Genomic DNA, 1,153,433 nt, shown 5'->3' with positions numbered 1-1,153,433 from the left:
TTCATCCAGATGGCTGTGTAGATATATCCATGTTCATAGAGATAGAGGTGTAGATATTTCCATGTTCATACAGGTAGTGCTGTAGATATTTCCATGTTCATACAGATAGTGGTGTAGCTATTTCCATGTTCATACAGATAGCGGTGTAGATATTTCCATGTTTATACAGATAGCGGTGTAGATATTTCCATGTTCATACAGATAGCGGTGTAGATATTTCCATGTTCATACAGATAGCGGTGTAGCTATTTCCATGTTCATTCAGATAGCGGTGTAGATATTTCCATGTTCATACAGATAGCGGTGTAGATATTTCCATGTTCAAACAGATAGCGGTGCTGATATTTCCATGTTTATACAAGTAGCGGTGTAGCTATTTCCATGTTCATACAGATAGTGGTGTAGATATTTCCATGTTCATCCAGATGGCTGTGTAGATATATCCATGTTCATATAGATGGCGGTGAAGATATTTCCATGTTCATACGGATAGCGGTGTAGATATTTCCATGTTCATACAGATTGCGGTGTAGATATTTCCATGTTCATACAGATAGAGGTGCTGATATTTCCATGTTCATACAGAGAGCGGTGCTGATATTTCCATGTTTATACAGGTAGCGGTGTAGATATTTCCATGTTTATACAGGTAGCGGTGTAGATATTTCCATGTTTATACAGATAGCGGTGTAGATATTTCCATCTTCATCCAGATGGCTGTGTAGATATATCCATGTTCATAGAGATAGAGGTGTAGATATTTCCATGTTCATACAGGTAGTGCTGCAGATATTTCCATGTTCATACAGATAGTGGTGTAGCTATTTCCATGTTCATACAGATAGCGTTGTAGATATTTCCATGTTTATACAGATAGCGGTGTAGATATTTCCATGTTCATACAGATAGTGGTGTAGATATTTCCATGTTCATACAGATAGCGGTGTAGCTATTTCCATGTTCATTCAGATAGCGGTGTAGATATTTCAATGTTCATACAGATAGTGGTGTAGATATTTCCATGTTCATACAGATAGCGGTGCTGATATTTCCATGTTTATACAGGTAGCGGTGTAGATATTTCCATGTTTATACAGATAGCGGTGTAGATATTTCCATGTTCATACAGATAGCGGTGTAGATATTTCCATGCTTATACAGATTGCAGTGAGGATGTTTGCATGTTTACACAGATAGCGGTGTAGATATTTCCATGTTCATGCAGATAGCGGTGTAGATATTTCTATGTTGATCCAGATGGCTGTGTAGGTATATCCATGTTCGTACAGATGACGGTGAAGATATTTCCATGTTCATACTGATAGCGGTGTATATATTTCCATGTTCATACAGATAGCGGTGTAGATATTTCCATGTTCTTACTGATAGCGGTGCTGATATTTCCATGTTTATACAGGTAGCGGTGAAGATATTTCCATGTTTATACAGATAGCGGTGTAGATATTTCCATGTTTATACATATAGTGGTGTAGATATTTCCATCTTTATACAGATAGCGGGGTAGATATCTCCTTCTTTATAAAGATGGCGGTGTACATATTTATATGTTCATACAGATGGCGGTGCAGATATTTCCATGTTCATACAGATGGCGGTGTAGATATTTCCATGTTTATTGAGATAGCGGTGTAGTTATTTCCATGTGTAAATAGATAGCTGTGTAGATATTTCCATGTATATGCAGATAGCTGTGTAGATATTTCCATTTTCATGCAGACAGCGGTGTAGAAATTTCCATGTTCAAAGAGATAGCGGAGTAGATATTTCCATGTTCATACAGATAGCGGTGTAGATACTTCCATGGTCATACAGATAGTGGTGTGGATATTTCCATGTTCATACAGATAGCGGTGTAGATATTTCCATGTTCATACAGATTGCGGTGCTGATATTTTCATGTTTATTCAGGTAGCGGTGTAGATATTTCCATGTTTATACAGATAGGGGTGTAGATATTTCTACGTTTATACAGATAGCGGTGTATATATTTCCATGTTTATACAGATAGCAGTGTAGATATCTCCATCTTAATACAGATGGCGGTGTAGATAATTATATGTTCATACAGACGGCGGTGCAGATATTTCCATGTTCATTCAGATGGCGGTGTAGATATTTCCATGTACATAAAGATAGCGGTGTAGTTATTTCCATGTGTAAAGAGATAGCTGAGTAGATATTTAAATGTATATGCAGATAGCAGTGTAGATATTTCCATGTTCATGCAGATAGCGGTGAAGATATTTCCATGTTCATCCAGATGGCTGTGTAGATATATCCATGTTCATACAGATGGCGGTGAAGATATTTCCACGTTCATACAGATAGCGGTGTAGATATTTCCATGTTCAGACAGATAGCGGTGTAGATATTTCCATGTTCATACAGATAGCGGTGTAGATATTTCCATGTTCATACAGATAGCAGTGTAGATATTTCCATGTTCATACAGATAGCGGTTTAGATATTTCCAAGTTCATACAGATAGCGGTGCTGATATTTCCATGTTTATACAGGTAGTGGTGTAGATATTTCCATGTTTATACAGATAGAGGTGTAGATATTTCCATGTTTATACAGATAGCGGTGTAGATATTTCCATGTTTATACATATAGCAGTGTAGATATCTCCATCTTAATACAGATGGCGGTGTAGATATTTATATGTTCATACTGATGGCGGTGCAGATATTTCCATGTTCATACAGATGTCGGTGTAGATATTTCCATGTTCATACACATAGCGGTGTAGTTATTTCCATGTGTAAAGAGATAGCTGTGTAGATATTTCCATGTATATGCAGATAGCTGTGTAGATATTTCTATTTTTATGCAGATAGCGGTTTAGATATTTCCATGTTCAAACAGATAGCGGTGTAGATATTTCCATGTTCATACAGATAGCGGTGTAGATATTTCCATGTTTATACAGATAGCGGTGAAGATGTATGCATGTTTACACAGATAGAGGTGTAGATATTTCCATGTTCATACAGATAGCGGTGTAGATAATTCCATGTTCATCAACATGGATGCGTAGACATATCCGTGCTCATACAGATGGCGGTGAAGATATTTCCATGTTCATGCAGATAGTGGTGTAGATATTTCCATGTTCAAACAGATAGCGGTGTAGATATTTCCATGTTCATACAGATAGCGGTGTAGATATTTCCATGTTCATACAGATAGCGGTGTAGATATTTCCATGTTCATACAGATTGCGGTGTAGATATTTCCATGTTCATACAGATGGCGGTGCAGATATTTCCATGTTCATACAGATGGTGGTGTATATATTTCTATGTTCATACAGATAGCGATGTAGTTATTTCCATGTGTAAAGAGATAGCTGTGAAGATATTTAAATGTATATGCAGATAGCAGTGTAGATATTTCCATTTTCATGCAGATATCGGTGTAGATATTTCCATGTTCAAACAGATAGCGGTGTAGATATTTCCATGTTCATACAGATAGCGGTGTAGATATTTCCATGTTCATACAGATAGTGGTGTAGATATTTCCATGTTGATACAGATGGCTGTGTAGATATATCCATGTTCATACAGATAGCGGTGCTGATATTTCCATGTTTATGCAGGTAGCGGTGTAGATATTTCCATGTTTATACAGATAGCTGTGTAGATATTTCCATGTTTATACAGATAGCGGTGTAGATATTTCCATGTTTATTCAGATAGCGGTGTAGATATCTCCATCTTAATACAGATGGCGGTGTAGATATTTATATGCTCATACAGATGGCGGTGCAGATATTTCCATGTTCATACAGATGGCAGTGTAGATATTTCCATGTTCATACAGATAGCGGTGTAGTTATTCCCATGTGTAAAGAGATAGCTGTGTAGATATTTCCATGTATATGCAGATAGCTGTGTAGATATTTCCATTTTCATGCAGATAGCAGTGTATATATTTCTATCTTCAAACAGATAGCGGTGTAGATGTTTCCGTGTTCATACAGATAGCGGTGTAGATATTTCCATGTTTATACAGCTAGCGGTGAAGATGTATGCATGTTTACACAGATAGAAGTGTGGATATTTCCATGTTCATCCAGAGGGCTATGTAGATATATCCATGTTCATACAGATAGCGGTGTAGATATTTCCATGTTCATACAGATTGCGGTGTAGATATTTCCATGTTCATCTAGATGGCTGCGTAGACATATCCATTTTCATACAGATGGCGGTGAAGATATTTCAATGTTCATGCAGATAGCGGTGTAGATATTTCCATGTTCAAACAGATAGCGGTGTAGATATTTCCATGTTCATACAGATAGCGGTGTAGATATTTCCATGTTCATACAGATAGCAGTGCTGATATTTCCAAGTTGATACAGGTAGCGGTGTAGATATTTCCATGTTTATACAGATAGCGGTGAAGATGTATGCATGTTTACACAGATAGCTGTTTAGATATATCCATGTTCATTCAGATGGCGGTGAAGATATTTCCATGTTCATACAGATAGCTCGGTAGTTATTTCCATGTGTAAAGAGATAGTTGTGTAGATATTTCCATGTATATGCAGATAGCGGTTTAGATATTTCCATGTTCAAACAGATAGCGGTGTAGATATTTCCATGTTCATACAGATAGAGGGGCTGATATTTCCATGTTCATACAGATAGCGGTGCTGTTATTTCCATGTTTATACATGTAGCGGTGTAGATATTTCCAAGTTTATACAGATAGCAGTGTAGATATTTCCATGTTTATATAGATAGCGGTGTAGATATTTCCATGTTTATACAGATAGCGGTGTAGATATCTCCATCTTAATACAGATGGCGGTGTAGATATTTATATGTTCATACAGATGGCGGTGCAGATATTTCCATGTTCATACAGTTAGCGGTGTAGATATTTGCATGTTCATAGAGATAGCGGTGTAGATATTTCCAAGTTCATACTGATAGCGGTGCTGATATTTCCATGTTTATACAGGTAGTGGAGTAGATATTTCCATGTTTATACTGATAGCGGTGTAGATATTTCCAGGTTTATACAGATAGCGGTGTAGATATTTCCAAGTTTATACAGATAGCGGTGAAGATATCTCCATCTTAATACAGATGGCGGTGCAGATATTTATATGTTCATACTGATGGCAGTGCAGACATATCCATGTTCATACAGATGGTGGTGTAGATATTTCCATGTTTATAAAGATAGCGGTGTAGTTATTTCTATCTGTAAAGAGATAGCTTTGCAGATATTTCCATGTATATGCAGATAGCTGTGTAGGTATTTCTATTTTCATGCAGATAGCGGTTTAGATATTTCCATGTTCAAACAGATAGCGGTGTAGATATTTCCATGTTCATACAGATAGCGGTGTAGATATTTCCATGTTTATACAGATAGCGGTGAAACGTATGCATGTTTACACAGATGGCGGTGTAGATATTTCCATGTTCATACAGATCGCGGTGAAGATATTTCCATGTTCATCCAGATGGCTGTGTAGACATATCCATGTTCATACAGATGGTAGTGAAGTTATTTCCATGTTCATACAGATAACGGTGTAGATATTTAGATGTTCATACAGATAGCGGAGTAGATATTTCCATGTTCATACAGATGGCTGTGTAGATATATCCATGTTCATACAGATGGCGGTGAAGATATTTCCATGTTCATTCAGATAGCGGTGTAGATATTTCCAAGTTCATACAGATAGCGGTGTAGATATTTCCATGTTTATACAGATAGCGGTGCTGATATTTCCATGTTTATACAGGTAGCGGTGAAGATATTTCCATGTTTATACAGGTAGCGGTGTAGATATTTCTATGTTTATACAGATAGCGGTGTAGATATTTCCATGTTTATACTGATAGCGGTGTAGATATCTCCTTCTTAATACAGATGGCGGTGCAGATATTTATATGTTCATACACATGGCGGTGCAGATATTTCCATGTTCATACAGATGGCTGTGTAGATATTTCGATATTTATAGAGATAGCGGTGTAGTTATTTCCATGTGTAAAGAGACAGCTGTGTAGATATTTCCATGTATATGCAGATAGCAGTGTAGGTATTTCCATTTTCATGCAGATAGCGGTGTAGATATTTCCATGTTCAGATAGCGGTGTAGATATTTCCAAGTTCATACTGATAGGGGTGTAGCTATTTCCATGTTCATACAGATAGCGGTGTAGATATTTCCATGTTTATACAGATAGCGGTGAAGATGTATGCATGTTTACACAGATAGCGGAGTAGATATTTCCAGGTTCTTACAGATAGCGGTGTAGATATTTCCATGTTCATCCAGATGGCTGTGAAGATATATCCATGTTCATACAGATAGCGGTGTAGATATTTCCATGTTCATACAGATAGTGGTGTAGATATTTCCATGTTGATACAGATAGCGGTGTAGCTATTTCCATGTTCATACAGATAGCGGTGTAGATATTTCCATGTTCGTTCAGATAGCGGTGTAGATATTTCCATGTTCATACAGATAGCTGTACTGATATTTCCATGTTTATTCAGGTAGCGGTGTAGATATTTCCATGTTTATAGAGATAGCGGTGTGGATCTTTCCATGTTTATACAGATAGCGGTGTAGGTATTTCCAGGTTTATACAGATAGCGGTGTAGATATCTCCATCTTAATACAGATGGCCGTGAAGATATTTATATGTTCATACAGATGGCGGTGCAGATATTTCCATGTTCATACAGATGGCGCTGTAGATATTTCCATGTTTATAGAGATAGCGGTGTTGTTATTTCCATGTGTAAAGAGATAGCTTTGTAGATATTTCCATGTATATGCAGATATCTGTGTAGATATTTACATTTTCATGCAGATAGCGGTGTAGATATTTCCATGTTCAAACAGATAGCGGTGTAGATATTTCCATGTTCATACAGATAGCGGTGTAGATATTTCCATGTTCATACAGATAGCGGTGCTGATATTTCCAAGTTGATACAGGTAGCGGTGTAGATATTTCCATGTTTATACAGATAGCGGTGAAGATGTATGCATGTTTACACAGATAGCTGTTTAGATATATCCATGTTCATTCAGATGGCGGTGAAGATATTTCCATGTTCATACAGATAGCGGTGTAGATATTTCCATGTTCATACAGATAGCGGTGTAGATATTTCCATGTTTATACAGATAGCGGTGCTGATATTTCCATGTTTATACAGGTAGCGGTGTAGATATTTCCATGATTATACAGGTAGCGGTGTAGATATTTCTATGTTTATACAGATAGCGGTGTAGATATTTCCATGTTTATACTGATAGCGGTGTAGATATCTCCTTCTTAATACAGATGGCGGTGCAGATATTTATATGTTCATTCACATGGCGGTGCAGATATTTCCATGTTCATACAGATGGCGGTGTAGATATTTCGATATTTATAGAGATAGCGGTGTAGTTATTTCCATGTGTAAAGAGACAGCTGAGTAGATATTTCCATGTATATGCAGATAGCAGTGTAGGTATTTCCATTTTCATGCAGATAGCGGTGTAGATATTTCCATGTTCAAACAGATAGCGGTGTACATATTTCCATGTTCATACAGATAGCGGTGTAGATATTTCCATGTTTATACAGATAGCGGTGAAGATGTATGCATGTTTACACAGATAGCGGAGTAGATATTTCCAGGTTCTTAGAGATAGCGGTGTAGATATTTCCATGTTCTTCCAGATGGCTGTGAAGATATATCCATGTTCATACAGATAGCGGTGTAGATATTTCCATGTTCATACAGATAGTGGTGTAGATATTTCCATGTTGATACAGATAGCGGTGTAGCTATTTCCATGTTCATACAGATAGCGGTGTAGATATTTCCATGTTCGTTCAGATAGCGGTGTAGATATTTCCATGTTCATACAGATAGCGGTGCTGATATTTAAATGTTTATACAGGTAGCGGTGTAGATATTTCCAAGTTTATACAGATAGCGGTGTAGATATTTCCATGTTTACACAGATAGCGGTGTAGATATTTCCAAGTTTATACAGATAGCGGTGTAGATATCACCATCTTAATATAGATGGCGGTGTAGATATTTATATGTTCATACAGATAGCCGTGTAGATATTTCCATGTTCATACAGATAGCGGTGTAGATATTTCCATGTTTATACAGATAGTGGTGAAGATGTATGCATGTTTAAACAGATAGCGTTGTATATATTTCCATGTTCATACAGATAGCGGTGTAGATATTTCCATGTTCATCCAGATGGCTCTGTAGATATATCCATGTTCATACAGATGGCGGTGAAGTTATTTCCATGTTCATACAGATAGCGGTGTAGATATTTCCATGTTCATACAGATACTGGTGTAGATATTTCCATATTCATACAGATAGCGGTGTAGCTATTTCCTTGTTCATACAGATAGCGGTGTAGATATTTCCATGTTCATCCAGATGGCTGTGTATATGTATCCATGTTCATACAGATGGCGGTGAAGATATTTCCATGTTCATACAGATAGAGGGGCTGGTATTTCCATGTTCATACAGAGAGCGGTGCTGATATTTCCATGTTTATACAGGTAGCGGTGTAGATATTTCCATGTTTATACAGGTAGCGGTGTAGATATTTCCATGTTTATACAGATAGCGGTGTAGATGTTTCCATGTTCATCCAGATGGCTGTGTAGATATATCCATGTTCATAGAGATAGAGGTGTAGTTATTTCCATGTTCATACAGGTAGTGCTGTAGATATTTCCATGTTCATACAGATAGTGGTGTAGCTATTTCCATGTTCATACAGATAGCGGTGTATATATTTCCATGTTCATAGAGATAGCGGTTTAGATATTTCCATGTTCATACAGATAGCGGTGCTGATATTTAAATGTTTATATAGGTAGCGGTGTAGATATTTCCATGTTTATACAGATAGCGGTGTAGATATCTCCATGTTTATACAGATAGCCGTCTAGATATTTCCAAGTTTATACAGATAGCGGTGTAGATATCACCATCTTAATATAGATGGCGGTGTAGATATTTATATGTTCATGCAGATGGCGGTGCAGATATTTCCATGTTCATACAGATGGTGGTGTAGATATTTCCTTGTTTATAGAGATAGCGCTGTAGTTATTTCCATGTGTAAAGAGATAGCTTTGTAGATATTTCCATGTATATGCAGATCGCTGTGTAGTTATTTCCATTTTCATGCAGATAGCGGTGTAGATATTTCCATGTTCAAACAGATAGCGGTGTAGATATTTCCATGTTCATGCAGATAGCAGTGTAGATATTTCCATGTTTATACAGATAGCGGTGAAGATGTATGCATGTTTACTCAGATAGCTGTTTAGATATATCCATGTTCATAGAGATGGCGGAGAAGATATTTCCATGTTCATACAGATAGCTTGGGAGTTATTTCCATGTGTAAAGAGATAGTTGTGTAGATATTTCCATGTATATGCAGATAGCGGTTTAGATATTTCCATGTTCAAACAGATAGCGGTGTAGATATTTCCATGTTCATACAGATAGAGGGGCTGATATTTCCATGTTCATACAGATAGCGGTGCTGATATTTCCATGTTCATACATGTAGCGGTGAAGTTATTTCCAAGTTTATACAGATAGCAGTGTAGATATTTCCATGTTTATATAGATAGCGGTGTAGATATTTCCATGTTTATACAGATAGCGGTGTAGATATCTCCATCTTAATACAGATGGCGGTGTAGATATTTATATGTTCATACAGATGGCGGTGCAGATATTTCCATGTTCATACAGATGGCGGTGAAGATATTTCCATGTTCATACAGACAGCTCTGTAGTTATTTCCATGTGTAAAGAGATAGTTGTGTAGATATTTCCATGTATATGCAGATAGCGGTTTAGATATTTCCATGTTCAAACAGATAGCGGTGCAGAGATTTCCATGTTCATACAGATGGCGGTGTAGATATTTCCATGTTCATACAGATAGCGGTGTAGATATTTCCATGTTCATACAGATAGCGGTGTAGATATTTCCATGTTCATACAGATACCGGTGCTGATATTTCCATGTTTATACAGGTAGCGGTGTAGATATTTCCATGTTTATACAGATAGCGGTGTAGATATCTCCATGTTTATACAGATAGCGGTGTAGATACTTCCATGTTCATCCAGATAGCGGTGCAGATATCTCCATCTTAATATAGATGGCGGTGTAGATATTTATATGTTCATACAGATGGCGGTGCAGATATTTCCATGTTCATACAGATGGCGGTGTAGATATTTCCATGTTTATAGAGATAGCGGTGTAGTTATATCCATGTGTAAAGAGATAGCTTTGTAGACATTTCCATGTATATGCAGATAGCTGTGTAGATATTTCCATTTTCATGCAGATAGCGGTGTAGATATTTCCATGTTCAAACAGATAGCAGTTTAGATATTTCCATGTTCATACAGATAGCGGTGTAGATATTTCCATGTTTATACAGATAGCGGTGAAGATGTATGCATGTTTACACAGATAGCGTTGTATATATTTCCATGTTCATACAGATAGCGGTGTAGATATTTCCATGTTCATCCAGATGGCTGTGTAGATATATCCATGTTCATACAGATGGCGGTGAAGATATTTCCATGTTCATACAGATAGCGGTGTAGATATTTCCATGTTCATACAGATAGTGGTGTAGATATTTCCATATTCATACAGATAGCGGAATAGCTATTTCCATGTTCATACAGATAGCGGTGTAGATATTTCCATGTTCATCCAGATGGCTGTGTAGATGTATCCATGTTCATACAGATGGCGGTGAAGATATGTCCATGTTCATACAGATAGCGGTGTAGATATTTCCATGTTCATACAGATAGAGGGGCTGGTATTTCCATGTTCATACAGAGAGCGGTGCTGATATTTCCATGTTTATACAGGTAGCGGTGTAGATATTTCCATGTTTATACAGGTAGCGGTGTAGATATTTCCATGTTTATACAGATAGCGGTGTAGATGTTTCCATGTTCATCCAGATGGCTGTGTAGATATATCCATGTTCATAGAGATAGAGGTGTAGTTATTTCCATGTTCATACAGGTAGTGCTGTAGATATTTCCATGTTCATACAGATAGTGGTGTAGCTATTTCCATGTTCATACAGATAGCGGTGTAGATATTTCCATGTTCCTAGAGATAGCGGTGTAGATATTTCCATGTTCATACAGATAGCGGTGCTGATATTTAAATGTTTATATAGGTAGCGGTGTAGATATTTCCATGTTTATACAGATAGCGGTGTAGATATTTCCATGTTTATACAGATAGCGGTGTAGATATTTCCAAGTTTATACAGATAGCAGTGTAGATATCACCATCTTAATATAGATGGCGGTGTAGATATTTATATGTTCATACAGATGGCGGTGCAGATATTTCCATGTTCATACAGATGGTGGTGTAGATATTTCCTTGTTTATAGAGATAGCGCTGTAGATATTTCCATGTGTAAATAGATAGCTTTGTAGATATTTCCATGTATATGCAGATAGCAGTGTAGATATTTCCATTTTCATGCAGATAGCGGTGTAGATATTTCCATGTTCAAACAGATAGCGGTGTAGATATTTCCATGTTCATGCAGATAGCAGTGTAGATATTTCCATGTTTATACATATAGCGGTGAAGATGTATGCATGTTTACACAGATAGCTGTGTAGATATATCCATGTTCATACAGATGGCGGTGAAGATATTTCCATGTTCATACCGATAGCTCTGTAGTTATTTCCATGTGTAAAGAGATGGTTGTGTAGATATTTCCATGTATATGCAGATAGCGGTTTAGATATTTCCATGTTCAAACAGATAGCGGTGTAGATATTTCCATGTTCATACAGATAGAGGGGCTGATATTTCCATGTTCATGCAGATAGCGGTGCTGATATTTCCATGTTTATACATGTAGCGGTGTAGTTATTTCCAAGTTTATACAGATAGCAGTGTAGATATTTCCATGTTTATATACATAGCGGTGTAGATATTTCCATGTTTATACAGATAGCGGTGTAGATATCTCCATCTTAATACAGATGGCGGTGTAGATTTTTATATGTTCATACAGATGGCGGTGCAGATATTTAAATGTTCATACAGATGGCCGTGTAGATATTTCCTTGTTTATAGAGATAGCGCTGTAGTTATTTCCATGTGTAAAGAGATAGCTTTGTAGATATTTCCATGTATATGCAGATCGCTGTGTAGATATTTCCATTTTCATGCAGATAGCGGTGTAGATATTTCCATGTTCAAACAGATAGCGGTGTAGATATTTCCATGTTCATGCAGATAGCAGTGTAGATATTTCCATGTTTATACAGATAGCGGTGAAGATGTATGCATGTTTACACAGATAGCTGTGTAGATATATCCATGTTCATACAGATGGCGGTGAAGATATTTCCATGTTCATACAGATAGCTCTGTAGTTATTTCCATGTGTAAAGAGATGGTTGTGTAGATATTTCCATGTATATGCAGATAGCGGTTTAGATATTTCCATGTTCAAACAGATAGCGGTGTAGATATTTCCATGTTCATACAGATAGAGGGGCTGATATTTCCATGTTCATACAGATAGCGGTGCTGATATTTCCATGTTTATACATGTAGCGGTGTAGATATTTCCAAGTTTATACAGATAGCAGTGTAGATATTTCCATGTTTATACAGATAGCGGTGTAGATATTTCCATGTTTATACAGATAGCGGTGTAGATATCTCCATCTTAATTCAGATGGCGGTGTAGATATTTATATGTTCATACAGATGGCGGTGCAGATATATCCATGTTCATACAGATGGCGGTGAAGATATTTCCATGTTCATACAGATATCTCTGTAGTTATTTCCATGTGTAAAGAGATAGTTGTGTAGATATTTCCATGTATATGCAGATAGCGGTTTAGATATTTCCATGTTCAAACAGATAGCGGTGCAGAGATTTCCATGTTCATACAGATGGCGGTGTAGATATTTCCATGTTCATACAGATAGCGGTGTAGTTATTTCCATGTGTAAAGAGATAGCTGTGTAGATATTTCCATGTATATGCAGATAGCTGTGTAGATATTTCCATTTTCATGCTGATAGCGGTTTAGATATTTCCATGTTCAAACAGATAGCGGTGTAGATATCTCCATGTTCATACAGATAGCGGTGTAGATATTTCCATGCTTATACAGATTGCGGTGAAGATGTATGCATGTTTACACAGATAGCGGTGTAGATATTTCCATGTTCATGCAGATAGAGGGGCTGATATTTCCATGTTCATACAGATAGCGGTGCTGATATTTCCATGTTTATACATGTAGCGGTGTAGATATTTCCAAGTTTATACTGATAGCAGTGTAGATATTTCCATGTTTATACAGATAGCGGTGTAGATATTTCCATGTTTATACAGATAGCGGTGTAGATATCTCCATCTTAGTTCAGATGGCGGTGTAGATATTTATATGTTCATACAGATGGCGGTGCAGATATATCCATGTTCATACAGATGGCGGTGAAGATATTTCCATGTTCATACAGATATCTCTGTAGTTATTTCCATGTGTAAAGAGATAGTTGTGTAGATATTTCCATGTATATGCAGATAGCGGTTTAGATATTTCCATTTTCCAACAGATAGCGGTGCAGAGATTTCCATGTTCATACAGATGGCGGTGTAGATATTTCCATGTTCATACAGATAGCGGTGTAGTTATTTCCATGTGTAAAGAGATAGCTGTGTAGATATTTCCATGTATATGCAGATAGCTGTGTAGAAATTTCCATTTTCATGCTGATAGCGGTTTAGATATTTCCATGTTCAAACAGATAGCGGTGTAGATATCTCCATGTTCATACAGATAGCGGTGTAGATATTTCCATGCTTATACAGATTGCGGTGAAGATGTATTCATGTTTACACAGATAGCGGTGTAGATATTTTCATGTTCATGCAGATAGCGGTGTAGATATTTCCATGTTCATACAGATAGCGGTGTAGATATTTCCATGTTCATACAGATGGAGGTGTAGATATTTCCATGTTCATACAGGTAGCGGTGTAGATATTTCCAAGTTCATACAGATAGCGGTGCTGATATTTCCATGTTTATGCAGGTAGCGGTGTAGATATTTCCATGTTTATACAGATAGCTGTGTAGATATTTCCATGTTTATACAGATAGCCGTGTAGATATTTCCATGTTTATTCAGATAGCGGTGAAGATATCTCCATCTTAATACAGATGGCGGTGTAGATATTTATATGCTCATACAGATGGCGGTGTAGATATTTCCATGTTCATACAGATGGCAGTGTAGATATTTCCATGTTCATACAGATAGCGGTGTAGTTATTTCCATGTGTAAAGAGATAGCTGTGTAGATATTTCCATGTATATGCAGATAGCTGTGTAGATATTTCCATTTTCATGCAGATAGCAGTGTATATATTTCTATAATCAAACAGATAGCGGTGTAGATGTTTCCGTGTTCATACAGATAGCGGTGTAGATATTTCCATGTTTATACAGCTAGCGGTGAAGATGTATGCATGTTTACACAGATAGCAGTGTGGATATTTCCATGTTCATCCAGAGGGCTATGTAGATATATCCATGTTCATACAGATAGCGGTGTAGATATTTCCATGTTCATACATATCACGGTGTAGATATTTCCATGTTCATCTAGATGGCTGCGTAGACATATCCATGTTCATACAGATGGCGGTGAAGATATTTCCATGTTCATGCAGATAGCGGTGTAGATATTTCCATGTTCAAACAGATAGCGGTGAAGTTATTTCCAAGTGTAAAGAGATAGCTGTGTAGATATTTCCATGTATATGCAGATAGCAGTGTAAATATTTCCATTTTCACGCAGATAGCGGTGTAGATATTTCCATGTTCATACAGATATCGGAGTACATATTTCCATCTTTATACAGATAGCGGTGAAGATGTATGCATGTTTACACAGATAGCAGTGTAGATATTTCCATGTTCATACAAATAGCGGTGTAGATATTTCCATGTTCATCCAGATTGCTGTGTATATATATCCATGTTCATACAGATAGCGGTGTAGATATTTCCTTGTTCATTCAGATAGCGGTGTAGATATTTCCATGTTCATACACATAGCAGTGCTGATATTTCCATGTTTATGCAGGTAGTGATGTAGATATTTCCATGTTTATACAGATAGCGGTGTAGATATTTCCATGTTTATACAGATAGCGGTGTAGATATTTCCATGTTTATACAGATAGCAGTGTAGATATCTCCATCTTAATACAGATGGCGGTGTAGATATTTATATGTTCATAGAGATGGCGGTGCAGATATTTCCATGTTCAAACACATGGTGGTGTAGATATTTCCATGTTCATACAGATAGCGGTGTAGTTATTTCCATGTGTAAAGAGATAGCTGAGTAGATATTTAAATGTATATGCAGATAGCAGTGTCGATATTTCCATTTTCATGCAGATAGCGGTGTAGATATTTCCATGTTCAAACAGATAGCGGTGTAGATATTTCCATGTTCATACAGATAGCGGTGTAGATATTTCCATGTTCATACAGATAGCGGTGTAGATATTTCCATGCTTATACAGATAGCGGTGTATATAATTCCATGTTCATACAGATAGCGGTGTAGATATTTCCATGTTCATACAGATAGAGTTGCTGATATTTCCATGTTTATACAGGTAGTGGTGTAGATATTTCCATGTTTATACAGATAGCGGTTTAGATATTTCCTTCTTAGTACAGATGGTGGTGTAGATATGTATATGTTCATAGAGATGGCGGCGCAGATATTTCCACGATCATACAGATGGCGGTGTAGATATTTCCATGTTTATAGATATAGCGGTGTAGTTATTTCCATGTGTAAAGAGATAGCTGTGTAGATATTCCCATGTATATGCAGATAGCTTTGTAGATATTTCCATTTTCATGCAGATAGCGGTGTAGATATTTCCATGTTCAAACAGATAGCGGTGTAGATATTTCCATGTTCATTCAGATAGCTTTGAAGATATTTCCATGTTCATACAGATAGCGGTGTAGATATTTCCATGTTCATACAGATAGCGGTGTAGATATTTCCATGTTCATACAGATAGCGGTGCTGATATTTCCATGTTTATACAGGTAGCGGTGTAGATATTTCCATGTTTATACAGATAGCGGTGTAGATATTTCCATGTTTATACAGATAACGGTGTAGATATTTCCATGTTTATTCAGATACCGGTGTAGATATCTCCATCTTAATACAGATGGCGGTGTAGATATTTATATATTCATACAGATGGCGGTGCAGATATTTCCATGTTCATACAGATGGCGGTGTAGATATTTCCATGGTCATGCTGATGGCGGTGTAGTTATTTCCATGCGTAAAGAGATAGCTGTGTACTTATTTCCATGTATATGCAGATAGCTGTGTAGATATTTCCATTTTCATGCAGATAGCGGTGTATATATTTCCATCTTCAAACAGATAGCGGTGTAGATGTTTCCATGTTCATACAGATAGCGGTGTAGATATTTCCATGTTTATACAGATAGCGGTGAAGATGTATGCCATGTTTACACAGATAGTGGTGTGGATATTTCCATGTTCATCCAGAGGGCTGTGTAGATATCTCAATGTTCATACAGATAGCGGTGTAGATATTTCCATGTTCATACAGATAGCGGTGTAGATATTTCCATGTTCATACAGATAGCGGTGTAGATATTTCCATGTTCATACAGATAGCGGTGCTGATATTTCCATGTTTATACAGGTAGCGATGTAGATATTTCCATGTTTATACAGATAGCGGTTTAGATATTTCCATGTTTATACAGATAGCGGTGTAGATATTTCCATGTTTATAAAGATAGCGGTGTAGATATCTCCATCTTAATACAGATGGCGGTGTAGATATTTATGTGTTCATACAGATGGCGGTGCAGATATTTCCATGTTCATACAGATGGCGGTGTAGATATTTCCATGTTCATGCAGATAGCGGAGTAGTTAATTCCATGTGTAAAGAGACAGCTGTGTAGATATTTCCATGTATATGCAGATAGCAGTGTAGATATTTCCATTTTCATGCAGATAGCGGTGTAAATATTTCCATTTTCCAACAGATAGCGGTGTAGATATTTCCATGTTCATACAGATAGCGGTGTAGATATTTCCATGTTCATACAGATAGCGGTGTAGATATTTCCATGTTTATACAGATAGCGGTGTAGATGTATGCATGTTTACACAGAGAGCGGTGTAGATATTTCCATGTTCATACAGATTGCGGTGTAGATATTTCCATGTTCATCCAGATGGCTGTGTAGACATATCCATGTTCATACAGATAGCGGTGTAGATATTTCCATGCTTATACAGATTGCAGTGAAGATGTTTGCATGTTTACCCAGATAGCGGTGTAGATATTTCCATGTTCAAACAGATAGCGGTGTAGATATTTCCATGTTCATGCAGATAGCGGTGTAGATATTTCCATGTTCATCCAGATGGCTGTGTAGATATATCCATGTTCATACAGATGGCGGTGAAGATATTTCCACGTTCATACAGATAGCGGTGTAGATATTTCCATGTTCAAACAGATGGCGGTGTAGATATTTCCATGTTCATACAGATAGCGGTGTAGATATTTCCATGTTCATACAGATAGCGGTGTAGATATTTCCATGTTCATACAGATAGCGGTGTAGATATTTCCAAGTTCATACAGATAGCGGTGCTGATATTTCCATGTTTATACAGGTAGTGGTGTAGATATTTCCATGTTTATACAGATAGAGGTGTAGATATTTCCATGTTTATACAGATAGCGGTGTAGATATTTCCATGTTTATACAGATAGCAGTGTAGATATCTCCATCTTAATACATATGGCGGTGTAGATATTTATATGTTCATACAGATGGCGGTGCAGATATTTCCATGTTCATACAGATAGCGGTGTAGATATTTCCATGTTCATACAGATAGCGGTGTAGTTATTTCCATGTGTAAAGAGATAGCTTTGTAGATATTTCCATGTATATGCTGATAGCTGTGTAGATATTTCTATTTTTATGCAGATAGCGGTTTAGATATTTCCATGTTCAAACAGATAGCGGTGTAGATATTTCCATGTTCATACAGATAGCGGTGTAGATATTTCCATGTTTATACAGATAGCGGTGAAGATGTATGCATGTTTACACAGATAGCGGTGTAGATATTTCCATGTTCATACAGATCGCGGTGTAGATAATTCCATGTTCATCTACATGGATGCGTAGACATATCCGTGTTCATACAGATGGCGGTGAAGATATTTCCATGTTCATGCAGATAGTGGTGTAGATATTTCCATGTTCAAACAGATAGCGGTGTAGATATTTCCATGTTCATACAGATAGTGGTGTAGATATTTCCATGTTTATACAGATAGCGGTGTAGATATCTCCATCTTAGTTCAGATGGCGGTGTAGATATTTATATGTTCATACAGATGGCGGTGCAGATATATCCATGTTCATACAGATGGCGGTGAAGATATTTCCATGTTCATACAGATATCTCTGTAGTTATTTCCATGTGTAAAGAGATAGTTGTGTAGATATTTCCATGTATATGCAGATAGCGGTTTAGATATTTCCATGTTCAAACAGATAGCGGTGCAGAGATTTCCATGTTCATACAGATGGCGGTGTAGATATTTCCACGTTCATACAGATAGCGGTGTAGTTATTTCCATGTGTAAAGAGATAGCTGTGTAGATATTTCCATGTATATGCAGATAGCTGTGTAGATATTTCCATTTTCATGCTGATAGCGGTTTAGATATTTCCATGTTCAAACAGATAGCGGTGTAGATATCTCCATGTTCATACAGATAGCGGTGTAGATATTTCCATGCTTATACAGATTGCGGTGAAGATGTATGCATGTTTACACAGATAGCGGTGTAGATATTTCCATGTTCATGCAGATAGCGGTGTAGATATTTCCATGTTCATACAGATAGCGGTGTAGATATTTCCATGTTCATACAGATGGAGGTGTAGATATTTCCATGTTCATACAGGTAGCGGTGTAGATATTTCCAAGTTCATACAGATAGCGGTGCTGATATTTCCATGTTTATGCAGGTAGCGGTGTAGATATTTCCATGTTTATACAGATAGCTGTGTAGATATTTCCATGTTTATACAGACAGCCGTGTAGATATTTCCATGTTTATTCAGATAGCGGTGAAGATATCTCCATCTTAATACAGATGGCGGTGTAGATATTTATATGCTCATACAGATGGCGGTGTAGATATTTCCATGTTCATACAGATGGCAGTGTAGATATTTCCATGTTCATACAGATAGCGGTGTAGTTATTTCCATGTGTAAAGAGATAGCTGTGTAGATATTTCCATGTATATGCAGATAGCTGTGTAGATATTTCCATTTTCATGCAGATAGCAGTGTATATATTTCTATCTTCAAACAGATAGCGGTGTAGATGTTTCCGTGTTCATACAGATAGCGGTGTAGATATTTCCATGTTTATACAGCTAGCGGTGAAGATGTATGCATGTTTACACAGATAGCAGTGTGGATATTTCCATGTTCATCCAGAGGGCTATGTAGATATATCCATGTTAATACAGATAGCGGTGTAGATATTTCCATGTTCATACAGATCACGGTGTAGATATTTCCATGTTCATCTAGATGGCTGCGTAGACATATCCATGTTCATACAGATGGCGGTGAAGATATTTCCATGTTCATGCAGATAGCGGTGTAGATATTTCCATGTTCAAACAGATAGCGGTGAAGTTATTTCCAAGTGTAAAGAGATAGCTGTGTAGATATTTCCATGTATATGCAGATAGCAGTGTAAATATTTCCATTTTCACGCAGATAGCGGTGTAGATATTTCCATGTTCATACAGATATCGGAGTACATATTTCCATCTTTATACAGATAGCGGTGAAGATGTATGCATGTTTACACAGATAGCAGTGTAGATATTTCCATGTTCATACAAATAGCGGTGTAGATATTTCCATGTTCATCCAGATTGCTGTGTATATATATCCATGTTCATACAGATAGCGGTGTAGATATTTCCTTGTTCATTCAGATAGCGGTGTAGATATTTCCATGTTCATACACATAGCAGTGCTGATATTTCCATGTTTATGCAGGTAGTGATGTAGATATTTCCATGTTTATACAGATAGCGGTGTAGATATTTCCATGTTTATACAGATAGCGGTGTAGATATTTCCATGTTTATACAGATAGCAGTGTAGATATCTCCATCTTAATACAGATGGCGGTGTAGATATTTATATGTTCATAGAGATGGCGGTGCAGATATTTCCATGTTCAAACACATGGCGGTGTAGATATTTCCATGTTCATACAGATAGCGGTGTAGTTATTTCCATGTGTAAAGAGATAGCTGAGTAGATATTTAAATGTATATGCAGATAGCAGTGTCGATATTTCCATTTTCATGCAGATAGCGGTGTAGATATTTCCATGTTCAAACAGATAGCGGTGTAGATATTTCCATGTTCATACAGATAGCGGTGTAGATATTTCCATGTTCATACAGATAGCGGTGTAGATATTTCCATGCTTATACAGATAGCGGTGTATATAATTCCATGTTCATACAGATAGCGGTGTAGATATTTCCATGTTCATACAGATAGAGTTGCTGATATTTCCATGTTTATACAGGTAGTGGTGTAGATATTTCCATGTTTATACAGATAGCGGTTTAGATATTTCCTTCTTAGTACAGATGGTGGTGTAGATATGTATATGTTCATAGAGATGGCGGCGCAGATATTTCCACGATCATACAGATGGCGGTGTAGATATTTCCATGTTTATAGATATAGCGGTGTAGTTATTTCCATGTGTAAAGAGATAGCTGTGTAGATATTCCCATGTATATGCAGATAGCTTTGTAGATATTTCCATTTTCATGCAGATAGCGGTGTAGATATTTCCATGTTCAAACAGATAGCGGTGTAGATATTTCCATGTTCATTCAGATAGCTTTGAAGATATTTCCATGTTCATACAGATAGCGGTGTAGATATTTCCATGTTCATACAGATAGCGGTGTAGATATTTCCATGTTCATACAGATAGCGGTGCTGATATTTCCATGTTTATACAGGTAGCGGTGTAGATATTTCCATGTTTATACAGATAGCGGTGTAGATATTTCCATGTTTATACAGATAACGGTGTAGATATTTCCATGTTTATTCAGATACCGGTGTAGATATCTCCATCTTAATACAGATGGCGGTGTAGATATTTATATATTCATACAGATGGCGGTGCAGATATTTCCATGTTCATACAGATGGCGGTGTAGATATTTCCATGGTCATGCTGATGGCGGTGTAGTTATTTCCATGCGTAAAGAGATAGCTGTGTACTTATTTCCATGTATATGCAGATAGCTGTGTAGATATTTCCATTTTCATGCAGATAGCGGTGTATATATTTCCATCTTCAAACAGATAGCGGTGTAGATGTTTCCATGTTCATACAGATAGCGGTGTAGATATTTCCATGTTTATACAGATAGCGGTGAAGATGTATGCCATGTTTACACAGATAGCGGTGTGGATATTTCCATGTTCATCCAGAGGGCTGTGTAGATATCTCAATGTTCATACAGATAGCGGTGTAGATATTTCCATGTTCATACAGATAGCGGTGTAGATATTTCCATGTTCATACAGATAGCGGTGTAGATATTTCCATGTTCATACAGATAGCGGTGCTGATATTTCCATGTTTATACAGGTAGCGATGTAGATATTTCCATGTTTATACAGATAGCGGTTTAGATATTTCCATGTTTATACAGATAGCGGTGTAGATATTTCCATGTTTATACAGATAGCGGTGTAGATATCTCCATCTTAATACAGATGGCGGTGTAGATATTTATGTGTTCATACAGATGGCGGTGCAGATATTTCCATGTTCATACAGATGGCGGTGTAGATATTTCCATGTTCATGCAGATAGCGGAGTAGTTAATTCCATGTGTAAAGAGACAGCTGTGTAGATATTTCCATGTATATGCAGATAGCAGTGTAGATATTTCCATTTTCATGCAGATAGCGGTGTAAATATTTCCATTTTCCAACAGATAGCGGTGTAGATATTTCCATGTTCATACAGATAGCGGTGTAGATATTTCCATGTTCATACAGATAGCGGTGTAGATATTTCCATGTTTATACAGATAGCGGTGTAGATGTATGCATGTTTACACAGAGAGCGGTGTAGATATTTCCATGTTCATACAGATTGCGGTGTAGATATTTCCATGTTCATCCAGATGGCTGTGTAGACATATCCATGTTCATACAAATAGCGGTGTAGATATTTCCATGCTTATACAGATTGCAGTGAAGATGTTTGCATGTTTACCCAGATAGCGGTGTAGATATTTCCATGTTCAAACAGATAGCGGTGTAGATATTTCCATGTTCATGCAGATAGCGGTGTAGATATTTCCATGTTCATCCAGATGGCTGTGTAGATATATCCATGTTCATACAGATGGCGGTGAAGATATTTCCACGTTCATACAGATAGCGGTGTAGATATTTCCATGTTCAAACAGATGGCGGTGTAGATATTTCCATGTTCATACAGATAGCGGTGTAGATATTTCCATGTTCATACAGATAGCGGTGTAGATATTTCCATGTTCATACAGATAGCGGTGTAGATATTTCCAAGTTCATACAGATAGCGGTGCTGATATTTCCATGTTTATACAGGTAGTGGTGTAGATATTTCCATGTTTATACAGATAGAGGTGTAGATATTTCCATGTTTATACAGATAGCGGTGTAGATATTTCCATGTTTATACAGATAGCAGTGTAGATATCTCCATCTTAATACATATGGCGGTGTAGATATTTATATGTTCATACAGATGGCTTTGCAGATATATCCATGTTTATACAGATCGCGGTGTAGATATTTCCATGTTCATACAGATAGCGGTGTAGTTATTTCCATGTGTAAAGAGATAGCTGTGTAGATATTTCCATGTATATGCAGATAGCAGTGTAGATATTTCCATTTTCACGCAGATAGCGGTGTAGATATTTCCATGTTCATACAGATATCGGAGTACATATTTCCATGTTTATACAGATAGTGGTGAACATGTATGCATGTTTACACAGATAGCGGTGTAGATATTTCCATGTTTATACAGATAGCGGTGTAGATATTTCCATGTTCATACAGATAGCGGTGTAGATTTTTCCATGTTCATACAGATAGCGGTGTAGATATTTGCATGTTCATACAGATAGCGGTGTAGATATTTCCATGTTCATACAGGTAGCGGTGTAGATATTTCCATGTTCATACAGATAGCGGTGCTGATATTTCCATGTTTATACAGGCAGCGGTGTAGATATTTCCAAGTTTATAGAGATACCAGTGTAGATATCTCCTTCTTAATACAGATGGCGGTGTAGATATTTATATGTTTATACAGATGGCGGTGCAGATATTTCCATGTTCATACAGATGGCGGTGTAGATATTTCCATGTTTATAGATATAGCGGTGTAGTTATTTTCTTGTTTAAAGAGATAGCTGTGTAGATATTTCCATGTATATGCAGATAGCTTTGTAGATATTTCCATTTTCATGCAGATAGCGGTGTAGATATTTATATGTTCAAACAGATAGCGGTGTAGATATTTCCATGTTCATTCAGATAGCTTTGCAGATATTTCCATGTTCATACAGATAGCAGTGTAGGTATTTCCATGTTCAAACAGATAGCGGTGTAGATATTTCCATGTTCATACAGATAGCGGTGCTGATATTTCCATGTTTATACAGGTAGCGGTGTAGATATTTCCATGTTTATACAGATAGCGGTGTAGATATTTCCATGTTTATACAGATAGCGGTGTAGATATTTCCATGTTTATTTAGATAGCGGTGTAGATATTTCCATCTTAATACAGATGACGGTGTAGATATTTATATGTTCATACAGATGGTGGTGCAGATATTTCCATGTTCATACAGATGGCGGTGTAGATATTTCAATGTTCATACAGATAGCGGTGTAGTTATTTCCACGCGTAAAGAGATAGCTGTGTAGATATTACCATGTATATGCAGATAGCTGTGTTGATATTTCGATTTTCATGCAGATAGCGGTGTAGATATTTCCATGTTCAAACAGATAGCGGTGGAGATATTTCCAAGTTCATACAGATAGCAGTGTAGATATTCCCATGTTTATACAGATAGCGGTGAAGATATATGCATGTTCACACAGATAGCGGTGTATATATTTCCATGTTCATACAGATAGCGGAGTAGATATTTCCTTGTTCATACAGATAGCGGTGCTGATATTTCCATGTTTATACAGGCAGCGGTGTAGATATTTCCATGTTTATACAGATAGCGGTTTAGATATTTCCTTCTTAATACAGATGGCGGTGTAGATATTTATATGTTCATACAGATGGCGGTGCAGATATTTCCATGTTCATACAGATTTCGGTGTACATATTTCCATGCTTATAGATATAGCGGTGTAGTTATTTCCATATGTAAATAGATAGCTGTGTAGATATTTGCATGTATATGCAGATAGCTTTGTAGCTATTTCCATGTTCATACAGATAGCGGTGTAGATATTTCCATGTTCATACAGATAGAGGTGTAGATATTTCCATGTTCATACAGATAGCGGTGCTGATATTTCCATGTTTATACAGGTAGCGGTGTAGATATTTCCATGTTTATACAGATAGCGGTGTAGATATTTGAATGTTTATACAGATAGCGGTGTAGATATTTCCAGATTTATACAGATAGCGGTGAAAATGTATGCATGTTTACACAGATAGCGGTGTAGATATTTCCATGTTCATACAGATAGCGGTGTAGATATTTCCATGTTCATCCAGATGGCTGTGTAGATATATCCATGTTCATACAGATGTCGGTGAAAATATTTCCATGTTCATACAGATAGCGGTGTAGTTATTTCCATGTGAAAAGAGATAGCTGTGTAGATATTTCAATGAATAGGCAGATAGCTGTGTAGATATTTCCATGTTCAAACAGATAGCGGTGTAGATATTTCCATGTTCAAACAGATAGCGGTGTAGATATTTACATGTTCATACAGATAGCGGTGTAGATATTTCCATGCTTATAGAGATTGCAGTGAAGATGTATGCATGTTTACACAGATAGCGGTGTAGATATTTCCAAGTTCATGCAGATAGCAGTGTAGATATTTCCATGTTCATCCAGATGGCTGTGTAGATATATCCATGTTCACACAGATAGCGGTGTAGATATTTCCATGTTCATACAGATAGCGGTGTAGTTATTTCCATGTGTAAAGAGATAGCTTTGTAGATATTTCCATGTATATGCTGATAGCTGTGTAGATATTTCTATTTTTATGCAGATAGCGGTTTAGATATTTCCATGTTCAAACAGATAGCGGTGTAGATATTTCCATGTTCATACAGATAGCGGTGTAGATATTTCCATGTTTATACAGATAGCGGTGAAGATGTATGCATGTTTACACAGATAGCGGTGTAGATATTTCCATGTTCATACAGATCGCGGTGTAGATAATTCCATGTTCATCTACATGGATGCGTAGACATATCCGTGTTCATACAGATGGCGGTGAAGATATTTCCATGTTCATGCAGATAGTGGTGTAGATATTTCCATGTTCAAACAGATAGCGGTGTAGATATTTCCATGTTCATACAGATAGTGGTGTAGATATTTCCATGTTCATACGGATAGCGGTGTAGATATTTCCATGTTCATACAGATTGCGGTGTAGATATTTCCATGTTCATACAGATGGCGGTGCAGATATTTCCAAGTTCATACAGATGGTGGTGTAGATATTTCCATGTTCATACAGATAGTGGTGTAGATATTTCCATGTTGATACAGATGGCTGTGTAGATATATCCATGTTCATACAGATAGCGGTGCTGATATTTCCATGTTTATGCAGGTAGCGTTGTAGATATTTCCATGTTTATACAGATATCTGTGTAGATATTTCGATGTTTATACAGATAGCGGTGTAGATATTTCCATGTTTATTCAGATAGCGGTGTAGATATCTCCATCTTAATACAGATGGCGGTGTAGATATTTATATGCTCATACAGATGGCGGTGCAGATATTTCCATGTTCATATAAATGGCAGTGTAGATATTTCCATGTTCATACAGATAGCGGTGTAGTTATTTCCATGTGTAAAGAGATAGCTGTGTAGATTTTCCATGTATATGCAGATAGCTGTGTAGATATTTCCATTTTCATGCAGATAGCAGTGTATATATTTCTATCTTCAAACAGATAGCGGTGTAGATGTTTCCGTGTTCATACAGATAGCGGTGTAGATATTTCCATGTTTATACAGCTAGCGGTGAAGATGTATGCATGTTTACACAGACAGAAGTGTGGATATTTCCATGTTCATCCAGAGGGCTATGTAGATATATCCATTTTCATACATATAGCGGTGTAGATATTTCCATGTTCATACAGATCGCTGTGTAGATATTTCCATGTTCATCTAGATGGCTGCGTAGACATATCCATGTTCATACAGATGGCGGTGAAGATATTTCCATGTTCATGCAGATAGCGGTGTAGATATTTCCATGTTCAAACAGATAGCGGTGTAGATATTTCCATGTTCATACAGATAGCGGTGTAGATATTTCCATGTTCATACAGATAGCGGTGCTGATATTTCCAAGTTGATACAGGTAGTGGTGTAGATATTTCCATGTTTATACAGATAGCGGTGTAGATATTTCCATGTTTATACAGATAGCGGTGTAGATATTTCCATGTTTATACAGATAGCGGTGTAGATATCTCCATCTTTATACAGATGGCGGTGTAGATATTTATATGTTCATACAGATGGCTTTGCAGATATATCCATGTTTATACAGATCGCGGTGTAGATATTTCCATGTTCATACAGATAGCGGTGTAGTTATTTCCATGTGTAAAGAGATAGCTGTGTAGATATTTCCATGTATATGCAGATAGCAGTGTAGACATTTCCATTTTCACGCAGATAGCGGTGTAGATATTTCCATGTTCATACAGATATCGTAGTACATATTTCCATGTTTATACAGATAGTGGTGAACATGTATGCATGTTTACACAGATAGCGGTGTAGATATTTCCATGTTTATACAGATAGCGGTGTAGATATTTCCATGTTCATACAGATAGCGGTGTAGATATTTCCATGTTCATACAGATAGCGGTGTAGATATTTGCATGTTCATACAGATAGCGGTGTAGATATTTCCATGTTCATACAGGTAGCGGTGTAGATATTTCCATGTTCATACAGATAGCGGTGCTGATATTTCCATGTTTATACAGGCAGCGGTGTAGATATTTCCATGTTTATAGAGATACCAGTGTAGATATCTCCTTCTTAATACAGATGGCGGTGTAGATATTTATATGTTTATACAGATGGCGGTGCAGATATTTCCATGTTCATACAGATGGCGGTGTAGATATTTCCATGTTTATAGATATAGCGGTGTAGTTATTTTCATGTTTAAAGAGATAGCTGTGTAGATATTTCCATGTATATGCAGATAGCTTTGTAGATATTTCCATTTTCATGCAGATAGCGGTGTAGATATTTATATGTTCAAACAGATAGCGGTGTAGATATTTCCATGTTCATTCAGATAGCTTTGCAGATATTTCCATGTTCATACAGATAGCAGTGTAGGTATTTCCATGTTCAAACAGATAGCGGTGTAGATATTTCCATGTTCATACAGATAGCGGTGCTGATATTTCCATGTTTATACAGGTAGCGGTGTAGATATTTCCATGTTTATACAGATAGCGGTGTAGATATTTCCATGTTTATACAGATAGCGGTGTAGATATTTCCATGTTTATTTAGATAGCGGTGTAGATATTTCCATCTTAATACAGATGACGGTGTAGATATTTATATGTTCATACAGATGGTGGTGCAGATATTTCCATGTTCATACAGATGGCGGTGTAGATATTTCAATGTTCATACAGATAGCGGTGTAGTTATTTCCACGCGTAAAGAGATAGCTGTGTAGATATTACCATGTATATGCAGATAGCTGTGTTGATATTTCGATTTTCATGCAGATAGCGGTGTAGATATTTCCATGTTCAAACAGATAGCGGTGGAGATATTTCCAAGTTCATACAGATAGCAGTGTAGATATTCCCATGTTTATACAGATAGCGGTGAAGATATATGCATGTTCACACAGATAGCGGTGTATATATTTCCATGTTCATACAGATAGCGGAGTAGATATTTCCTTGTTCATACAGATAGCGGTGCTGATATTTCCATGTTTATACAGGCAGCGGTGTAGATATTTCCATGTTTATACAGATAGCGGTTTAGATATTTCCTTCTTAATACAGATGGCGGTGTAGATATTTATATGTTCATACAGATGGCGGTGCAGATATTTCCATGTTCATACAGATTTCGGTGTACATATTTCCATGCTTATAGATATAGCGGTGTAGTTATTTCCATATGTAAATAGATAGCTGTGTAGATATTTGCATGTATATGCAGATAGCTTTGTAGCTATTTCCATGTTCATACAGATAGCGGTGTAGATATTTCCATGTTCATACAGATAGAGGTGTAGATATTTCCATGTTCATACAGATAGCGGTGCTGATATTTCCATGTTTATACAGGTAGCGGTGTAGATATTTCCATGTTTATACAGATAGCGGTGTAGATATTTGAATGTTTATACAGATAGCGGTGTAGATATTTCCAGATTTATACAGATAGCGGTGAAAATGTATGCATGTTTACACAGATAGCGGTGTAGATATTCCCATGTTCATACAGATAGCGGTGTAGATATTTCCATGTTCATCCAGATGGCTGTGTAGATATATCCATGTTCATACAGATGTCGGTGAAAATATTTCCATGTTCATACAGATAGCGGTGTAGTTATTTCCATGTGAAAAGAGATAGCTGTGTAGATATTTCAATGAATAGGCAGATAGCTGTGTAGATATTTCCATGTTCAAACAGATAGCGGTGTAGATATTTCCATGTTCAAACAGATAGCGGTGTAGATATTTACATGTTCATACAGATAGCGGTGTAGATATTTCCATGCTTATAGAGATTGCAGTGAAGATGTATGCATGTTTACACAGATAGCGGTGTAGATATTTCCAAGTTCATGCAGATAGCAGTGTAGATATTTCCATGTTCATCCAGATGGCTGTGTAGATATATCCATGTTCATACAGATAGCGGTGTAGATATTTCCATTTTCATACAGATAGCGGTGTAGATATTTCCATGCTCATACAGATAGCGGTGTAGCTATTTCCATGTTCATACAGATAGTGGTGTAGATATTTCCATGTTCATAGAGGTAGCGGTGTAGATATTTCCATGTTCATACAGATAGCGGTGCTGATATTTCCATGTTTATACAGGTAGCGGTGTAGATATTTCCATGTTTATACATGTAGCGGTGTAGATATTTCCATGTTTATACAGATAGCGGTGTAGATATTTGAATGTTTATACAGATAGCGGTGTAGATATTTCCAGGTTTATACAGATAGCGGTGAAGATGTATGCATGTTTACACAGTTAGCGGTGTAGATATTTCCATGTTCATACAGATGGCGGTGTAGATATTTCTATGTTTATAGACATAGCGGTGTAGTTATTTCCATGTATAAAGAGATAGCTGTGCAGATATTTCCATGTATATGCAGATAGCTGTGTAGATATTTCCATTTTCATGCAGACAGCGGTGTAGATATTTCCGTGTTCAAACAGATGGCGGTGTAGATATTTCCATGTTCATACAGATAGCGGTGTAGATATTTCCATGTTCAAACACATAGCGGTGTAGTTATTTCCATGTTCATACAGATAGCGGTGTAGATATTTCCATGTTCATACAGATAGCGGTGCTGATATTTCCATGTTTATACAGGTAGTGGTGTAGATTTTTCCATGTTTATACAGATAGCGGTGTAGGTATTTCCATGTTTATACAGAGAGCGGTGTAGATATTTCCATGTTTATACAGATAGCAGTGTAGATATCTCCATCTTAATACAGATGGCGGTTTAGATAATTATGTGTTCATACAGATGGCGGTGCAGATATTTCCATGTTCATACAGATGGCGGTGTAGATATTTCCATGTTCATACAGATAGCGGTGTAGATATTTCCATGTTCATACAGATAGCGGTGCTGATATTTCCATGTTTATACAGGTAACGGTGTAGATATTTCCATGTTTATTCAGATAGCGGTGTAGATATCTCCATCTTAATACAGATGGCGGTGTAGATATTTATATGTTCATACAGATGGCGGTGCAGATATTTCCATGTTCATACAGATAGCGGTGTATATATTTCCATGTTTATACAGATAGCCGTGTAGATATCTCCATCTTAATACAGATGGCGGTGTAGGTATTTATACGTTCATACAGATGGCGGTGCAGATATTTCAATGTTCATACAGATAGCGGTGTAGTTATTTCCATGTGTAAAGGGATAGCTGTGTAGATATTTCCATGTATATGCAGATAGCAGTGTAGATATTTCCATTTTCATGCAGATAGCGGTGTAGATATTTTCATGTTCAAACAGATAGCGGTGTAGATATTTCCATGTTCATACAGATAGCGGTGTAGATATTTCCATGTTTATACAGATAGTGGTGAAGATGTATGCATGTTTACACAGATAGCGGTGTAGATATTTCCATGTTCATCCAGATGGCTGTGTAGATATATCCATGTTCATACAGATACCGGTGTAGTTATTTATATGTTCATACAGATAGCGGTGTAGCTATTTCCATGTTCATACAGATAGCGGTGTAGATATTTCCATGTTTATACAGATAGCGGTGAAGATGTATGCATGTTTACCCAGATAGCGGTGTAGATATTTCCATGTTCATACAGATAGCGGTGTAGATATTTCCATGTTCTTCCAGATGGCTGTGAAGATATATCCATGTTCATACAGATAGCGTTGCTGATATTTCCATGTTTATACAGATTGCGGTGTAGATAATTGAATGTTTATACAGATAGCGGTGTAGATATTTCCATGTTTATTCAGATAGCGGTGTAGATATCTCCATCTTAATACAGATGGCGGTGTAGATATTTATATGTTCATACAGATGGCAGTGCAGATATTTCCATGTTCATACAGATGGCGGTGTAGATATTTCCATGTTCACAGATAGCCGTGTATATCTTTCCATGTTTATACAGATAGCGGTGTAGATATCTCCATCTTAATACAGATGGCGGTGTAGATATTTATATGTTCATACAGACGGCGGTGCAGATATTTCCATGTTCATGCAGATAGCAGTGTAGTTATTTCCATGTGTAAAGAGATAGCTGTGTAGATATTTCCATGTATATGCAGATAGCAGTGTAGATATTTCCATTTTCATGCAGATAGCGGTGTAGATATTTCCATGTTCAAACAGATAGCGGTGTAGATATTTCCATGATCATACAGATAGCGGTGTAGATATTTCCATGTTCAGACAGATAGCGGTGTAGATATTTCCATGTTTATACAGATAGCGGTGAAGATGTATGCATGTTTACACAGATAGCGGTGTAGATATATCCATGTTCATACAGATAGCGGTGTAGATATTTCCATGTTCATACAGATAGCGGTGTACCTATTTCCATGTTCATACAGATAGTGGTGTAGATATTTCCATGTTTATACAGATAGCGGTGAAGGTGTATGCATGTTTACACAGATAGCGGTGTAGATATTTCCATGTTCATACAGATAGCGGTGTAGATATTTCCATGTTTATACAAATAGCGGTGTAGATATTTCCATGTTTATACAGATAGCGGTGTAGATATTTCCAGGTTTATACAGATAGCGGTGAAGATGTATGCATGTTTACACAGATAGCGGTGTAGATATTTCCATGTTCATACAGATAGCGGTGTAGATATTTCCATGTTCATCCAGATGTCTGTGTAGATATATCCATGTTCATACAGATGGCGGTGAAGATATTTCCATGTTCATACAGATAGCGGTGTAGTTATTTCCATGTGCAAAGAGATAGCTGTGTAGATATTTCAATGAATATGCAGATAGCTGTGTAGATATTTCCATTTTCATGCTGATTGCGGTTTACATATTTCCATGTTCAAACAGTTAGCGGTTTAGATATTTCCAAGTTCATACAGATAGCTGTGTAGATATTTCCAAGTTTATGCAGATAGCTGTGTAGATATTTCCACTTTTAGGCAGATAGCGGTGTAGATATTTCCATGTTTAAACAGATAGCAGTGTAGATATTTCCATGTTCCTACAGATGGCGGTGTAGATATTTCCATGTTTATAGATATAGCGGTGTAGTTATTTTCATGTTTAAAGAGATAGCTGTGTAGATATTTCCATGTATATGCAGATGGCTTTGTAGATATTTCCATTTTCATGCAGATAGCGGTGTAGATATTTATATGTTCAAACAGATAGCGGTGTAGATATTTCCATGTTCATTCAGATAGCTTTGTAGATATTTCCATGTTCATACAGATAGCGGTGTAGGTATTTCCATGTTCATACAGATAGCGGTGTAGATATTTCCATGTTCATATAGATAGCGGTGTAGATATTTCCATGTTTATACAGATAGCGGTGAAGATATTTCCATGTTTATACAGATAGCGGTGTAGATATTTCCATGTTTATACAGATAGCGGTGTAGATATTTCCATGTTTATTCAGATAGCGGTGTAGATATTTCCATCTTAATACAGATGACGGTGTAGATATTTATATGTTCATACAGATGGTGGTGCAGATATTTCCATGTTCATACAGATGGCGGTGTAGATATTTCCATGTTCATACAGATAGCGGTGTAGTTATTTCCACGCGTAAAGAGATAGCTGTGTAGATATTACCATGTATATGCAGATAGCTGTGTTGATATTTCCATTTTCATGCAGATAGCGGTGTAGATATTTCCATGTTCAAACAGATAGCGGTGGAGATATTTCCATGTTCATACAGATAGCGCTGTAGATATTCCCATGTTTATACAGATAGCGGTGAAGATATATGCATGTTCACACAGATAGCGGTGTATATATTTCCATGTTCATACAGATAGCGGAGTAGATATTTCCTTGTTCATACAGATAGCGGTGCTGATATTTCCATGTTTATACAGGCAGCGGTGTAGATATTTCCATGTTTATACAGATAGCGGTTTAGATATTTCCTTCTTAATACAGATGGCGGTGTAGATATTTATATGTTCATACAGATGGCGGTGCAGATACTTCCATGTTCATACAGATTTCGGTGTACATATTTCCATGCTTATAGATATAGCGGTGTAGTTATTTCCGTATGTAAAGAGATAGCTGTGTAGATATTTGCATGTATATGCAGATAGCTTTGTAGCTATTTCCATGTTCATACAGATAGCGGTGTAGATATTTCCATGTTCATACAGATAGAGGTGTAGATATTTCCATGTTCATACAGATAGCGGTGCTGAAATTTCCATGTTTATACAGGTAGCAGTGTAGATATTTCCATGTTTATACAGATAGCGGTGTAGATATTTGAATGTTTATACAGATAGCGGTGTAGATATTTCCAGATTTATACAGATAGCGGTGAGAATGTATGCATGTTTACACAGATAGCGGTGTAGATATTTCCATGTTCATACAGATAGCGGTGTAGATATTTCCATGTTCATCCAGATGGCTGTGTAGATATATCCATGTTCATACAGATGTCGGTGAAAATATTTCCATGTTCATACAGATAGCGGTGTAGTTATTTCCATGTGAAAAGAGATAGCTGTGTAGATATTTCAATGAATATGCAGATAGCTGTGTAGATATTTCCATTTTCATGCTGATTGCGGTTTAGATATTTCCATGTTCAAACAGTTAGCGGTGTAGATATTTCCATGTTCATACAGATAGCTGTGTAGATATTTCCAAGGTTATGCAGATAGCTGTGTAGATATTTCCACTTTTAGGCAGATAGCGGTGTAGGTATTTCCATGTTTAAACAGACTGCAGTGTAGGTATTTCCATGTTCCTACAGAGGGCGGTGTAGATATTTACATGTTTATAGAGTTGGCGGTTTAGACATTTCCATGTTCATACAGATGGCGGTGTAGCTATTTCCATGTTTATACAGATAGCGGTGTAGGTATTTCCATCTTTATACACTTAATGGTGTACATCTTTCCATTTTTTTAGAGATAGCGGTGTAGATATTTCCATGTTTTCACTGATAGCGGTGTAGATATTTCCATGTTTATTCAGATAGCAGTGTGGATATTTCCATGTTTATACAGATGACTGTGTGGATATTTCCATGTTTATAGAGAAAGCGGTGTAGATATTTCCAAGTTTACACAAATAGCGTTGTAGATATTTCCATGTTTACCCAGATAGCGGTGTAGATATTTCCATGTTTATACAGATAGCGGTGTAGATACTTGCATGTATATAGAGATAGCGGTGTAGATATTTCCATGTTTACCCAGATAGCGGTGTAGATATTTCCATGTTTATACAGATAGCGGTGTAGATACTTGCATGTATATAGAGATAGCGGTGTAGATATTTCCATGTTTATACAGATAGCGGTGTAATTATTTCCATGTTTATAGAGTTGGCGGTGTAGATATTTCCATGTTCATACAGATGGCGGTGCAGATTTTTCCATGTTTATATAGTTGGCAGTGTAGATATTTCCATGTTCATACTGATGGTTGTGAAGATATTTCCATGTATATACACATAACGGTGTAAATATTTCCAAGTTTTAAGAGATAGCGGTGTAGATGTTTCCATGTTTACACAGAAGGAGGTGTAGATATTTCCATGTTTACACAGATAGCGGTGTAGATATATCCATGTTCCTACGGATAGCGGTGTAGATATTTCTATGTTTATAGAGTTGGCGGTTTAGACATTTCCATGTTCATACAGATGGCGGTGTAGATATTTCCATGTTTATACAGGTAGTGGTGTAGCTATTTCCATCTTATACACATTACCTTGGAGATATTTCCATGTTTTTAGAGATAGCGGTGAAGATATTTCCATGTTTATACAGATAACGGTGTAGATATTTCCATGTTTACACAGATAGCGGTATAGTTATATCCATGTTTACACAGATAGAGGTGTAGATATTTCCATGTTTATACAGATAGCGGTGTAGATATTTCCACGTTTATAGAGATAGCGGTGTAGATAATTCCATGTTTATACAGATGGCAGTGTAGATATTTCCATGTTTATAGAGATAGCATTGTAGATATTTCCATGTTCCTGCTGATGGCGGTGTGGTTATTTCCGTGTTGATGGAGTTGGCGGTTTAGATATTTCGAAGTTTATACAGATGGCGGTGTATGTATTTCCATGATTATACAGATAGAAGTGTAGATATTTCCATCTTTATACACATAATGGTGTAGATGTTTCCATGTTTTAAGAGATAGCGGTGTAGATATTTCCATGATTACACAGATAGCGGTGTAGATATTTCCATGTTTATGCAGATAGCAGTGTAGATATTTCCATGTTTATATAGATAGCAGTCAAGATATTTCCCTGTTTTACAGATAGCAGTGTAGATATTTCCATGTTTGTACAGGTAGCGGTGTAGATATTTCCATGTATATACAGATAGCGGTGTAGATATTCCCATGTTTATACAGATGTCAGTGTAGACATTTACATGTTTACAGAGATGGCGGTGTAGATATTTCCTTGTATTTACAGATAGCGCTGTAGTTATTTCCATTTTTATACAGATAGCGCTGAAGATATTTCCATGATTTTACAGATAGTGGTGTAGATATTTCCATGTTATACAGATAGCGGTGTAGATATTTCCATGGTTACACAGATAGCGGAGTAGATATTTCCATGTTTATGGAGATGGCATTATAGTTATTTCCTTGTTTATACAGACGGTGGTGTAGATATTTCCATGTTCATACAGATAGCTTTGTAGTTATTTCCATCTTTATACACATGGCGGTGTAGGTATTTCCATGTGCATACAGATGGCGGTGTAGATATTTCAATGTTTATAGAGATGGCGGTGTGGATATTTCCATGTTTATACAGATGGCGGTGTAGATATTTCCGTGTTTATACACATAGCGGTGTAGATATTTCCATGTTTATACACATAGCGTTATAGATATTTCTATGTTTACAGAGATATTGGTGTAGATATTTCCGTGTTTATAGAGATAGTCATGTAGATATTTCCATGTTTATAGAGACAGCGGTGTAGATAATTCCCTGTTTCACAGACAGCAGTGTAGATATTTCCATGATTATTCAGATAGCGGTGTAAATATATCCATGTTTATAGAGATAGCGGTGTGGTTATTTCCATGTTTATAGAAATTTTGGTGGAGATATTTCCATGTTTATAGAGATGACGGTGTAGATATTTCCATGTTTATACAGATAGCGGTGTAGATATTTCCATGTTTATACAGATATCGGTGTAGATACTTGCATGTATATAGAGATAGCGGTGTAGATATTTCCATGTTTACCCAGATAGCGGTGTAGATATTTCCATGTTTATACAGATAGCGGTGTAGATACTTGCATGTATATAGAGATAGCGGTGTAGATATTTCCATGTTTATACAGATAGCGGTGTAAATATTTCCATGTTTATAGTGTTGGCGGTGTAGATATTTCCATGTTCATACAGATGGCGGTGCAGATTTTTCCATGTTTATATAGTTGGCAGTGTAGATATTTCCATGTTCATACTGATGGTTGTGAAGATATTTCCATGTATATACACATAACGGTGTAAATATTTCCAAGTTTTAAGAGATAGCGGTGTAGATGTTTCCATGTTTACACAGAAGGAGGTGTAGATATTTCCATGTTTACACAGATAGCGGTGTAGATATATCCATGTTCCTACGGATGGCGGTGTAGATATTTCTATGTTTATAGAGTTGGCGGTTTAGACATTTCCATGTTCATACAGATGGCGGTGTAGATATTTCCATGTTTATACAGGTAGTGGTGTAGCTATTTCCATCTTATACACATTACCTTGGAGATATTTCCATGTTTTTAGAGATAGCGGTGAAGATATTTCCATGTTTATACAGATAACGGTGTAGATATTTCCATGTTTACACAGATAGCGGTATAGTTATTTCCATGTTTACACAGATAGAGGTGTAGATATTTCCATGTTTATACAGATAGCGGTGTAGATATTTCCACGTTTATAGAGATAGCGGTGTAGATAATTCCATGTTTATACAGATGGCGGTGTAGATATTTCCATGTTTATAGAGATAGCATTGTAGATATTTCCATGTTCCTGCTGATGGCGGTGTGGTTATTTCCGTGTTGATGGAGTTGGCGGTTTAGATATTTCGAAGTTTATACAGATGGCGGTGTATGTATTTCCATGATTATACAGATAGAAGTGTAGATATTTCCATCTTTATACACATAATGGTGTAGATGTTTCCATGTTTTAAGAGATAGCGGTGTAGATATTTCCATGATTACACAGATAGCGGTGTAGATATTTCCATGTTTATGCAGATAGCAGTGTAGATATTTCCATGTTTATATAGATAGCAGTCAAGATATTTCCCTGTTTTACAGATAGCAGTGTAGATATTTCCATGTTTGTACAGGTAGCGGTGTAGATATTTCCATGTATATACAGATAGCGGTGTAGATATTCCCATGTTTATACAGATGTCAGTGTAGACATTTACATGTTTACAGAGATGGCGGTGTAGATATTTCCTTGTATTTACAGATAGCGCTGTAGTTATTTCCATTTTTATACAGATAGCGCTGAAGATATTTCCATGATTTTACAGATAGTGGTGTAGATATTTCCATGTTATACAGATAGCGGTGTAGATATTTCCATGGTTACACAGATAGCGGAGTAGATATTTCCATGTTTATGGAGATGGCATTATAGTTATTTCCTTGTTTATACAGAAGGTGGTGTAGATATTTCCATGTTCATACAGATAGCTTTGTAGTTATTTCCATCTTTATACACATGGCGGTGTAGATATTTCCATGTGCATACAGATGGCGGTGTAGATATTTCAATGTTTATAGAGATGGCGGTGTGGATATTTCCATGTTTATACAGATGGCGGTGCAGATATTTCCATGTTTATACACATAGCGGTGTAGATATTTCCATGTTTATACACATAGCGTTATAGATATTTCTATGTTTACAGAGATATTGGTGTAGATATTTCCGTGTTTATAGAGATAGTCGTGTAGATATTTCCATGTTTATAGAGATAGCGGTGTAGATAATTCCCTGTTTCACAGACAGCAGTGTAGATATTTCCATGATTATTCAGATAGCGGTGTAAATATATCCATGTTTATAGAGATAGCGGTGTGGTTATTTCCATGTTTATAGAAATTTCGGTGGAGATATTTCCATGTTTATAGAGATGACGGTGTAGATATTTCCATGTTTATACACATAGCGTTATAGATATTTCTATGTTTACAGAGATATTGGTGTAGATATTTCCGTGTTTATAGAGATAGTCGTGTAGATATTTCCATGTTTATAGAGATAGCGGTGTAGATAATTCCCTGTTTCACAGACAGCAGTGTAGATATTTCCATGATTATTCAGATAGCGGTGTAAATATATCCATGTTTATAGAGATAGCGGTGTGGTTATTTCCATGTTTATAGAAATTTCGGTGGAGATATTTCCATGTTTATAGAGATGACGGTGTAGGTATTTCCATGTTTATACAGGTGGCGGTGTAGATATTTCCATATTCATACAGAAGGCGTTGTAGTTATTTCAATGTTTTTGGAGATGGCAGTGTAGATATTTCCGTGTTTGTACAGATGGTGGTGTAGATATTTCCATGTTTATAGAGATAGCGGTGTAGATATTTCCATGTTTATACACATGGCGGTGTAGATATTTCCAGGTTTATACATATAGGGTTATAGATATTACCATGTTTAAACAGACGGCTTTGTAGATATTTCCATGTTTATACGTGTGGCGGTGTAGATATTTCCATGTTTATAGAGATAGCGGTGAAGATACTTCCATGTTTACACAGATAGCGGTGTAGATATTTCCATGTTCATACAGATGGCGGTGTAAATATTTCCATCTTTATAGAGATGGCGGTGTAGATATTTCCATCTTAATACAGATAGCGGTGTAGCTATTTCCATGTTTAAACAGATGGCGGTGTAGATATTTCCATCTTTATAGAGATAGCGGTGAAGATATTTCCATGTTCATACAGATGGCGGTTTAGATATTTCCATGATTGTAGAGATGGCGGTGTAGATATTTCCATGTTTATAGAGATGTCGGTGTAGATATTTTCATGACCATACAGATGGCGGTGTAGGTATTTCCATGTTTATAGAGATGGCAGTGTAGATATTTCCATGTTTAGAGAGATTGCGGTGTAGATACTTCCATGTTTATACAGATGGCGCTGTAGATATTTTCATATTCATACAGATATCGGTGTAGATATTTCCATGTTTATACAGATAGCGGTTTAGATATTTCCATGTTTACACAGATAGCGGTGTAGACATTTCCATGTTTACACAGATAGCGTTGTATACATTTACTTGTTTATGGAGATAGCGGTGTAGATATTTCCATGTTTATAGAGATAGCGGTGAACATATTTCAATGGTCATACAGATGGCGGTGTAGATATTTCCATGTTCATACAGATGGCGGTGTAGATATTTCCATGTTCATACAGATGGCGGTGAAGACATTTCCATGTTCATACAGATGGCGGTGTAGATATTTCCATGTTCATGCAGATGGCGGTGTAGATATATCCATGTTCATAGAGCTGGCGGTGTAGATATTTCCATGTTCATACAGATGGCGGTGCAGATATTTCCATGTTCGTACAGATGGCGGTGTAGGTATTTCCATGTTTATAGAGATGGCGGTGTAGATATTTCCATCTTAATACAGGTTGCGATGTAGATATTTCCATGTTTATACAGATGGCGGTGTAGATATTTCCACCTTTATAGAGATAGCGGTGTAGATATTGCCAAGTTCATACGGATGGCGGTTTAGGTACTTCCATGTTTATAGAGATGTCAGTGTAGATATTTCCATGTTTATAGAGATGGCGGTGTAGATATTTCCATGTTTGTACAGGTAGCGGTGTAGTTATTTCCATGTTTGTACAGGTAGCGGTGAAGATATTTCCATATTTATACAGGTACCGGTACAGATATGTGAATTCATTAAACCTCTTTTTCTTTACAAATTACCCAGTCTTGGGTATGTCTTTATCAGCAGCATGAAAATTGACTAATACACTCACTGTCCATGAATGTTACTCTTTTAGCCCATTTGCATTGTTATAAAGAAATACCTGAGGTTGGGTAATTTATAAAGAAATGAGGTTTATTTGGCTCCTTGTTCTGAAGGCTATTCGTGAAGCATAGTACTGGCACCTGCTTCCAGGGAGTGCATCAGGAACCTTCCAATCATGGTGGAAGGTGAAGGGAAACCAGCGTATCACATGGTGAGAGCGGAAGCAAGAGAGACAGGGAGGAGGTGTCAGTCTCTTTTAAACAACCAGATATCGCATGAACTCACAGGGTAAGGACTCATTCATTACCAAGAGGACAGCACCAAGCCATTCAGGAGGCATCTATCTCCAACATTGGGGATCACATTTTAACGTGAGATTTGAAGGGGACAAGCATCCAACCTATGTCAGATACCAAAGCTGACAATCCTTAGGATCTTTAGCTGTTCCAGGTTCTGGGAAAAGGGAGAGAGTTAGCTTCCCTCGTCTATGCTGTGCTACTCCATATTATATTAGTAATTATTGTTCTCTAAAAGTTCTTGAAATCAAATAAACAAATGCAAGGCAAAACATACGAAATGCAAGGCAAATGCATTAAAAAATTTTGAGTGTTATTATATAGATTTTATTTTATCTTTTTAATTTTTTTGCTTAACCAAATAGATTATGTAGTTTTGATTAACTGGCCATGAAATAGCTCTGCCTACATAGAATTTCCCATGAATAATTGGTTGTGGAGACTTTTGTGTGTGACCCAAATCCTCCCTCAAAACTGAAGTTTGCCCAGCTATTGGGAGTGTTGGCAAATCATTCCTCTCAGCTGATTCTCTCTAGAATTTATTCTCAGGAGATCTAATTAATAACTTGTCAAGCTGATGTCCATCCTTGGGGACAACTCTTATCTGAAGAATGGCCAGTGAAAGGTATTAAAACTCCATACTCCTGCCTCAATTTAGGGCAACTCTGAAGGGTCACCCCAGCTTCTCAGCTCCCCCTTGAGATTAGCTGAGGTATTTGTTGTGACTGCCTCACATCTCAACTCCCTTTGTCCAATTCAGCTTTTTCGCCACAGTTGTTGGCTCCTAGGATTTTACCCAGTTAAATGTTCTCTACACAAATCTCTATCTCAAATCTGCTTTACAGGGAATGTGGCCTCAGACAGGTTTTCATTAGGTTCTGGACATAACTCTCATTAGTCATTGATATGATTCGGCTGTGTCTCCACCCGAATCTCACCTTGATTGTAATTATCCCCGCATGTCAAGGATGGAGTCAGGTGGAGATCATTGAATCATAGGGGCGGGTTCCCCCTACTGTTCTCCTGGTAGCGAATAAGTCTCACGAGATCTGATGCTTTTAAAATGGGAGTTTCCCTACACAAGCTTTCTTCTCTGCTACCATTTAAGATGTGCCTTTGCTTCTTTTTTGCCTTCTGCCGTGACTCTGAGGCCTCCCCAGCCATGTGGAATTGTGAGTTCATTAAACCTCTTTCCTTTCTAAATTACCCTGTCTTGGGTATGACTTTATTAGCAGCATGAGAACAAACTAGTGCAGTCTGTTCTATAAGCCCAAGTCGGATCACAGAGTCCCGCTTTCTGTTTTTTTTTCTAGCCCATATTTCTACTAAAACTTGACTCATATAGACTTAAAACAAAATGATTAAGCATGGCTAGTATTTATTTAATATTTTATACGTGTCAGGTACTGTATTTTGTAACTTATCTTTTAATAATCTTTCCAAATCTCTAAAAGGAGAATTCTGCTCTTTTATAGAGAAAATAAGGATGGCTCAATCTTTTGATTTTTATTATAAGCTTTATTTTGTATAACATATAATAAACTAAAAATATTGAAAGTTTAGAAACCATCAGCACACAATCGAGGTGATGGAAATATACTTCACCTCCAGTTTCCTGATGCCTCTTTATAATACATTTCTCTGGCCCCTCATTCCTCGCCCTTAAAAACCACCAAACTGCTTTCTGTCACTGGACAGTAATTTATACAGTCAAAAAATGTATATAAATACAATTTTACACTATGCACATTTTTGTCTGACATTTTATGTTTTTTTCTCTGCATGTTTTACCTCTAGAGTCTGCCTTGTTTCACTTAATACAGTTATTTTGAGATTCATTCATGTTATAGTATGTATCCATAATTAATTCGGATAAAGCAAGTTAATTCATTAATGTATTGATTGATATTTAGACTGTTTCTAGTTTGGGCTATTATGAATACATGTGCTATGAACATTTGTGTTGATATCATTATATGAACACCTACTTTTATCTCTCTTGGGTAAATACCCAGGAGTGCAATGGCTGAGTCTTATGGCAGAAGTATGTTTAACTTTTTAAGGGACTCTTAAACTGTTTTTCAAAGGTTACACTTTTTTGTATTCCCATCAGCAGTGTATGAGAGTTTCAGCTTCTCCACATCCAAGCCAGTGCTTGGCTATTATCAGTCATGCTAATCTTAGCTATTTAAAAACAGATAGTGGCGTCTCATTTTGGTTTTAATTTGCATTGCCCTAAGCATTAATTATGTTGAGCATATGTGCTTATTTACCAAACAAATGTCTACTTTGAAATGTCTGTTCCAGTCTTTCACCCAAGTTTTAAATGGGGTTGTTTGTTTTTCATTATTAAGTTTTGAGCTTTTAAAATATATTTTTGATGCAAGCCTTTTATCAGATATATGAATTGCAAATATTTTCTCCCAGCCTGCAGCTTGTCTTTTCAGTCTCTTAATAGATTCTTTTGAAGAGCAGATTCTTTTTTTTAAATTGGATGAGTTCTTCTTATCAATATATTATTATATAAATCATGCTGTGGGGTCATATCAAAGAAAGCTTTGCCTGACTCAAAGTCCCAAATGTTTTCACATCTTTCCTCTCCTCTCCTTTGGGAACTGAGATTACACGTAAATTCAGTTACTTGAAATTTACTGTCTACTATTGCTCTGTTCATGTTTTTTAAAAATTTATTTTCTCTCTATATTTTATTTTGAGAGGTGTCTATCTTTTCTTCTGTAATGACTAATGTGCTATCAGCCTACCATGTAGCTGGGACTACAGCCGCATGCTACTATGCCCCGCTAATTTTTGTATTTTTAGTAGAGATGGGATTTCACCATATTGGTCAGGCTGGTCCTGAACTCCTGACTTCGTGATCCACCTGCCTCGGCCTCGCAAAATGCTGAGATTACAGGCGTGAGCCACTGCGCCCAGCCTCCTTTAGTGTATCTTGCATGTCTCTATTTTAGAACATATAGAATACTGTTTCAATAAGCATTTTAATGTTCTTAACTGATAACTCTGGCACCTTGATTTACTCTGGATCAGTTCTGACTCAGTGATTTTTCTCCTTATTATGAGCCACGTTCTTCTGTGTTTTGTTGTTACTGTTGTGTCTCTGCTAAACTGTGTCTGGATGTCAGATATGGTGACTTTTATCTTATTGAGTGCTGGAAGTATATATAAATATTCTTGATCTTTGTATTGGTATGTATTTAAGTTTAGTTGGAAAGAGTTTGACTCTTTTTGGTCTTGCTTTAAAAATTCATTAGGTGGGATCAGACCAGTTCTCATTTTAGAGCTAATCACTCCCAACTAGTGAGGCAAGATCCTTCTGGGTATCCCTGGGAATCTTGAGGTGTTTCTGGTTTGGCTGATAAAATAAGCACTATTACTGGACCTTGGTGAGCATGTGTACTGTTACTTTTCATCTTATCTGGGTGTTGTTTCCCCAACCGTAGGTACTTTTCTCTAGGCCTGTCCTAACAATTACTTAGCTATGTACTTTAGGGGGACCCTTTGCAGAGCTCTGGAGTTCTCTTTCTGTGCAGCCCCTTCTTCTCGGAAACCTTGTCCTGAGAGCTCATGTCAACATGGTTTCTGTGGACTCTCAGCTCTGTCCCCTCAGCTCAGGGAGAACAATGGGCTCCTCTTGGGCTTTTCTCCTGGAGTAGTGTGCTGGAAAACTTTCTCCAGGCATAAATTAGGGCAGTTGATAGGCTCACCTTGTTTGAGACTGACTTTACAGGGTCTTGCAAACTTTTGTGGCATACATTTTGGCCATTTTTTTGGTTGTTTCAGGAGGGAGAGAAAGTCTAGTTCTTGTTACTCCATCATGGTCATTGCAGAAGTCAACCTAACTGATATTTCTCAATACAGTCTGTTGCTACACATTGAACTTGCTTAAGATAATTTTTAGATGGCACAGAACTTTCTGTCCATTGAATGAGACTCTCTGCTTATTTTGCAAGTGCTCATTTGTATGGAGACATTTGTATGGAGAAACTTCAAAAAGTTTGTGGAAAAATGAAGTTAAAAGATAAACATTGAAAATGTGATCTTCGGTTTTCATCCCTAAAGAACTGATGGTCCTGGGAACTTAACAATGTCAATGCAGTCTCTTATACATTATTAACTTAAGAAAAATGGGTGCCGTTTCCACATTTGTTGAGATTGGGAAACAAAAAGAAGTCAGAAGGAGCCAAATCAGAGCTGTAAGGTGGATGCCTGACAATTTCCCATTGAGACTCTCACAAAATTGCCTTTGCTTGATGACAGGAATGAGCAGAAACATTGTGGTGTTAGAGGACTGTCTGCTAAAGCTTTCCCAGGTATTTTGCCCTAAAACTTTGGCTAACTTATTCAAAACACTCTCATGATATGCAGATATTATTGTTCTTTGACCTTCCACAAAGTCAACAAGCAAAATGCCTGGAATGTCCCCAAAAAACTGTTGCCGTGACCTTTGCTCTTGAGTGATCCCCTTTTGCTTTGACTGGACCACTTCCACCTTTGGTAGCCATTGCTTTGATTGTGTTTTGCCCTCAGGATCATACTGGGAAAGCCATGTTTTATCTTCTGTTACAATTCTTCAAAGAAATCCTTCAGGATCTTGACCCTAGTTCTTTAAAATTTCCATTGAGAGCTCTCCTCTTGTCTGCAGCTGATCTGAGCACAACACTTTTGGCACCCATGCAGTGGAAAGTTGGTTCAACTTTAATTTTTTAGTCAGAACTGTGTAAGCTGAACCAATTAAGATGTCTACGATGTTGGCTATTGTTTGTGCTGTTGATTATCAGTCCTCTTCAATTAGGGCACAAACAAGATTAATTTTTTTCCTTGCAAATTGATATGGATGATCTGTCCCTGTGGACTTCATCTTCCACATCATCTCGTTTCTTCTTTAAAAAAGCTGTCCGCTTGTGAACTACTGATTTCTTTGGTGCATTGTCCCCTCAAACTTCTTGTAAAGCATCAGTGATTTCACCATTCTTTCACTCAAGCTTCATCATAATCTAATGTTTGTTCTTGCTTCAATTTTAGCAGAATTTACATTGCTCTGCTAGGGGCTCTTTTCAAACTAATGTCTACTCCTTCTTACTGTCTCAAACTAGATCCTGTTCAAACATGCTATAATAAATTAGTATGAGTTTATTTTGCTGCCAAAATTGAAACCTTTGCATAGTTTTTTTCATAATATGCATTTTCCATGAACTTTTTAAGGCCTCTCATGTATCCAAAGGTAGAGTGCCTTACCTATTCTGACTTCAGTCAATTATTCAAGACCTTTCCTTGTCAGTGATACATTAGAAAGGTAGAGTATTGAAAAATAAGAGTAGCTTCTGCTGATTAAGAAATACTATATCTTTTTCTACTTCTTTCTTTCTTTTTTTTTTTTTTTTTTTGAGACAGCATCTTTCTCTGTCACCCAGGCTGGAGTGCAGTGGTGTGATCTCAGCTCACTGCAACCTCTGCCTCCCAGGGTCAAGTGATTCTCCTGCCTCAGCCTCCCGAGTAGCTGGGACTATAGGTGCCTGCCACCACACCCAGCTAATTTTTGTATTTTTAGTGGAGACAAGGTTTTACCATATTGGCCAGGCTGGTCTTGAACTCCTGACCTTGTGATCTGCCTGACTCGGCCTCCCAAAGCACTGGGATTACAGTCATGAGCCACCGTACCTGGCTTTCTACTTCTTTCTTATTATTTTCCTCCTCTCTCATTCCTATATTCTCTCCTTTCTCCTACTTTCCTCCCCACTCCCTGTTTCCTTCCTTTCATCTTTCCTATTTTCAAGACTTAATATTTCTTGAACCTCAGATGTTATCATAGTATGTTATTTGTTTAATTTTCACATAACAATAATAGTTTAAATACAAATAATATTTATTTTCATCCCCATGTTATCAGTATAACAGTAAAGATGTGGAGAGGCCAGCTGGGCATGGTGGCTCAAGCCTGTAATCCCAGCACATTGGGAGGCCGAGGTGGGTGGATCACGAGGTCAGGAGATGGAGACCATCCTGGCTAACACGGTGAAACCCCATCTCTACTAAAAAATAGAAAAAATTAGCTGGGCGTGGTGGCGCGTGCCTGTAGTCCCAGCTACTCGGGAGGCTGAGGCAGGAGAATAGTGTGAACCCAGGAGGCAGAACTTGCAGTGAGCCAAGATCACACCACTGCACTCCAGTCTGGGTGACAGAGCGAGACTCTGTCTCAAAAAAATAAATAAATAAATAAATGAAAATAAAATTTAAAAAATGATGTGGAGAGGCCAAACCAATGGCTCTTACATCCACGTTCTTTCTTCTAAATGATTTCACCTTAGTTTTGGTCTGCATCTCTAACCATAGCTAGTTTCAGTAGGACCTTCTATCTGGCCTTGCTGCTTTCATTTTTGGACCTGCTCACTGAAATCAAATTGATCTTTCTAAAATGCAAACCTGGTCTTAGTATTTTATTACTTAAAACCCATTGGTGGCTTTCCATGATTTATGGAATAAAGTCAAAACTCCTGTTTTTGCCCATGTTTCTGTGTGCCTCTCATCCCTACATTTACTGATTCCTGTGTGCCATAAATTGCCAGTTGTCCAGAGTTCATTCTCTTTTTGTACTTGGGAGGACTTCTGCATCCTGCAACTTTTCCCCTGAAACGTGCTTGGAAAATACCTACTCATTTTTTTCAGATTCAGGTTAGTTTTTTACTTCAGTTTCTTTTCCTGAAGCTTATACTGACTGCTCCATATGGCTTTGGGGATTAGCTACTCATTCCTTTGTGCCCTTTGTAGATACACATTTATCATGGAGTCTTTTTTTTTTTTTTTTTTGAGACAGAGTCTCACTCTGTCACCAGGCTGGAGTGCAGTGGTGTGATCTCAGCTCACTGCAACCTTTACCTTCCAGGTTCAACTGATTCTCTTGCCTCAGCCTCCCAAGTAACTACAGGCGTGCACCACTGTGCCCAGCTAATTTTTGTATTTTTAGTAGAGACGGGGTTTCACTATGTTGGCCAGGATGGTCTCGATCTCTTGACCTCGTGATCTGCCCACGTTGGCCTCCCAAAGTGCTGGGATTACAGGCATGAACCACCGCTCCCAATCAGTCATGCAGTCTTTATACTTACTTGTTTACTTGCCTGTGAGCTCACTGAATGCAGGGACTATTTCCTTGTTGCTCCAGCACCTACACCAGTACCTGGTATCCAGAAGCTGTATGCTAAATGTTTGTTGAGTGGCTGTTTGACTGAATGATTGTACTCCTAATTAGCAGATAGAAAGCCATGAACTTCCCAGTTCATCATTCTTTGTGCTCAATTCTGGTTTCTTTATTGTGTTCAAAAGAGTTCCTTAGTGACATAAAACTATGGAGCTAGTATGTCAGCTCATTTAAGCAATGATTGGTTTATGTATATAAGAGGCTTCAATAATTATATATTTTTATTTCAGTTTCAATAAATGATCAATTGATTAATTTTCTCTGTTTTGGCTTATTGTTCACATTTAATATCAAATAAAAGTGTTTTACTTAAAATTATTCATGCCAATTATGACAGTTAGGTGAATATTACTTTGATTTACATTCCAGTAGTAGTTTTGGTTGAACCCTGAATATGCTAAGACGTCCCTTTTCTGTTTTCTTATGAACAGGCTACTGTGTTTACATATATTATTAAAATCTTCTTTGAAAATACGAAGAGTGTTACATTTCTTATATTTAGTTCTCTGTGCTTCAGAATTCCTGTGATACTTGCACTTAAGTCCTTCTGAGCAGTTGATGTTGATATTTATGTGGTTAATTTCATGAAACGTGGTGGTTTTCATTTCTATCATTAATTTATACAGGAGATAGACTGTTTTCCAGGTGTAAGCTCAGTCATATAATTAGAAAATTTATAAGCAGAAAGGAGTTATTTGGTCTAACCCATTTATTCTACAGATAGAGAAATTAGAGTCCAGAAACTCTGTCTTCTTTAAAGTCTTACAGGTATTTAAGAAAAAAGAATAGACTTGAGGTTTCTGTGCTCTGAACCCAGTGATCTTGACACTGTAATGATCTTCATGCATATTATTCACAGAAGTAAATATAATCACATATTAAATAAGAAACAAAAATACTAAGGAGATATTATACTGAAAAATGAAATAATATTATCTTAATTATTTTGATCAGATTCACTCTATAGCAGCTTGAAGGCTAATAATTCCAATGATTCTCTCAATAAACCATTTTTCTAATAAGATTACAGGTTTTAGTAATCTAATTATTTTGACTGATGCAAATGTTACCCCGCCAGTCTGAAAAATGTGTTTATTTATATGTCATAAAGAATAATTTATTCCAAAAAGGCTAATTTTCAAAATATATGTATCTTCTGAAACTGTATCTATTTTTATCCCACGTTTTCTAAATATATTTTAGAGGGCATTTGTAGATTTTCATGGTGCTGAAAAATTAAGGTATAATGGTCTCATGAAGGAGAATAATGTCATTTAGACATTGTAATTTTGGAGGATCACAATACTTTTTGGAATGTGGTTGTTGCAGCACTGGTCACTTATACTAATTATATAATAACATACTATACTAATGCAATAATATACCATATGAAATTATTCAGTGGTAAATTTGTCTTAAATCCTCTAGAATACTGCAAAGAAATAGTTTATATAAGAAAGAGTACCATAGCATATGTGAACACAATATTTCCTATTTTTTTCTTCTTTTTTATTTTTTTGAAGACAAGTTCTCACTCTGTTGCCCAGACTGGAGTTCAGTGCCATGTTCATAGTTCACTGCAACCTCAAACTCCCAAGCTCAAGTGATCCTCTTGATTCAGCCTCTGAAGTAGCTGTGCCTATAGGTGTGCACCACCACACCGGCTAAGTTTTAAAATTTTTTATAGATATGTTGCCCAAGCTGGTCTCAAATTCTTGAGCTCAAGAGATCTTCTCACCTTGGCCTCCCAGAGTGTTGGGATTACAGGCATGAGCCACCATACTCAGCCAATATTTCTTTTGTAAAAGACATTTTCTAACATACTTCTCATTTTAACTAACATAATATTCAAAGTGTAGATCTGAGAAAGAGATAGTGCCTGCAGATCTGGGATCCTACATGCTAATATTATGGGATGCATTCAGATTTGATCAGCAGATATTCCATTTATTCTAGAACACCACCAGCAGAAGAATGTAATTACGTCTATCACTAAAACTTTGTGTCAATACAGACTACTGTATTTGTTATCATAGATGGTCCTTGGATGACAGCCTTAAGCAATTTTAAACCTAGACAGGTGATGTACTTTTTCTTCTTGGATAATTTTCATGGTTTTATCTAATTTGGTTGTAACTAATGTGTTTAATATGGCTTGCTTGTTTTTTAAAAAGTTGTTCAGTATCCTTAGAACTCAGTGCTGATTTCTTTTTCTAGCAGGCCTATTATATAGGACATCTCACTTTCTCCTGGCTCTCTACTACTAGCATGAGGTCTCTGAAAAATCAAGACAGCAAAATAATTTGTTATAGAACAGCCTATGTAGAGGGACAGGGGAGGAGTCATATTCCAAGAGGGAAAGACCTTTGAGCCAGGCTCAATTTGTAGAGGCTGTTGAATGAAAATGAGAGAGAGAGAATGCACACTTTACTGCACTATTAAAGCAAAATTCTGACAATAACTTCTAAAAATGATTCAACTCTTATACACTGAGAATATGACAGACCTTCCAAAAGTATAATTTCTTACATGAACGTCCAGGTATATAAGGAAAAATAACTATTTCATACCAATATCTCCAGCCGCCTTTATTGTTGGTTCACCACATAGGTTTTTATCAGAATCGCAGAACATTAATTTTTTAAATTAGCTACCATTACAACTAGCTTGAGAAGAACTTTCTTTTTAATAATTCGACCCAGATGCATTCTAGATACTCCAGTGTTACGAATCGATGGCTTCATGAGGAGCCGCTGTTGACTCATGCTATCTCTGGACACACTGACAGGAAATGTTTTCTTACACCTGTTTTCCTCCTGCTTTTCCTTGGTAGGACTTAGTTCCTTGGCATAGTTCAGTATCAATGGCAGTCATAGAGAAGTGTTACAAAAACCCAGCTTATTCCAACTTGTGAATTATTTGGCACCCAGGAACCACGTCTTACAATCTTCAACCCACTTTTTCCTAACATGGCCCCTTTTCTGAAATGTTTATTTATATATGATGTAGGCCTGGGGAAAGGACATGGACTTTCAAAGAAAATATTCTCCAATAGATCTCTCAACTCCAGAGAACCTTCTGACTAAATCTGAAAGAATTCCACTGTGCTCTGATAACATCCTTTAATAATGAAGGAAAAGATATTTTTCCCCCAGGAGGATTTTGTAGTGAAAGAGATGGCATAATTTTTTTAAAAAATGTTGTTTATAATCTCATTTGTTTTTTCATTTGTGGGTTGTGTCTTAAATCCTAAATGGTACATCCTTTTTAAAATACTTCTAGTAATAAAATGTTTCTGAAGTTATGTTGTAAATATCATTGGACTATGTTTAATAATGTTAAGTTGATCCCACTTCCCCTGAAATTATATACATAAATGCTGAAAGTATAAATTTACATATACAACTTCATGGAACATTTTTCTTCCAAGTGTGCATTTGCTAGAATTTGCATTGAAAGGTTTTGGAAGGAGCCTGTTGGTATGAATCCTGTGTGAGCAACACTCAGATTTGTTGCATACTGAACAGCATGCTAAATCTCACTTCACAATCTTGGATTTCTCATCTACCATCTTGAGCTGAATTTAAAATGTAACTGCAGTTTATTATGTCACCTGTTCGTCAAACACTGATGCAAAGCTTAGTTTTCAGTGTGAAGAACCCATGACTAGAGAAGGGAAGAAGAAAGGGTCAAGCAGACCTCACTAAAGAATGTATGGGCAAGAAAATACATCAGATGTCTTGATAGGTTTTTTAAAGTCCTGTTAGACTTGTCATGATTTCCAAAACACTAAATGCCATCTAGTATTTTGGACCCTCCAAAATTACAGTAGAATATTATTATGGGTCATCTTAATTGGAAATATACAGGAAAATCCTGATGATTAACGTAGTGGCCAGGCAAGTCTCAAACTCCTGACCTTGTGATCCACTCGCCTTGGCCTCCCAAAGTGATGGGATTACAGGCGTGAGCCACCACGCCCAGCCTATGATGAGCTTTTTCTCATGTGTTTATTGGCCGCATAAATGTCTTCTTTTGAGAAGTGTCTGTTCATATCCTTTTCCCACTTTTTGATGGGGTTGTTTTTTTCTTGTAAATTTGTTTAAGTTCCTTGTAGATTCTGGATATTAGCCCTTTGTTAGATGGATAGATTGCAAAAATTTTCTCCCACTCTGTAGGTTGTGTGTTCACTCCGATGATAGTGTCTTTTGCTGTGCAGAAGCTATCTTTAGTTTAATTAGATCCCATTTCTCAATTTTGGCTTTTGTTGCCACTGCTTTTGGTGTTTTGGTCGTGAAGTCTTTGCCTATGCCTATGTTCTGAATGGTATTGGCTAGGTTGTCTTCTAGAGTTTTTATGGTTTTAGATCTTATGTTTAAGTCTTTAATCCATCTTGAGTTAATTATTTTATAAGCTGTAAGGAAGGGGTCCAGTTTCAGCTTTCTTCATATGGCTAACCAGTTTTCCCATCACCATTTATTAAATAGTCAATCTTTCCCCATTGTTTGTTTTCGTCAGGTGTGTCAGAGATATGTTGTATATTTCATGGTACAATGCCTTCTGTCAATGGGGAAAAATAACAAGCATATATGGGATGAATGAAGTCTGCTATGGTTAAGGTTGAGAATATTTACTGATCCTTGAGTTCAGTCTCCAGGAATGTTGGAAATAGAGAATGGAGATAATGGAGATAAAGAAAAGTTCTGAAAATGACACTTCCCATAGTGTCAAAATTGTGATCTATTGGAGAATTCTGTGATACATCAAAATCTCTGTTTATACTGAGGTTTGTTATTGTGTATGAGCATATCTTTATCAGGTGTAGGCTATTTCTATACTTTCATGTCTTTAAATCAATGTTTCTATTCACATATGTATATGTGCAAATAGAAGCATGCTAATATTATATATATATTTTCTGTCATTACCATGATTGCTATGATTATCATTAGCATGTGTTATTAGTGTGACCGAAGTATCATCAGTATCAGTTTCTTTCTAACTGCAGTGCTCCTGTGATGCTTCATTTCTACAGAGCCAACCTACACCCACCGTTTCCCTGACTATAACTTTACCTAAAGTATAAGCCCTTATAAAGCCATGAAAGCCTACCAAGAATTGTCAAAGAAGCTAGGCAGCAGCCAGGCTCTGCCTTAGGAAAAGATTTTACTTTTTATTATCATGTGCCGTACTTAACTACTTGTTTTGACCTCTAAGATTTTGCTCTCCTATATTTCTATCCCCTGGCTTTCTGATATTTCATGTGATTATATTTGAAATTTTAACCTTGCTTTTCTTTTTGGAATCTCTGATATCTCTGCTGCCACAGGTAATGACAGGTTCCTCTCTAACTGTTGGTGTTATCCCTGGTCAGATTATTACTGATGACAGAAGTAGATGTTTTACGTGGATTCTCTCGATATCAGAAACAAATACAGATATCACAACTCAAAAATGACAGACTGATAACCATTATGAACTTAGATGCAACATTCTTAATACAATATTAGCAAATTGAGTCTAGGAATATTTAAAAATGATAATGTGTTTTAACCAAGTGGGGTTTATCTCAAGTTGGTTTCAACAACTGAAAATCTACCATGCTGACAGAAAAAAGAAAAATCACGTGACACTCTCAATAGATGCAAAAAAGGAATTTACAAAATGTAACACATTTTTTAAATTAAAAACTCCCAGCGAACTGAGGATAGAAAAGTACATTTTCAAACTGATTATGTGTTTACAAAAAATCTATAGCAAACATCTTACTTAAAATGGTGAAAGCCTTAATACTTTCTACATAAGATTATGAAAAATGCAATGATGTCCTCTCTCCCTAGTTCTTTAAAGTATTGCATTCAATACTAAATAAGTGGAAATATATACCAAGTTCATTGATAAATATTTAATACTTATGAGATGATAATTCTCCTGAAATTGATCTCTAGATTCAGTGGAATTCCCATGAAACCTTATAGGTCCTTTTGGATAAATTACAAAACTGATTCTAAAACAGGGAGAAAGAAAGAAGGGAAGGAAGGAGGAATGGACAGAAAGAAGAAAGAAATAAAGAGAAAAGAAAAGAAAATAAGAAATAAGTGACACCCAAGTTGGGAAGAAAGAAAAATACTATTCTCACGTGATGTAAACATATACATAGAAAATCCTTAGGCATCTGCAGAAGTGTGCTAGAGGTATGAAGTGAATTTAACAAAGTTGTAGGATGAAAGATCAATAAATAAAATCAATTGTGTTTCTATACACAATCAACACCAATTAGAAAATAAAATTATGTAAGCAATTTAACTTATAATAGCCTCGAAAATAATAAAATAATTCAGAATAAATTTAATAAAAGGTATGCTGATCCAAAATTTCTAAATCACTAATACGAGAGATTGAATAGGTAGAAATATGTATCAAGTTCATTGGTAAATATACATGTCATACTTATTAGATGATAATTCTTCTGAAACTGATCTCCAGATTTGGCACAATCCCAGTCAAACCTATAGGCCTTTTTGGAGAAATTACAAAGCTGATTCTAATTTTTTTTTAAATGCAGAAGTCCTAGAATAGCCAGAGCATGTTTTAGAAAGAAGAATAAAGTTGGAAAACTTTCCAAATTTCAAGACATATTGTAAAGCTACACTAAACAGTACAGTAAACTTACTGGCATGAAGAAGACATATATATCAGTGAAACAGAATAAATAATTTAGAAATATATCCTGCCTTACATGGCCAAAGTTGCCAAAATATTTCAATAAGGAAATCAATGTCTTTATAAAGATGGTACTATTAAAATTGGATATTAAATGGAGAATATGAACTTCAGAATTACCTCACACCATATCCTCAAATTAACTCAACATGTATTTTATACATAATGTAAATATAAAATGTATAAAGCTTACTGAATAGGAAAAATTTTTAATAATCTTACTATAGCTAAAAATTTTTTAGATAAGAAAAGGATGGATGAAAATGGAAAAAAATAGTAAGTTGGACTTCATGAAATTAAGACTTTTGCAACTTAAAACATAGCATCAAAAAATGAAAAGGCAAACCACAGATTGGGACAGAATAATTTTAAATATGTCTGATAAAGAACTTTCATCTAGAATGTACACATAACTAAAAAACTAAATAACAAAACACAAATAACTCATTTAACGTAATATTTTGACCTAAATGGGCCAAATATTTGTACAGATATTTTAATTTAAAAAGAGATGATGTCCAATACACAAATGAAAAGATACTTAACATTACCCGTCATCAGGGAAATGCAAGTTAAAACCACATTGAGGTACCACTGTACACCCACTGGAGTGGCTGACACGAGCAGAACTGACCATACCACATGATGTGAAGAATTGCTATTCACACCTGGCTAGTGGGACTTCAAAATGGTACAGACATTTTGGAAAGCAGTTTGGCAGTTTCTTTTAATGTTAAACTTAGTACTGATCATATAGCCAAATAATTCCACTGCGACCCAAAATAAATAAAAACATATCCGTACCAAGCCTCATCCTTGAAGTTCATAGCAGATGTGTCCATCAACTTGTAAATGGATAAACCAGTTGTAGATGGAGCACCACTCAACAATAAAAAGGAGCAAACTGATACAACAGCAATATAAATGAATATCAAAAGCATTATGCTCAGTGAAAGAAGCTAGACATGAAAGACACCAATGTATCATTCCACTAATAGGATACTCTAGAAAATGCAAACTGTAGAAACAGAAGCAGATTAGTGGTTGCCTGTGTTCAGGAATGGAGAAAAGATCAAATGCAAAACAGCAAAAGAAAACGTTTTGTGATGATGCAGATTTTCTGTATCTTGATCATGATTGTGGTCAAATGATGATATTCATCTGCCATAACCCATTAAATTGCACATTGAAAAGGGTGAATTTTACTGTGTGTACATTATACTTAAATGGAGCTGTAAATATGTTTGGAGCTTATCTGTGAACATTAGTTGCAGAGCAGGAGTTACTTTTATAGAGTGGAAATCTGCTGAGTGCCAACTTGAGAAGGGTTGAAAAAAATTAGAACCTTCTTCCAACACATTTCAGTTAGAACACTCTTAGGATGTCGTTACAGCTGCGCTCTATATTGGAGTCTCTGATGAAATCACATGTCTGACGATCTCAGCATGCCTTTAATCAACAGAATATACACGTGTTTTCTTTTATTACTATAAAGGATATACCAAACAACTTTTTCAAGACTTTACTTCAAAAAGGCACGTAGTTTTGCAACATTTTTGGTAAGTCTTTAATTATTTCAAAATGAAAAATTGAAAATAAAATGCAATTATTTACTCAGGCCCCCCAAAAAAAGGTCTGTACGGGGAATGCATGTGGTGTGTGTGTGTGTGTGTGTGTGTAAGTGTGTGATTTGAAGAATTGAAAAAATTTTAGTGGGGTTTTGTAGCATCACTTTGATAGCATCCTGTAATTTTGTATTGTGTTTGAAATAAAAATAAAGTGAATACACTGATAAAAGAATTTGAAAAGAATTTGCATTATTGCCTAAATTATGTGTGGTTTCCACAGTGGCATGAATCGAGCATCTTTAACCTACATAACAATATATCAGAATGTATTAGGTAAAAAATAAGTAAACTAGTATAACAAAGTTAAATATTTCTAAAGTAAAATTATAGCTTTATTTATTTTTCCTGAAATGTTTTGAGGAGATATTTACACCAAAAGATATTATCACTGATCAATGAAACTTTTTAAGAATTTGCTTGTGTCCCACCAATATTTGATTACATAGTGCTTCTGTGAGTTCCATTTCATTAATTTAGCTTTGACAGGAGAGAAGGCAATGGCTCTGCAGCCTCTCTCGGTGTGGCATGATCCTGGTTCCGCTGGCTGATCTCTATTAGAACCATGGCCTTAATCATGCCTTTCATGCTTCTAACTTGATTTGCATTTGTTGTGTGATCCAAATTTATTCTCTCGTTTAGTCGCTTCCACCCATAGAAAAGCAGGTCTTTTTCATTTCTCCTTCACCATTGCCCCCATTTTTTCTTTTTGTCCTCCCATGATGAAAAACAAGACAGAAAACAAACTACAACAACAACAGACACCTTTTGTCTGTGGTCACCAATGCATTGTAGCACTAAACTTTGTTCAAAATCTCTAGATCTGACCTCTATATCTGCTGTTCCCAGAGTTTTTCAATGTATTCTCTAGACTGCTGTGACCCACTGACAGAAAGTCTAGCTATATTTAATTGAAAGTTATTACTGTCTGATATGGTTTGGCTGTGTCCCCACTGAAATCTCATCTTGCACTGTAGCTCCCATAATTCACATGTTGTGGGAGGGACCCAGTGAGAGGTAAGTGGATCATGGGGGCAGCTTTCCCCACACTGTTCTAGTGGTAGTGAATAAGTCTCATGAGATCTGATGGTTTTATAAGGGGAAACCCCTTTCGCCTTTCACTTGCTTCTCATTTGCTGTTTGCCTGCTGCCATGTAAGACGCGCCTTTCGCCTTCTGCCATAACTGTGAGGCCTCCTCAGCCATGTGGAACTGTGAATTCATTAAACCTCTTTTTCTTTATAAATGACCCAGTCTTGGGTATGTCTTTATCAGCAGCATGAAAATTGACTAATACACTCACTGTCCATGAATGATACTCTGTTAGCCCATTTGCATTGTTATAAAGAAATACCTGAGGCTGGGTAATTTATAAAGAAATGCGGTTTATTTGGCTCCTTGTTGTGAAGGCTGTACATGAAGCATAGTACTGGCACCTGCTTCCAGGGAGGGCCTCAGGAACCTTCCAATCATGGTGGAAGGTGAAGGGAAACCAGCATATCACATGGTGAGAGAGGAAGCAAGAGAGACAGGGAGGAGGTGTCAGTCTCTTTTAAACAACCAGATATCGCATGAACTCACAGGGTAAGAACTCATTCATTACCAAGAGGACAGCACCAAGCCATTCAGGAGGCATCTCTCTCCAACATTGGGGATCACATTTTAACGTGAGATTTGAAGGGGACAAACATCCAAACTATGTCAGATACCAAAGCTGACAATGCTTAGGATCTTTAGCTGTTCCAGGTTCTGGGAAAAGGGAGAGAGTTAGCTTCCCTCGTCTATGCTGTGCTACTCCATATTATATTAGTAATTATTGTTCTCTAAAGGTTCTTAAAAGCAAATAAACAAATGCAAGGCAAAACATATAAAAGGCAAGGCAAAACATACGAAATGCAAGGCAAATGCATTAAAAAACTTTTGAGTGTTAATACATAGATTTTATTTTATCTTTTTAATTTCTTTTGCTTAACCAAATAGATTATGTAGTTTTGATTAACTGGCCATGAAATAGCTCTGCCTACATAGAATTTCCCATGAATAATTGGTTGTGGAGACTTTTGTGTGTGACCCAAATCCTCCCTCAAAACTGAAGTTTGCCCAGCTATTGGGAGTGTTGGCAAATCATGCCTCTCAGCTGATTCTCTCTAGAATTTATTCTCAGGAGATCTAATTAATAACTTGTCAAGCTGATGTCCATCCTTGGGGACAACTTGTATCTGAAGAATGGCCAGTGAAAGGTATTAAAACTCCATACTCCTGCCTCAATTTAGGGCAACCCTGAAGGGTCGCCCCAGCTTCTCAGCTCCCCCTTGAGATTAGCTGAGGTATTTGTTGTGACTGCCTCACATCTCAACTCCCTTTATCCAATTCAGCTTTTTCGCCACAGTTGTTGGCTCCTAGGATTTTACCCAGTTAAATGTTCTCTACACAAATCTCTATCTCAAATCTGCTTTACAGGGAATGTGGCCTCAGACAGGTTTTCATTTGGTTCTGGACGTAACTCTCATTAGTCATTGATATGATTCGGCTGTGTCTCCACCCGAATCTCACCTTGATTGTAATTATCCCCGCATGTCAAGGATGGAGTCAGGTGGAGATCATTGAATCATAGGGGCGGGTTCCCCCTACTGTTCTCCTGGTAGCGAATAAGTCTCACGAGATCTGATGCTTTTAAAATGGGAGCTTCCCTACACAAGCTTTCTTCTCTGCTACCATTTAAGATGTGCCTTTGCTTCTTTTTTGCCTTCTGCCGTGACTGTGAGGCCTCCCCAGCCATGTGGAATTGTGAGTTCCTTAAACCTCTTTCCTTTCTAAATTACCCGGTCTTGGGTATGACTTTATTAGCAGCATGAGAACAAACTAGTGCAGTCTGTTCTATAAGCCCAAGTCGGATCACAGAGTCCCGCTTTCTGTTTTTTTTTCTAGCCCATATTTCTACTAAAACTTGACTCATATAGACTTAAAACAAAATAATTAAGCATGGCTAGTATTTATTTAATATTTTATACGTGTCAGGTACTGTATTTTGTAACATCTTTTAATAATCTTTCCAAATCTCTAAAAGGAGAACTCTGCTCTTTTATAGAGAAAATAAGGATGGCTCTGAAAATGTTAGCATTAGGGGAAGTAGGGTGAGGGACATAGGGGGCACTTTGTGTTATTTGTGCATTTTGCTATCAATCTAAAATCAGGTCAAAATAAAAATTAAAAAAATGGGCAGTAGAAGCAGGTTGTTAAGATTTTCAGTGTGACTCTAGAATTTTTTTGTTTGTTGTTTGTTTTGGAGTGTAGTGGTAAGATCTCTGCTCACTGCAACCTCCACTTCCCAGGCTCAAGCAATTCTCCTGCCTCAGTCTCCCAAGTAGCTGGGATTATAGGTGCCCGCCACCACACCCAGCTAAGTTTTCTATTTTTTTTTTTTTTAGTAGAGATGGGGTTTCAGCATGTTGGCCAGTCCAGTCTCCTACTCCTGACTTCAAGTCATCCGCCCGCCTCAGCCTCCCGAAGTGCTGGGATTATAGGCATGAGCTCCCACTCCTGGCCCAAAGTTCATATTTTAACTACTAACCTAAATTATTTTAAAAACAAAAGCCTCCTTGGACTCAAACCAGGTCAGAGTGACATGATCATGTGCCTGTTTTGTGCAGGGTGAAGTGAGATTATTATCTAGGAAATAGCTGAAATGTCTTGTTGTGGGCATACATATTTCATATAAATTCTAAGCTTCATATTAGCACTTAGATTATAATTATCTAAAGAATAGAGAACAATTTCATATAATTTTCAGTGTATCAGGCGAATCAAAAGTATACATACAAGCATGCAGATGAATTTCAGTGAATATAGTGGTGACAATGCTCAACAGAATATGTGTCCCCCACCCAACCCTGCTTCTTGCTCTTTCACTGTCCTAAAGATAGAACAAAATGGTTCAGGCATCCAGCTTGTCCCCTCCACACTTCACACTTTTACTTAATAGCAGCTTATCTTTAACACTTTGTCATCTTTAAGATGTTGCTAATTCTTTCTGGTAGATCCCAGGACTGAGGATGAGGAAGAATGATTTTATTTAAATAAAGTTGCTTAATTAAAAAACACTTTTTTTAGTTTTAAAATATTTTCATTATTTTATAAAATTTTTGTGGGTACATAGGAGGTTTATATATTTGTGGGGTACATGAGATGTTTTGATACAGGCATGCAGTGTGAAATAATCACGTCATGAGGAATGGGCTTTCCATCCCCTCAAGCATTTATCCTCTGAGTTAAAAACTATTCAATTGGCTGGGCACGGTGGCTCACGCCTGTAGTCCCAGCTCTTTGGGAGGCCGAGGTTGGTGGATCGCCTGAGGTCAGGAGTTTGAGAGCAGCCTGGCCAACATGATGAAACCCCATCTCTACTAAAAATACAAAAATTAGCCGGGTGTGGTGGCGAGTGCCTGTCATCCCAGCTACTCGGGGGGCTGAGACAGGAGAATCATTTGAACCTGGGAGGTGGAGGTTACAGTGAGCCGAGATCATGCCATTGTACTCCAGCCTGAGTGACAAGAGTGAAACTCCATGTCAAAAACAAACAAAAATCAATTACATTCTTTAAGTTATTAAAATTAAACGTTGTAAATGATTTTTTTTCCCAAAGCTTTTTCAAAGAAAAAAAAGTAGAAACAAAGACACTTTCTACTGATTTCCAATATGGTGACTCTGTATTTCTAGCATGTGTTAAGGTGAAAAATTGATTTTATGTTTAATACAAAACATAGCATAATGTAATGAAAAGCAAGATTGTAATGATAAAGGAAAATAACACTAGTGCTAATTTTTTTTCAATTTGAAGCATTGGATTAAAATGAATTAGGTTATATTCCAACATGTTTATATTGAATTTCTTTTTTCTCCAATTGGTTTCTTTTTATTAACGGGTGAGTGTTGCATTTGTATAAGGTTTCCCTATTATATTCAATTGTTTTGAGATGCTTTTAATTTGAAGTTTTTATGTTTTCTTTTTGATGTATACATGTTATGCTTTTATGCTGAATTTGATAATTGGTGCTGTATATGCAAAGCAAATGTAATTTCCCAGCTTTTATTTTTTAAAGCCCTGGGAAGCAACATAATAAAGTAGAAATAGTATCAAGACAGGAGTTAGAATACCTGGATTCTAAAATTTAAATTAAATTAGGATCTAGTGACATTATAGGTGTTCCTTGATCTTCTGATGACCTGATTCCTCAAAAGAAAAATAAAATAATCTATAAATTGTTTCTAATTCTAAAACTCTATCAATCCTATTTTTAAAATTATAATTAGTTGAACTCTATAAGGTCACAAAAATCCCTATTAAGAAACTAAAATAAAATTTTATCATATCTTAAAAATACTCTGATCTTTTTTTATATGCTGACATGAATTCTAATTATTTATGAGCCCCTAAAAAACATTTAAGATCACAGTTTATGTTTTATTATTGACTTTCAGATAATTAACATTTTACTGATAGATATGAACAAATCTACTCTAACAGAGATAGTCATTAGTTTATTTCTCTCTTTTCAGTATCAATAAAAAGTATCGATTTACCAATAACAATGAATTAATTGCCTGAATAAATGAAACGTAAGCAGCAAAAGTGAACTTTTTAGTATAACTCTTCTTGTAAACATTGACTTAGTTCAAAGGGAGCTTATCTTTAAAAAAAAAAAGCGCTAATTCATGTCTATTGGTATAGATATAATCTTTTTTTCCTTGAAAATAGATCCTACTATACTCCAGACACTATGCCACTAGGTGCAGATATTAACACAAATAGCAGGTGATCATTGTCCTCATGGAGTTTATTTTAAAGAGAACAAAGTGAGACAAAGGCACACAAGCAAAGAACTACAATACAAAGGGGATGGCATCTGACTCAGCATGGAGGTGTCACGGAAGGTGTTGTTTTGCTTAGGTTTTGAAGTGTGGGTAGGAGATGGCCCATGTTGAGAGTGGGAACTGGGAATTAAAAAGATGAGGAGGTCTCTGCAAATCTACATGGATGGGAAGTAGCATGCTGATGTGGGAAACAACTAAAAAGTTCCAGAATGCATGGTTTATAAAGCGTGAGTCAGAGAGGGCTAGACCAGTAGCCAGATCAAGGATATCTCAGATGTTATAGTCATGAATTAGTGCATTGACCTGCAGGCCATGGGAGTCACTGAAGGTTTCAGTCAGGTAAGTGAGCTGATCAGAACAGTCCTTTAGATAGGCCGCTCTTTTGGCTGTAATGGGGACACGTTTGAAGTAGGGCTATAGCTAAAAATATACAGACACTTCCTCTTGTCTACAGCCCTGCTGGCATCTGTTGTATTTTGACTTTTTAATAATAGCCATTCCAACCGGTATGAAATGGTATCTCATTGTGTTTTGATTTGCATTTTTCTGATGATTAGTGATTCTAAGCATTTTTTTTCGTGTATTTGTTGGCCATTTGTATGTGTTCTTTTGAGAAGTGTTTGTTCATGTCCTTTGCCCATTTTTTAATTGGGTTATTTTTTTTTCTAATTGATTTAAGTTCCCTGTAGATTCTGGATACTAAAAAACAAACAAAAACCAGAAGTAAATAAATTCTCAGGACACACACACCCACACCCACACCCACAGAGAGAGAGAGAGAGAGAGAGAGAGAGAGCGCCTAGGTAAGAGGCCACCAACCACCAGGGTCTAAACTGGGAACACTTTCTAGTACAGAATGAATGGAAAGGATTCATGAAATATCTAGAAAGTAACGTTAATGAGATTTACATGTATGGAGTGAATGAGGGGAAGCAGGGATCATTCAGGATTCTGGTGGGAATAACAGGGGGAGCCATTAGTTGAAATTTTGAAGTGGGAGAAGGAGAGGGAGTTTTAGGGAGAAAGATGAGTTGTTTTTTTAGGTATTTCAAACCCTTGAAGCTTCTATGGGACATCGAAGTGGAAATAACAGTCTGTGGGTTGGGACAATAAAGAAAGAAATTTGTTGAAGACTAGGGGAAGAGTATAGAGCAAAGAAATATTTAAGATAATAAACATATAGAGATAGCTGAAAATGTGGGACTGGATTACAAAGGAAGAATGATTTAGTTATGAAGCCCAAGGGCTGACAGGAATGGGTGACTAGTCGAGGAGTTCATATGCATCTGTTATTGTATGAATAAGAAAAATTATCTGTTCCTTCCTAAAGATATCTTCAACCTGTTTTTGGATACATATGGGCACTGCTTTTCACTCTCTTAGCCCCATTTCTTATTTTAGCCTCTGCTGTAGCGATCAGTTCTGCACAGGCTTTGACCCAGGCTTTGACTAGTTGGTGCAGGTGTGATATGACACTTACCTGGAATGGCCCACAGTTTGTGGCTGCTCTTACTTAAGCAGGTGGGATGCTCATGTAGGTGTAACCTAGCAGCTTGGTAGAGTTTATGCCCATGGGGCAACCTGTGACCACTCAAAAATAAAGCCCTTTCCTCCTCCCAGATTGAGGAGTCTTGCATTATGTAATAAAACTCCTTAGAAGGCCTATTAGGTTCCAATACAGCATTAGGCAACTTGATAAGGTATCCCATCATCAGCCTTCCTTTCTTCCCTCATTCCTCTGCCTCTCACTCTTTCTTCCTAAGTTAACTTCTTAGATAAAATGCCAACTTTCTATATTTTGTCTCACATCAGGGAAAATAATTGTATACCCCATTTCAAAAGCACATAAAAAGGTTACTGTATAGAAAATTTGTCTTTAAGAGATTAAGCTGTAATTTTCCAAATACTTTAAAATTTTATTTCAGATAGGTTTTTCATTTTTATAAGCTTCATCTAAAAGCAGAGTTCACCTAAGAATATACCTAAGAGCATATTACATAGAATATATTTTATATTTCAGTAGTTTAGCTAGGATTCTTTCAAAATTGAGAGGATCTACAAATATTTCTAACACATTAGTTTTCAGTCTTAAGGCTGAGTCAAGAACAAAGCTCCTAAACTTTGCATTGGTGATTGAGAACATTTTAAAATTGTTATTTAATTCATTAATTTATTTTTAAAAAATTTTCACATTGTAATTATATAGATTTATAGGATACAATTTGATGTTTCAATGAATATGTATGTTGTCTAATGATCCAATAAGGATAGTTAGTGTGTTAATTACCTCATGCATTCATCATTTCTTTTTAATAAGAAATTTCAAAATCCTTTCTTCTAGATACTTTGTAATATACAATACTTTACTTTTAACTATAGTCACCCTGCTTTGCAAAGAACACTACAACTTATTCTTCCTATATAATTGTGATTTCATAACTGTTAACCAATCTATCTCCATTTTGCCCTCCCCACTTCTTCCTCACTGTTTGGTAACCACTATTCTACTCTACTTCTCTATTAACATTTTTTTTTTTAAGATTCCACATATGAGCGAGATCATGCGGTATTTGCTTTCTGTGTCTGGCTTATTTCACTTAACATTGTATCCTACAGGGTCATCCATGTTGTTGCAACTGGCAGAATTTCATTCTTTTTTTATGGCTGAATAGTATTTCATTGTGTGTGTGTCCATATATATATATATATATATACATATATAATTTTATGTATAATTATAATTACACATAAAATTATATATAATTATAATTAATTTTATGTGTAATTATAATTACACATAAAATTATATATAATTATAATTATAATTATATATAATTATATATAATAATAATATATATTATATGTAATATATAATATACATAACGTATATTATATACATTATACATTATATATATTATAATATACATAATATATATTATGTATATAATATACATAATATGTATTATATATAAAATATACATAATATATAATGTATATTATACATACAATATATATTATATATTAATAATATATTAATATTAATATTAATTATAATTAATTATTAATAATTATTATTTATTATTGATATTGTTAATATTAATATATAATATATTAATATTAATAATATATTAATATATAATATATTATATATTATACATAATATATTATATATAATATACATAATATGTATTATATATAATATACATAATATATATTATATATATATAATTCACTTGTTTGTTTTTATACACATAGGTTGATTCCATATCTGATTATTAGAAATAGTGCTACAGTAAACATAAGAGTGCAGATATTTTTCAAACACAATGATTTCATTTCCTATGGATATATACCCAGTAGTGGGATTGCTGGGTTATGTGATCGAATGATTGTTTTTTTTTTTTTATTTTTTATTTTTTAGCGAACTTCCATAAAGTTTTGCTTAATGGTTGTACTAGTTTACAACCCCATCAACAGTGCGTAAGTGTTCCGTTTTCTCCACTTCCTTGCCAACTCTTGTTATCTTTTACCTTTTTGCTAATAGCCATTCTAATGGGTGAACTGGTATCTCATTGCGGTTTTGATTTGCATTTCCCTGATGGTTAGTGATGTTGAACATGATTTTATTATATATTCGTCTTGACCCTTTCTATATTTTCTCTTGTGGCATTTCTTTTAGTTTATTTTGTCCTTTTTTTTTTTTTTTTTTTTGCGAAGGAGTCTTGCTCTGTTGCCCAAGCTGGAGTGCAGTGGTGCAATCGGGGCTCACGGCAACCTCCATCTCCCTGGTTCAAGCAATTCCCCTGCCTCAGCCTGCTGAGTAGCTGGGGTTACAGGCACACGCCATCATGTTTGGCTAAATTTTTGTATTTTTAGTAGAGAAATGATTTCACCATATTGGTCAGGCTGGTCTCAAACTCCTGACCTCAGGCAATCCGCCTGCCTCAGCCTCCCAGTTTTGCCCATTTTTAAATAAGTTATTTATGTTTTTGCTGTTGAGTTGTTTAAGTTTGTTATATAATCTGGGCATTAACTCCTTAGCAGATGTATAGTTTGCAAATATTGTATCCCATTCTGTAAGTTGTTTTTTCACTCTGTTAAGTTTCCTTTGCTGTGCAAAAGCATTTTAGTTTGATGAAACCCCATTTATCTCTTTTTGCTTTTGTTGCCTGTGCTTTTGACGTCTCATTTAAAAAATCCTTGTAGAACCCAAAGTTATAGAGAATTTCCCACATGTTATCTTCTAGTAGTTTTTCATAGTTTTCAATCTTACCTTTAGGTCTTTAATCGCATTTGAGTTGATTTTTGTATAAGGTAAAAGATAGGGGTCTAATTTCATTATCCCACATGTAGATATCCAATCTTCTCAGTACCATTTAATGAAGAGACTGTCTTTACCCCTGTGTGTGCTCTTGACTCCTTTTTGGAAAATCAGTTGACTTTAGGTATGAGAATTTATTTCTGAGCTGTATATTCTCTTCCATTGGTCTATGTGTTTGCTTTATGGCAGTGCCATGCTGTTTTGCTTACTATGGCTTTGTAGTATATTTTGAAGTCAGGTAGTGTGGTGCCTCCAGCTTTGTTATTTTTGCACAGGATTGCTTTGGTTATTTGGGGTCTTTTCTGGTTTCATACAAATTTTAGGGTATTTTTTTCTATTTCTGTGAAGAATTTCATTGGTATTTTGATAGGGATTGCATTGAATCTGTAGGACATTTTGTTAGTATGGTCATTTCAATAGTATCAGTTCTTCCATTCCATGAGTATATAGTGTCCATTTTTTGTGGATCGTAAATTTTTCCATCAGTGTGTTATAGTTTTCATTGTAGAGATCTTTCACGACCTTGATTAAATTTATCTGCAGATTTCTTGGTAGCTATTGTAAATGGAATTCCTTTCTTGATGACTTTTTCAGATAGTTCACTATTAGTGTATAGAAACACCACTGAATTTTCTGTGTTGATTTTGTATACTACAACTTTACTGAATTTATTTATGATTTCTAGTAGTTTTTGGTCAAGTCTTTAGGGTTCTCACTCTATATAAGTATATATAGAAAGAACCCTAAAGAGAGAGAGATCATATATATCTATATGATCATATATATAGATGTATACATATGTATGTGAGATCACATTTTCTACAAACAGAAACAATCTGACTTCCTTCTTTCCAGTTTGGATCCCTCTTATTTATTTCTTTTGTCTAATTGCTCTGGCTCTGACCTCCAGTACTATGCTAAATAGAAGTGGTAGAAGTTGACATCCTTGTCTTCCTCCATATCAAAGAGGAAAAGCATTTAACTATTCACCATAAATAAGATGTTAGCTGTGGGTTTGTCACCTATGGCCTTTACTGCGTTGAGGTACACTCCTATACCTACTTTCTTGACAGTTTTTATCATAAAGGAATGTTGACTTTTGTCAAGTGTTCTTTTTGCATCTGTTGAAATGATCACATGGTTTTTGTTCTTCTTTCTATTGTGGTGGTGTATCATATTTACTGATTTGTGCATGTTAAGCCATCCTTTCATCCCTGGGATGAACCCCACTTGATTATAGTGAATACTCTTTTTAGTGTGCTGTCGAAGTCAGTTCACTTGTATCTTGTTGAGAATTTTTGTATCTATGTTCTTCAGGAATATTGGCCTGTTATTTTCATTTTGTGCGTGTCTTTGTCTGGTTTTAGAATCAGGATATTGCGAGCCTCATAAGATGAGTATGGAAGTATTCCTTCCTCATTACTTTTGTGGAAAAGTTTGTGGAGAATTGGTAGTTATTCTTTAACTGTTTGGTAGAATTCAGCAGTGAAGACATCAGGTCCTGGGTGTTGGTTGTTGTTGTTGTTGTTTTGATGGAAGATGTTTTATTATTGATTCAATTTCCAAACTCATTATTGATGTGTTCAGATGTTATATTTCCTCACAATTTAATCTGGGTAGTTGTATGTGTGCAGAAATTTATTCATTTTATTCTACACTATCAAATTTGTTGGCATATAGTTATGAGTAATGTCTTACAATCCCTTCTATTTCTGTGGTGTATCAGTTGTAATGTCTCCTTTTTCATCTTTTATTTATTTGAATTTTCTCTCCTTTTGTCTTAGTTTAGCTAAAGGTTTGTCAGTTTTACCTTTACACTTTGTCTTATTTATCTTTTGAAATATTTTTTAGTGTCTGTTTCATTTATATCTGCTGTGAGCTTTATTATTTCCTTCCTTCTACCAATTTTGGGTTTAGTTTGTTTTTGATGTTCTAGTTACTTGAAGTGTATAATTTTGCTTTGTGATTTGAAAATCTTTCTTCTTTTTTGGTGTAGGCTTTTATTGCTATAAATTTCCCTCTTAGAACTGCTTTTGCTACGTTCCATAGGTTTGGGTATGTTGGATTTTCATTCTTACTTGTCTCAGTGACTTTTGAAATTTTCCTATTAATGTCTTAATGAGACCTATTGATTTCTTGGGTGCGTGCTATTTAATTTCCATGTTTTTATAAAATTTCCAAGGGCTTTCCTGTTGTTGATTTCTGGCTTTATATCCCTGTAATCAGAAAAGATACTTCATATGATATCTGTCTTCTTAAGTTTGTTAAGACTTATTATGTGTCATAATGTATGATTGGTCCTAGAGAATGTTTGGTGTACAGTTGAGAATAATTTGTATTCTGCAGCTGTTGGATGATGTATTAGTCTGTTTTCATACTGCTGATAAAGACATACCCGAGACTGGGTAATTTACAGAGAAAAAGAGGTTTAGTGGACTCATAGTTCCACGTGGCTGGGGAGGTCTCCCAATCATGATGGAAGGCGAAAGACACATCTTACATGGTAGCAAACAAAATAGAATTGAGAACCAAGTGAAAGGGTTCCCCCTTATAAAACCATCAGATCTTGTTAGACGTATTCACTACCACAAGAACAGTATGGGGGAACCGCCCCCATGATTCAATTATCTCCCACTGGTTCCCTCCCACAACATGTATGAATTATGGGAGCTATAATCAAGATGAGATTTGGGTGGAGATATACAGCCAAACCATATCAGGTGAGATATTCTTTACCTGCTAGGTCCATTTGGTCTATGGGATAGTTTGAGTCTGTCATTTTTTGGTTGATTTTCTCTTCATAGAATCTGTCCATTTTTAAAGTGGAGTGTTGAAATTTCCTACTAATATTGTATTGCAGTCTATCTCTACCTTTAAATCTAATATTTCCTTTATATATCTGGTTGTTCTGGTGTTGGGTACATATATAGTTACACCTAAGTAATATATATGTTATGTCCTCTTATTGAATTGGGCCTTTTATCATTTCATTATACAGTGACATTCTTTTTTTATATAGTTTTTTTTATTTAAAGCCTTTTAAAATATGACATGACTGTGGCTACTCCTGCTTGCTTTTCATTTGTTTGCATAAAATATATTTTTCCATCTCTTCACTTTCAGTCTATTTGTCTTTAATAGTGAGGTAAGTATCATGTAGGCAGCATATAGGTGGGTTTTGCTATCCGAATCCATTCATCCACTTTATATCTTTTAAGTAGAGTTTAATCCACTTCTATTCAAGTTTATTATTGATAAATTAGGACTTCCTTCTACCATTTCATTAGTTGTTTTTTAGATTACTTGTTCACTTCTTCCTTTCTTATTGTTTATCCCTCTAGTTTGGTGGTTTTCTGTGGTGCTAAGCTTTGTTTCTTTTCCCTTTTTTGGTGTGTGTGTGTGTATCTGCTGTAATTTCTTTCTTTCTGGTTAGTGAAACTAACATACAGAGTCCTGTATTTGTAACAGACTATTTTACACTGATAACAACTTAACTTCTGTCACATAAAAATACTCTTGACTTCTCCTCCCCACACACACAATTTATATTTTTGTTACCTTACATTGCATCTTTATGAATGGTAGACTCCATGGAACATAGGATCTATGTCACAACTAAATCAATTATTTAATGGCAGCATTAAAGCAGCCCAAAGAATGTGAAAAACTGGTGTGGGTGTATTTAACTTTTTAAAAACTATGTTTCATAATGTTTTCATTAAAAAATCTTTATCAGTTTGCTAATGCCTAATTTTTACAACCAGCCACCATAGATTTTACAGGATAAATATATTATTTCAGTGGTAATTGAAGCAGAATTTTTGTTGCTCTTCTTACCCTTAGAGATTGTGTATTATCCTCAGACGTAATTCTTTGATTTTTTTTCTTTTCATGTTGTTACACATAGTTACCAACAATCAACGTGAGAATAACCTTTGAATATTTTCAAGCATTAAGATTTGTTTATACAGCTGCACAATTAGACAACCAACACTCTTGGGTCTTTACCTCTCAGCATACACCTGATTTTTAACTTAAAGGTATGATGGGAAAAGTATCAATTTTTGTTGGTCACCTAGATTTGGAAATATGTAATAATTATAAGCTTGGGTCTGCTTCTTCAGAAGCCTAGGAATTGGAGTGATGGTTCTCTGAAGAGGCTGGAAACAAAGTATGTGTTTCCAGAAGGCTTAATAGAATATGTTGAGACATAGGCCATTAACACAAAAGTGAAAGAAATGCAAAAAAGTATAAAAGTAAGGATTTGAGAAGGGAAATTTTATTTTTAAGTCTAAGATTCCTATGAATTATATGAAAGTAAATGTCCTATCCTTAAAATTAGCCAAAGGAAGCACTTTACTTATCAATATGATATGACTTTTCATACTCTTATCTAAAGATATCCTAAACTAAGATCCAGTTTTCTAAGTAAAGACCTTTTACTCATGCTTTAAAGCATGCTAGATGATTCCTACCACATCACATCATGTTGTTTACATGTATGATTTAAACTGCATTTATTCTTCAACTCACTGGTTCCTTAGGCTTCTTATCTTTCCTTGCACGCTTAGATAATTTTATGTAAAACTGATTTTTAGAAGTTTAGTTGCTGGGCGTAGTGGCTGTTGCCTGTAATCCCAGTACTTTGGGAATTCAAGGCAGGTGTATTGCTTGAGTCTTGGAGTTTGAGGCCTGCCTGGGAAAGATGACAAACCCCATTGGTACAAAAATAAAAATATTAGCTGGGTATGGTGGCACATGCCTGTGGTCCCAGCTACTCCAAGGCTGAGGTGGGAGGATGGCTTGAGTCCGAGAGGCAGAGGTGTGAGCCAAGATCATGCCCTGCTCTTCAGCCTGGGCAACCAAGCCAGACCCTGTTTCAAAAAAAAAAATCTAGTGAGATTTGATTTCTATTTCTATGTGATTCAAAAGTAGGAGAGCTTCAAGGCTAATGACTATTAAAAAATGGCCATTGCTACTTGCATTTTCTATGAAGCCAGCATACACAGCAACGTGCAACCTAAAAACCAAGCTATTTAATATGTAGCTTAGATTTCAGGTTTGATTGTCTTTGAGGTTTGATTATTGCAGAGATCAATTGCCAGACCAAATATAGTCTATTTCTGTATTTGGTCTTTTTATCATATGAAACATCCCAGCCTTGGGTATAAATTAAGAGCAAATACAGACATTTATACCGATAGCGGTGTAGATATTTCCATGTTTATACAGTTACCGGTGTAGATACTTCCATGTCTATACAGATAGCGGTGTGGATATTTCCATGTTCATACAGATAGTGGTGTAGATATTTCCATGTTCATAGAGATAGCGGTGTAGATATATCCATGTTTATAGAGATAGCGGTGTAGATATTTCCATGTTTATACAGATAGCGGTGTAGATATTTCCATGTTTATACAGATAGCATTGTAGATATTTCCACGTTTATAGAGACAGAGGTGTATATATTTCTATATTTATAGAGATAGCGGCGCACATATTTCCATGTTTATAGAGACAGCGGTGTAGATATTTCCATGTTTATACAGATAGCGGTGTAGATATTTCCATGTTAATACAGGTAGCGGTGTACATATTGCCATGTTCATACAGATAGCGGTGTAGATATTTCCACATTTATACAGATGGCGGTGTACATATTTCCATGTTCATACAGATGGCGGTGTAGATATTTCTATGTTTATAGAGATGGCGGTGTAGATATTTAAATGTTTATACAGATAGCTATGTAGATATTTCCATGTTTATAGAGATGGCGGTGTAGATATTTCCATGTTTCTACAGATGGCGGTGTAGATATTTCCATGTTTATACAGATGGAGGGGTAGATATTTCCATGTTTTTACAGATAGCGTTGTAGATATTTCCATGTTCACACAGATAGCGGTGTAGATATTTCCACCTTTATACAGATGGTGGTGTAGATTTTTCCATTTCCATACAGACGGCGATTTAGATATTTCCATTGTTATAGAGATGGCGGTGCAGATATTTCCATTGTGATACAGATGGCGGTGTAGGTATTTTCATCTTGATACAGATGGTGGTGTACATAGTTCCCCGTTCATACAGATGGCGGTGTAGATATTTTCATTTTCCTACCGATGGCGGTGTAGATATTTCCATGTTTATACAGATAGCAGTGTAGATGTATCCATGTTCATACAGATGGCAGGGTAGATAATTCCATGTTCATACAGATGGCTGTGTAGATATTTCCATGTTTACAGAGATAGCGTTGTAGATATTTCCATGTTTACACAGATATCGGTGTAGATATTTCCATGTTTACACAGATAGCGGTGTAGATATTTCCATGGTTATACAGATAGCGGTGTAGATATTTCAATGTTTATAGAGTTGGCGGTGTAGATATTTTCATGTTCCTACAGTTGGTGGTGTAGATATTTCCATGTGTACACAGATAGCGGTGTAGGTATTTCCAAGTTTATGCAGATAGCGGTGTAGATATTTCCACTTTTAGGCAGATAGCGGTGTAGATATTTCAATGTTTAAACAGATAGCGTTGTAGATATTTCCATGTTCCTACAGAGGGCGGTGTAGATATTTACATGTTTATAGAGATGGCGGTTTAGACATTTCCACGTTCATACAGATGGCGGTGTAGATATTTCCATGTTTATACAGATAGCGGTGTAGATATTTCCGTCTTTATAAACATAATGGTGTAGATCTTTCCATGTTTTTAGAGATAGCGGTGTAGATATTTCCATGTTTACACAGATAGCGGTGTAGATATTTCCATGTTTATACAGATGACTCTGTAGATATTTCCATGTTTACAGAGATAACGGTGTAGATATTTCCATGTTTACAGAGATATCGGTGTAGATATTTCCATGTTTACACAGATAGCGGTGTAGATATTTGCATGTATATAGAGATAGCGGTGTAGATATTTCCATGTTTACACAGATAGCATTGTAGATATTTCCATGTTTATACAGATAGCGGTGTAGATAATTCCATGTGTACACAGATAACGGTGTAGATATTTCCATGTTTATACAGATGGCGGTGTAGATATTTCCATACCCATACAGATGGCGGTGAAGATATTTCCATGTTTATAGATATAGCAGTGTAGGTATTTCCATGTTTACACAGACAGCGGTGTAGATATTTCCATGTTTACACAGATAGCGGTGTAGATATTTCCATGTTTATAGAGAAAGCGGTGTAGATGTTTCCATGTTTATAGAGATATCAGTGTAGATATTTCCAGGTTTATACAGAGCGTAGTGATGATATTTCCTTGTTTATATAGATGGCTGTGTGGATATTTCCATGTTTATAGAGATAGCGGTGTAGATATCTCCATGTTTACACAGATAGCGGTGTAGATATTTCCATGTTTACACAGATAGCGGTGTAGATATTTCCATGTTCATACAGATAGCGGTGTAGATAATTCCATGTGTATACAGATAACGGTGTAGATATTTACATATTCCTACAGATGGCTGTGTAGATATTTCCATGTTTGTACAGATAGCGGTGTAGATATTTCCATGTTTACACAGATAGTGGTGTAGGTATTTCCATGTTTACACAGATAGCGGTGTAGATATTGCCATGTCTATACAGATAGCGGTGTGGATATTTCCATGTTTATACAGATAGCGGTGTAGATATTTCCATGTTTATAGAGATAGCGGTGTAGATATTTCCATGTTTATACAGATAGCGGTGAAGATTTTCCATGTTTATACAGATAGCGTTGTTGATATTTCCATGTTTATAGAGACAGCAGTGTAGATATTTCCATGTTTATACAGATGGCGATGTAGATATTTCCATGTTCATACAGATGGCGGTGAAGATATTTCCATGTTAATAGAGATAGCGGTGTAGATACTTCCATGTTTACACAGATAGCGGTGTAGATATTTCCATGTTTACACAGATAGCGGTGTAGATATTTCCATGTTTATACAGATAGCGGTGTAGATATTTCAATGTTTATAGAGTTGGCGGTGTAGATATTTTCATGTTCAAACAGATGGCGGTGTGGATATTTCCATGTTTATGTCGATGGCAGTGTAGATATTTCCATGTTCATACAGATGACGGTGAAGATATTTCCATGTTTATACAAATAACGGTGAAGATATTTCCAAGTTTTAAGAGATGGCGGTGTAGATATTTCCATGTTTACACAGATAGCAGTGTAGATATTTCCATGTTGACACAGATAGCAGTGTAGATATTTCCGTGTTTATACAGATAGTGGTGTAGATATTTCCATGTGTATACAGATAACTGTGTAGATATTTACATGTTCCTACAGATGGCTGCGTAGATATTTCCATGTTTATACAGATAGCGGTGTAGATATTTCCGTCTTTATACACATAATGGTGTAGATCTTTCCATGTTTTCAGAGATAGCGGTGTAGATCTTTCCATGTTTACACAGATAGCGGTGTAGATATTTCCATGTTTATACAGATAGCAGTGTAGATATTTCCATGTTTATAGAGATAGTGGTGTAGATATTTACATGTTCCTACAGATGGCTGTGTAGATATTTCCATGTTTATACAGATAGCGGTGCAGATATGTCAATGCTTACGGAGATAGTGGTGTAGATATTTCCATGTTCCTACAGTTGGTGGTTTAGATATTTCCTTGTTTACACAGATAGCGGTGTAGATATTTCCAAGCTTATGCAGATAGCGGTGTAGATATTTCCACTTTTAGGCAGATAGCGGTGTAGATATTTCAATGTTTAAACAGATAGCGTTGTAGATATTTCCATGTTCCTACAGAGGGCGGTGTAGATATTTACATGTTTATAGAGATGGCGGTTTAGACATTTCCACGTTCATACAGATGGCGGTGTAGATATTTCCATGTTTATACAGATAGCGGTGTAGATATTTCCATCTTTATACACATAATGGTGTAGATCTTTCCATGTTTTTAGAGATAGCGGTGTAGATATTTCCATGTTTACACAGATAGCGGTGTAGATATTTCCATGTTTACACAGATAGAGGTGTCGATATTTCCATGTTTATACAGATAGCGGTGTAGATATTTCCATGTGTATACAGATAACTGTGTAGATATTTACATGTTCCTACAGATGGCTGTGTAGATATTTCCATGTTTATACAGATAGCGGTGTAGATATTTCCATGTTTATAGAGATAGCGGTGTAGATATTTCCATGTTCCCACAGTTGTTTTTTTAGATATTTCCATGTTTACAAGATAGTGGTGTAGATATTTCCAAGTTTATGCAGATAGCGGTGAAGATATTTCCACTTTTATGCAGATAGCGTTGTAGATATTTCCATGTTTATACAGAAAGCGGTGTAGATATTTCTATGTTCCAACACATGGCGCTGTAGATATTTCCATGTTTATAGAGTTGGCGGTTTAGACATTTCCATGTTCATACAGATGGCGGTGTAGATATTTCCATGTTTTTACAGATAGCAGTGAAGATATTTCCATCTTTATACACATAACGGTGTAGATATTTCCATGTTTATACAGATGGCGGTGTAGATATTTCCATACCCATACAGATGGCGGTGTAGATATTTCCATGTTTATAGAGTTGGCGGTTTAGACATTTCCATGTCCATACAGATAGCGGTGTAGATAATTCCATGTGAATACAGATAACGGTGTAGATATTTACATATTCCTTACAGATGGCTGTGTAGATATTTCCATGTTTGTATAGATAGCGGTGTAGATATTTCCATGTTTACACAGATAGTTTTGTAGATATTTCCATGTTTACACAGATAGCGGTGTAGATATTTCCATGTCTATACAGATAGCAGTGTGGCTATTTCCATGTCTATACAGATAGCGGTGTAGATATTTCCATGGTTATAGAGATAGCGGTGTAGATATTTCCATGTTTATACAGATAGCGGTGTAGATATTTCCATGTTTATACAGATCACGATGTAGATATTTCCATGTTCATACAGATGGCGGTGAAGATATTTCCATGTTTATAGAGATAGCCCTGTAGATACTTCCATGTTTACACAGATAGCGGTGTACATATTTCCATGTTTACACAGATAGCGGTGTAGATATTTCAATGTTAATAGAGTTGGCTGTGTAGATATTTTCATGTTCAAAGAGATGGCGGTGTAGATATTTCCATGTTTATACAGATGACGGAGAAGATATTTCCATGTTTATGCACATAACGGTGAAGATATTTCCAAGTTTTAAGAGATGGCGGTGTAGATATTTCCATGTTTACACAGATAGCGGTGTAGATAGTTCCATGTTTATACAGATAGCGGTGTAGATATTTCCATGTGTATACAGATAACTGTGTAGATATTTACATGCTCCTACAGATGGCTGTGTAGATATTTCCATGTTTATACAGATAGCGGTGTAGATATTTACGTCTTTATACACATAATGATGTAGATCTTTCCATGTTTTCAGAGATAGCGGTGTAGATCTTTCCATGTTTACACAGATAGCGGTGTAGATATTTCCATGTTTATACAGATAGCAGTGTAGATATTTCCATGTTTATAGAGATAGTGGTGTAGATATTTACATGTTCCTACAGATGGCTGTGTAGATATTTCCATGTTTACAGAGATAGCGTTGTAGATATTTCCATGTTTACACAGATATCGGTGTAGATATTTCCATGTTTACACAGATAGCGGTGTAGATATTTCCATGTTCATACAGATGGCGGTGTAGATATTTCCATGTTTATAGAGATAGCGGTGTAGTTATATCCATGTGTAAAGAGATAGCTTTGTAGACATTTCCCTGTATATGCAGATAGCTGTGTAGATATTTCCATTTTCATGCAGATAGCGGTGTAGATATTTCCAAGTTCAAACAGATAGCGGTTTAGATATTTCCATGTTCATACAGATAGCAGTGTAGATATTTCCATGTTTATACAGATAGCGGTGAAGATGTATGCATGTTTACACAGATAGCGGTGTATATATTTCCATGTTCATACAGATAGCTGTGTAGATATTTCCATGTTCATCCAGATGGCTGTGTAGATATATCCATGTTCATACAGATGGCGGTGAAGATATTTCCATGCTCATACAGATAGCGGTGTAGCTATTTCCATGTTCATACAGATAGCGGTGTAGATATTTCCATGTTCATCCAGATGGCTGTGTAGATATATCCATGTTCATACAGATGGCGGTGAAGATATTTCCTTGCTCATACAGATAGCGGTGTAGCTATTTCCATGTTCATACAGATAGTGGTGTAGATAATTCCATGTTCATCCAGATGGCTGTGTAGATATATCCATGTTCATACAGATGGCGGTGAAGATATTTCCATGTTCATACAGATAGCGGTGTAGATATTTCCATGTTCATACAGATAGTGGTGTAGATATTTCCATATTCATACAGATAGCGGTGTAGCTATTTCCATGTTCATACAGTTAGCGGTGTAGATATTTCCATGTTCATCCAGATGGCTGTGTAGATATATCCATGTTCATACAGATGGCGGTGAAGATATTTCCATGTTCATACGGATAGCGGTGTAGATATTTCCATGTTCATACAGATAGTGGTGTAGATATTTCCATGTTCATACAGATAGAGGGGCTGATATTTCCATGTTCATACAGAGAGCGGTGCTGATATTTCCATGTTTATACAGGTAGCGGTGTAGATATTTCCATGTTTATACAGTTAGCGGTGTAGATATTTCCATGTTTATACAGATAGCGGTGTAGATATTTCCATGTTCATCCAGATGGCTGTGTAGATATATCTATGTTCATAGAGATAGAGGTGTAGTTATTTCCATGTTCATACAGGTAGTGTTGTAGATATTTCCATGTTCATACAGATAGTGGTGTAGCTATTTCCATATTCATACAGATAGCGGTGTAGATATTTCCATGTTCATAGAGATAGCGGTGTAGATATTTCCATGTTCATACAGATAGTGGTGCTGATATTTAAATGTTTATACAGGTAGCGGTGTAGATATTTCCATGTTTATACAGATAGCGGTGTAGATATTTCCATGTTTATACAGATAGCGGTGTAGATATTTCCAAGTTTATACAGATAGCGGTGTAGATATCACCATCTTAATATAGATGGCTGTGTAGATATTTATATGTTCATACAGATGTCGGTGCAGATATTTCCATGTTCCTACAGATGGTGGTGTAGATATTTCCTTGTTTATAGAGATAGCGCTGTAGTTATTTCCATGTGTAAAGAGATAGCTTTGTAGATATTTCCATGTATATGCAGATCGCTGTGTAGATATTTCCATTTTCATCCAGATAGCGGTGTAGATATTTCCATGTTCAAACTGATAGCGGTGTAGATATTTCCATGTTCATTCAGATAGCAGTGTAGATATTTCCATGTTTATACAGATAGCGGTGAAGATGTATGCATGTTTACACAGATAGCTGTGTAGATATTTCCATGTTCATACAGATAGCGGTGTAGATATTTCCATGTTCATCCAGATGGCTGTGTAGATATATCCATGTTCATACAGATGGCGGTGAAGATATTTCCATGTTCATACAGATAGCTCTGTAGTTATTTCCATGTGTAAAGAGATAGTTGTGTAGTTATTTCCATGTATATGCAGATAGCTGTGCAGATATTTCCATTTTCATGCAGATAGCGGTTTAGATATTTCCATGTTCAAACAGATAGCGGTGTAGATATTTCCATGTTCATAGAGATAGTGATGTAGCTATTTCCATGTTCATACAGATAGCGGTGTAGATATTTCCATGTTTATACAGATAGCGGTGAAGATGTATGCATGTTTACCCAGATAGCGGAGTAGATATTTCCAGGTTCTTACAGATAGCTGTGTAGATATTTCCATGTTCATCCAGATGGCTGTGTAGATATATCCATGTTCATACAGATAGCGGTGTAGATATTTCCATGTTCATACAGATAGTGGTGTAGATATTTCCATGTTGATACAGATAGCGGTGTAGCTATTTCCATGTTCATACAGATAGCGGTGTAGATATTTCCATGTTCGTACAGATAGCGGTGTAGATATTTCCATGTTCGTACAGATAGCTGTGCTGATATTTCCATGTTTATTCAGGTAGCGGTGTAGATATTTCCATGTTTATACAGATAGCGGTGTGGATCTTTCCATGTTTATACAGATAGCGGTGTAGATATTTCCAGGTTTATACAGATAGCGGTGTAGATATCTCCATCTTAATATAGATGGCGGTGTAGATATTTATATGTTCATACAGATGGCGGTGCAGATATTTCCATGTTCATACAGATGGCGGTGTAGATATTTCCATGTTTATAGAGATAGCGGTGTAGTTATATCCATGTGTAAAGAGATAGCTTTGTAGACATTTCCATGAATATGCAGATAGCTGTGTAGATATTTCCATTTTCATGCAGATAGCGGTGTAGATATTTCCATGTTCATACAGATAGTGGTGTAGATATTTCCATATTCATACAGATAGCGGTGTGGCTATTTCCATGTTCATACAGATAGCGGTGTAGATATTTCCATGTTCATCCAGATGGCTGTGTAGATATATCCATGTTCATACAGATGGCGGTGAAGATATTTCCATGTTCATACGGATAGCGGTGTAGATATTTCCATGTTCATACAGATAGAGGGGCTGATATTTCCATGTTCATACAGAGAGCGGTGCTGATATTTCCATGTTTATACAGGTAGCGGTGTAGATATTTCCATGTTTATACAGTTAGCGGTGTAGATATTTCCATGTTTATACAGATAGCGGTGTAGATATTTCCATGTTCATCCAGATGGCTGTGTAGATATATCCATGTTCATAGAGATAGAGGTGTAGTTATTTCCATGTTCATACAGGTAGTGCTGCAGATATTTCCATGTTCATACAGATAGTGGTGTAGCTATTTCCATATTCATACAGATAGCGGTGTAGATATTTCCATGTTCATAGAGATAGTGGTGTAGATATTTCCATGTTCATACAGATAGCGGTGCTGATATTTAAATGTTTATACAGGTAGCGGTGTAGATATTTCCATGTTTATACAGATAGCGGTGTAGATATTTCCATGTTTATACAGATAGCGGTGTAGATATTTCCAAGTTTATACAGATAGCGGTGTAGATATCACCATCTTAATATAGATGGTGGTGTAGATATTTATATGTTCATACTGATGGCGGTGAAGATATTTCCATGTTCATACAGATGGTGGTGTAGATATTTCCTTGTTTATAGAGATAGCGGTGTAGTAATTTCCATGTGTAAAGAGATAGCTTTGTAGATATTTCCATGTATATGCAGATCGCTGTGTAGATATTTCCATTTTCATGCAGATAGCGGTGTCGATATTTCCATGTTCAAACAGATAGCGGTGTAGATATTTCCATGTTCATGCAGATAGCAGTGTAGATATTTCCATGTTTATACAGATAGCGGTGAAGATGTATGCATGTTTACACAGATAGCTGTGTAGATATTTCCATGTTCATCCAGATGGCTGTGTAGATATATCCATGTTCATACAGATGGCGGTGAAGATATTTCCATGTTCATACAGATAGCTCTGTAGATATTTCCATGTGTAAAGAGATAGTTGTGTAGGTATTTCCATGTATATGCAGATAGCTGTGCAGATATTTCCATTTTCATGCACATAGCGGTTTAGATATTTCCATGTTCAAACAGATAGCGGTGTAGATATTTCCATGTTCATAGAGATAGTGGTGTAGCTATTTCCATGTTCATACAGATAGCGGTGTAGATATTTCCATGTTTATACAGATAGGGGTGAAGATGTATGCATGTTTTCCCAGATAGCGGAGTAGGTATTTCCAGGTTCTTACAGATAGCGGTGTAGATATTACCATGTTCATCCAGATGGCTGTGTAGATATATCCATGTTCATACAGATAGCGGTGTAGATATTTCCATGTTCATACAGATAGTGGTGTAGATATTTCCATGTTGATACAGATAGCGGTGTAGCTATTTCCATGTTCATACAGATAGCTGTGTAGATATTTCCATGTTCGTACAGATAGCGGTGTAGATATTTCCATGTTCATACAGATAGCTGTGCTGATATTTCCATGTTTATTCAGGTAGCGGTGTATATATTTCCATGTTTATACAGATAGTGGTGTGGATCTTTCCATGTTTATACAGATAGCGGTGTAGATATTTCCAGGTTTATACAGATAGCGGTGTGGATATCTCCATCTTAATATAGATGGCGGTGTAGATATTTATATGTTCATACAGATGGCGGTGCAGATATTTCCATGTTCATACAGATGGCGGTGTAGATATTTCCATGTTTATAGAGATAGCGGTGTAGTTATATCCATGTGTAAAGAGATAGCTTTGTAGACATTTCCATGTATATGCAGATAGCTGTGTAGATATTTCCATTTTCATGCAGATAGCGGTGTAGATATTTCCATGTTCATACAGATAGTGGTGTAGATATTTCCATATTCATACAGATAGTGGTGTAGCTATTTCCATGTTCATACAGATAGCGGTGTAGATATTTCCATGTTCATCCAGATGGCTGTGTAGATATATCCATGTTCATACAGATAGCGGTGTAGATATTTCCATGTTCATACAGATAGTGGTGTAGATATTTCCATGTTGATGCAGATAGCGGTGTAGCTATTTCCATGTTCATACAGATAGCGGTGTAGATATTTCCATGTTCGTACAGATAGCAGTGTAGATATTTCCATGTTCATACAGATAGCTGTGCTGATATTTCCATGTTTATTCAGGTAGCGGTGTAGATATTTCCATGTTTATACAGATAGTGGTGTGGATCTTTCCATGTTTATACAGATAGCGGTGTAGATATTTCCAGGTTTATACAGATAGCGGTGTAGATATCTCCATCTTAATATAGATGGCGGTGTAGATATTTATATGTTCATACAGATGGCGGTGCAGATATTTCCATGTTCATACAGATGGCGGTGTAGATATTTCCATGTTTATAGAGATAGCGGTGTAGTTATATCCATGTGTAAAGAGATAGCTTTGTACACATTTCCATGAATATGCAGATAGCTGTGTAGATATTTCCATTTTCATGCAGATAGCGGTGTAGATATTTCCATGTTCATACAGATAGTGGTGTAGATATTTCCATATTCATACAGATAGCGGTGTGGCTATTTCCATGTTCATACAGATAGCGGTGTAGATATTTCCATGTTCATCCAGATGGCTGTGTAGATATATCCATGTTCATACAGATGGCGGTGAAGATATTTCCATGTTCATACGGATAGCGGTGTAGATATTTCCATGTACATACAGATAGAGGGGCTGATATTTCCATGTTCATACAGAGAGCGGTGCTGATATTTCCATGTTTATACAGGTAGCGGTGTAGATATTTCCATGTTTATACAGTTAGCGGTGTAGATATTTCCATGTTTATACAGATAGCGGTGTAGATATTTCCATGTTCATCCAGATGGCTGTGTAGATATATCCATGTTCATAGAGATAGAGGTGTAGTTATTTCCATGTTCATACAGGGAGTGCTGCAGATATTTCCATGTTCATACAGATAGTGGTGTAGCTATTTGCATATTCATACAGATAGCGGTGTAGATATTTCCATGTTCATAGAGATAGCGGTGTAGATATTTCCATGTTCATACAGATAGCGGTGCTGATATTTAAATGTTTATACAGGTAGCGGTGTAGATATTTCCATGTTTATACAGATAGCGGTGTAGATATTTCCATGTTTATACAGATAGCGGTGTAGATATTTCCAAGTTTATACAGATAGCGGTGTAGATATCACCATCTTAATATAGATGGTGGTGTAGATATTTATATGTTCATACTGATGGCGGTGCAGATATTTCCATGTTCATACAGATGGTGGTGTAGATATTTCCTTGTTTATAGAGATAGCGGTGTAGTTATTTCCATGTGTAAAGAGATAGCTTTGTAGATATTTCCATGTATATGCAGATCGCTGTGTAGATATTTCCATTTTCATGCAGATAGCGGTGTAGATGTTTCCATGTTAAAACAGATAGCTGTGTAGATATTTCCATGTTCATGCAGATAGCAGTGTAGATATTTCCATGTTTATACAGATAGCGGTGAAGATGTATGCATGTTTACACAGATAGCTGTGTAGATATTTCCATGTTCATCCAGATGGCTGTGTAGATATATCCATGTTCATACAGATGGCGGTGAAGATATTTCCATGTTCATACAGATAGCTCTGTAGATATTTCCATGTGTAAAGAGATAGTTGTGTAGGTATTTCCATGTATATGCATATAGCTGTGCAGATATTTCCATTTTCATGCACATAGCGGTTTAGATATTTCCATGTTCAAACAGATAGCGGTGTAGATATTTCCATGTTCATAGAGATAGTGGTGTAGCTATTTCCATGTTCATACAGATAGCGGTGTAGATATTTCCATGTTTATACAGATAGCGGTGAAGATGTATGCATGTTTACCCAGATAGCGGAGTAGGTATTTCCAGGTTCTTACTGATAGCGGTGTAGATATTACCATGTTCATCCAGATGGCTGTGTAGATATATCCATATTCATACAGATAGCGGTGTAGATATTTCCATGTTCATACAGATAGTGGTGTAGATATTTCCATGTTGATACAGATAGCGGTGTAGCTATTTCCATGTTCATACAGATAGCGGTGTAGATATTTCCATGTTCGTACAGATAGCGGTGTAGATATTTCCATGTTCATACAGATAGCTGTGCTGATATTTCCATGTTTATTCAGGTAGCGGTGTAGATATTTCCATGTTTATACAGATAGTGGTGTGGATCTTTCCATGTTTATACAGATAGCGGTGTAGATATTTCCAGGTTTATACAGATAGCGGTGTAGATATCTCCATCTTAATATAGATGGCGGTGTAGATATTTATATGTTCATACAGATGGCGGTGCAGATATTTCCATGTTCATACAGATGGCGGTGTAGATATTTCCATGTTTATAGAGATAGCGGTGTAGTTATATCCATGTGTAAAGAGATAGCTTTGTAGACATTTCCATGTATATGCAGATAGCTGTGTAGATATTTCCATTTTCATGCAGATAGCGGTGTAGATATTTCCATGTTCATACAGATAGTGGTGTAGATATTTCCATATTCATACAGATAGTGGTGTAGCTATTTCCATGTTCATACAGATAGCGGTGTAGATATTTCCAGGTTCATCCAGATGGCTGTGTAGATATATCCATGTTCATACAGATGGCGGTGAAGATATTTCCATGTTCATACGGATAGGGGTGTAGATATTTCAATGTTCATACAGATATCGGTGTAGATATTTCCATGTTCATACAGATAGAGGGGCTGATATTTCCATGTTCATACAGAGAGCGGTGCTGATATTTCCATGTTTATACAGGTAGCGGTGTAGATATTTCCATGTTTATACAGTTAGCGGTGTAGATATTTCCATGTTTATACAGACAGCAGTGTAGATATTTCCATGTTCATCCAGATAGCTGTGTAGATATATCCATGTTCATAGAGATACAGGTGTAGTTATTTCCATGTTCATACAGGTAGTGCTGTAGATATTTCCATGTTCATACAGATAGTGGTGTAGCTATTTCCATATTCATACAGATAGCGGTGTAGATATTTCCATGCTCATAGAGATAGCGGTGTAGATATTTCCATGTTCATACAGATAGTGGTGCTGATATTTAAATGTTTATACAGGTAGCGGTGTAGATATTTCCATGTTTATACAGATAGCGGTGTAGATATTTCCATGTTTATACAGATAGCGGTGTAGATATTTCCAAGTTTATACAGATAGCGTTGTAGATATCACCATCTTAATATAGATGGCGGTGTAGATATTTATATGTTCATACTGATGGCGGTGCAGATATTTCCATGTTCCTACAGATGGTGGTGTAGATATTTCCTTGTTTATAGAGATAGCGCTGTAGTTATTTCCATGTGTAAAGAGATAGCTTTGTGGATATTTCCATGTATATGCAGATCGCTGTGTAGATATTTCCATTTTCATGCAGATAGCGGTGTAGATATTTATATGTTCATACAGATGGCGGTGCAGATATTTCCATGTTCATACAGATGGCGGTGTAGATATTTCCATGTTCATACAGATAGCGGTGTAGTTATTTCCATGTGTAAAGAGATAGCTGTGTAGATATTTCCATGTATATGCAGATAGCTGTGTAGATATTTCCATTTTCATGCTGATATGGGTTTAGATATTTCCATGTTCAAACAGATAGCGGTGTAGATATTTCCATGTTCATACAGATAGCGGTGTAGATATTTCCATGCTTATACAGATTGCGGTGAAGATGTATGCATGTTTACACAGAAAGCGGTGTAGATATTTCCATGTTCATGCAGATAGCGGTGAAGATATTTCCATGTTCATCCAGATGGCTGTGTAGATATATCCATGTTCATACAGATGGCGGTTTAGATATTTCCATGTTCATACAGATAGTGGTGTAGATATTTCCATGTTCATACAGATAGCATTTTAGCTATTTCCATGTTCATACAGATAGCGGTGTAGATATTTCCATGTTCTTAGAGATAGTGGTGTAGATATTTCCATGTTCATACAGATAGCGGTGCTGATATTTCCATGTTTATACAGGTAGCGGTGTAGATATTTCCATGTTTATACAGATAGCGGTGTACATATTTCCAAGTTTATACACATAGCGGTGAAGATATCTCCATCTTAATACAGATGGCGGTGTAGATATTTCTATGTTCATACAGATGGCGGTGCAGATATTTCCATGTTCATACAGATGGCGGTGTAGATATTTCCATGTTTATAGAGATAGCGGTGTAGTTATTTCCATGTGTAAAGACATAGCATTGCAGATATTTCCATGTATATGCAGATAGCTGTGTAGATATTTCTATTTTTATCCAGATAGCGGTTTAGATATTTCCATGTTCAAACAGATAGCGGTGTAAATATTTCCTTGTTCATACAGATAGCGGTGTAGATATTTCCATGTTTATACAGATAGCGGTGAAGATGTATGCATGTTTACACAGATAGCGGTGTAGATATTTCCATGTTCATACAGATCGCGGTGTAGATAATTCCATGTTCATCTAGATGGCTGGGTAGACATATCCATGTTCATACAGATGGCGGTGAAGATATTTCCATGTTCATGCAGATAGCGGTGTAGATATTTCCATGTTCAAACAGATAGCGGTGTAGATATTTCCATGTTCATACAGATAGCGGTGTAGATATTTCCATGTCCATACAGATAGCGGTGTAGATATTTCCATGTTCATACAGATTGCGGTGTAGATATTTCCATGTTCATACAGATGGCGGTGCAGATATTTCCATGTTCATACAGATGGTGGTGTAGATATTTCCATGTTCATACAGATAGCGGTGTAGTTATTTCCATGTGTTAAGAGATAGCTGTGTAGATATTTAAATGTATATGCAGATAGCAGTGTAGATATTTCCATTTTCATGCAGATAGCGGTGTAGATATTTCCATGTTCAAACAGATAGCGGTGTAGGTATTTCCATGTTCATACAGATAGCGGTGTAGATATTTCCATGTTCATACAGATAGCGGTGTATATATTTCCATGTTCATACAGATAACGGTGTAGATATTTCCATGTTCTTACTGATAGCGGTGCTGATATTTCCATGTTTATACAGGTAGCGGTGAAGATATTTCCATGTTTATACAGATAGCGGTGTAGATATTTCCATGTTTATACATATAGTGGTGTAGATATTTCCATCTTTATACAGATAGCGGGGTAGATATCTCCTTCTTTATACAGATGGCGGTGTACATATTTATATGTTCATACAGATGGCGGTGCAGATATTTCCATGTTCATACAGATGGCGGTGTAGATATTTCCATGTTTATTGAGATAGCGGTGTAGTTATTTCCATGTGTAAAGAGATAGCTGTGTAGATATTTCCATGTATATGCAGATAGCTGTGTAGATATTTCCATTTTCATGCAGACAGCGGTGTAGAAATTTCCATGTTCAAAGAGATAGCGGAGTAGATATTTCCATGTTCATACAGATAGCGGTGTAGATACTTCCATGGTCATACAGATAGTGGTGTGGATATTTCCATGTTCATACAGATAGCGGTGTAGATATTTCCATGTTCATACAGATTGCGGTGCTGATATTTTCATGTTTATTCAGGTAGCGGTGTAGATATTTCCATGTTTATACAGATAGGGGTGTAGATATTTCTATGTTTATACAGATAGCGGTGTAGATATTTCCATGTTTATACAGATAGCAGTGTAGATATCTCCATCTTAATACAGATGGCGGTGTAGATAATTATATGTTCATACATACGGCGGTGCAGATATTTCCATGTTCATACAGATGGCGGTGTAGATATTTCCATGTTCATAAAGATAGCGGTGTAGTTATTTCCATGTGTAAAGAGATAGCTGTGTAGATATTTAAATGTATATGCATATAGCAGTGTAGATATTTCCATGTTCTTGCAGATAGCGGTGTAGATATTTCCATGTTCATCCAGATGGCTGTGTAGATATATCCATGTTCATACAGATGGCGGTGAAGATATTTCCACGTTCATACAGATAGCGGTGTAGATATTTCCATGTTCAAACAGATAGCGGTGTAGATATTTCCATGTTCATACAGATAGCGGTGTAGATATTTCCATGTTCATACAGATAGCGGTGTAGATATTTCCATGTTCATACAGATAGCGGTGTAGATATTTCCAAGTTCATACAGATAGCGGTGCTGATATTTCCATGTTTATACAGGTAGTGGTGTAGATATTTCCATGTTTATACAGATAGAGGTGTAGATATTTCCATGTTTATACAGATAGCGGTGTAGATATTTCCATGTTTATACAGATAGCAGTGTAGATATCTCCATCTTAATACAGATGGCGGTGTAGATATTTATATGTTCATACTGATGGCGGTGCAGATATTTCCATGTTCATACAGATGTCGGTGTAGATATTTCCATGTTGATACAGATAGCGGTGTAGTTATTTCCATGTGTAAAGAGATAGCTTTGTAGATATTTCCATGTATATGCAGATAGCTGTGTAGATATTTCTATTTTTATGCAGATAGCGGTTTAGATATTTCCATGTTCAAACAGATAGCGGTGTAGATATTTCCATGTTCATACAGATAGCGGTGTAGATATTTCCATGTTTATACAGATAGCGGTGAAGATGTATGCATGTTTACACAGATAGCGGTGTAGATATTTCCATGTTCATACAGATCGCGGTGTAGATAATTCCATGTTCATCAACATGGATGCGTAGACATATCCGTGTTCATACAGATGGCGGTGAAGATATTTCCATGTTCGTGCAGATAGTGGTGTAGATATTTCCATGTTCAAACAGATAGCGGTGTCGATATTTCCATGTTCATACAGATAGCGGTGTAGATATTTCCATGTTCATACAGATAGCGGTGTAGATATTTCCATGTTCATACAGATAGCGGTGTAGATATTTCCATGTTCCTACAGATAGCGGTGTAGATATTTCCATGTTCATCCAGATGGCTGTGTAGATATATCCATGTTCATACAGATGGCGGTTTAGATATTTCCATGTTCATACAGATAGTGGTGTAGATATTTCCATGTTCATACAGATAGCATTGTAGCTATTTCCATGTTCATACAGATAGCGGTGTAGATATTTCCATGTTCTTAGAGATAGTGGTGTAGATATTTCCATGTTCATACAGATAGCGGTGCTGATATTTCCATGTTTATACAGGTAGCGGTGTAGATATTTCCATGTTTATACAGATAGCTGTGTAGATATTTCCATGTTTATACAGATAGCGGTGTAGATATTTCCAAGTTTATACACATAGCGGTGAAGATATCTCCATCTTAATACAGATGGCGGTGTAGATATTTATATGTTCATACAGATGGCGGTGCAGATATTTCCATGTTCATACAGATGGTGGTGTAGATATTTCCATGTTTATAGAGATAGCGGTGTAGTTATTTCCATGTGTAAAGAGATAGCTTTGTAGATATTTCCATGTATATGCAGATAGCTGTGTAGATATTTCTATTTTTATGCAGATAGCGGTTTAGATATTTCCATGTTCAAACAGATAGCGGTGTAGATATTTCCATGTTCATACAGATAGCAGTGTGGATATTTCCATGTTTATACAGATGGTGGTGAAGATGTATGCATGTTTACACAGATAGCGGTATAGATATTTCCATGTTCATACAGATCGCGGTGTAGATATTTCCATGTTCATACAGATCGCGGTGTAGATATTTCCATGTTCATCTAGATGGCTTTGTAGACATATCCATGTTCATACACATGGCGGTGAAGGTATTTCCACGTTCATACAGATAGCGGTGTAGATATTTCCATGTTCAAACAGATAGCGGTGTAGATATTTCCATGTTCATACAGATACCGGTGTAGATATTTCCATGTTCATACAGATAGCGGTGTAGATATTTCCATGTTCATACAGATATCGGTGTAGATATTTCCATGTTCATCCAGATGGCAGTGTAGATATATCCATGTTCATAAAGATGGCGGTTTAGATATTTCCATGTTCATACAGATAGTGGTGTAGATATTTCCATGTTCATACAGATAGCATTGTAGCTATTTCCATGTTCATACAGATAGCGGTGTAGATATTTCCATGTTCTTAGAGATAGTGGTGTAGATATTTCCATGTTCATACAGATAGCGGTGCTGATATTTCCATGTTTATACAGGTAGCGGTGTAGATATTTCCATGTTTTTACAGATAGCGGTGTAGATATTTCCATGTTTATACAGATAGCGGTGTAGATATTTCCAAGTTTATACACATAGCGGTGAAGATATCTCCATCTTAATACAGATGGCGGTGTAGATATTTATATGTTCATACAGATGGCGGTGCAGATATTTCCATGTTCATACAGATGGCGGTGTAGATATTTCCATGTTTATAGAGATAGCGTTGTAGTTATTTCCATGTGTAAAGAGATAGCTTTGTAGATATTTCCATGTATATGCAGATAGCTGTGTAGATATTTCTATTTTTATGCAGATAGCGGTTTAGATATTTCCATGTTCAAACAGATAGCAGTGTAGATATTTCCATGTTCATACAGATAGCGGTGTAGATATTTCCATGTTCAAACAGATTGCGGTGTAGATATTTCCATGTTCATACAGATGGCGGTGCAGATATTTCCATGTTCATACAGATGGTGGTGTAGATATTTCCATGTTCATACAGATAGCGGTGTAGTTATTTCCATGTGTTAAGAGATAGCTGTGTAGATATTTAAATGTATATGCAGATAGCAGTGTAGATATTTCCATTTTCATGCAGATAGCGGTGTAGATATTTCCATGTTCAAACAGATAGCGGTGTAGGTATTTCCATGTTCATACAGATAGCGGTGTAGATATTTCCATGTTCATACAGATAGTGGTGTAGATATTTCCATGTTGATACAGATGGCTGTGTAGATATATCCATGTTCATTCAGATAGCGGTGCTGATATTTCCATGTTTATGCAGGTAGCGGTGTAGATATTTCCATGTTTATACAGATAGCGGTGTAGATATTTCCATGTTTATACAGATAGCGGTGTAGATATTTCCATGTTTATTCAGATAGCGGTGTAGATATCTACATCTTAATACAGATGGTGGTGTAGATATTTATATGTTCATACAGATGGCGGTGCAGATATTTCCATGTTCATACAGATGGCGGTGTAGATATTTCCAGGTTCATACAGATAGCGGTGTAGTTATTTCAATGTGTAAAGAGATAGCTGTGTAGATATTTCCATGTATATGCAGATAGCTGTGTAGATATTTCCATTTTCATGCTGATAGTGGTTTAGATATTTCCATGTTCAAACAGATAGCGGTGTAGATATTTCCATGTTCATACAGATAGCGGTGTAGATATTTCCATGCTTATACAGATTGCGGTGAAGATGTATGCATGTTTACACAGATAGCGGTGTAGGTATTTCCATGTTCATGCAGATAGCGGTGTAGATATTTCCATGTTGATCCAGATGGCTTTGTAGATATATCCATGTTCATAAAGATGGCGGTTTAGATATTTCCATGTTCATACAGATAGTGGTGTAGATATTTCCATGTTCCTACAGATAGCATTGTAGCTATTTCCATGTTCATACAGATAGCGGTGTAGATATTTCCATGTTCTTAGAGATAGTGGTGTAGATATTTCCATGTTCATACAGATAGCGGTGCTGATATTTCCATGTTTATACAAGTAGCGTTGTAGATATTTCCATGTTTATACAGATAGCGGTGTAGATATTTCCATGTTTATACAGATAGCGGTATAGATATTTCCAAGTTTATACACATAGCGGTGAAGATATCTCCATCTTAATACAGATGGCGGTGTAGATATTTATATGTTCATACAGATGGCGGTGCAGATATTTCCATGTTCATACAGATGGCGGTGTAGATATTTCCATGTTTATAGAGATAGTGGTGTAGTTATTTCCATGTGTAAAGAGATAGCTTTGTAGATATTTCCATGTATATGCAGATAGCTGTGTAGATATTTCTATTTTTATGCAGATAGCGGTTTAGATATTTCCATGTTCAAACAGATAGCGGTGTAGATATTTCCATGTTCATACAGATAGCGGTGTAGATATTTCCATGTTTATACAGATAGCGGTGAAGATGTATGCATGTTTACACACATAGCAGTGTGGATATTTCCATGTTCATCCAGAGGGCTATGTAGATTTATCCATGTTCATACAGCTAGCGGTGTAGATATTTCCATGTTCATACAGATCGCGGTGTGGATATTTCCATGTTCATCTAGATGGCTGCGTAGACATATCCATGTTCATACAGATGGCGGTGAAGATATTTCCATGTTCATGCAGATAGCTATGTAGTTATTTCCATGTGTAAAGAGATAGCTGTGTAGATATTTCCATGTATATGCAGATAGCTGTGTAGATATTTCCATTTTCATGCTGATAGCGGTTTAGATATTTCCATGTTCAAACAGATAGCGGTGTAGATATTTCCATGTTCATACAGATAGCGGTGTAGATATTTCCATGCTTATACAGATTGCGGTGAAGATGTATGCATGTTTACACAGATAGCGGTGTAGATATTTCCATGTTCATGCAGATAGCGGTGAAGATATTTCCATGTTCATCCAGATGGCTGTGTAGATATATCCATGTTCATAAAGATGGCGGTTTAGATATTTCCATGTTCATACAGATAGTGGTGTAGATATTTCCATGTTCATACAGATAGCATTGTAGCTATTTCCATGTTCATACAGATAGCGGTGTAGATATTTCCATGTTCTTAGAGATAGTGGTGTAGATATTTCCATGTTCATACAGATAGCGGTGCTGATATTTCCATGTTTATACAGGTAGCAGTGTAGATATTTCCATGTTTATACAGATAGCGTTGTAGATATTTCCATGTTTATACAGATAGCGGTGTAGATATTTCCAAGTTTATACACATAGCGGTGAAGATATCTCCATCTTAATACAGATGGCGGTGTAGATATTTATATGTTCATACAGATGGCGGTGCAGATATTTCCATGTTCATACAGATGGCGGTGTAGATATTTCCATGTTTATAGAGATAGCGGTGTAGTTATTTCCATGTGTAAAGAGATAGCTTTGTAGATATTTCCATGTATATGCAGATAGCTGTGTAGATATTTCTATTTTTATGCAGATAGCGGTTTAGATATTTCCATGTTCAAACAGATAGCAGTGTAGATATTTCCATGTTCATACAGATAGCGGTGTAGATATTTCCATGTTTATACAGATAGCGGTGAAGATGTATGCATGTTTACACAGATAGCGGTGTAGATACTTCCATGTTCATACAGATCGCGGTGTAGATAATTCCATGTTCATCTAGATGGCTGTGTAGACATATCCATGTTCATACAGATGGCGATGAAGATATTTCCATGTTCATGCAGATAGTGGTGTAGATATTTCCATGTTCAAACAGATAGCGGTGTAGTTATTTCCATGTTCATACAGATAGCGGTGTAGATATTTCCATGTTCATACAGATAGCGGTGTAGATATTTCCATGTTCATACAGATTGCGGTGTAGATATTTCCATGTTCATACAGATAGCGGTGCAGATATTTCCATGTTCATACAGATGGTGGTGTAGATATTTCCATGTTCATACAGATAGCGGTGTAGTTATTTCCATGTGTTAAGAGATAGCTGTGTAGATATTTAAATGTATATGCAGATAGCAGTGTAGATATTTCCATTTTCATGCAGATAGCGGTGTAGATATTTCCATGTTCAAACAGATAGCGGTGTAGGTATTTCCATGTTCATACAGATAGCGGTGTAGATATTTCCATGTTCATACAGATAGTGGTGTAGATATTTCCATGTTGATACAGATGGCTGTGTAGATATATCCATGTTCATTCAGATAGCGGTGCTGATATTTCCATGTTTATGCAGGTAGCGGTGTAGATATTTCCATGTTTATACAGATAGCGGTGTAGATATTTCCATGTTTATACAGATAGCGGTGTAGATATTTCCATGTTTATTCAGATAGCGGTGTAGATATCTACATCTTAATACAGATGGCGGTGTAGATATTTATATGTTCATACAGATGGCGGTGCAGATATTTCCATGTTCATACAGATGGCGGTGTAGATATTTCCATGTTCATACAGATAGCGGTGTAGTTATTTCAATGTGTAAAGAGATAGCTGTGTAGATATTTCCATGTATATGCAGATAGCTGTGTAGATATTTCCATTTTCATGCTGATAGTGGTTTAGATATTTCCATGTTCAAACAGATAGCGGTGTAGATATTTCCATGTTCATACAGATAGCGGTGTAGATATTTCCATGCTTATACAGATTGCGGTGAAGATGTATGCATGTTTACACAGATAGCGGTGTAGGTATTTCCATGTTCATGCAGATAGCGGTGTAGATATTTCCATGTTGATCCAGATGGCTGTGTAGATATATCCATGTTCATAAAGATGGCGGTTTAGATATTTCCATGTTCATACAGATAGTGGTGTAGATATTTCCATGTTCATACAGATAGCATTGTAGCTATTTCCATGTTCATACAGATAGCGGTGTAGATATTTCCATGTTCTTAGAGATAGTGGTGTAGATACTTCCATGTTCATACAGATAGCGGTGCTGATATTTCCATGTTTATACAAGTAGCGTTGTAGATATTTCCATGTTTATACAGATAGCGGTGTAGATATTTCCATGTTTATACAGATAGCGGTATAGATATTTCCAAGTTTATACACATAGCGGTGAAGATATCTCCATCTTAATACAGATGGCGGTGTAGATATTTACATGTTCATACAGATGGCGGTGCAGATATTTCCATGTTCATACAGATGGCGGTGTAGATATTTCCATGTTTATAGAGATAGCGGTGTAGTTATTTCCATGTGTAAAGAGATAGCTTTGTAGATATTTCCATGTATATGCAGATAGCTGTGTAGATATTTCTATTTTTATGCAGATAGCGGTTTAGATATTTCCATGTTCAAACAGATAGCGGTGTAGATATTTCCATGTTCATACAGATAGCGGTGTAGATATTTCCATGTTTATACAGATAGCGGTGAAGATGTATGCATGTTTACACACATAGCAGTGTGGATATTTCCATGTTCATCCAGAGGGCTATGTAGATTTATCCATGTTCATACAGCTAGCGGTGTAGATATTTCCATGTTCATACAGATCGCGGTGTGGATATTTCCATGTTCATCTAGATGGCTGCGTAGACATATCCATGTTCATACAGATGGCGGTGAAGATATTTCCATGTTCATGCAGATAGCTATGTAGTTATTTCCATGTGTAAAGAGATAGCTGTGTAGATATTTCCATGTATATGCAGATAGCTGTGTAGATATTTCCATTTTCATGCTGATAGCGGTTTAGATATTTCCATGTTCAAACAGATAGCGGTGTAGATATTTCCATGTTCATACAGATAGCGGTGTAGATATTTCCATGCTTATACAGATTGCGGTGAAGATGTATGCATGTTTACACAGATAGCGGTGTAGATATTTCCATGTTCATGCAGATAGCGGTGAAGATATTTCCATGTTCATCCAGATGGCTGTGTAGATATATCCATGTTCATAAAGATGGCGGTTTAGATATTTCCATGTTCATACAGATAGTGGTGTAGATATTTCCATGTTCATACAGATAGCATTGTAGCTATTTCCATGTTCATACAGATAGCGGTGTAGATATTTCCATGTTCTTAGAGATAGTGGTGTAGATATTTCCATGTTCATACAGATAGCGGTGCTGATATTTCCATGTTTATACAGGTAGCGGTGTAGATATTTCCATGTTTATACAGATAGCGGTGTAGATATTTCCATGTTTATACAGATAGCGGTGTAGATATTTCCAAGTTTATACACATAGCGGTGAAGATATCTCCATCTTAATACAGATGGCGGTGTAGATATTTATATGTTCATACAGATGGCGGTGCAGATATTTCCATGTTCATACAGATGGCAGTGTAGATATTTCCATGTTTATAGAGATAGCGGTGTAGTTATTTCCATGTGTAAAGAGATAGCTTTGTAGATATTTCCATGTATATGCAGATAGCTGTGTAGATATTTCTATTTTTATGCAGATAGCGGTTTAGATATTTCCATGTTCAAACAGATAGCAGTGTAGATATTTCCATGTTCATACAGATAGCGGTGTAGATATTTCCATGTTTATACAGATAGCGGTGAAGATGTATGCATGTTTACACAGATAGCGGTGTAGATACTTCCATGTTCATACAGATCGCGGTGTAGATAATTCCATGTTCATCTAGATGGCTGCGTAGACATATCCATGTTCATACAGATGGCGATGAAGATATTTCCATGTTCATGCAGATAGCGGTGTAGATATTTCCATGTTCAAACAGATAGCGGTGTAGTTATTTCCATGTTCATACAGATAGCGGTGTAGATATTTCCATGTTCATACAGATAGCGGTGTAGATATTTCCATGTTCATACAGATTGCGGTGTAGATATTTCCATGTTCATACAGATGGCGGTGCAGATATTTCCATGTTCATACAGATGGTGGTGTAGATATTTCCATGTTCATACAGATAGCGGTGTAGTTATTTCCATGTGTTAAGAGATAGCTGTGTAGATATTTAAATGTATATGCAGATAGCAGTGTAGATATTTCCATTTTCATGCAGATAGCGGTGTAGATATTTCCATGTTCAAACAGATAGCGGTGTAGGTATTTCCATGTTCATACAGATAGCGGTGTAGATATTTCCATGTTCATACAGATAGTGGTGTAGATATTTCCATGTTGATACAGATGGCTGTGTAGATATATCCATGTTCATTCAGATAGCGGTGCTGATATTTCCATGTTTATGCAGGTAGCGGTGTAGATATTTCCATGTTTATACAGATAGCGGTGTAGATATTTCCATGTTTATACAGATAGCGGTGTAGATATTTCCATGTTTATTCAGATAGCGGTGTAGATATCTACATCTTAATACAGATGGCGGTGTAGATATTTATATGTTCATACAGATGGCGGTGCAGATATTTCCATGTTCATACAGATGGCGGTGTAGATATTTCCATGTTCATACAGATAGCGGTGTAGTTATTTCAATGTGTAAAGAGATAGCTGTGTAGATATTTCCATGTATTTGCAGATAGCTGTGTAGATATTTCCATTTTCATGCTGATAGTGGTTTAGATATTTCCATGTTCAAACAGATAGCGGTGTAGATATTTCCATGTTCATACAGATAGCGGTGTAGATATTTCCATGCTTATACAGATTGCGGTGAAGATGTATGCATGTTTACACAGATAGCGGTGTAGGTATTTCCATGTTCATGCAGATAGCGGTGTAGATATTTCCATGTTGATCCAGATGGCTGTGTAGATATATCCATGTTCATAAAGATGGCGGTTTAGATATTTCCATGTTCATACAGATAGTGGTGTAGATATTTCCATGTTCATACAGATAGCATTGTAGCTATTTCCATGTTCATACAGATAGCGGTGTAGATATTTCCATGTTCTTAGAGATAGTGGTGTAGATATTTCCATGTTCATACAGATAGCGGTGCTGATATTTCCATGTTTATACAAGTAGCGTTGTAGATATTTCCATGTTTATACAGATAGCGGTGTAGATATTTCCATGTTTATACAGATAGCGGTGTAGATATTTCCAAGTTTATGCACATAGCGGTGAAGATATCTCCATCTTAATACAGATGGCGGTGTAGATATTTATATGTTCATACAGATGGCGGTGCAGATATTTCCATGTTCATACAGATGGCGGTGTAGATATTTCCATGTTTATAGAGATAGCGGTGTAGTTATTTCCATGTGTAAAGAGATAGCTTTTTAGATATTTCCATGTATATGCAGATAGCTGTGTAGATATTTCTATTTTTATGCAGATAGCGGTTTAGATATTTCCATGTTCAAACAGATAGCGGTGTAGATATTTCCATGTTCATACAGATAGCGGTGTAGATATTTCCATGTTTATACAGATAGCGGTGAAGATGTATGCATGTTTACACAGATAGCAGTGTGGATATTTCCATGTTCATCCAGAGGGCTATGTAGATTTATCCATGTTCATACAGCTAGCGGTGTAGATATTTCCATGTTCAAACAGATCGCAGTGTGGATATTTCCATGTTCATCTAGATGGCTGCGTGGACATATCCATGTTCATACAGATGGCGGTGAAGATATTTCCATGTTCATACAGATAGCTATGTAGTTATTTCCATGTGTAAAGAGATAGCTGTGAAGATATTTCCATGTATATGCAGATAGCTGTGTAGATATTTCCATTTTCATGCTGATAGCGGTTTAGATATATCCATGTTCAAACAGATAGCGGTGTAGATATTTCCATGTTCATACAGATAGCGGTGTAGATATTTCCATGCTTATACAGATTGCGGTGAAGATGTATGCATGTTTACACAGATAGCGGTGTTGATATTTCCATGTTCATGCAGATAGCGGTGAAGATATTTCCATGTTCATCCAGATGGCTGTGTAGATATATCCATGTTCATACAGATGGCGGTTTAGATATTTCCATGTTCATACAGATAGTGGTGTAGATATTTCCATGTTCATACAGATAGCATTGTAGCTATTTCCATGTTCATACAGATAGCGGTGTAGATATTTCCATGTTCTTAGAGATAGTGGTGTAGATATTTCCATGTTCATAAAGATAGCGGTGCTGATATTTCCATGTTTATACAGGTAGCGGTGTAGATATTTCCATGTTTATGCAGATAGCGGTGTAGATATTTCCATGTTTATACAGATAGCGGTGTAGATATTTCCAAGTTTATACTCATAGCGGTGAAGATATCTCCATCTTAATACAGATGGCGGTGTAGATATTTATATGTTCATACAGATTGCGGTGCAGATATTTCCATGTTCATACAGATGGTGGTGTAGATATTTCCATGTTTATAGAGATAGCGGTGTAGTTATTTCCATGTGTAAAGAGATAGCTTTGTAGATATTTCCATGTATATGCAGATAGCTGTGTAGATATTTCTATTTTTATGCAGATAGCGGTTTAGATATTTCCATGTTCAAACAGATAGCGGTGTAGATATTTCCATGTTCATACAGATAGCGGTGTGGATATTTCCATGTTTATACAGATGGTGGTGAAGATGTATGCATGTTTACACAGATAGCGGTATAGGTATTTCCATGTTCATACAGATCGCGGTGTAGATATTTCCATGTTCATACAGATCGCGGTGTAGATATTTCCATGTTCATCTAGATGGCTTTGTAGACATATCCATGTTCGTACACATGGCGGTGAATGTATTTCCACGTTCATACAGATAGCGGTGTAGATATTTCCATGTTCAAACAGATAGCGGTGTAGATATTTCCATGTTCATACAGATACCGGTATAGATATTTCCATGTTCATACAGATAGCGGTGTAGATATTTCCATGTTCATACAGATAGCGGTGTAGATATTTCCATGTTCATACAGATAGCGGTGCTGATATTTCCATGTTTATACAGGTAGTGGTGTAGGTATTTCCATGTTTATACAGATTGAGGTGTAGATATTTCCATGTTTATACAGATAGCGGTGTAGATATTTTCATGTTTATACAGATAGCAGTGTAGATATCTCCATCTTAATACAGATGGCGGTGTAGATAGTTATATGTTCATACAGATGGTGGTGCAGATATTTCCATGTTCATACAGATGTCGGTGTAGATATTTCCATGTTCATACAGATAGCGGTGTAGTTATTTCCATGTGTAAAGAGATAGCTGTGTAGATATTTAAATGTATATGCAGATAGCAGTGTAGATATTTCCATTTTCATGCAGATAGCGGTGTAGATATTTCCATGTTCAGACAGATCGCGGTGTAGATATTTCCATGTTCATCTAGATGGCTGCGTAGACATATCCATGTTCATACAGATGGCGGTGAAGATATGTCCATGTTCATGCAGATAGCGGTGTAGTTATTTCCATGTGTAAAGAGATAGCTGTGTAGATATTTCCATGTATATGCAGATAGCTGTGTAGATATTTCCATTTTCATGCTGATAGCGGTTTAGATATTTCCATGTTCAAACAGATAGCGGTGTAGATATTTCCATGTTCATACAGATAGCGGAGTAGATATTTCCATGCTTCTACAGATAGCGGTGAAGATGTATGCATGTTTACACAGATAGCGGTGTAGATATTTCCATGTTCATGCAGATATCGGTGTAGATATTTCCATGTTCATCCAGATGGCTGTGTAGATATATCCATGTTCATAAAGATGGCGGTTTAGATATTTCCATGTTCATACAGATAGTGGTGTAGATATTTCCATGTTCATACAGATAGCATTGTAGCTATTTCCATCTTCATACAGATAGCGGTGTAGATATTTCCATGTTCTTAGAGATAGTGGTGTAGATATTTCCATGTTCATACAGATAGCGGTGCTGATATTTCCATGTTTATACAGGTAGCGGTGTAGATATTTCCATGTTTATACAGATAGCGGTGTAGATATTTCCATGTTTATACAGATAGCGGTGTAGATATTGCCAAGTTTATACACATAGCGGTGAAGATATCTCCATCTTAATACAGATGGCGGTGTAGATATTTCTATGTTCATACAGATGGCGGTGCAGATATTTCCATGTTCGTACAGATGGCGGTGTAGATATTTCCATGTTTATAGAGATAGCGGTGTAGTTATTTCCATGTGTAAAGAGATAGCTTTGTAGATATTTCCATGTATATGCAGATAGCTGTGTAGATATTTCTATTTTTATGCAGATAGCGGTTTAGATATTTCCATGTTCAAACAGATAGCAGTGTAGATATTTCCATGTTCATACAGATAGCGGTGTAGATATTTCCATGTTTATACAGATAGCGGTGAAGATGTATGCATGTTTACACAGATAGCGGTGTAGATACTTCCATGTTCATACAGATCGCGGTGTAGATAATTCCATGTTCATCTAGATGGCTGCGTAGACATATCCATGTTCATACAGATGGCGATGAAGATATTTCCATGTTCATGCAGATAGCGGTGTAGATATTTCCATGTTCAAACAGATAGCGGTGTAGTTATTTCCATGTTCATACAGATAGCGGTGTAGATATTTCCATGTTCATACAGATAGCGGTGTAGATATTTCCATGTTCATACAGATTGCGGTGTAGATATTTCCATGTTCATACAGATGGCGGTGCAGATATTTCCATGTTCATACAGATGGTGGTGTAGATATTTCCATGTTCATACAGATAGCGGTGTAGTTATTTCCATGTGTTAAGAGATAGCTGTGTAGATATTTAAATGTATATGCAGATAGCAGTGTAGATATTTCCATTTTCATGCAGATAGCGGTGAAGATATTTCCATGTTCATCCAGATGGCTGTGTAGATATATCCATGTTCATACAGATGGCGGTTTAGATATTTCCATGTTCATACAGATAGCGGTGTAGATATTTCCATGTTCTTAGACATAGTGGTGTAGATATTTCCATGTTCATACAGATAGCGGTGCTGATATTTCCATGTTTATACAGGTAGCGGTGTAGATATTTCCATGTTTATACAGATAGCGGTGTAGATATTTCCATGTTTATACAGATAGCGGTGTAGATATTTCCAAGTTTATACACATAGCGGTGAAGATATCTCCATCTTAATACAGATGGCGGTGTAGATATTTATATGTTCATACAGATGGCGGTGCAGATATTTCCATGTTCATACAGATGGCGGTGTAGATATTTCCATGTTTATAGAGATAGCGGTGTAGTTATTTCCATGTGTAAAGAGATAGCTTTGTAGATATTTCCATGTATATGCAGATAGCTGTGTAGATATTTCTATTTTTATGCAGATAGCGGTTTAGATATTTCCATGTTCAAACAGATAGCAGTGTAGATATTTCCATGTTCATACAGATAGCGGTGTAGATATTTCCATGTTCATACAGATTGCGGTGTAGATATTTCCATGTTCATACAGATGGCGGTGCAGATATTTCCATGTTCATACAGATGGTGGTGTAGATATTTCCATGTTCATACAGATAGCGGTGTAGTTATTTCCATGTGTTAAGAGATAGCTGTGTAGATATTTAAATGTATATGCAGATAGCAGTGTAGATATTTCCATTTTCATGCAGATAGCGGTGTAGATATTTCCATGTTCAAACAGATAGCGGTGTAGGTATTTCCATGTTCATACAGATAGCGGTGTAGATATTTCCATGTTCATACAGATAGTGGTGTAGATATTTCCATGTTGATACAGATGGCTGTGTAGATATATCCATGTTCATTCAGATAGCGGTGCTTATATTTCCATGTTTATGCAGGTAGCGGTGTAGATATTTCCATGTTTATACAGATAGCGGTGTAGATATTTCCATGTTTATACAGATAGCGGTGTAGATATTTCCATGTTTATTCAGATAGCGGTGTAGATATCTACATCTTAATACAGATGGCGGTGTAGATATTTATATGTTCATACAGATGGCGGTGCAGATATTTCCATGTTCATACAGATGGCGGTGTAGATATTTCCATGTTCATACAGATAGCGGTGTAGTTATTTCAATGTGTAAAGAGATAGCTGTGTAGATATTTCCATGTATATGCAGATAGCTGTGTAGATATTTCCATTTTCATGCTGATAGTGGTTTAGATATTTCCATGTTCAAACAGATAGCGGTGTAGATATTTCCATGTTCATACAGATAGCGGTGTAGATATTTCCATGCTTATACAGATTGCGGTGAAGATGTATGCATGTTTACACAGATAGCGGTGTAGGTATTTCCATGTTCATGCAGATAGCGGTGTAGATATTTCCATGTTGATCCAGATGGCTGTGTAGATATATCCATGTTCATAAAGATGGCGGTTTAGATATTTCCATGTTCATACAGATAGTGGTGTAGATATTTCCATGTTCATACAGATAGCATTGTAGCTATTTCCATGTTCATACAGATAGCGGTGTAGATATTTCCATGTTCTTAGAGATAGTGGTGTAGATATTTCCATGTTCATACAGATAGCGGTGCTGATATTTCCATGTTTATACAAGTAGCGTTGTAGATATTTCCATGTTTATACAGATAGCGGTGTAGATATTTCCATGTTTATACAGATAGCGGTGTAGATATTTCCAAGTTTATACACATAGCGGTGAAGATATCTCAATCTTAATACAGATGGCGGTGTAGATATTTGTATGTTCATACAGATGGCGGTGCAGATATTTCCATGTTCATACAGATGGCGGTGTAGATATTTCCATGTTTATAGAGATAGCGGTGTAGTTATTTCCATGTGTAAAGAGATAGCTTTGTAGATATTTCCATGTATATGCAGATAGCTGTGTAGATATTTCTATTTTTATGCAGATAGCGGTTTAGATATTTCCATGTTCAAACAGATAGCGGTGTAGATATTTCCATGTTCATACAGATAGCGGTGTAGATATTTCCATGTTTATACAGATAGCGATGAAGATGTATGCATGTTTACACAGATAGCAGTGTGGATATTTCCATGTTCATCCAGAGGGCTATGTAGATTTATCCATGTTCATACAGCTAGCGGTGTAGATATTTCCATGTTCATACAGATCGCGGTGTGGATATTTCCATGTTCATCTAGATGGCTGCGTAGACATATCCATGTTCATACAGATGGCGGTGAAGATATTTCCATGTTCATGCTGATAGCTATGTAGTTATTTCCATGTGTAAAGAGATAGCTGTGAAGATATTTCCATGTATATGCAGATAGCTGTGTAGATATTTCCATTTTCATGCTGATAGCGGTTTAGATATTTCCATGTTCAAACAGATAGCGGTGTAGATATTTCCATGTTCATACAGATAGCGGTGTAGATATTTCCATGCTTATACAGATTGAGGTGAAGGTGTATGCAAGTTTACACAGATAGCGGTGTAGATATTTCCATGTTCATGCAGATAGCGGTGAAGATATTTCCATGTTCATCCAGATGGCTGTGTAGATATATCCATGTTCATACAGATGGCGGTTTAGATATTTCCATGTTCATACAGATAGTGGTGTAGATATTTCCATGTTCATACAGATAGCATTGTAGCTATTTCCATGTTCATACAGATAGCGGTGTAGATATTTCCATGTTCTTAGAGATAGTGGTGTAGATATTTCCATGTTCATACAGATAGCGGTGCTGATATTTCCATGTTTATACAGGTAGCGGTTTAGATATTTCCATGTTTATACAGATAGCGGTGTAGATATTTCCATGTTTATACAGATAGCGGTGTAGATATTTCCAAGTTTATACACATAGCGGTGAAGATATCTCCATCTTAATACAGATGGCGGTGTAGATATTTATATGTTCATACAGATGGCGGTGCAGATATTTCCATGTTCATACAGATGGCGGTGTAGATATTTCCATGTTTATAGAGATAGCGGTGTAGTTATTTCCATGTGTAAAGAGATAGCATTGCAGATATTTCCATGTATATGCAGATAGCTGTGTAGATATTTCTATTTTTATGCAGATTGCGGTTTAGATATTTCCATGTTCAAACAGATAGCGGTGTAAATATTTCCATGTTCATACAGATAGCGGTGTAGATATTTCCATGTTTATACAGATAGCGGTGAAGATTTATGCATGTTTACACAGATAGCGGTGTAGATATTTCCATGTTCATACAGATCGCGGTGTAGATAATTCCATGTTCATCTAGATGGCTGGGTAGACTTATCCATGTTCATACAGATGGCGGTGAAGATATTTCCATGTTCATGCAGATAGCGGTGTAGATATTTCCATGTTCAAACAGATAGCGGTGTAGATATTTCCATGTTCATACAGATAGCGGTGTAGATATTTCCATGTCCATACAGATAGCGGTGTAGATATTTCCATGTTCATACAGATTGCGGTGTAGATATATCCATGTTCATACAGATGGCGGTGCAGATATTTCCATGTTCATACAGATGGTGGTGTAGATATTTCCATGTTCATACAGATAGCGGTGTAGTTATTTCCATGTGTTAAGAGATAGCTGTGTAGATATTTAAATGTATATGCAGATAGCAGTGTAGATATTTCCATTTTCATGCAGATAGCGGTGTAGATATTTCCTTGTTCAAACAGATAGCGGTGTAGGTATTTCCATGTTCATACAGATAGCGGTGTAGATATTTCCATGTTCAAACAGATAGCGGTGTAGATATTTCCATGTTTATACAGATAGCGGTGAAGATGTATGCATGTTTACACAGATAGCGGTGTAGATAATTCCATGTTCATACAGATTGCGGTGTAGATATTTCCATGTTCATCCAGATGGCTGTGTAGACATATCCATGTTCATACAGATAGCGGTGTAGATATTTCCATGCTTATACAGATTGCAGTGAAGATGTTTGCATGTTTACACAGATAGCGGTGTAGATATTTCCATGTTCATTCAGATAGCGGTGTAGATATTTCTATGTTCATCCAGATGGCTGTGTAGGTATATCCATGTTCATACAGATGACGGTGAAGATATTTCCATGTTCATACTGATAGCGGTGTATATATTTCCATGTTCATACAGATAGCGGTGTAGATATTTCCATGTTCTTACTGATAGCGGTGCTGATATTTCCATGTTTATACAGGTAGCGGTGAAGATATTTCCATGTTTATACAGATAGCGGTGTAGATATTTCCATGTTTATACATATAGTGGTGTAGATATTTCCATCTTTATACAGATAGCGGGGTAGATATCTCCTTCTTTATACAGATGGCGGTGTACATATTTATATGTTCATACAGATGGCGGTGCAGATATTTCCATGTTCATACAGATGGCGGTGTAGATATTTCCATTTTTATTGAGATAGCGGTGTAGTTATTTCCATGTGTAAAGAGATAGCTGTGTAGATATTTCCATGTATATGCAGATAGCTGTGTAGATATTTCCATTTTCATGCAGACAGCGGTGTAGAAATTTCCATGTTCAAAGAGATAGCGGAGTAGATATTTCCATGTTCATACAGATAGCGGTGTAGATACTTCCATGGTCATACAGATAGTGGTGTGGATATTTCCATGTTCATACAGATAGCGGTGTAGATATTTCCATGTTCATACAGATTGCGGTGCTGATATTTTCATGTTTATTCAGGTAGCGGTGTAGATATTTCCATGTTTATACAGATAGGGGTGTAGATATTTCTATGTTTATAAGATAGCGGTGTAGATATTTCCATGTTTATACAGATAGCAGTGTAGATATCTCCATCTTTATACAGATGGCGGTGTAGATAATTATATGTTCATACAGACGGCGGTGCAGATATTTCCATGTTCATACAGATGGCGGTGTAGATATTTCCATGTTCATAAAGATAGCGGTGTAGTTATTTCCATGTGTAAAGAGATAGCTGTGTAGATATTTTAATGTATATGCAGATAGCAGTGTAGATATTTCCATGTTCATGCAGATAGCGGTGTAGATATTTCCATGTTCATCCAGATGGCTGTGTAGATATATCCATGTTCATACAGATGGCGGTGAAGATATTTCCACGTTCATACTGATAGCGGTGTAGATATTTCCATGTTCAAACAGATAGCGGTGTAGATATTTCCATGTTCATACAGATAGCGGTGTAGATATTTCCATGTTCATACAGATAGCGGTGTAGATATTTCCATGTTCATACAGATAGCAGTGTAGATATCTCCATCTTAATACAGATGGCGGTGTAGATATTTATATGTTCATACTGATGGCGGTGCAGATATTTCCCTGTTCATACAGATGTCGGTGTAGATATTTCCATGTTCATACAGATAGCGGTGTAGTTATTTCCATGTGTAAAGAGATAGCATTGCAGATATTTCCATGTATATGCAGATAGCTGTGTAGATATTTCTATTTTTATGCAGATTGCGGTTTAGATATTTCCATGTTCAAACAGATAGCGGTGTAAATATTTCCATGTTCATACAGATAGCGGTGTAGATATTTCCATGTTTATACAGATAGCGGTGAAGATTTATGCATGTTTACACAGATAGCGGTGTAGATATTTCCATGTTCATACAGATCGCGGTGTAGATAATTCCATGTTCATCTAGATGGCTGGGTAGACATATCCATGTTCATACAGATGGCGGTGAAGATATTTCCATGTTCATGCAGATAGCGGTGTAGATATTTCCATGTTCAAACAGATAGCGGTGTAGATATTTCCATGTTCATACAGATAGCGGTGTAGATATTTCCATGTCCATACAGATAGCGGTGTAGATATTTCCATGTTCATACAGATTGCGGTGTAGATATATCCATGTTCATACAGATGGCGGTGCAGATATTTCCATGTTCATACAGATGGTGGTGTAGATATTTCCATGTTCATACAGATAGCGGTGTAGTTATTTCCATGTGTTAAGAGATAGCTGTGTAGATATTTAAATGTATATGCAGATAGCAGTGTAGATATTTCCATTTTCATGCAGATAGCGGTGTAGATATTTCCTTGTTCAAACAGATAGCGGTGTAGGTATTTCCATGTTCATACAGATAGCGGTGTAGATATTTCCATGTTCAAACAGATAGCGGTGTAGATATTTCCATGTTTATACAGATAGCGGTGAAGATGTATGCATGTTTACACAGATAGCGGTGTAGATAATTCCATGTTCATACAGATTGCGGTGTAGATATTTCCATGTTCATCCAGATGGCTGTGTAGACATATCCATGTTCATACAGATAGCGGTGTAGATATTTCCATGCTTATACAGATTGCAGTGAAGATGTTTGCATGTTTACACAGATAGCGGTGTAGATATTTCCATGTTCATTCAGATAGCGGTGTAGATATTTCTATGTTCATCCAGATGGCTGTGTAGGTATATCCATGTTCATACAGATGACGGTGAAGATATTTCCATGTTCATACTGATAGCGGTGTATATATTTCCATGTTCATACAGATAGCGGTGTAGATATTTCCATGTTCTTACTGATAGCGGTGCTGATATTTCCATGTTTATACAGGTAGCGGTGAAGATATTTCCATGTTTATACAGATAGCGGTGTAGATATTTCCATGTTTATACATATAGTGGTGTAGATATTTCCATCTTTATACAGATAGCGGGGTAGATATCTCCTTCTTTATACAGATGGCGGTGTACATATTTATATGTTCATACAGATGGCGGTGCAGATATTTCCATGTTCATACAGATGGCGGTGTAGATATTTCCATTTTTATTGAGATAGCGGTGTAGTTATTTCCATGTGTAAAGAGATAGCTGTGTAGATATTTCCATGTATATGCAGATAGCTGTGTAGATATTTCCATTTTCATGCAGACAGCGGTGTAGAAATTTCCATGTTCAAAGAGATAGCGGAGTAGATATTTCCATGTTCATACAGATAGCGGTGTAGATACTTCCATGGTCATACAGATAGTGGTGTGGATATTTCCATGTTCATACAGATAGCGGTGTAGATATTTCCATGTTCATACAGATTGCGGTGCTGATATTTTCATGTTTATTCAGGTAGCGGTGTAGATATTTCCATGTTTATACAGATAGGGGTGTAGATATTTCTGTGTTTATACAGATAGCGGTGTAGATATTTCCAAGTTTATACAGATAGCAGTGTAGATATCTCCATCTTTATACAGATGGCGGTGTAGATAATTATATGTTCATACAGACGGCGGTGCAGATATTTCCATGTTCATACAGATGGCGGTGTAGATATTTCCATGTTCATAAAGATAGCGGTGTAGTTATTTCCATGTGTAAAGAGATAGCTGTGTAGATATTTAAATGTATATGCAGATAGCAGTGTAGATATTTCCATGTTCATGCAGATAGCGGTGTAGATATTTCCATGTTCATCCAGATGGCTGTGTAGATATATCCATGTTCATACAGATGGCGGTGAAGATATTTCCACGTTCATACTGATAGCGGTGTAGATATTTCCATGTTCAAACAGATAGCGGTGTAGATATTTCCATGTTCATACAGACAGCGGTGTAGATATTTCCATGTTCATACAGATAGCGGTGTAGATATTTCCATGTTCATACAGATAGCAGTGTAGATATCTCCATCTTAATACAGATGGCGGTGTAGATATTTATATGTTCATACTGATGGCGGTGCAGATATTTCCCTGTTCATACAGATGTCGGTGTAGATATTTCCATGTTCATACAGATAGCGGTGTAGTTATTTCCATGTGTAAAGAGGTAGCTTTGTAGATATTTCTATGTATATGCAGATAGCTGTGTAGATATTTCTATTTTTATGCAGATAGCGGTTTAGATATTTCCATGTTCAAACAGATAGCGGTGTAGATATTTCCATGTTCATACAGATAGCGGTGTAGATATTTCCATGTTTATACAGATAGCGGTGAAGATGTATGCATGTTTACACAGATAGCGGTGTAGATATTTCCATGTTCATACAGATCGCGGTGTAGATAATTCCATGTTCATCAACATGGATGCGTAGACATATCCGTGTTCATACAGATGGCGGTGAAGATATTTCCATGTATATGCAGATAGTGGTGCAGATATTTCCATGTTCAAACAGATAGCGGTGTAGATATTTCCATGTTCATACAGATAGCGGTGTAGATATTTCCATGTTCATACAGATAGCGGTGTAGATATTTCCATGTTCATACAGATAGCGGTGTAGATATTTCCATGTTCATACAGATAGCGGTGTAGATATTTCCATGTTCATCCAGATGGCTGTGTAGATATATCCATGTTCATACAGATGGCGGTTTAGATATTTCCATGTTCATACAGATAGTGGTGTAGATATTTCCATGTTCATACAGATAGCATTGTAGCTATTTCCATGTTCATACAGATAGCGGTGTAGATATTTCCATGTTCTTAGAGATAGTGGTGTAGATATTTCCATGTTCATAAAGATAGCGGTGCTGATATTTCCATGTTTATACAGGTAGCGGTGTAGATATTTCCATGTTTATGCAGTTAGCGGTGTAGATATTTCCATGTTTATACAGATAGCGGTGTAGATATTTCCAAGTTTATACACATAGCGGTGAAGATATCTCCATCTTAATACAGATGGCGGTGTAGATATTTATATGTTCATACAGATGGCGGTGCAGATATTTCCATGTTCATACAGATGGTGGTGTAGATATTTTCATGTTTATAGAGATAGCGGTGTAGTTATTTCCATGTGTAAAGAGATAGCTTTGTAGATATTTCCATGTATATGCAGATAGCTGTGTAGATATTTCTATTTTTATGCAGATAGCGGTTTAGATATTTCCATGTTCAAACAGATAGCGGTGTAGATATTTCCATGTTCATACAGATAGCGGTGTGGATATTTCCATGTTTATACAGATGGTGGTGAAGCTGTATGCATGTTTACTCAGATAGCGGTATAGATATTTCCATGTTCATACAGATCGCGGTGTAGATATTTCCATGTTCATACAGATCGCGGTGTAGATATTTCCATGTTCATCTAGATGGCTTTGTAGACATATCCATGTTCATACACATGGCGGTGAAGGTATTTCCACGTTCATACAGATAGCGGTGTAGATATTTCCATGTTCAAACAGATAGCGGTGTAGATATTTCCATGTTCATACAGATATCGGTGTAGATATTTCCATGTTCATACAGATAGCGGTGTAGATATTTCCATGTTCATACAGATAGCGGTGCTGATATTTCCATGTTTATACAGGTAGTGGTGTAGGTATTTCCATGTTTATACAGATAGAGGTGTAGATATTTCCATGTTTATACAGATAGCGGTGTAGATATTTCCATGTTTATACAGATAGCAGTGTAGATATCTCCATCTTAATACAGATGGCGGTGTAGATAGTTATATGTTCATACAGATGGTGGTGCAGATATTTCCATGTTCATACAGATGTCGGTGTAGATATTTCCATGTTCATACAGATAGCGGTGTAGTTATTTCCATGTGTAAAGAGATAGCTGTGTAGATATTTAAATGTATATGCAGATAGCAGTGTAGATATTTCCATTTTCATGCAGATAGCGGTGTAGATATTTCCATGTTCAAACAGATCGCGGTGTAGATATTTCCATGTTCATCTAGATGGCTGCGTAGACATATCCATGTTCATACAGATGGCGGTGAAGATATGTCCATGTTCATGCAGATAGCGGTGTAGTTATTTCCATGTGTAAAGAGATAGCTGTGTAGATATTTCCATGTATATGCAGATAGCTGTGTAGATATTTCCATTTTCATGCTGAGAGCGGTTTAGATATTTCCATGTTCAAACAGATAGCGGTGTAGATATTTCCATGTTCATACAGATAGCGGTGTAGATATTTCCATGCTTATACAGATTGCGGTGAAGATGTATGCATGTTTACACAGATAGCGGTGTAGATATTTCCATGTTCATGCAGATATCGGTGTAGATATTTCCATGTTCATACAGATAGCGGTGTAGATATTTCCATGTTTATACAGATAGCGGTGAAGATGTATGCATGTTTACACAGATAGCGGTGTAGATACTTCCATGTTCATACAGATCGCGGTGTAGATAATTCCATGTTCATCTAGATGGCTGCGTAGACATATCCATGTTCATACAGATGGCGATGAAGATATTTCCATGTTCATGCAGATAGCGGTGTAGATATTTCCATGTTCAAACAGATAGCGGTGTAGTTATTTCCATGTTCATACAGATAGCGGTGTAGATATTTCCATGTTCATACAGATAGCGGTGTAGATATTTCCATGTTCATACAGATTGCGGTGTAGATATTTCCATGTTCATACAGATGGCGGTGCAGATATTTCCATGTTCATACAGATGGTGGTGTAGATATTTCCATGTTCATACAGATAGCGTTGTAGTTATTTCCATGTGTTAAGAGATAGCTGTGTAGATATTTAAATGTATATGCAGATAGCAGTGTAGATATTTCCATTTTCTTGCAGATAGCGGTGTAGATATTTCCATGTTCAAACAGATAGCGGTGTAGGTATTTCCATGTTCATACAGATAGCGGTGTAGATATTTCCATGTTCATACAGATAGTGGTGTAGATATTTCCATGTTGATACAGATGGCTGTGTAGATATATCCATGTTCATTCAGATAGCGGTGCTGATATTTCCATGTTTATGCAGGTAGCGGTGTAGATATTTCCATGTTTATACAGATAGCGGTGTAGATATTTCCATGTTTATTCAGATAGCGGTGTAGATATCTACATCTTAATACAGATGGCGGTGTAGATATTTATATGTTCATACAGATGGCGGTGCAGATATTTCCATGTTCATACAGATGGCGGTGTAGATATTTCCATGTTCATACAGATAGCGGTGTAGTTATTTCAATGTGTAAAGAGATAGCTGTGTAGATATTTCCATGTATATGCAGATAGCTGTGTAGATATTTCCATTTTCATGCTGATAGTGGTTTAGATATTTCCATGTTCAAACAGATAGCGGTGTAGATATTTCCATGTTCATACAGATAGCGGTGTAGATATTTCCATGCTTATACAGATTGCGGTGAAGATGTATGCATGTTTACACAGATAGCGGTGTAGGTATTTCCATGTTCATGCAGATAGCGGTGTAGATATTTCCATGTTGATCCAGATGGCTGTGTAGATATATCCATGTTCATAAAGATGGCGGTTTAGATATTTCCATGTTCATACAGATAGTGGTGTAGATATTTCCATGTTCATACAGATAGCATTGTAGCTATTTCCATGTTCATACAGATAGCGGTGTAGATATTTCCATGTTCTTAGAGATAGTGGTGTAGATATTTCCATGTTCATACAGATAGCGGTGCTGATATTTCCATGTTTATACAGATAGCGGTGTAGCTATTTCCATGTTCATACAGATAGTGGTGTAGATATTTCCATGTTCATACAGATAGCATTGTAGCTATTTCCATGTTCATACAGATAGCGGTGTAGATATTTCCATGTTCTTAGAGATAGTGGTGTAGATATTTCCATGTTCATACAGATAGTGGTGTAGATATTTCCATGTTAATACAGATAGCGGTGTAGCTATTTTCATGTTCATACAGATAGCGGTGTAGATATTTCCATGTTAATACAGATAGCGGTGTACCTATTTCCATGTTCATACAGATAGCATTTTAGATATTTCCATGTTCATACAGATAGCGCTGTAGATATTTCCATGTTCATACAGATAGCGGTGCTGATATTTCCATGTTTATACAGGTAGCGGTGTAGATATTTCCATGTTTATACAGATAGCGGTGTAGATATTTCGAAGTTTATACAGAGAGCGGTGTAGATATTTCCAGGTTTATACAGATATCGGTGTAGATATCTCCATCTTAATATAGATGGCGGTGTAGATATTTATATGTTCATACAGATGGCGGTGCAGATATTTCCATGTTCATACAGATGGCGGTGTAGATATTTCCATGTTTATAGAGATAGCGGTGTAGTTATATCCATGTGTAAAGAGATAGCTTTGTAGACATTTCCATGTATATGCAGATAGCTGTGTAGATATTTCCATTTTCATGCAGATAGCGGTGTAGATATTTCCATGTTCAAACAGATAGCGGTGCTGATATTTTCATGTTTATTCAGGTAGCGGTGTAGATATTTCCATGTTTATACAGATAGGGGTGTAGATATTTCTATGTTTATACAGATAGCGGTGTAGATATTTCCATGTTTATACAGATAGCAGTGTAGATATCTCCATCTTAATACAGATGGCGGTGTAGATATTTATATGTTCATACAGATGGCGGTGCAGATATTTCCATGTTCATACAGATGGCTGTGTAGATATTTCCATGTTCATAAAGATAGCGGTGTAGTTATTTCCATGTGTAAAGAGATAGCTGTGTAGATATTTAAATGTATATGCAGATAGCAGTGTAGATATTTCCATGTTCATGCAGATAGCGGTGTAGATATTTCCATGTTCATCCAGATGGCTGTGTAGATATATCCATGTTCATACAGATGGCGGTGAAGATATTTCCACGTTCATACAGATAGCGGTGTAGATATTTCCATGTTCAAACAGATAGCGGTGTAGATATTTCCATGTTCATACAGATAGCGGTGTAGATATTTCCATGTTCATACAGATAGCGGTGTAGATATTTCCATGTTCATACAGATAGCGGTGTAGATATTTCCAAGTTCATACAGATAGCGGTGCTGATATTTCCATGTTTATACAGGTAGTGGTGTAGATATTTCCATGTTTATACAGATAGAGGTGTAGATATTTCCATGTTTATACAGATAGCGGTGTAGATATTTCCATGTTTATACAGATAGCAGTGTAGATATCTCCATCTTAATACAGATGGCGGTGTAGATATTTATATGTTCATACTGATGGCGGTGCAGATATTTCCATGTTCATACAGATGTCAGTGTAGATATTTCCATGTTCATACAGATAGCGGTGTAGTTATTTCCATGTGTAAAGAGATAGCTTTGTAGATATTTCCATGTTTATGCAGATAGCTGTGTAGATATTTCTATTTTTATGCAGATAGCGGTTTAGATATTTCCATGTTCAAACAGATAGCGGTGTAGATATTTCCATGTTCATACAGATAGCGGTGTAGATATTTCCATGTTTATACAGATAGCGGTGAAGATGTATGCATGTTTACACAGATAGCGGTGTAGATATTTCCATGTTCATACAGATCGCGGTGTAGATAATTCCATGTTCATCAACATGGATGCGTAGACATATCCGTGTTCATACAGATGGCGGTGAAGATATTTCCATGTTCGTGCAGATAGTGGTGTAGATATTTCCATGTTCAAACAGATAGCGGTGTAGATATTTCCATGTTCATACAGATAGCGGTGTAGATATTTCCATGTTCATACAGATAGCGGTGTAGATATTTCCATGTTCATACAGATTGCGATGTAGATATTTCCATGTTCATACAGATGGCGGTGCAGATATTTCCATGTTCATACAGATGGTGGTGTATATATTTCTATGTTCATACAGATAGCGGTGTAGATATGTCCATGTGTAAAGAGATAGCTGTGAAGATATTTAAATGTATATGCAGATAACAGTGTAGATATTTCCATTTTCATGCAGATAACGGTGTAGATATTTCCATGTTCAAACAGAGAGCGGTGTAGATATTTCCATGTTCATTCATATAGCGGTGTAGATATTTCCATGTTCATACAGATAGTGGTGTAGATATTTCCATGTTGATACAGATGGCTGTGTAGATATATCCATGTTCATACAGATAGCGGTGCTGATATTTCCATGTTTATGCAGGTAGCGGTGTAGATATTTCCATGTTTATACAGATAGCGGTGTAGATATTTCCATGTTTATACAGATAGCGGTGTAGATATTTCCATGTTTATTCAGATAGCGGTGTAGATATCTCCATCTTAATACAGATGGTGGTGTAGATATTTATATGCTCATACAGATGGCGGTGCAGATATTTCCATGTTCATACAGATGGCAGTGTAGATATTTTCCATGTTCATACAGATAGCGGTGTAGTTATTCCCATGTGTAAAGAGATAGCTGTGTAGATATTTCCATGTATATGCAGATAGCTGTGTAGATATTTCCATTTTCATGCAGATAGCAGTGTATATATTTCTATCTTCAAACAGATAGCGGTGTAGATGTTTCCGTGTTCATACAGATAGCGGTGTAGATATTTCCATGTTTATACAGCTAGCGGTGAAGATGTATGCATGTTTACACAGATAGAAGTGTGGATATTTCCATGTTCATCCAGAGGGCTATGTAGGTATATCCATGTTCATACAGATAGCGGTGTAGATATTTCCATGTTCATACAGATCGCGGTGTAGATATTTCCATGTTCATCTAGATGGCTGCGTAGACATATCCATGTTCATACAGATGGCGGTGAAGATATTTCCATGTTCATGCAGATAGCGGTGTAGATATTTCCATGTTCAAACAGATAGCGGTGTAGATATTTCCATGTTCATACAGATAGCGGTGTAGATATTTCCATGTTCATACAGATAGCGGTGCTGATATTTCCAAGTTGATACAGGTAGCGGTGTAGATATTTCCATGTTTATACAGATAGCGGTGTAGATATTTCCATGTTTATACAGATTGCTGTGTAGATATTTCCATGTTCATACAGATAGCGGTGTAGATATTTCCATGTCAATACAGATAGCGGTGCTGATATTTCCATGTTTATACAGGTAGCGGTGTAGATATTTCCATGTTTATACAGATAGCTGTGTAGATATTTCCATGTTTATACAGATAGCGGTGTAGATATTTCCAGGTTTATACAGATAGCGGTGGAGATATCTCCTTCTTAATATAGATGGCGGTGTAGATATTTATATGTTCATACAGATGGCGGTGCAGATATTTCCATGTTCAAACAGATGGCGGTGTAGATATTTCCATGTTTATAGAGATAGCAGAGTAGTTAAATCCATGTGTAAAGAGATAGCTTTGTAGACATTTCCATGTATATGCAGAGAGCTGTGTAGATATTTCCATGTTCATCCAGATGGCTGTGTAGATATATCCATGTTCATACAGATGTCGGTGAAGATATTTCCATGTTCATACAGGTAGCGGTGTAGCTATTTCCATGTTCATACAGATAGTGGTGTAGATATTTCCATGTTCATCCAGATGGCTGTGTAGATATATCCATGTTCATACAGATGGCGGTGAAGATATTTCCATGTTCATACGGATAGCCGTGTAGATATTTCCATGTTCATACAGATAGTTGTGTAGATATTTCCATATTCATACAGATAGCGGTGTAGCTATTTCCAAGTTCATACAGATAGCGGTGTAGATATTTCCATGTTCATCCAGATGGCTGTGTAGATATATCCATGTTCATACTGATGGCGGTGAAGATATTTCCATGTTCATACGGATAGCGGTGTAGATATTTCCATGTTCATACTGATAGCGGTGTAGATATTTCCATGTTCATACAGATAGAGGGGCAGATATTTCCATGTTCATACAGAGAGCGGTGCTGATATTTCCATGTTTATACAGGTAGCGGTGTAGATATTTCCATGTTTATACAGGTAGCGGTGAAGATGTATGCTTGTTTACACAGATTGCGGTGTAGATATTTCCATGTTCATACAGATAGCAGTGTAGATATTTCCATGTTCATCCAGATGGCTGTGTAGATATATCCATGTTCATACAGATAGCGGTGTAGATATTTCCATGTTCATACAGATAGTGGTGTAGATATTTCCATGATAATACAGATAGCGGTGTAGCTATTTCCATATTCATACAGATAGCGGTGTAGATATTTCCATGTTCATACAGATAGCGCTGTAGATATTTCCATGTTCATACAGATAGCGGTGCTGATATTTCCATGTTTATACAGGTAGCGGTGTAGATATTTCCATGTTTATACAGATAGCGGTGTAGATATTTCCATGTTTATACAGATAGCGGTGTAGATATTTCCAGGTTTATACAGATATCGGTGTAGATATCTCCATCTTAATATAGATGGCGGTGTAGATATTTATATGTTCATACAGATGGCGGTGCAGATATTTCCATGTTCATACAGATGGCGGTGTAGATATTTCCATGTTTATAGAGATAACGGTGTAGTTATATCCATGTGTAAAGAGATAGCTTTGTAGACATTTCCATGTATATGCAGATAGCTGTGTAGATATTTCCATTTTCATGCAGATAGCGGTGTAGATATTTCCATGTTCAAACAGATAGCGGTTTAGATATTTCCATGTTCATACAGATAGCGGTGTAGATATTTCCATGTTTATACAGATAGCGGTGAAGATGTATGCATGTTTACACAGATAGCGGTTTATATATTTCCATGTTCATACAGATAGCTGAGTAGATATTTCCATGTTCATCCAGATGGCTGTGTAGATATATCCATGTTCATACAGATGGCGGTGAAGATATTTCCATGTTCATACAGATAGTGGTGTAGATATTTCCATGTTAATACAGATAGCGGTGTAGCTATTTCCATGTTCATACAGATAGCGGTGTAGATATTTCCATGTTCATACAGATAGTGGTGTAGATATTTCCATGTTAATACAGATAGCGGTGTAGCTATTTCCATGTTCATACAGATAGCGGTGTAGATATTTCCATGTTCATACAGATAGCGGTGTAGATATTTCCATGTTCATACAGATACCGGTGCTGATATTTCCATGTTTATACATTGAGCGGTGTAGATATTTCCATGTTTATACATATTGCGGTGTAGATATCTCCATGTTTATACAGATAGCGGTGTAGATATTTCCAGGTTTATACAGATAGCGGTGTAGATATCTCCATCTTAATATAGATGGCGGTGTAGATATTTATATGTTCATACAGATGGCGGTGCAGATATTTCCATGTTCATACAGATAGCGGTGAAGATGTATGCATGTTTACACAGATAGCGTTGTATATATTTCCAAGTTCATACAGATAGCGGTGTAGATATTTCCATGTTCATCCAGATGGCTGTGTAGATATATCCATGTTCATACAGATGGCGGTGAAGATATTTCCATGTTCATACAGATAGCGCTGTAGATATTTCCATGTTCATACAGATAGTGGTGTAGCTATTTCCATATTCATACAGATAGCGGTGTAGATATTTCCATGTTCATAGAGATGGCGGTGTAGATATTTATATGTTCATACAGATGGCGGTGCAGATATTTCCATGTTCATACAGATGGTGGTGTAGATATTTCCTTGTTTATAGAGATAGCGCTGTAGTTATTTCCATGTGTAAAGAGATAGCTGTGTAGATATTTCCAGGTTTATACAGATAGCGGTGTAGATATTTCCATGTTCATCCAGATTGCTGTGTAGATATATCCATGTTCATACTGATGGCGGTGAAGATATTTCCATGTTCATACAGATAGCTCTGTAGTTATTTCCATGTGTAAAGAGATAGTTGTGTAGATATTTCCATGTATATGCAGATAGCTGTGCAGATATTTCCATTTTCATGCAGATAGCGGTTTAGATATTTCCATGTTCAAACAGATAGCGGTGTAGATATTTCCATGTTCATAGAGAAAGTGGTGTAGATATTTCCATGTTCATACAGATAGAGGGTCTGATAATTCCATGTTCATACAGATAGCGGTGCTGATATTTCCATGTTTATACATGTAGCGGTGTAGATATTTCCAAGTTTATACAGATAGCCGTGTAGATAATTCCATGTTTATACAGATAGCGGTGTAGATATTTCCATGTTTATACAGATAGCGGTGTAGATATCTCCATCTTAATACAGATGGCGGTGTAGATATTTATATGTTCATACAGATGGCGGTGCAGATATTTCCATGTTCATACAGATGGCGGTGTAGATATTTCCATGTTCATACAGATAGCGGTGTAGTTATTTCCATGTGTAAAGAGATAGCTGTGTAGATATTTCCATGTATATGCAGATAACTGTGTAGATATTTCCATTTTCATGCTGATAGCTGTTTAGATATTTCCATGTTCAAACAGATAGCGGTGTAGATATTTCCATGTTCATACAGATGGCGGTGTAGATATTTCCATGTTTATACAGATTGCGGTGAAGATGTATGCATGTTTACACAGAAAGAGGTGTAGATATATCCATGTTCATGCAGATAGCGGTGTAGATATTTCCATGTTCATCCAGATGGCTGTGTAGATATATCCATGTTCATACAGATGGCGGTTTAGATATTTCCATGTTCATACAGATAGTGGTGTAGATATTTCCATGTTCATACAGATAGCGGTGCAGATATTTCCATGTTCATACAGATGGCGGTGTAGATATTTCCATGTTTATAGAGATAGCGGTGTAGTTATTTCCATGTGTAAAGAGATAGATTTGTAGATATTTCCATGTATATGCAGATAGCTGTGTAGATATTTCTATTTTTATGCAGATAGCGGTTTAGATATTTCCATGTTCAAACAGATAGGAGAGTAGATATTTCCATGTTAATTCAGATAGCGGTGTAGATATTTCCATGTTTATACAGATAGCTGTGAAGATGTATGCATGTTTACACAGATAGCGGTGTAGATACTTCCATGTTCATACAGATCGCGGTGTAGATAATTCCATGTTCATCTAGATGGCTGCGTAGACATATCCATGTTCATACAGATGGCGGTGAAGATATTTCCATGTTCATGCAGATAGCGGTGTAGATATTTCCATGTTCAAACAGATAGCGGTGTAGATATTTCCATGTTCATACAGATAGCGGTGTAGATATTTCCATGTTCATACAGATAGCGGTGTAGATATTTCCATGTTCATACAGATTGCGGTGTAGATATTTCCATGTTCATACAGATGGCGGTGCAGATTTTTCCATGTTCATACAGATGGTGGTGTAGATATTTCCATATTCATACAGATAGCGGTGTAGTTATTTCCATGTGTTAAGAGATAGCTGTGTAGATACTTAAATGTATATGCAGATAGCAGTGTAGATATTTCCATTTTCATGCAGATAGCGGTGTAGATATTTCCATGTTCAAACAGATAGTGGTGTAGATATTTCCATGTTGATACAGATGGCTGTGTAAATATATCCATGTTCATTCAGATAGCGGGGCTGATATTTCTATGTTAATGCAGGTAGCGGTGTAGATATTTCCATGGTTATACAGATAGAGGTGTAGATATTTCCATGTTTATACAGATAGCGGTGTAGATGTTTCCATGTTTATTCAGATAGCGGTGTAGGTATCTCCATCTTAATACAGATGGCGGTGTAGATATTTATATGTTCATACAGATGGCGGTGCAGATATTTCCATGTTCATACAGATGGCGGTGTAGATATTTCCAGGTTCATACAGATAGCGGTGTAGTTATTTCCATGTGTAAAGAGATAGCTCTGTAGATATTTCCATGTATATGCAGATAGCTGTGTAGATATTTCCATTTTCATGCAGATAGCAGTGTATATATTTCTATCTTCAAACAGATAGTGGTGTAGATGTTTCCGTGTTCATACAGATAGCGGTGTAGATATTTCCATGTTTATACAGCTAGCGGTGAAGATGTATGCATGTTTACACAGATAGCAGTGTGGATATTTCCGTGTTCATCCAGAGGGCTATGTAGATATATCCATGTTCATACTGCTAGCGGTGTAGATATTTCCATGTTCATACAGATCGCGGTGTAGATATTTCCATGTTCATCTAGATGGCTGCGTAGACATAACCATGTTCAAACAGATGGCGGTGAAGATATTTCCATGTTCATGCAGATAGCGGTGTAGATATTTCCATGTTCAAACAGATAGCGGTGAAGATATTTCCATGTTCAGAGAGATAGCGGTGTAGATATTTCCATGTTCATACAGATAGCGGTGTAGATATTTCCATGTTCATACAGATTGCGGTGTAGATATTTCCATGTTCATACAGATGGCGGTGCAGATATTTCCATGTTCATACAGATGGTGGTGTAGATATTTCCATGTTCATACAGATAGCGGTGTAGTTATTTCCATGTGTTAAGAGATAGCTGTGTAGATATTTAAATGTATATGCAGATAGCAGTGTAGATATTTCCATTTTCATGCAGATAGCGGTGTAGATATTTCCATGTTCAAACAGATAGCGGTGTAGGTATTTCCATGTTCATACAGATAGCGGTGCAGATATTTCCATGTTTATACAGATAGCGGTGAAGATGTATGCATGTTTACACAGAGAGCGGTGTAGATATTTCCATGTTCATACAGATAGTGGTGTAGATATTTCCATGTTCATCCAGATGGCTGTGTAGATATATCCATGTTCATTCAGATGGCGGTTAAGATATTTCCATGTTCATACAGATAGCGGTGTAGACCTTTCCATGTTTATACAGATAGCGGTGTAGATATTTCCATGTTCATACGGATAGAGGTGTAGCTATTTAAATGTTTATACAGATAGCGGTGTAGATATTTCCATGTTTATACAGAGAGCGGTGTAGATATTACCATGTTTAAACAGATAGCGGTGTAGGTATCTCCATCTTAATACAGATGGCGGTGTAGATATTTCCATGTTCATACAGACAGCCGTGCTGATATTTCCTTGTTCATCCAGATGGCTGTGTAGATATATCCATGTTCATACAGATGGCGGTGCAGATATTTCCATGTTCATACAGATGGCGGTGTAGATATTTCCGTGTTTATAGAGATTGCGGTGTATATATTTCCATGTGTAGAGGAATAGCTTTGTAGATATTTCCATGTATATGCAGATAGCTGTGTAGATATTTCCATTTTCATGCAGATAGCGGTGTAGATATTTCCATGTTTAAACAGATAGCTGTGTATATATTTCCATGTTCTTACTGATAGCGGTGTAGATATTTCCATGTTCATACAGACAGCGGTGCTGATATTTCCATGTTCATCCAGACGGCTGTCTAGATATATCTGCTTTCATACATATGGCGGTGAAGATATTTCAATGTTCATACAGATAGCGGTGTAGATACTTCCATGTTCATACAGACAGCGGTGTAAATATTTCCATGTTTATAGACATAGCGGTTTAGCTATTTCCATGTTCATACATATAGTGGTGTAGATATTTCCATGTTCATCCAGATGGCTGTGTAGATATATCCATGTTCATTCATATGGCGGTGAAGATATTTCCATGTTCATACAGATAGCGGTGTAGATACTTCCATGTTCATACATATAGTGGTGTAGCTATTTCCATGTTCATACAGATAGCGGTGTAGCTATTTCCATGTTCATACATATAGAGGTGTAGATATTTTCATGTTCATCCAGATGGCTGTGTAGATATATCCATGTTCATACAGATGGCGGTGAATATATTTCCATGTTCATACAGATAGTTGTGTAGATATTTCCATGTTCATACACATAGCGGTGTAGATATTTCCATGTTCATCCAGATGGCTGTGTAGATATTTCCATGTTCATAGAGATAGCGGTGCTGATATTTCCATGTTTATACAGGTAGCGGTGTAGATATTTCCATGTTTATACAGATAGCGGTGTAGATATTTCCATGTTTATACAGATAGCGGTGAAGATGTATGCATGTTTACACAGATAGCGGAGTAGATATTTCCATGTTCATACAGATAGCGGTGTAGATATTTCCATGTTCATCCAGATGGCTGTGTAGATATATCCATGTTCATACTGATGGCGTTGAAGATATTTCCATGTTCATACAGATAGCGGTGTAGATATTTCCATGTTCATACAGATAGCGGTGTAGATATTTCCATGTTCATACAGACAGCGGTGCTGATATTTCCATGTTCATCCAGATGGCTGTGTAGATATATCCATGTTGATACAGATGGCGTTGAAGATATTTCCATGTTCATACAGATATCGGTGTAGATATTTCCATGTTCACAGAGATAGCGGTGTAGATATTTCCATGTTCATACAGAAAGCGGTGCTGATATTTCCATGTTTATACAGGTAGCGGTGTAGATATTTCCGTGTTTATACAGATAGCGGTGTAGATATTTCCATGTTTATACAGATAGCGGTGAAGATGTATGCATGTTTACACAGATAGCGGTGTAGATATTTCCATGTTCATGCAGATAGCGGTGGAGATATATCCATGTTCATCCAGATGGCTGTGTAGATATATCCATGTTCACACAGATGGCGGTGAAGATATTTCCATGTTCATACAGATAGCGGTGTAGATATTTCCATGTTCATACAGATAGCGGTGTAGATATTTCCATGTTCATACAGATAGAGGTGTAGCTATTTCCATGTTCATACAGATAGCGGTGTAGATATTTCCATGTTCATCCAGATTGCTGTGTAGATATATCCATGTTCATACAGATGGCGGTGAAGATATTTCCATGTTCATGCAGATAGCGGTGTAGATATTTCCATGTTCATACAGGTAGTGGTGTAGATATTTCCATGTTCATGCAGATAGCGGTGTAGCTATTTCCATGTTCATAAAGATAGCGGTGTAGATATTTCCATGTTCATCCAGATGGCTGTGTAGATATTTCCATGTTCATACAGATAGCGGTGCTGATATTTCCATGTTTATACAGGTAGCGGTGTAGATATTTCCATGTTTATACAGATAGCGGTGTAGTTATTTCCATGTTTATACAGATAGCGTTGTAGATATTTCCATGTTTATACAGATAGCTGTGTAGATATCTCCATCTTAATACAGATGACGGTGTAGATATTTATAAGTTCATACAGATGGCAGTGCAGATATTTCCATGTTCATACAGATGGCGGTGTAGATATTTCCATGTTAATAGAGATAGCGGTGTAGTTATTTCCTTGTGTAAAGAAATAGCTTTGTAGATATTTCCATGTATATGCAGATAGCTGTGTAGATATTTCCATTTTCATGCAGATAGCGGAGTAGATATTTCCGTGTTCAAACAGATAGCGGTGTAGATATTTCCATGGTCATACCGATAGCGGTGTAGATATTTCAATGTTCATACAGGTAGTGGTGTAGATATTTCCATGTTTATACAGATAGCGGTGTAGATATATCCATGTTTATACAGATAGCGGTGAAGATGTATGCCTGTTTACACAGATAGCGGTGTAGATATTTCCATGTTCATACAGATAGCGGTGCAGATATTTCCATGTTCATCCAGACGGCTGTGTAGATATATCCATGTTCATACAGATGTCGGTGAAGTTATTTCCATGTTCATACAGATAGTGGTGTAGATATTTCCATGTTCATACAGATAGAGGTGTAGATATTTCCTTGTACATACAGACAGCGGTGCTGATATTTCCATGTTCGTCCAGATGGCTGTGTAGATATATCCATGTTTATACAGATGGCGGTGAAGATATTTCCATGTTCATACAGATGTCGGTGTAGATATTTCCATGTTCATAGAGATAGCGGTGTAGATATTTCCATGTTCATACAGATAGCGGTGCTGATATTTCCATGTTTATACAGGTAGCGCTGTAGATATTTCCATATTTATACAGATAGCGGTGTAGATATTTCCATGTTTATACAGATAGCGGTGTAGATATTTCCATGTTTATACAGATAGCGGTGTAGATATCTCCATCTTAATACAGATGGCGGGCTAGATATTTATATGTTCATACAGATGGCGGTACAGATATTTCCATGTTCATACAGATGGCGGTGAAGATATTTCCATGTTTATAGAGATTGCGGTGTAGATATTTCCATGTGTAGAGAAATAGATTTGTAGATATTTCCATGTATATGCAGATAGATGTGTAGATATTTCCATTTTCATGCAGATAGCGGTGAAGATATTTCCATGTTCAAACTGATAGCTGTGTAGATATTTCCATGTTCATACAGATAGCGCTGTAGATATTTCCATGTTTATACAGATAGCGGTGAAGATGTATGCATGTTAAAACAGATAGCAGTGTAGATATTTCCATGTTCATACAGATAGCGGTGTTGATATTTCCATGTTCATCCAGATGGCTGTGTAGATATATCAATGTTCATACAGATGGCGGTGAAGATATTTCCATGTTCATACTGATAGCGGAGTAGATATTTCCATGTTCATACAGATAGCGGTGTAGCTATTTCCATGTTCATACAGATAGCGGTGTAGCTATTTCCATGTTAATACAGATAGCGTTGTAGATATTTCCATGTTCATTCAGATGGCTGTGTAGATACTTCCATGTTCATACAGATAGCGGTGGTGATATTTCCATGTTTATACAGGTAGCGGTGTAGATATTTCCATGTTTATACAGATAGCGGTGTAGATATTTCCATGTTTATAGAGATAGCGGTGTAGATATTTCCATGTTTATACAGATAACGGTGTAGATATCTCCATCTTCATACAGATGGCGGTGTAGATATTTATATGTTCATACAGATGGCGGTGCAGATATTTCCATGTTCATACAGATGGCGGTGTAGATATTTCCATGTTTATAGAGATAGCGGTGTAGATATTTCCATGTGTAAAGAAATAGCTTTGTAGATATTTCCATGTATATGCAGATAGCTGTGTAGATATTTACATTTTCATGCAGATAGCGGTGTAGATATTTCCATGTTCAAACAGATAGCGGTGTAGATATTTCCATGTTCATCCAGATGGCTGTGTAGATATATCCATGTTCATACAGATGGCGGTGAAGATATTTCCATGTTCATACGGATAGCGGTGTAGATATTTCCATGTTCATACAGATAGCGGTGTAGATATATCCATGTTCATCCAAATGGCTGTGTAGATATATCCATGTTCATACAGATGGCGGTGAAGATATTTCCATGTTCATACAGATAGCTGTGTAGATCTTTCCATGTTCATACAGATAGCGGTGTAGATATTTCCATGTTCATAAAGATAGAGGTGTAGCTATTTCCATGTTCATACAGATAGCGGTGTAGATATTTCCATATTCATCCAGATGGCTGTGTAGATATTTCCATGTTCATACAGATAGCGGTGCTCATATTTCCATGTTTATACAGGTAGCGGTGTAGATATTTCTATGTTTATACAGATAGCGGTGTAGATATTTCCATGTTTATTCAGATAGCGGTGAAGATGTATGCATGTTTACACAGATAGCGGAGTAGATATTTCCATGTTCATACAGATAGCGGTGTAGATATTTCCATGTTCATCCAGATGGCTGTGTTGATATATCCATGTTCATACAGATGGTGGTGAAGATATTTCCATGTTCATACAGATAGCGGTGTAGATATTTCCATGTTTACACAGATAGCGGTGTAGATATTTCCATGTTCATACAGACAGCGGTGATGATATTTCCATGTTCATCCAGATGGCTGTGTAGATATATCCATGTTCATACAGATGGCGGTGAAGATATTTCCATGTTCTTACAGATATCGGTGTAGATATTTCCATGTTCATGGAGATAGTGGTGTAGATATTTCCATTTTCATACAGATAGCAGTGCTGATATTTCCATGTTTATACAGGTAGCGGTGTAGATATTTCCGTGTTTATTCAGATAGCGGTGTAGATATTTCCATGTTTACACAGATAGCGGTGAAGATGTATGCATGTTTACACAGATAGCGGTGTAGATATTTCCATGTTCATGCAGATAGCGGTGGAGATATATCCATGTTCATCCAGATGGCTGTGTAGATATATCCATGTTCATACAGATGGCGGTGAAGATATTTCCATGTTCATACAGATAGCGGTGTAGATATTTCCATGGTCATACTGATAGCGGTGTTGATAATTCCATGTTCATACAGATAGCAGTGTAGCTAATTCCATGTTCATACATATAGCGGTGTAGATATTTCCATGTTCATCCAGATGGCTGTTTAGATATATTCATGTTCATACTGATGGCGGTGAAGATATTTCCATGTTCATACAGATAGTGGTGTAGATATTTCCATGTTCATACAGATAGCAGTGTAGATATTTCCATGTTCATACAGATAGCAGTGTAGCTATTTCCTTGTTCGTACAGATAGCGTTGTAACTATTTCCATTTTCAACCAGATGGCTGTGTAGATATTTCCATGTTCATACAAATAACGGTGCTGATATTTCCATGTTTATACAGGTAGCGGTGTAGATATTTCCATGTTTATACAGATAGCGGTGTAGATATATCCATGTTTATACAGATAGCGGTGAAGGTGTATGCCTGTTTACACAGATAGCGGTGTAGATATTTCCATGTTCATACAGATTGCGGTGTAGATATTTCCATGTTCATCCAGATGGCTGTGTAGATATATCCATGTTCATACAGATGTCGGTGAAGTTATTTCCATGTTCATACAGATAGCGGTGTAGATATTTCCATGTTCATACATATAGCGGTGTAGATATTTCCAAGTACATACAGACAGCGGTGCTGATATTTCCATGTTCGTCCAGATGGCTGTGTAGATATATCCATGTTCATACAGATGGCGGTGAAGATATTTCCATGTTCATACAGATATCGGTGTAGATATTTCCATGTTCATAGAGATAGCGGTGTAGATATTTCCATGTTCATACAGATAGCGGTGCTGATATTTCCATGTTTATACAGGTAGCGGTGTAGATATTTCCATGTTTATACAGATAGCGGTGTAGATATTTCCATGTTTATACAGATAGCGGTGTAGATATTTCCATGTTTATACAGATAGCGGTGTAGATATCTCCATCTTAATACAGATGGCGGTCTAGATATTTATATGTTCATACAGATGGCGGTGCAGATATTTCCATGTTCATACAGATGGCGGTGAAGATATTTCCATGTTTATAGAGATTGCGGTGTAGATATTTCCATGTGTAGAGAAATAGATTTGTAGATATTTCCATGTATATGCAGATAGCTGTGTAGATATTTCCATTTTCATGCAGATAGCTGTGCAGATATTTCCATGTTCAAACAGATAGATGTGTAGATATTTCCATGTTCATACAGATAGCGGTGTAGATATTTCCATGTTTAAACAGATAGCGGTGAAGATGTATGCATGTTAAAACAGATAGCGGTGTAGATATTTCCATGTTCATACAGATAGCGGTGTTGGTATTTCCATGTTCATCCAGATGGCTGTGTAGATATATCCATGTTCATACAGATGGCGGTGAAGATATTTCCATGTTCATGCAGATAGCGGTGTAGATATTTCCATGTTCATACAGATAGCGGTGTAGATATTTCCATGTTCACACAGATAGCGGTGTAGCTATTTCCATGTTCATGCAGATAGCGTTGTAGATATTTCCATGTTCATCCAGATGGCTGTGTAGATATATCCATGTTCATACAGAGGGCGGTGAAGATATTTCCATGTTCATACAGATAGCGGTGTAGATATTTCCATGTTCATACAGATAGTGGCGTAGATATTTCCATGTTCATACATATAGCGGTGTAGCTATTTCCATGTTAATACAGATAGCGTTGTAGATATTTCCATGTTCATTCAGATGGCTGTGTAGATATTTCCATGTTCATACAGATAGCGGTGGTGATATTTCCATCTTTATGCAGGTAGCGGTGTAGATATTTCCATGTTTATACAGATAGCGGTGTAGATATTTCCATGTTTATAGAGATAGCGGTGTAGATATTTCCATGTTTATACAGATAACGGTGTAGATATCTCCATCTTAATACAGATGGCGGTGTAGATATTTATATGTTCATACAGATGGCGGTGCAGATATTTCCATGTTCATACAGATGGCGGTGTAAATATTTCCATGTTTATAGAGATAGCGGTGTAGATATTTCCATGTGTAAAGATATAGCTTTGTAGATATTTCCATGTATATGCAGATTGCTGTGTAGATATTTACATTTTCATGCAGATAGCGGTGTAGATATTTCCATGTTCAAACAGATAGCGGTGTAGATATTTCCATGTTCATACACATAGCGGTGTAGACATTTCCATGTTTATACAGATAGCGGTGAAGATGTATGCATGTTTACACAGATAGCGGTGTAGATATTTCCATGTTCAAACAGATAGCGGTGTAGATATTTCCATGTTCATACAGATAGCGATGTAGATATTTCCATGTTTATTCAGATAGCGGTGAAGATGTATGCATGTTTACACAGATAGCGGTGTAGATATTTCTAAGTTCATGCAGTTAGCGGTGGATATATATCCATGTTCATCCAGATGGCTGTGTAGATATATCCATGTTCATACAGATGGCGGTGAAGATATTTCCATGTTCATACAGATAGCAGTGTAGATCTTTCCATGTTCATACAGATAGCGGTGTAGATATTTCCATGTTCATACAGGTAGAGGTGTAGCTATTTCCATGTTCATACAGATAGCGGTATAGATATTTCCATGTTCATCCAGATTGCTGTGTAGATATATCCATGTTCATACAGATGGCGGTGAAGATATTTCCATGTTCATACAGATAGCGGTGTAGATATTTCCATGTTCATACAGGTAGTGGTGTAGATATTTCCATGTTCATACAGATAGCGGTGTAGCTATTTCCATGTTCATACAGATAGCGGTGTAGATATTTCCATGATCATCCAGATGGCTGTGTAGATATTTCCATGTTCATACAGATAGTGGTGCTGATATTTCCATGTTTATACAGGGAGCGGTGTAAATATTTCCATGTTTATACAGATAGCGGTGTAGATATTTCCATGTTTATACAGATAGCGTTGTAGATATTTCCATGTTTATACAGATAGCGGTGTAGATATCTCCATCTTAATAGAGTTGGCAGTGTAGATATTTATATGTTCATACAGATGGCGGTGCAGATATTTCCATGTTCATACAGATGGCGGTGTAGATATTTCCATGTTAATAGAGATAGCGGTGTAGATATTTCCAAGTGTAAAGAAATAGCTTTGTAGATATTTCCATGTACATTCAGATAGCTGTGTAGATATTTCCATTTTCATGCAGATAGCCTAGTAGATATTTCCATGTTCAAACAGATAGCGGTGTAGATATTTTCATGGTCATACACATAGCGGTGTAGATATTTCCATGTTTATACAGATAGCGGTGAAGATGTATGCATGTTTACACTGATAGTGGTGTAGATATTTCCATGTTCATACAGATAGCGGTGTAGATATTTCCATGTACATACAGACAGCGGTGCTGATATTTCCATGTTCGTCCAGATGGCTGTGTAGATATATCCATGTTCATACAGATGGCGGTGAAGATATTTCCATGTTCATACAGATATCGGTGTAGATATTTCCATGTTCATAGAGATCGCGGTGTAGATATTTCCATGTTTATACAGATAGCGGTGCTGATATTTCCATGTTTATACAGGTAGCGGTGTAGATATTTCCATGTTTATACAGATAGCGGTGTAGATATTTCCATGTTTATACAGATAGCGGTGTAGATATTTCCATGTTTATACAGATAGCGGTGTAGATATCTCCATCTTAATACAGATGGCGGTCTAGATATTTATATGTTCAAACAGATGGCGGTGCAGATATTTCCATGTTCATACAGATGGCGGTGAAGATATTTCCATGTTTATAGAGATTGCGGTGTAGATATTTCCATGTGTAGAGAAATAGATTTGTAGATATTTCCATGTATATGCAGATAGCTGTGTAGATATTTCCATTTTCTTGCAGATAGCGGTGCAGATATTTCCATGTTCAAACAGATAGATGTGTAGATATTTCCATGTTCATACAGATAGCGGTGTAGATATTTCCATGTTTAAACAGATAGCGGTGAAGATGTATGCATGTTAAAACAGATAGCGGTGTAGATATTTCCATGTTAATACAGATAGCGGTATAGATATTTCCATGTTCATCCAGATTGCTGTGTAGATATATCCATGTTCATACAGATGGCGGTGAAGATATTTCCATGTTCATGCAGATAGCGGTGTAGATATTTCCATGTTCATACAGGTAGTGGTGTAGATATTTCCATGTTCATACAGATAGCGGTGTAGCTATTTCCATGTTCATACAGATAGCGGTGTAGATATTTCCATGATCATCCAGATGGCTGTGTAGATATTTCCATGTTCATACAGATAGTGGTGCTGATATTTCCATGTTTATACAGGGAGCGGTGTAAATATTTCCATGTTTATACAGATAGCGGTGTAGATATTTCCATGTTTATACAGATAGCGTTGTAGATATTTCCATGTTTATACAGATAGCGGTGAAGATATCTCCATCTTAATACAGTTGGCAGTGTAGATATTTATATGTTCATACAGATGGCGGTGCAGATATTTCCATGTTCATACAGATGGCGGTGTAGATATTTCCATGTTAATAGAGATAGCAGTGTAGATATTTCCATGTGTAAAGAAATAGCTTTGTAGATATTTCCATGTATATGCAGATAGCTGTGTAGATATTTCCATTTTCATGCAGATAGCGGAGTAGATATTTCCGTGTTCAAACAGATAGCGGTGTAGATATTTTCATGTTCATCCAGATGGCTGTGTAGATATATCCATGTTCATACAGATGGCGGTGAAGATATTTCCATGTTCATACAGAGAGCGGTGTAGATATTTCCATGTTCATACAGATAGCGGTGTAGATATATCCATGTTCATCCAGATGGCTGTGTAGATATATCCATGTTCATACAGATGGCGGTGAAGATATTTCCATGTTCATACAGATAGCTGTGTAGATCTTTCCATGTTCATACAGATAGCGGTGTAGATATTTCCATGTTCATAAAGATAGAGGTGTAGCTATTTCCATGTTCATACAGATAGCGGTGTAGATATTTCCATGTTCATCCAGATGGCTGTGTAGATATTTCCATGTTCATACAGATAGCGGTGCTGATATTTCCATGTTTATACAGGTAGCGGTGTAGATATTTCTATGTTTATACAGATAACGGTGTAGATATTTCCATGTTTATACAGATAGCGGTGAAGATATTTCCATGTTCATAAAGATAGAGGTGTAGCTATTTCCATGTTCATACAGATAGCGGTGTAGATATTTCCATGTTCATCCAGATGGCTGTGTAGATATTTCCATGTTCATACAGATAGCGGTGCTGATATTTCCATGTTTATACAGATAGCGGTGTAGATATTTCCATGTTCATCCAGATGGCTGTGTAGATATTTCTATGTTTATACAGATAACGGTGTAGATATTTCCATGTTTACACAGATAGCGGTGTAGATATTTCCATGTTCATACAGACAGCGGTGATGATATTTCCATGTTCATCCAGGTGGCTGTGTAGATATATCCATGTTCATACAGATGGCGGTGAAGATATTTCCATGTTCATAGAGATATCGGTGTAGATATTTCCATGTTCATGGAGATAGCGGTGTAGATATTTCCATGTTCATACAGATAGCGGTGCTGATATTTCCATGTTTATACAGGTAGCGGTGTAGATATTTCCGTGTTTATACAGATAGCGGTGTAGATATTTCCATGTTTATACAGATAGCGGTGAAGATGTATGCATGTTTACACAGATAGCGGTGTAGATATTTCCATGTTCATGCAGATAGCGGTGGAGATTTATCCATGTTCATCCAGATGGCTGTGTAGATATATCCATGTTCATACAGATGGCGGTGAAGATATTTCCATGTTCATACAGATAGCGGTGTAGATATTTCCATGGTCATACTGATAGCCGTGTTGATAATTCCTTGTTCATACAGATAGCAGTGTAGCTAATTCCATGTTCATACATATAGCGGTGTAGATATTTCCATGTTCATCCAGATGGCTGTGTAGATATATTCATGTTCATACACATGGCGGTGAAGATATTTCCATGTTCATACAGATAGTGGTGTAGATATTTCCATGTTCATACAGATAGCAGTGTAGATATTTCCATGTTCATACAGATAGCGGTGTAGCTATTTCCTTGTTCGTACAGATAGCGTTGTAACTATTTCCATTTTCATCCAGATGGCTGTGTAGATATTTCCATGTTCATACAAATAACGGTGCTGATATTTCCATGTTTATACAGGTAGCGGTGTAGATATTTCCATATTTATACAGATAGCGGTGTAGATATATCCATGTTTATACAGATAGCGGTGAAGATGTATGCCTGTTTACAAAGACAGCGGTGTAGATATTTCCATGTTCATACAGATTGCGGTGTAGATATTTCCATGTTCATCCAGATGGCTGTGTAGATATATCCATGTTCATACAGATGTCGGTGAAGTTATTTCCATGTTCATACAGATAGCGGTGTAGATATTTCCATGTTCATACAGATAGCGGTGTAGCTATTTCCATGTTAATACAGATAGCGTTGTAGATATTTCCATGTTCATTCAGATGGCTGTGTAGATATTTCCATGTTCATACAGATAGCGGTGGTGATATTTCCATGTTTATACAGGTAGCGGTGTAGATATTTCCATGTTTATACAGATAGCGGTGTAGATATTTCCATGTTTATAGAGATAGCGGTGTAGATATTTCCATGTTTATACAGATAACGGTGTAGATATCTCCATCTTTATACAGATGGCGGTGTAGATATTTATACGTTCATACAGATGGCGGTGCAGATATTTCCATGTTCATACAGATGGCGGTGTAGATATTTCCATGTTTATAGAGATAGCAGTGTAGATATTTCCATGTGTAAAGAAATAGCTTTGTAGATATTTCCATGTATATGCAGATAGCTGTGTAGATATTTACATTTTCATGCAGATAGCGGTGTAGATATTTCCATGTTCAAACAGATAGCGGTGTAGATATTTCCATGTTCATCCAGATGGCTGTGTAGATATATCCATGATCATACAGATGGCGGTGAAGATATTTCCATGTTCATACAGATAGCAGTGTAGATATTTCCATGTTCATACAGATAGCGGTGAAGATATATCCATTTTCATCCAGATGGCTGTGTAGATATATCCATGTTCATACAGATGGCGGTGAAGATATTTCCATGTTCATACAGATAGCTGTGTAGATCTTTCCATGTTCATACAGATAGCGGTGTAGATATTTCCATGTTCATAAAGATAGAGGTGTAGCTATTTCCATGTTCATACAGATAGCGGTGTAGATATTTCCATGTTCATCCAGATGGCTGTGTAGATATTTCCATGTTCATACAGATAGCGGTGCTGATATTTCCATGTTTATACATGTAGCGGTGTAGATATTTCTATGTTTATACAGATAGCGGTGTAGATATTTCCATGTTTATACAGATAGCGGTGAAGATGTATGCATGTTTACACAGAAAGCGGAGTAGATATTTCCATGTTCTTACAGATAGCGGTGTAGATATTTCCATGTTGATCCAGATGGCTGTGAAGATATATCCATGTTCATAAACATGGTGGTGAAGATATTTCCATGTTCATACAGATAGCGGTGTAGATATTTCCATGTTTACACAGATAGCGGTGTAGATATTTCCATGTTCATACAGACAGCGGTGATGATATTTCCATGTTCATCCAGGTGGCTGTGTAGATATATCCATGTTCATACAGATGGCGGTGAAGATATTTCCATGTTCATACAGATATCGGTGTAGATATTTCCATGTTCATGGAGATAGCGGTGTAGATATTTCCATGTTCATACAGATAGCGGTGCTGATATTTCCATGTTTATACAGGTAGCGGTGTAGATATTTCCGTGTTTATACAGATAGCGGTGTAGATATTTCCATGTTTATACAGATAGCGGTGAAGATGTATGCATGTTTACACAGATAGCGGTGTAGATATTTCCATGTCCATGCAGATAGCGGTGGAGATATATCCATGTTCATCCAGATGGCTGTGTAGATATATCCAAGTTCATACAGATGGCGGTGAAGATATTTCCATGTTCATACAGATAGCGGTGTAGATATTTCCATGGTCATACTGATAGCGGTGTTGATAATTCCATGTTCATACAGATAGCAGTGTAGCTAATTCCATGTTCATACATATAGCGGTGTAGATATTTCCATGTTCATCCAGATGGCTGTGTAGATATATTCATGTTCATACAGATGGCAGTGAAGATATTTCCATGTTCATACAGATAGTGGTGTAGATATTTCCATGTTCATACAGATAGCAGTGTAGATATTTCCATGTTCATACAGATAGCGGTGTAGCTATTTCCTTGTTCGTACAGATAGCGTTGTAACTATTTCCATTTTCATCCAGATGGCTGTGTAGATATTTCCATGTTCATACAAATAACGGTGCTGATATTTCCATGTTTATACAGGTAGCGGTGTAGATATTTCCATGTTCATACAGATAGCGGTTTAGATATTTCCGTGTTCATAGCGATAGCGGAGCTGATATTTCCATGTTTATACAGGTAGCGGTGTAGATATTTCCATCTTTATACAGATAGCGGTGCAGATATTTCCATGTTTATACAGATAGCAGTGTAGATATTTCCATGTTTATACAGATAGCGGTGTAGATATTTCCATGTTCATACAGATGACGGTGTAGATATTTCCATGTTCGTACAGATAGCGGTGTAGTTATTTCCATGTGTAAAGAGATAGCTGTATAGATATTTCCATGTATATGCAGATAGCTGTGTAGATATTTCCATTTTCATGCAGATAGCAGTGTATATATTTCCCTGTTCAAACAGATAGCGGTGTAGATATTTCCATGTTCATACAGATAGTGGTGTAGATATTTCAATGTTCATACAGATAGCGGTGTAGATATTTCCATGTTCATCCACATGGCTGTGTAGATATATCCATGTTCATTCAGATAGCGGTGTAGATATTTCCATGTTCATACAGATAGTGGTGTAGATATTTCCATGTTCATACAGATAGCGGTGTAGCTATTTCCATGTTCATACAGATAGCGGTGTAGATATTTCCATGTTTATACAGATAGCGGTGAAGATGTATGCATGTTTACAAGGATAGCAGTGTAGATGTTTCCATGTTCATGCAGATAGCGGTGTAGATATTTCCATGTTCATACAGATAGCGGAGTATGTATTTCCATGTTCATAGAGATAGCGGTGTAGATATTTCCATGTTCATCCAGATGGCTGTGTAGATATATCCATGTTCATACAGATAGCGGTGTAGATATTTCCATGTTCATCCAGATGGCTGTGTAGCTATTTCCATGTTCATACAGATAGCGCTGCTGATACTTCCATGTTTATACAGGTAGCGCTGTACATATTTCCGTGTTTATACAGGTAGCGGTGTAGATATTTCCATGTTCGTACAGATAGCGGTGTAGATATTTCCATGTTTATACAGATAGCGGTGTAGATATTTCCTTCTTAATACAGATGGCGGTGTAGATATTTATATGTTCATACAGATGGCAGTGCAGATATTTCCATGTTCATACAGATGGTGGTGTAGATATTTCCATGTTTATAGAGATAGCGGTGTAGTTATTTCCATATGCAAAGAGATAGCTGTGTAAATATTTCCATGTATATGCAGATAGCTTTGTAGATATTTCCATTTTCATGCAGATAGCGGTGTAGATATTTCCATGTTCAAACATATAGCGGTGTAGATATTTCCATGTTCATCCAAACGGCTGTGGAGACATATCCATGTTCATACAGATGGCGGTGAAGATATTTCCATGTTCATACAGATGGCTGTGTAGATATATCCATGTTCATACAGATGGCGGTGAAGATTTTTCCATGTTCATGCAGATGGCGGTGTAGATATTTCCATGTTCATACAGATAGCGGGGCTGATATTTCCATGTTTATACAGGTAGCAGTGTAGATATTTCCATGTTTATACAGATAGCGGTGTAGATATTTCCATGTTTATACACATAGCGGTGTAGATATTTCCAAGTTTATACAGATAGCGGTGTAGATATCTCCATCTTAATACAGATGGCGGTGTAGATATTTATATGTTCATACAGATGGCGGTGCAGATATTTCCATGTTCATACAGATGGCGGTGAAGATATTTCCATGTTCATACAGATGGCGGTGTAGATACTTCCATGTTCATACTGATAGCGGTGCTGATATTTCCATGTTTATACAGGTAGCGGTGTAGATATTTCCATGTTTATACAGATAGCCTTGTAGATATTTCCATGTTTATACACATAGCGGTGTAGATATTTCCATGTTTATACAGATAGCGGTGTAGATATCTACATCTTAATAAAGATGGCGGTGTAGATATTTATATGTTCATTCAGATGGCGGTGCAGATATTTCCATGTTCATACAGATGGCGGTGTAGATATTTCCATGTTCATACAGATAGCGGTGTAGTTATTTCCATGTGTAAAGAGATAGCTGTGTAGATATTTCCATGTATATGCAGATAGCTGTGTAGACATTTCCATTTTCATGCACATAGCGGTGTATGTATTTCCCTGTTCAAACAGGTAGCGGTGCAGATATTTCCATGTTCATAAAAATAGCAGTGTAGATATTTCCATGTTTATACAGATAGCGGTGAAGATGAATGCATGTTTACACAGATAGCGGTGTAGATATTTCCATGTTCATCCAGATGGCTGTGTAGATATATCCATGTTCATACAGATAGCGGTGTAGATATTTCCATGTTCATACAGATAGCGGTGCAGATATTTCCATGTTCATCCAGATGGCTGTGTAGATATATCCATGTTCATACAGATGGCGGTGAAGATATTTCCATGTTCATACAGATGGCGGTGTAGATATTTCCATGTTCCTACACTTAGCGGTGTAGATATTTCCATGTTCATCCAGATGGCTGTGTAGATATATCCATGTTCATTCAGATAGCGGTGTAGATATTTCCATGTTCATCCAGATGGCTGTGTAGCTATTTCCATGTTTATACAGATAGTGGTGTAGATATTTCCATGTTCATACAGATAGCGGTGTAGATATTTCCATGTTCATACAGATAGCCGTGTAGATATTGCCATGTTCATACCGATAGCGGTGCTGATACTTCCATGTTTATACAGGTAGCGGTGTACATATTTCCGTGTTTATATAGGTAGCGGTGTAGATATTTCCATGTTCATACAGATAGCGGTGTAGATATTTCCATGTTTATACAGATAGCGGTGTAGATATCTCCTTCTTAATACAGATGGCGGTGTAGATATTTATATGTTCATACAGATGGCGGTGCAGATATTTCCATGTTCATACAGATGGTGGTGTAGATATTTCCATGTTTATAGAGATAGCGGTGTAGTTATTTCCATGTGAAAAGAGATAGCTGTGTTGATATTTCCATGTAAATGCAGATAGCTGTGTAGATATTTCCATTTTCATGCAAATAGCGGTGTAGATATTTCCATGTTCAAACAGATAGCGGTGTAGATATTTCCATGTTCATACAGATAGCGGTGTGGATATTTCCATGTTTATACAGATAGCGGTGAAGATGTATGCATGTTTACACAGATTGCGGTGTAGATATTTCCATGTTCATACAGATAGCGGTGTAGATATTTCCATGTTCATCCAGACGGCTGTGTAGAAATATCCATGTTCATACAGATGGCGGTGAAGGTATTTCCATGTTCATACAGATGGCTGTGTAGATATATCCATGTTCATACAGATGGCGGTGAAGATTTTTCCATGTTCATACAGATGGCGGTGTAGGTATTTCTATGTTCATGCAGATAGCGGTGCTGATATTTCCATGTTTATACAGGTAGTAGTGTAGATATTTCCATGTTTATACAGATAGCGGTGTAGATATTTCCATGTTTATACACATAGCGGTGTAGATATTTCCATGTTTATACAGATAGCGGTGTAGATATCTCCATCTTAATACAGATGGCGGTGTAGATATTTATGTGTTCATACAGATGGCGGTGCAGATATTTCCATGTTCATACAGATGGCGGTGAAGATATTTCCATGTTCATACAGATGGCGGTGTAGATACTTCCATGTTCATACTGATAGCGGTGCTGATATTTCCATGTTTATACAGGTAGCGGTGTAGATATTTCCATGTTTATACAGATAGCGGTGTAGATATGTCCATGTTTATACAGATAGCGGCGTAGATATTTCCAGGTTTATACAGATAGCGGTGAAGATATCTCCATCTTAATATAGATGGCGGTGTAGATATTTATATGTGCATACAGATAGCGGTTCTGATATTTCCATGTTTATACAGGTAGCCGTGTAGATATTTCCATGCTTATACAGATAGCGGTGTAGATTTTTCCAAGTTTATACAGATAGCGGTGTAGATATCTCCATCTTAATACAGATGGCGGTGTAGAAATTTATATGTGCATACAGATAGCGGTTCTGATATTTCCATGATTATACAGGTAGCCGTGTAGATATTTCCATGCTTATACAGATAGCGGTGTAGATTTTTCCAAGTTTATACAGATAGCGGTGTAGATATCTCCATCTTAATACAGATGGCGGTGTAGATATTTATATGTTCATTCAGATGGCGGTGCATATATATCCATGTTCATACAGATGGCGGAGTAGATATTTCCATGTTCATACAGATAGCGGTGTAGTTATTTCCATGTGTAAAGAGATAGCTGTGTAGATATTTCCATGTATATGCAGATAGCTGTGCAGACAATTCCATTTTCATGCAGATAGCGGTGTATATATTTCCCTGTTCAAACAGTTAGTGGAGTAGATATTTCCATGTTCATCAAGATAGCAGTGTAGATATTTCCATGTTTATACAGATAGCGGTGAAGATGTATGCATGTTTACACAGATAGCGGTGTAGATATTTCCATGTTCATCCAGACGGCTGTGTAGATATATCCATGTTCATACAGATAGCGGTGTAGATATTTCCATGTTCATCCAGATGGCTGTGTAGATATATCCATGTTCATACAGACGGCGGTGAAGATATTTCCATGTTCATACAGATAGCGGTGTAGATATTTCCATGTTCATACAGATAGCGGTGTAGATATTTCCATGTTCATACAGATAGCGGTGTATGTATTTCCATGTTCCTCCAGATGGCTGTGTAGCTATTTCCATGTTCATACAGATAGTGGTGTAGATATTTCCATGTTCATACAGATAGCGGTGTAGATATTTCCATGTTCATACAGATAGCCGTGTAGATATTTCCATGTTCATACCGATAGCGCTGCTGATACTTCCACGTTTATGCAGGTAGCGGTGTACATATTTCCGTGTTCATACAGGTAGCGGTGTAGAGATTTCCATGTTCATACAGATAGCGGTGTAGATATTTCCATGTTTATACAGATAGCGGTGTAGATATCTCCTTCTTAATACAGATGGCAGTGTAGATATTTATATGTTCTTACAGATGGCAGTGCAGATATGTCCATGTTCATACAGATGGTGGTGTAGGTATTTCCATGTTTATAGAGATAGCGGTGTAGTTATTTCCATGTGCAAAGAGATAGCTGTGTAAATATTTGCATGTATATGCAGATAGCTTTGTAGATATTTCCATTTTCATGCAGATAGCGGTGTAGATATTTCCATTTTCAAACATAGCGGTGTAGATATTTCCATGTTCATACAGATAGCGGTGTGGATATTTCCATGTTTTTACAGATAGCGGGGAAGATGTATGCATGTTTACACAGATAGCGGTGTAGATATATTCATGTTCATACAGATAGCGGTGTAGATATTTCCATGTTCATCCAGACGGCTCTGTAGACATATCCATGTTCATACAGATGGCGGTGAAGATATTTCCATGTTCATACAGATGGCTGTGTAGCTATTTCCATGTTTATACAGATAGCGGTGTAGATATTTCCATGTTTATAGAGAAAGCGGTGTAGATATTTCCATGTGTAAAGAGATAGCTGTGTAGATATTTCCATGTATATGCAGATATCTGTGTAGATATTTCCATTTTCATGCAGATAGCGGTGTAGATATTTCCATGTTCAAATAGATAGCAGTGTACATATTGCCATGATCATACAGATAGCGGTGTTGGTATTTCCATGTTTATACAGATAGCGGTGAAGATGTATGCATGTTTACACAGATAGCGGTGTAGATATTTCCATGTTCATACAGATAGCGGTGTGGATATTTCCATGTTCATCCAGATGGCTGTGTAGACATATCCATTTTCATACAGATGGCGTTGAAGATATTTCCATGTTCATACAGATAGCGGTGTAGATATTTCCATGTTCATACAGATAGCGGGTTAGATATTTCCATGTTCATACAGATAGCGGTGTAGATATTTCCATGTTTATACAGATAGCGGTGAAGATGTATGCATGTTTACAAGGATAGCAGTGTAGATATTTCCATGTTGATACAGATAGCGGTGTAGATATTTCCATGTTCATCCAGATGGCTGTGTAGATATATCCATGTTCATACAGATGGCAGTGAAGATATTTCCATGTTCATACAGATAGCGGTGTAGATATTTCCATGTTCATACAGATAGCGGTGTAGATATTTCCGTGTTCATAGCGATAGCGGTGCTATTTCCATGTTTATACAGGTAGCGGTGTAGATATTTCCATGTTTATACAGATAGCGGTGTAGATATTTCCATGTTTATACAGATAGCAGTGTAGATATTTCCATGTTTATACAGATAGCGGTGTAGATATTTCCATGTTCATACAGATGGCTGTGTAGATATTTCCATGTTCATACAGATAGCGGTGTAGTTATTTCCATGTGTAAAGAGATAGCTGTATAGATATTTCCATGTATATGCAGATAGCTGTGTAGATATTTCCATTTTCATGCAGATAGCGGTGTATATATTTCCCTGTTCAAACAGATAGCCGTGTAGATATTTCCATGTTCATACAGATAGTGGTGTAGATATTTCCATGTTCATACAGATAGTGGTGTAGATATTTCCATGTTCATACAGATAGCGGTGTAGCTATTTCCATGTTCATACAGATAGCGGTGTAGATATTTCCATGTTTATACAGATAGCGGTGAAGATGTATGCATGTTTAAAAGGATAGCAGTGTAGATGTTTCCATGTTCATGCAGATAGCGGTGTAGTTATTTCCATGTTCATACAGATAGCAGAGTATGTATTTCCATGTTCATACAGATAGCGGTGTAGATATTTCCATGTTCATCCAGATGGCTGTGTAGCTATTTCCATGTTCATACAGATAGCGCTGCTGATACTTCCATGTTTATACAGGTAGCGCTGTACATATTTCCGTGTTTATACAGGTAGCGGTGTAGATATATCCATGTTCATACAGATAGCGGTGTAGATATTTCCATGTTTATACAGATAGCGGTGTAGATATCTCCTTCTTAATACAGATGGCGGTGTAGATATTTATATGTTCATACAGATGGCAGTGCAGATATTTCCATGTTCATACAGATGGTGGTGTAGATATTTCCATGTTTATAGAGATAGCGGTGTAGTTATTTCCATGTGCAAAGAGATAGCTGTGTAAATATTTCCATGTATATGCAGATAGCTTTGTAGATATTTCCATTTTCATGCAGATAGCGGTGTAGATATTTCCATGTTCAAACAGATAGCGGTGTAGATATTTCCATGTTCATCCAGACGGCTGTGTAGGCATATCCATGTTCATACAGATGGCGGTGAAGATATTTCCATGTTCATACAGATGGCTGTGTAGATATATCCATGTTCATACAGATGGCGGTGAAGATTTTTCCATGTTCATGCAGATGGCGGTGTAGATATTTCCATGTTCATACAGATAGCGGGGCTGATATTTCCATGTTTATACAGGTAGCAGTGTAGATATTTCCATGTTTATACAGATAGCGGTGTAGATATTTCCATGTTTATACACATAGCGGTGTAGATATTTCCAAGTTTATACAGATAGCGGTGTAGATATCTCCATCTTAATACAGATGGCGGTGTAGATATTTATATGTTCATACAGATGGCAGTGCAGATATTTCCATGTTCATACAGATGGCGGTGAAGATATTTCCATGTTCATACAGATGGCGGTGTAGATACTTCCATGTTCATACTGATAGCGGTGCTGATATTTCCATGTTAATACAGGTAGCGGTGTAGATATTTCCATGTTTATACAGATAGCGTTGTAGATATTTCCATGTTTATACACATAGCGGTGTAGATATTTCCATGTTTATACAGATAGCGGTGTAGATATCTCCATCTTAATACAGATGGCGGTGTAGAAATTTATATGTTCATACAGATGGCGGTGCAGATATTTCCATGTTATTCCAGATGGCTGTGTAGATATATCCATGTTCATACAGATGGCGGTGAAGATTTTTCCACGTTCATGCAGATGGCGGTGTAGATATTTCCATGTTCATACAGATAGCGGGGCTGATATTTCCATGTTTATACAGATAGCGGTGTAGATATTTCCATGTTTATACACATAGCGGTGTAGATATTTCCATGTTTATACAGATAGCGGTGTAGATATCTCCATCTTAATACAGATGGCGGTGTAGATATTTATATGTTCATTCAGATGGCGGTGCAGATATTTCCATGTTCATACAGATGGCGGTGTAGATATTTCCATGTTCATACAGATAGCGGTGTAGTTATTTCCATGTGTAAAGAGATAGCTGTGTAGATATTTCCATGTATATGCAGATAGCTGTGTAGACATTTCCATTTTCATGCATATAGCGGTGTATATATTTCCCTGTTCAAACAGTTAGCGGTGTAGATATTTCCATGTTCATAAAGATAGCAGTGTATATATTTCCATGTTTATACAGATAGCGGTGAAGATGAATGCATGTTTACACAGATAGCGGTGTAGATATTTCCATGTTCATCCAGATGGCTGTGTAGATATATCCATGTTCATACAGATAGCGGTGTAGATATTTCCATGTTCATACAGATAGCGGTGCAGATATTTCCATGTTATTCCAGATGGCTGTGTAGATATATCCATGTTCATACAGATGGCGGTGAAGATATTTCCATGTTCATACAGATGGCGGTGTAGATATTTCCATGTTCCTACACATAGCGGTGTAGATATTTCCATGTTCATCCAGATGGCTGTGTAGATATATCCATGTTCATTCAGATAGCGGTGTAGATATTTCCATGTTCATCCAGATGGCTGTGTAGCTATTTCCATGTTTATACAGATAGTGGTGTAGATATTTCCATGTTCATACAGATAGCGTTGTAGATATTTCCATGTTCATTCTGATAGCCGTGTAGATATTGCCATGTTCATACCGATAGCGGTGCTGATACTTCCATGTTTATACAGGTAGCGGTGTACATATTTCCGTGTTTATATAGGTAGCGGTGTAGATATTTCCATGTTCATACAGATAGCGGTGTAGATATTTCCATGTTTATACAGATAGCGGTGTAGATATCTCCTTCTTAATACAGATGGCGGTGTAGATATTTATATGTTCATACAGATGGCGGTGCAGATATTTCCATGTTCATACAGATGGTGGTGTAGATATTTCCATGTTTATAGAGATAGCGGTGTAGTTATTTCCATGTGCAAAGAGATAGCTGTGTTGATATTTCCATGTAAATGCAGATAGCTGTGTAGATATTTCCATTTTCATGCAAATAGCGGTGTAGATATTTCCATGTTCAAACAGATAGCGGTGTAGATATTTCCATGTTCATACAGATAGCGGTGTGGATATTTCCATGTTTATACAGATTGCGGTGAAGATGTATGCATGTTTACACAGATAGCGGTGTAGATATTTCCATGTTCATACAGATAGCGGTGTAGATATTTCCATGTTCATCCAGATGGCTGTGTGGACATATCCATTTTCATACAGATGGCGTTGAAGATATTTCCATGTTCATACAGATAGCGGTGTAGATATTTCCATGTTCATACAGATAGCGGGTTAGATATTTCCATGTTCATACAGATGGCTGTGTAGATATATCCATGTTCATACAGATGGCGGTGAAGATATTTCCATGTTCATACAGATGGCGGTGTAGATATTTCCATGTTCCTACACATAGCGGTGTAGATATTTCCATGTTCATACCGATAGCAGTGCTGTTATTTCCATGTTTATACAGGTAGCGGTGTAGATATTTCCATGTTCATACAGATAGCGGTGTAGATATTTCCATGTTTATACAGACAGCAGTGTAGATATTTCCTTGTTTATACTGAGAGCGGTGTAGATTTCTCCTTCTTAATACAGATGGCGGTGTAGATATTTATATGTTCATACAGATGGCGGTGCAGATATTTCCATGTTCATACAGATGGCGGTGTAGATATTTCCATGTTCATACAGATAGCGGTGTAGTTATTTCCATGTGTAAAGAGATAGCTGTGTAGATATTTCCATGTATATGCAGTTAGCTGTGTAGATATTTCCATTTTCATGCAGATAGCGGTGTATATATTTCCCTGTTCAAACAGATAGCGGTGTAGATATTTCCATGTTCATACAGATAGAGGTGTAGATATTTCCATGTTCATACAGATAGTGGTGTAGATATTTCCATGTTCATACAGATAGCGGTGTAGCTATTTCCATGTTCATACAGATAGCGGTGTAGATATTTCCATGTTCATAGAGATAGCGGTGTAGATATTTACATGTTCATACAGATAGCGGTGCTGATATTTCCATGTTTTTACAGGTAGCGGTGTAGATATTTCCATGTTTATACAGATACTGATGTAGATATTTCCATGTTTATTCAGATAGCGGTGTAGATATTTCCAAGTTTATACAGATAGCGGTGTAGATATCTCCATCTTAATACAGATGGCGGTGTAGATATTTATATGTTCATACAGATGGCATTGCAGATATTTCCATGTTCATATAGATGGCGGTGTAGATATTTCCATGTTTATAGAGATAGCGGTGTGGTTATTTCCATGTGTAAAGAGATAGCTTTGTAGATATTTCCATGTGTATGCAGATAGCTGTGTAGATATTTCCATTTTCATGCAGATAGCGGTGTAGATATTTCCATGTTCATACAGATAGCGGTGTAGATATTTCCATGTTTATACAGATAGTGGTGAAGATGTATGCATGTTTACAAGGATAGCAGTGTAGATGTTTCCATGTTCATGCAGATAGCGGTGTAGATATTTCCATGTTCATCCAGATGGCATTGTAGATATATCCATGTTCATACAGATGGCAGTGAAGATATTTCCATGTTCATACAGATAGCGATGTAGATATTTCCATGTTCATACAGATAGCGGTGCAGATATTTCCGTGTTCATACCGATAGCGGTGCTGATATTTCCATGTTTATACAGGTAGCGATGTAGATATTTCCATGTTTGTACAGATAGCGGTGTAGATATTTCCATGTTTATACAGATAGCAGTGTAGATATTTCCATGTTTATACAGATATCGGTGTAGATATCTCCTTCTTAATACAGATGGCGGTGTAGATATTTATATGTTCATACAGATGGCGGTGCAGATATTTCCATGTTCATACAGATGGCGGTGTAGATATTTCCATGTTGATACAGATAGCGGTGTAGTTATTTCCATGTGTAAAGAGATAGCTGTGTAGATCTTCCCATGTATATTCAGATAGCTGTGTAGATATTTCCATTTTCATGCAGATAGCGGTGTATATATTTCCCTGTTCAAACAGATAGCGGTGTAGATATTTCCATGTTCATACAGATAGCGGTGTAGATATTTCCATGTTCATACAGATAACGGTGTAGCTATTTCCATGTTCATACAGATAGCGGTGTGGGTATTTCCATGTTCATAGAGATAGTGGTGTAGATATTTCCATGTTCATACAGATAGCGGTGCTGATATTTCCACGTTTATACAGGTAGCGGTGTAGATATTTCCATGTTTATACAGATAGCGGTGAAGATGTATGCATGTTTACACATATAGCGGTGTACATATTTTCATGTTCATCCAGATGGCTGTGTAGATATTTCCATGTTCATACCGATAGCGGTGTAGATATTTCCATGTTCATCCAGATGGCTGTGTAGATATATCCATGTTCATACAGATGGCAGTGAAGATATTTCCATGTTCATACAGATAGCGGTGTAGATATTTCCATGTTCATACAGATAGCGGTGTAGATATTTCCGTGTTCATACCGATAACGATGCTGATATTTCCATGTTTATACAGGTAGCAGTGAAGATATCTCTTTCTTAATACAGATGGCAGTGTAGATATTTCTATGTTCATAGAGATGGCGGTGCAGATATTTCAATGTTCATACAGGTGGCGGTGTAGATATTTCCATGTTCATACAGATAGCGGTGTAGTTATTTCCATGTGTAAAGAGATAGCTGTATAGATATTTCCATGTATATGCAGATAGCTGTTTAGATATTTCCATTTTCATGCAGATAGCGGTGTATATATTTCCCTGTTCAAACAGATAGCGGTGTAGATATTTCCATGTTCATACAGATAGTGGTGTAGATATTTCCATGTTCATACAGATAGCGGTGTAGTTATTTCCATGTTCATCCAGATGGCTGTGTAGATATATCCATGTTCATACAGATAGCGGTGTAGATAATTCCATGTTCATACAGATAGTGGTGTAGATATTTCCATGTTCATACAGATAGCGGTGTAGCTATTTCCATGTTCATACAGATAGCGGTGTAGATATTTCCATGTTTATACAGATAGCGGTGAAGATGTATGCATGTTTACAAGGATAGCAGTGTAGATGTTTCCATGTTCACGCAGATAGCGGTGTAGATATTTCCATGTTCATCCAGATGGCATTGTAGATATATCCATGTTCATAGAGATGGCAGTGAAGATATTTCCATGTTCATACAGATAGCGGTGTAGATATTTCCATGTTCATACAGATAGCGGTGGAGATATTTCCGTGTTCATACCGAGAGCGGTGTAGCTATTTCCATGTTCATACAGATAGCGGTGTGGATATTTCCATGTTCATAGAGATAGCGGTGTAGATATTTCCATGTTCATGCAGATAGCGGTGCTGATATTTCCATGTTTATACAGGTAGCGGTGTAGATATTTCCATGTTTATACAGATAGCGGTGAAGATGTATGCATGTTTACACATATAGCGGTGTAGATATTTTCATGTTCATCCAGATGGCTGTGTAGGTATTTCCATGTTCATACAGATAGCGGTGTAGATATTTCCATGTTCATCCAGATGGCTGTGTAGATATATCCATGTTCATCCAGATGGCTGTGTAGGTATTTCCATGTTCATACAGATAGCGGTGTAGATATTTCCATGTTCATCCAGATGGCTGTGTAGATATATCCATGTTCATACAGATGGCAGTGAAGATATTCCCATGTTCATACAGATAGCGGTGTAGATATTTCCATGTTCATACAGATAGCGGTGTAGATATTTCCGTATTCATACCGATAGCGGTGCTGATATTTCCATGTTTATACAGGTAGCGGTGTAGATATTTCCATGTTTATACAGATAGCGGTGTAGATATTTCCATGTTTATACAGATAGCAGTGTAGGTATTTCCATGTTTATACAGATAGCAGTGTAGATATCTCCTTCTTAATACAGATGGCAGTGTAGATATTTATATGTTCATAGAGATGGCGGTGCAGATATTTCCATGTTCATACAGATGGCGGTGTAGATATTTCCATGTTCATACAGATAGCGGTGTAGTTATTTCCGTGTGTAAAGAGATAGCTGTATAGATATTTCCAAGTATATGCAGATAGCTGTGTAGATATTTCCATTTTCAAGCAGATAGCGGTGTATATATTTCCCTATTCAAACAGATAGCGGTGTAGATATTTCCATGTTCAAACAGATAGTGGTGTAGATATTTCCATGTTCATACAGATAGCGGTGTAGATATTTCCATGTTCATCCAGATGGCTGTGTAGATATATCCATGTTCATACAGATAGCGGTGTAGATATTTCCATGTTCATATAGATAGTGGTGTAGATATTTCCATGTTCATACAGATAGCGGTGTAGCTATTTCCATGTTCATACAGATAGCGGTGTAGATATTTCCATGTTCATGGAGATAGCGGTGTAGATATTTACATGTTCATACAGATAGCGGTGCTGATATTTCCATGTTTATACAGGTAGCGGTGTAGATATTTCCATGTTTATACAGATAGTGGTGTAGATATTTCCATGTTTATACAGATTGCTGTGTAGATATTTCCAAGTTTATACAGATAGCGGTGTACATATCTCCATCTTAATACAGATGGCGGTGTAGATATTTATATGTTCATACAGATGGCGGTGCAGATATTTCCATGTTCATACAGATGGCGGTGTAGATATTTCCATGTTCATACAGATAGCGGTGTATTTTTTTCCATGTGTAAAGAGATAGCTGTGTAGATATTTCCATGTATATGCAGATAGCTGTGTAGATATTTCCATTTTCATGCAGATAGCGGTGTATATATTTCCCTGTTCAAACAGTTAGCGGTGTAGATATTTCTATGTTCATAAAGATAGCGGTGTAGATATTTCCATGTTTATACAGATAGCGGTGAAGATGTATGCATGTTTACACAGATAGCGGTGTAGATATTTCCATGTTCATCCAGATGGCTGTGTAGATATATCCATGTTCATGCAGATAGCGGTGTAGATATTTCCATGTTCATACAGATAGCGGTGCAGATATTTCAATGTTCATCCAGATGGCTGTGTAGATATATCCATGTTCATACAGATGGCGGTGAAGGTATTTCCATGTTCATACAGATAGCGGTGTAGATATTTCCATGTTCATACAGATAGCGGTGTAGATATTTCCATGTTCATACAGATAGCGGTGTAAGTATTTCCATGTTCATACACATAGCAGTGTAGATATTTCCATTTTTAAGCAGATAGTGGTGTATATATTTCCCTGTTCAAACAGTTAGCGGTGTAGATATTTCCATGTTCATAAAGATAGCGGTGTAGATATTTCCATGTTTATACAGATAGCGGTGAAGTTGTATGCATGTTTACACAGATAGCGGTGTAGGTATTTCCACGTTCATCCAGATGGCTGTGTAGATATATCCATGTTCATACAGATGGCGGTGAAGTTATTTCCATGTTCATACAGATAGCGGTGTAGATATTTCCATGTTCATACAGATAGTGGTGTAGTTATTTCCATGTTAATACAGATAGCGGTGTAGATATTTCCATGTTCATACAGATAGCGGTGTATGTATTTCCATGTTCATACAGATAGCGGTGTAGATATTTCCATGTTCATACAGATAGCGGTGTATGTATTTCCATGTTCATACAGATAGCGGTGTAGATATTTCCATGTTCATCCAGATGGCTGTGTAGATATTCCCATGTTCATACAGATAGCGGTGTAGATATTTCCATGTTCATACAGATAGCGGTGTAGATATTTCCATATTCATCCAGATGGCTGTGTAGATATATCCATGTTCATACAGATGGCGGTGAAGACATTTCCATGTTCATACAGATAGCGTTGTAGATATTTCCATGTTCATACAGATAGCAGTGTAGATATTGCCATGTTCATACCGATAGCCGTGCTGATACTTCCATGTTTATACAGGTAGCGGTGTACATATTTCCGTGTTTATACAGATAGCGGTGTAGATATTTCCATGTTAATACTGATAGCGGTGTAGATATTTCCATGTTTATACAGATAGCGCTGTAGATATCTCCTTCTTAATACAGATGGCGGTGTAGATATTTCCATGTTCATACAGATGGCGGTGTAGATATTTCCATGTTCATACAGATAGCGGTGAAGATGTATGCATGTTTACACATATAGCGGTGTAGATATTTTCATGTTCATCCAGATGGCTGTGTTGATATTTCCATGTTCATACAGATAGCGGTGTAGATATTTCCATGTTCATCCAGATGGCTGTGTAGATATATCCATGTTCATACAGATGGCAGTGAAGATATTTCCATGTTCATACAGATAGCGGTGTAGATATTTCCATGTTCATACAGATAGCGGTGTAGATATTTCCGTGTTCATACCGATAGCGGTGCTGATATTTCCATGTTTATACAGGTAGCGGTGTAGATATTTCCATGTTTATACAGATAGCGGCGTAGATATTTCCATGTTCATACAGATGGCGGTGTAGATATTTCCATGTTCATACAGATAGCGGTGTAGTTATTTCCATGTGTAAAGAGATAGCTGTATAGATATTTCCATGTATATGCAGATAGCTGTGTAGATATTTCCATTTTCATGCAGATAGTGGTGTATATATTTCCCTGTTCAAACACATAGCGGTGTAGATATTTCCATGTTCATACAGATATTGGTGTAGATATTTCCATGTTCACACAGATAGCGGTGAAGGTATTTCCATGTTCATCCAGATGGCTGTGTAGATATATCCATGTTCATACAGATAGCGGTGTAGATATTTCCATGTTCAAACAGATAGTGGTGTAGATATTTCCATGTTCATACAGATAGCGGTGTAGCTTTTTCCATGTTCATACAGATAGCGGTGTAGATATTTCCATGTTCATAGAGATAGCGGTGTAGATATTTCCATGTTCATACAGATAGCGGTGCTGATATTTCCATGTTTATACAGGTAGCGGTGTAGTTATTTCCATGTTCATACAGATAGTGGTGTAGATATTTCCATGTTTATACAGATTGCTGTGTAGATATTTCCAAGTTTATACAGATAGCGGTGTAGATATCTCCATCTTAATACAGATGGCGGTGTAGATATTTATATGTTCATACAGATGGCGGTGCAGATATTTCCATGTTCATACAGATGGCGGTGTAGATATTTCCATGTTCATACAGATAGCGGTGTAGTTATTTCCATGTGTAAAGAGACGGCTGTGTAGATATTCCCATGTATATGCAGATAGCTGTGTAGATATTTCCATTTTCAAGCAGATAGCGGTGTATATACTTCCCTGTTCAAACAGATAGCGGTGTAGATATTTCCATGTTCATACAGATAGTGGTGTAGATATTTCCATGTTCATACAGATAGCAGTGTACCTATTTCCATGTTCATACAGATAGCGGTGTGGATATTTCCATGTTCATAGAGATAGCGGTGTAGATATTTCCATGTTTATACAGGTAGCGGTGTAGATATTTCCATGTTTATACAGATAGCGGTGAAGATGTATGCATGTTTACACAGATAGCAGTGTAGATATTTTCATGTTCATCCAGATGGCTGTGTAGTTATTTCCATGTTCATACAGATGGCGGTGAAGATATTTCCATGTTCATACAGATAGCGGTGTAGATATTTCCATGTTTATACAGATAGCGGAGTAGATATTTCCATGTATATGCAGATAGCAGTGTAGCTATTTCCATGTTCATACAGATAGCGGTGTAGATATTTCCATGTTCATCCAGATGGCTGTGTAGATATATCCATGTTCATACAGATGGCGGTGAAGATATTTCCATGTTCATACAGATAGCGGTGTAGATATTTCCATGTTCATACAGATAGCGGTGTAGATATTTCCATGTTCATCCAGATGGCTGTGTAGCTATTTACATGTTCATACAGATAGCGGTGCTGATATTTCCATGTTTATACAGGTAGCAGTGTCGATATTTCCTTGTTTATACAGAAAGCGGCATAGATATTTCCATGTTTATACAGATAGCGGTGTAGATATTTCCAAGTTTATACAGATAGCGGTGTAGATATCTCCATCTTAATACAGATGGCGGTGTAGATATTTATATGTTCATACAGATGTCGGTGCAGATATTTCCATGTTCATACAGATGGCGGTGTAGATATTTCCATGTTTATAGAGATAGCAGTGTAGTTATTTCCATGTGTAAAGAGATAGCTTTGTAGATATTTCCATGTATATGCGGATAGCTGTGTAGATATTTCCATTTTCATGCAGTTAGCGGTGAAGATGTATACATGTTTACACAGATAGCGGTGTAGATATTTCCATGTTCATACAAATAGCGGTGTAGATATTTCCATGTTCATACAGATAGCTGAGTAGATATTTCCATGTTCATACAGATAGCGGTGTAGATATTTTCATGTTCATCCAGATGGCTGTGTAGATATATCCATGTTCATAGAGATGGCGGTGAAGATATTTCCATGTTCATACAGATAGCGGTGCAGATATTTCCATGTTCATACAGATAGCCGTGCAGATATTGCCATGTTTATACCGATAGCGGTGCTGATACTTCCATGTTTATACAGGTAGCGGTGTACATATTTCCATGTTTATACAGATAGCGGTGTAGATATTTCCATGTTCATACAGATATCGGTGTAGATAATTCCATGTTCATAGAGATAGCAGTGAAGATATTTACATGTTCATACTGATAGCGGTGCTGATATTTCCATGTTTATACATGTAGCGGTGTAGACATTTCCATGTTTATACAGATAGTGGTGTAGATATTTCCATGTTTATACGGATAGCGGTGTAGATATCTCCTTCTTAATACAGACGGCGGTGTAGATATTTATATGTTCATACAGATGGCGGTGAAGAAATTTCCATGTTCATACAGATGGTGGTGTAGATATTTCCATGTTTATAGAGATAGCGGTGTAGTTATTTCCATGTGCAAAGAGATAGCTGTGTAGATATTTCCATGTATATGCAGATAGCTGTGTAGATATTTCCATTTTCTTGCAGATAGCGTTGTATATACTTCCCTGTTCAAACAGATAGCGGTGTAGATATTTCCATGTTCATACAGATAGTGGTGTAGATATTTCCATGTTCATACAGATAGCGGTGTAGCTATTTCCATGTTCATACTGATAGCGGTGTGGATATTTCCATGTTCATAGAGATAGCGGTGTAGATATTTCCATGTTTATACAGGTAGCAGTGTAGATATTTCCATGTTTATACAGATAGCGGTGAAGGTGTATGCATGTTTACACAGATAGCGGTGTAGATATTTTCATGTTCATCCAGATGGCTGTGTAGATATTTCCATGTTCATACAGATAGCGGCGTAGATATTTCCATGTTCATCCAGATGGCTGTGTAGATATATCCATGTTCATACAGATGGCGGTGAAGATATTTCCATGTTCATACAGATAGCGGTGTAGATATTTCCATGTTTATACAGATAGCGGTGTAGCTATTTCCATGTTCCTACAGATAGCGGTGTAGATATTTCCATGTTCATCCAGATAGCTGTGTAGATATATCCATGTTCATACAGATGGCGGTGAAGATATTTCCATATTCATACAGATAGCGGTGTAGATATATCCATGTTCATACAGATAGTGGTGTAGATAATTCCATGTTCATACAGATAGCGGTGCAGATATTTCCATGTTCATGCAGATAGCGGTGTAGATATTTCCATGTTCATACAGATAGTGGTGTATGTATTTCCATGTTCATACAGATAGTGGTGTAGATATTACCATGTTTATACACATAGCGGTGTAGATATTTCCGTGTTTATACAGATAGCGGTGTAGATATCTCCATCTTAATACAGATGGTGGTGTAGATATTTATATGTTCATTCAGATGGCGGTGCAGATATTTCCATGTTCATACAGATGGCGGTGTAGATATTTCCATGTTCATACAGATAGCGGTGTAGTTATTTCCATGTGTAAAGAGATAGCTGTGTGGATATTCCCATGTATATGCAGATAGCTGTGTAGATATTTCCATTTTCAAGCAGATAGCGGTGTATATACTTCCCTGTTCATACAGATAGCGGTGTAGATATATCCATGTTCATACAGATAATGGTGTAGATATTTCCATGTTCATACAGATAGCGGTGCAGATATTTCCATGTTCATACAGATAGCGGTGTAGATATTTCCAAGTTCATACAGATAGTGGTGTATGTATTTCCATGTTCATACAGATAGTGGTGTAGATATTTCCATTTTCATGCAGATAGCGGTGTATATATTTCCCTGTTCAAACAGTTAGCGGTGTAGATATTTCCATGTTCATAAAGATAGCGGTGTAGATATTTCCATGTTTATACAGATAGCGGTGAAGATCTATGCATGTTTACACAGATAGCGTTGTAGATACTTCCATGTTCATCTACATGGCTGTGTAGATATATCCATGTTCATACAGATTTCGGTGAAGATATTTCCATGTTCATACATATAGCGGTGTAGATATTTCCATGTTCGTACAGATAGCGGTGTAGTTATTTCCATGTTCATACAGATAGCGGTGTATGTATTTCCATGTTCATACAGATAGTGGTGTAGATATTTCCATGTTCATCCTGATGGCTGTGTACATATTTCCATGTTTATACAGATATCGGTGTAGATATCTCCATCTTAATACAGATGGCGGTGTAGATATTTATATGTTGATTCAGATGGCGGTGCAGATATTTCCATGTTCATACAGATGGCGGTGTATCTATTTCCATGTTCATACAGATAGCGGTGTAGTTATTTCCATGTGTAAAGAGATAGCTGTGTAGATATTTCCATGTATAAGCAGATAGCTGTGTGGATATTTCCGTTTTCATGCAGATAGCGGTGTATATATTTCCCTGTTCAGTTAGCGGTGTAGATATTTCCATGTTCATAAAGATAGCGGTGTAGATATTTCCATGTTTATACAGATAGCGGTGTAGATGTTTCCATGTTCATACAGATAGCCGTGTAGATATTGCCATGTTCATACTGATAGCGGTGCTGATTCTTCCATGTTTATACAGGTAGAGGTGTACATATTTCCGTGTTTCTACAGATAGCGGTGTAGATATTTCCATCTTCATACAGATAGCGGTGAAGTTATTTCCATGTTTATACAGATAGCGGTGTAGATATCTCCTTCTTAATACAGATAGCGGTGTAGATATTTCCATGTTTATAGAGATAGCGGTGTAATTATTTCCATGTGCAAAGAGATAGCTGTGTAGATATTTCCATTTATATGCAGATAGTTGTGTAGATATTTCCATTTTCACGCAGATAGCGGTGTAGATATTTCCATGTTCATACAGATAGCGGTGTAGATATTTCCATGTTTATACAGATAGCGGTGTAGATATCTCCATCTTAATACAGATGGCGGTGAAGATATTGATATGTTCATACAGATTGCGGTGCAGATATTTCCATGTTCATACGTATGGCTGTGAAGATATTTCCATGTTCATACAGATAGCGGTGTATCTATTTCCATGTTCATACAGATAGCGGGGCTGATATTTAAATGTTTATACATGTAGCGGTGTAGATATTTCCATGTTTATACAGATAGCGGTGTAGATATTTCCATGTTTATACACATAGCGGTGTAGATATTTCCATGTTCATACAGATAGCTGTGTATGTATTTCCATTTTCATACAGATAGCGGTGTAGATATTTCCATTTTCATGCAGATAGCTGTGTATATATTTCCCTGCTCAAACAGTTAGCGGTGTAGATATTTCCATGTTCATAAAGATAGCGGTGTAGATATTTGCATGTTTATACAGATAGCGGTGAAGTTGTATGCATGTTTACACAGATAGCGGTGTAGATATTTCCACGTTCATCCAGATGGCTGTGTAGATATATCCATGTTCATACAGATGGCGGTGAAGATATTTCCAAGTTCATACATATAGAGGTGTAGATATTTCCATGTTCATACAGATAGCGGTGTAGATATTTCCATGTTCATACAGATAGCGGTGTAGATATTTCCATGTTCATACAGATAGCGGTGTATGTATTTCCATGTTCATACTGATAGCGGTGAAGATATTTCCATGTTCACACAGATAGCGGTGTAGATATTTCCATGTTCATACAGATAGCGGTGTAGATATTTCCATGTTCATACAGACAGCGGTGCTGATATTTCCATGTTCATCCAGATGGCTGTGTAGATATATCCATGTTGATACCGATGGCGGTGAAGATATTTCCATGTTCATACAGATATCGGTGTAGATATTTCCATGTTCATAGAGATAGCGGTGTAGATATTTCCATGTTCATACAGAAAGCGGTGCTGATATTTCCATGTTTATACAGGTAGCGGTGTAGATATTTCCGTGTTTATACAGATAGCGGTGTAGATATTTCCATGTTTATACAGATAGCGGTGAAGATGTATGCATGTTTACACAGATAGCGGTGTAGATATTTCCATGTTCATGCAGATAGCGGTGGAGATATATTCATGTTCATCCAGATGGCTGTGTAGATATATCCATGTTCTTACAGATGGCGGTGAAGATATTTCCATGTTCATGCAGATAGCGGTGTAGATATTTCCATGTTCATGCAGATTGTGGTGTAGATATTTCCATGTTCATACAGATAGCGGTGTAGATATTTCCATGTTCACACAGATAGCGGTGTAGCTATTTCCATGTTCATACAGATAGCGTTGTAGATATTTCCATGTTCATCCAGATGGCTGTGTAGATATATCCATGTTCATACAGATGGCGGTGAAGATATTTCCATGTTCATACAGATAGCGGTGTAGATATTTCCATGTTCATACAGATAGTGGCGTAGATATTTCCATGTTCATACAGATAGCGGTGTAGCTATTTCCATGTTAATACAGATAGCGTTGTAGATATTTCCATGTTCATTCAGATGGCTGTGTAGATATTTCCATGTTCATACAGATAGCGGTGGTGATATTTCCATGTTTATACAGGTAGCGGTGTAGATATTTCCATGTTTATACAGATAGCGGTGTAGATATTTCCATGTTTATAGAGATAGCGGTGTAGATATTTCCATGTTTATACAGATAACGGTGTAGATATCTCCATCTTAATACAGATGGCGGTGTAGATATTTATATGTTCATACTGATGGCGGTGCAGATATTTCCATGTTCATACAGATGGCGGTGTAGATATTTCCATGTTTATAGAGATAGCGGTGTAGATATTTCCATGTGTAAAGAAATAGCTTTGTAGATATTTCCATGTATATGCAGATTGCTGTGTAGATATTTACATTTTCATGCAGATAGCGGTGTAGATATTTCCATGTTCAAACAGATAGCGGTGTAGATATTTCCATGTTCATACACATAGCGGTGTAGACATTTCCATGTTTATACAGATAGCGGTGAAGATGTATGCATGTTTACACAGATAGCGGTGTAGATATTTCCATGTTCAAACAGATAGCGGTGTAGATATTTCCATGTTCATACAGATAGCGATGTAGATATTTCCATGTTTATTCAGATAGCGGAGAAGATGTATGCATGTTTACACAGATAGCGGTGTAGATATTTCTATGTTCATGCAGTTAGCGGTGGATATATATCCATGTTCATCCAGATGGCTGTGTAGATATATCCATGTGCATACAGATGGCGGTGAAGATATTTCCATGTTCATACAGATAGCGGTGTAGATCTTTCCATGTTCATACAGATAGCGGTGTAGATATTTCCATGTTCATACAGGTAGAGGTGTAGCTATTTCCATGTTTATACAGATAGCGGTGTAGATCTTTCCATGTTCATACAGATAGCGGTGTAGATATTTCCATGTTCATACAGATAGCGGTGTAGATCTTTCCATGTTCATACAGATAGCGGTGTAGATATTTCCATGTTCATCCAGATTGCTGTGTAGATATTTCCATGTTCAAACAGATAGCGGTGTAGATATTTCCATGTTCATACAGATAGCGATGTAGATATTTCCATGTTTATTCAGATAGCGGAGAAGATGTATGCATGTTTACACAGATAGCGGTGTAGATATTTCCATGTTCATACATATAGCGGTGTAGCTAATTCCATGTTCATACATATAGCGGTGTAGATATTTCCATGTTCATCCAGATGGCTGTGTAGATATATTCATGTTTATACAGATGGCGGTGAAGATATTTCCATGTTCATACAGATAGCGGTGTAGATATTTCCATGTTCTTACATATAGCGGTGTAGATATTTCCATGTTCATACAGATAGCGGAGTAGCTATTTTCATGTTCATACAGATAGCGGTGTAACTATTTCCATGTTCATCCAGATGGCTGTGTAGATATTTCCATGTTCATACAGATAACGGTGCTGATATTTCCATGTTTATACAGGTAGCGGTGTAGATATTTCCATGTTTATACAGATAGCGGTGTAGATATATCCATGTTTATACAGACAGCGGTGAAGATGTATGCCTGTTTAAACAGATAGCGGTGTAGATATTTCCATGTTCATACAGATAGCGGTGTAGATATTTCCATGTTCATCCAGATGGCTGTGTAGATATATCCATGTTCATACAGATGTCGGTGAAGTTATTTCCATGTTCATACAGATAGCGGAGTAGATATTTCCATGTTCATACAGATAGCGGTGTAGATATTTCCATGTTCATTCAGACAGCGGTGCTGATATTTCCATGTTCGTCCAGATGGCTGTGTAGATATATCCATGTTCATACAGATGACGCTGAACATATTTCCATGTTCATACAGATAGCGGTGTAGATATTTCCATGTTCATACAGATAGAGGTGCTGATATTTCCATGTTTATACAGGTAGCGGTGTAGATATTTCCATGTTTATAGAGATAGCGGTGTAGATATTTCCATGTTTATACAGATAACGGTGTAGATATCTCCATCTTAATACAGATGGCGGTGTAGATATTTATATGTTCATACTGATGGCGGTGCAGATATTTCCATGTTCATACAGATGGCGGTGTAGATATTTCAATGTTTATAGAGATAGCGGTGTAGATATTTCCATGTGTAAAGAAATAGCTTTGTAGATATTTCCATGTATATGCAGATTGCTGTGTAGATATTTACATTTTCATGCAGATAGCGGTGTAGATATTTCCATGTTCAAACAGATAGCGGTGTAGATATTTCCATGTTCATACACATAGCGGTGTAGACATTTCCATGTTTATACAGATAGCGGTGAAGATGTATGCATGTTTACACAGATAGCGGTGTAGATATTTCCATGTTCAAACAGATAGCGGTGTAGATATTTCCATGTTCATACAGATAGCGATGTAGATATTTCCATGTTTATTCAGATAGCGGAGAAGATGTATGCATGTTTACACAGATAGCGGTGTAGATATTTCTATGTTCATGCAGTTAGCGGTGGATATATATCCATGTTCATCCAGATGGCTGTGTAGATATATCCATGTTCATACAGATGGCGGTGAAGATATTTCCATGTTCATACAGATAGCGGTGTAGATCTTTCCATGTTCATACAGATAGCGGTGTAGATATTTCCATGTTCATACAGGTAGAGGTGTAGCTATTTCCATGTTCATACAGATAGCGGTGTAGATCTTTCCATGTTCATACAGATAGCGGTGTAGATATTTCCATGTTCATACAGATAGCGGTGTAGATCTTTCCATGTTCATACAGATAGCGGTGTAGATATTTCCATGTTCATCCAGATTGCTGTGTAGATATATCCATGTTCATACAGGTGGCGGTGAAGATATTTCCATTTTCATGCAGATAGCGGAGTAGATATTTCCGTGTTCAAACAGATAGCGGTGTAGATATTTTCATGGTCATACACATAGCGGTGTAGATATTTCCATGTTTATACAGATAGCGGTGAAGATGTATGCATGTTTACACTGATAGTGTTGTAGATATTTCCATGTTCATACAGATAGCGGTGTAGATATTTCCATGTTCATCCACATGGCTGTGTAGATATATCCATGTTCATACAGATGGCGGTGAAGATATTTCCATGTTCATACAGATAGCGTTGTAGATATTTCCATGTTCATACAGATAGCGGTGTAGATATTTCCATGTTCATACCGATAGCGGTGTAGCTAATTCCATGTTCATACATATAGCGGTGTAGATATTTCCATGTTCATCCAGATGGCTGTGTAGATATATTCATGTTTATACAGATGGCGGTGAAGATATTTCCATGTTCATACAGATAGCGGTGTAGATATTTCCATGTTCTTACATATAGCGGTGTAGATATTTCCATGTTCATACAGATAGCGGAGTAGCTATTTCCATGTTCATACAGATAGCGGTGTAACTATTTCCATTTTCATCCAGATGGCTGTGTAGATATTTCCATGTTCATACAGATAACGGTGCTGATATTTCCATGTTTATACAGGTAGCGGTGTAGATATTTCCATGTTTATACAGATAGCGGTGTAGATATATCCATGTTTATACAGACAGCGGTGAAGATGTATGCCTGTTTAAACAGATAGCGGTGTAGATATTTCCATGTTCATACAGATAGCGGTGTAGATATTTCCATGTTCATCCAGATGGCTGTGTAGATATATCCATGTTCATACAGATGTCGGTGAAGTTATTTCCATGTTCATACAGATAGCGGTGTAGATATTTCCATGTTCATACAGATAGCGGTGTAGATATTTCCATGTTCATTCAGACAGCGGTGCTGATATTTCCATGTTCGTCCAGATGGCTGTGTAGATATATCCATGTTCATTCAGATGACGCTGAAGATATTTCCATGTTCATACAGATAGCGGTGTAGATATTTCCATGTTCATACAGATAGAGGTGCTGATATTTCCATGTTTATACAGGTAGCGGTGTAGATATTTCCATGTTTATACAGATAGCGGTGTAGATATTTCCATCTTTATACAGATAGCGGTGTAGATATCTCCATCTTAATACAGATGGCGGTCTAGATATTTATATGTTCATACAGATGGCGGTGCAGATATTTCCATGTTCATACAGATGGCGGTGTAGATATTTCCATGTTTATATAGATTGCGGTGTAGATATTTCCATGTGTAGAGAAATAGCTTTGTAGATATTTCCATGTATATGCAGATAGCTGTGTAGATATTTCCATTTTAATGCAGATAGCGGTGTAGATATTTCCATGTTCAAACAGATAGCTGTGTAGATATTTCCATGTTCATACAGATAGCGGTGTAGATATTTCCATGTTTATACGATAGCGGTGAAGACGTATGCATGTTAAAACAGATAGCGGTGTAGATATTTCCATGTTCATACAGATAGCGGTGTTGATATTTCCATGTTCATCCAGATGGCTGTGTAGATATATCCATGTTCATACAGATAGCGGTGAAGATATTTCCATGTTCATACAGATAGCGGTGTAGATATTTCCATGTTCATACAGATAGCGGTGTAGCTATTTCCATGTTCATACAGATAGCGGTGTAGCTATTTCCATGTTCATACAGATTGCGGTGTAGATATTTCCATGTTCATCCAGATGGCTGTGTAGATATATCCATGTTCATACAGATGGCGGTGAAGATATTTCCATGTTCATACAGTTAGTGGAGTAGATATTTCCACGTTCATACAGATAGCGGTGTAGTTATTTCCATGTTCATTCAGATAGCGATGCTGATATTTCCATGTTTATACAGGTAGCGGTGTAGATATTTCCATGTTTATAGAGATAGCGGTGTAGTTATTTCCATGTGTAAAGAGATAGCTGTGTAGATATTCCCATGTATATGCAGATAGATGTGTAGATATTTCCATTTTCAAGCAGATAGCGGTGTATATACTTCCCTGTTCATACAGATAGCGGTGTAGATATATCCATGTTCATACAGATTGTGGTGTAGATATTTCCATGTTCATACAGATAGCGGTGCAGATATTTCCATGTTCATACAGATAGCGGTGTAGATATTTCCATGTTCATACAGATAGTGGTGTATGTATTTCCAAGTTCATACAGATAGTGGTGTAGATATTTCCATTTTCATGCAGATAGCGGTGTATATATTTCCCTGTTCAAACAGTTAGCGGTGTAGATATTTCCATGTTCATAAAGATAGCGGAGTAGATATTTCCATGTTTATACAGATAGCGGTAAAGATGTATGCATGTTTACACAGATAGCGGTGTAGATATTTCCATGTTCATCCACATGGCTGTGTAGATATATCCATGTTCATACAGATTTCGGTGAAGATATTTCCATGTTCATACATATAGCGGTGTAGATATTTCCATGTTCGTACAGATAGCGGTGTAGTTATTTCCATGTTCATACAGATAGCGGTGTATGTATTTCCATGTTCATACAGATAGCGGTGTAGATATTTCCATGTTCATCCTCTTGGCTGTGTACATATTTCCATGTTCATTCAGATAGCGGTGTAGATATTTCCATGTTCATACAGATAGCGGTGTAGATATTTCCATGTTCATCCAGATGGCTGTTTACATATATCCATGTTCATACAGATGGCGGTGAAGATATTTCCATGTTCATACAGATGGCGTTGTAGTTATTTCCATGTTCATACAGATAGCCGTGTAGATATTGCCATGTTCATACCGAGAGCGGTGCTGATACTTCCATGTTTATACAGGTAGCGGTGTACATATTTCTGTGTTTATACAGGTAGCGGTGTAGATATTTCCATGTTCATACAGATAGCGGTGAAGATATTTCCATGTTTATACAGATAGCGGTGTAGATATCTCCTTCTTAATACAGACGGCGGTGTAGATATTTATATGTTCATACAGATGGCGGTGCCGATATTTCCATGTTGATACAGATGGTGGTGTAGATATTTCCATGTTTATAGAGATAGCGGTGTAGTTATTTCCATGTGCAAAGAGATAGATGTGTAGATATTTCCATGTATATGCAGATAGCTGTGTAGATATTTCCATTTTCTTGCAGATAGCGTTGTATATACTTCCCTGTTCAAACAGATAGCGGTGTAGATATTTCCATGTTCATACAGATAGTGGTGTAGATATTTCCATGTTCATACAGATAGCGGTGTAGCTATTTCCATGTTCATACAGATAGCGGTGTGGATATTTCCATGTTCATAGAGATAGCGGTGTAGATATTTCCATGTTTATACAGGTAGCAGTGTAGATATTTCCATGTTTATACAGATAGCGGTGAAGGTGTATGCATGTTTACACAGATAGCGGTGTAGATATTTTCATGTTCATCCAGATGGCTGTGTAGATATTTCCATGTTCATACAGATAGCGGCGTAGATATTTCCATGTTCATCCAGATGGCTGTGTAGATATATCCATGTTCATACAGATGGTGGTGAAGATATTTCCATGTTCATACAGATAGCGGTGTAGATATTTCCATGTTTATACAGATAGCGGTGTAGCTATTTCCATGTTCCTACAGATAGCGGTGTAGATATTTCCATGTTCATCCAGATGGCTTTGTAGATATATCCATGTTCATACAGATGGCGGTGAAGATATTTCCATATTCATACAGATAGCGGTGTAGATATATCCATGTTCATACAGATAGTGGTGTAGATATTTCCATGTTCATACAGATAGCGGTGCAGATATTTCCATGTTCATGCAGATAGCAGTGTAGATATTTCCATGTTCATACAGATAGTGGTGTATGTATTTCCATGTTCATACAGATAGTGGTGTAGATATTACCATGTTTATACACATAACGGTGTAGATATTTCCGTGTTTATACAGATAGCGGTGTAGATATCTCCATCTTAATACAGATGGCGGTGTAGATATTTATATGTTCATTCAGATGGCGGTGCAGATATTTCCATGTTCATACAGATGGCGGTGTAGATATTTCCATGTTCATACAGATAGCGGTGTAGTTATTTCCATGTGTAAAGAGATAGCTGTGTGGATATTCCCATGTATATGCAGATAGCTGTGTAGATATTTCCATTTTCAAGCAGATAGCGGTGTATATACTTCCCTGTTCATACAGATAGCAGTGTAGATATATCCATGTTCATACAGATAGTGGTGTAGATATTTCCATGTTCATACAGATAGCGGTGCAGATATTTCCATGTTCATACAGATAGCGGTGTAGATATTTCCAAGTTCATACAGATAGTGGTGTATGTATTTCCATGTTCATACAGATAGTGGTGTAGATATTTCCATTTTCATGCAGATAGCGGTGTATATATTTCCCTGTTCAAACAGTTAGCGGTGTAGATATTTCCATGTTCATAAAGTTAGCGGTGTAGATATTTCCATGTTTATACAGATAGCGGTGAAGATCTATGCATGTTTACACAGATAGCGGTGTAGATACTTCCATGTTCATCTACATGGCTGTGTAGATATATCCATGTTCATACAGATTTCGGTGAAGATATTTCCATGTTCATACATATAGCGGTGTAGATATTTCCATCTTCGTACAGATAGCGGTGTAGTTATTTCCATGTTCATACAGATAGCGCTGTATGTATTTCCATGTTCATACAGATAGCGGTGTAGATATTTCCATGTTCATCCTGATGGCTGTGTACATATTTCCATGTTTATACAGATATCGGTGTAGATATCTCCATCTTAATACAGATGGCGGTGTAGATATTTATATGTTGATTCAGATGGCGGTGCAGATATTTCCATGTTCATACAGATGGCGGTGTATCTATTTCCATGTTCATACAGATAGCGGTGTAGTTATTTCCATGTGTAAAGAGATAGCTTTGTAGATATTTCCATGTATAAGCAGATAGCTGTGTGGATATTTCCGTTTTCATGCAGATAGCGGTGTATATATTTCCCTGTTCAGTTTGCGGTGTAGATATTTCCATGTTCATAAAGATAGCGGTGTAGATATTTCCATGTTTATACAGATAGCGGTGTAGATATTTCCATGTTTATACAGATAGCGGTGTAGATGTTTCCATGTTCATACAGATAGCCGTGTAGATATTGCCATGTTCATACTGATAGCGGTGCTGATTCTTCCATGTTTATACAGGTAGAGGTGTACATATTTCCGTGTTTCTACAGATAGCGGTGTAGATATTTCCATCTTCATACAGATAGCGGTGAAGTTATTTCCATGTTTATACAGATAGCGGTGTAGATATCTCCTTCTTAATACAGATAGCGGTGTATATATTTCCATGTTTATAGAGATAGCGGTGTAGTTATTTCCATGAGCAAAGAGATAGCTGTGTAGATATTTCCATTTATATGCAGATAGTTGTGTAGATATTTCCATTTTCATGCAGATAGCGGTGTAGATATTTCCATGTTCATACAGATAGCGGTGTAGATATTTCCATGTTTATACAGATAGCGGTGTAGATATCTCCATCTTAATACAGATGGCGGTGAAGATATTGATATGTTCATACAGATTGCGGTGCAGATATTTCCATGTTCATACGTATGGCTGTGAAGATATTTCCATGTTCATACAGATAGAGGTGTATCTATTTCCATGTTCATACAGATAGCGGGGCTGATATTTAAATGTTTATACAGGTAGCGGTGTAGATATTTCCATGTTTATACAGATAGCGGTGTAGATATTTCCCTCTTTATACAGATAGCGGTGTAGATATCTCCATCTTAATACAGATGGCGGTGTAGATATTTATATGTTCATACAGATGGCGGTGCAGATATTCCCATGTTAATACAGATGGCGTTGTAGATATTTCCATTTTCAAACAGATAGCGGTGTAGATATTTCCACGTTTATACAGATAGCTGTGAAGATGTATGCATGTCTACACAGATAGCAGTGTAGATATTTCCATCTTCATCCAGATGGCTGTGTAGATATATCCATGTTCATACAGATAGCGGTGTAGATATTTCCATGTTCATAAGATAGCGGTGTAGATATTTCCATGTTCAAACAGATAGCGGTGTAGATATTTCCATGTTCATACAGATAGCTGTGCTGATATTTCCATGTTTATACAGGTAGCGGTGTAGATATTTCCATGTTTATACAGATAGTGGGGTAGATATTTCCATGTTTATACAGATAGTGGTGTAGATATTTCCATGTTCATACAGATAGCTGTGCTGATATTTCCATGTTTATACAGGTAGCGGTGTAGATATTTCCATGTTTATACAGATAGTGGTGTAGATATTTCCAAGTTTATACAGATAGATGTGTAGATATCTCCATCTTAATACAGATGGCGGTGTAGATATTTATATGTTCATACAGATGGCGGTGCAGATATTTCCATGTTCATAGATGGCGGTGTAGATATTTCCATGTTTATAGAGATAGCGGTGTAGTTATTTCCATGTGTAAAGAGATAGCTTTGTAGATATTTCCATGTGTATGCAGATAGCTGTGTAGATATTTCCATTTTCATGCGGACAGCGGTGTAGATATTTCCATCTTCAAACAGATAGCGGTGTAGATATTTCCATGTTCATACAGATAGCGCTGTAGATATTTCCATGTTTATACAGATAGCGGTGAAGATGTATGCATGTTTACAAGGATAGCAGTGTAGATATTTCCATGTTCATACGGATAGCGGTGTAGATATTTCCACGTTCATCCAGATGGCTGTGTAGATATATCCATGTTCATACAAAAGGCAGTGAACATATTTCCTTGTTCATACAGATAGCGGTGTAGATATTTCCATGTTCATACAGATAGCGGCGTAGATATTTCCGTGTTCATACCGATAGCGGTGCTGATATTTCCATGTTTATACATGTAACGGTGTAGATATTTCCATGTTTACACAGATAGCGGTGTAGATATTTCCATGTTTATACAGATAGCAGTGTAGATATTTCCATGTTTATACAGATAGCGGTGTAGATATCTCCTTCTTAATACAGATGGCGGTGTAGATATTTATATGTTCATACAGATGGCGGTGCAGATATTTCCATGTTCATACAGATGGCGGTGTAGATATTTCCATGTTCATACAGATAGCGGTGTAGTTATTTCCATGTGTAGAGAGATAGCTGTGTAGATCTTCCCATGTATATTCAGATAGCTGTGTAGATATTTCCATTTTCATGCAGATAGCGGTGTATATATTTCCCTGTTCAAACAGATAGCGGTGTAGCTATTTCCATGTTCATACAGATAGCGGTGTAGCTATTTCCATGTTCATACAGATAGCGGTGTGGATATTTCCATGTTCATAGAGATAGCGGTGTAGATATTTCCATGTTCATACAGATAGCGGTGCTGATATTTTCATGTTTATACAGGTAGCGGTGTAGATATTTCCATGTTTATACAGATAGCGGTGAAGATGTATGCATGTTTACACATATAGCGGTGTTCATATTTTCATGTTCATCCAGATGGCTGTGTTGATTGTTCCATGTTCATACCAATAGCGGTATAAATATTTCCATGTTCATCCAGATGTCTGTGTAGATATATCCATGTTCATACACATGGCAGTGAAGATATTTCCATGTTCATACAGATAGCGGTGTAGATATTTCCATGTTCATACAGATAGCTGTGTAGACATTTCCATGTTCATCCAGATGGCTGTGTAGATATATCCATGTTCATACAGATGGCAGTGAAGATATTTCCATGTTTATACAGATAGCGGTGTAGATATTTCCATGTTCATACAGATAGCGGTGTAGATATTTCCGTGTTCATACCGATAGCGGTGCTGATATTTCCATGTTTATACAGGTAGCGGTGTAGATATTTCCATGTTTATACAGATAGCGGTGTAGATATTTCCATGTTCATACAGATGGCGGTGTAGATATTTCCATGTTCATACAGATAGCGGTGTAGTTATTTCCATGTGTAAAGAGATAGCTGTATAGATATTTCCATGTATATGCAGATAGCTGTGTAGATATTTCCATTTTCATGCAGATAGCGGTGTATATATTTCCCTGTTCAAACACATAGCGGTGTAGATATTTCCATGTTCATACAGATAGTGGTGTAGATATTTCCATGTTCATACAGATAGCGGTGAAGATATTTCCATGTTCATCCAGATGGCTGTGTAGATATATCCATGTTCATACAGATAGCGGTGTAGATAATTCCATGTTCATACAGATAGTGGTGTAGATATTTCCATGTTCATACAGATAGCGGTGTAGCTATTTCCATGTTCATACAGATAGCGGTGTAGATATTTCCATGTTCATAGAGATAGCGGTGTAGATATTTCCATGTTCATACAGATAGCAGTGCTGATATTTCCATGTTTATACAGGTAGCGGTGTAGTTATTTCCATGTTTATACAGATAGTGGTGTAGATATTTCCATGTTTATACAGATTGCTGTGTAGATATTTCCAAGTTTATACAGATAGCGGTGTAGATATCTCCATCTTAATACAGATGGCGGTGTAGATATTTATATGTTCATACAGATGGCGGTGCAGAGATTTCCATGTTCATACAGATGGCGGTGTAGATATTTCCATGTTCATACAGATAGCGGTGTAGTTATTTCCATGTGTAAAGGGACGGCTGTGTAGATATTCCCATGTATATGCAGATAGCTGTGTAGATATTTCCATTTTCAAGCAGATAGCGGTGTATATACTTCCCTGTTCAAACAGATAGCGGTGTAGATATTTCCATGTTCATACAGATAGTGGTGTAGATATTTCCATGTTCATACAGATAACGGTGTAACTATTTCCATGTTCATACAGATAGCGGTGTGGATATTTCCATGTTCATAGATATAGCGGTGTAGATATTTCCATGTTTATACAGGTAGCGGTGTAGATATTTCCATGTTTATACAGATAGCGGTGAAGATGTATGCATGTTTACACAGATAGCAGTGTAGATATTTTCATGTTCATCCAGATGGCTGTGTAGTTATTTCCATGTTCATACAGATGGCGGTGAAGATATTTCCATGTTCATACAGATAGCGGTGTAGATATTTCCATGTTTATACAGATAGCGGTGTAGATATTTCCATGTATATGCAGATAGCAGTGTAGCTATTTCCATGTTCATACAGATAGCGGTGTAGATATTTCCATGTTCATCCAGATGGCTGTGTAGATATATCCATGTTCATCCAGATGGCTGTGAAGATATTTCCATGTTCATACAGATAGCGGTGTAGATATTTCCATGTTCATACAGATAGCGGTGTAGATATTTCCATGTTCATACAGATAGCGGTGTAGATATTTCCATGTTCATCCAGATGGCTGTGTAGCTATTTACTTGTTCATACAGATAGCGGTGCTGATATTTCCATGTTTATACAGGTAGCAGTGTAGATATTTCCTTGTTTATACAGAAAGCGGCATAGATATTTCCATGTTTCTACAGATAGCGGTGTAGATATTTCCAAGTTTATACAGATAGCGGTGTAGATATCTCCATCTTAATACAGATGGCGGTGTAGATATTTATATGTTCATACAGATGTCGGTGCAGATATTTCCATGTTCATACAGATGGCGGTGTAGATATTTCCATGTTTATAGAGATAGCAGTGTAGTTATTTCCATGTGTAAAGAGATAGCTTTGTAGATATTTCCATGTATATGCGGATAGCTGTGTAGATATTTCCATTTTCATGCAGTTAGCGGTGAAGATGTATACATGTTTACACAGATAGCGGTGTAGATATTTCCATGTTCATACAAATAGCGGTGTAGATATTTCCATGTTCATACAGATAGCGGAGTAGATATTTCCGTGTTCATACGGATAGCGGTGTAGATATTTCCATGTTCATACAGATCGCGGTGTAGATATTTCCATGTTCATCCAGATGGCTGTGTAGATATATCCATGTTCATTCAGATAGCGGTGTAGATATTTCCATGTTCATACAGATAGTGGTGTAGATATTTCCATGTTCTTACAGATAGCGGTGTAGCTATTTCCATGTTCATACAGATAGCGGTGTAGATATTTCCATGTTTATACAGATAGCGGTGAAGATGTATGCATGTTTACAAGGATAGCAGTGTAGATGTTTCCATGTTCATGTAGATAGCGGTGTAGATATTTCCATGTTCATCCAGATGGCATTGTAGATATATCCATGTTCATACAGATGGCAGTGAAGATATTTCCATGTTCATACAGATAGCGATGTAGATATTTCCATGTTCATACAGATAGCGGTGGAGATATTTCCGTGTTCATACCGATAGCGGTGCTGATATTTCCATGTTTATACAGGTAGCGATGTAGATATTTCCATGTTTGTACAGATAGCGGTGTAGATATTTCCATGTTTATACAGATAGCAGTGTAGATATTTCCATGTTTATACAGATATCGGTGTAGATATCTCCTTCTTAATGCAGATGGCGGTGTAGATATTTATATGTTCATACAGATGGCGGTGCAGATATTTCCATGTTCATACAGATGGAGGTGTAGATATTTCCATGTTCATACAGATAGCAGTGTAGTTATTTCCATGTGTAAAGAGATAGCTGTGTAGATATTCCCATGTATATTCAGATAGCTGTGTAGATATTTCCATTTTCTTGCAGATAGCGGTGTATATATTTCCCTGTTCAAACAGATAGCGGTGTAGATATTTCCATGTTCATACAGATAGTGGTGTAGATATTTCCATGTTCATACAGATAGCGGTGTAGCTATTTCCATGTTCATACAGATAGCGGTGTGGATATTTCCATGTTCATAGAGATAGCGGTGCAGATATTTCCATGTTCATACAGATAGCGGTGCAGATATTTCCATGTTTATACAGGTAGCGGTGTAGAAATTTCCATGTTTATACAGATAGCGGTGAAGATGTATGCATGTTTACACATATAGCGGTGTAGATATTTTCATGTTCATCCAGATGGCTGTGTAGATATTTCCATGTTCATACAGATAGCGGTGTAGATATTTCCATGTTCATCCAGATGGCTGTGTAGATATATCCATGTTCATACAGATGGCAGTGAAGATATTTCCATGTTCATACAGATAGCGGTGTAGATATTTCCATGTTCATACAGATATCGGTGTAGATATTTCCGTGTTCATACCGATAGCGGTGCTGATATTTCCATGTTTATACAGGTAGCGGTGTAGATATTTCCATGTTTATACAGATAGCGGCGTAGATATTTCCATGTTCATACAGATGGCGGTGTAGATATTTCCATGTTCATACAGATAGCGGTGTAGTTATTTCCATGTGTAAAGAGATAGCTGTATAGATATTTCCATGTATATGCAGATAGCTGTGTAGATATTTCCATTTTCATGCAGATAGTGGTGTATATATTTCCCTGTTCAAACACATAGCGGTGTAGATATTTCCATGTTCATACAGATAGTGGTGTAGATATTTCCATGTTCACACAGATAGCGGTGAAGGTATTTCCATGTTCATCCAGATGGCTGTGTAGATATATCCATGTTCATACAGATAGCGGTGTAGATATTTCCATGTTCAAACAGATAGTGGTGTAGATATTTCCATGTTCATACAGATAGCGGTGTAGCTTTTTCCATGTTCATACAGATAGCGGTGTAGATATTTCCATGTTCATAGAGATAGCGGTGTAGATATCTCCATCTTAATACAGATGGCAGTGTAGATATTTATATGTTCATACAGATGGCGGTGCAGATATTTCCATGTTCATACAGATGGCGGTGTAGATATTTCCATGTTCATACAGATAGCGGTGTAGTTATTTCCATGTGTAAAGAGACGGCTGTGTAGATATTCCCATGTATATGCAGATAGCTGTGTAGATATTTCCATTTTCAAGCAGATAGCGGTGTATATACTTCCCTGTTCAAACAGATAGCGGTGTAGATATTTCCATGTTCATACAGATAGTGGTGTAGATATTTCCATGTTCATACAGATAGCGGTGTACCTATTTCCATGTTCATACAGATAGCGGTGTGGATATTTCCATGTTCATAGAGATAGCGGTGTAGATATTTCCATGTTCATAGAGATAGCGGTGTAGATATTTCCATGTTTATACAGGTAGCGGTGTAGATATTTCCATGTTTATACAGATAGCGGTGAAGATGTATGCATGTTTACACAGATCGCAGTGTAGATATTTTCATGTTCATCCAGATGGCTGTGTAGTTATTTCCATGTTCATACAGATGGCGGTGAAGATATTTCCATGTTCATACAGATAGCGGTGTAGATATTTCCATGTTTATACAGATAGCGGAGTAGATATTTCCATGTATATGCAGATAGCAGTGTAGCTATTTAAATGTTCATACAGATAGCGGTGTAGATATTTCCATGTTCATCCAGATGGCTGTGTAGATATATCCATGTTCATACAGATGGCGGTGAAGATATTTCCATGTTCATACAGATAGCGGTGTAGATATTTCCATGTTCATACAGATAGCGGTGTAGATATTTCCATGTTCATCCAGATGGCTGTGTAGCTATTTACATGTTCATACAGATAGCGGTGCTGATATTTCCATGTTTATACAGGTAGCAGTGTAGATATTTCCTTGTTTATACAGAAAGCGGCATAGATATTTCCATGTTTATACAGATAGCGGTGTAGATATTTCCAAGTTTATACAGATAGCGGTGTAGATATCTCCATCTTAATACAGATGGCGGTGTAGATATTTATATGTTCATACAGATGTCGGTGCAGATATTTCCATGTTCATACAGATGGCGGTGTAGATATTTCCATGTTTATAGAGATAACAGTGTAGTTATTTCCATGTGTAAAGAGATAGCTTTGTAGATATTTCCATGTATATGCGGATAGCTGTGTAGATATTTCCATTTTCATGCAGTTAGCGGTGAAGATGTATACATGTTTACACAGATAGCGGTGTAGATATTTCCATGTTCATACAAATAGCGGTGTAGATATTTCCATGTTCATACAGATAGCTGAGTAGATATTTCCATGTTCATACAGATAGCGGTGTAGATATTTTCATGTTCATCCAGATGGCTGTGTAGATATATCCATGTTCATAGAGATGGCGGTGAAGATATTTCCATGTTCATACAGATAGCGGTGCAGATATTTCCATGTTCATACAGATAGCCGTGTAGATATTGCCATGTTTATACCGATAGCGGTGCTGATACTTCCATGTTTATACAGGTAGCGGTGTACATATTTCCATGTTTATACAGATAGCGGTGTAGATATTTCCATGTTCATACAGATATCGGTGTAGATAATTCCATGTTCATAGAGATAGCAGTGAAGATATTTACATGTTCATACTGATAGCGGTGCTGATATTTCCATGTTTATACATGTAGCGGTGTAGACATTTCCATGTTTATACAGATAGTGGTGTAGATATTTCCATGTTTATACAGATAGCGGTGTAGATATCTCCTTCTTAATACAGACGGCGGTGTAGATATTTATATGTTCATACAGATGGCGGTGAAGAAATTTCCATGTTCATACAGATGGTGGTGTAGATATTTCCATGTTTATAGAGATAGCGGTGTAGTTATTTCCATGTGCAAAGAGATAGCTGTGTAGATATTTCCATGTATATGCAGATAGCTGTGTAGATATTTCCATTTTCTTGCAGATAGCGTTGTATATACTTCCCTGTTCAAACAGATAGCGGTGTAGATATTTCCATGTTCATACAGATAGTGGTGTAGATATTTCCATGTTCATACAGATAGCGGTGTAGCTATTTCCATGTTCATACAGATAGCGGTGTGGATATTTCCATGTTCATAGAGATAGCGGTGTAGATATTTCCATGTTTATACAGGTAGCAGTGTAGATATTTCCATGTTTATACAGATAGCGGTGAAGGTGTATGCATGTTTACACAGATAGCGGTGTAGATATTTTCATGTTCATCCAGATGGCTGTGTAGATATTTCCATGTTCATACAGATAGCGGCGTAGATATTTCCATGTTCATCCAGATGGCTGTGTAGATATATCCATGTTCATACAGATGGCGGTGAAGATATTTCCATGTTCATACAGATAGCGGTGTAGATATTTCCATGTTTATACAGATAGCGGTGTAGCTATTTCCATGTTCCTACAGATAGCGGTGTAGATATTTCCATGTTCATCCAGATAGCTGTGTAGATATATCCATGTTCATACAGATGGCGGTGAAGATATTTCCATATTCATACAGATAGCGGTGTAGATATATCCATGTTCATACAGATAGTGGTGTTGATAATTCCATGTTCATACAGATAGCGGTGCAGATATTTCCATGTTCATGCAGATAGCGGTGTAGATATTTCCATGTTCATACAGATAGTGGTGTATGTATTTCCATGTTCATACAGATAGTGGTGTAGATATTACCATGTTTATACACATAGCGGTGTAGATATTTCCGTGTTTATACAGATAGCGGTGTAGATATCTCCATCTTAATACAGATGGCGGTGTAGATATTTATATGTTCATTCAGATGGCGGTGCAGATATTTCCATGTTCATACAGATGGCGGTGTAGATATTTCCATGTTCATACAGATAGCGGTGTAGTTATTTCCATGTGTAAAGAGATAGCTGTGTGGATATTCCCATGTATATGCAGATAGCTGTGTAGATATTTCCATTTTCAAGCAGATAGCGGTGTATATACTTCCCTGTTCATACAGATAGCGGTGTAGATATATCCATGTTCATACAGATAATGGTGTAGATATTTCCATGTTCATACAGATAGCGGTGCAGATATTTCCATGTTCATACAGATAGCGGTGTAGATATTTCCAAGTTCATACAGATAGTGGTGTATGTATTTCCATGTTCATACAGATAGTGGTGTAGATATTTCCATTTTCATGCAGATAGCGGTGTATATATTTCCCTGTTCAAACAGTTAGCGGTGTAGATATTTCCATGTTCATAAAGATAGCGGTGTAGATATTTCCATGTTTATACAGATAGCGGTGAAGATCTATGCATGTTTACACAGATAGCGTTGTAGATACTTCCATGTTCATCTACATGGCTGTGTAGATATATCCATGTTCATACAGATTTCGGTGAAGATATTTCCATGTTCATACATATAGCGGTGTAGATATTTCCATGTTCGTACAGATAGCGGTGTAGTTATTTCCATGTTCATACAGATAGCGGTGTATGTATTTCCATGTTCATACAGATAGCGGTGTAGATATTTCCATGTTCATCCTGATGGCTGTGTACATATTTCCATGTTTATACAGATATCGGTGTAGATATCTCCATCTTAATACAGATGGCGGTGTAGATATTTATATGTTGATTCAGATGGCGGTGCAGATATTTCCATGTTCATACAGATGGCGGTGTATCTATTTCCATGTTCATACAGATAGCGGTGTAGTTATTTCCATGTGTAAAGAGATAGCTGTGTAGATATTTCCATGTATAAGCAGATAGCTGTGTGGATATTTCCGTTTTCATGCAGATAGCGGTGTATATATTTCCCTGTTCAGTTAGCGGTGTAGATATTTCCATGTTCATAAAGATAGCGGTGTAGATATTTCCATGTTTATACAGATAGCCGTGTAGATGTTTCCATGTTCATACAGATAGCCGTGTAGATATTGCCATGTTCATACTGATAGCGGTGCTGATTCTTCCATGTTTATACAGGTAGAGGTGTACATATTTCCGTGTTTCTACAGATAGCGGTGTAGATATTTCCATCTTCATACAGATAGCGGTGAAGTTATTTCCATGTTTATACAGATAGCGGTGTAGATATCTCCTTCTTAATACAGATAGCGGTGTAGATATTTCCATGTTTATAGAGATAGCGGTGTAATTATTTCCATGTGCAAAGAGATAGCTGTGTAGATATTTCCATTTATATGCAGATAGTTGTGTAGATATTTCCATTTTCATGCAGATAGCGGTGTAGATATTTCCATGTTCATACAGATAGCGGTGTAGATATTTCCATGTTTATACAGATAGCGGTGTAGATATCTCCATCTTAATACAGATGGCGGTGAAGATATTGATATGTTCATACAGATTGCGGTGCAGATATTTCCATGTTCATACGTATGGCTGTGAAGATATTTCCATGTTCATACAGATAGCGGTGTATCTATTTCCATGTTCATACAGATAGCGGGGCTGATATTTAAATGTTTATACATGTAGCGGTGTAGATATTTCCATGTTTATACAGATAGCGGTGTAGATATTTCCATGTTTATACACATAGCGGTGTAGATATTTCCATGTTCATACAGATAGCTGTGTATGTATTTCCATTTTCATACAGATAGCGGTGTAGATATTTCCATTTTCATGCAGATAGCTGTGTATATATTTCCCTGCTCAAACAGTTAGCGGTGTAGATATTTCCATGTTCATAAAGATAGCGGTGTAGATATTTGCATGTTTATACAGATAGCGGTGAAGTTGTATGCATGTTTACACAGATAGCGGTGTAGATATTTCCACGTTCATCCAGATGGCTGTGTAGATATATCCATGTTCATACAGATGGCGGTGAAGATATTTCCAAGTTCATACATATAGAGGTGTAGATATTTCCATGTTCATACAGATAGCGGTGTAGATATTTCCATGTTCATACAGATAGCGGTGTAGATATTTCCATGTTCATACAGATGGCGGTGTAGATATTTCCATGTTTATAGAGATAGCGGTGTAGATATTTCCATGTGTAAAGAAATAGCTTTGTAGATATTTCCATGTATATGCAGATTGCTGTGTAGATATTTACATTTTCATGCAGATAGCGGTGTAGATATTTCCATGTTCAAACAGATAGCGGTGTAGATATTTCCATGTTCATACACATAGCGGTGTAGACATTTCCATGTTTATACAGATAGCGGTGAAGATGTATGCATGTTTACACAGATAGCGGTGTAGATATTTCCATGTTCATGCAGATAGCGGTGGAGATATATTCATGTTCATCCAGATGGCTGTGTAGATATATCCATGTTCATACAGATGGCGGTGAAGATATTTCCAAGTTCATACATATAGAGGTGTAGATATTTCCATGTTCATACAGATAGCGGTGTAGATATTTCCATGTTCATACAGATAGCGGTGTAGATATTTCCATGTTCATACAGATAGCGGTGTATGTATTTCCATGTTCATACTGATAGCGGTGAAGATATTTCCATGTTCACACAGATAGCGGTGTAGATATTTCCATGTTCATACAGATAGCGGTGTAGATATTTCCATGTTCATACAGACAGCGGTGCTGATATTTCCATGTTCATCCAGATGGCTGTGTAGATATATCCATGTTGATACCGATGGCGGTGAAGATATTTCCATGTTCATACAGATATCGGTGTAGATATTTCCATGTTCATAGAGATAGCGGTGTAGATATTTCCATGTTCATACAGAAAGCGGTGCTGATATTTCCATGTTTATACAGGTAGCGGTGTAGATATTTCCGTGTTTATACAGATAGCGGTGTAGATATTTCCATGTTTATACAGATAGCGGTGAAGATGTATGCATGTTTACACAGATAGCGGTGTAGATATTTCCATGTTCATGCAGATAGCGGTGGAGATATATTCATGTTCATCCAGATGGCTGTGTAGATATATCCATGTTCTTACAGATGGCGGTGAAGATATTTCCATGTTCATGCAGATAGCGGTGTAGATATTTCCATGTTCATGCAGATTGTGGTGTAGATATTTCCATGTTCATACAGATAGCGGTGTAGATATTTCCATGTTCACACAGATAGCGGTGTAGCTATTTCCATGTTCATACAGATAGCGTTGTAGATATTTCCATGTTCATCCAGATGGCTGTGTAGATATATCCATGTTCATACAGATGGCGGTGAAGATATTTCCATGTTCATACAGATAGCGGTGTAGATATTTCCATGTTCATACAGATAGTGGCGTAGATATTTCCATGTTCATACAGATAGCGGTGTAGCTATTTCCATGTTAATACAGATAGCGTTGTAGATATTTCCATGTTCATTCAGATGGCTGTGTAGATATTTCCATGTTCATACAGATAGCGGTGGTGATATTTCCATGTTTATACAGGTAGCGGTGTAGATATTTCCATGTTTATACAGATAGCGGTGTAGATATTTCCATGTTTATAGAGATAGCGGTGTAGATATTTCCATGTTTATACAGATAACGGTGTAGATATCTCCATCTTAATACAGATGGCGGTGTAGATATTTATATGTTCATACTGATGGCGGTGCAGATATTTCCATGTTCATACAGATGGCGGTGTAGATATTTCCATGTTTATAGAGATAGCGGTGTAGATATTTCCATGTGTAAAGAAATAGCTTTGTAGATATTTCCATGTATATGCAGATTGCTGTGTAGATATTTACATTTTCATGCAGATAGCGGTGTAGATATTTCCATGTTCAAACAGATAGCGGTGTAGATATTTCCATGTTCATACACATAGCGGTGTAGACATTTCCATGTTTATACAGATAGCGGTGAAGATGTATGCATGTTTACACAGATAGCGGTGTAGATATTTCCATGTTCAAACAGATAGCGGTGTAGATATTTCCATGTTCATACAGATAGCGATGTAGATATTTCCATGTTTATTCAGATAGCGGAGAAGATGTATGCATGTTTACACAGATAGCGGTGTAGATATTTCTATGTTCATGCAGTTAGCGGTGGATATATATCCATGTTCATCCAGATGGCTGTGTAGATATATCCATGTGCATACAGATGGCGGTGAAGATATTTCCATGTTCATACAGATAGCGGTGTAGATCTTTCCATGTTCATACAGATAGCGGTGTAGATATTTCCATGTTCATACAGGTAGAGGTGTAGCTATTTCCATGTTCATACAGATAGCGGTGTAGATCTTTCCATGTTCATACAGATAGCGGTGTAGATATTTCCATGTTCATACAGATAGCGGTGTAGATCTTTCCATGTTCATACAGATAGCGGTGTAGATATTTCCATGTTCATCCAGATTGCTGTGTAGATATATCCATGTTCATACAGGTGGCGGTGAAGATATTTCCATTTTCATGCAGATAGCGGAGTAGATATTTCCGTGTTCAAACAGATAGCGGTGTAGATATTTTCATGGTCATACACATAGCGGTGTAGATATTTCCATGTTTATACAGATAGCGGTGAAGATGTATGCATGTTTACACTGATAGTGTTGTAGATATTTCCATGTTCATACAGATAGCGGAGTAGATATTTCCATGTTCATCCAGATGGCTGTGTAGATATATCCATGTTCATACAGATGGCGGTGAAGATATTTCCATGTTCATACAGATAGCGTTGTAGATATTTCCATGTTCATACAGATAGCGGTGTAGATATTTCCATGTTCATACATATAGCGGTGTAGCTAATTCCATGTTCATACATATAGCGGTGTAGATATTTCCATGTTCATCCAGATGGCTGTGTAGATATATTCATGTTTATACAGATGGCGGTGAAGATATTTCCATGTTCATACAGATAGCGGTGTAGATATTTCCATGTTCTTACATATAGCGGTGTAGATATTTCCATGTTCATACAGATAGCGGAGTAGCTATTTCCATGTTCATACAGATAGCGGTGTAACTATTTCCATTTTCATCCAGATGGCTGTGTAGATATTTCCATGTTCATACAGATAACGGTGCTGATATTTCCATGTTTATACAGGTAGCGGTGTAGATATTTCCATGTTTATACAGATAGCGGTGTAGATATATCCATGTTTATACAGACAGCGGTGAAGATGTATGCCTGTTTAAACAGATAGCGGTGTAGATATTTCCATGTTCATACAGATAGCGGTGTAGATATTTCCATGTTCATCCAGATGGCTGTGTAGATATATCCATGTTCATACAGATGTCGGTGAAGTTATTTCCATGTTCATACAGATAGCGGTGTAGATATTTCCATGTTCATACAGATAGCGGTGTAGATATTTCCATGTTCATTCAGACAGCGGTGCTGATATTTCCATGTTCGTCCAGATGGCTGTGTAGATATATCCATGTTCATACAGATGACGCTGAAGATATTTCCATGTTCATACAGATAGCGGTGTAGATATTTCCATGTTCATACAGATAGAGGTGCTGATATTTCCATGTTTATACAGGTAGCGGTGTAGATATTTCCATGTTTATAGAGATAGCGGTGTAGATATTTCCATGTTTATACAGATAACGGTGTAGATATCTCCATCTTAATACAGATGGCGGTGTAGATATTTATATGTTCATACTGATGGCGGTGCAGATATTTCCATGTTCATACAGATGGCGGTGTAGATATTTCCATGTTTATAGAGATAGCGGTGTAGATATTTCCATGTGTAAAGAAATAGCTTTGTAGATATTTCCATGTATATGCAGATTGCTGTGTAGATATTTACATTTTCATGCAGATAGCGGTGTAGATATTTCCATGTTCAAACAGATAGCGGTGTAGATATTTCCATGTTCATACACATAGCGGTGTAGACATTTCCATGTTTATACAGATAGCGGTGAAGATGTATGCATGTTTACACAGATAGCGGTGTAGATATTTCCATGTTCAAACAGATAGCGGTGTAGATATTTCCATGTTCATACAGATAGCGATGTAGATATTTCCATGTTTATTCAGATAGCGGAGAAGATGTATGCATGTTTACACAGATAGCGGTGTAGATATTTCTATGTTCATGCAGTTAGCGGTGGATATATATCCATGTTCATCCAGATGGCTGTGTAGATATATCCATGTTCATACAGATGGCGGTGAAGATATTTCCATGTTCATACAGATAGCGGTGTAGATCTTTCCATGTTCATACAGATAGCGGTGTAGATATTTCCATGTTCATACAGGTAGAGGTGTAGCTATTTCCATGTTCATACAGATAGCGGTGTAGATCTTTCCATGTTCATACAGATAGCGGTGTAGATATTTCCATGTTCATACAGATAGCGGTGTAGATCTTTCCATGTTCATACAGATAGCGGTGTAGATATTTCCATGTTCATCCAGATTGCTGTGTAGATATATCCATGTTCATACAGGTGGCGGTGAAGATATTTCCATTTTCATGCAGATAGCGGAGTAGATATTTCCGTGTTCAAACAGATAGCGGTGTAGATATTTTCATGGTCATACACATAGCGGTGTAGATATTTCCATGTTTATACAGATAGCGGTGAAGATGTATGCATGTTTACACTGATAGTGTTGTAGATATTTCCATGTTCATACAGATAGCGGTGTAGATATTTCCATGTTCATCCAGATGGCTGTGTAGATATATCCATGTTCATACAGATGGCGGTGAAGATATTTCCATGTTCATACAGATAGCGTTGTAGATATTTCCATGTTCATACAGATAGCGGTGTAGATATTTCCATGTTCATACCGATAGCGGTGTAGCTAATTCCATGTTCATACATATAGCGGTGTAGATATTTCCATGTTCATCCAGATGGCTGTGTAGATATATTCATGTTTATACAGATGGCGGTGAAGATATTTCCATGTTCATACAGATAGCGGTGTAGATATTTCCATGTTCTTACATATAGCGGTGTAGATATTTCCATGTTCATACAGATAGCGGAGTAGCTATTTCCATGTTCATACAGATAGCGGTGTAACTATTTCCATTTTCATCCAGATGGCTGTGTAGATATTTCCATGTTCATACAGATAACGGTGCTGATATTTCCATGTTTATACAGGTAGCGGTGTAGATATTTCCATGTTTATACAGATAGCGGTGTAGATATATCCATGTTTATACAGACAGCGGTGAAGATGTATGCCTGTTTAAACAGATAGCGGTGTAGATATTTCCATGTTCATACAGATAGCGGTGTAGATATTTCCATGTTCATCCAGATGGCTGTGTAGATATATCCATGTTCATACAGATGTCGGTGAAGTTATTTCCATGTTCATACAGATAGCGGTGTAGATATTTCCATGTTCATACAGATAGCGGTGTAGATATTTCCATGTTCATTCAGACAGCGGTGCTGATATTTCCATGTTCGTCCAGATGGCTGTGTAGATATATCCATGTTCATACAGATGACGCTGAAGATATTTCCATGTTCATACAGATAGCGGTGTAGATATTTCCATGTTCATACAGATAGAGGTGCTGATATTTCCATGTTTATACAGGTAGCGGTGTAGATATTTCCATGTTTATACAGATAGCGGTGTAGATATTTCCATCTTTATACAGATAGCGGTGTAGATATCTCCATCTTAATACAGATGGCGGTCTAGATATTTATATGTTCATACAGATGGCGGTGCAGATATTTCCATGTTCATACAGATGGCGGTGTAGATATTTCCATGTTTATATAGATTGCGGTGTAGATATTTCCATGTGTAGAGAAATAGCTTTGTAGATATTTCCATGTATATGCAGATAGCTGTGTAGATATTTCCATTTTAATGCAGATAGCGTTGTAGATATTTCCATGTTCAAACAGATAGCTGTGTAGATATTTCCATGTTCATACAGATAGCGGTGTAGATATTTCCATGTTTATACGATAGCGGTGAAGACGTATGCATGTTAAAACAGATAGCGGTGTAGATATTTCCATGTTCATACAGATAGCGGTGTTGATATTTCCATGTTCATCCAGATGGCTGTGTAGATATATCCATGTTCATACAGATAGCGGTGAAGATATTTCCATGTTCATACAGATAGCGGTGTAGATATTTCCATGTTCATACAGATAGCGGTGTAGCTATTTCCATGTTCATACAGATAGCGGTGTAGCTATTTCCATGTTCATACAGATAGCGGTGTAGATATTTCCATGTTCATCCAGATGGCTGTGTAGATATATCCACGTTCATACAGATGGCGGTGAAGATATTTCCATGTTCATACAGTTAGTGGAGTAGATATTTCCACGTTCATACAGATAGCGGTGTAGTTATTTCCATGTTCATTCAGATAGCGATGCTGATATTTCCATGTTTATACAGGTAGCGGTGTAGATATTTCCATGTTTATAGAGATAGCGGTGTAGTTATTTCCATGTGTAAAGAGATAGCTGTGTAGATATTCCCATGTATATGCAGATAGATGTGTAGATATTTCCATTTTCAAGCAGATAGCGGTGTATATACTTCCCTGTTCATACAGATAGCGGTGTAGATATATCCATGTTCATACAGATAGTGGTGTAGATATTTCCATGTTCATACAGATAGCGGTGCAGATATTTCCATGTTCATACAGATAGCGGTGTAGATATTTCCATGTTCATACAGATAGTGGTGTATGTATTTCCAAGTTCATACAGATAGTGGTGTAGATATTTCCATTTTCATGCAGATAGCGGTGTATATATTTCCCTGTTCAAACAGTTAGCGGTGTAGATATTTCCATGTTCATAAAGATAGCGGAGTAGATATTTCCATGTTTATACAGATAGCGGTAAAGATGTATGCATGTTTACACAGATAGCGGTGTAGATATTTCCATGTTCATCCACATGGCTGTTTAGATATATCCATGTTCATACAGATTTCGGTGAAGATATTTCCATGTTCATACATATAGCGGTGTAGATATTTCCATGATCGTACAGATAGCGGTGTAGTTATTTCCATGTTCATACAGATAGCGGTGTATGTATTTCCATGTTCATACAGATAGCGGTGTAGATATTTCCATGTTCATCCTCTTGGCTGTGTACATATTTCCATGTTCATTCAGATAGCGGTGTAGATATTTCCATGTTCATACAGATAGCGGTGTAGATATTTCCATGTTCATCCAGATGGCTGTTTACATATATCCATGTTCATACAGATGGCGGTGAAGATATTTCCATGTTCATACAGATGGCGTTGTAGTTATTTCCATGTTCATACAGATAGCCGTGTAGATATTGCCATGTTCATACCGAGAGCGGTGCTGATACTTCCATGTTTATACAGGTAGAGGTGTACATATTTCTGTGTTTATACAGGTAGCGGTGTAGATATTTCCATGTTCATACAGATAGCGGTGAAGATATTTCCATGTTTATACAGATAGCGGTGTAGATATCTCCTTCTTAATACAGACGGCGGTGTAGATATTTATATGTTCATACAGATGGCGGTGCCGATATTTCCATGTTGATACAGATGGTGGTGTAGATATTTCCATGTTCATACAGATAGTGGTGTAGATATTTCCATGTTCATACAGATAGCGGTGTAGCTATTTCCATGTTCATACAGATAGCGGTGTGGATATTTCCATGTTCATAGAGATAGCGGTGTAGATATTTCCATGTTTATACAGGTAGCAGTGTAGATATTTCCATGTTTATACAGATAGCGGTGAAGGTGTATGCATGTTTACACAGATAGCGGTGTAGATATTTTCATGTTCATCCAGATGGCTGTGTAGATATTTCCATGTTCATACAGATAGCGGCGTAGATATTTCCATGTTCATCCAGATGGCTGTGTAGATATATCCATGTTCATACAGATGGTGGTGAAGATATTTCCATGTTCATACAGATAGCGGTGTAGATATTTCCATGTTTATACAGATAGCGGTGTAGCTATTTCCATGTTCCTACAGATAGCGGTGTAGATATTTCCATGTTCATCCAGATGGCTTTGTAGATATATCCATGTTCATACAGATGGCGGTGAAGATATTTCCATATTCATACAGATAGCGGTGTAGATATATCCATGTTCATACAGATAGTGGTGTAGATATTTCCATGTTCATACAGATAGCGGTGCAGATATTTCCATGTTCATGCAGATAGCAGTGTAGATATTTCCATGTTCATACAGATAGTGGTGTATGTATTTCCATGTTCATACAGATAGTGGTGTAGATATTACCATGTTTATACACATAGCGGTGTAGATATTTCCGTGTTTATACAGATAGCGGTGTAGATATCTCCATCTTAATACAGATGGCGGTGTAGATATTTATATGTTCATTCAGATGGCGGTGCAGATATTTCCATGTTCATACAGATGGCGGTGTAGGTATTTCCATGTTCATACAGATAGCGGTGTAGTTATTTCCATGTGTAAAGAGATAGCTGTGTGGATATTCCCATGTATATGCAGATAGCTGTGTAGATATTACCATTTTCAAGCAGATAGCGGTGTATATACTTCCCTGTTCATACAGATAGCAGTGTAGATATATCCATGTTCATACAGATAGTGGTGTAGATATTTCCATGTTCATACAGATAGCGGTGCAGATATTTCCATGTTCATACAGATAGCGGTGTAGATATTTCCAAGTTCATACAGATAGTGGTGTATGTATTTCCATGTTCATACAGATAGTGGTGTAGATATTTCCATTTTCATGCAGATAGCGGTGTATATATTTCCCTGTTCAAACAGTTAGCGGTGTAGATATTTCCATGTTCATAAAGATAGCGGTGTAGATATTTCCATGTTTATACAGATAGCGGTGAAGATCTATGCATGTTTACACAGATAGCGGTGTAGATACTTCCATGTTCATCTACATGGCTGTGTAGATATATCCATGTTCATACAGATTTCGGTGAAGATATTTCCATGTTCATACATATAGCGGTGTAGATATTTCCATCTTCGTACAGATAGCGGTGTAGTTATTTCCATGTTCATACAGATAGCGGTGTATGTATTTCCATGTTCATACAGATAGCGGTGTAGATATTTCCATGTTCATCCTGATGGCTGTGTACATATTTCCATGTTTATACAGATATCGGTGTAGATATCTCCATCTTAATACAGATGGCGGTGTAGATATTTATATGTTGATTCAGATGGCGGTGCAGATATTTCCATGTTCATACAGATGGCGGTGTATCTATTTCCATGTTCATACAGATAGCGGTGTAGTTATTTCCATGTGTAAAGAGATAGCTGTGTAGATATTTCCATGTATAAGCAGATAGCTGTGTGGATATTTCCGTTTTCATGCAGATAGCGGTGTATATATTTCCCTGTTCAGTTTGCGGTGTAGATATTTCCATGTTCATAAAGATAGCGGTGTAGATATTTCCATGTTTATACAGATAGCGGTGTAGATATTTCCATGTTTATACAGATAGCGGTGTAGATGTTTCCATGTTCATACAGATAGCCGTGTAGATATTGCCATGTTCATACTGATAGCGGTGCTGATTCTTCCATGTTTATACAGGTAGAGGTGTACATATTTCCGTGTTTCTACAGATAGCGGTGTAGATATTTCCATCTTCATACAGATAGCGGTGAAGTTATTTCCATGTTTATACAGATAGCGGTGTAGATATCTCCTTCTTAATACAGATAGCGGTGTATATATTTCCATGTTTATAGAGATAGCGGTGTAGTTATTTCCATGAGCAAAGAGATAGCTGTGTAGATATTTCCATTTATATGCAGATAGTTGTGTAGATATTTCCATTTTCATGCAGATAGCGGTGTAGATATTTCCATGTTCATACAGATAGCGGTGTAGATATTTCCATGTTTATACAGATAGAGGTGTAGATATCTCCATCTTAATACAGATGGCGGTGAAGATATTGATATGTTCATACAGATTGCGGTGCAGATATTTCCATGTTCATACGTATGGCTGTGAAGATATTTCCATGTTCATACAGATAGAGGTGTATCTATTTCCATGTTCATACAGATAGCGGGGCTGATATTTAAATGTTTAAACAGGTAGCGGTGTAGATATTTCCATGTTTATACAGATAGCGGTGTAGATATTTCCCTCTTTATACAGATAGCGGTGTAGATATCTCCATCTTAATACAGATGGCGGTGTAGATATTTATATGTTCATACAGATGGCGGTGCAGATATTCCCATGTTAATACAGATGGCGTTGTAGATATTTCCATTTTCAAACAGATAGCGGTGTAGATATTTCCACGTTTATACAGATAGCTGTGAAGATGTATGCATGTCTACACAGATAGCAGTGTAGATATTTCCATGTTCATCCAGATGGCTGTGTAGATATATCCATGTTCATACAGATAGCGGTGTAGATATTTCCATGTTCATAAGATAGCGGTGTAGATATTTCCATGTTCAAAGAGATAGCGGTGTAGATATTTCCATGTTCATACAGATAGCTGTGCTGATATTTCCATGTTTATACAGGTAGCGGTGTAGATATTTCCATGTTTATACAGATAGTGGGGTAGATATTTCCATGTTTATACAGATAGTGGTGTAGATATTTCCATGTTCATACAGATAGCTGTGCTGATATTTCCATGTTTATACAGGTAGCGGTGTAGATATTTCCATGTTTATACAGATAGTGGTGTAGATATTTCCAAGTTTATACAGATAGATGTGTAGATATCTCCATCTTAATACAGATGGCGGTGTAGATATTTATATGTTCATACAGATGGCGGTGCAGATATTTCCATGTTCATAGATGGCGGTGTAGATATTTCCATGTTTATAGAGATAGCGGTGTAGTTATTTCCATGTGTAAAGAGATAGCTTTGTAGATATTTCCATGTGTATGCAGATAGCTGTGTAGATATTTCCATTTTCATGCGGACAGCGGTGTAGATATTTCCATCTTCAAACAGATAGCGGTGTAGATATTTCCATGTTCATACAGATAGCGCTGTAGATATTTCCATGTTTATACAGATAGCGGTGAAGATGTATGCATGTTTACAAGGATAGCAGTGTAGATATTTCCATGTTCATACGGATAGCGGTGTAGATATTTCCATGTTCATCCAGATGGCTGTGTAGATATATCCATGTTCATACAAAAGGCAGTGAACATATTTCCTTGTTCATACAGATAGCGGTGTAGATATTTCCATGTTCATACAGATAGCGGCGTAGATATTTCCGTGTTCATACCGATAGCGGTGCTGATATTTCCATGTTTATACATGTAACGGTGTAGATATTTCCATGTTTACACAGATAGCGGTGTAGATATTTCCATGTTTATACAGATAGCAGTGTAGATATTTCCATGTTTATACAGATAGCGGTGTAGATATCTCCTTCTTAATACAGATGGCGGTGTAGATATTTATATGTTCATACAGATGGCGGTGCAGATATTTCCATGTTCATACAGATGGCGGTGTAGATATTTCCATGTTCATACAGATAGCGGTGTAGTTATTTCCATGTGTAGAGAGATAGCTGTGTAGATCTTCCCATGTATATTCAGATAGCTGTGTAGATATTTCCATTTTCATGCAGATAGCGGTGTATATATTTCCCTGTTCAAACAGATAGCGGTGTAGCTATTTCCATGTTCATACAGATAGCGGTGTAGATATTTCCATGTTCATACAGATAGCGGTGTAGCTATTTCCATGTTCATACAGATAGCGGTGTGGATATTTCCATGTTCATAGAGATAGCGGTGTAGATATTTCCATGTTCATACAGATAGCGGTGCTGATATTTTCATGTTTATACAGGTAGCGGTGTAGATATTTCCATGTTTATACAGATAGCGGTGAAGATGTATGCATGTTTACACATATAGCGGTGTTCATATTTTCATGTTCATCCAGATGGCTGTGTTGATAGTTCCATGTTCATACCAATAGCGGTATAAATATTTCCATGTTCATCCAGATGTCTGTGTAGATATATCCATGTTCATACACATGGCAGTGAAGATATTTCCATGTTCATACAGATAGCGGTGTAGATATTTCCATGTTCATACAGATAGCTGTGTAGACATTTCCATGTTCATCCAGATGGCTGTGTAGATATATCCATGTTCATACAGATGGCAGTGAAGATATTTCCATGTTTATACAGATAGCGGTGTAGATATTTCCATGTTCATACAGATAGCGGTGTAGATATTTCCGTGTTCATACCGATAGCGGTGCTGATATTTCCATGTTTATACAGGTAGCGGTGTAGATATTTCCATGTTTATACAGATAGCGGTGTAGATATTTCCATGTTCATACAGATGGCGGTGTAGATATTTCCATGTTCATACAGATAGCGGTGTAGTTATTTCCATGTGTAAAGAGATAGCTGTATAGATATTTCCATGTATATGCAGATAGCTGTGTATATATTTCCATTTTCATGCAGATAGCGGTGTATATATTTCCCTGTTCAAACACATAGCGGTGTAGATATTTCCATGTTCATACAGATAGTGGTGTAGATATTTCCATGTTCATACAGATAGCGGTGAAGATATTTCCATGTTCATCCAGATGGCTGTGTAGATATATCCATGTTCATACAGATAGCGGTGTAGATAATTCCATGTTCATACAGATAGTGGTGTAGATATTTCCATGTTCATACAGATAGCGGTGTAGCTATTTCCATGTTCATACAGATAGCGGTGTAGATATTTCCATGTTCATAGAGATAGCCGTGTAGATATTTCCATGTTCATACAGATAGCAGTGCTGATATTTCCATGTTTATACAGGTAGCGGTGTAGTTATTTCCATGTTTATACAGATAGTGGTGTAGATATTTCCATGTTTATACAGATTGCTGTGTAGATATTTCCAAGTTTATACAGATAGCGGTGTAGATATCTCCATCTTAATACAGATGGCGGTGTAGATATTTATATGTTCATACAGATGGCGGTGCAGAGATTTCCATGTTCATACAGATGGCGGTGTAGATATTTCCATGTTCATACAGATAGCGGTGTAGTTATTTCCATGTGTAAAGGGACGGCTGTGTAGATATTCCCATGTATATGCAGATAGCTGTGTAGATATTTCCATTTTCAAGCAGATAGCGGTGTATATACTTCCCTGTTCAAACAGATAGCGGTGTAGATATTTCCATGTTCATACAGATAGTGGTGTAGATATTTCCATGTTCATACAGATAACGGTGTAACTATTTCCATGTTCATACAGATAGCGGTGTGGATATTTCCATGTTCATAGATATAGCGGTGTAGATATTTCCATGTTTATACAGGTAGCGGTGTAGATATTTCCATGTTTATACAGATAGCGGTGAAGATGTATGCATGTTTACACAGATAGCAGTGTAGATATTTTCATGTTCATCCAGATGGCTGTGTAGTTATTTCCATGTTCATACAGATGGCGGTGAAGATATTTCCATGTTCATACAGATAGCGGTGTAGATATTTCCATGTTTATACAGATAGCGGTGTAGATATTTCCATGTATATGCAGATAGCAGTGTAGCTATTTCCATGTTCATACAGATAGCGGTGTAGATATTTCCATGTTCATCCAGATGGCTGTGTAGATATATCCATGTTCATCCAGATGGCTGTGAAGATATTTCCATGTTCATACAGATAGCGGTGTAGATATTTCCATGTTCATACAGATAGCGGTGTAGATATTTCCATGTTCATACAGATAGCGGTGTAGATATTTCCATGTTCATCCAGATGGCTGTGTAGCTATTTACTTGTTCATACAGATAGCGGTGCTGATATTTCCATGTTTATACAGGTAGCAGTGTAGATATTTCCTTGTTTATACAGAAAGCGGCATAGATATTTCCATGTTTATACAGATAGCGGTGTAGATATTTCCAAGTTTATACAGATAGCGGTGTAGATATCTCCATCTTAATACAGATGGCGGTGTAGATATTTATATGTTCATACAGATGTCGGTGCAGATATTTCCATGTTCATACAGATGGCGGTGTAGATATTTCCATGTTTATAGAGATAGCAGTGTAGTTATTTCCATGTGTAAAGAGATAGCTTTGTAGATATTTCCATGTATATGCGGATAGCTGTGTAGATATTTCCATTTTCATGCAGTTAGCGGTGAAGATGTATACATGTTTACACAGATAGCGGTGTAGATATTTCCATGTTCATACAAATAGCGGTGTAGATATTTCCATGTTCATACAGATAGCGGAGTAGATATTTCCGTGTTCATACGGATAGCGGTGTAGATATTTCCATGTTCATACAGATCGCGGTGTAGATATTTCCATGTTCATCCAGATGGCTGTGTAGATATATCCATGTTCATTCAGATAGCGGTGTAGATATTTCCATGTTCATACAGATAGTGGTGTAGATATTTCCATGTTCTTACAGATAGCGGTGTAGCTATTTCCATGTTCATACAGATAGCGGTGTAGATATTTCCATGTTTATACAGATAGCGGTGAAGATGTATGCATGTTTACAAGGATAGCAGTGTAGATGTTTCCATGTTCATGCAGATAGCGGTGTAGATATTTCCATGTTCATCCAGATGGCATTGTAGATATATCCATGTTCATACAGATGGCAGTGAAGATATTTCCATGTTCATACAGATAGCGATGTAGATATTTCCATGTTCATACAGATAGCGGTGGAGATATTTCCGTGTTCATACCGATAGCGGTGCTGATATTTCCATGTTTATACAGGTAGCGATGTAGATATTTCCATGTTTGTACAGATAGCGGTGTAGATATTTCCATGTTTATACAGATAGCAGTGTAGATATTTCCATGTTTATACAGATATCGGTGTAGATATCTCCTTCTTAATGCAGATGGCGGTGTAGATATTTATATGTTCATACAGATGGCGGTGCAGATATTTCCATGTTCATACAGATGGAGGTGTAGATATTTCCATGTTCATACAGATAGCAGTGTAGTTATTTCCATGTGTAAAGAGATAGCTGTGTAGATATTCCCATGTATATTCAGATAGCTGTGTAGATATTTCCATTTTCTTGCAGATAGCGGTGTATATATTTCCCTGTTCAAACAGATAGCGGTGTAGATATTTCCATGTTCATACAGATAGTGGTGTAGATATTTCCATGTTCATACAGATAGCGGTGTAGCTATTTCCATGTTCATACAGATAGCGGTGTGGATATTTCCATGTTCATAGAGATAGCGGTGCAGATATTTCCATGTTCATACAGATAGCGGTGCAGATATTTCCATGTTTATACAGGTAGCGGTGTAGAAATTTCCATGTTTATACAGATAGCGGTGAAGATGTATGCATGTTTACACATATAGCGGTGTAGATATTTTCATGTTCATCCAGATGGCTGTGTAGATATTTCCATGTTCATACAGATAGCGGTGTAGATATTTCCATGTTCATCCAGATGGCTGTGTAGATATATCCATGTTCATACAGATGGCAGTGAAGATATTTCCATGTTCATACAGATAGCGGTGTAGATATTTCCATGTTCATACAGATATCGGTGTAGATATTTCCGTGTTCATACCGATAGCGGTGCTGATATTTCCATGTTTATACATGTAGCGGTGTAGATATTTCCATGTTTATACAGATAGCGGCGTAGATATTTCCATGTTCATACAGATGGCGGTGTAGATATTTCCATGTTCATACAGATAGCGGTGTAGTTATTTCCATGTGTAAAGAGATAGCTGTATAGATATTTCCATGTATATGCAGATAGCTGTGTAGATATTTCCATTTTCATGCAGATAGTGGTGTATATATTTCCCTGTTCAAACACATAGCGGTGTAGATATTTCCATGTTCATACAGATAGTGGTGTAGATATTTCCATGTTCACACAGATAGCGGTGAAGGTATTTCCATGTTCATCCAGATGGCTGTGTAGATATATCCATGTTCATACAGATAGCGGTGTAGATATTTCCATGTTCAAACAGATAGTGGTGTAGATATTTCCATGTTCATACAGATAGCGGTGTAGATTTTTCCATGTTCATACAGATAGCGGTGTAGATATTTCCATGTTCATAGAGATAGCGGTGTAGATATCTCCATCTTAATACAGATGGCGGTGTAGATATTTATATGTTCATACAGATGGCGGTGCAGATATTTCCATGTTCATACAGATGGCGGTGTAGATATTTCCATGTTCATACAGATAGCGGTGTAGTTATTTCCATGTGTAAAGAGACGGCTGTGTAGATATTCCCATGTATATGCAGATAGCTGTGTAGATATTTCCATTTTCAAGCAGATAGCGGTGTATATACTTCCCTGTTCAAACAGATAGCGGTGTAGATATTTCCATGTTCATACAGATAGTGGTGTAGATATTTCCATGTTCATACAGATAGCGGTGTACCTATTTCCATGTTCATACAGATAGCGGTGTGGATATTTCCATGTTCATAGAGATAGCGGTGTAGATATTTCCATGTTTATACAGGTAGCGGTGTAGATATTTCCATGTTTATACAGATAGCGGTGAAGATGTATGCATGTTTACACAGATAGCAGTGTAGATATTTTCATGTTCATCCAGATGGCTGTGTAGTTATTTCCATGTTCATACAGATGGCGGTGAAGATATTTCCATGTTCATACAGATAGCGGTGTAGATATTTCCATGTTTATACAGATAGCGGAGTAGATATTTCCATGTATATGCAGATAGCAGTGTAGCTATTTCCATGTTCATACAGATAGCGGTGTAGATATTTCCATGTTCATCCAGATGGCTGTGTAGATATATCCATGTTCATACAGATGGCGGTGAAGATATTTCCATGTTCATACAGATAGCGGTGTAGATATTTCCATGTTCATACAGATAGCGGTGTAGATATTTCCATGTTCATCCAGATGGCTGTGTAGCTATTTACATGTTCATACAGATAGCGGTGCTGATATTTCCATGTTTATACAGGTAGCAGTGTAGATATTTCCTTGTTTATACAGAAAGCGGGATAGATATTTCCATGTTTATACAGATAGCGGTGTAGATATTTCCAAGTTTATACAGATAGCGGTGTAGATATCTCCATCTTAATACAGATGGCGGTGTAGATATTTATATGTTCATACAGATGTCGGTGCAGATATTTCCATGTTCATACAGATGGCGGTGTAGATATTTCCATGTTTATAGAGATAGCAGTGTAGTTATTTCCATGTGTAAAGAGATAGCTTTGTAGATATTTCCATGTATATGCGGATAGCTGTGTAGATATTTCCATTTTCATGCAGTTAGCGGTGAAGATGTATACATGTTTACACAGATAGCGGTGTAGATATTTCCATGTTCATACAAATAGCGGTGTAGATATTTCCATGTTCATACAGATAGCGGAGTAGATATTTCCGTGTTCATACTGATAGCGGTGTAGATATTTCCATGTTCATACAGATCGCGGTGTAGATATTTCCATGTTCATCCAGATGGCTGTGTAGATATATCCATGTTCATTCAGATAGCGGTGTAGATATTTCCATGTTCATACAGATAGTGGTGTAGATATTTCCATGTTCTTACAGATAGCGGTGTAGCTATTTCCATGTTCATACAGATAGCGGTGTAGGTATTTCCATGTTTATACAGATAGCGGTGAAGATGTATGCATGTTTACAAGGATAGCAGTGTAGATGTTTCCATGTTCATGCAGATAGCGGTGTAGATATTTCCATGTTCATCCAGATGGCATTGTAGATATATCCATGTTCATACAGATGGCAGTGAAGATATTTCCATGTTCATACAGATAGCGATGTAGATATTTCCATGTTCATACAGATAGCGGTGGAGATATTTCCGTGTTCATACCGATAGCGGTGCTGATATTTCCATGTTTATACAGGTAGCGATGTAGATATTTCCATGTTTGTACAGATAGCGGTGTAGATATTTCCATGTTTATACAGATAGCAGTGTAGATATTTCCATGTTTATACAGATATCGGTGTAGATATCTCCTTCTTAATGCAGATGGCGGTGTAGATATTTATATGTTCATACAGATGGCGGTGCAGATATTTCCATGTTCATACAGATGGAGGTGTAGATATTTCCATGTTCATACAGATAGCAGTGTAGTTATTTCCATGTGTAAAGAGATAGCTGTGTAGATATTCCCATGTATATTCAGATAGCTGTGTAGATATTTCCATTTTCTTGCAGATAGCGGTGTATATATTTCCCTGTTCAAACAGATAGCGGTGTAGATATTTCCATGTTCATACAGATAGTGGTGTAGATATTTCCATGTTCATACAGATAGCGGTGTAGCTATTTCCATGTTCATACAGATAGCGGTGTGGATATTTCCATGTTCATAGAGATAGCGGTGCAGATATTTCCATGTTCATACAGATAGCGGTGCAGATATTTCCATGTTTATACAGGTAGCGGTGTAGAAATTTCCATGTTTATACAGATAGCGGTGAAGATGTATGCATGTTTACACATATAGCGGTGTAGATATTTTCATGTTCATCCAGATGGCTGTGTAGATATTTCCATGTTCATACAGATAGCGGTGTAGATATTTCCATGTTCATCCAGATGGCTGTGTAGATATATCCATGTTCATACAGATGGCAGTGAAGATATTTCCATGTTCATACAGATAGCGGTGTAGATATTTCCATGTTCATACAGATAGCGGTGTAGATATTTCCGTGTTCATACCGATAGCGGTGCTGATATTTCCATGTTTATACAGGTAGCGGTGTAGATATTTCCATGTTTATACAGATAGCGGCGTAGATATTTCCATGTTCATACAGATGGCGGTGTAGATATTTCCATGTTCATACAGATAGCGGTGTAGTTATTTCCATGTGTAAAGAGATAGCTGTATAGATATTTCCATGTATATGCAGATAGCTGTGTAGATATTTCAATTTTCATGCAGATAGTGGTGTATATATTTCCCTGTTCAAACACATAGCGGTGTAGATATTTCCATGTTCATACAGATAGTGGTGTAGATATTTCCATGTTCACACAGATAGCGGTGAAGGTATTTCCATGTTCATCCAGATGGCTGTGTAGATATATCCATGTTCATACAGATAGCGGTGTAGATATTTCCATGTTCAAACAGATAGTGGTGTAGATATTTCCATGTTCATACAGATAGCGGTGTAGCTTTTTCCATGTTCATACAGATAGCGGTGTAGATATTTCCATGTTCATAGAGATAGCGGTGTAGATATCTCCATCTTAATACAGATGTCGGTGTAGATATTTATATGTTCATACAGATGGCGGTGCAGATATTTCCATGTTCATACAGATGGCGGTGTAGATATTTCCATGTTCATACAGATAGCGGTGTAGTTATTTCCATGTGTAAAGAGACGGCTGTGTAGATATTCCCATGTATATGCAGATAGCTGTGTAGATATTTCCATTTTCAAGCAGATAGCGGTGTATATACTTCCCTGTTCAAACAGATAGCGGTGTAGATATTTCCATGTTCATACAGATAGTGGTGTAGATATTTCCATGTTCATACAGATAGCGGTGTACCTATTTCCATGTTCATACAGATAGCGGTGTGGATATTTCCATGTTCATAGAGATAGCGGTGTAGATATTTCCATGTTTATACAGGTAGCGGTGTAGATATTTCCATGTTTATACAGATAGCGGTGAAGATGTATGCATGTTTACACAGATAGCAGTGTAGATATTTTCATGTTCATCCAGATGGCTGTGTAGTTATTTCCATGTTCATACAGATGGCGGTGAAGATATTTCCATGTTCATACAGATAGCGGTGTAGATATTTCCATGTTTATACAGATAGCGGAGTAGATATTTCCATGTATATGCAGATAGCAGTGTAGCTATTTCCATGTTCATACAGATAGCGGTGTAGATATTTCCATGTTCATCCAGATGGCTGTGTAGATATATCCATGTTCATACAGATGGCGGTGAAGATATTTCCATGTTCATACAGATAGCGGTGTAGATATTTCCATGTTCATACAGATAGCGGTGTAGATATTTCCATGTTCATCCAGATGGCTGTGTAGCTATTTACATGTTCATACAGATAGCGGTGCTGATATTTCCATGTTTATACAGGTAGCAGTGTAGATATTTCCTTGTTTATACAGAAAGCGGGATAGATATTTCCATGTTTATACAGATAGCGGTGTAGATATTTCCAAGTTTATACAGATAGCAGTGTAGATATCTCCATCTTAATACAGATGGCGGTGTAGATATTTATATGTTCATACAGATGTCGGTGCAGATATTTCCATGTTCATACAGATGGCGGTGTAGATATTTCCATGTTTATAGAGATAGCAGTGTAGTTATTTCCATGTGTAAAGAGATAGCTTTGTAGATATTTCCATGTATATGCGGATAGCTGTGTAGATATTTCCATTTTCATGCAGTTAGCGGTGAAGATGTATACATGTTTACACAGATAGCGGTGTAGATATTTCCATGTTCATACAAATAGCGGTGTAGATATTTCCATGTTCATACAGATAGCTGAGTAGATATTTCCATGTTCATACAGATAGCGGTGTAGATATTTTCATGTTCATCCAGATGGCTGTGTAGATATATCCATGTTCATAGAGATGGCGGTGAAGATATTTCCATGTTCATACAGATAGCGGTGCAGATATTTCCATGTTCATACAGATAGCCGTGTAGATATTGCCATGTTTATACCGATAGCGGTGCTGATACTTCCATGTTTATACAGGTAGCGGTGTACATATTTCCATGTTTATACAGATAGCGGTGTAGATATTTCCATGTTCATACAGATATCGGTGTAGATAATTCCATGTTCATAGAGATAGCAGTGAAGATATTTACATGTTCATACTGATAGCGGTGCTGATATTTCCATGTTTATACATGTAGCGGTGTAGACATTTCCATGTTTATACAGATAGTGGTGTAGATATTTCCATGTTTATACAGATAGCGGTGTAGATATCTCCTTCTTAATACAGACGGCGGTGTAGATATTTATATGTTCATACAGATGGCGGTGAAGAAATTTCCATGTTCATACAGATGGTGGTGTAGATATTTCCATGTTTATAGAGATAGCGGTGTAGTTATTTCCATGTGCAAAGAGATAGCTGTGTAGATATTTCCATGTATATGCAGATAGCTGTGTAGATATTTCCATTTTCTTGCAGATAGCGTTGTATATACTTCCCTGTTCAAACAGATAGCGGTGTAGATATTTCCATGTTCATACAGATAGTGGTGTAGATATTTCCATGTTCATACAGATAGCGGTGTAGCTATTTCCATGTTCATACAGATAGCGGTGTGGATATTTCCATGTTCATAGAGATAGCGGTGTAGATATTTCCATGTTTATACAGGTAGCAGTGTAGATATTTCCATGTTTATACAGATAGCGGTGAAGGTGTATGCATGTTTACACAGATAGCGGTGTAGATATTTTCATGTTCATCCAGATGGCTGTGTAGATATTTCCATGTTCATACAGATAGCGGCGTAGATATTTCCATGTTCATCCAGATGGCTGTGTAGATATATCCATGTTCATACAGATGGCGGTGAAGATATTTCCATGTTCATACAGATAGCGGTGTAGATATTTCCATGTTTATACAGATAGCGGTGTAGCTATTTCCATGTTCCTACAGATAGCGGTGTAGATATTTCCATGTTCATCCAGATGGCTGTGTAGATATATCCATGTTCATACAGATGGCGGTGAAGATATTTCCATATTCATACAGATAGCGGTGTAGATATATCCATGTTCATACAGATAGTGGTGTAGATAATTCCATGTTCATACAGATTGCGGTGCAGATATTTCCATGTTCATGCAGATAGCGGTGTAGATATTTCCATGTTCATACAGATAGTGGTGTATGTATTTCCATGTTCATAAAGATAGTGGTGTAGATATTACCATGTTTATACACATAGCGGTGTAGATATTTCCGTGTTTATACAGATAGCGGTGTAGATATCTCCATCTTAATACAGATGGCGGTGTAGATATTTATATGTTCATTCAGATGGCGGTGCAGATATTTCCATGTTCATACAGATGGCGGTGTAGATATTTCCATGTTCATACAGATAGCGGTGTAGTTATTTCCATGTGTAAAGAGATAGCTGTGTGGATATTCCCATGTATATGCAGATAGCTGTGTAGATATTTCCATTTTCAAGCAGATAGCGGTGTATATACTTCCCTGTTCATACAGATAGCGGTGTAGATATATCCATGTTCATACAGATAATGGTGTAGATATTTCCATGTTCATACAGATTGCGGTGCAGATATTTCCATGTTCATACAGATAGCGGTGTAGATATTTCCAAGTTCATACAGATAGTGGTGTATGTATTTCCATGTTCATACAGATAGTGGTGTAGATATTTCCATTTTCATGCAGATAGCGGTGTATATATTTCCCTGTTCAAACAGTTAGCGGTGTAGATATTTCCATGTTCATAAAGATAGCGGTGTAGATATTTCCATGTTTATACAGATAGCGGTGAAGATCTATGCATGTTTACACAGATAGCGTTGTAGATACTTCCATGTTCATCTACATGGCTGTGTAGATATATCCATGTTCATACAGATTTCGGTGAAGATATTTCCATGTTCATACATATAGCGGTGTAGATATTTCCATGTTCGTACAGATAGCGGTGTAGTTATTTCCATGTTCATACAGATAGCGGTGTATGTATTTCCATGTTCATACAGATAGCGGTGTAGATATTTCCGTGTTCATCCTAATGGCTGTGTACATATTTCCATGTTTATACAGATATCGGTGTAGATATCTCCATCTTAATACAGATGGCGGTGTAGATATTTATATGTTGATTCAGATGGCGGTGCAGATATTTCCATGTTCATACAGATGGCGGTGTATCTATTTCCATGTTCATACAGATAGCGGTGTAGTTATTTCCATGTGTAAAGAGATAGCTGTGTAGATATTTCCATGTATAAGCAGATAGCTGTGTGGATATTTCCGTTTTCATGCAGATAGCGGTGTATATATTTCCCTGTTCAGTTAGCGGTGTAGATATTTCCATGTTCATAAAGATAGCGGTGTAGATATTTCCATGTTTATACAGATAGCGGTGTAGATGTTTCCATGTTCATACAGATAGCCATGTAGATATTGCCATGTTCATACTGATAGCGGTGCTGATTCTTCCATGTTTATACAGGTAGAGGTGTACATATTTCCGTGTTTCTACAGATAGCGGTGTAGATATTTCCATCTTCATACAGATAGCGGTGAAGTTATTTCCATGTTTATACAGATAGCGGTGTAGATATCTCCTTCTTAATACAGATAGCGGTGTAGATATTTCCATGGTTATAGAGATAGCAGTGTAATTATTTCCATGTGCAAAGAGATAGCTGTGTAGATATTTCCATTTATATGCAGATAGTTGTGTAGATATTTCCATTTTCATGCAGATAGCGGTGTAGATATTTCCATGTTCATACAGATAGCGGTGTAGATATTTCCATGTTTATACAGATAGCGGTGTAGATATCTCCATCTTAATACAGATGGCGGTGAAGATATTGATATGTTCATACAGATTGCGGTGCAGATATTTCCATGTTCATACGTATGGCTGTGAAGATATTTCCATGTTCATACAGATAGCGGTGTATCTATTTCCATGTTCATACAGATAGCGGGGCTGATATTTAAATGTTTATACATGTAGCGGTGTAGATATTTCCATGTTTATACAGATAGCGGTGTAGATATTTCCATGTTTATACACATAGCGGTGTAGATATTTCCATGTTCATACAGATAGCTGTGTATGTATTTCCATTTTCATACAGATAGCGGTGTATATATTTCCATTTTCATGCAGATAGCTGTGTATATATTTCCCTGCTCAAACAGTTAGCGGTGTAGATATTTCCATGTTCATAAAGATAGCGGTGTAGATATTTGCATGTTTATACAGATAGCGGTGAAGTTGTATGCATGTTTACACAGATAGCGGTGTAGATATTTCCACGTTCATCCAGATGGCTGTGTAGATATATCCATGTTCATACAGATGGCGGTGAAGATATTTCCAAGTTCATACATATAGAGGTGTAGATATTTCCATGTTCATACAGATAGCGGTGTAGATATTTCCATGTTCATACAGATAGCGGTGTAGATATTTCCATGTTCATACAGATAGCGGTGTATGTATTTCCATGTTCATACTGATAGCGGTGAAGATATTTCCATGTTCACACAGATAGCGGTGTAGATATTTCCATGTTCATACAGATAGCGGTGTAGATATTTCCATGTTCATACAGACAGCGGTGCTGATATTTCCATGTTCATCCAGATGGCTGTGTAGATATATCCATGTTGATACCGATGGCGGTGAAGATATTTCCATGTTCATACAGATATCGGTGTAGATATTTCCATGTTCATAGAGATAGCGGTGTAGATATTTCCATGTTCATACAGAAAGCGGTGCTGATATTTCCATGTTCATCCAGATGGCTGTGTAGATATATCCATGTTCTTACAGATGGCGGTGAAGATATTTCCATGTTCATGCAGATAGCGGTGTAGATATTTCCATGTTCATGCAGATTGCGGTGTAGATATTTCCAAGTTCATACAGATAGCGGTGTAGATATTTCCATGTTCACACAGATAGCGGTGTAGCTATTTCCATGTTCATACAGATAGCGTTGTAGATATTTCCATGTTCATCCAGATGGCTGTGTAGATATATCCATGTTCATACAGATGGCGGTGAAGATATTTCCATGTTCATACAGATAGCGGTGTAGATATTTCCATGTTCATACAGATAGTGGCGTAGATATTTCCATGTTCATACAGATAGCGGTGTAGCTATTTCCATGTTAATACAGATAGCGTTGTAGATATTTCCATGTTCATTCAGATGGCTGTGTAGATATTTCCATGTTCATACAGATAGCGGTGGTGATATTTCCATGTTTATACAGGTAGCGGTGTAGATATTTCCATGTTTATACAGATAGCGGTGTAGATATTTCCATGTTTATAGAGATAGCGGTGTAGATATTTCCATGTTTATACAGATAATGGTGTAGATATCTCCATCTTAATACAGATGGCGGTGTAGATATTTATATGTTCATACTGATGGCGGTGCAGATATTTCCATGTTCATACAGATGGCGGTGTAGATATTTCCATGTTTATAGAGATAGCGGTGTAGATATTTCCATGTGTAAAGAAATAGCTTTGTAGATATTTCCATGTATATGCAGATTGCTGTGTAGATATTTACATTTTCATGCAGATAGCGGTGTAGATATTTCCATGTTCAAGCAGATAGCGGTGTAGATATTTCCACGTTCATACACATAGCGGTGTAGACATTTCCATGTTTATACAGATAGCGGTGAAGATGTATGCATGTTTACACAGATAGCGGTGTAGATATTTCCATGTTCAAACAGATAGTGGTGTAGATATTTCCATGTTCATACAGATAGCGATGTAGATATTTCCATGTTTATTCAGATAGCGGAGAAGATGTATGCATGTTTACACAGATAGCGGTGTAGATATTTCTATGTTCATGCAGTTAGCGGTGGATATATATCCATGTTCATCCAGATGGCTGTGTAGATATATCCATGTTCATACAGATGGCGGTGAAGATATTTCCATGTTCATACAGATAGCGGTGTAGATCTTTCCATGTTCATACAGATAGCGGTGTAGATATTTCCATGTTCATACAGGTAGAGGTGTAGCTATTTCCATGTTCATACAGATAGCGGTGTAGATCTTTCCATGTTCATACAGATAGCGGTGTAGATATTTCCATGTTCATACAGATAGCGGTGTAGATATTTCCATGTTCATACAGATAGCGGTGTAGATATTTCCATGTTCATCCAGATTGCTGTGTAGATATATCCATGTTCATACAGGTGGCGGTGAAGATATTTCCATTTTCATGCAGATAGCGGAGTAGATATTTCCGTGTTCAAACAGATAGCGGTGTAGATATTTTCATGGTCATACACATAGCGGTGTAGATATTTCCATGTTTATACAGATAGCGGTGAAGATGTATGCATGTTTACACTGATAGTGTTGTAGATATTTCCATGTTCATACAGATAGCGGTGTAGATATTTCCATGTTCATCCAGATGGCTGTGTAGATATATCCATGTTCATACAGATGGCGGTGAAGATATTTCCATGTTCATACAGATAGCGTTGTAGATATTTCCATGTTCATACAGATAGCGGTGTAGATATTTCCATGTTCATACCGATAGCGGTGTAGCTAATTCCATGTTCATACATATAGCGGTGTAGATATTTCCATGTTCATCCAGATGGCTGTGTAGATATATTCATGTTTATACAGATGGCGGTGAAGATATTTCCATGTTCATACAGATAGCGGTGTAGATATTTCCATGTTCTTACATATAGCGGTGTAGATATTTCCATGTTCATACAGATAGCGGAGTAGCTATTTCCATGTTCATACAGATAGCGGTGTAACTATTTCCATTTTCATCCAGATGGCTGTGTAGATATTTCCATGTTCATACAGATAACGGTGCTGATATTTCCATGTTTATACAGGTAGCGGTGTAGATATTTCCATGTTTATACAGATAGCGGTGTAGATATATCCATGTTTATACAGACAGCGGTGAAGATGTATGCCTGTTTAAACAGATAGCGGTGTAGATATTTCCATGTTCATACAGATAGCGGTGTAGATATTTCCATGTTCATCCAGATGGCTGTGTAGATATATCCATGTTCATACAGATGTCGGTGAAGTTATTTCCATGTTCATACAGATAGCGGTGTAGATATTTCCATGTTCATACAGATAGCGGTGTAGATATTTCCATGTTCATTCAGACAGCGGTGCTGATATTTCCATGTTCGTCCAGATGGCTGTGTAGATATATCCATGTTCATACAGATGACGCTGAAGATATTTCCATGTTCATACAGATAGCGGTGTAGATATTTCCATGTTCATACAGATAGAGGTGCTGATATTTCCATGTTTATACAGGTAGCGGTGTAGATATTTCCATGTTTATACAGATAGCGGTGTAGATATTTCCATCTTTATACAGATAGCGGTGTAGATATCTCCATCTTAATACAGATGGCGGTCTAGATATTTATATGTTCATACAGATGGCGGTGCAGATATTTCCATGTTCATACAGATGGCGGTGTAGATATTTCCATGTTTATATAGATTGCGGTGTAGATATTTCCATGTGTAGAGAAATAGCTTTGTAGATATTTCCATGTATATGCAGATAGCTGTGTAGATATTTCCATTTTAATGCAGATAGCGATGTAGATATTTCCATGTTCAAACAGATAGCTGTGTAGATATTTCCATGTTCATACAGATAGCGGTGTAGATATTTCCATGTTTATACGATAGCGGTGAAGACTTATGCATGTTAAAACAGATAGCGGTGTAGATATTTCCATGTTCATACAGATAGCGGTGTTGATATTTCCATGTTCATCCAGATGGCTGTGTAGATATATCCATGTTCATACAGATAGCGGTGAAGATATTTCCATGTTCATACAGATAGCGGTGTAGATATTTCCATGTTCATACAGATAGCGGTGTAGCTATTTCCATGTTCATACAGATAGCGGTGTAGATATTTCCATGTTCATCCAGATGGCTGTGTAGATATATCCATGTTCATACAGATGGCGGTGAAGATATTTCCATGTTCATACAGTTAGTGGAGTAGATATTTCCACGTTCATACAGATAGCGGTGTAGTTATTTCCATGTTCATTCAGATAGCGATGCTGATATTTCCATGTTTATAGACATAGCGGTGTAGTTATTTCCATGTGTAAAGAGATAGCTGTGTAGATATTCCCATGTATATGCAGATAGATGTGTAGATATTTCCATTTTCAAGCAGATAGCGGTGTATATACTTCCCTGTTCATACAGATAGCGGTGTAGATATATCCATGTTCATACAGATAGTGGTGTAGATATTTCCATGTTCATACAGATAGCGGTGCAGATATTTCCATGTTCATACAGATAGCGGTGTAGATATTTCCATGTTCATACAGATAGTGGTGTATGTATTTCCAAGTTCATACAGATAGTGGTGTAGATATTTCCATTTTCATGCAGATAGCGGTGTATATATTTCCCTGTTCAAACAGTTAGCGGTGTAGATATTTCCATGTTCATAAAGATAGCGGAGTAGATATTTCCATGTTTATACAGATAGCGGTAAAGATGTATGCATGTTTACACAGATAGCGGTGTAGATATTTCCATGTTCATCCACATGGCTGTGTAGATATATCCATGTTCATACAGATTTCGGTGAAGATATTTCCATGTTCATACATATAGCGGTGTAGATATTTCCATGTTCGTACAGATAGCGGTGTAGTTATTTCCATGTTCATACAGATAGCGGTGTATGTATTTCCATGTTCATACAGATAGCGGTGTAGATATTTCCATGTTCATCCTCTTGGCTGTGTACATATTTCCATGTTCATGCAGATAGCGGTGTAGATATTTCCATGTTCATACAGATAGCGGTGTAGATATTTCCATGTTCATCCAGATGGCTGTTTACATATATCCATGTTCATACAGATGGCGGTGAAGATATTTCCATGTTCATACAGATGGCGTTGTAGTTATTTCCATGTTCATACAGATAGCCGTGTAGATATTGCCATGTTCATACCGAGAGCGGTGCTGATACTTCCATGTTTATACAGGTAGCGGTGTACATATTTCTGTGTTTATACAGGTAGCGGTGTAGATATTTCCATGTTCATACAGATAGCGGTGTAGATATTTCCATGTTTATACAGATAGCGGTGTAGATATCTCCTTCTTAATACAGACGGCGGTGTAGATATTTATATGTTCATACAGATGGCGGTGCAGATATTTCCATGTTGATACAGATGGTGGTGTAGATATTTCCATGTTTATAGAGATAGCGGTGTAGTTATTTCCATGTGCAAAGAGATAGCTGTGTAGATATTTCCATGTATATGCAGATAGCTGTGTAGATATTTCCATTTTCTTGCAGATAGCGTTGTATATACTTCCCTGTTCAAACAGATAGCGGTGTAGATATTTCCATGTTCATACAGATAGTGGTGTAGATATTTCCATGTTCATACAGATAGCGGTGTAGCTATTTCCATGTTCATACAGATAGCGGTGTGGATATTTCCATGTTCATAGAGATAGCGGTGTAGATATTTCCATGTTTATACAGGTAGCAGTGTAGATATTTCCATGTTTATACAGATAGCGGTGAAGGTGTATGCATGTTTACACAGATAGCGGTGTAGATATTTTCATGTTCATCCAGATGGCTGTGTAGATATTTCCATGTTCATACAGATAGCGGCGTAGATATTTCCATGTTCATCCAGATGGCTGTGTAGATATATCCATGTTCATACAGATGGTGGTGAAGATATTTCCATGTTCATACAGATAGCGGTGTAGATATTTCCATGTTTATACAGATAGCGGTGTAGCTATTTCCATGTTCCTACAGATAGCGGTGTAGATATTTCCATGTTCATCCAGATGGCTGTGTAGATATATCCATGTTCATACAGATGGCGGTGAAGATATTTCCATATTCATACAGATAGCGGTGTAGATATATCCATGTTCATACAGATAGTGGTGTAGATATTTCCATGTTCATACAGATAGCGGTGCAGATATTTCCATGTTCATGCAGATAGCGGTGTAGATATTTCCATGTTCATACAGATAGTGGTGTATGTATTTCCATGTTCATACAGATAGTGGTGTAGATATTACCATGTTTATACACATAGCGGTGTAGATATTTCCGTGTTTATACAGATAGCGGTGTAGATATCTCCATCTTAATACAGATGGCGGTGTAGATATTTATATGTTCATTCAGATGGCGGTGCAGATATTTCCATGTTCATACAGATGGCGGTGTAGATATTTCCATGTTCATACAGATAGCGGTGTAGTTTTTTCCATGTGTAAAGAGATAGCTGTGTGGATATTCCCATGTATATGCAGATAGCTGTGTAGATATTTCCATTTTCAAGCAGATAGCGGTGTATATACTTCCCTGTTCATACAGATAGCAGTGTAGATATATCCATGTTCATACAGATAGTGGTGTAGATATTTCCATGTTCATACAGATAGCGGTGCAGATATTTCCATGTTCATACAGATAGCGGTGTAGATATTTCCAAGTTCATACAGATAGTGGTGTATGTATTTCCATGTTCATACAGATAGTAGTGTAGATATTTCCATTTTCATGCAGATAGCGGTGTATATATTTCCCTGTTCAAACAGTTAGCGGTGTAGATATTTCCATGTTCATAAAGATAGCGGTGTAGATATTTCCATGTTTATACAGATAGCGGTGAAGATCTATGCATGTTTACACAGATAGCGGTGTAGATACTTCCATGTTCATCTACATGGCTGTGTAGATATATCCATGTTCATACAGATTTCGGTGAAGATATTTCCATGTTCATACATATAGCGGTGTAGATATTTCCATCTTCGTACAGATAGCGGTGTAGTTATTTCCATGTTCATACAGATAGCGGTGTATGTATTTCCATGTTCATACAGATAGCGGTGTAGATATTTCCATGTTCATCCTGATGGCTGTGTACATATTTCCATGTTTATACAGATATCGGTGTAGATATCTCCATCTTAATACAGATGGCGGTGTAGATATTTATATGTTGATTCAGATGGCGGTGCAGATATTTCCATGTTCATACAGATGGCGGTGTATCTATTTCCATGTTCATACAGATAGCGGTGTAGTTATTTCCATGTGTAAAGAGATAGCTGTGTAGATATTTCCATGTATAAGCAGATAGCTGTGTGGATATTTCCGTTTTCATGCAGATAGCGGTGTATATATTTCCCTGTTCAGTTTGCGGTGTAGATATTTCCATGTTCATAAAGATAGCGGTGTAGATATTTCCATGTTTATACAGATAGCGGTGTAGATGTTTCCATGTTCATACAGATAGCCGTGTAGATATTGCCATGTTCATACTGATAGCGGTGCTGATTCTTCCATGTTTATACAGGTAGAGGTGTACATATTTCCGTGTTTCTACAGATAGCGGTGTAGATATTTCCATCTTCATACAGATAGCGGTGAAGTTATTTCCATGTTTATACAGATAGCGGTGTAGATATCTCCTTCTTAATACAGATAGCGGTGTATATATTTCCATGTTTATAGAGATAGCGGTGTAGTTATTTCCATGAGCAAAGAGATAGCTGTGTAGATATTTCCATTTATATGCAGATAGTTGTGTAGATATTTCCATTTTCATGCAGATAGCGGTGTAGATATTTCCATGTTCATACAGATAGCGGTGTAGATATTTCCATGTTTATACAGATAGCGGTGTAGATATCTCCATCTTAATACAGATGGCGGTGAAGATATTGATATGTTCATACAGATTGCGGTGCAGATATTTCCATGTTCATACGTATGGCTGTGAAGATATTTCCATGTTCATACAGATAGAGGTGTATCTATTTCCATGTTCATACAGATAGCGGGGCTGATATTTAAATGTTTATACAGGTAGCGGTGTAGGTATTTCCATGTTTATAGAGATAGCGGTGTAGTTATTTCCATGTGTAAAGAGATAGCTGTGTAGATATTTCCATGTATAAGCAGATAGCTGTGTGGATATTTCCGTTTTCATGCAGATAGCGGTGTATATATTTCCCTGTTCAGTTTGCGGTGTAGATATTTCCATGTTCATAAAGATAGCGGTGTAGATATTTCCATGTTTATACAGATAGCGGTGAAGTTGTATGCATGTTTACACAGATAGTGGTGTAGATATTTCCACGTTCATCCAGATGGCTGTGTAGATATATCCATGTTCATACAGATGGCGGTGAAGATATTTCCAAGTTCATACATATAGCGGTGTAGATATTTCCATGTTCATACAGATAGCGGTGTAGATATTTCCATGTTCAAACAGATAGCGGTGTAGATATTTCCATGTTCATACAGATAGCGGTGTATGTATTTCCATGTTCATACTGATAGCGGTGAAGATATTTCCCTGTTCATCCAGATGGCTGTGTAGATATTTCCATGTTCATACAGATAGCGGTGTAGATATTTCCATGTTCATTCAGAAGGCTGTGTAGATATATCCATGTTCATACAGATGGCGGTGAAGACATTTCCATGTTCGTACAGATAGCGGTGTAGATATTTCCATGTTCATACAGATAGCCGTGTAGATATTGCGATGTTCATACCAATAGCTGTGCTGATACTTCCATGTTGATAAAGGGAGCGGTGTAGATATTTCCATGTTTATACACATAGCGGTGTAGATATTTCCATGTTTATACAGATAGCGGTGTAGATATCTCCATCTTAATACAGATGGAGGTGTAGATATTTATATGTTCATACAGATGGCGGTGCAGATATTTCCATGTTCATACGGATGGCGGTGAAGATATTTCCATGTTCATACAGATGGCGGTGTAGAAACTTCCATGTTCTTACTGATAGCTGTGCTGATATTTCCATGTTTAAACAGGTAGCGGTGTAGATATTTCCATGTTTATACAGATAGCAGTGTAGATATTTCCATGTTTATACTCATAGCGGTGTAGATATTTCCATGTTTATACAGATAGCGGTGTAGATATTTCCATGTTTATGCAGATAGTGTTGTAGATATATCCATCTTAATACAGATGGCGGTGTAGATATTTAAATGTTCATACAGATGTCTGTGCAGATATTTCCATGTTCATACAGATGGCGGTGTAGATATTTCCATGTTCATACAGATAGCGGTGTAGTTATTTCCATGTGTAAAGAGATAGCTGTGTAGATATTTCCGTGTGTAAGCAGATAGCTGTGTGGATATTTCCGTTTTCATGCAGATAGCGGTGTGTGTATTTCCCTGTTCAAACAGTTAGCGGTGTAGATATTTCCATGTACATAAAGATAGCAGTGTAGATATTTCCATGTTTACAGATAGCGGTGAAGATGTATGCATGTTTACACAGATAGCGGTGTAGATATTTCCATGTTCATCCACATGGCTGTGTAGATATATCCATGTTCATACAGATGGCGGTGAAGATATTTCCATGTTCATACAGATAGCGGTGTAGATATTTCCATGTTCATACAGATAGTGGTGTAGATATTTCCATGTTCATACAGATAGCGGTGTATGTATTTCCATGTTCAAACAGATAGCGGTGTAGATATTTCCATGTTCATCCTGATGGCTGTGTAGATATTTCCATGTTCATACAGATAGCGGTGTAGATATCTCCATCTTAATACAGATGGCGGTGTAGATATTTATATGTTCATTCAGATGACGGTGCATATATATCCATGTTCATACAGATGGCGGAGTAGATATTTCCATGTTCATACAGATAGCGGTGTAGTTATTTCCATGTGTAAAGAGATAGCTGTGTAGATATTTCCATGTATATGCAGATAGCTGTGCAGACAATTCCATTTTCATGCAGATAGCGGTGTATATATTTCCCTGTTCAAACAGTTAGCGGTGTAGATATTTCTATGTTCATAAAGATAGCGGTGTAGATATTTCCATGTTTATACAGATAGCGGTGAAGATGTATGCATGTTTACACAGATAGCGGTGTAGATATTTCCATGTTCATCCAGATGGCTGTGTAGATATATCCATGTTCATGCAGATAGTGGTGTAGATATTTCCATGTTCATGCAGATAGCGGTGCAGATATTTCAATGTTCATCCAGATGGCTGTGTAGATATATCCATGTTCATACAGATGGCGGTGAAGGTATTTCCATCTTCATACAGATAGCGGTGTAGATATTTCCATGTTCATACAGATAGCGGTGTAGATATTTCCATGTTCATACAGATAGCGGTGTAAGTATTTCCATGTTCATACACATAGCAGTGTAGATATTTCCATTTTTAAGCAGATAGTGGTGTATATATTTCCCTGTTCAAACAGTTAGCGGTGTAGATATTTCCATGTTCATAAAGATAGCGGTGTAGATATTTCCATGTTTATACAGATAGCGGTGAAGTTGTATGCATGTTTACACAGATAGCGGTGTAGGTATTTCCACGTTCATCCAGATGGCTGTGTAGATATATCCATGTTCATACAGATGGCGGTGAAGTTATTTCCATGTTCATACAGATAGCGGTGTAGATATTTCCATGTTCATACAGATAGTGGTGTAGTTATTTCCATGTTAATACAGATAGCGGTGTAGATATTTCCATGTTCATACAGATAGCGGTGTATGTATTTCCATGTTCATACAGATAGCGGTGTAGATATTTCCATGTTCATACAGATAGCGGTGTATGTATTTCCATGTTCATACAGATAGCGGTGTAGATATTTCCATGTTCATCCAGATGGCTGTGTAGATATTCCCATGTTCATACAGATAGCGGTGTAGATATTTCCATGTTCATACAGATAGCGGTGTAGATATTTCCATATTCATCCAGATGGCTGTGTAGATATATCCATGTTCATACAGATGGCGGTGAAGACATTTCCATGTTCATACAGATAGCGTTGTAGATATTTCCATGTTCATACAGATAGCAGTGTAGATATTGCCATGTTCATACCGATAGCCGTGCTGATACTTCCATGTTTATACAGGTAGCGGTGTACATATTTCCGTGTTTATACAGATAGCGGTGTAGATATTTCCATGTTAATACTGATAGCGGTGTAGATATTTCCATGTTTATACAGATAGCGGTGTAGATATCTCCTTCTTAATACAGATGGCGGTGTAGATATTTCCATGTTCATACAGATGGCGGTGTAGATATTTCCATGTTTATAGAGATAGCGGTGTAGTTATTTCCATGTGCAAAGAGATAGCTGTGTAGATATTTCCATTTATATACAGATAGTTGTGTAGATATTTCCATTTTCATGCAGATAGCAGTGTAGATATTTCCATGTTCAAACAGATAGCGGTGTAGATATTTCCATGTTCATACAGATAGCGGTGTAGATATTTCCATGTTTATACAGATAGCGGTGAAGAAGTATGCATGTTTACACAGATAGCAGTGTAGATATTTCCATGTTCATACATATAGCGGTGAAGATATTTCCATGTTCATACAGATGGCGGTGTAGAAACATCCATGTTCATACTGATAGCGGTGCTGATACTTCCATGTTTATACAGGTAGCGGTGTAGATATTTCCATGTTTATGCAGATAGCGGTGTAGATATTTCCATGTTTATACACATAGCGGTGTAGTTATTTCCATGTTTATACAGATAGCGGTGTAGATATTTCCATGTTTATGCAGATAGTTGTGTAGATATCTCCATCTTAATACAGATGGCGGTGTAGATATTTAAATGTTCATTCAGATGGCTGTGTAGACATATCCATGTTCATACAGATGGCGGTGAAGATATTTCCATGTTCATACAGAGAGCGGTGTAGATATTTCCATGTTCATACAGATAGCGGTGTAGATATTTCCATGTTCATGCAGATGGCTGTGTAGATATATCCATGTCCCTACAGATGGCGGTGTAGATATTTATATGTTCATACAGATGGCGGTGCAGATATTCCCATGTTACTACAGATGGCGTTGTAGATATTTCCATTTTCAAACAGATAGCGGTGTAGATATTTCCACGTATATACAGATAGCTGTGAAGATGTATGCATGTCTACACAGATAGCAGTGTAGATATTTCCATGTTCATCCAGATGGCTGTGTAGATATATCCATGTTCATACAGATAGCAGTGTAGATATTTCCATGTTCATACAGATAGCGGTGTAGATATTTCCATGTTCATACAGATGGCTGTGTAGATATATCCATGTTCATACAGATAGCGGTGTAGATATTTCCATGTTCATAAGATAGCGGTGTAGATATTTCCATGTTCAAAGAGATAGCGGTGTAGATATTTCCATGTTCATACAGATAGCTGTGCTGATATTTCCATGTTTATACAGGTAGCGGTGTAGATATTTCCATGTTTATACAGATAGTGGGGTAGATATTTCCATGTTTATACAGATAGTGGTGTAGATATTTCCATGTTCATACAGATAGCTGTGCTGATATTTCCATGTTTATACAGGTAGCGGTGTAGATATTTCCATGTTTATACAGATAGTGGTGTAGATATTTCCAAGTTTATACAGATAGATGTGTAGATATCTCCATCTTAATACAGATGGCGGTGTAGATATTTATATGTTCATACAGATGGCGGTGCAGATATTTCCATGTTCATAGATGGCGGTGTAGATATTTCCATGTTTATAGAGATAGCGGTGTAGTTATTTCCATGTGTAAAGAGATAGCTTTGTAGATATTTCCATGTGTATGCAGATAGCTGTGTAGATATTTCCATTTTCATGCGGATAGCGGTGTAGATATTTCCATCTTCAAACAGATAGCGGTGTAGATATTTCCATGTTCATACAGATAGCGCTGTAGATATTTCCATGTTTATACAGATAGCGGTGAAGATGTATGCATGTTTACAAGGATAGCAGTGTAGATATTTCCATGTTCATACGGATAGCGGTGTAGATATTTCCATGTTCATCCAGATGGCTGTGTAGATATATCCATGTTCATACAAAAGGCAGTGAACATATTTCCTTGTTCATACAGATAGCGGTGTAGATATTTCCATGTTCATACAGATAGCGGCGTAGATATTTCCGTGTTCATACCGATAGCGGTGCTGATATTTCCATGTTTATACATGTAACGGTGTAGATATTTCCATGTTTACACAGATAGCGGTGTAGATATTTCCATGTTTATACAGATAGCAGTGTAGATATTTCCATGTTTATACAGATAGCGGTGTAGATATCTCCTTCTTAATACAGATGGCGGTGTAGATATTTATATGTTCATACAGATGGCGGTGCAGATATTTCCATGTTCATACAGATGGCGGTGTAGATATTTCCATGTTCATACAGATAGCGGTGTAGTTATTTCCATGTGTAGAGAGATAGCTGTGTAGATCTTCCCATGTATATTCAGATAGCTGTGTAGATATTTCCATTTTCATGCAGATAGCGGTGTATATATTTCCCTGTTCAAACAGATAGCGGTGTAGCTATTTCCATGTTCATACAGATAGCGGTGTAGATATTTCCATGTTCATACAGATAGCGGTGTAGCTATTTCCATGTTCATACAGATAGCGGTGTGGATATTTCCATGTTCATAGAGATAGCGGTGTAGATATTTCCATGTTCATACAGATAGCGGTGCTGATATTTTCATGTTTATACAGGTAGCGGTGTAGATATTTCCATGTTTATACAGATAGCGGTGAAGATGTATGCATGTTTACACATATAGCGGTGTTCATATTTTCATGTTCATCCAGATGGCTGTGTTGATATTTCCATGTTCATACCAATAGCGGTATAGATATTTCCATGTTCATCCAGATGTCTGTGTAGATATATCCATGTTCATACACATGGCAGTGAAGATATTTCCATGTTCATACAGATAGCGGTGTAGATATTTCCATGTTCATACAGATAGCTGTGTAGACATTTCCATGTTCATCCAGATGGCTGTGTAGATATATCCATGTTCATACAGATGGCAGTGAAGATATTTCCATGTTTATACAGATAGCGGTGTAGATATTTCCATGTTCATACAGATAGCGGTGTAGATATTTCCGTGTTCATACCGATAGCGGTGCTGATATTTCCATGTTTATACAGGTAGCGGTGTAGATATTTCCATGTTTATACAGATAGCGGTGTAGATATTTCCATGTTCATACAGATAGTGGTGTAGATATTTCCATGTTCATACAGATAGCGGTGAAGATATTTCCATGTTCATCCAGATGGCTGTGTAGATATATCCATGTTCATACAGATAGCGGTGTAGATAATTCCATGTTCATACAGATAGTGGTGTAGATATTTCCATGTTCATACAGATAGCGGTGTAGCTATTTCCATGTTCATACAGATAGCGGTGTAGATATTTCCATGTTCATAGAGATAGCGGTGTAGATATTTCCATGTTCATACAGATAGCAGTGCTGATATTTCCATGTTTATACAGGTAGCGGTGTAGTTATTTCCATGTTTATACAGATAGTGGTGTAGATATTTCCATGTTTATACAGATTGCTGTGTAGATATTTCCAAGTTTATACAGATAGCGGTGTAGATATCTCCATCTTAATACAGATGGCGGTGTAGATATTTATATGTTCATACAGATGGCGGTGCAGAGATTTCCATGTTCATACAGATGGCGGTGTAGATATTTCCATGTTCATACAGATAGCGGTGTAGTTATTTCCATGTGTAAAGGGACGGCTGTGTAGATATTCCCATGTATATGCAGATAGCTGTGTAGATATTTCCATTTTCAAGCAGATAGCGGTGTATATACTTCCCTGTTCAAACAGATAGCGGTGTAGATATTTCCATGTTCATACAGATAGTGGTGTAGATATTTCCATGTTCATACAGATAACGGTGTACCTATTTCCATGTTCATACAGATAGCGGTGTGGATATTTCCATGTTCATAGATATAGCGGTGTAGATATTTCCATGTTTATACAGGTAGCGGTGTAGATATTTCCATGTTTATACAGATAGCGGTGAAGATGTATGCATGTTTACACAGATAGCAGTGTAGATATTTTCATGTTCATCCAGATGGCTGTGTAGTTATTTCCATGTTCATACAGATGGCGGTGAAGATATTTCCATGTTCATACAGATAGCGGTGTAGATATTTCCATGTTTATACAGATAGCGGTGTAGATATTTCCATGTATATGCAGATAGCAGTGTAGCTATTTCCATGTTCATACAGATAGCGGTGTAGATATTTCCATGTTCATCCAGATGGCTGTGTAGATATATCCATGTTCATCCAGATGGCTGTGAAGATATTTCCATGTTCATACAGATAGCGGTGTAGATATTTCCATGTTCATACAGATAGCAGTGTAGATATTTCCATGTTCATACAGATAGCGGTGTAGATATTTCCATGTTCATCCAGATGGCTGTGTCGCTATTTACTTGTTCATACAGATAGCGGTGCTGATATTTCCATGTTTATACAGGTAGCAGTGTAGATATTTCCTTGTTTATACAGAAAGCGGCATAGATATTTCCATGTTTCTACAGATAGCGGTGTAGATATTTCCAAGTTTATACAGATAGCGGTGTAGATATCTCCATCTTAATACAGATGGCGGTGTAGATATTTATATGTTCATACAGATGTCGGTGCAGATATTTCCATGTTCATACAGATGGCGGTGTAGATATTTCCATGTTTATAGAGATAGCAGTGTAGTTATTTCCATGTGTAAAGAGATAGCTTTGTAGTTATTTCCATGTATATGCGGATAGCTGTGTAGATATTTCCATTTTCATGCAGTTAGCGGTGAAGATGTATACATGTTTACACAGATAGCGGTGTAGATATTTCCATGTTCATACAAATAGCGGTGCAGATATTTGCATGTTCATACAGATAGCGGAGTAGATATTTCCGTGTTCATACGGATAGCGGTGTAGATATTTCCATGTTCATACAGATCGCGGTGTAGATATTTCCATGTTCATCCAGATGGCTGTGTAGATATATCCACGTTCATTCAGATAGCGGTGTAGATATTTCCATGTTCATACAGATAGTGGTGTAGATATTTCCATGTTCTTACAGATAGCGGTGTAGCTATTTCCATGTTCATACAGATAGCGGTGTAGATATTTCCATGTTTATACGGATAGCGGTGAAGATGTATGCATGTTTACAAGGATAGCAGTGTAGATGTTTCCATGTTCATGCAGATAGCGGTGTAGATATTTCCATGTTCATCCAGATGGCATTGTAGATATATCCATGTTCATACAGATGGCAGTGAAGATATTTCCATGTTCATACAGATAGCGATGTAGATATTTCCATGTTCATACAGACAGCGGTGGAGATATTTCCGTGTTCATACCGATAGCGGTGCTGATATTTCCATGTTTATACAGGTAGCGATGTAGATATTTCCATGTTTGTACAGATAGCGGTGTAGATATTTCCATGTTTATACAGATAGCAGTGTAGATATTTCCATGTTTATACAGATATCGGTGTAGATATCTCCTTCTTAATGCAGATGGCTGTGTAGATATTTATATGTTCATACAGATGGCGGTGCAGATATTTCCATGTTCATACAGATGGCGGTGTAGATATTTCCATGTTCATACAGATAGCAGTGTAGTTATTTCCATGTGTAAAGAGATAGCTGTGTAGATATTCCCATGTATATTCAGATAGCTGTGTAGATATTTCCATTTTCTTGCAGATAGCGGTGTATATATTTCCCTGTTCAAACAGATAGCAGTGTAGTTATTTCCATGTGTAAAGAGATAGCTGTGTAGATATTTCCATGTATATGCAGATAGCTTTGTAGATATTTCCATGTTCGTACAGATAGCAGTGTAGATATTTCCCTGTTCAAACAGATAGCGGTGCAGATATTTCCATGTTCATACAGATAGCGGTGCAGATATTTCCATGTTTATACAGGTAGCGGTGTAGAAATTTCCATGTTTATACAGATAGCGGTGAAGATGTATGCATGTTTACACATATAGCGGTGTAGATATTTTCATGTTCATCCAGATGGCTGTGTAGATATTTCCATGTTCATACAGATAGCGGTGTAGATATTTCCATGTTCATCCAGATGGCTGTGTAGATATATCCATGTTCATACAGATGGCAGTGAAGATATTTCCATGTTCATACAGATAGCGGTGTAGATATTTCCATGTTCATACAGATAGCGGTGTAGATATTTCCGTGTTCATACCGATAGCGGTGCTGATATTTCCATGTTTATACAGGTAGCGGTGTAGATATTTCCATGTTTATACAGATAGCGGCGTAGATATTTCCATGTTCATACAGATGGCGGTGTAGATATTTCCATGTTCATACAGATAGCGGTGTAGTTATTTCCATGTGTAAAGAGATAGCTGTATAGATATTTCCATGTATATGCAGATAGCTGTGTAGATATTTCCATTTTCATGCAGATAGCGGTGTATATATTTCCCTGTTCAAACACATAGCGGTGTAGATATTTCCAAGTTCATACAGATAGTGGTGTAGATATTTCCATGTTCACACAGATAGCGGTGAAGGTATTTCCATGTTCATCCAGATGGCTGTGTAGATATATCCATGTTCATACAGATAGCGGTGTAGATATTTCCATGTTCAAACAGATAGTGGTGTAGATATTTCCATGTTCATACAGATAGCGGTGTAGCTATTTCCATGTTCATACAGATAGCGGTGTAGATATTTCCATGTTCATAGAGATAGCGGTGTAGATATTTCCATGTTCATACAGATAGCGGTGCTGATATTTCCATGTTTATACAGGTAGCGGTGTAGTTATTTCCATGTTCATACAGATAGTGGTGTAGATATTTCCATGTTTATACAGATTGCTGTGTAGATATTTCCAAGTTTATACAGATAGCGGTGTAGATATCTCCATCTTAATACAGATGGCGGTGTAGATATTTATATGTTCATACAGATGGCGGTGCAGATATTTCCATGTTCATACAGATGGCGGTGTAGATATTTCCATGTTCATACAGATAGCGGTGTAGTTATTTCCATGTGTAAAGAGACGGCTGTGTAGATATTCCCATGTATATGCAGATAGCTGTGTAGATATTTCCATTTTCAAGCAGATAGCGGTGTATATACTTCCCTGTTCAAACAGATAGCGGTGTAGATATTTCCATGTTCATACAGATAGTGGTGTAGATATTTCCATGTTCATACAGATAGCGGTGTAGCTATTTCCATGTTCATACAGATAGCGGTGTGGATATTTCCATGTTCATAGAGATAGCGGTGTAGATATTTCCATGTTTATACAGGTAGCGGTGTAGATATTTCCATGTTTATACAGATAGCGGTGAAGATGTATGCATGTTTACACAGATAGCAGTGTAGATATTTTCATGTTCATCCAGATGGCTGTGTAGTTATTTCCATGTTCATACAGATGGCGGTGAAGATATTTCCATGTTCATACAGATAGCGGTGTAGATATTTCCATGTTTATACAGATAGCGGAGTAGATATTTCCATGTATATGCATATAGCAGTGTAGCTATTTCCATGTTCATACAGATAGCGGTGTAGATATTTCCATGTTCATCCAGATGGCTGTGTAGATATATCCATGTTCATACAGATGGCGGTGAAGATATTTCCATGTTCATACAGATAGCGGTGTAGATATTTCCATGTTCATACAGATAGCGGTGTAGATATTTCCATGTTCATCCAGATGGCTGTGTAGCTATTTACATGTTCATACAGATAGCGGTGCTGATATTTCCATGTTTATACAGGTAGCAGTGTAGATATTTCCTTGTTTATACAGAAAGTGGCATAGATATTTCCATGTTTATACAGATAGCGGTGTAGATATTTCCAAGTTTATACAGATAGCGGTGTAGATATCTCCAGCTTAATACAGATGGCGGTGTAGATATTTATATGTTCATACAGATGTCGGTGCAGATATTTCCATGTTCATACAGATGGCGGTGTAGATATTTCCATGTTTATAGAGATAGCAGTGTAGTTATTTCCATGTGTAAAGAGATAGCTTTGTAGATATTTCCATGTATATGCGGATAGCTGTGTAGATATTTCCATTTTCATGCAGTTAGCGGTGAAGATGTATACATGTTTACACAGATAGCGGTATAGATATTTCCATGTTCATACAAATAGCGGTGTAGATATTTCCATGTTCATACAGATAGCTGAGTAGATATTTCCATGTTCATACAGATAGCGGTGTAGATATTTTCATGTTCATCCAGATGGCTGTGTAGATATATCCATGTTCATAGAGATGGCGGTGAAGATATTTCCATGTTCATACAGATAGCGGTGCAGATATTTCCATGTTCATACAGATAGCCGTGTAGATATTGCCATGTTTATACCGATAGCGGTGCTGATACTTCCATGTTTATACAGGTAGCGGTGTACATATTTCCATGTTTATACAGATAGCGGTGTAGATATTTCCATGTTCATACAGATATCGGTGTAGATAATTCCATGTTCATAGAGACAGCAGTGAAGATATTTACATGTTCATACTGATAGCGGTGCTGATATTTCCATGTTTATACATGTAGCGGTGTAGACATTTCCATGTTTATACAGATAATGGTGTAGATATTTCCATGTTTATACAGATAGCGGTGTAGATATCTCCTTCTTAATACAGACGGCGGTGTAGATATTTATATGTTCATACAGATAGCGGTGTAGATCTTTCCATGTTCATACAGATAGCGGTGTAGATATTTCCATGTTCATACAGATAGCGGTGTAGATCTTTCCATGTTCATACAGATAGCGGTGTAGATATTTCCATGTTCATCCAGATTGCTGTGTAGATATATCCATGTTCATACAGGTGGCGTTGAAGATATTTCCATTTTCATGCAGATAGCGGAGTAGATATTTCCGTGTTCAAACAGATAGCGGTGTAGATATTTTCATGGTCATACACATAGCGGTGTAGATATTTCCATGTTTATACAGATAGCGGTGAAGATGTATGCATGTTTACACTGATAGTGTTGTAGATATTTCCATGTTCATACAGATAGCGGTGTAGATATTTCCATGTTCATCCAGATGGCTGTGTAGATATATCCATGTTCATACAGATGGCGGTGAAGATATTTCCATGTTCATACAGATAGCGTTGTAGATATTTCCATGTTCACACAGATAGCGGTGTAGATATTTCCATGTTCATACAGATAGCGGTGTAGCTAATTCCATGTTCATACATATAGCGGTGTAGATATTTCCATGTTCATCCAGATGGCTGTGTAGATATATTCATGTTTATACAGATGGCGGTGAAGATATTTCCATGTTCATACAGATAGCGGTGTAGATATTTCCATGTTCTTACATATAGCGGTGTAGATATTTCCATGTTCATACAGATAGCGGAGTAGCTATTTCCATGTTCATACAGATAGCGGTGTAACTATTTCCATTTTCATCCAGATGGCTGTGTAGATATTTCCATGTTCATACAGATAACGGTGCTGATATTTCCATGTTTATACAGGTAGCGGTGTAGATATTTCCATGTTTATACAGATAGCGGTGTAGATATATCCATGTTTATACAGACAGCGGTGAAGATGTATGCCTGTTTAAACAGATAGCGGTGTAGATATTTCCATGTTCATACAGATAGCGGTGTAGATATTTCCATGTTCATCCAGATGGCTGTGTAGATATATCCATGTTCATACAGATGTCGGTGAAGTTATTTCCATGTTCATACAGATAGCGGTGTAGATATTTCCATGTTCATACAGATAGCGGTGTAGATATTTCCATGTTCATTCAGACAGCGGTGCTGATATTTCCATGTTCGTCCAGATGGCTGTGTAGATATATCCATGTTCATACAGATGACGCTGAAGATATTTCCATGTTCATACAGATAGCGGTGTAGATATTTCCATGTTCATACAGATAGAGGTGCTGATATTTCCATGTTTATACAGGTAGCGGTGTAGATATTTCCATGTTTATACAGATAGCGGTGTAGATATATCCATCTTTATACAGATAGCGGTGTAGATATCTCCATCTTAATACAGATGGCGGTCTAGATATTTATATGTTCATACAGATGGCGGTGCAGATATTTCCATGTTCATACAGATGGCGGTGTAGATATTTCCATGTTTATATAGATTGCGGTGTAGATATTTCCATGTGTAGAGAAATAGCTTTGTAGATATTTCCATGTATATGCAGATAGCTGTGTAGATATTTCCATTTTAATGCAGATAGCGGTGGAGATATTTCCATGTTCAAACAGATAGCTGTGTAGATATTTCCATGTTCATACAGATAGCGGTGTAGATATTTCCATGTTTATACGATAGCGGTGAAGACGTATGCATGTTAAAACAGATAGCGGTGTAGATATTTCCATGTTCATACAGATAGCGGTGTTGATATTTCCATGTTCATCCAGATGGCTGTGTAGATATATCCATGTTCATACAGATAGCGGTGAAGATATTTCCATGTTCATACAGATAGCGGTGTAGATATTTCCATGTTCATACAGATAGCGGTGTAGCTATTTCCATGTTCATACAGATAGCGGTGTAGCTATTTCCATGTTCATACAGATAGCGGTGTAGATATTTCCATGTTCATCCAGATGGCTGTGTAGATATATCCATGTTCATACAGATGGCGGTGAAGATATTTCCATGTTCATACAGTTAGTGGAGTAGATATTTCCACGTTCATACAGATAGCGGTGTAGTTATTTCCATGTTCATTCAGATAGCGATGCTGATATTTCCATGTTTATACAGGTAGCGGTGTAGATATTTCCATGTTTATAGAGATAGCGGTGTAGTTATTTCCATGTGTAAAGAGATAGCTGTGTAGATATTCCCATGTATATGCAGATAGATGTGTAGATATTTCCATTTTCAAGCAGATAGCGGTGTATATACTTCCCTGTTCATACAGATAGCGGTGTAGATATATCCATGTTCATACAGATAGTGGTGTAGATATTTCCATGTTCATACAGATAGCGGTGCAGATATTTCCATGTTCATACAGATAGCGGTGTAGATATTTCCATGTTCATACAGATAGTGGTGTATGTATTTCCAAGTTCATACAGATAGTGGTGTAGATATTTCCATTTTCATGCAGATAGCGGTGTATATATTTCCCTGTTCAAACAGTTAGCGGTGTAGATATTTCCATGTTCATAAAGATAGCGGAGTAGATATTTCCATGTTTATACAGATAGCGGTAAAGATGTATGCATGTTTACACAGATAGCGGTGTAGATATTTCCATGTTCATCCACATGGCTGTGTAGATATATCCATGTTCATACAGATTTCGGTGAAGATATTTCCATGTTCATACATATAGCGGTGTAGATATTTCCATGTTCGTACAGATAGCGGTGTAGTTATTTCCATGTTCATACAGATAGCGGTGTATGTATTTCCATGTTCATACAGATAGCGGTGTAGATATTTCCATGTTCATCCTCTTGGCTGTGTACATATTTCCATGTTCATGCAGATAGCGGTGTAGATATTTCCATGTTCATACAGATAGCGGTGTAGATATTTCCATGTTCATCCAGATGGCTGTTTACATATATCCATGTTCATACAGATGGCGGTGAAGATATTTCCATGTTCATACAGATGGCGTTGTAGTTATTTCCATGTTCATACAGATAGCCGTGTAGATATTGCCATGTCCATACCGAGAGCGGTGCTGATACTTCCATGTTTATACAGGTAGCGGTGTACATATTTCTGTGTTTATACAGGTAGCGGTGTAGATATTTCCATGTTCATACAGATAGCGGTGTAGATATTTCCATGTTTATACAGATAGCGGTGTAGATATCTCCTTCTTAATACAGACGGCGGTGTAGATATTTATATGTTCATACAGATGGCGGTGCAGATATTTCCATGTTGATACAGATGGTGGTGTAGATATTTCCATGTTTATAGAGATAGCGGTGTAGTTATTTCCATGTGCAAAGAGATAGCTGTGTAGATATTTCCATGTATATGCAGATAGCTGTGTAGATATTTCCATTTTCTTGCAGATAGCGTTGTATATACTTCCCTGTTCAAACAGATAGCGGTGTAGATATTTCCATGTTCATACAGATAGTGGTGTAGATATTTCCATGTTCATACAGATAGCGGTGTAGCTATTTCCATGTTCATACAGATAGCGGTGTGGATATTTCCATGTTCATAGAGATAGCGGTGTAGATATTTCCATGTTTATACAGGTATCAGTGTAGATATTTCCATGTTTATACAGATAACGGTGAAGGTGTATGCATGTTTACACAGATAGCGGTGTAGATATTTTCATGTTCATCCAGATGGCTGTGTAGATATTTCCATGTTCATACAGATAGCGGCGTAGATATTTCCATGTTCATCCAGATGGCTGTGTAGATATATCCATGTTCATACAGATGGCGGTGAAGATATTTCCATGTTCATACAGATAGCGGTGTAGATATTTCCATGTTTATACAGATAGCGGTGTAGCTATTTCCATGTTCCTACAGATAGCGGTGTAGATATTTCCATGTTCATCCAGATGGCTGTGTAGATATATCCATGTTCATACAGATGGCGGTGAAGATATTTCCATATTCATACAGATAGCGGTGTAGATATATCCATGTTCATACAGATAGTGGTGTAGATATTTCCATGTTCATACAGATAGCGGTGCAGATATTTCCATGTTCATGCAGATAGCGGTGTAGATATTTCCATGTTCTTACAGATAGTGGTGTATGTATTTCCATGTTCATACAGATAGTGGTGTAGATATTACCATGTTTATACACATAGCGGTGTAGATATTTCCGTGTTTATACAGATAGCGGTGTAGATATCTCCATCTTAATACAGATGGCGGTGTAGATATTTATATGTTCATTCAGATGGCGGTGCAGATATTTCCATGTTCATACAGATGGCGGTGTAGATATTTCCATGTTCATACAGATAGCGGTGTAGTTATTTCCTTGTGTAAAGAGATAGCTGTGTGGATATTCCCATGTATATGCAGATAGCTGTGTAGATATTTCCATTTTCAAGCAGATAGCGGTGTATATACTTCCCTGTTCATACAGATAGCAGTGTAGATATATCCATGTTCATACAGATAGTGGTGTAGATATTTCCATGTTCATACAGATAGCGGTGCAGATATTTCCATGTTCATACAGATAGCGGTGTAGATATTTCCAAGTTCATACAGATAGTGGTGTATGTATTTCCATGTTCATACAGATAGTTGTGTAGATATTTCCATTTTCATGCAGATAGCGGTGTATATATTTCCCTGTTCAAACAGTTAGCGGTGTAGATATTTCCATGTTCATAAAGATAGCGGTGTAGATATTTCCATGTTTATACAGATAGTGGTGAAGATCTATGCATGTTTACACAGATAGCGGTGTAGATACTTCCATGTTCATCTACATGGCTGTGTAGATATATCCATGTTCATACAGATTTCGGTGAAGATATTTCCATGTTCATACATATAGCGGTGTAGATATTTCCATCTTCGTACAGATAGCGGTGTAGTTATTTCCATGTTCATACAGATAGCGGTGTATGTATTTCCATGTTCATACAGATAGCGGTGTAGATATTTCCATGTTCATCCTGATGGCTGTGTACATATTTCCATGTTTATACAGATATCGGTGTAGATATCTCCATCTTAATACAGATGGCGGTGTAGATATTTATATGTTGATTCAGATGGCGGTGCAGATATTTCCATGTTCATACAGATGGCGGTGTATCTATTTCCATGTTCATACAGATAGCGGTGTAGTTATTTCCATGTGTAAAGAGATAGCTGTGTAGATATTTCCATGTATAAGCAGATAGCTGTGTGGATATTTCCGTTTTCATGCAGATAGCGGTGTATATATTTCCCTGTTCAGTTTGCGGTGTAGATATTTCCATGTTCATAAAGATAGCGGTGTAGATATTTCCATGTTTATACAGATAGCGGTGTAGATGTTTCCATGTTCATACAGATAGCCGTGTAGATATTGCCATGTTCATACTGATAGCGGTGCTGATTCTTCCATGTTTATACAGGTAGAGGTGTACATATTTCCGTGTTTCTACAGATAGCGGTGTAGATATTTCCATCTTCATACAGATAGCGGTGAAGTTATTTCCATGTTTATACAGATAGCGGTGTAGATATCTCCTTCTTAATACAGATAGCGGTGTATATATTTCCATGTTTATAGAGATAGCGGTGTAGTTATTTCCATGAGCAAAGAGATAGCTGTGTAGATATTTCCATTTATATGCAGATAGTTGTGTAGATATTTCCATTTTCATGCAGATAGCGGTGTAGATATTTCCATGTTCATACAGATAGCGGTGTAGATATTTCCATGTTTATACAGATAGCGGTGTAGATATCTCCATCTTAATACAGATGGCGGTGAAGATATTGATATGTTCATACAGATTGCGGTGCAGATATTTCCATGTTCATACGTATGGCTGTGAAGATATTTCCATGTTCATACAGATAGAGGTGTATCTATTTCCATGTTCATACAGATAGCGGGGCTGATATTTAAATATTTATACAGGTAGCGGTGTAGATATTTCCATGTTTATAGAGATAGCTGTGTAGTTATTTCCATGTGTAAAGAGATAGCTGTGTAGATATTTCCATGTATAAGCAGATAGCTGTGTGGATATTTCCGTTTTCATGCAGATAGCGGTGTATATATTTCCCTGTTCAGTTTGCGGTGTAGATATTTCCATGTTCATAAAGATAGCGGTGTAGATATTTCCATGTTTATACAGATAGCGGTGAAGTTGTATGCATGTTTACACAGATAGAGGTGTAGATATTTCCACGTTCATCCAGATGGCTGTGTAGATATATCCATGTTCATACAGATGGCGGTGAAGATATTTCCAAGTTCATACATATAGCGGTGTAGATATTTCCATGTTCATACAGATAGCGGTGTAGATATTTCCATGTTCACACAGATAGCGGTGTAGATATTTCCATGTTCATACAGATAGCGGTGTATGTATTTCCATGTTCATACTGATAGCGGTGAAGATATTTCCCTGTTCATCCAGATGGCTGTGTAGATATTTCCATGTTCATACAGATAGCGGTGTAGATATTTCCATGTTCATTCAGAAGGCTGTGTAGATATATCCATGTTCATACAGATGGCGGTGAAGACATTTCCATGTTCATACAGATAGCGGTGTAGATATTTCCATGTTCATACAGATAGCCGTGTAGATATTGCGATGTTCATACCAATAGCTGTGCTGATACTTCCATGTTGATAAAGGGAGCGGTGTAGATATTTCCATGTTTATACACATAGCGGTGTAGATATTTCCATGTTTATACAGATAGCGGTGTAGATATCTCCATCTTAATACAGATGGAGGTGTAGATATTTATATGTTCATACAGATGGCGGTGCAGATATTTCCATGTTCATATGGATGGCGGTGAAGATATTTCCATGTTCATACAGATGGCGGTGTAGAAACTTCCATGTTCTTACTGATAGCTGTGCTGATATTTCCATGTTTAAACAGGTAGCGGTGTAGATATTTCCATGTTTATACAGATAGCAGTGTAGATATTTCCATGTTTATACTCATAGCGGTGTAGATATTTCCATGTTTATACAGATAGCGGTGTAGATATTTCCATGTTTATGCAGATAGTGTTGTAGATATCTCCATCTTAATACAGATGGCGGTGTAGATATTTAAATGTTCATACAGATGTCTGTGCAGATATTTCCATGTTCATACAGATGGCGGTGTAGATATTTCCATGTTCATACAGATAGCGGTGTAGTTATTTCCATGTGTAAAGAGATAGCTGTGTAGATATTTCCGTGTGTAAGCAGATAGCTGTGTGGATATTTCCGTTTTCATGCAGATAGCGGTGTGTGTATTTCCCTGTTCAAACAGTTAGCGGTGTAGATATTTCCATGTACATAAAGATAGCGGTGTAGATATTTCCATGTTTATACAGATAGCGGTGAAGATGTATGCATGTTTACACAGATAGCGGTGTAGATATTTCCATGTTCATCCACATGGCTGTGTAGATATATCCATGTTCATACAGATGGCGGTGAAGATATTTCCATGTTCATACAGATAGCGGTGTAGATATTTCCATGTTCATACAGATAGTGGTGTAGATATTTCCATGTTCATACAGATAGCGGTGTATGTATTTCCATGTTCATACAGATAGCGGTGTAGATATTTCCATGTTCATCCTGATGGCTGTGTAGATATTTCCATGTTCATACAGATAGCGGTGTAGATACCTCCATCTTAATACAGATGGCGGTGTAGATATTTATATGTTCATTCAGATGACGGTGCATATATATCCATGTTCATACAGATGGCGGAGTAGATATTTCCATGTTCATACAGATAGCGGTGTAGTTATTTCCATGTGTAAAGAGATAGCTGTGTAGATATTTCCATGTATATGCAGATAGCTGTGCAGACAATTCCATTTTCATGCAGATAGCGGTGTATATATTTCCCTGTTCAGACAGATAGTGGAGTAGATATTTCCATGTTCATAAAGATAGCAGTGTAGATATTTCCATGTTTATACAGATAGCGGTGAAGATGTATGCATGTTTACACAGATAGCGGTGTAGATATTTCCATGTTCATCCAGATGGCTGTGTAGATATATCCATGTTCATACAGATAGCGGTGTAGATATTTCCATGTTCATACAGATAGCGGTGCAGATATTTCCATGTTCATCCAGATGGCTGTGTAGATATATCCATGTTCATACAGACGGCGGTGAAGATATTTCCATGTTCATACAGATAGCGGTGTAGATATTTACATGTTCATACAGATAGCGGTGTAGATATTTCCATGTTCATACAGATAGCGGTGTATGTATTTCCACGTTCATACAGATAGCGGTGTAGATATTTCCATGTTCCTCCAGATGGCTGTGTAGCTATTTCCATGTTCATACAGATAGTGGTGTAGATATTTCCATGTTCATACAGATAGCGGTGTAGATATTTCCATGTTCATACAGATAGCCGTGTAGATATTTCCATGTTCATACCGATAGCGCTGCTGATACTTCCATGTTTATTCAGGTAGCGGTGTACATATTTCCGTGTTCATACAGGTAGCGGTGTAGATATTTCCTTGTTCATACAGATGGCAGTGTAGATATTTCCATGTTTATACAGATAGCGGTGTAGATATCTACTTCTTAATACAGATGGCAGTGTAGATATTTATATGTTCATACAGATGGCAGTGCAGATATGTCCATGTTCATACAGATGGTGGTGTAGATATTTCCATGTTTATAGAGATAGCGGTGTAGTTATTTCCATGTGCAAAGAGATAGCTGTGTAAATATTTGCATGTAGATGCAGATAGCTTTGTAGATATTTCCATTTTCATGCAGATAGCGGTGTAGATATTTCCATTTTCAAACATAGCGGTGTAGATATTTCCATGTTCATACAGATAGCGGTGTGGATATTTCCATGTTTTTACAGATAGCGGGGAAGATGAATGCATGTTCACACAGATAGCGGTGTAGATATTTTCATGTTCATACAGATAGCGGTGTAGATATTTCCATGTTCATCCAGACGGCTGTGTAGACATATCCATGTTCATACAGATGGCGGTGAAGATATTTCCATGTTCATACAGATGGCTGTGTAGCTATTTCCATGTTTATACAGATAGTGGTGTAGGTATTTCCATGTTTATAGAGAAAGCGGTGTAGATATTTCCATGTGTAAAGAGATAGCTGTGTAGATATTTCCATTTATATGCAGATATCTGTGTAGATATTTCCATTTTCATGCCGATAGCGGTGTAGATATTTCCATGTTCAAATAGATAGCAGTGTACTTATTGCCATGATCATACAGATAGCGGTGTAGGTATTTCCATGTTTATACAGATAGCGGTGAAGATGTATGCATGTTTACACAGATAGCGGTGTAGATATTTCCATGTTCATACAGATAGCGGTGTGGATATTTCCATGTTCATCCAGATGGCTGTGTAGACATATCCATTTTCATACAGATGGCGTTGAAGATATTTCCATGTTCATACAGATAGCGGTGTAGATATTTCCATGTTCATACAGATAGCGGGTTAGATATTTCCATGTTCATACAGAGAGCGGTGTAGATATTTCCATGTTTATACAGATAGCGGTGAAGATGTATGCATGTTTACAAGGATAGCAGTGTAGATATTTCCATGTTCATACAAATAGCGGTGTAGATATTTCCATGTTCATCCACATGGCTGTGTAGATTTATCCATGTTCATACAGATGGCAGTGAAGATATTTCCATGTTCATACAGATAGCGGTGTAGATATTTCCATGTTTATACAGATAGCGGTGTAGCTATTTCCATGTTCCTACAGATAGCGGTGTAGATATTTCCATATTCATCCAGATGGCTGTGTAGATATATCCATGTTCATACAGATGGCGGTGAAGATATTTCCATATTCATACAGATAGCGGTGTAGATATATCCATGTTCATACAGATAGTGGTGTAGATATTTCCATGTTCATACAGATAGCGGTGCAGATATTTCCATGTTCATGCAGATAGCGGTGTAGATATTTCCATGTTCATACAGATAGTGGTGTATGTATTTCCATGTTCATACAGATAGTGGTGTAGATATTACCATGTTTATACACATAGCGGTGTAGATATTTCCGTGTTTATACAGATAGCGGTGTAGATATCTCCATCTTAATACAGATGGCGGTGTAGATATTTATATGTTCATTCAGATGGCGGTGCAGATATTTCCATGTTCATACAGATGGCGGTGTAGATATTTCCATGTTCATACAGATAGCGGTGTAGTTATTTCCATGTGTAAAGAGATAGCTGTGTGGATATTCCCATGTATATGCAGATAGCTGTGTAGATATTTCCATTTTCAAGCAGATAGCGGTGTATATACTTCCCTGTTCATACAGATAGCAGTGTAGATATATCCATGTTCATACAGATAGTGGTGTAGATATTTCCATGTTCATACAGATAGCGGTGCAGATATTTCCATGTTCATACAGATAGCGGTGTAGATATTTCCAAGTTCATACAGATAGTGGTGTATGTATTTCCATGTTCATACAGATAGTGGTGTAGATATTTCCATTTTCATGCAGATAGCGGTGTATATATTTCCCTGTTCAAACAGTTAGCGGTGTAGATATTTCCATGTTCATAAAGATAGCGGTGTAGATATTTCCATGTTTATACAGATAGCGGTGAAGATCTATGCATGTTTACACAGATAGCGGTGTAGATACTTCCATGTTCATCTACATGGCTGTGTAGATATATCCATGTTCATACAGATTTCGGTGAAGATATTTCCATGTTCATACATATAGCAGTGTAGATATTTCCATGTTCGTACAGATAGCGGTGTAGTTATTTCCATGTTCATACAGATAGCGGTGTATGTATTTCCATGTTCATACAGATAGCGGTGTAGATATTTCCATGTTCATCCTGATGGCTGTGTACATATTTCCATGTTTATACAGATATCGGTGTAGATATCTCCATCTTAATACAGATGGCGGTGTAGATATTTATATGTTGATTCAGATGGCGGTGCAGATATTTCCATGTTCATACTGATGGCGGTGTATCTATTTCCATGTTCATACAGATAGCGGTGTAGTTATTTCCATGTGTAAAGAGATAGCTGTGTAGATATTTCCATGTATAAGCAGATAGCTGTGTGGATATTTCCGTTTTCATGCAGATAGCGGTGTATATATTTCCCTGTTCAGTTTGCGGTGTAGATATTTCCATGTTCATAAAGATAGCGGTGTAGATATTTCCATGTTTATACAGATAGCGGTGTAGATGTTTCCATGTTCATACAGATAGCCGTGTAGATATTGCCATGTTCATACTGATAGCGGTGCTGATTCTTCCATGTTTATACAGGTAGAGGTGTACATATTTCCGTGTTTCTACAGATAGCGGTGTAGATATTTCCATCTTCATACAGATAGCGGTGAAGTTATTTCCATGTTTATACAGATAGCGGTGTAGATATCTCCTTCTTAATACAGATAGCGGTGTATATATTTCCATGTTTATAGAGATAGCGGTGTAGTTATTTCCATGAGCAAAGAGATAGCTGTGTAGATATTTCCATTTATATGCAGATAGTTGTGTAGATATTTCCATTTTCATGCAGATAGCGGTGTAGATATTTCCATGTTCATACAGATAGCGGTGTAGATATTTCCATGTTTATACAGATAGCGGTGTAGATATCTCCATCTTAATACAGATGGCGGTGAAGATATTGATATGTTCATACAGATTGCGGTGCAGATATTTCCATGTTCATACGTATGGCTGTGAAGATATTTCCATGTTCATACAGATAGCGGTGTATCTATTTCCATGTTCATACAGATAGCGGGGCTGATATTTAAATGTTTATACAGGTAGTGGTGTAGATATTTCCATGTTTATAGAGATAGCGGTGTAGTTATTTCCATGTGTAAAGAGATAGCTGTGTAGATATTTCCATGTATAAGCAGATAGCTGTGTCGATATTTCCGTTTTCATGCAGATAGCGGTGTATATATTTCCCTGTTCAGTTTGCGGTGTAGATATTTCCATGTTCATAAAGATAGCGGTGTAGATATTTCCATGTTTATACAGATAGCGGTGAAGTTGTATGCATGTTTACACAGATAGCGGTGTAGATATTTCCACGTTCATCCAGATGGCTGTGTACATATATCCATGTTCATACAGATGGCGGTGAAGATATTTCCAAGTTCATACATATAGCGGTGTAGATATTTCCATGTTCATACAGATGGCGGTGTAGATATTTCCATGTTCACACAGATAGCGGAGTAGATATTTCCATGTTCATACAGATAGCGGTGTATGTATTTCCAAGTTCATACTGATAGCGGTGAAGATATTTCCATGTTCATCCAGATGGCTGTGTAGATATTTCCACGTTCATACAGATAGCGGTGTAGATATTTCCATGTTCATTCAGAAGGCTGTGTAGATATATCCATGTTCATACAGATGGCGGTGAAGACATTTCCATGTTCATACAGATAGCGGTGTAGATATTTCCATGTTCATACAGATAGCCGTGTAGATATTGCGATGTTCATACCAATAGCTGTGCTGATACTTCCATGTTGATAAAGGGAGCGGTGTAGATATTTCCATGTTTATACACATAGCGGTGTAGATATTTCCATGTTTATACAGATAGCGGTGTAGATATCTCCATCTTAATACAGATGGAGGTGTAGATATTTATATGTTCATACAGATGGCGGTGCAGATATTTCCATGTTCATACGGATGGCGGTGAAGATATTTCCATGTTCATACAGATGGCGGTGTAGAAACTTCCATGTTCTTACTGATAGCTGTGCTGATATTTCCATGTTTAAACAGGTAGCGGTGTAGATATTTCCATGTTTATACAGATAGCAGTGTAGATATTTCCATGTTTATACTCATAGCGGTGTAGATATTTCCATGTTTATACAGATAGCGGTGTAGATATTTCCATGTTTATGCAGATAGTGTTGTAGATATCTCCATCTTAATACAGATGGCGGTGTAGATATTTAAATGTTCATACAGATGTCTGTGCAGATATTTCCATGTTCATACAGATGGCGGTGTAGATATTTCCATGTTCATACAGATAGCGGTGTAGTTATTTCCATGTGTAAAGAGATAGCTGTGTAGATATTTCCGTGTGTAAGCAGATAGCTGTGTGGATATTTCCGTTTTCATGCAGATAGCGGTGTGTGTATTTCCCTGTTCAAACAGTTAGCGGTGTAGATATTTCCATGTACATAAAGATAGCGGTGTAGATATTTCCATGTTTATACAGATAGCGGTGAAGATGTATGCATGTTTACACAGATAGCGGTGTAGATATTTCCATGTTCATCCACATGGCTGTGTAGATATATCCATGTTCATACAGATGGCGGTGAAGATATTTCCATGTTCATACAGATAGCAGTGTAGATATTTCCATGTTCATACAGATAGTGGTGTAGATATTTCCATGTTCATACAGATAGCGGTGTATGTATTTCCATGTTCATACAGATAGCGGTGTAGATATTTCCATGTTCATCCTGATGGCTGTGTAGATATTTCCATGTTCATACAGATAGCGGTGTAGATATCTCCATCTTAATACAGATGGCGGTGTAGATATTTATATGTTCATTCAGATGACGGTGCATATATATCCATGTTCATACAGATGGCGGAGTAGATATTTCCATGTTCATACAGATAGCGGTGTAGTTATTTCCATGTGTAAAGAGATAGCTGTGTAGATATTTCCATGTATATGCAGATAGCTGTGCAGACAATTCCATTTTCATGCAGATAGCGGTGTATATATTTCCCTGTTCAAACAGTTAGTGGAGTAGATATTTCCATGTTCATAAAGATAGCAGTGTAGATATTTCCATGTTTATACAGATAGCGGTGAAGATGTATGCATGTTTACACAGATAGCGGTGTAGATATTTCCATGTTCATCCAGATGGCTGTGTAGATATATCCATGTTCATACAGATAGCGGTGTAGATATTTCCATGTTCATACAGATAGCGGTGCAGATATTTCCATGTTCATCCAGATGGCTGTGTAGATATATCCATGTTCATACAGACGGCGGTGAAGATATTTCCATGTTCATACAGATAGCGGTGTAGATATTTCCATGTTCATACAGATAGCGGTGTAGATATTTCCATGTTCATACAGATAGCGGTGTATGTATTTACATGTTCATACAGATAGCGGTGTAGATATTTCCATGTTCCTCCAGATGGCTGTGTAGCTATTTCCATGTTCATACAGATAGTGGTGTAGATATTTCCATGTTCATACAGATAGCGGTGTAGATATTTCCATGTTCATACAGATAGCCGTGTAGATATTTCCATGTTCATACCGATAGCGCTGCTGATACTTCCACGTTTATGCAGGTAGCGGTGTACATATTTCCGTGTTCATACAGGTAGCGGTGTAGATATTTCCTTGTTCATACAGATAGCAGTGTAGATATTTCCATGTTTATACAGATAGCGGTGTAGATATCTACTTCTTAATACAGATGGCAGTGTAGATATTTATATGTTCATACAGATGGCATTGCAGATATGTCCATGTTCATACAGATGGTGGTGTAGATATTTCCATGTTTATAGAGATAGCGGTGTAGTTATTTCCATGTGCAAAGAGATAGCTGTGTAAATATTTGCATGTATATGCAGATAGCTTTGTAGATATTTCCATTTTCATGCAGATAGCGGTGTAGATATTTCCATTTTCAAACATAGCGGTGTAGATATTTCCATGTTCATACAGATAGCGGTGTGGATATTTCCATGTTTTTACAGATAGCGGGGAAGATGAATGCATGTTTACACAGATAGCGGTGTAGATATTTTCATGTTCATACAGATAGCGGTGTAGATATTTCCATGTTCATCCAGACGGCTGTGTAGACATATCCATGTTCATACAGATGGCGGTGAAGATATTTCCATGTTCATACAGATGGCTGTGTAGCTATTTCCATGTTTATACAGATAGTGGTGTAGGTATTTCCATGTTTATAGAGAAAGCGGTGTAGATATTTCCATGTGTAAAGAGATTGCTGTGTAGATATTCCCATGTATATGCAGATATCTGTGTAGATATTTCCATTTTCATGCCGATAGCGGTGTAGATATTTCCATGTTCAAATAGATAGCAGTGTACTTATTGCCATGATCATACAGATAGCGGTGTAGGTATTTCCATGTTTATACAGATAGCGGTGATGATGTATGCATGTTTACACAGATAGCGGTGTAGATATTTCCATGTTCATACAGATAGCGGTGTGGATATTTCCATGTTCATCCAGATGGCTGTGTAGACATATCCATTTTCATACAGATGGCGTTGAAGATATTTCCATGTTCATACAGATAGCGGTGTAGATATTTCCATGTTCATACAGATAGCGGGTTAGATATTTCCATGTTCATACAGAGAGCGGTGTAGATATTTCCATGTTTATACAGATAGCGGTGAAGATGTATGCATGTTTACAAGGATAGCAGTGTAGATATTTCCATGTTCATACAGATAGCGGTGTAGATATTTCCATGTTCATCCAGATGGCTGTGTAGATATATCCATGTTCATACAGATGGCAGTGAAGATATTTCCATGTTCATACAGATAGCGGTGTAGATATTTCCATGTTTATACAGATAGCAGTGTAGATATTTCCATGTTCATAGCGATAGCGGTGCTGATATTTCCATGTTTATACAGGTAGCGGTGTAGATATTTCCATGTTTATACAGATAGCGGTGTAGATATTTCCATGTTTATACAGATAGCAGTGTAGATATTTCCATGTTTATACAGATAGCGGTGTAGATATTTCCATGTTCATACAGATGGCGGTGTAGATATTTCCATGTTCATACAGATAGCGGTGTAGTTATTTCCATGTGTAAAGAGATAGCTGTATAGATATTTCCATGTATATGCAGATAGCTGTGTAGATATTTCCATTTTCTTGCAGATAGCGGTGTATATATTTCCCTGTTCAAACAGATAGCGGTGTAGATATTTCCATGTTCATAGAGATAGTGGTGTAGATATTTCCATGTTCATACAGATAGCGGTGTAGATATTTCCATGTTCATCCAGATGGCTGTGTAGATATATCCATGTTCTTTCAGATAGCGGTGTAGATATTTCCATGTTCATACAGATAGTGGTGTAGATATTTCCATGTTCATACAGATAGCGGTGTAGCTATTTCCATGTTCATACAGATAGCGGTGTAGATATTTCCATGTTTATACAGATAGCGGTGAAGATGTATGCATGTTTACAAGGATAGCAGTGTAGATGTTTCCATGTTCATGCAGATAGCGGTGTAGATATTTCCATGTTCATACAGATAGCGGAGTATGTATTTCCATGTTCATACAGATAGCGGTGTAGATATTTCCATGTTCATCCAGATGGCTGTGTAGATATATCCATGTTCATACAGATAGCGGTGTAGATATTTCCATGTTCATCCAGATGGCTGTGTAGCTATTTCCATGTTCATACAGATAGCGCTGCTGATACTTCCATGTTTATACAGGTAGCGCTGTACATATTTCCGTGTTTATACAGGTAGCGGTGTAGATATTTCCATGTTCATACAGATAGCGGTGTAGATATTTCCATGTTTATACAGATAGCGGTGTAGATATCTCCTTCTTAATACAGATGGCGGTGTAGATATTTATATGTTCATACAGATGGCAGTGCAGATATTTCCATTTTCATACAGATGGTGGTGTAGATATTTCCATGTTTATAGAGATAGCGGTGTAGTTATTTCCATGTGCAAAGAGATAGCTGTGTAAATATTTCCATGTATATGCAGATAGCTTTGTAGATATTTCCATTTTCATGCAGATAGCGGTGTAGATATTTCCATGTTCAAACAGATAGCGGTGTAGATATTTCCATGTTCATCCAGACGGCTGTGTAGACATATCCATGTTCATACAGATGGCGGTGAAGATATTTCCATGTTCATACAGATGGCTGTGTAGATATATCCATGTTCATACAGAAGGCGGTGAAGATTTTTCCATGTTCATGCAGATGGCGGTGTAGATATTTCCATGTTCATACAGATAGCGGGGCTGATATTTCCATGTTTATACAGGTAGCAGTGTAGATATTTCCATGTTTATACAGATAGCGGTGTAGATATTTCCATGTTTATACACATAGCGGTGTAGATATTTCCAAGTTTATACAGATAGCGGTGTAGATATCTCCATCTTAATACAGATGGCGGTGTAGATATTTATATGTTCATACAGATGGCGGTGCAGATATTTCCATGTTCATACAGATGGCGGTGAAGATATTTCCATGTTCATACAGATGGCGGTGTAGATACTTCCATGTTCATACTGATAGCGGTGCTGATATTTCCATGTTTATACAGGTAGCGGTGTAGATATTTCCATGTTCATCCAGATGGCTGTGTAGCTATTTCCATGTTTATACAGATAGTGGTGTAGATATTTCCATGTTCATACAGATAGCGGTGTAGATATTTCCATGTTCATACAGATAGCCGTGTAGATATTGCCATGTTCATACCGATAGCGGTGCTGATACTTCCATGTTTATACAGGTAGCGGTGTACATATTTCCGTGTTTATATAGGTAGCGGTGTAGATATTTCCATTTTCATACAGATAGCGGTGTAGATATTTCCATGTTTATACAGATAGCGGTGTAGATATCTCCTTCTTAATACAGATGGCGGTGTAGATATTTATATGTTCATACAGATGGCGGTGCAGATATTTCCATGTTCATACAGATGGTGGTGTAGATATTTCCATGTTTATAGAGATAGCGGTGTAGTTATTTCCATGTGCAAAGAGATAGCTGTGTTGATATCTCCATGTAAATGCAGATAGCTGTGTAGATATTTCCATTTTCATGCAAATAGCGGTGTAGATATTTCCAAGTTCAAACAGATAGCGGTGTAGATATTTCCATGTTCATACAGATAGCGGTGTGGATATTTCCATGTTTATACAGATAGCGGTGAAGATGTATGCATGTTTACTCAGATTGCGGTGTAGATATTTCCATGTTCATACAGATAGCGGTGTAGATATTTCCATGTTCATCCAGACGGCTGTGTAGAAATATCCATGTTCATACAGATGGCGGTGAAGGTATTTCCATGTTCATACAGATGGCTGTGTAGATATATCCATGTTCATACAGATGGCGGTGAAGATTTTTCCATGTTCATACAGATGGCGGTGTAGATATTTCTATGTTCATGCAGATAGCGGTGCTGATATTTCAATGTTTATACAGGTAGTAGTGTAGATATTTCCATGTTTATACAGATAGCGGTGTAGATATTTCCATGTTTATACACATAGCGGTGTAGATATTTCCATGTTTATACAGATAGCGGTGTAGATATCTCCATCTTAATACAGATGGCGGTGTAGATATTTATGTGTTCATACAGATGGCGGTGCAGATATTTCCATGTTCATACAGATGGAGGTGAAGATATTTCCATGTTCATACAGATGGCGGTGTAGATACTTCCATGTTCATACTGATAGCGGTGCTGATATTTCCATGTTTATACAGGTAGCGGTGTAGATATTTCCATGTTTATACAGATAGCGGTGTAGATATGTCCATGTTTATACAGATAGCGGCGTAGATATTTCCAGGTTTATACAAATAGCGGTGAAGATATCTCCATCTTAATACAGATGGCGGTGTAGATATTTATATGTGCATACAGATAGCGGTTCTGATATTTCCATGTTTATACAGGTAGCCGTGTAGATATTTCCATGCTTATACAGATAGCGGTGTAGATTTTTCCAAGTTTATACAGATAGCGGTGTAGATATCTCCATCTTAATACAGATGGCGGTGTAGCAATTTATATGTGCATACAGATAGCGATTCTGATATTTCCATGTTTATACAGGTAGCCGTGTAGATATTTCCATGCTTATACAGATAGCGGTGTAGATTTTTCCAAGTTTATACAGATAGCGGTGTAGATATCTCCATCTTAATACAGATGGCGGTGTAGATATTTATATGTTCATTCAGATGGCGGTGCATATATATCCATGTTCATACAGATGGCGGAGTAGATATTTCCATGTTCATACAGATAGCGGTGTAGTTATTTCCATGTGTAAAGAGATAGCTGTGTAGATATTTCCATGTATATGCAGATAGCTGTGCAGACAATTCCATTTTCATGCAGATAGCGGTGTATATATTTCCCCGTTGAAACAGTTAGTGGAGTAGATATTTCCATGTTCATAAAGATAGCAGTGTAGATATTTCCATGTTTATACAGATAGCGGTGAAGATGTATGCATGTTTACACAGATAGCGGTGTAGATATTTCCATGTTCATCCAGATGGCTGTGTAGATATATCCATGTTCATACAGATAACGGTGTAGATATTTCCATGTTCATACAGATAGCGGTGCAGATATTTCCATGTTCATCCAGATGGCTGTGTAGATATATCCATGTTCATACAGACGGCGGTGAAGATATTTCCATGTTCATACAGATAGCGGTGTAGATATTTCCATGTTCATACAGATAGCGGTGTAGATATTTCCATGTTCATACAGATAGCGGTGTATGTATTTCCATGTTCATACAGATAGCGGTGTAGATATTTCCATGTTCCTCCAGATGGCTGTGTAGCTATTTCCATGTTCATACAGATAGTGGTGTAGATATTTCCATGTTCATACACATAGCGGTGTAGATATTTCCATGTTCATACAGATAGCCGTGTAGATATTTCCATGTTCATACCGATAGCGCTGCTGATACTTCCACGTTTATGCAGGTAGTGGTGTACATATTTCCGTGTTCATACAGGTAGCGGTGTAGATATTTCCTTGTTCATACAGATAGCGGTGTAGATATTTCCATGTTTATACAGATAGCGGTGTAGATATCTACTTCTTAATACAGATGGCAGTGTAGATATTTATATGTTCATACAGATGGCAGTGCAGATATGTCCATGTTCATACAGATGGTGGTGTAGATATTTCCATGTTTATAGAGATAGCGGTGTAGTTATTTCCATGTGCAAAGAGATAGCTGTGTAAATATTTGCATGTATATGCAGATAGCTTTGTAGATATTTCCATTTTCATGCAGATAGCGGTGTAGATATTTCCATTTTCAAACATAGCAGTGTAGATATTTCCATGTTCATACAGATAGCGGTGTGGATATTTCCATGTTTATACAGATAGCGGTGAAGATGTATGCATGTTTACACAGATTGCGGTGTAGATATTTCCATGTTCATACAGATAGCGGTGTAGATATTTCCATGTTCATCCAGACGGCTGTGTAGAAATATCCATGTTCATACAGATGGCGGTGAAGGTATTTCCATGTTCATACAGATGGCTGTGTAGATATATCCATGTTCATACAGATGGCGGTGAAGATTTTTCCATGTTTATAGAGAAAGCGGTGTAGATATTTCCGTGTGTAAAGATATAGCTGTGTAGATATTTCCATGTATATGCAGATATCTGTGTAGATATTTCCATTTTCATGCAGATAGTGGTGTAGATATTTCCATGTTCAAATAGATAGCAGTGTACATATTGCCATGATCATACAGATAGCGGTGTAGGTATTTCCATGTTTATACAGATAGCGGTGAAGATGTATGCATGTTTACACAGATAGCGGTGTAGATATTTCCATGTTCATACTGATGGCTGTGTAGACATATCAATTTTCATACAGATGGCTTTGAAGATATTTCCATGTTCATACAGATAGCGGTGTAGATATTTCCATGTTCATACAGATAGCGGGTTAGATATTTCCATGTTCATACAGATAGCGGTGTAGATATTTCCATGTTTATACAGATAGCGGTGAAGATGTATGCATGTTTACAAGGATAGCAGTGTAGGTATTTCCATGTTCATACAGATAGCGGTGTAGATATTTCCATGTTCATCCAGATGGCTGTGTAGATATATCCATGTTCATACAGATGGCAGTGAAGATATTTCCATGTTCATACAGATAGCGGTGTAGATATTTCCATGTTCATACAGATAGCGGTGTAGATATTTCCGTGTTCATAGCGATAGCGGTGCTGATATTTCCATGTTTATACAGGTAGCGGTGTAGATATTTCCATGTTTATACAGATAGCGGTGTAGATATTTCCATGTTTATACAGATAGCAGTGTAGATATTTCCATGTTTATACAGATAGCGGTGTAGATATTTCCATGTTCATACAGATGGCGGTGTAGATATTTCCATGTTCATACAGATAGCGGTGTAGTTATTTCCATGTGTAAAGAGATAGCTGTATAGATATTTCCATGTATATGCAGATAGCTGTGTAGATATTTCCATTTTCATGCAGATAGCGGTGTATATATTTCCCTGTTCAAACAGATAGCGGTGTAGATATTTCCATGTTCATACAGATAGTGGTGTAGATATTTCCATGTTCATACAGATAGCGGTGTAGATATTTCCATGTTCATCCAGATGGCTGTGTAGATATATCCATGTTCATTCAGATAGCGGTGTAGATATTTCCATGTTCATACAGATAGTGGTGTAGATATTTCCATGTTCATACAGATAGCGGTGTAGCTATTTCCATGTTCATACAGATAGCGGTGTAGATATTTCCATGTTCATACAGATAGCGGAGTATGTATTTCCATGTTCATACAGATAGCGGTGTAGATATTTCCATGTTCATCCAGATGGCTGTGTAGATATATCCATGTTCATACAGATAGCGGTGTAGATATTTCCATGTTCATCCAGATGGCTGTGTAGCTATTTCCATGTTCATACAGATAGCGTTGCTGATACTTCCATGTTTATACAGGTAGCGCTGTACATATTTCCGTGTTTATACAGGTAGCAGTCTAGATATTTCCATGTTCATACAGATAGCGGTGTAGATATTTCCATGTTTATACAGATAGCGGTGTAGATATCTCCTTCTTAATACAGATGGCGGTGTAGATATTTATATGTTCATACAGATGGCAGTGCAGATATTTCCATGTTCATACAGATGGTGGTGTAGATATTTCCATGTTTATAGAGATAGCGGTGTAGTTATTTCCATGTGCAAAGAGATAGCTGTGTAAATATTTCCATGTATATGCAGATAGCTTTGTAGATATTTCCATTTTCATGCAGATAGCGGTGTAGATATTTCCATGTTCAAACAGATAGCGGTGTAGATATTTCCATGTTCATCCAGACGGCTGTGTAGACATATCCATGTTCATACAGATGACGGTGAAGATATTTCCATGTTCATACAGATGGCTGTGTAGGTATATCCATGTTCATACAGATGGCGGTGAAGATTTTTCCATGTTCATGCAGATGGCGGTGTAGATATTTCCATGTTCATACAGATAGCGGGGCTGATATTTCCATGTTTATACAGGTAGCAGTGTAGATATTTCCATGTTTATACAGATAGCGGTGTAGATATTTCCATGTTTATACACATAGCGGTGTAGATATTTCCAAGTTTATACAGATAGCGGTGTAGATATCTCCATCTTAATACAGATGGCGGTTTAGATATTTATATGTTCATACAGATGGCGGTGCAGATATTTCCATGTTCATACAGATGGCGGTGAAGATATTTCCATGTTCATACAGATGGCGGTGTAGATACTTCCATGTTCATACTGATAGCGGTGCTGATATTTCCATGTTTATACAGGTAGCTGTGTAGATATTTCCATGTTTATACAGATAGCGTTGTAGATATTTCCATGTTTATACACATAGCGGTGTAGATATTTCCATGTTTATACAGATAGCGGTGTAGATATCTCCATCTTAATACAGATGGCGGTGTAGATATTTATATGTTCATTCAGATGGCGGTGCAGATATTTCCATGTTCATACAGATGGCGGTGTAGATATTTCCATGTTCATACAGATAGCGGTGTAGTTATTTCCATGTGTAAAGAGATAGCTGTGTAGATATTTCCATGTATATGCAGATAGCTGTGTAGACATTTCCATTTTCATGCATATAGCGGTGTATATATTTCCCTGTTCAAACAGTTAGCGGTGTAGATATTTCCATGATCATAAAGATAGCAGTGTAGATATTTCCATGTTTATACAGATAGCGGTGAAGATGAATGCATGTTTACACAGATAGCGGTGTAGATATTTCCATGTTCATCCAGATGGCAGTGTAGATATATCCATGTTCATACAGATAGCGGTGTAGATATTTCCATGTTCATACAGATAGCGGTGCAGATATTTCCATGTTCATCCAGATGGCTGTGTAGATATATCCATGTTCATACAGATGGCGGTGAAGATACTTCCATGTTCATACAGATGGCGGTGTAGATATTTCCATGTTCCTACACATAGCGGTGTAGATATTTCCATGTTCATCCAGATGGCTGTGTAGATATATCCATGTTCATTCAGATAGCGGTGTAGATATTTCCATGTTCATCCAGATGGCTGTGTAGCTATTTCCATGTTTATACAGATAGTGGTGTAGATATTTCCATGTTCATACAGATAGCGGTGTAGATATTTCCATGTTCATACAGATAGCCGTGTAGATATTGCCATGTTCATACCGATAGCGGTGCTGATACTTCCATGTTTGTACAGGTAGCGGTGTACATATTTCCGTGTTTATATAGGTAGCGGTGTAGATATTTCCATGTTCATACAGATAGCGGTGTAGATATTTCCATGTTTATACAGATATCGGTGTAGATATCTCCTTCTTAATACAGATGGCGGTGTAGATATTTATATGTTCATACAGATGGCGGTGCAGATATTTCCATGTTCATACAGATGGTGGTGTAGAGATTTCCATGTTTATAGAGATAGCGGTGTATTTATTTCCATGTGCAAAGAGATAGCTGTGTTGATATTTCCATGTAAATGCAGATAGCTGTGTAGATATTTCCATTTTCATGCAAATAGCGGTGTAGATATTTCCAAGTTCAAACAGATAGCGGTGTAGATATTTCCATGTTCATACAGATAGCGGTGTGGATATTTCCATGTTTATACAGATAGCGGTGAAGATGTATGCATGTTTACACAGATTGCGGTGTAGATATTTCCATGTTCATACAGATAGCGGTGTAGATATTTCCATGTTCATCCAGACGGCTGTGTAGAAATATCCATGTTCATACAGATGGCGGTGAAGGTATTTCCATGTTCATACAGATGGCTGTGTAGATATATCCATGTTCATACAGATGGCGGTGAAGATTTTTCCATGTTCATACAGATGGCGGTGTAGATATTTCTATGTTCATGCAGATAGCGGTGCTGATATTTCCATGTTTATACAGGTAGTAGTGTAGATATTTCCATGTTTATACAGATAGCGGTGTAGATATTTCCATGTTTATACACATAGCGGTGTAGATATTTCCATGTTTATACAGATAGCGGTGTAGATATCTCCATCTTAATACAGATGGCGGTGTAGATATTTATGTGTTCATACAGATGGCGGTGCAGATATTTCCATGTTCATACACATGGCGGTGAAGATATTTCCATGTTCATACAGATGGCGGTGTAGATACTTCCATGTTCATACTGATAGCGGTGCTGATATTTCCATGTTTATACAGGTAGCGGTGTAGATATTTCCATGTTTATACAGATAGCGGTGTAGATATGTCCATGTTTATACAGATAGCGGCGTAGATATTTCCAGGTTTATACAGATAGCGGTGAAGATATCTCCATCTTAATACAGATGGCGGTGTAGATATTTATATGTGCATACAGATAGCGGTTCTGATATTTCCATGTTTATACAGGTAGCCGTGTAGATATTTCCATGCTTATACAGATAGCGGTGTAGATTTTTCCAAGTTTATACAGATAGCGGTGTAGATACCTCCACCTTAATACAGATGGCGGTGTAGCAATTTATATGTGCATACAGATAGCGGTTCTGATATTTCCATGTTTATACAGGTAGCCGTGTAGATATTTCCATGCTTATACAGATAGCGGTGTAGATTTTTCCAAGTTTATACAGATAGCGGTGTAGATATCTCCATCTTAATACAGATGGCGGTGTAGATATTTATATGTTCATTCAGATGGCGGTGCATATATATCCATGTTCATACAGATGGCGGAGTAGATATTTCCATGTTCATACAGATAGCGGTGTAGTTATTTCCATGTGTAAAGAGATAGCTGTGTAGATATTTCCTTGTATATGCAGATAGCTGTGCAGACAATTCCATTTTCATGCAGATATCGGTGTATATATTTCCCTGTTCAAACAGTTAGTGGAGTAGATATTTCCATGTTCATAAGGAAAGCAGTGTAGATATTTCCATGTTTATACAGATAGCAGTGAAGATGTATGCATGTTTACACAGATAGCGGTGTAGATATTTCCATGTTCATCCAGATGGCTGTGTAGATATATCCATGTTCATACAGATATCGGTGTAGATATTTCCATGTTCATACAGATAGCGGTGCAGATATTTCCATGTTCATCCAGATGGCTGTGTAGATATATCCATGTTCATACAGACGGCGGTGAAGATATTTCCATGTTCATACAGATAGCGGTGTAGATATTTCCATGTTCATACAGATAGCGGTGTAGATATTTCCATGTTCATACAGATAGCGGTGTATGTATTTCCATGTTCATACAGATAGCGGTGTAGATATTTCCATGTTCCTCCAGATGGCTGTGTAGCTATTTCCATGTTCATACAGATAGCCGTGTAGATATTTCCATGTTCATACCGATAGCGCTGCTGATACTTCCACGTTTATGCAGGTAGCGGTGTACATATTTCCGTGTTCATACAGGTAGCGGTGTAGATATTTCCTTGTTCATACAGATAGCGGTGTAGATATTTCCATGTTTATACAGATAGCGGTGTAGATATCTACTTCTTAATACAGATGGCAGTGTAGATATTTATATGTTCATACAGATGGCAGTGCAGATATGTCCATGTTCATACAGATGGTGGTGTAGATATTTCCATGTTTATAGAGATAGCGGTGTAGTTATTTCCATGTGCAAAGAGATAGCTGTGTAAATATTTGCATGTATATGCAGATAGCTTTGTAGATATTTCCATTTTCATGCAAATAGCGGTGTAGATATTTCCATTTTCAAACATAGCGGTGTAGATATTTCCATGTTCATACAGATAGCGGTGTGGATATTTCCATGTTTTTACAGATAGCGGGGAAGATGAATGCATGTTTACACAGATAGCGGTGTAGATATTTTCATGTTCATACAGATAGCGGTGTAGATATTTCCATGTTCATCCAGACGGCTGTGTAGACATATCCATGTTCATACAGATGGCGGTGAAGATATTTCCATGTTCATACAGATGGCTGTGTAGCTATTTCCATGTTTATACAGATAGCGGTGTAGATATTTCCATGTTTACAGAGAAAGCGGTGTAGATATTTCCATGTGTAAAGAGATAGCTGTGTAGATATTTCCATGTATATGCAGATATCTGTGTAGATATTTCCATTTTCATGCCGATAGCGGTGTAGATATTTCCATGTTCAAATAGATAGCAGTGTACTTACTGCCATGATCATACAGATAGCGGTGTAGGTATTTCCATGTTTATACAGATAGCGGTGAAGATGTATGCATGTTTACACAGATAGCGGTGTAGATATTTCCATGTTCATACAGATAGCGGTGTGGATATTTCCATGTTCATCCAGATGGCTGTGTAGACATATCCATTTTCATACAGATGGCGTTGAAGATATTTCCATGTTCATACAGATAGCGGTGTAGATATTTCCATGTTCATACAGATAGCGGGTTAGATATTTCCATGTTCATACAGAGAGCGGTGTAGATATTTCCATGTTTATACAGATAGCGGTGAAGATGTATGCATGTTTACAAGGATAGCAGTGTAGATATTTCCATGTTCATACAGATAGCGGTGTAGATATTTCCATGTTCATCCAGATGGCTGTGTAGATATATCCATGTTCATACAGATGGCAGTGAAGATATTTCCATGTTCATACAGATAGCGGTGTAGATATTTCCATGTTCATACAGATAGCGGTGTAGATATTTCCATGTTCATAGCGATAGCGGTGCTGATATTTCCATGTTTATACAGGTAGCGGTGTAGATATTTCCATGTTTATACAGATAGCGGTGTAGATATTTCCATGTTTATACAGATAGCAGTGTAGATATTTCCATGTTTATACAGATAGTGGTGTAGATATTTCCATGTTCATACAGATGGCGGTGTAGATATTTCCATGTTCATACAGATAGCAGTGTAGTTATTTCCATGTGTAAAGAGATAGCTGTATAGATATTTCCATGTATATGCAGATAGCTGTGTACATATTTCCATTTTCATGCAGATAGCGGTGTATATATTTCCCTGTTCAAACAGATATCGGTGTAGATATTTCCATGTTCATACAGATAGTGGTGTAGATATTTCCATGTTCATACAGATAGCGGTGTAGATATTTCCATGTTCATCCAGATGGCTGTGTAGATATATCCATGTTCATTCAGATAGCGGTGTAGATATTTCAATGTTCATACAGATAGTGGTGTAGATATTTCCATGTTCATACAGATAGCGGTGTAGCTATTTCCATGTTCATACAGATAGCGGTGTAGATATTTCCATGTTTATACAGATAGCGGTGAAGATGTATGCATGTTTACAAGGATAGCAGTGTAGATGTTTCCATGTTCATGCAGATAGCGGTGTAGATATTTCCATGTTCATACAGATAGCGGAGTATGTATTTCCATGTTCATACAGATAGCGGTGTAGATATTTCCATGTTCATCCAGATGGCTGTGTAGATATATCCATGTTCATACAGATAGCGGTGTAGATATTTCCATGTTCATCCAGATGGCTGTGTAGCTATTTCCATGTTCATACAGATAGCGCTGCTGATACTTCCATGTTTATACAGGTAGCGCTGTACATATTTCCGTGTTTATACAGGTAGCGGTGTAGATATTTCCATGTTCATACAGATAGCGGTGTAGATATTTCCATGTTTATACAGACAGCGGTGTAGATATCTCCTTCTTAATACAGATGGCGGTGTAGATATTTATATGTTCATACAGATGGCAGTGCAGATATTTCCATGTTCATACAGATGGTGGTGTAGATATTTCCATGTTTATAGAGATAGCGGTGTAGTTATTTCCATGTGCAAAGAGATAGCTGTGTAAATATTTCCATGTATATGCAGATAGCTTTGTAGATATTTCCATTTTCATGCAGATAGCGGTGTAGATATTTCCATGTTCAAACAGATAGCGGTGTAGATATTTCCATGTTCATCCAGACGGCTGTGTAGACATATCCATGTTCATACAGATGGCGGTGAAGATATTTCCATGCTCATACAGATGGCTGTGTAGATATATCCATCTTCATACAGATGGCGGTGAAGATTTTTCCATGTTCATGCAGATGGCGGTGTAGATATTTCCATGTTCATACAGATAGCGGGGCTGATATTTCCATGTTTATACAGGTAGCAGTGTAGATATTTCCATGTTTATACAGATAGCGGTGTAGATAGTTCCATGTTTATACACATAGCGGTGTAGATATTTCCAAGTTTATACAGATAGCGGTGTAGATATCCCCATCTTAATACAGATGGCGGTGTAGATATTTATATGTTCATACAGATGGCAGTGCAGATATTTCCATGTTCATACAGATGGCGGTGAAGATATTTCCATGTTCATACAGATGGCGGTGTAGATACTTCCATGTTCATACTGATAGCGGTGCTGATATTTCCATGTTTATACAGGTAGCGGTGTAGATATTTCCATGTTTATACAGATAGCGTTGTAGATATTTCCATGTTTATACACATAGCGGTGTAGATATTTCCATGTTTATACAGATAGCGGTGTAGATATCTCCATCTTAATACAGATGGCGGTGTAGATATTTATATGTTCATTCAGATGGCGGTGCAGATATTTCCATGTTCATACAGATGGCGGTGTAGATATTTCCATGTTCATACAGATAGCGGTGTAGTTATTTCCATGTGTAAAGAGATAGCTGTGTAGATATTTCCATGTATATGCAGATAGCTGTGTAGACATTTCCATTATCATGCATATAGCGGTGTATATATTTCACTGTTCAAACAGTTAGCGGTGTAGATCTTACCATGTTCATAAAGATAGCAGTGTAGATATTTCCATGTTTATACAGATAGCGGTGAAGATGAATGCATGTTTACACAGATAGCGGTGTAGATATTTCCATTTTCATCCAGATGGCTGTGTAGATATATCCATGTTCATACAGATAGCCGTGTAGATATTTCCATGTTCATACAGATAGCGGTGCTGATATTTCCATGTTCATCCAGATGGCTGTGTAGATATATCCATGTTCATACAGATGGCGGTGAAGATATTTCTATGTTCATACAGATGGCGGTGTAGACATTTCCATGTTCCTACACATAGCGGTGTAGATATTTCCATGTTCATCCAGATGGCTGTGTAGATATATCCATGTTCAATCAGATAGCGGTGTAGATATTTCCATGTTCATCCAGATGGCTGTGTAGCTATTTCCATGTTTATACAGATAGTGGTGTAGATATTTCCATGTTCATACAGATAGCGGTGTGGATATTTCCATGTTCATACAGATAGCCGTGTAGATATTGCCATGTTCATACCGATAGCGGTTCTGATACTTCCATGTTTATACAGGTAGTGGTGTACATATTTCCGTGTTTATATAGGTAGCGGTGTAGATATTTCCATGTTCATACAGATAGCGGTGTAGATATTTCCATGTTTATACAGATAGCGGTGTAGATATCTCCTTCTTAATACAGATGGCGGTGTAGATATTTATATGTTCATACAGATGGCGGTGCAGATATTTCCATGTTCATACAGATGGTGGTGTAGATATTTCCATGTTTATAGAGATAGCGGTGTAGTTATTTCCATGTGCAAAGAGATAGCTGTGTTGATATTTCCATGTAAATGCAGATAGCTGTGTAGATATTTCCATTTTCATGCAAATAGCGGTGTAGATATTTCCATGTTCAAACAGATAGCGGTGTAGATATTTCCATGTTCATACAGATAGCGGTGTGGATATTTCCATGTTTATACAGATAGCGGTGAAGATGTATGCATGTTTACACAGATTGCGGTGTAGATATTTCCATGTTCATACTGATAGCGGTGTAGATATTTCCATGTTCATCCAGACGGCTGTGTAGAAATATCCATGTTCATACAGATGGCGGTGAAGATATTTCCATGTTCATACAGATGGCTGTGTAGATATATCCATGTTCATACAGATGGCGGTGAAGATTTTTCCATGTTCATACAGATGGCGGTGTAGATATTTCTATGTTCATGCAGATAGCGGTGCTGATATTTCCATGTTTATACAGGTAGTAGTGTAGATATTTCCATGTTTATACAGATAGCGGTGTAGATATTTCCATGTTTATACACATAGCGGTGTAGATATTTCCATGTTTATACAGATAGCGGTGTAGATATCTCCATCTTAATACAGATGGCGGTGTAGATATTTATGTGTTCATACAGATGGCGGTGCAGATATTTCCATGTTCATACAGATGGCGGTGAAGATATTTCCATGTTCATACAGATGGCGGTGTAGATACTTCCATGTTCATACTGATAGCAGTGCTGATATTTCCATGTTTATACAGGTAGCGGTGTAGATATTTCCATGTTTATACAGATAGCGGTGTAGTTCTGTCCATGTTTATACAGATAGCGGCGTAGATATTTCCAGGTTTATACAGATAGCGGTGAAGATATCTCCATCTTAATACAGATGGCGGTGTAGATATTTATATGTGCATACAGATAGCGGTTCTGATATTTCCATGTTTATACAGGTAGCCGTGTAGATATTTCCATGCTTATACAGATAGCGGTGTAGATTTTTCCAAGTTTATACAGATAGCGGTGTAGATATCTCCATCTTTATACAGATGGCGGTGTGGAAATTTATATGTTCATACAGATGGCGGTGCAGATATTTCCATGTTCATACAGATGGCGGTGTAGATATTTCCATGTTTATAGATATATCGGTGTAGTTATTTCCATGTGTAAAGAGATAGCTTTGTAGATATTTCCATGTATATGCAGATAGCTGTGTAGATATTTCCACTTTCATGCAGATAGCGGTGAAGATGTATGCATGTTTACACAGATAGCGGTGTAGATATTTCCATGTTCATGCAGATGGCAGTTTAGATATATCTATGATCATACAGATGGCGGTGAAGATATTTCCATGTTCATACAGATAGCGGTGTAGATATTTCCATGTTCATACAGATAGCGGTGTAGATATTTTCATGTTCATACAGATAGCGGTGTAGATATTTCCATGTTTATACAGATAGCGGTGTAGATATCTCCTTCTTTATACAGATGGCGGTGGAGATATTTATATGTTCATACAGATGGCGGTGCAGATATTTCCATGTTCATACAGATGGCGGTGTAGATATTTCCATGTTTATAGAGATAGCGGTGTAGATATTTCCATGTGCAAAGAGATAGCTGTGTAGATATTTCCATGTATATGCAGATATCTGTGTAGATATTTCCATTTTCATGCAGATAGCTGTGTAGATATTTCCATGTTCAAATAGATAGCAGTGTAGATATTTCCATGTTCATACAGATAGTGGTGTAGATATTTCCATGTTTATACAGATAGCGGTGAAGATGTATGCATGTTTACACAGATAGCGGTGTAGATATTTCCATGTTCATACAGATAGCGGTGTAGATATTTCCATGTTCATCCAGATGGCTGTGTAGACATATCCATTTTCATACAGATGGCGTTGAATATATTTCCATGTTCATACAGATAGCGGTGTAGATATTTCCATGTTCATACAGATGGCGGTGAAGATTTTTCCATGTTCATACAGATGGCGGTGTAGATATTTCTATGTTCATACCGATAGCAGTGCTGATATTTCCAAGTTTATACAGGTAGTAGTGTAGATATTTCCATGTTTATACAGATAGCGGTGTAGATATTTCCATGTTTATACACATAGCGGTGTAGATATTTCCATGTTTATACAGATTGCGGTGTAGATATCTCCATCTTAATACAGATGGCGGTGTAGATATTTATATGTTCATACAGATGGCGGTGCAGATATTTCCATGTTCATACAGATGGCGGTGAAGATATTTCCATGTTCATACAGATGGCGGTGTAGATACTTCCATGTTCATACTGATAGCGGTGCTGATATTTCCATGTTTATACAGGTAGCGGTGTAGATATTTCCATGTTTATACAGATAGCAGTGTAGATATGTCCATGTTTATACAGATAGCGGCGTAGATATTTCCAGGTTTATACAGATAGCGGTGAAGATATCTCCATCTTAATACAGATGGCGGTGTAGATATTTATATGTGCATACAGATAGCGGTTCTGATATTTCCATGTTTATACAGGTAGCCGTGTAGATATTTCCATGCTTATACAGATAGCGGTGTAGATTTTTCCAAGTTTATACAGATAGCGGTGTAGATATCTCCATCTTAATACAGATGGCGGTGTAGAAATTTATATGTTCATACAGATGGCGGTGCAGATATTTCCATGTTCATACAGATGGCGGTGTAGATATTTCCATGATTATAGAGATAGCAGTGTAGTTATTTCCATGTGTAAAGAGATAGCTTTGTAGATATTTTCATGTATATGCAGATAGCTGTGTAGATATTTCCATTTTCATGCAGATAGCGGTGAAGATGTATGCATGTTTACACAGATAGCGGTGTAGATATTTCCATGTGCATACAGATAGCGGTGTAGATATTTCCATGTTCATGCAGATGGCTGTGTAGATATATCCATGTTCATACAGATGGCGGTGAAGATATTTCCATGTTCATACAGATATCAGTGTAGATATTTCCATGTTCATTCAGATAGCGGTGTAGATATTTTCATGTTCATACAGATAGTGGTGTAGATATTTCCATGTTTATACAGATAGCGGTGTAGATATCCCCTTCTTTATACAGATGGCGGTGGAGATATTTATATGTTCATACAGATGGCGGTGCAGATATTTCCATGTTCATACAGATGGCGGTGTAGATATTTCCATGTTTATAGAGATAGCGGTGTAGATATTTCCATGTGCAAAGAGATAGCTGTGTAGATATTTCCATGTATATGCAGATATCTTTGTAGATATTTCCATTTTCATGCAGATAGCGGTGTAGATATTTCCATGTTCAAATAGATAGCAGTGTAGATATTTCCATGTTCATACAGATAGCGGTGTAGATATTTCCATGTTTATACAGATAGCGGTGAAGATGTATGCATGTTTACACAGATAGCGGTGTAGATATTTCCATGTTCATACAGATAGCGTTGTAGATATTTCCATGTTCATCCAGATGGCTGTGTAGACATATCCATTTTCATACAGATGGCGTTGAAGATATTTCCATGTTCATACAGATAGCGGTGTAGATATTTCCATGTTCATACAGATAGCGGGTTAGATATTTCCATGTTCATACAGATGGCTGTGTAGATATATCCATGTTCATACAGATGGCGGTGAAGATATTTCCATGTTCATACAGATGGCGGTGTAGATATTTCCATGTTCCTACACATAGCGGTGTAGATATTTCCATGTTCATACCGATAGCGGTGCTGTTATTTCCATGTTTATACAGGTAGCGGTGTAGATATTTCCATGTTCATACAGATAGCGGTGTAGATATTTCCATGTTTATACAGACAGCAGTGTAGATATTTCCTTGTTTATACTGAGAGCGGTGTAGATTTCTCCTTCTTAATACAGACGCCGGTGTAGATGTTTATATGTTCATACAGATGGCGGTGCAGATATTTCCATGTTCATACAGATAGAGGTGTAGATATTTCCATGTTCATACAGATAGCGGTGTAGATATTTCCATGTTCATACTGATAGAGGTGTAGATATTTCCATGTTCATACAGATAGCGGTGTAGATATTTCCATGTTCATAGAGATAGCGGTGCTGATATTTCCATGTTTATACAGGAAGCGGTGTAGATATTTCCATGTTTATACAGATAGTGGTGTAGATATTTCCATGTTTATAGAGATAGCGGTGTAGATATTTCCATGTGTAAAGAGATAGCTGTGTAGATATTTCCATGTATATGCAGATATCTGTGTAGATATTTCCATTTTCATGCAGATAGCGGTGTAGATATTTCCATGTTCAAATAGATAGCAGTGTAGATATTTCCATGTTCATACAGATAGCGGTGTAGAAATTTCCATGTTTATACAGATAGCGGTGAAGATGTATGCATGTTTACACAGGTAGCGGTGTAGATATTTCCATGTTCATACAGATAGCGGTGTAGATATTTCCATGTTCATCCAGATGGCTGTGTAGACATATCCATTTTCATACAGATGGCGTTGAAGATATTTCCATGTTCATACAGATAGCAGTGTAGATATTTCCATGTTCATACAGATAGCGGGTTAGATATTTCCATGTTCATACAGATGGCTCTGTAGATATATCCATGTTCATACAGATGGCGGTGAAGATATTTCCATGTTCATACAGATGGCGGTGTAGATATTTCCATGTTCCTACACATAGCGGTGTAGATATTTCCATGTTCATACTGATAGCGGTGTAGATATTTCCATGTTTATACAGGTAGCGGTGTAGATATTTCCATGTTCATACAGATAGCGGTGAAGATATTTCCATGTTCATACAGATAGCGGTGTAGATATTTCCATGTTTATACAGACAGCAGTGTATATATTTCCTTGTTTATACAGATAGCGGTGTAGATTTCTCCTTCTTAATACAGACGGCGGTGTAGATGTTTATATGTTCATACAGATGGCGGTGCAGATATTTCCATGTTCATACAGATAGAGGTGTAGATATTTCCATGTGCATACAGATAGCGGTGTAGATATTTCCATGTTCATCCAGATGGCTGTGTAGATATATCCATGTTCATACAGATGGCTGTGAAGATATTTCCATGTTCATACACATAGCGGTGTAGATATTTCCATGTTCATACAGATAGCGGTGTAGATATTTCCATGTTCATACAGATATCGGTGTAGATATTTCCATGTTTATACAGATAGCGGTGTAGATATTTCCATGTTTATACAGACAGCAGTGTAGATATCTACTTCTTAATACAGATGGCGGTGGAGATATTTATATGTTCATACAGGTGGCGGTGCAGATATTTCCATGTTCATACAGATGGCGGTGTAGATATTTCCATGTTTATAGAGATAGCGGTGTAGATATTTCCATGTGTAAAGAGATAGCTGTGTAGATATTTCCATGTATATGCAGATGTCTGTGTAGATATTTCCATTTTCATGCAGATAGCGGTGTAGATATTTCCAGGTTCAAATAGATAGCAGTGTAGATATTTCCATGTTCATACAGATAGCGGTGTAGATATTTCCATGTTTATACAAATAGCGGTGAAGATGCATGCATGTTTACACAGATAGCGGTGTAGATATTTCTATGTTCATACAGATAGCGGTGTAGATATTTCCATGTTCATCCAGATGGCTGTGTAGACATATCCATTTTCATACAGATGGCGTTGAAGATATTTCCATGTTCATACAGATATCGGTGTAGATATTTCCATGTTCATACAGATAGCGGGTTAGATATTTCCATGTTCATACAGATGGCTGTGTAGATATATCCATGTTCATACAGATGGCGGTGAAGATATTTCCATGTTCATACAGATGGCGGTGTAGATATTTCCATGTTCATACCGATAGCGGTGCTGTTATTTCCATGTTTATACAGGTAGCGGTGTAGATATTTCCACGTTCATACAGATAGCGGTGTAGATATTTCCATGTTTATACAGACAGCAGTGTAGATATTTCCTTGTTTATACAGATAGCGGTGTAGATTTCTCCTTCTTAATACAGACGGCAGTGTAGATGTTTATATGTTCATACAGATGGCGGTGCAGATATTTCCATGTTCATACAGATAAAGGTGTAGATATTTCCATGTTCATACAGATAGCGGTGTAGATATTTCCATGTTCATACAGATAGAGTTGTAGATATTTCCAGGTTCATACAGATAGCGGTGTAGATATTTCCATGTTCATACAGATAGCTTTGCTGATATTTCCATGTTTATACAGGTAGCGGTGTAGATATTTCCATGTTTATACAGATAGCGGTGTAGATATGTCCATCTTAATAGAGATGGCGGTGTAGATATTTATATGTTCAAACAGATGGCGGTGCAGATATTCCCATGTTAATACAGATGGCGGTGTAGATATTTCCATGCTCATACAGATAGCGGTGTAGTTTTTTCCATGTGTAAAGAGATAGCTGTGTAGATATTTCCATGTATATGCAGATAGCTATGTAGATATTTCCATTTTCATGCAGATAGCGGTGTGGATATTTCCATCTTCAAACAGATAGCGGTGTAGATAATTCCATGTTTATACAGATAGCGGTGAAGATGTATGCATGTCTACACAGATAGCAGTGTAGATATTTCCATGTTCATCCAGATGGCTGTGTAGATATATCCATGTTCATACAGATAGCGGTGTAGATATTTCCATGTTCATACAGATAGCGGTGTAGATATTTCCATGTTCATCCAGATGGCTGTATAGATATATCCATTTTCATACAGATAGCGGTGCAGATATTTCCATGTTCATACAGATAGTGGTGTAGATATTTCCATGTTCATAAAGATAGCGGTGTAGCTATTTCCATGTTCATACATATAGCGGTGTAGATATTTCCATGTTCAAGGAGATAGCGGTGTAGATATTTCCATGTTCATACAGATAGCTGTGCTGATATTTCCATATTTATACAGGTAGCGGTGTAGATATTTCCATGTTTATACAGATAGTGGTGTAGATATTTCCATGTTTATACAGATAGCGGTGTAGATATTTCCAAGTTTATACAGATAGATGTGTAGATATCTCCATCTTAATATAGATGGTGGTGTAGATATTTATATGTTCATACAGATGGCGGTGCAGATATTTCCGTGTTCATATAGATGGCCGTGTAGATATTTCCATGTTTATAGAGATAGCGGTGTAGTTATTTCCATGTGCAAAGATATAGCTTTGTAGATATTTCCATGTGTATGCAGATAGCTGTGTAGATATTTCCATTTTCATGTGGATAGCGGTGTAGATATCTCCATGTTCAAACAGATAGCGGTGTAGATATTTCCATGTTCATACAGATAGCGGTGTAGATATTTCCATGTTTATACAGATAGCGGTGAAGATGTATGCATGTTTACAAGGATAGCAGTGTAGATATTTCCATGTTCATACAGATAGCTGTGTAGATATTTCCATGTTCATCCAGATGGCTGTGTAGATATATCCATGTTCATACAGATGGCAGTGAAGATATTTCCATTTTCACACAGATGGCGGTGTAGATATTTCCATGTTCCTACACATAGCGGTGTAGATATTTCCATGTTCATACCGATAGCGGTGCTGTTATTTCCATGTTTATACAGGTAGCGGTGTAGATATTTCCATGTTCATACAGATAGCGGTGTAGATATTTCCATGTTTATACAGACAGCAGTGTAGATATTTCCTTGTTTATACAGATAGCGGTGTAGATATCTCCTTCTTAATACAGACGGCGGTGTAGATGTTTATATGTTCATACAGATGGCGGTGCAGATATTTCCATGTTCATACAGATGGCGGTGTTGATATTTCCATGTTTATAGAGATAGCGGTGTAGATATCTCCTTCTTAATACAGATGGCGGTGTAGATGTTTATATGTTCATACAGATGGCGGTGTAGATGTTTATATGTTCATACAGATGGCGGTGCAGATATTTCCATGTTCATACAGATAGCTGTGTAGATATTTCCATGTATATGCAGATAGCTGTGTAGATATTTCCATTTTCATGCAGATAGTGGTGTAGATATTTCCATGTTCAAACAGATAGCGGTGTAGATATTTCCATGTTCATACAGATAGCGATGTAGATATTTCCACGTTCATACAGATAGAGGTGTAGATATTTCCGTGTTCATACAGATAGCGGTGTAGATATTTCCATGTTCATACAGATAGCGGTGCTGATATTTCCATGTTTATACAGGTAGCGGTGTAGATATTTCCATGTTTATACAGATAGCGGTGTAGATATCTCCATCTTAATACAGATGGCGGTGTAGATTTTATATGTTCATACAGATGGCGGTGCAGATATTCCCATGTTAATACAGATGGCGGTGTAGATATTTCCATGTTCAAACAGATAGCGGTGTAGATATTTCCACGTTTATACAAATAGCGGTGAAGATGTATGCATGTCTACACAGATAGCAGTGTAGATATTTCCATGTTCATCCAGATGGCTGTGTAGATATATCCATGTTCATACAGATAGCAGTGTAGATATTTCCATGTTCATACAGATGGCTGTGTAGATATATCCATGTTCATACAGATAGCGGTGTAGATATTTCTATGTTCATACAGATGGCTGTGTAGATATATCCATGTTCATACAGATAGCGGTGTAGATATTTCCATGTTCATACAGATGGCTGTGTAGATATATCCATGTTCATACAGATACCGGTTTAGATATTTCCATGTTCGTACAGATAGTGGTGTAGCTATTTCCATGTTCATACAGATAGCGGTGTAGATATTTCCATGTTCAAACAGATAGCGGTGTAGATATTTCCATGTTCATACACATAGCGGTGTAGATATTTCCATGTTCATACAGATAGCGGTGTAGATATTTCCATGTTCTTACAGATATCAGTGTAGATATTTCCATGTTTATACAGATAGCGGTGTAGATATCTCCTTCTTTATACAGATGGCGGTGCAGATATTTCCATGTTCATACAGATGGCGGTGTAGATATTTCCATGTTTATGGAGATAGCGGTGTAGATATTTCCATGTGTAAAGAAATAGCTGTGTAGATATTTCCATGTATATGCAGATATCTGTGTAGATATTTCCATTTTCATGCAGATAGAGGTGTAGATATTTCCATGTTCAAATAGATAGCAGTGTAGATATTTCCATGTTCATACAGATAGCGGTGTAGATATTTCCATGTTTATACAGATAGCGGTGAAGATGTATGCATGTTTACACAGATAGCGGTGTAGATATTTCTATGTTCATACAGATAGCGGTGTAGATATTTCCATGTTCATCCAGATGGCTGTGTAGACATATCCATTTTCATACAGATGGCGTTGAAGATATTTCCATGTTAATACAGATATCGGTGTAGATATTTCCATGTTCATACAGATAGCTGGTTAGATATTTCCATGCTCATACAGATGGCTGTGTAGATATATCCATGTTCATACAGATGGCGGTGAAGATATTTCCATGTTCATGCAGATGGCGGTGTAGATATTTCCATGTTCATACCGATAGCGGTGCTGTTATTTCCATGTTTATACAGGTAGCGGTGTAGATATTTCCATGTTCATACAGATAGCGGTGTAGATTTCTCCTTCTTAATACAGACGGCGGTGTAGATGTTTATATGTTCATACAGATGGCGGTGCAGATATTTCCATGTTCATACAGATACAGGTGTAGATATTTACATGTTCATACAGATAGCGGTGTAGTTATTTCCATGTTCATAGAGATAGAGGTGTAGATATTTCCATGTTCATACAGATAGCAGTGTAGATATTTCCATGTTCATACAGATAGCGGTGCTGATATTTCCATGTTTATACAGGTAGCGGTGTAGATATTTCCATGTTTATACAGATAGTGGTGTAGGTATCTCCATCTTAATAGAGATGGCGGTGTAGGTATTTATATGTTCATACAGATGGTGGTGCAGATATTCCCATGTTAATACAGATGGCTGTGTAGATATTTCCATGCTCATACAGATAGCGGTGTAGTTTTTTCCATGTGTAAAGAGATAGCTGCGTAGATATTTCCATATATATGCAGATAGCTGTGTAGATATTTCCATTTTCATGCAGATAGCGGTGTATATATTTCCATGTTCAAACAGATAGCGGTGTAGATATTTCCATGTTTATACAGATAGTGGTGAAGATGTATGCATGTCTACACAGATAGCAGTGTAGATATTTCCATGTTCATCCAGATGGCTGTGTAGATATATCCATGTTCATACAGATAGCGGTGTAGATATTTCCATGTTCATACAGATAGCGGTGTAGATATTTCCATGTTCATCCAGATGGCTGTATAGATATATCCATGTTCATACAGATAGCGGTGTAGATATTTCCATGTTCATACAGATAGTGGTGTAGATATTTCCATGTTCATAAAGATAGCGGTGTAGCTATTTCCATGTTCATACAGATAGCGGTGTAGATATTTCCTTGTTCAAGGAGATAGCGGTGTAGATATTTCCATGTTCATACAGATAGCTATGCTGATATTTCCATATTTATACAGGTAGCGGTGTAGTTATTTCCATGTTTATACAGATAGTGGTGTAGATATTTCCATGTTTATACAGATAGCGGTGTAGATATTTCCAAGTTTATACAGATAGATGTGTAGATATCTCCATCTTAATACAGATGGTGGTGTAGATATTTATATGTTCATACAGATGGCGGTGCAGATATTTCCGTGTTCATATAGATGGCCGTGTAGATATTTCCATGTTTATAGAGATAGCGGTGTAGTTATTTCCATGTGCAAAGAGATAGCTTTGTAGATATTTCCATGTGTATGCAGATAGCTGTGTAGATATTTCCATTTTCATGCGGATAGCGGTGTAGATATCTCCATGTTCAAACAGATAGCGGTGTAGATATTTCCATGTTCATACAGATAGCGGTGTAGATATTTCCATGTTTATACAGATAGCGGTGAAGACGTATGCATGTTTACAAGGATAGCAGTGTAGATATTTCCATGTTCATACAGATAGCGGTGTAGATATTTCCATGTTCATCCAGATGGCTGTGTAGATATATCCATGTTCATACAGATGGCAGTGAAGATATTTCCATGTTCACACAGATGGCGGTGTAGATATTTCCATGTTCCTACACATAGCGGTGTAGATATTTCCATGTTCATACCGATAGCGGTGCTGTTATTTCCATGTTTATACAGGTAGCGGTGTAGATATTTCCATGTTCATACAGATAGCGGTGTAGATATTTCCATGTTTATACAGACAGCAGTGTAGATATTTCCTTGTTTATACAGATAGCGGTGTAGATATCTCCTTCTTAATACAGACGGCGGTGTAGATGTTTATATGTTCATACAGATGGCGGTGCAGATATTTCCATGTTCATACAGATGGCGGTGTAGATATTTCCATGTTTATAGACACAGCGGTGTAGATATCTCCTTCTTAATACAGATGGCGGTGTAGATGTTTATATGTTCATACAGATGGCGGTGCAGATATTTCCATGTTCATACAGATAGCTGTGTAGATATTTCCATGTATATGCAGATAGCTGTGTAGATATTTCCATTTTCATGCAGATAGTGGTGTAGATATTTCCATGTTCAAACAGATAGCGGTGTAGATATTTCCATGTTCATACAGATAGCGATGTAGATATTTCCATGTTCATACAGATAGAGGTGTAGATATTTCCATGTTCATACAGATAGCGGTGTAGATATTTCCATGTTCATACAGATAGCGGTGCTGATATTTCCATGTTTATACAGGTAGCGGTGTAGATATGTCCATGTTTATACAGATAGCGGTGTAGATATCTCCATCTTAATACAGATGGCGGTGTAGATATTTATATGTTCATACAGATGGCGATGCAGATATTCCCATGTTAATACAGATGGCGGTGTAGATATTTCCATGTTCAAGGAGATAGCGGTGTAGATATTTCCATGTTCATACAGATAGCTGTGCTGATATTTCCATATTTATACAGATAGCTGTGCTGATATTTCCATGTTTATACAGGTAGCGGTGTAGATATTTCCATGTTTATACAGATAGTGGTGTAGATATTTCCATGTTTATACAGACAGCGGTGTAGATATTTCCAAGTTTATACAGATAGATGCGTAGATATCTCCATCTTAATACAGATGGCGGTGTAGATATACATATGTTCATACAGATGGCGGTTCAGATATTTCTATGTTCATATAGAAGGCGGTGTAGATATTTCCATGTTTATAGAGTTATCGGTGTAGTTATTTCCATGTGTAAAGAGATAGCTTTGTAGTTATTTCCATGTGTATGCAGATAGCTGTGTAGATATTTCCATTTTCATGCGGATAGCGGTGTAGATATTTCCATGATCAAACAGGTAGCGGTGTAGATATTTCCATGTTCATACAGATAGCGGTGTAGATATTTCCATGTTTATACAGATAGCGGTGAAGATGTATGCATGTTTACAAGGATAGCAGTGTAGATGTTTCCATGTTCATGCAGATAGCGGTGTAGATATTTCCATGTTCATCCAGATGGCATTGTAGATATATCCATGTTCATACAGATGGCAGTGAAGATATTTCCATGTTCATACAGATAGCGATGTAGATATTTCCATGTTCATACAGATAGCGGTGCAGATATTTCCGTGTTCATACCGATAGCGGTGCTGATATTTCCATGTTTATACAGGTAGCGATGTAGATATTTCCATGTTTGTACAGATAGCGGTGTAGATGTTTCCATGTTTATACAGATAGCAGTGTAGATATTTCCATGTTTATACAGATATCGGTGTAGATATCTCCTTCTTAATACAGATGGCGGTGTAGATATTTATATGTTCATACAGATGGCGGTGCAGATATTTCCATGTTCATACAGATGGCGGTGTAGATATTTCCATGTTCATACAGATAGCGGTGTAGTTATTTCCATGTGTAAAGAGATAGCTGTGTAGATCTTCCCATGTGTATTCAGATAGCTGTGTAGATATTTCCATTTTCATGCAGATAGCGGTGTATATATTTCCCTGTTCAAACAGATAGCGGTGTAGATATTTCCATGTTCATACAGATAGCGGTGTAGATATTTCCATGTTCATACAGATAGCAGTGTAGCTATTTCCATGTTCATACAGATAGCGGTGTGGGTATTTCCATGTTCATAGAGATAGTGGTGTAGATATTTCCATGTTCATACAGATAGCGGTGCTGATATTTCCACGTTTATACAGGTAGCGGTGTAGATATTTCCATGTTTATACAGATAGCGGTGAAGATGTATGCATGTTTACACATATAGTTGTGTACATATTTTCATGTTCATCCAGATGGCTGTGTAGATATTTCCATGTTCATACCGATAGCGGTGTAGATATTTCCATGTTCATCCAGATGGCTGTGTAGATATATCCATGTTCATACAGATGGCAGTGAAGATATTTCCATGTTCATACAGATAGCGGTGTAGATATTTCCATGTTCATACAGATAGCGGTGTAGATATTTCCGTGTTCATACCGATAACGATGCTGTTATTTCCATGTTTATACAGGTAGCGGTGAAGATATCTCTTTCTTAATACAGATGGCAGTGTGGATATTTCTATGTTCATAGAGATGGCGGTGCAGATATTTCCATGTTCATACAGGTGGCGGTGTAGATATTTCCATGTTCATACAGATAGCGGTGTAGTTATTTCCTTGTGTAAAGAGATAGCTGTATAGATATTTCCATGTATACGCAGATAGCTGTTTAGATATTTCCATTTTCATGCAGATAGCGGTGTATATATTTCCCTGTTCAAACAGATAGCGGTGTAGATATTTCCATGTTCATACAGATAGTGGTGTAGATATTTCCATGTTCATACAGATAGCGGTGTAGATATTTCCATGTTCATCCAGATGGCTGTGTAGATATATCCATGTTCATACAGATAGCGGTGTAGATAATTCCATGTTCATTCAGATAGTGGTGTAGATATTTCCATGTTCATACAGATAGCGGTGTAGCTATTTCCATGTTCATACAGATAGAGGTGTAGATATTTCCATGTTTATACAGATAGCGGTGAAGATGTATGCATGTTTACAAGGATAGCAGTGTAGATGTTTCCATGTTCATGCAGATAGCGGTGTAGATATTTCTATGTTCATCCAGATGGCATTGTAGATATATCCATGTTCATACAGATGGCAGTGAAGATATTTCCATGTTCATACAGATAGCGGTGTAGATATTTCCATGTTCATACAGATAGCGGTGGAGATATTTCCGTGTTCATACCGATAGCGGTGCTGATATTTCCATGTTTATACAGGTAGCGATGTAGATATTTCCATCTTTGTACAGATAGCGTTGTAGATATTTCCATGTTTATACAGATAGTAGTGTAGATATTTCCATGTTTATACAGATATCGGTGTAGATATCTCCTTCTTAATGCAGATGGCGGTGTAGATATTTAAATGTTCATACAGAAGGCGGTGCAGATATTTCCATGTTCATACAGATGGCGGTGTAGATATTTCCATGTTCATACAGATAGCGGTGTAGTTATTTCCATGTTTAAAGAGATAGCTGTGTAGATATTCCCATGTATATTCAGATAGCTGTGTAGATATTTCCATTTTCATGCAGATAGCGGTGTATATATTTCCCTGTTCAAACAGATAGCGGTGTAGATATTTCCATGTTCATACACATAGCGGTGTAGATATTTCCATGTTCATACAGATAGCGGTGTAGCTATTTCCATGTTCATACAGATAGCGGTGTGGATATTTCCATGTTCATAGAGATAGCGGTGTAGATATTTCCATGTTCATACAGATAGCGGTGCTGATATTTCCAAGTTTATACAGGTAGCGGTGTAGATATTTCCATGTTTATACAGATAGCAGTGAAGATGTATGCATGTTTACACATATAGCGGTGTAGATATTTTCATGTTCATCCAGATGGCTGTGTAGGTATTTCCATGTTCATACAGATAGCGGTGTAGATATTTCCATGTTCATCCAGATGGCTGTGTAGATATATCCATGTTCATACAGATGGCAGTGAAGATATTCCCATGTTCATACAGATAGCGGTGTAGATATTTCCATGTTCATACAGATAGCGGTGTAGATATTTCCGTATTCATACCGATAGCGGTGCTGATATTTCCATGTTTATACAGGTAGCGGTGTAGATATTTCCATGTTTATACAGATAGCGGTGTAGATATTTCCATGTATATACAGATAGCAGTGTAGGTATTTCCATGTTTATACAGATAGCGGTGTAGATATCTCCTTCTTAATACAGATGGCAGTGTAGATATTTATATGTTCATAGAGATGGCGGTGCAGATATTTCCATGTTCATACAGATGGCGGTGTAGATATTTCCATGTTCATACAGATAGCGGTGTAGTTATTTCCATGTGTAAAGAGATAGCTGTATAGATATTTCCATGTATATGCAGATAGCTGTGTAGATATTTCCATTTTCAAGCAGATAGCGGTGTATATATTTCCCTGTTCAAACAGATAGCGGTGTAGATATTTCCATGTTCAAACAGATAGTGGTGTAGATATTTCCATGTTCATACAGATAGAGGTGTAGATATTTCCATGTTCATCCAGATGGCTGTGTAGATATATCCATGTTCATACAGATAGCGGTGTAGATATTTCCATGTTCATATAGAGAGTGGTGTAGATATTTCCATGTTCATACAGATAGCGGTGTAGCTATTTCCATGTTCATACAGATAGCGGTGTAGATATTTCCATGTTCATGGAGATAGCGGTGTAGCTATTTCCATGTTCATACAGATAGCGGTGTAGATATTTCCATGTTCATGGAGATAGCGGTGTAGATATTTACATGTTCATACAGATAGCGGTGTAGATATTTCCATGTTCATACAGATAGCGGTGTAGATATTTCCATGTTCATACAGATAGCAGTGTAGCTATTTCCATGTTCATACAGATAGCGGTGTGGGTATTTCCATGTTAATAGAGATAGTGGTGTAGATATTTCCATGTTCATACAGATAGCGGTGCTGATATTTCCACGTTTATACAGGTAGCGGTGTAGATATTTCCATGTTTATACAGATAGCGGTGAAGATGTATGCATGTTTACACATATAGTTGTGTACATATTTTCATGTTCATCCAGATGGCTGTGTAGATATTTCCATGTTCATACCGATAGCGGTGTAGATATTTCCATGTTCATCCAGATGGCTGTGTAGATATATCCATGTTCATACAGATGGCAGTGAAGATATTTCCATGTTCATACAGATAGCGGTGTAGATATTTCCATGTTCATACAGATAGCGGTGTAGATATTTCCGTGTTCATACCGATAACGATGCTGTTATTTCCATGTTTATACAGGTAGCGGTGAAGATATCTCTTTCTTAATACAGATGGCAGTGTGGATATTTCTATGTTCATAGAGATGGCGGTGCAGATATTTCCATGTTCATACAGGTGGCGGTGTAGATATTTCCATGTTCATACAGATAGCGGTGTAGATATTTCCATGTGTAAAGAGATAGCTGTATAGATATTTCCATGTATACGCAGATAGCTGTTTAGATATTTCCATTTTCATGCAGATAGCGGTGTATATATTTCCCTGTTCAAACAGATAGCGGTGTAGATATTTCCATGTTCATACAGATAGTGGTGTAGATATTTCCATGTTCATACAGATAGCGGTGTAGATATTTCCATGTTCATCCAGATGGCTGCGTAGATATATCCATGTTCATACAGATAGCGGTGTAGATAATTCCATGTTCATTCAGATAGTGGTGTAGATATTTCCATGTTCATACAGATAGCGGTGTAGCTATTTCCATGTTCATACAGATAGAGGTGTAGATATTTCCATGTTTATACAGATAGCGGTGAAGATGTATGCATGTTTACAAGGATAGCAGTGTAGATGTTTCCATGTTCATGCAGATAGCGGTGTAGATATTTCTATGTTCATCCAGATGGCATTGTAGATATATCCATGTTCATACAGATGGCAGTGAAGATATTTCCATGTTCATACAGATAGCGGTGTAGATATTTCCATGTTCATACAGATAGCGGTGGAGATATTTCCGTGTTCATACCGATAGCGGTGCTGATATTTCCATGTTTATACAGGTAGCGATGTAGATATTTCCATCTTTGTACAGATAGCGTTGTAGATATTTCCATGTTTATACAGATAGTAGTGTAGATATTTCCATGTTTATACAGATATCGGTGTAGATATCTCCTTCTTAATGCAGATGGCGGTGTAGATATTTAAATGTTCATACAGAAGGCGGTGCAGATATTTCCATGTTCATACAGATGGCGGTGTAGATATTTCCATGTTCATACAGATAGCGGTGTAGTTATTTCCATGTTTAAAGAGATAGCTGTGTAGATATTCCCATGTATATTCAGATAGCTGTGTAGATATTTCCATTTTCATGCAGATAGCGGTGTATATATTTCCCTGTTCAAACAGATAGCGGTGTAGATATTTCCATGTTCATACACATAGCGGTGTAGATATTTCCATGTTCATACAGATAGCGGTGTAGCTATTTCCATGTTCATACAGATAGCGGTGTGGATATTTCCATGTTCATAGAGATAGCGGTGTAGATATTTCCATGTTCATACAGATAGCGGTGCTGATATTTCCAAGTTTATACAGGTAGCGGTGTAGATATTTCCATGTTTATACAGATAGCAGTGAAGATGTATGCATGTTTACACATATAGCGGTGTAGATATTTTCATGTTCATCCAGATGGCTGTGTAGGTATTTCCATGTTCATACAGATAGCGGTGTAGATATTTCCATGTTCATCCAGATGGCTGTGTAGATATATCCATGTTCATACAGATGGCAGTGAAGATATTCCCATGTTCATACAGATAGCGGTGTAGATATTTCCATGTTCATACAGATAGCGGTGTAGATATTTCCGTATTCATACCGATAGCGGTGCTGATATTTCCATGTTTATACAGGTAGCGGTGTAGATATTTCCATGTTTATACAGATAGCGGTGTAGATATTTCCATGTATATACAGATAGCAGTGTAGGTATTTCCATGTTTATACAGATAGCGGTGTAGATATCTCCTTCTTAATACAGATGGCAGTGTAGATATTTATATGTTCATAGAGATGGCGGTGCAGATATTTCCATGTTCATACAGATGGCGGTGTAGATATTTCCATGTTCATACAGATAGCGGTGTAGTTATTTCCATGTGTAAAGAGATAGCTGTATAGATATTTCCATGTATATGCAGATAGCTGTGTAGATATTTCCATTTTCAAGCAGATAGCGGTGTATATATTTCCCTGTTCAAACAGATAGCGGTGTAGATATTTCCATGTTCAAACAGATAGTGGTGTAGATATTTCCATGTTCATACAGATAGAGGTGTAGATATTTCCATGTTCATCCAGATGGCTGTGTAGATATATCCATGTTCATACAGATAGCGGTGTAGATATTTCCATGTTCATATAGAGAGTGGTGTAGATATTTCCATGTTCATACAGATAGCGGTGTAGCTATTTCCATGTTCATACAGATAGCGGTGTAGATATTTCCATGTTCATGGAGATAGCGGTGTAGATATTTACATGTTCATACAGATAGCGGTGCTGATATTTCCATGTTTATACAGGTAGCGGTGTAGATATTTCCATGTTTATACAGATAGTGGTGTAGATATTTCCATGTTTATACAGATTGCTGTGTAGATATTTCCAAGTTTATACAGATAGCGGTGTAGATATCTCCATCTTAATACAGATGGCGGTGTAGATATTTATATGTTCATACAGATGGCGGTGCAGATATTTCCATGTTCATACAGATGGCGGTGTAGATATTTCCGTGTTCATACAGATAGCGGTGTATTTTTTTCCATGTGTAAAGAGATAGCTGTGTAGATATTTCCATGTATATGCAGATAGCTGTGTAGATATTTCCATTTTCATGCAGATAGCGGTGTATATATTTCCCTGTTCAAACAGTTAGCGGTGTAGATATTTCTATGTTCATAAAGATAGCGGTGTAGATATTTCCATGTTTATACAGATAGCGGTGAAGATGTATGCATGTTTACACAGATAGCGGTGTAGATATTTCCATGTTCATCCAGATGGCTGTGTAGATATATCCATGTTCATGCAGATAGCGGTGTAGATATTTCCATGTTCATACAGATAGCGGTGCAGATATTTCAATGTTCATCCAGATGGCTGTGTAGATATATCCATGTTCATACAGATGGCGGTGAAGGTATTTCCATCTTCATACAGATAGCGGTGTAGATATTTCCATGTTCATACAGATAGCGGTGTAGATATTTCCATGTTCATACAGATAGCGGTGTAAGTATTTCCATGTTCATACACATAGCAGTGTAGATATTTCCATTTTTAAGCAGATAGTGGTGTATATATTTCCCTGTTCAAACAGTTAGCGGTGTAGATATTTCCATGTTCATAAAGATAGCGGTGTAGATATTTCCATGTTTATACAGATAGCGGTGAAGTTGTATGCATGTTTACACAGATAGCGGTGTAGGTATTTCCACGTTCATCCAGATGGCTGTGTAGATATATCCATGTTCATACAGATGGCCGTGAATTTATTTCCATGTTCATACAGATAGCCGTGTAGATATTTCCATGTTCATACAGATAGTGGTGTAGTTATTTCCATGTTAATACAGATAGCGGTGTAGATATTTCCATGTTCATACAGATAGCGGTCTATGTATTTCCATGTTCATACAGATAGCGGTGTAGATATTTCCATGTTCATACAGATAGCGGTGTATGTATTTCCATGTTCATACAGATAGCGGTGTAGATATTTCCATGTTCATCCAGATGGCTGTGTAGATATTCCCATGCTCATACAGATAGCGGTGTAGATATTTCCATGTTCATACAGATAGCGGTGTAGATATTTCCATATTCATCCAGATGGCTGTGTAGATATATCCATGTTCATACAGATGGCGGTGAAGACATTTCCATGTTCATACAGATAGCGTTGTAGATATTTCCATGTTCATACAGATAGCAGTGTAGATATTGCCATGTTCATACCGATAGCCGTGCTGATACTTCCATGTTTATACAGGTAGCGGTGAACATATTTCCGTGTTTATACAGATAGCGGTGTAGATATTTCCATGTTAATACTGATAGCGGTGTAGATATTTCCATGTTTATACAGATAGCGGTGTAGATATCTCCTTCTTAATACAGATGGCGGTGTAGATATTTCCATGTTCATACAGATGGCGGTGTAGATATTTCCATGTTTATAGAGATAGCGGTGTAGTTATTTCCATGTGCAAGGAGATAGCTGTGTAGATATTTCCATTTATATGCAGATAGTTGTGTAGATATTTCCATTTTCATGCAGATAGCGGTGTAGATATTTCCATGTTCAAACAGATAGCGGTGTAGATATTTCCATGTTCATACAGATAGCGGTGTAGATATTTCCATGTTTATACAGATAGCGGTGAAGATGTATGCATGTTTACACAGATAGCAGTGTAGATATTTCCATGTTCATACATATAGCGGTGAAGATATTTCCATGTTCATACAGATGGCGGTGTAGAAACTTCCATGTTCATACTGATAGCGGTGCTGATACTTCCATGTTTATACAGGTATCGGTGTAGATATTTCCATGTTTATGCAGATAGCGGTGTAGATATTTCCATGTTTATACACATAGCGGTGTAGATATTTCCATGTTTATACAGATAGCGGTGTAGATATTTCCATGTTTATGCAGATAGTTGTGTAGATATCTCCATCTTAATACAGATGGCGGTGTAGATATTTAAATGTTCATTCAGATGGCTGTGTAGACATATCCATGTTCATACAGATGGCGGTGAAGATATTTCCATGTTCATACAGAGAGCGGTGTAGATATTTCCATGTTCATACAGATAGCGGTGTAGATATTTCCATGTTCATACAGATGGCTGTGTAGATATATCCATGTCCCTACAGATGGCGGTGTAGATATTTATAAGTTCATACAGATGGCGGTGCAGATATTCCCATGTTAATACAGATGGCGTTGTAGATATTTCCATGTTCAAACAGATAGCGGTGTAGATATTTCCACGTTTATACAGATAGCTGTGAAGATGTTTGCATGTCTACACAGATAGCAGTGTAGATATTTCCATGTTCATCCAGATGGCTGTGTAGATATATCCATGTTCATACAGATAGCAGTGTAGATAATTCCATGTTCATACAGATAGCGGTGTAGATATTTCCATGTTCATACAGATGGCTGTGTAGATATATCCGTGTTCATACAGATAGCGGTGTAGATATTTCCATGTTCATACAGATAGCGGTGTAGATATTTCCATGTTCAAAGAGATAGCGGTGTAGATATTTCCATGTTCATACAGATAGCTGTGCTGATATTTCCATGTTTATACAGGTAGCGGTGTAGATATTTCCATGTTTATACAGATAGTGGTGTAGATATTTCCATGTTTATACAGATAGCGGTGTAGATATTTCCAAGTTTATACAGATAGATGTGAAGATATCTCCATCTTAATACAGATGGCGGTGTAGATATTTATATGTTCATACAGATGGCGGTGCAGATATTTCCATGTTCATATAGATGGCGGTGTAGATATTTCCATGTTTATAGAGATAGCGGTGTAGTTATTTCCATGTGTAAAGAGATAGCTTTGTAGATATTTCCATGTGTATGCAGATAGCTGTGTAGATATTTCCATTTTCATGCGGATAGCGGTGTAGATATTTCCATCTTCAAACAGATAGCGGTGTAGATATTTCCATGTTCATACAGATAGCGGTGTAGATATTTCCATGTTTATACAGATAGCGGTGAAGATGTATGCATGTTTACAAGGATAGCAGTGTAGATATTTCCATGTTCATACAGATAGCGGTGTAGATATTTCCATGTTCATCCAGATGGCTGTGTAGATATATCCATGTTCATACAAAAGGCAGTGAACATGTTTCCATGTTCATACAGATAGCGGTGTAGATATTTCCATGTTCATACAGATAGCGGCGTAGATATTTCCGTGTTCATACCGATAGCGGTGCTGATATTTCCATGTTTATACATGTAACGGTGTAGATATTTCCATGTTTACACAGATAGCGGTGTAGATATTTCAATGTTTATACTGATAGCAGTGTAGATATTTCCATGTTTATACAGATAGCGGTGTAGATATCTCCTTCTTAATACAGATGGCGGTGTAGATATTTATATGTTCATACAGATGGCGGTGCAGATATTTCCATGTTCATACAGATGGCGGTGTAGATATTTCCATGTTCATACAGATAGCGGTGTAGTTATTTCCATGTGTAAAGAGATAGCTGTGTAGATATTTCCATGTATATGCAGATAGCTGTGTAGATATTTCCATTTTCAGGCAGATAGCGGTGTATATATTTCCCTGTTCAAACAGATAGCGGTGTAGATATTTCCATGTTCATACAGATAGAGGTGTAGATATTTCCATGTTCATACAGATAGTGGTGTAGATATTTCCATGTTCATACAGATAGCGGTGTAGATATTTCCATGTTCATAGAGATAGCGGTGTAGATATTTACATGTTCATACAGATAGCGGCGCTGATATTTCCATGTTTATACAGGTAGCTGTGTAGATATTTCCATGTTTATACAGATACTGATGTAGATATTTCCATGTTTTTTCAGATAGCGGTGTAGATATTTCCAAGTTTATACAGATAGCGGTGTAGATATCTCCATCTTAATACAGATGGCGGTGTAGATATTTATATGTTCATACAGATGGCGGTGCTGATATTTCCATGTTCATATAGATGGCGGTGTAGATATTTCCATGTTTATAGAGATAGTGGTGTAGATATTTCCATGTTCATACAGATAGCGGTGTAGCTATTTCCATGTTCATACAGATAGCGGTGTGGGTATTTCCATGTTCATAGAGATAGCGGTGCAGATATTTCCATGTTCATACAGATAGCGGTGCAGATATTTCCATGTTTATACAGGTAGCGGTGTAGATATTTCCATGTTTATACAGATAGCGGTGAAGATGTATGCATGTTTACACATATAGCGGTGTAGATATTTTCATGTTCATCCAGATGGCTGTGTAGATATTTCCATGTTCATACAGATAGCGGTGTAGATATTTCCATGTTCATCCAGATGGCTTTGTAGATATATCCATGTTCATACAGATGGCAGTGAAGATATTTCCATGTTCATACAGATAGCGGTGTAGATATTTCCATGTTCATACAGATAGCGGTGTAGATATTTCCGTGTTCATACCGATAGCGGTGCTGATATTTCCATGTTTATACAGGTAGCGGTGTAGATATTTCCATGTTTATACAGATAGCGGTGTAGATATTTCCATGTTCATACAGATGGCGGTGTAGATATTTCCATGTTCATACAGATAGCGGTGTAGTTATTTCCATGTGCAAAGAGATAGCTGTATAGATATTTCCATGTATATGCAGATAGCTGTGTAGATATTTCCATTTTCATGCAGATAGCGGTGTATATATTTCCCTGTTCAAACACATAGCGGTGTAGATATTTCCATGTTCATACAGATAGTGGTGTAGATATTTCCATGTTCATACAGATAGCGGTGAAGATATTTCCATGTTCATCCAGATGGCTGTGTAGATATATCCATGTTCATACAGATAGCGGTGTAGATAATTCCATGTTCATACAGATAGTGGTGTAGATATTTCCATGTTCATACAGATAGCGGTGTAGCTATTTCCATGTTCATACAGATAGCGGTGTAGATATCTCCATGTTCATAGAGATAGCGGTGTAGATATTTCCATGTTCATACAGATAGCAGTGCTGATATTTCAATGTTTATACAGGTAGCGGTGTAGTTATTTCCATGTTTATACAGATAGTGGTGTAGATATTTCCATGTTTATACAGATTGCTCTGTAGATATTTCCAAGTTTATACAGATAGCGGTGTAGCTATCTCCGTCTTAATACAGATGGCGGTGTAGATATTTATATGTTCATACAGATGGCGGTGCAGAGATTTCCATGTTCATACAGATGGCGGTGTAGATATTTCCATGTTCATACAGATAGCGGTGTAGTTATTTCCATGTGTAAAGAGACGGCTGTGTAGATATTCCCATGTATATGCAGATAGCTGTGTAGATATTTCCATTTTCAAGCAGATAGCGGTGTATATACTTCCCTGTTCAAACAGATAGCGGTGTAGATATTTCCATGTTCATACAGATAGTGGTGTAGATATTTCCATGTTCATACAGATAGCGGTGTACCTATTTCCATGTTCATACAGATAGCGGTGTGGATATTTCCATGTTCATAGCGATAGCGGTGTAGATATTTCCATGTTTATACAGGTAGCGGTGTAGATATTTCCATGTTTATACAGATAGCGGTGAAGATGTATGCATGTTTACACAGATAGCAGTGTAGATATTTTCATGTTCATCCAGATGGCTGTGTAGTTATTTCCATGTTCATACAGATGGCGGTGAAGATATTTCCATGTTCATACAGATAGCGGTGTAGATATTTCCATGTTTATACAGATAGCGGTGTAGATATTTCCATGTATATGCAGATAGCAGTGTAGCTATTTCCATGTTCATACAGATAGCGGTGTAGATATTTCCATGTTCATCCAGATGGCTGTGTAGATATATCCATGTTCATCCAGATGGCTGTGAAGATATTTCCATGTTCATACAGATAGCGGTGTAGATATTTCCATGTTCATACAGATAGCGGTGTAGATATTTCCACGTTCATACAGATAGCGGTGTAGATATTTCCATGTTCATACAGATAGCGGTGTAGATATTTCCATGTTCATACAGATAGCGGTGTAGATATTTCCATGTTCATCCAGATGGCTGTGTAGCTATTTACTTGTTCATACAGATAGCGGTGCTGATATTTCCATGTTTATACAGGTAGCAGTGTAGATATTTCCTTGTTTATACAGAAAGCGGCACAGATATTTCCATGTTTATACAGATAGCGGTGTAGATATTTCCAAGTTTATACAGATAGCGGTGTAGATATCTCCATTTTAATACAGATGGCGGTGTAGATATTTATATGTTCATACAGATGTCGGTGCAGATATTTCCATGTTCATACAGATGGCAGTGTAGATATTTCCATGTTTATAGAGATAGCAGTGTAGTTATTTCCATGTGTAAAGAGATAGCTTTGTAGATATTTCCATGTATATGCGGATAGCTGTGTAGATATTTCCATTTTCATGCAGTTAGCGGTGAGGTTGTATACATGTTTACACAGATAGCGGTGTAGATATTTCCATGTTCATACAAATAGCGGTGTAGATATTTCCATGTTCATACAGATAGCGGAGTAGATATTTCCGTGTTCATACAGATAGCGGTGTAGATATTTCCATGTTCATACAGATAGCGGTGTAGATATTTTCATGTTCATCCAGATGGCTGTGTAGATATATCCATGTTCATAGAGATGGCGGTGAAGATATTTCCATGTTCATACAGATAGCGGTGCAGATATTTCCATGTTCATACAGATAGCCGTGTAGATATTGCCATGTTTATACCGATAGCGGTGCTGATACTTCCATGTTTATACAGGTAGCGGTGTACATATTTCCATGTATATAAAGATAGCGGTGTAGATATTTCCATGTTCATACAGATAGCGGTGTAGATAATTCCATGTTCATAGAGATAGCAGTGAAGATATTTACATGTTCATACAGATAGCGGTGCTGATATTTCCATGTTTATACATGTAGCGGTGTAGACATTTCCATGTTTATACAGATAGTGGTGTAGATATTTCCATGTTTATACAGATAGCGGTGTAGATATTTCCAAGTTTATACAGATAGCGGTGTAGATATCTCCATCTTAATACAGATGGCGGTGTAGATATTTATATGTTCATACAGATGGCGGTGCAGATATTTCCATGTTCATACAGATGGCAGTGTATATATTTCCATGTTCATACAGATAGCGGTGTAGTTATTTCAATGTGTAAAGAGATAGCTGTGTAGATTTTCCCATGTATATGCAGATAGCTGTGTAGATATTTCCATTTTCAAGCAGATAGCGGTGTATATACTTCCCTGTTCAAACAGATACCGGTGTAGATATTTCCATGTTCATACAGATAGTGGTGTAGATATTTCCATGTTCTTACAGATAGCGGTGTAGCTATTTCCATGTTCATACAGATAGCGGTGTAGATATTTCCATGTTTATACAGATAGCGGTGAAGATGTATGCATGTTTACAAGGATAGCATTGTAGATGTTTCCATGTTCATGCAGATAGCGGTGTAGATATTTCCATGTTCATCCAGATGGCATTGTAGATATATCCATGTTCATACAGATGGCAGTGAAGATATTTCCATGTTCATACAGATATCGATGTAGATATTTCCATGTTCATTCAGATAGCGGTGGAGATATTTCCGTGTTCATACCGATAGCGGTGCTGATATTTCCATGTTTATACAGGTAGCGATGTAGATATTTCCATGTTTTTACAGATAGCGGTGTAGATATTTCCATGTTTATACAGATAGCAGTGTAGATATTTCCATGTTTATACAGATATCGGTGTAGATATCTCCTTCTTAATGCAGATGGCGGTGTAGATATTTATATGTTCATACAGATGGCGGTGCAGATATTTCCATGTTCATACAGATGGCGGTGTAGATATTTCCATGTTAATACAGATAGCAGTGTAGTTATTTCCATGTGTAAAGAGATAGCTGTGTAGATATTCCCATGTATATTCAGATAGCTGTGTAGATATTTCCATTTTCATGCAGGTAGCGGTGTATATATTTCCCTGTTCAAACAGATAGCGGTGTAGATATTTCCATGTTCATACAGATAGTGGTGTAGATATTTCCATGTTCATACAGATAGCGGTGTAGCTATTTCCATGTTCATACTGATAGCGGTGTGGATATTTCCATGTTCATAGAGATAGCGGTGCAGATATTTCCATGTTCATACAGATAGCGGTGCAGATATTTCCATGTTTATACAGGTAGCGGTGTAGATATTTCCATGTTTATACAGATAGCGGTGAAGATGTATGCATGTTTACATATATAGCGGTGTAGATATTTTCATGTTCATCCAGATGGCTGTGTAGATATTTCCATGTTCATACAGATAGCGGTGTAGATATTTCCATGTTCATCCAGATGGCTGTGTAGATATATCCATGTTCATACAGATGGCAGTGAAGGTATTTCCATGTTCATACAGATAGCGGTGTAGATATTTCCATGTTCATACAGATAGTGGTGTAGATATTTCCGTGTTCATACCGATAGCGGTGCTGATATTTCCATGTTTATACAGGTAGTGGTGTAGATATTTCCATGTTTATACAGATAGCGGTGTAGATATTTCCATGTTCATACAGATGGCGGTGTAGATATTTCCATGTTCATACAGATAGCGGTGTAGTTATTTCCATGTGTAAAGAGATAGCTGTATAGATATTTCCATGTATATGCAGATAGCTGTGTAGATATTTCCATTTTCATGCAGATAGCGGTGTATATATTTCCCTGTTCAAACACATAGCGGTGTAGATATTTCCATGTTCATACAGATAGTGGTGTAGATATTTCCATGTTCACACAGATAGCGGTGAAGATATTTCCATGTTCATCCAGATGGCTGTGTAGATATATCCATGTTCATACAGATAGCGGTGTAGATATTTCCATGTTCATACAGATAGTGGTGTAGATATTTCCATGTTCATACAGATAGCGGTGTAGCTATTTCCATGTTCATACAGATAGCGGTGTAGATATTTCCATGTTCATAGAGATAGCGGTGTAGATATTTCCATGTTCATACAGATAGCGGTGCTGATATTTCCATGTTTATACAGGTAGCGGTGTAGTTATTTCCATGTTCATACAGATAGTGGTGTAGATATTTCCATGTTTATACAGATTGCTGTGTAGATATTTCCAAGTTTATACAGATAGCGGTGTAGATATCTCCATCTTAATACAGATGGCGGTGTAGATATTTATATGTTCATACAGATGGCGGTGCAGATATTTCCATGTTCATACAGTTGGCGGTGTAGATATTTCCATGTTCATACAGATAGCGGTGTAGTTATTTCCATGTGTAAAGAGACGGCTGTGTAGATATTCCCATGTATATGCAGATAGCTGTGTAGATATTTCCATTTTCAAGCAGATAGCGGTGTATATACTTCCCTGTTCAAACAGATAGCGGTGTAGATAATTCCATGTTCATACAGATAGTGGTGTAGATATTTCCATGTTCATACAGATAGCGGTGTACCTATTTCCATGTTCATACAGATAGCGGTGTGGATATTTCCATGTTCATAGAGATAGCGGTGTAGATATTTCCATGTTTATACAGGTAGCGGTGTAGATATTTCCATGTTTATACAGATAGCGGTGAAGATGTATGCATGTTTACACAGATAGCAGTGTAGATATTTTCATGTTCATCCAGATGGCTGTGTAGTTATTTCCATGTTCATACAGATGGCGGTGAAGATATTTCCATGTTCATACAGATAGCGGTGTAGATATTTCCATGTTTATACAGATAGCGGTGTAGATATTTCCATGTATATGCAGATAGCAGTGTAGCTATTTCCATGTTCATACAGATAGCGGTGTAGATATTTCCATGTTCATCCAGATGGCTGTGTAGATATATCCATGTTCATACAGATGGCGGTGAAGATATTTCCATGTTCATACAGATAGCGGTGTAGATATTTCCATGTTCATAGAGATACCGGTGTAGATATTTCCATGTTCATCCAGATGGCTGTGTAGCTATTTACATGTTCATAAAGATAGTGGTGCTGATATTTCCATGTTTATACAGGTAGCAGTGTAGATATTTCCTTGTTTATACAGAAAGCGGCATAGATATTTCCATGTTTATACAGATAGCGGTGTAGATATTTCCAAGTTTATACAGATAGCGGTGTAGATATCTCCATCTTAATACAGATGGCGGTGTAGATATTTATATGTTCATACAGATGTCGGTGCAGATATTTCCATGTTCATACAGATGGCGGTGTAGATATTTCCATGTTTATAGAGATAGCAGTGTAGTTATTTCCATGTGTAAAGAGATAGCTTTGTAGATATTTCCATGTATATGCGGATAGCTGTGTAGATATTTCCATTTTCATGCAGTTAGCGGTGAAGATGTATACATGTTTACACAGATAGCGGTGTAGATATTTCTATGTTCATACAAATAGCGGTGTAGATATTTCCATGTTCATACAGATAGCTGAGTAGATATTTCCATGTTCATACAGATAGCGGTGTAGATATTTTCATGTTCATCCAGATGGCGGTGTAGATATATCCATGTTCATAGAGATGGCGGTGAAGATATTTCCATGTTCATACAGATAGCGGTGCAGATATTTCCATGTTCATACAGATAGCCGTGTAGATATTGCCATGTTTATACCGATAGCGGTGCTGATACTTCCATGTTTATACAGGTAGCGGTGTACATATTTCCATGTTTATACAGATAGCGGTGTAGATATTTCCATGTTCATACAGATAGCGGTGTAGATAATTCCATGTTCATAGAGATAGCAGTGAAGATATTTACATGTTCATACTGATAGCGGTGCTGATATTTCCATGTTTATACATGTAGCGGTGTAGACATTTCCATGTTTATACAGATAGTGGTGTAGATATTTCCATGTTTATACAGATAGCGGTGTAGATATTTCCAAGTTTATACAGATAGCGGTGTAGATATCTCCATCTTAATACAGATGGCGGTGTAGATATTTATATGTTCATACAGATTGCGGTGCAGATATTTCCATGTTCTTACAGATGGCAGTGTATATATTTCCATGTTTATACAGATAGCGGTGTAGTTATTTCCATGTGTAAAGAGATAGCTGCGTAGATTTTCCCATGTATATGCAGATAGCTGTGTAGATATTTCCATTTTCAAGCAGATAGCGGTGTATATACTTCCCTGTTCAAACAGATACCGGTGTAGATATTTCCATGTTCATACAGATAGTGGTGTAGATATTTCCATGTTCTTACAGATAGCGGTGTAGCTATTTCCATGTTCATACAGATAGCGGTGTGGATATTTCCATGTTCATAGAGATAGCGGTGTAGATATTTCCATGTTCATACAGACAGCGGTGCTGATATTTCCATTTTCGTCCAGATGGCTGTGTAGATATATCCATATTCATACAGATGGCGGTGGAGATATTTCCATGTTCTTACAGATATCGGTGTAGATATTTCCATGTTCATAGAGATAGCGGTGTAGATATTTCCATGTTCATACAGATAGCGGTGCTGATATTTCCATGTTTATACAGGTGGCGGTGTAGATATTTCCATGTGTATACAGATTGCGGTGTAGATATTTCCATGTTTTTACAGGTAGCGGTGTAGATATTTCCGTGTTTATACAGATAGTGGTGTAGATATCTGCATCTTAATACAGATGGCGGTGTAGATATTTATATGTTCATACAGATGGCGGTGCAGATATTTCCATGTTCATACAGATGGCGGTGTAGATATTTCCATGTTTATAGAGATTGCAGTGTAGTTATTTCCATGTGTAAAGAGATAGCTGTGTAGATATTTCCATGTATATGCAGATAGCTGTGTAGACATTTCCATTTTCATGCATATAGCGGTGTATATATTTCCCTGTTCAAACAGTTAGCGGTGTAGATCTTTCCATGTTCATAAAGATAGCGGTGTAGATATTTCCATGTTTATACAGATAGCGGTGAAGATGAATGCATGTTTACACAGATAGCGGTGTAGATATTTCCATTTTCATCCAGATGGCTGTGTAGATATATCCATGTTCATACAGATAGCGGTGTAGATATTTCCATGTTCAAACAGATAGCGGTGCAGATATTTCCATGTTCATCCAGATGGCTGTGTAGATATATCCATGTTCATACAGATGGCGGTGAAGATTTTTCCATGTTCATGCAGATGGCGGTGTAGATATTTCCATGTTCATACAGATAGCGGGGCTGATATTTCCATGTTTATACAGGTAGCAGTGTAGATATTTCCATGTTTATACAGATAGCGGTGTAGATATTTCCATGTTTATACACATAGCGGTGTAGATATTTCCAAGTTTATACAGAAAGCGGTGTAGATATCTCCATCTTAATACAGATGGCGGTGTAGATATTTATATGTTCATACAGATGGCAGTGCAGATATTTCCATGTTCATACAGATAGAGGTGAAGATATTTCCATGTTCATACAGATGGCGGTGTAGATACTTCCTTGTTCATACTGATAGCGGTGCTGATATTTCCATGTTTATACAGGTAGCGGTGTAGATATTTCCATGTTTATACAGATAGCGTTGTAGATATTTCCATGTTTATACACATAGCGGTGTAGATATTTCCATGTTTATACAGATAGCGGTGTAGATATCTCCATCTTAATACAGATGGCGGTGTAGATATTTATATGTTCATTCAGATGGCGGTGCAGATATTTCCATGTTCATACAGATGGCGGTGTAGATATTTCCATGTTCATACAGATAGCGGTGTAGATATTTCCATGTGTAAAGAGATAGCTGTGTAGATATTTCCATGTATATGCAGATAGCTGTGTAGACATTTCCATTTTCATGCATATAGCGGTGTATATATTTCCCTGTTCAAACAGTTAGCGGTGTAGATCTTTCCATGTTCATAAAGATAGCAGTGTAGATATTTCCATGTTTATACAGATAGCGGTGAAGATGAATGCATGTTTACACAGATAGCGGTGTAGATATTTCCATTTTCATCCAGATGGCTGTGTAGATATATCCATGTTCATACAGATAGCGGTGTAGATATTTCCATGTTCATACAGATAGCGGTGCAGATATTTCCATGTTCATCCAGATGGCTGTGTAGATATATCCATGTTCATACAGATGGCGGTGAAGATATTTCCATGTTCATACAGATGGCGGTGTAGATATTTCCATGTTCCTACACTTAGCGGTGTAGATATTTCCATGTTCATCCAGATTGCTGTGTAGATATATCCATGTTCATTCAGATAGCGGTGTAGATATTTCCATGTTCATCCAGATGGCTGTGTAGCTATTTCCATGTTTATACAGATAGCGGTGAAGCTGTATGCATGTTTACACAGATTGCGGTGTAGATATTTCCATGTTCATACAGATAGCGGTGTAGATATTTCCATGTTCGTCCAGACGGCTGTGTAGAAATATCCATGTTCATACAGATGGCTGTGAAGGTATTTCCATGTTCATACAGATGGCTGTGTAGATATATCCATGTTCATACAGATGGCGGTGAAGATTTTTCCATGTTCATACAGATGGCGGTGTAGATATTTCTATGTTCATGCAGATAGCGGTGCTGATATTTCCATGTTTATACAGGTAGTAGTGTAGATATTTCCATGTTTATACAGATAGCGGTGTAGATATTTCCATGTTTATACACATAGCGGTGTAGGTATTTCCATGTTTATACAGATAGCGGTGTAGATATCTCCATCTTAATACAGATGGCGGTGTAGATATTTATGTGTTCATACAGATGGCGGTGCAGATATTTCCATGTTCATACAGATGGCGGTGAAGATATTTCCATGTTCATACAGATGGCGGTGTAGATACTTCCATGTTCATACTGATAGCGGTGCTGATATTTCCATGTTTATACAGGTAGCGGTGTAGATATTTCCATGTTTATACAGATAGCGGTGTAGATATGTCCATGTTTATACAGATAGCGGCGTAGATATTTCCAGGTTTATACAGATAGCGGTGAAGATATCTCCATCTTAATACAGATGGCGGTGTAGATATTTATATGTGCATACAGATAGCGGTTCTGATATTTCCATGTTTATACAGGTAGCCGTGTAGATATTTCCATGCTTATACAGATAGCGGTGTAGATTTTTCCAAGTTTATACAGATAGCGGTGTAGATATCTCCATCTTAATACAGATGGCGGTGTAGAAATTTATATGTGCATACAGATAGCGGTTCTGATATTTCCATGATTATACAGGTAGCCGTGTAGATATTTCCATGCTTATACAGATAGCGGTGTAGATTTTTCCAAGTTTATACAGATAGCGGTGTAGATATCTCCATCTTAATACAGATGGCGGTGTAGATATTTATAAGTTCATTCAGATGGCGGTGCATATATATCCATGTTCATACAGATGGCGGAGTAGATATTTCCATGTTCATACAGATAGCGGTGTAGTTATTTCCATGTGTAAAGAGATAGCTGTGTAGATATTTCCATGTATATGCAGATAGCTGTGCAGACAATTCCATTTTCATGCAGATAGCGGTGTATATATTTCCCTGTTCAAACAGTTAGTGGAGTAGATATTTCCATGTTCATAAAGATAGCAGTGTAGATATTTCCATGTTTATACAGATAGCGGTGAAGATGTATGCATGTTTACACAGATAGCGGTGTAGATATTTCCATGTTCATCCAGATGGCTGTGTAGATATATCCATGTTCATACAGATAGCGGTGTAGATATTTCCATGTTCATACAGATAGCGGTGCAGATATTTCCATGTTAATCCAGATGGCTGTGTAGATATATCCATGTTCATACAGACGGCGGTGAAGATATTTCCATGTTCATACAGATAGCGGTGTAGATATTTCCATGTTCATACAGATAGCGGTGTATTTCTATGTTCATACAGATAGCGGTGTAGATATTTCCATGTTCCTCCAGGTGGCTGTGTAGCTATTTCCATGTTCATACAGATAGTGGTGAAGATATTTCCATGTTCATACAGATAGCGGTGTAGATATTTCCATGTTCATACAGATAGCCGTGTAGATATTTCCATGTTCATACCGATAGCGCTGCTGATACTTCCACGTTTATGCAGGTAGCGGTGTACATATTTCCGTGTTCATACAGGTAGCGGTGTAGATATTTCCATGTTCATACAGATAGCGGTGTAGATATTTCCATGTTCATACAGATAGCCGTGTAGATATTGCCATGTTCATACCGATAGCTGTGCTGATACTTCCATGTTTATACAGGTAGCGGTGTACATATTTCCGTGTTTATATAGGTAGCGGTGTAGATATTTCCATGTTCATACAGATAGCGGTGTAGATATTTCCATGTTTATACAGATAGCGGTGTAGATATCTCCTTCTTAATACAGATGGCGGTGTAGATATTTATATGTTCATACAGATGGCGGTGCAGATATTTCCATGTTCATACAGATGGTGGTGTAGATATTTCCATGTTTATAGAGATAGCGGTGTAGTTATTTCCATGTGCAAAGAGATTGCTGTGTTGATATTTCCATGTAAATGCAGATAGCTGTGTAGATATTTAAATTTTCATGCAAATAGCGGTGTAGATATTTCCATGTTCAAACAGATAGCGGTGTAGATATTTCCATGTTCATACAGATAGCGGTGTGGATATTTCCATGTTTATACAGATAGCGGTGAAGCTGTATGCATGTTTACACAGATTGCGGTGTAGATATTTCCATGTTCATACAGATAGCGGTGTAGATATTTCCATGTTCGTCCAGACGGCTGTGTAGAAATATCCATGTTCATACAGATGGCTGTGAAGGTATTTCCATGTTCATACAGATGGCTGTGTAGATATATCCATGTTCATACAGATGGCGGTGAAGATTTTTCCATGTTCATACAGATGGCGGTGTAGATATTTCTATGTTCATGCAGATAGCGGTGCTGATATTTCCATGTTTATACAGGTAGTAGTGTAGATATTTCCATGTTTATACAGATAGCGGTGTAGATATGTCCATGTTTATACAGATAGCGGCGTAGATATTTCCAGGTTTATACAGATAGCGGTGAAGATATCTCCATCTTAATACAGATGGCGGTGTAGATATTTATATGTGCATACAGATAGCGGTTCTGATATTTCCATGTTTATACAGGTAGCCGTGTAGATACTTCCATGCTTATACAGATAGCGGTGTAGATTTTTCCAAGTTTATACAGATAGCGGTGTAGATATCTCCATCTTAATACAGATGGCGGTGTAGAAATTTATATGTGCATACAGATAGCGGTTCTGATATTTCCATGATTATACAGGTAGCCGTGTAGATATTTCCATGCTTATACAGATAGCGGTGTAGATTTTTCCAAGTTTATACAGATAGCGGTGTAGATATCTCCATCTTAATACAGATGGCGGTGTAGATATTTATAAGTTCATTCAGATGGCGGTGCATATATATCCATGTTCATACAGATGGCGGAGTAGATATTTCCATGTTCATACAGATAGCGGTGTAGTTATTTCCATGTGTAAAGAGATAGCTGTGTAGATATTTCCATGTATATGCAGATAGCTGTGCAGACAATTCCATTTTCATGCAGATAGCGGGGTATATATTTCCCTGTTCAAACAGTTAGTGGAGTAGATATTTCCATGTTCATAAAGATAGCAGTGTAGATATTTCCATGTTTATACAGATAGCGGTGAAGATGTATGCATGTTTACACAGATAGCGGTGTAGATATTTCCATGTTCATCCAGATGGCTGTGTAGATATATCCATGTTCATACAGATAGCGGTGTAGATATTTCCATGTTCATACAGATAGCGGTGCAGATATTTCCATGTTAATCCAGATGGCTGTGTAGATATATCCATGTTCATACAGACGGCGGTGAAGATATTTCCATGTTCATACAGATAGCGGTGTAGATATTTCCATGTTCATACAGATAGCGGTGTATGTATTTCCATGTTCATACAGATAGCGGTGTAGATATTTCCATGTTCCTCCAGATGGCTGTGTAGCTATTTCCATGTTCATACAGATAGTGGTGTAGATATTTCCATGTTCATACAGATAGCGGTGTAGATATTTCCATGTTCATACAGATAGCCGTGTAGATATTTCCATGTTCATACCGATAGCGCTGCTGATACTTCCACGTTTATGCAGGTAGCGGTGTACATATTTCCGTGTTCATACAGGTAGCGGTGTAGATATTTCCATGTTCATACAGATAGCGGTGTAGATATTTCCATGTTTATACAGATAGCGGTGTAGATATCTACTTCTTAATACAGATGGCAGTGTAGATATTTATATGTTCATACAGATGGCAGTGCAGATATGTCCATGTTCATACAGACGGTGGTGTAGATATTTCCATGTTTATAGAGATAGCGGTGTAGTTATTTCCATGTGCAAAGAGATAGCTGTGTAAATATTTGCATGTATATGCAGATAGCTTTGTAGATATTTCCATTTTCATGCAGATAGTGGTGTAGATATTTCCATTTTCAAACATAGCGGTGTAGATATTTCCATGTTCATACAGAGAGCGCTGTGGATATTTCCATGTTTTTACAGATAGCGGGGAAGATGTATGCATGTTTACACAGATAGCGGTGTAGATATTTTCATGTTCATACAGATAGCGGTGTAGATATTTCCATGTTCATCCAGACGGCTGTGTAGACATATCCATGTTCATACAGATGGCGGTGAAGATATTTCCATGTTCATACAGATGGCTGTGTAGCTATTTCCATGTTTATACAGATAGTGGTGTAGATATTTCCATGTTTATAGAGAAAGCAGTGTAGATATTTCCATGTGTAAAGAGATAGCTGTGTAGATATTTCCATGTATATGCAGATATCTGTGTACATATTTCCATTTTCATGCACATAGTGGTGTAGATATTTCCATGTTCAAATAGATAGCAGTGTACATATTGCCATGATCATACAGAGAGCGGTGTAGGTATTTCCATGTTTATACAGATAGCGGTGAAGATGTATGCATGTTTACACAGATAGCGGTGTAGATATTTCCATGTTCATACAGATAGCGGTGTGGATATTTCCATGTTCATCCAGATGGCTGTGTAGACATATCCATTTTCATACAGATGGCGTTGAAGATATTTCCATGTTCATACAGATAGCGGTGTAGATATTTCCATGTTCATACAGATAGCGGGTTAGATATTTCCATGTTCATACAGATAGCGGTGTAGATATTTCCATGTTTATACAGATAGCGGTGAAGATGTATGCATGTTTACAAGGATAGCAGTGTAGATATTTCCATGTTCATACAGATAGCGGTGTAGATATTTCCATGTTCATCCAGATGGCTGTGTAGATATATCCATGTTCATACAGATGGCAGTGAAGATATTTCCATGTTCATACAGATAGCGGTGTAGATATTTCCATGTTCATACAGATAGCGGTGTAGATATTTCCGTGTTCATAGCGATAGCGGTGCTGATATTTCCATGTTTATACAGGTAGCGGTGTAGATATTTCCATGTTTATACAGATAGCGGTGTAGATATTTCCATGTTTATACAGATAGCAGTGTAGATATTTCCATGTTTATACAGATAGCGGTGCAGATATTTCCATGTTCATACAGATGGCGGTGTAGATATTTCCATGTTCATACAGATAGCGGTGTAGTTATTTCCATGTGTAAAGAGATAGCTGTATAGATATTTCCATGTATATGCAGATAGCTGTGTAGATATTTCCATTTTCAAGCAGATAGCGGGGTATATATTTCCCTGTTCAAACAGATAGCGGTGTAGATATTTCCATGTTCAAACAGATAGTGGTGTAGATATTTCCATGTTCATACAGATAGCGGTGTAGATATTTCCATGTTCATCCAGATGGCTGTGTAGATATATCCATGTTCATACAGATAGCGGTGTAGATATTTCCATGTTCATATAGATAGTGGTGTAGATATTTCCATCTTCATACAGATAGCGGTGTAGCTATTTCCATGTTCATACAGATAGCGGTGTAGATATTTCCATGTTCATGGAGATAGCGGTTTAGATATTTACATGTTCATACAGATAGCGGTGCTGATATTTCCATGTTTATACAGGTAGCGGTGTAGATATTTCCATGTTTATACAGATAGTGGTGTAGATATTTCCATGTTTATACAGATTGCTGTGTAGATATTTCCAAGTTTATACAGATAGCGGTGTAGATATCTCCATCTTAATACAGATGGCGGTGTAGATATTTATATGTTCATACAGATGGCGGTGCAGATATTTCCATGTTCATACAGAAGGCGGTGTAGATATTTCCATGTTCATACAGATAGCGGTGTATCTTTTTCCATGTGTAAAGAGATAGCTGTGTAGATATTTCCATGTATAAGCAGATAGCTGTGTAGATATTTCCATTTTCATGCAGATAGCGGTGTATATATTTCCCTGTTCAAACAGTTAGCGGTGTAGATATTTCTATGTTCATAAAGATAGCGGTGTAGATATTTCCATGTTTATACAGATAGCGGTGAAGATGTATGCATGTTTACACAGATAGCGGTGTAGATATTTCCATGTTCATCCAGATGGCAGTGTAGATATATCCATGTTCATGCAGATAGCGGTGTAGATATTTCCATATTCATACAGATAGCGGTGCAGATATTTCCATGTTAATCCAGATGGCTGTGTAGATATATCCATGTTCATACAGATGGCGGTGAAGGTATTTCCATGTTCATACAGATAGCGGTGTAGATATTTCCATGTTCATACAGATAGCGGTGTAGATATTTCCATGTTCATACAGATAGCGGTGTAAGTATTTCCATGTTCATACACATAGCAGTGTAGATATTTCCATTTTTAAGCAGATAGTTGTGTATATATTTCCCTGTTCAAACAGTTAGCGGTGTAGATATTTCCATGTTCATAAAGATAGCGGTGTAGATATTTCCATGTTTATACAGATAGCGGTGAAGTTGTATGCATGTTTACACAGATAGCGGTGTAGGTATTTCCACGTTCATCCAGATGGCTGTGTAGATATATCCATGTTCATACAGATGGCGGTGAAGTTATTTCCATGTTCATACAGATAGCGGTGTAGATATTTCCATGTTCATACAGATAGTGGTGTAGATATTTCCATGTTAATACAGATAGCAGTGTAGATATTTCCATCTTCATACAGATAGCGGTGTATGTATTTCCATGTTCATACAGATAGCGGTGTAGATATTTCCATGTTCATACAGATAGCGGTGTATGTATTTCCATGTTCATACAGATAGCGGTGTAGATATTTCCATGTTCATCCAGATGGCTGTGTAGATATTCCCATGTTCATACAGATAGCGGTGTAGATATTTCCATGTTCATACAGATAGCGGTGTAGATATTTCCATATTCATCCAGATGGCTGTGTAGATATATCCATGTTCATACAGATGGCGGTGAAGACATTTCCATGTTCATACAGATAGCGTTGTAGATATTTCCATGTTCTTACAGATAGCCTTGTAGATATTGCCATGTTCATACCGATAGCGGTGCTGATACTTCCATGTTTATACAGGTAGCGGTGAACATATTTCCGTGTTTATACAGATAGCGGTGTAGATATTTCCATGTTAATACTGATAGCGGTGTAGATATTTCCATGTTTATACAGATAGCGGTGTAGATATCTCCTTCTTAATACAGATGGCGGTGTAGATATTTCCATGTTCATACAGATGGCGGTGTAGATATTTCCATGTTTATAGAGATAGCGGTGTAGTTATTTCCATGTGCAAAGAGATAGCTGTGTAGATATTTCCATTTATATGCAGATAGTTGTGTAGATATTTCCATTTTCATGCAGATAGCGGTGTAGATATTTCCATGTTCAAACAGATAGCGGTGTAGATATTTCCATGTTCATACAGATAGCGGTGTAGATATTTCCATGTTTATACAGATAGCGGTGAAGATGTATGCATGTTTACACAGATAGCAGTGTAGATATTTCCATGTTCATTCATATAGCGGTGAAGATATTTCCATGTTCATACAGATGGCGGTGTAGAAACTTCCATGTTCATACTGATAGCGGTGCTGATACTTCCATGTTTATACAGGTAGCGGTGTAGATATTTCCATGTTTATGCAGATAGCAGTGTAGATATTTCCATGTTTATACACATAGCGGTGTAGATATTTCCATGTTTATACAGATAGCGGTGTAGATATTTCCATGTTTATGCAGATAGTTGTGTAGATATCTCCATCTTAATACAGACGGCGGTGTAGATATTTAAATGTTCATTCAGATGGCTGTGTAGACATATCCATGTTCATACAGATGGCGGTGAAGATATTTCCATGTTCATACAGAGAGCGGTGTAGATATTTCCATGTTCATACAGATAGCGGTGTAGATATTTCCATGTTCATACAGATGGCTGTGTAGATATATCCATGTCCCTACAGATGGCGGTGTAGATATTTATATGTTCATACAGATGGCGGTGCAGATATTCCCATGTTAATACAGATGGCGTTGTAGATATTTCCATGTTCAAACAGATAGCGGTGTAGATATTTCCACGTTTATACAGATAGCGGTGAAGATGTATGCATGTCTACACAGATAGCAGTGTAGATATTTCCATGTTAATCCAGATGGCTGTGTAGATATATCCATGTTCATTCAGATAGCGGTGTAGATATTTCCATGTTCATACAGATAGCTGTGCTGATATTTCCATGTTTATACAGGTAGCGGTGTAGATATTTCCATGTTGATACAGATAGTGGTGTAGATATTTCCATGTTTATACAGATAGCGGTGTAGATATTTCCAAGTTTATACAGATAGATGTGTAGATATCTCCATCTTAATACAAATGGCGGTGTAGATATTTATATGTTCATACAGAAGGCGGTGCAGATATTTCCATGTTTATAGAGATAGCGGTGTAGTTATTTCCATGTGTAAAGAGATAGCTTTGTAGATATTTCCATGTGTATGCAGATAGCTGTGTAGATATTTCCATTTTCATGCGGATAGCGGTGTAGATATTTCCATCTTCAAACAGATAGCGGTGTAGATATTTCCATGTTCATACAGATAGCGGTGTAGATATTTCCATGTTTATACAGATAGCGGTGAAGATGTATGCATGTTTACACAGATAGCGGTGTAGATATTTCCATGTTCATCCAGATGGCTGTGTAGATATATCCATGTTCATACAAAAGGCAGTGAACATATTTCCATGTTCATACAGATAGCGGTATAGATATTTCCATGTTCATACAGATAGCGGCGTAGATATTTCCGTGTTCATACCGTTAGCGGTGCTGATATTTCCATGTTTATACATGTAACGGTGTAGATATTTCCATGTTTACACAGATAGCGGTGTAGATATTTCCATGTTTATACAGATAGCAGTGTAGATATTTCCATGTTTATACAGATAGCGGTGTAGATATCTCCTTCTTAATACAGATGGCGGTGTAGATATTTATATGTTCATACAGATGGCGGTGCAGATATTTCCATGTTCATACAGATGGCGGTGTAGATATTTCCATGTTCATACAGATAGAGGTGTAGTTATTTCCATCTGTAAAGAGATAGCTGTGTAGATATTTCCATGTATATGCAGATAGCTGTGTAGATATTTCCATTTTCATGCAGATAGCGGTGTATATATTTCCCTGTTCAAACAGATAGCGGTGTAGAAATTTCCATGTTCATACAGATAGAGGTGTAGATATTTCCATGTTCATACAGATAGTGGTGTAGATATTTCCATGTTCATACAGATAGCGGTGTAGCTATTTCCATGTTCATACAGATAGCGGTGTAGATATTTCCATGTTCATAGAGATAGCGGTGTAGATATTTACATGTTCATACAGATAGCGGTGCTGATATTTCCATGTTTATACAGGTAGCTGTGCAGATATTTCCATGTTTATACAGATACTGATGTAGATATTTCCATGTTTATTCAGATAGCGGTGTAGATATTTCCAAGTTTATACAGATAGCGGTGTAGATATCTCCATCTTAATACAGATGGAGGTGTAGATATTTATATGTTCATACAGATGGCGGTGCTGATATTTCCATGTTCATATAGATGGCGGTGTAGATATTTCCATGTTTATAGAGATAGTGGTGTAGTTATTTCCATGTGTAAAGAGATAGCTTTGTAGATATTTCCATGTGTATGCAGATAGCTGTGTAGGTATTTCCATTTTCATGCAGATAGCGGTGTAGATATTTCCATGTTCAAACAGATAGCGGTGTAGATATTTCCATGTTCATACAGATAGCGGTGTAGATATTTCCATGTTTATACAGATAGCGTTGAAGATGTATGCATGTTTACAAGGATTGCAGTGTAGATGTTTCCAAGTTCATGCAGATAGCGGTGTAGATATTTCCAAGTCCATCCAGATGGCATTGTAAATATATCCATGTTCATACAGATGGCAGTGAAGATATTTCCATGTTCATACAGATAGCGGTGTAGATATTTCCATGTTCATACAGATAGCGGTGGAGATATTTCCGTGTTCATACCGATAGCGGTGCTGATATTTCCATGTTTATACAGGTAGCGATGTAGATATTTCCATGTTTGTACAGATAGCGGTGTAGATATTTCCATGTTTATACAGATAGCAGTGTAGATATTTCCATGTTTATACAGATATCGGTGTAGATATCTCCTACTTAATACAGATTGCGGTGTAGATATTTATATGTTCATACAGATGGCGGTGCAGATATTTCCATGTTCATACAGATGGCGGTGTAGATATTTCCATGTTCATACAGATAGCGGTGTAGTTATTTCCATGTGTAAAGAGATAGCTGTGTAGATCTTCCCATGTATATTCAGATAGCTGTGTAGATATTTCCATTTTCACGCAGATAGCGGTGTATATATTTCCCTGTTCAAACAGATAGCGGTGTAGCTATTTCCATGTTCATACAGATAGCGGTGTAGGTATTTCCATGTTCATACAGATAGCGGTGTAGCTATTTCCATGTTCATACAGATAGCGGTGTGGATATTTCCATGTTCATAGAGATAGCGGTGTAGATATTTCCATGTTCATACAGATAGCGGTGCTGATATTTTCATGTTTATACAGGTAGCGGTGTAGATATTTCCATGTTTATACAGATAGCGGTGAAGATGTATGCATGTTTACACATATAGCGGTGTACATATTTTCATGTTCATCCAGATGGCTGTGTTGATATTTCCATGTTCATACCAATAGCGGTATAGATATTTCCATGTTCATCCAGATGTCTGTGTAGATATATCCATGTTCATACACATGGCAGTGAAGATATTTCCATGTTCATACAGATAGCGGTGTAGATATTTCCATGTTCATACAGATAGCTGTGTAGATATTTCCATGTTCATCCAGATGGCTGTGTAGATATATCCATGTTCATACAGATAGCGGTGTAGATAATTCCATGTTCATACAGATAGTGGTGTAGATATTTCCATGTTCATACAGATAGCGGTGTAGCTATTTCCATGTTCATACAGATAGCGGTGTAGATATTTCCATGTTTATACAGATAGCGGTGAAGATGTATGCATGTTTACAAGGATAGCAGTGTAGATGTTTCCATGTTCATGCAGATAGCGGTGTAGATATTTCCATGTTCATCCAGATGGCATTGAAGATATATCCATGTTCATACAGATGGCAGTGAAGATATTTCCATGTTCATACAGATAGCGATGTAGATATTTCCATGTTCATACAGATAGCGGTGGAGATATTTCCGTGTTCATACTGATAGCGGTGCTGATATTTCCATGTTTATACAGGTAGCGATGTAGATATTTCCATGTTTGTACAGATAGCGGTGTAGATATTTCCATGTTTATACAGATAGCAGTGTAGATATTTCCATGTTTATACAGATATCAGTGTAGATATCTCCTTCTTAATGCAGATGGCGGTGTAGATATTTATATGTTCATACAGATGGCGGTGCAGATATTTCCATGTTCATACAGATGGCGGTGTAGATATTTCCATGTTCATACAGATAGCAGTGTAGTTATTTCCATGTGTAAAGAGATAGCTGTGTAGATATTCCCATGTATATTCAGATAGCTGTGTAGATATTTCCATTTTCATGCAGATAGCGGTGTATATATTTCCCTGTTCAAACAGATAGCGGTGTAGATATTTCCATGTTCATACAGATAGTGGTGTAGATATTTCCATGTTCATACAGATAGCGGTGTAGCTATTTCCATGTTCATACAGATAGCGGTGTGGATATTTCCATGTTCATAGAGATAGCGGTGCAGATATTTCCATGTTCATACAGATAGCGGTGCAGATATTTCCATGTTTATACAGGTAGCGGTGTAGATATTTCCATGTTTATACAGATAGCGGTGAAGATGTATGCATGTTTACACATATAGCGGTGTAGATATTTTCATGTTCATTCAGATGGCTGTGTAGATATTTCCATGTTCATACAGATAGCGGTGTAGATATTTCCATGTTCATCCAGATGGCTGTGTAGATATATCCATGTTCATACAGATGGCAGTGAAGATATTTCCATGTTCATACAGATAGCGGTGTAGATATTTCCATGTTCATACAGATAGCGGTGTAGATATTTCCGTGTTCATACCGATAGCGGTGCTGATATTTCCATGTTTATACAGGTAGCAGTGTAGATATTTCCATGTTTATACAGATAGCGGTGTAGATATTTCCATGTTCATACAGATGGCGGTGTAGATATTTCCATGTTCATACAGATAGCGGTGTAGTTATTTCCATGTGTAAAGGGATAGCTGTATAGATATTTCCATGTATATGCAGATAGCTGTGTAGATATTTCCATTTTCATGCAGATAGCGGTGTATATATTTCCCTGTTCAAACACATAGCGGTGTAGATATTTCCATGTTCATACAGATAGTGGTGTAGATATTTCCATGTTCATACAGATAGCGGTGAAGATATTTCCATGTTCATCCAGATGGCTGTGTAGATATATCCATGTTCATACAGATAGCGGTGTAGATAATTCCAAGTTCATACAGATAGTGGTGTAGATATTTCCATGTTCATACAGATAGCGGTGTAGCTATTTCCATGTTCATACAGATAGCGGTGTAGATATTTCCATGTTCATAGAGATAGCGGTGTAGATATTTCCATGTTCATACAGATAGCAGTGCTGATATTTCCATGTTTATACAGGTAGCGGTGTAGTTATTTCCATGTTTATACAGAGAGTGGTGTAGATATTTCCATGTTTATACAGATTGCTGTGTAGATATTTCCAAGTTTATACAGATAGCGGTGTAGATATCTCCATCTTAATACAGATGGCGGTGTAGATATTTATATGTTCATACAGATGGTGGTGCAGAGATTTCCATGTTCATACAGATGGCGGTGTAGATATTTCCATGTTCATACAGATAGCGGTGTAGTTATTTCCATGTGTAAAGAGACGGCTGTGTAGATATTCCCATGTATATGCAGATAGCTGTGTAGATATTTCCATTTTCAAGCAGATAGCGGTGTATATACTTCCCTGTTCAAACAGATAGCGGTGTAGATATTTCCATGTTCATACAGAAAGTGGTGTAGATATTTCCATGTTCATACAGATAGCGGTGTACCTATTTCCATGTTCATACAGATAGCGGTGTGGATATTTCCATGTTCATAGAGATAGCGGTGTAGATATTTCCATGTTTATACAGGTAGCGGTGTAGATGTTTCCATGTTTTTACAGATAGCGGTAAAGATGTATGCATGTTTACACAGATAGCAGTGTAGATATTTTCATGTTCATCCAGATGGCTGTGTAGTTATTTCCATGTTCATACAGATAGCGGTGTAGATATTTCCATGTTTACACATATAGCGGTGTACATATTTTCATGTTCATCCAGATGGCTGTGTTGATATTTCCATGTTCATACCAATAGCGGTATAGATATTTCCATGTTCATCCAGATGTCTGTGTAGATATTTCCATGTTCATCCAGATGGCTGTGTAGATATATCCATGTTCATACAGATAGCGGTGTAGATATTTCCATGTTCATACAGATAGCGGTGTAGATATTTCCATGTTCATCCAGATGGCTGTGTAGATATATCCATGTTCATCCAGATGGCTGTGAAGATATTTCCATGTTCATACAGATAGCGGTGTAGATATTTCCATGTTCATACAGATAGCGGTGTAGATATTTCCATGTTCATACAGATAGCGGTGTAGATATTTCCATGTTCATCCAGATGGCTGTGTAGCTATTTACATGTTCCTACAGATAGCGGTGCTGATATTTCCATGTTTATACAGGTAGCAGTGTAGATATTTCCTTGTTTATACAGAAAGCGGCATAGATATTTCCATGTTTATACAGATAGCGGTGTAGATATTTCCAAGTTTATACAGATAGCGGTGTAGATATCTCCATCTTAATACAGATGGCGGTGTAGATATTTATATGTTCATACAGATGTCGGTGCAGATATTTCCATGTTCATACAGATGGCGGTGTAGATATTTCCATGTTTATAGAGATAGCAGTGTAGTTATTTCCATGTGTAAAGAGATAGCTTTGTAGATATTTCCATGTATATGCGGATAGCTGTGTAGATATTTCCATTTTCATGCAGTTAGCGGTGAAGATGTATACATGTTTACACAGATAGCAGTGTAGATATTTCCATGTTCATACAAATAGCGGTGTAGATATTTCCATGTTCATACAGATAGCGGAGTAGGTATTTCCGTGTTCATACAGATAGCGGTGTAGATATTTCCTGGTTCATACAGATAGCGGTGTAGATATTTTCATGTTCATCCAGATGGCTGTGTAGATATATCCATGTTCATAGAGATGGCGGTGAAGATATTTCCATGTTCATACAGATAGCGGTGCAGGTATTTCCATGTTCATACAGATAGCCGTGTAGATATTGCCATGTTTATACCGATAGCGGTGCTGATACTTCCATGTTTATACAGGTAGCGGTGTACATATTTCCATGTTTATACAGATAGCGGTGTAGATATTTCCATGTTCATACAGATAGCGGTGTAGATAATTCCATGTTCATAGAGATAGCAGTGAAGATATTTACATGTTCATACAGATAGCGGTGCTGATATTTCCATGTTTATACATGTAGCGGTGTAGACATTTCCATGTTTATACAGATAGTGGTGTAGATATTTCCATGTTTATACAGATAGCGGTGTAGATATTTCCAAGTTTATACAGATAGCGGTTTAGATATCTCCATCTTAATACAGATGGCGGTGTAGATATTTATATGTTCATACAGATGTCGGTGCAGATATTTCCATGTTCATACAGATGGCAGTGAAGATATTTCCATGTTCATACAGATAGCGATGTAGATATTTCCATGTTCATACAGATAGCGGTGGAGATATTTCCGTGTTCATACCGATAGCGGTGCTGATATTTCCATGTTTATACAGGTAGCGATGTAGATATTTCCATGTTTGTACAGATAGCGGTGTAGATATCTCCTTCTTAATGCAGATGGCGGTGTAGACATTTATATGTTCTTACAGATGGCGGTGCAGATATTTCCATGTTCATACAGATGGCGGTGTAGATATTTCCATGTTCATACAGATAGCATTGTAGTTATTTCCATGTGTAAAGAGATAGCTGTGTAGATATTCCCATGTATATTCAGATAGCTGTGTAGATATTTCCATTTTCATGCAGATAGCGGTGTATATATTTCCCTGTTCAAACAGATAGCGGTGTAGATATTTCCATGTTCATACAGATAGTGGTGTAGATATTTCCATGTTCATACAGATAGCGGTGTAGCTATTTCCATGTTCATACAGATAGCGGTGTGGATATTTCCATGTTCATAGAGATAGCGGTGCAGATATTTCCATGTTCATACAGATAGCGGTGCAGATATTTCCATGTTTATACAGGTAGCGGTGTAGATATTTCCATGTTTATACAGATAGCGGTGAAGATGTATGCATGTTTACACATATAGCGGTGTAGATATTTTCATGTTCATCCAGATGCCTGTGTAGATATTTCCATGTTCATACAGATAGCGGTGTAGATATTTCCATGTTCATCCAGATGGCTGTGTAGATATATCCATGTTCATACAGATGGCAGTGAAGATATTTCCATGTTCATACAGATAGCGGTGTAGATATTTCCATGTTCATACAGATAGCGGTGTAGATATTTCCGTGTTCATACCGATAGCGGTGTTGATATTTCCATGTTTATACAGGTAGCGGTTTAGATATTTCCATGTTTATACAGATAGCGGTGTAGATATTTCCATGTTCATACAGATGGCGGTGTAGATATTTCCATGTTCATACAGATAGCGGTGTAGTTATTTCCATGTGTAAAGAGATAGCTGTATAGATATTTCCATGTATATGCAGATAGCTGTGTAGATATTTCCATTTTCATGCTGATAGCGGTGTATATATTTCCCTGTTCAAACACATAGCGGTGTAGATATTTCCATGTTCATACAGATAGTGGTGTAGATATTTCCATGTTCACACAGATAGCGGTGAAGATATTTCCATGTTCATCCAGATGGCTGTGTAGATATATCCATGTTCATACAGATAGCGGTGTAGATATTTCCATGTTCATACAGATAGTGGTGTAGATATTTCCATGTTCATACAGATAGCGGTGTAGCTATTTCCATGTTCATACAGATAGCGGTGAAGATATTTCCATGCTCATAGAGATAGCGGTGTAGATATTTCCATGTTCATACAGATAGCGGTGCTGATATTTCCATGTTTATACAGGTAGCGGTGTAGTTATTTCCATGTTCATACAGATAGTGGTGTAGATATTTCCATGTTTATACAGATTGCTGTGTAGATATTTCCAAGTTTATACAGATAGCGGTGTAGATATCTCCATCTTAATACAGATGGCGGTGTAGATATTTATATGTTCATACAGATGGCGGTGCAGATATTTCCATGTTCATACAGATGGCGGTGTAGATATTTCCATGTTCATACAGATAGCGGTGTAGTTATTTCCATGTGTAAAGAGACGGCTGTGTAGATATTCCCATGTATATGCAGATAGCTGTGTAGATATTTCCATTTTCAAGCAGATAGCGGTGTATATACTTCCCTGTTCAAACAGATAGCGGTGTAGATATTTCCATGTTCATACAGATAGTGGTGTAGATATTTCCATGTTCATACAGATAGCGGTGTACCTATTTCCATGTTCATACAGATAGCGGTGTGGATATTTCCATGTTCATAGAGATAGCGGTGTAGATATTTCCATGTTTATACAGGTAGCGGTGTAGATATTTCCATGTTTATACAGATAGCGGTGAAGATGTATGCATGTTTACACAGATAGCAGTGTAGATATTTTCATGTTCATCCAGATGGCTGTGCAGTTATTTCCATGTTCATACAGATGGCGGTGAAGATATTTCCATGTTCATACAGATAGCGGTGTAGATAATTCCATGTTTATACAGATAGCTTTGTAGATATTTCCATGTATATGCGGATAGCTGTGTAGATATTTCCATTTTCATGCAGTTAGCGGTGAAGATGTATACATGTTTACACAGATAGCGGTGTAGATATTTCCATGTTCATACTAATAGCGGTGTAGATATTTCCATGTTCATACAGATAGCTGAGTAGATATTTCCATGTTCATACAGATAGCGGTGTAGATATTTTCATGTTCATCCAGATGGCTGTGTAGATATATCCATGTTCATAGAGATGGCGGTGAAGATATTTCCATGTTCATACAGATAGCGGTGCAGATATTTCCATGTTCATACAGATAGCCGTGTAGATATTGCCATGTTTATACCGATAGCGGTGCTGATACTTCCATGTTTATACAGGTAGCGGTGTACATATTACCATGTTTATACAGATAGCGGTGTAGATATTTCCATGTTCATACAGATAGCGGTGTAGATAATTCCATGTTCATAGAGATAGCAGTGAAGATATTTACATGTTCATACTGATAGCGGTGCTGATATTTCCATGTTTATACATGTAGCGGTGTAGACATTTCCATGTTTATACAGATAGTGGTGTAGATATTTCCATGTTTATACAGATAGCGGTGTAGATATTTCCAAGTTGATACAGATAGCGGTGTAGATATCTCCATCTTAATACAGATGGCGGTGTAGATATTTATATGTTCATACAGATGGCGGTGCAGATATTTCCATGTTCTTACAGATGGCAGTGTATATATTTCCATGTTTATACAGATAGCGGTGTAGTTATTTCCATGTGTAAAGAGATAGCTGCGTAGATTTTCCCATGTATATGCAGATAGCTGTGTAGATATTTCCATTTTCAAGCAGATAGCGGTGTATATACTTCCCTGTTCAAACAGATACCGGTGTAGATATTTCCATGTTCATACAGATAGTGGTGTAGATATTTCCATGTTCTTACAGATAGCGGTGTAGCTATTTCCATGTTCATACAGATAGCGGTGTGGATATTTCCATGCTCATAGAGATAGCGGTGTAGATATTTCCATGTTTATACAGGTAGCGGTGTAGATATTTCCATGTTTATACAGATAGCGGTGAAGATGTATGCATGTTTACACAGATAGCTGTGTAGATATTTTCATGTTCATCCAGATGGCTGTGTAGATATTTCCATGTTAATACAGATAGCGGTGTAGATATTTCCATGTTCATCCAGATGGCTGTGTAGATATATCCATGTTCATACAGATGGCGGTGAAGATATTTCCATGTTCATACAGATAGCGGTGTAGATATTTCCATGTTTATACAGATAGCGGTGTAGGTATTTCCATGTTCATACAGATATCGGTGTAGCTATTTCCATGTTCATACAGATAGCGGTGTAGATATTTCCATGTTCATCCAGATGGCTGTGTAGCTATTTACATGATAATACAGATAGCGGTGCTGATATTTCCATGTTTATACAGGTAGCAGTGTAGATATTTCCTTGTTTATACAGAAAGCGGCATAGATATTTCCATGTTTTTACAGATAGCGGTGTAGATATTTCCAAGTTTATACAGATAGCGGTGTAGATATCTCCATCTTAATACAGATGGCGGTGTAGATATTTATATGTTCTTACAGATGTCGGTGCAGATATTTCCATGTTCATACAGATAGCGGTGTAGATATTTTCATGTTCATCCAGATGGCTGTGTAGATATATCCATGTTCATAGAGATGGCGGTGAAGATATTTCCATGTTCATACAGATAGCGGTGCAGATATTTCCATGTTCATACAGATAGCCGTGTAGATATTGCCATGTTTATACCGATAGCGGTGCTGATACTTCCATGTTTATACAGGTAGCAGTGTACATATTTCCATGTTTATACAGATAGCGGTGTAGATATTTCCATGTTCATACAGATAGCGGTGTAGATAATTCCATGTTCATAGAGATAGCGGTGAAGATATTTACATGTTCATACAGATAGCGGTGCTGATATTTCCATGTTTATACAGGTAGCGGTGTAGACATTTCGATGTTTATACAGATAGTGGTGTAGATATTTCCATGTTTATACAGATAGCGGTGTAGATATTTCCAAGTTTATACAGATAGCGGTGTAGATATCTCCATCTTAATACAGATGGCGGTGTAGATATTTATATGTTCATACAGATGGCGGTGCAGATATTTCCATGTTCATACACATGGCAGTGTATATATTTCCATGTTCATACAGATAGCGGTGTAGTTATTTCCATGTGTAAAGAGATAGCTGTGTAGATTTTCCCATGTATATGCAGATAGCTGTGTAGATATTTCCATTTTCAAGCAGATAGCGGTGTATATACTTCCCTGTTCAAACAGATACCGGTGTAGATATTTCCATGTTCATACAGATAGTGGTGTAGATATTTCCATGTTCATACAGATAGCGGTGTAGATATTTCCATGTTCATACAGATAGCGGTGTGGATATTTCCATGTTCATAGAGATAGCGGTGTAGATATTTCCATGTTTATACAGGTAGCGGTGTAGATATTTCCATGTTTATACAGATAGCGGTGAAGATGTATGCATGTTTACACAGATAGCTGTGTAGTTATTTTCATGTTCATCCAGATGGCTGAGTAGATATTTCCATGTTCATACAGATAGCGGTGTAGATATTTCCATGTTCATCCAGATGGCTGTGTAGATATATCCATGTTCATACAGATGGCGGTGAAGATATTTCCATGTTCATACAGATAGCGGTGTAGATATTTCCATGTTTATACAGATAGCGGTGTAGGTATTTCCATGTTCATACAGATAGCAGTGTAGCTATTTCCATGTTCATACAGATAGCGGGGTAGATATTTCCATGTTCATCCAGATGGCTGTGTAGCTATTTACATGATAATACAGATAGGTGTGGTGATATTTCCATGTTTATACAGGTAGCAGTGTAGATATTTCCTTGTTTATACAGAAAGCGGCGTAGATATTTCCATGTTTTTACAGATAGCGGTGTAGATATTTCCAAGTTTATACAGATAGCGGTGTAGATATCTCCATCTTAATACAGATGGCGGTGTAGATATTTATATGTTCATAAAGATGTCGGTGCAGATATTTCCATGTTCATACAGATGGCGGTGTAGATATTTCCATGTTTATAGAGATAGCAGTGTAGTTATTTCCATGTGTAAAGAGATAGCTGTGTTGTTATTTCCATGTATATGCAGATAGCTGTGTAGATATTTCCATTTTCATGCAGATAGCGGTGTAGATATTTCCATGTTGAAACAGATAGCGGTGTAGATATTTCCATGTTTATACACATAGCGGTGTAGATATTTCCATGTTTATACAGATAGCGGTGTAGATATTTCCGTGTTTATACAGATAGCGGTGTAGATATTTCCTTGTTCATACATATAGCGGTGTATGTATTTCCATGTTCATACAGATAGCGGTGTATATATTTCCATTTTCATGCAGATAGCGGTGTATATATTTCCGTGTTCAAACAGTTAGCGGTTTAGATATTTCCATGTTCATAAAGATAGCGGTGTAGATATTTCCATGTTTATACAGATAGCGGTGAAGATGTATACATGTTTACGCAGATAGCGGTGTAGATATTTCCATGTTCATCCAGATGGCTGTGTAGATATATGCATGTTAATACAGATGGCGGTGAAGGTATTTCCATGTTCATACAGATAGCGGTGTAGATATTTCCATGTTCATACAGATAGCGGTGTAGATATTTCCATGTTCATACAGACAGCGGTGCTGATATTTCCATTTTCGTCCAGATGACTTTGTAGATATATCCATGTTCATACAGATGGCGGTGAAGATATTTCCATGTTCTTACAGATATCGGTGTAGATATTTCCATGTTCATAGAGATAGCGGTGTAGATATTTCCATGTTCATACAGATAGCGGTGCTGATATTTCCGTATTTATACAGGTAGCGGTGTAGATATTTCCATGTTTATACAGATAGCGGTGTAAATATTTCCTTGTTTATACAGGTAGCGGTGTAGATATTTCCGTGTTTATACAGATAGCGGTGTAGATATCTCCATCTTAGTACAGATGGCGGTGTAGATATTTATATGTTCATACAGATGGCGGTGCAGATATTTCCATGTTCATACAGATGGCGGTGTAGATATTTCCATGTTTATAGAGATTGCGGTGTAGATATTTCCATGTGTAGAGGAATAGCTTTGTAGATATTTCCATGTATATGCAGATAGCTGTGTAGATATTTCCATGTATATGCAGATAGCGGTGTAGATATTTCCATGTTCAAACAGAGAGCTGTGTAGATATTTCCTTGTTCATCCAGATGGCTGTGTAGATATATCCATGTTCATACAGATGGCGGTGAAGATATTTCCATGTTCATACAGATATCGGTGTAAATATTTCCATGTTCCTAGAGATAGCGGTGTAGATATTTCCATGTTCATACAGATAGCGGTGCTGATACTTCCATGTTTATATAGGTAGCGGTGTAGATATTTCAATGTTTATACAGACAGCGGTGAAGATGAATGCATGTTTACACAGATAGCGGTGTAGATATTTCCATGTTCATACAGATAGCGGTGTAGATATTTCCATGTTCATCCAGATGGCGGTGTAGATATATCCATGTTCATACAGATGGCGGTGAAGATATTTCCATGTTCATACAGATAGCGGTGTAGATATTTCCATGTTCATACAGATAGCGGTGTATATATTTCCATGTTCAGATAGCGGAGTAGCTATTTCCATGTTCATACAGATAGCGGTGTAGATATTTCCATGTTCATCCAGATGGCTGTGTAGATATAACCATGTTCATACAGATGGCGATGAAGATATTTCCATGTTCATACAGATAGCGGTGTAGATATTTCCATGTTCATACAGATAGCGGTGCTGATATTTCCATGTTTATACAGATAGCGGTGAAGATGTATGCATGTTTACACAGAGAGCGGTTTAGATATTTCCATGTTCATACAGATAGCGGTGTAGATATTTCCATGTTTATCCAGATGGCTGTGTAGATATATCCATGTTCATACAGATGGCGGTGAAGATATTTCCATGTTCATACAGATAGCGGTGTAGATATTTCCGTGTTCATACAGATAGCGGTGTAAATATTTCCATGTTCATTCAGATACCGGTGTAGCTAATTCCATGTTCATACACATAGCGGTGTAGATATTTCCATGTTCATCCAGATTGCTGTGTAGATATATTCATGTTCATACAGATGGCGGTGAAGATATTTCCATGTTCATACAGATAGCGGTGTAGATATTTCCGTGTTCTTACAGATATCGGTGTAGATATTTCCATGTTCATAGAGATAGCGATGTAGATATTTCCATGTTCATACTGATAGCGGTGCTGATATTTCCATGTTTATACAGGTAGCGGTGTAGATATTTCCATGTTTATACAGATAGCGGTGTAAATATTTCCATGTTTATACAGGTAGCGGTGTAGATATTTCCGTGTTTATACAGATAGCGGTGAAGATATCTCCATCTTAGTACAGATGGCGGTGTAGATATTTATATGTTCATACAGATGGCGGTGCAGATATTTCCATGTTCATACAGATGGCGGTGTAGATATTTCCATGTTTATAGAGATTGCGGTGTAGATATTTCCATGTGTAGAGGAATAGCTTTGAAGATATTTCCATGTATATGCAGATAGCTGTGTAGATATTTCCATTTTCATGCAGATAGCGGTGTAGATATTTCCATGTTCAAACAGATAGCTGTGTAGATATTTCCTTGATCATCCAGATGGCTGTGTAGATATATCCATGTTCATACAGTTGGCAGTGAAGATATTTCCATGTTCATACAGATATCGGTGTAAATATTTTCATGTTCCTAGAGATAGCCGTGTAGATATTTCCATGTTCATCCAGATGGCTGTGTAGATATTTCCATGTTCATTCAGATAGCAGTGCTGATATTTCCATGTTTATACGGATAGCGGTGTAGATATTTCCATGTTTATACAGATAGCGGTGAAGATGTATGCATGTTTACACAGATAGCGGTGTAGATATTTCCATGTTCATACAGATAGCGGTGTAGATATTTCCATGTTCATGCAGATGGCTGTGTAGATATATCCATGTTCATACAGATGGCGGTGAAGATATTTCCATGTTCATACAGATAGCGGTGTAGATATTTCCATGTTCATACAGATAGCGGTGTAGATATTTCCATGTTCAGATAGCGGAGTATCTATTTCCATGTTCATACAGATAGCGGTGTAGATATTTCCATGTTCATCCAGATGGCTGTGTAGATATAACCATGTTCATACAGATGGCGGTGAAGATATTTCCATGTTCATACAGATAGCGGTGTAGATATTTCCATGTTCATACAGATAGTGGTGTAGATGTTTCCATGATCATACAGATAGCGGTGTAGCTATTTCCATGTTCATACAGATAGCGGTGTAGATATTTCCATGTTCATCCAGATGGCTGTGTAGATATTTCCATGTTCATACAGATAGCGGTGCTGATATTTCCATGTTTATACGGATAGCGGTGTAGATATTTCCATGTTTATACAGATAGCGGTGAAGATGTATGCATGTTTACACAGAGAGCGGTGTAGATATTTCCATGTTCATACAGATAGCGGTGTAGATATTTCCATGTTCATCCAGATGGCTGTGTAGATATATCCATGTTCATACAGATGGCGGTGAAAATATTTCCATGTTCATACAGATAGCGGTGTAGATATTTCCATGTTCATACAGATAGCGGTGTAGATATTTCCATGTTCATTCAGATACCGGTGTAGCTAATTCCATGTTCATACATATAGCGGTGTAGATATTTCCATGTTCATCCAGATGGCTGTGTAGATATATTCATGTTCATACAGATGGCGGTGAAGATATTTCCATGTTCATACAGATAGCGGTGTAGATATTTCCGTGTTTTTACAGATAGCGGTGGAGATATTTCCATGTTCATACTGATAGCGGTGTAGCTGTTTCCTTGTTCATACAGATAGCCGTGTAGATATTTCCAAGTTCATCCAGATGGCTTTGTAGATATATCCATGTTCATACAGATGGCGGTGAAGATATTTCCATGTTCATACAGATAGCGGTGTAGATATTTCCATGTTCATGCAGTTTTCAGTGTAGATATTTCCATGTTTATACACATAGCGGTGAAGATGTATGCATGTTTACACAGATAGCGGTGTAGAGATTTCCATGTTCATACAGATAGCGTTGTAGATATTTCCATGTTCATCCAGATGGCTGTGTAGATATATCCATGTTCATACAGATGGCGGTGAAGATATTTCCATCTTCATACAGATAGCGGTGTTGATATTTCCATGTTCATACAGACAGCGGTGCTGATATTTCCATTTTCGTCCAGATGGCTGTGTAGATATATCCATGTTCATACAGATGGCGGTGGAGATATTTCCATGTTCTTACAGATAACGGTGTAGATATTTCCATGTTCATAGAGATAGCAGTGTAGATATTTCCATGTTCATACAGATAGCGGTGCTGATATTTCCATGTTTATACAGGTGGCGGTGTAGGTATTTCCATGTTTATACAGATAGCTGTGTAGATATTTCCATGTTTATACAGGTAGCGGTGTAGATATTTCCGTGTTTATAAAGATAGCGGTGTAGATATCTGCATCTTAATACAGATGGCGGTGTAGATATTTATATGTTCATACAGATGGCGGTGCAGATATTTCCATGTTCATACAGATGGCGGTGCAGATATTTCCATGTTTATAGAGATTGCAGTGTAGGTATTTACATGTGTAGAGGAATAGCTTTGTAGATATTTCCATGTATATGCAGATAGCTGTGTAGATATTTCCATTTTCATGGAGAGAGCGGTGTAGATATTTCCATGTTCAAACAGATAGCTGTGTAGATATTTCCATGTTAATACAGATAGCGGTGTAGATATTTCCATGTTCATACAGACAGCCGTGCTGATATTTCTTTGTTCATCCAGATGGCTGTGTAGATATATCCATGTTCATACAGATGGCGGTGAAGATATTTCCATGTTCATACAGATATCGGTGTAAATATTTCCATGTTCATAGAGATAGCGGTGTAGATATTTCCATGTTCATACAGATAGCGGTGCTGATATTTCCATGTTTATATAGGTAGCGGTGTTGATATTTCCATGTTTATACAGATAGTGGTCTATATATTTCCATGTTCATACAGAATGCGGTGTAGATATTTCCATGTTCATGCAGATAGTGGTGTAGATATTTCCATGTTCATACAGATAGCGGTGTAGCTATTTCCATGTTCATACAGATAGCGATGTACATATTTCCATGTTCATCCAGATGGCTGTGTAGATATTTCCATGTTCATAGAGATAGCGGTGCTGATATTTCCATGTTTATGCAGGTAGCGGTGTAGATATTTCCATGTTCATACAGATAGCGGTGTAGTTATTTCCATGTTTATATAGATAGCGGTGTAGATATTTCCATGTTTATACAGATATCAGTGTAGATATCTCCATCTTAATGCAGATGGCCGTGTAGATATTTATATGTTCATACAGATGGCGGTGTAGATATTTCCATGTTTATAGAGATAGTGGTGTAGTTATTTCCATGTGTAAAGAAATAGCTTTGTAGATATTTCCATGTATATGCAGATAGCTGTGTAGATATTTCCATTTTCATGCAGATAGCGGTGTCGATATTTCCATGTTCAAACAGATAGCGGTGTAGATATTTCCATGTTCATACAGATAGCGGTGCAGATATTTCCGTGTTTATACAGATAGCGGTGAAGATGTATGCATGTTTACACAGATAGCGGTGTAGATATTTCCATGTTCATACAGATAGCGGTGTAGATATTTCCATGTTCATCCAGATGGCTGTGTAGATATATCCATGTTCATACAGATGGCGGTTAAGATATTTCCATGTTCATACAGATAGCGGTGTAGACCTTTCCATGTTTATACAGATAGCGGTGTAGATATTTCCATGTTCATACGGATAGAGGTGTAGCTATTTAAATGTTTATACAGATAGCGGTGTAGATATTTCCATGTTTATACAGAGAGCGGTGTAGATATTACCATGTTTAAACAGATAGCGGTGTAGGTATCTCCATCTTAATACAGATGGCGGTGTAGATATTTCCATGTTGATACAGACAGCCGTGCTGATATTTCCTTGTTCATCCAGATGGCTGTGTAGATATATCCATGTTCATACAGATGGCGGTGAAGATATTTTCATGTTCATACAGATATCGGTGTAAATATTTCCATGTTCATAGAGATAGCGGTGTAGATATTTCCATGTTCGTATAGATAGCGGTGTAGATATTTCCATGTTCATACAGATAGCGGTGCTGATATTTCCATGTTTATACAGGTAGCGGTGTAGATATTTCCATGTTTATACAGATAGCGGTGTAGATATTTCCATGTTTATACAGATATCGGTGTAGATATTTCCAGGTTTATACAGATTGCGGTGTAGATATCTCCATCTTAATACAGATGGGGGTGCAGATATTTTCATGTTCATACAGATGGCGGTGAAGATATTTCCATGTTCATACAGATATCGGTGTAGATATTTCCGTGTTCATACAGATAGCGGTGTAGATATTTCCATGTTCATACTGATAGCAGTGTAGCTGTTTCCATGTTCATACAGATAGCGGTGTAGTTATTTCCATGTTCATCCAGATGGCTGTGTATATATATCCATGTTCATACAGATGGCGGTGAATATATTTCCATGTTCATACAGATAGCGGTGTAGATATTTCCATGTTCATGCAGATAGCAGTGTAGATATTTCCATGTTTATACAGATAGCGGTGAAGATGTATGCATGTTTACACAGATAGCGGTGTAGAGATTTCCATGTTCATACAGATAGCGGTGTAGATATTTCCATGTTCATCCAGATGGCTGTGTAGATATATCCATGCTCATACAGATGGCGGTGAAGTTATTTCCATGTTCATACAGATAGCGGTGTAGATATTTCCATGTTCATACAGATAGCGGTGTAGATATTTCCATGTTCATACAGACAGCGGTGCTGATATTTCCATTTTCGTCCAGATGGCTGTGTAGATATATCCATGTTCATACAGATGGCGGTGAAGATATTTCCATGTTCTTACAGATATCGGTGTAGATATTTCCATGTTCATAGAGATAGCGGTGTAGATATTTCCATGTTCATACAGATAGCGGTGCTCATATTTCCATGTTTATACAGGTAGCGTTGTAGATATTTCCATGTTTATACAGATAGCGGTGTAGATATTTCCATGTTTAAAGAGGTAGCGGTGTAGATATTTCCGTGTTTATTCAGATAGCGGTGTAGATATCTCCATCTTAATACAGATGGCCGTGTAGATATTTATATGTACATACAGATGGCGGTGCAGATATTTCCATGTTCATACAGATGGCGGTGTAGATATTTCCGTGTTTATAGAGATTGCGGTGTAGATATTTCCATGTGCAGAGGAATAGCTTTGTAGATATTTCCATGTATATGCAGATAGCTGTGTAGATATTTCCATTTTCATGCAGATAGCGGTGTAGATATTTCCATGTTCAAACAGATAGCTGTGTATATATTTCCATGTTCATACTGATAGCGGTGTAGATATTTCCATGTTCATACAGACAGCGGTGCTGATATTTCCATGTTCATCCAGATGGCTGTCTAGATATATCCGTTTTCATACATATGGCGGTGAAGATATTTCAATGTTCATACAGATAGCGGTGTAGAAACTTCCATGTTCATACAGACAGCGGTGTAAATATTTCCATGTTCATAGACATAGCGGTTTAGCTATTTCCATGTTCTTACATATAGTGGTGTAGATATTTCCATGTTCATCCAGATGGCTGTGTAGATATATCCATGTTCATTCATATGGCGGTGAAGATATTTCCATGTTCATACAGATAGCGGTGTAGATACTTCCATGTTCATACAGATAGCGGTGTAGCTATTTCTATGTTCATACAGATAGCGGTGTAGCTATTTCCATGTTCATACATATAGAGGTGTAGATATTTCCATGTTCATCCAGATGGCTGTGTAGATATATCCATGTTCATACTGATGGCGGTGAATATATTTCCATGTTCATACAGATAGTGGTGTAGATATTACCATGTTCATACACATAGCGGTGTAGATATTTCCATGTTCATACAGATAGCGGTATAGCTATTTCCATGTTCATACAGATAGCGGTGTAGATATTTTCATGTTCATCCAGATGGCTGTGTAGATATTTCCATGTTCATAGAGATAGCGGTGCTGATATTTCCATGTTTATACAGGTAGCGGTGTAGATATTTCCATGTTTATACAGATAGCGGTGTAGATATTTCCATGTTTATACAGATAGCGGTGAAGATGTATGCATGTTTACACAGATAGCGGAGTAGGTATTTCCATGTTCATACAGATAGCGGTGTAGATATTTCCATGTTCATCCAGATGGCTGTGTAGATATATCCATGTTCATACTGATGGCGGTGAAGATATTTCCATGTTCATACAGATAGCGGTGTAGATATTTCCATGTTCATACAGATAGCGGCGTAGATATTTCCATGTTCATACAGACAGCGGTGCTGATATTTCCATGTTCATCCAGATGGCTGTGTAGATATATCCATGTTGATACCGATGGCGGTGAAGATATTTCCATGTTCATACAGATATCGGTGTAGATATTTCCATGTTCATAGGGATAGCGGTGTAGATATTTCCATGTTCATACAGAAAGCGGTGCTGATATTTCCATGTTTATACAGGTAGCGGTGTAGATATTTCCGTGTTTATACAGATAGCGGTGTAGATATTTCCGTGTTTATACAGATAGCGGTGTAGATATTTCCATGTTTATACAGATAGCGGTGAAGATGTATGCATGTTTACACAGATAGCGGTGTAGATATTTCCATGTTCATGCAGATAGCGGTGGAGATATATCCATGTTCATCCAGATGGCTGTGTAGATATATCCATGTTCATACAGATGGCGGTGAAGATATTTCCATGTTCATGCAGATAGCGGTGCTATTTCCATGTTTATACAGGTGGCGGTGTAGGTATTTCCATGTTTATACAGATAGCTGTGTAGATATTTCCATGTTTATACAGGTAGCGGTGTAGATATTTCCGTGTTTATACAGATAGCGGTGTAGATATCTGCATCTTAATACAGATGGCGGTGTAGATATTTATATGTTCATACAGATGGCGGTGCAGATATTTCCATGTTCATACAGATGGCGGTGCAGATATTTCCATGTTTATAGAGATTGCAGTGTAGGTATTTACATGTGTAGAGGAATAGCTTTGTAGATATTTCCATGTATATGCAGATAGCTGTGTAGATATTTCCATTTTCATGGAGAGAGCGGTGTAGATATTTCCATGTTCAAACAGATAGCTGTGTAGATATTTCCATGTTAATACAGATAGCGGTGTAGATATTTCCATGTTCATACAGACAGCCGTGCTGATATTTCTTTGTTCATCCAGATGGCTGTGTAGATATATCCATGTTCATACAGATGGCGGTGAAGATATTTCCATGTTCATACAGATATCGGTGTAAATATTTCCATGTTCATAGAGATAGCGGTGTAGATATTTCCATGTTCATACAGATAGCGGTGCTGATATTTCCATGTTTATATAGGTAGCGGTGTTGATATTTCCATGTTTATACAGATAGTGGTCTATATATTTCCATGTTCATACAGAATGCGGTGTAGATATTTCCATGTTCATGCAGATAGTGGTGTAGATATTTCCATGTTCATACAGATAGCGGTGTAGCTATTTCCATGTTCATACAGATAGCGATGTACATATTTCCATGTTCATCCAGATGGCTGTGTAGATATTTCCATGTTCATAGAGATAGCGGTGCTGATATTTCCATGTTTATGCAGGTAGCGGTGTAGATATTTCCATGTTCATACAGATAGCGGTGTAGTTATTTCCATGTTTATATAGATAGCGGTGTAGATATTTCCATGTTTATACAGATATCAGTGTAGATATCTCCATCTTAATGCAGATGGCCGTGTAGATATTTATATGTTCATACAGATGGCGGTGTAGATATTTCCATGTTTATAGAGATAGTGGTGTAGTTATTTCCATGTGTAAAGAAATAGCTTTGTAGATATTTCCATGTATATGCAGATAGCTGTGTAGATATTTCCATTTTCATGCAGATAGCGGTGTCGATATTTCCATGTTCAAACAGATAGCGGTGTAGATATTTCCATGTTCATACAGATAGCGGTGCAGATATTTCCGTGTTTATACAGATAGCGGTGAAGATGTATGCATGTTTACACAGAGAGCGGTGTAGATATTTCCATGTTCATACAGATAGCGGTGTAGATATTTCCATGTTCATCCAGATGGCTGTGTAGATATATCCATGTTCATACAGATGGCGGTTAAGATATTTCCATGTTCATACAGATAGCGGTGTAGACCTTTCCATGTTTATACAGATAGCGGTGTAGATATTTCCATGTTCATACGGATAGAGGTGTAGCTATTTAAATGTTTATACAGATAGCGGTGTAGATATTTCCATGTTTATACAGAGAGCGGTGTAGATATTACCATGTTTAAACAGATAGCGGTGTAGGTATCTCCATCTTAATACAGATGGCGGTGTAGATATTTCCATGTTCATACAGACAGCCGTGCTGATATTTCCTTGTTCATCCAGATGGCTGTGTAGATATATCCATGTTCATACAGATGGCGGTGAAGATATTTTCATGTTCATACAGATATCGGTGTAAATATTTCCATGTTCATAGAGATAGCGGTGTAGATATTTCCATGTTCGTATAGATAGCGGTGTAGATATTTCCATGTTCATACAGATAGCGGTGCTGATATTTCCATGTTTATACAGGTAGCGGTGTAGATATTTCCATGTTTATACAGATAGCGGTGTAGATATTTCCATGTTTATACAGATATCGGTGTAGATATTTCCAGGTTTATACAGATTGCGGTGTAGATATCTCCATCTTAATACAGATGGGGGTGCAGATATTTTCATGTTCATACAGATGGCGGTGAAGATATTTCCATGTTCATACAGATATCGGTGTAGATATTTCCGTGTTCATACAGATAGCGGTGTAGATATTTCCATGTTCATACTGATAGCAGTGTAGCTGTTTCCATGTTCATACAGATAGCGGTGTAGGTATTTCCATGTTCATCCAGATGGCTGTGTAGATATATCCATGTTCATACAGATGGCGGTGAATATATTTCCATGTTCATACAGATAGCGGTGTAGATATTTCCATGTTCATGCAGATAGCAGTGTAGATATTTCCATGTTTATACAGATAGCGGTGAAGATGTATGCATGTTTACACAGATAGCGGTGTAGAGATTTCCATGTTCATACAGATAGCGGTGTAGATATTTCCATGTTCATCCAGATGGCTGTGTAGATATATCCATGCTCATACAGATGGCGGTGAAGTTATTTCCATGTTCATACAGATAGCGGTGTAGATATTTCCATGTTCATACAGATAGCGGTGTAGATATTTCCATGTTCATACAGACAGCGGTGCTGATATTTCCATTTTCGTCCAGATGGCTGTGTAGATATATCCATGTTCATACAGATGGCGGTGAAGATATTTCCATGTTCTTACAGATATCGGTGTAGATATTTCCATGTTCATAGAGATAGCGGTGTAGATATTTCCATGTTCATACAGATAGCGGTGCTCATATTTCCATGTTTATACAGGTAGCGTTGTAGATATTTCCATGTTTATACAGATAGCGGTGTAGATATTTCCATGTTTAAAGAGGTAGCGGTGTAGATATTTCCGTGTTTATTCAGATAGCGGTGTAGATATCTCCATCTTAATACAGATGGCCGTGTAGATATTTATATGTACATACAGATGGCGGTGCAGATATTTCCATGTTCATACAGATGGCGGTGTAGATATTTCCGTGTTTATAGAGATTGCGGTGTAGATATTTCCATGTGTAGAGGAATAGCTTTGTAGATATTTCCATGTATATGCAGATAGCTGTGTAGATATTTCCATTTTCATGCAGATAGCGGTGTAGATATTTCCATGTTCAAACAGATAGCTGTGTATATATTTCCATGTTCATACTGATAGCGGTGTAGATATTTCCATGTTCATACAGACAGCGGTGCTGATATTTCCATGTTCATCCAGATGGCTGTCTAGATATATCCGTTTTCATACATATGGCGGTGAAGATATTTCAATGTTCATACAGATAGCGGTGTAGAAACTTCCATGTTCATACAGACAGCGGTGTAAATATTTCCATGTTCATAGACATAGCGGTTTAGCTATTTCCATGTTCTTACATATAGTGGTGTAGATATTTCCATGTTCATCCAGATGGCTGTGTAGATATATCCATGTTCATTCATATGGCGGTGAAGATATTTCCATGTTCATACAGATAGCGGTGTAGATACTTCCATGTTCATACAGATAGCGGTGTAGCTATTTCTATGTTCATACAGATAGCGGTGTAGCTATTTCCATGTTCATACATATAGAGGTGTAGATATTTCCATGTTCATCCAGATGGCTGTGTAGATATATCCATGTTCATACAGATGGCGGTGAATATATTTCCATGTTCATACAGATAGTGGTGTAGATATTACCATGTTCATACACATAGCGGTGTAGATATTTCCATGTTCATACAGATAGCGGTATAGCTATTTCCATGTTCATACAGATAGCGGTGTAGATATTTTCATGTTCATCCAGATGGCTGTGTAGATATTTCCATGTTCATAGAGATAGCGGTGCTGATATTTCCATGTTTATACAGGTAGCGGTGTAGATATTTCCATGTTTATACAGATAGCGGTGTAGATATTTCCATGTTTATACAGATAGCGGTGAAGATGTATGCATGTTTACACAGATAGCGGAGTAGGTATTTCCATGTTCATACAGATAGCGGTGTAGATATTTCCATGTTCATCCAGATGGCTGTGTAGATATATCCATGTTCATACTGATGGCGGTGAAGATATTTCCATGTTCATACAGATAGCGGTGTAGATATTTCCATGTTCATACAGATAGCGGCGTAGATATTTCCATGTTCATACAGACAGCGGTGCTGATATTTCCATGTTCATCCAGATGGCTGTGTAGATATATCCATGTTGATACCGATGGCGGTGAAGATATTTCCATGTTCATACAGATATCGGTGTAGATATTTCCATGTTCATAGGGATAGCGGTGTAGATATTTCCATGTTCATACAGAAAGCGGTGCTGATATTTCCATGTTTATACAGGTAGCGGTGTAGATATTTCCGTGTTTATACAGATAGCGGTGTAGATATTTCCATGTTTATACAGATAGCGGTGAAGATGTATGCATGTTTACACAGATAGCGGTGTAGATATTTCCATGTTCATGCAGATAGCGGTGGAGATATATCCATGTTCATCCAGATGGCTGTGTAGATATATCCATGTTCATACAGATGGCGGTGAAGATATTTCCATGTTCATGCAGATAGCGGTGTAGATATTTCCATGTTCATGCAGATAGCTGTGTAGATATTTCCATGTTCATACAGATAGCGGTGTAGATATTTCCATGTTCACACAGATAGCGGTGTAGCTATTTCCATGTTCATACAGATAGCGTTGTAGCTATTTCCATGTTCATCCAGATGGCTGTGTAGATATATCCATGTTCATACAGATGGCGGTGAAGATATTTCCATGTTCATACAGATAGCGGTGTAGATATTTCCATGTTCATACAGATAGCGGTGTAGCTATTTCCATGTTAATACAGATAGCGTTGTAGATATTTCCATGTTCATTCAGATGGCTGTGTAGATATTTCCATGTTCATACAGATAGCGGTGGTGATATATCCATGTTTATACAGGTAGCGGTGTAGATATTTCCATGTTTATACAGATAGCGGTGTAGATATTTCCATGTTTATAGAGATAGCGGTGTAGATATTTCCATGTTTATACAGATAACGGTGTAGATATCTCCATCTTAATACAGATGGCGGTGTAGATATTTATATGTTCATACTGATGGCGGTGCAGATATTTCCATGTTCATACAGATGGCGGTGTAGATATTTCCATGTTTATAGAGATAGCGGTGTAGATATTTCCATGTGTAAAGAAATAGCTTTGTAGATATTTCCATGTATATGCAGATTGCTGTGTAGATATTTACATTTTCATGCAGATAGCGGTGTAGATATTTCCATGTTCAAACAGATAGCGGTGTAGATATTTCCATGTTCATACACATAGCGGTGTAGACATTTCCATGTTTATACAGATAGCGGTGAAGATGTATGCATGTTTACACAGATAGCGGTGGAGATATTTGCATGTTCAAACAGATAGCGGTGTAGATATTTCCATGTTCATACAGATAGCGATGTAGATATTTCCATGTTTATTCAGATAGCGGAGAAGATGTATGCATGTTTACACAGATAGCGGTGTAGATATTTCTATGTTCATGCAGTTAGCGGTGGATATGTATCCATGTTCATCCAGATGGCTGTGTAGATATATCCATGCTCATACAGATGGCGGTGAAGATATTTCCATGTTCATACAGATAGCGGTGTAGATCTTTCCATGTTCATACAGATAGCGGTGTAGATATTTCCACGTTCATACAGGTAGAGGTGTAGATATTTCCATGTTCATACAGATAGCGGTGCTGATATTTCCATGTTCATCCAGATGGCTGTGTAGATATATCCATGTTCATACAGATGGCGGTGAAGATATTTCCATGTTCATACAGAGAGCGGTGTAGATATTTCCATGTTCATACAGATAGCGGTGCTGATATTTCCATGTTTATACAGGTAGCGGTGTAGATATCTCCATGTTTATACAGATAGCGGTGTAGATATTTCCATCTTTATACAGATAGCGGTGTAGATATCTCCATCTTAATACAGATGGCGGTCTACATATTTATATGTTCATACAGATGGCGGTGCAGATATTTCCATGTTCATACAGATGGCGGTGTAGATATTTCCATGTTTATATAGATTGCGGTGTAGATATTTCCATATGTAGAGAAATAGCTTTGTAGATATTTCCATGTATATGCAGATAGCTGTGTAGATATTTCCATTTTAATGCAGATAGCGGTGTAGATATTTCCATGTTCAAACAGATAGCTGTGTAGATATTTCCATGTTTATACAGATAGCGGTGTAGATATCTCCTTCTTAATACAGACGGCGGTGTAGATATTTATATGTTCATACAGATGGCGGTGCAGATATTTCCATGTTCATACAGATGGTGGTGTAGATATTTCCATGTTTATAGAGATAGCGGTGTAGTTATTTCCATGTGCATAGAGATAGCTGTGTAGATATTTCCATGTATATGCAGATAGCTGTGTAGATATTTCCATTTTCTTGCAGATAGCGTTGTATATACTTCCCTGTTCAAACAGATAGCGGTGTAGATATTTCCATGTTCATACAGATAGTGGTGTAGATATTTCCATGTTCATACAGATAGCGGTGTAGCTATTTCCATGTTCATACAGATAGCGGTGTGGATATTTCCATGTTCATAGAGATAGCGGTGTAGATATTTCCATGTTTATACAGGTAGCAGTGTAGATATTTCCATGTTTATACAGATAGCGGTGAAGGTGTATGCATGTTTACACAGATAGCAGTGTAGATATTTTCATGTTCATCCAGATGGCTTTGTAGATATTTCCATGTTCATACAGATAGCGGCGTAGATATTTCCATGTTCATCCAGATGGCTGTGTAGATATATCCATGTTCATACAGCTGGCGGTGAAGATATTTCCATGTTCATACAGATAGCGGTGTAGATATTTCCATGTTTATACAGATAGAGGTGTAGCTATTTCCATGTTCCTACAGATAGCGGTGTAGATATTTCCATGTTCATCCAGATGGCTGTGTAGATATATCCATGTTCATACAGATGGCGGTGAAGATATTTCCATATTCATACAGATAGCGGTGTAGATATATCCATGTTCATACAGATAGTGGTGTAGATATTTCCATGTTCATACAGATAGCGGTGCAGATATTTCCATGTTCATGCAGATAGCGGTGTAGATATTTCCATGTTCATACATATAGTGGTGTATGTGTTTCCATGTTCATACAGATAGTGGTGTAGATATTACCATGTTTATACACATAGCGGTGTAGATATTTCCGTGTTTATACAGATAGCGGTGTAGATATCTCCATCTTAATACAGATGGCGGTGTAGATATTTATATGTTCATTCAGATGGCGGTGCAGATATTTCCAAGTTCATACAGATGGCGGTGTAGATATTTCCATTTTCATACACATAGCGGTGTAGTTATTTCCATGTGTAAAGAGATAGCTGTGTGGATATTCCCATGTATATGCAGATAGCTGTGTAGATATTTCCATTTTCAAGCAGATAGCGGTGTATATACTTCCCTGTTCATACAGATAGCGGTGTAGATATATCCATGTTCATACAGATAGTGGTGTAGATATTTCCATGTTCATACAGATAGCGGTGCAGATATTTCCACGTTCATACAGATAGCGGTGTAGATATTTCCAAGTTCATACAGATAGTGGTGTATGTATTTCCATGTTCATACAGATAGTGGTGTAGATATTTCCATTTTCATGCAGTTAGCGGTGTATCTATTTCCCTGTTCAAACAGTTAGCGGTGTAGATATTTCCATGTTCATAAAGATAGCGGTGTAGATATTTCCATGTTTATACAGATAGCGGTGAAGATCTATGCATGTTTACACAGATAGCGGTGTAGATACTTCCATGTTCATCTACATGGCTGTGTAGATATATCCATGTTCATACAGATTTCGGTGAAGATATTTCCATGTTCATACATATAGCGGTGTAGATATTTCCGTGTTCGTACAGATAGCGGTGTAGTTATTTCCATGTTCATACAGATAGCGGTGTATGTATTTCCATGTTCATACAGATAGCGGTGTAGATATTTCCATGTTCATCCTGATGGCTGTGTACATATTTCCATGTTTATACAGATAGCGGTGTAGATATCTCCATCTTAATTCATATGGCGGGGTAGATATTTATATGTTGATTCAGATGGCGGTGCAGATATTTCCATGTTCATACAGATGGCGGTGTATCTATTTCCATGTTCATACAGATAGCGGTGTAGTTATTTCCATGTGTAAAGAGATAGCTGTGTAGATATTTCCATGTATAAGCAGATAGCTGTGTGGATATTTCCGTTTTCATGCAGATAGCGGTGTATATATTTCCCTGTTCAGTTCGCGGTGTAGATATTTCCATGTTCATAAAGATAGCGGTGTAGATATTTCCATGTTTATACAGATAGCGGTGTAGATGTTTCCATGTTCATACAGATAGCCGTGTAGATATTGCCATGTTCATACTGATAGCGGTGCTGATACTTCCATGTTTATACAGGTAGAGGTGTACATATTTCCGTGTTTCTACAGATAGCGGTGTAGATATTTCCATCTTCATACAGATAGCGGTGAAGTTATTTCCATGTTTATACAGATAGCGGTGTAGATATCTCCTTCTTAATACAGATAGCGGTGTAGATATTTCCATGTTCATACAGATGGCGGTGTAGATATTTCCATGTTTATAGAGATAGCGGTGTAGTTATTTCCATGTGCAAAGAGATAGCTGTGTAGATATTTCCATTTATATGCAGATAGTTGTGTAGATATTTCCATTTTCATGCAGATAGCGGTGTAGATATTTCCATGTTCATACAGATAGCGGTGTAGATATTTCCATGTTTAAACAGATAGCGGTGTAGTTATCTCCATCTTAATACAGATGGCGGTGAAGATATTGATATGTTCATACAGATTGCCGTGCAGATATTTCCATGTTCATACGTATGGCTGTGAAGATATTTCCATGTTCATACAGATAGCGGTGTATCTATTTCCATGTTCATACAGATAGCGGGGCTGATATTTAAATGTTTATACATGTAGCGGTGTAGATATTTCCATGTTTATACAGATAGCGGTGTAGATATTTCCATGTTTATACACATAGCGGTGTAGATATTTCCATGTTCATACAGATAGCGGTGTATGTATTTCCATTTTCATACAGATAGCGGTGTAGTTATTTCCATTTTCATGCAGATAGCTGTGTATATATTTCCCTGCTCAGTTAGCGGTGTAGATATTTCCATGTTCATAAAGATAGCGGTGTAGATATTTCCATGTTTATACAGATAGCGGTGAAGTTGTATGCATGTTTACACAGATAGCGGTGTAGATATTTCCACGTTCATCCAGATGGCTGTGTAGATATATCCATGTTCATACAGATGGCGGTGAAGATATTTCCAAGTTCATACATATAGCGGTGTAGATATTTCCATGTTCATACAGATAGCGGTGTAGATATTTCCATGTTCATACAGATAGTGGTGTATGTATTTCCATGTTCATACAGATAGTGGTGTAGATATTAGCATGTTTATACACATAGCGGTGTAGATATTTCCGTGTTTATACAGATAGCGGTGTAGATATCTCCATCTTAATACAGATGGCGGTGTAGATATTTATATGTTCATTCAGATGGCGGTGCAGATATTTCCATGTTCATACAGATGGCGGTGTAGATATTTCCATGTTCATACAGATAGCGGTGTAGTTATTTCCATGTGTAAAGAGATAGCTGTGTGGATATTCCCATGTATATGCAGATAGCTGTGTAGATATTTCCATTTTCAAGCAGATAGCGGTGTATATACTTCCCTGTTCATACAGATAGCGGTGTAGATATATCCATGTTCATACAGATAGTGGTGTAGATATTTCCATGTTCATACAAATAGCGGTGCAGATATTTCCATGTTCATACAGATAGCGGTGTAGATATTTCCAAGTTCATACAGATAGTGGTGTATGTATTTCCATGTTCATACAGATAGTGGTGTAGATATTTCCATTTTCATGCAGATAGCGGTGTATATATTTCCCTGTTCAAACAGTTAGCGGTGTAGATATTTCCATGTTCATAAAGATAGCGGTGTAGATATTTCCATGTTTATACAGATAGCGGTGTATGTATTTCCATGTTCATACAGATAGCGGTGTAGATATTTCCATGTTCATCCTGATGGCTGTGTACATATTTCCATGTTTATACAGATAGCGGTGTAGATATCTCCATCTTAATACAGATGGCGGTGTAGATATTTATATGTTGATTCAGATGGCGGTGAAGATATTTCCATGTTCATACAGATAGCCGTGTAGATATTGCGATGTTCATACCAATAGCGGTGCTGATACTTCCATGTTGATAAAGGGAGCGGTGTAGATATTTCCATGTTTATACACATAGCGGTGTAGATATTTCCATGTTTATACAGATAGCGGTGTAGATATCTGCATCTTAATACAGATGGAGGTGTAGATATTTATATGTTCATACAGATGGCGGTGCAGATATTTCCATCTTCATACGGATGGCGGTGAAGATATTTCCATGTTCATACAGATGGCGGTGTAGAAACTTCCATGTTCTTACTGATAGCTGTGCTGATATTTCCATGTTTAAACAGGTAGCGGTGTAGATATTTCCATGTTTATACAGATAGCAGTGTAGATATTTCCATGTTTTTACTCATAGCGATGTAGATATTTCCATGTTTATACAGATAGCGGTGTAGATATTTCCATGTTTATGCAGATAGTGTTGTAGATATCTCCATCTTAATACAGATGGCGGTGTAGATATTTAAATGTTCATACAGATGTCTGTGCAGATATTTCCATGTTCATACAGATGGCGGTGTAGATATTTCCATGTTCATACAGATGTCTGTGCAGATATTTCCATGTTCATACAGATGGCGGTGTAGATATTTCCATGTTCATACAGATAGCGGTGTAGTTATTTCCATGTGTAAAGAGATAGCTGTGTAGATATTTCCATGTGTAAGCAGATAGCAGTGTGGATATTTCCGTTTTCATGCAGATAGCGGTGTGTGTATTTCCCTGTTCAAACAGTTAGCGGTGTAGATATTTCCATGTGCATAAAGATAGCGGTGTAAATATTTCCATGTTTATACAGATAGCGGTGAAGATGTATGCATGTTTACACAGATAGCGGTGTAGATATTTCCATGTTCATCCACATGGCTGTGTAGATATATCCATGTTCATACAGATGGCGGTGAAGATATTTCCATGTTCATACAGATAGCGGTGTAGATATTTCCATGTTCATACAGATAGTGGTGTAGATATTTCCATGTTCATACAGATAGCGGTGTATGTATTTCCATGTTCATACAGATAGCGGTGTAGATATTTCCATGTTCATCCTGATGGCTGTGTAGATATTTCCATGTTCATACAGATAGCGGTGTAGATATCTCCATCTTAATACAGATGGCGGTGTAGATATTTATATGTTCATTCAGATGGCGGTGCATATATATCCATGTTCATACAGATGGCGGAGTAGATATTTCCATGTTCATACAGATAGCGGTGTAGTTATTTCCATGTGTAAAGAGATAGCTGTGTAGATATTTCCATGTATATGCAGATAGCTGTGCAGACAATTCCATTTTCATGCAGATAGCGGTGTATATATTTCCCTGTTCAAACAGTTAGTGGAGTAGATATTTCCATGTTCATAAAGATAGCAGTGTAGATATTTCCATGTTTATACAGATAGCGGTGAAGATGTATGCATGTTTACACAGATAGCGGTGTAGATATTTCCATGTTCATCCAGATGGCTGTGTAGATATATCCATGTTCATACAGATAGCGGTGTAGATATTTCCATGTTCATACAGATAGCGGTGCAGATATTTCCATGTTCATCCAGATGGCTGTGTAGATATATCCATGTTCATACAGACGGCGGTGAAGATATTTCCATGTTCATACAGATAGCGGTGTAGATATTTCCATGTTCATACAGATAGCGGTGTAGATATTTCCATGTTCATACAGATAGCGGTGTATGTATTTCCATGTTCATACAGATAGCGGTGTAGATATTTCCATGTTCCTCCAGATGGCTGTGTAGCTATTTCCATGTTCATACAGATAGTGGTGTAGATATTTCCATGTTCATACAGATAGCGGTGTAGATATTTCCATGTTCATACAGATAGCCGTGTAGATATTTCCATGTTCATACCGATAGCGCTGCTGATACTTCCACGTTTATGTAGGTAGCGGTGTACATATTTCCGTGTTCATACAGGTAGCGGGGTAGATATTTCCTTGTTCATACAGATAGCGGTGTAGATATTTCCATGTTTATACAGATAGCGGTGTAGATATCTACTTCTTAATACAGATGGCAGTGTAGATATTTATATGTTCATACAGATGGCATTGCAGATATGTCCATGTTCATACAGATGGTGGTGTAGATATTTCCATGTTTATAGAGATAGCGGTGTAGTTATTTCCATGTGCAAAGAGATAGCTGTGTAAATATTTGCATGTATATGCAGATAGCTTTGTAGATATTTCCATTTTCATGCAGATAGCGGTGTAGATATTTCCATTTTCAAACATAGCGGTGTAGATATTTCCATGTTCATACAGATAGCGGTGTGGATATTTCCATGTTTTTACAGATAGCGGGGAAGATGAATGCATGTTTACACAGATAGCGGTGTAGATATTTTCATGTTCATACAGATAGCGGTGTAGATATTTCCATGTTCATCCAGACGGCTGTGTAGACATATCCATGTTCATACAGATGGCGGTGAAGATATTTCCATGTTCATACAGATGGCTGTGTAGCTATTTCCATGTTTATACAGATAGTGGTGTAGATATTTCCATGTTTATAGAGAAAGGGGTGTAGATATTTCCATGTGTAAAGAGATAGCTGTGTAGATATTTCCATGTATATGCAGATATCTGTGTAGATATTTCCATTTTCATGCCGATAGCGGTGTAGATATTTCCATGTTCAAATAGATAGCAGTGTACTTATTGCCATGATCATACAGATAGCGGTGTAGGTATTTCCATGTTTATACAGATAGCGGTGAAGATGTATGCATGTTTACACAGATAGCGGTGTAGATATTTCCATGTTCATACAGATAGCGGTGTGGATATTTCCATGTTCATCCAGATGGCTGTGTAGACATATCCATTTTCATACAGATGGCGTTGAAGATATTTCCATGTTCATACAGATAGCGGTGTAGATATTTCCATGTTCATACAGATAGCGGGTTAGATATTTCCATGTTCATACAGAGAGCGGTGTAGATATTTCCATGTTTATACAGATAGCTTTGAAGATGTATGCATGTTTACAAGGATAGCAGTGTAGATATTTCCATGTTCATACAGATAGCGGTGTAGATATTTCCATGTTCATCCAGATGGCTGTGTAGATATATCCATGTTCATACAGATGGCAGTGAAGATATTTCCATGTTCATACAGATAGCGGTGTAGATATTTCCATGTTCATACAGATAGCGGTGTAGATATTTCCATGTTCATAGCGATAGCGGTGCTGATATTTGAATGTTTATACAGGTAGCGGTGTAGATATTTCCATGTTTATACAGATAGCGGTGTAGATATTTCCATGTTTATACAGATAGCAGTGTAGATATTTCCATGTTTATACAGATAGCGGTGTAGATATTTCCATGTTCATACAGATGGCGGTGTAGATATTTCCATGTTCATACAGATAGTGGTGTAGTTATTTCCATTTGTAAAGAGATAGCTGTATAGATATTTCCATGTATATGCAGATAGCTGTGTAGATATTTCCATTTTCATGCAGATAGCGGTGTATATATTTCCCTGTTCAAACAGATAGCGGTGTAGATATTTCCATGTTCATACAGATAGCGGTGTAGATATTTCCATGTTCATCCAGATGGCTGTGTAGATATATCCATGTTCATTCAGATAGCGGTGTAGATATTTCCATGTTCATACAGATAGTGGTGTAGATATTTCCATGTTCATACAGATAGCGGTGTAGCTATTTCCATGTTCATACAGATAGCGGTGTAGATATTTCCATGTTTATACAGATAGCGGTGAAGATGTATGCATGTTTACAAGGATAGCAGTGTAGATGTTTCCATGTTCATGCAGATAGCGGTGTAGATATTTCCATGTTCATACAGATAGCGGAGTATGTATTTCCATGTTCATACAGATAGCGGTGTAGATATTTCCATGTTCATCCAGATGGCTGTGTAGATATATCCATGTTCATACAGATAGCGGTGTAGATATTTCCATGTTCATCCAGATGGCTGTGTAGCTATTTCCATGTTCATACAGATAGCGCTGCTGATACTTCCATGTTTATACAGGTAGCGCTGTACATATTTCCGTGTTTATACAGGTAGCGGTGTAGATATTTCCATGTTCATACAGATAGCGGTGTAGATATTTCCATGTTTATACAGATAGCGGTGTAGATATCTCCTTCTTAATACAGATGGCGGTGTAGATATTTATATGTTCATACAGATGGCAGTGCAGATATTTCCATGTTCATACAGATGGTGGTGTAGATATTTCCATGTTTATAGAGATAGCGGTGTAGTTATTTCCATGTGCAAAGAGATAGCTGTGTAAATATTTCCATGTATATGCAGATAGCTTTGTAGATATTTCCATTTTCATGCAGATAGCGGTGTAGATATTTCCATGTTCAAACAGATAGCGGTGTAGATATTTCCATGTTCATCCAGACGGCTGTGTAGACATATCCATGTTCATACAGATGGCGGTGAAGATTTTTCCATGTTCATGCAGATGGCGGTGTAGATATTTCCATGTTCATACAGATAGCGGGGCTGATATTTCCATGTTTATACAGGTAGCAGTGTAGATACTTCCATGTTTATACAGATAGCGGTGTAGATATTTCCATGTTTATACACATAGCGGTGTACATATTTCCAAGTTTATACAGATAGCGGTGTAGATATCTCCATCTTAATACAGATGGCGGTGTAGATATTTATATGTTCATACAGATGGCGGTGCAGATATTTCCATGTTCATACAGATGGCGGTGAAGATATTTCCATGTTCATACAGATGGCGGTGTAGATACTTCCATGTTCATACTGATAGCGGTGCTGATATTTCCATGTTTATACAGGTAGCGGTGTAGATATTTCCATGTTTATACAGATAGCGGTGTAGATATCTCCATCTTAATACAGATGGCGGTGTAGATATTTATATGTTCATTCAGATGGCGGTGCAGATATTTCCATGTTCACACAGATGGCGGTGTAGATATTTCCATGTTCATACAGATAGCGGTATAGATATTTCCATGTTCATACAGATAGCCGTGTAGATATTGCCATGTTCATACCGATAGCGGTGCTGATACTTCCATGTTTATACAGGTAGTGGTGTACATATTTCCGTGTTTATATAGGTAGCGGTGTAGATATTTCCATGTTCATACAGATAGCGGTGTAGATATTTCCATGTTTATACAGATAGCGGTGTAGATATCTCCTCCTTAATACAGATGGCGGTGTAGATATTTATATGTTCATACAGATGGCGGTGCAGATATTTCCATGTTCATACAGAGGGTGGTGTAGATATTTCCATGTTTATAGAGATAGCGGTGTAGTTATTTCCATGTGCAAAGAGATAGCTGTGTTGATATTTCCATGTAAATGCAGATAGCTGTGTAGATATTTCCATTTTCATGCAAATAGCGGTGTAGATATTTCCAAGTTCAAACAGATAGCGGTGTAGATATTTCCATGTTCATACAGATAGCGGTGTGGATATTTCCATGTTCATACAGATAGCCGTGTAGATATTGCCATGTTCATACCGATAGCGGTGCTGATACTTCCATGTTTATACAGGTAGCGGTGTACATATTTCCGTGTTTTTATAGGTATCGGTGTAGATATTTCCATGTTCATACAGATAGCGGTGTAGATATTTCCATGTTTATACAGATAGCGGTGTAGATATCTCCTTCTTAATACAGATGGCGGTGTAGATATTTATATGTTCATACAGATGGCGGTGCAGATATTTCCATGTTCATACAGAGGGTGGTGTAGATATTTCCATGTTTATAGAGATAGCGGTGTAGTTATTTCCATGTGCAAAGAGATAGCTGTGTTGATATTTCCATGTAAATGCAGATAGCTGTGTAGATATTTCCATTTTCATGCAAATAGCGGTGTAGATATTTCCAAGTTCAAACAGATAGCGGTGTAGATATTTCCATGTTCATACAGATAGCGGTGTGGATATTTCCATGTTTATACAGATAGCGGTGAAGATGTATGCATGTTTACACAGATTGCGGTGTAGATATTTCCATGTTCATACAGATAGCGGTGTAGATATTTCCATGTTCATCCAGACGGCTGTGTAGAAGTATCCATGTTCATACAGATGGCGGTGAAGGTATTTCCATGTTCATACAGATGGCTGTGTAGATATATCCATGTTCATACAGATGGCGGTGAAGATTTTTCCATGTTCATGCAGATGGCGGTGTAGATATTTCCATGTTCATACAGATAGCGGGGCTGATATTTCCATGTTTATGCAGGTAGCAGTGTAGATATTTCCATGTTTCTACAGATAGCGGTGTAGATATTTCCATGTTTATACACATAGCGGTGTAGATATTTCCAAGTTTATACAGATAGCGGTGTAGATATCTCCATCTTAATACAGATGGCGGTGTAGATATTTATATGTTCATACAGATGGCGGTGCAGATATTTCCATGTTCATACAGATGGCGGTGAAGATATTTCCATGTTCATACAGATGGCGGTGTAGATACTTCCATGTTCATACTGATAGCGGTGCTGATATTTCCATGTTTATACAGGTAGCGGTGTAGATATTTCCATGTTTATACAGATAGCCTTGTAGATATTTCCATGTTTATACACATAGCGGTGTAGATATTTCCATGTTTATACAGATAGCGGTGTAGATATCTCCATCTTAATAAAGATGGCGGTGTAGATATTTATATGTTCATTCAGATGGCGGTGCAGATATTTCCATGTTCATACAGATGGCGGTGTAGATATTTCCATGTTCATACAGATAGCGGTGTAGTTATTTCCATGTGTAAAGAGATAGCTGTGTAGATATTTCCATGTATATGCAGATAGCTGTGAAGACATTTCCATTTTCATGCATATAGCGGTGTATATATTTCCCTGTTCAAACAGTTAGCGGTGTAGATCTTTCCATGTTCATAAAGATAGCAGTGTAGATATTTCCATGTTTATACAGATAGCGGTGAAGATGAATGCATGTTTACACAGATAGAGGTGTAGATATTTCCATGTTCATCCAGATGGCTGTGTAGATATATCCATGTTCATACAGATAGCGGTGTAGATATTTCCATGTTCATACAGATACCGGTGCAGATATTTCCATGTTCATCCAGATGGCTGTGTAGATATATCCATGTTCATACAGATGGCGGTGAAGATATTTCCATATTTATACAGATGGCGGTGTAGATATTTCCATGTTCCTACACATAGCGGTGTAGATATTTCCATGTTCATCCAGATGGCAGTGTAGATATATCCATGTTCATTCAGATAGCGGTGTAGATATTTCCATGTTCATCCAGATGGCTGTGTAGCTATTTCCATGTTTATAAGGATAGTGGTGTAGATATTTCCATGTTCATACAGATAGCGGTGTAGATATTTCCATGTTCATACAGATAGCCGTGTAGATATTGCCATGTTCATACCGATAGCGGTGCTGATACTTCCATGTTTATACAGGTAGCGGTGTACATATTTCCGTGTTTATATAGGTAGCGGTGTAGATATTTCCATGTTCATACTGATAGCGGTGTAGATATTTCCATGTTTATACAGATAGCGGTGTAGATATCTCCTTCTTAATACAGATGGCGGTGTAGATATTTATATGTTCATACAGATGGCGGTGCAGATATTTCCATGTTCATACAGATGGTGGTGTAGATATTTCCATGTTTATAGAGATAGTGGTGTAGTTATTTCCATGTGCAAAGAGATAGCTGTGTAAATATTTGCATGTATATGCAGATAGCTTTCTAGATATTTCCATTTTCATGCAGATAGCGGTGTAGATATTTCCATTTTCAAACATAGCGGTGTAGATATTTCCATGTTCATTCAGATAGCGGTGTGGATATTTCCATGTTTTTACAGATAGCGTCGAAGATGAATGCATGTTTACACAGATAGCGGTGTAGATATTTCCATGTTCATCCAGACGGCTGTGTAGACATATCCATGTTCATACAGATGGCGGTGAAGATATTTCCATGTTCATACAGATGGCTGTGTAGCTATTTCCATGTTTATACAGATAGTGGTGTAGATATTTCCATGTTAATACAGATAGCGGTGTGGATATTTCCATGTTCATCCAGATGGCTGTGTAGACATATCCATTTTCATACAGATGGCGTTGAAGATATTTCCATGTTCATATAGATAGCGGTGTAGATATTTCCATGTTCATACAGATAGCGGGTTAGATATTTCCATGTTCATACAGAGAGCGGTGTAGATATTTCCATGTTTATACAGATAGCGGTGAAGATGTATGCATGTTTACAAGGATAGCAGTGTAGATATTTCCATGTTCATACAGATAGCGGTGTAGATATTTCCATGTTCATCCAGATGGCTGTGTAGATATATCCATGTTCATACAGATGGCAGTGAAGATATTTCCATGTTCATACAGATAGCGGTGTAGATATTTCCATGTTCATACAGATAGCGGTGTAGATATTTCCATGTTCATAGCGATAGCGGTGCTGATATTTCCATGTTTATACAGGTAGCGGTGTAGTTATTTCCATGTTCATACAGATAGCGGTGTAGATATTTCCGTGTTTATACAGATAGCGGTGTAGATATTTCCATGTTCATACAGATGGCGGTGTAGATATTTCCATGTTCATACAGATAGCGGTGTAGTTATTTCCATGTGTAAAGAGATAGCTGTATAGATATTTCCATGTATATGCAGATAGCTGTGTAGATATTTCCATTTTCATGCAGATAGCGGTGTATATATTTCCCTGTTCAAACAGATAGCGGTGTAGATATTTCCATGTTCATACAGATAGTGGTGTAGATATTTCCATGTTCATACAGATAGCGGTGTAGATATTTCCATGTTCATCCAGATGGCTGTGTAGATATATCCATGTTCATTCAGATAGCGGTGTAGATATTTCCATGTTCATACAGATAGTGGTGTAGATATTTCCATGTTCATACAGATAGCGGTGTAGCTATTTCCATGTTCATACAGATAGCGGTGTAGATATTTCCATGTTTATACAGATCGCGGTGAAGATGTATGCATGTTTACAAGGATAGCAGTGTAGATGTTTCCATGTTCATGCAGATAGCGGTGTAGATATTTCCATCTTAATACAGATGGCGGTGTAGATATTTATATGTTCATTCAGATGGCGGTGCATAAATATCCATGTTCATACAGATGGCGGAGTAGATATTCCCATGTTCATACAGATAGCGGTGTAGTTATTTCCATGTGTAAAGAGATAGCTGTGTAGATATTTCCATGTATATGCAGATAGCTGTGCAGACAATTCCATTTTCATGCAGATAGCGGTGTATATATTTCCCTGTTCAAACAGTTAGTGGAGTAGATATTTCCATGTTCATAAAGATAGCAGTGTAGATATTTCCATGTTTATACAGATAGCGGTGAAGATGTATGCATGTTTACACAGATAACGGCGTTGATATTTCCATGTTCATCCAGATGGCTGTGTAGATATATCCATGTTCATACAGATAGCGGTGTAGATATTTCCATGTTCATACAGATAGCGGTGCAGATATTTCCATGTTCATCCAGATGGCTGTGTAGATATATCCATGTTAATACAGACGGCGGTGAAGATATTTCCATGTTCATACAGATAGCGGTGTAGATATTTCCATGTTCATACAGATAGCGGTGTAGTTATTTCCATGTGTACAGAGATAGCTTTGTAGATATTTCCATGTATATGCAGATAGCTGTGTAGATATTTCCATTTTCATGCAGATAGCGGTGAAGATGTATGCATGTTTACACAGATAGCGGTGTAGATATTTCCATGTGCATACAGATAGCGGTGTAGATATTTCCATGTTCATCCAGATGGCTGTGTAGATATATCTATGTTCATACAGATGGCGGTGAAGATATTTCCATGTTCATACAGATAGCGGTGTAGATATTTCCATGTTCATACAGATAGCGGTGTAGATATTTTCATGTTCATACGGATAGCGGTGTAGATATTTCCATGTTTATACAGATAGCGGTGCAGATATCCCCTTCTTTATACAGATGGCGGTGGAGATATTTATATGTTCATACAGATGGCGGTGCAGATATTTCCATGTTCATACAGATGGCGGTGTAGATATTTCCATGTTTATAGAGATAGCGGTGTAGATATTTCCATGTGCAAAGAGATAGCTGTGTAGATATTTCCATGTATATGCAGATATCTGTGTAGATATTTCCATTTTCATGCAGATAGCGGTGTAGATATTTCCATGTTCAAATAGATAGCAGTGTAGATATTTCCATGTTCATACAGATAGCGGTGTAGATATTTCCATGTTTATACAGATAGCGGTGAAGATGTATGCATGTTTACACAGATAGCGCTGTAGATATTTCCATGTTCATAGAGATAGCGGTGTAGATATTTCCATGTATATGCAGATAGCTGTGTAGATATTTCCATTTTCATGCAGATAGCGGTGTATATATTTCCCTGTTCAAACAGATAGCGGTGTAGATATTTCCATGTTCATACAGATAGAGGTGTAGATATTTCCATGTTCATACAGATAGTGGTGTAGATATTTCCATGTTCATACAGATAGCGGTGTAGCTATTTCCATGTTCATACAGATTGCGGTGTAGATATTTCCATGTTCATAGAGACAGCGGTGTAGATATTTACATGTTCATACAGATAGCGGTGCTGATATTTCCATGTTTATACAGGTAGCTGTGTAGATATTTCCATGTTTATACAGATACTGATGTAGATATTTCCATGTTTATTCAGATAGCGGTGTAGATATTTCCAAGTTTATACAGATAGCGGTGTAGATATCTCCATCTTAATACAGATGGCGGTGTAGATATTTATATGTTCATACAGATGGCGGTGCAGATATTTCCATGTTCATATAGATGGTGGTGTAGATATTTCCATGTTTATAGAGATAGTGCTGTAGTTATTTCCATGTGTAAAGAGATAGCTTTGTAGATATTTCCATGTGTATGCAGATAGCTGTGTAGATATTTCCATTTTCATGCAGATAGCGGTGTAGATATTTCCATGTTCAAACAGATAGCGGTGTAGATATTTCCATGTTCATACAGATAGCGGTGTAGATATTTCCATGTTTATACAGATAGCGTTGAAGATGTATGCATGTTTACAAGGATTGCAGTGTAGATGTTTCCAAGTTCATGCAGATAGCGGTGTAGATATTTCCAAGTCCATCCTGATGGCATTGTAGATATATCCATGTTCATACAGATGGCAGTGAAGATATTTCCATGTTCATACAGATAGCGGTGTAGATATTTCCATGTTCATACAGATAGCGGTGGAGATATTTCTGTGTTCATACCGAGAGCGGTGCTGATATTTCCATGTTCATCCAGATGTCTGTGTAGATATATCCATGTTCATACACATGGCAGTGAAGATATTTCCATGTTCATACAGATAGCGGTGTAGATATTTCCATGTTCATCCAGATGGCTGTGTAGATATATCCATGTTCATACAGATAGCGGTGTAGATAATTCCATGTTCATACAGATAGTGGTGTAGATATTTCCATGTTCATACAGATAGCGGTGTAGCTATTTCCATGTTCATACAGATAGCGGTGTAGATATTTCCATGTTTATACAGATAGCGGCAAAGATGTATGCATGTTTACGCAGATAGCGGTGTAGATATTTCCATGTACATCCAGATGGCTGTGTAGATATATCCATGTTCATACAGATGGCGGTGAAGGTATTTCCATGTTCATACAGATAGCGGTGTAGATATTTCCATGTTCATACAGATAGCGGTGTAGTTATTTCCATGTTCATACAGATAGCGGTGTATGTATTTCCATGTTCATATATATAGCGGTGTAGATATTTCCATGTTCATCCAGATGGCTGTGTAGATATTTCCATGTTCTTTCAGATAGTGGTGTAGATATATCCATGTTCATACAGATAGCGGTATAGATATTTCCATGTTCATCCAGATGGCTGTGTAGATATATCCATGTTCATACAGAAGGCGGTGAAGATATTTCCATGTTCATACAGATAGCGGTGTAGATATTTCCATGTTCATACAGATAGCCGTGTAGATATTGCCATGTTCATACCGATAGCGGTGTACATATTTCTGTGTTTATACAGATAGCGGTGTAGATATTTCCATGTTGATACAGATAGCGGTGTAGATATTTCCAGGTTTATACAGATAGCGGTGTAGATATTTCCATGTTTATACAGAAAGCGGTGTAGATATCTCCTTCTTCATACAGATGGCGGTGTAGATATTTATATGTTCATACAGATGGCGGTGCAGATATTTCCATGTTAATACAGATGGTGGTGTAGATATTTCCATGTTTATAGAGATAGCGGTGTAGTTATTTCCATGTGTAAAGAGATAGCTGTGTAGATATTTCCATGTATATGCTGATAGCCGGGTGGATATTTCCATTTTCATGCAGATAGCGGTGTAGATACTTCCATGTTCAGACAGGTAGCGGTGTAGATATTTCCATGTTCGTACAGATAGCGGTGTAGATATTTCCATGTTTATACAGATAGCGGTGAAGATGTATGCATGTTTACACAGATAGCGGTGTAGATGTTTCCATGTTCATACAGATAGCGGTGTAGATATTTCCATGTTTATCCAGATGGCTGTGTAGATATATCCATGTTTATACAGATGGCGGTGAAGATATTTCCATGTTCATACAGATAGCGGTGAAGATATTTCCATGCTCAGACAGATAGCGGTGTAGATATTTCCATGTTCGTACAGATGGCTGTGTAGATATATCCATGTTCCTACAGATGGCGGTGAAGATATTTCCATGTTCATACAGATGGCGGTGTAGATATTTCCATGTTCATACAGATAGCGGTGCTGATATTTCCATGTTTATACATGTAGCGGTGTAGATATTTCCATGTTTATAGAGATAGCGGTGTAGATATTTCCATGTTTATGCAGATAGTGGTGTAGATATCTCCAACTTAATACAGATGGCGTTGTAGATATTTATATGTTCATACAGATGGCGGTGCAGGTATTTCCATGTTCATACAGATGGCGGTGTAGATATTTCCATATTCATACTGATAGCGGTGTATTTTTTTCCATGTGCAAAGAGACAGCTGTGTAGATATTTTCATGTATAAGCAGATAGCTGTGTAGATATATCCATTTTCATGCAGATAGCGGTGTATATATTTCCCTGTTCAGTTAGCGGTGTAGATACTTCTATGTTGATAAAGATAGCGGTGTAGATATTTCCATGTTTATACAGAGAGCGGTGAAGATGTATGCATGTTTACACAAATAGCTGTGTAGATATTTCCATGTTCATCCAGATGGCTGTGTAGATATATCCATGTTCATGCAGATAGCGGTGTAGATATTTCCATGTTCATACAGATAGCGGTGCAGATATTTCCATGTTCATCCAGATGGCTGTGTAGATATATCCATGTTCATACAGATGGCGGTGAAGGTATTTCCATGTTCATACAGATAGCGGTGTAGATATTTCCATGTTCATACTGATAGCGGTGTAGATATTTCCATGTTCATACAGATAGCGGTGTAAGTATTTCCATGTTCATACAGATAGCGGTGTAGATATTTCCATTTTTAAGCAGATAGCGGTGTATATATTTCCCTGTTCAAACAGTTAGCGGTGTAGATATTTCCATGTTCATAAAGATAGCGGTGTAGATATTTCCATGTTTATACAGATAGCGCTGAAGTTGTATGCATGTTTACACAGATAGCGGTGTAGGTATTTCCACGTTCATCCAGATGGCTGTGTAGATATATCCATGTTCATACAGATGGCGGTGAAGTTATTTCCATGTTCATACAGATAGCGGAGTAGATATTTCCATGTTCATACAGATAGTGGTGTAGATATTTCCATGTTCATACAGATAGCGGTGTAGATATTTCCATGTTCATACAGATAGCGGTGTATGTATTTCCATGTTCATACAGATAGCGGTATAGATATTTCCATGTTCATCCAGATGGCTGTGTAGATATTCCCATGCTCATACAGATAGCGGTGTAGATATTTCCATGTTCATACAGATAGCGGTGTAGATATTTCCATATTCATCCAGATGGCTGTGTAGATATATCCATGTTCATACAGATGGCGGTGAAGACATTTCCATGTTCATACACATAGCGGTGTAGATATTTCCATGTTCATACAGATAGCCGTGTAGATATTGCCATGTTCATACCGATAGCGGTGCTGATACTTCCATGTTTATACAGGTAGCGGTGAACATATTTCCGTGTTTATACAGATAGCGGTGTAGATATTTCCATGTTAATACAGATACCGGTGTAGATATTTCCATGTTTATACAGATAGCGGTGTAGATATCTCCTTCTTAATACAGATGGCGGTGTAGATATTTCCATGTTCATACAGATGGCGGTGTAGATATTTCCATGTTTATAGAGATAGCGGTGTAGTTATTTCCATGTGCAAAGAGATAGCTGTGTAGATATTTCCATTTTCATGCAGATAGCGGTGTAGATATTTCCATGTTCAAACAGATAGCGGTGTAGATATTTCCATGTTCATACAGATAGCGGTTTAGATATTTCCATGTTTATACAGATAGCAGTGAAGGTGTATGCATGTTTACACAGATAGCGGTGTAGATATTTCCATATTCATACAGATAGCGGTGTAGATATCTCCTTCTTAATACAGATGGCGGTGTAGATATTTCCATGTTCATACAGATGGCGGTGAGGATATTTCCATGTTCATACAGATGGCTGTGTAGATATATCCATGTTCATACAGATGGCGGTGACGATATTTCCATGTTCATACAGATGGCGGTGTAGATATTTCCATGTTCATACAGATAGCGGTGCTGATATTTCCATGTTTATACAGGTATCGGTGTATATATTTCCATGTTTATTCAGATAGCGGTGTAGATATTTCCATGTTTATACAGATAGCGGTGTAGATATTTCCATGTTTATACAGATAGTGGTGTAGATATCTCCATCTTAATACAGTGGCGGTGTAGATACTTATATGTTCATACAGATGGCAGTGCAGATATTTCCATGTTCATACGGATGGCGGTGAAGATATTTCCATGTTCATACAGATGGCGGTGTAGAAATTTCCATGTTCATACTGATAGCGGTGCTGATATTTCCATGTTTATACAGGTAGCGGTGTAGATATTTCCATGTTTATACAGATAGCGGTGTAGATATTTCCATGTTTATACACATAGCGGTGTAGATATTTCCATGTTTATACAGATTGCGGTGTAGATATTTCCATGTTTATGAAGATAGTGGTGTAGATATCTCCATCTTAATACAGATGGCGGTGTAGATATTTAAATGTCCATTCAGATGGCTGTGTAGACATATCCATGTTCATAGAGATGGCGGTGAAGATATTTCCATGTTCATACAGATAGCGATGTAGATATTTCCATGTTCATACAGATAGAGGTGTGGATATTTCAATGTTCATACAGATGGCTGTGTATATATATCCATGTTCCTACAGATGTCGGTGAAGATATTTCCATGTTCATACAGATGGCGGTGTAGATATTTCCATGTTCATACAGATAGCGGGGCTGATATTTCCAAGTTTGTACATGTAGCGGTGTAGATATTTCCATGTTTATACAGATAGCGGTGTAGATATTTCCATGTTTATACACATAGCGGTGTAGATATTTCCATGTTCATACAGATAGCGGTGTATGTATTTCCATGTTTATACAGATAGCGGTGTAGATATTTCCATTTTCATGCAGATAGCGGTGTATATATTTCCCTGTTCCAACAGCGGTGTAGATATTTCCATGTTCATAAAGATAGCGGTGTAGATATTTCCATGTTTATACAGATAGCGGTGAAGTTGTATGCATGTTTACACACATAGAGGTGTAGATATTTCCACGTTCATCCAGATGGCTGTGTAGATATATCCATGTTCATACAGATGGCGGTGAAGATATTTCCATGTTCATACAGATAACGGTGTAGATATCTCCATCTTAATACAGATGGCGGTGTAGATATTTATATGTTCATACAGATGGCGGTGCAGTTATTTCCATGTTCATACGGATGGCGGTGAAGATATTTCCATGTTCATACTGATAGCGGTGCTGATATTTCCATGTTTATACAGGTAGCGGTGTAGATATTTCCATGTTTGTACAGATAGCAGTGTAGATATTTCCACGTTTATACACATAGCGGTGTAGATATTTCCATGTCTATACAGATAGCGGTGTAAATATTTCCATGTTTACACAGATAGTGGTGTAGATATCTCCATCTTAATACAGATGGCGGTGTAGATATTTAAATGTTCATACAGATGGCGGTGCAGATATTTCCATGTTCATACAGATGGCGGTGTAGATATTTCCATGTTCATACACATAGCGGTGTAGTTATTTCCATGTGTAAAGTGATATCTGTGTAGATATTTCCATGTATAAGCAGATAGCTGTGTAGATATTTCCGTTTTCATGCAGATAGCGGTATATATATTTCCCAGTTCAAACAGTTAGTGGTGTAGATATTTCCATGTTCATACAGATAGCGGTGTAGATATTTCCATGTTTATACAGATAGCGGTGAAGATGTATGCATGTTTACACAGATAGCGGTGTAGATATTTCCATGTTCATCCAGATGGCTGTGTAGATATATCCATGTTCATACAGATAGAGGTGTAGATATTTCCATGTTCATACAGATAGCGGTGCAGATATTTCCATGTTCATCCAGATGGCTGTGTAGATATATCCATGTTCATACTGATGGCGGTGAAGATATTTCATTGTTCATACAGATAGCGGTGTAGATATCTCCATGTTCATACAGATAGCGGTGTAGATATTTCCATGTTCATACAGATAGGGGTGTATGTATTTCCATGTTCATACAGATAGTGGTGTAGATATTTCCATTTTCATGCAGATAGCGGTGTATATATTTCCCTGTTCAAACAGTTAGCGGTGTAGATATTTCCATGTTCATAAAGTTAGCTGTGTAGATATTTCCATGTTTATACAGATAGCGTTGAAGATGTATGCATGTTTTCACAGATATCGGTGTAGATATTTCCATGTTCATCCACATGGCTGTGTAGATATATCCATGTTCATACAGATGGCGGTGAAGATATTTCCATGTTCATACAGATAGCGGTGTAGATATTTCCATGTTCATACAGATAGCGGTTTAGATATTTCCATGTTCATACAGGTAGCGGTGTATGTATTTCCATGTTTATACAGATAGCGGTGTAGATATTTCCATGTTCATCCTGATGGCTGTGTAGATATTTGCATGTTCATACAGATAGCGGTGTAAATATTTCCATGTTCATACAGATGGCTGTGTAGATATATCCATGTTCATACAGATGGCGGTGAAGATATTTCCATGTTCATACAGATAGCCGTGTAGATATTGCCATGTTCATACCGATAGCGGTGCTGATACTTCCATGTTTATACAGGTAGCGGTGTACATATTTCCGTGTTTATACAGGTAACGTTGTAGATATTTCCATGTTCATACAGATAGCGGTGTAGATATTTCCATGTTCATACAGATAGCGGTGTAGTTATTTCCATGTGTAAAGAGATAGCTGTGTAGATATTCCCATGTATATGCAGATAGCTGTGTAGATATTTCCATTTTCAAGCAGATAGCGGTGTATATACTTCCCTGTTCAAACAGATAGCGGTGTAGATATTTCCATGTTCATACAGATAGTGGTGTAGATATTTCCATGTTTGTACAGATAGCGGTGTAGATATCTCCATCTTAATACAGATGGCGGTGTAGATATTTATATGTTCATACAGATGGCGGTGCCGATATTTCCATGTTCATACACACGGCGGTGTAGATATTTCCATGTTCATACAGATAGTGGTGCAGTTATTTTCATGTGTAAAGAGATAGCTGTGTAGATATTTCCATGTATATGCAGATAGCTGTGTAGATATTTCCATTTTCATGCAGATAGCGGTGTATATATTTCCCTGTTCAAACAGTTAGCGGTGTAGATATTTCCATGTTCAGATAGATAGCGGTGTAGATATTTCTATGTTTATACAGATAGCGGTGAAGATGTATGCATGTTTACACAGATAGCGGTGTAGATATTTCCATGTTCATCCAGAAGGCTGTGTAGATATATCCATGTTCATACAGATAGCGGTGTAGATATTTCCATCTTCATACAGATAGCGGTGCAGATATTTCCATGTTCATCCAGATGGCTGTGTAGATATATCCATGTTCATACAGATGGCGGTGAAGATATTTCCATGTTAATACAGATAGCGGTGTAGATATTTCCATGTTCATACAGAAAGCGGTGTAGATATTTCCTTGTTCATACAGATAGCGGTGTATATATTTCCATGTTCATACTGATAGCAGTGTAGATATTTCCATTTTCAAGCAGATAGCGCTGTATATATTTCCATGTTCAAACAGTTAGCGGTGTAGATATTTCCATGTTCATAAAGATAACGGTGTAGATATTTCCATGTTTATATAGATATAGCGGTGAAAATGTATGCATGTTTACACAGATAGCGGTGTAGATATTTCCATGTTCATCCAGATGGCTGTGTAGATATATCCATGTTCATACAGATGGCGGTGAAGATATTTCCATGTTCATACAGATAGCGGTGTAGATATTTCCATGTTCATACAAATAGCGGTTTAGATATTTCCATGTTCATACAGATAGCGGTGCATGTATTTCCATGTTCATACAGATAGCGGTGTAGATATTTCCGTGTTCATCCAGATGTCTGTGTAGATATTTCCATGTTCAAACAGATAGCGGTGTAGATATTTCCATGTTCATACAGATAGCGGTGTAGATATTTCCATGTTCATACAGATAACCGTGTAGATATTGCCATGTTCCTACCGATAACGGTGCTGATACTTCCATGTTTATACAGGTAGCAGTGTAGATATTTCCATGTTTATACACATAGAGGTGTAGATATTTCCATGTTTATACAGATAGCGGTGTAGATATTTCCATGTTTATGCAGATAGTGGTGTAGATATCTCCATCTTAATACAGATGGCGCTGTAGATATTTAAATGTTCATACAGATGGCGGTGCAGATAATTCCATGTTCATACAGATGGCGGTGTAGATATTTCCATGGTCATACAGATAGCGGTGTAGTTATTTCCATGTGTAAAGAGATAGCTGTGTAGGTATTTCCATGTATAAGCAGATAGCTCTGTAGATATTTCCGTTTTCATGCAGATAGCGGTGTATATATTTCCCTGTTCAAACAGTTAGCGGTGAAGATATTTCCATGTTCATAAAGATAGCGGTGTAGATATTTCCATGTTTATACAGATAGCGGTGTAGATATTTCCATGTTCATACAGATAGCCGTGTAGATATTGCCATGTTCATACCGATAGCGGTGCTGATACTTCCATGTTTATACAGGTAGCGGTGTACATATTTCCGTGTTTATACAGAGAGCGGTGTAGATATTTCCATGTTCATACAGATAGCCGTGTAGATATTTCCATGTTTATACAGATAGCGGTGTAGGTATCTCCTTCTTAATTCCGATGGCGGTGTAGATATTTCCATGTTCATACAGATGGCGGTGTAGATATTTCCATTTTCATGCAGATAGCGGTGTAGATATTTCCATGTTAAAACAGATAGCGGTGTAGATATTTCCATGTTCATACAGATAGCGGTGTGGATATTTCCATGTTTATACAGATAGCGGTGAAGATGTATGCATGTTTCCACAGATAGCGGTGTAGATATTTCCATGTTCATACAGATAGCTGTGTAGATATTTCCATGTTCATCCAGATGGCTGTGTAGACATATCCATGTTCATACAGATGGCGGTGAAGATATTTCCATGTTCATACAGATGGCTGTGTAGATATATCCATGTTCATACAGATGACGGTGAAGATTTTTCCAAGTTCATACAGATGGCGGTGTAGATATTTCCATGTTCATACAGATAGCGGTCCTGATATTTCCATGTTTATACAGGTAGCAGTGTAGATATTTCCATGTTTATACAGATAGCGGTGTAGATATTTCCATGTTTATACACATAGCGGTGTAGATATTTCCATGTTCATACAGATAGCGGTGTAGATATCTCCATCTTAATACAGATGGCGGTGTAGATATTTATATGTTCATACAGATGGTGGTGCAGATATTTCCATGTTCATAGAGATGGCGGTAAAGATATTTCCATGTTCATACAGATGGCGGTGTAGATACTTCCATGTTCATACTGATAGCGGGGCTGATATTTCCATGTTTATACAGGTAGCCGTGTAGATATTTCCATGTTTATACAGATGGCTGTGTAGATATTTCCATGTTTATACACATAGCGGTGTAGATATTTCCATCTTTGTACAGATAGCAGTGTAGATATCTCCATCTTAATACAGATGGCGGTGTAGATATTTATATGTTCATTCAGATGGCGGTGCAGATATTTCCATGTTCATACAGATGGCGGTGTAGATATTTCCATGTTCATACAGATAGCGGTGTAGTTATTTCCATGTGTAAAGAGATAGCTGTGTAGATATTCCCATGTATATGCCCATAGCTGTGTAGATATTTCCATTTTCAAGCAGATAGCTGTGTATATACTTCCCTGTTCAAACAGATAGCGGTGTAGATATTTCCATGTTCATCCAGATAGTGGTGTATATATTTCCATGTTTGTACAGATAGCGGTGTAGATATCTCCATCTTAATACAGATGGCGGTGTAGATATTTATATGTTCATACAGATGGCGGTGCAGATATTTCCATGTTCATACACACGGCAGTGTAGATATTTCCATGTTCATACAGATAGTGGTGCAGTTATTTCCATGTGTAAAGAGATAGCTGTGTAGATATTTCCATGTATATGCAGATAGCTGTGTAGATATTTCCATTTTCATGCAGATAGCGGTGTATATATTTCCCGGATCAAACAGTTAGCGGTGTAGATATTTCCATGTTCAGAAAAATAGCGGTGTAGATATTTCCCTGTTTATACAGATAGCGGTGTAGATATCTCCTTCTTAATTCTGATGGGGGTGTAGATATTTCCATGTTCATACAGATGGCGGTGTAGATATTTCCATGTTCATACAGATAGCGGTGTAGATATTTCCATGTTCATCCAGATGGCTGTGTAGATATTTCCATGTTCATACAGATAGCGGTGCTGATATTTCCATGTTTATACAGGTAGCGGTGTAGATATTTCCATGTTTATACAGATAGCGGTGTAGATATTTCCATGTTCATACAGAGAGCGGTGTAGATATTTCCATGTTTTTACAGATAGCGGTGAAGATGTATGCATGTTTACACAGATAGCGGTGTAGATATTTCCATGTTCATCCAGACGGCTGTGTAGACATATCCATGTTCATACAGATGGCGGTGAAGATATTTCTATGTTCATACAGATGGCTGTGTAGATATATCCATGTTCATACACATGGCGGTGACGATATTTCCATGTTCATACAGACGGCAGGGTAGATATTTCCATGTTCATACAGATAGCGGTGCTGATATTTCGATGTTTATACAGGTAGCGGTGTAGATATTTCCATGTTTATACAGATAGCGGTGTAGAAATTTCCATGTTTATACAGATAGCGGTGTAGATATTTCCATGTTTATACAGATAGCGGTGTAGATATCTCCATCTTAATACAGATGGCGGTGTAGATATTTATATGTTCATACAGATGGCGGTGCAGATATTTCCATGTTCATACGGATGGCGGTGAAGATATTTCCATATTCATACAGATGGCGGTGTAGAAACTTCCATGTTCATACTGATAGCAGTGCTGATATCTCCATGTTTATACAGGTAGCGGTGTAGATATTTCCATGTTTATACAGATAGCAGTGTAGATATTTCCATGTTTATACACATAGCGGTGTAGATATTTCCATGTTTATACAGATAGCGGTGTAGATATTTCCATGTTTATGCAGATAGTTGTTTAGATATCTCCATCTTAATACAGATGGCGTTGTAGATATTTAAATGTTCATACAGATGGCTGTGTAGACATATCCATGTTCATACAGATGGCGGTGAAGATATTTCCATGTTCATACAGATAGCGGTGTAGATATTTCCATGTTCATACAGATAGCGGTGTAGATATTTCCATGTTTATACAGATAGCGGTGAAGATGTATGCATGTTTACTCAGACAGCGGTGTAGATATTTCCATGTTCATCCAGACGGCTGTGTAGACATATCCATGTTCATACAGATGGCCGTGAAGATATTTCCATGTTCATACAGATGGCTGTGTAGATACATCCATGTTCATACAGATGGCGGTGACGATATTTCCATTTTCATACAGACTGCGGTGTAGATATTTCCATGTTCATACAGATAGCGGTGCTGATATTTCCATGTTTATACAGGTAGCGGTGTAGATATTTCCATTTTCATGCAGATAGCGGTGTATATATTTCCCTGTTCAAACAGTTAGCAGTGTAGATATTTCCATGTTCATAAAGATAGCGGTGTAGATATTTCCATGTTTATACAGATAGTGGTGAAGTTGTATGCATGTTTACACAGATAGCGGTGTAGATATTTCCACGTTCATCCAGATGGCTGTGTAGATATATCCATGTTCATACAGATGGCGGTGAAGATATTTCCATGTTCATACAGATAGCGGTGTAGATATTTCCAAGTTCATACAGATAGCGGTGTAGATATTTCCATGTTCGTACAGATAGCGGTGTAGATATTTCCATGTTCATACAGATATCGGTGTATGTATTTCCATGTTCATACAGATAGCCCTTTAGATATTTCCATGTTCATCCAGATGGCTGTGTAGATATTTCCATGTTCATACAGATAGCGGTGTAGATATTTCCATGTTCATACAGATAGCGGTGTAGATATTTCCATGTTCATCCAGATGGCTGTGTAGATATATCCATGTTCATACAGATGGCGGTGAAGACATTTCCATGTTCATACAGATAGCGGTGTAGATATTTCCATGTTCATAGAGATAGCCGTGTAGATATTGCCATGTTCATAACGATAGCGGTGCTGATACTTCCATGTTGATACAGGTAGCGATGTAGATATTTCCATGTTTATCCACATAGCGGTGCTGATATTTCCATGTTTATACAGGTAGCGGTGTAGATATTTCCATGTTTATACAGATAGCGGTGTAGAAATTTCCATGTTTATACAGATAGCGGTGTAGATATTTCCATGTTTATACAGATAGCGGTGTAGATATCTCCATCTTAATACAGATGGCGGTGTAGATATTTATATGTTCATACAGATGGCGATGCAGATATTTCCATGTTCATACGGATGGCGGTGAAGATATTTCCATGTTCATACAGATGGCGGTGTAGAAACTTCCATGTTCATACTGATAGCAGTGCTGATATCTCCATGTTTATACAGGTAGCGGTGTAGATATTTCCATGTTTATACAGATAGCAGTGTAGATATTTCCATGTTTATACACATAGCGGTGTAGATATTTCCATGTTTATACAGATAGCGGTGTAGATATTTCCATGTTTATGCAGATAGTTGTTTAGATATCTCCATCTTAATACAGATGGCGTTGTAGATATTTAAATGTTCATACAGATGGCTGTGTAGACATATCCATGTTCATACAGATGGCGGTGAAGATATTTCCATGTTCATACAGATAGCGGTGTAGATATTTCCATGTTCATACAGATAGCGGTGTAGATATTTCCATGTTTATACAGATAGCGGTGAAGATGTATGCATGTTTACTCAGACAGCGGTGTAGATATTTCCATGTTCATCCAGACGGCTGTGTAGACATATCCATGTTCATACAGATGGCCGTGAAGATATTTCCATGTTCATACAGATGGCTGTGTAGATACATCCATGTTCATACAGATGGCGGTGACGATATTTCCATTTTCATACAGACGGCGGTGTAGATATTTCCATGTTCATACAGATAGCGGTGCTGATATTTCCATGTTTATACAGGTAGCGGTGTAGATATTTCCATTTTCATGCAGATAGCGGTGTATATATTTCCCTGTTCAAACAGTTAGCAGTGTAGATATTTCCATGTTCATAAAGATAGCGGTGTAGATATTTCCATGTTTATACAGATAGTGGTGAAGTTGTATGCATGTTTACACAGATAGCGGTGTAGATATTTCCACGTTCATCCAGATGGCTGTGTAGATATATCCATGTTCATACAGATGGCGGTGAAGATATTTCCATGTTCATACAGATAGCGGTGTAGATATTTCCAAGTTCATACAGATAGCGGTGTAGATATTTCCATGTTCGTACAGATAGCGGTGTAGATATTTCCATGTTCATACAGATATCGGTGTATGTATTTCCATGTTCATACAGATAGCCCTTTAGATATTTCCATGTTCATCCAGATGGCTGTGTAGATATTTCCATGTTCATACAGATAGCGGTGTAGATATTTCCATGTTCATACAGATAGCGGTGTAGATATTTCCATGTTCATCCAGATGGCTGTGTAGATATATCCATGTTCATACAGATGGCGGTGAAGACATTTCCATGTTCATACAGATAGCGGTGTAGATATTTCCATGTTCATAGAGATAGCCGTGTAGATATTGCCATGTTCATAACGATAGCGGTGCTGATACTTCCATGTTGATACAGGTAGCGATGTAGATATTTCCATGTTTATCCACATAGCGGTGCTGATATTTCCATGTTTATACAGGTAGCGGTGTAGATATTTCCATGTTTATACAGATAGCGGTGTAGAAATTTCCATGTTTATACAGATAGCGGTGTAGATATTTCCATGTTTATACAGATAGCGGTGTAGATATCTCCATCTTAATACAGATGGCGGTGTAGATATTTATATGTTCATACAGATGGCGATGCAGATATTTCCATGTTCATACGGATGGCGGTGAAGATATTTCCATGTTCATACAGATGGCGGTGTAGAAACTTCCATGTTCATACTGATAGCGGTGCTGATATTTCCATGTTTATACAGGTAGCGGTGTAGATATTTCCATGTTTATACAGATAGCGGTGTAGATATTTCCATGTTTATACACATAGTTTTGTAGATATTTCCATGTTTATACAGATAGCGGTGTAGATATTTCCATGTTTATGCAGATAGTGGTTTAGATATCTCCATCTTAATACAGATGGCGTTGTAGATATTTAAATGTTCATACAGATGGCTGTGTAGACATATCCATGTTCATACAGAAGGCGGTGAAGATATTTCCATGTTCATACAGATAGCGGTGTAGACATTTCCATGTTCATACAGATAGCGGTGTAGATATTTCCATGTTGATACAGATGGCTGTGTAGATATATCCATGTTCCTACAGATGGCGGTGAAGATATTTCCATGTTCATACACATGGCGGTGTAGATATTTCCATGTTCATACAGATAGTGGGGATGATATTTCCATGTTTATACATGTAGCGGTGTAGATATTTCCATGTTTATACAGATAGCGGTGTAGATATTTCCATGTTTATACACATAGCGGTGTAGATATTTCCATGTTCATACAGATAGCGGTGTATGTATTTCCATTTTCATACAGATAGCGGTGTAGATATTTCCATTTTCATGCAGATAGCGGATTATATATTTCCCTGTTCAAACAGTTAGCGGTGTAGATATTTTCATGTTCATACAGATAGCGGTGTAGATATTTCCATGTTTATAGAGATAGCGGTGAAGGTGTATGCATGTTTACACAGATAGCGGTGTAGATATTTGCATGTTCATACAGATAGAGGGGCTGATATTTCCATGTTCATACAGATAGCGGTGTAGATATTTCCATGTTTATACAGATAGCGGTGTAGATATCTCCATCTTAATACAGACGGTGGTGTAGATATTTCTATGTTTATAGAGATGGCGGGGTAGATATTTCCATGTTCATAAAGATTGCGGTGTAAATATTTCCATGTTCGTACGGATGGCAGTGTAGATATTTCCATGTTCATCCTGATGGCTGTGTAGATATTTCCATGTTCATACAGATAGCGGTGTAGATATTTCCATGTTCATCCTGATGGCTGTGTAGATATTTCCATGTTCATACAGATAGCGGTGTAGATATTTCCATGTTCATCCTGATGGCTGTGTAGATATTTCCATGTTCATACAGATGGCGGTGTAGATATTGCCATGTTCATACCGATAGCGGTGCTGATACTTCCATGTTTATACAGGTAGCGGTGTACATATTTCCGTGTTTATACAGGTAGCGGTGTAGATATTTCCATGTTCATACAGATAGCGGTGTAGATATTTCCATGTTTATACAGATAGCGGTGTAGATATCTCATTCTTAATACAGATGGCGGTGTAGATATTTATATGTTCATACAGATGGCGGTGCAGATATTTCCATGTTCATTCAGATAGCGGTTTAGATATTTCCATGTTTATACAGATAGCGGTGTAGATATCTCATTCTTAATACAGATGGCGGTGTAGATATTTATATGTTCATCCAGACGGCTGTGTAGACATATCCATGTTCAAACAGATAGCGGTGTAGATATTTCCATGTTCATACAGATGGCTGTGTAGATATATCCATGTTCATACAGATGGCGGTGATGATATTTCCATGTTCATACAGACGGCGGTGTAGATATTTCCATGTTCATACAGATAGCGGAGCTGATATTTCCATGTTTATACAGGTAGCAGTGTAGATATTTCCATGTTTATACAGATAGCGGTGTAGATATTTCCATGTTTATACACATAGCGGTGTAGATATTTCCATGTTTATACAGATAGCGGTGTAGATATCTCCATCTTAATACAGATGGCGGTGTAGATATTTATATGTTCATACAGATGGCGGTGCAGATATTTCCATGTTCATACAGATGGCGGTGAAGATATTTCCATGTTCATACAGATGGCGGTGTAGAAACTACCATGTTCATACTGATAGCGGTGCTGATATTTCCATGTTTATACAGGTAGCGGTGTAGATATTTCCATGTTTATACAGATAGCAGTGTAGATATTTCCATGTTTATACACATAGCGGTGTAGATATTTCCATGTTTATACAGATAGCGGTGTAGATATCTCCATCTTAATACAGATGGCGGTGTAGATATTTAAATGTTCATACAGATGGCGGTGCAGATATTTCCATGTTCATACAGATGGCGGTGTAGATATTTCCATGTTCATACAGATAGCGGTGTAGTTATTTCCATGTGTAAAGAGATAGCTGTGTAGATATTTCCATGTATAAGCAGATAGCTTTGTAGATATTTCCGTTTTCATGCAGATAGCGGTGTATGTATTTCTCTGTTCAAACAGTTAGCGGTGTGGATATTTCCATGTACATAAAGATAGCGGTGTAGATATTAACATGTTCATCCACATGGCTGTGTAGATATATCCGTGTTCATACAGATGGCTGTGAAGGTATTTCCATGTTCATACAGATAGCGGTGTAGATATTTCCATGTTCATACAGATAGCGGTGTAGATATTTCCATGTTCATACAGATAGCGGTGTATGTATTTCCATGTTCATACAGATAGCGGTGTAGATATTTCCATGTTCATCCTGATGGCTGTGTAGATATTTCCATGTTCATACAGATAGCGGTGTAGATATTTCCATGTTCATTCAGATAGCGGTGTAGATATTTCCAGGTTCATCCAGATGGCTGTGTAGATATATCCATGTTCATACAGATGGCTGTGAAGATATTTCCATGTTCATACTGATGGCGTTGTAGATATTTCCATGTTCATACAGATAGCCGTGCAGATATTGCCATGTTCATACCGATAGCGGTGCTGATACTTCCATGTTTATACAGGTAGTGGTGTACATGTTTCCGTGTTTATACAGGTAGCGGTGTAGATATTTCCATGTTTATACAGATAGCGGTGTATATATCTCCTTCTTAATACAGATGGCGGTGTAGATATTTATATGTTCATACAGATGGCGGTGCAGATATTTCCATGTTCATACAGATGGTGGTGTAGATATTTCCATGTTTATAGAGATAGCGGTGTAGTTATTTCCATGTGCAAAGAGATAGCTGTGTAGATATTTCCATGTATATGCAGATAGCTGTGTAGATATTTCCATTTTCATGCAGATAGCGGTGTAGATATTTCCATGTTCAAACAGATAGCGGTGTAGATATTTCCATATTCATACAGATAGCGGTGTGGATATTTCCATGTTTATACAGATAGCGGTGAAGATGTATGCATGTTTCCACAGATAGCGGTGTAGATATTTCCATGTTCATACAGATAGCGGTGTAGATATTTCCATGTTCATCCAGATGGCTGTGTAGACATATCCATGTTCATACAGATGGCGGTGAAGATATTTCCATGTTCATACAGATGGCTGTGTAGATATATCCATGTTCATACAGATGGCGGTGAAGATTTTTCCATGTTCATACAGATTCCGGTGTAGATATTTCCATGTTCATACAGATAGCGGTGCTGATATTTCCATGTTTATACAGGTAGCAGTGTAGATATTTCCATGTTTATATAGATAGCGGTGTAGATATTTCCATGTTTATACACATAATGGTATAGATATTTCCTTTTTTATACAGATAGCGGTGTAGATATCTCCATCTTAATACAGATGGCGGTGTAGATATTTATATGTTCATACAGATGGCGGTGCAGATATTTCCATGTTCATACAGATGGCGGTGAAGATATTTCCATGTTCATACAGATGGCGGTGTAGATACTTCCATGTTCATACCGATAGCGGTGCTGATATTTCCATGTTTATACAGGTAGCGGTGTAGATATTTCCATGTTTATACAGATAGCAGTGTAGATATTTCCATGTTTATACACATAGCGGTGTAGATATTTCCATGTTTATACAGATAGCGGTGTAGATATCTCCATCTTAATACAGATGGCGGTGTAGATATTTATATGTTCATTCAGATGGCGGTGCATATATTTCCATGTTCATACAGATGGCGGTGTAGATATTTCCATGTTCATACAGATAGCGGTGAAGTTATTTCCATGTGTAAAGAGATAGCTGTGTAGATATTTCCATGTATATGCAGATAGCTGTGTAGACATTTACATTTTCATGCAGATAGTGGTGTATATATTTCCCTGTTCAAACAGTTAGCGGTGTAGATATTTCCATGTTCATAAAGATAGCAGTGTAGATATTTCCATGTTTATACAGATAGCGGTGAAGATGTATGCATGTTTACGCAGATAGCGGTGTAGATATTTCCATGTTCATCCAGATGGCTGTGTAGATATATCCATGTTCATACAGACGGCGGTGAAGATACTTCCATATTCATGCAGATAGCGGTGTAGATATTTCCATGTTCATACAGATAGCGGTGTAGATATTTCCATGTTCATACAGATGGCGGTGCAGATATTTCCATGTTCATACGGATGGCGGTGAAGATATTTCCATGTTCATACAGATGGCGGTGTAGAAACTTCCATGTTCATACTGATAGTGGTGCTGATATTTCCATGTTTATACAGGTAGCGGTGTAGATATTTCCATGTTTATACAGATAGCGGTGTAGATATTTCCATGTTTATACACATAGCGTTGTAGATATTTCCATGTTTATACAGATAGCGGTGTAGATATTTCCATGTTTATGCAGATAGTTGTTTAGATACCTCCATCTTAATACAGATGGCGTTGTAGACATTTAAATGTTCATACAGATGGCTGTGTAGACATATCCATGTTCATTCAGATGGCGGTGAAGATATTTCCATGTTCATACAGATAGCGGTGTGGATATTTCCATGTTCATACAGATGGCTGTGTAGATATATCCATGTTCCTACAGATGGCGGTGAAGATATTTCCATGTTCATACAGATGGCGGTGTAGATATTTCCATGTTCATACAGATAGCGGGGATGATATTTCCATGTTTATACATGTAGCGGTGTAGATATTTCCATGTTTATACAGATAGCGGTGTAGATATTTCCATGTTTATACACATAGCGGTGTAGATATTTCCATGTTCGTACAGATAGCGGTGTATGTATTTCCATTTTCATACAGATAGCGGTGTAGATATTTCCATTTTCATGCAGATAGCGGATTACATATTTCCCTGTTCAAACAGTTAGCGGTGTAGATATTTCCATGTTCATAAAGATAGCAGTGTAGATATTTCCATGTTTATACAGATAGCGGTGAATTTGTATGCATGTTTACACAGATAGCGGTGTAGATATTTCCACGTTCATCCAGATGGCTGTGTAGATATATCCATGTTCATACAGATGGCGGTGAATATATTTCCATGTTCATACAGATAGCGGTGTAGATATTTCCATGTTCATACAGATAGCGGTGTAGATATTTCCTTGTTCATACAGATATCGGTGTATATATTTCCATGTTCATACAGATAGCGGTGTAGATATTTCCATGTTCATCCAGATGGCTGTGTAGATATTTCCATGTTCATACAGATAGAGGTGTAGATATTTCCATGTTCATACAGACATCGGTGTAGATATTTCCATGTTCATCCAGATAGCTGTGTAGATATATCCATGTTCATACAGATGGCGGTGAAGACATTTCCATGTTCATACAGATAGCGGTGTAGATATTTCCATGTTCATAGAGATAGCCGTGTAGATATTGCCATGTTCATACCGATAGCGGTGCTGATACTTCCATGTTGATACAGGTAGCGGTGTAGATATTTCCATGTTTATACACATAGCGGTGTAGATATTTCCATGTTTATACAGATAGCGGTGTAGATATCTCCATCTTAATACAGATGGCGGTGTAGATATTTATATGTTCATACAGATGGCGGTGCAGATATTTCCATGTTCATGCGGATGGCGGTGAAGATATTTCCATGTTCATACAGATGGCGGTGTAGAAACATCCATGTTCATACAGATAGCAGTGTAGATATTTCCATGTATAAGCAGATAGCTGTGTAGATATTTCCGTTTTCATGCAGATAGCGGTGTACGTATTTCCCTGTTCAAACAGTTAGCAGTGTATATATTTCCATGTACATAAAGATAGCGGTGTAGATATTTCCATGTTTATACAGATAGCGGTGAAGATGTATGCATGTTTACACAGATAGCGGTGTAGATATTTCCATGTTTATCCACATGGCTATGTAGATATATCCATGTTCATACAGATGGCGGTGAAGATATTTCCATTTTCATACAGATAGCGGTGTAGATATTTCTATGTTCATAAAGATAGCAGTGTAGATATTTCCATGTTTATACAGATAGCAGTGAAGATGTATGCGTGTTTACACAGATAACGGTGTAGATATTTCCATGTTCATCCAGATGGCTGTGTAGATATATCCATGTTCATACAGATAGCGGTGTAGATATTTCCATGTTCATACAGATAGCGGTGCAGATATTTCCATGTTCATCCAGATGGCTGTGTAGATATATCCATGTTCATACAGATGGCGGTGAAGATATTTCCATGTTCATACAGATGGCGGTGTAGATATTTCCATGTTCATACAGATAGCGGTGTAGATATTTCCATGTTCATACAGATAGCGGTGTATGTATTTCCATGTTCATACAGATAGCGGTGTAGATATTTCCATGTTCATCCAGATGGCTGTGTAGCTATTTCCATGTTCATACAGATAGTGGTGTAGATATTTCCATGTTCATACAGATAGCGGTGTAGATATTTCCATGTTCATACAGATAGCCGTGTAGATATTGCCATGTTCATACCGATTGCGGTGCTCATACTTCCATGTTTATACAGGTAGCGGTGTACATATTTCCGTGTTTATACAGGTAGCGGTGTAGATATTTCCATGTTCATACAGATAGCGGTGTAGATATTTCCATGTTTATACAGATAGCGGTGTAGATATCTCCTTCTTAATACAGATGTCGGTGTAGATATTTATATGTTCATACAGATGGCGGTGCAGATATTTCCATGTTCATACAGATGGTGGTGTAGATATTTCCATGCTTATAGAGATAGCGGTGTAGTTATTTCCATGTGCAAAGAGATAGCTGTGTTTATATTTCCATGTATATGCAGATAGCTGTGTAGATATTTCCATTTTCATGCAAATAGCGGTGTAGATATTTCCATGTTCAAACAGATAGCGGTGTAGATATTTCCATGTTCATACAGATAGCGGTGTGGATATTTCCATTTTTATACTGATAGCGGTGAAGATGTATGCATGTTTACACAGATTGCGGTGTAGATATTTCCATGTTCATACAAATAGCGGTGTAGATATTTCCATGTTCATCCAGACGACTGTGTAGACATATCCATGTTCATACAGATGGCGGTTAAGATATTTCCATGTTCATACAGATGGCTGTGTAGATATATCCATGTTCATGCAGATGGCGGTGAAGATTTTTCCATGTTCATACAGATGGCGGTGTAGATATTTCCATGTTCATGCAGATAGCGGTGCTGATATTTCCATGTTTATACAGGTAGCAGTGTAGATATTTCCATGTTTATACAGATAGCGGTGTAGATATTTCCATGTTTATACACATAGCGGTGTAGATATTTCCATGTTTATACAGATAGCGGTGTAGATATCTCCATCTTAATACAGATGGCGGTGTAGATATTTATATGTTCATACAGATGGCGGTGCAGATATTTCCATGTTCATACAGATGGCGGTGAAGATATTTCCATGTTCATACAGATGGCGGTGTAGATGCTTCCATGTTCATACTTTTAGCGGTGCTGATGTTTCCATGTATATACAGGTAGCGGTGTAGATATTTCCATGTTTATACAGATAGCGGTGTAGATATTTCCATGTTTATACACATAGCGGTGTAGATATTTCCATGTTTATACAGATAGCGGTGTAGATATCTCCATCTTAATACAGATGGCGGTGTAGATATTTATATGTTCATTCAGATGGCGGTGCAGATACTTCCATGTTCATACAGAAGGCGGTGTAGATATTTCCATGTTCATACAGATAGCGGTGTAGTTATTTCCAAGTGTAAAGAGATAGCTTTGTAGATATTTCCATGTATATGCAGATAGCTGTGTAGACATTTCCATTTTCATGCAGATAGCGGTGTATATATTTCCCTGTTCAAACAGTTAGCGGTGTAGATATTTGCATGTTCATAAAGATAGCAGTGTAGATATTTCCATGTTTATACAGATAGCGGTGAAGATATATCCATGTTTACACAGATAGCGGTGTAGATATTTCCATGTTCATCCAGATGGCTGTGTAGATATATCCATGTTCATACAGATAGCGGTGTAGATATTTCCATGTTCATACAGATAGCGGTGCAGATATTTCCATGTTCATCCAGATGGCTGTGTAGATATATCTATGTTCATACAGATGGCGGTGAAGATATTTCCATGTTCATACAGATGGCGGTGTAGATATTTCCATGTTCATACAGATAGCGGTGTAGATATTTCCATGTTCATACAGATAGCGGTGTATGTATTTCCATGTTCATACAGATAGCGGTGTAGATATTTCCATGTTCATCCAGATGTATGTGTAGCTATTTCCATGTTCATACAGATAGCGGTGTAGATATTTCCATGTTCATCCAGATGTCTGTGTAGCTATTTCCATGTTCATACAGATAGTGGTGTAGATATTTCCATGTTTATAGAGATAGCGGTGTAGTTATTTCCATGTGCAAAGAGATAGCTGTGTTGATATTTCCATGTATATGCAGATAGCTGTGTAGATATTTCCATTTTCATGCAAATAGCGGTGTAGATATTTCCATGTTCAAACAGATAGCGGTGTAGATATCTCCATGTTAATAAAGATAGCAGTGTGGATATTTCCATGTTTATACAGATAGCGGTGAAGATGTATGCATGTTTACACAGATAGCGGTGTAGATATTTCCATGTTCATACAGATAGCGGTGTAGATATTTCCATGTTCATCCAGACGGCTGTGTAGATATATCCATGTTCATACAGATGGCTGTGAAGATATTTCCATGTTCATACAGATGGCTGTGTAGATATATCCATGTTCATACAGATGGCGGTGAAGGTTTTTCCATCTTCATACAGATGGCGTTGTACATATTTCCATGTTCATGCAGATAGCGGTGCTGATATTTCCATGTTTATACAGGTAGCAGTGAAGATATTTCCATGTTTATTCAGATAGCGGTGTAGATATTTCCATGTTTATACACATAGTGGTGTAGATATTTCCATGTTTATACAGATAGCGGTGTAGATATCTCCATCTTAATACAGATGGCGGTGTAGATATTTATATGTTCATACAGATGGCGGTGCAGATATTTCCATGTTCATACAGATGGCGGTGAAGATATTTCCATGTTCATACAGATGGCGGTGTAGATGCTTCCATGTTCATACTGATAGCGGTGCTGATATTTCCATGTTTATACAGGTAGCGGTGTAGATATTTCCATGGTTATACAGATAGCGGTGTAGATATTTCCATGTTTATACACATAGTGTTGTAGATATTTCCATGTTTATACAGATAGCGGTGTAGATATCTCCATCTTAATACAGATGGCGGTGTAGATATTTATATGTTCATACAGATGGCGCTGCAGATATTTCCATGTTCATACAGATGGCGGTGAAGATATTTCCATGTTCATACAGATGGCGGTGTAGATGCTTCCATGTTCATACTGATAGCGGTGCTGATATTTCCATGTTTATACAGATAGCCGTGTAGATATCTCCATATTAATACAGATGGCGGTGTAGATATATATATGTTCATTCAGATTGCGGTGCAGATATTTCCATGTTCATACAGATGGCGGTGAAGATATTTCCATGTTCATACAGATGGCGGTGTAGATATTTCCATGTTCATACAGATAGCGGTGTAGATATTTCCATGTTCATACAGATAGCGGTGAATGTATTTCCATGTTCATACAGATGGCGGTGTAGATATTTCCATCTTCATCCAGATGGCTGTGTAGCTATTTCCATGTTCATACAGATAGTGGTGTAGATATTTCCATGTTCATACAGATAGCGGTGTAGATATTTCCATGTTCATACAGATAGCCGTGTAGATATTGCCATGTTCATACCGATTGCGGTGCTGATACTTCCATGGTTTATACAGGTAGCGGTGTACATATTTCCGTGTTTATACAGGTAGCGGTGTAGATATTTCCATGTTCATCCAGATGGCTGTGTAGATATATCCATGTTCATACAGATAGCGGTGTAGACATTTCCATGTTCTTCCAGATGGCTGTGTAGGAATTTCCATGTTCATACAGATAGTGGTGTAGATATTTCCATGTTCATACAGATAGCGGTGTAGATATTTCCATGTTCATACAGATACCCCTGTAGATATTGCCATGTTCATACCGATAACAGTGCTGATACTTCCATGTTTATACAGGTATCGGTGTACATATTTCCGTGTTTATACAGGTAGCGGTGTAGATATTTCCATGTTCATACAGATAGCGGTGTAGATATTTCCATGTTTATACAGATAGCGGTGTAGATATCTCCTTCTAATACAGATGGCGGTGTAGATATTTATATGTTCATACAGATGGCGGTGCAGATATTTCCATGTTCATACAGATGGTGGTGTAGATATTTCCATGTTTATACAGATAGTGGTGTAGTTATTTCCATGTGCAAAGAGATAGCTGTGTAGATATTTCCATGTATATACAGATAGCTGTGTAGATATTTCCATTTCCATGCAGATAGCGGTGTAGATATTTCCATGTTCAAGCAGATAGCGGTGTAGATATTTCCATGTTCATACAGATAGCGGTGTGGATATTTCCATGTTTATACAGATAGCGGTGAAGATGTATGCATGTTTACACAGATAGCGGTGTAGATATTTCCATGTTCATACAGATAGTGGTGTAGATATTTCCATGTTCATACAGATAGCCGTGTAGATATTGCCATGTTCATACCGATTGCGGTGCTGATACTTCCATGTTTATACAGGTAGCGGTGTACATATTTCCGTGTTTATACAGGTAGCGGTGTAGATATTTCCATGTTCATACAGATAGCGGTGTAGATATTTCCATGTTTATACAGATAGCGGTGTAGATATCTCCTTCTTAATACAGATGGCGGTGTAGATATTTATATGTTCATACAGATGGCGGTGCAGATATTTCCATGTTCATACAGATGGTGGTGTGGATATTTCCATGTTTATAGAGATAGCGGTGTAGTTATTTCCATATGCAAAGAGATAGCTGTGTTGATATTTCCATGTATATGCAGATAGCTGTGTAGATATTTCCATTTTCATGCAAATAGCGGTGTAGATATTTCTATGTTCAAACAGATAGCGGTGTGGATATTTCCATGTTTATACAGATAGCGGTGAAGATATATGCATGTTTACACAGATTGCGGTGTAGATATTTCCATGTTCATACAGATAGCGGTGTAGATATTTCCATGTTCATCCAGATGGCTGTGTAGACATATCCATGTTCATACAGATGGCGGTGAAGATATTTCCATGTTCATACAGATGGCTGTGTAGATATATCCATGTTCATACAGATGGCGGTGAGGATTTTTCCATGTTCATACAGATGGCGGTGTAGATATTTCCATGTTCATACAGATAGCGCGGCTGATATTTCCATGTTATACAGGCAGCAGTGTAGATATTTCCATGTTTATACCTATAGCGGTGTAGATATTTCCATGTTTATACACATAGCGGTGTAGATATTTCCATGTTTATACAGATAGCGGTGTAGATATCTCCATCATAATACAGATGGCGGTGTAGATATTTATATGTTCATACAGATGGCGGTGCAGATATTTCCATGTTCATACAGATGGCGGTGAAGATATTTCCATGTTCATACAGATGGCGGTGTAGATACTTCCATGTTCATACTGATAGCGGTGCTGATATTTCCATGTTTATACACGCAGCGGTGTAGATATTTCCATGTTTATACAGATAGCGGTGTAGATATTTCCATGTTTATACACATAGCGGTGTAGATATTTCCATGTTTATACAGATAGCGGTGTAGATATCTCCATCTTAATACAGATGGCGGTGTAGATATTTATATGTTCATTCAGATGGCGGTGCAGATATTTCCATGTTCATACAGATGGCCGTGTAGATATTTCCATGTTCATACAGATAGCGGTGTAGTTATTTCCATGTGTAAAGAGATAGCTGTGTAGATATTTCCATGTATATACAGATAGCTGTGTAGACATTTCCATTTACATGCAGATAGCGGTGTATATATTTCCATGTTCAAACAGTTAGCGGTGCAGATATTTCCATGTTCATAAAGATAGCAGAGTAGATAATTCCATGTTTATACAGATAGCGGTGAAGATGTATGCATGTTTACACAGATAGCGGTGTATATATTTCCATGTTCATCCAGATGGCTGTGTAGATATATCCTTGTTCATACAGATGGCGGTGAGGGTATTTCCATGTTCATACAGATAGCGGTGTATGTATTTCCGTGTTCATACAGATAGCGGTGTAGACATTTTCATGTTCATCCAGATGGCTGTGTAGATATTTCCATGTTCATACAGATAGCGGTGTAGATATTTCCATGTTCATACAGATAGCGGTGTAGATATTTCCATGTTCATCCAGATGGCTGTGTAGGTATATCGATGTTCATACAGATGGCGGTGAAGATATTTCCATGTTTATACAGATAGCGGTGTAGATATTTCCATGTTCATACAGATAACCGTGTAGATATTGCCATGTTCATACCGATAGCGGTGCTGATACTTCCATGTTTATACAGGTAGCTGTGTACTTATTTCCGTGTTTATACAGATAGCGGTGTAGATATTTCCATGTTTATACAGATAGCGGTGTAGATATTTCCATGTTTATACAGATAGCGGTGTAGATATCTCCTTCTTCATACAGATGGCGGTGTAGATATTTATATGTTCATACAGATAGCGGTGCAGATATGTCCATGTTCATACAGATGGCGGTGTAGATATTTCCATGTTTATAGAGATAGCGGTGTAGTTATTTCCATGTGTAAAGAGATAGGTGTGTAGATATTTCCATGTATATGCAGATAGCTGTGTAGATATTTCCATTTTCATGCAGATAGCGGTGTAGATATTTCCATGTTCAAACAGATAGCGGTGTAGATATTTCCATGCTCATCCAGATGGCTGTGTAGATATATCCATGTTCATACAGATGGCAGTGAAGATATTTCCATGTTCATACAGATAGCGGTGTAGATATTTCCATGTCCATACTGATAGCGGTGCTGATATTTCCTTGTTCATCCAGATGGCTGTGTAAATATTTCCATGTTCATAGAGATGGCGGTGAAGATATTTCCATGTTCATACAGATATCGGTGTAGATATTTCCATGTTCATACAGATAGCGGTGTAGATATTTCCATGTTCATACAGATAGCGGTGCTGATATTTCCATGTTTATACAGGTAGCGGTGTAGGTATTTCCATGTTTATACAGATAGCAGTGTAGATATTTCCATGTTTATACAGGTAGCGGTGTAGATATTTCCATGTTTATACAAATAGCGGTGTAGATATCTTCATCTTAATACAGATGGCGGTGTAGATATTTATATGTTCATACAGATGTCGGTGCAGATATTTCCATGTTCATACTCATGGCGGTGTAGATATTTCCATGTTTATAGAGATAGCGGTGTACTTAATTCCATGTGTAAAGAGATAGCTTTGTAGATATTTCCGTGTATGTTCAGACAGCTGTGTAGATATTTCCATTTTCATGCAGATAGCGGTGTAGATATTTCCATTTTCAAACAGATAGCGGTGTAGATATTTCCATGTTCATACAGATAGCGGTGTAGATATTTCCATGTTTATACAGATAGCGGTGAAGATGTATGCATGTTTACACAGATAGCGTTGTAGATATTTCCATGTTCATACAGAAAACGGTGTAGATATTTCCATGTTTATAAAGATAGCGGTGAAGATGTATGCATGTTTACACAGATAGCGGTGTAGATAATTCCATGTTCATCCAGATGGCTGTGTAGATATTTCCACGTTCATCCAGATGGCTGTGTAGATATATCCATGTTCATACAGATGGCGGTGAAGATATTTCCATGTTCATGCAGATGGCGCTGTAGATATTTCCATGTTCATACCGATAGCGGTGCTGATATTTCCATGTTCATACAGGTAACTGTGTAGATATTTCCATGTTTATACAGATAGTGTTGGAGATATTTCCATGTTTATACACATAGCAGTGTAGATATTTCCATGTTTATACTGATAGCGGTGTAGATATCTCCATCTTAATACAGGTGGCGGTGTAGATATTTATATGTTCATACAGATGGCGGTGCAGATATTTCCATGTTCATACAGATGGCGGTGTAGATATTACCATGTTTACAGAGATAGCGGTGTAGTTATTTCCATGTGTAAAGAGATAGCTGTATAGATATTTCCATGTATATGCAGATAGCTGTGTAGATATTTCCATTTTCATGCAGATAGCGGTGTAGATATTTCCATGCTCAAACAGATAGCGGTGTAGATATTTCCATGTTCATACAGATAGCGGTGTAGATATTTCCATGTTCATACAGATAGCGGTGTAGATATTTCCATGTTCATACAGATAGCGGTGTATGTATTTCCATGTTCATACAGAGAGCGGTGTAGATATTTCCATTTTCATGCAGATAGCGGTTTAGATATTTCCGTGTTCAAACAGTTAGCGCTGTAGATATTTCCATGTTCATAAAGATAGCGGTGTAGATATTTCCATGTTTATACAGATAGCGGTGAAGATGTATGCATGTTTACACAGATAGCGGTGTAGATATTTCCATGTTCATCCTGATGGCTGTGTAGATATATCCATGTTCATACAGATGGCGGTGAAGATATTTCCATGTTCATACAGATAGCGGTGTAGATATGTCCATGTTCATACAGATAGCGGTGTGGATATTTCCATGTTTATACAGATAGCGGTGAAGATGTATGCATGTTTACACAGATAGCGGTGTAGATATTTCCATGTTCATACAGATAGCGGTGTAGATATTTCCATGTTCATCCAGACGGCTGTGTAGACATATCCATGTTCATACAGATGGCGGTGAAGATATTTCCATGCTTATACAGAAGCTGTGTAGATATATCCATGTTGATACAGATGGCGGTGAAGATTTTTCCATGTTCATACCGATGGCGGTGTAGATATTTCCATGTGTAAAGAGATAGCTGTGTAGATATTTCCATGTATATGCAGATAGCTGTGTAGACATTTCCATTTTCATGCAGATAGCGGTGAATATATTTCCCTGTTCAAACAGTTAGCGGTGTAGATATTTCCATGTTCATAAAGATAGCAGTGTAGATATTTCCATGTTCATACAGATAGCAGTGTAGTTATTTCCATGTGTAAAGGGATAGCTGTGTAGATATTTCCATGTATATGCATATAGCTGTGTAGACATTTCCATTTACATGCAGACAGCGGTGTATATATTTCCCTGTTCAAACAGTTAGCGGTGCAGATATTTCCATGTTCATAATGATAGCAGTGTAGATAATTCCATGTTTATACAGATAGCGGTGAAGATGTATGCATGTTTACACAGATAGCAGTGTATATATTTCCATGTTCATCCAGATGGCTGAGTAGATATATTCATGTTCATACAGATAGCGGTGTAGATATTTCCATGTTCATACAGATGGCTGTGTAGATATATCCAAGTTCATACAGATGGCGGTGAAGATATTTCCATGTTCATACAGATAGCGGTGTAGATATTTCCATGTTCATACAGACAGCGGTGTAGATATTTCCATGTTCATACAGATAGCGGTGTATGTATTTCCATGTTCATACAGATAGCAGTGTAGATATTTCCATGTTCATCCAGATGGCTGTGTAGATATATCCATGTTCATACAGATAGCGGTGTAGATATTTCCATGTTCATCCAGATGGCTGTGTAGCTATTTCCATGTTCATACAGATAGTGGTGCAGATATTTCCATGTTCATACAGATAGCGGTGTAGATATTTCCATGTTCATAGAGATCGCCGTGTAGATATTGCCATGTTCATACCGATAGCGGTGCTGATACTTCCATGTTTATACAGGTAGCGGTGTACATATTTCCGTGTTTATACAGGTAGCGGTGTAGATATTTCCATGTTCATACAGATAGCGGTGTAGATATTTCCATGTTTATACAGATAGCGGTGTAGATATCTCCTTCTTAATACAGATGGCGGTGTAGATATTTATATGTTCATACAGATGGCGGTGCAGATATTTCCATGTTCATACAGATGGTGGTGTAGATATTTCCATATTTATAGAGATAGCGGTGTAGTTATTTCCATGTGCAAAGAGATAGCTGTGTAGATATTTCCATGTATATACAGATAGCTGTGTAGATATTTCCATTTCCATGCAGATAGCGGTGTAGATATTTCCATGTTCAAACAGATAGCGGTGTAGATATTTCCATGTTCATACAGATAGCGGTGTGGATATTTCCATGTTTATACAGAAAGCGATGAAGATGTATGCATGTTTACACAGATAGCGGTGTAGATATTTCCATGTTCATGCAGATAGCGGTGTAGATATTTCCATGTTCATCCAGACGGCTGTGAAGACATATCCATGTTCATACAGATGGCGGTGAAGATATTTCCATGCTTATACAGAAGCTGTGTAGATATATCCATGTTGATACAGATGGCGGTGAAGATTTTTCCATGTTCATACAGATGGCGGTATAGATATTTCCATGTCCATACAGATAGCGGTGCTGATATTTCCATGTTTATACAGGTAGCAGTGTCGATATTTCCATGTTTATACAGATAGCGGTGTAGATATTTCCATGTTTATACACATAGCGGTGTACATATTTCCATGTTTATACAGATAGCGGTGTAGGTATCTCCATCTTAATACAGATGGCGGTGTAGAGATTTATATGTTCATACAGATGGCGGTGCAGATATTTCCATGTTCATACAGATGGCGGTGAAGATATTTCCATGTTCATACAGATGGCGGTGTAGATACTTCCATGTTCATACTGATATCGGTGCTGATATTTCCATGTTTATACCGGTAGCGGTGTAGATATTTCCATGTTTATACAGATAGCGGTGTAGATATTTCCGTGATTATACACATAGCGGTGTAGATATTTCCATGTTTATACACATAGCAGTGTAGATATCTCCATCTTAATACAGATGGCGGTGTAGATATTTATATGTTCATTCAGATGGCGGTGCAGATATTTCCATGTTCATACAGATGGCGGTGTAGATATTACCATGTTTATAGAGATAGCGGTGTAGTTATTTCCATGTGTAAAGAGATAGCTGTATAGATATTTCCATGTATATGCAGATAGCTGTGTAGATATTTCCATTTTCATGCAGATAGCGGTGTAGATATTTCCATGCTCAAACAGATAGCGGTGTAGATATTTCCATGTTCATACAGATAGCGGTGTAGATATTTCCATGTTCATACAGATAGCGGTGTAGATATTTCCATGTTCATACAGATAGCGGTGTATGTATTTCCATGTTCATACAGAGAGCGGTGTAGATATTTCCATTTCCATGCAGATAGCGGTTTAGATATTTCCGTGTTCAAACAGTTAGCGCTGTAGATATTTCCATGTTCATAAAGATAGCGGTGTAGATATTTCCATGTTTATACAGATAGCGGTGAAGATGTATGCATGTTTACACAGATAGCGGTGTAGATATTTCCATGTTCATCCAGATGGCTGTGTAGATATATCCATGTTCATACAGATGGCAGTGAAGATATTTCCATGTTCATACAGATAGCGGTGTAGATATTTCCATGTTCATACAGATAGCGGTGTGGATATTTCCATGTTTATACAGATAGCGGTGAAGATGTATGCATGTTTACACAGATAGCGGTGTAGATATTTCCATGTTCATACAGATAGCGGTGTAGATATTTCCATGTTCATCCAGACGGCTGTGTAGACATATCCATGTTCATACAGATGGCGGAGAAGATATTTCCATGCTTATACAGAAGCTGTGTAGATATATCCATGTTGATACAGATGGCGGTGAAGATTTTTCCATGTTCATACAGATGGCGGTGTAGATATTTCCATGTGTAAAGAGATAGCTGTGTAGATATTTCCATGTATATGCAGATAGCTGTGTAGACATTTCCATTTTCATGCAGATAGCGGTGAATATATTTCCCTGTTCAAACAGTTAGCGGTGTAGATATTTCCATGTTCATAAAGATAGCAGTGTAGATATTTCCATGTTCATACAGATAGCAGTGTAGTTATTTCCATGTGTAAAGGGATAGCTGTGTAGATATTTCCATGTATATGCAGATAGCTGTGTAGACATTTCCATTTACATGCAGATAGCGGTGTATATATTTCCCTGTTCAAACAGTTAGCGGTGCAGATATTTCCATGTTCATAAAGATAGCAGTGTAGATAATTCCATGTTTATACAGATAGCGGTGAAGATGTATGCATGTTTACACAGATAGCGGTGTATATATTTCCATGTTCATCCAGATGGCTGAGTAGATATATTCATGTTCATACAGATAGCGGTGTAGATATTTCCATGTTCATCCAGATGGCTGTGTAGATATATCCAAGTTCATACAGATGGCGGTGAAGATATTTCCATGTTCATACAGATAGCGGTGTAGATATTTCCATGTTCATACAGACAGCGGTGTAGATATTTCCATGTTCATACAGATAGCGGTGTATGTATTTCCATGTTCATACAGATAGCAGTGTAGATATTTCCATGTTCATCCAGATGGCTGTGTAGATATATCCATGTTCATACAGATAGCGGTGTAGATATTTCCATGTTCATCCAGATGGCTGTGTAGCTATTTCCATGTTCATACAGATGGCGGTGTAGATATTTCCATGTTTATACACATAGCGGTGTACATATTTCCATGTTTATACAGATAGCGGTGTAGGTATCTCCATCTTAATACAGATGGCGGTGTAGAGATTTATATGTTCATACAGATGGCGGTGCAGATATTTCCATGTTCATACAGATGGCGGTGAAGATATTTCCATGTTCATACAGATGGCGGTGTAGATACTTCCATGTTCATACTGATAGCGGTGCTGATATTTCCATGTTTATACCGGTAGCGGTGTAGATATTTCCATGTTTATACAGATAGCAGTGTAGATATTTCCGTGATTATACACATAGCGGTGTAGATATTTCCATGTTTATACACATAGCAGTGTAGATATCTCCATCTTAATACAGATGGCGGTGTAGATATTTATATGTTCATTCAGATGGCGGTGCAGATATTTCCATGTTCATACAGATGGCGGTGTAGATATTTCCATGTTCATACAGATAGCGGTGTAGTTATTTCCATGTGTAAAGAGATAGCTGTGTAGATATTTCCATGTATATGCAGATAGCTGTGTAGACATTTCCATTTTCATGCAGATAGCGGTGTATATATTTCCCTGTTCAAACAGTTAGCGGTGTAGATATTGCCATGTTCATAAAGATAGCAGTGTAGATATTTCCTTGTTTATACAGATAGCGGTGAAGATGTATGCATGTTTACACAGATATTGGTGTAGATATTTCCATGTTCATCCAGATGGCTGTGTAGATATATCCATGTTCAAACAGATAGCGGTGTAGATATTTCCATGTTCATACAGATAGCGGTGCAGATATTTCCATGTTCATCCAGATGGCTGTGTAGATATATGCATGTTCATACAGATGGCGGTGAAGATATTTCCATGTTCATACAGATAGCGGTGTAGATATTTCCATGTTCATACAGATAGCGGTGTAGATATTTCCATGTTCATACAGATAGCGGTGTATGTATTTCCATGTTCATACAGATAGCGGTGTAGATATTTCCATGTTCATCCAGATGGCTGTGTAGATATATCCATGTTCATACAGATAGCGCTGAAGATATTTCCATGTTCATCCAGAAGGCTGTGTAGCTATTTCCATGTTCATACAGATGGCGGTGTAGTTTTTCCATGTTCATAGGAATGGCGGTGTAGATATTTCCACATTTATAGAGATAGCGGTGTAGTTATTTCCATGTTCCTGGAGATAGCGGTGTAGATATTTCCATGTATATACAGATAGCTTTGTACATATTTCCATGTTCAGACAGATAGCGGTGTCGATATTTCCAAGTTCATACGGATGGCGGTGTAGCTATTTCCTTGTTCATGCAGATGGCGTTGTAGATATTTCCATGTTTATAGAGATAGCGCTGTAGATATTTCCATGTTTATAGAGATAGCGTTGTAGATATTTCCATGTTTATACTGACAGCGGTATAGCTATTTCCATGTTTCTACAGATGGTGGTGTAGATATTTCCAAGTTTATAGAGATAGCCCTATAGACATTTCCATGTTTACCCAGATAGCATTGTAAATATTTACATGTTTATAGAGATTGCGGTGTAGTTATTTCCATGTTTATACAGATAGCGGTGTAGATATCTCCATCTTAATACGGATGGCGGTGTAGATATTTATATGTTCATACAGATGGCGGTGCAGATATTTCCATGTTCATACAGATGGCGGTGTAGATATTTCCATGTTCATACAGATAGCGGTGTAGATATTGCCATGCTTATACAGATTGCGGTGAATATGTATGCATGTTTACACAGATAGCGGTGAAGATATTTCCATGTTCATAGAGATAGCGGTAAAGATATTTCCATGTTCATCCAGATGGCTGTGTAGATATATCCATGTTCATACAGATAGCGGTGTAGATATTTCCATGTTCATCCAGATGGCTGTGTAGATATATCCATGTTCATACAGATGGCGGTGAAGATATTTCCATGTTCATACAGATAGCGGTGTAGATATTTCCACGTTCATACAGACAGCGGTGTAGTTATTTCCATGTTCATACAGATGGCAGTGTATGTATTTCCATGTTCATACAGATAGCGGTGTAGATATTTCCATGTTCATCCAGATGGCTGTGTAGATATATCCATGTTCATACAGATAGCGGTATAGATATTTCCATGTTCATCCAGATGGCTGTGTAGCCATTTCCATGTTCATACAGATAGTGGTGTAGATATTTCCATGTTCATACAGATAGCGGTGTAGATATTTCCATGTTCATACAGATAGCCGTGTAGATATTGCCATGTTCATACCGATAGCGGTGCTGATACTTCCATGTTTATACAGGTAGCGGTGTACATATTTCCGTGTTTATACAGGTAGCGGTGTAGATATTTCCATGTTCATACAGATAGCTGTGTAGATATTTCCATTTTCATGCAGATAGCGGTGTAGATATTTCCATGTTCAAACAGATAGCGGTGTAGATATTTCCATGTTCATACAGATAGCGGTGTGGATATTTCCATGTTTATACAGATAGCAGTGAAGATGTATGCATGTTTACACAGATAGCGGTGTAGATATTTCCATGTTCATACAGATATCGGTGTAGATATTTCCATGTTCATCCAGACGGCTGTGTAGACATATCCATGTTCATACAGATGGCGGTGAAGATATTTTCATGTTCTTACAGATGGCTGTGTAGATATATCCATCTTCATACAGATGGCGGTGAAGATTTTTCCATGTTCACACAGATGGCGGTGTAGATATTTCCATGTTCATACAGATAGCGGTGCTGATATTTCCATGTTTATAAAGGTAGCAGTGTAGATATTTCCATGTTTATACAGATAGCGGTGTAGATATTTCCATGTTTATACACATAGCGGTGTAGATATCTCCATCTTAATACAGATGGCGGTGTAGATATTTATATGTTCATACAGATGGCGGTGCAGACATTTCCATGTTCATACAGATGGCGGTGAAGATATTTCCATGTTCATACAGATGGCGGTGTAGATACTTCCATGTTCATACTGATAGCGGTGCTGATATTTCCATGTTTATACAGGTAGCGGTGTAGATATTTCCATGTTTATACAGATAGCGGTGTAGATATTTCCATGTTTATACACATAGCGGTGTAGATATTTCCATGTTTATACAGATAGCGGTGTAGATATCTCCATCTTAATACAGATGGCGGTGTATATATTTATATGTTCATTCAGATGGCGGTGCAGATATTTCCATGTTCATACAGATGGCGGTGTAGATATTTCCATGTTCATACAGATAGTGGTGTAGTTATTTCCATGTGTAAAGAGATAGCTGTGTAGATATTTCCATGTATATGCAGAAAGCTGTGTAGACATTACATTTTCATGCAGATAGCGGTGTATATATTTCCCTGTTCAAACAGTTAGCGGTGTAGATATTTCCATGTTAATAAAGATAGCAGTGTAGATATTTCCATGTTTATACAGATAGGGGTGAAGATGTATGCATGTTTACACAGATAGCGGTGTAGATATTTCCATGTTCATCCATATGGCTCTGTAGATATATCCATGTTCATACAGATAGCGGTGTAGATATTTCCAGGTTCATACAGATAGCGGTGCAGATATTTCCATGTTCATCCAGATGGCTGTGTAGATATATCCATGTTCATAAAGATAGCGGTGTAGATATTTCCATGTTCATCCAGATGGCTGTGTAGATATATCCATGTTCATACAGATAGCGGTGTAGATATTTCCATGTTAATCCAGATGGCTGTGTAGCTATTTCCATGTTCATACAGATAGCCGTGTAGATATTGCCATGTTCATACCGATAACGGTGCTGATACTTCCATGTTTATACAGGTAGCGGTGTACATATTTCCGTGTTTATACAGCTTGCGGTGTAGATATTTCCATGTTCATACAGATTGCGGTGTAGATATTTCCATGTTTATACAGGTAGCGGTGTAGATATTTCCATGTTTATACAGATAGCAGTGTAGATATTTTCATCTTAATTCAGATGGCGGTGTAGATATTTATATGTTCATACAGATGGCGGTGCAGATATTTCCATGTTCATACAGATGGCCGTGTAGATATTTCCATGTTTATAGAGATAGCGGTGTAGTTATTTCCATGAGTAAAGAGATAGCTGTGTAGATATTTCCATGTATGTGCAGATAGCTGTGTAGATATTTCCATTTTCATGCAGATAGCGGTGTAGATATTTCCATTTTCAAACAGATAGCGGTGTAGATATTTCCATATTCATACAGATAGCGGTGTAGATATTTCCATGTTTATACAGATAGCGGTGAAGATGTATGCATGTTTACACAGATAGCGGTGTAGATATTTCCATGTTCATACAGAAAAAGGTGTAGATATTTCCATGTTTATACAGATAGCGGTGAAGATGTATGCATGTTTACACAGATAGCGGTGTAGAAAATTCCATGTTCATCCACATGGCTGTGTAGATATATCCATGTTCATACAGATAGTGGTGTAGATATTTCCATGTTCATACAGATAGCGGTGCGGATATTTCCTTGTTCATCCAGATGGCTGTGTAGATATATCCTTGTTCATACAGATGGCGGTGAGTTTATTTCCATGTTCATACAGATAGCGGTGTATGTATTTCCGTGTTCATACAGATAGCGGTGTAGACATTTTCATGTTCATCCAGATGGCTGTGTAGATATTTCCATGTTCATACAGATAGCGGTGTAGATATTTCCATGTTCATACAGATAGCGGTGTAGATATTTCCATGTTCATCCAGATGGCTGTGTAGGTATATCGATGTTCATACAGATGGCGGTGAAGATATTTCCATGTTTATACAGATAGCGTTGTAGATATTTCCATGTTCATACAGATAACCGTGTAGATATTGCCATGTTCATACCGATAGCGGTGCTGATACTTCCATGTTTATACAGGTAGCTGTGTACTTATTTCCGTGTTTATACAGATAGCGGTGTAGATATTTCCATGTATATACAGATAGCGGTGTAGATATTTCCATGTTTATACAGAGAGCGGTGTAGATATCTCCTTCTTCATACAGATGGCGGTGTAGATATTTATATGTTCATACAGATAGCGGTGCAGATATGTCCATGTTCATACAGATGGCGGTGTAGATATTTCCATGTTTATAGAGATAGCGGTGTAGTTATTTCCATGTGTAAAGAGATAGGTGTGTAGATATTTCCATGTATATGCAGATAGCTGTGTAGATATTTCCATTTTCATGCAGATAGCGGTGTAGATATTTCCATGTTCATCCAGATGGCTGTGTAGATATATCCATGTTCATACAGATGGCAGTGAAGATATTTCCATTTTCATACAGATAGCGGTGTAGATATTTCCATGTTCATACAGATAGCGGTGCTGATATTTCCTTATTCATCCAGATGGCTGTGTAGATATTTCCATGTTCATAGAGATGGCGGTGAAGATATTTCCATGTTCATACATATATCGGTGTAGATATTTCCATGTTCATACAGATAGCGGTGTAGATATTTCCATGTTCATACAGATAGCGGTGCTGATATTTCCATGTTTATACAGGTAGCGGTGTAGGTATTTCCATGTTTATACAGATAGCAGTGAAGATATTTCCATGTTTATACAGGTAGCGGTGTAGATATTTCCATGTTTATACAAATAGCGGTGTAGATATCTTCATCTTAATACAGATGGCGGTGTAGATATTTATATGTTCATACAGATGGCGGTGAAAATATTTGCATGTTCATACTGATGGCGGTGTAGATATTTCCATGTTTATAGAGATAGCGGTGTACTTATTTCCATGTGTAAAGAGAGAGCTTTGTAGATATTTCCGTGTATGTGCAGACAGCTGTGTAGATATTTCCATTTTCATGCAGATAGCGGTGTAGATATTTCCATTTTCAAACAGATAGCGGTGTAGATATTTCCATGTTCATACAGATAGCGGTGTAGATATTTCCATGTTTATACAGATAGCGGTGAAGATGTATGCATGTTTACACAGATAGCGGTGTAGATATTTCCATGTTCATACAGAAAACGGTGTGGATATTTCCATGTTTATACAGATAGCGGTGAAGGTGTATGCATGTTTACACAGATAGCGGTGTAGATAATTCCATGTTCATCCAGATGGCTGTGTAGATATTTCCACGTTTATCCAGATGGCTGTGTAGATATATCCATGTTCATACAGAGGGCGGTGAAGATATTTCCATGTTCATGCAGATGGCGGTGTAGATATTTCCATGTTCATACCGATAGCGGTGCTTATATTTCCATGTTCATACAGGTAACTGAGTAGATATTTCCATGTTTATACAGATAGTGTTGGAGATATTTCCATGTTTATACACATAGCGGTGTAGATATATCCATGTTCATACAGATAGCGGTGTAGATATTTCCATGTTCATACAGATAGCGGTGTAGATATTTCCATGTTCATACAGATATCGGTGTATGTATTTCCATGTTCATATAGAGAGCGGTGTAGATATTTCCATTTTCATGCAGATAGCGGTGTAGATATTTCCGTGTTCAAACAGTTAGCGCTGTAGATATTTCCATGTTCATAAAGATAGCGGTGTTGATATTTCCATGTTTATACAGATAGCGGAGAAGATGTATGCATGTTTACACAGATAGCGGTGTAGATATTTCCATGTTCATCCAGAAGGCTGTGTAGATATATCCATGTTCATACAGATGGCGGTGAAGATATTTCCATGTTCATACAGAAAGCGGTGTAGATATTTCCATGTTCATACAGATAGCCGTGTGGATATTTCCATGTTTATACAGATAGCGGTGAAGATATATGCATGTTTACACAGATAGCGGTGTAGATATTTCCATGTTCATACAGATAGCGGTGTAGATATTTCCATGTTCATCCAGACGGCTGTGTAGACATATCCATGTTCATACAGATGGCGGTGAAGATATTTCCATGCTTATACAGAAGCTGTGTAGATATATCCATGTTGATACAGATGGCGGTGAAGATTTTTCCATGTTCATACAGATGGCGGTGTAGATATTTCCATGTGTAAAGAGATAGCTGTGTAGATATTTCCATGTATATGCAGATAGCTGTGTAGACATTTCCATTTACATGCAGATAGCGGTGTATATATTTCCCTGTTCAAACAGTTAGCGGTGCATATATTTCCATGTTCATAAAGATAGCAGTGTAGATAATTCCATGTTTATACAGATAGCGGTGAAGATGTATGCATGTTTACACAGATAGCGGTGTATATATTTCCATGTTCATCCAGATGGCTGAGTAGATATATTCATGTTCATACAGATAGCGGTGTAGATATTTCCATGTTCATACAGATAGCGGTGTAGATATTTCCATGTTCATACAGATAGCGGTGTATGTATTTCCATGTTCATACAGATAGCAGTGTAGATATTTCCATGTTCATCCAGATGGCTGTGTAGATATATCCATGTTCATACAGATAGCGGTGTAGATATTTCCATGTTCAAACAGATAGCAGTGTAGATATTTCCATGTTTATAAAGATAGCGGTGAAGATGTATGCATGTTTACACAGATAGCGGTGTAGATAATTCCATGTTCATCCACATGGCTGTGTAGATATATCCATGTTCATACAGATAGTGGTGTAGATATTTCCATGTTCATACAGATAGCGGTGTAGATATTTCCATGTTCATACAGATAGCCGTGTAGATATTGCCATGTTCATACCGATTGCGGTGCTCATACTTCCATGTTTATACAGGTAGCGGTGTACATATTTCCGTGTTTATACAGGTAGCGGTGTAGATATTTCCATGTTCATACAGATAGCGGTGTAGATATTTCCATGTTTATACAGATAGCGGTGTAGATATCTCCTTCTTAATACAGATGTCGGTGTAGATATTTATATGTTCATACAGATGGCGGTGCAGATATTTCCATGTTCATACAGATGGTGGTGTAGATATTTCCATGCTTATAGAGATAGCGGTGTAGTTATTTCCATGTGCAAAGAGATAGCTGTGTTTATATTTCCATGTATATGCAGATAGCTGTGTAGATATTTCCATTTTCATGCAAATAGCGGTGTAGATATTTCCATGTTCAAACAGATAGCGGTGTAGATATTTCCATGTTCATACAGATAGCGGTGTGGATATTTCCATTTTTATACTGATAGCGGTGAAGATGTATGCATGTTTACACAGATTGCGGTGTAGATATTTCCATGTTCATACAAATAGAGGTGTAGATATTTCCATGTTCATCCAGACGACTGTGTAGACATATCCATGTTCATACAGATGGCGGTTAAGATATTTCCATGTTCATACAGATGGCTGTGTAGATATATCCATGTTCATGCAGATGGCGGTGAAGATTTTTCCATGTTCATACAGATGGCGGTGTAGATATTTCCATGTTCATGCAGATAGCGGTGCTGATATTTCCATGTTTATACAGGTAGCAGTGTAGATATTTCCATGTTTATACAGATAGCGGTGTAGATATTTCCATGTTTATACACATAGCGGTGTAGATATTTCCATGTTTATACAGATAGCGGTGTAGATATCTCCATCTTAATACAGATGGCGGTGTAGATATTTATATGTTCATACAGATGGCGGTGCAGATATTTCCATGTTCATACAGATGGCGGTGAAGATATTTCCATGTTCATACAGATGGCGGTGTAGATGCTTCCATGTTCATACTGATAGCGGTGCTGATGTTTCCATGTATATACAGGTAGCGGTGTAGATATTTCCATGTTTATACAGATAGCGGTGTAGATATTTCCATGTTTATACACATAGCGGTGTAGATATTTCCATGTTTATACAGATAGCGGTGTAGATATCTCCATCTTAATACAGATGGCGGTGTAGATATTTATATGTTCATTCAGATGGCGGTGCAGATACTTCCATGTTCATACAGAAGGCGGTGTAGATATTTCCATGTTCATACAGATAGCGGTGTAGTTATTTCCAAGTGTAAAGAGATAGCTTTGTAGATATTTCCATGTATATGCAGATAGCTGTGTAGACATTTCCATTTTCATGCAGATAGCGGTGTATATATTTCCCTGTTCAAACAGTTAGCGGTGTAGATATCTGCATGTTCATAAAGATAGCAGTGTAGATATTTCCATGTTTATACAGATAGCGGTGAAGATGTATCCATGTTTACACAGATAGCGGTGTAGATATTTCCATGTTCATCCAGATGGCTGTGTAGATATATCCATGTTCATACAGATAGCGGTGTAGATATTTCCATGTTCATACAGATAGCGGTGCAGATATTTCCATGTTCATCCAGATGGCTGTGTAGATATATCTATGTTCATACAGATGGCGGTGAAGATATTTCCATGTTCATACAGATGGCGGTGTAGATATTTCCATGTTCATACAGATAGCGGTGTAGATATTTCCATGTTCATACAGATAGCGGTGTATGTATTTCCATGTTCATACAGATAGCGGTGTAGATATTTCCATGTTCATCCAGATGTATGTGTAGCTATTTCCATGTTCATACAGATAGCGGTGTAGATATTTCCATGTTCATCCAGATGTCTGTGTAGCTATTTCCATGTTCATACAGATAGTGGTGTAGATATTTCCATGTTTATAGAGATAGCGGTGTAGTTATTTCCATGTGCAAAGAGATAGCTGTGTTGATATTTCCATGTATATGCAGATAGCTGTGTAGATATTTCCATTTTCATGCAAATAGCGGTGTAGATATTTCCATGTTCAAACAGATAGCGGTGTAGATATCTCCATGTTAATACAGATAGCAGTGTGGATATTTCCATGTTTATACAGATAGCGGTGAAGATGTATGCATGTTTACACAGATAGCGGTGTAGATATTTCCATGTTCATACAGATAGCGGTGTAGATATTTCCATGTTCATCCAGACGGCTGTGTAGATATATCCATGTTCATACAGATGGCTGTGAAGATATTTCCATGTTCATACAGATGGCTGTGTAGATATATCCATGTTCATACAGATGGCGGTGAAGGTTTTTCCATGTTCATACAGATGGCGTTGTACATATTTCCATGTTCATGCAGATAGCGGTGCTGATATTTCCATGTTTATACAGGTAGCAGTGAAGATATTTCCATGTTTATTCAGATAGCGGTGTAGATATTTCCATGTTTATACACATAGTGGTGTAGATATTTCCATGTTTATACAGATAGCGGTGTAGATATCTCCATCTTAATACAGATGGCGGTGTAGATATTTATATGTTCATACAGATGGCGGTGCAGATATTTCCATGTTCATACAGATGGCGGTGAAGATATTTCCATGTTCATAAAGATGGCGGTGTAGGTGCTTCCATGTTCATACTGATAGCGGTGCTGATATTTCCATGTTTATACAGGTAGCGGTGTAGATATTTCCATGGTTATACAGATAGCGGTGTAGATATTTCCATGTTTATACACATAGTGTTGTAGATATTTCCATGTTTATACAGATAGCGGTGTAGATATCTCCATCTTAATACAGATGGCGGTGTAGATATTTATATGTTCATACAGATGGCGCTGCAGATATTTCCATGTTCATACAGATGGCGGTGAAGATATTTCCATGTTCATACAGATGGCGGTGTAGATGCTTCCATGTTCATACTGATAGCGGTGCTGATATTTCCATGTTTATACAGATAGCCGTGTAGATATCTCCATATTAATACAGATGGCGGTGTAGATATATATATGTTCATTCAGATTGCGGTGCAGATATTTCCATGTTCATACAGATGGCGGTGAAGATATTTCCATGTTCATACAGATGGCGGTGTAGATATTTCCATGTTCATACAGATAGCGGTGTAGATATTTCCATGTTCATACAGATAGCGGTGAATGTATTTCCATGTTCATACAGATGGCGGTGTAGATATTTCCATCTTCATCCAGATGGCTGTGTAGCTATTTCCATGTTCATACAGATAGTGGTGTAGATATTTCCATGTTCATACAGATAGCGGTGTAGATATTTCCATGTTCATACAGATAGCCGTGTAGATATTGCCATGTTCATACCGATTGCGGTGCTGATACTTCCATGGTTTATACAGGTAGCGGTGTACATATTTCCGTGTTTATACAGGTAGCGGTGTAGATATTTCCATGTTCATCCAGATGGCTGTGTAGATATATCCATGTTCATACAGATAGCGGTGTAGACATTTCCATGTTCTTCCAGATGGCTGTGTAGGAATTTCCATGTTCATACAGATAGTGGTGTAGATATTTCCATGTTCATACAGATAGCGGTGTAGATATTTCCATGTTCATACAGATACCCGTGTAGATATTGCCATGTTCATACCGATAACAGTGCTGATACTTCCATGTTTATACAGGTATCGGTGTACATATTTCCGTGTTTATACAGGTAGCGGTGTAGATATTTCCATGTTCATACAGATAGCGGTGTAGATATTTCCATGTTTATACAGATAGCGGTGTAGATATCTCCTTCTAATACAGATGGCGGTGTAGATATTTATATGTTCATACAGATGGCGGTGCAGATATTTCCATGTTCATACAGATGGTGGTGTAGATATTTCCATGTTTATACAGATAGTGGTGTAGTTATTTCCATGTGCAAAGAGATAGCTGTGTAGATATTTCCATGTATATACAGATAGCTGTGTAGATATTTCCATTTCCATGCAGATAGCGGTGTAGATATTTCCATGTTCAAACAGATAGCGGTGTAGATATTTCCATGTTCATACAGATAGCGGTGTGGATATTTCCATGTTTATACAGATAGCGGTGAAGATGTATGCATGTTTACACAGATAGCGGTGTAGATATTTCCATGTTCATACAGATAGTGGTGTAGATATTTCCATGTTCATACAGATAGCCGTGTAGATATTGCCATGTTCATACCGATTGCGGTGCTGATACTTCCATGTTTATACAGGTAGCGGTGTACATATTTCCGTGTTTATACAGGTAGCGGTGTAGATATTTCCATGTTCATACAGATAGCGGTGTAGATATTTCCATGTTTATACAGATAGCGGTGTAGATATCTCCTTCTTAATACAGATGGCGGTGTAGATATTTATATGTTCATACAGATGGCGGTGCAGATATTTCCATGTTCATACAGATGGTGGTGTGGATATTTCCATGTTTATAGAGATAGCGGTGTAGTTATTTCCATATGCAAAGAGATAGCTGTGTTGATATTTCCATGTATATGCAGATAGCTGTGTAGATATTTCCATTTTCATGCAAATAGCGGTGTAGATATTTCTATGTTCAAACAGATAGCGGTGTGGATATTTCCATGTTTATACAGATAGCGGTGAAGATATATGCATGTTTACACAGATTGCGGTGTAGATATTTCCATGTTCATACAGATAGCGGTGTAGATATTTCCATGTTCATCCAGATGGCTGTGTAGACATATCCATGTTCATACAGATGGCGGTGAAGATATTTCCATGTTCATACAGATGGCTGTGTAGATATATCCATGTTCATACAGATGGCGGTGAGGATTTTTCCATGTTCATACAGATGGCGGTGTAGATATTTCCATGTTCATACAGATAGCGCGGCTGATATTTCCATGTTATACAGGCAGCAGTGTAGATATTTCCATGTTTATACCTATAGCGGTGTAGATATTTCCATGTTTATACACATAGCGGTGTAGATATTTCCATGTTTATACAGATAGCGGTGTAGATATCTCCATCATAATACAGATGGCGGTGTAGATATTTATATGTTCATACAGATGGCGGTGCAGATATTTCCATGTTCATACAGATGGCGGTGAAGATATTTCCATGTTCATACAGATGGCGGTGTAGATACTTCCATGTTCATACTGATAGCGGTGCTGATATTTCCATGTTTATACACGCAGCGGTGTAGATATTTCCATGTTTATACAGATAGCGGTGTAGATATTTCCATGTTTATACACATAGCGGTGTAGATATTTCCATGTTTATACAGATAGCGGTGTAGATATCTCCATCTTAATACAGATGGCGGTGTAGATATTTATATGTTCATTCAGATGGCGGTGCAGATATTTCCATGTTCATACAGATGGCCGTGTAGATATTTCCATGTTCATACAGATAGCGGTGTAGTTATTTCCATGTGTAAAGAGATAGCTGTGTAGATATTTCCATGTATATACAGATAGCTGTGTAGACATTTCCATTTACATGCAGATAGCGGTGTATATATTTCCATGTTCAAACAGTTAGCGGTGCAGATATTTCCATGTTCATAAAGATAGCAGAGTAGATAATTCCATGTTTATACAGATAGCGGTGAAGATGTATGCATGTTTACACAGATAGCGGTGTATATATTTCCATGTTCATCCAGATGGCTGTGTAGATATATCCTTGTTCATACAGATGGCGGTGAGGGTATTTCCATGTTCATACAGATAGCGGTGTATGTATTTCCGTGTTCATACAGATAGCGGTGTAGACATTTTCATGTTCATCCAGATGGCTGTGTAGATATTTCCATGTTCATACAGATAGCGGTGTAGATATTTCCATGTTCATACAGATAGCGGTGTAGATATTTCCATGTTCATCCAGATGGCTGTGTAGGTATATCGATGTTCATACAGATGGCGGTGAAGATATTTCCATGTTTATACAGATAGCGGTGTAGATATTTCCATGTTCATACAGATAACCGTGTAGATATTGCCATGTTCATACCGATAGCGGTGCTGATACTTCCATGTTTATACAGGTAGCTGTGTACTTATTTCCGTGTTTATACAGATAGCGGTGTAGATATTTCCATGTATATACAGATAGCGGTGTAGATATTTCCATGTTTATACAGATAGCGGTGTAGATATCTCCTTCTTCATACAGATGGCGGTGTAGATATTTATATGTTCATACAGATAGCGGTGCAGATATGTCCATGTTCATACAGATGGCGGTGTAGATATTTCCATGTTTATAGAGATAGCGGTGTAGTTATTTCCATGTGTAAAGAGATAGGTGTGTAGATATTTCCATGTATATGCAGATAGCTGTGTAGATATTTCCATTTTCATGCAGATAGCGGTGTAGATATTTCCATGTTCAAACAGATAGCGGTGTAGATATTTCCATGCTCATCCGGATGGCTGTGTAGATATATCCATGTTCATACATATGGCAGTGAAGATATTTCCATGTTCATACAGATAGCGGTGTAGATATTTCCATGTCCATACTGATAGCGGTGCTGATATTTCCTTGTTCATCCAGATGGCTGTGTAAATATTTCCATGTTCATAGAGATGGCGGTGAAGATATTTCCATGTTCATACAGATATCGGTGTAGATATTTCCATGTTCATACAGATAGCGGTGTAGATATTTCCATGTTCATACAGATAGCGGTGCTGATATTTCCATGTTTATACAGGTAGCGGTGTAGGTATTTCCATGTTTATACAGATAGCAGTGTAGATATTTCCATGTTTATACAGGTAGCGGTGTAGATATTTCCATGTTTATACAAATAGCGGTGTAGATATCTTCATCTTAATACAGATGGCGGTGTAGATATTTATATGTTCATACAGATGTCGGTGCAGATATTTCCATGTTCATACTGATGGCGGTGTAGATATTTCCATGTTTATAGAGATAGCGGTGTACTTAATTCCATGTGTAAAGAGATAGCTTTGTAGATATTTCCGTGTATGTTCAGACAGCTGTGTAGATATTTCCATTTTCATGCAGATAGCGGTGTAGATATTTCCATTTTCAAACAGATAGCGGTGTAGATATTTCCATGTTCATACAGATAGCGGTGTAGATATTTCCATGTTTATACAGATAGCGGTGAAGATGTATGCATGTTTACACAGATAGCGGTGTAGATATTTCCATGTTCATACAGAAAACGGTGTAGATATTTCCATGTTTATACAGATAGCGGTGAAGATGTATGCATGTTTACACAGATAGCGGTGTAGATAATTCCATGTTCATCCAGATGGCTGTGTAGATATTTCCACGTTCATCCAGATGGCTGTGTAGATATATCCATGTTCATACAGACGGCGGTGAAGATATTTCCATGTTCATGCAGATGGCGCTGTAGATATTTCCATGTTCATACCGATAGCGGTGCTGATATTTCCATGTTCATACAGGTAACTGTGTAGATATTTCCATGTTTATACAGATAGTGTTGGAGATATTTCCATGTTTATACACATAGCAGTGTAGATATTTCCATGTTTATACTGATAGCGGTGTAGATATCTCCATCTTAATACAGGTGGCGGTGTAGATATTTATATGTTCATACAGATGGCGGTGCAGATATTTCCATGTTCATACAGATGGCGGTGTAGATATTACCATGTTTACAGAGATACCGGTGTAGTTATTTCCATGTGTAAAGAGATAGCTGTATAGATATTTCCATGTATATGCAGATAGCTGTGTAGATATTTCCATTTTCATGCAGATAGCGGTGTAGATATTTCCATGTTCAAACAGATAGCGGTGTAGATATTTCCATGTTCATACAGATAGCGGTGAATGTATTTCCATGTTCATACAGATGGCGGTGTAGATATTTCCATCTTCATCCAGATGGCTGTGTAGCTATTTCCATGTTCATACAGATAGTGGTGTAGATATTTCCATGTTCATACAGATAGCGGTGTAGATATTTCCATGTTCATACAGATAGCCGTGTAGATATTGCAATGTTCATACCGATTGCGGTGCTGATACTTCCATGGTTTATACAGGTAGCGGTGTACATATTTCCGTGTTTATACAGGTAGCGGTGTAGATATTTCCATGTTCATCCAGATGGCTGTGTAGATATATCCATGTTCATACAGATAGCGGTGTAGACATTTCCATGTTCTTCCAGATGGCTGTGTAGGAATTTCCATGTTCATACAGATAGTGGTGTAGATATTTCCATGTTCATACAGATAGCGGTGTAGATATTTCCATGTTCATACAGATACCCGTGTAGATATTGCCATGTTCATACCGATAACAGTGCTGATACTTCCATGTTTATACAGGTATCGGTGTACATATTTCCGTGTTTATACAGGTAGCGGTGTAGATATTTCCATGTTCATACAGATAGCGGTGTAGATATTTCCATGTTTATACAGATAGCGGTGTAGATATCTCCTTCTAATACAGATGGCGGTGTAGATATTTATATGTTCATACAGATGGCGGTGCAGATATTTCCATGTTCATACAGATGGTGGTGTAGATATTTCCATGTTTATACAGATAGTGGTGTAGTTATTTCCATGTGCAAAGAGATAGCTGTGTAGATATTTCCATGTATATACAGATAGCTGTGTAGATATTTCCATTTCCATGCAGATAGCGGTGTAGATATTTCCATGTTCAAACAGATAGCGGTGTAGATATTTCCATGTTCATACAGATAGCGGTGTGGATATTTCCATGTTTATACAGATAGCGGTGAAGATGTATGCATGTTTACACAGATAGCGGTGTAGATATTTCCATGTTCATACAGATAGTGGTGTAGATATTTCCATGTTCATACAGATAGCCGTGTAGATATTGCCATGTTCATACCGATTGCGGTGCTGATACTTCCATGTTTATACAGGTAGCGGTGTACATATTTCCGTGTTTATACAGGTAGCGGTGTAGATATTTCCATGTTCATACAGATAGCGGTGTAGATATTTCCATGTTTATACAGATAGCGGTGTAGATATCTCCTTCTTAATACAGATGGCGGTGTAGATATTTATATGTTCATACAGATGGCGGTGCAGATATTTCCATGTTCATACAGATGGTGGTGTGGATATTTCCATGTTTATAGAGATAGCGGTGTAGTTATTTCCATATGCAAAGAGATAGCTGTGTTGATATTTCCATGTATATGCAGATAGCTGTGTAGATATTTCCATTTTCATGCAAATAGCGGTGTAGATATTTCTATGTTCAAACAGATAGCGGTGTGGATATTTCCATGTTTATACAGATAGCGGTGAAGATATATGCATGTTTACACAGATTGCGGTGTAGATATTTCCATGTTCATACAGATAGCGGTGTAGATATTTCCATGTTCATCCAGATGGCTGTGTAGACATATCCATGTTCATACAGATGGCGGTGAAGATATTTCCATGTTCATACAGATGGCTGTGTAGATATATCCATGTTCATACAGATGGCGGTGAGGATTTTTCCATGTTCATACAGATGGCGGTGTAGATATTTCCATGTTCATACAGATAGCGCGGCTGATATTTCCATGTTATACAGGCAGCAGTGTAGATATTTCCATGTTTATACCTATAGCGGTGTAGATATTTCCATGTTTATACACATAGCGGTGTAGATATTTCCATGTTTATACAGATAGCGGTGTAGATATCTCCATCATAATACAGATGGCGGTGTAGATATTTATATGTTCATACAGATGGCGGTGCAGATATTTCCATGTTCATACAGATGGCGGTGAAGATATTTCCATGTTCATACAGATGGCGGTGTAGATACTTCCATGTTCATACTGATAGCGGTGCTGATATTTCCATGTTTATACACGCAGCGGTGTAGATATTTCCATGTTTATACAGATAGCGGTGTAGATATTTCCATGTTTATACACATAGCGGTGTAGATATTTCCATGTTTATACAGATAGCGGTGTAGATATCTCCATCTTAATACAGATGGCGGTGTATATATTTATATGTTCATTCAGATGGCGGTGCAGATATTTCCATGTTCATACAGATGGCGGTGTAGATATTTCCATGTTCATACAGATAGCGGTGTAGTTATTTCCATGTGTAAAGAGATAGCTGTGTAGATATTTCCATGTATATACAGATAGCTGTGTAGACATTTCCATTTACATGCAGATAGCGGTGTATATATTTCCATGTTCAAACAGTTAGCGGTGCAGATATTTCCATGTTCATAAAGATAGCAGAGTAGATAATTCCATGTTTATACAGATAGCGGTGAAGATGTATGCATGTTTACACAGATAGCGGTGTATATATTTCCATGTTCATCCAGATGGCTGTGTAGATATATCCTTGTTCATACAGATGGCGGTGAGGGTATTTCCATGTTCATACAGATAGCGGTGTATGTATTTCCGTGTTCATACAGATAGCGGTGTAGACATTTTCATGTTCATCCAGATGGCTGTGTAGATATTTCCATGTTCATACAGATAGCGGTGTAGATATTTCCATGTTCATACAGATAGCGGTGTAGATATTTCCATGTTCATCCAGATGGCTGTGTAGGTATATCGATGTTCATACAGATGGCGGTGAAGATATTTCCATGTTTATACAGATAGCGGTGTAGATATTTCCATGTTCATACAGATAACCGTGTAGATATTGCCATGTTCATACCGATAGCGGTGCTGATACTTCCATGTTTATACAGGTAGCTGTGTACTTATTTCCGTGTTTATACAGATAGCGGTGTAGATATTTCCATGTTTATACAGATAGCGGTGTAGATATTTCCATGTTTATACAGATAGCGGTGTAGATATCTCCTTCTTCATACAGATGGCGGTGTAGATATTTATATGTTCATACAGATAGCGGTGCAGATATGTCCATGTTCATACAGATGGCAGTGTAGATATTTCCATGTTTATAGAGATAGCGGTGTAGTTATTTCCATGTGTAAAGAGATAGGTGTGTAGATATTTCCATGTATATGCAGATAGCTGTGTAGATATTTCCATTTTCATGCAGATAGCGGTGTAGATATTTCCATGTTCAAACAGATAGCGGTGTAGATATTTCCATGCTCATCCAGATGGCTGTGTAGATATATCCATGTTCATACAGATGGCAGTGAAGATATTTCCATGTTCATACAGATAGCGGTGTAGATATTTCCATGTCCATGCTGATAGCGGTGCTGATATTTCCTTGTTCATCCAGATGGCTGTGTAAATATTTCCATGTTCATAGAGATGGCGGTGAAGATATTTCCATGTTCATACAGATATCGGTGTAGATATTTCCATGTTCATACAGATAGCGGTGTATATATTTCCATGTTCATACAGATAGCGGTGCTGATATTTCCATGTTTATACAGGTAGCGGTGTAGGTATTTCCATGTTTATACAGATAGCAGTGTAGATATTTCCATGTTTATACAGGTAGCGGTGTAGATATTTCCATGTTTATACAAATAGCGGTGTAGATATCTTCATCTTAATACAGATGGCGGTGTAGATATTTATATGTTCATACAGATGTCGGTGCAGATATTTCCATGTTCATACTCATGGCGGTGTAGATATTTCCATGTTTATAGAGATAGCGGTGTACTTAATTCCATGTGTAAAGAGATAGCTTTGTAGATATTTCCGTGTATGTTCAGACAGCTGTGTAGATATTTCCATTTTCATGCAGATAGCGGTGTAGATATTTCCATTTTCAAACAGATAGCGGTGTAGATATTTCCATGTTCATACAGATAGCGGTGTAGATATTTCCATGTTTATACAGATAGCGGTGAAGATGTATGCATGTTTACACAGATAGCGGTGTAGATATTTCCATGTTCATACAGAAAACGGTGTAGATATTTCCATGTTTATACAGATAGCGGTGAAGATGTATGCATGTTTACACAGATAGCGGTGTAGATAATTCCATGTTCATCCAGATGGCTGTGTAGATATTTCCACGTTCATCCAGATGGCTGTGTAGATATATCCATGTTCATACAGACGGCGGTGAAGATATTTCCATGTTCATGCAGATGGCGCTGTAGATATTTCCATGTTCATACCGATAGCGGTGCTGATATTTCCATGTTCATACAGGTAACTGTGTAGATATTTCCATGTTTATACAGATAGTGTTGGAGATATTTCCATGTTTATACACATAGCAGTGTAGATATTTCCATGTTTATACTGATAGCAGTGTAGATATCTCCATCTTAATACAGGTGGCGGTGTAGATATTTATATGTTCATACAGATGGCGGTGCAGATATTTCCATGTTCATACAGATGGCGGTGTAGATATTACCATGTTTACAGAGATAGCGGTGTAGTTATTTCCATGTGTAAAGAGATAGCTGTATAGATATTTCCATGTATATGCAGATAGCTGTGTAGATATTTCCATTTTCATGCAGATAGCGGTGTAGATATTTCCATGCTCAAACAGATAGCGGTGTAGATATTTCCATGTTCATACAGATAGCGGTGTAGATATTTCCATGTTCATACAGATAGCGGTGTAGATATTTCCATGTTCATACAGATAGCGGTGTATGTATTTCCATGTTCATACAGAGAGCGGTGTAGATATTTCCATTTTCATGCAGATAGCGGTTTAGATATTTCCGTGTTCAAACAGTTAGCGCTGTAGATATTTCCATGTTCATAAAGATAGCGGTGTAGATATTTCCATGTTTATACAGAGAGCGGTGAAGATGTATGCATGTTTACACAGATAGCGGTGTAGATATTTCCATGTTCATCCAGATGGCTGTGTAGATATATCCATGTTCATACAGATGGCGGTGAAGATATTTCCATGTTCATACAGATAGCGGTGTAGATATGTCCATGTTCATACAGATAGCGGTGTGGATATTTCCATGTTTATACAGATAGCGGTGAAGATGTATGCATGTTTACACAGATAGCGGTGTAGATATTTCCATGTTCATACAGATAGCGGTGTAGATATTTCCAGGTTCATCCAGACGGCTGTGTAGACATATCCATGTTCATACAGATGGCGGTGAAGATATTTCCATGCTTATACAGAAGCTGTGTAGATATATCCATGTTGATACAGATGGCGGTGAAGATTTTTCCATGTTCATACCGATGGCGGTGTAGATATTTCCATGTGTAAAGAGATAGCTGTGTAGATATTTCCATGTATATGCAGATAGCTGTGTAGACATTTCCATTTTCATGCAGATAGCGGTGAATATATTTCCCTGTTCAAACAGTTAGCGGTGTAGATATTTCCATGTTCATAAAGATAGCAGTGTAGATATTTCCATGTTCATACAGATAGCAGTGTAGTTATTTCCATGTGTAAAGGGATAGCTGTGTAGATAGTTCCATGTATATGCATATAGCTGTGTAGACATTTCCATTTACATGCAGACAGCGGTGTATATATTTCCCTGTTCAAACAGTTAGCGGTGCAGATATTTCCATGTTCATAATGATAGCAGTGTAGATAATTCCATGTTTATACAGATAGCGGTGAAGATGTATGCATGTTTACACAGATAGCAGTGTATATATTTCCATGTTCATCCAGATGGCTGAGTAGATATATTCATGTTCATACAGATAGCGGTGTAGATATTTCCATGTTCATACAGATGGCTGTGTAGATATATCCAAGTTCATACAGATGGCGGTGAAGATATTTCCATGTTCATACAGATAGCGGTGTAGATATTTCCATGTTCATACAGACAGCGGTGTAGATATTTCCATGTTCATACAGATAGCGGTGTATGTATTTCCATGTTCATACAGATAGCAGTGTAGATATTTCCATGTTCATCCAGATGGCTGTGTAGATATATCCATGTTCATACAGATAGCGGTGTAGATATTTCCATGTTCATCCAGATGGCTGTGTAGCTATTTCCATGTTCATACAGATAGTGGTGCAGATATTTCCATGTTCATACAGATAGCGGTGTAGATATTTCCATGTTCATAGAGATCGCCGTGTAGATATTGCCATGTTCATACCGATAGCGGTGCTGATACTTCCATGTTTATACAGGTAGCGGTGTACATATTTCCGTGTTTATACAGGTAGCGGTGTAGATATTTCCATGTTCATACAGATAGCGGTGTAGATATTTCCATGTTTATACAGATAGCGGTGTAGATATCTCCTTCTTAATACAGATGGCGGTGTAGATATTTATATGTTCATACAGATGGCGGTGCAGATATTTCCATGTTCATACAGATGGTGGTGTAGATATTTCCATATTTATAGAGATAGCGGTGTAGTTATTTCCATGTGCAAAGAGATAGCTGTGTAGATATTTCCATGTATATACAGATAGCTGTGTAGATATTTCCATTTCCATGCAGATAGCGGTGTAGATATTTCCATGTTCAAACAGATAGCGGTGTAGATATTTCCATGTTCATACAGATAGCGGTGTGGATATTTCCATGTTTATACAGAAAGCGATGAAGATGTATGCATGTTTACACAGATAGCGGTGTAGATATTTCCATGTTCATACAGATAGCGGTGTAGATATTTCCATGTTCATCCAGACGGCTGTGAAGACATATCCATGTTCATACAGATGGCGGTGAAGATATTTCCATGCTTATACAGAAGCTGTGTAGATATATCCATGTTGATACAGATGGCGGTGAAGATTTTTCCATGTTCATACAGATGGCGGTATAGATATTTCCATGTCCATACAGATAGCGGTGCTGATATTTCCATGTTTATACAGGTAGCAGTGTCGATATTTCCATGTTTATACAGATAGCGGTGTAGATATTTCCATGTTTATACACATAGCGGTGTACATATTTCCATGTTTATACAGATAGCGGTGTAGGTATCTCCATCTTAATACAGATGGCGGTGTAGAGATTTATATGTTCATACAGATGGCGGTGCAGATATTTCCATGTTCATACAGATGGCGGTGAAGATATTTCCATGTTCATACAGATGGCGGTGTAGATACTTCCATGTTCATACTGATAGCGGTGCTGATATTTCCATGTTTATACCGGTAGCGGTGTAGATATTTCCATGTTTATACAGATAGCGGTGTAGATATTTCCGTGATTATACACATAGCGGTGTAGATATTTCCATGTTTATACACATAGCAGTGTAGATATCTCCATCTTAATACAGATGGCGGTGTAGATATTTATATGTTCATTCAGATGGCGGTGCAGATATTTCCATGTTCATACAGATGGCGGTGTAGATATTACCATGTTTATAGAGATAGCGGTGTAGTTATTTCCATGTGTAAAGAGATAGCTGTATAGATATTTCCATGTATATGCAGATAGCTGTGTAGATATTTCCATTTTCATGCAGATAGCGGTGTAGATATTTCCATGCTCAAACAGATAGCGGTGTAGATATTTCCATGTTCATACAGATAGCGGTGTAGATATTTCCATGTTCATACAGATAGCGGTGTAGATATTTCCATGTTCATACAGATAGCGGTGTATGTATTTCCATGTTCATACAGAGAGCGGTGTAGATATTTCCATTTCCATGCAGATAGCGGTTTAGATATTTCCGTGTTCAAACAGTTAGCGCTGTAGATATTTCCATGTTCATAAAGATAGCGGTGTAGATATTTCCATGTTTATACAGATAGCGGTGAAGATGTATGCATGTTTACACAGATAGCGGTGTAGATATTTCCATGTTCATCCAGATGGCTGTGTAGATATATCCATGTTCATACAGATGGCAGTGAAGATATTTCCATGTTCATACAGATAGCGGTGTAGATATTTCCATGTTCATACAGATAGCGGTGTGGATATTTCCATGTTTATACAGATAGCGGTGAAGATGTATGCATGTTTACACAGATAGCGGTGTAGATATTTCCATGTTCATACAGATAGCGGTGTAGATATTTCCATGTTCATCCAGACGGCTGTGTAGACATATCCATGTTCATACAGATGGCGGAGAAGATATTTCCATGCTTATACAGAAGCTGTGTAGATATATCCATGTTGATACAGATGGCGGTGAAGATTTTTCCATGTTCATACAGATGGCGGTGTAGATATTTCCATGTGTAAAGAGATAGCTGTGTAGATATTTCCATGTATATGCTGATAGCTGTGTAGACATTTCCATTTTCATGCAGATAGCGGTGAATATATTTCCCTGTTCAAACAGTTAGCGGTGTAGATATTTCCATGTTCATAAAGATAGCAGTGTAGATATTTCCATGTTCATACAGATAGCAGTGTAGTTATTTCCATGTGTAAAGGGATAGCTGTGTAGATATTTCCATGTATATGCAGATAGCTGTGTAGACATTTCCATTTACATGCAGATAGCGGTGTATATATTTCCCTGTTCAAACAGTTAGCGGTGCAGATATTTCCATGTTCATAAAGATAGCAGTGTAGATAATTCCATGTTTATACAGATAGCGGTGAAGATGTATGCATGTTTACACAGATAGCGGTGTATATATTTCCATGTTCATCCAGATGGCTGAGTAGATATATTCATGTTCATACAGATAGCGGTGTAGATATTTCCATGTTCATCCAGATGGCTGTGTAGATATATCCAAGTTCATACAGATGGCGGTGAAGATATTTCCATGTTCATACAGATAGCGGTGTAGATATTTCCATGTTCATACAGACAGCGGTGTAGATATTTCCATGTTCATACAGATAGCGGTGTATGTATTTCCATGTTCATACAGATAGCAGTGTAGATATTTCCATGTTCATCCAGATGGCTGTGTAGATATATCCATGTTCATACAGATAGCGGTGTAGATATTTCCATGTTCATCCAGATGGCTGTGTAGCTATTTCCATGTTCATACAGATAGTGGTGCAGATATTTCCATGTTCATCCAGATAGCGGTGTAGATATTTCCATGTTCATAGAGATCGCCGTGTAGATATTGCCATGTTCATACCGATAGCGGTGCTGATACTTCCATGTTTATACAGGTAGCGGTGTACATATTTCCGTGTTTATACAGGTAGCGGTGTAGATTTTTCCATGTTCATACAGATAGCGGTGTAGATATTTCCATGTTTATACAGATAGCGGTGTAGATATCTCCTTCTTAATACAGATGGCGGTGTAGATATTTATATGTTCATACAGATGGCGGTGCAGATATTTCCATGTTCATACAGATGGTGGTGTAGATATTTCCATATTTATAGAGATAGCGGTGTAGTTATTTCCATGTGCAAAGAGATAGCTGTGTAGATATTTCCATGTATATACAGATAGCTGTGTAGATATTTCCATTTCCATGCAGATAGCGGTGTAGATATTTCCATGTTCAAACAGATAGCGGTGTAGATATTTCCATGTTCATACAGATAGCGGTGTGGATATTTCCATGTTTATACAGAAAGCGGTGAACATGTATGCATGTTTACACAGATAGCAGTGTAGATATTTCCATGTTCATACAGATAGCGGTGTAGATATTTCCATGTTCATCCAGACGGCTGTGAAGACATATCCATGTTCATACAGATGGCGGTGAAGATATTTCCATGCTTATACAGAAGCTGTGTAGATATATCCATGTTGATACAGATGGCAGTGAAGATTTTTCCATGTTCATACAGATGGCGGTATAGATATTTCCATGTCCATACAGATAGCGGTGCTGATATTTCCATGTTTATACAGGTAGCAGTGTCGATATTTCCATGTTTATACAGATAGCGGTGTAGATATTTCCATGTTTATACACATAGCGGTGTACATATTTCCATGTTTATACAGATAGCGGTGTAGGTATCTCCATCTTAATACAGATGGCGGTGTAGAGATTTATATGTTCATACAGATGGCGGTGCAGATATTTCCATGTTCATACAGATGGCGGTGAAGATATTTCCATGTTCATACAGATGGCGGTGTAGATACTTCCATGTTCATACTGATAGCGGTGCTGATATTTCCATGTTTATACCGGTAGCGGTGTAGATATTTCCATGTTTATACAGATAGCGGTGTAGATATTTCCGTGATTATACACATAGCGGTGTAGATATTTCCATGTTTATACACATAGCAGTGTAGATATCTCCATCTTAATACAGATGGCGGTGTAGATATTTATATGTTCATTCAGATGGCGGTGCAGATATTTCCATGTTCATACAGATGGCGGTGTAGATATTTCCATGTTCATACAGATAGCGGTGTAGTTATTTCCATGTGTAAAGAGATAGCTGTGTAGATATTTCCATGTATATGCAGATAGCTGTGTAGACATTTCCATTTTCATGCAGATAGCGGTGTATATATTTCCCTGTTCAAACAGTTAGCGGTGTAGATATTGCCATGTTCATAAAGATAGCAGTGTAGATATTTCCTTGTTTATACAGATAGCGGTGAAGATGTATGCATGTTTACACAGATATTGGTGTAGATATTTCCATGTTCATCCAGATGGCTGTGTAGATATATCCATGTTCATACAGATAGCGGTGTAGATATTTCCATGTTCATACAGATAGCGGTGCAGATATTTCCATGTTCATCCAGATGGCTGTGTAGATATATGCATGTTCATACAGATGGCGGTGAAGATATTTCCATGTTCATACAGATAGCGGTGTAGATATTTCCATGTTCATACAGATAGCGGTGTAGATATTTCCATGTTCATACAGATAGCGGTGTATGTATTTCCATGTTCATACAGATAGCGGTGTAGATATTTCCATGTTCATCCAGATGGCTGTGTAGATATATCCATGTTCATACAGATAGCGCTGAAGATATTTCCATGTTCATCCAGAAGGCTGTGTAGCTATTTCCATGTTCATACAGATGGCGGTGTAGTTTTTCCATGTTCATAGGAATGGCGGTGTAGATATTTCCACATTTATAGAGATAGCGGTGTAGTTATTTCCATGTTCCTGGAGATAGCGGTGTAGATATTTCCATGCATATACAGATAGCTTTGTACATATTTCCATGTTCAGACAGATAGCGGTGTCGATATTTCCAAGTTCATACGGATGGCGGTGTAGCTATTTCCTTGTTCATGCAGATGGCGTTGTAGATATTTCCATGTTTATAGAGATAGCGCTGTAGATATTTCCATGTTTATAGAGATAGCGTTGTAGATATTTCCATGTTTATACTGACAGCGGTATAGCTATTTCCATGTTTCTACAGATGGTGGTGTAGATATTTCCAAGTTTATAGAGATAACCCTATAGACATTTCCATGTTTACCCAGATAGCATTGTAAATATTTACATGTTTATAGAGATTGCGGTGTAGTTATTTCCATGTTTATACAGATAGCGGTGTAGATATCTCCATCTTAATACGGATGGCGGTGTAGATATTTATATGTTCATACAGATGGCGGTGCAGATATTTCCATGTTCATACAGATGGCGGTGTAGATATTTCCATGTTCATACAGATAGCGGTGTAGATATTGCCATGCTTATACAGATTGCGGTGAATATGTATGCATGTTTACACAGATAGCGGTGAAGATATTTCCATGTTCATAGAGATAGCGGTAAAGATATTTCCATGTTCATCCAGATGGCTGTGTAGATATATCCATGTTCATACAGATAGCGGTGTAGATATTTCCATGTTCATCCAGATGGCTGTGTAGATATATCCATGTTCATACAGATGGCGGTGAAGATATTTCCATGTTCATACAGATAGCGGTGTAGATATTTCCACGTTCATACAGACAGCGGTGTAGTTATTTCCATGTTCATACAGATGGCAGTGTATGTATTTCCATGTTCATACAGATAGCGGTGTAGATATTTCCATGTTCATCCAGATGGCTGTGTAGATATATCCATGTTCATACAGATAGCGGTATAGATATTTCCATGTTCATCCAGATGGCTGTGTAGCCATTTCCATGTTCATACAGATAGTGGTGTAGATATTTCCATGTTCATACAGATAGCGGTGTAGATATTTCCATGTTCATACAGATAGCCGTGTAGATATTGCCATGTTCATACCGATAGCGGTGCTGATACTTCCATGTTTATACAGGTAGCGGTGTACATATTTCCGTGTTTATACAGGTAGCGGTGTAGATATTTCCATGTTCATACAGATAGCTGTGTAGATATTTCCATTTTCATGCAGATAGCGGTGTAGATATTTCCATGTTCAAACAGATAGCGGTGTAGATATTTCCATGTTCATACAGATAGCGGTGTGGATATTTCCATGTTTATACAGATAGCAGTGAAGATGTATGCATGTTTACACAGATAGCGGTGTAGATATTTCCATGTTCATACAGATATCGGTGTAGATATTTCCATGTTCATCCAGACGGCTGTGTAGACATATCCATGTTCATACAGATGGTGGTGAAGATATTTTCATGTTCTTACAGATGGCTGTGTAGATATATCCATCTTCATACAGATGGCGGTGAAGATTTTTCCATGTTCACACAGATGGCGGTGTAGATATTTCCATGTTCATACAGATAGCGGTGCTGATATTTCCATGTTTATAAAGGTAGCAGTGTAGATATTTCCATGTTTATACAGATAGCGGTGTAGATATTTCCATGTTTATACACATAGCGGTGTAGATATCTCCATCTTAATACAGATGGCGGTGTAGATATTTATATGTTCATACAGATGGCGGTGCAGACATTTCCATGTTCATACAGATGGCGGTGAAGATATTTCCATGTTCATACAGATGGCGGTGTAGATACTTCCATGTTCATACTGATAGCGGTGCTGATATTTCCATGTTTATACAGGTAGCGGTGTAGATATTTCCATGTTTATACAGATAGCGGTGTAGATATTTCCATGTTTATACACATAGCGGTGTAGATATTTCCATGTTTATACAGATAGCGGTGTAGATATCTCCATCTTAATACAGATGGCGGTGTATATATTTATATGTTCATTCAGATGGCGGTGCAGATATTTCCATGTTCATACAGATGGCGGTGTAGATATTTCCATGTTCATACAGATAGCGGTGTAGTTATTTCCATGTGTAAAGAGATAGCTGTGTAGATATTTCCATGTATATGCAGAAAGCTGTGTAGACATTTCCATTTTCATGCAGATAGCGGTGTATATATTTCCCTGTTCAAACAGTTAGCGGTGTAGATATTTCCATGTTCATAAAGATAGCAGTGTAGATATTTCCATGTTTATACAGATAGGGGTGAAGATGTATGCATGTTTACACAGATAGCGGTGTAGATATTTCCATGTTCATCCATATGGCTCTGTAGATATATCCATGTTCATACAGATAGCGGTGTAGATATTTCCATGTTCATACAGATAGCGGTGCAGATATTTCCATGTTCATCCAGATGGCTGTGTAGATATATCCATGTTCATAAAGATAGCGGTGTAGATATTTCCATGTTCATCCAGATGGCTGTGTAGATATATCCATGTTCATACAGATAGCGGTGTAGATATTTCCATGTTCATCCAGATGGCTGTGTAGCTATTTCCATGTTCATACAGATAGCCGTGTAGATATTGCCATGTTCATACCGATAACGGTGCTGATACTTCCATGTTTATACAGGTAGCGGTGTACATATTTCCGTGTTTATACAGCTTGCGGTGTAGATATTTCCATGTTCATACAGATTGCGGTGTAGATATTTCCATGTTTATACAGGTAGCGGTGTAGATATTTCCATGTTTATACAGATAGCAGTGTAGATATTTTCATCTTAATACAGATGGCGGTGTAGATATTTATATGTTCATACAGATGGCGGTGCAGATATTTCCATGTTCATACAGATGGCCGTGTAGATATTTCCATGTTTATAGAGATAGCGGTGTAGTTATTTCCATGAGTAAAGAGATAGCTGTGTAGATATTTCCATGTATGTGCAGATAGCTGTGTAGATATTTCCATTTTCATGCAGATAGCGGTGTAGATATTTCCATTTTCAAACAGATAGCGGTGTAGATATTTCCATATTCATACAGATAGCGGTGTAGATATTTCCATGTTTATACAGATAGCGGTGAAGATGTATGCATGTTTACACAGATAGCGGTGTAGATATTTCCATGTTCATACAGAAAAAGGTGTAGATATTTCCATGTTTATACAGATAGCGGTGAAGATGTATGCATGTTTACACAGATAGCGGTGTAGAAAATTCCATGTTCATCCACATGGCTGTGTAGATATATCCATGTTCATACAGATAGTGGTGTAGATATTTCCATGTTCATACAGATAGCGGTGCGGATATTTCCTTGTTCATCCAGATGGCTGTGTAGATATATCCTTGTTCATACAGATGGCGGTGAGTTTATTTCCATGTTCATACAGATAGCGGTGTATGTATTTCCGTGTTCATACAGATAGCGGTGTAGACATTTTCATGTTCATCCAGATGGCTGTGTAGATATTTCCATGTTCATACAGATAGCGGTGTAGATATTTCCATGTTCATACAGATAGCGGTGTAGTTATTTCCATGTGTAAAGAGATAGCTGTGTAGATATTTCCATGTATATACAGATAGCTGTGTAGACATTTCCATTTACATGCAGATAGCGGTGTATATATTTCCATGTTCAAACAGTTAGCGGTGCAGATATTTCCATGTTCATAAAGATAGCAGAGTAGATAATTCCATGTTTATACAGATAGCGGTGAAGATGTATGCATGTTTACACAGATAGCGGTGTATATATTTCCATGTTCATCCAGATGGCTGTGTAGATATATCCTTGTTCATACAGATGGCGGTGAGGGTATTTCCATGTTCATACAGATAGCGGTGTATGTATTTCCGTGTTCATACAGATAGCGGTGTAGACATTTTCATGTTCATCCAGATGGCTGTGTAGATATTTCCATGTTCATACAGATAGCGGTGTAGATATTTCCATGTTCATACAGATAGCGGTGTAGATATTTCCATGTTCATCCAGATGGCTGTGTAGGTATATCGATGTTCATACAGATGGCGGTGAAGATATTTCCATGTTTATACAGATAGCGGTGTAGATATTTCCATGTTCATACAGATAACCGTGTAGATATTGCCATGTTCATACCGATAGCGGTGCTGATACTTCCATGTTTATACAGGTAGCTGTGTACTTATTTCCGTGTTTATACAGATAGCGGTGTAGATATTTCCATGTATATACAGATAGCGGTGTAGATATTTCCATGTTTATACAGATAGCGGTGTAGATATCTCCTTCTTCATACAGATGGCGGTGTAGATATTTATATGTTCATACAGATAGCGGTGCAGATATGTCCATGTTCATACAGATGGCAGTGTAGATATTTCCATGTTTATAGAGATAGCGGTGTAGTTATTTCCATGTGTAAAGAGATAGGTGTGTAGATATTTCCATGTATATGCAGATAGCTGTGTAGATATTTCCATTTTCATGCAGATAGCGGTGTAGATATTTCCATGTTCAAACAGATAGCGGTGTAGATATTTCCATGCTCATCCGGATGGCTGTGTAGATATATCCATGTTCATACATATGGCAGTGAAGATATTTCCATGTTCATACAGATAGCGGTGTAGATATTTCCATGTCCATACTGATAGCGGTGCTGATATTTCCTTGTTCATCCAGATGGCTGTGTAAATATTTCCATGTTCATAGAGATGGCGGTGAAGATATTTCCATGTTCATACAGATATCGGTGTAGATATTTCCATGTTCATACAGATAGCGGTGTAGATATTTCCATGTTCATACAGATAGCGGTGCTGATATTTCCATGTTTATACAGGTAGCGGTGTAGGTATTTCCATGTTTATACAGATAGCAGTGTAGATATTTCCATGTTTATACAGGTAGCGGTGTAGATATTTCCATGTTTATACAAATAGCGGTGTAGATATCTTCATCTTAATACAGATGGCGGTGTAGATATTTATATGTTCATACAGATGTCGGTGCAGATATTTCCATGTTCATACTGATGGCGGTGTAGATATTTCCATGTTTATAGAGATAGCGGTGTACTTAATTCCATGTGTAAAGAGATAGCTTTGTAGATATTTCCGTGTATGTTCAGACAGCTGTGTAGATATTTCCATTTTCATGCAGATAGCGGTGTAGATATTTCCATTTTCAAACAGATAGCGGTGTAGATATTTCCATGTTCATACAGATAGCGGTGTAGATATTTCCATGTTTATACAGATAGCGGTGAAGATGTATGCATGTTTACACAGATAGCGGTGTAGATATTTCCATGTTCATACAGAAAACGGTGTAGATATTTCCATGTTTATACAGATAGCGGTGAAGATGTATGCATGTTTACACAGATAGCGGTGTAGATAATTCCATGTTCATCCAGATGGCTGTGTAGATATTTCCACGTTCATCCAGATGGCTGTGTAGATATATCCATGTTCATACAGACGGCGGTGAAGATATTTCCATGTTCATGCAGATGGCGCTGTAGATATTTCCATGTTCATACCGATAGCGGTGCTGATATTTCCATGTTCATACAGGTAACTGTGTAGATATTTCCATGTTTATACAGATAGTGTTGGAGATATTTCCATGTTTATACACATAGCAGTGTAGATATTTCCATGTTTATACTGATAGCGGTGTAGATATCTCCATCTTAATACAGGTGGCGGTGTAGATATTTATATGTTCATACAGATGGCGGTGCAGATATTTCCATGTTCATACAGATGGCGGTGTAGATATTACCATGTTTACAGAGATAGCGGTGTAGTTATTTCCATGTGTAAAGAGATAGCTGTATAGATATTTCCATGTATATGCAGATAGCTGTGTAGATATTTCCATTTTCATGCAGATAGCGGTGTAGATATTTCCATGTTCAAACAGATAGCGGTGTAGATATTTCCATGTTCATACAGATAGCGGTGAATGTATTTCCATGTTCATACAGATGGCGGTGTAGATATTTCCATCTTCATCCAGATGGCTGTGTAGCTATTTCCATGTTCATACAGATAGTGGTGTAGATATTTCCATGTTCATACAGATAGCGGTGTAGATATTTCCATGTTCATACAGATAGCCGTGTAGATATTGCCATGTTCATACCGATTGCGGTGCTGATACTTCCATGGTTTATACAGGTAGCGGTGTACATATTTCCGTGTTTATACAGGTAGCGGTGTAGATATTTCCATGTTCATCCAGATGGCTGTGTAGATATATCCATGTTCATACAGATAGCGGTGTAGACATTTCCATGTTCTTCCAGATGGCTGTGTAGGAATTTCCATGTTCATACAGATAGTGGTGTAGATATTTCCATGTTCATACAGATAGCGGTGTAGATATTTCCATGTTCATACAGATACCCGTGTAGATATTGCCATGTTCATACCGATAACAGTGCTGATACTTCCATGTTTATACAGGTATCGGTGTACATATTTCCGTGTTTATACAGGTAGCGGTGTAGATATTTCCATGTTCATACAGATAGCGGTGTAGATATTTCCATGTTTATACAGATAGCGGTGTAGATATCTCCTTCTAATACAGATGGCGGTGTAGATATTTATATGTTCATACAGATGGCGGTGCAGATATTTCCATGTTCATACAGATGGTGGTGTAGATATTTCCATGTTTATACAGATAGTGGTGTAGTTATTTCCATGTGCAAAGAGATAGCTGTGTAGATATTTCCATGTATATACAGATAGCTGTGTAGATATTTCCATTTCCATGCAGATAGCGGTGTAGATATTTCCATGTTCAAACAGATAGCGGTGTAGATATTTCCATGTTCATACAGATAGCGGTGTGGATATTTCCATGTTTATACAGATAGCGGTGAAGATGTATGCATGTTTACACAGATAGCGGTGTAGATATTTCCATGTTCATACAGATAGTGGTGTAGATATTTCCATGTTCATACAGATAGCCGTGTAGATATTGCCATGTTCATACCGATTGCGGTGCTGATACTTCCATGTTTATACAGGTAGCGGTGTACATATTTCCGTGTTTATACAGGTAGCGGTGTAGATATTTCCATGTTCATACAGATAGCGGTGTAGATATTTCCATGTTTATACAGATAGCGGTGTAGATATCTCCTTCTTAATACAGATGGCGGTGTAGATATTTATATGTTCATACAGATGGCGGTGCAGATATTTCCATGTTCATACAGATGGTGGTGTGGATATTTCCATGTTTATAGAGATAGCGGTGTAGTTATTTCCATATGCAAAGAGATAGCTGTGTTGATATTTCCATGTATATGCAGATAGCTGTGTAGATATTTCCATTTTCATGCAAATAGCGGTGTAGATATTTCTATGTTCAAACAGATAGCGGTGTGGATATTTCCATGTTTATACAGATAGCGGTGAAGATATATGCATGTTTACACAGATTGCGGTGTAGATATTTCCATGTTCATACAGATAGCGGTGTAGATATTTCCATGTTCATCCAGATGGCTGTGTAGACATATCCATGTTCATACAGATGGCGGTGAAGATATTTCCATGTTCATACAGATGGCTGTGTAGATATATCCATGTTCATACAGATGGCGGTGAGGATTTTTCCATGTTCATACAGATGGCGGTGTAGATATTTCCATGTTCATACAGATAGCGCGGCTGATATTTCCATGTTATACAGGCAGCAGTGTAGATATTTCCATGTTTATACCTATAGCGGTGTAGATATTTCCATGTTTATACACATAGCGGTGTAGATATTTCCATGTTTATACAGATAGCGGTGTAGATATCTCCATCATAATACAGATGGCGGTGTAGATATTTATATGTTCATACAGATGGCGGTGCAGATATTTCCATGTTCATACAGATGGCGGTGAAGATATTTCCATGTTCATACAGATGGCGGTGTAGATACTTCCATGTTCATACTGATAGCGGTGCTGATATTTCCATGTTTATACACGCAGCGGTGTAGATATTTCCATGTTTATACAGATAGCGGTGTAGATATTTCCATGTTTATACACATAGCGGTGTAGATATTTCCATGTTTATACAGATAGCGGTGTAGATATCTCCATCTTAATACAGATGGCGGTGTATATATTTATATGTTCATTCAGATGGCGGTGCAGATATTTCCATGTTCATACAGATGGCGGTGTAGATATTTCCATGTTCATACAGATAGCGGTGTAGTTATTTCCATGTGTAAAGAGATAGCTGTGTAGATATTTCCATGTATATACAGATAGCTGTGTAGACATTTCCATTTACATGCAGATAGCGGTGTATATATTTCCATGTTCAAACAGTTAGCGGTGCAGATATTTCCATGTTCATAAAGATAGCAGAGTAGATAATTCCATGTTTATACAGATAGCGGTGAAGATGTATGCATGTTTACACAGATAGCGGTGTATATATTTCCATGTTCATCCAGATGGCTGTGTAGATATATCCTTGTTCATACAGATGGCGGTGAGGGTATTTCCATGTTCATACAGATAGCGGTGTATGTATTTCCGTGTTCATACAGATAGCGGTGTAGACATTTTCATGTTCATCCAGATGGCTGTGTAGATATTTCCATGTTCATACAGATAGCGGTGTAGATATTTCCATGTTCATACAGATAGCGGTGTAGATATTTCCATGTTCATCCAGATGGCTGTGTAGGTATATCGATGTTCATACAGATGGCGGTGAAGATATTTCCATGTTTATACAGATAGCGGTGTAGATATTTCCATGTTCATACAGATAACCGTGTAGATATTGCCATGTTCATACCGATAGCGGTGCTGATACTTCCATGTTTATACAGGTAGCTGTGTACTTATTTCCGTGTTTATACAGATAGCGGTGTAGATATTTCCATGTTTATACAGATAGCGGTGTAGATATTTCCATGTTTATACAGATAGCGGTGTAGATATCTCCTTCTTCATACAGATGGCGGTGTAGATATTTATATGTTCATACAGATAGCGGTGCAGATATGTCCATGTTCATACAGATGGCGGTGTAGATATTTCCATGTTTATAGAGATAGCGGTGTAGTTATTTCCATGTGTAAAGAGATAGGTGTGTAGATATTTCCATGTATATGCAGATAGCTGTGTAGATATTTCCATTTTCATGCAGATAGCGGTGTAGATATTTCCATGTTCAAACAGATAGCGGTGTAGATATTTCCATGCTCATCCAGATGGCTGTGTAGATATATCCATGTTCATACAGATGGCAGTGAAGATATTTCCATGTTCATACAGATAGCGGTGTAGATATTTCCATGTCCATACTGATAGCGGTGCTGATATTTCCTTGTTCATCCAGATGGCTGTGTAAATATTTCCATGTTCATAGAGATGGCGGTGAAGATATTTCCATGTTCATACAGATATCGGTGTAGATATTTCCATGTTCATACAGATAGCGGTGTAGATATTTCCATGTTCATACAGATAGCGGTGCTGATATTTCCATGTTTATACAGGTAGCGGTGTAGGTATTTCCATGTTTATACAGATAGCAGTGTAGATATTTCCATGTTTATACAGGTAGCGGTGTAGATATTTCCATGTTTATACAAATAGCGGTGTAGATATCTTCATCTTAATACAGATGGCGGTGTAGATATTTATATGTTCATACAGATGTCGGTGCAGATATTTCCATGTTCATACTCATGGCGGTGTAGATATTTCCATGTTTATAGAGATAGCGGTGTACTTAATTCCATGTGTAAAGAGATAGCTTTGTAGATATTTCCGTGTATGTTCAGACAGCTGTGTAGATATTTCCATTTTCATGCAGATAGCGGTGTAGATATTTCCATTTTCAAACAGATAGCGGTGTAGATATTTCCATGTTCATACAGATAGCGGTGTAGATATTTCCATGTTTATACAGATAGCGGTGAAGATGTATGCATGTTTACACAGATAGCGGTGTAGATATTTCCATGTTCATACAGAAAACGGTGTAGATATTTCCATGTTTATACAGATAGCGGTGAAGATGTATGCATGTTTACACAGATAGCGGTGTAGATAATTCCATGTTCATCCAGATGGCTGTGTAGATATTTCCACGTTCATCCAGATGGCTGTGTAGATATATCCATGTTCATACAGACGGCGGTGAAGATATTTCCATGTTCATGCAGATGGCGCTGTAGATATTTCCATGTTCATACCGATAGCGGTGCTGATATTTCCATGTTCATACAGGTAACTGTGTAGATATTTCCATGTTTATACAGATAGTGTTGGAGATATTTCCATGTTTATACACATAGCAGTGTAGATATTTCCATGTTTATACTGATAGCAGTGTAGATATCTCCATCTTAATACAGGTGGCGGTGTAGATATTTATATGTTCATACAGATGGCGGTGCAGATATTTCCATGTTCATACAGATGGCGGTGTAGATATTACCATGTTTACAGAGATAGCGGTGTAGTTATTTCCATGTGTAAAGAGATAGCTGTATAGATATTTCCATGTATATGCAGATAGCTGTGTAGATATTTCCATTTTCATGCAGATAGCGGTGTAGATATTTCCATGCTCAAACAGATAGCGGTGTAGATATTTCCATGTTCATACAGATAGCGGTGTAGATATTTCCATGTTCATACAGATAGCGGTGTAGATATTTCCATGTTCATACAGATAGCGGTGTATGTATTTCCATGTTCATACAGAGAGCGGTGTAGATATTTCCATTTTCATGCAGATAGCGGTTTAGATATTTCCGTGTTCAAACAGTTAGCGCTGTAGATATTTCCATGTTCATAAAGATAGCGGTGTAGATATTTCCATGTTTATACAGATAGCGGTGAAGATGTATGCATGTTTACACAGATAGCGGTGTAGATATTTCCATGTTCATCCTGATGGCTGTGTAGATATATCCATGTTCATACAGATGGCGGTGAAGATATTTCCATGTTCATACAGATAGCGGTGTAGATATGTCCATGTTCATACAGATAGCGGTGTGGATATTTCCATGTTTATACAGATAGCGGTGAAGATGTATGCATGTTTACACAGATAGCGGTGTAGATATTTCCATGTTCATACAGATAGCGGTGTAGATATTTCCATGTTCATCCAGACGGCTGTGTAGACATATCCATGTTCATACAGATGGCGGTGAAGATATTTCCATGCTTATACAGAAGCTGTGTAGATATATCCATGTTGATACAGATGGCGGTGAAGATTTTTCCATGTTCATACCGATGGCGGTGTAGATATTTCCATGTGTAAAGAGATAGCTGTGTAGATATTTCCATGTATATGCAGATAGCTGTGTAGACATTTCCATTTTCATGCAGATAGCGGTGAATATATTTCCCTGTTCAAACAGTTAGCGGTGTAGATATTTCCATGTTCATAAAGATAGCAGTGTAGATATTTCCATGTTCATACAGATAGCAGTGTAGTTATTTCCATGTGTAAAGGGATAGCTGTGTAGATAGTTCCATGTATATGCATATAGCTGTGTAGACATTTCCATTTACATGCAGACAGCGGTGTATATATTTCCCTGTTCAAACAGTTAGCGGTGCAGATATTTCCATGTTCATAATGATAGCAGTGTAGATAATTCCATGTTTATACAGATAGCGGTGAAGATGTATGCATGTTTACACAGATAGCAGTGTATATATTTCCATGTTCATCCAGATGGCTGAGTAGATATATTCATGTTCATACAGATAGCGGTGTAGATATTTCCATGTTCATACAGATGGCTGTGTAGATATATCCAAGTTCATACAGATGGCGGTGAAGATATTTCCATGTTCATACAGATAGCGGTGTAGATATTTCCATGTTCATACAGACAGCGGTGTAGATATTTCCATGTTCATACAGATAGCGGTGTATGTATTTCCATGTTCATACAGATAGCAGTGTAGATATTTCCATGTTCATCCAGATGGCTGTGTAGATATATCCATGTTCATACAGATAGCGGTGTAGATATTTCCATGTTCATCCAGATGGCTGTGTAGCTATTTCCATGTTCATACAGATAGTGGTGCAGATATTTCCATGTTCATACAGATAGCGGTGTAGATATTTCCATGTTCATAGAGATCGCCGTGTAGATATTGCCATGTTCATACCGATAGCGGTGCTGATACTTCCATGTTTATACAGGTAGCGGTGTACATATTTCCGTGTTTATACAGGTAGCGGTGTAGATATTTCCATGTTCATACAGATAGCGGTGTAGATATTTCCATGTTTATACAGATAGCGGTGTAGATATCTCCTTCTTAATACAGATGGCGGTGTAGATATTTATATGTTCATACAGATGGCGGTGCAGATATTTCCATGTTCATACAGATGGTGGTGTAGATATTTCCATATTTATAGAGATAGCGGTGTAGTTATTTCCATGTGCAAAGAGATAGCTGTGTAGATATTTCCATGTATATACAGATAGCTGTGTAGATATTTCCATTTCCATGCAGATAGCGGTGTAGATATTTCCATGTTCAAACAGATAGCGGTGTAGATATTTCCATGTTCATACAGATAGCGGTGTGGATATTTCCATGTTTATACAGAAAGCGATGAAGATGTATGCATGTTTACACAGATAGCGGTGTAGATATTTCCATGTTCATACAGATAGCGGTGTAGATATTTCCATGTTCATCCAGACGGCTGTGAAGACATATCCATGTTCATACAGATGGCGGTGAAGATATTTCCATGCTTATACAGAAGCTGTGTAGATATATCCATGTTGATACAGATGGCGGTGAAGATTTTTCCATGTTCATACAGATGGCGGTATAGATATTTCCATGTCCATACAGATAGCGGTGCTGATATTTCCATGTTTATACAGGTAGCAGTGTCGATATTTCCATGTTTATACAGATAGCGGTGTAGATATTTCCATGTTTATACACATAGCGGTGTACATATTTCCATGTTTATACAGATAGCGGTGTAGGTATCTCCATCTTAATACAGATGGCGGTGTAGAGATTTATATGTTCATACAGATGGCGGTGCAGATATTTCCATGTTCATACAGATGGCGGTGAAGATATTTCCATGTTCATACAGATGGCGGTGTAGATACTTCCATGTTCATACTGATAGCGGTGCTGATATTTCCATGTTTATACCGGTAGCGGTGTAGATATTTCCATGTTTATACAGATAGCGGTGTAGATATTTCCGTGATTATACACATAGCGGTGTAGATATTTCCATGTTTATACACATAGCAGTGTAGATATCTCCATCTTAATACAGATGGCGGTGTAGATATTTATATGTTCATTCAGATGGCGGTGCAGATATTTCCATGTTCATACAGATGGCGGTGTAGATATTACCATGTTTATAGAGATAGCGGTGTAGTTATTTCCATGTGTAAAGAGATAGCTGTATAGATATTTCCATGTATATGCAGATAGCTGTGTAGATATTTCCATTTTCATGCAGATAGCGGTGTAGATATTTCCATGCTCAAACAGATAGCGGTGTAGATATTTCCATGTTCATACAGATAGCGGTGTAGATATTTCCATGTTCATACAGATAGCGGTGTAGATATTTCCATGTTCATACAGATAGCGGTGTATGTATTTCCATGTTCATACAGAGAGCGGTGTAGATATTTCCATTTCCATGCAGATAGCGGTTTAGATATTTCCGTGTTCAAACAGTTAGCGCTGTAGATATTTCCATGTTCATAAAGATAGCGGTGTAGATATTTCCATGTTTATACAGATAGCGGTGAAGATGTATGCATGTTTACACAGATAGCGGTGTAGATATTTCCATGTTCATCCAGATGGCTGTGTAGATATATCCATGTTCATACAGATGGCAGTGAAGATATTTCCATGTTCATACAGATAGCGGTGTAGATATTTCCATGTTCATACAGATAGCGGTGTGGATATTTCCATGTTTATACAGATAGCGGTGAAGATGTATGCATGTTTACACAGATAGCGGTGTAGATATTTCCATGTTCATACAGATAGCGGTGTAGATATTTCCATGTTCATCCAGACGGCTGTGTAGACATATCCATGTTCATACAGATGGCGGAGAAGATATTTCCATGCTTATACAGAAGCTGTGTAGATATATCCATGTTGATACAGATGGCGGTGAAGATTTTTCCATGTTCATACAGATGGCGGTGTAGATATTTCCATGTGTAAAGAGATAGCTGTGTAGATATTTCCATGTATATGCTGATAGCTGTGTAGACATTTCCATTTTCATGCAGATAGCGGTGAATATATTTCCCTGTTCAAACAGTTAGCGGTGTAGATATTTCCATGTTCATAAAGATAGCAGTGTAGATATTTCCATGTTCATACAGATAGCAGTGTAGTTATTTCCATGTGTAAAGGGATAGCTGTGTAGATATTTCCATGTATATGCAGATAGCTGTGTAGACATTTCCATTTACATGCAGATAGCGGTGTATATATTTCCCTGTTCAAACAGTTAGCGGTGCAGATATTTCCATGTTCATAAAGATAGCAGTGTAGATAATTCCATGTTTATACAGATAGCGGTGAAGATGTATGCATGTTTACACAGATAGCGGTGTATATATTTCCATGTTCATCCAGATGGCTGAGTAGATATATTCATGTTCATACAGATAGCGGTGTAGATATTTCCATGTTCATCCAGATGGCTGTGTAGATATATCCAAGTTCATACAGATGGCGGTGAAGATATTTCCATGTTCATACAGATAGCGGTGTAGATATTTCCATGTTCATACAGACAGCGGTGTAGATATTTCCATGTTCATACAGATAGCGGTGTATGTATTTCCATGTTCATACAGATAGCAGTGTAGATATTTCCATGTTCATCCAGATGGCTGTGTAGATATATCCATGTTCATACAGATAGCGGTGTAGATATTTCCATGTTCATCCAGATGGCTGTGTAGCTATTTCCATGTTCATACAGATAGTGGTGCAGATATTTCCATGTTCATCCAGATAGCGGTGTAGATATTTCCATGTTCATAGAGATCGCCGTGTAGATATTGCCATGTTCATACCGATAGCGGTGCTGATACTTCCATGTTTATACAGGTAGCGGTGTACATATTTCCGTGTTTATACAGGTAGCGGTGTAGATATTTCCATGTTCATACAGATAGCGGTGTATGTATTTCCATGTTCATACAGAGAGCGGTGTAGATATTTCCATTTCCATGCAGATAGCGGTTTAGATATTTCCGTGTTCAAACAGTTAGCGCTGTAGATATTTCCATGTTCATAAAGATAGCGGTGTAGATATTTCCATGTTTATACAGATAGCGGTGAAGATGTATGCATGTTTACACAGATAGCGGTGTAGATATTTCCATGTTCATCCAGATGGCTGTGTAGATATATCCATGTTCATACAGATGGCAGTGAAGATATTTCCATGTTCATACAGATAGCGGTGTAGATATTTCCATGTTCATACAGATAGCGGTGTGGATATTTCCATGTTTATACAGATAGCGGTGAAGATGTATGCATGTTTACACAGATAGCGGTGTAGATATTTCCATGTTCATACAGATAGCGGTGTAGATATTTCCATGTTCATCCAGACGGCTGTGTAGACATATCCATGTTCATACAGATGGCGGAGAAGATATTTCCATGCTTATACAGAAGCTGTGTAGATATATCCATGTTGATACAGATGGCGGTGAAGATTTTTCCATGTTCATACAGATGGCGGTGTAGATATTTCCATGTGTAAAGAGATAGCTGTGTAGATATTTCCATGTATATGCTGATAGCTGTGTAGACATTTCCATTTTCATGCAGATAGCGGTGAATATATTTCCCTGTTCAAACAGTTAGCGGTGTAGATATTTCCATGTTCATAAAGATAGCAGTGTAGATATTTCCATGTTCATACAGATAGCAGTGTAGTTATTTCCATGTGTAAAGGGATAGCTGTGTAGATATTTCCATGTATATGCAGATAGCTGTGTAGACATTTCCATTTACATGCAGATAGCGGTGTATATATTTCCCTGTTCAAACAGTTAGCGGTGCAGATATTTCCATGTTCATAAAGATAGCAGTGTAGATAATTCCATGTTTATACAGATAGCGGTGAAGATGTATGCATGTTTACACAGATAGCGGTGTATATATTTCCATGTTCATCCAGATGGCTGAGTAGATATATTCATGTTCATACAGATAGCGGTGTAGATATTTCCATGTTCATCCAGATGGCTGTGTAGATATATCCAAGTTCATACAGATGGCGGTGAAGATATTTCCATGTTCATACAGATAGCGGTGTAGATATTTCCATGTTCATACAGACAGCGGTGTAGATATTTCCATGTTCATACAGATAGCGGTGTATGTATTTCCATGTTCATACAGATAGCAGTGTAGATATTTCCATGTTCATCCAGATGGCTGTGTAGATATATCCATGTTCATACAGATAGCGGTGTAGATATTTCCATGTTCATCCAGATGGCTGTGTAGCTATTTCCATGTTCATACAGATAGTGGTGCAGATATTTCCATGTTCATCCAGATAGCGGTGTAGATATTTCCATGTTCATAGAGATCGCCGTGTAGATATTGCCATGTTCATACCGATAGCGGTGCTGATACTTCCATGTTTATACAGGTAGCGGTGTACATATTTCCGTGTTTATACAGGTAGCGGTGTAGATATTTCCATGTTCATACAGATAGCGGTGTAGATATTTCCATGTTTATACAGATAGCGGTGTAGATATCTCCTTCTTAATACAGATGGCGGTGTAGATATTTATATGTTCATACAGATGGCGGTGCAGATATTTCCATGTTCATACAGATGGTGGTGTAGATATTTCCATATTTATAGAGATAGCGGTGTAGTTATTTCCATGTGCAAAGAGATAGCTGTGTAGATATTTCCATGTATATACAGATAGCTGTGTAGATATTTCCATTTCCATGCAGATAGCGGTGTAGATATTTCCATGTTCAAACAGATAGCGGTGTAGATATTTCCATGTTCATACAGATAGCGGTGTGGATATTTCCATGTTTATACAGAAAGCGGTGAACATGTATGCATGTTTACACAGATAGCAGTGTAGATATTTCCATGTTCATACAGATAGCGGTGTAGATATTTCCATGTTCATCCAGACGGCTGTGAAGACATATCCATGTTCATACAGATGGCGGTGAAGATATTTCCATGCTTATACAGAAGCTGTGTAGATATATCCATGTTGATACAGATGGCAGTGAAGATTTTTCCATGTTCATACAGATGGCGGTATAGATATTTCCATGTCCATACAGATAGCGGTGCTGATATTTCCATGTTTATACAGGTAGCAGTGTCGATATTTCCATGTTTATACAGATAGCGGTGTAGATATTTCCATGTTTATACACATAGCGTTGTACATATTTCCATGTTTATACAGATAGCGGTGTAGGTATCTCCATCTTAATACAGATGGCGGTGTAGAGATTTATATGTTCATACAGATGGCGGTGCAGATATTTCCATGTTCATACAGATGGCGGTGAAGATATTTCCATGTTCATACAGATGGCGGTGTAGATACTTCCATGTTCATACTGATAGCGGTGCTGATATTTCCATGTTTATACCGGTAGCGGTGTAGATATTTCCATGTTTATACAGATAGCGGTGTAGATATTTCCGTGATTATACACATAGCGGTGTAGATATTTCCATGTTTATACACATAGCAGTGTAGATATCTCCATCTTAATACAGATGGCGGTGTAGATATTTATATGTTCATTCAGATGGCGGTGCAGATATTTCCATGTTCATACAGATGGCGGTGTAGATATTTCCATGTTCATACAGATAGCGGTGTAGTTATTTCCATGTGTAAAGAGATAGCTGTGTAGATATTTCCATGTATATGCAGATAGCTGTGTAGACATTTCCATTTTCATGCAGATAGCGGTGTATATATTTCCCTGTTCAAACAGTTAGCGGTGTAGATATTGCCATGTTCATAAAGATAGCAGTGTAGATATTTCCTTGTTTATACAGATAGCGGTGAAGATGTATGCATGTTTACACAGATATTGGTGTAGATATTTCCATGTTCATCCAGATGGCTGTGTAGATATATCCATGTTCATAGAGATAGCGGTGTAGATATTTCCATGTTCATACAGATAGCGGTGCAGATATTTCCATGTTCATCCAGATGGCTGTGTAGATATATGCATGTTCATACAGATGGCGGTGAAGATATTTCCATGTTCATACAGATAGCGGTGTAGATATTTCCATGTTCATACAGATAGCGGTGTAGATATTTCCATGTTCATACAGATAGCGGTGTATGTATTTCCATGTTCATACAGATAGCGGTGTAGATATTTCCATGTTCATCCAGATGGCTGTGTAGATATATCCATGTTCATACAGATAGCGCTGAAGATATTTCCATGTTCATCCAGAAGGCTGTGTAGCTATTTCCATGTTCATACAGATGGCGGTGTAGTTTTTCCATGTTCATAGGAATGGCGGTGTAGATATTTCCACATTTATAGAGATAGCGGTGTAGTTATTTCCATGTTCCTGGAGATAGCGGTGTAGATATTTCCATGTATATACAGATAGCTTTGTACATATTTCCATGTTCAGACAGATAGCGGTGTCGATATTTCCAAGTTCATACGGATGGCGGTGTAGCTATTTCCTTGTTCATGCAGATGGCGTTGTAGATATTTCCATGTTTATAGAGATAGCGCTGTAGATATTTCCATGTTTATAGAGATAGCGTTGTAGATATTTCCATGTTTATACTGACAGCGGTATAGCTATTTCCATGTTTCTACAGATGGTGGTGTAGATATTTCCAAGTTTATAGAGATAGCCCTATAGACATTTCCATGTTTACCCAGATAGCATTGTAAATATTTACATGTTTATAGAGATTGCGGTGTAGTTATTTCCATGTTTATACAGATAGCGGTGTAGATATCTCCATCTTAATACGGATGGCGGTGTAGATATTTATACGTTCATACAGATGGCGGTGCAGATATTTCCATGTTCATACAGATGGCGGTGTAGATATTTCCATGTTCATACAGATAGCGGTGTAGATATTGCCATGCTTATACAGATTGCGGTGAATATGTATGCATGTTTACACAGATAGCGGTGAAGATATTTCCATGTTCATAGAGATAGCGGTAAAGATATTTCCATGTTCATCCAGATGGCTGTGTAGATATATCCATGTTCATACAGATAGCGGTGTAGATATTTCCATGTTCATCCAGATGGCTGTGTAGATATATCCATGTTCATACAGATGGCGGTGAAGATATTTCCATGTTCATACAGATAGCGGTGTAGATATTTCCACGTTCATACAGACAGCGGTGTAGTTATTTCCATGTTCATACAGATGGCAGTGTATGTATTTCCATGTTCATACAGATAGCGGTGTAGATATTTCCATGTTCATCCAGATGGCTGTGTAGATATATCCATGTTCATACAGATAGCGGTATAGATATTTCCATGTTCATCCAGATGGCTGTGTAGCCATTTCCATGTTCATACAGATAGTGGTGTAGATATTTCCATGTTCATACAGATAGCGGTGTAGATATTTCCATGTTCATACAGATAGCCGTGTAGATATTGCCATGTTCATACCGATAGCGGTGCTGATACTTCCATGTTTATACAGGTAGCGGTGTACATATTTCCGTGTTTATACAGGTAGCGGTGTAGATATTTCCATGTTCATACAGATAGCTGTGTAGATATTTCCATTTTCATGCAGATAGCGGTGTAGATATTTCCATGTTCAAACAGATAGCGGTGTAGATATTTCCATGTTCATACAGATAGCGGTGTGGATATTTCCATGTTTATACAGATAGCAGTGAAGATGTATGCATGTTTACACAGATAGCGGTGTAGATATTTCCATGTTCATACAGATATCGGTGTAGATATTTCCATGTTCATCCAGACGGCTGTGTAGACATATCCATGTTCATACAGATGGCGGTGAAGATATTTTCATGTTCTTACAGATGGCTGTGTAGATATATCCATCTTCATACAGATGGCGGTGAAGATTTTTCCATGTTCACACAGATGGCGGTGTAGATATTTCCATGTTCATACAGATAGCGGTGCTGATATTTCCATGTTTATAAAGGTAGCAGTGTAGATATTTCCATGTTTATACAGATAGCGGTGTAGATATTTCCATGTTTATACACATAGCGGTGTAGATATCTCCATCTTAATACAGATGGCGGTGTAGATATTTATATGTTCATACAGATGGCGGTGCAGACATTTCCATGTTCATACAGATGGCGGTGAAGATATTTCCATGTTCATACAGATGGCGGTGTAGATACTTCCATGTTCATACTGATAGCGGTGCTGATATTTCCATGTTTATACAGGTAGCGGTGTAGATATTTCCATGTTTATACAGATAGCGGTGTAGATATTTCCATGTTTATACACATAGCGGTGTAGATATTTCCATGTTTATACAGATAGCGGTGTAGATATCTCCATCTTAATACAGATGGCGGTGTATATATTTATATGTTCATTCAGATGGCGGTGCAGATATTTCCATGTTCATACAGATGGCGGTGTAGATATTTCCATGTTCATACAGATAGCGGTGTAGTTATTTCCATGTGTAAAGAGATAGCTGTGTAGATATTTCCATGTATATGCAGAAAGCTGTGTAGACATTTCCATTTTCATGCAGATAGCGGTGTATATATTTCCCTGTTCAAACAGTTAGCGGTGTAGATATTTCCATGTTCATAAAGATAGCAGTGTAGATATTTCCATGTTTATACAGATAGGGGTGAAGATGTATGCATGTTTACACAGATAGCGGTGTAGATATTTCCATGTTCATCCATATGGCTCTGTAGATATATCCATGTTCATACAGATAGCGGTGTAGATATTTCCATGTTCATACAGATAGCGGTGCAGATATTTCCATGTTCATCCAGATGGCTGTGTAGATATATCCATGTTCATAAAGATAGCGGTGTAGATATTTCCATTTTCATCCAGATGGCTGTGTAGATATATCCATGTTCATACAGATAGCGGTGTAGATATTTCCATGTTCATCCAGATGGCTGTGTAGCTATTTCCATGTTCATACAGATAGCCGTGTAGATATTGCCATGTTCATACCGATAACGGTGCTGATACTTCCATGTTTATACAGGTAGCGGTGTACATATTTCCGTGTTTATACAGCTTGCGGTGTAGATATTTCCATGTTCATACAGATTGCGGTGTAGATATTTCCATGTTTATACAGGTAGCGGTGTAGATATTTCCATGTTTATACAGATAGCAGTGTAGATATTTTCATCTTAATACAGATGGCGGTGTAGATATTTATATGTTCATACAGATGGCGGTGCAGATATTTCCATGTTCATACAGATGGCCGTGTAGATATTTCCATGTTTATAGAGATAGCGGTGTAGTTATTTCCATGAGTAAAGAGATAGCTGTGTAGATATTTCCATGTATGTGCAGATAGCTGTGTAGATATTTCCATTTTCATGCAGATAGCGGTGTAGATATTTCCATTTTCAAACAGATAGCGGTGTAGATATTTCCATATTCATACAGATAGCGGTGTAGATATTTCCATGTTTATACAGATAGCGGTGAAGATGTATGCATGTTTACACAGATAGCGGTGTAGATATTTCCATGTTCATACAGAAAAAGGTGTAGATATTTCCATGTTTATACAGATAGCGGTGAAGATGTATGCATGTTTACACAGATAGCGGTGTAGAAAATTCCATGTTCATCCACATGGCTGTGTAGATATATCCATGTTCATACAGATAGTGGTGTAGATATTTCCATGTTCATACAGATAGCGGTGCGGATATTTCCTTGTTCATCCAGATGGCTGTGTATATATATCCTTGTTCATACAGATGGCGGTGAGTTTATTTCCATGTTCATACAGATAGCGGTGTATGTATTTCCGTGTTCATACAGATAGCGGTGTAGACATTTTCATGTTCATCCAGATGGCTGTGTAGATATTTCCATGTTCATACAGATAGCGGTGTAGATATTTCCATGTTCATACAGATAGCGGTGTAGATATTTCCATGTTCATCCAGATGGCTGTGTAGGTATATCGATGTTCATACAGATGGCGGTGAAGATATTTCCATGTTTATACAGATAGCGTTGCAGATATTTCCATGTTCATACAGATAACCGTGTAGATATTGCCATGTTCATACCGATAGCGGTGCTGATACTTCCATGTTTATACAGGTAGCTGTGTACTTATTTCCGTGTTTATACAGATAGCGGTGTAGATATTTCCATGTATATACAGATAGCGGTGTAGATATTTCCATGTTTATACAGAGAGCGGTGTAGATATCTCCTTCTTCATACAGATGGCGGTGTAGATATTTATATGTTCATACAGATAGCGGTGCAGATATGTCCATGTTCATACAGATGGCGGTGTAGATATTTCCATGTTTATAGAGATAGCGGTGTAGTTATTTCCATGTGTAAAGAGATAGGTGTGTAGATATTTCCATGTATATGCAGATAGCTGTGTAGATATTTCCATTTTCATGCAGATAGCGGTGTAGATATTTCCATGTTCATCCAGATGGCTGTGTAGATATATCCATGTTCATACAGATGGCAGTGAAGATATTTCCATGTTCATACAGATAGCGGTGTAGATATTTCCATGTTCATACAGATAGCGGTGCTGATATTTCCTTATTCATCCAGATGGCTGTGTAGATATTTCCATGTTCATAGAGATGGCGGTGAAGATATTTCCATGTTCATACATATATCGGTGTAGATATTTCCATGTTCATACAGATAGCGGTGTAGATATTTCCATGTTCATACAGATAGCGGTGCTGATATTTCCATGTTTATACAGGTAGCGGTGTAGGTATTTCCATGTTTATACAGATAGCAGTGTAGATATTTCCATGTTTATACAGGTAGCGGTGTAGATATTTCCATGTTTATACAAATAGCGGTGTAGATATCTTCATCTTAATACAGATGGCGGTGTAGATATTTATATGTTCATACAGATGTCGGTGAAAATATTTGCATGTTCATACTGATGGCGGTGTAGATATTTCCATGTTTATAGAGATAGCGGTGTACTTATTTCCATGTGTAAAGAGAGAGCTTTGTAGATATTTCCGTGTATGTGCAGACAGCTGTGTAGATATTTCCATTTTCATGCAGATAGCGGTGTAGATATTTCCATTTTCAAACAGATAGCGGTGTAGATATTTCCATGTTCATACAGATAGCGGTGTAGATATTTCCATGTTTTTACAGATAGCGGTGAAGATGTATGCATGTTTACACAGATAGCGGTGTAGATATTTCCATGTTCATACAGAAAACGGTGTGGATATTTCCATGTTTATACAGATAGCGGTGAAGGTGTATGCATGTTTACACAGATAGCGGTGTAGATAATTCCATGTTCATCCAGATGGCTGTGTAGATATTTCCACGTTTATCCAGATGGCTGTGTAGATATATCCATGTTCATACAGAGGGCGGTGAAGATATTTCCATGTTCATGCAGATGGCGGTGTAGATATTTCCATGTTCATACCGATAGCGGTGCTTATATTTCCATGTTCATACAGGTAACTGAGTAGATATTTCCATGTTTATACAGATAGTGTTGGAGATATTTCCATGTTTATACACATAGCGGTGTAGATATTTCCATGTTTATACTGATAGCGGTGTAGATATCTCCATCTTAATACAGGTGGCGGTGTAGATATTTATATGTTCATACAGATGGCGGTGCAGATATTTCCATGTTCATACAGATGGCGGTGTAGACATTACCATGTTTATAGAGATAGCGGTGTAGTTATTTCCATGTGTAAAGAGATAGCTGTATAGATATTTCCATGTATATGCAGATAGCTGTGTAGATATTTCCATTTTCATGCAGATAGCGGTGTAGATATTTCCATGCTCAAACAGATAGCGGTGTAGATATTTCCATGTTCATACAGATAGCGGTGTAGATATTTCCATGTTCATACAGATAGCGGTGTAGATATTTCCATGTTCATACAGATATCGGTGTATGTATTTCCATGTTCATATAGAGAGCGGTGTAGATATTTCCATTTTCATGCAGATAGCGGTGTAGATATTTCCGTGTTCAAACAGTTAGCGCTGTAGATATTTCCATGTTCATAAAGATAGCGGTGTAGATATTTCCATGTTTATACAGATAGCGGAGAAGATGTATGCATGTTTACACAGATAGCGGTGTAGATATTTCCATGTTCATCCAGAAGGCTGTGTAGATATATCCATGTTCATACAGATGGCGGTGAAGATATTTCCATGTTCATACAGAAAGCGGTGTAGATATTTCCATGTTCATACAGATAGCCGTGTGGATATTTCCATGTTTATACAGATAGCGGTGAAGATATATGCATGTTTACACAGATAGCGGTGTAGATATTTCCATGTTCATACAGATAGCGGTGTAGATATTTCCATGTTCATCCAGACGGCTGTGTAGACATATCCATGTTCATACAGATGGCGGTGAAGATATTTCCATGCTTATACAGAAGCTGTGTAGATATATCCATGTTGATACAGATGGCGGTGAAGATTTTTCCATGTTCATACAGATGGCGGTGTAGATATTTCCATGTGTAAAGAGATAGCTGTGTAGATATTTCCATGTATATGCAGATAGCTGTGTAGACATTTCCATTTTCATGCAGATAGCGGTGTATATATTTCCCTGTTCAAACAGTTAGCGGTGTAGATATTTCCATGTTCATAAAGATAGCAGTGTAGATATTTCCATGTTCATACAGATAGCAGTGTAGTTATTTCCATGTGTAAAGAGATAGCTGTGTAGATATTTCCATGTATATGCAGATAGCTGTGTAGACATTTCCATTTACATGCAGATAGCGGTGTATATATTTCCCTGTTCAAACAGTTAGCGGTGCATATATTTCCATGTTCATAAAGATAGCAGTGTAGATAATTCCATGTTTATACAGATAGCGGTGAAGATGTATGCATGTTTACACAGATAGCGGTGTATATATTTCCATGTTCATCCAGATGGCTGAGTAGATATATTCATGTTCATACAGATAGCGGTGTAGATATTTCCATGTTCATACAGATAGCGGTGTAGATATTTCCATGTTCATACAGATAGCGGTGTATGTATTTCCATGTTCATACAGATAGCAGTGTAGATATTTCCATGTTCATCCAGATGGCTGTGTAGATATATCCATGTTCATACAGATAGCGGTGTAGATATTTCCATGTTCAAACAGATAGCAGTGTAGATATTTCCATGTTTATAAAGATAGCGGTGAAGATGTATGCATGTTTACACAGATAGCGGTGTAGATAATTCCATGTTCATCCACATGGCTGTGTAGATATATCCATGTTCATACAGATAGTGGTGTAGATATTTCCATGTTCATACAGATAGCGGTGCGGATATTTCCTTGTTCATCCAGATGGCTGTGTAGATATATCCTTGTTCATACATATGGCGGTGAGGGTATTTCCATGTTCATACAGATAGCGGTGTATGTATTTCCGTGTTCATACAGATAGCGGTGTAGACAATTACATGTTCATCCAGATGGCTGTGTAGATATTTCCATGTTCATTCAAATAGCGGTGTAGATATTTCCATGTTCATACAGATAGCGGTGTAGATATTTCCATGATCATCCAGATGGCTGTGTAGGTATATCGATGTTCATACAGATGGCGGTGAAGATATTTCCATGTTTATACAGATAGCGGTGTAGATATTTCCATGTTCAAACAGATAACCGTGTAGATATTGCCATGTTCATACCGATAGCGGTGCTGATACTTCCATGTTTATACAGGTAGCTGTGTACTTATTTCCGTGTTTATACAGATAGCGGTGTAGATATTTCCATGTATATACAGATAGCGGTGTAGATATTTCCATGTTTATACAGATAGCGGTGTAGATATCTCCTTCTTCATACAGATGGCGGTGTAGATATTTATATGTTCATACAGATAGCGGTGCAGATATGTCCATGTTCATACAGATGGAGGTGTAGATATTTCCATGTTTATAGAGATAGCTGTGTAGTTATTTCCATGTGTAAAGAGATAGGTGTGTAGATATTTCTATGTATATGCAGATAGCTGTGTAGATATTTCCATTTTCATGCAGATAGCGGTGTAGATATTTCTATGTTCCAACAGATAGCGGTGTAGATATTTCCATGTTCATCCAGATGGCTGTGTAGATATATCCATGTTCATACAGATGGCAGTGAAGATATTTCCATGTTCATACAGATAACGGTATAGATATTTCCATGTTCATACAGATAGCGGTGCTGATATTTCCTTGTTCATCCAGATGGCTGTGTAGGTATTTCCATGTTCATAGAGATGGCAGTGAAGATATTTCCATGTTCATACAGATATCGGTGTAGATATTTCCATGTTCATACAGATAGCGGTGTAGATATTTCCATGTTCATACAGATAGCGGTGCTGATATTTCCATGTTTATACAGGTAGCGGTGTAGGTATTTCCATGTTTATACAGATAGCGGTGTAGATATTTCCATGTTTATACAGGTAGCGGTGTAGATATTTCCATGTTTATACAAATAGCGGTGTAGATATCTTCATCTTAATACAGATGGCGGTGTAGATATTTATATGTTCATACAGATGTCGGTGCAGATATTTCCATGTTCATACTGATGGCGGTGTAGATATTTCCATGTTTATAGAGATAGCGGTGTACTTATTTCCATGTGTAAAGAGATAGCTTTGTAGATATTTCCGTGTATGTGCAGACAGCTGTGTAGATATTTCCATTTTCATGCAGATAGCGATGTAGATATTTCCATTTTCAAACAGATAGCGGTGTTGATATTTCCATGTTCATACAGATAGCGGTGTAGATATTTCCATGTTTATACAGATAGCGGTGAAGATGTATGCATGTTTACACAGATAGCGGTGTAGATATTTCCATGTTCATACAGAAAAGGGTGTAGATATTTCCATGTTTATACAGATAGCGGTGAAGATGTATGCATGTTTACACAGATAGCGGTGTAGATAATTCCATGTTCATCCAGATGGCTGTGTAGATATTTCCACGTTCATCCAGATGGCTGTGTAGATATATCCATGTTCATACAGATGGCGGTGAAGATATTTCCATGTTCATGCAGATGGCGGTGTAGATATTTCCATGTTCATACCGATAGCGGTGCTGATATTTCCATGTTCATACAGGTAACTGTGTAGATATTTCCATGTTTATACAGATAGTGTTGGAGATATTTCCATGTTTATACACATAGCGGTGTAGATATTTCCATGTTTATACTGATAGCGGTTTAGATATCTCCATCTTAATACAGGTAGCGGTGTAGATATTTATATGTTCATACAGATGGCGGTGCAGATATTTCCATGTTCATACAGATGGCGGTGTAGATATTACCATGTTTATAGAGATAGCGGTGTAGTTATTTCCATGTGTAAAGAGATAGCTGTATAGATATTTCCATGTATATGCAGATAGCTGTGTAGATATTTCCATTTTCATGCAGATAGCGGTGTAGATATTTCCATGTACAAACAGATAGCGGTGTAGATATTTCCATGTTCATACAGATAGCGGTGTAGATATTTCCATGTTCATCCAGACGGCTGTGTAGACATATCCATGTTCATACAGATGGCTGTGAAGATATTTCCATTTTCATACAGATGGCTGTGTAGATATATGCATCTTCATACAGATGGCGGTGAAGATTTTTCCATGTTCATACAGATGGCGGTGTAGATATTTCCATGTTCATACAGATAGCGGTGCTGAAACTTCCATGTTTATACAGGTAGCAGTGTAGATATTTCCATGTTTATAAAGATAGCGGTGTAGATATTTCCATGTTTATACACATAGCGGTGTAGATATTTCCATGTTTATACTGATAGCGGTGTAGATATTTCCATCTTAATACAGATGGCGGTGTAGATATTTATATGTTCATACAGATGGCGGTGCAGATATTTCCATGTTCATACAGATGGCGGTGAAGATATTTCCATGTTCATACAGATGGCGGTGTAGATATTACCATGTTTATAGAGATAGCGGTGTAGTTATTTCCATGTGTAAAGAGATAGCTGTGTAGATATTTCCATGTATATGCAGATAGCTGTGTAGATATTTCCATTCTCATGCAGATAGCGGTGTAGATATTTCCATGTTCAAACAGATAGCAGTGTAGATATTTCCATGTTTATAAAGATAGCGGTGAAGATGTATGCATGTTTACACAGATAGCGGTGTAGATATTTCCATGTTCATCCAGATGGCTGTGTAGATGTATCCATGTTCATCCAGATGGCTGTGTAGATATATCCATGTTCATACAGAAGGCAGTGAGGATATTTCCATGTTCATACAGATATCAGTGTAGATATTTCCATGTTCATACAGATAGCGGTGTAGATATTTCCATGTCTTTACAGGTAGCAGTGTAGGTATTTCCATGTTTATACAGATAGCGGTGTAGATATTTCCATGTTTATACAGGTAGCGGTGTAGATATTTCCATGTTTATACAGATAGCGGTGTAGATATCTTCATCTTAATACAGATGGCGGTGTAGATATTTATATGTTCATACAGATGGCGGTGCAGATATTTCCATGTTCATACAGATGGCCGTGTAGATATTTCCATGTTTATAGAGATAGCGGTGTAGTTATTTCCATGTGAAAAGAGATAGCTGTGTAGATATTTCCATGTATGTGCAGATAGCTGTGTAGATATTTCCATTTTCATGCAGATAGCGGTGTAGATATTTCCATTTTCAAACAGATAGCGGTGTAGATATTTCCATATTCATACAGATAGCGGTGTAGATATTTCCATGTTTATACAGATAGCAGTGAAGATGTATGCATGTTTACACAGATAGCGGTGTAGATATTTCCATGTTCATACAGAAAAAGGTGTAGATATTTCCATGTTTATACAGATAGCGGTGAAGATGTATGCATGTTTACACAGATAGCGGTGTAGATAATTCCATGTTCATCCACATGGCTGTGTAGATATATCCATGTTCATACAGATAGTGGTGTAGATATTTCCATGTTCATACAGATAGCGGTGCGGATATTTCCTTGTTCATCCAGATGGCTGTGTAGATATATCCTTGTTCATACAGATGGCGGTGAGGGTATTTCCATGTTCATACAGATAGCGGTGTATGTATTTCCGTGTTCATACAGATAGCGGTGTAGACATTTTCATGTTCATCCAGATGGCTGTGTAGATATTTCCATGTTCATTCAGATAGCGGTGTAGATATTTCCATGTTCATACAGATAGCGGTGTAGATATTTCCATGTTCATCCAGATGGCTGTGTAGGTATATCGATGTTCATACAGATGGCGGTGAAGATATTTCCATGTTTATACAGATAGCGGTGTAGATATTTCCATGTTCATACAGATAACCGTGTAGATATTGCCATGTTCATACCGATAGCGGTGCTGATACTTCCATGTTTATACTGGTAGCTGTGTACTTATTTCCGTGTTTATACAGATAGCGGTGTAGATATTTCCATGTATATACAGATAGCGGTGTAGATATTTCCATGTTTATACAGATAGCGGTGTAGATATCTCCTTCTTCATACAGATGGCGGTGTAGATATTTATATGTTCATACAGATAGCGGTGCAGATATGTCCATGTTCATACAGATGGAGGTGTAGATATTTCCATGTTTATAGAGATAGCGGTGTAGTTATTTCCATGTGTAAAGAGATAGGTGTGTAGATATTTCTATGTATATGCAGATAGCTGTGTAGATATTTCCATTTTCATGCAGATAGCGGTGTAGATATTTCCATGTTCAAACAGATAGCGGTGTAGATATTTCCATGTTCATCCAGATGGCTGTGTAGATATATCCATGTTCATACAGATGGCAGTGAAGATATTTCCATGTTCATACAGATAGCGGTGTAGATATTTCCATGTTCATACAGATAGCGGTGCTGATATTTCCTTGTTCATCCAGATGGCTGTGTAGATATTTCCATGTTCATAGAGATGGCAGTGAAGATATTTCCATGTTCATACAGATATCGGTGTAGATATTTCCATGTTCATACAGATAGCGGTGTAGATATTTCCATGTTCATACAGATAGCGGTGCTGATATTTCCATGTTTATACAGGTAGCGGTGTAGGTATTTCCATGTTTATACAGATAGCGGTGTAGATATTTCCATGTTTATACAGGTAGCGGTGTAGATATTTCCATGTTTATACAAATAGCGGTGTAGATATCTTCATCTTAATACAGATGGCGGTGTAGATATTTATATGTTCATACAGATGTCGGTGCAGATATTTCCATGTTCATACTGATGGCGGTGTAGATATTTCCATGTTTATAGACATAGCGGTGTACTTATTTCCATGTGTAAAGAGATAGCTTTGTAGATATTTCCGTGTATGTGCAGACAGCTGTGTAGATATTTCCATTTTCATGCAGATAGCGGTGTAGATATTTCCATTTTCAAACAGATAGCGGTGTAGATATTTCCATGTTCATACAGATAGCGGTGTAGATATTTCCATGTTTATACAGAGAGTGGTGAAGATGTATGCATGTTTACACAGATAGCGGTGTAGATATTTCCATGTTCATACAGAAAACGGTGTAGATATTTCCATGTTTATACAGATAGCGGTGAAGATGTATGCATGTTTACACAGATAGCGGTGTAGATAATTCCATGTTCATCCAGATGGCTGTGTAGATATTTCCACGTTCATCCAGATGGCTGTGTAGATATATCCATGTTCATACAGATGGCGGTGAAGATATTTCCATGTTCATGCAGATGGCGGTGTAGATATTTCCATGTTCATACCGATAGCGGTGCTGATATTTCCATGTTCATACAGGTAACTGTGTAGATATTTCCATGTTTATACAGATAGTGTTGGAGATATTTCCATGTTTATACACATAGCGGTGTAGATATTTCCATGTTTATACTGATAGCGGTGTAGATATCTCCATCTTAATACAGGTGGCGGTGTAGATATTTATATGTTCATACAGATGGCGGTGCAGATATTTCCATGTTCATACAGATGGCGGTGTAGATATTACCATGTTTATAGAGATAGCGGTGTAGTTATTTCCATGTGTAAAGAGATAGCTGTATAGATATTTCCATGTATATGCAGATAGCTGTGTAGATATTTCCATTTTCATGCAGATAGCGGTGTAGATATTTCCATGTACAAACAGATAGCGGTGTAGATATTTCCATGTTCATACAGATAGCGGTGTAGATATTTCCATGTTCATCCAGACGGCTGTGTAGACATATCCATGTTCATACAGATGGCTGTGAAGATATTTCCAATTTCATACAGATGGCTGTGTAGATATATCCATGTTCATACAGATGGCGGTGAAGATTTTTCCATGTTCATACAGATGGCGGTGTAGATATTTCCATGTTCATACAGATAGCGGTGCTGATACTTCCATGTTTGTACAGGTAGCAGTGTAGATATTTCCATGTTTATACAGATAGCGGTGTAGATATTTCCATGTTTATACACATAGCGGTGTAGATATTTCCATGTTTATGCTGATAGCGGTGTAGATATCTCCATCTTAATACAGATGGCGGTGTAGATATTTATATGTTCATACAGATGGCGGTGCAGATATTTCCATGTTCATACAGATGGCGGTGAAGATATTTCCATGTTCATACAGATGGCGGTGTAGATATTACCATGTTTATAGAGATAGCGGTGTAGTTATTTCCATGTGTAAAGAGATAGCTGTGTAGATATTTCCATGTATATGCAGATAGCTGTGTAGATATTTCCATTCTCATGCAGATAGCGGTGTAGATATTTCCATGTTCAAACAGATAGCAGTGTAGATATTTCCATGTTTATAAAGATAGCGGTGAAGATGTATGCATGTTTACACAGATAGCGGTGTAGATATTTCCATGTTCATACAGATAGCGGTGTAGATATTTCCATGTTCATCCAGATGGCTGTGTAGATATATCCATGTTCATCCAGATGGCTCTGTAGATATATCCATGTTCATACAGAAGGCAGTGAGGATATTTCCATGTTCATACAGATATCAGTGTAGATATTTCCATGTTCATACAGATAGCGGTGTAGATATTTCCATGTCTTTACAGGTAGCGGTGTAGGTATTTCCATGTTTATACAGATAGCGGTGTAGATATTTCCATGTTTATACAGGTAGCGGTGTAGATATTTCCATGTTTATACAGATAGCGGTGTAGATATCTTCATCTTAATACAGATGGAGGTGTAGATATTTATATGTTCATACAGATGGCGGTGCAGATATTTCCATGTTCATACAGATGGCCGTGTAGATATTTCCATGTTTATAGAGATAGCGGTGTAGTTATTTCCATGTGAAAAGAGATAGCTGTGTAGATATTTCCATGTATGTGCAGATAGCTGTGTAGATATTTCCATTTTCATGCAGATAGCGGTGTAGATATTTCCATTTTCAAACAGATAGCGATGTAGATATTTCCATATTCATACAGATAGCGGTGTAGATATTTCCATGTTTATACAGATAGCGGTGAAGATGTATGCATGTTTACACAGATAGCGGTGTAGATATTTCCATGTTCATACAGAAAAAGGTGTAGATATTTCCATGTTTATACAGATAGCGGTGAAGATGTATGCATGTTTACACAGATAGCGGTGTAGATAATTCCATGTTCATCCACATGGCTGTGTAGATATATCCATGTTCATACAGATAGTGGTGTAGATATTTCCATGTTCATACAGATAGCGGCGCGGATATTTCCTTGTTCATCCAGATGGCTGTGTAGATATATCCTTGTTCATACAGATGGCGGTGAGGGTATTTCCATGTTCATACAGATAGCGGTGTATGTATTTCCGTGTTCATACAGATAGCGGTGTAGACATTTTCATGTTCATCCAGATGGCTGTGTAGATATTTCCATGTTCATTCAGATAGCGGTGTAGATATTTCCATGTTCATACAGATAGCGGTGTAGATATTTCCATGTTCATCCAGATGGCTGTGTAGGTATATCGATGTTCATACAGATGGCGGTGAAGATATTTCCATGTTTATACAGATAGCGGTGTAGATATTTCCATGTTCATACAGATAACCGTGTAGATATTGCCATGTTCATACCGATAGCGGTGCTGATACTTCCATGTTTATACAGGTAGCTGTGTACTTATTTCCGTGTTTATACAGATAGCGGTGTAGATATTTCCATGTATATACAGATAGCGGTGTAGATATTTCCATGTTTATACAGATAGCGGTGTAGATATCTCCTTCTTCATACAGATGGCGGTGTAGATATTTATATGTTCATACAGATAGCGGTGCAGATATGTCCATGTTCATACAGATGGAGGTGTAGATATTTCCATGTTTATAAAGATAGCGGTGTAGTTATTTCCATGTGTAAAGAGATAGGTGTGTAGATATTTCTATGTATATGCAGATAGCTGTGTAGATATTTCCATTTTCATGCAGATAGCGGTGTAGATATTTCCATGTTCAAACAGATAGCGGTGTAGATATTTCCATGTTCATCCAGATGGCAGTGTAGATATATCCATGTTCATACAGATGGCAGTGAAGATATTTCCATGTTCATACAGATAGCGGTGTAGATATTTCCATGTTCATACAGATAGCGGTGCTGATATTTCCTTGTTCATCCAGATGGCTGTGTAGATATTTCCATGTTCATAGAGATGGCAGTGAAGATATTTCCATGTTCATACAGATATCGGTGTAGATATTTCCATGTTCATACAGATAGCGGTGTAGATATTTCCATGTTCATACAGATAGCGGTGCTGATATTTCCATGTTTATACAGGTAGCGGTGTAGGTATTTCCATGTTTATACAGATAGCGGTGTAGATATTTCCATGTTTATACAGGTAGCGGTGTAGATATTTCCATGTTTATACAAATAGCGGTGTAGATATCTTCATCTTAATACAGATGGCGGTGTAGATATTTATATGTTCATACAGATGTCGGTGCAGATATTTCCATGTTCATACTGATGGCGGTGTAGATATTTCCATGTTTATAGACATAGCGGTGTACTTATTTCCATGTGTAAAGAGATAGCTTTGTAGATATTTCCGTGTATGTGCAGACAGCTGTGTAGATATTTCCATTTTCATGCAGATAGCGGTGTAGATATTTCCATTTTCAAACAGATAGCGGTGTAGATATTTCCATGTTCATACAGATAGCGGTGTAGATATTTCCATGTTTATACAGAGAGCGGTGAAGATGTATGCATGTTTACACAGATAGCGGTGTAGATATTTCCATGTTCATACAGAAAACGGTGTAGATATTTCCATGTTTATACAGATAGCGGTGAAGATGTATGCATGTTTACACAGATAGCGGTGTAGATAATTCCATGTTCATCCAGATGGCTGTGTAGATATTTCCACGTTCATCCAGATGGCTGTGTAGATATATCCATGTTCATACAGATGGCGGTGAAGATATTTCCATGTTCATGCAGATGGCGGTGTAGATATTTCCATGTTCATACCGATAGCGGTGCTGATATTTCCATGTTCATACAGGTAACTGTGTAGATATTTCCATGTTTATACAGATAGTGTTGGAGATATTTCCATGTTTATACACATAGCGGTGTAGATATTTCCATGTTTATACTGATAGCGGTGTAGATATCTCCATCTTAATACAGGTGGCGGTGTAGATATTTATATGTTCATACAGATGGCGGTGCAGATATTTCCATGTTCATACAGATGGCGGTGTAGATATTACCATGTTTATAGAGATAGCGGTGTAGTTATTTCCATGTGTAAAGAGATAGCTGTATAGATATTTCCATGTATATGCAGATAGCTGTGTAGATATTTCCATTTTCATGCAGATAGCGGTGTAGATATTTCCATGTACAAACAGATAGCGGTGTAGATATTTCCATGTTCATACAGATAGCGGTGTAGATATTTCCATGTTCATCCAGACGGCTGTGTAGACATATCCATGTTCATACAGATGGCTGTGAAGATATTTCCATGTTCATCCAGATGGCTGTGTAGATATATCCATGTTGATACAGATGGCGGTGAAGATTTTTCCATGTTCATACAGATGGCGGTGTAGATATTTCCATGTTCATACAGATAGCGGTGCTGATACTTCCATGTTTATACAGGTAGCAGTGTAGATATTTCCATGTTTATACAGATAGCGGTGTAGATATTTCCATGTTTATACACATAGCGGTGTAGATATTTCCATGTTTATACTGATAGCGGTGTAGATATCTCCATCTTAATACAGATGGCGGTGTAGATATTTATATGTTCATACAGATGGCGGTGCAGATATTTCCATGTTCATACAGATGGCGGTGAAGATATTTCCATGTTCATACAGATGGCGGTGTAGATATTACCATGTTTATAGAGATAGCAGTGTAGTTATTTCCATGTGTAAAGAGATAGCTGTGTAGATATTTCCATGTATATGCAGATAGCTGTGTAGATATTTCCATTCTCATGCAGATAGCGGTGTAGATATTTCCATGTTCAAACAGATAGCAGTGTAGATATTTCCATGTTTATAAAGATAGCGGTGAAGATGTATGCATGTTTACACAGATAGCGGTGTAGATATTTCCATGTTCATACAGATAGCGGTGTAGATATTTCCATGTTCATCCAGATGGCTGTGTAGATATATCCATGTTCATCCAGATGGCTGTGTAGATATATCCATGTTCATACAGAAGGCAGTGAGGATATTTCCATGTTCATACAGATATCAGTGTAGATATTTCCATGTTCATACAGATAGCGGTGTAGATATTTCCATGTCTTTACAGGTAGCGGTGTAGGTATTTCCATGTTTATACAGATAGCGGTGTAGATATTTCCATGTTTATACAGGTAGCGGTGTAGATATTTCCATGTTTATACAGATAGCGGTGTAGATATCTTCATCTTAATACAGATGGCGGTGTAGATATTTCCATGTTCATACAGATGGCCGTGTAGATATTTCCATGTTTATAGAGATAGCGGTGTAGTCATTTCCATGTGAAAAGAGATAGCTGTGTAGATATTTCCATGTATGTGCAGATAGCTGTGTAGATATTTCCATTTTCATGCAGATAGCGGTGTAGATATTTCCATTTTCAAACAGATAGCGGTGTAGATATTTCCATATTCATACAGATAGCGGTGTAGATATTTCCATGTTTATACAGATAGCGGTGAAGATGTATGCATGTTTACACAGATAGCGGTGTAGATATTTCCATGTTCATACAGAAAAAGGTGTAGATATTTCCATGTTTATACAGATAGCGGTGAAGATGTATGCATGTTTACACAGATAGCGGTGTAGATAATTCCATGTTCATCCACATGGCTGTGTAGATATATCCATGTTCATACAGATAGTGGTGTAGATATTTCCATGTTCATACAGATAGCGGTGCGGATATTTCCTTGTTCATCCAGATGGCTGTGTAGATATATCCTTGTTCATACAGATGGCGGTGTGGGTATTTCCATGTTCATACAGATAGCGGTGTATGTATTTCCGTGTTCATACAGATAGCGGTGTAGACATTTTCATGTTCATCCAGATGGCTGTGTAGATATTTCCATGTTCATTCAGATAGCGGTGTAGATATTTCCATGTTCATACAGATAGCGGTGTAGATATTTCCATGTTCATCCAGATGGCTGTGTAGGTATATCGATGTTCATACAGATGGCGGTGAAGATATTTCCATGTTTATACAGATAGCGGTGTAGATATTTCCATGTTCATACAGATAACCGTGTAGATATTGCCATGTTCATACCGATAGCGGTGCTGATACTTCCATGTTTATACAGGTAGCTGTGTACTTATTTCCGTGTTTATACAGATAGCGGTGTAGATATTTCCATGTATATACAGATAGCGGTGTACATATTTCCATGTTTATACAGATAGCGGTGTAGATATCTCCTTCTTCATACAGATGGCGGTGTAGATATTTATATGTTCATACAGATAGCGGTGCAGATATGTCCATGTTCATACAGATGGAGGTGTAGATATTTCCATGTTTATAGAGATAGCGGTGTAGTTATTTCCATGTGTAAAGAGATAGGTGTGTAGATATTTCTATGTATATGCAGATAGCTGTGTAGATATTTCCATTTTCATGCAGATAGCGGTGTAGATATTTCCATGTTCAAACAGATAGCGGTGTAGATATTTCCATGTTCATCCAGATGGCTGTGTAGATATATCCATGTTCATACAGATGGCAGTGAAGATATTTCCATGTTCATACAGATAGCGGTGTAGATATTTCCATGTTCATACAGATAGCGGTGCTGATATTTCCTTGTTCATCCAGATGGCTGTGTAGATATTTCCATGTTCATAGAGATGGCAGTGAAGATATTTCCATGTTCATACAGATATCGGTGTAGATATTTCCATGTTCATACAGATAGCGGTGTAGATATTTCCATGTTCATACAGATAGCGGTGCTGATATTTCCATGTTTATACAGGTAGCGGTGTAGGTATTTCCATGTTTATACAGATAGCGGTGTAGATATTTCCATGTTTATACAGGTAGCGGTGTAGATATTTCCATGTTTATACAAATAGCGGTGTAGATATCTTCATCTTAATACAGATGGCGGTGTAGATATTTATATGTTCATACAGATGTCGGTGCAGATATTTCCATGTTCATACCGATGGCGGTGTAGATATATCCATGTTTATAGACATAGCGGTGTACTTATTTCCATGTGTAAAGAGATAGCTTTGTAGATATTTCCGTGTATGTGCAGACAGCTGTGTAGATATTTCCATTTTCATGCAGATAGCGGTGTAGATATTTCCATTTTCAAACAGATAGCGGTGTAGATATTTCCATGTTCATACAGATAGCGGTGTAGATATTTCCATGTTTATACAGAGAGCGGTGAAGATGTATGCATGTTTACACAGATAGCGGTGTAGATATTTCCATGTTCATACAGAAAACGGTGTAGATATTTCCATGTTTATACAGATAGCGGTGAAGATGTATGCATGTTTACACAGATAGCGGTGTAGATAATTCCATGTTCATCCAGATGGCTGTGTAGATATTTCCACGTTCATCCAGATGGCTGTGTAGATATATCCATGTTCATACAGATGGCGGTGAAGATATTTCCATGTTCATGCAGATGGCGGTGTAGATATTTCCATGTTCATACCGATAGCGGTGCTGATATTTCCATGTTCATACAGGTAACTGTGTAGATATTTCCATGTTTATACAGATAGTGTTGGAGATATTTCCATGTTTATACACATAGCGGTGTAGATATTTCCATGTTTATACTGATAGCGGTGTAGATATCTCAATCTTAATACAGGTGGCGGTGTAGATATTTATATGTTCATACAGATGGTGGTGCAGATATTTCCATGTTCATACAGATGGCGGTGTAGATATTACCATGTTTATAGAGATAGCGGTGTAGTTATTTCCATGTGTAAAGAGATAGCTGTATAGATATTTCCATGTATATGCAGATAGCTGTGTAGATATTTCCATTTTCATGCAGATAGCGGTGTAGATATTTCCATGTTCAAACAGATAGCGGTGTTGATATTTCCATGTTCATACAGATAGCGGTGTATATATTTCCATGTTCATACAGATAGCGGTGTAGATATTTCCATGTTCATACAGATAGCGGTGTATGTATTTCCATGTTCATACAGAGAGCGGTGTAGATATTTCCATTTTCATGCAGATAGCGGTGTAGATATTTCCGTGTTCAAACAGTTAGCGCTGTAGATATTTCCATGTTCATAAAGATAGCGGTGTAGATATTTCCATGTTTATACAGATAGCGGTGAAGATGTATGCATGTTTACACAGATAGCGGTGTAGATATTTCCATGTTCATCCAGATGGCTGTGTAGATATATCCATGTTCATACAGATGGCGTTGAAGATATTTCCATGTTCATACAGATAGCGGTGTGGATATTACCATGTTCATACAGATAGCGGTGTAGATATTTCCATGTTCATACAGACAGCGGTTTTCGTATCTCCATGTTCATACAGATAGCGGTGTAGATATTTCCATGTTCATCCAGACGGCTGTGTAGACATATCCATGTTCATACAGATGGCGGTGAAGATATTTCCATGCTTATACAGAAGCTGTGTAGATATATCCATGTTGATACAGATGGTGGTGAAGATTTTTCCATGTTCATACAGACGGCGGTGTAGATATTTCCATGTCCATACAGATAGCGGTGCTGATATTTCCATGTTTATACAGGTAGCAGTGTCGATATTTCCATGTTTATGCAGATAGTGGTATAGATATTTCCATGTTTATACACATAGCGGTGTAGATATTTCCATGTTTATACAGATAGCGGTGTAGGTATCTCCATCTTAATACAGACGGCGGTGTAGATATTTATATGTTCATACAGATGGCGGTGCAGATATTTCCATGTTCATACAGATGGCGGTGAAGATATTTCCATGTTCATACAGATGGTGGTGTAGATACTTCCATGTTCAAACTGATAGCGGTGCTGATATTTCCATGTTTATACAGGTAGCGGTGTAGACATTTCCATGTTTATACAGATAGCGGTGTAGATATTTCCATGATTATAGACATAGCGGTGTAGATATTTCCATGTTTATACACATAGCAGTTAGATATCTCCATCTTAATACAGTTGGCGGTGTAGATATTTATATGTTCATACAGATGGCGGTGCAGATATTTCCATGTTCATACAGATGGCGGTGAAGATATTTCCATGTTCATACACATGGCGGTGTAGATACTTCCATGTTCATACTGATAGCGGTGCTGATATTTCCATGTTTATACAGGTAGCGGTGTAGATATTTCCATGTTTATACAGATAGCGGTGTAGATATTTCCATGTTCATACAGATAGCGGTGTAGATATTTCCATGTTTATACAGATAGCGGTGTAGATATCTCCATCTTAATACAGATGGCGGTGTAGATATTTATATGTTCATTCAGATGGCGGTGCAGATATTTCCATGTTCATACAGATGGCGGTGTAGATATTTCCATGTTCATACAGATAGCGGTGTAGTTATTTCCATGTGTAAAGAGATAGCTGTGTAGATATTTCCATGTATATACTGATAGCTGTGTAGACATTTCCATTTACATGCAGATAGCGGTGTATATATTTCCATGTTCAAACAGTTAGCGGTGCAGATATTTCCATGTTCATAAAGATAGCAGTGAAGATAATTCCATGTTTATACAGATAGCGGTGAAGATGTATGCATGTTTACACAGATAGCGGTGTATATATTTCCATGTTCATCCAGATGGCTGTGTAGATATATCCATGTTCATACAGATAGCTGTGTAGATATTTCCATGTTCATACAGATAGCGGTGCAGATATTTCCATGTTCATCCAGATGGCTGTGTAGATATATCCATGTTCATACAGATGGCGGTGAAGATATTTCCATGTTCATACAGATATCGGTGTAGATATTTCCATGTTCATACAGATAGCGGTGTAGATATTTCCATGTTCATACTGATAGCGGTGTATGTATTTCCATGTTCATACAGATAGCAGTGTAGATATTTCCATGTTCATCCAGATGGCTGTGTAGATATATCCATGTTCATACAGATAGCGGTGTAGACATTTCCATGTTCATCCAGATGGCTGTGTAGGAATTTCCATGTTCATACAGATAGTGGTGTAGATATTTCCATGTTCATACAGATAGCGGTGTAGATATTTCCATGTTCATACAGATACCCGTGTAGATATTGCCATGTTCATACCGATAACAGTGCTGATACTTCCATGTTTATACAGGTATCGGTGTACATATTTCCGTGTTTATACAGGTAGCGGTGTAGATATTTCCATGTTCATACAGATAGCGGTGTAGATATTTCCATGTTTATACAGATAGCGGTGTAGATATCTCCTTCTAATACAGATGGCGGTGTAGATATTTATATGTTCATACAGATGGCGGTGCAGATATTTCCATGTTCATACAGATGGTGGTGTAGATATTTCCATGTTTATACAGATAGTGGTGTAGTTATTTCCATGTGCAAAGAGATAGCTGTGTAGATATTTCCATGTATATACAGATAGCTGTGTAGATATTTCCATTTCCATGCAGATAGCGGTGTAGATATTTCCATGTTCAAACAGATAGCGGTGTAGATATTTCCATGTTCATACAGATAGCGGTGTGGATATTTCCATGTTTATACAGATAGCGGTGAAGATGTATGCATGTTTACACAGATAGCGGTGTAGATATTTCCATGTTCATACAGATAGCGGTGTAGATATTTCCATGTTCATACAGATAGCCGTGTAGATATTGCCATGTTCATACCGATTGCGGTGCTGATACTTCCATGTTTATACAGGTAGCGGTGTACATATTTCCGTGTTTATACAGGTAGCGGTGTAGATATTTCCATGTTCATACAGATAGCGGTGTAGATATTTCCATGTTTATACAGATAGCGGTGTAGATATCTCCTTCTTAATACAGATGGCGGTGTAGATATTTATATGTTCATACAGATGGCGGTGCAGATATTTCCATGTTCATACAGATGGTGGTGTGGATATTTCCATGTTTATAGAGATAGCGGTGTAGTTATTTCCATATGCAAAGAGATAGCTGTGTTGATATTTCCATGTATATGCAGATAGCTGTGTAGATATTTCCATTTTCATGCAAAAAGCGGTGTAGATATTTCTATGTTCAAACAGATAGCGGTGTGGATATTTCCATGTTTATACAGATAGCGGTGAAGATATATGCATGTTTACACAGATTGCGGTGTAGATATTTCCATGTTCATACAGATAGCGGTGTAGATATTTCCATGTTCATCCAGACGGCTGTGTAGACATATCCATGTTCATACAGATGGCGGTGAAGATATTTCCATGTTCATACAGATGGCTGTGTAGATATATCCATGTTCATACAGATGGCGGTGAAGATTTTTCCATGTTCATACAGATGGCGGTGTAGATATTTCCATGTTCATACAGATAGCAGTGCTGATATTTCCATGTTTATACAGGCAGCAGTGTAGATATTTCCATGTTTATACCTATAGCGGTGTAGATATTTCCATGTTTATACACATAGCGGTGTAGATATTTCCATGTTTATACAGATAGCGGTGTAGATATCTCCATCATAATACAGATGGCGGTGTAGATATTTATATGTTCATACAGATGGCGGTGCAGATATTTCCATGTTCATACAGATGGCGGTGAAGATATTTCCATGTTCATACAGATGGCGGTGTAGATACTTCCATGTTCATACTGATAGCGGTGCTGATATTTCCATGTTTATACACGCAGCGGTGTAGATATTTCCATGTTTATACAGATAGCGGCGTAGATATTTCCATGTTTATACACATAGCGGTGTAGATATTTCCATGTTTATACAGATAGCGGTGTAGATATCTCCATCTTAATACAGATGGCGGTGTAGATATTTATATGTTCATTCAGATGGCGGTGCAGATATTTCCATGTTCATACAGATGGCGGTGTAGATATTTCCATGTTCATACAGATAGCGGTGTAGTTATTTCCATGTGTAAAGAGATAGCTGTGTAGATATTTCCATGTATATACAGATAGCTGTGTAGACATTTCCATTTACATGCAGATAGCGGTGTATATATTTCCATGTTCAAACAGTTAGCGGTGCAGATATTTCCATGTTCATAAAGATAGCAGTGTAGATAATTCCATGTTTATACAGATAGCGGTGAAGATGTATGCATGTTTACACAGATAGCGGTGTATATATTTCCATGTTCATCCAGATGGCTGTGTAGATATATCCTTGTTCATACAGATGGCGGTGAGGGTATTTCCATGTTCATACAGATAGCGGTGTATGTATTTCCGTGTTCATACAGATAGCGGTGTAGACATTTTCATGTTCATCCAGATGGCTGTGTAGATATTTCCATGTTCATACAGATAGCGGTGTAGATATTTCCATGTTCATACAGATAGCGGTGTAGATATTTCCATGTTCATCCAGATGGCTGTGTAGGTATATCGATGTTCATACAGATGGCGGTGAAGATATTTCCATGTTTATACAGATAGCGGTGTAGATATTTCCATGTTCATACAGATAACCGTGTAGATATTGCCATGTTCATACCGATAGCGGTGCTGATACTTCCATGTTTATACAGGTAGCTGTGTACTTATTTCCGTGTTTATACAGATAGCGGTGTAGATATTTCCATGTATATACAGATAGCGGTGTAGATATTTCCATGTTTATACAGATAGCGGTGTAGATATCTCCTTCTTCATACAGATGGCGGTGTAGATATTTATATGTTCATACAGATAGCGGTGCAGATATGTCCATGTTCATACAGATGGCGGTGTAGATATTTCCATGTTTATAGAGATAGCGGTGTAGTTATTTCCATGTGTAAAGAGATAGGTGTGTAGATATTTCCATGTATATGCAGATAGCTGTGTAGATATTTCCATTTTCATGCAGATAGCGGTGTAGATATTTCCATGTTCAAACAGATAGCGGTGTAGATATTTCCATGTTCATCCAGATGGCTGTGTAGATATATCCATGTTCATACAGATGGCAGTGAAGATATTTCCATGTTCATACAGATAGCGGTGTAGATATTTCCATGTCCATACTGATAGCGGTGCTGATATTTCCTTGTTCATCCAGATGGCTGTGTAAATATTTCCATGTTCATAGAGATGGCGGTGAAGATATTTCCATGTTCATACAGATATCGGTGTAGATATTTCCATGTTCATACAGATAGCGGTGTAGATATTTCCATGTTCATACAGATAGCGGTGCTGATATTTCCATGTTTATACAGGTAGCGGTGTAGGTATTTCCATGTTTATACAGATAGCGGTGTAGATATTTCCATGTTTATACAGGTAGCGGTGTAGATATTTCCATGTTTATACAAATAGCGGTGTAGATATCTTCATCTTAATACAGATGGCGGTGTAGATATTTATATGTTCATACAGATGTCGGTGCAGATATTTCCATGTTCATACTCATGGCGTTGTAGATATTTCCATGTTTATAGAGATAGCGGTGTACTTAATTCCATGTGTAAAGAGATAGCTTTGTAGATATTTCCGTGTATGTGCAGACAGCTGTGTAGATATTTCCATTTTCATGCAGATAGCGGTGTAGATATTTCCATTTTCAAACAGATAGCGGTGTAGATATTTCCATGTTCATACAGATAGCGGTGTAGATATTTCCATGTTTATACAGATAGCGGTGAAGATGTATGCATGTTTACACAGATAGCGGTGTAGATATTTCCATATTCATACAGAAAACGGTGTAGATATTTCCATGTTTATACAGATAGCGGTGAAGATGTATGCATGTTTACACAGATAGCGGTGTAGATAATTCCATGTTCATCCAGATGGCTGTGTAGATATTTCCACGTTCATCCAGATGGCTGTGTAGATATATCCATGTTCATACAGACGGCGGTGAAGATATTTCCATGTTCATGCAGATGGCGCTGAAGATATTTCCATGTTCATACCGATAGCGGTGCTGATATTTCCATGTTCATACAGGTAACTGTGTAGATATTTCCATGTTTATACAGATAGTGTTGGAGATATTTCCATGTTTATACACATAGCAGTGTAGATATTTCCATGTTTATACTGATAGCGGTGTAGATATCTCCATCTTAATACAGGTGGCGGTGTAGATATTTATATGTTCATACAGATGGCGGTGCAGATATTTCCATGTTCATACAGATGGCGGTGTAGATATTACCATGTTTATAGAGATAGCGGTGTAGTTATTTCCATGTGTAAAGAGATAGCTGTATAGATATTTCCATGTATATGCAGATAGCTGTGTAGATATTTCCATTTTCATGCAGATAGCGGTGTAGATATTTCCATGCTCAAACAGATAGCGGTGTAGATATTTCCATGTTCATACAGATAGCGGTGTAGATATTTCCATGTTCATACAGATAGCGGTGTAGATATTTCCATGTTCATACAGATAGCGGTGTATGTATTTCCATGTTCATACAGAGAGCGGTGTAGATATTTCCATTTTCATGCAGATAGCGGTTTAGATATTTCCGTGTTCAAACAGTTAGCGCTGTAGATATTTCCATGTTCATAAAGATAGCGGTGTAGATATTTCCATGTTTATACAGATAGCGGTGAAGATGTATGCATGTTTACACAGATAGCGGTGTAGATATTTCCATGTTCATCCAGATGGCTGTGTAGATATATCCATGTTCATACAGATGGCGGTGAAGATATTTCCATGTTCATACAGATAGCGGTGTAGATATTTCCATGTTCATACAGATAGCGGTGTGGATATTTCCATGTTTATACAGATAGCGGTGAAGATGTATGCATGTTTACACAGATAGCGGGGTAGATATTTCCATGTTCATACAGATAGCGGTGTAGATATTTCCATGTTCATCCAGACGGCTGTGTAGACATATCCATGTTCATACAGATGGCGGTGAAGATATTTCCATGCTTATACACAAGCTGTGTAGATATATCCATGTTGATACAGATGGCGGTGAAGATTTTTCCATGTTCATACAGATGGCGGTGTAGATATTTCCATGTGTAAAGAGATAGCTGTGTAGATATTTCCATGTTCATACAGATAGCGGTGTATATATTTCCATTTTCATGCAGATAGCGGTGAATATATTTCCCTGTTCAAACAGTTAGCGGTGTAGATATTTCCATGTTCATAAAGATAGCAGTGTAGATATTTCCATGTTCATACAGATAGCAGTGTAGTTATTTCCATGTGTAAAGGGATAGCTGTGTAGATATTTCCATGTATATGCATATAGCTGTGTAGACATTTCCATTTACATGCAGACAGCGGTGTATATATTTCCCTGTTCAAACAGTTAGCGGTGCAGATATTTCCATGTTCATAAAGATAGCAGTGTAGATAATTCCATGTTTATACAGATAGCGGTGAAGATGTATGCATGTTTACACAGATAGCGGTGTATATATTTCCATGTTCATCCAGATGGCTGAGTAGATATATTCATGTTCATACAGATAGCGGTGTAGATATTTCCATGTTCATCCAGATGGCTGTGTAGATATATCCAAGTTCATACAGATGGCGGTGAAGATATTTCCATGTTCATACAGATAGCGGTGTAGATATTTCCATGTTCATACAGACAGCGGTGTAGATATTTCCATGTTCATACAGATAGCGGTGTATGTATTTCCATGTTCATACAGATAGCAGTGTAGATATTTCCATGTTCATCCAGATGGCTGTGTTGATATATCCATGTTCATACAGATAGCGGTGTAGATATTTCCATGTTCATCCAGATGGCTGTGTAGCTATTTCCATGTTCATACAGATAGTGGTGCAGATATTTCCATGTTCATACAGATAGCGGTGTAGATATTTCCATGTTCATAGAGATCGCCGTGTAGATATTGCCATGTTCATACCGATAGCGGTGCTGATACTTCCATGTTTATACAGGTAGCGGTGTACATATTTCCGTGTTTATACAGGTAGCGGTGTAGATATTTCCATGTTCATACAGATAGCGGTGTAGATATTTCCATGTTTATACAGATAGCGGTGTAGATATCTCCTTCTTAATACAGATGGCGGTGTAGATATTTATATGTTCATACAGATGGCGGTGCAGATATTTCCATGTTCATACAGATGGTGGTGTAGATATTTCCATATTTATAGAGATAGCGGTGTAGTTATTTCCATGTGCAAAGAGATAGCTGTGTAGATATTTCCATGTATATACAGATAGCTGTGTAGATATTTCCATTTCCATGCAGATAGCGGTGTAGATATTTCCATGTTCAAACAGATAGCGGTGTAGATATTTCCATGTTCATACAGATAGCGGTGTGGATATTTCCATGTTTATACAGAAAGCGGTGAAGATGTATGCATGTTTACACAGATAGCGGTGTAGATATTTCCATGTTCATACAGATAGCGGTGTAGATATTTCCATGTTCATCCAGACGGCTGTGAAGACATATCCATGTTCATACAGATGGCGGTGAAGATATTTCCATGCTTATACAGAAGCGTTCTAGATATATCCATGTTGATACAGATGGCGGTGAAGATTTTTCCATGTTCATACAGATGGCGGTATAGATATTTCCATGTCCATACAGATAGCGGTGCTGATATTTCCATGTTTATACAGGTAGCAGTGTCGATATTTCCATGTTTATACAGATAGCGGTGTAGATATTTCCATGTTTATACACATAGCGGTGTAGATATTTCCATGTTTATACAGATAGCGGTGTAGGTATCTCCATCTTAATACAGATGGCGGTGTAGAGATTTATATGTTCATACAGATGGCGGTGCAGATATTTCCATGTTCATACAGATGGCGGTGAAGATATTTCCATGTTCATACAGATGGCGGTGTAGATACTTCCATGTTCATACTGATAGCGGTGCTGATATTTCCATGTTTATACCGGTAGCGGTGTAGATATTTCCATGTTTATACAGATAGCGGTGTAGATATTTCCGTGATTATACACATAGCGGTGTAGATATTTCCATGTTTATACACATAGCAGTGTAGATATCTCCATCTTAATACAGATGGCGGTGTAGATATTTATATGTTCATTCAGATGGCGGTGCAGATATTTCCATGTTCATACAGATGGCGGTGTAGATATTACCATGTTTATAGAGATAGCGGTGTAGTTATTTCCATGTGTAAAGAGATAGCTGTATAGATATTTCCATGTATATGCAGATTGCTGTGTAGATATTTCCATTTTCATGCAGATAGCGGTGTAGATATTTCCATGCTCAAACAGATAGCGGTGTAGATATTTCCATGTTCATACAGATAGCGGTGTAGATATTTCCATGTTCATACAGATAGCGGTGTAGATATTTCCATGTTCATACAGATAGCGGTGTATGTATTTCCATGTTCATACAGAGAGCGGTGTAGATATTTCCATTTTCATGCAGATAGCGGTTTAGATATTTCCGTGTTCAAACAGTTAGCGCTGTAGATATTTCCAGGTTCATAAAGATAGCGGTGTAGATATTTCCATGTTTATACAGATAGCGGTGAAGATGTATGCATGTTTACACAGATAGCGGTGTAGATATTTCCATGTTCATCCAGATGGCTGTGTAGATATATCCATGTTCATACAGATGGCGGTGAAGGTATTTCCATGTTCATACAGATAGCGGTGTAGATATTTAAATGTTCATACAGATAGCGGTGTGGATATTTCCATGTTTATACAGATAGCGGTGAAGATGTATGCATGTTTACACAGATAGCGGTGTAGATAATTCCATGTTCATCCACATGGCTGTGTAGATATATCCATGTTCATACAGATAGTGGTGTAGATATTTCCATGTTCATACAGATAGCGGTGCGGATATTTCCTTGTTCATCCAGATGGCTGTGTAGATATATCCTTGTTCATACAGATGGCGGTGAGGGTATTTCCATGTTCATACAGATAGCGGTGTATGTATTTCCGTGTTCATACAGATAGCGGTGTAGACATTTTCATGTTCATCCAGATGGCTGTGTAGATATTTCCATGTTCATTCAGATAGCGGTGTAGATATTTCCATGTTCATACAGATAGCGGTGTAGATATTTCCATGTTCATCCAGATGGCTGTGTAGGTATATCGATGTTCATACAGATGGCGGTGAAGATATTTCCATGTTTATACAGATAGCGGTGTAGATATTTCCATGTTCATACAGATAACCGTGTAGATATTGCCATGTTCATACCGATAGCGGTGCTGATACTTCCATGTTTATACAGGTAGCTGTGTACTTATTTCCGTGTTTATACAGATAGCGGTGTAGATATTTCCATGTATATACAGATAGCGGTGTAGATATTTCCATGTTTATACAGATAGGGGTGTAGATATCTCCTTCTTCATACAGATGGCGGTGTAGATATTTATATGTTCATACAGATAGCGGTGCAGATATGTCCATGTTCATACAGATGGAGGTGTAGATATTTCCATGTTTATAGAGATAGCGGTGTAGTTATTTCCATGTGTAAAGAGATAGGTGTGTAGATATTTCTATGTATATGCAGATAGCTGTGTAGATATTTCCATTTTCATGCAGATAGCGGTGTAGATATTTCCATGTTCAAACAGATAGCGGTGTAGATATTTCCATGTTCATCCAGATGGCTGTGTAGATATATCCATGTTCATACAGATGACAGTGAAGATATTTTCATGTTCATACAGATAGCGGTGTAGATATTTCCATGTTCATACAGATAGCGGTGCTGATATTTCCTTGTTCATCCAGATGGCTGTGTAGATATTTCCATGTTCATAGAGATGGCAGTGAAGATATTTCCATGTTCATACAGATATCGGTGTAGATATTTCCATGTTCATACAGATAGCGGTGCTGATATTTCCATGTTTATACAGGTAGCGGTGTAGGTATTTCCATGTTTATACAGATAGCGGTGTAGATATTTCCATGTTTATACAGGTAGCGGTGTAGATATTTCCATGTTTATACAAATAGCGGTGTAGATATCTTCATCTTAATACAGATGGCGGTGTAGATATTTATATGTTCATACAGATGTCGGTGCAGATATTTCCATGTTCATACTGATGGCGGTGTAGATATTTCCATGTTTATAGACATAGCGGTGTACTTATTTCCATGTGTAAAGAGATAGCTTTGTAGATATTTCCGTGTATGTGCAGACAGCTGTGTAGATATTTCCATTTTCATGCAGATAGCGGTGTAGATATTTCCATGTTCAAACAGATAGCGGTGTAGATATTTCCATGTTCATACAGATAGCGGTGTAGATATTTCCATGTTTATACAGATAGCGGTGAAGATGTATGCATGTTTACACAGATAGCGGTGTAGATATTTCCATGTTCATACAGAAAACGGTGTAGATATTTCCATGTTTATACAGATAGCGGTGAAGATGTATGCATGTTTACACAGATAGCGGTGTAGATAATTCCATGTTCATCCAGATGGCTGTGTAGATATTTCCACGTTCATCCAGATGGCTGTGTAGATATATCCATGTTCATACAGACGGCGGTGAAGATATTTCCATGTTCATGCAGATGGCGCTGTAGATATTTCCATGTTCATACCGATAGCGGTGCTGATATTTCCATGTTCATACAGGTAACTGTGTAGATATTTCCATGTTTATACAGATAGTGTTGGAGATATTTCCATGTTTATACACATAGCGGTGTAGATATTTCCATGTTTATACTGATAGCGGTGTAGATATCTCCATCTTAATACAGGTGGCGGTGTAGATATTTATATGTTCATACAGATGGCGGTGCAGATATTTCCATGTTCATACAGATGGCAGTGTAGATATTTCCATGTTTATAGAGATAGCGGTGTAGTTATTTCCATGTGTAAAGAGATAGCTGTGTAGATATTTCCATGTATATGCAGATAGCTGTGTAGATATTTCCATTCTCATGCAGATAGCGGTGTAGATATTTCCATGTTCAAACAGATAGCAGTGTAGATATTTCCATGTTTATAAAGATAGCGGTGAAGATGTATGCATGTTTACACAGATAGCGGTGTAGATATTTCCATGTTCATACAGATAGCGGTGTAGATATTTCCATGTTCATCCAGATGGCTGTGTAGATATATCCATGTTCATCCAGATGGCTGTGTAGATATATCCATGTTCATACAGAAGGCAGTGAGGATATTTCCATGTTCATACAGATATCAGTGTAGATATTTCCATGTTCATACAGATAGCGGTGTAGATATTTCCATGTCTTTACAGGTAGCGGTGTAGGTATTTCCATGTTTATACAGATAGCGGTGTAGATATTTCCATGTTTATACAGGTAGCGGTGTAGATATTTCCATGTTTATACAGATAGCGGTGTAGATATCTTCATCTTAATACAGATGGCGGTGTAGATATTTATATGTTCATACAGATGGCGGTGCAGATATTTCCATGTTCATACAGATGGCCGTGTAGATATTTCCATGTTTATAGAGATAGCGGTGTAGTTATTTCCATGTGAAAAGAGATAGCTGTGTAGATATTTCCATGTATGTGCAGAAAGCTGTGTAGATATTTCCATTTTCATGCAGATAGCGGTGTAGATATTTCCATTTTCAAACAGATAGCGGTGTAGATATTTCCATATTCATACAGATAGCCGTGTAGATATTTCCATGTTTATACAGATAGCGGTGAAGATGTATGCATGTTTACACAGATAGCGGTGTAGATATTTCCATGTTCATACAGAAAAAGGTGTAGATATTTCCATGTTCATCCAGATGGCTGTGTTGATATATCCATGTTCATACAGATAGCGGTGTAGATATTTCCATGTTCATCCAGATGGCTGTGTAGCTATTTCCATGTTCATACAGATAGTGGTGCAGATATTTCCATGTTCATACAGATAGCGGTGTAGATATTTCCATGTTCATAGAGATCGCCGTGTAGATATTGCCATGTTCATACCGATAGCGGTGCTGATACTTCCATGTTTATACAGGTAGCGGTGTACATATTTCCGTGTTTATACAGGTAGCGGTGTAGATATTTCCATGTTCATACAGATAGCGGTGTAGATATTTCCATGTTTATACAGATAGCGGTGTAGATATCTCCTTCTTAATACAGATGGCGGTGTAGATATTTATATGTTCATACAGATGGCGGTGCAGATATTTCCATGTTCATACAGATGGTGGTGTAGATATTTCCATATTTATAGAGATAGCGGTGTAGTTATTTCCATGTGCAAAGAGATAGCTGTGTAGATATTTCCATGTATATACAGATAGCTGTGTAGATATTTCCATTTCCATGCAGATAGCGGTGTAGATATTTCCATGTTCAAACAGATAGCGGTGTAGATATTTCCATGTTCATACAGATAGCGGTGTGGATATTTCCATGTTTATACAGAAAGCGGTGAAGATGTATGCATGTTTACACAGATAGCGGTGTAGATATTTCCATGTTCATACAGATAGCGGTGTAGATATTTCCATGTTCATCCAGACGGCTGTGAAGACATATCCATGTTCATACAGATGGCGGTGAAGATATTTCCATGCTTATACAGAAGCGTTCTAGATATATCCATGTTGATACAGATGGCGGTGAAGATTTTTCCATGTTCATACAGATGGCGGTATAGATATTTCCATGTCCATACAGATAGCGGTGCTGATATTTCCATGTTTATACAGGTAGCAGTGTCGATATTTCCATGTTTATACAGATAGCGGTGTAGATATTTCCATGTTTATACACATAGCGGTGTAGATATTTCCATGTTTATACAGATAGCGGTGTAGGTATCTCCATCTTAATACAGATGGCGGTGTAGAGATTTATATGTTCATACAGATGGCGGTGCAGATATTTCCATGTTCATACAGATGGCGGTGAAGATATTTCCATGTTCATACAGATGGCGGTGTAGATACTTCCATGTTCATACTGATAGCGGTGCTGATATTTCCATGTTTATACCGGTAGCGGTGTAGATATTTCCATGTTTATACAGATAGCGGTGTAGATATTTCCGTGATTATACACATAGCGGTGTAGATATTTCCATGTTTATACACATAGCAGTGTAGATATCTCCATCTTAATACAGATGGCGGTGTAGATATTTATATGTTCATTCAGATGGCGGTGCAGATATTTCCATGTTCATACAGATGGCGGTGTAGATATTACCATGTTTATAGAGATAGCGGTGTAGTTATTTCCATGTGTAAAGAGATAGCTGTATAGATATTTCCATGTATATGCAGATTGCTGTGTAGATATTTCCATTTTCATGCAGATAGCGGTGTAGATATTTCCATGCTCAAACAGATAGCGGTGTAGATATTTCCATGTTCATACAGATAGCGGTGTAGATATTTCCATGTTCATACAGATAGCGGTGTAGATATTTCCATGTTCATACAGATAGCGGTGTATGTATTTCCATGTTCATACAGAGAGCGGTGTAGATATTTCCATTTTCATGCAGATAGCGGTTTAGATATTTCCGTGTTCAAACAGTTAGCGCTGTAGATATTTCCAGGTTCATAAAGATAGCGGTGTAGATATTTCCATGTTTATACAGATAGCGGTGAAGATGTATGCATGTTTACACAGATAGCGGTGTAGATATTTCCATGTTCATCCAGATGGCTGTGTAGATATATCCATGTTCATACAGATGGCGGTGAAGGTATTTCCATGTTCATACAGATAGCGGTGTAGATATTTAAATGTTCATACAGATAGCGGTGTGGATATTTCCATGTTTATACAGATAGCGGTGAAGATGTATGCATGTTTACACAGATAGCGGTGTAGATAATTCCATGTTCATCCACATGGCTGTGTAGATATATCCATGTTCATACAGATAGTGGTGTAGATATTTCCATGTTCATACAGATAGCGGTGCGGATATTTCCTTGTTCATCCAGATGGCTGTGTAGATATATCCTTGTTCATACAGATGGCGGTGAGGGTATTTCCATGTTCATACAGATAGCGGTGTATGTATTTCCGTGTTCATACAGATAGCGGTGTAGACATTTTCATGTTCATCCAGATGGCTGTGTAGATATTTCCATGTTCATTCAGATAGCGGTGTAGATATTTCCATGTTCATACAGATAGCGGTGTAGATATTTCCATGTTCATCCAGATGGCTGTGTAGGTATATCGATGTTCATACAGATGGCGGTGAAGATATTTCCATGTTTATACAGATAGCGGTGTAGATATTTCCATGTTCATACAGATAACCGTGTAGATATTGCCATGTTCATACCGATAGCGGTGCTGATACTTCCATGTTTATACAGGTAGCTGTGTACTTATTTCCGTGTTTATACAGATAGCGGTGTAGATATTTCCATGTATATACAGATAGCGGTGTAGATATTTCCATGTTTATACAGATAGGGGTGTAGATATCTCCTTCTTCATACAGATGGCGGTGTAGATATTTATATGTTCATACAGATAGCGGTGCAGATATGTCCATGTTCATACAGATGGAGGTGTAGATATTTCCATGTTTATAGAGATAGCGGTGTAGTTATTTCCATGTGTAAAGAGATAGGTGTGTAGATATTTCTATGTATATGCAGATAGCTGTGTAGATATTTCCATTTTCATGCAGATAGCGGTGTAGATATTTCCATGTTCAAACAGATAGCGGTGTAGATATTTCCATGTTCATCCAGATGGCTGTGTAGATATATCCATGTTCATACAGATGACAGTGAAGATATTTCCATGTTCATACAGATAGCGGTGTAGATATTTCCATGTTCATACAGATAGCGGTGCTGATATTTCCTTGTTCATCCAGATGGCTGTGTAGATATTTCCATGTTCATAGAGATGGCAGTGAAGATATTTCCATGTTCATACAGATATCGGTGTAGATATTTCCATGTTCATACAGATATCGGTGTAGATATTTCCATGTTCATACAGATAGCGGTGCTGATATTTCCATGTTTATACTGGTAGCGGTGTAGGTATTTCCATGTTTATACAGATAGCGGTGTAGATATTTCCATGTTTATACAGGTAGCGGTGTAGATATTTCCATGTTTATACAAATAGCGGTGTAGATATCTTCATCTTAATACAGATGGCGGTGTAGATATTTATATGTTCATACAGATGTCGGTGCAGATATTTCCATGTTCATACTGATGGCGGTGTAGATATTTCCATGTTTATAGACATAGCGGTGTACTTATTTCCATGTGTAAAGAGATAGCTTTGTAGATATTTCCGTGTATGTGCAGACAGCTGTGTAGATATTTCCATTTTCATGCAGATAGCGGTGTAGATATTTCCATGTTCAAACAGATAGCGGTGTAGATATTTCCATGTTCATACAGATAGCGGTGTAGATATTTCCATGTTTATACAGATAGCGGTGAAGATGTATGCATGTTTACACAGATAGCGGTGTAGATATTTCCATGTTCATACAGAAAACGGTGTAGATATTTCCATGTTTATACAGATAGCGGTGAAGATGTATGCATGTTTACACAGATAGCGGTGTAGATAATTCCATGTTCATCCAGATGGCTGTGTAGATATTTCCACGTTCATCCTGATGGCTGTGTAGATATATCCATGTTCATACAGACGTCGGTGAAGATATTTCCATGTTCATGCAGATGGCGCTGTAGATATTTCCATGTTCATACCGATAGCGGTGCTGATATTTCCATGTTCATACAGGTAACTGTGTAGATATTTCCATGTTTATACAGATAGTGTTGGAGATATTTCCATGTTTATACACATAGCGGTGTAGATATTTCCATGTTTATACTGATAGCGGTGTAGATATCTCCATCTTAATACAGGTGGCGGTGTAGATATTTATATGTTCATACAGATGGCGGTGCAGATATTTCCATGTTCATACAGATGGCAGTGTAGATATTTCCATGTTTATAGAGATAGCGGTGTAGTTATTTCCATGTGTAAAGAGATAGCTGTGTAGATATTTCCATGTATATGCAGATAGCTGTGTAGATATTTCCATTCTCATGCAGATAGCGGTGTAGATATTTCCATGTTCAAACAGATAGCAGTGTAGATATTTCCATGTTTATAAAGATAGCGGTGAAGATGTATGCATGTTTACACAGATAGCGGTGTAGATATTTCCATGTTCATACAGATAGCGGTGTAGATATTTCCATGTTCATCCAGATGGCTGGGTAGATATATCCATGTTCATCCAGATGGCTGTGTAGATATATCCATGTTCATACAGAAGGCAGTGAGGATATTTCCATGTTCATACAGATATCAGTGTAGATATTTCCATGTTCATACAGATAGCGGTGTAGATATTTCCATGTCTTTACAGGTAGCGGTGTAGGTATTTCCATGTTTATACAGATAGCGGTGTAGATATTTCCATGTTTATACAGGTAGCGGTGTAGATATTTCCATGTTTATACAGATAGCGGTGTAGATATCTTCATCTTAATACAGATGGCGGTGTAGATATTTATATGTTCATACAGATGGCGGTGCAGATATTTCCATGTTCATACAGATGGCCGTGTAGATATTTCCATGTTTATAGAGATAGCGGTGTAGTTATTTCCATGTGAAAAGAGATAGCTGTGTAGATATTTCCATGTATGTGCAGAAAGCTGTGTAGATATTTCCATTTTCATGCAGATAGCGGTGTAGATATTTCCATTTTCAAACAGATAGCGGTGTAGATATTTCCATATTCATACAGATAGCGGTGTAGATATTTCCATGTTTATACAGATAGCGGTGAAGATGTATGCATGTTTACACAGATAGCGGTGTAGATATTTCCATGTTCATACAGAAAAAGGTGTAGATATTTCCATGTTTATACAGATAGCGGTGAAGATGTATGCATGTTTACACAGATAGCGGTGTAGATAATTCCATGTTCATCCAGATGGCTGTGTAGATATTTCCACGTTCATCCAGATGGCTGTGTAGATATATCCATGTTCATACAGATGGCGGTGAAGATATTTCCATGTTCATGCAGATGGCGGTGTAGATATTTCCATGTTCATACCGATAGCGGTGCTGATATTTCCATGTTCATACAGGTAACTGTGTAGATATTTCCATCTTTATACAGATAGTGTTGGAGATATTTCCATGTTTATACACATAGCGGTGTAGATATTTCCATGTTTATACTGATAGCGGTGTAGATATCTACATCTTAATACAGGTGGCGGTGTAGATATTTATATGTTCATACAGATGGCGGTGCAGATCTTTCCATGTTCATACAGATGGCGGTGTAGATATTACCATGTTTATAGAGATAGCGGTGTAGTTATTTCCATGTGTAAAGAGATAGCTGTATAGATATTTCCATGTATATGCAGATAGCTGTGTAGATATTTCCATTTTCATGCAGATAGCGGTGTAGATATTTCCATGTTCAAACAGATAGCGGTGTTGATATTTCCATGTTCATACAGATAGCGGTGTAGATATTTCCATGTTCATACAGATAGCGGTGTAGATATTTCCATGTTCATACAGATAGCGGTGTATGTATTTCCATGTTCATACAGAGAGCGGTGTAGATATTTCCATTTTCATGCAGATAGCGGTGTAGATATTTCCGTGTTCAAACAGTTAGCGCTGTAGATATTTCCATGTTCATAAAGATAGCGGTGTAGATATTTCCATGTTTATACAGATAGCGGTGAAGATGTATGCATGTTTACACAGATAGCGGTGTAGATATTTCCATGTTCATCCAGATGGCTGTGTAGATATATCCATGTTCATACAGATGGCGTTGAAGATATTTCCATGTTCATACAGATAGCGGTGTAGATATTACCATGTTCATACAGATAGCGGTGTAGATATTTCCATGTTCATACAGACAGCGGTTTTCGTATCTCCATGTTCATACAGATAGCGGTGTAGATATTTCCATGTTCATCCAGACGGCTGTGTAGACATATCCATGTTCATACAGATGGCGGTGAAGATATTTCCATGCTTATACAGAAGCTGTGTAGATATATCCATGTTGATACAGATGGTGGTGAAGATTTTTCCATGTTCATACAGACGGCGGTGTAGATATTTCCATGTCCATACAGATAGCGGTGCTGATATTTCCATGTTTATACAGGTAGCAGTGTCGATATTTCCATGTTTATGCAGATAGTGGTATAGATATTTCCATGTTTATACACATAGCGGTGTAGATATTTCCATGTTTATACAGATAGCGGTGTAGGTATCTCCATCTTAATACAGATGGCGGTGTAGATATTTATATGTTCATACAGACGGCGGTGCAGATATTTCCATGTTCATACAGATGGCGGTGAAGATATTTCCATGTTCATACAGATGGTGGTGTAGATACTTCCATGTTCAAACTGATAGCGGTGCTGATATTTCCATGTTTATACAGGTAGCGGTGTAGATATTTCCATGTTTATACAGATAGCGGTGTAGATATTTCCATGATTATAGACATAGCGGTGTAGATATTTCCATGTTTATACACATAGCAGTTAGATATCTCCATCTTAATACAGTTGGCGGTGTAGATATTTATATGTTCATACAGATGGCGGTGCAGATATTTCCATGTTCATACAGATGGCGGTGAAGATATTTCCATGTTCATACACATGGCGGTGTAGATACTTCCATGTTCATACTGATAGCGGTGCTGATATTTCCATGTTTATACAGGTAGCGGTGTAGATATTTCCATGTTTATACAGATAGCGGTGTAGATATTTCCATGTTCATACAGATAGCGGTGTAGATATTTCCATGTTTATACAGATAGCGGTGTAGATATCTCCATCTTAATACAGATGGCGGTGTAGATATTTATATGTTCATTCAGATGGCGGTGCAGATATTTCCATGTTCATACAGATGGCGGTGTAGATATTTCCATGTTCATACAGATAGCGGTGTAGTTATTTCCATGTGTAAAGAGATAGCTGTGTAGATATTTCCATGTATATACTGATAGCTGTGTAGACATTTCTATTTACATGCAGATAGCGGTGTATATATTTCCATGTTCAAACAGTTAGCGGTGCAGATATTTCCATGTTCATAAAGATAGCAGTGTAGATAATTCCATGTTTATACAGATAGCGGTGAAGATGTATGCATGTTTACACAGATAGCGGTGTATATATTTCCATGTTCATCCAGATGGCTGTGTAGATATATCCATGTTCATACAGATAGCTGTGTAGATATTTCCATGTTCATACAGATAGCGGTGCAGATATTTCCATGTTCATCCAGATGGCTGTGTAGATATATCCATGTTCATACAGATGGCGGTGAAGATATTTCCATGTTCATACAGATAGCGGTGTAGATATTTCCATGTTCATACAGATAGCGGTGTAGATATTTCCATGTTCATACTGATAGCGGTGTATGTATTTCCATGTTCATACAGATAGCAGTGTAGATATTTCCATGTTCATCCAGATGGCTGTGTAGATATATCCATGTTCATACAGATAGCGGTGTAGACATTTCCATGTTCATCCAGATGGCTGTGTAGGAATTTCCATGTTCATACAGATAGTGGTGTAGATATTTCCATGTTCATACAGATAGCGGTGTAGATATTTCCATGTTCATACAGATACCCGTGTAGATATTGCCATGTTCATACCGATAACAGTGCTGATACTTCCATGTTTATACAGGTATCGGTGTACATATTTCCGTGTTTATACAGGTAGCGGTGTAGATATTTCCATGTTCATACAGATAGCGGTGTAGATATTTCCATGTTCATACAGATAGCGGTGCTGATATTTCCTTGTTCATCCAGATGGCTGTGTAGATATTTCCATGTTCATAGAGATGGCAGTGAAGATATTTCCATGTTCATACAGATATCGGTGTAGATATTTCCATGTTCATACAGATAGCGGTGTAGATATTTCCATGTTCATACAGATAGCGGTGCTGATATTTCCATGTTTATACAGGTAGCGGTGTAGGTATTTCCATGTTTATACAGATAGCGGTGTAGATATTTCCATGTTTATACAGGTAGCGGTGTAGATATTTCCATGTTTATACAAATAGCGGTGTAGATATCTTCATCTTAATACAGATGGCGGTGTAGATATTTATATGTTCATACAGATGTCGGTGCAGATATTTCCATGTTCATACCGATGGCGGTGTAGATATTTCCATGTTTATAGACATAGCGGTGTACTTATTTCCATGTGTAAAGAGATAGCTTTGTAGATATTTCCGTGTATGTGCAGACAGCTGTGTAGATATTTCCATTTTCATGCAGATAGCGGTGTAGATATTTCCATTTTCAAACAGATAGCGGTGTAGATATTTCCATGTTCATACAGATAGCGGTGTAGATATTTCCATGTTTATACAGAGAGCGGTGAAGATGTATGCATGTTTACACAGATAGCGGTGTAGATATTTCCATGTTCATACAGAAAACGGTGTAGATATTTCCATGTTTATACAGATAGCGGTGAAGATGTATGCATGTTTACACAGATAGCGGTGTAGATAATTCCATGTTCATCCAGATGGCTGTGTAGATATTTCCACGTTCATCCAGATGGCTGTGTAGATATATCCATGTTCATACAGATGGCGGTGAAGATATTTCCATGTTCATGCAGATGGCGGTTTAGATATTTCCATGTTCATACCGATAGCGGTGCTGATATTTCCATGTTCATACAGGTAACTGTGTAGATATTTCCATCTTTATACAGATAGTGTTGGAGATATTTCCATGTTTATACACATAGCGGTGTAGATATTTCCATGTTTATACTGATAGCGGTGTAGATATCTACATCTTAATACAGGTGGCGGTGTAGATATTTATATGTTCATACAGATGGCGGTGCAGATCTTTCCATGTTCATACAGATGGCGGTGTAGATATTACCATGTTTATAGAGATAGCGGTGTAGTTATTTCCATGTGTAAAGAGATAGCTGTATAGATATTTCCATGTATATGCAGATAGCTGTGTAGATATTTCCATTTTCATGCAGATAGCGGTGTAGATATTTCCATGTTCAAACAGATAGCGGTGTTGATATTTCCATGTTCATACAGATAGCGGTGTAGATATTTCCATGTTCATACAGATAGCGGTGTAGATATTTCCATGTTCATACAGATAGCGGTGTATGTATTTCCATGTTCATACAGAGAGCGGTGTAGATATTTCCATTTTCATGCAGATAGCGGTGTAGATATTTCCGTGTTCAAACAGTTAGCGCTGTAGATATTTCCATGTTCATAAAGATAGCGGTGTAGATATTTCCATGTTTATACAGATAGCGGTGAAGATGTATGCATGTTTACACAGATAGCGGTGTAGATATTTCCATGTTCATCCAGATGGCTGTGTAGATATATCCATGTTCATACAGATGGCGTTGAAGATATTTCCATGTTCATACAGATAGCGGTGTAGATATTACCATGTTCATACAGATAGCGGTGTAGATATTTCCATGTTCATACAGACAGCGGTTTTCGTATCTCCATGTTCATACAGATAGCGGTGTAGATATTTCCATGTTCATCCAGACGGCTGTGTAGACATATCCATGTTCATACAGATGGCGGTGAAGATATTTCCATGCTTATACAGAAGCTGTGTAGATATATCCATGTTGATACAGATGGTGGTGAAGATTTTTCCATGTTCATACAGACGGCGGTGTAGATATTTCCATGTCCATACAGATAGCGGTGCTGATATTTCCATGTTTATACAGGTAGCAGTGTCGATATTTCCATGTTTATGCAGATAGTGGTATAGATATTTCCATGTTTATACACATAGCGGTGTAGATATTTCCATGTTTATACAGATAGCGGTGTAGGTATCTCCATCTTAATACAGATGGCGGTGTAGATATTTATATGTTCATACAGACGGCGGTGCAGATATTTCCATGTTCATACAGATGGCGGTGAAGATATTTCCATGTTCATACAGATGGTGGTGTAGATACTTCCATGTTCAAACTGATAGCGGTGCTGATATTTCCATGTTTATACAGGTAGCGGTGTAGATATTTCCATGTTTATACAGATAGCGGTGTAGATATTTCCATGATTATAGACATAGCGGTGTAGATATTTCCATGTTTATACACATAGCAGTTAGATATCTCCATCTTAATACAGTTGGCGGTGTAGATATTTATATGTTCATACAGATGGCGGTGCAGATATTTCCATGTTCATACAGATGGCGGTGAAGATATTTCCATGTTCATACACATGGCGGTGTAGATACTTCCATGTTCATACTGATAGCGGTGCTGATATTTCCATGTTTATACAGGTAGCGGTGTAGATATTTCCATGTTTATACAGATAGCGGTGTAGATATTTCCATGTTCATACAGATAGCGGTGTAGATATTTCCATGTTTATACAGATAGCGGTGTAGATATCTCCATCTTAATACAGATGGCGGTGTAGATATTTATATGTTCATTCAGATGGCGGTGCAGATATTTCCATGTTCATACAGATGGCGGTGTAGATATTTCCATGTTCATACAGATAGCGGTGTAGTTATTTCCATGTGTAAAGAGATAGCTGTGTAGATATTTCCATGTATATACTGATAGCTGTGTAGACATTTCTATTTACATGCAGATAGCGGTGTATATATTTCCATGTTCAAACAGTTAGCGGTGCAGATATTTCCATGTTCATAAAGATAGCAGTGTAGATAATTCCATGTTTATACAGATAGCGGTGAAGATGTATGCATGTTTACACAGATAGCGGTGTATATATTTCCATGTTCATCCAGATGGCTGTGTAGATATATCCATGTTCATACAGATAGCTGTGTAGATATTTCCATGTTCATACAGATAGCGGTGCAGATATTTCCATGTTCATCCAGATGGCTGTGTAGATATATCCATGTTCATACAGATGGCGGTGAAGATATTTCCATGTTCATACAGATAGCGGTGTAGATATTTCCATGTTCATACAGATAGCGGTGTAGATATTTCCATGTTCATACTGATAGCGGTGTATGTATTTCCATGTTCATACAGATAGCAGTGTAGATATTTCCATGTTCATCCAGATGGCTGTGTAGATATATCCATGTTCATACAGATAGCGGTGTAGACATTTCCATGTTCATCCAGATGGCTGTGTAGGAATTTCCATGTTCATACAGATAGTGGTGTAGATATTTCCATGTTCATACAGATAGCGGTGTAGATATTTCCATGTTCATACAGATACCCGTGTAGATATTGCCATGTTCATACCGATAACAGTGCTGATACTTCCATGTTTATACAGGTATCGGTGTACATATTTCCGTGTTTATACAGGTAGCGGTGTAGATATTTCCATGTTCATACAGATAGCGGTGTAGATATTTCCATGTTTATACAGATAGCGGTGTAGATATCTCCTTCTAATACAGATGGCGGTGTAGATATTTATATGTTCATACAGATGGCGGTGCAGATATTTCCATGTTCATACAGATGGTGGTGTAGATATTTCCATGTTTATACAGATAGTGGTGTAGTTATTTCCATGTGCAAAGAGATAGCTGTGTAGATATTTCCATGTATATACAGATAGCTGTGTAGATATTTCCATTTCCATGCAGATAGCGGTGTAGATATTTCCATGTTCAAACAGATAGCGGTGTAGATATTTCCATGTTCATACAGATAGCGGTGTGGATATTTCCATGTTTATACAGATAGCGGTGAAGATGTATGCATGTTTACACAGATAGCGGTGTAGATATTTCCATGTTCATACAGATAGCGGTGTAGATATTTCCATGTTCATACAGATAGCCGTGTAGATATTGCCATGTTCATACCGATTGCGGTGCTGATACTTCCATGTTTATACAGGTAGTGGTGTACATATTTCCGTGTTTATACAGGTAGCGGTGTAGATATTTCCATGTTCATACAGATAGCGGTGTAGATATTTCCATGTTTATACAGATAGCGGTGTAGATATCTCCTTCTTAATACAGATGGCGGTGTAGATATTTATATGTTCATACAGATGGCGGTGCAGATATTTCCATGTTCATACAGATGGTGGTGTGGATATTTCCATGTTTATAGAGATAGCGGTGTAGTTATTTCCATATGCAAAGAGATAGCTGTGTTGATATTTCCGTGAATATGCAGATAGCTGTGTAGATATTTCCATTTTCATGCAAATAGCGGTGTAGATATTTCTATGTTCAAACAGATAGCGGTGTGGATATTTCCATGTTTATACAGATAGCGGTGAAGATATATGCATGTTTACACAGATTGCGGTGTAGATATTTCCATGTTCATACAGATAGCGGTGTAGATATTTCCATGTTCATCCAGACGGCTGTGTAGACATATCCATGTTCATACAGATGGCGGTGAAGATATTTCCATGTTCATACAGATGGCTGTGTAGATATATCCATGTTCATACAGATGGCGGTGCAGATATTTCCATGTTCATACAGATGGCGGTGTAGATATTTCCATGTTCATACAGATAGCGGTGCTGATATTTCCATGTTTATACAGGCAGCAGTGTAGATATTTCCATGTTTATACCTATAGCGGTGTAGATATTTCCATGTTTATACACATAGCGGTGTAGATATTTCCATGTTTATACAGATAGCGGTGTAGATATCTCCATCATAATACAGATGGCGGTGTAGATATTTATATGTTCTTACAGATGGCGGTGCAGATATTTCCATGTTCATACAGATGGCGGTGAAGATATTTCCATGTTCATACAGATGGCGGTGTAGATACTTCCATGTTCATACTGATAGCGGTGCTGATATTTCCATGTTTATACACGCAGCGGTGTAGATATTTCCATGTTTATACAGATAGCGGTGTAGATATTTCCATGTTTATACACATAGCGGTGTAGATATTTCCATGTTTATACAGATAGCGGTGTAGATATCTCCATCTTAATACAGATGGCGGTGTAGATATTTATATGTTCATTCAGATGGCGGTGCAGATATTTCCATGTTCATACAGATGGCGGTGTAGATATTTCCATGTTCATACAGATAGCGGTGTAGTTATTTCCATGTGTAAAGAGATAGCTGTGTAGATATTTCCATGTATATACAGATAGCTGTGTAGACATTTCCATTTACATGCCGATAGCGGTGTATATATTTCCATGTTCAAACAGTTAGCGGTGCAGATATTTCCATGTTCATAAAGATAGCAGTGTAGATAATTCCATGTTTATACAGATAGCGGTGAAGATGTATGCATGTTTACACAGATAGCGGTGTATATATTTCCATGTTCATCCAGATGGCTGTGTAGATATATCCTTGTTCATACAGATGGCGGTGAGGGTATTTCCATGTTCATACAGATAGCGGTGTATGTATTTCCGTGTTCATACAGATAGCGGTGTAGACATTTTCATGTTCATCCAGATGGCTGTGTAGATATTTCCATGTTCATACAGATAGCGGTGTAGATATTTCCATGTTCATACAGATAGCGGTGTAGATATTTCCATGTTCATCCAGATGGCTGTGTAGGTATATCGATGTTCATACAGATGGCGGTGAAGATATTTCCATGTTTATACAGATAGCGGTGTAGATATTTCCATGTTCATACAGATAACCGTGTAGATATTGCCATGTTCATACCGATAGCGGTGCTGATACTTCCATGTTTATACAGGTAGCTGTGTACTTATTTCCGTGTTTATACAGATAGCGGTGTAGATATTTCCATGTATATACAGATAGCGGTGTAGATATTTCCATGTTTATACAGATAGCGGTGTAGATATCTCCTTCTTCATACAGATGGCGGTGTAGATATTTATATGTTCATACAGATAGCGGTGCAGATATGTCCATGTTCATACAGATGGCGGTGTAGATATTTCCACGTTTATAGAGATAGCGGTGTAGTTATTTCCATGTGTAAAGAGATAGGTGTGTAGATATTTCCATGTATATGCAGATAGCTGTGTAGATATTTCCATTTTCATGCAGATAGCGGTGTAGATATTTCCATGTTCATACAGATAGCGGTGTAGATATTTCCATGTTCATCCAGATGGCTGTGTAGGTATATCGATGTTCATACAGATGGCAGTGAAGATATTTCCATGTTCATACAGATAGCGGTGTAGATATTTCCATGTTCATACAGATAGCGGTGCTGATATTTCCTTGTTCATCCAGATGGCTGTGTAGATATTTCCATGTTCATAGAGATGGCAGTGAAGATATTTCCATGTTCATACAGATATCGGTGTAGATATTTCCATGTTCATACAGATAGCGGTGTAGATATTTCCATGTTCATACAGATAGCGGTGCTGATATTTCCATGTTTATACAGGTAGCGGTGTAGGTATTTCCATGTTTATACAGATAGCGGTGTAGATATTTCCATGTTTATACAGGTAGCGGTGTAGATATTTCCATGTTTATACAAATAGCGGTGTAGATATCTTCATCTTAATACAGATGGCGGTGTAGATATTTATATGTTCATACAGATGTCGGTGCAGATATTTCCATGTTCATACCGATGGTGGTGTAGATATTTCCATGTTTATAGACATAGCGGTGTACTTATTTCCATGTGTAAAGAGATAGCTTTGTAGATATTTCCGTGTATGTGCAGACAGCTGTGTAGATATTTCCATTTTCATGCAGATAGCGGTGTAGATATTTCCATTTTCAAACAGATAGCGGTGTAGATATTTCCATGTTCATACAGATAGCGGTGTAGATATTTCCATGTTTATACAGAGAGCGGTGAAGATGTATGCATGTTTACACAGATAGCGGTGTAGATATTTCCATGTTCATACAGAAAACGGTGTAGATATTTCCATGTTTATACAGATAGCGGTGAAGATGTATGCATGTTTACACAGATAGCGGTGTAGATAATTCCATGTTCATCCAGATGGCTGTGTAGATATTTCCACGTTCATCCAGATGGCTGTGTAGATATATCCATGTTCATACAGATGGCGGTGAAGATATTTCCATGTTCATGCAGATGGCGGTGTAGATATTTCCATGTTCATACCGATAGCGGTGCTGATATTTCCATGTTCATACAGGTAACTGTGTAGATATTTCCATGTTTATACAGATAGTGTTGGAGATATTTCCATGTTTATACACATAGCGGTGTAGATATTTCCATGTTTATACTGATAGCGGTGTAGATATCTACATCTTAATAAAGGTGGCGGTGTAGATATTTATATGTTCATACAGATGGCGGTGCAGATATTTCCATGTTCATACAGATGGCGGTGTAGATATTACCATGTTTATAGAGATAGCGGTGTAGTTATTTCCATGTGTAAAGAGATAGCTGTATAGATATTTCCATGTATATGCAGATAGCTGTGTAGATATTTCCATTTTCATGCAGATAGCGGTGTAGATATTTCCATGTTCAAACAGATAGCAGTGTTGATATTTCCATGTTCATACAGATAGCGGTGTAGATATTTCCATGTTCATACAGATAGCGGTGTAGATATTTCCATGTTCATACAGATAGCGGTGTATGTATTTCCATGTTCATACAGAGAGCGGTGTAGATATTTCCATTTTCATGCAGATAGCGGTGTAGATATTTCCGTGTTCAAACAGTTAGCGCTGTAGATATTTCCATGTTCATAAAGATAGCGGTGTAGATATTTCCATGTTTATACAGATAGCGGTGAAGATGTATGCATGTTTACACAGATAGCGGTGTAGATATTTCCATGTTCATCCAGATGGCTGTGTAGATATATCCATGTTCATACAGATGGCGTTGAAGATATTTCCATGTTCATACAGATAGCGGTGTAGATATTACCATGTTCATACAGATAGCGGTGTAGATATTTCCATGTTCATACAGACAGCGGTTTTCATATCTCCATGTTCATACAGATAGCGGTGTAGATATTTCCATGTTCATCCAGACGGCTGTGTAGACATATCCATGTTCATACAGATGGCGGTGAAGATATTTCCATGCTTATACAGAAGCTGTGTAGATATATCCATGTTGATACAGATGGTGGTGAAGATTTTTCCATGTTCATACAGACGGCGGTGTAGATATTTCCATGTCCATACAGATAGCGGTGCTGATATTTCCATGTTTATACAGGTAGCAGTGTCGATATTTCCATGTTTATGCAGATAGTGGTATAGATATTTCCATGTTTATACACATAGCGGTGTAGATATTTCCATGTTTATACAGATAGCGGTGTAGGTATCTCCATCTTAATACAGATGGCGGTGTAGATATTTATATGTTCATACAGATGGCGGTGCAGATATTTCCATGTTCATACAGATGGCGGTGAAGATATTTCCATGTTCATACAGATGGTGGTGTAGATACTTCCATGTTCAAACTGATAGCGGTGCTGATATTTCCATGTTTATACAGGTAGCGGTGTAGATATTTCCATGTTTATACAGATAGCGGTGTAGATATTTCCATGATTATAGACATAGCGGTGTAGATATTTCCATGTTTATACACATAGCAGTTAGATATCTCCATCTTAATACAGTTGGTGGTGTAGATATTTATATGTTCATACAGATGGCGGTGCAGATATTTCCATGTTCATACAGATGGCGGTGAAGATATTTCCATGTTCATACACATGGCGGTGTAGATACTTCCATGTTCATACTGATAGCGGTGCTGATATTTCCATGTTTATACAGGTAGCGGTGTAGATATTTCCATGTTTATACAGATAGCGGTGTAGATATTTCCATGTTCATACAGATAGCGGTGTAGATATTTCCATGTTTATACAGATAGCGGTGTAGATATCTCCATCTTAATACAGATGGCGGTGTAGATATTTATATGTTCATTCAGATGGCGGTGCAGATATTTCCATGTTCATACAGATGGTGGTGTAGATATTTCCATGTTCATACAGATAGCGGTGTAGTTATTTCCATGTGTAAAGAGATAGCTGTGTAGATATTTCCATGTATATACTGATAGCTGTGTAGACATTTCCATTTACATGCAGATAGCGGTGTATATATTTCCATGTTCAAACAGTTAGCGGTGCAGATATTTCCATGTTCATAAAGATAGCAGTGTAGATAATTCTATGTTTATACAGATAGCGGTGAAGATGTATGCATGTTTACACAGATAGCGGTGTATATATTTCCATGTTCATCCAGATGGCTGTGTAGATATATCCATGTTCATACAGATAGCTGTGTAGATATTTCCATGTTCATACAGATAGCGGTGCAGATATTTCCATGTTCATCCAGATGGCTGTGTAGATATATCCATGTTCATACAGATGGCGGTGAACATATTTCCATGTTCATACAGATAGCGGTGTAGATATTTCCATGTTCATACAGATAGCGGTGTAGATATTTCCATGTTCATACTGATAGCGGTGTATGTATTTCCATGTTCATACAGATAGCAGTGTAGATATTTCCATGTTCATCCAGATGGCTGTGTAGATATATCCATGTTCATACAGATAGCGGTGTAGACATTTCCATGTTCATCCACATGGCTGTGTAGGAATTTCCATGTTCATACAGATAGTGGTGTAGATATTTCCATGTTCATACAGATAGCGGTGTAGATATTTCCATGTTCATACAGATACCCGTGTAGATATTGCCATGTTCATACCGATAACAGTGCTGATACTTCCATGTTTATACAGGTATCGGTGTACATATTTCCGTGTTTATACAGGTAGCGGTGTAGATATTTCCATGTTCATACAGATAGCGGTGTAGATATTTCCATGTTTATACAGATAGCGGTGTAGATATCTCCTTCTAATACAGATGGCGGTGTAGATATTTATATGTTCATACAGATGGCGGTGCAGATATTTCCATGTTCATACAGATGGTGGTGTAGATATTTCCATGTTTATACAGATAGTGGTGTAGTTATTTCCATGTGCAAAGAGATAGCTGTGTAGATATTTCCATGTATATACAGATAGCTGTGTAGATATTTCCATTTCCATGCAGATAGCGGTGTAGATATTTCCATGTTCAAACAGATAGCGGTGTAGATATTTCCATGTTCATACAGATAGCGGTGTGGATATTTCCATGTTTATACAGATAGCGGTGAAGATGTATGCATGTTTACACAGATAGCGGTGTAGATATTTCCATGTTCATACAGATAGCGGTGTAGATATTTCCATGTTCATACAGATAGCCGTGTAGATATTGCCATGTTCATACCGATTGCGGTGCTGATACTTCCATGTTTATACAGGTAGCGGTGTACATATTTCCGTGTTTATACAGGTAGCGGTGTAGATATTTCCATGTTCATACAGATAGCGGTGTAGATATTTCCATGTTTATTCAGATAGCGGTGTAGATATCTCCTTCTTAATACAGATGGCGGTGTAGATATTTATATGTTCATACAGATGGCGGTGCAGATATTTCCATGTTCATACAGATGGTGGTGTGGATATTTCCATGTTTATAGAGATAGCGGTGTAGTTATTTCCATATGCAAAGAGATAGCTGTGTTGATATTTCCATGAATATGCAGATAGCTGTGTAGATATTTCCATTTTCATGCAAATAGCGGTGTAGATATTTCTATGTTCAAACAGATAGCGGTGTGGATATTTCCATGTTTATACAGATAGCGGTGAAGATATATGCATGTTTACACAGATTGCGGTGTAGATATTTCCATGTTCATACAGATAGCGGTGTAGATATTTCCATGTTCATCCAGACGGCTGTGTAGACATATCCATGTTCATACAGATGGCGGTGAAGATATTTCCATGTTCATACAGATGGCTGTGTAGATATATCCATGTTCATACAGATGGCGGTGAAGATTTTTCCATGTTCATACAGATGGCGGTGTAGATATTTCCTTGTTCATACAGATAGCGGTGCTGATATTTCCATGTTTATACAGGCAGCAGTGTAGATATTTCCATGTTTATACCTATAGCGGTGTAGATATTTCCATGTTTATACACATAGCGGTGTAGATATTTCCATGTTTATACAGATAGCGGTGTAGATATCTCCATCATAATACAGATGGCGGTGTAGATATTTATATGTTCATACAGATGGCGGTGCAGATATTTCCATGTTCATACAGATGGCGGTGAAGATATTTCCATGTTCATACAGATGGCGGTGTAGATACTTCCATGTTCATACTGATAGCGGTGCTGATATTTCCATGTTTATACACGCAGCGGTGTAGATATTTCCATGTTTATACAGATAGCGGTGTAGATATTTCCATGTTTATACACATAGCGGTGTAGATATTTCCATGTTTATACAGATAGCGGTGTAGATATCTCCATCTTAATACAGATGGCGGTGTAGATATTTATATGTTCATTCAGATGGCGGTGCAGATATTTCCATGTTCATACAGATGGCGGTGTAGATATTTCCATGTTCATACAGATAGCGGTGTAGTTATTTCCATGTGTAAAGAGATAGCTGTGTAGATATTTCCATGTATATACAGATAGCTGTGTAGACATTTCCATTTACATGCCGATAGCGGTGTATATATTTCCATGTTCAAACAGTTAGCGGTGCAGATATTTCCATGTCCATAAAGATAGCAGTGTAGATAATTCCATGTTTATACAGATAGCGGTGAAGATGTATGCATGTTTACACAGATAGCGGTGTATATATTTCCATGTTCATCCAGATGGCTGTGTAGATATATCCTTGTTCATACAGATGGCGGTGAGGGTATTTCCATGTTCATACAGATAGCGGTGTATGTATTTCCGTGTTCATACAGATAGCGGTGTAGACATTTTCATGTTCATCCAGATGGCTGTGTAGATATTTCCATGTTCATACAGATAGCGGTGTAGATATTTCCATGTTCATACAGATAGCGGTGTAGATATTTCCATGTTCATCCAGATGGCTGTGTAGGTATATCGATGTTCATACAGATGGCGGTGAAGATATTTCCATGTTTATACAGATAGCGGTGTAGATATTTCCATGTTCATACAGATAACCGTGTAGATATTGCCATGTTCATACCGATAGCGGTGCTGATACTTCCATGTTTATACAGGTAGCTGTGTACTTATTTCCGTGTTTATACAGATAGCGGTGTAGATATTTCCATGTATATACAGATAGCGGTGTAGATATTTCCATGTTTATACAGATAGCGGTGGAGATATCTCCTTCTTCATACAGATGGCGGTGTAGATATTTATATGTTCATACAGATAGCGGTGCAGATATGTCCATGTTCATACAGATGGCGGTGTAGATATTTCCATGTTTATAGAGATAGCTGTGTAGTTATTTCCATGTGTAAAGAGATAGGTGTGTAGATATTTCCATGTATATGCAGATAGCTGTGTAGATATTTCCATTTTCATGCAGATAGCGGTGTAGATATTTCCATGTTCAAACAGATAGCGGTGTAGATATTTCCATGTTCATCCAGATGGCTGTGTAGATATATCCATGTTCATACAGATGGCAGTGAAGATATTTCCATGTTCATACAGATAGCGGTGTAGATATTTCCATGTCCATACTGATAGCGGTGCTGATATTTCCTTGTTCATCCAGATGGCTGTGTAAATATTTCCATGTTCATAGAGATGGCGGTGAAGATATTTCCATGTTCATACAGATATCGGTGTAGATATTTCCATGTTCATACAGATAGCGGTGTAGATATTTCCATGTTCATACAGATAGCGGTGCTGATATTTCCATGTTTATACAGGTAGCGGTGTAGGTATTTCCATGTTTATACAGATAGCGGTGTAGATATTTCCATGTTTATACAGGTAGCGGTGTAGATATTTCCATGTTTATACAAATAGCGGTGTAGATATCTTCATCTTAATACAGATGGCGGTGTAGATATTTATATGTTCATACAGATGTCGGTGCAGATATTTCCATGTTCATACTCATGGCGGTGTAGATATTTCCATGTTTATAGAGATAGCGGTGTACTTAATTCCATGTGTAAAGAGATAGCTTTGTAGATATTTCCGTGTATGTGCAGACAGCTGTGTAGATATTTCCATTTTCATGCAGATAGCGGTGTAGATATTTCCATGCTCAAACAGATAGCGGTGCAGTTATTTCCATGTTCATACAGATAGCGGTGTAGATATTTCCATGTTCATACAGATAGCGGTGTAGATATTTCCATGTTCATACAGATAGCGGTGTATGTATTTCCATGTTCATACAGAGAGCGGTGTAGATATTTCCATTTTCATGCAGATAGCGGTTTAGATATTTCCGTGTTCAAACAGTTAGCGCTGTAGATATTTCCATGTTCATAAAGATAGCGGTGTAGATATTTCCATGTTCATCCAGATGGCTGTGTAGCTATTTCCATGTTCATACAGATAGTGGTGCAGATATTTCCATGTTCATACAGATAGCGGAGTAGATATTTCCATGTTCATAGAGATCGCCGTGTAGATATTGCCATGTTCATACCGATAGCGGTGCTGATACTTCCATGTTTATACAGGTAGCGGTGTACATATTTCCGTGTTTATACAGGTAGCGGTGCAGATATTTCCATGTTCATACAGATAGCGGTGTAGATATTTCCATGTTTATACAGATAGCGGTGTAGATATCTCCTTCTTAATACAGATGGCGGTGTAGATATTTATATGTTCATACAGATGGCGGTGCAGATATTTCCATGTTCATACAGATGGTGGTGTAGATATTTCCATATTTATAGAGATAGCGGTGTAGTTATTTCCATGTGCAAAGAGATAGCTGTGTAGATATTTCCATGTATATACAGATAGCTGTGTAGATATTTCCATTTCCATGCAGATAGCGGTGTAGATATTTCCATGTTCAAACAGATAGCGGTGTAGATATTTCCATGTTCATACAGATAGCGGTGTGGATATTTCCATGTTTATACAGAAAGCGGTGAAGATGTATGCATGTTTACACAGATAGCGGTGTAGATATTTCCATGTTCATACAGATAGCGGTGTAGATATTTCCATGTTCATCCAGACGGCTGTGAAGACATATCCATGTTCATACAGATGGCGGTGAAGATATTTCCATGCTTATACAGAAGCTGTGTAGATATATCCATGTTGATACAGATGGCGGTGAAGATTTTTCCATGTTCATACAGATGGCGGTATAGATATTTCCATGTCCATACATATAGCGGTGCTGATATTTCCATGTTTATACAGGTAGCAGTGTCGATATTTCCATGTTTATACAGATAGCGGTGTAGATATTTCCATGTTTATACACTTAGCGGTGTAGATATTTCCATGTTTATACAGATAGCGGTGTAGGTATCTCCATCTTAATACAGATGGCGGTGTAGAGATTTATATGTTCATACAGATGGCGGTGCAGATATTTCCATGTTCATACAGATGGCGGTGAAGATATTTCCATGTTCATACAGATGGCGGTGTAGATACTTCCATGTTCATACTGATAGCGGTGCTGATATTTCCATGTTTATACCGGTAGCGGTGTAGATATTTCCATGTTTATACAGATGGCGGTGTAGATATTTCCATGTTCATACAGATGGCGGTGTAGATATTTCCATGTTCATACAGATAGCGGTGTAGTTATTTCCATGTGTAAAGAGATAGCTGTGTAGATATTTCCATGTATATGCAGATAGCTGTGTAGACATTTCCATTTTCATGCAGATAGCGGTGTATATATTTCCCTGTTCAAACAGTTAGCGGTGTAGATATTGCCATGTTCATAAAGATAGCAGTGTAGATATTTCCTTGTTTATACAGATAGCGGTGAAGATGTATGCATGTTTACACAGATATTGGTGTAGATATTTCCATGTTCATCCAGATGGCTGTGTAGATATATCCATGTTCATACAGATAGCGGTGTAGATATTTCCATGTTCATACAGATAGCGGTGCAGATATTTCCATGTTCATCCAGATGGCTGTGTAGATATATGCATGTTCATACAGATGGCGGTGAAGATATTTCCATGTTCATACAGATAGCGGTGTAGATATTTCCATGTTCATACAGATAGCGGTGTAGATATTTCCATGTTAATACAGATAGCGGTGTATGTATTTCCATGTTCATACAGATAGCGGTGTAGATATTTCCATGTTCATCCAGATGGCTGTGTAGATATATCCATGTTCATACAGATAGCGCTGAAGATATTTCCATGTTCATCCAGAAGGCTGTGTAGCTATTTCCATGTTCATACAGATGGCGGTGTAGTTTTTCCATGTTCATAGGAATGGCGGTGTAGATATTTCCACATTTATAGAGATAGCGGTGTAGTTATTTCCATGTTCCTGGAGATAGCGGTGTAGATATTTCCATGTATATACAGATAGCTTTGTACATATTTCCATGTTCAGACAGATAGCGGTGTCGATATTTCCAAGTTCATACGGATGGCGGTGTAGCTATTTCCTTGTTCATGCAGATGGCGTTGTAGATATTTCCATGTTTATAGAGATAGCGCTGTAGATATTTCCATGTTTATAGAGATAGCGTTGTAGATATTTCCATGTTTATACTGACAGCGGTATAGCTATTTCCATGTTTCTACAGATGGTGGTGTAGATATTTCCAAGTTTATAGAGATAGCCCTATAGACATTTCCATGTTTATCCAGATAGCATTGTAAATATTTACATGTTTATAGAGATTGCGGTGTAGTTATTTCCATGTTTATACAGATAGCTGTGTAGATATCTCCATCTTAATACGGATGGCGGTGTAGATATTTATATGTTCATACAGATGGCGGTGCAGATATTTCCATGTTCATACAGATGGCGGTGTAGATATTTCCATGTTCATACAGATAGCGGTGTAGATATTGCCATGCTTATACAGATTGCGGTGAATATGTATGCATGTTTACACAGATAGCGGTGAAGATATTTCCATGTTCATAGAGATAGCGGTAAAGATATTTCCATGTTCATCCAGATGGCTGTGTAGATATATCCATGTTCACACAGATAGCGGTGTAGATATTTCCATGTTCATCCAGATGGCTGTGTAGATATATCCATGTTCATACAGATAGCGGTGTAGATATTTCCATGTTCATCCAGATGGCTGTGTAGCCATTTCCATGTTCATACAGATAGTGGTGTAGATATTTCCATGTTCATACAGATAGCGGTGTAGATATTTCCATGTTCATACAGATAGCCGTGTAGATATTGCCATGTTCATACCGATAGCGGTGCTGATACTTCCATGTTTATACAGGTAGCGGTGTACATATTTCCGTGTTTATACAGGTAGCGGTGTAGATATTTCCATGTTCATACAGATAGCTGTGTAGATATTTCCATTTTCATGCAGATAGCGGTGTAGATATTTCCATGTTCAAACAGATAGCGGTGTAGATATTTCCATGTTCATACAGATAGCGGTGTGGATATTTCCATGTTTATACAGATAGCAGTGAAGATGTATGCATGTTTACACAGATAGCGGTGTAGATATTTCCATGTTCATACAGATAGCGGTGTAGATATTTCCATGTTCATCCAGACGGCTGTGTAGACATATCCATGTTCATACAGATGGCGGTGAAGATATTTTCATGTTCTTACAGATGGCTGTGTAGATATATCCATGTTCATACAGATGGCGGTGAAGATTTTTCCATGTTCACACAGATGGCGGTGTAGATATTTCCATGTTCATACAGATAGCGGTGCTGATATTTCCATGTTTATAAAGGTAGCAGTGTAGATATTTCCATGTTTATACAGATAGCGGTGTAGATATTTCCATGTTTATACACATAGCGGTGTAGATATTTCCATGTTTATACAGATAGCGGTGTAGATATCTCCATCTTAATACAGATGGCGGTGTAGATATTTATATGTTCATACAGATGGCGGTGCAGACATTTCCATGTTCATACAGATGGCGGTGAAGATATTTCCATGTTCATACAGATGGCGGTGTAGATACTTCCATGTTCATACTGATAGCGGTGCTGATATTTCCATGTTTATACAGGTAGCGGTGTAGATATTTCCATGTTTATACAGATAGCGGTGTAGATATTTCCATGTTTATACACATAGCGGTGTAGATATTTCCATGTTTATACAGATAGCGGTGTACATATCTCCATCTTAATACAGATGGCGGTGTAGATATTTATATGTTCATTCAGATGGCGGTGCAGATATTTCCATGTTCATACAGATGGTGCTGTAGATATTTCCATGTTCATACAGATAGCGGTGTAGTTATTTCCATGTGTAAAGAGATAGCTGTGTAGATATTTCCATGTATATGCAGAAAGCTGTGTAGACATTTCCATTTTCATGCAGCTAGCGGTGTATATATTTCCCTGTTCAAACAGTTAGCGGTGTAGATATTTCCATGTTCATAAAGATAGCAGTGTAGATATTTCCATGTTTATACAGATAGGGGTGAAGATGTATGCATGTTTACACAGATAGCGGTGTAGATATTTCCATGTTCATCCATATGGCTCTGTAGATATATCCATGTTCATACAGATAGCGGTGTAGATATTTCCATGTTCATACAGATAGCGGTGCAGATATTTCCATGTTCATCCAGATGGCTGTGTAGATATATCCATGTTCATACAGATAGCGGTGTAGATATTTCCATGTTCATCCAGATGGCTGTGTAGATATATCCATGTTCATACAGATAGCGGTGTAGATATTTCCATGTTCATCCAGATGGCTGTGTAGCTATTTCCATGTTCATACAGATAGCCGTGTAGATATTGCCATGTTCTTACCGATAACGGTGCTGATACTTCCATGTTTATACAGTTAGCGGTGTACATATTTCCGTGTTTATACAGCAAGCGATGTAGATATTTCCATGTTCATACAGATTGCGGTGTAGATATTTCCATGTTTATACAGGTAGCGGTGTAGATATTTCCATGTTTATACAGATAGAAGTGTAGATATTTTCATCTTAATACAGATGGCGGTGTAGATATTTATATGTTCATACAGATGGCGGTGCAGATATTTCCATGTTCATACAGATGGCCGTGTAGATATTTCCATGTTTATAGAGATAGCGGTGTAGTTATTTCCATGAGTAAAGAGATAGCTGTGTAGATATTTCCATGTATGTGCAGATAGCTGTGTAGATATTTCCATTTTCATGCAGATAGCGGTGTAGATATTTCCATTTTCAAACAGATAGCGGTGTAGATATTTCCATATTCATACAGATAGCGGTGTAGATATTTCCATGTTTATACAGATAGCGGTGAAGATGTATGCATGTTTACACAGATAGCGGTGTAGATATTTCCATGTTCATACAGAAAAAGGTGTAGATATTTCCATGTTTATACAGATAGCGGTGAAGATGTATGCATGTTTACACAGATAGCGGTGTAGAAAATTCCATGTTCATCCACATGGCTGTGTAGATATATCCATGTTCATACAGATAGTGGTGTAGATATTTCCATGTTCATACAGATAGCGGTGCGGATCTTTCCTTGTTCATCCAGATGGCTGTGTAGATATATCCTTGTTCATACAGATGGCGGTGAGGGTATTTCCATGTTCATACAGATAGCGGTGTTTGTATTTCCGTGTTCATACAGATAGCGGTGTAGACATTTTCATGTTCATCCAGATGGCTGTGTAGATATTTCCATGTTCATACAGATAGCGGTGTAGATATTTCCATGTTCATACAGATAGCGGTGTAGATATTTCCATGTTCATCCAGATGGCTGTGTAGGTATATCGATGTTCATACAGATGGCGGTGAAGATATTTCCATGTTTATACAGATAGCGGTGTAGATATTTCCATGTTCATACAGATAACCGTGTAGATATTGCCATGTTCATACCGATAGCGGTGCTGATACTTCCATGTTTATACAGGTAGCTGTGTACTTATTTCCGTGTTTATACAGATAGCGGTGTAGATATTTCCATGTATATACAGATAGCGGTGTAGATATTTCCATGTTTATACAGAGAGCGGTGTAGATATCTCCTTCTTCATACAGATGGCGGTGTAGATATTTATATGTTCATACAGATAGCGGTGCAGATATGTCCATGTTCATACAGATGGCGGTGTAGATATTTCCATGTTTATAGAGATAGCGGTGTAGTTATTTCCATGTGTAAAGAGATAGGTGTGTAGATATTTCCATGTATATGCAGATAGCTGTGTAGATATTTCCATTTTCATGCAGATAGCGGTGTAGATATTTCCATGTTCATCCAGATGGCTGTGTAGATATATCCATGTTCATACAGATGGCAGTGAAGATATTTCCATGTTCATACAGATAGCGGTGTAGATATTTCCATGTTCATACAGATAGCGGTGCTGATATTTCCTTATTCATCCAGATGGCTGTGTAGATATTTCCATGTTCATAGAGATGGCGGTGAAGATAATTCCATGTTCATACATATATCGGTGTAGATATTTCCGTGTTCATACAGATAGCGGTGTAGATATTTCCATGTTCATACAGATAGCGGTGCTGATATTTCCATGTTTATACAGGTAGCGGTGTAGGTATTTCCATGTTTATACAGATAGCAGTGTAGATATTTCCATGTTTATACAGGTAGCGGTGTAGATATTTCCATGTTTATACAAATAGCGGTGTAGATATCTTCATCTTAATACAGATGGCGGTGTAGATATTTATATGTTCATACAGATGTCGGTGAAAATATTTGCATGTTCATACTGATGGCGGTGTAGATATTTCTATGTTTATAGAGATAGCGGTGTACTTATTTCCATGTGTAAAGAGAGAGCTTTGTAGATATTTCCGTGTATGTGCAGACAGCTGTGTAGATATTTCCATTTTCATGCAGATAGCGGTGTAGATATTTCCATTTTCAAACAGATAGCGGTGTAGATATTTCCATGTTCATACAGATAGCGGTGTAGATATTTCCATGTTTATACAGATAGCGGTGAAGATGTATGCATGTTTACACAGATAGCGGTGTAGATATTTCCATGTTCATACAGAAAACGGTGTGTATATTTCCATGTTTATACAGATAGCGGTGAAGGTGTATGCATGTTTACACAGATAGCGGTGTAGATAATTCCATGTTCATCCAGATGGCTGTGTAGATATTTCCACGTTTATCCAGATGGCTGTGTAGATATATCCATGTTCATACAGAGGGCGGTGAAGATATTTCCATGTTCATGCAGATGGCGGTGTAGATATTTCCATGTTCATACCGATAGCGGTGCTGATATTTCCATGTTCATACAGGTAACTGAGTAGATATTTCCATGTTTATACAGATAGTGTTGGAGATATTTCCATGTTTATACACATAGCGGTGTAGATATTTCCATGTTTATACTGATAGCGGTGTAGATATCTCCATCTTAATACAGGTGGCGGTGTAGATATTTATATGTTCATACAGATGGCGGTGCAGATATTTCCATGTTCATACAGATGGCGGTGTAGATATTTCCATATTCATACAGATAGCGGTGTAGATATTTCCATGTTCATACAGATATCGGTGTATGTATTTCCATGTTCATATAGAGAGCGGTGTAGATATTTCCATTTTCATGCAGATAGCGGTGTAGATATTTCCGTGTTCAAACAGTTAGCGCTGTAGATATTTCCATGTTCATAAAGATAGCGGTGTAGATATTTCCATGTTTATACAGATAGCGGTGAAGATGTACGCATGTTTACACAGATAGCGGTGTAGATATTTCCATGTTCATCCAGATGGCTGTGTAGATATATCCATGTTCATACAGATGGCGGTGAAGATATTTCCATGTTCATACAGAAAGCGGTGTAGATATTTCCATGTTCATACAGATAGCCGTGTGGATATTTCCATGTTTATACAGATAGCGGTGAAGATGTATGCATCTTTACACAGATAGCGGTGTAGATATTTCCATGTTCATACAGATAGCGGTGTAGATATTTCCATGTTCTTCCAGACGGCTGTGTAGACATATCCATGTTCATACAGATGGCGGTGAAGGTATTTCCATGCTTATACAGAAGCTGTGTAGATATATCCATGTTGATACAGATGGCGGTGAAGATTTTTCCATGTTCATACAGATGGCGGTGTAGATATTTCCATGTGTAAAGAGATAGCTGTGTAGATATTTCCATGTATATGCAGATAGCTGTGTAGACATTTCCATTTTCATGCAGATAGCGGTGTATATATTTCCCTGTTCAAACAGTTAGCGATGTAGATATTTCCATGTTCATAAAGATAGCAGTGTAGATATTTCCATGTTCATACAGATAGCAGTGTAGTTATTTCCATGTGTAAAGAGATAGCTGTGTAGGTATTTCCATGTATATGCAGATAGCTGTGTAGACATTTCCATTTACATGCAGATAGCGGTGTATATATTTCCCTGTTCAAACAGTTAGCGGTGCATATATTTCCATGTTCATAAAGATAGCAGTGTAGATAATTCCATGTTTATACAGATAGCGGTGAAGATGTATGCATGTTTACACAGATAGCGGTGTATATATTTCCATGTTCATCCAGATGGCTGAGTAGATATATTCATGTTCATACAGATAGCGGTGTAGATATTTCCATGTTCATACAGATAGCGGTGTAGATATTTCCATGTTCATACAGATAGCGGTGTATGTATTTCTATGTTCATACAGATAGCAGTGTAGATATTTCCATGTTCATCCAGATGGCTGTGTAGATATATCCATGTTCATACAGATAGCGGTGTAGATATTTCCATGTTCATCCAGATGGCTGTGTAGCTATTTCCATGTTCATACAGATAGTGGTGCAGATATTTCCATGTTCATACAGATAGCGGTGTAGATATTTCCATGTTCATACAGATAGCCGTGTAGATATTGCCATGTTCATACCGATAGCGGTGCTGATACTTCCATGTTTATACAGGTAGCGGTGTACATATTTCCGTGTTTATACAGGTAGCGGTGTAGATATTTCCATGTTCATACAGATAGCGGTGTAGATATTTCCATGTTTATACAGATAGCGGTGTAGATATCTCCTTCTTAATACAGATGGCGGTGTAGATATTTATATGTTCATACAGATGGCGGTGCAGATATATCCATGTTCATACAGATGGTGGTGTAGATATTTCCATATTTATAGAGATAGCGGTGTAGTTATTTCCATGTGCAAAGAGATAGCTGTGTAGATATTTCCATGTATATACAGATAGCTGTGTAGATATTTCCATTTCCATGCAGATAGCGGTGTAGATATTTCCATGTTCAAACAGATAGCGGTGTGGATATTTCCATGTTTATACAGATAGCGGTGAAGATGTATGCATGTTTACACAGATAGCGGTGTAGATATTTCCATGTTCATACAGATAGCGGTGTAGATATTTCCATGTTCATCCAGACGGCTGTGAAGACATATCCATGTTCATACAGATGGCGGTGAAGATATTTCCATGCTTATACAGAAACTGTGTAGATATATCCATGTTGATACAGATGGCGGTGAAGATTTTTCCATGTTCATACAGATGGCGGTGTAGATATTTCCATGTCCATACAGATAGCGGTGCTGATATTTCCATGTTTATACAGGTAGCAGTGTCGATATTTCCATGTTCATACAGATAGCGGTGTAGATATTTCCATGTTTATACAGATAGCGGTGAAGATGTATGCATGTTTACACAGATAGCGGTGTAGATATTTCCATGTTCATACAGAAAACGGTGTAGATATTTCCATGTTTATACAGATAGCGGTGAAGATGTATGCATGTTTACACAGATAGCGGTGTAGATAATTCCATGTTCATCCAGATGGCTGTGTAGATATTTCCACGTTCATCCAGATGGCTGTGTAGATATATCCATGTTCATGCAGATGGCGGTGTAGATATTTCCATGTTCATACTGATAGCGGTGCTGATATTTCCATGTTCATACAGGTAACTGTGTAGATATTTCCATGTTTATACAGATAGTGTTGGAGATATTTCCATGTTTATACACATAGCGGTGTAGATATTTCCATGTTTATACTGATAGCGGTGTAGATATCTCCATCTTAATACAGGTGGCGGTGTAGATATTTATATGTTCATACAGATGGCGGTGCAGATATTTCCATGTTCATACAGATGGCGGTGTAGATATTACCATGTTTATAGAGATAGCGGTGTAGTTATTTCCATGTGTAAAGAGATAGCTGTATAGATATTTCCATGTATATGCAGATAGCTGTGTAGATATTTACATTTTCATGCAGATAGCGGTGTAGATATTTCCATGTTCAAACAGATAGCGGTGTAGATATTTCCATGTTCATACAGATAGCGGTGTAGATATTTCCATGTTCATACAGATAGCGGTGTAGATATTTCCATGTTCATACAGATAGCGGTGTAGATATTTCCATGTTCATACAGATAGCGGTGTATGTATTTCCATGTTCATACAGAGAGCGGTGTAGATATTTCCATTTTCATGCAGATAGAGGTGTAGATATTTCCGTGTTCAAACAGTTAGCGCTGTAGATATTTCCATGTTCATAAAGATAGCGGTGTAGATATTTCCATGTTTATACAGATAGCGGTGAAGAAGTATGCATGTTTACACAGATAGTGGTGTAGATATTTCCATGTTCATCCAGATGGCTGTGTAGATATATCCATGTTCATACAGATGGCGGTGAAGATATTTCCATGTTCATACAGATAGCGGTGTAGATATTTCCATGTTCATACAGATAGCGGTGTAGATATTTCCATGTTCATCCAGACGGCTGTGTAGACTTATCCATGTTCATACAGATGGCGGTGAAGATATTTCCATGCTTATACAGAAGCTGTGTAGATATATCCATGTTGATACAGATGGCGGTGAAGATTTTTCCATGTTCATACAGATGGCGGTGTAGATATTTCCATGTGTAAAGAGATAGCTGTGTAGATATTTCCATGTATATGCAGATAGCTGTGTAGATATTTCCATTTTCATGTAGATAGCGGTGTATATATTTCCCTGTTCAAACAGTTAGCGGTGTAGATATTTCCATGTTCATAAAGATAGCAGTGTAGATATTTCCATGTTCATACAGATAGCAGTGTAGTTATTTCCATGTGTAAAGAGATAGCTGTGTAGATATTTCCATGTATATGCAGATAGCTGTGTAGACATTTCCATTTACATGCAGATAGCGGTGTATATATTTCCCTGTTCAAACAGTTAGCGGTGCAGATATTTCCATGTTCATAAAGATAGCAGTGTAGATAATTCCATGTTTATACAGATAGCGGTGAAGATGTATGGATGTTTACACAGATAGCGGTGTATATATTTCCATGTTCATCCAGATGGCTGAGTAGATATATTCATGTTCATACAGATAGCGGTGTAGATATTTCCATGTTCATACAGATAGCGGTGCAGATATTTCCATGTTCATCCAGATGGCTGTGTAGATATATCCAAGTTCATACACATGGCGGTGAAGATATTTCCATGTTCATACAGATAGCGGTGTAGATATTTCCATGTTCATACAGATAGCGGTGTATATATTTCCATGTTCATCCAGATGGCTGAGTAGATATATTCATGTTCATACAGATAGCGTTGTAGATATTTCCATGTTCATACAGATAGCGGTGTAGATATTTCCATGTTCATACAGATAGCGGTGTATGTATTTCCATGTTCATACAGATAGCAGTGTAGATATTTCCATGTTCATCCAGATGGCTGTGTAGATATATCCATGTTCATACAGATAGCGGTGTAGATATTTCCATGTTCATCCAGATGGCTGTGTAGCTATTTCCATGTTCATACAGATAGTGGTGCAGATATTTCCATGTTCATACAGATAGCGGTGTAGATATTTCCATGTTCATACAGATAGCGGTGTAGATATTGCCATGTTCATACCGACAGCGGTGCTGATACTTCCATGTTTATACAGGTAGCGGTGTACATATTTCCGTGTTTATACAGGTAGCGGTGTAGATATTTCCATGTTCATACAGATAGCGGTGTAGATATTTCCATGTTTATACAGATAGCGGTGTAGATATCTCCTTCTTAATACAGATGGCGGTGTAGATATTTATATGTTCATACAGATGGCGGTGCAGATATGTCCATGTTCATACAGATGGTGGTGTAGATATTTCCATATTTATAGAGATAGCGGTGTAGTTATTTCCATGTGCAAAGAGATAGCTGTGTAGATATTTCCATGTATATACAGATAGCTGTGTAGATATTTCCATTTCCATGCAGATAGCGGTGTAGATATTTCCATGTTCAAACAGATAGCGGTGTAGATATTTCCATGTTCATACAGATAGCGGTGTGGATATTTCCATGTTTATACAGATAGCAGTGAAGATGTATGCATGTTTACACAGATAGCGGTGTAGATATTTCCATGTTCATACAGATAGCGGTGTAGATATTTCCATGTTCATCCAGACGGCTGTGTAGACATATCCATGTTCATACAGATGGCGGTGAAGATATTTTCATGTTCATACAGATGGCTGTGTAGATATATCCATGTTCATACAGATGGCGGTGAAGATTTTTCCATGTTCACACAGATGGCGGTGTAGATATTTCCATGTTCATACAGATAGCGGTGCTGATGTTTCCATGTTTATACAGGTAGCAGTGTAGATATTTCCATGTTTATACAGATAGCGGTGTAGATATTTCCATGTTTATACATATAGCGGTGTAGATATTTCCATGTTTATACAGATAGCGGTGTAGATATCTCCATCTTAATACAGATGGCGGTGTAGATATTTATATGTTCATACAGATGGCGGTTCAGATATTTCCAAGTTCATACAGATGGCGGTGAAGATATTTCCATGTTCATACAGATGGCGGTGTAGATACTTCCATGTTCATACTGATAGCGGTGCTGATATTTCCATGTTTATACAGGTAGCGGTGTAGATATTTCCATGTTTATACAGATAGCGGTGTAGATATTTCCATGTTTATACACATAGCGGTGTAGATATTTCCATGTTTATACAGATAGCGGTGTAGATATCTCCATCTTAATACAGATGGCGGTGTAGATATTTATATGTTCATTCAGATGGCGGTGCAGATATTTCCATGTTCATACAGATGGCGGTGTAGATATTTCCATGTTCATACAGATAGCTGTGTAGTTTTTTCCATGTGTAAAGAGATAGCTGTGTAGATATTTCCATGTATATGCAGAAAGCTGTGTAGACATTTCCATTTTCATGCAGATAGCGGTGTATATATTTCCCTGTTCAAACAGTTAGCGGTGTAGATATTTTCATGTTCATAAAGATAGCAGTGTAGATATTTCCATGTTTATAAAGATAGCGGAGGAGATGTATGCATGTTTACGCAGATAGCGGTGTAGATATTTCCATGTTCATACAGATGGCTCCGTAGATATATCCATGTTCATACAGATAGCGGTGTAGATATTTCCATGTTCATACAGATAGCGGTGCAGATATTTTCATGTTCATCCAGATGGCTGTGTAGATATATCCATGTTCATACAGATGGCGGTGAAGATATTTCCATGTTCATACAGATAGCGGTGTAGATATTTCCATGTTCATACAGATAACGGTGTAGATATTTCCATGTTCATACAGATAGCGGTGTAGATATTTCCATGTTCATCCAGATGGCTGTGTAGATATATTCATGTTCATAGAGATAGTGGTGTAGATATTTCCATGTTCATCCAGATGGCTGTGTAGCTATTTCCATGTTTATACAGATAGCCGTGTAGATATTGCCATGTTCATACCGATAACGGTGCTGATACTTCCATGTTTATACAGGTAGCGGTGTACATATTTCCGTGTTTATACAGGTAGCAGTGTAGATATTTCCATGTTCATACAGATTGCGGTGTAGATATTTCCATGTTTATACAGATAGCGGTGTAGATATCTCCTTCTTAATACAGATGGCGGTGTAGATATTTATATGTTCATGCAGATGGCGGTGCAGATATTTCCATGTTCATACAGATGGTGGTGTAGATATTTCCATGTTCATACAGATAGCGGTGTGGATATTTCCATGTTTATACAGATAGTGGTGAAGATGTATGCATGTTTACACAGATAGCGGTGTAGATATTTCCATGTTCATACAGATAGCGGTGTAGATATTTCCATGTTCATCCAGACGGCTGTGTAGACATATCCATGTTCATACAGATGGCTGTGAAGATATTTCCATTTTCATACAGATGGCTGTGTAGATATATCCATGTTCATACAGATGGCGGGGAAGATTTTTCCATGTTCACACAGCTGGCGGTGTAGATATTTCCATGTTCATACAGATAGCGGTGCTTATATTTCCATCTTTATACAGATAGCGGTGTAGATATTTCCATGTATATACAGATAGCGGTGTAGATATTTCCATGTTTATACAGATAGCGGTGTAGATATCTCCTTCTTCATACAGATGGCGGTGTAGATATTTATATGTTCATACAGATAGCGGTGCAGATATGTCCATGTTCATACAGATGGAGGTGTAGATATTTCCATGTTTATAGAGATAGCTGTGTAGTTATTTCCATGTGTAAAGAGATAGGTGTGTAGATATTTCTATGTATATGCAGATAGCTGTGTAGATATTTCCATTTTCATGCAGATAGCGGTGTAGATATTTCTATGTTCAAACAGATAGCGGTGTAGATATTTCCATGTTCATCCAGATGGCTGTGTAGATATATCCATGTTCATACAGATGGCAGTGAAGATATTTCCATGTTCATACACATAGCGGTGTAGATATTTCCATGTTCATACAGATAGCGGTGCTGATATTTCCTTGTTCATCCAGATGGCTGTGTAGATATTTCCATGTTCATAGAGATGACAGTGAAGATATTTCCATGTTCATACAGATATCGGTGTAGATATTTCCATGTTCATACAGATAGCGGTGTAGATATTTCCATGTTCATACAGATAGCGGTGCTGATATTTCCATGTTTATACAGGTAGCGGTGTAGGTATTTCCATGTTTATACAGATAGCGGTGTAGATATTTCCATGTTTATACAGGTAGCGGTGTAGATATTTCCATGTTTATACAAATAGCGGTGTAGATATCTTCATCTTAATACAGATGGCGGTGTAGATATTTATATGTTCATACAGATGTCGGTGAAGATATTTCCATGTTCATACTGATGGCGGTGTAGATATTTCCATGTTTATAGAGATAGCGGTGTACTTATTTCCATGTGTAAAGAGATAGCTTTGTAGATATTTCCGTTTATGTGCAGACAGCTGTGTAGATATTTCCATTTTCATGCCGATAGTGGTGTAGATATTTCCATTTTCAAACAGATAGCGGTGTAGATATTTCCATGTTCATACAGATAGCGGTGTAGATATTTCCATGTTTATACAGATAGCGGTGAAGATGTATGCATGTTTACACAGATAGCGGTGTAGATATTTCCATGTTCATACAGAAAACGGTGTAGATATTTCCATGTTTATACAGATAGCGGTGAAGATGTATGCATGTTTACACAGATAGCGGTGTAGATAATTCCATGTTCATCCAGATGGCTGTGTAGATATTTCCACGTTCATCCAGATGGCTGTGTAGATATATCCATGTTCATACAGATGGCGGTGAAGATATTTCCATGTTCATGCAGATGGCGGTGTAGATATTTCCATGTTCATACCGATAGCGGTGCTGATATTTCCATGTTCATACAGGTAACTTTGTAGATATTTCCATGTTTATACAGATAGTGTTGGAGATATTTCCATGTTTATACACATAGCGGTGTAGATATTTCCATGTTTATACTGATAGCGGTTTAGATATCTCCATCTTAATACAGGTGGCGGTGTAGATATTTATATGTTCATACAGATGGCGGTGCAGATATTTCCATGTTCATACAGATGGCTGTGTAGATATTACCATGTTTATAGAGATAGCGGTGTAGTTATTTCCATGTGTAAAGAGATAGCTGTATAGATATTTCCATGTATATGCAGATAGCTGTGTAGATATTTCCATTTTCATGCAGATAGCGGTGTAGATATTTCCATGTACAAACAGATAGCGGTGTAGATATTTCCATGTTCATACAGATAGCGGTGTAGATATTTCCATGTTCATCCAGACGGCTGTGTAGACATATCCATGTTCATACAGATGGCTGTGAAGATATTTCCATTTTCATACAGATGGCTGTGTAGATATATCCATGTTCATACAGATGGCGGTGAAGATTTTTCCATGTTCATACAGATGGCGGTGTAGATATTTCCATGTTCATACAGATAGCGGTGCTGATACTTCCATGTTTATACAGGTAGCAGTGTAGATATTTCCATGTTTATACAGATAGCGGTGTAGATATTTCCATGTTTATACACATAGCGGTGTAGATATTTCCATGTTTATACTGATAGCGGTGTAGATATCTCCATCTTAATACAGATGGCGGTGTAGATATTTATATGTTCATACAGATGGCGGTGCAGATATTTCCATGTTCATACAGATGGCGGTGAAGATATTTCCATGTTCATACAGATGGCGGTGTAGATATTACCATGTTTATAGAGATAGCGGTGTAGTTATTTCCATGTGTAAAGAGATAGCTGTGTAGATATTTCCATGTATATGCAGATAGCTGTGTAGATATTTCCATTCTCATGCAGATATCGGTGTAGATATTTCCATGTTCAAACAGATAGCAGTGTAGATATTTCCATGTTTATAAAGATAGCGGTGAAGATGTATGCATGTTTACACAGATAGCGGTGTAGATATTTCCATGTTCATACAGATAGCGGTGTAGATATTTCCATGTTCATCCAGATGGCTGTGTAGATATATCCATGTTCATCCAGATGGCTGTGTAGATATATCCATGTTCATACAGAAGGCAGTGAGGATATTTCCATGTTCATACAGATATCAGTGTAGATATTTCCATGTTCATACAGATAGCGGTGTAGATATTTCCATGTCTTTACAGGTAGCAGTGTAGGTATTTCCATGTTTATACAGATAGCGGTGTAGATATTTCCATGTTTATACAGGTAGCGGTGTAGATATTTCCATGTTTATACAGATAGCGGTGTAGATATCTTCATCTTAATACAGATGGCGGTGTAGATATTTATATGTTCATACAGATGGCGGTGCAGATATTTCCATGTTCATACAGATGGCCGTGTAGATATTTCCATGTTTATAGAGATAGCGGTGTAGTTATTTCCATGTGAAAAGAGATAGCTGTGTAGATATTTCCATGTATGTGCAGATAGCTGTGTAGATATTTCCATTTTCATGCAGATAGCGGTGTAGATATTTCCATTTTCAAACAGATAGCGGTGTAGATATTTCCATATTCATACAGATAGCGGTGTAGATATTTCCATGTTTATACAGATAGCGGTGAGGATGTATGCATGTTTACACAGATAGCGGTGTAGATATTTCCATGTTCATACAGAAAAAGGTGTAGATGTTTCCATGTTTATACAGATAGCGGTGAAGATGTATGCATGTTTACACAGATAGCGGTGTAGATAATTCCATGTTCATCCACATGGCTGTGTAGATATATCCATGTTCATACAGATAGTGGTGTAGATATTTCCATGTTCATACAGATAGCGGTGCGGATATTTCCTTGTTCATCCAGATGGCTGTGTAGATATATCCTTGTTCATACAGATGGCGGTGAGGGTATTTCCATGTTCATACAGATAGCGGTGTATGTATTTCCGTGTTCATACAGATAGCGGTGTAGACATTTTCATGTTCATCCAGATGGCTGTGTAGATATTTCCATGTTCATTCAGATAGCGGTGTAGATATTTCCATGTTCATACAGATAGTGGTGTAGATATTTCCATGTTCATCCAGATGGCTGTGTAGGTATATCGATGTTCATACAGATGGCGGTGAAGATATTTCCATGTTTATACAGATAGCGGTGTAGATATTTCCATGTTCATACAGATAACCGTGTAGATATTGCCATGTTCATACCGATAGCGGTGCTGATACTTCCATGTTTATACAGGTAGCTGTGTACTTATTTCCGTGTTTATACAGATAGCGGTGTAGATATTTCCATGTATACACAGATAGCGGTGTAGATATTTCCATGTTTATACAGATAGCGGTGTAGATATCTCCTTCTTCATACAGATGGCGGTGTAGATATTTATATGTTCATACAGATAGCGGTGCAGATATGTCCATGTTCATACAGATGGAGGTGTAGATATTTCCATGTTTATAGAGATAGCGGTGTAGTTATTTCCATGTGTAAAGAGATAGGTGTGTAGATATTTCTATGTATATGCAGATAGCTGTGTAGATATTTCCATTTTCATGCAGATAGCGGTGTAGATATTTCCATGTTCAAACAGATAGCGGTGTAGATATTTCCATGTTCATCCAGATGGCTGTGTAGATATTTCCATGTTCATAGAGATGGCAGTGAAGATATTTCCATGTTCATACAGATATCGGTGTAGATATTTCCATGTTCATACAGATAGCGGTGCTGATATTTCCTTGTTCATCCAGATGGCTGTGTAGATATTTCCATGTTCATAGAGATGGCAGTGAAGATATTTCCATGTTCATACAGATATCGGTGTAGATATTTCCATGTTCATACAGATAGCGGTGTAGATATTTCCATGTTCATACAGATAGCGGTGCTGATATTTCCATGTTTATACAGGTAGCGGTGTAGGTATTTCCATGTTTATACAGATAGCGGTGTAGATATTTCCATGTTTATACAGGTAGCGGTGTAGATATTTCCATGTTTATACAAATAGCGGTGTAGATATCTTCATCTTAATACAGATGGCGGTGTAGATATTTATATGTTCATACAGATGTCGGTGCAGATATTTCCATGTTCATACTGATGGCGGTGTAGATATTTCCATGTTTATAGACATAGCGGTGTACTTATTTCCATGTGTAAAGAGATAGCTTTGTAGATATTTCCGTGTATGTGCAGACAGCTGTGTAGATATTTCCATTTTCATGCAGATAGCGGTGTAGATATTTCCATTTTCAAACAGATAGCGGTGTAGATATTTCCATGTTCATACAGATAGCGGTGTAGATATTTCCATGTTTATACAGAGAGCGGTGAAGATGTATGCATGTTTACACAGATAGCGGTGTAGATATTTCCATGTTCATACAGAAAACGGTGTAGATATTTCCATGTTTATACAGATAGCGGTGAAGATGTATGCATGTTTACACAGATAGCGGTGTAGATAATTCCATGTTCATCCAGATGGCTGTGTAGATATTTCCACGTTCATCCAGATGGCTGTGTAGATATATCCATGTTCATACAGATGGCGGTGAAGATATTTCCATGTTCATGCAGATGGCGGTGTAGATATTTCCATGTTCATACCGATAGCGGTGCTGATATTTCCATGTTCATACAGGTAACTGTGTAGATATTTCCATGTTTATACAGATAGTGTTGGAGATATTTCCATGTTTATACACATAGCGGTGTAAATATTTCCATGTTTATACTGATAGCGGTGTAGATATCTCCATCTTAATACAGGTGGCGGTGTAGATATTTATATGTTCATACAGATGGCGGTGCAGATATTTCCATGTTCATACAGATGGCGGTGTAGATATTACCATGTTTATAGAGATAGCGGTGTAGTTATTTCCATGTGTAAAGAGATAGCTGTATAGATATTTCCATGTATATGCAGATAGCTGTGTAGATATTTCCATTTTCATGCAGATAGCGGTGTAGATATTTCCATGTTCATACAGATAGCAGTGTAGCTATTTCCATGTTCCTACAGATAGCGGTGTAGATATTTCCATGTTCATCCAGATGGCTGTGTAGATATATCCATGTTCATACAGATAGCGGTGTTGATATTTCCATGTTCATACAGATAGCGGTGTAGATATTTCCATGTTCATACAGATAGCGGTGTAGATATATCCATGTTCATACAGATAGCGGTGTATGTATTTCCATGTTCATACAGAGAGCGGTGTAGATATTTCCATTTTCATGCAGATAGCGGTGTAGATATTTCCGTGTTCAAACAGTTAGCGCTGTAGATATTTCCATGTTCATAAAGATAGCGGTGTAGATATTTCCATGTTTATACAGATAGCGGTGAAGATGTATGCATGTTTACACAGATAGCGGTGTAGATATTTCCATGTTCATCCAGATGGCTGTATAGATATATCCATGTTCATACAGATGGCGTTGAAGATATTTCCATGTTCATACAGATAGCGGTGTAGATATTACCATGTTCATACAGATAGCGGTGCAGATATTTCCATGTTCATACAGACAGCGGTTTTCGTATCTCCATGTTCATACAGATAGCGGTGTAGATATTTCCATGTTCATCCAGATGGCTGTGTAGATATTTCCATGTTTATACAGATAGCGGTGTAGATATTTCCATGTTCATACATATAGCGGTGCAGATATTTCCATGTTCATCCAGATAGCGGTGTAGATATTTCCATGTTCATCCAGATGGCTGTGTAGATATATCCATGTTCATACAGATGGCGGTGAAGATATTTCCATGTTCATACAGATGGCGGTGTAGATATTTCCATGTTCATACAGATAGCGGTGTAGATATTTCCATGTTCATACAGATAGCGGTGTTTGTATTTCCATGTTCATACAGATAGCGGTGTAGACATTTCCATGTTCATCCAGATGGCTGTGTAGATATTTCCATGTTCATACCGATAGCGGTGTAGATATTTCCGTGTTCATACAGATAGCGGTGTAGATATTTCCATGTTCATCCTGATGGCTGTGTAGATATATCCATGTTCATACAGATGGCGGTGAAGATATTTCCATGTTCATACAGATAGCGGTGTAGATATTTCCATGTTCATACAGATAGCCGTGTAGATATTGCCATGTTCATACCGATAGCGGTGCTGATACTTCCATGTTTATACAGGTAGCGGTGTACATATTTCCGTGTTTATACAGATAGCGGTGTAGATATTTTCATGTTCATACAGATGGCGGTGTAGATATTTCCATGTTTATAGAGATAGCGGTGTAGAAATTTCCATGTGTAAAGAGATAGCTGTGTAGATATTTCCATGTATATGCAGATAGCTGTGTAGATTTTTCCATTTTCATGCAGATAGCGGTGTAGATATTTCCATGTTCAAACAAATAGCGGTATAGATATTTCCAGGTTCGTACAGATAGCGGTGTAGATTTTCCATGTTTATACTGATTGCGCTGAAGATGTATGCATGTTTACACAGATAGCGGTGTAGATATTTCCATGTTCATACAGATAGCGGTGTAGATTTTTCCATGTTCATCCAGATGGCTTTGTAGACATATCCATGTTCATACAGATGGCGGTGAAGATATTTCCATGTTCATACAGATAGCGGTGTAGATATTTCCATCTTCATACAGATAGCGGTGTAGATATTTCCATGTTCATACAGAAAACGGTGTAGATATTTCCATGTTTATACAGATAGCGGTGTAGTTGTATGCATGTTTACACAGATAGCGGTGTAGATAATTCCATGTTCATCCAGATGGCTTTGTAGATATTTCCACGTTCATCCAGATGGCTGTGTAGATATATCCATGTTCATACAGATGGCGGTGAAGATATTTCCATGTTCATGCAGATGGCGGTGTAGATATTTCCATGTTCATACCGATAGCGGTGCTGATATTTCCATGTTCATACAGGTAACTGTGTAGATCTTTCCATGTTTATACAGATAGTGGTGTAGATATTTCCATGTTTATACACATAGCGGTGTAGATATTTCCATGTTTATACTGATAGCGGTGTAGGTATCTCCATCTTAATACAGGTGGCGGTGTTGATATTTATATGTTCATACAGATGGCGGTGCAGATATTTCCATGTTCATACAGATGGCGGTGTGGATATTACCATGTTTATAGAGATAGCGGTGTAGTTATTTCCATGTGTAAAGAGATAGCTGTATAGATATTTCCATGTCTATGCAGATAGCTGTGTAGATATTTCCATTTTCATGCAGATAGCGGAATAGATATTTCCATGTTCAAACAGATAGCGGTGTAGATATTTCCATGTTCAAACAGATAGCGGTGTAGATATTTCCATGTTCATACAGATAGCGGTGTAGATATTTCCATGTTCATACAGATAGCGGTGTATGTATTTCCATGTTCATACAGAGAGCGGTGTAGATATTTCCATTTTCATGCAGATAGCGGTGTAGATATTCCCCTGTTCAAACAGTTAGCGGTGTAGATATTTCCATGTTCATAAAGATAGCGGTGTAGATATTTCCATGTTTATACAGATAGCGGTGAAGAAGTATGCATGTTTACACAGATAGCGGTGTAGATATTTCCATGTTAATCCAGATGGCTGTGTAGATATATCCATGTTCATACAGATGGCGGTGAAGATATTTCCATGTTCATACAGATAGCGGTGTAGATATTTCCATGTTAATCCAGATGGCTGCGTAGATATATCCAAGTTCATACAGATGGCGGTGAAGATATTTCCATGTTCATACAGATGGCGGTGTAGATAGTTCCATGTTCATACAGATAGCGGTGTAGATATTTCCATGTTCATACAGATAGCGGTGTAGATATTTCCATGTTCATACAGATAGCGGTGTAGACATTTCCATGTTCATCCAGATTGCTGTGTAGATATTTCCATGTTCATACCGATAGCGGTGTAGATATTTCCATGTTCATACAGAGCGGTGTAGATATTTCCATGTTCATCCTGATGGCTGTGTAGATATATCCATGTTCATACAGATGGCGGTGAAGATATTTCCATGTTCATACAGATAGCGGTGTAGATATTTCCATGTTCACACAGATAGCCGTGTAGTTATTGCCATGTTCATACCGATAGCGGTGCTGATACTTCCATGTTTATACAGGTAGCGGTGTACATATTTCCGTGTTTATACAGATAGCGGTGTAGATATTTCCATGTTCATACAGATGGCGGTGTAGATATTTCCATGTTTATAGAGATAGCGGTGTAGTTATTTCCATGTGTAAAGAGATAGCTGTGTAGATATTTCCATGTATATGCAGATAGCTGTGTAGATATTTCCATTTTCATGCAGATAGCGGTGTAGATATTTCCATGTTCAAACAAATAGCGGTATAGATATTTCCATGTTCGTACAGATAGCGGTGTAGATTTTCCATGTTTATACTGATAGCGGTGAAGATGTATGCATGTTTACACAGATAGCGGTGTAGATATTTCCATGTTCATACAGATAGCGGTGTAGATATTTCCATGTTCATACAGATAGCGGTGTAGATATTTCCATGTTCATACAGACAGCGGTGTACGTATCTCCATGTTCATACAGATAGCGGTGTAGTTATTTCCATGTTCATCCAGATGGCTGTGTAGATATTTCCATGTTCATACAGATAGCGGTGTAGATATTTCCATGTTCATACACATAGCGGTGCAGATATTTCCATGTTCATCCAGATAGCGGTGCAGATATTTCCATGTTCATCCAGATGGCTGTGTAGATATATCCAAGTTCATACAGATGGCGGTGAAGATATTTCCATGTTCATACAGATGGCGGTGTAGATAGTTCCATGTTCATACAGATAGCGGTGTAGATATTTCCATGTTCATACAGATAGCGGTGTAGATATTTCCATGTTCATACAGATACCGGTGTAGACATTTCCATGTTCATCCAGATTGCTGTGTAGATATTTCCATGTTCATACCGATAGCGGTGTAGATATTTCCATGTTCATACAGATAGCGGTGTAGATATTTCCATGTTCATCCTGATGGCTGTGTAGATATATCCATGTTCATACAGATGGCGGTGAAGATATTTCCATGTTCATACAGATAGCGGTGTAGATATTTCCATGTTCACACAGATAGCCGTGTAGATATTGCCATGTTCATACCGATAGCGGTGCTGATACTTCCATGTTTATACAGGTAGCGGTGTACATATTTCCGTGTTTATGCAGATAGTGGTGTAGATATTTACATGTTCATACACATGGCGGTGTAGATATTTCCATGTTTATACAGGTAGCGGTGTAGATATTTCCATGTTCATACAGATAGCGGTGTAGTTATTTCCATGTGTAAAGAGATAGCTGTGTAGATATTTCCATGTATATGCAGATAGCTGTGTAGATATTTCCATTTTCATGCAGATAGCGGTGTAGATATTTCCATGTTCAAACAAATAGCGGTATAGATATTTCCATGTTCGTACAGATAGCGATGTAGATTTTCCATGTTTATACTGATAGCGGTGAAGATGTATGCATGTTTACACAGATAGCGGTGTAGATATTTCCATGTTCATACAGAAAGCGGTGTAGATATTTCCATGTTCATCCAGATGGCTTTGTAGACATATCCATGTTCATACAGATGGCGGTGAAGATATTTCCATGTTCATACAGATAGTGGTGTAGATATTTCCATGTTCATACAGATAGCGGTGTAGATATTTCCATGTTCATACAGATAGCGGTGTAGATATTTCCATGTTTATACAGATAGCGGTGAAGATGTATGCATGTTTACACAGATAGCGGTGTAGATAATTCCATGTTCATCCAGATGGCTGTGTAGATATTTCCACGTTCATCCAGATGGCTGTGTAGATATATCCATGTTCATACAGATGGCGGTGAAGATATTTCCATGTTCATGCAGATGGCGGTGTAGATATTTCCATGTTCATACCGATAGCGGTGCTGATATTTCCATGTTCATACAGGTAACTGTGTAGATATTTCCATGTTTATACAGATAGTGATGTAGATATTTCCATGTTTATACACATAGCGGTGTAGATATTTCCATGTTTATACTGATAGCGGTGTAGATATCTCCATCTTAATACAGATGGCGGTGTAGATATTTATATGTTCATACAGATGGCGGTGCAGATATTTCCATGTTCATACAGATGGCGGTGTAGATATTACCATGTTTATAGAGATAGCGGTGTAGTTATTTCCATGTGTAAAGAGATAGCTGTATAGATATTTCCATGTATATGCAGATAGCTGTGTAGATATTTCCATTTTCATGCAGATAGTGGTGTAGATATTTCCATGTTCAAACAGATAGCGGTGTAGATATTTCCATGTTCATACAGATAGCGGTGTAGATATTTCCATGTTCATACAGATAGCGGTGTAGATATTTCCATGTTCATGCAGATAGCGGTTTATGTATTTCCATGTTCATACAGAGAGCGGTGAAGATGTATGCATGTTTACACAGATAGTGGTGTAGATATTTCCATATTCATCCAGATGGCTGTGTAGATATATCCATGTTCATACAGATGGCGGTGAAAATATTTCCATGTTCATACAGATACCGGTGTAGATATTTCCATGTTCATACAGATAGCGGTGTAGATATTTCCATGTTCATACAGACAACGGTGTACGTATCTGCATGTTCATACAGATAGCGGTGTAGATATTTCCATGTTCATCCAGATGGCTGTGTAGATATTTCCATGTTCATACAGATAGCGGTGTAGATATTTCCGTGTTCATACATATAGTGGTGCAGATATTTCCATGTTCATCCAGATAGCGGTGCAGATATTTCCATGTTCATCCAGATGGCTGTGTAGATATATCCAAGTTCATACAGATGGCGGTGAAGATATTTCCATGTTCATACAGATGGCGGTGTAGATATTTCCATGTTCATACAGATAGCGGTGTAGATATTTCCATGTTCATACAGATAGCGGTGTTTGTATTTCCATGTTCATACAGATAGCCGTGTAGATATTGCCATGTTCATACCGATAGCGGTGCTGATACTTCCAAGTTTATACAGGTAGCGGTGTACATATTTCCGTGTTTATACAGATAGCGGTGTAGATATTTCCATGTTCATACAGATGGCGGTGTAGATATTTCCATGTTTATAGAGATAGCGGTGTAGTTATTTCCATGTGTAAAGAGATAGCTGTGTAGATATTTTCATGTATATGCAGATTTCTGTGTAGATATTTCCATTTTCATGCAGATAGCGGTGTAGATATTTCCATGTTCATAGAGATAGCGGTGTATGTATTTCCATGTTCATACAGATAGCGGTGAAGACATTTCCATATTCATCCAGATGGCTGTGTAGATATTTCCATGTTCATACAGATAGCGGTGTAGATATTTCCATGTTCATACAGATAGCAGTGTAGATATTTCCATGTTCATACAGATAGAAATGTTGATATTGCCATGTTCATACCGATAGCGGTGCTGATACTTCCATGTTTATACAGGTAGCGGTGTACATATTTCCGTGTTTATACAGATAGCGTTGTAGATATTTCCATGTTTATACACATAGCGGTGTAGATATTTCCATGTTTATACTGATAGCGGTGTAGTTATATCCATCTTAATACAGATGGCGGTGTAGATATTTATATGTTCTTACAGGTTGCGGTGCAGTTATTTCCATGTTCATACAGATGGCGGTGTAGATATTACCATGTTTATAGAGATAGCGGTGTAGTTATTTCCATGTGTAAAGAGATAGCTGTATAGATATTTCCATGTATATGCAAATAACTGTTTAGATATTTCCATTTTCATGCAGATAGCTGTATAGTTATTTCCATGTTCAAACAGTTAGCGGTGTAGATATTTCCATGTTCATCCAGATAGCGGTGTAGATATTTCCATGTTCATCCAGATGGCTGTGTAGATATATCCATGTTCATAAAGATGGCGGTGAAGATATTTCCATGTTCATACAGATAGCGGTGTAGATATTTCCATGTTCATACAGATAGCGGTGTAGATATTTCCATGTTCATAGAGATAGCGGTGTATGTATTTCCATGTTCATACAGATAGCGGTGTAGACATTTCCATATTCATCCAGATGGCTGTGTAGATATTTCCATGTTCATACAGATAGCGGTGTAGATATTTCCATGTTCATAGAGATAGCGGTGTATGTATTTCCATGTTCATACAGATAGCGGTGTAGACATTTCCATATTCATCCAGATGGGTGTGTAGATATTTCCATGTTCATACAGATAGCAGTGTAGATATTTCCATGTTCATACAGATAGCGGTGTAGATATTTCCATGTTCATACAGATAGCCGTGTTGATATTGCCATGTACATACCGATAGCGGTGCTGATACTTCCATGTTTATACAGGTAGCGGTGTACATATTTCCGTGTTTATACAGATAGCGGTGTAGATATTTCCATGTTCATACAGATACCGGTGTAGACATTTCCATGTTCATCCAGATTGCTGTGTAGATATTTCCATGTTCATACCGATAGCGGTGTAGATATTTCCATGTTCATACAGATAGCGGTGTAGATATTTCCATGTTCATCCTGATGGCTGTGTAGATATATCCATGTTCATACAGATGGCGGTGAAGATATTTCCATGTTCATACAGATAGCGGTGTAGATATTTCCATGTTCACACAGATAGCCGTGTAGATATTGCCATGTTCATACCGATAGCGGTGCTGATACTTCCATGTTTATACAGGTAGCGGTGTACATATTTCCGTGTTTATGCAGATAGTGGTGTAGATATTTACATGTTCATACACATGGCGGTGTAGATATTTCCATGTTTATACAGGTAGCGGTGTAGATATTTCCATGTTCATACAGATAGCGGTGTAGTTATTTCCATGTGTAAAGAGATAGCTGTGTAGATATTTCCATGTATATGCAGATAGCTGTGTAGATATTTCCATTTTCATGCAGATAGCGGTGTAGATATTTCCATGTTCAAACAAATAGCGGTATAGATATTTCCATGTTCGTACAGATAGCGATGTAGATTTTCCATGTTTATACTGATAGCGGTGAAGATGTATGCATGTTTACACAGATAGCGGTGTAGATATTTCCATGTTCATACAGAAAGCGGTGTAGATATTTCCATGTTCATCCAGATGGCTTTGTAGACATATCCATGTTCATACAGATGGCGGTGAAGATATTTCCATGTTCATACAGATAGTGGTGTAGATATTTCCATGTTCATACAGATAGCGGTGTAGATATTTCCATGTTCATACAGATAGCGGTGTAGATATTTCCATGTTTATACAGATAGCGGTGAAGATGTATGCATGTTTACACAGATAGCGGTGTAGATAATTCCATGTTCATCCAGATGGCTGTGTAGATATTTCCACGTTCATCCAGATGGCTGTGTAGATATATCCATGTTCATACAGATGGCGGTGAAGATATTTCCATGTTCATGCAGATGGCGGTGTAGATATTTCCATGTTCATACCGATAGCGGTGCTGATATTTCCATGTTCATACAGGTAACTGTGTAGATATTTCCATGTTTATACAGATAGTGATGTAGATATTTCCATGTTTATACACATAGCGGTGTAGATATTTCCATGTTTATACTGATAGCGGTGTAGATATCTCCATCTTAATACAGATGGCGGTGTAGATATTTATATGTTCATACAGATGGCGGTGCAGATATTTCCATGTTCATACAGATGGCGGTGTAGATATTACCATGTTTATAGAGATAGCGGTGTAGTTATTTCCATGTGTAAAGAGATAGCTGTATAGATATTTCCATGTATATGCAGATAGCTGTGTAGATATTTCCATTTTCATGCAGATAGTGGTGTAGATATTTCCATGTTCAAACAGATAGCGGTGTAGATATTTCCATGTTCATACAGATAGCGGTGTAGATATTTCCATGTTCATACAGATAGCGGTGTAGATATTTCCATGTTCATGCAGATAGCGGTTTATGTATTTCCATGTTCATACAGAGAGCGGTGAAGATGTATGCATGTTTACACAGATAGTGGTGTAGATATTTCCATATTCATCCAGATGGCTGTGTAGATATATCCATGTTCATACAGATGGCGGTGAAAATATTTCCATGTTCATACAGATACCGGTGTAGATATTTCCATGTTCATACAGATAGCGGTGTAGATATTTCCATGTTCATACAGACAACGGTGTACGTATCTGCATGTTCATACAGATAGCGGTGTAGATATTTCCATGTTCATCCAGATGGCTGTGTAGATATTTCCATGTTCATACAGATAGCGGTGTAGATATTTCCGTGTTCATACATATAGTGGTGCAGATATTTCCATGTTCATCCAGATAGCGGTGCAGATATTTCCATGTTCATCCAGATGGCTGTGTAGATATATCCAAGTTCATACAGATGGCGGTGAAGATATTTCCATGTTCATACAGATGGCGGTGTAGATATTTCCATGTTCATACAGATAGCGGTGTAGATATTTCCATGTTCATACAGATAGCGGTGTTTGTATTTCCATGTTCATACAGATAGCCGTGTAGATATTGCCATGTTCATACCGATAGCGGTGCTGATACTTCCAAGTTTATACAGGTAGCGGTGTACATATTTCCGTGTTTATACAGATAGCGGTGTAGATATTTCCATGTTCATACAGATGGCGGTGTAGATATTTCCATGTTTATAGAGATAGCGGTGTAGTTATTTCCATGTGTAAAGAGATAGCTGTGTAGATATTTTCATGTATATGCAGATTTCTGTGTAGATATTTCCATTTTCATGCAGATAGCGGTGTAGATATTTCCATGTTCATAGAGATAGCGGTGTATGTATTTCCATGTTCATACAGATAGCGGTGAAGACATTTCCATATTCATCCAGATGGCTGTGTAGATATTTCCATGTTCATACAGATAGCGGTGTAGATATTTCCATGTTCATACAGATAGCAGTGTAGATATTTCCATGTTCATACAGATAGAAATGTTGATATTGCCATGTTCATACCGATAGCGGTGCTGATACTTCCATGTTTATACAGGTAGCGGTGTACATATTTCCGTGTTTATACAGATAGCGTTGTAGATATTTCCATGTTTATACACATAGCGGTGTAGATATTTCCATGTTTATACTGATAGCGGTGTAGTTATATCCATCTTAATACAGATGGCGGTGTAGATATTTATATGTTCTTACAGGTTGCGGTGCAGTTATTTCCATGTTCATACAGATGGCGGTGTAGATATTACCATGTTTATAGAGATAGCGGTGTAGTTATTTCCATGTGTAAAGAGATAGCTGTATAGATATTTCCATGTATATGCAAATAACTGTTTAGATATTTCCATTTTCATGCAGATAGCTGTATAGTTATTTCCATGTTCAAACAGTTAGCGGTGTAGATATTTCCATGTTCATCCAGATAGCGGTGTAGATATTTCCATGTTCATCCAGATGGCTGTGTAGATATATCCATGTTCATAAAGATGGCGGTGAAGATATTTCCATGTTCATACAGATAGCGGTGTAGATATTTCCATGTTCATACAGATAGCGGTGTAGATATTTCCATGTTCATAGAGATAGCGGTGTATGTATTTCCATGTTCATACAGATAGCGGTGTAGACATTTCCATATTCATCCAGATGGCTGTGTAGATATTTCCATGTTCATACAGATAGCGGTGTAGATATTTCCATGTTCATAGAGATAGCGGTGTATGTATTTCCATGTTCATACAGATAGCGGTGTAGACATTTCCATATTCATCCAGATGGGTGTGTAGATATTTCCATGTTCATACAGATAGCAGTGTAGATATTTCCATGTTCATACAGATAGCGGTGTAGATATTTCCATGTTCATACAGATAGCCGTGTTGATATTGCCATGTACATACCGATAGCGGTGCTGATACTTCCATGTTTATACAGGTAGCGGTGTACATATTTCCGTGTTTATACAGATAGCGGTGTAGATATTTCCATGTTCATACAGATGGCGGTGTAGATATTTCCATGTTTATAGAGATGGCGGTGTAGTTATTTCCATGTGTAAAGAGATAGCTGTGTAGATATTTCCATGTATATGCAGATAGCTGTGTAGATATTTCCATTTTCATGCAGATAGCGGTGTAGATATTTCCATGTTCAAACAGTTAGCGGTGTAGATATTTCCATGTTCATAAAGATAGCGGTGTAGATATTTCCATGTTTATACAGATAGCGGTGAAGATGTATGCATGTTTACACAGATAGCGGTGTAGATATTTGCATGTTCATCCAGATGGCTGTGTACATATATCCATGTTCATACAGATGGCGGTGAAGATATTTCCATGTTCATACAGATAGCGGTGTAGATATTTCCATGTTCATACAGATAGCGGAGTAGATATTTCCATGTTCATACAGACAGCGGTGTATGTATCTCCATGTTCATACAGATAGCGGTGTAGATATTTCCATGTTTATACAGGTAGCGGTGTAGGTATTTCCATGTTCATACAGATAGCGGTGTAGATATTTCCATGTTCATACAGATAGCCGTGTTGATATTGCCAAGTTCATACCGATAGCGGTGCTGATACTTCCATGTTTATACAGGTAGCGGTGTACATATTTCCGTGTTTATACAGATAGCGGTGTAGATATTTCCATGTTCATACAGATGGCGGTGTAGATATTTCCATGTTTATAGAGATACCGGTGTAGTTATTTTCATTTGTAAAGAGATAGCTGTGTAGATATTTCCATGTATATGCAGATAGCTGTGTAGATATTTCCATTTTCATGCAGAGAGCGGTGTAGATATTTCCATGTTTATACAGATAGCGGTGTAGATATTTCCATGTTTATACAGATAGCGGTGTAGATATCTCCATCTTAATACAGATGGCGGTGTAGATATATATATGTTCATACAGATAGCAGTGCTGATATTTCCATGTTTATACAGGTAGCCGTATAGATAATTCCATGTTCATACAGATAGCGGTGTAGATATTTCCATGTTCATACAGATGGCGGTGAATATATTTTCATGTTCATACAGATGGCGGTGTACATATTTCCTTGTTCATACAGATAGTGGTGTAGATATTTCCATGTTCATACAGATAGAGGGGCTGATATTTCCATGTTCATACAGATAGCGGTGCTGATATTTCCATGTTTATACAGGTAGCGGTGTAGATATTTCCATGTTTATACAGATAGCGGTGTACATATTTCCATGATTATACAGATAGCGGTGTAGATATCTCCATCTTAATACAGATGGCGGTGTAGATATTTATATGTTCATACAGATGGCGGTGCAGATATTTCCATGTTCATACAGATGGCGATGTAGATATTACCATGTTTATAGAGATAGCGGTGTAGTTATTTCCAAGTGTAAAGAGATAGCTGTATAGATATTTCCATGCATATGAAGATAGCTGTGTAGATATATCCATTTTCATGCAGATAGCGGTGTAGATATTTCCATATTCAAACAGATAGCGGTGTAGATATTTCCATGTTCATACAGATAGCGGTGTAGATATTTCCATGTTCATCCTGATGGCTGTGTAGCTATTTCCATGTTCATACAGATAGTGGTGTAGATATTTCCATATGCATACCGATAGCGGTGTAGATATTTCCATGTTCATACAGATTGCGGTGCTGATATTTCCATGTTTATACAGGTAGCAGTGTAGATATTACCATGTTTATACAGATAGCGGTGTAGATATTTCCATGTTCATACAGATAGCGGTGTAGATATTTCCATGTTTATACAGATAGCGGTGTAGATATCTCCATCTTAATACAGATGGCGGAGTAGATATTTATGTGTTCATACAGATGGCGGTGCAGGTATTTCCATGTTCATACAGATGGCGGTGTAGATATTTCCATGTTTATAGAGATAGCGGTGTACTTATTTCCATGTGTAAAGAGATAGCTGTATAGATATTTCCATGTATATGCAGATAGCTGTGTAGATATTTCCATTTTCATGCAGATAGCGGTGTAGATATTTCCATGTTCAAACAGATAGCGGTGTAGATATTTCCATGTTCATACAGATAGCAGTGTAGATATTTCCATGTTTATAAAGATAGCGGTGAAGATGTATGCATGTTTACACAGATAGTGGTGTAGATATTTCCATGTTCATACAGATAGCAGTGTAGATATTTGCATGTTCATACAGATGGCTTTGTAGACATATCCATGTTCATACAGATGGCGGTGAAGATATTTCCATGTTCATACAGATAGCGGTGTAGATATTTCCATGTTCATACGGATGGCTGTGTAGCTATTTCCATGTTCATACAGATAGTGATGTAGATATTTCCATGTTCATACAGATAGCGGTGTAGATATTTCCATGTTCCTGCAGATTGCGGTGCTGATATTTCCATGTTTATACAGGTAGCGGTGTAGATATTTCCATGATTATACAGATAGCAGTGTAGATATTTCGGTGTTTATACAGATAGCGGTGTAGATATTTCCATGTTTATACAGATAGCGGTGTAGATATCTCCATCTTAATACAGATGGTGGTGTAGATATTTATATGTTCATACAGATGGCGGTGCAGATATTTCCATGTTCATACAGATTGCGGTGTAGATATTACCATGTTTATAGAGATAGCGGTGTAGTTATTTCCTTGTGTAAAGAGATAGCTTTATAGATATTTCCCTGTATATGCAGATAGCTGTGTAGATATTTCCATTTTTATGCAGATAGCGCTGTAGTTATTTCCATGTTCAAACAGATAGCGGTGTAGATATTTCCATGTTCATCCATATAGCGGTGTAGATATTTCCATGTTCATCCAGATGGCTGTGTAGCTATTTCCATGTTCATACAGATAGCGGTGTAGATGTCTCCATATTCATACAGATAGCGGTGTAGATACTTCCATGTTCATACAGATTGCGGTGCTGATATTTCCATATTTATACAGGTAGCAGTGTAGATATTTCCATGTTTATACAGATAGCGGTGTAGGTATTTCCATGTTCATACAGATAGCGGTGTAGATATTTCCATGTTTATACAGATAGCGGTGTACATATCTCCATCTTAATACAGATGGTGGTGTAGTTATTTATATGTTCATACAGATGGCGGTGCAGATATTTCCATGTTCATACAGATAGCGGTGTAGTTATTTCCATGTGTAAAGAGATAGCTGTGTAGATATTTCCATGTATATGCAGATAGCTGTGTAGATATTTCCATTTTCATGCTTATAGTGGTGTACATATTTCCCTGTTCAAACAGTTAGTGGTGTAGATATTTCCATGTTCATAGAGATAGCGGTGTAGATATTTCCATGTTTAGACAGACAGCGGTGAAGATGTATGCATGTTTACACAGATAGCGGTGTAGATATTTCCATGTTCATCCAGATGGCTGTGTAGATATATCCATGTTCATACAGATAGTGGTGTAGATATTTCCATGTTCATACAGATAGCGGTGCAGATATTTCCATGTTCATCCAGATGGCTGTGTAGATATATCCATGTTCATACAGATGGCGGTGAAGATATTTCCATGTTCATACAGATAGCGGTGTAGATATTTCCATGCTCATACATATAGCTGTGTAGATATTTCCATGTTCATACAGATAGCGGTGTATGTATTTCCATGTTCATACAGATAGCGGTGTAGATATTTCCATTTTCATGCAGATAGCGGTGTACATATTTCCCTGTTCAAACAGTTAGCGGTGTAGATATTTCCATGTTCATAAAGATAGCGGTGTATATATTTCCATGTTTATACAGATAGCGGTGAAGATGTATGCATGTTTACACAGATAGCGGTGTAGATATTTCCATGTATATACAGATAGCGGTGTAGATATTTCCATGTTTATACAGATAGCGGTGTAGATATCTCCTTCTTCATACAGATGGCGGTGTAGATATTTATATGTTCATACAGATAGCGGTGCAGATATGTCCATGTTCATACGGATGGCGGTGTAGATATTTCCATGTTTATAGAGATAGCAGTGTAGTTATTTCCATGTGTAAAGAGATAGCTGTGTAGATATTTCCATGTATATGCAGATAGCAGTGTGGATATTTCCATTTTCATGCAGATAGCGGTGTAGATATTTCCATGTTCAAACAGATAGCGGTGTAGATATTTCCATGTTCATCCAGATGGCTGTGTAGATATATCCGTGTTCATACAGATGGCGGTGAAGATATTTCCATGTTCATACAGATAGCGGTTTAGATATTTCCATGTTCATACAGATAGCGGTGCTGATATTTCCTTGTTCATCCAGATGGCTGTGTAGATATCTCCATGTTCATAGAGATGGCGGTGAAGATATCTCCATGTTCATACAGATATCGGTGTAGATATTTCCATGTTCATACAGATAGCGGTGCTGATATTTACATGTTTATACAGGTAGCGGTGTAGGTATTTCCATGTTTATACAGATAGCGGTGTAGATATTTCCATGTTTATACAGGTAGCGGTGTAGATATTTCCATGTTTATACATATAGCGGTGTAGATATCTTCATCTTAATTCAGATGGCGGTGTAGATATTTATATGTTCGTACAGATGACGGTGCAGATATTTCCATGTTCATACTGATGGCGGTGTAGATATTTCCATGTTTTTAGAGATAGCGGTGTACTTATTTCCATGTGTAAAGAGATAGCTTTGTAGATATTTCCATGTATGTGCAGATAGCTGTGTAGATATTTCCATTTTCATGCAGATAGCTGTGTAGATATTTCCATTTTCAAACAGATAGCGGTGTAGATATTTCCATGTTCATACAGATAGCGGTGTAGATATTTCCATGTTTATACAGATAGCGGTGAAGGTATATGCATGTTTACACAGATAGCGGTGTAGATATTTCCATGTTCATACAGAAAACGGTGTAGATATTTCCATGTTTATACAGATAGCGGTGAAGATGTATGCATGTTTACACAGATAGCGGTGTAGATAATTCCATGTTCATCCAGATGGCTGTGTAGATATTTCCACGTTCATCCAGATGGCTGTGTAGATATATCCATGTTCATACAGATGGCGGTGAAGATATTTCCATGTTCATACAGATAGCGGTGTAGATATTTCCATGTTTTTACAGGTAGCGGTGTAGATATTTCCATATTTATACAGATAGCGGTGTAGATATTTCCATGTTTATACAGATAGCGGTGTAGATATTTCCATGTTTATACAGATAGTGGTGTAGATATTTCCATGTTTATACAGATAGCAGTGCAGATATTTCTGTGTTTATACAGATAGCCGTGTAGATATTTCCATCATCATTCAGCTGGCGGTGTAGATATTTCCAAGCTGATACAGATGGCGGTGTAGATATTTCCAAGTTTATAGAGATGGCGTACAGATATTTCCATGTTCTCACCAACGGCGCTGTGAATATTTCCATATTTATAGAGATGACGGTGTAGATATTTCCATGTTTATACACTTATCGCTGTAGATATTTCCATGTTTATTCAGATAGCAGTGTTGATATTTCCATGTTTATACAAATAGCGGTGTAGATATTTCCATGTTTATAGAGATAGTGGTGTAGATATTTCCATGTTTATAGAGATAGTGGTGTAGATATTTCCATGATTATAGAGATTGTGGTGTAGTTATTTCCATGTTTATAGAGATAGCAGTGTAGAAATTTCCCTGTTTCACAGAAAGCAGTGTAGATATTTCCATGTTTATACAGATAGCGGTGTACATATTTCCATGTTTATACAGATGGCAGTGTAGATATTTCCATGTTTATAGAGATTGCGGTGTAGATATTTCCTTGTTTATACAGATAGCAGTGTAAATATTTCGATGTTTATAGAGATACGTTTGTAGGTATTTCCATGTTCATACAGATAGCGGTGTAGATATTTCCATGTTCATACAGATGTCGGTGTAGATATTTCCATGTTCACACAGATGTATGTGTAGTTATTTCCATGTTCATACAGATGACGTTGTTGATATTTCCATGTTCATACCGAGGGCGGTGTAGATATTTCCATGTTTATAGAGATGGCGGTGTAGATATTTCCAAGTTTATACAGATGGCAGTGTAGATATTTCCATGTTCATACAGATAGCATTGTAGATATTTCCATGTTTATGGAGATATCGGTGTAGATATTTGCATGTTTATACAGATAGCGGTGTAGATATTTCCATGATTACACAGATAGCGGTGTAGATATTTCCATGTTTATATAGATAGCGGTGTAGATATTTACTTGTTTATACAGATAGCGGTGAAGATATTTCCATGTTTATACAGACAGCGGTGTAGATATTTCCATGTTTATACAGAGAGCATTGTAGATATTTCCATGTTTATAGAGTTAGCGGTGTAGATATTTCCCTGTTTTACAGATAGCAGAGTAGATATTTCCATGTTTATACAGATAGCAGTGTAGACATTTCCATGTTTATACCGATAACGGTGTAGATATTTCTGTGTTTATACATATAACGGTGTAGATATTTCCATGATCATACAGATGGCGGTGTGGATATTTCCATTTTGATACAGACTGGGTGTAGATATTTTCATGTTTATACAGATGACGGTGTAGATATTTACATGTTTATAGACATGGCGGTGTAGATATTTCCATGTTTTTACACATAGCAGTGGCGATATTTCCATGTTTATGGAGATATCGGTGTAGGTATTTCCATGTTTATAGAGAGAGCGTTGTAGATATTTCCATGTTTATACAGATAGCGGTGTAGATATTTCCCTGTTTTACAGATAGCAGTGTAGATATTTCCATGTTTATACAGATAGCGGTGTAGATATTTCCATGTACATACAGATAGCGGTGTAGATATTCCCATGTTTATTCAGATGGCAATGTAGATATTTACATGTTTATAGGGATGGCGGTGTAGATATTTCCTTGTATTGACAGATAGCTGTGTAGATATTTCCATTTTTATACAGATAGCGCTGAAGATATTTCCATGATTATACAGATAGTGGTGTAGATATTTCCATGTTTATACAGATAGCGGTGTAGATATTTTCATGTTTATACAGATAGCGGTGTAGATATTTCCATGTTTATACAGATAGCGGTGTAGATATTTCCATGTTTATGGAGATGGCATTATAGTTATTTACTTGTTTATACAGATGGTGGTGTCGATATTTCCATGTTCATACAGATAGCGGTGTAGATATTTCCATATTTATACACATGGCGGTGTAGATATTTCCATGTGCATACAGATGCCGGTTTAGATATTTCAATGTTTATAGAGATGACGGTGTAGATATTTCCATGTTTATACAGATGGCGGTGTAGATATTTCCATGTTTGTACCCATAGCGGTGTAGATATTTCCATGTTTATACACATAGCGGTATAGATATTTCTATGTTTACAGAGATATTGGTGTAGATATTTCCATGTTTATAGAGATAGTCGTGTAGATATTTCCATGTTTATAGAGATAGCGGTGTCGATAATTCCCTGTTTCACAGACAGCAGTGTAGATATTGCCATGTTTATTCAGATAGCGGTGTAGATATATCCATGTTTATAGAGATAGCGGTGTAATTATTTCCATGTTTATAGAGATGGCGGTGGAGATATTTCCATGTTTATAGAGATGGCGGTGTAGATATTTCCATGTTTATACAGATGGCGGTGTAGGTATTTCCATGTTTATACAGATAGCGGTGTAGGTATTTCCATGCTTATACAGATAGCGGTGTAGATATTTCCATGTTCATACAGATAGCGTTGTAAATATTTCCATGTTTATACAGATAGCGGTGTAGATATTTCCATGTTTATAGAGATAGCGTTTTAGATATTTCCATGTTTATACATATAGCGGTATAGATATTTCCATGTTTAAACAGATGGCGGTGTAGATATTTCCATGTTTATACAGGTGGCGGTGTAGTTATTTCCATATTCATACAGATGGCGTTGTAGATATTTCAATGTTTATAGAGATGGCGGTGTAGATATTTCCATGTTTATACAGATGGCGGTGTAGTTATTTCCATGTTTATACAGATAGCGGTGTAGGTATTTCCATGCTTATACAGATAGCGGTGTAGATATTTCCATGTTCATACAGATAGCGTTGTAAATATTTCCATGTTTATACAGATAGCGGTGTAGATATTTCCATGTTTATAGAGATAGCGGTATAGATATTTCCATGTTGATACACATAGCGGTGTAGATATTTCCATGTTTATAGAGATAGCGGTGTACATATTTCCAAGTTTATAGAGATGGCGGCTTGGATATTTCCATGTTTATATATGTGGCGGTGTATATATTTCCATGTTTATGCAGATGGCGGTGTAGATATTTCCATGTTTATGCAGATGGCGGTGTATATATTTCCATGTTTATACAGATGGCGGTGTAGATATTTCAATGTTTATACATATGGCGGTGTAGATACTTCCATATTTATACAGATGGCGCCGTAGATATTTTCATGTTCATACAGATAGCGGTGTAGATATTTCCATGTTTATAGAGATGGCGCTGTAGATATTTCCTTGTTTATACACATAGTAGTGTAGATATTTCCATGTTTAAAGAGATGGCGGTGTAGATTTTTCCATGTTTGTACAGGTAGCGGTGAAGATATTTCCATATTTATACAGGTAGCGGTACAGATATGTGAATTCATTAAACCTCTTTTTCTTTATAAATTACCCAGTCTTGGGTATGTCTTTATCAGCAGCTTGAAAATTGACTAATACTCTCACTGTCCATGAATGATACTCTGTTAGCCCATTTGCATTGTTATAAAGAAATACCTGAGGCTGGGTTATTTATAAAGAAATGCGGTTTATTTGGCTCCTTGTTGTGAAGGCTGTACATGAAGCATAGTACTGGCACCTGCTTCCAGGGAGGGCATCAGGAACCTTCCAATCATGGTGGAAGGTGAAGGGAAACCAGCATATCACATGGTGAGAGCGGAAGCAAGAGAGACAGGGAAGAGGTGTCAGTCTCTTTTAAACAACCAGATATCGCATGAACTCACAGGGTAAGAACTCATTCATTACCAAGAGGACAGCACCAAGCCATTCAGGAGGCATCTATCTCCAACATTGGGGATCACATTTTAACGTGAGATTTGAAGGGGACAAACATCCAAACTATGTCAGATACCAAAGCTGACAATGCTTATTATCTTTAGCTGTTCCAGGTTCTGGGAAAAGGGAGAGAGTTAGCTTCCCTCGTCTATGCTGTGCTACTCCATATTATATTAGTAATTATTGTTCTCTAAAGGTTTTTGAAAGCAAATAAACAAATGCAAGGCAAAATATACGAAATGCAAGGCAAAACATACGAAATGCAAGGCAAATGCATTAAAAACTTTTGAGTGTTAATATATAGATTTTATTTTATCTTTTTAATTTCTTTTGCTTAACCAAATAGATTGTGTAGTTTTGATTAACTGGCCATGAAATAGCTCTGCCTACATAGAATTTCCCATGAATAATTGGTTGTGGAGACTTTTATGTGTAACCCAAATCCTCCCTCAAAACTGAAGTTTGCCCAGCTATTGGGAGTGTTGGCAAATCATGCCTCTCAGCTGATTCTCTCTAGAATTTATTCTCAGGAGATCTAATTAATAACTTGTCAAGCTGATGTCCATCCTTGGGGACAACTCGTATCTGAAGAATGGCCAGTGAAAGGTATTAAAACTCCATACTCCTGCCTCAATTTAGGGCAACTCTGAAGGGTCACCCCAGCTTCTCAGCTCCCCCTTGAGATTAGCTGAGGTATTTGTTGTGACTGCCTCACATCTCAACTCCCTTTGTCCAATTCAGCTTTTTAGCCACAGTTGTTGGCTCCTAGGATTTTACCCAGTTAAATGTTCTCTACACAAATCTCTATCTCAAATCTGCTTTACAGGGAATGTGGCCTCAGACAGGTTTTCATTAGGTTCTGGACGTAACTCTCATTAGTCATTGATATGATTCGGCTGTGTCTCCACCCGAATCTCACCTTGATTGTAATTATCCCCGCATGTCAAGGATGGAGTCAGGTGGAGATCATTGAATCATAGGGGCGGGTTCCCCCTACTGTTCTCCTGGTAGCGAATAAGTCTCACGAGATCTGATGCTTTTAAAATGGGAGTTTCCCTACACAAGCTTTCTTCTCTGCTACCATTTAAGATGTGCCTTTGCTTCTTTTTTGCCTTCTGCCGTGACTGTGAGGCCTCCCCAGCCATGTGGAATTGTGAGTTCATTAAACCTCTTTCCTTTCTAAATTACCCGGTCTTGAGTATGACTTTATTAGCAGCATGACAACAAACTAGTGCAGTCTGTTCTATAAGCCCAAGTCGGATCACAGAGTCCCGCTTTCTGTTTTTTTTTTTCTAGCCCATATTTCTACTAAAACTTGACTCATATAGACTTAAAACAAAATAATTAAGCATGGCTAGTAATTATTTAATATTTTATACGTGTCAGGTACTGTATTTTGTAACTTATCTTTTAATAATCTTTCCAAATCTCTAAAAGGAGAATTCTGCTCTTTTATAGAGAAAATAAGGATGGCTCAATCTTTTGATTTTTATTACAAGCTTTATTTTGTATAACATATAATAAACTAAAAATATTGAAAGTTTAGAGACCATCAGCACACAGTCGAGGTGATGGAAATATACTTCACCTCCAGTTTCCTGATGCCTCTTTATAATACATTTCTCTGGCCCCTCATTCCTGGCCCTTAAAAACCACCAAACTGCTTTCTGTCACTGGACAGTAATTTATACAGTCAAAAAATGTATATAAATAAAATTTTACACTATGCACTTTTTTGTCTGACATTTTATGTTTTTTTCTCTGCATGTTTTACCTCTAGAGTCTGCCTTGTTTCACTTAGTATAGTTATTTTGAGATTCATTCATGTTATAGTATGTATCCATAATTAATTCGGATAAAGCAAGTTAATTCATTAATGTATTGATTGATATTTAGACTGTTTCTAGTTTGGGCTATTATGAATACATGTGCTATGAACATTTGTGTTGATATCATTATATGAACACCTACTTTTATCTCTCTTGGGTAAATACCCAGGAGTGCAATGGCTGAGTCTTACGGCAGAAGTATGTTTAACTTTTTAAGGGACTCTTAAACTGTTTTTCAAAGGTTACACTTTTTTGTATTCCCATCAGCAGTGTATGAGAGTTTCAGCTTCTCCACATCCAAGCCAGTGCTTGGCTATTATCAGTCATGCTAATCTTAGCTATTTAAAAATAGATAGTGGCGTCTCATTTTGGTTTTAATTTGCATTGCCCTAAGCATTAATTATGTTGAGCATATGTGCTTATTTACCAAACAAATGTCTACTTTGAAATGTCTGTTCCAGTCTTTCACCCAAGTTTTAAATGGGGTTGTTTGTTTTTCATTATTAAATTTTGAGCTTTTAAAATATATTTTTGATGCAAGCCTTTCATCAGATATATGAATTGCAAATATTTTCTCCCAGCCTGCAGCTTGTCTTTTCAGTCTCTTAATAGATTCTTTTGAAGAGCAGATTCTTTTTTTTAAATTTGATGAGTTCTTCTTATCAATATATTATTATATAAATCATGCTGTGGGGTCATATCAAAGAAAGCTTTGCCTGACTCAAAGTCCCAAATGTTTTCACATCTTCCCTCTCCTCTCCTTTGGGAACTGAGATTACACGTAAATTCGGTTACTTGAAATTTACTGTCTACTATTGCTCTGTTCATGTTTTTTAAAAGTTTATTTTCTCTCTATATTTTATTTTGAGAGGTGTCTATCTTTTCTTCTTTAATGACTAACGTGCTATCAGCCTACCATGTAGCTGGGACTACAGCCGCATGCTACTATGCCCCGCTAATTTTTGTATTTTTAGTAGAGATGGGATTTCACCATATTGGTCAGGCTGGTCCTGAACTCCTGACTTCGTGATCCACCTGCCTCGGCCTCACAAAATGCTGAGATTACAGGCGTGAGCCACTGCGCCCAGCCTCCTTTAGTGTATCTTGCATGTCTCTATTTTAGAACATATAGAATACTGTTTCAATAAGCATTTGAATGTTCTTAACTGATAACTCTGGCACCTTGATTTACTCTGGATCAGTTCTGACTCAGTGATTTTTCTCCTTATTATGAGCCACGTTCTTCTGTCTTTTGTTGTTACTGTTGTGTCTCTGCTAAACTGTGTCTGGATGTCAGATATGGTGACTTTTATCTTATTGAGTGCTGGAAGTATATATAAATATTCTTGATCTTTGTATTGGTATGTATTTAAGTTTAGTTGGAAAGAGTTTGACTCTTTTTGGTCTTGCTTTAAAAATTCATTAGGTGGGATCAGACCAGTTCTCATTTTAGAGCTAATCACTCCCAACTAGTGAGGCAAGATCCTTCTGGGTATCCCTGGGAATCTTGAGGTGTTCCTGGTTTGGCTGATAAAATAAGCACTATTACTGGACCTTGGTGAGCATGTGTACTGTTACTTTTCATCTTATCTGGGTGTTGTTTCCCCAACCGTAGGTACTTTTCTCTAGGCCTGTCCTAACAATTACTTAGCTATGTACTTTAGGGGGACCCTTTGCAGAGCTCTGGAGTTCTCTTTCTGTGCAGCCCCTTCTTCTCGGAAACCTTGTCCTGAGAGCTCATGTCAACATGGTTTCTGTGGACTCTCAGCTCTGTCCCCTCAGCTCAGGGAGAACGATGGGCTCCTCTTGGGCTTTTCTCCTGGAGTAGTGGGCTGGAAAACTTTCTCCAGGCATAAATTAGGGCAGTTGATAGGCTCACCTTGTTTGAGACTGACTTTACAGGGTCTTGCAAACTTTTGTGGCATACATTTTGGCCATTTTTTTGGTTGTTTCAGGAGGGAGAGAAAGTCTAGTTCTTGTTACTCCATCATGGTCATTGCAGAAGTCAACCTAACTGATATTTATCAATACAGTCTGTTGCTACACATTGAACTTGCTTAAGATAATTTTTAGATGGCACAGAACTTTCTGTCCATTGAATGAGACTCTCTGCTTATTTTGCAAGTGCTCATTTGTATGGAGACATTTGTATGGAGAAACTTCAAAAAGTTTGTGGAAAAATGAAGTTAAAAGATAAACATTGAAAATGTGATCTTCGGTTTTCATCCCTAAAGAACTGATGGTCCTGGGAACTTAACAATGTCAATGCAGTCTCTTATACATTATTAACTTAAGAAAAATGGGTGCCCTTTCCACATTTGTTGAGATTGGGAAACAAAAAGAAGTCAGAAGGAGCCAAATCAGAGCTGTAAGGTGGATGCCTGACAATTTCCCATTGAGACTCTCACAAAATTGCCTTTGCTTGATGACAGGAATGAGCAGAAACATTGTGGTGTTAGAGGACTGTCTGCTAAAGCTTTCCCAGGTATTTTGCCCTAAAACTTTGGCTAACTTATTCAAAACACTCTCATGATATGCAGATATTATTGTTCTTTGACCTTCCACAAAGTCAACAAGCAAAATGCCTGGAATGTCCCCAAAAAACTGTTGCCGTGACCTTTGCTCTTGAGTGATCCCCTTTAGCTTTGACTGGACCACTTCCACCTTTGGTAGCCATTGCTTTGATTGTGTTTTGCCCTCAGGATCATACTGGGAAAGCCATGTTTTATCTTCTGTTACAATTCTTCAAAGAAATCCTTCAGGATCTTGACCCTGGTTCTTTAAAATTTCCATTGAGAGCTCTCCTCTTGTCTGCAGCTGATCTGAGCACAACACTTTTGGCACCCATGCAGTGGAAAGTTGGTTCAACTTTAATTTTTTAGTCAGAACTGTGTAAGCTGAACCAATTAAGATGTCTACGATGTTGGCTATTGTTTGTGCTGTTGATTATCAGTCCTCTTCAATTAGGGCACAAACAAGATTAATTTTTTTCCTTGCAAATTGATATGGATGATCTGTCCCTGTGGACTTCATCTTCCACATCATCTCGTTTCTTCTTTAAAAAAGCTGTCCGCTTGTGAACTACTGATTTCTTTGGTGCATTGTCCCCTCAAGCTTCCTGTAAAGCATCAGTGATTTCACCATTCTTTCACTCAAGCTTCATCATAATCTAATGTTTGTTCTTGCTTCAATTTTAGCAGAATTTACATTGCTCTGCTAGGGGCTCTTTTCAAACTAATGTCTACTCCTTCTTACTGTCTCAAACTAGATCCTGTTCAAACATGCTATAATAAATTAGTATGAGTTTATTTTGCTGCCAAAATTGAAACCTTTGCATAGTTTTTTTCATAATATACATTTTCCATGAACTTTTTAAGGCCTCTCATGTATCCACAGGTAGAGTGCCTTACCTATTCTGACTTCAGTCAATTATTCAAGACCTTTCCTTGTCAGTGATACATTAGAAAGGTAGAGTATTGAAAAATAAGAGTAGCTTCTGCTGATTAAGAAATACTATATCTTTTTCTACTTCTTTCTTTTTTTTTTTTTTCTTTTTTTTTTTTTTTTGAGACAGCATCTTTCTCTGTCACCCAGGCTGGAGTGCAGTGGTGTGATCTCAGCTCACTGCAACCTCTGCCTCCCAGGGTCAAGTGATTCTCCTGCCTCAGCCTCCCGAGTAGCTGGGACTATAGGTGCCTGCCACCACACCCAGCTAATTTTTGTATTTTTAGTGGAGACAAGGTTTTACCATATTGGCCAGGCTGGTCTTGAACTCCTGACCTTGTGATCTGCCTGATTCGGCCTCCCAAAGCGCTGGGATTACAGTCATGAGCCACCGTACCTAGCTTTCTACTTCTTTCTTATTATTTTCCTCCTCTCTCATTCCTATATTCTCTCCTTTCTCCTACTTTCCTCCCCACTCCCTGTTTCCTTCCTTTCATCTTTCCTATTTTCAGGACTTAATATTTCTTGAACCTCCGATGTTATCATAGTATGTTATTTGTTTAATTTTCACATAACAATAATAGTTTAAATACAAATAATATTTATTTTCATCCCCATGTTATCAGTATAACAGTAAAGATGTGGAGAGGCCAGCTGGGCATGGTGGCTCAAGCCTGTAATCCCAGCACATTGGGAGGCCGAGGTGGGTGGATCACGAGGTCAGGAGATCGAGACCATCCTGGCTAACATGGTGAAACCCCATCTCTACTAAAAAATAGAAAAAATTAGCTGGGCGTGGTGGCACGTGCCTGTAGTCCCAGCTACTCGGGAGGCTGAGGCAGGAGAATAGTGTGAACCCGGGAGGCAGAACTTGCAGTGAGCCAAGATCACGCCACTGCACTCCACCCTGGGTGACAGAGCGAGACTCTGTCTCAAAAAATAAATAAATAAACGAAAATAAAATTAAAAAAATGATGTGGAGAGGCCAAACCAATGGCTCTTATATCCACGTTCTTTCTTCTAAATGATTTCACCTTAGTTTTGGTCTGCATCTCTAACCATAGCTAGTTGCAGCAGGACTTCTATCTGGCCTTGCTGCTCTCATTTTTGGACCTCCTCACTGAAATCAAATTGATCTTTCTAAAATGCAAACCTGGTCTTAGTATTTTATTACTTAAAACCCATTGGTGGCTTTCCATGATTTATGGAATAAAGTCAAAATTCCTGTTTTTGCCCATGTTTCTGTGTGCCTCTCATCCCTACATTTACTGATTCCTGTGTGCCATAAATTGCCAGTTGTCCAGAGTTCATTCTCTTTTTGTACTTGGGAGGACTTCTGCATCCTGCAACTTTTCCCCTGAAACGTGCTTGGAAAATACCTACTCATTTTTTTCAGATTCAGGTTAGCTTTTTACTTCAGTTTCTTTTCCTGAAGCTTATACTGACTGCTCCATATGGCTTTGGGGATTAGCTACTCATTCCTTTGTGCCCTTTGTAGATACACATTTATCATGGAGTCTTTTTTTTTTTTTTTTTTTTTGAGACAGAGTCTCACTCTGTCACCAGGCTGGAGTGCAGTGGTGTGATCTCAGCTCACTGCAACCTTTACCTTCCAGGTTCAACTGATTCTCTTGCCTCAGCCTCCCAAGTAACTACAGGCGTGCACCACCGTGCCCAGCTAATTTTTGTATTTTTAGTAGAGACGGGGTTTCACTATGTTGGCCAGGATGGTCTCGATCTCTTGACCTCGTGATCTGCCCACGTTGGCCTCCCAAAGTGCTGGGATTACAGGCATGAACCACCGCTCCCAATCAGTCATGCAGTCTTTATACTTACTTGTTTACTTGCCTGTGAGCTCACTGAATGCAGGGACTATTTCCTTGTTGCTCTAGCACCTACACCAGTACCTGGTATCCAGAAGCTGTATGCTAAATGTTTGTTGAGTGGCTGTTTGACTGAATGATTGTACTCCTAATTAGTAGATAGAAAGCCATGAACTTCCCAGTTCATCATTCTTTGTGCTCAATTCTGGTTTCTTTATTGTGTTCAAAAGAGTTCCTTAGTGACATAAAACTATGGAGCTAGTATGTCAGCTCATTTAAGCAATGATTGGTTTATGTATATAAGAGACTTCAATAATTATATATTTTTATTTCAGTTTCAATAAATGATCAATTGATTAATTTTCTCTGTTTTGGCTTATTGTTCACATTTAATATCAAATAAAAGTGTTTTACTTAAAATTATTCATGCCAATTATGACAGTTAGGTGAATATTACTTTGATTTACATTCCAGTAGTAGTTTTGGTTGAACCCTGAATATGCTAAGACGTCCCTTTTCTTTTTTCTTATGAACAGGCTACTGTGTTTACATATATTATTAAAATCTTCTTTGAAAATACGAAGAATGTTACATTTCTTATATTTAGTTCTCTGTGCTTCAGAATTCCTGTGATACTTGCACTTAAGTCCTTCTGAGCAGTTGATGTTGATATTTATGTGGTTAATTTCATGAAACGTGGTGGTTTTCATTTCTATCATTAATTTATACAGGAGATAGACTGTTTTCCAGGTGTAAGCTCAGTCATATAATTAGAAAATTTATAAGCAGAAAGGAGTTATTTGGTCTAACCCATTTATTCTACAGATAGAGAAATTAGAGTCCAGAAACTCTGTCTTCTTTAAAGTCTTACAGGTATTTAAGAAAAAAGAATAGACTTGAGGTTTCTGTGCTCTGAACCCAGTGATCTTGACACTGTAACGATCTTCATCCATATTATTCACAGAAGTAAATATAATCACATATTAAATAAGAAACAAAAATACTAAGGAGATATTATACTGAAAAATGAAATAATATTATCTTAATTATTTTGATCAGATTCAATCTATAGCAGCTTGAAGGCTAATAATTCCAATGATTCTCTGAATAAACCATTTTTCTAATAAGATTACAGGTTTTAGTAATCTAATTATTTTGACTGATGCAAATGTTACCCCGCCAGTCTGAAAAATGTGTTTATTTATATGTCATAAAGAATAATTTATTCCAAAAAGGCTAATTTTCAAAATATATGTATCTTCTGAAACTGTATCTATTTTTTCCCCACGTTTTCTAAATATATTTTAGAGGGCATTTGTAGATTTTCATGGTGCTGAAAAATTAAGGTATAATGGTCTCATGAAGGAGAATAATGTCATTTAGACATTGTAATTTTGGAGGATCACAATACTTTTTGGAATGTGGTTGTTGCAGCACTGGTCACTTATACTAATTATATAATAACATACTATACTAATGCAATAATATACCATATGAAATTATTCAGTGGTAAATTTGTCTTAAATCCTCTAGAATACTGCAAAGAAATAGTTTATATAAGAAAGAGTACCATAGCAGATGTGAACACAATATTTCCTATTTTTTTCTTCTTTTTTATTTTTTTGAAGACAAGTTCTCACTCTGTTGCCCAGACTGGAGTTCAGTGCCATGTTCATAGTTCACTGCAACCTCAAACTCCCAAGCTCAAGTGATCCTCTTGATTCAGCCTCTGAAGTAGCTGTGCCTATAGGTGTGCACCACCACACCGGCTAAGTTTTAAAATTTTTTATAGATATGTTGCCCAAGCTGGTCTCAAATTCTTGAGCTCAAGAGATCTTCTCACCTTGGCCTCCCAGAGTGTTGGGATTACAGGCATGAGCCACCATACTCAGCCAATATTTCTTTTGTAAAAGACATTTTCTAACATACTTCTCATTTTAACTAACATAATATTCAAAGTGTAGATCTGAGAAAGAGATAGTGCCTGCAGATCTGGGATCCTACATGCTAATATTATGGGATGCATTCAGATTTGATCAGCAGATATTCCATTTATTCTAGAACACCACCAGCAGAAGAATGTAATTACGTCTATCACTAAAACTTTGTGTCAATACAGACTACTGTATTTGTTATCATAGATGGTCCTTGGATGGCAGCCTTCAGCAATTTTAAACCTAGACAGGTGATGTACTTTTTCTTCTTGGATAATTTTCATGGTTTTATCTAATTTGGTTGTAACTAATGTGTTTAATATGGCTTGCTTGTTTTTTAAAAAGTTGTTCAGTATCCTTAGAACTCAGTGCTGATTTCTTTTTCTAGCAGGCCTTTTATATAGGACATCTCACTTTCTCCTGGCTCTCTACTACTAGCATGAGGTCTCTGAAAAATCAAGACAGCAAAATAATTTGTTATAGAACAGCCTATGTAGAGGGACAGGGGAGGAGTCATATTCCAAGAGGGAAAGACCTTTGAGCCAGGCTCAATTTGTAGAGGCTGTTGAATGAAAATGAGAGAGAGAGAATGCACACTTTATTGCACTATTAAAGCAAAATTCTGACAATAACTTCTAAAAATGATTCAACTCTTATACACTGAGAATATGACAGACCTTCCAAAAGTATAATTTCTTATATGAACGTCCAGGTATATAAGGAAAAATAACTATTTCATACCAATATCTCCAGCCGCCTTTATTGTTGGTTCACCACATAGGTTTTTATCAGAATCGCAGAACATTAATTTTTTAAAGTAGCTACCATTACAACTAGCTTGAGAAGAACTTTCTTTTTAATAATTCGACCCAGATGCATTCTAGATACTCCAGTGTTACGAATCGATGGCTTCATGAGGAGCCGCTGTTGACTCATGCTATCTCTGGACACACTGACAGGAAACGTTTTCTTACACCTGTTTTCCTCCTGCTTTTCCTTGGTAGGACTTAGTGCCTTGGCATAGTTCAGTATCAATGGCAGTCATAGAGAAGTGTTACAGAAACCCAGCTTATTCCAACTTGTGAATTATTTGGCACCCAGGAACCAGGTCTTACAATCTTCAACCCACTTTTTCCTAACATGGCCCCTTTTCTGAAATGTTTATTTATATATGATGTAGGCCTGGGGAAAGGACATGGACTTTCAAAGAAAATATTCTCCAATAGATCTCTCAACTCCAGAGAACCTTCTGACTAAATCTGAAAGAATTCCACTGTGCTCTGATAACATCCTTTAATAATGAAGGAAAAGATATTTTTCCCCCAGGAGGATTTTGTAGTGAAAGAGATGGCATAATTTTCTTAAAAAATGTTGTTTATAATCTCATTTGTTTTTTCATTTGTGGGGTGTGTCTTAAATCCTAAATGGTACATCCTTTTTAAAATACTTCTAGTAATAAAATGTTTCTGAAGTTATGTTGTAAGTATCATTGGACTATGTTTAATAATGTTAAGTTGATCCCACTTCCCCTGAAATTATATACATAAATGCTGAAAGTATAAATTTACATATACAACTTCATGGAACATTTTTCTTCCAAGTGTGCATTTGCTAGAATTTGCATTGAAAGGTTTTGGAAGGAGCCTGTTGGTATGAATCCTGTGTGAGCAACACTCAGATTTGTTGCATACTGAACAGCATGCTAAATCTCACTTCACAATCTTAGATTTCTCATCTACCATCTTGAGCTGAATTTAAAATGTAACTGCAGTTTATTATGTCACCTGTTCGTCAAACACTGATGCAAAGCTTAGTTTTCAGTGTGAAGAACCCATGACTAGAGAAGGGAAGAAGAAAGGGTCAAGCAGACCTCATTAAAGAGTGTATGGGCAAGAAAACACATCAGATGTCTTGATAGGTTTTTTAAAGTCCTGTTAGACTTGTCATGATTTCCAAAACACTAAATGCCATCTAGTATTTTGGACCCTCCAAAATTACAGTAGAATATTATTATGGGTCATCTTAATTGGAAATATACAGGGAAATCCTGATGATTAATGTAGACTAGTGATAGCTCTCACACATTTATATAACCTATGTTGAAAAGAAAGAAGAAAGGCAGGAAGGAAAGAAGGAAAAAGAGCGGAGAGAGAGGAACAAGAAAACACGTGGATTTGTGGAAATGAAAATTTTTAAATTACTAATTTGCAAGAATGGGTAAGAAAAATACCGAGTATGAACATAAATGCTTTCAATTCCGTTTGTCTCTTAATCCTTCTCAGTCCGTGGCCAGTTTTGAAACTTGGTGTAACTTCCTTCCTTTATTCCTCCCTCCCTTGCTCCCTCCATCCCTTCTTGCCAGCCTCCTTCCCTTCCTCTCTCCTTGAGTTTCCTTCTTCTTTCTTGTTCCCTCCCTCCCTCCCTCTCTCTTTTTTCCCCTTAGTTTCCCCGGAAGCACATATACCAGCCATTTGAATGCTTTCTGCTCATAGATACTGCCAAGCCCCCTCACCCAGACTGCTGACTAGATTTGGTAGAATGGAGTGAGAAACATAGACTTTGTGTCTGTGGCGGCCACCTCTGATGTTGCAGACTTTTGCCGTGATTATGCACTCCAGCCGAGGGACGCTAGAGAGGTTGAAATTTCAACTGTGGGATTTGCCATTTTGGAATTTGCAGAAATGTACTGGATATGCTAACAGCAGCCTGGCTAGCCTCCACTTCACAAGGAAGTATTTAAATATACACGTGTAATATGAAGAAAATTGCATTAGATCATAAGGGATGAATTATTTTGTAAATGACTATACCATCAAATACCATACCTGATATCAATCATCTTCATCAGACAGTATCTGTGTATGTAAGTAGATAAACAAAAAAGCAGGAGTTTATTTCTCTCTAATGTATCCTCGACTCTCTAGCAGTGACCTCTGAAATGTCTCTTCTGATCCAGACTTGTTTGAATCATGTGCAACATTTTAGATTTGTCTTTTCTCTGCAAGTTTTTTTTCATTAAGTACCATAACATATTGAACCAAATAGTTTTGCTTGCTTTCTATTGATGACACATGATTTTGGCTTTTATCTTCAGTGGAAAATCAATGTGTCACACGGAGTTCACTAAGAAAAAGGTATGGGGCCTCTTTGTAATTCTTTGTCAGATGATTGCTTTATCTTGATTTATGCCTTCAAACTTTTTCCCATTCAGCAGAAAATATTGTGTCGCTATCTGTGAGAGCAAAGCGATCTATACCAATTTATGCTCTAAGTGTAGCCTCCTTCCAGAACTGCTTATGGAACATATCAACTCACTATAGATTAGGGACATAATGGATTCTTCTTTCTTAAAAGTGGCAGATTGACAATTTTAGTTCATATACAAGCTTTTATATTAACATTAAAACAATATTTCTATGTAAAGTAAAATATTGTAGTTGATTATTATTTGAGGGCCTCCCAGAATTTCAAGGTCTGAAAATAAATTCAGTGTTCCTGGTGGTAACAAAATTGCCCCTACTTCCTTGTATCAGGACTGCCATTTGGAACTGCTGGGGAAGCTCTTTTCAGAAATTATTTTCAAAACAGCATTGTTGCCTTTTGCCAAACTGAAATCTGGTTGTAAACTTTTGAAAACTAGTTCCTTGGAATGGAATTCAAGTTGTCTTCTAAGCAATTTTTTTTAACTCAAACATACATTCTATCTTGCTTTATTATGTCGCTATTTGTGTAGGAAACATATTTCTATTTTTACCATTTTCAATTTATTTACATTTACATTTACATTTGTGTGTATATATATATACACACATACATACACTTTAAGTTCTGGGATACATTTGCAGAACTTGCAGTTTTGTGAAATAGGTATACATGTGCTGTCGTGGTTTGCTGCACCCATCAACTCGTCATCTACATTAAGTATTTCTCCTAATGCTATCCCTCCTCTTTCCTTCCTACCCACTGACAGGCCCCAGTGTGTGATGTTCCCCTCCCTGTGTCTATGTGTTCTCATTGTTCAACTCCCACTTATGAGTGAGAACATGTGGTGTTTGGTTTTCTGTTCTTGTGATAGTTTGCTGAGAATGATGGTTTCCAGCTTCATCCATGTCCCTGCAAAAGACATTAATCCATCCTTTTTTATAGCTGCATGGTATTCCATGGTGTATATGTGCCACATATTCTTTATCCAGTCTATCATTGATGGGCATTTGGGTTGGTTCCTAGTCTTTGCTCTTGTGAATAGTGCTGCAATAAACATATGTGTGAATGTGTCTTTATAGTAGAATGATTTATAATCCTTTGGATGTGTACCTAGTAATGAGACTGTTAGGTCAAATGATATTTCTAGTTCTGGATCCTTGAGGAATTGCTACACTGTCTTCCACAATGGTTGAACTAATTTACACTCCCACCAACAGTGTAAAAGCATTCCTATTTCTCCACATCCTCTCTAGCACCTGTTGTTTCCTGACTTTTTAATGATTGCCATTCTAACTGGCGCGAGATGGTATCTCATTGGACCAGGGGTGATGAGCTTTTTTTTTTTTTTCTTCGAGACAGCCTCACTCTGTCACCCAGGGTGGAGTGCAGTGGCACAATTTCGGCTCACTGCAACCTCCACCTAATGGGTTCAAGCAATTCTCCTGTCTTAGCCTCTTGAGTAGCTGGGATTACAGATATATACCACCACGCCTGGCTAAAGTTTTTTTGTGTGTTTTTGGTAGAGACAGAGTTTCACCATAGTGGCCAGGCAAGTCTCAAACTCCTGACCTTGTGATCCACTCGCCTTGGCCTCCCAAAGTGATGGGATTACAGGCGTGAGCCACCACGCCCAGCCTATGATGAGCTTTTTCTCATGTGTTTATTGGCCGCATAAATGTCTTCTTTTGAGAAGTGTCTGTTCATATCCTTTTCCCACTTTTTGATGGGGTTGTTTTTTTCTTGTAAATTTGTTTAAGTTCCTTGTAGATTCTGGATATTAGCCCTTTGTTAGATGGATAGATTGCAAAAATTTTCTCCCACTCTGTAGGTTGTGTGTTCACTCCGATGATAGTGTCTTTTGCTGTGCAGAAGCTATCTTTAGTTTAATTAGATCCCATTTCTCAATTTTGGCTTTTGTTGCCACTGCTTTTGGTGTTTTGGTCGTGAAGTCTTTGCCTATGCCTATGTTCTGAATGGTATTGGCTAGGTTGTCTTCTAGAGTTTTTATGGTTTTAGATCTTATGTTTAAGTCTTTAATCCATCTTGAGTTAATTATTTTATAAGGTGTAAGGAAGGGGTCCACTTTCAGCTTTCTTCATTTGGCTAGCCAGTTTTCCCATCACCATTTATTAAATAGTCAATCTTTCCCCATTGTTTGTTTTCGTCAGGTGTGTCAGAGATATGTTGTATATTTCATGGTACAATGCCTTCTGTCAATGGGGAAAAATAACAAGCATATATGGGATGAATGAAGTCTGCTATGGTTAAGGTTGAGAATATTTACTGATCCTTGAGTTCAGTCTCCAGGAATGTTGGAAATAGAGAATGGAGATAATGGAGATAAAGAAAAGTTCTGAAAATGACACTTCCCATAGTGTCAAAATTGTGATCTATTGCAGAATTCTGTGATACATCAAAATCTCTGTTTATACTGAGGTTTGTTATTGTGTATGAGCATATCTTTATCAGGTGTAGGCTATTTCTATACTTTCATGTCTTTAAATCAATGTTTCTATTCACATATGTATATGTGCAAATAGAAGCATGTTAATATTATATATATATTTTCTGTCATTACCATGATTGCTATGATTATCATTAGCATGTATTATTAGTGTGACCGAAGTATCATCAGTATCAGTTTCTTTCTCACTGCAGTGCTCCTGTAATGCTTCATTTCTACAGAGCCAACCTACACCCACCGTTTCCCTGACTATAACTTTACCTAAAGTATAAGCCCTTATAAAGCCATGAAAGCCTACCAAGAATTGTCAAAGAAGCTAGGCAGCAGCCAGGCTCTGCCTTAGGAAAAGATTTTACTTTTTATTATCATGTGCAGTACTTAACTACTTGTTTTGACCTCTAAGATTTTGCTCTCCTATATTTCTATCCCCTGGCTTTCTGATATTTCATGTGATTATATTTGAAATTTTAACCTTGCTTTTCTTTTTGGAATCTCTGATATCTCTGCTGCCACAGGTAATGACAGGTTCCTCTCTAACTGTTGGTGTTATCCCTGGTCAGATTATTACTGATGACAGAAGTAGATGTTTTACGTGGATTCTCTCGATATCAGAAACAAATACAGATATCACAACTCAAAAATGACAGACTGATAACCATTATGAACTTAGATGCAACATTCTTAATACAATATTAGCAAATTGAGTCTAGGAATATTTAAAAATGATAATGTGTTTTAACCAAGTGGGGTTTATCTCAAGTTGGTTTCAACAACTGAAAATCTACCATGCTGACAGAAAAAAGAAAAATCACGTGACACTCTCAATAGATGCAAAAAAGGAATTTACAAAATGTAACACATTTTTTAAATTAAAAACTCCCAGCAAACTGAGGATAGAAAAGTACATTTTCAAACTGATTATGTGTTTACAAAAAATCTATAGCAAACATCTTACTTAAAATGGTGAAAGCCTTAATACTTTCTACATAAGATTATGAAAAATGCAATGATGTCCTCTCTCCCTAGTTCTTTAAAGTATTGCATTCAATATTAAATAAGTGGAAATATATACCAAGTTCATTGATAAATATTTAATACTTATGAGATGATAATTCTCCTGAAATTGATCTCTAGATTCAGTGGAATTCCCATGAAACCTTATAGGTCCTTTTGGATAAATTACAAAACTGATTCTAAAACAGGGAGAAAGAAAGAAGGGAAGGAAGGAGGAATGGACAGAAAGAAGAAAGAAATAAAGAGAAAAGAAAAGAAAATAAGAAATAAGTGACACCCAAGTTGGGAAGAAAGAAAAATACTATTCTCACGTGATGTAAACATATACACAGAAAATCCTTAGGCATCTGCAGAAGTGTGCTAGAGGTATGAAGTGAATTTACCAAAGTTGTAGGATGAAAGATCAATAAATAAAATCAATTGTGTTTCTATAAACAATCAACACCAATTAGAAAATAAAATTATGTAAGCAATTTAACTTATAATAGCCTCAAAAATAATAAAATAATTCAGAATAAATTTAATAAAAGGTATGCTGATCCAAAATTTCTAAATCACTAATACGAGAGATTGAATAGGTAGAAATATGTATCAAGTTCATTGGTAAATATACATGTCATACTTATTAGATGATAATTCTTCTGAAACTGATCTCCAGATTTGGCACAATCCCAGTCAAACCTATAGGCCTTTTTGGAGAAATTACAAAGCTGATTCTAATTTTTTTTTTTAAATGCAGAAGTCCTAGAATAGCCAGAGCATGTTTTAGAAAGAAGAATAAAGTTGGAAAACTTTCCAAATTTCAAGACATATTGTAAAGCTACACTAAACAGTACAGTAAACTTACTGGCATGAAGAAGACATATATATCAGTGAAACAGAATAAATAATTTAGAAATATATCCTGCCTTACATGGCCAAAGTTGCCAAAATATTTCCATAAGGAAATCAATGTCTTTATAAAGATGGTACTATTAAAATTGGATATTAAATGGAGAATATGAACTTCAGAATTACCTCACACCATATCCTCAAATTAACTCAACATGTATTTTATACATAATGTAAATATAAAAAGTATAAAGCTTACTGAATAGGAAAAATTTTTAATAATCTTACTATAGCTAAAAATTTTTTAGATAAGAAAAGGATGGATGAAAATGGAAAAAAATAGTAAGTTGGACTTCATGAAATTAAGACTTTTGCAACTTAAAACATAGCCTCAAAAAATGAAAAGGCAAACCACAGATTGGGACAGAATAATTTTAAATATGTCTGATAAAGAACTTTCATCTAGAATGTACACATAACTAAAAAACTAAATAACAAAACACAAATAACTCATTTAACGTAATATTTTGACCTAAATGGGCCAAATATTTGTACAGATATTTTAATTTAAAAAGAGATGGTGTCCAATACACAAATGAAAAGATACTTAACATTACCCGTCATCAGGGAAATTCAAGTTAAAACCACATTGAGGTACCACTGTACACCCACTGGAGTGGCTGACACGAGCAGAACTGACCATACCACATGATGTGAAGAATTGCTATTCACACCTGGCTAGTGGGACTTCAAAATGGTACAGACATTTTGGAAAGCAGTTTGGCAGTTTCTTTTAATGTTAAACTTAGTACTGATCATATAGCCAAATAATTCCACTGCGACTCAAAATAAATAAAAACATATCCGTACCAAGCCTCATCCTTGAAGTTCATAGCAGATGTGTCCATCAACTTGTAAATGGATAAACCAGTTGTAGATGGAGTACCACTCAACAATAAAAAGGAGCAAACTGATACAACAGCAATATAAATGAATATCAAAAGCATTATGCTCAGTGAAAGAAGCTAGACATGAAAGACACCAATGTATCATTCCACTAATAGGATACTCTAGAAAATGCAAACTGTAGAAACAGAAGCAGATTAGTGGTTGCCTGTGTTCAGGAATGGAGAAAAGATCAAATGCAAAACAGCAAAAGAAAACGTTTTGTGATGATGCAGATTTTCTGTATCTTGATCATGATTGTGGTCAAATGATGATATTCATCTGCCATAACCCATTAAATTGCACATTGAAAAGGGTGAATTTTACTGTGTGTACATTATACTTAAATGGAGCTGTAAATATGTTTGGAGCTTATCTGTGAACATTAGTTGCAGAGCAGGAGTTACTTTTATAGAGTGGAAATCTGCTGAGTGCCAACTTGAGAAGGGTTGAAAAAAATTAGAACCTTCTTCCAACACATTTCAGTTAGAACACTCTTAGGATGTCGTTACAGCTGCGCTCTATATTGGTGTCTCTGATGAAATCACATGTCTGACGATCTCAGCATGCCTTTAATCAACAGAATATACACGTGTTTTCTTTTATTACTATAAAGGATATACCAAACAACTTTTTCAAGACTTTACTTCAAAAAGGCACGTAGTTTTGCAACATTTTTGGTAAGTCTTTAATTATTTCAAAATGAAAAATTGAAAATAAAATGCAATTATTTACTCAGGCCCCCCAAAAAAAGGTCTGTACGGGGAATGCATGTGGTGTGTGTGTGTGTGTGTGTGTGTGTGTAAGTGTGTGATTTGAAGAATTGAAAAAATTTTAGTGGGGTTTTGTAGCATCACTTTGATAGCATCCTGTAATTTTGTATTGTGTTTGAAATAAAAATAAAGTGAATACACTGATAAAAGAATTTGAAAAGAATTTGCATTATTGCCTAAATTATGTGTGGTTTCCACAGTGGCATGAATCGAGCATCTTTAACCTACATAACAATATATCAGAAGTATTAGGTAAAAAATAAGTAAACTAGTATAACAAAGTTAAATATTTCTAAAGTAAAATTATAGCTTTATTTTTTTTCCTGAAATGTTTTGAGGAGATATTTACACCAAAAGATATTATCACTGATCAATGAAACTTTTTAAGAATTTGCTTGTGTCCCACCAATATTTGATTACATAGTGCTTCTGTGAGTTCCATTTCATTAATTTAGCTTTGACAGGAGAGAAGGCAATGGCTCTGCAGCCTCTCTCGGTGTGGCATGATCCTGGTTCCGCTGGCTGATCTCTATTAGAACCATGGCCTTAATCATGCCTTTCATGCTTCTAACTTGATTTGCATTTGTTGTGTGATCCAAATTTATTCTCTCGTTTAGTCGCTTCCACCCATAGAAAAGCAGGTCTTTTTCATTTCTCCTTCACCATTGCCCCCATTTTTTCTTTTTGTCCTCCCATGATGAAAAACAAGACAGAAAACAAACTATAACAACAACAGACACCTTTTGTCTGTGGTCACCAATGCGTTGTAGCACTAAACTTTGTTAAAAATCTCTAGATCTGACCTCTATATCTGCTGTTCCCAGAGTTTTTCAATGTGTTCTCTAGACTGCTGTGACCCACTGACAGAAAGTCTAGCTATATTTAATTGAAAGTTATTACTGTCTGATATGGTTTGGCTGTGTCCCCACTGAAATCTCATCTTGCACTGTAGCTCCCATAATTCACATGTTGTGGGAGGGACCCAGTGAGAGGTAAGTGGATCATGGGGGCAGTTTTCCCCACACTGTTCTAGTGGTAGTGAATAAGTCTCCTGAGATCTGATGGTTTTATAAGGGGAAACCCCTTTCGCCTTTCACTTGGTTCTCATTTGCTGTTTGCCTGCTGCCATGTAAGATGCGCCTTTCGCCTTCTGCCATAACTGTGAGGCCTCCTCAGCCATGTGGAACTGTGAATTCATTAAACCTCTTTTTCTTTATAAATGACCCAGTCTTGGGTATGTCTTTATCAGCAGCATGAAAATTGACTAATACACTCACTGTCCATGAATGATACTCTGTTAGCCCATTTGCATTGTTATAAAGAAATACCTGAGGCTGGGTAATTTATAAAGAAATGCGGTTTATTTGGCTCCTTGTTGTGAAGGCTGTACATGAAGCATAGTACTGGCACCTGCTTCCAGGGAGGGCCTCAGGAACCTTCCAATCATGGTGGAAGGTGAAGGGAAACCAGCATATCACATGGTGAGAGCGGAAGCAAGAGAGACAGGGAGGAGGTGTCAGTCTCTTTTAAACAACCAGATATCGCATGAACTCACAGGGTAAGAACTCATTCATTACCAAGAGGACAGCACCAAGCCATTCAGGAGGCATCTATCTCCAACATTGGGGATCACATTTTAACGTGAGATTTGAAGGGGACAAACATCCAAACTATGTCAGATACCAAAGCTGACAATGCTTAGGATCTTTAGCTGTTCCAGGTTCTGGGAAAAGGGAGAGAGTTAGCTTCCCTCGTCTATGCTGTGCTACTCCATATTATATTAGTAATTATTGTTCTCTAAAGGTTCTTAAAAGCAAATAAACAAATGCAAGGCAAAACATATAAAAGGCAAGGCAAAACATACGAAATGCAAGGCAAATGCATTAAAAAACTTTTGAGTGTTAATACATAGATTTTATTTTATCTTTTTAATTTCTTTTGCTTAACCAAATAGATTATGTAGTTTTGATTAACTGGCCATGAAATAGCTCTGCCTACATAGAATTTCCCATGAATAATTGGTTGTGGAGACTTTTGTGTGTGACCCAAATCCTCCCTCAAAACTGAAGTTTGCCCAGCTATTGGGAGTGTTGGCAAATCATGCCTCTCAGCTGATTCTCTCTAGAATTTATTCTCAGGAGATCTAATTAATAACTTGTCAAGCTGATGTCCATCCTTGGGGACAACTCTTATCTGAAGAATGGCCAGTGAAAGGTATTAAAACTCCATACTCCTGCCTCAATTTAGGGCAACTCTGAAGGGTCGCCCCAGCTTCTCAGCTCCCCCTTGAGATTAGCTGAGGTATTTGTTGTGACTGCCTCACATCTCAACTCCCTTTATCCAATTCAGCTTTTTCGCCACAGTTGTTGGTTCCTAGGATTTTACCCAGTTAAATGTTCTCTACACAAATCTCTATCTCAAATCTGCTTTACAGGGAATGTGGCCTCAGACAGGTTTTCATTAGGTTCTGGACGTAACTCTCATTAGTCATTGATATGATTCGGCTGTGTCTCCATCCGAATCTCACCTTGATTGTAATTATCCCCGCATGTCAAGGATGGAGTCAGGTGGAGATCATTGAATCATAGGGGCGGGTTCCCCCTACTGTTCTCCTGGTAGCGAATAAGTCTCACGAGATCTGATGCTTTTAAAATGGGAGCTTCCCTACACAAGCTTTCTTCTCTGCTACCATTTAAGATGTGCCTTTGCTTCTTTTTTGCCTTCTGCCGTGACTGTGAGGCCTCCCCAGCCATGTGGAATTGTGAGTTCCTTAAACCTCTTTCCTTTCTAAATTACCCGGTCTTGGGTATGACTTTATTAGCAGCATGACAACAAACTAGTGCAGTCTGTTCTATAAGCCCAAGTCGGATCACAGAGTCCCGCTTTCTGTTTTTTTTTTCTAGCCCATATTTCTACTAAAACTTGACTCATATAGACTTAAAACAAAATAATTAAGCATGGCTAGTATTTATTTAATATTTTATACATGTCAGGTACTGTATTTTGTAACTTATCTTTTAATAATCTTTCCAAATCTCTAAAAGGAGAACTCTGCTCTTTTATAGAGAAAATAAGGATGGCTCTGAAAATGTTAGCATTAGGGGAAGTAGGGTGAGGGACATAGGGGGCACTTTGTGTTATTTGTGCATTTTGCTATCAATCTAAAATCAGGTCAAAATAAAAATTAAAAAAATGGGTAGTAGAAGCAGGTTGTTAAGATTTTCAGTGTGACTCTAGAATTTTTTTGTTTGTTGTTTGTTTTGGAGTGTAGTGGTAAGATCTCTGCTCACTGCAACCTCCACTTCCCAGGCTCAAGCAATTCTCCTGCCTCAGTCTCCCAAGTAGCTGGGATTATAGGTGCCCACCACCACACCCAGCTAAGTTTTCTATTTTTTTTTTTTTTAGTAGAGATGGGGTTTCAGCATGTTGGCCAGTCCAGTCTCCTACTCCTGACTTCAAGTCATCCGCCCGCCTCAGCCTCCCGAAGTGCTGGGATTATAGGCATGAGCTCCCACTCCTGGCCCAAAGTTCATATTTTAACTACTAACCTAAATTATTTTAAAAACAAAAGCCTCCTTGGACTCAAACCAGGTCAGAGTGACATGATCATGTGCCTGTTTTGTGCAGGGTGAAGTGAGATTATTATCTAGGAAATAGCTGAAATGTCTTGTTGTGGGCATACATATTTCATATAAATTCTAAGCTTCATATTAGCACTTAGATTATAATTATCTAAAGAATAGAGAACAATTTCATATAATTTTCAGTGTATCAGGCGAATCAAAAGTATACATACAAGCATGCAGATGAATTTCAGTGAATATAGTGGTGACAATGCTCAACAGAATATATGTCCCCCACCCAACCCTGCTTCTTGCTCTTTCACTGTCCTAAAGATAGAACAAAATGGTTCAGGCATCCAGCTTGTCCCCTCCACACTTCACACTTTTACTTAATAGCAGCTTATCTTTAACACTTTGTCATCTTTAAGATGTTGCTAATTCTTTCTGGTAGATCCCAGGACTGAGGATGAGGAAGAATGATTTTATTTAAATAAAGTTGCTTAATAAAAAACACTTTTTTTAGTTTTAAAATATTTTCATTATTTTATAAAATTTTTGTGGGTACATAGGAGGTTTATATATTTGTGGGGTACATGAGATGTTTTGATACAGGCATGCAGTGTGAAATAATCACGTCATGAGGAATGGGCTTTCCATCCCCTCAAGCATTTATCCTCTGAGTTAAAAACTATTCAATTGGCTGGGCACGGTGGCTCACGCCTGTAGTCCCAGCTCTTTGGGAGGCCGAGGTTGGCGGATCGCCTGAGGTCAGGAGTTTGAGACCAGCCTGGCCAACATGATGAAACCCAATCTCTACTAAAAATACAAAAATTAGCCGGGTGTGGTGGCGAGTGCCTGTCATCCCAGCTACTCGGGAGGCTGAGACAGGAGAATCATTTGAACCTGGGAGGTGGAGGTTACAGTGAGCCGAGATCATGCCATTGTACTCCAGCCTGAGTGACAAGAGTGAAACTCCATGTCAAAAACAAACAAAAATCAATTACTTTCTTTAAGTTATTAAAATTAAACATTGTAAATGATTTTTTTCCCAAAGCTTTTTCAAAGAAAAAAAAGTAGAAACAAAGACACTTTCTACTGATTTCCAATATGGTGACTCTGTATTTCTAGCATGTGTTAAGGTGAAAAATTGATTTTATGTTTAATACAAAACATAGCATAATGTAATGAAAAGCAAGATTGTAATGATAAAGGAAAATAACACTAGTGCTAATTTTTTTCAATTTGAAGCATTGGATTAAAATGAATTAGGTTATATTCCAACATGTTTATATTGAATTTCTTTTTTCTCCAATTGGTTTCTTTTTATTAATGGGTGAGTGTTGCATTTGTATAAGGTTTCCCTATTATATTCAATTGTTTTGAGATGCTTTTAATTTGAAGTTTTTATGTTTTCTTTTTGATGTATACATGTTATGCTTTTATGCTGAATTTGATAATTGGTGCTGTATATGCAAAGCAAATGTAATTTCCCAGCTTTTATTTTTTAAAGCCCTGGGAAGCAACATAATAAAGTAGAAATAGTATCAAGACAGGAGTTAGAATACCTGGATTCTAAAATTTAAATTAAATTAGGATCTAGTGACATTATAGGTGTTCCTTGATCTTCTGATGACCTGATTCCTCAAAAGAAAAATAAAATAATCTATAAATTGTTTCTAATTCTAAAACTCTATAAATCCTATTTTTAAAATTATAATTAGTTGAACTCTATAAGGTCACAAAAATCCCTATTAAGAAACTAAAATAAAATTTTATCATATCTTAAAAATACTCTGATCTTTTTTTTATATGCTGACATGAATTCTAATTATTTTTGAGCCCCTAAAAAACATTTAAGATCACAGTTTATGTTTTATTATTGACTTTCAGATAATTAACATTTTACTGATAGATATGAACAAATCTACTCTAACAGAGATAGTCATTAGTTTATTTCTCTCTTTTCAGTATCAATAAAAAGTATCGATTTACCAATAACAATGAATTAATTGCCTGAAATAAATGAAACGTAAGCAGCAAAAGTGAACTTTTTAGTATAACTCTTCTTGTAAACATTGACTTAGTTCAAAGGGAGCTTATCTTTAAAAAAACAAGCGCTAATTCATGTCTATTGGTATAGATATAATCTTTTTTTCCTTGAAAATAGATCCTACTATACTCCAGACACTATGCCACTAGGTGCAGATATTAACACAAATAGCAGGTGATCATTGTCCTCATGGAGTTTATTTTAAAGAGAACAAAGTGAGACAAAGGCACACAAGCAAAGAACTACAATACAAAGGGGATGGCATCTGACTCAGCATGGAGGTGTCACGGAAGGTGTTGTTTTGCTTAGGTTTTGAAGTGTGGGTAGGAGATGGCCCATGTTGAGAGTGGGAACTGGGAATTAAAAAGATGAGGAGGTCTCTGCAAATCTACATGGATGGGAAGTAGCATGCTGATGTGGGAAACAACTAAAAAGTTCCAGAATGCATGGTTTATAAAGCGTGAGTCAGAGAGGGCTAGACCAGTAGCCAGATCAAGGATATCTCAGATGTTATAGTCATGAATTAGTGCATTGACCTGCAGGCCATGGGAGTCACTGAAGGTTTCAGTCAGGTAAGTGAGCTGATCAGAACAGTCCTTTAGATAGGCCGCTCTTTTGGCTGTAATGGGGACACGTTTGAAGTAGGGCTATAGCTAAAAATATACAGACACTTCCTCTTGTCTACAGCCCTGCTGGCATCTGTTGTATTTTGACTTTTTAATAATAGCCATTCCAACCGGTATGAAATGGTATCTCATTGTGTTTTGATTTGCATTTTTCTGATGATTAGTGATTCTAAGCATTTTTTTTTTCGTGTATTTGTTGGCCATTTGTATGTGTTCTTTTGAGAAGTGTTTGTTCATGTCCTTTGCCCATTTTTTAATTGGGTTATTTTTTTTTCTAATTGATTTAAGTTCCCTGTAGATTCTGGATACTAAAAAACAAACAAAAACCAGAAGTAAATAAATTCTCAGGACACACACACCCACACCCACACCCACACCCACAGAGAGAGAGAGAGAGAGAGCGCGCGCGCCTAGGTAAGAGGCCACCAACCACCAGGGTCTAAACTGGGAACACTTTCTAGTACAGAATGAATGGAAAGGATTCATGAAATATCTAGAAAGTAACGTTAATGAGATTTACATGTATGGAGTGAATGAGGAGAAACAGGGATCATTCAGGATTCTGGTGGGAATAACAGGGGGAGCCATTAGTTGAAATTTTGAAGTGGGAGAAGGAGAGGGAGTTTTAGGGAGAAAGATGAGTTGTTTTTTTAGGTATTTCAAACCCTTGAAGCTTCTATGGGACATCGAAGTGGAAATAACAGTCTGTGGGTTGGGACAATAAAGAAAGAAATTGGTTGAAGACTAGGGGAAGAGTATAGAGCAAAGAAATATTTAAGATAATAAACATATAGAGATAGCTGAAAATGTGGGACTGGATTACAAAGGAAGAATGATTTAGTTATGAAGCCCAAGGGCTGACAGGAATGGGTGACTAGTCGAGGAGTTCATATGCATCTGTTATTGTATGAATAAAAAAAATTATCTGTTCCTTCCTAAAGATATCTTCAACCTGTTTTTGGATACATATGGGCACTGCTTTTCACTCTCTTAGCCCCATTTCTTATTTTAGCCTCTGCTGTAGCGATCAGTTCTGCACAGGCTTTGACCCAGGCTTTGACTAGTTGGTGCAGGTGTGATATGACACTTACCTGGAATGGCCCACAGTTTGTGGCTGCTCTTACTTAAGCAGGTGGGATGCTCATGTAGGTGTAACCTAGCAGCTTGGTAGAGTTTATGCCCATGGGGCAACCTGTGACCACTCAAAAATAAAGCCCTTTCCTCCTCCCAGATTGAGGAGTCTTGCATTATGTAATAAAACTCCTTAGAAGGCCTATTAGGTTCCAATACAGCATTAGGCAACTTGATAAGGTATCCCATCATCAGCCTTCCTTTCTTCCCTCATTCCTCTGCCTCTCACTCTTTCTTCCTAAGTTAACTTCTTAGATAAAATGCCAACTTTCTATATTTTGTCTCACATCAGGGAAAATAATTGTATACCCCATTTCAAAAGCACATAAAAAGGTTACTGTATAGAAAATTTGTCTTTAAGAGATTAAGCTGTAATTTTCCAAATACTTTAAAATTTTATTTCAGATACGTTTTTCATTTTTATAAGCTTCATCTAAAAGCAGAGTTCACCTAAGAATATACCTAAGAGCATATTACATAGAATATATTTTATATTTCAGTAGTTTAGCTAGGATTCTTTCAAAATTGAGAGGATCTACAAATATTTCTAACACATTAGTTTTCAGTCTTAAGGCTGAGTCAAGAACAAAGCTCCTAAACTTTGCATTGGTGATTGAGAACATTTTAAAACTGTTATTTAATTCATTAATTTATTTTTAAAAAAATTTCACATTGTAATTATATAGATTTATAGGATACAATTTGATGTTTCAATGAATATGTATGTTGTCTAATGATCCAATAAGGATAGTTAGTGTATTAATTACCTCATGCATTCATCATTTCTTTTTAATAAGAAATTTCAAAATCCTTTCTTCTAGATACTTTGTAATATACAATACTTTACTTTTAACTATAGTCACCCTGCTTTGCAAAGAACACTACAACTTATTCTTCCTATATAATTGTGATTTCATAACTGTTAACCAATCTATCTCCATTTTGCCCTCCCCACTTCTTCCTCACTGTTTGGTAACCACTATTCTACTCTACTTCTCTATTAACATTTTTTTTTTTAAGATTCCACATATGAGCGAGATCATGCGGTATTTGCTTTCTGTGTCTGGCTTATTTCACTTAACATTGTATCCTACAGGGTCATCCATGTTGTTGCAACTGGCAGAATTTCATTCTTTTTTTATGGCTGAATAGTATTTCATTGTGTGTGTGTCCATATATATACATATATATATATATATAATTTTATGTATAATTATAATTACACATAAAATTATATATAATTATAATTAATTTTATGCATAATTATAATTACACATAAAATTATATATAATTATAATTATAATTATATATAATTATATATAATAATAATATATATTATATGTAATATATAATATACATAACATACATAATGTATATTATATATAATATACATAACGTATATTATATACATTATACATTATATATATTATAATATACATAATATATATTATGTATATAATATACATAATATGTATTATATATAAAATATACATAATATATAATATATATTATACATATAATATATATATTATATATTAATAATATATTAATATCAATATTAATTATTATTAATTATTATTAATTATTAATTAATAATTATTATTTATTATTAATATTATTAATATTAATATATAATATATTAATATTAATAATATATTAATATATAATATATTATACATAATATATTATATATATTATACATAATATATTATATATAATATACATAATATGTATTATATATAATATACATAATATATATTATATATATATAATTCACTTGTTTGTTTTTATACACATAGGTTGATTCCATATCTGATTATTAGAAATAGTGCTACAGTAAACATAAGAGTGCAGATATTTTTCAAACACAATGATTTCATTTCCTATGGATATATACCCAGTAGTGGGATTGCTGGGTTATGTGATCGAATGATTGTTTTTTTTTTTATTTTTTATTTTTTAGCGAACTTCCATAAAGTTTTGCTTAATGGTTGTACTAGTTTACAACCCCATCAACAGTGCGTAAGTGTTCCGTTTTCTCCACTTCCTTGCCAACTCTTGTTATCTTTTACCTTTTTGCTAATAGCCATTCTAATGGGTGAACTGGTATCTCATTGCGGTTTTGATTTGCATTTCCCTGATGGTTAGTGATGTTGAACATGATTTTATTATATATTCGTCTTGACCCTTTCTATATTTTCTCTTGTGGCATTTCTTTTAGTTTATTTTGTCCTTTTTTTTTTTTTTTTTTGCGAAGGAGTCTTGCTCTGTTGCCCAAGCTGGAGTGCAGTGGTGCAATCGGGGCTCACGGCAACCTCCATCTCCCTGGTTCAAGCAATTCCCCTGCCTCAGCCTGCTGAGTAGCTGGGGTTACAGGCACACGCCATCATGTTTGGCTAAATTTTTGTATTTTTAGTAGAGAAATGATTTCACCATATTGGTCAGGCTGGTCTCAAACTCCTGACCTCAGGCAATCCGCCTGCCTCAGCCTCCCAGTTTTGCCCATTTCTAAATAAGTTATTTCTGTTTTTGCTGTTGAGTTGTTTAAGTTTGTTATATAATCTGGGCATTAACTCCTTAGCAGATGTATAGTTTGCAAATATTGTATCCCATTCTGTAAGTTGTTTTTTCACTCTGTTAAGTTTCCTTTGCTGTGCAAAAGCATTTTAGTTTGATGAAACCCCATTTATCTCTTTTTGCTTTTGTTGCCTGTGCTTTTGACGTCTCATTTAAAAAATCCTTGTAGAACCCAAAGTTATAGAGAATTTCCCACATGTTATCTTCTAGTAGTTTTTCATAGTTTTCAATCTTACCTTTAGGTCTTTAATCGCATTTGAGTTGAATTTTGTATAAGGTAAAAGATAGGGGTCTAATTTCATTATCCCACATGTAGATATCCAATCTTCTCAGTACCATTTAATGAAGAGACTGTCTTTACCCCTGTGTGTGCTCTTGACTCCTTTTTTGAAAATCAGTTGACTTTAGGTATCAGAATTTCTTTCTGAGCTGTATATTCTCTTCCATTGGTCTATGTGTTTGCTTTATGGCAGTGCCATGCTGTTTTGCTTACTATGGCTTTGTAGTATATTTTGAAGTCAGGTAGTGTGGTGCCTCCAGCTTTGTTATTTTTGCACAGGATTGCTTTGGTTATTTGGGGTCTTTTCTGGTTTCATACAAATTTTAGGGTATTTTTTTCTATTTCTGTGAAGAATTTCATTGGTATTTTGATAGGGATTGCATTGAATCTGTAGGACATTTTGTTAGTATGGTCATTTCAATAGTATCAGTTCTTCCATTCCATGAGTATATAGTGTCCATTTTTTGTGGATCGTAAACTTTTCCATCAGTGTGTTATAGTTTTCATTGTAGAGATCTTTCACGACCTTGATTAAATTTATCTGCAGATTTCTTGGTAGCTATTGTAAATGGAATTCCTTTCTTGATGACTTTTTCAGATAGTTCACTATTAGTGTATAGAAACAACACTGAATTTTCTGTGTTGATTTTGTATACTACAACTTTACTGAATTTATTTATGATTTCTAGTAGTTTTTGGTCAAGTCTTTAGGGTTCTCACTCTATATAAGTATATATAGAAAGAACCCTAAAGAGAGAGAGATCATATATATCTATATGATCATATATATAGATGTATACATATGTATGTGAGATCACATTTTCTACAAACAGAAACAATCTGACTTCCTTCTTTCCAGTTTGGATCCCTCTTATTTATTTCTTTTGTCTAATTGCTCTGGCTCTGACCTCCAGTACTATGCTAAATAGAAGTGGTAGAAGTTGACATCCTTGTCTTCCTCCATATCATAGAGGAAAAGCATTTAACTATTCACCATAAATAAGATGTTAGCTGTGGGTTTGTCACATATGGCCTTTACTGCGTTGAGGTACACTCCTATACCTACTTTCTTGACAGTTTTTATCATAAAGGAATGTTGACTTTTGTCAAGTGTTCTTTTTGCATCTGTTGAAATGATCACATGGTTTTTGTTCTTCTTTCTATTGTGGTGGTGTATCATATTTACTGATTTGTGCATGTTAAGCCATCCTTTCATCCCTGGGATGAACCCCACTTGATTATAGTGAATACTCCTTTTAGTGTGCTGTCGAAGTCAGTTCACTTGTATCTTGTTGAGAATTTTTGTATCTATGTTCTTCAGGAATATTGGCCTGTTATTTTCATTTTGTGCGTGTCTTTGTCTGGTTTTAGAATCAGGATGTTGCGAGCCTCATAAGATGAGTATGGAAGTATTCCTTCCTCATTACTTTTGTGGAAAAGTTTGTGGAGAATTGGTAGTTATTCTTTAACTGTTTGGTAGAATTCAGCAGTGAAGACATCAGGTCCTGGGTGTTGGTTGTTGTTGTTGTTGTTTTGATGGAAGATGTTTTATTATTGATTCAATTTCCAAACTCATTATTGATGTGTTCAGATGTTATATTTCCTCACAATTTAATCTGGGTAGTTGTATGTGTGCAGAAATTTATTCATTTTATTCTACATTATCAAATTTGTTGGCATATAGTTATGAGTAATGTCTTACAATCCCTTATATTTCTGTGGTGTATCAGTTGTAATGTCTCCTTTTTCATCTTTTATTTATTTGAATTTTCTCTCCTTTTGTCTTAGTTTAGCTAAAGGTTTGTCAGTTTTACCTTTACACTTTGTCTTATTTATCTTTTGAAATATTTTTTAGTGTCTGTTTCATTTATATCTGCTGTGAGCTTTATTATTTCCTTCCTTCTACCAATTTTGGGTTTAGTTTGTTTTTGATGTTCTAGTTACTTGAAGTGTATAATTTTGCTTTGTGATTTGAAAATCTTTCTTCATTTTTGGTGTAGGCTTTTATTGCTATAAATTTCCCTCTTAGAACTGCTTTTGCTACGTTCCATAGGTTTGGGTATGTTGGATTTTCATTCTTACTTGTCTCAGTGACTTTTGAAATTTTCCTATTAATGTCTTAATGAGACCTCTTGATTTCTTGGGTGCGTGCTATTTAATTTCCATGTTTTTATAAAATTTCCAAGGGCTTTCCTGTTGTTGATTTCTGACTTTATATCCCTGTAATCAGAAAAGATACTTCATATGATATCTGTCTTCTTAAGTTTGTTAAGACTTATTATGTGTCATAATGTATGATTGGTCCTAGAGAATGTTTGGTGTACAGTTGAGAATAATTTGTATTCTGCAGCTGTTGGATGATGTATTAGTCTGTTTTCATACTGCTGATAAAGACATACCCGAGACTGGGTAATTTACAGAGAAAAAGAGGTTTAGTGGACTCATAGTTCCACGTGGCTGGGGAGGTCTCCCAATCATGATGGAAGGCGAAAGACACATCTTACATGGTAGCAAACAAAATAGAATTGAGAACCAAGTGAAAGGGTTCCCCCTTATAAAACCATCAGATCTTGTTAGACGTATTCACTACCACAAGAACAGTATGGGGGAACCGCCCCCATGATTCAATTATCTCCCACTGGTTCCCTCCCACAACATGTATGAATTATGGGAGCTATAATCAAGATGAGATTTGGGTGGGGATATACAGCCAAACCATATCAGGTGAGATCTTCTTTACCTGCTAGGTCCATTTGGTCTATGGTATAGTTTGAGTCTGTCATTTTTTGGTTGATTTTCTCTTCATAGAATCTGTCCATTTTTAAAGTGGAGTGTTGAAATTTCCTACTAATATTGTATTGCAGTCTATCTCTACCTTTAAATCTAATATTTGCTTTATATATCTGGTTGTTCTGGTGTTGGGTACATATATAGTTACACCTAAGTAATATATATGTTATGTCCTCTTATTGAATTGGGCCTTTTATCATTTCATTATACAGTGACATTCTTTTTTTATATAGTTTTTTTTATTTAAAGCCTTTTAAAATATGACATGACTGTGGCTACTCCTGCTTGCTTTTCATTTGTTTGCATAAAATATATTTTTCCATCTCTTCACTTTCAGTCTATTTGTCTTTAATAGTGAGGTAAGTATCATGTAGGCAGCATATAGGTGGGTTTTGCTATCCGAATCCATTCATCCACTTTATATCTTTTAAGTAGAGTTTAATCCACTTCTATTGAAGTTTATTATTGATAAATTAGGACTTCCTTCTACCATTTCATTAGTTGTTTTTTAGATTACTTGTTCACTTCTTCCTTTCTTATTGTTTATCCCTCTAGTTTGGTGGTTTTCTGTGGTGCTAAGCTTTGTTTCTTTTCCCTTTTTTGGTGTGTGTGTGTGTATCTGCTGTAATTTCTTTCTTTCTGGTTAGTGAAACTAACATACAGAGTCCGGTATTTGTAACAGACTATTTTACACTGATAACAACTTAACTTCTGTCACATAAAAATACTCTTGACTTCTCCTCCCCACACACACAATTTATATTTTTGTTACCTTACATTGCATCTTTATGAATGGTAGACTCCATGGAACATAGGATCTATGTCACAACTAAATCAATTATTTAATGGCAGCATTAAAGCAGCCCAAAGAATGTGAAAAACTGGTGTGGGTGTATTTAACTTTTTAAAAACTATGTTTCATAATGTTTTCATTAAAAAGTCTTTATCAGTTTGCTAATGCCTAATTTTTACAACCAGCCACCATAGATTTTACAGGATAAATATATTATTTCAGTGGTAATTGAAGCAGAATTTTTGTTGCTCTTCTTACCCTTAGAGATTGTGTATTATCCTCAGACGTAATTCTTTGATTTTTTTTTTCTTTTCATGTTGTTACACATAGTTACCAACAATCAACGTGAGAATAACCTTTGAATATTTTCAAGCATTAAGATTTGTTTATACAGCTGCACAATTAGACAACCAACACTCTTGGGTCTTTACCTCTCAGCATACACCTGATTATTAACTTAAAGGTATGATGGGAAAAGTATCAATTTTTGTTGGTCACCTAGATTTGGAAATATGTAATAATTATAAGCTTGGGTCTGCTTCTTCAGAAGCCTAGGAATTGGAGTGATGGTTCTCTGAAGAGGCTGGAAACAAAGTATGTGTTTCCAGAAGGCTTAATAGAATATGTTGAGACATAGGCCATTAACACAAAAGTGAAAGAAATGCAAAAAAGTATAAAAGTAAGGATTTGAGAAGGGAAATTTTATTTTTAAGTCTAAGATTCCTATGAATTATATGAAAGTAAATGTCCTATCCTTAAAATTAGCCAAAGGAAGCACTTTACTTATCAATATGATATGACGTTTCATACTCTTATCTAAAGATATCCTAAACTAAGATCCAGTTTTCTAAGTAAAGACCTTTTACTCATGCTTTAAAGCATGTTAGATGATTCCTACCACATCACATCATGTTGTTTACATGTATGATATAAACTGCATTTATTCTTCAACTCACTGGTTCCTTAGGCTTCTTATCTTTCCTTGCACGCTTAGATAATTTTATGTAAAATTGATTTTTAGAAGTTTAGTTGCTGGGCGTAGTGGCTGTCGCCTGTAAACCCAGTACTTTGGGAATTCAAGGCAGGTGGATTGCTTGAGTCTTGGAGTTTGAGGCCTGCCTGGGAAAGATGACAAACCCCATTTGTACAAAAATAAAAATATTAGCTGGATATGGTGGCACATGCCTGTGGTCCCAGCTACTCCAAGGCTGAGGTGGGAGGATGGCTTGAGTCCGAGAGGCAGAGGTGTGAGCCAAGATCATGCCCTGCTCTTCAGCCTGGGCAACCAAGCCAGACCCTGTTTCAAAAAAAAAAATCTAGTGAGATTTGATTTCTATTTCTATGTGATTCAAAAGTAGGAGAGCTTCAAGGCTAATGACTATTAAAAAATGGCCATTGCTACTTGCATTTTCTATGAAGCCAGCATACACAGCAACGTGCAACCTAAAAACCAAGCTATTTAATATGTAGCTTAGATTTCAGGTTTGATTGTCTTTGAGGTTTGATTATTGCAGAGATCAATTGCCAGACCAAATATAGTCTATTTCTGTATTTGGTCTTTTTATCATATGAAACATCCCAGCCTTGGGTATAAATTAAGAGCAAATACAGACATTTATACCGATAGCGGTGTAGATATTTCCATGTTTATACAGTTACCGGTGTAGATACTTCCATGTCTATACAGATAGCGGTGTGGATATCTCCATGTTCATACAGATAGTGGTGTAGATATTTCCATGTTTATAGAGATAGTGGTGTAGATATATCCATGTTTATAGAGATAGCGGTGTAGATATTTCCATGTTTATACAGATAGCGGTGTAGATATTTCCACGTTTATACAGATAGCATTGTAGATATTTCCATGTTTATAGAGACAGAGGTGTATATATTTCTATATTTATAGAGATAGCGGCGCACATATTTCCATGTTTATAGAGACAGCGGTGTAGATATTTCCATGTTTATACAGATAGCGGTGTAGATATTTCCATGTTAATACAGGTAGCGGTGTACATATTGCCATGTTCATACAGATAGCGGTGTAGATATTTCCACATTTATACAGATGAAGGTGTACATATTTCCATGTTCATACAGATGGCGGTGTAGATATTTCTATGTTTATAGAGATGGCGGTGTAGATATTTAAATGTTTATACAGATAGCTGTGTAGATATTTCCATGTTTATACAGATGGAGGTGTAGATATTTCCATGTTTTTACACATAGCGTTGTAGATATTTCCATGTTCACACAGGTAGCGGTGTAGATATTTCCACCTTTATACAGATGGTGGTGTAGATTTTTCCATTTCCATACAGAAGGCGGTTTAGATATTTCCATTGTTATAGAGATGGCGGTGCAGATATTTCCATTGTGATACAGATGGCGGTGTAGGCATTTTCATGTTGATACAGATGGTGGTGTACATAGTTCCCTGTTCATACAGATGGCGGTGTAGTAATTTTCATTTTCCTACCGATGGCGGTGTAGATATTTCCATGTTTATACAGATAGCGGTGTAGATGTATCCATGTTCATACAGATGGCAGTGTAGATAATTCCATGTTCATACAGACGGAGTTGAAGATATTTCTATGTTTATAGATATGGCGGTGTAGATATTTCCATGTTTACACAGAAGGCGGTGTAGATATTTCCATGTTTACACAGATAGCGGTGTAGATATTTCCATGTTTATACAGATAGCGGTGTAGATATTTCAATGTTTATAGAGTTGGCGGTGTAGATATTTTCATGTTCCTACAGTTGGTGGTGTAGATATTTCCATGTGTACACAGATAGCGGTGTAGGTATTTCCAAGTTTATGCAGATAGCGGTGTAGATATTTCCACTTTTAGGCAGATAGCGGTGTAGATATTTCAATGTTTAAACAGATAGCGTTGTAGACATTTCCATGTTCCTACAGAGGGCGGTGTAGATATTTACATGTTTATAGAGATGGTGGTTTAGACATTTCCACGTTCATACAGATGGCGGTGTAGATATTTCCATGTTTATACAGATAGCGGTGTAGATATTTCCGTCTTTATACACATAATGGTGTAGATCTTTCCATGTTTTTAGAGATTGCGGTGTAGATATTTCCATGTTTACACAGATAGCGGTGTAGATATTTCCATGTTTATACAGATGACTCTGTAGATATTTCCATGTTTACAGAGATAGCGGTGTAGATATTTCCAAGTTTACAGAGATATCGGTGTAGATATTTCCATGTTTACACAGATAGCGGTGTAGATATTTGCATGTATATAGAGATAGCGGTGAGGATATTTCCATGTTTACGCAGATAGCATTGTAGATATTTCCATGTTTATACAGATAGCGGTGTAGATAATTCCATGTGTACACAGATAACGGTGTAGATATTTCCGTGTTTATACAGATGGCGGTGTAGATATTTCCATACCCATACAGATGGCGGTGTAGATACTTCCATGTTTATAGATATAGCGGTGTAGGTATTTCCATGTTTACACAGACAGCGGTGTAGATATTTCCATGTTTACACAGATAGCGGTGTAGATATTTCCATGTTAATAGAGATAGCGGTGTAGATGTTTCCATGTTTATAGAGATATCAGTGTAGATATTTCCAGGTTTATACAGAGCATAGTGTAGATATTTCCATGTTTATATAGATGGCTGTGTGGATATTTCCATGTTTATAGGGATAGCGGTGCATATATCTCCATGTTTACACAGATAGCGGTGTAGATATTTCCATGTTTACACAGATAGCGGTGTAGATATTTCCATGTTCATACAGGTAGCGGTGTAGATAATTCCATGTGTATACAGATAACTGTGTAGATATTTACATGTTCCTACAGATGGCTGCATAGATATTTCCATGTTTATACAGATAGCAGTGTAGATATTTACGTCTTTATACACATAATGCTGTAGATCTTTACATGTTTTCAGAGATAGCGGTGTAGATCTTTCCATGTTTACACAGATAGCGGTGTTGATATTTCCATATTTATACAGATAGCAGTGTAGATATTTCCATGTTTATAGAGATAGTGGTGTAGATATTTACATGTTCCTACAGATGGCTGTGCAGATATTTCCATGTTTACACAGATAGCGGTGTAGATATTTCCATGTTCATACAGATAGCTGTGTAGATATTTCCATGTTTATACAGATAGCGGTGTAGATATTTACGTCTTTATACACATAATGGTGTAGATCTTTCCATGTTTTCAGAGATAGCGGTGTAGATCTTTCCATGTTTACACAGATAGCGTTGTAGATATTTCCATGTTTATACAGATAGCAGTGTAGATATTTCCATGTTTATAGAGATAGTGGTGTAGATATTTACATGTTCCTACAGATGGCAGTGTAGATATTTCCATGTTTATACAGATAGCGGTGTAGATATTTCCATGTTTATGGAGATAGTCGTGTAGATATTTCCATGTTCCTACAGTTTTTGGTTTAGATATTTCCATGTTTACACAGACAGCGGTGTAGATATTTCCAAGTTTATGCAGATAGCGGTGTAGATATTTCCAGTTTTAGGCAGATAGCGGTGTAGATATTTCAATGTTTAAGCAGATAGCGTTGTAGATATTTCCATGTTCCTACAGAGGGGGGTGTAGATATTTACATGTTTATAGAGATGGCGGTTTAGACATTTCCACTTTCATACAGATGGCAGTGTAGATATTTCCATGTTTATACAGATAGCCGTGTAGATATTTCCGTCTTTATACACATAATGGTGTAGGTCTTTCCATGTTTTTAGAGATAGCGATGTAGATATTTCCATGTTTACACAGATAACGGTGTAGATATTTCCATGTTTACACAGATAACCGTGTAGATATTTCCATGTTTATACAGATGTATACAGATGACTCTGTAGATATTTCCATGTTTACAGAGATAGCGGTGTAGATATTTCCATGTTTACACAGATATCGGTGTAGATATTTCCATGTTTACACAGATAGCGGTGTAGATATTTCCATGTTCATACAGATAGCGGTGTAGATAATTCCATGTGTATACAGATAACGGTGTAGATATTTACATATTCCTACAGATGGCTGTGTAGTTGTTTCCATGTTTGTACAGATAGCGGTGTAGATATTTCCATGTTTACACAGATAGTGGTGTAGATATTTCCATGTTTACACAGATAGCGGTGTAGATATTTCCATGTTTACACAGATAGCGGTGTAGATATTTCCAAGTTTATACAGATAGCGGTGTAGATATTTCCATGTGTATACAGATAACTGTGTAGATATTTACATGTTCCTACAGATGGCTGCGTAGATATTTCCATGTTTATACAGATAGCAGTGTAGATATTTACGTCTTTATACACATAATGCTTTAGATCTTTCCATGTTTTCAGAGATAGCGATGTAGATCTTTCCATGTTTACACAGATAGCGGTGTAGATATTTGAAATATTTATACAGATAGCAGTGTAGATATTTCCAAGTTTATAGAGATAGTGGTGTAGATATTTACATGTTCCTACAGATGGCTGTGTAGATATTTCCATGTTTATACAGATAGCGGTGTAGATATTTCCATGTTCATACAGATAGCTGTGTAGATATTTCCATGTTTATACAGATAGCTGTGTAGATATTTCCATGTTTATGGAGATAGTCGTGTAGATATTTCCATGTTCCTACAGTTTGTGGTTTTGATATTTCCATGTTTACACAGACAGCGGTGTAGATATTTCCAAGTTTATGCAGATAGCGGTGTAGATATTTCCACTTTTAGGCAGATAGCGGTGTAGATATTTCAATGTTTAAGCAGATAGCGTTGTAGATATTTCCATGTTCCTACAGAGGGGGGTGTAGATATTTACATGTTTATAGAGATGGCGGTTTAGACATTTCCACGTTCATACAGATGGCGATGTAGATATTTCCATGTTTATACAGATAGCGGTGTAGATATTTCCAGGTTTATACAGATAGCAGTGTAGATATCTCCATCTAAATACAGATGGCGGTGTAGATATTTGTATGTTAATACTGATGGCGGTGCAGATATTTCCATGTTCATACAGATGGCGGTGTAGATATTTCCATGTTCATACAGATAGCGATGTACATATTTCCATGTTTATACAGATTGCGGTGAAGTTGTATGCAAGTTTACACAGATAGCGGTGTAGATATTTCCATGTTCATAGAGATAGCGGTGTAGATACTTCCATGTTCATACAGATAGAGGGGATGATATTTCCATGTTCATACAGATAGTGGTGCTGATATTTCCATGTTTATACAGATAGCGGTGTAGATATTTCCACGTTTATACAGACAGCGGTGTAGATATTTCCATGTTTATACAGATAGCGGTGTAGGTATCTCCATCTTAATACAGTTGGCGGTGTAGATATTTATATGTTCATACAGATGGCGGTGCAGATATTTCCATGGTCATACAGATGGCGGTGTAGATATTTCCATGTTTATAGAGATAGCGGTGTAGTTATTTCCATGTGTAAAGAGATAGCTGTGTAGATATTTCCATGTATATGCAGATAGCTGTGTAGATATTTCCATTTTCATGCAGATAGCGGTTTAAATATTACCATGTTCAAACAGATAGCGTTGTAGATATTTCCATGTTCATACAGATAGCGGTGTAGATATTTCCATGTTTATACAGATAGGGGTGAAGTTGTATGCAAGTTTACACAGATAGCGGTGTAGATATTTCCATGTTCATACAGATAGCGGTGTAGATATTTAAATGCTCATCCAGAAGGCTGTGTAGATAAATCCATGTTCATACAGATAACGGTGTAGATATTTCCATGTCCATACAGATAGTGGTGTAGATATTTCCATGTTCATACTGATAGCGTTGTGGATATTTCCATGTTTATACAGATAGCGGTGTAGTTATTTCCAGGTTTATACAGATAGCGGTGTAGATATCTCCATCTTAATACAGATGGCGGTGTAGATATGTATATGTTCATACAGATGGCGGAGCAGATATTTCCATGTTCATACAGATGGCGGTGTGGCTACTTCCATGTTCATACAGATAGCAGTGTAGCTATTTCCATGTTCATGCATATAGCGGTGTAGATATTTCCATGTTCATCCATATGGCTGTGTAGATATATCCATGTTCATACAGATGGCGGTGAAGATATTTCCATGTTCATACAGATAGCGGTGTAGATATTTCCATGTTCATACAGATAGTGGTGTAGATATTTCCATGTTCATACAGATAGCGGTGAAGATATTTCCATGTTCAAACAGATAGCTGTGTAGATATTTCCATGTTCATACAGATAGTGGTGCTTATATTTCCTTGTTTATACAGGTAGCGGTGTAGATATTTCCATGTTTATACAGATAGCGGTGTAGATATTTCCATGTTTATACCGATAGCGGTGTAGATATTTCCATGTTCATCCAGATGGCTGTGTAGATATATCCATGTTCATACAGATGGCGGTGAAGTTATTTCCATGTTCATACAGATAGCGGTGTAGATATTTCCATGTTCATACAGATAGTGGTGTAGATATTTCCATGTTCATACAGATAGCGGTGTAGCTATTTCCATGTTTATAGAGATAGCGCTGTAGTTATTTCCATGTGTAAAGGGATAGCTTTGTAGATATTTCCATGTAAATGCAGATCGCTGTGTAGATATTTCCGTTTTCATGCAGATAGCGGTGTAGATATTTCCATGTTCAAACAGATAGCGGTGTAGATATTTCCACGTTCATACAGATAGCGGTGTAGATATTTCCATGTTTATACAGATAGTGGTGAAGATGTATGCATGTTTACACAGATAGCGGTGTAGATATTTCCACGTTCATGCAGATAGCGGTATACATATTACCATGTTCATCCAGATGGCTGTGTAGATATATCCATCTTCATACAGATGGCAGTGAAGATATTTCCATGTTCATACAGATAGCGGTGTAGTGATTTCCATGTGTAAAGAGATAGCTGTGTAGATATTTCCATGTATATGCAGATAGCTGTGTATATATTTCCATTTTCAAGCGGATAGCGGTTTAGATATTTCCATGTTCAAACAGATAGCGGTGTAGATATTTCCATGTTCATAGTGATAGCGGTGTAGATACTTCCAAGTTCATACAGATAGAGGGGCTGATATTTCCCTGTTCATACAGATAGCGGTGCTGATATTTACATGTTTATACAGATAGCGGTGTAGATATTTCCGTGTTTATACAGATAGCGGTGTAAATATTTCCATGTTTATACAGATAGCGGTGTAGATATCTCCATCTTAATACAGTTGGCGGTGTAGATATTTATATGTTCATACAGATGGCGGTGCAGATATTTCCATGTTCATACAGATGGCGGTGTAGATATTTCCATGTTTATTGACATAGCGGTGTATTTATTTCCATGTGTAAAGAGATAGCTGTGTAGATATTTCCATGTATATGCAGATAGCTGTGTAGATATTTCCATTTTCATGCTCATAGCGGTTTAGATATTTCCATGTTCAAACAGATAGCGGTGTAGATATTTCCACGTTCATACAGAAAGTGGTGTTGATATTTCCATGCTTATACAGATTGCGGTGAAGATGTATGCTTCTTTACACAGATAGCGGTGTAGATATTTCCATTTTCATGCAGATAGCGGTGTAGATATTTCCATGTTCATCCAGATGGCTGTGTAGATATTTCCATGTTCATACAGATAGCGGTGTAGATATTTCCATGTTCATACAGATAGCGGTGTAGATATTTCCATGTTCATACAGATAGCAGTGTAGGTATTTCCATGTTCATAGAGATAGCGGTGTAGACATTTCCATGTTCATACAGATAGCGGTGCTGATATTTCCATGTTTATACAGGTAGCGGTGTAGATATTTCCATGTTTATACAGAGAGCGGTGTAGATATCTCCAATCTTAATACAGATGGCGGTGTAGATATTTATATGTTCATACAGATGGCGGTGGAGATATTTCCATGTTCATACAGATGGCGGTGTAGATATTTCCGTGTTTATAGAGATAGCGGTGTAGTTATATCCTTGTGTAAAGAGATAGCTTTGTAGATATTTCCATGTATATGCAGATAGCTGTGTAGATATTTCTATTTTAATGCAGATAGCGGTTTAGATATTTCCATGTTCAAACAGATAGCGGTGTAGATATTTCCATGTTCATACAGATAGCATTGTAGATATTTCCATGTTTATACAGATAGCGGTGAAGATGTATGCATGTTTACACAGATAGAGGTGTAGATATTTCCATGTTCATACAGATCGCGGTGTAGATATTTCCATGTTCATCCAGATGGCTGTGTAGACATATCCATGTTCATACAGATGGCTTTGAAGATATTTCCATGTTCATACAGATAGCGGTGTAGACATTTCCATGTTCATAAGATAGCGGTGTAGATATTTCCATGTTCATACAGATGGCTGTGTTGATATATGCATGTTCATACAGATGGCGGTGAAGGTATTTCCATGTTCATACAGATAGCGGTGTAGATATTTCCATGTTCATACAGATAGCGGTGTAGATATTTCCATGTTCATACCGTTAGCAGTGCTGATATTTCCATGTTTATACAGGTAGCGGTGTAGATATTTCCCTGTTTATACAGATAGCTGTGTAGATATTTCTATGTTTATACAGATAGCGGTGTAGATATTTCCATGTTTATAGATATAGCGGTGTTGGTATTTCCATGTTTACACAGACAGCGGTGTAGATATTTCCATGTTTACACAGATAGCGGTGTAGATATTTCCATGTTAATAGAGATAGCGGTGTAGATGTTTCCATGTTTATAGAAATATCAGTGTAGATATTTCCAGGTTTATACAGAGCATAGTGTAGATATTTCCATGTTTATATAGATGGCTGTGTGGATATTTCCATGTTTATAGAGATAGCGGTGCAGATATCTCCATGTTTACACAGATAGCGGTGTAGATATTTCCATGTTTACACAGATAGCGGTGTAGATATTTCCATGTTCATACAGATAGCGGTGTAGATAATTCCATGTGTATACAGATAACTGTGTAGATATTTACATGTTCCTACAGATGGCTGCATAGATATTTCCATGTTTATACAGATAGCAGTGTAGATATTTACGTCTTTATACACATAATGCTGTAGATCTTTACATGTTTTCAGAGATAGCGGTGTAGATCTTTCCATGTTTACACAGATAGCGGTGTTGATATTTCCATATTTATACAGATAGCAGTGTAGATATTTCCATGTTTATAGAGATAGTGGTGTAGATATTTACATGTTCCTACAGATGGCTGTGCAGATATTTCCATGTTTACACAGATAGCGGTGTAGATATTTCCATGTTCATACAGATAGCTGTGTAGATATTTCCATGTTTATACAGATAGCGGTGTAGATATTTACGTCTTTATACACATAATGGTGTAGATCTTTCCATGTTTTCAGAGATAGCGGTGTAGATCTTTCCATGTTTACACAGATAGCGTTGTAGATATTTCCATGTTTATACAGATAGCAGTGTAGATATTTCCATGTTTATAGAGATAGTGGTGTAGATATTTACATGTTCCTACAGATGGCAGTGTAGATATTTCCATGTTTATACAGATAGCGGTGTAGATATTTCCATGTTTATGGAGATAGTCGTGTAGATATTTCCATGTTCCTACAGTTTTTGGTTTAGATATTTCCATGTTTACACAGACAGCGGTGTAGATATTTCCAAGTTTATGCAGATAGCGGTGTAGATATTTCCAGTTTTAGGCAGATAGCGGTGTAGATATTTCAATGTTTAAGCAGATAGCGTTGTAGATATTTCCATGTTCCTACAGAGGGGGGTGTAGATATTTACATGTTTATAGAGATGGCGGTTTAGACATTTCCACTTTCATACAGATGGCAGTGTAGATATTTCCATGTTTATACAGATAGCCGTGTAGATATTTCCGTCTTTATACACATAATGGTGTAGGTCTTTCCATGTTTTTAGAGATAGCGATGTAGATATTTCCATGTTTACACAGATAACGGTGTAGATATTTCCATGTTTACACAGATAACCGTGTAGATATTTCCATGTTTATACAGATGTATACAGATGACTCTGTAGATATTTCCATGTTTACAGAGATAGCGGTGTAGATATTTCCATGTTTACACAGATATCGGTGTAGATATTTCCATGTTTACACAGATAGCGGTGTAGATATTTCCATGTTCATACAGATAGCGGTGTAGATAATTCCATGTGTATACAGATAACGGTGTAGATATTTACATATTCCTACAGATGGCTGTGTAGTTGTTTCCATGTTTGTACAGATAGCGGTGTAGATATTTCCATGTTTACACAGATAGTGGTGTAGATATTTCCATGTTTACACAGATAGCGGTGTAGATATTTCCATGTTTACACAGATAGCGGTGTAGATATTTCCAAGTTTATACAGATAGCGGTGTAGATATTTCCATGTGTATACAGATAACTGTGTAGATATTTACATGTTCCTACAGATGGCTGCGTAGATATTTCCATGTTTATACAGATAGCAGTGTAGATATTTACGTCTTTATACACATAATGCTTTAGATCTTTCCATGTTTTCAGAGATAGCGATGTAGATCTTTCCATGTTTACACAGATAGCGGTGTAGATATTTGAAATATTTATACAGATAGCAGTGTAGATATTTCCAAGTTTATAGAGATAGTGGTGTAGATATTTACATGTTCCTACAGATGGCTGTGTAGATATTTCCATGTTTATACAGATAGCGGTGTAGATATTTCCATGTTCATACAGATAGCTGTGTAGATATTTCCATGTTTATACAGATAGCTGTGTAGATATTTCCATGTTTATGGAGATAGTCGTGTAGATATTTCCATGTTCCTACAGTTTGTGGTTTTGATATTTCCATGTTTACACAGACAGCGGTGTAGATATTTCCAAGTTTATGCAGATAGCGGTGTAGATATTTCCACTTTTAGGCAGATAGCGGTGTAGATATTTCAATGTTTAAGCAGATAGCGTTGTAGATATTTCCATGTTCCTACAGAGGGGGGTGTAGATATTTACATGTTTATAGAGATGGCGGTTTAGACATTTCCACGTTCATACAGATGGCGATGTAGATATTTCCATGTTTATACAGATAGCGGTGTAGATATTTCCAGGTTTATACAGATAGCAGTGTAGATATCTCCATCTAAATACAGATGGCGGTGTAGATATTTGTATGTTAATACTGATGGCGGTGCAGATATTTCCATGTTCATACAGATGGCGGTGTAGATATTTCCATGTTCATACAGATAGCGATGTACATATTTCCATGTTTATACAGATTGCGGTGAAGTTGTATGCAAGTTTACACAGATAGCGGTGTAGATATTTCCATGTTCATAGAGATAGCGGTGTAGATACTTCCATGTTCATACAGATAGAGGGGATGATATTTCCATGTTCATACAGATAGTGGTGCTGATATTTCCATGTTTATACAGATAGCGGTGTAGATATTTCCACGTTTATACAGACAGCGGTGTAGATATTTCCATGTTTATACAGATAGCGGTGTAGGTATCTCCATCTTAATACAGTTGGCGGTGTAGATATTTATATGTTCATACAGATGGCGGTGCAGATATTTCCATGGTCATACAGATGGCGGTGTAGATATTTCCATGTTTATAGAGATAGCGGTGTAGTTATTTCCATGTGTAAAGAGATAGCTGTGTAGATATTTCCATGTATATGCAGATAGCTGTGTAGATATTTCCATTTTCATGCAGATAGCGGTTTAAATATTACCATGTTCAAACAGATAGCGTTGTAGATATTTCCATGTTCATACAGATAGCGGTGTAGATATTTCCATGTTTATACAGATAGGGGTGAAGTTGTATGCAAGTTTACACAGATAGCGGTGTAGATATTTCCATGTTCATACAGATAGCGGTGTAGATATTTAAATGCTCATCCAGAAGGCTGTGTAGATAAATCCATGTTCATACAGATAACGGTGTAGATATTTCCATGTCCATACAGATAGTGGTGTAGATATTTCCATGTTCATACTGATAGCGTTGTGGATATTTCCATGTTTATACAGATAGCGGTGTAGTTATTTCCAGGTTTATACAGATAGCGGTGTAGATATCTCCATCTTAATACAGATGGCGGTGTAGATATGTATATGTTCATACAGATGGCGGAGCAGATATTTCCATGTTCATACAGATGGCGGTGTGGCTACTTCCATGTTCATACAGATAGCAGTGTAGCTATTTCCATGTTCATGCATATAGCGGTGTAGATATTTCCATGTTCATCCATATGGCTGTGTAGATATATCCATGTTCATACAGATGGCGGTGAAGATATTTCCATGTTCATACAGATAGCGGTGTAGATATTTCCATGTTCATACAGATAGTGGTGTAGATATTTCCATGTTCATACAGATAGCGGTGAAGATATTTCCATGTTCAAACAGATAGCTGTGTAGATATTTCCATGTTCATACAGATAGCGGTGCTTATATTTCCTTGTTTATACAGGTAGCGGTGTAGATATTTCCATGTTTATACAGATAGCGGTGTAGATATTTCCATGTTTATACCGATAGCGGTGTAGATATTTCCATGTTCATCCAGATGGCTGTGTAGATATATCCATGTTCATACAGATGGCGGTGAAGTTATTTCCATGTTCATACAGATAGCGGTGTAGATATTTCCATGTTCATACAGATAGTGGTGTAGATATTTCCATGTTCATACAGATAGCGGTGTAGCTATTTCCATGTTTATAGAGATAGCGCTGTAGTTATTTCCATGTGTAAAGGGATAGCTTTGTAGATATTTCCATGTAAATGCAGATCGCTGTGTAGATATTTCCGTTTTCATGCAGATAGCGGTGTAGATATTTCCATGTTCAAACAGATAGCGGTGTAGATATTTCCACGTTCATACAGATAGCGGTGTAGATATTTCCATGTTTATACAGATAGTGGTGAAGATGTATGCATGTTTACACAGATAGCGGTGTAGATATTTCCACGTTCATGCAGATAGCGGTATACATATTACCATGTTCATCCAGATGGCTGTGTAGATATATCCATCTTCATACAGATGGCAGTGAAGATATTTCCATGTTCATACAGATAGCGGTGTAGTGATTTCCATGTGTAAAGAGATAGCTGTGTAGATATTTCCATGTATATGCAGATAGCTGTGTATATATTTCCATTTTCAAGCGGATAGCGGTTTAGATATTTCCATGTTCAAACAGATAGCGGTGTAGATATTTCCATGTTCATAGTGATAGCGGTGTAGATACTTCCAAGTTCATACAGATAGAGGGGCTGATATTTCCCTGTTCATACAGATAGCGGTGCTGATATTTACATGTTTATACAGATAGCGGTGTAGATATTTCCGTGTTTATACAGATAGCGGTGTAAATATTTCCATGTTTATACAGATAGCGGTGTAGATATCTCCATCTTAATACAGTTGGCGGTGTAGATATTTATATGTTCATACAGATGGCGGTGCAGATATTTCCATGTTCATACAGATGGCGGTGTAGATATTTCCATGTTTATTGACATAGCGGTGTATTTATTTCCATGTGTAAAGAGATAGCTGTGTAGATATTTCCATGTATATGCAGATAGCTGTGTAGATATTTCCATTTTCATGCTCATAGCGGTTTAGATATTTCCATGTTCAAACAGATAGCGGTGTAGATATTTCCACGTTCATACAGAAAGTGGTGTTGATATTTCCATGCTTATACAGATTGCGGTGAAGATGTATGCTTCTTTACACAGATAGCGGTGTAGATATTTCCATTTTCATGCAGATAGCGGTGTAGATATTTCCATGTTCATCCAGATGGCTGTGTAGATATTTCCATGTTCATACAGATAGCGGTGTAGATATTTCCATGTTCTTACAGATAGCGGTGTAGATATTTCCATGTTCATACAGATAGCAGTGTAGGTATTTCCATGTTCATAGAGATAGCGGTGTAGACATTTCCATGTTCATACAGATAGCGGTGCTGATATTTCCATGTTTATACAGGTAGCGGTGTAGATATTTCCATGTTTATACAGAGAGCGGTGTAGATATCTCCAATCTTAATACAGATGGCGGTGTAGATATTTATATGTTCATACAGATGGCGGTGGAGATATTTCCATGTTCATACAGATGGCGGTGTAGATATTTCCGTGTTTATAGAGATAGCGGTGTAGTTATATCCTTGTGTAAAGAGATAGCTTTGTAGATATTTCCATGTATATGCAGATAGCTGTGTAGATATTTCTATTTTAATGCAGATAGCGGTTTAGATATTTCCATGTTCAAACAGATAGCGGTGTAGATATTTCCATGTTCATACAGATAGCATTGTAGATATTTCCATGTTTATACAGATAGCGGTGAAGATGTATGCATGTTTACACAGATAGAGGTGTAGATATTTCCATGTTCATACAGATCGCGGTGTAGATATTTCCATGTTCATCCAGATGGCTGTGTAGACATATCCATGTTCATACAGATGGCTTTGAAGATATTTCCATGTTCATACAGATAGCGGTGTAGACATTTCCATGTTCATAAGATAGCGGTGTAGATATTTCCATGTTCATACAGATGGCTGTGTTGATATATGCATGTTCATACAGATGGCGGTGAAGGTATTTCCATGTTCATACAGATAGCGGTGTAGATATTTCCATGTTCATACAGATAGCGGTGTAGATATTTCCATGTTCATACCGTTAGCAGTGCTGATATTTCCATGTTTATACAGGTAGCGGTGTAGATATTTCCCTGTTTATACAGATAGCTGTGTAGATATTTCTATGTTTATACAGATAGCGGTGTAGATATTTCCATGTTTATAGATATAGCGGTGTTGGTATTTCCATGTTTACACAGACAGCGGTGTAGATATTTCCATGTTTACACAGATAGCGGTGTAGATATTTCCATGTTAATAGAGATAGCGGTGTAGATGTTTCCATGTTTATAGAAATATCAGTGTAGATATTTCCAGGTTTATACAGAGCATAGTGTAGATATTTCCATGTTTATATAGATGGCTGTGTGGATATTTCCATGTTTATAGAGATAGCGGTGCAGATATCTCCATGTTTACACAGATAGCGGTGTAGATATTTCCATGTTTACACAGATAGCGGTGTAGATATTTCCATGTTCATACAGATAGCGGTGTAGATAATTCCATGTGTATACAGATAACTGTGTAGATATTTACATGTTCCTACAGATGGCTGCGTAGATATTTCCATGTTTATACAGATAGCAGTGTAGATATTTACGTCTTTATACACATAATGCTGTAGATCTTTACATGTTTTCAGAGATACCGGTGTAGATGTTTCCATGTTTACACAGATAGCGGTGTAGATATTTCCATATTTATACAGATAGCAGTGTAGATATTTCCATGTTTATAGAGATAGTGGTGTAGATATTTACATGTTCCTACAGATGGCTGTGTAGATATTTCCATGTTTATACAGATAGCGGTGTAGATATTTCCATGTTTATGGAGATAGTCGTGTAGATATTTCCATGTTCCTACAGTTTTTGGTTTAGATATTTCCATGTTTACACAGACAGCGGTGTAGATATTTCCAAGTTTATGCAGATAGCGGTGTAGATATTTCCACTTTTAGGCAGATAGCTGTGTAGATATTTCAATGTTTAAGCAGATAGCGTTGTAGATATTTCCATGTTCCTACAGAGGGGGGTGTAGATATTTACATGTTTATAGAGATGGCGGTTTAGACATTTCCACGTTCATACAGATGGCGGTGTAGATATTTCCATGTTTATACAGATAGCGGTGTAGATATTTCCGTCTTTATACACATAATGGTGTAGGTCTTTCCATGTTTTTAGTGTTAGCGATGTAGATATTTCCATGTTTACACAGATAACGGTGTAGATATTTCCATGTTTACACAGATAACGGTGTAGATATTTCCATGTTTATACAGATGTATACAGATGACTCTGTAGATTTTTCCATGTTTACAGAGATAGCGGTGTAGATATTTCCGTGTTTACACAGATATCGGTGTAGATATTTCCATGTTACACAGATAGCGGTTTAGATATTTCCATGTTCATACAGATAGCGGTGTAGATAATTCCATGTGTATACAGATAACGGTGTAGATATTTACATATTCCTACAAATGGCTGTGTAGATATTTCCATGTTTGTACAGATAGCAGTGTAGATATTTCCATGTGTAAAGGGATAGCTTTGTAGATATTTCCATGTAAATGCAGATAGCTGTGTAGATATTTCCGTTTTCATGCAGATAGCGGTGTAGATATTTCCATGTTCAAACAGATAGCGGTGTAGATATTTCCACGTTCATACAGATAGCAGTGTAGATATTTCCATGTTTATACAGATAGTGGTGAAGATGTATGCATGTTTACACAGATAGCGGTGTAGATATTTCCACGTTCATGCAGATAGCGGTATACATATTACCATGTTCATCCAGATGGCTGTGTAGATATATCCATCTTCATACAGATGGCAGTGAAGATATTTCCATGTTCATACAGATAGCGGTGTAGTGATTTCCATGTGTAAAGAGATAGCTGTGTAGATATTTCCATGTGTATGCAGATAGCTGTGTATATATTTCCATTTTCAAGCAGATAGCGGTTTAGATATTTCCATGTTCAAACAGATAGCGGTGTAGATATTTCCATGTTCATAGTGATAGCGGTGTAGATACTTCCAAGTTCATACAGATAGAGGGGCTGATATTTCCATGTTCATACAGATAGTGGTGCTGATATTTCCATGTTTATACAGATAGCAGTGTAGATATTTCCATGTTTATACAGATAGCGGTGTAAATATTTCCATGTTTATACAGATAGCGGTGTAGATATCTCCATCTTAATACAGTTGGCGGTGTAGATATTTATATGCTCATACAGATGGCGGTGCAGATATTTCCATGTTCATACAGATGGCGGTGTAGATATTTCCATGTTTATTGACATAGCGGTGTGTTTATTTCCATGTGTAAAGAGATATCTGTGTAGATATTTCCATGTATATGCAGATAGCTGTGTAGATATTTCCATTTTCATGCTCATAGCGGTTTAGATATTTCCATGTTCAAACAGATAGCGGTGTAGATATTTCCACGTTCATACAGAAAGCGGTGTTGATATTTCCATGCTTATACAGATTGCGGTGAAGATGTATGCTTCTTTACACAGATAGCGGTGTAGATATTTCCATGTTCATGCAGATAGCGGTGTAGATATTTCCATGTTCATCCAGATGGCTGTGTAGATATTTCCATGTTCATACAGATAGCGGTGTAGATATTTCCATGTTCATACAGATAGCGGTGTAGGTATTTCCATGTTCATAGAGATAGCGGTGTAGACATTTCCATGTTCATACTGGTAGCGGTGCTGATATTTCCATGTTTATACATGTAGCGGTGTAGATATTTCCATGTTTATACAGAGAGCGGTGTAGATATCTCCAATCTTAATACAGATGGCGGTGTAGATATTTATATGTTCATACAGATGGCGGTGGAGGTATTTCCATGTTCATACAGATGGCGGTGTAGATATTTCCGTGTTTATAGAGATAGCGGTGTAGTTATATCCTTGTGTAAAGAGATAGCTTTGTAGATATTTCCATGTATATGCAGATAGCTGTGTAGATATTTCTATTTTCATGCAGATAGCGGTTTAGATATTTCCATGTTCAAACAGATAGCGGTGTAGATATTTCCATGTTCATACAGATAGCGTTGAAGATATTTCCATGTCCATCCAGATGGCTGTGTAGTCATATCCATGTTCATACAGATGGCGGTGAAGATATTTCCATGTTCATACAGATAGCGGTGTAGATATTTCCATGTTCATAAGACAGCGGTGTAGATATTTCCATGTTCATACAGATGGCTGTGTTGATATGTGCATGTTCATACAGATGGCGGTGAAGGTATTTCCATGTTCATACAGATAGCGGTGTAGATATTTCCATGTTCATACAGATAGCGGTGTAGATATTTCCATGTTCATACCGTTAGCGGTCCTGATATTTCCATGTTTATACAGGTAGCGGTGTAGATATCTCCCTGTTTATACAGATAGCTGTGTAGATATTTCTATGTTTATACAGATAGCGGTGTAGATATTTCCATGTTTATACAAATAGTGGTGTAGATATCTCTTTCTTAATACAGATGGCGGTGTAGATATTTCCATGTTCATACAGATGACGGTGTAGATATTTCCATGTTTATAGAGATAGCGCTGTAGTTATTTCCATGTGGAAAGAGATAGCTTTGTAGATATTTCCATGTATATGCAGATAGCTGTGTAGATATTTCCATTTTCATGCAGACAGCGGTGTAGATATTTCCATGTTCAAACAGATAGCGGTGTAGATATTTCCATGTTCATCCAGAGGGCTGTGTCGATATATCCATGTTCATACAGATGGCTGTGTAGATATATCCATGTTCATACAGATGGCGGTGAAGGTATTTCCATGTTCATACAGATAGCGGTGTAGATATCTCCATGTTCATACAGATAGCGGTGTAGATATTTCCATGTTCATACAGATAGCTTTTTAGATATTTCCATGTTCAAACAGATAGCGGTGTAGATACTTCCATGTTCATACAGATAGCGGTGTAGATATCTCTATGTTCATACAGATAGCGGTGTAGATATTTCCATGTTCATACAGATAGCGGTGTAGATATTTCCATGTTCAAACAGATAGCGGTGTAGATATTTCCAAGTTCATACAGATAGCCGTGTTGATATTTCCATGCTTATACAGATAGCGGTGAAGATGTATGCATGTTTACACAGATAGCGGTGTAGATATTTCCATTTTCATGCAGATAGCGGTGTAGATAATTCCATGTTCATCCAGATGGCTGTGTAGATATATCCATGTTCATAGAAATAGCGGTGTAGATATTTCCATGTTCCTACAGATAGTGGTGTAGATATTTCCATGTTCATACAGATAGCAGTGTAGCTATTTCCATGTTCATACAGATAGCGGTGTAGATATTTCCATGTTCATAGAGATAGCGGTGTAGATATTTTCATTTTCATACAGATAGCGGTGCTGATATTTCCATGTTTATACAGGTAGCGGTGTAGGTATTTCCATGTTTATACAGATAGCGGTGTAGGTATTTCCATGTTTATACAGATAGCGGTGTAGATATTTCCAAGTTTATACAGATAGCGGTGTAGATATCTCCATCTTAATACAGATGGCGGTGGAGATATTTATATGTTTATACAGATGGCGGTGCAGATATGTCCATGTTCATACAGATGGCGGTGTAGATATTTCCGTGTTTATAGAGATAGTGGTGTAGTTATTTCCATGTGTAAAGAGATAGCTTTGTAGATATTTCCATGTATATGCTGATAGCTGTGTAGATATTTCTATTTTCATGCAGATAGCGGTTTAGATATTTCCATGTTCATACAGATAGCGGTGTAGATATTTCCATATTCATACAGATAGCGTTGTAGATATTTCCATGTTTATATAGATAGCGGTGAAGATGTATGCTTGTTTACACAGATAGCGGTGTAGATATTTCCATGTTCATACAGATAGCGGTGTAGATATTTCAATGTTCATTCAGATAGCGGTTTAGATATTTCCTTCTTAATACAGATGGCGGTGTAGATATTTATATGTTCATACAGATGGTGGTGCAGATATTTCCATGTTCATACAGATGGCGGTATAGTTATTTCCATGTGTAAAGAGATATCTGTGTAGATATTTCCATGTATATGCAGTTATCTGTGTAGATATTTCTATTTTCATGCAGATAGCGGTTTAGATATTTCCATGTTCGTACAGATAGCGGTGTAGATATTTCCATGTTCATACAGATAGCGTTGTAGATATTTCCATGTTTATACAGATAGCGGTGAAGATGTATGCATGTTTACACAGATAGCGGTGTAGATATTTCCATGTTCATACAGATAGCGGTGTAGATATTTCAATGTTCATACAGATAGCGGTTTAGATATTTCCTTCTTAATACAGATGGCAATGTAGATATTTATATGTTCATACAGATGGTATTGCAGATATTTCCATGTTCATACAGATGGCGGTGTAGATATTTCCATGTTTATAGATATAGCGGTGTAGTTATTTCCATGTGTAAAGAGATAGCTGTGTAGATATTTCCATGTATATGCAGATAGCTTTGTAGATATTTCCATTTTCATGCAGATAGCGGTGTAGATATTTCCATGTTCAAACAGATAGCGGTGTAGGTATTTCCATGTTCATACAGATAGCACTTTAGATATTTCCATGTTTATACAGATAGCGGTGAGGATGTATGCATGTTTACACAGATAGCGGTGTAGATATTTCCATGTTCATACAGATAGCGGTGTAGATATTTCAATGTTCATCCAGATGGCTGTGTAGATATATCCATGTTCCTACAGATGGCGGTGAAGATATTTCCATGTTCATACAGATAGCGGTATAGTTATTTCCATGTGTAAAGAGATAGCTGTGTAGATATTTCCATGTATATGCAGATAGCGGTGTAGTTATTTCCATTTTCATGCAGAGAGCGGTGTAGATATTTCCATGTTCAAACAGATAGCGGTGTAGATATTTCCATGTTCATACAGATAGCGGTGTAGATATTTCCATGTTCATACAGATAGCTGTGTAGATATTTCCATGTGCATACAGATAGCGGTGTAGATATTTCCATGTTCATACAGATAGCAGTGCTGATATTTCCATGTTTATACAGGAAGCGGTGTAGATATTTCCACGTTTACAGATAGCGGTTTAGATATTTCCTTCTTAATACAGATGGCGGTGTAGATATTTTATGTTCATACAGATGGCGGTGTAGATATTTCCATGTTGATACAGATAGCGGTGTAGATATTTCCATGTTCATACAGATAGCGGTGCTGATATTTCCATGTTTATACAGGCAGCGGTGTAGATATTTCCATGTTTATACAGATAGCGGTTTAGATATTTCCTTCTTAATACAGATGGCGGTGTAGATATTTATTTGTTCATACAGATGGCGGTGCAGATATTTCCTTGTTCATACAGATGGCGGTGTAGATATTTCCATGGTTATAGATATAGCGGTGTAGTTATTTCCATGTGTAAAGAGATAGCTGTGTAGATATTTCCATGTATATGCAGATAGCTTTGTAGATATTTCCATTTTCATGCAGATAGCGGTGTAGATATTTACATGTTCAAACAGATAGCGGTGTAGATATTTCCATGTTCATTCAGACAGCTTTGTAGATATTTCCATGTTCATACAGATAGCGGTGTAGATATTTCCATGTTCATACAGATAGCGGTGTAGATATTTCCATGTTCATACAGATAGCGTTGCTGATATTTCCATGTTTATACAGGTAGCAGTGTAGATATTTCCATGGTTATACAGATAGCGGTGTAGATATTTCCCTGTTTATACAGATAGCAGTGTAGATATTTCCATGTTTATTCAGATAGCGGTGTAGATATATCCATCTTAATACAGATGGCGGTGTAGATATTTATATGTTCATACAGATGGCGGTGCAGATATTTCCATGTTCATACAGATGGCGGTGTAGATATTTCCATGTTTATACAGATAGCGGTGTAGTTATTTCCATGTGCAAAGAGATAGCTGTGTAGATATTTCCATGTATATGAAGATAGCAGTGTAGATATTTCCATTTTCATGCAGATAGCGGTGTAGATATTTCCATGTTCAAACAGATAGCGGTGTAGATATTTCCATGTTCATACAGATAGCGGTGTAGATATTTCCATGTTCATACAGATAGCGGTGTAGATATTTCCATGTTTATACAGATAGCGGTGAAGATCTATGCATGTTTACACATATAGCGGAGTAGATATTTCCATGTTCATCCAGATGGCTGTGTAGATATTTCCATGTTCATACAGATAGCGGTGTAGCTATTTCCATGTTCATACAGATAGCGGTGTAGATATTTCCATGTTCATACAGATAGCGGTGTAGATATTTCCATGTTCATACAGATAGCGGTGCTGATATTTCCATGTTTATACAGGCAGCGGTGTAGATATTTCAATGTTCATACAGATTGCGGTGTACATATTTCAATGTTCATATAGATAGCGGTTTAGATATTTCCTTCTTAATACAGATGGTGGTGTAGATATTTATATGTTCATACAGATGGCAGTGCAGATATTTCCATGTTCATACAGATGGCGGTGTAGATATTTCCATGTTTATAGAGATAGGGGTGTACTTATTTCCATGTGTTAAGAGATAGCTGTGTAGATATTTCCATGTGTATGCAGATAGCTGTGTAGATATTTCCATATTCATGCAGACAGCGGTGTAGATATTTCCATGTTCAAACAGATAGCGGTGTAGATATTTCCATGTTCATACAGATAGCGGTGTAGATATTTCCATGTTCATACTGATAGCGGTGTAGATATTTCCATGTTCATACAGATAGCGGTGTAGATAATTCCATGTTCATACAGATAGCGGTGCTGATATTTCCATGTTTATACAGGTAGTGGTTTAGATATTTCCATGTTTATACAGATAGCGGTGTAGATATTTCCATGTATATACAGATAGCGGTGTAGATATTTCCATGTTTATACAGATAGCAGTGTAGTTATCTCCATCTTAATACAGATGGCGGTGTAGATATTTATATGTTCATACAGATGGCGGTGCACAAATTTCCATGTTCATACAGATGGCGGTGTAGATATTTCCATGTTCATACAGATAGCGGTGTAGTTATTTCCATATGTAAAGAGATAGCTGTGTAGATATTTCCATGTATATGCAGATAGCAGTGTAAATATTTCCATTTTCATGCAGATAGCGGTGTAGATATTTCCATGTTCAAACAGATAGCGGTGTAGATATTTCCATGTTCATACAGATAGCGGTGTAGATATTTCCATGTTCATACAGATAGCGGTGCAGATATTTCCATGTTTATACAGATAGCCGTGAAGATCTATGCATGTTTACACAGATAGCAGAGTAGATATTTCCATGTTCATCCAGATGGCTGTGTAGATATTTCCATGTTCATACAGATAGCGGTGTAGCTATTTCCATGTGTAAAGAGATAGCTGTGTAGATATTTCCATGTATATGCAGATAGCAGTGTAGATATTTCCATTTTCATGCAGATAGCGGTGTAGATATTTCCATGTTCAAACAGATAGCGGTGTAGATATTTCCATGTTTATACAGATAGCGGTGAAGATGCATGCATGTGTACACAGATAGCGGTGTGGATATTTCCACCTTCATCCAGAGGGCTGTGTAGATATATCCATGTTCATACAGATAGCGGTGTAGATATTTCCATGTTCATACAGATAGCGGTGTAGATATTTCCATGTTTATGCAGATGGCGGTGTAGATATTTACATGTTTATAGAGTTGGCGGTCCTGATATTTCGATGTTTATAGAGATAGTGTTGTAGCTATTTCCAAGTTTATAGAGACTGCGGTGTAGATATTTCCATGTTTATAGAGATGGTGGTGTAGATGTTTCCATGTTTATACAGATGGAGGTGTAGATATTTCCATGTTTATAGAGATGGCGGTGTAGATATTTCCATGTTTATTCAGATGACGGTGAAGATATTTCCATGTTTATGCAGATGGCGGTGTAGTTATTTCCATGTTTATACAGATGGCGATGTAGATATTTCCAAGTTTATAGAGATAGCAGTGTAGTTATTTCCAACTTTATAGAGATAGCGGTGTAGATATTTCCACGTATATGGAGATAGCTGTGTAGATATTTCCATGTTCATATAGATAGCGGTGTAGATATTTCCATGTTCGTACAGATAGCGGTGTTGATATTTCCATGTTTATAGAGATAGCGGTGTAGATATTTCCATGTTTATAGAGATAGCGGTGAAGATATTTCCATGTTTACACAGAGAGCCGTGTGGATATTTCCATATTTATACAGACAGCGGTGTAGATATTTCCATCTTTATGGAGATAGCGGTGCAGTTATTTCCAAGTTTATACAGATTGCGGTGTAGATATTTGCATTTTTATTTAGATAGCGGTGAAGATATTTCCATGTTTATACAGATAGCGGTGTAGATATTTCCATGTTTATCCAGATAGCAGTGTAGATACTTCCATGTTCATACAGATAGCGGTGTAGGTATTTCCATGTTCATACTGATAGTGGTGTAGATATTTCCATGTTCATACAGATAGCGGTGTAGATATTTTCATGTTCATTCCGATAGCGGTGTAGATATTTCCATGTTCATACAGATAGCGGTTTAGATATTTCCATGTTCATACACACAGCGGTGTAAATAATTCCACCTTTATAGAGATGGTGGTGTAAATATTTCTATGTTCATACAGAAGGAGGTGTAGATATTTACATGTTTATAGAGATGGCAGTGTAGATATTTTCTGGTTTATACAGATAGCGGTGTAGATATTTCCAAGTTTATAGAGAAAGCGGTGTAGTTATTTCCAACTTTATAGTGATGGCGTTGTAGATATTTCCATGTATATGCAGATTGCTGTGTAGATATTTCCATGTTCATACAGATAGAGGTGTAGATATTTCCATGTTTATACAGATAGCGGTGTAGATATTTCCATGTTTATACAGATGGCAGTGTAGATATTTCCATGTTCATACAGATAGCGGTATAGATATTTCCATGTTCATACAGATAGCGGTGTAGATATTTCCATGTTGATAGAGATAGCGGTGTAGATATTTCCATGTTCATACAGATAGCGGTGTAGATAATTCCACCTTCATAGAGAGGGCGGTGTAGATATTTCTCTGTTCATACAGATGGCGGTGTAGATATTTACATGTTTATAGAGATGGCGGTCTAGATATTTTCTGGTTTATACAGATGCGGTGTAGATATTTCCATGTTTATAGATATAGCGGTGTAGATATTTCCAATTTTATACAGATAGCATTGTAGGTATTTCCATGTTCATACAGATAGCGGTGTAGATATTTCCACGTTTATAGATATAGCGGTGTAGTTATTTCCATGTTTATACAGATTGCGGTGAAGATATTTTCATGTTTACACAGAAAGCCGTGTGGATATTTCCATGTTTATACAGATGGCGGTGTAGATATTTCCAAGTTTATGCAGATAGCGGTGCAGATATTTCCATGTTTATACAGATAGCGGTGTAGATATTTCCATGTTCATATAGATAGCGGTGTAGATATTTCCATGTTCATACAGATAGCGGTGTAGATATTTCCATGTTCATACCGATAGCGGTGTAGATATTTCCATGTTCATACAGATAGCGGTTTAGATATTTCCATGTTCATACAGATAGTGGTGTAAATAATTCCACCTTTATAGAGATGGCGGTGTAAATATTTCCATGTTCATACAGATGGCGGTGTAGATATTTACATTTTTATAGAGATGTCAGTGTAGATATTTTCTGGTTTATACAGATAGCGGTGTAGATATTTCCAAGTTTATAGAGATAGCGTTCTAGATATTTCCATGTTTATACAGATAGCGGTGTAGATATTTCCATGTTTATAGAGATGGCGGTGTAGATATTTCCATGTTTTTACAGATAGCGTTGTAGATATTTCCATGTTTATACAGAAAGCGGTGTAGATATTTCCATGTTTACACAGATAGCGGTGTAGATATTTCCATGTTTATGCATATGGCGGTGTAGATATTTACATGTTTATAGAGTTGGCGGTCTAGATATTTCGATGTTTATAGAGATAGTGGTGTAGTTATTTCCAAGTTTATAGAGACTGCGGTGTAGATATTTCCATGTTTATACAGATAGCGGTGTAGATATTTCCATGTTTATAGAGATAGTGGTGTAGTTATTTCCATGTTTATACAGATAGCGGTGAAGATATTTCCATGTTTACACAGATAGCCGTGTGGATATTTCCATGTTTATACAGATAGCGGTGTAGGTATTTCCAAGTTTATGCAGATAGCGGTGCAGATATTTCCATGTTCATACAGATTGCGGTGTAGATATTTCCATGTTCATACAGATAGCGGTGTAGATATTTCCATGTTCATACAGATAGCGGTGTAGATATTTCCATGTTCATACATATAGCGGTGTAGATATTTCCATGTTCATACAGATAGCGTTGTAGTTATTTCCATGTTCATACAGATAGCGGTGTAGATATTTCCATGTTCATACAGATAGCGGTTTAGATAGTTCCATGTTCATACAGATAGCGGTGTAAATAATTCCACCTTTATAGAGATGGCGGTGTAAATATTTCTATGTTCATACAGATGGCGGTGTAGATATTTACATGTTTATAGAGATGGCAGTCTAGATATTTCCTGGTTTATACAGATAGCGGTGCAGATATTTCCAAGTTTATAGAGATAGCGTTGTAGATATTTCCATGTTTATACAGATAGCGGTGTAGATATTTCCATGTTTATACAGATGGCGGTGTAGATATTTCCATGTTTATACAGATAGCGGTGTAGATATTTCCATGTTTATACTGATAGCGGTGTGGATATTTCCATCTTAATACAGATGGCGGTGTAGATATTTCCATGTTCATACAGATGGTGGTGCAGATATTTCCATGTTCATTCAGATGGCGATGTAGATATTTCCAAGTTTATAGAGATAGCGGTGTAGATATTTGCACGTAAATGCAGATAGCTGTGTTGATATTTCCATGTTCATACAGATAGCACTGTAGATATTTCCATGATCATACAGATAGCGGTGTAGATAATTCCATGTTCATACAGATATCGGTGTAGATATTTCCATGTTCATACAGATAGCGGTGTAGATATTTCCATGTTCATACAGATAGTGGTGTAGATAATTCCACCTTCATAGAGAGGGCGGTGTAGATATTTCTATGTTTATACAAATGGAGGTGTTGGTATTTACACGTTTATAGAGATGGCGGTCTGGATATTTTCTGTTTTATTCAGATAGCGGTGTAGATATTTCCATGTTCATACAGATAGCGGTGTAGATATTTCCACGTTTATAGGGACGGTGGTGTAGATATTTCCATGTTCATACAGATGGCGCTGTAGATATTTCCATGTTTATAGAGATGGCGGTGTAGATATTTCCATGTTTATACAGATGGCGGTGTAGATATTTCCATGTTTATAGAGATGGCGGGGTAGATATTTCCGGGTTCATACTGATAGCAGTGTAGATATTTCCATGTTCATACAGATAGCGGTGTAGATATTTCCATGTTCCTGTAGATAGCGGTGTAGATATTTCCATGTTCATACAGATAGCGGTGTAGGTATTTCCATGTTCATACAGATAGCGGTGTAGATATTTCCATGTTCATACAGATAGCGGTTTAGATATTTCCATGTTCATACAGATATCGGTGTAAATAATTCCACCTTTATAGAGATGGCGGTGTAAATATTTCTATATTCATACAGATGGCGGTGTAGATATTTACATGTTTATAGAGATGTCAGTCTAGATATTTTCTGGTTTATACAGATAGCGGTGAAGATATTTCCAAGTTTATAGAGATAGCGTTGTAGATATTTCCATGTTTATACAGATAGCGGTGTAGATATTTCCATGTTTATACAGATGGCGGTGTAGATATTTCCATGATTATACAGATAGCGGTGTAGATATTTCCATGTTTATAAAGATAGCGGTGTAGATATTTCCATCTTAATACAGATGGCGGTGTAGGTATTTCCATGTTCATACAGTTCATGTGTTTATTGGCCGCATAAATGTCTTCTTTTGAGAAGTGTCTGTTCATATCCTTTTCCCACTTTTTGATCGGTTTGTTTTTTTCTTGTAAATTTGTTTAAGTTCCTTGTAGATTCTGCATATTAACCCTTTGTTAGATGGAGAGATTGCAAAAATTTTCTCCCACTCTGTAGGTTGTGTGTTCACTCCGATGATAGTGTCTTTTGTTGTGCAGAAGCTATCTTTAGTTTAATTAGATCCCGTTTCTCAATTTTGGCTTTTGTTGCCACTGCTTTTGGTGTTTTAGTCATGAAGTCTTTGCCTATGCCTATGTTCTGAATGGTATTGGCTAGGTTTTCTTCTAGAGTTGTTATGGTTTTAGATCTTATGTTTAAGTCTTTAATCCATCTTGAGTTAATTATTTTATAAGGTGTAAGGAAGGGGTCCAGTTTCAGCTTTCTTCATATGGCTAGCCAGTTTTCCCATCACCATTGATTAAGTAGTCAATCTTTCCCCATTGTTTGTTTTCATCAGGTGTGTCAGAGATATGTTGTATATTTCATGGTACAATGCCTTCTGTCAATGGGGAAAAATAACAAGCATATATGGGATGAATGAAGTCTGCTATGGTTAAGGTTGAGAATATTTACTGATCCTTGAGTTCAGTCTCCAGGAATGTTGGAAATAGAGAATGGAGATAATGGAGATAAAGAAAAGTTCTGAAAATGACACTTCCCATAGTGTCAAAATTGTGATCTATTGGAGAATTCTCTGATACATCAAAATCTCTGTTTATACTGATGTTTGTTATTGTGTATGAGCATATCTTTATCAGGTGTAGGCTATTTCTATACTTTCATGTCTTTAAATCAATGTTTCTATTCACATATGTATATGTGCAAATAGAAGCATGTTAATATTATATATATATTTTCTGTCATTACCATGATTGCTATGATTATCATTAGCATGTATTATTAGTGTGACCGAAGTATCATCAGTATCAGTTTCTTTTTAACTGCAGTGCTCCTGTAATGCTTCATTTCTACAGAGCCAACCTACACCCACCGTTTCCCTGACTATAACTTTACCTAAAGTATAAGCCCTTATAAAGCCATGAAAGCCTACCGAGAATTGTCAAAGAAGCTAGGCAGCAGCCAGGCTCTGCCTTAGGAAAAGACTTTACTTTTTATTATCATGTGCAGTACTTAACTACTTGTTTTGACCTCTAAGATTTTGCTCTCCTATATTTCTATCCCCTGGCTTTCTGATATTTCATGTGATTATATTTGAATTTTTAACCTTGCTTTTCTTTTTGGAATCTCTGATATCTCTGCTGCCACAGGTAATGACAGGTTCCTCTCTAACTGTTGGTGTTATCCCTGGTCAGATTATTACTGATGACAGAAGTAGATGTTTTACGTGGATTCTCTCGATATCAGAAACAAATACAGAGATCACAACTCAAAAATGACAGACTGATAAACATTATGAACTTAGATGCAACATTCTTAATACAATATTAGCAAGTCGAGTCTAGGAATATTTAAAAATGATCATGTGTTTTAACCAAGTGGGGTATATCTCAAGTTGGTTTCAACAACTGAAAATCTACCATGCTGACAGAAAAAAGAAAAATCACGTGACACTCTCAATAGATGCAAAAAAGGAATTTACAAAATGTAACACATTTTTTAAATTAAAAACTCCCAGCAAACTGAGGATAGAAAAGTACATTTTCAAACTGATTATGTGTTTACAAAAAATCTATAGCAAACATCTTACTTAAAATGGTGAAAGCCTTAATACTTTCTACATAAGATTATGAAAAATACAATGATGTCCTCTCTCACTAGTTCTTTAAAGTATTGCATTCAATATTAAATAAGTGGAAATATATACCAAGTTCATTGATAAATATTTAATACTTATGAGATGATAATTCTCCTGAAATTGATCTCTAGATTCAGTGGAATTCCCATGAAACCTTATAGGTCCTTTTGGATAAATTACAAAACTGATTCTAAAACAGGGAGAAAGAAAGAAGGGAAGGAAGGAGGAATGGACAGAAAGAAGAAAGAAATAAAGAGAAAAGAAAAGAAAATAAGAAATAAGTGACACCCAAGTTGGGAAGAAAGAAAAATACTATTCTCACGTGATGTAAACATATACATAGAAAATCCTTAGGCATCTGCAGAAGTGTGCTAGAGGTATGAAGTGAATTTAACAAAGTTGTAGGATGAAAGATCAATAAATAAAATCAATTGTGTTTCTATACACAATCAACACCAATTAGAAAATAAAATTATGTAAGCAATTTAACTTATAAGAGCCTCAAAAATAATAAAATAATTCAGAATAAATTTAATAAAAGGTATGCTGATCCAAAATTTCTAAATCACTAATACGAGAGATTGAATAGGTAGAAATATGTATCAAGTTCATTGGTAAATATACATGTCATACTTATTAGATGATAATTCTTCTGAAACTGATCTCCAGATTTGGCACAATCCCAATCAAACCTATAGGCCTTTTTGGAGAAATTACAAAGCTGATTCTAATTTTTTTTTTAAATGTGGAAGTCCTAGAATAGCCAGAGCATGTTTTAGAAAGAAGAATAAAGTTGGAAAACTTTCCAAATTTCAAGACATATTGTAAAGCTACACTAACCAGTACAGTAAACTTACTGGCATGAAGAAGACATATATATCAGTGAAACAGAATAAATAATTTAGAAATATATCCAGCCTTACATGGCCAAAGTTGCCAAAATAATTCATTAAGGAAATCAATGTGTTTATAAAGATGGTACTAATAAAATTGGATATTAAATGGAGAATATGAACTTCAGAATTACCTCACACCATATCCTCAAATTAACTCAACATGTATTTTATACATAATGTAAATATAAATAGTGTAAAGCTTACTGAATAGGAAAAATTTTTAATAATCTTACTATAGCTAAAAATTTTTTAGATAAGAAAAGGATGGATGAAAATGGAAAAAAATAGTAAGTTGGACTTCATGAAATTAAGACTTTTGCAATTTAAAACATAGCATCAAAAAATGAAAAGGCAAACCACAGATTGGGACAGAATAATTTTAAATATGTCTGATAAAGAACTTTCATCTAGAATGTACACATAACTAAAAAACTAAATAACAAAACACAAATAACTCATTTAACATAATATTTTGACCTAAATGGGCCAAATACTTGTACAGATATTTTAATTTAAAAAGAGATGATGTCCAATACACAAATGAAAAGATACTTAACATTACCCGTCATCAGGGAAATGCAAGCTAAAACCACATTGAGGTACCACTGTACACCCACTGGAGTGGCTGACACGAGCAGAACTGACCATACCACATGATGTGAAGAATTGCTATTCACACCTGGCTAGTGGGACTTCAAAATGGTACAGACATTCTGGAAAGCAGTTTGGCAGTTTCTTTTAATGTTAAACTTAGTACTGATCATATAGCCAAATAATTCCACTGCCACTCAAAATAAATAAAAACATATCCGTACCAAGCCTCATCCTTGAAGTTCATAGCAGATGTGTCCATCAACTTGTAAATGGATAAACCAGTTGTAGATGGAGTACCACTCAACAATAAAAAGGAGCAAACTGGTACAACAGCAATATAAATGAATATCAAAAGCATTATGCTCAGTGAAAGAAGCTAGACATGAAAGACACCAATGTATCATTCCACTAATAGGATACTCTAGAAAATGCAAACTGTAGAAGCAGAAGCAGATTAGTGGTTGCCTGTGTTCAGGAATGGAGAAAAGATCAAATGCAAAACAGCAAAAGAAAACATTTTGTGATGATGCAGATTTTCTGTATCTTGATCATGATTGTGGTCAAATGATGATATTCATCTGCCATAACCCATTAAATTGCACATTGAAAAGGGTGAATTTTACTGTGTGTACATTATACTTAAATGGAGCTGTAAATATGTTTGGAGCTTATCTGTGAACATTAGTTGCAGAGCAGGAGTTATTTTTATAGAGTGGAAATCTGCTGAGTGCCAACTTGAGAAGGGTTGAAAAAAATTACAACCTTCTTCCTACACATTTCAGTTAGAACACTCTTAGGATGTCGTTACAGCTGCGCTCTATATTGGAGTCTCTGATGAAATCACATGTCTAACAATCTCAGCATGCCTTTAATCAACAGAATACACACGTGTTTTCTTTTTTTTACTATAAAGGATATACCAAACAACTTTTTCAAGACTTTACTTCAAAAAGGCACGTAGTTTTGCAACATTTTTGGTAAGTCTTTAATTATTTCAAAATGAAAAATTGAAAATAAAATGCAATTATTTACTCAGGCCCCCCACAAAAAAGGCCTGTACGGGGAATGCATGTGGTGTGTGTGTGTGTGTGTGTGTGTGTAAGTGTGTGATTTGAAGAATTGAAAAAATTTTAGTGGGGTTTTGTAGCATCACTTTGATAGCATCCTGTAATTTTGAATTGTGTTAGAAATAAAAATAAAGTGAATACACTGATAAAAGAATTTGAAAAGAATTTGCATTATTGCCTAAATTATGTGTGGTTTCCACAGTGGCATGAATCGAGCATCTTTAACCTACATAACAATATATCAGAATGTATTAGGTAAAAAATAAGTAAACTAGTATAACAAAGTTAAATATTTCTAAAGGAAAATTATAGCTTTATTTTTTTTCCTGAAATGTTTTGAGGAGATATTTACACCGAAAGATATTATCATTGATCAATGAAACTTTTTCAGAATTTGCTTGTGTCCCACCAATATTTGATTAGATAGTGCTTCTGTGAGTTCCATTTCATTAATTTAGCATTGACAGGAGAGAAGGCAATGGCTCTGCAGCCTCTCTCGGTGTGGCATGATCCTGGTTCCGCTGGCTGATCTCTATTAGAACCATGGCCTTAATCATGCCTTTCATGCTTCTAACTTGATTTGCATTTGTTGTGTAATCCAAATTTATTCTCTCGTTTAGTCGCTTCCACCCATAGAAAAGCAGGTCTTTTTCATTTCTCCTTCACCATTGCCCCCCTTTTTTCTTTTTGTCCTCCCATGATGAAAAACAAGACAGAAAACAAACTACAACAACAACAGACACCTTTTGTCTGTGGTCACCAATGCATTGTAGCACTAAACTTTGTTCAAAATCTCTAGATCTGACCTCTATATCTGCTGTTCCCAGAGTTTTTCAATGTATTCTCTAGACTGCTGTGACCCATTGACAGAAAGTCTAGCTATATTTAATTGAAAGTTATTACTGTCTGATATGGTTTGGCTGTGTCTGCACTGAAATCTCATCTTGCACTGTAGCTCCCATAATTCACATGTTGTGGGAGGGACCCAGTGAGAGGTAAGTGGATCATGGGGGCAGTTTTCCCCACACTGTTCTAGTGGTAGTGAATAAGTCTCATGAGATCTGATGGTTTTATAAGGGGAAACCCCTTTCGCCTTTCACTTGGTTCTCATTTGCTAAATCATGCCTCTCAGCTGATTCTCTCTAGAATTTATTCTCAGGAGATCTAATTAATAACTTGTCAAGCTGATGTCCATCCTTGGGGACAACTCGTATCTGAAGAATGGCCAGTGAAAGGTATTAAAACTCCATACTCCTGCCTCAATTTAGGGCAACTCTGAAGGGTCACCCCAGCTTCTCAGCTCCCCCTTGAGATTAGCTGAGGTATTTGTTGTGACTGCCTCACATCTCAACTCCCTTTATCCAATTCAGCTTTTTCGCCACAGTTGTTGGTTCCTAGGATTTTACCCAGTTAAATGTTCTCTACACAAATCTCTATCTCAAATCTGCTTTACAGGGAATGTGGCCTCAGACAGGTTTTCATTAGGTTCTGGACATAACTCTCATTAGTCATTGATATGATTCGGCTGTGTCTCTGCCCGAATCTCACCTTGATTGTAATTATCCCCGCATGTCAAGGATGGAGTCAGGTGGAGATAATTGAATCATAGGGGCGGGTTCCCCCTACTGTTCTCCTGGTAGCGAATACGTCTCACGAGATCTGATGCTTTTAAAATGGGAGTTTCTCTACACAAGCTTTCTTCTCTGCTACCATTTAAGAAGTGCCTTTGCTTCTTTTTTGCCTTCTGCCGTGACTGTGAGGCCTCCCCAGCCATGTGGAATTGTGAGTTCATTAAACCTCTTTCCTTTATAAATTACCCGGTCTTGGGTAGGACTTTATTAGCAGCATGAGAGCAAACTAGTACAGTCTGTTCTATAAGCCCAAGTCGGATCACAGAGTCCCGCTTTCTGTTTCTTTTTTCTAGCCCATATTTCTACTAAAACTTGACTCATATAGACTTAAAACGAAATAATTAAGCATGGCTAATATTTATTTAATATTTTATACGTGTCAGGTACTTTATTTTGTAACTTATCTTTTAATAATCTTTCCAAATCTCTAAAAGGAGAATTCTGCTCTTTTATAGAGAAAATAAGGATGGCTCAATCTTTTGATTTTTATTACAAGCTTTATTTTGTATAACATATGAGAAACTAAAAATATTGAAAGTTTAGAAACCATCAGCACACAATCGAGGTGATGGAAATATACTTCACCTCCAGTTTCCTGATGCCTCTTTATAATACATTTCTCTGGCCCCTCATTCCTGGCCCTTAAAAACCACCAAACTGCTTTCTGTCACTGGACAGTAATTTATACAGTCAAAAAATGTATATAAATAAAATTTTACACTATGCACTTTTTTGTCTGACATTTTATGTTTTTTTCTCTGCATGTTTTACCTCTAGAGTCTGCCTTGTTTCACTTAGTATAATTATTTTGAGATTCATTCATGTTATAGTATGTATCCATAATTAATTCGGATAAAGCAAGTTAATTCATTAATGTATTGATTGATATTTAGACTGTTTCTAGTTTGGGCTATTATGAATACATGTGCTATGAACATTTGTGTTGATATCATTATATGAACACCTACTTTTATCTCTCTTGGGTAAATACCCAGGAGTGCAATGGCTGAGTCTTACAGCAGAAGTATGTTTAACATTTTAAAGGGACTCTTAAACTGTTTTTCAAAGGTTACACTTTTTTTTTTATTCCCATCAGCAGTGTAGGAGAGTTTCAGCTTCTCCACATCCAAGCCAGTGCTTGGCTATTATCAGTCATGCTAATCTTAGCTATTTAAAAATAGATAGTGGCGTCTCATTTTGGTTTTAATTTGCATTGCCCTAAGCATTAATTATGTTGAGCATATGTGCTTATTTATCAAACAAATGTCTACTTTGAAATGTCTGTTCCAGTCTTTCACCCAAGTTTTAAATGGGGTTGTTTGTTTTTCATTATTAAATTTTGAGCTTTTAAAATATATTTTTGATGCAAGCCTTTTATCAGATATATGAATTGCAAATATTTTCTCCCAGCCTGCAGCTTGTCTTTTCAGTCTCTTAATAGATTCTTTTGAAGAGCAGATTCTTTTTTTCAAATTTGATGAGTTCTTCTTATCAATATATTATTATATAAATCATGCTGTGGGGTCATATCAAAGAAAGCTTTGCCTGACTCAAAGTCCCAAATGTTTTCACATCTTCCCTCTCCTCTCCTTTGGGAACTGAGATTACACGTAAATTCAGTTACTTGAAATGTACTGTCTACTATTGCTCTGTTCATGTTTTTTAAAAATTTATTTTCTCTCTATATTTTATTTTGAGAGGTGTCTATCTTTTCTTCTTTAATGACTAATGTGCTATCAGCCTACCATGTAGCTGGGACTACAGCCGCATGCTACTATGCCCCGCTAATTTTTGTATTTTTAGTAGAGATGGGATTTCACCATATTGGTCAGGCTGGTCCTGAACTCCTGACTTCGTGATCCACCTGCCTCGGCCTCGCAAAAAGCTGAGATTACAGGCGTGAGCCACTGCGCCCAGCCTCCTTTAGTGTATCTTGCATGTCTCTATTTTAGAACATATAGAATACTGTTTCAATAAGCATTTTAATGTTCTTAACTGATAACTCTGGCACCTTGATTTACTCTGGATCAGTTCTGACTCAGTGATTTTTCTCCTAATTATGAGCCACGTTCTTCTGTCTTTTGTTGTTACTGTTGCGTCTCTGCTAAACTGTGTCTGGATGTCAGATATGGTGACTTTTATCTTATTGAGTGCTGGAAGTATATATAAATATTCTTGATCTTTGTATTGGTATGTATTTAAGTTTAGTTGGAAAGAGTTTGACTCTTTTTGGTCTTGCTTTAAAAATTCATTAGGTGGGATCAGACCAGTTCTCATTTTAGAGCTAATCACTCCCAACTAGTGAGGCAAGATCCTTCTGGGTATCCCTGGGAATCTTGAGGTGTTTCTGGTTTGGCTGATAAAATAAGCACTATTACTGGACCTTGGTGAGCATGTGTACTGTTACTTTTCATCTTATCTGTGTGTTGTTTCCCCAACCGTAGGTACTTTTCTCTAGGCCTGTCCTAACAATTACTTAGCTATGTACTTTAGGGGGACCCTTTGCAGAGCTCTGGAGTTCTCTTTCTGTGCAGCCCCTTCTTCTCGGAAACCTTGTCCTGAGAGCTCATGTCAACATGGTTTCTGTGGACTCTCAGCTCTGTCCCCTCAGCTCAGGGAGAACAATGGGCTCCTCTTGGGCTCTTCTCCTGGAGTAGTGGGCTGGAAAACTTTCTCCAGGCATAAATTAGGGCAGTTGATAGGCTCACCTTGTTTGAGACTGACTTTACAGGGTCTTGCAAACTTTCGTGGCATACATTTTGGCCATTTTTTTGGTTGTTTCAGGAGGGAGAGAAAGTCTAGTTCTTGTTACTCCATCATGGTCATTGCAGAAGTCAACCTAACTGATATTTATCAATACAGTCTGTTGCTACACATTGAACTTGCTTAAGATAATTTTTAGATGGCACGGAACTTTCTGTCCATTGAATGAGACTCTCTGCTTATTTTGCAAGTGCTCATTTGTATGGAGACATTTGTATGGAGAAACTTCAAAAAGTTTGTGGAAAAATGAAGTTAAAAGATAAACATTGAAAATGTGATCTTCGGTTTTCATCCCTAAAGAACTGATGGTCCTGGGAACTTAACAATGTCAATGCAGTCTCTTATACATTATTAACTTAAGAAAAATGGGTGCCTTTTCCACATTTGTTGAGATTGGGAAACAAAAAGAAGTCAGAAGGAGCCAAATCAGAGCTGTAAGGTGGATGCCTGACAATTTCCCATTGAGACTCTCACAAAATTGCCTTTGCTCGATGACAGGAATGAGCAGAAACATTCTGGTGTTAGAGGACTGTCTGCTACAGCTTTCCCAGGTATTTTGCCCTAAAACTTTGGCTAACTTATTCAAAACACTCTCATGATATGCAGATATTATTGTTCTTTGACCTTCCACAAAGTCAACAAGCAAAATGCCTGGAATGTCCCCAAAAAACTGTTGCCGTGACCTTTGCTCTTGAGTGATCCCCTTTTGCTTTGACTGGACCACTTCAACCTTTGGTAGCCATTGCTTTGATTGTGTTTTGCCATCAGGATCGTACTGGGAAAGCCATGTTTTATCTTCTGTTACAATTCTTCAAAGAAATCCTTCAGGATCTTGACCCTAGTTCTTTAAAATTTCCATTGAGAGCTCTCCTCTTGTCTGCAGCTGATCTGAGCACAACACTTTTGGCACCCATGCAGTGGAAAGTTGGTTCAACTTTAATTTTTTAGTCAGAACTGTGTAAGCTGAACCAATTAAGATGTCTACGATGTTGGCTATTGTTTGTGCTGTTGATTATCAGTCCTCTTCAATTAGGGCACAAACAAGATTAATTTTTTTCCTTGCAAATTGATACGGACGATCTGTCCCTGTGGACTTCATCTTCCACATCATCTCGTTTCTTCTTTAAAAAAGCTGTCCGCTTGTGAACTACTGATTTCTTTGGTGCATTGTCCCCTCAAGCTTTTTGTAAAGCATCAGTGATTTCACCATTCTTTCACTCAAGCTTCATCATAATCTAATGTTTGTTCTTGCTTCAATTTTAGCAGAATTTACATTGCTCTGCTAGGGGCTCTTTTCAAACTAATGTCTACTCCTTCTTACTGTCTCAAACTAGATCCTGTTCAAACATGCTATAATAAATTAGTATGAGTTTATTTTGCTGCCAAAATTGAAACCTTTGCATAGTTTTTTTCATAATATACATTTTCCATGAACTTTTCAAGGCCTCTCATGTATCCACAGGTAGAGTGCCTTACCTATTCTGACTTCACTCAATTATTCAAGACCTTTCCTTGTCAGTGATACATTAGAAAGGTAGAGTATTGAAAAATAAGAGTAGCTTCTGCTGATTAAGAAATACTATATCCTTTTCTACTTCTTTCTTTTTTTTTCTTTTTTTTTTTTTTCTTGAGACAGCATCTTTCTCTGTCACCCAGGCTGGAGTGCAGTGGTGTGATCTCAGCTCACTGCAACCTCTGCCTCCCAGGGTCAAGTGATTCTCCTGCCTCAGCCTCCCGAGTAGCTGGGACTATAGGTGCCTGCCACCACACCCAGCTAATTTTTGTATTTTTAGTGGAGACAAGGTTTCACCATATTGGCCAGGCTGGTCTTGAACTCCTGACCTTGTGATCTGCCTGACTCAGCCTCCCAAAGCGCTGGGATTAGAGTCATGAGCCACCGTACCTAGCTTTCTACTTCTTTCTTATTATTTTCCTCCTCTCTCATTCCCATATTCTCTCCTTTCTCCTACTTTCCTCCCCACTCCCTGTTTCCTTCCTTTCATCTTTCCTATTTTCAAGACTTAATATTTCTTGAACCTCCGATGTTATCATAGTATGTTATTTGTTTAATTTTCACGTAACAATAATAGTTTAAATACAAATAATATTTATTTTCATCCCCATGTTATCAGTATAACAGTAAAGATGTGGAGAGGCCAGCTGGGCATGCTGGCTCAAGCCTGTAATCCCAGCACATTGGGAGGCCGAGGTGGGTGGATCACGAGGTCAGGAGATCGAGACCATCCTGGCTAACACGGTGAAACCCCATCTCTACTAAAAAATAGAAAAAATTAGCTGGGCATGGTGGCGCGTGCCTGTAGTCCCAGCTACTCGGGAGGCTGAGGCAGGAGAATAGTGTGAACCCGGGAGGCAGAACTTGCAGTGAGCCAAGATCACGCCACTGCACTCCAGCCTGGGTGACAGAGCGAGACTCTGTCTCAAAAAAAAAAAAATAAATAAATAAATAAATGAAAATAAAATTAAAAAAATGATGTGGAGAGGCCAAACCAATGGCTCTTATATCCACATTCTTTCTTCTAAATGATTTCACCTTAGTTTTGGTCTGCATCTCTAACCATAGCTAGTTGCAGTAGGACCTTCTATCTGGCCTTGCTGCTCTCATTTTTGGACCTCCTCACTGAAATCAAATTGATCTTTCTAAAATGCAAACCTGGTCTTAGTATTTTATTACTTAAAACCCATTGGTGGCTTTCCATGATTTATGGAATAAAGTCAAAATTCCTGTTTTTGCCAACGTTTCTGTGTGCCTCTCATCCCTACATTTACTGATTCCTGTGTGCCATAAATTGCCAGTTGTCCAGAGTTCATTCTCTTTTTGTACTTGGGAGGACTTCTGCATCCTGAAACTTTTCCCCTGAAACGTGCTTGGAAAATACCTACTCATTTTTTTCAGATTCAGGTTAGTTTTTTACTTCAGTTTCTTTTCCTGAAGCTTATACTGACCACTCCATATGGCTTTGGGGATTAGCTACTCATTCCTTTGTGCCCTTTGTAGATACACATTTATCGTGGAGTCTTTTTTTTTTTTTTTTTTTTGAGACAGAGTCTCACTCTGTCACCAGGCTGGAGTGCAGTGGTGTGATCTCAGCTCACTGCAACCTTTACCTTCCAGGTTCAACTGATTCTCTTGCCTCAGCCTCCCAAGTAACTACAGACGTGCACCACCGTGCCCAGCTAATTTTTGTATTTTTAGTAGAGATGGGGTTTCACTATGTTGGCCAGGATGGTCTCGATCTCTTGACCTCGTGATCTGCCCACGTTGGCCTCCCAAAGTGCTGGGATTACAGGCATGAGCCACCGCTCCCAATCAGTCATGCAGCCTTTATACTTACTTGTTTACTTGCCTGTGAGCTCACTGAATGCAGGGACTATTTCCTTGTTGCTCTAGCACCTACACCAGTACCTGGTATCCAGAAGCTGTATGCTAAATGTTTGTTGAGTGGCTGTTTGACTGAATGATTGTACTCCTAATTAGTAGATAGAAAGCCATGAACTTCCCAGTTCATCATTCTTTGTGCTCAATTCTGGTTTCTTTATTGTGTTCAAAAGAGTTCCTTAGTGACATAAAACTATGGAGCTAGTATGTCAGCTCATTTAAGCAATGATTGGTTTATGTATATAAGAGGCTTCAATAATTATATATTTTTATTTCAGTTTCAATAAATGATCAATTGATTAGTTTTCTCTGTTTTGGCTTATTGTTCACATTTAATATCAAATAAAAGTGTTTTACTTAAAATTATTCATGCCAATTATGACAGTTAGGTGAATATTACTTTGATTTACATTCCAGTAGTAGTTTTGGTTGAACCCTGAATATGCTAAGACGTCACTTTTCTTTTTTCTTATGAACAGGCTACTGTGTTTACATATATTATTAAAATCTTCTTTGAAAATACGAAGAGTGTTACATTTCTTATATTTAGTTCTCTGTGCTTCAGAATTCCTGTGATACTTGCACTTAAGTCCTTCTGAGCAGTTGATGTTAATATTTATGTGGTTAATTTCATGAAACATGGTGGTTTTCATTTCTATCATTAATTTATACAGGAGATAGACTGTTTTCCAGGTGTAAGCTCAGTCATATAATTAGAAAATTTATAAGCAGAAAGGAGTTATTTGGTCTAACCCATTTATTCTACAGATAGAGAAATTAGAGTCCAGAAACTCTGTCTTCTTTAATGTCTTACAGGTATTTAAGAAACAAGAATAGACTTGAGGTTTCTGTGTTCTGAACCCAGTGATCTTGACACTGTAATGATCTTCATCCATATTATTCACAGAAGTAAATATAATCACATATTAAATAAGAAACAAAAATACTAAGGGGATATTATACTGAAAAATGAAATAATATTATCTTAATTATTTTGATCAGATTCAATATATAGCAGCTTGAAGGCTAATAATTCCAATGATTCTCTGAATAAACCATTTTTCTAATAAGATTACAGGTTTTAGTAATCTAATTATTTTGACTGATGCAAATGTTACCCCGCCAGTCTGAAAAATGTGTTTATTTATGTGTCATAAAGAATAATTTATTCCAAAAAGGCTAATTTTCAAAATATATGTATCTTCTGAAACTGTATGTATTTTTTCCCCACGTTTTCTAAATATATTTTAGAGGGCATTTGTAGATTTTCATGGTGCTGAAAAATTAAGGTATAACGGTCTCATGAAGGAGAATAATGTCATTTAGACATTGTAATTTTGGAGGATCACAATATTTTTTGGAATGTGGTTGTTGCAGCACTGGTCACTTATACTAATTATATAATAACATACTATACTAATGCAATAATATACCATATTAAATTATTAAATGGTAAATTTGTCTTAAATCCTCTAGAATACTGCAAAGAAATAGTTTATATAAGAAAGAGTACCATAGCATACGTGAACACAATGTTTCCTATTTTTTTCTTCTTTTTTATTTTTTTGAAGACAAGTTCTCACTCTGTTGCCCAGACTGGAGTTCAGTGCCATGTTCATAGTTCACTGCAACCTCAAACTCCCAAGCTCAAGTGATCCTCTTGATTCAGCCTCTGAAGTAGCTGTGCCTATAGGTGTGCACCACCACACCGGCTAATTTTTAAAATTTTTTATAGATATGTTGCCCAAGCTGGCCTCAAATTCTTGAGCTCAAGAGATCTTCTCACCTTGGCCTCCCAGAGTGTTGGGATTACAGGCATGAGCCACCATACTCAGCCAATATTTCTTTTCTAAAAGACATTTTCTAACATACTTCTCATTTTAACTAACATAATATTCAAAGTGTAGATCTGAGAAAGAGATAGTGCCTGCAGATCTGGGATCCTACATGCTAATATTATGGGATGCATTCAGATTTGATCAGCAGATATTCCATTTATTCTAGAACACCACCAGCAGAAGAATGTAATTACGTCTATCACTAAAACTTTGTGTCAATACAGGCTACTGTATTTGTTATCATAGATGGTCCTTGGATGGCAGCCTTAAGCAATTTTAAACCTAGACAGGTGATGTACATTTTCTTCTTGGATAATTTTCATTGTTTTATCTAATTTGGTTGTAACTAATGTGTTTAATATGGCTTGCTTGTTTTTTAAAAAGTTGTTCAGTATCCTTAGAACTCAGTGCTGATTTCTTTTTCTAGCAGGCCTTTTATATAGGACATCTCACTTTCTCCTGGCTCTCTACTACTAGCATGAGGTCTCTGAAAAAATCAAGACAGCCAAATAATTTGTTATAGAATAGCCTATGTAGAGGGACAGGGGAGGAGTCATATTCCAAGAGGGAAAGACCTTTGAGCCAGGCTCAATTTGTAGAGGCTGTTGAATGAAAATGAGAGAGGGAGAATGTACACTTTATTGCACTATTAAAGCAAAATTCTGACAATAACTTCTAAAAATGATTCCACTCTTATACACTGAGAATATGACAGACCTTCCAAAAGTATAATTTCTTACATGAACGTCCAGGTATATAAGGAAAAATAACTATTTCATACCAATATCTTCAGCCGCCTTTATTGTTGGTTCACCACATAGGTTTTTATCAGAATCGCAGAACATTAATTTTTTAAATTAGCTACCATTACAACCAGCTTGAGAAGAACTTTCTTTTTAATAATTCGACCCAGATGCATTCTAGATACTCCAGTGTTACGAATCGATGGCTTCATGAGGAGCCGCTGTTGACTCGTGCTATCTCTGGACACACTGACAGGAAATGTTTTCTTACACCTGTTTTCCTCCTGCTTTTCCTTGGTAGGACTTAGTTCCTTGGCATAGTTCAGTATCAATGGCAGTCATAGAGAAGTGTTACAAAAACCCAGCTTATTCCAACTTGTGAATTATTTGGCACCCAGGAACCAGTCTTACAATCTTCAACCCACTTTTTCCTAAAATGGCCCCTTTTCTGAAATGTTTATTTATATATGATGTAGGCCTGGGGAAAGGACATGGACTTTCAAAGAAAATATTCTCCAATAGATCTCTCAACTCCAGAGAACCTTCTGACTAAATCTGAAAGAATTCCACTGTGCTCTGATAACATCCTTTAATAATGAAGGAAAAGATATTTTTCCCCCAGGAGGATTTTGTAGTGAAAGAGATGGCATAATTTTTTTTTAAAATGTTGTTTATAATCTCATTTGTTTTTTCATTTGTGGGGTGTGTCTTAAATCCTAAATGGTACATCCTTTTTAAAATACTTCTAGTAATAAAATGTTTCTGAAGTTATTTTGTAAATATCATTGGACTATGTTTAATAATGTTAAGTTGATCCCACTTCCCCTGAAATTATATACATAAATGCTGAAAGTATAAATTTACATATACAACTTCATGGAACATTTTTCTTCCAAGTGTGCATTTGCTAGAATTTGCATTGAAAGGTTTTGGAAGGAGCCTGTTGGTATGAATCCTGTGTGAGCAACACTCAGATTTGTTGCATACTGAACAGCATGCTAAATCTCACTTCACAATCTTAGATTTCTCATCTACCATCTTGAGCTGAATTTGAAATATAACTGCAGTTTATTATGTCACCTGTTCGTCAAACACTGATGCAAAGCTTAGTTTTCAGTGTGAAGAACCCATGACTAGAGAAGGGAAGAAGAAAGGGTCAAGCAGACCTCATTAAAGAGTGTATGGGCAAGAAAACACATCAGATGTCTTGATAGGTTTTTTAAAGTCCTGTTAGACTTGTCATGATTTCCAAAACACTAAATGCCATCTAGTATTTTGGACCCTCCAAAATTACAGTAGAATATTATTATGGGTCATCTTAATTGGAAATATACAGGAAAATCCTGATGATTAATGTAGACTAGTGATAGCTCTCACACATTTATATAACCTATGTTGAAAAGAAAGAAGAAAGGCAGGAAGGAAAGAAGGAAAAAGAGCGGAGAGAGAGGAACAAGAAAACACGTGGATTTGTGGAAATGAACATTTTTAAATTACTAATTTGCAAGAATGGGTAAGAAAAATACCGAGTATGAACATAAATGCTTTCAATTCCGTTTGCCTCTTAATCCTTCTCAGTCCGTGGCCAGTTTTGAAACTTGGTGTAACTTCCTTCCTTTATTCCTCCCTCCCTTGCTCCCTCCATCCCTTCTTGCCAGCCTCCTTCCCTTCCTCTCTCCTTGAGTTTCCTTCTTCTTTCTTGTTCCCTCCCTCCCTCCCTCTCTCTTTTTTTCCCTTAGTTTCCCCGGAAGCACATATACCAGCCATTTGAATGCTTTCTGCTCATAGATACTGCCAAGCCCCCTCACCCAGACTGCTGACTAGATTTGGTAGAATGGAATGAGAAACATAGACTTTGTGTCTGTGGCGGCCACCTCTGATGTTGCAGACTTTTGCCGTGATTATGCACTCCAGCCGAGGGACGCTAGAGAGGTTGAAATTTCAACTGTGGGATTTGCCATTTTGGAATTTGCAGAAATGTACTGGATATGCTAACAGCAGCCTGGCTAGCCTCCACTTCACAAGGAAGTATTTAAATATACACGTGTAATATGAAGAAAATTGCATTAGATCATAAGGGATGAATTATTTTGTAAATGACTATACCATCAAATACCATACCTGATATCAATCATCTTCATCAGACAGTATCTGTGTATGTAAGTAGATAAACAAAAAAGCAGGAGTTTATTTCTCTCTAATGTATCCTTGACTCTCTAGCGGTGACCTCTGAAATGTCTCTTCTGATCCAGACTTGTTTGAATCATGTGCAACATTTTAGATTTGTCTTTTCTCTGCAAGTTTTTTTTGGTTCAGTACCATAACATATTGAACCAAATAGTTTTGCTTGCTTTCTATTGATGACACATGATTTTGGCTTTTATCTTCAGTGGAAAATCAATGTGTCACATGGCGTTCACTAAGAAAAAGGTATGGGGCCTCTTTGTAATTCTTTGTCAGATGATTGCTTTATCTTGATTTATGCCTTCAAACTTTTTCCCATTCAGCAGAAAATATTGTGTCGCTATCTGTGAGAGCAAAGCGATCTATACCAATTTATGCTCTAAGTGTAGCCTCCTTCCAGAACTGCTTATGGAACATATCAACTCACTGTAGATTAGGGACATAATGGATTCTTCTTTCTTAAAAGTGGCAGATTGACAATTTTAGTTCATATACAAGCTTTTATATTAACATTAAAACAATATTTCTATGTAAAGTAAAATATTGTAGTTGATTATTATTCGAGGGGCTCCCAGAATTTCAAGGTCTGAAAATAAATTCAATGTTCCTGGTGGTAACAAAATTGCCCCTACTTCCTTGTATCAGGACTGCCATTTGGAACTGCTGGGGAAGCTCTTTTCAGAAATTATTTTCAAAACAGCATTGTTGCCTTTTGCCAAACTGAAATCTGGTTGTAAACTTTTGAAAACTAGTTCCTTGGAATGGAATTCAAGTTGTCTTCTAAGCAAATTTTTTTTTAACTCAAACATACATTCTATCTTGCTTTATTATGTCACTATTTGTGTAGGAAACATATTTCTATTTTTACCATTTTCAATTTATTTACATTTACATTTACATTTGTGTGTATATATATACACACATACATACACTTTAAGTTCTGGGATACATATGCAGAACTTGCAGTTTTGTGAAATAGGTATACATGTGCTGTCGTGGTTTGCTGCACCCATCAACCCGTCATCTACATTAAGTATTCCTCCTAATGCTATCCCTCCTCTTTCCTTCCTACCCACTGACAGGCCCCAGTGTGTGATGTTCCCCTCCCTGTGTCTATGTGTTCTCATTGTTCAACTCCCACTTATGAGTGAGAACATGTGGTGTTTGGTTTTCTGTTCTTGTGATAGTTTGCTGAGAATGATGGTTTCCAGCTTCATCCATGTCTCTGCAAAAGACATTAATCCATCCTTTTTTATAGCTGCATAGTATTCCATGGTTTATATGTGCCACATATTCTTTATCCAGTCTATCATTGATGGGCATTTGGGTTGCTTCCTAGTCTTTGCTATTGTGAATAGTGCTGCAATAAACATATGTGTGAATGTGTCTTTATAGTAGAATGATTTATAATCCTTTGGATGTGTACCTAGTGATGAGACTGTTAGGTCAAATGGTACTTCTAGTTCTGGATCCTTGAGGAATTGCTACACTGTCTTCCACAATGGTTGAACTAATTTACACTCCCACCAACAGTGTAAAAGCATTCCTATTTCTCCACATCCTCTCTAGCACCTGTTGTTTCCTGGCTTTTTAATGATTGCCATTCTAACTGGCGCGAGATGGTATCTCATTGGACCAGGGGTGATGAGCTTTTTTTTTTTTTTTCTTCGAGACAGCCTCACTCTGTCACCCAGGGTGGAGTGCAGTGGCACAATTTCGGCTCACTGCAACCTCCACCTAATGGGTTCAAGCAATTCTCCTGCCTTAGCCTCTTGAGTAGCTGGGATTACAGATATATACCACCACGCCTGGCGAAAGTTTTTTTGTGTGTTTTTGGTAGAGACAGAGTTTCACCATAGTGGCCAGGCAAGTCTCAAACTCCTGACCTTGTGATCCACTCGCCTTGGCCTCCCAAAGTGATGGGATTACAGGCGTGAGCCACCACGCTCAGCCTATGATGAGCTTTTTTTCATGTGTTTATTGGCCGCATAAATGTCTTCTTTTGAGAAGTGTCTGTTCATATCCTTTTCCCACTTTCTGATGGGGTTGTTTTTTTCTTGTAAATTTGTTTAAGTTCCTTGTAGATTCTGGATATTAGCCCTTTGTTAGATGGATAGATTGCAAAAATTTTCTCCCACTCTGTAGGTTGTGTGTTCACTCCGATGATAGTGTCTTTTGCTGTGCAGAAGCTATCTTTAGTTTAATTAGATCCCGTTTCTCAATTTTGGCTTTTGTTGCCACTGCTTTTGGTGTTTTAGTCATGAAGTCTTTGCCTATGCCTATGTTCTGAATGGTATTGGCTAGGTTTTCTTCTTGAGTTGTTATGGTTTTAGATCTTATGTTTAAGTCTTTAATCCATCTTGAGTTAATTATTTTATAAGGTGTAAGGAAGGGGTCCAGTTTCAGCTTTCTTCATATGGCTAGCCAGTTTTCCCATCACCATTGATTAAATAGTCAATCTTTCCCCATTGTTTGTTTTCGTCAGGTGTGTCAGAGATATGTTGTATATTTCATGGTACAATGCCTTCTGTCAATGGGGAGAAAGAACAAGCCTATATGGGATGAATGAAGTCTGCTATGGTTAAGGTTGAGAATATTTACTGATCCTTGAGTTCAGTCTCCAGGAATGTTGGAAATAGAGAATGGAGATAATGGAGATAAAGAAAAGTTCTGAAAATGACACTTCCCATAGTGTCAAAATTGTGATCTATTGGAGAATTCTCTGATACATCAAAATCTCTGTTTATACTGATGTTTGTTATTGTGTATGAGCATATCTTTATCAGGTGTAGGCTATTTCTATACTTTCATGTCTTTAAATCAATGTTTCTATTCACATATGTATATGTGCAAATAGAAGCATGTTAATATTATATATATATTTTCTGTCATTACCATGATTGCTATGATTATCATTAGCATGTATTATTAGTGTGACCGAAGTATCATCAGTATCAGTTTCTTTCTAACTGCAGTGCTCCTGTAATGCTTCATTTCTACAGAGCCAACCTACACCCACCGTTTCCCTGACTATAACTTTACCTAAAGTATAAGCCCTTATAAAGCCATGAAAGCCTACCGAGAATTGTCAAAGAAGCTAGGCAGCAGCCAGGCTCTGCCTTAGGAAAAGACTTTACTTTTTATTATCATGTGCAGTACTTAATTACTTGTTTTGACCTCTAAGATTTTGCTCTCCTATATTTCTATCCCCTGGCTTTCTGATATTTCATGTGATTATATTTGAATTTTTAACCTTGCTTTTCTTTTTGGAATCTCTGATATCTCTGCTGCCACAGGTAATGACAGGTTCCTCTCTAACTGTTGGTGTTATCCCTGGTCAGATTATTACTGATGACAGAAGTAGATGTTTTACGTGGATTCTCTCGATATCAGAAACAAATACAGAGATCACAACTCAAAAATGACAGACTGATAACCATTATGAACTTAGATGCAACATTCTTAATACAATATTAGCAAATTGAGTCTAGGAATAGTTAAAAATGATAATGTGTTTTAACGAAGTGGGGTTTATCTCAAGTTGGTTTCAACAACTGAAAATCTACCGTGCTGACAGAAAAAAGAAAAATCACGTGACACTCTCAATAGATGCAAAAAAGGAATTTACAAAATGTAACACATTTTTTAAATTAAAAACTCCCAGCAAACTGAGGATAGAAAAGTACATTTTCAAACTGATTATGTGTTTACAAAAAATCTATAGCAAACATCTTACTTAAAATGGTGAAAGCCTTAATACTTTCTACATAAGATTATGAAAAATGCAATGATGTCCTCTCTCCCTAGTTCCTTAAAGTATTGCATTCAATATTAAATAAGTGGAAATATATACCAAGTTCATTGATAAATATTTAATACTTATGAGATGATAATTCTCCTGAAATTGATCTCTAGATTCAGTGGAATTCCCATGAAACCTTATAGGTCCTTTTGGATAAATTACAAAACTGATTCTAAAACAGGGAGAAAGAAAGAAGGGAAGGAAGGAGGAATGGACAGAAAGAAGAAAGAAATAAAGAGAAAAGAAAAGAAAATAAGAAATAAGTGACACCCAAGTTGGGAAGAAAGAAAAATACTATTCTCACGTGATGTAAACATATACATAGAAAATCCTTAGGCATCTGCAGAAGTGTGCTAGAGGTATGAAGTGAATTTAACAAAGTTGTAGGATGAAAGATCAATAAATAAAATCAATTGTGTTTCTATACACAATCAACACCAATTAGAAAATAAAATTATGTAAGCAATTTAACTTATAATAGCCTCCAAAATAATAAAATAATTCAGAATAAATTTAATAAAAGGTATGCTGATCCAAAATTTCTAAATCACTAATACGAGAGATTGAATAGGTAGAAATATGTATCAAGTTCCTTGGTAAATATACATGTCATACTTATTAGATGATAATTCTTCTGAAACTGATCTCCAGATTTGGCACAATCCCAATCAAACCTATAGGCCTTTTTGGAGAAATTACAAAGCTGATTCTAATTTTTTTTTTTTAAATATGGAAGTCCTAGAATAGCCAGAGCATGTTTTAGAAAGAAGAATAAAGTTGGAAAACTTTCCAAATTTCAAGACATGTTGTAAAGCTACACTAACCAGTACAGTAAACTTACTGGCATGAAGAAGACATATATATCAGTGAAACAGAATAAATAATTTAGAAATATATCCAGCCTTACATGGCCAAAGTTGCCAAAATAATTCAATAAGGAAATCAATGTCTTTATAAAGATGGTACTATTAAAATTGGATATTAAATGGAGAATATGAACTTCAGAATTACCTCACACCATATCCTCAAATTAACTCAACATGTATTTTATACATAATGTAAATATAAAAAGTATAAAGCTTACTGAATAGGAAAAATTTTTAATAATCTTACTATAGCTAAAAATTTTTTAGATAAGAAAAGGATGGATGAAAATGGAAAAAAATAGTAAGTTGGACTTCATGAAATTAAAACTTTTGCAATTTAAAACATAGCATCAAAAAATGAAAAGGCAAACCACAGATTGGGACAGAATAATTTTAAATATGTCTGATAAAGAACTTTCATCTAGAATGTACACATAACTAAAAAACTAAATAACAAAACACAAATAACTCATTTAACAAAATATTTTGACCTAAATGGGCCAAATATTTGTACAGATATTTTAATTTAAAAAGAGATGATGTCCAATACACAAATGAAAAGATACTTAACATTACCCGTCATCAGGGAAATGCAAGTTAAAACCACATTGAGGTACCACTGTACACCCACTGGAGTGGCTGACACGAGCAGAACTGACCATACCACATGATGTGAAGAATTGCTATTCACACCTGGCTAGTGGGACTTCAAAATGGTACAGACATTCTGGAAAGCAGTTTGGCAGTTTCTTTTAATGTTAAACTTAGTACTGATCATATAGCCAAATAATTCCACTGCCACTCAAAATAAATAAAAACATATCCGTACCAAGCCTTATCCTTGAAGTTCATAGCAGATGTGTCCATCAACTTGTAAATGGATAAACCAGTTGTAGATGGAGTACCACTCAACAATAAAAAGGAGCAAACTGATACAACAGCAATATAAATGAATATCAAAAGCATTATGCTCAGTGAAAGAAGCTAGACATGAAAGACACCAATGTATCATTCCACTAATAGGATACTCTAGAAAATGCAAACTGTAGAAACAGAAGCAGATTAGTGGTTGCCTGTGTTCAGGAATGGAGAAAAGATCAAATGCAAAACAGCAAAAGAAAACATTTTGTGATGATGCAGATTTTCTGTATCTTGATCATGATTGTGGTCAAATGATGATATTCATCTGCCATAACTCATTAAATTGCACATTGAAAAGGGTGAATTTTACTGTGTGTACATTATACTTAAATGGAGCTGTAAATATGTTTGGAGCTTATCTGTGAACATTAGTTGCAGAGCAGGAGTTATTTTTATAGAGTGGAAATCTGCTGAGTGCCAACTTGAGAAGGGTTGAAAAAAATTACAACCTTCTTCCAGCACATTTCAGTTAGGACGCTCTTAGGATGTCGTTACAGCTGTGCTCTATATTGGAGTCTCTGATGAAATCACATGTCTAACAATCTCAGCATGCCTTTAATCAACAGAATACACACGTGTTTTCTTTTTTTTACTATAAAGGATATACCAAACAACTTTTTCAAGACTTTACTTCAAAAAGGCACGTAGTTTTGCAATATTTTTGGTAAGTCTTTAATTATTTCAAAATGAAAAATTGAAAATAAAATGCAGTTATTTACTCAGGCCCCCACAAAAAAGGCCTGTACGGGGAATGCATGTGTTGTGTGTGTGTGTGTGTGTGTGTGTGTGTGTAAGTGTGTGATTTGAAGAATTGAAAAAATTTTAGTGGGGTTTTGTAGCATCACTTTGATAGCATCCTGTAATTTTGTATTGTGTTTGAAATAAAAATAAAGTGAATACACTGATAAAAGAATTTGAAAAGAATTTGCATTATTGCCTAAATTATGTGTGGTTTCCACAGTGGCATGAATCGAGCATCTTTAACCTACATAACAATATATCAGAATGTATTAGGTAAAAAATAAGTAAACTAGTATAACAAAGTTAAATATTTCTAAAGGAAAATTATAGCTTTATTTTTTTTCCTGAAATGTTTTGAGGAGATATTTACACCGAAAGATATTATCATTGATCAATGAAACTTTTTCAGAATTTGCTTGTGTCCCACCAATATTTGATTAGATAGTGCTTCTGTGAGTTCCATTTCATTAATTTAGCATTGACAGGAGAGAAGGCAATGGCTCTGCAGCCTCTCTCGGTGTGGCATGATCCTGGTTCCGCTGGCTGATCTCTATTAGAACCATGGCCTTAATCATGCCTTTCATGCTTCTAACTTGATTTGCATTTGTTGTGTAATCCAAATTTATTCTCTCGTTTAGTCGCTTCCACCCATAGAAAAGCAGGTCTTTTTCATTTCTCCTTCACCATTGCCCCCCTTTTTTCTTTTTGTCCTCCCATGATGAAAAACAAGACAGAAAACAAACTACAACAACAACAGACACCTTTTGTCTGTGGTCACCAATGCATTGTAGCACTAAACTTTGTTCAAAATCTCTAGATCTGACCTCTATATCTGCTGTTCCCAGAGTTTTTCAATGTATTCTCTAGACTGCTGTGACCCATTGACAGAAAGTCTAGCTATATTTAATTGAAAGTTATTACTGTCTGATATGGTTTGGCTGTGTCTGCACTGAAATCTCATCTTGCACTGTAGCTCCCATAATTCACATGTTGTGGGAGGGACCCAGTGAGAGGTAAGTGGATCATGGGGGCAGTTTTCCCCACACTGTTCTAGTGGTAGTGAATAAGTCTCATGAGATCTGATGGTTTTATAAGGGGAAACCCCTTTCGCCTTTCACTTGGTTCTCATTTGCTAAATCATGCCTCTCAGCTGATTCTCTCTAGAATTTATTCTCAGGAGATCTAATTAATAACTTGTCAAGCTGATGTCCATCCTTGGGGACAACTCGTATCTGAAGAATGGCCAGTGAAAGGTATTAAAACTCCATACTCCTGCCTCAATTTAGGGCAACTCTGAAGGGTCACCCCAGCTTCTCAGCTCCCCCTTGAGATTAGCTGAGGTATTTGTTGTGACTGCCTCACATCTCAACTCCCTTTATCCAATTCAGCTTTTTCGCCACAGTTGTTGGTTCCTAGGATTTTACCCAGTTAAATGTTCTCTACACAAATCTCTATCTCAAATCTGCTTTACAGGGAATGTGGCCTCAGACAGGTTTTCATTAGGTTCTGGACATAACTCTCATTAGTCATTGATATGATTCGGCTGTGTCTCTGCCCGAATCTCACCTTGATTGTAATTATCCCCGCATGTCAAGGATGGAGTCAGGTGGAGATAATTGAATCATAGGGGCGGGTTCCCCCTACTGTTCTCCTGGTAGCGAATAAGTCTCACGAGATCTGATGCTTTTAAAATGGGAGTTTCTCTACACAAGCTTTCTTCTCTGCTACCATTTAAGAAGTGCCTTTGCTTCTTTTTTGCCTTCTGCCGTGACTGTGAGGCCTCCCCAGCCATGTGGAATTGTGAGTTCATTAAACCTCTTTCCTTTATAAATTACCCGGTCTTGGGTAGGACTTTATTAGCAGCATGAGAGCAAACTAGTACAGTCTGTTCTATAAGCCCAAGTCGGATCACAGAGTCCCGCTTTCTGTTTCTTTTTTCTAGCCCATATTTCTACTAAAACTTGACTCATACAGACTTAAAACGAAATAATTAAGCATGGCTAATATTTATTTAATATTTTATACGTGTCAGGTACTGTATTTTGTAACTTATCTTTTAATAATCTTTCCAAATCTCTAAAAGGAGAATTCTGCTCTTTTATAGAGAAAATAAGGATGGCTCTGAAAATGTTAGTATTAGGGGAAGTAGGGTGAGGGACATAGGGGACACTTTGTGTTATTTGTGCATTTTACTATCAGTCTAAAATCAGGTCAAAATAAAAATTAAAAAAAATGAGTAGTAGAAGCAGGTTGTTAAGATTTTCAGTGTGACTCTAGAATTTTTTTGTTTGTTGTTTGTTTTGGAGTGTAGTGGTAAGATCTCTGCTCACTGCAACCTCCACTTCCCAGGCTCAAGCAATTCTCCTGCCTCAGTCTCCCAAGTAGCTGGGATTATAGGTGTCCGCCACCACACCCAGCTAATTTTTGTATATATATATATTTTTTAGTAGAGATGGGGTTTCAGCATGTTGGCCAGGCCAGTCTCCAACTCCTGACTTCAAGTCATCCGCGCGCCTCAGCCTCCCGAAGTGCTGGGATTATAGGCATGAGCCACCACTCCTGGCCCAAAGTTCATATTTTAACTACTAACCTAAATTATTTTAAAAACAAAAGCCTCCTTGGACTCAAACCAGGTCAGAGTGACATGATCATGTGCCTGTTTTGTGCAGGGTGAAGTGAGATTATTATCTAGGAAATAGCTGAAATGTCTTGTTGTGGGCATAAATATTTCATATAAATTCTAAGCTTCATATTAGCACTTAGATTATAATTATCTAAAGAATAGAGAACAATTTCATATAATTTTCAGTGTATCAGGCGAATCAAAAGTATACATACAAGCATGCAGATGAATTTCAGTGAATATAGTGGTGACAATGCTCAACAGAATATGTGTCCCCCACCCCATCCCTGCTTCTTGCTCTTTCACTGTCCTAAAGATAGAACAAAATGGTTCAGGCATCCAGCTTGTCCCCTCCACACTTCACACTTTTACTTAATAGCAGCTTATCTTTAACACTTTGTCATCTTTAAGATGTTGCTAATTCTTTCTGGTAGATCCCAGGACTGAGGATGAGGAAGAATGATTTTATTTAAATAAATTTGCTAAATTAAAAAAACAATTTTTTTTAGTTTTAAAATATTTTCATTATTTTATAAAATTTTTATGGGTACATAGGAGGTTTATATATTTGTGGGGTACATGAGATGTTTTGATACAGGCATGCAGTGTGAAATAATCACATCATGAGGAATGGGCTTTCCATCCCCTCAAGCATTTATCCTCTGAGTTAAAAACTATTCAATTGGCTGGGCGCGGTGGCTCACGCCTGTAGTCCCAGCTCTTTGGGAGGCCAAGGGGTGCGGATCGCCTGAGGTCAGGAGTTTGAGACCAGCCTGGCCAACATGATGAAACCCCATCTCTACTAAAAATACAAAAATTAGCCAGGTGTGGTGGCGAGTGCCTGTCATCCCAGCTACTCGGGAGGCTGAGACAGGAGAATCATTTGAACCTGGGAGGTGGAGGTTACAGTGAGCCGAGATCATGCCATTGTACTCCAGCCTGAGTGACAAGAGTGAAACTCCGTGTCAAAAACAAACAAAAATCAATTACATTCTTTAAGTTATTAAAATTAAACATTGTAAATGATTTTTTTTCCCAAAGCTTTTTCAGAGAAAAAAAAAAAAGTAGAAACAAAGACACTTTCTACTGATTTCCAACATGGTGACTGTATTTCTAGCATGTGTTAAGGTGAAAAATTGATTTTATGTTTAATACAAAACGTAGCATAATGTAATGAAAAGCAAGATTGTAATGATGAAGGAAAATAACATTAGTGCTAATTTTTTTCAATTTGAAGCATTGGATTAAAATGAATTAGATTATATTCCAACATGTTTATATTGAATTTCTTTTTTCTTCATTTGGTTTCTTTTTATTAATGGGGGAGTGTTGCATTTGTATAAGGTTTCCCTATTATATTCAATTGTTTTGAGATGCTTTTAATATGAAGTTTTTATGTTTTCTTTTTGATGTATACATGTTATGCTTTTATGCTGAATTTGATAATTGGTGCTGTATATGCAAAGCAAATGTAATTTCCCAGCTTTTATTTTTTAAAGCCCTGGGAAGCAACATAATGAAGTAGAAATAGTATCAAGACAGGAGTTAGAATACCTGGATTCTAAAATTTAAATTAAATTAGGATCCAGTGACATTATAGGTGTTCCTTGATCTTCTGATGACCTGATTCCTCAAAAGAAAAATAAAATAATCTATAAATTGTTTCTAATTCTAAAACTCTATCAATCCTATTTTTAAAATTATAATTAGTTGAACTCTATAAGGTCACAAAAATCCCTATTAAGAAACTAAAATAAAATTTTATCATATCTTAAAAATACTCTGATCTTTTTTTATATGCTGACATGAATTCTAATTATTTTTGAACCCCTAAAAACATTTAAGATCACAGTTTATGTTTTATTATTGACTTTCAGATAATTAACATTTTACTGATAGACATGAACAAATCTACTCTAACAGAGATAGTCATTAGTTTATTTCTCTCTTTTCAGTATCAATAAAAAGTATCGATTTACCAATAACAATGAATTAATTGCCTGAAATAAATGAAACGTAAGCAGCAAAAGTGAACCTTTTAGTATAACTCTTCTTGTAAACATTGACTTAGTTCAAAGGGAGCTTATCTTTAAAAAAAAAGCGCTAATTCATGTCTATTGGTATAGATATAATCTTTTGTTCCTTGAAAATAGATCCTACTATACTCCAGACACTATGCCACTTGGTGCAGATATTAACACAAATAGCAGGTGATCATTGTCCTCATGGAGTTTATTTTAAAGAGAACAAAGTGAGACAAAGGCACACAAGCAAAGAACTACAATACAAAGGGGATGGCATCTGACTCAGCATGGAGGTGTCACGGAAGGTGTTGTTTTGCTTAGGTTTTGAAGTGTGGGTAGGAGATGGCCCATGTTGAGAGTGGGAACTGGGAATTAAAAAGATGAGGAGGTCTCTGCAAATCTACATGGATGGGAAGTAGCACGCTGATGTGGGAAACAACTAAAAAGTTCCAGAATGCATGGTTTATAAAGCGTGAGTCAGAGAGGGCTAGACCAGTAGCCAGATCAAGGATATCTCAGATGTTATAGTCATGAATTAGTGCATTGACCTGCAGGCCATGGGAGTCACTGAAGGTTTCAGTCAGGTAAGTGAGCTGATCAGAACAGTCCTTTAGATAGGCCTCTCTTTTGGCTGTAAGGGGGACACGTTTGAAGTAGGGCTATAGCTAAAAATATACAGACACTTCCTCTTGTCTACAGCCCTGCTGGCATCTGTTGTATTTTGACTTTTTAATAATAGCCATTCCAACCGGTATGAAATGGTATCTCATTGTGTTTTGATTTGCATTTTTCTGATGATTAGTGATTCTAAGCATTTTTTTTTCGTGTATTTGTTGGCCATTTGTATGTGTTCTTTTGAGAAGTGTTTGTTCATGTCCTCTGCTCATTTTTTAATTGGGTTATTTTTTTTCTAATTGATTTAAGTTCCCTGTAGATTCTGGATACTAAAAAACAAACAAAAACCAGAAGTAAATAAATTCTCAGGACACACACACTCACACCCACACCCACACCCACCGAGAGAGAGAGAGAGAGAGCGCCTAGGTAAGAGGCCACCAACCACCAGGGTCTAAACTGGGAACACTTTCTAGTACAGAATGAATGGAAAGGATTCATGAAATATCTAGAAAGTAACCTTAATGAGATTTACATGTATGGAGTGAATGAGGAGCAACGGATCATTCAGGATTCTGGTGGGAATAACAGGGGGAGTCATTAGTTGAAATTTTGAAGTGGGAGAAGGAGAGGGAGTTTTAGGGAGAAAGATGAGTTGTTTTTTAGGTATTTCAAACCCTTGAAGCTTCTATGGGACATCGAAGTGGAAATAACAGTCTGTGGGTTGGGACAATAAAGAAAGAAATTGGTTGAAGACTAGGGGAAGAGTATAGAGCAAAGAAATATTTAAGATAATAAACATAGAGAGATAGCTGAAAATGTGGGACTGGATTACAAAGGAAGAGTGATTTAGTTATGAAGCCCAAGGGCTGACAGGAATGGGTGACTACTCGAGGAGTTCATATGCATCTGTTATTGTATGAATAAAAAAAATTATCTGTTCCTTCCTAAAGATATCTTCAACCTGTTTTTGGATACATATGGGCACTGCTTTTCATTCTCTTAGCCCCATTTCTTATTTTAGCCTCTGCTGTAGCAATCAGTTCTGCACAGGCTTTGACCCAGGCTTTGACTAGTTGGTGCAGGTGTGATATGACACTTACCTGGAATGGCCCACAGTTTGTGGCTGCTCTCACTTAAGCAGGTGGGATGCTCATGTAAGTGTAACCTAGAAGCTTGGTAGAGTTTATGCCCATGGGGCAACCTGTGACCACTCAAAAATAAAGCCCTTTCCTCCTCCCAGATTGAGGAGTCTTGCATTATGTAATAAAACTCCTTAGAAGGCCTATTAGGTTCCAATACAGCATTAGGCAACTTGATAAGTTATCCCATCATCAGCCTTCCTTTCTTGCCTCATTCCTCTGCCTCTCACTCTTCCTTCCTAAGTTAACTTCTTAGATAAAATGCCAACTTTCTATATTTTGTTTCACATCAGGGAAATTAATTGTATATCCCATTTTAAAAGCATATAAAAAGGTTACGGTATAGAAAATTTGTCTTTAATAGATTAAGCTGTAATTTTCCAAATACTTTAAAATTTTATTTCAGATACGTTTTTCATTTTTATAAGCTTCATCTAAAAGCAGAGTTCACCTAAGAATATACCTAAGAGCATATTACATAGAATATATTTTATATTTCAGTAGTTTAGCTAGCATTCTTTCAAAATTGAGAGGATCTACAAATATTTCTAACACATTAGTTTTCAGTCTTAAGGCTGAGTCAAGAACAAAGCTCCTAAACTTTGCGTTGGTGATTGAGAACATTTTAAAATTGTTATTTAATTCATTAATTTATTTTTAAAAAATTTTCACATTGTAATTATATAGATTTATAGGATACAATTTGATGTTTCAATGAATATGTATGTTGTCTAATGATCCAATAAGGATACTTAGTGTATTAATTACCTCATGTATTCATCATTTCTTTTTCATAAGAAATTTCAAAATCCTTTCTTCTAGATACTTTGTAATATACAATACTTTACTTTTAACTATAGTCACCCTGCTTTGCAAAGAACACTACAACTTATTCTTCCTATGTAATTGTGATTTCATAACTGTTAACCAATCTATCTCCATTTTGCCCTCCCCACTTCTTCCTCACTGTTTGGTAACCACTATTCTACTCTACTTCTCTATTAACTTTTTTTTTTTAAGATTCCACATATGAGAGAGATCATGCGGTATTTGCTTTCTGTGTCTGGCTTATTTCACTTAACATTGTATCCTACAGGGTCATCCATGTTGCTGCAACTGGCAGAATTTCATTCTTTTTTTATGGTTGAATAGTATTTCATTGTGTGTGTGTCCATATACATATATATATATAATTAATTTTATGTATAATTATAATTACACATAAAATTATATATAATTATAATTATATATAATAATATATATTATATGTAATATATATAATATACATATTATATATGTATATATATAATATACGTTATGTATGTTATATATAATATACGTTATGCATGTTATATATAATATACGTTATGTATATTATATATAACATGCATAACGTATATTATATATTATACGTTATATATATTATATATAATATACATAATATACAATGTATATTATATACATAATATATATTATGTATATAATATACGTAACATATTATGTATATTATACATAATATATATTATATATAATATACATAATATATATTATATATAATATACATAATATATATTATATATAATATACATAATATATATTATATATAATATACATAATATATATTATATATAATATACATAATATATATTATATATAATATACATAATATATATTATATATAATATACATAATATATATTATATATAATATACATAATATATATTATATATAATATACATAATATATATTATATATAATATACATAATATATTATATATATTATACATCATATATATTATATAATATACATAATATATATTATGTATATTATACATAATATATATTATGTATAATATACATAATGTATATTATGTACACAATATATATTATATATAATATACATAAGATATATTATATACATTATATATTATATATAATATACATAATATATATTATATATAATATACATAATATATATTGTATATATATAATTCACTTGTTTGTTTTTAGACACATAGATTGATTCCATATCTGATTATTAGGAATAGTGCTACAGTAAACATAAGAGTGCAGATATTTTTCAAACACAATGATTTCATTTCCTATGGATGTATACCCAGTAGTGGGATTGCTGGGTTATGTGATCGAATGATTGTTTTTTTTTTTATTTTTTAGCGAATTTCCATAAAGTTTTGCTTAATGGTTGTACTAGTTTACAACCCCATCAACAGTGTGTAAGTGTTCCCTTTTCTCCACTTCCTTGCCAACTCTTGTTATCTTTTACCTTTTTGGTAATAGCCATTCTAATGGGTCAACTGGTATCTCATTGTGGTTTTGATTTGCATTTCCCTGATGGTTAGTGATGTTGAACATGATTTTATTATATATTCGTCTTGACCATTTCTATATTTTCTCTTGTGACATATCTTTTAGTTTATTTTGTCCTTTTTTTTTTTTTTTTTGAGAAGGAGTCTTGCTCTGTTGCCCAAGCTGGAGTACAGTGGTGCAATCGGGGCTCACGGCAACCTCCATCTCCCTGGTTCAAGCAATTCCCCTGCCTCACCCTGCTGAGTAGCCGGGGTTACAGGCACACGCCATCATGTTTGGCTAAATTTTTGTATTTTTAGTAGAGAAATGATTTCACCATATTGGTCAGGCTGGTCTCAAACTCCTGACCTCAGGCAATCCACCTGCCTCAGCCTCCCAGTTTTGCCCATTTTTAAATAAGTTATTTATGTTTTTGCTGTTGAGTTGTTTAAGTTTCTTATATAATCTGGGCATTAACTCCTTAGCAGATGTATAGTTTGCAAATATTGTATCCCATTCAGTAAGTTGTTTTTTCACTCTGTTAAGTTTCCTTTGCTGTGCAAAAGCATTTTAGTTTGATGAAACCCCATTTATCTATTTTTGCTTTTGTTGCCTGTGCTTTTGACGTCTCATTTAAAAAATCCTTGTAGAACCCAAAGTTATAGAGAATTTCCCACATGTTATCTTCTAGTAGTTTTTCATAGTTTTCAATCTTACCTTTAGGTCTTTAATCGCATTTGAGTTGATTTTTGTATAAGGTAAAAGATAGGGGTCTGATTTCATTATCCCACATGTAGATATCCAATCTTCTCAGTACCATTTAATGAAGAGACTGTCTTTACCCCTGTGTGTGCTCTTGACTCCTTTTTTGAAAATCAGTTGACTTGAGGTATCAGAATTTATTTCTGAGCTGTATATTCTCTTCCATTGGTCTATGTGTTTGCTTTATGGCAGTGCCATGCTGTTTTGCTTACTATGGCTTTGTAGTATATTTTGAAGTCAGGTAGTGTGTTGCCTCCAGCTTTGTTATTTTTGCACAGGATTGCTTTGGTTATTTGGGGTCTTTTCTGGTTTCATACACATTTTAGGGTATTTTTTTCTATTTCTGTGAAGAATTTCATTGGTATTTTGATAGGGATTGCATTGAATCTGTAGGACATTTTGTTAGTATGGTCATTTCAATAGTATCAGTTCTTCCATTCCATGAGTATATAGTGTCCATTTTTTGTGTATTGTAAATTTTTCCATCAGTGTGTTATAGTTTTCATAGTAGAGATCTTTCACGACCTTGATTAAATTTATCTGCAGATTTCTTGGTAGCTATTGTAAATGGAATTCCTTTCTTGATGACTTTTTCAGATAGTTCACTATTAGTGTATAGAAACACCACTGAATTTTCTGTGTTGATTTTGTATACTACAACTTTACTGAATTTATTTATTATTTCTAGTAGTTTTTGATCAAGTCTTTAGGGTTCTCACTCTATATAAGTATATATAGAAAGAACCCTAAAGAGAGAGAGATCATATATATCTATATGATCATATATATAGATGTATACATATGTATGTGAGATCACATTTTCTACAAACAGAAACAATCTGACTTCCTTCTTTCCAGTTTGGATCCCTCTTATTTATTTCTTTTGTCTAATTGCTCTGGCTCTGACCTCCAGTACTATGCTAAGTAGAAGTGGTAGAAGTTGACATCCTTGTCTTCCTCCATATCATAGAGGAAAAGCATTTAACTATTCACCATAAATAAGATGTTAGCTGTGGGTTTGTCACATATGGCCTTTACTGCGTTGAGGTACACTCGTATACCTACTTTCTTGACAGTTTTTATCATAAAGGAATGTTGACTTTTGTCAAGTGTTCTTTTTGCATCTGTTGAAATGATCACATGGTTTTTGTTTTTCTTTCTATTGTGGTGGTGTATCATATTTACTGATTTGTGCATGTTAAGCCATCCTTTCATCCCTGGGATGAATCCCACTTGATTATAGTGAATACTCTTTTTAGTGTGCTGTTGAAGTCAGTTCACTTGTATCTTGTTGAGAATTTTTGTATCTATGTTCTCCAGGAATATTGGCCTGTTATTTTCATTTTGTGCGTGTCCTTGTCTGGTTTTAGAATCAGGATATTGCGAGCCTCATAAGATGAGTATGGAAGTATTCCTTCCTCATTCCTTTTGTGGAAAAGTTTGTGGAGAATTGGTAGTTATTCTTTAACTGTTTGGTAGAATTCAGCAGTGAAGACATCAGTTCCTGGGTGTTGGTTGTTGTTGTTGTTGTTTTGATGGAAGATGTTTTATTATTGATTCAATTTCCAAACTCATTATTGATGTGTTCAGATGTTATATTTCCTCACAATTTAATCTTGGTAGTTGTATGTGTGCAGAAATTTATTCACTTTATTCTACATTATCAAATTTGTTGGCATATAGTTATGAGTAATGTCTTACAATCCCTTATATTTCTGTGGTGTATCAGTTGTAATGTCTCCTTTTTCATCTTTTATTTATTTGAATTTTCTCTCCTTTTGTCTTAGTTTAGCTAAAGGTTTGTCAGTTTTACCTTTACACTTTGTCTTATTTATCTTTTGAAATATTTTTTAGTGTCTGTTTCATTTATATCTGCTGTGAGCTTTATTATTTCCTTCCTTCTACCAATTTTGGGTTTAGTTTGTTTTTGATGTTCTAGTTACTTGAAGTGTATAATTTTGCTTTGTGATTTGAAAATCTTTCTTCTTTTTTGGTGTAGGCTTTTATTGCTATAAATTTCCCTCTTAGAACTGCTTTTGCTACGTTCCATAGGTTTGGGTATGTTGGATTTTCATTCTTACTTGTCTCAGTGACTTTTGAAATTTTCCTATTAATGTCTTAATGAGACCTATTGATTTCTTGGGTGCATGCTATTTAATTTCCATGTTTTTATAAAATTTCCAAGGGCTTTCCTGTTGTTGATTTCTGGCTTTATATCACTGTAATCAGAAAAGATACTTCATATGATATCTGTCTTCTTAAGTTTGTTAAGACTTATTATGTGTCATAATGTATGATTGGTCCTAGAGAATGTTTGGTGTACAGTTGAGAATAATTTGTATTCTGCAGGTGTTGGATGATGTATTAGTCTGTTTTCATACTGCTGATAAAGACATACCCGAGACTGGGTAATTTACAGAGAAAAAGAGGTTTAGTGGACTCATAGTTCCACGTGGCTGGGGAGGTCTCCCAATCATGATGGAAGGCGAAAGACACATCTTACATGGTAGCAAACAAAATAGAATTGAGAACCAAGTGAAAGGGTTCCACATTATAAAACCATCAGATCTTGTTAGACGTATTCACTACCACAAGAACAGTATGGGGGAAACCGCCCCCATGATTCAATTATCTCCCACTGGTTCCCTCCCACAACATGTATGAATTATGGGAGCTATAATCAAGATGAGATTTCGGTGGGGACATACAGCCAAACCATATCAGGTGAGATCTTCTTTACCTGCTATGTCCATTTGGTCTATGGTATTGTTTGAGTCTGTCATTTTTTGGTTGATTTTCTCTTCGTATAATCTGTCCATTTTTAAAGTGGAGTGTTGAAATTTCCTACTAATATTGTATTGCAGTCTATCTCTACCTTTAAATCTAATATTTGCTTTATATATCTGGTTGTTCTGGTGTTGGGTACATATATAGTTACACCTAAGTAATATATATGTTATGTCCTCTTATTGAATTGGGCCTTTTATCATTTCATTATACAGCGACATTCTTTTTTTATATAGTTTTTTTATTTAAAGCCTTTTAAAATATGACATGACTGTGGCTACTCCTGCTTGCTTTTCATTTGTTTGCATAAAATATATTTTTCCATCTCTTCACTTTCAGTCTATTTGTCTTTAATAGTGAGGTAAGTATCATGTAGGCAGCACATAGGTGGGTTTTGCTATCTGAATCCATTCATCCACTTTATATCTTTTAAGTAGAGTTTAATCCACTTCTATTGAAGTTTATTATTGATAAATTAGGACTTCCTTCTACCATTTCATTAGTTGTTTTTTAGATTACTTGTTCACTTCTTCCTTTCTTATTGTTCATCTCTCTAGTTTGGTGGTTTTCTGTGGTGCTAAGCTTTGTTTCTTTTCCCTTTTTTGGTGTGTGTGTGTGTATCTGCTGTAATTTATTTCTTTCGGGTAGGTGAAACTAACATACAGAGTCCTGTATTTGTAACAGACTATTTTACACTGATAACAACTTAACTTCTGTCACATAAAAATACTCTTGACTTCTCCCCCTCACACAAAATTTATATTTTTGTTACCTTACATTGCATCTTTATGAATGGTAGACTCAATGGAACATAGGATCTATGTCACAACTAAATCAATTATTTAATGGCAGCATTAAAGCAGCCCAAAGAATGTGAAAAACTGGTGTGGGTGTATTTAACTTTTTAAAAACTATGTTTCATAATGTTTTCATTAAAAAGTCTTTATCAGTTTGCTAATGCCTAATTTTTACAACCAGCCACCATAGATTTTACAGGATAAATATATTATTTCAGTGGTAATTGAAGCAGAATTTTTGTTGCTCTTCTTACCCTTAGAGATTGTGTATTATCCTCAGACGTAATTCTTTGATTTTTTTTCTTTTCATGTTGTTACACATAGTTACCAACAATCAACGTGAGAATAACCTTTGAATATTTTCAAGCATTAAGATTTGTTTATACAGCTGCACAATTAGACAACCAACACTCTTGGGTCTTTACCTCTCAGCATACACCTGATTATTAACTTAAAGATATGATGGGAAAAGTATCAATTTTTCTTGGTCACCTAGATTTAGAAATATGTAATAACTATAAGCTTGGGTCTGCTTCTTCAGAAGCCTAGGAAGTGGAGTGATGGTTCTCTGAAGAGGCTGGAAACAAAGTATGTGTTTCCAGAAGGCTTAATAGAATATGTTGAGACATAGGCCATTAACACAAAAGTGAAAGAAATGCAAAAAATGTATGAAAGTAAGGATTTGAGAAGGGAAGTTTTATTTTTAAGTCTAAGATTCCTATGAATTATATGAAAGTAAATGTCCTATCCCTAAAATTAGCCAAAGGAAGCACTTTACTTATCAATATGATATGACTTTTCATACTCTTATCTAAAGATATCCTAAACTAAGATCCAGTTTTCTAAGAAAAGACCTTTTACTCATGCTTTAAAGCATGTTAGATGATTCCTACCACATCACATCATGTTGTTTACAAGTATGATATAAACTGCATTTATTCTTCAACTCACTGGTTCCTTAGGCTTCTTATCTTTCCTTGCACGCTTAGATAATTTTATGTAAAATTGATTTTTAGAAGTTTAGTTGCTGGGCGTAGTGGCTGTCACCTGTAAACCCAGTACTTTGGGAATTCAAGGCAGGTGGATTGCTTGAGTCTTGGTGTTTGAGGCCTGCCTGGGAAAGATGACAAACCCCATTTGTACAAAAATAAAAATATTAGCTGGATATGGTGGCACATGCCTGTGGTCCCAGCTACCCCAAGGCTAAGGTGGGTGGATGGCTTGAGTCTGAGAGGCAGAGGTGTGAGCCAAGATCATGCCCTGCTCTTCACCCTGGGCAATGAAGCCAGACCCTGTTTCAAAAAAAAAATCTACTGAGATTAGATTTCTATTTCTAAGTGATTCAAAATTAGGAGAACTTCAAGGCTAATGACTATTAAAAAAAGGCCATTGCTACTTGCATATTCTATGAAGCCAGCATACACAGCAACGTGCAACCTAAAAACCAAGCTATTTAATATGTAGCTTAGATGTCAGATTTGATTGTCTTTGAGGTTTCATTATTGCAGAGATCAATTGCCAGACCAAATATAGACTAATTCTGTATTTGGTCTTTTTATCATATGAAACATCCCAGCCTTGGGTATAAATTAAGAGCAAACACGGATGTTTATACCGATAGCAGTGTAGATATTTCCATGTTTATACAGTTAGTGGTGTAGATATTTCCATGTCTATACAGATAGCGGTGTGGACATTTCCATGTTTATACAGATAGTGGTGTAGATATTTCCATGTTTATAGAGATAGCGGTATAGATATTTCCATGTTTATAGAGATAGCGGTGCAGATATTTCCATGTATATACAGATAGCGGTGTAGATATTTCCATGTTTATACAGATGGCAGTGTAGATATTTCCATGTTTATAGAGATGGCGGTGTAGATATTTCCATGTTCATACAGATGGCGGTGTAGGTATTTCCATGTTCATACAGATGGCGGTGAAGATATTTGCATGTTCATACAGATGTATGTGTACATATTTCCATGATCATACAGATGGCGTTGTAGATATTTGCAAGTTCATACAGATTTCAGGGTAGATATTTCCAAGTTCATACAGATGGCGGTGCAGATATTTCCATGTTTATAGAGATTGCGGTGAAGATATTTCTATGTTTATACAGACGGCGGTGTAGGTATTCCCATTTTTATTCAGGTAGCGGTGGAAATATTTCCATTTTATACGGATAGCGGTGTAGATATTTCCATGTTCATACAGATGGCGGTGAAGATATTTCCATCTTTATAGAGATAGCGGTGTAGATATTTCCATGTTCATACAGATAGCTGTTTAGATATTTCCATCTTTATAGAGATGGCGGTGTAGATATTTCCATGTTCATTCAGATGGCGGAGTAGATATTTCCATGTTTATAGAGATGGCGGTGTAGATATTTCCATGTTTATACAGATGGCAGTGAAGATATTTCCATGTTTATAGAGATAACGTTGTAGATATTTCCATGTTTATAAACATAGCGTTGTAGATATTTCCATGTTTATAGAGACAGCGGTGTAGACATTTCCATGTTAATAGAGATAGCATTGTAGATATTTCCATCTTTCTACAGATAGCGGTGTAGATATTTCAATGTTTATACAGATAGTAGTGTAGATATCTCCATGTTTATAGAGATAGCGGTGTAGACACTACCCTGTTTTACATATAGCAGTGTAGATATTTCCATGTTTATACAGATAGCGGTGTAGATATCTCCATGTTTATACAGATAGCGGTGTAGATATTTCCATGTTTATACAGATAGCGGTGTACGTATTGCCATGTTCATACAGATAGCGGTGTAGATATTTCCATGTTTATACGGAAAGCGTTGTAGATATTTTCATGCTTATACACTTAGCGGTGTAGATATTTCCATGTTTATGCAGATAGCGGTGTAGGTATTTCCATCTTTATAGTGATGGTGCTGTGGATATTTCCATGTTCAAACCGACGGTGTAGAAATTTCCATGTTTACACAGATAGCGGTGTAGACATTTGCATGTTTACACAGATACCGTTGTAGATATTTCCATGTTTATAGAGATAGCAGTGTAGATATTTCCATGTTTATACAGATAGCTGTGAAGATATTTCCATGTTTATAAAGATAGCGGTGTAGATATTTCCATGTTCATACAGATAGCGGTTTAGATATTTTCATGTTTATACAGATAGCGGTTTAGATATTTCCAAGTTTTTACAGATAGCCTTGTAGATATTTCCATGTTTATACAGATGGCGGTGTGGATATTTCCAAGTTTTTACATATAGCTGTGTAGATATTTCTATGTTTATACAGAAAGCGGTGTAGATACTTCCATGTTTACACAGATAGTGGTGTAGACCTTTCCATGTTTACACATATAGCGTTGTAGATATTTACATGTATGTAGAGATAACTGTGTAGTTATTTCCTTCTTTATATAGATAGCGGTGAAGATATTTCCATGTTTACACACATAGCGGTGTGGATATTTCCATGATTATACAGATAGCGGTGCAGATATTTCCATGTTTATACAGATAGCGGTGCAGATATTTCCATGTTTATACAGATAGCGATATAGAAATTTCCATGTTTATACAGATAGCGGTGAAGATATTTCCATGTTTATAGAGATGGCGGTCTAGATATTTCCATGTTTCTAGAGATAGCGGTGTAGTTATTTCCTTGTTTATAGAAAAAGCTGTGTAGATATTTCCATGTATATGCAGTTAGGTGTGTAGATATTTCCCTGTGCATACAGATAGCGGTGTAGATATTTCCATGTTCATACAGATACAGGTGTAGATATTTCCATGTTCATACAGGTAGCGGTGTAGATATTTCCATGTTCATACAGGTAGCGCTGTAGATATTTCCATGTTCATACAGATGGCGGTGCAGATAATTCCATGTTCATCCAGATAGCGGTGTAGGTATTTCCAAGTTCATGCAGATGGCGGTGAAGATATTTCCATGTTCATACAGATGGCGGTGTAGATGTTTCCATGTTCATAGTGATGGTGGTGTAATTATTTCTATGTTTATAGAGATAGCGGTGTAGTTATTTCCATGTTTATAAAGATAGCAGTGTACATATCTCCATTTATATACAGATAGCAGTGTAGATATTTCCAAGTTCATACAGATAGCAGTGTAGATATTTCCATTTATATACAGATAGCTGTGTAGATATTTCCATGTTCGTACAGATAGCGGTGTAGATATTTCCATCTTCATACAGATAGCAGTGTAGAAATTTCCATGTTCCTAAAGATAGTGGTGTAGATATTTCCATGTTCATCTAGATGGCGGTGAAGATATTTCTATGTTCATACAGATGGCGGTGAAGATATTTCCATGTTCATACAGATGGCGGTGTAGATATTTCCATGTTTATAGAGGTGGTCGTGTAGATATTTTCATTTACATACAGAGGGCAGTTTAGATGTTTCCATGTTTACAGAGATAGCGGTGTAGATATTTCCATGCTGATACACATAGCGGTGTAGAGATTTCTAAGTTCATAGAGATAGCAGTGTAGATATTTCCAAATTTATAGAGATAGCGGTGTAGGTATTTCCATGTTTATGGAGATAGCGGTGTAGATATTTCCATGTTTATACAGATGGCGGTGTACATATATCTATGTTTATAGAGATGGCAGTGTAGATATTTCCATGTTTACAGAGATAGTGTTGTAGATATTTCCAAGTTTATAGAGATAGCGGTGTAGATATTTCCATGTTTATACAGATAGCGGTGTAGATATTTCCATGTTTAAACAGATAGCGGTGTAGATATTTACATGTTTGTTGACATGGCGGTCTAGATATTTTCTTGTTTATACAGATAGCGGTGTAGATATGTCCATGTTTATAGAGATAGCGGTTTAGATATTTCAAATTTTATACAGATAGCAGTGTAGATATTTCCATGTTCATACAGATAGCGGTGCAGATATTTCTACGTTTATAGAGATGGCATTGTAGGTATTTCCATGTTCATAGAGATAGCGGTGTAGACATTTCCATGTTTACACAGATAGCGCTGTAGATATTTACATGTTTATAGAGATAGCGGTGTAGTTATTTCCATGTTTATACAGATTGCGGTGAAGATATTTCCATGTTTACAGAGATAAAGGTGTGGATATTTCCAAGTTTATACAGATAGCGGTGTAGATATTTCCATGTTCATACAGATAGCGGTGCAGTTATTTCCATGTTTATACAGATAGCGGGGTAGATATTTCCATGTTCATACTGATGACGGTGTAGATATTTCCATGTTTATAGAGATGGAGATGTAGATATTTCCATGTTTATACAGATAGCGGTGTAGATAGTTCCATGTTCATACAGATAGCGGTGTAGATATTTCCATGTTTACGGAGATAGCGGTGTAGATATTTCCATGTTTATACAGATAGCGGTATAGATATTTCCATGTTTATACAGATGGCGGTGTAGATAATTCTATGTTTATAAAGATAGCGGTCGAGATATTTCCATGTTTACAGAGATAGTGTTGTAGTTATTTCCAATTTTATAGAGATAGCGGTGTAGATATTTCCATGTTTATACAGATAGCGTTGTAGATATTTCAAATTTTTTACAGATAGCAGTGAAGGTATTTCCATGTTTATAGAGATGGCGGTCTAGATATTTTCATGTTTACACAGATGGCGGTGTAGATATTTCCATGTTTACACAGATAGCGGTGTGGATATTTCCATGTTTATGCAGATAGCGGTGTAGATATTTCCATGTTTATACAGATAGCGGTGCGGATATTTCCATGTTTATACAGACTGCGGTGTAGATATTTCCATGTTTATACAGATAGTGGTGTAGATGTTTCCATCTTCATACAGATGGCGGTGTAGTTATTTCCATGTTCATACAGATGGCGGTGCAGATATTTCCATGTTCATACAGATGGTGATGTAGATATTTCCATGTTTTTAGAGATAGTGTTGTAGTTATTTCCATGTTTATAGAGATAGCAGTGTAGATATTTCCATGTATATGCAGATAGCTGTGTAGAAATTTCCATGTTCCTACAGATAGCGGTGTAGATATTTGCATGTTCATACAGATAGCGGTGTAGATATTTCCATGTTCATACAGATAGCGGCCTAGCTATTTCCATGTTCTTACAGATAGCGGGGTAGATAATTCCACCTTCATAGAGATGGCGGTGTAGATATTTCTATGTTCATACAGAGGGCGGTGAAGATATTTCCATGTTTATAGAGATGACGATGTAGATATTTCCATGTTTATACGAAAGGCGGTGTAGACATTTCCATGTTTATAGAGATGGCGGTGTAGATATTTCCATCTTTGTAACGAAAGCGGTGTAGATATTTCCATGATTACACAGATAGCGGTGTAGACCATTCCATGTTTACACAGATTACTTTGTAGATATTTACAGGTTTATAGAGATAGCGGTGTAGTTATTTCCTTGTTTATACAGATAGCAGTGTAGATATTTCCATGTTTATACAGATGGCAGTGTAGATATTTCCATTGATATACGGATAGCTGTGTAGATATTTGCATGTTCATACAGATAGCGTTGTAGATATTTCCATGTTAATGCAGATAGCGGTGTAGATATTTCCATGTTTACACAGATAATGGTGTGGATATCTCCATGTTTAAACAGATGGCGGTGTAGGAATTTCCATGTTAATACAGATAGCGGTGTAGATATTTCCATGTTTATACAGATGGCGGTGCAGATATTTCCATGTTTATAGAGACGGCAGTGTAGATATTACCATGTTTATACAGATGGCGGTGTAGATATTTCGATATTCATAGAGATGGCCGTGTAGACATTTCCATGTTCATACAAATGGCGGTGTAGATATTTCAAAGTTTCTACAGATGGCGGTGTAGATATTACCATGTTTATAGAGATTGCGGTGTAGATATTTCCATGTTTATACAGAGGGCGGTTTAGATATTTCCATGTTTACTCAGATGGCGGTGTAGATACTTCCATGTTGATACACATAGTGGTGTAGGTATTTCCAAGTTTATAGAGATAGCGGTGTAGATATTTCCAAGTTTATAGAGACAGCGTTGTACATATTTCCATGTTTATACAGATAGCGGTATAGATAATTCCATCTTTATACGGAAGGCGGTGTAGATATTTCCATGTTTATAGAGATAGCAGAGTAGTTTTTTCCTTGTTTATAGAGAAAGCTGTGTAGATATTTCCATGTTCATACAGATGGTGGTGTAGATATTTCCAAGTTTATAGAGATAGCAGTGTGGTTATTTCCATGTTTATAGAGAAAGCTGTGTAGATATTTCCATGTATATGCAGATAGCTGTGTAGATATTTCCAAGTTCATACAGATAGCGGTGTAGATAATTCCACCCTTATAGAGATGGCGGTGTAGATATTTCTATGTTCATACAGACGGCGGTGTAGATATTTCCATGTTTAAACAGATGGCGGTGTAGATATTTCTATGTTTATAGAGATGGCGGTGTAGATATTTCCATGTTTATACAGAAAGCGGTGTAGATATTTCCATGTTTACACACACAGCGGTGTAGACCTTTCCATGTTTACACAGATAGCGTTGTAGATATTTACATGTTTATAGAGATAGTTGTGTAGTTATTTCCATGTATATACAGATAGCGCAGTAGATATTTCCTTGTTTACACAGATAGCGGTGTGGATATTTCCATGTTTATACACATAGCGGTGTAGATATTTCCATCTTAATACAGATGGCGGTGTAGATATTTCCATGTTCCTACAGATGGCGGTGTAGGTATTTCTGGGTTCATACAGATGGCGGTGTAGATATTTTGAAGCTTATAGAGATAGCGGTGTATTTATTTCCATGTTTATAGAGAAAGCTGTGTAGATATTTCCATGTATATGCAGATAGCTGTGTAGATATTTCCATGTTCATGCAGATAGCGGTGTAGATATTTCCATGTTCATCCAGATGCCGGTGTAGATATATCCATGTTCATACATATGGCGGTGTAGATATTTCCATGTTCATACAGATGGTGGTGTAGATATTTCCATGTTCATACAAATGGCAGTGTAGTTATTTCCATCTTCATAGAGGTGGCGGTGTAGATATTTCCATGTTCATACAAATGGCGGTGTAGGTATTTCCATGTTCATAGAGATGGCAGAGTAGATATTTCCATGTTTATACAGATAGCAGTGTAGTTATTTCCATGTTTATAGAGATAGCAGTGTAGATATTTCCACTGATATACAGATAGCTGTGTAGATATTTGCATGTTCATACAGATAGCGGTGTAGATATTTCCATGTTTATACAGTTAGCGGTGTAGATATTTCCATTTTCATACAGATGGCGGTGTAGGTATTTCCATGTTCATACAGATGGCGGTGAATATATTTCCATGTTCATACAGATGGCGCAGTAGATATTTCCATGTTTATAGAGATAGCGGTGTAGTTATTTCCATGGTTATAGAGATAGCGGTGTAGGTACTTCCATGTATATAGAGATAGCTGTGTAGATATTTCCATGTTGATACAGATAGCGTTGTAGATATTTCCGTGTTCATACAGATAGCGGTGTAGATATTTCCATGTTCATACAGATAGCGGAGTAGGTTTTTCCATGTTCATACTGATTGCGGTGTAGATAATTCCACCGTTATAGAGATGGCGGTGTAGATATTTCTATGTTCATACAGATGGCTGTGTACTTATTTCCATGTTTATAGAGATGGCGGTGTAGATATTTCCATGTTTATACAGAAAGAGGTGTAGATGTTTCCATCTTTACACAGGCAGTGGTGTAGACATTTCCATGTTTACACAGATAGCGTTGTAGATATTTACATGTTTATAGAGATAGCGGTGTAGTTATTTCCATGTTTATAGAGAAAGCAGTGTAGATATTTTCATGTATATGCAGATAGCTGTGAAGATATTACCCTGTTCATCCAGATAGTGTTGAAGATATATCCATGTTCATACAGATGGCGATGAAGGTATTTCCATGTTCATACACATGGCTGTGTAGATATTTCCATGTTCATACAAATAGCGGTGTAGATATTTCAATGTTTATACAGATGGCGGTGTAGATACTTCCATGTTTATAAGGATGGCGGTCTAGATATTTCTATGTTTATAGAGATAGCAGTATACTTATTTCCATGTTTATAGAGATGGTGTAGATATTTCCATGTTTATAAAGATAATGGTGTAGATATTTCCATGTTTATACAGATAGCTGTGTGGATATTTCCATGTTCATACAGAAAGCGGTGTAGATGTTTTCAGCTTTATAGAGAGGGAGGTGTAGATATTTCCATGTTCATAGAGATGGCGGAGTAGATATATCCATGTTTATGGAGATGGCGGTGTAGATATTTACATGTTTATACAGACGGCGGTGTAGATATTTAACGTTTATAGAGATGGCAGTGTAGATATTTCCAAGTTTATAGAGATGGCCGTCTATATATTTCCATGTTTATAGAGATAGTGGTGAAGTTATTTCCAAGTTTATAGAGATAGCGTTGTAGATATTTCCATGTTTATAGAGATAGCGATGTAGACATTTCCATGTTTGTGCAGATAGCGGTATAGATATTTCCATGTTTATACAGATGGTGGTGTAGATATTTCCATGTTTATAGAGATGGCGGTCTAGATATTTCCATGTTTATAGAGATAGTGGTGTAGGTATTTCCATGTTTATAGAGACAGCGTTGTAGATATTTCCATGTTTGTACAGATAGCGGTGAAGATATTTCCATGTTTATACAGATAGCGGTGTAGATATCGAAATGTTTATACAGATAGCGGTGTAGATATTTCCATGTTCATACAGATGGCGCTGTAGATATTTCCATGTTTATAGAGATGGCAGTGAAGATAATTTCATGTTTACACAGATGGCGGTGTAGATATTTCCATGTTTACACAGAAAGCGTTGTAGACATTTCCATGTTTACACAGACAGCGGTGTGGATATTTCCATGTTTATGCAGATAGCATTGTAGGTATTTCCATGTTTATACAGATAGCGGTGCAGATATTTCCATGTTTATACAGATAGTTGGGCAGATATTTCCATCTTTATACAGATAGCGGTGTATATATTTCCATGTTCAAATGGCGGTGTAGATATTTGCAAGTTCATAGCCATGGCGGTATAGATATTTCCATGTTTATACAGAGGGCGGTTTAGATAATTCCATGTTTACAGAGATAGCGGTGTAGGTATTTCCATGTTGATATACATAGCGGTGTAGATATTTTCAACATTATAGAGATAGCGGTGTAGATATTTCTACATTTATAGAGATAGCGTTGTAGATATTTCCATGTTTATACAGATAGCGGTATAGGTATTTCCATGTTTGTAGAAATAGTGGTTTAGTTATGTCCAAGTTCATAGAGATAGCGATGTAGATATTTCCATGTTTATACAGATAGCGGTGAAGATATTTCCATGTTTATACAGATAGCGGTGTAGATATTTCCATGTTTATTCAGATAGCGGTGTAGATATTTACATGTTTATAGAGATGGCGGTCTAGATATTTTCTTGTTTATACAGATAGCGGTGTAGTTATTTCCATGTTCATACAGATAGCGGTGTAGATATTTCCACCTTTATAGAGATGGCGGAGTAGATATTTCCATGTTCATACAGATGGCGGTGTAGATATTTCCATGTTTTTAGAGATTTCGGTGTAGATATTTCCATGTTTATACAGACAGTGGTGTAGATATTTCCATGTTTATACAGATAGCGGTGTAGGTATTTCCATGTTTCTTGAGATAGCGGTGTGGATATTTGCATCTTAATACAGATGGCGGTGTAGATATTTCCATGTTCATACAGATGGCGGTGCAGGTATTTCCATGTTCATGCAGATGGCAGTGTATATATTTCCAGTTTTATAGAGATAGCGGTGTAGTTATTTCCATGTTTATAGAGATAGCGGTGTAGAATTTTCCATGTATATACAGATAGCTATGTAGATATTTCCATGTTCTTACATATAGCGATGTAGTTATTTCCATGTTCATACAGATAGCGGTGTAGATATTTACATGTTCATACAGATAGCCGTGTAGATATTTCCATCTTAATACAGATGGCATTGTAGATATTTCCATGTTCCTACAGATGGCAGTGTAGATGTTTCCATGTTCATACAAATGGCAGTGTAGATATTTCCATGTTTATAGAGAAAGCGGTGTAGTTATTTCCTCGTTTATAGAGAAAGCTGTGTAGATATTTCCATGTATATGCAGTTAGCTGTGTAGGTATTTTCATGTTCATACAGATAGCAGTGTAGATATTTCCATGTTCATTCAGATAGCGGTGTAGATATTTCCATGTTCATACAGATAGCGGTGTATATATTTCCATCTTCACAGTGGAAGTGGTGTACATATTTCCATGTTCATGCAGATGGCGGTGTAGATGCTTCCATGTTCATCCAGATGGCGGTGTAGATATTTCCATGTTCATGCAGATGGCGGTGAAGATATTTCCATGTTCATATAGATGGCGGTGTAGATATTTCGAAGTTTATAGAGATAGCGCTGTAGTTATTTCCATATTTATAGAGAAATCTGTGTAGGTATTTCCATGTATATGCAGATTGATGTGTAGATATTTCCATGTTCATGTAGATAGCAGTGTAGATATTTCCATGTTCATCCAGATGCCGGTGTAGATATATCCATGTTCATACAGATGGCGGTGAAGATATTTCCATGTTCATACAGATGGCGGAGTAGATATTTCCATGTTCATACAAGTGGCGGTGTAGATATTTCCATGTTCATAGAGATTGCGGTGTAGATATTTCCATGCTCATACAAATGGCGGTGTAGATATTTCCATGTTCATAGAGATGGCGGTGTAGATATTTCTATGTTTATAAAGATAGCAGTGTAGTAATTTCCATGGTTATAGAGATAGCAGTGTAGATATTTCCATTGATATACAGATAGCTGTGTAGATATTTGCATGTTCAAACAGATAGCTGTGTAGATATTTCCATGTTCATAAAGATAGCGGTGTAGATATTTCCATGTTCATACAGATAGCGGTGTAGATATTTCCATGTTCATACAGATAGCGGTGTAGATATTTCCATGTTCATACAGATAGCGTTGTAGATATTTCCATGTTCATATAGTTAGCGGTGTAGATATTTCCATGTTTATAGAGATGGCGGTGTAGATATATTCATGTGTACACAGATGGCGGTGTAGATATTTCCATGTTTACACAGATAGCGGTGTGGATATTTCCCTGTTTATGCAGATAGCGGTGTAGATATTTCCATGTTTATACAGATAGCGGTGCAGATATTTCCATGTTTATACAGATAGTGGTGCAGATATTTCCATGTTTATACAGATAGCGGTGTAGATATTTCCATTTTAATACAGATGGCGGTGTAGATATCTCCATGTTCGTTCAGATGGCGGTGTAGATATTTCCATGTCCATACAGATGGCGGTGTAGATATTTCGAAGTTTATAGAGATAGCGTTGTAGTTATTTCCATATTTATAGAGAAATCTGTGTAGATATTTCAATGTATATGCAGATAGCTGTGTAGATACTTCCATGTTCATGCAGATAGCGGTGTAGATATTTCCATGTTCATCCAGATGCCAGTGTAGATATATCCATGTTCATACAGATGGCGGTGAAGATATTTCCATGTTCATACAGATGGCGGTGTGGATATTTCCATGTTCATACAAATGGCGGTGTAGAGATTTCCATGTTCATAGAGATGGCGGTGTAGATATTTCCATGTTCTTACAGATGGCGGTGTAGATATTTCGCAGTTTATAGAGATAGCGCTGTAGTTATTTCCATATTTATAGAGAAATCTGTGTAGATATTTCCATATATATGCAGATAGCTGTGTAGATACTTCCATGTTCATGCAGATAGCGGTGTAGATATTTCCATGTTCACCCAGATGCCGTTGTAGATATATCCATGTTCATACGGATGGCGGTGAAGATATTTCCATCTTCATAGAGATGGCGGTGTAGATATTTCCATGTTCATAGAGATGGCGGTGTAGATATTTCCATGTTCATAGAGATGGCGGTGTAGATATTTTCATGCTCATACAAATGGCGTTGTAGATATTTCCATGTTCATCGAGAAGGCGGTGTAGATATTTCTATGTTTATACAGATAGCAGTGTAGTTATTTCCATGGTTATAGAGATAGCAGTGTAGATATTTCCATTGATATGCAGATAGCTGTGTAGATATTTGCATTTTCATACAGATAGCTGTGTAGATATTTCCATGTTCATACAGATAGCGGTGTAGATATTTCCATGTTCATACAGATAGCGGTGTAGATATTTCCATGTTCATACAGATAGCGGTGCAGATATTTCCATGTTCATACAGATATCGGTGTTGATATTTCCATGTTCATAGAGTTAGCGTTGTAGACATTTCCATGTTCATACAGATGGCGGTGTAGATATTTACGTGTTCATACAGATGGCGGTGTAGATATTTCCATGTTCGTACGGACAGCAGTGTAGATATTTCCTTGTTCATATAGGTGGCGGTGAAGATATTTCCATGTTTATACAGATAGCAGTGTAGTTATTTCCATGTTTATAGAGATAATAGTGTAGATATTTCCATTGCTATACGGATATCTGTGTAGATATTTTCATGTTCATACAGATAGCAGTGTAGATATTTCCATGTTCATACAGATAGCGGTGTAGATATTTCCATGTTCATACAGATAGCGGTGTAGATATTTCCATGTTCATACAGATAACGGTGTAGATATTTCCATGTTCATACAGATAGCGGTGTAGATATTTCCATGTTTATCCAGTTAGCGGTGTAGATATTTCCATGTTCATACAGATGGCGGGGTAGATATTTACATGTTCATACAGATGGCGGTGTAGATATTTCCATGTTCGTACAGATGGCGGTGTAGATATTTCCATGTTCATAGAGATGGCGGTGTAGATATTTCCATGTTTATGCAGATAGCGGTATAGTTATTTCCATGTTTATACAGATGGTGGTGTAGATATTTCCATGTTTATAGAGATGGCGGTCTAGATATTTCCATGTTTATAGAGATAGCGGTGTAATTATTTCCAAGTTTATAGAGATGGCGTTGTAGGTATTTCCATGTTTGTACAGATAGCAGTGTAGATATTTCCATGTTTACTGAGATAGTGGTGTAGCTAATTCCAATTTTATACGGATAGCAGGGTAGATATGTCCAAGTTTATACAGATAGCGGTGTAGATATTTCCACGTTTATAGAGAGGGCGGTGTAGATATTTCCATGTTCATACAGAGGACGGTGTAGATATTTCCATGTTTATAGAGATGGCTGTGTAGGTATTTCCATGTTTATAGAGATAGTGGTGTAGATAATTCCAATTTTATACAGAAAGCAGGGTAGCTATTTCCAAGTTCATACAGATAGCGGTGTAGATATTTCCACGTTTATAGGGATGGCGATGTAGATATTTCCATGTTCATACAGATGGCAGTGTAGATATTTCCATGTTTATAGAGATGTCGGTGTAGATATTTTCATGTTTACACAGATGGCGGTGTAGATATTTCCATGTTTACACAGATAGCGGTGTAGACATTTCCATGTTTACACAGATAGCGGTGTGGATATTTCCATGTTTATGCAGATAGCGGTGTAGATATTTCCATGTTTATACAGATAGCGGTGCGGATATTTCCATGTTTATACAGATAGTTGGGCAGATATTTCCATGTTTATACAGATTGCGGTGTAGATATTTCCATCTTAATACAGATGGCGGTGTAGATATGTCCATGTTCGTACAGATTGCGGTGTAGATATTTCCATGTTCATACAGATGGCGTTGTAGATATTTCGAAGTTTATAGAGATAGCGGTGTAGTTATTTCCATATTTATAGAGAAATCTGTGTAGATATTTCCATGTATATGCAGATAGCTGTGTAGATATTTCCATGTTCATGCAGATAGCAGTGTAGATATTTCCATGTTCATCCAGATGCTGGTGTAGATATATCCATGTTCATACAGATGGCGGTGAAGATATTTCCATGTTCATACAGATGGCGGTGTAGATATTTCCATGTTCATACAAATGGCGGTGTAGATATTTCCATGATCATAGAAATGGCGGTGTAGGTATTTCCATGTTTATACAGATAGCAGTGTAGTTATTTCCATAGTTATGGAGATAGCAGTGTAGATATTTCCATTGATATACAGATAGCTGTGTAGATATTTGCATGTTCATACAGATAGCGGTGTAGATATTTCCATGTTCATACAGATAGCGGTGTAGATATTTCCATGTCCATACAGATAGCGGTGTAGATATTTCCATGTCCATACAGATAGCGGTGTAGATATTTCCAGGTTCATACACATAGCGGTGTAGATATTTCCATTTTCATAGAGATAGCGGTGTAGATAATTCCATGTTAATACACATAGCGGTGTAGATATTTTCATGTTCATACAGATGGCGGTGTAGATATTTACATGTTCATACAGATGGCGGTGTAGATATTTCCATGTTCGTACGGATGGCAGTGTAGGTATTTCCATGTTCATACAGATAGCCGTGTAGATATTTCCATGTTTTTACAGATAGCAGTGTAGTTATTTCAATGTTTATAGAGATAGCAGTGTAGATATTTCCGTTGATATACAGATTGCTTTGTAGATACTTGCATGTTCATACAGATAGCGGTGTAGATATTTCCATGTTCATAGAGATAGCGGTGTAGATATTTCCATGTTCATACACATAGCGGTGTAGATATTTCCACGTTCATACAGATAACGGTGTAGATATTTCCATGTTCATTCAGATAGCGGTGTAGGTATTTCCATGTTCATACAGTTAGCGGTGTAGATAATTCCATGTTCATACAGATGGCGGTGTAGATATTTACATGTTCATACAGATGGCGGTGTAGATATTTCCATGTTCGTACAGATGGCGGTGTAGATATTTCCATGTTCTTAGAGATGGTGGCGTAGATATTTCCATGTTTATGCAGATAGCCGTATAGATATTTCCATGTTTATACAGATGGTGGTGTAGATATTTCCATGTTTATAGGGATGGCGGTGTAGATATTTCCATGTTTATGGAGATAGTGGTGTAGATATTTCCAAGTTTATAGAGATGGCGTTGTAGATATTTCCATGTTTATACAGATAGCTGTGAAGTTATTTCCATGTTTATACAGATAGCGGTGTAGATATTTCCATGTTTATAGAGATAGTGGTGTAGATAATTCCAATTTTATACAGATAGTAGTGTAGATATTTCCAAGTTCCTACAGATAGCGGTGTAGATATTTCCACGTTTATAGAGATGGCGGTGTAGATATTTCCATGTTCATACAGATGGCGGTGTAGATATTTCCATGTTTATAGAGATGGCGCTGTAGTTATTTCCATGTTTATACCGATAGCGGTGAAGGTATTTCCATGTTTACACAGATAGCAGTGTGTATATTTCCATGTTTTTACAGATAGTGGTGTAGATATTTCCATGTTTATACAGATAGCGGTGCAGATAATTCCATGTTTCTACAGATAGCAGTGTAGATATTTCCATGTTTATACAGATAGCGGTGTAGATATTTCCATGTTGATACTGATTGCGGTGTAGATATTTCCATGTTTATACAGATAGCGGTGTAGATATTTCCATCTTAACACAGATGGCGGATATTTCCATGTTCATACAGATAGCGGTGTAGATAATTCCACCTTTATAGAGATGGCAGTGTAAATATTTATATGTTCATACAGATGGCGGTGTAGGTATTTACATGTTTATAGAGATGGCAATCTAGATATTTTCTGGTTTATACAGATAGCGTTGTAGATATTTCGAAGTTTATAGAGATAGCATTGTAGATATTTCCATGTTTATACAGATATCGGTGTTGATATTTCCATGTTTATACAGATAGCAGTGTAGATATTTCCATCTTAATACAGATGGCGGTGTAGATATTTCCATGTTCATACAGATGGCGGTGCAGGTATTTCGATGTTCATACAGATGGCGATGTAGATATTTCCATGGTTATAGAGATAGCTGTGTAGATAATTCCAACTTTATACAGATAGCGGTGTAGATATTTCCACGTATATGCAGATAGCTGTGTATATATTTCCATGTTCATACTGATAGCGGTGTAGATATTTCAATGCTTATACAGATAGCGGTGTAGATATTTCCATGTTCATACAGAAGGAGGTGAAGTTTTTTTCATGTTCATACAGATGGCGGTGTAGATATTTCCATGTTTATAGAGATGGCGGTGTAGAGATTTCCATGTTTATTCAGAGGACGGTGTAGATATTTCCAAGTTTATAGAGATGGCGGTGTAGATATTTCCATGTTTATACAGAAAGCGGTGTATATATTTCCATGTTTACACAGATAGCGCTGTAGGTATTTCCATGTTTATACAGATAGCGGTGTAGATATTTGCATGTTTATAGAGTTGGCGGTCTAGATATTTTGAGGTTTATAGAGATAGTTGTGTAGTTATTTCCAAGTTTATAGAGACTACGGTGTAGATATTTCCATGTTTATACAGATAGCGATGTACATATTTCCATGTTTATAGAGATAGCGGTGTAGTTATTTCCATTTTTATACAGATAACGGTGAAGATATTTCCATGTTTACACAGATAGCCGTGTGGATATTTCCATGTTTATACAGATAGCGGTGTAGATATTTCCATGTTTATGCAGATAGCGGTGCAGATGTTTCCATGTTTATACAGATAGCGGTTTAGATATTTCCATGTTCATACAGATAGCGGTGTAAATAATTCCACCTTTATAGAGATGGCAGTGTAAATATTTCTATGTTCATACAGATGGCGGTGTAGACATTTACATGTTTATAGAGACGTCAGTGTAGATATTTTCTGGTTTATACAGATAGCGGTGTAGATATTTCCAAGTTTATAGAGATAGCGTTGTAGATATTTCCATGTTTATACAGATAGCGGTGTAGATATTTCCATGTTTATACAGATGGTGGTGTACATATTTCCATGTTTATACAGATAGCGGTGTAGATATTTCCACGTTTATACAGATAGCGGTATAGATGTTTACATCTTAATACAGATGGCGGTGTAGATATTTCAATGTTCATACAGATGGCGGTGCAGATATTTCCATGTTCATACAGATGGCGATGTAGATATTTCCATGTTTATAGAGATAGCTGTGTAGTTATTTCCAACTTTATAGAGATAGCGGTGTAGATACTAACACGTATATGCAGATAGCTGTGTAGATATTTCCATGTTGATACAGATAGCGGTGTAGATATTTCCATGTTCATACAGATAGCGGTGTAGATATTTCCATGTTCATACAGATAGCGGTGTAGATATTTCCATGTTCATAGAGAAAGCGGTGTAGATATTTCCATCATAATACAGATGGCGGTGTTGATATTTCCATGTTCATACAGATGGCGGTGCAGATATTTCCATGTTCATACAGATGGCGATGTAGGTATTTCCATGTTTATAGAGATAGCGGTGTAGGTATTTCCAACTTTATACAGATAGCTGTGTAGATATTTCCACGAATATGCAGATAGGTGTGTAGATATTTCCATGTTCATACAGATAGCGGTGTAGAGATTTCCATGTTCATATAGATAGCGGTGTAGATATTTCCGTGTTCATACAGATAGTGGTGTAGTTATTTCCATGTTCATTCAGATAGCAGTGTAGATATTTCCATGTTCATACAAATAGCGGGGTAGATATTTCCATGTTCATACAGATTGCGGGGCAGATAATTCCACCTTCATAGAGAGGGCGGTGTAGATATTTCTATGTTCATACAGATGGAGGTGTAGATATTTCCATGTTTATAGAGAGGGCTGTGTACATATTTCCATGTTTATACAGATGGCGGTGTAGGTATTTCCATGTTGATAGAGATGGCGGTGTAGATATTTCCATGTTTATTCAGATGGTGGTGTAGATATTTCCATGTTTATAGAGATATCGGTGTAGATATTTCCATGTTGATACAGAAAGAGGTGTAGATATTTCCAGGTTTACACAGATAGCGGTGTAGATATCTCCATGTTTATACAGATAGCGGTGTAGATATTTACTTGTTTATAGAGATGGCGGTGTGGATATTTCCATGTTTATACAGATGGCGGTGTAGATATTTCCATGTTTATAGAGATGGCGGTGTAGATATTTCCATGTTTATTCAGATGGCGGTGTAGATATTTCCATGTTTATAGAGATGGCGGTGTAGATATTTCCATGTTGATACAGATAGCGGTGTAGATATTTCCAAGCTCATACAGATAGCGGTGTAGATATTTCCATGTTCATACAGATAGCGGTATAGATATTTCCATCTTCATACAGATAGCGGTGTAGATAATTCCACCTTTATAGAGATGGCGGTGTAAATATTTATATGTTCATACAGATGGCGGTGTAGATATTTACATGTTTATAGACATGGCAGTCTAGATATTTTCTGGTTTATGCTGATAGCGGTGTAGATATTTCCAAGTTTATAGAGATAGCGTTGTAGATATTTCCATGCTTATAAAGATAGCGGTGTTGATATTTCCATGTTTATACAGATAGCGGTGTAGATATTTCCATCTTGATACAGATGGCTGTGTAGATATTTCCATATTCATACAGATGGCGGTGCAGATATTTCCATGTTCATACAGATGGCGATGTAGATATTTCCATGTTTATAGAGATAGCTGTGTAGTTATTTCCAACTTTATACAGATAGCGGTGTAGATATTTCCACGTATATGCAGATAGTTGTGTAGATATTTCCATGTTCATACAGTTAGCGGTGTAGATATTTCCACGTTCATACAGATAGCGGTGTAGATATTTCCATGTTCATACAGATAGCGGTGTAAATAATTCCACCTTTATAGAGATGGCTGTGTAAATACTTATATGTTCATACAGATGGCGGTGTAGATATTTACATGTTTATAGAGATGGCAGTCTAGATATTTTCTGATTTCTACAGATAGCGGTGTAGATATTTCCAAGTTTATAGAGATAGCATTGTAGATATTTCCATGTTTATACAGATAGCGGTGTAGATATTTCCATGTTTATAGAGATGGCGGTGTAGATATTTCCATGTTTAGTAAGAGGATGGTGTAGACATTTCCAAGTTTATAGACATGGCGGTGTAGATATTTCCATGTTTATACAGAAAGCGGTGTAGGTATTTCCATGTTTATACAGATAGCGGTGTAGATATTTCCAAGTTTATAGAGATAGCGTTGTAGATATTTCCATGTTTATACAGATAGCGGTGTAGATATTTCCATGTTTATACAGATGGTGGTGTCCATATTTCCATGTTTATACAGATAGCGGTGTAGATATTTCCACGTTTATACAGATAGCGGTGTAGATGTTTACATCTTAATACAGATGGCGGTGTAGATATTTCAATGTTCATACAGATGGCGGTGCAGATATTTCCATGTTCATACAGATGGCGATGTAGATATTTCCATGTTTATAGAGATAGCTGTGTAGTTATTTCCAACTTTATAGAGATAGCGGTGTAGATACTAACACGTATATGCAGATAGCTGTGTAGATATTTCCATGTTGATACAGATAGCGGTGTAGATATTTCCATGTTCATACAGATAGCGGTGTAGATATTTCCATGTTCATACAGATAGCGGTGTAGATATTTCCATGTTCATAGAGAAAGCGGTGTAGATATTTCCATCATAATACAGATGGCGGTGTTGATATTTCCATGTTCATACAGATGGCGGTGCAGATATTTCCATGTTCATACAGATGGCGATGTAGGTATTTCCATGTTTATAGAGATAGCGGTGTAGGTATTTCCAACTTTATACAGATAGCTGTGTAGATATTTCCACGAATATGCAGATAGGTGTGTAGATATTTCCATGTTCATACAGATAGCGGTGTAGAGATTTCCATGTTCATATAGATAGCGGTGTAGATATTTCCGTGTTCATACAGATAGTGGTGTAGTTATTTCCATGTTCATTCAGATAGCAGTGTAGATATTTCCATGTTCATACAAATAGCGGGGTAGATATTTCCATGTTCATACAGATTGCGGGGCAGATAATTCCACCTTCATAGAGAGGGCGGTGTAGATATTTCTATGTTCATACAGATGGAGGTGTAGATATTTCCATGTTTATAGAGAGGGCTGTGTACATATTTCCATGTTTATACAGATGGCGGTGTAGGTATTTCCATGTTGATAGAGATGGCGGTGTAGATATTTCCATGTTTATTCAGATGGTGGTGTAGATATTTCCATGTTTATAGAGATATCGGTGTAGATATTTCCATGTTGATACAGAAAGAGGTGTAGATATTTCCAGGTTTACACAGATAGCGGTGTAGATATCTCCATGTTTATACAGATAGCGGTGTAGATATTTACTTGTTTATAGAGATGGCGGTGTGGATATTTCCATGTTTATACAGATGGCGGTGTAGATATTTCCATGTTTATAGAGATGGCGGTGTAGATATTTCCATGTTTATTCAGATGGCGGTGTAGATATTTCCATGTTTATAGAGATGGCGGTGTAGATATTTCCATGTTGATACAGATAGCGGTGTAGATATTTCCAAGCTCATACAGATAGCGGTGTAGATATTTCCATGTTCATACAGATAGCGGTATAGATATTTCCATCTTCATACAGATAGCGGTGTAGATAATTCCACCTTTATAGAGATGGCGGTGTAAATATTTATATGTTCATACAGATGGCGGTGTAGATATTTACATGTTTATAGACATGGCAGTCTAGATATTTTCTGGTTTATGCTGATAGCGGTGTAGATATTTCCAAGTTTATAGAGATAGCGTTGTAGATATTTCCATGCTTATAAAGATAGCGGTGTTGATATTTCCATGTTTATACAGATAGCGGTGTAGATATTTCCATCTTGATACAGATGGCTGTGTAGATATTTCCATATTCATACAGATGGCGGTGCAGATATTTCCATGTTCATACAGATGGCGATGTAGATATTTCCATGTTTATAGAGATAGCTGTGTAGTTATTTCCAACTTTATACAGATAGCGGTGTAGATATTTCCACGTATATGCAGATAGTTGTGTAGATATTTCCATGTTCATACAGTTAGCGGTGTAGATATTTCCACGTTCATACAGATAGCGGTGTAGATATTTCCATGTTCATACAGATAGCGGTGTAAATAATTCCACCTTTATAGAGATGGCTGTGTAAATACTTATATGTTCATACAGATGGCGGTGTAGATATTTACATGTTTATAGAGATGGCAGTCTAGATATTTTCTGATTTCTACAGATAGCGGTGTAGATATTTCCAAGTTTATAGAGATAGCATTGTAGATATTTCCATGTTTATACAGATAGCGGTGTAGATATTTCCATGTTTATAGAGATGGCGGTGTAGATATTTCCATGTTTAGTAAGAGGATGGTGTAGACATTTCCAAGTTTATAGACATGGCGGTGTAGATATTTCCATGTTTATACAGAAAGCGGTGTAGGTATTTCCATGTTTATACAGATAGCGGTGTAGATATTTCCAAGTTTATAGAGATAGCGTTGTAGATATTTCCATGTTTATACAGATAGCGGTGTAGATATTTCCATGTTTATACAGATGGTGGTGTCCATATTTCCATGTTTATACAGATAGCGGTGTAGATATTTCCACGTTTATACAGATAGCGGTGTAGATGTTTACATCTTAATACAGATGGCGGTGTAGATATTTCAATGTTCATACAGATGGCGGTGCAGATATTTCCATGTTCATACAGATGGCGATGTAGATATTTCCATGTTTATAGAGATAGCTGTGTAGTTATTTCCAACTTTATAGAGATAGCGGTGTAGATACTAACACGTATATGCAGATAGCTGTGTAGATATTTCCATGTTGATACAGATAGCGGTGTAGATATTTCCATGTTCATACAGATAGCGGTGTAGATATTTCCATGTTCATACAGATAGCGGTGTAGATATTTCCATGTTCATAGAGAAAGCGGTGTAGATATTTCCATCATAATACAGATGGCGGTGTTGATATTTCCATGTTCATACAGATGGCGGTGCAGATATTTCCATGTTCATACAGATGGCGATGTAGGTATTTCCATGTTTATAGAGATAGCGGTGTAGGTATTTCCAACTTTATACAGATAGCTGTGTAGATATTTCCACGAATATGCAGATAGGTGTGTAGATATTTCCATGTTCATACAGATAGCGGTGTAGAGATTTCCATGTTCATATAGATAGCAGTGTAGATATTTCCGTGTTCATACAGATAGTGGTGTAGTTATTTCCATGTTCATTCAGATAGCAGTGTAGATATTTCCATGTTCATACAAATAGCGGGGTAGATATTTCCATGTTCATACAGATTGCGGGGCAGATAATTCCACCTTCATAGAGAGGGCGGTGTAGACATTTCTATGTTCATACAGATGGAGGTGTAGATATTTCCATGTTTATAGAGAGGGCTGTGTACATATTTCCATGTTTATACAGATGGCGGTGTAGATATTTCCATGTTGATAGAGATGGCGGTGTAGATATTTCCATGTTTATTCAGATGGTGGTGTAGATATTTCCATGTTTATAGAGATATCGGTGTAGATATTTCCATGTTGATACAGAAAGAGGTGTAGATATTTCCAGGTTTACACAGATAGCGGTGTAGATATCTCCATGTTTATACAGATAGCGGTGTAGATATTTACTTGTTTATAGAGATGGCGGTGTGGATATTTCCATGTTTATACAGATGGCGGTGTAGATATTTCCATGTTTATAGAGATGGCCGTGTAGATATTTCCATGTTTATTCAGATGGCGGTGTAGATATTTCCATGTTTATAGAGATGGCGGTGTAGATATTTCCATGTTGATACAGATAGCGGTGTAGATATTTCCAAGCTCATACAGATAGCGGTGTAGATATTTCCATGTTCATACAGATAGCGGTATAGATATTTCCATCTTCATACAGATAGCGGTGTAGATAATTCCACCTTTATAGAGATGGCGGTGTAAATATTTATATGTTCATACAGATGGCGGTGTAGATATTTACATGTTTATAGACATGGCAGTCTAGATATTTTCTGGTTTATGCTGATAGCGGTGTAGATATTTCCAAGTTTATAGAGATAGCGTTGTAGATATTTCCATGTTTATAAAGATAGCGGTGTTGATATTTCCATGTTTATACAGATAGCGGTGTAGATATTTCCATCTTGATACAGATGGCTGTGTAGATATTTCCATATTCATACAGATGGCGGTGCAGATATTTCCATGTTCATACAGATGGCGATGTAGATATTTCCATGTTTATAGAGATAGCTGTGTAGTTATTTCCAACTTTATACAGGTAGCGGTGTAGATATTTCCACGTATATGCAGATAGTTGTGTATATATTTCCATGTTCATACAGTTAGCGGTGTAGATATTTCCACGTTCATACAGATAGCGGTGTAGATATTTCCATGTTCATACAGATAGCGGTGTAAATAATTCCACCTTTATAGAGATGGCTGTGTAAATACTTATATGTTCATACAGATGGCGGTGTAGATATTTACATGTTTATAGAGATGGCAGTCTAGATATTTTCTGACTTCTACAGATAGCGGTGTAGATATTTCCAAGTTTATAGAGATAGCATTGTAGATATTTCCATGTTTATACAGATAGCGGTTTAGATATTTCCATGTTTATAGAGATGGCGGTGTAGATATTTCCATGTTTAGTAAGAGGATGGTGTAGACATTTCCAAGTTTATAGACATGGCGGTGTAGATATTTCCATGTTTATACAGAAATCCGTGTAGGTATTTCCATGTTTATACAGATAGCGGTGTAGATATTTGCATGTTTATAGAGTTGGCGGTCTAGATATTTTGATGTTTATAGAGATAGTGGTGTAGTTATTTCCAAGCTTATTGAGACTGCGGTGTAGATATTTCCATGTTTATACAGATAGCGGTGTAGATATTTCCATGTTTATAGAGATAGCGGTGTTGATATTTCCAATTTTATACAGATAGCATTGAAGATATTTCCATGTTCATACAGATCACGGTGTAGATATTTCCACGTTTATAGAGATGGTGGTGTAGATATTTCCATGTTCATACAGATGGCGATGTAGATATTTCCAAGTTTATAGAGATGGAGGTGAAGATATTTCCATGTTTATAGAGATGGCGGTGTAGATATTTCCATGTTTACACAGATGGCGGTGTAGACATTTACATGTTTACACAGATAGCTGTGTAGACATTTCCATGTTTACACAGATAGCATTGTAGATATTTACATGTTTATAGAGACGGCGGTGTAGATATATCCATGTTTACACAGATAGCGTTGTAGATATTTACATGTTTATAGAGATGGCGGTGTAGTTATTTCCATGTTTATACAGATAGCGGTGAAGATATTTCCATGTTTACAAAGATAGCAGTGTTTATATTTCCATGTTTATACAGATAGCGGTGTAGATATTTCCATGTTTACACAGATATCGGTGCAGATAATTTAATGTTTATACAGATAACGGTGTAGATATTTCCATGTTTATACAGACAGCGGTTTAGATATTTCCATGTTGATACAGATACCGGTGTAGATATTTCCATGTTGATACAGATAGCGGTGTAGATATTTCCATCTTAATACAGATGGCGGTGTAAATATTTCCATGTTCATAGTGATGGTGGTGTAGATATTTCCATGTTCCTACAGGTGGCCGTGAAGATATTTCCATGTTCATACAGATAGCGGTGTAGATATTTCCATGTTCATACAGATAACTGTGTAGATATTTGCATGTTCATACAGATAGCGGTCTAGATATTTCCATGTTCATACAGATGGCGGTGTAGATATTTCCATGTTTATACAGATAGCGGTGTAGATATTTCCAAGTTTATATAGACAGCGGTGTAGTTATTTCCATGTTCATACAGGTAGCGGAGTAGATATTTCCATGTTCATACAGATAGCTGTGTAGATATTTTAATGTTCATACAGATAGCGGTGTAGATATTTCCATGTTCATACACATAGCGCTGTAGATATTTCCATGTTCGTACAGATAGCGATGTAGATAATTCCACCTTCATAGAGATTGCGGTGTAGATATATCTATGTTCATACAGATAGCGGTGTAGATATTTCCATGTTCATACAGAAAGCGGTGTAGATATTTCCATGTTCATCCAGATGGCTGTGTAGATATATCCATGTTCCTACAGATGGCGGTGAAGATATTTCCATGTTCATACAGATAGCGATGTAGTTATTTCCATGTGTAAAGAGATAGCTGTGTAGATATTTCCATGTATATGCAGATAGCTGTGTAGATATTTCCATTTTCATGCACATAGCGGTGTAGATATTTCCATGTTTATACAGATAGCGGTGTAGTTATTTCCATATTTATAGATATAGCAGTGTAGATATTTCCATTGATATACAGATACGTGTGTAGATATTTCCATGTTCATACAGATAGCTGTGTTGGTATTTCCATGTTCATACAGTTAGCGCTGTTGATATTTCCATGTTCATACAGATGGCGGTGTAGAGATTTCCATGTTCATACAGATGGCGGTGAATATATTTACATGTTCATACAGATGGTTGTGAACATATTTCCATGTTTATAGACATAGCGTTGTAGATATTTCCATGTTTATAGAGATGGTGGTCTAGGTATGTCCATGTTTATAGAGATAGTGGTGTAGTTATTTCTAAGTTTATAGAGATAGCATTTTAGATATTTCCATGTTTATACAGATAGCGGTGTAGATATTTCCATGTTCATACACATAGCGGTGTAGATATTTCCATGTTCATACAGATAGCGTTGTAGATATTTCCATGTTCATTAACATAGCGGTTTAGGTATTTCCATGTTCATACATATAGCGGTGTAGATAATTCCACCTTCATAGAGAGGGCGGTGTAGATATTTCTATGTTCCTACAGAAGGCGGTGTAGATATTTCCATGTTTATAGAGATGGCGGTGTAGATATTTCCATGTTTATACAGATGGCGGTGTAGATATTTCCATGTTTATTCATATGACGGTCTAGTTATTTCCATGTTTATATAGATAGCGGTGTAGTTATTTCCAAGTTTATAGAATCAGTGGTGTAGATATTTCCATGTTTATACGGATAGTGGTGTAGATATTTCACTGTTGATAGATATAGCTGTGTAGTTATTTCCATGTTTATACATATAGCGATGAAGATATTTCCATGTTTTCACAGATAGCGGTGTATATATTTCCATGTTTATACACAGAGCGGTGTAGATATTTCCATGTTTATACAGATAGCGGTGAAGATATTTCCATGTTTATACAGATAGCGGTGTAGATATTTCCATGTTTATACAGATAGCGGTGTAGATATTTAGATGTTGATACAGATAGCAGTGTCGATATTTCTATGCTCATACAGATAGCAGTGTAGATATTTCCATGTTCATACAGATAGCGGTGTAAATAATTCCACCTTTATAGACATGTCGGTGTAAATATTTCTATGTTCATACAGATGGCAGTGTAGATATTTACATGTTTATAGAGATGGCAGTCTAGATATTTTCTGGTTTATAGGGTCAGCGGTGTAGATATTTCCAAGTTTATAGAGATAGCGTTGTAGATATTGCCATGTTTATACAGATAGCGGTGTAGATATTTCCATGTTTATACAGATGGCGGTGTAGATATTTCCATGTTTATACAAATAGTGCTGTAGATATTTCCATGTTTATAGAGATAGCGATGTAGGTATTTCCATCTTAATACAGATGGCGGTGCAGATATTTCCATATTCATACAGATGGCGATGTAGATATTTCCATGTCTATAGAGATAGCGGTGTAGTTATTTCCAACTTTAACAGAGATAGCGGTGTAGATATTTCCATGTATATGCAGATAGCTGTGTAGATATTTCCATGTTCATACAGATAGCGGTGTAGATATTTCCATGTTCATATAGATAGCGGTGTAGATATTTCCATGTTCATACAGATAGCGGTGTAGAGATTTCCATGTTCATACAAATGGCGGTGTATTTATTTCCATGTTCATAGAGATGGCGGTGTAGATATTTCCATGTTTATACAGATAGCGGTGTAGTTATTTCCATATTTATAGAGATAGCAGTGTAGATATTTCCATTGATATACAGATACGTGTGTAGATATTTCTATGTTCATACAGATAGCTGTGTTGGTATTTCCATGTTCATACAGTTAGCGCTGTTGATAATTCCATGTTCATACAGATGGCGGTGTAGATATTTCCATGTTCATACAGATGGCGGTGAATATATTTACATGTTCATACAGATGGTTGTGAACATATTTCCATGTTTATAGAGATAGCGTTGTAGATATTTCCATGTTTATAGAGATGGTGGTCTAGGTATGTCCATGTTTATAGAGATAGTGGTGTAGTTATTTCTAAGTTTATAGAGATAGCATTTTAGATATTTCCATGTTTATACAGATAGCGGTGTAGATATTTCCATGTTCATACACATAGCGGTGTAGATATTTCCATGTTCATACAGATAGCGTTGTAGATATTTCCATGTTCATAAACATAGCGGTTTAGATATTTCCATGTTCATACAGATAGCGGTGTAGATAATTCCACCTTCATAGAGAGGGCGGTGTAGATATTTCTATGTTCTTACAGAAGGCGGTGTAGATATTTCCATGTTTATAGAGATGGCGGTGTAGATATTTCCATGTTTATACAGATGGCGGTGTAGATATTTCCATGTTTATACAGATGGCGGTGTAGATATTTCCATGTTTATTCATATGACGGTCTAGTTATTTCCATGTTTATATAGATAGCGGTGTAGTTATTTCCAAGTTTATAGAATCAGTGGTGTAGATATTTCCATGTTTATACGGATAGTGGTGTAGATATTTCACTGTTGATAGATATAGCTGTGTAGTTATTTCCATGTTTATACATATAGCGATGAAGATATTTCCATGTTTTCACAGATAGCGGTGTATATATTTCCATGTTTATACACAGAGCGGTGTAGATATTTCCATGTTTATACAGATAGCGGTGAAGATATTTCCATGTTTATACAGATAGCGGTGTAGATATTTCCATGTTTATACAGATAGCGGTGTAGATATTTAGTTGTTGATACAGATAGCAGTGTCGATATTTCTATGCTCATACAGATAGCAGTGTAGATATTTCCATGTTCATACAGATAGCGGTTTAGATATTTCCATGTTTATACAGATAGCGGTGTAGATATTTCCACCTTTATAGAGATGGCGGTGTAGTTATTTCTATGTTCATACAGATGGCGGTGAAGATATTTACATGTTTATAGAGATGGCGGTCGAGATATTTTCTGGTTTATACAGATAGCGGTGTAGATATTTCCACGTTTATAGAGTTAGCAGTGTAGATATTTCCAACTTTATAAAGATAGCATTGTAGAAATTTCCATGTTCATACAGAAAGCGGTGTAGATATTTCCACATTTATAGAGATGGTGGTGTGGATATTTTCTTGTTTATACAGATGGCGGTGTAGATATTTCCATGTTTATAGAGATGGAAGTGTAGATATTTCCATGTTTATAGAGATGGCGGTGAAGTTATTTTCACGTTTATAGAGATGGCGGTGTAGGTATTTCCACGTTTATACAGATAGCGGTGAAGATATTTCCTTGTTTACACAGATAGCAGTGTGTATATTTCCATGTTTGTACAGATAGCGTTATAGATATTTCCACGTTTATACAGATAGCGGTGCAGATATTTCCATGTTTATACAGATAGCGGTGTAGATATTTCCATGTTTATACAGATAGCGCTGTAGATATTTCCATGTTGATACAGATAGCAGTTTAGATATTTCCATGTTTATACAGATATCGGTGTAGATATTTCCATCTTAATACAGATGGCGGTGTAGATATTTCCATGTTCATACAGATGGCGGTGTAGATATTTCCGTGTTCATAGAGATGGTGGTGTGGATATTTCCATGTTCATAGTGATTGTGGTATAGATATTTCCATGTTCCTACGGGTGGCCGTGTAGATATTTCCATGTTCATACATATAGCGGTGTAGATATTTACATGTTTATAGAGATGGCGGTCTAGATATTTTCTTGTTAATACAGATAGCTGTGTAGATATTTCCATGTTTATAGAGATAGCGAAGTAGATAATTCCAATTTTATACAGATAGCAGGGTAGATATTTCCATGTTCATACAGATAGCGATGTAGATATTTCCACGTTCATAAAGATTGCCGTGTAGATATTTCCACGTTTAAAGGGATGGTGGTGAAGATATTTCCATGTTCATACAGATGGTGGTGTAGATATTTCCATGTTTATAGAGATGGAGGTGTAGATATTTCCATGTTTAAAGAGATGGTGGTGTAGATATTTCCATGTTTATAGAGATGGCGGTGTAGATATTTCCATGTTCATACAGATAGCAGTGCAGATATTTCCATGTTCATACAGATAGCGGTGTAGATATTTCCATGTTCATTGAGATAGCGGTGTAGATATTTCCATGTTCATACAGATAGCAGTGTAGATATTTCCATGTTCATACAGATAGCGGTTTAGATATTTCCACGTTGATACAGATAGCGTTGTAAATAGTTCCAACTTTATAGAGATGGCGGTGTAAATATTTCTATATTCATACAGATGGCGGTGTAGGTATTTACATGTTTATAGAGATGTCAGTCTAGATATTTTCTGGTTTATACAGATAGCGGAGTAGATATTTCCAAGTTTATAGAGATAGCGTTGTAGATATTTCCATGTTTATACAGATAGAGGTGTAGATATTTCCATGTTCATACAGATAGCGGTGTAGATATTTCCATGTTCATACGGATAGCGGTTTAGACATTTCCTTGTTCATAGAGAAAGCGGTGTAAATAATTCCACCTTTATAGAGATGGCGGTGTAAATATTTCTATGTTCATACAGATGGCGGTGTAGATATTTACATATTTATAGAGATGGCAGTCTAGATATTTCTTGGTTTATACAGATAGCGGTGTAGATATTTCCAAGTTTATAGAGATAGCGTTGTAGATATTTCCATGTTTATACAGATAGCGGTGTAGATATTTAAATGTTTATACAGATGGCGGTGAAGATATTTCCAAGTTTATACAGATAGCGGTGTAGATATTTCCATGTTTATACAGATAGCGGTGTAGATATTTCCATCTTAATACAGATGGCGGTGTAGATATTTCCATGTTCATACAGATGATGGTGCAGATATTTCCATGTTCATACAGATGGCGATTTAGATATTTCCAAGTTTAAAGAGATAGCGGTGTAATTATTTCCAACTTTATAGAGATAGCGGTGTACATATTTCCATGTATATGCAGATACCTGTGTAGATATTTCCATGTTCATACAGGTGGCGGTGTAGATATTTCCATGTTTATACAGATAGCGGTGTAGATATTTCCATGTTCATACAAATAACGGTGTAGATATTTCCATCTTAATACAGATGGCGGTGTAAATATTTCCATGTTCATACAGATGGTGGTGCAGATATTTCCATGTTCATACAGATGGCGATGTAGATATTTCCAAGCTTATAGAGATAGCGATGTGGTTATTTCCAACTTTATAGAGATAGCGGTGTAGATATTTCCAAGTTCATACAGATAGCGGTGTTGATAATTCCACCTTCATAGAGAGGGCGGTGTAGAAATTTCTATGTTAATACAGATGGCGGTGTAGATATTTCCATGTTTATAGAGATGGCAGTGTAGATATTTCCATTTTTATACCAATGGCGGTGTAGCTATTTCCATGTTTATAGTGATGGCGGTGTAGTTATTTCCATGTTTATGGAGATAGCGGTGTAGATATTTCCATGTATATGCAGATAGCTGTGTAGATGTTTCCATGTTCATACAGATAGCGGTGTTGATAGTTCCAAGTTCATACAGATAGCGGTGTAGATATTTCCATGTTCATACAGATGTCGGTGAAGTTATTTACATGTTCATACAGATGGCGGTGTAGATATTTCCATGTTTATAGAGATGGCGGTGTAGATATTTCCATGTTTATACAGATGGAGGTGTAGATATTTCCATGTTTATAGAGATGGCCGTGAAGATATTTCCATGTTTATTCAGATGACGGTGTAGATATTTCCATGTTTATAGAGATGGCGATGTAGATTTTTCCATGTTTATACAGAAAGCGGTGTTGATATTTCCATGTTTATACAGATAGCGGTGTAGATATTTCCATCTTAATACAGATGGCGGTGTAGATATTTCCATGTTCATACAGATGGTGGTGCAGATATTTCCATGTTCATACAGATGGCGATGTAGATATTTCCAAGTTTATAGAGATAGCGGTGTAGTTATTTCCAACTTTATAGATATCGCGGTGTAGATATTTCCACGTGTATGCAGATATCTGTGTAGATATATCCATGTTCATACAGATAGCGGTGTAGATATTTCCATGTTTAACCAGATAGCGCTGTAGATATTTCCGTGTTCATACAGATAGCAGTGTAGATATTTCCATGTTCAAACAGATAGCGGTGTAGATATTTCCGTGTTCATACAGATAGCGGTGTAGATATTTCCATGTTCATACAGATAGCGTTGTAGATAATTCCACCTTCATAGAGAGGGCGGTGTAGATATTTCTATGTTCAAACAGATGGCGGTGTAGATATTTCTATGTTTTTAGAGATGGCGGTCTGGATATTTTCAGTTTCATACAGATAGCGGTGTAGATATTTCCATGTTTATAGAGATAGCGGTGTAGATATTTCCAATTTTATACAGATAGCATTGTAGATATTTCCATGTTCATACAGATAGCAGTGTAGATATTTCCACGTTTATAGGGTTGGTGTTGTAGATATTTCCATCTTAATACAGATGGCGGTGTAGATATTTCCATGTTCATACAGATGGTGGCTCAGATATTTCCATGTTCATACAGATGGCGATGTAGATATTTCCAAGCTTATAGAGATAGCGTTGTAGTTATTTCCTACTTTATAGAGATAGAGGTGTAGATATTTCCACGTATATGCAGATAGCTGTGTAGATATTTCCATGTTCATACAGAAAGCGGTGTAGATATTTCCATGTTCATACAGATAGCGTTGTAGATATTTCAAAGTTCATACAGATAGTGGTGTAGATAATTCCCCCTTCATAGACAGGGCGGTGTAGATATTTCTATGTTGATACAGATGGCGGTGTAGATATATCCATGTTTATAGAGATGGCGGTGTACATATTTCCATGATTATACAGATGGCGGTGTAGATATTTCCATGTTTATAGAGATGGCGGTGTAGTTATTTCCATGTTTATGGAGATAGCGGTGTAGATATTTCCATGTATATGCAGATAGCTGTGCAGATGTTTCCATGTACATACAGATAGCGGTGTAGATATTTCCATGTTCATACAGATGGCGGTGAAGTCATTTAAATGTTCATACAGATGGCGGTGTAGATATATCCATGTTTATAGAGATGGCGGTGAAGATATTTCCATGTTTATTCAGATGACGGTGTAGATATTTCCATGTTTATAGAGATGGCGTTGTAGATATTTCCATCTTTATACAGAAAGCGGTGTTGATATTTCCATGTTTATACAGATAGCGGTGTAGATATTTCCATCTTAATACAGATGGCGGTGTAGATATTTCCATGTTCATACAGATGGTGGTGCAGGTATTTACATGTTCATACAGATGGCGATGTAGATATTTCCAAGTTTATAGAGATAGCGGTGTAGTTATTTCCAACTTTATAGAGATAGCGGTGTATATATTTCGATGTATATGCAGATAGCTGAGTAGATATTTCCATGTTCATACAGATAGCGGTGTAGATATTTCCACGTTTATAGGGATGTTGGTGTAGATATTTCCATGTTCATACAGATGGCGGTGTAGATATTTCCATGTTTATAGAGATGGAGGTGTAGATATTTCCATGTTTATAGAGATGGCGGTGTAGATATTTCCATGTTGATACAGATGGCGGTGTACATATTTCCATGTTCATACAGATAGCCATGTAGATATTTCCATGTTCATACAGATAGCGGTTTAGATATTTCCATGTTCATACCGATAGCGGTGTAAATAATTCCACCTTTATAGAGATGGCGGTGTAAATATTTCTATGTTCATACAGATGGCGGTGTAGATATTTACATATTTATAGAGATGGCATTCTAGATATTTCCTGGTTTATACAGATAGCTGTGTAGATATTTCCATGTTTATAGAGATGGCGGTGTAGATATATCCATGTTCATAGTGATTGTGGTGTAGATATTTCCAGGTTCCTACGGGTAACCGTGCAGATATTTCCATGTTTATACAGAAAGCGGTGTAGATATTTACATGTTTATAGAGATGGCAGTCTACATATTTTCTTGTTAATACAGATAGCGGTGTAGATATTTCCATGTTTATAGAGATAGCGAATTAGATAATTCCAATTTTATACAGATAGAAGGGTAGATATTTCCATGTTCATACAGATGGCAGTGTAGATATTTCCACATTTATAAAGACGGTGGTGTAGATATTTCCATATTAATACAGATGGCGGTGTAGATATTTCCATGTGCCTACAGATGGCGGTGTAGATATTTCCATGTTCATACAGATGGCGGTGTACATATTTCCAAGTTTATAGAGACAGCGGTTTAGTCATTTCCATGTTTATAGAGAAAGCTGTGTAGATATTTCCATGTATATGCAGATAGCTGTGGAGATATTTCCATGTTCATACAGATAGAGGTGTAGATATTTCCATGTTCATCCAGATGGCGGTGTAGATATATCTATGTTCATACAGATGGCGGCGAGGATATTTCCATGTTCATACAGATGGCGGTGTATTTATTTCCATGTTCATAGAGATGGCGGTGTACATATTTCCATGTTTATACAGATAGCGTAGTAGTTATTTCCACATTTATAGAGATAGCAGTGAAGTTATTTCCAATGATATACAGATACCTGTGTAGATATTTCCATGTTAATGCAGATAGCGGTGTAGATATTTCCATGTTCATACAGATAGCTGTGTAGATATTTCCACGTTCATACTGATAGCAGTGTAGATGTTTCCATGTTCATAGAGATACCGGTGTAGATATTTCCATTTTCATACAGGTGACCGTGTAGATATTTCCATGTTCATACAGATAGCGGTGTAGGTATTTACATGTTTATAGAGATGGCAGTCTAGATATTTTCTTGTTAATACAGATAGCGGTGTAGATATTTCCATGTTTATAGAGATAGCGATGTAGATAATTCCAATTTTATACAGATAGCAGGGTAGATATTTCCATGTTCATACAGATAGCAGTGTAGATATTTCCACATTTATAAAGACGGCGGTGTAGATATTTCCATGTTAATACAGATGGCGGTGTAGATATTTCCATGTTCCTACAGTTGGCGGTGTAGATATTTCCATGTTCATACAGATGGCGGTGTAGATATTTCCAAGTTTATAGAGATAGCGGTGTAGTTATTTCCATGTTTATAGAGAAAGCTGTGTAGATATTTCCATGTATATGCAGATAGCTGTTTAGATATTTCCATGTTCACACAGATAGCGGTGTAGATATTTCCATGTTCATGCAGATGGCGGTGTAGATATTTCCATGTTTATACAGATAGCGGTGCAGATATTTCCATGTTTATACAGATAGCGGTGTACATGTTTCCATGTTTATACAGATAGCGCTGTAGATGTTTCCATGTTTATACAGATAGCGGTATAGATGTTTCCATGTTCATAGAGAAGGCGGTGTAGATATTTCCATGTTAATACAGATAGCGGTGTAGTTATTTCCATAATTATAGAGATAGCAGTGTAGATATTTCCATTGATATACAGATACCTGTGTAGATATTTCCATGTTCATACATATGGCGGTGAAGTTATTTACATCTTCATACAGATGGCGGTGTAGATATTTCCATGTTTATAGAGATGGCGGTGTAGATATTTCCATGTTTACACAGATGGAGGTGTAGATATTTCCATGTTTATAGAGATGGCGGTGTAGATATTTCCCTGTTTATTCAGATGACGGTGTAGATATTTCCAAGTTTATAGAGATGGCAGTGTAGATATTTCCATGTTTATACAGAAAGAGTTGTAGATATTTCCATGTTTACACAGATAGCGGTGTGGATATTTCCTTGTTTATACAGATAGCGGTGTAGATATTTACATGTTTATAGAGTTGGCGGTCTAGATATTTCGATGTTTATAGAGATAGTGGTGTAGTTATTTCCAAGTTTATAGAGACTGCGGTGTAGATATTTCCATGTTTATAAAGATAGCGGTGAAGATATTTTCATGTTTACACAGATAGCCGTGTGGATATTTCCATGTTTATACAGATAGTGGTGTAGATATTTCCATGTTTATACAGATATCGGTGCAAATATTTCAATGTTTATACAGATAGCGGTGTAGATATTTCCATGTTTATACAGATAGCGGTGTAGATATTTACATGTTCATACAGATGGCGGTGTAGATATTTCCATGTTTATAGAGATAGCATTGTAGATATTTCCATGTTTATAGAGATTGTGGCCTAGATATGTCTATGTTTATAGAAATAGTGGTGTAGTTATTTCTAAGTTTATAGAGATAGCATTGTAGATATTTCCATGTTTATGCAGATAGCGGTGTAGATATTTCCATCTTTGTACAGATGGCGGTGTAGATATTTCCATGTTTATACAGATAGCCGTGTAGATTTTCCATGTTTATACAGATAGCGGTGTAGATATTTCCATCTTAATACAGATGGCGGTGTAGATATTTCCATGTTCGTACAGATGGCGGGGCAGATATTTCCATGTTCATACAGATGGCGATGTAGATATTTCCATGTTTATAGGGATAGCGGTGTAGTTATTTCCATGTTTATGGAGATAGCGGTGTGGATATTTCCATGTATATGCATATAGCAGTGTAGATATTCCCATGTTGATACAGAAAGCGGTGTAGATGTTTCCATGTTTATACAGATAGCGGTGTAGATATTTCCATCTTAATACAGATGGCGGTGTAGATATTTCCATGTTCATAGAGATGGCGGTGTAGATATTTCCATGTTCATAGTGATGGTGGCGTAGATATTTCCATGTTCCTACGGGTGGTCATGTAGATATTTCCATGTTCATACAGATAGTGGTGTAGATATCTCCATGTATATGCAGATAGCTGTGTAGATATTTCCATGTTCATACAGATAGCGGTGTAGATATTTCCATGTTCATACAGATAGCGGTGTGGATACTTCCATGTTCATACAGATAGCGGTGTAGATATTTCCATGTTCATACACATAGCGGTGTAGATATTTCCATGTTCATACATGTAGCGGTGTAGATAATTTCACTTTCATAGAGAGGGCTTTGTAGATATTTCCATGTTCATACAGATGGCGGTGAAGATATTTCCATGTTTATAGAGATGGCGGTTTAGATATTTCCGTGTTTATACAGATGGAGGTGTAGATATTTCCATGTTTATAGAGATGGTGGTGTAGATATTTCCATTTTTATTCAGATGGCGGTGTAGATATTTCCATGTTTATAGAGATGGCGGTGTAGATATTTCCATCTTGATACAGATAGCGGTGTAGATATTTCCATGCTCATACAGATAGCGGTGTAGATATTTCCATGTTCATACAGTTAGCGGTTTAGATATTTCCATGTTCATACAGATAGCGGTGTGGATAATTCCACCTTTATAGAGATGGCGGTGTAAATGTTTCTATGTTCATACAGATGGCGGTGTAGATATTTACATGTTTATAGAGATGGCACTCTAGATATTTTCTGGATTATACAGATAGCGGTGTAGATATTTCCAAGTTTATAGAGATAGCGTTGTAGATATTTCCATGTTTATACAGATAGCGGTGTAGATATTTCCATGTTTATAGAGATAGCGGTGTAGATATTTCCATCCTAATACAGATGGCGGTGTGGATATTTCCATGTTCATACAGACGGCGGTGCAGATATTTCCATGTTCATACAGATGGCGATGTAGATATTTCCATGTTTATAGAGATACCTGTGTAGTTAATTCCACCTTTATACAGATAGCGGTGTAGATATTTCCACGTATATGGAGATAGCTGTGTAGATAGTTCCATGTTCATACAGATAGCGGTGTAGATATTTCCACGTTCATACAGATAGTGGTGTAGATATTTCCATGTTCATACAGATAGCGGTGTAGATATTTCCATGTTCATACAGGTGGCGGTGCAGATATTACCATGTTCATACAGACGGCGATGTAGATATTTCCATGTTTATAGAGATAGCGGTGTAGTTATTTCCAACTTTATAGAGATAGCGGTGTAGATATTTCCATGAATATGCTGATAGCTGTGTTGATATTTCCATGTTCATACAGATAGCGGTGTAGATATTTCCATGTTCATACAGATAGCGGTGTAGTTATTTCCATGTTTATACAGATAGCGGTGCAGATATTTCCATGTTAATACAGATAGCTGTGTAGATGTTTCCATGTTTATACAGATAGCGGTGTAGATGTTTCCATGTTTATACAGATAGCGGTGTAGATATTTCCATGTTTATACAGATAGGGGTGTTGATATTTCCATGTTTATACAGATAGCGGTGTAGATATTTCCATGTTGATACAGATAGCGGTGTAGATATTTCCATGTTCATACAGATAGCAGTATAGATATTTCCATGTTTATACAGATAGCGGTGTAGATATTTCCATGTTGATACAGATAGCGGTGTAGATATTTCCATTTTAATACAGATGGCATTGTAGACATTTCCATGTTCAAATAGATGGCGGTGTAGATATTTCCATGTTCATAGAGATGGCGGTGTAGATATTTCCATGTTCATAGTGATGGTGGTGTAGATATTTCCATGTTCCTACGGGTGGCCGTGTAGATATTTCCATGTTCATACAGATAGCGGTATAGATGTTTACATGTTTATAGAGATGGCGGTCTAGATATTTTCTTGTTAATACAGATAGCGTTGTAGATATTTCCATGTTTATAGAGATAGCGATGTAGATAGTTCCAATTTTATACAGATAGCGGGGTAGGTATTTCCGTGTTCATACAGATAGGGGTGTAGATATTTCCACGTTTTAAAGATGGCGGTGTAGATATTTCCATGTTAATACAGATGGCGGTGTAGATATTTCCATGTTCCCACAGATGGCAGTGTAGATATTTCCATGAACATACAGATGGCGGTGTAGATATTTCCAAGTTTATAGAGATAGCGGTTTTGTTATTTCCATGTTTATAGAGAAAGCTGTGTAGATATTTCCATGTATATGCAGATAGCTGTGGAGATATTTCCATGTTCATACAGATAGCGGTGTAGATATTTCCAAGTTCATCCAGATAGCGGTGTAGGTATATCTATGTTCATACAGATAGCGGTAAAGGTATTTCCATGTTCATACAGATTGCGGTGTAGGTATTTCCATGTTCATACAAATGGCGGTGTATTTATTTCCATGTTCATAGAGATGGCGGTGTAGATATTTCCATGTTTATACAGATAGCGGTGTAGTTATTTCCATAATTATAGAGGTAGCAGTGTAGATATTTCCATTGATATACAGATACCTGTGTAGATATTTCCATGTTCATACAGATGGCGGTGAAGTTATTTACATGTTCATACAGATGGCGGTGTAGATATTTCCATGTTTATAGAGATGGCGGTGTAGATATTTCCATGTTTATACAGATGGAGGTGTAGATATTTCCATGTTTATAGAGATGGCGGTGTAGATATTTCCCTGTTTATTCAGATGATGGTGTAGATATTTCCAAGTTTATAGAGATGGCAGTGTAGATATTTCCATGTTTATACAGAAAGAGGTGTAGATATTTCCATGTTTACACAGATAGCGGTGTGGATATTTCCTTGTTTATACAGATTGCAGTGTAGATATTTACATGTTTATAGAGTTGGTGGTCTAGGTATTTCGATGTTTATAGAGATAGTGGTGTAGTTATTTCCAAGTTTATAGAGACTGCGGTGTAGATATTTCCATGTTTATAAAGATAGCGGTGAAGATATTTCCATGTTTACACAGATAGCCGTGTGGATATTTCCATGTTTTTACAGATAGTGGTGCAGATATTTCCATGTTTATGTAGATAGCGGTGCAGATATTTCAATGTTTATAGAGATAGTGGTGTAGATATTTCCATGTTTTTACAGATAGCAGTGTAGATATTTACATGTTCATACAGATGGCGGTGTAGATATTTCCATGTTTATAGAGATAGCATTGTAGATGTTTCCATGTTTATAGAGATGGTGGTCTAGATATGTCTATGTTTATAGAGATAGTGGTGTAGTTATTTCTAAGTTTATAGAGATAGCATTGTAGATATTTCCATGTTTATACAGATAGCGGTGTAGATATTTCCATGTTTGTACAGATGGCGGTGTAGATATTTCCATATTTATACAGATAGCCGTGTAGATTTTCCATGTTTATACAGATAGCGGTGTAGATATTTCCATCTTAATACAGATGGCGGTGTAGATATTTCCATGTTCATACAGATGGCGGGGCAGATATTTCCATGTTCATACAGATGGCGATCTACATATTTCCATGTTTATAGAGATAGCGGTGTAGTTATTTCCATGATTATGGAGATAGCGGTGTAGATATTTCCATGTATATACATATAGCTGTGTAGATGTTACCATGTTCATACAGAGAGCGGTGTAGTTATTTCCATGTTCATACAGATAGCGGTGTAGATATTCCCATGTTGATACAGGTAGCGGTGTAGATATTTCCATGTTTATACAGATAGCGGTGTAGATATTTCCATCTTAATACAGATGGTGGTGTAGATATTTCCATGGTCATATAGATGGCGGTGTAGATATTTCCATGTTCATAGAGATGGCGGTGTAGATATTTCCATGTTCATAGTGATTGTGGCGTAGATATTTCCATGTTCCTACGGGTGGTCATGTAGATATTTCCATGTTCATACAGATAGTGGTGTAGATATCTCCATGTATATGCAGATAGCTGTGTAGATATTTCCATGTTCATACAGATAGCGGTGTAGATATTTCCATGTTCATACAGATAGCGGTGTAGATACTTCCATGTTCATACAGATAGCGGTGTATATATTTCCATGTTCATACACATAGCGGTGTAGATATTTCCATGTTCATACATATAGCGGTGTAGATAATTTCACTTTCATAGAGAGGGCTTTTTAGATATTTCCATGTTCATACAGATGGCAGTGAAGATATTTCCATGTTTATAGAGATGGCAGTTTAGATATTTCCGTGTTTATACAGATGGAGGTGTAGATATTTCCATGTTTATAGAGATGGTGGTGTAGATATTTCCATGTTTATTCAGATGGCGGTATAGATATTTCCATGTTTATAGAGATGGCGGTGTAGATATTTCCATCTTGATACAGATAGCGGTGTAGATATTTCCATGCTCATACAGATAGCGGTGTAGATATTTCCATGTTCATACAGATAGCGGTTTAGATATTTCCATGTTCATACAGATAGCGGTGTGGATAATTCCACCTTTATAGAGATGGCGGTGTAAATGTTTCTATGTTCATACAGATGGCGGTGTAGATATTTACATGTTTATAGAGATGGCAGTCTAGATATTTTCTGGATTATACAGATAGCGGTGTAGATATTTCCAAGTTTATAGAGATTGCGTTGTAGATATTTCCATGTTTATACAGATAGCGGTGTAGATATTTCCATGTTTATAGAGATAGCGGTGTAGATATTTCCATCTTAATACAGATGGCGGTGTAGATATTTCCATGTTCATACAGACGGCGGTGCAGATATTTCCATGTTCATACAGATGGCGATGTAGATATTTCCATGTTTATAGAGATATCTGTGTAGTTAATTCCACCTTTATACAGATAGCGGTGTAGGTATTTCCACGTATATGCAGATAGCTGTGTAGATATTTCCATGTACATACAGATAGCGGTGTAGATATTTCCACGTTCATACAGATAGTGGTGTAGATATTTCCATGTTCATACAGATAGCGGTGTAGATATTTCCATGTTTATACAGGTGGCGGTGCAGATATTACCATGTTCATACAGACGGTGATGTATATATTTCCATGTTTATAGAGATAGCGGTGTAGTTATTTCCAACTTTATAGAGATAGCGGTGTAGATATTTCCATGAATATGCTGATAGCTGTGTAGATATTTCCATGTTCATACAGATAGCGGTGTAGATATTTCCATGTTCATACAGATAGCGGTGTAGTTATTTCCATGTTTATACAGATAGCGGTGCAGATATTTCCATGTTAATACAGATAGCGGTGTAGATGTTTCCATGTTTATACAGATAGCGGTGTAGATGTTTCCATGTTTATACAGATAGCGGTGTAGATATTTCCATGTTTATACAGATAGGGGTGTTGATATTTCCATGTTTATACATATAGCGGTTTAGATATTTCCATGTTGATACAGATAGCGGTGTAGATATTTCCATGTTCATACAGATAGCGGTGTAGATATTTCCATGTTCATACAGATAGCAGTATAGATATTTCCATGTTTATACAGATAGCGGTGTAGATATTTCCATGTTGATACAGATAGCGGTGTAGATATTTCCATTTTAATACAGATGGCGGTGTAGACATTTCCATGTTCAAATAGATGGCGGTGTAGATATTTCCATGTTCATAGAGATGGCGGTGTAGATATTTCCATGTTCATAGTGATGGTGGTGTAGATATTTCCATGTTCCTACGGGTGGCCGTGTAGATATTTCCATGTTCATACAGATAGCGGTATAGATGTTTACATGTTTATAGAGATGGCGGTCTAGAAATTTTCTTGTTAATACAGATAGCGTTGTAGATATTTCCATGTTTATAGAGATAGCGATGTAGATAGTTCCAATTTTATACAGATAGCGGGGTAGGTATTTCCGTGTTCATACAGATAGGGGTGTAGATATTTCCACGTTTTAAAGATGGCGGTGTAGATATTTCCATGTTAATACAGATGGCGGTGTAGATATTTCCATGTTCCCACAGATGGCAGTGTAGATATTTCCATGAACATACAGATGGCGGTGTAGATATTTCCAAGTTTATAGAGATAGAGGTTTTGTTATTTCCATGTTTATAGAGAAAGCCGTGTAGAAATTTCCATGTGTATGCAGATAGCTGTGGAGATATTTCCATGTTCATACAGATAGCGATGTAGATATTTCCATGTTCATCCAGATAGCGGTGTAGGTATAACTATGTTCATACAGATAGCGGTGAAGATATTTCCATGTTCATACAGATTGCGGTGTAGGTATTTCCATGTTCATACAAATGGCGGTGTATTTATTTCCATGTTCATAGAGATGGCGGTGTAGATATTTCCATGTTTATACAGATAGCGGTGTAGTTATTTCCATAATTATAGAGGTAGCAGTGTAGATATTTCCATTGATATACAGATACCTGTGTAGATATTTCCATGTTCATACAGATGGCGGTGAAGTTATTTACATGTTCATACAGATGGCGGTGTAGATATTTCCATGTTTATAGAGATAGCATTGTAGATATTTCCATGTTTATAGAGATGGTGGTCTAGATATGTCTATGTTTATAGAGATAGTGGTGTAGTTATTTCTAAGTTTATAGAGATAGCATTGTAGATATTTCCATGTTTATACAGATAGCGGTGTAGATATTTCCATGTTTGTACAGAATGGCGGTGTAGATATTTCCATATTTATACAGATAGCCGTGTAGATTTTCCATGTTTATACAGATAGCGGTGTAGATATTTCCATCTTAATACAGATGGCGGTGTAGATATTTCCATGTTCATACAGATGGCGGGGCAGATATTTCCATGTTCATACAGATGGCGATGTAGATATTTCCATGTTTATAGAGATAGCGGTGTAGTTATTTCCGTGATTATGGAGATAGCGGTGTAGATATTTCCATGTATATACATATAGCTGTGTAGATGTTTCCATGTTCATACAGAGAGCGGTGTAGTTATTTCCATGTTCATACAGATAGCGGTGTAGATATTCCCATGTTGATACAGATAGCGGTCTAGATATTTCCATGTTTATACAGATAGCGGTGTAGATATTTCCATCTTAATAGAGATGGCTGTGTAGATATTTCCATGTTCATATAGATGGCGGTGTAGATATTTCCATGTTCATAGAGATGGCGGTGTAGATATTTCCATCTTCATAGTGATGGTGGTGTAGATATTTCCATGATCCTACGGGTGGCCGTGTAGATATTTCCATGTTCATACAGATAGTGGTGTAGATATCTCCATGTATATGCAGATAGCTGTGTAGATATTTTCATGTTCACACGGATAGCCGTGTAGATATTTCCATGTTCATACAGATAGCGTTGTAGATAGTTCCATGTTCATACAGATAGCGGTGTAGATATTTCCATGTTCATACAAATAGCGGTGTAGATATTTCCATGTTCATACATATAGCGGTGTAGATAATTCCACTTTCATAGAGAGGGCTTTGTAGATATTTCCATGTTCATACAGATGGCGGTGTAGATATTTCCATGTTTATAGAGATGGCGGTTTAGATATTTTCATGTTTATACAGATGGCGGTGTAGATATTTCCATGTTTATAGAGATGGTGGTGTAGATATTTCCATGTTTATTCAGATGGCGGTGTTGATATTTCCATGTTTATAGAGATGGCGGTGTAGATATTTCCATGTTGATAAAGATAGCGGTGTAGATATTTCCATGCTTATACAGATAGCGGTGTAGATATTTCCATGTTCATACAGATAACGGTTTAGATATTTCCATGTTCATACAGATAGCGGTGTAGATAATTCCACCTTTATAGAGATGGCGGTGTAGATATTGCTATGTTCATGCAGATGGCGGTGTAGGAATTTATATGTTTATAGAGATGGCGGTCTAGATACTTTCTGGTTTATACAGATAGTGGTGTAGATATTTCCATGTTTATAGAGATAGCAGTGTTGATATTTCCAATTTTATACAGATAGCATTGTAGATATTTCCATGTTCATTCAGATCGCGGTGTAGATATTTCCACGTTTATAGAGATGGTGGTGTAGATATTTCCATGTTCATACAGATGGCGGTGTAGATATTTCTATGTTTATAGAGACGGAGGTGTAGGAATTTCCATGTTTATAGGGATGGCGGTGTAGACATTTCCATGTTTACACAGATAGGGGTGTAGACATTTCCATATTTACACAGATAGCGTTGTAGATATTTACATGTTTATAGAGATGGCAGTGTAGATATATCCATGTTTACACAGATAGCGTTGCAGATATTTACATGTTTATAGAGATGGCGGTGTAGTTATTTCCATGTTTATACAGATACCGGTGAAGATATTTCCATGTTTACACAGATAGCAGTGAGTATATTTCCATGTTTTTACAGATAGCGGTGTAGATATTTCCACCTTATTACAGATGGCGGTGTAGATATTCCCATGTTCATACAGATGGCGTTGTAGATATTTCTGTGTTCATAGAGATGGCGGTGTAGATATTTCCATGTTCATAGTGATGGTGGTGTAGATATTTCCATGTTCCTACGGGTGGCCATGTAGATATTTCCATGTTCATACAGATAGTGGTGTAGATGTTTACATGTTTATAGAGATGGCGCTCTAGATATTTTCTTGTTAATACAGATAGCGGTGTAGATATTTCCATGTTCATACAGATAGCGGTGTAGATATTTCCATGTTCATACAGATAGCGGTGTAGATATTTCCATGTTCATACAGATAGCAATGTAGATATTTCCATGTTCATCCAGATAGCGGTGTAGATAATTCCACCTTCATAGAGAGGGCGGTGTAGATATTTCTATGTTCATACAGATGACGGTGTAGATATTTACATGTTTATAGAGATGGAGGTCTAGATATTTTCTGGTTTATACAGATAGCAGTGTAGATATTTCCATGTTTATAGAGATAGCGGTGTAGATATTTCCAATTTTATACAGATTGCATTGTAGATATTTCCATGTGCATACAGATAGCGGTGTAGATATTTCCACGTTTATAGCGATGGTGGTGTAGATATTTCCATGTTCATACAGATGGCGGTGTAGATATTTACATGTTTATAGAGATGTCAGTCTAGTTATTTTCTGGTTTATACAGATAGCGGTGTAGATATTTCCAAGTTTATAGAGATAGCGTTGTAGATATTTCCATGTTTATACAGATAGCGGTGTAGATATTTCCATGTTTATACAGATGGCAGTGTAGATATTTCCATGTTTATACAGATAGCGGTGTAGATATTTCCATGTTTATACAGATAGCGGTGTAGATAATTCAATCTTAATACAGATGGCGGTGTAGATATTTCCAAGTTCATACAGATGGTGGGGCAGATATTTCCATGTTTATAGAGATGGCGGTTTAGATATTTCCATGTTTATACAAATGGCGGTGTAGATATTTCCATGTTTATAGAGATCGTGGTGTAGATATTTCCCTGTTTATTCAGATGGCGGTGTAGATATTTCCATGTTTATAGAGATGGCGGTGTAGATATTTCCATGTTGATACAGATAGCGGTGTAGATATTTCCATGCTCATACAGATAGCGGTGTATATATTTCCATGTTCATACAGATAGCGGTTTAGATATTTCCATGTTCATACAGATAGCGCTGTAGATATTTCCAAGTTCATACAGATAGCGGTGAAGATATTTCCATGTTCATACAGATGGCAGTGTAGTTATTGCCATGTTTATAAAGATAGCAGTGTAGATATTTCAATTGATATACAGATACCTGTGTAGATATTTCCATGTTGATTCAGATAGCGGTGTAGATATTTCCATGTTCATACAGATAGCGGTGTAGATATTTCCATGTTCATACAGATAGCGGTGTAGGTATTTCCAAGTTCGTAGAGATAGCAGTGTAGATATTTCCATGTTCATACAGATAGCGCTATAGGTATTTCCATTTCCATACAGTTAGTGGTGTTGATATTTCCATGTTCATACAGATGGCGATGTAGATATTTCCATGTTCATACAGATGGCGGTGAAGCTATCTACAAGTTCATACAGATGGCGGTGTAGATATTTCCATGTTTATAGAGATAGCGTTGTAGATATTTCCATGTTTGCAGACATGGTGGTCTAGATATGTCCATGGTAATAGAGATAGTGGTGTAGTTATTTCTAAGTTTATGGAGATAGCGGTGTAGATGTTTCCATGTTTATACAGATAGCGGTGTAGATATTTCCATGTTTGTACAGATGGCGGTGTAGATATTTCCATGTTTATAAAGATACCGGTGAAGATATTTCCATGTTTACACAGATAGCAGTGTGTATGTTTCCATGTTTTTACAGATAGCGGTGTAGATATTTCCTTGTTTATGCAGATAGCAGTGCAGATATTTCCATGTTTATACAGATAGCGGTGAAGATATTTCCATGTTTATACAGATAGCGGTGTAGATATTTCCATGTTAATACAGATAGCGGTGTAGATATTTCCATGTTTATACAGATAGCGGTGTAGATATTTCCATCTTAATATAGATGGCGGTGTAGATATTTCCATGTTTATAGTGATGGCGGTGTAGATATTTCCATGTTCATAGTGATGGTGGTGTAGATATTTCCATGTCCCTATGGGTGGCCGTGTATATATTTCCAGGATCATACAGATAGCGGTGTAGATATTTACATGATTATAGAGATGGTGGTCTAGATATTTTTGTGTTAATACTTATAACGGTGTAGGTATTTCCATGTTTATAGAGATAGCGGTGTAGATATATCCAATTTTATACAGATAGCATTGTAGATAGTTCCATGTTCATACAGATAGCGGTGTAGATATTTCCATGTTCATACAGATGGCCGTGAAGGTATTTACATGTTCATACAGATGGCGGTGTAGATATTTCCATGTTTATAGTGATGGCGGTGTAGATATTTCCATGTTTATACAGATGGAGGTGTAGATATTTCCATGTTTATAGAGATGGATTTGTAGTTATTTCCATGTTTATAGAGATGGCTGTGTAGATATTTCCATGTTCATACAGACGGCGGTGTAGATATTTCCATGTTCATACAGATAGCGGTGTAAATAATTCCACCTTTATAGAGATGGCGGTGTAAATATTTCTATGTTCATACAGATGGCGGTGTAGATATTTACATGTTTATAGAGTTAGCAGTCTAGATATTTCCTGGTTTATACAGATAGCGTTGTAGATATTTCCAAGTTTATAGAGATAGCGTTGTAGAAATTTCCATGTTTATACAGATAGCGTTGTAGGTATTTCCATGTTTATACAGATGGCGGTGTAGATATTTCCATGTTTATACAGAGAGCGGTGTAGATATTTCCACCTTAATACAGATGGTGGTGCAGGTATTTCCATGTTCATACAGATGGCGATGTAGATATTTCTGAGTTCATAGAGATAGCGGTGTAGTTACTTCCAACTCTATAGAGATAGCGGTGTAGATATTTCCACGAATATGCAGATAGCTGTGTAGATATTTCCATGTTCATACAGATAGCGGTGTTGATATGTCCATGTTCATACAGATAGCGGTGTAGATAATTCCTTGTTCATACAGATAGCGGTGTAGATATTTCCATGTTCATACAGATAGCGGTGTAGATATTTCCATGTTCATACTGATAGCGGTGTAGATATTTCCATGATCATACAGATAGCGGTGTAGATAATTCCACCTTCATAGAGGGGGCGGTGTAGATATTTCTATGTTCATACAGATGGCGGTGTAGATATTTCCATGCTGATAGAGATGGCAGTGTAGATATTTCCGTGTTTATACAGATGGCGGTATAGATATTTCCATGTTTATGGAGATGGCGGTGTAGTTATTTCCATGTTTATGGAGATAGCGGTTTAGATATTTCCATGTATATGCAGATAGCTGGGTAAATGTTTCCATGTTCATACAGATAGCGGTGTAGATAGTTCTATGTTCATACAGATAGTGGTGTAGTTATTTCCATGTTGATACTGATGGCGGTGAAGTTATTTACATGTTCATACAGATGGCGGTGTAGATATTTCCATGTTCATAGAGATGGCGGTGTAGATATTTCCATGTTTATACAGTTGGAGGTGTAGATATTTCCATGTTTATAGAGATGGCGGTGTAGATATTTCCATGTTTATTCAGATGATGGTTTAGATATTTCCATGTTTATAGAGATGGCGGTGTAGATATTTCCATGTTTATACAGAAAGCGGTGTAGATATTTCCATGTTTACATAGATAGCGGTGTAGATATTTCCATGTTTATGCAGATGGCGGTGTAGATATATACATGTTTATAGAGTTGGTGGTCTAGATATTTCGATGTTTATAGAGATAGTGGTGTAGTTATTTCCAAGTTTATAGAGAGTGCGGTGTAGATATTTCCATGTTTATACAGATAGCGGTGTAGATATTTTCACGTTTATAGAGATAGCCGTGTAGTTATTTCCATGTTAATACAGATTGCGGTGAAGATATTTCCATGTTTACACAGATAGCGGTGAGGATATTTCCATGTTTATACAGATAGCGGTGTAGATATTTCCATGTTTATACAGATAGCGGTGTAGATATTTCCATGTTCATACAGATAGCGGTGTACATATTTCCATGTTCATACAGATAGCGTTGTAGATATTTCCATGTTCATACAGATAGCAGTTTAGGTATTTCCATGTTCATACAGATAGCGGTTTAGATATTTCCATGTTCATACAGATAGCGGTGTAAACAATTCCACCTTAATAGAGATGGTGGTGTAAACATTTCCATGTTCCTACGGATTGCGGTGTAGGTATTTACATGTTTATAGAGATGTCAGTCTAGATATTATCTGGTTTATACAGATTGCGTTGTAGATATTTCCAAGTTTATAGAGATAGCGTTGTAGATATTTCCATGTTTATACAGATAGCTGTGTAGATATTTCCAATTTTATACAGATAGCATTGTAGATATTTCCATGTTCATACAGATAGCGGTGTAGATATTTCCACGTTTATAGATATAGCGGTGTAGTTATTTCCATGTTTATACAGATTGCGGTGAAGATATTTCCATGTTTACACAGATAGCCGTGTGGATATTTCCTTGTTTATACAGATGGCGGTGTAGATATTTCCAAGTTTATGCAGATAGCGGTGCAGATATTTCCATGTTTATACAGATAGCGGTGTAGATATTTCCATGTTCATACAGATAGCGGTGTAGATATTTCCATGTTCATACAGATAGCGGTGTAGATATTTCCATGTTCATACCGATAGCGGTGTAGATATTTCCATGTTCATACAGATAGCGGTGTAGGTATTTCCATGTTCATACAGATAGTGGTGTAAATAATTCCACCTTTATAGAGATGGCGGTGTAAATATTTCTATGTTCATACAGGTGGCGGTGTAGATATTTACATGTTTATAGAGATGTCAGTGTAGATATTTTCTGGTTTATTCAGATAGCGGTGTAGATATTTCCAAGTTTATAGAGATAGCCTTCTAGATATTTCCATGTTTATACAGATAGCGGTGTAGATATTTCCATGTTTATAGAGATGGCGGTGTAGATATTTCCATGTTTTTACAGATAGCGTTGTAGATATTTCCATGTTTATACAGAAAGCGGTGTAGATATTTCCATGTTTACACAGATAGCGGTGTAGATATTTCCATGTTTATGCATACGGCGGTGTAGATATTTACATGTTTATAGAGTTGGCGGTCTAGATATTTCGATGTTTATAGAGATAGTGGTGTAGTTATTTCCAAGTTTATAGAGACTGCGGTGTAGATATTTCCATGTTTATACAGATAGCAGTGTAGATATTTCCATGTTTATAGAGATAGTTGTGTAGTTATTTCCATGTTTATACAGATAGTGGTGAAGATATTTCCATGTTTACACAGATAGCCGTGTGGATATTTCCATGTTTATACAGATAGCGGTGTAGGTATTTCCAAGTTTATGCAGATAGCGGTGCAGATATTTCCATGTTCATGCAGATTGCGGTGTAGATATTTCCATGTTCATACAGATAGCGGTGTAGATATTTCCATGTTCATACAGATAGCGGTGTAGATATTTCCATGTTCATACATATAGCGGAGTAGATATTTCCATGTTCATACAGATAGCGTTGTAGTTATTTCCATGTTCATACAGATAGCGGTGTAGATATTTCCATGTTCATACAGATAGCGGTTTAGATAGTTCCATGTTCATACAGATAGCGGTGTAAATAATTCCACCTTTATAGAGATGGCGGTGTAAATATTTCTATGTTCATACAGATTGCGGTGTAGATATTTACATGTTTATAGAGATGGCAGTCTAGATATTTCCTGGTTTATACAGATAGCGGTGCAGATATTTCCAAGTTTATAGAGATAGCGTTGTAGATATTTCCATGTTTATACAGATAGCGGTGTAGATATTTCCATGTTTATACAGATGGCGGTGTAGATATTTCCATGTTTATACAGATAGCGGTGTAGATATTTCCATGTTTATACAGATAGCGGTGTGGATATTTCCATCTTAATACAGATGGCGGTGTAGATATTTCCATGTTCATACAGATGGTGGTGCAGATATTTCCATGTTCATTCAGATGGCGATGTAGATATTTCCAAGTTTATAGAGATAGCGGTGTAGTTATTTCCAACTTTATAGAGATAGCGGTGTAGATATTTGCACGTAAATGCAGATAGCTCTGTTGATATTTCCATGTTCATACAGATAGCACTGTAGATATTTCCATGATCATACAGATAGCGGTGTAGATAATTCCATGTTCATACAGATAGCGGTGTAGATATTTCCATGTTCATACAGATAGCGGTGTAGATATTTCCATGTTCATACAGATAGTGGTGTAGATAATTCCACCTTCATAGAGAGGGCGGTGTAGATATTTCTATGTTCATACAAATGGAGGTGTAGGTATTTACACGTTTATGGAGATGGCGGTCTGGATATTTTCTGTTTAATACAGATAGCGGTGTAGATATTTCCATGTTCATACAGATAGCGGTGTAGATATTTCCACGTTTATAGGGACGGTGGTGTAGATATTTCCATGTTCATACAGATGGTGCTGTAGATATTTCCATGTTTATAGAGATGGCGGTGTAGATATTTCCATGTTTATACAGATGGCGGTGTAGATATTTCCATGTTTATAGAGATGGCGGTGTAGATATTTCCAGGTTCATACTGATAGCAGTGTAGATATTTCCATGTTCATACAGATAGCGGTGTAGATATTTCCATGTTCCTACAGATAGCGGTGTAGATATTTCCATGTTCATACAGATAGCGGTGTAGGTATTTCCATGTTCATACAGATAGCGGTGTAGATATTTCCATGTTCATACAGATAGCGGTTTAGATATTTCCATGTTCATACAGATAGCGGTGTAAATAATTCCACCTTTATAGAGATGGCGGTGTAAATATTTCTATATTCATACAGATGGCGGTGTAGATATTTACATGTTTATAGAGATGTCAGTCTAGATATTTTCTGGTTTATACAGATAGCGGTGAAGGTATTTCCAAGTTTATAGAGATAGCGTTGTAGATATTTCCATGTTTATACAGATAGCGGTGTAGATATTTCCATGTTTATACAGATGGCGGTGTAGATATTTCCATGTTTATACAGATAGCGGTGTAGATATTTCCATGTTTATAAAGATAGCAGTGTAGATATTTCCATCTTAATACAGATGGCGGTATAGGTATTTCCATGTTCATACAGTTCATGTGTTTATTGGCCGCATAAATGTCTTCTTTTGAGAAGTGTCTGTTCATATCCTTTTCCCACTTTTTGATCGGTTTGTTTTTTTCTTGTAAATTTGTTTAAGTTCCTTGTAGATTCTGCATATTAACCCTTTGTTAGATGGAGAGATTGCAAAAATTTTCTCCCACTCTGTAGGTTGTGTGTTCACTCCGATGATAGTGTCTTTTGTTGTGCAGAAGCTATCTTTAGTTTAATTAGATCCCGTTTCTCAATTTTGGCTTTTGTTGCCACTGCTTTTGGTGTTTTAGTCATGAAGTCTTTGCCTATGCCTATGTTCTGAATGGTATTGGCTAGGTTTTCTTCTTGAGTTGTTATGGTTTTAGATCTTATGTTTAAGTCTTTAATCCATCTTGAGTTAATTATTTTATAAGGTGTAAGGAAGGGGTCCAGTTTCAGCTTTCTTCATATGGCTAGCCAGTTTTCCCATCACCATTGATTAAGTAGTCAATCTTTCCCCATTGTTTGTTTTCGTCAGGTGTGTCAGAGATATGTTGTATATTTCATGGTACAATGCCTTCTGTCAATGGGGAAAAATAACAAGCATATATGGGATGAATGAAGTCTGCTATGGTTAAGGTTGAGAATATTTACTGATCCTTGAGTTCAGTCTCCAGGAATGTTGGAAATAGAGAATGGAGATAATGGAGATAAAGAAAAGTTCTGAAAATGACACTTCCCATAGTGTCAAAATTGTGATCTATTGGAGAATTCTCTGATACATCAAAATCTCTGTTTATACTGATGTTTGTTATTGTGTATGAGCATATCTTTATCAGGTGTAGGCTATTTCTATACTTTCATGTCTTTAAATCAATGTTTCTATTCACATATGTATATGTGCAAATAGAAGCATGTTAATATTATATATATATTTTCTGTCATTACCATGATTGCTATGATTATCATTAGCATGTATTATTAGTGTGACCGAAGTATCATCAGTATCAGTTTCTTTCTAACTGCAGTGCTCCTGTAATGCTTCATTTCTACAGAGCCAACCTACACCCACCGTTTCCCTGACTATAACTTTACCTAAAGTATAAGCCCTTATAAAGCCATGAAAGCCTACCGAGAATTGTCAAAGAAGCTAGGCAGCAGCCAGGCTCTGCCTTAGGAAAAGACTTTACTTTTTATTATCATGTGCAGTACTTAACTACTTGTTTTGACCTCTAAGATTTTGCTCTCCTATATTTCTATCCCCTGGCTTTCTGATATTTCATGTGATTATATTTGAAATTTTAACCTTGCTTTTCTTTTTGGAATCTCTGATATCTCTGCTTCCACAGGTAATGACAGGTTCCTCTCTAACTGTTGGTGTTATCCCTGGTCAGATTATTACTGATGACAGAAGTAGATGTTTTACGTGGATTCTCTCGATATCAGAAACAAATTCAGAGATCACAACTCAAAAATGACAGACTGATAACCATTATGAACTTAGATGCAACATTCTTAATACAATATTAGCAAGTCGAGTCTAGGAATATTTAAAAATGATCATGTGTTTTAACCAAGTGGGGTATATCTCAAGTTGGTTTCAACAACTGAAAATCTACCATGCTGACAGAAAAAAGAAAAATCACGTGACACTCTCAATAGATGCAAAAAAGGAATTTACAAAATGTAACACATTTTTTAAATTAAAAACTCCCAGCAAACTGAGGATAGAAAAGTACATTTTCAAACTGATTATGTGTTTACAAAAAATCTATAGCAAACATCTTACTTAAAATGGTGAAAGCCTTAATACTTTCTACATAAGATTATGAAAAATACAATGATGTCCTCTCTCACTAGTTCTTTAAAGTATTGCATTCAATATTAAATAAGTGGAAATATATACCAAGTTCATTGATAAATATTTAATACTTATGAGATGATAATTCTCCTGAAATTGATCTCTAGATTCAGTGGAATTCCCATGAAACCTTATAGGTCCTTTTGGATAAATTACAAAACTGATTCTAAAACAGGGAGAAAGAAAGAAGGGAAGGAAGGAGGAATGGACAGAAAGAAGAAAGAAATAAAGAGAAAAGAAAAGAAAATAAGAAATAAGTGACACCCAAGTTGGGAAGAAAGAAAAATACTATTCTCACGTGATGTAAACATATACATAGAAAATCCTTAGGCATCTGCAGAAGTGTGCTAGAGGTATGAAGTGAATTTAACAAAGTTGTAGGATGAAAGATCAATAAATAAAATCAATTGTGTTTCTATACACAATCAACACCAATTAGAAAATAAAATTATGTAAGCAATTTAACTTATAAGAGCCTCAAAAATAATAAAATAATTCAGAATAAATTTAATAAAAGGTATGCTGATCCAAAATTTCTAAATCACTAATACGAGAGATTGAATAGGTAGAAATATGTATCAAGTTCATTGGTAAATATACATGTCATACTTATTAGATGATAATTCTTCTGAAACTGATCTCCAGATTTGGCACAATCCCAATCAAACCTATAGGCCTTTTTGGAGAAATTACAAAGCTGATTCTAATTTTTTTTTAAATGTGGAAGTCCTAGAATAGCCAGAGCATGTTTTAGAAAGAAGAATAAAGTTGGAAAACTTTCCAAATTTCAAGACATATTGTAAAGCTACACTAACCAGTACAGTAAACTTACTGGCATGAAGAAGACATATATATCAGTGAAACAGAATAAATAATTTAGAAATATATCCAGCCTTACATGGCCAAAGTTGCCAAAATAATTCATTAAGGAAATCAATGTCTTTATAAAGATGGTACTAATAAAATTGGATATTAAATGGAGAATATGAACTTCAGAATTACCTCACACCATATCCTCAAATTAACTCAACATGTATTTTATACATAATGTAAATATAAAAAGTGTAAAGCTTACTGAATAGGAAAAATTTTTAATAATCTTACTATAGCTAAAAATTTTTTAGATAAGAAAAGGATGGATGAAAATGGAAAAAAATAGTAAGTTGGACTTCATGAAATTAAGACTTTTGCAATTTAAAACATAGCATCAAAAAATGAAAAGGCAAACCACAGATTGGGACAGAATAATTTTAAATATGTCTGATAAAGAACTTTCATCTAGAATGTACACATAACTAAAAAACTAAATAACAAAACACAAATAACTCATTTAACATAATATTTTGACCTAAATGGGCCAAATACTTGTACAGATATTTTAATTTAAAAAGAGATGATGTCCAATACACAAATGAAAAGATACTTAACATTACCCGTCATCAGGGAAATGCAAGTTAAAACCACATTGAGGTACCACTGTACACCCACTGGAGTGGCTGACACGAGCAGAACTGACCATACCACATGATGTGAAGAATTGCTATTCACACCTGGCTAGTGGGACTTCAAAATGGTACAGACATTCTGGAAAGCAGTTTGGCAGTTTCTTTTAATGTTAAACTTAGTACTGATCATATAGCCAAATAATCCCACTGCCACTCAAAATAAATAAAAACATATCCGTACCAAGCCTCATCCTTGAAGTTCATAGCAGATGTGTCCATCAACTTGTAAATGGATAAACCAGTTGTAGATGGAGTACCACTCAACAATAAAAAGGAGCAAACTGATACAACAGCAATATAAATGAATATCAAAAGCATTATGCTCAGTGAAAGAAGCTAGACATGAAAGACACCAATGTATCATTCCACTAATAGGATACTCTAGAAAATGCAAACTGTAGAAACAGAAGCAGATTAGTGGTTGCCTGTGTTCAGGAATGGAGAAAAGATCAAATGCAAAACAGCAAAAGAAAACGTTTTGTGATGATGCAGATTTTCTGTATCTTGATCATGATTGTGGTCAAATGATGATATTCATCTGCCATAACCCATTAAATTGCACATTGAAAAGGGTGAATTTTACTGTGTGTACATTATACTTAAATGGAGCTGTAAATATGTTTGGAGCTTATCTGTGAACATTAGTTGCAGAGCAGGAGTTACTTTTATAGAGTGGAAATCTGCTGAGTGCCAACTTGAGAAGGGTTGAAAAAAATTAGAACCTTCTTCCAACACATTTCAGTTAGAACACTCTTAGGATGTCGTTACAGCTGCGCTCTATATTGGAGTCTCTGATGAAATCACATGTCTGACGATCTCAGCATGCCTTTAATCAACAGAATATACACGTGTTTTCTTTTATTACTATAAAGGATATACCAAACAACTTTTTCAAGACTTTACTTCAAAAAGGCACGTAGTTTTGCAACATTTTTGGTAAGTCTTTAATTATTTCAAAATGAAAAATTGAAAATAAAATGCAATTATTTACTCAGGCCCCCCAAAAAAAGGTCTGTACGGGGAATGTATGTGGTGTGTGTGTGTGTGTGTAAGTGTGTGATTTGAAGAATTGAAAAAATTTTAGTGGGGTTTTGTAGCATCACTTTGATAGCATCCTGTAATTTTGTATTGTGTTTGAAATAAAAATAAAGTGAATACACTGATAAAAGAATTTGAAAATAATTTGCATTATTGCCTAAATTATGTGTGGTTTCCACAGTGGCATGAATCGAGCATCTTTAACCTACATAACAATATATCAGAAGTATTAGGTAAAAAATAAGTAAACTAGTATAACAAAGTTAAATATTTCTAAAGTAAAATTATAGCTTTATTTTTTTTTCCTGAAATGTTTTGAGGAGATATTTACACCAAAAGATATTATCACTGATCAATGAAACTTTTTAAGAATTTGCTTGTGTCCCACCAATATTTGATTACATAGTGCTTCTGTGAGTTCCATTTCATTAATTTAGCTTTGACAGGAGAGAAGGCAATGGCTCTGCAGCCTCTCTCGGTGTGGCATGATCCTGGTTCCGCTGGCTGATCTCTATTAGAACCATGGCCTTAATCATGCCTTTCATGCTTCTAACTTGATTTGCATTTGTTGTGTGATCCAAATTTATTCTCTCGTTTAGTCGCTTCCACCCATAGAAAAGCAGGTCTTTTTCATTTCTCCTTCACCATTGCCCCCATTTTTTCTTTTTGTCCTCCCATGATGAAAAACAAGACAGAAAACAAACTATAACAACAACAGACACCTTTTGTCTGTGGTCACCAATGCATTGTAGCACTAAACTTTGTTCAAAATCTCTAGATCTGACCTCTATATCTGCTGTTCCCAGAGTTTTTCAATGTGTTCTCTAGACTGCTGTGACCCACTGACAGAAAGTCTAGCTATATTTAATTGAAAGTTATTACTGTCTGATATGGTTTGGCTGTGTCTGCACTGAAATCTCATCTTGCACTGTAGCTCCCATAATTCACATGTTGTGGGAGGGACCCAGTGAGAGGTAAGTGGATCATGGGGGCAGTTTTCCCCACACTGTTCTAGTGGTAGTGAATAAGTCTCATGAGATCTGATGGTTTTATAAGGGGAAACCCCTTTCGCCTTTCACTTGGTTCTCATTTGCTGTTTGCCTGCTGCCATGTAAGATGCGCCTTTCGCCTTCTGCCATAACTGTGAGGCCTCCTCAGCCATGTGGAACTGTGAATTCATTAAACCTCTTTTTCTTTATAAATGAAACAGTCTTGGGTATGTCTTTATCAGCAGCATGAAAATTGACTAATACACTCACTGTCCATGAATGATACTCTGTTAGCCCATTTGCATTGTTATAAAGAAATACCTGAGGCTGGGTAATTTATAAAGAAATGCGGTTTATTTGGCTCCTTGTTGTGAAGGCTGTACATGAAGCATAGTACTGGCACCTGCTTCCAGGGAGGGCCTCAGGAACCTTCCAATCATGGTGGAAGGTGAAGGGAAACCAGCATATCACATGGTGAGAGAGGAAGCAAGAGAGACAGGGAGGAGGTGTCAGTCTCTTTTAAACAACCAGATATCGCATGAACTCACAGGGTAAGAACTCATTCATTACCAAGAGGACAGCACCAAGCCATTCAGGAGGCATCTCTCTCCAACATTGGGGATCACATTTTAACGTGAGATTTGAAGGTGACAAACATCCAAACTATGTCAGATACCAAAGCTGACAATGCTTAGGATCTTTAGCTGTTCCAGGTTCTGGGAAAAGGGAGAGAGTTAGCTTCCCTCGTCTATGCTGTGCTACTCCATATTATATTAGTAATTATTGTTCTCTAAAGGTTCTTAAAAGCAAATAAGCAAATGCAAGGCAAAACATATAAAACGCAAGGCAAAACATACGAAATGCAAGGCAAATGCATTAAAAAACTTTTGAGTGTTAATACATAGATTTTATTTTATCTTTTTAATTTCTTTTGCTTAACCAAATAGATTATGTAGTTTTGATTAACTGGCCATGAAATAGCTCTGCCTACATAGAATTTCCCATGAATAATTGGTTGTGGAGACTTTTGTGTGTGACCCAAATCCTCCCTCAAAACTGAAGTTTGCCCAGCTATTGGGAGTGTTGGCAAATCATGCCTCTCAGCTGATTCTCTCTAGAATTTATTCTCAGGAGATCTAATTAATAACTTGTCAAGCTGATGTCCATCCTTGGGGACAACTCGTATCTGAAGAATGGCCAGTGAAAGGTATTAAAACTCCATACTCTTGCCTCAATTTAGGGCAACTCTGAAGGGTCGCCCCAGCTTCTCAGCTCCCCCTTGAGATTAGCTGAGGTATTTGTTGTGACTGCCTCACATCTCAACTCCCTTTATCCAATTCAGCTTTTTCGCCACAGTTGTTGGCTCCTAGGATTTTACCCAGTTAAATATTCTCTACACAAATCTCTATCTCAAATCTGCTTTACAGGGAATGTGGCCTCAGACAGGTTTTCATTAGGTTCTGGACGTAACTCTCATTAGTCATTGATATGATTCGGCTGTGTCTCCATCCGAATCTCACCTTGATTGTAATTATCCCCGCATGTCAAGGATGGAGTCAGGTGGAGATCATTGAATCATAGGGGCGGGTTCCCCCTACTGTTCTCCTGGTAGCGAATAAGTCTCACGAGATCTGATGCTTTTAAAATGGGAGCTTCCCTACACAAGCTTTCTTCTCTGCTACCATTTAAGATGTGCCTTTGCTTCTTTTTTGCCTTCTGCCGTGACTGTGAGGCCTCCCCAGCCATGTGGAATTGTGAGTTCCTTAAACCTCTTTCCTTTCTAAATTACCCGGTCTTGGGTATGACTTTATTAGCAGCATGAGAACAAACTAGTGCAGTCTGTTCTATAAGCCCAAGTCGGATCACAGAGTCCCGCTTTCTGTTTTTTTTTTTTTCTAGGCCATATTTCTACTAAAACTTGACTCATATAGACTTAAAACAAAATAATTAAGCATGGCTAGTATTTATTTAATATTTTATACGTGTCAGGTACTGTATTTTGTAACTTATCTTTTAATAATCTTTCCAAATCTCTAAAAGGAGAACTCTGCTCTTTTATAGAGAAAATAAGGATGGCTCTGAAAATGTTAGCATTAGGGGAAGTAGGGTGAGGGACATAGGGGGCACTTTGTGTTATTTGTGCATTTTGCTATCAATCTAAAATCAGGTCAAAATAAAAATTAAAAAAATGGGTAGTAGAAGCAGGTTGTTAAGATTTTCAGTGTGACTCTAGAATTTTTTTGTTTGTTGTTTGTTTTGGAGTGTAGTGGTAAGATCTCTGCTCACTGCAACCTCCACTTCCCAGGCTCAAGCAATTCTCCTGCCTCAGTCTCCCAAGTAGCTGGGATTATAGGTGCCCGCCACCACACCCAGCTAAGTTTTCTATTTTTTTTTTTTTAGTAGAGATGGGGTTTCAGCATGTTGGCCAGTCCAGTCTCCTACTCCTGACTTCAAGTCATCCGCCCGCCTCAGCCTCCCGAAGTGCTGGGATTATAGGCATGAGCTCCCACTCCTGGCCCAAAGTTCATATTTTAACTACTAACCTAAATTATTTTAAAAACAAAAGCCTCCTTGGACTCAAACCAGGTCAGAGTGACATGATCATGTGCCTGTTTTGTGCAGGGTGAAGTGAGATTATTATCTAGGAAATAGCTGAAATGTCTTGTTGTGGGCATACATATTTCATATAAATTCTAAGCTTCATATTAGCACTTAGATTATAATTATCTAAAGAATAGAGAACAATTTCATATAATTTTCAGTGTATCAGGCGAATCAAAAGTATACATACAAGCATGCAGATGAATTTCAGTGAATATAGTGGTGACAATGCTCAACAGAATATGTGTCCCCCACCCAACCCTGCTTCTTGCTCTTTCACTGTCCTAAAGATAGAACAAAATGGTTCAGGCATCCAGCTTGTCCCCTCCACACTTCACACTTTTACTTAATAGCAGCTTATCTTTAACACTTTGTCATCTTTAAGATGTTGCTAATTCTTTCTGGTAGATCCCAGGACTGAGGATGAGGAAGAATGATTTTATTTAAATAAAGTTGCTTAATTAAAAAACAATTTTTTTAGTTTTAAAATATTTTCATTATTTTATAAAATTTTTGTGGGTACATAGGAGGTTTATATATTTGTGGGGTACATGAGATGTTTTGATACAGGCATGCAGTGTGAAATAATCACGTCATGAGGAATGGGCTTTCCATCCCCTCAAGCATTTATCCTCTGAGTTAAAAACTATTCAATTGGCTGGGCATGGTGGCTCACGCCTGTAGTCCCAGCTCTTTGGGAGGCCGAGGTTGGCAGATCGCCTGAGGTCAGGAGTTTGAGACCAGCCTGGCCAACATGATGAAACCCCATCTCTACTAAAAATACAAAAATTAGCCGGGTGTGGTGGCGAGTGCCTGTCATCCCAGCTACTCGGGAGGCTGAGACAGGAGAATCATTTGAACCTGGGAGGTGGAGGTTACAGTGAGCCGAGATCATGCCATTGTACTCCAGCCTGAGTGACAAGAGTGAAACTCCATGTCAAAAACAAACAAAAATCAATTACATTCTTTAAGTTATTAAAATTAAACATTGTAAATGATTTTTTTTCCCAAAGCTTTTTCAAAGAAAAAAAGTAGAAACAAAGACACTTTCTACTGATTTCCAATATGGTGACTCTGTATTTCTAGCATGTGTTAAGGTGAAAAATTGATTTTATGTTTAATACAAAACATAGCATAATGTAATGAAAAGCAAGATTGTAATGATAAAGGAAAATAACACTAGTGCTAATTTTTTTCAATTTGAAGCATTGGATTAAAATGAATTAGGTTATATTCCAACATGTTTATATTGAATTTCTTTTTTCTCCAATTGGTTTCTTTTTATTAATGGGTGAGTGTTGCATTTGTATAAGGTTTCCCTATTATATTCAATTGTTTTGAGATGCTTTTAATTTGAAGTTTTTATGTTTTCTTTTTGATGTATACATGTTATGCTTTTATGCTGAATTTGATAATTGGTGCTGTATATGCAAAGCAAATGTAATTTCCCAGCTTTTATTTTTTAAAGCCCTGGGAAGCAACATAATAAAGTAGAAATAGTATCAAGACAGGAGTTAGAATACCTGGATTCTAAAATTTAAATTAAATTAGGATCTAGTGACATTATAGGTGTTCCTTGATCTTCTGATGACCTGATTCCTCAAAAGAAAAATAAAATAATCTATAAATTGTTTCTAATTCTAAAACTCTATAAATCCTATTTTTAAAATTATAATTAGTTGAACTCTATAAGGTCACAAAAATCCCTATTAAGAAACTAAAATAAAATTTTATCATATCTTAAAAATACTCTGATCTTTTTTTATATGCTGACATGAATTCTAATTATTTTTGAGCCCCTAAAAAACATTTAAGATCACGGTTTATGTTTTATTATTGACTTTCAGATAATTAACATTTTACTGATAGATATGAACAAATCTACTCTAACAGAGATAGTCATTAGTTTATTTCTCTCTTTTCAGTATCAATAAAAAGTATCGATTTACCAATAACAATGAATTAATTGCCTGAAATAAATGAAACATAAGCAGCAAAAGTGAACTTTTTAGTATAACTCTTCTTGTAAACATTGACTTAGTTCAAAGGGAGCTTATCTTTAAAAAAAAAAGCGCTAATTCATGTCTATTGGTATAGATATAATCTTTTTTTCCTTGAAAATAGATCCTACTATACTCCAGACACTATGCCACTAGGTGCAGATATTAACACAAATAGCAGGTGATCATTGTCCTCATGGAGTTTATTTTAAAGAGAACAAAGTGAGACAAAGGCACACAAGCAAAGAACTACAATACAAAGGGGATGGCATCTGACTCAGCATGGAGGTGTCACGGAAGGTGTTGTTTTGCTTAGGTTTTGAAGTGTGGGTAGGAGATGGCCCATGTTGAGAGTGGGAACTGGGAATTAAAAAGATGAGGAGGTCTCTGCAAATCTACATGGATGGGAAGTAGCATGCTGATGTGGGAAACAACTAAAAAGTTCCAGAATGCATGGTTTATAAAGCGTGAGTCAGAGAGGGCTAGACCAGTAGCCAGATCAAGGATATCTCAGATGTTATAGTCATGAATTAGTGCATTGACCTGCAGGCCATGGGAGTCACTGAAGGTTTCAGTCAGGTAAGTGAGCTGATCAGAACAGTCCTTTAGATAGGCCGCTCTTTTGGCTGTAATGGGGACACGTTTGAAGTAGGGCTATAGCTAAAAATATACAGACACTTCCTCTTGTCTACAGCCCTGCTGGCATCTGTTGTATTTTGACTTTTTAATAATAGCCATTCCAACCGGTATGAAATGGTATCTCATTGTGTTTTGATTTGCATTTTTCTGATGATTAGTGATTCTAAGCATTTTTTTTTCGTGTATTTGTTGGCCATTTGTATGTGTTCTTTTGAGAAGTGTTTGTTCATGTCCTTTGCCCATTTTTTAATTGGGTTATTTTTTTTTTTCTAATTGATTTAAGCTCCCTGTAGATTCTGGATACTAAAAAACAAACAAAAACCAGAAGTAAATAAATTCTCAGGACACACACACCCACACCCACACCCACAGAGAGAGAGAGAGAGAGAGAGAGAGAGAGCACGCCTAGGTAAGAGGCCACCAACCACCAGGGTCTAAACTGGGAACACTTTCTAGTACAGAATGAATGGAAAGGATTCATGAAATATCTAGAAAGTAACGTTAATGAGATTTACATGTATGGAGTGAATGAGGGGAAACAGGGATCATTCAGGATTCTGGTGGGAATAACAGGGGGAGCCATTAGTTGAAATTTTGAAGTGGGAGAAGGAGAGGGAGTTTTAGGGAGAAAGATGAGTTGTTTTTTTAGGTATTTCAAACCCTTGAAGCTTCTATGGGACATCGAAGTGGAAATAACAGTCTGTGGGTTGGGACAATAAAGAAAGAAATTGGTTGAAGACTAGGGGAAGAGTATAGAGCAAAGAAATATTTAAGATAATAAACATATAGAGATAGCTGAAAATGTGGGACTGGATTACAAAGGAAGAATGATTTAGTTATGAAGCCCAAGGGCTGACAGGAATGGGTGACTAGTCGAGGAGTTCATATGCATCTGTTATTGTATGAATAAAAAAAATTATCTGTTCCTTCCTAAAGATATCTTCAACCTGTTTTTGGATACATATGGGCACTGCTTTTCACTCTCTTAGCCCCATTTCTTATTTTAGCCTCTGCTGTAGCGATCAGTTCTGCACAGGCTTTGACCCAGGCTTTGACTAGTTGGTGCAGGTGTGATATGACACTTACCTGGAATGGCCCACAGTTTGTGGCTGCTCTTACTTAAGCAGGTGGGATGCTCATGTAGGTGTAACCTAGCAGCTTGGTAGAGTTTATGCCCATGGGGCAACCTGTGACCACTCAAAAATAAAGCCCTTTCCTCCTCCCAGATTGAGGAGTCTTGCATTATGTAATAAAACTCCTTAGAAGGCCTATTAGGTTCCAATACAGCATTAGGCAACTTGATAAGGTATCCCATCATCAGCCTTCCTTTCTTCCCTCATTCCTCTGCCTCTCACTCTTTCTTCCTAAGTTAACTTCTTAGATAAAATGCCAACATTCTATATTTTGTCTCACATCAGGGAAAATAATTGTATACCCCATTTCAAAAGCACATAAAAAGGTTACTGTATAGAAAATTTGTCTTTAAGAGATTAAGCTGTAATTTTCCAAATACTTTAAAATTTTATTTCAGATAGGTTTTTCATTTTTATAAGCTTCATCTAAAAGCAGAGTTCACCTAAGAATATACCTAAGAGCATATTACATAGAATATATTTTATATTTCAGTAGTTTAGCTAGGATTCTTTCAAAATTGAGAGGATCTACAAATATTTCTAACACATTAGTTTTCAGTCTTAAGGCTGAGTCAAGAACAAAGCTCCTAAACTTTGCATTGGTGATTGAGAACATTTTAAAATTGTTATTTAATTCATTAATTTATTTTTAAAAAATTTTCACATTGTAATTATATAGATTTATAGGATACAATTTGATGTTTCAATGAATATGTATGTTGTCTAAGGATCCAATAAGGATAGTTAGTGTATTAATTACCTCATGCATTCATCATTTCTTTTTAATAAGAAATTTCAAAATCCTTTCTTCTAGATACTTTGTAATATACAATACTTTAACTATAGTCACCCTGCTTTGCAAAGAACACTACAACTTATTCTTCCTATATAATTGTGATTTCATAACTGTTAACCAATCTATCTCCATTTTGCCCTCCCCACTTCTTCCTCACTGTTTGGTAACCACTATTCTACTCTACTTCTCTATTAACATTTTTTTTTTAAGATTCCACATATGAGCGAGATCATGCGGTATTTGCTTTCTGTGTCTGGCTTATTTCACTTAACATTGTATCCTACAGGGTCATCCATGTTGTTGCAACTGGCAGAATTTCATTCTTTTTTTATGGCTGAATAGTATTTCATTGTGTGTGTGTCCATATATATATATATATATATACATATATAATTTTATGTGTAATTATAATTACACATAAAATTATATATAATTATAATTAATTTTATGCATAATTATAATTACACATAAAATTATATATAATTATAATTATAATTATATATAATTATATATAATAATATATATTATATGTAATATATAATATACATAACATACATAATGTATATTATATATAATATACATAACGTATATTATATACATTATACATTATATATATTATAATACACATAATATATATTATGTATATAATATACATAATATGTATTATATATAAAATATACATAATATATAATGTATATTATACATATAATATATATTAATAATATATTAATATTAATATTAATTATTAATAATTATTAATAATTATTAATAATTATTTATTAATAATTATTATTAATTATTTATTAATAATTATTATTTTTTATTAATATTATTAATATTAATATATAATACATTAATATTAATAATATATTAATATATAATATATTATATATTATACATAATATATTATATATAATATACATAATATGTATTATATATAATATACATAATATATATTATATATATATAATTCACTTGTTTGTTTTTATACACATAGGTTGATTCCATATCTGATTATTAGAAATAGTGCTACAGTAAACATAAGAGTGCAGATATTTTTCAAACACAATGATTTCATTTCCTATGGATATATACCCAGTAGTGGGATTGCTGGGTTATGTGATCGAATGATTGTTTTTTTTTTTTATTTTTTATTTTTTAGCGAACTTCCATAAAGTTTTGCTTAATGGTTGTACTAGTTTACAACCCCATCAACAGTGCATAAGTGTTCCGTTTTCTCCACTTCCTTGCCAACTCTTGTTATCTTTTACCTTTTTGCTAATAGCCATTCTAATGGGTGAACTGGTATCTCATTGCGGTTTTGATTTGCGTTTCCCTGATGGTTAGTGATGTTGAACATGATTTTATTATATATTCGTCTTGACAATTTCTATATTTTCTCTTGTGGCATTTCTTTTAGTTTATTTTGTCCTTTTTTTTTTTTTTTTTTGTGAAGGAGTCTTGCTCTCTTGCCCAAGCTGGAGTGCAGTGGTGCAATCGGGGCTCACGGCAACCTCCATCTCCCTGGTTCAAGCAATTCCCCTGCCTCAGCCTGCTGAGTAGCTGGGGTTACAGGCACACGCCATCATGTTTGGCTAAATTTTTGTATTTTTAGTAGAGAAATGATTTCACCATATTGGTCAGGCTGGTCTCAAACTCCTGACCTCAGGCAATCCGCCTGCCTCAGCCTCCCAGTTTTGCCCATTTTTAAATAAGTTATTTATGTTTTTGCTGTTGAGTTGTTTAAGTTTGTTATATAATCTGGGCATTAACTCCTTAGCAGATGTATAGTTTGCAAATATTGTATCCCATTCTGTAAGTTGTTTTTTCACTCTGTTAAGTTTCCTTTGCTGTGCAAAAGCATTTTAGTTTGATGAAACCCCATTTATCTATTTTTGCTTTTGTTGCCTGTGCTTTTGACGTCTCATTTAAAAAATCCTTGTAGAACCCAAAGTTATAGAGAATTTCCCACATGTTATCTTCTAGTAGTTTTTCATAGTTTTCAATCTTACCTTTAGGTCTTTAATCGCATTTGAGTTGATTTTTGTATAAGGTAAAAGATAGGGGTCTAATTTCATTATCCCACATGTAGATATCCAATCTTCTCAGTACCATTTAATGAAGAGACTGTCTTTACCCCTGTGTGTGCTCTTGACTCCTTTTTGGAAAATCAGTTGACTTTAGGTATGAGAATTTATTTCTGAGCTGTATATTCTCTTCCATTGGTCTATGTGTTTGCTTTATGGCAGTGCCATGCTGTTTTGCTTACTATGGCTTTGTAGTATATTTTGAAGTCAGGTAGTGTGGTGCCTCCAGCTTTGTTATTTTTGCACAGGATTGCTTTGGTTATTTGGGGTCTTTTCTGGTTTCATACAAATTTTAGGGTATTTTTTTCTATTTCTGTGAAGAATTTCATTGGTATTTTGATAGGGATTGCATTGAATCTGTAGGACATTTTGTTAGTATGGTCATTTCAATAGTATCAGTTCTTCCATTCCATGAGTATATAGTGTCCATTTTTTGTGGATCGTAAATTTTTCCATCAGTGTGTTATAGTTTTCATTGTAGAGATCTTTCACGACCTTGATTAAATTTATCTGCAGATTTCTTGGTAGCTATTGTAAATGGAATTCCTTTCTTGATGACTTTTTCAGATAGTTCACTATTAGTGTATAGAAACACCACTGAATTTTCTGTGTTGATTTTGTATACTACAACTTTACTGAATTTATTTATGATTTCTAGTAGTTTTTGGTCAAGTCTTTAGGGTTCTCACTCTATATAAGTATATATAGAAAGAACCCTAAAGAGAGAGAGATCATATATATCTATATGATCATATATATAGATGTATACATATGTATGTGAGATCACATTTTCTACAAACAGAAACAATCTGACTTCCTTCTTTCCAGTTTGGATCCCTCTTATTTATTTCTTTTGTCTAATTGCTCTGGCTCTGACCTCCAGTACTATGCTAAATAGAAGTGGTAGAAGTTGACATCCTTGTCTTCCTCCACATCAAAGAGGAAAAGCATTTAACTATTCACCATAAATAAGATGTTAGCTGTGGGTTTGTCACCTATGGCCTTTACTGCGTTGAGGTACACTCCTATACCTACTTTCTTGACAGTTTTTATCATAAAGGAATGTTGACTTTTGTCAAGTGTTCTTTTTGCATCTGTTGAAATGATCACATGGTTTTTGTTCTTCTTTCTATTGTGGTGGTGTATCATATTTACTGATTTGTGCATTTTAAGCCATCCTTTCATCCCTGGGATGAACCCCACTTGATTATAGTGAATACTCTTTTTAGTGTGCTGTCGAAGTCAGTTCACTTGTATCTTGTTGAGAATTTTTGTATCTATGTTCTTCAGGAATATTGGCCTGTTATTTTCATTTTGTGCGTGTCTTTGTCTGGTTTTAGAATCAGGATATTGCGAGCCTCATAAGATGAGTATGGAAGTATTCCTTCCTCATTACTTTTGTGGAAAAGTTTGTGGAGAATTGGTAGTTATTCTTTAACTGTTTGGTAGAATTCAGCAGTGAAGACATCAGGTCCTGGGTGTTGGTTGTTGTTGTTGTTGTTTTGATGGAAGATGTTTTATTATTGATTCAATTTCCAAACTCATTATTGATGTGTTCAGATGTTATATTTCCTCACAATTTAATCTGGGTAGTTGTATGTGTGCAGAAATTTATTCATTTTATTCTACACTATCAAATTTGTTGGCATATAGTTATGAGTAATGTCTTACAATCCCTTCTATTTCTGTGGTGTATCAGTTGTAATGTCTCCTTTTTCATCTTTTATTTATTTGAATTTTCTCTCCTTTTGTCTTAGTTTAGCTAAAGGTTTGTCAGTTTTACCTTTACACTTTGTCTTATTTATCTTTTGAAATATTTTTTAGTGTCTGTTTCCTTTATATCTGCTGTGAGCTTTATTATTTCCTTCCTTCTACCAATTTTGGGTTTAGTTTGTTTTTGATGTTCTAGTTACTTGAAGTGTATAATTTTGCTTTGTGATTTGAAAATCTTTCTTCTTTTTTGGTGTAGGCTTTCATTGCTATAAATTTCCCTCTTAGAACTGCTTTTGCTACGTTCCATAGGTTTGGGTATGTTGGATTTTCATTCTTACTTGTCTCAGTGACTTTTGAAATTTTCCTATTAATGTCTTAATGAGACCTATTGATTTCTTGGGTGCGTGCTATTTAATTTCCATGTTTTTATAAAATTTCCAAGGGCTTTCCTGTTGTTGATTTCTGGCTTTATATCCCTGTAATCAGAAAAGATACTTCATATGATATCTGTCTTCTTAAGTTTGTTAAGACTTATTATGTGTCATAATGTATGATTGGTCCTAGAGAATGTTTGGTGTACAGTTGAGAATAATTTGTATTCTGCAGCTGTTGGATGATGTATTAGTCTGTTTTCATACTGCTGATAAAGACATACCCGAGACTGGGTAATTTACAGAGAAAAAGAGGTTTAGTGGACTCATAGTTCCACGTGGCTGGGGAGGTCTCCCAATCATGATGGAAGGCGAAAGACACATCTTACATGGTAGCAAACAAAATAGAATTGAGAACCAAGTGAAAGGGTTCCCCCTTATAAAACCTCAGATCTTGTTAGACGTATTCACTACCACAAGAACAGTATGGGGGAACCGCCCCCATGATTCAATTATCTCCCACTGGTTCCCTCCCACAACATGTATGAATTATGGGAGCTATAATCAAGATGAGATTTGGGTGGGGATATACAGCCAAACCATATCAGGTGAGATCTTCTTTACCTGCTAGGTCCATTTGGTCTATGGTATAGTTTGAGTCTGTCATTTTTTGGTTGATTTTCTCTTCATAGAATCTGTCCATTTTTAAAGTGGAGTGTTGAAATTTCCTACTAATATTGTATTGCAGTCTATCTCTACCTTTAAATCTAATATTTGCTTTATATATCTGGTTGTTCTGGTGTTGGGTACATATATAGTTACACCTAAGTAATATATATGTTATGTCCTCTTATTGAATTGGGCCTTTTATCATTTCATTATACAGTGACATTCTTTTTTTATATAGTTTTTTTTATTTAAAGCCTTTTAAAATATGACATGACTGTGGCTACTCCTGCTTGCTTTTCATTTGTTTGCATAAAATATATTTTTCCATCTCTTCACTTTCAGTCTATTTGTCTTTAATAGTGAGGTAAGTATCATGTAGGCAGCATATAGGTGGGTTTTGCTATCCGAATCCATTCATCCACTTTATATCTTTTAAGTAGAGTTTAATCCACTTCTATTGAAGTTTATTATTGATAAATTAGGACTTCCTTCTACCATTTCATTAGTTGTTTTTTAGATTACTTGTTCACTTCTTCCTTTCTTATTGTTTATCCCTCTAGTTTGGTGGTTTTCTGTGGTGCTAAGCTTTGTTTCTTTTCCCTTTTTTGGTGTGTGTGTGTGTATCTGCTGTAATTTCTTTCTTTCTGGTTAGTGAAACTAACATACAGAGTCCGGTATTTGTAACAGACTATTTTACACTGATAACAACTTAACTTCTGTCACATAAAAATACTCTTGACTTCTCCTCCCCACACACACAATTTATATTTTTGTTACCTTACATTGCATCTTTATGAATGGTAGACTCCATGGAACATAGGATCTATGTCACAACTAAATCAATTATTTAATGGCAGCATTAAAGCAGCCCAAAGAATGTGAAAAACTGGTGTGGGTGTATTTAACTTTTTAAAAACTATGTTTCATAATGTTTTCATTAAAAAGTCTTTATCAGTTTGCTAATGCCTAATTTTTACAACCAGCCACCATAGATTTTACAGGATAAATATATTATTTCAGTGGTAATTGAAGCAGAATTTTTGTTGCTCTTCTTACCCTTAGAGATTGTGTATTATCCTCAGACGTAATTCTTTGATTTTTTTTTTCTTTTCATGTTGTTACACATAGTTACCAACAATCAACGTGAGAATAACCTTTGAATATTTTCAAGCATTAAGATTTGTTTATACAGCTGCACAATTAGACAACCAACACTCTTGGGTCTTTACCTCTCAGCATATACCTGATTATTAACTTAAAGGTATGATGGGAAAAGTATCAATTTTTGTTGGTCACCTAGATTTGGAAATATGTAATAATTATAAGCTTGGGTCTGCTTCTTCAGAAGCCTAGGAATTGGAGTGATGGTTCTCTGAAGAGGCTGGAAACAAAGTATGTGTTTCCAGAAGGCTTAATAGAATATGTTGAGACATAGGCCATTAACACAAAAGTGAAAGAAATGCAAAAAAGTATAAAAGTAAGGATTTGAGAAGGGAAATTTTATTTTTAAGTCTAAGATTCCTATGAATTATATGAAAGTAAATGTCCTATCCTTAAAATTAGCCAAAGGAAGCACTTTACTTATCAATATGATATGACGTTTCATACTCTTATCTAAAGATATCCTAAACTAAGATCCAGTTTTCTAAGTAAAGACCTTTTACTCATGCTTTAAAGCATGTTAGATGATTCCTACCACATCACATCATGTTGTTTACATGTATGATATAAACTGCATTTATTCTTCAACTCACTGGTTCCTTAGGCTTCTTATCTTTCCTTGCACGCTTAGATAATTTTATGTAAAATTGATTTTTAGAAGTTTAGTTGCTGGGCGTAGTGGCTGTCGCCTGTAAACCCAGTACTTTGGGAATTCAAGGCAGGTGGATTGCTTGAGTCTTGGAGTTTGAGGCCTGCCTGGGAAAGATGACAAACCCCATTTGTACAAAAATAAAAATATTAGCTGGATATGGTGGCACATGCCTGTGGTCCCAGCTACTCCAAGGCTGAGGTGGGAGGATGGCTTGAGTCCGAGAGGCAGAGGTGTGAGCCAAGATCATGCCCTGCTCTTCAGCCTGGGCAACCAAGCCAGACCCTGTTTCAAAAAAAAAAATCTAGTGAGATTTGATTTCTATTTCTATGTGATTCAAAAGTAGGAGAGCTTCAAGGCTAATGACTATTAAAAAATGGCCATTGCTACTTGCATTTTCTATGAAGCCAGCATACACAGCAACGTGCAACCTAAAAACCAAGCTATTTAATATGTAGCTTAGATTTCAGGTTTGATTGTCTTTGAGGTTTGATTATTGCAGAGATCAATTGCCAGACCAAATATAGTCTATTTCTGTATTTGGTCTTTTTATCATATGAAACATCCCAGCCTTGGGTATAAATTAAGAGCAAATACAGACATTTATACCGATAGCGGTGTAGATATTTCCATGTTTATACAGTTACCGGTGTAGATACTTCCATGTCTATACAGATAGCGGTGTGGATATTTCCATGTTCATACAGATAGTGGTGTAGATATTTCCATGTTTATAGAGATAGTGGTGTAGATATATCCATGTTTATAGAGATAGCGGTGTAGATATTTCCATGTTTATACAGATAGCGGTGTAGATATTTCCACGTTTATACAGATAGCATTGTAGATATTTCCATGTTTATAGAGACAGAGGTGTATATATTTCTATATTTATAGAGATAGCGGCGCACATATTTCCATGTTTATAGAGACAGCGGTGTAGATATTTCCATGTTTATACAGATAGCGGTGTAGATATTTCCATGTTAATACAGGTAGCGGTGTACATATTGCCATGTTCATACAGATAGCGGTGTAGATATTTCCACATTTATACAGATGAAGGTGTACATATTTCCATGTTCATACAGATGGCGGTGTAGATATTTCTATGTTTATAGAGATGGCGGTGTAGATATTTAAATGTTTATACAGATAGCTGTGTAGATATTTCCATGTTTATACAGATGGAGGTGTAGATATTTCCATGTTTTTACACATAGCGTTGTAGATATTTCCATGTTCACACAGGTAGCGGTGTAGATATTTCCACCTTTATACAGATGGTGGTGTAGATTTTTCCATTTCCATACAGAAGGCGGTTTAGATATTTCCATTGTTATAGAGATGGCGGTGCAGATATTTCCATTGTGATACAGATGGCGGTGTAGGCATTTTCATGTTGATACAGATGGTGGTGTACATAGTTCCCTGTTCATACAGATGGCGGTGTAGTAATTTTCATTTTCCTACCGATGGCGGTGTAGATATTTCCATGTTTATACAGATAGCGGTGTAGATGTATCCATGTTCATACAGATGGCAGTGTAGATAATTCCATGTTCATACAGACGGAGTTGAAGATATTTCTATGTTTATAGATATGGCGGTGTAGATATTTCCATGTTTACACAGAAGGCGGTGTAGATATTTCCATGTTTACACAGATAGCGGTGTAGATATTTCCATGTTTATACAGATAGCGGTGTAGATATTTCAATGTTTATAGAGTTGGCGGTGTAGATATTTTCATGTTCCTACAGTTGGTGGTGTAGATATTTCCATGTGTACACAGATAGCGGTGTAGGTATTTCCAAGTTTATGCAGATAGCGGTGTAGATATTTCCACTTTTAGGCAGATAGCGGTGTAGATATTTCAATGTTTAAACAGATAGCGTTGTAGACATTTCCATGTTCCTACAGAGGGCGGTGTAGATATTTACATGTTTATAGAGATGGTGGTTTAGACATTTCCACGTTCATACAGATGGCGGTGTAGATATTTCCATGTTTATACAGATAGCGGTGTAGATATTTCCGTCTTTATACACATAATGGTGTAGATCTTTCCATGTTTTTAGAGATTGCGGTGTAGATATTTCCATGTTTACACAGATAGCGGTGTAGATATTTCCATGTTTATACAGATGACTCTGTAGATATTTCCATGTTCACAGAGATAGCGGTGTAGATATTTCCAAGTTTACAGAGATATCGGTGTAGATATTTCCATGTTTACACAGATAGTGGTGTAGATATTTGCATGTATATAGAGATAGCGGTGAGGATATTTCCATGTTTACGCAGATAGCATTGTAGATATTTCCATGTTTATACAGATAGCGGTGTAGATAATTCCATGTGTACACAGATAACGGTGTAGATATTTCCGTGTTTATACAGATGGCGGTGTAGATATTTCCATACCCATACAGATGGCGGTGTAGATACTTCCATGTTTATAGATATAGCGGTGTAGGTATTTCCATGTTTACACAGACAGCGGTGTAGATATTTCCATGTTTACACAGATAGCGGTGTAGATATTTCCATGTTAATAGAGATAGCGGTGTAGATGTTTCCATGTTTATAGAGATATCAGTGTAGATATTTCCAGGTTTATACAGAGCATAGTGTAGATATTTCCATGTTTATATAGATGGCTGTGTGGATATTTCCATGTTTATAGGGATAGCGGTGCAGATATCTCCATGTTTACACAGATAGCGGTGTAGATATTTCCATGTTTACACAGATAGCGGTGTAGATATTTCCATGTTCATACAGGTAGCGGTGTAGATAATTCCATGTGTATACAGATAACTGTGTAGATATTTACATGTTCCTACAGATGGCTGCATAGATATTTCCATGTTTATACAGATAGCAGTGTAGATATTTACGTCTTTATACACATAATGCTGTAGATCTTTACATGTTTTCAGAGATAGCGGTGTAGATCTTTCCATGTTTACACAGATAGCGGTGTTGATATTTCCATATTTATACAGATAGCAGTGTAGATATTTCCATGTTTATAGAGATAGTGGTGTAGATATTTACATGTTCCTACAGATGGCTGTGCAGATATTTCCATGTTTACACAGATAGCGGTGTAGATATTTCCATGTTCATACAGATAGCTGTGTAGATATTTCCATGTTTATACAGATAGCGGTGTAGATATTTACGTCTTTATACACATAATGGTGTAGATCTTTCCATGTTTTCAGAGATAGCGGTGTAGATCTTTCCATGTTTACACAGATAGTGTTGTAGATATTTCCATGTTTATACAGATAGCAGTGTAGATATTTCCATGTTTATAGAGATAGTGGTGTAGATATTTACATGTTCCTACAGATGGCAGTGTAGATATTTCCATGTTTATACAGATAGCGGTGTAGATATTTCCATGTTTATGGAGATAGTCGTGTAGATATTTCCATGTTCCTACAGTTTTTGGTTTAGATATTTCCATGTTTACACAGACAGCGGTGTAGATATTTCCAAGTTTATGCAGATAGCGGTGTAGATATTTCCAGTTTTAGGCAGATAGCGGTGTAGATATTTCAATGTTTAAGCAGATAGCGTTGTAGATATTTCCATGTTCCTACAGAGGGGGGTGTAGATATTTACATGTTTATAGAGATGGCGGTTTAGACATTTCCACTTTCATACAGATGGCAGTGTAGTTATTTCCATGTTTATACAGATAGCCGTGTAGATATTTCCGTCTTTATACACATAATGGTGTAGGTCTTTCCATGTTTTTAGAGATAGCGATGTAGATATTTCCATGTTTACACAGATAACGGTGTAGATATTTCCATGTTTACACAGATAACGGTGTAGATATTTCCATGTTTATACAGATGTATACAGATGACTCTGTAGATATTTCCATGTTTACAGAGATAGCGGTGTAGATATTTCCATGTTTACACAGATATCGGTGTAGATATTTCCATGTTTACACTGATAGCGGTGTAGATATTTCCATGTTCATACAGATAGCGGTGTAGATAATTCCATGTGTATACAGATAACGGTGTAGATATTTACATATTCCTACAGATGGCTGTGTAGATGTTTCCATGTTTGTACAGATAGCGGTGTAGATATTTCCATGTTTACACAGATAGTGGTGTAGATATTTCCATGTTTACACAGATAGCGGTGTAGATATTTCCATGTTTACACAGATAGCGGTGTAGATATTTCCAAGTTTATACAGATAGCGGTGTAGATATTTCCATGTGTATACAGATAACTGTGTAGATATTTACATGTTCCTACAGATGGCTGCGTAGATATTTCCATGTTTATACAGATAGCAGTGTAGATATTTACGTCTTTATACACATAATGCTTTAGATCTTTCCATGTTTTCAGAGATAGCGATGTAGATCTTTCCATGTTTACACAGATAGCGGTGTAGATATTTGAAATATTTATACAGATAGCAGTGTAGATATTTCCAAGTTTATAGAGATAGTGGTGTAGATATTTACATGTTCCTACAGATGGCTGTGTAGATATTTCCATGTTTATACAGATAGCGGTGTAGATATTTCCATGTTCATACAGATAGCTGTGTAGATATTTCCATGTTTATACAGATAGCTGTGTAGATATTTCCATGTTTATGGAGATAGTCGTGTAGATATTTCCATGTTCCTACAGTTTGTGGTTTTGATATTTCCATGTTTACACAGACAGCGGTGTAGATATTTCCAAGTTTATGCAGATAGCGGTGTAGATATTTCCACTTTTAGGCAGATAGCGGTGTAGATATTTCAATGTTTAAGCAGATAGCGTTGTAGATATTTCCATGTTCCTACAGAGGGGGGTGTAGATATTTACATGTTTATAGAGATGGCGGTTTAGACATTTCCACGTTCATACAGATGGCGATGTAGATATTTCCATGTTTATACAGATAGCGGTGTAGATATTTCCAGGTTTATACAGATAGCAGTGTAGATATCTCCATCTAAATACAGATGGCGGTGTAGATATTTGTATGTTAATACTGATGGCGGTGCAGATATTTCCATGTTCATACAGATGGCGGTGTAGATATTTCCATGTTCATACAGATAGCGATGTACATATTTCCATGTTTATACAGATTGCGGTGAAGTTGTATGCAAGTTTACACAGATAGCGGTGTAGATATTTCCATGTTCATAGAGATATCGGTGTAGATACTTCCATGTTCATACAGATAGAGGGGATGATATTTCCATGTTCATACAGATAGCGGTGCTGATATTTCCATGTTTATACAGATAGCGGTGTAGATATTTCCACGTTTATACAGACAGCGGTGTAGATATTTCCATGTTTATACAGATAGCGGTGTAGGTATCTCCATCTTAATACAGTTGGCGGTGTAGATATTTATATGTTCATACAGATGGCGGTGCAGATATTTCCATGGTCATACAGATGGCAGTGTAGATATTTCCATGTTTATAGAGATAGCGGTGTAGTTATTTCCATGTGTAAAGAGATAGCTGTGTAGATATTTCCATGTATATGCAGATAGCTGTGTAGATATTTCCATTTTCATGCAGATAGCGGTTTAAATATTTCCATGTTCAAACAGATAGCGTTGTAGATATTTCCATGTTCATACAGATAGCGGTGTAGATATTTCCATGTTTATACAGATAGGGGTGAAGTTGTATGCAAGTTTACACAGATAGCGGTGTAGATATTTCCATGTTCATACAGATAGCGGTGTAGATATTTAAATGCTCATCCAGAAGGCTGAGTAGATAAATCCATGTTCATACAGATAACGGTGTAGATATTTCCATGTCCATACAGATAGTGGTGTAGATATTTCCATGTTCATACTGATAGCGTTGTGGATATTTCCATGTTTATACAGATAGCGGTGTAGTTATTTCCAGGTTTATACAGATAGCGGTGTAGATATCTCCATCTTAATACAGATGGCGGTGTAGATATGTATATGTTCATACAGATGGCGGTGCAGATATTTCCATGTTCATACAGATGGCGGTGTGGCTACTTCCATGTTCATACAGATAGCAGTGTAGCTATTTCCATGTTCATGCATATAGCGGTGTAGATATTTCCATGTTCATCCATATGGCTGTGTAGATATATCCATGTTCATACAGATGGCGGTGAAGATATTTCCATGTTCATACAGATAGCGGTGTAGATATTTCCATGTTCATACAGATAGTGGTGTAGATATTTCCATGTTCATACAGATAGCGGTGAAGATATTTCCATGTTCAAACAGATAGCTGTGTAGATATTTCCATGTTCATACAGATAGCGGTGCTTATATTTCCTTGTTTATACAGGTAGCGGTGTAGATATTTCCATGTTTATACAGATAGCGGTGTAGATATTTCCATGTTTATACCGATAGCGGTGTAGATATTTCCATGTTCATCCAGATGGCTGTGTAGATATATCCATGTTCATACAGATGGCGGTGAAGTTATTTCCATGTTCATACAGATAGCGGTGTAGATATTTCCATGTTCATACAGATAGTGGTGTAGATATTTCCATGTTCATACATATAGCGGTGTAGCTATTTCCATGTTTATAGAGATAGCGCTGTAGTTATTTCCATGTGTAAAGGGATAGCTTTGTAGATATTTCCATGTAAATGCAGATCGCTGTGTAGATATTTCCGTTTTCATGCAGATAGCGGTGTAGATATTTCCATGTTCAAACAGATAGCGGTGTAGATATTTCCACGTTCATACAGATAGCGGTGTAGATATTTCCATGTTTATACAGATAGTGGTGAAGATGTATGCATGTTTACACAGATAGCGGTGTAGATATTTCCACGTTCATGCAGATAGCGGTATACATATTACCATGTTCATCCAGATGGCTGTGTAGATATATCCATCTTCATACAGATGGCAGTGAAGATATTTCCATGTTCATACAGATAGCGGTGTAGTGATTTCCATGTGTAAAGAGATAGCTGTGTAGATATTTCCATGTATATGCAGATAGCTGTGTATATATTTCCATTTTCAAGCGGATAGCGGTTTAGATATTTCCATGTTCAAACAGACAGCGGTGTAGATATTTCCATGTTCATAGTGATAGCGGTGTAGATACTTCCAAGTTCATACAGATAGAGGGGCTGATATTTCCCTGTTCATACAGATAGCGGTGCTGATATTTACATGTTTATACAGATAGCGGTGTAGATATTTCCGTGTTTATACAGATAGCGGTGTAAATATTTCCATGTTTATACAGATAGCGGTGTAGATATCTCCATCTTAATACAGTTGGCGGTGTAGATATTTATATGTTCATACAGATGGCGGTGCAGATATTTCCATGTTCATACAGATGGCGGTGTAGATATTTCCATGTTTATTGACATAGCGGTGTATTTATTTCCATGTGTAAAGAGATAGCTGTGTAGATATTTCCATGTATATGCAGATAGCTGTGTAGATATTTCCATTTTCATGCTCATAGCGGTTTAGATATTTCCATGTTCAAACAGATAGCGGTGTAGATATTTCCACGTTCATACAGAAAGTGGTGTTGATATTTCCATGCTTATACAGATTGCGGTGAAGATGTATGCTTCTTTACACAGATAGCGGTGTAGATATTTCCATGTTCATGCAGATAGCGGTGTAGATATTTCCATGTTCATCCAGATGGCTCTGTAGATATTTCCATGTTCATACAGATAGCGGTGTAGATATTTCCATGTTCATACAGATAGCGGTGTAGATATTTCCATGTTCATACAGATAGCATTGTAGGTATTTCCATGTTCATAGAGATAGCGGTGTAGACATTTCCATGTTCATACAGATAGCGGTGCTGATATTTCCATGTTTATACAGGTAGCGGTGTAGATATTTCCATGTTTATACAGAGAGCGGTGTAGATATCTCCAATCTTAATACAGATGGCGGTGTAGATATTTATATGTTCATACAGATGGCGGTGGAGATATTTCCATGTTCATACAGATGGCGGTGTAGATATTTCCGTGTTTATAGAGATAGCGGTGTAGTTATATCCTTGTGTAAAGAGATAGCTTTGTAGATATTTCCATGTATATGCAGATAGCTGTGTAGATATTTCTATTTTCATGCAGATAGCGGTTTAGATATTTCCATGTTCAAACAGATAGCGGTGTAGATATTTCCATGTTCATACAGATAGCATTGTAGATATTTCCATGTTTATACAGATAGCGGTGAAGATGTATGCATGTTTACACAGATAGCGGTGTAGATATTTCCATGTTCATACAGATCGCGGTGTAGATATTTCCATGTTCATCCAGATGGCTGTGTAGACATATCCATGTTCATACAGATGGCTTTGAAGATATTTCCATGTTCATACAGATAGCGGTGTAGACATTTCCATGTTCATAAGATAGCGGTGTAGATATTTCCATGTTCATACAGATGGCTGTGTTGATATATGCATGTTCATACAGATGGCGGTGAAGGTATTTCCATGTTCATACAGATAGCGGTGTAGATATTTCCATGTTCATACAGATAGCGGTGTAGATATTTCCATGTTCATACCGTTAGCGGTGCTGATATTTCCATGTTTATACAGGTAGCGGTGTAGATATTTCCCTGTTTATACAGATAGCTGTGTAGATATTTCTATGTTTATACAGATAGCGGTGTAGATATTTCCATGTTTATAGATATAGCGGTGTTGGTATTTCCATGTTTACACAGACAGCGGTGTAGATATTTCCATGTTTACACAGATAGCGGTGTAGATATTTCCATGTTAATAGAGATAGCGGTGTAGATGTTTCCATGTTTATAGAAATATCAGTGTAGATATTTCCAGGTTTATACAGAGCATAGTGTAGATATTTCCATGTTTATATAGATGGCTGTGTGGATATTTCCATGTTTATAGAGATAGCGGTGCAGATATCTCCATGTTTACACAGATAGCGGTGTAGATATTTCCATGTTTACACAGATAGCGTTGTAGATATTTCCATGTTCATACAGATAGCGGTGTAGATAATTCCATGTGTATACAGATAACTGTGTAGATATTTACATGTTCCTACAGATGGCTGCGTAGATATTTCCATGTTTATACAGATAGCAGTGTAGATATTTACGTCTTTATACACATAATGCTGTAGATCTTTACATGTTTTCAGAGATACCGGTGTAGATGTTTCCATGTTTACACAGATAGCGGTGTAGATATTTCCGTATTTATACAGATAGCAGTGTAGATATTTCCATGTTTATAGAGATAGTGGTGTAGATATTTACATGTTCCTACAGATGGCTGTGTAGATATTTCCATGTTTATACAGATAGCGGTGTAGATATTTCCATGTTTATGGAGATAGTCGTGTAGATATTTCCATGTTCCTACAGTTTTTGGTTTAGATATTTCCATGTTTACACAGACAGCGGTGTAGATATTTCCAAGTTTATGCAGATAGCGGTGTAGATATTTCCACTTTTAGGCAGATAGCTGTGAAGATATTTCAATGTTTAAGCAGATAGCGTTGTAGATATTTCCATGTTCCTACAGAGGGGGGTGTAGATATTTACATGTTTATAGAGATGGCGGTTTAGACATTTCCACGTTCATACAGATGGCGGTGTAGATATTTCCATGTTTATACAGATAGCGGTGTAGATATTTCCGTCTTTATACACATAATGGTGTAGGTCTTTCCATGTTTTTAGTGTTAGCGATGTAGATATTTCCATGTTTACACAGATAACGGTGTAGATATTTCCATGTTTACACAGATAACGGTGTAGATATTTCCATGTTTATACAGATGTATACAGATGACTCTGTAGATTTTTCCATGTTTACAGAGATAGCGGTGTAGATATTTCCGTGTTTACACAGATATCGGTGTAGATATTTCCATGTTACACAGATAGCGGTTTAGATATTTCCATGTTCATACAGATAGCGGTGTAGATAATTCCATGTGTATACAGATAACGGTGTAGATATTTACATATTCCTACAGATGGCTGTGTAGATATTTCCATGTTTGTACAGATAGCGGTGTAGATATTTCCATGTGTAAAGGGATAGCTTTGTAGATATTTCCATGTAAATGCAGATAGCTGTGTAGATATTTCCGTTTTCATGCAGATAGCGGTGTAGATATTTCCATGTTCAAACAGATAGCGGTGTAGATATTTCCACGTTCATACAGATAGCAGTGTAGATATTTCCATGTTTATACAGATAGTGGTGAAGATGTATGCATGATTACACAGATAGCGGTGTAGATATTTCCACGTTCATGCAGATAGCGGTATACATATTACCATGTTCATCCAGATGGCTGTGTAGATATATCCATCTTCATACAGATGGCAGTGAAGATATTTCCATGTTCATACAGATAGCGGTGTAGTGATTTCCATGTGTAAAGAGATAGCTGTGTAGATATTTCCATGTGTATGCAGATAGCTGTGTATATATTTCCATTTTCAAGCAGATAGCGGTTTAGATATTTCCATGTTCAAACAGATAGCGGTGTAGATATTTCCATGTTCATAGTGATAGCGGTGTAGATACTTCCAAGTTCATACAGATAGAGGGGCTGATATTTCCATGTTCATACAGATAGTGGTGCTGATATTTCCATGTTTATACAGATAGCAGTGTAGATATTTCCATGTTTATACAGATAGCGGTGTAAATATTTCCATGTTTATACAGATAGCGGTGTAGATATCTCCATCTTAATACAGTTGGCGGTGTAGTAATTTATATGCTCATACAGATGGCGGTGCAGATATTTCCATGTTCATACAGATGGCGGTGTAGATATTTCCATGTTTATTGACATAGCGGTGTGTTTATTTCCATGTGTAAAGAGATATCTGTGTAGATATTTCCATGTATATGCAGATAGCTGTGTAGATATTTCCATTTTCATGCTCATAGCGGTTTAGATATTTCCATGTTCAAACAGATAGCGGTGTAGATATTTCCACGTTCATACAGAAAGCGGTGTTGATATTTCCATGCTTATACAGATTGCGGTGAAGATGTATGCTTCTTTACACAGATAGCGGTGTAGATATTTCCATGTTCATGCAGATAGCGGTGTAGATATTTCCATGTTCATCCAGATGGCTGTGTAGATATTTCCATGTTCATACAGATAGCGGTGTAGATATTTCCATGTTCATACAGATAGCGGTGTAGGTATTTCCATGTTCATAGAGATAGCGGTGTAGACATTTCCATGTTCATACTGGTAGCGGTGCTGATATTTCCATGTTTATACAGGTAGCGGTGTAGATATTTCCATGTTTATACAGAGAGCGGTGTAGATATCTCCAATCTTAATACAGATGGCGGTGTAGATATTTATATGTTCATACAGATGGCGGTGGAGGTATTTCCATGTTCATACAGATGGCGGTGTAGATATTTCCGTGTTTATAGAGATAGCGGTGTAGTTATATCCTTGTGTAAAGAGATAGCTTTGTAGATATTTCCATGTATATGCAGATAGCTGTGTAGATATTTCTATTTTCATGCAGATAGCGGTTTAGATATTTCCATGTTCAAACAGATAGCGGTGTAGATATTTCCATGTTCATACAGATAGCGTTGAAGATATTTCCATGTCCATCCAGATGGCTGTGTAGTCATATCCATGTTCATACAGATGGCGGTGAAGATATTTCCATGTTCATACAGATAGCGGTGTAGATATTTCCATGTTCATAAGACAGCGGTGTAGATATTTCCATGTTCATACAGATGGCTGTGTTGATATGTGCATGTTCATACAGATGGCGGTGAAGGTATTTCCATGTTCATACAGATAGCGGTGTAGATATTTCCATGTTCATACAGATAGCGGTGTAGATATTTCCATGTTCATACCGTTAGCGGTCCTGATATTTCCATGTTTATACAGGTAGCGGTGTAGATATCTCCCTGTTTATACAGATAGCTGTGTAGATATTTCTATGTTTATACAGATAGCGGTGTAGATATTTCCATGTTTATACAAATAGTGGTGTAGATATCTCTTTCTTAATACAGATGGCGGTGTAGATATTTCCATGTTCATACAGATGACGGTGTAGATATTTCCATGTTTATAGAGATAGCGCTGTAGTTATTTCCATGTGGAAAGAGATAGCTTTGTAGATATTTCCATGTATATGCAGATAGCTGTGTAGATATTTCCATTTTCATGCAGACAGCGGTGTAGATATTTCCATGTTCAAACAGATAGCGGTGTAGATATTTCCATGTTCATACAGATAGCGGTGTAGATATTTCCATGTTTATACAGATTGCTGTGAAGATGTATGCATATTTACACAGATAGCGGTGTAGATATTTCCATGTTCATACAGATAGCGGTGTAGATATTTCCATGTTCATCCAGATGGCTGTGTAGATATATCCATGTTCATACAGATAGCGGTGTAGATATTTCCATGTTCATACAGGTAGTGGTGTAGATATTTCCATGTTCATACAGATAGCGGTGTAGCTATTTCCATGTTCATACAGATAGCGGTGTAGAAATTTCCATGTTCATAGAGATAGCGGTGTAGATATTTCCATGTTCATACAGATAGCGGTGCTGATATTTCCATGTTTGTACAGGTAGCGGTGTAGATATTTCCATGTTTATACAGATTGCGGTGTAGATATTTCCATGTTTATACAGATAGCGGTGTAGATATTTCCAAGGTTATACAGATAGCGGTGTAGATATCTCCATCTTAATATAGATGGCGGTGCAGCTATTTATATGTTCATAGAGATGGCAGTTCAGATATTTCCATGTTCATGCAGATGGCGGTGCTGATATGTCCATGTTCATACAGATGGCGGTGTAGATATTTCCATGTTTATAGAGATATCGGTGTAGTTATTTCCATGTGTAAAGAGATAGCTTTGTAGATATTTCCATGTATATGCAGATAGCTGTGTAGATATTTCCATTTTCATGCAGATAGCGGTGTAGATATTTCCATGCTCAAACAGATAGCGGCGTAGATATTTCCATGTTCATACAGATAGCGGTGTAGATATTTCCATGTTTATACAGATAGCGGTGAAGATGTATGCTTTTTTACACAGATAGCAGTGTAGATATTTCCATGTTCATACAGATAGCGGTGTAGATATTTCCATGTTCATCCAGATGGCTGTGTAGACATATCCGTGTACATACAGATAGCAGTGCTGATATTTCCATGTTCATACAGATAGCGGTGTACATATTTCCATGTTTATAGAGATCGCGGCGTAGTTATTTCCATGTGTAAAGAAGTAGCTTTGTAGATATTTCCATGTTTATACAGATAGCGGTGTACATATCTGCATCTTAATACAGATGGCGGTGTAGATATTTATATGTTCATACAGATAGCGGTGTAGATATTTCCATGTTCATACAGATAGCGGTGTAGATATTTCCATGTTCATACAGATAGCGGTGTAGATATTTCTATGTTCATGCAGATGGCTGTGTAGCTATTTCCATGTTGATACAGATAGTGGTGTAGATATTTCCATGTTCATACAGATTGCGGTGCTGATATTTCCATGTTTATACAGGTAGCGGTGTAGATATTTCCATGTTCATACAGATAGCGGTTTAGATATTTCCATGTTTATACAGATAGCGGTGAAGATGTATGCATGGTTACACAGATAGCGGTGCAGATATTTCCATGCACATACAGATAGCGGTGTAGATATTTCCATGTTCATCCAGATGGCTGTGTAGATATATCCATGTTCATACAGATGGCGGTGAATATATTTCCATGTTCATACAGATAGCAGTGTAGATATTTCCATGTTCATACAGATAGCGGTGTAGATATTTCCATGTTCATACAGATAGCGGTGTAGATATTTCCATGTTCATACAGATAGCGGTGTAGCTATTTCCATGTTCATACATATAGCGGTGTAGATATTTCCATGTTCATCCAGATGGCTCTGTAGATATATCCATGTTCATACAGATGGCGGTGAAGATATTTCCATGTTCATACAGATGGCGGCGTAGATATTTCCATGTTCATACAGATAGCGGTGTGGACATTTCCATGTTCATACAGATAGCGGTGTAGATATTTCCATGTTTATAGAGATAGCGGTGTAGATATTTCCATGTATATACAGATAGCGGTGTAGATATTTCCATGTTTATACAGATAGCGGTGTAGATATCTTCATCTTAATACAGATGGCGGTGTAGATATTTATATGTTCATACAGACGGCGGTGTAGATATTTCCATGTTCATACAGATGGCGGTGTAGATATTTCCATGTTTATAGAGATAGCGGTGTAGTTATTTCCATGTGTAAAGAGATAGTTGCATAGATATTTCCATGTATATGCAGATAGCTTTGTAGATATTTCCATTTGCATGCTGATACCGGTGTAGATATTTCCATGTTCAAACAGATAGTGGTGTAGATATTTCCATGTTCATACAGATAGCAGTGTAGATATTTCCATGTTTATACAGATAGTGGTGAAGATGTATGCATGTTTACACAGATAGCGGTGTAGATATTTCCATGTTCATACAGATAGCGGTGTAGATATTTCCATGTTTATACAGATAGCAGTGTAGATATTTACGTCTTTATACACATAATGCTGTAGATCTTTACATGTTTTCAGAGATACCGGTGTAGATGTTTCCATGTTTACACAGATAGCGGTGTAGATATTTCCGTATTTATACAGATAGCAGTGTAGATATTTCCATGTTTATAGAGATAGTGGTGTAGATATTTACATGTTCCTACAGATGGCTGTGTAGATATTTCCATGTTTATACAGATAGCGGTGTAGATATTTCCATGTTTATGGAGATAGTCGTGTAGATATTTCCATGTTCCTACAGTTTTTGGTTTAGATATTTCCATGTTTACACAGACAGCGGTGTAGATATTTCCAAGTTTATGCAGATAGCGGTGTAGATATTTCCACTTTTAGGCAGATAGCTGTGAAGATATTTCAATGTTTAAGCAGATAGCGTTGTAGATATTTCCATGTTCCTACAGAGGGGGGTGTAGATATTTACATGTTTATAGAGATGGCGGTTTAGACATTTCCACGTTCATACAGATGGCGGTGTAGATATTTCCATGTTTATACAGATAGCGGTGTAGATATTTCCGTCTTTATACACATAATGGTGTAGGTCTTTCCATGTTTTTAGTGTTAGCGATGTAGATATTTCCATGTTTACACAGATAACGGTGTAGATATTTCCATGTTTACACAGATAACGGTGTAGATATTTCCATGTTTATACAGATGTATACAGATGACTCTGTAGATTTTTCCATGTTTACAGAGATAGCGGTGTAGATATTTCCGTGTTTACACAGATATCGGTGTAGATATTTCCATGTTACACAGATAGCGGTTTAGATATTTCCATGTTCATACAGATAGCGGTGTAGATAATTCCATGTGTATACAGATAACGGTGTAGATATTTACATATTCCTACAGATGGCTGTGTAGATATTTCCATGTTTGTACAGATAGCGGTGTAGATATTTCCATGTGTAAAGGGATAGCTTTGTAGATATTTCCATGTAAATGCAGATAGCTGTGTAGATATTTCCGTTTTCATGCAGATAGCGGTGTAGATATTTCCATGTTCAAACAGATAGCGGTGTAGATATTTCCACGTTCATACAGATAGCAGTGTAGATATTTCCATGTTTATACAGATAGTGGTGAAGATGTATGCATGATTACACAGATAGCGGTGTAGATATTTCCACGTTCATGCAGATAGCGGTATACATATTACCATGTTCATCCAGATGGCTGTGTAGATATATCCATCTTCATACAGATGGCAGTGAAGATATTTCCATGTTCATACAGATAGCGGTGTAGTGATTTCCATGTGTAAAGAGATAGCTGTGTAGATATTTCCATGTGTATGCAGATAGCTGTGTATATATTTCCATTTTCAAGCAGATAGCGGTTTAGATATTTCCATGTTCAAACAGATAGCGGTGTAGATATTTCCATGTTCATAGTGATAGCGGTGTAGATACTTCCAAGTTCATACAGATAGAGGGGCTGATATTTCCATGTTCATACAGATAGTGGTGCTGATATTTCCATGTTTATACAGATAGCAGTGTAGATATTTCCATGTTTATACAGATAGCGGTGTAAATATTTCCATGTTTATACAGATAGCGGTGTAGATATCTCCATCTTAATACAGTTGGCGGTGTAGTTATTTATATGCTCATACAGATGGCGGTGCAGATATTTCCATGTTCATACAGATGGCGGTGTAGATATTTCCATGTTTATTGACATAGCGGTGTGTTTATTTCCATGTGTAAAGAGATATCTGTGTAGATATTTCCATGTATATGCAGATAGCTGTGTAGATATTTCCATTTTCATGCTCATAGCGGTTTAGATATTTCCATGTTCAAACAGATAGCGGTGTAGATATTTCCACGTTCATACAGAAAGCGGTGTTGATATTTCCATGCTTATACAGATTGCGGTGAAGATGTATGCTTCTTTACACAGATAGCGGTGTAGATATTTCCATGTTCATGCAGATAGCGGTGTAGATATTTCCATGTTCATCCAGATGGCTGTGTAGATATTTCCATGTTCATACAGATAGCGGTGTAGATATTTCCATGTTCATACAGATAGCGGTGTAGGTATTTCCATGTTCATAGAGATAGCGGTGTAGACATTTCCATGTTCATACTGGTAGCGGTGCTGATATTTCCATGTTTATACAGGTAGCGGTGTAGATATTTCCATGTTTATACAGAGAGCGGTGTAGATATCTCCAATCTTAATACAGATGGCGGTGTAGATATTTATATGTTCATACAGATGGCGGTGGAGGTATTTCCATGTTCATACAGATGGCGGTGTAGATATTTCCGTGTTTATAGAGATAGCGGTGTAGTTATATCCTTGTGTAAAGAGATAGCTTTGTAGATATTTCCATGTATATGCAGATAGCTGTGTAGATATTTCTATTTTCATGCAGATAGCGGTTTAGATATTTCCATGTTCAAACAGATAGCGGTGTAGATATTTCCATGTTCATACAGATAGCGTTGAAGATATTTCCATGTCCATCCAGATGGCTGTGTAGTCATATCCATGTTCATACAGATGGCGGTGAAGATATTTCCATGTTCATACAGATAGCGGTGTAGATATTTCCATGTTCATAAGACAGCGGTGTAGATATTTCCATGTTCATACAGATGGCTGTGTTGATATGTGCATGTTCATACAGATGGCGGTGGAGGTATTTCCATGTTCATACAGATAGCGGTGTAGATATTTCCATGTTCATACAGATAGCGGTGTAGATATTTCCATGTTCATACCGTTAGCGGTCCTGATATTTCCATGTTTATACAGGTAGCGGTGTAGATATCTCCCTGTTTATACAGATAGCTGTGTAGATATTTCTATGTTTATACAGATAGCGGTGTAGATATTTCCATGTTTATACAAATAGTGGTGTAGATATCTCTTTCTTAATACAGATGGCGGTGTAGATATTTCCATGTTCATACAGATGACGGTGTAGATATTTCCATGTTTATAGAGATAGCGCTGTAGTTATTTCCATGTGGAAAGAGATAGCTTTGTAGATATTTCCATGTATATGCAGATAGCTGTGTAGATATTTCCATTTTCATGCAGACAGCGGTGTAGATATTTCCATGTTCAAACAGATAGCGGTGTAGATATTTCCATGTTCATACAGATAGCGGTGTAGATATTTCCATGTTTATACAGATTGCTGTGAAGATGTATGCATATTTACACAGATAGCGGTGTAGATATTTCCATGTTCATACAGATAGCGGTGTAGATATTTCCATGTTCATCCAGATGGCTGTGTAGATATATCCATGTTCATACAGATAGCGGTGTAGATATTTCCATGTTCATACAGGTAGTGGTGTAGATATTTCCATGTTCATACAGATAGCGGTGTAGCTATTTCCATGTTCATACAGATAGCGGTGTAGAAATTTCCATGTTCATAGAGATAGCGGTGTAGATATTTCCATGTTCATACAGATAGCGGTGCTGATATTTCCATGTTTGTACAGGTAGCGGTGTAGATATTTCCATGTTTATACAGATTGCGGTGTAGATATTTCCATGTTTATACAGATAGCGGTGTAGATATTTCCAAGGTTATACAGATAGCGGTGTAGATATCTCCATCTTAATATAGATGGCGGTGCAGCTATTTATATGTTCATAGAGATGGCAGTTCAGATATTTCCATGTTCATGCAGATGGCGGTGCTGATATGTCCATGTTCATACAGATGGCGGTGTAGATATTTCCATGTTTATAGAGATATCGGTGTAGTTATTTCCATGTGTAAAGAGATAGCTTTGTAGATATTTCCATGTATATGCAGATAGCTGTGTAGATATTTCCATTTTCATGCAGATAGCGGTGTAGATATTTCCATGCTCAAACAGATAGCGGCGTAGATATTTCCATGTTCATACAGATAGCGGTGTAGATATTTCCATGTTTATACAGATAGCGGTGAAGATGTATGCTTTTTTACACAGATAGCAGTGTAGATATTTCCATGTTCATACAGATAGCGGTGTAGATATTTCCATGTTCATCCAGATGGCTGTGTAGACATATCCGTGTACATACAGATAGCAGTGCTGATATTTCCATGTTCATACAGATAGCGGTGTACATATTTCCATGTTTATAGAGATCGCGGCGTAGTTATTTCCATGTGTAAAGAAGTAGCTTTGTAGATATTTCCATGTTTATACAGATAGCGGTGTACATATCTGCATCTTAATACAGATGGCGGTGTAGATATTTATATGTTCATACAGATAGCGGTGTAGATATTTCCATGTTCATACAGATAGCGGTGTAGATATTTCCATGTTCATACAGATAGCGGTGTAGATATTTCTATGTTCATGCAGATGGCTGTGTAGCTATTTCCATGTTGATACAGATAGTGGTGTAGATATTTCCATGTTCATACAGATTGCGGTGCTGATATTTCCATGTTTATACAGGTAGCGGTGTAGATATTTCCATGTTCATACAGATAGCGGTTTAGATATTTCCATGTTTATACAGATAGCGGTGAAGATGTATGCATGGTTACACAGATAGCGGTGCAGATATTTCCATGCACATACAGATAGCGGTGTAGATATTTCCATGTTCATCCAGATGGCTGTGTAGATATATCCATGTTCATACAGATGGCGGTGAATATATTTCCATGTTCATACAGATAGCAGTGTAGATATTTCCATGTTCATACAGATAGCGGTGTAGATATTTCCATGTTCATACAGATAGCGGTGTAGATATTTCCATGTTCATACAGATAGCGGTGTAGCTATTTCCATGTTCATACATATAGCGGTGTAGATATTTCCATGTTCATCCAGATGGCTCTGTAGATATATCCATGTTCATACAGATGGCGGTGAAGATATTTCCATGTTCATACAGATGGCGGCGTAGATATTTCCATGTTCATACAGATAGCGGTGTGGACATTTCCATGTTCATACAGATAGCGGTGTAGATATTTCCATGTTTATAGAGATAGCGGTGTAGATATTTCCATGTATATACAGATAGCGGTGTAGATATTTCCATGTTTATACAGATAGCGGTGTAGATATCTTCATCTTAATACAGATGGCGGTGTAGATATTTATATGTTCATACAGACGGCGGTGTAGATATTTCCATGTTCATACAGATGGCGGTGTAGATATTTCCATGTTTATAGAGATAGCGGTGTAGTTATTTCCATGTGTAAAGAGATAGTTGCATAGATATTTCCATGTATATGCAGATAGCTTTGTAGATATTTCCATTTGCATGCTGATACCGGTGTAGATATTTCCATGTTCAAACAGATAGTGGTGTAGATATTTCCATGTTCATACAGATAGCAGTGTAGATATTTCCATGTTTATACAGATAGTGGTGAAGATGTATGCATGTTTACACAGATAGCGGTGTAGATATTTCCATGTTCATACAGATAGCGGTGTAGATATTTCCATGTTTATACAGATAGCAGTGTAGATATTTACGTCTTTATACACATAATGCTGTAGATCTTTACATGTTTTCAGAGATACCGGTGTAGATGTTTCCATGTTTACACAGATAGCGGTGTAGATATTTCCGTATTTATACAGATAGCAGTGTAGATATTTCCATGTTTATAGAGATAGTGGTGTAGATATTTACATGTTCCTACAGATGGCTGTGTAGATATTTCCATGTTTATACAGATAGCGGTGTAGATATTTCCATGTTTATGGAGATAGTCGTGTAGATATTTCCATGTTCCTACAGTTTTTGGTTTAGATATTTCCATGTTTACACAGACAGCGGTGTAGATATTTCCAAGTTTATGCAGATAGCGGTGTAGATATTTCCACTTTTAGGCAGATAGCTGTGAAGATATTTCAATGTTTAAGCAGATAGCGTTGTAGATATTTCCATGTTCCTACAGAGGGGGGTGTAGATATTTACATGTTTATAGAGATGGCGGTTTAGACATTTCCACGTTCATACAGATGGCGGTGTAGATATTTCCATGTTTATACAGATAGCGGTGTAGATATTTCCGTCTTTATACACATAATGGTGTAGGTCTTTCCATGTTTTTAGTGTTAGCGATGTAGATATTTCCATGTTTACACAGATAACGGTGTAGATATTTCCATGTTTACACAGATAACGGTGTAGATATTTCCATGTTTATACAGATGTATACAGATGACTCTGTAGATTTTTCCATGTTTACAGAGATAGCGGTGTAGATATTTCCGTGTTTACACAGATATCGGTGTAGATATTTCCATGTTACACAGATAGCGGTTTAGATATTTCCATGTTCATACAGATAGCGGTGTAGATAATTCCATGTGTATACAGATAACGGTGTAGATATTTACATATTCCTACAGATGGCTGTGTAGATATTTCCATGTTTGTACAGATAGCGGTGTAGATATTTCCATGTGTAAAGGGATAGCTTTGTAGATATTTCCATGTAAATGCAGATAGCTGTGTAGATATTTCCGTTTTCATGCAGATAGCGGTGTAGATATTTCCATGTTCAAACAGATAGCGGTGTAGATATTTCCACGTTCATACAGATAGCAGTGTAGATATTTCCATGTTTATACAGATAGTGGTGAAGATGTATGCATGATTACACAGATAGCGGTGTAGATATTTCCACGTTCATGCAGATAGCGGTATACATATTACCATGTTCATCCAGATGGCTGTGTAGATATATCCATCTTCATACAGATGGCAGTGAAGATATTTCCATGTTCATACAGATAGCGGTGTAGTGATTTCCATGTGTAAAGAGATAGCTGTGTAGATATTTCCATGTGTATGCAGATAGCTGTGTATATATTTCCATTTTCAAGCAGATAGCGGTTTAGATATTTCCATGTTCAAACAGATAGCGGTGTAGATATTTCCATGTTCATAGTGATAGCGGTGTAGATACTTCCAAGTTCATACAGATAGAGGGGCTGATATTTCCATGTTCATACAGATAGTGGTGCTGATATTTCCATGTTTATACAGATAGCAGTGTAGATATTTCCATGTTTATACAGATAGCGGTGTAAATATTTCCATGTTTATACAGATAGCGGTGTAGATATCTCCATCTTAATACAGTTGGCGGTGTAGTTATTTATATGCTCATACAGATGGCGGTGCAGATATTTCCATGTTCATACAGATGGCGGTGTAGATATTTCCATGTTTATTGACATAGCGGTGTGTTTATTTCCATGTGTAAAGAGATATCTGTGTAGATATTTCCATGTATATGCAGATAGCTGTGTAGATATTTCCATTTTCATGCTCATAGCGGTTTAGATATTTCCATGTTCAAACAGATAGCGGTGTAGATATTTCCACGTTCATACAGAAAGCGGTGTTGATATTTCCATGCTTATACAGATTGCGGTGAAGATGTATGCTTCTTTACACAGATAGCGGTGTAGATATTTCCATGTTCATGCAGATAGCGGTGTAGATATTTCCATGTTCATCCAGATGGCTGTGTAGATATTTCCATGTTCATACAGATAGCGGTGTAGATATTTCCATGTTCATACAGATAGCGGTGTAGGTATTTCCATGTTCATAGAGATAGCGGTGTAGACATTTCCATGTTCATACTGGTAGCGGTGCTGATATTTCCATGTTTATACAGGTAGCGGTGTAGATATTTCCATGTTTATACAGAGAGCGGTGTAGATATCTCCAATCTTAATACAGATGGCGGTGTAGATATTTATATGTTCATACAGATGGCGGTGGAGGTATTTCCATGTTCATACAGATGGCGGTGTAGATATTTCCGTGTTTATAGAGATAGCGGTGTAGTTATATCCTTGTGTAAAGAGATAGCTTTGTAGATATTTCCATGTATATGCAGATAGCTGTGTAGATATTTCTATTTTCATGCAGATAGCGGTTTAGATATTTCCATGTTCAAACAGATAGCGGTGTAGATATTTCCATGTTCATACAGATAGCGTTGAAGATATTTCCATGTCCATCCAGATGGCTGTGTAGTCATATCCATGTTCATACAGATGGCGGTGAAGATATTTCCATGTTCATACAGATAGCGGTGTAGATATTTCCATGTTCATAAGACAGCGGTGTAGATATTTCCATGTTCATACAGATGGCTGTGTTGATATGTGCATGTTCATACAGATGGCGGTGAAGGTATTTCCATGTTCATACAGATAGCGGTGTAGATATTTCCATGTTCATACAGATAGCGGTGTAGATATTTCCATGTTCATACCGTTAGCGGTCCTGATATTTCCATGTTTATACAGGTAGCGGTGTAGATATCTCCCTGTTTATACAGATAGCTGTGTAGATATTTCTATGTTTATACAGATAGCGGTGTAGATATTTCCATGTTTATACAAATAGTGGTGTAGATATCTCTTTCTTAATACAGATGGCGGTGTAGATATTTCCATGTTCATACAGATGACGGTGTAGATATTTCCATGTTTATAGAGATAGCGCTGTAGTTATTTCCATGTGGAAAGAGATAGCTTTGTAGATATTTCCATGTATATGCAGATAGCTGTGTAGATATTTCCATTTTCATGCAGACAGCGGTGTAGATATTTCCATGTTCAAACAGATAGCGGTGTAGATATTTCCATGTTCATACAGATAGCGGTGTAGATATTTCCATGTTTATACAGATTGCTGTGAAGATGTATGCATATTTACACAGATAGCGGTGTAGATATTTCCATGTTCATACAGATAGCGGTGTAGATATTTCCATGTTCATCCAGATGGCTGTGTAGATATATCCATGTTCATACAGATAGCGGTGTAGATATTTCCATGTTCATACAGGTAGTGGTGTAGATATTTCCATGTTCATACAGATAGCGGTGTAGCTATTTCCATGTTCATACAGATAGCGGTGTAGAAATTTCCATGTTCATAGAGATAGCGGTGTAGATATTTCCATGTTCATACAGATAGCGGTGCTGATATTTCCATGTTTGTACAGGTAGCGGTGTAGATATTTCCATGTTTATACAGATTGCGGTGTAGATATTTCCATGTTTATACAGATAGCGGTGTAGATATTTCCAAGGTTATACAGATAGCGGTGTAGATATCTCCATCTTAATATAGATGGCGGTGCAGCTATTTATATGTTCATAGAGATGGCAGTTCAGATATTTCCATGTTCATGCAGATGGCGGTGCTGATATGTCCATGTTCATACAGATGGCGGTGTAGATATTTCCATGTTTATAGAGATATCGGTGTAGTTATTTCCATGTGTAAAGAGATAGCTTTGTAGATATTTCCATGTATATGCAGATAGCTGTGTAGATATTTCCATTTTCATGCAGATAGCGGTGTAGATATTTCCATGCTCAAACAGATAGCGGCGTAGATATTTCCATGTTCATACAGATAGCGGTGTAGATATTTCCATGTTTATACAGATAGCGGTGAAGATGTATGCTTTTTTACACAGATAGCAGTGTAGATATTTCCATGTTCATACAGATAGCGGTGTAGATATTTCCATGTTCATCCAGATGGCTGTGTAGACATATCCGTGTACATACAGATAGCAGTGCTGATATTTCCATGTTCATACAGATAGCGGTGTACATATTTCCATGTTTATAGAGATCGCGGCGTAGTTATTTCCATGTGTAAAGAAGTAGCTTTGTAGATATTTCCATGTTTATACAGATAGCGGTGTACATATCTGCATCTTAATACAGATGGCGGTGTAGATATTTATATGTTCATACAGATAGCGGTGTAGATATTTCCATGTTCATACAGATAGCGGTGTAGATATTTCCATGTTCATACAGATAGCGGTGTAGATATTTCTATGTTCATGCAGATGGCTGTGTAGCTATTTCCATGTTGATACAGATAGTGGTGTAGATATTTCCATGTTCATACAGATTGCGGTGCTGATATTTCCATGTTTATACAGGTAGCGGTGTAGATATTTCCATGTTCATACAGATAGCGGTTTAGATATTTCCATGTTTATACAGATAGCGGTGAAGATGTATGCATGGTTACACAGATAGCGGTGCAGATATTTCCATGCACATACAGATAGCGGTGTAGATATTTCCATGTTCATCCAGATGGCTGTGTAGATATATCCATGTTCATACAGATGGCGGTGAATATATTTCCATGTTCATACAGATAGCAGTGTAGATATTTCCATGTTCATACAGATAGCGGTGTAGATATTTCCATGTTCATACAGATAGCGGTGTAGATATTTCCATGTTCATACAGATAGCGGTGTAGCTATTTCCATGTTCATACATATAGCGGTGTAGATATTTCCATGTTCATCCAGATGGCTCTGTAGATATATCCATGTTCATACAGATGGCGGTGAAGATATTTCCATGTTCATACAGATGGCGGCATAGATATTTCCATGTTCATACAGATAGCGGTGTGGACATTTCCATGTTCATACAGATAGCGGTGTAGATATTTCCATGTTTATAGAGATAGCGGTGTAGATATTTCCATGTATATACAGATAGCGGTGTAGATATTTCCATGTTTATACAGATAGCGGTGTAGATATCTTCATCTTAATACAGATGGCGGTGTAGATATTTATATGTTCATACAGACGGCGGTGTAGATATTTCCATGTTCATACAGATGGCGGTGTAGATATTTCCATGTTTATAGAGATAGCGGTGTAGTTATTTCCATGTGTAAAGAGATAGTTGCATAGATATTTCCATGTATATGCAGATAGCTTTGTAGATATTTCCATTTGCATGCTGATACCGGTGTAGATATTTCCATGTTCAAACAGATAGTGGTGTAGATATTTCCATGTTCATACAGATAGCAGTGTAGATATTTCCATGTTTATACAGATAGTGGTGAAGATGTATGCATGTTTACACAGATAGCGGTGTAGATATTTCCATGTTCATACAGATAGCGGTGTAGATATTTCCATGTTTATACAGATAGCAGTGTAGATATTTACGTCTTTATACACATAATGCTGTAGATCTTTACATGTTTTCAGAGATACCGGTGTAGATGTTTCCATGTTTACACAGATAGCGGTGTAGATATTTCCGTATTTATACAGATAGCAGTGTAGATATTTCCATGTTTATAGAGATAGTGGTGTAGATATTTACATGTTCCTACAGATGGCTGTGTAGATATTTCCATGTTTATACAGATAGCGGTGTAGATATTTCCATGTTTATGGAGATAGTCGTGTAGATATTTCCATGTTCCTACAGTTTTTGGTTTAGATATTTCCATGTTTACACAGACAGCGGTGTAGATATTTCCAAGTTTATGCAGATAGCGGTGTAGATATTTCCACTTTTAGGCAGATAGCTGTGAAGATATTTCAATGTTTAAGCAGATAGCGTTGTAGATATTTCCATGTTCCTACAGAGGGGGGTGTAGATATTTACATGTTTATAGAGATGGCGGTTTAGACATTTCCACGTTCATACAGATGGCGGTGTAGATATTTCCATGTTTATACAGATAGCGGTGTAGATATTTCCGTCTTTATACACATAATGGTGTAGGTCTTTCCATGTTTTTAGTGTTAGCGATGTAGATATTTCCATGTTTACACAGATAACGGTGTAGATATTTCCATGTTTACACAGATAACGGTGTAGATATTTCCATGTTTATACAGATGTATACAGATGACTCTGTAGATTTTTCCATGTTTACAGAGATAGCGGTGTAGATATTTCCGTGTTTACACAGATATCGGTGTAGATATTTCCATGTTACACAGATAGCGGTTTAGATATTTCCATGTTCATACAGATAGCGGTGTAGATAATTCCATGTGTATACAGATAACGGTGTAGATATTTACATATTCCTACAGATGGCTGTGTAGATATTTCCATGTTTGTACAGATAGCGGTGTAGATATTTCCATGTGTAAAGGGATAGCTTTGTAGATATTTCCATGTAAATGCAGATAGCTGTGTAGATATTTCCGTTTTCATGCAGATAGCGGTGTAGATATTTCCATGTTCAAACAGATAGCGGTGTAGATATTTCCACGTTCATACAGATAGCAGTGTAGATATTTCCATGTTTATACAGATAGTGGTGAAGATGTATGCATGATTACACAGATAGCGGTGTAGATATTTCCACGTTCATGCAGATAGCGGTATACATATTACCATGTTCATCCAGATGGCTGTGTAGATATATCCATCTTCATACAGATGGCAGTGAAGATATTTCCATGTTCATACAGATAGCGGTGTAGTGATTTCCATGTGTAAAGAGATAGCTGTGTAGATATTTCCATGTGTATGCAGATAGCTGTGTATATATTTCCATTTTCAAGCAGATAGCGGTTTAGATATTTCCATGTTCAAACAGATAGCGGTGTAGATATTTCCATGTTCATAGTGATAGCGGTGTAGATACTTCCAAGTTCATACAGATAGAGGGGCTGATATTTCCATGTTCATACAGATAGTGGTGCTGATATTTCCATGTTTATACAGATAGCAGTGTAGATATTTCCATGTTTATACAGATAGCGGTGTAAATATTTCCATGTTTATACAGATAGCGGTGTAGATATCTCCATCTTAATACAGTTGGCGGTGTAGTTATTTATATGCTCATACAGATGGCGGTGCAGATATTTCCATGTTCATACAGATGGCGGTGTAGATATTTCCATGTTTATTGACATAGCGGTGTGTTTATTTCCATGTGTAAAGAGATATCTGTGTAGATATTTCCATGTATATGCAGATAGCTGTGTAGATATTTCCATTTTCATGCTCATAGCGGTTTAGATATTTCCATGTTCAAACAGATAGCGGTGTAGATATTTCCACGTTCATACAGAAAGCGGTGTTGATATTTCCATGCTTATACAGATTGCGGTGAAGATGTATGCTTCTTTACACAGATAGCGGTGTAGATATTTCCATGTTCATGCAGATAGCGGTGTAGATATTTCCATGTTCATCCAGATGGCTGTGTAGATATTTCCATGTTCATACAGATAGCGGTGTAGATATTTCCATGTTCATACAGATAGCGGTGTAGGTATTTCCATGTTCATAGAGATAGCGGTGTAGACATTTCCATGTTCATACTGGTAGCGGTGCTGATATTTCCATGTTTATACAGGTAGCGGTGTAGATATTTCCATGTTTATACAGAGAGCGGTGTAGATATCTCCAATCTTAATACAGATGGCGGTGTAGATATTTATATGTTCATACAGATGGCGGTGGAGGTATTTCCATGTTCATACAGATGGCGGTGTAGATATTTCCGTGTTTATAGAGATAGCGGTGTAGTTATATCCTTGTGTAAAGAGATAGCTTTGTAGATATTTCCATGTATATGCAGATAGCTGTGTAGATATTTCTATTTTCATGCAGATAGCGGTTTAGATATTTCCATGTTCAAACAGATAGCGGTGTAGATATTTCCATGTTCATACAGATAGCGTTGAAGATATTTCCATGTCCATCCAGATGGCTGTGTAGTCATATCCATGTTCATACAGATGGCGGTGAAGATATTTCCATGTTCATACAGATAGCGGTGTAGATATTTCCATGTTCATAAGACAGCGGTGTAGATATTTCCATGTTCATACAGATGGCTGTGTTGATATGTGCATGTTCATACAGATGGCGGTGAAGGTATTTCCATGTTCATACAGATAGCGGTGTAGATATTTCCATGTTCATACAGATAGCGGTGTAGATATTTCCATGTTCATACCGTTAGCGGTCCTGATATTTCCATGTTTATACAGGTAGCGGTGTAGATATCTCCCTGTTTATACAGATAGCTGTGTAGATATTTCTATGTTTATACAGATAGCGGTGTAGATATTTCCATGTTTATACAAATAGTGGTGTAGATATCTCTTTCTTAATACAGATGGCGGTGTAGATATTTCCATGTTCATACAGATGACGGTGTAGATATTTCCATGTTTATAGAGATAGCGCTGTAGTTATTTCCATGTGGAAAGAGATAGCTTTGTAGATATTTCCATGTATATGCAGATAGCTGTGTAGATATTTCCATTTTCATGCAGACAGCGGTGTAGATATTTCCATGTTCAAACAGATAGCGGTGTAGATATTTCCATGTTCATACAGATAGCGGTGTAGATATTTCCATGTTTATACAGATTGCTGTGAAGATGTATGCATATTTACACAGATAGCGGTGTAGATATTTCCATGTTCATACAGATAGCGGTGTAGATATTTCCATGTTCATCCAGATGGCTGTGTAGATATATCCATGTTCATACAGATAGCGGTGTAGATATTTCCATGTTCATACAGGTAGTGGTGTAGATATTTCCATGTTCATACAGATAGCGGTGTAGCTATTTCCATGTTCATACAGATAGCGGTGTAGAAATTTCCATGTTCATAGAGATAGCGGTGTAGATATTTCCATGTTCATACAGATAGCGGTGCTGATATTTCCATGTTTGTACAGGTAGCGGTGTAGATATTTCCATGTTTATACAGATTGCGGTGTAGATATTTCCATGTTTATACAGATAGCGGTGTAGATATTTCCAAGGTTATACAGATAGCGGTGTAGATATCTCCATCTTAATATAGATGGCGGTGCAGCTATTTATATGTTCATAGAGATGGCAGTTCAGATATTTCCATGTTCATGCAGATGGCGGTGCTGATATGTCCATGTTCATACAGATGGCGGTGTAGATATTTCCATGTTTATAGAGATATCGGTGTAGTTATTTCCATGTGTAAAGAGATAGCTTTGTAGATATTTCCATGTATATGCAGATAGCTGTGTAGATATTTCCATTTTCATGCAGATAGCGGTGTAGATATTTCCATGCTCAAACAGATAGCGGCGTAGATATTTCCATGTTCATACAGATAGCGGTGTAGATATTTCCATGTTTATACAGATAGCGGTGAAGATGTATGCTTTTTTACACAGATAGCAGTGTAGATATTTCCATGTTCATACAGATAGCGGTGTAGATATTTCCATGTTCATCCAGATGGCTGTGTAGACATATCCGTGTACATACAGATAGCAGTGCTGATATTTCCATGTTCATACAGATAGCGGTGTACATATTTCCATGTTTATAGAGATCGCGGCGTAGTTATTTCCATGTGTAAAGAAGTAGCTTTGTAGATATTTCCATGTTTATACAGATAGCGGTGTACATATCTGCATCTTAATACAGATGGCGGTGTAGATATTTATATGTTCATACAGATAGCGGTGTAGATATTTCCATGTTCATACAGATAGCGGTGTAGATATTTCCATGTTCATACAGATAGCGGTGTAGATATTTCTATGTTCATGCAGATGGCTGTGTAGCTATTTCCATGTTGATACAGATAGTGGTGTAGATATTTCCATGTTCATACAGATTGCGGTGCTGATATTTCCATGTTTATACAGGTAGCGGTGTAGATATTTCCATGTTCATACAGATAGCGGTTTAGATATTTCCATGTTTATACAGATAGCGGTGAAGATGTATGCATGGTTACACAGATAGCGGTGCAGATATTTCCATGCACATACAGATAGCGGTGTAGATATTTCCATGTTCATCCAGATGGCTGTGTAGATATATCCATGTTCATACAGATGGCGGTGAATATATTTCCATGTTCATACAGATAGCAGTGTAGATATTTCCATGTTCATACAGATAGCGGTGTAGATATTTCCATGTTCATACAGATAGCGGTGTAGATATTTCCATGTTCATACAGATAGCGGTGTAGCTATTTCCATGTTCATACATATAGCGGTGTAGATATTTCCATGTTCATCCAGATGGCTCTGTAGATATATCCATGTTCATACAGATGGCGGTGAAGATATTTCCATGTTCATACAGATGGCGGCGTAGATATTTCCATGTTCATACAGATAGCGGTGTGGACATTTCCATGTTCATACAGATAGCGGTGTAGATATTTCCATGTTTATAGAGATAGCGGTGTAGATATTTCCATGTATATACAGATAGCGGTGTAGATATTTCCATGTTTATACAGATAGCGGTGTAGATATCTTCATCTTAATACAGATGGCGGTGTAGATATTTATATGTTCATACAGACGGCGGTGTAGATATTTCCATGTTCATACAGATGGCGGTGTAGATATTTCCATGTTTATAGAGATAGCGGTGTAGTTATTTCCATGTGTAAAGAGATAGTTGCATAGATATTTCCATGTATATGCAGATAGCTTTGTAGATATTTCCATTTGCATGCTGATACCGGTGTAGATATTTCCATGTTCAAACAGATAGTGGTGTAGATATTTCCATGTTCATACAGATAGCAGTGTAGATATTTCCATGTTTATACAGATAGTGGTGAAGATGTATGCATGTTTACACAGATAGCGGTGTAGATATTTCCATGTTCATACAGATAGCGGTGTAGATATTTCCATGTTTATACAGATAGCAGTGTAGATATTTACGTCTTTATACACATAATGCTGTAGATCTTTACATGTTTTCAGAGATACCGGTGTAGATGTTTCCATGTTTACACAGATAGCGGTGTAGATATTTCCGTATTTATACAGATAGCAGTGTAGATATTTCCATGTTTATAGAGATAGTGGTGTAGATATTTACATGTTCCTACAGATGGCTGTGTAGATATTTCCATGTTTATACAGATAGCGGTGTAGATATTTCCATGTTTATGGAGATAGTCGTGTAGATATTTCCATGTTCCTACAGTTTTTGGTTTAGATATTTCCATGTTTACACAGACAGCGGTGTAGATATTTCCAAGTTTATGCAGATAGCGGTGTAGATATTTCCACTTTTAGGCAGATAGCTGTGAAGATATTTCAATGTTTAAGCAGATAGCGTTGTAGATATTTCCATGTTCCTACAGAGGGGGGTGTAGATATTTACATGTTTATAGAGATGGCGGTTTAGACATTTCCACGTTCATACAGATGGCGGTGTAGATATTTCCATGTTTATACAGATAGCGGTGTAGATATTTCCGTCTTTATACACATAATGGTGTAGGTCTTTCCATGTTTTTAGTGTTAGCGATGTAGATATTTCCATGTTTACACAGATAACGGTGTAGATATTTCCATGTTTACACAGATAACGGTGTAGATATTTCCATGTTTATACAGATGTATACAGATGACTCTGTAGATTTTTCCATGTTTACAGAGATAGCGGTGTAGATATTTCCGTGTTTACACAGATATCGGTGTAGATATTTCCATGTTACACAGATAGCGGTTTAGATATTTCCATGTTCATACAGATAGCGGTGTAGATAATTCCATGTGTATACAGATAACGGTGTAGATATTTACATATTCCTACAGATGGCTGTGTAGATATTTCCATGTTTGTACAGATAGCGGTGTAGATATTTCCATGTGTAAAGGGATAGCTTTGTAGATATTTCCATGTAAATGCAGATAGCTGTGTAGATATTTCCGTTTTCATGCAGATAGCGGTGTAGATATTTCCATGTTCAAACAGATAGCGGTGTAGATATTTCCACGTTCATACAGATAGCAGTGTAGATATTTCCATGTTTATACAGATAGTGGTGAAGATGTATGCATGATTACACAGATAGCGGTGTAGATATTTCCACGTTCATGCAGATAGCGGTATACATATTACCATGTTCATCCAGATGGCTGTGTAGATATATCCATCTTCATACAGATGGCAGTGAAGATATTTCCATGTTCATACAGATAGCGGTGTAGTGATTTCCATGTGTAAAGAGATAGCTGTGTAGATATTTCCATGTGTATGCAGATAGCTGTGTATATATTTCCATTTTCAAGCAGATAGCGGTTTAGATATTTCCATGTTCAAACAGATAGCGGTGTAGATATTTCCATGTTCATAGTGATAGCGGTGTAGATACTTCCAAGTTCATACAGATAGAGGGGCTGATATTTCCATGTTCATACAGATAGTGGTGCTGATATTTCCATGTTTATACAGATAGCAGTGTAGATATTTCCATGTTTATACAGATAGCGGTGTAAATATTTCCATGTTTATACAGATAGCGGTGTAGATATCTCCATCTTAATACAGTTGGCGGTGTAGTTATTTATATGCTCATACAGATGGCGGTGCAGATATTTCCATGTTCATACAGATGGCGGTGTAGATATTTCCATGTTTATTGACATAGCGGTGTGTTTATTTCCATGTGTAAAGAGATATCTGTGTAGATATTTCCATGTATATGCAGATAGCTGTGTAGATATTTCCATTTTCATGCTCATAGCGGTTTAGATATTTCCATGTTCAAACAGATAGCGGTGTAGATATTTCCACGTTCATACAGAAAGCGGTGTTGATATTTCCATGCTTATACAGATTGCGGTGAAGATGTATGCTTCTTTACACAGATAGCGGTGTAGATATTTCCATGTTCATGCAGATAGCGGTGTAGATATTTCCATGTTCATCCAGATGGCTGTGTAGATATTTCCATGTTCATACAGATAGCGGTGTAGATATTTCCATGTTCATACAGATAGCGGTGTAGGTATTTCCATGTTCATAGAGATAGCGGTGTAGACATTTCCATGTTCATACTGGTAGCGGTGCTGATATTTCCATGTTTATACAGGTAGCGGTGTAGATATTTCCATGTTTATACAGAGAGCGGTGTAGATATCTCCAATCTTAATACAGATGGCGGTGTAGATATTTATATGTTCATACAGATGGCGGTGGAGGTATTTCCATGTTCATACAGATGGCGGTGTAGATATTTCCGTGTTTATAGAGATAGCGGTGTAGTTATATCCTTGTGTAAAGAGATAGCTTTGTAGATATTTCCATGTATATGCAGATAGCTGTGTAGATATTTCTATTTTCATGCAGATAGCGGTTTAGATATTTCCATGTTCAAACAGATAGCGGTGTAGATATTTCCATGTTCATACAGATAGCGTTGAAGATATTTCCATGTCCATCCAGATGGCTGTGTAGTCATATCCATGTTCATACAGATGGCGGTGAAGATATTTCCATGTTCATACAGATAGCGGTGTAGATATTTCCATGTTCATAAGACAGCGGTGTAGATATTTCCATGTTCATACAGATGGCTGTGTTGATATGTGCATGTTCATACAGATGGCGGTGAAGGTATTTCCATGTTCATACAGATAGCGGTGTAGATATTTCCATGTTCATACAGATAGCGGTGTAGATATTTCCATGTTCATACCGTTAGCGGTCCTGATATTTCCATGTTTATACAGGTAGCGGTGTAGATATCTCCCTGTTTATACAGATAGCTGTGTAGATATTTCTATGTTTATACAGATAGCGGTGTAGATATTTCCATGTTTATACAAATAGTGGTGTAGATATCTCTTTCTTAATACAGATGGCGGTGTAGATATTTCCATGTTCATACAGATGACGGTGTAGATATTTCCATGTTTATAGAGATAGCGCTGTAGTTATTTCCATGTGGAAAGAGATAGCTTTGTAGATATTTCCATGTATATGCAGATAGCTGTGTAGATATTTCCATTTTCATGCAGACAGCGGTGTAGATATTTCCATGTTCAAACAGATAGCGGTGTAGATATTTCCATGTTCATACAGATAGCGGTGTAGATATTTCCATGTTTATACAGATTGCTGTGAAGATGTATGCATATTTACACAGATAGCGGTGTAGATATTTCCATGTTCATACAGATAGCGGTGTAGATATTTCCATGTTCATCCAGATGGCTGTGTAGATATATCCATGTTCATACAGATAGCGGTGTAGATATTTCCATGTTCATACAGGTAGTGGTGTAGATATTTCCATGTTCATACAGATAGCGGTGTAGCTATTTCCATGTTCATACAGATAGCGGTGTAGAAATTTCCATGTTCATAGAGATAGCGGTGTAGATATTTCCATGTTCATACAGATAGCGGTGCTGATATTTCCATGTTTGTACAGGTAGCGGTGTAGATATTTCCATGTTTATACAGATTGCGGTGTAGATATTTCCATGTTTATACAGATAGCGGTGTAGATATTTCCAAGGTTATACAGATAGCGGTGTAGATATCTCCATCTTAATATAGATGGCGGTGCAGCTATTTATATGTTCATAGAGATGGCAGTTCAGATATTTCCATGTTCATGCAGATGGCGGTGCTGATATGTCCATGTTCATACAGATGGCGGTGTAGATATTTCCATGTTTATAGAGATATCGGTGTAGTTATTTCCATGTGTAAAGAGATAGCTTTGTAGATATTTCCATGTATATGCAGATAGCTGTGTAGATATTTCCATTTTCATGCAGATAGCGGTGTAGATATTTCCATGCTCAAACAGATAGCGGCGTAGATATTTCCATGTTCATACAGATAGCGGTGTAGATATTTCCATGTTTATACAGATAGCGGTGAAGATGTATGCTTTTTTACACAGATAGCAGTGTAGATATTTCCATGTTCATACAGATAGCGGTGTAGATATTTCCATGTTCATCCAGATGGCTGTGTAGACATATCCGTGTACATACAGATAGCAGTGCTGATATTTCCATGTTCATACAGATAGCGGTGTACATATTTCCATGTTTATAGAGATCGCGGCGTAGTTATTTCCATGTGTAAAGAAGTAGCTTTGTAGATATTTCCATGTTTATACAGATAGCGGTGTACATATCTGCATCTTAATACAGATGGCGGTGTAGATATTTATATGTTCATACAGATAGCGGTGTAGATATTTCCATGTTCATACAGATAGCGGTGTAGATATTTCCATGTTCATACAGATAGCGGTGTAGATATTTCTATGTTCATGCAGATGGCTGTGTAGCTATTTCCATGTTGATACAGATAGTGGTGTAGATATTTCCATGTTCATACAGATTGCGGTGCTGATATTTCCATGTTTATACAGGTAGCGGTGTAGATATTTCCATGTTCATACAGATAGCGGTTTAGATATTTCCATGTTTATACAGATAGCGGTGAAGATGTATGCATGGTTACACAGATAGCGGTGCAGATATTTCCATGCACATACAGATAGCGGTGTAGATATTTCCATGTTCATCCAGATGGCTGTGTAGATATATCCATGTTCATACAGATGGCGGTGAATATATTTCCATGTTCATACAGATAGCAGTGTAGATATTTCCATGTTCATACAGATAGCGGTGTAGATATTTCCATGTTCATACAGATAGCGGTGTAGATATTTCCATGTTCATACAGATAGCGGTGTAGCTATTTCCATGTTCATACATATAGCGGTGTAGATATTTCCATGTTCATCCAGATGGCTCTGTAGATATATCCATGTTCATACAGATGGCGGTGAAGATATTTCCATGTTCATACAGATGGCGGCGTAGATATTTCCATGTTCATACAGATAGCGGTGTGGACATTTCCATGTTCATACAGATAGCGGTGTAGATATTTCCATGTTTATAGAGATAGCGGTGTAGATATTTCCATGTATATACAGATAGCGGTGTAGATATTTCCATGTTTATACAGATAGCGGTGTAGATATCTTCATCTTAATACAGATGGCGGTGTAGATATTTATATGTTCATACAGACGGCGGTGTAGATATTTCCATGTTCATACAGATGGCGGTGTAGATATTTCCATGTTTATAGAGATAGCGGTGTAGTTATTTCCATGTGTAAAGAGATAGTTGCATAGATATTTCCATGTATATGCAGATAGCTTTGTAGATATTTCCATTTGCATGCTGATACCGGTGTAGATATTTCCATGTTCAAACAGATAGTGGTGTAGATATTTCCATGTTCATACAGATAGCAGTGTAGATATTTCCATGTTTATACAGATAGTGGTGAAGATGTATGCATGTTTACACAGATAGCGGTGTAGATATTTCCATGTTCATACAGATAGCGGTGTAGATATTTCCATGTTTATACAGATAGCAGTGTAGATATTTACGTCTTTATACACATAATGCTGTAGATCTTTACATGTTTTCAGAGATACCGGTGTAGATGTTTCCATGTTTACACAGATAGCGGTGTAGATATTTCCGTATTTATACAGATAGCAGTGTAGATATTTCCATGTTTATAGAGATAGTGGTGTAGATATTTACATGTTCCTACAGATGGCTGTGTAGATATTTCCATGTTTATACAGATAGCGGTGTAGATATTTCCATGTTTATGGAGATAGTCGTGTAGATATTTCCATGTTCCTACAGTTTTTGGTTTAGATATTTCCATGTTTACACAGACAGCGGTGTAGATATTTCCAAGTTTATGCAGATAGCGGTGTAGATATTTCCACTTTTAGGCAGATAGCTGTGAAGATATTTCAATGTTTAAGCAGATAGCGTTGTAGATATTTCCATGTTCCTACAGAGGGGGGTGTAGATATTTACATGTTTATAGAGATGGCGGTTTAGACATTTCCACGTTCATACAGATGGCGGTGTAGATATTTCCATGTTTATACAGATAGCGGTGTAGATATTTCCGTCTTTATACACATAATGGTGTAGGTCTTTCCATGTTTTTAGTGTTAGCGATGTAGATATTTCCATGTTTACACAGATAACGGTGTAGATATTTCCATGTTTACACAGATAACGGTGTAGATATTTCCATGTTTATACAGATGTATACAGATGACTCTGTAGATTTTTCCATGTTTACAGAGATAGCGGTGTAGATATTTCCGTGTTTACACAGATATCGGTGTAGATATTTCCATGTTACACAGATAGCGGTTTAGATATTTCCATGTTCATACAGATAGCGGTGTAGATAATTCCATGTGTATACAGATAACGGTGTAGATATTTACATATTCCTACAGATGGCTGTGTAGATATTTCCATGTTTGTACAGATAGCGGTGTAGATATTTCCATGTGTAAAGGGATAGCTTTGTAGATATTTCCATGTAAATGCAGATAGCTGTGTAGATATTTCCGTTTTCATGCAGATAGCGGTGTAGATATTTCCATGTTCAAACAGATAGCGGTGTAGATATTTCCACGTTCATACAGATAGCAGTGTAGATATTTCCATGTTTATACAGATAGTGGTGAAGATGTATGCATGATTACACAGATAGCGGTGTAGATATTTCCACGTTCATGCAGATAGCGGTATACATATTACCATGTTCATCCAGATGGCTGTGTAGATATATCCATCTTCATACAGATGGCAGTGAAGATATTTCCATGTTCATACAGATAGCGGTGTAGTGATTTCCATGTGTAAAGAGATAGCTGTGTAGATATTTCCATGTGTATGCAGATAGCTGTGTATATATTTCCATTTTCAAGCAGATAGCGGTTTAGATATTTCCATGTTCAAACAGATAGCGGTGTAGATATTTCCATGTTCATAGTGATAGCGGTGTAGATACTTCCAAGTTCATACAGATAGAGGGGCTGATATTTCCATGTTCATACAGATAGTGGTGCTGATATTTCCATGTTTATACAGATAGCAGTGTAGATATTTCCATGTTTATACAGATAGCGGTGTAAATATTTCCATGTTTATACAGATAGCGGTGTAGATATCTCCATCTTAATACAGTTGGCGGTGTAGTTATTTATATGCTCATACAGATGGCGGTGCAGATATTTCCATGTTCATACAGATGGCGGTGTAGATATTTCCATGTTTATTGACATAGCGGTGTGTTTATTTCCATGTGTAAAGAGATATCTGTGTAGATATTTCCATGTATATGCAGATAGCTGTGTAGATATTTCCATTTTCATGCTCATAGCGGTTTAGATATTTCCATGTTCAAACAGATAGCGGTGTAGATATTTCCACGTTCATACAGAAAGCGGTGTTGATATTTCCATGCTTATACAGATTGCGGTGAAGATGTATGCTTCTTTACACAGATAGCGGTGTAGATATTTCCATGTTCATGCAGATAGCGGTGTAGATATTTCCATGTTCATCCAGATGGCTGTGTAGATATTTCCATGTTCATACAGATAGCGGTGTAGATATTTCCATGTTCATACAGATAGCGGTGTAGGTATTTCCATGTTCATAGAGATAGCGGTGTAGACATTTCCATGTTCATACTGGTAGCGGTGCTGATATTTCCATGTTTATACAGGTAGCGGTGTAGATATTTCCATGTTTATACAGAGAGCGGTGTAGATATCTCCAATCTTAATACAGATGGCGGTGTAGATATTTATATGTTCATACAGATGGCGGTGGAGGTATTTCCATGTTCATACAGATGGCGGTGTAGATATTTCCGTGTTTATAGAGATAGCGGTGTAGTTATATCCTTGTGTAAAGAGATAGCTTTGTAGATATTTCCATGTATATGCAGATAGCTGTGTAGATATTTCTATTTTCATGCAGATAGCGGTTTAGATATTTCCATGTTCAAACAGATAGCGGTGTAGATATTTCCATGTTCATACAGATAGCGTTGAAGATATTTCCATGTCCATCCAGATGGCTGTGTAGTCATATCCATGTTCATACAGATGGCGGTGAAGATATTTCCATGTTCATACAGATAGCGGTGTAGATATTTCCATGTTCATAAGACAGCGGTGTAGATATTTCCATGTTCATACAGATGGCTGTGTTGATATGTGCATGTTCATACAGATGGCGGTGAAGGTATTTCCATGTTCATACAGATAGCGGTGTAGATATTTCCATGTTCATACAGATAGCGGTGTAGATATTTCCATGTTCATACCGTTAGCGGTCCTGATATTTCCATGTTTATACAGGTAGCGGTGTAGATATCTCCCTGTTTATACAGATAGCTGTGTAGATATTTCTATGTTTATACAGATAGCGGTGTAGATATTTCCATGTTTATACAAATAGTGGTGTAGATATCTCTTTCTTAATACAGATGGCGGTGTAGATATTTCCATGTTCATACAGATGACGGTGTAGATATTTCCATGTTTATAGAGATAGCGCTGTAGTTATTTCCATGTGGAAAGAGATAGCTTTGTAGATATTTCCATGTATATGCAGATAGCTGTGTAGATATTTCCATTTTCATGCAGACAGCGGTGTAGATATTTCCATGTTCAAACAGATAGCGGTGTAGATATTTCCATGTTCATACAGATAGCGGTGTAGATATTTCCATGTTTATACAGATTGCTGTGAAGATGTATGCATATTTACACAGATAGCGGTGTAGATATTTCCATGTTCATACAGATAGCGGTGTAGATATTTCCATGTTCATCCAGATGGCTGTGTAGATATATCCATGTTCATACAGATAGCGGTGTAGATATTTCCATGTTCATACAGGTAGTGGTGTAGATATTTCCATGTTCATACAGATAGCGGTGTAGCTATTTCCATGTTCATACAGATAGCGGTGTAGAAATTTCCATGTTCATAGAGATAGCGGTGTAGATATTTCCATGTTCATACAGATAGCGGTGCTGATATTTCCATGTTTGTACAGGTAGCGGTGTAGATATTTCCATGTTTATACAGATTGCGGTGTAGATATTTCCATGTTTATACAGATAGCGGTGTAGATATTTCCAAGGTTATACAGATAGCGGTGTAGATATCTCCATCTTAATATAGATGGCGGTGCAGCTATTTATATGTTCATAGAGATGGCAGTTCAGATATTTCCATGTTCATGCAGATGGCGGTCCTGATATGTCCATGTTCATACAGATGGCGGTGTAGATATTTCCATGTTTATAGAGATATCGGTGTAGTTATTTCCATGTGTAAAGAGATAGCTTTGTAGATATTTCCATGTATATGCAGATAGCTGTGTAGATATTTCCATTTTCATGCAGATAGCGGTGTAGATATTTCCATGCTCAAACAGATAGCGGCGTAGATATTTCCATGTTCATACAGATAGCGGTGTAGATATTTCCATGTTTATACAGATAGCGGTGAAGATGTATGCTTTTTTACACAGATAGCAGTGTAGATATTTCCATGTTCATACAGATAGCGGTGTAGATATTTCCATGTTCATCCAGATGGCTGTGTAGACATATCCGTGTACATACAGATAGCAGTGCTGATATTTCCATGTTCATACAGATAGCGGTGTACATATTTCCATGTTTATAGAGATCGCGGCGTAGTTATTTCCATGTGTAAAGAAGTAGCTTTGTAGATATTTCCATGTTTATACAGATAGCGGTGTACATATCTGCATCTTAATACAGATGGCGGTGTAGATATTTATATGTTCATACAGATAGCGGTGTAGATATTTCCATGTTCATACAGATAGCGGTGTAGATATTTCCATGTTCATACAGATAGCGGTGTAGATATTTCTATGTTCATGCAGATGGCTGTGTAGCTATTTCCATGTTGATACAGATAGTGGTGTAGATATTTCCATGTTCATACAGATTGCGGTGCTGATATTTCCATGTTTATACAGGTAGCGGTGTAGATATTTCCATGTTCATACAGATAGCGGTTTAGATATTTCCATGTTTATACAGATAGCGGTGAAGATGTATGCATGGTTACACAGATAGCGGTGCAGATATTTCCATGCACATACAGATAGCGGTGTAGATATTTCCATGTTCATCCAGATGGCTGTGTAGATATATCCATGTTCATACAGATGGCGGTGAATATATTTCCATGTTCATACAGATAGCAGTGTAGATATTTCCATGTTCATACAGATAGCGGTGTAGATATTTCCATGTTCATACAGATAGCGGTGTAGATATTTCCATGTTCATACAGATAGCGGTGTAGCTATTTCCATGTTCATACATATAGCGGTGTAGATATTTCCATGTTCATCCAGATGGCTCTGTAGATATATCCATGTTCATACAGATGGCGGTGAAGATATTTCCATGTTCATACAGATGGCGGCGTAGATATTTCCATGTTCATACAGATAGCGGTGTGGACATTTCCATGTTCATACAGATAGCGGTGTAGATATTTCCATGTTTATAGAGATAGCGGTGTAGATATTTCCATGTATATACAGATAGCGGTGTAGATATTTCCATGTTTATACAGATAGCGGTGTAGATATCTTCATCTTAATACAGATGGCGGTGTAGATATTTATATGTTCATACAGACGGCGGTGTAGATATTTCCATGTTCATACAGATGGCGGTGTAGATATTTCCATGTTTATAGAGATAGCGGTGTAGTTATTTCCATGTGTAAAGAGATAGTTGCATAGATATTTCCATGTATATGCAGATAGCTTTGTAGATATTTCCATTTGCATGCTGATACCGGTGTAGATATTTCCATGTTCAAACAGATAGTGGTGTAGATATTTCCATGTTCATACAGATAGCAGTGTAGATATTTCCATGTTTATACAGATAGTGGTGAAGATGTATGCATGTTTACACAGATAGCGGTGTAGATATTTCCATGTTCATACAGATAGCGGTGTAGATATTTCCATGTTCATCCAGATGGCTGTGTAGATATATCCATGTTCTCACAGATGGCGGTGAAGATTTTTCCACGTTCATACAGATAGCGGTGTTGATATTTCCATGTTCATACAGATAGCTGTGTAGATATTTCCATGTTCATACAGACAGCGGTGCTGATATTTCCATGTTCATCCAGATGGCTGTGTAGATATATCTATGTTCATACAGATGGCGGTGAAGTTGTTTCCATGTTCATACAGATATCGGTGTAGATATTTCCATGTTCATACAGATAGCGGTGTAGATATTTCCATGTTCATACAGATAGCGGTGCTGATATTTATATGTTAATACAGATGGCGGTGCAGATATTTCCAAGTTCATACAGATGGCGGTGTAGATATTTCCATGTTTATAGAGATAGCGGTGTAGTTATTTCCATGTGTAAAGAGATAGCTTTGTAGATATTTCCATGTATATGCAGATAGCTGTGTAGATATTTCCATTTTCATGCAGACAGCGGTGTAGATATTCCCATGCTGAAACAGATAGCGGTGTAGATATTTCCATGTTCATACAGATAGCTGTGTAGATATTTCCATGTTTATACAGATAGCGGTGAAGATGTATGCATGTTTACACAGATAGCGGTGTAGATATTTCCATGTTCATACAGATAGCGGTGTAGATATTTACATGTTCATCCAGATGGCTGTGTAGACTTACCCATGTTCGTACAGATAGTGGTGAAGATATTTCCATGTTCATACAGATAGCGGTGTAGATATTTCCATGTTCATACAGATAGCGGTGTATATATTTCCATGTTCGTACAGATAGCGGTGCAGCTATTTCCATGTTCATACATATAGCGGTGTAGATATTTCCATGTTCATCCAGATGGCTGTGTAGATATATCCATCTTCATACAGATGGCGGTGAAGATATTTCCATGTTCATACATATAGTAGTGTAGATATTTCCATGTTCATACAGATAGCGGTGTAGCTATTTCCCTATTCATACAGATAGCGGTGTAGATATTTCCATATTCATCCAGATGGCTGTGTAGATATTTCCATGTACATACAGATAGCGGTGCTGATATTTTCATGTTTATACAGGTAGTGGTGTAGATATTTCCATGTTTATACAGATAGCGGTGTAGATACTTCCATGTTTATACAGGTAGGGTGAAGATGTATGCATTTTTACGCAGATAGCGGTGTAGATATTTCCATGTTCACACAGATAGCGGTGTAGATATTTCCATGTTCATCCAGATTGCAGTGTAGATATATCCATGTTCATACAGATGGCGGTGAAGATATTTCCATGTTCATACAGATATCGGTGTAGATATTTCCATGTTTATACAGATTGCTGTGTAGATATCTCCATCTTAATACAGATGGCGGTGTAGATATTTATATGTTCATACAGATAGCGGTGTAGATATTTCCATGTTCATACAAATAGCGGTGTAGATATTTCCATGTTCATACAGATAGCGGTGTAGATATTTCTATGTTCATGCAGATGGCTGTGTAGATATTTCCATGTTCATACAGATAGTGGTGTAGATATTTCCATGTTCATACAGATAGCGGTGTAGATATTTCCATGTTCATACAGATGGCGGTGCAGATATTTCCATGTTCATGCAGATGGCGGTATAGATATTTCCATGTTTATAGAGATAGCGGTGTAGTTATTTCCATGAGTAAAGAGATAGCTGTATAGGTATTTCCATGTATATGCAGATAGCTTTGTAGATATTTCCATTTTCATGCTGATACCGTTGTAGATATTTCCATGTTCATACAGATAGCAGTGTAGATATTTCCATGTTTATACAGATAGTGGTGAAGATGTATGCATGTTTACACAGATAGCGGTGTAGATATTTCCATGTTCATGCTGATACCGGTTTAGATATTTCCATGTTCAAACAGATGGCTGTGTAGATATATCCATGTTCTCACAGATGGCGGTGAAGATATTTCCATGTTCATACAGATAGTGGTGTTGATATTTCCGTGTTCATACAGATAGCGGTGTAGATATTTCCATGTTCATACAGACAGGGGTGCTGATATTTCCATGTTCATCCAGATGGCTGTGTAGATATATCTATGTTCATACAGATGGCGGTGAAGATGATTCCATGTTCATACAGATATCGGTGTAGATATTTCCATGTTCATACAGATAGCGGTGTAGATATTTCCATGTTCTTACAGATAGCGGTGCTGATATTTCCATGTTTATACAGATAGCGGTGTAGGTATTTCCATGTTTATACAGATAGCGGTGTAGATATTTCCATGTTTATACAGATAGCGGTGTAGATATTTCCATGTTTATACAGATAGCGGTGTAGATATCTCCATCTTAATACAGATGGCGGTGCAGATATTTATATGTTCATACAGATGGCGGTGCAGATATTTCCAAGTTCATACAGAAGGCGGTGTACATATTTCCATGTTTATAGAGATAGCGGTGTAGTTATTTCCATGTGTAAAGAGATAGCTTTGTAGATATTTCCATGTATATGCAGATAGCTGTGTAGATATTTCCATTTTCATGCAGACAGCGGTTTAGATATTCCCATGCTGAAACAGATAGCGGTGTAGATATTTCCATGTTCATACAGATAGCTGTGTACATATTTCCATGTTTACACAGATAGCGGTGTAGATATTTCCATTTTCATACAGATAGCGGTGTAGATATTTCCATGTTCATCCAGATGGCTGTGTAGACATACCCATGTTCGTACAGATGGTGGTGAAGATATTTCCATGTTCATACAGATATCGGTGTAGATATTTCCATGTTCATACAGATAGCGGTGTATCTATTTCCATGTTCATACAGATAGCGGTGCAGCTATTTCCATGTTCGTACATATAGCGCTGTAGATATTTCCATGTTCATCCATATGGCTGTGTAGATATATCCATGTTCATACAGATGGCGGTGAAGGTATTTCCATGTTCATACAGATAGTGGTGTAGATATTTCCATGTTCATACAGATAGCGGTGTATCTATTTCCATGTTCGTACAGATAGCGGTGCAGCTATTTCCATGTTCATACATATAGCGGTGTAGATATTTCCATGTTCATCCAGATGGCTGTGTAGATATATCCATGTTCATACAGATGGCGGTGAAGATATTTCCATGTTCATACAGATAGTGGTGTAGATATTTCCATGTTCATACAGATAGCGGAGTAGCTATTTCCCTGTTCATACAGATAGCGGTGTAGATATTTCCATATTCATCCAGATGGCTGTGTAGATATTTCCATGTTCATACAGATAGCGGTGCTGATATTTTCATGTTTATACAAGTAGCGGTGTAGATATTTCCATGTTTATACAGATAGCGGTGTAGATACTTCCATGTTTATACAGATAGCGGTGAAGATGTATGCATGTTTACGCAGATAGCGGTGTAGATATTTCCATGTTCACACAGATAGCGGTGTAGATATTTCCATGTTCATCCAGATTGCAGTGTAGATATATCCATGTTCATACAGATGGCGGTGAAGATATTTCCATGTTCATACAGATATCGGTGTAGATATTTCCATGTTTATACAGATAGCGGTGTAGATATCTCCATCTTAATACAGATGGCGGTGTAGATATTTATATGTTCATACAGATAGCGGTGTAGATATTTCCATGTTCATACAGATAGCGGTGTAGATATTTCCATGTTCATACAGATAGTGGTGTAGATATTTCTATGTTCATGGAGATGGCTGTGTAGCTATTTCCATGTTCATACAGATAGTGGTGTAGATATTTCCATGTTCATACAGATAGCGGTGTAGATATTTCCATGTTCATACTGATGGCGGTGCAGATATTTCCATGTTCATACAGATGGCGGTGTAGATATTTCCATGTTTATAGAGATAGCGGTGTAGTTATTTCCATGTGTAAATAGATAGCTGTATAGGTATTTCCATGTATATGCAGATAGCTTTGTAGATATTTCCATTTTCATGCTGATACCGGTTTAGATATTTCCATGTTCATACATATAGCGGTGTAGATATTTCCATGTTTATACAGATAGCGGTGTAGATATTTCCATGTTCATACAGATAGCGGTGCTGATATTTCCATGTTTATACAGATAGCGGTGTAGATATCTCCATCTTAATACAGATGGCGGTGTAGATATTTATATGTTCATACAGATAGCGGTGTAGATATTTCCATGTTCATACAGATAGCGGTGTAGATATTTCCATGTTCATCCAGATGGCTGTGTAGATATATCCATGTTCTCACAGATGGCGGTGAAGATTTTTCCATGTTCATACAGATAGCGGTGTTGTTATTTCCATGTTCATACAGATAGCGGTGTAGATATTTCCATGTTCATACAGACAGCGGTGCTGATATTTCCATGTTCATACAGATGGCTCTGTAGATATATCTATGTTCATACAGATGGCGGTGAAGATGATTCCATGTTGATACAGATATCGGTGTAGATATTTCCATGTTCATACAGATAGCGGTGTAGATATTTCCATGTTCATACAGATAGCGGTGCTGATATTTCCATGTTTATACAGATAGCGGTGTAGGTATTTCCATGTTTATACAGATAGCGGTGTAGATATTTCCATGTTTATACAGATAGCGGTGTAGATATTTCCATGTTTATACAGATAGCGGTGTAGATATCTCCATCTTAATACAGATGGCGGTGCAGATATTTATATGTTCATACAGATGGCGGTGCAGATATTTCCAAGTTCATACAGATGTCGGTGTAGATATTTCCATGTTTATAGAGATAGCGGTGTTGTTATTTCCATGTGTAAAGAGATAGCTTTGTAGATATTTCCATGCATATGCAGATGGCTGTGTAGATATTTCCATTTTCATGCAGACAGCGGTGTAGATATTTCCATGCTGAAACAGATAGCGGTGTAGATATTTCCATGTTCATACAGATAGCTGTGTAGATATTTCCATGTTTATACAGATAGCGGTGAAGATGTATGCATGTTTACACAGATAGCGGTGTAGATATTTCCATTTTCATACAGATAGCGGTGTAGATATTTCCATGTTCATCCAGATGGCTGTGTAGACATACCCATGTTCGTACAGATGGCGGTGAAGATACTTCCATGTTCATACAGATAGCGGTGTAGATATTTCCATGTTCATACAAATAGCGGTGTAGCTATTTCCATGTTCGTACAGATAGCGGTGTAGCTGTTTCCATGTTCATACATATAGCGGTGTAGATATTTCCATGTTCATCCAGATGGCTGTGTAGATATATCCATGTTCATACAGATGGCGGTGAAGATATTTCCATGTTCATACAGATAGTGGTGTAGATATTTCCATGTTCATTCAGATAGCGGTGTAGCTATTTCCATGTTCATACAGATAGCGGTGTAGATATTTCCATATTCATCCAGACGGCTGTGTAGATATTTCCATGTTCATACAGATAGCGGTGCTGATATTTCCATGTTTATACAGATAGCGGTGTAGATATCTCCATCTTAATACAGATGGCGGTGTAGATATTTATATGTTCATACAGATAGCGGTGTAGATATTTCCATGTTCATACAGATAGCGGTGTAGATATTTCCATGTTCATACAGATAGCGGTGTAGATATTTCCATGTTTATACAGATAGCGGTGTAGATATTTCCATGTTTATACAGATAGCGGTGTAGGTATTTCCATGTTTATACAGATAGCAGTGTAGATATCTCCATCTTAATACAGACGGCGGTGTAGATATTTATATGTTCATACAGACGGCGGTGTAGATATTTCCATGTTCATACAGATGGCGGTGTAGATATTTCCATGTTTATAGAGATAGCGGTGTAGTTATTTCCATGTGTAAAGAGATAGCTGCATAGATATTTCCATGTATATGCAGATAGCTTTGTAGATATTTCCATTTTCATGCTGATACCGGTGTAGATATTTCCATGTTCAAACAGATAGTGGTGTAGATATTTCCATGTTCATACAGATAGCGGTGTAGATATTTCCATGTTCATACAGACAGCGGTGCTGATATTTCCATGTTCATCCAGATGGCTGTGTAGATATATCTATGTTCATACAGATGGCGGTGAAGTTGTTTCCATGTTCATACAGATATCGCTGTAGATATTTCCATGTTCATACAGATAGCGGTGTAGATATTTCCATGCTCATACAGATAGCGGTGCTGATATTTCCATGTTTATACAGATAGCGGTGTAGATATTTCCATGTTTATACAGATAGCGGTGTAGATATTTCCATGTTTATACAGATAGCGGTGTTGATATCTCCATCTTAATACAGATGGCGGTGCAGATATTTATATGTTCATACAGATGGCGGTGCAGATATTTCCAAGTTCATACAGAAGGCGGTGTACATATTTCCATGTTTATAGAGATAGCGGTGTAGTTATTTCCATGTGTAAAGAGATAGCTGCATAGATATTTCCATGTATATGCAGATAGCTTTGTAGATATTTCCATTTTCATGCTGATACCGGTGTAGATATTTCCATGTTCAAACAGATAGTGGTGTAGATATTTCCATGTCCATACAGATAGCGGTGTAGATATTTCCATGTTCATACAGACAGCGGTGCTGATATTTCCATGTTCATCCAGATGGCTGTGTAGATATATCTATGTTCATACAGATGGCGGTGAAGTTGTTTCCATGTTCATACAGATATCGCTGTAGATATTTCCATGTTCATACAGATAGCGGTGTAGATATTTCCATGCTCATACAGATAGCGGTGCTGATATTTCCATGTTTATACAGATAGCGGTGTAGATATTTCCATGTTTATACAGATAGCGGTGTAGATATTTCCATGTTTATACAGATAGCGGTGTTGATATCTCCACCTTAATACAGATGGCGGTGCAGATATTTATATGTTCATACAGATGGCGGTGCAGATATTTCCAAGTTCATACAGAAGGCGGTGTACATATTTCCATGTTTATAGAGATAGCGGTGTAGTTATTTCCATGTGTAAAGAGATAGCTTTGTAGATATTTCCATGTATATGCAGATAGCTGTGTAGATATTTCCATTTTCATGCAGACAGCGGTTTAGATATTCCCATGCTGAAACAGATAGCGGTGTAGATATTTCCATGTTCATACAGATAGCTGTGTACATATTTCCATGTTTACACAGATAGCGGTGTAGATATTTCCATTTTCATACAGATAGCGGTGTAGATATTTCCATGTTCATCCAGATGGCTGTGTAGACATACCCATGTTCGTACAGATGGTGGTGAAGATATTTCCATGTTCATACAGATATCGGTGTAGATATTTCCATGTTCATACAGATAGCGGTGTATCTATTTCCATGTTCATACAGATAGCGGTGCAGCTATTTCCATGTTCGTACATATAGCGGTGTAGATATTTCCATGTTCATCCATATGGCTGTGTAGATATATCCATGTTCATACAGATGGCGGTGAAGGTATTTCCATGTTCATACAGATAGTGGTGTAGATATTTCCATGTTCATACAGATAGCGGTGTATCTATTTCCATGTTCGTACAGATAGCGGTGCAGCTATTTCCATGTTCATACATATAGCGGTGTAGATATTTCCATGTTCATCCAGATGGCTGTGTAGATATTTCCATGTTCATACAGATGGCGGTGAAGATATTTCCATGTTCATACAGATAGTGGTGTAGATATTTCCATGTTCATACAGATAGCGGAGTAGCTATTTCCCTGTTCATACAGATAGCGGTGTAGATATTTCCATATTCATCCAGATGGCTGTGTAGATATTTCCATGTTCATACAGATAGCGGTGCTGATATTTTCATGTTTATACAAGTAGCGGTGTAGATATTTCCATGTTTATACAGATAGCGGTGTAGATACTTCCATGTTTATACAGATAGCGGTGAAGATGTATGCATGTTTACGCAGATAGCGGTGTAGATATTTCCATGTTCACACAGATAGCGGTGTAGATATTTCCATGTTCATCCAGATTGCAGTGTAGATATATCCATGTTCATACAGATGGCGGTGAAGATATTTCCATGTTCATACAGATATCGGTGTAGATATTTCCATGTTTATACAGATAGCGGTGTAGATATCTCCATCTTAATACAGATGGCGGTGTAGATATTTATATGTTCATACAGATAGCGGTGTAGATATTTCCATGTTCATACAGATAGCGGTGTAGATATTTCCATGGTCATACAGATAGCGGTGTAGATATTTCTATGTTCATGGAGATGGCTGTGTAGCTATTTCCATGTTCATACAGATAGTGGTGTAGATATTTCCATGTTCATACAGATAGCGGTGTAGATATTTCCATGTTCATACAGATGGCGGTGCAGATATTTCCATGTTCATACAGATGGCGGTGTAGATATTTCCATGTTTATAGAGATAGCGGTGTAGTTATTTCCATGTGTAAATAGATAGCTGTATAGGTATTTCCATGTATATGCAGATAGCTTTGTAGATATTTCCATTTTCATGCTGATACCGGTTTAGATATTTCCATGTTCAAACAGATAGTGGTGTAGATATTTCCATGTTCATACAGATAGCAGTGTAGATATTTCCATGTTTATACAGATAGTGGTGAAGATGTATGCATGTTTACACAGATAGCGGTGTAGATATTTCCATGTTCATACAGATAGCGGTGTAGATATTTCCATGTTCATCCAGATGGCTGTGTAGATATATCCATGTTCTCACAGATGGCGGTGAAGATTTTTCCATGTTCATACAGATAGCGGTGTTGTTATTTCCATGTTCATACAGATAGCGGTGTAGATATTTCCATGTTCATACAGACAGCGGTGCTGATATTTCCATGTTCATCCAGATGGCTCTGTAGATATATCTATGTTCATACAGATGGCGGTGAAGATGATTCCATGTTGATACAGATATCGGTGTAGATATTTCCATGTTCATACAGATAGCGGTGTAGATATTTCCATGTTCTTACAGATAGCGGTGCTGATATTTCCATGTTTATACAGATAGCGGTGTAGGTATTTCCATGTTTATACAGATAGCGGTGTAGATATTTCCATGTTTATACAGATAGCGGTGTAGATATCTCCATCTTAATACAGATGGCGGTGCAGATATTTATATGTTCATACAGATGGCGGTGCAGATATTTCCAAGTTCATACAGATGTCGGTGTAGATATTTCCATGTTTATAGAGATAGCGGTGTAGTTATTTCCATGTGTAAAGAGATAGCTTTGTAGATATTTACATGTATAAACAGATAGCTGTGTAGATATTTCCATTTTCATGCAGACTGCGGTGTAGATATTTCCATGCTGAAACAGATAGCGGTGTAGATATTTCCATGTTCATACAGATAGCTGTGTAGATATTTCCATGTTTATACAGATAGGGGTGAAGATGTATGCATGTTTACACAGATAGCGGTGTAGATATTTCCATTTTCATACAGATAGCGGTGTAGATATTTCCATGTTCATCCAGATGGCTGTGTAGACATACCCATGTTCGTACAGATGGCGGTGAAGATACTTCCATGTTCATACAGATAGCGGTGTAGATATTTCCATGTTCATACAAATAGCGGTGTAGCTATTTCCATGTTCGTACAGATAACGGTGTAGCTGTTTCCATGTTCATACATATAGCGGTGTAGATATTTCCATGTTCATCCAGATGGCTGTGTAGATATATCCATGTTCATACACATGGCGGTGAAGATATTTCCATTTTCATACAGATAGTGGTGTAGATATTTCCATGTTCATTCAGATAGCGGTGTAGCTATTTCCATGTTCATACAGATAGCGGTGTAGATATTTCCATATTCATCCAGACGGCTGTGTAGATATTTCCATGTTCATACAGATAGCGGTGCTGATATTTCCATGTTTATACAGATAGCGGTGTAGATATCTCCATCTTAATACAGATGGCGGTGAAGATATTTATATATTCATACAGATAGCGGTGTAGATATTTCCATGTTCATACAGATAGCGGTGTAGATATTTCCATGTTCATACAGATGGCTGTGTAGATATATCCATGTTCTCACAGATGGCGGTGAAGATTTTTCCATGTTCATACAGATAGCGGTGTTGTTATTTCCATGTTCATACAGATAGCGGTGTAGATATTTCCATGTTCATACAGACAGCGGTGCTGATATTTCCATGTTCATACAGATGGCTCTGTAGATATATCTATGTTCATACAGATGGCGGTGAAGATGATTCCATGTTGATACAGATATCGGTGTAGATATTTCCATGTTCATACAGATAGCGGTGTAGATATTTCCATGTTCATACAGATAGCGGTGCTGATATTTCCATGTTTATACAGATAGCGGTGTAGGTATTTCCATGTTTATACAGATAGCGGTGTAGATATTTCCATGTTTATACAGATAGCGGTGTAGATATTTCCATGTTTATACAGATAGCGGTGTAGATATCTCCATCTTAATACAGATGGCGGTGCAGATATTTATATGTTCATACAGATGGCGGTGCAGATATTTCCAAGTTCATACAGATGTCGGTGTAGATATTTCCATGTTTATAGAGATAGCGGTGTTGTTATTTCCATGTGTAAAGAGATAGCTTTGTAGATATTTCCATGTATATGCAGATAGCTGTGTAGATATTTCCATTTTCATGCAGACAGCGGTGTAGATATTTCCATGCTGAAACAGATAGCGGTGTAGATATTTCCATGTTCATACAGATAGCTGTGTAGATATTTCCATGTTTATACAGATAGCGGTGAAGATGTATGCATGTTTACACAGATAGCGGTGTAGATATTTCCATTTTCATACAGATAGCGGTGTAGATATTTCCATGTTCATCCAGATGGCTGTGTAGACATACCCATGTTCGTACAGATGGCGGTGAAGATACTTCCATGTTCATACAGATAGCGGTGTAGATATTTCCATGTTCATACAAATAGCGGTGTAGCTATTTCCATGTTCGTACAGATAGCGGTGTAGCTGTTTCCATGTTCAAACATATAGCGGTGTAGATATTTCCATGTTCATCCAGATGGCTGTGTAGATATATCCATGTTCATACAGATGGCGGTGAAGATATTTCCATGTTCATACAGATAGTGGTGTAGATATTTCCATGTTCATTCAGATAGCGGTGTAGCTATTTCCATGTTCATACAGATAGCGGTGTAGATATTTCCATATTCATCCAGACGGCTGTGTAGATATTTCCATGTTCATACAGATAGCGGTGCTGATATTTCCATGTTTATACAGATAGCGGTGTAGATATCTCCATCTTAATACAGATGGCGGTGTAGATATTTATATGTTCATACAGATAGCGGTGTAGATATTTCCATGTTCATACAGATAGCGGTGTAGATATTTCCATGTTCATACAGATAGCGGTGTAGATATTTCCATGTTTATACAGATAGCGGTGTAGATATTTCCATGTTTAAACAGATAGCGGTGTAGGTATTTCCATGTTTATACAGATAGCAGTGTAGATATCTCCATCTTAATACAGACGGCGGTGTAGATATTTATATGTTCATACAGACGGCGGTGTAGATATTTCCATGTTCATACAGATGGCGGTGTAGATATTTCCATGTTTATAGAGATAGCGGTGTAGTTATTTCCATGTGTAAAGAGATAGCTGCATAGATATTTCCATGTATATGCAGATAGCTTTGTAGATATTTCCATTTTCATGCTGATACAGGTGTAGATATTTCCATGTTCAAACAGATAGTGGTGTAGATATTTCCATGTTCATACAGATAGCGGTGTAGATATTTCCATGTTCATACAGACAGCGGTGCTGATATTTCCATGTTCATCCAGATGGCTGTGTAGATATATCTATGTTCATACAGATGGCGGTGAAGTTGTTTCCATGTTCATACAGATATCGCTGTAGATATTTCCATGTTCATACAGATAGCGGTGTAGATATTTCCATGCTCATACAGATAGCGGTGCTGATATTTCCATGTTTATACAGATAGCGGTGTAGATATTTCCATGTTTATACAGATAGCGGTGTAGATATTTCCATGTTTATACAGATAGCGGTGTTGATATCTCCATCTTAATACAGATGGCGGTGCAGATATTTATATGTTCATACAGATGGCGGTGCAGATATTTCCAAGTTCATACAGAAGGCGGTGTACATATTTCCATGTTTATAGAGATAGCGGTGTAGTTATTTCCATGTGTAAAGAGATAGCTTTGTAGATATTTCCATGTATATGCAGATAGCTGTGTAGATATTTCCATTTTCATGCAGACAGCGGTTTAGATATTCCCATGCTGAAACAGATAGCGGTGTAGATATTTCCATGTTCATACAGATAGCTGTGTACATATTTCCATGTTTACACAGATAGCGGTGTAGATATTTCCATTTTCATACAGATAGCGGTGTAGATATTTCCATGTTCATCCAGATGGCTGTGTAGACATACCCATGTTCGTACAGATGGTGGTGAAGATATTTCCATGTTCATACAGATATCGGTGTAGATATTTCCATGTTCATACAGATAGCGGTGTATCTATTTCCATGTTCATACAGATAGCGGTGCAGCTATTTCCATGTTCGTACATATAGCGGTGTAGATATTTCCATGTTCATCCATATGGCTGTGTAGATATATCCATGTTCATACAGATGGCGGTGAAGGTATTTCCATGTTCATACAGATAGTGGTGTAGATATTTCCATGTTCATACAGATAGCGGTGTAGCTATTTCCCTGTTCATACAGATAGCGGTGTAGATATTTCCATATTCATCCAGATGGCTGTGTAGATATTTCCATGTTCATACAGATAGCGGTGCTGATATTTTCATGTTTATACAGGTAGCGGTGTAGATATTTCCATGTTCATACAGATAGCGGTGTAGATACTTCCATGTTTATACAGATAGCGGTGAAGATGTATGCATGTTTATACAGATAGCGGTGTAGATATTTCCATGTTCATACAGATAGCGGTGTAGATATTTCCATGTTCATCCAGATTGCAGTGTAGATATATCCATGTTCATACAGATGGCGGTGAAGATATTTCGATGTTCATACAGATATCGGTGTAGATATTTCCATGTTTATACAGATAGCGGTGTAGATATATCCATCTTAATACAGACGGCGGTGTAGATATTTATATGATCATACAGATAGCGGTGTGGATATTTCCATGTTCATACAGATAGCGGTGTAGATATTTCCATGTTCATACAGATAGCGGTGTAGATATTTCTATGTTCATGCAGATGGCTGTGTAGCTATTTCCATGTTCATACAGATAGTGGTGTAGATATTTCCATGTTCATACAGATAGCGGTGTAGATATTTCCATGTTCTTGCAGATTGCAGTGCTGATATTTCCATGTTTATACAGGTAGCGGTGTAGATATTTCCATGTTTATACAGATAGCGGTGTAGCTATTTCCATGTTTATACAGATAGCGGTGTAGATATTTCCATGTTTATACAGATAGCGCTGTAGATATCTCCATCTTAATACAGACGGCGGTGTAGATATTTATATGTTCATACAGACGGCGGTGCAGATATTTCCATGTTCATACAGATGGCGGTGTAGATATTTCCATGTTTATAGAGATAGCGGTGTAGTTATTTCCATGAGTAAAGAGATAGCTGTATAGATATTTCCATGTATATGCAGATAGCTTTGTAGATATTTCCATTTTCATGCTGATGGCGGTGTTGATATTTCCATGTTCAAACAGATAGCGCTGTAGATATTTCCATGTTCATACAGATAGCAGTGTAGATATTTCCATGTTTATACAGATAGTGGTGAAGATGTATGCATGTTTACACAGATAGCGGTGTAGATATTTCCATGTTCATACAGATAGCGGTGTAGATATTTCCATGTTCATCCAGATGGCTGTGTAGATATATCCATGTTCACACAGATGGCGGTGAAGATATTTCCATGTTTATTCAGATAGCGGTGTAGATATTTCCATGTTCATACAGATAGCGGTGTAGCTATTTCCATGTTCATACATATAGCGGTGAAGATATTTCCATGTTCATACAGATGGCGGTGTAGACATTTCCATGTTCATACAGATAGCGGTGTGGACATTTCCATGTTCATACAGATAGCATTTTAGCTATTTCCATGTTCATACAGATAGGGGTGTAGATATTTCCATGTTCATCCTGATGGCTGTGTTGATATTTCCATGTTCATACAGATAGCGGTGCTGATATTTCCATGTTTATACAGGGAGCAGTGTAGATATTTCCTTGTTTATACAGATTGCGGTGAAGATGTATGCATGTTTACACAGATAGCGGTGTAGATGTTTCCATGTTCATACAGATAGCGGTGTAGTTATTTTCATGTTCATCCAGATGGCTGTGTAGATATATCGATGTTCATACAGATGGCGGTGAAGATATTTCCATGTTCATACAGATAGCGGTGTAGATATTTCCTTGTTCATACAGATAGCGGTGTAGATATTTCCATGTTCATACAGATAGCGGTGCAGCTATTTCCATGTTCATACATATAGCGGTGTAGATATTTCCATGTTCATCCAGATGGCTGTGTAGATATATCCATGTTCATACAGATGGCGGTGAAGATATTTCCATGTTCATACAGATGGCGGTGTATTTATTTCCATGTTCATACAGATAGCGTTGTGGACATTTCCATGTTCATACAGATAGCTTTGTAGCTATTTCCATGTTCATACAGATAGCGGTGTAGATATTTCCATGTTCATCCAGATGGCTGTGTAGATATTTCCATGTTCATACGGATAGCGGTGCTGATATTTCCATGTTTATACAGGTAGCGGTGTAGATATTTCCATGTTTATACAGATAGCGGTGTAGATATTTCCATGTTTATACAGATAGCTGTGCTGATATTTCCATGTTTATACAGGTAGCGGTGTAGATATTTCCATATTTATACAGATAGTGGTGTAGATATTTCCATGTTCATACAGATAGCGGTGTAGATATTTCCATGTTCATACAGATGGTGGTGTAGATATTTCCATGTTCATACAGATAGCGGTGTAGCTATTTCCATGTTCATACAGATAGCGGTGTAGATATTTCCATGTTCATCCAGATGGCTGTGTAGATATTTCCATGTTCATAGAGATAGCTGTGCTGATATTTCCATGTTTATACAGGTAGCGGTGTAAATATTTCCATGTTCATACAGATAGCGGTGTAGATATTTCCATGTTTATACAGATAGCGGTGTAGATATTTCCATGTTTATACAGATAGCAGTGTAGATATCTCCATCTTAATACAGATGGCGGTGTAGATATTTATATGTTCATACAGATGGCGGTGCAGATATTTCCATGTTCATACAGATGGCGGTGTAGATATTTCCATGTTTATAGAGATAGCGGTGTAGCTATTTCCATGTGTAAAGAAATAGCTTTGTAGATATTTGCATGTATATGCAGATAGCTGTGTAGATATTTCCATTTTCATGCAGATAGCGGTGTAGATATTTCCATGTTCAAAAAGATAGCGGTGTAGATATTTCCATGTTCATCCAGATGGCTGAGTAGATATATCCATGTTCATACAGATGGCGGTGAAGATATTTCCATGTTCATACAGATAGCGGTGTAGATCTTTCCATGTTCATACAGATAGCTGTGTAGGTATTTCCATATTCATACAGATAGAGGTGTAGCTATTTCCATGTTCATACAGATAGCGGTGTAGATATTTCCATGTTCATCCAGATGGCTGTGTAGATATTTCCATGTTCATACAGATAGCGGTGCTGATATTTCCATGTTTATACAGGGAGCAGTGTAGATATTTCCTTGTTTATACAGATTGCGGTGAAGATGTATGCATGTTTACACAGATAGCGGTGTAGATGTTTCCATGTTCATACAGATAGCGGTGTAGAAATTTTCATGTTCATCCAGATGGCTGTGTAGATATATCGATGTTCATACTGATGGCGGTGAACATATTTCCATGTTCATACAGATAGCGGTGTAGATATTTCCTTGTTCATACAGATAGCGGTGTAGATATTTCCATGTTCATACAGATAGCGGTGTAGATATTTCCTTGTTCATACAGATAGCGGTGTAGATATTTCCATGTTCATACAGATATCGGTGTAGCTATTTCCATGTTCATACATATAGCGGTGTAGATATTTCCATGTTCATCCAGATGGCTGTGTAGATATATCCATGTTCATACAGATAGCGGTGTAGATATTTCCATGTTCATACAGATAGCGGTGTAGATATTTCCTTGTTCATACAGATAACGGTGTAGATATTTCCATGTTCATACAGATAGCGGTGTAGCTATTTCCATGTTCATACATATAGCGGTGTAGATATTTCCATGTTCATCCAGATGGCTGTGTAGATATATCCATGTTCATACAGATGGCGGTGAATATATTTCCATGTTCATACAGATGGCGGTGTATTTATTTCCAGGTTCATACAGATAGCGGTGTGGACATTTCCGTGTTCATACATATAGCGGTGTAGCTATTTCCATGTTCATACAGATAGCGGTGTAGATATTTCCATGTTCATCCAGATGGCTGTGTAGATATTTCCATGTTCATACGGATAGTGGTGCTGATATTTCCATGTTTGTACAGGTAGCGGTGTAGATATTTCCATGTTTGTACATATAGCGGTGTAGATATTTCCATGTTCATCCATATGACTGTATAGTTATATCCATGTTCATACAGATGGCGGTGAAGGTATTTCCATGTTCATACAGATAGTGGTGTAGATATTTCCATGTTCATACAGATAGCGGTGTAGATATTTCCATGTTTATACAGATAGCGGTGTAGATATATCCATGTTCATACAGATGGCGGTGAAGATATTTCCATGTTCATACAGATATCGGTGTAGATATTTCCATGTTTATACAGATAGCGGTGTAGATATATCCATCTTAATACAGATGGCGGTGTAGATATTTATATGATCATACAGATAGCGGTGTAGATATTTCCATGTTCATACAGATAGCGGTGTAGATATTTCCATGTTCATACAGATAGCGGTGTAGATATTTCTATGTTCATGCAGATGGCTGTGTAGCTATTTCCATGTTCATACAGATAGTGGTGTAGATATTTCCATGTTCATACAGATAGCGGTGTAGATATTTCCATGTTCTTGCAGATTGCAGTGCTGATATTTCCATGTTTATACAGGTAGCGGTGTAGATATTTCCATGTTTATACAGATAGCGGTGTAGCTATTTCCATGTTTATACAGATAGCGGTGTAGATATTTCCATGTTTATATAGATAGCGGTGTAGATATCTCCATCTTAATACAGACGGCGGTGTAGATATTTATATGTTCATACAGACGGCGGTGCAGATATTTCCATGTTTATACAGATGGCGGTGTAGATATTTCCATGTTTATAGAGATAGCGGTGTAGTTATTTCCATGAGTAAAGAGATAGCTGTATAGATATTTCCATGTATATGCAGATAGCTTTGTAGATATTTCCATTTTCATGCTGATGGCGGTGTAGATATTTCCATGTTCAAACAGATAGCGCTGTAGATATTTCCATGTTCATACAGATAGCAGTGTAGATATTTCCATGTTTATACAGATAGTGGTGAAGATGTATGCATGTTTACACAGATAGCGGTGTAGATATTTCCATGTTCATACAGATAGCGGTGTAGATATTTCCATGTTCATCCAGATGGCTGTGTAGATATATCCATGTTCACACAGATGGCGGTGAAGATATTTCCATGTTCATTCAGATAGCGGTGTAGATATTTCCATGTTCATACAGATAGCGGTGTAGCTATTTCCATGTTCATACATATAGCGGTGAAGATATTTCCATGTTCATACAGATGGCGGTGTAGACATTTCCATGTTCATACAGATAGCGGTGTGGACATTTCCATGTTCATACAGATAGCAGTTTAGCTATTTCCATGTTCATACAGATAGGGGTGTAGATATTTCCATGTTCATCCTGATGGCTGTGTAGATATTTCCATGTTCATACAGATAGCGGTGCTGATATTTACATGTTTATACAGGGAGCAGTGTAGATATTTCCTTGTTTATACAGATTGCGGTGAAGATGTATGCATGTTTACACTGATAGTGGTGTAGATGTTTCCATGTTCATACAGATAGCAGTGTAGTTATTTTCATGTTCATCCAGATGGCTGTGTAGATATATCGATGTTCATACAGATGGCGGTGAAGATATTTCCATGTTCATACAGATAGCGGTGTAGATATTTCCTTGTTCATACAGATAGCGGTGTAGATATTTCCATGTTCATACAGATAGCGGTGTAGCTATTTCCATGTTCATACATATAGCGGTGTAGATATTTCCATGTTCATCCAGATGGCTCTGTAGATATATCCATGTTCATACAGATGGCGGTGAAGATATTTCCATGTTCATACAGATGGCGGTGTATTTATTTCCATGTTCATACAGATAGCGGTGTGGACATTTCCATGTTCATACATATAGCGGTGTAGCTATTTCCATGTTCATACAGATAGCGGTGTAGATATTTCCATGTTCATCCAGATGGCTGTGTAGATATTTCCATGTTCATACAGAGAGCGGTGCTGATATTTCCATGTTTATACAGTTAGCGGTGTAGATATTTCCATGTTTATACAGATAGCGGTGTAGATATTTCCATGTTTATACAGATAGCGGTGCTGATATTTCCATGTTTATACAGGTAGCGGTGTAGATATTTCCATATTTATACAGATAGTGGTGTAGATATTTCCATGTTCATACAGATAGCGGTGTAGATATTTCCATGTTCATACAGATAGCGGTGTAGATATTTCCATGTTCATACAGATAGCGGTGTAGCTATTTCCATGATCATACAGATAGCGGTGTAGATATTTCCATGTTCATCCAGATGGCTGTGTAGATATTTCCATGTTCATAGAGATAGCTGTGCTGATATTTCCATGTTTATACAGGTAGCGGTGTAAATATTTCCATGTTCATACAGATAGCGGTGTAGATATTTCCATGTTTATACAGATAGCGGTGTAGATATTTCCATGTTTATACAGATAGCAGTGTAGATATCTCCATCTTAATACAGATGGCGGTGTAGATATTTATATGTTCATACAGATGGTGGTGCAGATATTTCCATGTTCATACAGATGGCGGTGTAGATATTTCCATGTTTATAGAGATAGCGGTGTAGCTATTTCCATGTGTAAAGAAATAGCTTTGTAGATATTTCCATGTATATGCAGATAGCTGTGTAGATATTTCCATTTTCATGCAGATAGCGGTGTAGATATTTCCATGTTCAAAAAGATAGCGGTGTAGATATTTCCATGTTCATACAGATAGCGCTGAAGATGTATGCATGTTTACGCAGATAGCGGTGTAGATATTTCCATGTTCATACAGATAGCGGTGTAGATATTTCCATGTTCATCCAGATGGCTGAGTAGATATATCCATGTTCATACAGATGGCGGTGAAGATATTTCCATGTTCATACAGATAGCGGTGTAGATCTTTCCATGTTCATACAGATAGCGGTGTAGGTATTTCCATGTTCATACAGATAGAGGTGTAGCTATTTCCATGTTCATACAGATAGCGGTGTAGATATATCCATGTTCATCCAGATGGCTGTGTAGATATTTCCATGTTCATACAGATAGCGGTGCTGATATTTCCATGTTTATACAGGGAGCAGTTTAGATATTTCCTTGTTTATACAGATTGCGGTGAAGATGTATGAATGTTTACACAGATAGCGGTGTAGATGTTTCCATGTTCATACAGATAGCGGTGTAGATATTTTCATGTTCATCCAGATGGCTGTGTAGATATATCGATGTTCATACAGATGGCGGTGAACATATTTCCATGTTCATACAGATAGCGGTGTAGATATTTCCTTGTTCATACAGATAGCGGTGTAGATATTTCCATGTTCATACAGATAGCGGTGTAGCTATTTCCATGTTCATACATATAGCGGTGTAGATATTTCCATGTTCATCCAGATGGCTGTGTAGATATATCCATGTTCATGCAGATGGCGGTGAAGATATTTCCATGTTCATACAGATGGCGGTGTATTTATTTCCACGTTCATACAGATAGCGGTGTGGACATTTCCATGTTCATACATATAGCGGTGTAGCTATTTCCATGTTCATACAGATAGCGGTGTAGATATTTCCATGTTCATCCAGATGGCTGTGTAGATATTTCCATGTTCATACGGATAGCGGTGCTGATATTTCCATGTTTGTACAGGTAGCGGTGTAGATATTTCCATGTTTATACAGATAGCGGTGTAGATATTTCCATGTTTATACAGATAGCGGTGCTGATATTTCCATGTTTATACAGGTAGCGGTGTAGATATTTCCATATTTATACAGATAGTGGTGTAGATATTTCCATGTTCATACAGATAGCGGTGTAGATATTTCCATGTTCATACAGATGGTGGTGTAGATATTTCCATGTTCATACAGATAGCGGTGTAGCTATTTCCATGTTCATACAGATAGCGGTGTAGATATTTCCATGTTCATCCAGATGGCTGTGTAGATATTTCCATGTTCATAGAGATAGCTGTGCTGACATTTCCATGTTTATACAGGTAGCGGTGTACATATTTCCATGTTGATACAGATAGCGGTGTAGATATTTCCATGTTTATACAGATAGCGGTGTAGATATTTCCATGTTTATACAGATAGCAGAGTAGATATCTCCATCTTAATACAGATGGCGGTGTAGATATTTATATGTTCATACAGATGGCGGTGCAGATATTTCCATGTTCATACAGATGACGGTGTAGATATTTCCATGTTTATAGAGATAGCGGTGTAGCTATTTCCATGTGTAAAGAAATAGCTTTGTAGATATTTCCATGTATATGCAGATAGCTGTGTAGATATTTCCATTTTCATGCAGATAGCGGTGTAGATATTTCCATGTTCAAAAATATAGCGGTGTAGATATTTCCATGTTCATACAGATAGCGGTGTAGATATTTCCATGTTTATACAGATTGCGGTGAAGATGTATGCATGTTTACACAGATAGCGGTGTAGGTATTTCCATGTTCATACAGATAGCGGTGTAGATATTTCCATGTTCATCCAGATGGCTGTGTAGATATATCCATGTTCATACAGATGGCGGTGAAGATATTTCCATGTTCATACAGATAGCGGTGTAGATCTTTCCATGTTCATACAGATAGCGGTGTAGGTATTTCCATGTTCATACAGATAGAGGTGTAGCTATTTCCATGTTCATACAGATAGCGGTGTAGATATTTCCATGTTCATCCAGATGGCTGTGTAGATATATCCATGTTCATACAGATGGCGGTGAAGATATTTCCAGGTTCATACAGATAGCGGTGTAGATATTTCCATGTTCATACAGATAGTGGTGTAGATATTTCCATGTTCATACAGATAGAGGTGTAGCTATTTCCATGTTCATACAGATAGTGGTGTAGATATTTCCATGTTCATCCAGATGGCTGTTTAGATATTTCCATGTTCATACAGATAGCGGTGATGATATTTCCTTGTTTATACATGTAGCGGTGTAGATATTTCCATGTTTATACAGATAGCGGTGTAGATATTTCCATGTTTATACAGATAGCGGTGTAGATATTTCCATGTTTATACAGATAGCGGTGTAGATATCTCCATCTTAATACAGATGGCGGTGTAGATATTTATATGTTCATACAGATGGCGGTGCAGATATTTCCATGTTCATACAGATGGCGGTGTAGATATTTCCATGTTAACAGAGATAGCGGTGTAGTTATTTCCATGTGTAAAGAAATAGCTTTGTAGATATTTCCATGTATATGCAGACAGCTGTGTAGATATTTCCTTTTTCATGCAGATTGCGGAGTAGATATTTCCATGTTCAACCAGATAGCGGTGTAGATATTTCCACGTTCATACAGATAGCGTTGTGGATATTTCCATGTTCATCCAGATAGCGGTGTAGGTATTTCCATGTTCATACAGATAGCGGTGCTGATATTTCCATGTTTATACAGATAGCGGTGAAGATATTTTCATGTTCATACAGATAGCGGTGTAGATATTTCCATGTTTATACAGATAGTGGTGTAGATATTTCCATGTTCATACAGATGGCGGTGTAGATATTTATATGTTCATACAGATGGCCGTGTAGATATTTACATGTTCATGCAGATGGCGTTGTAGATATTTCCATGTTCATACAGATGGCGGTATAGATATTTCCATGTTTATAGAGATAGCGGTGTAGTTATTTCCATGTGTAAAGAGATAGCTGTATAGATATTTCCATGTATATGCAGATAGCTTTGTAGACATTTCCATTTTCATGCTGATAGCGGTGTAGATATTTCCATGTTCAAACAGATAGCGCTGTAGATATTTCCATGTTCATACAGATAGCAGTGTAGATATTTCCATGTTTATACAGATAGTGGTGAAGATGTATGCATGTTTACACAGATAGCGGTGTAGGTATTTCCATGTTCATACAGATAGCGGTGTAGATATTTCCATGTTCATCCAGATGGCTGTGTAGATATATCCATGTTCACACAGATGGCGGTGAAGATATTTCCATGTTCATACAGATAGCGGTGTAGATATTTCCATGTTCATACAGATAGCGGTGTAGCTATTTCCATGTTCATACATATAGCGGTGAAGATATTTCCATGCTCATCCAGATGGCTCTGTAGATATATCCATGTTCATACAGATGGCGGTGAAGATATTTCCATGTTCATACAGATGGCGGTGTAGATATTTCCATGTTCATACAGATAGCGGTGTGGACATTTCCATGTTCATACAGATAGCGGTGTAGCTATTTCCATGTTCATACAGATAGCGGTGTAGATATTTCCATGATCATCCAGATGGCTTTGTAGATATTTCCATGTTCATACGGATAGCGGTGCTGATATTTCCATGTTTATACAGGTAGCGGTGTAGATATTTCCATGTTTATACAGATAGCGGTGTGGATATTTCCATGTTTATACAGATAGCGGTGCTGATATTTCCATGTTTATAGAGGTAGCGGTGTAGATATTTCCATATTTATACAGATAGCGGTGTAGATATTTCCATGTTCATAGAGATTGCGGTGTAGATATTTCCATGTTCATCCAGATGGCAGTATAGATATATCCATGTTCATACAGATGGCGGTGAAGATATTTCCATGTTCATACAGATATCGGTGTAGATATTTCCATGTTTATACAGATAGCGGTGTAGATATCTCCATCTTAATACAGATGGCGGTGTAGATATTTATATGTTCATACAGATAGCGGTGTAGATATTTCCATGTTCATACAGATAGCGGTGTAGATATTTCCATGTTCATACAGATAGCGGTGTAGATATTTCTATGTTCATGCAGATGGCTGTGTAGCTATTTCCATGTTCATACAGATAGTGGTGTAGATATTTCCATGTTCATACAGATAGCGGTGTAGATATTTCCATGTTCATACAGATTGCAGTGCTGATATTTCCATGTTTATACAGGTAGCGGTGTAGATATTTCCATGTTTATACAGATAGCGGTGTAGATATTTCCATGTTTATACAGATAGCGGTGTAGATATTTTCATGTTTATACAGATAGCGGTGTAGATATCTCCATCTTAATACAGACGGCGGTTTAGATATTTATATGTGCATACAGACGGCGGTGCAGATATTTCCATGTTCATACAGATGGCGGTGTAGATATTTCCATGTTTATAGAAATAGCGGTGTAGTTATTTCCGTGTGTAAAGAGATAGCTGTATAGATATTTCCATGTATATGCAGATAGCTTTGTAGACATTTCCATTTTCATGCTGATAGCGGTGTAGATATTTCCATGTTCAAACAGATAGCGGTGTAGCTATTTCCATGTTCATACATATAGCGGTGAAGATATTTCCATGCTCATCCAGATGGCTCTGTAGATATATCCATGTTCATACAGATGGCGGTGAAGATATTTCCATGTTCATACAGATGGCGGTGTAGATATTTCCATGTTCATACAGATAGCGGTGTGGACATTTCCATGTTCATACAGATAGCGGTGTAGCTATTTCCATGTTCATACAGATAGCGGTGTAGATATTTCCATGATCATCCAGATGGCTTTGTAGATATTTCCATGTTCATACGGATAGCGGTGCTGATATTTCCATGTTTATACAGGTAGCGGTGTAGATATTTCCATGTTTATACAGATAGCGGTGTGGATATTTCCATGTTTATACAGATAGCGGTGCTGATATTTCCATGTTTATACAGGTAGCGGTGTAGATATTTCCATATTTATACAGATAGCGGTGTAGATATTTCCATGTTCATAGAGATTGCGGTGTAGATATTTCCATGTTCATCCAGATGGCAGTATAGATATATCCATGTTCATACAGATGGCGGTGAAGATATTTCCATGTTCATACAGATATCGGTGTAGATATTTCCATGTTTATACAGATAGCGGTGTAGATATCTCCATCTTAATACAGATGGCGGTGTAGATATTTATATGTTCATACAGATAGCGGTGTAGATATTTCCATGTTCATACAGATAGCGGTGTAGGTATTTCCATGTTCATACAGATAGCGGTGTAGATATTTCTATGTTCATGCAGATGGCTGTGTAGCTATTTCCATGTTCATACAGATAGTGGTGTAGATATTTCCATGTTCATACAGATAGCGGTGTAGATATTTCCATGTTCATACAGATTGCAGTGCTGATATTTCCATGTTTATACAGGTAGCGGTGTAGATATTTCCATGTTTATACAGATAGCGGTGTAGATATTTCCATGTTTATACAGATAGCGGTGTAGATATTTTCATGTTTATACAGATAGCGGTGTAGATATCTCCATCTTAATACAGACGGCGGTTTAGATATTTATATGTGCATACAGACGGCGGTGCAGATATTTCCATGTTCATACAGATGGCGGTGTAGATATTTCCATGTTTATAGAGATAGCGGTGTAGTTATTTCCGTGTGTAAAGAGATAGCTGTATAGATATTTCCATGTATATGCAGATAGCTTTGTAGACATTTCCATTTTCATGCTGATAGCGGTGTAGATATTTCCATGTTCATATAGATAGCAGTATAGATATTTCCATGTTTATACAGATAGTGGTGAAGATGTATGCATGTTTACACAGATAGCGGTGTAGATATTTCCATGTTCATACAGATAGCGGTGTAGATATTTCCATGTTCATCCAGATGGCTGTGTAGATATATCCATGTTCACACAGATGGCTGTGAAGATATTTCCATGTTCATACAGATAGCGGTGTAGATATTTCCATGTTCATACAGATAGCGGTGTAGCTATTTCCATGTTCATACATATAGCGGTGAAGATATTTCCATGTTCATACAGATAGCGGTGTAGATATTTCGTTGTTCATACAGAAAGCGGTATAGATATTTCCATGTTCATACAGATAGCGGTGTAGCTATTTCCATGTTCATACATATAGCGGTGTAGATATTTCCATGTTCATCCAGATGGCTCTTTAGATATATCCATGTTCATACAGATGGCGGTGAAGATATTTCCATGTTCATACAGATGGCGGTGTAGATATTTCCATGTTCATACAGATAGCGGTGTAGCTATTTCCATGTTCATACAGATAGCGGTGTAGATATTTCCATGTTCATCCAGATGGCGTTGTAGATATTTCCATGTTCATACGGATAGCGGTGCTGATATTTCCATGTTTATACAGGTAGCATTGTAGATATTTCCATGTTTATACAGATAGCGGTGAGGATGTATGCATGTTTGCACAGATAGCGGTGTAGATGTTTCCAGGTTCATACAGATAGCGGTGTAGATATTTCCATGTTCATCCAGATGGCTGTGTAGATATATCCATGTTCATACAGATGGCGGTGAAGATATTTCCATGTTCATACAGATAGCGGTGTAGATATTTCCTTGTTCATACAGATAGCGGTGTAGATATTTCCATGTTCATACAGATAGCGGTGTAGCTATTTCCATGTTCATACATATAGCGGTGTAGATATTTCCATGTTCATCCAGATGGCTCTGTAGATATATCCATGTTCATACAGATGGCGGTGAAGATATTTCCATGTTCATACAGATGGCAGTGTAGATATTTCCATGTTCATACAGATAGCGGTGTGGACATTTCCATGTTCATACAGATAGCGGTGTAGCTATTTCCATGTTCATACAGATAGCGGTGTAGATATTTCCATGTTCATCCAGATGGCTGTGTAGATATTTCCATGTTCATACGGATAGCGGTGCTGATATTTCCATGTTTATACAGGTAGCGGTGTAGATATTTCCATGTTTATACAGAAAGCGGAGTGGATATTTCCATGTTTATACAGATAACGGTGCTGATATTTTCATGTTTATACAGGTAGCGGTGTAGATATTTCCATATTTATACAGATAGTGGTGTAGATATTTCCATGTTCATACAGATAGCGGTGTAGATATTTCCATGTTCATACAGATAGCGGTGCTGATATTTCCTTGTTTATACATGTAGCGGTGTAGATATTTCCATGTTCATAGAGATAGTGGTGTAGATATTTCCATGTTCATCCAGATGGCATTATAGATATATCCATGTTCATACAGATGGCGGTGAAGATATTTCCATGTTCATACAGATATCGGTGTAGATATTTCCATGTTTATACAGATAGCGGTGTAGATATCTCCATCTTAATACAGATGGCGGTGTAGATATTTATATGTTCATACAGATAGCGGTGTAGATATTTCCATGTTCATACAGATAGCGGTGTAGATATTTCCATGTTCATACAGATAGCGGTGTAGATATTTCTATGTTCATGCAGATGGCTGTGTAGCTATTTCCATGTTCATACAGATAGCGGTGTAGCTATTTCCATGTTCATACATATAGCGGTGTAGATATTTCCATGTTCATCCAGATGGCTCTTTAGATATATCCATGTTCATACAGATGGCGGTGAAGATATTTCCATGTTCATACAGATGGCGGTGTAGATATTTCCATGTTCATACAGATAGCGGTGTAGCTATTTCCATGTTCATACAGATAGCGGTGTAGATATTTCCATGTTCATCCAGATGGCGTTGTAGATATTTCCATGTTCATACGGATAGCGGTGCTGATATTTCCATGTTTATACAGGTAGCGTTGTAGATATTTCCATGTTTATACAGATAGCGGTGAGGATGTATGCATGTTTGCACAGATAGCGGTGTAGATGTTTCCAGGTTCATACAGATAGCGGTGTAGATATTTCCATGTTCATCCAGATGGCTGTGTAGATATATCCATGTTCATACAGATGGCGGTGAAGATATTTCCATGTTCATACAGATAGCGGTGTAGATATTTCCTTGTTCATACAGATAGCGGTGTAGATATTTCCATGTTCATACATATAGCGGTGTAGATATTTCCATGTTCATCCAGATGGCTCTGTAGATATATCCATGTTCATACAGATGGCGGTGAAGATATTTCCATGTTCATACAGATAGCGGTGTGGACATTTCCATGTTCATACAGATAGCGGTGTAGCTATTTCCATGTTCATACAGATAGCGGTGTAGATATTTCCATGTTCATCCAGATGGCTGTGTAGATATTTCCATGTTCATACGGATAGCGGTGCTGATATTTCCATGTTTATACAGGTAGCGGTGTAGATATTTCCATGTTTATACAGATAGCGGTGTGGATATTTCCATGTTTATACAGATAACGGTGCTATTTCCATGTTTATACAGGTAGCGGTGTAGATATTTCCATATTTATACAGATAGTGGTGTAGATATTTCCATGTTCATACAGATAGCGGTGTAGATATTTCCATGTTCATACAGATAGCGGTGCTGATATTTCCTTGTTTATACATGTAGCGGTGTAGATATTTCCATGTTCATAGAGATAGCGGTGTAGATATTTCCATGTTCATCCAGATGGCAGTATAGATATATCCATGTTCATACAGATGGCGGTGAAGATATTTCCATGTTCATACAGATATCGGTGTAGATATTTCCATGTTGATACAGATAGCGGTGTAGATATCTCCATCTTAATACAGATGGCGGTGTAGATATTTATACGTTCATACAGATAGCGGTGTAGATATTTCCATGTTCATACAGATAGCGGTGTAGATATTTCCATGTTCATACAGATAGCGGTGTAGATATTTCTATGTTCATGCAGATGGCTGTGTAGCTATTTCCATGTTCATACAGATAGTGGTGTAGATATTTCCATGTTCATACAGATAGCGGTGTAGATATTTCCATGTTCATACAGATTGCAGTGCTGATATTTCCATGTTTATACAGGTAGCGGTGTAGATATTTCCATGTTTATACAGATAGCGGTGTAGATATTTCCATGTTTATACAGATAGCGGTGTAGATATTTTCATGTTTATACAGATAGCGGTGTAGATATCTCCATCTTAATACAGACGGCGGTGTAGATATTCATATGTGAATACAGACGGCGGTGCAGATATTTCCATGTTCATACAGATGGCGGTGTAGATATTTCCATGTTTATAGAGATAGCGGTGTAGTTATTTCCGTGTGTAAAGAGATAGCTGTATAGATATTTCCATGTATATGCAGATAGCTTTGTAGACATTTCCATTTTCATGCTGATAGCGGTGTAGATATTTCCATGTTCAAACAGATAGCGCTGTAGATATTTCCATGTTCATATAGATAGCAGTATAGATATTTCCATGTTTATACAGATAGTGGTGAAGATGTATGCATGTTTACACAGATAGCGGTGTAGATATTTCCATGTTTATACAGATAGCGGTGTAGATATTTCCACGTTTATACAGATAGCAGTGTAGATATCTCCATCTTAATACAGATGGCGGTGTAGATATTTATATGTTCATACAGATGGCGGTGCAGATATTTCCATGTTCATACAGATGGCGGTGTAAATATTTCCATGTTCATACAGATAGCGGTGTAGTTATTTCCATGTGTAAAGAGATAGCTGTGTAGATATTTAAATGTATATGCAGATAGCAGTGTAGATATTTCCATTTTCATGCAGATAGCGGTGTAGATATTTCCATGTTCAAACAGATAGCGGTGTAGATATTTCCATGTTCATAAAGACAGCGGTGCTGATATTTCCATGTTCATCCAGATGGCTGTGTAGATATATCTATGTTCATACAGATGGCGGTGAAGATATTTCCATGTTCATACAGATATCGTTGTAGATATTTCCATGTTTATACAGATAGCGGTGTAGATATTTCCATGTTTATACAGATAGTGGTGTACATATCTCCATCTTAATACAGATGACGGTGTAGATATTTATGTGTTCATACAGATGGCGGTGCAGATATTTCCATGTTCATACAGATGGCGGTGTAGATATTTCCATGTTTATAGAGAAGGCGGTGTAGTTATTTCCATGTGTAAAGAGATAGCTTTGTAGATATTTCCATGTATATGCAGATAGCTGTGTAGATATTTCCATTTTCATGCAGATAGCGGTGTAGATATTTCCATGTTCAAACAGATAGCGGTGTAGATATTTCCATGTTCATACAGATAGCGGTGTAGATATTTCCATGTTTATACAGATAGCGGTGAAGATTTATGCATGTTTACACAGATAGTGGTGTATATATTTCCTTGTTCATACAGATAGCGGTGTAGATATTTCCATGTTCATCCAGATGGCTGTGTAGACATACTCATGTTCGTACAGAAGGTGGTGAAGATATTTCCATGTTCATACAGATAGCGGTGTAGATATTTCCATGTTCATACAGAAAGCGGTGTATCTATTTCCATGTTGTTTCAGATAGCGGTGTAGCTATTTCCATGTTCATACAGATAGTGGTGTAGATATTTCCATGTTCATTCAGATAGCGGTGTAGCTATTTCCATGTTTATACAGATTGCGGTGTAGATATTTCCATGTTTATACAGATAGCGGTGTAGATATCTCCATCTTAATACAGATGGCTGTGTAGATATTTCCATGTTTATACAGATAGCGGTGTAGATATCTCCATCTTAATACAGATGGCGGTGTAGATATTTATATGTTCATACAGATTGCGATGCAGATATTTCCATGTTCATATAGTTGGCATTGTAGTTATTTCCATGTGTAAAGGGATAGCTGTGTGGATATTTCCATGTATATGCAGATAGCTGTGTAGATATTTCCATTTTCATGCAGATAGCGGTGTATATATTTCCATCTTCAAACAGATAGCAGTGTAGATATTTCCATGTTCATACAGACAGCGGTGTAGATATTTCCATGTTCATACAGACTGCGGTGTAGATATTTCCATGTTCATACAGATAGCTGTGTAGATATTTCCATGTTCATCCAGATGGCTGTGTAGATATATCCATGTTCACACCGATGGCGGTGAAGATATTTCCATGTTCATACAGATAGCGGTGTAGATATTTCCATGTTCATACAGATAGCGGTGTAGCTATTTCCATGTTCATACATATAGCGGTGAAGATATTTCCATGTTCATACAGATGGCGGTGTAGATATTTCCATGTTCATACAGATAGCTGTGTGGACATTTCCATGTTCATACAGATAGCAGTGTAGCTATTTCCATGTTCATACAGATAGGGGTGTAGATATTTCCATTTTCATCCTGATGGCTGTGTAGATATTTCCATGTTCATACAGATAGCGGTGCTGATATTTTCATGTTTATACAGGTAGCAGTGTAGATATTTCCATGTTTATACAGATAGCGGTGTAGATATTTCCATGTTCATACAGATAGCGGTGTAGCTATTTCCATGTTCATACATATAGCGGTGTAGATATTTCCATGTTCATCCAGATGGCTCTGTAGATATATCCATGTTCATAAAGATGGCGGTGAAGATATTTCCATGTTCATACAGATGGCGGTGTAGATATTTCCATGTTCATACAGATAGCGGTGTGGACATTTCCATGTTCATACAGATAGCGGTGTAGCTATTTCCATGTTCATACAGATAGCGGTGTAGATATTTCCATGTTCATCCAGATGGCTGTGTAGATATTTCCATGTTCATACGGATAGCGGTGCTGATATTTCCATGTTTATACAGGTAGCGGTGTAGATATTTCCATGTTTATACAGATAGCGGTGTGGATATTTCCATGTTTATACAGATAGCGGTGCTGATATTTCCATGTTTATACAGGTAGCGGTGTAGATATTTCCATATTTATACAGATAGTGGTGTAGATATTCCCATGTTCATACAGATAACGGTGTAGATATTTCCATGTTCATACAGATAGAGGTGTAGATATTTCCATGTTCATACAGATAGCGGTGTAGCTATTTCCATGTTCATACAGATAGCGGTGTAGCTATTTCCATGTTCATACAGATAGCGGTGTAGATATTTCTATGTTCATCCAGATGGCTGTGTAGATATTTCCATGTTCATACAGATAGCGGTGCTGATATTTCCTTGTTTATACATGTAGCGGTGTAGATATTTACATGTTTATACAGATAGCAGTGTAGATATTTCCATGTTTATACAGATAACGGTGTAGATATTTCCATGTTTATACAGATAGCGGTGTAGATATCTCCATCTTAATACAGATGGCGGTGTAGATATTTATATGTTCATACAGATGGCGGTGCAGATATTTCCATGTTCATACAGATGGCGGTGTAGATATTTCCATGTTTATAGAGACAGCGGAGTAGCTATTTCCATGTGTAAAGAAATAGCTTTGTAGATATTTCCATGTATATGCAGATAGCTGTGTAGATATTTCCATTTTCGTGCAGATAGCGGTGTAGATATTTCCATGTTCAAACAGATAGCAGTGTAGATATTTCCATGTTCATACAGATACCGGTGTAGATATTACCATGTTTATACAGATAGCGGTGAAGATGTATGCATGTTTACGCAGATAGCGGTGTAGATATTTCCATCTTCATACAGATAGCGGTGTAGATATTTCCATGTTCATCCAGATGGCTGTGTAGATATATCCATCTTCATACAGATGGCGGTGAAGATATTTCCATGTTCATACAGATAGCGGTGTAGATCTTTCCATGTTCATACAGATAGCGGTGTAGGTATTTCCATGTTCATACAGATAGAGGTGTAGCTATTTCCATGTTCATACAGATAGCTGTGTAGATATTTCCATGTTCATCCAGATGGCTGTGTAGATATATCCATGTTCATACAGATGGCGGTGAAGATATTTCCATGTTCATACAGATAGCGGTGTTGATATTTCCTTGTTCATACAGATAGCGGTGTAGATATTTCCATGTTCATACAGATAGCGGTGTAGTTATTTCCATGTGTAAAGAGATAGCTGTGTCGATATTTCCATGTATGTGCAGATTGCAGTGTAGATATTTCCATTTTCTTGCAGATAGCAGTGTAGATATTTCCATGTTCAAACAGATAGCGGTGTAGATATTTCCATGTTCATACATATAGCGGTGCAGACATTTCCATGTTCATACAGATAGCGGTGTAGATATTTCCATGTTTATACAGATAGCGGTGAAGATGTATGCATGTTTACACAGATAGCGGTGTAGATATTTCCATGTTCATACAGATAGCGGTGTACATATTTCCATGTTCATCCAGATGGCTGTGTAGATATATCCATGTTCATACAGATAGCGGTGTAGATATTTAAATGTTCATACAGATAGTGGTGTAGATATTTCCATGTTCATACAGATAGCAGTGTAGCTATTTCCATGTTCATACAGATAGCGGTGTAGATATTTCCATGTTCGTACAGATAGCGGTGTAGATATTTCCATGTTCCTACAGATAGCAGTGCTGATATTTCCATGTTTATACAGGTAGCGGTGTAGAAATTTCCATGTTTATACAGATAGCGGTGTAGATATTTCCATGTTCATACAGATAGCGGTGCTGATATTTCCATGTTTATACAGGCAGCTGTGTAGATATTTCCATGTTTATACAGATAGCGGTTTAGATATTTCCTTCTTAATACAGATGGCGGTGTAGATATTTATATGTTCGTACAGATGGCGGTGTAGATATTTCCATGTTTATACAGATAGCAGTGTACATATCTCCATCTTAATACAGATGGCGGTGTAGATATTTATAAGTTCATACAGATGGCGGTGCAGATATTTCCATGTTCATACAGATGGCGGTGTAGATATTTCGATATTCATACAGATAGCGGAGTAGTTATTTCCATGTGTAAAGAGATAGCTGTGTAGATATTTAAATGTATATGCAGATAGCAGTGTAGATATTTCCATTTTCATGCAGATAGCGGTGTAGATATTTCCATGTTCAAACAGATAGCGGTATAGATATTTCCATGTTCATACAGATAGCAGTGTAGATATTTCCATGTTCATAGAGCTAGCGGTGTAGATATTTCCATGTTCATACAGATAGCGGTGCTGATATTTCCATGTTTGTACAGGTAGCGGTGTAGATATTTCCATGTTTATACAGATTGCGGTGTAGATATTTCCATGTTTATACAGATAGCGGTGTAGATATTTCCAAGTTTATACAGATAGCGGTGTAGATATTTCCATGTTCATCCAGGTGGCTGTGTAGATATATCCATGTTCATACAGATGGCGTTGTAGATATTTATATGTTCATACAGTTGGCGGTGCAGATATTTCCATGTTCATACAGATGGCGGTGTAGATATTTCCATGTTTATAGAGATAGCGGTGTAGTTATTTCCATGTGTTAAGAGATAGCTGTGTAGACATTTCCATGTATTTGCAGATAGCTGTGTGGATATTTCCATTTTCATGCAGACAGCGGTGTAGATATTTCCATGTTCAAACAGATAGCGGTGTAGTTATTTCCATGTTCATACAGATAGCGGTGTAGATATTTCCATGTTCATACAGATAGCGGTGTAGATATTTCCATGTTCATACAGATGGCGGTGTAGATATTTCCATGTTCATACAGATAGCGGTGCTGATATTTCCATGTTTATACAGGTAGTGGTGTAGATATTTCCATGTTTATACAGGTAGCGGTGTAGATATTTCCATGTTTATACAGATAGCGGTGTAGATATTTCCACGTTTATACAGATAGCAGTGTAGATATCTCCATCTTAATACAGATGGCGGTGTAGATATTTATATGTTCATACAGATGGCGGTGCAGATATTTCCATGTTCATACAGATGGCGGTGTAAATATTTCCATGTTCATACAGATAGCGGTGTAGTTATTTCCATGTGTAAAGAGATAGCTGTGTAGATATTTAAATGTATATGCAGATAGCAGTGTAGATATTTCCATTTTCATGCAGATAGCGGTGTAGATATTTCCATGTTCAAACAGATAGCGGTGTAGATATTTCCATGTTCATACAGATAGCGGTGTAGATATTTCCATGTTCATACAGATAGCGGTGTAGATATTTCCATGTTTATACAGATAGCGGTGAAGATCTCTGCATGTTTACAGAGATTGCGGTGTAGATATTTCCATGTTCATCCAGATGGCTGTGTAGATATATCCATGTTCATACAGATAGCGGTGTAGCTATTCCCATGTTCATACAGTTTTCGGTGTAGATATTTCCATGTTCATACAGATAGCGGTGCTGATATTTCCTTGTTTATACAGGCAGCGGTGTAGATATTTCCATGTTTATACAGATAGCGGTTTAGATATTTCCTTCTTAATACAGATGGCGGTTTAGATATTTCCTTCTTAATACTGATGGTGGTGTAGATATTTCCATGTTCATACAGATAGCGGTGCTGATATTTCCATGTTTATACAGGTAGCGGTGTAGATATTTCCATGTTTATACAGATAGCGGTGAAGATGTATGCATGTTTACACAGATAGCGGTGTAGATGTTTCCATGTTCATACAGATAGCGGTGTAGATATTTCCATGTTCATCCAGATGGCTGTGTAGATATATCCATTTTCATACAGATGGCGGTGAAGATATTTCCATGTTCATACAGATGGCGGTGTAGATATTTCCTTGTTCATACAGATAGCGGTGTGGACATTTCCATGTTCATACAGATAGCGGTGTAGCTATTTCCATGTTCATACCGATAGCGGTTTAGATATTTCCATGTTCATCCAGATGGCTGTGTAGATATTTCCATGTTCATACGGATAGCGGTGCTGATATTTCCATGTTTATACAGGTAGCGGTGCAGATATTTCCATGTTTATACAGATAGCGGTGTAGATATTTCCATGTTTATACAGATAGCGGTGCTGATATTTCCATGTTTATGCAGGTAGCGGTGTAGATATTTCCATATTTATACAGATAGTGGTGTAGATATTTCCATGTTCAGACAGATAGCAGTGTAGCTATTTCCATGTTCATACAGATAGCGGTGTAGATATTTCCATGTTCGTACAGATAGCGGTGTAGATGTTTCCATGTTCCTACAGATAGCGGTGCTGATATTTCCATGTTTATACAGATAGCGGTGTAGATATTTCCATCTTCAAACAGATAGCGGTGCTGATATTTCCATGTTTATACAGGCAGCTGTGTAGATATTTCCATGTTTATACAGATAGCGGATTAGATATTTCCTTCTTAATACAGATGGCGGTGTAGATCTTTATATGTTCGTACAGATGGCGGTGTAGATATTTCCATTTTTATTCAGATAGCATTGCAGATATCTCCATCTTAATACAGATGGCGGTGTAGATATTTATATGTTCATACAGATGGCGGTGAAGATATTTCCATGTTCATACAGATGGCAGTGTAGATATTTCCATATTCATACAGATAGCGGTGTAGTTATTTCCATGTGTAAAGAGATAGCTGTGTAGATATTTAAATGTAAATGCAGATAGCAGTGTAGATATTTCCATTTTCATGTAGATAGCTTTGTAGATATTTCCATGTTCAAACAGATAGCGGTGTAGATATTTCCATGTTCATACAGATAGCGGTGTAGATATTTCCATGTTCATAGAGCTAGCGGTGTAGATATTTCCATGTTCATACAGATAGTGGTGCTGATATTTCCATGTTTGTACAGGTAGCGGTGTAGATATTTCCATGTTTATACAGATTGCTGTGTAGATATTTCCATGTTTATACAGATAGCGGTGTAGATATTTCTAAGTTTATACAGATAGCGGTGTAGATATATCCATCTTAATATAGATGGTGGTGTAGATATTTAAATGTTCATACAGATGGCGGTGCAGATATTTCCATGTTCATACAGATGGCGGTGTAGCTATTTCCATGTTTATAGAGATAGCGCTGTACTTATTTCTATGTGTAAAGAGATAGTTTTGTAGATATTTCCATGTATATGCAGATCGCTGTGTAGATATTTCCATTTTCATGCAGATAGCCGTGTAGATATTTCCATGTTCAAACAGATAGCGGTGTAGATATTTCCATGTTCATACAGATAGCAGTGTAGATATTTCCATGTTTTTACAGATAGCGGTGAAGATGTATGCATTTTAACACAGATAGCAGTGTAGATATTTCCATGTTCATACAGATAGCCGTGTAGATATTTCCATGTTCATCCAGATGGGTGTGTAGATATATCCATGTTCATACAGATGGCGGTGAAGATTTTTCCATGTTCATACAGATAGCGGTGTAGTTATTTCCATGTGTAAAGAGATAGCTGTGTAGATATTTCCATGTATATGCAGATAGCTGTGTATATATTTCCATTTTCAAGCAGATAGCGGTTTAGATATTTCCATGTTCAAACAGATAGCGGTGTAGATATTTCCGTGTTCATACAGATAGCGGTGTAGATATTTCCTTGTTCAAACAGATAGCAGTGTAGATATTTCCGTGTTCATACAGATAGCGGTGTAGATATTTCCATGTTCATACAGATAGCGGTGTAGATATTTCCATGTTCATACAGATGGCTGTGTAGATATATCCATGTTCATACAGATGGCGTTGAAGATATTTCCATGTTCATACAGATATTGGTGTAGCTATTTTCATGTTCATACAGATAGCGGTGTAGATATTTCCATGTTCTTACCGATAGCGGTGCTGATATTTCCATGTTCATACAGATAGCGGTGTAGATATTTCCATGTTCATACAGATAGAGGGGCTGATCTTTCCATGTTCATACAGATAGCGGTGCTGATATTTCCATGTTTATACAGATAGCGGTGTAGATATTTCCATGTTTATACAGATAGCGGTGTAGATATTTCCATGTTTATACAGATAGCGGTGTAGGTATCTCCATCTTAATACAGATGGCGGTGTAGATATTTATGTGTTCATACAGATGGCGGTGAAGACATTTCCATGTTCATACAGATAGCGGTGTAGTTATTTCCATGTGTAAAGAGATAGCTGTGTAGATATTTCCATGTATATGCAGATAGCTGTGTAGATATTTCTATTTTCATGCAGATAGCGGTTTAGATATTTCCATGTTCGTACAGATAGCGGTGTAGATATTTCCATGTTCATACAGATAGCCTTGTAGACATTTCCATGTTTATACAGATAGCGGTGAAGAAGTATGCATGTTTACACAGATAGCGGTGTAGATATTTCCATGTTCATACAGATAGCGGTGTAGATATTTCAATGGTCATACAGATAGTGGTATAGATATTTCCTTCTTAATACAGATGGCAGTGTAGATATTTATATGTTCATACAGATGGCGGTGCAGATATTTCCAATTTCATACAGGTGGCGGTGTAGATATTTCCATGTTTATAGAGATAGCGGTGTAGTTATTTCCATGTGTTAAGAGATAGCTGTGTAGATATTCCCATGTATATGCAGATAGCTGTGTAGATATTTCCATTTTCATGCAGACAGCGGTGTAGATATTTCCATGTTCAAACAGATGGCGGTGTAGATATTTCCATGTTCATACAGATAGCGGTGTAGATATTTCCATGTTCATACAGATAGCGGTGTAGATATTTCCATGTTCATACAGATGGCTGTGTAGATATATCCATGTTCATACAGATGGCGTTGAAGATATTTCCACGTTCATACTGATATTGGTGTAGCTATTTCCATGTTCATACAGATAGCGGTGTAGATATTTCCATGTTCATACCGATAGCGGTGCTTATATTTCCATGTTCATACAGGTAGCGGTGTAGATATTTCCATGTTTATACAGATAGCGGTGTAGATATTTCCATGTTTATACAGATAGCGGTGTAAATATTTCCATGTTTATACAGATAGCGGTGTAGATATCTCCATCTTAATACAGATGGCGGTGTAGATATTTATATGTTCATACAGATGGCGGTGCAGATATTTCCATGTACATACAGATGGCAGTGTAGATATTTCCATGTTAATACAGATAGCGGTGTAGTTATTTCCATGTGTAAAGAGATAGCTGTGTAGATATTGCCATGTATATGCAGATAGCTGTGTAGATATTTCCATTTTCATGCAGGTAGCGGTGTATATATTTCCATCTTCAAAGAGATAGCGGTGTAGATATTTCCATGTTCATACAGATATCGGTGTAGATATTTCCATGTTTATTCAGATAGCGGTGAAGGTGTATGCATGTTTACACAGATAGCGGTGTGGATATTTCCATGTTCATCCAGAGGGCTGTTTAGATATATCCATGTTCATACAGATAGCGGTGTAGATACTTCCATGTTCATACAGATAGCGGTGTAGATATTTCCATGTTCATACAGATAGCGGTGCTGATATTTCTATGTTTATACAGGTAGCGGTGTAGATATTTCCATGTTTATACAGATAGCGGTGTAGATATTTCCATGTTTATACAGATAGCCGTGTAGATATTTCCATGTTTATACAGATAGCGGTGTAGATATCTCCATCTTAATACAGATGGCGGTGTAGATATTTATATGTTCATACAGATGGCGGTGCAGATATTTCCATGTTCATACACATGGCGGTGTAGATATTTCCATGTTCATACAGATAGCGGTGTAGTTATTTCCATGTGTAAAGAAATAGCTGTGTAGATATTTCCATGTATATGCAGATAGCAGTGTAGATATTTCCATTTTCATGCAGATAGCGGTGTAGATATTTCCATGTTCAAACAGATAGCAGTGTAGATATTTCCATGTGCATACAGATAGCGGTGCAGACATTTCCATGTTCTTACAGATAGCGGTGTAGATATTTCCATGTTTATACAGATAACGGTGAAGATGTATGCATGTTTACACAGATAGCGCTGTAGATATTTCCATGTTCATCCAGATGGCTGTGTAGATATATCCATGTTCATACAGATAGCGGTGTAGATATTTCCATGTTCATACAGATAGCGGTGTAGCTATTTCCATGTTCATACAGATAGCAGTGTAGATATTTCCATGTTTATACAGATAGCGGTGAAGATATATGCATGTTTACACAGATAGAGGTGTTTATAATTCCATGTTCATACAGATAGCTGTGTAGATATATCCATGTTCATACAGATGGCGTTGAAGATATTTCCATGTTCATACAGATATTGGTGTAGCTATTTCCATGTTCATACAGATAGCGGTGTAGATATTTCCATGTTCATACAGAGAGCAGTGTAGATATTTCCATGTTCATACAGATAGCGATGTAGATATTTCCATGTTCATACAGATAGCGGTGCTGATATTTCCATGTTTATACAGGCAGCGGTGTAGATATTTCCATGTTCATACAGATAGCGGTGCTGATATTTCCATGTTTATACAGGTAGCGGTGTAGATATTTCCATGTTCATTCAGATAGCGGTGTAGCTATTTCCATGTTCATACAGATAGCGGTGTAGATATTTCCATGTTCATACAGAGGGCTGTGTAGATATATCCATGTTCATACAGATAGCGGTGTAGATATTTCCTTGTTCATACTGATAGCGGTGTAGATATTTCCATGTTCATTCAGATAGCGGTGTAGATATTTCCATGTTCATACAGATAGCGGTGTAGATATTTCCATGTTCATACAGATAGCGGTGCTGTTATTTCCATGTTTATACAGGTAGCGGTGTAGATATTTCCATGTTTATACAGATAGCGGTGTAGATATTTCCATGTTCATACAGATAGCGGTGTAGATATTTCCATGTTCATACAGATAGCGGTGCTGATATTTCCATGTTTATACAGGTAGCGGTGTAGATATTTCCATGTTTATACAGATAGCGGTGTAGATATTTCCATGTTTATACAGATAGCGGTGTAGATATTTCCATGTTTATTCAGATAGCGGTGTAGATATCTCCATCTTAATACAGATGGCGGTGTAGATATTTATATGTTCATACTGATGGCGGTGGAGATATTTCCATGTTCATACAGATGGCGGTGTGGATATTTCCATGTTCATACAGATAGCGGTGTAGTTATTTCCATGTGTAGTGATATAGGTGTGTAGATATTTCCATGTATATGCAGATAGCAGGGTAGATATTTCCATTTTCATGCAGATAGCAGTGTAGATATTTCCATGTTCAAACAGATAGCGGTGTAGATATTTCCATGTTCATACAGATAGCGGTGTAGATATTTCCATGTTCATACAGATAGCGGTGTAGATATTTCCATGTTCATACAGATAGCGGTCTAGATATTTCCATGTTCATACAGATAGCGGTGCAGATATTTCCCTGTTTATACAGGCAGCGGTGTAGATATTTCCATGTTTATACAGATAGCGGTTTAGATATTTCCTTCTTAATACAGATGGCGGTGTAGATATTAATATCTTCATACAGATGGCGGTGTAGATATTTCCATGTTTATACAGATATCAGTGTAGATATCTCCATCTTAATACAGATGGCGGTGTAGATATTTATATGTTCATACAGATGGCAGTGCAGATATTTCCGTGTTCACACAGATGGCGGTGTAGATATTTCCATGTTCAAACAGATAGCGGTGTAGTTATTTCCATGTGTAAAGAGATAGCTCTGCAGATATTTAAATGAATATGCAGATAGCAGTGTAGATATTTCCATTTTCATGCAGATAGCGGTGTAGATATTTCCATGTTCAAACAGATAGCGGTGTAGATATTTCCATGCTCATACAGATAGCGGTGTGGATATTTCCATGTTCATACAGATAGCGGTGTAGATATTTATATGTTTATACAGATAGCGTTGAAGATCTATGCATGTTTACACAGATAGCGGTGTAGATATTTCCATGTTCATCCAGATGGCTGTGTAGATATATCCATGTTCATACAGATAGCGGTGTAGATATTTCCATGTTCATACAGATAGCGGTGTAGATATTTCCATGTTCATCCACATGGCTGTGTAGATATATCCATGTTCATACAGATAGCGGTGTAGATATTTCCATGTTCATACAGATAGTGGTGTAACTATTTCCATGTTCATACAGATAACGGTGTAGCTATTTCCATGTTCATACAGACAGCAGTGTAGATATTTCCATGTTCATACAGATAGCGATGTAGATATTTCCATGTTCATACAGATAGCGGTGCTGATATTTCCATGTTTATACAGGCAGCGGTGTAGATATTTCCATGTTTATACAGATAGCGGTTTAGATATTTCCTTCTTAATACAGATGGCGGTGTAGATATTTATATGTTCATAGAGACGGCGGTGCAGATATTTCCATGTTCATACAGATAGCAGTGTAGATATTTCCATGTTCATACAGATAGCTGTGTAGATATTTCCATGGTTATACAGAGAGCGTTATAGATATTTCCATGTTTATACAGATAGCGGTGTAGATATTTCCATGTTTATTCAGATAGCGGTGTAGATATCTCCATCTTAATACAGATGGCGGTGTAGATATTTATATGTTCATACAGATGGCGGTGCAGATATTTCCATGTTCATACAGATGGCGGTGTAGATATTTCCATGTTCATACAGATAGCGGTGTAGTTATTTCCATGTGTAAAGAGATAGCTGTGTAGATATTTCCATGTATATGCAGATAGCTGTGTAGATATTTCCATTTTCATGCAGATAGCGGTGTATGTATTTCCATCTTCAAACAGATAGCGGTGTAGATATTTCCATGTTCGTACAGATTGCGGTGTAGATATTTCCATGTTTATACAGATAGCGGTGAAGATGTATGTATGTTTACACAGATAGCGGTGTGGATATTTCCATGTTCATCCAGAGGGCTGTGTAGTTATATCCATGTTCATACAGATAGCGGTGTAGATATTTCCTTGTTCATACTGATAGTGGTGTAGATATTTCCATGTTCATTCAGATAGCGGTGTAGATATTTCCATGTTCATACAGATAGCGGTGTAGATATTTCCATGTTAATACAGATAGCGGTGCTGATATTTCCATGTTTATACAGGTAGCGGTGTAGATATTTCCATGTTTATACAGATAGCGGTGTAGATATTTCCATGTTTATACAGATAGCGGTGTAGATATTTCCATGTTTATACAGATAGCGGTGTAGATATCTCCATCTTAATACAGATGGCGGTGTAGATATTTATATGTTCATACAGATGGCGGTGCAGATATTTCCATGTTCATACAGATGGCAGTGTGGATATTTCCAAGTTCATACAGATAGCGGTGTAGTTATTTCCATGTGTAAAGAGATAGCTGTGTAGATATTTCCATGTATATGCAGATAGCAGTGTAGATATTTCCATTTTCATGCAGATAGCGGTGTAGATATTTCCATGTTCATACAGATAGCGGTGTAGATATTTCCATGTTCATACAGATAGCGGTGTAGATATTTCCATGTTCATACATATAGCGGTGTAGATATTTCCATGTTCATAGAGATTGCGGTGTAGATATTTCCATGTTCATCCAGATGGCAGTATAGATATATCCATGTTCATACAGATGGCGGTGAAGATATTTCCATGTTCATACAGATATCGGTGTAGATATTTCCATGTTTATACAGATAGCGGTGTAGATATCTCCATGTTAATACAGATGGCGGTGTAGATATTTATATGTTCATACAGATAGCGGTGTAGATATTTCCATGTTCATACAGATAGCGGTGTAGATATTTCCATGTTCATACAGATAGCGGTGTAGATATTTCTATGTTCATGCAGATGGCTGTGTAGCTATTTCCATGTTCATACAGATAGTGGTGTAGATATTTCCATGTTCATACAGATAGCGGTGTAGATATTTCCATGTTCATACAGATTGCAGTGCTGATATTTCCATGTTTATACAGGTAGCGGTGTAGATATTTCCATGTTTATACAGATAGCGGTGTAGATATTTCCATGTTTATACAGATAGCGGTGTAGATATTTTCATGTTTATACAGATAGCGGTGTAGATATCTCCATCTTAATACAGACGGCGGTTTAGATATTTATATGTGCATACAGACGGCGGTGCAGATATTTCCATGTTCATACAGATGGCGGTGTAGATATTTCCATGTTTATAGAGATAGCGGTGTAGTTATTTCCGTGTGTAAAGAGATAGCTCTATAGATATTTCCATGTATATGCAGATAGCTTTGTAGACATTTCCATTTTCATGCTGATAGCGGTGTAGATATTTCCATGTTCATATAGATAGCAGTATAGATATTTCCATGTTTATACAGATAGTGGTGAAGATGTATGCATGTTTACACAGATAGCGGTGTAGATATTTCCATGTTCATACAGATAGCGGTGTAGATATTTCCATGTTCATCCAGATGGCTGTGTAGATATATCCATGTTCACACAGATGGCTGTGAAGATATTTCCATGTTCATACAGATAGCGGTGTAGATATTTCCATGTTCATACAGATAGCGGTGTAGCTATTTCCATGTTCATACATATAGCGGTGAAGATATTTCCATGTTCATACAGATAGCGGTGTAGATATTTCGTTGTTCATACAGAAAGCGGTATAGATATTTCCATGTTCATACAGATAGCGGTGTAGCTATTTCCATGTTCATACATATAGCGGTGTAGATATTTCCATGTTCATCCAGATGGCTCTTTAGATATATCCATGTTCATACAGATGGCGGTGAAGATATTTCCATGTTCATACAGATGGCGGTGTAGATATTTCCATGTTCATACAGATAGCGGTGTAGCTATTTCCATGTTCATACAGATAGCGGTGTAGATATTTCCATGTTCATCCAGATGGCGTTGTAGATATTTCCATGTTCATACGGATAGCGGTGCTGATATTTCCATGTTTATACAGGTAGCATTGTAGATATTTCCATGTTTATACAGATAGCGGTGAGGATGTATGCATGTTTGCACAGATAGCGGTGTAGATGTTTCCAGGTTCATACAGATAGCGGTGTAGATATTTCCATGTTCATCCAGATGGCTGTGTAGATATATCCATGTTCATACAGATGGCGGTGAAGATATTTCCATGTTCATACAGATAGCGGTGTAGATATTTCCTTGTTCATACAGATAGCGGTGTAGATATTTCCATGTTCATACAGATAGCGGTGTAGCTATTTCCATGTTCATACATATAGCGGTGTAGATATTTCCATGTTCATCCAGATGGCTCTGTAGATATATCCATGTTCATACAGATGGCGGTGAAGATATTTCCATGTTCATACAGATGGCAGTGTAGATATTTCCATGTTCATACAGATAGCGGTGTGGACATTTCCATGTTCATACAGATAGCGGTGTAGCTATTTCCATGTTCATACAGATAGCGGTGTAGATATTTCCATGTTCATCCAGATGGCTGTGTAGATATTTCCATGTTCATATGGATAGCGGTGCTGATATTTCCATGTTTATACAGGTAGCGGTGTAGATATTTCCATGTTTATACAGAAAGCGGAGTGGATATTTCCATGTTTATACAGATAACGGTGCTGATATTTTCATGTTTATACAGGTAGCGGTGTAGATATTTCCATATTTATACAGATAGTGGTGTAGATATTTCCATGTTCATACAGATAGCGGTGTAGATATTTCCATGTTCATACAGATAGCGGTGCTGATATTTCCTTGTTTATACATGTAGCGGTGTAGATATTTCCATGTTCATAGAGATAGTGGTGTAGATATTTCCATGTTCATCCAGATGGCATTATAGATATATCCATGTTCATACAGATGGCGGTGAAGATATTTCCATGTTCATACAGATATCGGTGTAGATATTTCCATGTTTATACAGATAGCGGTGTAGATATCTCCATCTTAATACAGATGGCGGTGTAGATATTTATATGTTCATACAGATAGCGGTGTAGATATTTCCATGTTCATACAGATAGCGGTGTAGATATTTCCATGTTCATACAGATAGCGGTGTAGATATTTCTATGTTCATGCAGATGGCTGTGTAGCTATTTCCATGTTCATACAGATAGCGGTGTAGCTATTTCCATGTTCATACATATAGCGGTGTAGATATTTCCATGTTCATCCAGATGGCTCTTTAGATATATCCATGTTCATACAGATGGCGGTGAAGATATTTCCATGTTCATACAGATGGCGGTGTAGATATTTCCATGTTCATACAGATAGCGGTGTAGCTATTTCCATGTTCATACAGATAGCGGTGTAGATATTTCCATGTTCATCCAGATGGCGTTGTAGATATTTCCATGTTCATACGGATAGCGGTGCTGATATTTCCATGTTTATACAGGTAGCGTTGTAGATATTTCCATGTTTATACAGATAGCGGTGAGGATGTATGCATGTTTGCACAGATAGCGGTGTAGATGTTTCCAGGTTCATACAGATAGCGGTGTAGATATTTCCATGTTCATCCAGATGGCTGTGTAGATATATCCATGTTCATACAGATGGCGGTGAAGATATTTCCATGTTCATACAGATAGCGGTGTAGATATTTCCTTGTTCATACAGATAGCGGTGTAGATATTTCCATGTTCATACATATAGCGGTGTAGATATTTCCATGTTCATCCAGATGGCTCTGTAGATATATCCATGTTCATACAGATGGCGGTGAAGATATTTCCATGTTCATATAGATAGCGGTGTGGACATTTCCATGTTCATACAGATAGCGGTGTAGCTATTTCCATGTTCATACAGATAGCGGTGTAGATATTTCCATGTTCATCCAGATGGCTGTGTAGATATTTCCATGTTCATACGGATAGCGGTGCTGATATTTCCATGTTTATACAGGTAGCGGTGTAGATATTTCCATGTTTATACAGATAGCGGTGTGGATATTTCCATGTTTATACAGATAACGGTGCTATTTCCATGTTTATACAGGTAGCGGTGTAGATATTTCCATATTTATACAGATAGTGGTGTAGATATTTCCATGTTCATACAGATAGCGGTGTAGATATTTCCATGTTCATACAGATAGCGGTGCTGATATTTCCTTGTTTATACATGTAGCGGTGTAGATATTTCCATGTTCATAGAGATAGCGGTGTAGATATTTCCATGTTCATCCAGATGGCAGTATAGATATATCCATGTTCATACAGATGGCGGTGAAGATATTTCCATGTTCATACAGATATCGGTGTAGATATTTCCATGTTTATACAGATAGCGGTGTAGATATCTCCATCTTAATACAGATGGCGGTGTAGATATTTATACGTTCATACAGATAGCGGTGTAGATATTTCCATGTTCATACAGATAGCGGTGTAGATATTTCCATGTTCATACAGATAGCGGTGTAGATATTTCTATGTTCATGCAGATGGCTGTGTAGCTATTTCCATGTTCATACAGATAGTGGTGTAGATATTTCCATGTTCATACAGATAGCGGTGTAGATATTTCCATGTTCATACAGATTGCAGTGCTGATATTTCCATGTTTATACAGGTAGCGGTGTAGATATTTCCATGTTTATACAGATAGCGGTGTAGATATTTCCATGTTTATACAGATAGCGGTGTAGATATTTTCATGTTTATACAGATAGCGGTGTAGATATCTCCATCTTAATACAGACGGCGGTGTAGATATTCATATGTGAATACAGACGGCGGTGCAGATATTTCCATGTTCATACAGATGGCGGTGTAGATATTTCCATGTTTATAGAGATAGCGGTGTAGTTATTTCCGTGTGTAAAGAGATAGCTGTATAGATATTTCCATGTATATGCAGATAGCTTTGTAGACATTTCCATTTTCATGCTGATAGCGGTGTAGATATTTCCATGTTCAAACAGATAGCGCTGTAGATATTTCCATGTTCATATAGATAGCAGTATAGATATTTCCATGTTTATACAGATAGTGGTGAAGATGTATGCATGTTTACACAGATAGCGGTGTAGATATTTCCATGTTTATACAGATAGCGGTGTAGATATTTCCACGTTTATACAGATAGCAGTGTAGATATCTCCATCTTAATACAGATGGCGGTGTAGATATTTATATGTTCATACAGATGGCGGTGCAGATATTTCCATGTTCATACAGATGGCGGTGTAAATATTTCCATGTTCATACAGATAGCGGTGTAGTTATTTCCATGTGTAAAGAGATAGCTGTGTAGATATTTAAATGTATATGCAGATAGCAGTGTAGATATTTCCATTTTCATGCAGATAGCGGTGTAGATATTTCCATGTTCAAACAGATAGCGGTGTAGATATTTCCATGTTCATAAAGACAGCGGTGCTGATATTTCCATGTTCATCCAGATGGCTGTGTAGATATATCTATGTTCATACAGATGGCGGTGAAGATATTTCCATGTTCATACAGATATCGTTGTAGATATTTCCATGTTTATACAGATAGCGGTGTAGATATTTCCATGTTTATACAGATAGTGGTGTACATATCTCCATCTTAATACAGATGACGGTGTAGATATTTATGTGTTCATACAGATGGCGGTGCAGATATTTCCATGTTCATACAGATGGCGGTGTAGATATTTCCATGTTTATAGAGAAGGCGGTGTAGTTATTTCCATGTGTAAAGAGATAGCTTTGTAGATATTTCCATGTATATGCAGATAGCTGTGTAGATATTTCCATTTTCATGCAGATAGCGGTGTAGATATTTCCATGTTCAAACAGATAGCGGTGTAGATATTTCCATGTTCATACAGATAGCGGTGTAGATATTTCCATGTTTATACAGATAGCGGTGAAGATTTATGCATGTTTACACAGATAGTGGTGTATATATTTCCTTGTTCATACAGATAGCGGTGTAGATATTTCCATGTTCATCCAGATGGCTGTGTAGACATACTCATGTTCGTACAGAAGGTGGTGAAGATATTTCCATGTTCATACAGATAGCGGTGTAGATATTTCCATGTTCATACAGAAAGCGGTGTATCTATTTCCATGTTGTTTCAGATAGCGGTGTAGCTATTTCCATGTTCATACAGATAGTGGTGTAGATATTTCCATGTTCATTCAGATAGCGGTGTAGCTATTTCCATGTTTATACAGATTGCGGTGTAGATATTTCCATGTTTATACAGATAGCGGTGTAGATATCTCCATCTTAATACAGATGGCGGTGTAGATATTTCCATGTTTACACAGATAGCGGTGTAGATATCTCCATCTTAATACAGATGGCGGTGTAGATATTTATATGTTCATACAGATTGCGATGCAGATATTTCCATGTTCATATAGTTGGCATTGTAGTTATTTCCATGTGTAAAGGGATAGCTGTGTGGATATTTCCATGTATATGCAGATAGCTGTGTAGATATTTCCATTTTCATGCAGATAGCGGTGTATATATTTCCATCTTCAAACAGATAGCAGTGTAGATATTTCCATGTTCATACAGACAGCGGTGTAGATATTTCCATGTTCATACAGACTGCGGTGTAGATATTTCCATGTTCATACAGATAGCTGTGTAGATATTTCCATGTTCATCCAGATGGCTGTGTAGATATATCCATGTTCACACCGATGGCGGTGAAGATATTTCCATGTTCCTACAGATAGCGGTGTAGATATTTCCATGTTCATACAGATAGCGGTGTAGCTATTTCCATGTTCATACATATAGCGGTGAAGATATTTCCATGTTCATACAGATGGCGGTGTAGATATTTCCATGTTCATACAGATAGCTGTGTGGACATTTCCATGTTCATACAGATAGCAGTGTAGCTATTTCCATGTTCATACAGATAGGGGTGTAGATATTTCCATTTTCATCCTGATGGCTGTGTAGATATTTCCATGTTCATACAGATAGCGGTGCTGATATTTTCATGTTTATACAGGTAGCAGTGTAGATATTTCCATGTTTATACAGATAGCGGTGAGGATGTATGCATGTTTACACAGATAGCGGTGTAGATGTTTCCATGTTCATACAGATAGCGGTGTAGATATTTCCATGTTCATCCAGATGGCTGTGTAGATATATCCATGTTCATACAGATGGCGGTGAAGGTATTTCCTTGTTCATACAGTTAGCGGTGTAGATATTTCCTTGTTCATACAGATAGCGGTGTAGATATTTCCATGTTCATACAGATAGCGGTGTAGCTATTTCCATGTTCATACATATAGCGGTGTAGATATTTCCATGTTCATCCAGATGGCTCTGTAGATATATCCATGTTCATAAAGATGGCGGTTAAGATATTTCCATGTTCATACAGATGGCGGTGTAGATATTTCCATGTTCATACAGATAGCGGTGTGGACATTTCCATGTTCATACAGATAGCGGTGTAGCTATTTCCATGTTCATACAGATAGCGGTGTAGATATTTCCATGTTCATCCAGATGGCTGTGTAGATATTTCCATGTTCATACGGATAGCGGTGCTGATATTTCCATGTTTATACAGGTAGCGGTGTAGATATTTCCATGTTTATACAGATAGCGGTGTGGATATTTCCATGTTTATACAGATAGCGGTGCTGATATTTCCATGTTTATACAGGTAGCGGTGTAGATATTTCCATATTTATACAGATAGTGGTGTAGATATTCCCATGTTCATACAGATAACGGTGTAGATATTTCCATGTTCATACAGATAGAGGTGTAGATATTTCCATGTTCATACAGATAGCGGTGTAGCTATTTCCATGTTCATACAGATAGCGGTGTAGCTATTTCCATGTTCATACAGATAGCGGTGTAGATATTTCTATGTTCATCCAGATGGCTGTGTAGATATTTCCATGTTCATACAGATAGCGGTGCTGATATTTCCTTGTTTATACATGTAGCGGTGTAGATATTTACATGTTTATACAGATAGCAGTGTAGATATTTCCATGTTTATACAGATAACGGTGTAGATATTTCCATGTTTATACAGATAGCGGTGTAGATATCTCCATCTTAATACAGATGGCGGTGTAGATATTTATATGTTCATACAGATGGCGGTGCAGATATTTCCATGTTCATACAGATGGCGGTGTAGATATTTCCATGTTTATAGAGACAGCGGAGTAGCTATTTCCATGTGTAAAGAAATAGCTTTGTAGATATTTCCATGTATATGCAGATAGCTGTGTAGATATTTCCATTTTCATGCAGATAGCGGTGTAGATATTTCCATGTTCAAACAGATAGCAGTGTAGATATTTCCATGTTCATACAGATACCGGTGTAGATATTACCATGTTTATACAGATAGCGGTGAAGATGTATGCATGTTTACGCAGATAGCGGTGTAGATATTTCCATCTTCATACAGATAGCGGTGTAGATATTTCCATGTTCATCCAGATGGCTGTGTAGATATATCCATCTTCATACAGATGGCGGTGAAGATATTTCCATGTTCATACAGATAGCGGTGTAGATCTTTCCATGTTCATACAGATAGCGGTGTAGGTATTTCCATGTTCATACAGATAGAGGTGTAGCTATTTCCATGTTCATACAGATAGCTGTGTAGATATTTCCATGTTCATCCAGATGGCTTTGTAGATATATCCATGTTCATACAGATGGCGGTGAAGATATTTCCATGTTCATACAGATAGCGGTGTTGATATTTCCTTGTTCATACAGATAGCGGTGTAGATATTTCCATGTTCATACAGATAGCGGTGTAGTTATTTCCATGTGTAAAGAGATAGCTGTGTCGATATTTCCATGTATGTGCAGATTGCAGTGTAGATATTTCCATTTTCTTGCAGATAGCAGTGTAGATATTTCCATGTTCAAACAGATAGCGGTGTAGATATTTCCATGTTCATACATATAGCGGTGCAGACATTTCCATGTTCATACAGATAGCGGTGTAGATATTTCCATGTTTATACAGATAGCGGTGAAGATGTATGCATGTTTACACAGATAGCGGTGTAGATATTTCCATGTTCATACAGATAGCGGTGTACATATTTCCATGTTCATCCAGATGGCTGTGTAGATATATCCATGTTCATACAGATAGCGGTGTAGATATTTAAATGTTCATACAGATAGTGGTGTAGATATTTCCATGTTCATACAGATAGCAGTGTAGCTATTTCCATGTTCATACAGATAGCGGTGTAGATATTTCCATGTTCGTACAGATAGCGGTGTAGATATTTCCATGTTCCTACAGATAGCAGTGCTGATATTTCCATGTTTATACAGGTAGCGGTGTAGAAATTTCCATGTTTATACAGATAGCGGTGTAGATATTTCCATGTTCATACAGATAGCGGTGCTGATATTTCCATGTTTATACAGGCAGCTGTGTAGATATTTCCATGTTTATACAGATAGCGGTTTAGATATTTCCTTCTTAATACAGATGGCGGTGTAGATATTTATATGTTCGTACAGATGGCGGTGTAGATATTTCCATGTTTATACAGATAGCAGTGTACATATCTCCATCTTAATACAGATGGCGGTGTAGATATTTATAAGTTCATACAGATGGCGGTGCAGATATTTCCATGTTCATACAGATGGCGGTGTAGATATTTCGATATTCATACAGATAGCGGAGTAGTTATTTCCATGTGTAAAGAGATAGCTGTGTAGATATTTAAATGTATATGCAGATAGCAGTGTAGATATTTCCATTTTCATGCAGATAGCGGTGTAGATATTTCCATGTTCAAACAGATAGCGGTATAGATATTTCCATGTTCATACAGATAGCAGTGTAGATATTTCCATGTTCATAGAGCTAGCGGTGTAGATATTTCCATGTTCATAGAGATAGCGGTGCTGATATTTCCATGTTTGTACAGGTAGCGGTGTAGATATTTCCATGTTTATACAGATTGCGGTGTAGATATTTCCATGTTTATACAGATAGCGGTGTAGATATTTCCAAGTTTATACAGATAGCGGTGTAGATATTTCCATGTTCATCCAGATGGCTGTGTAGATATATCCATGTTCATACAGATGGCGTTGTAGATATTTATATGTTCATACAGTTGGCGGTGCAGATATTTCCATGTTCATACAGATGGCGGTGTAGATATTTCCATGTTTATAGAGATAGCGGTGTAGTTATTTCCATGTGTTAAGAGATAGCTGTGTAGACATTTCCATGTATTTGCAGATAGCTGTGTGGATATTTCCATTTTCATGCAGACAGCGGTGTAGATATTTCCATGTTCAAACAGATAGCGGTGTAGTTATTTCCATGTTCATACAGATAGCGGTGTAGATATTTCCATGTTCATACAGATAGCGGTGTAGATATTTCCATGTTCATACAGATGGCGGTGTAGATATTTCCATGTTCATACAGATAGCGGTGCTGATATTTCCATGTTTATACAGGTAGTGGTGTAGATATTTCCATGTTTATACAGGTAGCGGTGTAGATATTTCCATGTTTATACAGATAGCGGTGTAGATATTTCCACGTTTATACAGATAGCAGTGTAGATATCTCCATCTTAATACAGATGGCGGTGTAGATATTTATATGTTCATACAGATGGCGGTGCAGATATTTCCATGTTCATACAGATGGCGGTGTAAATATTTCCATGTTCATACAGATAGCGGTGTAGTTATTTCCATGTGTAAAGAGATAGCTGTGTAGATATTTAAATGTATATGCAGATAGCAGTGTAGATATTTCCATTTTCATGCAGATAGCGGTGTAGATATTTCCATGTTCAAACAGATAGCGGTGTAGATATTTCCATGTTCATACAGATAGCGGTGTAGATATTTCCATGTTCATACAGATAGCGGTGTAGATATTTCCATGTTTATACAGATAGCGGTGAAGATCTCTGCATGTTTACAGAGATTGCGGTGTAGATATTTCCATGTTCATCCAGATGGCTGTGTAGATATATCCATGTTCATACAGATAGCGGTGTAGCTATTCCCATGTTCATACAGTTTTCGGTGTAGATATTTCCATGTTCATACAGATAGCGGTGCTGATATTTCCTTGTTTATACAGGCAGCGGTGTAGATATTTCCATGTTTATACAGATAGCGGTTTAGATATTTCCTTCTTAATACAGATGGCGGTTTAGATATTTCCTTCTTAATACTGATGGTGGTGTAGATATTTCCATGTTCATACAGATAGCGGTGCTGATATTTCCATGTTTATACAGGTAGCGGTGTAGATATTTCCATGTTTATACAGATAGCGGTGAAGATGTATGCATGTTTACACAGATAGCGGTGTAGATGTTTCCATGTTCATACAGATAGCGGTGTAGATATTTCCATGTTCATCCAGATGGCTGTGTAGATATATCCATTTTCATACAGATGGCGGTGAAGATATTTCCATGTTCATACAGATAGCGGTGTAGATATTTCCATGTTCATACATATAGCGGTGTAGATATTTCCATGTTCATAGAGATTGCGGTGTAGATATTTCCATGTTCATCCAGATGGCAGTATAGATATATCCATGTTCATACAGATGGCGGTGAAGATATTTCCATGTTCATACAGATATCGGTGTAGATATTTCCATGTTTATACAGATAGCGGTGTAGATATCTCCATGTTAATACAGATGGCGGTGTAGATATTTATATGTTCATACAGATAGCGGTGTAGATATTTCCATGTTCATACAGATAGCGGTGTAGATATTTCCATGTTCATACAGATAGCGGTGTAGATATTTCTATGTTCATGCAGATGGCTGTGTAGCTATTTCCATGTTCATACAGATAGTGGTGTAGATATTTCCATGTTCATACAGATAGCGGTGTAGATATTTCCATGTTCATACAGATTGCAGTGCTGATATTTCCATGTTTATACAGGTAGCGGTGTAGATATTTCCATGTTTATACAGATAGCGGTGTAGATATTTCCATGTTTATACAGATAGCGGTGTAGATATTTTCATGTTTATACAGATAGCGGTGTAGATATCTCCATCTTAATACAGACGGCGGTTTAGATATTTATATGTGCATACAGACGGCGGTGCAGATATTTCCATGTTCATACAGATGGCGGTGTAGATATTTCCATGTTTATAGAGATAGCGGTGTAGTTATTTCCGTGTGTAAAGAGATAGCTGTATAGATATTTCCATGTATATGCAGATAGCTTTGTAGACATTTCCATTTTCATGCTGATAGCGGTGTAGATATTTCCATGTTCATATAGATAGCAGTATAGATATTTCCATGTTTATACAGATAGTGGTGAAGATGTATGCATGTTTACACAGATAGCGGTGTAGATATTTCCATGTTCATACAGATAGCGGTGTAGATATTTCCATGTTCATCCAGATGGCTGTGTAGATATATCCATGTTCACACAGATGGCTGTGAAGATATTTCCATGTTCATACAGATAGCGGTGTAGATATTTCCATGTTCATACAGATAGCGGTGTAGCTATTTCCATGTTCATACATATAGCGGTGAAGATATTTCCATGTTCATACAGATAGCGGTGTAGATATTTCGTTGTTCATACAGAAAGCGGTATAGATATTTCCATGTTCATACAGATAGCGGTGTAGCTATTTCCATGTTCATACATATAGCGGTGTAGATATTTCCATGTTCATCCAGATGGCTCTTTAGATATATCCATGTTCATACAGATGGCGGTGAAGATATTTCCATGTTCATACAGATGGCGGTGTAGATATTTCCATGTTCATACAGATAGCGGTGTAGCTATTTCCATGTTCATACAGATAGCGGTGTAGATATTTCCATGTTCATCCAGATGGCGTTGTAGATATTTCCATGTTCATACGGATAGCGGTGCTGATATTTCCATGTTTATACAGGTAGCATTGTAGATATTTCCATGTTTATACAGATAGCGGTGAGGATGTATGCATGTTTGCACAGATAGCGGTGTAGATGTTTCCAGGTTCATACAGATAGCGGTGTAGATATTTCCATGTTCATCCAGATGGCTGTGTAGATATATCCATGTTCATACAGATGGCGGTGAAGATATTTCCATGTTCATACAGATAGCGGTGTAGATATTTCCTTGTTCATACAGATAGCGGTGTAGATATTTCCATGTTCATACAGATAGCGGTGTAGCTATTTCCATGTTCATACATATAGCGGTGTAGATATTTCCATGTTCATCCAGATGGCTCTGTAGATATATCCATGTTCATACAGATGGCGGTGAAGATATTTCCATGTTCATACAGATGGCAGTGTAGATATTTCCATGTTCATACAGATAGCGGTGTGGACATTTCCATGTTCATACAGATAGCGGTGTAGCTATTTCCATGTTCATACAGATAGCGGTGTAGATATTTCCATGTTCATACAGATAGCGGTGTAGATATTTCCATGTTCATACAGATAGCGGTGTAGATATTTCTATGTTCATGCAGATGGCTGTGTAGCTATTTCCATGTTCATACAGATAGTGGTGTAGATATTTCCATGTTCATACAGATAGCGGTGTAGATATTTCCATGTTCATACAGATTGCAGTGCTGATATTTCCATGTTTATACAGGTAGCGGTGTAGATATTTCCATGTTTATACAGATAGCGGTGTAGATATTTCCATGTTTATACAGATAGCGGTGTAGATATTTTCATGTTTATACAGATAGCGGTGTAGATATCTCCATCTTAATACAGACGGCGGTTTAGATATTTATATGTGCATACAGACGGCGGTGCAGATATTTCCATGTTCATACAGATGGCGGTGTAGATATTTCCATGTTCATACAGATAGCGGTGTAGATATTTCTATGTTCATGCAGATGGCGGTGCAGATATTTCCATGTTCATACAGATGGCAGTGTGGATATTTCCAAGTTCATACAGATAGCGGTGTAGTTATTTCCATGTGTAAAGAGATAGCTGTGTAGATATTTCCATGTATATGCAGATAGCAGTGTAGATATTTCCATTTTCATGCAGATAGCGGTGTAGATATTTCCATGTTCATACAGATAGCGGTGTAGATATTTCCATGTTCATACAGATAGCGGTGTAGATATTTCCATGTTCATACATATAGCGGTGTAGATATTTCCATGTTCATAGAGATTGCGGTGTAGATATTTCCATGTTCATCCAGATGGCAGTATAGATATATCCATGTTCATACAGATGGCGGTGAAGATATTTCCATGTTCATACAGATATCGGTGTAGATATTTCCATGTTTATACAGATAGCGGTGTAGATATCTCCATGTTAATACAGATGGCGGTGTAGATATTTATATGTTCATACAGATAGCGGTGTAGATATTTCCATGTTCATACAGATAGCGGTGTAGATATTTCCATGTTCATACAGATAGCGGTGTAGATATTTCTATGTTCATGCAGATGGCTGTGTAGCTATTTCCATGTTCATACAGATAGTGGTGTAGATATTTCCATGTTCATACAGATAGCGGTGTAGATATTTCCATGTTCATACAGATTGCAGTGCTGATATTTCCATGTTTATACAGGTAGCGGTGTAGATATTTCCATGTTTATACAGATAGCGGTGTAGATATTTCCATGTTTATACAGATAGCGGTGTAGATATTTTCATGTTTATACAGATAGCGGTGTAGATATCTCCATCTTAATACAGACGGCGGTTTAGATATTTATATGTGCATACAGACGGCGGTGCAGATATTTCCATGTTCATACAGATGGCGGTGTAGATATTTCCATGTTTATAGAGATAGCGGTGTAGTTATTTCCGTGTGTAAAGAGATAGCTGTATAGATATTTCCATGTATATGCAGATAGCTTTGTAGACATTTCCATTTTCATGCTGATAGCGGTGTAGATATTTCCATGTTCATATAGATAGCAGTATAGATATTTCCATGTTTATACAGATAGTGGTGAAGATGTATGCATGTTTACACAGATAGCGGTGTAGATATTTCCATGTTCATACAGATAGCGGTGTAGATATTTCCATGTTCATCCAGATGGCTGTGTAGATATATCCATGTTCACACAGATGGCTGTGAAGATATTTCCATGTTCATACAGATAGCGGTGTAGATATTTCCATGTTCATACAGATAGCGGTGTAGCTATTTCCATGTTCATACATATAGCGGTGAAGATATTTCCATGTTCATACAGATAGCGGTGTAGATATTTCGTTGTTCATACAGAAAGCGGTATAGATATTTCCATGTTCATACAGATAGCGGTGTAGCTATTTCCATGTTCATACATATAGCGGTGTAGATATTTCCATGTTCATCCAGATGGCTCTTTAGATATATCCATGTTCATACAGATGGCGGTGAAGATATTTCCATGTTCATACAGATGGCGGTGTAGATATTTCCATGTTCATACAGATAGCGGTGTAGCTATTTCCATGTTCATACAGATAGCGGTGTAGATATTTCCATGTTCATCCAGATGGCGTTGTAGATATTTCCATGTTCATACGGATAGCGGTGCTGATATTTCCATGTTTATACAGGTAGCATTGTAGATATTTCCATGTTTATACAGATAGCGGTGAGGATGTATGCATGTTTGCACAGATAGCGGTGTAGATGTTTCCAGGTTCATACAGATAGCGGTGTAGATATTTCCATGTTCATCCAGATGGCTGTGTAGATATATCCATGTTCATACAGATGGCGGTGAAGATATTTCCATGTTCATACAGATAGCGGTGTAGATATTTCCTTGTTCATACAGATAGCGGTGTAGATATTTCCATGTTCATACAGATAGCGGTGTAGCTATTTCCATGTTCATACATATAGCGGTGTAGATATTTCCATGTTCATCCAGATGGCTCTGTAGATATATCCATGTTCATACAGATGGCGGTGAAGATATTTCCATGTTCATACAGATGGCAGTGTAGATATTTCCATGTTCATACAGATAGCGGTGTGGACATTTCCATGTTCATACAGATAGCGGTGTAGCTATTTCCATGTTCATACAGATAGCGGTGTAGATATTTCCATGTTCATCCAGATGGCTGTGTAGATATTTCCATGTTCATATGGATAGCGGTGCTGATATTTCCATGTTTATACAGGTAGCGGTGTAGATATTTCCATGTTTATACAGAAAGCGGAGTGGATATTTCCATGTTTATACAGATAACGGTGCTGATATTTTCATGTTTATACAGGTAGCGGTGTAGATATTTCCATATTTATACAGATAGTGGTGTAGATATTTCCATGTTCATACAGATAGCGGTGTAGATATTTCCATGTTCATACAGATAGCGGTGCTGATATTTCCTTGTTTATACATGTAGCGGTGTAGATATTTCCATGTTCATAGAGATAGTGGTGTAGATATTTCCATGTTCATCCAGATGGCATTATAGATATATCCATGTTCATACAGATGGCGGTGAAGATATTTCCATGTTCATACAGATATCGGTGTAGATATTTCCATGTTTATACAGATAGCGGTGTAGATATCTCCATCTTAATACAGATGGCGGTGTAGATATTTATATGTTCATACAGATAGCGGTGTAGATATTTCCATGTTCATACAGATAGCGGTGTAGATATTTCCATGTTCATACAGATAGCGGTGTAGATATTTCTATGTTCATGCAGATGGCTGTGTAGCTATTTCCATGTTCATACAGATAGCGGTGTAGCTATTTCCATGTTCATACATATAGCGGTGTAGATATTTCCATGTTCATCCAGATGGCTCTTTAGATATATCCATGTTCATACAGATGGCGGTGAAGATATTTCCATGTTCATACAGATGGCGGTGTAGATATTTCCATGTTCATACAGATAGCGGTGTAGCTATTTCCATGTTCATACAGATAGCGGTGTAGATATTTCCATGTTCATCCAGATGGCGTTGTAGATATTTCCATGTTCATACGGATAGCGGTGCTGATATTTCCATGTTTATACAGGTAGCGTTGTAGATATTTCCATGTTTATACAGATAGCGGTGAGGATGTATGCATGTTTGCACAGATAGCGGTGTAGATGTTTCCAGGTTCATACAGATAGCGGTGTAGATATTTCCATGTTCATCCAGATGGCTGTGTAGATATATCCATGTTCATACAGATGGCGGTGAAGATATTTCCATGTTCATACAGATAGCGGTGTAGATATTTCCTTGTTCATACAGATAGCGGTGTAGATATTTCCATGTTCATACATATAGCGGTGTAGATATTTCCATGTTCATCCAGATGGCTCTGTAGATATATCCATGTTCATACAGATGGCGGTGAAGATATTTCCATGTTCATATAGATAGCGGTGTGGACATTTCCATGTTCATACAGATAGCGGTGTAGCTATTTCCATGTTCATACAGATAGCGGTGTAGATATTTCCATGTTCATCCAGATGGCTGTGTAGATATTTCCATGTTCATACGGATAGCGGTGCTGATATTTCCATGTTTATACAGGTAGCGGTGTAGATATTTCCATGTTTATACAGATAGCGGTGTGGATATTTCCATGTTTATACAGATAACGGTGCTATTTCCATGTTTATACAGGTAGCGGTGTAGATATTTCCATATTTATACAGATAGTGGTGTAGATATTTCCATGTTCATACAGATAGCGGTGTAGATATTTCCATGTTCATACAGATAGCGGTGCTGATATTTCCTTGTTTATACATGTAGCGGTGTAGATATTTCCATGTTCATAGAGATAGCGGTGTAGATATTTCCATGTTCATCCAGATGGCAGTATAGATATATCCATGTTCATACAGATGGCGGTGAAGATATTTCCATGTTCATACAGATATCGGTGTAGATATTTCCATGTTTATACAGATAGCGGTGTAGATATCTCCATCTTAATACAGATGGCGGTGTAGATATTTATACGTTCATACAGATAGCGGTGTAGATATTTCCATGTTCATACAGATAGCGGTGTAGATATTTCCATGTTCATACAGATAGCGGTGTAGATATTTCTATGTTCATGCAGATGGCTGTGTAGCTATTTCCATGTTCATACAGATAGTGGTGTAGATATTTCCATGTTCATACAGATAGCGGTGTAGATATTTCCATGTTCATACAGATTGCAGTGCTGATATTTCCATGTTTATACAGGTAGCGGTGTAGATATTTCCATGTTTATACAGATAGCGGTGTAGATATTTCCATGTTTATACAGATAGCGGTGTAGATATTTTCATGTTTATACAGATAGCGGTGTAGATATCTCCATCTTAATACAGACGGCGGTGTAGATATTCATATGTGAATACAGACGGCGGTGCAGATATTTCCATGTTCATACAGATGGCGGTGTAGATATTTCCATGTTTATAGAGATAGCGGTGTAGTTATTTCCGTGTGTAAAGAGATAGCTGTATAGATATTTCCATGTATATGCAGATAGCTTTGTAGACATTTCCATTTTCATGCTGATAGCGGTGTAGATATTTCCATGTTCAAACAGATAGCGCTGTAGATATTTCCATGTTCATATAGATAGCAGTATAGATATTTCCATGTTTATACAGATAGTGGTGAAGATGTATGCATGTTTACACAGATAGCGGTGTAGATATTTCCATGTTTATACAGATAGCGGTGTAGATATTTCCACGTTTATACAGATAGCAGTGTAGATATCTCCATCTTAATACAGATGGCGGTGTAGATATTTATATGTTCATACAGATGGCGGTGCAGATATTTCCATGTTCATACAGATGGCGGTGTAAATATTTCCATGTTCATACAGATAGCGGTGTAGTTATTTCCATGTGTAAAGAGATAGCTGTGTAGATATTTAAATGTATATGCAGATAGCAGTGTAGATATTTCCATTTTCATGCAGATAGCGGTGTAGATATTTCCATGTTCAAACAGATAGCGGTGTAGATATTTCCATGTTCATAAAGACAGCGGTGCTGATATTTCCATGTTCATCCAGATGGCTGTGTAGATATATCTATGTTCATACAGATGGCGGTGAAGATATTTCCATGTTCATACAGATATCGTTGTAGATATTTCCATGTTTATACAGATAGCGGTGTAGATATTTCCATGTTTATACAGATAGTGGTGTACATATCTCCATCTTAATACAGATGACGGTGTAGATATTTATGTGTTCATACAGATGGCGGTGCAGATATTTCCATGTTCATACAGATGGCGGTGTAGATATTTCCATGTTTATAGAGAAGGCGGTGTAGTTATTTCCATGTGTAAAGAGATAGCTTTGTAGATATTTCCATGTATATGCAGATAGCTGTGTAGATATTTCCATTTTCATGCAGATAGCGGTGTAGATATTTCCATGTTCAAACAGATAGCGGTGTAGATATTTCCATGTTCATACAGATAGCGGTGTAGATATTTCCATGTTTATACAGATAGCGGTGAAGATTTATGCATGTTTACACAGATAGTGGTGTATATATTTCCTTGTTCATACAGATAGCGGTGTAGATATTTCCATGTTCATCCAGATGGCTGTGTAGACATACTCATGTTCGTACAGAAGGTGGTGAAGATATTTCCATGTTCATACAGATAGCGGTGTAGATATTTCCATGTTCATACAGAAAGCGGTGTATCTATTTCCATGTTGTTTCAGATAGCGGTGTAGCTATTTCCATGTTCATACAGATAGTGGTGTAGATATTTCCATGTTCATTCAGATAGCGGTGTAGCTATTTCCATGTTTATACAGATTGCGGTGTAGATATTTCCATGTTTATACAGATAGCGGTGTAGATATCTCCATCTTAATACAGATGGCGGTGTAGATATTTCCATGTTTATACAGATAGCGGTGTAGATATCTCCATCTTAATACAGATGGCGGTGTAGATATTTATATGTTCATACAGATTGCGATGCAGATATTTCCATGTTCATATAGTTGGCATTGTAGTTATTTCCATGTGTAAAGGGATAGCTGTGTGGATATTTCCATGTATATGCAGATAGCTGTGTAGATATTTCCATTTTCATGCAGATAGCGGTGTATATATTTCCATCTTCAAACAGATAGCAGTGTAGATATTTCCATGTTCATACAGACAGCGGTGTAGATATTTCCATGTTCATACAGACTGCGGTGTAGATATTTCCATGTTCATACAGATAGCTGTGTAGATATTTCCATGATCATCCAGATGGCTGTGTAGATATATCCATGTTCACACCGATGGCGGTGAAGATATTTCCATGTTCATACAGATAGCGGTGTAGATATTTCCATGTTCATACAGATAGCGGTGTAGCTATTTCCATGTTCATACATATAGCGGTGAAGATATTTCCATGTTCATACAGATGGCGGTGTAGATATTTCCATGTTCATACAGATAGCTGTGTGGACATTTCCATGTTCATACAGATAGCAGTGTAGCTATTTCCATGTTCATACAGATAGGGGTGTAGATATTTCCATTTTCATCCTGATGGCTGTGTAGATATTTCCATGTTCATACAGATAGCGGTGCTGATATTTTCATGTTTATACAGGTAGCAGTGTAGATATTTCCATGTTTATACAGATAGCGGTGAGGATGTATGCATGTTTACACAGATAGCGGTGTAGATGTTTCCATGTTCATACAGATAGCGGTGTAGATATTTCCATGTTCATCCAGATGGCTGTGTAGATATATCCATGTTCATACAGATGGCGGTGAAGGTATTTCCTTGTTCATACAGTTAGCGGTGTAGATATTTCCTTGTTCATACAGATAGCGGTGTAGATATTTCCATGTTCATACAGATAGCGGTGTAGCTATTTCCATGTTCATACATATAGCGGTGTAGATATTTCCATGTTCATCCAGATGGCTCTGTAGATATATCCATGTTCATAAAGATGGCGGTTAAGATATTTCCATGTTCATACAGATGGCGGTGTAGATATTTCCATGTTCATACAGATAGCGGTGTGGACATTTCCATGTTCATACAGATAGCGGTGTAGCTATTTCCATGTTCATACAGATAGCGGTGTAGATATTTCCATGTTCATCCAGATGGCTGTGTAGATATTTCCATGTTCATACGGATAGCGGTGCTGATATTTCCATGTTTATACAGGTAGCGGTGTAGATATTTCCATGTTTATACAGATAGCGGTGTGGATATTTCCATGTTTATACAGATAGCGGTGCTGATATTTCCATGTTTATACAGGTAGCGGTGTAGATATTTCCATATTTATACAGATAGTGGTGTAGATATTCCCATGTTCATACAGATAACGGTGTAGATATTTCCATGTTCATACAGATAGAGGTGTAGATATTTCCATGTTCATACAGATAGCGGTGTAGCTATTTCCATGTTCATACAGATAGCGGTGTAGCTATTTCCATGTTCATACAGATAGCGGTGTAGATATTTCTATGTTCATCCAGATGGCTGTGTAGATATTTCCATGTTCATACAGATAGCGGTGCTGATATTTCCTTGTTTATACATGTAGCGGTGTAGATATTTACATGTTTATACAGATAGCAGTGTAGATATTTCCATGTTTATACAGATAACGGTGTAGATATTTCCATGTTTATACAGATAGCGGTGTAGATATCTCCATCTTAATACAGATGGCGGTGTAGATATTTATATGTTCATACAGATGGCGGTGCAGATATTTCCATGTTCATACAGATGGCGGTGTAGATATTTCCATGTTTATAGAGACAGCGGAGTAGCTATTTCCATGTGTAAAGAAATAGCTTTGTAGATATTTCCATGTATATGCAGATAGCTGTGTAGATATTTCCATTTTCATGCAGATAGCGGTGTAGATATTTCCATGTTCAAACAGATAGCAGTGTAGATATTTCCATGTTCATACAGATACCGGTGTAGATATTACCATGTTTATACAGATAGCGGTGAAGATGTATGCATGTTTACGCAGATAGCGGTGTAGATATTTCCATCTTCATACAGATAGCGGTGTAGATATTTCCATGTTCATCCAGATGGCTGTGTAGATATATCCATCTTCATACAGATGGCGGTGAAGATATTTCCATGTTCATACAGATAGCGGTGTAGATCTTTCCATGTTCATACAGATAGCGGTGTAGGTATTTCCATGTTCATACAGATAGAGGTGTAGCTATTTCCATGTTCATACAGATAGCTGTGTAGATATTTCCATGTTCATCCAGATGGCTTTGTAGATATATCCATGTTCATACAGATGGCGGTGAAGATATTTCCATGTTCATACAGATAGCGGTGTTGATATTTCCTTGTTCATACAGATAGCGGTGTAGATATTTCCATGTTCATACAGATAGCGGTGTAGTTATTTCCATGTGTAAAGAGATAGCTGTGTCGATATTTCCATGTATGTGCAGATTGCAGTGTAGATATTTCCATTTTCTTGCAGATAGCAGTGTAGATATTTCCATGTTCAAACAGATAGCGGTGTAGATATTTCCATGTTCATACATATAGCGGTGCAGACATTTCCATGTTCATACAGATAGCGGTGTAGATATTTCCATGTTTATACAGATAGCGGTGAAGATGTATGCATGTTTACACAGATAGCGGTGTAGATATTTCCATGTTCATACAGATAGCGGTGTACATATTTCCATGTTCATCCAGATGGCTGTGTAGATATATCCATGTTCATACAGATAGCGGTGTAGATATTTAAATGTTCATACAGATAGTGGTGTAGATATTTCCATGTTCATACAGATAGCAGTGTAGCTATTTCCATGTTCATACAGATAGCGGTGTAGATATTTCCATGTTCGTACAGATAGCGGTGTAGATATTTCCATGTTCCTACAGATAGCAGTGCTGATATTTCCATGTTTATACAGGTAGCGGTGTAGAAATTTCCATGTTTATACAGATAGCGGTGTAGATATTTCCATGTTCATACAGATAGCGGTGCTGATATTTCCATGTTTATACAGGCAGCTGTGTAGATATTTCCATGTTTATACAGATAGCGGTTTAGATATTTCCTTCTTAATACAGATGGCGGTGTAGATATTTATATGTTCGTACAGATGGCGGTGTAGATATTTCCATGTTTATACAGATAGCAGTGTACATATCTCCATCTTAATACAGATGGCGGTGTAGATATTTATAAGTTCATACAGATGGCGGTGCAGATATTTCCATGTTCATACAGATGGCGGTGTAGATATTTCGATATTCATACAGATAGCGGAGTAGTTATTTCCATGTGTAAAGAGATAGCTGTGTAGATATTTAAATGTATATGCAGATAGCAGTGTAGATATTTCCATTTTCATGCAGATAGCGGTGTAGATATTTCCATGTTCAAACAGATAGCGGTATAGATATTTCCATGTTCATACAGATAGCAGTGTAGATATTTCCATGTTCATAGAGCTAGCGGTGTAGATATTTCCATGTTCATAGAGATAGCGGTGCTGATATTTCCATGTTTGTACAGGTAGCGGTGTAGATATTTCCATGTTTATACAGATTGCGGTGTAGATATTTCCATGTTTATACAGATAGCGGTGTAGATATTTCCAAGTTTATACAGATAGCGGTGTAGATATTTCCATGTTCATCCAGATGGCTGTGTAGATATATCCATGTTCATACAGATGGCGTTGTAGATATTTATATGTTCATACAGTTGGCGGTGCAGATATTTCCATGTTCATACAGATGGCGGTGTAGATATTTCCATGTTTATAGAGATAGCGGTGTAGTTATTTCCATGTGTTAAGAGATAGCTGTGTAGACATTTCCATGTATTTGCAGATAGCTGTGTGGATATTTCCATTTTCATGCAGACAGCGGTGTAGATATTTCCATGTTCAAACAGATAGCGGTGTAGTTATTTCCATGTTCATACAGATAGCGGTGTAGATATTTCCATGTTCATACAGATAGCGGTGTAGATATTTCCATGTTCATACAGATGGCGGTGTAGATATTTCCATGTTCATACAGATAGCGGTGCTGATATTTCCATGTTTATACAGGTAGTGGTGTAGATATTTCCATGTTTATACAGGTAGCGGTGTAGATATTTCCATGTTTATACAGATAGCGGTGTAGATATTTCCACGTTTATACAGATAGCAGTGTAGATATCTCCATCTTAATACAGATGGCGGTGTAGATATTTATATGTTCATACAGATGGCGGTGCAGATATTTCCATGTTCATACAGATGGCGGTGTAAATATTTCCATGTTCATACAGATAGCGGTGTAGTTATTTCCATGTGTAAAGAGATAGCTGTGTAGATATTTAAATGTATATGCAGATAGCAGTGTAGATATTTCCATTTTCATGCAGATAGCGGTGTAGATATTTCCATGTTCAAACAGATAGCGGTGTAGATATTTCCATGTTCATACAGATAGCGGTGTAGATATTTCCATGTTCATACAGATAGCGGTGTAGATATTTCCATGTTTATACAGATAGCGGTGAAGATCTCTGCATGTTTACAGAGATTGCGGTGTAGATATTTCCATGTTCATCCAGATGGCTGTGTAGATATATCCATGTTCATACAGATAGCGGTGTAGCTATTCCCATGTTCATACAGTTTTCGGTGTAGATATTTCCATGTTCATACAGATAGCGGTGCTGATATTTCCTTGTTTATACAGGCAGCGGTGTAGATATTTCCATGTTTATACAGATAGCGGTTTAGATATTTCCTTCTTAATACAGATGGCGGTTTAGATATTTCCTTCTTAATACTGATGGTGGTGTAGATATTTCCATGTTCATACAGATAGCGGTGCTGATATTTCCATGTTTATACAGGTAGCGGTGTAGATATTTCCATGTTTATACAGATAGCGGTGAAGATGTATGCATGTTTACACAGATAGCGGTGTAGATGTTTCCATGTTCATACAGATAGCGGTGTAGATATTTCCATGTTCATCCAGATGGCTGTGTAGATATATCCATTTTCATACAGATGGCGGTGAAGATATTTCCATGTTCATACAGATGGCGGTGTAGATATTTCCTTGTTCATACAGATAGCGGTGTGGACATTTCCATGTTCATACAGATAGCGGTGTAGCTATTTCCATGTTCATACCGATAGCGGTTTAGATATTTCCATGTTCATCCAGATGGCTGTGTAGATATTTCCATGTTCATACGGATAGCGGTGCTGATATTTCCATGTTTATACAGGTAGCGGTGCAGATATTTCCATGTTTATACAGATAGCGGTGTAGATATTTCCATGTTTATACAGATAGCGGTGCTGATATTTCCATGTTTATGCAGGTAGCGGTGTAGATATTTCCATATTTATACAGATAGTGGTGTAGATATTTCCATGTTCAGACAGATAGCAGTGTAGCTATTTCCATGTTCATACAGATAGCGGTGTAGATATTTCCATGTTCGTACAGATAGCGGTGTAGATGTTTCCATGTTCCTACAGATAGCGGTGCTGATATTTCCATGTTTATACAGATAGCGGTGTAGATATTTCCATCTTCAAACAGATAGCGGTGCTGATATTTCCATGTTTATACAGGCAGCTGTGTAGATATTTCCATGTTTATACAGATAGCGGATTAGATATTTCCTTCTTAATACAGATGGCGGTGTAGATCTTTATATGTTCGTACAGATGGCGGTGTAGATATTTCCATTTTTATTCAGATAGCATTGCAGATATCTCCATCTTAATACAGATGGCGGTGTAGATATTTATATGTTCATACAGATGGCGGTGAAGATATTTCCATGTTCATACAGATGGCGGTGTAGATATTTCCATATTCATACAGATAGCGGTGTAGTTATTTCCATGTGTAAAGAGATAGCTGTGTAGATATTTAAATGTAAATGCAGATAGCAGTGTAGATATTTCCATTTTCATGTAGATAGCTTTGTAGATATTTCCATGTTCAAACAGATAGCGGTGTAGATATTTCCATGTTCATACAGATAGCGGTGTAGATATTTCCATGTTCATAGAGCTAGCGGTGTAGATATTTCCATGTTCATACAGATAGTGGTGCTGATATTTCCATGTTTGTACAGGTAGCGGTGTAGATATTTCCATGTTTATACAGATTGCTGTGTAGATATTTCCATGTTTATACAGATAGCGGTGTAGATATTTCTAAGTTTATACAGATAGCGGTGTAGATATATCCATCTTAATATAGATGGTGGTGTAGATATTTAAATGTTCATACAGATGGCGGTGCAGATATTTCCATGTTCATACAGATGGCGGTGTAGCTATTTCCATGTTTATAGAGATAGCGCTGTACTTATTTCTATGTGTAAAGAGATAGTTTTGTAGATATTTCCATGTATATGCAGATCGCTGTGTAGATATTTCCATTTTCATGCAGATAGCCGTGTAGATATTTCCATGTTCAAACAGATAGCGGTGTAGATATTTCCATGTTCATACAGATAGCAGTGTAGATATTTCCATGTTTTTACAGATAGCGGTGAAGATGTATGCATTTTTACACAGATAGCAGTGTAGATATTTCCATGTTCATACAGATAGCCGTGTAGATATTTCCATGTTCATCCAGATGGGTGTGTAGATATATCCATGTTCATACAGATGGCGGTGAAGATTTTTCCATGTTCATACAGATAGCGGTGTAGTTATTTCCATGTGTAAAGAGATAGCTGTGTAGATATTTCCATGTATATGCAGATAGCTGTGTATATATTTCCATTTTCAAGCAGATAGCGGTTTAGATATTTCCATGTTCAAACAGATAGCGGTGTAGATATTTCCGTGTTCATACAGATAGCGGTGTAGATATTTCCTTGTTCAAACAGATAGCAGTGTAGATATTTCCGTGTTCATACAGATAGCGGTGTAGATATTTCCATGTTCATACAGATAGCGGTGTAGATATTTCCATGTTCATAGAGATGGCTGTGTAGATATATCCATGTTCATACAGATGGCGTTGAAGATATTTCCATGTTCATACAGATATTGGTGTAGCTATTTTCATGTTCATACAGATAGCGGTGTAGATATTTCCATGTTCTTACCGATAGCGGTGCTGATATTTCCATGTTCATACAGATAGCGGTGTAGATATTTCCATGTTCATACAGATAGAGGGGCTGATCTTTCCATGTTCATACAGATAGCGGTGCTGATATTTCCATGTTTATACAGATAGCGGTGTAGATATTTCCATGTTTATACAGATAGCGGTGTAGATATTTCCATGTTTATACAGATAGCGGTGTAGGTATCTCCATCTTAATACAGATGGCGGTGTAGATATTTATGTGTTCATACAGATGGCGGTGAAGACATTTCCATGTTCATACAGATAGCGGTGTAGTTATTTCCATGTGTAAAGAGATAGCTGTGTAGATATTTCCATGTATATGCAGATAGCTGTGTAGATATTTCTATTTTCATGCAGATAGCGGTTTAGATATTTCCATGTTCGTACAGATAGCGGTGTAGATATTTCCATGTTCATACAGATAGCCTTGTAGACATTTCCATGTTTATACAGATAGCGGTGAAGAAGTATGCATGTTTACACAGATAGCGGTGTAGATATTTCCATGTTCATACAGATAGCGGTGTAGATATTTCAATGGTCATACAGATAGTGGTATAGATATTTCCTTCTTAATACAGATGGCAGTGTAGATATTTATATGTTCATACAGATGGCGGTGCAGATATTTCCAATTTCATACAGGTGGCGGTGTAGATATTTCCATGTTTATAGAGATAGCGGTGTAGTTATTTCCATGTGTTAAGAGATAGCTGTGTAGATATTCCCATGTATATGCAGATAGCTGTGTAGATATTTCCATTTTCATGCAGACAGCGGTGTAGATATTTCCATGTTCAAACAGATAGCGGTGTAGATATTTCCATGTTCATACAGATAGCGGTGTAGATATTTCCATGTTCATACAGATAGCGGTGTAGATATTTCCATGTTCATACAGATGGCTGTGTAGATATATCCATGTTCATACAGATGGCGTTGAAGATATTTCCACGTTCATACTGATATTGGTGTAGCTATTTCCATGTTCATACAGATAGCGGTGTAGATATTTCCATGTTCATACCGATAGCGGTGCTTATATTTCCATGTTCATACAGGTAGCGGTGTAGATATTTCCATGTTTATACAGATAGCGGTGTAGATATTTCCATGTTTATACAGATAGCGGTGTAAATATTTCCATGTTTATACAGATAGCGGTGTAGATATCTCCATCTTAATACAGATGGCGGTGTAGATATTTATATGTTCATACAGATGGCGGTGCAGATATTTCCATGTACATACAGATGGCAGTGTAGATATTTCCATGTTAATACAGATAGCGGTGTAGTTATTTCCATGTGTAAAGAGATAGCTGTGTAGATATTGCCATGTATATGCAGATAGCTGTGTAGATATTTCCATTTTCATGCAGGTAGCGGTGTATATATTTCCATCTTCAAAGAGATAGCGGTGTAGATATTTCCATGTTCATACAGATATCGGTGTAGATATTTCCATGTTTATTCAGATAGCGGTGAAGTTGTATGCATGTTTACACAGATAGCGGTGTGGATATTTCCATGTTCATCCAGAGGGCTGTTTAGATATATCCATGTTCATACAGATAGCGGTGTAGATACTTCCATGTTCATACAGATAGCGGTGTAGATATTTCCATGTTCATACAGATAGCGGTGCTGATATTTCTATGTTTATACAGGTAGCGGTGTAGATATTTCCATGTTTATACAGATAGCGGTGTAGATATTTCCATGTTTATACAGATAGCCGTGTAGATATTTCCATGTTTATACAGATAGCGGTGTAGATATCTCCATCTTAATACAGATGGCGGTGTAGATATTTATATGTTCATACAGATGGCGGTGCAGATATTTCCATGTTCATACACATGGCGGTGTAGATATTTCCATGTTCATACAGATAGCGGTGTAGTTATTTCCATGTGTAAAGAAATAGCTGTGTAGATATTTCCATGTATATGCAGATAGCAGTGTAGATATTTCCATTTTCATGCAGATAGCGGTGTAGATATTTCCATGTTCAAACAGATAGCAGTGTAGATATTTCCATGTGCATACAGATAGCGGTGCAGACATTTCCATGTTCTTACAGATAGCGGTGTAGATATTTCCATGTTTATACAGATAACGGTGAAGATGTATGCATGTTTACACAGATAGCGCTGTAGATATTTCCATGTTCATCCAGATGGCTGTGTAGATATATCCATGTTCATACAGATAGCGGTGTAGATATTTCCATGTTCATTCAGATAGCGGTGTAGCTATTTCCATGTTCATACAGATAGCAGTGTAGATATTTCCATGTTTATACAGATAGCGGTGAAGATATATGCATGTTTACACAGATAGAGGTGTTTATAATTCCATGTTCATACAGATAGCTGTGTAGATATATCCATGTTCATACAGATGGCGTTGAAGATATTTCCATGTTCATACAGATATTGGTGTAGCTATTTCCATGTTCATACAGATAGCGGTGTAGATATTTCCATGTTCATACAGAGAGCAGTGTAGATATTTCCATGTTCATACAGATAGCGATGTAGATATTTCCATGTTCATACAGATAGCGGTGCTGATATTTCCATGTTTATACAGGCAGCGGTGTAGATATTTCCATGTTCATACAGATAGCGGTGCTGATATTTCCATGTTTATACAGGTAGCGGTGTAGATATTTCCATGTTCATTCAGATAGCGGTGTAGCTATTTCCATGTTCATACAGATAGCGGTGTAGATATTTCCATGTTCATACAGAGGGCTGTGTAGATATATCCATGTTCATACAGATAGCGGTGTAGATATTTCCTTGTTCATACTGATAGCGGTGTAGATATTTCCATGTTCATTCAGATAGCGGTGTAGATATTTCCATGTTCATACAGATAGCGGTGTAGATATTTCCATGTTCATACAGATAGCGGTGCTGTTATTTCCATGTTTATACAGGTAGCGGTGTAGATATTTCCATGTTTATACAGATAGCGGTGTAGATATTTCCATGTTCATACAGATAGCGGTGTAGATATTTCCATGTTCATACAGATAGCGGTGCTGATATTTCCATGTTTATACAGGTAGCGGTGTAGATATTTCCATGTTTATACAGATAGCGGTGTAGATATTTCCATGTTTATACAGATAGCGGTGTAGATATTTCCATGTTTATTCAGATAGCGGTGTAGATATCTCCATCTTAATACAGATGGCGGTGTAGATATTTATATGTTCATACTGATGGCGGTGGAGATATTTCCATGTTCATACAGATGGCGGTGTGGATATTTCCATGTTCATACAGATAGCGGTGTAGTTATTTCCATGTGTAGTGATATAGGTGTGTAGATATTTCCATGTATATGCAGATAGCAGGGTAGATATTTCCATTTTCATGCAGATAGCAGTGTAGATATTTCCATGTTCAAACAGATAGCGGTGTAGATATTTCCATGTTCATACAGATAGCGGTGTAGATATTTCCATGTTCATACAGATAGCGGTGTAGATATTTCCATGTTCATACAGATAGCGGTCTAGATATTTCCATGTTCATACAGATAGCGGTGCAGATATTTCCCTGTTTATACAGGCAGCGGTGTAGATATTTCCATGTTTATACAGATAGCGGTTTAGATATTTCCTTCTTAATACAGATGGCGGTGTAGATATTAATATCTTCATACAGATGGCGGTGTAGATATTTCCATGTTTATACAGATATCAGTGTAGATATCTCCATCTTAATACAGATGGCGGTGTAGATATTTATATGTTCATACAGATGGCAGTGCAGATATTTCCGTGTTCACACAGATGGCGGTGTAGATATTTCCATGTTCAAACAGATAGCGGTGTAGTTATTTCCATGTGTAAAGAGATAGCTCTGCAGATATTTAAATGAATATGCAGATAGCAGTGTAGATATTTCCATTTTCATGCAGATAGCGGTGTAGATATTTCCATGTTCAAACAGATAGCGGTGTAGATATTTCCATGCTCATACAGATAGCGGTGTGGATATTTCCATGTTCATACAGATAGCGGTGTAGATATTTATATGTTTATACAGATAGCGTTGAAGATCTATGCATGTTTACACAGATAGCGGTGTAGATATTTCCATGTTCATCCAGATGGCTGTGTAGATATATCCATGTTCATACAGATAGCGGTGTAGATATTTCCATGTTCATACAGATAGCGGTGTAGATATTTCCATGTTCATCCACATGGCTGTGTAGATATATCCATGTTCATACAGATAGCGGTGTAGATATTTCCATGTTCATACAGATAGTGGTGTAACTATTTCCATGTTCATACAGATAACGGTGTAGCTATTTCCATGTTCATACAGACAGCAGTGTAGATATTTCCATGTTCATACAGATAGCGATGTAGATATTTCCATGTTCATACAGATAGCGGTGCTGATATTTCCATGTTTATACAGGCAGCGGTGTAGATATTTCCATGTTTATACAGATAGCGGTTTAGATATTTCCTTCTTAATACAGATGGCGGTGTAGATATTTATATGTTCATAGAGACGGCGGTGCAGATATTTCCATGTTCATACAGATAGCAGTGTAGATATTTCCATGTTCATACAGATAGCTGTGTAGATATTTCCATGGTTATACAGAGAGCGTTATAGATATTTCCATGTTTATACAGATAGCGGTGTAGATATTTCCATGTTTATTCAGATAGCGGTGTAGATATCTCCATCTTAATACAGATGGCGGTGTAGATATTTATATGTTCATACAGATGGCGGTGCAGATATTTCCATGTTCATACAGATGGCGGTGTAGATATTTCCATGTTCATACAGATAGCGGTGTAGTTATTTCCATGTGTAAAGAGATAGCTGTGTAGATATTTCCATGTATATGCAGATAGCTGTGTAGATATTTCCATTTTCATGCAGATAGCGGTGTATGTATTTCCATCTTCAAACAGATAGCGGTGTAGATATTTCCATGTTCGTACAGATTGCGGTGTAGATATTTCCATGTTTATACAGATAGCGGTGAAGATGTATGTATGTTTACACAGATAGCGGTGTGGATATTTCCATGTTCATCCAGAGGGCTGTGTAGTTATATCCATGTTCATACAGAGAGCGGTGTAGATATTTCCTTGTTCATACTGATAGTGGTGTAGATATTTCCATGTTCATTCAGATAGCGGTGTAGATATTTCCATGTTCATACAGATAGCGGTGTAGATATTTCCATGTTAATACAGATAGCGGTGCTGATATTTCCATGTTTATACAGGTAGCGGTGTAGATATTTCCATGTTTATACAGATAGCGGTGTAGATATTTCCATGTTTATACAGATAGCGGTGTAGATATTTCCATGTTTATACAGATGGCGGTGTAGATATCTCCATCTTAATACAGATGGCGGTGTAGATATTTATATGTTCATACAGATGGCGGTGCAGATATTTCCATGTTCATACAGATGGCAGTGTGGATATTTCCAAGTTCATACAGATAGCGGTGTAGTTATTTCCATGTGTAAAGAGATAGCTGTGTAGATATTTCCATGTATATGCAGATAGCAGTGTAGATATTTCCATTTTCATGCAGATAGCGGTGTAGATATTTCCATGTTCATACAGATAGCAGTGTAGATATTTCCATGTTCATACAGATAGCGGTGTAGATATTTCCATGTTCATACATATAGCGGTGTAGATATTTCAATGTTCATACAGATAGCGGTCTAGATATTTCCATGTTCATACAGATAGCGGTGCTGATATTTTCCTGTTTATACAGGCAGCGGTGTAGATATCTCCATGTTTATACAGATAGCGGTTTAGATATTTCCTTCTTAATACAGATGGCGGTGTAGATATTTATATCTTCATACAGATGGCGGTGTAGATATTTCCATGTTTATACAGATATCAGTGTGGATATCTCCATCTTAATACAGATGGCGGTGTAGATATTTATATGTTCATACAGATGGCAGTGCAGATATTTCGGTGTTCACACAGATGGCGGTGTAGATATTTCCATGTTCAATCAGATAGCGGTGTAGTTATTTCCATGTGTAAAGAGATAGCTGTGCAGATTTTTAAATGATTATGCTGATAGCAGTGTAGATATTTCCATTTTCATGCAGATAGCGTTGTAGATATTTCCATGTTCAAACAGATAGCAGTGTAGATATTTCCATGCTCATACAGATAGCGGTGTGGATATTTCCATGTTCATACAGATAGCGGTGTAGATATTTATATGTTTACACTGATAGCGTTGAAGATCTATGCATGTTTACACAGATAGCGGTGTAGATATTTCCATGTTCATCCAGATGACTGTGTAGATATATCCATGTTCATACAGATAGCGGTGTAGATATTTCCATGTTCATACAGATAGCGGTGTAGATATTTCCATGTTCATCCACATGGCTGTGTAGATATATCCATGTTCATACAGATAGCGGTGTAGATATTTCCATGTTCATACAGATAGTGGTGTAGCTATTTCCATGTTCATACAGATAACGGTGTAGCTATTTCCATGTTCATACAGACAGCAGTGTAGATATTTCCATGTTCATACAGATAGCGATGTAGATATTTCCATGTTCATACAGATAGCGGTGCTGATATTTCCCTGTTTATACAGGCAGCGGTGTAGATATTTCCATGTTTATACAGATAGCGGTTTAGATATTTCCTTCTTAATACAGATGGCGGTGTAGATATTTATATGTTCATAGAGACGGCGGTGCAGATATTTCCATGTTCATACAGATAGCAGTGTAGATATTTCCATGTTCATACAGATAGCGGTGTAGATATTTCCATGGTTATACAGAGAGCGTTGTAGATATTTCCATGTTTATACAGATAGCGGTGTTGATATTTCCATGTTTATTCAGATAGCGGTTTAGTTATCTCCATCTTAATACAGATGGCGGTGTAGATATTTATATGTTCATACAGATGGCGGTGCAGATATTTCCATGTTCATACAGATGGCGGTGTAGATATTTCCATGTTCATACAGATAGCGGTGTAGTTATTTCCATGTGTAAAGAGAGAGCTGTGAAGATATTTCCATGTTTTTGCAGATAGCTGTGTAGATATTTCCATTTTCATGTAGATAGCGGTGTATGTATTTCCATCTTCAAACAGATAGCTGTGTAGATATTTCCATGTTCGTACAGATAGCGGTGTAGATATTTCCATGTTTATACAGATAGCGGTGAAGATGTATGTATGTTTACACAGATAGCGGTGTGGATATTTCCATGTTCATCCAGAGGGCTGTGTAGATATATCCATGTTCATACAGATAGCGGTGTAGATATTTCCTTGTTCATACTGATAGTGGTGTAGATATTTCCATGTTCATTCAGATAGCGGTGTAGATATTTCCATGTTCAAACAGATAACGGTGTAGATATTTCCATGTTAATACAGATAGCGGTGCTGATATTTCCATGTTTATACAGGTAGCGGTGTAGATATTTCCATGTTTATACAGATAGCGGTGTAGATATTTCCATGTTTATAAAGATAGCGGTGTAGATATTTCCATGTTTATACACATAGCGGTGTAGATATCTCCATCTTAATACAGATGGCGGTGTAGATATTTATATGTTCATACAGATGGCGGTGCAGATATTTCCATGTTCATACAGATGGCGGTGTGGATATTTCCAAGTTCATACAGATAGCGGTGTAGTTATTTCCATGTGAAGTGATATAGCTGTGTAGATATTTCCATGTATATGCAGATAGCAGTGTAGATATTTCCATTTTCATGCAGATAGCGGTGTAGATATTTCCATGTTCAAACAGATAGCGGTGTAGATATTTCCATGTTCGTAGAGATAGCGGTGTAGATATTTCCATGTTTATACAGATAGCGGTGAAGATGTATGCATGTTTACACAGATAGCGGTGTAGAGATTTCCATGTTCATCCAGAGGGCTGTTTACGTATATCCATGTTCATACAGATGGCGGAGTAAATATTTCCATGTTCATACAGATAGCGGTGTAGATATTTCCATGTTCATACAGATAGCGGTGCTGATATTTCCATGTTCATACAGGTAGCGGTGTAGATATATCCATGTTCATACAGATAGCGGTGTAGATATTTCCATGTTCATACAGATAGCGGTGTAGCTATTTCCATGTTCATACAGATAGCAGTGTAGATATTTCCATGTTTATACAGATAGCGGTGAAGATATATGCATGTTTACACAGATAGAGGTGTTTATAATTCCATGTTCATACAGATAGCTGTGTAGATATATCCATGTTCATACAGATGGCGTTGAAGATATTTCCATGTTCATACAGATATTGGTGTAGCTATTTCCATGTTCATACAGATAGCGGTGTAGATATTTCCATGTTCATACAGAGAGCAGTGTAGATATTTCCATGTTTATACAGATAGCGATGTAGATATTTCCATGTTCATACAGATAGCGGTGCTGATATTTCCATGTTTATACAGGCAGCGGTGTAGATATTTCCATGTTCATACAGATAGCGGTGCTGATATTTCCATGTTTATACAGGTAGCGGTGTAGATATTTCCATGTTCATTCAGATAGCGGTGTAGCTATTTCCATGTTCATACAGATAGCGGTGTAGATATTTCCATGTTCATACAGAGGGCTGTGTAGATATATCCATGTTCATACAGATAGCGGTGTAGATATTTCCTTGTTCATACTGATAGCGGTGTAGATATTTCCATGTTCATTCAGATAGCGGTGTAGATATTTCCATGTTCATACAGATAGCGGTGTAGATATTTCCATGTTCATACAGATAGCGGTGCTGTTATTTCCATGTTTATACAGGTAGCGGTGTAGATATTTCCATGTTTATACAGATAGCGGTGTAGATATTTCCATGTTCATACAGATAGCGGTGTAGATATTTCCATGTTCATACAGATAGCGGTGCTGATATTTCCATGTTTATACAGGTAGCGGTGTAGATATTTCCATGTTTATACAGATAGCGGTGTAGATATTTCCATGTTTATACAGATAGCGGTGTAGATATTTCCATGTTTATTCAGATAGCGGTGTAGATATCTCCATCTTAATACAGATGGCGGTGTAGATATTTATATGTTCATACTGATGGCGGTGGAGATATTTCCATGTTCATACAGATGGCGGGGTGGATATTTCCATGTTCATACAGATAGCGGTGTAGTTATTTCCATGTGTAGTGATATAGGTGTGTAGATATTTCCATGTATATGCAGATAGCAGGGTAGATATTTCCATTTTCATGCAGATAGCAGTGTAGATATTTCCATGTTCAAACAGATAGCGGTGTAGATATTTCCATGTTCATACAGATAGCGGTGTAGATATTTCCATGTTCATACAGATAGCGGTGTAGATATTTCCATGTTCATACAGATAGCGGTCTAGATATTTCCATGTTCATACAGATAGCGGTGCAGATATTTCCCTGTTTATACAGGCAGCGGTGTAGATATTTCCATGTTTATACAGATAGCGGTTTAGATATTTCCTTCTTAATACAGATGGCGGTGTAGATATTAATATCTTCATACAGATGGCGGTGTAGATATTTCCATGTTTATACAGATATCAGTGTAGATATCTCCATCTTAATACAGATGGCGGTGTAGATATTTATATGTTCATACAGATGGCAGTGCAGATATTTCCGTGTTCACACAGATGGCGGTGTAGATATTTCCATGTTCAAACAGATAGCGGTGTAGTTATTTCCATGTGTAAAGAGATAGCTCTGCAGATATTTAAATGAATATGCAGATAGCAGTGTAGATATTTCCATTTTCATGCAGATAGCGGTGTAGATATTTCCATGTTCAAACAGATAGCGGTGTAGATATTTCCATGCTCATACAGATAGCGGTGTGGATATTTCCATGTTCATACAGATAGCGGTGTAGATATTTATATGTTTATACAGATAGCGTTGAAGATCTATGCATGTTTACACAGATAGCGGTGTAGATATTTCCATGTTCATCCAGATGGCTGTGTAGATATATCCATGTTCATACAGATAGCGGTGTAGATATTTCCATGTTCATACAGATAGCGGTGTAGATATTTCCATGTTCATCCACATGGCTGTGTAGATATATCCATGTTCATACAGATAGCGGTGTAGATATTTCCATGTTCATACAGATAGTGGTGTAACTATTTCCATGTTCATACAGATAACGGTGTAGCTATTTCCATGTTCATACAGACAGCAGTGTAGATATTTCCATGTTCATACAGATAGCGATGTAGATATTTCCATGTTCATACAGATAGCGGTGCTGATATTTCCATGTTTATACAGGCAGCGGTGTAGATATTTCCATGTTTATACAGATAGCGGTTTAGATATTTCCTTCTTAATACAGATGGCGGTGTAGATATTTATATGTTCATAGAGACGGCGGTGCAGATATTTCCATGTTCATACAGATAGCAGTGTAGATATTTCCATGTTCATACAGATAGCTGTGTAGATATTTCCATGGTTATACAGAGAGCGTTATAGATATTTCCATGTTTATACAGATAGCGGTGTAGATATTTCCATGTTTATTCAGATAGCGGTGTAGATATCTCCATCTTAATACAGATGGCGGTGTAGATATTTATATGTTCATACAGATGGCGGTGCAGATATTTCCATGTTCATACAGATGGCGGTGTAGATATTTCCATGTTCATACAGATAGCGGTGTAGTTATTTCCATGTGTAAAGAGATAGCTGTGTAGATATTTCCATGTATATGCAGATAGCTGTGTAGATATTTCCATTTTCATGCAGATAGCGGTGTATGTATTTCCATCTTCAAACAGATAGCGGTGTAGATATTTCCATGTTCGTACAGATTGCGGTGTAGATATTTCCATGTTTATACAGATAGCGGTGAAGATGTATGTATGTTTACACAGATAGCGGTGTGGATATTTCCATGTTCATCCAGAGGGCTGTGTAGTTATATCCATGTTCATACAGATAGCGGTGTAGATATTTCCTTGTTCATACTGATAGTGGTGTAGATATTTCCATGTTCATTCAGATAGCGGTGTAGATATTTCCATGTTCATACAGATAGCGGTGTAGATATTTCCATGTTAATACAGATAGCGGTGCTGATATTTCCATGTTTATACAGGTAGCGGTGTAGATATTTCCATGTTTATACAGATAGCGGTGTAGATATTTCCATGTTTATACAGATAGCGGTGTAGATATTTCCATGTTTATACAGATGGCGGTGTAGATATCTCCATCTTAATACAGATGGCGGTGTAGATATTTATATGTTCATACAGATGGCGGTGCAGATATTTCCATGTTCATACAGATGGCAGTGTGGATATTTCCAAGTTCATACAGATAGCGGTGTAGTTATTTCCATGTGTAAAGAGATAGCTGTGTAGATATTTCCATGTATATGCAGATAGCAGTGTAGATATTTCCATTTTCATGCAGATAGCGGTGTAGATATTTCCATGTTCATACAGATAGCGGTGTAGATATTTCCATGTTCATACAGATAGCGGTGTAGATATTTCCATGTTCATACATATAGCGGTGTAGATATTTCAATGTTCATACAGATAGCGGTCTAGATATTTCCATGTTCATACAGATAGCGGTGCTGATATTTTCCTGTTTATACAGGCAGCGGTGTAGATATCTCCATGTTTATACAGATAGCGGTTTAGATATTTCCTTCTTAATACAGATGGCGGTGTAGATATTTATATCTTCATACAGATGGCGGTGTAGATATTTCCATGTTTATACAGATATCAGTGTGGATATCTCCATCTTAATACAGATGGCGGTGTAGATATTTATATGTTCATACAGATGGCAGTGCAGATATTTCGGTGTTCACACAGATGGCGGTGTAGATATTTCCATGTTCAATCAGATAGCGGTGTAGTTATTTCCATGTGTAAAGAGATAGCTGTGCAGATTTTTAAATGAATATGCTGATAGCAGTGTAGATATTTCCATTTTCATGCAGATAGCGTTGTAGATATTTCCATGTTCAAACAGATAGCAGTGTAGATATTTCCATGCTCATACAGATAGCGGTGTGGATATTTCCATGTTCATACAGATAGCGGTGTAGATATTTATATGTTTACACTGATAGCGTTGAAGATCTATGCATGTTTACACAGATAGCGGTGTAGATATTTCCATGTTCATCCAGATGACTGTGTAGATATATCCATGTTCATACAGATAGCGGTGTAGATATTTCCATGTTCATACAGATAGCGGTGTAGATATTTCCATGTTCATCCACATGGCTGTGTAGATATATCCATGTTCATACAGATAGCGGTGTAGATATTTCCATGTTCATACAGATAGTGGTGTAGCTATTTCCATGTTCATACAGATAACGGTGTAGCTATTTCCATGTTCATACAGACAGCAGTGTAGATATTTCCATGTTCATACAGATAGCGATGTAGATATTTCCATGTTCATACAGATAGCGGTGCTGATATTTCCCTGTTTATACAGGCAGCGGTGTAGATATTTCCATGTTTATACAGATAGCGGTTTAGATATTTCCTTCTTAATACAGATGGCGGTGTAGATATTTATATGTTCATAGAGACGGCGGTGCAGATATTTCCATGTTCATACAGATAGCAGTGTAGATATTTCCATGTTCATACAGATAGCGGTGTAGATATTTCCATGGTTATACAGAGAGCGTTGTAGATATTTCCATGTTTATACAGATAGCGGTGTTGATATTTCCATGTTTATTCAGATAGCGGTTTAGTTATCTCCATCTTAATACAGATGGCGGTGTAGATATTTATATGTTCATACAGATGGCGGTGCAGATATTTCCATGTTCATACAGATGGCGGTGTAGATATTTCCATGTTCATACAGATAGCGGTGTAGTTATTTCCATGTGTAAAGAGAGAGCTGTGAAGATATTTCCATGTTTTTGCAGATAGCTGTGTAGATATTTCCATTTTCATGTAGATAGCGGTGTATGTATTTCCATCTTCAAACAGATAGCTGTGTAGATATTTCCATGTTCGTACAGATAGCGGTGTAGATATTTCCATGTTTATACAGATAGCGGTGAAGATGTATGTATGTTTACACAGATAGCGGTGTGGATATTTCCATGTTCATCCAGAGGGCTGTGTAGATATATCCATGTTCATACAGATAGCGGTGTAGATATTTCCTTGTTCATACTGATAGTGGTGTAGATATTTCCATGTTCATTCAGATAGCGGTGTAGATATTTCCATGTTCAAACAGATAACGGTGTAGATATTTCCATGTTAATACAGATAGCGGTGCTGATATTTCCATGTTTATACAGGTAGCGGTGTAGATATTTCCATGTTTATACAGATAGCGGTGTAGATATTTCCATGTTTATAAAGATAGCGGTGTAGATATTTCCATGTTTATACACATAGCGGTGTAGATATCTCCATCTTAATACAGATGGCGGTGTAGATATTTATATGTTCATACAGATGGCGGTGCAGATATTTCCATGTTCATACAGATGGCGGTGTGGATATTTCCAAGTTCATACAGATAGCGGTGTAGTTATTTCCATGTGAAGTGATATAGCTGTGTAGATATTTCCATGTATATGCAGATAGCAGTGTAGATATTTCCATTTTCATGCAGATAGCGGTGTAGATATTTCCATGTTCAAACAGATAGCGGTGTAGATATTTCCATGTTCGTAGAGATAGCGGTGTAGATATTTCCATGTTTATACAGATAGCGGTGAAGATGTATGCATGTTTACACAGATAGCGGTGTAGAGATTTCCATGTTCATCCAGAGGGCTGTTTACGTATATCCATGTTCATACAGATGGCGGAGTAAATATTTCCATGTTCATACAGATAGCGGTGTAGATATTTCCATGTTCATACAGATAGCGGTGCTGATATTTCCATGTTCATACAGGTAGCGGTGTAGATATATCCATGTTCATACAGATAGCGGTGTAGATATTTCCATGTTCATACAGATAGCGGTGTAGCTATTTCCATGTTCATACAGATAGCAGTGTAGATATTTCCATGTTTATACAGATAGCGGTGAAGATATATGCATGTTTACACAGATAGAGGTGTTTATAATTCCATGTTCATACAGATAGCGGTGTAGATATTTCCATGTTCATACAGATAGCGGTGCTGATATTTCCATGTTCATACAGGTAGCGGTGTAGATATTTCCATGATTATCCAGATAGCGGTGTAGATATTTCCATGTTTATACAGATAGCGGTGTTGATATTTCCATGTTTATACAGATAGCGGTGTAGATATCTCCATCTTAATACAGATGGCGGTGTAGATATTTATATGTTCATACAGATGGTGGTGCAGATATATCCATGTTCATACAGATAGCGGTGTAGTTATTTCCATGTGTAAAGAGATAGCTGTGTAGATATTTCCATGTTCAAACAGATAGCGGTGTAGATATTTCCATGTTCATACAGATAGCGGTGCAGATATTTCCATGTTCATACAGATAGCGGTGTAGATATTTCCATGTTTATACAGATAGCGGTGAAGATGTATGCATGTTTACACAGATAGCGGTGTAGATATTTCCATGTTCATCCAGATGGCTGAGTAGATATATCCATGTTCATACAGATAGCGGTGTGGATATTTCCATGTTCATACAGATAGCGGTGTAGCTATTTCCATGTTCATCCAGATGGCTGTGTAGATATATCCATGTTCATACAGATAGCGGTGTAGATATTTCCATGTTCATACAGATAGCGGTGTAGCTATTTCCATGTTCATACAGATAACGGTGTAGCTATTTCCGTGTTCATACAGATAGCAGTGTAGATATTTCCATGTTCATACAGATAGCGGTGTAGATATCTCCATTTTCATACAGAGAGCGGTGCTGATATTTCCATGTTTATACAGGCAGCGGTGTAGATATTTCCATGTTTATACAGATAGCGGTTTAGATATTTCCTTCTTAATACAGATGGTGGTGTAGATATTTATATGTTCATACAGATGGCGGTGCAGATATTTCCATGTTCATACAGATGGCGGTGTAGATATTTCCATGTTTATAGATATAGCGGTGTAGTTATTTCCATGTGTAAAGAGATAGCTGTGTAGATATTTCCATGTATATGCAGATAGCTTTGTAGATATTTCCATTTTCATGCAGATAGCGGTGTAGATATTTCCATGTTCAAACAGATAGCGGTGTAGATATTTCCATGTTCATACAGATAGCGGTGCTGATATTTCCATGTTTATACAGGCAGCGGTGTAGATATTTCCATGTTTATACAGATAGCGGTTTAGATATTTCCTTCTTAATACAGACGGCGTTGTATTTATGTGTTCATACAGATGGCGGTGTAGATATTTCCATGTTTATACAGATAGCAGTGTAGATATCTCCATCTTAATACAGATGGCGGTGTAGATATTTATATGTTCATACAGATGGCGGTGCAGATATTTCCATGTTCATACAGATGGCGGTGTAGTTATTTCCATGTTCATACAGATAGTGGTGTAGTTATTTCCATGTGTAAAGAGATAGCGGTGTAGATATTTAAATGTATATGCAGATAGCAGTGTAGATATTTCCATTTTCATGCAGATAGCGGTGTAGATATTTCCATGTCCAAACAGATAGCGGTGTAGGTGTTTCCATGTTCATACAGATAGCGGTGTAGATATTTCCATGTTCATACCGATAGCGGTGCAGATATTTCCATGTTTATACAGATAGTGGTGAAGATGTATGCATGTTTACACAGATAGCGGTGTAGATATTTCCATGTTCATCCAGAAGGCTGTGTGGATATATCCATGTTCATAGAGATAGGGGTGTAGATATTTCCATGTTCATACAGATAGCGGTGTAGATATTTCCATCTTCATCCAGATGGCTGTGTAGATATATCCGTGTTCATACAGATAGCGGTGTAGATATTTCCATGTTCATACAGATAGCGGTGTAGCTATTTCCATTATCATACACATAACGGTGTAGCTATTTCCATGTTCATACAGATAGCAGTGTAGATACTTCCATGTTCATACCGATAGCGGTGTAGATATTTCCATTTTCATACAGAGAGCAGTGCTGATATTTCCGTGTTTATACGGATAGCGGTTTAGATATTTCCTTCTTAATACAGATGGCGGTGTAGATATTTATATGTTCAAACAGATGGCGGTGCAGATATTTCCATGTTCATACAGATGGTGGTGTAGATATTTCCATGTTTATAGATATAGCGGTGTAGTTATTTCCATGTGTAAAGAGATAGCTGTGTGGATATTTCCATGTATATGCAGATAGCTTTGTAGATATTTCCATTTTCATGCAGATAGCGGTGTAGATATTTACATGTTGAAACAGATAGCGGTGTAGATATTTCCATGTTCATTCAGATAGCTTTGTAGATATTTCCATGTTCATACAGATAGCGGTGTAGATATTTCCATGTTCATACAGATAGCGGTGTAGATATTTCCATGTTCATACAGATAGCGGTGCTGATATTTCCATGTTTATACAGGTAGCGGTGTAGATATTTCCATGTTTATACAGATAGCGGTGTAGATATTTCCATGTTTATACAGATTGCGGTGTAGGTATTTCCATGTTTATTCAGATAGCGGTGTAGATATCTCCATCTTAATAGAGATGGCGGTGTAGATATTTATGTGTTCATACAGATGGCGGTGCATATATTTCCATGTTCGTACAGATGGCGGTGTAGATATTTCCATGTTCATACAGATAGCGGTGTAGTTATTTCCATATGTAAAGAGATAGCTGTGTAGATATTTCCATCTATATGCAGATAGCTGTGTAGATATTTCCATTTTCATGCAGATAGCGGTGTATATATTTCCATCATCAAACAGATAGCGGTGTAGATATTTCCACGTTCATAGAGATAGCGGTGTAGATATTTCCATGTTTATACAGATAGCGGTGAAGATGTATGCATGTTTACACAGATAGCGGTGTGGATATTTCCATGTTCTTCCAGAGGGCTGTGTAGGTATATCCATGTTCATACAGATAGCGGTGTAGATATTTCCATGTTCATACAGATAGCAGTGTAGATATTTCCATGTTCATACAGAAAGCGGTGCTGATATTTCCATGTTTATACAGGTAGCGGTGTAGATATTTCCATGTTTATACAGATAGCGGTGTAGATATTTCCATGTTTATACAGATAGCGGTGTAGATATCTCCATCTTAATACAGATGGCGGTGTAGATATTTATATGTTCATACAGATGGCGGTGCAGATATTTCCATGTTCATACAGATGGCGGTGTAGATATTTCCATGTTCATACAGATAGCGGTGTAGTTATTTCCATGTGTAAAGAGATAGCTGTGTAGATATTTCCATGTATATGCAGATAGCAGTGTAGATATTTCCATTTTCATGCAGATAGCAGTGTAGATATTTCCATGTTCAAACAGATAGCGGTGTAGATATTTCCATGTTCATACAGATAGCGGTGTAGATATTTCCATGTTCATACAGATAGCAGTGTAGATATTTCCATGTTCATACAGATAGCGGTGTAGATATTTCCATGTTCATACAGATAGCGGTCTAGATATTTCCATGTTCATACAGATAGCGGTGCTGATATTTCCCTGTTTATACAGGCAGCGGTGTAGATATTTCCATGTTTATACAGATAGCGGTTTAGATATTTCCTTCTTAATACAGATGGCGGTGTAGATATTTATATCTTCATACAGATGGCGGTGTAGATATTTCCAGGTTTATACAGATATCAGTGTAGATATCTCCATCTTAATACAGATGGCGGTGTAGATATTTATATGTTCATACAGATGGCAGTGCAGATATTTCCGTGTTCACACAGATGGCGGTGTAGATATTTCCATGTTCAAACAGATAGCGGTGTAGATATTTCCATGCTCATACAGATAGCGGTGTGGATATTTCCATGTTCATACATATAGCAGTGTAGATATTTATATGTTTATACAGATAGCGTTGAAGATCTATGCATGTTTACACAGATAGCGGTGTAGATATTTCCATGTTCATCCAGATGGCTGTGTAGATATATCCATGTTCATACAGATAGCGGTGTAGATATTTCCATGTTCATTCAGATAGCGGTGTAGATATTTCCATGTTCATCCACATGGCTGTGTAGATATATCCATGTTCATACAGATAGCGTTGTAGATATTTCCATGTTCATACAGATAGTGGTGTAGCTATTTCCATGTTCATACAGATAACGGTGTAGCTATTTCCATGTTCATACAGACAGCAGTGTAGATATTTCCATGTTCATACAGATAGCGATGTAGATATTTCCATGTTCATACAGATAGCGGTGCTGATATTTCCATGTTTATACAGGCAGCGGTGTAGATATTTCCATGTTTATACAGATAGCGATTTAGATATTTCCTTCTTAATACAGATGGCGGTGTAGATATTTATATGTTCATAGAGACGGCGGTGCAGATATTTCCATGTTCATACAGATAGCAGTGTAGATATTTCCATGTTCATACAGATAGCGGTGTAGATATTTCCATGGTTATACAGAGAGCGTTGTAGATATTTCCATGTTTATACAGATAGCGGTGTAGATATTTCCATGTTTATTCAGAGAGCGGTGTAGATATATCCATCTTAATACAGATGGCGGTGTAGATATTTATATGTTCATACAGATGGCGGTGCAGATATTTCCATGATCATACAGATGGCGGTGTAGATATGTCCATGTTCATACAGATAGCGGTGTTGTTATTTCCATGTGTAAAGAGATAGCTGTGTAGATATTTCCATCTATATGCAGATAGCTGTGTAGATATTTCCATTTTCATGCAGATAGCGGTGTATATATTTCCATCATCAAACAGATAGCGGTGTAGATATTTCCACGTTCATAGAGATAGCGGTGTAGATATTTACATGTTTATACAGATAGCGGTGAAGATGTATGCATGTTTACACAGATAGCGGTGTGGATATTTCCATGTTCATCCAGAGGGCTGTGTAGATATATCCATGTTCATACAGATAGTGGTGTAGATATTTCCATGTTCATACAGATAGCAGTGTAGATATTTCCATGTTCATACAGATAGCGGTGCTGATATTTCCATGTTTATACAGGTAGCGGTGTAGATATTTCCATGTTTATACAGATAGCGGTGTAGATATTTCCATGTTTATACAGATAGCGGTGTAGATATTTCCATGTTTATACAGATAGCGGTGTAGATATCTCCATCTTAATACAGATGGCGGTGTATATATTTATATGTTCATACAGATGGCGGTGCAGATATTTCCATGTTCATACAGATGGCGGTGTAGATATTTCCATGTTCCTACAGATAGCAGTGTAGTTATTTCCATGTGTAAAGAGATAGCTGTGTAGATATTTCCATGTATATGCAGATAGCGGTGTAGATATTTCCATGTTCAAACAGATAGCGGTGTAGATATTTCCATGTTCATGCAGATAGCGGTGCAGATATTTCCATGTTCATACAGATAGCAGTGTAGATATTTCCATGTTTATACAGATAGCGGTGTAGATATTTCCATGTTCATACAGATAGCGGTGTAGATATTTCCATGTTCATCCAGATGGCTGTGTAGATATTTCCATGTTCATACAGATAGCGGTGTAGCTATTTCCATGTTCATACAGATAACGGTGTAGCTATTTCCATGTTCATACAGATAGCAGTGTAGATATTTCCATGTTCATACAGATATCGGTGTAGATATTTCCATGTTTATTCAGATAGCGGTGTAGATATCTCCATCTTAATACAGATGGCAGTGTAGATATTTATATGTTCATACAGATGGCCGTGCAGATATTTCCATGTTCATACAGATGGCGGTGTAGATATGTCCATGTTCATACAAATAGCGGTGTAGTTATTTCCATGTGTAAAGGGATTGTTGTGTAGATATTTCCATCTATATGCAGAGAGCTGTTTAGATATTTCCATTTTCATGCAGATAGCGATGTATATATTTCCATCTTCAGACAGATAGCCGTGTAGATATTTCCATGTTCATACAGATAGCGGTGTAGATATTTCCATGTTCATACAGATAGCGGTGTAGATATTTCCATGTTTATACAGATAGCGGTGAAGATGTATGCATGTTTACACAGATAGCGGTGTGGATATTTCCATGTTCATCCAGAGGGCTGTGTAGATATATCCATGTTCATACAGATAGAGGTGTAGATATTTCCATGTTCATACAGATAGCGGTGTAAATATTTCCATGTTCATACAGATAGCGGTGCTGATATTTCCATGTTCATCCAGATGGCTGTGTAGTTATTTCCATGTTCATACAGATAGTGGTGTAGTTATTTCCATGTGTAAAGAGATAGCTGTGTAGATATTTAAATGTATATGCAGATAGCAGTGTAGATATTTCCATTTTCATGCAGATAGCGGTGTAGTTATTTCCATGTCCAAACAGATAGCGGTGTAGGTATTTCCGTGTTCATACAGATAGCGGTGTAGATATTTCCATGTTCATACCGATAGCGGTGCAGATATTTCCAGGTTTATACAGATAGTGGTGAAGATGTATGCATGTTTACACAGATAGCGGTGCAGATGTTTCCATGTTCATCCAGATGGCTGTGTAGATATATCCACATTCATACAGATAGCGGTGTAGATATTTCCATGTTCATACAGATAGCGGTGTAGATATTTCTGTGTTCATACAGATGGCGGTGTAGATATTTCCATGTTCATACAGATAGCGGTGTAGTTATTTCCATGTGTAAAGAGATAGCTGTGTAGATATTTCCATGTATATGCAGATAGCTGTGTAGATATTTCCATTTTCATGCAGATAGCGGTGTAGATATTTCCATGTTCAGATAGCGGTGTAGATATTTCCATGTTCATACAGATAGCGGTGTAGATATTTCCATGTTTATACAGATTGCTGTGAAGATGCATGCATATTTACCCAGATAGCAGTGTAGATATTTCCATGTTCATACAGATAGCGGTGTAGATATTTCTGTGTTCATCCAGATGGCTGTGTAGATATATCCATGCTCATACAGATAGCGGTGTAGATATTTCCATGTTCATACAGGTAGTGGTGTAGATATTTCCCTGTTCATACAGATAGCGGTGCAGCTATTTCCATGTTCATATAGATAGTGGTGTAGAAATTTCCATGTTCATAGAGATAGCGGTGTACATATTTCCATGTTCATACAGATAGTGGTGCTGATATTTCCATGTTTATACAGGTAGCGGTGTAGATATTTCCATGTTTATACAGATTGCAGTGTAGATATTTCCATGTTTATACAGATAGCGGTGTAGATATTTCCAAGTTTATACAGATAGCGGTGTAGATATCTCCATCTTAATATAGATGGCGGTGTAGATATTTATATGTTCATACAGATGGCGGTGCAGATATTTCCATGTTCATACAGATGGCGGTGTAGATATTTGTATGTTTATAGAGATAGCGCTGTAGATATTTCCATGTGTAAAGAGATAGCTTTGTAGATATTTCCATGTATATGCAGATCGCTGTGTAGATATTTCCATTTTCATGCAGATAGCGGTGTAGATATTTCCTTGTTCAAACAGATAGCGGTGTAGATATTTCCAAGTTCATACAGATAGCAGTGTAGATATTTCCATGTTTATATAGATAGCAGTGAAGATGTATGCATGTTTACACAGATAGCGTTGTAGATATTTCCATCTTCATACAGATAGCGGTGTAGATATTTCCATGTTCATCCAGATGGCTCTGTAGATATATCCATGTTCATACAGATGACGGTGAAGATATTTCCATGTTCATACAGATAGCGGTGTAATTATTTCCACGTGTAAAGGGATAGCTGTGTAGATATTTCCATGTACATGCAGATAGCTGTGTAGATATTTCCATTTTCATGCAGATAGCGGTTAAGATATTTCCGTGTTCAGATAGCGGTGTAGATATTTCCATGTTCATACAGATAGCGGTGTAGATATTTCCATGGTTATACAGATAGCGGTGAAGGTGTATGCATGTTTACACAGATGGCGGTGAAGATATTTCCATGTTCATACAGATAGCGGTGTAGATATTTCCATGTTCATACAGATAGCGGTGTAGATATTTCCATGTTCATACAGATGGCTGAGTAGATATATCCATGTTCATACAGATGACGGTGAAGATATTTCCATGTTCATACAGATGGCGGTGTAGATATTTCCATGTTCATACAGATAACGGTGTAGTTATTTCCATGTGTAAAGAGATAGCGGTGTAGATATTTAAATGTATATGCAGATAGCAGTGTAGATATTTCCATTTTCATGCAGATAGCGGTGTAGATATCTCCATCTTAATATAGATGGCGGTGTAGATATTTATATGTTCATACAGATGTCATTGCAGATATTTCCATGTTCATACAGATAGCGGTGTAGATATTTCTGTGTTCATCCAGATGGCTGTGTAGATATATCCATGTTCATACAGATAGCGGTGTAGATATTTCCATGTTCATACAGGTAGTGGTGTAGATATTTCCCTGTTCATACAGATAGCGGTGCAGCTATTTCCATGTTCATATAGATAGTGGTGTAGAAATTTCCATTTTCATAGAGATAGCGGTGTAGATATTTCCATGTTCATGCAGATAGCGGTGCTGATATTTCCATGTTTATACAGGTAGTGGTGTAGATATTTCCATGTTTATACAGATAGCGGTTTAGATATTTCCTTCTTAATACAGATGGCGGTGTAGATATTTATATGTTCAAACAGATGGCGGTGCAGATATTTCCATGTTCATACAGACGGTGGTGTAGATATTTCCATTTTTATAGATAAGGCGGTGTAGTTATTTCCATGTGTAAAGAGATAGCTGTGAAGATATTTCCATGTATATGCAGATAGCTTTGTAGATATTTCCATTTTCATGCAGATAGCGGTGTAGATATTTACATGTTCAAACAGATAGCGGTGTAGATATTTCCATGTTCATTCAGATAGCTTTGTAGATATTTCCATGTTCATGCAGATAGCGGTGTAGATATTTCCATGTTCATACAGATAGCGGTGTAGATATTTCCAGGTTCATACAGATAGCGGTGCTGATATTTCCATGTTTATACAGGTAGCGGTGTAGATATTTCCAAGTTCTTACAGATAGCGGTGCTGATATTTCCATGTTCATACAGATAGCGGTGTAGTTATTTCCATGTGTAAAGAGATAGCTGTGTAGATATTTCCATCTATATGCAGATAGCTGTGTAGATATTTCCATTTTCATGCAGATAGCGGTGTATATATTTCCATCTTCAAACAGATAGCGGTGTAGATATTTCCATGTTCATACAGATAGCCGTGTAGATATTTCCATGTTTATACAGATAGCGGTGAAGATGTATGCATGTTTACACAGATAGCGGTGTGGATATTTCCATGTTCATCCAGAGGGCTGTGTAGATATATCCATGTTCATACAGATAGCGGTGTAGATATTTCTATGTTCATAGAGATAGCAGTGTAGATATTTCCATGTTCATACAGATAGCGGTGCTGATATTTCCATGTTTATACTGGTAGCGGTGTAGATATTTCCATGTTTATACAGATAGCGGTGTAGATATTTCCATGTTTATACAGATAGCGGTGTAGATATTTCCATGTTTATACAGATAGCAGTGTAGATATCTCCATCTTAATACAGATGGCGGTGTAGATATTTATGTGTTCATACAGATGGCGGTGCAGATATTTCCATGTTCATACAGATAGCGGTGTAGTTATTTCCATGTGTAAAGAGATAGCTGTGTAGATATTTCCATCTATATGCAGATAGCTGTGTAGATATTTCCATTTTCATGCAGATAGCGGTGTATATATTTCCATCTTCAAAGAGATAGCGGTGTAGATATTTCCATGTTCATAGAGATAGCGGTGTAGATATTTCCATGTTTATACAGATAGCGCTGAAGATGTATGCATGTTTACACAGATAGCGGTGTGGATATTTCCATGTTCATCCAGAGGGCTGTGTAGATATATCCATGTTCATACAGATAGCGGTGTAGATATTTACATGTTCATACCGATAGCGGTGCAGATATTTCCATGTTTATACAGATAGTGGTGAAGATGTATGCATGTTTACACAGATAGCAGTGTAGATATTTCCTTCTTAATACAGTTGGCGGTGTAGATATTTACATGTTCAAACAGAAAGCGGTGTAGATATTTCCATGTTCATTCAGATAGCTTTGTAGATATTTCCATGTTCATACAGATAGCGGTGTAGATATTTCCATGTTCATACAGATAGCGGTGTAGATAATTCCAGGTTCATACAGATAGCGGTGCTGATATTTCCATGTTTATACAGGTAGCCGTGTAGATATTTCCATGTTTTTACAGATAGCGGTGTAGATATTTCCATGTTTATACAGATAGCGGTGTAGATATTTCCAAGTTTATTCAGATAGCGGTGTAGATATCTCCATCTTAATAGAGATGGCGGTGTAGATATTTATATGTTCATACAGATGGCGTTGCAGATATTTCCATGTTCATACAGATGGCGGTGTAGATATTTCCATGTTCATGCAGATGGCTGTGTAGATATATCCATGTTCATTCAGATAGTGGTGTAGATATTTCCATGTTCATACAGATAGCGGTGTAGGTATTTCCATGTTCATACAGATAATGGTGTAGCTATTTCCATGTTCATACAGATAGCAGTGTAGATATTTCCATGTTCATACAGATATCGCTGTAGATATTTACATGTTTATTCAGATAGCGGTGTAGATATCTCCATCTTAATACAGATGGCGGTGCAGATATTTATATGTTCAAACAGATGGCGGTGCAGATATTTCCATGTTCATACAGATGGTGGTGTAGATATTTCCATGTTTATAGATATAGCGGTGTAGTTATTTCCATGTGTAAAGAGATAGCTGTGTAGATATTTACATGAATATGCAGATAGCTTTGTAGATATTTCCATTTTCATGCAGATAGCGGTGTAGATATTTCCATGTTCATTCAGATAGCTTTGTAGATATTTCCATGTTCATACAGATAGCGGTGTAGATATTTCCATGTTCATACAGATAGCGGTGTAGATATTTCCAGGTTCATACAGATAGCGGTGCTGATATTTCCATGTTTATACAGGTAGCGGTGTAGATATTTCCATGTTTATACAGATAGCGGTGTAGATATTTCCATGTTCATACAGATATCGGTGTAGATATTTCCATGTTTATTCAGATAGCGGTGTAGATATCTCCATCTAAATACAGATGGCGGTGTAGATATTTATATGTTCATACAGATGGCCGTGCAGATATTTCCATGTTCATACACATGGCGGTATAGATATGTCCATATTCATACAAATAGCGGTGTAGTTATTTCAAGTGTAAAGAGATTGCTGTGTAGATATTTCCATCTATATGCAGAGAGCTGTGTAGATATTTCCATTTTCATACAGATAGTGATGTATATATTTCCATCTTCAAACAGATAGTGTTGTAGATATTTCCATGTTCATACAGATAGCGGTGTAGTATTTCCATGTTTATACAGATAGCGGTGAAGATATATGCATGTTTACACAGATAGCGGTGTGGATATTTCCATGTTCATCCAGAGGGCTGTGTAGATATATCCATGTTCATACAGATAGCGGTGTAGATATGTCCATGTTCATACAGATAGCGGTGTAGATATTTCCATGTTCATACAGATAGTGGTGCTGATATTTCCATGTTCATCCAGATGGCTGTGTAGTTATTTCCATGTTCATACAGATAGTGGTGTAGTTATTTCCATGTGTAAAGAGATAGCTGTGTAGATATTTAAATGTATATGCAGATAGCAGTGTAGATATTTCCATTTTCATGCAGATAGCGGTGTAGTTATTTCCATGTCCAAACAGATAGCGGTGTCGGTATTTCCATGTTCATACAGATAGCGGTGTAGATATTTCCATGTTCATACCGATAGCAGTGCAGATATTTCCATGTTTATACAGATAGTGGTGAAGATGTATGCATGTTTACACAGAAAGCGGTGTAGATATTTCCATGTTCATCCAGATGGCTGTGTAGATATATCCATGTTCATATAGATAGCGGTGTAGATATTTCCATGTTCATAGAGATAGCGGTGTAGATATTTCCATGTTCATCCAGATGGCTGTGTAGATATATCCATGTTCATACAGATAGCGGTGTAGATATTTCCATGTTCATACAGATAGCGGTGTAGCTATTTCCATTTTCATACACATAACAGTGTAGCTATTTCCATGTTCATACAGATAGCATTGTAGATATTTCCATGTTCATACAGATAGCGGTGTAGATATTTCCATTTTCATACAGAGAGCGGTGCTGATATTTCCGTGATTATACAGATAGCGGTTTAGATATTTCCTTCTTAATACAGATGGCGGTGTAGATATTTATATGTTCAAACAGATGGCGGTGCAGATATTTCCATGTTCCTACAGATGGTGATGTAGATATTTCCATGTTTATAGATATAGCGGTGTAGTTATTTCCATGTGTAAAGAGATAGCTGTGTAGATATTTCCATGTACATGCAGATAGCTTTGTAGATATTTCCATTTTCATGCAGATAGCGGTGTAGATATTTACATGTTCAAACAGATAGCGGTGTAGATATTTCCATGTTCATTCAGATAGCTTTGTAGATATTTCCATGTTCATGCAGATAGCGGTGTAGATATTTCCATGTTCATACAGATAGCGGTGTAGATATTTCCAGGTTCATACAGATAGCGGTGCTGATATTTCCATGTTTATACAGGTAGCGGTGTAGATATTTCCATGTTTATACAGATAGCGGTGTAGATATTTCCATGTTTATACAGATAGCGGTGTAGATATTTCCATGTTTATTCAGATAGCGGTGTAGATATCTCCATCTTAATAGAGATGGCGGTGTAGATATTTATATGTTCATACAGATGGCGGTGCAGATATTTCCATGTTCATGCAGATGGCGGTGTAGGTATTTCCATGTTCATACAGATAGCGGTGTAGTTATTTCCATGTGTAAAGAGATTGCTGTGTAGATATTTCCATCTATATGCAGATAGCTGTGTATATATTTCCATTTTCATGCAGATAGCGGTGTATATATTTCCATCTTCAAACAGATAGCGGTGTAGATATTTCCATGTTCATAGAGATAGCGGTGTAGATATTTCCATGTTTATACAGATAGCGGTGAAGATGTATGCATGTTTACACAGATAGCGGTGTGGATATTTCCATGTTCATCCAGAGGGCTGTGTAGATATATCCATGTTCATACAGATAGAGGTGTAGATATTTCCATGTTCATACAGATAGCGGTGTAAATATTTCCATGTTCATACAGATAGCGGTGCTGATATTTCCATGTTCATCCAGATGGCTGTGTAGTTATTTCCATGTTCATACAGATAGTGGTGTAGTTATTTCCATGTGTAAAGAGATAGCTGTGTAGATATTTAAATGTATATGCAGATAGCAGTGTAGATATTTCCATTTTCATGCAGATAGCGGTGTAGTTATTTCCATGTCCAAACAGATAGCGGTGTAGGTATTTCCGTGTTCATACAGATAGCGGTGTAGATATTTCCATGTTCATACCGATAGCGGTGCAGATATTTCCAGGTTTATACAGATAGTGGTGAAGATGTATGCATGTTTACACAGATAGCGGTGCAGATGTTTCCATGTTCATCCAGATGGCTGTGTAGATATATCCACATTCATACAGATAGCGGTGTAGATATTTCCATGTTCATACAGATAGCGGTGTAGATATTTCTGTGTTCATACAGATGGCGGTGTAGATATTTCCATGTTCATACAGATAGCGGTGTAGTTATTTCCATGTGTAAAGAGATAGCTGTGTAGATATTTCCATGTATATGCAGATAGCTGTGTAGATATTTCCATTTTCATGCAGATAGCGGTGTAGATATTTCCATGTTCAGATAGCGGTGTAGATATTTCCATGTTCATACAGATAGCGGTGTAGATATTTCCATGTTTATACAGATTGCTGTGAAGATGCATGCATATTTACCCAGATAGCAGTGTAGATATTTCCATGTTCATACAGATAGCGGTGTAGATATTTCTGTGTTCATCCAGATGGCTGTGTAGATATATCCATGCTCATACAGATAGCGGTGTAGATATTTCCATGTTCATACAGGTAGTGGTGTAGATATTTCCCTGTTCATACAGATAGCGGTGCAGCTATTTCCATGTTCATATAGATAGTGGTGTAGAAATTTCCATGTTCATAGAGATAGCGGTGTACATATTTCCATGTTCATACAGATAGTGGTGCTGATATTTCCATGTTTATACAGGTAGCGGTGTAGATATTTCCATGTTTATACAGATTGCAGTGTAGATATTTCCATGTTTATACAGATAGCGGTGTAGATATTTCCAAGTTTATACAGATAGCGGTGTAGATATCTCCATCTTAATATAGATGGCGGTGTAGATATTTATATGTTCATACAGATGGCGGTGCAGATATTTCCATGTTCATACAGATGGCGGTGTAGATATTTGTATGTTTATAGAGATAGCGCTGTAGATATTTCCATGTGTAAAGAGATAGCTTTGTAGATATTTCCATGTATATGCAGATCGCTGTGTAGATATTTCCATTTTCATGCAGATAGCGGTGTAGATATTTCCTTGTTCAAACAGATAGCGGTGTAGATATTTCCAAGTTCATACAGATAGCAGTGTAGATATTTCCATGTTTATATAGATAGCAGTGAAGATGTATGCATGTTTACACAGATAGCGTTGTAGATATTTCCATCTTCATACAGATAGCGGTGTAGATATTTCCATGTTCATCCAGATGGCTCTGTAGATATATCCATGTTCATACAGATGACGGTGAAGATATTTCCATGTTCATACAGATAGCGGTGTAATTATTTCCACGTGTAAAGGGATAGCTGTGTAGATATTTCCATGTACATGCAGATAGCTGTGTAGATATTTCCATTTTCATGCAGATAGCGGTTAAGATATTTCCGTGTTCAGATAGCGGTGTAGATATTTCCATGTTCATACAGATAGCGGTGTAGATATTTCCATGGTTATACAGATAGCGGTGAAGGTGTATGCATGTTTACACAGATGGCGGTGAAGATATTTCCATGTTCATACAGATAGCGGTGTAGATATTTCCATGTTCATACAGATAGCGGTGTAGATATTTCCATGTTCATACAGATGGCTGAGTAGATATATCCATGTTCATACAGATGACGGTGAAGATATTTCCATGTTCATACAGATGGCGGTGTAGATATTTCCATGTTCATACAGATAACGGTGTAGTTATTTCCATGTGTAAAGAGATAGCGGTGTAGATATTTAAATGTATATGCAGATAGCAGTGTAGATATTTCCATTTTCATGCAGATAGCGGTGTAGATATCTCCATCTTAATATAGATGGCGGTGTAGATATTTATATGTTCATACAGATGTCATTGCAGATATTTCCATGTTCATACAGATAGCGGTGTAGATATTTCTGTGTTCATCCAGATGGCTGTGTAGATATATCCATGTTCATACAGATAGCGGTGTAGATATTTCCATGTTCATACAGGTAGTGGTGTAGATATTTCCCTGTTCATACAGATAGCGGTGCAGCTATTTCCATGTTCATATAGATAGTGGTGTAGAAATTTCCATTTTCATAGAGATAGCGGTGTAGATATTTCCATGTTCATGCAGATAGCGGTGCTGATATTTCCATGTTTATACAGGTAGTGGTGTAGATATTTCCATGTTTATACAGATAGCGGTTTAGATATTTCCTTCTTAATACAGATGGCGGTGTAGATATTTATATGTTCAAACAGATGGCGGTGCAGATATTTCCATGTTCATACAGACGGTGGTGTAGATATTTCCATTTTTATAGATAAGGCGGTGTAGTTATTTCCATGTGTAAAGAGATAGCTGTGAAGATATTTCCATGTATATGCAGATAGCTTTGTAGATATTTCCATTTTCATGCAGATAGCGGTGTAGATATTTACATGTTCAAACAGATAGCGGTGTAGATATTTCCATGTTCATTCAGATAGCTTTGTAGATATTTCCATGTTCATGCAGATAGCGGTGTAGATATTTCCATGTTCATACAGATAGCGGTGTAGATATTTCCAGGTTCATACAGATAGCGGTGCTGATATTTCCATGTTTATACAGGTAGCGGTGTAGATATTTCCAAGTTCTTACAGATAGCGGTGCTGATATTTCCATGTTCATACAGATAGCGGTGTAGTTATTTCCATGTGTAAAGAGATAGCTGTGTAGATATTTCCATCTATATGCAGATAGCTGTGTAGATATTTCCATTTTCATGCAGATAGCGGTGTATATATTTCCATCTTCAAACAGATAGCGGTGTAGATATTTCCATGTTCATACAGATAGCCGTGTAGATATTTCCATGTTTATACAGATAGCGGTGAAGATGTATGCATGTTTACACAGATAGCGGTGTGGATATTTCCATGTTCATCCAGAGGGCTGTGTAGATATATCCATGTTCATACAGATAGCGGTGTAGATATTTCTATGTTCATAGAGATAGCAGTGTAGATATTTCCATGTTCATACAGATAGCGGTGCTGATATTTCCATGTTTATACTGGTAGCGGTGTAGATATTTCCATGTTTATACAGATAGCGGTGTAGATATTTCCATGTTTATACAGATAGCGGTGTAGATATTTCCATGTTTATACAGATAGCAGTGTAGATATCTCCATCTTAATACAGATGGCGGTGTAGATATTTATGTGTTCATACAGATGGCGGTGCAGATATTTCCATGTTCATACAGATAGCGGTGTAGTTATTTCCATGTGTAAAGAGATAGCTGTGTAGATATTTCCATCTATATGCAGATAGCTGTGTAGATATTTCCATTTTCATGCAGATAGCGGTGTATATATTTCCATCTTCAAAGAGATAGCGGTGTAGATATTTCCATGTTCATAGAGATAGCGGTGTAGATATTTCCATGTTTATACAGATAGCGCTGAAGATGTATGCATGTTTACACAGATAGCGGTGTGGATATTTCCATGTTCATCCAGAGGGCTGTGTAGATATATCCATGTTCATACAGATAGCGGTGTAGATATTTACATGTTCATACCGATAGCGGTGCAGATATTTCCATGTTTATACAGATAGTGGTGAAGATGTATGCATGTTTACACAGATAGCAGTGTAGATATTTCCTTCTTAATACAGTTGGCGGTGTAGATATTTACATGTTCAAACAGAAAGCGGTGTAGATATTTCCATGTTCATTCAGATAGCTTTGTAGATATTTCCATGTTCATACAGATAGCGGTGTAGATATTTCCATGTTCATACAGATAGCGGTGTAGATATTTCCAGGTTCATACAGATAGCGGTGCTGATATTTCCATGTTTATACAGGTAGCCGTGTAGATATTTCCATGTTTTTACAGATAGCGGTGTAGATATTTCCATGTTTATACAGATAGCGGTGTAGATATTTCCAAGTTTATTCAGATAGCGGTGTAGATATCTCCATCTTAATAGAGATGGCGGTGTAGATATTTATATGTTCATACAGATGGCGTTGCAGATATTTCCATGTTCATACAGATGGCGGTGTAGATATTTCCATGTTCATGCAGATGGCTGTGTAGATATATCCATGTTCATTCAGATAGTGGTGTAGATATTTCCATGTTCATACAGATAGCGGTGTAGGTATTTCCATGTTCATACAGATAATGGTGTAGCTATTTCCATGTTCATACAGATAGCAGTGTAGATATTTCCATGTTCATACAGATATCGCTGTAGATATTTACATGTTTATTCAGATAGCGGTGTAGATATCTCCATCTTAATACAGATGGCGGTGCAGATATTTATATGTTCAAACAGATGGCGGTGCAGATATTTCCATGTTCATACAGATGGTGGTGTAGATATTTTCATGTTTATAGATATAGCGGTGTAGTTATTTCCATGTGTAAAGAGATAGCTGTGTAGATATTTACATGAATATGCAGATAGCTTTGTAGATATTTCCATTTTCATGCAGATAGCGGTGTAGATATTTCCATGTTCATTCAGATAGCTTTGTAGATATTTCCATGTTCATACAGATAGCGGTGTAGATATTTCCATGTTCATACAGATAGCGGTGTAGATATTTCCAGGTTCATACAGATAGCGGTGCTGATATTTCCATGTTTATACAGGTAGCGGTGTAGATATTTCCATGTTTATACAGATAGCGGTGTAGATATTTCCATGTTCATACAGATATCGGTGTAGATATTTCCATGTTTATTCAGATAGCGGTGTAGATATCTCCATCTAAATACAGATGGCGGTGTAGATATTTATATGTTCATACAGATGGCCGTGCAGATATTTCCATGTTCATACACATGGCGGTATAGATATGTCCATATTCATACAAATAGCGGTGTAGTTATTTCAAGTGTAAAGAGATTGCTGTGTAGATATTTCCATCTATATGCAGAGAGCTGTGTAGATATTTCCATTTTCATACAGATAGTGATGTATATATTTCCATCTTCAAACAGATAGTGTTGTAGATATTTCCATGTTCATACAGATAGCGGTGTAGTATTTCCATGTTTATACAGATAGCGGTGAAGATATATGCATGTTTACACAGATAGCGGTGTGGATATTTCCATGTTCATCCAGAGGGCTGTGTAGATATATCCATGTTCATACAGATAGCGGTGTAGATATGTCCATGTTCATACAGATAGCGGTGTAGATATTTCCATGTTCATACAGATAGTGGTGCTGATATTTCCATGTTCATCCAGATGGCTGTGTAGTTATTTCCATGTTCATACAGATAGTGGTGTAGTTATTTCCATGTGTAAAGAGATAGCTGTGTAGATATTTAAATGTATATGCAGATAGCAGTGTAGATATTTCCATTTTCATGCAGATAGCGGTGTAGTTATTTCCATGTCCAAACAGATAGCGGTGTCGGTATTTCCATGTTCATACAGATAGCGGTGTAGATATTTCCATGTTCATACCGATAGCAGTGCAGATATTTCCATGTTTATACAGATAGTGGTGAAGATGTATGCATGTTTACACAGAAAGCGGTGTAGATATTTCCATGTTCATCCAGATGGCTGTGTAGATATATCCATGTTCATATAGATAGCGGTGTAGATATTTCCATGTTCATAGAGATAGCGGTGTAGATATTTCCATGTTCATCCAGATGGCTGTGTAGATATATCCATGTTCATAGAGATAGCGGTGTAGATATTTCCATGTTCATACAGATAGCGGTGTAGCTATTTCCATTTTCATACACATAACAGTGTAGCTATTTCCATGTTCATACAGATAGCATTGTAGATATTTCCATGTTCATACAGATAGCGGTGTAGATATTTCCATTTTCATACAGAGAGCGGTGCTGATATTTCCGTGATTATACAGATAGCGGTTTAGATATTTCCTTCTTAATACAGATGGCGGTGTAGATATTTATATGTTCAAACAGATGGCGGTGCAGATATTTCCATGTTCCTACAGATGGTGATGTAGATATTTCCATGTTTATAGATATAGCGGTGTAGTTATTTCCATGTGTAAAGAGATAGCTGTGTAGATATTTCCATGTACATGCAGATAGCTTTGTAGATATTTCCATTTTCATGCAGATAGCGGTGTAGATATTTACATGTTCAAACAGATAGCGGTGTAGATATTTCCATGTTCATTCAGATAGCTTTGTAGATATTTCCATGTTCATGCAGATAGCGGTGTAGATATTTCCATGTTCATACAGATAGCGGTGTAGATATTTCCAGGTTCATACAGATAGCGGTGCTGATATTTCCATGTTTATACAGGTAGCGGTGTAGATATTTCCATGTTTATACAGATAGCGGTGTAGATATTTCCATGTTTATACAGATAGCGGTGTAGATATTTCCATGTTTATTCAGATAGCGGTGTAGATATCTCCATCTTAATAGAGATGGCGGTGTAGATATTTATATGTTCATACAGATGGCGGTGCAGATATTTCCATGTTCATGCAGATGGCGGTGTAGGTATTTCCATGTTCATACAGATAGCGGTGTAGTTATTTCCATGTGTAAAGAGATTGCTGTGTAGATATTTCCATCTATATGCAGATAGCTGTGTAGATATTTCCATTTTCATGCAGATAGCGGTGTATATATTTCCATCTTCAAACAGATAGCGGTGTAGATATTTCCATGTTCATAGAGATAGCGGTGTAGATATTTCCATGTTTATACAGATAGCGGTGAAGATGTATGCATGTTTACACAGATAGCGGTGTGGTATTTCCATGTTCATCCAGAGGGCTGTGTAGATATACCCATGTTCATACAGATAGCGGTGTAGATATTTCCATGTTTATACAGATAGCAGTGTAGATATTTCCATGTTCATACAGATAGCGGTGCTGATATTTCCATGTTTATACAGGTAGCGGTGTAGATATTTCCATGTTTATACAGATAGCTTTGTAGATATTTCCATGTTTATACAGATAGCGGTGTAGATATTTCCATGTTTATACAGATAGCCATGTAGATATCTCCATCTTAATACAGATGGCGGTGTAGATATTTATATGTTCATACAGATGGCGGTGCAGATATTTCCATGTTCATACAGATGGCGGTGCAGATATTTCCATGTTCATACAGATAGCGGTGTAGTTATTTCCATGTGTAAAGAGATAGCTGTGTAGATATTTCCATTTATATGCAGATAGCAGTGTAGATATTCCCATTTTCATGCAGATAGCGGTGTAGATATTTCCATGTTCAAACAGATAGCGGTGTAGATATTTCCACTTTCATACAGATAGCGGTGCAGATATTTCCATGTTCATACAGATAGCAGTGTAGATATTTCCATGTTTATACAGATAGCGGTGAAGATGTATGCATGTTTACACAGATAGCGGTGTAGATATTTCCATGTTCATCCAGATGGCTGTGTAGATATATCCATGTTCATACAGATAGCGGTGTAGATATTTCCATGTTCATACAGATAGCGGTGTAGATATTTCCATGTTCTTCCTGATGGCTGTGTAGATATATCCATGTTCATACAGATAGCGGTGTAGATATTTCCATGTTCATACAGATAGCGGTGCTGATATTTCCGTGTTTATACAGGCAGCGGTGTAGATATTTCCATGTTTATACAGATAGCAGTGTACATATCTCCGTCTTAATACAGACGGCGGTGTAGATATTTATATGTTCATAAAGATGGCGGTGCAGATATTTCCATGTTCATACAGATGGCGGTGTAGTTATTTCCATGTTCATACAGATAGTGGTGTAGTTATTTCCATGTGTAAAGAGATAGCTGTGTAGATATTTAAATGTATATGCAGATACCAGTGTAGATATTTCAATTTTCATGCAGATAGCGGTGTAGATATTTCCATGTCCAAACAGATAGCGGTGTAGGTATTTCCACGTTCATACAGATAGCGGTGTAGATATTTCCATGTTCATCCAGATGGCTGTGTAGATATTTCCATGTTCATAGAGATAGCGGTGTAGATATTTCCATGTTCATACATATAGCGGTGCTGATATTTCCATGTTTATACAGGTAGCGGTGTAGATATTTCCATGTTCATACAGATAGCGGTGTAGATATTTCCATGTTCATCCAGATGGCTGTGTAGATATATCCATGTTCATACAGATAGCGGTGTAGATACTTCCATGTTCATTCAGATAGCGGTGTAGCTATTTCCATTTTCATACACATAACAGTGTAGCTATTTCCATGTTCATACAGATAGCAGTGTAGATATTTCCATGTTCATACAGATAGCGGTGTAGATATTTCCATTTTCATACAGAGATCGGTGCTGATATTTCCGTGTTTATACAGATAGCGGTTTAGATATTTCCTTCTTAATACACATGGCGGTGTAGATATTTATATGTTCAAACAGATGGCGGTGCAGATATTTCCATGTTCATACAGATGGTGGTGTAGATATATCCATGTTCATACAGATAGCGGTGTAGATATTTCCATGTTCATACAGATAGCAGTGTAGATATTTCCATGTTCATACAGATAGCGGTGCTGATATTTCCATGTTTATACAGGTAGCGGTGTAGATATTTCCATGTTTGTACAGATAGCGGTGTAGATATTTCCATGCTTATACAGATAGCGGTGTAGATATTTCCATGTTTATAGAGATAGCGGAGTACATATCTCCATCTTAATACAGATGGCGGTGCAGATATTTATATGTTCAAACAGATGGCGGTGCAGATATTTCCATGTTCATACAGATGGTGGTGTAGATATTTCCATGTTTATGGATATAGCGGTGTAGTTATTTCCATGTGTAAAGAGATAGCTGTGTAGATATTTCCATGAATATGCAGATAGCTTTGTAGATATTTCCATTTTCATGCAGATAGCGGTGTAGATATTTCCATGTTCATTCAGATAGCTTTGTAGATATTTCCATGTTCATACAGATAGCGGTGTAGATATTTCCAGGTTCATACAGATAGCGGTGCTGATATTTCCATGTTTATACAGGTAGCGGTGTAGATATTTCCATGTTTATACAGATAGCGGTGTAGATATTTCCATGTTTATAAAGATAGCGGTGTAGATATTTCCATGTTTATTCAGATAGCGGTGTAGATATCTCCATCTTAATAGAGATGGCGGTGTAGATATTTATATGTTCATACAGATCGCGGTGCAGATATTTACATGTTCATACAGATGGCGGTGTAGATATTTCCATGTTCATACAGATAGCGGAGTAGTTATTTCCATGTGTAAGGAGATAGCTGTGTAGATATTTCCATCTATATGCAGATAGCTGTGTAGATATTTCCATTTTCATGCAGATAGCGGTGTATATATTTCCATCTTCAAACAGATAGCGGTGTAGATATTTCCATGTTCATAGAGATAGCGGTGTAGATATTTCCATGTTCATCCAGAGGGCTGTGTAGATATATCCATGTTCATACAGATAGCGGTGTAGATATTTCCATGTTCATACAGATAGCAGTGTAGATATTTCCATGTTCATACAGATAGCGGTGCAGATATTTCCATGTTCATACAGATAGCGGTGTAGATGTTTCCATGTTCATGCAGATGGCTGTGTAGATATATCCATGTTCATACAGATAACGGTGTAGATATTTCCATGTTCATACAGATAGCGGTGTAGCTATTTCCATGTTCATACAGATAACGGTGTAGCTATTTCCATGTTCATACAGATAGCAGTGTAGATATTTCCATTTTCATACAGATATCGGTGTAGATATTTCCATGTTTATTCAGATAGCGGTGTAGATATCTCCATCTTAATTGAGATGGCGGTGTAGATATTTATATGTTCATACAGATGGCCGTGCAGATATTTCCATGTTCATACAGATGGCGGTGTAGATATGTCCATATTCATACAAATAGTGGTGTAGTTATTTCAAGTGTAAAGAGATTGCTGTGTAGATATTTCCATCTATATGCAGAGAGCTGTGTAGATATTTCCATTTTCATGCAGATAGCGATGTATATATTTCCATCTTCAAACAGATAGTGTTGTAGATATTTCCATGTTCATACAGATAGCGGTGTAGTATTTCCATGTTTATACAGATAGCGGTGAAGATGTATGCATGTTTACACAGATAGCGGTGTGGATATTTCCATGTTCATCCAGAGGGCTGTGTAGATATATCCATGTTCATACAGATAGCGGTGTAGATATGTCCATGTTCATACAGATAGCGGTGTAGATATTTCCATGTTCATACAGATAGCGGTGCTGATATTTCCATGTTCATCCAGATGGCTTTGTAGTTATTTCCATGTTCATACAGATAGTGGTGTAGTTATTTCCATGTGTAAAGAGATAGCTGTGTAGATATTTAAATGTATATGCAGATAGCAGTGTAGATATTCCATTTTCATGCAGATAGCGGAGTAGTTATTTCCATGTTCAAACAGATAGCGGTTTAGATATTTCCGTGTTCATACAGATAGCGGTGTAGATATTTCCATGTTTATACAGAAGGCGGTGAAGATCTATCCATGTTTACACAGATAGAGGAGTAGATATTTCCATGTTCATCCAGATGGCTGTGTAGATATTTCCATGTTCATACAGATAGCGGTGTAGCTATTTCCATGTTCATGCAGATAGCGGTGTAGATATTTCCATGTTCATACAGATAGCGGTGTAGATATTTCCATGTTCATACAGATAGCGGTGCTGATATTTCCATGTTTATACAGGCAGCAGTGTAGATATTTCCATGTTCATACAGATAGCGGTGTAGGTATTTCCATGTTTATACAGATAGCGGTTTAGATATTTCCATGTTTATTCAGATAGCGGTGTAGATATCTCCATCTTAATACAGATGGCGGTGTAGATATTTATATGTTCATACAGATGGCGGTGCAGATATTTCCATGTTCATACAGATGGCGGTGTAGATATTTCCATGTTCATACAGATAGCGGTGTAGTTATTTCCATGTGTAAAGAGATAGCTGTGTAGATATTTCCATGTATATGCAGATAGCTGTGTAGATATTTCCATTTTCATGCAGATAGCGGTGTAGATATTTCGATGTTCAAACAGATAGCGGTGTAGATATTTCCATGTTCATACAGATAGCGGTGTAGATATTTTCATGTTCATACAGATAGCGGTGTAGATATTTCCATGTTCATACAGATAGCGGTGTAGATATTTCCATGTTCATACAGATAGCGGTGTAGATATTTCCATGTTCATACAGATAGCGGTGCTGATATTTCCATGTTTTTACAGGTAGCGGTGTAGATATTTCCATGTTTATACAGATAGCGGTGTAGATATTTCCATGTTTATGCAGATAGCGGTGTAGATATTTCCATGTTTATACAGATAGCGGTGTAGATATCTCCATCTTAATACAGATAGCGGTGTAGTTATTTCCATGTTTATACAGATAGCAGTGAAGATGTATGCATGTTTACACAGATAGCGGTGTATATATTTCCATGTTCATACAGATAGCTGTGTAGATATTTCCATGTTCATCCCGATGGCTCTGTAGATATATCCATGTTCATACAGATGGCGGTGAAGATGTTTCCATGTTCATACAGATAGCGGTGTAGATATTTCCATGTTCATACAGATTGCGGTGTAGATATTTCCATGTTCATACACATAGCGGTGTAGCTATTTCCATGTTCATACAGATAGCGGTGTAGATATTTCCGTCTTTATACACATAATGGTGTAGATCTTTCCATGTTTTTAGAGATTGCGGTGTAGATATTTCCATGTTTACACAGATAGCGGTGTAGATATTTCCATGTTTATACAGATGACTCTGTAGATATTTCCATGTTTACAGAGATAGCGGTGTAGATATTTCCAAGTTTACAGAGATATCGGTGTAGATATTTCCATGTTTACACAGATAGCGGTGTAGATATTTGCATGTATATAGAGATAGCGGTGAGGATATTTCCATGTTTACGCAGATAGCATTGTAGATATTTCCATGTTTATACAGATAGCGGTGTAGATAATTCCATGTGTACACAGATAACGGCGTAGATATTTCCATGTTTATACAGATGGCGGTGTATATATTTCCATACCCATACAGATGGCGGTGTAGATATTTCCATGTTTATTGATATAGCGGTGTAGGTATTTCCATGTTTTCACAGACAGCGGTGTAGATATTTCCATGTTTACACAGATAGCGGTGTAGATATTTCCATGTTAATAGAGATAGCGGTGTAGATGTTTCCATGTTTATAGAGATATCAGTGTAGATATTTCCAGGTTTATACAGAGCATAGTGTAGATATTTCCATGTTTATATAGATGGCTGTGTGGATATTTCCATGTTTATAGAGATAGCGGTGCAGATATCTCCATGTTTACACAGATAGCGGTGTAGATATTTCCATGTTTACACAGATAGCGGTGTAGATATTTCCATGTTCATACAGATAGCGGTGTAGATAATTCCATGTGTATACAGATAACTGTGTAGATATTTACATGTTCCTACAGATGGCTGCATAGATATTTCCATGTTTATACAGATAGCAGTGTAGATATTTACGTCTTTATACACATAATGCTGTAGATCTTTACATGTTTTCAGAGATACCGGTGTAGATCTTTCCATGTTTACACAGATAGCGGTGTTGATATTTCCATATTTATACAGATAGCAGTGTAGATATTTCCATGTTTATAAAGATAGTGGTGTAGATATTTACATGTTCCTACAGATGGCTGTGTAGATATTTCCATGTTTATACAGATAGCGGTGTAGATATTTCCATGTTCATACAGATATCTGTGTAGATATTTCCATGTTTATACAGATAGCGGTGTAGATATTTACGTCTTTATACACACAATGGTGTAGATCTTTCCATGTTTTCAGAGATAGCGGTGTAGATCTTTCCATGTTTACACAGATAGCGGTGTAGATATTTCCATGTTTATACAGATAGCAGTGTAGATATTTCCATGTTTATAGAGATAGTGGTGTAGATATTTACATGTTCCTACAGATGGCTGTGTAGATATTTCCATGTTTATACAGATAGCGGTGTAGATATTTCCATGTTTATGGAGATAGTCGTGTAGATATTTCCATGTTCCTACAGTTTTTGGTTTAGATATTTCCATGTTTACACAGACAGCGGTGTAGATATTTCCAAGTTTATGCAGATAGCGGTGTAGATATTTCCAGTTTTAGGCAGATAGCGGTGTAGATATTTCAATGTTTAAGCAGATAGCGTTGTAGATATTTCCATGTTCCTACTGAGGGGGGTGTAGATATTTACATGTTTATAGAGATGGCGGTTTAGACATTTCCACGTTCATACAGATGGCGGTGTAGATATTTCCATGTTTATACAGATAGCCGTGTAGATATTTCCGTCTTTATACACATAATGGTGTAGGTCTTTCCATGTTTTTAGAGATAGCGATGTAGATATTTCCATGTTTACACAGATAACAGTGTAGATATTTCCATGTTTACACAGATAACGGTGTAGATATTTCCATGTTTATACAGATGTATACAGATGACTCTGTAGATATTTCCATGTTTACAGAGATAGCGGTGTAGATATTTCCATGTTTACACAGATATCGGTGTAGATATTTCCATGTTTACACAGATAGCGGTGTAGATATTTCCAAGTTCATACAGATAGCGGTGTAGATAATTCCATGTGTATACAGATTACGGTGTAGATATTTACATATTCCTACAGATGGCTGTGTAGATATTTCCATGTTTGTACATATAGCGGTGTAGATATTTCCATGTTTACACAGATAGTGGTGTAGATATTTCCATGTTTACACAGATAGCGGTGTAGATATTTCCATGTTTACACAGATAGCAGTGTAGATATTTCCAAGTTTATACAGATAGCGGTGTAGATATTTCCATGTGTATACAGATAACTGTGTAGATATTTACATGTTCCTACAGATGGCTGCGTAGATATTTCCATGTTTATACAGATAGCAGTGTAGATATTTACGTCTTTATACACATAATGCTTTAGATCTTTCCATGTTTTCAGAGATAGCGATGTAGATCTTTCCATGTTTACACAGATAGCGGTGTAGATATTTAAAATATTTATACAGATAGCAGTGTAGATATTTCCATGTTTATAGAGATAGTGGTGTAGATATTTACATGTTCCTACAGATGGCTGTGTAGATATTTCCATGTTTATACCGATAGCGGTGTAGATATTTCCATGTTCATACAGATAGCTGTGTAGATATTTCCATGTTTATACAGATAGCTGTGTAGATATTTCCATGTTTATGGAGATAGTCGTGTAGATATTTCCATGTTCCTACAGTTTGTGGTTTTGATATTTCCATGTTTACACAGACAGAGGTGTAGATATTTCCAAGTTTATGCAGATAGCGGTGTAGATATTTCCACTTTTAGGCAGATAGCGGTGTAGATATTTCAATGTTTAAGCAGATAGCGTTGTAGATATTTCCATGTTCCTACAGAGGGGGGTGTAGATATTTACATGTTTATAGAGATGGCGGTTTAGACATTTCCACGTTCATACAGATGGCGATGTAGATATTTCCATGCTTATACAGTTAGCGGTGTAGATATTTCCAGGTTTATACAGATAGCAGTGTAGATATCTCCATCTAAATACAGATGGCGGTGTAGATATTTGTATGTTAACACTGATGGCGGTGCAGATATTTCCATGTTCATACAGATGCCGGTGTAGATATTTCCATGTTCATACAGATAGCGATGTACATATTTCCATGTTTATACAGATAGCGGTGAAGTTCTATGCAAGTTTACACAGATAGCGGTGTAGATATTTCCATGTTCATAGAGATAGCGGTGTAGATACTTCCATGTTCATACAGATAGAGGGGATGATATTTCCATGTTCATACAGATAGCGGTGCTGATATTTCCATGTTTATACAGATAGCGGTGTAGATATTTCCATGTTTATACAGACAGCGGTGTAGATATTTCCATGTTTATACAGATAGCGGTGTAGGTATCTCCAACTTAATACAGTTGGCGGTGTAGATATTTATATGTTCTTACAGATGGCGGTGCAGATATTTACATGGTCATACAGATGGCGGTGTAGATATTTCCATGTTTATAGAGATAGCGGTGTAGTTATTTCCATGTGTAAAGAGACAGCTGTGTAGATATTTCCATGTATATGCAGATAGCTGTGTAGATATTTCCATTTTCATGCAGATAGCGGTTTAAATATTTCCATGTTCAAACAGATAGCAGTGTAGATATTTCCATGTTCATACAGATAGCGGTGTAGATATTTCCATGTTTATACAGATAGGGGTGAAGTTGTATGCAAGTTTACACAGATAGCGGTGTAGATATTTCCATGTTCATACAGATACCGGTGTAGATATTTAAATGTTCATCCAGAAGGCTGTGTAGATATATCCATGTTCATACAGATAACGGTGTAGATATTTCCATGTCCATACAGATAGTGGTGTAGATATTTCCATGTTCATACAGATAGCGGTGTGGATATTTCCATGTTTATACAGATAGCGGTGTAGTTATTTCCAGGTTTATACAGATAGCGGTGTAGATATCTCCATCTTAATACAGATGGCGGTGTAGATATGTATATGTTCATACAGATGGCGGTGCAGATATTTCCATGTTCATACAGATGGCGGTGTGGCTACTTCCATGTTCATACAGATAGCAGTGTAGCTATTTCCATGTTCATGCATATAGCGGTGTAGATATTTCCATGTTCATCCATATGGCTGTGTAGATATATCCATGTTCATACAGATGGCGGTGAAGATATTTCCATGTTCATACAGATAGCGGTGTAGATATTTCCATGTTCATACAGATAGTGGTGTAGATATTTCCATGTTCATACAGATAGCGGTGAAGATGTATGCATGTTTACACAGATAGCGGTGTAGATATTTCCATGTTCATACAGATAGCGGTGTAGATATTTCTATGTTCAAACAGATAGCGGTGTAGATATTTCCATGTTCATACAGATAGCGGTGCTTATATTTCCTTGTTTATACAGGTAGCGGTGTAGATATTTCCATGTTTATACCGATAGCGGTGTAGATATTTCCATGTTCATCCAGATGGCTGTGTAGATATATCCATGTTCATACAGATGGCGGTGAAGTTATTTCCATGTTCATACAGATAGCGGTGTAGATATTTCCATGTTCATACAGATAGTGGTGTAGATATTTCCATGTTCATACAGATAGCGGTGTAGCTATTTCCATGTTTATAGAGATAGCGCTGTAGTTATTACCATGTGTAACGGGATAGCTTTGTAGATATTTCCATGTAAATGCAGATCGCTGTGTAGATATTTCCGTTTTCATGCAGATAGCGGTGTAGATATTTCCATGTTCAAACAGATAGCGGTGTAGATATTTCCACGTTCATACAGATAGCAGTGTAGATATTTCCATGTTTATACAGATAGTGGTGAAGATGTATGCATGTTTACACAGATAGCGGTTTAGATATTTCCACGTTAATGCAGATAGCGGTATACATATTACCATGTTCATCCAGATGGCTGTGTAGATATATCCATCTTCATACAGATGGCAGTGAAGATATTTCCATGTTCATACAGATAGCGGTGTAGTGATTTCCATGTGTAAAGAGATAGCTGTGTAGATATTTCCATGTATATGCAGATAGCTGTGTATATATTTCCATTTTCAAGCAGATAGCGGTTTAGATATTTCCATGTTCAAACAGATAGCGGTGTAGATATTTCCATGTTCATAGTGATAGCGGTGTAGATACTTCCAAGTTCATACAGATAGAGGGGCTGATATTTCCCTGTTCATACAGATAGCGGTGCTGATATTTCCATGTTTATACAGATAGCGGTGTAGATATTTCCGTGTTTATACAGATAGCGGTGTAAATATTTCCATGTTTATACAGATAGCGGTGTAGATATCTCCATCTTAATACAGTTGGCGGTGTAGATATTTATATGTTCATACAGATGGCGGTGCAGATATTTCCATGTTCATACAGATGGCGGTGTAGATATTTCCATGTTTATTGACATAGCGGTGTATTTATTTCCATGTGTAAAGAGATAGCTGTGTAGATATTTCCATGTATATGCAGATAGCTGTGTAGATATTTCCATTTTCATGCTCATAGCGGTTTAGATATTTCCATGTTCAAACAGATAGCGGTGTAGATATTTCCACGTTCATACAGAAAGTGGTGTTGATATTTCCATGCTTATACAGATTGTGGTGAAGATGTATGCTTCTTTACACAGATAGCGGTGTAGATATTTCCATGTTCATGCAGATAGCGGTGTAGATATTTCCATATTCATCCAGATGGCTGTGTAGATATTTCCATGTTCATACAGATAGCGGTGTAGATATTTCCATGTTCATACAGAAAGCAGTGTAGGTATTTCCATGTTAATAGAGATAGCGGTGTAGACATTTCCATGTTCATACAGATAGCGGTGCTGATATTTCCATGTTTATACAGGTAGCATTGTAGATATTTCCATGTTTATACAGAGAGCGGTGTAGATATCTCCAATCTTAATACAGATGGCGGTGTAGATATTTATATGTTCATACAGATGGCAGTGGAGATATTTCCATGTTCATACAGATGGCGGTGTAGATATTTCCGTGTTTATAGAGATAGCGGTGTAGTTATATCCTTGTGCAAAGAGATAGCTTTGTAGATATTTCCATGTATATGCAGATAGCTGTGTAGATATTTCTATTTTCATGCAGATAGCGGTTTAGATATTTCCATGTTCAAACAGATAGCGGTGTAGATATTTCCATGTTCATACAGATAGCATTGTAGATATTTCCATGTTTATACAGATAGCGGTGAAGATGTATGCATGTTTACACAGATAGCGGTGTAGATATTTCCATGTTCATACAGATCGCGGTGTAGATATTTCCATGTTCATCCAGATGGCTGTGTAGACATATCCATGTTCATACAGATGGCTTTGAAGATATTTCCATGTTCATACAGATAGCGGTGTAGATATTTCCATGTTCATAAGATAGCGGTGTAGATATTTCCATGTTCATACAGATGGCTGTGTTGATATATGCATGTTCATACAGATGGCGGTGAAGGTATTTCCATGTTCATACAGATAGCGGTGTAGATATTTCCATGTTCATACAGATAGCGGTGTAGATATTTCCATGTTCATACCGTTAGCGGTGCTGATATTTCCATGTTTATACAGGTAGCGGTGTAGATATTTCCCTGTTTATACAGATAGCTGTGTAGATATTTCTATGTTTATACAGATAGCGGTGTAGATATTTCCATGTTTATAGATATAGCGGTGTAGGTATTTCCATGTTTACACAGACAGCGGTGTAGATATTTCCATGTTTACACAGATAGCGGTGTAGATATTTCCATGTTAATAGAGATAGCGGTGTAGATGTTTCCATGTTTATAGAGATATCAGTGTAGATATTTCCAGGTTTATACAGAGCATAGTGTAGATATTTCCATGTTTATATAGATGGCTGTGTGGATATTTCCATGTTTATAGAGATAGCGGTGCAGTTATCTCCATGTTTACACAGATAGCGGTGTAGATATTTCCATGTTTACACAGATAGCGGTGTAGATATTTCCATGTTCATACAGATAGCGGTGTAGATAATTCCATGTGTATACAGATAACTGTGTAGATATTTACATGTTCCTACAGATGGCTGCGTAGATATTTCCATGTTTATACAGATGGCAGTGTAGATATTTCCATGTGTAAAGGGATAGCTTTGTAGATATTTACATGTAAATGCAGATCGCTGTGTAGATATTTCCGTTTTCATGCAGATAGCGGTGTAGATATTTCCATGTTCAAACAGATAGCGGTGTAGATATTTCCACGTTCATACAGATAGCAGTGTAGATATTTCCATGTTTATACAGATAGTGGTGAAGATGTATGCATGTTTACACAGATAGCGGTGTAGATATTTCCACGTTCATGCAGATAGCGGTATACATATTACCATGTTCATCCAGATGGCTGTGTAGATATATCCATCTTCATACAGATGGCAGTGAAGATATTTCCATGTTCATACAGATAGCGGTGTAGTGATTTCCATGTGTAAAGAGATAGCTGTGTAGATATTTCCATGTGTATGCAGATAGCTGTGTATATATTTCCATTTTCAAGCAGATAGCGGTTTAGATATTTCCATGTTCAAACAGATAGCGCTGTAGATATTTCCATGTTCATAGTGATAGCGGTGTAGATACTTCCAAGTTCATACAGATAGAGGGGCTGATATTTCCATGTTCATACAGATAGCGGTGCTGATATTTCCATGTTTATACAGATAGCAGTGTAGATATTTCCATGTTTATACAGATAGCGGTGTAAATATTTCCATGTTTATACAGATAGCGGTGTAATTATCTCCATCTTAATACAGTTGGCTGTGTAGATATTTATATGCTCATACAGATGGCGGTGCAGATATTTCCATGTTCATACAGATGGCGGTGTAGATATTTCCATGTTTATTGACATAGCGGTGTGTTTATTTCCATGTGTAAAGAGATAGCTGTGTAGATATTTCCATGTATATGCAGATAGCTGTGTAGATATTTCCATTTTCATGCTCATAGCGGTTTAGATATTTCCATGTTCAAACAGATAGCGGTGTAGATATTTCCACGTTCATACAGAAAGCGGTGTTGATATTTCCATGCTTATACAGATTGCGGTGAAGATGTATGCTTCTTTACACAGATAGTGGTGTAGATATTTCCATGTTCATGCAGATAGCAGTGTAGATATTTCCATGTTCATCCAGATGGCTGTGTAGATATTTCCATGTTCATACAGATCGCGGTGTAGATATTTCCATGTTCATCCAGATGGCTGTGTAGACATATCCATGTTCATACAGATGGCGGTGAAGATATTTCCATGTTCATACAGATAGCGGTGTAGATATTTCAATGTTCATACAGATAGCATTGTAGATATTTCCATGTTCATACAGATGGCTGTTTAGATATATCCATGTTCATACAGATGGCGGTGAAGATATTTCCATGTTCATACAGGTAGCGGTGTAGATATTTCCATGTTCATAGAGATGGCGGTGAAGATATTTCCATGTTCATACCGATAGCTGTGCTGATATTTCCATGTTTATACAGGTAGCGGTGTAGATATTTCCATGTTTATACAGATAGTGGTGTAGATATTTCCATGTTTATACAGATAGCGTTGTAGATATTTATATGTTTATACAGATAGCGGTGTAGATATCTCCTTCTTAATACAGATGGCGGTGTAGATATTTATATGTTCATACAGATGGCGGTGCAGATATTTCCATGTTCATACAGATGGCGGTGTAGATATTTCCATGTTTATAAAGATAGCGGTGTAGTTATTTCCATGTGGAAAGAGATAGCTTTGTAGATATTTCCATGTATATTCAGATAGCTGTGTAGATATTTCCATTTTCATGCAGACAGCGGTGTAGATATTTCCATGTTCAAACAGATAGCGGTGTAGATATTTCCATGTTCATACAGATAGCGGTGTAGATATTTCCATGTTTATACAGATTGCTGTGAAGATGTATGCATATTTACACAGATAGCGGTGTAGATATTTCCATGTTCATACAGATAGCGGTGTAGATATTTCCATGTTCATCCAGATGGCTGTGTAGATATATCCATGTTCATACAGATAGCGGTGTAGATATTTCCATGTTCATACAGGTAGTGGTGTAGATATTTCCATGTTCATACAGATAGCGGTGTAGCTATTTCCATGTTCATACAGATAGTGGTGTAGAAATTTCCATGTTCATAGAGATAGCGGTGTAGATATTTCCATGTTCATACAGATAGCGGTCCTGATATTTCCATGTTTATACAGATAGCGGTGTAGATATTTCCAAGGTTATACAGATAGAGGTGTAGATATCTCCATCTTAATATAGATGGCGGTGCAGCTATTTATATGTTCATAGAGATGGCAGTTCAGATATTTCCATGTTCATGCAGATGGCGGTGTAGATATTTGTATGTTTATAGAGATAGCGCTGTAGTTATTTCCATGTGTAAAGAGATAGCTTTGTAGATATTTCCATGTATATGCAGATCGCTGTGTAGAGATTTCCATTTTCATGCAGATAGCGTTGTAGATATTTCCATGTTCAGATAGCGGTGTAGATATTTCCATGTTCATACAGATAGCAGTGTAGATATTTCCATGTTTATATAGATAGCGGTGAAGATGTGTGCATGTTTATACAGATAGTGTTGTAGATATTTCCATCTTCATACAGATTTCGGTGTAGATATTTCCATGTTCATCCAGATGGCTGTGTAGATATATCCATGTTCATACAGATGGCGGTGAAGATATTTCCATGTTCATACAGATAGCGGTGTAGTTATTTCCACGTGTAAAGAGATAGCTGTGTAGATATTTCCATTTTCATGCAGATAGCGGTTTAGATATTTCCATGTTCAAACAGATAGCGGTGAAGATATTTCCATGTTTATACAGATAGCGGTGGAGATGTATGCATGTTTACACAGATAGCGGTGTAGATATTTCCATGTTCATACAGATAGCGGTGTAGATATTTCCATGTTCATCCAGAGGGCTGTGTAGATATATCCATGTTCACACAGATGGCGGTGAAGATATTTCCATGTTCATACAGATAGCGGTGTAGATAATTCCATGTTCATACAGATAGCGGTGTAGATATTTCCATGTTCATACAGACATCGGTGCTGATATTTCCATGTTCATCCAGATGGCTGTGTAGATATATCTATGTTCATACAGAAGGTGGTGAAGATATTTCCATGTTCATACAGATATCGGTGTAGATATTTCCATGTTCATACAGATAGCAGTGTAGGTATTTCCATGTTCATACAGATAGCGGTGCTGATATTTCCATGTTTATACAGGTAGCGGTGTAGATATTTCCATGTTTATACAGATAGCGGTGTAGATATTTCCATGTTTATACAGATAGCGGTGTAGATATTTCCATGTTTATACAGATAGCGGTGTAGATATCTCCATCTTAATACAGATGGCTGTGCAGATATTTATATGTTCATAGAGATGGCGGTTCAGATATTTCCATGTTCATACAGAAAGCGGTGTAGATATTTCCATGTTTATACAGATAGCGGTGTAGATATTTCCATGTTTATACAGATAGCGGTGTAAATATTTCCATGTTCATACAGATAGCGGTGCTGATATTTCCATGTTCATACAGATGGCGGTGTAGATATTTCCATGTTTATAGAGATATTGGTGTAGTTATTTCCATGTGTAAAGAGATAGCTTTGTAGATATTTCCATGTATATGCAGATAGCTGTGTAGATATTTCCATTTTCATGCAGATAGCGGTGGAGATATTTCCATGCTCAAACAGATAGCGGCGTAGATATTTCCATGTTCATACAGATAGCGGTGTAGATATTTCCATGTTTATACAGATAGCGGTGAAGTTGTATGCTTTTTTACACAGATAGCGGTGTAGATATTTCCATGTTCATACAGATAGCGGTGTAGATATTTCCATGTTCATCCAGATGGCTGTGTAGACATATCCGTGTACATACAGATAGCAGTGCTGATATTTCCATGTTATACAGATGGCGGTGTACATATTTCCATGTTTATAGAGATCGCGGCGTAGTTATTTCCATGTGTAAAGAAATAGCCTTGTAGATATTTCCATGTTTATACAGATAGCGGTGTACATATCTCCATCTTAATACAGATGGCGGTGTAGATATTTATATGTTCATACAGATAGCGGTGTAGATATTTCCATGTTCATACAGATAGCGGTGTAGATATTTCTATGTTCATACAGATAGCGGTGTAGATATTTCTATGTTCATGCAGATGGCTGTGTAGCTATTTCCATGTTGATACAGATAGTGGTGTAGATATTTCCATGTTCATACAGATTGCGGTGCTAATATTTCCATGTTTATACAGGTAGCGGTGTAGATATTTCCATGTTCAAACAGATAGCGGTGTAGATATTTCCATGTTCATACAGATAGCGGTTTAGATATTTCCATGTTTATACAGATAGCGGTGAAGACGTATGCATGGTTACACAGATAGCGGTGCAGATATTTCCATGTACATACAGATAGCGGTGTAGATATTTCCATGTTCATCCAGATGGCTGTGTAGATATATCCATGTTCATACAGATGGCGGTGAATATATTTCCATGTTCATACAGATAGCAGTGTAGATATTTCCATGTTCATACAGATAGCGGTGTAGATATTTCCATGTTCATACAGATAGCGGTGTAGCTATTTCCATGTTCATACCTATAGCGGTGTAGATATTTCCATGTTCATCCAGATGGCTCTGTAGATATATCCATGTTCATACAGATGGCGGTGAAGATATTTCCATGTTCATACAGATGGCGGCGTAGATATTTCCATGTTCATACAGATAGCAGTGTGGACATTTCCATGTTCATACAGACAGCGGTGTAGCTATTTCCATGTTCATACAGATAGCGGTGTAGATATTTCTATGTTCATACAGATAGCGGTGTAGATATTTCCATGTTTATAGAGATAGCGGTGTAGATATTTCCATGTATATACAGATAGCGGTGTAGATATTTCCATGTTCATACAGATAGCGGTTTAGATATTTCCATGTTTATACAGATAGCGGTGAAGATGTATGCATGGTTACACAGATAGCGGTGCAGATATTTCCATGTACATACAGATAGCGGTGTAGATATTTCCATGTTCATCCAGATGGCTGTGTAGATATATCCATGTTCATACAGATGGCGGTGAATATATTTCCATGTTCATACAGATAGCAGAGTAGATATTTCCATGTTCATACAGATAGCGGTGTAGATATTTCCATGTTCATACAGATAGCGGTGTAGCTATTTCCATGTTCATACATAGAGCGGTGTAGATATTTCCATGTTCATCCAGATGGCTCTGTAGATATATCCATGTTCATACAGATGGCGGTGAAGATATTTCCATGTTCATACAGATGGCGGCGTAGATATTTCCATGTTCATACAGATAGCGGTGTGGACATTTCCATGTTCATACAGACAGCGGTGTAGCTATTTCCATGTTCATACAGATAGCGGTGTAGATATTTCTATGTTCATACAGATAGCGGTGTAGATATTTCCGTGTTTATAGAGATAGCGGTGTAGATATTTCCATGTATATACAGATAGCGGTGTAGATATTTCCATGTTTATACAGATAGCGGTGTAGATATCTTCTTCTTAATACAGATGGCGGTGTAGATATTTATATGTTCATACAGACGGCGGTGTAGATATTTCCATGTTCATACAGATGGCGGTGTAGATATTTCCATGTTTATAGAGATAGCGGTGTAGTTATTTCCATGTGTAAAGAGATAGTTGTATAGATATTTCCATGTATATGCAGATAGCTTTGTAGATATTTCCATTTGCATGCTGATACCGGTGTAGATATTTCCATGTTCAAACAGATAGTGGTGTAGATATTTCCATGTTCATACAGATAGCAGTGTAGATATTTCCATGTTTATACAGATAGTGGTGAAGATGTATGCATGTTTACACAGATAGCGGTGTAGATATTTCCATGTTCATACAGATAGCGGTGTAGATATTTCCATGTTCATCCAGATGGCTGTGTAGATATATCCATGTTCTCACAGATGGCGGTGAAGATTTTTCCATGTTCATACAGATAGCGGTGTTGATATTTCCATGTTCATACAGATAGCGGTGTAGATATTTCCATGTTCATACAGACAGCGGTGCTGATATTTCCATGTTCATCCAGATGGCTGTGTAGATATATCTATGTTCATACAGATGGCGGTGAAGATGTTTCCATGTTCATACAGATATCGGTGTAGATATTTCCATGTTCATACAGATAGCGGTGTAGATATTTCCATGTTCATACAGATAGCGGTGCTGATATTTATATGTTCATACAGATGGCGGTGCAGATATTTCCAAGTTCATACAGATGGCGGTGTAGATATTTCCATGTTTATAGAGATAGCGGTGTAGTTATTTCCATGTGTAAAGAGATAGCTTTGTAGATATTTCCATGTATATGCAGATAGCTGTGTAGATATTTCCATTTTCATGCAGACAGCGGTGTAGATATTCCCATGCTGAAACAGATAGCGGTGTAGATATTTCCATGTTCATACAGATAGCTGTGTAGATATTTCCATGTTTATACAGATAGCGGTGAAGATGTATGCATGTTTACACAGATAGCGGTGTAGATATTTCCATTTTCATACAGATAGCGGTGTAGATATTTACATGTTCATCCAGATGGCTGTGTAGACTTACCCATGTTCGTACAGATGGTGGTGAAGATATTTCCATGTTCATACAGATAGCGGTGTAGATATTTCCATGTTCATACAGATAGCGGTGTATCTATTTCCATCTTCGTACAGATAGCGGTGCAGCTATTTCCATGTTCATACATATATCGGTGTAGATATTTCCATGTTCATCCACATGGCTGTGTAGATATATCCATCTTCATACAGATGGCGGTGAAGATATTTCCATGTTCATACAGATAGAGGTGTAGATATTTCCATGTTCATACAGATAGCGGTGTAGCTATTTCCCTGTTCATACAGATTGCGGTGTAGATATTTCCATATTCATCCAGATGGCTGTGTAGATATTTTCATGTACATACAGATAGCGGTGCTGATATTTTCTTGTTTAAACAGGTAGCGGTGTAGATATTTCCATGTTTATACAGATAGCGGTGTAGATACTTCCATGTTTATACAGGTAGCGGTGAAGATGTATGCATTTTTACGCAGATAGCGGTGTAGATATTTCCATGTTCACACAGATAGCGGTGTAGATATTTCCATGTTCATCCAGATTGCAGTGTAGATATATCCATGTTCATACAGATGGCGGTGAAGATATTTCCATGTTCATACAGATATCGGTGTAGATATTTCCATGTTTATACACATAGCTGTGTAGATATCTCCATCTTAATACAGATGGCGGTGTAGATATTTACATGTTCATACAGATAGCTGTGCTGATATTTCCATGTTTATACAGGGAGCAGTGTAGATATTTCCTTGTTTATACAGATTGCGGTGAAGATGTATGCATGTTTACACAGATAGCGGTGTAGATGTTTCCATGTTCATACAGATAGCGGTGTAGATATTTTCATGTTCATCCAGATGGCTGTGTAGATATATCGATGTTCATACAGATGGCGGTGAACATATTTCCATGTTCATACAGATAGCGGTGTAGATATTTGCTTGTTCATACAGATAGCGGTGTAGATATTTCCATGTTCATACAGATAGCGGTGTAGCTATTTCCATGTTCATACATATAGCGGTGTAGATATTTCCATGTTCATCCAGATGGCTGTGTAGATATATCCATGTTCATACAGATGGCGGTGAAGATATTTCCATGTTCATACAGATGGCGGTGTATTTATTTCCATGTTCATACAGATAGCGGTGTGGACATTTCCATGTTCATACATATAGCGGTGTAGCTATTTCCATGTTCATACAGATAGCGGTGTAGATATTTCCATGTTCATCCAGATGGCTGTGTAGATATTTCCATGTTCATACGGATAGCGGTGCTGATATTTCCATGTTTGTACAGGTAGCGGTGTAGATATTTCCATGTTTATACAGATAGCGGTGTAGATATTTCCATGTTTATACAGATAGCGGTGCTGATATTTCCATGTTTATACAGGTAGCGGTGTAGATATTTCCATATTTATACAGATAGCGGTGTAGATATTTCCATGTTCATACAGATAGCGGTGTAGATATTTCCATGTTTATACAGATAGCGGTGAAGATGTATGCATGTTTACGCAGATAGCGGTGTAGATATTTCCATGTTCATACAGATAGCGGTGTAGATATTTCCATGTTCATCCAGATGGCTGAGTAGATATATCCATGTTCATACAGATGGCGGTGAAGATATTTCCATGTTCATACAGATAGCGGTGTAGATCTTTCCATGTTCATACAGATAGCGGTGTAGGTATTTCCATGTTCATACAGATAGAGGTGTAGCTATTTCCATGTTCATACAGATAGCGGTGTAGATATTTCCATGTTCATCTAGATGGCTGTGTAGATATTTCCATGTTCATACAGATAGCGGTGCTGATATTTCCATGTTTATACAGGGAGCAGTGTAGATATTTCCTTGTTTATACAGATTGCGGTGAAGATGTATGCATGTTTACACAGATAGAGGTGTAGATGTTTCCATGTTCATACAGATAGCGGTGTAGATATTTTCATGTTCATCCAGATGGCTGTGTAGATATATCGATGTTCATACAGATGGCGGTGAACATATTTCCATGTTCATACAGATAGCGGTGTAGATATTTCCTTGTTCATACAGATAGCGGTGTAGATATTTCCATGTTCATACAGATAGCGGTGTAGCTATTTCCATGTTCATACATATAGCGGTGTAGATATTTCCATGTTCATCCAGATGGCTGTGTAGATATATCCATGTTCATACAGATGGCGGTCAAGATATTTCCATGTTCATACAGATGGCGGTGTATTTATTTCCATGTTCATACAGATAGCGGTGTGGACATTTCCATGTTCATACATATAGCGGTGTAGCTATTTCCATGTTCATACAGATAGCGGTGTAGATATTTCGATGTTCATCCAGATGGCTGTGTAGATATTTCCATGTTCATACGGATAGCGGTGCTGATATTTCCATGTTTGTACAGGTAGCGGTGTAGATATTTCCATGTTTATACAGATAGCGGTGTAGATATTTCCATGTTTATACAGATAGCGGTGCTGATATTTACATGTTTATACAGGTAGCGGTGTAGATATTTCCATATTTATACAGATAGTGGTGTAGATATTTCCATGTTCATACAGATAGCGGTGTAGATATTTCCATGTTCATACAGATGGTGGTGTAGATATTTCCATGTTCATACAGATAGCGGTGTAGATATTTCCATGTTTATAGAGATAGCGGTGTAGCTATTTCCATGTGTAAAGAAATAGCTTTGTAGATATTTCCATGTATATGCAGATAGCTGTGTAGATATTTCCATTTTCATGCAGATAGCGGTGTAGATATTTCCATGTTCAAAAAGATAGCGGTGTAGATATTTCCATGTTCATACAGATAGCGGTGTAGATATTTCCATGTTTATACAGATAGCGGTGAAGATGTATGCATGTTTACGCAGATAGCGGTGTAGATATTTCCATGTTCATACAGATAGTGGTGTAGATATTTCCATGTTCATCCAGATGGCTGTGTAGATATATCCATGTTCATACAGATGGCGGTGAAGATATTTCCATGTTCATACAGATAGCGGTGTAGATCTTTCCATGTTCATACAGATAGCGGTGTAGGTATTTCCATGTTCATACAGATAGAGGTGTAGCTATTTCCATGTTCATACAGATAGCGGTGTAGATATTTCCATGTTCATCCAGATGGCTGTGTAGATATATCCATGTTCATACAGATGGCGGTGAAGATATTTCCATGTTCATACAGATAGCGGTGTAGATATTTCCATTTTCATACAGATAGTGGTGTAGATATTTCCATGTTCATACAGATAGAGGTGTAGCTATTTCCATGTTCATACAGATAGTGGTGTAGATATTTCCATGTTCATCCAGATGGCTGTTTAGATATTTCCATGTTCATACAGATAGCGGTGCTGATATTTCCTTGTTTATACATGTAGCAGTGTAGATATTTCCATGTTTATACAGATAGCGGTGTAGATATTTCCATGTTTATACAGATAGCGGTGTAGATATTTCCATGTTTATACAGATAGCGGTGTAGATATCTCCATCTTAATACAGATGGCGGTGTAGATATTTATATGTTCATACAGATGGCGGTGCAGATATTTCCATGTTCATACAGATGGCGGTGTAGATATTTCCATGTTAACAGAGATAGCGGTGTAGTTATTTCCATGTGTAAAGAAATAGCTTTGTAGATATTTCCATGTATATGCAGACAGCTGTGTAGATATTTCCTTTTTCATGCAGATTGCGGAGTAGATATTTCCATGTTCAACCAGATAGCGGTGTAGATATTTCCATGTTCATACAGATAGCGGTGTGGATATTTCCATGTTCATCCAGATAGCGGTGTAGGTATTTCCATCTTCATACAGATAGCGGTGTAGCTATTTCCATGTTCATACAGATAGCGGTGTAGCTATTTCCGTGTTCATACAGTTAGCGGTGTAGCTATTTCCATGTTCATACAGATAGCGGTGTAGATATTTCCATGTTCATCCACATGGCTGTGTAGATATTTCCATGTTCATACGGATAGCGGTGCTGATATTTCCATGTTTATACAGGTAGCGGTGTAGATATTTCCATCTTTATACAGATAGCGGTGTGGATATTTCCATGTTTATACAGATAGCGGTGCTGATATTTCCATGTTTATACAGGTAGCGGTGTAGATATTTCCATGTTTATACAGATAGCGGTGTAGATATTTCCATGTTCATAGAGATAGCGGTGTAGATATTTCCATGTTCATCCAGATGGCAGTGTAGATATATCCATGTTCATACAGATGGCGGTGAAGATATTTCCATGTTCGTACAGATATCGGTGTAGATATTTCCATGTTTATACAGATAGCGGTGTAGATATCTCCATCTTAATACAGATGGCGGTGCAGATATTTATATGTTCATACAGATAGCGGTGTAGATATTTCCATGTTCATACAGATAGCGGTGTAGATATTTCCATGTTCATACAGATAGCGGTGTAGATATTTCTATGTTCATGCAGATGGCTGTGTAGCTATTTCCATGTTCATACAGATAGTGGTGTAGATATTTCCATGTTCATACAGATAGTGGTGTAGATATTTCCATGTTCATACAGATAGCGGTGTAGATATTTCCATGTTCATACAGATAGCGGTGTAGCTATTTCCATGTTCATACATATAGCGGTGAAGATATTTCCATGTTCATACAGACGGCGGTGCAGATATTTCCATGTTCATACAGATGACGGTATAGATATTTCCATGTTTATAGAGATAGCGGTGTAGTTATTTCCATGTGTAAAGAGATAGCTGTATAGATATTTCCATGTATATGCAGATAGCTTTGTAGACATTTCCATTTTCATGCTGATAGCGGTGTAGATATTTCCATGTTCAAACAGATAGCGCTGTAGATATTTCCATGTTCATACAGATAGCAGTGTAGATATTTCCATGTTTATACAGATAGTGGTGAAGATGTATGCATGTTTACACAGATAGCGGTGTAGATATTTCCATGTTTATACAGATAGCGGTGTAGATATTTCCATGTTCATCCAGATGGCTGTGTAGATATATCCATGTTCACACAGATGGCGGTGAAGATATTTCCATGCTCATACAGATAGCGGTGTAGATATTTCCATGTTCATACAGATAGCGGTGTAGCTATTTCCATGTTCATACATATAGCGGTGAAGATATTTCCATGTTCATACAGATGGCCGTGTAGATATTTCCATGTTCATACAGATAGCGGTGTGGACATTTCCAAGTTCATACAGATAGCAGTGTAGCTATTTCCATGTTCATACAGACAGGTGTGTAGATATTTCCATGTTCATCCTGATGGCTGTGTAGATATTTCCATGTTCATACAGATAGCAGTGCTGATATTTCCATGTTTATACAGGTAGCAGTGTAGATATTTCCATGTTTATACAGATAGCGGTGAGGATGTATGCATGTTTACACAGATAGCGGTGTAGATGTTTCCATGTTCATACAGATAGCGGTTTAGATATTTCCATGTTCATCCAGATGGCTGTGTAGATATATCCATGTTCATACAGATGGCGGTGAAGATATTTCCATGTTCATACAGATAGCGGTGTAGATATTTCCTTGTTCATACAGATAGCGGTGTAGATATTTCCATGTTCATACAGAGAGCGGTGTAGCTATTTCCATGTTCATACATATAGCGGTGTAGATATTTCCATGCTCATCCAGATGGCTCTGTAGATATATCCATGTTCATACAGATGGCGGTGAAGATATTTCCATGTTCATACAGATGGCGGTGTAGATATTTCCATGTTCATACAGATAGCGGTGTGGACATTTCCATGTTCATACAGATAGCGGTGTAGCTATTTCCATGTTCATACAGATAGCGGTGTAGATATTTCCATGTTCATCCAGATGGCTTTGTAGATATTTCCATGTTCATACGGATACCGGTGCTGATATTTCCATGTTTATACAGGTAGCGGTGTAGATATTTCCATGTTTATACAGATAGCGGTGTGGATATTTCCATCTTTATACAGATAGCGGTGCTGATATTTCCATGTTTATACAGGTAGCGGTGTAGATATTTCCATATTTATACAGATAGCGGTGTAGATATTTCCATGTTCATAGAGATAGCGGTGTACATATTTCCATGTTCATCCAGATGGCAGTATAGATATATCCATGTTCATACAGATGGCGGTGAAGATATTTCCATGTTCATACAGATATCGGTGTAGATATTTCCATGTTTATACAGATAGCGGTGTAGATATCTCCATCTTAATACACATGGCGGTGTAGATATTTATATGTTCATACAGATAGCGGTGTAGATATTTCCATGTTCATACAGATAGCGGTGTAGATATTTCCATGTTCATACAGATAGCGGTGTAGATATTTCTATGTTCATGCAGATGGCTGTGTAGCTATTTCCATGTTCATACAGATAGTGGTGTAGATATTTCCATGTTCATACAGATAGCGGTGTAGATATTTCCATGTCCATACAGATTGCAGTGCTGATATTTCCATGTTTATACAGGTAGCGGTGTAGATATTTCCATGTTTATACAGATAGCGGTGTAGATATTTCCATGTTTATACAGATAGCGGTGTAGATATTTTCATGTTTATACAGATAGCGGTGTACATATCTCCATCTTAATACAGACGGCGGTGTAGATATTTATATGTGCATACAGACGGCGGTGCAGATATTTCCATGTTCATACAGATGGCGGTGTAGATATTTCCATGTTTATAGAGATAGCGGTGTAGTTATTTCCGTGTGTAAAGAGATAGCTGTATAGATATTTCCATGTATATGCAGATAGCTTTGTAGACATTTCCATTTTCATGCTGATAGCGGTGTAGATATTTCCATGTTCAAACAGATAGCGCTGTAGATATTTCCATGTTCATATAGATAGCAGTATAGATATTTCCATGTTTATACAGATAGTGGTGAAGATGTATGCATGTTTACACAGATAGCGGTGTAGATATTTCCATGTTCATACAGATAGCGGTGTAGATATTTCCATGTTCATCCAGATGGCTGTGTAGATATATCCATGTTCACACAGATGGCTGTGAAGATATTTCCATGTTCATACAGATAGCGGTGTAGATATTTCCATGTTCATACAGATAGCGGTGTGGACATTTCCATGTTCATACAGATAGCGGTGTAGCTATTTCCATGTTCATACAGATAGCGGTGTAGATATTTCCATGTTCATCCAGATGGCTTTGTAGATATTTCCATGTTCATACGGATAGCGGTGCTGATATTTCCATGTTTATACAGGTAGCGGTGTAGATATTTCCATGTTTATACAGATAGCGGTGTGGATATTTCCATGTTTATACAGATAGCGGTGCTGATATTTCCATGTTTATACAGGTAGCGGTGTAGATATTTCCATATTTATACAGATAGCGGTGTAGATATTTCCATGTTCATAGAGATAGCGGTGTAGATATTTCCATGTTCATCCAGATGGCAGTATAGATATATCCATGTTCATACAGATGGCCGTGAAGATATTTCCATGTTCATACAGATATCGGTGTAGATATTTCCATGTTTATACAGATAGCGGTGTAGATATCTCCATCTTAATACAGATGGCGGTGTAGATATTTATATGTTCATACAGATAGCGGTGTAGATATTTCCATGTTCATACAGATAGCGGTGTAGATATTTCCATGTTCATACAGATAGCGGTGTAGATATTTCTATGTTCATGCAGATGGCTGTGTAGCTATTTCTATGTTCATACAGATAGTGGTGTAGATATTTCCATGTTCATACAGATAGCGGTGTAGATATTTCCATGTTCATACAGATTGCAGTAGTGATATTTCCATGTTTATACAGGTAGCGGTGTAGATATTTCCATGTTTATACAGATAGCGGTGTAGATATTTCCATGTTTATACAGATAGCGGTGTAGATATTTTCATGTTTATACAGATAGCGGTGTAGATATCTCCATCTTAATACAGACGGCGGTGTAGATATTTATATGTGCATACAGACGGCGGTGCAGATATTTCCATGTTCATACAGATGGCGGTGTAGATATTTCCAAGTTTATAGAGATAGCGGTGTAGTTATTTCCGTGTGTAAAGAGATAGCTGTATAGATATTTCAATGTATATGCAGATAGCTTTGTAGACATTTCCATTTTCATGCTGATAGCGGTGTAGATATTTCCATGTTCAAACAGATAGCGCTGTAGATATTTCCATGTTCATATAGATAGCAGTATAGATATTTCCATGTTTATACAGATAGTGGTGAAGATGTATGCATGTTTACACAGATAGCGGTGTAGATATTTCCATGTTCATACAGATAGCGGTGTAGATATTTCCATGTTCATCCAGATGGCTGTGTAGATATATCCATGTTCACACAGGTGGCTGTGAAGATATTTCCATGTTCATACAGATAGCGGTGTAGATATTTCCATGTTCATACAGATAGCGGTGTAGCTATTTCCATGTTCATACATATAGCGGTGAAGATATTTCCATGTTCATACAGATAGCGGTGTAGATATTTCCTTGTTCATACAGAAAGCGGTGTAGATATTTCCATGTTCATACAGATAGCGGTGTAGCTATTTCCATGTTCATACATGTAGCGGTGTAGATATTTCCATGTTCATCCAGATGGCTCTGTAGATATATCCATGTTCATACAGATGGCGGTGAAGATATTTCCATGTTCATACAGATGGCGGTGTAGATATTTCCATGTTCATACAGATAGCGGTGTGGACATTTCCATGTTCATACAGATAGCGGTGTAGCTATTTCCATGTTCATACAGATAGCGGTGTAGATATTTCCATGTTCATCCAGATGGCTTTGTAGATATTTCCATGTTCATACAGATAGCGGTGCTGATATTTCCATGTTTATACAGGTAGCGGTGTAGATATTTCCATGTTTATACAGATAGCGGTTAGGATGTATGCATGTTTGCACAGATAGCGGTGTAGATGTTTCCATGTTCATACAGATAGCGGTGTAGATATTTCCATGTTCATCCAGATGGCTGTGTAGATATATCCATGTTCATACAGATGGCGGTGAAGATATTTCCATGTTCATACAGATAGCGGTGTAGATATTTCCTTGCTCATACAGATAGCGGTGTAGATATTTCCATGTTCATACAGATAGCGGTGTAGCTATTTCCATGTTCATACATATAGCGGTGTAGATATTTCCATGTTCATCCAGATGGCTCTGTAGATATATCCATGTTCATACAGATGGCGGTGAAGATATTTCCATGTTCATACAGATGGCAGTGTAGATATTTCCATGTTCATACAGATAGCGGTGTGGACATTTCCATGTTCATACAGATAGCGGTGTAGCTATTTCCATGTTCATACAGATAGCGGTGTAGATATTTCCATGTTCATCCAGATGGCTGTGTAGATATTTCCATGTTCATACGGATAGCGGTGCTGATATTTCCATGTTTATACAGGTAGCGGTGTAGATATTTCCATGTTTATACAGATAGCGGTGTGGATATTTCCATGTTTATACAGATAACGGTGCTGATATTTCCATGTTTATACAGGTAGCGGTGTAGATATTTCCATATTTATACAGATAGTGGTGTAGATATTTCCATGTTCATACAGATAGCGGTGTAGATACTTCCATGTTCATACAGATAGCGGTGCTGATATTTCCTTGTTTATACATGTAGCGGTGTAGATATTTCCATGTTTATACAGATAGCGGTGTAGATATTTTCATGTTTATACAGATAGCGGTTTAGATATTTCCATGTTTATACAGATAGCGGTGTAGATATCTCCATCTTAATACAGACGGCGGTGTAGGTATTTATATGTTCATACAGATGGCGGTGCAGATATTTCCATGTTCATACAGATGGCGGTGTAGATATTTCCATGTTAACAGGGATAGCGGTGTAGTTATTTCCATGTGTAAAGAAATAGCTTTGTAGATATTTCCATGTATATGCAGACAGCTGTGTAGATATTTCCTTTTTCATGCAGATTGCGGAGTAGATATTTCCATGTTCAAACAGATAGCGGTGTAGATATTTCCATGTTCATACAGATAGCGGTGTGGATATTTCCATGTTCATCCAGATGGCTGTGTAGATATATCCGTGTTCATACATATAGCGGTGAAAATATTCCAATGTTCATACAGATAGTGGTGTAGATATCTCCATCTTCATACAGATGGCGGTGTAGATATTTCCATGTTCATACAGATAGCGGTGTAGCTATTTGCATGTTCATACATATAGAGGTGTAGATGTTTCCATGTTCATCCAGATGGCTATGTAGATATATCCATGTTCATACATATGGCGGTGAAGATATTTCCATGTTCATACAGATAGCGGTGTAGATACTTCCATGTTCATACAGATAGCCGTGTAGCTATTTCCATGTTCATACAGATAGCGGTGTAGCTATTTCCATGTTCATACATATTGAGGTGTAGATATTTCCATGTTCATCCAGATGGCTGTGTAGATATATCCATGTTCATACAGATGGCGGTGAAGATATTGCCATGTTCATACAGATTGTGGTGTAGCTATTTCCATGTTCATACAGATAGCGGTGTAGATATTTCCATGTTCATCCAGATGGCTGTGTAGATATTTCCATGTTCATACAGATAGCGGTGAAGATATTTCCATGTGCATACGGATAGCGGTGTAGATATTTCCATGTTCATCCTCAAGGCTGTGTAGATATATCCATGTTCACACAGAGGGCGGTGAAGATATTTCCATGTTCATACAGATAGCGGTGTAGATATTTCCATGTTCATACAGATAGCGGTGTAGCTATTTCCATGTTCATACATATAGCGGTGAAGATATTTCCATGTTCATACAGATGGCGGTGTAGATATTTCCATGTTCATACAGATGGCAGTGTAGATATTTCCATGTTCATACTGATAGCGGTGTAGCTATTTCCATGTTCATACAGATAGCGGTGTAGATATTTCCATGTTCATACAGATGGCTGTGTAGATATTTCCATGTTCATACAGATAGCGGTGAAGATATTTCCATGTTAATACAGATAGCGGTGTAGATATTTCCATGTTCATCCAGATGGCTGTGTAGACATATTCATGTTCATACAGATAGCGGTGTAGATATTTCCATGTTCATACAGATAGCGGTGTAGATATTTCCATGTTCATAAAGACAGCGGTGCTGATATTTCCATGTTCATCCAGTTGGCTGTGTAGATATATCTATGTTCATACAGATGGCGGTGAAGATATTTCCATGTTCATACAGATATCGTTGTAGATATTTCCATGTTTATACAGATAGCGGTGTAGATATTTCCATGTTTATACAGATAGCGGTGTACATATCTCCATCTTAATACAGATGACGGTGTAGATATTTATGTGTTCATACAGATGGCGGTGCAGATATTTCCATGTTCATACAGATGGCGGTGTAGATATTTCCATGTTTATAGAGAAAGCGGTGTAGTTATTTCCATGTGTAAAGAGATAGCTTTGTAGATATTTCCATGTATATGCAGATAGCTGTGTAGATATTTCCATTTTCATGCAGATAGCGGTGTAGATATTTCCATGTTCAAACAGATAGCGGTGTAGATATTTCCATGTTCATACAGATAGCGGTGTAGATATTTCCATGTTTATACAGATAGCGGTGAAGATGTATGCATGTTTACACAGATAGTGGTGTATATATTTCCTTGTTCATACAGATAGCGGTGTAGATATTTCCATGTTCATCCAGATGGCTGTGTAGACATACCCATGTTCGTACAGAAGGTGGTGAAGATATTTCCATGTTCATACAGATAGCGGTGTAGATATTTCCATGTTCATACAGAAAGCGGTGTATCTATTTCCATGTTCTTACAGATAGCGGTGTAGCTATTTCCATGTTCATACAGATAGTGGTGTAGATATTTCCATGTTCATTCAGATAGCGGTGTAGCTATTTCCATGTTCATACAGATAGCGGTGTAGATATTTCCATGTTCATCCAGATGGCTGTGTAGATATTTCCATGTTCATACAGATAGCGGTGCTGATATTTCCTTGTTTATACACGTAGCGGCGTAGATATTTCCATGTTTATACAGATTGCGGTGTAGATATTTCCATGTTTATACAGATAGCGGTGTAGATATTTCCATGTTTATTCAGATAGCGGTGTAGATATCTCCATCTTAATACAGATGGCGGTGTAGATATTTATATGTCCATACAGATTGCGATGCAGATATTTCCATGTTCATATAGTTGGCATTGTAGTTATTTCCATGTGTAAAGAGATATCTGTGTGGATATTTCCATGTATATGCAGATAGCTGTGTAGATATTTCCATTTTCATGCAGATAGCGGTGTATATATTTCCATCTTCAAACAGATAGCGGTGTAGATATTTATATGTTCATACAGATGGCGGTGCAGATATTTCCATGTTCATACAGATGGCGGTGTAGATATTTCCATGTTTATAGAGACAGCGGAGTAGTTATTTCCATTTGTAAAGAAATAGCTTTGTAGATATTTCCATGTATATGCAGATAGCTGTGTAGATATTTCCATTTTCATGCAGATAGCGGTGTAGATATTTCCATGTTCAAACAGATAGCAGTGTAGATATTTCCATGTTCATACAAATAGCGGTGTAGATATTTCCATGTTTATACAGATAGCGGTGAAGATGTATGCATGTTTACGCAGATAGCGGTGTAGATATTTCCATCTTCATACAGATAGCGGTGTAGATATTTCCATGTTCATCCAGATGGCTGTGTAGATATATCCATCTTCATACAGATGGCGGTGAAGATATTTCCATGTTCATACAGATAGCGGTGTAGATCTTTCCATGTTCATACAGATAGCGGTGTAGGTATTTCCATGTTCATACAGATAGAGGTGTAGCTATTTCCATGTTCATACAGATAGCGGTGTAGATATTTCCATGTTCATCCAGATGGCTGTGTAGATATATCCATGTTCATACAGATGGCGGTGAAGATATTTCCATGTTCATACAGATAGCGGTGTTGATATTTCCTTGTTCATACAGATAGCGGTGTAGATATTTCCATGTTCATACAGATAGCGGTGTAGTTATTTCCATGTGTAAAGAGATAGCTGTGTCGATATTTCCATGTATATGCAGATAGCAGTGTAGATATTTCCATTTTCATGCAGATAGCGGTGTAGATATTACCATGTTCAAACAGATAGCGGTGTAGATATTTCCATGTTCATACATATAGCGGTGCAGACATTTCCATGTTCATACAGATAGCGGTGTAGATATTTCCATGTTTATACAGATAGCGGTGAAGATGTATGCATGTTTACACAGATAGCGGTGTAGATATTTCCATGTTCATACAGATAGCGGTGTAGATATTTCCATGCTCATCCAGATGGCTGTGTAGATATATCCATGTTCATACAGATAGCGGTGTAGATATTTAAATGTTCATACAGATAGTGGTGTAGATATTTCCATGTTCATACAGATAGCAGTGTAGCTATTTCCATGTTCATACAGATAGCGGTGTAGATATTTCCATGTTCGTACAGATAGCGGTGTAGCTATTTCCATGTTCCTACAGATAGCAGTGCTGATATTTCCATGTTTATACAGGTGGCGGTGTAGAAATTTCCATGTTTATACAGATAGCGGTGTAGATATTTCCATGTTCATACAGATAGCGGTGCTGATATTTCCATGTTTATACAGGCAGCTCTGTAGATATTTCCTTGTTTATACAGATAGCGGTTTAGATATTTCCTTCTTAATACAGATGGCGGTGTAGGTATTTATATGTTCGTACAGATGGCGGTGTAGATATTTCCATGTTTATACAGATAGCAGTGTACATATCTCCATCTTAATACAGATGGCGTTGTACATATTTATAAGTTCATACAGATGGCGGTGCAGATATTTCCATGTTCATACAGATGGCGGTGTAGATATTTCCATATTCATACAGATAGCGCAGTAGTTATTTCCATGTGTAAAGAGATAGCTGTGTAGATATTTAAATGTATATGCAGATAGCATTGTAGATATTTCCATTTTCATGCAGATAGCGGTGTAGATATTTCCATGTTCAAACAGATAGCGGTATAGATATTTCCATGTTCATACAGATAGCAGTGTAGATATTTCCATGTTCATAGAGCTAGCGGTGTAGATATTTCCATGTTCATACAGATAGCGGTGCTGATATTTCCATGTTTGTACAGGTAGCGGTGTAGATATTTCCATGTTTATACAGATTGCGGTGTAGATATTTCCATGTTTATACAGATAGCGGTGTAGATATTTCCAAGTTTATACAGATAGCGGTGTAGATATTTCCATGTTCATCCAGATGCCTGTGTAGATATATCCATGTTCATACAGATGGAGTTGTAGATATTTATATGTTCATACAGTTGGCGGTGCAGATATTTCCATGTTCATACAGATGGCGGTGTAGATATTTCCATGTTTATAGAGATAGCGGTGTAGTTATTTCTATGTGTTAAGAGATAGCTGTGTAGACATTTCCATGTATTTGCAGATAGCTGTGTGGATATTTCCATTTTCATGCAGACAGCGGTGTAGATATTTCCATGTTCAAACACATAGCGGTGTAGTTATTTCCATGTTCATACAGATAGCGGTGTAGATATTTCCATGTTCATACAGATAGCGGTGTAGATATTTCCATGTTCATACAGATGGCGGTGTAGATATTTCCATGTTCATACAGATAGCGGTGCTGATATTTCCATGTTTATACAGGTAGTGGTGTAGATATTTCCATGTTTATACAGGTAGCGGTGTAGATATTTCCATGTTTATACAGATAGCGGTGTAGATATTTCCACGTTTATACAGATAGCAGTGTAGATATCTCCATCTTAATACAGATGGCGGTGTAGATATTTATATGTTCATACAGATGGCGGTGCAGATATTTCGATGTTCATACAGATGGCGGTGTAAATATTTCCATGTTCATACAGATAGCGGTGTAGTTATTTCCATGTGTAAAGAGATAGCTGTGTAGATATTTAAGTGTATATGCAGATAGCAGTGTAGATGTTTCCATTTTCATGCAGATAGCGGTGTAGATATTTCCATGTTCAAACAGATAGCGGTGTAGATATTTCCATGTTCATAAAGACAGCGGTGCTGATATTTCCATGTTCATCCAGATGGCTGTGTAGATATATCTATGTTCATACAGATGGCGGTGAAGATATTTCCATGTTCATACAGATATCGTTGTAGATATTTCCATGTTTATACAGATAGCGGTGTAGATATTTCCATGTTTATACAGATAGCGGTGTACATATCTCCATCTTAATACAGATGACGGTGTAGATATTTATGTGTTCATACAGATGGCGGTGCAGATATTTCCATGTTCATACAGATGGCGGTGTAGATATTTCCATGTTTATAGAGAAAGCGGTGTAGTTATTTCCATGTGTAAAGAGATAGCTTTGTAGATATTTCCATGTATATGCAGATAGCTGTGTAGATATTTCCATTTTCATGCAGATAGCGGTGTAGATATTTCCATGTTCAAACAGATAGCGGTGTAGATATTTCCATGTTCATACAGATAGCGGTGTAGATATTTCCATGTTTATACAGATAGCGGTGAAGATGTATGCATGTTTACACAGATAGTGGTGTATATATTTCCTTGTTCATACAGATAGCGGTGTAGATATTTCCATGTTCATCCAGATGGCTGTGCAGACATACCCATGTTCGTACAGAAGGTGGTGAAGATATTTCCATGTTCATACAGATAGCGGTGTAGATATTTCCATGTTCATACAGAAAGCGGTGTATCTATTTCCATGTTCTTACAGATAGCGGTGTAGCTATTTCCATGTTCATACAGATAGTGGTGTAGATATTTCCATGTTCATTCAGATAGCGGTGTAGCTATTTCCATGTTCATACAGATAGCGGTGTAGATATTTCCATGTTCATCCAGATGGCTGTGTAGATATTTCCATGTTCATACAGATAGCGGTGCTGATATTTCCTTGTTTATACACGTAGCGGTGTAGATATTTCCATGTTTATACAGATTGCGGTGTAGATATTTCCATGTTTATACAGATAGCGGTGTAGATATTTCCATGTTTATTCAGATAGAGGTGTAGATATCTCCATCTTAATACAGATGGCGGTGTAGATGTTTATATGTCCATACAGATTGCGATGCAGATATTTCCATGTTCATATAGTTGGCATTGTAGTTATTTCCATGTGTAAAGAGATAGCTGTGTGGATATTTCCATGTATATGCAGATAGCTGTATAGATATTTCCATTTTCATGCAGATAGCGGTGTGTATATTTCCATCTTCAAACAGATAGCGGTGTAGATATTTATATGTTCATACAGATGGCGGTGCAGATATTTCCATGTTCATACAGACTGCGGTGTAGATATTTCCATGTTCATACAGATAGAGGTGTAGATATTTCCATGTTCATACAGATAGCGGTGCTGATATTTCCATGTTTATACAGGTAGCCGTGTAGATATTTCCATGTTTATACAGATAGCGGTGTAGATATTTCCATGTTTATACAGATAGCAGTTTAGATATTTCCATGTTTATACAGATAGCGGTGTAGATATCTGCATCTTAATACAGATGGCGGTGTAGATATTTATACGTTCATACAGATGTCGGTGCAGATATTTCCATGTTCATACAGATATCGGTGTAGATATTTCCATGTTTATAGAGATAGCGGTGTAGTTATTTCCATGTGTAAAGAGATAGCTGTATAGATATTTCCATGTATATGCAGATAGCTTTGTAGACATTTCCATTTTCATGCTGATAGCGGTGTAGATATTTCCATGTTCAAACAGATAGCGCTGTAGATATTTCCATGTACCTACATATAGCAGTGTAGATATTTCCATGTATATGCAGATAGCGGTGTAGATATTTCCATTTTCATGCAGATAGCGGTGTAGATATTTCTATGTTCATACAGATAGCTGTGTAGATAATTCCATGTTCATCCAGATGGCTGTGTAGATATATCCATGTTCACACAGATGGCGGTGAAGATATTTCCATGTTCATACAGATAGCGGTGTAGATATTTCCATGTTCATACACATAGCGGTGTTGCTATTTCCATGTTCATACATATAGCGGTGAAGATATTTCCATGTTCATACAGATGGCGGTGTAGATATTTCCATGTTCATACAGATAGCTGTGTGGACATTTCCATGTTCATACAGATAGCAGTGTAGCTATTTCCATGTTCATACAGATAGGGGTGTAGATATTTCCATTTTCATCCTGATGGCTGTGTAGATATTTCCATGTTCATACAGATAGCGGTGATGATATTTTCATGTTCATAGAGGTAGCAGTGTAGATATTTCCATGTTCATACAGATAGCGGTGTAGATATTTCCATGTTCATACAGATGGCGGTGTAGATATTTCAATGTTCATACAGATAGCAGTGCTGATATTTCCATGTTTATACAGGTAGCGGTGTAGAAATTTCCGTGTTTATACAGGTAGCGGTGTAGATATTTCCATGTTTATACAGATAGCGGTGTAGATATTTCCACGTTTATACAGATAGCAGTGTAGATATCTCCATCTTAATACAGATGGCGGTGTAGATATTTATATGTTCATACAGATGGCGGTGCAGATATTTCCATGTTCATACAGATGGCGGTGTAAATATTTCCATGTTCATACAGATAGCGGTGTAGTTATTTCCATGTGTAAAGAGATAGCTGTGTAGATATTTAAATGTATATGCAGATAGCAGTGTAGATATTTCCATTTTCATGCAGATAGCGGTGTAGATATTTCCATGTTCAAACAGATAGCGGTGTAGATATTTCCATGTTCATACAGATAGCGGTGCAGATATTTCCATGTTCATACAGATAGCGGTGTAGATATTTCCATGTTTATACAGATAGCGGTGAAGATCTCTGCATGTTTACAGAGATTGCGGTGTAGATATTTCCATGTTTATACAGATAGCGGTTTAGATATTTCCTTCTTAATACAGATGGCGGTTTAGATATTTCCTTCTTAATACTGATGGTGGTGTAGATATTTCCATGTTCATACAGATAGCGGTGCTGATATTTCCATGTTTATACAGGTAGCGGTGTAGATATTTCCATGTTTATACAGATAGCGGTGAAGATGTATGCATGTTTACACAGATAGCGGTGTAGATGTTTCCATGTTCATACAGATAGCGGTGTAGATATTTCCATGTTCATCCAGATGGCTGTGTAGATATATCCATTTTCATACAGATTGCGGTGAAGATATTTCCATGTTCATACAGATGGCGGTGTAGATATTTCCTTGTTCATACAGATAGCGGTGTGGACATTTCCATGTTCATACAGATAGCGGTGTAGCTATTTCCATGTTCATACCAATAGCGGTGTAGATATTTCCATGTTCATCCAGATGGCTGTGTAGATATTTCCATGTTCATACGGATAGCGGTGCTGATATTTCCATGTTTATACAGGTAGCTGCGTAGATATTTCCATGTTTATACAGATAGCGGTGTAGATATTTCCATGTTTATACAGATAGCGGTGCTGATATTTCCATGTTTATGCAGGTAGCGGTGTAGATATTTCCATATTTATACAGATAGTGGTGTAGATATTTCCATGTAAACACAGATAGCAGTGTAGCTATTTCCATGTTCATACAGATAGCGGTGTAGATATTTCCATGTTCGTACAGATAATTGTGTAGCTATTTCCATGTTCATACAGACAGCAGTGTAGATATTTCCATGTTCATACAGATAGCGATGTAGATATTTCCATGTTCATACAGATAGCGGTGCTGATATTTCCATGTTTATACAGGCAGCGGTGTAGATATTTCCATGTTTATACAGATAGCGGTTTAGATATTTCCTTCTGAATACAGATGGCGGTGTAGATATTTATATGTTCATAGAGACGGCGGTGCAGGTATTTCCATGTTCATACAGATAGCAGTGTAGATATTTCCATGTTCATACTGATAGCGGTGTAGATATTTAAATGGTTATACGGAGAGCGTTGTAGATATTTCCATGTTTATACAGATAGCGGTGTAGATATTTCCATGTTTATTCAGATAGCGATGTAGATATCTCCATCTTAAAACAGATGGCGGTGTAGATATTTATATGTTCATACAGATGGCGGTGCAGATATTTCCATGTTCATACAGATGGCGGTGTAGATATTTCCATGTTCATACAGATAGCGGTGTAGTTATTTCCATGTGTAAAGAGAGAACTGTGTAGATATTTCCATGTATATGCAGATAGCTGTGTAGATATTTCCATTTTCATGCAGATAGCGGTGTATGTATTTCCATCTTCAAACAGATAGCGGTTTAGATATTTCCATGTTCGTACAGATAGCGGTGTAGATACTTCCATGTTTATACAGATAGCGGTGAAGATGTATGTATGTTTACACAGATAGCGGTGTGGATATTTCCATGTTCATCCAGAGGGCTGTGTAGATATATCCATGTTCATACAGATAGCGGTGTATATATTTCCTTGTTCATACTGATAGTGGTGTAGATATATCCATGTTCATTCAGATAGCGGTGTAGATATTTCCATGTTCATACAGATAACGGTGTAGATATTTCCATGTTAATACAGATAGCGGTGCTGATATTTCCATGTTTATACAGGTAGCGGTGTAGATATTTCTATGTTCATACAGATAGCTGTGTAGATATTTCCATGTTCATCCAGATGGCTGTGTAGATATATCCATGTTCACACAGATGGCGGTGAAGATATTTCCATGTTCATACAGATAGCGGTGTAGATATTTCCATGTTCATACAGATAGCGGTGTAGCTATTTCCATGTTCATACATATAGCGGTGAAGATATTTCCATGTTCATACAGATGGCGGTGTAGATATTTCCATGTTCATACAGATAGCTGTGTGGACATTTCCATGTTCATACAGATAGCAGTGTAGCTATTTCCATGTTCATACAGATAGGGGTGTAGATATTTCCATTTTCATCCTGATGGCTGTGTAGATATTTCCATGTTCATACAGATAGCGGTGCTGATATTTTCATGTTTATACAGGTAGCAGTGTAGATATTTCCATGTTTATACAGATAGCGGTGAGGATGTATGCATGTTTACACAGATAGCGGTGTAGATGTTTCCATGTTCATACAGATAGCGGTGTAGATATTTCCATGTTCATCCAGATGGCTGTGTAGATATATCCATGTTCATACAGATGGCGGTGAAGATATTTCCTTGTTCATACAGATAGCGGTGTAGATATTTCCTTGTTCATACAGATAGCGGTGTAGATATTTCCATGTTCATACAGATAGCGGTGTAGCTATTTCCATGTTCATACATATAGCGGTGTAGATATTTCCATGTTCATCCAGATGGCTCTGTAGATATATCCATGTTCATACAGATGGCGGTGAAGATATTTCCATGTTCATACAGATGGCGGTGTAGATATTTCCATGTCCATACAGATAGCGGTGTAGATATTTCCATGTTCATACAGATAGCGGTGTAGTTATTTCCATGTGTAAAGAGATAGCTGTGTCGATATTTCCATTTATATGCAGACAGCAGTGTAGATATTTCCATTTTCATGCAGATAGCGGTGTAGATATTTCCATGTTCAAACAGATAGCGGTGTAGATATTTCCATGTTCATACATATAGCGGTGCAGACATTTCCATGTTCATACAGATAGCGGTGTAGATATTTCCATGTTTCTACAGATAGCGGTGAAGATGTATGCATGTTTACACAGATAGCGGTGTAGATATTTCCATGTTCATCCAGATGGCTGTGTAGATATATCCATGTTCATACAGATAGCGGTGTAGATATTTCCATGTTTATACAGATAGCGGTGCTGATATTTCCATGTTTGTACAGGTAGCGGTGTAGATATTTCTATGTTTATACAGATTGCGGTGTAGATATTTCCATGTTTATACAGATAGCGGTGTAGATATTTCCAAGTTTATACAGATAGCGGTGTAGATATTTCCATGTTCATCCAGATGGCTGTGTAGATATATCCATGTTCATACAGATGGCGTTGTAGATATTTATATGTTCATACAGTTGGCGGTGCAGATATTTCCATGTTCATACAGATGGCGGTGTAGATATTTCCATGTTTATAGAGATAGCGGTGTAGTTATTTCCATGCGTTAAGAGATAGCTGTGTAGACATTTCCATGCATTTGCAGATAGCTGTGTGGATATTTCCATTTTCATGCAGACAGCGGTGTAGATATTTCCATGTTCAAACAGATAGCGGTGTAGTTATTTCCATGTTCATACAGATAGCGGTGTAGATATTTCCATGTTCATACAGATAGCGGTGTAGATATTTCCATGTTCATACAGATGGCGGTGTAGATATTTCCATGTTCATACAGATAGCGGTGCTGATATTTCCATGTTTATACAGGTAGCGGTGTAGATATTTCCATGTTTATACAGGTAGCGGTGTAGATATTTCCATGTTTATACAGATAGCGGTGTAGATATTTCCACGTTTATACAGATAGCAGTGTAGATATCTCCATCTTAATACAGTTGGCGGTGTAGATATTTATATGTTCATACAGATGGCGGTGCAGATATTTCCATGTTCATACAGATGGCGGTGTAAATATTTCCATGTTCATACAGATAGCGGTGTAGTTATTTCCATGTGTAAAGAGATAGCTGTGTAGATATTTAAATGTATATGCAGATAGCAGTGTAGATATTTCCATTTTCATGCAGATAGCGGTGTAGATATTTCCATGTTCAAACAGATAGCGGTGTAGATATTTCCATGTTCATACAGATAGCGGTGCAGATATTTCCATGTTCATACAGATAGCGGTGTAGATATTTCCATTTTTATACAGATAGCGGTGAAGATCTCTGCATGTTTACAGAGATTGCGGTGTAGATATTTCCATGTTTATACAGATAGCGGTTTAGATATTTCCTTCTTAATACAGATGGCGGTTTAGATATTTCCTTCTTAATACTGATGGTGGTGTAGATATTTCCATGTTCATACAGATAGCGGTGCTGATATTTCCATGTTTATACAGGTAGCGGTGTAGATATTTCCATGTTTATACAGATAGCGGTGAAGATGTATGCATGTTTACACAGATAGCGGTGTAGATGTTTCCATGTTCATACAGATAGCGGTGTAGATATTTCCATGTTCATCCAGATGGCTGTGTAGATATATCCATTTTCATACAGATTGCGGTGAAGATATTTCCATGTTCATACAGATGGCGGTGTAGATATTTCCTTGTTCATACAGATAGCGGTGTGGACATTTCCATGTTCATACAGATAGCGGTGTAGCTATTTCCATGTTCATACCAATAGCGGTGTAGATATTTCCATGTTCATCCAGATGGCTGTGTAGATATTTCCATGTTCATACGGATAGCGGTGCTGATATTTCCATGTTTATACAGGTAGCTGCGTAGATATTTCCATGTTTATAGAGATAGCGGTGTAGATATTTCCATGTTTATACAGATAGCGGTGCTGATATTTCCATGTTTATGCAGGTAGCGGTGTAGATATTTCCATATTTGTACAGATAGTGGTGTAGATATTTCCATGTAAACACAGATAGCAGTGTAGCTATTTCCATGTTCATACAGATAGCGGTGTAGATATTTCCATGTTCGTACAGATAACTGTGTAGCTATTTCCATGTTCATACAGACAGCAGTGTAGATATTTCCATGTTCATACAGATAGCGATGTAGATATTTCCATGTTCATACAGATAGCGGTGCTGATATTTCCATGTTTATACAGGCAGCGGTGTAGATATTTCCATGTTTATACAGATAGCGGTTTAGATATTTCCTTCTGAATACAGATGGCGGTGTAGATATTTATATGTTCATAGAGACGGCGGTGCAGATATTTCCATGTTCATACAGATAGCAGTGTAGATATTTCCATGTTCATACAGATAGCGGTGTAGATATTTAAATGGTTATACGGAGAGCGTTGTAGATATTTCCATGTTTATACAGATAGCGGTGTAGATATTTCCATGTTTATTCAGATAGCGATGTAGATATCTCCATCTTAATACAGATGACGGTGTTGATATTTATATGTTCATACAGATGGCGGTGCAGATATTTCCATGTTCATACAGATGGCGGTGTAGATATTTCCATGTTCATACAGATAGCGGTGTAGTTATTTCCATGTGTAAAGAGAGAGCTGTGTAGATATTTCCATGTATATGCAGATAGCTGTGTAGATATTTCCATTTTCATGCAGATAGCGGTGTATGTATTTCCATCTTCAAACAGATAGCGGTTTAGATATTTCCATGTTCGTACAGATAGCGGTGTAGATATTTCCATGTTTATACAGATAGCGGTGAAGATGTATGTATGTTTACACAGATAGCGGTGTGGATATTTCCATGTTCATCCAGAGGGCTGTGTAGATATATCCATGTTCATACAGATAGCGGTGTAGATATTTCCTTGTTCATACTGATAGTGGTGTAGATATTTCCATGTTCATTCAGATAGCGGTGTAGATATTTCCATGTTCATACAGATAACGGTGTAGATATTTCCATGTTAGTACAGATAGCGGTGCTGATATTTCCATGTTTATACAGGTAGCGGTGTAGATATTTCTATGTTCATACAGATAGCTGTGTAGATATTTCCATGTTCATCCAGATGGCTGTGTAGATATATCCATGTTCACACAGATGGCGGTGAAGATATTTCCTTGTTCATACAGATAGCGGTGTAGATATTTCCTTGTTCATACAGATAGCGGTGTAGATATTTCCATGTTCATACAGATAGCGGTGTAGCTATTTCCATGTTCATACATATAGCGGTGTAGATATTTCCATGTTCATCCAGATGGCTCTGTAGATATATCCATGTTCATACAGATGGCGGTGAAGATATTTCCATGTTCATACAGATGGCGGTGTAGATATTTCCATGTTCATACAGATAGCGGTGTAGATATTTCCATGTTCATACAGATAGCGGTGTAGTTATTTCCATGTGTAAAGAGATAGCTGTGTCGATATTTCCATGTATATGCAGATAGCAGTGTAGATATTTCCATTTTCATGCAGATAGCGGTGTAGATATTTCCATGTTCAAACAGATAGCGGTGTAGATATTTCCATGTTCATACATATAGCGGTGCAGACATTTCCATGTTCATACAGATAGCGGTGTAGATATTTCCATGTTTATACAGATAGCGGTGAAGATGTATGCATGTTTACACAGATAGCGGTGTAGATATTTCCATGTTCATACAGATAGCGGTGTAGATATTTCCATGTTCATCCAGATGGCTGTGTAGATATATCCATGTTCATACAGATAGCGGTGTAGATATTTCCATGTTTATACAGATAGCGGTGCTGATATTTCCATGTTTGTACAGGTAGCGGTGTAGATATTTCTCTGTTTATACAGATTGCGGTGTAGATATTTCCATGTTTATACAGATAGCGGTGTAGATATTTCCAAGTTTATACAGATAGCGGTGTAGATATTTCCATGTTCATCCAGATGGCTGTGTAGATATATCCATGTTCATACAGATGGCGTTGTAGATATTTATATGTTCATACAGTTGGCGGTGCAGATATTTCCATGTTCATACAGATGGCGGTGTAGATATTTCCATGTTTATAGAGATAGCGGTGTAGTTATTTCCATGTGTTAAGAGACAGCTGTGTAGACATTTCCATGTATTTGCAGATAGCTGTGTGGATATTTCCATTTCCATGCAGACAGCGGTGTAGATATTTCCATGTTCAAACAGATAGCGGTGTAGTTATTTCCATGTTCATACAGATAGCGGTGTAGATATTTCCATGTTCATACAGATAGCGGTGTAGATATTTCCATGTTCATACAGATGGCGGTGTAGATATTTCCATGTTCATACAGATAGCGGTGCTGATATTTCCATGTTTATACAGGTAGCGGTGTAGATATTTCCATGTTTATACAGGTAGCGGTGTAGATATTTCCATGTTTATACAGATAGCGGTGTAGATATTTCCACGTTTATACAGATAGCAGTGTAGATATCTCCATCTTAATACAGATGGCGGTGTAGATATTTATATGTTCATACAGATGGCGGTGCAGATATTTCCATGTTCATACAGATGGCGGTGTAAATATTTCCATGTTCATACAGATAGCGGTGTAGTTATTTCCATGTGTAAAGAGATAGCTGTGTAGATATTTAAATGTATATGCAGATAGCAGTGTAGATATTTCCATTTTCATGCAGATAGCGGTGTAGATATTTCCATGTTCAAACAGATAGCGGTGTAGATATTTCCATGTTCATACAGATAGCGGTGCAGATATTTCCATGTTCATACAGATAGCGGTGTAGATATTTCCATGTTTATACAGATAGCGGTGAAGATCTCTGCATGTTTACAGAGATTGCGGTGTAGATATTTCCATGTTTATACAGATAGCGGTTTAGATATTTCCTTCTTAATACAGATGGCGGTTTAGATATTTCCTTCTTAATACTGATGGTGGTGTAGATATTTCCATGTTCATACAGATAGCGGTGCTGATATTTCCATGTTTATACAGGTAGCGGTGTAGATATTTCCATGTTTATACAGATAGCGGTGAAGATGTATGCATGTTTACACAGATAGCGGTGTAGATGTTTCCATGTTCATACAGATAGCGGTGTAGATATTTCCATGTTCATCCAGATGGCTGTGTAGATATATCCATTTTCATACAGATTGCGGTGAAGATATTTCCATGTTCATACAGATGGCGGTGTAGATATTTCCTTGTTCATACAGATAGCGGTGTGGACATTTCCATGTTCATACAGATAGCGGTGTAGCTATTTCCATGTTCATACCAATAGCGGTGTAGATATTTCCATGTTCATCCAGATGGCTGTGTAGATATTTCCATGTTCATACGGATAGCGGTGCTGATATTTCCATGTTTATACAGGTAGCTGCGTAGATATTTCCATGTTTATACAGATAGCGGTGTAGATATTTCCATGTTTATACAGATAGCGGTGCTGATATTTCCATGTTTATGCAGGTAGCGGTGTAGATATTTCCATATTTATACAGATAGTGGTGTAGATATTTCCATGTAAACACAGATAGCAGTGTAGCTATTTCCATGTTCATACAGATAGCGGTGTAGATATTTCCATGTTCGTACAGATAACTGTGTAGCTATTTCCATGTTCATACAGACAGCAGTGTAGATATTTCCATGTTCATACAGATAGCGATGTAGATATTTCCATGTTCATACAGATAGCGGTGCTGATATTTCCAGGTTTATACAGGCAGCGGTGTAGATATTTCCATGTTTATACAGATAGCGGTTTAGATATTTCCTTCTGAATACAGATGGCGGTGTAGATATTTATATGTTCATAGAGACGGCGGTGCAGATATTTCCATGTTCATACAGATAGCAGTGTAGATATTTCCATGTTCATACAGATAGCGGTGTAGATATTTAAATGGTTATACGGAGAGCGTTGTAGATATTTCCATGTTTATACAGATAGCGGTGTAGATATTTCCATGTTTATTCAGATAGCGATGTAGATATCTCCATCTTAATACAGATGACGGTGTTGATATTTATATGTTCATACAGATGGCGGTGCAGATATTTCCATGTTCATACAGATGGCGGTGTAGATATTTCCATGTTCATACAGATAGCGGTGTAGTTATTTCCATGTGTAAAGAGAGAGCTGTGTAGATATTTCCATGTATATGCAGATAGCTGTGTAGATATTTCCATTTTCATGCAGATAGCGGTGTATGTATTTCCATCTTCAAACAGATAGCGGTTTAGATATTTCCATGTTCGTACAGATAGCGGTGTAGATATTTCCATGTTTATACAGATAGCGGTGAAGATGTATGTATGTTTACACAGATAGCGGTGTGGATATTTCCATGTTCATCCAGAGGGCTGTGTAGATATATCCATGTTCATACAGATAGCGGTGTAGATATTTCCTTGTTCATACTGATAGTGGTGTAGATATTTCCATGTTCATTCAGATAGCGGTGTAGATATTTCCATGTTCATACAGATAACGGTGTAGATATTTCCATGTTAATACAGATAGCGGTGCTGATATTTCCATGTTTATACAGGTAGCGGTGTAGATATTTCTATGTTCATACAGATAGCTGTGTAGATATTTCCATGTTCATCCAGATGGCTGTGTAGATATATCCATGTTCACACAGATGGCGGTGAAGATATTTCCATGTTCATACAGATAGCGGTGTAGATATTTCCATGTTCATACAGATAGCGGTGTAGCTATTTCCATGTTCATACATATAGCGGTGAAGATATTTCCATGTTCATACCGATGGCGGTGTAGATATTTCCATGTTCATACAGATAGCTGTGTGGACATTTCCATGTTCATACAGATAGCAGTGTAGCTATTTCCATGTTCATACAGATAGCGGTGTAGATATTTCCATTTTCATCCTGATGGCTGTGTAGATATTTCCATGTTCATACAGATAGCGGTGCTGATATTTTCATGTTTATACAGGTAGCAGTGTAGATATTTCCATGTTTATACAGATAGCGGTGTGGATGTATGCATGTTTACACAGATAGCGGTGTAGATGTTTCCATGTTCATACAGATAGCGGTGTAGATATTTCCATGTTCATCCAGATGGCTGTGTAGATATATCCATGTTCATACAGATGGCGGTGAAGATATTTCCTTGTTCATACAGATAGCGGTGTAGATATTTCCTTGTTCATACAGATAGCGGTGTAGATATTTCCATGTTCATACAGATAGCGGTGTAGCTATTTCCATGTTCATACATATAGCGGTGTAGATATTTCCATGTTCATCCAGATGGCTCTGTAGATATATCCATGTTCATACAGATGGCGGTGAAGATATTTCCATGTTCATACAGATGGCGGTGTAGATATTTCCATGTTCATACAGATAGCGGTGTAGATATTTCCATGTTCATACAGATAGCGGTGTAGTTATTTCCATGTGTAAAGAGATAGCTGTGTCGATATTTCCATGTATATGCAGATAGCAGTGTAGATATTTCCATTTTCATGCAGATAGCGGTGTAGATATTTCCATGTTCAAACAGATAGCGGTGTAGATATTTCCATGTTCATACATATAGCGGTGCAGACATTTCCATGTTCATACAGATAGCGGTGTAGATATTTCCATGTTTATACAGATAGCGGTGAAGATGTATGCATGTTTACACAGATAGCGGTGTAGATATTTCCATGTTCATACAGATAGCGGTGTAGATATTTCCATGTTCATCCAGATGGCTGTGTAGATATATCCATGTTCATACAGATAGTGGTGTAGATATTTCCATGTTTATACAGATAGCGGTGCTGATATTTCCATGTTTGTACAGGTAGCGGTGTAGATATTTCTCTGTTTATACAGATTGCGGTGTAGATATTTCCATGTTTATACAGATAGCGGTGTAGATATTTCCAAGTTTATACAGATAGCGGTGTAGATATTTCCATGTTCATCCAGATGGCTGTGTAGATATATCCATGTTCATACAGATGGCGTTGTAGATATTTATATGTTCATACAGTTGGCGGTGCAGATATTTCCATGTTCATACAGATGGCGGTGTAGATATTTCCATGTTTATAGAGATAGCGGTGTAGTTATTTCCATGTGTTAAGAGATAGCTGTGTAGACATTTCCATGTATTTGCAGATAGCTGTGTGGATATTTCCATTTCCATGCAGACAGCGGTGTAGATATTTCCATGTTCAAACAGATAGCGGTGTAGTTATTTCCATGTTCATACAGATAGCGGTGTAGATATTTCCATGTTCATACAGATAGCGGTGTAGATATTTCCATGTTCATACAGATGGCGGTGTAGATATTTCCATGTTCATACAGATAGCGGTGCTGATATTTCCATGTTTATACAGGTAGCGGTGTAGATATTTCCATGTTTATACAGGTAGCGGTGTAGATATTTCCATGTTTATACAGATAGCGGTGTAGATATTTCCACGTTTATACAGATAGCAGTGTAGATATCTCCATCTTAATACAGATGGCGGTGTAGATATTTATATGTTCATACAGATGGCGGTGCAGATATTTCCATGTTCATACAGATAGCGGTGTAGTTATTTCCATGTGTAAAGAGATAGCTGTGTAGATATTTAAATGTATATGCAGATAGCAGTGTAGATATTTCCATTTTCATGCAGATAGCGGTGTAGATATTTCCATGTTCAAACAGATAGCGGTGTAGATATTTCCATGTTCATACAGATAGCGGTGCAGATATTTCCATGTTCATACAGATAGCGGTGTAGATATTTCCATGTTTATACAGATAGCGGTGAAGATCTCTGCATGTTTACAGAGATTGCGGTGTAGATATTTCCATGTTTATACAGATAGCGGTTTAGATATTTCCTTCTTAATACAGATGGCGGTTTAGATATTTCCTTCTTAATACTGATGGTGGTGTAGGTATTTCCATGTTCATACAGATAGCGGTGCTGATATTTCCATGTTTATACAGGTAGCGGTGTAGATATTTCCATGTTTATACAGATAGCGGTGAAGATGTATGCATGTTTACACAGATAGCGGTGTACATGTTTCCATGTTCATACAGATAGCGGTGTAGATATTTCCATGTTCATCCAGATGGCTGTGTAGATATATCCATTTTCATACAGATTGCGGTGAAGATATTTCCATGTTCATACAGATGGCGGTGTAGATATTTCCTTGTTCATACAGATAGCGGTGTGGACATTTCCATGTTCATACAGATAGCGGTGTAGCTATTTCCATGTTCATACCAATAGCGGTGTAGATATTTCCATGTTCATCCAGATGGCTGTGTAGATATTTCCATGTTCATACGGATAGCGGTGCTGATATTTCCATGTTTATACAGGTAGCTGCGTAGATATTTCCATGTTTATACAGATAGCAGTGTAGATATTTCCATGTTTATACAGATAGCGGTGCTGATATTTCCATGTTTATGCAGGTAGCGGTGTAGATATTTCCATATTTATACAGATAGTGGTGTAGATATTTCCATGTAAACACAGATAGCAGTGTAGCTATTTCCATGTTCATACAGATAGCGGTGTAGATATTTCCATGTTCGTACAGATAGCGGTGTAGATGTTTCCATGTTCCTACATATAGCGGTGCTGATATTTCCATGTTTATACAGATAGCGGTGTAGATATTTCCATCTTCATACAGATAGCGGTGCTGATATTTCCATTTTTATACAGGCAGCTGTGAAGATATTTCCATGTTTATACAGATAGCGGATTAGATATTTCCTTCTTAATACAGATGGCGGTGTAGATCTTTATATGTTCGTACAGATGGCGGTGTAGATATTTCCATTTTTATTCAGATAGCATTGCAAATATCTCCATCTTAATACAGATGGCGGTGTAGATATTTATATGTTCATACAGATGGCGGTGCAGATATTTCCATGTTCATACAGATGGCGGTTTAGATATTTCCATATTCATACAGATAGCGGTGTAGTAATTTCCATGTGTAAAGAGATAGCTGTGTAGATATTTAAATGTAAATGCAGATAGCAGTGTAGATATTTCCATTTTCATGCAGATAGCTTTGTAGATATTTCCATGTTCAAACAGATAGCGGTGTAGATATTTCCATGTTCATACCGATAGCGGTGTAGATATTTCCATGTTCATAGAGCTAGCGGTGTAGATATTTCCATGTTCATACAGATAGCGGTGATGATATTTCCATGTTTGTACAGGTAGCGGTGTAGATATTTCCATGTTTATACAGATTGCTGTGTAGATATTTCCAAGTTTATACAGATAGCGGTGTAGATATATCCATCTTAATATAGATGGTGGTGTAGATATTTAAATGTTCATACAGATGGCGGTGCAGATATTTCCATGTTCATACAGATGGCGGTGTAGCTATTTCCATGTTTATAGAGATAGCGCTGTACTTATTTCTGTGTGTAAAGAGATAGTTTTGTAGATATTTCCATGTATATGCAGATCGCTGTGTAGATATTTCCATTTTCATGCAGATAGCCGTGTAGATATTTCCATGTTCAAACAGATAGCGGTGTAGATATTTCCATGTTCATACAGATAGCAGTGTAGATATTTCCATGTTTTTACAGATAGCGGTGAAGATGTATGCATTTTTACACAGATAGCAGTGTAGATATTTCCATGTTCATACAGATAGCCGTGTAGGTATTTCCATGTTCATCCAGATGGCTGTGTAGATATATCCATGTTCATACAGATGGCGGTGAAGATTTTTCCATGTTCATACAGATAGCGGTGTAGTTATTTCCATGTGTAAAGAAATAGCTGTGTAGATATTTCCTTGTATATGCAGATAGCTGTGTATATATTTCCATTTTCAAGCAGATAGCGGTGTAGATATTTCCATGTTCAAACAGATAGCAGTGTAGATATTTCCGTGTTCATACAGATAGCGGTGTAGATATTTCCATGTTCATACAGATAGCGGTGTAGATATTTCCATGTTCATACAGATGGCTGTGTAGATATATCCATGTTCATACAGATGGCGTTGAAGATATTTCCATGTTCATACAGATATTGGTGTAGCTATTTCCATGTTCATACAGATAGCAGTGTAGATATTTCCATGTTCATACCGATAGCAGTGCTGATATTTCCATGTTCATACAGATAGCGGTGTAGATATTTCCATGTTCATACAGATAGAGGGGCTGATCTTTCCATGTTCATACTGATAGCGGTGCTGATATTTCCATGTTTATACAGATAGCGGTGTAGATATTTCCATGTTTATACAGATAGCGGTGTAGATATTTCCATGTTTATACAGATAGCGGTGTAGGTATCTCCATCTTAATACAGATGGCAGTGTAGATATTTATGTGTTCATACAGATGGCGGTGAAGACATTTCCATGTTCATACAGATAGCGGTGTAGTTATTTCCATGTGTAAAGAGATAGCTGTGTAGATATTTCCATGTATATGCAGATAGCTGTGTAGATATTTCTATTTTCATGCAGATAGCGGTTTAGATATTTCCATGTTCGTACAGATAGCGGTGTAGATATTTCCATGTTCATACAGATAGCCTTGTAGACATTTCCATGTTCATACAGATAACTGTGTAGCTATTTCCATGTTCATACAGACAGCAGTGTAGATATTTCCATGTTCATACAGATAGCGATGTAGATATTTCCATGTTCATACAGATAGCGGTGCTGATATTTCCATGTTTATACAGGCAGCGGTGTAGATATTTCCATGTTTATACAGATAGCGGTTTAGATATTTCCTTCTGAATACAGATGGCGGTGTAGATATTTATATGTTCATAGAGACGGCGGTGCAGATATTTCCATGTTCATACAGATAGCAGTGTAGATATTTCCATGTTCATACAGATAGCGGTGTAGATATTTAAATGGTTATACAGAGAGCGTTGTAGATATTTCCATGTTTATACAGATAGCGGTGTAGATATTTCCATGTTTATTCAGATAGCGATGTAGATATCTCCATCTTAATACAGATGGCGGTGTAGATATTTATATGTTCATACAGATGGCGGTGCAGATATTTCCATGTTCATACAGATGGCGGTGTAGATATTTCCATGTTCATACAGATAGCGGTGTAGTTATTTCCATGTGTAAAGAGAGAGCTGTGTAGATATTTCCATGTATATGCAGATAGCTGTGTAGATATTTCCATTTTCATGCAGATAGCGGTGTATGTGTTTCCATCTTCAAACAGATAGCGGTTTAGATATTTCCATGTTCGTACAGATAGCGGTGTAGATATTTCCATGTTTATACAGATAGCGGTGAAGATGTATGTATGTTTACACAGATAGCGGTGTGGATATTTCCATGTTCATCCAGAGGGCTGTGTAGATATATCCATGTTCATACAGATAGCGGTGTAGATATTTCCTTGTTCATACTGATAGTGGTGTAGATATTTCCATGTTCATTCAGATAGCGGTGTAGATATTTCCATGTTCATACAGATAACGGTGTAGATATTTCCATGTTAATACAGATAGCGGTGCTGATATTTCCATGTTTATACAGGTAGCGGTGTAGATATTTCTATGTTCATACAGATAGCTGTATAGATATTTCCATGTTCATCCAGATGGCTGTGTAGATATATCCATGTTCACACAGATGGCGGTGAAGATATTTCCATGTTCATACAGATAGCGGTGTAGATATTTCCATGTTCATACAGATAGCGGTGTAGCTATTTCCATGTTCATACATATAGCGGTGAAGATATTTCCATGTTCATACAGATGGCGGTGTAGATATTTCCATGTTCATACAGATAGCTGTGTGGACATTTCCATGTTCATACAGATAGCAGTGTAGCTATTTCCATGTTCATACAGATAGGGGTGTAGATATTTCCATTTTCATCCTGATGGCTGTGTAGATATTTCCATGTTCAAACAGATAGCGGTGTAGTTATTTCCATGTTCATACAGATAGCGGTGTAGATATTTCCATGTTTATACAGATAGCGGTGAGGATGTATGCATGTTTACACAGATAGCGGTGTAGATGTTTCCATGTTCATACAGATAGCGGTGTAGATATTTCCATGTTCATCCAGATGTCTGTGTAGATATATCCATGTTCATACAGATGGCGGTGAAGATATTTCCTTGTTCATACAGATAGCGGTGTAGATATTTCCTTGTTCATACAGATAGCGGTGTAGATATTTCCATGTTCATACAGATAGCGGTGTAGCTATTTCCATGTTCATACATATAGCGGTGTAGATATTTCCATGTTCATCCAGATGGCTCTGTAGATATATCCATGTTCATACAGATGGCGGTGAAGATATTTCCATGTTCATACAGATGGCGGTGTAGATATTTCCATGTTCATACAGATAGCGGTGTGGACATTTCCATGTTCATACTGATAGCGGTGTAGCTATTTCCATGTTCATACAGATAGCGGTGTAGATATTTCCATGTTCATCCAGATGGCTGTGTAGATATTTCCATGTTCATACGGATAGCGGTGCTGATATTTCCATGTTTATACAGGTAGCGGTGTAGATATTTCCATGTTTATACAGATAGCGGTGTGGATATTTCCATGTTTATACAGATAGCGGTGCTGATATTTCCATGTTTATACAGGTAGCGGTGTAGATATTTCCATATTTATACAGATAGTGGTGTAGATATTCCCATGTTCATACAGATAACGGTGTAGATATTTCCATGTTCATACAGATAGTGGTGTAGATATTTCCATGTTCATACAGATAGCGGTGTAGCTATTTCCATGTTCATACAGATAGCGGTGTAGCTATTTCCATGTTCATACAGATAGCGGTGTAGATATTTCCATGTTCATCCAGATGGCTGTGTAGATATTTCCATGTTCATACAGATAGCGGTGCTGATATTTCCTTGTTTATACATGTAGCGGTGTAGATATTTACATGTTTATACAGAGAGCGGTGTAGATATTTCCATGTTTATACAGATAGCGGTGTAGATATTTCCATGTTTATACAGATAGCGGTGTAGATATCTCCATCTTAATACAGATGGCGGTGTAGATATTTATATGTTCATACAGATGGCGGTGCAGATATTTCCATGTTCATACAGATGGCGGTGTAGATATTTCCATGTTTATAGAGACAGCGGAGTAGCTATTTCCATGTGTAAAGAAATAGCTTTGTTGATATTTCCATGTATATGCAGATAGCTGTGTAGATATTTCCATTTTCATGCAGATAGCGGTGTAGATATTTCCATGTTCAAACAGATAGCAGTGTAGATATTTCCATATTCATACAGAGAGCGGTGTAGATATTTCCATGTTTATACAGATAGCGGTGAAGATGTATGCATGTTTACGCAGATAGCGGTGTAGATATTTCCATCTTCATACAGATAGCGGTGTAGATATTTCCATGTTCATCCAGATGGCTGTGTAGATATATCCATCTTCATACAGATGGCGGTGAAGATACTTCCATGTTCATACAGATAGTGGTGTAGATCTTTCCATGTTCATACAGATAGCGGTGTAGGTATTTCCATGTTCATACAGATAGAGGTGTAGCTATTTCCATGTTCATACAGATAGCGGTGTAGATATTTCCATGTTCATCCAGATGGCTGTGTAGATATATCCATGTTCATACAGATGGCGGTGAAGATATTTCCATGTTCATACAGATAGCGGTGTTGATATTTCCTTGTTCATACAGATAGCGGTGTAGATATTTCCATGTTCATACAGATAGCGGTGTAGTTATTTCCATGTGTAAAGAGATAGCTGTGTCGATATTTCCATGTATATGCAGATAGCAGTGTAGATATTTCCATTTTCATGCAGATAGCGGTGTAGATATTTCCATGTTCAAACAGATAGCGGTGTAGATATTTCCATGTTCATACAGATAGCGGTGCAGATATTTCCATGTTCATACAGATAGCGGTGTAGATATTTCCATGTTTATACAGATAGCGGTGAAGATCTCTGCATGTTTACAGAGATTGCGGTGTAGATATTTCCATGTTTATACAGATAGCGGTTTAGATATTTCCTTCTTAATACAGATGGCGGTTTAGATATTTCCTTCTTAATACTGATGGTGGTGTAGATATTTCCATGTTAATACAGATAGCGGTGCTGATATTTCCATGTTTATACAGGTAGCGGTGTAGATATTTCCATGTTTATACAGATAGCGGTGAAGATGTATGCATGTTTACACAGATAGCGGTGTAGATGTTTCCATGTTCATACAGATAGCGGTGTAGATATTTCCATGTTCATCCAGATGGCTGTGTAGATATATCCATTTTCATACAGATTGCGGTGAAGATATTTCCATGTTCATACAGATGGCGGTGTAGATATTTCCTTGTTCATACAGATAGCGGTGTGGACATTTCCATGTTCATACAGATAGCGGTGTAGCTATTTCCATGTTCATACCAATAGCGGTGTAGATATTTCCATGTTCATCCAGATGGCTGTGTAGATATTTCCATGTTCATACGGATAGCGGTGCTGATATTTCCATGTTTATACAGGTAGCTGCGTAGATATTTCCATGTTTATACAGATAGCGGTGTAGATATTTCCATGTTTATACAGATAGCGGTGCTGATATTTCCATGTTTATGCAGGTAGCGGTGTAGATATTTCCATATTTATACAGATAGTGGTGTAGATATTTCCATGTAAACACAGATAGCAGTGTAGCTATTTCCATGTTCATACAGATAGCGGTGTAGATATTTCCATGTTCGTACAGATAGCGGTGTAGATGTTTCCATGTTCCTACATATAGCGGTGCTGATATTTCCATGTTTATACAGATAGCGGTGTAGATATTTCCATCTTCATACAGATAGCGGTGCTGATATTTCCATTTTTATACAGGTAGCTGTGTAGATATTTCCATGTTTATACAGATAGCGGATTAGATATTTCCTTCTTAATACAGATGGCGGTGTAGATCTTTATATGTTCGTACAGATGGCGGTGTAGATATTTCCATTTTTATTCAGATAGCATTGCAGATATCTCCATCTTAATACAGATGGCGGTGTAGATATTTATATGTTCATACAGATGGCGGTGAAGATATTTCCATGTTCATACAGATGGCGGTGTAGATATTTCCATATTCATACAGATAGCGGTGTAGTAATTTCCATGTGTAAAGAGATAGCTGTGTAGATATTTAAATGTAAATGCAGATAGCAGTGTAGATATTTCCATTTTCATGCAGATAGCTTTGTAGATATTTCCATGTTCAAACAGATAGCGGTGTAGATATTTCCATGTTCATACAGATAGCGGTGTAGATATTTCCATGTTCATAGAGCTAGCGGTGTAGATATTTCCATGTTCATACAGATAGCGGTGATGATATTTCCATGTTTGTACAGGTAGCGGTGTAGATATTTCCATGTTTATACAGATTGCTGTGTAGATATTTCCAAGTTTATACAGATAGCGGTGTAGATATATCCATCTTAATATAGATGGTGGTGTAGATATTTAAATGTTCATACAGATGGCGGTGCAGATATTTCCATGTTCATACAGATGGCGGTGTAGCTATTTCCATGTTTATAGAGATAGCGCTGTACTTATTTCTATGTGTAAAGAGATAGTTTTGTAGATATTTCCATGTATATGCAGATCGCTGTGTAGATATTTCCATTTTCATGCAGATAGCCGTGTAGATATTTCCATGTTCAAACAGATAGCGGTGTAGATATTTCCATGTTCATACAGATAGCAGTGTAGATATTTCCATGTTTTTACAGATAGCGGTGAAGATGTATGCATTTTTACACAGATAGCAGTGTAGATATTTCCATGTTCATACAGATAGCCGTGTAGATATTTCCATGTTCATCCAGATGGCTGTGTAGATATATCCATGTTCATACAGATGGCGGTGAAGATTTTTCCATGTTCATACAGATAGCGGTGTAGTTATTTCCATGTGTAAAGAAATAGCTGTGTAGATATTTCCATGTATATGCAGATAGCTGTGTATATATTTCCATTTTCAAGCAGATAGCGGTTTAGATATTTCCATGTTCAAACAGATAGTGGTGTAGATATTTCCGTGTTCATACAGATAGCGGTGTAGATATTTCCATGTTCAAACAGATAGCAGTGTAGATATTTCCGTGTTCATACAGATAGCGGTGTAGATATTTCCATGTTCATACAGATAGCGGTGTAGATATTTCCATGTTCATACAGATGGCTGTGTAGATATATCCATGTTCATACAGATGGCGTTGAAGATATTTCCATGTTCATACAGATATTGGTGTAGCTATTTCCATGTTCATACAGATAGCGGTGTAGATATTTCCATGTTCATACCGATAGCAGTGCTGATATTTCCATGTTCATACAGATAGCGGTGTAGATATTTCCATGTTCATACAGATAGAGGGGCTGATCTTTCCATGTTCATACAGATAGCAGTGCTGATATTTCCATGTTTATACAGATAGCGGTGTAGATATTTCCATGTTTATACAGATAGCGGTGTAGATATTTCCATGTTTATACAGATAGCGGTGTAGGTATCTCCATCTTAATACAGATGGCGGTGTAGATATTTATGTGTTCATACAGATGGCGGTGAAGACATTTCCATGTTCATACAGATAGCGGTGTAGTTATTTCCATGTGTAAAGAGATAGCTGTGTAGATATTTCCATGTATATGCAGATAGCTGTGTAGATATTTCTATTTTCATGCAGATAGCGGTTTAGATATTTCCATGTTCGTACAGATAGCGGTGTAGATATTTCCATGTTCATACAGATAGCCTTGTAGACATTTCCATGTTTATACAGATAGCGGTGAAGATGTATGCATGTTTACACAGATAGCGGTGTAGATATTTCCATGTTCATACAGATAGCGGTGTAGATATTTCAATGTTCATACAGATAGCGGTATAGATATTTCCTTCTTAATACAGATGGCGGTGCAGATATTTATATGTTCATACAGATGGCGGTGCAGATATTTCCAATTTCATACAGGTGGCGGTGTAGATATTTCCATGTTTATAGAGATAGCGGTGTAGTTATTTCCATGTGTTAAGAGATAGCTGTGTAGATATTTCCATGTATATGCAGATAGCTGTGTAGATATTTCCATTTTCATGCAGACAGCGGTGTAGATATTTCCATGTTCAAACAGATAGCGGTGTAGATATTTCCATGTTCATACAGATAGCGGTGTAGATATTTCCATGTTCATACAGATAACGGTGTAGATATTTCCATGTTCATACAGATGGCTGTGTAGATATATCCATGTTCATAGAGATGGCGTTGAAGATATTTCCATGTTCATACAGATATTGGTGTAGGTATTTCCATGTTCATACAGATAGCGGTGTAGATATTTCCATGTTCATACCGATAGCGGTGTAGCTATTTCCATGTTCATACAGATAACGGTGTAGCTATTTCCATGTTCATACAGACAGCAGTGTAGATATTTCCATGTTCATACAGATAGCGATGTAGATCTTTCCATGTTCATCCACATGGCTGTGTAGATATATCCATGTTCATGCAGATAGCGGTGTAGATATTTCCATGTTCATACAGATAGTGGTGTAGCTATTTCCATGTTCATACAGATAGCGGTGTAGTTATTTCCATGTGTAAAGAGATAGCTGTGTAGATATTTCCATGTATATGCAGATAGCTGTGTAGATATTTCCATTTTCATGCAGATAGCGGTGTATGTATTTCCATCTTCAAACAGATCGCGGTGTAGATATTTCCATGTTCATACAGATAGCGGTGTAGATATTTCCATGTTTATACAGATAGCGGTGAAGATGTATGTATGTTTACACAGATAGCGGTGTGGATATTTCCATGTTCATCCAGAGGGCTGTGTAGATATATCCATGTTCATACAGATAGCGGTGTAGATATTTCCTTGTTCATACTGATAGTGGTGTAGATATTTCCATGTTCATTCAGATAGCGGTGTAGATATTTCCATGTTCATACAGATAACGGTGTAGATATTTCCATGTTAATACAGATAGCGGTGCTGATATTTCCATGTTTATACAGGTAGCGGTGTAGATATTTCCATGTTTATACAGATAGCGGTGTAGATATTTCCATGTTTATACAGATAGCGGTGTAGATATTTCCATGTTTATACACATAGCGGTGTAGATATCTCCATCTTAATACAGATGGCGGTGTAGATATTTATATGTTCATACAGATGGCGGTGCAGATATTTCCATGTTCATACAGATGGCGGTGTGGATATTTCCAAGTTCATACAGATAGCGGTGTAGTTATTTCCATGTGAAGTGATATAGCTGTGTAGATATTTCCATGTATATGCAGATAGCAGTGTAGATATTTCCATTTTCATGCAGATAGCGGTGTAGATATTTCCATGTTCAAACAGATAGCGGTGTAGATATTTCCATGTTCATAGAGATAGCGGTGTAGATATTTCCATGATTATACAGATAGCGGTGAAGATGTATGCATGTTTACACAGATAGCGGTGTAGAGATTTCCATGTTCATCCAGAGGGCTGTGTACGTATATCCATGTTCATACAGATGGCGGTGTAAATATTTCCATGTTCATACAGATAGCGGTGTAGATATTTCCATGTTCATACAGATAGCGGTGCTGATATTTCCATGTTTATACAGGTAGCGGTGTAGATATTTCCATGATTATACAGATAGCGGTGTAGATATTTCCATGTTTATACAGATAGCGGTGTTGATATTTCCATGTTTATACAGATAGCGGTGTAGATATCTCCATCTTAATACAGATGGCGGTGTAGATATTTATATGTTCATACAGATGGTGGTGCAGATATTTCCATGTTCATACAGATAGCGGTGTAGTTATTTCCATGTGTAAAGAGATAGCTGTGTAGATATTTCCATGTTCAGATAGCGGTGTAGATATTTCCATGTTCTTACAGATAGCGGTGTAGCTATTTCCATGTTCATCCAGATGGCTGTGTAGATATATCCATGTTCATACAGATAGCGGTGTAGATATTTCCATGTTCATACAGATAGCGGTGTAGCTATTTCCATGTTCATACAGATAACGGTGTAGCTATTTCCATGTTCATACAGATAGCAGTGTAGATATTTCCATGTTCATACAGATAGCGGTGTAGATATCTCCATTTTCATACAGAGAGCGGTGCTGATATTTCCATGTTTATACAGGCAGCGGTGTATATATTTCCATGTTTATACAGATAGCGGTTTAGATATTTCCTTCTTAATACAGATGGTGGTGTAGATATTTATATGTTCATACAGATGGCGGTGCAGATATTTCCATGTTCATACAGATGGCGGTGTAGATATTTCCATGTTTATAGATATAGCTGTGTAGTTATTTCCATGTGTAAAGAGATAGCTGTGTAGATATTTCCATGTATATGCAGATAGCTTTGTAGATATTTCCATTTTCATGCAGATAGCGGTGTAGATATTTCCATGTTCAAACAGATAGCGGTGTAGATATTTCCATGTTCATACAGATAGCGGTGCTGATATTTCCATGTTTATACAGGCAGCGGTGTAGATATTTCCATGTTTATACAGATAGCGGTTTAGATATTTCCTTCTTAATACAGACGGCGTTGTATTTATGTGTTCATACAGATGGCGGTGTAGATATTTCCATGTTTATACAGATAGCAGTGTAGATATCTCCATCTTAATACAGATAGCGGTGTAGATATTTATATGTTCATACAGATGGCGGTGCAGATATTTCCATGTTCATACAGATGGCGGTGTAGTAATTTCCATGTTCATACAGATAGTGGTGTAGTTATTTCCATGTGTAAAGAGATAGCGGTGTAGATATTTAAATGTATATGCAGATAGCAGTGTAGATATTTCCATTTTCATGCAGATAGCGGTGTAGATATTTCCATGTCCAAACAGATAGCGGTGTAGGTGTTTCCATGTTCATACAGATAGTGGTGTAGATATTTCCATGTTCATACAGATAGCGGTGTAGCTATTTCCATTTTCATACACATAACGGTGTAGCTATTTCCATGTTCATACAGATAGCAGTGTAGATATTTCCATGTTCATACCGATAGCGGTGCTGATATTTCCCTGTTTATACAGGCAGCGGTGTAGATATTTCCATGTTCATACAGATAGCGGTGTAGATATTTCCATGGTTATACAGAGAGCGTTGTAGATATTTCCATGTTTATACAGATAGAGTTGTAGATATTTCCATGTTTATTCAGAGAGCGGTGTAGATATCTCCATCTTAATACAGATGGCGGTGTAGATATTTATATGTTCATACAGATGGCGGTGCAGATATTTCCATGTTCATACAGATGGCGGTGTAGATATTTCCATGTTCATACAGATAGCGGTGTAGTTATTTCCATGTGTAAAGAGATAGCTGTGTAGATATTTAAATGTATATGCAGATAGCAGTGTAGATATTTCCATTTTCATGCAGATAGCAGTGTAGATATTTCCATGTTCAAACAGATAGCGGTGTAGATATTTCCACGTTCATACAGATAGCGGTGTAGACATTTCCATGTTCATACAGATAGCGGTGTAGATATTTCCATGTTCAAACAGATAGCGGTGTAGATATTTCCATGTTCATACAGATAGCGGTGCTGATATTTCCATGTTCATACAGGCAGCGGTGTAGATATTTCCATGTTTATACAGATAGCGGTTTAGATATTTCCTTCTTAATACAGATGGCGTTGTATTTATGTGTTCCTACAGATGGCGGTGTAGATATTTCCATGTTTATACAGATAGCAGTGTAGATATCTCCATCTTAATACAGATGGCGGTGTAGATATTTATATGTTCATACAGATGGCGGTGCAGATATTTCCATGTTCATACAGATGGCGGTGTAGTTATTTCCATGTTCATACAGATAGTGGTGTAGTTATTTCCATGTGTAAAGAGATAGCTGTGTAGATATTTAAATGTATATGCAGATAGCAGTGTAGATATTTCCATGTTCAAACAGATAGCGGTGTAGATATTTCCACGTTCATACAGATAGCGGTGTAGACATTTCCATGTTCATACAGATAGCGGTGTAGATATTTCCATGTTCATACAGATAGCGGTGTAAATATTTCCATGTTCATACAGATAGCGGTCTAGATATTTCCATGTTCATACAGATAGCGGTGCTGATATTTCCCTGTTTATACAGGCAGCGGTGTAGATATTTCCATGTTTATACAGATAGCGGTTTAGATATTTCCTTCTTAATACAGATGGCGGTGTAGATATTTATATCTTCATACAGATGGCGGTGTAGATATTTCCAGGTTTATACAGATATCAGTGTAGATATCTCCATCTTAATACAGATGGCGGTGTAGATATTTATATTTTCATACAGATGGCAGTGCAGATATTTCCGTGTTCACACAGATGGCGGTGTAGATATTTCCATGTTCAAACAGATAGCGGTGTAGTTATTTCCATGTGTAAAGAGACAGCTGTGCAGATATTTAAATGAATATGCAGATAGCAGTGTAGATATTTCCATTTTCATGCAGATAGAGGTGTACATATTTCCATGTTCAAACAGATAGCGGTGTAGATATTTCCATGCTCATACAGATAGCGGTGTGGATATTTCCATGTTCATACAGATAGCGGTGTAGATATTTATATGTTTATACAGATAGCGTTGAAGATCTATGCATGTTTACACAGATAGCGGTGTAGATATTTCCATGTTCATCCAGATGGCTGTGTAGATATATCCATGTTCATACAGATAGCGGTGTAGATATTTCCATGTTCATACAGATAGCGGTGTAGATATTTCCATGTTCATCCACATGGCTGTGTAGATATATCCATGTTCATACAGATAGCGTTGTAGATATTTCCATGTTCATACAGATAGTGGTGAAGCTATTTCCATGTTCATACAGATAACGGTGTAGCTATTTCCATGTTCATACAGACAGCAGTGTAGATATTTCCATGTTCATACAGATAGCGATGTAGATATTTCCATGTTCATACAGATAGCGGTGCTGATATTTCCATGTTTATACACGTAGCGGTGTAGATATTTCCATGATTATACAGATAGCGGTGTAGATATTTCCATGTTTATACAGATAGCGGTGTTGATATTTCCATGTTTATACAGATATCGGTGTAGATATCTCCATCTTAATACAGATGGCAGTGTAGATATTTATATGTTCATACAGATGGTGGTGCAGATATTTCCATGTTCATACAGATGGCGGTGTAGATATTTCCATGTTCATACAGATAGCGGTGTAGTTATTTCCATGTGTAAAGAGATAGCTGTGTAGATATTTCCATGTTCAAACAGATAGCGGTGTAGTTATTTCCATGTTCATACAGATAGCGGTGCAGATATTTCCATGTTCATACAGATAGCGGTGTAGATATTTCCATGTTTATACAGATAGCGGTGAAGATGTATGCATGTTTACACAGATAGCGGTGTATATATTTCCATGTTCATCCAGATGGCTGAGTAGATATATCCATGTTCATACAGATAGCGGTGTGGATATTTCCATGTCCATACAGATAGCGTTGTAGTTATTTCCATGTGTAAAGAGATAGCTGTGTGGATATTTCCATGTATATGCAGATAGCTTTGTAGGTGTTTCCATTTTCATGCAGATAGCGGTGTAGATATTTACATGTTGAAACAGATAGCGGTGTAGATATTTCCATGTTCATTCAGATAGCTTTGTAGATATTTCCATGTTCATACAGATAGCGGTGTAGATATTTCCATGTTCATACAGATAGCGGTGTAGATATTTCCAGGTTCATACAGATAGCGGTGCTGATATTTCCATGTTTATACAGGTAGCGGTGTAGATATTTCCATGTTTATACAGATAGCGGTGTAGATAGTTCCATGTTTATACAGATAGCGGTGTAGATATTTCCATGTTTATTCAGATAGCAGTGTAGATATCTCCATCTTAATAGAGATGGCGGTGTAGATATTTATGTGTTCATACAGATGGCGGTGCATATATTTCCATGTTCGTACAGTTGGCGGTGTAGATATTTCCATGTTCATACAGATAGCGGTGTAGTTATTTCCATGTGTAAAGAGATAGCTGTGTAGATATTTCCATCTATATGCAGATAGCTGTGTAGATATTTCCATTTTCATGCAGATAGCGGTGTATATATTTCCATCATCAAACAGATAGCGGTGTAGATATTTCCACGTTCATAGAGATAGCGGTGTAGATATTTACATGTTTATACAGATAGCGGTGAAGATGTATGCATGTTTACACAGATAGCGGTGTGGATATTTCCATGTTCATCCAGAGGGCTGTGTAGATATATCCATGTTCATACAGATAGCAGTGTAGATATTTCCATGTTCATACAGATAGCAGTGTAGATATTTCCATGTTCATACAGATAGCGGTGCTGATATTTCCATGTTTATACAGGTAGCGGTGTAGATATTTCCATGTTTATACAGATAGCGGTGTAGATATTTCCATGTTTATACAGATAGCGGTGTAGATATTTCCATGTTTATACAGATAGCGGTGTAGATATCTCCATCTTAATACAGATGGCGGTGTAGATATTTATATGTTCATACAGATGGCGGTGCAGATATTTCCATGTTCATACAGATGGCGGTGTAGATATTTCCATGTTCATACAGATAGCGGTGTAGTTATTTCCATGTGTAAAGAGATAGCTGTGTAGATATTTCCATGTATATGCAGATAGCAGTGTAGATATTTCCATCTATATGCAGATAGCGGTGTAGATATTTCCATGTTCAAACAGATAGCGGTGTAGATATTTCCATGTTCATGCAGATAGCGGTGCAGATATTTCCATGTTCATACAGATAGCAGTGTAGATATTTCCATGTTTATACAGATAGCGGTGTAGATATTTCCATGTTCATACAGATAGCGGTGTAGATATTTCCATGTTCATCCAGATGGCTGTGTAGATATATCCATGTTCATACAGATAACGGTGTAGATATTTCCATGTTCATACAGATAGCGGTGTAGATATTTCCATGTTCATCCAGATGGCTGTGTAGATATATCCATGTTCATACAGATAGCGGTGTAGATATTTCCATGTTCATACAGATAGCGGTGTAGCTATTTCCATGTTCATACAGATAACTGTGTAGCTATTTCCATGTTCATACAGATATCAGTGTAGATATTTCCATGTTCATACAGATATCGGTGTAGATATTTCCATGTTTATTCAGATAGCGGTGTAGATATCTCCATCTTAATACAGATGGCGGTGTAGATATTTATATGTTCATACAGATGGCGGTGCAGATATTTCCATGTTCATACAGATGGCGGTGTAGATATGTCCATGTTCATACAAATAGCGGTGTAGTTATTTCCATGTGTAAAGAGATTGCTGTGTAGATATTTCCATCTATATGCAGAGAGCTGTGTAGATATTTCCATTTTCATGCAGATAGCGATGTATATATTTCCATCTTCAGACAGATAGCGGTGTAGATATTTCCATGTTCATACAGATAGCGGTGTAGATATTTCCATGTTCATACAAATAGCGGTGTAGATATTTCCATGTTTATACAGATAGCGGTGAAGATGTATGCATGTTTACACAGATAGCGGTGTGGATATTTCCATGTTCATCCAGAGGGCTGTGTAGATATATCCATGTTCATACAGATAGCGGTGTAGATATTTCCATGTTCATACAGATAGCGGTGTAAATATTTCCATGTTCATACAGATAGCGGTGCTGATATTTCCATGTTCATCCAGATGGCTGTGTAGTTATTTCCATGTTCATACAGATAGTGGTGTAGTTATTTCCATGTGTAAAGAGATAGCTGTGTAGATATTTAAATGTATATGCAGATAGCAGTGTAGATATTTCCATTTTCATGCAGATAGCGTTGTAGTTATTTCCATGTCCAAACAGATAGCGGTGTAGGTATTTCCATGTTCATACAGATAGCGGTGTAGATATTTCCATGTTCATACCGATAGCGGTGCAGATATTTCCATGTTTATACAGATAGTGGTGAAGATGTATGCATGTTTACACAGATAGCGGTGCAGATATTTCCATGTTCATCCAGATGGCTGTGTAGATATATCCACGTTCATACAGATAGCGGTGTAGATATTTCCATGTTCATACAGATAGCGGTGTAGATATTTCTGTGTTCATACAGATGGCGGTGTAGATATTTCCATGTTCATACAGATAGCGGTGTAGTTATTTCCATGTGCAAAGAGATAGCTGTGTAGATATTTCCATGTATATGCAGATAGCTGTGTAGATATTTCCATTTTCATGCAGATAGCGGTGTAGATATTTCCATGTTCAGATAGCGGTGTAGATATTTCCATGTTCATACAGATAGCGGTGTAGATATTTCCATTTTTATACAGATTGCTGTGAAGATGCATGCATATTTACACAGATAGCAGTGTAGATATTTCCATGTTCATACAGATAGCGGTGTAGATATTTCTGTGTTCATCCAGATGGCTGTGTAGATATATCCATGCTCATAAAGATAGCGGTGTAGATATTTCCATGTTCATACAGGTAGTGGTGTAGATATTTCCCTGTTCATACAGATAGCGGTGCAGCTATTTCCATGTTCATATAGATAGTGGTGTAGAAATTTCCATGTTCATAGAGATAGCGGTGTACATATTTCCATGTTCATACAGATAGCGGTGCTGATATTTCCATGTTTATACAGGTAGCGGTGTAGATATTTCCATGTTTATACAGATTGCAGTGTAGATATTTCCATGTTTATACAGATAGCGGTGTAGATATTTCCAAGTTTATACAGATAGCGGTGTAGATATCTCCATCTTAATATAGATGGCGGTGTAGATATTTATATGTTCATACAGATGGCGGTGCAGATATTTCCATGTTCATACAGATGGCGGTGTAGATATTTGTATGTTTATAGAGATAGCGCTGTAGATATTTCCATGTGTAAAGAGATAGCTTTGTAGATATTTCCTTTTATATGCAGATCGCTGTGTAGATATTTCCATTTTCATGCAGATAGCGGTGTAGATATTTCCTTGTTCAAACAGATAGCGGTGTAGATATTTCCAAGTTCATACAGATAGCAGTGTAGATATTTCCATGTTTATATAGATAGCGGTGAAGATGTATGCATGTTTACACAGATAGCGTTGTAGATATTTCCATCTTCATACAGATAGCGGTGTAGATATTTCCATGTTCATCCAGATGGCTCTGTAGATATATCCATGTTCATACAGATGGCGGTGAAGATATTTCCATGTTCATACAGATAGCGGTGTAATTATTTCCACGTGTAAAGGGATAGCTGTGTAGATATTTCCATGTACATGCAGATAGCTGTGTAGATATTTCCATTTTCATGCAGATAGCGGTTAAGATATTTCCATGTTCAGATAGGGGTGTAGATATTTCCATGTTCATACAGATAGCGGTGTAGATATTTCCATGGTTATACAGATAGCGGTGAAGGTGTATGCATGTTTACACAGATGGCGGTGAAGATATTTCCATGTTCATACAGATAGCGGTGTAGATATTTCCATGTTCATACAGATAGCGGTGTAGATATTTCCAAGTTCATACAGATAGCAGTGTAGATATTTACATGGTTATACAGATAGCGGTGAAGGTGTATGCATGTTTACACAGATGGCGGTGAAGATATTGCCATGTTCATACAGATAGCGGTGTAGATATTTACATGCTTATACAGATAGTGGTGAAGGTGTATGCATGTTTACACAGATGGCGGTGAAGATATTTCCATGTTCATACAGATAGCGGTGTAGATATTTCCATGTTCATACAGATAGCGGTGTAGATATTTCCATGTTCATACAGATGGCTGTGTAGATATATCCATGTTCATACAGATGGCGGTGAAGATATTTCCATGTTCATACAGATGGCGGTGTAGGTATTTCCATGTTCATACAGATAACGGTGTAGTTATTTCCATGTGTAAAGAGATAGCTGTTTAGATATTTAAATGTATATGCAGATAGCAGTGTAGATATTTCCATTTTCATGCAGATAGCGGTGTAGATATCTCCATCTTAATATAGATGGCGGTGTAGATATTTATATGTTCATACAGATGGCATTGCAGATATTTCCATGTTCATACTGATGGCGGTGTAGATATTTGTATGTTTATAGAGATAGCGCTGTAGTTATTTCCATGTGTGAAGAGATAGCTTTGTAGATATTTCCATGTATATGCAGATCGCTGTGTAGATATTTCCATTTTCATGCAGATAGCGGTGTAGATATTTCCATGTTCAAACAGATAGCAGTGTAGATATTTCCTTTTTCATACAGATAGCAGTGTAGATATTTCCACGTTTATACAGATAGCGGAGAAGATGTAAGCATGTTTACACAGATAGCGGTGTAGATATTCCCATGTTCATACAGATCGCGGTGTAGATTTTTCCATGTTCATCCAGATGGATGTGTAGACATATCCATGTTCATACACATGGCTGTGAAGATATTTCCATGTTCATACAGATAGCGGTGTAGATATTTCCATGTTCATACAGATAGCGGTGTAGATATTTCCATGTTCATACAGATAGCTGTGTAGATATATCCATGTTCATACAGATGGCGTTGAAGCTATTTCCATGTTCATACAAATAGTGGTGTAGCTATTTCCATGTTCATACAGATAGTGGTGTAGATATTTCCATGTTCATACCGATAGCGGTGCTGATATTTCCATGTTTATACAGGTAGCGGTGTAGATATTTCCATGTTTATACAGATAGCGGTGTAGATATTTCCATGTTTATACAGATAGCGGTGTAAATATTTCCATGTTTATACAGATAGCAGTGTAGAAATCTCCACCTTAATACAGATGGCGGTGTAGGTATTTATATGTTCATACAGATGGCGGTGCAGATATTTCCATGTACATACAGATGGCGGTGTAGATATTTCCATGTTCATACAGATAGCGGTGTAGTTATTTCCATGTGTAAAGAGATAGCTGTGTAGATATTGCCATGTATATGCAGATAGCTGTGTAGATATTTCCATTTTCATGCAGGTAGCGGTGTATATATTTCCATCTTCAAACAGATAGCGGTGTAGATATTTCCATGTTCATACAGATAGCGGTGTAGATATTTCCATGTTTATTCAGATAGCAGTGAAGGTGTATGCATGTTTACACAGATAGCGGTGTGGATATTTCCATGTTCATCCAGAGGGCTGTTTAGATATATCCATGTTCATACAGATAGCGGTCTAGATACTTCCATGTTCATACAGATAGCGGTGTAGATATTTCCATGTTCATACAGATAGCGGTGTAGATATTTCAATGTTCATACAGATAGCGGTTTAGATATTTCCTTCTTAATACAGATGGCGGTGTAGATATTTATATGTTCATACAGATGGCGGTGCAGATATTTCCATGTTCATACAGATGGCGGTGTATATATTTCCATGTTTATAGAGATAGCGGTGTAGTTATTTCCATGTGTTAAGAGATAGCTGTGTAGTTATTTCCATGTATATGCAGATAGCTGTGTAGATATTTCCATTTTCATGCAGACATCGGTGTAGATATTTCCATGTTCAAACAGATAGCAGTGTAGATATTTCCATGTTCATACAGATAGCGGTGTGGATATTTCCATGTTCATACAGATAGCGGTGTAGATATTTCCATGTTCATACAGATGGTGGTGTAGATATTTCCATGTTCATACAGATAGCGGTGCTGATATTTCCATGTTTATACAGGTAGTGGTGTAGATATTTCCATGTTTATGCAGATAGCGGTGTAGATATTTCCATGGTTATACAGATAGCGGTGGAGATATTTCCATGTTTATACAGATAGCAGTGTAGATATCTCCATCTTAATGCAGATGGCGGTGTAGATATTTATATGTTCATACAGATGGCGGTGCAGATATTTTCATGTTCATACAGATGGCGGTGTAGATATTTCCATGTTCATACAGATAGCGGTGTAGTTATTTCCATGTGTAAAGAGATAGCTGTGTAGATATTTCCATGTATATGCAGATAGCAGTGTAGATATTTCCATCTATATGCAGATAGCGGTGTAGATATTTCCATGTTCAAACAGATAGCGGTGTAGATATTTCAATGTTCATACAGATAGCGGTATAGATATTTCCTTCTTAATACAGATGGCGGTGCAGATATTTATATGTTCATACAGATGGCGGTGCAGATATTTCCAATTTCATACAGGTGGCGGTGTAGATATTTCCATGTTTATAGAGATAGCGGTGTAGTTATTTCCATGTGTTAAGAGATAGCTGTGTAGATATTTCCATGTATATGCAGATAGCTGTGTAGATATTTCCATTTTCATGCAGACAGCGGTGTAGATATTTCCATGTTCAAACAGATAGCGGTGTAGATATTTCCATGTTCATACAGATAGCGGTGTAGATATTTCCATGTTCATACAGATAACGGTGTAGATATTTCCATGTTCATACAGATGGCTGTGTAGATATATCCATGTTCATAGAGATGGCGTTGAAGATATTTCCATGTTCATACAGATATTGGTGTAGGTATTTCCATGTTCATACAGATAGCGGTGTAGATATTTCCATGTTCATACCGATAGCGGTGTAGCTATTTCCATGTTCATACAGATAACGGTGTAGCTATTTCCATGTTCATACAGACAGCAGTGTAGATATTTCCATGTTCATACAGATAGCGATGTAGATCTTTCCATGTTCATCCACATGGCTGTGTAGATATATCCATGTTCATGCAGATAGCGGTGTAGATATTTCCATGTTCATACAGATAGTGGTGTAGCTATTTCCATGTTCATACAGATAGCGGTGTAGTTATTTCCATGTGTAAAGAGATAGCTGTGTAGATATTTCCATGTATATGCAGATAGCTGTGTAGATATTTCCATTTTCATGCAGATAGCGGTGTATGTATTTCCATCTTCAAACAGATCGCGGTGTAGATATTTCCATGTTCATACAGATAGCGGTGTAGATATTTCCATGTTTATACAGATAGCGGTGAAGATGTATGTATGTTTACACAGATAGCGGTGTGGATATTTCCATGTTCATCCAGAGGGCTGTGTAGATATATCCATGTTCATACAGATAGCGGTGTAGATATTTCCTTGTTCATACTGATAGTGGTGTAGATATTTCCATGTTCATTCAGATAGCGGTGTAGATATTTCCATGTTCATACAGATAACGGTGTAGATATTTCCATGTTAATACAGATAGCGGTGCTGATATTTCCATGTTTATACAGGTAGCGGTGTAGATATTTCCATGTTTATACAGATAGCGGTGTAGATATTTCCATGTTTATACAGATAGCGGTGTAGATATTTCCATGTTTATACACATAGCGGTGTAGATATCTCCATCTTAATACAGATGGCGGTGTAGATATTTATATGTTCATACAGATGGCGGTGCAGATATTTCCATGTTCATACAGATGGCGGTGTGGATATTTCCAAGTTCATACAGATAGCGGTGTAGTTATTTCCATGTGAAGTGATATAGCTGTGTAGATATTTCCATGTATATGCAGATAGCAGTGTAGATATTTCCATTTTCATGCAGATAGCGGTGTAGATATTTCCATGTTCAAACAGATAGCGGTGTAGATATTTCCATGTTCATAGAGATAGCGGTGTAGATATTTCCATGATTATACAGATAGCGGTGAAGATGTATGCATGTTTACACAGATAGCGGTGTAGAGATTTCCATGTTCATCCAGAGGGCTGTGTACGTATATCCATGTTCATACAGATGGCGGTGTAAATATTTCCATGTTCATACAGATAGCGGTGTAGATATTTCCATGTTCATACAGATAGCGGTGCTGATATTTCCATGTTTATACAGGTAGCGGTGTAGATATTTCCATGATTATACAGATAGCGGTGTAGATATTTCCATGTTTATACAGATAGCGGTGTTGATATTTCCATGTTTATACAGATAGCGGTGTAGATATCTCCATCTTAATACAGATGGCGGTGTAGATATTTATATGTTCATACAGATGGTGGTGCAGATATTTCCATGTTCATACAGATAGCGGTGTAGTTATTTCCATGTGTAAAGAGATAGCTGTGTAGATATTTCCATGTTCAGATAGCGGTGTAGATATTTCCATGTTCTTACAGATAGCGGTGTAGCTATTTCCATGTTCATCCAGATGGCTGTGTAGATATATCCATGTTCATACAGATAGCGGTGTAGATATTTCCATGTTCATACAGATAGCGGTGTAGCTATTTCCATGTTCATACAGATAACGGTGTAGCTATTTCCATGTTCATACAGATAGCAGTGTAGATATTTCCATGTTCATACAGATAGCGGTGTAGATATCTCCATTTTCATACAGAGAGCGGTGCTGATATTTCCATGTTTATACAGGCAGCGGTGTATATATTTCCATGTTTATACAGATAGCGGTTTAGATATTTCCTTCTTAATACAGATGGTGGTGTAGATATTTATATGTTCATACAGATGGCGGTGCAGATATTTCCATGTTCATACAGATGGCGGTGTAGATATTTCCATGTTTATAGATATAGCTGTGTAGTTATTTCCATGTGTAAAGAGATAGCTGTGTAGATATTTCCATGTATATGCAGATAGCTTTGTAGATATTTCCATTTTCATGCAGATAGCGGTGTAGATATTTCCATGTTCAAACAGATAGCGGTGTAGATATTTCCATGTTCATACAGATAGCGGTGCTGATATTTCCATGTTTATACAGGCAGCGGTGTAGATATTTCCATGTTTATACAGATAGCGGTTTAGATATTTCCTTCTTAATACAGACGGCGTTGTATTTATGTGTTCATACAGATGGCGGTGTAGATATTTCCATGTTTATACAGATAGCAGTGTAGATATCTCCATCTTAATACAGATAGCGGTGTAGATATTTATATGTTCATACAGATGGCGGTGCAGATATTTCCATGTTCATACAGATGGCGGTGTAGTAATTTCCATGTTCATACAGATAGTGGTGTAGTTATTTCCATGTGTAAAGAGATAGCGGTGTAGATATTTAAATGTATATGCAGATAGCAGTGTAGATATTTCCATTTTCATGCAGATAGCGGTGTAGATATTTCCATGTCCAAACAGATAGCGGTGTAGGTGTTTCCATGTTCATACAGATAGTGGTGTAGATATTTCCATGTTCATACAGATAGCGGTGTAGCTATTTCCATTTTCATACACATAACGGTGTAGCTATTTCCATGTTCATACAGATAGCAGTGTAGATATTTCCATGTTCATACCGATAGCGGTGCTGATATTTCCCTGTTTATACAGGCAGCGGTGTAGATATTTCCATGTTCATACAGATAGCGGTGTAGATATTTCCATGGTTATACAGAGAGCGTTGTAGATATTTCCATGTTTATACAGATAGAGTTGTAGATATTTCCATGTTTATTCAGAGAGCGGTGTAGATATCTCCATCTTAATACAGATGGCGGTGTAGATATTTATATGTTCATACAGATGGCGGTGCAGATATTTCCATGTTCATACAGATGGCGGTGTAGATATTTCCATGTTCATACAGATAGCGGTGTAGTTATTTCCATGTGTAAAGAGATAGCTGTGTAGATATTTAAATGTATATGCAGATAGCAGTGTAGATATTTCCATTTTCATGCAGATAGCAGTGTAGATATTTCCATGTTCAAACAGATAGCGGTGTAGATATTTCCACGTTCATACAGATAGCGGTGTAGACATTTCCATGTTCATACAGATAGCGGTGTAGATATTTCCATGTTCAAACAGATAGCGGTGTAGATATTTCCATGTTCATACAGATAGCGGTGCTGATATTTCCATGTTCATACAGGCAGCGGTGTAGATATTTCCATGTTTATACAGATAGCGGTTTAGATATTTCCTTCTTAATACAGATGGCGTTGTATTTATGTGTTCCTACAGATGGCGGTGTAGATATTTCCATGTTTATACAGATAGCAGTGTAGATATCTCCATCTTAATACAGATGGCGGTGTAGATATTTATATGTTCATACAGATGGCGGTGCAGATATTTCCATGTTCATACAGATGGCGGTGTAGTTATTTCCATGTTCATACAGATAGTGGTGTAGTTATTTCCATGTGTAAAGAGATAGCTGTGTAGATATTTAAATGTATATGCAGATAGCAGTGTAGATATTTCCATGTTCAAACAGATAGCGGTGTAGATATTTCCACGTTCATACAGATAGCGGTGTAGACATTTCCATGTTCATACAGATAGCGGTGTAGATATTTCCATGTTCATACAGATAGCGGTGTAAATATTTCCATGTTCATACAGATAGCGGTCTAGATATTTCCATGTTCATACAGATAGCGGTGCTGATATTTCCCTGTTTATACAGGCAGCGGTGTAGATATTTCCATGTTTATACAGATAGCGGTTTAGATATTTCCTTCTTAATACAGATGGCGGTGTAGATATTTATATCTTCATACAGATGGCGGTGTAGATATTTCCAGGTTTATACAGATATCAGTGTAGATATCTCCATCTTAATACAGATGGCGGTGTAGATATTTATATTTTCATACAGATGGCAGTGCAGATATTTCCGTGTTCACACAGATGGCGGTGTAGATATTTCCATGTTCAAACAGATAGCGGTGTAGTTATTTCCATGTGTAAAGAGACAGCTGTGCAGATATTTAAATGAATATGCAGATAGCAGTGTAGATATTTCCATTTTCATGCAGATAGAGGTGTACATATTTCCATGTTCAAACAGATAGCGGTGTAGATATTTCCATGCTCATACAGATAGCGGTGTGGATATTTCCATGTTCATACAGATAGCGGTGTAGATATTTATATGTTTATACAGATAGCGTTGAAGATCTATGCATGTTTACACAGATAGCGGTGTAGATATTTCCATGTTCATCCAGATGGCTGTGTAGATATATCCATGTTCATACAGATAGCGGTGTAGATATTTCCATGTTCATACAGATAGCGGTGTAGATATTTCCATGTTCATCCACATGGCTGTGTAGATATATCCATGTTCATACAGATAGCGTTGTAGATATTTCCATGTTCATACAGATAGTGGTGAAGCTATTTCCATGTTCATACAGATAACGGTGTAGCTATTTCCATGTTCATACAGACAGCAGTGTAGATATTTCCATGTTCATACAGATAGCGATGTAGATATTTCCATGTTCATACAGATAGCGGTGCTGATATTTCCATGTTTATACACGTAGCGGTGTAGATATTTCCATGATTATACAGATAGCGGTGTAGATATTTCCATGTTTATACAGATAGCGGTGTTGATATTTCCATGTTTATACAGATATCGGTGTAGATATCTCCATCTTAATACAGATGGCAGTGTAGATATTTATATGTTCATACAGATGGTGGTGCAGATATTTCCATGTTCATACAGATGGCGGTGTAGATATTTCCATGTTCATACAGATAGCGGTGTAGTTATTTCCATGTGTAAAGAGATAGCTGTGTAGATATTTCCATGTTCAAACAGATAGCGGTGTAGTTATTTCCATGTTCATACAGATAGCGGTGCAGATATTTCCATGTTCATACAGATAGCGGTGTAGATATTTCCATGTTTATACAGATAGCGGTGAAGATGTATGCATGTTTACACAGATAGCGGTGTATATATTTCCATGTTCATCCAGATGGCTGAGTAGATATATCCATGTTCATACAGATAGCGGTGTGGATATTTCCATGTCCATACAGATAGCGTTGTAGTTATTTCCATGTGTAAAGAGATAGCTGTGTGGATATTTCCATGTATATGCAGATAGCTTTGTAGGTGTTTCCATTTTCATGCAGATAGCGGTGTAGATATTTACATGTTGAAACAGATAGCGGTGTAGATATTTCCATGTTCATTCAGATAGCTTTGTAGATATTTCCATGTTCATACAGATAGCGGTGTAGATATTTCCATGTTCATACAGATAGCGGTGTAGATATTTCCAGGTTCATACAGATAGCGGTGCTGATATTTCCATGTTTATACAGGTAGCGGTGTAGATATTTCCATGTTTATACAGATAGCGGTGTAGATAGTTCCATGTTTATACAGATAGCGGTGTAGATATTTCCATGTTTATTCAGATAGCAGTGTAGATATCTCCATCTTAATAGAGATGGCGGTGTAGATATTTATGTGTTCATACAGATGGCGGTGCATATATTTCCATGTTCGTACAGTTGGCGGTGTAGATATTTCCATGTTCATACAGATAGCGGTGTAGTTATTTCCATGTGTAAAGAGATAGCTGTGTAGATATTTCCATCTATATGCAGATAGCTGTGTAGATATTTCCATTTTCATGCAGATAGCGGTGTATATATTTCCATCATCAAACAGATAGCGGTGTAGATATTTCCACGTTCATAGAGATAGCGGTGTAGATATTTACATGTTTATACAGATAGCGGTGAAGATGTATGCATGTTTACACAGATAGCGGTGTGGATATTTCCATGTTCATCCAGAGGGCTGTGTAGATATATCCATGTTCATACAGATAGCAGTGTAGATATTTCCATGTTCATACAGATAGCAGTGTAGATATTTCCATGTTCATACAGATAGCGGTGCTGATATTTCCATGTTTATACAGGTAGCGGTGTAGATATTTCCATGTTTATACAGATAGCGGTGTAGATATTTCCATGTTTATACAGATAGCGGTGTAGATATTTCCATGTTTATACAGATAGCGGTGTAGATATCTCCATCTTAATACAGATGGCGGTGTAGATATTTATATGTTCATACAGATGGCGGTGCAGATATTTCCATGTTCATACAGATGGCGGTGTAGATATTTCCATGTTCATACAGATAGCGGTGTAGTTATTTCCATGTGTAAAGAGATAGCTGTGTAGATATTTCCATGTATATGCAGATAGCAGTGTAGATATTTCCATCTATATGCAGATAGCGGTGTAGATATTTCCATGTTCAAACAGATAGCGGTGTAGATATTTCCATGTTCATGCAGATAGCGGTGCAGATATTTCCATGTTCATACAGATAGCAGTGTAGATATTTCCATGTTTATACAGATAGCGGTGTAGATATTTCCATGTTCATACAGATAGCGGTGTAGATATTTCCATGTTCATCCAGATGGCTGTGTAGATATATCCATGTTCATACAGATAACGGTGTAGATATTTCCATGTTCATACAGATAGCGGTGTAGATATTTCCATGTTCATCCAGATGGCTGTGTAGATATATCCATGTTCATACAGATAGCGGTGTAGATATTTCCATGTTCATACAGATAGCGGTGTAGCTATTTCCATGTTCATACAGATAACTGTGTAGCTATTTCCATGTTCATACAGATATCAGTGTAGATATTTCCATGTTCATACAGATATCGGTGTAGATATTTCCATGTTTATTCAGATAGCGGTGTAGATATCTCCATCTTAATACAGATGGCGGTGTAGATATTTATATGTTCATACAGATGGCGGTGCAGATATTTCCATGTTCATACAGATGGCGGTGTAGATATGTCCATGTTCATACAAATAGCGGTGTAGTTATTTCCATGTGTAAAGAGATTGCTGTGTAGATATTTCCATCTATATGCAGAGAGCTGTGTAGATATTTCCATTTTCATGCAGATAGCGATGTATATATTTCCATCTTCAGACAGATAGCGGTGTAGATATTTCCATGTTCATACAGATAGCGGTGTAGATATTTCCATGTTCATACAAATAGCGGTGTAGATATTTCCATGTTTATACAGATAGCGGTGAAGATGTATGCATGTTTACACAGATAGCGGTGTGGATATTTCCATGTTCATCCAGAGGGCTGTGTAGATATATCCATGTTCATACAGATAGCGGTGTAGATATTTCCATGTTCATACAGATAGCGGTGTAAATATTTCCATGTTCATACAGATAGCGGTGCTGATATTTCCATGTTCATCCAGATGGCTGTGTAGTTATTTCCATGTTCATACAGATAGTGGTGTAGTTATTTCCATGTGTAAAGAGATAGCTGTGTAGATATTTAAATGTATATGCAGATAGCAGTGTAGATATTTCCATTTTCATGCAGATAGCGTTGTAGTTATTTCCATGTCCAAACAGATAGCGGTGTAGGTATTTCCATGTTCATACAGATAGCGGTGTAGATATTTCCATGTTCATACCGATAGCGGTGCAGATATTTCCATGTTTATACAGATAGTGGTGAAGATGTATGCATGTTTACACAGATAGCGGTGCAGATATTTCCATGTTCATCCAGATGGCTGTGTAGATATATCCACGTTCATACAGATAGCGGTGTAGATATTTCCATGTTCATACAGATAGCGGTGTAGATATTTCTGTGTTCATACAGATGGCGGTGTAGATATTTCCATGTTCATACAGATAGCGGTGTAGTTATTTCCATGTGCAAAGAGATAGCTGTGTAGATATTTCCATGTATATGCAGATAGCTGTGTAGATATTTCCATTTTCATGCAGATAGCGGTGTAGATATTTCCATGTTCAGATAGCGGTGTAGATATTTCCATGTTCATACAGATAGCGGTGTAGATATTTCCATTTTTATACAGATTGCTGTGAAGATGCATGCATATTTACACAGATAGCAGTGTAGATATTTCCATGTTCATACAGATAGCGGTGTAGATATTTCTGTGTTCATCCAGATGGCTGTGTAGATATATCCATGCTCATAAAGATAGCGGTGTAGATATTTCCATGTTCATACAGGTAGTGGTGTAGATATTTCCCTGTTCATACAGATAGCGGTGCAGCTATTTCCATGTTCATATAGATAGTGGTGTAGAAATTTCCATGTTCATAGAGATAGCGGTGTACATATTTCCATGTTCATACAGATAGCGGTGCTGATATTTCCATGTTTATACAGGTAGCGGTGTAGATATTTCCATGTTTATACAGATTGCAGTGTAGATATTTCCATGTTTATACAGATAGCGGTGTAGATATTTCCAAGTTTATACAGATAGCGGTGTAGATATCTCCATCTTAATATAGATGGCGGTGTAGATATTTATATGTTCATACAGATGGCGGTGCAGATATTTCCATGTTCATACAGATGGCGGTGTAGATATTTGTATGTTTATAGAGATAGCGCTGTAGATATTTCCATGTGTAAAGAGATAGCTTTGTAGATATTTCCTTTTATATGCAGATCGCTGTGTAGATATTTCCATTTTCATGCAGATAGCGGTGTAGATATTTCCTTGTTCAAACAGATAGCGGTGTAGATATTTCCAAGTTCATACAGATAGCAGTGTAGATATTTCCATGTTTATATAGATAGCGGTGAAGATGTATGCATGTTTACACAGATAGCGTTGTAGATATTTCCATCTTCATACAGATAGCGGTGTAGATATTTCCATGTTCATCCAGATGGCTCTGTAGATATATCCATGTTCATACAGATGGCGGTGAAGATATTTCCATGTTCATACAGATAGCGGTGTAATTATTTCCACGTGTAAAGGGATAGCTGTGTAGATATTTCCATGTACATGCAGATAGCTGTGTAGATATTTCCATTTTCATGCAGATAGCGGTTAAGATATTTCCATGTTCAGATAGGGGTGTAGATATTTCCATGTTCATACAGATAGCGGTGTAGATATTTCCATGGTTATACAGATAGCGGTGAAGGTGTATGCATGTTTACACAGATGGCGGTGAAGATATTTCCATGTTCATACAGATAGCGGTGTAGATATTTCCATGTTCATACAGATAGCGGTGTAGATATTTCCAAGTTCATACAGATAGCAGTGTAGATATTTACATGGTTATACAGATAGCGGTGAAGGTGTATGCATGTTTACACAGATGGCGGTGAAGATATTGCCATGTTCATACAGATAGCGGTGTAGATATTTACATGCTTATACAGATAGTGGTGAAGGTGTATGCATGTTTACACAGATGGCGGTGAAGATATTTCCATGTTCATACAGATAGCGGTGTAGATATTTCCATGTTCATACAGATAGCGGTGTAGATATTTCCATGTTCATACAGATGGCTGTGTAGATATATCCATGTTCATACAGATGGCGGTGAAGATATTTCCATGTTCATACAGATGGCGGTGTAGGTATTTCCATGTTCATACAGATAACGGTGTAGTTATTTCCATGTGTAAAGAGATAGCTGTTTAGATATTTAAATGTATATGCAGATAGCAGTGTAGATATTTCCATTTTCATGCAGATAGCGGTGTAGATATCTCCATCTTAATATAGATGGCGGTGTAGATATTTATATGTTCATACAGATGGCATTGCAGATATTTCCATGTTCATACTGATGGCGGTGTAGATATTTGTATGTTTATAGAGATAGCGCTGTAGTTATTTCCATGTGTGAAGAGATAGCTTTGTAGATATTTCCATGTATATGCAGATCGCTGTGTAGATATTTCCATTTTCATGCAGATAGCGGTGTAGATATTTCCATGTTCAAACAGATAGCAGTGTAGATATTTCCTTTTTCATACAGATAGCAGTGTAGATATTTCCACGTTTATACAGATAGCGGAGAAGATGTAAGCATGTTTACACAGATAGCGGTGTAGATATTCCCATGTTCATACAGATCGCGGTGTAGATTTTTCCATGTTCATCCAGATGGATGTGTAGACATATCCATGTTCATACACATGGCTGTGAAGATATTTCCATGTTCATACAGATAGCGGTGTAGATATTTCCATGTTCATACAGATAGCGGTGTAGATATTTCCATGTTCATACAGATAGCTGTGTAGATATATCCATGTTCATACAGATGGCGTTGAAGCTATTTCCATGTTCATACAAATAGTGGTGTAGCTATTTCCATGTTCATACAGATAGTGGTGTAGATATTTCCATGTTCATACCGATAGCGGTGCTGATATTTCCATGTTTATACAGGTAGCGGTGTAGATATTTCCATGTTTATACAGATAGCGGTGTAGATATTTCCATGTTTATACAGATAGCGGTGTAAATATTTCCATGTTTATACAGATAGCAGTGTAGAAATCTCCACCTTAATACAGATGGCGGTGTAGGTATTTATATGTTCATACAGATGGCGGTGCAGATATTTCCATGTACATACAGATGGCGGTGTAGATATTTCCATGTTCATACAGATAGCGGTGTAGTTATTTCCATGTGTAAAGAGATAGCTGTGTAGATATTGCCATGTATATGCAGATAGCTGTGTAGATATTTCCATTTTCATGCAGGTAGCGGTGTATATATTTCCATCTTCAAACAGATAGCGGTGTAGATATTTCCATGTTCATACAGATAGCGGTGTAGATATTTCCATGTTTATTCAGATAGCAGTGAAGGTGTATGCATGTTTACACAGATAGCGGTGTGGATATTTCCATGTTCATCCAGAGGGCTGTTTAGATATATCCATGTTCATACAGATAGCGGTCTAGATACTTCCATGTTCATACAGATAGCGGTGTAGATATTTCCATGTTCATACAGATAGCGGTGTAGATATTTCAATGTTCATACAGATAGCGGTTTAGATATTTCCTTCTTAATACAGATGGCGGTGTAGATATTTATATGTTCATACAGATGGCGGTGCAGATATTTCCATGTTCATACAGATGGCGGTGTATATATTTCCATGTTTATAGAGATAGCGGTGTAGTTATTTCCATGTGTTAAGAGATAGCTGTGTAGTTATTTCCATGTATATGCAGATAGCTGTGTAGATATTTCCATTTTCATGCAGACATCGGTGTAGATATTTCCATGTTCAAACAGATAGCAGTGTAGATATTTCCATGTTCATACAGATAGCGGTGTGGATATTTCCATGTTCATACAGATAGCGGTGTAGATATTTCCATGTTCATACAGATGGTGGTGTAGATATTTCCATGTTCATACAGATAGCGGTGCTGATATTTCCATGTTTATACAGGTAGTGGTGTAGATATTTCCATGTTTATGCAGATAGCGGTGTAGATATTTCCATGGTTATACAGATAGCGGTGGAGATATTTCCATGTTTATACAGATAGCAGTGTAGATATCTCCATCTTAATGCAGATGGCGGTGTAGATATTTATATGTTCATACAGATGGCGGTGCAGATATTTTCATGTTCATACAGATGGCGGTGTAGATATTTCCATGTTCATACAGATAGCGGTGTAGTTATTTCCATGTGTAAAGAGATAGCTGTGTAGATATTTCCATGTATATGCAGATAGCAGTGTAGATATTTCCATCTATATGCAGATAGCGGTGTAGATATTTCCATGTTCAAACAGATAGCGGTGTAGATATTTCCATGTTCATACAGATAGCAGTGCAGATATTTCCATGTTCATACAGATAGCAGTGTAGATATTTCCATGTTTATACAGATAGCGGTGTAGATATTTCCATGTTCATACAGATAGCGGTGTAGATATTTCCATGTTCATCCAGAAAGCTGTGTAGATATATCCATGTTCATACAGATAGCGGTGTAGATATTTCCATGTTCATACAGATAGCGGTGTAGATATTTCCATGTTCATCCAGATGGCTGTGTAGATATATCCATGTTCATACAGATAGCGGTGTAGATATTTCCATGTTCATACAGATAGCGGTGTAGATATTTCCATGTTCATCCAGATGGCTGTGAAGATATTTCCATGTTCATACAGATAGCGGTGTAGATATTTCCATGTTCATACAGATAGCGGTGTAGCTATTTCCATGTTCATACAGATAACGGTGAAGCTATTTCCATGTTCATACAGATAGCAGTGTAGATATTTCCATGTTCATACAGATATCGGTGTAGATATTTCCATGTTTATTCAGATAGCTGTGTAGATATCTCCATCTTAATACAGATGGCGGTGTAGATATTTATATGTTCATACAGATGGCCGTGCAGATATTTCCATGTTCATACAGATGGCGGTGTAGATATGTCCATGTTAATACAAATAGCGGTGTAGTTATTTCCATGTGTAAAGAGATTGCTGTGTAGATATTTCCATCTATATGCAGAGAGCTGTGTAGATATTTCCATTTTCATGCAGATAGCGATGTATATATTTCCATCTTCAAACAGATAGCGGTGTAGATATTTCCATGTTCATACAGATAGCGGTGTAGATATTTCCATGTTCATACAGATAGCGGTGTAGATATTTCCATTTTTATACAGATAGCGGTGAAGATGTATGCATGTTTACACAGATAGCGGTGTGGATATTTCCATGTTCATCCAGAGGGCTGTGTAGATATATCCATGTTCATACAGATAGCGGTGTAGATATTTCCATGTTCATACAGATAGTGGTGTAAATATTTCCATGTTCATACAGATAGCGGTGCTGATATTTCCATGTTCATCCAGATGGCTGTGTAGTTATTTCCATGTTCATACAGATAGAGGTGTAGTTATTTCCATGTGTAAAGAGATAGCTGTGTAGGTATTTAAATGTATATGCAGATAGCAGTGTAGATATTTCCATTTTCATGCAGATAGCGGTGTAGTTATTTCCATGTACAAACAGATAGCGGTGTAGGTATTTCCATGTTCATACAGATAGCGGTGTAGATATTTCCATGGTCATACCGATAGCGGTGCAGATATTTCCATGTTTATACAGATAGTGGTGAAGATGTATGCATGTTTAAACAGATAGCGGTGCAGATATTTCCATGTTCATCCAGATGGCTGTGTAGATATATCCACGTTCATACAGATAGCGGTGTAGATATTTCCATGTTCATACAGATAGCGGTGTAGATATTTCCATGTTCATGCAGATGGCTGTGTAGATATATCCATGTTCATACAGATAGCGGTGTAGATATTTCCATGTTCATACAGATAGCGGTGTAGCTATTTCCATTTTCATACACATAACGGTGTAGCTATTTCCATGTTCTTACAGATAGCAGTGTAGATATTTCCATGTTCATACAGATAGCGGTGTAGATATTTCCATTTTCATAAAGAGAGCGGTGCTGATATTTCCGTGTTTATACACATAGCGGTTTAGATATTTCCTTCTTAATACAGATGGCGGTGTAGATATTTATATGTTCAAACAGATGGCGGTGCAGATATTTCCATGTTCATACAGATGGTGGTGTAGATATTTCCATGTTCATACAGATAGCGGTTTAGATATTTCCATGTTCATACAGATAGCGGTGTAGCTATTTCCATCTTCATACATATAGCGGTGTAGATATTTCCATGTTCATACAGATGGCTGTGTAGATATATCCATGTTCATACAGATGGCGGTGAAGATATTTCCATGTTCATACAGATGGCGGTGTAGATATTTCCATGTTCATCCAGATGGCTGTGTAGATATATCCATGTTCATACAGATGGCGGTGAAGATATTTCCATGTTTATACAGATAGCGGTGTAGATATCTTCATCTTAATACAGATGGCGGTGTAGATATTTATATGTTCCTACAGACGGCGGTGTAGATATTTCCATGTTCATACAGATGGCGGTGTAGAAATTTCCATGTTTATAGAGATAGCGGTGAAGTTATTTCCATGTGTAAAGAGATAGCTGTATAGATATTTCCATGTATATGCAGATAGCTTTGTAGATATTTCCATTTTCATGCTGATACCGGTGTAGCTATTTCCATGTTCAAACAGTGGTGTAGATATATCCATGTTCATACAGATAGCGGTGTAGATATTTCCATGTTCATCCAGATGGCTGTGTAGATATATCCATGTTCATACAGATGGCGGTGAAGATATTTCCATGTTCATACAGATAGCGGTGTAGATATTTCCATGTTCATACAGATAGCGGTGTAGGTATTTCCATGTTCATACAGATAGATGGGCTGATATTTCCATGTTCATACAGATAGCGGTGCTGATATTTCCATGTTTATACAGGTAGCGGTGTAGATATTTCCATGTTTATAGAGATAGCGGTTTAGATATTTCCATGTTTATACAGATAGCGGTGTAGATATTTCCATGTTTATACAGATACCGGTGTAGATATCTCCATCTTAATAGAGATGGCGGTGTAGATATTTATATGTTCATACAGATGGCGGTGCAGATATTTCCGTGTTCATACAGATGGCGGTGTAGATATTTCCATGTTCATACAGATAGCGGTGTAGTTATTTCCATGTGTAAAGAGATAGCTGTGTAGATATTTCCATGTATATGCAGATAGCTGTGTAGATATTTCCATTTTCATGCAGATAGCGGTGTTGATATTTCCATGTTCAGATAGCGGTGTAGATATTTCCATGTTCATACAGATAGCGGTGTAGATATTTCCATGTTCAAACAGATAGCAGTGTAGATATTTCCATGTGCATACAGATAGCGGTGCAGACATTTCCATGTTCTTACAGATAGCGGTGTAGATATTTCCATGTTCATCCAGATGGCTGTGTAGATATATCCATGTTCATACAGATACCGGTGTAGATATTTCCATGTTAATACAGATAGCGGTGTAGCTATTTCCATGTTCATACAGATAGCGGTGTAGATATTTCCATGTTTATACAGATAGCGGTGAAGATATATGCATGTTTACACAGATAGAGGTGTTTATATTTCCATGGTAATACAGATAGCTGTGTAGATATATCCATGTTCATACAGATGGCGTTGAAGATATTTCCATGTTCATACTGATATTGGTGTAGCTATTTCCATGTTCATACAGATAACGGTGTAGCTATTTCCATGTTCATACAGAGAGCAGTGTAGATATTTCCATGTTCATACAGATAGCGATGTAGATATTTCCATGTTCATACAGATAGCGGTGCTGATATTTCCATGTTTATACAGGCAGCGGTGTAGATATTTCCATGTTCATACAGATAGCGGTGCTGATATTTCCATGTTTATACAGGTAGCGGTGTAGATATTTCCATGTTCATTCAGATAGCGGTGTAGATATTTCCATGTTCATACAGATTGCGGTGTAGATATTTCCATGTTCATACAGAGGGCTGTGTAGATATATCCAAGTTCATACAGATGGCGGTGTAGATATTTCCTTGTTCATACTGATAGCGGTGTAGATATTTCCATGTTCCTTCAGATAGCGGTGTAGATATTTCCATGTTCATACAGATAGCGGTGTAGATATTTCCATGTTCATACAGATAGCGGTGCTGATATTTCCATGTTTATACAGGTAGCGGTGTAGATATTTCCATGTTTATACAGATAGCGGTGTAGATATTTCCATGTTTATACAGATAGCGGTGTAGATATTTCCATGTTTATTCAGATAGCGGTGTAGATATCTCCATCTTAATACAGATGGCGGTGTAGATATTTATATGTTCATAAAGATGGCGGTGCAGATATTTCCATGTTCATACAGATGGCGGTGTGGATATTTCCATGTTCATACAGATAGCGGTGTAGTTATTTCCATGTGTAGTGATATAGGTGTGTAGATATTTCCATGTGTATGCAGATAGCAGGGTAGATATTTCCATTTTCATGCAGATAGCAGTGTAGATATTTCCATGTTCAAACAGATAGCGGTGTAGATATTTCCATGTTCATACAGATAGCGGTGTAGATATTTCCATGTTCATACAGATAGCGGTGTAGATATTTCCATGTTCATACAGATAGCGGTGTAGATATTTCCATGTTCATACAGATAGCGGCCTAGATATTTCCATGTTCATACAGATAGCGGTGCTGATATTTCCCTGTTTATACAGGCAGCAGTGTAGATATTTCCATGTTTATACAGATAGCGGTTTAGATATTTCCTTCTTAATACAGATGGCGGTGTAGATATTTATATCTTCATACAGATGGCGGTGTAGATATTTCCATGTTTATACAGATATCAGTGTAGATATCTCCATCTTAATACAGATGGCGGTGTAGATATTTATATGTTCATACAGATGGCAGTGCAGATATTTCCGTGTTCACACAGATGGCGGTGTAGATATTTCCATGTTCAAACAGATAGCGGTGTAGTTATTTCCAAGTGTAAAGAGATAGCTGTGGAGAAATTTAAATGAATATGCAGATAGCAGTGTAGATATTTCCATTTTCATGCAGATATCGGTGTAGATATTTCCATGTTCAAACAGATAGCGGTGTAGATATTTCCATGCTCATACAGATAGCGGTGTGGATATTTCCATGTTCATACAGATAGCGGTGTAGATATTTATATGTTTATACAGATAGCGTTGAAGATCTATGCATGTTTACACAGATAGCGGTGTAGATATTTCCATGTTCATCCAGATGGCTGTGTAGATATATCCATGTTCATACAGATAGCGGTGTAGATATTTCCATGTTCATACAGATAGCGGTGTAGATATTTCCATGTTCATCCACATGGCTGTGTAGATATATCCATGTTCATACAGATAGCGGTGTAGATATTTCCATCTTCATACAGATAGTGGTGTAGCTATTTCCATGTTCATACAGATAACGGTGTAGCTATTTCCATGTTCATACAGACAGCAGTGTAGATATTTCCATGTTCATACAGATAGCGATGTAGATATTTCCATGTTCATACAGATAGCGGTGCTGATATTTCCATGTTTATACAGGCAGCGGTGTAGATATTTCCATGTTTATACAGATAGCGGTTTAGATATTTCCTTCTTAATACAGATGGCGGTGTAGATATTTATATGTTCATAGAGACGGCGGTGCAGATATTTCCATGTTCATACAGATAGCAGTGTAGATATTTCCATGTTCATACAGATAGCGGTGTAGATATTTCCATGGTTATACAGAGAGCGCTGTAGATATTTCCATGTTTATACAGATAGCGGTGTAGATATTTCCATGTTTATTCAGAGAGCGGTGTAGATATCTCCATCTTAATACAGATGGCGGTGCAGATATTTCCATGTTCATACAGATGGCGGTGTGGATATTTCCAAGTTCATACAGATAGCGGTGTAGTTATTTCCATGTGTAGTGATATAGCTGTGTAGATATTTCCATGTATATGCAGATAGCAGTGTAGATATTTCCATTTTCATGCAGATAGCGGTGTAGATATTTCCATGTTCAAACAGATAGCAGTGTAGATATTTCCATGTTCATAGAGATAGCGGTGTAGATATTTCCATGTTTATACAGATAGCGGTGAAGATGTATGCATGTTTACACAGATAGCGGTGTAGAGATTTCCATGCTCATCCAGAGGGCTGTGTACGTATATCCATGTTCATACAGATGGCGGTGTAAATATTTCCATGTTCATACAGATAATGGTGTAGATATTTCCATGTTCATACAGATAGCGGTGCTGATATTTCCATGTTTATACAGGTAGCGGTGTAGATATTTCCATGATTATACAGATAGCGGTGTAGATATTTCCATGTTTATACAGATAGCGGTGTTGATATTTCCATGTTTATACAGATAGCGGTGTAGATATCTCCATCTTAATACAGATGGCGGTGTAGATATTTATATGTTCAAACACATGGTGGTGCAGATATTTCCATGTTCATACAGATAGCGGTGCAGCTATTTCCATGTTCATATAGATAGTGGTGTAGAAATTTCCATGTTCATTGAGATAGCGGTGTACATATTTCCATGTTCATACAGATAGCGGTGCTGATATTTCCATGTTTATACAGGTAGCGGTGTAGATATTTCCATGTTTATACAGATTGCAGTGTAGATATTTCCATGTTTATACAGATAGCGGTGTAGATATTTCCAAGTTTATACAGATAGCGGTGTAGATATCTCCATCTTAATATAGATGGCGGTGTAGATATTTATATGTTAATACAGATGGCGGTGCAGATATTTCCATGTTCATACAGATGGCGGTGTAGATATTTGTATGTTTATAGAGATAGCGCTGTAGATATTTCCATGTGTAAACAGATAGCTTTGTAGATATTTCCATGTATATGCAGATCGCTGTGTAGATATTTCCATTTTCATGCAGATATCGGTGTAGATATTTCCTTGTTCAAACAGATAGCGGTGTAGATATTTCCAAGTTCATACAGATAGCAGTGTAGATATTTCCATGTTTATATAGATAGCGGTGAAGATGTATGCATGTTTACACAGATAGCGTTGTAGATATTTCCATCTTCATACAGATAGCGGTGTAGATATTTCCATGTTCATCCAGATGGCTCTGTAGATATATCCATGTTCATACAGATGGCGGTGAAGATATTTCCATGTTCATACAGATAGCGGTGTAATTATTTCCACGTGAAAAGGGATAGCTGTGTAGATATTTCCATGTACATGCAGATAGCTGTGTAGATATTTCCATTTTCATGCAGATAGCGGTTAAGATATTTCCATGTTCAGATAGCGGTGTAGATATTTCCATGTTCATACAGATAGCGGTGTAGATATTTCCATGGTTATACAGATAGCGGTGAAGGTGTATGCATGTTTACACAGATGGCGGTGAAGATATTTCCATGTTCATACAGATAGCGGTGTAGATATTTCCATGTTCATACAGATAGCGGTGTAGATATTTCCATGTTCATACAGATGGCTGAGTAGATATATCCATGTTCATACAGATGGCGGTGAAGATATTTCCATGTTCATACAGATGGCGGTGCAGATATTTCCATGTACATACAGATGGCGGTGTAGATATTTCCATGTTCATACAGATAGCGGTGTAGTTATTTCCATGTGTAAAGAGATAGCTGTGTAGATATTGCCATGTATATGCAGATAGCTGTGTAGATATTTCCATTTTCATGCAGGTAGCGGTGTATATATTTCCATCTTCAAACAGATAGCGGTGTAGATATTTCCATGTTCATACAGATAGCGGTGTAGATATTTCCATGTTTATTCAGATAGCAGTGAAGGTGTATGCATGTTTACACAGATAGCGGTGTGGATATTTCCATGTTCATCCAGAGGGCTGTTTAGATATATCCATGTTCATACAGATAGCGGTCTAGATACTTCCATGTTCATACAGATAGCGGTGTAGATATTTCCATGTTCATACAGATAGCGGTGTAGATATTTCAATGTTCATACAGATAGCGGTTTAGATATTTCCTTCTTAATATAGATGGCGGTGTAGATATTTATATGTTCATACAGATGGCGGTGCAGATATTTCCATGTTCATACAGTTGGCGGTGTATATATTTCCATGTTTATAGAGATAGCGGTGTAGTTATTTCCATGTGTTAAGAGATAGCTGTGTAGTTATTTCCAAGTATATGCAGATAGCTGTGTAGATATTTCCATTTTCATGCAGACAGCGGTGTAGATATTTCCATGTTCAAACAGATAGTAGTGTAGATATTTCCATGTTCATACAGATAGCGGTGTAGATATTTCCATGTTCATACAGATAGCGGTGTAGATATTTCCATGTTCATACAGATGGTGGTGTAGATATTTCCATGTTCATACAGATAGCGGTGCTGATATTTCCATGTTTATACAGGTAGTGGTGTAGATATTTCCATGTTTATGCAGATAGCGGTGTAGATATTTCCATGGTTATACAGATAGCGGTGGAGATATTTCCATGTTTATACAGATAGCAGTGTAGATATCTCCATCTTAATACACATGGCGGTGTAGATATTTATATGTTCATACAGATGGCGGTGCAGATATTTTCATGTTCATACAGATGGCGGTGTAGATATTTCCATGTTCATACAGATAGCGGTGTAGTTATTTCCATGTGTAAAGAGATAGCTGTGTAGATATTTCCATGTATATGCAGATAGCAGTGTAGATATTTCCATCTATATGCAGATAGCGGTGTAGATATTTCCATGTTCAAACAGATAGCGGTGTAGATATTTCCATGTTCATACAGATAGCAGTGCAGATATTTCCATGTTCATACAGATAGCAGTGTAGATATTTCCATGTTTATACAGATAGCGGTGTAGATATTTCCATGTTCATACAGATAGCGGTGTAGATATTTCCATGTTCATCCAGATGGCTGTGTAGATATATCCATGTTCATACAGATAGCGGTGTAGATATTTCCATGTTCATACAGATAGCGGTGTAGATATTTCCATGTTCATCCAGATGGCTGTGTAGATATATCCATGTTCATACAGATAGCGGTGTAGATATTTCCATGTTCATACAGATAGCGGTGTAGATATTTCCATGTTCATCCAGATGGCTGTGAAGATATTTCCATGTTCATACAGATAGCGGTGTAGATATTTCCATGTTCATACAGATAGCGGTGTAGCTATTTCCATGTTCATACAGATAACGGTGAAGCTATTTCCATGTTCATACAGATAGCAGTGTAGATATTTCCATGTTCATACACATATCGGTGTAGATATTTCCATGTTTATTCAGATAGCTGTGTAGATATCTCCATCTTAATACAGATGGCGGTGTAGATATTTATATGTTCATACAGATGGCCGTGCAGATATTTCCATGTTCATACAGATGGCGGTGTAGATATGTCCATGTTAATACAAATAGCGGTGTAGTTATTTCCATGTGTAAAGAGATTGCTGTGTAGATATTTCCATCTATATGCAGAGAGCTGTGTAGATATTTCCATTTTCATGCAGATAGCGATGTATATATTTCCATCTTCAAACAGATAGCGGTGTAGATATTTCCATGTTCATACAGATAGCGGTGTAGATATTTCCATGTTCATACAGATAGCGGTGTAGATATTTCCATTTTTATACAGATAGCGGTGAAGATGTATGCATGTTTACACAGATAGCGGTGTGGATATTTCCATGTTCATCCAGAGGGCTGTGTAGATATATCCATGTTCATACAGATAGCGGTGTAGATATTTCCATGTTCATACAGATAGCGGTGTAAATATTTCCATGTTCATACAGATAGCGGTGCTGATATTTCCATGTTCATCCAGATGGCTGTGTAGTTATTTCCATGTTCATACAGATAGAGGTGTAGTTATTTCCATGTGTAAAGAGATAGCTGTGTAGGTATTTAAATGTATATGCAGATAGCAGTGTAGATATTTCCATTTTCATGCAGATAGCGGTGTAGTTATTTCCATGTACAAACAGATAGCGGTGTAGGTATTTCCATGTTCATACAGATAGCGGTGTAGATATTTCCATGGTCATACCGATAGCGGTGCAGATATTTCCATGTTTATACAGATAGTGGTGAAGATGTACGCATGTTTACACAGATAGCGGTGCAGATATTTCCATGTTCATCCAGATGGCTGTGTAGATATATCCACGTTCATACAGATAGCGGTGTAGATATCTCCATGTTCATACAGATAGCGGTGTAGATATTTCCATGTTCATGCAGATGGCTGTGTAGATATATCCATGTTCATACAGATAGCGGTGTAGATATTTCCATGTTCATACAGATAGCGGTGTAGCTATTTCCATTTTCATACACATAACGGTGTAGCTATTTCCATGTTCATACAGATAGCAGTGTAGATATTTCCATGTTCATGCAGATAGCGGTGTAGATATTTCCATTTTCATAAAGAGAGCGGTGCTGATATTTCCGTGTTTATACAGATAGCGGTTTAGATATTTCCTTCTTAATACAGATGGCGGTGTAGATATTTATATGTTCAAACAGAAGGCGGTGCAGATATTTCCATGTTCATAAAGATGGTGGTGTAGATATTTCCATGTTCATACAGATAGCGGTGTAGATATTTCCATGTTCATACAGATAGCGGTGTAGCTATTTCCATGTTCATACATATAGCGGTGTAGATAATTCCATGTTCATACCGATGGCTGTGTAGATATATCCATGTTCATACAGATGGCGGTGAAGATATTTCCATGTTCATACAGATGGCGGTGTAGATATTTCCATGTTCATCCAGATGGCTGTGTAGATATATCCATGTTCATACAGATGGCGGTGAAGATATTTCCATGTTTATACAGATAGCGGTGTAGATATCTTCATCTTAATACAGATGGCGGTGTAGATATTTATATGTTCATACAGACGGCGGTGTAGATATTTCCATGTTCATACAGATGGCGGTGTAGAAATTTCCATGTTTATAGAGATAGCGGTGTAGTTATTTCCATGTGTAAAGAGATAGCTGTATAGATATTTCCATGTATATGCAGATAGCTTTGTAGATATTTCCAATTTCATGCTGATACCGGTGTAGCTATTTCCATGTTCAAACAGATAGTGGTGTAGATATATCCATGTTCATACAGATAGCGGTGTAGATATTTCCATGTTCATCCAGATGGCTGTGTGGATATATCCATGTTCATACAGATAGCGGTGTAGATATTTCCATGTTCATACAGATAGCGGTGTAGGTATTTCCATGTTCATACAGATAGATGGGCTGATATTTCCATGTTCATACAGATAGCGGTGCTGATATTTCCATGTTTATACAGGTAGCGGTGTAGATATTTCCATGTTTATAGAGATAGCGGTTTAGATATTTCCATGTTTATACAGATAGCGGTGTAGATATTTCCATGTTTATACAGATACCGGTGTAGATATCTCCATCTTAATACAGATGGCCGTGTAGATATTTATATGTTCATACAGATGGCGGTGCAGATATTTCCGTGTTCATACAGATGGCGGTGTAGATATTTCCATGTTCATACAGATAGCGGTGTAGTTATTTCCATGTGTAAAGAGATAGCTGTGTAGATATTTCCATGTATATGCAGATAGCTGTGTAGATATTTCCATTTTCATGCAGATAGCGGTGTAGATATTTCCATGTTCAGATAGCGGTGTAGATATTTCCATGTTCATACAGATAGCGGTGTAGATATTTCCATGTTCAAACAGATAGCAGTGTAGATATTTCCATGTGCATACAGATAGCGGTGCAGACATTTCCATGTTCTTACAGATAGCGGTGTAGATATTTCCATGTTTATACAGATAGCGATGAAGATGTATGCATGTTTACACAGATAGCGCTGTAGATATTTCCATGTTCATCCAGATGGCTGTGTAGATATATCCATGTTCATACAGATAGCGGTGTAGATATTTCCATGTTAATACAGATAGCGGTGTAGCTATTTCCATGTTCATACAGATAGCGGTGTAGATATTTCCATGTTTATACAGATAGCGGTGAAGATATATGCATGTTTACACAGATAGAGGTGTTTATATTTCCATGGTAATACAGATAGCTGTGTAGATATATCCATGTTCATACAGATGGCGTTGAAGATATTTCCATGTTCATACTGATATTGGTGTAGCTATTTCCATGTTCATACAGATAACGGTGTAGCTATTTCCATGTTCATACAGAGAGCAGTGTAGATATTTCAAAGTTCATACAGATAGCGATGTAGATATTTCCATGTTCATACAGATAGCGGTGCTGATATTTCCATGTTTATACAGGCAGCGGTGTAGATATTTCCATGTTCATACAGATAGCGGTGCTGATATTTCCATGTTTATACAGGTAGCGGTGTAGATATTTCCATGTTCATTCAGATAGCGGTGTAGATATTTCCGTGTTCATACAGATAGCGCTGTAGATATTTCCATGTTCATACAGAGGGCTGTGTAGATATATCCATGTTCATACAGATGGCGGTGTAGATATTTCCTTGTTCATACTGATAGCGGTGTAGATATTTCCATGTTCCTTCAGATAGCGGTGTAGATATTTCCATGTTCATACAGATAGCGGTGTAGATATTTCCATGTTCATACAGATAGCGGTGCTGATATTTCCATGTTTATACAGGTAGCGGTGTAGATATTTCCATGTTTATACAGATAGCGGTGTAGATATTTCCATGTTTATACAGATAGCGGTGTAGATATTTCCATGTTTATTCAGATAGCGGTGTAGATATCTCCATCTTAATACAGATGGCGGTGTAGATATTTATATGTTCATACAGATGGCGGTGCAGATATTTCCATGTTCATACAGATGGCGGTGTGGATATTTCCATGTTCATACAGATAGCGGTGTAGTTATTTCCATGTGTAGTGATATATGTGTGTAGATATTTCCATGTGTATGCAGATAGCAGGGTAGATATTTCCATTTTCATGCAGATAGCAGTGTAGATATTTCCATGTTCAAACAGATAGCGGTGTAGATATTTCCATGTTCATACAGATAGCGGTGTAGATATTTCCATGTTCATACAGATAGCGGTGTAGATATTTCCATGTTCATACAGATAGCGGTGTAGATATTTCCATGTTCATACAGATAGCGGTCTAGATATTTCCATGTTCATACAGATAGCGGTGCTGATATTTCCCTGTTTATACAGGCAGCGGTGTAGATATTTCCATGTTTATACAGATAGCGGTTTAGATATTTCCTTCTTAATACAGATGGCGGTGTAGATATTTATATCTTCATACAGATGGCGGTGTAGATATTTCCATGTTTATACAGATATCAGTGTAGATATCTCCATCTTAATACAGATGGCGGTGTAGATATTTATATGTTCATACAGATGGCAGTGCAGATATTTCCGTGTTCACCAGATGGCGGTGTAGATATTTCCATGTTCAAACAGATAGCGGTGTAGTTATTTCCATGTGTAAAGAGATAGTTGTGGAGAAATTTAAATGAATATGCAGATAGCAGTGTAGATATTTCCATTTTCATGCAGATAGCGGTGTAGATATTTCCATGTTCAAACAGATAGCGGTGTAGATATTTCCATGCTCATACAGATAGCGGTGTGGATATTTCCATGTTCATACAGATAGCGGTGTAGATATTTATATGTTTATACAGATAGCGTTGAAGATCTATGCATGTTTACACAGATAGCGGTGTAGATATTTCCATGTTCATCCAGATGGCTGTGTAGATATATCCATGTTCATACAGATAGCGGTGTAGATATTTCCATGTTCATACAGATAGCGGTGTAGATATTTCCATGTTCATCCACATGGCTGTGTAGATATATCCATGTTCATACAGATAGCGGTGTAGATATTTCCATGTTCATACAGATAGTGGTGTAGATATTTCCATGTTCATACAGATAGTGGTGTAGCTATTTCCATGTTCATACAGATAATGGTGTAGCTATTTCCATGTTCATACAGACAGCAGTGTAGATATTTCCATGTTCATACAGATAGCGATGTAGATATTTCCATGTTCATACAGATAGCGGTGCTGATATTTCCATGTTTATACAGGCAGCGGTGTAGATATTTCCATGTTTATACAGATAGCGGTTTAGATATTTCCTTCTTAATACAGATGGCGGTGTAGATATTTATATGTTCATAGAGACGGCGGTGCAGATATTTCCATGTTCATACAGATAGCAGTGTAGATATTTCCATGTTCATACAGATAGCGGTGTAGATATTTCCATGGTTATACAGAGAGCGCTGTAGATATTTCCATGTTTATACAGATAGCGGTGTAGATATTTCCATGTTTATTCAGAGAGCGGTGTAGATATCTCCATCTTAATACAGATGGCGGTGCAGATATTTCCATGTTCATACAGATGGCGGTGTGGATATTTCCAAGTTCATACAGATAGCGGTGTAGTTATTTCCATGTGTAGTGATATAGCTGTGTAGATATTTCCATGTATATGCAGATAGCAGTGTAGATATTTCCATTTTCATGCAGATAGCGGTGTAGATATTTCCATGTTCAAACAGATAGCAGTGTAGATATTTCCATGTTCATAGAGATAGCGGTGTAGATATTTCCATGTTTATACAGATAGCGGTGAAGATGTATGCATGTTTACACAGATAGCGGTGTAGAGATTTCCATGCTCATCCAGAGGGCTGTGTACGTATATCCATGTTCATACAGATGGCGGTGTAAATATTTCCATGTTCATACAGATAATGGTGTAGATATTTCCATGTTCATACAGATAGCGGTGCTGATATTTCCATGTTTATACAGGTAGCGGTGTAGATATTTCCATGATTATACAGATAGCGGTGTAGATATTTCCATGTTTATACAGATAGCGGTGTTGATATTTCCATGTTTATACAGATAGCGGTGTAGATATCTCCATCTTAATACAGATGGCGGTGTAGATATTTATATGTTCAAACACATGGTGGTGCAGATATTTCCATGTTCATACAGATGGCGGTGTAGATATTTCCATGTTCATACAGATAGCGGTGTAGTTATTTCCATGTGTAAAGAGATAGCTGTGTAGATATTTCCATGTTCAAACAGATAGCGGTGTAGATATTTCCATGTTCATACAGATAGCGGTGCAGATATTTCCATGTTCATACAGATAGCGGTGTAGATATTTCCATGTTTATACAGATAGCGGTGAAGATGTATGCATCTTTACACAGATAGCGGTGTAGATATTTCCATGTTCATAAAGATGGCTGAGTAGATGTATCCATGTTCATACAGATAGCGGTGTGGATATTTCCATGTCCATACAGATAGCGGTGTAGCTATTTCCATGTTCATCCAGATGGCTGTGTATATATATCCATGTTCATACAGATAGCGGTGTAGATATTTCCATGTTCATCCAGATGGCTGTGTAGATATATCCATGTTCATGCAGATGGCTGTGTAGATATTTCCATGTTCATACAGATAGCAGTGTAGATATTTCCATGTTCATACAGATAGCGGTGTAGATATCTCCATTTTCATACAGAGAGCGGTGATGATATTTCCATGTTTATACAGGCAGCGGTGTATATATTTCCATGTTTATACAGATAGCGGTTTAGATATTTCCTTCTTAATACAGATGGTGGTGTAGATATTTATATGTTCATACAGATGGCGGTGCAGATATTTCCATGTTCATACAGATGGTGGTGTAGATATTTCCATGTTTATAGATATAGCGGAGTAGTTATTTCCATGTGTAAAGAGATAGCTGTGTAGATATTTCCATGTATATGCAGATAGCTTTGTAGATATTTCCATTTTCATGCAGATAGCGGTGTAGATATTTCCATGTTCAAACAGATAGCGGTGTAGATATTTCCATGTTCATACAGATAGCGGTGCTGATATTTCCATGTTTATACAGGCAGCGGTGTAGATATTTCCGTGTTTATACAGATAGCGGTTTAGATATTTCCTTCTTAATACAGATGGCGTTGTATTTATGTGTTCATACAGATGGCGGTGTAGATATTTCCATGTTTATACAGATAGCAGTGTAGATATCACCATCTTAATACAGATGGCGGTGTAGATATTTATATGTTCATACAGATGGCGGTGCAGATATTTCCATGTTCATACAGATGGCGTTGTAGTTATTTCCATGTTCATACAGATAGTGGTGTAGTTATTTCCATGTGTAAAGAGATAGCTGTGTAGATATTTAAATGTATATGCAGATAGCAGTGTAGATATTTCCATTTTAATGCAGAAAGCGGTGTAGATATTTCCATGTCCAAACAGATAGCGGTGTAGGTATTTCCATGTTCATACAGATAGCGGTGTAGATATTTCCATGTTCATACCGATAGCGGTGCAGATATTTCCATGTTTATACAGATAGTGGTGAAGATATATGCATGTTTACACAGATAGCGGTGTAGATATTTCCATGTTCATCCAGATGGCTGTGTAGATATATCCATGTTCATACAGATAGCGGTGTAGGTATTTCCATGTTCATACAGATAGCGGTGTAGCTATTTCCATTTTCATACACATAACGGTGTAGCTATTTCCATGTTCATACAGATAGCAGTGTAGATATTTCCATGTTCATACCGATAGCGGTGTAGATATTTCCATTTTCATACAGAGAGCGGTGCTGATATTTCCGTGTTTATACGGATAGCGGTTTAGATATTTCCTTCTTAATACAGATGGCGGTGTAGATATTTATATGTTCAAACAGATGGCGGTGCAGATATTTCCATGTTCATACAGATGGTGGTGTAGATATTTCCATGTTTATAGATATAGCGGTGTAGTTATTTCCATGTGTAAAGAGATAGCTGTGTGGATATTTCCATGTATATGCAGATAGCTTTGTAGATGTTTCCATTTTCATGCAGATAGCGGTGTAGATATTTACATGTTGAAACAGATAGCGGTGTAGATATTTCCATGTTCATTCAGATAGCTTTGTAGATATTTCCATGTTCATACAGATAGCGGTGTAGATATTTCCATGTTAATACAGATAGCGGTGTAGATATTTCCAGGTTCATACAGATAGCGGTGCTGATATTTCCATGTTTATACAGGTAGCGGTGTAGATATTTCCATGTTTATACAGATAGCGGTGTTGATAGTTCCATGTTTATACAGATTGCGGTGTAGGTATTTCCATGTTTATTCAGATAGCGGTGTAGATATTTCCATCTTAATAGAGATGGCGGTGTAGATATTTATGTGTTCATACAGATGGCGGTGCATATATTTCCATGTTCGTACAGATGGCGGTGTAGATATTTCCATGTTCATACAGATAGCGGTGTAGTTATTTCCATGTGTAAAGAGATAGCTGTGTAGATATTTCCATCTATATGCAGATAGCTGTGTAGATATTTCCATTTTCATGCAGATAGCGGTGTATATATTTCCATCATCAAACAGATAGCGGTGTAGATATTTCCACGTTCATAGAGATAGCGGTGTAGATATTTACATGTTTATACAGATAGCGGTGAAGATGTATGCATGTTTACACAGATAGCGGTGTGGATATTTCCATGTTCATCCTGAGGGCTGTGTAGATATATCCATGTTCATACAGATAGCGGTGTAGATATTTCCATGCTCATACAGATAGCAGTGTAGATATTTCCATGTTCATACAGATAGCGGTGCTGATATTTCCATGTTTATACAGGTAGCGGTGTAGATATTTCCATGTTTATACAGATAGCGGTGTAGATATTTCCATGTTTATACAGATAGCGGTGTAGATATTTCCATGTTTATACAGATAGCGATGTAGATATCTCCATCTTAATATAGATGGCGGTGTAGATATTTATATGTTCATACAGATGGCGGTGCAGATATTTCCATGTTCATACAGATGGCGGTGTAGATATTTCCATGTTCATACAGATAGCGGTGTAGTTATTTCCATGTGTAAAGAGATAGCTGTGTAGATATTTCCATGTATATGCAGATACCAGTGTAGATATTTCCATCTATATGCAGATAGCGGTGTAGATATTTCCATGTTCAAACAGATAGCGGTGTAGATATTTCCATGTTCATGCAGATAGCGGTGCAGATATTTCCATGTTCATACAGATAGCAGTGTAGATATTTCCATGTTTATACAGATAGCGGTGTAGATATTTCCATGTTCATACAGATAGCGGTGTAGATATTTCCATGTACATCCAGATGGCTGTGTAGATATATCCATGTTCATACAGATAGCGGTGTAGATATTTCCATGTTCATACAGATAGCGGTGTAGATATTTCCATGTTCATCCAGATGGCTGTGTAGATATATCCATGTTCATACAGATAGCGGTGTAGATATTTCCATGTTCATACAGATAGCGGTGTAGCTATTTCCATGTTCATACAGATAACGGTGTAGCTATTTCCATGTTCATACAGATAGCAGTGTAGATATTTCCATGTTCATACAGATATCGGTGTAGATATTTCCATGTTTATTCAGATAGCGGTGTAGATATCTCCATCTTAATACAGATGGCAGTGTAGATATTTATATGTTCATACAGATGGCCGTGCAGATATTTCCATGTTCATACAGATGGCGGTGTAGATATGTCCATGTTCATACAAATAGCGGTGTAGTTATTTCCATGTGTAAAGAGATTGCTGTGTAGATATTTCCATCTATATGCAGAGAGCTGTGTAGATATTTCCATTTTCATGCAGATAGCGATGTATATATTTCCATCTTCAGACAGATAGCGGTGTAGATATTTCCATGTTCATACAGATAGCGGTGTAGATATTTCCATGTTTATACAGATAGCGGTGAAGATGTATGCATGTTTACACAGATAGCGGTGTGGATATTTCCATGTTCATCCAGAGGGCTGTGTAGATATATCCATGTTCATACAGATAGCGGTGTAGATATTTCCATGTTCATACAGATAGCGGTGTAAATATTTCCATGTTCATACAGATAGCGGTGCTGATATTTCCATGTTCATCCAGATGGCTGTGTAGTTATTTCCATGTTCATACAGATAGTGGTGTAGTTATTTCCATGTGTAAAGAGATAGCTGTGTAGATATTTAAATGTATATGCAGATAGCAGTGTAGATATTTCCATTTTCATGGAGATAGCGGTGTAGTTATTTCCATGTCCAAACAGATAGCGGTGTAGGTATTTCCATGTTCATACAGATAGCGGTGTAGATATTTCCATGTTCATACCGATAGCGGTGCAGATATTTCCATGTTTATACAGATAGTGGTGAAGATGTATGCATGTTTACACAGATAGCGGTGCAGATATTTCCATGTTCATCCAGATGGCTGTGTAGATATATCCACGTTCATACAGATAGCGGTGTAGATATTTCCATGTTCATACAGATAGCGGTGTAGATATTTCTGTGTTCATACAGATGGCGGTGTAGATATTTCCATGTTCATACAGATAGCGGTGTAGTTATTTCCATGTGTAAAGAGATAGCTGTGTAGATATTTCCATGTATATGCAGATAGCTGTGTAGATATTTCCATTTTCATGCAGATAGCGGTGTAGATATTTCCATGTTCAGATAGCGGTGTAGATATTTCCATGTTCATACAGATAGCGGTGTAGATATTTCCATGTTTATACAGATTGCTGTGAAGATGCATGCATATTTACACAGATTGCAGTGTAGATATATCCATGCTCATACAGATAGCGGTGTAGATATTTCCATGTTCATACAGGTAGTGGTGTAGATATTTCCCTGTTCATACAGATAGCGGTGCAGCTATTTCCATGTTCATATAGATAGTGGTGTAGAAATTTCCATGTTCATAGAGGTAGCGGTGTACATATTTCCATGTTCATACAGATAGCGGTGCTGATATTTCCATGTTTATACAGGTAGCGGTGTAGATATTTCCATGTTTATACAGATTGCAGTGTAGATATTTCCATGTTTATACAGATAGCGGTGTAGATATTTCCAAGTTTATACAGATAGCGGTGTAGATATCTCCGTCTTAATATAGATGGCGGTGTAGATATTTATATGTTCATACAGATGGCGGTGCAGATATTTCCATGTTCATACAGATGGCGGTGTAGATATTTGTATGTTTATAGAGATAGCGCTGTAGATATTTCCATGTGTAAAGAGATAGCTTTGTAGATATTTCCATGTATATGCAGATCGCTGTGTAGATATTTCCATTTTCATGCAGATAGCGGTGTAGATATTTCCTTGTTCAAACAGATAGCGGTGTAGATATTTCCAAGTTCATACAGATAGCAGTGTAGATATTTCCATGTTTATATAGATAGCGGTGAAGATGTATGCATGTTTACACAGATAGCGTTGTAGATATTTCCATCTTCATACAGATAGCGGTGTAGATATTTCCATGTTCATCCAGATGGCTCTGTAGATATATCCATGTTCATACAGATGGCGGTGAAGATATTTCCATGTTCATACAGATAGCGGTGTAATTATTTCCACGTGTAAAGGGATAGCTGTGTAGATATTTCCATGTACATGCAGATAGCTGTGTAGATATTTCCATTTTCATGCAGATAGCGGTGTATATATTTCCATCATCAAACAGATAGCGGTGTAGATATTTCCACGTTCATAGAGATAGCGGTGTAGATATTTACATGTTTATACAGATAGCGGTGCAGATGTATGCATGTTTACACAGATAGCGGTGTGGATATTTCCATGTTCATCCTGAGGGCTGTGTAGATATATCCATGTTCATACAGATAGCGGTGTAGATATTTCCATGCTCATACAGATAGCAGTGTAGATATTTCCATGTTCATACAGATAGCGGTGCTGATATTTCCATGTTTATACAGGTAGCGGTGTAGATATTTCCATGTTTATACAGATAGCGGTGTAGATATTTCCATTTTTATACAGATAGCGGTGTAGATATTTCCATGTTTATACAGATAGCGATGTAGATATCTCCATCTTAATATAGATGGCGGTGTAGATATTTATATGTTCATACAGATGGCGGTGCAGATATTTCCATGTTCATACAGATGGCGGTGTAGATATTTCCATGTTCAAACAGATAGCGGTGTAGATATTTCCATGCTCATACAGATAGCGGTGTGGATATTTCCATGTTCATACAGATAGCGGTGTAGATATTTATATGTTTATACAGATAGCGTTGAAGATCTATGCATGTTTACACAGATAGCGGTGTAGATATTTCCATGTTCATCCAGATGGCTGTGTAGATATATCCATGTTCATACAGATAGCGGTGTAGATATTTCCATGTTCATACAGATAGCGGTGTAGATATTTCCATGTTCATCCACATGGCTGTGTAGATATATCCATGTTCATACAGATAGCGGTGTAGATATTTCCATGTTCATACAGATAGTGGTGTAGCTATTTCCATGTTCATACAGATAATGGTGTAGCTATTTCCATGTTCATACAGACAGCAGTGTAGATATTTCCATGTTCATACAGATAGCGATGTAGATATTTCCATGTTCATACAGATAGCGGTGCTGATATTTCCATGTTTATACAGGCAGCGGTGTAGATATTTCCATGTTTATACAGATAGCGGTTTAGATATTTCCTTCTTAATACAGATGGCGGTGTAGATATTTATATGTTCATAGAGACGGCGGTGCAGATATTTCCATGTTCATACAGATAGCAGTGTAGATATTTCCATGTTCATACAGATAGCGGTGTAGATATTTCCATGGTTATACAGAGAGCGCTGTAGATATTTCCATGTTTATACAGATAGCGGTGTAGATATTTCCATGTTTATTCAGAGAGCGGTGTAGATATCTCCATCTTAATACAGATGGCGGTGCAGATATTTCCATGTTCATACAGATGGCGGTGTGGATATTTCCAAGTTCATACAGATAGCAGTGTAGTTATTTCCATGTGTAAAGAGATAGCTGTGTAGATATTTCCATGTTCAAACAGATAGCGGTGTAGATATTTCCATGTTCATACAGATAGCGGTGCAGATATTTCCATGTTCATACAGATAGCGGTGTAGATATTTCCATGTTTATACAGATAGCGGTGAAGATGTATGCATCTTTACACAGATAGCGGTGTAGATATTTCCATGTTCATAAAGATGGCTGAGTAGATATATCCATGTTCATACAGATAGCGGTGTGGATATTTCCATGTCCATACAGATAGCGGTGTAGCTATTTCCATGTTCATCCAGATGGCTGTGTAGATATATCCATGTTCATACAGATAGCGGTGTAGATATTTCCATGTTCATACAGATAGCGGTGTAGCTATTTCCATGTTCATACAGATAACGGTGTAGCTATTTCCATGTTCATACAGATAGCAGTGTAGATATTTCCATGTTCTTACAGATAGCGGTGTAGATATCTCCATTTTCATACAGAGAGCGGTGATGATATTTCCATGTTTATACAGGCAGCGGTGTATATATTTCCATGTTTATACAGATAGCGGGTTAGATATTTCCTTCTTAATACAGATGGTGGTGTAGATATTTATATGTTCATACAGATGGCGGTGCAGATATTTCCATGTTCATACAGATGGTGGTGTAGATATTTCCATGTTTATAGATATAGCGGTGTAGTTATTTCCATGTGTAAAGAGATAGCTGTGTAGATATTTCCATGTATATGCAGATAGCTTTGTAGATATTTCCATTTTCATGCAGATAGCGGTGTAGATATTTCCATGTTCAAACAGATAGCGGTGTAGATATTTCCATGTTCATACAGATAGCGGTGCTGATATTTCCATGTTTATACAGGCAGCGGTGTAGATATTTCCGTGTTTATACAGATAGCGGTTTAGATATTTCCTTCTTAATACAGTTGGCGTTGTATTTATGTGTTCATACAGATGGCGGTGTAGATATTTCCATGTTTATACAGATAGCAGTGTAGATATCTCCATCTTAATACAGATGGCGGTGTAGATATTTATATGTTCATACAGATGGCGGTGCAGATATTTCCATGTTCATACAGATGGCGTTGTAGTTATTTCCATGTTCATACAGATAGTGGTGTAGTTGTTTCCATGTGTAAAGAGATAGCTGTGTAGATATTTAAATGTATATGCAGATAGCAGTGTAGATATTTCCATTTTAATGCAGAAAGCGGTGTAGATATTTCCATGTCCAAACAGATAGCGGTGTAGGTATTTCCATGTTCATACAGATAGCGGTGTAGATATTTCCATGTTCATACCGATAGCGGTGCAGATATTTCCATGTTTATACAGATAGTGGTGAAGATATATGCATGTTTACACAGATAGCGGTGTAGATATTTCCATGTTCATCCAGATGGCTGTGTAGATATATCCATGTTCATACAGATAGCGGTGTAGATATTTCCATGTTCATTCAGATAGCGGTGTAGATATTTCCATGTTCATCCAGATGGCTGTGTAGATATATCCATGTTCATACAGATAGCGGTGTAGATATTTCCATGTTCATACAGATAGCGGTGTAGCTATTTCCATTTTCATACACATAACGGTGTAGCTATTTCCATGTTCATACAGATAGCAGTGTAGATATTTCCATGTTCATACCGATAGCGGTGTAGATATTTCCATTTTCATACAGAGAGCGGTGCTGATATTTCCGTGTTTATACGGATAGCGGTTTAGATATTTCCTTCTTAATACAGATGGCGGTGTAGATATTTATATGTTCAAACAGATGGCGGTGCAGATATTTCCATGTTCATACAGATGGTGGTGTAGATATTTCCATGTTTATAGATATAGCGGTGTAGTTATTTCCATGTGTAAAGAGATAGCTGTGTGTATATTTCCATGTATATGCAGATAGCTTTGTAGATGTTTCCATTTTCATGCAGATAGCGGTGTAGATATTTACATGTTGAAACAGATAGCGGTGTAGATATTTCCATGTTCATTCAGATAGCTTTGTAGATATTTCCATGTTCATACAGATAGCGGTGTAGATATTTCCATGTTAATACAGATAGCGGTGTAGATATTTCCAGGTTCATACAGATAGCGGTGCTGATATTTCCATGTTTATACAGGTAGCGGTGTAGATATTTCCATGTTTATACAGATAGCGGTGTTGATAGTTCCATGTTTATACAGATTGCGGTGTAGGTATTTCCATGTTTATTCAGATAGCGGTGTAGATATTTCCATCTTAATAGAGATGGCGGTGTAGATATTTACGTGTTCATACAGATGGCGGTGCATATATTTCCATGTTCGTACAGATGGCGGTGTAGATATTTCCATGTTCATACAGATAGCGGTGTAGTTATTTCCATGTGTAAAGAGATAGCTGTGTAGATATTTCCATCTATATGCAGATAGCTGTGTAGATATTTCCATTTTCATGCAGATAGCGGTGTATATATTTCCATCATCAAACAGATAGCGGTGTAGATATTTCCACGTTCATAGAGATAGCGGTGTAGATATTTACATGTTTATACAGATAGCGGTGAAGATGTATGCATGTTTACACAGATAGCGGTGTGGATATTTCCATGTTCATCCTGAGGGCTGTGTAGATATATCCATGTTCATACAGATAGCGGTGTAGATATTTCCATGCTCATACAGAGAGCAGTGTAGATATTTCCATGTTCATACAGATAGCGGTGCTGATATTTCCATGTTTATACAGGTAGCGGTGTAGATATTTCCATGTTTATACAGATAGCGGTGTAGATATTTCCATGTTTATACAGATAGCGGTGTAGATATTTCCATGTTTATACAGATAGCGATGTAGATATCTCCATCTTAATATAGATGGCGGTGTAGATATTTATATGTTCATACAGATGGCGGTGCAGATATTTCCATGTTCATACAGATGGCGGTGTAGATATTTCCATGTTCATACAGATAGCGGTGTAGTTATTTCCATGTGTAAAGAGATAGCTGTGTAGATATTTCCATGTATATGCAGATACCAGTGTAGATATTTCCATCTATATGCAGATAGCGGTGTAGATATTTCCATGTTCAAACAGATAGCGGTGTAGATATTTCCATGTTCATGCAGATAGCAGTGTAGATATTTCCATGTACATCCAGATGGCTGTGTAGATATATCCATGTTCATACAGATAGCGGTGTAGATATTTCCATGTTCATACAGATAGCGGTGTAGATATTTCCATGTTCATCCAGATGGCTGTGTAGATATATCCATGTTCATACAGATAGCGGTGTAGATATTTCCATGTTCATACAGATAGCGGTGTAGCTATTTCCATGTTCATACAGATGACGGTGTAGCTATTTCCATGTTCATACAGATAGCAGTGTAGATATTTCCATGTTCATACAGATATCGGTGTAGATATTTCCATGTTTATTCAGATAGCGGTGTAGATATCTCCATCTTAATACAGATGGCAGTGTAGATATTTATATGTTCATACAGATGGCCGTGCAGATATTTCCATGTTCATACAGATGGCGGTGTAGATATGTCCATGTTCATACAAATAGCGGTGTAGTTATTTCCATGTGTAAAGAGATTGCTGTGTAGATATTTCCATCTATATGCAGAGAGCTGTGTAGATATTTCCATTTTCATGCAGATAGCGATGTATATATTTCCATCTTCAGACAGATAGCGGTGTAGATATTTCCATGTTCATACAGATAGCGGTGTAGATATTTCCATGTTCATACAGATAGCGGTGTAGATATTTCCATGTTTATACAGATAGCGGTGAAGATGTATGCATGTTTACACAGATAGCGGTGTGGATATTTCCATGTTCATCCAGAGGGCTGTGTAGATATATCCATGTTCATACAGATAGCGGTGTAGATATTTCCATGTTCATACAGATAGCGGTGTAAATATTTCCATGTTCATACAGATAGCGGTGGTGATATTTCCATGTTCATCCAGATGGCTGTGTAGTTATTTCCATGTTCATACAGATAGTGGTGTAGTTATTTCCATGTGTAAAGAGATAGCTGTGTAGATATTTAAATGTATATGCAGATAGCAGTGTAGATATTTCCATTTTCATGCAGATAGCGGTGTAGTTATTTCCATGTCCAAACAGATAGCGGTGTAGGTATTTCCATGTTCATACAGATAGCGGTGTAGATATTTCCATGTTCATACCGATAGCGGTGCAGATATTTCCATGTTTATACAGATAGTGGTGAAGATGTATGCATGTTTACACAGATAGCGGTGCAGATATTTCCATGTTCATCCAGATGGCTGTGTAGATATATCCACGTTCATACAGATAGCGGTGTAGATATTTCCATGTTCATACAGATAGCGGTGTAGATATTTCTGTGTTCATACAGATGGCGGTGTAGATATTTCCATGTTCATACAGATAGCGGTGTAGTTATTTCCATGTGTAAAGAGATAGCTGTGTAGATATTTCCATGTATATGCAGATAGCTGTGTAGATATTTCCATTTTCATGCAGATAGCGGTGTAGATATTTCCATGTTCAGATAGCGGTGTAGATATTTCCATGTTCATACAGATAGCGGTGTAGATATTTCCATGTTTATACAGATTGCTGTGAAGATGCATGCATATTTACACAGATTGCAGTGTAGATATTTCCATGTTCATACAGATAGCGGTGTAGATATTTCTGTGTTCATCCAGATGGCTGTGTAGATATATCCATGCTCATACAGATAGCGGTGTAGATATTTCCATGTTCATACAGGTAGTGGTGTAGATATTTCCCTGTTCATACAGATAGCGGTGCAGCTATTTCCATGTTCATATAGATAGTGGTGTAGAAATTTCCATGTTCATAGAGGTAGCGGTGTACATATTTCCATGTTCATACAGATAGCGGTGCTGATATTTCCATGTTTATACAGGTAGCGGTGTAGATATTTCCATGTTTATACAGATTGCAGTGTAGATATTTCCATGTTTATACAGATAGCGGTGTAGATATTTCCAAGTTTATACAGATAGCGGTGTAGATATCTCCATCTTAATATAGATGGCGGTGTAGATATTTATATGTTCATACAGATGGCGGTGCAGATATTTCCATGTTCATACAGATGGCGGTGTAGATATTTGTATGTTTATAGAGATAGCGCTGTAGATATTTCCATGTGTAAAGAGATAGCTTTGTAGATATTTCCATGTATATGCAGATCGCTGTGTAGATATTTCCATTTTCATGCAGATAGCGGTGTAGATATTTCCTTGTTCAAACAGATAGCGGTGTAGATATTTCCAAGTTCATACAGATAGCAGTGTAGATATTTCCATGTTTATATAGATAGCGGTGAAGATGTATGCATGTTTACACAGATAGCGTTGTAGATATTTCCATCTTCATACAGATAGCGGTGTAGATATTTCCATGTTCATCCAGATGGCTCTGTAGATATATCCATGTTCATACAGATGGCGGTGAAGATATTTCCATGTTCATACAGATAGCGGTGTAATTATTTCCACGTGTAAAGGGATAGCTGTGTAGATATTTCCATGTACATGCAGATAGCTGTGTAGATATTTCCATTTTCATGCAGATAGCGGTGTATATATTTCCATCATCAAACAGATAGCGGTGTAGATATTTCCACGTTCATAGAGATAGCGGTGTAGATATTTACATGTTTATACAGATAGCGGTGAAGATGTATGCATGTTTACACAGATAGCGGTGTGGATATTTCCATGTTCATCCTGAGGGCTGTGTAGATATATCCATGTTCATACAGATAGCGGTGTAGATATTTCCATGCTCATAGAGATAGCAGTGTAGATATTTCCATGTTCATACAGATAGCGGTGCTGATATTTCCATGTTTATACAGGTAGCGGTGTAGATATTTCCATGTTTATACAGATAGCGGTGTAGATATTTCCATGTTTATACAGATAGCGGTGTAGATATTTCCATGTTTATACAGATAGCGATGTAGATATCTCCATCTTAATATAGATGGCGGTGTAGATATTTATATGTTCATACAGATGGCGGTGCAGATATTTCCATGTTCATACAGATGGCGGTGTAGATATTTCCATGTTCATACAGATAGCGGTGTAGTTATTTCCATGTGTAAAGAGATAGCTGTGTAGATATTTCCATGTATATGCAGATACCAGTGTAGATATTTCCATCTATATGCAGATAGCGGTGTAGATATTTCCATGTTCAAACAGATAGCGGTGTAGATATTTCCATGTTCATGCAGATAGCGGTGCAGATATTTCCATGTTCATACAGATAGCAGTGTAGATATTTCCATGTTTATAAAGATAGCGGTGTAGATATTTCCATGTTCATACAGATAGCGGTGTAGATATTTCCATGTACATCCAGATGGCTGTGTAGATATATCCATGTTCATACAGATAGCGGTGTAGATATTTCCATGTTCATACAGATAGCGGGGTAGATATTTCCATGTTCATCCAGATGGCTGTGTAGATATATCCATGTTCATACAGATAGCGGTGTAGATATTTCCATGTTCATACAGATAGCGGTGTAGCTATTTCCATGTTCATACAGATAACGGTGTAGCTATTTCCATGTTCATACAGATAGCAGTGTAGATATTTCCATGTTCATACAGATATCGGTGTAGATATTTCCATGTTTATTCAGATAGCGGTGTAGATATCTCCATCTTAATACAGATGGCAGTGTAGATATTTATATGTTCATACAGATGGCCGTGCAGATATTTCCATGTTCATACAGATGGCGGTGTAGATATGTCCATGTTCATACAAATAGCGGTGTAGTTATTTCCATGTGTAAAGAGATTGCTGTGTAGATATTTCCATCTATATGCAGAGAGCTGTGTAGATATTTCCATTTTCATGCAGATAGCGATGTATATATTTCCATCTTCAGACAGATAGCGGTGTAGATATTTCCATGTTCATACAGATAGCGGTGTAGATATTTCCATGTTCATATAGATAGTGGTGTAGATATTTCCATGTTTATACAGATAGCGGTGAAGATGTATGCATGTTTACACAGATAGCGGTGTGGATATTTCCATGTTCATCCAGAGGGCTGTGTAGATATATCCATGTTCATACAGATAGCGATGTAGATATTTCCATGTTCATACAGATAGCAGTGTAAATATTTCCATGTTCATACAGATAGCGGTGCTGATATTTCCATGTTCATCCAGATGGCTGTGTAGTTATTTCCATGTTCATACAGATATTGGTGTAGTTATTTCCATGTGTAAAGAGATAGCTGTGTAGATATTTAAATGTATATGCAGATAGCAGTGTAGATATTTCCATTTTCATGCAGATAGCGGTGTAGTTATTTCCATGTCCAAACAGATAGCGGTGTAGGTATTTCCATGTTCATACAGATAGCGGTGTAGATATTTCCATGTTCATACCGATAGCGGTGCAGATATTTCCATGTTTATACAGATAGTGGTGAAGATGTATGCATGTTTACACAGATAGCGGTGCAGATATTTCCATGTTCATCCAGATGGCTGTGTAGATATATCCACGTTCATACAGATAGCGGTGTAGATATTTCCATGTTCATACAGATAGCGGTGTAGATATTTCTGTGTTCATACAGATGGCGGTGTAGATATTTCCATGTTCATACAGATAGCGGTGTAGTTATTTCCATGTGTAAAGAGATAGCTGTGTAGATATTTCCATGTATATGCAGATAGCTGTGTAGATATTTCCATTTTCATGCAGATAGCTGTGTAGATATTTCCATGTTCAGATAGCGGTGTAGATATTTCCATGTTCATACAGATAGCGGTGTAGATATTTCCATGTTTATACAGATTGCTGTGAAGATGCATGCATATTTACACAGATTGCAGTGTAGATATTTCCATGTTCATACAGATAGCGGTGTAGATATTTCTGTGTTCATCCAGATGGCTGTGTAGATATATCCATGCTCATACAGATAGCGGTGTAGATATTTCCATGTTCATACAGGTAGTGGTGAAGATATTTCCCTGTTCATACAGATAGCGGTGCAGCTATTTCCATGTTCATATAGATAGTGGTGTAGAAATTTCCATGTTCATAGAGGTAGCGGTGTACATATTTCCATGTTCATACAGATAGCGGTGCTGATATTTCCATGTTTATACAGGTAGCGGTGTAGATATTTCCATGTTTATACAGATTGCAGTGTAGATATTTCCATGTTTATACAGATAGCGGTGTAGATATTTCCAAGTTTATACAGATAGCGGTGTAGATATCTCCATCTTAATATAGATGGCGGTGTAGATATTTATATGTTCATACAGATGGCGGTGCAGATATTTCCATGTTCATACAGATGGCGGTGTAGATATTTGTATGTTTATAGAGATAGCGCTGTAGATATTTCCATGTGTAAAGAGATAGCTTTGTAGATATTTCCATGTATATGCAGATCGCTGTGTAGGTATTTCCATTTTCATGCAGATAGCGGTGTAGATATTTCCTTGTTCAAACAGATAGCGGTGTAGATATTTCCAAGTTCATACAGATAGCAGTGTAGATATTTCCATGTTTATATAGATAGCGGTGAAGATGTATGCATGTTTACACAGATAGCTTTGTAGATATTTCCATCTTCATACAGATAGCGGTGTAGATATTTCCATGTTCATCCAGATGGCTCTGTAGATATATCCATGTTCATACAGATGGCGGTGAAGATATTTCCATGTTCATACAGATAGCGGTGTAATTATTTCCACGTGTAAAGGGATAGCTGTGTAGATATTTCCATGTACATGCAGATAGCTGTGTAGATATTTCCATTTTCATGCAGATAGCGGTTAAGATATTTCCATGTTCAGATAGCGGTGTAGATATTTCCATGTTCATACAGATAGCGGTGTAGATATTTCCATGGTTATACAGATAGCGGTGAAGGTGTATGCATGTTTACACAGATGGCGGTGAAGATATTTCCATGTTCATACAGATAGCGGTGTAGATATTTCCATGTTCATACAGATAGCGGTGTAGATATTTCCATGTTCATCCAGATGGCTGTGTAGATATATCCATGTTCATACAGATAGCGGTGTAGATATTTCCATGTTCATACAGATAGCGGTGTAGCTATTTCCATGTTCATACAGATAACGGTGTAGCTATTTCCATGTTCATACAGATAGCAGTGTAGATATTTCCATGTTCATACAGATATCGGTGTAGATATTTCCATGTTTATTCAGATAGCGGTGTAGATATCTCCATCTTAATACAGATGGCAGTGTAGATATTTATATGTTCATACAGATGGCCGTGCAGATATTTCCATGTTCATACAGATGGCGGTGTAGATATGTCCATGTTCATACAAATAGCGGTGTAGTTATTTCCATGTGTAAAGAGATTGCTGTGTAGATATTTCCATCTATATGCAGAGAGCTGTGTAGATATTTCCATTTTCATGCAGATAGCGATGTATATATTTCCATCTTCAGACAGATAGCGGTGTAGATATTTCCATGTTCATACAGATAGCGGTGTAGATATTTCCATGTTCATACAGATAGCGGTGTAGATATTTCCATGTTTATACAGATAGCGGTGAAGATGTATGCATGTTTACACAGATAGCGGTGTGGATATTTCCATGTTCATCCAGAGGGCTGTGTAGATATATCCATGTTCATACAGATAGCGGTGTAGATATTTCCATGTTCATACAGATAGCGGTGTAAATATTTCCATGTTCATACAGATAGCGGTGCTGATATTTCCATGTTCATCCAGATGGCTGTGTAGTTATTTCCATGTTCATACAGATAGTGGTGTAGTTATTTCCATGTGTAAAGAGATAGCTGTGTAGATATTTAAATGTATATGCAGATAGCAGTGTAGATATTTCCATTTTCATGCAGATAGCGGTGTAGTTATTTCCATGTCCAAACAGATAGCGGTGTAGGTATTTCCATGTTCATACAGATAGCGGTGTAGATATTTCCATGTTCATACCGATAGCGGTGCAGATATTTCCATGTTTATACAGATAGTGGTGAAGATGTATGCATGTTTACACAGATAGCGGTGCAGATATTTCCATGTTCATCCAGATGGCTGTTTAGATATATCCACGTTCATACAGATAGCGGTGTAGATATTTCCATGTTCATACAGATAGCGGTGTAGATATTTCTGTGTTCATACAGATGGCGGTGTAGATATTTCCATGTTCATACAGATAGCGGTGTAGTTATTTCCATGTGTAAAGAGATAGCTGTGTAGATATTTCCATGTATATGCAGATAGCTGTGTAGATATTTCCATTTTCATGCAGATAGCGGTGTAGATATTTCCATGTTCAGATAGCGGTGTAGATATTTCCATGTTCATACAGATAGCGGTGTAGATATTTCCATGTTTATACAGATTGCTGTGAAGATGCATGCATATTTACACAGATTGCAGTGTAGATATTTCCATGTTCATACAGATAGCAGTGTAGATATTTCTGTGTTCATCCAGATGGCTGTGTAGATATATCCATGCTCATACAGATAGCGGTGTAGATATTTCCATGTTCATACAGGTAGTGGTGTAGATATTTCCCTGTTCATACAGATAGCGGTGCAGCTATTTCCATGTTCATATAGATAGTGGTGTAGAAATTTCCATGTTCATAGAGGTAGCGGTGTACATATTTCCATGTTCATACAGATAGCGGTGCTGATATTTCCATGTTTATACAGGTAGCGGTGTAGATATTTCCATGTTTATACAGATTGCAGTGTAGATATTTCCATGTTTATACAGATAGCGGTGTAGATATTTCCAAGTTTATACAGATAGCGGTGTAGATATCTCCATCTTAATATAGATGGCGGTGTAGATATTTATATGTTCATACAGATGGCGGTGCAGATATTTCCATGTTCATACAGATGGCGGTGTAGATATTTGTATGTTTATAGAGATAGCGCTGTAGATATTTCCATGTGTAAAGAGATAGCTTTGTAGATATTTCCATGTATATGCAGATCGCTGTGTAGATATTTCCATTTTCATGCAGATAGCGGTGTAGATATTTCCTTGTTCAAACAGATAGCGGTGTAGATATTTCCAAGTTCATACAGATAGCAGTGTAGATATTTCCATGTTTATATAGATAGCGGTGAAGTTGTATGCATGTTTACACAGATAGCGTTGTAGATATTTCCATCTTCATACAGATAGCGGTGTAGATATTTCCATGTTCATCCAGATGGCTCTGTAGATATATCCATGTTCATACAGATGGCGGTGAAGATATTTCCATGTTCATACAGATAGCGGTGTAATTATTTCCACGTGTAAAGGGATAGCTGTGTAGATATTTCCATGTACATGCAGATAGCTGTGTAGATATTTCCATTTTCATGCAGATAGCGGTTAAGATATTTCCATGTTCAGATAGCGGTGTAGATATTTCCATGTTCATACAGATAGCGGTGTAGATATTTCCATGGTTATACAGATAGCGGTGAAGGTGTATGCATGTTTACACAGATGGCGGTGAAGATATTTCCATGTTCATACAGATAGCGGTGTAGATATTTCCATGTTCATACAGATAGCGGTGTAGATATTTCCATGTTCATACAGATGGCTGAGTAGATATATCCATGTTCATACAGATGGCGGTGAAGATATTTCCATGTTCATACAGATGGCGGTGTAGATATTTCCATGTTCATACAGATAACGGTGTAGTTATTTCCATGTGTAAAGAGATAGCTGTGTAGATATTTAAATGTATATGCAGATAGCAGTGTAGATATTTCCATTTTCATGCAGATAGCGGTGTAGATATCTCCATCTTAATATAGATGGCGGTGTAGATATTTATATGTTCATACAGATGTCATTGCAGATATTTCCATGTTCATACAGATAGCGGTGTAGATATTTCTGTGTTCATCCAGATGGTTGTGTAGATATATCCATGTTCATACAGATAGCGGTGTAGATATTTCCATGTTCATACAGGTAGTGGTGTAGATATTTCCCTGTTCATACAGATAGCGGTGCAGCTATTTCCATGTTCATATAGATAGTGGTGTAGAAATTTCCATTTTCATAGAGATAGCGGTGTAGATATTTCCATGTTCATACAGATAGCGGTGCTGATATTTCCATGTTTATACAGGTAGCGGTGTAGATATTTCCATGTTTATACAGATTGCAGTGTAGATATTTCCATGTTTATACAGATAGCGGTGTAGATATTTCCAAGTTTATACAGATAGCGGTGTAGATATCTCCATCTTAATATAGATGGCGGTGTAGATATTTATATGTTCATACAGATGGCGGTGCAGATATTTCCATGTTCATACAGATGGCGGTGTAGATATTTGTATGTTTATAGAGATAGCGCTGCAGATATTTCCATGTGTAAAGAGATAGCTTTGTAGATATTTCCATGTATATGCAGATCGCTGTGTAGATATTTCCATTTTCATGCAGATAGCGGTGTAGATATTTCCTTGTTCAAACAGATAGCGGTGTAGATATTTCCAAGTTCATACTGATAGCAGTGTAGATATTTACATGGTTATACAGATAGCGGTGAAGGTGTATGCATGTTTACACAGATGGCGGTGAAGATATTTCCATGTTCATACAGATAGCGGTGTAGATATTTACATGCTTATACAGATAGTGGTGAAGGTGTATGCATGTTTACACAGATGGCGGTGAAGATATTTCCATGTTCATACAGATAGCGGTGTAGATATTTCCATGTTCATACAGATAGCGGTGTAGATATTTCCATGTTCATACAGATGGCTGTGTAGATATATCCATGTTCATACAGATGGCGGTGAAGATATTTCCATGTTCATACAGATGGCGGTGTAGGTATTTCCATGTTCATACAGATAACGGTGTAGTTATTTCCATGTGTAAAGAGATAGCTGTTTAGATATTTAAATGTATATGCAGATAGCAGTGTAGATATTTCCATTTTCATGCAGATAGCGGTTTAGATATCTCCATCTTAATATAGATGGCGGTGTAGATATTTATATGTTCATACAGATGGCATTGCAGTTATTTCCATGTTCATACTGATGGCGGTGTAGATATTTGTATGTTTATAGAGATAGCGCTGTAGTTATTTCCATGTGTAAAGAGATAGCTTTGTAGATATTTCCATGTATATGCACATCGCTGTGTAGATATTTCCATTTTCATGCAGATAGCGGTGTAGATATTTCCATGTTCAAACAGATAGCAGTGTAGATATTTCCTTTTTCATACAGATAGCAGTGTAGATATTTCCACGTTTATACAGATAGCGGAGAAGATGTATGCATGTTTACACAGATAGCGGTGTAGCTATTCCCATGTTCATACAGATCGCGGTGTAGATTTTTCCTTGTTCATCCAGATGGATGTGTAGACATATCCATGTTCATACAGATGGCTGTGAAGATATTTCCATGTTCATACAGATAGCGGTGTAGATATTTCCATGTTCATACAGATAGCGGTGTAGCTATTTCCATTTTCATACAGAGAGCGGTGCTGATATTTCCGTGTTTATACAGATAGCGGTTTAGATATTTCCTTCTTAATACAGATGGTGGTGTAGATATTTATATGTTCAAACAGATGGCGGTGCAGATATTTCCATGTTCATACAGATGGTGGTGTAGATATTTCCATGTTTATAGATATAGCGGTGTAGTTATTTCCATGTGTAAAGAGATAGCTGTGTAGATATTTCCATGTATATGCAGATAGCTTTGTAGATATTTCCATTTTCATGCAGATAGCGGTGTAGATATTTACATGTTCAAACAGATAGCGGTGTAGATATTTCCATGTTCATTCAGATAGCTTTGTAGATATTTCCATGTTCATGCAGATAGCGGTGTAGATATTTCCATGTTCATACAGATAGCGGTGTAGATATTTCCAGGTTCATACAGATAGCGGTGCTGATATTTCCATGTTTATACAGGTAGCGGTGTAGATATTTCCATGTTTATACAGATAGCGGTGTAGATATTTCCATGTTTATACAGATAGCGGTGTGGATATTTCCATGTTTATTCAGATAGCGGTGTAGATATCTCCATCTTAATACAGATGGTGGTGTAGATATTTATATGTTCATACAGATGGCGGTGCAGATATTTTCATGTTCATACAGATGGCGGTGTAGATATTTCCATGTTCATACAGATAGCGGTGTAGTTATTTCCATGTGTAAAGTGATAGCTGTGTAGATATTTCCATCTATATGCAGATAGCGGTGTAGATATTTCCATGTTCATAGAGATAGCGGTGTAGATATTTCCATGTTTATACAGACAGCGGTGAAGATGTATGCATGTTTACACAGATAGCAGTGTGGATATTTCCAAGTTCATCCAGAGGGCTGTGTAGATATATCCATGTTCAAACAGATAGCGGTGTAGATATTTCCATGTTCATACAGATAGCAGTGTAGATATTTCCATGTTCATACAGATAGCGGTGTAGATATTTCCATGTTTATACAGATAGCGGTGTAGATATCTCCATCTTAATACAGATGGCAGTGTAGATATTTATATGTTCATACAGATGGCGGTGCAGATATTTCCATGTTCATACAGATGGCGGTGTAGATATTTCCATGTTTATACAGATAGCGGTGTAGATATTTCCATGTTTATACAGATAGCGGTGTAGATATTTCCATGTTTATACAGATAGCAGTGTAGATATCTCCATCTTAATACAGATGGCGGTGTAGATATTTATATGTTCATACAGATGGCGGTGCAGATATTTCCATGTTCATACAGATGGCGGTATAGATATTTCCATGTTCATACAGATAGCGGTGTAGTTATTTCCATGTGTAAAGAGATAGCTGTGTAGATATTTCCATGTATATGCAGATAGCAGTGTAGATATTTCCATTTTCATGTAGATAGCGGTGTAGATATTCCCATGTTCAAACAGATAGCGGTGTAGATATTTCCATGTTCATACAGATATCGGTGCAGATATTTCCATGTTCATACAGATAGCAGTGTAGATATTTCCATGTTTGTACAGATAGCTTTTTAGATATTTCCTTCTTAATACAGATGGCGGTGTATTTATATGTTCATACAGATGGCGGTGTAGATATTTCCATGTTTATACAGATAGCAGTGTAGACATCTCAATCTTAATACAGATGGCGGTGTAGATATTTATATGTTCAGACAGATGGCGGTGCAGATATTTCCATGTTCATACAGATGGCGGTGTAGTTATTTCCATGTTCATACAGATACTGGTGTAGTTATTTCCATGTGTAAAGAGATAGCTGTGTAGATATTTCCATGTATATGCAGATACCAGTGTAGATATTTCCATCTATATGCAGATAGCGGTGTAGATATTTCCATGTTCAAACAGATAGCGGTGTAGATATTTCCATGTTCATGCAGATAGCGGTGCAGATATTTCCATGTTCATACAGATAGCAGTGTAGATATTTCCATGTTTATACAGATAGCGGTGTAGATATTTCCATGTTCATACAGATAGCGGTGTAGATATTTCCATGTACATCCAGATGGCTGTGTAGATATATCCATGTTCATACAGATAGCGGTGTAGATATTTCCATGTTCATACAGATAGCGGTGTAGATATTTCCATGTTCATCCAGATGGCTGTGTAGATATATCCATGTTCAAACAGATAGCGGTGTAGATATTTCCATGTTCATACAGATAGCGGTGTAGCTATTTCCATGTTCATACAGATAACGGTGTAGCTATTTCCATGTTCATACAGATAGCAGAGTAGATATTTCCATGTTCATACAGATATCGGTGTAGATATTTCCATGTTTATTCAGATAGCGGTGTAGATATCTCCATCTTAATACAGATGGCAGTGTAGATATTTATATGTTCATACAGATGGCCGTGCAGATATTTCCATGTTCATACAGATGGCGGTGTAGATATGTCCATGTTCATACAAATAGCGGTGTAGTTATTTCCATGTGTAAAGAGATTGCTGTGTAGATATTTCCATCTATATGCAGAGAGCTGTGTAGATATTTCCATTTTCATGCAGATAGCGATGTATATATTTCCATCTTCAGAGAGATAGCGGTGTAGATATTTCCATGTTCATACAGATAGCGGTGTAGATATTTCCATGTTCATACAGATAGCGGTGTAGATATTTCCATGTTTATACAGATAGCGGTGAAGATGTATGCATGTTTACACAGATAGCGGTGTGGATATTTCCATGTTCATCCAGAGGGCTGTGTAGATATATCCATGTTCATACAGATAGCGGTGTAGATATTTCCATGTTCATACAGATAGCGGTGTAAATATTTCCATGTTCATACAGATAGCGGTGCTGATATTTCCATGTTCATCCAGATGGCTGTGTAGTTATTTCCATGTTCATACAGATAGTGGTGTAGTTATTTCCATGTGTAAAGAGATAGCTGTGTAGATATTTAAATGTATATGCAGATAGCAGTGTAGATATTTCCATTTTCATGCAGATAGCGGTGTAGTTATTTCCATGTCCAAACAGATAGCGGTGTAGGTATTTCCATGTTCATACAGATAGCGGTGTAGATATTTCCATGTTCATACCGATAGCGGTGCAGATATTTCCATGTTTATACAGATAGTGGTGAAGATGTATGCATGTTTACACAGATAGCGGTGCAGATATTTCCATGTTCATCCAGATGGCTGTGTAGATATATCCACGTTCATACAGATAGCGGTGTAGATATTTCCATGTTCATACAGATAGCGGTGTAGATATTTCTGTGTTCATACAGATGGCGGTGTAGATATTTCCATGTTCATACAGATAGCGGTGTAGTTATTTCCATGTGTAAAGAGATAGCTGTGTAGATATTTCCATGTATATGCAGATAGCTGTGTAGATATTTCCATTTTCATGCAGATAGCGGTGTAGATATTTCCATGTTCAGATAGCGGTGTAGATATTTCCATGTTCATACAGATAGCGGTGTAGATATTTCCATGTTTATACAGATTGCTGTGAAGATGCATGCATATTTACACAGATTGCAGTGTAGATATTTCCATGTTCATACAGATAGCGGTGTAGATATTTCTGTGTTCATCCAGATGGCTGTGTAGATATATCCATGCTCATACAGATAGCGGTGTAGATATTTCCATGTTCATACAGGTAGTGGTGTAGATATTTCCCTGTTCATACAGATAGCGGTGCAGCTATTTCCATGTTCATATAGATAGTGGTGTAGAAATTTCCATGTTCATAGAGATAGCGGTGTACATATTTCCATGTTCATACAGATAGCGGTGCTGATATTTCCATGTTTATACAGGTAGCGGTGTAGATATTTCCATGTTTATACAGATTGCAGTGTAGATATTTCCATGTTTATACAGATAGCGGTGTAGATATTTCCAAGTTTATACAGATAGCGGTGTAGATATCTCCATCTTAATATAGATGGCGGTGTAGATATTTATATGTTCATACAGATGGCGGTGCAGATATTTCCATGTTCATACAGATGGCGGTGTAGATATTTGTATCTTTATAGAGATAGCGCTGTAGATATTTCCATGTGTAAAGAGATAGCTTTGTAGATATTTCCTTTTATATGCAGATCGCTGTGTAGATATTTCCATTTTCATGCAGATAGCGGTGTAGATATTTCCTTGTTCAAACAGATAGCGGTGTAGATATTTCCAAGTTCATACAGATAGCAGTGTTGATATTTCCATGTTTATATAGATAGCGGTGAAGATGTATGCATGTTTACACAGATAGCGTTGTAGATATTTCCATCTTCATACAGATAGCGGTGTAGATATTTCCATGTTCATCCAGATGGCTCTGTAGATATATCCATGTTCATACAGATGGCGGTGAAGATATTTCCATGTTCATACAGATAGCGGTGTAATTATTTCCACGTGTAAAGGGATAGCTGTGTAGATATTTCCATGTACATGCAGATAGCTGTGTAGATATTTCCATTTTCATGCAGATAGCGGTTAAGATATTTCCATGTTCAGATAGCGGTGTAGATATTTCCATGTTCATACAGATAGCGGTGTAGATATTTCCATGGTTATACAGATAGCGGTGAAGGTGTATGCATGTTTACACAGATGGCGGTGAAGATATTTCCATGTTCATACAGATAGCGGTGTAGATATTTCCATGTTCATACAGATAGCGGTGTAGATATTTCCATGTTCATACAGATGGCTGAGTAGATATATCCATGTTCATACAGATGGCGGTGAAGATATTTCCATGTTCATACAGATGGCGGTGTAGATATTTCCATGTTCATACAGATAACGGTGTAGTTATTTCCATGTGTAAAGTGATAGCTGTGTAGATATTTAAATGTATATGCAGATAGCAGTGTAGATATTTCCATTTTCATGCAGATAGCGGTGTAGATATCTCCATCTTAATATAGATGGCGGTGTAGATATTTATATGTTCATACAGATGTCATTGCAGATATTTCCATGTTCATACAGATAGCGGTGTAGATATTTCTGTGTTCATCCAGATGGTTGTGTAGATATATCCATGTTCATACAGATAGCGGTGTAGATATTTCCATGTTCATACAGGTAGTGGTGTAGATATTTCCCTGTTCATACAGATAGCGGTGCAGCTATTTCCATGTTCATATAGATAGTGGTGTAGAAATTTCCATTTTCATAGAGATAGCGGTGTAGATATTTCCATGTTCATACAGATAGCGGTGCTGATATTTCCATGTTTATACAGGTAGCGGTGTAGATATTTCCATGTTTATACAGATTGCAGTGTAGATATTTCCATGTTTATACAGATAGCGGTGTAGATATTTCCAAGTTTATACAGATAGCGGTGTAGATATCTCCATCTTAATATAGATGGCGGTGTAGATATTTATATGTTCATACAGATGGCGGTGCAGATATTTCCATGTTCATACAGATGGCGGTGTAGATATTTGTATGTTTATAGAGATAGCGCTGCAGATATTTCCATGTGTAAAGAGATAGCTTTGTAGATATTTCCATGTATATGCAGATCGCTGTGTAGATATTTCCATTTTCATGCAGATAGCGGTGTAGATATTTCCTTGTTCAAACAGATAGCGGTGTAGATATTTCCAAGTTCATACAGATAGCAGTGTAGATATTTACATGGTTATACAGATAGCGGTGAAGGTGTATGCATGTTTACACAGATGGCGGTGAAGATATTTCCATGTTCATACAGATAGCGGTGTAGATATTTACATGCTTATACAGATAGTGGTGAAGGTGTATGCATGTTTACACAGATGGCGGTGAAGATATTTCCATGTTCATACAGATAGCGGTGTAGATATTTCCATGTTCATACAGATAGCGGTGTAGATATTTCCATGTTCATACAGATGGCTGTGTAGATATATCCATGTTCATACAGATGGCGGTGAAGATATTTCCATGTTCATACAGATGGCGGTGTAGGTATTTCCATGTTCATACAGATAACGGTGTAGTTATTTCCATGTGTAAAGAGATAGCTGTTTAGATATTTAAATGTATATGCAGATAGCAGTGTAGATATTTCCATTTTCATGCAGATAGCGGTGTAGATATCTCCATCTTAATATAGATGGCGGTGTAGATATTTATATGTTCATACAGATGGCATTGCAGATATTTCCATGTTCATACTGATGGCGGTGTAGATATTTGTATGTTTATAGAGATAGCGCTGTAGTTATTTCCATGTGTAAAGAGATAGCTTTGTAGATATTTCCATGTATATGCAGATCGCTGTGTAGATATTTCCATTTTCATGCAGATAGCGGTGTAGATATTTCCATGTTCAAACAGATAGCAGTGTAGATATTTCCTTTTTCATACAGATAGCAGTGTAGATATTTCCACGTTTATACAGATAGCGGAGAAGATGTATGCATGTTTACACAGATAGCGGTGTAGATATTCCCATGTTCATACAGATCGCGGTGTAGATTTTTCCATGTTCATCCAGATGGATGTGTAGACATATCCATGTTCATACAGATGGCTGTGAAGATATTTCCATGTTCATACAGATAGTGGTGTCGAAATTTCCATGTTCAAACAGATAGCAGTGTAGATATTTCCATGCTCATACAGATAGCGGTGTGGATATTTCCATGTTCATACAGATAGCGGTGTAGATATTTCCAGGTTTATACAGATAGCGGTGAAGTTCTATGAATGTTTACACAGATAGCGTTGTAGATATTTCCATGTTTATACAGATAGCGGTTTAGATATTTCCATGTTTATTCAGATAGCGGTGTAGATATCTCCATCTTAATACAGATGGCGGTGTAGATATTTATATGTTCATACAGATGGCGGTGCAGATATTTCCATGTTCATACAGATGGCGGTGTAGATATTTCCATGTTCATACAGATAGCGGTGTAGTTATTTCCATGTGTAAAGAGATAGCTGTGTAGATATTTCCATTTTCATACAGAGAGCGGTGCTGATATTTCCGTGTTTATACAGATAGCGGTTTAGATATTTCCTTCTTAATACTGATGGCGGTGTAGATATTTATATGTTCAAACAGATGGCGGTGCAGATATTTCCATGTTCATACAGACGGTGGTGTAGATATTTCCATGTTTATAGATAAGGCGGTGTAGTTATTTCCATGTGTAAAGAGATAGCTGTGAAGATATTTCCATGTATATGCAGATAGCTTTGTAGATATTTCCATTTTCATGCAGATAGCGGTGTAGATATTTACATGTTCAAACAGATAGCGGTGTAGATATTTCCATGTTCATTCAGATAGCTTTGTAGATATTTCCATGTTCATGCAGATAGCGGTGTAGATATTTCCATGTTCATACAGATAGCGGTGTAGATATTTCCAGGTTCATACAGATAGCGGTGCTGATATTTCCATGTTTATACAGGTAGCGGTGTAGATATTTCCAGGTTCATACAGATAGCGGTGCTGATATTTCCATGTTCATACAGATAGCGGTGTAGTTATTTCCATGTGTAAAGAGATATCTGTGTAGATATTTCCATCTATATGCAGATAGCTGTGTAGATATTTCCATTTTCATGCAGATAGCGGTGTATATATTTCCATCTTCAAACAGATAGCGGTGTAGATATTTCCATGTTCATACAGATAGCCGTGTAGATATTTCCATGTTTATACAGATAGCGGTGAAGATGTATGCATGTTTACACAGATAGCGGTGTGGATATTTCCATGTTCATCCAGAGGGCTGTGTAGATATATCCATGTTCATACAGATAGCGGTGTAGATATTTCCATGTTCATACAGATAGCAGTGTAGATATTTCCATGTTCATACAGATAGCGGTGCTGATATTTCCATGTTTATACTGGTAGCGGTGTAGATATTTCCATGTTTATACAGATAGCGGTGTAGATATTTCCATCTATATGCAGATAGCTGTGTAGATATTTCCATTTTCATGCAGATAGCTGTGTATATATTTCCATCTTCAAACAGATAGCGGTGTAGATATTTTCATGTTCATAGAGATAGCGGTGTAGATATTTCCATGTTTATACAGATAGCGGTGAAGATGTATACATGTTTACACAGATAGCGGTGTAGAGATTTCCATGTTCATCTAGAGTTCTGTGTACGTATATCCATGTTCATACAGATAGCGGTGTAGATATTTCCATGTTCATACAGATAGCGGTGTAGATATTTCCATGTTCATACAGATAGCGGTGCTGATATTTCCATGTTTATACAGGTAGCGGTGTAGATATTTCCATGTTTATACAGATAGCGGTGTAGATATTTCCATGTTTATACAGATAGCGGTGTTGATATTTCCACGTTTATACAGATAGCGGTGTAGATATCTCCATCTTAATACAGATGGCGGTGTAGATATTTATATGTTCATACAGATGGCGGTGCAGATATTTCCATGTTCATGCAGATGGCGGTGTAGATATTTCCATGTTCATACAGATAGCGGTGTAGTTATTTCCATGTGTAAAGAGATAGCTGTGTAGATATTTCCATCTATATGCAGATAGCTGTGTAGATATTTCCATTTTCATGCAGATAGCGGTGTATATATTTCCATCTTCAAACAGATAGCAGTGTAGATATTTCCATGTTCATAGAGATAGCGGTGTAGATATTTCCATGTTTATACAGATAGCGGTGAAGATGTATGCATGTTTACACAGATAGCGGTGTGGATATTTCCATGTTCATCCAGAGGGCTGTGTAGATATATCCATGTACATACAGATAGCGGTGTAGATATTTCCATGTTCATACAGATAGCGGTGTAGATATTTCCATGTTCATACAGATAGCGGTGCTGATATTTCCATGTTTATACTGGTAGCGGTGTAGATATTTCCATGTTTATACAGATAGCGGTGTAGATATTTCCATGTTTATACAGATAGCGGTGTAGATATTTCCATGTTTATACAGATAGCAGTGTAGATATCTCCATCTTAATACAGATGGCGGTGTAGATATTTATATGTTCATACAGATGGCGGTGCAGATATTTCCATGTTCATACAGATGGCGGTGTAGATATTTCCATGTTCATACAGATAGCGGTGTAGTTATTTCCATGTGTAAAGAGATAGCTGTGTAGATAATTCCATGTATATGCAGATAGCGGTGTAGATATCTCCATTTTCATGCAGATAGCGGTGTAGATATTTCCATGTTCATACAGATAGTGGTGCAGATATTTCCATGTTCATACAGATAGCAGTGTAGATATTTCCATGTTAATACAGATAGCGGTGAAGATGTATGCATGTTTACACAGATAGCGGTGTAGATATTTCCATGTTCATCCAGATGGCTGTGTAGATATATCCATGTTCATACAGATAGCGGTGTAGATATTTCCATGTTCATCCAGATGGCTGTGTAGATATATCCATGTTCATACAGATAGCGGTGTAGCTATTTCCATGTTCATACAGATAACGGTGTAGCTATTTCCATGTTCATACAGATAGCGGTGTAGATATTTCCATGTTCATACAGATAGCGGTGTCGTTATTTCCATGTGTAAAGAGATTGCTGTGTAGATATTTCCATCTATATGCAGATAGCTGTGTAGATATTTCCATTTTCATGCAGATAGCGATGTATATATTTCCATCTTCGAACAGATAGCGGTGTAGATATTTCCATGTTCATACAGATAGCGGTGTAGATATTTCCATGTTTATACAGATAGCGGTGAAGATGTATGCATGTTTACACAGATAGCGGTGTGGATATTTCCATGTTCATCCAGAGGGCTGTGTAGATATATCCATGTTCATACAGATAGCGGTGTAGATATTTCCATGTTCATACTGATAGCGGTGTAGGTATTTCCATGTCCATACAGATAGCGGTGCTGATATTGCCATGTTCATTCAGATAGCCGTGTAGATATTTCAATGTGTAAAGAGATAGCTGTGTAGATATTTCCATCTATATGCAGATAGCTGTGTAGATATTTCCATTTTCATGCAGATAGCTGTGTATATATTTCCATCTTCAAACAGGTAGCGGTGTAGATATTTTCATGTTCATAGAGATAGCGGTGTAGATATTTCCATGTTTATACAGATACCGGTGAAGATGTATACATGTTTACACAGATAGCGGTGTAGAGATTTCCATGTTCATCCAGAGTTCTGTGTACGTATATCCATGTTCATACAGATAGCGGTGTAGATATTTCCATGTTCATACAGATAGCGGTGTAGATATTTCCATGTTCATACAGATAGCGGTGCTGATATTTCCATGTTTATACAGGTAGCGGTGTAGATATTTCCATGTTTATACAGGTAGCGGTGTAGATATTTCCATGTTTATACAGATAGCGGTGTTGATATTTCCACGTTTATACAGATAGCGGTGTAGATATCTCCATCTTAATACAGATGGCAGTGTAGATATTTATATGTTCATACAGATGGCGGTGCAGATATTTCCATGTTCATGCAGATGGCGGTGTAGATATTTCCATGTTCATACAGATAGCGGTGTAGTTATTTCCATGTGTAAAGAGATAGCTGTGTAGATATTTCCATCTATATGCAGATAGCTGTGTAGATATTTCCATTTTCATGCAGATGGCGGTGTATATATTTCCATCTTCAAACAGATAGCAGTGTAGATATTTCCATGTTCATAGAGATAGCGGTGTAGATATTTCCATGTTTATACAGATAGCGGTGAAGATGTATGCATGTTTACACAGATAGCGGTGTGGATATTTCCATGTTCATCCAGAGGGCTGTGTAGATATATCCATGTTCATACAGATAGCGGTGTAGATATTTCCATGTTCATACAGATAGTGGTGTAGGTATTTCCATGTTCATGCAGATAGCGGTGCTGATATTTCCATGTTTATACAGGTAGCGGTGTAGATATTTCCATGTTTATACAGATAGCGGTGTAGATATTTCCATGTTCATACAGATAGCGGTGTAGATATTTATATGTTCATACAGATGGCGGTGCAGATATTTCCATGTTCATACAGATGGCGGTGTGGAAATTTCCATGTTCATACAGATGGCAGTGTAGATATTTCCATGATTATACAGATAGCGGTTTAGTTATTTCCTTCTTAATACAGATGGCGGTGTAGATATTTATATGTTCATACAGATGGCGGTGCAGATATTTCCATGTTCATACTGATGGCGGTGTAGATATTTCCATGTTTATAGATATAGCGGTGTAGTTATTTCCATGTGTAAAGAGATAGCTGTGTAGATAATTCCATGTATATGCAGATAGCAGTGTAGATATTTCCATTTTCATGCAGACAGCGGTGTAGATATTTCCATGTTCATACAGATAGTGGTGCAGATATTTCCATGTTCATACAGATAGCAGTGTAGATATTTCCATGTTTATACAGATAGCGGTGAAGATGTATGCATGTTTACACAGATAGCGGTGTAGATATTTCCATGTTCATCCAGATGGCTGTGTAGATATATCCATGTTCATACAGATAGCGGTGTAGATATTTCCATGTTCATCCAGATGGCTGTGTAGATATATCCATGTTCATACAGATAGCGGTGTAGCTATTTCCATGTTCATACAGATAACGGTGTAGCTATTTCCATGTTCATACAGATAGCGGTGTAGATATTTCCATGTTCATACAGATAGCGGTGTCGTTATTTCCATGTTTAAAGAGATTGCTGTGTAGATATTTCCATCTATATGCAGATAGCTGTGTAGATATTTCCATTTTCATGCAGATAGCGATGTATATATTTCCATCTTCGAACAGATAGCGGTGTAGATATTTCCATGTTCATACAGATAGCGGTGTAGATATTTCCATGTTTATACAGATAGCGGTGAAGATGTATGCATGTTTACACAGATAGCGGTGTGGATATTTCCATGTTCATCCAGAGGGCTGTGTAGATATATCCATGTTCATACAGATAGCGGTGTAGATATTTCCATGTTCATACTGATAGCGGTGTAGGTATTTCCATGTCCATACAGATAGCGGTGCTGATATTGCCATGTTCATTCAGATAGCGGTGTAGATATTTCAATGTGTAAAGAGATAGCTGTGTAGATATTTCCATCTATATGCAGATAGCTGTGTAGATATTTCCATTTTCATGCAGATAGCTGTGTATATATTTCCATCTTCAAACAGGTAGCGGTGTAGATATTTTCATGTTCATAGAGATAGCGGTGTAGATATTTCCATGTTTATACAGATACCGGTGAAGATGTATACATGTTTACACAGATAGCGGTGTAGAGATTTCCATGTTCATCCAGAGTTCTGTGTACGTATATCCATGTTCATACAGATAGCGGTGTAGATATTTCCATGTTCATACAGATAGCGGTGTAGATATTTCCATGTTCATACAGATAGCGGTGCTGATATTTCCATGTTTATACAGGTAGCGGTGTAGATATTTCCATGTTTATACAGGTAGCGGTGTAGATATTTCCATGTTTATACAGATAGCGGTGTTGATATTTCCACGTTTATACAGATAGCGGTGTAGATATCTCCATCTTAATACAGATGGCAGTGTAGATATTTATATGTTCATACAGATGGCGGTGCAGATATTTCCATGTTCATGCAGATGGCGGTGTAGATATTTCCATGTTCATACAGATAGCGGTGTAGTTATTTCCATGTGTAAAGAGATAGCTGTGTAGATATTTCCATCTATATGCAGATAGCTGTGTAGATATTTCCATTTTCATGCAGATGGCGGTGTATATATTTCCATCTTCAAACAGATAGCAGTGTAGATATTTCCATGTTCATAGAGATAGCGGTGTAGATATTTCCATGTTTATACAGATAGCGGTGAAGATGTATGCATGTTTACACAGATAGCGGTGTGGATATTTCCATGTTCATCCAGAGGGCTGTGTAGATATATCCATGTTCATACAGATAGCGGTGTAGATATTTCCATGTTCATACAGATAGTGGTGTAGGTATTTCCATGTTCATGCAGATAGCGGTGCTGATATTTCCATGTTTATACAGGTAGCGGTGTAGATATTTCCATGTTTATACAGATAGCGGTGTAGATATTTCCATGTTCATACAGATAGCGGTGTAGATATTTATATGTTCATACAGATGGCGGTGCAGATATTTCCATGTTCATACAGATGGCGGTGTGGAAATTTCCATGTTCATACAGATGGCAGTGTAGATATTTCCATGATTATACAGATAGCGGTTTAGTTATTTCCTTCTTAATACAGATGGCGGTGTAGATATTTATATGTTCATACAGATGGCGGTGCAGATATTTCCATGTTCATACTGATGGCGGTGTAGATATTTCCATGTTTATAGATATAGCGGTGTAGTTATTTCCATGTGTAAAGAGATAGCTGTTTAGATATTTCCATGTATATGCAGATAGCTTTGTAGATATTTCCATTTTCATGCTGATAGCGGTGTAGATATTTCCATGTTCAAATAGATAGCGGTGTAGATATTTCCATGTTCATACAGATAGCGGTGCTGATATTTCCATGTTTATACAGACAGCGGTGTAGATATTACCAAGTTTATACAGATAGCGGTTTAGATATTTCCTTCTTAATACAGATGGCGGTGTATTTATATATTCATACAGATGGCGGTGTAGGTATTTCCATGTTTATTCAGATAGCAGTGTAGATATCTCCATCTTAATACAGATGGCGGTGTAGATATTTATATGTTCATACAGATGGCGGTGCAGATATTTCCATGTTCATACAGATGGCGGTGTAGTTATTTCCATGTTCATACAGATAGTGGTGTAGTTATTTCCATGTGTAAAGAGATAGCTGTGTAGATATTTAAATGTATATGCAGATAGCAGTGTAGATATTTCCATTTTCATGCAGATAGCGGTGTAGATATTTCCATGTCCAAACAGATAGCGGTGTAGGTATTTCCATGTTCATACAGATAGCGGTGTAGATATTTACATGTTCATACCGATAGCGGTGCAGATATTTCCATGTTTATACAGATAGTGGTGAAGATGTATGCATGTTTACACAGATAGCGGTGTAGATATTTCCTTCTTAATACAGTTGGCGGTGTAGATATTTATATGTTCAAACAGATGGCGGTGCAGATATTTCCATGTTCCTACAGATGGTGGTGTAGATATTTCCATGTTTATAGATATAGTGGTGTAGTTATTTCCATGTGTAAAGAGATAGCTGTGTAGATATTTCCATGTATATGCAGATAGCTTTGTAAATATTTCCATTTTCATGCAGATAGCGGTGTAGATATTTCCATGTTCATTCAGATAGCTTTGTAGATATTTCCATGTTCATACAGATAGCGGTGTAGATATTTCCATGTTCATACAGATAGCGGTGTAGATATTTCCAGGTTCATACAGATAGCGGTGCTGATATTTCCATGTTTATACAGGTAGCGGTGTAGATATTTCCATGTTTTTACAGATAGCGGTGTAGATATTTCCATGTTTATACAGATAGCGGTGTAGATATTTCCATGTTTATTCAGATAGCGGTGTAGATATCTCCATCTTAATAGAGATGGCGGTGTAGATATTTATATGTTCATACAGATGGCGTTGCAGATATTTCCATGTTCATACAGATGGCGGTGTAGATATTTCCATGTTCATACAGATAGCGGTGTAGTTATTTCCATGTGTAAAGAGATAGCTGTGTAGATATTTCCATCTATATGCAGATAGCTGTGTAGATATTTCCATTTTCATGCAGATAGCGGTGTATATATTTCCATCTTCAAACAGATAGCGGTGTAGATATTTCCATGTTCATAGAGAGAGCGGTGTAGATATTTCCATGTTTATACAGATAGCGCTGAAGATGTATGCATGTTTACACAGATAGCGGTGCAGATATTTCCATGTTCATACGGATGGCAGTGTAGCTATTTCCCTGTTTATACAGATAGCTTTGAAGATGTATGAATGTTTACACAGATAGCGGTTTAGATATTTCCATGTTCATCCAGATGGCTGTGTAGATATATCCATGTTCATACAGATAGCGGTGTAGATATTTCCATGTTCATACAGATAGCGGTGTAGATATTTCCATGTTCATGCAGATGGCTGTGTAGATATATCCATGTTCATTCAGATAGCGGTGTAGATATTTCCATGTTCATACAGATAGCGGTGTAGCTATTTCCATGTTCATACAGATAATGGTGTAGCTATTTCCATGTTCATACAGATAGCAGTGTAGATATTTCCATGTTCATACAGATATCGTTGTAGATATTTCCATGTTTATTCAGATAGCGGTGTAGATATCTCCATCTTAATACAGATGGCGGTGTAGATATTTATATGTTCATACAGATGGCCGTGCAGATATTTCCATGTTCATACACATGGCGGTGTAGATATGTCCATGTTCATACAAATAGCGGTGTAGTTATTTCCATGTGTAAAGAGATTGCTGTGTAGATATTTCCATCTATATGCAGAGAGCTGTGTAGATATTTCCATTTTCATGCAGATAGCGATGTATATATTTCCATCTTCAAACAGATAGTGTTGTAGATATTTCCATGTTCATACAGATAGCGGTGTAGATATTTCCATGTTTATACAGATAGCAGTGAAGATGTATGCATGTTCACAAAGATAGCGGTGTGGATATTTCCATGTTCATCCAGAGGGCTGTGTAGATATATCCATGTTCATACAGATAGCGGTGTAGATATTTCCATGTTCATAAAGATAGCGGTATAGATATTTCCATGTTCATACAGATAGCGGTGCTGATATTTCCATGTTCATCCAGATGGCTGTGTAGTTATTTCCATGTTCATACAGATAGTGGTGTAGTTATTTCCATGTGTAAAGAGATAGCTGTGTAGATATTTAAATGTATATGCAGATAGCAGTGTAGATATTTCCATTTTCATGCAGATAGCGGTGTAGATATTTCCATGTCCAAACAGATAGCGGTGTAGGTATTTCCATGTTCATACAGATAGCGGTGTAGATATTTCCATGTTCATACCGATAGCGGTGCAGATATTTCCATGTTTATACAGATAGTGGTGAAGATGTATGCATGTTTACACAGATAGCGGTGTAGATATTTCCATGTTCATACAGATGGCTGTGTAGATATATCCATGTTCATACAGATAGCGGTGTAGATATTTCCATGTTCATAGAGATAGCGGTGTAGATATTTCCATGTTTATACAGATAGCGGTGAAGATGTATGCATGTTTACACAGATAGCGGTGTGGATATTTCCATGTTCATCCAGAGGGCTGTGTAGATATATCCATGTTCATACAGATAGCGGTGTAGATATTTCCATGTTCATACAGATAGTGGTGTAGGTATTTCCATGTTCATGCAGATAGCGGTGCTGATATTTCCATGTTTATACAGGTAGCGGTGTAGATATTTCCATGTTTATACAGATAGCGGTGTAGATATTTCCATGTTCATACAGATAGCGGTGTAGATATTTATATGTTCATACAGATGGCGGTGCAGATATTTCCATGTTCATACAGATGGCGGTGTGGATATTTCCATGTTCATACAGATGGCAGTGTAGATATTTCCATGATTATACAGATAGCGGTTTAGTTATTTCCTTCTTAATACAGATGGCGGTGTAGATATTTATATGTTCATACAGATGGCGGTGCAGATATTTCCATGTTCATACAGATGGCGGTGTAGATATTTCCATGTTTATAGATATAGCGGTGTAGTTATTTCCATGTGTAAAGAGATAGCTGTTTAGATATTTCCATGTATATGCAGATAGCTTTGTAGATATTTCCATTTTCATGCTGATAGCGGTGTAGATATTTCCATGTTCAAATAGATAGCGGTGTAGATATTTCCATGTTCATACAGATAGCGGTGCTGATATTTCCATGTTTATACAGGCAGCGGTGTAGATATTACCAAGTTTATACAGATAGCGGTTTAGATATTTCCTTCTTAATACAGATGGCGGTGTATTTATATATTCATACAGATGGCGGTGTAGGTATTTCCATGTTTATTCAGATAGCAGTGTAGATATCTCCATCTTAATACAGATGGTGGTGTAGATATTTATATGTTCATACAGATGGCGGTGCAGATTTTTCCATGTTCATACAGATGGCGGTGTAGTTATTTCCATGTTCATACAGATAGTGGTGTAGTTATTTCCATGTGTAAAGAGATAGCTGTGTAGATATTTAAATGTATATGCAGATAGCAGTGTAGATATTTCCATTTTCATGCAGATAGCGGTGTAGATATTTCCATGTCCAAACAGATAGCGGTGTAGGTATTTCCATGTTCATACAGATAGCGGTGTAGATATTTACATGTTCATACCGATAGCGGTGCAGATATTTCCATGTTTATACAGATAGTGGTGAAGATGTATGCATGTTTACACAGATAGCGGTGTAGATATTTCCTTCTTAATACAGTTGGCGGTGTAGATATTTATATGTTCAAACAGATGGCGGTGCAGATATTTCCATGTTCCTACAGATGGTGGTGTAGATATTTCCATGTTTATAGATATAGTGGTGTAGTTATTTCCATGTGTAAAGAGATAGCTGTGTAGATATTTCCATGTATATGCAGATAGCTTTGTAAATATTTCCATTTTCATGCAGATAGCGGTGTAGATATTTACATGTTCAAACAGATAGCGGTGTAGATATTTCCATGTTCATTCAGATAGCTTTGTAGATATTTCCATGTTCATACAGATAGCGGTGTAGATATTTCCATGTTCATACAGATAGCGGTGTAGATATTTCCAGGTTCATACAGATAGCGGTGCTGATATTTCCATGTTTATACAGGTAGCGGTGTAGATATTTCCATGTTTTTACAGATAGCGGTGTAGATATTTCCATGTTTATACAGATAGCGGTGTAGATATTTCCATGTTTATTCAGATAGCGGTGTAGATATCTCCATCTTAATAGAGATGGCGGTGTAGATATTTATATGTTCATACAGATGGCGTTGCAGATATTTCCATGTTCATACAGATGGCGGTGTAGATATTTCCATGTTCATACAGATAGTGGTGTAGTTATTTCCATGTGTAAAGAGATAGCTGTGTAGATATTTCCATCTATATGCAGATAGCTGTGTAGATATTTCCATTTTCATGCAGATAGCGGTGTATATATTTCCATCTTCAAACAGATAGCGGTGTAGATATTTCCATGTTCATAGAGATAGCGGTGTAGATATTTCCATGTTTATACAGATAGCGCTGAAGATGTATGCATGTTTACACAGATAGCGGTGTGGATATTTCCATGTTCATCCAGAGGGCTGTGTAGATATATCCATGTTCATACAGATAGCGGTGTAGATATTTCCATGTTCATACAGATAGCAGTGTAGATATTTCCATGTTCATACAGATAGCGGTGCTGATATTTCCATGTTTATACAGGTAGCGGTGTAGATATTTCCATGTTTATACAGATAGCGGTGTATATATTTCCATGTTTATACAGATAGCGGAGTAGATATTTCCATGTTTATACAGATAGCGGTGTAGATATCTCCATCTTAATACAGATGGCGGTGTAGATATTTATATGTTAATACAGATGGCGGTGCAGATATTTCCATGTTCATCCAGTTGGCGGTGTAGATATTTCCATGTTCATACAGATTGCGGTGTAGTTATTTCCATGTGTAAAGAGATAGCTGTGTAGATATTTCCATGTATATGCAGATAGCAGTGTAGATATTTCCATCTATATGCAGATAGCGGTGTAGATATTTCCATGTTCAAACAGATAGCGGTGTAGATATTTCCATGTTCATACAGATAGCGGTGCAGATATTTCCATGTTCATACGGATGGCAGTGTAGCTATTTCCCTGTTTATACAGATAGCTGTGAAGATGTATGAATGTTTACACAGATAGCGGTTTAGATATTTCCATGTTCATCCAGATGGCTGTGTAGATATATCCATGTTCATACAGATAGCGGTGTAGATATTTCCATGTTCATACAGATAGCGGTGTAGATATTTCCATGTTCATGCAGATGGCTGTGTAGATATATCCATGTTCATTCAGATAGCGGTGTAGATATTTCCATGTTCATACAGATAGCGGTGTAGCTATTTCCATGTTCATACAGATAATGGTGTAGCTATTTCCATGTTCATACAGATAGCAGTGTAGATATTTCCATGTTCATACAGATATCGTTGTAGATATTTCCATGTTTATTCAGATAGCGGTGTAGGTATCTCCATCTTAATACAGATGGCGGTGTAGATATTTATATGTTCATACAGATGGCCGTGCAGATATTTCCATGTTCATACACATGGCGGTGTAGATATGTCCATGTTCATACAAATAGCGGTGTAGTTATTTCCATGTGTAAAGAGATTGCTGTGTAGATATTTCCATCTATATGCAGAGAGCTGTGTAGATATTTCCATTTTCATGCAGATAGCGATGTATATATTTCCATCTTCAAACAGATAGTGTTGTAGATATTTCCATGTTCATACAGATAGCGGTGTAGATATTTCCATGTTTATACAGATAGCAGTGAAGATGTATGCATGTTCACAAAGATAGCGGTGTGGATATTTCCATGTTCATCCAGAGGGCTGTGTAGATATATCCATGTTCATACAGATAGCGGTGTAGATATTTCCATGTTCATAAAGATAGCGGTATAGATATTTCCATGTTCATACAGATAGCGGTGCTGATATTTCCATGTTCATCCAGATGGCTGTGTAGTTATTTCCATGTTCATACAGATAGTGGTGTAGTTATTTCCATGTGTAAAGAGATAGCTGTGTAGATATTTAAATGTATATGCAGATAGCAGTGTAGATATTTCCATTTTCATGCAGATAGCGGTGTAGATATTTCCATGTCCAAACAGATAGCGGTGTAGGTATTTCCATGTTCATACAGATAGCGGTGTAGATATTTCCATGTGCATACCGATAGCGGTGCAGATATTTCCATGTTTATACAGATAGTGGTGAAGATGTATGCATGTTTACACAGATAGCGGTGTAGATATTTCCATGTTCATACAGATGGCTGTGTAGATATATCCATGTTCATACAGATAGCGGTGTAGATATTTCCATGTTCATAGAGATAGCGGTGTAGATATTTCCATGTTTATACAGATAGCGGTGAAGATGTATGCATGTTTACACAGATAGCGGTGTGGATATTTCCATGTTCATCCAGAGGGCTGTGTAGATATATCCATGTTCATACAGATAGCGGTGTAGATATTTCCATGTTCATACAGATAGTGGTGTAGGTATTTCCATGTTCATGCAGATAGCGGTGCTGATATTTCCATGTTTATACAGGTAGCGGTGTAGATATTTCCATGTTTATACAGATAGCGGTGTAGATATTTCCATGTTCATACAGATAGCGGTGTAGATATTTATATGTTCATACAGATGGCGGTGCAGATATTTCCATGTTCATACAGATGGCGGTGTGGATATTTCCATGTTCATACAGATGGCAGTGTAGATATTTCCATGATTATACAGATAGCGGTTTAGTTATTTCCTTCTTAATACAGATGGCGGTGTAGATATTTATATGTTCATACAGATGGCGGTGCAGATATTTCCATGTTCATACAGATGGCGGTGTAGATATTTCCATGTTTATAGATATAGCGGTGTAGTTATTTCCATGTGTAAAGAGATAGCTGTTTAGATATTTCCATGTATATGCAGATAGCTTTGTAGATATTTCCATTTTCATGCTGATAGCGGTGTAGATATTTCCATGTTCAAATAGATAGCGGTGTAGATATTTCCATGTTCATACAGATAGCGGTGCTGATATTTCCATGTTTATACAGGCAGCGGTGTAGATATTACCAAGTTTATACAGATAGCGGTTTAGATATTTCCTTCTTAATACAGATGGCGGTGTATTTATATATTCATACAGATGGCGGTGTAGGTATTTCCATGTTTATTCAGATAGCAGTGTAGATATCTCCATCTTAATACAGATGGTGGTGTAGATATTTATATGTTCATACAGATGGCGGTGCAGATATTTCCATGTTCATACAGATGGCGGTGTAGTTATTTCCATGTTCATACAGATAGTGGTGTAGTTATTTCCATGTGTAAAGAGATAGCTGTGTAGATATTTAAATGTATATGCAGATAGCAGTGTAGATATTTCCATTTTCATGCAGATAGCGGTGTAGATATTTCCATGTCCAAACAGATAGCGGTGTAGGTATTTCCATGTTCATACAGATAGCGGTGTAGATATTTACATGTTCATACCGATAGCGGTGCAGATATTTCCATGTTTATACAGATAGTGGTGAAGATGTATGCATGTTTACACAGATAGCGGTGTAGATATTTCCTTCTTAATACAGTTGGCGGTGTAGATATTTATATGTTCAAACAGATGGCGGTGCAGATATTTCCATGTTCCTACAGATGGTGGTGTAGATATTTCCATGTTTATAGATATAGTGGTGTAGTTATTTCCATGTGTAAAGAGATAGCTGTGTAGATATTTCCATGTATATGCAGATAGCTTTGTAAATATTTCCATTTTCATGCAGATAGCGGTGTAGATATTTACATGTTCAAACAGATAGCGGTGTAGATATTTCCATGTTCATTCAGATAGCTTTGTAGATATTTCCATGTTCATACAGATAGCGGTGTAGATATTTCCATGTTCATACAGATAGCGGTGTAGATATTTCCAGGTTCATACAGATAGCGGTGCTGATATTTCCATGTTTATACAGGTAGCGGTGTAGATATTTCCATGTTTTTACAGATAGCGGTGTAGATATTTCCATGTTTATACAGATAGCGGTGTAGATATTTCCATGTTTATTCAGATAGCGGTGTAGATATCTCCATCTTAATAGAGATGGCGGTGTAGATATTTATATGTTCATACAGATGGCGTTGCAGATATTTCCATGTTCATACAGATGGCGGTGTAGATATTTCCATGTTCATACAGATAGCGGTGTAGTTATTTCCATGTGTAAAGAGATAGCTGTGTAGATATTTCCATCTATATGCAGATAGCTGTGTAGATATTTCCATTTTCATGCAGATAGCGGTGTATATATTTCCATCTTCAAACAGATAGCGGTGTAGATATTTCCATGTTCATAGAGATAGCGGTGTAGATATTTCCATGTTTATACAGATAGCGCTGAAGATGTATGCATGTTTACACAGATAGCGGTGTGGATATTTCCATGTTCATCCAGAGGGCTGTGTAGATATATCCATGTTCATACAGATAGCGGTGTAGATATTTCCATGTTCATACAGATAGCAGTGTAGATATTTCCATGTTCATACAGATAGCGGTGCTGATATTTCCATGTTTATACAGGTAGCGGTGTAGATATTTCCATGTTTATACAGATAGCGGTGTATATATTTCCATGTTTATACAGATAGCGGAGTAGATATTTCCATATTTATACAGATAGCGGTGTAGATATCTCCATCTTAATACAGATGGCGGTGTAGATATTTATATGTTAATACAGATGGCGGTGCAGATATTTCCATGTTCATCCAGTTGGCGGTGTAGATATTTCCATGTTCATACAGATTGCGGTGTAGTTATTTCCATGTGTAAAGAGATAGCTGTGTAGATATTTCCATGTATATGCAGATAGCAGTGTAGATATTTCCATCTATATGCAGATAGCGGTGTAGATATTTCCATGTTCAAACAGATAGCGGTGTAGATATTTCCATGTTCATACAGATAGCGGTGCAGATATTTCCATGTTCATACGGATGGCAGTGTAGCTATTTCCCTGTTTATACAGATAGCTGTGAAGATGTATGAATGTTTACACAGATAGCGGTTTAGATATTTCCATGTTCATCCAGATGGCTGTGTAGATATATCCATGTTCATACAGATAGCGGTGTAGATATTTCCATGTTCATACAGATAGCGGTGTAGATATTTCCATGTTCATGCAGATGGCTGTGTAGATATATCCATGTTCATTCAGATAGCGGTGTAGATATTTCCATGTTCATACAGATAGCGGTGTAGCTATTTCCATGTTCATACAGATAATGGTGTAGCTATTTCCATGTTCATACAGATAGCAGTGTAGATATTTCCATGTTCATACAGATATCGTTGTAGATATTTCCATGTTTATTCAGATAGCGGTGTAGATATCTCCATCTTAATACAGATGGCGGTGTAGATATTTATATGTTCATACAGATGGCCGTGCAGATATTTCCATGTTCATACACATGGCGGTGTAGATATGTCCATGTTCATACAAATAGCGGTGTAGTTATTTCCATGTGTAAAGAGATTGCTGTGTAGATATTTCCATCTATATGCAGAGAGCTGTGTAGATATTTCCATTTTCATGCAGATAGCGATGTATATATTTCCATCTTCAAACAGATAGTGTTGTAGATATTTCCATGTTCATACAGATAGCGGTGTAGATATTTCCATGTTTATACAGATAGCAGTGAAGATGTATGCATGTTCACAAAGATAGCGGTGTGGATATTTCCATGTTCATCCAGAGGGCTGTGTAGATATATCCATGTTCATACAGATAGCGGTGTAGATATTTCCATGTTCATAAAGATAGCGGTATAGATATTTCCATGTTCATACAGATAGCGGTGCTGATATTTCCATGTTCATCCAGATGGCTGTGTAGTTATTTCCATGTTCATACAGATAGTGGTGTAGTTATTTCCATGTGTAAAGAGATAGCTGTGTAGATATTTAAATGTATATGCAGATAGCAGTGTAGATATTTCCATGTTCATACAGATAGCGGTGTAGCTATTTCCATTTTCATACACATAACGGTGTAGCTATTTCCATGTTCATCCAGATGGCTGTGTAGATATATCCATGTTCATACAGATAGCAGTGTAGATATTTCCATGTTCATACAGATAGCGGTGTAGATATTTCCATTTTCATACAGAGAGCGGTGCTGATATTTCCGTGTTTATACAGATAGCGGTTTAGATATTTCCTTCTTAATACAGATGGCGGTGTAGATATTTATATGTTCAAACAGATGGCGGTGCAGATATTTCCATGTTCATACAGATGGTGGTGTAGATATTTCCATGTTTATAGATATAGCGGTGTAGTTATTTCCATGTGTAAAGAGATAGCTGTGTAGATATTTCCATGTATATGCAGATAGCTTTGTAGATATTTCCATTTTCATGCAGATAGCGGTGTAGATATTTACATGTTCAAACAGATAGCGGTGTAGATATTTCCATGTTCATTCAGATAGCTTTGTAGATATTTCCATGTTCATGCAGATAGCAGTGTAGATATTTCCATTTTCATACAGATAGCGTTGTAGATATTTCCAGGTTCATACAGATAGCGGTGCTGATATTTCCATGTTTATACAGGTAGCGGTGAAGATATATCCATGTTTATAAAGATAGCGGTGTAGATATTTCCATGTTTATACAGATAGCGGTGTAGATATTTCCATGTTTATTCAGATAGCGGTGTAGATATCTCCATCTTAATAGAGATGGCGGTTTAGATATTTATATGTTCATAAAGATGGCGGTGCAGATATTTCCATGTTCATACAGATGGCGGTGTAGATATTTCCATGTTCATACAGATAGCGGTGTAGTTATTTCCATGTGTAAAGAGATAGCTGTGTAGATATTTCCATCTATATGCAGATAGCTGTGTATATATTTCCATTTTCATGCAGATAGCGGTGTATATATTTCCATCTTCAAACAGATAGCGGTGTAGATATTTCCATGTTCATAGAGATAGCGGTGTAGATATTTCCATGTTTATACAGATAGCGGTGAAGATGTATGCATGTTTACACAGATAGCGGTGTGGATATTTCCATGTTCATCCAGAGGGCTGTGTAGATATATCCATGTTCATACAGATAGCGGTGTAGATATTTCCATGTTCATACAGATAGCAGTGTAGATATTTCCATGTTCATACAGATAGCGGTGCTGATATTTCCATGTTTATACAGGTAGCGGTGTAGATATTTCCATGTTTATACAGATAGCGGTGTATATATTTCCATGTTTATACAGATAGCGGTGTAGATATTTCCATGTTTATACAGATAGCGGTGTAGATGTCTCCATCTTAATACAGATGGCGGTGTAGATATTTATATGTTCATACAGATGGCGGTGCAGATATTTCCATGTTCATACAGATGGCGGTGTAGATATTTCCATGTGTAAAGAGATAGCTGTGTAGATATTTCCATGTATATGCAGATAGCAGTGTAGATATTTCCATTTTCATGCAGATAGCGGTGTAGATATTTCCATGTTCAAACAGACAGCGGTGTAGATATTTCCATGTTCATACAGATAGCGGTGCAGATATTTCCATGTTCATACAGATAGCAGTGTAGATATTTCCATGTTTATACAGATAGCGGTGAAGATGTATGCATGTTTACACAGATAGCGGTGTAGATATTTCCATGTTCATCCAGATGGCTGTGTAGATATATCCATGTTCATACAGATAGCGGTGTAGATATTTCCATGTTCATACAGATAGCGGTGTAGTTATTCCCATGTGTAAAGAGATTGCTGTGTTGATATTTCCATCTATATGCAGATAGCTGTGTAGATATTTCCATTTTCATGCAGATAGCGATGTATATATTTCCATCTTCAAACAGATAGCGGTGTAGATATTTCCATGTTCATACAGATAGCGGTGTAGATATTTCCATGTTTATGCAGATAGCGGTGAAGATGTATGCATGTTTACACAGACAGCGGTGTGGATATTTCCATGTTCATCAAGAGGGCTGTGTAGATATATCCTTTTTCATACAGATCGCTGTGTAGATATTTCCATGTTCATACAGATAGCGGTGTAGGTATTTCCATGTTCATACAGATAGCGGTGCTGATATTTCCATGTTCATTCAGATAGCGGTGTAGATATTTCAATGTGTAAAGAGATAGCTGTGTAGATATTTCCATCTACATGCAGATAGCTGTGTAGATATTTCCATTTTCATGCAGATAGCTGTGTATATATTTCCATCTTAAAACAGATAGCGGTGTAGATATTTCCATGTTCATAGAGATAGCGGTGTAGATATTTCCATGTTTATACAGATAGCGGTGAAGATGTATCCATGTTTACACAGATAGCGGTGTAGAGATTTCCATGTTCTTCCAGAGGGCTGTGTACGTATATCCATGTTCATACAGATAGCGGTGTAGATATTTCCATGTTCATACAGATAGCGGTGTAGATACTTCCATGTTCATACAGATAGCGGTGCTGATATTTCCATGTTTATACAGGTAGCGGTGTAGATATTTCCATGTTTATACAGATAGCGGTGTAGATATTTCCATGTTTATACAGATAGCGGTGTTGATATTTCCATGTTTATACAGATAGCGGTGTAGATATCTCCATCTTAATATAGATGGCGGTGTAGATATTTATATGTTCATACAGATGGCGGTGCAGATATTTCCATGTTCATACAGATGGCAGTGTAGATATTTCCATGTTCATACAGATAGCGGTGTAGTTGTTTCCATGTGTAAAGAGATAGCTGTGTAGATATTTCCATCTATATGCAGATAGCTGTGTAGATATTTCCATTTTCATGCAGATAGCGGTGTATATATTTCCATCTTCAAACAGATAGCGGTGTAGATATTTCCATGTTCATACAGATAGCGGTGTAGATATTTCCATGTTTATTCAGATAGCAGTGAAGGTGTATGCATGTTTACACAGATAGCGGTGTGGATATTTCCATGTTCATCCAGAGGGCTGTTTAGATATATCCATGTTCATACAGATAGCGGTCTAGATACTTCCATGTTCATACAGATAGCGGTGTAGATATTTCCATGTTCATACAGATAGCGGTGTAGATATTTCAATGTTCATACAGATAGCGGTTTAGATATTTCCTTCTTAATACAGATGGCGGTGTAGATATTTATATGTTCATACAGATGGCGGTGCAGATATTTCCATGTTCATACAGATGGCGGTGTATATATTTCCATGTTTATAGAGATAGCGGTGTAGTTATTTCCATGTGTTAAGAGATAGCTGTGTAGTTATTTCCATGTATATGCAGATAGCTGTGTAGATATTTCCATTTTCATGCAGACATCGGTGTAGATATTTCCATGTTCAAACAGATAGCAGTGTAGATATTTCCATGTTCATACAGATAGCGGTGTGGATATTTCCATGTTCATACAGATAGCGGTGTAGATATTTCCATGTTCATACAGATGGTGGTGTAGATATTTCCATGTTCATACAGATAGCGGTGCTGATATTTCCATGTTTATACAGGTAGTGGTGTAGATATTTCCATGTTTATGCAGATAGCGGTGTAGATATTTCCATGGTTATACAGATAGCGGTGGAGATATTTCCATGTTTATACAGATAGCAGTGTAGATATCTCCATCTTAATGCAGATGGCGGTGTAGATATTTATATGTTCATACAGATGGCGGTGCAGATATTTTCATGTTCATACAGATGGCGGTGTAGATATTTCCATGTTCATACAGATAGCGGTGTAGTTATTTCCATGTGTAAAGAGATAGCTGTGTAGATATTTCCATGTATATGCAGATAGCAGTGTAGATATTTCCATCTATATGCAGATAGCGGTGTAGATATTTCCATGTTCAAACAGATAGCGGTGTAGATATTTCCATGTTCATACAGATAGCAGTGCAGATATTTCCATGTTCATACAGATAGCAGTGTAGATATTTCCATGTTTATACAGATAGCGGTGTAGATATTTCCATGTTCATACAGATAGCGGTGTAGATATTTCCATGTTCATCCAGATGGCTGTGTAGATATATCCATGTTCATACAGATAGCGGTGTAGATATTTCCATGTTCATACAGATAGCGGTGTAGATATTTCCATGTTCATCCAGATGGCTGTGTAGATATATCCATGTTCATACAGATAGCGGTGTAGATATTTCCATGTTCATACAGATAGCGGTGTAGATATTTCCATGTTCATCCAGATGGCTGTGAAGATATTTCCATGTTCATACAGATAGCGGTGTAGATATTTCCATGTTCATACAGATAGCGGTGTAGCTATTTCCATGTTCATACAGATAACGGTGAAGCTATTTCCATGTTCATACAGATAGCAGTGTAGATATTTCCATGTTCATACAGATTTCGGTGTAGATATTTCCATGTTTATTCAGATAGCTGTGTAGATATCTCCATCTTAATACAGATGGCGGTGTAGATATTTATATGTTCATACAGATGGCCGTGCAGATATTTCCATGTTCATACAGATGGCGGTGTAGATATGTCCATGTTAATACAAATAGCGGTGTAGTTATTTCCATGTGTAAAGAGATTGCTGTGTAGATATTTCCATCTATATGCAGAGAGCTGTGTAGATATTTCCATTTTCATGCAGATAGCGATGTATATATTTCCATCTTCAAACAGATAGCGGTGTAGATATTTCCATGTTCATACAGATAGCGGTGTAGATATTTCCATGTTCATACAGATAGCGGTGTAGATATTTCCATTTTTATACAGATAGCGGTGAAGATGTATGCATGTTTACACAGATAGCGGTGTGGATATTTCCATGTTCATCCAGAGGGCTGTGTAGATATATCCATGTTCATACAGATAGCGGTGTAGATATTTCCATGTTCATACAGATAGTGGTGTAAATATTTCCATGTTCATACAGATAGCGGTGCTGATATTTCCATGTTCATCCAGATGGCTGTGTAGTTATTTCCATGTTCATACAGATAGAGGTGTAGTTATTTCCATGTGTAAAGAGATAGCTGTGTAGGTATTTAAATGTATATGCAGATAGCAGTGTAGATATTTCCATTTTCATGCAGATAGCGGTGTAGTTATTTCCATGTACAAACAGATAGCGGTGTAGGTATTTCCATGTTCATACAGATAGCGGTGTAGATATTTCCATGGTCATACCGATAGCGGTGCAGATATTTCCATGTTTATACAGATAGTGGTGAAGATGTATGCATGTTTAAACAGATAGCGGTGCAGATATTTCCATGTTCATCCAGATGGCTGTGTAGATATATCCACGTTCATACAGATAGCGGTGTAGATATTTCCATGTTCATACAGATAGCGGTGTAGATATTTCCATGTTCATGCAGATGGCTGTGTAGATATATCCATGTTCATACAGATAGCGGTGTAGATATTTCCATGTTCATACAGATAGCGGTGTAGCTATTTCCATTTTCATACACATAACGGTGTAGCTATTTCCATGTTCTTACAGATAGCAGTGTAGATATTTCCATGTTCATGCAGATAGCGGTGTAGATATTTCCATTTTCATAAAGAGAGCGGTGCTGATATTTCCGTGTTTATACACATAGCGGTTTAGATATTTCCTTCTTAATACAGATGGCGGTGTAGATATTTATATGTTCAAACAGATGGCGGTGCAGATATTTCCATGTTCATACAGATGGTGGTGTAGATATTTCCATGTTCATACAGATAGCGGTTTAGATATTTCCATGTTCATACAGATAGCGGTGTAGCTATTTCCATCTTCATACATATAGCGGTGTAGATATTTCCATGTTCATACAGATGGCTGTGTAGATATATCCATGTTCATACAGATGGCGGTGAAGATATTTCCATGTTCATACAGATGGCGGTGTAGATATTTCCATGTTCATCCAGATGGCTGTGTAGATATATCCATGTTCATACAGATGGCGGTGAAGATATTTCCATGTTTATACAGATAGCGGTGTAGATATCTTCATCTTAATACAGATGGCGGTGTAGATATTTATATGTTCATACAGACGGCGGTGTAGATATTTCCATGTTCATACAGATGGCGGTGTAGAAATTTCCATGTTTATAGAGATAGCGGTGAAGTTATTTCCATGTGTAAAGAGATAGCTGTATAGATATTTCCATGTATATGCAGATAGCTTTGTAGATATTTCCATTTTCATGCTGATACCGGTGTAGCTATTTCCATGTTCAAACAGTGGTGTAGATATATCCATGTTCATACAGATAGCGGTGTAGATATTTCCATGTTCATCCAGATGGCTGTGTAGATATATCCATGTTCATACAGATGGCGGTGAAGATATTTCCATGTTCATACAGATAGCGGTGTAGATATTTCCATGTTCATACAGATAGCGGTGTAGGTATTTCCATGTTCATACAGATAGATGGGCTGATATTTCCATGTTCATACAGATAGCGGTGCTGATATTTCCATGTTTATACAGGTAGCGGTGTAGATATTTCCATGTTTATAGAGATAGCGGTTTAGATATTTCCATGTTTATACAGATAGCGGTGTAGATATTTCCATGTTTATACAGATACCGGTGTAGATATCTCCATCTTAATAGAGATGGCGGTGTAGATATTTATATGTTCATACAGATGGCGGTGCAGATATTTCCGTGTTCATACAGATGGCGGTGTAGATATTTCCATGTTCATACAGATAGCGGTGTAGTTATTTCCATGTGTAAAGAGATAGCTGTGTAGATATTTCCATGTATATGCAGATAGCTGTGTAGATATTTCCATTTTCATGCAGATAGCGGTGTTGATATTTCCATGTTCAGATAGCGGTGTAGATATTTCCATGTTCATACAGATAGCGGTGTAGATATTTCCATGTTCAAACAGATAGCAGTGTAGATATTTCCATGTGCATACAGATAGCGGTGCAGACATTTCCATGTTCTTACAGATAGCGGTGTAGATATTTCCATGTTTATACAGATAGCGATGAAGATGTATGCATGTTTACACAGATAGCGCTGTAGATATTTCCATGTTCATCCAGATGGCTGTGTAGATATATCCATGTTCATACAGATACCGGTGTAGATATTTCCATGTTAATACAGATAGCGGTGTAGCTATTTCCATGTTCATACAGATAGCGGTGTAGATATTTCCATGTTTATACAGATAGCGGTGAAGATATATGCATGTTTACACAGATAGAGGTGTTTATATTTCCATGGTAATACAGATAGCTGTGTAGATATATCCATGTTCATACAGATGGCGTTGAAGATATTTTCATGTTCATACTGATATTGGTGTAGCTATTTCCATGTTCATACAGATAACGGTGTAGCTATTTCCATGTTCATACAGAGAGCAGTGTAGATATTTCCATGTTCATACAGATAGCGATGTAGATATTTCCATGTTCATACAGATAGCGGTGCTGATATTTCCATGTTTATACAGGCAGCGGTGTAGATATTTCCATGTTCATACAGATAGCGGTGCTGATATTTCCATGTTTATACAGGTAGCGGTGTAGATATTTCCATGTTCATTCAGATAGCGGTGTAGATATTTCCATGTTCATACAGATTGCGGTGTAGATATTTCCATGTTCATACAGAGGGCTGTGTAGATATATCCAAGTTCATACAGATGGCGGTGTAGATATTTCCTTGTTCATACTGATAGCGGTGTAGATATTTCCATGTTCCTTCAGATAGCGGTGTAGATATTTCCATGTTCATACAGATAGCGGTGTAGATATTTCCATGTTCATTCAGATAGCGGTGCTGATATTTCCATGTTTATACAGGTAGCGGTGTAGATATTTCCATGTTTATACAGATAGCGGTGTAGATATTTCCATGTTTATACAGATAGCGGTGTAGATATTTCCATGTTTATTCAGATAGCGGTGTAGATATCTCCATCTTAATACAGATGGCGGTGTAGATATTTATATGTTCATAAAGATGGCGGTGCAGATATTTCCATGTTCATACAGATGGCGGTGTGGATATTTCCATGTTCATACAGATAGCGGTGTAGTTATTTCCATGTGTAGTGATATAGGTGTGTAGATATTTCCATGTGTATGCAGATAGCAGGGTAGATATTTCCATTTTCATGCAGATAGCAGTGTAGATATTTCCATGTTCAAACAGATAGCGGTGTAGATATTTCCATGTTCATACAGATAGCGGTGTAGATATTTCCATGTTCATACAGATAGCGGTGTAGATATTTCCATGTTCATACAGATAGCGGTGTAGATATTTCCATGTTCATACAGATAGCGGTCTAGATATTTCCATGTTCATACAGATAGCGGTGCTGATATTTCCCTGTTTATACAGGCAGCGGTGTAGATATTTCCATGTTTATACAGATAGCGGTTTAGATATTTCCTTCTTAATACAGATGGCGGTGTAGATATTTATATCTTCATACAGATGGCGGTGTAGATATTTCCATGTTTATACAGATATCAGTGTAGATATCTCCATCTTAATACAGATGGCGGTGTAGATATTTATATGTTCATACAGATGGCAGTGCAGATATTTCCGTGTTCACACAGATGGCGGTGTAGATATTTCCATGTTCAAACAGATAGCGGTGTAGTTATTTCCAAGTGTAAAGAGATAGCTGTGGAGAAATTTAAATGAATATGCAGATAGCAGTGTAGATATTTCCATTTTCATGCAGATATCGGTGTAGATATTTCCATGTTCAAACAGATAGCGGTGTAGATATTTCCATGCTCATACAGATAGCGGTGTGGATATTTCCATGTTCATACAGATAGCGGTGTAGATATTTATATGTTTATACAGATAGCGTTGAAGATCTATGCATGTTTACACAGATAGCGGTGTAGATATTTCCATGTTCATCCAGATGGCTGTGTAGATATATCCATGTTCATACAGATAGCGGTGTAGATATTTCCATGTTCATACAGATAGCGGTGTAGATATTTCCATGTTCATCCACATGGCTGTGTAGATATATCCATGTTCATACAGATAGCGGTGTAGATATTTCCATCTTCATACAGATAGTGGTGTAGCTATTTCCATGTTCATACAGATAACGGTGTAGCTATTTCCATGTTCATACAGACAGCAGTGTAGATATTTCCATGTTCATACAGATAGCGATGTAGATATTTCCATGTTCATACAGATAGCGGTGCTGATATTTCCATGTTTATACAGGCAGCGGTGTAGATATTTCCATGTTTATACAGATAGCGGTTTAGATATTTCCTTCTTAATACAGATGGCGGTGTAGATATTTATATGTTCATAGAGACGGCGGTGCAGATATTTCCATGTTCATACAGATAGCAGTGTAGATATTTCCATGTTCATACAGATAGCGGTGTAGATATTTCCATGGTTATACAGAGAGCGCTGTAGATATTTCCATGTTTATACAGATAGCGGTGTAGATATTTCCATGTTTATTCAGAGAGCGGTGTAGATATCTCCATCTTAATACAGATGGCGGTGCAGATATTTCCATGTTCATACAGATGGCGGTGTGGATATTTCCAAGTTCATACAGATAGCGGTGTAGTTATTTCCATGTGTAGTGATATAGCTGTGTAGATATTTCCATGTATATGCAGATAGCAGTGTAGATATTTCCATTTTCATGCAGATAGCGGTGTAGATATTTCCATGTTCAAACAGATAGCAGTGTAGATATTTCCATGTTCATAGAGATAGCGGTGTAGATATTTCCATGTTTATACAGATAGCGGTGAAGATGTATGCATGTTTACACAGATAGCGGTGTAGAGATTTCCATGCTCATCCAGAGGGCTGTGTACGTATATCCATGTTCATACAGATGGCGGTGTAAATATTTCCATGTTCATACAGATAATGGTGTAGATATTTCCATGTTCATACAGATAGCGGTGCTGATATTTCCATGTTTATACAGGTAGCGGTGTAGATATTTCCATGATTATACAGATAGCGGTGTAGATATTTCCATGTTTATACAGATAGCGGTGTTGATATTTCCATGTTTATACAGATAGCGGTGTAGATATCTCCATCTTAATACAGATGGCGGTGTAGATATTTATATGTTCAAACACATGGTGGTGCAGATATTTCCATGTTCATACAGATAGCGGTGCAGCTATTTCCATGTTCATATAGATAGTGGTGTAGAAATTTCCATGTTCATTGAGATAGCGGTGTACATATTTCCATGTTCATACAGATAGCGGTGCTGATATTTCCATGTTTATACAGGTAGCGGTGTAGATATTTCCATGTTTATACAGATTGCAGTGTAGATATTTCCATGTTTATACAGATAGCGGTGTAGATATTTCCAAGTTTATACAGATAGCGGTGTAGATATCTCCATCTTAATATAGATGGCGGTGTAGATATTTATATGTTAATACAGATGGCGGTGCAGATATTTCCATGTTCATACAGATGGCGGTGTAGATATTTGTATGTTTATAGAGATAGCGCTGTAGATATTTCCATGTGTAAACAGATAGCTTTGTAGATATTTCCATGTATATGCAGATCGCTGTGTAGATATTTCCATTTTCATGCAGATATCGGTGTAGATATTTCCTTGTTCAAACAGATAGCGGTGTAGATATTTCCAAGTTCATACAGATAGCAGTGTAGATATTTCCATGTTTATATAGATAGCGGTGAAGATGTATGCATGTTTACACAGATAGCGTTGTAGATATTTCCATCTTCATACAGATAGCGGTGTAGATATTTCCATGTTCATCCAGATGGCTCTGTAGATATATCCATGTTCATACAGATGGCGGTGAAGATATTTCCATGTTCATACAGATAGCGGTGTAATTATTTCCACGTGTAAAGGGATAGCTGTGTAGATATTTCCATGTACATGCAGATAGCTGTGTAGATATTTCCATTTTCATGCAGATAGCGGTTAAGATATTTCCATGTTCAGATAGCGGTGTAGATATTTCCATGTTCATACAGATAGCGGTGTAGATATTTCCATGGTTATACAGATAGCGGTGAAGGTGTATGCATGTTTACACAGATGGCGGTGAAGATATTTCCATGTTCATACAGATAGCGGTGTAGATATTTCCATGTTCATACAGATAGCGGTGTAGATATTTCCATGTTCATACAGATGGCTGAGTAGATATATCCATGTTCATACAGATGGCGGTGAAGATATTTCCATGTTCATACAGATGGCGGTGCAGATATTTCCATGTACATACAGATGGCGGTGTAGATATTTCCATGTTCATACAGATAGCGGTGTAGTTATTTCCATGTGTAAAGAGATAGCTGTGTAGATATTGCCATGTATATGCAGATAGCTGTGTAGATATTTCCATTTTCATGCAGGTAGCGGTGTATATATTTCCATCTTCAAACAGATAGCGGTGTAGATATTTCCATGTTCATACAGATAGCGGTGTAGATATTTCCATGTTTATTCAGATAGCAGTGAAGGTGTATGCATGTTTACACAGATAGCGGTGTGGATATTTCCATGTTCATCCAGAGGGCTGTTTAGATATATCCATGTTCATACAGATAGCGGTCTAGATACTTCCATGTTCATACAGATAGCGGTGTAGATATTTCCATGTTCATACAGATAGCGGTGTAGATATTTCAATGTTCATACAGATAGCGGTTTAGATATTTCCTTCTTAATACAGATGGCGGTGTAGATATTTATATGTTCATACAGATGGCGGTGCAGATATTTCCATGTTCATACAGTTGGCGGTGTATATATTTCCATGTTTATAGAGATAGCGGTGTAGTTATTTCCATGTGTTAAGAGATAGCTGTGTAGTTATTTCCAAGTATATGCAGATAGCTGTGTAGATATTTCCATTTTCATGCAGACAGCGGTGTAGATATTTCCATGTTCAAACAGATAGTAGTGTAGATATTTCCATGTTCATACAGATAGCGGTGTAGATATTTCCATGTTCATACAGATAGCGGTGTAGATATTTCCATGTTCATACAGATGGTGGTGTAGATATTTCCATGTTCATACAGATAGCGGTGCTGATATTTCCATGTTTATACAGGTAGTGGTGTAGATATTTCCATGTTTATGCAGATAGCGGTGTAGATATTTCCATGGTTATACAGATAGCGGTGGAGATATTTCCATGTTTATACAGATAGCAGTGTAGATATCTCCATCTTAATACACATGGCGGTGTAGATATTTATATGTTCATACAGATGGCGGTGCAGATATTTTCATGTTCATACAGATGGCGGTGTAGATATTTCCATGTTCATACAGATAGCGGTGTAGTTATTTCCATGTGTAAAGAGATAGCTGTGTAGATATTTCCATGTATATGCAGATAGCAGTGTAGATATTTCCATCTATATGCAGATAGCGGTGTAGATATTTCCATGTTCAAACAGATAGCGGTGTAGATATTTCCATGTTCATACAGATAGCAGTGCAGATATTTCCATGTTCATACAGATAGCAGTGTAGATATTTCCATGTTTATACAGATAGCGGTGTAGATATTTCCATGTTCATACAGATAGCGGTGTAGATATTTCCATGTTCATCCAGATGGCTGTGTAGATATATCCATGTTCATACAGATAGCGGTGTAGATATTTCCATGTTCATACAGATAGCGGTGTAGATATTTCCATGTTCATCCAGATGGCTGTGTAGATATATCCATGTTCATACAGATAGCGGTGTAGATATTTCCATGTTCATACAGATAGCGGTGTAGATATTTCCATGTTCATCCAGATGGCTGTGAAGATATTTCCATGTTCATACAGATAGCGGTGTAGATATTTCCATGTTCATACAGATAGCGGTGTAGCTATTTCCATGTTCATACAGATAACGGTGAAGCTATTTCCATGTTCATACAGATAGCAGTGTAGATATTTCCATGTTCATACACATATCGGTGTAGATATTTCCATGTTTATTCAGATAGCTGTGTAGATATCTCCATCTTAATACAGATGGCGGTGTAGATATTTATATGTTCATACAGATGGCCGTGCAGATATTTCCATGTTCATACAGATGGCGGTGTAGATATGTCCATGTTAATACAAATAGCGGTGTAGTTATTTCCATGTGTAAAGAGATTGCTGTGTAGATATTTCCATCTATATGCAGAGAGCTGTGTAGATATTTCCATTTTCATGCAGATAGCGATGTATATATTTCCATCTTCAAACAGATAGCGGTGTAGATATTTCCATGTTCATACAGATAGCGGTGTAGATATTTCCATGTTCATACAGATAGCGGTGTAGATATTTCCATTTTTATACAGATAGCGGTGAAGATGTATGCATGTTTACACAGATAGCGGTGTGGATATTTCCATGTTCATCCAGAGGGCTGTGTAGATATATCCATGTTCATACAGATAGCGGTGTAGATATTTCCATGTTCATACAGATAGCGGTGTAAATATTTCCATGTTCATACAGATAGCGGTGCTGATATTTCCATGTTCATCCAGATGGCTGTGTAGTTATTTCCATGTTCATACAGATAGAGGTGTAGTTATTTCCATGTGTAAAGAGATAGCTGTGTAGGTATTTAAATGTATATGCAGATAGCAGTGTAGATATTTCCATTTTCATGCAGATAGCGGTGTAGTTATTTCCATGTACAAACAGATAGCGGTGTAGGTATTTCCATGTTCATACAGATAGCGGTGTAGATATTTCCATGGTCATACCGATAGCGGTGCAGATATTTCCATGTTTATACAGATAGTGGTGAAGATGTACGCATGTTTACACAGATAGCGGTGCAGATATTTCCATGTTCATCCAGATGGCTGTGTAGATATATCCACGTTCATACAGATAGCGGTGTAGATATTTCCATGTTCATACAGATAGCGGTGTAGATATTTCCATGTTCATGCAGATGGCTGTGTAGATATATCCATGTTCATACAGATAGCGGTGTAGATATTTCCATGTTCATACAGATAGCGGTGTAGCTATTTTCATTTTCATACACATAACGGTGTAGCTATTTCCATGTTCATACAGATAGCAGTGTAGATATTTCCATGTTCATGCAGATAGCGGTGTAGATATTTCCATTTTCATAAAGAGAGCGGTGCTGATATTTCCGTGTTTATACAGATAGCGGTTTAGATATTTCCTTCTTAATACAGATGGCGGTGTAGATATTTATATGTTCAAACAGAAGGCGGTGCAGATATTTCCATGTTCATAAAGATGGTGGTGTAGATATTTCCATGTTCATACAGATAGCGGTGTAGATATTTCCATGTTCATACAGATAGCGGTGTAGCTATTTCCATGTTCATACATATAGCGGTGTAGATAATTCCATGTTCATACCGATGGCTGTGTAGATATATCCATGTTCATACAGATGGCGGTGAAGATATTTCCATGTTCATACAGATGGCGGTGTAGATATTTCCATGTTCATCCAGATGGCTGTGTAGATATATCCATGTTCATACAGATGGCGGTGAAGATATTTCCATGTTTATACAGATAGCGGTGTAGATATCTTCATCTTAATACAGATGGCGGTGTAGATATTTATATGTTCATACAGACGGCGGTGTAGATATTTCCATGTTCATACAGATGGCGGTGTAGAAATTTCCATGTTTATAGAGATAGCGGTGTAGTTATTTCCATGTGTAAAGAGATAGCTGTATAGATATTTCCATGTATATGCAGATAGCTTTGTAGATATTTCCAATTTCATGCTGATACCGGTGTAGCTATTTCCATGTTCAAACAGATAGTGGTGTAGATATATCCATGTTCATACAGATAGCGGTGTAGATATTTCCATGTTCATCCAGATGGCTGTGTGGATATATCCATGTTCATACAGATAGCGGTGTAGATATTTCCATGTTCATACAGATAGCGGTGTAGGTATTTCCATGTTCATACAGATAGATGGGCTGATATTTCCATGTTCATACAGATAGCGGTGCTGATATTTCCATGTTTATACAGGTAGCGGTGTAGATATTTCCATGTTTATAGAGATAGCGGTTTAGATATTTCCATGTTTATACAGATAGCGGTGTAGATATTTCCATGTTTATACAGATACCGGTGTAGATATCTCCATCTTAATACAGATGGCCGTGTAGATATTTATATGTTCATACAGATGGCGGTGCAGATATTTCCGTGTTCATACAGATGGCGGTGTAGATATTTCCATGTTCATACAGATAGCGGTGTAGTTATTTCCATGTGTAAAGAGATAGCTGTGTAGATATTTCCATGTATATGCAGATAGCTGTGTAGATATTTCCATTTTCATGCAGATAGCGGTGTAGATATTTCCATGTTCAGATAGCGGTGTAGATATTTCCATGTTCATACAGATAGCGGTGTAGATATTTCCATGTTCAAACAGATAGCAGTGTAGATATTTCCATGTGCATACAGATAGCGGTGCAGACATTTCCATGTTCTTACAGATAGCGGTGTAGATATTTCCATGTTTATACAGATAGCGATGAAGATGTATGCATGTTTACACAGATAGCGCTGTAGATATTTCCATGTTCATCCAGATGGCTGTGTAGATATATCCATGTTCATACAGATAGCGGTGTAGATATTTCCATGTTAATACAGATAGCGGTGTAGCTATTTCCATGTTCATACAGATAGCGGTGTAGATATTTCCATGTTTATACAGATAGCGGTGAAGATATATGCATGTTTACACAGATAGAGGTGTTTATATTTCCATGGTAATACAGATAGCTGTGTAGATATATCCATGTTCATACAGATGGCGTTGAAGATATTTCCATGTTCATACTGATATTGGTGTAGCTATTTCCATGTTCATACAGATAACGGTGTAGCTATTTCCATGTTCATACAGAGAGCAGTGTAGATATTTCAATGTTCATACAGATAGCGATGTAGATATTTCCATGTTCATACAGATAGCGGTGCTGATATTTCCATGTTTATACAGGCAGCGGTGTAGATATTTCCATGTTCATACAGATAGCGGTGCTGATATTTCCATGTTTATACAGGTAGCGGTGTAGATATTTCCATGTTCATTCAGATAGCGGTGTAGATATTTCCGTGTTCATACAGATAGCGGTGTAGATATTTCCATGTTCATACAGAGGGCTGTGTAGATATATCCATGTTCATACAGATGGCGGTGTAGATATTTCCTTGTTCATACTGATAGCGGTGTAGATATTTCCATGTTCCTTCAGATAGCGGTGTAGATATTTCCATGTTCATACAGATAGCGGTGTAGATATTTCCATGTTCATACAGATAGCGGTGCTGATATTTCCATGTTTATACAGGTAGCGGTGTAGATATTTCCATGTTTATACAGATAGCGGTGTAGATATTTCCATGTTTATACAGATAGCGGTGTAGATATTTCCATGTTTATTCAGATAGCGGTGTAGATATCTCCATCTTAATACAGATGGCGGTGTAGATATTTATATGTTCATACAGATGGCGGTGCAGATATTTCCATGTTCATACAGATGGCGGTGTGGATATTTCCATGTTCATACAGATAGCGGTGTAGTTATTTCCATGTGTAGTGATATATGTGTGTAGATATTTCCATGTGTATGCAGATAGCAGGGTAGATATTTCCATTTTCATGCAGATAGCAGTGTAGATATTTCCATGTTCAAACAGATAGCGGTGTAGATATTTCCATGTTCATACAGATAGCGGTGTAGATATTTCCATGTTCATACAGATAGCGGTGTAGATATTTCCATGTTCATACAGATAGCGGTGTAGATATTTCCATGTTCATACAGATAGCGGTCTAGATATTTCCATGTTCATACAGATAGCGGTGCTGATATTTCCCTGTTTATACAGGCAGCGGTGTAGATATTTCCATGTTTATACAGATAGCGGTTTAGATATTTCCTTCTTAATACAGATGGCGGTGTAGATATTTATATCTTCATACAGATGGCGGTGTAGATATTTCCATGTTTATACAGATATCAGTGTAGATATCTCCATCTTAATACAGATGGCGGTGTAGATATTTATATGTTCATACAGATGGCAGTGCAGATATTTCCGTGTTCACCAGATGGCGGTGTAGATATTTCCATGTTCAAACAGATAGCGGTGTAGTTATTTCCATGTGTAAAGAGATAGTTGTGGAGAAATTTAAATGAATATGCAGATAGCAGTGTAGATATTTCCATTTTCATGCAGATAGCGGTGTAGATATTTCCATGTTCAAACAGATAGCGGTGTAGATATTTCCATGCTCATACAGATAGCGGTGTGGATATTTCCATGTTCATACAGATAGCGGTGTAGATATTTATATGTTTATACAGATAGCGTTGAAGATCTAGGCATGTTTACACAGATAGCGGTGTAGATATTTCCATGTTCATCCAGATGGCTGTGTAGATATATCCATGTTCATACAGATAGCGGTGTAGATATTTCCATGTTCATACAGATAGCGGTGTAGATATTTCCATGTTCATCCACATGGCTGTGTAGATATATCCATGTTCATACAGATAGCGGTGTAGATATTTCCATGTTCATACAGATAGTGGTGTAGATATTTCCATGTTCATACAGATAGTGGTGTAGCTATTTCCATGTTCATACAGATAATGGTGTAGCTATTTCCATGTTCATACAGACAGCAGTGTAGATATTTCCATGTTCATACAGATAGCGATGTAGATATTTCCATGTTCATACAGATAGCGGTGCTGATATTTCCATGTTTATACAGGCAGCGGTGTAGATATTTCCATGTTTATACAGATAGCGGTTTAGATATTTCCTTCTTAATACAGATGGCGGTGTAGATATTTATATGTTCATAGAGACGGCGGTGCAGATATTTCCATGTTCATACAGATAGCAGTGTAGATATTTCCATGTTCATACAGATAGCGGTGTAGATATTTCCATGGTTATACAGAGAGCGCTGTAGATATTTCCATGTTTATACAGATAGCGGTGTAGATATTTCCATGTTTATTCAGAGAGCGGTGTAGATATCTCCATCTTAATACAGATGGCGGTGCAGATATTTCCATGTTCATACAGATGGCGGTGTGGATATTTCCAAGTTCATACAGATAGCGGTGTAGTTATTTCCATGTGTAGTGATATAGCTGTGTAGATATTTCCATGTATATGCAGATAGCAGTGTAGATATTTCCATTTTCATGCAGATAGCGGTGTAGATATTTCCATGTTCAAACAGATAGCAGTGTAGATATTTCCATGTTCATAGAGATAGCGGTGTAGATATTTCCATGTTTATACAGATAGCGGTGAAGATGTATGCATGTTTACACAGATAGCGGTGTAGAGATTTCCATGCTCATCCAGAGGGCTGTGTACGTATATCCATGTTCATACAGATGGCGGTGTAAATATTTCCATGTTCATACAGATAATGGTGTAGATATTTCCATGTTCATACAGATAGCGGTGCTGATATTTCCATGTTTATACAGGTAGCGGTGTAGATATTTCCATGATTATACAGATAGCGGTGTAGATATTTCCATGTTTATACAGATAGCGGTGTTGATATTTCCATGTTTATACAGATAGCGGTGTAGATATCTCCATCTTAATACAGATGGCGGTGTAGATATTTATATGTTCAAACACATGGTGGTGCAGATATTTCCATGTTCATACAGATGGCGGTGTAGATATTTCCATGTTCATACAGATAGCGGTGTAGTTATTTCCATGTGTAAAGAGATAGCTGTGTAGATATTTCCATGTTCAAACAGATAGCGGTGTAGATATTTCCATGTTCATACAGATAGCGGTGCAGATATTTCCATGTTCATACAGATAGCGGTGTAGATATTTCCATGTTTATACAGATAGCGGTGAAGATGTATGCATCTTTACACAGATAGCGGTGTAGATATTTCCATGTTCATAAAGATGGCTGAGTAGATGTATCCATGTTCATACAGATAGCGGTGTGGATATTTCCATGTCCATACAGATAGCGGTGTAGCTATTTCCATGTTCATCCAGATGGCTGTGTATATATATCCATGTTCATACAGATAGCGGTGTAGATATTTCCATGTTCATCCAGATGGCTGTGTAGATATATCCATGTTCATGCAGATGGCTGTGTAGATATTTCCATGTTCATACAGATAGCAGTGTAGATATTTCCATGTTCATACAGATAGCGGTGTAGATATCTCCATTTTCATACAGAGAGCGGTGATGATATTTCCATATTTATACAGGCAGCGGTGTATATATTTCCATGTTTATACAGATAGCGGTTTAGATATTTCCTTCTTAATACAGATGGTGGTGTAGATATTTATATGTTCATACAGATGGCGGTGCAGATATTTCCATGTTCATACAGATGGTGGTGTAGATATTTCCATGTTTATAGATATAGCGGAGTAGTTATTTCCATGTGTAAAGAGATAGCTGTGTAGATATTTCCATGTATATGCAGATAGCTTTGTAGATATTTCCATTTTCATGCAGATAGCGGTGTAGATATTTCCATGTTCAAACAGATAGCGGTGTAGATATTTCCATGTTCATACAGATAGCGGTGCTGATATTTCCATGTTTATACAGGCAGCGGTGTAGATATTTCCGTGTTTATACAGATAGCGGTTTAGATATTTCCTTCTTAATACAGATGGCGTTGTATTTATGTGTTCATACAGATGGCGGTGTAGATATTTCCATGTTTATACAGATAGCAGTGTAGATATCACCATCTTAATACAGATGGCGGTGTAGATATTTATATGTTCATACAGATGGCGGTGCAGATATTTCCATGTTCATACAGATGGCGTTGTAGTTATTTCCATGTTCATACAGATAGTGGTGTAGTTATTTCCATGTGTAAAGAGATAGCTGTGTAGATATTTAAAAGTATATGCAGATAGCAGTGTAGATATTTCCATTTTAATGCAGAAAGCGGTGTAGATATTTCCATGTCCAAACAGATAGCGGTGTAGGTATTTCCATGTTCATACAGATAGCGGTGTAGATATTTCCATGTTCATACCGATAGCGGTGCAGATATTTCCATGTTTATACAGATAGTGGTGAAGATATATGCATGTTTACACAGATAGCGGTGTAGATATTTCCATGTTCATCCAGATGGCTGTGTAGATATATCCATGTTCATACAGATAGCGGTGTAGGTATTTCCATGTTCATACAGATAGCGGTGTAGCTATTTCCATTTTCATACACATAACGGTGTAGCTATTTCCATGTTCATACAGATAGCAGTGTAGATATTTCCATGTTCATACCGATAGCGGTGTAGATATTTCCATTTTCATACAGAGAGCGGTGCTGATATTTCCGTGTTTATACGGATAGCGGTTTAGATATTTCCTTCTTAATACAGATGGCGGTGTAGATATTTATATGTTCAAACAGATGGCGGTGCAGATATTTCCATGTTCATACAGATGGTGGTGTAGATATTTCCATGTTTATAGATATAGCGGTGTAGTTATTTCCATGTGTAAAGAGATAGCTGTGTGGATATTTCCATGTATATGCAGATAGCTTTGTAGATGTTTCCATTTTCATGCAGATAGCGGTGTAGATATTTACATGTTGAAACAGATAGCGGTGTAGATATTTCCATGTTCATTCAGATAGCTTTGTAGATATTTCCATGTTCATACAGATAGCGGTGTAGATATTTCCATGTTAATACAGATAGCGGTGTAGATATTTCCAGGTTCATACAGATAGCGGTGCTGATATTTCCATGTTTATACAGGTAGCGGTGTAGATATTTCCATGTTTATACAGATAGCGGTGTTGATAGTTCCATGTTTATACAGATTGCGGTGTAGGTATTTCCATGTTTATTCAGATAGCGGTGTAGATATTTCCATCTTAATAGAGATGGCGGTGTAGATATTTATGTGTTCATACAGATGGCGGTGCATATATTTCCATGTTCGTACAGATGGCGGTGTAGATATTTCCATGTTCATACAGATAGCGGTGTAGTTATTTCCATGTGTAAAGAGATAGCTGTGTAGATATTTCCATCTATATGCAGATAGCTGTGTAGATATTTCCATTTTCATGCAGATAGCGGTGTATATATTTCCATCATCAAACAGATAGCGGTGTAGATATTTCCACGTTCATAGAGATAGCGGTGTAGATATTTACATGTTTATACAGATAGCGGTGAAGATGTATGCATGTTTACACAGATAGCGGTGTGGATATTTCCATGTTCATCCTGAGGGCTGTGTAGATATATCCATGTTCATACAGATAGCGGTGTAGATATTTCCATGCTCATACAGATAGCAGTGTAGATATTTCCATGTTCATACAGATAGCGGTGCTGATATTTCCATGTTTATACAGGTAGCGGTGTAGATATTTCCATGTTTATACAGATAGCGGTGTAGATATTTCCATGTTTATACAGATAGCGGTGTAGATATTTCCATGTTTATACAGATAGCGATGTAGATATCTCCATCTTAATATAGATGGCGGTGTAGATATTTATATGTTCATACAGATGGCGGTGCAGATATTTCCATGTTCATACAGATGGCGGTGTAGATATTTCCATGTTCATACAGATAGCGGTGTAGTTATTTCCATGTGTAAAGAGATAGCTGTGTAGATATTTCCATGTATATGCAGATACCAGTGTAGATATTTCCATCTATATGCAGATAGCGGTGTAGATATTTCCATGTTCAAACAGATAGCGGTGTAGATATTTCCATGTTCATGCAGATAGCGGTGCAGATATTTCCATGTTCATACAGATAGCAGTGTAGATATTTCCATGTTTATACAGATAGCGGTGTAGATATTTCCATGTTCATACAGATAGCGGTGTAGATATTTCCATGTACATCCAGATGGCTGTGTAGATATATCCATGTTCATACAGATAGCGGTGTAGATATTTCCATGTTCATACAGATAGCGGTGTAGATATTTCCATGTTCATCCAGATGGCTGTGTAGATATATCCATGTTCATACAGATAGCGGTGTAGATATTTCCATGTTCATACAGATAGCGGTGTAGCTATTTCCATGTTCATACAGATAACGGTGTAGCTATTTCCATGTTCATACAGATAGCAGTGTAGATATTTCCATGTTCATACAGATATCGGTGTAGATATTTCCATGTTTATTCAGATAGCGGTGTAGATATCTCCATCTTAATACAGAAGGCAGTGTAGATATTTATATGTTCATACAGATGGCCGTGCAGATATTTCCATGTTCATACAGATGGCGGTGTAGATATGTCCATGTTCATACAAATAGCGGTGTAGTTATTTCCATGTGTAAAGAGATTGCTGTGTAGATATTTCCATCTATATGCAGAGAGCTGTGTAGATATTTCCATTTTCATGCAGATAGCGATGTATATATTTCCATCTTCAGACAGATAGCGGTGTAGATATTTCCATGTTCATACAGATAGCGGTGTAGATATTTCCATGTTTATACAGATAGCGGTGAAGATGTATGCATGTTTACACAGATAGCGGTGTGGATATTTCCATGTTCATCCAGAGGGCTGTGTAGATATATCCATGTTCATACAGATAGCGGTGTAGATATTTCCATGTTCATACAGATAGCGGTGTAAATATTTCCATGTTCATACAGATAGCGGTGCTGATATTTCCATGTTCATCCAGATGGCTGTGTAGTTATTTCCATGTTCATACAGATAGTGGTGTAGTTATTTCCATGTGTAAAGAGATAGCTGTGTAGATATTTAAATGTATATGCAGATAGCAGTGTAGATATTTCCATTTTCATGGAGATAGCGGTGTAGTTATTTCCATGTCCAAACAGATAGCGGTGTAGGTATTTCCATGTTCATACAGATAGCGGTGTAGATATTTCCATGTTCATACCGATAGCGGTGCAGATATTTCCATGTTTATACAGATAGTGGTGAAGATGTATGCATGTTTACACAGATAGCGGTGCAGATATTTCCATGTTCATCCAGATGGCTGTGTAGATATATCCACGTTCATACAGATAGCGGTGTAGATATTTCCATGTTCATACAGATAGCGGTGTAGATATTTCTGTGTTCATACAGATGGCGGTGTAGATATTTCCATGTTCATACAGATAGCGGTGTAGTTATTTCCATGTGTAAAGAGATAGCTGTGTAGATATTTCCATGTATATGCAGATAGCTGTGTAGATATTTCCATTTTCATGCAGATAGCGGTGTAGATATTTCCATGTTCAGATAGCGGTGTAGATATTTCCATGTTCATACAGATAGCGGTGTAGATATTTCCATGTTTATACAGATTGCTGTGAAGATGCATGCATATTTACACAGATTGCAGTGTAGATATATCCATGCTCATACAGATAGCGGTGTAGATATTTCCATGTTCATACAGGTAGTGGTGTAGATATTTCCCTGTTCATACAGATAGCGGTGCAGCTATTTCCATGTTCATATAGATAGTGGTGTAGAAATTTCCATGTTCATAGAGGTAGCGGTGTACATATTTCCATGTTCATACAGATAGCGGTGCTGATATTTCCATGTTTATACAGGTAGCGGTGTAGATATTTCCATGTTTATACAGATTGCAGTGTAGATATTTCCATGTTTATACAGATAGCGGTGTAGATATTTCCAAGTTTATACAGATAGCGGTGTAGATATCTCCGTCTTAATATAGATGGCGGTGTAGATATTTATATGTTCATACAGATGGCGGTGCAGATATTTCCATGTTCATACAGATGGCGGTGTAGATATTTGTATGTTTATAGAGATAGCGCTGTAGATATTTCCATGTGTAAAGAGATAGCTTTGTAGATATTTCCATGTATATGCAGATCGCTGTGTAGATATTTCCATTTTCATGCAGATAGCGGTGTAGATATTTCCTTGTTCAAACAGATAGCGGTGTAGATATTTCCAAGTTCATACAGATAGCAGTGTAGATATTTCCATGTTTATATAGATAGCGGTGAAGATGTATGCATGTTTACACAGATAGCGTTGTAGATATTTCCATCTTCATACAGATAGCGGTGTAGATATTTCCATGTTCATCCAGATGGCTCTGTAGATATATCCATGTTCATACAGATGGCGGTGAAGATATTTCCATGTTCATACAGATAGCGGTGTAATTATTTCCACGTGTAAAGGGATAGCTGTGTAGATATTTCCATGTACATGCAGATAGCTGTGTAGATATTTCCATTTTCATGCAGATAGCGGTGTATATATTTCCATCATCAAACAGATAGCGGTGTAGATATTTCCACGTTCATAGAGATAGCGGTGTAGATATTTACATGTTTATACAGATAGCGGTGCAGATGTATGCATGTTTACACAGATAGCGGTGTGGATATTTCCATGTTCATCCTGAGGGCTGTGTAGATATATCCATGTTCATACAGATAGCGGTGTAGATATTTCCATGCTCATACAGATAGCAGTGTAGATATTTCCATGTTCATACAGATAGCGGTGCTGATATTTCCATGTTTATACAGGTAGCGGTGTAGATATTTCCATGTTTATACAGATAGCGGTGTAGATATTTCCATTTTTATACAGATAGCGGTGTAGATATTTCCATGTTTATACAGATAGCGATGTAGATATCTCCATCTTAATATAGATGGCGGTGTAGATATTTATATGTTCATACAGATGGCGGTGCAGATATTTCCATGTTCATACAGATGGCGGTGTAGATATTTCCATGTTCAAACAGATAGCGGTGTAGATATTTCCATGCTCATACAGATAGCGGTGTGGATATTTCCATGTTCATACAGATAGCGGTGTAGATATTTATATGTTTATACAGATAGCGTTGAAGATCTATGCATGTTTACACAGATAGCGGTGTAGATATTTCCATGTTCATCCAGATGGCTGTGTAGATATATCCATGTTCATACAGATAGCGGTGTAGATATTTCCATGTTCATACAGATAGCGGTGTAGATATTTCCATGTTCATCCACATGGCTGTGTAGATATATCCATGTTCATACAGATAGCGGTGTAGATATTTCCATGTTCATACAGATAGTGGTGTAGCTATTTCCATGTTCATACAGATAATGGTGTAGCTATTTCCATGTTCATACAGACAGCAGTGTAGATATTTCCATGTTCATACAGATAGCGATGTAGATATTTCCATGTTCATACAGATAGCGGTGCTGATATTTCCATGTTTATACAGGCAGCGGTGTAGATATTTCCATGTTTATACAGATAGCGGTTTAGATATTTCCTTCTTAATACAGATGGCGGTGTAGATATTTATATGTTCATAGAGACGGCGGTGCAGATATTTCCATGTTCATACAGATAGCAGTGTAGATATTTCCATGTTCATACAGATAGCGGTGTAGATATTTCCATGGTTATACAGAGAGCGCTGTAGATATTTCCATGTTTATACAGATAGCGGTGTAGATATTTCCATGTTTATTCAGAGAGCGGTGTAGATATCTCCATCTTAATACAGATGGCGGTGCAGATATTTCCATGTTCATACAGATGGCGGTGTGGATATTTCCAAGTTCATACAGATAGCAGTGTAGTTATTTCCATGTGTAAAGAGATAGCTGTGTAGATATTTCCATGTTCAAACAGATAGCGGTGTAGATATTTCCATGTTCATACAGATAGCGGTGCAGATATTTCCATGTTCATACAGATAGCGGTGTAGATATTTCCATGTTTATACAGATAGCGGTGAAGATGTATGCATCTTTACACAGATAGCGGTGTAGATATTTCCATGTTCATAAAGATGGCTGAGTAGATATATCCATGTTCATACAGATAGCGGTGTGGATATTTCCATGTCCATACAGATAGCGGTGTAGCTATTTCCATGTTCATCCAGATGGCTGTGTAGATATATCCATGTTCATACAGATAGCGGTGTAGATATTTCCATGTTCATACAGATAGCGGTGTAGCTATTTCCATGTTCATACAGATAACGGTGTAGCTATTTCCATGTTCATACAGATAGCAGTGTAGATATTTCCATGTTCTTACAGATAGCGGTGTAGATATCTCCATTTTCATACAGAGAGCGGTGATGATATTTCCATGTTTATACAGGCAGCGGTGTATATATTTCCATGTTTATACAGATAGCGGTTTAGATATTTCCTTCTTAATACAGATGGTGGTGTAGATATTTATATGTTCATACAGATGGCGGTGCAGATATTTCCATGTTCATACAGATGGTGGTGTAGATATTTCCATGTTTATAGATATAGCGGTGTAGTTATTTCCATGTGTAAAGAGATAGCTGTGTAGATATTTCCATGTATATGCAGATAGCTTTGTAGATATTTCCATTTTCATGCAGATAGCGGTGTAGATATTTCCATGTTCAAACAGATAGCGGTGTAGATATTTCCATGTTCATACAGATAGCGGTGCTGATATTTCCATGTTTATACAGGCAGCGGTGTAGATATTTCCGTGTTTATACAGATAGCGGTTTAGATATTTCCTTCTTAATACAGTTGGCGTTGTATTTATGTGTTCATACAGATGGCGGTGTAGATATTTCCATGTTTATACAGATAGCAGTGTAGATATCTCCATCTTAATACAGATGGCGGTGTAGATATTTATATGTTCATACAGATGGCGGTGCAGATATTTCCATGTTCATACAGATGGCGTTGTAGTTATTTCCATGTTCATACAGATAGTGGTGTAGTTGTTTCCATGTGTAAAGAGATAGCTGTGTAGATATTTAAATGTATATGCAGATAGCAGTGTAGATATTTCCATTTTAATGCAGAAAGCGGTGTAGATATTTCCATGTCCAAACAGATAGCGGTGTAGGTATTTCCATGTTCATACAGATAGCGGTGTAGATATTTCCATGTTCATACCGATAGCGGTGCAGATATTTCCATGTTTATACAGATAGTGGTGAAGATATATGCATGTTTACACAGATAGCGGTGTAGATATTTCCATGTTCATCCAGATGGCTGTGTAGATATATCCATGTTCATACAGATAGCGGTGTAGATATTTCCATGTTCATTCAGATAGCGGTGTAGATATTTCCATGTTCATCCAGATGGCTGTGTAGATATATCCATGTTCATACAGATAGCGGTGTAGATATTTCCATGTTCATACAGATAGCGGTGTAGCTATTTCCATTTTCATACACATAACGGTGTAGCTATTTCCATGTTCATACAGATAGCAGTGTAGATATTTCCATGTTCATACCGATAGCGGTGTAGATATTTCCATTTTCATACAGAGAGCGGTGCTGATATTTCCGTGTTTATACGGATAGCGGTTTAGATATTTCCTTCTTAATACAGATGGCGGTGTAGATATTTATATGTTCAAACAGATGGCGGTGCAGATATTTCCATGTTCATACAGATGGTGGTGTAGATATTTCCATGTTTATAGATATAGCGGTGTAGTTATTTCCATGTGTAAAGAGATAGCTGTGTGTATATTTCCATGTATATGCAGATAGCTTTGTAGATGTTTCCATTTTCATGCAGATAGCGGTGTAGATATTTACATGTTGAAACAGATAGCGGTGTAGATATTTCCATGTTCATTCAGATAGCTTTGTAGATATTTCCATGTTCATACAGATAGCGGTGTAGATATTTCCATGTTAATACAGATAGCGGTGTAGATATTTCCAGGTTCATACAGATAGCGGTGCTGATATTTCCATGTTTATACAGGTAGCGGTGTAGATATTTCCATGTTTATACAGATAGCGGTGTTGATAGTTCCATGTTTATACAGATTGCGGTGTAGGTATTTCCATGTTTATTCAGATAGCGGTGTAGATATTTCCATCTTAATAGAGATGGCGGTGTAGATATTTATGTGTTCATACAGATGGCGGTGCATATATTTCCATGTTCGTACAGATGGCGGTGTAGATATTTCCATGTTCATACAGATAGCGGTGTAGTTATTTCCATGTGTAAAGAGATAGCTGTGTAGATATTTCCATCTATATGCAGATAGCTGTGTAGATATTTCCATTTTCATGCAGATAGCGGTGTATATATTTCCATCATCAAACAGATAGCGGTGTAGATATTTCCACGTTCATAGAGATAGCGGTGTAGATATTTACATGTTTATACAGATAGCGGTGAAGATGTATGCATGTTTACACAGATAGCGGTGTGGATATTTCCATGTTCATCCTGAGGGCTGTGTAGATATATCCATGTTCATACAGATAGCGGTGTAGATATTTCCATGCTCATACAGAGAGCAGTGTAGATATTTCCATGTTCATACAGATAGCGGTGCTGATATTTCCATGTTTATACAGGTAGCGGTGTAGATATTTCCATGTTTATACAGATAGCGGTGTAGATATTTCCATGTTTATACAGATAGCGGTGTAGATATTTCCATGTTTATACAGATAGCGATGTAGATATCTCCATCTTAATATAGATGGCGGTGTAGATATTTATATGTTCATACAGATGGCGGTGCAGATATTTCCATGTTCATACAGATGGCGGTGTAGATATTTCCATGTTCATACAGATAGCGGTGTAGTTATTTCCATGTGTAAAGAGATAGCTGTGTAGATATTTCCATGTATATGCAGATACCAGTGTAGATATTTCCATCTATATGCAGATAGCGGTGTAGATATTTCCATGTTCAAACAGATAGCGGTGTAGATATTTCCATGTTCATGCAGATAGCAGTGTAGATATTTCCATGTACATCCAGATGGCTGTGTAGATATATCCATGTTCATACAGATAGCGGTGTAGATATTTCCATGTTCATACAGATAGCGGTGTAGATATTTCCATGTTCATCCAGATGGCTGTGTAGATATATCCATGTTCATACAGATAGCGGTGTAGATATTTCCATGTTCATACAGATAGCGGTGTAGCTATTTCCATGTTCATACAGATGACGGTGTAGCTATTTCCATGTTCATACAGATAGCAGTGTAGATATTTCCATGTTCATACAGATATCGGTGTAGATATTTCCATGTTTATTCAGATAGCGGTGTAGATATCTCCATCTTAATACAGATGGCAGTGTAGATATTTATATGTTCATACAGATGGCCGTGCAGATATTTCCATGTTCATACAGATGGCGGTGTAGATATGTCCATGTTCATACAAATAGCGGTGTAGTTATTTCCATGTGTAAAGAGATTGCTGTGTAGATATTTCCATCTATATGCAGAGAGCTGTGTAGATATTTCCATTTTCATGCAGATAGCGATGTATATATTTCCATCTTCAGACAGATAGCGGTGTAGATATTTCCATGTTCATACAGATAGCGGTGTAGATATTTCCATGTTCATACAGATAGCGGTGTAGATATTTCCATGTTTATACAGATAGCGGTGAAGATGTATGCATGTTTACACAGATAGCGGTGTGGATATTTCCATGTTCATCCAGAGGGCTGTGTAGATATATCCATGTTCATACAGATAGCGGTGTAGATATTTCCATGTTCATACAGATAGCGGTGTAAATATTTCCATGTTCATACAGATAGCGGTGGTGATATTTCCATGTTCATCCAGATGGCTGTGTAGTTATTTCCATGTTCATACAGATAGTGGTGTAGTTATTTCCATGTGTAAAGAGATAGCTGTGTAGATATTTAAATGTATATGCAGATAGCAGTGTAGATATTTCCATTTTCATGCAGATAGCGGTGTAGTTATTTCCATGTCCAAACAGATAGCGGTGTAGGTATTTCCGTGTTCATACAGATAGCGGTGTAGATATTTCCATGTTCATACCGATAGCGGTGCAGATATTTCCATGTTTATACAGATAGTGGTGAAGATGTATGCATGTTTACACAGATAGCGGTGCAGATATTTCCATGTTCATCCAGATGGCTGTGTAGATATATCCACGTTCATACAGATAGCGGTGTAGATATTTCCATGTTCATACAGATAGCGGTGTAGATATTTCTGTGTTCATACAGATGGCGGTGTAGATATTTCCATGTTCATACAGATAGCGGTGTAGTTATTTCCATGTGTAAAGAGATAGCTGTGTAGATATTTCCATGTATATGCAGATAGCTGTGTAGATATTTCCATTTTCATGCAGATAGCGGTGTAGATATTTCCATGTTCAGATAGCGGTGTAGATATTTCCATGTTCATACAGATAGCGGTGTAGATATTTCCATGTTTATACAGATTGCTGTGAAGATGCATGCATATTTACACAGATTGCAGTGTAGATATTTCCATGTTCATACAGATAGCGGTGTAGATATTTCTGTGTTCATCCAGATGGCTGTGTAGATATATCCATGCTCATACAGATAGCGGTGTAGATATTTCCATGTTCATACAGGTAGTGGTGTAGATATTTCCCTGTTCATACAGATAGCGGTGCAGCTATTTCCATGTTCATATAGATAGTGGTGTAGAAATTTCCATGTTCATAGAGGTAGCGGTGTACATATTTCCATGTTCATACAGATAGCGGTGCTGATATTTCCATGTTTATACAGGTAGCGGTGTAGATATTTCCATGTTTATACAGATTGCAGTGTAGATATTTCCATGTTTATACAGATAGCGGTGTAGATATTTCCAAGTTTATACAGATAGCGGTGTAGATATCTCCATCTTAATATAGATGGCGGTGTAGATATTTATATGTTCATACAGATGGCGGTGCAGATATTTCCATGTTCATACAGATGGCGGTGTAGATATTTGTATGTTTATAGAGATAGCGCTGTAGATATTTCCATGTGTAAAGAGATAGCTTTGTAGATATTTCCATGTATATGCAGATCGCTGTGTAGATATTTCCATTTTCATGCAGATAGCGGTGTAGATATTTCCTTGTTCAAACAGATAGCGGTGTAGATATTTCCAAGTTCATACAGATAGCAGTGTAGATATTTCCATGTTTATATAGATAGCGGTGAAGATGTATGCATGTTTACACAGATAGCGTTGTAGATATTTCCATCTTCATACAGATAGCGGTGTAGATATTTCCATGTTCATCCAGATGGCTCTGTAGATATATCCATGTTCATACAGATGGCGGTGAAGATATTTCCATGTTCATACAGATAGCGGTGTAATTATTTCCACGTGTAAAGGGATAGCTGTGTAGATATTTCCATGTACATGCAGATAGCTGTGTAGATATTTCCATTTTCATGCAGATAGCGGTGTATATATTTCCATCATCAAACAGATAGTGGTGTAGATATTTCCACGTTCATAGAGATAGCGGTGTAGATATTTACATGTTTATACAGATAGCGGTGAAGATGTATGCATGTTTACACAGATAGCGGTGTGGATATTTCCATGTTCATCCTGAGGGCTGTGTAGATATATCCATGTTCATACAGATAGCGGTGTAGATATTTCCATGCTCATAGAGATAGCAGTGTAGATATTTCCATGTTCATACAGATAGCGGTGCTGATATTTCCATGTTTATACAGGTAGCGGTGTAGATATTTCCATGTTTATACAGATAGCGGTGTAGATATTTCCATGTTTATACAGATAGCGGTGTAGATATTTCCATGTTTATACAGATAGCGATGTAGATATCTCCATCTTAATATAGATGGCGGTGTAGATATTTATATGTTCATACAGATGGCGGTGCAGATATTTCCATGTTCATACAGATGGCGGTGTAGATATTTCCATGTTCATACAGATAGCGGTGTAGTTATTTCCATGTGTAAAGAGATAGCTGTGTAGATATTTCCATGTATATGCAGATACCAGTGTAGATATTTCCATCTATATGCAGATAGCGGTGTAGATATTTCCATGTTCAAACAGATAGCGGTGTAGATATTTCCATGTTCATGCAGATAGCGGTGCAGATATTTCCATGTTCATACAGATAGCAGTGTAGATATTTCCATGTTTATAAAGATAGCGGTGTAGATATTTCCATGTTCATACAGATAGCGGTGTAGATATTTCCATGTACATCCAGATGGCTGTGTAGATATATCCATGTTCATACAGATAGCGGTGTAGATATTTCCATGTTCATACAGATAGCGGGGTAGATATTTCCATGTTCATCCAGATGGCTGTGTAGATATATCCATGTTCATACAGATAGCGGTGTAGATATTTCCATGTTCATACAGATAGCGGTGTAGCTATTTCCATGTTCATACAGATAACGGTGTAGCTATTTCCATGTTCATACAGATAGCAGTGTAGATATTTCCATGTTCATACAGATATCGGTGTAGATATTTCCATGTTTATTCAGATAGCGGTGTAGATATCTCCATCTTAATACAGATGGCAGTGTAGATATTTATATGTTCATACAGATGGCCGTGCAGATATTTCCATGTTCATACAGATGGCGGTGTAGATATGTCCATGTTCATACAAATAGCGGTGTAGTTATTTCCATGTGTAAAGAGATTGCTGTGTAGATATTTCCATCTATATGCAGAGAGCTGTGTAGATATTTCCATTTTCATGCAGATAGCGATGTATATATTTCCATCTTCAGACAGATAGCGGTGTAGATATTTCCATGTTCATACAGATAGCGGTGTAGATATTTCCATGTTCATATAGATAGTGGTGTAGATATTTCCATGTTTATACAGATAGCGGTGAAGATGTATGCATGTTTACACAGATAGCGGTGTGGATATTTCCATGTTCATCCAGAGGGCTGTGTAGATATATCCATGTTCATACAGATAGCGATGTAGATATTTCCATGTTCATACAGATAGCGGTGTAAATATTTCCATGTTCATACAGATAGCGGTGCTGATATTTCCATGTTCATCCAGATGGCTGTGTAGTTATTTCCATGTTCATACAGATATTGGTGTAGTTATTTCCATGTGTAAAGAGATAGCTGTGTAGATATTTAAATGTATATGCAGATAGCAGTGTAGATATTTCCATTTTCATGCAGATAGCGGTGTAGTTATTTCCATGTCCAAACAGATAGCGGTGTAGGTATTTCCATGTTCATACAGATAGCGGTGTAGATATTTCCATGTTCATACCGATAGCGGTGCAGATATTTCCATGTTTATACAGATAGTGGTGAAGATGTATGCATGTTTACACAGATAGCGGTGCAGATATTTCCATGTTCATCCAGATGGCTGTGTAGATATATCCACGTTCATACAGATAGCGGTGTAGATATTTCCATGTTCATACAGATAGCGGTGTAGATATTTCTGTGTTCATACAGATGGCGGTGTAGATATTTCCATGTTCATACAGATAGCGGTGTAGTTATTTCCATGTGTAAAGAGATAGCTGTGTAGATATTTCCATGTATATGCAGATAGCTGTGTAGATATTTCCATTTTCATGCAGATAGCTGTGTAGATATTTCCATGTTCAGATAGCGGTGTAGATATTTCCATGTTCATACAGATAGCGGTGTAGATATTTCCATGTTTATACAGATTGCTGTGAAGATGCATGCATATTTACACAGATTGCAGTGTAGATATTTCCATGTTCATACAGATAGCGGTGTAGATATTTCTGTGTTCATCCAGATGGCTGTGTAGATATATCCATGCTCATACAGATAGCGGTGTAGATATTTCCATGTTCATACAGGTAGTGGTGAAGATATTTCCCTGTTCATACAGATAGCGGTGCAGCTATTTCCATGTTCATATAGATAGTGGTGTAGAAATTTCCATGTTCATAGAGGTAGCGGTGTACATATTTCCATGTTCATACAGATAGCGGTGCTGATATTTCCATGTTTATACAGGTAGCGGTGTAGATATTTCCATGTTTATACAGATTGCAGTGTAGATATTTCCATGTTTATACAGATAGCGGTGTAGATATTTCCAAGTTTATACAGATAGCGGTGTAGATATCTCCATCTTAATATAGATGGCGGTGTAGATATTTATATGTTCATACAGATGGCGGTGCAGATATTTCCATGTTCATACAGATGGCGGTGTAGATATTTGTATGTTTATAGAGATAGCGCTGTAGATATTTCCATGTGTAAAGAGATAGCTTTGTAGATATTTCCATGTATATGCAGATCGCTGTGTAGGTATTTCCATTTTCATGCAGATAGCGGTGTAGATATTTCCTTGTTCAAACAGATAGCGGTGTAGATATTTCCAAGTTCATACAGATAGCAGTGTAGATATTTCCATGTTTATATAGATAGCGGTGAAGATGTATGCATGTTTACACAGATAGCTTTGTAGATATTTCCATCTTCATACAGATAGCGGTGTAGATATTTCCATGTTCATCCAGATGGCTCTGTAGATATATCCATGTTCATACAGATGGCAGTGAAGATATTTCCATGTTCATACAGATAGCGGTGTAATTATTTCCACGTGTAAAGGGATAGCTGTGTAGATATTTCCATGTACATGCAGATAGCTGTGTAGATATTTCCATTTTCATGCAGATAGCGGTTAAGATATTTCCATGTTCAGATAGCGGTGTAGATATTTCCATGTTCATACAGATAGCGGTGTAGATATTTCCATGGTTATACAGATAGCGGTGAAGGTGTATGCATGTTTACACAGATGGCGGTGAAGATATTTCCATGTTCATACAGATAGCGGTGTAGATATTTCCATGTTCATACAGATAGCGGTGTAGATATTTCCATGTTCATCCAGATGGCTGTGTAGATATATCCATGTTCATACAGATAGCGGTGTAGATATTTCCATGTTCATACAGATAGCGGTGTAGCTATTTCCATGTTCATACAGATAACGGTGTAGCTATTTCCATGTTCATACAGATAGCAGTGTAGATATTTCCATGTTCATACAGATATCGGTGTAGATATTTCCATGTTTATTCAGATAGCGGTGTAGATATCTCCATCTTAATACAGATGGCAGTGTAGATATTTATATGTTCATACAGATGGCCGTGCAGATATTTCCATGTTCATACAGATGGCGGTGTAGATATGTCCATGTTCATACAAATAGCGGTGTAGTTATTTCCATGTGTAAAGAGATTGCTGTGTAGATATTTCCATCTATATGCAGAGAGCTGTGTAGATATTTCCATTTTCATGCAGATAGCGATGTATATATTTCCATCTTCAGACAGATAGCGGTGTAGATATTTCCATGTTCATACAGATAGCGGTGTAGATATTTCCATGTTCATACAGATAGCGGTGTAGATATTTCCATGTTTATACAGATAGCGGTGAAGATGTATGCATGTTTACACAGATAGCGGTGTGGATATTTCCATGTTCATCCAGAGGGCTGTGTAGATATATCCATGTTCATACAGATAGCGGTGTAGATATTTCCATGTTCATACAGATAGCGGTGTAAATATTTCCATGTTCATACAGATAGCGGTGCTGATATTTCCATGTTCATCCAGATGGCTGTGTAGTTATTTCCATGTTCATACAGATAGTGGTGTAGTTATTTCCATGTGTAAAGAGATAGCTGTGTAGATATTTAAATGTATATGCAGATAGCAGTGTAGATATTTCCATTTTCATGCAGATAGCGGTGTAGTTATTTCCATGTCCAAACAGATAGCGGTGTAGGTATTTCCATGTTCATACAGATAGCGGTGTAGATATTTCCATGTTCATACCGATAGCGGTGCAGATATTTCCATGTTTATACAGATAGTGGTGAAGATGTATGCATGTTTACACAGATAGCGGTGCAGATATTTCCATGTTCATCCAGATGGCTGTTTAGATATATCCACGTTCATACAGATAGCGGTGTAGATATTTCCATGTTCATACAGATAGCGGTGTAGATATTTCTGTGTTCATACAGATGGCGGTGTAGATATTTCCATGTTCATACAGATAGCGGTGTAGTTATTTCCATGTGTAAAGAGATAGCTGTGTAGATATTTCCATGTATATGCAGATAGCTGTGTAGATATTTCCATTTTCATGCAGATAGCGGTGTAGATATTTCCATGTTCAGATAGCGGTGTAGATATTTCCATGTTCATACAGATAGCGGTGTAGATATTTCCATGTTTATACAGATTGCTGTGAAGATGCATGCATATTTACACAGATTGCAGTGTAGATATTTCCATGTTCATACAGATAGCGGTGTAGATATTTCTGTGTTCATCCAGATGGCTGTGTAGATATATCCATGCTCATACAGATAGCGGTGTAGATATTTCCATGTTCATACAGGTAGTGGTGTAGATATTTCCCTGTTCATACAGATAGCGGTGCAGCTATTTCCATGTTCATATAGATAGTGGTGTAGAAATTTCCATGTTCATAGAGGTAGCGGTGTACATATTTCCATGTTCATACAGATAGCGGTGCTGATATTTCCATGTTTATACAGGTAGCGGTGTAGATATTTCCATGTTTATACAGATTGCAGTGTAGATATTTCCATGTTTATACAGATAGCGGTGTAGATATTTCCAAGTTTATACAGATAGCGGTGTAGATATCTCCATCTTAATATAGATGGCGGTGTAGATATTTATATGTTCATACAGATGGCGGTGCAGATATTTCCATGTTCATACAGATGGCGGTGTAGATATTTGTATGTTTATAGAGATAGCGCTGTAGATATTTCCATGTGTAAAGAGATAGCTTTGTAGATATTTCCATGTATATGCAGATCGCTGTGTAGATATTTCCATTTTCATGCAGATAGCGGTGTAGATATTTCCTTGTTCAAACAGATAGCGGTGTAGATATTTCCAAGTTCATACAGATAGCAGTGTAGATATTTCCATGTTTATATAGATAGCGGTGAAGTTGTATGCATGTTTACACAGATAGCGTTGTAGATATTTCCATCTTCATACAGATAGCGGTGTAGATATTTCCATGTTCATCCAGATGGCTCTGTAGATATATCCATGTTCATACAGATGGCGGTGAAGATATTTCCATGTTCATACAGATAGCGGTGTAATTATTTCCACGTGTAAAGGGATAGCTGTGTAGATATTTCCATGTACATGCAGATAGCTGTGTAGATATTTCCATTTTCATGCAGATAGCGGTTAAGATATTTCCATGTTCAGATAGCGGTGTAGATATTTCCATGTTCATACAGATAGCGGTGTAGATATTTCCATGGTTATACAGATAGCGGTGAAGGTGTATGCATGTTTACACAGATGGCGGTGAAGATATTTCCATGTTCATACAGATAGCGGTGTAGATATTTCCATGTTCATACAGATAGCGGTGTAGATATTTCCATGTTCATACAGATGGCTGAGTAGATATATCCATGTTCATACAGATGGCGGTGAAGATATTTCCATGTTCATACAGATGGCGGTGTAGATATTTCCATGTTCATACAGATAACGGTGTAGTTATTTCCATGTGTAAAGAGATAGCTGTGTAGATATTTAAATGTATATGCAGATAGCAGTGTAGATATTTCCATTTTCATGCAGATAGCGGTGTAGATATCTCCATCTTAATATAGATGGCGGTGTAGATATTTATATGTTCATACAGATGTCATTGCAGATATTTCCATGTTCATACAGATAGCGGTGTAGATATTTCTGTGTTCATCCAGATGGTTGTGTAGATATATCCATGTTCATACAGATAGCGGTGTAGATATTTCCATGTTCATACAGGTAGTGGTGTAGATATTTCCCTGTTCATACAGATAGCGGTGCAGCTATTTCCATGTTCATATAGATAGTGGTGTAGAAATTTCCATTTTCATAGAGATAGCGGTGTAGATATTTCCATGTTCATACAGATAGCGGTGCTGATATTTCCATGTTTATACAGGTAGCGGTGTAGATATTTCCATGTTTATACAGATTGCAGTGTAGATATTTCCATGTTTATACAGATAGCGGTGTAGATATTTCCAAGTTTATACAGATAGCGGTGTAGATATCTCCATCTTAATATAGATGGCGGTGTAGATATTTATATGTTCATACAGATGGCGGTGCAGATATTTCCATGTTCATACAGATGGCGGTGTAGATATTTGTATGTTTATAGAGATAGCGCTGCAGATATTTCCATGTGTAAAGAGATAGCTTTGTAGATATTTCCATGTATATGCAGATCGCTGTGTAGATATTTCCATTTTCATGCAGATAGCGGTGTAGATATTTCCTTGTTCAAACAGATAGCGGTGTAGATATTTCCAAGTTCATACTGATAGCAGTGTAGATATTTACATGGTTATACAGATAGCGGTGAAGGTGTATGCATGTTTACACAGATGGCGGTGAAGATATTTCCATGTTCATACAGATAGCGGTGTAGATATTTACATGCTTATACAGATAGTGGTGAAGGTGTATGCATGTTTACACAGATGTCGGTGAAGATATTTCCATGTTCATACAGATAGCGGTGTAGATATTTCCATGTTCATACAGATAGCGGTGTAGATATTTCCATGTTCATACAGATGGCTGTGTAGATATATCCATGTTCATACAGATGGCGGTGAAGATATTTCCATGTTCATACAGATGGCGGTGTAGGTATTTCCATGTTCATACAGATAACGGTGTAGTTATTTCCATGTGTAAAGAGATAGCTGTTTAGATATTTAAATGTATATGCAGATAGCAGTGTAGATATTTCCATTTTCATGCAGATAGCGGTTTAGATATCTCCATCTTAATATAGATGGCGGTGTAGATATTTATATGTTCATACAGATGGCATTGCAGATATTTCCATGTTCATACTGATGGCGGTGTAGATATTTGTATGTTTATAGAGATAGCGCTGTAGTTATTTCCATGTGTAAAGAGATAGCTTTGTAGATATTTCCATGTATATGCACATCGCTGTGTAGATATTTCCATTTTCATGCAGATAGCGGTGTAGGTATTTCCATGTTCAAACAGATAGCAGTGTAGATATTTCCTTTTTCATACAGATAGCAGTGTAGATATTTCCACGTTTATACAGATAGCGGAGAAGATGTATGCATGTTTACACAGATAGCGGTGTAGCTATTCCCATGTTCATACAGATCGCGGTGTAGATTTTTCCTTGTTCATCCAGATGGATGTGTAGACATATCCATGTTCATACAGATGGCTGTGAAGATATTTCCATGTTCATACAGATAGCGGTGTAGATATTTCCATGTTCATACAGATAGCGGTGTAGCTATTTCCATTTTCATACAGAGAGCGGTGCTGATATTTCCGTGTTTATACAGATAGCGGTTTAGATATTTCCTTCTTAATACAGATGGTGGTGTAGATATTTATATGTTCAAACAGATGGCGGTGCAGATATTTCCATGTTCATACAGATGGTGGTGTAGATATTTCCATGTTTATAGATATAGCGGTGTAGTTATTTCCATGTGTAAAGAGATAGCTGTGTAGATATTTCCATGTATATGCAGATAGCTTTGTAGATATTTCCATTTTCATGCAGATAGCGGTGTAGATATTTACATGTTCAAACAGATAGCGGTGTAGATATTTCCATGTTCATTCAGATAGCTTTGTAGATATTTCCATGTTCATGCAGATAGCGGTGTAGATATTTCCATGTTCATACAGATAGCGGTGTAGATATTTCCAGGTTCATACAGATAGCGGTGCTGATATTTCCATGTTTATACAGGTAGCGGTGTAGATATTTCCATGTTTATACAGATAGCGGTGTAGATATTTCCATGTTTATACAGATAGCGGTGTGGATATTTCCATGTTTATTCAGATAGCGGTGTAGATATCTCCATCTTAATACAGATGGTGGTGTAGATATTTATATGTTCATACAGATGGCGGTGCAGATATTTTCATGTTCATACAGATGGCGGTGTAGATATTTCCATGTTCATACAGATAGCGGTGTAGTTATTTCCATGTGTAAAGTGATAGCTGTGTAGATATTTCCATCTATATGCAGATAGCGGTGTAGATATTTCCATGTTCATAGAGATAGCGGTGTAGATATTTCCATGTTTATACAGACAGCGGTGAAGATGTATGCATGTTTACACAGATAGCAGTGTGGATATTTCCAAGTTCATCCAGAGGGCTGTGTAGATATATCCATGTTCAAACAGATAGCGGTGTAGATATTTCCATGTTCATACAGATAGCAGTGTAGATATTTCCATGTTCATACAGATAGCGGTGTAGATATTTCCATGTTTATACAGATAGCGGTGTAGATATCTCCATCTTAATACAGATGGCAGTGTAGATATTTATATGTTCATACAGATGGCGGTGCAGATATTTCCATGTTCATACAGATGGCGGTGTAGATATTTCCATGTTTATACAGATAGCGGTGTAGATATTTCCATGTTTATACAGATAGCGGTGTAGATATTTCCATGTTTATACAGATAGCAGTGTAGATATCTCCATCTTAATACAGATGGCGGTGTAGATATTTATATGTTCATACAGATGGCGGTGCAGATATTTCCATGTTCATACAGATGGCGGTATAGATATTTCCATGTTCATACAGATAGCGGTGTAGTTATTTCCATGTGTAAAGAGATAGCTGTGTAGATATTTCCATGTATATGCAGATAGCAGTGTAGATATTTCCATTTTCATGTAGATAGCGGTGTAGATATTCCCATGTTCAAACAGATAGCGGTGTAGATATTTCCATGTTCATACAGATATCGGTGCAGATATTTCCATGTTCATACAGATAGCAGTGTAGATATTTCCATGTTTGTACAGATAGCTTTTTAGATATTTCCTTCTTAATACAGATGGCGGTGTATTTATATGTTCATACAGATGGCGGTGTAGATATTTCCATTTTTATACAGATAGCAGTGTAGACATCTCAATCTTAATACAGATGGCGGTGTAGATATTTATATGTTCAGACAGATGGCGGTGCAGATATTTCCATGTTCATACAGATGGCGGTGTAGTTATTTCCATGTTCATACAGATACTGGTGTAGTTATTTCCATGTGTAAAGAGATAGCTGTGTAGATATTTCCATGTATATGCAGATACCAGTGTAGATATTTCCATCTATATGCAGATAGCGGTGTAGATATTTCCATGTTCAAACAGATAGCGGTGTAGATATTTCCATGTTCATGCAGATAGCGGTGCAGATATTTCCATGTTCATACAGATAGCAGTGTAGATATTTCCATGTTTATACAGATAGCGGTGTAGATATTTCCATGTTCATACAGATAGCGGTGTAGATATTTCCATGTACATCCAGATGGCTGTGTAGATATATCCATGTTCATACAGATAGCGGTGTAGATATTTCCATGTTCATACAGATAGCGGTGTAGATATTTCCATGTTCATCCAGATGGCTGTGTAGATATATCCATGTTCAAACAGATAGCGGTGTAGATATTTCCATGTTCATACAGATAGCGGTGTAGCTATTTCCATGTTCATACAGATAACGGTGTAGCTATTTCCATGTTCATACAGATAGCAGAGTAGATATTTCCATGTTCATACAGATATCGGTGTAGATATTTCCATGTTTATTCAGATAGCGGTGTAGATATCTCCATCTTAATACAGATGGCAGTGTAGATATTTATATGTTCATACAGATGGCCGTGCAGATATTTCCATGTTCATACAGATGGCGGTGTAGATATGTCCATGTTCATACAAATAGCGGTGTAGTTATTTCCATGTGTAAAGAGATTGCTGTGTAGATATTTCCATCTATATGCAGAGAGCTGTGTAGATATTTCCATTTTCATGCAGATAGCGATGTATATATTTCCATCTTCAGAGAGATAGCGGTGTAGATATTTCCATGTTCATACAGATAGCGGTGTAGATATTTCCATGTTCATACAGATAGCGGTGTAGATATTTCCATGTTTATACAGATAGCGGTGAAGATGTATGCATGTTTACACAGATAGCGGTGTGGATATTTCCATGTTCATCCAGAGGGCTGTGTAGATATATCCATGTTCATACAGATAGCGGTGTAGATATTTCCATGTTCATAGAGATAGCGGTGTAAATATTTCCATGTTCATACAGATAGCGGTGCTGATATTTCCATGTTCATCCAGATGGCTGTGTAGTTATTTCCATGTTCATACAGATAGTGGTGTAGTTATTTCCATGTGTAAAGAGATAGCTGTGTAGATATTTAAATGTATATGCAGATAGCAGTGTAGATATTTCCATTTTCATGCAGATAGCGGTGTAGTTATTTCCATGTCCAAACAGATAGCGGTGTAGGTATTTCCATGTTCATACAGATAGCGGTGTAGATATTTCCATGTTCATACCGATAGCGGTGCAGATATTTCCATGTTTATACAGATAGTGGTGAAGATGTATGCATGTTTACACAGATAGCGGTGCAGATATTTCCATGTTCATCCAGATGGCTGTGTAGATATATCCACGTTCATACAGATAGCGGTGTAGATATTTCCATGTTCATACAGATAGCGGTGTAGATATTTCTGTGTTCATACAGATGGCGGTGTAGATATTTCCATGTTCATACAGATAGCGGTGTAGTTATTTCCATGTGTAAAGAGATAGCTGTGTAGATATTTCCATGTATATGCAGATAGCTGTGTAGATATTTCCATTTTCATGCAGATAGCGGTGTAGATATTTCCATGTTCAGATAGCGGTGTAGATATTTCCATGTTCATACAGATAGCGGTGTAGATATTTCCATGTTTATACAGATTGCTGTGAAGATGCATGCATATTTACACAGATTGCAGTGTAGATATTTCCATGTTCATACAGATAGCGGTGTAGATATTTCTGTGTTCATCCAGATGGCTGTGTAGATATATCCATGCTCATACAGATAGCGGTGTAGATATTTCCATGTTCATACAGGTAGTGGTGTAGATATTTCCCTGTTCATACAGATAGCGGTGCAGCTATTTCCATGTTCATATAGATAGTGGTGTAGAAATTTCCATGTTCATAGAGATAGCGGTGTACATATTTCCATGTTCATACAGATAGCGGTGCTGATATTTCCATGTTTATACAGGTAGCGGTGTAGATATTTCCATGTTTATACAGATTGCAGTGTAGATATTTCCATGTTTATACAGATAGCGGTGTAGATATTTCCAAGTTTATACAGATAGCGGTGTAGATATCTCCATCTTAATATAGATGGCGGTGTAGATATTTATATGTTCATACAGATGGCGGTGCAGATATTTCCATGTTCATACAGATGGCGGTGTAGATATTTGTATCTTTATAGAGATAGCGCTGTAGATATTTCCATGTGTAAAGAGATAGCTTTGTAGATATTTCCTTTTATATGCAGATCGCTGTGTAGATATTTCCATTTTCATGCAGATAGCGGTGTAGATATTTCCTTGTTCAAACAGATAGCGGTGTAGATATTTCCAAGTTCATACAGATAGCAGTGTTGATATTTCCATGTTTATATAGATAGCGGTGAAGATGTATGCATGTTTACACAGATAGCGTTGTAGATATTTCCATCTTCATACAGATAGCGGTGTAGATATTTCCATGTTCATCCAGATGGCTCTGTAGATATATCCATGTTCATACAGATGGCGGTGAAGATATTTCCATGTTCATACAGATAGCGGTGTAATTATTTCCACGTGTAAAGGGATAGCTGTGTAGATATTTCCATGTACATGCAGATAGCTGTGTAGATATTTCCATTTTCATGCAGATAGCGGTTAAGATATTTCCATGTTCAGATAGCGGTGTAGATATTTCCATGTTCATACAGATAGCGGTGTAGATATTTCCATGGTTATACAGATAGCGGTGAAGGTGTATGCATGTTTACACAGATGGCGGTGAAGATATTTCCATGTTCATACAGATAGCGGTGTAGATATTTCCATGTTCATACAGATAGCGGTGTAGATATTTCCATGTTCATACAGATGGCTGAGTAGATATATCCATGTTCATACAGATGGCGGTGAAGATATTTCCATGTTCATACAGATGGCGGTGTAGATATTTCCATGTTCATACAGATAACGGTGTAGTTATTTCCATGTGTAAAGTGATAGCTGTGTAGATATTTAAATGTATATGCAGATAGCAGTGTAGATATTTCCATTTTCATGCAGATAGCGGTGTAGATATCTCCATCTTAATATAGATGGCGGTGTAGATATTTATATGTTCATACAGATGTCATTGCAGATATTTCCATGTTCATACAGATAGCGGTGTAGATATTTCTGTGTTCATCCAGATGGTTGTGTAGATATATCCATGTTCATACAGATAGCGGTGTAGATATTTCCATGTTCATACAGGTAGTGGTGTAGATATTTCCCTGTTCATACAGATAGCGGTGCAGCTATTTCCATGTTCATATAGATAGTGGTGTAGAAATTTCCATTTTCATAGAGATAGCGGTGTAGATATTTCCATGTTCATACAGATAGCGGTGCTGATATTTCCATGTTTATACAGGTAGCGGTGTAGATATTTCCATGTTTATACAGATTGCAGTGTAGATATTTCCATGTTTATACAGATAGCGGTGTAGATATTTCCAAGTTTATACAGATAGCGGTGTAGATATCTCCATCTTAATATAGATGGCGGTGTAGATATTTATATGTTCATACAGATGGCGGTGCAGATATTTCCATGTTCATACAGATGGCGGTGTAGATATTTGTATGTTTATAGAGATAGCGCTGCAGATATTTCCATGTGTAAAGAGATAGCTTTGTAGATATTTCCATGTATATGCAGATCGCTGTGTAGATATTTCCATTTTCATGCAGATAGCGGTGTAGATATTTCCTTGTTCAAACAGATAGCGGTGTAGATATTTCCAAGTTCATACAGATAGCAGTGTAGATATTTACATGGTTATACAGATAGCGGTGAAGGTGTATGCATGTTTACACAGATGGCGGTGAAGATATTTCCATGTTCATACAGATAGCGGTGTAGATATTTACATGCTTATACAGATAGTGGTGAAGGTGTATGCATGTTTACACAGATGGCGGTGAAGATATTTCCATGTTCATACAGATAGCGGTGTAGATATTTCCATGTTCATACAGATAGCGGTGTAGATATTTCCATGTTCATACAGATGGCTGTGTAGATATATCCATGTTCATACAGATGGCGGTGAAGATATTTCCATGTTCATACAGATGGCGGTGTAGGTATTTCCATGTTCATACAGATAACGGTGTAGTTATTTCCATGTGTAAAGAGATAGCTGTTTAGATATTTAAATGTATATGCAGATAGCAGTGTAGATATTTCCATTTTCATGCAGATAGCGGTGTAGATATCTCCATCTTAATATAGATGGCGGTGTAGATATTTATATGTTCATACAGATGGCATTGCAGATATTTCCATGTTCATACTGATGGCGGTGTAGATATTTGTATGTTTATAGAGATAGCGCTGTAGTTATTTCCATGTGTAAAGAGATAGCTTTGTAGATATTTCCATGTATATGCAGATCGCTGTGTAGATATTTCCATTTTCATGCAGATAGCGGTGTAGATATTTCCATGTTCAAACAGATAGCAGTGTAGATATTTCCTTTTTCATACAGATAGCAGTGTAGATATTTCCACGTTTATACAGATAGCGGAGAAGATGTATGCATGTTTACACAGATAGCGGTGTAGATATTCCCATGTTCATACAGATCGCGGTGTAGATTTTTCCATGTTCATCCAGATGGATGTGTAGACATATCCATGTTCATACAGATGGCTGTGAAGATATTTCCATGTTCATACAGATAGTGGTGTCGAAATTTCCATGTTCAAACAGATAGCAGTGTAGATATTTCCATGCTCATACAGATAGCGGTGTGGATATTTCCATGTTCATACAGATAGCGGTGTAGATATTTCCAGGTTTATACAGATAGCGGTGAAGTTCTATGAATGTTTACACAGATAGCGTTGTAGATATTTCCATGTTTATACAGATAGCGGTTTAGATATTTCCATGTTTATTCAGATAGCGGTGTAGATATCTCCATCTTAATACAGATGGCGGTGTAGATATTTATATGTTCATACAGATGGCGGTGCAGATATTTCCATGTTCATACAGATGGCGGTGTAGATATTTCCATGTTCATACAGATAGCGGTGTAGTTATTTCCATGTGTAAAGAGATAGCTGTGTAGATATTTCCATTTTCATACAGAGAGCGGTGCTGATATTTCCGTGTTTATACAGATAGCGGTTTAGATATTTCCTTCTTAATACTGATGGCGGTGTAGATATTTATATGTTCAAACAGATGGCGGTGCAGATATTTCCATGTTCATACAGACGGTGGTGTAGATATTTCCATGTTTATAGATAAGGCGGTGTAGTTATTTCCATGTGTAAAGAGATAGCTGTGAAGATATTTCCATGTATATGCAGATAGCTTTGTAGATATTTCCATTTTCATGCAGATAGTGGTGTAGATATTTACATGTTCAAACAGATAGCGGTGTAGATATTTCCATGTTCATTCAGATAGCTTTGTAGATATTTCCATGTTCATGCAGATAGCGGTGTAGATATTTCCATGTTCATACAGATAGCGGTGTAGATATTTCCAGGTTCATACAGATAGCGGTGCTGATATTTCCATGTTTATACAGGTAGCGGTGTAGATATTTCCAGGTTCATACAGATAGCGGTGCTGATATTTCCATGTTCATACAGATAGCGGTGTAGTTATTTCCATGTGTAAAGAGATATCTGTGTAGATATTTCCATCTATATGCAGATAGCTGTGTAGATATTTCCATTTTCATGCAGATAGCGGTGTATATATTTCCATCTTCAAACAGATAGCGGTGTAGATATTTCCATGTTCATACAGATAGCCGTGTAGATATTTCCATGTTTATACAGATAGCGGTGAAGATGTATGCATGTTTACACAGATAGCGGTGTGGATATTTCCATGTTCATCCAGAGGGCTGTGTAGATATATCCATGTTCATACAGATAGCGGTGTAGATATTTCCATGTTCATACAGATAGCAGTGTAGATATTTCCATGTTCATACAGATAGCGGTGCTGATATTTCCATGTTTATACTGGTAGCGGTGTAGATATTTCCATGTTTATACAGATAGCGGTGTAGATATTTCCATCTATATGCAGATAGCTGTGTAGATATTTCCATTTTCATGCAGATAGCTGTGTATATATTTCCATCTTCAAACAGATAGCGGTGTAGATATTTTCATGTTCATAGAGATAGCGGTGTAGATATTTCCATGTTTATACAGATAGCGGTGAAGATGTATACATGTTTACACAGATAGCGGTGTAGAGATTTCCATGTTCATCTAGAGTTCTGTGTACGTATATCCATGTTCATACAGATAGCGGTGTAGATATTTCCATGTTCATACAGATAGCGGTGTAGATATTTCCATGTTCATACAGATAGCGGTGCTGATATTTCCATGTTTATACAGGTAGCGGTGTAGATATTTCCATGTTTATACAGATAGCGGTGTAGATATTTCCATGTTTATACAGATAGCGGTGTTGATATTTCCACGTTTATACAGATAGCGGTGTAGATATCTCCATCTTAATACAGATGGCGGTGTAGATATTTATATGTTCATACAGATGGCGGTGCAGATATTTCCATGTTCATGCAGATGGCGGTGTAGATATTTCCATGTTCATACAGATAGCGGTGTAGTTATTTCCATGTGTAAAGAGATAGCTGTGTAGATATTTCCATCTATATGCAGATAGCTGTGTAGATATTTCCATTTTCATGCAGATAGCGGTGTATATATTTCCATCTTCAAACAGATAGCAGTGTAGATATTTCCATGTTCATAGAGATAGCGGTGTAGATATTTCCATGTTTATACAGATAGCGGTGAAGATGTATGCATGTTTACACAGATAGCGGTGTGGATATTTCCATGTTCATCCAGAGGGCTGTGTAGATATATCCATGTACATACAGATAGCGGTGTAGATATTTCCATGTTCATACAGATAGCGGTGTAGATATTTCCATGTTCATACAGATAGCGGTGCTGATATTTCCATGTTTATACTGGTAGCGGTGTAGATATTTCCATGTTTATACAGATAGCGGTGTAGATATTTCCATGTTTATACAGATAGCGGTGTAGATATTTCCATGTTTATACAGATAGCAGTGTAGATATCTCCATCTTAATACAGATGGCGGTGTAGATATTTATATGTTCATACAGATGGCGGTGCAGATATTTCCATGTTCATACAGATGGCGGTGTAGATATTTCCATGTTCATACAGATAGCGGTGTAGTTATTTCCATGTGTAAAGAGATAGCTGTGTAGATAATTCCATGTATATGCAGATAGCGGTGTAGATATCTCCATTTTCATGCAGATAGCGGTGTAGATATTTCCATGTTCATACAGATAGTGGTGCAGATATTTCCATGTTCATACAGATAGCAGTGTAGATATTTCCATGTTAATACAGATAGCGGTGAAGATGTATGCATGTTTACACAGATAGCGGTGTAGATATTTCCATGTTCATCCAGATGGCTGTGTAGATATATCCATGTTCATACAGATAGCGGTGTAGATATTTCCATGTTCATCCAGATGGCTGTGTAGATATATCCATGTTCATACAGATAGCGGTGTAGCTATTTCCATGTTCATACAGATAACGGTGTAGCTATTTCCATGTTCATACAGATAGCGGTGTAGATATTTCCATGTTCATACAGATAGCGGTGTCGTTATTTCCATGTGTAAAGAGATTGCTGTGTAGATATTTCCATCTATATGCAGATAGCTGTGTAGATATTTCCATTTTCATGCAGATAGCGATGTATATATTTCCATCTTCGAACAGATAGCGGTGTAGATATTTCCATGTTCATACAGATAGCGGTGTAGATATTTCCATGTTTATACAGATAGCGGTGAAGATGTATGCATGTTTACACAGATAGCGGTGTGGATATTTCCATGTTCATCCAGAGGGCTGTGTAGATATATCCATGTTCATACAGATAGCGGTGTAGATATTTCCATGTTCATACTGATAGCGGTGTAGGTATTTCCATGTCCATACAGATAGCGGTGCTGATATTGCCATGTTCATTCAGATAGCGGTGTAGATATTTCAATGTGTAAAGAGATAGCTGTGTAGATATTTCCATCTATATGCAGATAGCTGTGTAGATATTTCCATTTTCATGCAGATAGCTGTGTATATATTTCCATCTTCAAACAGGTAGCGGTGTAGATATTTTCATGTTCATAGAGATAGCGGTGTAGATATTTCCATGTTTATACAGATACCGGTGAAGATGTATACATGTTTACACAGATAGCGGTGTAGAGATTTCCATGTTCATCCAGAGTTCTGTGTACGTATATCCATGTTCATACAGATAGCGGTGTAGATATTTCCATGTTCATACAGATAGCGGTGTAGATATTTCCATGTTCATACAGATAGCGGTGCTGATATTTCCATGTTTATACAGGTAGCGGTGTAGATATTTCCATGTTTATACAGGTAGCGGTGTAGATATTTCCATGTTTATACAGATAGCGGTGTTGATATTTCCACGTTTATACAGATAGCGGTGTAGATATCTCCATCTTAATACAGATGGCAGTGTAGATATTTATATGTTCATACAGATGGCGGTGCAGATATTTCCATGTTCATGCAGATGGCGGTGTAGATATTTCCATGTTCATACAGATAGCGGTGTAGTTATTTCCATGTGTAAAGAGATAGCTGTGTAGATATTTCCATCTATATGCAGATAGCTGTGTAGATATTTCCATTTTCATGCAGATGGCGGTGTATATATTTCCATCTTCAAACAGATAGCAGTGTAGATATTTCCATGTTCATAGAGATAGCGGTGTAGATATTTCCATGTTTATACAGATAGCGGTGAAGATGTATGCATGTTTACACAGATAGCGGTGTGGATATTTCCATGTTCATCCAGAGGGCTGTGTAGATATATCCATGTTCATACAGATAGCGGTGTAGATATTTCCATGTTCATACAGATAGTGGTGTAGGTATTTCCATGTTCATGCAGATAGCGGTGCTGATATTTCCATGTTTATACAGGTAGCGGTGTAGATATTTCCATGTTTATACAGATAGCGGTGTAGATATTTCCATGTTCATACAGATAGCGGTGTAGATATTTATATGTTCATACAGATGGCGGTGCAGATATTTCCATGTTCATACAGATGGCGGTGTGGAAATTTCCATGTTCATACAGATGGCAGTGTAGATATTTCCATGATTATACAGATAGCGGTTTAGTTATTTCCTTCTTAATACAGATGGCGGTGTAGATATTTATATGTTCATACAGATGGCGGTGCAGATATTTCCATGTTCATACTGATGGCGGTGTAGATATTTCCATGTTTATAGATATAGCGGTGTAGTTATTTCCATGTGTAAAGAGATAGCTGTGTAGATAATTCCATGTATATGCAGATAGCAGTGTAGATATTTCCATTTTCATGCAGACAGCGGTGTAGATATTTCCATGTTCATACAGATAGTGGTGCAGATATTTCCATGTTCATACAGATAGCAGTGTAGATATTTCCATGTTTATACAGATAGCGGTGAAGATGTATGCATGTTTACACAGATAGCGGTGTAGATATTTCCATGTTCATCCAGATGGCTGTGTAGATATATCCATGTTCATACAGATAGCGGTGTAGATATTTCCATGTTCATCCAGATGGCTGTGTAGATATATCCATGTTCATACAGATAGCGGTGTAGCTATTTCCATGTTCATACAGATAACGGTGTAGCTATTTCCATGTTCATACAGATAGCGGTGTAGATATTTCCATGTTCATACAGATAGCGGTGTCGTTATTTCCATGTGTAAAGAGATTGCTGTGTAGATATTTCCATCTATATGCAGATAGCTGTGTAGATATTTCCATTTTCATGCAGATAGCGATGTATATATTTCCATCTTCGAACAGATAGCGGTGTAGATATTTCCATGTTCATACAGATAGCGGTGTAGATATTTCCATGTTTATACAGATAGCGGTGAAGATGTATGCATGTTTACACAGATAGCGGTGTGGATATTTCCATGTTCATCCAGAGGGCTGTGTAGATATATCCATGTTCATACAGATAGCGGTGTAGATATTTCCATGTTCATACTGATAGCGGTGTAGGTATTTCCATGTCCATACAGATAGCGGTGCTGATATTGCCATGTTCATTCAGATAGCGGTGTAGATATTTCAATGTGTAAAGAGATAGCTGTGTAGATATTTCCATCTATATGCAGATAGCTGTGTAGATATTTCCATTTTCATGCAGATAGCTGTGTATATATTTCCATCTTCAAACAGGTAGCGGTGTAGATATTTTCATGTTCATAGAGATAGCGGTGTAGATATTTCCATGTTTATACAGATACCGGTGAAGATGTATACATGTTTACACAGATAGCGGTGTAGAGATTTCCATGTTCATCCAGAGTTCTGTGTACGTATATCCATGTTCATACAGATAGCGGTGTAGATATTTCCATGTTCATACAGATAGCGGTGTAGATATTTCCATGTTCATACAGATAGCGGTGCTGATATTTCCATGTTTATACAGGTAGCGGTGTAGATATTTCCATGTTTATACAGGTAGCGGTGTAGATATTTCCATGTTTATACAGATAGCGGTGTTGATATTTCCACGTTTATACAGATAGCGGTGTAGATATCTCCATCTTAATACAGATGGCAGTGTAGATATTTATATGTTCATACAGATGGCGGTGCAGATATTTCCATGTTCATGCAGATGGCGGTGTAGATATTTCCATGTTCATACAGATAGCGGTGTAGTTATTTCCATGTGTAAAGAGATAGCTGTGTAGATATTTCCATCTATATGCAGATAGCTGTGTAGATATTTCCATTTTCATGCAGATGGCGGTGTATATATTTCCATCTTCAAACAGATAGCAGTGTAGATATTTCCATGTTCATAGAGATAGCGGTGTAGATATTTCCATGTTTATACAGATAGCGGTGAAGATGTATGCATGTTTACACAGATAGCGGTGTGGATATTTCCATGTTCATCCAGAGGGCTGTGTAGATATATCCATGTTCATACAGATAGCGGTGTAGATATTTCCATGTTCATACAGATAGTGGTGTAGGTATTTCCATGTTCATGCAGATAGCGGTGCTGATATTTCCATGTTTATACAGGTAGCGGTGTAGATATTTCCATGTTTATACAGATAGCGGTGTAGATATTTCCATGTTCATACAGATAGCGGTGTAGATATTTATATGTTCATACAGATGGCGGTGCAGATATTTCCATGTTCATACAGATGGCGGTGTGGAAATTTCCATGTTCATACAGATGGCAGTGTAGATATTTCCATGATTATACAGATAGCGGTTTAGTTATTTCCTTCTTAATACAGATGGCGGTGTAGATATTTATATGTTCATACAGATGGCGGTGCAGATATTTCCATGTTCATACTGATGGCGGTGTAGATATTTCCATGTTTATAGATATAGCGGTGTAGTTATTTCCATGTGTAAAGAGATAGCTGTTTAGATATTTCCATGTATATGCAGATAGCTTTGTAGATATTTCCATTTTCATGCTGATAGCGGTGTAGATATTTCCATGTTCAAATAGATAGCGGTGTAGATATTTCCATGTTCATACAGATAGCGGTGCTGATATTTCCATGTTTATACAGGCAGCGGTGTAGATATTACCAAGTTTATACAGATAGCGGTTTAGATATTTCCTTCTTAATGCAGATGGCGGTGTATTTATATATTCATACAGATGGCGGTGTAGGTATTTCCATGTTTATTCAGATAGCAGTGTAGATATCTCCATCTTAATACAGATGGCGGTGTAGATATTTATATGTTCATACAGATGGCGGTGCAGATATTTCCATGTTCATAAAGATGGCGGTGTAGTTATTTCCATGTTCATACAGATAGTGGTGTAGTTATTTCCATGTGTAAAGAGATAGCTGTGTAGATATTTAAATGTATATGCAGATAGCAGTGTAGATATTTCCATTTTCATGCAGATAGCGGTGTAGATATTTCCATGTCCAAACAGATAGCGGTGTAGGTATTTCCATGTTCATACAGATAGCGGTGTAGATATTTACATGTTCATACCGATAGCGGTGCAGATATTTCCATGTTTATACAGATAGTGGTGAAGATGTATGCATGTTTACACAGATAGCGGTGTAGATATTTCCTTCTTAATACAGTTGGCGGTGTAGATATTTATATGTTCAAACAGATGGCGGTGCAGATATTTCCATGTTCCTACAGATGGTGGTGTAGATATTTCCATGTTTATAGATATAGTGGTGTAGTTATTTCCATGTGTAAAGAGATAGCTGTGTAGATATTTCCATGTATATGCAGATAGCTTTGTAAATATTTCCATTTTCATGCAGATAGCGGTGTAGATATTTCCATGTTCATTCAGATAGCTTTGTAGATATTTCCATGTTCATACAGATAGCGGTGTAGATATTTCCATGTTCATACAGATAGCGGTGTAGATATTTCCAGGTTCATACAGATAGCGGTGCTGATATTTCCATGTTTATACAGGTAGCGGTGTAGATATTTCCATGTTTTTACAGATAGCGGTGTAGATATTTCCATGTTTATACAGATAGCGGTGTAGATATTTCCATGTTTATTCAGATAGCGGTGTAGATATCTCCATCTTAATAGAGATGGCGGTGTAGATATTTATATGTTCATACAGATGGCGTTGCAGATATTTCCATGTTCATACAGATGGCGGTGTAGATATTTCCATGTTCATACAGATAGCGGTGTAGTTATTTCCATGTGTAAAGAGATAGCTGTGTAGATATTTCCATCTATATGCAGATAGCTGTGTAGATATTTCCATTTTCATGCAGATAGCGGTGTATATATTTCCATCTTCAAACAGATAGCGGTGTAGATATTTCCATGTTCATAGAGAGAGCGGTGTAGATATTTCCATGTTTATACAGATAGCGCTGAAGATGTATGCATGTTTACACAGATAGCGGTGCAGATATTTCCATGTTCATACGGATGGCAGTGTAGCTATTTCCCTGTTTATACAGATAGCTTTGAAGATGTATGAATGTTTACACAGATAGCGGTTTAGATATTTCCATGTTCATCCAGATGGCTGTGTAGATATATCCATGTTCATACAGATAGCGGTGTAGATATTTCCATGTTCATACAGATAGCGGTGTAGATATTTCCATGTTCATGCAGATGGCTGTGTAGATATATCCATGTTCATTCAGATAGCGGTGTAGATATTTCCATGTTCATACAGATAGCGGTGTAGCTATTTCCATGTTCATACAGATAATGGTGTAGCTATTTCCATGTTCATACAGATAGCAGTGTAGATATTTCCATGTTCATACAGATATCGTTGTAGATATTTCCATGTTTATTCAGATAGCGGTGTAGATATCTCCATCTTAATACAGATGGCGGTGTAGATATTTATATGTTCATACAGATGGCCGTGCAGATATTTCCATGTTCATACACATGGCGGTGTAGATATGTCCATGTTCATACAAATAGCGGTGTAGTTATTTCCATGTGTAAAGAGATTGCTGTGTAGATATTTCCATCTATATGCAGAGAGCTGTGTAGATATTTCCATTTTCATGCAGATAGCGATGTATATATTTCCATCTTCAAACAGATAGTGTTGTAGATATTTCCATGTTCATACAGATAGCGGTGTAGATATTTCCATGTTTATACAGATAGCAGTGAAGATGTATGCATGTTCACAAAGATAGCGGTGTGGATATTTCCATGTTCATCCAGAGGGCTGTGTAGATATATCCATGTTCATACAGATAGCGGTGTAGATATTTCCATGTTCATAAAGATAGCGGTATAGATATTTCCATGTTCATACAGATAGCGGTGCTGATATTTCCATGTTCATCCAGATGGCTGTGTAGTTATTTCCATGTTCATACAGATAGTGGTGTAGTTATTTCCATGTGTAAAGAGATAGCTGTGTAGATATTTAAATGTATATGCAGATAGCAGTGTAGATATTTCCATTTTCATGCAGATAGCGGTGTAGATATTTCCATGTCCAAACAGATAGCGGTGTAGGTATTTCCATGTTCATACAGATAGCGGTGTAGATATTTCCATGTTCATACCGATAGCGGTGCAGATATTTCCATGTTTATACAGATAGTGGTGAAGATGTATGCATGTTTACACAGATAGCGGTGTAGATATTTCCATGTTCATACAGATGGCTGTGTAGATATATCCATGTTCATACAGATAGCGGTGTAGATATTTCCATGTTCATAGAGATAGCGGTGTAGATATTTCCATGTTTATACAGATAGCGGTGAAGATGTATGCATGTTTACACAGATAGCGGTGTGGATATTTCCATGTTCATCCAGAGGGCTGTGTAGATATATCCATGTTCATACAGATAGCGGTGTAGATATTTCCATGTTCATACAGATAGTGGTGTAGGTATTTCCATGTTCATGCAGATAGCGGTGCTGATATTTCCATGTTTATACAGGTAGCGGTGTAGATATTTCCATGTTTATACAGATAGCGGTGTAGATATTTCCATGTTCATACAGATAGCGGTGTAGATATTTATATGTTCATACAGATGGCGGTGCAGATATTTCCATGTTCATACAGATGGCGGTGTGGATATTTCCATGTTCATACAGATGGCAGTGTAGATATTTCCATGATTATACAGATAGCGGTTTAGTTATTTCCTTCTTAATACAGATGGCGGTGTAGATATTTATATGTTCATACAGATGGCGGTGCAGATATTTCCATGTTCATACAGATGGCGGTGTAGATATTTCCATGTTTATAGATATAGCGGTGTAGTTATTTCCATGTGTAAAGAGATAGCTGTTTAGATATTTCCATGTATATGCTGATAGCTTTGTAGATATTTCCATTTTCATGCTGATAGCGGTGTAGATATTTCCATGTTCAAATAGATAGCGGTGTAGATATTTCCATGTTCATACAGATAGCGGTGCTGATATTTCCATGTTTATACAGGCAGCGGTGTAGATATTACCAAGTTTATACAGATAGCGGTTTAGATATTTCCTTCTTAATACAGATGGCGGTGTATTTATATATTCATACAGATGGCGGTGTAGGTATTTCCATGTTTATTCAGATAGCAGTGTAGATATCTCCATCTTAATACAGATGGTGGTGTAGATATTTATATGTTCATACAGATGGCGGTGCAGATTTTTCCATGTTCATACAGATGGCGGTGTAGTTATTTCCATGTTCATACAGATAGTGGTGTAGTTATTTCCATGTGTAAAGAGATAGCTGTGTAGATATTTAAATGTATATGCAGATAGCAGTGTAGATATTTCCATTTTCATGCAGATAGCGGTGTAGATATTTCCATGTCCAAACAGATAGCGGTGTAGGTATTTCCATGTTCATACAGATAGCGGTGTAGATATTTACATGTTCATACCGATAGCGGTGCAGATATTTCCATGTTTATACAGATAGTGGTGAAGATGTATGCATGTTTACACAGATAGCGGTGTAGATATTTCCTTCTTAATACAGTTGGCGGTGTAGATATTTATATGTTCAAACAGATGGCGGTGCAGATATTTCCATGTTCCTACAGATGGTGGTGTAGATATTTCCATGTTTATAGATATAGTGGTGTAGTTATTTCCATGTGTAAAGAGATAGCTGTGTAGATATTTCCATGTATATGCAGATAGCTTTGTAAATATTTCCATTTTCATGCAGATAGCGGTGTAGATATTTACATGTTCAAACAGATAGCGGTGTAGATATTTCCATGTTCATTCAGATAGCTTTGTAGATATTTCCATGTTCATACAGATAGCGGTGTAGATATTTCCATGTTCATACAGATAGCGGTGTAGATATTTCCAGGTTCATACAGATAGCGGTGCTGATATTTCCATGTTTATACAGGTAGCGGTGTAGATATTTCCATGTTTTTACAGATAGCGGTGTAGATATTTCCATGTTTATACAGATAGCGGTGTAGATATTTCCATGTTTATTCAGATAGCGGTGTAGATATCTCCATCTTAATAGAGATGGCGGTGTAGATATTTATATGTTCATACAGATGGCGTTGCAGATATTTCCATGTTCATACAGATGGCGGTGTAGATATTTCCATGTTCATACAGATAGCGGTGTAGTTATTTCCATGTGTAAAGAGATAGCTGTGTAGATATTTCCATCTATATGCAGATAGCTGTGTAGATATTTCCATTTTCATGCAGATAGCGGTGTATATATTTCCATCTTCAAACAGATAGCGGTGTAGATATTTCCATGTTCATAGAGATAGCGGTGTAGATATTTCCATGTTTATACAGATAGCGCTGAAGATGTATGCATGTTTACACAGATAGCGGTGTGGATATTTCCATGTTCATCCAGAGGGCTGTGTAGATATATCCATGTTCATACAGATAGCGGTGTAGATATTTCCATGTTCATACAGATAGCAGTGTAGATATTTCCATGTTCATACAGATAGCGGTGCTGATATTTCCATGTTTATACAGGTAGCGGTGTAGATATTTCCATGTTTATACAGATAGCGGTGTATATATTTCCATGTTTATACAGATAGCGGAGTAGATATTTCCATGTTTATACAGATAGCGGTGTAGATATCTCCATCTTAATACAGATGGCGGTGTAGATATTTATATGTTAATACAGATGGCGGTGCAGATATTTCCATGTTCATCCAGTTGGCGGTGTAGATATTTCCATGTTCATACAGATTGCGGTGTAGTTATTTCCATGTGTAAAGAGATAGCTGTGTAGATATTTCCATGTATATGCAGATAGCAGTGTAGATATTTCCATCTATATGCAGATAGCGGTGTAGATATTTCCATGTTCAAACAGATAGCGGTGTAGATATTTCCATGTTCATACAGATAGCGGTGCAGATATTTCCATGTTCATACGGATGGCAGTGTAGCTATTTCCCTGTTTATACAGATAGCTGTGAAGATGTATGAATGTTTACACAGATAGCGGTTTAGATATTTCCATGTTCATCCAGATGGCTGTGTAGATATATCCATGTTCATACAGATAGCGGTGTAGATATTTCCATGTTCATACAGATAGCGGTGTAGATATTTCCATGTTCATGCAGATGGCTGTGTTGATATATCCATGTTCATTCAGATAGCGGTGTAGATATTTCCATGTTCATACAGATAGCGGTGTAGCTATTTCCATGTTCATACAGATAATGGTGTAGCTATTTCCATGTTCATACAGATAGCAGTGTAGATATTTCCATGTTCATACAGATATCGTTGTAGATATTTCCATGTTTATTCAGATAGCGGTGTAGATATCTCCATCTTAATACAGATGGCGGTGTAGATATTTATATGTTCATACAGATGGCCGTGCAGATATTTCCATGTTCATACACATGGCGGTGTAGATATGTCCATGTTCATACAAATAGCGGTGTAGTTATTTCCATGTGTAAAGAGATTGCTGTGTAGATATTTCCATCTATATGCAGAGAGCTGTGTAGATATTTCCATTTTCATGCAGATAGCGATGTATATATTTCCATCTTCAAACAGATAGTGTTGTAGATATTTCCATGTTCATACAGATAGCGGTGTAGATATTTCCATGTTTATACAGATAGCAGTGAAGATGTATGCATGTTCACAAAGATAGCGGTGTGGATATTTCCATGTTCATCCAGAGGGCTGTGTAGATATATCCATGTTCATACAGATAGCGGTGTAGATATTTCCATGTTCATAAAGATAGCGGTATAGATATTTCCATGTTCATACAGATAGCGGTGCTGATATTTCCATGTTCATCCAGATGGCTGTGTAGTTATTTCCATGTTCATACAGATAGTGGTGTAGTTATTTCCATGTGTAAAGAGATAGCTGTGTAGATATTTAAATGTATATGCAGATAGCAGTGTAGATATTTCCATGTTCATACAGATAGCGGTGTAGCTATTTCCATTTTCATACACATAACGGTGTAGCTATTTCCATGTTCATCCAGATGGCTGTGTAGATATATCCATGTTCATACAGATAGCAGTGTAGATATTTCCATGTTCATACAGATAGCGGTGTAGATATTTCCATTTTCATACAGAGAGCGGTGCTGATATTTCCGTGTTTATACAGATAGCGGTTTAGATATTTCCTTCTTAATACAGATGGCGGTGTAGATATTTATATGTTCAAACAGATGGCGGTGCAGATATTTCCATGTTCATACAGATGGTGGTGTAGATATTTCCATGTTTATAGATATAGCGGTGTAGTTATTTCCATGTGTAAAGAGATAGCTGTGTAGATATTTCCATGTATATGCAGATAGCTTTGTAGATATTTCCATTTTCATGCAGATAGCGGTGTAGATATTTACATGTTCAAACAGATAGCGGTGTAGATATTTCCATGTTCATTCAGATAGCTTTGTAGATATTTCCATGTTCATGCAGATAGCAGTGTAGATATTTCCATTTTCATACAGATAGCGTTGTAGATATTTCCAGGTTCATACAGATAGCGGTGCTGATATTTCCATGTTTATACAGGTAGCGGTGAAGATATATCCATGTTTATAAAGATAGCGGTGTAGATATATCCATGTTTATACAGATAGCGGTGTAGATATTTCCATGTTTATTCAGATAGCGGTGTAGATATCTCCATCTTAATAGAGATGGCGGTTTAGATATTTATATGTTCATAAAGATGGCGGTGCAGATATTTCCATGTTCATACAGATGGCGGTGTAGATATTTCCATGTTCATACAGATAGCGGTGTAGTTATTTCCATGTGTAAAGAGATAGCTGTGTAGATATTTCCATCTATATGCAGATAGCTGTGTATATATTTCCATTTTCATGCAGATAGCGGTGTATATATTTCCATCTTCAAACAGATAGCGGTGTAGATATTTCCATGTTCATAGAGATAGCGGTGTAGATATTTCCATGTTTATACAGATAGCGGTGAAGATGTATGCATGTTTACACAGATAGCGGTGTGGATATTTCCATGTTCATCCAGAGGGCTGTGTAGATATATCCATGTTCATACAGATAGCGGTGTAGATATTTCCATGTTCATACAGATAGCAGTGTAGATATTTCCATGTTCATACAGATAGCGGTGCTGATATTTCCATGTTTATACAGGTAGCGGTGTAGATATTTCCATGTTTATACAGATAGCGGTGTATATATTTCCATGTTTATACAGATAGCGGTGTAGATATTTCCATGTTTATACAGATAGCGGTGTAGATGTCTCCATCTTAATACAGATGGCGGTGTAGATATTTATATGTTCATACAGATGGCGGTGCAGATATTTCCATGTTCATACAGATGGCGGTGTAGGTATTTCCATGTGTAAAGAGATAGCTGTGTAGATATTTCCATGTATATGCAGATAGCAGTGTAGATATTTCCATTTTCATGCAGATAGCGGTGTAGATATTTCCATGTTCAAACAGACAGCGGTGTAGATATTTCCATGTTCATACAGATAGCGGTGCAGATATTTCCATGTTCATACAGATAGCAGTGTAGATATTTCCATGTTTATACAGATAGCGGTGAAGATGTATGCATGTTTACACAGATAGCGGTGTAGATATTTCCATGTTCATCCAGATGGCTGTGTAGATATATCCATGTTCATACAGATAGCGGTGTAGATATTTCCATGTTCATACAGATAGCGGTGTAGTTATTCCCATGTGTAAAGAGATTGCTGTGTTGATATTTCCATCTATATGCAGATAGCTGTGTAGATATTTCCATTTTCATGCAGATAGCGATGTATATATTTCCATCTTCAAACAGATAGCGGTGTAGATATTTCCATGTTCATACAGATAGCGGTGTAGATATTTCCATGTTTATACAGATAGCGGTGAAGATGTATGCATGTTTACACAGACAGCGGTGTGGATATTTCCATGTTCATCAAGAGGGCTGTGTAGATATATCCTTTTTCATACAGATCGCTGTGTAGATATTTCCATGTTCATACAGATAGCGGTGTAGGTATTTCCATGTTCATACAGATAGCGGTGCTGATATTTCCATGTTCATTCAGATAGCGGTGTAGATATTTCAATGTGTAAAGAGATAGCTGTGTAGATATTTCCATCTACATGCAGATAGCTGTGTAGATATTTCCATTTTCATGCAGATAGCTGTGTATATATTTCCATCTTAAAACAGATAGCGGTGTAGATATTTCCATGTTCATAGAGATAGCGGTGTAGATATTTCCATGTTTATACAGATAGCGGTGAAGATGTATCCATGTTTACACAGATAGCGGTGTAGAGATTTCCATGTTCTTCCAGAGGGCTGTGTACGTATATCCATGTTCATACAGATAGCGGTGTAGATATTTCCATGTTCATACAGATAGCGGTGTAGATACTTCCATGTTCATACAGATAGCGGTGCTGATATTTCCATGTTTATACAGGTAGCGGTGTAGATATTTCCATGTTTATACAGATAGCGGTGTAGATATTTCCATGTTTATACAGATAGCGGTGTTGATATTTCCATGTTTATACAGATAGCGGTGTAGATATCTCCATCTTAATATAGATGGCGGTGTAGATATTTATATGTTCATACAGATGGCGGTGCAGATATTTCCATGTTCATACAGATGGCAGTGTAGATATTTCCATGTTCATACAGATAGCGGTGTAGTTGTTTCCATGTGTAAAGAGATAGCTGTGTAGATATTTCCATCTATATGCAGATAGCTGTGTAGATATTTCCATTTTCATGCAGATAGCGGTGTATATATTTCCATCTTCAAACAGATAGCGGTGTAGATATTTCCATGTTCATAGAGATAGCGGTGTAGATATTTCCATGTTTATACAGATAGCGGTGAAGATGTATGCATGTTTACACAGATAGCGGTGTGGATGTTTCCATGTTCATCCAGAGGGCTGTGTAGATATATCCATGTTCATACAGATAGCGGTGTAGATATTTCCATGTTTATACAGATAGCGGTGTAGATATTTCCATGTTTATACAGATAGCGGTGTAGATATTTCCATGTTTATACAGATAGCGGTGTAGATATCACCATCTTAATACAGATGGCGGTGTAGATATTTATATGTTCATACAGATGGCGGTGCAGATATTTCCATGTTCATACAGATGGCGGTGTAGATATTTCCATGTTCATACAGATGGCGGTGTAGATATTTCCATGTTTATACAGATAGCGGTTTAGATATTTCCTTCTTAATACAGATGGCGGTGTAGATATTTATATGTTCATACACATGGCGGTGCAGATATTTCCATGTTCATACAGATGGCGGTGTAGATATTTCCATGTTTATAGATATAGCGGTGTAGTTATTTCCATGTGTAAAGAGATAGCTGTGTAGATATTTCCATGTATATGCAGATAGCTTTGTAGATATTTCCATTTTCATGCAGATAGCGGTGTAGATATTTCCATGTTCAAAGAGATAGCGGTGTAGGTATTTCCATGTTCATACAGATAGCGGTGTAGATATTTCCATGTTCATACCGATAGCGGTGCAGATATTTCCATGTTTATACACATAGTGGTGAAGATGTATGCATGTTTACACAGATAGCGGTGTAGATATTTCCATGTTCATCCAGATGGCTGCGTAGATATATCCATGTTCATACAGATAGCGGTGTAGATATTTCCATGTTCATACAGATAGCGGTGTAGATATTTCCATGTTCATCCAGATGGCTGTGTAGATATATCCATGTTCATACAGATAGCGGTGTAGATATTTCCATGTTCATACAGATAGCGGTGTAGCTATTTCCATTTTCATACACATAACGGTTTACCTATTTCCATGTTCATGCAGATAGCAGTGTAGATATTTCCATGTTCATACAGATAGCGGTGTAGATATTTCCAATTTCATACAGAGAGCGGTGCTGATATTTCCGTGTTTATACAGATAGCGGTTTAGATATTTCCTTCTTTACAGATGGTGGTGTAGATATTTATATCTTCAAACAGATGGCGGTGCAGATATTTCCATGTTCATACAGATGGTGGTGTAGATATTTCCATGTTTATAGATATAGCGGTGTAGTTATTTCCATGTGTAAAGAGATAGCTGTGTAGATATTTCCATGTATATGCAGATAGCTTTGTAGATATTTCCATTTTCATGCAGATAGCGGTGTAGATATTTACATGTTCAAACAGATAGCGGTGTAGATATTTCCATGTTCATTCAGATAGCTTTGTAGATATTTCCATGTTCATGCAGATAGCGGTGTAGATATTTCCATGTTCATACAGATAGCGGTGTAGATATTTCCAGGTTCATACAGATAGCGGTGCTGATATTTCCATGTTTATACAGGTAGCGGTGTAGATATTTCCATGTTTATACAGATAGCGGTGTAGATATTTCCATGTTTATACAGATAGCGGTGTGGATATTTCCATGTTTATTCAGATAGCGGTGTAGATATCTCCATCTTAATACAGATGGTGGTGTAGATATTTATATGTTCATACAGATGGCGGTGCAGATATTTTCATGTTCATACAGATGGTGGTGTAGATATTTCCATGTTCATACAGATAGCGGTGTAGTTATTTCCATGTGTAAAGTGATAGCTGTGTAGATATTTCCATCTATATGCAGATAGCGGTGTAGATATTTCCATGTTCATAGAGATAGCGGTGTAGATATTTCCATGTTTATACAGACAGCGGTGAAGATGTATGCATGTTTACACAGATAGCGGTGTGGATATTTCCATGTTCATCCAGAGGGCTGTGTAGATATATCCATGTTCAAACAGATAGCGGTGTAGATATTTCCATGTTCATACAGATAGCAGTGTAGATATTTCCATGTTCATACAGATAGCGGTGTAGATATTTCCATGTTTATACAGATAGCGGTGTAGATATCTCCATCGTAATACAGATGGCGGTGTAGATATTTATATGTTCATACAGATGGCGGTGCAGATATTTCCATGTTCATACAGATAGCGGTGTAGTTATTTCCATGTGTAAAGAGATAGCTGTGTAGATATTTCCATGTATATGCAGATAGCAGTGTAGATATTTCCATTTTCATGTAGATAGCGGTGTAGATATTTCCATGTTCAAACAGATAGCGGTGTAGATATTTCCATGTTCATACAGATAGCGGTGCAGAGATTTCCATGTTCATACAGATAGCAGTGTAGATATTTCCATGTTTATACAGATAGCTTTTTAGATATTTCCTTCTTAATACAGATGGCGGTGTATTTATATGTTCATACAGATGGCGGTGTAGATATTTCCATGTTTATACAGATAGCAGTGTAGACATGTCCATCTTAATACAGATGGCGGTGTAGATATTTATATGTTCATACAGATGGCGGTGCAGATATTTCCATGTTCATACAGATGGCGGTTTAGATATTTCCATGTTCATACAGATGGCGGTGTAGATATTTCCATGTTTATACAGATAGCGGTTTAGATATTTCCTTCTTAATACAGATGGCGGAGTACATATTTATATGTTCATACAGATGGCGGTGCAGATATTTCCATGTTCATACAGATGGCGGTGTAGATATTTCCATGTTTATAGATATAGCGGTGTAGTTATTTCCATGTGTAAAGAGATAGCTGTGTAGATATTTCCATGTATATGCAGATAGCTTTGTAGATATTTCCATTTTCATGCAGATAGCGGTGTAGATATTTCCATGTTCAAAGAGATAGCGGTGTAGGTATTTCCATGTTCATACATATAGCGGTGTAGATATTTCCATGTTCATACCGATAGCGGTGCAGATATTTCCATGTTTATACACATAGTGGTGAAGATGTATGCATGTTTACACAGATAGCGGTGTAGATATTTCCATGTTTATACAGATAGCGGTGTAGATATTTCCATGTTTATACAGATAGCAGTGTAGATATCTCCATCTTAATACAGATGGCGGTGTAGATATTTATATGTTCATACAGTTGGCGGTGCAGATATTTCCATGTTCATACAGATGGCGGTGTAGATATTTCCATGTTCATACAGATAGCGGTGTAGTTATTTCCATGTGTAAAGAGATAGCTGTGTAGATATTTCCATGTATATGCAGATAGCAGTGTAGATATTTCCATTTTCATGTAGATAGCGGTGTAGATATTTCCATGTTCAAACAGATAGCGGTGTAGATATTTCCATGTTCATACAGATAGCGGTGCAGATATTTCCATGTTCATACAGATAGCAGTGTAGATATTTCCATGTTTATACAGATAGCTTTTTAGATATTTCCTTCTTAATACAGATGGCGGTGTATTTATATGTTCATACAGATGGCGGTGTAGATATTTCCATGTTTGTACAGATAGCAGTGTAGACATCTCAATCTTAATACAGATGGCGGTGTAGATATTTATATGTTCAGACAGATGGCGGTGCTGATATTTCCATGTTCATACAGATGGCGGTGTAGTTATTTCCATGTTCATACAGATACTGGTGTAGTTATTTCCATGTGTAAAGAGATAGCTGTGTAGATATTTAAATGTATATGCAGATAGCAGTGCAGATATTTGCATTTTCATGCAGATAGCGGTGTAGATATTTCCATGTTCAAACAGATAGCGGTGTAGATATTTCCATGTTCATACAGATAGCGGTGTAGTTATTTCCATGTGTAAAGAGATATCTGTGTAGATATTTCCATGTATATGCAGATAGCAGTGTAGATATTTCCATTTTCATGTAGATAGCGGTGTAGATATTTCTATGTTCAAACAGATAGCGGTGTAGATATTTCCATGTTCATACAGATAGCGGTGCAGATATTTCCATGTTCATACAGATAGCAGTGTAGATATTTCCATGTTTATACAGATAGCGGTGAAGATGTATGCATGTTTACACAGATAGCGGTGTAGATATTTCCATGTTCATCCAGATGTCTGTGTAGATATATCCATGTTCATACAGATAGCGGTGTAGATATTTCCATGTTCATACAGATAGCGGTGTAGTTATTTCCATGTGTAAAGAGATTGCTGTGTAGATATATTTGTCTATATGCAGATAGCTGTGTAGATATTTCCATTTTCATGCAGATAGTGATGTATATATTTCCATCTTCAAACAGATAGCGGTGTAGATATTTCCATGTTCATACAGATAGCGGTGTAGATATTTCCATGTTTATACAGATAGCGGTGAAGATGTATGCATGTTTACACAGATAGCGGTGTGGATATTTCCGTGTTCATCCAGAGGTCTGTGTAGATATATCCATGTTCATACAGATAGCGGTGTAGATATTTCCATGTTCATACAGATAGCGGTGTAGGTATTTCCATGTTCATACAGATAGCAGTGCTGATATTTCCATGTTCATTCAGATAGCGGTGTAGATATTTCAATGTGTATAGAGATAGCTGTGTAGATATTTCCATCTATATGCAGATAGCTGTGTAGATATTTCCATTTTCATGCAGATAGCTGTGTATATATTTCCATCTTCAAACAGATAGCTGTGTAGATATTTCCATGTTCATAGAGATAGCGGTGTAGATATTTCCATGTTTATACAGATAGCGGTGAAGATATATGCATGTTTACACAGATAGCGGTGTAGAGATTTCCATGTTCATCCAGAGGGCTGTGTACGTATATCCATGTTCATACAGATAGCGGTGTAGATATTTCCATGTTCATACAGATATCGGTGTAAATATTTCCATGTTCATTCAGATAACGGTGCTGATATTTCCATGTTTATACAGGTAGCGGTGTAGATATTTCCATGTTTATACAGATGGCGGTGTAGATATTTCCATGTTTATACAGATAGCGGTGTTGATATTTCCATGTTTATACAGATAGCGGTGTAGATATCTCCATATAAATAGAGATGGCGGTGTAGATATTTATATGTTCATACAGATGGCGGTGCAGATATTTCCATGTTCATACAGATGGCGGTGTAGATATTTCCATGTTCATACAGATAGCGGTGTAGTTATTTCCATGTGTAAAGAGATAGCTGTGTAGATATTTCCATCTATATGCAGATAGCTGTGTAGATATTTCCATTTTCATGCAGATAGCGGTGTATATATTTCCATCTTCAAACAGATAGCGGTGTAGATATTTTCATGTTCATAGAGATAGCGGTGTAGATATTTCCATGTTTATACAGATAGCGGTGAAGATGTATGCATGTTTACACAGATAGCGGTGTGGATATTTCCATGTTCATCCAGAGGGCTGTGTAGATATATCCATGTTCATACAGATAGCGGTGTAGATATTTCCATGTTCATACAGATAGCGGTGTAGATATTTCCATGTTCATACAGATAGCGGTGCTGATATTTCCATGTTTATACAGGTAGCGGTGTAGATATTTCCATGTTTATACAGATAGCGGTGTAGATATTTCCATGTTTATACAGATAGCGGTGTAGATATTTCCATGTTTATACAGATAGCGGTGTAGATATCGCCATCTTAATACAGATGGCGGTGTAGATATTTATATGTTCATACAGATGGCGGTGCAGATATTTCCATGTTCATACAGATGGCGGTGTAGATATTTCCATGTTCATACAGATTGCGGTGTAGATATTTCCATGTTTATACAGATAGCGGTTTAGATATTTCCTTCTTAATACAGATGGCGGTGTAGATATTTATATGTTCATACAGATGGCGGTGCAGATATTTCCATGTTCATACAGATGGCGGTGTAGATATTTCCATGTTTATAGATATAGCGGTGTAGTTATTTCCATGTGTAAAGAGATAGCTGTGTAGATATTTCCATGTATATGCAGATAGCTTTGTAGAAATTTCCATTTTCATGCAGATAGCGGTGTAGATATTTCCATGTTCAAACAGATAGCGGTGTAGATATTTCCATGTTCATACAGATAGCGGTGCTGATATTTCCATGTTTATACAGGCAGCAGTGTAGATATTTCCATGTTTACACAGATAGCTGTTTAGATATTACCTTCTTAATACAGATGGTGGTGTATTTATATGTTCATACAGATGGCGGTGTAGATATTTCCATGTTCATACACATGGCGGTGTAGTTATTTCCATGTTCATACAGATAGTGGTGTAGTTATTTCCATGTGTAAAGAGATATCTGTGTAGATATTTAAATGTATATGCAGATAGCAGTGTAGATATTTCCATTTTCATGCAGATAGCGGTGTATATATTTCCATCTTCAAACAGATAGCGGTGTAGGTATTTCCATGTTCATACAGATAGCGGTGTAGATATTTCCTTGTTCGTACCGATAGCGGTGCAGATATTTCCATGTTTATACAGATAGTGGTGAAGATGTATGCATGTTTACACAGATAGCGGTGTAGATATTTCCATGTTAATACAGATAGCGGTGCTGATATTTCCATGTTTATACAGGTAGCAGAGTAGATATTTCCATGTTTATACAGATAGCGGTGTAGATATTTCCATGTTTATACAGATAGCGGTGTAGATATTTCCATGTTTATTCAGAAAGCGGTGTAGATATCTCCATCTTAACACAGATGGAGGTGTAGATATTTATATGTTCATACAGATGGCGGTGCAGATATTTCCATGTTCATACAGATGGCTGTGTAGATACTTCCATGTTCATACAGATAGCGGTGTAGTTATTTCCATGTGTAAAGAGATAGCTGTGTAGATATTTCCATGTATATGCAGATAGCTGTGTAGGTATTTCCATGTTCACACAGATAGCGGTGTAGATATTTCCATGTTCATACAGATAGCGGTGTAGATATTTTCATGTTCATACAGATGGCAGTGTAGATATTTCCATGTTTATACAGATAGCGGTGCTATTTCCATGTTTATACAGGTAGCGGTGTAGATATTTCCATGTTTATACAGATAGCGGTGTAGATATTTCCATGTTTATACAGATAGCGGTGTAGTTATTTCCATGTTTATGCAGATAGCGGTTTAGATAACTCCATCTTAATACAGATGGCGGTGTAGATATTTATATGTTCATACAGATGGCGGCGCAGATATTTCCATGTTCATACAGATGGCGGTGTAGATATTTCCATGTTTATAGATATAGCGGTGTAGTTATTTCCATGTGTAAAGAGATAGCTTTGTAGATATTTCCATGTATATGCAGATAGCTCTGTAGATATTTCCATTTTCATGCAGATAGCGGTGTAGATATTTCCATGTTCCAACAGATAGCGGTGTAGATATTTCCATTTTCCTACAGATAGCGGTGTAGATATTTCCATGTTTATACATATAGCGGTGAAGATGTATGCATGTTTACACAGATAGCGGTGTATATATTTCCATGTTCTTACAGATAGCTGTGTAGATATTTCCATGTTCATCCCGATGGCTCTGTAGATATATCCATGTTCATACAGATGGCGGTGAAGGTATTTCCATGTTCATACAGATAGCGGTTTAGATATTTCCATGTTCATACAGATAGCGGTGCAGATATTTCCATGTTCATACAGATAGCGGAGTAGGTATTTCCATGTTCATACAGATAGCGGTGAAGATATTTCCATGTTCACCCAGATGGCTGTGTAGATATATCCATCTTCATACAGATGGCGGTGAAGATATTTCCATGTTCATACAGATAGCGGTGTAGATATTTCCATGTTCATACAGATAGCGGTGTAGTTATTTCCATGTGTAAAGAGATTTCTGTGTAGATATATTTGTCTATATGCAGATAGCTGTGTAGATATTTCCATTTTCATGCAGATAGTGATGTATATATTTCCATCTTCAAACAGATAGCGGTGTAGATATTTCCATGTTCATACAGATAGCGGTGTAGATATTTCCATGTTTATACAGATAGCGGTGAAGATGTATGCATGTTTACACAGATAGCGGTGTGGATATTTCCGTGTTCATCCAGAGGTCTGTGTAGATATATCCATGTTCATACAGATAGCGGTGTAGATATTTCCATGTTCATACAGATAGCGGTGTAGGTATTTCCATGTTCATACAGATAGCGGTGCTGATATTTCCATGTTCATTCAGATAGCGGTGTAGATATTTCAATGTGTAAAGAGATAGCTGTGTAGATATTTCCATCTATATGTAGATAGCTGTGTAGATATTTCCATTTTCATGCAGATAGCTGTGTATATATTTCCATCTTCAAACAGATAGCTGTGTAGATATTTCCATGTTCATAGAGATAGCGGTGTAGATATTTCCATGTTTATACAGATAGCGGTGAAGATATATGCATGTTTACACAGATAGCGGTATAGAGATTTCCATGTTCATCCAGAGGGCTGTGTACGTATATCCATGTTCATACAGATAGCGGTGTAGATATTTCCATGTTCATACAGATATCGGTGTAAATATTTCCATGTTCATTCAGATAACGGTGCTGATATTTCCATGTTAATACAGGTAGCGGTGTAGATATTTCCATGTTTATACAGATGGCGGTGTAGATATTTCCATGTTTATACTGATAGCGGTGTTGATATTTCCATGTTTATACAGATAGCGGTGTAGATATCTCCATATTAATAGAGATGGCGGTGTAGATATTTATATGTTCATACAGATGGCGGTGCAGATATTTCCATGTTCATACAGATGGCGGTGTAGATATTTCCATGTTCATACAGATAGCGGTGTAGTTATTTCCATGTGTAAAGAGATAGTTGTGTAGATATTTCCATCTATATGCAGATAGCTGTGTAGATATTTCCATTTTCATGCAGATAGCGGTGTATATATTTCCATCTTTAAACAGATAGCGGTGTAGATATTTTCATGTTCATAGAGATAGCGGTGTAGATATTTCCATGTTTATACAGATAGCGGTGAAGATGTATGCATGTTTAAACAGATAGCGGTGTGGATATTTCCATGTTCATCCAGAGGGCTGTGTAGATATATCCATGTTCATACAGATAGCGGTGTAGATATTTCCATGTTCATACAGATAGCGGTGTAGATATTTCCATGTTTATACAGATAGCGGTGAAGATGTATGCATGTTTACACAGATAGCGGTGTGGATATTTCCGTGTTCATCCAGAGGTCTGTGTAGATATATCCATGTTCATACAGATAGCGGTGTAGATATTTCCATGTTCATACAGATAGCGGTGTAGGTATTTCCATGTTCATACAGATAGCGGTGCTGATATTTCCATGTTCATTCAGATAGCGGTGTAGATATTTCAATGTGTAAAGAGATAGCTGTGTAGATATTTCCATCTATATGCAGATAGCTGTGTAGATATTTCCATTTTCATGCAGATAGCTGTGTATATATTTCCATCTTCAAACAGATAGCTGTGTAGATATTTCCATGTTCATAGAGATAGCGGTGTAGATATTTCCATGTTTATACAGATAGCGGAGAAGATATATGCATGTTTACACAGATAGCGGTGTAGAGATTTCCATGTTCATCCAGAGGGCTGTGTACGTATATCCATGTTCATACAGATAGCGGTGTAGATATTTCCATGTTCATACAGATAGCAGTGTAGATATTTCCATGTTTATACAGATAGCTTTTTAGATATTTCCTTCTTAATACAGATGGCGGTGTATTTATATGTTCATACAGATGGCGGTGTAGATATTTCTATGTTTATACAGATAGCGGTGTAGATATTTCCATGTTTATACAGATAGCGGTGTAGATATTTCCATGTTTATACAGATAGCGGTGTAGATATCACCATCTTAATACAGATGGCGGTGTAGATATTTATATGTTCATACAGATGGCGGTGCAGATATTTCCATGTTCATACAGATGGCGGTGTAGATATTTCCATGTTCATACAGATGGCGGTGTAGATATTTCCATGTTTATACAGATAGCGGTTTAGATATTTCCTTCTTAAAACAGATGGCGGTGTAGATATTTATATGTTCATACAGATGGCGGTGAAGATATTTCCATGTTCATACAGATGGCGGTGTAGATATTTCCATGTTTATAGATATAGCGGTGTAGTTATTTCCATGTGTAAAGAGATAGCTGTGTAGATATTTCCATGTATATGCAGATAGCTTTGTAGAAATTTCCATTTTCATGCAGATAGCGGTGTAGAAATTTCCATGTTCAAACAGATAGCGGTGTAGATATTTCCATGTTCATACAGATAGCGGTGCTGATATTTCCATGTTTATACCGGCAGCAGTGTAGATATTTCCATGTTTACACAGATAGCGGTTTAGATATTTCCTTCTTAATACAGATGGTGGTGTATTTATATGTTCATACAGATGGCGGTGTAGATATTTCCATGTTCATACACATGGCGGTGTAGTTATTTCCATGTTCATACAGATAGTGGTGTAGTTATTTCCATGTGTAAAGAGATATCTGTGTAGATATTTAAATGTATATGCAGATAGCAGTGTAGATATTTCCATTTTCATGCAGATAGCGGTGTATATATTTCCATCTTCAAACAGATAGCGGTGTAGGTATTTCCATGTTCATACAGATAGCGGTGTAGATATTTCCTTGTTCGTACCGATAGCGGTGCAGATATTTCCATGTTTATACAGATAGTGGTGAAGATGTATGCATGTTTACACAGATAGCGGTGTAGATATTTCCATGTTAATACAGATAGCGGTGCTGATATTTCCATGTTTATACAGGTAGCAGAGTAGATATTTCCATGTTTATACAGATAGCGGTGTAGATATTTCCATGTTTATACAGATAGCGGTGTAGATATTTCCATGTTTATTCAGAAAGCGGTGTAGATATCTCCATCTTAACACAGATGGAGGTGTAGATATTTATATGTTCATACAGATGGCGGTGCAGATATTTCCATGTTCATACAGATGGCTGTGTAGATACTTCCATGTTCATACAGATAGCGGTGTAGTTATTTCCATGTGTAAAGAGATAGCTGTGTAGATATTTCCATGTATATGCAGATAGCTGTGTAGGTATTTCCATGTTCACACAGATAGCGGTGTAGATATTTCCATGTTCATACAGATAGCGGTGTAGATATTTTCATGTTCATACAGATGGCAGTGTAGATATTTCCATGTTTATACAGATAGCGGTGCTATTTCCATGTTTATACAGGTAGCGGTGTAGATATTTCCATGTTTATACAGATAGCGGTGTAGATATTTCCATGTTTATACAGATAGCGGTGTAGATATTTCCATGTTTATGCAGATAGCGGTTTAGATAACTCCATCTTAATACAGATGGCGGTGTAGATATTTATATGTTCATACAGATGGCGGCGCAGATATTTCCATATTCATACAGATGGCGGTGTAGATATTTCCATGTTTATAGAGATAGCGGTGTAGTTATTTCCATGTGTAAAGAGATAGCTTTGTAGATATTTCCATGTATATGCAGATAGCTCTGTAGATATTTCCATTTTCATGCAGATAGCGGTGTAGATATTTCCATGTTCCAACAGATAGCGGTGTAGATATTTCCATGTTCCTACAGATAGCGGTGTAGATATTTCCATGTTTATACATATAGCGGTGAAGATGTATGCATGTTTACACAGATAGCGGTGTATATATTTCCATGTTCTTACAGATAGCTGTGTAGATATTTCCATGTTCATCCCGATGGCTCTGTAGATATATCCATGTTCATACAGATGGCGGTGAAGGTATTTCCATGTTCATACAGATAGCGGTTTAGATATTTCCATGTTCATACAGATAGCGGTGCAGATATTTCCATGTTCATACAGATAGCGGAGTAGGTATTTCCATGTTCATACAGATAGCGGTGAAGATATTTCCATGTTCACCCAGATGGCTGTGTAGATATATCCATCTTCATACAGATGGCGGTGAAGATATTTCCATGTTCATACAGATAGCGGTGTAGATATTTCCATGTTCATACAGATAGCGGTGTAGTTATTTCCATGTGTAAAGAGATTTCTGTGTAGATATATTTGTCTATATGCAGATAGCTGTGTAGATATTTCCATTTTCATGCAGATAGTGATGTATATATTTCCATCTTCAAACAGATAGCGGTGTAGATATTTCCATGTTCATACAGATAGCGGTGTAGATATTTCCATGTTTATACAGATAGCGGTGAAGATGTATGCATGTTTACACAGATAGCGGTGTGGATATTTCCGTGTTCATCCAGAGGTCTGTGTAGATATATCCATGTTCATACAGATAGCGGTGTAGATATTTCCATGTTCATACAGATAGCGGTGTAGGTATTTCCATGTTCATACAGATAGCGGTGCTGATATTTCCATGTTCATTCAGATAGCGGTGTAGATATTTCAATGTGTAAAGAGATAGCTGTGTAGATATTTCCATCTATATGTAGATAGCTGTGTAGATATTTCCATTTTCATGCAGATAGCTGTGTATATATTTCCATCTTCAAACAGATAGCTGTGTAGATATTTCCATGTTCATAGAGATAGCGGTGTAGATATTTCCATGTTTATACAGATAGCGGTGAAGATATATGCATGTTTACACAGATAGCGGTATAGAGATTTCCATGTTCATCCAGAGGGCTGTGTACGTATATCCATGTTCATACAGATAGCGGTGTAGATATTTCCATGTTCATACCGATATCGGTGTAAATATTTCCATGTTCATTCAGATAACGGTGCTGATATTTCCATGTTAATACAGGTAGCGGTGTAGATATTTCCATGTTTATACAGATGGCAGTGTAGATATTTCCATGTTTATACTGATAGCGGTGTTGATATTTCCATGTTTATACAGATAGCGGTGTAGATATCTCCATATTAATAGAGATGGCGGTGTAGATATTTATATGTTCATACAGATGGCGGTGCAGATATTTCCATGTTCATACAGATGGCGGTGTAGATATTTCCATGTTCATACAGATAGCGGTGTAGTTATTTCCATGTGTAAAGAGATAGTTGTGTAGATATTTCCATCTATATGCAGATAGCTGTGTAGATATTTCCATTTTCATGCAGATAGCGGTGTATATATTTCCATCTTTAAACAGATAGCGGTGTAGATATTTTCATGTTCATAGAGATAGCGGTGTAGATATTTCCATGTTTATACAGATAGCGGTGAAGATGTATGCATGTTTAAACAGATAGCGGTGTGGATATTTCCATGTTCATCCAGAGGGCTGTGTAGATATATCCATGTTCATACAGATAGCGGTGTAGATATTTCCATGTTCATACAGATAGCGGTGTAGATATTTCCATGTTTATACAGATAGCGGTGAAGATGTATGCATGTTTACACAGATAGCGGTGTGGATATTTCCGTGTTCATCCAGAGGTCTGTGTAGATATATCCATGTTCATACAGATAGCGGTGTAGATATTTCCATGTTCATACAGATAGCGGTGTAGGTATTTCCATGTTCATACAGATAGCGGTGCTGATATTTCCATGTTCATTCAGATAGCGGTGTAGATATTTCAATGTGTAAAGAGATAGCTGTGTAGATATTTCCATCTATATGCAGATAGCTGTGTAGATATTTCCATTTTCATGCAGATAGCTGTGTATATATTTCCATCTTCAAACAGATAGCTGTGTAGATATTTCCATGTTCATAGAGATAGCGGTGTAGATATTTCCATGTTTATACAGATAGCGGAGAAGATATATGCATGTTTACACAGATAGCGGTGTAGAGATTTCCATGTTCATCCAGAGGGCTGTGTACGTATATCCATGTTCATACAGATAGCGGTGTAGATATTTCCATGTTCATACAGATAGCAGTGTAGATATTTCCATGTTTATACAGATAGCTTTTTAGATATTTCCTTCTTAATACAGATGGCGGTGTATTTATATGTTCATACAGATGGCGGTGTAGATATTTCCATGTTTATACAGATAGCGGTGTAGATATTTCCATGTTTATACAGATAGCGGTGTAGATATTTCCATGTTTATACAGATAGCGGTGTAGATATCACCATCTTAATACAGATGGCGGTGTAGATATTTATATGTTCATACAGATGGCGGTGCAGATATTTCCATGTTCATACAGATGGCGGTGTAGATATTTCCATGTTCATACAGATGGCGGTGTAGATATTTCCATGTTTATACAGATAGCGGTTTAGATATTTCCTTCTTAATACAGATGGCGGTGTAGATATTTATATGTTCATACAGATGGCGGTGAAGATATTTCCATGTTCATACAGATGGCGGTGTAGATATTTCCATGTTTATAGATATAGCGGTGTAGTTATTTCCATGTGTAAAGAGATAGCTGTGTAGATATTTCCATGTATATGCAGATAGCTTTGTAGAAATTTCCATTTTCATGCAGATAGCGGTGTAGAAATTTCCATGTTCAAACAGATAGCGGTGTAGATATTTCCATGTTCATACAGATAGCGGTGCTGATATTTCCATGTTTATACCGGCAGCAGTGTAGATATTTCCATGTTTACACAGATAGCGGTTTAGATATTTCCTTCTTAATACAGATGGTGGTGTATTTATATGTTCATACAGATGGCGGTGTAGATATTTCCATGTTTATACAGATATAAGTGTAGATATCTCCATCTTAATACAGATGGCGGTGTAGATATTTATATGTTCATACAGATGGCGGTGCAGATATTTCCATGTTCATACACATGGCGGTGTAGTTATTTCCATGTTCATACAGATAGTGGTGTAGTTATTTCCATGTGTAAAGAGATATCTGTGTAGATATTTAAATGTATATGCAGATAGCAGTGTAGATATTTCCATTTTCATGCAGATAGCGGTGTATATATTTCCATCTTCAAACAGATAGCGGTGTAGGTATTTCCATGTTCATACAGATAGCGGTGTAGATATTTCCTTGTTCGTACCGATAGCGGTGCAGATATTTCCATGTTTATACAGATAGTGGTGAAGATGTATGCATGTTTACACAGATAGCGGTGTAGATATTTCCATGTTAATACAGATAGCGGTGCTGATATTTCCATGTTTATACAGGTAGCAGTGTAGATATTTCCATGTTTATTCAGAAAGCGGTGTAGATATCTCCATCTTAACACAGATGGCGGTGTAGATATTTATATGTTCATACAGATGGCGGTGCAGATATTTCCATGTTCATACAGATGGCTGTGTAGATACTTCCATGTTCATACAGATAGCGGTGTAGTTATTTCCATGTGTAAAGAGATAGCTGTGTAGATATTTCCATGTATATGCAGATAGCTGTGTAGGTATTTCCATGTTCACACAGATAGCGGTGTAGATATTTCCATGTTCATACGGATAGCGGTGTAGATATTTTCATGTTCATACAGATGGCAGTGTAGACATTTCCATGTTTAAACAGATAGCGGTGCTGATATTTCCATGTTTATACAGGTAGCGGTGTAGATATTTCCATGTTTATACAGATAGCGGTGTAGATATTTCCATGTTTATACAGATAGCGGTGTAGATATTTCCATGTTTATGCAGATAGCGGTTTAGATAACTCCATCTTAATACAGATGGCGGTGTAGATATTTATATGTTCATACAGATGGCGGCGCAGATATTTCCATATTCATACAGATGGCGGTGTAGATATTTCCATGTTTATAGAGATAGCGGTGTAGTTATTTCCATGTGTAAAGAGATAGCTTTGTAGATATTTCCATGTATATGCAGATAGCTCTGTAGATATTTCCATTTTCATGCAGATAGCGGTGTAGATATTTCCATGTTCCAACAGATAGCGGTGTAGATATTTCCATGTTCCTACAGATAGCGGTGTAGATATTTCCATGTTTATACATATAGCGGTGAAGATGTATGCATGTTTACACAGATAGCGGTGTATATATTTCCATGTTCTTACAGATAGCTGTGTAGATATTTCCATGTTCATCCCGATGGCTCTGTAGATATATCCATGTTCATACAGATGGCGGTGAAGGTATTTCCATGTTCATACAGATAGCGGTTTAGATATTTCCATGTTCATACAGATAGCGGTGTAGATATTTCCATGTTCATACAGATAGCGGAGTAGGTATTTCCATGTTCATACAGATAGCGGTGAAGATATTTCCATGTTCACCCAGATGGCTGTGTAGATATATCCATCTTCATACAGATGGCGGTGAAGATATTTCCATGTTCATACAGATAGCGGTGTAGATATCTCCATGTTCATACAGATAGAGGGGCTGATATTTCCATATTCAAACAGATAGCGGTGCTGATATTTCCTTGTTTATACAGGTAGCTGTGTAGATATATCCATGTTTATACAGATAGCGTTGTAGATATTTCCATGTTTATACAGATAGCGGTGTTGATATTTCCATGTTCATACAGATAGCGGTGTAGATATTTCCATGCTTATACAGATTGCGGTGAAGATATCTCCATCTTAATACAGATGGCCGTCTAGATATGTATATGTTCATACTGATGTCGGTGCAGATATTTCCATGTTCATACAGATGGCGGTGTAGATATTTCCATGTTTATAGATATAGCGGTGTAGTTATTTCCATGTGTAAAGAGATAGCTGTGTAGATATTTCCATGTATATGCAGATAGTGTACATATTTCCATTTTCATGCAGATAGCCGTGTAGATATTTCCATGTTCAAACAGATAGCGGTGTTGATATTTCCATGTTCTTAGAGATAGCGGTGTAGATATTTCCATGTTCATACAGATAGCGGTGTAGATATTTCCATGTTTATACAGATAGCGGTGAAGATGTATGCATGTTTACACAGATAGCGGTGTAGATATTTCCATGTTCATACAGATGGCTGTGTAGATATATCCATGTTCATACAGATAGCGGTGTAGATATTTCCATGTTCATACAGATAGCGGTGTAGCTATTTCCCTGTTCATACAGATAGCTGTGTAGATATTTCCATGTTTATACAGATAGCGGTGAAGATGTATGCATGTTTACACAGATAGCGGTGTAGCTATTTCCCTGTTCATACAGATAGCTGTGTAGATATTTCCATGTTTATACAGATAGCGGTGAAGATGTATGCATGTTTACACAGATAGCGGTGTAGATATTTCCATGTTCATAGAGATTGCGGTGTAGATATTTCCATGTTTATACAGATAGCGGTGTAGATATCTCCTTCTTAATATAGATGGCGGTGTAGATGTTTATATGTTCATGCAGATGGCGGTGCAGATATTTCCATGTTTATACAGATGGCTGTGTAGATATTTCCATGTTCATACAGATAGCGGTGCTGATATATCCATGTTTATACAGGTAGCGGTGCAGATATTTCCATTTTCATACAGATACCGGTGTAGATATGTCCATGTTTATACAGATAGTGGAGTAGATATTTCCATGTTTATACAGATAGCGGTGTAGATATCTCCATCTTAATACAGATGGCGGTGTAGATATTTATATGTTCATACAGCTAGCGGTGCTGATATTTCCATGTTTATACAGGTAGCCGTGTAGATATTTCCATGCTTATACAGATAGCGGTGTAGATATTTCCATGTTTATACAGATAGCGGTGTAGATATTTCCAGGTTTATACAGATAGCGGTGTAGTTATCTCCATCTTAATACAGATGGTGGTGTACATATTTATATGTTCATACATATGGCGGTGCAGATATTTCCATGTTCATACAGATGGCGGTGTAGATATTTCCATGTTTATTGAGATAGCGATGTAGTTATTTCCATGTGTAAAGAGATAGCTGTAGATATTTCCATGTATATGCAGATACCTGTGTAGATATTTCCATTTTCATGCAGATAGCAGTGTAGATATTTCCATGTTTATACAGATAGCGGTGAAGATGTATGCATGTTTACACAGATAGCGGTGTAGATATTTCCATGTTCATACAGATAGCGGTGTAGATATTTCCATGTTCATCCAGATGGCTGTGTAGATATATCCATGTTCATACAGATGGCGGTGAAAATATTTCCATGTTCATACAGATAGCGGTGTAGATATTTCCATGTTCATACAGATAGAGGTGTAGATATTTCCAGGTTTATACAGATAGCGGTGTAGTTATCTCCATCTTAATACAGATGGTGGTGTACATATTTATATGTTCATACAGATGGCGGTGCAGATATTTCCATGTTCATACAGATGGCGGTGTAGATATTTCCATGTTTATAGAGATAGCGATGTAGTTATTTCCATGTGTAAAGAGATAGCTGTAGATATTTCCATGTATATGCAGATAGCTGTGAAGATATTTCCATTTTCATGCAGATAGCAGTGTAGATATTTCCATGTTTATACAGATAGCGGTGAAGATGTATGCATGTTTACACAGATAGTGGTGTAGATATTTCCATGTTCATACAGATAGCGGTGTAGATATTTCCATGTTCATCCAGATGGCTGTGAAGTTATATCCATGTTCATACAGATGGCGGTGAAAATATTTCCATGTTCATACAGATAGCGGTGTAGATATTTCCATGTTCATACAGATAGAGGTGTAGATATTTCCATGTTCATACAGATAGAGGTGTAGCAATTTCCATGTTCATACAGATAGCGGTATGGATATTTCCATGTTCATCCAGATGGCTGTGTAGATATTTCCGTGTTCATAAAGATAGCGGTGCTGATATTTCCATGTTTATACAGGTAGCGGTGTAGATATTTCCATGTTTATACAGATACCGGTGTAGATATTTCCATGTTTATACAGATAGCGGTGTAGATATCTCCATCTTAATACAGATGGCGTTGCAGATATTTATATGTTCATACAGATGGCGGTGCAGATATTTCCATGTTCATACAGATGGCGGTGTGGATATTTCCATGATTATAGAGATAGCGGTGTAGTTATTTCCATGTGTAAAGAGATTGCTTTGTAGATATTTCCATTTATATGCAGATAGCTGTGTAGATATTTCCATTTTCTTGCAGATAGCGGTGTAGATATTTCCATGTTCAAACAGATAGCGGTGTAGATATTTCCATGTTCATACAGATAGCGGTGTAGATATTTCCATGTTTATACAGATAGCAGTGAAGATGCATGCATGTTTACACAGATAGCGGTGTAGATAATTCCATGTTCATACACATAGCGGTGTAGATATTTCCATGTTCATCCAGATGGCTGTGTAGATATATCCATGTTCATTCAGATGGCGGTGAAGATATTTCCATGTTCATACAGATAGCGGTGTAGATATTTCCATGTTCATACAGATAGCGGTGTAGATATTTCCATTTTCATACAGATAGCGGTGTAGCTATTTCCATGTTCATACCTATAGCGGTGTAGATATTTCCATGTTCATCCAGATGGCTGTGTTGATATATCCATGTTCATACAGATGGCGATGAAGATATTTTCATGTTCATACAGATAGTGGTGTAGATATTTCCATGTTCATACAGATAGCGGTGTAGATATTTCCACGTTCATTCAGATAGCGGTGTAGATAATTCCATGTTCATACAGTTAGCGGTGTAGCTATTTCCACGTTCATGCATATAGCGGTGTAGATATTTCCATGTTCATCCGGATGGCTGTGTTGATATATCCATGTTCATACAGATAGCGTTGCAGATATTTCCATGTTCATACAGATAGCAGTGTAGCTATTTCCATGTTCATACAGATAGCAGTGTAGATATTTCCATGTTCATAGAGATAGCGGTGTAGATATTTCCATGTTCAAACAGATAGCGGTGTAGATATTTCCATGTTCATACAGATAGCGGTGTAGGTATTTCCATGTTTATACAGATAGCAGTGTAGATATCTCCATGTTAATACAGATGGCGGTGTAGATATTTATATGTTCATACAGATGGCGGTGCAGATATTTCCATGTTCGTACAGATGGCGGTGTAGATATTTCCATGTTTATAGAGATAGCGGTGTAGTTATTTCCATGGGTAAAGCGATAGCTTTGTAGATCTTTCCATGTATATGCAGATAGCTGTGTAGATCTTTCCATGTTCAAACAGATAGTGCTGTAGATATTTCCATGTTCATACTGATCGCGGTGTAGATATTTTCATGCTTATACAGATTGCGGTGAAGATATATGCATGTTTACACAGATAGCAGTGGACATATTTCCATGTTCATACAGATAGCGGTGTAGATATTTCCATGTTCATCCAGATGGCTGTGTAGATATATCCATGTTCATACAGATAGCGGTTTAGATATTTCCATGTTTATACAGATAGCGGTGTAGATATATCAATGTTTATAGAGATAGCGCTGTAGTTATTTCCATGTTTATATAGATAACGCTGTAGATATTTCCATGTTTATACGGATAGCGGTGTAAATATTTCCATGTATATACACATGGCTGTGTAGATATTTCCGTGTTTGTACAGATGGCAGTGTAGAAATTTCCATGTTTATAGAGATGGCAGTGTAGATATTTCCTTGTTTACACAGATAGCGCTGTAGACATTTCCATGTTTATAGAGATAGCGTAGTAGATATTTCCATTTTCAAACAGATAGCGGTGTGTATATTTCCATGTTCATACAGATGACAGTGTAGATATTTCCATGTTCATACAGATGGCGGTGAAGATATTTGCATGTTTATACAGATGGCTTTGTAGATATTTCCATGTTCATACAGATGGCTGTGTAGGTATTTCCTTGTTCATACAGATGGCGATGTAGATATTTCCATGTTCATACACATGGTGGTGTTGATATTTCCACGTTTATTTAGATGACGGTGTAGAAATTTCCATCTTTTTACAGATGGCGGTGTAGATATTTCCATGTTTATAGAGATGGCGGTGTAGATATTTCCATCTGTTTAAAGATGGCGGTGTACATATTTCCATGTTCATATGGATGGCGGTTTAGATATTTCCATGTTTATGCAGATGGTGGTGTAGATATTTCCATGTTTATACAGACGGCGGTGTAGACATTTCCATCTTTATAGAGATGGCTGTGTAGATATTTCCATGTTCATACAGATGGCGGTGTAGATATTTCTATGTTTATAGAGAGGGCGGTGTAGATATTTCCATGTTTATAAAGATGGTGGTATAGATATTTCCATGTTTATTCAGATAGCGATTTAGATGTTTCCAACTTTGTACAGATAGCGGTGTAGATATTTCTATGTTTATACAGATAGCGGTGTAGATATTTCCATGTTTATACAGATAGCGGTGTAGATATTTCCATGTGTATATAGATGGCGGTATAGATATTTCTTTGTTTATACAGATGGCGGTGTAGATATTTCCATGTTCATACAGATAGCGGTGTAGATATTTCCATCTTTATACACATGGCGGTGTAGCTATTTCCATCTTCATACATATGGCGGTGTATGTATTTCCATGTTTATACAGATGGCTGTGTAGATATTTCCATGTTCATACAGATGGCGTTGTAGGTATTTCTATGTTTATAGAGATGGCGGTGTAGATATTTCCATGTTTATAAAGATGGCGGTGTAGATATTTCCATGTTTATTCAGATAGCGATGTAGATGTTTCCATCTTTATACAGATAGCGGAGTAGATATTTCTATGTTTATACAGATAGCGGTGTTGATATTTCCGTGTTTATACAGATAGCGGTGTAGATATTTCCATGTGTATACAGATGGCGGTATAGATATTTCTGTGTTTATACAGATGGCGGTGTAGATATTTCCATGTTCATACAGATAGCTGTGTATATATTTCCATCTTTATACACATGGCTGTGTGGCTATTTCCATCTTCATACATATGGCGGTGTATGTATTTCCATGTTTATACAGATGGCTGTGTAGATATTTCCATGTTTATACAGATGGTGGTGTAGATAATTCCATGTTTATTCATTTGACAGTGTAGATTTTTCCGTGTTTATAAAGATGGTGGTGTAGATATTTCCATGTTTATACAGATGGCCTTGTAGATATTTCCATCTTTATAAAGAAGGTGGTGTAGATATTTCCATGTTCATACAGATGGCGTTTTAGATATTTACATGTTTATAGAGAAGGTGGTGTAGATATTTCCATGTTCATACAGATAGCGGTGTAGATATTTCCATCTTTATACGGTTGTCATTGTAGATATTTCCATGTTCATACAGATGGCGGTGTAGATATTTCCATGTTTATAGAGATGGCGGTGTAGATATTTCCATGTCTATAGAGGTAGCAGAGTAGTTATTTCCATGTTTATAGAGATCGGTGTAGATATTTCCATGTTTATACAGATAGCGGTGTAGATATTGCCATGTTTATACAGATAGCGGTGTAGACATTTCCACGTTTATACAGTAAGCGGTGTAGCTATATCCATGTTCATACAGATGGCGGTGTAGATATTTTAACCCTTATACAGATAGCGGTGTAGATATTTCCATGTTCATACAGATAGCGGTGTAGATATTTCCATCTTTATACACATGGCGGTGTAGCTATTTCCATCTTCATACATATGGCGGTGTATTTATTTCCATGTTTATACAGATGGCTGTGTAGATATTTCCATGTTCATACAGATGGCGTTGTAGGTATTTCTATGTTTATAGAGATGGCGGTGTAGATATTTCCATGTTTATAAAGATGGCGGTGTAGATATTTCCATGTTTGTTCAGATAGCGATGTAGATGTTTCCATCTTTATACAGATAGCGGTGTAGATATTTCTATGTTTATACAGATAGCTGTGTAGATATTTCCATGTGTATACAGATGGCGGTATAGATATTTCTGTGTTTATACAGATGGCGGTGTAGATATTTCCATGTTCATACAGATTGCTGTGTATATATTTCCATCTTTATACACATGGCGGTGTGGCTATTTCCATCTTCATACATATGGCGGTGTATGCATTTCCATGTTTATACAGATGGCTCTGTAGATATTTCCATGTTTATACAGATGGTGGTGTAGATAATTCCATGTTTATTCATTTGACAGTGTAGATTTTTCCGTGTTTATAAAGATGGCGGTGTAGGTATTTCCATGTTTATACAGATGGCCTTGTAGATATTTCCATCTTTATAAAGAAGGTGGTGTAGATATTTCCATGTTCATACAGATGGCGTTTTAGATATTTACATGTTTATAGAGAAGGTGGTGTAGATATTTCCATGTTGATACAGATAGCGGTAGAGATATTTCCATGTTCATACTGATAGCGGTGTAGATATTTCCATCTTTATACGGTTGTCGTTGTAGATATTTCCATGTTCATACAGATGGCGGTGTAGATATTTCCATGTTTATAGAGATGGCGGTGTAGATATTTCCATGTCTATAGAGGTAGCAGAGTAGTTATTTCCATGTTTATAGAGATCGGTGTAGATATTTCCATGTTTATACAGATAGCGGTGTAGATATTGCCATGTTTATAGAGATAGCGGTGTAGACATTTCCACGTTTATACAGTAAGCGGTGTAGCTATATCCATGTTCATACAGATGGCGGTGTAGATATTTCCACCCTTATACAGATAGCGGTGTAGATATTTCCATGTTTGTACAGATAGCGGTGTAGATATCGCCATGTTTTAAGAGATAGCGGTGTAGATATTTCCATGTTTACACAGATAGCGTTGTAGATATTTCCATGTTTATACAGATAGCGGAGTAGATATTTCCATGTTCATACAGATGGCGGTGTAGATATTTCCATGTTTATAGATATAGCCGTGTAGATATTTCCATGTTTATCCAGATATCGGTGTACGTATTTTCATATTTATACAGATGGCGGTGAAGATATTTCCATGTTTGTAGAGAAAGCGGTGTAGATATTTCCATGTTCCTACAGATGGCGGTGTAGATATTTCCATGTTTATAGAGTTGGCGGTTTAGATATTTACATGTTCCTACAGATGGTGTTGTAGAGATTTCCATGTTTATAAAGATAGCGGGGTAGGTATTTCCATGTTTATACACATTACGGTGTGGATATTTCCATGTTTTAGGAGACAGCGGTGTAGATATTTCCATGTTTACACAGACAGTGGTGTAGATATTTCCATGTTTATACAGATAGCAGTGTAGATATTTCCATGTATACACAGATAGCGGTGTAGATATTTCCATGTTTATACAGATAGCGGTGTAGATATTTCCATGTTTATACAGATAGCGGTGTATGTATTTCCTTGTTTATACAGATAGCGGTGTAGATATTTCCACGTTTATAGATATAGTGGTGTAGATAATTCCATGTTTATACAGATAGCGGTGTAGGTATTTCCAAGTTTATAGAGATAGCGGTTTAGACATTTCCATGTTCCTACAGATGGCGGTGTAGATATTTCCATGTTAATACTGATGGTGCTGTAGATATTTCCATGTACATACAAATGGCGGTGTAGATATTTCCATGGTTATAGATATAGCGGTGTAGATATTTCCATGTTTATCCAGATAGCGGTGTACGTATTTCCATGTTTATACAGATGGCGTTGTAGATATTTCCATGTTTATAGAGATCGCGTTGTAGATATTTCCATGTTCCTTCAGATGGCAGTGTAGATATTTCCATGTTTACAGAGTTGGCGGTGTAGATATTTCCATGTTCCTACAGATGGCGGTGTAGATATTTCCATGTTTACAGAGTTGGCGGTGTAGATATTTCCATGTTCCTACAGATGGCGTTGTAGATATTTCCAACTTTATATAGTTTGCACTTTAGATATTTCCACGTTCATACAGATGGCGGTGTAGATATTTCCATCTTTATAGAGATGGCAGTGTAGGTATTTGCATCTTAACAGATAGAGGTGTAGATATTTCCATGTTTAAACAGTTGGCGGTGTAGATATTTCCATCTTTATAGAGATTGCGCTGTAGATATTTCCATGTTCATGCAGATGGCGGTGTAGATATTTCCATGTTCATATAGATGGCGGTGTAGATATTTCCATCTTAATACAGATAGCAGTGTAGATATTTCCATGTTTATTCAGATGGCGCTGTAGATATTTTCATGTCGATACAGATGGCAGTGTAGGTATTTCCATGTTTATAGAGATGGCGGTGTAGATATTTCCATGTTTATAGAGATAGCGGTGTAGATGTTTCCATGTATATACAGATAGCGGTGTATCTATTTCCATGTTTATGCAGATAGCGGTGTAGATATTTCAATGTTCATACAGATGGCGTTGTAGATATTTCCATGTTCATACAGATGGCGGTGTAGATATTTCCACGTTTATAGAGATAGCGGTGTAGTTATTTCCATGTTTATGGAGATAGCGTTGTAGATATTTCCATGTTTATACAAATAGCAGTGTAGGTATTTCAATGTTTGTAAAGATAGCAGTGTAGATATTTCCATGTTTATAGAGATAGCGGTGTAGATATTTCCCTGTTTTACAGGTAGCAGTTTAGATATTTCCGTGTTTATTCTGATAGCAGTGTAGATATTTCCTTGTTTATAGAGATGGCCCTGTAGATATTTCCATGTTTATACAGATAGCGGTGTAGATAATTCCATGTTTATACACATGGCTGTGTAGATATTTGCATGTTTATATGGGTAGCGTTGTAGATATTTCCATGTTTATTCAGATAGCGGTGTAGATATTTCCATGTTTATACAGGTAGCCGTGTAGATATTTCCATGTTTACACAGATAGCGGTGTAGATATTTCCATGTTTATACAGATAGCGGTGTATTTATTTCCATGTGTGTACACATAGTTCTGTAGATATTTCAATGTTTATAGAGATAGCGGTGTAGATATTTCCATGTTCCTACAGTTGGTGTTGTAGATATTTCCATGTTTACACAGAAAGTGGTGTAGATATTTCCATGTTTATAGAGATATCGGTGCAGATATTTCCATGATTATACAGATAGCGGTGTAGATATTTCCATGTTCATACAGATGGTGGTGTAGATATTTCCATGTTCATACAGATGGCGATGAAGATATTTGCATGTTCATACAGATGGCGGTGTAGATATTTCCATGTTCATACAGATGGAGGTGTAGATATTTCCATGTTCATACAGGTGGCGGTGTAGATATTTCCATGTTCATACAGATGGCGGTGTAGATGTTTCCATGTTCATACAGATGGCGGTTTAGATATTTCCATGTTCATCCACATGGTGGTGTAGATATTTCCATGTTCGTACAGATGGCTTTCTACATATTTCCATGTTCATACAGATGGCGGTGTAGATATTTCCATGTTTATACAGATGGTGGTGTAGATATTTCTATGTATATTCAGATGACGGTGTAGATATTTCCATCTTTATACAGATGGTGGTGTAGATATTTCCATGTTCATACAGATGGCGGTGTAGATATTTCCATGATTATACAGAGAGCTGTGTATATATTTCCATGTTTATACAGATACCGGTGTAGATATTTACATGTTTATTCAGATAGCGGTGTAGATTTTCCATGTTTATAGAGATGGCGGTGTAGATCTTTTCATGTTTATACAGATAACGCTGTAGATATTTCCATGTTTTTACGGATAACGGTGTAGATATTTCCATCTTTATACAGATGGCAGTGTAGATATTTCCATGTTTATAGAGATGGCAGTGTAGATATTTCCTTGTTTATACAGATAGCGGTGTAGATATTTCCATGTTCATAGAGATAGCGGTGCAGGTATTTCCATGTTCATACAGTTAGCGGTGTAGATATTTCCAAATTCATACAGATGGCTGTATAGATATTTCCATGTTCATACAGAAGGCGGTGAAGATATTTGCATGTTCATTCAGAAGGTGGTGTAGATATTTCCATGTTCCTACAGATGGCGGTGTTGTAATTTCCATGTTTATAGTGATGGCAGTGTAGATAATTCCATGTTCATATAGATGGCGGTGAAGATATTTCCATGTTTACACACATAACGGTGTAGATATTTCCAAGTTTTAACAGATAGCGGTGTAGATATTTCCATGTATACACAGATAGTGGTGTAGATATTTCCACGTTTCTACAGATAGTGGTGTAGATATTTCCATGTTCATACTGATAGCGGTGTAGATATTTCCATGTTTATACGGTTGGCAGTGTAGATATTTCCATGTTTATACAGATGACGGTGTAGATATTTCCATGTTTATACAGATAGCGGTGTAGATATCTCCATCTTAATATAGATGGCGGTGTAGATATTTATATGTTCATACAGATGGCGGTGCAGATATTTCCATGTTCATACAGATGGCGGTGTAGATATTTCCATGTTCATACAGATAGCGGTGAAGATATTTCCATGTTCATACAGATAGCGGTGTAGATATTTCCATGTTCATACAGATAGTCGTGTAGATATTTCCATTTTCATGCAGATAGCGCTGTATATATTTCCATCTTCAAACAGATAGCGGTGTAGATATTTCCATGTTCATACAGATAGCGGTGTAGATATTTCCAAGTTCATACAGATAGCGGTGTAGATATTTCCATGTTTACACAGATAGCGGTGTAGATATTTCCATGTTTATACAGATAGCGGTGAAGATGTATGCATTTTTACACAGATAGCGGTGTAGATATTTCCATGTTCATACAGATGGCGGTGAAGATATTTCCATGTTTACACACATAACGGTGTAGATATTTCCATGTTTACACAGATAGCGGTGTAGATATTTCCATGTTTATACGGTTGGCAGTGTAGATATTTCCATGTTTATACAGATGGCGGTGTAGATATTTCCATGTTCATACAGATGGCGGTTTAGATATTTCCATGTTCATACACATGGTGGTGTAGATATTTCCATGTTCGTACAGATGGCTTTGTACATATTTCCATGTTCATACAGATGGCGGTGTTGATATTTCCATGTTTATACAGATGGCGGTGTAGATATTTCCAAGTTTATACAGATGGTGGTGTAGATATTTCTATGTATATTCAGATGACGGTGTAGATATTTCCATGTTTATACAGATGGTGGTGTAGAAATTTCCATGTTCATACAGATGGCCGTGTAGATATTTCCATGTTTATACAGATAGCTGTGTAGATATTTCCATGTTTATACAGATACCGGTGTAGATATTTACATGCTTATTCAGATAGCGGTGTAGATTTTCAATGTTTATAGAGATAGCGGTGTAGATATTTTCATGTTTATACAGATAACGCTGTAGATATTTCCATGTTTATACGGATAACGCTGCAGATATTTCCATGTTTATACAGATGGCAGTGTAGATATTTCCATGTTTATAGAGATGGCAGTGTAGATATTTCCTTGTTTATACAGATAGCGGTGTACATATTTCCATGTTCATAGAGATAGCGGTGCAGATATTTCCATGTTCATACTGTTAGCGGTGTAGATATTTCCAAATTCATACAGATGGCGGTATAGATGTTTCTATGTTCATACAGATGGCGGTGTAGATATTTGCATGTTGATTCAGATGGTGGTGTAGATATTTCCATATTCCTACAGATGGCGGTGTAGAAATTTCCATCTTTATGTAGATGGCAGTGTAGATATTTCCATGTTCATACAGACGGCGGTGAAGATATTTCCATGTTTACACGCATAACGGTGTAGATATTTCCAAGTTTTAACAGATAGCTGTGTAGATATTTCCATGTTTACACAGATAGCGGTGTATATATTTCCACGTTTATACAGGTAGTGGTGTAGATATTTCCATGTTCATACTGATAACGGTGTAGATATTTCCATCTTTATACGGTTGGCGGTATAGATATTTTGATGTTCATACAGATGGCGGTGTAGATATTTCCATGTTTATAGAGATGGTGGTGTAGATATTTCCATGTTTATATGGATGGCGGTGTAGATATTTCCGTGTTCATCCACATGGTGGTGTAGATATTTCCATGTTCATACAGATGGCTTTTTACATATTTCTGTGTTCATACAAATGGCAGTGTAGATATTTCTATGTTTATACAGATGGCGGTGTAGATATTTGCATGTTTATAAAGACGGTTGTGTAGATATTGCCATGTATATTCAGATGATGGTGTAGATATTTCCATCTTTATACGGTTGGCGGTGTAGCTATTTCCATGTTTACACAGATGGCGGTGTAGTTAATTCCATCTTTATAAAGATGGCGGTGTAGATAATTCCATGTTCATACAGATGGCGGTATAGATATTTCCATGTTTATGCATATGGCGGTGTAGATATTTAAATGTTTATAGAGATGGCGGTCTAGATATTTCCATGTCTATAGAGATAGCAGTGTAGTTATTTCCAAGTTTATAGAGAGTGGTGTAGATATTTCCATGATTATAGAGATAGCGGTGTAGATATTGCCCTGTTTATAGGGATAGCGTTGTAGATATTTCCATGTTTATACAGATTGTGGTGTAGATATTTCCATGTTCATACAGATAGCGGTGTAGTTATTTCCATCTTTATATGGTTGGCGCTGTAGATATTTCCATGTTCATACAGATGGCGGTGTAGATCTTTCCATGTTCATACAGATAGCGGTGTAGATATTTCCATCTTTATACACATTGTGGTGTAGATATTTCCATGTTCTTACAGATAGCGGTGTATGTGTTTCCGTGTTTAAAGAGATGGCGGGGTAGATATTTCCATGATTATAGAGATAGAGGTGTAGATATTTCCATGTTTATAGAGATAGCGGTGTAGATATTTCCATGTTCATACAAATAGCGGTGTAGATATTTCCATGTTCATAGAGATGGCGGTGTAAATATTTCATTGTTCATACAGACGGCGGTGAAGATATTTGCATGTTCATACAGATGGCGGTGTAGATACTTCCATGTTCATACATATGGCGGTGTAGATATTTCCATGTTCATACAGATGGCGGTGTAGATATTTCCATGTTCATACACATGATGGTGTAGATATTTCCATGTTCGTACAGATGGCTTTGTACATATTTCCATGTTTATACAGATGGCGGTGCAGATCTTTCCATGTTTATACAGATGGCGGTGTGGATATTTCCATGTTTATACAGATGGCGGTGTAGATATTTCTATGTATATTCAAATGACGGTGCAGATATTTCCATCTTTATATAGATGGCGGTGTAGATATTTCCGTGTTCATACAGACGGCGGTGTAGATATTTCCATGTTTATACTGATAGCTGTGTAGATATTTCCGTGTTTATACAGATACCGGTGTAGATATTTACAAGTTTATTCAGGTAGCGGTGTAGATTTTCCATGTTTATAGAGATGGCGGTGCAGATATTTTCATGTTTATGCAGATAACGCTGTAGATATTTCCATGTTTATACGGATAACGGTGTAGATATTTCCATGTTTATACAGATGGCAGTGTGGATATTTCCATGTTTATAGAGATGGCAGTGTTGATATTTCCTTGTTTATACAGATAGCGGTGTTGATATTTCCATGTTTATACAGATGGCGGTGTAGATATTTCCATCTTTAAACAGATGGCTGTGTAGATATTTCCATGTTCATACAGATGGCGGTGTGGATATTTCCATGTTTATAGAGGTGGCGGTGTAGATGTTTCCATGTTTATACAGACGGTGGTTTAGATATTTCCATCTTTACAGAGATGGCGCTGTGGATATTTCGAAGTTCATATAGACGGTGGTGTAGATATTTCCATGTTTATAGAGATAGCGGTGTACATATTTCCATGTTTATAAAGATGGCGGTGTAGATATTTCCATATTTATTCAGATAGCGGTGTAGATTTTTCCATCTTTATACAGACAGCGGTGTAGATATTTCCATGTTTATACAGGTAGCGGTGTAGATATTTCCAAGTGTATGGTTATGGCGGTATAGATATTTCTGTGTTTATTCATTTGGCGGTGTAGATATTTCCATGTTCATACAGAAAGTTGTGTAGATATTTCCATCTTTATACACATGGCGGTGTAGATATTTCCATGTTCATACAGGTGGTGGTGTATGTATTTCCATGTTTATAGAGAAGGCGGTGTAGATATTTCCATGTTTATAGAGATAGTGGTGTAGATATTTCCCTGTTTCACAGATAGCAGTGTAGATATTCCCATGTTTATACAGATAGCAGTGTAGATATATCCACGTTTATAGAGATAGCGGTGTAGTTATTTCCATGTTTATACAGATATCGCTGTAGATATTTCCATGTTTATACGGATAGCGGTGTAAATATTTCCATGTATATACAGATAGCGTTGTAGATATTTCTATGTTTATACAGATGGCTGTGTAGATGTTTCCATGTTTATAGAGATGGCAGTGCTGATATTTCCTTGTTTACACTGATAGTGGTGTAGATATTTCCATGTTTATAGAGATAGCGGTGTAGATATTTCCATGTTCATACAGATAGCGGTGTAGATATTTGCATGTTCATACAGATGGCGGTGTACATATTTCCATGTTCATACAGATGGCGGTGTAGATATTTCCATGTTCATACAGATGGCGGTGTAGATATTTCCATGTTCATACAGATGGCGGTGTAGATATTTCCATGCTTATACAGATGGGAGTGTAGATGTTTCCATGTTTATACAGATGGCGGTGTAGATGTTTCCATGTTCATTCATAAGGCTCTGTAGATATTTCCATGTCTATACAGATGGCCTTGTAGATATTTCCATGTTTATACAGATGGCGGTGTTGATATTTCCATTTTTATTCATATGGCTTTGTAGATATTTCCATCTCTATACAGATGGCGTTGTCAATATTTCCATGTTTATGCAGATGGCGGTGTAGATATTTCTGTCTTTATAAAGGCGGTGTAGATATTTCCATGTTCGTACAGATGGCGGTTTAGATATTTCCATGTTTATAGAAATGGTGGTGTAGTTATTTCCATGTTTATAAAGAGAAAGGTGTAGATATTTCCAAGGTTATACATACAACAGTGTAGTTATTTCCCTGTTTATACAGATAGCTGTGTAGATATTTCCATGTTTATACAGATACCGGTGTAGATATTTCAACGTTTATTCAGATAGCGGTGTAGATTTTCCATGTTTCTACGGATAGCCATGTAGATAGTTCCATGTTCATACAGTTGGCGGTTTAGATATTTCCATGTTTTTAGAGAAGGCTGTGTAGATATTTCCATGTTATAGAGAAGGCGGTCTAGATATTTCCATGTTTATACACACAGCGGTGTAGTTATTTCCATGTTTATAGAGATAGCCGTGGAGATATTTCCATGTTTATACAGATAGCGGTGTAGATGTTTCCATGTTTATACAGATAGCCGTGTAGATATTTCCATGTTCATACAGATAGCGGTGTAGATGTTTCCATCTTTATACAGATGGCTGTGTAGATATTTCCATGTTCATACAGATGGCGGTGTAGATATTTCCATGTTCATACAGATAGCGGTGTAGATATTTCCATCTTTATACACATGGCGGTTTAGATATTTCCATATTCATACAGATGGCGGTGTATGTATTTCCATGTTTATAGAGATGGCGGTGTAGATATTTTCATGATTATAGAGATAGTGGTGCAGATATTTCCATGTTTATAGAGATAGCAGTGTAGATATTTCCCTGTTTCACAGATAGCAGTGTAGATATTTCCATGTTTAAACAGATAGCGGTGTAGATATATCCATGTTTATAGAGATAGCAGTGTAGTTATTTCCATGTTTATGTAGATAACACTGTAGATATTTCCATGTTTATACGGATAGCGGTGTAAATATTTCCATGTATATACAGATAGCGGTGTAGATATATCCATGATTATAGAGATAGACGTGTAGATATTTCCGTGTTTATAAAGATAGCGGTGTAGATGTTTCCATGTTCATACAGACAGCGGTGTAGATATTTCCATGTTCATACAGACGGCGGTGTAAATATTTCCATGTTCATACAGACGGCGGTGAAGATATTTGCATGTTCATACAGACGGCGGTGTAGATATTTCCATGTTCATCCACATGGTGGTGTAGATATTTCCATGTTCGTACAGATGGCTTTGTACATATTTCCATGTTCATACAGATGGCGGTGTAGATATTTCCATGTTTATACAGATGGTGGTGTAGATATTTCTATGTATATTCAGATGACGGTGTAGATATTTCCATCTTTATACAGATGGTGGTGTAGATATTTCCATGTTCATTCAGATGGCGGTGTAGATATTTCCATGTTTATACAGATAGCTGTGTATATATTTCCATGTTTATACAGATACCGGTGTAGATATTTACATGTTTATTCAGATAGCGGTGTAGATTTTCCATGTTTATAGAGATGGCGGTGTAGATCTTTTCATGTTTATAGAGATAACGCTGTAGATATTTCCATGTTTTTACGGATAACGGTGTAGATATTTCCATCTTTATACAGATGGCAGTGTAGATATTTCCATGTTTATAGAGATGGCAGTGTAGATATTCCCTTGTTTATACAGATAGCGGTGTAGATATTTCCATGTTCATAGAGATAGCGGTGCAGGTATTTCCATGTTCATACAGTTAGCGGTGTAGATATTTCCAAATTCATACAGATGGCTGTATAGATATTTCCATGTTCATACAGAAGGCGGTGAAGATATTTGCATGTTCATTCAGAAGGTGGTGTAGATATTTCCATGTTCCTACAGATGGCGGTGTAGAAATTTCCATGTTTATAGAGATGGCAGTGTAGATAATTCCAAGTTCATATAGATGGCGGTGAAGATATTTCCATGTTTACACACATAACGGTGTAGATATTTCCAAGTTTTAACAGATAGCGGTGTAGATATTTCCATGTTTACACAGATAGTGGTGTAGATATTTCCACGTTTATACAGATAGTGGTGTAGTTATTTCCATGTTCATACTGATAGCGGTGTAGATATTTCCATGTTTATACGGTTGGCAGTATAGATATTTCCATGTTTATACAGATGGCGGTGTAGATATTTCCATGTTCATACAGATGTCGGTGAAGATATTTCCAGGTTTACACACATAACGGTGTAGATATTTCCATGTTTACACAGATAGCGGTGTAGATATTTCCATGTTTATATGGTTGGCAGTGTAGATATTTCCATGTTTATACAGATGGCGGTGTAGATATTTCCATGTTTATACAGAGGCTGTGTAGATATTTCCATGTTTATTCAGAAAGCGGCGTAGATATGTCCATCTTTATGTAGATAGCGGTGTAGATATTTCCATGTTTATACACATGGCGGTGTAGATATTTCCATCTTTATAGAGACGGCGGTGTAGATATTTCCATGTTCATGCAGATGGCGGTTTAGATATTGCCATGTTGTTAGAGATTGCGGTTTAGATATTTCCATGTTTATAAAGAAGGCGGTCTAGGTATTTCCATGTTTATACACATAGCGGTGTAGATATTTCCATGTTCCTCCAGTTGGTGGTGTAGATATTTCCATGATTACACAGACAGCGGTGTAGATATTTCCAAGTTTATGCAGGTAGCGGTGTAGATATTACCACTTTTATGCAGATAGCAGTGTAGATATTTCGATGTTTATAAAGGTAGCGGTTTAAATATCTCCATGTTTTAAGAGATAGCGGTGTAGATATTTCCATGTTTACACAGATAGCGTTGTAGATATTTCCATGTTTATTCAGATATCGGTGTAGATATTTCCATGTTCATACTGATGGCGGTGTAGATATTTCCATGTTTATAGATATAGCAGTGTAGATATTTCCATGTTTATCCAGATAGCAGTGTACGTATTTCCATATTTATACATATGGCAGTGAAGATATTTCCATGTTTATAGAGAAAGTGGTGTAGATATTTCCATATTCCTACAGATGGTGGTGTAGATATTTCCATGTTTATAGAGTTGGCGGTTTAGATATGTACATGTTCCTACAGATGGCGGTGTAGATATTTCCATGTTTATACAGATAGCGGTGTAGGTATTTCCATGTTTGTACACATTACGGTGTAGATATTTCCATGTTTTAAGAGATAGCGGTGTAGATATTTCCATGTTTACACAGACAGCGGTGTAGATATTTCCATGTTTATACAGATAGCATTGTAGATATTTCCATGTTTATACTGATAGCGGTGTAGATATTTCCATGTTTACACAGATAGCGGAGTAGATATTTCCATGTTTATACAGATAGCTTTGTATGTATTTCCTTGTTTATACAGATATCGGTGTAGACATTTCCACGTTTATAGAAATAGTTGTGTAGATATTTCCATGTTTATACACATAGCGGTGTAGGTATTTCCAAGTTTATAGAGATAGCGGTTTAGACATTTCCATGTTCCTACAGATGGTGCTGTATATATTTCCATGTGCATACAAATGGCGGTGTAGATATTTCCATGTTTATAGATATAGCGGTGTAGATATTTCCATGTTTATCCAGATAGCGGTGTACGAATTTCCATGTATATACAGATGGCGTTGTAGACATTTCCATGTTTATAGAGATAGCGTTGTAGATATTTCCATGTTCCTACAGATGGCAGTGTAGATATTTCCATGTTTACAGAGTTGGCGGTGTAGATATTTCCACGTTCATACAGATGGCGGTGTAGATATTTCCATGTTAATACAGATACCGGGGTAGTTATTTCCATGTTTATACACATTATGCTGTAGATATTTCCATGTTTTTACAGATAGCTGTGTAGATATTTCCATGTTTATACAGATGGCGGTGTAGATATTTCCATGTTCATAGGGATGGCGTTGTAGGTATTTCCATCTTTATAGAGATGGCAGTGTAGATATTTCCATCTTAATACAGATAGAGGTGTAGATATTTCCATGTTTAAACAGATGGCGGTGTAGATATTTCCATCTTTATAGAGATTGCACTGTAGATATTTCCATATTCATACAGATGGCGGTGTAGATATTTCCATGTTTATATAGATGGCGGTGTAGATATTTCCATCTTAATAGAGATAGCGGTGTAGATATTTCCATGTTTATGCAGATGGCGGTGTAGATATTTTCATGTCGATACAGATGGCGGTGTAGGTATTTCCATGTTTATAGAGAAAGCGGTGTAGATATTTCCATGTTGATAGAGATAGCGGTGTAGATATTTCCATGTATATACAGATAGCGGTGTAGATATTTCCATGTTTATACAGATAGCTGTGTAGATATTTCAATGTTCGTACAGATGGCGTTGTAGATATTTCCATGTTCATACAGTTGGCAGTGTAGATATTTCCACGTTTATAGAGATAGCGGTGTAGTTATTTCCATGTTTATAGAGATAGCGTTGTAGATATTTCCATGTTTATACAAATAGCAGTGTTGGTATTTCAATGTTTATAAAGATTGCAGTGTAGATATTTCAATGTTTATTGAGATAGCGGTGTAGATATTTCCCTGTTTTACAGGTAGCAGTTTAGATATTTCCATGTTTATAGAGATAACGGTGTAGATATTTCCATGTATATACAGATAGCGGTGTAGATATTTCCATGTTCATACAGATGGCGGTGTAGATATTTCCATCTTTATAGAGATGGCAGTGTAGATATTTCCATCTTAATACAGATAGAGGTGTAGATATTTCCATGTTTAAACAGATTGCGGTGTAGATATTTCCATCTTTATAGAAATTGCACTGTAGATATTTCCATGTTCATACAGATGGCGGTGTAGGTATTTCCATGTTTATATAGATGGCGGTGTAGATATTTCCATCTTAATACAGATAGCAGTGTAGATATTTCCATGTTTATACAGATGGCGGTGTAGATATTTTCATGTCGATACAGATGGCGGTGTAGGTATTTCCATGTTTATAGAGATAGCGGTGTAGATATTTCCATGTTGATAGAGATAGCGGTGTTGATATTTCCATGTATATACAGATAGCGGTGTAGATATTTCCATGTTTATACAGATAGCGGTGAAGATATTTCAATGTTCATACAGATGGCGTTGTAGATAATTCCATGTTCATACAGATGGTGGTGTAGATATTTCCACGTTTATAGAGATAGCGGTGTAGTTATTTCCATGTTTATAGAGATAGCGTTGTAGATATTTCCATGTTTATACAAATAGCATTGTAGGTATTTCAATGTTTATAAAGATAGCAGTGTAGATGTTTCAATGTTTATAGAGATAGCGGTGTAGATATTTCCCTGTTTTACAGGTAGCGGTTTAGATATTTCGATGTTTATGCAGATAGCAGTGTAGATATTTCCATGTTTATAGAGATAGAGGTGTAGTTATTTCCATGTTTATACAGATAATGGTGTAGATATTTCCATGTTTATAGAGATAGCGGTGTATATATTTCCATGTATATACAGATAGCGGTGTAGTTATTTCCGTGTTTATACAGATGGCCCTGTAGATATATCCATGTTTATAGAGATGGCCGTGTAGTTATTTCCTTGTTTATACAGATAGCGGTGTAGGTATTTCCATGTTCATACGGATAGCGCTGTAGATATTTCCATGTTTATAGAGATAGCGGTGTAGATATTTCTATGTTTATACAGATAGCGGTGTAGATATTTCCATGTTTATACAGGTAGCGCTGTAGATATTTCCATATTTTTACAGGTAGCAGTGAAGATATTTCCATATTTATACAGCTAGCGGTGCAGATATGTGAATTCATTAAACCTCTTTTTCTTTATAAATTACCCTGTCTTGGGTATGTCTTTATCAGCAGCATGAAAATTGACTAATACACTCACTGTCCATGAATGATACTCTGTTAGCCCATTTGCATTGTTATAAAGAAATACCTGAGGTGGGGTAATTAATAAAGAAATGAGGTTTATTTGGCTTCTTGTTCTGAAGGCTGTACGTGAAGCATAGTACTGGCACCTGCTTCCAGGGAGGGCCTCAGGAACCTTCCAATCATGGTGGAAGGTGAAGGGAAACCAGCATATCACATGGTGAGAGAGGAAGCAAGAGAGACAGGGAGGAGGTGTCAGTCTCTTTTAAACAACCAGATATCGCATGAACTCACAGGGTAAGAACTCATTCATTACCAAGAGGACAGCACCAAGCCATTCAGGAGGCATCTCTCTCCAACATTGGGGATCACATTTTAACGTGAGATTTGAAGGGGACAAACATCCAAACTATGTCAGATACCAAAGCTGACAATGCTTAGGATCTTTAGCTGTTCCAGGTTCTGGGAAAAGGGAGAGAGTTAGCTTCCCTCGTCTATGCTGTGCTACTCCATATTATATTAGTAATTATTGTTCTCTAAAGGTTCTTGAAAGCAAATAAACAAATGCAAGGCAAAACATATGAAATGCAAGGCAAAACATATGAAATGCAAGGCAAATGCATTAAAAACTTTTGAGTGTTAATATATAGGTTTTATTTTATCTTTTTAATTTCTTTTGCTTAACCAAATAGATTATGTAGTTTTGATTAACTGGCCATGAAATAGCTCTGCCTACATAGAATTTCCCATGAATAATTGGTTGTGGAGACTTTTGTGTGTGACCCAAATCCTCCCTCAAAACTGAAGTTTGCCCAGCTATTGGGAGTGTTGGCAAATCATGCCTCTCAGCTGATTCTCTCTAGAATTTATTCTCAGGAGATCTAATTAATAACTTGTCAAGCTGATGTCCATCCTTGGGGACAACTCGTATCTGAAGAATGGCCAGTGAAAGGTATTAAAACTCCATACTCCTGCCTCAATTTAGGGCAACTCTGAAGGGTCACCCCTGCTTCTCAGCTCCCCCTTGAGATTAGCTGAGGTATTTGTTGTGACTGCCTCACATCTCAACTCCCTTTGTCCAATTCAGCTTTTTCGCCACAGTTGTTGGCTCCTAGGATTTTACCCAGTTAAATGTTCTCTACACAAATCTCTATCTCAAATCTGCTTTACAGGGAATGTGGCCTCAGACAGGTTTTCATTAGGTTCTGGACGTAACTCTCATTAGTCATTGATATGATTCGGCTGTGTCTCCGGCCGAATCTCACCTTGATTGTAATTATCCCCGCATGTCAAGGATGGAGTCAGGTGGAGATCATTGAATCATAGGGGCGGGTTCCCCCTACTGTTCTCCTGGTAGCGAATAAGTCTCACGAGATCTGATGCTTTTAAAATGGGAGTTTCCCTACACAAGCTTTCTTCTCTGCTACCATTTAAGATGTGCCTTTGCTTCTTTTTTGCCTTCTGCCGTGACTGTGAGGCCTCCCCAGCCATGTGGAATTGTGAGTTCATTAAACCTCTTTCCTTTCTAAATTACCCGGTCTTGGGTATGACTTTATTAGCAGCATGAGAACAAACTAGTGCAGTCTGTTCTATAAGCCCAAGTCGGATCACAGAGTCCCGCTTTCTGTTTTTTTTTTCTAGCCCATATTTCTACTAAAACTTGACTCATATAGACTTAAAACAAAATAATTAAGCATGGCTAGTAATTATTTAATATTTTATACGTGTCAGGTACTGTATTTTGTAACTTATCTTTTAATAATCTTTCCAAATCTCTAAAAGGAGAATTCTGCTCTTTTATAGAGAAAATAAGGATGGCTCAATCTTTTGATTTTTATTACAAGCTTTATTTTGTATAACATATAATAAACTAAAAATATTGAAAGTTTAGAAACCATCAGCACGCAATCGAGGTGATGGAAATATACTTCACCTCCAGTTTCCTGATGCCTCTTTATAATACATTTCTCTGGCCCCTCATTCCTGGCCCTTAAAAACCACCAAACTGCTTTCTGTCACTGGACAGTAATTTATACAGTCAAAAAATGTATATAAATAAAATTTTACACTATGCACTTTTTTGTCTGACATTTTATGTTTTTTTCTCTGCATGTTTTACCTCTAGAGTCTGCCTTGTTTCACTTAGTATAGTTATTTTGAGATTCATTCATGTTATAGTATGTATCCATAATTAATTCGGATAAAGCAAGTTAATTCATTAATGTATTGATTGATATTTAGACTGTTTCTAGTTTGGGCTATTATGAATACATGTGCTATGAACATTTGTGTTGATATCATTATATGAACACCTACTTTTATCTCTCTTGGGTAAATACCCAGGAGTGCAATGGCTGAGTCTTACGGCAGAAGTATGTTTAACTTTTTAAGGGATTCTTAAACTGTTTTTCAAAGGTTACACTTTTTTGTATTCCCATCAGCAGTGTATGAGAGTTTCAGCTTCTCCACATCCAAGCCAGTGCTTGGCTGTTATCAGTCATGCTAATCTTAGCTATTTAAAAATAGATAGTGGCGTCTCATTTTGGTTTTAATTTGCATTGCCCTAAGCATTAATTATGTTGAGCATATGTGCTTATTTACCAAACAAATGTCTACTTTGTAATGTCTGTTCCAGTCTTTCACCCAAGTTTTAAATGGGGTTGTTTGTTTTTCATTATTAAATTTTGAGCTTTTAAAATATATTTTTGATGCAAGCCTTTCATCAGATATATGAATTGCAAATATTTTCTCCCAGCCTGCAGCTTGTCTTTTCAGTCTCTTAATAGATTCTTTTGAAGAGCAGATTCTTTTTTTTAAATTTGATGAGTTCTTCTTATCAATATATTATTATATAAATCATGCTGTGGGGTCATATCAAAGAAAGCTTTGACTGACTCAAAGTCCCAAATGTTTTCACATCTTCCCTCTCCTCTCCTTTGGGAACTGAGATTACACGTAAATTCAGTTACTTGAAATTTACTGTCTACTATTGCTCTGTTCATGTTTTTTAAAAATTTATTTTCTCTCTCTATTTTATTTTGAGAGGTGTCTATCTTTTCTTCTTTAATGACTAATGTGCTATCAGCCTACCATGTAGCTGGGACTACAGCCGCATGCTACTATGCCCCGCTAATTTTTGTATTTTTAGTAGAGATGGGATTTCACCATATTGGTCAGGCTGGTCCTGAACTCCTGACTTCGTGATCCACCTGCCTCGGCCTCGCAAAATGCTGAGATTACAGGCGTGAGCCACTGCGCCCAGCCTCCTTTAGTGTATCTTGCATGTCTCTATTTTAGAACATATAGAATACTGTTTCAATAAGCATTTGAATGTTCTTAACTGATAACTCTGGCACCTTGATTTACTCTGGATCAGTTCTGACTCAGTGATTTTTCTCCTTATTATGAGCCACGTTCTTCTGTCTTTTGTTGTTACTGTTGTGTCTCTGCTAAACTGTGTCTGGATGTCAGATATGGTGACTTTTATCTTATTGAGTGCTGGAAGTATATATAAATATTCTTGATCTTTGTATTGGTATGTATTTAAGTTTAGTTGGAAAGAGTTTGACTCTTTTTGGTCTTGCTTTAAAAATTCATTAGGTGGGATCAGACCAGTTCTCATTTTAGAGCTAATCACTCCCAACTAGTGAGGCAAGATCCTTCTGGGTATCCCTGGGAATCTTGAGGTGTTTCTGGTTTGGCTGATAAAATAAGCACTATTACTGGACCTTGGTGAGCATGTGTACTGTTACTTTTCATCTTATCTGGGTGTTGTTTCCCCAACCGTAGGTACTTTTCTCTAGGCCTGTCCTAACAATTACTTAGCTATGTACTTTAGGGGGACCCTTTGCAGAGCTCTGGAGTTCTCTTTCTGTGCAGCCCCTTCTTCTCGGAAACCTTGTCCTGAGAGCTCATGTCAACATGGTTTCTGTGGACTCTCAGCTCTGTCCCCTCAGCTCAGGGAGAACGATGGGCTCCTCTTGGGCTTTTCTCCTGGAGTAGTGGGCTGGAAAACTTTCTCCAGGCATAAATTAGGGCAGTTGATAGGCTCACCTTGTTTGAGACTGACTTTACAGGGTCTTGCAAACTTTTGTGGCATACATTTTGGCCATTTTTTGGTTGTTTCAGGAGGGAGAGAAAGTCTAGTTCTTGTTACTCCATCATGGTCATTGCAGAAGTCAAACGAACTGATATTTATCAATACAGTCTGTTGCTACACATTGAACTTGCTTAAGATAATTTTTAGATGGCACAGAACTTTCTGTCCATTGAGTGAGACTCTCTGCTTATTTTGCAAGTGCTCATTTGTATGGAGACATTTGTATGGAGAAACTTCAAAAAGTTTGTGGAAAAATGAAGTTACAAGATAAACATTGAAAAAGTGATCTTCGGTTTTCATCCCTAAAGAACTGATGGTCCTGGGAACTTAACAATGTCAATGCAGTCTCTTATACATTATTAACTTAAGAAAAATGGGTGCCCTTTCCACATTTGTTGAGATTGGGAAACAAAAAGAAGTCAGAAGGAGCCAAATCAGAGCTGTAAGGTGGATGCCTGACAATTTCCCATTGAGACTCTCACAAAATTGCCTTTGCTCGATGACAGGAATGAGCAGAAACATTGTGGTGTTAGAGGACTGTCTGCTAAAGCTTTCCCAGGTATTTTGCCCTAAAACTTTGGCTAACTTATTCAAAACACTCTCATGATATGCAGATATTATTGTTCTTTGACCTTCCACAAAGTCAACAAGCAAAATGCCTGGAATGTCCCCAAAAAACTGTTGCCGTGACCTTTGCTCTTGAGTGATCCCCTTTAGCTTTGACTGGACCACTTCCACCTTTGGTAGCCATTGCTTTGATTGTATTTTGCCCTCAGGATCATACTGGGAAAGCCATGTTTTATCTTCTGTTACAATTCTTCAAAGAAATCCTTCAGGATCTTGACCCTAGTTCTTTAAAATTTCCATTGAGAGCTCTCCTCTTGTCTGCAGCTGATCTGAGCACAACACTTTTGGCACCCATGCAGTGGAAAGTTGGTTCAACTTTAATTTTTTAGTCAGAACTGTGTAAGCTGAACCAATTAAGATGTCTATGATGTTGGCTATTGTTTGTGCTGTTGATTATCAGTCCTCTTCAATTAGGGCACAAACAAGATTAATTTTTTTCCTTGCAAATTGATATGGATGATCTGTCCCTGTGGACTTCATCTTCCACATCATCTCGTTTCTTCTTTAAAAAAGCTGTCCGCTTGTGAACTACTGATTTCTTTGGTGCATTGTCCCCTCAAGCTTCTTGTAAAGCATCAGTGATTTCACCATTTTTTCACTCAAGCTTCATCATAATCTAATGTTTGTTCTTGCTTCAATTTTAGCAGAATTTACATTGCTCTGCTAGGGGCTCTTTTCAAACTAATGTCTACTCCTTCTTACTGTCTCAAACTAGATCCTGTTCAAACATGCTATAATAAATTAGTATGAGTTTATTTTGCTGCCAAAATTGAAACCTTTGCATAGTTTTTTTCATAATATACATTTTCCATGAACTTTTTAAGGCCTCTCATGTATCCACAGGTAGAGTGCCTTACCTATTCTGACTTCAGTCAATTATTCAAGACCTTTCCTTGTCAGTGATACATTAGAAAGGTAGAGTATTGAAAAATAAGAGTAGCTTCTGCTGATTAAGAAATACTATATCTTTTTCTACTTCTTTCTTTTTTTTTTTTCTTTTTTTTTTTTTGAGACAGCATCTTTCTCTGTCACCCAGGCTGGAGTGCAGTGGTGTGATCTCAGCTCACTGCAACCTCTGCCTCCCAGGGTCAAGTGATTCTCCTGCCTCAGCCTCCCGAGTAGCTGGGACTATAGGTGCCTGCCACCACACCCAGCTAATTTTTGTATTTTTAGTGGAGACAAGGTTTCACCATATTGGCCAGGCTGGTCTTGAACTCCTGACCTTGTGATCTGCCTGACTCAGCCTCCCAAAGCACTGGGATTACAGTCATGAGCCACCGTACCTAGCTTTCTACTTCTTTCTTATTATTTTCCTCCTCTCTCATTCCTATATTCTCTCCTTTCTCCTACTTTCCTCCCCACTCCCTGTTTCCTTCCTTTCATCTTTCCTATTTTCAAGACTTAATATTTCTTGAACCTCCGATGTTATCATAGTATGTTATTTGTTTAATTTTCACATAACAATAATAGTTTAAATACAAATAATATTTATTTTCATCCCCATGTTATCAGTATAACAGTAAAGATGTGGAGAGGCCAGCTGGGCATGGTGGCTCAAGCCTGTAATCCCAGCACATTGGGAGGCCGAGGTGGGTGGATCACGAGGTCAGGAGATCGAGACCATCCTGGCTAACACGGTGAAACCCCATCTCTACTAAAAAATAGAAAAAATTAGCTGGGCGTGGTGGCACGTGCCTGTAGTCCCAGCTACTCGGGAGGCTGAGGCAGGAGAATAGTGTGAACCCGGGAGGCAGAACTTGCAGTGAGCCAAGATCACGCCACTGCACTCCAGCCTGGGTGACAGAGCGAGACTCTGTCTCAAAAAAAAAATAAATAAATAAATAAATGAAAATAAAATAAAAAAAATGATGTGGAGAGGCCAAACCAATGGCTCTTATATCCACGTTCTTTCTTCTAAATGATTTCACCTTAGTTTTGGTCTGCATCTCTAACCATAGCTAGTTGCAGCAGGACTTCTATCTGGCCTTGCTGCTCTCATTTTTGGACCTCCTCACTGAAATCAAATTGATCTTTCTAAAATGCAAACCTGGTCTTAGTATTTTATTACTTAAAACCCATTGGTGGCCTTCCATGATTTATGGAATAAAGTCAAAATTCCTGTTTTTGCCCATGTTTCTGTGTGCCTCTCATCCCTACATTTACTGATTCCTGTGTGCCATAAATTGCCAGTTGTCCAGAGTTCATTCTCTTTTTGTACTTGGGAGGACTTCTGCATCCTGCAACTTTTCCCCTGAAACGTGCTTGGAAAATACCTACTCATTTTTTTCAGATTCAGGTTAGCTTTTTACTTCAGTTTCTTTTCCTGAAGCTTATACTGACTGCTCCATATGGCTTTGGGGATTAGCTACTCATTCCTTTGTGCCCTTTGTAGATACACATTTATCATTGAGTCTTTTTTTTTTTTTTTTTTGAGACAGAGTCTCACTCTGTCACCAGGCTGGAGTGCAGTGGTGTGATCTCAGCTCACTGCAACCTTTACCTTCCAGGTTCAACTGATTCTCTTGCCTCAGCCTCCCAAGTAACTACAGGCGTGCACCACCGTGCCCAGCTAATTTTTGTATTTTTAGTAGAGACGGGGTTTCACTATGTTGGCCAGGATGGTCTCGATCTCTTGACCTCGTGATCTGCCCACGTTGGCCTCCCAAAGTGCTGGGATTACAGGCATGAACCACCGCTCCCAATCAGTCATGCAGTCTTTATACTTACTTGTTTACTTGCCTGTGAGCTCACTGAATGCAGGGACTATTTCCTTGTTGCTCTAGCACCTACACCAGTACCTGGTATCCAGAAGCTGTATGCTAAATGTTTGTTGAGTGGCTGTTTGACTGAATGATTGTACTCCTAATTAGTAGATAGAAAGCCATGAACTTCCCAGTTCATCATTCTTTGTGCTCAATTCTGGTTTCTTTATTGTGTTCAAAAGAGTTCCTTAGTGACATAAAACTATGGAGCTAGTATGTCAGCTCATTTAAGCAATGATTGGTTTATGTATATAAGAGGCTTCAATAATTATATATTTTTATTTGTTTCAATAAATGATCAATTGATTAATTTTCTCTGTTTTGGCTTATTGTTCACATTTAATATCAAATAAAAGTGTTTTACTTAAAATTATTCATGCCAATTATGACAGTTAGGTGAATATTACTTTGATTTACATTCCAGTAGTAGTTTTGGTTGAACCCTGAATATGCTAAGACGTCCCTTTTCTTTTTTCTTATGAACAGGCTACTGTGTTTACATATATTATTAAAATCTTCTTTGAAAATACGAAGAGTGTTACATTTCTTATATTTAGTTCTCTGTGCTTCAGAATTCCTGTGATACTTGCACTTAAGTCCTTCTGAGCAGTTGATGTTGATATTTATGTGGTTAATTTCATGAAACGTGGTGGTTTTCATTTCTATCATTAATTTATACAGGAGATAGACTGTTTTCCAGGTGTAAGCTCAGTCATATAATTAGAAAATTTATAAGCAGAAAGGAGTTATTTGGTCTAACCCATTTATTCTACAGATAGAGAAATTAGAGTCCAGAAACTCTGTCTTCTTTAAAGTCTTACAGGTATTTAAGAAAAAAGAATAGACTTGAGGTTTCTGTGCTCTGAACCCAGTGATCTTGACACTGTAATGATCTTCATCCATATTATTCACAGAAGTAAATATAATCACATATTAAATAAGAAACAAAAATACTAAGGAGATATTATACTGAAAAATGAAATAATATTATCTTAATTATTTTGATCAGATTCAATCTATAGCAGCTTGAAGGCTAATAATTCCAATGATTCTCTGAATAAACCATTTTTCTAATAAGATTACAGGTTTTAGTAATCTAATTATTTTGACTGATGCAAATGTTACCCCGCCAGTCTGAAAAATGTGTTTATTTATATGTCATAAAGAATAATTTATTCCAAAAAGGCTAATTTTCAAAATATATGTATCTTCTGAAACTGTATCTATTTTTTCCCCACGTTTTCTAAATATATTTTAGAGGGCATTTGTAGATTTTCATGGTGCTGAAAAATTAAGGTATAATGGTCTCATGAAGGAGAATAATGTCATTTAGACATTGTAATTTTGGAGGATCACAATACTTTTTGGAATGTGGTTGTTGCAGCACTGGTCACTTATACTAATTATATAATAACATACTATACTAATGCAATAATATACCATATGAAATTATTCAGTGGTAAATTTGTCTTAAATCCTCTAGAATACTGCAAAGAAATAGTTTATATAAGAAAGAGTACCATAGCAGATGTGAACACAATATTTCCTATTTTTTTCTTCTTTTTTATTTTTTTGAAGACAAGTTCTCACTCTGTTGCCCAGACTGGAGTTCAGTGCCATGTTCATAGTTCACTGCAACCTCAAACTCCCAAGCTCAAGTGATCCTCTTGATTCAGCCTCTGAAGTAGCTGTGCCTATAGGTGTGCACCACCACACCGGCTAAGTTTTAAAATTTTTTATAGATATGTTGCCCAAGCTGGTCTCAAATTCTTGAGCTCAAGAGATCTTCTCACCTTGGCCTCCCAGAGTGTTGGGATTACAGGCATGAGCCACCATACTCAGCCAATATTTCTTTTGTAAAAGACATTTTCTAACATACTTCTCATTTTAACTAACATAATATTCAAAGTGTAGATCTGAGAAAGAGATAGTGCCTGCAGATCTGGGATCCTACATGCTAATATTATGGGATGCATTCAGATTTGATCAGCAGATATTCCATTTATTCTAGAACACCACCAGCAGAAGAATGTAATTACGTCTATCACTAAAACTTTGTGTCAATACAGACTACTGTATTTGTTATCATAGATGGTCCTTGGATGGCAGCCTTAAGCAATTTTAAACCTAGACAGGTGATGTACTTTTTCTTCTTGGATAATTTTCATGGTTTTATCTAATTTGGTTGTAACTAATGTGTTTAATATGGCTTGCTTGTTTTTTAAAAAGTTGTTCAGTATCCTTAGAACTCAGTGCTGATTTCTTTTTCTAGCAGGCCTTTTATATAGGACATCTCACTTTCTCCTGACTCTCTACTACTAGCATGAGGTCTCTGAAAAATCAAGACAGCAAAATAATTTGTTATAGAACAGCCTATGTAGAGGGACAGGGGAGGAGTCATATTCCAAGAGGGAAAGACCTTTGAGCCAGGCTCAATTTGTAGAGGCTGTTGAATGAAAATGAGAGAGAGAGAATGCACACTTTACTGCACTATTAAAGCAAAATTCTGACAATAACTTCTAAAAATGATTCAACTCTTATACACTGAGAATATGACAGACCTTCCAAAAGTATAATTTCTTACATGAACGTCCAGGTATATAAGGAAAAATAACTATTTCATACCAATATCTCCAGCCGCCTTTATTGTTGGTTCACCACATAGGTTTTTATCAGAATCGCAGAACATTAATTTTTTAAATTAGCTACCATTACAACTAGCTTGAGAAGAACTTTCTTTTTAATAATTCGACCCAGATGCATTCTAGATACTCCAGTGTTACGAATCGATGGCTTCATGAGGAGCCGCTGTTGACTCATGCTATCTCTGGACACACTGACAGGAAATGTTTTCTTACACCTGTTTTCCTCCTGCTTTTCCTTGGTAGGACTTAGTTCCTTGGCATAGTTCAGTATCAATGGCAGTCATAGAGAAGTGTTACAGAAACCCAGCTTATTCCAACTTGTGAATTATTTGGCGCCCAGGAACCAGGTCTTACAATCTTCAACCCACTTTTTCTTAACATGGCCCCTTTTCTGAAATGTTTATTTATATATGATGTAGGCCTGGGGAAAGGACATGGACTTTCAAAGAAAATATTCTCCAATAGATCTCTCAACTCCAGAGAACCTTCTGACTAAATCTGAAAGAATTCCACTGTGCTCTGATAACATCCTTTAATAATGAAGGAAAAGATATTTTTCCCCCAGGAGGATTTTGTAGTGAAAAGATGGCATAATTTTTTTAAAAATGTTGTTTATAATCTCATTTGTTTTTTCATTTGTGGGGTGTGTCTTAAATCCTAAATGGTACATCCTTTTTAAAATACTTCTAGTAATAAAATGTTTCTGAAGTTATGTTGTAAATATCATTGGACTATGTTTAATAATGTTAAGTTGATCCCACTTCCCCTGAAATTATATACATAAATGCTGAAAGTATAAATTTCCATATACAACTTCATGGAACATTTTTCTTCCAAGTGTGCATTTGCTAGAATTTGCATTGAAAGGTTTTGGAAGGAGCCTGTTGGTATGAATCCTGTGTGAGCAACACTCAGATTTGTTGCATACTGAACAGCATGCTAAATCTCACTTCACAATCTTAGATTTCTCATCTACCATCTTGAGCTGAATTTAAAATGTAACTGCAGTTTATTATGTCACCTGTTCGTCAAACACTGATGCAAAGCTTAGTTTTCAGTGTGAAGAACCCATGACTAGAGAAGGGAAGAAGAAAGGGTCAAGCAGACCTCATTAAAGAGTGTATGGGCAAGAAAACACATCAGATGTCTTGATAGGTTTTTTAAAGTCCTGTGAGACTTGTCATGATTTCCAAAACACTAAATGCCATCTAGTATTTTGGACCCTCCAAAATTACAGTAGAATATTATTATGGGTCATCTTAATTGGAAATATACAGGAAAATCCTGATGATTAATGTAGACTAGTGATAGCTCTCACACATTTATATAACCTATGTTGAAAAGAAAGAAGAAAGGCAGGAAGGAAAGAAGGAAAAAGAGTGGAGAGAGAGGAACAAGAAAACACGTGGATTTGTGGAAATGAACATTTTTAAATTACTAATTTGCAAGAATGGGTAAGAAAAATACCGAGTATGAACATAAATGCTTTCAATTCCGTTTGTCTCTTAATCCTTCTCAGTCCGTGGCCAGTTTTGAAACTTGGTGTAACTTCCTTCCTTTATTCCTCCCTCCCTTGCTCCCTCCATCCCTTCTTGCCAGCCTCCTTCCCTTCCTCTCTCCTTGAGTTTCCTTCTTCTTTCTTGTTCCCTCCCTCCCTCCCTCTCTCTTTTTTCCCCTTAGTTTCCCCGGAAGCACATATACCAGCCATTTGAATGCTTTCTGCTCATAGATACTGCCAAGCCCCCTCACCCAGACTGCTGACTAGATTTGGTAGAATGGAATGAGAAACATAGACTTTGTGTCTGTGGCGGCCACCTCTGATGTTGCAGACTTTTGCCGTGATTATGCACTCCAGCCGAGGGACGCTAGAGAGGTTGAAATTTCAACTGTGGGATTTGCCATTTTGGAATTTGCAGAAATGTACTGGATATGCTAACAGCAGCCTGGCTAGCCTCCACTTCACAAGGAAGTATTTAAATATACACGTGTAATATGAAGAAAATTGCATTAGATCATAAGGGATGAATTATTTTGTAAATGACTATACCATCAAATACCATACCTGATATCAATCATCTTCATCAGACAGTATCTGTGTATGTAAGTAGATAAACAAAAAAGCAGGAGTTTATTTCTCTCTAATGTATCCTTGACTCTCTAGCAGTGACCTCTGAAATGTCTCTTCTGATCCAGACTTGTTTGAATCATGTGCAACATTTTAGATTTGTCTTTTCTCTGCAAGTTTTTTTTGTTAAGTACCATAACATATTGAACCAAATAGTTTTGCTTGCTTTCTATTGATGACACATGATTTTGGCTTTTATCTTCAGTGGAAAATCAATGTGTCACATGGAGTTCACTAAGAAAAAGGTATGGGGCCTCTTTGTAATTCTTTGTCAGATGATTGCTTTATCTTGATTTATGCCTTCAAACTTTTTCCCATTCAGCAGAAAATATTGTGTCGCTATCTGTGAGAGCAAAGCGATCTATACCAATTTATGCTCTAAGTGTAGCCTCCTTCCAGAACTGCTTATGGAACATATCAACTCACTATAGATTAGGGACATAATGGATTCTTCTTTCTTAAAAGTGGCAGATTGACAATTTTAGTTCATATACAAGCTTTTATATTAACATTAAAACAATATTTCTATGTAAAGTAAAATATTGTAGTTGATTATTATTCGAGGGCCTCCCAGAATTTCAAGGTCTGAAAATAAATTCAGTGTTCCTGGTGGTAACAAAATTGCCCCTACTTCCTTGTATCAGGACTGCCATTTGGAACTGCTGGGGAAGCTCTTTTCAGAAATTATTTTCAAAACAGCATTGTTGCCTTTTGCCAAACTGAAATCTGGTTGTAAACTTTTGAAAACTAGTTCCTTGGAATGGAATTCAAGTTGTCTTCTAAGCAATTTTTTTTAACTCAAACATACATTCTATCTTGCTTTATTATGTCACTATTTGTGTAGGAAACATATTTCTATTTTTACCATTTTCAATTTATTTACATTTACATTTACATTTGTGTGTATATATATATACACACATACATACACTTTAAGTTCTGGGATACATTTGCAGAACTTGCAGTTTTGTGAAATAGGTATACATGTGCTGTCGTGGTTTGCTGCACCCATCAACTCGTCATCTACATTAAGTATTTCTCCTAATGCTATCCCTCCTCTTTCCTTCCTACCCACTGACAGGCCCCAGTGTGTGATGTTCCCCTCCCTGTGTCTATGTGTTCTCATTGTTCAACTCCCACTTATGAGTGAGAACATGTGGTGTTTGGTTTTCTGTTCTTGTGATAGTTTGCTGAGAATGATGGTTTCCAGCTTCATCCATGTCTCTGCAAAAGACATTAATCCATCCTTTTTTATAGCTGCATGGTATTCCATGGTGTATATGTGCCACATATTCTTTATCCAGTCTATCATTGATGGGCATTTGGGTTGGTTCCTAGTCTTTGCTCTTGTGAATAGTGCTGCAATAAACATATGTGTGAACGTGTCTTTATAGTAGAATGATTTATAATCCTTTGGATGTGTACCTAGTAATGAGACTGTTAGGTCAAATGATATTTCTAGTTCTGGATCCTTGAGGAATTGCTACACTGTCTTCCACAATGGTTGAACTAATTTACACTCCCACCAACAGTGTAAAAGCATTCCTATTTCTCCACATCCTCTCTAGCACCTGTTGTTTCCTGACTTTTTAATGATTGCCATTCTAACTGGCGCGAGATGGTATCTCATTGGACCAGGGGTGATGAGCTTTTTTTTTTTTTTTCTTCGAGACAGCCTCACTCTGTCACCCAGGGTGGAGTGCAGTGGCACAATTTCGGCTCACTGCAACCTCCACCTAATGGGTTCAAGCAATTCTCCTGCCTTAGCCTCTTGAGTAGCTGGGATTACAGATATATACCACCACGCCTGGCTAAAGTTTTTTTGTGTGTTTTTGGTAGAGACAGAGTTTCACCATAGTGGCCAGGCAAGTCTCAAACTCCTGACCTTGTGATCCACTCGCCTTGGCCTCCCAAAGTGATGGGATTACAGGCGTGAGCCACCACGCCCAGCCTATGATGAGCTTTTTCTCATGTGTTTATTGGCCGCATAAATGTCTTCTTTTGAGAAGTGTCTGTTCATATCCTTTTCCCACTTTTTGATGGGGTTGTTTTTTTCTTGTAAATTTGTTTAAGTTCCTTGTAGATTCTGGATATTAGCCCTTTGTTAGATGGATAGATTGCAAAAATTTTCTCCCACTCTGTAGGTTGTGTGTTCACTCCGATGATAGTGTCTTTTGCTGTGCAGAAGCTATCTTTAGTTTAATTAGATCCCATTTCTCAATTTTGGCTTTTGTTGCCACTGCTTTTGGTGTTTTAGTCGTGAAGTCTTTGCCTATGCCTATGTTCTGAATGGTATTGGCTAGGTTTTCTTCTAGAGTTTTTATGGTTTTAGATCTTATGTTTAAGTCTTTAATCCATCTTGAGTTAATTATTTTATAAGGTGTAAGGAAGGGGTCCACTTTCAGCTTTCTTCATATGGCTAGCCAGTTTTCCCATCACCATTTATTAAATAGTCAATCTTTCCCCATTGTTTGTTTTTGTCAGGTGTGTCAGAGATATGTTGTATATTTCATGGTACAATGCCTTCTGTCAATGGGGAAAAATAACAAGCATATATGGGATGAATGAAGTCTGCTATGGTTAAGGTTGAGAATATTTACTGATCCTTGAGTTCAGTCTCCAGGAATGTTGGAAATAGAGAATAGAGATAATGGAGATAAAGAAAAGTTCTGAAAATGACACTTCCCATAGTGTCAAAATTGTGATCTATTGGAGAATTCTGTGATACATCAAAATCTCTGTTTATGCTGAGGTTTGTTATTGTGTATGAGCATATCTTTATCAGGTGTAGGCTATTTCTATACTTTCATGTCTTTAAATCAATGTTTCTATTCACATATGTATATGTGCAAATAGAAGCATGCTAATATTATATATATATTGTCTGTCATTACCATGATTGCTATGATTATCATTAGCATGTATTATTAGTGTGACCGAAGTATCATCAGTATCAGTTTCTTTCTAACTGCAGTGCTCCTGTAATGCTTCATTTCTACAGAGCCAACCTACACCCACCGTTTCCCTGACTATAACTTTACCTAAAGTATAAGCCCTTATAAAGCCATGAAAGCCTACCAAGAATTGTCAAAGAAGCTAGGCAGCAGCCAGGCTCTGCCTTAGGAAAAGATTTTACTTTTTATTATCATGTGCAGTACTTAACTACTTGTTTTGACCTCTAAGATTTTGCTCTCCTATATTTCTATCCCCTGGCTTTCTGATATTTCATGTGATTATATTTGAAATTTTAACCTTGCTTTTCTTTTTGGAATCTCTGATATCTCTGCTGCCACAGGTAATGACAGGTTCCTCTCTAACTGTTGGTGTTATCCCTGGTCAGATTATTACTGATGACAGAAGTAGATGTTTTACGTGGATTCTCTCGATATCAGAAACAAATACAGATATCACAACTCAAAAATGACAGACTGATAACCATTATGAACTTAGATGCAACATTCTTAATACAATATTAGCAAATTGAGTCTAGGAATATTTAAAAATGATAATGTGTTTTAACCAAGTGGGGTTTATCTCAAGTTGGTTTCAACAACTGAAAATCTACCATGCTGACAGAAAAAAGAAAAATCACGTGACACTCTCAATAGATGCAAAAAAGGAATTTACAAAATGTAACACATTTTTTAAATTAAAAACTCCCAGCAAACTGAGGATAGAAAAGTACATTTTCAAACTGATTATGTGTTTACAAAAAATCTATAGCAAACATCTTACTTAAAATGGTGAAAGCCTTAATACTTTCTACATAAGATTATGAAAAATGCAATGATGTCCTCTCTCCCTAGTTCTTTAAAGTATTGCATTCAATATTAAATAAGTGGAAATATATACCAAGTTCATTGATAAATATTTAATACTTATGAGATGATAATTCTCCTGAAATTGATCTCTAGATTCAGTGGAATTCCCATGAAACCTTATAGGTCCTTTTGGATAAATTACAAAACTGATTCTAAAACAGGGAGAAAGAAAGAAGGGAAGGAAGGAGGAATGGACAGAAAGAAGAAAGAAATAAAGAGAAAAGAAAAGAAAATAAGAAATAAGTGACACCCAAGTTGGGAAGAAAGAAAAATACTATTCTCACGTGATGTAAACATATACATAGAAAATCCTTAGGCATCTGCAGAAGTGTGCTAGAGGTATGAAGTGAATTTAACAAAGTTGTAGGATGAAAGATCAATAAATAAAATCAATTGTGTTTCTATACACAATCAACACCAATTAGAAAATAAAATTATGTAAGCAATTTAACTTATAATAGCCTCAAAAATAATAAAATAATTCAGAATAAATTTAATAAAAGGTATGCTGATCCAAAATTTCTAAATCACTAATACGAGAGATTGAATAGGTAGAAATATGTATCAAGTTCATTGGTAAATATACATGTCATACTTATTAGATGATAATTCTTCTGAAACTGATCTCCAGATTTGGCACAATCCCAGTCAAACCTATAGGCCTTTTTGGAGAAATTACAAAGCTGATTCTATTTTTTTTTTTAAATGCAGAAGTCCTAGAATAGCCAGAGCATGTTTTAGAAAGAAGAATAAAGTTGGAAAACTTTCCAAATTTCAAGACATATTGTAAAGCTACACTAACCAGTACAGTAAACTTACTGGCATGAAGAAGACATATATATCAGTGAAACAGAATAAATAATTTAGAAATATATCCTGCCTTACATGGCCAAAGTTGCCAAAATATTTCAATAAGGAAATCAATGTCTTTATAAAGATGGTACTATTAAAATTGGATATTAAATGGAGAATATGAACTTCAGAATTACCTCACACCATATCCTCAAATTAACTCAACATGTATTTTATACATAATGTAAATATAAAATGTATAAAGCTTACTGAATAGGAAAAATTTTTAATAATCTTACTATAGCTAAAAACTTTTTAGATAAGAAAAGGATGGATGAAAATGGAAAAAAATAGTAAGTTGGACTTCATGAAATTAAGACTTTTGCAACTTAAAACATAGCATCAAAAAATGAAAAGGCAAACCACAGATTGGGACAGAATAATTTTAAATATGTCTGATAAAGAACTTTCATCTAGAATGTACACATAACTAAAAAACTAAATAACAAAACACAAATAACTCATTTAACGTAATATTTTGACCTAAATGGGCCAAATATTTGTACAGATATTTTAATTTAAAAAGAGATGATGTCCAATACACAAATGAAAAGATACTTAACATTACCCGTCATCAGGGAAATGCAAGTTAAAACCACATTGAGGTACCACTGTACACCCACTGGAGTGGCTGACACGAGCAGAACTGACCATACCACATGATGTGAAGAATTGCTATTCACACCTGGCTAGTGGGACTTCAAAATGGTACAGACATTTTGGAAAGCAGTTTGGCAGTTTCTTTTAATGTTAAACTTAGTACTGATCATATAGCCAAATAATCCCACTGCGACTCAAAATAAATAAAAACATATCCGTACCAAGCCTCATCCTTGAAGTTCATAGCAGATGTGTCCATCAACTTGTAAATGGATAAACCAGTTGTAGATGGAGTACCACTCAACAATAAAAAGGAGCAAACTGATACAACAGCAATATAAATGAATATCAAAAGCATTATGCTCAGTGAAAGAAGCTAGACATGAAAGACACCAATGTATCATTCCACTAATAGGATACTCTAGAAAATGCAAACTGTAGAAACAGAAGCAGATTAGTGGTTGCCTGTGTTCAGGAATGGAGAAAAGATCAAATGCAAAACAGCAAAAGAAAACGTTTTGTGATGATGCAGATTTTCTGTATCTTGATCATGATTGTGGACAAATGATGATATTCATCTGCCATAACCCATTAAATTGCACATTGAAAAGGGTGAATTTTACTGTGTGTACATTATACTTAAATGGAGCTGTAAATATGTTTGGAGCTTATCTGTGAACATTAGTTGCAGAGCAGGAGTTACTTTTATAGAGTGGAAATCTGCTGAGTGCCAACTTGAGAAGGGTTGAAAAAAATTAGAACCTTCTTCCAACACATTTCAGTTAGAACACTCTTAGGATGTCGTTACAGCTGCGCTCTATATTGGAGTCTCTGATGAAATCACATGTCTGACGATCTCAGCATGCCTTTAATCAACAGAATATACACGTGTTTTCTTTTATTACTATAAAGGATATACCAAACAACTTTTTCAAGACTTTACTTCAAAAAGGCACGTAGTTTTGCAACATTTTTGGTAAGTCTTTAATTATTTCAAAATGAAAAATTGAAAATAAAATGCAATTATTTACTCAGGCCCCCCAAAAAAAGGTCTGTACGGGGAATGTATGTGGTGTGTGTGTGTGTGTGTGTGTAAGTGTGTGATTTGAAGAATTGAAAAAATTTTAGTGGGGTTTTGTAGCATCACTTTGATAGCATCCTGTAATTTTGTATTGTGTTTGAAATAAAAATAAAGTGAATACACTGATAAAAGAATTTGAAAAGAATTTGCATTATTGCCTAAATTATGTGTGGTTTCCACAGTGGCATGAATCGAGCATCTTTAACCTACATAACAATATATCAGAAGTATTAGGTAAAAAATAAGTAAACTAGTATAACAAAGTTAAATATTTCTAAAGTAAAATTATAGCTTTATTTTTTTTTCCTGAAATGTTTTGAGGAGATATTTACACCAAAAGATATTATCACTGATCAATGAAACTTTTTAAGAATTTGCTTGTGTCCCACCAATATTTGATTACATAGTGCTTCTGTGAGTTCCATTTCATTAATTTAGCTTTGACAGGAGAGAAGGCAATGGCTCTGCAGCCTCTCTCGGTGTGGCATGATCCTGGTTCCGCTGGCTGATCTCTATTAGAACCATGGCCTTAATCATGCCTTTCATGCTTCTAACTTGATTTGCATTTGTTGTGTGATCCAAATTTATTCTCTCGTTTAGTCGCTTCCACCCATAGAAAAGCAGGTCTTTTTCATTTCTCCTTCACCATTGCCCCCATTTTTTCTTTTTGTCCTCCCATGATGAAAAACAAGACAGAAAACAAACTATAACAACAACAGACACCTTTTGTCTGTGGTCACCAATGCATTGTAGCACTAAACTTTGTTAAAAATCTCTAGATCTGACCTCTATATCTGCTGTTCCCAGAGTTTTTCAATGTGTTCTCTAGACTGCTGTGACCCACTGACAGAAAGTCTAGCTATATTTAATTGAAAGTTATTACTGTCTGATATGGTTTGGCTGTGTCCCCACTGAAATCTCATCTTGCACTGTAGCTCCCATAATTCACATGTTGTGGGAGGGACCCAGTGAGAGGTAAGTGGATCATGGGGGCAGTTTTCCCCACACTGTTCTAGTGGTAGTGAATAAGTCTCATGAGATCTGATGGTTTTATAAGGGGAAACCCCTTTCGCCTTTCACTTGGTTCTCATTTGCTGTTTGCCTGCTGCCATGTAAGATGCGCCTTTCGCCTTCTGCCATAACTGTGAGGCCTCCTCAGCCATGTGGAACTGTGAATTCATTAAACCTCTTTTTCTTTATAAATGAAACAGTCTTGGGTATGTCTTTATCAGCAGCATGAAAATTGACTAATACACTCACTGTCCATGAATGATACTCTGTTAGCCCATTTGCATTGTTATAAAGAAATACCTGAGGCTGGGTAATTTATAAAGAAATGCGGTTTATTTGGCTCCTTGTTGTGAAGGCTGTACATGAAGCATAGTACTGGCACCTGCTTCCAGGGAGGGCCTCAGGAACCTTCCAATCATGGTGGAAGGTGAAGGGAAACCAGCATATCACATGGTGAGAGAGGAAGCAAGAGAGACAGGGAGGAGGTGTCAGTCTCTTTTAAACAACCAGATATCGCATGAACTCACAGGGTAAGAACTCATTCATTACCAAGAGGACAGCACCAAGCCATTCAGGAGGCATCTCTCTCCAACATTGGGGATCACATTTTAACGTGAGATTTGAAGGGGACAAACATCCAAACTATGTCAGATACCAAAGCTGACAATGCTTAGGATCTTTAGCTGTTCCAGGTTCTGGGAAAAGGGAGAGAGTTAGCTTCCCTCGTCTATGCTGTGCTACTCCATATTATATTAGTAATTATTGTTCTCTAAAGGTTCTTAAAAGCAAATAAGCAAATGCAAGGCAAAACATATAAAACGCAAGGCAAAACATACGAAATGCAAGGCAAATGCATTAAAAAACTTTTGAGTGTTAATACATAGATTTTATTTTATCTTTTTAATTTCTTTTGCTTAACCAAATAGATTATGTAGTTTTGATTAACTGGCCATGAAATAGCTCTGCCTACATAGAATTTCCCATGAATAATTGGTTGTGGAGACTTTTGTGTGTGACCCAAATCCTCCCTCAAAACTGAAGTTTGCCCAGCTATTGGGAGTGTTGGCAAATCATGCCTCTCAGCTGATTCTCTCTAGAATTTATTCTCAGGAGATCTAATTAATAACTTGTCAAGCTGATGTCCATCCTTGGGGACAACTCGTATCTGAAGAATGGCCAGTGAAAGGTATTAAAACTCCATACTCCTGCCTCAATTTAGGGCAACTCTGAAGGGTCGCCCCAGCTTCTCAGCTCCCCCTTGAGATTAGCTGAGGTATTTGTTGTGACTGCCTCACATCTCAACTCCCTTTATCCAATTCAGCTTTTTCGCCACAGTTGTTGGCTCCTAGGATTTTACCCAGTTAAATATTCTCTACACAAATCTCTATCTCAAATCTGCTTTACAGGGAATGTGGCCTCAGACAGGTTTTCATTAGGTTCTGGACGTAACTCTCATTAGTCATTGATATGATTCGGCTGTGTCTCCATCCGAATCTCACCTTGATTGTAATTATCCCCGCATGTCAAGGATGGAGTCAGGTGGAGATCATTGAATCATAGGGGCGGGTTCCCCCTACTGTTCTCCTGGTAGCGAATAAGTCTCACGAGATCTGATGCTTTTAAAATGGGAGCTTCCCTACACAAGCTTTCTTCTCTGCTACCATTTAAGATGTGCCTTTGCTTCTTTTTTGCCTTCTGCCGTGACTGTGAGGCCTCCCCAGCCATGTGGAATTGTGAGTTCCTTAAACCTCTTTCCTTTCTAAATTACCCGGTCTTGGGTATGACTTTATTAGCAGCATGAGAACAAACTAGTGCAGTCTGTTCTATAAGCCCAAGTCGGATCACAGAGTCCCGCTTTCTGTTTTTTTTTTTTCTAGGCCATATTTCTACTAAAACTTGACTCATATAGACTTAAAACAAAATAATTAAGCATGGCTAGTATTTATTTAATATTTTATACGTGTCAGGTACTGTATTTTGTAACTTATCTTTTAATAATCTTTCCAAATCTCTAAAAGGAGAACTCTGCTCTTTTATAGAGAAAATAAGGATGGCTCTGAAAATGTTAGCATTAGGGGAAGTAGGGTGAGGGACATAGGGGGCACTTTGTGTTATTTGTGCATTTTGCTATCAATCTAAAATCAGGTCAAAATAAAAATTAAAAAAATGGGTAGTAGAAGCAGGTTGTTAAGATTTTCAGTGTGACTCTAGAATTTTTTTGTTTGTTGTTTGTTTTGGAGTGTAGTGGTAAGATCTCTGCTCACTGCAACCTCCACTTCCCAGGCTCAAGCAATTCTCCTGCCTCAGTCTCCCAAGTAGCTGGGATTATAGGTGCCCGCCACCACACCCAGCTAAGTTTTCTATTTTTTTTTTTTTTAGTAGAGATGGGGTTTCAGCATGTTGGCCAGTCCAGTCTCCTACTCCTGACTTCAAGTCATCCGCCCGCCTCAGCCTCCCGAAGTGCTGGGATTATAGGCATGAGCTCCCACTCCTGGCCCAAAGTTCATATTTTAACTACTAACCTAAATTATTTTAAAAACAAAAGCCTCCTTGGACTCAAACCAGGTCAGAGTGACATGATCATGTGCCTGTTTTGTGCAGGGTGAAGTGAGATTATTATCTAGGAAATAGCTGAAATGTCTTGTTGTGGGCATACATATTTCATATAAATTCTAAGCTTCATATTAGCACTTAGATTATAATTATCTAAAGAATAGAGAACAATTTCATATAATTTTCAGTGTATCAGGCGAATCAAAAGTATACATACAAGCATGCAGATGAATTTCAGTGAATATAGTGGTGACAATGCTCAACAGAATATGTGTCCCCCACCCAACCCTGCTTCTTGCTCTTTCACTGTCCTAAAGATAGAACAAAATGGTTCAGGCATCCAGCTTGTCCTCTCCACACTTCACACTTTTACTTAATAGCAGCTTATCTTTAACACTTTGTCATCTTTAAGATGTTGCTAATTCTTTCTGGTAGATCCCAGGACTGAGGATGAGGAAGAATGATTTTATTTAAATAAAGTTGCTTAATTAAAAAACAATTTTTTTAGTTTTAAAATATTTTCATTATTTTATAAAATTTTTGTGGGTACATAGGAGGTTTATATATTTGTGGGGTACATGAGATGTTTTGATACAGGCATGCAGTGTGAAATAATCACGTCATGAGGAATGGGCTTTCCATCCCCTCAAGCATTTATCCTCTGAGTTAAAAACTATTCAATTGGCTGGGCACGGTGGCTCACGCCTGTAGTCCCAGCTCTTTGGGAGGCCGAGGTTGGCAGATCGCCTGAGGTCAGGAGTTTGAGACCAGCCTGGCCAACATGATGAAACCCCATCTCTACTAAAAATACAAAAATTAGCCGGGTGTGGTGGCGAGTGCCTGTCATCCCAGCTACTCGGGAGGCTGAGACAGGAGAATCATTTGAACCTGGGAGGTGGAGGTTACAGTGAGCCGAGATCATGCCATTGTACTCCAGCCTGAGTGACAAGAGTGAAACTCCATGTCAAAAACAAACAAAAATCAATTACATTCTTTAAGTTATTAAAATTAAACATTGTAAATGATTTTTTTTCCCAAAGCTTTTTCAAAGAAAAAAAAAGTAGAAACAAAGACACTTTCTACTGATTTCCAATATGGTGACTCTGTATTTCTAGCATGTGTTAAGGTGAAAAATTGATTTTATGTTTAATACAAAACATAGCATAATGTAATGAAAAGCAAGATTGTAATGATAAAGGAAAATAACACTAGTGCTAATTTTTTTCAATTTGAAGCATTGGATTAAAATGAATTAGGTTATATTCCAACATGTTTATATTGAATTTCTTTTTTCTCCAATTGGTTTCTTTTTATTAATGGGTGAGTGTTGCATTTGTATAAGGTTTCCCTATTATATTCAATTGTTTTGAGATGCTTTTAATTTGAAGTTTTTATGTTTTCTTTTTGATGTATACATGTTATGCTTTTATGCTGAATTTGATAATTGGTGCTGTATATGCAAAGCAAATGTAATTTCCCAGCTTTTATTTTTTAAAGCCCTGGGAAGCAACATAATAAAGTAGAAATAGTATCAAGACAGGAGTTAGAATACCTGGATTCTAAAATTTAAATTAAATTAGGATCTAGTGACATTATAGGTGTTCCTTGATCTTCTGATGACCTGATTCCTCAAAAGAAAAATAAAATAATCTATAAATTGTTTCTAATTCTAAAACTCTATAAATCCTATTTTTAAAATTATAATTAGTTGAACTCTATAAGGTCACAAAAATCCCTATTAAGAAACTAAAATAAAATTTTATCATATCTTAAAAATACTCTGATCTTTTTTTATATGCTGACATGAATTCTAATTATTTTTGAGCCCCTAAAAAACATTTAAGATCACAGTTTATGTTTTATTATTGACTTTCAGATAATTAACATTTTACTGATAGATATGAACAAATCTACTCTAACAGAGATAGTCATTAGTTTATTTCTCTCTTTTCAGTATCAATAAAAAGTATCGATTTACCAATAACAATGAATTAATTGCCTGAAATAAATGAAACATAAGCAGCAAAAGTGAACTTTTTAGTATAACTCTTCTTGTAAACATTGACTTAGTTCAAAGGGAGCTTATCTTTAAAAAAAAAAGCGCTAATTCATGTCTATTGGTATAGATATAATCTTTTTTTCCTTGAAAATAGATCCTACTATACTCCAGACACTATGCCACTAGGTGCAGATATTAACACAAATAGCAGGTGATCATTGTCCTCATGGAGTTTATTTTAAAGAGAACAAAGTGAGACAAAGGCACACAAGCAAAGAACTACAATACAAAGGGGATGGCATCTGACTCAGCATGGAGGTGTCACGGAAGGTGTTGTTTTGCTTAGGTTTTGAAGTGTGGGTAGGAGATGGCCCATGTTGAGAGTGGGAACTGGGAATTAAAAAGATGAGGAGGTCTCTGCAAATCTACATGGATGGGAAGTAGCATGCTGATGTGGGAAACAACTAAAAAGTTCCAGAATGCATGGTTTATAAAGCGTGAGTCAGAGAGGGCTAGACCAGTAGCCAGATCAAGGATATCTCAGATGTTATAGTCATGAATTAGTGCATTGACCTGCAGGCCATGGGAGTCACTGAAGGTTTCAGTCAGGTAAGTGAGCTGATCAGAACAGTCCTTTAGATAGGCCGCTCTTTTGGCTGTAATGGGGACACGTTTGAAGTAGGGCTATAGCTAAAAATATACAGACACTTCCTCTTGTCTACAGCCCTGCTGGCATCTGTTGTATTTTGACTTTTTAATAATAGCCATTCCAACCGGTATGAAATGGTATCTCATTGTGTTTTGATTTGCATTTTTCTGATGATTAGTGATTCTAAGCATTTTTTTTTCGTGTATTTGTTGGCCATTTGTATGTGTTCTTTTGAGAAGTGTTTGTTCATGTCCTTTGCCCATTTTTTAATTGGGTTATTTTTTTTTTCTAATTGATTTAAGTTCCCTGTAGATTCTGGATACTAAAAAACAAACAAAAACCAGAAGTAAATAAATTCTCAGGACACACACACCCACACCCACACCCACAGAGAGAGAGAGAGAGAGAGAGAGAGCACGCCTAGGTAAGAGGCCACCAACCACCAGGGTCTAAACTGGGAACACTTTCTAGTACAGAATGAATGGAAAGGATTCATGAAATATCTAGAAAGTAACGTTAATGAGATTTACATGTATGGAGTGAATGAGGGGAAACAGGGATCATTCAGGATTCTGGTGGGAATAACAGGGGGAGCCATTAGTTGAAATTTTGAAGTGGGAGAAGGAGAGGGAGTTTTAGGGAGAAAGATGAGTTGTTTTTTTAGGTATTTCAAACCCTTGAAGCTTCTATGGGACATCGAAGTGGAAATAACAGTCTGTGGGTTGGGACAATAAAGAAAGAAATTGGTTGAAGACTAGGGGAAGAGTATAGAGCAAAGAAATATTTAAGATAATAAACATATAGAGATAGCTGAAAATGTGGGACTGGATTACAAAGGAAGAATGATTTAGTTATGAAGCCCAAGGGCTGACAGGAATGGGTGACTAGTCGAGGAGTTCATATGCATCTGTTATTGTATGAATAAAAAAAATTATCTGTTCCTTCCTAAAGATATCTTCAACCTGTTTTTGGATACATATGGGCACTGCTTTTCACTCTCTTAGCCCCATTTCTTATTTTAGCCTCTGCTGTAGCGATCAGTTCTGCACAGGCTTTGACCCAGGCTTTGACTAGTTGGTGCAGGTGTGATATGACACTTACCTGGAATGGCCCACAGTTTGTGGCTGCTCTTACTTAAGCAGGTGGGATGCTCATGTAGGTGTAACCTAGCAGCTTGGTAGAGTTTATGCCCATGGGGCAACCTGTGACCACTCAAAAATAAAGCCCTTTCCTCCTCCCAGATTGAGGAGTCTTGCATTATGTAATAAAACTCCTTAGAAGGCCTATTAGGTTCCAATACAGTATTAGGCAACTTGATAAGGTATCCCATCATCAGCCTTCCTTTCTTCCCTCATTCCTCTGCCTCTCACTCTTTCTTCCTAAGTTAACTTCTTAGATAAAATGCCAACATTCTATATTTTGTCTCACATCAGGGAAAATAATTGTATACCCCATTTCAAAAGCACATAAAAAGGTTACTGTATAGAAAATTTGTCTTTAAGAGATTAAGCTGTAATTTTCCAAATACTTTAAAATTTTATTTCAGATAGGTTTTTCATTTTTATAAGCTTCATCTAAAAGCAGAGTTCACCTAAGAATATACCTAAGAGCATATTACATAGAATATATTTTATATTTCAGTAGTTTAGCTAGGATTCTTTCAAAATTGAGAGGATCTACAAATATTTCTAACACATTAGTTTTCAGTCTTAAGGCTGAGTCAAGAACAAAGCTCCTAAACTTTGCATTGGTGATTGAGAACATTTTAAAATTGTTATTTAATTCATTAATTTATTTTTAAAAAATTTTCACATTGTAATTATATAGATTTATAGGATACAATTTGATGTTTCAATGAATATGTATGTTGTCTAAGGATCCAATAAGGATAGTTAGTGTATTAATTACCTCATGCATTCATCATTTCTTTTTAATAAGAAATTTCAAAATCCTTTCTTCTAGATACTTTGTAATATACAATACTTTACTTTTAACTATAGTCACCCTGCTTTGCAAAGAACACTACAACTTATTCTTCCTATATAATTGTGATTTCATAACTGTTAACCAATCTATCTCCATTTTGCCCTCCCCACTTCTTCCTCACTGTTTGGTAACCACTATTCTACTCTACTTCTCTATTAACATTTTTTTTTTAAGATTCCACATATGAGCGAGATCATGCGGTATTTGCTTTCTGTGTCTGGCTTATTTCACTTAACATTGTATCCTACAGGGTCATCCATGTTGTTGCAACTGGCAGAATTTCATTCTTTTTTTATGGCTGAATAGTATTTCATTGTGTGTGTGTCCATATATATATATATATATATATACATATATAATTTTATGTGTAATTATAATTACACATAAAATTATATATAATTATAATTAATTTTATGCATAATTATAATTACACATAAAATTATATATAATTATAATTATAATTATATATAATTATATATAATAATATATATTATATGTAATATATAATATACATAACATACATAATGTATATTATATATAATATACATAACGTATATTATATACATTATACATTATATATATTATAATACACATAATATATATTATGTATATAATATACATAATATGTATTATATATAAAATATACATAATATATAATGTATATTATACATATAATATATATTAATAATATATTAATATTAATATTAATTATTAATAATTATTAATAATTATTAATAATTATTTATTAATAATTATTATTAATTATTTATTAATAATTATTATTTTTTATTAATATTATTAATATTAATATATAATACATTAATATTAATAATATATTAATATATAATATATTATATATTATACATAATATATTATATATAATATACATAATATGTATTATATATAATATACATAATATATATTATATATATATAATTCACTTGTTTGTTTTTATACACATAGGTTGATTCCATATCTGATTATTAGAAATAGTGCTACAGTAAACATAAGAGTGCAGATATTTTTCAAACACAATGATTTCATTTCCTATGGATATATACCCAGTAGTGGGATTGCTGGGTTATGTGATCGAATGATTGTTTTTTTTTTTTATTTTTTATTTTTTAGCGAACTTCCATAAAGTTTTGCTTAATGGTTGTACTAGTTTACAACCCCATCAACAGTGCGTAAGTGTTCCGTTTTCTCCACTTCCTTGCCAACTCTTGTTATCTTTTACCTTTTTGCTAATAGCCATTCTAATGGGTGAACTGGTATCTCATTGCGGTTTTGATTTGCGTTTCCCTGATGGTTAGTGATGTTGAACATGATTTTATTATATATTCGTCTTGACAATTTCTATATTTTCTCTTGTGGCATTTCTTTTAGTTTATTTTGTCCTTTTTTTTTTTTTTTTTTGTGAAGGAGTCTTGCTCTCTTGCCCAAGCTGGAGTGCAGTGGTGCAATCGGGGCTCACGGCAACCTCCATCTCCCTGGTTCAAGCAATTCCCCTGCCTCAGCCTGCTGAGTAGCTGGGGTTACAGGCACACGCCATCATGTTTGGCTAAATTTTTGTATTTTTAGTAGAGAAATGATTTCACCATATTGGTCAGGCTGGTCTCAAACTCCTGACCTCAGGCAATCCGCCTGCCTCAGCCTCCCAGTTTTGCCCATTTTTAAATAAGTTATTTATGTTTTTGCTGTTGAGTTGTTTAAGTTTGTTATATAATCTGGGCATTAACTCCTTAGCAGATGTATAGTTTGCAAATATTGTATCCCATTCTGTAAGTTGTTTTTTCACTCTGTTAAGTTTCCTTTGCTGTGCAAAAGCATTTTAGTTTGATGAAACCCCATTTATCTATTTTTGCTTTTGTTGCCTGTGCTTTTGACGTCTCATTTAAAAAATCCTTGTAGAACCCAAAGTTATAGAGAATTTCCCACATGTTATCTTCTAGTAGTTTTTCATAGTTTTCAATCTTACCTTTAGGTCTTTAATCGCATTTGAGTTGATTTTTGTATAAGGTAAAAGATAGGGGTCTAATTTCATTATCCCACATGTAGATATCCAATCTTCTCAGTACCATTTAATGAAGAGACTGTCTTTACCCCTGTGTGTGCTCTTGACTCCTTTTTGGAAAATCAGTTGACTTTAGGTATGAGAATTTATTTCTGAGCTGTATATTCTCTTCCATTGGTCTATGTGTTTGCTTTATGGCAGTGCCATGCTGTTTTGCTTACTATGGCTTTGTAGTATATTTTGAAGTCAGGTAGTGTGGTGCCTCCAGCTTTGTTATTTTTGCACAGGATTGCTTTGGTTATTTGGGGTCTTTTCTGGTTTCATACAAATTTTAGGGTATTTTTTTCTATTTCTGTGAAGAATTTCATTGGTATTTTGATAGGGATTGCATTGAATCTGTAGGACATTTTGTTAGTATGGTCATTTCAATAGTATCAGTTCTTCCATTCCATGAGTATATAGTGTCCATTTTTTGTGGATCGTAAATTTTTCCATCAGTGTGTTATAGTTTTCATTGTAGAGATCTTTCACGACCTTGATTAAATTTATCTGCAGATTTCTTGGTAGCTATTGTAAATGGAATTCCTTTCTTGATGACTTTTTCAGATAGTTCACTATTAGTGTATAGAAACACCACTGAATTTTCTGTGTTGATTTTGTATACTACAACTTTACTGAATTTATTTATGATTTCTAGTAGTTTTTGGTCAAGTCTTTAGGGTTCTCACTCTATATAAGTATATATAGAAAGAACCCTAAAGAGAGAGAGATCATACATATCTATATGATCATATATATAGATGTATACATATGTATGTGAGATCACATTTTCTACAAACAGAAACAATCTGACTTCCTTCTTTCCAGTTTGGATCCCTCTTATTTATTTCTTTTGTCTAATTGCTCTGGCTCTGACCTCCAGTACTATGCTAAATAGAAGTGGTAGAAGTTGACATCCTTGTCTTCCTCCACATCAAAGAGGAAAAGCATTTAACTATTCACCATAAATAAGATGTTAGCTGTGGGTTTGTCACCTATGGCCTTTACTGCGTTGAGGTACACTCCTATACCTACTTTCTTGACAGTTTTTATCATAAAGGAATGTTGACTTTTGTCAAGTGTTCTTTTTGCATCTGTTGAAATGATCACATGGTTTTTGTTCTTCTTTCTATTGTGGTGGTGTATCATATTTACTGATTTGTGCATTTTAAGCCATCCTTTCATCCCTGGGATGAACCCCACTTGATTATAGTGAATACTCTTTTTAGTGTGCTGTCGAAGTCAGTTCACTTGTATCTTGTTGAGAATTTTTGTATCTATGTTCTTCAGGAATATTGGCCTGTTATTTTCATTTTGTGCGTGTCTTTGTCTGGTTTTAGAATCAGGATATTGCGAGCCTCATAAGATGAGTATGGAAGTATTCCTTCCTCATTACTTTTGTGGAAAAGTTTGTGGAGAATTGGTAGTTATTCTTTAACTGTTTGGTAGAATTCAGCAGTGAAGACATCAGGTCCTGGGTGTTGGTTGTTGTTGTTGTTGTTTTGATGGAAGATGTTTTATTATTGATTCAATTTCCAAACTCATTATTGATGTGTTCAGATGTTATATTTCCTCACAATTTAATCTGGGTAGTTGTATGTGTGCAGAAATTTATTCATTTTATTCTACACTATCAAATTTGTTGGCATATAGTTATGAGTAATGTCTTACAATCCCTTCTATTTCTGTGGTGTATCAGTTGTAATGTCTCCTTTTTCATCTTTTATTTATTTGAATTTTCTCTCCTTTTGTCTTAGTTTAGCTAAAGGTTTGTCAGTTTTACCTTTACACTTTGTCTTATTTATCTTTTGAAATATTTTTTAGTGTCTGTTTCCTTTATATCTGCTGTGAGCTTTATTATTTCCTTCCTTCTACCAATTTTGGGTTTAGTTTGTTTTTGATGTTCTAGTTACTTGAAGTGTATAATTTTGCTTTGTGATTTGAAAATCTTTCTTCTTTTTTGGTGTAGGCTTTCATTGCTATAAATTTCCCTCTTAGAACTGCTTTTGCTACGTTCCATAGGTTTGGGTATGTTGGATTTTCATTCTTACTTGTCTCAGTGACTTTTGAAATTTTCCTATTAATGTCTTAATGAGACCTATTGATTTCTTGGGTGCGTGCTATTTAATTTCCATGTTTTTATAAAATTTCCAAGGGCTTTCCTGTTGTTGATTTCTGGCTTTATATCCCTGTAATCAGAAAAGATACTTCATATGATATCTGTCTTCTTAAGTTTGTTAAGACTTATTATGTGTCATAATGTATGATTGGTCCTAGAGAATGTTTGGTGTACAGTTGAGAATAATTTGTATTCTGCAGCTGTTGGATGATGTATTAGTCTGTTTTCATACTGCTGATAAAGACATACCCGAGACTGGGTAATTTACAGAGAAAAAGAGGTTTAGTGGACTCATAGTTCCACGTGGCTGGGGAGGTCTCCCAATCATGATGGAAGGCGAAAGACACATCTTACATGGTAGCAAACAAAATAGAATTGAGAACCAAGTGAAAGGGTTCCCCCTTATAAAACCTCAGATCTTGTTAGACGTATTCACTACCACAAGAACAGTATGGGGGAACCGCCCCCATGATTCAATTATCTCCCACTGGTTCCCTCCCACAACATGTATGAATTATGGGAGCTATAATCAAGATGAGATTTGGGTGGGGATATACAGCCAAACCATATCAGGTGAGATCTTCTTTACCTGCTAGGTCCATTTGGTCTATGGTATAGTTTGAGTCTGTCATTTTTTGGTTGATTTTCTCTTCATAGAATCTGTCCATTTTTAAAGTGGAGTGTTGAAATTTCCTACTAATATTGTATTGCAGTCTATCTCTACCTTTAAATCTAATATTTGCTTTATATATCTGGTTGTTCTGGTGTTGGGTACATATATAGTTACACCTAAGTAATATATATGTTATGTCCTCTTATTGAATTGGGCCTTTTATCATTTCATTATACAGTGACATTCTTTTTTTATATAGTTTTTTTTATTTAAAGCCTTTTAAAATATGACATGACTGTGGCTACTCCTGCTTGCTTTTCATTTGTTTGCATAAAATATATTTTTCCATCTCTTCACTTTCAGTCTATTTGTCTTTAATAGTGAGGTAAGTATCATGTAGGCAGCATATAGGTGGGTTTTGCTATCCGAATCCATTCATCCACTTTATATCTTTTAAGTAGAGTTTAATCCACTTCTATTGAAGTTTATTATTGATAAATTAGGACTTCCTTCTACCATTTCATTAGTTGTTTTCTAGATTACTTGTTCACTTCTTCCTTTCTTATTGTTTATCCCTCTAGTTTGGTGGTTTTCTGTGGTGCTAAGCTTTGTTTCTTTTCCCTTTTTTGGTGTGTGTGTGTGTATCTGCTGTAATTTCTTTCTTTCTGGTTAGTGAAACTAACATACAGAGTCCGGTATTTGTAACAGACTATTTTACACTGATAACAACTTAACTTCTGTCACATAAAAATACTCTTGACTTCTCCTCCCCACACACACAATTTATATTTTTGTTACCTTACATTGCATCTTTATGAATGGTAGACTCCATGGAACATAGGATCTATGTCACAACTAAATCAATTATTTAATGGCAGCATTAAAGCAGCCCAAAGAATGTGAAAAACTGGTGTGGGTGTATTTAACTTTTTAAAAACTATGTTTCATAATGTTTTCATTAAAAAGTCTTTATCAGTTTGCTAATGCCTAATTTTTACAACCAGCCACCATAGATTTTACAGGATAAATATATTATTTCAGTGGTAATTGAAGCAGAATTTTTGTTGCTCTTCTTACCCTTAGAGATTGTGTATTATCCTCAGACGTAATTCTTTGATTTTTTTTTTCTTTTCATGTTGTTACACATAGTTACCAACAATCAACGTGAGAATAACCTTTGAATATTTTCAAGCATTAAGATTTGTTTATACAGCTGCACAATTAGACAACCAACACTCTTGGGTCTTTACCTCTCAGCATACACCTGATTATTAACTTAAAGGTATGATGGGAAAAGTATCAATTTTTGTTGGTCACCTAGATTTGGAAATATGTAATAATTATAAGCTTGGGTCTGCTTCTTCAGAAGCCTAGGAATTGGAGTGATGGTTCTCTGAAGAGGCTGGAAACAAAGTATGTGTTTCCAGAAGGCTTAATAGAATATGTTGAGACATAGGCCATTAACACAAAAGTGAAAGAAATGCAAAAAAGTATAAAAGTAAGGATTTGAGAAGGGAAATTTTATTTTTAAGTCTAAGATTCCTATGAATTATATGAAAGTAAATGTCCTATCCTTAAAATTAGCCAAAGGAAGCACTTTACTTATCAATATGATATGACGTTTCATACTCTTATCTAAAGATATCCTAAACTAAGATCCAGTTTTCTAAGTAAAGACCTTTTACTCATGCTTTAAAGCATGTTAGATGATTCCTACCACATCACATCATGTTGTTTACATGTATGATATAAACTGCATTTATTCTTCAACTCACTGGTTCCTTAGGCTTCTTATCTTTCCTTGCACGCTTAGATAATTTTATGTAAAATTGATTTTTAGAAGTTTAGTTGCTGGGCGTAGTGGCTGTCGCCTGTAAACCCAGTACTTTGGGAATTCAAGGCAGGTGGATTGCTTGAGTCTTGGAGTTTGAGGCCTGCCTGGGAAAGATGACAAACCCCATTTGTACAAAAATAAAAATATTAGCTGGATATGGTGGCACATGCCTGTGGTCCCAGCTACTCCAAGGCTGAGGTGGGAGGATGGCTTGAGTCCGAGAGGCAGAGGTGTGAGCCAAGATCATGCCCTGCTCTTCAGCCTGGGCAACCAAGCCAGACCCTGTTTCAAAAAAAAAAATCTAGTGAGATTTGATTTCTATTTCTATGTGATTCAAAAGTAGGAGAGCTTCAAGGCTAATGACTATTAAAAAATGGCCATTGCTACTTGCATTTTCTATGAAGCCAGCATACACAGCAACGTGCAACCTAAAAACCAAGCTATTTAATATGTAGCTTAGATTTCAGGTTTGATTGTCTTTGAGGTTTGATTATTGCAGAGATCAATTGCCAGACCAAATATAGTCTATTTCTGTATTTGGTCTTTTTATCATATGAAACATCCCAGCCTTGGGTATAAATTAAGAGCAAATACAGACATTTATACCGATAGCGGTGTAGATATTTCCATGTTTATACAGTTACCGGTGTAGATACTTCCATGTCTATACAGATAGCGGTGTGGATATTTCCATGTTCATACAGATAGTGGTGTAGATATTTCCATGTTTATAGAGATAGTGGTGTAGATATATCCATGTTTATAGAGATAGCGGTGTAGATATTTCCATGTTTATACAGATAGCGGTGTAGATATTTCCACGTTTATACAGATAGCATTGTAGATATTTCCATGTTTATAGAGACAGAGGTGTATATATTTCTATATTTATAGAGATAGCGGCGCACATATTTCCATGTTTATAGAGACAGCGGTGTAGATATTTCCATGTTTATACAGATAGCGGTGTAGATATTTCCATGTTAATACAGGTAGCGGTGTACATATTGCCATGTTCATACAGATAGCGGTGTAGATATTTCCACATTTATACAGATGAAGGTGTACATATTTCCATGTTCATACAGATGGCGGTGTAGATATTTCTATGTTTATAGAGATGGCGGTGTAGATATTTAAATGTTTATACAGATAGCTGTGTAGATATTTCCATGTTTATACAGATGGAGGTGTAGATATTTCCATGTTTTTACACATAGCATTGTAGATATTTCCATGTTCACACAGGTAGCGGTGTAGATATTTCCACCTTTATACAGATGGTGGTGTAGATTTTTCCATTTCCATACAGAAGGCGGTTTAGATATTTCCATTGTTATAGAGATGGCGGTGCAGATATTTCCATTGTGATACAGATGGCGGTGTAGGCATTTTCATGTTGATACAGATGGTGGTGTACATAGTTCCCTGTTCATACAGATGGCGGTGTAGTAATTTTCATTTTCCTACCGATGGCGGTGTAGATATTTCCATGTTTATACAGATAGCGGTGTAGATGTATCCATGTTCATACAGATGGCAGTGTAGATAATTCCATGTTCATACAGACGGAGTTGAAGATATTTCTATGTTTATAGATATGGCGGTGTAGATATTTCCATGTTTACACAGAAGGCGGTGTAGATATTTCCATGTTTACACAGATAGCGGTGTAGATATTTCCATGTTTATACAGATAGCGGTGTAGATATTTCAATGTTTATAGAGTTGGCGGTGTAGATATTTTCATGTTCCTACAGTTGGTGGTGTAGATATTTCCATGTGTACACAGATAGCGGTGTAGGTATTTCCAAGTTTATGCAGATAGCGGTGTAGATATTTCCACTTTTAGGCAGATAGCGGTGTAGATATTTCAATGTTTAAACAGATAGCGTTGTAGACATTTCCATGTTCCTACAGAGGGCGGTGTAGATATTTACATGTTTATAGAGATGGTGGTTTAGACATTTCCACGTTCATACAGATGGCGGTGTAGATATTTCCATGTTTATACAGATAGCGGTGTAGATATTTCCGTCTTTATACACATAATGGTGTAGATCTTTCCATGTTTTTAGAGATTGCGGTGTAGATATTTCCATGTTTACACAGATAGCGGTGTAGATATTTCCATGTTTATACAGATGACTCTGTAGATATTTCCATGTTTACAGAGATAGCGGTGTAGATATTTCCAAGTTTACAGAGATATCGGTGTAGATATTTCCATGTTTACACAGATAGCGGTGTAGATATTTGCATGTATATAGAGATAGCGGTGAGGATATTTCCATGTTTACGCAGATAGCATTGTAGATATTTCCATGTTTATACAGATAGCGGTGTAGATAATTCCATGTGTACACAGATAACGGCGTAGATATTTCCATGTTTATACAGATGGCGGTGTAGATATTTCCATACCCATACAGATGGCGGTGTAGATATTTCCATGTTTATAGATATAGCGGTGTAGGTATTTCCATGTTTACACAGACAGCGGTGTAGATATTTCCATGTTTACACAGATAGCGGTGTAGATATTTCCATGTTAATAGAGATAGCGGTGTAGATGTTTCCATGTTTATAGAGATATCAGTGTAGATATTTCCAGGTTTATACAGAGCATAGTGTAGATATTTCCATGTTTATATAGATGGCTGTGTGGATATTTCCATGTTTATAGAGATAGCGGTGCAGATATCTCCATGTTTACGCAGATAGCGGTGTAGATATTTCCATGTTTACACAGATAGCGGTGTAGATATTTCCATGTTCATACAGATAGCGGTGTAGATAATTCCATGTGTATACAGATAACTGTGTAGATATTTACATGTCCCTACAGATGGCTGCGTAGATATTTCCATGTTTATACAGATAGCAGTGTAGATATTTACGTCTTTATACACATAATGCTGTAGATCTTTACATGTTTTCAGAGATACCGGTGTAGATCTTTCCATGTTTACACAGATAGCGGTGTTGATATTTCCATATTTATACAGATAGCAGTGTAGATATTTCCATGTTTATAGAGATAGTGGTGTAGATATTTACATGTTCCTACAGATGGCTGTGTAGATATTTCCATGTTTATACAGATAGCGGTGTAGATATTTCCATGTTCATACAGATAGCTGTGTAGATATTTCCATGTTTATACAGATAGCGGTGTAGATATTTACGTCTTTATACACATAATGGTGTAGATCTTTCCATGTTTTCAGAGATAGCGGTGTAGATCTTTCCATGTTTACACAGATAGCGGTGTAGATATTTCCATGTTTATACAGATAGCAGTGTAGATATTTCCATGTTTATAGAGATAGTGGTGTAGATATTTACATGTTCCTACAGATGGCTGTGTAGATATTTCCATGTTTATACAGATAGCGGTGTAGATATTTCCATGTTTATGGAGATAGTCGTGTAGATATTTCCATGTTCCTACAGTTTTTGGTTTAGATATTTCCATGTTTACACAGATAGCGGTGTAGGTATTTCCAAGTTTATGCAGATAGCGGTGTAGATATTTCCACTTTTAGGCAGATAGCGGTGTAGATATTTCAATGTTTAAACAGATAGCGTTGTAGACATTTCCATGTTCCTACAGAGGGCGGTGTAGATATTTACATGTTTATAGAGATGGTGGTTTAGACATTTCCACGTTCATACAGATGGCGGTGTAGATATTTCCATGTTTATACAGATAGCGGTGTAGATATTTCCGTCTTTATACACATAATGGTGTAGATCTTTCCATGTTTTTAGAGATTGCGGTGTAGATATTTCCATGTTTACACAGATAGCGGTGTAGATATTTCCATGTTTATACAGATGACTCTGTAGATATTTCCATGTTTACAGAGATAGCGGTGTAGATATTTCCAAGTTTACAGAGATATCGGTGTAGATATTTCCATGTTTACACAGATAGCGGTGTAGATATTTGCATGTATATAGAGATAGCGGTGAGGATATTTCCATGTTTACGCAGATAGCATTGTAGATATTTCCATGTTTATACAGATAGCGGTGTAGATAATTCCATGTGTACACAGATAACGGCGTAGATATTTCCATGTTTATACAGATGGCGGTGTAGATATTTCCATACCCATACAGATGGCGGTGTAGATATTTCCATGTTTATAGATATAGCGGTGTAGGTATTTCCATGTTTACACAGACAGCGGTGTAGATATTTCCATGTTTACACAGATAGCGGTGTAGATATTTCCATGTTAATAGAGATAGCGGTGTAGATGTTTCCATGTTTATAGAGATATCAGTGTAGATATTTCCAGGTTTATACAGAGCATAGTGTAGATATTTCCATGTTTATATAGATGGCTGTGTGGATATTTCCATGTTTATAGAGATAGCGGTGCAGATATCTCCATGTTTACGCAGATAGCGGTGTAGATATTTCCATGTTTACACAGATAGCGGTGTAGATATTTCCATGTTCATACAGATAGCGGTGTAGATAATTCCATGTGTATACAGATAACTGTGTAGATATTTACATGTTCCTACAGATGGCTGCGTAGATATTTCCATGTTTATACAGATAGCAGTGTAGATATTTATGTCTTTATACACATAATGCTGTAGATCTTTACATGTTTTCAGAGATACCGGTGTAGATCTTTCCATGTTTACACAGATAGCGGTGTTGATATTTCCATATTTATACAGATAGCAGTGTAGATATTTCCATGTTTATAGAGATAGTGGTGTAGATATTTACATGTTCCTACAGATGGCTGTGTAGATATTTCCATGTTTATACAGATAGCGGTGTAGATATTTCCATGTTCATACAGATAGCTGTGTAGATATTTCCATGTTTATACAGATAGCGGTGTAGATATTTACGTCTTTATACACATAATGGTGTAGATCTTTCCATGTTTTCAGAGATAGCGGTGTAGATCTTTCCATGTTTACACAGATAGCGGTGTAGATATTTCCATGTTTATACAGATAGCAGTGTAGATATTTCCATGTTTATAGAGATAGTGGTGTAGATATTTACATGTTCCTACAGATGGCTGTGTAGATATTTCCATGTTTATACAGATAGCGGTGTAGATATTTCCATGTTTATGGAGATAGTCGTGTAGATATTTCCATGTTCCTACAGTTTTTGGTTTAGATATTTCCATGTTTACACAGATAGCGGTGTAGGTATTTCCAAGTTTATGCAGATAGCGGTGTAGATATTTCCACTTTTAGGCAGATAGCGGTGTAGATATTTCAATGTTTAAACAGATAGCGTTGTAGACATTTCCATGTTCCTACAGAGGGCGGTGTAGATATTTACATGTTTATAGAGATGGTGGTTTAGACATTTCCACGTTCATACAGATGGCGGTGTAGATATTTCCATGTTTATACAGATAGCGGTGTAGATATTTCCGTCTTTATACACATAATGGTGTAGATCTTTCCATGTTTTTAGAGATTGCGGTGTAGATATTTCCATGTTTACACAGATAGCGGTGTAGATATTTCCATGTTTATACAGATGACTCTGTAGATATTTCCATGTTTACAGAGATAGCGGTGTAGATATTTCCAAGTTTACAGAGATATCGGTGTAGATATTTCCATGTTTACACAGATAGCGGTGTAGATATTTGCATGTATATAGAGATAGCGGTGAGGATATTTCCATGTTTACGCAGATAGCATTGTAGATATTTCCATGTTTATACAGATAGCGGTGTAGATAATTCCATGTGTACACAGATAACGGCGTAGATATTTCCATGTTTATACAGATGGCGGTGTAGATATTTCCATACCCATACAGATGGCGGTGTAGATATTTCCATGTTTATAGATATAGCGGTGTAGGTATTTCCATGTTTACACAGACAGCGGTGTAGATATTTCCATGTTTACACAGATAGCGGTGTAGATATTTCCATGTTAATAGAGATAGCGGTGTAGATGTTTCCATGTTTATAGAGATATCAGTGTAGATATTTCCAGGTTTATACAGAGCATAGTGTAGATATTTCCATGTTTATATAGATGGCTGTGTGGATATTTCCATGTTTATAGAGATAGCGGTGCAGATATCTCCATGTTTACGCAGATAGCGGTGTAGATATTTCCATGTTTACACAGATAGCGGTGTAGATATTTCCATGTTCATACAGATAGCGGTGCTGATATTTCCATGTTTATACAGATAGCGGTTTAGATATTTCCATGTTCATACAGATGGCGATGTAGATATTTCCATGCTTATACAGTTAGCGGTGTAGATATTTCCAGGTTTATACAGATAGCAGTGTAGATATCTCCATCTAAATACAGATGGCGGTGTAGATATTTGTATGTTAATACTGATGGCGGTGCAGATATTTCCATGTTCATACAGATGGCGGTGTAGATATTTCCATGTTCATACAGATAGCGATGTACATATTTCCATGTTTATACAGATAGCGGTGAAGTTGTATGCAAGTTTACACAGATAGCGGTGTAGATATTTCCATGTTCATAGAGATAGCGGTGTAGATACTTCCATGTTCATACAGATAGAGGGGATGATATTTCCATGTTCATACAGATAGCGGTGCTGATATTTCCATGTTTATACAGATAGCGGTGTAGATATTTCCATGTTTATACAGACAGCGGTGTAGATATTTCCATGTTTATACAGATAGCGGTGTAGGTATCTCCATCTTAATAGAGATGGCGGTGTAGATATTTATATGTTCATACAGATGGCGGTGCAGATATTTCCATGGACATACAGATGGCGGTGTAGATATTTCCATGTTCATAGAGATAGCGGTGTAGTTATTTCCATGTGTAAAGAGATAGCTGTGTAGATATTTCCATGTATATGCAGATAGCTGTGTAGATATTTCCATTTTCATGCAGATAGCGGTTTAAATATTTCCATGTTCAAACAGATAGCGGTGTAGATATTTCCATGTTCATAGAGATAGCGGTGTAGATATTTCCATGTTTATACAGATAGCGGTGAAGATGTATGCATGTTTACACAGATAGCGGTGTGGATATTTCCATGTTCATCCAGAGGGCTGTGTAGATATATCCATGTTCATACAGATAGCGGTGTAGATATTTCCATGTTCATACAGATAGCAGTGTAGATATTTCCATGTTCATACAGATAGCGGTGCTGATATTTCCATGTTTATACAGGTAGCGGTGTAGATATTTCCATGTTTATACAGATAGCGGTGTATATATTTCCAGGTTTATACAGATAGCGGTGTAGATATCTCCATCTTAATACAGATGGCGGTGTAGATATGTATATGTTCATACAGATGGCGGTGCAGATATTTCCATGTTCATACAGATGGCGGTGTGGCTACTTCCATGTTCATACAGATAGCGGTGTAGCTATTTCCATGTTCATGCATATAGCGGTGTAGATATTTCCATGTTCATCCATATGGCTGTGTAGATATATCCATGTTCATACAGATGGCGGTGAAGATATTTCCATGTTCATACAGATAGCGGTGTAGATATTTCCATGTTCAAACAGATAGCGGTGTAGATATTTCCATGTTCATACAGATAGCGGTGCTTATATTTCCTTGTTTATACAGGTAGCGGTGTAGATATTTCAATGTTTATACAGATAGCGGTGTAGATATTTCCATGTTTATACCGATAGCGGTGTAGATATTTCCATGTTCATCCAGATGGCTGTGTAGATATATCCATGTTCATACAGATGGCGGTGAAGTTATTTCCATGTTCATACAGATAGCGGTGTAGGTATTTCCATGTTCATACAGATAGTGGTGTAGATATTTCCATGTTCATACAGATAGCGGTGTAGCTATTTCCATGTTTATAGAGATAGCGCTGTAGTTATTTCCATGTGTAACGGGATAGCTTTGTAGATATTTCCATGTAAATGCAGATCGCTGTGTAGATATTTCCGTTTTCATGCAGATAGCGGTGTAGATATTTCCATGTTCAAACAGATGGCGGTGAAGATATTTCCTTTTTCATACAGATGGCGGCGTAGATATTTCCATGTTCATACAGATAGCGGTGTGGACATTTCCATGTTCATACAGATAGCGGTGTAGCTATTTCCATGTTCATACAGATAGCGGTGTAGATATTTCTATGTTCATACAGATAGCGGTGTAGATATTTCCATGTTTATAGAGATAGCGGTGTAGATATTTCCATGTATATACAGATAGCGGTGTAGATATTTCCATGTTTATACAGATAGCGGTGTAGATATCTTCTTCTTAATACAGATGGCGGTGTAGATATTTATATGTTCATACAGACGGCGGTGTAGATATTTCCATGTTCATACAGATGGCGGTGTAGATATTTCCATGTTTATAGAGATAGCGGTGTAGTTATTTCCATGTGTAAAGAGATAGTTGTATAGATATTTCCATGTATATGCAGATAGCTTTGTAGATATTTCCATTTGCATGCTGATACCGGTGTAGATATTTCCATGTTCAAACAGATAGTGGTGTAGATATTTCCATGTTCATACAGATAGCAGTGTAGATATTTCCATGTTTATACAGATAGTGGTGAAGATGTATGCATGTTTACACAGATAGCGGTTTAGATATTTCCATGTTCATACAGATAGCGGTGTAGATATTTCCATGTTCATCCAGATGGCTGTGTAGATATATCCATGTTCTCACAGATGGCGGTGAAGATTTTTCCATGTTCATACAGATAGCGGTGTTGATATTTCCATGTTTATACAGATAGCGGTGTAGATATTTCCATGTTCATACAGACAGCGGTGCTGATATTTCCATGTTCATCCAGATGGCTGTGTAGATATATCTATGTTCATACAGATGGCGGTGAAGATGTTTCCATGTTCATACAGATATCGGTGTAGATATTTCCATGTTCATACAGATAGCGGTGTAGATATTTCCATGTTCATACAGATAGCGGTGCTGATATTTATATGTTCATACAGATGGCGGTGCAGATATTTCCAAGTTCATACAGATGGCGGTGTAGATATTTCCATGTTTATAGAGATAGCGGTGTAGTTATTTCCATGTGTAAAGAGATAGCTTTGTAGATATTTCCATGTATATGCAGATAGCTGTGTAGATATTTCCATTTTCATGCAGACAGCGGTGTAGATATTCCCATGCTGAAACAGATAGCGGTGTAGATATTTCCATGTTCATACAGATAGCTGTGTAGATATTTCCATGTTTATACAGATAGCGGTGAAGATGTATGCATGTTTACACAGATAGCGGTGTAGATATTTCCATTTTCATACAGATAGCGGTGTAGATATTTACATGTTCATCCAGATGGCTGTGTACACTTACCCATGTTCGTACAGATGGTGGTGAAGATATTTCCATGTTCATACAGATAGCGGTGTAGATATTTACATGTTCATACAGATAGCGGTGTATCTATTTCCATGTTCGTACAGATAGCGGTGCAGCTATTTCCATGTTCATACATATAGCGGTGTAGATATATCCATGTTCATCAAGATGGCTGTGTAGATATATCCATCTTCATACAGATGGCGGTGAAGATATTTCCATGTTCATACAGATAGTGGTGTTGATATTTCCATGTTCATACAGATAGCGGTGTAGCTATTTCCCTGTTCATACAGATTGCGGTGTAGATATTTCCATATTCATCCAGATGGCTGTGTAGATATTTCCATGTACATACAGATATCGGTGCTGATATTTTCATGTTTACACAGGTAGCGGTGTAGATATTTCCATGTTTATACAGATAGCGGTGTAGATACTTCCATGTTTATACAGGTAGCGGTGAAGATGTATGCAATTTTACGCAGATAGCGGTGTAGATATTTCCATGTTCATACAGACAGCGGTGCTGATATTTCCATGTTCATCCAGATGGCTGTGTAGATATATCTATGTTCATACAGATGGCGGTGAAGATGATTCCATGTTCATACAGATATCAGTGTAGATATTTCCATGTTCATACAGATAGCGGTGTAGATATTTCCATGTTCATACAGATAGCGGTGCTGATATTTCCATGTTTATACAGATAGCGGTGTAGGTATTTCCATGTTTATACAGATAGCGGTGTAGATATTTCCATGTTTATACAGATAGCGGTGTAGATATTTCCATGTTTATACAGATAGCGGTGTAGATATCTCCATCTTAATACAGATGGCGGTGCAGATATTTATATGTTCATACAGATGGCGGTGCAGATATTTCCAAGTTCATACAGATGTCGGTGTAGATATTTCCATGTTTATAGAGATAGCGGTGTTGTTATTTCCATGTGTAAAGAGATAGCTTTGTTGATATTTCCATGTATATGCAGATAGCTGTGTAGATATTTCCATTTTCATGCAGACAGCGGTGTAGATATTTCCATGCTGAAACAGATAGCGGTGTAGATATTTCCATGTTCAAACAGATAGTGGTGTAGATATTTCCATGTTCATACAGATAGCAGTGTAGATATTTCCATGTTCATACAGATAGCTGTTTAGATATTTCCATGTTTATACAGATAGCGGTGAAGATGTATGCATGTTAACACAGATAGCGGTGTAGATATTTCCATTTTCATACAGTTAGCGGTGTAGATATTTCCATGTTCATCCAGATGGCTGTGTAGACATACCCATGTTCGTACAGATGGCGGTGAAGATATTTCCATGTTCATATAGATAGCGGTGTAGATATTTCCATGTTCATACAGATAGCGGTGTAGCTATTTCCATGTTCGCACAGATAGCGGTGTAGCTATTTCCATCTTCATACATATAGCGGTGTAGATATTTCCATGTTCATCCAGATGGCTGTGTAGATATATCCATGTTCATACAGATGGCGGTGAAGGTATTTCCATGTTCATACAGATAGTGGTGTAGATATTTCCATGTTCATACAGATAGCGGTGTAGCTATTTCCATGTTCATACAGATAGCGGTGTAGGTATTTCCATATTCATCCAGATGGCTGTGTAGATATTTCCATGTTCATACAGATAGCGGTGCTGATATTTCCATGTTTATACAGATAGCGGTGTAGATATCTCCATCTTAATACAGATGGCGGTGTAGATATTTATATGTTCATACAGATAGCGGTGTAGATATTTCCATGTTCATTCAGATAGCGGTGTAGATATTTCCATGTTCATACAGATAGCGGTGTAGATATTTCTATGTTCATGCAGATGGCTTTGTAGCTATTTCCATGTTCATACAGATGGTGGTGTAGATATTTCCATGTTCATACAGATAGTGGTGTAGATATTTCCATGTTCATACAGATTGCGGTGCTGATATTTCCATGTTTATACAGGTAGCGTTGTAGATATTTCCATGTTTATACAGATAGCGGTGTAGATATTTCCATGTTCATACAGATAGCGGTGTAGATATTTCCATGTTCACCCAGATGGCTGTGTTGATATATCCATGTTCACACAGATGGCGGTGAAGATATTTCCATGTTCATACAGATAGCGGTGTAGATATTTCCATGTTCATACAGATAGCGGTGTAGCTATTTCTATGTTCATACATATAGCGGTGAAGGTATTTCCATGTTCATACAGATGGCGTTGTAGATATTTCCATGTTCATACAGATAGCGGTGTGGACATTTCCATGTTCATACAGCTAGCAGTGTAGCTATTTCCATGTTCATACATATAGCGGTGTAGATATTTCCATGTTCATCCAGATGGCTGTGTAGATATATCCATGTTCATACAGATGGCGGTGAAGATATTTCCATGTTCATACAGATGGCGGTGTAGATATTTCCATGTTCATACAGATAGCGGTGTGGACATTTCCATGTTCATACAGATAGCGGTGTAGCTATTTCCATGTTCATACAGATAGCGGTGAAGATATTTCTATGTTCATACAGATAGCGGTGTAGATATTTCCATGTTCATACAGATTGCGGTGCAGATATTTCCATGTTCATCCAGATGGCTGTGTAGATATATCCATGTTCATACAGATGGCGGTGAAGATATTTCCATGTTCATACAGATAGCGGTGTAGTTATTTCCATGTGTAAAGAGATAGCTGTGTAGAAATTTCCATGTACATGCAGATAGCTGTGTATATATTTCCATTTTCATGCAGATAGCGGTTTAGATATTTCCATGTTCAAACAGATAGCGGTGTAGATATTTCCGTGTTCATACAGATAGCGGTGTAGATATTTCCATGTTCAGATAGCGGTGTAGATATTTCCGTGTTCATACAGATAGCGGTGTAGATATTTCCATGTTCATACAGATAGCGGTGTAGATACTTCCATGTTCATACAGATAGAGGGGCTGATATTTCCATGTTCATACAGATAGCGGTGCTGATATTTCCATGTTTATACAGGTAGCCTTGTAGATATTTCCATGTTTATACAGATAGCGGTGTAGATATTTCCATGTTTATACAGATAGCGGTGTAGATATTTCCATGTTTATACAGATAGCGGTGTAGATATCTCCATCTTAATACAGATGGTGGTGTAGATATTTATATGTTCATACAGATGGCGGTGCAGATATTTCCTTGTTCTCACACATGGCGGTGTAGATATTTCCATGTTCATACAGATAGCGGTGTAGTTGCTTCCATGTGTAAAGAGATACCTGTGTAGATATTTCCATGTATATGCAGATAGCAGTGTAGATATTTCCATTTTCATGCATATAGCGGTGTAGATATTTCCATGTTCAAACAGATAGCGGTGTAGATATTTCCATGTTCATACAGATAGCGGTGCACACATTTCCATGTTCATACAGATAGCGGTGTAGATATTTCCATTTTTATACAGATAGCGGTGAAGATGTATGCATGTTTACACAGATAGCGCTGTAGATATTTCCATGTTCATCCAGATGGCTGTGCAGATATATCCATGTTCAGACAGATAGCTTTGTAGATATTTCCATGTTCATACAGATAGCGGTGTAGCTATTTCCATGTTCATACAGATAGCGGTGTAGATATTTCCATGTTTATAAAGATAGCGGTGAAGATGTATGCATGTTTACACAGATAGCGGTGTAGATATTTCCATGTTCATACAGATAGTGGTGTAGCTATTTCCATGTTCATACAGATAGCGGTGTAGATATTTCCATGTTCAAACAGATAGCGGTGTAGATATTTCCATGTTCATACAGATAGCGGTGCTTATATTTCCTTGTTTATACAGGTAGCGGTGTAGATATTTCCATGTTTATACAGATAGCTGTGTAGATATTTCCATGTTTATACCGATAGCGGTGTAGATATTTCCATGTTCATCCAGATGGCTGTGTAGATATATCCATGTTCATACAGATGGCGGTGAAGTTATTTCCATGTTCATACAGATAGCGGTGTAGATATTTCCATGTTCATACAGATAGTGGTGTAGATATTTCCATGTTCATACAGATAGCGGTGTAGCTATTTCCATGTTTATAGAGATAGCGCTGTAGTTATTTCCATGTGTAACGGGATAGCTTTGTAGATATTTCCATGTAAATGCAGATCGCTGTGTAGATATTTCCGTTTTCATGCAGATAGCGGTGTAGATATTTCCATGTTCAAACAGATGGCGGTGAAGATATTTCCTTTTTCATACAGATGGCGGCGTAGATATTTCCATGTTCATACAGATAGCGGTGTGGACATTTCCATGTTCATACAGATAGCGGTGTAGCTATTTCCATGTTCATACAGATAGCGGTGTAGATATTTCTATGTTCATACAGATAGCGGTGTAGATATTTCCATGTTTATAGAGATAGCGGTGTAGATATTTCCATGTATATACAGATAGCGGTGTAGATATTTCCATGTTTATACAGATAGCGGTGTAGATATCTTCTTCTTAATACAGATGGCGGTGTAGATATTTATATGTTCATACAGACGGCGGTGTAGATATTTCCATGTTCATACAGATGGCGGTGTAGATATTTCCATGTTTATAGAGATAGCGGTGTAGTTATTTCCATGTGTAAAGAGATAGTTGTATAGATATTTCCATGTATATGCAGATAGCTTTGTAGATATTTCCATTTGCATGCTGATACCGGTGTAGATATTTCCATGTTCAAACAGATAGTGGTGTAGATATTTCCATGTTCATACAGATAGCAGTGTAGATATTTCCATGTTTATACAGATAGTGGTGAAGATGTATGCATGTTTACACAGATAGCGGTTTAGATATTTCCATGTTCATACAGATAGCGGTGTAGATATTTCCATGTTCATCCAGATGGCTGTGTAGATATATCCATGTTCTCACAGATGGCGGTGAAGATTTTTCCATGTTCATACAGATAGCGGTGTTGATATTTCCATGTTTATACAGATAGCGGTGTAGATATTTCCATGTTCATACAGACAGCGGTGCTGATATTTCCATGTTCATCCAGATGGCTGTGTAGATATATCTATGTTCATACAGATGGCGGTGAAGATGTTTCCATGTTCATACAGATATCGGTGTAGATATTTCCATGTTCATACAGATAGCGGTGTAGATATTTCCATGTTCATACAGATAGCGGTGCTGATATTTATATGTTCATACAGATGGCGGTGCAGATATTTCCAAGTTCATACAGATGGCGGTGTAGATATTTCCATGTTTATAGAGATAGCGGTGTAGTTATTTCCATGTGTAAAGAGATAGCTTTGTAGATATTTCCATGTATATGCAGATAGCTGTGTAGATATTTCCATTTTCATGCAGACAGCGGTGTAGATATTCCCATGCTGAAACAGATAGCGGTGTAGATATTTCCATGTTCATACAGATAGCTGTGTAGATATTTCCATGTTTATACAGATAGCGGTGAAGATGTATGCATGTTTACACAGATAGCGGTGTAGATATTTCCATTTTCATACAGATAGCGGTGTAGATATTTACATGTTCATCCAGATGGCTGTGTACACTTACCCATGTTCGTACAGATGGTGGTGAAGATATTTCCATGTTCATACAGATAGCGGTGTAGATATTTACATGTTCATACAGATAGCGGTGTATCTATTTCCATGTTCGTACAGATAGCGTTGCAGCTATTTCCATGTTCATACATATAGCGGTGTAGATATATCCATGTTCATCAAGATGGCTGTGTAGATATATCCATCTTCATACAGATGGCGGTGAAGATATTTCCATGTTCATACAGATAGTGGTGTTGATATTTCCATGTTCATACAGATAGCGGTGTAGCTATTTCCCTGTTCATACAGATTGCGGTGTAGATATTTCCATATTCATCCAGATGGCTGTGTAGATATTTCCATGTACATACAGATATCGGTGCTGATATTTTCATGTTTACACAGGTAGCGGTGTAGATATTTCCATGTTTATACAGATAGCGGTGTAGATACTTCCATGTTTATACAGGTAGCGGTGAAGATGTATGCAATTTTACGCAGATAGCGGTGTAGATATTTCCATGTTCATACAGACAGCGGTGCTGATATTTCCATGTTCATCCAGATGGCTGTGTAGATATATCTATGTTCATACAGATGGCGGTGAAGATGATTCCATGTTCATACAGATATCAGTGTAGATATTTCCATGTTCATACAGATAGCGGTGTAGATATTTCCATGTTCATACAGATAGCGGTGCTGATATTTCCATGTTTATACAGATAGCGGTGTAGGTATTTCCATGTTTATACAGATAGCGGTGTAGATATTTCCATGTTTATACAGATAGCGGTGTAGATATTTCCATGTTTATACAGATAGCGGTGTAGATATCTCCATCTTAATACAGATGGCGGTGCAGATATTTATATGTTCATACAGATGGCGGTGCAGATATTTCCAAGTTCATACAGATGTCGGTGTAGATATTTCCATGTTTATAGAGATAGCGGTGTTGTTATTTCCATGTGTAAAGAGATAGCTTTGTTGATATTTCCATGTATATGCAGATAGCTGTGTAGATATTTCCATTTTCATTCAGACAGCGGTGTAGATATTTCCATGCTGAAACAGATAGCGGTGTAGATATTTCCATGTTCAAACAGATAGTGGTGTAGATATTTCCATGTTCATACAGATAGCAGTGTAGATATTTCCATGTTCATACAGATAGCTGTTTAGATATTTCCATGTTTATACAGATAGCGGTGAAGATGTATGCATGTTAACACAGATAGCGGTGTAGATATTTCCATTTTCATACAGTTAGCGGTGTAGATATTTCCATGTTCATCCAGATGGCTGTGTAGACATACCCATGTTCGTACAGATGGCGGTGAAGATATTTCCATGTTCATATAGATAGCGGTGTAGATATTTCCATGTTCATACAGATAGCGGTGTAGCTATTTCCATGTTCGCACAGATAGCGGTGTAGCTATTTCCATCTTCATACATATAGCGGTGTAGATATTTCCATGTTCATCCAGATGGCTGTGTAGATATATCCATGTTCATACAGATGGCGGTGAAGGTATTTCCATGTTCATACAGATAGTGGTGTAGATATTTCCATGTTCATACAGATAGCGGTGTAGCTATTTCCATGTTCATACAGATAGCGGTGTAGGTATTTCCATATTCATACAGATGGCTGTGTAGATATTTCCATGTTCATACAGATAGCGGTGCTGATATTTCCATGTTTATACAGATAGCGGTGTAGATATCTCCATCTTAATACAGATGGCGGTGTAGATATTTATATGTACATACAGATAGCGGTGTAGATATTTCCATGTTCATTCAGATAGCGGTGTAGATATTTCCATGTTCATACAGATAGCGGTGTAGATATTTCTATGTTCATGCAGATGGCTTTGTAGCTATTTCCATGTTCATACAGATGGTGGTGTAGATATTTCCATGTTCATACAGATAGTGGTGTAGATATTTCCATGTTCATACAGATTGCGGTGCTGATATTTCCATGTTTATACAGGTAGCGTTGTAGATATTTCCATGTTTATACAGATAGCGGTGTAGATATTTCCATGTTCATACAGATAGCGGTGTAGATATTTCCATGTTCATCCAGATGGCTGTGTTGATATATCCATGTTCACACAGATGGCGGTGAAGATATTTCCATGTTCATACAGATAGCGGTGTAGATATTTCCATGTTCATACAGATAGCGGTGTAGCTATTTCTATGTTCATACATATAGCGGTGAAGGTATTTCCATGTTCATACAGATGGCGTTGTAGATATTTCCATGTTCATACAGATAGCGGTGTGGACATTTCCATGTTCATACAGCTAGCAGTGTAGCTATTTCCATGTTCATACATATAGCGGTGTAGATATTTCCATGTTCATCCAGATGGCTGTGTAGATATATCCATGTTCATACAGATGGCGGTGAAGATATTTCCATGTTCATACAGATGGCGGTGTAGATATTTCCATGTTCATACAGATAGCGGTGTGGACATTTCCATGTTCATACAGATAGCGGTGTAGCTATTTCCATGTTCATACAGATAGCGGTGAAGATATTTCTATGTTCATACAGATAGCGGTGTAGATATTTCCATGTTCATACAGATTGCGGTGCAGATATTTCCATGTTCATCCAGATGGCTGTGTAGATATATCCATGTTCATACAGATGGCGGTGAAGATATTTCCATGTTCATACAGATAGCGGTGTAGTTATTTCCATGTGTAAAGAGATAGCTGTGTAGAAATTTCCATGTACATGCAGATAGCTGTGTATATATTTCCATTTTCATGCAGATAGCGGTTTAGATATTTCCATGTTCAAACAGATAGCGGTGTAGATATTTCCGTGTTCATACAGATAGCGGTGTAGATATTTCCATGTTCATACAGATAGCGGTGTAGATACTTCCATGTTCATACAGATAGAGGGGCTGATATTTCCATGTTCATACAGATAGCGGTGCTGATATTTCCATGTTTATACAGGTAGCCTTGTAGATATTTCCATGTTTATACAGATAGCGGTGTAGATATTTCCATGTTTATACAGATAGCGGTGTAGATATTTCCATGTTTATACAGATAGCGGTGTAGATATCTCCATCTTAATACAGATGGTGGTGTAGATATTTATATGTTCATACAGATGGCGGTGCAGATATTTCCTTGTTCTCACACATGGCGGTGTAGATATTTCCATGTTCATACAGATAGCGGTGTAGTTGCTTCCATGTGTAAAGAGATACCTGTGTAGATATTTCCATGTATATGCAGATAGCAGTGTAGATATTTCCATTTTCATGCATATAGCGGTGTAGATATTTCCATGTTCAAACAGATAGCGGTGTAGATATTTCCATGTTCATACAGATAGCGGTGCACACATTTCCATGTTCATACAGATAGCGGTGTAGATATTTCCATTTTTATACAGATAGCGGTGAAGATGTATGCATGTTTACACAGATAGCGCTGTAGATATTTCCATGTTCATCCAGATGGCTGTGCAGATATATCCATGTTCAGACAGATAGCTTTGTAGATATTTCCATGTTCATACAGATAGCGGTGTAGCTATTTCCATGTTCATACAGATAGCGGTGTAGATATTTCCATGTTTATAAAGATAGCGGTGAAGATGTATGCATGTTTACACAGATAGCGGTGTAGATATTTCCATGTTCATACAGATAGTGGTGTAGCTATTTCCATGTTGATACAGATTGCGGTGTAGATATTTCCATGTTCATCCAGATGGCTGTGTAGATATATCCATGTTCATACAGATAGCGGTGTAGATATTTCCATGTTCATACAGATAGTGGTGTAGATATTTCCATGTTCATACAGATAGCGGTGTAGCTATTTCCATGTTCATACAGATAGCGGTGTAGATATTTCCATGTTCGTACAGATAGCGGTGATGATATTTCCATGTTCCTACAGATAGCGGTGCTGATATTTCCATGTTTATACAGGTAGCGGTGTAGAAATTTCCATGTTTATACAGATAGCGGTGTAGATATTTCCATGTTCATACAGATAGCGGTGTAGATATTTCCATGTTTATACAGATAGCGGTGAAGATGTATGCATGTTTACACAGATAGCGGTGTATATATTTCCATGTTCATACAGATAGCTGTGTAGATATTTCCATGTTCATCCAGATGGCTCTGTAGATATATCCATGTTCATACAGATAGCGGTGTAGCTATTTCCATGTTCATACAGATAGCGGTGTAGCTATTTCCATGTTCATACAGATAGCGGTGTATATATTTCCATGTTCATACAGATAGCGGTGCTGATATTTCCATGTTTATGCAGGCAGCTGTGTAGATATTTCCATGTTTGTACAGATAGCGGTTTAGATATTTCCTTCTTAATACAGATGGCGGTGTAGATATTTATATGTTCGTAGAGATGGCGGTGTAGATATTTCCATGTTTATACAGATAGCAGTGTAGATATCTCCATCTTAATACAGATGGCCGTGTGGATATTTATATGTTCATACAGATGGCGGTGCAGATATTTCCATGTTCATACAGATGGCGGTGTAGATATTTCCATGTTCATAAAGATAGCGGTGTAGTTATTTCCATGTGTAAAGAGATAGCTGTGTAGATATTTAAATATATATGCAGATAGCAGTGTAGATAGTTCCATTTTCATGCAGAAAGCGGTGTAGATATTTCCATCTTCAAACAGATAGCGGTGTAGATATTTCCATGTTCATACAGATAGCGGTGTAGATATTTCCATGTTCATAGAGATAGCGGTGTAGTTATTTCCATGTTCATACAGATAGCGGTGCTGATATTTCCATGTCTATACAGGTAGCGGTGTAGATATTTCCATGTTTATACAGATTGCGGTGTAGATATTTCCATGTTTATACAGATAGCGGTGTAGATATTTCCAAGTTTATACTGATAGCGGTGTAGATATCTCCATCTTAATATAGATGGCGGTGTAGATATTTAAATGTTCATACAGATGGCGGTGCGGATATTTCCATGTTCATACAGATGGCGGTGTAGATATTTCCATGTTCATACAGATAGCGGTGTAGTTATTTCCATGAGTAAAGAGATAGCTGTGTAGATATTTCCATGTATATGCAGATAGCAGTGTAGATATTTCCATTTTCATGCAGATAGCGGTGTAGATATTTCCATGTTTATACTGATAGCAGTGTAGATATTTCCATGTTTATTCAGATAGCGGTGTAGATATCTCCATCTTAATACAGATGTCGGTGTAGATATTTATATGTTCATACAGATGGCGGTGCAGATATTTCCATGTTCATACAGATGGCGGTGTAGATATTTCCATGTTCATACAGATAGCGGTGTAGTTATTTCCATGTGTAAAGAGATAGCTGTGTAGATATTTCCATGTATATGCAGATAGCAGTGTAGATATTTCCATTTTCATGCAGATAGCGGTGTAGATATTTCCATGTTCAAAGAGATAGCGGTGTAGATATTTCCATGTTCATACAGATAGCAGTGTAGATATTTCCATGTTCATAGAGATAGCGGTGTAGATATTTCCATTTTCATACAGAGAGCGGTGCTGATATTTCCATGTTTATACAGATAGCGGTTTAGATATTTCCTTCTTAATACAGGTGTCGGTGTAGATATTTATATGTTCAAACAGATGGCGGTGCAGATATTTCCATGTTCATACAGATGGTGGTGTAGATATTTCCATGCTTATAGATATAGCGGTGTAGTTATTTCCATGTGTAAAGAGATAGCTGTGTAGATATTTCCATGTATATGCAGATAGCTTTCTAGATATTTCCATTTTCATGCAGATAGCGGTGTAGATATTTCCTTGTTCAAACAGATAGCCGTGTAGATATTTCCATGTTCATACAGATAGCGGTGTAGATATTTCCATGTTCATACAGATAGCGGTGTAGATATTTCCATCTTTATACTGATAGCGGTGAAGATGTATGCATGTTTACACAGATAGCGGTGTAGATATTTCCATGTTCATACAGATAGTGGTTTAGATATTTCCATGTTCATCCAGAGGGCTGTGTAGATATATCCATGTTCATACAGATAGCGGTTTAGATATTTCCATGTTCATACAGATAGCGGTGTAGATATTTCCATGTTCATACACATAGCGGTGCTGATATTTCCATGTTCATACAGATAGCGGTGTAGATATTTCAATGTGTAAAGAGATAGCTCTGTAGATATTTCCATCTATATGCAGATAGCTGTTTAGATATTTCCATTTTCATGCAGATAGCTGTGTATATATTTCCATCTTCAAACAGATAGCGGTGTAGATATTTCCATGTTCATAGAGATAGCGGTGTAGATATTTCCATGTTTATACAGATAGCGGTGAAGATGTATGCATGTTTACACAGATAGCGGTGTAGAGATTTCCATGTTCATCCAGAGGGCTGTGTAGATATATCCATGTTCATACAGATAGCGGTGCTGATATTTCCATGTTTATACAGGTAGCGGTGTAGATATTTCCATGTTGATACAGATAGCGGTGTAGATATTTAAATGTTTATACCGATAGCGGTGTTGATATTTCCATGTTTATGCAGATAGCGATGTAGGTATCTCCATCTTAATACAGATGGTGGTGTAGATATCTTTATGTTCATACAGATGGCGGTGCAGATATTTCCATGTTCATTCAGATGGCGGTGTAGATATTTCCATGTTCATACAGATAGCGGTGAAGTTATTTCCATGTGTAAAGAGATAGCTGTGTAGATATTTCCATGTTGAAACAGATAGTGGTGTAGATATTTCCATGTTCATACAGATAGCGGTGCAGATATTTCCATGTTCATACAGATAGCGGTGTAGATATTTCCATGTTTATACAGATAGCGGTGAAGATGTATGCATGTTTACACAGATAGCGGTGTAGATATTTCCATGTTCATCCAGATGGCTGTGTAGATATTTCCATGTTCATACAGATAGCGGTGTAGCTATTTCCATGTTCATCCAGATGGCTGTGTAGATATATCCATGTTCATACATATAGCGGTGTAAATATTTCCATGTTCATACAGATAGCGGTGTAGCTATTTCCATGTTCATATAGATAACGGTGTACCTATTTCCATGTTCATACTGATAGCAGTGTAGATATTTCCATGTTCATACAGATAGCGGTGTAGATATCTCCATTTTCATACAGAGAGCGGTGCTGATATTTCCATGTTTATACAGGCAGCGGTGTAGATATTTCCATGTTTATACAGATAGCGGTTTAGATATTTCCTTCTTAATACAGATGGCGGTGTAGATATTTATATGTTCACACAGATGGCGGTGCAGGTCTTTCCATGTTCATACAGATGGCGGTGTAGATATTTCCATGTTTATAGATATAGCGGTGTAGTTATTTCCATGTGTAAAGAGATAGCTGTGTAGATATTTCCATGTATATGCAGATAGCTTTGTAGATATTTCCATTTTCATGCAGATGGCGGTGTAGATATTTCCATGTTTATTGAGATAGCGGTGTAGACATCTCCATCTTAATACAGATGGCGGTGTAGATATTTATATGTTCATACAGATGGCCGTGCAGATATTTCCATGTTCATGCAGATGGCGGTGTAGATATGTCCATGTTCATACAGATAGCGGTGTAGTTATTTCCTTGTGTAAAGAGATTGCTGTGTAGATATTTCCATCTATATGCAGATAGCTGTGTAGATATTTCCATTTTCATGAAGATAGCGATGTATATATTTCCATGTTCAAACAGATAGCGGTGTAGATATTTCCATGTTCATACAGATAGCGGTGTAGATATTTCCATGCTTATACAGATAGCAGTGAAGATGTATGCATGTTTACACAGATAGCAGTGTGGATATTTCCATGTTCATCCAGAGGGCTGTGTAGATATATCCATGTTCATACAGATAGCGGTGTAGATATTTCCATGTTCATACAGATAGCGGTGTAGATATTTCCATGTTCATACAGATAGCGGTGCTGATATTTCCATGTTCATACAGATAGCTGTTTAGATATTTCAGTGTGTAAAGAGATAGCTGTGTAGATATTTCCATCTATATGCAGATAGCTGTGTAGATATTTCCATTTTCATGCAGATAGCTTTGTATATATTTCCATCTTCAAACAGATAGCGGTGTAGATATTTCCATGTTCATAGAGATAGCGGTGTAGGTATTTCCATGTTTATACAGATCGCGGTGAAGATGTATGCATGTTTACACAGATAGCGGTGTAGAGATTTCCATGTTCATCCAGAGGGCTGTGTAGATATATCCATGTTCATACAGATAGCGGTGCTGATATTTCCATGTTTATACAGGCAGCGGTGTAGATATTTCCATGTTTATACAGATAGCGGTTTAGATATTTCCTTCTTAATACAGATGGCGGTGTATTTATATGTTCATACAGATGGCAGTGTAGATATTTCCATGTTTATACAGATAGCAGTGTAGATATCTCCATCTTAATACAGATGGCAGTGTAGATATTTATATGTTCATACAGATGGCGGTGCAGATATTTCCATGTTCATACAGATGGCGGTGTAGTTATTTCCATGTTCATACAGATAGTGGTGTAGTTATTTCCATGTGTAAAGAGATAGCTGTGTAGATATTTCAGTGTATATGCAGATAGCAGTGTAGATATTTCCATTTTCATGCAGATAGCGGTGTAGATATTTCCATGTCCAAACAGATAGCGGTGTAGGTATTTCAATGTTCATACAGATAGCGGTGTAGATATTTCCATGTTCATACCGATAGCGGTGCAGATATTTCCATGTTTATACAGATAGTGGTGAAGATGTATGCATGTTTACACAGATAGCGGTGTAGATATTTCCATGTTCATCCAGATGGCTGTGTAGATATATCCATGTTCATACAGATAGCGGTGTAGATATTTCCATGTTCATACAGATAGCGGTGTAGATATCTCCATGTTCATCCAGATGGCTGTGCAGATATATCCATGTTCATACAGATAGCGGTGTAGATATCTCCATGTTCATACAGATAGCGCTGTAGCTATTTCCATCTTCATACACATAACGGTGTAGCTATTTGCATGTTCATACAGATAGCAGTGTAGATATTTCCATGTTCATAGAGATAGCGGTGTAGATATTTCCATTTTCATACAGAGAGCGGTGCTGATATTTCCATGTTTATACAGATAGCGGTTTAGATATTTCCTTCTTAATACAGGTGGCGGTGTAGATATTTATATGTTCAAACAGATGGCGGTGCAGATATTTCCATGTTCATAGAGATGGTGGTGTAGATATTTCCATGTTTATAGATATAGCGGTGTAGTTATTTCCATGTGTAAAGAGATAGCTGTGTAAATATTTCCATGTATATGCAGATAGCTTTGTAGATATTTCCATTTTCATGCAGATAGCGGTGTAGATATTTACATGTTCAAACAGATAGCGGTGTAGATATTTCCATGTTCATTCAGATAGCTTTGTAGATATTTCCATGTTCATACAGATAGCGGTGTAGATATTTCCATGTTCATACAGATAGCGGTGTAGATATTTCCAGGTTCATACAGATAGCGGTGCTGATATTTCCATGTTTATACAGGTAGCGGTGTAGATATTTCCATGATTTTACAGATAGCGGTGTAGATATTTCCATGTTTATACAGATAGCGGTGTAGATATTTCCATGTTCATTCAGATAGTGGTGTAGATATCTCCATCTTAATAGAGATGGCGGTGTAGGTAATTATATGTTCATACAGATGGCGATGCAGATATTTCCATGTTCATACAGATAGCGGTGTAGATATTTCCATGTTCATACACATAGCGGTGTAGTTATTTCCATGTGTAAAGAGATAGCTGTGTAGATATTTCCATCTATATGCAGATAGCTGTGTAGATATTTCCATTTTCATGCAGATAGCGGTGTATATATTTCCATCTTCAAACAAATAGCGGTGTAGATATTTCCATGTTCATAGAGATAGCGGTGTAGATATTTCCATGTTTATACTGATAGCGGTGAAGATGTATGCATGTTTACACAGATAGCGGTGTGGATATTTCCATGTTCATCCAGAGGGCTGTGTAGATATATCCATGTTCATACAGATAGCGGTGTAGATATTTCCATGTTCATACAGATAGCAGTGTAGATATTTCCATGTTCATACAGATAGCGGTGCTGATATTTCCATGTTTATACAGGTAGCGGTGTAGATAGTTCCATGTTTATACAGATAGCGGTGTAGATATTTCCATGTTTATACAGATAGCGGTGTAGATATTTCCATGTTTATACAGATAGCGGTGTAGATATCTCCATCTTAATACAGATGGCGGTGTAGATATTTATATGTTCATGCAGATGGCAGTGCAGATATTTCCATGTTCATAGAGATGGCGGTGTACATATTTCCATGTTCATACAGATAGCGGTGTAGTTATTTCCATGTGTAAAGAGATAGCTGTGTAGATATTTCCATGTATATGCAGATAGCAGTGTAGATATTTCCATTTTCATGCAGATAGCGGTGTATATATTTCCATCTTCAAACAGATAGCGGTGTGGATATTTCCATGTTCATACAGATAGCGGTGCAGATATTTCCATGTTCATACAGATAGCAGTGTAGATATTTCCATGTTTATACAGATAGCGGTGAAGATGTATGCATGTTTACACAGATAGCGGTGTAGATATTTCCATGTTCATCCAGATGGCTGTGTAGATATCCATGTTCATACAGATAGCAGTGTAGATATTTCCATGTACATACAGATAGCGATGTAGATATTTCCATGTTCATCCAGATGGCTGTGTAGATATATCCATGTTCATACAGATTGCGGTGTAGATATTTCCATGTTCATACAGATAGCGGTGTAGCTATTTCCATGTTCATACAGATAACGGTGTAGCTATTTCCATGTTCATACAGATAGCAGTGTAGATATTTCCATGTTCATACAGATAGCGGTGTAGATATCTCCATTTTCATACAGAGAGCGGTGCTGATATTTCCATGTTTATACAGGCAGCGGTGTAGATATTTCCATGTTTAAACAGATAGCGGTTTAGATATTTCCTTCTTAATACAGATGGCGGTGTAGATATTTATATGTTCATACAGATGGCGGTGCAGATATTTCCATGTTCATACAGATGGCGGTGTAGATATTTCCATGTTTATAGATATAGCGGTGTAGTTATTTCCATGTGTAAAGAGATAGCTGTGTAGATATTTCCATGTATATGCAGATAGCTTTGTAGATATTTCCATTTTCATGCAGATAGCGGTGTAGATATTTACATGTTCAAACAGATAGCGGTGTAGATATTTCCATGTTCATTCAGATAGCGGTGTAGACATTTCCAGGTTCATACAGATAGCGGTGCTGATATTTCCATGTTTATACAGGTATCGGTGTAGATATTTCCATGTTTATACAGCTAGTGGTGTAGATATTTCCATGTTTATACAGATAGCGGTGTAGATATTTCCATGTTTATTCAGATAGCGGTGTAGACATCTCCATCTTAATAAAGATGGTGGTGTAGATATTTACATGTTCATACAGATGGCCGTGCAGATATTTCCATGTTCATGCAGATGGCGGTGTAGATATGTCCATGTTCATACAGATAGCGGTGTAGTTATTTCCTTGTGTAAAGAGATTGCTGTGTAGATATTTCCATCTATATGCAGATAGCTGTGTAGATATTTCCATTTTCATGAAGATAGCGATGTATATATTTCCATGTTCAAACAGATAGCGGTGTAGATATTTCCATGTTCATACAGATAGCGGTGTAGATATTTCCATGCTTATACAGATAGCAGTGAAGATGTATGCATGTTTACACAGATAGCGGTGTGGATATTTCCATGTTCATCCAGAGGGCTGTGTAGATATATCCATGTTCATACAGATAGCGGTGTAGATATTTCCATGTTCATACAGATAGCGGTGTAGATATTTCCATGTTCATACAGATAGCGGTGCTGATATTTCCATGTTCATACAGATAGCTGTTTAGATATTTCAGTGTGTAAAGAGATAGCTGTGTAGATATTTCCATCTATATGCAGATAGCTGTGTAGATATTTCCATTTTCATGCAGATAGCTGTGTATATATTTCCATCTTCAAACAGATAGCGGTGTAGATATTTCCATGTTCATAGAGATAGCGGTGTAGATATTTCCATGTTTATACAGATAGCGGTGAAGATGTATGCATGTTTACACAGATAGCGGTGTAGAGATTTCCATGTTCATCCAGAGGGTTGTGTAGATATATCCATGTTCATACAGATAGCGGTGCTGATATTTCCATGTTTATACAGGTAGCGGTGTAGATATTTCCATGTTGATACAGATAGCGGTGTAGATATTTAAATGTTTATACAGATAGCGGTGTTGATATTTCCATGTTTATGCAGATAGCGATGTAGGTATCTCCATCTTAATACAGATGGCGGTGCAGATATTTCCATGTTCATTCAGATGGCGGTGTATATATTTCCATGTTCATACAGATAGCGGTGTAGTTATTTCCATGTGTAAAGAGATAGCTGTGTAGATATTTCCATGTTGAAACAGATAGTGGTGTAGATATTTCCATGTTCATACAGATAGCGGTGCAGATATTTCCATGTTCATACAGATAGCGGTGTAGATATTTCCATGTTTATACAGATAGCGGTGAAGATGTATGCATGTTTACACAGATAGCGGTGTAGATATTTCCATGTTCATCCAGATGGCTGTGTAGATATTTCCATGTTCATACAGATAGCGGTGTAGCTATTTCCATGTTCATCCAGATGGCTGTGTAGATATATCCATGTTCATACAGATAGCGGTGTAGCTATTTCCATGTTCATACAGATAGCCGTGTAGCTATTTCCATGTTCATACAGATAACGGTGTAGCTATTTCCATGTTCATACTGATAGCAGTGTAGATATTTCCATGTTCATACAGATAGCGGTGTAGATATCTCCATTTTCATACAGAGAGCGGTGCTGATATTTCCATGTTTATACAGGCAGCGGTGTAGATATTTCCATGTTTATACAGATAGCGGTTTAGATATTTCCTTCTTAATACAGATGGCGGTGTAGATATTTATATGTTCATACATATGGCGGTGTAGATATGTCCATGTTCATACAGATAGCGGTGTTGTTATTTCCATGTGTAAAGAGATAGCTGTGTAGATATTTCCATCTATATGCAGATAGCTGTGTAGATATTTCCATTTTCATGCAGATAGCGGTGTATATATTTCCATCTTCAAACAGATAGCGGTGTAGATATTTCCATGTTCATACAGATAGTGGTGTAGTTATTTCCATGTGTAAAGAGATAGCTGTGTAGATATTTCCATGTATATGCAGATAGCAGTGTAGATATATCCATTTTCATGCAGATAGCGGTGTAGATATTTCCATGTTCAAACAGATAGCGGTGTAGATATTTCCATGTTCATACAGATAGCGGTGCAGATATTTCCATGTTCATACAGATAGCGGTGTAGATATTTCCATGTTCATACATATAGCGGTATAGCTTTTTCCATGTTCATACAGATAACGGTGTAGCTATTTCCATGTTCATACAGATAGCTGTGTAGATATTTCCATGTTCATACAGATTGCGGTGTAGATATCTCCATTTTCATACCGAGATCGGTGCTGATATTTCCATGTTTATACAGGCAGCGGTGTAGATATTTCCATGTTTATACAGATAGCGGTTTAGATATTTCCATGTTTATACAGATAGCGGTGTAGATATTTCCATGTTTATACAGATAGCAGTGTAGATATCTCCATTTTAATACAGATGGCGGTGTAGATATTTGTATGATGTTCATACAGATGGCGGTGTAGATATTTCCATGTTCATACAGATAGCGGTGTAGTTATTTCCATGTGTAAAGAGATAGCTGTGTAGGTATTTAAATGTATATGCAGATAGCAGTGTAGATATTTCCATTTTCATGCAGATAGCGGTGTAGATATTTCCATGTTCAAACAGATAGCGGTGTAGATATTTCCATGTTCATACAGATAGCGGTGTAGATATATAAATGTTCATACAGATAGCGGTGTAGATATTTCCATGTTTATACAGACAGCGGTGAAGATCTATGCATGTTTACAGAGATAGCGGTGTAGATATTTCCATGTTCATCCAGATGGCTGTGTAGATATATCCATGTTCATACAGATAGCGGTGTAGCTATTTCCATGTTCATACAGATAGCGGTGTAGATATTTCCATGTTCATACACATAGCGGAGTAGATATTTCCATGTTCATACAGATAGCTGTGCTGATATTTCCATGTTTATACAGGCAGCGGTGTAGATATTTCCATGTTTATACAGATAGCGGTTTAGATATTTCCTTCTTAATACAGATGGCGGTGTAGATATTTATATGTTCATACAGACAGCGGTGCTGATATTTCCATGTTCATCCAGATGGCTGTGTAGATATATCTATGTTCATACAGATGGCGGTGAAGATGTTTCCATGTTCATACAGATATCGGTGTAGATATTTCCATGTTCATACAGATAGCGGTGTAGATATTTCCATGTTCATACAGATAGCGGTGCTGATATTTATATGTTCATACAGATGGCGGTGCAGATATTTCCAAGTTCATACAGATGGCGGTGTAGATATTTCCATGTTTATAGAGATAGCGGTGTAGTTATTTCCATGTGTAAAGAGATAGCTTTGTAGATATTTCCATGTATATGCAGATAGCTGTGTAGATATTTCCATTTTCATGCAGACAGCGGTGTAGATATTCCCATGCTGAAACAGATAGCGGTGTAGATATTTCCATGTTCATACAGATAGCTGTGTAGATATTTCCATGTTTATACAGATAGCGGTGAAGATGTATGCATGTTTACACAGATAGCGGTGTAGATATTTCCATTTTCATACAGATAGCGGTGTAGATATTTACATGTTCATCCAGATGGCTGTGTACACTTACCCATGTTCGTACAGATGGTGGTGAAGATATTTCCATGTTCATACAGATAGCGGTGTAGATATTTACATGTTCATACAGATAGCGGTGTATCTATTTCCATGTTCGTACAGATAGCGTTGCAGCTATTTCCATGTTCATACATATAGCGGTGTAGATATATCCATGTTCATCAAGATGGCTGTGTAGATATATCCATCTTCATACAGATGGCGGTGAAGATATTTCCATGTTCATACAGATAGTGGTGTTGATATTTCCATGTTCATACAGATAGCGGTGTAGCTATTTCCCTGTTCATACAGATTGCGGTGTAGATATTTCCATATTCATCCAGATGGCTGTGTAGATATTTCCATGTACATACAGATATCGGTGCTGATATTTTCATGTTTACACAGGTAGCGGTGTAGATATTTCCATGTTTATACAGATAGCGGTGTAGATACTTCCATGTTTATACAGGTAGCGGTGAAGATGTATGCAATTTTACGCAGATAGCGGTGTAGATATTTCCATGTTCATACAGACAGCGGTGCTGATATTTCCATGTTCATCCAGATGGCTGTGTAGATATATCTATGTTCATACAGATGGCGGTGAAGATGATTCCATGTTCATACAGATATCAGTGTAGATATTTCCATGTTCATACAGATAGCGGTGTAGATATTTCCATGTTCATACAGATAGCGGTGCTGATATTTCCATGTTTATACAGATAGCGGTGTAGGTATTTCCATGTTTATACAGATAGCGGTGTAGATATTTCCATGTTTATACAGATAGCGGTGTAGATATTTCCATGTTTATACAGATAGCGGTGTAGATATCTCCATCTTAATACAGATGGCGGTGCAGATATTTATATGTTCATACAGATGGCGGTGCAGATATTTCCAAGTTCATACAGATGTCGGTGTAGATATTTCCATGTTTATAGAGATAGCGGTGTTGTTATTTCCATGTGTAAAGAGATAGCTTTGTTGATATTTCCATGTATATGCAGATAGCTGTGTAGATATTTCCATTTTCATTCAGACAGCGGTGTAGATATTTCCATGCTGAAACAGATAGCGGTGTAGATATTTCCATGTTCAAACAGATAGTGGTGTAGATATTTCCATGTTCATACAGATAGCAGTGTAGATATTTCCATGTTCATACAGATAGCTGTTTAGATATTTCCATGTTTATACAGATAGCGGTGAAGATGTATGCATGTTAACACAGATAGCGGTGTAGATATTTCCATTTTCATACAGTTAGCGGTGTAGATATTTCCATGTTCATCCAGATGGCTGTGTAGACATACCCATGTTCGTACAGATGGCGGTGAAGATATTTCCATGTTCATATAGATAGCGGTGTAGATATTTCCATGTTCATACAGATAGCGGTGTAGCTATTTCCATGTTCGCACAGATAGCGGTGTAGCTATTTCCATCTTCATACATATAGCGGTGTAGATATTTCCATGTTCATCCAGATGGCTGTGTAGATATATCCATGTTCATACAGATGGCGGTGAAGGTATTTCCATGTTCATACAGATAGTGGTGTAGATATTTCCATGTTCATACAGATAGCGGTGTAGCTATTTCCATGTTCATACAGATAGCGGTGTAGGTATTTCCATATTCATACAGATGGCTGTGTAGATATTTCCATGTTCATACAGATAGCGGTGCTGATATTTCCATGTTTATACAGATAGCGGTGTAGATATCTCCATCTTAATACAGATGGCGGTGTAGATATTTATATGTACATACAGATAGCGGTGTAGATATTTCCATGTTCATTCAGATAGCGGTGTAGATATTTCCATGTTCATACAGATAGCGGTGTAGATATTTCTATGTTCATGCAGATGGCTTTGTAGCTATTTCCATGTTCATACAGATGGTGGTGTAGATATTTCCATGTTCATACAGATAGTGGTGTAGATATTTCCATGTTCATACAGATTGCGGTGCTGATATTTCCATGTTTATACAGGTAGCGTTGTAGATATTTCCATGTTTATACAGATAGCGGTGTAGATATTTCCATGTTCATACAGATAGCGGTGTAGATATTTCCATGTTCATCCAGATGGCTGTGTTGATATATCCATGTTCACACAGATGGCGGTGAAGATATTTCCATGTTCATACAGATAGCGGTGTAGATATTTCCATGTTCATACAGATAGCGGTGTAGCTATTTCTATGTTCATACATATAGCGGTGAAGGTATTTCCATGTTCATACAGATGGCGTTGTAGATATTTCCATGTTCATACAGATAGCGGTGTGGACATTTCCATGTTCATACAGCTAGCAGTGTAGCTATTTCCATGTTCATACATATAGCGGTGTAGATATTTCCATGTTCATCCAGATGGCTGTGTAGATATATCCATGTTCATACAGATGGCGGTGAAGATATTTCCATGTTCATACAGATGGCGGTGTAGATATTTCCATGTTCATACAGATAGCGGTGTGGACATTTCCATGTTCATACAGATAGCGGTGTAGCTATTTCCATGTTCATACAGATAGCGGTGAAGATATTTCTATGTTCATACAGATAGCGGTGTAGATATTTCCATGTTCATACAGATTGCGGTGCAGATATTTCCATGTTCATCCAGATGGCTGTGTAGATATATCCATGTTCATACAGATGGCGGTGAAGATATTTCCATGTTCATACAGATAGCGGTGTAGTTATTTCCATGTGTAAAGAGATAGCTGTGTAGAAATTTCCATGTACATGCAGATAGCTGTGTATATATTTCCATTTTCATGCAGATAGCGGTTTAGATATTTCCATGTTCAAACAGATAGCGGTGTAGATATTTCCGTGTTCATACAGATAGCGGTGTAGATATTTCCATGTTCATACAGATAGCGGTGTAGATACTTCCATGTTCATACAGATAGAGGGGCTGATATTTCCATGTTCATACAGATAGCGGTGCTGATATTTCCATGTTTATACAGGTAGCCTTGTAGATATTTCCATGTTTATACAGATAGCGGTGTAGATATTTCCATGTTTATACAGATAGCGGTGTAGATATTTCCATGTTTATACAGATAGCGGTGTAGATATCTCCATCTTAATACAGATGGTGGTGTAGATATTTATATGTTCATACAGATGGCGGTGCAGATATTTCCTTGTTCTCACACATGGCGGTGTAGATATTTCCATGTTCATACAGATAGCGGTGTAGTTGCTTCCATGTGTAAAGAGATACCTGTGTAGATATTTCCATGTATATGCAGATAGCAGTGTAGATATTTCCATTTTCATGCATATAGCGGTGTAGATATTTCCATGTTCAAACAGATAGCGGTGTAGATATTTCCATGTTCATACAGATAGCGGTGCACACATTTCCATGTTCATACAGATAGCGGTGTAGATATTTCCATTTTTATACAGATAGCGGTGAAGATGTATGCATGTTTACACAGATAGCGCTGTAGATATTTCCATGTTCATCCAGATGGCTGTGCAGATATATCCATGTTCAGACAGATAGCTTTGTAGATATTTCCATGTTCATACAGATAGCGGTGTAGCTATTTCCATGTTCATACAGATAGCGGTGTAGATATTTCCATGTTTATAAAGATAGCGGTGAAGATGTATGCATGTTTACACAGATAGCGGTGTAGATATTTCCATGTTCATACAGATAGTGGTGTAGCTATTTCCATGTTGATACAGATTGCGGTGTAGATATTTCCATGTTCATCCAGATGGCTGTGTAGATATATCCATGTTCATACAGATAGCGGTGTAGATATTTCCATGTTCATACAGATAGTGGTGTAGATATTTCCATGTTCATACAGATAGCGGTGTAGCTATTTCCATGTTCATACAGATAGCGGTGTAGATATTTCCATGTTCGTACAGATAGCGGTGATGATATTTCCATGTTCCTACAGATAGCGGTGCTGATATTTCCATGTTTATACAGGTAGCGGTGTAGAAATTTCCATGTTTATACAGATAGCGGTGTAGATATTTCCATGTTCATACAGATAGCGGTGTAGATATTTCCATGTTTATACAGATAGCGGTGAAGATGTATGCATGTTTACACAGATAGCGGTGTATATATTTCCATGTTCATACAGATAGCTGTGTAGATATTTCCATGTTCATCCAGATGGCTCTGTAGATATATCCATGTTCATACAGATAGCGGTGTAGCTATTTCCATGTTCATACAGATAGCGGTGTAGCTATTTCCATGTTCATACAGATAGCGGTGTATATATTTCCATGTTCATACAGATAGCGGTGCTGATATTTCCATGTTTATGCAGGCAGCTGTGTAGATATTTCCATGTTTGTACAGATAGCGGTTTAGATATTTCCTTCTTAATACAGATGGCGGTGTAGATATTTATATGTTCGTAGAGATGGCGGTGTAGATATTTCCATGTTTATACAGATAGCAGTGTAGATATCTCCATCTTAATACAGATGGCCGTGTGGATATTTATATGTTCATACAGATGGCGGTGCAGATATTTCCATGTTCATACAGATGGCGGTGTAGATATTTCCATGTTCATAAAGATAGCGGTGTAGTTATTTCCATGTGTAAAGAGATAGCTGTGTAGATATTTAAATATATATGCAGATAGCAGTGTAGATAGTTCCATTTTCATGCAGAAAGCGGTGTAGATATTTCCATCTTCAAACAGATAGCGGTGTAGATATTTCCATGTTCATACAGATAGCGGTGTAGATATTTCCATGTTCATAGAGATAGCGGTGTAGTTATTTCCATGTTCATACAGATAGCGGTGCTGATATTTCCATGTCTATACAGGTAGCGGTGTAGATATTTCCATGTTTATACAGATTGCGGTGTAGATATTTCCATGTTTATACAGATAGCGGTGTAGATATTTCCAAGTTTATACTGATAGCGGTGTAGATATCTCCATCTTAATATAGATGGCGGTGTAGATATTTAAATGTTCATACAGATGGCGGTGCGGATATTTCCATGTTCATACAGATGGCGGTGTAGATATTTCCATGTTCATACAGATAGCGGTGTAGTTATTTCCATGAGTAAAGAGATAGCTGTGTAGATATTTCCATGTATATGCAGATAGCAGTGTAGATATTTCCATTTTCATGCAGATAGCGGTGTAGATATTTCCATGTTTATACTGATAGCAGTGTAGATATTTCCATGTTTATTCAGATAGCGGTGTAGATATCTCCATCTTAATACAGATGTCGGTGTAGATATTTATATGTTCATACAGATGGCGGTGCAGATATTTCCATGTTCATACAGATGGCGGTGTAGATATTTCCATGTTCATACAGATAGCGGTGTAGTTATTTCCATGTGTAAAGAGATAGCTGTGTAGATATTTCCATGTATATGCAGATAGCAGTGTAGATATTTCCATTTTCATGCAGATAGCGGTGTAGATATTTCCATGTTCAAAGAGATAGCGGTGTAGATATTTCCATGTTCATACAGATAGCAGTGTAGATATTTCCATGTTCATAGAGATAGCGGTGTAGATATTTCCATTTTCATACAGAGAGCGGTGCTGATATTTCCATGTTTATACAGATAGCGGTTTAGATATTTCCTTCTTAATACAGGTGTCGGTGTAGATATTTATATGTTCAAACAGATGGCGGTGCAGATATTTCCATGTTCATACAGATGGTGGTGTAGATATTTCCATGCTTATAGATATAGCGGTGTAGTTATTTCCATGTGTAAAGAGATAGCTGTGTAGATATTTCCATGTATATGCAGATAGCTTTCTAGATATTTCCATTTTCATGCAGATAGCGGTGTAGATATTTCCTTGTTCAAACAGATAGCCGTGTAGATATTTCCATGTTCATACAGATAGCGGTGTAGATATTTCCATGTTCATACAGATAGCGGTGTAGATATTTCCATCTTTATACTGATAGCGGTGAAGATGTATGCATGTTTACACAGATAGCGGTGTAGATATTTCCATGTTCATACAGATAGTGGTTTAGATATTTCCATGTTCATCCAGAGGGCTGTGTAGATATATCCATGTTCATACAGATAGCGGTTTAGATATTTCCATGTTCATACAGATAGCGGTGTAGATATTTCCATGTTCATACACATAGCGGTGCTGATATTTCCATGTTCATACAGATAGCGGTGTAGATATTTCAATGTGTAAAGAGATAGCTCTGTAGATATTTCCATCTATATGCAGATAGCTGTTTAGATATTTCCATTTTCATGCAGATAGCTGTGTATATATTTCCATCTTCAAACAGATAGCGGTGTAGATATTTCCATGTTCATAGAGATAGCGGTGTAGATATTTCCATGTTTATACAGATAGCGGTGAAGATGTATGCATGTTTACACAGATAGCGGTGTAGAGATTTCCATGTTCATCCAGAGGGCTGTGTAGATATATCCATGTTCATACAGATAGCGGTGCTGATATTTCCATGTTTATACAGGTAGCGGTGTAGATATTTCCATGTTGATACAGATAGCGGTGTAGATATTTAAATGTTTATACCGATAGCGGTGTTGATATTTCCATGTTTATGCAGATAGCGATGTAGGTATCTCCATCTTAATACAGATGGTGGTGTAGATATCTTTATGTTCATACAGATGGCGGTGCAGATATTTCCATGTTCATTCAGATGGCGGTGTAGATATTTCCATGTTCATACAGATAGCGGTGAAGTTATTTCCATGTGTAAAGAGATAGCTGTGTAGATATTTCCATGTTGAAACAGATAGTGGTGTAGATATTTCCATGTTCATACAGATAGCGGTGCAGATATTTCCATGTTCATACAGATAGCGGTGTAGATATTTCCATGTTTATACAGATAGCGGTGAAGATGTATGCATGTTTACACAGATAGCGGTGTAGATATTTCCATGTTCATCCAGATGGCTGTGTAGATATTTCCATGTTCATACAGATAGCGGTGTAGCTATTTCCATGTTCATCCAGATGGCTGTGTAGATATATCCATGTTCATACATATAGCGGTGTAAATATTTCCATGTTCATACAGATAGCGGTGTAGCTATTTCCATGTTCATATAGATAACGGTGTACCTATTTCCATGTTCATACTGATAGCAGTGTAGATATTTCCATGTTCATACAGATAGCGGTGTAGATATCTCCATTTTCATACAGAGAGCGGTGCTGATATTTCCATGTTTATACAGGCAGCGGTGTAGATATTTCCATGTTTATACAGATAGCGGTTTAGATATTTCCTTCTTAATACAGATGGCGGTGTAGATATTTATATGTTCACACAGATGGCGGTGCAGGTCTTTCCATGTTCATACAGATGGCGGTGTAGATATTTCCATGTTTATAGATATAGCGGTGTAGTTATTTCCATGTGTAAAGAGATAGCTGTGTAGATATTTCCATGTATATGCAGATAGCTTTGTAGATATTTCCATTTTCATGCAGATGGCGGTGTAGATATTTCCATGTTTATTGAGATAGCGGTGTAGACATCTCCATCTTAATACAGATGGCGGTGTAGATATTTATATGTTCATACAGATGGCCGTGCAGATATTTCCATGTTCATGCAGATGGCGGTGTAGATATGTCCATGTTCATACAGATAGCGGTGTAGTTATTTCCTTGTGTAAAGAGATTGCTGTGTAGATATTTCCATCTATATGCAGATAGCTGTGTAGATATTTCCATTTTCATGAAGATAGCGATGTATATATTTCCATGTTCAAACAGATAGCGGTGTAGATATTTCCATGTTCATACAGATAGCGGTGTAGATATTTCCATGCTTATACAGATAGCAGTGAAGATGTATGCATGTTTACACAGATAGCAGTGTGGATATTTCCATGTTCATCCAGAGGGCTGTGTAGATATATCCATGTTCATACAGATAGCGGTGTAGATATTTCCATGTTCATACAGATAGCGGTGTAGATATTTCCATGTTCATACAGATAGCGGTGCTGATATTTCCATGTTCATACAGATAGCTGTTTAGATATTTCAGTGTGTAAAGAGATAGCTGTGTAGATATTTCCATCTATATGCAGATAGCTGTGTAGATATTTCCATTTTCATGCAGATAGCTTTGTATATATTTCCATCTTCAAACAGATAGCGGTGTAGATATTTCCATGTTCATAGAGATAGCGGTGTAGGTATTTCCATGTTTATACAGATCGCGGTGAAGATGTATGCATGTTTACACAGATAGCGGTGTAGAGATTTCCATGTTCATCCAGAGGGCTGTGTAGATATATCCATGTTCATACAGATAGCGGTGCTGATATTTCCATGTTTATACAGGCAGCGGTGTAGATATTTCCATGTTTATACAGATAGCGGTTTAGATATTTCCTTCTTAATACAGATGGCGGTGTATTTATATGTTCATACAGATGGCAGTGTAGATATTTCCATGTTTATACAGATAGCAGTGTAGATATCTCCATCTTAATACAGATGGCAGTGTAGATATTTATATGTTCATACAGATGGCGGTGCAGATATTTCCATGTTCATACAGATGGCGGTGTAGTTATTTCCATGTTCATACAGATAGTGGTGTAGTTATTTCCATGTGTAAAGAGATAGCTGTGTAGATATTTCAGTGTATATGCAGATAGCAGTGTAGATATTTCCATTTTCATGCAGATAGCGGTGTAGATATTTCCATGTCCAAACAGATAGCGGTGTAGGTATTTCAATGTTCATACAGATAGCGGTGTAGATATTTCCATGTTCATACCGATAGCGGTGCAGATATTTCCATGTTTATACAGATAGTGGTGAAGATGTATGCATGTTTACACAGATAGCGGTGTAGATATTTCCATGTTCATCCAGATGGCTGTGTAGATATATCCATGTTCATACAGATAGCGGTGTAGATATTTCCATGTTCATACAGATAGCGGTGTAGATATCTCCATGTTCATCCAGATGGCTGTGCAGATATATCCATGTTCATACAGATAGCGGTGTAGATATCTCCATGTTCATACAGATAGCGCTGTAGCTATTTCCATCTTCATACACATAACGGTGTAGCTATTTGCATGTTCATACAGATAGCAGTGTAGATATTTCCATGTTCATAGAGATAGCGGTGTAGATATTTCCATTTTCATACAGAGAGCGGTGCTGATATTTCCATGTTTATACAGATAGCGGTTTAGATATTTCCTTCTTAATACAGGTGGCGGTGTAGATATTTATATGTTCAAACAGATGGCGGTGCAGATATTTCCATGTTCATAGAGATGGTGGTGTAGATATTTCCATGTTTATAGATATAGCGGTGTAGTTATTTCCATGTGTAAAGAGATAGCTGTGTAAATATTTCCATGTATATGCAGATAGCTTTGTAGATATTTCCATTTTCATGCAGATAGCGGTGTAGATATTTACATGTTCAAACAGATAGCGGTGTAGATATTTCCATGTTCATTCAGATAGCTTTGTAGATATTTCCATGTTCATACAGATAGCGGTGTAGATATTTCCATGTTCATACAGATAGCGGTGTAGATATTTCCAGGTTCATACAGATAGCGGTGCTGATATTTCCATGTTTATACAGGTAGCGGTGTAGATATTTCCATGATTTTACAGATAGCGGTGTAGATATTTCCATGTTTATACAGATAGCGGTGTAGATATTTCCATGTTTATTCAGATAGTGGTGTAGATATCTCCATCTTAATAGAGATGGCGGTGTAGGTAATTATATGTTCATACAGATGGCGATGCAGATATTTCCATGTTCATACAGATAGCGGTGTAGATATTTCCATGTTCATACACATAGCGGTGTAGTTATTTCCATGTGTAAAGAGATAGCTGTGTAGATATTTCCATCTATATGCAGATAGCTGTGTAGATATTTCCATTTTCATGCAGATAGCGGTGTATATATTTCCATCTTCAAACAAATAGCGGTGTAGATATTTCCATGTTCATAGAGATAGCGGTGTAGATATTTCCATGTTTATACTGATAGCGGTGAAGATGTATGCATGTTTACACAGATAGCGGTGTGGATATTTCCATGTTCATCCAGAGGGCTGTGTAGATATATCCATGTTCATACAGATAGCGGTGTAGATATTTCCATGTTCATACAGATAGCAGTGTAGATATTTCCATGTTCATACAGATAGCGGTGCTGATATTTCCATGTTTATACAGGTAGCGGTGTAGATAGTTCCATGTTTATACAGATAGCGGTGTAGATATTTCCATGTTTATACAGATAGCGGTGTAGATATTTCCATGTTTATACAGATAGCGGTGTAGATATCTCCATCTTAATACAGATGGCGGTGTAGATATTTATATGTTCATGCAGATGGCAGTGCAGATATTTCCATGTTCATAGAGATGGCGGTGTACATATTTCCATGTTCATACAGATAGCGGTGTAGTTATTTCCATGTGTAAAGAGATAGCTGTGTAGATATTTCCATGTATATGCAGATAGCAGTGTAGATATTTCCATTTTCATGCAGATAGCGGTGTATATATTTCCATCTTCAAACAGATAGCGGTGTGGATATTTCCATGTTCATACAGATAGCGGTGCAGATATTTCCATGTTCATACAGATAGCAGTGTAGATATTTCCATGTTTATACAGATAGCGGTGAAGATGTATGCATGTTTACACAGATAGCGGTGTAGATATTTCCATGTTCATCCAGATGGCTGTGTAGATATCCATGTTCATACAGATAGCAGTGTAGATATTTCCATGTACATACAGATAGCGATGTAGATATTTCCATGTTCATCCAGATGGCTGTGTAGATATATCCATGTTCATACAGATTGCGGTGTAGATATTTCCATGTTCATACAGATAGCGGTGTAGCTATTTCCATGTTCATACAGATAACGGTGTAGCTATTTCCATGTTCATACAGATAGCAGTGTAGATATTTCCATGTTCATACAGATAGCGGTGTAGATATCTCCATTTTCATACAGAGAGCGGTGCTGATATTTCCATGTTTATACAGGCAGCGGTGTAGATATTTCCATGTTTAAACAGATAGCGGTTTAGATATTTCCTTCTTAATACAGATGGCGGTGTAGATATTTATATGTTCATACAGATGGCGGTGCAGATATTTCCATGTTCATACAGATGGCGGTGTAGATATTTCCATGTTTATAGATATAGCGGTGTAGTTATTTCCATGTGTAAAGAGATAGCTGTGTAGATATTTCCATGTATATGCAGATAGCTTTGTAGATATTTCCATTTTCATGCAGATAGCGGTGTAGATATTTACATGTTCAAACAGATAGCGGTGTAGATATTTCCATGTTCATTCAGATAGCGGTGTAGACATTTCCAGGTTCATACAGATAGCGGTGCTGATATTTCCATGTTTATACAGGTATCGGTGTAGATATTTCCATGTTTATACAGCTAGTGGTGTAGATATTTCCATGTTTATACAGATAGCGGTGTAGATATTTCCATGTTTATTCAGATAGCGGTGTAGACATCTCCATCTTAATAAAGATGGTGGTGTAGATATTTACATGTTCATACAGATGGCCGTGCAGATATTTCCATGTTCATGCAGATGGCGGTGTAGATATGTCCATGTTCATACAGATAGCGGTGTAGTTATTTCCTTGTGTAAAGAGATTGCTGTGTAGATATTTCCATCTATATGCAGATAGCTGTGTAGATATTTCCATTTTCATGAAGATAGCGATGTATATATTTCCATGTTCAAACAGATAGCGGTGTAGATATTTCCATGTTCATACAGATAGCGGTGTAGATATTTCCATGCTTATACAGATAGCAGTGAAGATGTATGCATGTTTACACAGATAGCGGTGTGGATATTTCCATGTTCATCCAGAGGGCTGTGTAGATATATCCATGTTCATACAGATAGCGGTGTAGATATTTCCATGTTCATACAGATAGCGGTGTAGATATTTCCATGTTCATACAGATAGCGGTGCTGATATTTCCATGTTCATACAGATAGCTGTTTAGATATTTCAGTGTGTAAAGAGATAGCTGTGTAGATATTTCCATCTATATGCAGATAGCTGTGTAGATATTTCCATTTTCATGCAGATAGCTGTGTATATATTTCCATCTTCAAACAGATAGCGGTGTAGATATTTCCATGTTCATAGAGATAGCGGTGTAGATATTTCCATGTTTATACAGATAGCGGTGAAGATGTATGCATGTTTACACAGATAGCGGTGTAGAGATTTCCATGTTCATCCAGAGGGTTGTGTAGATATATCCATGTTCATACAGATAGCGGTGCTGATATTTCCATGTTTATACAGGTAGCGGTGTAGATATTTCCATGTTGATACAGATAGCGGTGTAGATATTTAAATGTTTATACAGATAGCGGTGTTGATATTTCCATGTTTATGCAGATAGCGATGTAGGTATCTCCATCTTAATACAGATGGCGGTGCAGATATTTCCATGTTCATTCAGATGGCGGTGTATATATTTCCATGTTCATACAGATAGCGGTGTAGTTATTTCCATGTGTAAAGAGATAGCTGTGTAGATATTTCCATGTTGAAACAGATAGTGGTGTAGATATTTCCATGTTCATACAGATAGCGGTGCAGATATTTCCATGTTCATACAGATAGCGGTGTAGATATTTCCATGTTTATACAGATAGCGGTGAAGATGTATGCATGTTTACACAGATAGCGGTGTAGATATTTCCATGTTCATCCAGATGGCTGTGTAGATATTTCCATGTTCATACAGATAGCGGTGTAGCTATTTCCATGTTCATCCAGATGGCTGTGTAGATATATCCATGTTCATACAGATAGCGGTGTAGCTATTTCCATGTTCATACAGATAGCCGTGTAGCTATTTCCATGTTCATACAGATAACGGTGTAGCTATTTCCATGTTCATACTGATAGCAGTGTAGATATTTCCATGTTCATACAGATAGCGGTGTAGATATCTCCATTTTCATACAGAGAGCGGTGCTGATATTTCCATGTTTATACAGGCAGCGGTGTAGATATTTCCATGTTTATACAGATAGCGGTTTAGATATTTCCTTCTTAATACAGATGGCGGTGTAGATATTTATATGTTCATACATATGGCGGTGTAGATATGTCCATGTTCATACAGATAGCGGTGTTGTTATTTCCATGTGTAAAGAGATAGCTGTGTAGATATTTCCATCTATATGCAGATAGCTGTGTAGATATTTCCATTTTCATGCAGATAGCGGTGTATATATTTCCATCTTCAAACAGATAGCGGTGTAGATATTTCCATGTTCATACAGATAGTGGTGTAGTTATTTCCATGTGTAAAGAGATAGCTGTGTAGATATTTCCATGTATATGCAGATAGCAGTGTAGATATATCCATTTTCATGCAGATAGCGGTGTAGATATTTCCATGTTCAAACAGATAGCGGTGTAGATATTTCCATGTTCATACAGATAGCGGTGCAGATATTTCCATGTTCATACAGATAGCGGTGTAGATATTTCCATGTTCATACATATAGCGGTATAGCTTTTTCCATGTTCATACAGATAACGGTGTAGCTATTTCCATGTTCATACAGATAGCTGTGTAGATATTTCCATGTTCATACAGATTGCGGTGTAGATATCTCCATTTTCATACCGAGATCGGTGCTGATATTTCCATGTTTATACAGGCAGCGGTGTAGATATTTCCATGTTTATACAGATAGCGGTTTAGATATTTCCATGTTTATACAGATAGCGGTGTAGATATTTCCATGTTTATACAGATAGCAGTGTAGATATCTCCATTTTAATACAGATGGCGGTGTAGATATTTGTATGATGTTCATACAGATGGCGGTGTAGATATTTCCATGTTCATACAGATAGCGGTGTAGTTATTTCCATGTGTAAAGAGATAGCTGTGTAGGTATTTAAATGTATATGCAGATAGCAGTGTAGATATTTCCATTTTCATGCAGATAGCGGTGTAGATATTTCCATGTTCAAACAGATAGCGGTGTAGATATTTCCATGTTCATACAGATAGCGGTGTAGATATATAAATGTTCATACAGATAGCGGTGTAGATATTTCCATGTTTATACAGACAGCGGTGAAGATCTATGCATGTTTACAGAGATAGCGGTGTAGATATTTCCATGTTCATCCAGATGGCTGTGTAGATATATCCATGTTCATACAGATAGCGGTGTAGCTATTTCCATGTTCATACAGATAGCGGTGTAGATATTTCCATGTTCATACACATAGCGGAGTAGATATTTCCATGTTCATACAGATAGCTGTGCTGATATTTCCATGTTTATACAGGCAGCGGTGTAGATATTTCCATGTTTATACAGATAGCGGTTTAGATATTTCCTTCTTAATACAGATGGCGGTGTAGATATTTATATGTTCATACAGATGGCGGTGCAGATATTTCCATGTTCATACAGATAGCAGTGTAGATATTTCCATGTTCATACAGATAGCGGTGTAGATATTTCCATGTTCATACAGATAGCGGTGTAGTTATTTCCATGTGTAAAGAGATAGCTGTGTAGATATTTCCATCTATATGCAGATAGCTGTGTAGATATTTCCATTTTCATGCAGATAGCGGTGTATATATTTCCATCTTCAAACAGATAGCGGTGTAGATATTTCCATGTTCATACAGATAGCGGTGTAGATATTTCTATGTTTATACAGATAGCGGTGAAGATGTATGCATGTTTACACAGATAGCGGTGTGGATATTTCCATGTTCATCCAGAGGGCTGTGTAGATATATCCATGTTCATACAGATAGCGGTGTAGATATTTCCATGTTCATACAGATAGCAGGGTAGATATTTCCATGTGTAAAGAGATAGCTGTGTGGATATTTCCATGTATATGCAGATAGCTTTGTAGATATTTCCATTTTCATGCAGATAGCGGTGTAGATATTTACATGTTCAAACAGATAGCGGTGTAGATATTTCCATGTTTATTCAGATAGCGGTGTAGACATTTCCAGGTTCATACAGATAGCGATGCTGATATTTCCTTGTTTATACAGGTAGCGGTGTAGATATTTCCATGTTTATACAGTTAGTGGTGTAGATATTTCCATGTTTATACAGATAGCGGTGTAGATATTTCCATGTTTATTCAGATAGCGGTGTAGACATCTCCATCTTAATACAGATGGTGGTGTAGATATTTATATGTTCATACAGATGGCCGTGCAGATATTTCCATGTTCATGCAGATGGCGGTGTAGATATGTCCATGTTCATACAGATAGCGGTGTAGTTATTTCCTTGTGTAAAGAGATTGCTGTGTAGATATTTCCATCTATATGCAGATAGCTGTGTAGATATTTCCATTTTCATGAAGATAGCGATGTATATATTTCCATCTTCAAACAGATAGCGGTGTAGATATTTCCATGTTCATACAGATAGCGGTGTAGATATTTCCATGTTTATACAGATAGCGGTGAAGATGTATGCATGTTTTCACAGATAGCGGTGTGGATATTTCCATGTTCATCCAGAGGGCTGTGTAGATATATCCATGTTCATACAGATAGCGGTGTAGATATTTCCATGTTCATACAGATAGCGGTGTAGATATTTCCATGTTCATACAGATAGCGGTGCTGATATTTCCATGTTCATACAGATAGCTGTTTAGATATTTCAATGTGTAAAGAGATAGCGGTGTAGATATTTCCATCTATATGCAGTTAGCTGTGTAGATATTTCCATTTTCATGCAGATTGCTGTGTATATATTTCATTCTTCAAACAGATAGCGGTGTAGATATTTCCATGTTCATAGAGATAGCGGTGTAGATATTTCCATGTTTATACAGATAGCGGTGAAGATGAATTCATGTTTACACAGATAGCGGTGAAGAGATTTCCATGTTCATCCAGAGGGCTGTGTAGATATATCCATGTTCATACAGATAGCGGTGCTGATATTTCCATGTTTATATAGGTAGCGGTGTAGATATTTCCCTTTTGATACAGATAGCGGTGTAGATATTTAAATGTTTATACAGATAGCAGTGTTGATATTTCCATGTTTATGCAGATAGCGATGTAGGTATCTCCATCTTAATACAGATGGCGGTGTAGATATTTTTATGTTCATACAGATGGCGGTGCAGATATTTCCATGTTCATTCAGATGGCGGTGTAGATATTTCCATGTTCATACAGATAGCGGTGAAGATGTATGCATGTTTACACAGATAGCGGTGTAGATATTTCCATGTTCATCCAGATGGCTGTGTAGATATTTCCATGTTCATACAGTTAGCGGTGTAGCTATTTCCATGTTCATCCAGATGGCTGTGTAGATATATCCATGTTCATACAGATAGCGGTGTAGATATTTCCATATTCATACAGATAGCGGTGTAGCTATTTCCATGTTCATACAGATAACGGTGTAGCTATTTCCATGTTCATACTGATAGCAGTGTAGATATTTCCATGTTCATACAGATAGCGGTGTAGATATCTCCATTTTCATACAGAGAGCGGTGCTGATATTTCCATGTTTATACAGGCAGCGGTGTAGATATTTCCATGTTTATACTGGTAGCGGTTTAGATATTTCCTTCTTAATACAGATGGCGGTGTAGATATTTATATGTTCATACAGATGGCGGTGCAGATATTTCCATGTTCATACAGATGGCGGTGTAGATATTTCCATGTTTATTGATATAGCGGTGTAGTTATTTCCATGTGTAAAGAGATAGCTGTGTAGATATTTCCATGTATATGCAGATAGCTTTGTAGATATTTCCCTTTTCATGCAGATAGCGGTGTAGATATTTACATGTTCAAACAGATAGCGGTGTAGATATTTCCATGTTCATTCAGATAGCTTTGTAGATATTTCCATGTTCATACAGATAGTGGTGTAGATATTTCCATGTTCATACAGATAGCGGTGTAGATATTTCCAGGTTCATACAGATAGCGGTGCGGATATTTCCATGTTTATACAGATAGCGGTGTAGATATTTCCATGTTTATTCAGATAGCGGTGTAGATATCTCCATCTTAATACAGATGGCGGTGTAGATATTTATATGTTCATTCAGATGGCGGTGCAGATATTTCCATGTTCATACATATGGCGGTGTAGATATGTCCATGTTCATACAGATAGCGGTGTAGTTATTTCCATATGTAAAGAGATAGCTGTGTAGATATTTCCATCTATATGCAGATAGCTGTGTAGATATTTCCATTTTCATGCAGATAGCGGTGTATATATTTCCATCTTCATACAGATAGCGGTGTAGATATTTCCATGTTCATACAGATAGCGGTGTAGATATTTCCATGTTTATACAGATAGCGGTGAAGATGTATGCATGTTTACACAGATAGCGGTGTGGATATTTCCATGTTCATCTAGAGGGCTGTGTAGATATATCCAAGTTCATACAGATAGCGGTGTAGATATTTCCATGTTCATACAGAGAGCGGTGTAGATATTTCCATGTAGATACAGATAGCGGTGCTGATATTTCCATGTTTATACAGGGAGCGGTGTAGATATTTCCATGTTTATACAGATAGCGGTGTAGATATTTCCATGTTTACAGATAGTGGTGATGATATTTCCATGTTTATACAGATAGCGGTGTAGATATCTCCATCTTAATACAGATGGCGGTGTAGATATTTATATGTTCATACAGATGGCGGTGCAGATATTTCCATGTTCATACAGATGGCGGTGTAGATATTTCCATGTTCATACAGATAGCCGTGTAGTTATTTCCATGTGTAAAGAGATAGCTGTGTTGATATTTCCATGTATATGCAGATAGCAGTGTAGATATATCCATTTTCATGCAGATAGCGGTGTAGATATTTCCATGTTCAAACAGATAGCGGTGTAGATATTTCCATGTTCATACAGATAGCGGTGCAGATATTTCCATGTTCATACAGATAGCGGTATAGCTTTTTCCATGTTTATACAGATAAGGGTGTAGCTATTTCCATGTTCATACAGATAGCTGTGTAGATATTTCCATGTTCATACAGATTGCGGTGTAGATATCTCCATTTTCATACCGAGATCGGTGCTGATATTTCCATGTTTATACAGGCAGCGGTGTAGATATTTCCATGTTTATACAGATAGCGGTTTAGATATTTCCATGTTTATACAGATAGCGGTGTAGATATTTCCATGTTTATACAGATAGCAGTGTAGATATCTCCATCTTAATACAGATGGCGGTGTAGATATTTATATGATGTTCATACAGATGGCGGTGCAGATATTTCCATGTTCATACAGATGGTGGTGTAGATATTTCCATGTTCATACAGATAGCGGTGTAGTTATTTCCAAGTGTAAAGAGATAGCTGTGTAGATATTTAAATGTATATGCAGATAGCAGTGTCGATATTTCCATTTTCATGCAGATAGCAGTGTAGATATTTCCATGTTCAAACAGATAGCGGTGTAGATATTTCCAAGTTCATACAGATAGCGGTGTAGATATTTAAATGTTCATACAGATAGCGGTGTAGATATTTCCATGTTTATACAGACAGCGGTGAAGATCTATGCATGTTTACAGAGATAGCGGTGTAGATATTTCCATGTTCATCCAGATGGCTGTGTAGATATATCCATGTTCATACAGATAGCGGTGTAGCTATTTCCATGTTCATACAGATAGCGGTGTAGATATTTCCATGTTCATACAGATAGCGGTGTAGATATTTCCATGTTCATACAGATAGCATTGCTGATATTTCCATGTTTATACAGGCAGCGGTGTAGATATTTCCATGTTTATACAGATAGCGGTTTAGATATTTCCTTCTTAATACAGATGGCGGTGTATTTATATGTTCATACAGATGGCAGTGTAGATATTTCCATGTTTATACAGATAGCAGTGTAGATATCTCCATCTTAATACAGATGGCAGTGTAGCTATTTATATGTTCATACAGATGGCGGTGCAGATATTTCCATGTTCATACAGATGGCGGTGTAGTTATTTCCATGTTCATACAGATAGTGGTGTAGTTATTTCCATGTGTAAAGAGATAGCTGTGTAGATATTTAAGTGTATATGCAGATAGCAGTGTAGATATTTCCATTTTCATGCAGATAGCGGTGTAGATATTTCCATGTCCAAACAGATAGCGGTGTAGGTATTTCAATGTTCATACAGATAGCGGTGTAGATATTTCCATGTTCATACCGATAGCGGTGCAGATATTTCCATGTTTATACAGATAGTGGTGAAGATGTATGCATGTTTACACAGATAGCGGTGTAGATATTTCCATGTTCATCCAGATGGCTGTGTAGATATATCCATGTTCATACAGATAGCGGTGTAGATATCTCCATGTTCATACAGATAGCGGTGTAGCTATTTCCATTTTCATACAGATAACGGTGTAGCTATTTCCATGTTCATACCGATAGCAGTGTAGATATTTCCATGTTCATAGAGATAGCGGTGTAGATATTTCCATTTTCATACAGTGAGCGGTGCTGATATTTCCATGTTTATACAGATAGCGGTTTAGATATTTCCTTCTTAATACAGGTGGCGGTGTAGATATTTATATGTTCAAACAGATGGCGGTGCAGATATTTCCATGTTCATACAGATGGTGGTGTAGATATTTCCATGTTTATAGATATAGCGGTGTAGTTATTTCCATGTGTAAAGAGATAGCTGTGTAGATATTTCCATGTATATGCAGATAGCTTTGTAGATATTTCCATTTTCATGCAGATAGCGGTGTAGATATTTACATGTTCAAACAGATAGCGGTGTAGATATTTCCATGTTCATTCAGATAGCTTTGTAGATATTTCCATGTTCATACAGATAGCGGTGTAGATATTTCCATGTTCATACAGATAGAGGTGTAGATATTTCCAGGTTCATACAGATAGCGGTGCTGATATTTCCATGTTTATACAGGTAGCGGTGTAGATATTTCCATGTTTTTACAGATAGCGGTGTAGATATTTCCATGTTTATACAGATAGCGGTGTAGATATTTCATGTTTATTCAGATAGCGGTGTAGATATCTCTATCTTAATAGAGATGGCGGTGTAGATATTTATATGTTCATACAGATGGCGGTGCAGATATTTCCATGTTCATACAGATAGCGGTGTGGATATTTCCATGTTCATACAGATAGCGGTGTAGTTATTTCCATGTGTAAAGAGATAGCTGTGTAGATATTTCCATCTATATGCAGATAGCTGTGTAGATATTTCCATTTTCATGCAGATAGCGGTGTATATATTTCCATCTTTAAACAGATAGCGGTGTAGATATTTCCATGTTCATACAGATAGCGGTGTAGATATTTCTAAGTTTATACAGATAGCGGTGAAGATGTATGCATGTTTACACAGATAGCGGTGTGGATATTTCCATGTTCATCCAGAGGGCTGTGTAGATATATCCATGTTCATACAGATAGCGGTGTAGATTTTTCCATGTTCATACAGATAGCAGGGTAGATATTTCCATGTGTAAAGAGATAGCTGTGTGGATATTTCCATGTATATGCAGATAGCTTTGTAGATATTTCCATTTTCATGCAGATAGCGGTGTAGATATTTACATGTTCAAACAGATAGCGGTGTAGATATTTCCATGTTTATTCAGATAGCGGTGTAGACATTTCCAGGTTCATACAGATAGCGATGCTGATATTTCCTTGTTTATACAGGTAGCGGTGTAGATATTTCCATGTTTATACAGTTAGTGGTGTAGATATTTCCATGTTTATACAGATAGCGGTGTAGATATTTCCATGTTTATTCAGATAGCGGTGTAGACATCTCCATCTTAATACAGATGGTGGTGTAGATATTTATATGTTCATACAGATGGCCGTGCAGATATTTCCATGTTCATGCAGATGGCGGTGTAGATATGTCCATGTTCATACAGATAGCGGTGTAGTTATTTCCTTGTGTAAAGAGATTGCTGTGTAGATATTTCCATCTATATGCAGATAGCTGTGTAGATATTTCCATTTTCATGAAGATAGCGATGTATATATTTCCATCTTCAAACAGATAGCGGTGTAGATATTTCCATGTTCATACAGATAGCGGTGTAGATATTTCCATGTTTATACAGATAGCGGTGAAGATGTATGCATGTTTTCACAGATAGCGGTGTGGATATTTCCATGTTCATCCAGAGGGCTGTGTAGATATATCCATGTTCATACAGATAGCGGTGTAGATATTTCCATGTTCATACAGATAGCGGTGTAGATATTTCCATGTTCATACAGATAGCGGTGCTGATATTTCCATGTTCATACAGATAGCTGTTTAGATATTTCAATGTGTAAAGAGATAGCGGTGTAGATATTTCCATCTATATGCAGTTAGCTGTGTAGATATTTCCATTTTCATGCAGATTGCTGTGTATATATTTCATTCTTCAAACAGATAGCGGTGTAGATATTTCCATGTTCATAGAGATAGCGGTGTAGATATTTCCATGTTTATACAGATAGCGGTGAAGATGTATTCATGTTTACACAGATAGCGGTGAAGAGATTTCCATGTTCATCCAGAGGGCTGTGTAGATATATCCATGTTCATACAGATAGCGGTGCTGATATTTCCATGTTTATATAGGTAGCGGTGTAGATATTTCCCTTTTGATACAGATAGCGGTGTAGATATTTAAATGTTTATACAGATAGCAGTGTTGATATTTCCATGTTTATGCAGATAGCGATGTATGTATCTCCATCTTAATACAGATGGCGGTGTAGATATTTTTATGTTCATACAGATGGCGGTGCAGATATTTCCATGTTCATTCAGATGGCGGTGTAGATATTTCCATGTTCATACAGATAGCGGTGAAGATGTATGCATGTTTACACAGATAGCGGTGTAGATATTTCCATGTTCATCCAGATGGCTGTGTAGATATTTCCATGTTCATACAGATAGCGGTGTAGCTATTTCCATGTTCATCCAGATGGCTGTGTAGATATATCCATGTTCATACAGATAGCGGTGTAGATATTTCCATATTCATACAGATAGCGGTGTAGCTATTTCCATGTTCATACAGATAACGGTGTAGCTATTTCCATGTTCATACTGATAGCAGTGTAGATATTTCCATGTTCATACAGATAGCGGTGTAGATATCTCCATTTTCATACAGAGAGCGGTGCTGATATTTCCATGTTTATACAGGCAGCGGTGTAGATATTTCCATGTTTATACTGGTAGCGGTTTAGATATTTCCTTCTTAATACAGATGGCGGTGTAGATATTTATATGTTCATACAGATGGCGGTGCAGATATTTCCATGTTCATACAGATGGCGGTGTAGATATTTCCATGTTTATTGATATAGCGGTGTAGTTATTTCCATGTGTAAAGAGATAGCTGTGTAGATATTTCCATGTATATGCAGATAGCTTTGTAGATATTTCCCTTTTCATGCAGATAGCGGTGTAGATATTTACATGTTCAAACAGATAGCGGTGTAGATATTTCCATGTTCATTCAGATAGCTTTGTAGATATTTCCATGTTCATACAGATAGTGGTGTAGATATTTCCATGTTCATACAGATAGCGGTGTAGATATTTCCAGGTTCATACAGATAGCGGTGCGGATATTTCCATGTTTATTCAGGTAGCGGTGTAGATATTTCCATGTTTATACAGATAGCAGTGTAGATATTTCCATGTTTATTCAGATAGCGGTGTAGATATCTCCATCTTAATACAGATGGCGGTGTAGATATTTATATGTTCATTCAGATGGCGGTGCAGATATTTCCATGTTCATACATATGGCGGTGTAGATATGTCCATGTTCATACAGATAGCGGTGTAGTTATTTCCATATGTAAAGAGATAGCTGTGTAGATATTTCCATCTATATGCAGATAGCTGTG

This window comes from Gorilla gorilla, chromosome X (assembly GCF_029281585.2).
Source record: "Gorilla gorilla gorilla isolate KB3781 chromosome X, NHGRI_mGorGor1-v2.1_pri, whole genome shotgun sequence".
In the NCBI taxonomy this organism is placed as follows: domain Eukaryota; kingdom Metazoa; phylum Chordata; class Mammalia; order Primates; family Hominidae; genus Gorilla; species Gorilla gorilla.
This window is presented reverse-complemented; position numbering follows the sequence as displayed.